At 46.5% G+C, this 1,116,470-nt stretch overlaps 5 protein-coding genes and 1 long non-coding RNA gene across 13 annotated transcripts; 3 read left to right on the top strand and 3 right to left on the bottom strand.

The window, feature by feature from the left end:
* The first annotated feature begins 96,206 nt into the window (after positions 1–96,206).
* LOC115098082 (histo-blood group ABO system transferase-like) lies at positions 96,207–224,561 on the top strand. 3 transcript variants are annotated; one of them, XM_029614392.1, is made up of 7 exons: positions 96,207–96,307; positions 152,629–152,704; positions 153,047–153,106; positions 156,926–156,985; positions 171,854–171,889; positions 206,678–206,812; positions 222,845–224,561. In XM_029614392.1, the coding sequence occupies exons 1-7, from the start codon at positions 96,292–96,294 to the stop codon at positions 223,530–223,532; spliced, it is 1,071 nt and encodes a 356-aa protein (XP_029470252.1). In that variant the 5' UTR covers positions 96,207–96,291; the 3' UTR covers positions 223,533–224,561. The 3 variants fall into 3 exon arrangements, with proteins under 3 accessions (XP_029470252.1, XP_029470251.1, XP_029470253.1); XM_029614391.1 differs by having other exon boundaries at positions 156,923–156,985; positions 222,845–224,560; XM_029614393.1 differs by lacking the exon at positions 96,207–96,307 and adding an exon at positions 96,730–96,849 and having other exon boundaries at positions 156,923–156,985; positions 222,845–224,559.
* Positions 224,562–249,919: 25,358 nt separating this feature from the next.
* On the top strand, positions 249,920–847,745 carry CCDC180 (coiled-coil domain containing 180). 3 transcript variants are annotated; one of them, XM_029611952.1, is made up of 35 exons: positions 250,875–250,985; positions 267,992–268,050; positions 286,466–286,656; positions 313,360–313,448; positions 317,979–318,088; positions 318,200–318,328; positions 322,033–322,143; positions 366,269–366,364; positions 394,623–394,786; positions 410,223–410,342; positions 446,553–446,632; positions 458,799–458,887; positions 500,528–500,650; positions 519,621–519,794; positions 520,107–520,222; positions 576,383–576,509; positions 598,110–598,330; positions 599,738–599,913; positions 600,029–600,209; positions 630,347–630,493; positions 662,131–662,275; positions 698,540–698,656; positions 699,186–699,284; positions 734,053–734,139; positions 734,584–734,771; positions 734,857–734,921; positions 735,137–735,272; positions 744,741–744,813; positions 774,246–774,390; positions 775,737–775,900; positions 776,154–776,291; positions 789,374–789,485; positions 790,104–790,206; positions 819,848–819,992; positions 846,495–847,744. In XM_029611952.1, the coding sequence occupies exons 3-30, from the start codon at positions 286,616–286,618 to the stop codon at positions 775,841–775,843; spliced, it is 3,456 nt and encodes a 1,151-aa protein (XP_029467812.1). In that variant the 5' UTR covers positions 250,875–250,985; positions 267,992–268,050; positions 286,466–286,615; the 3' UTR covers positions 775,844–775,900; positions 776,154–776,291; positions 789,374–789,485; positions 790,104–790,206; positions 819,848–819,992; positions 846,495–847,744. The 3 variants fall into 3 exon arrangements, with proteins under 3 accessions (XP_029467810.1, XP_029467812.1, XP_029467811.1); XM_029611951.1 differs by having other exon boundaries at positions 267,992–268,126; XM_029611950.1 differs by lacking the exon at positions 267,992–268,050 and having other exon boundaries at positions 249,920–250,985; positions 846,495–847,745.
* A 6-nt stretch (positions 847,746–847,751) lies between these two features.
* LOC115096812 lies at positions 847,752–878,421 on the bottom strand. The gene is made up of 3 exons (XR_003858148.1): positions 878,330–878,421; positions 867,207–867,283; positions 847,752–848,238 (listed from the first exon to the last, which is right to left on the bottom strand). It is a non-coding gene; the product is annotated as an uncharacterized LOC115096812 (long non-coding RNA).
* Positions 878,422–918,130: 39,709 nt separating this feature from the next.
* On the top strand, positions 918,131–1,042,929 carry RALGDS (ral guanine nucleotide dissociation stimulator). Of its 4 annotated transcripts, none has more exons than XM_029611274.1 (18): positions 918,131–918,418; positions 1,015,226–1,015,336; positions 1,018,495–1,018,688; positions 1,020,855–1,020,929; positions 1,021,133–1,021,326; positions 1,022,177–1,022,298; positions 1,022,760–1,022,975; positions 1,023,514–1,023,617; positions 1,025,657–1,025,741; positions 1,031,858–1,031,935; positions 1,032,513–1,032,599; positions 1,032,984–1,033,016; positions 1,033,510–1,033,631; positions 1,033,948–1,034,043; positions 1,034,479–1,034,764; positions 1,035,936–1,036,181; positions 1,036,495–1,036,609; positions 1,038,489–1,042,929. In XM_029611274.1, the coding sequence occupies exons 1-18, from the start codon at positions 918,323–918,325 to the stop codon at positions 1,038,662–1,038,664; spliced, it is 2,436 nt and encodes an 811-aa protein (XP_029467134.1). In that variant the 5' UTR covers positions 918,131–918,322; the 3' UTR covers positions 1,038,665–1,042,929. The 4 variants fall into 4 exon arrangements, with proteins under 4 accessions (XP_029467134.1, XP_029467136.1, XP_029467135.1 ...); XM_029611276.1 differs by lacking the exon at positions 918,131–918,418 and adding an exon at positions 987,697–987,941 and having other exon boundaries at positions 1,034,479–1,034,680; XM_029611275.1 differs by lacking the exon at positions 918,131–918,418 and adding an exon at positions 987,697–987,941 and having other exon boundaries at positions 1,034,479–1,034,731.
* Positions 1,042,930–1,043,686: 757 nt separating this feature from the next.
* On the bottom strand, positions 1,043,687–1,066,282 carry CEL (carboxyl ester lipase). Its single transcript, XM_029611277.1, has 11 exons — positions 1,066,176–1,066,282; positions 1,059,536–1,059,689; positions 1,058,654–1,058,776; positions 1,058,373–1,058,570; positions 1,056,008–1,056,138; positions 1,055,331–1,055,438; positions 1,049,440–1,049,557; positions 1,046,792–1,046,978; positions 1,045,809–1,046,012; positions 1,044,463–1,044,660; positions 1,043,687–1,043,940 (listed from the first exon to the last, which is right to left on the bottom strand). The coding sequence occupies exons 1-11, from the start codon at positions 1,066,251–1,066,253 to the stop codon at positions 1,043,766–1,043,768; spliced, it is 1,674 nt and encodes a 557-aa protein (XP_029467137.1). The 5' UTR covers positions 1,066,254–1,066,282; the 3' UTR covers positions 1,043,687–1,043,765.
* Positions 1,066,283–1,068,281: 1,999 nt separating this feature from the next.
* On the bottom strand, positions 1,068,282–1,109,870 carry GTF3C5 (general transcription factor IIIC subunit 5). Its single transcript, XM_029611959.1, has 11 exons — positions 1,109,542–1,109,870; positions 1,108,235–1,108,469; positions 1,107,677–1,107,875; positions 1,097,764–1,097,959; positions 1,097,335–1,097,439; positions 1,087,283–1,087,397; positions 1,087,092–1,087,172; positions 1,086,497–1,086,594; positions 1,078,493–1,078,575; positions 1,077,484–1,077,626; positions 1,068,282–1,068,797 (listed from the first exon to the last, which is right to left on the bottom strand). The coding sequence occupies exons 1-11, from the start codon at positions 1,109,668–1,109,670 to the stop codon at positions 1,068,646–1,068,648; spliced, it is 1,536 nt and encodes a 511-aa protein (XP_029467819.1). The 5' UTR covers positions 1,109,671–1,109,870; the 3' UTR covers positions 1,068,282–1,068,645.
* Between the last annotated feature and the right edge of the window lie 6,600 nt (positions 1,109,871–1,116,470).

Here is a 1,116,470-nt window from a genome sequence, read left to right as displayed (position 1 = left end):
CTATGCCCATGCTTCGTATACCCCCCTTCGGATTTTGACTTACTGGCAGCCAGCTCTAAGGAGGATGCCCATTTTTGTTTATGTGATCTGCTGGGTTCTCACTCTGGCGAAGATTGCGCAGAGCGCTGACTCGGGACATAAGAACCAGATGGGCCAAGTTTCAGTTTTTTTGAGTCTGGCGATTTTCGTGGCTCTCTGCCACTGGGCCCGTGGGGACATCCTGCCACAATCCCAGCAGGATGCCTGATCATGGTCCGGGCCGAGGCATAGGTAACAACGATTATGGCCATCCGTGAGGGACATGATTTTGCCATATTGGCAAAATTTGAATCTGGGAATCTTGGGAGTGATTGGGGCACTGAAAAGTGCCATTTGGGGATCACCTTAGTGATTAAAAGAGGAGAGAAAAAATTGAAGAGTACAAAGACCCCGTGACCATTACTGTATAGGAAAGCTTAAAAACTGAAAGAGAGGGACTCAGTCGCTCAGGATGCCAGCGCGCAGACACACAGGAGCAAAGTTTTTCTCAACATTCTAAGATAAGTTCCTGCACCAGACCACCAGGGGGCACTTCCAGACAGCATGGCTAATTCAGCCTGCTTAGCTGCAGGAAAACATCTTGTAGCAAGTCGAAGAACAACAGTATATTGGGGACTGAATAGTGACATCGGCTATACAGGGTCTGCTTGTTCATGGGACCAACTGTAGGCAGGAGCATGGAAGAAAAAATGAAGAGCAAAGGAGAATGTAACACTAATAAAATCTGTAACATGTGGTGTGTAATCTGTGGGAGGGAGTGCAGAGAAGTTACAGGAATAGATAACAGCAAATAAGGATCATTTCGTACACCAGGCTGCTTTATTTATTTATTTATTTATTTATTTTTAAACTGTATTTTTGTAGCAACAGGGGCAGAATTGAGAAACTGTTTTCTACATTTCTAATCCAACTTTTGCAAGTATATCGAACAAGGCTGGGGCCATTGAAAATGAGGAGGAACAACCCCTGAAGCAAGAGCGAGGGCTGCCGAAACATGAGCTCATGTCGGGTGATAAATGGAGAGACCCTTGGGACCGAACTCTATTACATATAATTTTTTTTTTTTTTTAATATATATAGAAATAAAGATAATATGAGTAAGAAAATATATATAAAAAACAAAATGATAAATAGGGAGTAGGATTTTGACCTGCAAGTGAATGAGAATTGAGTGCTTTTTAACTGATACCGCTTGGGGTCCATCGTGTGGTGGATGTACATTCAAGAAGCACGTTATGAGATATTTGGTGCCGTGTATAAGCTTATTTATTTATTTATTTTATTCATTTTTATATACCGACATTAGATCAAAGATATCACATCGGTTTACAGGAAATGGAAGATGAAATAAGCGTAAGGTTTCTTATTTCTTACATAGAAAACATGGTAACAATATAAAACTTAATTCTTACATGGATAACTTAGTAACTATAATGTTTTATAGTGAAGGCTGAGCTTTTAAAGAGTAACTAAAGAGATGTGCAGAATAACTAGGGGATTACATATATGGGGGGAGGAATAATACTGAGGGGAAACATTGCATTTCGGAGGAGGCTTAAACGACTTATATGGAGGCTTGAACTTGGGGGGTAGGAGGATCTGATTCTAGAGGGTGGTGGTTGTGGGGTATTAGGTCACAGGAGGAAAGGCTTTTAGGAAGAGCCATGTTTTTAGGTGTTTTTTGAATAGATGAGGGTTCAGTTCTTAGTTGTGCTGGAAGGTTGTTCCAAAGAGACGGGCCAGCTACAGATAGTGCACGTTCTCTCAATGTGGTCAGATGTGCCTCTTTTGGGGTGGGGATTGGGAGAAGTCCAGTGTCGGTGGAGCGGAGGTTTCTTTGGGGTGTGTGAAAGCATAGGGACTCGCTTAGCCAGTCCATTTTGTCATTGTGGAGCGTTTTGTGGATGAGTGTTAGGGCTTTATATTGGATTCGGAAAGTGATGGGTAGCCAGCAGAGGTCCTTGAGGATGAGTGTGATGTGGTCAGATTTTTTTTTTGTTTGCGAGTGATCTAGCAGCTGCGTTTTGTAGTAGCTGCAGTGGTCTGAGAGTGGCAGCCGGGAGGCCGAGTAGGAGGGAATTGCAATAATCAAGCTTTGAGAAGAGCAGTGTTTGGAGGACGGTTCGGTAGTCATGGGGATAGAGGAGCGGTTTGAGTCTTTTAAGGATCTGGAGAATAACTAAAAATAAAATAAGATAATACATTGGTTGAGTTTGTTGAATGATGTTGTTAGATGTAAGTTAAATACTAGCTTCCCTTTTCTGGTGATTGTGCGATGAGAGAGGAATGCATTAGCAGGGTAAAAGATCTCTAAAAATAACCACTTCACCATTTCTCTTCTCAAGTCTGGGTTGATGAACCTAATTGTAACCAGAGGGACAAAGATCATTCAGTATTAAGCTTCAGATAAACAGCACTCTGTAATACAGAGAATATCAAAACTGTATTCTAAAATTAAATTCCCTGCTTTCTCAGGTACCTTTTAATAGAGCAAGTATTTATCAGCACTATCTTTATAGCATTCAAAGGATGGTAATCGGCATTCATGCTAGTTGATAAAATGTATTTAGAATGCACTAATTCTCATGCCTGCTTCTTAACTGTCCTATGATGTTGCTTGAATGGACAGTAATATTGATCTTGCCCTATGATAAAAGGAATGGAATATTTAGAAAGTTCAGTGATACCATTACTGCATATTGCCATTATTAAGCAAATTAAAAATAAAGCAAATGAATTAAGATACAAGTTGAAAAACTTAGCAGCAAAAGGTCCTGATTTCACAAAGTGCTCTCAGTGGCAGCCCTTCATTGAGGCCTGCTGGTGGGAAGGCTCCCTTTTCCACTGTTGAGGGAGGGAGTAAACAACGACAGCATACAACAGAAGAGTCCTGGCACTATCCCCTCAAGAAAAGTCAGAATGTTCACTGAAATATACTAGATCTTACCAGCAGCAGGTAAAAGTTAAGTAAAATGCCATTGTGCAATTTAATAGGCAGCCTCTGAGCTGGCCTTTACAATTGTTGAGGCACAGGTGTCATCAGTATGTGACAGAGGAGTCCTGGTGTTATTCCCTCAAGAAGCTAAATATGCTGAGATCGTGTAGCAGTGTGTCTTATACAAGATACCTCTTAGCGCTTATATAGCATAGTCAGTAATGATTGTTTTACTCTGTCATTTTCAATTTCAACATCCAAGCACCCATTTCTTATACATAACCTGTATACATTCCATATACTAGAAGATTCAAAAATTACCACTCAATTTCAGTACCATCTTCCACTCAAGTTCTCATTGTTTTAATTGTTCCTTCATGTTGTGTGGTAATGTATGAAATAATGTTTACCAAGCCAATCCATAATCTGTTGATTCTCTGTTGTTTTTTTTTCTGAATATCTTATCTCATTTTGCATCCAGAATGACATCCATTGGAACCACAGAACAAGAGTGGGAGGAATCTCCTTAATTCAGTGACTTAATATACTGGAATGTCTAGCTTCAAGTAACACTGCTCGAATAAAATTTTGCTTACCTTTTGATGGTCTTTCATATTGTTCCATGCAACCTATCAAAACTGTTTTCTCTTGATCTGGTAAATGAGGTGATGAATCATTTTCAATTGCATTAAGAATATCTTCCAAAAATATAGAGGACCTGATAATGCACTTTACTCGAGTAAGTGGGCTTTTGAAAATTGCTACAATATATGCCAGTGAATTGCATAAATGCAGTTTACTCGAGTAAATGCCTTTTGAAAATTGCTATGATAGTATGTTACATTTTATGTGCATAAATCCTTTGAAAATTATCTCCATATTTTTAAACTTTATTTATAGCAATTTACAAACTTAGCACAAGAACAAGAATAAACTTATAAGAATAATTTCAAAAAGCTGAAATTCCAGAACTGAATATGCAAAATGAAATAAGAGTTCAGGAAATATACAAAAGGAAATCCCAGTCTACAGCCCACAATCAGGCTGATACAGTAAAGTCTGCAGGAGAGCGGGCGAATGCCCGCTCTCCCGGCACGCACACAGGCCACTCTCCTGTGTGCGCGATTCACTATTCAAATTAGGCCCGGCGGTAAAAACAGGCAACCAGAGCAGCGGCTGTCAGCGGGTTTGACAGCCAACCCTCAATTTTGCCGGCGTCTGTTCTCGAGCCCGCTGACAGCCATGGGCTCGGAAACCGGACCCCTGCAAAATTGAGCATCCGGTTTTTGACCCGACAGCCGCGGGCCGACTTCAAATTTTTTTTTTTTTACTTTTGGAAACTTTCGGGACCTCCGACTTAATATCGCCATAATATTAAGTCGGAGGGTGCACAGAAAAGCAGTTTTTACTGCTTTTCTGTGCACTTTCCCGGTGCCCGAAGAAATTAGCGCCTACCTTTGGGTAGGCGCTAATTTCTGAAAGCAAAATGTGCGGCTTGGCCGCACATTGTGTTTTCTGAATCGCGCGGGAATACCTAATAGGGCCATCAACATGCATTTGCATGTTGCGGGCGCTATTAGGTGCAGGGGGTTGGACACACGTTTTCGGCCCCTTACTGAATAAGGGGTAACGCTAGCGCATCCAATAGAGGGTTAACAGTGCGCTCTGTCGGAGCGCACTGTACTGTATCGGCCCGAATATTGGAAAAGAAGGGGGAGGAGAAGGAAACAATTTTTTAAAAAGGAGACCATATCAAAAAAAGAAGAAAATAAGTCAGAAAGGCAATAACAGAAGGCCTGGGCAAGCAATAACTGACTCTTAGTCACTCCCATCACCACCTGAAGAAATAGGGCCATTAAGTTTCTTCAGGTCCAGGAAGGATCATAATTGTTCAGGGGCAAAAATAAATTAATCTGAGTGTAAGTAACTATCCATTTACAAGGATAAATTAAAAGAAATGAAGTACCAAGAGATCTAATCTCCTAGCATGTAGACATAAAATTTCCTTTTCTCTTGAGTAGATTTAGTTCCAGCAGGAAAAACCCCAAATACACTGTCCCATAAATTTAGCTATCGCTTTCCGAAAATATTAACAAACTATGTCAAAATCCTGCCTAAACAAAAAAGAGGCCAATAGTGTAGCTCTGTTAGATTCTTTGTGTTCTGAATTCTCCAATCACTCAATTAAGTTCAAACTATCTCTAGATGATGAATCCTTATGGTCTTCACTCTGATACACTCTTCTTCATGGGTAAATAATACACCTTATTCAAAGGAAGAGATAGCTTCAGCTGATTTGGAAAGAATACCAATTAAATATCTTTTAAGGATTTCCAATGGAGAAAAAACAACTAGTTTAGGAAAGTGTATGAAACGTAAATGAAATTCTAGCTTGATTTTCCAGTGTCTTCATTCACCTGTGAATAAACAGCCTATGCTAGACTAGAGAGGCATTCACTGTTTCAACTTCCTTAAGTTCATAATTGATCTCAACAAATGTATCTGCATTTTTGGCATCAGCTTCTTGTTTACCAGCCACAATATTAAAGGACTCAACCAACCAGAGGAAGTGTTTGTAGAAGAATCTAATCTCACTAACAATGCCCAGATTGTATCTAATATTACAACAGGGGGTTTCACAAGAGGAGGCAGAGACTCATGTTCTGGCACTGACGACAAGAGAGTCCGTAAGACCAAAGCAGTACCTCCTGCAGAATAATTTTCTCTCTGCAGCAATGAAATTGCAGGAATTAAGCTTCCAGGTCTTACCTTGTTGACCGAGTCTCCTGCTCTCTCAGCAGTGTTGTCTTCACTTCCCATGTCCTGTCTCCCAGCTTCATAACTGACCACAGAACCCAGATGTAGCACACAGGAAGTCAGTTGCACACAAGCTGTAGGAGACAGAGACATCTCTCCAGCTGAGGCAAGCTCTCCCACACCAGTGGTGGCAACGGAGCCCTCCTCCAAATGGCTCAGGCACCCTCCAGGAAAACATCCACTCTCTGCTGAAGCAATGGCATCTAAGTCACCTCAGGTAAAACGCTTAGTTTCCCTTTATGCTTGGAAGGCATCTCGTAGCCAGAAAAAAGGGACACATTCAAAGGAAAGGTAAATGAAAAGCAAAGAGAAGTGGACACAGTCTGGAGTCATGCTGCCACCTTGACTCCTTGTTCTTACCAAAAAAAATATTCTTTTACATATGCACTTATGCACTGAAGTTCCCTTTTCTATTTTGTGTTGGTTACTGAGATCTGTGGCAGTTACACCGTCTTATAAGCTTTAACATCTCTTTCCATCTCTCTCAATATATATAAAAGACTTGTGCCGGTCAGTCAGTCACACAGTCCTATCTGTCTATGGCCATCATGTGGTGCACGGAACAGTGGAATGTGCACTGTACAAAGACAAGCTCTGTCTGGAAAGCCCAGTCTCTCAGGTACCCCCCAACACACACACACATAGGCTCTTTTCTTAATATTTTATTTATCTTTTTTACTTTTGTTTGATTTTGAAAATGTACATTAGTCGTGAACCAGATAACCTGAACAATGCCATTTATTTTTTGCTAATATGCTCTTATCTGCAAAGCCCTGTCTCTCAGGCTCCCACCCACTGGTAATGGCAGGTACACACACACACACACACACACATGTGAACACATACTCACACAGATTGCTACCTACAGGCTCCCACTCACTCAATTCCTCTGCATGCAGGCAGGCCAATCCACACGAGTAGGTTATGCACTCCTACCAGCAGATGGAGACAGAGTAAAGCTGACTCGCTGATGTCATTGACATGCAGCCCTGTCCCAACATCAGCCCACCAGTATTCTCCATCTCCAGAAGATGATGTATATGCATGTCCTTCCTGGGGATTACTTGTAGTAAAAAAAAAAAAAGAAGAAGAAAAAATAGGAGAAGATAGAAGATTTTGGCGTACCACTTCAGCTCCTGAAGTGACACCCATTTGGTCCCTCCCTCAGTTTTATTTGTTTATTTATTTAAAACTTTTATATACTATTGTTCCATAGTTTATCATAACGGTTTACATAAGGTACAAATTAAAATTTGAAAATAGAATATGGTTAAATATAATAATGAGTTTAAAAGGGATAAAATACAGTAAAAACAGAGTCTAAAAATGTAGATAAAACTTAAAATACATGGAAATAAATAGTAGAAAGCTTACAATAAACTAAAAATAGACAAATAATAAAATACTTCGACATAAAACCTTATCATATTAGCGTACCATGCCTCGTCTTATTTAAGGAGCCGATCGATTTCTCGCTTTATTTTCTTTTACTTAGCAGGTTTTTAAATGTTTCTTAAAAGCTTTGAAATCTGTCTGTATTCTTAAGTCAGGTGGCAAAGAGTTCTAAACCTTCGGGCCAGCAATCGAAATAGGCTCTGTCTCTGACCTCACTAAGGCCTGGATTTATCAAAATGCACTAAATATTAGAGATGTGAATCGGAACTGAAATCCGAACCGATTCTGGTTCCGATTCACATCTCTACTAAATATCGCATGCGATAGGAAAAGAGGCGTATTTTATGGTAATAGGCAGTTTACCACTGGGGTGGGGGAGGAAGAGAGAGACTAGCCATAATGCCCTCATACTAGGTAGGTATTTATACCTCTATATGAGGCCTACCTAGTCACTTGAGTGAGGTTTAGGTATTAGTGTAGGGGTTAGGGCCACTTTGACATTCAAAGTGAGACGTACAAACAGAACAGTGCTTTCTTGTGAAGATTCGATGACCTTCGGAGTGAGGAAACTCACACAAAGATGAGATTTGTGCAGTGTTCTCTCAACCTAGCTTGATGTTACCCAGGGAGATAGTCCAATAAGTTAGGTTGAGAGAACATTGCATAAATCTCATCTTTGGGTGAATTTCCTCTCTCCGAAGGTCATCAAATCTTCACAAGAAAGCACTGTTCTGTTCGTAATAGGTCTGAAATTTCATTTTTGAGGAACCCAATCTGTGATACAGTTAAAGAGGAAGGAAATACAGAACAATAACAACTATAATACTTAAGAAATAAAAAATTAAAGATTATGTTTTTCTTTTTTTTTGGCTTGGCTATTTTTTCTTCCTTCTTTAGGCCTCCAACTCACTCAGAATCAGCCTGTACTGGGCTATAACACCATAAGCCTTCATTTGTATCTACATGGCCTTAGGTGATGGAGAGGGTTGCCTTCTGATATAAACACTCTCCCAGTTTAGTCCAGCTAAACCAGTACCAGTCTTTGGTTAGGGACTGCAGTCTGCATTTAGAATGGTATGTGCTCACCCTGAGTCTGGTCACCGGGAGGTGCCTCCACAGTGTCTCCAAACTCAGTCAGCTCAAGGAGAAGAAGCCAAGCTCCCACATGGCAGTGCGCCATAGGTGATAGAATGGGATGGGCCACAAGGGCTATGGCCTGATCAAAGTCTTGCCCTTCCTGAAGAATCGCTGTCAGCGATCCGGGCCGAGTCAGGCAGGGAGCAGCTATTCAGCAGCAGGAGAAGGAGAGCAACACTATGTCGTGCTGCATCCTCCACCTCTGCAGCTTGGTTTCACTGCAGCTGTGAACCACATGGGATTCTGTACAGCTGTCAGGTTCAAAATGGTAGTCGGACCAGGTGGCAGAGGAGGAAGATGTGGCCCCAAGCACCACTGCTCTCCTCTTTCTGTTGCTGATCAATGTGGGAGGGGGAGAAAGAAGCGAGAGTGAGAGGGGATGGGGCAGGGGAAGAGAGACAGATGGGAAAGGGGGAGAGAGGGGAGAGGAAGTGGGTGGAACTTGATTGGCTTGATCCCTCCCCATCCAAAAAAGGTGTTCTGCTGCCACTGCAGTGCACAGTCCTGCCAAAAGTATAGAAACTTCTGTGTCTGAATACACAATAAATACTGTACTGGAAAGTGGCAGGTTCATTCTCCTGGAAGGTATAACATTGCAATAGGAAGAGGAGGTATATGAGTACCAGGATATAATATATAGGAGTCTACTGGCTCAGTGGTAGAATCCATGCTGTAGAACTGAAAGATTGCAAGTTCAAATCCCACAATCCTTCCATAAGAAACAGGCTGTGGCATTGTATAGCCTTCAGTAGGGTGCAACCTTCACCTGTGGTGGCAGATCCTATCTCCCCACCTCTAAGCAGAAGATTAGATGGATGTTGCTGAGAAAATAATTTAAAAAATATCTATTTATTTAATCACCCAACTTCTGCTGTCCATTCATCAAAGGCTGTCCTGGATTCATGTTTTTTTTCACATGCTTTATTGGATGTACTGTCCCTCCTTTGTGGTGGCATCTAGCTCTGTGATCTCCTCTTTTTAGGCTTTCTTTATAGCAGTGGTTCTCAACCTATGTGTTGCTGTCTTCCATTGGCCTGTCAGGATACCACTCTGTTCTCCTCAGCTGGAACACAGACATTGCTGACACGTCTGGGCCACTGGCTTGGAGATGCTGGTGGGCCAGGCAGGGCACAGCAGGCTTTCTTCCACCTGGGCTTGAAGCCATCAGCAGCTTGGGCAGAATGCAGTGGACTCCTCATCCGCCTAGCTATGAAACTGCTGACAGCCCAGGCAGAACACAACCAATTGCTGTTCTTTTTCTGCTAGGCCCAGCAGGACACAGCTCTCTCCTCTATCCCTGCTGAAGCCCATCTTGAAACAGCAATTCTCTTTCCCTTCTGGGTCCAGCAGTAACTGATTCTATTTTCCTCTGCCGGGCCTGGAAGTGAGGCCAGAAGAAAACAGGTTGGTGGCCCTACAGGATACAGATTACATGGCCACTTTATGGCTCAACAGAGGAAGACAAATCAGTTACCTCTTGGCCCAGAAATTCTCTGTTTCCTGTGAGGGCCTTTGACTTTTTTTCTCCTGCCAGGAAGTGATGCAAGCCATACTGCAGGAGTCAGAGCAGGAGAGCTCAACAGCTCCCCAGCCACCCAGCCACACATACCTGAGGAGGCATCACAGGTGGCTTTATCAGACTTCCCTCCCCACACCTGAGGCAGCAGAACAGGTGAGTCTATCGAGAGCAGAGGACAAGTGGAAGGTGAGTCCATTCAGACCTTCCCACCCCAAAGGAGGCAGACAGCTGACAAGTGAGCCCATTTGGGCCGCCCTCCCAGAGGAGGCAGAGGACAGTTAGCAGGTGGGTCCATTCAAACCCCTCCCACCTATGAGGTAGCAAAGGACAACTGGCAGCTTAGGTCCATTTGGGCCCCCCTCCCCAAAGAGGCAGAGTAGAGCTGGCAGGTGGATCCATTCAGACCCTCTCGCATCTGAGGAGGCAGAGGACAGCTGGCATATGGGTCCATTCTGCCCCATCCCTGAGAAGGCAAATGACAGATGTCAGTGCTGATCCAATTGCCTCCCCCAACTCTGAGGAAGCAGAAAAGAGTATGTGACATAGTAAATTCCACCCCCAAGGAGCCAGAAGACAACTGGAAGTGTGGTTACATTTAAATTCCCCCCTTCCCCCTGCTGGGGTAGATGAGAGTGACCTGATTTTGGGCTCTGAGAAAGAGGACCATGAGGACAGGGCTTCGGTAACCATTATTTTGTGCTATGGGCCTGTGAGAGAGAAGGAGATTTGCTGGAGACAGAGGGTAAGTAAAGGAAGCTTTTTAAAGTTTATTTTTCTTGATTGTAGTTCTACAATAAATCACAGCAGTTCTTCCTCTCTATTCTGGCTGAAATAGGTTACACAGATTTCCAATTATTAAAATATGTATAAGAGAAACCATGTGTGTGCGATTGAGCATATGTGTGTATATGAGAGAAAGGAGAAAATATGTATGCAATAACCCCCACCTCTACTCTTGCCAGTCTACAACAATATCAGGGCTTCTGGAAATAACAAATTGCCAGATATGGAGGACAGGGGATTTTTTTAATCCTTATTTGTTATAATTATTGGGTGGTGTTTGTATCTGCTGTTTTGAAATATTGTATTGATGGTTGTAAAATTGGATGTTCTATTCATCAGCTGTGTTTAAATAATTATTCTTTTGATTAGTATGGTTTTACTGTTTAATGTTTTATGAACAATGGTGATATTCCTGTTTGTCCATTGTTGTACTGCATATAGAGGCCCATATTAAGAGACAGTCTGGCTAGCAAAGATAGCCGGATACATTTTTTCTTCGCGGTACAGGTTGAAAAGTAATTATTGGGGCTGGTTTCATGGAGCACGGTATTATTGCAGCGCGTATCGCACGCAATAAAAGCTTCAAACATTACCAACACACCTACCAGGCCTTCCTGGACCAACAAAAACGCCTATTTTTAATTGGTCAACTTTCCTAAAGCCACTTGGTTTGTGTCAAGTTTACTTGTACAGGCGTACTTGATGCTTCGCCAACCTTACCGCAGACGACAACATGTGGAAGAAGAACAACCTGATCAACAGCCAAGGCCACTTCCAAGACCTCTGAGGGAAGTACCAGCAGTGCAGGCAGAGGCTCTGGTGCTGCCAGCTCAGGGCCCGCTCCAGCGTCTGGCACGCAGGTGGCCACAGTGCTGGAAATACAGGGAGCGTATATTTCCTCCACACGCCTCCTTGCTGGGCATGTCACAGGACTTTATGGTTAGCAGGTATCGCCTCAGCTCTTGGGCAATCCAGGAATAATATGAAGACATCTGAGGGGATCTAGATCCAGTCACCCAAAGGTCCCACGCCATCCCCGGCCTCACCAAACTCTTGGCTGCCCTCCATTTCACGGCAAGCGGCTCCTTTCAAACCACAGTAGGGGTCATGGGGGGAATGTCCCAAACCACTTTCTCACACTGTCTTGACCAGTTAATTGAAGCAGTCACTGACTGCATTAATCACTACATCAAATTTCCTCGCGACTGGCAGGAGCTGATGAATTTAAAGAGAGGTTCTATTAGGGATGTGAATCGGGCTTCGGACGATTGAAAATATCGGACGATATTTTCAAAATCGTCAGAAATTGGGGGCTCCCCCAAAACGATAGGAAAACCCCACGATATTGATCGTGGGGGTTCTCTTATCGTTTTGGGGGAGAGCGGGAAAAACGGCACACAAAAATAACCCCTAAACCCACCCGACCCTTTAAAACTAATCCCTTAGCTTCCCCCACCCTTCCCCCCCCCCCTCCAGTCGGGGTCCCTGGAGCGATCTCCCGCTCCCGGGCCGTCGGCTGCCACTAATCAAAATGGCGCCGATGGCCCTTTGCCCTTACCATGTGACAGGGTATCCGTGCCATTGGCCGGACCCTGTCACATGGTAGGAGCACTGGGTGGCCGGCGCCATCTTGTGCTCCTACCATGTGACAGGGGCTGACCAATGGCACAGGTAGCCCCTGTGACATAGTAAGGGCAAAGGCTATCGGTGCCATTTTGAATACTGGCAGCCGACGGTCCGAGTGCAGGAGGTCACTCCCGGACCCCCGCTGGACTTTTGGCAAGTCTTGTGGGGGTCAGGAGGGTCCCCCAAGACTTGCCAAAAGCCCCTGGTGGTCCAGCGCCGATAGCCTATGCCTGAGCGCCGGCCATCCAGTGCTCCTACCATGTGACAGGGTCCTGCCAATGGCACGGATACCCTGACACATGGTATGGGCAAAGGGCCATCGGCGCCATTTTGATTAGTGGCAGCCGACGGCCCGGGAGTGGGAGATCACTCCAGGGACCCCCACTGGACCACCAGGTACCTGTAAAACGTTTTTGGGGGGGTCGGGAGGGTGGGGGAAGCTAAGGTATTAGTTTTAAAGGGTCAGGGTGGGTTTTTTGTTTATCGGCTCGGGCGCAGCCGATAACCAAAACCGCGATCGGGCCTGATGAAAAAACTCCCACATGTGAATCGGAACCGGAATCCGAACCGATTCCGGTTCCGATTCACATCTCTAGTTTCTATGCCTTTGCACATTTTCCCAGTGTTGTCGGAGCTATCGACCGCACTCATTTCATCCTGTCAGAGGGAGGAGATGTACCACAACAGAAAGCTCTTCCACTCCCTGAACGTTCAAGTGGTCAGCAACGCTGGAATGTGCATCTTAGACATGGTGGCCAGGTACTTAGGAGCCATGCAAGATTCTTTTATCCTTAGGCAGTTGGAGCTCTTTGACAATTTTGAGGCTGGCCTGTATAGTGATGGTTGGCTTGTAGGAAAGACACACTTTTGTTTGTCAATTCCATGTCTGCCTATGTGTATCTGGCTATTGGCACCCAAATGGGAGGTGATTGTGGGGGAAGACATGATCGGTGGCATATCAAGTGCCTTGTGCAGTCACGTATGTAGGCCATTAGCCCGGGCCATGACGTTTTGTCCCCCATATTTCACAGGCTTGAAAAATGAGTGAAGGCAAACAATGTACGCGACCTAAAGGTTGCTGAGAGAGGGCCACTATACCAGTGGCATAGCCACGGGTGGGCCTGTGTGGGCAGTTTCCCACCCAATTTGGATCCAGGCCCACCCAACCGGAAGAGGCCTGTTAGAGCAAGGCCACCGTGAGATCCCATCCCCATGACAGCGAAGAAGAGCCCTGGAGCTGCAAGGCTATCGCAGAATCCCATCCCCGCAACGGCGAAGAGGAGAGCTGGAGCTGCAAGGCCAGGCCTGGTGTAACCGGGTATGCATGGCACACCCAGGGAGGTAGCGGGCCAGCAGCAGCAGGCGAGGCTGTGGGTCACTGGCGGAGCCTAACCAGCCGGTGGCCTGCGGCCTCGCCTGCTGCCAAACAGCCCACTGATTGTCCTGCTTGGGCTGGGGAGGGAGTGGAAGCAGGGCACGCCCACGCACAGCTTCCACTCCCTCCCCCCCCAAACAGGAAGATTGTTAGACCATATGGCCCAAAGATAGCAGGATGCCCTCGAGGCCGTGGTGGAGCTCATCCTACCATGGCCCAGTGATAACAGGAGACCATGATGTGTGTGAGCTTGTATGTAAGTGTGAATGAGTGAGAGCCTACGTGCGTCTGAGAGTCTGTGTATGCATGTGTGTATGTCTGTGTGAGATGTTATATGTATACATGTGTGTGTGTTTGTATGAGAACCTGTGTATGTGGGTGGGTGAGAATGGGAGGTTGACTGTGTATGTGTGGGTGAGAATGGGAGGAATATGTGTATGTGTAGGTGAGAATGGGAGGTTGAATGTGGTATGTGGGTGAGAATGGGTGCCTGGGTGTGCGTCTCTGTGTGCATAAGAATGTGAGCTTGTGTGTGGGGAGAGTGCATATGAGAGTGAGAACTTGTGTGTGTGAGGGAGTCTGTGAGAGAAAGCGTGTGTGTGAGTGTGAGGGAAGAAGGGAAGAAGAGAGAAGGAGAAGAGAGACACTGAAAAGGAATTAGGAAATGAGCGACAAGGAAAAATAGGAAAAAGAGACCAGGACCAACAGATTAGAAAAATACAAAGATCAGACAACAAAGGTAAAAAAAAAATTATTTTGAAATTTTAGCAATTTGAATATGCCATCTTTGGGAATGTGAATTTCTTATATTTTTGTATTTTGCTCTTCAGTATTCCACTGTTTAGAGCCTAGTTTCTCAGGCTTTCTATTTTGGTTTTAACTGCATGTTTCTGTTTCTAATTTATAATCTCTTATTTCTATATTAGTTAAAGGTTGGTCTCTGTTTTGCCTGTGTGTGTGTGACTGAAGTGCAATATTTCTGCTTGCATGTAGTTTCTCTGTAGTAGTTCAGCTTGTTCTGTATTCCAGTAGGTGATGTATTAATGTCCTAGGGCTTGGTGTATTATTTGCATTGCTGCTTTTTCATAAGGTTGCTGTTATTTGAATCCTGAGAGTCAGTGCTGTGACTGTATGGCAAGGTTCTAGATGCCTCTTTCTTTGCAGGATTTTGTGTTACTTTACAAAATAGCAGTGGAGAGATATTTTTTGCTGAATTGACACCAGAATTTGAAATTTTATTTTTCATGTTAGTTGTAATGTGAATTGTCCTAGCTCTGCTCTGCACCTGTTCTGATGATTAATGATATTTTATTATAGTTCTGGCTTTCTGCAAAGAGGATTCATGAAAGAATACATTAATTTTTGTTTTATTACATGATTGATTGGATCTGATTGTTTTCTTTGCTTTTTACAAGATATACTATGCACTGCAATAAATATAAAATAAATTAATGTAGATTAATAAGGAATTTTTAATGCTGGTAAGTGCTTGAAATAATTGAGTTAAAATGTTTTAAAGTTTCACACATGATGCATAATGGCTGTTGCAAACTACTTAGAAAGCCATTGTAGGGTACAGTATATGGCATTATTTATCAATAAGAATACAACTAGTAGGTCTCAGACCTGCATGCCTATAGCCCACCCATGTTAACCTTGTGCACACCCAAAAAATCAATTCTAGCTACGCTACTGCACTATACACTTTGCACGTCTACAGTAGCAAAAAGGCCCTGTTCCTATCCTCCTCTTGGGAGCTCTTACAATGTCACTTGTGAATCTCAAGCTTGACCCGTCCATACCACTGGCACGCATTCTGTGCCACCTAAGCCCTTCAGGGGCCCATGTCAGAACCTTGCACTAAGTAGGTGTGATATATGCCTCAGACAAAAGTGTTTCTTGTGGGCTGCTATAGATAATGTTGGAATAGGAAGGACTCACCCAGCCTCATTAGCAGTTACTGCAAGCTGAAAAACACCTCTGTGTTGTTTTATGACAATCATTGCAGGAACATAGGCCTTGCACATGTGTAGGTGCAAGAACTGGAGCACGTTGTCTCTACTGCTAACATAAGTGAGTGTATGACTCGGTGACTGACGTGCTGTGAGTTGCTTGTTCAATCAGTATGTGTGGATGCTGTTGCATTTGGAGGTTGCTCCCTTGGCCCTGTAATCCAGTATCCCTTAGCAGGCAGTGTGTATACTAAATTTAGCACAGACAGCTTTTGCACAGCATTGATCGAGTGTTTGCCTCTGGAGAAGGTGTGCCTCTGACAAGGCAGCATATGGATAGCCGTAAGAATGTTCTGACCCCTTGTACTGCTCATTTTACCCAAGTACACTCACAGTTTATATGTAGTGTTCACAGAGGGGCAGAGGTGTGCAGTTGGGCATGGTGACACATCCAGTATGCTGTACAACATGAATGTTATATTTAGCATTTGACTGTTGTTCTGACCATGGTCTCCCACCCACACTGATATTTTACCACCAAGTAATTGGAATATGCCGAATAGTGCTGTTATTATGGGGAGTGCTGCCTATCCACAACTAGACCTGGCCCAGAGGCTTGGAAATTTATAGAGGGAGGAAGTGCTGGTTAAGAAATGTGGGAATTGTTATGTTTGTGAGAGAATGTGAACCCTGGGCTGAGATGAGAGGTGTCTCCGCCCACAGGGAGGAGCCCTGTGAGCCTCACCGTCAGCAGGCATAGTCTCAGTGGCGTGGGACACAGCTAGAAGTAGAGACTTTATTATGAGGAAGGAAAGTAATGTCCACAGAATAGTAGATGAAGTAGTACAGTTCTGAACAAGAGAATTACCCAGAGAGAACCACAGCTGAGAAGATCCGGTAGTGGCCCGCAGAGCGGGGTATGCCAGGGATCCTCTCTGACGAGAGCAGGCAACTTCAGGAATACAGATCCGGTAGTGTCCCTAGGAGCAGGGTATGCCGAGGAAGTCTATACAGTAGATGTTGAGAAGCTAGCAGAGATGCCGGAACCCGGAAGTGGTTCTTGCAGCTGTACTGTAGATATTCTGTAGTGTAGGAAAGCTGAATGGCTTCTACTGGTGAACGACGGTAGTGACCCGAGGTCGGGGTACACCGCATGGAATCTGCAGAGCAGTACGGGTAGTAGAAGGCAGTAGAGGTACTCACAGTAGATGATTCCTGGAGAGAGAGAGAGAAACCTGAGAAGCAGGTCTAGAAGCAATCAGGCAGGAAGGCCCTCCGAGGAGCGGATAGCTGAGAACGCAGGGGAGCCCCCGAGGAGCAGGTACTCAGAGCGTCCAATAGCCAAGACAAATTCAGGAACAGGAAGTCCTTGAGTGTGGAGAATTCAGCAAGACGGAACTCCTTGCTAACTCAACAAAGGCAAAGGCCGGGCGGGTTAAATACTGAAGTGGATTGATGTCCTTGGGAGGGGACACTCCCAAGGTTCCTGCCATGACGTCTTCAAAGGAGGCCCTTGCACATGCGTGCGTGACTAGGTAATTCCGGGTCCAATCCCCGCCAACCGGAGAGGTCGGCGAGGATTGGCAGAGACCGCCATTCTTCCCAGACTTGATGGAGCAGGGAAAAAAGAGGTGAGCATGAGAGATCGCAGCCATCTGCGACCGACAGGCATAACAGGAATGCTGAATATCAGAGTTAGCCAGCTAACTTAGGGGGTCATTCATCATTTTGCGATAGGACGTTATTGAAACACGTTACGGCCTATCACAAATTGCCTATGCAAATTAAAAATGTATTAGTAAACAGGGAGGACGGGGTTTACGGAGATTAGGGGCACACTAGCACGGGCAATTTCACAGGAAATACCTACACCTTTTCCTGGGGTACTACAGGGGCGACAGTGACTAGCGCGGCCAATAATGCTGCGTACGATAATGCAAAGCTGCGTGCGTTACTGTATGCTGTAAAGCAGCCAGCTGCTCATTTGCCTCCCCATGTCCCTTTTTCTACCGTGGACAATCATTTTTGCTATAATAGTGAAATGATGAATCTAGGCCTTAATTGGCAAACGCAACTCCTCCCAGTTATGCCTCTAATGTAGCCAGCTAAATTCTAGCCGGTTATCTTATTAGCTGGCTAGAATTTAGCCAAATAAGTGCCCATATATTAATTTAGCCGGCTAATTTCTGAGTTAGGCAGCTAAATGCTTTTGAATATGGATCTCACAGTCTGGCTTATTGTGGTTTCCAATTCAGGTTTTGTCTGCATGTTTCTATTTATATTTTATGATCTCTTTATTCTGTATTTGGTGAGGGTCTGCTGTCTGCATGTGTGGCAGAGCTGAGAAATTCTGCTCGTGTATAATTTCTGTGTACGGATCTATGGCAGCCTGGCTTATTCTATTTTCCTAATAGGAGGTGTATTGATGTTTCAGAGCCTGGTGTAATATTTGTAGTGTGAACCTAGAAGATGTGGTAGACCTGATTGACAAACTGAAGAGTAGTAATCACCTGGACTGGATGGTATACAACCCAGAGTTCTGAAGGAACTAAAAAATGAAATTTCAGACCTATTAGTAAAAATTTGTAACCTATCATTAAAATCATCCATTGTACCTGAAGACTGGAGGATAGCAAATGTAATCCCAATATTTAAAAAGGGCTCCAGGGGCGATCCGGGAAACTGCAGACTGGTTAGCCTGACTTCAGTGCCAGGAAAAAATAGTGTAAAGTGTTCTAAACATCAAAATCACAGAACATATAGAAAGACATGGATTAATGGAACAAAGTCAGCATGGCTTTACCCAAGGCAAGTATTGCCTCACAAATCTGCTTCACTTATTTGAAGGAGTTAATAAACATTAGGGATGTGAATCGTTTTAGGACGATTAAAATTATCGTCCGATAATTTTAATATCGTCTTAAACCGTTATGGAACACAATACAATAGAGATTCTAACGATTTATCGTTATAAATCGTTAGAAATCGTGAGCCGGCACACTAAAACCCCCTAAAACCCACCCCCGACCCTTTAAATTAAATCCCCCCACCCTCCCGAACCCCCCCCAAATGAGTTAAATAACCTGCGGGTCCAGCGGCGGTCCGGAACGGCAGCGGTCCGGAACGGGCTCCTGCTCCTGAATCTTGTTGTCTTCAGCCGGCGCCATTTTGGAAAATGGCGCCGAAAAATGGCGGCGGCCATAGACGAACACGATTGGACGGCAGGAGGTCCTTCCGGACCCCCGCTGGACTTTTGGCAAGTCTCGTGGGGGTCAGGAGGCCCCCCACAAGCTGGCCCAAAAGTTCCTGGAGGTCCAGCGGGGGTCAGGGAGCGATTTCCCGCCGCGAATCGTTTTCGTACGGAAAATGGCGCCGGCAGGAGATCGACTGCAGGAGGTTGTTCAGCGAGGCGCCGGAACCCTCGCTGAACGACCTCCTGCAGTCGATCTCCTGCCGGCGCCATTTTCCGTACGAAAACGATTCGCGGCGGGAAATCGCTCCCTGACCCCCGCTGGACCTCCAGGAACTTTTGGCCAGCTTGTGGGGGGCCTCCTGACCCCCACGAGACTTGCCAAAAGTCCAGCGGGGGTCCGGAAGGACCTCCTGCCGTCCAATCGTGTTCGTCTATGGCCGCCGCCATTTTTCGGCGCCATTTTGGAAAATGGCGCCGGCTGAAGACAACAAGATTCAGGAGCAGGAGCCCGTTCCGGACCGCTGCCGTTCCGGACCGCCGCTGGACCCGCAGGTTATTTAACTCATTTGGGGGGGGTTCGGGAGGGTGGGGGATTTAATTTAAAGGGTCGGGGGTGGGTTTTAGGGGGTTTAATGTGCCGGTTTTGCGATTTTTAGGATTTTTAGATTTTTCACGATTTTTCACGATTTTTCACGATATTTTACCCCCCCAAACGGCAACAATACGATTCCCTCCCCCTCCCAGCCAAAATCGATCGTTAAGACGATCGAGGACACGATTCACATCCCTAATAAACATGTGGATAAAGATGAACCGGTAGATGTAGTGGACTTGGATTTTCAGAAGGCGTTTGACAAAGTTCCTCATGAGAGGCTTCTAGGAAAAGTAAAAAGTCATGAGATAGGTGGCGATGTCCTTTCGTGGATTACTAACTGGCTAAAAGACAGGATTAAATGGACAATTTTCTCAGTGGAGGGGAGTGAGTAGTGGATTGCCTCAGGGATCAGTATTGGGACCTGTGCTTTTCAATATATTTATAAATGATCTGGAAAGGAATATGACGAGTGAGGTAATCAAATTTGCAGATGGTACAAAATTGTTCAGAGTAGTTAAATCACAAGCAGATTGTGATAAATTGCAGGAAGACCTTGTGAGACTGGAAAATTGGGCATCAAAATGGCAGATGAAATTTAATGTGGATAAGTGCAAGGTGATGCATATAGGGAAAAATAACCCATGCCATAGTTACACAATGTTAGGTTACATATTAGGTGCTACTACCCAAGAAAGAGATCTAGGCATCATAGTGGATAACACATTGAAATCGTTGGTTCAGTGTGCTGTGGCAGTCAAAAAAGCAAACAGAATGTTGGGAATTATTAGAAAGGGAATGGTGAATAAAACGGAAAATGTCATAAGCCTCTGTATCGCTCCATGGTGAGACCGCACCTTGAATACTGTGTACAATTCTGGTCGCCGCATCTCAAAAAAGATATAATTGCGATGGAGAAGGTACAGAGAAGGGCTACCAAAATGATAAGGGGAATGGAACAACTCCCCTATGAGGAAAGACTAAAGAGGTTAGGACTTTTCAGCTTGGAGAAGAGACGGCTGAGGGGGGATATGATAGAGGTGTTTAAAATCATGAGAGGTCTAGAACGGGTAGATGTGAATCGGTTATTTATGCTTTCGGATAATAGAAAGACTAGGGGGCACTCCATGAAATTAGCATGTGGCACATTTAAAACTAATCGGAGAAAGTTCATTTTCACTCAGCGCACAATTAAACTCTGGAATTTGTTGCCAGAGGATGTGGTTAGTGCAGTTAGTATAGCTGTGTTTAAAAAAGGATTGGATAAGTTCTTGGAGGAGAAGTCCATTAATTAAGTTGACTTAGAAATTAGCCACTGCTATTACTAGCAACGGTAAAATGGAATAGACGTGGAGGCAGATTTTATAAATCTGCGCACACGCGTACTTTTGTTCGCGCACCAGGCGTGAACAAGAGTACGCGGGATTTCAATAGATACGCGCATAGCCGCGCGTATCCATTAAAATCCGGAGTCGGCGCGCACAAGGCTGCCCAAAATCGGCAGCCTGCGCGCACCAACTCGCAGCCTGCCTCCGTTCCCTCCGAGGCCGCTCCGAAATCGGAACGGCCTCGGAGGGAACTTTCCTTCGCCCTCCCCTCACCTTCCCCTCCCTTCCCCTCCCTAACCCACCCCCCCGGCCCTATCTAAACCTCCCCCCTACCTCTATCCCGAAAATGTTGGAAACAGGATGCTGGGCTTGATGGACCCTTGGTCTGACCCAGTATGGCATGATCTTATGTTCTTATGTTGTTACTGTTTGAGTCTGGCAATTAGTGCTGTTTTGGTTTGGGAAGTTTACTATGGGGCAGATTTTAAAAGTCTATATTTTCAAAAGGCCTGGCTGTGCCAGGGGATCACATGCCAGTCGAGTGGCAGGTGTAACTTCCACAACAAAGGTACGGGTTTTTTTTTTTTCGGGCTGGGGGGCGGGACAGGTAGGGGAAGGGAGGGGAAGGTGGGGGGGGGGGGGGAAGGAAAGTTCCCTCCTAGGAGCGGCTTCGGAGGGAACGGGGAAAGCCAGCTGGTCTCCCCGAGGGCTCAGCGCACGCAAGGTGTTATAAAATCAGGCGTACATTTGTGCTCGCCGGGTAGCGCGCACAAATGTATGCTGCGCGTGTATGTTTGAAAATCCAGCCCTATATGCATACCTTTCCCTTAAGAACATAAGAAGTGCCCTGCTGGGTTAGACCAAAGTCCATTGAGCCCAGCATTCTCTCTCTGACAGTGGCTTGTCCGGGTCACAAGTATCCGTCAGATCACCAATAGTTGATCTATTTCTTATATTTTACTCCCAGGTAGAAGCGCCAGCTTTTCCAAGTCTACCTGGCTAATAACTGGTTATGGACGTTTCCTTCAGAAACTTGTCCAATCCTCTTTTGACTCTGACTATGTTAGTTGCCTTGCCCATATCCTCAGGCAGAAGATTCCATAGCTTGATTGTGCACTGAGTGAAAAAATACTTCCTACAATTTCCTAGTGTTGTTTGAAAGGGTAAATGACAAAACACTTCCACTATAAAATTAATTTTTATACATTTTTTATCATGCAAAAAGCTAATTAAAAACTAAGGAGGAAAAGTCCTCAGACAATAAGTATGCGTGTGAAGAACTCACTCATAGCACAATGAATGATCCAATCATGGGTCAGGAAAATCTCTACCTCCTATTGAAAAATTTTTTTTATTTAAATATATACTAATTTATTATTATGATTTTAATGAAAAATCGTGTTTTTTCATATTTTATGCTTAAATTAAAATACTTTGTAATAATTCAATTATGTTTAACTGAAGAAATTCCAAGTTCACAAATCTGGACTCTTATTTAAAGATTTAACCCTTCTAATTGTACAAATTCATAAGTTTATGATGTTCTCATTTCTTCTTTCGAAATAAATAAAGTGACCAAGTGGTTCTAAAATGCATCAATCAACCACTTGTGTGAAAAAAGTTTTTGGTTAAGTTTTTCACTTAACTGTAGATAGTCCACAGAGTTACTACTTGAAAGGGCCAGGCTGGAATAATGAAAATCTACAAATAGAGGTGAGCCAATAACTGATGCCAAATCACCCAAGAGTTGAGTATTTATAAGCCAACGTTGACCAGCGTTCGGTTGTAAGCTGTACCAGGGCCATAAACTACGCAAAAAAAATGTGTTCATGTTTAGAAAACATTAAAGAATATCTTGAATATAATTGCCAAATGCATATGCACTGTTTCAATATGAAATCAATCATTTTCCATGGAGCCAATGCTCTCTCTGGGACCTGAAAAATCTGCGCGTCCATGTGCGCGCCAGGAACCGCGAGCACATGGACACACACGCGCATCTTTTAAAATCTACCCCATAGTATTTTAGAGTAAGTGAGCTTTTGAAAATTGCTACAATAGTAGTTACATTTACACATGTAAATCCTTTTGAAAATTCACCTGAGTGTGTGAGACATTTATCACAGTCTTCACCTCTGATGTTAGGCTTAATTATATCAATTGCGAAATACCTCAAAGTGCTAAAATCATGTTGCATCATCGAACAATGGGATTACAAGTGGAACTTCGTTATGTGTCTTCAGACAGTGTTTATGCTCCAGAGTACATTTTTAAAGAGTTTTACTAGTTTGCCTACATTTAACAAATGGCATAGGCAAACATATATATCACAAAATCTGTAAAGCATGTAGTAAAGAATTTTAACATGTTTACGCTGGTTTATAGGATTAATAAATTCCTTTGTTTGGTGAGTGTTACTGCAACTAGAACATGATCCGCACTTGTAATGTCCCCTAAGCAGTTCTCCTGAGATTGTCTTTTGAATTGATGTTGTTAGTGCTAGTAAAATAGCTGGTGAAATTTGCTCATTTAAAGGTAGATTTTAAAAGCCTTGCGTACGCAAAAATGGCCACTTACATGTGTAAACAGCCCTGAGCAGGAGCTATGCAAATTGTAAATGTCCGGGAAGGGCATGTGTATGTTACATGCAGCACTTTGCTACAACTTCCTGTTAGGTGCAGAAGTCTGGAGAGAGAGAGAGACACCCCCCCTAACCCCAACCCAACTCCTGAAAACTAACCCCGAATCAAAGTGCCCCCTTACAATGGTCCATATATAGAGTATCAGACTGAGCCTTATAAAGAGGCACTCTCTCTCTCTTTCCAGACTCCTGCACATATTTTTGTGCAAGGTGAGATTCGTGTGTTTATAGGCGCACGAGTGGCCCTTTTAAAATCTACCTTTTAGATTCCTGGATTGAATGTAAGAAGCTCTTACCCTTTGTTTACTAAAACATGGATAAAGCTGTAACACAGAAAGATGTTTATTTATAACTTTCATAATTCATGGCATAGGAGAAGAATAACAAGTGACAAAATTGATAACATCATCAGTCACATTTGTGCGTGTTGTCGAGAACATTAATTCTCTGTCGGAGAACAAAGCACGTTTATAAGATTTTCTCAGACTATAAGAATATCCTCTTTGTAATAGCTTTTCAAACAAGACCTTAGCATGGCTTTTAAAATCATTTATATCCGTACAATTCCTTTTAATTCTTAAGAACTGTAAGAAAGGAAGAATTTCTTTCAAATGCTGTGGGTGAAAGCTAGAATGTTGTAATATGGTCTTGCAATCTGTAGGTTTTGAAAATAATGTGGTCTTAAGACCTCTCTCAGCATCTTTCATGACCATAACTTCCAAAAATGAAACAGAAGAACATTTTTTATACCATGGAAAACTGAATGTGCTCATCATAACTCTTGATCCATTGTAAAAATGAATTCAATTCATTATTACAACAAGACCACACAAAAAAAGTTGTCTATATACCTCTTCCATACTTTAACATAATTACAAAATGGAGAATGTTTGTTCCAAGTACTTTCAAATTCTGACATTAATAAATTTGCATAGTGGTAATATTTAGGATTTTTTTTAGTTCAGTCGTGGATTGTAGTGTGCAGTGTGTCACATATGTTAGCATTGTCCATCAGCTGTGTCATGATGGGAAAAGGTTGAGAACCATTACTTTACAGTGTCTTTCAGGGACCATCTTACGTGCCTGATAATGCCTGTCTGTGTGGCTTTTCATCCGTGCATGTGCAGTAACTTATGTGTGGAACCTGCTTGTCAAAGGAAAGCTACGCATGAAGCCTCTCCCACCAGGCTGAAGACTGAAACCTTCCCCCAAAAACCTTCCCATATCTGGCATTTTTCACATGAGACTGGAGCTTACCACTGGCAACCCTTTCCCCGTTTCCACCACTGCTGATTGGGTCAGAAGGAGAAAGATGGCGAAGGTGCATTAGGGTCATGTCCTTCTCCTCTGCGGCTTGGGACCCAGCTGGCACTTTGAACCATATGGTGGTAGAGAGTCCTATGCAGTTCAGCAGAAAAGGAGGTCATGGCTTAACATACCAATTCTTTCCTTCTTCTGTCGGCCTAATTAGGAAGGGCAAGAATGGGGGAGGAGAGGCTGGGGATGATAGGGGCTTGGCTAGGGGGAGAGTAGGAGAGGCTGGGGCAGAAGAGGGGATTGGCTGGGAGTGTGTGTGTGTGTGTGTGTAAGAGTGATAGAAACAGTGTGTGCCTGAGAAAGAAGGACTAGTCAATAAAGGGATGTGAGAGAGAAGTGTGAGTGTATAAATAAGAGCATGTTGGATATTCAGGGAATGAGAGGAATTTTTTTTTTATTTAACAAGCTGATATTCCACAAATTCATATGATCAATACAGATTACAATAAAGCACTCATAATAAAGAATAAACAATCAAAACATACATTAGAAAATATAAAAGAACTAAAATGATCTAATAAAATTGAAAACAATCACAGACAAGATACTAAAATCATAAAACTAATACAATGTCAAAAAAAAATGCTCATCTATGATCCAAAAGCCTGATTGAAAAACATTGTTTTTCCCTTATTTCTAAATGCTAATTAATTGTCTTCATTGCACAAGTTTTCTGGCAGTGCATTCCATAATTTTGAGGCTGCCACGGAAAATGTTTTTAAGCAGGACTCCTGCAATTTGATTCCTGTAAAAATAGGGATAACCAAAAGGTTTTTCTTGGATGAAGGTAATATTGTCTTGCAAACTTACTGATAATGAATGAACTTAGACTATGGGCCTCTTCACAAGAGCAAATTAGTGGGTGGGGATGTGAGGAGGCGAAGGACTGGATATCCTTCCCCTTGAACCCAAATTCCTCTTTCCAGCAGATCCCTGAACCTCCTCCCCAACCCTCCCAGATCTTTCCACCCCATCCCCAGACCTCTCTGCTGCACAAATCACTCATAAAATGTATTCTTATAACACGTAATTTATTAATGTGTGAGGCCCACAGTGATTGCAAGTTAAAGTGGCAGATTATTTTAATTAGCTGTCAGTGTAAAGAATGCCCATGGAAATGTTGTGTACTCTACAGTGTAACCTTTCCAGTCTTGTTTATGTAGGCACAGCTGAACTTACAGAAGCTTCAGGTGAATAAGCCTATGAGTAGTGAGCCACTTCCTTCTAGCCAGCAGGACATTTGGAGGCATCTGGCCTTGGGCACTTCTCTTCTGGCAGCTCCACTGCCAGCCTGTTTGCAGAATGACCTCTTGAAATGACCACAGATCAGCACAAATACCCCATCCATTACATCTTTTTTTTTTTTTTTTAACTATTTTGAATATAACTCCTGTTTCAACTTGGGTAAATCTTAAAACTTGGGGCTAATCATGGAGAATGAATAAATACAGTCTTTATGTACCCACACAAAATATTTCTCCTAATAACAATGTTGTTAGGCTGCTTACACAAGTCATAGGGCAGAGACTTAATTTTCAGTCTCTAAACTGACCTTACCCTGACGAACTTTTAAATATTTGCCGAGAATATGTTAGTGGAGAAATGCTAGTCAGTGAGAAAAGGAAAATGATTTTCTCAACCAAAATAAAGCTTTACAGTTTTAAAATAAAAAAAGATGTGAGGTGCTTGTGAAAGGCAAACTTGAAATGATTTACTTATTTAATGTCATCAGACTAAGAAAACAGGAGACCTGTTAAACTGGGATCCTGTGAAATCTATCATATGTATGTATTTATTTATTTATTTTTAACTTTTATATACTGATCTTCTTGCATGAGATACAAATCAAACCGGTTTACAGTGAACAATAACCTTGCCTGAAAGCGTTACATAGAACAAGAAACATCACAATACAACTTTGAGTAACATATCATGAAGGTTAAACATCGAAACAATATGAAAAACATAGCATTAAACTTAAAATTAAACTTAAACATTTCTATATTAGTTGCAAGTTCTTGTATACATAGTTATTGTTCCCTGTAAAGGCATTGCCGGAAAGTTGAGTTACTTGTAAACCGATACGATGTGCAAACGGTTGTCGGTATATAAAAAGTTCTAAATAAATAAAATAAATAAATAAAATAACAATCGATAACCTTAATCAGTTTGGGCTTGGTTGCAATAAGGGTGAGCAGAAGAAAGATGAAGTGCATAGGGCTGGAGATGAAAGAAAGACATGGAAACTAGACCAGAGGGTATATGTACAGGGAAAAGGAGGCAGATCTCTCAACAGAAAGGGGGCTGTGGAACCAGGGGTCATGGGATGAGGATGAAATGGGGTAGACTCAGGAAATATTTCTTTACAGAGAGCGTGGTGGATGTATGGAAGCGCCTCTCAGTGGCGACAAGGACAGTAGCTGAAATCCAGAAAGCATGGGACAAGCACAGGGCATCTTTGAGGGACAGGAGGGGGATTATGAAAAGATGAGGATGGTCAGGCTGTGGTCTTTATCTGCCGTCATGTTCTTATGTTTCTATGAGTGTCCAAATGTCATTAATAGGATTCTGTTCTACTATGAAATGCATTTTTCCAAACTTTTTATTTTTCAAACAGACATACAACATAAAGATATTCAAAATACATGCTTATGGCAGCCTGACTGAGACAAAAGAATATATAAAAACTAACACTAGTACAAGTCAAATCGACTTCTCCATATTAATAATCACTTGCTGAGAGGAGATGAGTCAAGTCCAGTATACACTCCAGACACTCATTTCCTTCTGATCCGTCTTTAAGAAGGTGATTCATTCCATTGTGGCCAACTCTGCTACAAATCCTTTCCTGTGTTCCCACTCCTTTCTTCCAGAAGAAAACAAGTTTTTCTAGCCATATGAAGGAGGTGAGAAATTAATTCCTTCACCCTGATAGAAAAGGCCTGTGCCTCCCACCTCCCAGGTAAGACATACTTGTGTAGTTAAAGTCAGCAGAATGTCCTTTTATTTGTTAAATATTCCCTGAATTTCACACCAGAACTTACCCACTTTGGCATAGTCCCAGCCCCTATAAATACTCTGCATAAGGCCTATTCCCCACAGTCTCTCTAACACTGAATTTAGAAAAGTATAGCAGATATATTCCATGTAAAAGCTTATACATAGGGATGGTAACTTTCAAACAGGTGCATGGGTGCAGATATGCGCGCATTTGCCAGCTCGCACCAAGGGACGCAGCCATTTTATAACATAGGTGCGTATATGCGTGCAAATGCCGTTTTGCAGTGTAAGTGGGGGGATTTTAGTAGACGCGCGCTGATGCAATTACTTGCTGAGAGGAGATGAGTCAAGTCCAGTATACACTCCAGACACTTGTGAGATTGGAAAATTGGGCATCCAAATGGCAGATGAAATTTAATGTGGATAAGTGCAAGGTGATGCATATAGGGAAAAATAACCCATGCTATAATTACACAATGTTGGGTTCCATATTAGGTGCTACAACCCAAGAAAGAGATCTAGGTGTCATAGTGGATAACACATTGAAATCGTCGGTACAGTGTGCTGCGGCAGTCAAAAAAGCAAACAGAATGTTGGGAATTATTAGAAAGGGAATGGTGAATAAAACGGAAAATGTCATAATGCCTCTGTATTGCTCAATGGTGAGACCGCACCTTGAATATTGTGTACAATTCTGGCACCGCATCTCAAAAAAGATATAATTGCGATGGAGAAGGTACAGAGATGGGCTACCAAAATGATAAGGGGAATGGAACAACTCCCCTATGAGGAAAGACTAAAGAGGCTAGGACTTTTCAGCTTGCAGAAGAGATGACTGAGGGGGGATATGATAGAGGTGTTTAAAATCATGAGAGGTCTAGAACGGGTAGATGTGAATCAGTTATTTACTCTTTCGGATAATAGAAAGACTAGGGGGCACTCCTTGAAGTTAGCATGGGGCACATTTAAAACTAATCGGAGAAAGTTCTTTTTTACTCAACGCACAATTAAACTCTGGAATTTGTTGCCAGAGGATGTGGTTAGTGCAGTTAGTATAGCTGTGTTTAAAAAAGGATTGGATAAGTTCTTGGAGGAGAAGTCCATTACCTGCTATTAAGTTCACTTAAGGGCGGATTTTAAGAGCCCTGCTCGCCTAAATCCGCCCAAATCCGGGCGGATTTAGGCGAGCAGGGCCCTGCGCGCCGGTGAGCCTATTTTACATAGGCCTACCAGCGCGCGCAGAGCCCCGGGACTCGTGTAAGTCCCAGGGTTTTCGGAGGGGGGCGTGTCGGGGGCGTGTCGGGGTCGGGACCGAGCGCAGGGCCGTTTTGGGGGCGTGTCGGGAGGGTTTCGGGGGCGGGTCCGGGGGCGTGGTTACGGCCCGGGGCGGTCCGGGGGGCGTGGCCGCGCCCTCCAGACCCGCCCCAGGTTGCGTCCCGGCGCGCTAGCGGCCTGCTGGCGCGCGGGGTTTTACGCCTCCCTCTGGGAGGCGTAAATCCCCCGACAAAGGTAAGGATGGGGTTTAGACAGGGCCGGGCGGGTGGGTTAGGTAGGGGAAGGGAGGGGAAGGTGAGGGGGAGGGCAAAAGAAAGTTCCCTCCGAGGCCGCTCCGATTTCGGAGCGGCCTCGGAGGGAACGGAGGTAGGCTGCGCGGGCTCGGCGCGCGCCGGCTATACAGAATCCATAGCCTTGCGCGCGCCGATCCGGATTTTAGCGGATACGCGCAGCTCCGCGCGTATCTACTAAAATCCCGCGTACTTTTGCTTGCGCCTGATGTGCCAGCAAAAGTACGCCTATTCGCACGGTCTGAAAATCTACCCCTTAGAGAATAGCCACTGCCATTAGCAATGGTAACATGGAATAGACTTAGTTTTTGGGTTCTTGCCAGGTTCTTATGGCCTGGATTGGCCACTGTTGGAAACAGGATGCTGGGCTTGATGGACCCTTGGTCTGACCCAGTATGGCATTTTCTTATGTTCTTACCATTTTTCCCAGTTCGTTCCTAGTTTGCCCAGGTAAGGGGAAGGACTTCCTTACCACCCTAGCTAAATAGTCTCCCTTTTACCCTGTTAACCCTGACCTTTAAAACTCTGCTTACCACTTAACTTTTTTTGCAAACAAATCTTTGAAATGGCGTTCCATATTACAAGCCCATTGTCAGCATTAAGTTTAATTTAGTTTATTAAAATGTATTAATCGCTTAAGCCAAAGCACTAAGCCATGTACAATATAAACATTCATAATAAAAAAAGAGAAAAACCCAAAAAACAAGAATACAATAAGACAATAACAAAAATCTGCAACTGCAGAAAGAAAGATCTGCATTCCCTCTGTCAATTAATTTGCCACTTGTCTCTGTTGCCTTTACGTCACCATTAAATAGCAATACATTTGTGATGTAGTTTTACCAGAAAATTGTTGTAAAATGTTTTTTCAAAACCATTTATTTTCCAGAGAGTTCTTAAGTCCCCCTAGTATCTATGTGGATCTGCAAGTATATATAGTGAGAGTAATTTGGTACATCAAAATCCTCGGCTAACTCTGTAAATTATTTAAAATTGTTAGCCTTCCACAATTGTCCTAAGAAGCTAAGTCTTTTGTCATTCAGCCTGAAGAATCTGAAACTTTGTTTTTATTAAGTGCATAAATATAGGGTACCATAAATGGTGTATTTAACACTTCAAAGAGAAAATGGCATGTTACAGCTAGCAGTTACATGTCTGTAATAAAATAACCAATGTATTGTCATATTCTTTTTTCAATAAGTTTTTTGTAAGGTGTCCTACCTTAAAGGTGTGTGAAAAAATGAGGTTAATCATATGAATTCTTTTAAATGTGAATGCCTCTGTTGGGCAGGTAACACAAAAGTGATGCTAAATATGTCCTTGGACCAGACTATCTTCAAGTTTTTGCCAAGATTGGAAGGGCTCATTCTCTAACCATCCTCTTATACATACTATATGTGCAGATAAATAATATTAGTAACTTTGAACTCCCACAGTCCTGTGGCAGTTGTAGGACTGAGTAATTAATAGGCAGAATTTTCCCCTTCCACAAAAATGAGGAGATTGTGTCTTGAAGTGAAGCAAATACCTTTTGGGATATGTTGCAGGGCAGATCTTGAAATAAGAACAGTAGATGCACTAGTGCCATCATTTTTACTAAATAAACTCTTCCTAGCAAAGATAGAGGAAGAGCTGTCCATCTATATAAATTGGACTTTAATTTCTTGATCACTTCTGGAAAATTCAAAGCAAACAGTTCAGTAATATTAGCAGATATACTGACTCCCAAATATTGAAATCTGGTTCTAGCCACAGTGAATCTTCCTAAGCATTGGAATATTTTATTCCTAGGTCCTATTACCAGAACAGTTGATTTGGTACAATTGTCTCAGTATCCAAATAACCTGCCATAATTGTCTAAAAGTCTGAAAAGGACTGGTATTGTCTGGGTTAGTGATAAACAAATGTATTTATATTAAAGATATAGGGGGTAGATTTTAATAGCTGCACATGAGCATCCATGTGTGCGCGCTACTGGGATTTTGTAATCTGTGTGCGCGCAATGGGGTAGATTTTTATAAATTGTGTGCATGTATCCATGTGAACATGCTACCTGGTGCGCACAAATGGCCGTGTGATTTTATAACATGCGCGTGCCAGCGAGCGCATGTTATAAAATGCCAAATCAGCGCGTGCAAGGGGGGAGGAATAATTTTGCAATTTTGCACGGCGACACATCAGGGCCTTTCCCAATTCCCTCCCAGTCTGCTCCAATTAAGGAGCAGACTGGGAGGGAACTTTCCAAACCCCTAGCCTAACCTCCCTTCCCCTTCCTCTGTCCTGCCCTCCCCCTATCCCTATCCTAAATCCCCCCAAATTCTTTATCCTACCTTTTGCTCCTGCACGGGCGCACATTAGAAAATCTACCCCTAAGGTTTTTCTTGTTTTTGCATACATGCTCATTAAAGCTGCACATGGCAGATAAGAGCTTTTCTGCAATAAGCACATATATTGCACATTATTAAGAACAGATTATTATTATTTGTATCTTCATTGACTTTACATCAATATAATTTCTCGAGACAGCATTTTTTCAGATCTCACAGATTCATGTTTGATCCATGTTCGAATTCCCCCTGAAGAAGCCAGTAGGCGAAACTAGGATCCGTGTCAGGGTTCTTCATGTCTGAATTTTAACATTGGGTTTTGTGATAAAATTCAATATCATGTGACCAAGTATGATCAACTCTATTTTGAAGTCAGTGGATTTGTTTAATGGACATATATTCATCTTAATATTTTTGGAGTATGAGTGTGGTATGTGTGCATATTTTATGTAAGAATTTTCTGATTTATTTACATTTTTTCAGGAGGTTTTTTGATTGTATGTATTTAATCTCAACTGTGTGCAATATAGAGTAGGACTATCTATATGGATATTATAGTTTTTAGTTAGGTATTATCCAAATATTTGTGCAATAAAGATGAAGTTTTTATTTTATAACAACTTTTGTATTACTTTTTCCCTTTGGGATTTAAATATATATACGTTATATCAATTTCCTTTAGCTGGGCCAGATAGCACTGTCACTGTTATTACTAGTCATGGGTTTCGCTGGGCTTAAAGCTTGTGTTTGACAATTATTAATTCTTTTATAGGTATTACAATGCTCCTTTATAAAAAGTAATAAAAGTTATGAAATGCCTTTTATTTACATTTAGGTTTGGTATAGCTGGTTAAACTGGGTGTGAGTTCAAACATCCTCCATAAACTCATACAACAGAAGAATTAGGTAGTGAGATCAGACTTCAGATTGGTACTACCAGGGGATTTTTCTAATGGTTTACTGTAAGCAGTGTTGAATTCTCTTGTAAAAAGGAAGTTGGGTTTGATGTACCTCTAGTCTTGTTTCACTAGAGGGGTGGAGGAGGGTAGTGGATACTATGAGTGGGGTTTTTTTTTCTGCTTATATATCTCTGCTGCCTGGAAATCAAGCAAACAAAAAGAAAAGAGAGAGAGAGAAGAAAGGCTAAATCACAGCTCTATCAACTTCAGGATTCAAGGATGGGCGTCCCATATCACAGCAAGTGACACAAAAATAAACTTAATCAAAGGATGGCCATGGATTGGAGAACCCCATGAGTGCTGCTCATGGACAATTTAGGGTCCTTTGGAACTGCAACAATTGATCTAATCTGGAGTCCTATTCGTTTAAAATGACAAAGCAAAATAAACAATATGGGCCGGATTTTAATACCTATGCGAGGGCATAGATTTGTGCGCTCAACCCGGCGCGCACAAATGTACGCCCGATTTTATAACATGCGAGCGCAGCCGCGCGCATGTTTTAAAATCCAGGGTCGGTGCACACTTGTGCACCTTGTGCATGCTGAGCCCTAGGGGAGCCCCGATGGCTTTCCCTGTTCCCTCTGAGGCCGCTCCGAAATTTGAGCGGCCTTGGAGAGAATTTTCCTTCTGTCCCCCCACCTTCCCTGCCCCCCAGCCCTACCTAAACCCCCCCTAACCTTTATTTTGCAAGTTGCGCCTGCTGGCCGAGTGCTGGCGCGCGATCCCTCAGCCTAGCGGCCCTACGGTGGCCTCTGGCCACGCCCTTGCCCCACCTTGGACCGCCCATGCCCCACCCCTTTGTTCAAGCCCTGGGGCATATGCGCGTCCTGGGGCTTGCGTGCATCACCGGGCCTATGCAAAATAGGCTTGGCGCGCGTAACCCCCCTACGTGCGTAAATCCAGCTAGATTTACACGCGTAGGGCTTTTAAAATCTGCCCCTATGATTCTGGGAATCATCCATTAAAACAGACAGACTTAGGCAGATTTAGGCAGAGGAGGAAAAGTGTAAATCCCATCCTTTCCCATGCACTGATTTGTGTATCTCAAGTTATTCACTAAACAAGTCAGCTGGCTAAATCAGGAGCAGGGGTGCAGTGTGAAGGCAATTAGTGTAGCTGGGTTTAAAAAAGATTTGGATAACTTTCTGGAGGAGAAGTTCATAAACTTCTCCTCCAGAAATCTGGTTTCATCTAGTTAATTGGGGGAGGGGTGAGCTACAGCTATCTGTCTGGGGACAGAATTCCTAGGCACATGTTTTCCTGGATGCAAGACTGACCAGAGGCATTTTAGATCTGCACTAGATAAGCTAGTTATTATTCTAATTTCCAAGTCTGTTATTGAATTGAGGAACTCAGAATTCTGGTTCCACTAGAAATTGAGGGTGCTCTTGAAAGTAATTTGAAACCAAAGTGTCCACTGTTTAATTTTCTCCCACCTCCAGGCTTGTTCTTCTAATATAGTCCACCTGGATAATTTAGAAATTTAGCATTCTTTAGTTATTCTCCATCAAATTAATTGAGCAAAATGAAGACTATCCAATGTAACACTTGTGGAGCCTTTATTTTGAGGCAAACCATCTGGAAACTTAGGGCTTGCCCCATTTGTTCAGACCTCTCTTCCAGGAAAGAGGAATTGGCTCATCTTAAGACTGAATTAGCCCCAATAAAGAAAATATCAGAAACTAACAAGGAATCCACACCCACTCTACAGTATAATTCAGGAACCGTTTCATCATTACCAAGGAGAACTCAAAAGTCCATGAAAAAGTGGTTTAAGGGAGCCAAGATGGCGGCGGGACCCTAGCACTGCTCTGCTCGGCGTCTTGTTTCTTCAAAAATTTATCTTGTAAACCTTCGTCCTGCCGGCGAAAAGGAAGGGGAAAACAAAGATCTACCCTTCGGACCCCCCTATCCTTACCGGGCAGCAAACTATCCAGCAGGGTTTGGAGACAGCTACAAAGAAGGGGCCAGGAGGTCCGGCTGTCGAAGGGAGCGGAGGAGAGTTACCTTTGACCTCGGAAGATGTTTCCCTGAGCCCAGACGTCAGACCTCCACCGCAGGAGCGAGAACACCAGCAGAAGCTGACCAGCCAGAGCCCCGGAACGGTAGCTTCGGATTTGGTTTCCGAGGGAGCGACTGCAGGGATTGAGCTTGCTCCAGGAATGCTGGAATCCTCAACCGGAGAGAGAGACGGGAGCCCGGCTGAGGAAACATCTGCTGTTGGAGGTGAAGGTGAGACGCTGAATAATCTTCAGCCAACCTTTATTATGATTCCTAAACCAGCAACAATTACCCTTGAGTCTATTTGGGACTTATTAAAGAATATGGGAAACGCTGTGAATGACTGTTCAAGGAAGATATCAACTTTATCTCAGCAAATGGAAATAATTTCAAATAACAATAACGATCAAATGAAAGAAAATCAGGAAAAATTCGTTAAAATGGAAGAAGACTTAAAGGCAATCAAAAATGTGCAAAATTCCCTTATTCAGGATGGAGACTTCTTGAGTAGAAGGGTTGAATTTGTGGAGAACAGATTGAGACACTTGAATTTGCGCTTTTTAAACTTTCCCAAAGTGGTGGGGGAATTACCTCGTGTTACTTTGAGGAGATATCTCCTAGAAATTTTAGAATATACCTCTGATCAAACCCCACCTATGGATAAGGTTTATTTTTTGCCAACTAGCGCAAAGCCTCAAGTGCAAATACAACCTATGGATCTTGAAAATCTCACAGATTACCTTGAGTCATCTCATTATGAAATTATAGAAAGAGCTACATTATTGGTTACTTTTTTGACTGAAACTGATCTCAGTGCAGTCATGAAGAAGTATTTTAGAAAAGCAAATAACCCATTTATGGGACAGCCAATAAGAATATTTCCTGATTTATGTAAGATCACTCAGGAAAGAAGAAAAGGCTTTCTAGCCTTAAGACAAGAAACCCTGAATATCGGGGCTTCTTTTTATTTAAGATATCCTGCTAAATGTTTAGTGAAAATAAGAGGAGATAATTTTGTGTTTACAGCACCAGAACAGTTGAGAAAATTTATTGATTCAAGGAAACAGGGAACAACAGGTGGAATCATTGAAATGACATAAATAAGTGAAAGTAGCTGTAAAGTTAATCCTGCTAGGTTATTTCCTATATGTGTTTCTTGTTAATATCTCCTTGATAGTCTCCACCCCCTAAGTTTGGGGTCTAACGGATACTTAAGATAAATGCTATTATGTTTCTTTTTGGAAATTTCTGGTTTCTTGTTATGTTATGAAATTGTATCATGTTTCTTAAGCAAAGTTTATCTTTGTGAAAAAAAAAAAGAAAAAGTGGTTTACAGTGGACACAGGTAGGACAAAATATGTGACCCAAAGACACCCATCCTTCATAAGTGTGAAACCCAAATGCCCCCCCCCCCCCCCCACCACCACTTTCAAGTAGCAAACAGCGACCCAGGAACAAATAGATTACTGTGGCCTCTGGTAGAGTAAGACCTGTGATGAGGAGATACATCCTGTGATGAGGAGACACAAATACATTTTGTATTTGTGTCTCAAGGGACACAAATACAAAATGACTTCTCTGTATTACATAATGAAGAAGGTAAAGAGAAGGAGATTGAAGAGGCATCTGACAAAAAGGAAGAAACCCCGTGCATGCAAAAATTCCAGAATATAAACAATAACTATCAGACCAAGCTCATTGTGCTGGAAGGCTCAGAGGCACTAATTTGTGAACTCCTTTCGAGGGGAACAATATAGTTAAAAGCTTTCCGGGATCTTCGGCCAGTAGAAACGCTATTCAAATAGTCAATACGATCAAAGAAGGCAAGGACTATGGAATTTATATTATCATCCATCTGGGAACCAATGATCTTGCTAGAAACAGCATCCAAGTGGTACAGAGGGACTTCCAGTCCCTGGCAAAGCAAATTAGTCACATGATAAAGACTATTGCCTTTCCAGAAGTCTTACCTGTTCATGGAAAGTGGAAAGAGAGACTAAGCAATATACATAAATTCAATAGATGGCTCAAAACTTGGTGAAAGGAACAAAGTTTTGGATATATTGGAGATTGGGGCAATTTATGGAACAGAAAAGGACTCTATGTCAAAGATGGCTTATATCTATCCATGGCAGGAAAAAGGATACTAAGAGATAAATTCAAATTCTTTGCCATAATGCATTTAAACTAAATGACAGGGGTGGCAGAATGACAGTGGAGCGTCACCCCCAGGGACGGATTGGCCTATCGGGGGATCGGGCTTTCCCCGGTGGGCCGGTCGCTCCCATCACGTGATTTTTTTTTTTTTTTTTTTAAATAGTGACAGCTGCGGCCCGAAGAGAAACCTGCGACAGGGCCGGTGGAAGCACTAGACCTGGGCCTGGGGTGCTGCGAGCAGTGGTATCCCGAGGGGAGCCAATGCCCCCAGGCGCAGGGAGGCTCATGCGGCGCATCGGTAGGGCCGTGGTAAGATTCACGTCACCAGGGCCCGAAGAAAAAGATCCCATTTAAATGCACTGATGCTCCGCCTCCTTCCTGCCTGTGCGGCCCGGAAGTAAATGTTGCCGGAGCCGTGTGGGCAGGAAGGAGGCGGAGCATCAGCGCGTGCAGAAGAGGAGCCATGGGCTGCCGCGAATCCCAAGGCGCAGCGGCCCGAGAAGAGGAAGAGGCCCGGTATCAGGGCCGCCGCGGCCCGAGAAGATCAGGGCCGCTGCAGAACCCATCCTGCCGCGACCTGTGAAGAGGAGGCCCAGAGGTGAGAGAGAGGCTGAGGGTCTGTAGAGTGTGTGTGTATGAGATGAGTTTGAGAGACTGTGTGTGGGAGTAGGGACCTGAATGTTTGCAGAGACAGATGTGAGAGCCTCTGTGTGGGTGAGAGAGACAGCATGTGACAGTGAGAGCCTGTGTGTGTGTCAGACAGCATGTGACAGTGAGAGCCTGTGTGTATGAATGATTGTATGAGAGAGAGCATGTGACAGTGAGAGCTTGTGCTTGAGCAAGACAGCATGTGGGAGTGAGAGAGAGCCTGGGTGTGTGAGAGTCAGACAGCATGTGCAAGAGAGAGACTGTGCATGAATGATTGTATGAGAGAGAGCATGCGACAGTGAGAGCCTGTGCTTGAGCAAGACAGCATGTGGGAGTGAGAGAGAGCCTGGGTGTGTGAGAGAGACAGCATGTGACAGTGAGAGCCTGTGTGTGTAAGAGAGAGAAATGCATGTGAGAATGAGAACCTGACTGTGTGTTTGAGGGAAGAAGATGGAGAGAAAAGAAACAGAAAAAAAGACAATATAAAAGGAATTGGCAAAAAAAATAAGAAAGGGAAGGTGGAAAAAAAAAGCCTGTGCCCAATCGATTAGAAAACTAAGATCAGACAGCAAAGGTAAAAAAAAAAAAAATTACTTTTTAGTGATTGGCACATGTAATGTTTGGGAACGTGCAAGAATAGCACTTTCTCTATGCGGATCTCACAATGTATGAGATCAGCATGGAGAAAGTGGAAGCCCATGGGGCCTGCACAGAGGAGGCAGCAGAATGGGTTTCAGTGTCAGTAGCAGCAATCAGCACCTCCCCAATAGCCACGCGGCATCAGTGACAGTGGCAGCAGAGGAATGAGAGAGGCTCTGAGGTTGCTGGCAAAAGAGAGGGGGGTCTGCCTTTAGTGTGTGCATGTGTATGAATGGGACTCTGCCTGGGTGTGTATTTGTGTGAATGCATGGGTGCCTGCCTGGGGGTCTGTGTGTGAGAGAATGAATGTGTGCATGCCTGGGGGATGGGGAGAGAGTGATGTGAAAATGAATGGGAACCTGCCTGGGGGTCAGTGTGTGTGTGTGTGTGTGTGTGTGTGTGTGTGTGTGAGAATGACGGGGAGCTTGCCTGGGCGTGTGTGTTTGTGTGTATGTGAGGGAGCCAGTGAGTGTGAGAGCATGAGTGTGTATGAGAAAATCCAAGGGAGTAAGAGTTTGTGTGTGTGTGGAGGGGGAGAGAGTGTCTTAGAGCCTGAGAGTGTGTCAGTGTCAGTAAGAGCGAGAGGTTATGGTGGATATAAGAGCATGAATGTGTATGTATGTGACAGTGTATGTATGAGAGAGAATGAACATGTGAATATGTGTGTGAGAGAGAGAGGATAACCTCCTAATCCTCGACAATATCAGGGTGACTGGAAATAAAGAGCTCCCACAGAAGGGGACAGCAGGGGCTTTTTAAAATCCTTATTAGTTTTAATTATTGAATATTATTTGATGTCTGCTCTTTTTGAAATATTTTATTGGTGTTATCTACAAATTAGTTAAATTACTGGAGGTTCTATTCATCTGCAGTTTTGAAATATATATTTTTAGTATGATTTTCCTATTGTGATGTTCTATAGTTCTTGATTTTATTGTTTATGTTTATTAGGAATGATGGTATTTTCTGTTTTTCCATTGCTGCATTACATACAGTCTAACTTGTTGTGATTTCCAGTTCAGTTTGTCTGTGCATTTCTGTGTATATTTTATGGTCCCTTTATTCTGTATTTGGGTACCCATGGGCCAGTATGGAGAAAAATCCCCCGGGCCACTATTTTCCCACAATCCGCCCCTGGTCACCCCCCAACAACAATAAAAACAAATACAAAAACAAAGGAAGAGTATGAAGGAGATAACAAAAGTCAGCTGAATAAGGCAAAAAAGTCAAAGAAAAGCAATAAATAGAATGAGAGAAACTGGAGAACTATGAGCAAAAATGCTCGTAGTCTGGGCAATAAAATCGCAGACCTGCAAGCCCTGATGGTGGAGGTGGACTTGGACATTGTGCTATTACGGAGACATGGTTCATAGAATCATACGATTGGGTTAAGGCCATACCGGACTATAACTTGTTAAAGAAGGACAGTGAGGCCGGCAAAATTGAGCGTCCGGTTTTCAACCCGCGAGCCGCAGGCTGATTTAAATTTTATTTTTTTTTTACTTTTTTTAACTTTTGGAACCTCCGACTTAATATCGCCAGAAATTAACGCCTACCTTTGGGTAGGCGTTAATTTCTGAAAGTAAAATGTGCGGCTTGGCTGCACATTTTACTTACTGAATCGTGCGGGAATAACTAATAGGGCCATCAACATGTATTTGCATGTTGTGGGCGCTATTCGTTTCGGGGGAGTTGGACGCGCTTTTTCGACGCGCTATTACCCCTTACTGAATAAGGGGTAAAGCTAGCACATCCAAAACACGCGTCTAAACGCTGGTTAACAGTACACTCCGCTGGAGCGCACTGTACTGTATCGGCCTGTATGTTTCTATGTCTATACTATTAATCAATAGGGAGTGGCCACTGCTTGTTGCCAGCATTGATAGCATGGGATCTATTTAATGTTTGGGTACTTGCCAGATACTTGTAATCTGGATTTTCCACTGTTGGACCCTCGGTCTGACCCAGTATGGCGACTTCTTATGTTCTTACGTTTTTATCTTTGAGATTTCACCTTTACCTGAATGCAACTAGAATTCCAAACTAAAAAGTGTAAAGGAAAATAAATTAATATTGCTTGCCTGTCACCCAAGTGTATTTATTCTTCTCAATAAAGGTTAGGTAGAGACCACTGTATTTTGTGTCGGTGATGATTTTCTTTTTCCATAATGGTCCTAACATACTTCCCTTGGTTGGAATAAATCACCTGCCTTTTGGCTGCTTTGCTTGATTTTGATTTGCAATGCAAATTAGTGGTGTACACACCAAAAATCTTTGTTTGGGGGCGGGGGGTAGATTCATTTTGTTCCTGTTTATCTTTTTATTTTCCTTCCTGACTTTAATGCACACTATTGGCAGCGTGCTCTAATAACTGGCTGCTAGTGCTCCCCCCCCCCCCCCAACAACTGATTGCATGCATCACAAACCTTACAAAAAACAGCTCCTTCCTTGATTTGGATGCCTGGAATGCTCTTCCAGAAGAAGTGGAGAGGACAAAAACAGTAAACAAATTAAAAAAGGCATGCGATAAATACTGTGGATCCCTAAAGGCTACAGCATGGCAATGAAGAAAAGGGTGCATGAGGATAACTGCATGGAGCAGCAGTTACTACCCTTAACCAAGTAGTTTCATGATTTTGACACAATTGCAATATCGCTGTCTGCTTCAACAGCGGGGGTGAAAAAGGAATTGGATTCAGACGACAGCTAACATTGGGCCCTAACTTTTACAATCCGAGGTACTGATATGCAGACATGAGGGAAAAAGTGCAGGACCGCTTTTATAGGCAAGTCCAAAAGCAAAGCACATTCAAGCAGCATTGTCTGAATTATCAAGCCACTCACCATGTAAAGCAAAGTTGCTTACCTGTAACAGGTGTTCTCCCAGGACAGCAGGATAGGACGTTGGGTATTAAACTGGAAACAAATTACAAAGGATAGACTGGCCAAAGAAGGTATCTTGCCTGCCAGACTTGTTGAGACAATAATGAGCTGCGAAGGTATGGAGAGAGCTCCATGCGGCAGCTTTACAAATGTCAAGAATAGGTACAGAACGGAGTTGTGTCATTGACGTTGACATGGCCCTAACCGAATGCGCTTTCACGCGCCCCTTTAGCAGAAGGCCTGCTTGTTGGTAGCAGAAGGTAATACAGTCCGCCAGCCAGGTGGACAGGGTCTGCTTGCCCACTGGAACTCCCAGTTTGGTTTTATCAAAGGAGATAGAAAGTTGGGTGGACTTCCTATGGGCTGTAGTGCGGTCCAAATAAAAGGCGAGCGCACGTTTACAGTCCAAGGAATGTAGGACCCGCTCACCTGCGTGTGAGTAAAGTTTTGGAAAAAAGGTAGGAAGTATTATGGACTGATTCAAGTGGAAATCAGAGACTACCTTTGGCAGAAATTTAGGGTGAGTGCGGAGTACCACACGATCGTGGAGAAATTTGGTATAAGGTGGGTATGTTACCAGTGCCTGTAGCTCACTGACTCTGCGAGCTGATGTTAAAGCAACTAGAAAGAGCACTTTCCAACAGGACGCGCGTTTTTCCTTACCCCTTATTCAGTAAGGGGAGAAAAACGCGCGTCCAACCCGCAGCACCTAATAGCGCCCTCAACATGCAAATGCTCAACATGCAAATGCATCAACATGCAAATGCATGTTGATGGCCCTATTAGGTATGCGCGCGGGATACAGAAAATAAAATGTGCAGCCAAGCTGCATATTTTACTTTCAGAAATTAGCGCCTACCCAAAGGTAGGCGCTAATTTCTTCCGGCACCGGGAAAGTGCACAGAAAAGCAGTAAAAACTGCTTTTCTGTGCATCCTCCGACTTAATATCATGGCGATATTAAGTCGGAGGTCCCGAAGAGTAAAAAAAGTTTAAAAAAAAAAAAATTGAATTCGGCACGTGGCTGTCGGGCCGAAAACCGGACACTCAATTTTGCCGGCGTCCAGTTTCCGAGCCCATAGCTGTCAGCGGGCTCGAGAACCGACGCCGGCAAAATTGAGCGTTGGCTGTCAAACCCGCTGACAGCTGCCTCTCCGGGCTAAAAGGAGGCGCTAAGGACGTGCTAGTGTCCCTAGTGCCTCCTTTTCCCCGTTTCTACCGCACCACCTAATTTGAATACTGAATTGCGCGCACTGGCGAGGGACCGGTGTGCGTGCCGGGAGAGCGGGAGTTCGTCCGCTCTCCCGCGGACTTTACTGAATCGGCCTGCAAGTGAGATGACGGAGCTCACAGGAGTGCAGGGGCTTGAACGGAGGTCGCATGAGCTGTGCTAGCACAATATTGAGGTCCCATGCCGTAACTGGAGGACGCAGTGGAGGCTTCAGTTGTAACAAGCCTCTCATAAAGCACCCTATAAGGGGTTGCGCCGAGATCGGGGCATCTCCTATACCCTTGTGGTAAGTGGCTATGGCACTGACATGCACTCGGATGGAGGAAGTTTGTAGGCCAGAGTCCGAGATGTGCCAGAGGTAGTCCAGGAATCTTGTTGTGGGGCAGGAAAAGGGATCTATTTCCTTTGTCGTGCACCACAAGGAGAATCTTTTCCATTTGGAATGATAAGATTTCCTAGTAGTAGGCTTCCATGAAGCTACGAGGACCTGGGACATATTGTCAGAAAGGTCAAGGGATTGTAGTATCAACCTTTCAACATCCATGCTGTCAGAGACAGGGAGTGGAGGTTTGGATGACCCAACAGTCTGTTGTTCTGTGTTATTAGAGTTGGATCTGTGCCCAGGCGAATTGGTTGCTGGAATGAAAGGTTGCGTAGGATGGGAAACCAAACCTGCCGCGGCCAGTAAGGGGCTATGAGGATAATTGTGCCCTGGTCTTGTCGCAACTTCACGAGAGTCTTGCTGATGAGTGAAAATGGAGGGTAGGCATATAGAAGACCCGTTGTCCGCGAGTGAGCGAAAGCATCCTTTGGAGCTGTCTTGTGGCTGTGGTGTAAAGAGTAAAAATTGTCTACTTTGCGGTTGTGAATTGATGCAAAGAGATCTATATGCGGGTGGCCCCACTGGTGGAAAATTGTGTTCGCTACAGTGGGATCTAGTGACCATTCGTGGGGATGAAAGGTCTGGCTGAGGTTGTCCGCCATCACATTGTCCATGCCTGCCAGGTAGGTTGCTCTCAGTAGCATGGAATGGGAGAGAGCCCAGGCCCAGATCTGCGCCACCTCCTGGCATAACAGGTAAGAGCCTGTGCCCCCTTGCTTGTTGAGGTACCACAATGCTACCTGGTTGTCCGTTTGAATTAGGATTACCTGGTTGGACAGGCAATCCTGAAAAGCAAATGGGCATACTGTATCGCCCGGAGCTCCAGAAAATTTATCTGGTGCTTTGCTTCCCTGGTCCAGGTTCCCTGGGTTTGCAGGTTGTTGACATGGGCTCCCCAACCCACGTTGGAGGCATCTATGGTTAATGTAATCTGAGGATACGGGGGTTGAAAGGGTAGTCCTATTTGAAGATTGGACTCCTGTATCCACCAAGCTAGTGAGAGTTGAAGTTGGTTGGTGACATGGACAATGTGGGATAGATCTTGGTGTGATTGGGACCACTGGGACTTTAAAGTCCATTGTGTTACTCTCATGGCTAGTCGAGCCATTGGGGTAACATGAACCTTGGATGCCATGTGACCTAGCAAGGTTAGTAGGTGACGAGCCGTGGTGGTTTGGTGAGTCTGTACTGCTTTGGCCAAGGTTGACACTTTGCATGCTCGGTCCTTTGGGAGGAACGCTTTGGCTTGAATGGTGTTTAGATCTGCTCCGATAAACAAGAGGGTGCGTGATGGCGTCAGATTGGACTTGGGATAGTTTATGAGAAAACCCAAGGACTGTAGCAGTTGTATAGTAAGATGGAGGGATTGAAACACTACCTCCTTGGATGGACCCCTGAGTAGCCAATCGTCTAGATATGGATAGACGTGGATACCGCGCTGTCTTAGGTAAGCTGCTACTACTGCCAGGCATTTCATAAACACACAGGGTGCTGACACTAGGCCGAACGGTAGCACTCGGTATTGGAAATGCCTGTGACTGACTTTGAATCTGAGGTATTTTCGATGAGGAGGGGCTATGGCTATATGGGCATATGCCTCCTGAAGATCTAGAGAGCAGAGTCAATCTTCCTGTTGCAGGAGAGGGAGCATGGTGCCCAAGGTTACCATTCTGAACTTTTCCTTGCGGAGATGTTTGTTTAGGGCGCGAAGATCCAGTATAGGACGAATGCCGCCTGACTTTTTTGGAATTAGAAAATATTGAGAGTAGAACCCATTTTCTCGCTGCAGTCGGGGAACCGGTTCCACAGCTTTGGACTGCAGGAGGGTCGAGAGTTCTGCCTCTAGAACTGGAGTATGGTTGGTTAAACTCCACGCCGAATGTGGTGAAGAGTCCGGTGGTAAAGTAAGGAAGTTTAGGTGGTAACCGTGGGAAACCACAGAAAGGACCCATTGGTGCATTGAGATTGAGTGTCATATGTTGGCAAAGTGCACAAGCGGCCTCCCACAGGAAATTTTGTTGGAGGCAGGGATCGACTTCTGCTCTCTAGAAGGGAGTCAAAACCCCGATGCAGGACCAGTTTGAGGAGCTGGTTGGGATTTTGGAGGCCTGTGCTGACGAGGCTGACCTCTTTGAGAGAGTCTGGTTGGTTGAGTTTGGGATGAAGGAGGGTAATACCTACGGGTTTTATAGGTTAGCCTCCTGGGTTCCCGTCTAAATGCCTTTTGGTGGTAAACGAGAAGTCCGAGGGAACAGTAGATAGTTGCGCAATGTCTCATGATGGTCTTTGAGTTGCGCCACTGCTTCCTGAATTTTTTCTCCAAACAAATTGTTCCCTGTGCATGGAAGGTCTGCTAACTTGTTCTGGACTTCTTGACGTAAGTCTGAAGATTTCAGCCATGCCCAGCGTCTGGTACTTATACCTGCTACTGACACTCTGGAGACAGTCTCGAAGATATCATAGGCAGCTCTGACCTCGTGTTTTCCAGCATCAAGGTCCTTCTGGAGGATGGAATTCAATCCCTCCTGAAACTCCTCAAATAGGGACGCGGAGAAATCCTGAACTTGTTTCCAGAGATTTCTAGAGTATAATGTCATGTATAGCTGGTAGGCTGCTGTACGTGCCATCAACATAGATCCCTGGAACACCCTGTGGCTGAAGGCATCTAAGGACATCTGCTCTTTGCCAGGAACAGCAGAAGAATGAGGCCGGGACCTCTTAGCCTTTTTCTGAGTGGATTCGACCACTACGGAATGGTGAGGGAGCTGGCTCTTCTGGAATCCTGGAGCTGATTGAACCAGGTAGGTAGCATCACTTTTCCTGCTCACTGGTGGAACTGTACCTGGGTGTTCCCAGGTACGGTGTAACAGGTCAAGTAGAACTTCGTGGACTGGAATTGCCATCACTTCTTTGGGGGCATCCATGAATTGAAGAACTTCCAGCATTCTATGATTGGCATTCTCTTCCGTTTGCAGCTTAAAAGGGATGGTTTCAGACATTTCCTTTATAAAGCTGGCAAACGATAGGTCCTCTGGAAGGGAGCGACGTCTTTCTTCTGGAGGTGAAGGCTCTGATAGGATGTCCTCAGAATCCTGAGAGTCAGAGGAATCATCACCCCAGGGATCGTAAGGTTGGTCTCCTCCACCCTGCGGACCTTCCGATGGAGGTAAAATTCCTAATCCAGCTGGATCAGGAGGTGGCACCAATGGAATAGATGGAGGCACAGAAATAGGTGGAAGTGGCACCGAGGCCGGTGGAGGCACCAATTTTATCGGTGTTTTCGATGGTCGTCTGAGTAGAAGTATACCCGATTGCCCCGGAATAGGGTCAGGTATCAGTGGATCTCACTCTTCATCGTCCGACGACAGAGGAATCGGGGTCGATGCCGGTAGAGGAATTGATGGTCTCGGAGGCATCGTCGGTCCGGAAGGATCGGGCACCGATGGAAGTGCGCCGATAAGGGTGTCTAACCTTTCGAGGAGTAGAGTCAACATTGTAGGCACCGGGTCAGGCCTCGGCATGGGGGTCGGTGCCGGTGGTGATAGAAAGCCTCGAAGCGCTTGTAGGACTGCCTCTTGGACCATCTGATCCAATTCCTCCTGAAAGGCTGGTGTTGGTAACACAGCTGCCGGGGTTGGAGGCTCAATAGGTGTTGCCGGAGGGTCCACAGGGATTTGTGGAGTCTCGGCTCCCGGCACCATTGCAGGTGGGGAACACCTCGGTGTCCCAGGGCCAGAGGAGGATGGGGGTTCCTCTCCCCGGGACTTCTTGTTTGGTGGTTCCAGCAATGTCTATGTCAATGATTTGTTGGTGCCCGCACCGGAGGAAGGTTTTTGTCTGTGCCGATGTCAGTGCTTTTCTCGGTGCTTGGCCCGGTCCTTCTCTGGCGCCGAGGACGGGGATGTGGAGGTTTTTGAGCGTGATGATGCCAGTGATGGCCGTTCCCCAGTGTCCCGAAGTTGGGATGTCGATGGAGATGGAGTCGATGACGTAGAAGGCTTCCGGCTCGGTGTGCTCTTGGCCGGAGTCGATGGAGACGAGCGCTTAGAGGCAAACAAGTGCTCCATTTTCTCTAGGCGGGCCCGGTGGCCTTTAGGGGTCATTTGGGCACAGCTAGTGCATCATTGGAGGGCCCCAAGCATAAGACACAGATATCAAGAGGGTCCGTAATGGACATAGTCCTTGGACACTCGGGGCACTTCCGAAAACCGGTCACCATTTTTCGAAAAAATAAGCGCAGCGCATGGTCGGTGGTCGTCGGGCACCGATGGAAGCACCACTGGGAGCCGACTGCAAAAACGAGGTAAAAACTTACCGGCATCAGCGGAGGTCGGCGGTTGATGGGGGACCCTGGGACGGGGAAAAAAGGCAAATTTGAAATTCTAAGAAAAGTTCCATGAGGAAAAAGGTTGTGAGAAATTCTCACAGAGCTCCTGAGAACCGCGAGGCAACTGCTGCATGGAAAAAAAGAGACTGAAGGGGGACCCCTGCTGGATGCAGAGTTAGTGGCATGCTGGGCATGCTCAGTGTACCAGTCAAAGTTCTAGAAACTTTGACAAAAGTGTTCCGTGATAGGGCTCCATCCCGATGATGTCACCCATATGTGAGGACTACCATCCTGCCTGTACTGGGAGAAAAATTATGCTAGTAGTATTATTATTCTTAACTTAATGCTTGGGGGTAACCTGCATGGAGTGGCAGTTACTACCATAAGAAACTTGCTGGGCAGACTGGATAGACCATTTGACCTTTTTCTGTCAACATTAGTATGTTACTATGGTTTGAGATAGATCCCCGTTAGTAAGTTCGTCTCTAGCTGATCATAGAGGACATTTGGAGGGCATGGGAGAAATCTCAAGCCTGCTTTATCCAGAAGTCAAATTACATTTTTTTTAGTGACACTCCGGTTAGGAATGCAGCTGTTTCTTAAACATTGCAGCCACCAAACTGACTTGCTGGATGATTCCTACTCACTGCAAAACTAATGGTTGAAATGGAGGCTTTCAAAATTGAAGTGGAATTTAATAACATGCATTTCAAGCTCAAGCTCAAGGGCATTTCAAGTACAATAGGTAGCTCCCTACCCCAGAAGCTTACAATTCAGGGTCAAATCCCTCACTCTGTTAAATCTTACCTGATTTTTGAGCTAATAGTTGAAATGAATACAGAGTGCGTGCAGGAATGAGTCAGTTCAACCTGTTTGTATGCCAATTAACGTGACAATGTCCTAAAACTATAATTATTTGTACAGAACAACATGCATATACAGTGCACACTTCACTGAACATCAAAGGGCTTAAGAAAAAAATCTTCTGGTAATCTTTTCAACAAAACCAGACAAGGGATGGATTCACAAACTAATTGGCTTTTTATAAAGTTACTTTTCTAAGAAACCAAATTACTGCAGTGTTTCCTTGCTTTACAAAGGGCAGTGTGGGGGTTGGGGAAGCTCAGAAGTGCATGGGTTTTAGTTTTGTTTATTATTTTTGCTATTTTCATTTCATTTCTACCAGATTAGGGCAGAAATAAAACAAAACATTTCGTTGTGTTTTTTTTCTGGGGTTTTTTGTTTTTTTTTTCGGATGGGAAGCAACACAAAATGAAAATGCTGCTATTTCTCTGTTTAAAACTACCACACATGCCTCAGAGACATTGTTGACAACCAAAGCCATTTGTGAAGGAGCTAAAAAAATACATTTTCTGCTTTATAACAAATGAAAAAAAATAAGTAAATAATGTTGTGCAGCCTGTAATCAGTATCCCTGTGGCAGAACACTCCAAGGATCGAGCCTGGAAATAAGGAAGATCTGTCTTGGCCATGCCTCAGCTAGCCTTATCTTCTTTCAAAAACGAATTGAAAGGCTAAAAAAATTCTGAATGTGGAAGTACATCCCTTTTTCAGTCTTTTTTTTTTTTTACCAGTCTGAAGCATGTAGGCTACCACGGAAGGTCTTTTGAATATTTGTCTGACCTCAATCAGGAAATGGGAGTTTTTAAAAAATAAATTAGCACTTAATATGGACAAAACTAGTTTTCCTGGCGTGTAGCCAGATGGACTCAGAACGAATGGGTATAGTACGCTCGTGCTAGCAGTTGGAGACGGATCTGCCTTCAGCACGGGTATATATACCCCCACAGGAAGCGTAGCAACTCAGTAATTTCCGTCTCCAAAGCAGTTTGGAGAGCCTGCACACTCGCTGAGCGTGTTTCCAAATCTACTTTCTACTTTCTACTTTCTTCTTACTAAATGTCTACTGCGACATCGAGCCCCGCACTCCTGCGGTGATACCCTTGGGGTCCCTCCCCCAGTAGAGTTTCCCGGGGTGATTTCCGTGATCCCCTGGAGGTTTAAGACCTCGCTCCGGTGGCCGAATCGCGGCAGGGACGTAGCCCCCGGGCGAGGCTCGGGCGTGGCGAGCGAGGCGCCTCGGTCCCGGCGTGGACGAGGCAGCGGGTGCATATCCTCAAACGCGGTGGTGAAGGTACTTGCCCTCTCCCCCTGCAGCCGGAGACCGCCCGAGTTCCAGCCGGGAAGCGCCGAGGATCAGGTAAGGCGTACATCTCTTACTTTTGGTCTCCGAGGAACCGAGGATCGGCGGCGTGGCCTGTAGGCGGCACGCCGTGGAGGGCGCCATTTTGTTGGCCTTGTTCAGGTATTGAGCGCCCGTGATAGGCGCCTGTCTATGACTAAGCGCATATTATATACATCATTGTGCGTATATTGCTGACCGCTTATTGCTGAGAGCATATTGAATACTATTGAGCGTGTATTGCTAACCGCTTATTGCTGAGAGCATATTGAATACCATTGAGCGTGTATTGCTAACCGCTTATTGCTGAGAGCATATTGAATACCATTAAGCCTGTATTGCTAACCGCTTATTGCTGAGAGCATATTGAATACCATTGAGCATGTATTGCTAACCGCTTATTGCTGAGAGCATATTGAATACCATTGAGCGTGTATTGCTAACCGCATAGTGCTGAGAGCATATTGAACACCATTGAGCGTATATTGCTAACCGCTTATTGCTGAAAGCATATTGAATACCATTGAGCGTGTATTGCTGACTAGGGATGTGAATCGTGTCCTCGATCGTCTTAACGATCGATTTCGGCTGGGAGGGGGAGGGAATCGTATTGTTGCCGTTTGGGGGGGTAAAATATCGTGAAAAATCGTTAAAAATCGTTAAAAATCGAAAAATCGAAAAACCGGCACATTAAAACCCCCTAAAAACCACCCCCGACCCTTTAAATTAAATCCCCCACCAAATAACTTAAATAACCTGCGGGTCCAGCGGCGGTCCGGAACGGCAGCGGTCCGGAACGGGCTCCTGCTCTGAATCTTGTCGTCTTCAGCCGGCGCCATTTTCCAAAATGGCGCCGAAAAATGGCGGCGGCCATAGACGAAAAAGATTGGACGGCAGGAGGTCCTTCCGGACCCCCGCTGGACTTTTGGCAAGTCTCGTGGGGGTCAGGAGGCCCCCCACAAGCTGGCCAAAAGTTCCTGGAGGTCCAGCGGGGGTCAGGGAGCGATTTCCCGCCGCGAATCGTTTTCGTACGGAAAATGGCGCCGGCAGGAGATCGACTGCAGGAGGTCGTTCAGCGAGGCGCCGGAACCCTCGCTGAACGACCTCCTGCAGTCGATCTCCTGCCGGCGCCATTTTCCGTACGAAAACGATTCGCGGCGGGAAATTGCTCCCTGACCCCCGCTGGACCTCCAGGAACTTTTGGCCAGCTTGTGGGGGGCCTCCTGACCCCCACGAGACTTGCCAAAAGTCCAGCGGGGGTCCGGAAGGACCTCCTGCCGTCCAATCTTTTTCGTCTATGGCCGCCGCCATTTTCGGCGCCATTTTGGAAAATGGCGCCGGCTGAAGACGACAAGATTCAGAGCAGGAGCCCGTTCCGGACCGCTGCCGTTCCGGACCGCCGCTGGACCCGCAGGTTATTTAAGTTATTTGGGGGGGGGGTTCGGGAGGGTGGGGGATTTAATTTAAAGGGTCGGGGGTGGGTTTTAGGGGGTTTTAGTGTGCCGGCTCACGATTCTAACGATTTATAACGATAAATCGTTAGAATCTGTATTGTATTGTGTTCCATAACGGTTTAAGACGATATTAAAATTATCGGACGATAATTTTAATCGTCCTAAAACGATTCACATCCCTATTGCTGACCGTATATTGCTGAGAGCATATTGAATACCATTGAGCGTATATTGCTGACCGTATATTGCTGAGAGCATATTGAATACTATTGTGCGTATATTGCTAACCGCATATTGCTGAGAGCATATTGAATATCATTGAGAGTATATTGCTGACCGCATATTATTAAGCGCCTGTTATATTAAGCATATATTGCTGCCGCATATTATTGTGCGCCTGTTGTATTAAGCGTATATTGTTGCCGAATATTATTGTGCGCCTATTATATTAAGCGTATATTGCTGCCGCATATTATTGTGCGCCTGTTATATTAAGCGTATATTGCTGCCGCATATTATTAAGCGCATACTTTTCAATGGAACAGAACGCCTCAGCGTCTTCAGCGGGGGGCGCCTCCTGCCTCCGGCATTAAAGCCCTCGGCCTCTGCTCCGCATGCCAGCTTAGAGCCACGCACAGTGAAGAGCCAGACTCCCTATGTGCCCAATGTGAGGAGGCCATGGGACCCTCGGGCCAGGACCAGTCTCAGCCACGATTTGCTGACAGTTCCCCAGGGGCTACCCCGGATTTAGCGGGCAGTCTCGACCAATCTGGAATCCCGGAGGATCTTGTACCCCGGCGATTAGAGACTGCCTCAATTTCCTGGGTGGATCTCTTTAAGGGGATTCATGCCTTTGTACAGATGCAAACGGCTTCCCGTCCAGGCCCTGCGGTTCCTGCTGTTCCTGGTGTTCCTGCTGTGGCTGCGACTGCGGCGGCTGCTGCTGCGGTTGCGGCTCCAGCGGATCCTGTTCCTGGGCCCTCACGCCCCTATCGTGAGCGGGTCCTCCTGCCGATGGACAGTCCGGATCAGTCGGACCAGGAGGTTTCACCGGACGAGTCCGAACTCCCGGACGAAGGGGAACTTCCCTCAGGGATTGAGCCATATAGAACCATGAGGCGGTTCTTCCCTAAGGAGGATCTCTCCGACCTGGTGTCTCAGTGCCTGGCGGAGTTGGATATTACAGGTCCCAGCGCTACGGTACCTTCTGCACAGAACCCCCTGCTGGAAGGTCTTTGTCCTACGGCCTGCCATTTTCCATTCTTGCAAGCGGCACAACAACTGATAGATTTAGAATGGGCTGCACCAGTGGCCTCATTTAAAGGGGGTCGGGCATGTACCGATGGCACCGGCTATCCAGGAGCTGCTGGCGTGCCCTCAGGTGGACGCCTTGATTAGCGCTGTGGTCAAGCGCACTACCATTCCAGTTGAAGGGGGGGCGGCCCTCAAGGAGCCTCATGACCGGCGCTTGGACGCCATTCTGAAGCAGACCTTTGGGGTGGCAGCTCTATCTTTGCGGATCGCAACCTGCTGCACAGTGGTGACGCGTTCCTGTTTGTCACAGGTCAGGAACAACGCTCCAGCAGCAGACATGGAGTCAGCTCTCTCGTTCCTCACGGATGCGGCATCAGACCTAGTCCGGACAACAGCCAAGGGGATCTCATCCTCCGTAGCGGCCAGGAGGCAGCTCTGGATCCGGAAATGGTCAGCCGATGCTCCTTCGAAGACACGCCTCACCAGATTGCCCTTTAAGGGCTCTTTCCTGTTTGGCAGCGACCTTGATAAACTGGCCAGCACATGGGGCGCCTCTCCAGTACCTCGACTGCCGGAAGATCGGTTCAGAAGGAACCAGCGGGCCTTTCCAAGGCCCTCCAGGGGTAGAAGCTCCCAGCGCTTCATTCCCTACAGGAGTCACTACCAGGCACCTCATCTTCAGGCCCGGAATCAGTCCTTTCGGACCAAGCACCACAAGAGGGGAGCAGGCCCGGGCTCAGGTCCCGGCTGCACCTCACAATGAGAATCCGCCGATTCATCTGGGGGACGGGGCCATAGGGGGCAGGTTAACCCTCTTCTACCCCAGATGGGTCGAGATTACGTCGGACCAGTGGTCCTTGCCATCATCCGAGAGGGGTATTATCTGGACTTTCACCACCTCCCTCCGGACAGGTTTGTGGAATCTTCATGTCCCATACACAAGAAGGCAGCATTGGAAGCTACCCTGGTGAGGCTCCTGTCCTTGAAAGCCATCATCCCAGTACCTGCATGGGAAGTGAATTCTGGACACTATTCCATTTATTTCATGGTACCCAAGAAAGGGGGCACCTTTCGGCCCGTACTGGACCTCAAGTCAGTCAATCGATACTTAAGGGTCCCGAGGTTTCGCATGGAAACTCTGTGCTCCGTCAAGACCGCAGTACAGCCAGGAGAATTCCTCACGGCCTTAGACTTGTCGGAAGCCTACCTGCATATCCCGATCCATCCGGATCATCAGCGCTACCTACGCTTCAAGGTTCTAGGACGCCACTTCCAATTCCGGGCTCTGCCCTTCGGGTTGGCCACGTCACCGCGGACCTTCACCAAGGTGGTCGTAGTGGTAGCAGGGGCACTCAGACGGGAAGGAATCCTGGTCCATCCCTACCTAGACGATTGGCTGATCAGGGCGAAATCACGAGAGGAGAGCCATCGGACAACCGACAGAGTGATCGCCCTTCTGGAAAGCTTGGGCTGGGTAATCAACCTCAGCAAGAGTTGCCTACAGCCTTCCCAGTCGCTGGAATACCTGAGAGTACAGTTCGACACCCAGGCAGACACAGTCAGTCTCACTACCAAGAGAAGGTTAAAACTTCAGACGCGTATCCGGTACTTGATGGGAGCCAGTCGGCCCATAGCTTGGGATTATCTGCAGGTTCTCGGCCTCATGGCATCCACCCTGGAAGTGGTACCTTGGGCAAGGGCCCATATGAGACCTCTGCAACGCTCCCTGCTCTCTCGCTGGAGCCCCCGTTTCCGGAACTATTCCACGCACCTACCTCTGCCTGCCAGAGTACGGACCCAGTTACGGTGGTGGTTGCAGTCCAACCACATGAGCAGGGGGTCGAAGATGTCCTCCCCCACGTGGACTCTGGTCACCACAGATGCCAGCCTGACCGGCTGGGGAGCACACTGCAAAGGACTCACCGCACAAGGGCAGTGGAACAGAGAAGAGTCAGCGAGGAACATCAACCGTCTAGAGGCTCGGGCAGTCCGATTGGCATGCCTTCGATTTGCTCACAGACTGAAGAACAGAGCAGTCAGAGTGATGTCCGACAACGCCACCACGGTGGCATACATCAACCGTCAGGGCGGAACCAGAAGTCGACAAGTATCTCTGGAGATCGCCCCACTGATGGCTTGGGCAGAGGCGAATCTTCAGGACATCTCCGCCGTCCACATTGCCAGGAAGGACAACACCACGGCAGACTTCCTCAGCAGAGAAAGCCTAAATCCGGGAGAGTGGCAGCTGTCACCCACAGCCTTCCAGATGATTGTGGATCACTGGGGGATTCCGGACATAGACTTACTGGCGGACAAGTCCAATGCTCAAGTACCCAGATACTTCAGCCGCAAGCGCGACCCGTTCTCACACGGAATTGATGCCCTGGTTCAGCCATGGCCTCCAGGGACTCTGCTATATGCCTTTCCTCCGTGGCCTCTGCTGGGCGCCATCATCCACAAGATTCAGAAACACCGGGGCCTAGTTCTTCTGGTGGCATCAGACTGGCCAACAAGACCCTGGTACGCGGACATGAGAAGACTACTGGCAGGGGAGCCCCTTCCCCTGCCTCCTCTCCGGGACCTTCTACGTCAAGGTCCCATCCTTCACGAGGATCCAGCTCAATTCTCTCTTACGGTCTGGCCATTGAGAGGGCTAGACTGAAGAAAAGAGGTTACTCGGAGCCCGTGATAGATATACTCCTCCGAGCGCGCAAGTTTTCCACATCCCTCACCTACGTACGGCTCTGGAGAGTATTCGAAGTATGGTGCGACACTCATGGCACCAATCCACATGCGACTACTATCCCTATTGTTCTGGATTTCCTGCAGGATGGACTTCAGAAGGGTCTCTCCCTCAGCTCCATCAAGGTTCAGGTGGCTGCGCTGTCTTGCTATGGTCCCAGGAGGGATGGCAAGACCATTGCCACGCATCCAGATGTTTCTCGCTTCCTGAAGGGAGTCAAGCACATTCGTCCGCCACTGAAGTGGCCAGTACCTTTGTGGAACCTCAACATAGTTTTGGATTTCCTCGCGGGATCCACCTTCAGACCTCTTCGGGGCCTGTCTCTCCATTCTCTCACTTTGAAGATGGTGTTCAGCACGCCGCATCTCAGAGCTACAAGCACTGTCCTGCCGTGATCCATTTCTCAGAATCACTCCTGAGGCTATCCATCTTCGTACGGTTCCCTCCTTTCTACCTAAAGTGGTTTCACACTTTCATCTTAACCAAACCATATCCTTGCCTACCACTGCGGGTTTGAAGAAAACTGAAGAAGGGCGTTTGTTACGCCATCTCGACATTGGCAGATTGCTGCCCAGATATTTGGAAGTGACACAAGAAGTACGAAAGACGGACCATCTGTTCGTCTTGCACAGCGGGAAGAAACAAGCTGAAGCGGCCTCACGGCCCACCATCGCCCGCTGGATTAAAGAAGTTATCCGAGCAGCTTACGTAGAGGCTGGGAAGTCTCCGCCTCTACAGGTCAAGGCTCATTCTACCAGAGCACAAGCGGCATCCTGGGCAGAATCCAGGATGCTGTCGCCTGCAGAAATATGTAAAGCGGCAACATGGTCCTCCCTTCATACCTTCTCCAGGTTCTACCGTCTGGATGTCCAGGCCAGGGAGGACACAGCATTTGCGAGGGCGGTCCTACATGGTCCTCAGGCAGCCTCCCGCCCAGGCTGGGAGTAAAGCTTTTGTACATCCCATTCGTTCTGAGTCCATCTGGCTACAAGCCAGGAAATGTGAGATTACTTACCTGATAATCTCCTTTTCCTTAGTGTAGACAGATGGACTCAGCATCCCGCCCAGCTGCCTGTGTACATGGGTTTCACCGATTCAAGGTAAGCCATGTCATTTGTTTACATAAGAGCATCCCCTTTTCCCAGGTGTCGACGCCTTCCGGTTGGGAATGCTGGTGGTCTCCAGCTACTATCAATCGGTCAGGGGAATCCTGTTTCACTATTTCACTGAGCGTCAGTACACACATCCATAACAGCTTTTGCAAGGAAGATTACTGAGTTGCTACGCTTCCTGTGGGGGTATATATATATATACCCGTGCTGACGTCAGATCCGTCTCCAACTGCTAGCACGAGCATACTATACCCATTCGTTCTGAGTCCATCTGTCTACACTAAGGAAAAGGAGATTATCAGGTAAGTAATCTCACATTCTTTCTGATTCAGAGAGAATTTTCTAAATTTGATCCTAAAGAGATCAATATTGATAATTCAGTATTTCCCATTGTTCCATATTTCAAAAGCCTCAGTGTTTGGAATGACTTAAATTTATCCTTTCATTGTCATATTAAATCGGTTATTTGCTCTGGCTTTTATAAACTCTGTGTCCTTTGCGAGTTGAAGCACTTGCTGGAAGCAGCAAATTTTCATACTGCCATTCAGGCATCCATTCTCCCATTGATAGAATTTTGTAAGTCAGTCTATATCGGATTACTATCTTCTGTGTTTAAGCCATTGCAACTTTTAATTAATGCTTCCGTACGCCTTATTTTTGAGAAGAATGGAAGAGAACACATTAGCCCAGTGCTTATTGATTTATATTGGCTTCCCATCCAACAGCGTGTAATGTCGAAAATTGCCAAACCATATTCAAATTACTTTATTCTAAAGCAGCATCATGTGCAAATTCGCTTTTAAGAGTACATCAGCCCACACATAACTTCAGGTCTGCACAACGAGGCCTATTAGTTACTCCCTCTGTGAAACAGGCGCGCTTATGTCCACAAGAGAATGTGCTTTTTAAATTGCAGTCCCCACATTTTATGCCAGGAAAAATGTCTTAAGGTTTGTAAAAAAGGCCAAAAAAACATTTTTGTTTAAGCAGGCCTTTTATTAACTGCCTTTATTGACATGCTGATTTTATTGTTTTAATTTTTGACAGGCCGATATTTTATCTGTTGAACTTTTATTATACACTCTGTTTTATGTATTTTAGTATCTCTTTGTTTTTGGTCTTAATTTTATGTCATAAGTTTGTTTAATTAATTTTATCATTGTGTATGTAACACTATGAACTTTGCTTAATGCTAACCGCATACACGATTAATAAATCTGCAATAAAGATAAAGATGGATGGCGTTTGTAAATTGGGGATGTGTAGAATTTTCACCAGTAGAATTGGGGATTACAATATTATAAACCTCTCCCTCATTTCAATCTAGTCCATTTCTTGCAGCAATAGCCCTCTGTGAGGGTGCAGAAGACCAGGGCTCCTTCCTGCACACAATACCCAAATCTGGCTACTAGGTGTTGCAGTCGGATACTGCAGGCGAGGTAGTGGACCCTTGGGCTGGCCCACCTAGGATGACAGGGTAGGCCGGGAGGCGGAGCCACAGGCTGGCGGTGTTCACCCGGGAACCAGGAGCCCCCCAGGAGAAGCCCGTAGGGTCCTGGAACCTTGGGACTTGGGGAATAGGCTCAATGTCCAGTGGCAGGAAAGGCCTAGGCCGGGAGTGTAGTATAGGAAGTCCAAAAGTATAAGATAGTCCGTGGACTGGCTGTACAGGCCGAGGGCCAGCTGATGGCAGGGCAGCGGGCGGCAGCAGGAACTGTAGCTAACCGGATACTGAAGCAGAGTCTGTAGAAAGCTGGAACTGAAGCAGGCTGAAGACTGGAATGGAGTCTGTAGCAGGCTGTGGACTGAAGCAGGCTGTAGACTGGAATGGAGTCTGTAGCAGGCTGTGGACTGAAGCAGGCTGAAGCGAAGTCGGGAACGAACCAAGGTCAGAGGCAGGCGGCAGGCTGAAGCGAAGTCGGGAACGAACCAAGGTTAGAGGCAGGCGGCAGGCTGAAGCGAAGTCAAAGGCAGTCCAAAGGTCAAGTCAGGAACGAGGAACAGACGAAGCGCAACTCAGAACTACTAGGCAGTAGTGAACCTCGTTGCAAGGCAAGGAGAAGGAGTCCGGACGCCGGTTATATTGGGCTTAGGGCGTGACGTCATCAGCGTAGGCGGGGCCAGACTTCCGGGAGCTGTGCGCACAAAGTGGGCGTCCTCGCACACGCGCGAGGCAGCGGGGAGACGGGCAAGCAATGGCGGCCGCCACGTGGAGCAGGCAGCGCCGCCGGGATCCCAGCCAAGCGGAACGCGGCGTTTCCAGCAGTGGAGGTAGGCACTGTTCAGACCAAGCGAAGGGGAAGCGGTGGAGACCGCAACAGTACCCCCCCCCTTTACGGCCCCTCTTGAGAGGCCCCGGTTTTCCTGGGTGGTCCTGATGGAACTGCTGCAATAAGTTTTTGTCAAGGATATTGCGGCTGGGTTCCCAGGTGTTATCTTTATCACCGCAGCCCTCCCACGCCAGTAGGTATTCCCATCTACGGTTGTGGAAGCGGACGTCCAAGACCTCACGCACCTGATAAGTGGGGTCGTCGTCGATGGCTGTTGAAGTAAGATCCGGGGGCGTACGGTGATAACGAGAGAGGACCACGGGTTTAAGCAGGGACAGATGAAAGACATTGTGGATACGGAGAGTTGAAGGCAGTCTCAGCCGATACGAGACCAGACCCACTCTCTCAGCAACTCGAAATGGACCACAGAACCTGGGTGCAAATCTCCGTGATGGGAGGCGGAGATGGATGTTCCTGGTGCTGAGCCAGACTCGGTCCCCTGGCTGGTAGGTGGGAGCTGGTCGTCGGTGGCGGTCGGCTGCTTGTTTGGCGGACGCGGCTGAGCGGCGTAGCTGGTTCTGAGTTCTGTGCCACAATGTCCGTAGTTGCTGCGCTGTTACTTGAACGGCAGGCGAGGCGCTGGGGACAGCCAGCGGGAGCGGAGGTCTTAGTGGTTTCCCGTAGACAAGCTGAAACGGGGATTTGCCGGTAGCGGCGTGAGCTTGGTTGTTGTAGGCGAACTCGGCTCAGGGCAGTAGTTCCGACCAGTTATCCTGTTTTTCATTAACGAAGGCCCGGAGGTAGGCCTTCAGGGTCCGATTCATTCTCTTGGTCTGCCCATTGCTCTGTGGGTGAAAGGCTGTGGAGAAGCTGAGCTTTACCTTGAAGCACTTGCAGAGAGCTCTCCAATAGCGTGCTACAAACTGCGGTCCCCGGTCAGAGACTATATCTTGGGGGAGACCATGTAGCCTGAAGACATGCTGAGCAAAGAGACGGGCCAGTTCGGGTGCTGAAGGAAGTTTAGGCAAGGGAACTAGGTGCACCATCTTTGAGAAGCAGTCAACGGTGACCCAGATGACCGTATGCCCGCAAGACGAGGGTAAGTCCACCACGAAGTCCGTAGCTATGTGGGTCCAGGGTTCGGTGGGGACTGGTAGTGGTTGCAGAAGGCCACAAGGAGATCCAGGACTGGGCTTTTGACGGGCGCAGGTGGGGCAGGAACTCACATAGGAGTAGACATCCCGCCAGATGTTGGGCCACCAATAGAAGCGGTTGATAAGTTCAAGAGTTCTTTCGCGTCCTGCGTACCCTCCGATGAGGGAGTCATGAGCCCAGCGTAAGGCCGTTAGGCGATCCCTGCGAGGAATTACAGTCCTGTCCTGAGAGAGGACCGTCAAAGCGGACAGGCGGACCTTACTCGGGTCCAGGATAAATTGAGGAGGTTCTTGATCCTCTTCGACGCATGAAGTACGGGAGAGAGCATCAGCTCGGAGGTTCTTGGCCGCCGGCCGATATTGCAGAACAAAGTCGAAACGACTGAAGAACAAGGCCCAGCGGGCTTGGCGGGGGTTCAGTCATTGAGCCTGTGACAGGAACTCCAGGTTCTTGTGGTCTGTGTATACGGTGGTTGTATGCAGGGACCCCTCGAGCCATTGTCTCCACTCTTCGAAGGCGAGCTTAATCGCCAACAGCTCCTTGTCCCCGATGAAGTAATTGCTCTCAGCTGGAGAAAACTTCCTGGAGAAGTAGGAGCAGGGGAGGAGTTGGCCAGAGTCGGAGTGTTGGCTGAGAACCGCCCCAACCACTATACTGGAGGCGTCGACTTCCACAATGAACGGTCTGGAGGGATCTGGATGCCGGAGGCAAACGTCCGAAAGAAATGCTTCTTTGAGGTCGGAGAAGGCTGCTACCGCAGCGTCAGGCCAGTTCTTGGCGTCAGCTCCCTTGCGGGTCAGGGCCGTGAGCGGAGCAACTCGATGCGAGTATCGTGGAATAAAATGTCTATAAAAGTTAGCGAAGCCCAGGAATCGCTGGAGGGCTTTGAGACCGTGGGCTGAGGCCACTTGGTGATGGCCACTACTTTCTCTGGGTCCATGCGGAAGCCGGTAGAGGAGATGATGGATCCCAAGAAGGGCATCGATTCAGCCTCGAACGTACACTTCTCCAGTTTGGCATACAAGTGGTTGTCTCGGAGGGCCTGAAGAACCTGTGTAACGTGGCGACGATGGGAGTCCACATCCTTGGAAAAGATGAGCACGTCGTCCAGGTAGACTATGACATGTGAGTGGAGCATGTCGCGCAGTACCTCATTCATGAGGTGCTGGAAGATGGCGGGGGTATTGCAGAGTCCAAAGGGCATTACCAGATACTCGTAATGCCCATCCCTGGTATTAAATGCCGTCTTCCATTCGTCCCCTGGGCGTATACGGACGAGGTTGTAGGCCCATCTGAGATCCAACTTCATGAAGATGCAGGCACCCTGAAGGCGATCCCGAAGCTCCGGGATCAACGGGAGGGGGTACCGGTCTCGTTTGGTGATGGCATTCAGGCCACGATAGTCGATACACGGCCGGAGAGAGCCATCCTTTTTGGCCACAAAGAAGAATCCGGCACCAGCAGGCGAGCGAGAAGGGCGGATGAACCCCTTGGCTAGGTTCTCCATAACATACTGGGACATGGCCTTCGTTTCGGGTAGCGACAGGGGATACACTCGGCCACGAGGGGGCGTGGTGCCCGGCAATAGGTCAATAGGACAATCAAAAGGCGGTGCTGGGGAAGGATCTTCGCCATCTCCTTGGAGAAAACGTCCTCAAAGCTTTGGTATGGCTCAGGTAGGAGATGCGAGGAGCAGAGGTGCAGAGGTTTGGGTGGACGTGGGAGCTGTAGACAGTGTTCAAAGCAGGCAGGACTCCAACGAACCAGTTGGAAGTTATCCCATTGTATCACGGGAGAATGCTGACGTAACCAAGGAAGTCCCAAAACCAACGGGTGCACCGCTCGCTCCAAGACGAGCAGGGAGATCTCCTCCGAGTGGAACAGGCCTGTTTGCAGTGTCAATGGGGCTGTGGAGCAGGTAATAGGGATGTGAATCGTTTTCCATATCGTCTTAACGATAGAAATCGTGTGGCAGGGCAAGAAAATCGTCTTAGGCACGATTTTTTAGTTAAAAAATCGTTAAAAATCGTTTTTTCCGATTAGTGCGCACTAACTCGAGTTAGTGCGCACTAACGGGAGTTAGTGCGCACTAACTGGGAGTTAGTGCGCACTAACTGAAAATGATACAATTTGACACTTTTCAGGTCAGTTAAGGTCAGTTTAGGAATGAATATGTATTCCTATTGGCTGCCCTCTTATTTATTCATGTTACCAAGTTTCCTACTGACAGTATATGGGGGATGGGAAATGGAAACAGTTGGTAGCTTGACAAAACAAGTAATGTGATCAGTCAATGTGACTAGAACTTGTGCCCTAACCCTGATACCAGGGGTATTGTGATCTTCCTGCACACAGTGCCCTATCCCTATTAATACCAGGAGTGTTGTGATCTTCCTGCACACAGTGCCCTATCCCTAATACCAGGGGTGTTGTGATCTTCCTGCACACAGTGCCCTATTCCTGATACCGGGGGTGTTGTGATCTTCTTGCACACATCCCGATATCAGGGATAGGGCACTGCATGCAGGAAGATCACAACACTCCTGGTATTAATAGGGATAGGGCACTGCATGCAGGAAGATCACAACACTCCTGGTATTAATAGGGATAGGGCACTGCATGCAGGAAGATCACAACACCCCTGGTATCAGGGATAGGGCACTGTGTGCAGGAAGATCACAATACCCCGGAGGAGTGAGGGTCAGGCAGCTCCCCCCTGTCTGTGAAGCCAGCCTCTCACTAGTAATGCAGGGAGGGAGCTGTCTCAGACTTCACCATCCTCCCCCCCCCCCCTTACCCACACACCATTCACTAGCTGGGACATGGGGGAAGTCAGGAGTGAGGGTCAGGCAGCTTCCCCCTGTCTGTGAAGCCAGCCTCTCACTAGTAATGCAGGGAGGGAGCTGTCTCAGACTTCACCATCCACCCCCCCCCCCTCACCCACACACCATTCACTAGCTGGGACATGGGGGAAGTCAGGAGTGAGGGACAGGCAGCTCCCCCCTGTCTGTGAAGCCAGCCTCTCACTAGTAATGCAGGGAGGGAGCTGTCTCAGACTTCACCATCCTCCCCCCCCCCCTCACCCACACACCATTCACTAGCTGGGACATGGGGGAAGTCAGGAGTGAGGGTCAGGCAGCTCCCCCCTGTCTGTGAAGCCAGCCTCTCACTAGTAATGCAGGGAGGGAGCTGTCTCAGACTTCACCATCCTCCCCCCCCCCCTCACCCACACACCATTCACTAGCTGGGACATGGGGGAAGTCAGGAGGGAGGGTCAGGCAGCTCCCCCCTGTCTGTGAAGCCAGCCTCTCACTAGTAATGCAGGGAGGGAGCTGTCTCAGACTTCACCATCCTCCCCCCCCCCCCCCTCACCCACACACCATTCACTAGCTGGGACATGGGGGAAGTCAGGAGTGAGGATCAGGCAGCTCCCCCCTGTCTGTGAAGCCAGCCTCTCACTAGTAATGCAGGGAGGGAGCTGTCTCAGACTTCACCATCCACCCCCCCCCCCCTCACCCACACACCATTCACTAGCTGGGACATGGGGGAAGTCAGGAGTGAGGGTCAGGCAGCTCCCCCCTGTCTGTGAAGCCAGCCTCTCACTAGTAATGCAGGGAGGGAGCTGTCTCAGACTTCACCATCCTCCCCCCCCCCCCCCCACCCACACACCATTCACTAGCTGGGACATGGGGGGAGTCAGGAGTGAGGGGCAGGCAGCTCCCCCCTGTCTGGGAAGCCAGCCTCTCACTAGTAATGCAGGGAGGGAGCTGTCTCAGACTGGTATCAGGGTTAGGGCACTGTGTGCAGGAAGATCACAACACTCCTGGTATTAATAGGGATAGGGCACTGTAAGAGATGACTGTAGTAGATTGAATAAAGATCTGATGTTTCTGCTCTCCTCACACCAAACAAAAACAACACACAAGCAGAGAAGCCCTTCTTACAAAGCTGAGCTAGTGAGTTAAGTAGGAGGAAAAGTAAACATACTGGTGCCAGTGTGGCTACTTAAAAAATACACTTACCAACAATCAATTACATATATTTGAACTGTGTACAGTTCCAGCCAGGACCACCTTTCTAAAATGCACAGTGATTGGCAAATTCAACATGCACTAGCATTTCAGGTGCCTGCTAACAAAAATAATAAACAAACAAGTTCTAGTCACGTGAGTGCTGATCATTACATTACTTTTTTTGTCAAGCTTCCAACTGTTTCCATTTCACATCCCCCCAACCATATTGGTAACATCAATAGATAAGAGCACAGCCAGCCAATAGGAATACATACATACATATTCATTCCTAAGTGACCTTTACTGACCTGGGAAGTGTGAACACTTTGTTTCATTTTCTGTTGGTGTTCGTTAGTTTCCAGTTCCATTTCCCATCCCCCAACCATCACCTCAGTGGTAACCTTGGTAACATCAATAGATAAGAGGGCAGCCAGCCAATAGGAACACATATTCATTCCTAACTGACCTTCAGTGACCTGGAAAGTGTTTATTTGTATCATTTTCAGTTAGTGCGCACTAAATCGAGTTAGTGCGCACTAACGGGGAGTTAGTGCGCACTAACACGATTTAACGATTTTTAACGATAAATCGTTAGAATTTCTATTGTATCGTGTTCTATAACGATTTAAGACGATATAAACATTATCGGACGATAATTTTAATCGTTGAAAAACGATTCACATCCCTATTGACTGATGCTACTGCTCACAAGTTGAAACTTGTTCTTTAGGCTGCAGTGTCTGCTACAGGATCAAACCCTCCTCTCCTGCTCTCTGCACAATAGGATGGGAAGGTCCAGAACAAAAAGAAGGGAAGAGCTGAATTGGGGAGCAGAGTGACGGTTCTTTGCTTTGTCTGTTCCAGGCCCACCTCCCTCTTCTCTGTAGGTTGCCTGGAGTAGAGAGACTGCCTCTTAAATCTGAAAAGTGGTAGAACTCAGTTCCAGACAATTCCTCCACAAATTAAGTCCTGCTGATATCTCCTAGAAAAGAACAGCATTCACATTTAAAAGGACATTTTGCGCATAGCCTCAGTAGAGGAGGGAGTCTCAGCCACTGCAGAATGAGACACCTAGTTGTTGCGGTCTCCACCGCTTCCCCTTCGCTTGGTCTGAACAGTGCCTACCTCCGCTACTGGAAACGCCGCGTTCCGCGTGGCTGGGATCCCGGCGGCGCTGCCTGCTCCACGTGGCGGCCGCCATTGCTTGCCCATCTCCCCGCTGCCTCGCGCGCGCGCGAGGACGCCCACTTTGTGCGCACAGCCCCCGGAAGTCTGGCCCCGCCTGCGCTGATGACGTCACGCCCTAAGCCCGATATAATAGGCGTCTGGACTCCTTCTCCTTGCCTTGCAACGAGGTTCACTACTGCCTAGTAGTTCTGAGTTGCGCTTCGTCTGTTCCTCGTTCCTGACTTGACCTTTGGACTGCCTTTGACTTCGCTTCAGCCTGCCGCCTGCCTCTGACCTTGGTTCGTTCCCGACTTCGCTTCAGCCTGCCGCCTGCCTCTGACCTTGGTTTGTTCCCGACTTCGCTTCAGCCTGCTTCAGTCCACAGCCTGCTACAGACTCCATTCCAGTCTACAGCCTGCTTCAGTCCACAGCCAGCTACAGACTCCATTCCAGTCTACAGCCTGCTTCAGTCCACAGCCTGCTACAGACTCCATTCCAGTCTTCAGCCTGCTTCAGTTCCAGCTTTCTACAGACTCTGCTTCAGTATCCGGTTAGCTACAGTTCCTGCTGCCGCCCACTGCCCTGCCATCAGCTGGCCCTCGGCCTGTACAGCCGGTCCACGGACTATCATATACTTTTGGACTTCCTATACTACACTCCCGGCCTAGGCCTTTCCTGCCACTGGACATTGAGCCTATTCCCCAAGTCCCAAGGTTCCAGGACCCTACGGGCTCCTCCTGGGGGGGCTCCTCGTTCCCGGGTGAACACCGCCAGCCTGTGGCTCCGCCTCCCGGCCTACCCTGTCATCCTAGGTGGGCCGGCCCAAGGGTCCACTACCTCGCCTGCAGTATCTGACTGCAACAGTTTGCAAGGCCATGGACTCGGCGGAGGCCCCAAGCCTGCAGGCCATTCCAGGGATGGCTCAACGCCTCCAGCAACAACAGCACTACATTGATACCCTCGCTGCCACTGTGGAACAGTTGGTCTCTCGTCTAGAGGTTTCCACTCGGGAGTTGCCTCCGGCACCCGCGGCCACTTTAACTTCAGTCACTCAGCTACCCACGCCTACCCGGTACGCCGGGGACAGCAAGACATGCCGTGGTTTCTGAAACCAGTGTCAAGTGCGCTTCACTCTTCTGCCAGTGCAGTTTCCCTCGGACGCAGCCAAGGTAGCGTTTATCTTCTCCCTGCTGGACGGCAAGGCCCTCGACTGGCTTCACCCTTGTGGGAACGTCAGGATCCCTTGCTACAGAACCTACAAGAGTTCCTCCTTAACTTCCGCCTTGCCTTTGATGACCCCGCACGCCGATCCACTGCGGCCTCGGAGCTCTTGCACCTCCGGCAAGGGACACGCCCGGTGGCTGAGTACATTATAGAATTCCGAACCCTGGCCATGGAGGTCGCTTGGCAAGACGATTGCCTTAAAGGGATCTTCCTCGAGGGTCTGGCAGGCCGCATCAAGGATGAACTAGCAGGTCGGGATCTCCCTGAGGACTTAAATGATCTAATGGACATTGCTGGTAGGGTGGATCGCCGTCTCCAACAACGGGATAGAGAAACTCGCTCGAGTCACCGAACTCCACCACAGCTGTCTACCTCCTCCAGAACACCTTCTCCCAAGGCTCTTCCTCCCACTGTGCCTAGTGGGGAACCCATGCAATTGGGCAGATCCCCACTAACCCCTGAAGAAAGGAAGAGACGTTGCTCCCTAGGCCTCTGCCTCTATTGTGGAGGCAAGGGGCACTTTCTTGCTTCTTGCCCAGAGCATCCGGGAAACGCTCATGCCTAGGTTATACTGAGGAGCTACACCTAGGCGCTACTGGATCAGCTCCTCTTTGCACGCTACCAGTAACTCTGAAATACCCCGGTGGGGAACTCCAGATCCGTGCCTTCATTGACTCCGGCGCTGAGGGGAATTTTATTGTGGCCGATCTGGTGACTCAGCTTTCCCTTCCGACTCTACAGAAGGTCCCTCCTCTGCGGATCTCCTCGATCCGAGGCACTCTGCTTCCTGGGGTCATTACCTGCTAGGGATGTGAATCGTTTTTCAACGATTAAAATTATCGTCCGATAATGTTTATATCGTCTTAAATCGTTATAGAACACGATACAATAGAAATTCTAACGATTTATCGTTAAAAATCGTTAAATCGTGTTAGTGCGCACTAACTCCCCGTTAGTGCGCACTAACTCGATTTAGTGCGCACTAACTGAAAATGATACAAATAAACATTTTCCAGGTCACTGAAGGTCAGTTAGGAATGAATATGTGTTCCTATTGGCTGGCTGCCCTCTTATCTATTGATGTTACCAAGGTTACCACTGAGGTGATGGTTGGGGGGATGGGAAATGGAACTGGAAACTAACAAACACCAACAGAAAATGAAACAAAGTGTTCACACTTCCCAGGTCAGTAAAGGTCACTTAGGAATGAATATGTATGTATGTATTCCTATTGGCTGGCTGTGCTCTTATCTATTGATGTTACCAATATGGTTGGGGGGATGTGAAATGGAAACAGTTGGAAGCTTGACAAAAAAAGTAATGTAATGATCAGCACTCACCTGACTAGAACTTGTTTGTTTATTATTTTTGTTAGCAGGCACCTGAAATGCTAGTGCATGTTGAATTTGCCAATCACTGTGCATTTTAGAAAGGTGGTCCTGGCTGGAACTGTACACAGTTCAAATATATGTAATTGATTGTTGGTAAGTGTATTTTTTAAGTAGCCACACTGGCACCAGTATGTTTACTTTTCCTCCTACTTAACTCACTAGCTCAGCTTTGTAAGAAGCCCTTCTTACAAAGCTGAGCTAGTGAGTTAAGTAGGAGGCTTTGTAGTTTGGGCCCTTTCAGTAATTTCAAATGTCACGTAAAGGGGAAAGCACGGATCAGAGTTCCCAGAACATTGGTAGATAGCGTCAGTGATAATGTTTCTAGGAAGCTGGCAACCCTACCACACTCCCAGGAACCTTAAGACCTGTCTCCCGTCTTTTCCCCTACATTTTCCCTTGGAGGAGGTCTTTGTGTGCCATACTCTCTACAGGTCGGTGCAAGGGCATTAGACACCCTAGGCAAACTTTACAGACTTGTGCTCATGTCCCCCTGCCCTCATAACAAACAGTTAAAAATCCTGCATTTATAATAATCAATTTTTTTTAATCAAAATAATTTTTATTGACCGGAAGATGTTACACACACACGGGATAACAATAGCATATGCAACATAGAAAACAGTGTACAATACAAGCATTGCATATAAATGTGCGGTCCAACAACTGATCCCACTGTAAACGTATTCCCTGGTTTTTCTTTTTTATCCCCTCCATCCAAACCTGGCCCTACCACCCCCTCCCCGCAAAACCAACTCCAAAACATTCCCATTCACACCACATGCATACCACATACAGACCTTCCTTCCCACCCCCCTTAGAACCTCAGTTAAGACCAAATGGGCATGTATATCCAGTGTTACTGAGCTCAGTTTGTAGAGCAATAGGATACAGGGCATAACAGACATTCCAACAAGCACTATATATCTTATCCGGTTTTCTCTTGCCTGAGCGGAAGTCCATATATTTCATCTGTAGTAGAGAGGCCATCCTGCCAAACCATGCATCAACTGAAGGTTGCGCCAAGGGATCAGTCCAGAGAGCCAATATGGTGCGGCACGCCATCATAATCGCTAGGCGTTCAAACATTGCTCTGGAATGTGTACCAGGACCCCGATCAGTCTGTTGGTGGGCCAGTAAAGGGCGACCTGTATGAGAAATGAGGTGCCAGTACTTTTATTAATCACGTCAAGAACTAACTTCCAAAAAAGTTCCACACTTGAGCACGCCAACAAGCAATGGTATAAATTGCCCTCAGCAGCGCCATACCGGCTACATAGAGGAGAATGTGTAACCTTCAAATCAAACCGGTGAACATCATCACAGTAAATGTTATGAAGAATTTCGAATTGGACCTCACGTAGCCCCACGTCAGGCAGCAACCGGTAAAGATCCGTAAAACAGCTCTTCAGGTAGTTTGGAGCAACTGGTGAGTCCAACAAGGCGGTCCAGCGGGTCGTAAGATACTGCAATCGGCCTGGGTGACCCAATGATTGACCTAGTTTTTTCCAACCAGTAAAAGTGTTATTGAGGCAGGCAATGTCAAAAACCTTCGTAGCAAACGTCGTTTCCGCTGTCAGATCCTCTACAGACCATGCGAGTGACTGGATATAATGACGGGCTTGCAGGTAAGCATAAAAAGTACTTAGTAGGCAGTTGAAATGTGTGGGCCAGAGTAGCAAAATCTTGGATGATGTGGGAGTCTGGTTCTAACAAATGAAATATGTATACCACCCCATTATCAGCCCAAGCCTGGAAGACAGCCCTGCTGTCCCGCCCCGGCACAAAACTTGCTTTCCCCAGAAAAGGCAAAAAAAAGGGAGGCTATGCCCCGCAAGCCCCATTGTCTCCGCAACCAGCGCCAGGCTCGGATACAAGGTTGTAAGAATATTCTGGGGTATGTCAAAGTCCTCCGCAGCCCCGGGCGCAGCTGAATAATACTTAAAGGGGAGCTAGGTTGAGACATCTTATTTAACATCCCTGGTGTACAATAGCAGTAGGTCTCCATAATCCACTCACCCACATACCGCAACTGACATGCCACATTATAAAGACTGAAATCTGGCAAATTAAGCCCTCCCTGCTGCTCCCAGGGGCGCTCCAAGACGGTATAAGCCAATCGAGCCCATTTCCCCTTCCACAGGAACTTTTGTAAACTAGCACGCAATTGTCAAAGATTCCCGGCTTTCAAACAACAGGGAATCATGTGCAGCAGATAAAGAAGGCGTGGCACCAGCACCATTTAATAAGGGCACTCCTACCATGTAGGGAAAGTGGCAATGGGGTCCAGAGCTGCAGCTGCGCCCGAAGCTGAAGGAGACATGGGGCAATATTCAGCTCGTAGAGCCGTACCAGCTGTCAGGGTACCCATACACCCAGATATTTGATCTTGTCAGGGGCCCACTGAAAAGGAAAGGGGCCGACCCAAGAGCCAGGCAGGTGAGCATTTAGGGCCAAAGCCTCTGACTTTCCATAATTGATTTTCAGCCCCGCCACCAGAAGAAATTTATCAAAAAGGTGAATAATAGCAGGCACACTGGTGCGAGGTCGTCCCACAAACAAAAGGATGTCATCCACAAATAAAGCAGTCTTCAAAGGGTGGCCGTCTACACTAATTTATTTATTTATTTATTTGTAGAGTTTTATATACCGTTATTCGGTAGAACCATCATAACGATTTACAAAATATGCAATTAGCTTACAAAATATGCAATTAGCATACAATCAAATGGAGTTAACATGGTGGTTGGGAACAGTAGAGTATTGTGAACAGTAAACATTTTTCTTAGTAGTTGAATAACAGAATAGTGAGGAGAACATTTTCAATGAACTTAATGAATCAAGTGAGAGAGCAGGGACGGGTGAAAAAGGAGGGTACATCAGGAGAGCATGAAGAGGAGGATTATGCTTGCGAGTTCTGTTGAGGGCTGGGATGATCAGGTGTCAGATAGTTAGAATAGAGTTTGCGGAATAAAAATGTTTTTAGGTCTTTTTTAAATGTTTTCAGGATGTGCTAGGTCCTCAGTTCTTTGGGTAGGGTGTTCCAAATTTTGGGGGAGGCAATGGAAAATGCTCTCTCGTGTAGTTGAAAGATGAGCGTCTCTTAAGGTGGGGATGTTTAAGAATCCTGCGTTGTTAGAGCATAGGTTTCCCAGTGAATCCCGGATCGCCTCTCAGCCGGATAGCCAGGGGTTCTAAGGCCAACACAAATAGCAATGGGGAAAGGGGACATCCCTGCCGGACTCCGCAATACAAAGGAAAAGGGTCAGTAGGTTCCCCATTAAGCAGAATGGAGGTGCTAGTGTTACGATAAAGAGCCTTCAACCATTGAAGATATGCCCCCGAGAACTGTGCAGGGCCCAGAACATATATTCCCAGGATAAGGAATCAAAGGCCTTTTCTGCATCCAAACTCAAAACCAAAGCCTCTGCTGTCGATTGATAGCTTAAGACCGCCAGCAAATGCCGGACATTACAGACCCCCTGCCGCCCTTTGACAAACCCCATCTGATCTTTATGAATAGGGAGGGGCAAAATTCCATTTAACCGGGCCGCCAGGACAGCTGCCAAGATTTTTACATCTACGTTTAGTAAGGAAATGGGTCTATAAGAACCCATGTCCAAGGGGTCTTTTCCTGGTTTTGGGAGGATGACAATGACAGACCGGTTGGATGCCTCAGCAATGCAGTCAGTGAGCAAAAGGTCAGCATAGTATTTCTGCATCGGGGATAGAACTGTGAATTTCAGTATCTTGTAGAATTCGGAGCCTAGCCCATCTTGGCCCGCTGCCTTCCCCAATTTAAGCTTGTGGATGACAGCGTGGATTTCCCCCTCAGTGATGGGGCTGTTCAATGCATTAATCTGATCAACAGATAACGAGGGCCATGAGATCCTCTGAAAAAGGGGCTCAGTGACAGTGGCATCCATAGGCTTAGAGCCATATAGAGACATAATATTCCCTAAATCTACGGGCGTCGCGCGATGTCTGTAGGTATAGTCAAATGGAGCCCCTGGCTGTTTTGGATCCCTGTTACGGCTGCCCGTTGGCCCCTAGGCCTAATAAGGTGGGTCATCAGTTTACCCACCCTGTTCCCTTGTTTATACAAGTGGTACTGATAGTAGCGGAGCGATTTAGATGCCCTTTGGTGAAGTAAGCCATTGAGAGCAGCCCTAGCCCTATCAGCCACCTCTTTGGACTCCCCAGACAAGGATGTCATGTGTTGTTGCTGAGCATGTTTAAGAACAGCAGTTAACCTCAAAATTTCAGCATTGCATTTTTTATTTGCTCTGGCCACGTATGCTATTATTGCACCACGCATCACGACCTTACCGGTCTCCCACATGGTCGCTGCACTCATATCTGGGGTCGCATTATATTTTAAGTATTCCAGCCATTAATTTTGCAAATAAGTATGGAATACTTTGTCCAGATATAAATCTGGGTGCATTCGCCAGGAGAATGGAGGGCGAGCCCTGGAGCCACATTGTATTGTTACCGTTACAGGGGCGTGATCAGAGATAGAAATAGTACCAATACTGGCCTCTGCCACCCTCGGGAAACAGCTGTCCGATACCAGCAAATAATCCAACCTGGAATAAGACTGGTGGGGGTTGGAAAAAAACATAAAGTCAGAGTCTCCGGGATGCAATACCCGCCAAATGTCCATTAATTACAATTCGTCACATAAGAGATTGACTCCTCTACTCATGTCCTGATTATGCACTGGCTTGGGGGGGGGGGGGTGTCTGATGTCTATCTGCTTATTCGCGACTATGTTGAAGTCCCCCCCCCCAACTACCAAACGATAATCAGGGAACTCAGCCAGCCGACTCACCAAGGAAGCATAAAACATAGGAGAATATACATTGGGAGCATAAATATTACACAGTACCATTTTCTGATCATGTAATGTGCTTACAACAATCACGTATCTTCCCTCTGAGTCCTGGTATGTTTGCGCCAGCCGAAATGGTAAATTTTTATGGATGAGAATGGCGACCTCCACGCTGCCTCGAACTAAACGATAAATAGTAGCAGTGACTCACCCAGTCTCTCTGTAATTTAGCGTGTTCCTTATCTGTAAGATGCGTTTCCTGCAGGAATACCACCTGAGCCCGCATGCGCTTAAACATTGTGAATAACTTCTTTCGCTTAATCGGGGAGTGGACCCCATCCACATTCAGCGAGGCGATTGTAACCTGCGCCATACCATGAACCCAGAAGGACATATAAAAAGATGACATTATGCACATTTGGGCTTCCAAGGCCCCCCCCAGCCTGGGCCTTAGAAAGCAGCTGAACATGTACGGAGACAGCCAGAAATATAAGACATCCCCCTATACTCCCCTCCCCCTTAACCTGCTGCTCACTCACACACACAAACCACAGCCATACCCACGCATACCTCACACGCTCCAAATACATCCAAACCCAGAACTCCTTGCTCCTCAGCGTCCCTGGAGGGCACACTGGCTTTCCTCTGCCCCCTCCCCCCCCCCATAGCATCACTCCCATCCACCCCCCCCCCCCGACGCTAAACATATAACTTCAGGTACTTAGAACAGATTAAAGAGAACTTGGGTAATTAACAGCCAACAGAGCCAGCCCTCGGACATCAAAAAAATAAAAAATTTAGAGAACAGAGGCGATGTAGATTCAACGACTCATCCCTCTAGAAAGGGCCAAAAATAGTCAGTTAGGTGTTCTGTTGGAAGGACATAGAAAACTGAGGCGCTGGCATAAACAAATCCAGGACCCTTCTGCCTTTCAAGTAACATTGCCTGGCTCTAGCGAAGGTATAAAGGAATTGGCATCTTCTTTTTTGCAGAAGATGAGGACAGTGCCATTGTGTTGAACTCGTAGCTTAGCAGGAAAAAGTAAAGCAAACGGTATCCCCCATTTGTGTAACTCTGTGCAGGCAGGGGACAGGGCTTTCCGTTGCGCAGATACTGCGGCGGAGAAATCGTGGAACAACAAGATCCTGTGCCCCTGGTACTCCACTCCCGCATGCTGCCTAAAGGCTCGCATAAGCTGAATTTTGTGAGACCAGTTAAGAATTCTGGCCATCACTGGCCGTGGTTTACTAGCGTCGGCTCTAGGCGGCCCCAGTCTGTGCACTCTTTCGCAGCGCAGGCGGCCAGTGTTCAGCGTCAGGCCCAGCTGGCTGGACAGCCAAGTTTCAATAAGATCATACAGTTCCTGGTCTGATACTGATTCAGGAAGGCCAATTATTTAAAGATTATTTCGGCAGTTCCTATTCTCTTGATCTTCCAACTGGTCTAGCAACAAAAAATTCTGTGCAGAGAGCGCTTGTACTTGCTTTTCCGCCGCATGCAACCTGTCTTCCTGATCAGACAGCCTGTGCTCCGCTTCATCCAGCCTTCTAGCCTGCCCCTCAACAGCGTTTACAACATCTTCTATTGAGGTTTGAATTTTGAGGAGCCTGGCATCCACCACTTCAGCCACCTTTGCGGATATCTTACACAGGACCTCCTCCGAGACTTCTGCTACCGGGGCTGTGTGGTCTCCCGCAGTCGCGGCCGCCATCTTGGCCACACTGTGATGGTATTGGGAGGATCGCGCCAATCTATGGTGCATTACGGGCCCAGGAGCGCTCAATTTCGCCCCAAAACGCGCCGAATCCGAAGCCCCAGGCGTCCTCTACAACCCCTACGGATCCAGAAGCTAGATGCTTAAGAAGGTAGGGAGGATGGCCGCCGATTCAAAGGGAGGGAGCCCAGGCCTGAGACGCTGATGCCGTGGGGAGGACCGCGCTGTTTTTGGTTCCTTACCGGCCTCAGAAGCTTCGTTTTTGCCACAAATCACGGCGAAATGGCAGCCCTAGACATGCTGATCAGCCTCCCATCAAAAAATAAGGTTATTAAATTTTTTCGGGGGAGGATAGCATCCGATGGGGGGAGGGGGGTCTGGAGCGAGCCGACTACGCTGCCGACCCGGATGATATCATCCCGGAAGCCTCATAATAATCAATTTTACATGAGAAAGCTCATTGAGAGTATAGTCTTCTGAGGTAAAAATATCACAACCCCTGCAAAAAAACACTTGGAATAAATATGGTATTAGGCCTATAATAATGCATGTTGGGTGTGGGCTCTGCCCTCAGAAATCCCAGAGTAAACTGAATTACAACTACAATATTTATAAACCTCCCATACTAAAAGAGCACTAACTGCCAGACCTCAAACAGTAAAACCCTAACCATGAAAAGGCAACACTGAAAATATTACAACAGGCCCTTAACATTGCTACACCTCCTATTAGGAAAACAGAACAAGCCAGCTGCTGTAGATCCTTACATAGGAACTACATGCTAGCAGAATATCTCACCTTAGACACACATGCAGAACACAGACAGACACTCACCAAATACAGAAAAGACCATAAAGTATAAACAGAAATGAAGTATAAACCTCCATAAACCAGACTGTATGCAGAGCAACAAAAGAAAAATAGAAATGCCATTCCTCAAAACAATAAAATAGAAAAATATTATTATTATTATTTGTATTATTTTGTGTACCGATATTCTGTAATCAATCATACGGGTTCACAATTTCAATAAAATAAATCAGAAACCATACAATATAAAAATAATAAAGCAAATAAACTCAATAGAAATTAGAATCATATACAATGGAAAATAAAATGTAATACTGAAAAGGCACACAAACAGTAGAATTAATAAAACATCAGTAAAACATTAGCCTCTCGATATGACAGTAACATAGCCTTTGATAAAAAATTAAAACACTCAACACCTCTCCAAAGGCCTTTATAAACAGCCATGTCTTTAAGTCATTTTTGAAAGTCTGATAATTCAATTAGCTAGGAAGAGAGAGCCATAATCCAGGCCCAACTAGAGACACTGCTCTCTCTTTGACATTAGTCAAATGAACTGATTTAACCGATGGAATTGTTAATAGCCCTTATTTGTTGACCGTAAATTTTGCTGCAGTATATGAATCCGTAAGGAAGCATTTAACTATTTTGAGTTCACATTATTAATTGATTTGTGTATTAGGAAAAGAACTTTATAATCAATCCTATATTTTATGGGTAACCAATGTAAATCTTTTAATTTATTTATTTAATTTATTGTTTTTTGTATACCATCCCTCGGGTTCCACCGCAACAATTCACAACAATAAATAATAATTCACAATAAATATACTAAAATCAACTTCCTGGGACTAAAAAATAAAACAAATTACAAACATTCAAATAAAAACAACTCATAAAACAATTAAATAAACTTATCCTATGACTATCCCTCCCTCCTCCTATCTATGTATGTTGGAAACAACAACACCAAAACCATCTTCTATAAAACAAGAAAAAATAGTTAAAACTGTAAAATCATGACATAAGAACAGAATTTAAGATGGGTTGGGGTAGGCCTCCTTAAAAAGCCAATTTTTTAAAGCCCTCTTAAATTGTTTAAAATTCGTCTCCATTCAAATCTCTGCGGGGAGCATGTTCCATATTTTAGGACCTGCCAGGGACAGAGCCCTGTCCCTAACTTCATTCAGCCGTACTGATTGTACTGCTGGAATAGTAAGTAAACCTTTATTAGCAGAACGTAAATTTCTCTGGGGGACATGTAATTTGATGGCAGCATTAAGCCAGTCCACCTGGTCACCATAAATTAATTTGTGCAGAATGCAGATTGATTTAAATGTAACTCTAGATGCAATAGGCAGCCAGTGTAAGTTGATCAAAGTTGGGGTGATATGATCGGATTTCTTTTTCCGGTCAGAAAGCGAGCTGCTAAATTCTGTATATTATGATCTGTATATTATGATCAGTTTTTTTACGCCAGTTAAAACTCTAGTGGCAGCATTTTGTAATAACTGCAATGGTCTCAGTGAATTATCTGGGAGACCTACAAGAAGAGCATTACAATAGTCAATCTTTGAAAATAGCAGAACTTGTAAAACAGTTCTAAAATCATTAAAATATAAAAGAGGTTCAGTCTTTTTAAAATATGTAGCTTATTAAAACCATCTTTGATCATATTACTAATATTTGTTTTCATATCAGAATCAAAAATCACTCCTAATTCTCGGGCTGACTCCACTAAACTCAAGATTGAGGAGTCAATATTATATGAAGTAAATACATTAGTCACGAGTCTGTTACTTAAATACACTATTTCCGTTTTTTATTTTTTTTATTATTTTATTTTTGCATTTTCAATAATCTATACAAAACACATTTTGTACTAGAATACAGATGATTTAACATTCAATCACAAACATAGATAATACTGTTTACCAAAAATGACATTTAGAATATTAGAATCCTCTGTTACCTCTCAGGAAAATACCAGGGCAAAACAGTTATTTAGTGAGTGACTTATAACTATTTCCGTTTTTTGATTAGAGAAGACAAGGTCAGGCAGTCCACGGTCAGGGCAGGTGGCGATCCAGGAGAATCCAGGCAACGTTCCAAGGATCAGGGTAGGTGGCAAACAAGCAAAGTCCAAGCAGCAGTTCAGCGGTCAGGGTAGGTGGCAGACAAGTGGAATCCGAAGAACGTACCAAGGGTCAGAAACCAGAAGACAATCCAAGGATGAGGAGAGGAGAGCAGAGTCAGGAACACGGAGTCAGGAACAGGGAGTCAGGAACACGGCAACCACCAGCTTCTAGAGAGTTCGACCTTTTGCTGAGGCGTCTGATGCTTTCAGAACCCGAGGCTAAATAGGCCCAAGGCCTGACATCATCAGGACGGACTTTGGGCAATTTCCCGCCGCTGGCCCTTAAAGAGGGGGAGGCACGGCTCTGCAGGCTGTGGGGTTGGCGCTGCCTACAGGCAGAGAGAGATGTCAGCGGGGATTTCCCGCCGCAACAAGGGAGCCGGAGGACTTCCCGGCAGAGGTGGTGAGTGGAGTTGGCTGCTGCTCGGTGCGGCCAGCCCAGTGTAACACTCATAAAAATTATAAAATTTCTCAAACATCAATAATATTTCAAAATAGCAGACATCAAATATCATCCAATAATTAAAACTAAGGATTAAAAAAATCCCTGCTTTCCATACTTTTGATTTTCAGTCACCCTGAGATTTCCATGGATTATTGTGGACACGGGGAGGGTAAATTTTCTCTTCTTATACACCTACATGCGTTCATGCTCTCTCTCACACACATAAACATGCTCTTACACACATACAGCCATACACACAGATGCTCTCACACATGCTCTTTCTCACACACAGTTCTCACACATGCACTGTCTCTCACACACACACACACACACACACACACAGATATGTTCACACATGCTTTCACACATACATACACACACACAGATGCTCTCACACATGCTCTTTCACATACACATGCAGATGCTCCCACATGTGTACTTTCACACACACAGCTGCTCACATACATTCTCCTCACACATACTTACACATGCTTCTTTTCACACACACACACACAGAGCACATGTTCTTTCACAAATACACACATGCTTTCTCTCATAAACACCATGCATATGTTCTCACAAATACACACTCCCTCTACCTCATTCACACGTTCTCTTTTCTGTTTTTGCTGCTGGTGGGACCTCCTCTTCAACTTCTGCTGCTGGTGGGTTGGGCTCTGCTGGCAGCACAAAGCCTGGTCTTCTTCTTCTGTCACTGGAGGTTGGGCTCTACTGATGGCATAAGGCCTGCTCTCCTCTTCCTCCTGCTGCTAGTAGGTTGGGTTTCACTGGCGGCACGAGACCTGCTCTCCTCCTCTTGCTGCTGGTGGGTTGGGCTTTGCCTGCAGGTAAAGGCTTGCTCTCCTGCCGCCGGTGGGTTGGGCTCCGCCAGTGGCACACAAAGCCTACTGTCCTCTTCTTGCCACCAGCAGGTTGGGCTCTGCCAGTGATGCCAGGCCTGCTCTCCTCCTCCAGCTGCTGATGGATTAGGCTCCACTGGCAGCACAAGATCTGCTCTCTTCCCCCTGAGGTCAGCAGATTGGGCTTTGCCGGCAGTACAAGGCCTGCTCTCCTCCTTCTGCCACTAGTGGGTTGTGCTCTACTGGCGGCATGAGACCTGCTTTTTTCCTCCTGCTGCCGGCAGGTTGGGCTCTGCTGGCGTCGCAAGACCTGCTCTCCTCCTCCTGCCGCTGGTGGGTTGGGTTCTGCTAGTTGCATGCACAGCTTGCTGTTTTCTTCCTGCTGCTGGTGGGTTAGGCTCTGCTGTTGGTGCAAGATCTGCTCTTCTCTTCCTGCTACTGGTGGGTTGGGCTCTGCTGGCAGCATGAGACCTGTTCTCCCCCAGGGCGAAACTCGGCTGGAGTCGGGCTCTATTGCGTATATTTGCACACAATAAACTTCTACAAGATCGGACATTTGGTTGCTTATTGTGTACTGTTGCTCTCATAGTAATATTTCAAGGCACTAGATACATCTTCTTTGATCCAGTGCAATTGCACACCTGTTTGGATTCATCTTCCTGATAATACACCACAGGTTTCGGTATTAAGAATATTCACGATTCATGTCCTATAAACGGAAAATGTATTAATAGTTTAGAAAGTTTCTTTAATAACTGCTCAATGTTTTCATTGGACTCCCTGTTTACCTATAACTATCATACAGATATATAACTGTATCTGTGAATGTTGTAATTTTTCTTTAATTATTGTATTATTATTATCTGTGTTTCTCTGAGCATTTGGTTCTGTAAAATCAAGTTGAAATGTCAATAAAAATAAAATAAAAAAATAAAAGGGAGCACTCTGAACTAGTAGAGAGCAGAAGTGATTCTATCATTAGGCAAGGTGAGGTGGCTACCTTAGATGGCAAAGTTTTGAGGGCAGAGAAATGTGTCCCCCCTCTCCACAAAACACTCCAGCATTGGCCACCTCACCTGTCTGCAGTTTGATTACCAAAGGGCCACAGCCAAAGAAGGGCCCAGCAGGGCTGCAGCAGACTCCATCCCATTGCATCCTGAAGAGAAGAATGGTAGGGCTGTGGTGAACCCAATTCTGCCATTGCTGAAGATGAGAAGAGGGGGCCCTGAGAGTGTGTTTGTGTAAGAAAGACTGTGTGCGTGTGAGAGAGTGTGTGAGATTGAGTGCCTGTGTGTGTGTGTGAGAGAGAGAGAGAGCCTGTGTGCATGAGTGTGTTTGTGTGTGAGAGAGAGTGTGAGTGCCTGTGTGCATAAGTATATGTGAGAAAGAGCCTATAAAGATTGTATGTGTGTGTATGTGTGTGAGAGAAAAGGTATATGAAAGAGCCTGTATGCCTGTGTGAGTGTGTGTGAGAGCTTGTGTGCATTGCAATGTGTATGTGAGTGATAGAGGGTGTGAGTGTGTGTCTGTATGCATATGTGTATGTGAGAAATGCATGGATGTGTGATTGTGTGTGTACGTGTGTGTGAGAGAGGGGATTTGTGAGTGTGTGTAAGAGGGAGGGGGTTTGTGAGTATGTGTGAGGGAGAGATAGCCTCTGATGTGAGAGCATGGATGTGTGTATGAAAGAGGGAGTTTGTATGTGTGTATATGTGAAAGAAAGGATAATGTTTGTGTGGCCCCCCTCCCCCAATCCATGACAATCTCAGGGTGGCTGGAAATCAAAAGATCCCAGGTTTGGAGAGCAGGAAATGTTCTTATTAGTTTTAATTGTTGGGTGTTACTTGATGTTGTTTTATTAGTTTATGAGAACTTTTTAAAAAACTTTTTGAGTTTAATTACTGAATGACATTCTGTTCATCAGCTGTGTTGAAATATATATTCTTTGTATTAGTTTTACTATTATGATTGGTATGTTATATTTCTTGATTTAATTATTGTTTTATGAAGAATGATGTTTCTGTTTTTCCATTGTTGCAATGCATACAGAATCTGGTTTCTAGCTCAGTTTTTGTTTGCACATTTCTTTTTATATTTTATTGTCTTTATTCTGTATTTGGAAAGGGTCCATCTATGTTCTGCATATGTGACCAAGTTAAGGTATTCTGCCCAAGATTGCCTGCATGGCAACAACGCTGGTCAGTCCTGAGACAATCGTATTCTAAAATCAATTGGGGAATATAACAGAGTACAGGAGACTCCTTTCAGTAACAGAATAGCTTTGTGGGTGTGTAAAACTCCATGATTTCTTTCACTTTCTACACTGTAGATAATTATTTGTGAAGTGAGATTCTTTTTAGAGACTGAATATACAAATTTTATTTCAGTAGCTTCATAGAGATATATAGAAATAGAACATAATATATCCTAAGAACATAAGAACATAAGAAAATGCCATACTGGGTCAGACCAAGGGTCCATCAAGCCCAGCATCCTGTTTCCAACAGTACCCAAAAACTAAGTCTATTCCATGTAACCATTGCTAATGGCAGTGGCTATTCTCTGTGGGGGTAATTTTCAAAGGAGTTACGTGCATAAATGTAACTACTATTGTAGCAATTTTCAAAAGCCATTTACTCATGTAAAGTGCACTTATGCGAGTAAATCCTATGGACGATTCAATGGCATATATTGTAGCAATTTTCAAAAGCCCACTTACTCGAGTAAAGTGCATTTACATGCGTAAAACCCAGTTTTATGCATGTAAATGCTTTTTAAAATCAGACCCTAAGTGTACTTAATAGCAGGTAATGGACTTCTCTATTAATCCTAATACATAAATACGCAGAAATACCGAAAGAGCAATAATGCAATCTCACAGTCTATTGCACAATAATTTCTAATCTATTTATTTGTTTTATATACCATCATTCAGTATTCTAACACAACAATTTACATAGTTCTAAAATAATAAAATAAAATACAATAATTACATAATTATAAAACAATAAAATATATAATTATAAACAATCATTGCATAAATAGAAAATAAAAGATGATAAAACAATAAATAATAATACAAATAATGAAAATAAAACTAGAATAAAAATTGAGCAAATGCCATAACAGTTATGCCTCCTGAGCTGTTATAAAATATTGGTTTAAGTGCTTCCTATTCTATCTCTTGGAATCCCTTCATGAAAAGCCACGTTTTTAGATTTTTCTTAAAGGTTTTAAAATTATTTCACAATCATAGTTCTACTGGCAAGGAATTCCATAACTTAGGTCCAGCTATCGATATAGCCCGTGATCTAACCTCACTTAGATTAGCAGAACGAATTTGAGGAATAGTCAAAAGTCCTTTATTTGAGGACCTTAAGTTACATTATTATTATTTATTATTTTATTTTATATACCGGCAACCGTTTGCACATCGTGCCGGTTTACAGATAACTTACAAACAAGGATATATAGGCAAAGCCTTTACAAAGAACAGTTTGTAACAATAAACTCAGTAACATAGCAATAAACAAGATAAATAGGTGGGGAGGAGAGGTATATAGGTAGACAAGACAAAGAGAGAGGGAGGGGGGAGGGGGAAAAGGATACATGAGGAAAGGTATGTACAGGGGTTTGAGGAAAATGTGATAAACACATAGTTTATTTACAGGCTAGTATAAGCGCAGAGGAACAATGATTGGGGGGGAGGGGCGGGTACTAACTGAAATTTTAGTTTTGAAGTTCATTGGGGGGGGTGGGTGCAGGGAGTATGTCCTGAAGAGGGGGTGTTGGTGGGGGTAGGCGGTTGGGTGAGGATGTTTGTAAGGGATGATGAAGATTGTGATTGGGGGTATGCTTGGAGGAAGAGCCAGGTTTTGAGTTTCTTTTTGAAGGTGGGTGTGGAGGTTTCGGTACGAAGGTCAAGGGGCATGGAGTTCCAGAGGGAAGGGCCTGCTAGGGAGAGGGCCCGTTTGGTGGTGGACATAAGTCTTGTGGATTTTATAGAGGGGTGAATAAGGGTTCCACGGAGCGAAGATCGGGTGGGTCTGGTAGAGGTACGTGGGAGGAAGGGGGGGTTTAGCCAGTTGTAATGTTCATTAGTAATACACATTACATACACATTGAGGTGTATGAATGTGTATAGCCACTTCTAACCATTCAGTTTGTTCTACATTAATTACCTTATGTAATAAACAAATAACTTTATAATAAATGTGGAATTTAATAGGTAAACAGTGCAAAGATATTAAAATAGGAGTTATGTGATCAAAAATTCTCGCTCCTGTCAATATTCTGGCGGCTGCATTTTGTAAAATCTGTAGCTGTCGCAAAGTATTATTAGGAAGTCCAAGCAATAAGGAGTTACAATAATCAATACTTGAAAATAATAGTAGATGAAGAACCGTTCTAAAATCAGACTGGGTTAAAAGGGGTTTCAAGTGTCTCAATGTTAGCAGTTTGTTTTATCCAACTCTAATTTTTAAGCTAATATGTTTTTTTAAGTTTAGGTCGCTATCAATGAATATACCTAAGTCACACGCAAATGTTGTTAATTTTATTTCTGTTTTTAAATCCTCAATTTTTAAAACAGGATAATTAGTGCATGTTAGTTTCTGGTTGTTGCGTCCATTGGTCTTCGACGGCTTTTCCCACCTACCTCTCTCTACTTGCGGCTCCTCCCGCTCACCTTGGACTGATGGCCGCCATGGCATCTGCTTGCCGTTCTCTCTGGCGTCCCCGGACCTGCTTTGGTGTTATCTCCCGTCATTCTCCTTCAAGGTACCTCTAGGGTGCACATGTGCATGCTGCCCTCATCTTTATCTTCACGTTGGCGCGAACCTCAGGGGCGTCCCCCTGTTCTGACATCAGGACTCCAGGGTATATCTGCCTACAGTATTTGCTAGCTCGTAGAGTTAGCAACAGGATTCGTACAGATGGGATTCGCTCTCCGTTCCTAAGCTACTCTGCCACTCCAGCTCTACCCCCTTTTTCCCCTTTTCCCCCAAAACAATAAGCCCATGGTTCCAAACTTTTTATATTTTTAATAACCTTATATACTAGCATTCTGTCTAGTTATTACCAATTTTTATGTAAAGTTTAAAAATTCCATTTTATTTTGATTATTTTATTTTTGGTTTTAAATCTGTGAACCGTTTTTGATAAAATTTCTTTTTTAAAAAACGGTATATAAAAACTTTTTAAATAAATAAATAAATAAATACCTGGAACTCTTACTACCCTTCGGGGTCGCTAACGGGTTACCAGCTCTTCGGGGTGCTCTTTGCTTCTTTCAGGTGCTATCAGGAAACCGGTACTCGCTCCTCGAGGGCCCATGTTCCCTGTGTTGCTGCCTGCTACTTCTACCCTTCTACTTGGAAGAGCTAACTTACATTCACCATCAGTGAGTATAGAAAACATCTCTCTCTACAGTACTGCTTCGCCAGAATCAGGTACTCGCTCCTCGAGGGCCTGCTCTCTGCTCCAGTGCCAGACCTCTCATCTAGTGGAATCTCTGCTACTGCTAGTGAGTACAACACCACTGAGTCTCTCTGCTCTAAGGGGCGGATTTTCAGAGCCCTGCTCGCGTAAATCCGCCCAAAACCGGGCGGATTTACGCGAGCAGGGCCCTGCGCGCCGGTAGGCCTATTTTACATAGGCCTACCGGCGCGCGCAGAGCCCCGGGACTCGCGTAAGTCCCGGGGTTTTCGGAGGGGGCGTGTCGGGGGGGTGTGTCGGGGGCGGGCCCGAACCGCGCGGCGTTTTCGGGGCGTGTCGGGAGCGTTCCGGGGGCGTGGCCGTGCCCTCCGGACCCGCCCCCAGGTCGCGTCCCGGCGCGCAGGAGGCCCGCTGACGCGCAGGGATTTACTCCTCTGGGAGGCGTAAATCCCCCGACAAAGGTAAGGGGGGGGTTTAGACAGGGCCGGGCGGGTGGGTTAGGTAGGGGAAGGGAGGGGAAGGTGAGGGGAGGGCAAAGGAAAGTTCCCTCCGAGGCCGCTCCGATTTCGTAGCGGCCTTGGAGGGAACGGGGGTAGGCTGCGTGGCTTGGCGCGCGCCGGCTATACAAAATCCATAGCCTTGCGCGCGCCGATCCAGGTTTTTAGCAGATACACGCGGCTCCGCGCGTATCTACTAAAATCCAGCTTACTTTTGTTTGCGCCTGGAGCGCAAACAAAAGTAGGCTATTCGCGCTCCTTTTAAAATCCGCCCCTAAGGGATCAGGTACTCACTCCTCGAGGGCCTGCTCTCCCTGTCTCGGAGCTCTCCTATTTCTATTTGGAACTTTGAATGCTAATCTTATTGTGAACTCATATCTCTCAGTCTCTTTCCACTACAGCACTGCTCTACAGAGGATCCGCTGTTCCAGCGTTCTGTGAAAGACGCGCCCAGCCGGGCTCTACAACCACTACTCACTACTGCCACCTCTGGTGGTTCCATAAACAGTTTAATAAAAGATTCAAATCTGTGTTTGTCTGTCCGGAATCTAGCCTGACACTTTGGTCCCTCACGGGACTGCCCCCCGTGGGTGTGATCAACTGCCACAGTGTCCAAGGATCCACCCAAAACACATTAACCATAACAGATTGCTAACTCCATGCATCCGGCTCAGCTCAACACCTTGCAGGCCATTCCAGGCCTGGCCTTGTGCGTTGCTGAACAACAAGACGCATTGGAAAAATTGACTACTGCTTTTCATTAGCTGCACGCACAGAAGAATCAAGGTTCTATATCCAGTAATGAAGGTCAGTTACCTGAAGTAACTATAAAGACTATTGTGCCTCTTGCTGCTCCAGTATGTTTTTCTGGATAGATTCAGAGAACTAGAGGTTTCTTAAACCAGTGTTGTATGCATTTTGCATTGCAACCTACTCATTTCCCCACAGCCTACGCCAGGACTACTTATATTCTATCCTACTTGGATGGAAGGGCTTTGACTTGGGCTTCCGTGCTGTGGAAGCACAAAGACCCTATACTTCAGGATATTGACGGATTTATGGACTTGTTTAAATCCATTTTTGATGATCCTGCCCGGTATACTGTTGCTGGTTCTACATTGATGGACTTGAAACAAGGCAACTGACCCCTGGCTGATTTCGCTATAGAGTTCAAGACTCTTGCGACTGAATTACATTGGGACCCTAGATGCCTGAAAACTTTCTTCTTCAAAGGTTTGGATTCCCGCTTGAAGGACAAGCTGGCTGCTCGTGAAACACCTGACTCGCTGGATGAGCTAGTGGCCTTAGCTAGAATTGATCACTGGCTTCGTGATAAGGTGCAAGAGCTCAAGCCCTGTAAAGGACCTGTTCAGAAAGAAGTTTGTGCTAACCCTGCACTCAGGATGGTTCCTTTGACCCCTGTTGTCAGTGAGGAAGAACCGATGCAACTTGGTTGCAGTCACCTGACATCTAAAGAGAGAAGACTTCGGAAGAGGAATGGATAGTGCATGTACTGTGGACAAGCTGGTCATGTAGTCCAAACATGCCCGATATGTCCGGGAAACGGACGGGTCTAAATCCTGCGGGAGGAATCTTCTTAGGCCTCACTACACCCGCTCCTCTGCTCTCTCTCCCTGTCTCTCTGATCTGCGGACCTTTGGAGTTTCAGACTCTTGTCCTGGTGGACTCAGGGGCAGGAGGTAATTTTATTCTTCAATGTCTAGTGGAACACTTGAGGATTCCCCTCACCACTATGAAGACTCCACTACTCTTATCTATACACAGGGAGCCTTTACCGGGTGCTGTTACCTGTTGTACCAAACGGTATCCCTCTGCACCACAGCTCTACACACAGAACTAATTTCCTTCTTTGTGTTGGAGAAGGCCATGCACTCTATCATTCTGGGGTTACCCTGGTTGCAGCTGCATATGCCGCAATTCAATTGGGCCACTTTGGAACTCTCCTGTTGAGGCCCAGAATGCCATGGCAAATGCCTAAAGGAGGTTACTCCTATTCTCTGTATGCCTACAACTCCAGTGATGCCAGGACTGCCGCCTCAGTATGCATTATTTCATGATGTTTTCTCCAAAAAGCTGCTGACATCCTTCCGCCACATAGAACTTATGACTGTGCCATAAGACCGAAACCCAATGCTGAACCTCCTAAAGGACGTGTCTACCCCTTGTCGATGGTGGAGAACAAAGCCATGTCAGAGTACATTGAGGAAAATTTGCAAAAGGGGTTTCATTAGACCATCTAAGTCTCCTGAGGGCGCAGGCTTCTTCTTCGTGGGGAAGAAAGACGGCACACTGCGTCCTTGTATCGATTATCGAGGTCTGAACGAGATCACGATTAAAGACCGATACCCCTTACCTCTGATCTCAGAGCTTTTCAATCGACTTCAAGGAGCCAAGATATTCTCAAAACTTGACCTAAAGGGAGCCTATAACTTGGTTCACATTTGCGAAGGCGACGAGTGAAAAACAGCTTTCAACACTCGAGATGGCCATTTCGAATATTTGGTGATGCCTTTCGGCCTGTGCAATTCCCCTGCCATGTTTCAGAACATGATGAACGACATTCTTCGGGACCTTCTGTACAAATGTGTCGTTGTCTACCTAGGTGACATCATGATCTTTTCACAAGATATGTCTACTCATCTAGCAAATGTCAAACAAGTATTACTGAGGCTTTGAGAACACCGTCTCTACGCCAAATTGTCGAAAAGCGAGTTTTACAAAGAATCTGTGCCTTTTCTTGGCTACATCGTATCAAAACAAGGCTTCCAGATGGATCCCCCAAAATTAGAGAGTATCAAGAATTGTTCTTAACCTACCAGTCTGAAGGCCCTGAGACGATATTTGGGGTTTACAAACTACTATAGAAGCTTCATAAAGCACTATTCTTCTTTGACAGTGCCCTTAACTGCTATGACACGGAAAGGGGCTAATGCTTCAAAGTGGTCTGCGGAGCCATTTCTGCATTCGAGAAATTAAAGACTGCCTTCTCCACTGAGCCATGTCTGCGTTACCCGGACCCCAACAGACCCTTCATCGTGGAGGTTGACTCTTTAGATGTTGGAGTAGAGGTCATGTTGAGCCAAACTGGAGATTCTAAATCCTTACATCCATGCTCCTTTTTCTTGTGGCACTTTTCTCCTGCAGAGAAGAACTGTGGGATCAGAGATAAAGAGCTCCTGGCTATTAAAATGGCATTTGAGGAATGGCAGCCTTGGCTCCAAGGCTCCCAACATCAAATTACCGTATTCTTGGACCATAAGAATCTAGAGTATCTCCATCATGCGCAACATCTTAACCACAGACAAGCCAGATGGTCCTTGTTTTTTTAATCGCTTTGACTTCGTGCTCAAATACCATCCTGGAGACAAGAATACCAGAGCAGATGCCCTGTCTCGCTCTTTCCTCTCTGAGGATATTCCTGAAGAACCTCAGCATATCATCGACCCGAAGAAAGTTATCTTGGAGGCTACTCATTCTGTGCCTGCTGGTAAAACGATTGTACCGAAGAACCTCAGAAAGAAACTTTTACACTGGGCTCATGATTCCAAGCTGGCTGGCCATCCTGGTCAATGCCGTACCCTGCTGAAATTACAGAAGTACTATTGGTGGCCTACTATCAAGGAAGACACGTACTCCTATGTAGCGTCATGCTCCAACTGTGCCAAACATAAGCCTATTTCTTGTCAGCCTTGGGATTGCTACAACCGCTGCCAGTTCCGGAGGAGCCATGGACTCACATTGCTACAGACTTTGTAGTTGATCTGCCTCTTTCTGGAGGAATGAATACTATCTGGGTGACAGTTGATCATTTCAGTAAGATGGCCCATTTTGTGGTGCTGCCTGGCTTACCCTCAGCCTTGGAGCTCGCTAAGCTCTTCATAGTCCACATCTTTTGCCTACATGGCCTACCAAAGCACATTGTCTCTGATAGAAGATTGCAATTCACGGCAAAATTCTGGAAGGCTTTGTGCAAGCTATTTGACATCTCTCTGGATTATACATCTGCCTATCATCCCCAATCTAATGGCCAAACTGAGAGGATGAATAGGACCCTAAAACAGTTCATTCGTGCCTATGTGAGTTGCCGTCAGAATAACTGGGTCGAACTGTTGCCATGGGCAGAATTCAGGAAGTGAAGAAATCAAAAGATAGACCAATGCCTTGTAAAGGATTTATTAGATAATAAAAGTGCCAGAATCTGGCCAAAGTTTCACCTTATGGCTGCATCAGGGGCTCTACAATAAAATATCAAATTTATTTCAAATACAAATAATAGAACAACCCAAAAAAAATATCATAGAAATATTGTAGGAGAACAGATAAGCTACAGAACAGAGAAGATATATTTAATATTACCTTTTGTATTATCTACATATAGATGAGAGACTCAATGTCTTTTTCCAGATAGTATCTATGTGATTTAAAAATTAAAATTAAAAATAAACACGAACAAAGAGATGACACCACAAAATGCAGAATTAAAAATTCAAAAATTTAAAATGATATGTCTATTGGTCTTTATATGAGCAGGATTTACTCATAAAATATTACAGATCTTGTAAAAGTATTGATCTTGCAAACATAAGAACATAAGAAATTGCCATGCTGGGACAGACCAAGGGTCCATCAAGCCCAGCATCCTGTTTCCAACAGAGGCCAAAACCAGGCCACAAGAACCTGGCAATTACCCAAACACTAAGAAGATCCCAATTAATAGCAGTGGCTGGCTATTCCCTAAGTAAAATTGATTAATAGCCATTAATGGACTTCTCCTCCAAGAACTTATCCAAACCTTTTTTGAACCCAGCTACACTAACTGCACTAACCACATCCTTTGGCAACAAATTCCAGAGCTTTATTGTGCGTTGAGTGAAAAAGAATTTTCTCCGATTAGTCTTAAATGTGCTACTTGCTAACTTCATGACATGCCCCCTAGTCCTTCTATTATTCAAAAGTGTAAATAACCGAGTCACATCTACTCGTTCAAGACCTCTCATGATCTTAAAGACCTCTATCATATCCCCCCTCAGCCGTCTCTTCTCCAAGCTGAACAGCCCTAACCTCTTCAGCCTTTCCTCATAGGGGATGGAACAGCTCCCCTATGAGGAAAGGCTGAAGAGGTTAGGGCTGTTCAGCTTGGACAAGAGACGGCTGAGGGGGGATATAATAGAGGTCTTTAAGATCATGAGAGGTCTTGAACGAGTAGATGTGAATCAGTTATTTACACTTTTGAATAATAGAAGGACTAGGGGGCATTCCATGAAGTTAGCAAGTAGCATATTTAAGATTAATCTGTTGCAAGACGATGTGGTTAGTGCAGTTAGTGTAGCTGGGTTCAAAAAAGGTTTGGATAAGTTCTTGGAGGAGAAGTGCATTAACGGCTATTAATCAAGTTTACTTAGGGAATAGCCACTGCTATTAATTGCATCAGTAGCATGGGATCTTCTTAGTGTTTGGGTAATTGCCAGGTTCTTGTGGCCTGGTTTGGCCTCTGTTGGAAACAGGATGCTGGGCTTGATGGACCCTTGGTCTGTCCCAGCATGGCAATTTCTTATGTTCTTATGTTTGCAAGATTTTCCTGGATATATTCCGTCATTGCTTTTGTCTCAGGCAGAGTCAGAGGGCAAGTGCATCCACGAGGAGGCGTGGTTCCTGGAAGGAGGTCGATCGGACAATCAAACCTTCAGAGAGGCGGAAGGAAGTCGGCCTTTTGTTTAGAGAACAGGTCCTCAAAGGCCGCATACAGAGCAGGTATGCCAGAGGACGTAATAGCCAGAGGGACCACAGGAGGTGGTGTCACTTCTGAAGACAGGAATGGTGGCAGTCCACTCCACCAGTTGCAACGAACCCCAGTTGAATTGGGGAGAATGCTTCTGTAGCCTGGAGAGTCCAAGCACTATGGGATAGATGGATTTCTCCAGCACTAGTAGTTCAAGTTCCTCGGTATGTAAAACCCCAGTGTGTAACTGGACGGGTTCCGTAGTCAAGAAATTCGGCAGGGTAATGGCGCTCCATAGATAGAAGCAATGTATAACAATGTGTCAAGTGAACGGGACTTTATACCCAGAAGCTGAACAATTTCTTTGAGAATAAAATTACCTCCTGCTCCAGATTCTATCAGAGCAAGAACCGGGAGGGATCGAGAATCCCAGATCAGAGTAACTGGTACAGATAACTGAGGGGCCGGAGAAGTTGCACCCAAGTTCAGGACCCCTACTGAACTTGAACCAAGGAGTTTCCCAGATGGATAGGGCAAGTCTGTAGATGGTGGCCAGGTGCTCCGCAATACAGACATAGACCGGTTCGTCTCCGCCGGAGTCGCTTGTTGTGTATCCGACTGCGGAGTTAGCAATCTATTGTGTATCCGACTGCGGAGTGGCAATCTGATGTACTCCGTGGGAGGAGTTAGCAATCTGTTATGTATTCCGCTATGCTGATGGCAAGAGCAATCGGATAGGAGTGGGTGGATCCTTGGGCCGGTGGCAGATGACCACGTCCCTGGGGGAAGATCCCGAGAGGCACCACCGACTAGACTTAGAGTATGGAGACAGACACACACTAGTTCTTTTATTAACAGGTTTTGAAACCACCAGAGGTGGCAGTAGTGAGCTGAAGTGCCCGGCAGGGCTGAAGTCCCTCAAATACAGGAACAGCGATCCCTGGATGGCTGAGCTGTTGAGAAATTGTAGACAGTGAGTAGGCAGGGTATGCAGAACTAGATGAAAACATTCACATATAGGTCTCAGGGAGCTCAAGAGCTGGAAAGGATAGGCCCTCGAGGAGCGAGTACCTGGTTCCAGGGAAAGCTCTGAGAGAGCGATGGTAACTCACAATGTTGTAGACAGTGATAGGCTTCCAGGCAGAAGAGAAATGCAGATAGTCAGGAACAAGGGCCCTCGAGGAGCGAGTACCGGTTCTTGTCTGTAACCTGAAAAGTAAAGAGAGAGCGAGGCCCCCGAGGAGCGGGTACCTCTGGTAAGTCCGAGGAGGCAGAATAGCTTGGGTATTCCTTGCTAACTCAGTTTGTTAGCGAAATCAGAGACCTTTAAATATCGGAAGCGGATGATGTCATCTCAGGGGGATGCCCCTGAGGATCGCGCCCTTGCTGGTACTTAACTCGGAGTACACGCGCGCATGCCCTAGGCTTCAGGCAACATGGCGGATCTGCAGCGTCGAGCTGGTCCAGGGCCACTGGAGGGAGATGGCAGGGAGACGCCACGGCAGCCAGCCGTCCATCAGACCTGAAGGGAGTCACCACAGAAGTAAAGAGGGCAGAGTGAAGACATCGGGCAGCGATGGTCGCAACAGCGCTCTTCCGGTGTCAGCCGCCCACGACCCAACTGCATAGGCTCTTCCGTCTTCACTACTCTGGTATCACTGCCGAAAGCAGGGTTTGAAATGGGTGGTGAACGGGAGCGAATCCGCGGAGATTTCTTGGGCATCTGACTCTCCCGGTGACGCTCTTGAAGACGTTGGTCAATTCGGTCTGCCAAGTCTATAAGGTCCTCCTAAGGGGAAGGGAGCCCCCATGCAGCCAGCTCATCTTTCAGCTGCGGGGGGAGTCCATCCAGGTAGATAGCTCGGAGGCAGTCTTCCTGCCAAGTGAGCCCAGTAGCCAAAGTCCAAAATTCAATGGTATAATCAAAGAGACTTCTTTGACCTTGTCGAAGGTGTAGTAAGCTGGTGCTTGCCACTGCATGTCACCCAGGATCATCAAAGTTTCATCTGAATACAGCCACAAATTGAGTCAGTTCTTTCAGCAAAGCGTCCGAGCGTTCGCACAGGGTAGAAGCCCAGGCCAGTGCCTTCTCTTCAAGGCGGGAAAAGATAAAGATGACTTTAGTTAACTTGTCCTGGAAGACTCAGGGCTGTAGAGCAAATTGCATGTAACATTGGTTTATAAACCCTCTGCAGAGCCTAGAGTCACCATTGAAGTGCAGGGGGCACTGGAAGTGCCAACAAGGCTCGAGGCATCGATGGAGGTGGCTGTGGATGAGGAGGAGCCGGAAGAGGAACTGGGTTATTTGTAATGGCATCAAGCCGGGCATGGAGACAATCCATGGAAGAGGCCAGTGCCTCAAGAAACTGCTGCTGTTTTTGTACCTTAGAGGCCAGGCCTGGGATGGCCTGGAGGGACTCGGCTCCACCGAGTCCATGGCCTTTGCAACCTGTTGCGTTGGAGGGGGTTGACACAACCCGTAGGTAGGGATCTACGGGTCTCCACGATCGGCAGGTGGAGTGGGCTGAAGATAGAGGCCACTGGAGCTTCACCTATACCAGCCCTCGTTCCCCGCGGGTTAAGCCTTTGGGTGCCGGGGCCAGCAGGACTTAGATGGGCCTCGAGGTTGGTTCGTGAAGTAAGGTGGTTCAGCCCAAAGACAGCAGTCAATAAGTGGCGTAGTCCTACCCTGGACAGAGTTTGGTACAGGAACTCAGGCACCAATGGAACAGGAGGTAACTGGAGTTGCCTGAGCAAAGAAAGGCTGAAGCCTTGTAAATCCACATCCAGGAAGTAGGCTGGAGGAGGCGTCACTGACAGGCTGGAGTCAAGACTGGCGGCAAGCGAAGGTCGTGGCAAGTAATGAAGAACTCTGGATACGGAGTAATCTGTAGCGTAGTCGATCAAGGCAATGGTCGGAGCACGGAGAAGGTAGGCGTTGTCAATCAAGGCAATGGTCAGGGCATGGGGAAGGCAGGCGTAGTCAATCAAGGCAATGGTCAGGGCGCGGAGAAGGCAGGGGTGGTCAAACATAGCAAAGGTCTGGGGTTGGAGATAGGCTGAAGAGTAGTCAAACAAAGCTGAGTCAAAATCCAGAAAGTCAGTCCAACACATAGATAGGGCAGGAACAAGGAAGACTGGAACCGGGAACCACAGGAGACAGGAACACAACGTAGAGACGATTCTCCATCAGCAACGAGTACTCGGAGTACGAGGCTTGTTGCAAAGGCAACTCTATGGAGCGAGGCCTGAGCTTATATACGCTGAAGTGTCTGCCGTCAGTATCCAGGGCCATGGCCAGAGTCCCGTCGCGGGCCCTTTAAAAGAATCAGCGATGCACACACACCTAGGAAGGGGCACTGCGCCGATGGCGGCATCTCTCCGCAGGCCACGCGGAGAGACCTGACAAGCAGGGACATCTTGGCTGGCAACACTGGGAACCATGGCAGAGCCAGAGGCACCGGAGGCGACCCAAGATCGGGTCTGCCGCGGGTGGCACTCGTAACAGCATGTCATGCTGGGCCCATCAGAATGCAGTGGCTTGCCATGCAGTTGCCCAGGAAGTCTTCAGCAACGGTGGCTCAGGGCTGGAGGTAAGAGCGGCGGTTCACAGGGGAGACCCGTGGACCACCAAAAGCAAAAGTTGGTTAGTATGTGACAACGGTGTGGTGAAATTAAACTTACCTGTTGACAGTTAATTTCCTTTCCTTTAGTCCTACCAGACAAGTCCAGATAAGTGGGACTATGTCCTCCAGCGCACAGATGAAGGCAGAGACAAAAGCTCAAATCTGACTTCACTCCCTCTGCTGCACTGAGCTCTTCAGTATCCGATGCCAAAACTAAGACAACTGAAGGCAATTGTTAGTTTTCATTTCCAAATCGCTATTTAACCAAAACCTGATATAGCCACAAAAGTTCAATTCATGGTCATTAACCCAGGAATAAGAATGCCTACACTAAGCTATAGTGGGACCTCCAGCTGATTTGCTGGCCGAAAGTAGAGAGCTACAATGACAAGGTTCATCTGGCTGGGGGGGAGGAGACTTAACCTCTTGGGCTGTTGGTTTTGTCATGGACACAGTCATCCAAATTACACTCACCTCAAATATCCCTGTCACAGGTCCATGGGATCTTCAAGTTATCCGGCTAACTCTGAATATTGGTATTTTCTGGATAATATCCAATTAACTCACCTCCTCCCAATTACGCTCCCAAAATGCCCCTAACTTATCCAGCTAAATTCTAGCCGGCTTATTATCCAGCTGAATCTAGCTGGATAAGAGCTCAAATATACATTTAGCCAGATAACTTCTGAGCTATCTAGCTAAATGCTTTGAATATGGACCTCATGAAATCTAAACTGCCAGGGTGACCAATACCAAATCTCTGTAGCACAGGTGATGCTGGATATGGCTGCCGGCCATGGCTTCTCACTCCTGTTACTCTTCCAAACACACTATCAAGCTAGGGTGAGAGAACATAGTAGAAATTTCATCTTTTTGAGACTTTCCTCACTCGAAATGATGTCAAATCTTCACCAAGGTGTTGCGGTCCCGACCGCTTCCCTTCTGTTAGGGCTCAGGCCCGCCTACCTCCGCTTCAGTGATCACCGCATTCCGCCCGCTCCGGACCCCGGGAGCTTCTCTCACTCCACGTGGCGGCCGCCATTACGGGCCTGCTTCCCTTCGGCCTCACGCGTGCGCGAGGACATCCCTCTTGAGCGTCCAGCTCCCGGAAGCCCGGCCCCGCCCGCGCTGCTGACGTCATGCCCAATTCCCGATATAACCGGCGTTCAGACTCTCTCTCAACGCCTTGCAACGAGGTTCACAACTTCTTAGTTGCTGCGAGTTGCGTTCCTGTTGATCTCCACGTTGCCTGCTTCTGACTCCGGTTTGCTTCTGACTCCACTTCAGCTCGCTGCCTGCCTCTGACTCCGGTTTGCTTCTGACTCCGCTTCAGCTCGCTGCCTGCCTCTGACTCCAGTTTGCTTCTGACTCCGCTTCAGCCTGCAGCCAGCCTCTGACTCCGGTTTGCTTCTGACTCCGCTTCAGCCTACAGCTTGTTTCAGACTCCGGTTTGCTTCTGACTCCGCTTCACCCACTGCCTGCCTTTGTCTCTGGTTGCTACAGACTCTGCAGCCGCCCGCTGCCCTGCTTTCAGCCGGCCCTCGGTCCTGTGCAGCCGGTCCCCTGCCTTCCGGGTACCTTGGACTTCCTATTCACTCTGCTTGCTCTGGTCCCGGCCTACGCCCACCTCAGCCTCTGGACATTCTGTAATCAGCTCCCAGTCCCGAGGACCCGGGACCCTACGGGCTCCTCCCGGGGGGTCCATGGTTCCTGGGGGAACCCTTCCAGCTTGTGGCTCCGCCCCCCGGCCTACCCTGTCTCCCTAGGTAGGCCGGCCCAAGGGTCCACTATCTTCTCCAACAGCATCCAACTGCAACACAAGGTGTACTGTGCTGTTTGCACATCTCAATCTACATGCAAAACTGGCCCCTAACCCTAAAGCAGGGCTTCCCAAACTGTGGGTTGGGACCCCAAATGGGGTCATACATCCTTCAGTTTGGGTCACAAGTGCCTCTTTAGGTGCCAGCAGCAGCAACAACATTAGTAATGGAAGTCAGCATGGGGCCTGTAAATAAGCACACACTCATAGGCTGTGCAGTGGCACAGCCCTTGCATGAGTTTCTGTAATTGCAGGAAGCCCTGTGCAAGGAGGGATCAGGGCTGCTGCATGGCCTGATGTGATTTGCATGTGGCAGCAGCTTGGGACCAGCCATGAAAGGGGAGGTGGAGATTTTCACTGCCACCCTCCCCTCACCAAGCACTGAATCTAAACAAGAAAAATGTTGCCCCTGTCAGCCTGCTCTCTTCCCACCATTATCATCCACCTTCTGCCATGTTGCCCCTGTCAGCCTGCTCTCTTCCCACCATTATCATCCACCTTCTGCCCAGAGCCTAAAGAAAAATTTTACCATTGACTCTGGCCAGTGAGATGTTTGGAAGAGGGGCAATTTGAAGAAAGGGATGAGAGGCAAAAGGGTTTTTTTGTGTTGGATAAGGTGGGGAGGGATTACTTCTGGAGAGTGAGAGAGAAGGAATGACAGAAGATCAACTGAGGGATGTAAAAAGAATCGAGATGTGAAAAAAAGGGTTGGAGGGAGGAGATGAAGCTGGAAGGTTTGAGAGGGAGGAGGCAATGGGAGATGGCATGAGAGGGAGTGGATGACAGAGAATCAACTGGACTGGAGGAGGTGAGAGAGAAGGGGTGGGCTGGGAAATCTCGTCTCAGCTGGATTCCCTTCCTGCGCTAGTCCCGTTCTCTGTGTGGTCCGTGACCAGCCTCTTCAGGTTGTGTAGGGTGCGCTACAGGGACAGGGTGGTCCGTGACCAGCCCACTGGGTCCGCCCGTATTGGTGGGCTGAGTAGGGCGCCCTGAGAGACAGTGCCACTGTCTGAACTTTCCCAGCTCCTCGTCTCGTCTAGAGTCTTCCAAGCTCCTCGTCCACATCCAGAGTCTTCTCGCCCATGTCTTGAATCTTCTGTGTCATCCTCAGTCCGGCCTGCTACTTCTTGCCAATATCCAGCGGCAGGTCCGAAAGGGCTGGGAACGGTCAGAGGACTGTTCACTAACCAACATAGTGTTATTGGCTTCCAGAAGTATGCAGGTCCGGCAGAGGGTTAGACTTTGTCTTCATCCATGCTTGGACACGACTCGCCAACCCTCGGTGCTGTCTTGGATTCTTTTGGGATCGTGCCGAGGCCCAAGGGCACACAAACCCCTCAACTGGGATCACTCTCCTAGCGGTCCCCAACTCAACAGTTGTATTATAATGAAATTTATTTCAAAGTATTGCTGCTCCTTCTCACTTTGTATGGATGTCTGGATCAGTAATTATTTGTTTATGTAACACACACCTACCAGCTGAGACTTGAGAGAGTGTCAGGTGATCAAAAGATCTGCCTGCATACCTGTCTATAGGGAACCTCATTCCCCTAGCCAGCGAGTAGCTGGAAACGTCTGATACTGGAGCAGATCTCCTCCCTGCTGAAGGATCTCTTGAAATGTGCGCAGATAAGTGTAAGTATATTATTCATTCAGTTTTAATATTTAAAACTATTTCACAGTAAATACTGTTTTAAATTTTTCTAAATGTCAAGAAAATTACAACCATTACTGAAGGTGACACTAATAAATATCATTTTTTTGCTTAATGGTATTAATTTTGTTTACTTCTGATTCATTTTCCAATGAGTTTTGTGTTGACTGCTTTAGAATGTTTGTTTAATGTAAGGTGACCAGAGCAGGGTGGCATGTTGAAATTATTCTTAAATACTATATTATCAAACCAAAAGATTCATCTTAATTTAAATATTGTTAAACTGAGACCACAACTCACAAGGCAGTAACTTAATTTTCAATCTCTAATTTGAGCTGTCTTATAAGTACATTTTAATTATACGCTTTAAATAGCTGTTTGCGGAGAGAAGAGCAGGGAACACACCTGAAGCCAGCACTGCACTCCTGTGCTTAACTAGCCCCTGCTTTGTCTGGGATCTGCACAATTCAGTGATCACATACAAACTGTTTTCCCAGCCTTGTAGAACTAGGCTGGGAGCTAAGTAAGTAGTGTGTTATGAAGAGAATTTCTTATAGTAGAATTTGCTGACTGTAAAGATCACAGTGCAAAAATTACTTTAGTGAGAGAGGACTTCAGATTGGTTTAACCAAGGGATTTTTATAATGAGCTTTATTGTAAGAAGGGGCCAGAGTATTTTTGTCTGTACCTGTATTTTTCCGTTTTCTATATGGTCTAGTGTTTTCCCTTGCTTGGAGTGAATCGGCAGCCTCTTACTGGGGATTCACAATTAATTTGTTTAATGACGAGGTTGTTAGTGTGAATCTTGCCAGGGTGGAGCTAGAATCCTTTCTATGTGCTTGATGGAACATTATAAATCAACGGATTTATTGAGGCAGAAGGTTTTGAGAACGAGTTCCCTGTGTCAGATGCAGATGTCCATCAAAACTTCTGCCTCAATAAAACTGTTGGTCTATAAGGTGCCACCAACCTCTGCTATTTTTGTTTACTGCAGACTAACATGGTTCCCTCTCTGGAAATTTTATCACCTTAGAGATTATGAATTGTTCGAGCAACAGTGTAAATAGATGTGCTTATATTAATTTAATTTCTAGAGGAACTCCATCCCCTTCCTAGCTGCACACAGCTGTTCACAGATTTCTGGTATTTAAAATTATATTCGTCATTTCTTGTGCATGGCTTTCACCAACTCTGCCACTTTATTTTTCCTACGTTGTGCTGACACCATTAAATAAATGCTTTGATTACTGGCAGAACTGTAGCTAGCCTATAGCTTCAGCCACATATGCTACTGCTCAAGGGTGCTACCAGCCCTCAGCATAAATGATTGATCCAATGTGGGGGCTGGCAGGGTAAGAGGAGCATGTGCACCCTCTTTCCCACCCCAGTCTTAGCTAGATCCAGCAGGGAAAGGGGGAATGTTTATAACAAAGGCAGAATGGGGATGCGGGGCGAGATAAGGTGGGGACTGGGGCATTAGGAGTGGGAGAGCTGGAAAAGAATGGGGAGAAGTCAGTGGAACACCTGGAACTGAGAGTGGAAGGGCAGGGGGAGAACAGGGACTGGGAAAAAACAGGTGAAGAATGAGAACTGTAGGAGCAGGTCAGGGGAAAAACAGGGCTGTCACTTGGGGACTGGGGGAAGAGAACAGGTGAAGAACCAGGAGTGGGAAGAAAGTATGTGTAGAACGGGGACTCAAGTACTGAGTGGTGGGAGAGCAGGAGAAGAACAGGGAATGGGAGAGTGGGGAAGAATGGGGACTTGGTAACTAGGGTTTAAGAGCAGGGACTTGGGGATCAGTGGTGACTTGGGAGGGCAGGGAATCTGAGATAGCAGAGCAGAAACTTGGAGATGCAGAGAGCAGGGGCACAGAGACTGAGCAGTGATTTGTGGCAGATAGTAGGAACTTGGCAATTGGGGGGGGTGGGGGTTGAGTGGGGGTGTATTAGATGAGCTAGGGAAGGTATGAGTAAGGATGTGAATGACCTGGAGTACTGAAGAGAGTTTGAGAGTCAGTGAAAAGGAAGCTGGGTGTTATGAAGGTGGGAGAAGGCAGTGAAAGAGGAGCAACAGAAGGCTCAGTAGGGGGCAAGAGAGAGAAGAAAGGGGCCATGGAGGGAAAGCATAAAAAGGAAGGGAGCTAGGGTTCATGAGAGGATGAGAGGCAGAGGAAGGTAGATGAGGGTGTAAACAGGCCCTGCACTACCATATGTGCACTCTATGCAATTGCACAGGGCATCCTCCCCAGGAGGGGGAGGGGCCAGCGGTTGAGAAGAGGAGGCACACGAGGCTGCCGGTAGACCCCCATCCCATCAACAGTCATAAGGAAGAGAAGGGATGCAAAGCCATAGGTTGACCCCATTACACCGGTGGATGAGAAGAGGAGGTAGCCCATGAGGCTACCGATGGACCCCATCCCACCGGCAGCCAAAGAAAGAAGAGGAACCCACTGGGGAGGATCCTGTTCTTCTGATCCTTCTTTGTGCTAGTCGTACTCTGTGCTAGCACGTATTCTGTGCTGATCTCATGATCAATGAGATCAGCATAAAGGAAGTGCTAGCCATGCAAGATCTGAAAAGAGCACGACGAGCACAGGGAAGGAGCAGGAGAACGGGTTCCTTCCCTGTGGGTTCCTCTGGATACACACCTCTTAAGACAATTTTGGCATTTACACAGTTATATTGCAAATTTATCTGGACAAGTATATTGATCGTGTTTTTTGATGTTTGAAAAGCAGATCTGCAGGTGCAAAAACTATTAATAGTCCTTTTGGCTAAATCCATGACTGACTTAAATATATTAAGAAAACCATCCTCCTGTTAATGGAGCTATGTGAAATTGGAGTTTTGCAGTATGTGATTTATATAGTATCAGGCCGATACAGTAAAAATCGCGGGAGAGCACTTTCCTGGTGCCGGCAGAAATTAACACCTACCTTTGGGTAGGCACTAATTTCTGAAAGTAAAATGTGCGGGAATAACTAATAGGGACATCAACATGCATTTGCATGTTGCGGGCGCTATTAGTTTCGGGGGGGTTGGACGTGCGTTTTCAACGTGCTATTACCCCTTACTGAATAAGGGGTAAAGCTAGCGCGTCGAAAACACGCATCCAAACGTGGGATAACAATGCGCTCCACCGGAACGCACTGTACTGTATCAGCCTGAATGTGATCTAGCTATTTCAGGTGCTGATGTTTGTAAGGCACTTGATGGGGGAAGTAGGCTTGGTTACACAGAAATGTTTTTCCTGTGCAGAGATGTATGCACACATGAATATCCATAATCAGCCATGTGCAGCCTGCATAGGCAAAAATTTCAAATGGATCCAAAATCTAAGAATCAGTGGGAAAGGGATCAGAACTGCTCAGTGTACACAATTTTCTGCAACTTCCTGCAGTCACTGAATGAAGAGGCTTTAGTATGCATGCCGGTGTTCTGTTGGGGCAGAACTGCAATATGAGGCACAGTGCGAACACATTTTGTCTCTTCCTCTTCATAGAGGCTGCATAGGTAGTTGCAACTGCATGACCACAGGACTCAATTTTATGAAAAGCTGTGCACTACTATCTATGAAAATGTTAAAGTGTAGCTGTTTGCATTAACCATTCAGTAGGCAATGATGTCAGCTGTTCAAACATCAAGCTTTGTATAATGGCCTCTCTCAACAAGAAGCATTCAGATCTGTGTCAGATCCATTTTGGCTTTTCTAGATGTTTTTTCAGGTCTTTTACTTGCAGTAGATGGCAATTGGTTTTCATATGCAACTTTCTGCTTTCCTTCCATAGCTAAACCTTTTTACTAGTGTAACCTTTAGTGAGGTTTTAATCCCAAGGGCACACAAACTAATGTATTTCTCTTCAGGGGTTGCTCCGGCTAGCATATTCTATCCCATGTTTAACTCCTAATCTCTGGGGGGATTCTTTTTATGGGAGTAAGCTCTTGTTTGTGGTCTAGACGATGTTATGCTGTTCCCAGTGTGTGTATGGACTATAGGTGTATCTCATGAGGTGAGAGGCTGTAATAAATTACACAGGACCAGGATCTGGGTATGAAAATAAGAGTTTACGGATTTGTAATCATAAATTAAAGCCTGGAACAAGTGTAGTTCTAGGTAGACAGGTGTCCTTATATTCAGGCACCTGGGAAGAGCCCCATGGTGATATTTACTGCGCAAAGCTCACCCAGTGGCTATCCAGGAATCCTAGTGGAGGGGTCATCTTCTCCTTGGACACTCAGTCCAACCTGGTCCCATAGTACGGAGATCCGGTTGGGGGTCTTCCGATCTTGTTCTTCCAATCTTGATTAGTTTATATTTCTGGGTGGACTTCTTGGGGGGGAATAGTCAAGTGGGATCAGGCTAGTTCTCAACATTGCAATCCCAGTGGTGAGGGGGGATTCAAAAACCTCCCCACTCTGTTCATGTCCAAAAAATACTTCTAAAGTTTAAACTGGATACATCTTCTGCCTTCACTGGAGCCGATGTAATAAGACCCACAGCAGCTTCAGTGTGCCTTATTACATCAGCCTCCATGTCTCTCACAGCAGGACCTTCACTGGTACTTGCCCCCCCCCCCCCTCCCCCAGGGCTCACAGGTCCTCTGGTGAGAGCCCTTTCACCCCGAAAGGGAATCGAGCATAAAAATCTCTCTCTTCTGTAAATTAGTAGGAGAAGGACCCTCTGGCAGGGAGTGCATGATGAGGCATCACTTCTAACTGAAACTCCATAAGGGTGAAGCTGGGAGGCCTCCCCAGAGTATAAAACTTTAAACATCCTTACTGTTCAAAGGCTTCCTCAAACTGATGCCGGTAGTCTATGGGTACACGATCAATCAAACTGATTGATAAGGTGAGATAAGGATGTCAGCAGCCAATCAGCGTTCACTTTTTAAGTTAATTTATCTCGATGGACTACCATTTTAATTATTGGGTATTATGTGATGTGTCTGCTGTTTTGAAATATTTTATTGGTGACTGGAGAATTTTTATTAATTTTTAAGTTTTTAATTGTTTCTAATTGTTAGATGTTATTCTGTTCATCAGCTGTTTTGAAACATTTATTAGTATAGTTTTACAATTATTTCTGTGTGGGGATCTATAGCAGTTTAGCTTGTTCTGTTTTCCTAATTGGAGGTGTATTAGTGTTCAGAGCCTGGTTTAATATTACGGTAGTAGTGTTGCCTTTTTATAGGTAGGGTTGTTACCATTTGAATGCATGCCATAATGCTGGTGTAACTTTGTGCAGATTAGTTTGTGAGCATTATTGCAGATCCTGGTACTATGTTAGGTGCTATATTTCTGTTTCCATTTCTCCAGTTTTCTACTGCATGCAGGGTGGCTTTTTTGGACTTCCATTCCAGTTTCTGTCTCCATATTTGTAATTCGTGGTCTTTCTGTACTTGGTGAAGGTCAGTTCTGTGTTTGTTACTGAGGTGAGAAATTTAACTAGCATTGCTAGTAAAATACCTCACCTTATTTGTTGTGTTTTCTCAATAGAACATACCTTGGTGGTAAACTTCTGTCTTTTTATAAGTAGGACTATTGCTCCTGGTATTAGAGGGAGTTTGTGTTGCTGTTATTGAGAGAATGAAAGTCAGCTAAATAAGTCACACACAGGCCGATACAGTACAGTGCGCTCCGACGAAGCACACTGTTAGCCTGCTCTTGGACGCGCGTTTTCCCTTACCCCCTTATTCAGTAAGGGGCGGAAAATGCACGTCCAACCCGCGGCACCTAATAGCGCCCTCAACATGCAAATGCATGTTGATGGCCCTAGTAGGTATGCGCGGGGGATACAGTAAGTAAAATGTGCAGCCAAGCTGCACATTTTTTTTTTTAATTCTTTATTTATCATTTTTAAACATTACAAAAAACCAAATTTTTGCAAATACAGAAAACTTCATAAAGAAGGAAAGAAAACTTTTTTTTTTCCTTTATCAATACATTACCATCGTTTAATATTTTCAATTTACCTTACTTTATTAATCCATAAATCAATATAATATATTTACCGATCCAATACTTGGAGAGATACTTATGAGTAAACAATTACCAACATTTTAGATAATTGACTGCACTTCTTCATACAGTTATCTTAATTTTTATACATCTATGGGAGATGAAGTTGTGGGAGTTTTTAATTGCAGGAAAGTTTTCAATTGTTCAGCAATAAAGAAAATATTTACTTCTGAACCTTTCTTTATAACACATTTGCAAGGGAATTTTAATTTAAAGGAATAGCCCAACAAAATAGTTTCTTGGCGCAGAGTTAAAAAAGCCCTGCGCTTCTCCTGGTTTATAGAAGAAAGGTCAGGAAAAATTTTACATTTTCAGCAAAAAATAAAGTCGGAAACTTTCTAAAATAACTTTTCATTATAGATTGAACATCCATCAGAGATATACAGGAAACTAATAAAGTGCCTCTATCAAACACTTCTAGTGATGAACTTTCTAGTATTTCGGTCAAATTTTCTTGCAAATTAATTCTATTTGTATTTGTGGAAGCTTTAAGGAAATAGCACTTGTTTATAACAGGTAAATTAGTCTTTTCAAAACCCAGAACTTCTTGAAGATATCGTTTCAAGGAAACATACAGAGTTTCACCTAGAACGCGGGGAAATTTAAAATTCTCAGATTTAAATGTCTAGAAGCGTTTTAAAGTGCTTCCACTCTTCTAGTGAGAAATTCTTTATCTTTGACAACAGCAACTTTACATTTCAAATTTTCACACTCCTTTTCTTCCAGCGAATCCACTTTAACTGACATCAAATCAACTTTCCTTTGAAAATCTTGAGAGGTAAAGGCGTTTTGAGACACCAAACTCTCAACTTTTATACTTAAGTTATTTACCGTAGTGGCTACCCCCACCATCAGGTCCCATAATGCGGCCATGGTGACGACTTCAGGGCGCTCTGGAATCCTTAGGGGCTTAATTTCAGGGGTATTCACTTGTAGCTGCAGGACGTTACTCCCATGACTTACCCCTGTTGCCCCTTCTTCATAGCCGGCTCTGAGTATCTCCGTGTTGAGCTTCTCGTCCGATGTTGCCGCTGTAGCTGGTAAAGCCTGGACGGCAGCGGTGAAAGATGGTGACTCTGCGTCTAACCCGGAAGAGGTTCCCTCGCTCACTACTCCGGGTTGAAACTGCGACCCTGTCCTTTGCGTCGGGGCTGGCCTCAGATCTGGGCTCAGTGTAGTCTCCTCCGGGGTTGAGACCGCTCTCTCGGTCTCATGCCCCAAGGGCTCCTTGACGCCTGGCGTTTCCAAAACTGATGAGGTTAGGAAACGGATAATTTCCTGCTGCACTGCTGTAGAAGTTGAAGGTAAGGGTGTAGAAGGGTAAACCCTAATTTTCCCTTTCCTTTCGGGAGGCATTATAGTTCAAACAGCAAAAACTTTTTCACTTGCAGTCAGGACCCGCTCCGCTGCTAGCTGCGAGGTGCAGCCATCTTGGATCGTACAAAGGGCCAAGCTGCACATTTTACTCTAAGAAATTAGTGCCTACCCAAAGGTCTATTCCATGTTACCATTGCTAATGGCAGTGGCTATTCTCTAGGTGAACTTAATAGCAGGTAATGGACTTCTCCTCCAAGAACTTATCCAATCCTTTTTTAAACACAGCTATACTAACTGCACTAACCACATTCTCTGGCAACAAATTCCAGAGTTTAATTGTGCGTTGAGTAAAAAAGAACTTTCTCCGATTAGTTTTAAATGTGCCCCATGCTAACTTCATGGAGTGCCCCCTAGTCTTTCTACTATCCGAAAGAGTAAATAACCGATTCACATCTACCCGTTCTAGACCTCTCATAATTTTAAACACCTCTATCATATCCCCCCTCAGTCGTCTCTTCTCCAAGCTGAAAAGTCCTAATCTCTTTAGTCTTTCCTCATAGGGGAGTTGTTCCATTCCCCTTATCATTTTGGTAGCCCTTCTCTGTACCTTCTCCGTTGCAATTATATCTTTTTTTTGAGATGCGGCGACCAGAATTGTACACAGTATTCAAGGTGTGGTCTCACCATGAAGCGATACAGAGGCATTGTGACATTTTCCATTTTATTCACCATTCCCTTTCTAATAATTCCCAACATTCTGTTTGCTTTTTTGACGGCCGCAGCACACTGAACTGACGATTTCAATGTGTTATCCACTATGACACCTAGATCTCTTTCTTGGGTTGTAGCACCTAATATGGAACCCAACATTGTGTAATTATAGCATGGGTTATTTTTCCCTATATGCATCACCTTGCACTTATCCACATTAAATTTCATCTGCCATGTGGATGCCCAATTTTCCAGTCTCACAAGGTCTTCCTGCAATTTATCACAATCTGCTTGTGATTTAACTACTATGAACAATTTTGTGTCATCTGCAAATTTGATTATCTCACTCGTCGTATTTCTTTCCAGATCATTTATAAATATATTGAAAAGTAAGGGTCCCAATACAGATCCCTGAGGCACTCCACTGTCCACTCCCTTCCACTGAGAAAATTGTCCAATTAATCCTACTCTCTGTTTCCTGTCTTTTAGCCAGTTTGCAATCCACGAAAGGACATCGCCACCTATCCCAATACTTTTTACTTTTCCTAGAAGCCTCTCATGAGGAACTTTGTCAAACGCCTTCTGAAAATCCAAGTATACTATATCTACCGGTTCACCTTTATCCACATGTTTATTAACTCCTTCAAAAAAGTGAAGCAGATTTGTGAGGCAAGACTTGCCCTGGGTAAAGCCATGCTGACTTTGTTCCATTAAACCATGTCTTTCTATATGTTCTGTGATTTTGATGTTTAGAACACTTTCCACTATTTTTCCTGGCACTGAAGTCAGGCTAACCGGTCTGTAGTTTCCCGGATCGCCCCTGGAGCCCTTTTTAAATATTGGGGTTACATTTGCTATCCTCCATTCTTCAGGTACAATGGATGATTTTAATGATAAGTTACAAATTTTTACTAATAGGTCTGAAATTTCATTTTTTAGTTCCTTCAGAACTCTGGGGTGTATACCATCTGATCCGGGTGATTTAGTACTCTTCAGTTTGTCAATCAGGCCTATCACATCTTCTAGGTTCACCGTGATTTGATTCAGTCCATCTGAATCATTACCCATGAAAACCTTCTCCATTACGGGTACCTCCCCAACATCCTCTTCAGTAAACACCGAAGCAAAGAAATCATTTAATCTTTCCACGATGGCCTTATCTTCTCTAAGTGCCCCTTTAACCCCTCGATCATCTAACGGTCCAACTGACTCCCTAACAGCGCCCTCACAGGCGCTAGTTTCTGCTGGCACCGGGAAAGTGCACAGAAAAGCAGTAAAAACTGCTTTTCTGTGCACCCACCGACTTAATATCATAGTGATATTAAGTCGGAGGTCCCGAAGGGTGTAAAAAGTAAAAGAAAAAAAAATTTAAATTGGGCCGGCGGCTGTCGGGCCAAAAACCGGACGCTCAATTTTGCTGGTGTCCGGTTTCCGAGCCCGTGGCTGTCAGCGGGCTTGAGAACCAACGCCGGCAAAATTGAGCGTCGGCTGTCAAAACCGCTGACAGCCGCCACTCCGGGTCAATAGGAGGCACTAGGGACGCGCTATTGTCCCCAACGCCTCCTTTTGCCTGTTTCTACTGAACCACTTAATTTACATACTGAATTGCGCGCACCGGCGAGTGGCCGGTGTGCTCGCCGGGAGAGCAGGTGTTCGTCCGCTCTCCCGCGTTTTTACTGAATCGGCCCGACAGAGAGTCCAAGAAAAGCATTAACCTGTACCAGAACAGCTGGAAAGCTATGTGCACAAATGCTCGTAGTTTTGGCAATAAAATCCCAGACCTGCAAGCCCTAATGGTGGAGGCAGACTTGGACATTGTTGTAGACACGGAGACGTGGTTCACGGATTCACATGATTGGGATACTACCATACCGGGATATAACTTATTAAGAAAGGACAGAGAGGACAGAAAAGAGGGAGGAGTGGCTCTTTATGTCAAAAACAATATTCAAGCATCTGAGCTGCAGGGAAGATGGGGCAAAGAAGAAGCTTTATGGCCGTCCTAAAAAAAGATGATGTGACATCTGTTTTATTGGCTTGGTTTACAAGCCTCCAAATCAAATGGAAGTATTAGACAGAGATCTGATTGAAGACATCCAAAAGATGAGTAAGAAGGGAGAAGTGGTGATTGTTGGAGATTTTAATCTACCGGATGTAAAGTGGAGAATCCCTTCTGCGGAATCTAACAGTAGTAGAGAGATGGTGGATGCCCTGCAAGTGGCTCTGTTCAAACAAATGGTAATGGAGCCTATGAGGGAGGGAGCTATACTCGATTTAATGTCACTAATGGAGATAATAGGGTAGATTTTCAAAGGTTTATGCACGTAAGATACGCGCGTAACCCCCAAAAACCTACCTCTGCGTGCGCCGAGCCTATTTTGTATAGGCTCGGCGGTGCGCGCAAGCTCTGGGACATGCGTATGTCCCAGGGCTTAGATAAAGGGGCAGTCCGGGGTGGGGCCATGAGCGGGGCCAATGCCCGGGGGTATGTCCGGGGCGTGTCCAGGGTCAGGGGGCGGTCCAGGGGTGGGTCCGGGGTGCATGACGGCGGTCTGGGGGCATGTCCTGAGCCCTCCTCCGTTCTGGCCGTGCCGGAGGGTTGCGCGCCGGCAGCTGGCCAGCGCACGCAAGATACGCCTGCCTTTGGCAGGTGTAAGAAATGAAATAAGGTAGGGGGGATTTAGGTAGGGCTGGGGGGTGGGTTAGATAGAGGAAGGGAGGGGAAGGTGGGGGGGGGGGCCGGAAAAAAAGTTCCCTCCAAGGCCGCTCCGATTTCGGAGCGGCCTTGGAGGGAATGGGGAAAGCCATCGGGGCTCCCCTCGGGCTTGGCGTGTGCAAGTTGCACATGTGTGCACCCGCTTGTGCGCGCCAAGCCTGGATTTTATAACATGCATGCGGCAGCGTGCGCATTTTATAAAATCAGGCGTAGATCTGTTCGCGTCGGGTTGCGCGAACAAATCTACACCCGCGCATATGTTTTAAAATCTGCCCCAATGTCTCTAATGTCCAGGTGAGTGCCCACCTCAGCACCAGTGATCATCAAACGGTATGGTTTCATATCACTAATACGATACGGAGAAGTCACACAAAGACCAGGGTTTTGTGTTTCAAAAACATGGACTTTGTTGAAATGGGGAAGTACCCGGAGGAAGAACTAGAAGGAAGGGAGAAAACGAGAGATGTGGAATAACAGTGGGCCAAACTAAAAGGAGCAATTATGGAAGCAAATAATATATATGTTAGAAAAGTAAAGAAAAGCAAGAAAAGAATGAAAGGGAGGTGGCTGATAAAATAAAATTTAAAAGAACAGCGTTTAAGAAATATAAAAGATCCCAAAGGGGTGATCACATGAAAGAATATCTGATAAAACTGAGGGAGACGAAGGAAAAATAATCAAGAAAGCGAAAATTCAAGCGGATGAAAGGATTGCCAAAGAGGTAAAACTAGGTGACAAATCATTTTTCAGATACATCATGAAAGGAGAAAAGTCCAAAGTGGAATAGTGAAATTGAAAAGTGAAAAGGATCAATGGGTGGAGATAGATGAAGAAATGGCAGGAATATTAAACGAATACTTCAGTTCAGTGTTCACTAAAGAAGACCCCGGAGAAGGACTGATGCTAGTTAACAAGAAATTGCAGGGGAGTGGAATGGATGAAACTCCATTTACGAAGAGAATGTATGGGAAGAGCTAGGAAAACTGAAAGTGGACAAAGCCATGGGTCCTGATGAGGTTCATCCCAGGATAATGAAAGAGCTCAGAGATATGCTGGCGGCTCCACTGAGTGACCTGTTCAATAGATCCCTGGAAACAGGAGTGGTGCTGAGTGATTGGAGAAGAGCGGCGGTGGTCCCTCTTCACAAGAGTGGGAGCAGAGGAGGCTGGAAACTACAGGCCGGTTAGCCTCACCTCGGTGGTAAGAAAAGTATTGGAGTCGCTACTGAAGGAAAGAATAATGAACTGTCTACAAGCAGCAGAATTGCTGGACCAGAGGCAGCATGGTTTCACCAAGGGAAGGTCCTGTCAGACGAATCTGATAGACTTTTTTGATTGGGTGACTAAGGAATTGGATCGAGGAAGAGCGCTCGATGTCATCTACTTGGATTTTAGCAAAGCTTTTGATACGGCCCCACACAGGAGGCTAGTGAATAAAACGAGAAGCTTGGGAGTGAATGCCAAGGTGGTGGCCTGGATAGCAAACTGGAAGAGAGAACGGAGATGAGCGGAGTGCCGCAAAGGTTGGTGTTGGGACCAGTCCTGTTCAATATCTTCATGAGAGACATCGCGGATGGGTTAGAAGGTAAGGTTTGTCTGTTTGTGGATGATACTAAGATCTGCAACAGAGTGGACATGCCGGAAGGAGTGGAGAGAATGAGACGGGATTTAAGGAAGCTGGAAGACTGGTCGACGATATGGCAGCTGAGATTCAATGCCAAGAAGTGCAGAGTCATGCATATGGGGTGTGGAAATCCAAAAGAAATGTATTCGATGGGGGGTGAAGGGCTGATGTGCATGGAGCAGGAGAGAGACCTTGGGGTGATAGTGTCTAATGATCTGAAGTCGGAGAAACAATGTGACAAGGCGATAGCTAAAGCCAGAAGAATGCTGGGCTGCATAGAGAGAGGAATATCGAGTAAGAAAAGGGAAGTGATTATCCCCTTGTACAGGTCCATGGTGAGGCCTCACCTGGAGTACTGTGCTCAGTTCTGGAGACTGTATCTCCGAAGGGACAGAGACAGGATGGAGGCAGTCCAGAAAAGGGTGACCAAAAAGGTGCATGGTCTTCATCAAATGCCTTATGAGGAGAGATTGAAGAATCTAAATATGTATACCCTGGAGGAAAGTGTTATAAAGGTTGAGATGATGTGGACCCTTAGTCCAAGGAGGAGTTACTTGAGGAGACCGCTCCTCAAGTTCCTCCGTCGGGTGGCGAGGTCGAATTGAAACAGGAACCAGTTGGATCTTCACCACTGGAAGCCCGTGGTTCCCCTAGGAGGAGCCCGTAGGAAACCAGGCCGCTTGGGCTTAGGTGAACCTTTGAGAGGTAGAGGATTCGTGGAACCGGAGCAAGGGCCAGTTGGATCTTCACCACTGGAAGTCCGTGGCCCCCCCCCCCCCCCCCGGGAGGAGCCCGTAGGGACCCGGACCACTGGGACTTAGGTGGGCCCTTGAAGGTGAAGATTCGTCGAAGTCCAGTCCAGGAACAAAAGCCAGAGATCACCTGCCGCCTGTCCAAGGTCAGATGCCAGAGAATAGTCGATTACCTATCTGAAGTCAAACACCAGAGGATAGCCAATTTCCAGTCCGAAGTCAAACACCAGAAGGTCGTCCAGGAAAAAGGAGCAAGACACCAGTGACACCAGCAGACTCATAGGAGTGAGCAGACTCGTTGCCAGGTCAAAGCATAGGAAAAGGAAGTCTTATATACTTCCTTGAGCTTGCCCTATCTGAATCAGCTGGAGCTATTTAAGGTGCTGATGTTCCTTTGAAAGCCGGGAGGAGGCGCAGCCACACGCCAGAGGGGAGGGCCGAATCCGGAAGTGTGCAGGGCGGCCCGAGGTCATGTAGAGGAGACCATGAGGCGTCTCTCCCGCTGAGAGACGCGGCAGGAGCCCGACCAGGAGGGTTGCCCCGAGGAAGGGAAGCAGGGCTACTCCCGAGGACACCTCCTCGATGATGCCGAGATATCAGAGGCGATCCCGACACCGCGGGAACAGGTAGGAGGGTACAGCTGTGGACGGTCACAGCCGGAATTATAACAGAAAGGAGGAGCAGGGGTGATATGATACAGACCTTCAGATACTTGAAAGGTTTTAATGATCCAAAGTCAACGACAAACCTTTTCCATTGCAAAAAAATCAGCAGAACGAGGGGTCACGATTTAAAACTCCAGGGAGGAAGACTCAGAACCAATCTCAGGAAGTATTTCTTCACGGAGAGGTTGGTGGATGCTTGGAATGCCCTTCCGGAGGAAGTGGTGAAGACTAAAACTGTGAAGGATTTCAAAGGGGCGTGGAATAAACACTGTGGATCCATAAAGTGTTGAGGATGTGAATGAAGAGAAGAGGCATGGGGGTGGCTTGTGGGAATGACGACTACTACCTGGTGATTAATAGCCTTATTCAATAAACATACACACGGTTAATGTGACTCCAACATTGCTCTACGCTTCAACGGCAAGAGGAAATATGGGACAACGGATTTGCATTCACAAATAAGCATGGGAGTAGCTTGCTTGTTGCGGTGGTTACTACCCCAAACCAATTAAGCCTGATTTTTCACTTTGAATACATATATAGCGCAGCTCACTGCTTCAACGGCAGGGGGGAATGAAGATAAGATAATGCTTCAATGGCAAGAGGAAACGTGGGACAAAGGATTTTCTTTCACAAATAAGCATTGGAGTAGCTTGCTTGTTGCGGTGGTTACTACCCCAAACCAATTAAGCCTGATACTTCACTTTGAATACATATATAGCACAGCTCACTGCTTCAACGGCAGAGGGGAATGAAGATAAGAAGATGTACATTCAGACAACTACCAACAAGGACTGAATTGCATAGTCTGGGTAAACAAATAAGCGTAAGAGTAGCTTGCTTGTTGCGGCAGTTACTACCCCAAACCAATTAAGCCTCATATTTCACTTTGAATACATATATAGCGCAGCTCTCTGCTTCAAAGGCAGGGGGGAATGAAGATAAGATAATGCTTAATCGGCAAGAGGAAATGTGGGACAAAGGATTTTCTTTCACAAATAATCATTGGAGTAGATTGCTTGCTGCGGCGGTTACTACCCCAAACCAATTAAGTCTGATACTTCACTTTGAATATACATAGGGCCAGATTTTCTAACCTACGTGCTGGCATAGATTTTATAACGTGCGTGCGCAGCTGCATGCATGTTATAAAATCCAGGGTCAGTGCACACAAAGGGGTGCACACTTGTGCACCTTGCACGCGCCGAGTCCTAGGGGAGCCCCGATGGCTTTCCCAGTTCCTTCCGAGCCACTCCGAAATCGGAGTGGGCTCGGAGGAAACTTTCCTTCTCTCCCCCACACTTCCCCTCCCTTCCCATATCTAACCCGCCCCCCAGCCCTACCTAAATCCCCCCTACCTTTATTATTTAAGTTGCGCCTGCCGGTGGGCAGGCGTAGGTTGTACGCGCCGGCTGAATAGGCCTTCGGACGCCTCTGGCCACTCCGCCTCCCACCCCTTTTTTCAAGCCCCGGGATATGCGCGCATCGCCAAGTCTATGCAAAATAGGCTTGGTGCGTGCAGGAGCGGGTTTTCGGGGTTACGTGTGTAATATACGCGCGTAACCCTTTGAAAATCCACTCCATATAGCGCAGCTCACTGCTTCAATGGCAGGGGTGAATGAAGATAAGAGGATTTACATTCAGACAACTACCAACAAGTTCTAAATTGCACAGGCTGGGTAAACAAGCGTGAGAGTAGCTTGCTTATTGTGGTGGTTACTACCCCTAACCAATTAGACTTGATACTTCACTTTTATGCAGCTCCAGCACCGCTCTCTACATCAATGGCATGGGTGGAAGGAAATTAGAACCAAAAAAGTTACCAATAAGGGCCCTGACCTCAGCGGTCAAAGTAACTGATAAGTAAGAAAAATAACTATGAAAGCTTGCAGGGCAGACTGGATGGGCCATTTGGTCTTCTTCTGCCATCATTTCTTTGTTTCTATAACACCAGAATATGTTTTATGTATGGTGAGTTGTATGGGGAATGTTCTAGTTCTGCTTTATACTCATTTCTGAGGGGCAAGGGTAGAGGTGGTGCAGTTCCTGTGAATGCAAAGAGTACATTAACATTTAGCCTTGTGACTGTCATGTGTTTAGTATGTCACACATGTGAGATCCTTCTATCAGGTGTGTCCCAACAGAAAAAAAGGTTGAGAACCACTGATCTAGAGGTTGATATTCAAAGATGTAGGGGCTGCTTAGCCAGATAAAATAAGCACTTAGCCTGATAAATAGCACTTATCTGCCTACCGGGTATTTTCAGCAGCCACAACTTATGCAAATATCTTAGATAAGCGGTGCCTACAAAGGAGAGAAATGGGAAAATGTGGTCTCTATCACACCTTTCTCTCCACCACCTCCAAGCCCTTCCAAATGCCTTGATCCAGTATGCACCAGTAAATAAGCGAGAAATCATACACCTAGAAAAATGTAACAAGTGTATATATTCCTGTTCGACCATGTCCATTCATCCATCAAAAATTCCCCATCAAACTTGATATGTAAAGCAATCCTGTCTTGAACATACTGCAATAAACATGCCATATCTTATAAACGCAAATCTGGGACATCCAAGCCCCACCCCTTTCTTATTTATTAAAATGCCCTGACCAATCTTAGCTCATTTATTATTCCAGACAAAAGAGGAAATTAGAGATCTAAATAGACATATTTCTTCTTCCCTAACCTACACCGGCAACATCTGCAGAGCATACAATAGCCTAGGGAATATCATCATTTTGATTATGGCAGAACTTCCTATTACAGACAACTGGAATGCAATCCATCTTCTGAGAAGTGCCTTCACCTTAGCTAACACATTTATAATGTTACAATTGTAAATATCCTTCTATGAATGAGCCAGCCAAACTGCCAGATATTTCATAGCATTTATATTCAATTGCAAAGGAAATACCCCTACCCACTTATTCAGTAAACTGGGATCTACAGGGAATGCTTCAGATTTATGATAGTCAATTTTCAGCCCAGAGAAAGAACCAAAAACAGTGATGGAACCAATTATCTCTGAAAGACACTCTGTGGGATTACCCAAGAATAAGAACATGCCATACTGTGTCAGACCAAGGTTCCATCAAGCCCAGCATCCTGTTTCCAACAGAGGCCAATCCAGGCCATAAGAACCTGGCCAGTACCCAAAAACTAAGTCTATTCCATGCTACTGTTGCTAGTAATAGCAGTGGCTAGTTTCTATGTCAACTTAATTAATAGCAGGTAATGGACTTCTACTCCAAGAACTTATCCAATCCTTTTTTAAACACAGCTATACTAACTGCACTAACCACATCCCCTGGCAACAAATTCCAGAGTTTAATTGTGCGTTGAGTGAAAAAGAACTTTCTCCGATTAGTTTTAAATGTGCCACATGCTAACTTCATGGAGTGCCCCCCTAGTCTTTCTATTATCCGAAAGAGTAAATAACTGATTCACATTAACCCGTTCTAGACTTCGCATGATTTTAAACACCTCTATCATATCCCCCCTCAGCCGTCTCTTCTCCAAGCTGAAAAGTCCTAACCTATTTAGTCTTTCCTCATAGGGGAGCTGTGTTACGCATCCCGACCGCGCCCGGCCCACGCAAGGGCCTGCTCACCTTCATGGTTCCATGGCAAGTCCTGGGTCGGCCATCCTAGCGGCTGCTGCTAGCGCTTCCAGGCCTTGGCGTCCCGTGGTGGCAGTTGCCGGGCCTTCCACTGCGCACCAGGCCTCATGCTGGAGCTCGGCGTCCTCTGCCATATCTGCCACGCCCCTACATGCACGCGCACACAGACCGCCCAGCCTCTTGAAGGGCCAAGGGCGTGTCCTAGCTCCGCAGCACGCCCTGATTGATTCCCTGTTATAAGGATGTTATTGCTTGAACTTCCTTGCCTTGGCAATCGGGTTGGCGTTTGTGCTAGATTGTCACTGCGTTTGTTGCTTGCTCCTGTCTTGTTTTAAGTCTCGTTTCAGGATCCTTCTGTTCCAGTTCTGTTCCTGCCTTGTTCCTACTTCCTAGTACTCCATCGTCCTCCTGTTCCTGTTCGTCTGTTCATCTACCCAGGTAGTACCTCGGACTGTCTTACTGCTACTGACCTCGGCTTGTTCCTTGACCTGCCTGCCTTCTGACTCCAGTCTGTTCCTCGACCTGCCTGTCTGCTGCCTGCCTTCTGACCTCGGCCTGCCTGCCTGTCTGCTACCTGCCTCTTGACTCCAGTCCATCTCTCGACTCGCCTGCCTGCTGCCTGCCTCTGACTCCAGTCTGTTCATCGACCTGCCTGTCTGCTGCCTGCCTTCTGACCTCGGCCTGCCTGTGACCTCGTCTGACCTCCGGTACCTGACCTCTGCTCGTTGACCACTCCTTGGACTGACTCCTGGACTTTGACCTCTGCCTGCCTGACCACGTCCCTAGATTCTGGCTCTGTTTCTCACCTTGTCATCACCCACGCTCTTCTGGTCCTTGTAACATCAGACCTCCTGCTTCGAACCTGACCATGCTCCACTTCTGCCTGTGGGCCTGCCGGACTTTCACCTTCCCAGGAGACCCTGCGAGGCCCACCTAAGTCCAAGCGGCCCGGGCCCCTATGGGCTCCTCCCGAGAGGACCTCGGGCTTCCAGTGGTGAAGCTCTACCTAGCCTCTATCTCCTCCAGTGCTCCGCCCCCTGGGGGCAGTTGCTTCCTGGTCCCAACCAGGAGGCAGTTCTCCACTGCCTCAGGACAAGGATCCACCCCAGAGCGCAACAAGCTGTTCCATTCCCTATATCATTTTGGTCACCCTTCTCTGTACCTTCTCCATCACAACTATATCTTTTTTGAGATGCAGTGACCAGAATTGTACACAGTATTCAAGGTGCAGTCTCACCATGGAGCGATACAGAGGCATTATGACATTTTCCGTTTTATTCACCATTCCCTTTCTAATAATTCCCAACATTCTGTTTGCTGTTTTGACTACCGCAGCACACTGAATCGACGATTTCAATGTGTTATCCCCTATGATGTCTAGATCTCTTTCTTGGGTGGTAGCTCCTAATATGGAACCTAACATTGTGTAATTATAGGGAAAAATAAACCATGCTATATGTGTCACCTTGCACTTATCCACATTGAATTTCATCTGCCATTTGGATGCCCAATTTTCCAGTCTCAGGTCTTCCTGCAAGTTAACACAATCTGCTTGTGATTTAACTACTCTGAACAATTGTATCATCTGCAAATTTGATTACCTCACTTGTCTTTCTTTCCAGATCATTTATAAATATATTGAAAAGTATGGGTCCCAATATAGATCCCTGATACACTTCACTGCCCACTCCCTTCCACTGAGAAAATTGTCCATCTAATCTTACTCTCTGTTTCCGGTCTTTTAGCCAGTTTGTAATCCACGAAAGGACATCGCCACCTATCCCATGACTTTTTACTTTTCCTAGAAGCCTCTCATGAGGAACTTTGTCAAACACCTTCTGAAAATCCAAATATACTACATCTATTGGTTCACTTTTATCTACATGTTTATTAACGCCTTCTAAAAAGTGAAGCAGATTTGTGAGGCAAGACTTGCCTTGGGTAAAGCCATGCTGACTTTGTTCCATTAAACCATGTCTTTCTATATGTTCTGTGATTTTGATATTTAGAACACTTTCCACTATTTTTCCAGGCACTGAAGTCAGGCTAACTGGCCTGTAGTTTCCCGGATCGCCCCTGGAGCCCTTTTTAAATATTGGGGTTACAATAGCCACCCTCCAGTCTTCAGATACAATGGAGGATTTTAATGATAGGTTACAAATCTTTACTAATAGGTCTGAAATTTCATTTTTCAGTTCCTTCAGAACCCTGGGGTGTATACCATCCGGTCCAGGTGATTTACTGTTGCGCTCGGGGGTGGACTCTTGTCCTGGGGCAGGGATGGAATGTTTCCTGAGAGGGAACAGGAGGTAACTGCCCCCAGGGGGTGGAGCATTGAAGGAGACAGAGGCTGGGAAGAGCTTCACCACTGGAAGCTCGAGGTCCCCCCGGGAGGAGCCCATAGGGACCCGGGCCACTTGGACTTAGGTGGGCCTCGCAGGGTCTCCTAGGAGAGTGAAAGTCCGGCGTGCCCACGGAGACAGGGGGAGCGCAATCGGGTTCAGAGATGGTTGCTGGTTGGAACAGGAGAACCAGAACAAAGTTGGTGATGACAAGGCGAGGAACAGAGTCAGAATCTGGAGACGAGGTCAGGCAGACAAAGGTCAATGTCCAGAGGTCAGTCTGAGGAATGGTCAGCAAAGCAAAGGTCAAGTACTGGAGGTCAAATGAGGTCAAAGGCAGGCTGAAGTCTTGTGGCAGGCAGGCAGGCAGGTCAGGAGTAGTCTGTGGTCTTTGAGGCAGTTGGCAGGCAGGCAGGTCAGGAACAAGCTGTGGTCTTTGAGGCAGGTGGCAGGCAAGCAGGCAGGTCAGGAACAGGCTGTGGTCTTTGAGGCAGGTGGCAGGCAAGCAGGCAGGTCAGGAACATTTATTACTCTTCAGTTTGTCAATCTGGCTTACCACATCTTCTAGGTTCACCGTGATTTGGTTCAGTCCATCTGAATCATTACCCATGAAAACCTGGTACAGGTATCTCCCCAACATCCTCGTCAGTAAACACTGAAGCAAAAAAAATAATTTAATCTTTCCACAATGGCCTTATCTTTTCTAATTGCCTCTTTAACCCCTCGATCATCTAACAGTCCAACTGACTCCCTCACAGGCTTTCTGCTTCGGATATATTTAAAAAAGATTTTACTGTGAGTTTTTGCCTCTATGGCCAACTTCTTTTCAAATTCTCTCTTAGCCTGTCTTATCAATGTCTTACATTTAACTTGCCAACGTTTATGCATTATCCTATTTTCTTCTGTTGTATCCTTCTTCCAATTTTTGAATGAAGATCTTTTGGCTAAAATAGCTTCTTTCACCTCCCCTTTTAACCATGCTGATGATCGTTTTGCCTTCTTTCCACCATTCTTAATGTGTGGAATACATCTGGACTGTGCTTCTAGGATGGTATTTTTTTAACAATGACCACACCTCTTGCACACATTTTACCTTTGAAGCTGCACCTTTCAGGTTTTTTCTAACTATTTTTCTCATTTTATCAAAGTTTCCCTTTTGAAAGTTTAGCATGAGAGCCATGGATTTGCTTACTGTCCCCCTTCCAGTCATTAATTCAAATTTGATCATATTATGATCACTATTGCCAAGCGGCCCCACCACCGCTACCTCTCTCACCAAATCCTGTGCTCCACTGAGAATTAGATCTAAAATTGCTCCCTCTCTTGTCGATTCCTGAACCAATTGCTCCATAAAGTTATCATTTATTCCATCCAGGAACTTTATCTCTCTAGCATGTCCCGATGATACATTTACCCAGTCAATATTGGGTAGGGGTGTATTCATTTGCAACGTATTGGTAATCTGCAACGTATAGGGCCATATTCGTTGTATTCGTGGGGAAGCGAAAAGTATCGTGATTCCCACGAATACAACGAATCTTCACCGAATTATTCGGCCGTCCATTGCTCCTACCATGTGACAGGGGCCGACCAATGGCACTGGTAGCCCCTGTGACATAGTAAGGTCAAAGGCTATCGGTGCCATTTTGAATACCGGCTGTCGATGGCATGAGTGCAGGAGATGGCTCCAGGACCCCCCGCTGGACCACCAGGGAGTTTTGGTAAGTCTTGGGGGGGTCAGGAGGGTGGGGGGTTGTAGTTAATTAAATTTTAGCCGGGAAACGAATAAGAATGAATGCATGAACGCATCGGGGGGCCCCCCTTGCCGAATGCAACGTATCTGCCCCCCCCGATGAATACGAATACCGAATGCAACCTATGCATTCCCTCTGCACATCCCTAATATTGGTGTAATTGAAATCTCCCATTATTACCGCACTACCAATTTGGTTAGCTTCCCCAACATGTCTTTGCGAACAAACTAACTGCTAGATTTTCTATCATCGCACGGCTCTGTGAATCACGTGGTACTGGGGGACTTGGGCGAAGTGGGGGGGTGGGCCTGCGAAAGCCAGCAGCGATCGCACCACCGCGGTGCTATTGCTGCGGCTTTCGCAAACCAATAGCACCACCGTGAAAGGTGGTGCTATTGGGCATGTTACTGACGGCGATAAGGCTCCTTACCTTTTCGCCATCAGCGATGTCTTCGCGGCGTCTGCCCCGGTGCTGCCCTGACTCCTCCCCTTTTGGTGCGGATGCCGCCCAGAACCCGCCCTGATCTAGGTATAGCACGCAAAAAGGGAGTTTTCGCGTGCGATCCCTTTAGAAAATGACCCCCTAAGTTTCACTTGTTTAAGCCCTATGCTTATACCTTGATAATTTGGCATAGCTCTCAATTTTATTGCCAGCAGCTCTAATATCAGCACATACACCAAAGGCGAGAAAGGACATCCCTGTCTCGTTCCAGAGAGAAGGGAGAAGAAAGCGCTCCATTTACCAAAATCCAGGCCATTGGCTCTGCACATAAAAGCTTAACCCAACTTACAAATTACTCCCCGAAGTTAAATTTGTCTAGTACCCACCAAATAAAAGATCAATCAACCCAGTTGAAGGCCTTCTCTACACTGTTTCTTGCCAGCATCTCATCACTCTTCCTGAAATGCCCAGACTTAATGGCTGTTCTGGGTTCGGACCATGCACACTGGCATTCTGCCTAGGGGCAGTGGATGGGACAGTGCTTTTTCTCTTCCTTTTCAAACAGGCAAAGGAGATTGCAATTCTCATTAATAAAAATCTCTCCTTTGAGCTTGAATGGCAAATTAAAGATTTGGAGGGGAGATATATCATTTTAGCTGGTTCATTATTTGGGAGGAAAATAGCCATTGCAAATGTCTATGCTCCAAATGTATACAACCACAAATTCTCTGCTTTGGTGGCTGTTATGATATCCTTTCCAGAATTCACAATCTTTATGGGGGACGACTTTAACATTGTCAGTCCACTAGTAGATTGCCAGCCAGGGAAAACCCCCAAGAAAAACCAATCTGCAATGGGAATCAGTTTTTTCTGTCAGGAATTACACTTGATAGATGCTTGGTGAATGTTACACCTGGAAAATAAGGGATTTTCTTCTTATTCTCAACCCCATAATGTATATTCTAGACTTGTTTATATATTGTGTACTGAATCTGGATTTGACAAACTGCAATCTTGTGAAATGGTGGAGGTGACTTTCTCAGATCATTCTCTGGTCCTAGCCAAATTTGTTTTTTCAGAGAGGTGGGGCATGCCACTCTTCTACCACCAATGATTAAACAGCAGTTGTGTCAGGTACAAGCAGGCTGCTACAATAAGCGCACTGTTTACCCTGCAATTGGCCACATGTTTTCGACACGCGTCTATTACCCCTTATACAGTAAGAAATTTAGCGCTTCGAAAATGTGCGGTCAAACCCCTACCCCCCCCCCCCCCCCCCCCCCCCCCGGAAAACTAATAGCGCTCATCAAATGCAAATGCATGTTGATAAGGCTTTTAGTTAATGCCCGGGACACTAAAAGTAATATGTGTGGCACAGAATGATCACGACATTAGAATGCGTTGTCTATATGGTATGATGCAACAAAGTTCTCCAGCTTTTGAAGCACAAACAAAAGAGTGTCATGTGCAAATTTAGTAAACCTCAGCCCAGCTGCTCAACATAGTCCTTGACCTCAAGACTCAGTAGCCAGCAAATGGGCTTCTCCATGGTGAAAAACCTTTAGGCAGGACAGGCATTGTAAGGAGAATTTAATACCTTTGCGAAACAGCATGGTACAAAAGGGCGTAAATTCTTTTCTTGCAGTAAGAACCTTCACTGAGAAGTCAGAAAATAAGAGGATCTTGGTATTTTCATAGCAAAAATCTTTCATTTTGTGGTACGCTGTTAGAATTTTAACTTTATCCGTAAAATTAAGAAACTTGACGATGACTTGTCTGGGCCGGATCTATCCTTGTTACGAGCGCGCGCGGGCGCGGTCGTCTCGAGCTGGTGGTGAGCCCTTGGGCCACGGCGAAAGCTAGGGAGGAGCCCCAGCCACACCGTGGGAGGTGAGCTGGGCAGGCATGGTGAGCCAGGCGGGTACAGAAGCAGGCACAGAGTCTGACCCTCAGCCGGACCTGCACGCCCATGGCAACCAACACTGGAAGTTGATTGATGAACGGTCCTCCGACTGTTCCCGGCCCTTTTGGACCTGCCGCTGGGTACGGCAATGGGCAGCAGGCCGGACAGAGACGAGGGCAGACAGAGTCCTTACACAGAAGACGTCAGACGGGGCTGAAGCAGACATCCAAGACAGGCTGAAGCAAGACGTTGAAGAGGAGGGCTGGAAGGAGACATGGCACTGTCCAACAGGGCGCCCTACTCAGCCCACCCACGGGACTGAGTCGCGGACCACCCCGTCCCAGACGCGCCCTATACAGCCCAGGAAGGCTGGTCGCGGACCACGCTGAGGAAAGGAGGGTGCAGGAAAGGTCCAGACGAGCAGGAACTCCGATGCTGGGATACTGACATCCGAAGCCCCTTCGGCTGGCAGGCAGGGAAGCTTAAGAGCCCGGGGGACAAAATCCCTCCTGTTGGCCACTCCAGGGCCCAACAGGACAGAAGGCTCAGGAGCCAGACGAGGACATCAAGGAAAAGCAGGAACTGGATCAGGCACAGGATCAAACATCAGGTAACACATCAATGCACAGACAATCGGACAGAGACAGGACAAGGAACCATCAATACATGGAGGACCTGGATCAGCAAGGTTACAGGCGACTGTAATGCTCAATCCGAAGGCAAGTTGCAAGTGACAAGAAAGTCCTTATATACTGGAGGTAGAAGGCAACTCCCTGGGAGGAGCTTGCCAGGACCGCCCCTCGCTGGTCCTATAAATAAGGTGGAGAGCTGCGGGCCGGCCCCTAGGAGAAGGGCGTCGCCAAACAGGAAGTCCAAACGCTGGCATGCAAGCCACAGGCACAGCTAGGCCTCTCAGGCCCTGGAGCAAGTCCCGGATAAAACACAGGCGAGGCCCTGGCTTCGGAGCGGCCTCCGGTGGAAGGTGAGAGACCACCTGTAGCGCAGCAACAGGGGGGATCGTAACAATCCTGGCCTCCCGTGCCTATTCTGTGTGCCTGTTCAGCAAGAATCGCCCTCTCCGATATATCTAAGCTGAGGGCCTTGGGGAGCCATTTTTCACAAAAAGACTCAGGCACCTCCATGATTATCAAATTGTTCCGGCAGCTCCTATTCTCGAGATCATCCAACTTTTCTTCAAGGGCTTTATTCTTTCCCCTCAGCTCAGCTGCATAAGTTTCTAGCATCATTAAGCGATCATCATGGTCAGACACCTTATTTTGCATCAGTGTGAATGCATTGCCGAATGCCTCTACTTTGTCTTGTTAAAGCAGGGTGAGCTTGTCTCACACTGCGAAAATAACGGGCGGCAAGAGAGCGAGGCCCTAGTGAGGAAGAAAAACAAAGGGGAGGAATTAGAAAGGAAGGGGGGGGGGGGGGGGGGCTAGGTAGGGAGCCAATAGGGTATAGGATTTTAAAGGCAGACCAGGGATTGGACGAGGAAAGTGAGTCAGTGGGAGCAGCCGTTACTGAGCCTCAGTTGGCAGGGAAACGGCCGAGGCAGCAGGCAAGAAGCTTTTCCCGTCGATAGCAGGGCTGAATTAGCCATGCTGTCATGGGATCTGTCCGTCAGGCCCAGAAGGCGGAGCTTGATAAAGCAGAGATTAGACTTTTGGTCCCTCTGCGGCTGCGCGTGGTTTCCCGCGCAGGAACAACAGAATCACCTCAGTCTGTTTTTCCGCGCGACAGAACGCACGCGGAGCTCATTCTTTCCATTGGAAAATGTCTAAATCTGGATTTAAACGCTGCCGATGTGGCAGAGTTATGGCGAAAACAGACGGTCATGACCGCTGTTATCGCTGTCTTGGAATTAATCATAATATTAAAGAATGCGAGTTCTGTGCCAAAATGTCACCAAGAGCACAAAAACAAAGGGCCTACCGCATCCAGGAACTTTTAACAACTTCGGATCCTTCTGAAGTGCAATCTTCACCGGGACCGGTGAAGAAAGATCATCCTCAGAAAAAGAAACCAACGTCCTGTGACAACCTTTCCGGAAAAAGTCAGGGCTCTGACTTTAAAAGGGGTAGGTCTCCTCTTCGAGAACCGCATTCCTCTAAACATGCTAAGCACGGCGCACAACGGACTCTGCATTCCTCAAAATCTGTGCATGAGCATACGCGCCATACTAAGGCGCAGGAACTCACTCCGCCCTCTACTTCGGCGCAGTACAGTAAAAGGAAGATAAAACCGCGCAGGCATTCTGCTCCACATTCATCTGCGCACCCCCTTTCTGCGCAAGTGGCGCCGATGGTGGATCTTACCGGCGCAGCGCATCATTCCGTTGCGCTGTCGACAACACCTTCTGCGCAGACAACTTCATCTGCGCCGGTGGCGCCACACAGATCGTCTGCGGCGCAGTCCGCTGCGCAGTCACCGCCAGCGCAGTCGGCGCCTCAACAAACCACGGCGCAGCGACATAAACCTCCTACTGCGCAGCTGACGCAACCGGCGCAGCATAAGGGTTCCGCGCAGCAGAAGCAACCCCCTACATCTGCGCAGACAGGTCTTCAGGGGTTTTCAAACAACCAGCCAGTGCCTGTGGACACATCTACAGTACCCAAGGATATTGTAGAACCTATAAGGTCACAGACAAAAGTTTTTCCTCCTACACAAAAGGTTCAGGAAAGCACACGGAGACCAAAGGACTATTATTCCCTTTCGGGAAAGTCACATCGAGGAGAGTTGACGCTAGGTGTTCAATCAGTATTGGTTCACCGAAAAAGGAAACATCAGTCCTCACATTCTACAGCTTCATCTAGCTCCCATCCAACTTGTGAATCTTCATCTCACAAACGTCAAAAGCGTCATGACTCACATTCCCGCCCTCATAGACAACGAGAACGTTTACATACTCCTCGTTCTTCCAGCAGCCCGCCAACATCTCATAAATCTGAACAAGGGCAGCGTGCATCATCAGTTTCTTCTTACCAGTCTCATTCCATTCCGAGAGCCTCCAGTTCTAGATCACCTTCTCATCGCTCATACTCAAAGGGTAGATCTCATACTCCTACGCCTCAATCTCCTTCACCGCAACTTCCTACCCAGACGGTTCAAAGACCACAAATGCCGGAAACGGCAAAAGAAGCTTTTTTCCAGCTTTCTCAATCCCTATCTGGGTTCTTCGAGACTATGGAGTCTACTTTTTCCATGCCTCCTCAAGATAGTCTACAGGATACGAGTGGTACATTACCAAAGCTACGTTCTACGCAGCACACACAACCACTATCTCCTGATCCAACACCTCATATCTCGCCGGCATTAAGCGAGCATAGGTTTCCGGATTCTCATTCACCTTCCCCATCCCTCTCCCCGTCCTCATCAACGGGTTTTCCTTCAGATCCTATGGAACAACCAGCGGAACCATATTCACCACCGGAAGATCTTACATATCCCCGGTTCTTAGAAAAGATAGGTCAGATCCTAAAATTGCCATTACAAAAAGAAGCAGACCCACGTGCTGACACCCTAGGTCTTCTTCGTATTTTTGATGCACCAGGTGAACCACTTTCGATTCCACCACATGAAATCCTTCACCAGGTGCTCCTAAAGTCCTGGGAGACACCTCAATCCATTACAGCGGTTTCGCGCAAATCGGACTTAAAATTTCGGATGAAGAAGGAAGCGCCCTACTCCCTACCACAACTTCCACATGATTCCATCGTGGTAGAGTCCGCTATGCAGCGATTTAAGAAAATGAGGTCGCATTCTTCGTATCCCCCAAATAAAGACAACAGATATTTGGACGAAGTCGGACGAAAAATTTTCCAAAATTCTATGTTGACAACCCGAATTCTGAACCATCAATTTTATATGGTTCAATACCTTTATGATTGTATTCAGGCAACTAAAGGCCTCCTATCATCGTCAGCTACAAATCCCCCACAAACATTACATGATATGGAAGAGTGTACAAGACACCTCCTTCGTTCCATTTATGAGGGAATGGAAACCTCCTCAAGAGCTTCTGCAGTTTCCATCGCAGCCCGACGTACGGCGTGGCTTCGTTCAAGTTCGATCCGAGAAGATGTTCATCATAAATTGGCTAATCTCCCATGTATTGGAGACAATCTTTTTGGAACGAAACTGCAGGAAACCGTGGGAAAACTCAAGGACGAAGCGATAGCAGTTCAGTCACTGCAATCATCGACATCGTCTCAGTTTCCTAGACGTAGTTACTCGACTAATCGACGTTCGAGCTATGGTCGAAGACCTTATCGGTCCTATCAGCCATATCGACCTCCAACTTATTCTAATTACCAGAGACCGCAACAACAACCCCAACAGTCTCAATCATCACGTCGAGGTAGGGCCCGTGCCCAACGTCCGCAACAACAAAACTTGACGACTGCTGCTAAACCAGCTCAGTCTTTTTGAGTCCACAGCCACCACTTGCGCTCCATGCTCCACCAGGGAAGATTCAAGCATGCTTCCCAAAATGGCAAGACATAACATCCGACCACTGGGTGTTACAGATAGTCCAAACGGGTTACCAGTTACAGTTTCTTCACAAACCGAACCTTCCCTTTTTTCCCCCACATCAGTACACAAATTTCCAGGATCAGATACAGTCGGAAATTTCAACCCTTCTTCAAGTACAAGCCATTCACAAATTATCGCAAACCCAAGTCAACAAAGGGTTTTATTCCCCTTACTTCCTTGTGCCAAAGAAAACGGGGGGACAACGACCCATACTAGACTTGAGAGAGCTCAACAAATTCCTAGTAAAGGAAAAATTCAAGATGGTATCGTTGAAGACCATCCTTCCCCTATTACAGCCCAACGATTGGATGTGCTCCATCGATCTCAAGGATGCCTATACCCATATTCCAATCCATTCCAACTCCTGGAAATACCTGTGCTTCACATACCAAAACGTTCATTACCAGTACCGAGTTCTTCCCTTCGGTCTATCTGCGGCCCCCAGAGTCTTTACCAAATGCATGGTAGTAGTGGTGGCTTATCTCCGCAAACAAGGCATGACAATTTTTCCGTATCTCGACGATTGGTTGATAGTGGCTCAGTCAAGAGAAATATTGCTGGACCATCTTCACCTAATCATCAATTGTCTACAGGAATTGGGGTTGGTCATCAATTTCGCAAAATCCCATCTCCAACCCACAAGACAATTAATATTCATAGGAGCCCATCTCGATACCACACGTTGCAGAGCCTACCTTCCGAAGGAACGACAGCTCCTGTTGCAACCTCTTCTTCAGCGTCTTCAACAAGGTCAGACTACGACCGCGCGACACTTGCTAGTAGTCTTGGGACACATGGCAGCAGCCAATTTTACAGTATCCAACACCAGGCTCCATATGAGACGACTTCAATGGGGATTAAAACGTCAATGGAAACAACATATTCAACCATTGACTCACACGATCACAATTACTGCAGCAATGCAGCAAGACATCTTGTGGTGGATGAATCCCACTGTTCTCTCCAAAGGAGCTCTATTCCGCAGTCCAGTTCACGACTTAGTCCTGACAACGGACGCCTCAAGAAAGGGCTGGGGAGCCCATCTGGACGTCTACGAAACACAAGGTCTCTGGAGTCCTCCCGAACAATTATTACAGATCAACTTATTGGAACTCAGAGCGATCAGGAGAGCGCTTCTCACTTTTCAACCATATCTAAAAGGTCGCAGAGTTATGATTTATACAGACAACCAGGTGGCCATGTTTTATATCAACAAGCAAGGAGGAACAGGATCCTGGACCCTGTGCAAGGAAACCCTATTAATATACCAGCATGCTCATCTTCACTGCATTCATCTACAGGCCACCTACCTTCCCGGAGTGGACAATGTGAGAGCGGACAGATTAAGCCGCATTTTCCACCCGCACGAATGGGCGCTCCAGAAGGAAGTCGCCCAACATGTATTCAATCAGTGGGGAACCCCTTTAATCGATCTCTTCGCGACGGAGAACAATACACAGCTCCCTCGTTTCTGCTCCATACGACCCAGTCTCCACAGAGAAGCCCAAGACGCTTTCCTACTGTCTTGGTCGCCGGATCTACTTTATGCTTTTCCTCCAATTCCTCTTATAACAAGAACAATACAGAAATGCATGGAGGACAAAGCCTCCTTAATTCTCATTGCCCCCGCGTGGCCTCGCCAACCATGGTACAGTTTTCTCCTCCGCCTATCGCAGGAACCGCCGATTCCACTTCCACGACGTCCAGATCTCTTAATTCAAGATCAAGGGACGTTACTACACCCCATGCATGCCTCTCTTCATTTGACAGCATGGCTCTTGAACGGAGCACTTTAATCGATTATACCATCTCCAACCGTGCTCAATTGATTTTGTTGGAATCCAGAAAATTATCCACCAGACGAAATTATCACTATAAATGGCATCGCTACTCTCTTTGGTGTACTAAACACAGTTTGCAACCAATTACTTGTCCCCCAGAAAAATTACTTGATTACTTATGTACACTTTTTGACGCTGGATTAGCAGCATCCTCAATTCGTGTTCACCTAAGTGCGATCTCAGCTTACCATGGACTATGTAACAATGCCTCTATTTCTACACATCCACTCCTTTCACGCTTCATTAAAGGACTGTATCGTCTCCGCCCACCTATCTCTAAGCCAACAGTGCCGTGGGACATCAACACTATTTTAGAGCGTCTAATGCTACCTCCTTTTGAACCGCTGGAGGAAGCCCATCCCAGATACTTAACCTGGAAGGTGGTTTTTCTGGTGGCTGTGACTTCCGCACGACGTGTAAGTGAATTACAAGCACTTGTCCACTATTTTCCCTACTTGCAATTTTTTCCTCAAAAGGTAGTTCTCCGAACTCACCCATCTTTTTTACCGAAGGTGATTTCCTCCTTTCATATCAACCAAACCATTGAACTTCCTACATTTTTTCCCTCACCCCATTCATGTGATAGGGAAAAGCAACTTCACACCTTGGACTGTAAACGAGTGCTACAGTGTTACCTGTCTAGAACTCAGGCTGTTTCCAGACCCTCACAGTTATTCCTCTCCTACGATCCGAAAGCACCGGGTCTACCAGTTTCCAAAAGAACAATTTCCAGTTGGATTGTCCAATGTATTCAATACTGTTATAAGACTCTTGAATTCCCTTTGTCTTCTATACCTACCGCCCACCAAGTACGAGCTTGGTCTACTTCTTGGGCACATCTCAGTAGTGTCCAGCCTGCAGACATTTGCAAAGCGGCCACATGGACATCACTGCATACCTTTACTTCACACTATTGCCTCGATCAACAAACCTCACAAGATGCTAAGGTTGGCCGAGCAGTGTTGAACTCTTTATCATCTGATTTTACAGTGACTGCCACATCGTCCGAATCACGTACTGCAATAGCAGACGACTAACGTGATTCATGCTTTGGACTCCCATGACAGCATGGCTAATTCAGCCCTGCTATCGACGGGAAAAGCAAGTTTGCTTACCGTAAACGGTGTTTCCGTAGATAGCAGGATGAATTAGCCATGCTGACCCGCCCTCCTCCCTGGCAGTCACTACGTCTTGGACGTTACAGCTTAATTACAGACTGAGGTGATTCTGTTGTTCCTGCGCGGGAAACCACGCGCAGCCGCAGAGGGACCAAAAGTCTAATCTCTGCTTTATCAAGCTCCGCCTTCTGGGCCTGACGGACAGATCCCATGACAGCATGGCTAATTCATCCTGCTATCTACGGAAACACCGTTTACGGTAAGCAAACTTGCTTTCCCTCCCTCCCGCCCAGAGGGGGTCGTTGTGGTATTGTTAAAGTGTATGGTTATATGTATTTGTCGCAGTGGTGGCAGTAAACCCGAGCCCAAATGTTGTTGATTTATTGTATTGTTAAAAGGTATGCAAAAGGGGGGGGGGGAGAATCTTGTGCAGCGCGGGGGGGCTGCTGCACGAGATGGCCAATGAGCAAGAGGGGGGCCGAGTGGCTCAGAGGCGATATCACTTACCCACGCTCGGACGAGGTGGGGTAAGAGGTCTGGAGGATATAGGCGGAGCTCTACCACTCGAATGAGGTGGCGGGCAGGTTAAGAAGGATGTTACAAGGGGGGGGGGGGGGGGGGGGCATGTTTTAGCTTTGTTATAAAGTTATGGAGCTCGGGTCTGGTGTAAATAAACTGCGGCCTTTATTTGACCAAATAAAGATGTTTGTCGTTTTTCAGTGAAGCAAGGAAAAGGGGGAATGTGTTTGGGGGGGGGAGGGGGTAAAAGGAAAGCGAATCTTGCCTCTCCCAGTTATTAATTCATCAACCGGTGACTGAACGTTTTGCATTTGGTCTGTAAGAGCTGCAGTCACAATTCGTGAAACTTCTCTTATCACAGCCTAGGACATATCTTCCGCACTAGGCCCAGCTTCCTGTGCCATTTTGTCCTTGGCCCTGCTATTTTATCTGTACTCATCCTCTTAGAATGGCCTGACATTTTGTCCAATAGCTTCACCACCCAATTGTCCATGAATTCTTATGCCAGAGGCTTATTTACTTTTTACAAATTTACAGTTTTATAGCATATATTTGTAAAGTTTGACTCTGGACCTTAGGGAGTAAGACCCAAAGCGGCTGCTCAGGATGATGTCATTGCTCTGCCCCAGATAAGTAGTGCTATTTAGCCAGTGGCCATTGTTTTGCAGGAAAGCTGCTTCAGGGGATTCCTTACAATATATAGCAAATGTAATATAAAAAAATCAAGTCAATTTAAGAGATTACTGAGAACTAGTCACACTTACTTTTCTTCTCCTCCAAAAAGCATACTGGAGCTTTCACATGGCGATATAATATCTCTCGGCTTCAGTGATGCTCGCTTATGCATAGGGTTGACTGAAAACTTTAAAGTATTTTCAACCAATCAACATGCTTAGAGTCACAGTTCTTATTTCTCATTGAATGATACACAATCCTATACAAACTAAATTGGCATAATCCCAAATCATCCATGTTTGTAATGTGTTGTTCTTATGAATTCATAGTATTATAGAGATTAATTATAGCCACAAAAAATGTTTAATTTAACACATTATCTGGAAAAGCTATTAATAAATACAGACCACTCTACAAATGAAATAAGATCTCTTAGTTTGTGTGATTTCAATCTGTATATCCATTTCTGTTCAAGTTTCAATAAACTTTTATTGCTGTTACCTCCTCTGATATCACATTTTAATGTGATCAATACCAAGACATTTTAATGTGATCAATACCAAGACATTTTAATGAAGAAGAATCATGTTGCATTTCAATACAGTGTGAAACCATTGGTACTTTCATTTTGCAATGTTTTAAGCAGCTCTTATTTTCTGAAATACAAATCCATAATGATCTTTTTTTTTCCCTACATAGACCAGAAAGCATGGGCAGACTATTATATAAATCACATAATCAGTAGAGCAGGTAGTGAAGTTTCTTAAATTGTATTTTCTCTTAACCACTGGATTAACAAATACCTTTATTTGTTCTGTGATCGCACATATTGAACACTTCCCACGCTTAAAGTGACTACATAAATTTTCCCAGTCAAAGTTCTTTTTCCTCCATTTAACATTTATGTGCAAACCATCAAATACAATCAAGAAATATAAAACATCAACCATATCAATAAAAAGAATAAATATGTCAAATCAGCTGATGAATAGAATATTAAATAATTAAAAATGCATACATTTTTTAAAAATTTACCAAACACCAATAAAATATTTCAAAAGAGCTGACATATCTAATAATACCCTATAAATAAAACAAATAAGGATATAAACATATCCCCACTCGCCATATCTGGGAATTTTAGATTTCCGGTCAACATGAGATCATTGAAAATTGGAGAGGAGCGCACAGACTTCACCCTCTCTCTCTCTCATACAGACACACATACACAGGCATTGTCTCTCTCTTTAAGAACATAAGAACATAAGAAATTGGCATGCTGGGTCAGACCAAGGGTCCATCAAGCCCAGCATCCTGTTTCCAACAGAGGCCAAACCAGGCCACAAGAACCTGGCAATTACCCAAACACTAAGAAGTAGGGATGTGAATCGTTTTTGAACGATTAAAATTATCGTCAGATAATTTTAAAATCGTCCAAAATCGTTAGAGTGCATGATACAATACAAATGCCCCCGATTTATCGTCCGGGGCATTTGTATTGTATCGTTAAATAGGGCACGGGAATTATTTGGGGGAGGGCGGGAAAACCGGCACACCAAAACAACCCCTAAACCCACCCCGACCCTTTAAAACCAATTCCTTACCCTCCCCCACCCTCCCGAACCCCCCCAAAATGTTAAGTTACCTGGTGGTCCAGTGGGGGGGGGGTCCCGGCGCGATCTCCCGCTCTCGGGCCATCGGCGCCATTTTGGCTGCCACTAATTAAAATGGCGCCGATGGCCCGATTAAAAAAAAAACCCACCCGACCCTTTAAATCGACCCCCCATCCTCCTCACCCTCCCGATCCAATTCACATCGCTAGGGAGGCCCGACCCTTTAAATCGACCCCCCACCCTCCCGATCCAATACACATCACTAGGGAGGCCCGCGCCGCTAAAAAAAAAATAAATGGCGCCGATGAACCTTTGCCCTTACCATGTGACATGGTATCCATGCCATTGGCCGGCCCCTGTCACATGGTAGGAGCACTGGATGGCCGGCGCCATCTTTAAAGATGGCGCCGGCCACTTTACTCATCACTTTACTCATCAGCCCCTATTATTATAATAGGGGCTGATGAGTAAAGTGGCCGGTGCCATCTTTAAAGATGGCGCCGGCCATCCAGTGCTCCTACCATGTGACAGGGACCGGCCAATGGCACGGATACCCTGTCACATGGTAAGGGCAAAGGGGCATCGGTGCCATTTATTTTTTTAGAACAGCTGATGCAGCAAAAATCTCTCCCCGAGGCCCCCCTGGATCTCTCCTCGCCCCGAGGCCCCCCCTGGATCTCTCCCCGAGGCCCCCCTGGACCACCAGGTAATCTTAAAAGGGTTTTGGGGAAGTCGGGAGGGGGGGTCGATTTAAAGGGTCGGGTGGTTTTTTTTTTTTTTTTTTAGCGGCGCGGGCCTCCCTAGCGATGTGAATTGGATCGGGAGGGTGGGGAGGGTGGGGGGGGGGGGGTCGATTTAAAGGGTCGGGCCTCCCTAGCGATGTGAATTGGATCGGGAGGGTCGAGGGTCGATTTAAAGGGTCGGGCCTCCCTAGGGATGTGGATCTCTCCTCTCCCCGAGGCCCCCCCTGGTTCTCTCCCCGAGGCCCCCCTGGACCACCAGGTAATCTTAAAAGGTTTTGGGGGGGTCAGGAGGGGGGGGGGTCGATTTAAAGGGTCGGGTGGTTTTTTTTTTTTTTTAGCGGCGCGGGCCTCCCTAGCGATGTGAATTGGAATCGGAAACGATTCCAATTCATATATCTTAACGATCAGATTCCCCCCTTCCCCCAGCCGAATCTGATTGTTAAGACGATCTGGCACACGAATCACATCTCTACTAAGAAGATCCCATGCTACTGATGCAATTAATAGCAGTGGCTATTCCCTAAGTAAACTTGATTAATAGCCGTTAATGGACTTCTCCTCTAAGAACTTATCCAAACCTTTTTTGAACCCAGCTACACTAACTGCACTAACCACATCCTCTGGCAACAAATTCCAGAGCTTTATTGTGCGTTGAGTGAAAAAGAATTTTCTCCGATTAGTCTTAAATGTACTACTTGTTAACTTCATGGAATGGCCCCTAGTCCTTCTATTATTCGAAAGTGTAAATAACCGAGTCACATCTACTTGTTCAAGACCTCTCATGATCTTAAAGACTTCTATCATGTCCCCCCTCAGCCGTCTCTTCTCCAAGCTGAACAGCTCTAACCTCTTCAGCCTTTCCTCATAAGGGAGCAGTTCCATCCCCTTTATCATTTTGGTTGCCCTTCTCTGTACATTCTCCATCACAACTATATCTTTTTTGAGATGCGGCGACCAGAATTGTACACAGTATTCAAGTTGCGGTCTCACCACACAGTCACATTCTCACACACACACACACACACACACAGGCAGTCTCTCACTTTCATATGCACAATCAGGCAGTTCTCACTCTAACAAACAAAGGTATACTATGGACTTCTCCCTCTTTCTTGGCAGTTCCTCATCTTCCTGCTGCTGGCTGCAGGAAAACGCTGATGGCCCTGCAGGACTTCTTTTGCTTCGCCGTGGCTGGGGAGAAATGATGGAAGCCTCACAGGGTCTCTTCTGCTCGACCATGGTTGGAGATTCAGAGAATGATGCCCTTGATCGAAACTTAGAGAGGCCAATAAACCACCGTGTAGTTTGTGCCTGATCCCACAGTGGCATGGCTCTAATAGTCTACCATCTTCCCAGTTTTATGGTCACCGCCCACCCCTTTCTCACCAATTGGACACTTCATGGTAGTGACTCTCCTGCTTCAGTGGCTGAGTGAAAAATTTCAATTAATAGGGTTTCAGAAGTTAATAAGAGGGTCACTAACAGATGTTATCAAAGTACTAATTGAGAGAGGAAAAATGTGACTGCTCTTCTTTTTCCTGCTGGGTCTTCTTCCAAAGAAATATGGGACAGAATCCCCCCAGGCAATCTCCTAGGGGTAAAGAGAGAAGACAGAGTCTTGATGGAAATAACTTAGATGGAATGCATTTTATGAAAATAACTGAAAGTATTAACTTTCATTTATTACACTTTAGCAAGTTCTAAAAACAAGTATGCAATAGCAATAACATTATCAGGATCAACGTCTAACAATTTTCTTGTTATATTTTAATAGATATCTACACATAAAAGTACCCCAAGAGTACTTATCAGATAAGTTGGCTACTTTTATCTTTAAAAAACTACTTTACTCTCTTTATGTCTCTTTTTTATACTGTAACTCTGTAAGTGTTCTCTTTCTGTCCTTTATATTATTTAAATCCAGTTAGGTAAGTACGATGGTCTCAGTTTCTTTTCCTAGGATTCCCCGTGTAAATGTTAGTAATATCTCAGTTTTGTCCTAGTTTAACTAGACTGTGTTGGTTCTGGGATGGATACACTTAGCTGTTTCCTTTGCTCTGTAGTCAATCTTCATTCCCTCCACTGATGCTTGATAATGTAGCTGGCTAAACATGTGTTAGAAATCGTAGCTTTTGCAACTGGAGGGACTCTGTCACCGGATCCAATTGGGGAGTCTAGTATCCTGGCTTGACTTCGTGCCTAAGGGGGTCATTTTCTATTGATATCGCACACGAAAATGGACTTTCTGCACGCGAAAAGTCCCTTTTCACGTGCGATACCTAGATTGGGGCAGAGTCAGGCCGGCATCAGCACCGGAAGGGGAGGAGTCGGGGCGGCACCGTGGCAGACGCGCCGCCCTGCATGTAGTGCCCTATCCCTGATACCGGGAGTGTTGTGATCTTCCTGCACGCAGTGCCCTATCCCTGATACCGGGAGTGTTGTGATCTTCCTGCACGCAGTGCCCTATCCCTGATACCGGGATGTGTGCAGGAAGATCACAACACCCCCGGTAACCGGGATAGGGCACTGCGTGCAGGAAGATCACAACACTCCCGGTATAAGGGTTAGGGCACTGTGTGCAGGAAGATCACAACACTCCCAGTATCAGGGATAGGGCACTGAGTGCAGGAAGATCACAACACCCCTGGTATCAGGGATAGGGCACTGTGTGCAGGAAGATCACAACACCCCCGGTAACCGGGATAGGGCACTGCGTGCAGGAAGATCACAACACTCCCGGTATAAGGGTTAGGGCACTGTGTGCAGGAAGATCACAACACTCCCAGTATCAGGGATATGGTACTGAGTGCAGGAAGATCACAACACCCCTGGTATCAGGGATAGGGCACTGCATGCAGGAAGATCACAACATCCGGGTATCAGGGATAGGGCACTGAGTGCAGGAAGATCACAACACCCCCCGGTATCAGGGATAGGGCACTGCATGCAGGAAGATCACAACACTCCCGGTATCAGGGTTAGGGCACTGTGTGCAGGAAGATCACAACACTCCCATTATTAAAACACTTTGGGCTAGATTTTAAAAGCCCTGCGCGCCGGCGCGCCTATTTTGCATAGGCCGCCGGTGCGCGCAAAGCCCCAGGACGCGCGTAAGTCCCGGGGCTTCGTAAAAGGGGCGGGAGGGGGCGTCACCGGGGGCGTGTCGGCAGTCCTGGGTGGTGTCCTGGGGCGTGTCTGGGGGTCAGGGGCGGTCCAGGATGGGTCTGGGGGGCGTGGCGATGGTTCGGGGCGGGCCTCAAGCGGGCGGGCTTCAAGCGGGCGTAACTTGCACAACAAAAGGTGGGGGGGGGGGGATTTAGGTAGGGCTGGGGGGTGGGGTAGATAGGGGAAGGGAGGGGAAGGTGGGGGGACCGGGAAGGAAAGTTCCCTCCAAGGCCGCTCCAATTTCGGAGCGGCCTTGGAGGGAACGGAGGCAGGCTGCGTGGCTCGGTGCGCGCAGGCTGCTGATTTTGCGCAGCTTTGCGCTCGCCGACCCGGGATTTTATAAGATACGCGCGGCTACGCGCATATCTTATAAAATCCGTTGTACTTTTGTTCGTGCCAGTTGCGCGAACAAAAGTACGCGCGCACGTACTTATTTAAGATCTACCTCTTTGTGTACACTTACACAACACAATAGTTATGCACTCTCTAGTATGTGCCTTCCTCTCTGGGCTTTCTACTACTTTTTAAAGTTTCTGAGCAAGCTTTGGTAGAGCTGGGACATAAAATCCCTTCTACACTGTTTCTCTCAACTGCTGCTCTCTGGTATCCCAACTGCAAAAACTGTCCTGTCAGCTTAGCATGAAGCACTTGGGTTACCATGGATACAGTATACTAACAGGTTCCAGCAGCTCCTAGGTTCCAGCATAGGCTCTGACAGCCCTAATTAGCTGATAACCTTTACTGAGAGCTGAGGATGGGAACCTTGAAACCCTATACTGTGATAGCCAACTTTACCATACATTTTAGTTTTAAAGCATTTCCTCAGCTATTATATTTAATAAAAAATTGTTACCCTCCCCCCTTCTTTATTTTAACCACTGGGTTACACCTTGATTCATCAAGAGAGAGATGGAGACTGAAGAAGGTGGGAAGATGCTGGGCCTGCACTACAGCTGAGCCATTGCAGGGTTTGCAGCACAGTCAGCAGTGATGCTTTTTTTTTTTTTTTTTTTTTAAAGAGGAGGTGAACTGCATAAATTTCACTTGGTGACAGTCAGAAAAAACTTAAGTTTTACCATGGCACAGGGTCAACGCTTTTTTATGTGTCATATGAAGGCAAATAAGTGGCTGAGCCAGCTTACCTGGTACCAGCTGGGCCAGCCACCAGCTTTGCAGGAATGCAGGATTAACTTTAGGAAGCAGTCGGTTACTAGTACTGTACAACTGTAACTATGCTGGTGCTGTTCACCACTATAGCGTAGGGACAGACTGCATCAATGCAAAGCAGGAGCTGGGGGAAGACCAAGTGACTGGCTAGACCGGCCTATAGGGGCAGCCCAATCCCCTAATAGGGGCAATCCACCCCTGTGTGTATGTGAATAGGATCCTTTCTGGGGTGTGTGTGTATGTGTGTATAGGAACCTGACTCTGTGTGTGTGTGTGTGTGTGTGTGTGTGTGTGTGTATGTGTGAAGACAGTTTGTGTTGCCCCACTAATCAACAATATGCTCAGGGTGACTGGAAATGAAACGTTTTTGGGTATGGAGAGCAGTGAATTTTCCATCCTTATGAGTTTTAATTATTGGGTGACTGTGTCTATTTTGAAATATTTTATTGCTGTTTGGAAAATTTTTAAAATTTTGAATGAGCTTTTAATTATTGGATGTTATTCTATTCATCAGCTTGTTGGAAATATTTTTATTAGTATGGTTTTATTAATATGATTTTATATTCCTTGATTTTATTGTTTGATGAATGTGTAGCAGACCCTGCGGTCACGCTTCCAGTAAATCTTGGGTGTTTAGTTATCAACTAGTTAGTATAGGATGGTTAGTGGAGAGGATCCATTCAAATACTGCCCCTCCTTCTGCAGGGTCTAGAATGGCTGTCCCCCTGGATAGGATATATAGCCACTCCCTTGCTACAGCTTGGGAGGCAGTCCCTTTAGGTAGGAAGAGAGTTCAGAGATAGATAGGAGTTTATCTTTTGTTGTTTTGTAGGCTCAGTCAGAGGAGCCAAGCAAGCCCTGTTTGGTCCTAACCATGGTTGGGAGGAGTTTTTCCTTTCCAGTCCACTCACTGGCTGGTCTGGATTTGTCCCTCTGGGTACATTTTTTTAAATTTAACCTTTTAATTGATAGGAGCCTTACTGGAGCCTGTACACCCCCTGGGCTCAGGGAACAGGGGACCCTGGTTCTGGGCCTATGAAGGTTAGGGAAGACCTGCCTTCCATACCCTCCACGAGGAAGGGGGTGCCAGTGACCCATTGTAAGGATAGATGCACTCCAGTGTTATCTTTATTTTTTGGGAAGATTTGGTTTTCAACATCCAGGAGGAAGTTCTGATTGCCCTTCCTAGCTGATTGGAGCACAGAGAGTCCTGCTTCAGGGGTTCCCTCCCATCAGGGATCAACAACAGAAAAAAATAAAAGGACTGCATCCTAAATAAAGAAACTAAAGAAATCAACTAACTCTGAGTAAAGGCAAAGCCTAACATCTTTTGAAGACACCCTTCCGGTGCTTACAAACCCCTGGGGAGAAAAAGAGTTTATCGCTCTGTGCAGAGATAGTACCATTGTATCCTTGTAAGTTGAAGGGGTGTCCTGCCCATCTAAAGGATGCTCTACCCACCTGGGGACACTATTTTCCAAGCCCTAGAGAGTAGCAGTTCCACTGGCTCCGGCAGCCGATATTCCTGCTCAGATTGAGCAGGATACTGTAAAGCAACATATACTGTGGTGCTGTGGATCAATGTTGTGCGATTTTTACTCATTTGCAACAGTAAAGATTATTTGGACACTAACACAGTGGCTCCATTGATGTTATTTGGAACTTCCAGCCCCCACTGGGACATACACCCCAGGGAAAATAACAAAGAACACGAGGGGCTACCCTCAGCACTGGGGACCTTGGGAGTAATCTCCTTCCCCACTTGACAGAGAAATCCAGGCCCTGAAAAGAACTGAGTAACATGGCTATTTAAGCAACTGTGTAACATGGCTATTTAAGCAAGCCTACCCTTAACCCCCACATACTTTAATCCTCCTATGGATTTCCATCCGCAAATATAACCTGCTAGGGATGTGCAGCCAAAAAAGTTTCGTTGCATTCGTGATACGTATTCGTCGGGGGTCATTTCCGTTGCATTCGGACGTATGGCGCCCCCGATATGTTGATATGTGAATTCGTTTTCCGGTTCCCATTAAAGTCAATGGGGGAAGGATTTCCAGCCTATTTTTGGCTGCAGAATTGGGGTTTTATTATCAATTTTGATGAAACTTCTGGGGAGCAATCATCACAACAACAAAAGAGCTCCAAGGTACTTAGACTGTGGCAAAGTGGCATGAATAGCCTAAGGCACTGTAAAGGTGCAAAGGGGTACCAGAAGTGGCAAGAGTGCAGCGAGAGTGTCAAAAACATACCACAGCTTCAATAGAGAGCACCGATAACAGATGCATGAACCCTCAAAGGCAGCACGACAGGCAAAGCAGCAAAACAAGTGGCATTGACATCCTACAGCACAATGAAGGGGAACATAGCAAGCAGAAAGACTAGCACCAACACTGTTAATAAAAGATCTATCTGTGTTGTGTGTCCTAAGCTGAGCCTGACCTGTGGCCCCTCACGGGACTTCCCCCCGTGTCCAAGGGTCCACCCAAAACCTTACAAACAATAACACATGGCTATTGTGCTGTAAGAGGACAGCTCCTATCTAGAGAGTAGAAGCATCTATCTCCAGTAAAAATGACTTGGAAGGGTCTAGGTCTAGGTGATGTAGACACAGGTCACGGGTGAATTCCTCCTTGAGATGCTAAAATGCTTGAATAGCGCTGTTGGTATCTGAGCCCTTTTTGGTGAAAGCGGCAAGTGGTGTGGACACTATAGAGTAGGCTTGTATAAATTGCCTGTAATAGTTCACAAATCTGAGGAAGTGTTGCAAGACATTAAGACCCACAGATTGGGGCCATTCCAGGATGGCTTTCAGTTTCTCCAGATCCATGTGTAGGCCTTGTCAAGAAATAATATAGACAAAGAATGAGAGGTCCTCTTCTTCAAAAGAACATTTTTCTAATTTTGCAAATAGGTGGAGTTTGCGGAGTCTTTGGAGAACCTGCTTCACATGATCTTGGTGTTCTTGCAATGATTTTGAAAACACTAGGATTTCATTAAGATATACCACATGGGCAAAAAGGAGGTCCCAAAAAATCTCATTAACTATAAACTGAAAGACAGCGGGGGCATTGAATAATCCAAAGGGCATCATCAAGTATTCATAGTGTCCATTTCTGGTATTAAAAGCAGTCTTCCATTCATCTCCATCTCTGATCCAAATCTGGGTGCATGCCCTCCACAGGTCAAGCTTGGTAAATATCTGTGCCCCTCTGAGGTAGTCAAAAATCTGCATTATCGTAACCAGAAAGTACTAATATTTCAGGATTTCTCTAACCAAGTAATACTACTGCGGTGTGCATTTTTCCCGATTTTCTCAACATTAGTACAGCGCAACATTCGCTTCGCATTACAATATCCTGCGTATTTGCACGTGTGGATTCAAGGTAAATGCATGAACTTTTCCAGTATGGAGGATGTGAAGAAATTTTTAGCCACCTTACCAAGTGACTCTGCTTTAAGTGGTTTTTGTTTCCTTTTTTTTCTGATTTACTTCAGCGGTTATTTCCTCTCCCACTTATGTGTTTCTGGGGTATTGATTGACTCTTGTTCGTGGCTTTATGACTGCAATTTCTGGAGGTGTGTGTCTCTTATGTCTCCAGATAAGTTGTCAATGCTGGGGTCTTGTTTATTTAATTTAAGAGACACTATTGCAAGTATCTCTCCACGAAGGAGCGTTCTGGATTCTTCTGGTGTTTTTCAGTTTAAAAGCAGCAGGAGGAGTTATTGTCCATGCTGAATCTGAACCTGGATGTTTTTGCCTCCTGGTGCTGGAGTAGCACTTTTCTTTATTTTGAGTGATAGTTCTTCATGTCTGGACTGGCTGGCTGACATCAGGACATTGCTACCTGTTCTATGGATGGGTTTCAAGGAGGGGCTCCCTTCTAGAGGCTGCTGGAATCCTCTTTATGGACTTATGTGTTTTGTTGGATTGACAATTAAAAAAAAATTTTTTTCCAGCTGCCTGATTTGCATAGTGCCTGTTTATAATGTACTTTGATGGTCGATTTCTTATCACTGGAGTGTTACTTCTTAGTTTTGATTTTTCTTTTGTATTTTTCATATATTTTCTTTTATTTTATCTCATGGGATAGTTTGTGTTTTTCACCACTAATATTTGTGAGTGATTACTCACTTATTTCGGTAGTCCTGTGAGTTTTAGCATGTTCTTTATTACTCTGCTTTTTCTTTTCTATTAATTGAGTGGAGTTATACCTATGTTGAGGGGGAGGTGGTTCCTGTACACATCTGCTTGACCTCTAACCTACCTTGTGGGCAATGGTGAAGGTGGGTAATGCCTGTGTACGGGAGGGAGGGGGAAGGGAGGCTATAGGGAGGTTGGGTTGGGGGAAGAAAGGTTCAATTCATGTTGGGGGCGCGAAGCCTGCACTGGAGTGGTTTACCCTTTTTTTTTGTTGGAGAGGGAAGTGGCTTGGGGAAGCCTCTGGGTTTGTTTTTTCTTTTGGGGTTTCAGCTGCTTTTGTTTCCTTGGGAACAATTCTATCATTTAGCTTTTTGGGTGACTGATAAATGGGAAGTAAAATGAATATTTTTACATGGAATGTCGCCGGGTTGGGAACCCCTGTTAAAAGAAAGAAAGTGCTCCCTCAACTAAATAGCCTGAAATGTCAGATTGCTTTTCTGCAGGTGACACATATGACTGACTCAGTACTTTCTAAGCTTAGGCGGAGGTGGGTTTCCCAAGTTTATGCAGCACCTGGTACATCCAAGAAGTGTGGGGTGGCTATTTTATTCCACAGAAGTGTACCTTTCCAGCTCTCTCAGGTCTGCTTTGATCCCCAAGGCTGTTAAGTTGCTAACTCTGATCTTTTTGGTAAATCAGTGCGTATGGCTTCCATTTATGTCCCCAACAGATATGATCATGCCTTCTTTATTAAGGTGGTAAATGTACTTGATTCCCTGGGGACTGCGTCTATAATATTGGGGGGCAATTTTAATTGTATAGTTGACACCACTTTAGACAGTCTGTTGTGCTTCCACCCAAGCTATGTCATGATAAGGGTATCCCTTTTCTATGTGAGCATCTTCAACTTCTGGATGCTTGGAGAATATTACATCCGGGGAAGGTTGGGTATACCCACAAGCTCGTGCGCACAATTCCCAATCATGGATTGACTTTCTTCTTATTTCTGTCAGTTACTTTTTCCAGCTTTGCTCCTCTGACATTGGAGTACTGGTCATTTCTGATCATTGCCTGTATCATGCATTGTTGAACACTTATTTGTCTCCTCTGAGAAATCGGAGTGGAGAGTGCCAAGGTGGCTGGTCACAGACCCCGAGTTTAAGGACTTTGTTACTGAAAAATGGAAGGAATATACTCACAAGAACCAGCAGCATGTAGAGACCCCTGTTCTTTTTTGGGGAAACCAAACCGCCAAGGTAGTTCTCCGTGGGGAAATTATAAGCTATACTATTAGGAAGATGTGGGAACTAGACAGGGACATTTTGTCTCGTGCACAATTAACACACTCTTTACAAAAGCAGTTATTTATTGATAAGTCCCCCAGTCTTCAGAAAAAATATTGGACTGTCGATAATGATAAACTGCATCAGAGGGCACTCTCCTCCATTTCTCATTTAAAACATAGGTTTTTTTTTCTTTAGGAACAAGCCTGGTAAAATAATGTCAAATTTGCATCTTCCTTTATTCTGAATATCGCTGGTTCAAGGGAACGATGTATACCTCCCCTCAGGCTATTAGTGAGGCTTTTTGGCAGTATTAACAAACTTTATATACTGCAGAAGCGGCACGAGAGGATAGTTTGCAGGCTTTCTTGCATAAGGTTCAATTGCCCACCTTAACCCCTGGGCAATTGGAATCTTTAAATAAAGCAATTCCTGAGATACGTCAGGCTACTCAGGAATTGTCTGCATTAAAATTGCCATTGCCAGATGGGTTGACAGCATATTTCTATAAGACCCTGAGTGGCTGTGCTGAAGTGAACCTTAAATCCTTATTCGAAACCATGGTCCAAGACCGACGGATGCCTGACTCCTTGAAGAGTGCTATTGTTATGTCTTACCCAAACCATGGAAACATGCAACACTGATTACTTCTTGCTGCTCAATGTCGACATTAAGTTGTATGCAAAAATCTTTGCTAACCGTCTGAAATATATCTTGCCGGATCTCAGCTCTTGAGATCAAGCGGGGTTTGTGTATGGGAGAAGGTCAGTGCTAAATGATCGTAGAGTCTTGGCCTTGGTGGAGAATTGACAGTGTTTGGGGATTATTGATCTGCTACTCATTGGATTTGATGCCGAAAGGTGTTTGATAGGGTCTCATGGACCTACCTGCAACATCTTCTTCCCTCTTTTGGTTTTCAAGGGTTTATTTGGGATGCGATATTTGTGCTATATTCTAATCCTATAGCTTGGGTTTGGTTAACAGTTATTTCTCGGCCCCATTCACCTTACAGAGGGGTACAAAATAAGGATGTCCCTTGTCTCCCTTACTTTTTATTTTATCTCTGGAGCCCCTCCTTTTGACCTTAAACACTGTTGCAGCAGTTGGAGAGGCTGTTGACTCCCCTTTTCTTAAATTGCTTTCTGCAGACAATATTCTGCTGGTTTTACCCAGGATCCGGGAACCGTTGCCTAATATTTTAAAATGTTTTTAGGAACTTTAGTAGCTTTTCTGAGTTGAAATTGAATTTAGATAAATCAGAGGCTATTGCCCTCACTGGACACTTGCAGCAGGTCTGGTCATATTTTCCCTTATGCTGGGCGATGGATAGACAAATATTTGGGTCTAGAACTTCAAAAGAATACCAAGTTGTGGTATCATTTGAATATTCAGCTGTTATTGATGGATTTTCAGAGGAAATGTGAGAAATGGATGCATTTCTCACTATCCTTTATGGGGTGCATTGCGCTCATAAAGATGATGCTCCTTCCTAAATTACTTTATGTTTTACAGGTGATTCCCATCCACATTACTAACAAAACTATATGTGCTTTCCTGAAAATTTGGTCTAAATTTATTTGGACAGGTAAGCGGGCTAGGATGTCGATGAAGGGCCTGATGGTCCCTAAAGGAGATGGGGGTGGAGGACTTCCTAATCTTAGATATAATATTGCCTGTAATCTGAGGTATGTTGGCAATTGGTTTGGGGGAGTTAGTTTATATTCAAACCTTACATTTGGAATCCGCAATAGTAGCTCTTCTCTCTTTACTTTATGTTCTTCATTCGCCAAGTTCCCATTTACCATCATGCCTTTCTAGTTCTCTTTGGGTTAAGACTGCTTGTTTGGCCTGGAAAACCCTCAGAATGTGATTAAATCTCTCGTGAGAATGATTTTATCTCATTCCACATAGGGGCAATCCTGATTTTAACCCTGGCCTATCTTTGCCACAATATAGAACTCTTGATCTGCAGCGTAAGGCATTAGTGTTACCCTTTATTAACTTACGGCTTAAGCAAGTACATTCCTTTGATTATTGTGTGAGCCACTTGGGTTTAAGATTGCAAGACTATTTAGTGTACCTGTAGATTAGGAATTTCATTAACTCTCATTTCTCTCTTCAGTCGAAGCAGTATACCTCTGGTGCTTTTCAAAGGTTTTACTTGATGTGCACCAGAAGAAATATACTTTGTCTGGGCTGTATACCTTTATAAATTCCATTACAAACTATGCCATTTTCACATCTTTAGCTGATGTGTGTGGAGCATGGATCTAAGATTGGACCTGGTGGATGATGATATCTTTGTTCCTATAATCTCTACAAAGGATAGAGTGTTTGCTCTCAGAGAATTACATTTTAAAATTCTTCATAGGCTGATATTTCCCCCTTGCAAGCATTTTGAGCTAACATGACAAACCATAGGAACTGTTTGAAATGCGGTCACCATAATGCTACTTTAGTTCATCGGCTGTGGGAATGCCCTTTGGTACGGCAATTCTGGGATACTATCTGCCAGACAATGGGGGCCTGGCGGTATCACCCATTGGCTGGTTCAGCAGCTATGTGTCTTTTGGCTATTGATCCTTACATGGAAGGTTATGGTAAGGAGGAGGAGGTAAGGCTGTATGGTAGGCAAACAATGTATCTTGTTAAAATGGATAGATGATGAAGGCTATGTGGCACAGGAAACTAGTGGAATTGTTATGCTTAGAATCACAATCAGTTAAATGTAAACCTTCTTCTTATCGTAGTCATTATCTTAAAGTCTGGCAACCCTTTCTGAACACCTTATTGAAGGATGTTCGCATTATTATTGAACAACGTTGCACCCCTTGAAAATGATTACTCCCTGCATGACTCTCTGTGCTTCTAGTTTATCCCAGGACAAGCAGGATGCTAGTCCTCACATATGGGTGACGTCACTGACTGAGCCCTAGTGTGGGAAAACTTTCTGTCAAAGTTTCTAGAAACTTTTGACTGGCCCTGTGAGGCCACTGAGCATGCCCAGCATGCCATGATATTCTCTGCCACAGGGGTCTCTCTCCAGTCTTCGTTTTTCCACGCTGCTGTAGGCATCGCGGGTTAGGAGTCTTTGTGAGTTCTCTCACAAATTTGTGTGACTAAAAGTCATATATTTTTCTCAGAAATTCTCCCACATGGGATCTCTCTCGGTTTTCCACCGGCTGGTGAGTAAAATCTGTTTCTCCTTTTACTCTCCAAGTAAAACTGTTTTTTTCCTCTCAGGATTTCTCTTTTGTCATCGACAGCTGTCTATACAAAATGGCTACGGGATTTAAAAAATGTCCCGTTTGTAACCGTACAATGTCAATTACGGACCCACACCTCGAGTATGTGATGTGTCTCGGTGAAAAACACGACGTCAATTCCTGTCTGAAGTGTGTAGAGATGACGGTGAAGGGGAGGAAAGCCCGTCAGGAGAAGATGGAGCATTTGTTCCATCTGCAACTTCTACCATCTCCCTCGACTTCAACAAAATCGTCTCCGGCTGGGGTCTCCAAGCATGTACTTTTCAAAAAGCGCCGTCTGGAAGGATCGGGGGACCACCCATCGTCGATAGCATCGGTTAAATCAGTCAGTGAACACTGCTCAAAGCATCGACACCGACATCCATCGGCATCAGAATCACCTCTCTCTCCCCAGGAGAATCGAGTGCAAAGCTGCCACGGACCCAGGAAACACCCGTTCCTTCACCTGGGCCTGTTCAATAAGAGACGCTGATTGCTGCACCTCCATAGGGCTCTGTGGATGTTATGCCAGCGCAGCCTCCACCACCTTGTACAACTGCTCTGCCCTCACCAGTTGTAATGCCGGAATTGTCTGATTTTATCAGACAAGCGGTCCTTCAGGCACTCAAGGAACAACAGCTTACTCCGGCGCCTTCGCCGATGCCGGTGCCTTCAGCACCGATGCCAGTAACCATACCGATGCTGGTGATCACACCGATGACGGTGTCATCACCAATGCCGGTACCTACACCGAAGTCAGTGTCCGCATCGAAGCTAATCCCTCCATCGACACCGATCTTCGCACCGATACAGACGGTTCCATCGACGCCGATACCGTCAAAGTTTTTGAAACCTCCACTGGGGCAACCATCAATGCCATCACTGATGCCAACCCCTATGCCGCCGATGCCAACTGGGGATCTGGAACGACCAGAAATGGCACTTTTTCAACTTCTTATGAACAGATTGGAAAAAGTGGTCGATGCCCTTCCTCCAAAACCATCAGAGGACATTTCTGCAGACATACCTTCTGATGATCCACTACCAGGACCTTCAGGGCTCCATCATCCACCGAGATCCTCCCCCCTATCTCCATATCGGGGTGATCCAAATGACACCTGGGATGATACCCACTCAGATACATCATCTGAAGATTTTATGTCGGAGCCCTCAACTCCAGATCAAAGGAAGAAGTCTCCTCCAGAGGATTTATCCTTTACCAGCTTCATTCAGGATATGGCAGATACCATACCCTTCAAATTGGTTATGGAAGAGGACACCAGACAACAGACATTGGAGGTACTCCAATTTGTTGACCCTCCAAAGCAGGTATTGACCATACCTATTCATGAGGTCCTCCTAGATCTTCATCATGGACTCTGGGAGCACCCATGTTCTGTACCTGCTATAAATAAACGAATGGACGCTACGTATCTAGTACAGCCTGTGCCTGGATATCAAAAATCGCAGCTCTCTCATTGTTGGGATTATAGGCTTTTCTCCTGATAGCTGATAGAGTATGTCAGGGGTTAACTATCAACACATCTATCTGTCCTTTTCTTGGGCCTACGCTGAGTATAGCAGAAATGTCATATTCCAACCGCAGTTAGCAATAGCTTGTAAACAACCCCTAACAACCCCCATCTGGCACTAGCTAACAGGAAATCAGTCTGCACGGAGGCATATCTAGTGCAAGCTTTTAGCTGCCCCCGAAACAGCTCTCAGCCTACTTGCTCTTATGTGGTTTTCACACTTAGACAGTTCAGCACAACTGCCTCACGACCAGGTGGTGACCTCCCCCCCTCCCTGCTGGAAATACACTGCCCACCTGCGCCTACTCGGAGAGAAGGTCAGCACAGACATTTATGGTAGAAAACGCTGTAGCAGCAAAACATGTGACGTATGTATGCTATGGAATTATGTACAATAAAAGGAGAGGCTTCCCAGAAGCCGAGAGGACGCTTCACCATGAATACTGTCTGAGGTGTCTTCATTGCTGCTAAACCTTGCTGCTGCTACACCTCATCACTCAGTAGTGGTGGAATCTGCTCAAAAGAAGTCAAACAGAATACATCCACATTCTTCGACACCCCCCCCCCCCCCCCCTCCCAGGGAAAGATCATAGATTTTTAGACTCTCTGGGTAAGAAGATATATCAAGGAGCTATCCTAAATACCAGAATTTCCTCCTACCAACTCTACATGACTCAGTATCAGAGGAATCTCTGGAAACAGATGCAGGACTTCACTACATCTTTACCACAGCAATATCAGGAAGCAGCCCAGACAATCATCCATAAAGCACTTGAAGCTGGGAAGCATGAAGTCAGAGCTGCTTATGATAGCTTCAAAACAGCTTCCAGGCAGCAGCTTCGGGGATTGCTGCTAGGCGTTGGGCATGGCTTAAGGCCTCTGATCTTAGACCTGAAGTTCAAGATAAACTGGTCGATTTGCCATGTACTGGAGACAACCTATTCGGTTCAAAGGTCCAAGACGCTGTGGCACAACAAAGAGCATTCAGAAGCCCTGCGACAACTATCCCTAGTTCCACAGGAACCTGCTGCACAGCCATCCTGCCATCCTACACGACGTGAACCCAGACGTCCATTCTACCGACAGAGATGCTACTACCCTCCAGCATCGAGGGGCAGGTCTTCTAGGCCGCAACAACGTTCTCAGTCCAGGCAGACAAGAACTGCTCGGCCTCAGCCCCCGCCTCAGACTGGGCCAACTGCGGGGTTTTGAGGCCACATCCAGGGAACAAATCCATCTCCTCAACCCTCGAGCAGATCCACCAGTAGGAGGCCGGATATCCTACTTTTACAACCATTGGACAAACATCACAACAGACCAATGAGTACTGTCCATAGACTCTCGAGGTTACAAACTCAATTTCCTCTCAATTCCAACAGATTCTCCTCCGAGTCCTTTCTCTCTCAGCGACAATCATATAATTCAATTGCAAGTAGAATTATCCACCCTTCTGAAAGCCAGGGCTGTAGAGCCGGTACCCCGGACTCAGCAGGGCAGAGGATTCTACTCCCGTTATTTCCTCATTCCAAAGAAAAACCAGAGGCCTACGTCCCATCCTAGACCTCAGAAATCTCAACAAATTTCTGAAAAAAGAAAAGTTCAGGATGGTTTCTTTAGGCACCATACTTCCACTTCTTCAAACAGGAGATTGGCTTTGTTCTCTGGATCTTCAAGACGCTTACGCTCACATTCCAATATTCCCTCCTCATCGCAAGTATCTACGCTTCATGGTAGGACATCAACATTTCCAGTACAGAGTACTGCCATTCGGACTTGCCTCTGCTCCCAGAGTATTCACCAAATGTCTGGCAGTAATAGCAGCACACTTACACAAAGGAAGTGTCCAAGTCTTTCCATATCTAGACGACTGGCTCATCAGAAGTCACTCTCAACAAGGAGCGCTGGCATCTCTCAGTCGAACAATTACTCTACTTCACTCCAAGGGCTTTCTCATCAATTATCAAAAGTCCCATCTCATTCCATCTCATCTTCTTCTATTCATAGGAAACATCCTTTCAAAGGCCTTTCTACCAGAGGATCGAGCAGCTACACGTTCCCTATTGGCAAACTCGATCTATTCACAGAAACAAGCAACGGCTCATCAGTTTCTAACTTTACTAGGCCAAACAGCTTCCACAGTTCATGTCACTCCCATGGCACGACTCGCCATGAGGGTAACCCAATGGACTTTAAGATCACAATGGATCCAAGCCATTCAACCACTGCATTCTCCAATTCAAGTAACCCACCAGCTGCAGCGTTCTCTACTTTGGTGGGTGAACAAGAACAACTCGTGCAAGGGTCTATTCTTCCAACAACCAGTCCCACAGATAACTTTTAACTACAGATGCATCCACCTTGGGCTGGGGAGCTCACATAGACAATCTCCAAACCAAGGGTACTTGGACAAAACTCGAAGCAACATTTCAAATCAATTTTCTGGAACTTCGAGCTATACGTTATGCTCTACATATGTTCAAGGACTGCCTTTCACACAAGACTGTTCTGATCCAAATGGACAACACAGTAGCCATGTGGTACATCAACAAACAGGGAGGTATGGGCTCATATCTCCTTTGTCAAGAAGCTGCACAGATTTGGGGCTGGGCCCTAAACCACTCCATGTCCCTTCGAGCCACTTATCTGACAGGCATTCACAATGTAGTGGCGGATCGACTCAGTCGTCAGTTCCAACCACACGAATGGTCCCTGGATCCCTCAGTGGTGACCAGGATTTTTCAACGTTGGGGACAACCAATGATAGATCTCTTTGCGTCACATCTGAATCACAAAGTAGACAAATTCTGTTCTCTATACAAACAAAAGAACCAGCCAGCCAAGGACACCTTTGCTCGCCCTTGGAACTCAGGCCTTCTTTACGCGTATCCTCCGATACCACTCATAACCAAAACTCTAGTGAAGCTACAACAGGACAGGGGGACCATGATCCTCATAGCCCCGTATTGGCCTCAACAAGTATGGTTTCCCACACTTCTAGACCTCTCAGTCAGGGATCCAATTCGTCTGGGACTAGCTCCCAATCTCATAACTCAGGATCAGGGTCGGTTGCGCCATCCCAACCTTCAATCCCTATCCCTAATGGCATGGATGTTGAAAGCTTGATCTTACAACCACTCAATCTTTCAACTAATGTATCTCAAGTGCTTATAGCTTCACGTAAACCTTCAACACGAAAAAACTATTCTTTGAAATGGAAAAGGTTTACTTTGTGGTGCAGGCAAAAGAGTATTGATCCTTTCACCTGCCCCACAACTTCTCTACTGGAATACTTATACCATCTTTCAGACTCTGGTCTCCAGACTTCATCTGTAAGAGTCCATTTAAGTGCCATCTCAGCTTACCATAACAAGATGGGAGATGCACCAATATCCATACAACCTCTTGTCAGCAGGTTTATGAGAGGTTTAACTCAACTTAAACCACCAATTCGGCCACCAGTCACAGAATGGGACCTGAATCTGGTCTTAACACGACTCATGCTTTCTCCTTTTCAACCCATGAATTCCTGTGATCTTAAATTTCTCACATGGAAGACTATCTTCCTCATAGCCATTACATCAGCTAGAAGGGTTAGTGAGTTACAAGCACTTGTCACATACTCACCTTATACAAACTTCCTCCATAACAGAGTGGTTCTCCGTACACATCCAAAATTCCTTCCCAAAGTAGTTAGGAGTTCCACTTGAATCAATCCATAGTTTTACCCACATTCTTTCCAAGACCTCATTCTCACCAAGGAGAATGAGCCTTACATACCTTGGACTGTCAGCGTGCGCTAGCATTTTACTTAGACCGCACTGTAGTCCATAGGAAATCCACTCGGCTCTTTGTATCTTATGATCCAAACAAACCGGTTAAAGCAGTGGGTAAACATACTCTATCTAACTGGTTAGCTGATTGCATACAGTTTTGCTATGAAAAAGCAGGCCTTCCTCTCCAAGGGCGAGTAAAGGCACATTCAATAAGAGCAATGTCAACCTCAGTAGCACATTATCGTTCAGTGCCAATTCTTGACATATGTAAAGCAGCAATATGGAGTTCTCTTCACACCTTTGCAGCTCATTACTGTTTGGACAAGCAAGGACAACAAGATTCAGCCTACGGACAATCTGTCTTAAAGAACTTGTTTCCAGTTTAATCCCAACTCCTTCTACATCCAACCTGCTGTGATCTTCGGCTGCCTCATTTTCAACAATACTTTTCAGTGTTGCTTCACTACAAAATGACTCAGCCTCTAGCTTGCTATTCACCCATATGTGAGGACTAGCATCCTGCTTGTCTTGGGATAAAGCAAAATTGCTCACCTTGTAATAGGTGTTATCCCAGGACAGCAGGATGTAGTCCTCACGAAACCCACCCGCCACCCCGCGGAGTTGGGTATGTTATATTTTATTATTTTATTTTTGCTAAAGCTTATTGCTACATACGAGACTGGAGAGAGACCCCCTGTGGCAGAGAATATCATGGCATGCTGGGCATGCTCAGTGGCCTTACAGGGCCAGTCAAAAGTTTCTAGAAACTTTGACAGAAAGTTTTCTCACACTAGGGCTCTGTCAGTGACGTCACCCATATGTGAGGACTACATCCTGCTGTCCTGGGATAACACCTATTACAAGGTAAGCAATTTTGCTGTGCTGCTATGTGATATTTTCTTTTGGTTTACCTTTCATCCTATCCTCAAGATATTCTATTTCTGGATTAATGCTTCCTTCCTTTAGAGATTTGGGGGTGGGAGGGAAGGGGAGGATTATTTTCCTTTTCTCCAATGCTACTTTGTTTTTTTCATAATTGTTATTGATCTCTGTTACTTGTGCTTTTTTCATGATTGTAATTGAAATCCCTGTGTGCCTTTTCTAATTGTGATTCTGTTATTTTCTATTGGAAAATTAATAAACACATTATGTTAAAAAAAAAAAAAAAGTGAAAAAAATGACTGGGGGGGGGTCTGAGTGAAATGGGGGGACTTCAGTCTGAAGAGCCAGGAGGGTCTTCACAAGCTGCAGATGGACTGGGCAAACTGGTAGACTAATTGGTAAAACTGGTAATTTCAGTACCGCACACCTGTTATAAAATCCTATGACTTATGCATATAAAAGCCGACTTACAGGGGTAAATGCATCTAAATAACACAAGTAAAATCTTTACTTTAAAATTTAAAATAACTTTAAAATTTGACATACAAATGCACAGATATAATCATTTCCGCACACTTATCTGCTAAATTCCTATTTGTCCAGCTAAGTAGTGCCTTTGCCACTATTCAGATGGACAAATTTGAACTTATCAGGATAAATAGTGCTTTTTTAGACTTATCCGGCTATCTTGTACACCTTGTTAAGTCATAAAAGTGCTAATTAGATGGACAAGTAGTGCTTTTTGGACTTCTCTGGCTAAGTACTGCTGCTTGGCCGCATAAATCGGAATTTATCTGGATAGGTGCCATTACTTTTCCGAATAAGTCCAAACTTGCAGTTTTTACATAAGTGAGCATCTAGGCGCAAATATGTACTCATATTTTATAACCTGCGCATATCATTTACGCACAGGTTATGAAATACAGTAGTACATTATTGTGCATGCATATATGGATCCACATGAGCAGTTTTGAAAGTTCTACTGATAGTGTGTTCTGTTCTGTTCTTTTTTTTTTTTTTTTTAACATCCTAGCAAGAAATGACCTTGATTTTATTCCCGTGTTGATTAAACTTAAAGGCATGTTTAATATGCAACTCTATGCAAATTTTACACGTGTTACAGAATTGTCACAGTTTCATAAACTTTTCAGCAGAATTTTCTAACTCTTGCCCCACAGTCTACCTTGACCTGCCACAGTAAACTGGGGTCTGTGGTTAAGACATTCAAAATGTCCTTGCTGGAGGAAAGAAGGACATAAGACATTTGTTTCCTTTTTAAAAGAAAATCCACCATGAATGGAAAAAAATACAAGATGAGGAAACCATATAAATTTATAGTAAATAGCACCCAGAACCAGCATACTATACAACAAACTATGTACTGATATAACAAATAATGGTACAAGAGAGAAGGAGAGAAACTAAATTGCCCTAGGATATCACAAGGAGTGCCAGTGGGAGAAGCAGGATTTGAACTCTACTTTCTAGCCCATGGCACTTATCACCAGGCTACCTCATATCAGAATAAATCTTAGGCTGAGAGCTATTTCGTAGTATACCAGGCCAGGAGCAGAGAGAACAAGTGGTGAAACCCTTGCCCTGGTCATCTTATCAGGACAGTAAAACATTAATATTTAAAGGAAATGCATGGGACAACTAATTCTAGCATCAAACTGCCTTAGTAATCCCAACTTATCAACCTTCTATTTCAGCCCTAAGAAAGTAAAGCTGATCTTTCCTTGAACTAATGGGTAGAAGGTAGGGCCAGGTTTCCAGCAGTAGAACTCAAATACTCCATGGGCCTGTCTGCACCGAGTAATGAGAGAAGAAACGTAATTATGGGTTGAAAGAGGTCCACGAAAGAGGGAAATTATTTTCCTTACTCAGAAGGAATTGCAATATACTTTACAAGTTTAGAAGTTGTAAATCACTGGGGTTGTTGTTACTCTATCTTCTCATTGCTTGCTGGAGTACAACACTACTATTTAACAGTAGTGTTGTACATTTGGTACATTAGAGTGTATTATAGTTGGTAATGCTATCAGTATGTCACACCATGGTAGCATTCCCATGGTAACATTCTGGATCTGGCACATTATAGTGAGGTATTCCTAAGGCTGTAAATGTAGACAATTTTGCTACTGAATATTTTATAATGTCATTTTCTTATACTGAAATTACATACATTTCTTATTGCAGGGATAAATGAACTTTGGAAAAGAAAACATCACATTTTCATTCTTATTATTCTGCTCTTTGTGTTTTGGTTAAGTTGGTAAGTTGATTTCTTTTAACAAATTTTGCTTTCTAAATAAAGAAAAATTAAACCCTGTAAGCCATAAATAATAGAGAATCAGAACATAAAAAACGTGTTATAACTAGTAGGCTTTTTGGAGGTTTCTGTATCCCCTCACTCATCAGGTTCTCTTATTTTGAAATAAATGTCTCATATGCATAAACCGTATAAGATGTCAGAAGGACCTGATATACCTTATGGGATGGTCAAAAGAAGGGGGAAGCGAAATAAATGGAGTGGGGGGTGGGGAGTAGGGAGGAGAGAGAAGTAAATAGAGACAGATATCAGAGGTAAAATGATTCATATTTCCATTTGTTCTAGGCACACTTACAGTGGTAGAATGTGGATTCCATCCCTTTCATTTTACTGCAGCCTGAACTTGTAAGTATGACTAGCAATCTTTCTAAACTTTCTTGGTGAATAGTTATGTGGTGTGAAATTTAAAATTAATTAAATAAAAACTTTTTTTTTGAGTTTTTAAATCTGGCTCACCTTCCTCCACATCAAGTTGGAATATGTTTCAGCCCAGTCACAGTCATTTATGCTGTAGGGGGGGTTTGAAGTTAAGACTCCTTGAGTTCCAGGAGTTTGCCTGATTAAACCTCATCTTCCTCTCTCATCGTCTAATCATTGTAGCAATAGTCCTTGGTAGGGGCTCACAGATCATGACTTCAGGTACCCTGAATCTCACGTTTTGGTGGTTGATTAACATCTGGGAACTCCCCCCAACTCCCCCCCCCCAGTGGTCTCTGAGCATAGCCTCTGCTAGCCCAATGAGCAGAAACAAGTCAAGGGTTCATCTCAAGTCTCCTACATAACAGTCATTATGCAGCCACTGGGCCATTGGACATGCCTCAATAATTCACTTTTCATGATGAACAGAAGCAATCTCTCCTGTAAATTTTCTGTTTTTCCTGTTTTGTTTCTATCAAGAAGCATCATAGATCCTGAAATGCTTTTGCTATCTTCTTAAATATTGTACCAGTAACAAAAGCAGTAATACTGATGTCAATATTCAAAAGCAAATGTGATATCTAACAAAGAGCAAACACCTCACTAAACACAAAAAAAACAAAGAGGTGCAAAGCAAAAATCTAATGTTGGATATTATAGAGGAATAGTATCTGAAAAAATGTGCTGAATTGATGTAATCTACTGACTCTCACTCGCAATGGGCCTCAAGCAGTAGTCAGATACCAGCACTGAGATATTACCTCATTTACCATGCCCCTTAATTCAATTTTTAAAAATTATTTTAATACCCCTAAACATGTAACTGAAAAATGAATACATTTTCAAAAAATGGTACTTATCTTAGAACTGGTGCCCAAAACATGAAGATCAACACTTATGCACTTATTTTAATACAGGAACACCGGTATATAAAAATCTAAAAATAAATAAATAAATATTTGTTTCACGCAACATGGCCAGTGTTTCGATAGCATCCCAGCTGTCTTCGTCAGGGATCAAAACATATTTACTGAAACAAAACACATATACAAATTAAAGCATACAACTCTTCTATAAGAATTTAAACAACTTGAACATGCAACTGCAACTCATGCAAGCACAATTAGCATGGAGCACACTCAGCTCTCAAAAGTGGCAGCACCCATTAGGGATGTGCAGAAGAAAAAAATGTGTTTCGGTTCGTTGGGACCCATACTTGTTTCATTAGAAACATAGAAACATATAAATGACGGCAGAAGAAGACCAAACGACCCATCCAGTCTGCCCAGCAAGCTTCACACTTTTTTTTTCTCATACTTATCTGTTTCTCTTAGCTCTTTGGTTCTATTTCCCTCCCACCCCCACCATTAATGTAGAGAGCAGTGATGGAGCTGCATCCAAGTGAAATATCAAGCTTGATTAGTTAGGGGTAGTAGGGGTAGTAACCGCTGCAATAAGCAAGCTACACCCATGCTTATTTGTTTTACCCAGACTATGTTATTCAGCCCTTATTGGTTGTTTTTCTTCTCCCCTGCAGTTGAAGCAGAGAGCTATGCTGGATATGCGTGAAGTATCAGTTTTTCTTCTCTCCTGCCGTTGAAGCAGAGAGCTATGCTGGATATGCATGAAGTATCAGTTTTTCTTCTCTCCTGCCGTTGAAGCAGAGAGCTATGCTGGATATGCGTGAAGTACCAGTTTTTCTTCTCCCCTGCCATTGAAGCAGAGAGCTATGCTGGATATGTGTGAAGTATTAGTTTTTCTTCTCCCCTGCCGTTGAAGCAGAGAGCTATGCTGGATATGCATTGAAAGTGAAGTATCAGGCTTATTTGGTTTGGGGTAGTAACCGCCGTAACAAGCCAGCTACTCCCCGCTTTGTGAGTGCAAATCCTTTTTTCCACATTTCCTCTTGCTGTCGAAGCTTAGAGCGATGTTGGAGTCACAGTAACCATGTGTAAGTTTATTGAATAAGGGTATTATCTCCAGGCAGTAGCCGTCATTCTGGCGAGCCACCCACTCTTCATAGATGGCCTCTTGACTTTATGGATCCACAGTGTTTATCCCACGCCCCTTTGAAGTCCCTCACAGTTCTGGTCTTCACCACTTCCTCCGGAAGGGCATTCTAGGCATCTACCATCCTCTCCGTGAAGAAATACTTCCTGACATTGGTTCTGAATCTTCCTCCCTGGAGCTTCAAATCGTGACCCCTGGTTCTGCTGATTTTTTTCCTACGGAAAAGGTTTGTCGTTGTCTTTGGATCATTAAAACCTTTCAAGTATCTGAAAGTCTGTATCATATCACCTCTGCTCCTCCTTTCCTCCAGGGTGTACATATTTAGATTCTTCAATCTCTCCTCATAAGTCATTTGATGAAGATCTTCCACCTTTTTGGTCGCCCTTCTCTGGACTACCTCCATCTTGTCTCTGTCTCTTCGGAGATACGGTCTCCAGAACTGAACACAATACTCCAGGTGAGGTCTCACCAAGGACCTGTACAAGGGGATAATCACTTCCCTTTTCTTACTCGATATTCCTCTCTCTATGCAGCCCAGCATTCTTCTGGCTTTAGCTATCGCCTTGTCACATTGTTTTGCCGACTTCAGATCATTAGACACCATCACCCCAAGGTCTCTCTCCTGCTCCGTGCATATCAGCAGTATCTCATCTTAACTGCTTCAGCCGAAGTCGAGCACAACCCCTTGCTACAGCCACATGAGATAGGGCAGGGAAAGAGAAGGTGATGGACTATGGTCTTTCTGTAACAAAATGAAACCAGGCTCACTTTCTGTTTAGTACCATGTAAGCCAGTTGGGAATGCTCCCCAGGAGAGAGAGAGAGAGACCTTTCACACACTGCAGTGCTCATCTATTTGGTTTGTCATCTAATCAGCTTCAACATCAAGAGGGACTTCTTCATTGTCTTCTTTTTTTTTTTTCTACACAATTTTGTGTTTGGGATAGGGTGCACCCTTTACAAACTGGTGTCATTGGGGTGAATCTGTCCCCTCCTCTTTTTTGAGTACTCAGAGATAAAGACACATTTTGAAAGCTGTGTACTTCACTGCTTTCCCCCAACCTTTCTCTAATAGTGTTCCTTATATATATATTTTTTTACTATCCATATGAGCATGTTGGTTGCCCTAGCTAACAGGCCTTACCCAGTGTTATTTTTGCATTGCTTGATTTAAAATAAGAAAACTGCAAGTTTATATTATACTTCACAACTATACTTTTCCCATTTAATGTTCCGGTTGGATTTACTGTCTACTTACACAATACTAGTACATTACTGTTTTATTCTGGTGTGGTAATTTTATCTGGTCTGTGGTGGCACAAGTGAGAGGTTGTGTGGGAATGACACAGAATTGTAGTATCAGGATGACTGGGGTCCTGTCTCATCCCCCACTCAGGCTATATTAGCAAATATAATTTCTCATGTAGTACCCCCCACCCCCACCCGAAGCATAGGGGTAATTCATAGTCCTGACCAAGATGGGGGGGCACGTGTGAATACATCTGAAATTTCATATTTGTAAGCTAATAACCTTCCACTTTGAGAATCTCCAATTGTTCTTTTATGTTTTGCATTTGATTCATATTAGAATAAGTTTGGAAAGGAATAAATCAATTATTCTTTTGCTGATACACAGATAATGAGTAGGATGGAAATGAGTAATTCTGGTGATAGTGCTGTAGGGTTTACAATCAGTTCTGTAAAGTCTGAATGCCATTATGTGTTTTTCTCTCAGCAGTGACCATGTTAGGAAAGACGGCAGTTACCTGGATCACCTGCTGGAAATCAGACTCCCAAGGTAGATTTCTTACTAATTGTAGGGCAAGCAGCAGTCAGCCTTTGCTGTAGTGTACTCTTGTTTCTGATCTACAGTTTACCAGTTGCATTGTTGCTGCACAGAAGTATTTAAGAGCGCAAAGGGGAGGCAAATTAGATAGAGAAGGAGGAAGTCAGTTGGAAATTTCTTCCCATTACACCCACTGTCAAGGTATAGCCTTTCACACTCAGCACTAATGCCTGGCTTGCTTCAGCATTGCCAAGTAATCAAGAAATAATCCTGTTATACTTTACAGTAGCAATCCTTTCATATTTATAATAAAGACAAATGGAATTCCACCAAAAATGTATATTTAAAAGTGTACTATTCTTCCAATTAGCTAATATTTGCTGTACTGCAGTAATAAGCGAAAAATCTAAGTTTCCTCCAAGGAGGAGAGAGACCAAGATCTTCCCCCAGTGACTTAAGTACTACTATGTGGTAGAAAATAGGAATAATGAGGTCTAAAATATCTGAAATTTGATCCAAGAATTCTTGACAAAATTGTTTGACATAGGAACATTCATAAAGCATGTGTGACAGAGTAGCATTATCCTTCATACAGGACCTGCACGTATGAGCTGAGGATAAGTTGTAAGTTTGGTGGAAAGCTCTGCAACCTCCAGTTTGATATCATTGGTAGTAGAGATATTCAGTTTAAGGAGTTCCTTTAATTGGAGAATTTTGGTCAGAACAGAATCCGCAGGCTGTGACGCATCTGATTTGGATGGTGGGGCCTTGACTGATGATGGAGGATCGTGTTTTGTGCCTAAAGTGATGGCAAAAGCTGTTTCAATTTTGTCACTTTTGGTAGTCGACATCTAAGGCCAGAATATACACTCTTTCCAGCAGTTAAATCCAAAATCCGAAGTTTGAATGTGACAAAAAATTCAGTCTAAGCGATCAGGCGATTTAGGAAGCCATCTTGTACAGCAGCTCATGAGTGCCACCCCCACCCAGCTCTTCTTTTGACAACATGAATACTCTCTCTGTTTGCATTACCATCCCCATGGAGGCTGGTGTGACACAGAACATTTTTGTTAATGTAGGTATGCCTTGGACTTCAAAAGGTTAGGAAACACTAGATAGGCCATATGGTGTTTTTCTGCCATTATATTTCTGTGTAAATTTACACTCCCCTTTTTTTAGGACATTGGTGAAGACTTCTTTAACCAAAAACATAGAAACATGATGGCAGAAAAAAGAACATTACAGCCTATCCAGTCTGCCTATCTACACCAGCTACTCAGCTTTACGATCCCTACCACTCCCTCAGAGATCCTCTGTGTTTATGCCATGCCTTCTTAAATTCAAATACTGTCTTGTCGCCACCACCTACACAGGGAAGCTGTTCCATGCATTCACTACCTTCTCTGTAAAGAAATATTTTCTTAGTTTATTCTTGAATGTGCCCCCTTTCACCCTCATCTCATGATCCCTCGTTCTAGAGCCTCCTTTCCTTTGAAAGAGACCCATCTCCTGTGCATGGAAACTTTTGAAGTTTTTTGGTACCTTCTGAATTCTGATAGTTATGTTTCTCCTGGCCCTAAGCTCCAGGTCTCTTATTTTCTCCTTATGACCATTTTATCATTTTTTTTATATTGTACTAAGCTGGTGCCCTCTAACATGGAAAGATATTTTTCATTTTCAGTTAGCTAATTGCTAATTTGATGAAAATCATTTTTTTTAGAGTGGTTCAGTCTTTTTTAATGTCCTCAATGTCTGTGGCAATGGTATATCTTACTGAGCTTCCCTGGACGCCGGAACTTATTCTAGTTTCATCTGAGGATTTGTCAGAGCCTCAGATGAAACTAGAATAACCTGGACCAGAGGTGATGAAATTCTGCCATGCTTGATTTATTTGGTGAAATCTTCCTGCCATGCATGTTTTTTTTTTGTTATTGTTTTAAGTAGGCATTTGTTTTATTGATCTACATGACATGCTCCACGCTTTCATTGTTAAAGAACAATTATAGAAATATTCCCAAAGTAATTTAAGAATAAAAATTCAAAGAGACTTGATTGCATGGGTCTTCACATCCCCTTGACTCAATACTTCGTGGAAACCCCTTTTGCAGCAGTAATAGCCATTCAGGAAAAGTGTCTACCAGCTTTGCTCAATGGGTTGATACAGTTTTTGTCTATTCTTCTTGGCAGAAGAGCTCAGGATCATTCAAGTTAACTGAGTATCATCTGTGGACTACAGTTTTCAAGTCTTGCCACAGATCTTCTATTAGATTCAGGTCTGGACTTTGACTGGACAACTCAAAGGCATTCACTTCTTGCAGAGCCACTCCTTTGTTGCTTTTGCTTTGTGCTCAGGATCATTGTCCTGTTGAAAGATGGATCCATGTCATGCCATGTTTTCCTCCGAGATCCGTCTGTACTTTGCACCATCCCCATGTACAGAATTTTGAAACTGTTAAAATGTGATCCTGCAACATAGCTGTTGGAATAGTGCTGAAACCATGGTTCCATTCTTCTGATGGTCAATAGAAAGGGGATTATGAATACCTGAGGCCATTTGCAGGCCGATACAGTAAAGTCCGCGGGAGAGCAGGCGTTCGCCCACTCTCCCGGCGTGCGCACCGGCCACTCGCCAGTGCACGCGATGCAGTATTTAAATTAGGTCCGGCGGTAGATCCGGGCAAAAGGAGGCGCTAGGGACACTAGCGCGTCCCTAGCTCCTCCTTTTTGACAGGAGCGGCGGCTGTCAGCGGGTTTGACAGCCGACGCTCAATTTTGCCGGCGTCGGTTCTCGAGCCCGCTGACAGCCACGGGCTCGGAAACCGGACGCCGGCAAAATTGAGCGTCCAGTTTTCGGCCCGACAGCTCCGAGCGCACTGTTCTGTATCGGCCTGTTGGTTGGGGAGAGGGGCCTGTCAGCTATTTTTTAGGGCATCTTGCAACTGGAAGGACTGTGGTATACAGGGCACAAGCATGTCTTTAGTAGCAGTCCAGAAAGGAGCAAGTAGCCTTGTTTTACTACCAGCAAACTTCCTGTGTGTTGGCAGCCTGAACCATAGATATGTTGGCTCTAAACAAACAAACAAAAAAATACCAACTTGGCTGTCCTTTGTGTGCCTTATTGTCATTTGTTAAAGCCACAGCCATGCATGTTTTTAATATCTCAATCTTCTCTGTGATTCAGTGTCAGTGGATTGTTGGGTCATGTGTTTCTGGTGGTGTCAGGAGCTCTTCTTGCTCAACCTAGACTCTTGTGTTTGACTTGGTACTGCCATTGTTTGGGCTGAGGAAGAACTGGCTGGTACTCCTAACTGTCTTTGTTCAGATGTAGCTGTGGCTGTTTGAGCCAGTTTGCAGAGGTATCAACCTTGGCTGCCTGGTTCCAGCTTGAGTGCGTCACTCAGCCAAGGGTTGAGAGTCAGTGGGGAGGGGGATCAATGCTGGCACTACCAGCTTAGGCTCCTTCCTTTGTTGTGTGTGTGAAGCCAACCATTAAACTCTGACCACGGTTTGCTCCTCTCTCACCTAGCAGCTCACTCTGCCATAGATTATATGATCTGATGCATGGGTGTCCCACTACCCGTCTCCCATTGTGGATTTGTGGATGGTGGCCTCATTATATCTAAAAGTTGCTGCTGCTTGTTATGTATGTGTCTAAAGGCACCATTTTTCAAAATCCACCCAGTGTTTGAAATATGTGAGTACTTTTACTCTGATTAACTTTAGGTGGAATTTTAGACATAAATTACCAGGTAATCTAACATTGTAAGGGTATAAGTACTCGCCTATATTTGCACCTGCTACTTCTGTAGGTTGTTTTTCTGTGGTAGAGCTGAAATTTGTGTGCATATGCGCGTGTCCACATAAAATTGTGTGCCATGTATGCATGCAAGTACAGCCAATTTTATACCATGCGCACCCATACGCGTGTATGTTATAAAATGGCTTTCAGGGGGAGAAAGACATTTCCGGTAAAATGGCTGCGTCCATTCGCATGAGCCGGTATACGCAGGTACATGAATGCCCGTACATCTGTTTAAAAGTTATTGTCCCTGTGCATTCTTTTTCCTGGGAAAAGAATCTGCAGTGCATTATCTTTCCTGAGATAAGATCTGCAGAAAAAGGAGGTGCAAATGGGGACAGTTTTCAAAGCGAAAGTATGTGCATAGTTTCAATGTGCAAACTGGTGCAGGGACCAAAGATAAAAAGTACCCATAGACTTTGCATCAATGCGGGCAGTCTGAAAAGTACTCTCATACAGACCGATGCAATATCGGCGCATGAAAAACGGGCACTCATAATTGAGCACCTACTTTTCTAACACGTTCCCATCCTTCTTTCCTGGGTGCACAATGCACTAGGCAAATGAGCTTCTGCATTAAAAAGGAGACACTAGGGGAAATTGTGTGTTCCTAGCGCCTCCTTGGCTTCGGGCTAACAGGAGAAGTGACTGTGCGCGGGTTAGGAAAATGGATGCTCAATTTTACAAGCGTCCATTTTCCTAGCCTGTGCACAGCCAAGAGTTAGCAAAATGGACACTTGTTAATTGAGTGTCCATTTTCCTAACCTGACTGTTATGAACCCGAAGGTGGACCCCTGTTTCGAGGTAGAGTCAGCGTTACCTAAAAGGAAATGATCCCCTTAGGTCTCTACTGTCGAAGGGCAAGGCCGAAATGCTGTAGTTGAAGAATGAAGACTTCGCCCTGGAAGCTCGAGATCCCCCCAGGAGAAGCCCGTAGGGACCCGGCCGCTGGGACTTAGGAGACTCCCTTGAAGACTGAAGAAAGGTCTGGATGCAGGTGCCTCCTGTGGGTCATGGGTTTCAGACGGCTGGCGCCTCCAGTAGGTCGTAGAAGTCTTGAGGACGGAGTCACAGAATAGTCCAAAGCCGGTCCAAAGGTTCGGTACACAAGAAGGGTCGAAGTCCAGGCCAGGATCAAAACAGGAGAAGGGTCCGAAGCCAGTCCAGGAGAATTCAGGAGAAGGGTCCGAAGCCGTACCAGGATCAAGCCAGAGAAATATGAATGCCAGTCCAGAAGTCAGAAGCCAAGAGTTAATCCATGGAGCGGGACGAAGAACCAGGAACAAGAAGCTCTGAGCCAAACTTGGGCAGGAACCTTAATACCAAGGCAAGGTCTGAGGACCAGACCTTGCCTTAAGTACAGGATGTCGGGGGAGAGTCTAAGGAAGAGCCATGACTATTTCCTGTCATGGCTCCTTTAAGAACAATCTTCAACTGCGCGCGCGGCCCTAGGGAAATCAGCGGGGGAGGATCCGAACCCTTGAGGAGCCATGCTGCCGAGCCTGGACGCGGCAGCGGCCGCAGGAGAAAGCGGAAGGGGCTGCCTGCCACCGCAGGAGCCCTCGACAACGCCTGAAGCCTCGGATAACTATTTTCTTTGCGACCGCTGGCCCGGCCCTGATTGCGGTCCACCGCGGCCGGTGGCCATGACACCCAGTCCCGGTTTGCTGCGGCCGGCGGTGCTAACACTGACTGCTGGCAAGATTTTTTTTTGGTGCTCCTTTTTTCAGTTCCTCCGACTTAATATTGCCACGATATTAAGTCAGAGGAACCACAGAAAAGCAGTATTTTCTGCTTTTCGGTAAACGGTTGGAGCTCCTCAAGACTTAACACCAGCTTTGGGGCTGGTGTTAATTTTTGAGAGTAAAAATGTGCACGTAGGGTGCATATTTACTTTTTACATAAGGGGGAATAGCCTCATCAACATGGTATTTTCTTAGCATCCAGACAGATGAATCCAGAACCAGAGGGTTATGCACCTCTACCAGCAGATGGAAATGGAGGAAACTGACACCACAGAATCTATACTCCTGCAATTACATCATCCAGCAGATGGTGGATGTGCATCTCCCTACTGGGGATTGCTTCAGCTTTTAGAAGGAGAATTTGTAAAGGGAAATTAATTGCCCTGCTCTCCTGCTGTGATACCAAATGGTCCCTCCCCCAGTTGAGAATTCCTGAGGTGATTTCCGAGGTCCCTCAGATGTATGTCTTGGTCTGGTAGCTGTTTTTTTAGCCGGAGTGGACTTAACTGATTATATTGCTTAACTGATTATATTGCTTAAAAGCAGCGGGTGCAAGAGGCTGAGTGTGGCGGTGATGGCATATGCCCTCTCCCTCTGAAGCCGGAGACTGTCTCTGTACTCAGCTGGGAAGGGCTGAGCTCATGTGTTTAAAAAAAAAAAAGAAGAAACAGTCATAGACAGAATGAAGGGGTTAGTTTATGACTTCCTCTTGGTCTCCATGCTCGACGCGCCGTCCCGACATCCGTTCCCACTCCCATAAGGGTTAGGGGAACTGAGTAGCCTGGCAGGTAAAGCAGTCCCATTGGGCTAGGCCCTGCCATTAGGCTTTTTTTTGTGCACCGTGTGGTAGGTTGCGGCGGCATTTTCATGCGCTTTTTTTGTGCATGGTTGGCTGCCCTCTACAGGATTGTCTGTGCGCCCAAGTGCGTCCTGTGCGGTCGATTGGTGTGCGAGGCCTCTGCATGCACTGTCTTGCATATGGGTTGTGTGCCAAGGTTTGGAGCGGTAACAGTGCACTTAGCTTTTTGGCACACAAAATTGGGACACTTAAATTTTGTGCGCATACATTTTGTTTCAGTTGGGCTTTGGCTGGATGCACATCTTTAGTTGCCTGTTAAGCATACTGACAGATTAATGGCGCCAGTGGCTAAGAAACCTAAGTACCTTTCTCTCTGTGCTGCTTGTCACAGGGCATCTCAGCCTGAAGGGCCCGATCTCTTATGCCAGCGCTGCTTAGAGGCTCAGAGAGAATTATCTTCCTCTAATTTTACTAAGCCTGGGTCTTCCCAGCCGGATGATGGCATTTAAAAGGCAATTTCGTAAGATTAGCTTTGGAGGTCACATCAGCCGCCCAATTTCTCAGCCATAACTGATGCCTGGCCGCTATTGCTGAAGCCACTCCTCTGGCTGAGGTGCGGACCAAATCAGAGTCCACATCTGCTAAAAAGGGGTGGCAGGTTCCATAACTGTATTTATTTATTTAACAGTTTTTATATACCGTGGAACGTTCGGAGCATCTCCTCGGTTAACAGGAAACAATAGGTAGCAACATGCTTTACAGAGAACTGATGAGGTATAGAGAGGGAGGGAAGGAGGGAGGGGGCGAGGGGTGGAACTCGGAAAGGGGGGAATAGGGGAGGGTAAGGTTACAAATGCTTAAATTTAGGCATCAAAGTTTTTACAATTCCAGGGCAGTTTAACTGCCCTGGAATTCACTTTCAGGAACTAATGGTGCAAGGGCGCAGGAATACAGAGGAGTCTCTCTGGAACATCAATTGGCTGGAAGCCCAGGCAGTCCGGTTGACATGCTTACAGTTCAGCTGCAGGGTCGAGCAATCTGAATAATGTTGGAGAACACAACAACAGTGGCTTACATCAATTGGCATGGAGGAACCAAGAGCCAATAATTATCGCAAGAGATAGACCAATTTATGGAATGGGCAGAAGTGCATCTTCAGGAGATCTCAGCCTCACACATTGCAGGAAAAGACAATGTAAGAGCAGAGTTTCTCAGCAGGGAGAGTCTGAACCCAGGAGAATGAGTATTTTCGGATGAGGTGTTCCAACTGATAGTGGATCGCTGGGGTCTTCCATTTATAGACCTGCTGGTGACTTCTTGTAAAGCGAAGGTTCCTCGATTCTTCAGTCGCAGGAGAGATCCAAAGTCCTTAGAGATCGATGCTTTCGTGCAGGCCTGGCCGGAAGGCAAGTGCTGAATGCCTTTCCCCTGTGGTCCCTATTGGGAGGAATGGTTCAAAGAATTGAAGGCCACAGTGGCCCAGCAGACCATGGTATGCAGATCTGCGAAGACTCCTGGTGGAAACCCACCTTCGTTTTCCGCCATACAGGAAGCTGTTGCAGCAGAGGCCTGTCCTTCACGAAGATCTGACTTGGTTTTGTCTTATGGTATAGACCTTGAGAGGGCTCGCTTGTTGAAGCATGGATATTCTTCTGCAGTGATTGCCACCTTGCTACGAGCATGAAAGTTCTCTACTTTCTTAGCCTAGGTTTGGCATATGTTTGAGGCTTGGTGTGCAGATCGAGGAGTGCTTCCTCATTCAGTTGTTATCCCGCTAATTATGGAATTTTTAAAGGATGGGTTGAATAAAGGGTTATTCCTTGCTTGTTTCAGGGGCCAGGTGAATGGTGGATCCTTATCATCTCATCCTGATGTGTCTTGTTTCCTGAAGGAAGTGAAATATCTTCGTCCTCCCTTGCAGTTACCAGTTCATTTGGCTTTCTTGGTGGGTCCTACGTTTTGACCACTGGATAGCCTTTCCTTGTGGTTAATAACCTTGAAAACTGTGTTTCTGGTGGAGATTTGTTTCGTGTGTTGAGTTTCTGAGTTGCATGTCTTGTCTTGTCAGGAGCCGTTCCTTCAGGTGACTCCAGGGGCGATACAGATGCGTACTGTTCCTTCCTGCTTGCCTAAAGAGGTCTCAGATTTTCATTTGAATCAGTCTATTTCCTTACCAACCTTGGTTAAGGAAAGAGATGCAGAGGAAGACTGCCTGTTGTGTCTCTTTGATGTCAAGAGACATGTCGTGAGATATCTGGAGTTTTCTAAAACTTTCAGAAAGATGGATCACCTGTTCGTCCTTCATGGTGGAGGAAAACAGGGTGAACCAGCTTTGTGGGCTACAATAACTCGCTGGATTAAGGAGGTGATCTCAGCCACATATGTGGCAGCTGAAAAGCCATTGCCCATTCAGGTTAGGGCTCATTCCACTAGGGCTCAGGCAGTGTCATGGGAGGAGGTTAGATTGTTGTCTCCCGTCAACATTTGCCAAGCTGTGACGTGGGCCTCCTTACACACCTTTTCCAGGTTTTATTGTCTGGATGTGCAGTCCTGGGAGGACATAGCCTTTGCACATGCAGTTTTGACTGGACTGTGGGCAGACTCCCACCCTATTCAGGAGCAGCTTGGGTACTTCCCACTGGTTCTGGATTAATCTGTCTGGATGCTAAGAAATGAGAAATTACTACATACCTGATAATTTCCTTTTCTTTAGAACAGACAGATGAATCCAGCTTCCTGCCCTTGGCTGCTGAATGATTGGGCTATGGTCCTCCTCCATGGCTAAGTGTTTCCAAGGAGTACTGGTAAGGGTTAATTCAGTCCCTAGACTAGTGTTAATACATGCTTGTCTGAACTCGGTGTTTCTTGTTGTTTGAGTACAGAAATGGCTGTCTGTTTTTAATCAAGTTTTTTTGCTAATCTATCCACAGTTGATTTTGAAGAGAACACTGGCAGGCTGATGCCACTGCAGGAGTATATTTATTTATTTATTTAAGCGTTTTTATATACCGAAATTTGTTGGGAACATCATCTCGGTTTACAGTTAACTTAATACAGCAAGAAGCTTTACAAAGAACACATAACAATATGTAACAACAGGATACAAGTTATAGTATTGATTAACTGTGTTTGAGGGAGGTATTTACAAGATATTTACAAGGAAATTACAGGGGGGGAGGTGGGAGAAGGGGACGTGTGCATGGAGGGGGGGGGGGGAGTTAGGTATAGGTGTGCTTAAAGAGCCAGGTCTTTTAGGTTCTGTTTGAATCTTTTTGGGCAAGGCTCCTGGCGAAGACTAGGAGGCATCTTGTTCCAAAGGGTGGGACCGGCAATGGAGAGGGCACGTTCTTTGGTGGACTTAAGCTTTGTCATTTTAGGGGAGGGAGTGTGTAGCGTGGCACAGTGTTGTGATCTGATAGGTCTGTTAGGGGTACAGAATTGGAGAAGTTCTTTCAACCAGGGCATGTCATGGTTGTAGATAGTTTTATGCATGATGGTTAGGGATTTGTATATGATCCGGGCGTTGATGGGCAACCAGTGTAGGTGTTTGAGGACTGGGGTGATGTGATCACCTCTGTGGGCATTGGTGAGGATACATGCCGCCGAATTTTGGAGCATCTGAAGGGGCCGTAGGGCGTATTTGGGGAGGCCTAGGAGAATAGCATTGCAATAATCAAGCTTGGATAGGATGGTGGCTTGGAGGACTGTGCGGAAATCATTTATGTGGAGCAGGGGTTTCGGTTTTTTTAGGGTGTGGAGCTTGAAAAAAACGTCTTTCATGGTGGAATTGATGGATTTTTTTAGGTTATGGTGGTTATCTAGGATAACGCCAAGGCTGCGAACGTGTTGGGCGAAGGAGACGGTGGGGTGGGGAGGGTTGGGTGTAGGGTTGGTGCAGTTGTGTGTGGGTGAGATGTATAGGAGCTCTGTTTTGGAGGTATTAAGAGCGAGTTAGTTGTCAGCGAGAAGGGAATTGATAGCTGTGAGGGCAGATTCCTATGTTTTCAAGGCCTTAGGTAGTGTAGCGGTTATGGGTATGAGGACCTGAACATCATCTGCATATATTAGGGATGTGAATCGTTTTTTGACGATTTAAAATATCGTCCGATATATTTTAAATCGTCAAAAATCGTTAGAGGCGATATTTAATAGGAATTCCCCCGATTTATCGTCAAAAATCGTAAATCGGGGGAAGGGGAAGGGGGAGGGCAGGAAGGGGAGGGGAAGGGGGAGGGCAGGAAAACCGGCACAATAAAACAACCCTAAAACCCACCCCGACCCTTTAAAATAAATCCCCCACCCTCCCGAACCCCCCCAAAATGTCTTAAATTACCTGGGGTCCAGTGGGGGGTCCCGTTGTGATCTTCCACTCTCGGGCCACGGGTGCGTTGATAGAAATGGCGCTGGCGCCATTTTGGTTCCTCTCCCCTGACGTCACGAGCGTAGGAGATCGCTCCCGGACCCCCGCTGGACCCCCATGGACTTTTGGCCAGCTTGGGGGGGCCTCCTGACCCCCACAAGACTTGCCAAAAGTCCAGCGGGGGTCCGGGAATGACCTCCTGCACTCGATCGTGTTGCCGTACGGCCTGCGCCATTTTGCAAAATGGCGCTGGCCATATGGCCATATTGCCGTACGGCAACACGATTCGAGTGCAGGAGGTCGTTCCTGGACCCCCGCTGGACTTTTGGCAAGTCTTGTGGGGGTCAGGAGGCCCCCCAAGCTGGCCAAAAGTCCCTGGGGGTCCAGCGGGGGTCCGGGAGCGATCTCCTCGCTCGTGACGTCGGGGGACAGGAACCAAAATGGCGCCGGCGCCATTTCTATCAACGCACCCGTGGCCCGAGAGTGGAAGATCACAACGGGACCCCCCCCCCCCCACTGGACCCCAGGTAATTTAAGACATTTTGGGGGGGTTCGGGAGGGTGGGGGATTTATTTTAAAGGGTTGGGGTGGGTTTTAGGGATGTTTTAGTGTGCCGGTTTTCCCGCCCTCCCCCGATTTACGATTTACACGATATTTACAAAAACAAAACCGCGACGATCCGATTCCCTCCCCCCCCAGCCGAAATCGATTGTTAAGACGATCGATCACACGATTCACATCTCTAGCATATATAAAGTGCGGAAGGCCGAGTCCTGATAGAAGATGACAGAGGGGAAGGAGGTATATATTGAAGAGGGTGGAGGATAGTGAGGAGCCTTGGGGAACACCTTGCAACAAGTTGATGGGTTTTGATTCGCAGTGCCCACTTTTTACTCTGTATTGTCTGTTGGTAAGGTATGAATGAATCCAACAGAGTGCGGTGCCAGATATTCCAATTTCTCTTAGGCGCTCAATTAAAATGTTATGGTTGACCGTGTCAATTGCAGAGGATATGTTCAGGAGGGCCAGGATATATGATTGGCCTTTATCAAGGGCCCTCAGGATATAGTCGGAGAGGGAGATGAGGAGGGTTTCGGTGCTGTGGTGTCGGCGAAAACCGTATTGGGATGGGAAGAGGATGTGGTGGTCATCTAGGTAGCTTGTTAGTTGCCTATTGATAATTTTTTCTAGGATTTTAGATAGGAAGGGTAGGTTGGAGGTAGGACAGTAATTGGCTGGGTCCGCTGGATCAAGAGTCATTTTTTTTAGGATAGGTTTAATTATGGCTTGTTTAAGTAGGTTGGGTACAGTGCCAGATGAGATAGAGCTGTTGACGATGTTGGCAATAGGTTTGGAGATGGTATTAGGAATGGTGAGAGAGGTTTTGGTGGGGATAGTATCTGAGGGATGTATGGCCAGTTTGATTTTCTTAAGAATGGATTCTATCTCAATATGTGTAGTGGTCTCGAATGAGTTGAGTGCTGCGGAGGAATTGACAGCCTGGGATGAGGTGGAGGTGTGTGAGGTGGTAGAGGGGTTTGTGTGTGAGGTGGCAGAAGGGTTTGTGGTGGGGGGATTGGTAGATGTAGGGGATGGGGGGAAACATGCCATGATGGTTTCTATTTTCTTGTGAAAATAAAGGGCAAGCTCTTCGCATTTGGTTTTGTGGTTAGTGTCAGGGAAGGGGGTGGGAGTGGTTTTAGTGAGAGAGGCAACAAATTTGAAAAGTGCCCGGGCATTAAATTTAAGATGGTGGATCTTTTGGGCGTGAAAGTCCCTTTTTGTCTTGTCAATTGCTTCCTTATAGGAATGGAGGTAAGATTGGAACATGGATTGGAGTGCCGGGGTTTGTTCTTTACGCCATCTTTTTTCCAGTTTCCTAAGATGGTGTTTCATGGTTTTAAGCTCGGGGGTGTACCAGGGTTTCTTTTTAGTGTTAGCAGGGTTGATTTCTCGGGATTGTTTAGGGCAGAGAGCATTAGCTATGGTGTTGGTGAGCTGATGCCAAGATGAGAGAGCGGACTCAGCGTCAGTGAGATCTAGTTTGGAAAGTTCACCGGTGAGAGCTGATATGAGGTCCACTGATTTGCATGATTTCCGGAAATGGATAGTTTTCTTTGGGGGTGTGGGAGTGGGAGTGTCTTTGATGGAGCATGTGGTTTCAATTCCGAAATGGTCAGACCAAGGGATGGGTTGGCAAGTGGGGGGGTCGGGTTGGATCAGGGCATTGGTAAAGATGAGGTCCAGGGTATGGCCTGCCTTGTGGGTGGGGTTAGCGATGATCTATTTGAGGCCTAGCATATCCAGGGATGTGAGCAGAGACTCGCATGATGCTGTAAGGGGAATTTTGTCAACATGGAGATTAAGATCCCCGAGGATAATGGCGGGGGAGTGTATGTCTAGGTTTTAGTGATGTATTCGATCAAGGGGGATGGGTCGTATTCAAGTAGCCCAGGAGGTGCGTAAATTAGGCAAGTTTGGAGGGTGGGTGATTTAAATAGACCAATTTCAAGTCTGTGGGGGGGGGGGGCGCAATGGGTTGGAGGGTTAAGTTGAATTGCTTTTTGGCGGCAAGCAGGAGGCCTCCTCCTCTTTTTTTGAGTCTGGGAATGGAGAATATATTATATAGGTTGGTTGGGAGTTGGTTTATTAGGACTGAGTCTCAGTTCTGTAGCCATGTTTCAGTGATGGCGCAGATATCAGGACTATCATCAATGAGGATGTCATTAAGTAGGCTGGCTTTTTTGACAATGGACTGGGCATTTAGGAGGAGGATTGTGAAAGTTGAGAGGCCAATTAGTTGAGTTAGGGGGGAAGTCATGATGGGGAGTAGGGGTCGGCGGTGTTCGTAGGGGGTGGTGAGCCGTGGCGCACAGATTGGGGTTGTATAGTGTTTAAGGATAGGAATATGGTGAGGCGCATTGATGTGTATAGTATAATGAGATGTTGTTCGTGAGCAGGATGATGGGAGGTGTACCTGGCCGGGGGGGCGGCCAGGGTATTGGAGGGGGAAGGCAATTGATGGAGGGGTGGCAAAAGAGGCAACAGTTCGGGTTAGCGGGGATGGGGTGTGGAGCTGCAGATAATTTATTAAGAGTGAGGAATAGAATGGCGGTGGAAGTGATACTGGGTGGAGCAATGGAGGAGGGGGAGGGGGACGAGATTAAGATGAGGGTAGGCACAAAGGGCACCAAGTTGGCACAAAGGGGCGCTCCTTCGGCGTGGGACGCCCGGCGTGATGCGCCTAGGGCTGGCCGACAGTTTTAAAGGGCCTTCAGCGTCGGAAGTGAGGCGTCCAGGAGGGGCGGTCCAGTGGTGTCGTGCAGGTAGGCCGCTGGTGCTCGGCTAAGCCTTGGGCTCGGACCCCGATGGGTCGCCCCTGCCGATAGCAGAGAGCCGGACGGGTGAGGGCGGCGTCGGGTCGGCCGGGTGAGCGCAGGTGGAGCCGCGGCGTTCAATCAGCGGTCGGGCGCAGGAGAGAGAAAGGACTGACTTGCCTGCAGTTTTAAAGGGCCTTCAGCGGCGGAAGTAAGGAGTCCAGGAGGGGCGGTCCGGTGGCGTCGTGCGGCGAGGGAGCAGTCCCGGATGCAGGTAGGCCGCTGGTGCTTGGCTACGGCCTCGGGCTTGGACCCCGATGGGTCGCCCCTGCCGATAGCAGTGAGCCGGATGGGCAAGGACAGTGTCAGGTCGGCCGGGTGGGCGCAGGTGGAGCCGCGGCGTTCAATCAGCGGCTCCACCGGCTCTACTGTGATGTCAGTTTGCTCTGTCTCCATCTGCTGGTAGAGGTAGATAACCCACTGGTTCTGGATTCATCTGTCTGTCCTAAAGAAAAGGAAATTATCGGGTAAGTAGTAATTTCTCATTACATGTGATGAGTGCTATTAGCTATGCGCTGGTTTGGATGCGTGTTTTGGACGTGCTAATCCCCTTATTGCATAAGGAGTTATGGACATGTGTCCAATCACGGGTTAACCTATGCACTAGCCTGAGTGCACAGTACTGCATCAGCCTGCTAGTTCCTTATACCAGGGTAGGTTACAACAAATTAATTACATTCATTCTTTTATACCAAAAAAACCCCAGAAAAGCTTCTCTGGCCTTGCCATCTCCTCTTCTTTCCTCTTACTCCTTCTTCTTCCTCTTATTCACACCTAATTACTTTTATCCTTCTTTTCAGAATGAATTATTCCCAGCCGAACATAATGAACCCACCGTAAGTATGTTTCCCAGCTTCTAGGATTACAAATGCCGAAGTCCTTTGTTTACTCTCCAAGTGTGAAACCAGACCCGTGTGGGCAAACGTGTACTGTCACAACTGCAGCCAGACATTAATGCAGAAGTACGGTATCAAAATATGAGCTGACAGTTTGCAAAGCCCTGCCTACTATTAAGCCAACTGAAAAATTCCTTTCAATTAAGGACTCAGTGGGGTGTCTTTTATTCTCCTGTTTCTAATGGGTAGGGAAGGGGAATAAATAAGATAAAATCCCACCCACAAATCAGGGGCACATGGAGCTATCACTGGAAGAAAATATTAACAAACAGGGCATGAAAGCACACAGTTTAGCCTGCAGTTGTGTTCACATTTTTTGTGCACCAGCTTTAGTCTCATTGCAACAGGGAATGTTGCACCCAAGAAATGTGCATGTAAAGCAATGTGTATTGGTTAATGGCTAAATCTGCTACTAATGAAGGCATTAGCAAGTACTCCCCAATGCAAACAGGTGCATAGGCTTAACCCATGTTTTCTTAATGCTCAATATGTCAACTCCTGGTCAGAGGTGGAATGACATTCCTGGGCTAGTGTTAATCTATGAGGCTGAACATGGAGTTTGTGGTGATGGGGTGCACAAATAGTGCCTGATTTTAAAAATAATTTACACACGTACTTGTGTGCATGCTGGTAGCCGGGGCAGTAAGGGATGGTGCTCTGAGTCCCCCCAGGTGGTGAGTTTAAATCCGGCTTAGGGAAAAAGGGAGGGGAGTGAAAAGTATGTACTAGTCAAGCTTTAATTAAGTTGACTTAGAAAATAGCCACTGCTATTACTAGCAACAGTAACATGGAATAGACTTAGTTTTTGGGTACTTGCCAGGTTCTTATGGCCTGGATTGGCCACTGTTGGAAACAGGATGCTGGGCTTGATGAACCCTTGGTCTGACCCAGTATGGCATGTTCTTATGTTGAGTTTTACTTCAGTAAATGCACTTTGCTCAAGTAAGTGGGCTTTTGAAAATTGGTATAATATATATGCCATTGAATTGTTCATAGGATTTGCTCACGTAAGTGCACTTTACATGCGTAAAAGGCTTTTGAAAATTGCTATAATAGTAGTTACGTTTACATATGTAAATCCTTTTGAAAATTTACCTGATAATGTTTTCCATGTTTACTGCCCTCGGCGTATGATATCTAGTTAGAACCTCTAGACAATCTATTTATTTATTTATTTATTTATTTGAACCAATTTATAGTCTGCTGATCCACAAATCTTAGTGGATTCTAATCAACATACATAGTCTTAAAAACCATCAAATGAAACAAAAACAATACAAAGCATATTAACATACAGCAGCATTTGACACGGTCAATCATAACACATTAATAGATTGTCTGTCAGACATTGGTATTAGAGATGAGGCCCTCAACTGGTTCAAATCGTTCCTACAGAACAGACAGTATAAGGTCAAGGTCAACAAGGAAGAATCTCAACCAGTCACCTGCAACTTAGGAGTCCCACAAGGATCGTCACTCTCTCCAACCTTATTCAATATTTACCTTCTACCACTCTGCCAGCTCCTCATCAACCTAAATCTCATCCATTACTTATACGCAGACGATGTTCAGATACTGATTCCAATTACTGAATCTCTCCAAAAAACTCTGGACTTCTGGAACTCTTGCCAACAAGCCATCAACAACTTATTTACTAGCTTCAACCTGATCCTTAATCAAAACAAAACAGAATATCTCCTCATCTCCCAAAACGGAACCTACACACTTCCAAGTACCATCATGTCCTCTCAATTAACAATGACCCCACAAGTCAGAAATCTAGGAGTTATACTTGACAATCAAATGAATTACAGATCACTCATAAACAACATCGTAAAGGACGGATTCTTCAAATTACAAGTCCTAAAAAGACTGAGACCTCTCCTACATTTTAAAGACTTCCGATTAGTTCTACAAGCAATCATTCTCACGAAAATAGATTACTGCAACTCACTTCTACTGGGTCTCCCTGCCAACGCCATAAAACCGCTACAGATGCTGCAAAACGCTGCAGCGAGGATCTTAACCAAGTCCAACAAAAGAGACCACATCTCACCCGTCTTAAAAAGCCTACACTGGCTTCCCGTCAAATTCAGAATACTATTCAAAGTGCTCTCAGTAACACACAAGGCACTACACAACCTGGCACCACTCGAGCTCAAATTCCCTCTCCAACTCCACACCTCTACCAGACCAGTGAGACAAGCCTACAAAAACAACCTTCAAATCCCACCGATGAAGTCAGCATTAAGTAAAAGAGCTTTCTCCACAGCTGGTCCTAAAATCTGGAACACTCTCCCGTCAGATCTCAGATCAGTGCAATGCTCCACTACATTTAAAAAACGACTCAAGACTTGGTTATTCAACCAAGCTTTCCCATAACATCAACTTGCGGAATATCCCTGCCAATGATCCCCTCCATGGTAACACGCTAGAGAACTATATAGACCTTCTCTAGAAATCACATGATCTTTGGCAGTCTAATATCTAATAACTTTATACTACCACCTGTTTATCTAGACTTCATTAGGCACCGTACCTTTTAATTATGTTATTAACCCCATATATCTTAATCCAAGTTAATTCGACCTGTTCATTGTAAGACATTTACTTGTCACTGTTATTGTTTAGAATGTAAACCGAATTGATCAATAATTCTGTTATTGGAAAGTCGGTATAGAAAAATGCTAAATAAATAAATAAATGCTAAACATACAAAATAAAATCATAATACAGTAAGACATTGGCCATAAAATTACAACAAGATTCAGAGCATCGAGATGGAAATGCAAGGGTAAACAGATGTGTATTAAGAAGCTTTCTAAAGTGGTGGAGATCCTTCTCAGCCCTGATCTCTATAGGAAGACTATTCCAAAGCTCAGGGCCAGGTATTTTGAAAATACATTCCCTAGACTGAACTAATTGGGATAGTTTTAAGGAAGGGATTTCTAATAAGTGCTTCTGAGAGGACCGAAGGTTTCAAGTTGGAGAATATCCCTGAACCACAGAAGTCATACGGAAAGAAGATAAGCCATTAAGAGCTTTGAAGACTAGTACTAGAATCTTAAAGCGTACCCCAGGAGCAGATATCAGATAAACACAGTTCTTGGTTACCAAAAAGATTTGCATGAAGAACAGTTCAGCACTCACAGTAGTTACGAAGGTCCCAAGAGTAGCTGAACAGGTTGATGAGACTGATACAACCATAATACGTTTCTTTGAAAGTTAACAGTAGTTGTGGATTAATAGTAAATAAAAGGTGAAAGGATGATGCCTCTCAGAGCATGAAAGAGAAGGAGAACAAGCTGTTAGCCTACTAAGAGCCTACTTTCAACTGAAAATCTCTGCAGGAAATAAATTGTCCCAGGTATTCCTTGGGTGAAGGGATAAATAGGAAGGGGGAAGGCATAGAGGGGAAACAGAGCAAACAGGATCAGATCCAGTAGGAAGTTCAGAAATATTCAAACATTAATCAGGGCAGGGAACTTAAACCCTGCAGAAAATCTAAGCTGTGCAATATCACAAGATGACACCGGATGGCAGCATAATAAACAAACACAAAAATATAGGGGTAGATTTTAAAAGGAACGTGCGCATGTTATAAAATCCTGGGTTGGCGCGCAAGGGGGTGCACAGTTATGCACCTTGCATGTGCCGAGCCGCGCTGCCTTCCCCCTCCCCGGCTGCACCGAAATCGGAGTGGCCTGAGAGGGAACTTCCTGTCCCTGACCTTCCCCCCCCCCCCCCCCAGCCCTACTCTAACCCCCCGACCTTTATTTTACCTTTTGCGCCTGCCGGTCGACTGCCAGCACGCAATCCTCAGACAGAGCTGCAATGGCCGCTCTGTTGGAGGCCTCTGTGTTTAATTTGTCTGATTTCAATATGCCATTAGAAATCAGACTACAAAGTAACATCAAAACCTTCAAAAAAAGTTTAAAAACATGGCTATTTAAGCAAGCATACCACAAAGAGAACTGAGAGCAGAAAACAGGGAAATTTTGGTTGCAGTCAGTCTAGCTCACACTCACACACCTTGTTTCTTTAAGTGTGTGCATCTCATTACTTTATCCTAAACTATTCTTTCTTTTTAAACAACAAAGAACCAAAATAAAGTAGTACGATATCTCATAACCGAGTAAGAGGAAACTGGACATGACTTATAACACTCACCAAATTATATTTTTTTTAATGAAACTATGTTACAGTAAATTAATGGCACCTGTTTAAGAGTTTAGAATTCCAGATACTGGATTTTACACATAGTTTTTGTGCCCTATTGTGAACTGTTGTGATGGCACCCGCTTAACGACGGTATAGAAAAGACTTTAAATAAATAAATAAATAAATAAATAATTGTGCACTGAGTGAAAACAAATTTTCTCTGATTAGTTTTAAATGTGCTATATGCTAACTTCATGGAGTGCCCCCCTAGTCTTTCTATTATCCGAAAGAGTAAATAACTGATTCAAATTTACCCATTCTTGACCTCTCATGATTTTAAAGTCCTCTATCATATCCCCCATCAGTTGTCTCTTCTCCAAGCTGAACAGCCCTAACTTCTTTAGACTTTCCTCATAGGGGTGCAGTTCCATCCCCTTTATAATTTTGGTCGCCCTAACTATCTATTTCTTGAGATACTGCGACCAGAATTGTACCCAGTATTCAAGGTGCAGTCTCACCATGGCGTGATACAGAGGCATTATGACATCCTCCATTTTATTCACCATTCCCTTCCTAATAATTCCTAACATTCTGTTTGCTTTTTTGACTGCCACAGCACACTGAGCCGATGATTTCAAAGTATTATCCACTATGATGCCTAGATCTCTTTCCTGGGCGGTAGCTCCTAAAATGGAACCTAACATCGTGTAACTACAGCATAGGTTATTTTTCCCTATATGTATCACCTTGCACTTATCCATATAAAATTTCATCTGTCATTTGGATGCCCAATTTTCCAGTCTCACAAAGTCCTCCTGCAATTTATCACAATCCGCTTGTGATTTTGTATCATCTGAAAATTTGATAACCTCACTCGTCGTATTCCTTTCCAGATAATTTATAAATATATTGAAAAGCATGGGTCCTAGTACAGATCCTTAAGGCACTCCACTGTATACTCTTTTCCACTGAGAAAATTGTCCATTTAATCCTATTCTTTGTTTCCTGTCTTTTAACCAGTTTGTAATCCACAAAAGGACATCGCCACCTATCCCATTACTTTTTATTTTTATTCGAAGCTTCTCATGAGGAACTTTATCAAATGCCTTCTGAAAATCCAAATACACTATATTTACCGGTTCACTTATATCTACATGTTTATTAACTCCTTCAAAAAAGTGAAGCAGATTTCTGAGGCAAGCCTTGCCTTGGGTAAAGCCATGCTGACTTTGTTCCATTAAACCATGTCTTTCTATGTGTTCTGTGATTTTGATCTTTAGAACACTTTCCACTATTTTTCCTGGCACTGAAGTCAGGCTAACTGGTCTGTAGTTTGCTGGATCACTCCTGGAGCCCTTTTTAAATATTGGGGTTATATTAGCCACCCTCCAGTCTTCAGGTACAATGGATGATTTTAATGATAGATTACACATTTTAACTAATAGATCTGAAATTTCATTTTTTAGTTCCTTTAAAACCCTGGGGTGTGTACCATCCAGTCCAGGTGATTTACTACACTTCAGTTTGTTAATCAGGCCTACCACATCTTCTAGGTTCACCTTGATTTGGTTCGGTTCATCTGAATCATTACCATTGAAAACCTTCTCTGGAATGGGTATCTCCCCAACATCCTCTTCAGTAAACACCGAAGCAAATAAATCATTTAATCTTTCCGTGATGGCCTTATCTTCTCTAAGTGTCCCTTTAACCCCTCGATCATCTAACTGTCCAACTGACTGCCTCGCAGGCTTTCTGCTTCAGATATATTTTTTAAAGTTTTTACTGTGAGTTAATGCCTCTACGAGCAACTTCGTTTTAAATTCTCTCTTAGCCTGTCTTATCAATGTCTTACATTTAACTTGCCAGCGCTTGCCGCTTATGCTTTATCCTATTTTCTTCTTTGGATCCTTCTTCCAATTTTTGAATGAAGATTTTTTGGCTAAAATAGCCTCTTTCACCTCACCTTTTAACCATGCCGGTAATCATTTTGCCTTCCACCTTTCTTAATGTGTAGAATACATCTGGACTGTGCTTCTAGGATGGTATTTTTTAACAATGTCCACGCCTCTTGTACACTTTTTACCTTTGTAGCTGCTCCTTTCAATTTTTTTCAATTTTTCTCATTTTATCAAAGTTTCCCTTTTGAAAGTTTAATGCTAGAGCTGTAGATTTACTTATTGTCCCCCCCTTCCTGTCATTAATTCAAATTTGATGATATTATGATCATTATTGCCAAGTGGCCCCCACCACCATTACCTGTCTCACCAAATCCTGTGCTCCACTAAGAATTAGATCTAAAATTGTTCCCTCTCTCGTCAGTTCCAGAACCAATTGCTCCATAAAGCTATCATTTATTCCATCTAGGAACTTTATCTCTCTAGCATGTCCTGATGTTACATTTACCCAGTCAATATTAAGGTAATTGAAATCTCCCATTATTACTGCACTACCAATTTGGGTAGCTTCCCTTATTTCTCTTAGCATTTCACTGTCTGTCTCACTGTCTTGGCCAGGTGGACAGTAGTATACTCCTATCACTATACACTTCCCCAACACTCAAAGGATTCCTACCCATAAAGATTTGATTGTGGATTTAGTCTCTTGCAGGATCTTTATCCTGTTGGACTTTATGCCATCCCAGACATAAAGTGCCACCTCGACTCCCAGTTGCACCTCTCTGTCATTGCGATATAATTTGTACCCCGGTATAGCACTGTCCCATTGGTTATCCTCCTTCCACCATGTCTCTCAGATGCCAGTTAAGTCTATGTCATCATTCACTGCTATACATGCTAATTCTCCCATCTTACTTCTAAGACTTCTGGTATTAGCATACAGATATTTCAAAGTGTATTTTTTGTTTGTATTTTCATTCTGCTTTCTAATTGATAGAGATAAATTACAATGAATCTTTTAGCTCAACGTAGTTTTTAATTACAGGCACTTGGATTACTTTTCTTATTAATGGAGCCTCGCTGTTGGGATGCCCTAATTCTAATGCGTCATTAGTTTCCTTTGAAGATACCTCCCTCCGAATTATGTGCTGCTGAGTGACTGTCGGCTTTGTTCTAGTTTAAAGCTCTATCTCCTTTTTAAAGGTTAGAACCAGCAGCTTGGTTCCATCCTGGTTAAGGTGGAGCCCATCCCTTCGGAAAAGACTCCCCCTTCCCCAAAAGGATCCCCAGTTCCTTACAAAACTGAATCCCTCTTCCTTGCACCATCGTCTCATCCAAGCATTGAGATCCCGGAGCTCTGCCTGCCTCTGGGGACCTGCACGTGGAACAGGGAGTATTTCAGAAAATGCTATCCTGGAGGTTCTCGATTTCTACCTAAGAGCCTAAATTTGGCTTCCAGAATCTCCCTCCCACATTTTCCTATGTCGTTGGTGCCCACATGTATCACGACAACTGGCTCCTCCCCAGCACTGTCTAAAATCCTATCTAGGTGACACATGAGGTCCCCCACCTTTGCACCAGGTAGGCATGTTACAAGGTGATCCTCACGCCCACCAGCCACCCGGCTGTCTACATTCCTAATAATTGAATCACCAACTATGACGGCCGACCTAACTCTTCGCTCCTGGGCAGTAGCCCTGGGAGACACATCCTTGGTGCGAGAGGACAATGCACTACCTGGAGAGCAGGTCTTTGCTACAGGATCCTTTTCTCTATACCAGGTTGATGCTCTCTGATCATTAGACCACCTTCTTCCTCCAAGGCAGCACCAGAGCTGCCAGACTGAAGTTGGGACTTGGCTCTCGGTCTGCCACGCTAGCCTCCAGAGATCAGACTAGTTTTCTGAGAGACAGGAGCTCTTTGCATCAGATTACACGTACAATTTCTCACTGGTGGGTAAAAAATCATACATGTGACACTCGATGAAAAAGACTGGGAGGCCCCCCTCTTGCTGCTGGACTGCTGCCTTCATCTCAAATTTCTTCAGTTACTAGTTAAGTTTTAGGTTGCTATAGGAATAGGAATATGTCTAATTAGGGTCCTTTAAATGTATTAGTGTATTCACTATGGGCAGGATTTTAAAAGCCTTACGCACGTAGAGGGGGGGGGGGTTTAAGCATGCCGGGCCTATTTTAAAAAGGCCTGGCGATGCGCGTAAAGCCCCGGGACGCATGTAAGTCCCGGGGCTTTACTAAAGGGGCGGTCCAGGGGCAGGGTGGTCTGGGGGCGGGGCAGGGCCAGAGGCCTCTGACACAGCGGCCATTACTGCTGTGTTGGAGAAACGCGTGCCAGCAGGCTGCCGGTGCACACAACTAGCGCCTGCCAAAGGTAAGACAAAGGTCAAGGGGGTTAGAGTAGGGCTAGGGGGAGGAACGGTTAGGGGAAGGGGTGGGAAGGTTAGGCTAGGGGGGAGGGAACGGGGAAAGGCAGCGCGGCTCGGCGCACGCAAGGTGGAAAATTGCGCATCTATTAAAATCTACCCCTATATATCTGGTAATGGCCTACAAGGAAATGATCAAACTCTCAAAAAGGTGTGGGAAATTCGTGAAGTTATAGTGCTTATTTTGTGTGTGTGTGTGAAAGTGGCACCTGCCTATAAAACCTGGTTATTTATGAAAGCCTTTCCAGACACCAACTGAATCCCTAATTCTCCTTAAGCAATTCTGATCACCCAACAGGGTAACCAATAACTTTGCCAGGTTGGCAGTTTTCTTTTTTCTCTGTTTACTACTATCGCCGCTTCACCGTTCCACGTTGTATCTCGTCCCTGTTTTATTGTAACTGCTATGTTTTTCTTTTTAGCACCTGTTAATGTTATTATTTTCCTTTGTCACACCTTGTTAATTGTAAACCGGCATGATGCGATCCCCATCGCGAATGCCGGTATAGAAAAAAACTCAAATAATAATAATAATAATAATAAATTAAAGGATGAGCAAGGGGTGGGTGGGAGGAGGTGGAAGGGTTGGGAAAACAAACACACTAACTTGATTATTAGCTGCTTTACTATTTAGAAAAACAAAAAACAAATACTATTTAAAAAAGCAAATACTAGCTTCTGTTTATAAACACTATTTAAAAAACAAACACACTAATTAATATACCCCAATAGTTTAAGTCTCCTCAATACTTTAAAAAAAATTCCCAAACAAAACTAACTGATTCCTTTCAGCCACCAGCAAGGTGATCCTCTCCTCTCAGTGCTCCCACAGGATTGTGGGATAAGGGTATTGAATTAAGGGTAGAAGTAAATGGGGGTAAGCATCCCTTGCATGCTATGATTATATCCATTCAATTATATCCTCATTTCTTCTACTTGAATTATGTTCTTGCAGTCAGGAAGGTCTTGTTTTCTTTATTTAACCCATTTCATAAAAAAAAAATAAATCAAAATTTAAATATTTATCGAAAAACATTGGGAGGGCAATTCTCAAACAACCCACTTAGTTGCAAACCATGCAGGTGGTTTTAATGCATGCACTTTATCTAAATTTTCCAAAGCAAACTACCTGCGTTTTTTTTCATTGGAGATTAGTAAGTCCCAAGTGAGCATGTCAAAGGCATCTGTACACCCTGCGCACACACATTTGAAAACAGAATGTCTGCACACAGTTTTCCTCCCTCGACCTAAACATGCCCAGAGGAACGCTTCTGGTCCACCACCAACAGTATGCACACCATGGAACCTATGCGATCATTCCAGTCAAAACTGAGGATGGGGATTTTTAATTTGGCCAGATAAATCATTATTTACCCATGTAAATGACTTTGAAAATGTCCTCTTTAATTTTTTTTTGTAAACGAAATATTTATTCAATTTTAACAAATAATACATTAATATAAAGCAATTAGGTTACTGAATTAACCAGTAAATACAATACTGAATAATAATAAACAGAAATTATAATATCTCTAATAATCCTCTTTTAAGCCCACAATGGAACTGGGAGAAATCAGAAATATCAAGAAGCCAGATTAACAATGAAATAAAAAAGTAAAGAAAAGGAACATTCCTAGAGGCATACAAATACATTGTTGTGTTTGTGGCATTGTGGACCCTTAGTCACAGTGGAGATGACTCCTCCCACGGGGAGGGGCCCCGTGGGGAACCACAGCGATAGGCTAAACGCAGAGAGTGGACACTTGTAGGTAGAAAGCTTTATTGTACTGCTGTAGATAGATGGTATGAGGCAGGAAGGAAAGGCACTGGAGTCCGGCAAGGTGCCAATACGTTCTGACAATCTCAGATGTTGATATCTCACCCAGATGTTCAAGGTAGATAGGACCCCGCAGTGCGGGATAAGCCGAGCCTGGTGGGTGGAGTTGGAGAACCGGATCATAAAGGTATTCACTGGAACGTAGCGCAGGCGTCTTCCTGGTAGTGAAGATGGAGGGACCGAAGGTCCGTGGTGCAGGATACTAGAGGTACTTGAGGAGTGAGTACCTGATAGTCCTGAGATCCTGAAAAGAATAAGAGAGAGAGACCCCCGAGGAGCGGTTGTCTAATTAGTAGAGACCCCGAAGGGTGATGAAAGCGAGAGACCCCCGAGGAACAGGTGTCTAGAGCTTCTAATGGAGCGAGGCCCTGGAATGTAGAGCAGCGTCTAAGCGAGCAGCTTAGAGCGGATCAGAGAAGCTAGACCATAGTCTTTGCTAACTCAAAGGTGGAAGCGTAGCGGAGACTTTAAATACCTGGAGGTATTGATGTCATGTGGTGGGGACGCCCCTGAGGTTCCCACCATGACATGTATTTGAACGTAGGAGATGAGCATGGCGGACTGGGAAGCCCATGCTGAGCTGGAGATGCCAAGGCCCTCGGCACTCGGCAGCGGAGGTAGCTATCTTGCCCAAGGAGGAGGAAAAGGGAAGAAGAGAGGTAAGGCAGAGCGGTTGCAGCCGTCTGCGACCGATGGACACAACATAAATCTAGCAAATTTACATAACAATTCCTAGGTGGAAGCATTAGCAACACCAACTGCAATTTTTGCATCAAGAAACTTTTTCGGCTGTGAAAGGTTAAAAAAAAAAAGTAACATTCATTTTCAAATTTCACAAGGCACTTACAAAGAAAATGAAGAAAAAATTCACCATGAATATTAAGCACATCCTGCCTCATCTGCAGCAATTGCTTACATCTAGCCTATGTTTCAAAAGATACATCTGGAAAAAAAGGCGATACATTCCGGCCTTCCCCAGTTCCCTTCCCCAGTTCCCTACCCCCTACCAAACTTCCCTTCCTCTTCCCCTCTTTTCCCCACCCCCTATCCCTATCCTATCTAACCCCTGATTTTTTTTTACCTTTTGCTCCTCAACAGCAGCAGTAGCAAGTTGTGCGCACCGGCACCCTGCTGGTGCGTGCTTCCCAGCAGAGCAGCAAATGACCGCTGTACTGGCTGCCTCCAGCCCCGCCCCTCCCTGCCCCCTCCCTGCCTTTATCTGGGCCCAGCACTTTGGTGCGTAACGGGGTTATGTGTGTGGCCGGGCCTCTTTGAAAAAGTATGCGGCACATGCAAGGCCCAGGCATGTGTATAACCCCCATTTTTTAGGCACGCAGGGAATTAAAATTCACCTGTAAATTTCTATACCTTTTTTTCTCTCTTCCTATCCCCCTCTCCTCCGCTATCCTGAAAAGTTGGCAGAAGGAAGTATTTTATTTTACCTGCGAGTCGTTTTTCAGCCAAAAATTTCTGGAGGTCTGGGAGTGCCTAACCTTTCGTGGTACTTCGCAGCCTCACAACTTAGGGCACTATTGGATTTTGGGCGCTAACTGTTTCCAAAACAATCAGTATCTCTTGAGCAAGATATTGTTGGAGATATGCCTATTGGTACAATGGCTTGGAACCCCATCAATCTTAGCTTCCAGTGAGGTGCTTACCTTGGACAACTCGTACTACCTTACTGGTTTGGTGCCACTGGAGAACAAAACTGGTAGGCAATCATTCCTACTACTATCAGTCCTCTCTTTTCCATATCATAGCTTTCCCTGTTAGACGCCAAATGACTCTGTTTACTCCTTGGAAAGTAGAAGGGGTATCCACTATCGGCCACTTACTGCGACAAGGGAGCTTACTATCAAAGGTTGCGATGGAACATGCTTACCATATGACACCCATTAATTTTTTAGTGTATGCCCAGGTTAAACACTTTGGGCCGGATTTTAAAAGGGTTAAGAACATAAGAAAATGCCATATTGGGTCAGACCAAGGGTCCATCAAGCCCAGCATCCTGTTTCCAACAGTGGCCAATCCAGGCCATAAGAACCTGGCAAGTACCCAAAAGCTAAGTCTATTCCATGTTACCATTGCTAATGGCAGTGGCTATTGTCTAAGTGAACTTAATAGCAGGTAATGGACTTCTCCTCCAAGAACTTATCCAATCCTTTTTTAAACACAGCTATATTAACTACACTAACCACATCCTCTGGCAACAAATTCCAGAGTTTAATTGTGCATTGAGTAAAAAAGAACTTTCTCCGATTAGTTTTAAATGTGCCCCATGCTAACTTCATGGAGTGCCCCCTAGTCTTTCTATTATCCGAAAGAGTAAATAACCGATTCACATCTACCCGTTCTAGACCTCTCATAATTTTAAACATCTCTATCATATCCCCCCTCAGCCGTCTCTTCTCCAAGCTGAAAAGTCCTAACCTCTTTAGTCTTTCCTCATAGGGGAGCTGTTCCATTCCCCTTATCATTTTGGTAGCCCTTCTCTGTACCTTCTCCATCGCAATTATATCTTTTTTGAGATGCGGCGACCAGAATTGTACACAGTATTCAAGGTGCGGTCTCACCATGGAGCGATAAAGAGGCATTATGACATTTTCCGTTTTATTCACCATTCCCTTTCTAATAATTCCCAACATTCTGCTTGCTTTTTTGACTGCCGCAGCACACTGAACCGACGATTTCAATGTATTATCCACTATGACGCCTAGATCTCTTTCTTGGGTTGTAGCACCTAATATGGAACCCAACATTGTGTAATTATAGCATGGGTTATTTTTCTCTATATGCATCACCTTGCACTTATCCACATTAAATTTCATCTGCCATTTGGATGCCCAATTTTCCAGTCTCACAAGGTCTTCCTGCAACTTATCACAATCTGCTTGTGATTTAACTACCCTGAACAATTTTGTGTCATCTGCAAATTTGATTATCTCACTCGTCATATTTCTTTCCAGATCATTTATAAATATATTGAAAAGTAAAAGTCCCAATACAGATCCCTGAGGCACTCCACTGTCCATTCCCTTCCACTGAGAAAATTGTCCATTTAATCCTACTCTCTGTTTCCTGTCTTTTAGCCAGTTTGCAATCCACGAAAGGACATCACCACCTATCCCATGACTTTTTACTTTTCCTAGAAGCCTCTCATGAGGAACTTTGTCAAACGCCTTCTGAAAGTCCAAGTATACTACATCTACCGGTTCACCTTTATCCACATGTTTATTAACTCCTTCAAAAAAGTGAAGCAGATTTGTGAGGCAAGACTTGCCCTGGGTAAAGCCATGCTGACTTTGTTCCATTAAACCATGTCTTTCTATATGTTCTGTGATTTTGATGTTTGGAACACTTTCCACTATTTTCCCTGGCACTGAGGTCAGGCTAACCGGTCTGTAGTTTCCTGGATCGCCCCTGGAGCCCTTTTTAAATATTGGGGTTACATTTGCTATCCTCCAGTCTTCAGGTACAATGGATGATTTTAATGATAGGTTACAAATTTTTACTAATAGGTCTGAAATTTCATTTTTTAATTCCTTCAGAACTCTGGGGTGTATACCATCCGGTCCAGGTGATTTACTACTCTTCAGTTTGTCAATCAGGCCTACCACATCTTCTAGGTTCACCGTGATTTGATTCAGTCCATCTGAATCATTAACCATGAAAACCTTCTCCATTACGGGTACCTCCCCAATATCCTCTTCAGTAAAGCAAAGAAATCATTTAATCTTTCTGCGATGGCCTTATCTTCTCTAAGTGCCCCTTTAACCCCTCGATCATCTAACGGTCCAACTGACTCCCTCACAGGCTTTCTGCTTCGGATATATTTAAAAACGTTTTTACTGTGAGTTTTTGCCTCTACAGCCAACTTCTTTTCAAATTCTCTCTTAGCCTGTCTTATCAATGTCTTACATTTAACTTGCCAACGTTTATGCTTTATCCTATTTTCTTCTGTTGGATCCTTCTTCCAGTTTTTGAATGAAGATCTTTTGGCTAAAATAGCTTCTTTCACCTCCCCTTTTAACCATGCCGATAATCGTTTTGCCTTCTTTCCACCTTTCTTAATGTGTGGAATACATCTAGACTGTGCTTCTAGAATGGTATTTTTTAACAATGACCATGCCTCTTGGACATTTTTTACTTTTGTAGCTGCTCCTTTCAGTTTTTTTCTACAATTTTTCTCATTTTATCAAAGTTTCCCTTTTGAAAGTTTAGCATGAGAGCCTTGGATTTGCACACTGTTCCTCTTCCTGTCATTAAATCAAATTTGATCATATTATGATCACTATTGCCAAGCGGCCCCACCACCGCTACCTCTCTCACCAAGTCCTGAGCTCCACTGAGAATTAGATCTAAAATTGCTCCCTCTCTCGTCGGTTCCTGAACCAATTGCTCCATAAAGCTATCATTTATTCCATCCAGGAATGTTATCTCTCTAGCGTGTCCCGATGATACATTTACCCAGTCAATATTGGGGTAATTGAAGTCTCCCATTATTACTGCACTACCAATTTGGTTAGCTTCCCTAATTTCTCTTACCATTTCACTGTCCGTCTCACCATCTTGACCAGGTGGACGGTAGTATACCCCTATCACTATAGTCTTCCCTGACATACAAGGGATTTCTACCCATAAAGATTCAATTTTGTATTTAGTCTCATTCAGGATGTTTATCCTCCTGGGTGCTCCTCTCTGTCATTGCGATATAATTTGTACCCCGGTATAGCATGCCTGGCCTATTTTAAAAAGGCCCGGTGATACGTGTAAAGCTCCGGGACGCGTGTAAGCCCCGGGGCTCACAAAAAGGGGTGGGGAATGGGCAGGGGTGAGGGCGGGGTCAGGCTCCCGGCACAGCGGCCATATTTGCCGCTGTACCGGGGATCGTGCACCGGCAGTTGGTTGGCGCGCCCAACTTACTTCAGCCCCAGTGTGCACAAGTTATAAAATCCAGCATACATGTGTGCGCGCCGGGTAGCATGTGCACATGTATGCCACGCACGCTCCTTTTAAAATCTACCCCTTTATAGACTCCCTAAAATATTCCCAAGCCCTATGTGAAAGCAGGACTTTATTTGAGACGTATTACTCCCATAGTGATTCCATAAAAGGAGTAATTTCTAAGATTTATAGACTACTTATTGATCAAGGCTGACAGCCTTTAGCACATATTGTTAACTGGGAACATGACCTAGGAAGGGCATTGGGACCTAAAGTATGGGCAAGTATCTTTGGCAGCCAGCAAGTACTCCATATGCATGTGATTACAACTATTATAAAACACTATTTCGTTGGCATCTCACACCAGATAAATTACAAAGAATTTATCCAGAGTGCTCCCATTTATGCTGGTGGCAATGTGGTTTGCCTGACACCTTTTTTCACTTTTAGTGGCAATGCGATAAAATTACTCCCCTCTGGCAAACAGTTTCTGACTGGCTCAGTATTAGGATTTGTGGGTGAGTGGACCCTTTGGCCGAGGGTGATAGATGGTATAGCTCAGGGGAGGGGCCTCACTGAGCCTCACCATCGGGAGGCGAGGTCTCGGCTGCGGGATGATGTACAGTAGAGCAGTGAAAGAGAGAGAGAGAGCCCCCTGGAGGCAAGCCATGGGACGGCAGCACAGGTGCTGACGTCGGGCTCAGCTCAGGGTAGAGTAGAATCATAGTCAATAAGAGTGGCACTATCCGAGGAGCGGGGGTGCCACGGAATGGTTCAGTCACTGAGTTTACACTGGGTCTATAGAGATGGTACACAAGAGGATACAGGTCTCGCTGGCCCACGGGCAGGACTATGGCAAGAGGAGCGCTGCTCCTTGGCCCGTTGTAGGCGGCGGTCAATGCAAGCAGCCATCTCTATCAAGACGTTGAGGTCCTCCGGCAGATTTCGAGCGGCAATCTCATCCTTTATGTGACCGGACAGACCTTCCAAGAAGATGGCCTTAAGGCTACCATCCTGCCAACCTACTTCTTGGGCTAAAGTCCGAAACTGCATAGCATAATCTGCCAAGGAGCGAGCCCCCTGTCGGAGATGCAGCAGATCAGACGTAGCCGTGGCTACTCGGGTGGGCTCATCAAAGGCCTGACGAAAGTTCGAGATGAACTGTTGTAAGTTCGTTAGCGAAGGAACATTGTTTTCCCAAAGGGGAGAAGCCCACATTAAGGCTTTCCCATCAAGCAGGAACAGGATGGTACGCCACTTTCACCGCATCCGAGGGGAACTGCCGAGGCAGCAGAGAGAACCGCACAAAACATTGGTTCAGAAAGCCGTGGCAGGTCCTTAAATCTCCAGCGTAGCGGGAGGGTGCCGGCAGCTGAGTCACAGAAGAGTCTTGACCCTCGGGGGCGGGTTCTGGGGCAGACGAGGCTCTGGCATCCAATCGGGCCGATAACTCCCCTACCGAACTAGTAAGGACCTCGAGGTACTGTTTTTGATACTGCATCTGCTGGGCCAACCCAGGCAGGTCCAAGGGGACAGGCGCATCCGCCGAGTCCATGGCCTTGCAATCTGTTAGGGAATGTCAGTTTAGTGGACCCTTGGGCCGACTTGCAGGAGACTGGGAAAGGTATTCAAAGGTCTCTTGTATACCACAGGCTGGGAGGCAGATGTTCAGGCTAGACATAGAGATGCTCTTCACCCTGGAAGCTGGTACTCCCCCGGGAGGAGCCCGTAGGAGCCCAACCGCTGGGACTTAGGTGGCTTCACCTTTGGAAGCCGAAGCCCCCCCGGGAGGAGCCCGTAGGGGCCTGGCCGCTGGGACTTAGGTGGTAGTGGATCAGGACTGGGAACTGGAACCAGACTAGGACAGTAGGTCAGTACTGTAATGGGGCTCGGATTCTGGAACCAGGCAGGAACTGTAGCAAGACTTGGGTACTGGAACCAGGCAGGAACTGTAGCAAGACTCGGGTACTGGAACCAGGCAGGAACTGTAGTAAGGCTCTGGTACTGGAACCAGGCAGGAGCTATAGCAAGACTCGGGTACTGGAACCAGGCAGGAACTGTAGCAGGACTCGGGTACTGGAACCAGGCAGGAGCTGTAGCAAGACTCGGGTACTGGAACCAGGCAGGAGCTATAGCAAGCAAGCAGGAACCAAGCAGGTACTGTGGTAGGCAAGCAGGAACCACGCTGGTACTGTGGCAGGCAAGTAGGAACCAAGCAGGTACTGTGGCAGGCAAGCAGGAACGGAGCGACTAGCAAAGCAGGACGCTCCGGGGCACAGCGCAACAGTGATCCAGTAGGTAAGCCCGTTGCAAGGCAAAGACTGGGTGGCCGCGGCCGGCTTATCAAGGCAGCGGCGTCTGACGTCAGGAATTGGGCGGAGTCACCACTGGCGGGAAACGGCCTAGAAAAGCGCCCAAGTGGCGTGCGCCTAGAGACAAGGCGTCCATGGAAGGCTTCCCGGCGGTGCTGCCCTCGCCGGGATGCCGCTGAACAGGACAGGAACTAGGCCAGTGAAAGCGGGAACAGGTCCAGAAATACGGAGATAAGGGTCTGGTCGAGGTGCTCGTGGCCAGAACCGCAGCAACCCTAGAGGAATTTCCCCATCTTCCAGGGAATCCGGATCAACCTCATCATCAGTGCCATCCATATTCCTGTCGGGAACACCTGCAGGAGGTCGTTCAGCGGGAACCCTCGCTGAACGACCTCCTGCAGTCGATCTCCTGCCGGCGCCATTTTCCGTACGGAAAACGATTCGCGGCAGGAAATCGCTCCCGGACCCCCGCTGGACCCCCAGGAACTTTTGGCCAGCTTGGGGGGGCCTCCTGACCCCCACAAGACTTGCCAAAAGTCCAGCGGGGGTCCGGAACGACCTCCTGCGTCGAATCATTTTGGTCTATGGCCGCCGCCATTTTGCGGCGGCCATTTTGCAAAATGGCGCCGGCTGAAGACTACACGATTTAGTGTGCCGCTTTTCCTGCTCTCCCCCTTCCCCCGATTTAGCTACAGACCGCCGCTACGGAGGTAATTTAAGGCTACGGACCCCCAGGTAATTTAAGGTATTTGGGGGGGGGGTTCGGGAGGGTGGGGGATTTAATTTAAAGGGTCGGGGGTGGGTTTTAGGGTGTTTTAGTGTGCCGGTTTTCCTGCCCTCCCCCTTCCCCCGATTTACGATTTTTTGACGATAAATCGGGGGAATTGGTATTGTATCGTGGCCCTAACGATTTTTGATGATTTAAAATATATCGGACGATATTTTAAATCGTCAAAAAACGATTCACATCCCTAGTACTTAGTAATGCCCTTTGGACTATGCAACGCCCCGGCCGTCTTCCAGAACCTCATGAACGAGGTCTTATGTGAGATGCTGCACTCTCACGTTATTGTCTACCTAGATGACGTGCTTATCTTTTCCAGGGACCTGGAGACTCACCGCCAGCACGTCACACAAGTCCTGCAGGCTCTCAGGGACAATCATCTCTATGCCAAGCTAGAAAAGTGTGTCTTTGAAGCTGAGGCCTTGCCCTTTCTGGGGTACATCATTTTGTCCACAGGATTCCGGATGGATCCCGAAAAAGTCTCGGCCATAACCAAATGGCCTCAACCCCGGGGCCTCAATGCTCTCCAAAGATTTCTGGGATTCGTTAATTTTTATAGACATTTTATTCCACGATACTCGCATCGGGTCGCTCCCCTTACTGCCATGACCCGCAAGGGAGCTGACGCCAAGAACTGGTCTGACGCTGTGGTCGAAGCCTTCACCGACTTGAAGGAGGCATTCCTGGCGGACACTTGCCTTCGCCATCCGGACCCAGAAAGACCCTTCATCGTCGAGGTCGATGCCTCCAGCGTGCCGCGGGGGCGGTCCTCAGCCAACACTCTGCTTCTGGACAGTTATTGCCTTGCTCATACTTCTCCAGGAAGTTTTCCCCTGCTGAGGCGAATTACTCCATCGGCGACAAAGAACTGTTAACGATCAAGCTTGCATTCGAGGAATGGAGGCAATGGCTCGAGGGAGCAAGATACACAACCACCGTGTACACGGACCACAAGAATTTAGAGTTTTTGTCCCAGGCCCAACGGTTAAACCCCCGCCAAGCCCGATGGGCCCTGTTCTTGAGCCACTTTGATTTTACCCTACAATACCGTCCTGCAGCCAAGAATCTTCGAGCTGATGCTCTCTCATGGACCTCCATGTCCGAAGAGGACCGAGAGCCTCCACAGTACATCCTGGATCCTAGCAAGGTCCGTCTATCCGCCCTGACAGTTCTCTCCCAAGACAGGACCGTGGTTCCCCGACGAGACCGTCTAAAGACCCTGCGCTGGGCCCATGACTCCCTCACTGGAGGGCACGCCGGACGAGAGAGAACATTAGAACTCCTCAATCGATACTACTGGTGGCCCAACATCCGCCAAGATGTTCGCGTCTATGTAGGCTCTTGTCCCACCTGTGCTCGACAAAAGCCCAGTTCTGGACCTCCGTGTGGCCTTCTACAGCCTCTACCGGTTCCCACAGAACCCTGGACCCATCTCGCTATGGACTTTATGGTTGACCTACTGCTGTCTCGCGGTCAGACGGTTATCTGGGTCACCGTCGACCGTTTTTCCAAAATGGTGCATTTCGTTCCATTGCCTAAGTTGCCCTCTGCACCCGAACTGGCTCTCCTCTTCGCCCAGCATATATTCCGGCTGCACGGGCTTCCTCAAGACATAGTTTCCGACCGCGGGCAGCAGTTCGTCGCACGCTACTGGAGGGCTCTCTGCAAATGCTTCAAAGTGCAACTCAGCTTCTCTACTGCTTTCCACCCTCAAAGTAATGGGCAGTCCGAAAAGATGAATCGTTCTCTGAAAACCTACCTGCGGGCCTTCATCAATGACAGGCAGGACAACTGGTCTGAACTTCTGCCTTGGGCCGAATTTGCCTATAACAACCAAGTACATGCTGCCACCGGACTCTCGCCCTTCCAACTAGTGTACGGGAAACAGCTAAGACCTCCGCTTCCCATCGCTACGCCCAGTGCCTCTCCGGCCGCCCAGTTGACGGCCCAACAATTGCAGACCCTCTGGCAGAAAACCCAAGACAGGCTGACCCTCTCAGCGTCCACAGTCAAACGAATGGCTGATCGCCACCGACGCCCAGCTTCCACCTATCAGCCAGGAGACCGGGTTTGGCTCAGTACGAAAAACATTCATCTCCGCCTTCCCTCACGGAGATTTGCACCCAGGTTCTGTGGGCCATTCCGGATCGCCGAGAGGGTGGGTCTAGTCTCGTATTGGCTAAGATTGCCGTCCTCTCTTCGAGTCCACAATGTTTTTCACGTATCCCTGCTAAAGCCCGTAGTTCTTTCCCGATACCACCGAAAGCCTCCGGAGTCATCACCCACTTCCTTCGATGATGATCCCACGTATCAGGTACGCGAAGTCCTCGATGTTCGTTTCCACAACCGAAGGTGGGAATATCTACTCGCCTGGGAGGGCTGCGGCGACGAGGACAACACCTGGGAGCCCAGGCGTAACATCCTGGACAAATCCCTTTTGCAACAGTTCCACCGTGACCACCCAGAGAAGCCCAGTCCTCTCAAGAGGGGCCGTAAAGGGGGGGGTACTGTTGCGGTCCCGACTGCCCCTCTCCTGATAGGGCTCAGGCCCGCCTACCTCCGCTCCAGTAGTCGCCGGATTCCGCCTGGCCCGGGCTCCGGTGGTCTCTCTCCTTCCATGTGGCGGCTGCCATTACGGGCCTGCTCCTCTCCGGTCTCGCGCGAGGACATCCTTTTTGTGCGCCCAGCTACCGGAAGCCTGGCCCCGCCCTCGTGGCTGACATCACGCCCGACTCCCGATTATAACCGGCCTTCAGACGTTCCCTAAACGCCTTGCAACGAGGTTCCCAACTTCTTAGTTGCTTCCAGTTGCGTTCCTGTTGATCTCCAGTTGCCTGCTTCTGACTCTGGTTTGCTTCTGACTCCGCTTCAGCCCGCTGGCTGCTTCCGACTCCGGTTTGCTTCTGACTCCGCTTCAGCCCGCTGCCTGCCTCCGACTCCGGTTTGCTTCTGACTCCGCTTCAGCCCACTGCCTGCCTCTGACTCCGGTTCGTCTCTGACTCCGCTTCAGCCCGCTGCCTGCCTCCGACTCCGGTTTGATTCTGACTCCGCTTCAGCCCGCTGCCTGCCTCGGACTCCGGTTTGCCTCTGACTCCGCTACAGCCTGCTGCATACCTCAGACCCCGGTTGGTTTCACACTCTGCTACAGCTTGCTGCTAGCCTCAGATGCCGGCTTGCTTCTGGCTCCGCGCCGGCCTCCGGCCTGCCCTGCCTTTAACCGACCTTCGGCTTAGCGCAGCCTGCTCCCAACCCTTCCCGGGATTCTTGAACTCTTATTTCACTCTGCTTGCCCTTGTTCCAGCTTTCTCCCGCCTCAGCCTTTCTGGACATTCTATAACAGCACCTAAGTCCCAAGGGCCCAAGTCCCTATGGGCTCCTCCCGGGGGGTCCCTGGCTCCGGGTGAAGCCTTGCCAGGTTGTGTCTCCGCCTCCCGGCCTACCCTGTCTCCCTCGGTAGGTCGGCCCAAGGGTCCACTATCCTATCCAGCAGCATCAAACCGCAACACTATTACTCAAATTCGACGAAAAGGTTTTTTATCTATTTGCCAAGATGTTGTTGCTTTAGGTTTATCTTTTCTTCTTCATTTTCCTTGTAAATGTATCATTAAAAAAGGAGACGAGTGTTTTATCTTTTTTTCTCCTGAACGGCTAAAACTATTTGTTGAGTCTAGGAAACCACTCACCTCTTCCCCGGTGCCTCCATGAAGATAAAATTAGTAATGCTGGAAGTCTATGTTAAGCTTTAATCCCTTTTTAGATCTCCCTTTATATTTGTTTTTCTCCTCCTCCCCTATTTTCTTAATGTATTTCTGCTTAGTAGTAAAATTATTTTACTATTTCAAACATTTTCATGATGTGTATGTTAATAATTGTGATTTTCCACATATTTCTTTTACAAACTGTTGTTATGTTTATAAGTAGAAATTCTATAAAGAGTTAAAAAAAAAAGTTTGTGAGCATAAGAAGCGCGCCAAAAATCAAGCATACAACGCGTGCACACAGCTGACACACTGTGCATACCGTCAGCCTATAGAAGGCAGCAGAACACGCTCAAAAGTATGCAAAAATGGCCGCCACAGCTTACTTTCGCGGTGTGCAAGAAAAAAGCCTAAGTATGTGGCCTAGCCCACCAGGGGCCACTCAACCTGTCAGGCTGCCCAGTTCCCCAACCCCAATGGGAGCAGGAACGAACGTCGGCATGGTGCGTTGAGAACGGAGACCAGAGGAAGTCCTGAAACCCCTCTAACTGTCCATGAATGAAGTAAAACTTTCTCCTTTTTTTTATTTTTTTTAAACCATATCTAAGCTTAGCTTTTACCAGCTGAGTACAGAGACAGTCTTTAGCTGTGGGGGGAGAGGGCATCTACTGTCACTGCCATGCTTGGCCTCTGGAACCTGTTGCTTTTCAACTAAACTAGCAGCTAAGTCCACGCTGGGAAACACAGCTACCAGACCAAGGCACACCTCTGAGGAACCACGAAAATCGCCTCAGAAATTTTCAACTGGGGGAGGAACCTTTAGATATCACCGGAGGAGAGCAGGGCTTTCTTTTCCTGAATCTAGAATTTCAGATTTCTTCTTTCAAAAGGCTAAAAGCAATCCCCATAGAGATGCATGCCCACCATCTGCTGGAGAAGGGTCACTGCATGGTTATATATATTGTGATGTCAGCTTGCACTGTCTGCTGGCATCTGCTGGCAGGGGAGCATAAACCCACTGGTCCTGAGTCCATCTGTCTACACGTTAGGAAAATTAATGTTTTTTCTTTTTAACTGTGATAGTAATTTTTTCCTCTTTATGGGAGTTTGCAAACTTGCAATATTGAGGGAACCCACAACTATATTATGCATACAACTAATTGTTCAAAACAAACTTTGCAGTACAGAATTCCATTCGCGAGGCAGGGCCAGTGTAAGAGTATGTAGCACCCTAGGCAAACCTTTGGTGATACACTGTCATAATTAAAAAATAACTTCCCAGCCTAATCTCAGCTGTAGGAGGACCTGGTTCTTTTAAACAATCTCCATCGAGCAACTCTTTGCTCCCTTTTACTTAGAAGAGAAAGAAATGATATGCAACACTTTATCAGAGATAAAATTCTACATGACTATGGCATAGTTGCTCCTTTCATCCGCTCCTCTCCCCTTAGCCCCCGGGGCTTATCTCTAATATCTTTCATTAACAGCGCATGTAACCAATCAATGCTTTATTCCCTAATGACAAGCATTCTTACATCACATCATTATTCTTATTGATACATAATTTGTCCAATCACAGACCTAGTTTAGGATCTGTTACCAATCATTTAATCAAGTCAGAATACTAAAATGATGCCCATTTTTCAAAACATACTAGGTGTCATCTATTGTATTATGTTAGGTGTGAGTGCAGAAGTCTTAATGCAACTCTGCACAATCCATTCTTCAAGTCAGCACATAGCCTGCTCCATATTTTGACTATAAAATGTTCAAAACAAATTCTAACAGTACATTCACTACTTGAAATAACAGTATCTCAGAACAATAACATGCTTGTTAAGCTAAGCAAAGCAAAATCTAAAATATAACTGGTTTTTATTTTATGTAACCATTGTGCTTTTCCATATAGCCAATCCATCACATATAGAGACCTTTAAGAATCCAGAAAAAGGTATTTTTTACTCAAATTCCACAACACTCCCTCTCCAAATTACCTATTGCTGGCAACTCCTGCACAACACTCCCTCCTAGCAGGGGCAGTGGCTCCAGCACAGTACTCCCTATTTTAGCAGTATTAGATTTGGCACATTGCCCTTCTAAGCCTTGCACTGGCAAAATTGTGCTGTCCCCAAAATTTTGGCCCCCTAGTTTTCCTAATGGAAGCACCAACCCTGTTGGGAAGAAGTGATCTCCCAGCCTAGATCCTCCCTCCCCCCATGCATAAGTTACCTATTAGGATTCCTTGAAGAAAGTTATCAAATTCAAAATCAGTCACTTTCATACACGCACCCCAAACATTCTAATTCACATAACACCCCAATAGCTCTCAGTCCCAGACACGTCACTTTTCTTCAGTGGATAACTCCTGTATGCGAGGTACATCTTGGACCCGAATCGAAGACCTTGGGGCTCCAGATTATTGCAAGAAATATGAGAATGTTAATAAACCTGCTCCACTTTTTATGCTTTCCTTAAGAGAAACGGAGGGTAAAAGAATGCAGAGACAGATAAACCCAACAGCAAAAAGAAACATTTCAACCCTTGTTCTTCAGCTCTGTGCACCTATCAGTCCAGCATATTCAAATAAAAATAAAAAAAAAGTAAAGTACGACAATCCAGTGTAAAAGTGCAGCTTAAGGCCTAGAAACTAGGAAACCATGCCATACATCAGATCAAGCAGACAATGAAACTACAACTTGGAAACGAACACCCTCAAGAAATCCTTCAGAGTGATGGAAACATTTAGAATGAGAACAGAGTCTGTCTCAGAGCCCATCTACAAACTGCAGCCTGTTAAAGTTTAACTAGATACTTCTTCCTAAACTAGGGTTCATGCTATCCCAGGTGCCTGAAATACCGAGAGTCTTCAAAGTCTGGGAAACAAGGGCTGGTAATTCATCCTTGTGGAAGAAACGAAGCATGGTTCGGTATGGTTCCAGGCCTGGAGGGATTTATTCTTCTTCCAAGGAGCTGTCATCCTCATCTGAGGTATCCTGATCCCTGTCCGGGAAACTCTTAGTTAGGCGAGGCATTCGAGTAAAGCCGGGAGGATTTCGTGTTTCCGGCAGGGGTTGAGCCGGTGTTGCACCGGATTGGGGCCTAGCCTAATCAAGTGCTCCCTTTTAACTTGCTGGAAGCAGAGTCGGTACGGCAATCCGAGCTCTGGAGACCGGAGACCTGAATTTAAAGTTTCCTTGTTACCTGGTCTCGGCGCTTACCGCTTGTGCATCGGATGGTCTCCAGCTGCAGGGGGAGAGGGTTTTACCTTCACCGCCGTGCTCAGATGTGCACCCGCTGCCTTTCAGCCACTCTGGGGGCTAAGTCCACACCGGGACCAAGGCACATCTCTGAGGGATATCGGAGATCGCCTCAGGAATTCTCAACTGAGGGAGGGACCCTTAGGTATCACTGCAGGAGAGTGGGGCTCGATCTTCTTAAGGTAAATTTATCTTCTTCTTGTAATTTTCCTAACACTGTGCTAGTATGTGGGATAGTGTCCGCATCTGCTAGGAGACAGAGTGATACTGAGGAAGTGAGGTCAGTGCAGGGGTATATGTACCCAGGATGACGCCAGCTTGAAATCTCCCATCTGCTAGTAGAGGAGCACATAACCCACTGGTCTGAGTCCATCTGGCTACACGCTAGGAAAGAAACATTTCCACCCTTGTTCTTCAGCTCTGTGCACCTACCAGTCCAGCATATTCAAATAAAAATAAAAAAAGTAAAGTATGACACAATCCAGTGTAAAAGTGCAGCTTAAGGCCCAGAAACTAGGAAACCATGCCATACATCAGATCAAGCAGACAATGAAACTACAACTTGGAAACAAACACCCTCAGGAAATCCTTCAGAGTGATGGAAACATTTAGAATGAGAACAGAGTTTGTCTCAGAGCCCATCTACAAACTGCGGCCTGTTAAAGTTTAACTAGATACTTCTTCCTAAACTAGGGTTCATGCTATCCCAGGTGCTTGCCACATTCAGGGTGTGAATAGGCACATTGGTTTTCAGTCCCTGTCCTTTGAGTACGGCCAGCAAGAATTACTTTCCCCAAAGAAGCAGCGTGAACTCAGTTCCTTCCAAAATAGGACTCCTCTAGCCTTCACGATCTCTCGCAGGAGGATCCATCACTGGTGCTTGCCTTCCTAGGGTTTAGAGCTCACAGGTGAGAGGTCCTTGGGTGAGAGCCCTTTTGCCCCTAAAGGGTATCAGGCACAACCCTCTGCCTTTCTGTAACTCAAAATAAAAAGTACCCTCTTTCTTTCAGAGGTTTCACCTCCGAAAGAAAACTCCTTAGGGCAAGGTTGGGAGGCCCTACCAGAGTGAGGAAAAAATACATCTTTACTCTGCAGCCACTCTCTCTAACTGAATCCCTGAGTGCTAAAATGGCTGGGCTAAATAACATTGAGTCACCCAATTCAAAGCCTCCTGGTAGGAGGGCCTGAAGGGATGGATGACTCCTACTAAGTATGTTTTAAGGACAGGGATAGTGGCATTTATGGCCAGACCTGGGAGGGGGTACCACAATCAAACTGTATATAAATGATGTAACCTGTGCACAGTTAGGAAAAGAGACCTTTTTTTTTAAAAAAAATATTCTTTTACCTTTTGCTTCCTCTGACTTAATATCGCCACCATATTAAGTCGGAGGATGAACAGAAAAGCAGTATTTTCTGCTTTTCTATATAGGCTTTTGGGCTGCTCAGAAATTAACGCCTGCTCTGGGCTGGTGTTAATTTCTGAGCGTACAAATGTGCGGCTTGGGCACATTCTTTTTTTTGCATGTGATGAGCGCTATTAGTTTCGGGGGGGGGAGGGGGGGGGTTGGATGCATGTTTTGGACACGCTCAACCCCTTATGGTATAAAGGGTTGTGGACATGTGTCCAAATCATGCGTTAAACAGTACGTTCAGCTGAGCACGCTTTACTGTGAATTAATCCAAAACCTCGTGTGGCCAGACCCTCTAGTCCGTTACTACATGTCCCTAGACCCTAGTTAGACATTTCAACTCTTGTGTGCCTTCCATCCCCCTTGCCCTCCTCCCACCTTGAGAGAGCTGGAATTGGATGCTCTTGCCTTTATAACCCAGCTATTTTGTAATTTGGAGGGTGATTAATGGTTAGTTTAGGTCAGATACAGAGCAGTACAGATGTCTGGTCTCTCCTTTCTGGTGAGGCCTCCCTGCCTCATTAGGCTTTTGCTTTTTGAAGTGGACCAGTTCTGTGTACTCCCTGCCAGAGAGGCTATCTGGTATTAGTTGTAGTAAGGAAACTTTTTGCCGGAACTCTTTTGGGACTCCCGTTCCAGGATTGAAGATCATTGAGCCCATTCCCTCCATGAATGTGGCAAGCACCTGTGACAGAAGAATGCAATCCAAGGATGATTTTAGAATCAAAGAAGTATTTTTTTTCTCTTTTGTTGCGAGGAGACTTTTTTAACCACCCCTTCTCACTAGGAGCCAGGCTGGTAAAGCAGGTTCCTAACCCTACAGACTTTTCAACACAAGGAGTCACCATTTAAACCAACTAAAGGAGTTAAGTAAGATCTGGAGAACTACATCTGGATCTTTACTTGTATGGGACCAGGACACAGGGCTGGGTGTTCGGGATTGCTCTGCAACTCAAGTAGGACTGTTTTGGTTTTTTTTTTGTGGTAGGAGACCCCTGTTATGATAATCCCGGTAGGCCACTGGGAGAGCTTTTGTGCACAATTACATCACTATGGGAAGCTCTGCTCAGACTGCTGAAATAAAGTACACCTACCTAGAGTGAACATCTATGACTGTAACAAATTCATCTATAACTTCATATATATGAATACAATGGACTTTAATTTTGACTTTTAACCAATCAGTAAAAATTATGAGTTAACACCCAGGGCTGGTCCTGCCTAGTTTGTCCCAGCAACTCCTTCCAGGGGATGCTGCATCTAACAACACACAGGGATTATCACACCACTGTCTGGGTCATAAATTAAAGTTTCCCCCCCATAAAAAGAATCCACTTCTGGGACAGAAAGTGCAAGACATGGGAGGATTGCTAGCCAGAGAAGCCCTTAAGAAATAAATATGTTTGAGTGCCCTTAGGGTTAATTCCCCACTAAGGGTTAAACTTGCAAAAAAAAAAACCAAACCTACAAGACACTTAAAATCTATACAGCAACCCTACCATAAGTAACAGCGGTAACATCAAGGACTCAAACAACAAGAACCCTACCTGTAAAAAAGCAACACTGTAAATATTATACTGGGTCCCAAAATACCAATATACCACCTACTAGGGAAACGAAACAAATCCAATTGATATAGATCCCTATACAGACATTAGAACATAAGAACATAAGAAAATGCCATACTGGGTCAGACCAAGGGTCCATCAAGCCCAGCATCCTGTTTCCAACAGTGGCCAATCCAGGCCATAAGAACCTGGCAAGTACCCAAACACTAAGTCTATTCCATGTTACCATTGCTAATGTCAGTGGCTATTCTCTAAGTGAACTTAATAGCAGGTAATGGATTTCTCCTCCAAGAACTTATCCAATCCTTTTTTAAACACAGCTATACTAACTGCACTGACCACATCCCCTGGTAACCAATTCCAGAGTTTAATTGTACGTTGAGTAAAAAAGAACTTTCTCCGATTAATTTTAAATGTGCCCCATGCTAACTTCATGGAGTGCCCCCTAGTCTTTCTACTATCTGAAAGAGTAAATAACCGATTCACATCTACCCGTTCTAGACCTCTCATGATTTTAAACACCTCTATCATATCCCCCCTCAGTCGTCTCTTCTCCAAGCTGAAAAGTCCTAACCTCTTTAGTCTTTCCTCGTAGGGAAGCTGTTCCATTCCCCTTATCATTTTGGTAGCCCTTCTCTGTACCTTCTCCATCGCAATTATATCTTTCTTGCGATGCGGCGACCAGAATTGTACACAGTATTCATGGTGTGGTCTCACCATGGAGCGATACAGAGGCATTATGACATTTTCCGTTTTATTCACCATTCCCTTTCTAATAATTCCCAACATTCTGTTTGCTTTTTTGACTGCCGCAGCACACTGAACCGACGATTTCAATGTGTTATCCACTATGACACCTAGATCTCTTTCTTGGGTTGTAGCACCTAATATGGAACCCAACATTGTGTAATTATAGCATGGGTTATTTTTCCCTATATGCATTACCTTGCACTTATCCACATTAAATTTCATCTGCCATTTGGATGCCCAATTTTCCAGTCTCACAAGGTCTTCCTGCAATTTATCACAATCTGCTTGTGATTTAACTACTCTGAACAATTTTGTGTCATCTGCAAATTTGATTATCTCACTCGTCGTATTTCTTTCCAGATCATTTATAAATAACTTACTAAGTTATTTCCACCAATGTTAATATTTAAGCTACTCTTAAGTAATATCCTAAGTTGTTTTTCCTATTAATTACACTTTGCTACGCATATTTAACTAACTTAACCATTGTTTGCCTCCCCCTCTTTGAGATGTTCTTTATAATAGTTTTACCATTATTAACTTGTTTAATGTATAATGTTTAGGCTTATAGTTAACCTTTACTATCTTGTTCTATGTATAACGCTTAGGTGTATGTTAATATGTTCTCTGTACACCGACGTGATATCTTGATAAACGGCAGTATATAAAAACCAATAAATAAATAATAAATAAATAAATATTAAAAAGTAAGGGTCCCAATACAGATCCCTGAGGCACTCCACTGTCCACTCCCTTCCACTGAGAAAATTGTCCATTTAATCCTACTCTCTGTTTCCTGTCTTTTAGCCAGTTTGCAATCCACGAAAGGACATCGCCACCTATCCCATGACTTTTTACTTTTCCTAGAAGCCTCTCATGAGGAACTTTGTCAAACGCCTTCTGAAAATCCAAGTATACTATATCTACCGGTTCACCTTTATCCACATGTTTATTAACTCCTTCAAAAAGTGAAGCAGATTTGTGAGGCAAGACTTGCCCTGGGTAAAGCCATGCTGACTTTGTTCCATTAAACCATGTCTTTCTATATGTTCTATGATTTTGATGTTTAGAACACTTTCCACTATTTTTCCTGGCACTGAAGTGAGGCTAACCGGTCTGTAGTTTCCCGGATCACCCCTGGAGCCCTTTTTAAATATTGGGCTTATATTTGCTATCCTCCAGTCTTCAGGTACAATGGATGATTTTAATGATAAGTTACAAATTTTTACTAATAGGTCTGAAATTTCATTTTTTAGTTCCTTCAGAACTCTGGGGTGTATACCATCCGGTCCGGGTGATTTACTACTCTTCAGTTTGTCAATCAGGCCTACCACATCTTCTAGGTTCACCGTGATTTGATTCAGTCCATCTGAATCTTTACCCATGAAAACCTTCTCCATTACGGGTACCTCCCCAACATCCTCTTCAGTAAACACCGAAGCAAAGAAATCATTTAATCTTTCCGCGATGGCCTTATCTTCTCTAAGTGCCCCTTTAACCCCTCGATCATCTAACGGTCCAACTGACTCCCTCACAGGCTTTCTGCTTCGGATATATTTTAAAACGTTTTTACTGTGAGTTTTTGCCTCTACTGCCAACTTCTTTTCAAATTCTTTCTTAGCCTGTCTTACCAATGTTTATGCTTTATCCTATTTTCTTCTGTTGGATCCTTCTTCCAATTTTTGAATGAAGATCTTTTGGCTAAAATAGCTTCTTTCACCTCCCCTTTTAACCATGCCGGTAATCGTTTTGCCTTCTTTCCACCTTTCTTAATGTGTGGAATACATCTGGACTGTGCTTCTAGGATGGTATTTTTTAACAATGACCACGCCTCTTGGACATTTTTTACTTTTGTAGCTGCTCCTTTCAGTTTTTTTCTAACAATTTTTCTCATTTTATCAAAGTTTCCCTTTTGAAAGTTTAGCACGAGAGCTGTGGATTTGCACACTGTTTCTCTTCCAGTCATTAAATCAAATTTGATCATATTATGATCACTATTGCCAAGCGGCCCCACCACCGTTACCTCTCTCACCAAGTCCTGTGCTCCACTGAGAATTAGATCTAAAATTGCATTACATGCTAGCAGAATCTCTCATCTTGGTCACATGCATAGAACAGAGGCAGACCCTCACCATCATCTTGGTCACATGCATAGAACAGAGGCAGACCCTCACCAAATACAGAATAAAGGATCACAAATTAGAACCAGCAACATGCAGACAAAAAACGAAATGGAAACCCCAAGAAGCCAGACTCTCTACAGTGTAAGAATGGAAAACCAGAATCACCATTCCTCAAAAACAAACAATAAAATCAAGAAACATAAAGCATCAATTATAATAATAAAATCATACTAATAAAAGAATATATATTTCAAAGCTACTGACAGATAGAATAACATCTATTAATTAAAATCATATACATTTTAAAAAATTTCCCAAGCACTAATACAAAATTTCAAAACAGCAGACACAGAACACCACCCAATAATTAAAACTAAGGATTAAAAAAAGCCCTTGCTGTCCATACCTGGGAACTCTTGATTTCCAGTCACCCTAAGATTGTCAAGGATTAGGTAGGGGGGCACCCAAACTTTATCCTCTCTCACACACACACAAACTGTCATATATACATGCTGTCATATACACCCACAACCTCTCTTACAGACACACTCATACACATGCTATCTGACCCGCTCTCTCCCACCCCAGCACGTACACACAAGCTCTTACTCCCCCAGATTACCTCATATAAACACACAGAACCTCATTCTCACTGGCTTCCTCACCTACATACACACACACTCACTGGCTCCCTCACACACACACACACACACACATGCACTCACTCTCACTAAATTCCTCACACACACACCCCCCACCCCAGGAAAGCTCCCATTCATTCTCATACACAAACACCGAGGCAAGCTCCCAGTAATTCTCACACTCACACAGAGCCCCCAGACAAACTCCCATTCATTTTCACATACACATGCATATACACCAGGCAGGCTCCCATTCATTCTCACACCACTCCCCCCCCTGCTCCCCCAGAAAGGCACCCATTTATTCTGGCACACACACACACACAGACCCCAGGCAAGCTCCCATTCATTCTTACACCACTTCCCTCCAGGCAGGCATTCATTCACACATGCTCCCATTCATACATACACACACTGAAGGCAGGGCCCCTCTCTTTTGTTGCCGACAGCCTCTCTCACTCCTTTGCTGCTACTGCCCACTGTCACCACTGTGTGCCTGTTTGGGAGGAGCCGATCATTGCTACTGAAGCCCATTCTGCTGCCTCCTCTGTGCAAGCCCCACGGTACTTCCCCTACTACCCATAACTAATCAAGCTTGATATTTCACTTGGTTGCAGCTCCATCACTGCTCTCTACATTAATGGTGGGGGTGGAAGGGAAATAGAACCAAAGAGCTAAGAGAAACAGATAAGTATGAGAAAAAAATGTGAAGCTTGCTGGGCAGACTGGATGGGCCGTTTGGTCTTCTTCTGCCGTCATTTCTATGTTTCTATGTTTCTATATTACAAATTCATGGGACTAGAACTTCCATCATGCTGATCTTGTGCATTGCAAATTAGTATAAAGAAGGTGCTATGCTTGTGAGTCTGTAATACTGCAGGGTCGGCACAGACGAGAAGGGCACATTTCTCTGCTCAGCCACCGGTGGTATGGGGTCCACTGGTGGCTGCACAGGCCTCTCTATGTCAGCCATCTGTGCCCCCTACAGCCAAATGGCCTTGCGCCGGGGGGCATTGACCCCTCTCTGTCCCTCCCTCGGTATGCCCCTGGGTCCTTCTGCTCTGCCGTGCATGTTGCTAATCCATTGTCCTTATCCTGTTTGTGCCTTGTTCCTGATCCTGCATGTGCCTCCCATGTTCTTACGTCCGTGTCCCCTGCTACTGCTTTGTCCTGCTGTTGCCTCATTGCCTTGACCCTTGCTTCCTCTTCAGCTGATCTCTTGTGCTTGACCTTGGCCTATCTGCCTCTGCCTGAATACCAGCTGCCCCAACTCCTGTCTGGTATTTGACTCTGCCTGCATGCCACCTGCCCCGACTCCTGCCTGGATCATGACTTTTGCCTTCTCGCTGCCTGCCCTGACCATTGGTCTGTTCCTGGACTTCCTTTGCTAATTGGGACCTTACCCGAACCTAAGGGCTCAGCCAGTGGGGAAAGGGTTTGGTAAAGGTGAAACCCAAAACCAATCCCCGAATTTGTCCGTCTACTATTCGGTTTGCTTGCTAGGCTGTGTCAATCATGCCTCAGTCCCAAGGGCTCACATAAACATAAATAGAGACCAACCATGACAGTTCTCTGTCTCCAACTGCTGGTAGGGGAGAAAACCCATCTATTTAGACTGATCTGGTGGACATTTATGAAATGTGTTTATTGTGTAGTACAGACTGGGTGAAATGGGGGGGAGTTCATCCTGAAGAACCAAGAAGGTCTCAATGACCTGGAGAAGGACTGGAATAACTGATAGACTAACTGGTAAACTTGTTAATTTCATTCACATGCACATGTTTTAAAATTGTCCAACTTACATGAGTAAGTCCTATTTAACTTGTGCAAGTAAAATATACATGTGTAAAAATAGGTAGGAAAAGTACACGCATTCAGTACACTGACATATATGGTTTCAATGCATTGCATGCATTACCACGCAAGCCTACATACATGTGCATGGCCAGATTTAGGCATAGGCAACTTAGGAATGTGCCTGGGGTGCCACATTTTGAAGGCACCCAATACCTGCAATTCTCCCTTGCCACTTCTTGATTTCTGGGGACAAAACCCCCCCATTTCAGTCTTCTGCCTATTGGCACTATAGTCTTAAATCCGGCCCTGTGCATTGTATACTGCAAGGCAGAGATGTGCATATTTTATAAGATGCATATATCTCACATGCTTATTTTAAAATACTTGTGTAGATCCGCTCGTGGCCATATTTTGCATATATGCCACCACGTGCATTTGTTTGAAAGTGGTCGTCTTAGGGCCTTATTTTCCAAACATATCGCACGCGGTAAGGGACGTTTCGCACATGAAATGTCCCTTTTCGCGTGCGATACCAAAATGGGGGCAGAGTTGGCCCCGGAAGAGGAGGAGTCGGGGCGTCACCGGGGCCGACTCAGCGAAGCTGCCGCGCACGACAAAAAGGTAAGGCCCTTTTCGCATCCTATTTCGCTCCCAATAGCTACACCTCCTATGGTGGCGCTATTGGGTGCGAAACCGGCAGCGATCGCACCGTGACGGTGCGATTGCTGCCGGCTAGTGCAGGCCCGCCCCCCCATTTTGGCCCCCCGCCCCTCATTTCCTAAAGTATTGCAGGCCTGCGATACTTTAGAAAATGAGGCCCTTAGTTTGTAAGCCCTTCTGGGGATGCAGTACTTGAATGTAATCCACTTTGAAGTGTCACAAAAGCCGGAATATAAATATAAAAAATAAAAATATTAGAATTGTGGCTGCTTTTGAGGCTAGACGGACCAGTATGCAGATAAAGGTAATGAATCACTTTTAAAATAATAATTTGTTTTTCTCTCAGAAAGTAATTCCATATGAACCATAAACAGACCATTATTATTACTTAGTAATATTTGATTGTTGTAGCATAATAAAACTGAAAGGAAAATTTCTCTGCCCTCTAGGAGAACAGATGTCCTAGTCATGACACCATGGTTTGCACCAATAATTTGGGATGGAACATTTAGCACTGACATCTTGAACCAACAGTTCAAGCAAAGAGATGTCAGAGTTGGACTGACATTGTTTGCCATTAAAAAGTAAGTATGTCCTCCAAAAACAGAATTCACACCAGAGTTCTCTGTGGCAGCTTGAAAGCAGATTCTGCAACAAGGTGCATGGACTTCTGTGCCTGAGATTTTGCACATCTGCAACAGGCAGATCTGGAATCATCCAGTTTTCAAGGATCTCACACTCTTGCCTCCTTCCCAAAGTGTAGATGTCAAAATAAGTTTTAGAACAAGAACAGGACTCAAGTGGGGGGTGTGCTGGCAATAATATTATACTACTGCACGGAGTATCTGAGTAACCACAGAAATCATCCCTTTAAGCCTCAGAAATGCAGTCAAGTAAAGCTTGGTTAGTTTATCCAAACATTTGCATATCTCTGCTATTCTAATCTGTCATAATGTCAAATATAGCTGTTGGCTACTTAATCTGAAAATCTATTAATCCAATTAAAAGCAGAGTTATCCTACCAATAAAATTAACCAGAAATCACTAAAGCAGCATGACTTGGCAGTATGTACACTTAATGACAGATTGTGCAGTAACTAAATACAATATTCCCGGTTGAAACCCACACTGTGCTTTGTTTGACCGAAGGATATAAGATCCATTGGGTAATTTCAAAAAAGCCTCTACTAGAGGACCGGGATTCGGTTCTAGAGGGCAATCAGCCTCTCCTTCTAGTGTGAGACAAGTATTATAGACCTGCACCAGGGAATTACACACAGTTACAGGAACTTTGTGACAACCTTGTGCTATAATCCAGTGATAACCAGCATTATTAATACACAAATGTGTTGGTTCAAAGATTTGAATTGTTTTAATCCAGGAGTTGCTTCCGTTCAAGCTTTCTAGGTACTGACCCCAGTTCTGGATTTCCCAACAGCGTTTAAAAACCTGAGTGGTGATTGGGAAAAAAATACGTCTAACCCCTTGTACTAGAGTTGAACCTAAGGTTGCCCATGGTTCTTTTCCCATTTCATGTTTGGTGACCTGCAAAATAACTTGTGAGGCCTCAACATGAGCATACTGAATTTGCTCAGCTGTGAGGTTTATTTCCTCTAACATTTTTCACAATTGAAGGTCTCCCCATTTGGTTTTGGGGAAGTAAGACCATCAATAAAATGAGTAAGCTGTTCTATTCTTGCTAGAACCTATATTTTCTCATCAGTCGTGGATATGGCTTCAATCCCTAACTGTAAGGTTTGAGCTAAGTAATCCCTTAACTGAAAAATACCTGCTCTTAGCAGATATTCATTGGACTGAATGCCTTTTATAGCAGTTTTAATTCTATCATTAAGATTAAGGAATGTATTCTGAACCTCATGTTTCAAAGCATTCCTGCGTTTTCTGTTGGCTGTTCTCATTACCCAATCAGGCAGGGGAAATGAGTCATTCAGTCATTTTGTCTGTACAATTAAATCTAACACAGAAGTAACCTCAGCGTCATTCATCCCCCTCAGTTAAACCCCTGATACAGGCAGCGGTCAAGGACCGGCCCAGCACAGGTGTATTTTGAAAAAAATAGCCTCCTGAGTAAAGAAAGGTCCCCATACCCTATTAAAAAATCTTTTATTACAAAGATTAACCTGATAACGCCAACTAGGGCAAAAAAAGCAGTATTCCTGGGTGGACAAGGACTGGGCACAAAAGAACCTATTATTTCCACATGCATTATTCCATAAAGTTAAATTATGATATGGGATTTCTACCAATGCGTAAAAGAAACAGGCAATTCATCACAAAAGAAATGATAATGTGTATTTAAAAACAGAATTTCATTTATTTATTTATTTTGAATTCTTATATACCGACATTCCTGTAAAATATACAGATCACACCGGTTTACAGTAAAACAGAACTGTCGTGGGAGGGCGTTACATTAAACATTGAACATAAGAGCATAAGAACATTCGAAACGTTTGGAGAAACGTTTGGAGAAACGTTTGGAGAAAAACATTAAACATTGGAGCAATAAACATTGAACATTAACTAAGAGCATCAGAGCATTACATTAGACGTGATGCTTGGATTCAGGGGAGTAAGGGAGGGCATATGTGGGAATGAAGAGAGGGAGGAAGGGCTAGGGGGGGCAGGAGAAAAAGGAGGGAAAGAGCGGGCGGAAGTAACTGAGGAAGAAGACATCCCGAAGAGGCCGGGAGGGCAGGGTAGAAAGAGCGGCGTGCTCAATTATTCCTCAAGCCTTAGTTCACGTCCTTCGAACGGCGTCAGAGTGAGCTTGGGTTTCCGGGAAAGCTTGACTGAAAAGCCACGTTTTTAAATGTTTCTTAAAGGTTTGATGGCAAAGTTCTTGACGTAGTTCCGGTGGCAGAGTGTTCCATAGAGTAGGCCCTGCTGTTGATAATGCTCGCTTTCTTAGAGTGGATTTGGCCGGGGGGCATACAAGGTGCCTTTGTACGCTCTTCTGACTGGTCTGTCAGAGGTGTGTGGACGGAATTGAATACTAAGTTTGAGAGGGGCGATGTTATATATGTCCTTGTGGATCATCATGAGAACTTTAAAAGAGATCCTAAATTTGATGGGTAGCCAGTGAAGAGACTGAAGGATGGGGGAAATATGGTCTCTTTTATTTGAGTTGGTGAGTATCCTAGCTGCGGCATTCTGGACCATCTGTAGGGGTTTGATAGTTATTGCAGGGAGACCAAGCAGGAGTGAATTGCAGTAGTCTAGTTTAGAGAGGATAATAGATTGAAGCACCAAACAGAAGTCTCTAAAATGCAGGAGAGGTTTCAGTTTTTTAAGTACTTGTAATTTAAAGAAGCATTCTTTGGTTGTATTGTGGACAAATGATTTTAAATTGTATTGGTTGTTGAGCCAAACCCCTAAATCTCTGACAGAAAGGGAATGGTTGATAGCTGTTTTAGCGAATTGAGAAGCGCTTGGGGAGTTGAGGAGAACGTGGTTTTCATCCGGAGAAATGATGAGGATCTCGGTCTTATCTGGATTGAGGATCAGGTTTAGGCTAGTGAGAAGACTGTTGATAGATAGTAAACAACTGTTCCAGTAAGACCAGGTTTTTTGAAGAGAATCTGTGATTGGGAGAAGAATCTGGACATCATCAGCGTATAGGTAATACGTTAATTTTAGGTTAGAAAGTAATTGGCAAAGTGGGAGCAGGTAAATATTGAAAAGGGTAGGAGAGAGGGATGATCCTTGTAGGACTCCCAGGTTTGATCTGATGGGGTGTGATTCCTTATTATTGATCCTGACCTTGTAAAATCTATTGTCTAGGAATGATTTGAACCAACTGAATGATTAACAGTATCAAATGCTGCAGATAGGTCGAGTAGTGCTAGTAGGTAAGGTTGTTTTTTTCCTAGGTTTAGGAGGATGGTGTCCGATAGCGAGGTTAGCAGGACTTCAGTATTTTGAGTTTTTCAGAATCCAAACTGGAATGGGGAAAGAATATTGTTCTCCTCCAGGTATTCTGACAGTTGTTTATTTACTATTCTTTCCATAATTTTGGAGATCAGAGGTAGGTTAGCTATCGGTCGGAAGTTTGCAGGGTCAGTAGTCGGAAGGTTGGGTTTTTTTAGAAGGGGTTTAAGAATGGCTAGTTTTAGTTGTTCTGGTACCCATCCTTGTGTCAAGGAGCAGTTAATGATATCTGCTAAAGATTTTGAAATAATGTTTGGGATGGAGAGAAGAAGATTGGAGTGTATTGTGTCCAATGGGTGTGAGGAGGGTTTCAGCTTCTTGAGGATGTTTTCGATTTCCAGCGAAGACGAGGTCTCGAAGGAATCTAGAATGGAGCTTCGATTAGGAGATGTAGTGCAAGAAGGGTGGGTTATCTGTTGGGAGGTGGAGAGTGGCTTTATGAGGTTAGCTATCTTTTTCTCAAAAAAGATGGCCAGCTCTGTGGCTTTGTTGAACGCTTGATCATCTGGTATGGTAGGGGGAGAAGGTTTTGTGAGGGATGAGACATAGGAGAATAAGGCTTTAGAGTCAAAAATGAAGTGGTGGATTTTTTGGAGAAGAAATCTTTCTTGGCTCTGAGAATAGCATTCCTATAGGCATTAAGACGGGATTTATAGTCTGATAGAGTTGAGGTGGATGGGTTCTTGCGCCATCTGTGCTCTTTGCTACGTAGATCTTGCTTGAGAGCTTTTAGTTCCGGAGAGAACCATGGTTTCCTATTGTCCTGGGGTGGGTGAAGTGATTTTGTGACGGTTGGGCAAGATTGTTCTGCAACTTTGCTAGTGATCCTGAACCAGGATGTAGTTGCTGAGTGAGCGTCCGTGAGATCGAGTTGAGCTAGATCTTTTGTAAGCAGCTTACTAAGGTGGTCTATAGAGCAGGGTTTCCTGAACTGAATTGAGGTTTTAGGGAAGACTGGCAAGGGGTGATCTTTGATTTGTAGCTCTGAGGAAATGATATGATGGTCTGACCATGGGACTGAAACGCAGGTTGGGCAGGTAGCAGAGGTGATGCCCTCGTTTATGAAAATAAGGTCCAATGTGTGGCCTGCTTTGTGCGTGGGGCTGTTGACGATTTGTCTGAGGCCCAAGTGGCTGAGTGCAGTGAGTAGAATTTCACAATTGGGGGATTGTGGTAGTCTACGGTAGTCTACAAACATAAGACAGAGAATCCTTAAGCAGTGGGAGGGGGAATCCTGTATCCTCTCCCCCCCCCCATGTGGAATAATTCTCATAAGAGAGCGTTACCTCAGGAAAGATGTCCATCCAGGAGAAAACAAGACCTTTAGTCAAACCTGAAAATCCATACATAGGTCCAGACAAGGAGTCCTCCAGAGGTATCTTTGAAAGGGGATTTATGCAGGCACAAGATCCATTACGAAAGCAAGGATGAAGGGCAAATTGCCGCTGGAATTTTCAGAAGCACCAATATGTGGTTGAGAGCAGTGCTGCAGTTTCAAGGAGGGAGATTCAAAAATCCCAGTAAGATTGATATTCACTTTCCTGAAACCCAGGAACAAGTTCTGATACCTGGTTGAACAGAACTCTGCATGGAAGCCATCAAGAGGAGACTCCGAAGTGATGGAAGAAAGCTGCAAGAAGGAACGATCCAGTTGCTGGAACAGAGCAACAAGTCTGGACTCAAGACCCACAGGCAGGGATTCCGGAGAGATGCCTTGCCAGACCTGGTGAATGTAAAACCTGAAAGGAACATCAATATGCAACAGAACAGGATCTTGTACCAGCCAGCCATGGTACGGAACCAAAATGACACCAGAAGGCAAAGGCACAGCAAGAAGAGACAAAGGCTCAGAAAGTGAGCACTTACTGACATGTGAGTGAGAATAACGGAGCTCCCGTGAAGCTGCGGGAAAAGAGGTGGAATGCAGCTGGGTATGAGATAAGAGGTAAAAGAGTGAGATGGGAGAAGCAATAATCAAAAATACCCATCATGCAATAACATACTTACAATAAGGTTTATATAAAAGAAACACCGCATGCAAAAAGGTACTGATTGGGGAACAAACCACACAGCATGCAAGCAGAAGCTTCTGCTGGAAGCGGGTTAAACATGGAGGACGTTCAGACGCGGGAGTAGCTACGCCGAGAACAACCTGGTCTTCCTGCTCTGGGGTAGGCACAGTCATATCACATCTCGGAATGACATCAATTGCTTGAGCAGTGGGAGCGCTGGGCAGCGGTAGTTCCTCCTGTCTCATCGGCGTCAGCGGAAACTGTGGATGCAGCAGAGACTGCATCCACAGAGGCGCTGGCACCGGAAAACCCCAATGTCTCTGGAACCAGCTTGACATCTCTAATAGACACAACTTTTCTGTTCTCTGGATCCTCAGAGTCAGAAAGCAACAGTCCCGAGGTACCTAGAAGTTCTGTAACAATAAAGGGTTTAGACCAGTATGGTTCTAATGAGCCACGAACATGCGTTTTGCTCAAAACTACGGAACCAATCGGAAAAGGATTTGGATTCCGAGGGGCTTTGTCAGAAGTAACCATATCATCTGAGGAAGCCATGTTTTCTAGCATAGAGAACCCAAAGAGAGACATAGCGGGAGCTTCATGATTGGCAGTTATGGTACTATTAATCCGGATTTGGATCTCCGGAAGATGAAGGTACCAATTACTGGGGCTAGATTTCAAGGCAAAAATTTGCAGACTACGCTTAACCTCACCGTTAACCTTTTCAACCATTCCATTAGACCCTGGACGATGTGGGTAGGAGAATGGATGAGTAATGCAATCATCAGCACAGAAAGTCTAAACCTCAGAATTTTTGAAGGCTGGACCGCCATCTGTGCAGAGAAACTGAAAAGGCAAAATACCAAATACTATAGCCAGACGGTTAACAGTTACTATAGCTGTAATGTGTTTCTGTGCAAATAAAAACACAAAGCCAGTAAAGGAATCAAGTACTACCAAAATATGTCTGTAGCCACGGGAAGAAGTAAGGGGACCAACATGATCCATATAGACCACCTGCCCTGGTCTACATAAAGGGGGTCCAGTATGTTTTGGATTCGTGCGCTGACAATCCAAACACTCACTGACCATTTTCTTTGCCTGACTTCTAGTTAAAACCCATCCGAATGCTGGCACAAAGTTGCCGCATTCAAATGTAAGGAACCATGCCTAGCGAGACGTGCCCTTACAGTGGTCTCTTGCTGAGAGAAAGCCAATTTAGCTGCCTCATCTGCCGGAGAATTGTAACGAGAGTACCAGCCCAAAGTCTGGTGAGCTGGCACATGCAAAACTAGCACCTGGACAGTAAGTTTCTGTGAAGTAGAAAATATTAGTCTCTAGTGAGCTCTGTGTGCTATAGGCTTGCCTGTAATATCTAAAAAGTCATTGTTTTCCCACACTTTCATGTGTGAATTGAACCCAGGCACCACATATGTAGAATCAGAACAAACCATAACGGACCTGTCAGGGTCCAAATTGGTCATGTGTTCAATATGTGTCAAAGCCTTTTGAAAGGCAATGAGTTCAGCTTGCTGTGAACTCATATCTCCCAGTTTCCAACTATGCATGTCAGACACTTTCCATTGTCCTCTCTTATTAGGAGTCAAAATTACATTAGCTGCACCTGCAAAAAAAGGCTGTAAGATAGTCACTAGAAGGCGTAGCAGAACCATCAGTAAAAATCACCAACTGCACTTTCTGATGAATCGGAGGACTGAACCTATCTTGCTCAGTTGTTAAGAAAAGATCCTCACAAGTCAAAACAATGTCAGAATCAGCCAAACCATTCTGATAATGGAATTGTACATCATCTCTATATTGATCAGCGCGCCATTGAACCCAGTGGGTGGAGAGAGCTCTACTCTCTGGGAAAGAATGGCGAGTGACAGCCTGTAACTGGGGTATCCCAGTATAACAATGAATGGTCTTACCCTGTGCCAGAGTAGAGACTTTAGACAAGCAATATCTGACAGCTGTCAACGTACACTCAATAATATTAAATTTCTTCTCAGGCTGAGAGAAAGTGTGTATAATATAACAATGGGCTGAGATTCAACAAGATTACATATGCTTGCCAAGAAATGAGAGTCAGAGACCTGCAGCGTAACATCTAAATCTTTTGCTGGCTTATGGTGTGCCAGAGGGGCTGAATTTTTGACAGCCTCCTGTAGCGCCCGCAAACACTCAGAATGAACAATAGTCCAATCCCTTGCCACAACGGCATCACCTTTAAGCAAATCATACAAGGGGGCCGCTAATGAGGCAAAACAAGGTACAGTTTTACGTACAAAATTGAGGCTTCTCATTATTACCTGCAATTGGCAAGTTGTTTTAGGTTCAGGAAAGGAAATTATTTTTTCTTGGCGTGTGGGGGCCAGTGTAGCACCTGCCACCCCAATTAAAAATCCCAGAAACTTTACTTCCTCAAACCCAGTTCTAGCCTTGGCAAAATTCACTACAGATCCTTCCTCACCCAGTGTTGCGTTCGTGCCTGTTCTCGCCCTCGCCCACCCTCTCTTCCTTAGTTTCGACTCCCTTCGGGTCTGATGAACAGATGCTGCCGCGGCTTCTCCTTTCCGTTCTTCCTGGAAACCCCGGGCTGGCCTGATGCTGCGGATCCGCCCTGTTCCTGATGATGTAAGGGCGCATGCGCACGCTCCAGAGTTTGTACCGGCAAGGGCGCGAACCTCGGGGGCGTCCCCCCATAGTGACATCATCCGATTCCACCTTAAAAGGTCTTTGTTTGCTACTACGAATTGAGTTAACAAGGGGAATTCGTTCTCCGCTGCTCTGCCTCCACAACCTTACCTAGGGGTACCCGCTCCTCGGGGGCCCCGCTCTCTCTTCTTGATTTCAGATTGCTAAGACGGGATCCGGTACTCGCTCCACAAGGGCCTACGTCCCTGAATGCTCAGAAGACTCCTTACTACCTGGAAGCGATCACAGACGTGAACACAGTGAGTTCTACCGTGTTTCCCCGAATATAAGACAGCGTCTTACTTTCTTTTTACCCCCAAAAGTCCCACTATGTCTTACTTTCAGGGTATGTCTTATATTGGAAAAAAAACCTGAGTGTTCAAAAAAAAATTATTTTTAAATACCTGTCGGAGGGCCGCGTGGGTCCAGGCGGCTGGCGGCGGGAGCCGGGTGGTTGCGTGTTAAATCTAGGCCGCGGGCGGGTGGGCGCTTGTTCCAGGCGGCGGCGGCGGCGGCGGGGGGGCGGGTGGACGCGCGTTAGTTCGAGACGGCCGGCGGGCGGTCGCGTGTTAAATCTAGGCCGGGTCGCACAGGCGCGCATTCATTCACTGCCGGTGGGGGCTGCCGAGGCAGCCCCCACCGGCAGTGAATGAATGCGCGCACAGGCCCACAGCGCCTGTGCAACCCCTGTGATTCGGCGCTGGGGGCTGCCGGTGGGGGCTGCAGGTGGGGGCTGCGGCAGTGAATGAATTCATTCATCCAGGCGGAGGAGCCGGCTGCTTTCGCCGCTGCCGGCTGCTTTCGGCTACCGCTGCCGGCTGCTTTCGGCGCTCAAGGCAGTCACATGCCGTGACGTCACAGCATGTGACTGCCTTGAGCGCCGAAAGCAGCCGGCAGCGGCAGCCGAAAGCAGCCGGCAGCGGCGAAAGCAGCCGGCTCCTCCGCCTGGATGAATGAATTCATTCACTGCCGCAGCCCCCACCGGCAGCCCCCAGCGCCGAATCGCAGGGGTCGCACAGGCGCGCATTCATTCACTGCCGGTGGGGGCTGCCTCGGCAGCCCCCACCGGCAGTGAATGAATGCGCGCCTGTGCGACCCGGCCTAGATTTAACACGCGACCACCCGCCGCCCGCCGGCCGTCTCGAACTAACGCGCGGCCCCCCGCCCCCCCCCCCCCCCGCCGCCACCGCCGCCTGGAACAAGCGCCCACCCGCCCGCGGCCTAGATTTAACACGCGACCACCCGGCTCCCGCCGCCAGCCGCCTGGACCCACGCGGCCCTCCGACAGGTATTTAAAAATAATTTTTTTTTTAAATGACAGGTACGTCTTACTTTCGGGGGATGTGTTACATTAGCCGACCCCCCTAAAATTCCCACTACGTCTTACTATCAGGGGTGTCTTACTATCGGGGAAACACGGTATTACAGATAGGAACTGGTACTTGCTCCATGAGGGCCTATGTTCCTAATCTCCGAAGACTCCCTTCTGACTAAGACATTATCGCAGGTACGGAGATCGTGAGTCATTATTGTAGATTGCAGATAGGATCCGGTACTCGCTCCACGAGGGCCTATGTTCCTAAAACCCTCCAAAGACTCTCTTCTATTCCATAAGCCATCTCATACATAGATATTGTGAGTTCTCATTCCAGACTGCATATAGGAACCAGCACTCGCCTACGGCTCCTGTTCCTGAATACTGAAGACTCTCTGTTGCATAGAAGCCATTACAGATATCTACAATTGTGAATGAATCATCTACTACTGGTTATGTATCCAGAATACCCTGTCTACTCATTACCTATAGTCTCTCTCTACAGCTCAGCAACCCAGAGACTGTAATTCCAGTATCTGAGGGACTTCAGCCCTGCTAGGCACATCAGCTCACTACTGCCACCTCTGGTGGTTCTACTTCCTGTCTAATAAAGAACTATCTGTGTTGTCTCCATACTCCAGCCTAGCCGGTGGTCCCTCTCAGGATATCCTCCTGGGGGCGCTGTCATCGGCCATTGGCCCAGGGATTCACCAATTTACCTCAAGTGTTCATTCCTTACACTACTAGAGCGGTATTATATGACTGCCACTCTGTGGGAAGCCAACCCACCACAGATCATTAACTCCGCCAACTCAGTATTATAATTGTTAGCTCTTCCCCTTGGCAGGGTGATCCATAGCAGATTGCTAACTCCCTGGCGGACTTATAACAGATTGCTACTCCTAGCCGCAGGGATTGATAACAGATTGTTAACTCCTTCCCTCCAGGAGGAGATCCATATCAGACTGCTAACTCCTCCCCCTACAGGAGGAGCTCGATAACAGATTGCTAATTCCAAGCAACAGATTTGTAACAGATTGCTAACTCCTCCCCTCTAGAGGAGCAGATCTACGACAGATTGCTAACTCCCTGGCGGACTTATATCAGATTGCTAACTCCGAGCAGCAGATTTATAACAGAGTTTTAGGGGTGATATTACACACACTTGGGGTGATCTCTATTTGGATTTTTTTTTTTTTTTTAAATTCTTTATTTATTGCTTTCAAATTATAAACAACAAATATTTTTAATTATAACATCGAGTTAACTGGCCTACACAAGATACATCCGAAAATTATATATGATCATAAAAATAAAACTAATCAGTCAGTCATTTCAAAAAAGGAAAGACAAAGTGATTTCTATTTACTAACAAGCGGTTCCATCAAAAGGAAAAAAAAAAAAAAGAACAAAGACAATTAGCATTACTAATCCCTCTTTCTTTTTTAATACCGGTATTATATAGCTAGAAGACCCTTAAGGTCATTGGGATCATTAAATATATAGTTCTTACCATCTATTTTTACATTGTATCTACATGGATATTTCAACATAAAATGTCCACCTTTATCTAACACTTGTTTTCTCATGTTCAAAAATTGCTTCCTACGCAGTTGAGTAGTTTTTACAAAATCTGGAAAAATCCAAATTTTTTGACCATAAAAAGTCTTTGAACGATTTTGAAAAAAAGACTTCATTATATTATCTTTATCAGTACTGAATGCAAGCTGTACTAATAAAGTCCCCCTATTTTTTACATCCAGATCTTCCTGAGATTTCTCCAATAAATCAGATAGATCAATGGTACTATTAGATGTTTTCTGATCTAACAACTCATTTTCTCCCTCCTTCTCATCCCTTATTAACTTTTCTGGTCCCTTTTCTTTATTCCTAATACTATTTCCAATATAGAATACTCTAACTATAACCGGGAGACATTTACCTGGAATTTTCAAAATTTGTATTAAATAATTTCTAAATAATTCCATAGGGTTAATCTTTTTTATTACTGGAAAATTATTTACCCTTAGGTTTAATGATCTTATAGAGTTTTCAAGATTTTCCAACCTTCTATTAAATTCTCCTTCAACACTCATCTGATGATTTTGGATTTTCTCTATTTGTAATACTCGTTTTTCTATCTGATTTACTTCTTTTACTTGCTCTTCCAATTTTACCGTATTCTGTAATGAGGAATTAGTGGTCTTCATAACAACTTCTGTCAATTTATTTATAGACATGTCTAATTTCGCTAAATAATTCCAGACACTTTCTAAGGTTATATTTGCTGGTCTCATCAATAACATTTCAGTCCTAATCACTACTTCAGTATCTTTCTGTTTCTCAGTTACAGATTTAGTTAATCTTGGAGTGCTAGTTTCTTTGGGATTATCACTTGGATTTTCCAAATTACTTAACTGCGTATCTTTCATCTCTTGTTCTAATATATCTGACAAGGTATCATTTTGCTTAATACTATTTTGTGAGTCCAGAGATCTCAGGGCTTCTTCTTGCATATTCCCTGGATTCCTTGGGATAGAAACTTCCACAATTCCAGGTAGAGGTGTTTCCGGTGCCCCGGGGCTCAGTGATATTTCTTCAACCAGAGAGGGGGTATTCCGCTCTATTACCCCACTCTCAGCGGTTAGCCCAATAGGGGAATTACATGGGGGATTTAGCCATTCAGACACCGTCCTCTGACCTGCTTCTACAACATCCACACCAGTTGGAGGCCTCAACCTGGCCTTCCTTTTGGTGTGTGGCATACTCTTAGGCAAATATACAGGGAAAATCAGGCAGTAGGATAGAGTCCGATAGGGTAATGCACAGTCAATAATAGATTTCACTTTGGGAGGTTTGGAGAGGATAAGGAAGACTTATTACCTGAATTCATGAAAGATGTCCAAAACAAATATCAATCGGCGATCTGCAAACCCCCAGCAAATCCCGGCTAAGCCCGGCCAAGCCCGGCCAAGCCCCTTGAGCGCGCGCGGCTTTAGCGGCGCGCCGGTGTCAGCTGCGCGCCGCAAGGATTTTGGTTATATAGCCCAACTTCCGGGTCCCGCCTCCGGAGCACGCCCCCAATCAGGGAAATCAGCTGGTAGGTGTAGAGACGCCGTCGGGGCAAGAACTCCGCTTACCCCTGGAAATGTCAGCTGAAGCAGGCAATGTTCGCTCCCTCTCCTCTCCTCCTCAGGGAACAGAACTTGTAATTCGGCTATATAGCCCAACTTCCGGGTCCCGCCTCCGGAGCACGCCCCCAATCAGGGAAATCAGCTGGTAGGTGTAGAGACGCCGTCGGGGCAAGAACTCCGCTTACCCCCGGAAATGTCAGCTGAAGCAGGCAATGTTCGCTCCCTCTCCTCTCCTCCTCAGGGAACAGAACTTGTAATTCGGCTATATAGCCCAACTTCCGGGTCCCGCCTCCGGAGCACGCCCCCAATCAGGGAAATCAGCTGGTAGGTGTAGAGACGCCGTCGGGGCAAGAACTCCGCTTACCCCCGGAAATGTCAGCTGAAGCAGGCAATGTTCGCTCCCTCTCCTCTCCTCCTCAGGGAACAGAACTTGTAATTCGGCTATATAGCCCAACTTCCGGGTCCCGCCTCCGGAGCACGCCCCCAATCAGGGAAATCAGCTGGTAGGGACTTTTGGCCAGCTTGGGGGGGCCCCCTGACCCCCCCCCAAGGCTTGCCAATAATCCCTGGGGGTCCAGCGGGGGTCCGAGAGCGATTTCGTTGTCGGCTGCCAGGAATCAAAATGGCACTGATAGCCTTTGCCCATACTATGTCACAGGGGCTACCGGCGCCATTGGTCAGCCCCTGTCACATGGAATGAGCACAAGATGGCGCCGATGGCCATGTGACAGGGGCTGACCAATGGTGCCGGTAGCCCCTGTGACATAGTAGTTCAGAGGCTATTCGGCACCATTTTGAGGAGCACGGCTTGCAGTAGCACACCGGGCACGGAGGGACAAATGGAACCCGAGACCCCGCTGGACCCCCAGGGATGTTAGTAAGTCTTGGGGAGGGATCGGGATGGTGGTGGTGGGGGGGGGGGTGTATGTAATGTCTTAAAATGAATTTAAATGCTTGGGGTGGGGTTTTTTTTAGCTTCGTTTCCCGCTTCATTTTTTGGGCCGGTTTCGGGTTTCCTCGTTTTGTTTTTCAAAAAAACTAAACGAGAAAACCCGAATTTTACCACGAAGTATCCGAGTCAAAAAACGACCCGGTAGAAAAAAACGAAGCACATCTCTAATGACCATGCGGGTACTCCCATTCGGTTTGGGCACAGGAAGGACAGGGGAATTAAATTCAGAATATTCCTCAATCAAAACCCCTTGAGTCACCTTCTGAGAAATAATAACATCCAGGTCATCCCAGAATTTTTTAAGTTCAGGATACTGCTTTTGAGGACTGAAAGGCTTAGTGATTTGTACCAAGCCTGTGTGTGTATGGTAGAGCTGAACAACTCCTAACTTCAGCCATTCAGTAAATATTTTTTTCAGCTCAGCTTCTCCTATTAAGGATTTGAGCTGAGGTGAAACTGAAGCTTTTACAGCCTCAAAGCCATACGATGGGTCTTCCCTCATTATAGAAGGCAAGACAGGTACATCAGCCTGGGTGAAATAAACTGCAAACGGATCCTCATCATCAAATAAACAAGCCACTTTTATGAAGTGAGACCCTTTGAAGTAAGGGGAAAATATCTCTATGTTTGCTAAGGGAGCCTGAGACTGCTTTCCTGCATTCATAGTAATTGTAACATCCTCATTTAAGTACTGAATAGTGTCCCATTCTCTCATCAAAATATTAACTGAAGTACCAGAATCCATCATACCCACAAATAACTAGCCCCGCTCCTTACTCTGGACCCACAGAGGGTTGAGCCATGGAGCCAGCACTGTCATGGTGAGTGGCACATTTAGCAGGCTTTTTCTGTGAGGGAGGGGTTGGGCACTCAGCTTTAGCTACAGCCCCAGGCACCCCTGGAGGTTTCTCAGGTGCTGGAAACCACGCAGGGGGGGTTCCCTCTATTGTCCCTTACAGGATAATGTGGAACCCACCCAGTATTAGAGGGATTTCTTGGAGGGGGGGGGGGTGTATAATCCTGTCTAGAATTCCCAAACCCCCTATTTCTATCCTGGGAAGAAGGATTTCTGAAATTAAAACTCACCCTTCTGGTGGGCTTTTCAGGCTGAGATCTCTGGATGTCTCTGTCTCTTTCCCTTTGCCTGTCGGAACCTGGCTGCGCCTGTTTAAGCGACTTACAAGGGATCAAAGGTTGGCCAGCCGCCTCAAAAACCTGCTGGATTATGAAAGGAAAATGCTCATGTCTCTCAGCAGGCGCTAATGAACTTAAACGATTACTAAGATCAATATGAATAGGTATCAGGCATTATGTCTTTTAAAATCTCCCAAACTTGGTCAAAATTACCCATTGTATCCAGCATGCCAAGAGAATATGCTGCAGAAATACTTTTGTAAAATATGACGCAACACCTCACCAAGATTTGTAACCAAAGGCTTGCCGAAGATAGCACGATAGGTCCATGCATAATAACTTCCCCATGAGTCACAAGCAGGGGGGGGGGGGGGTACCAAATTCTGTGGCATCAGAGTGGAAATAATATAATGTCTAGTACACGTATCACACTGGCCGGTGACAGCCTCAAGGGCAACTAGCCTGGTCGCTAAATGCTCCGGCACCAGATTAACATCAGCTGGTAGAGTCCCTAATGGCCGTCTCACTCTATCTGCTTTATGATCGATCTCACTATGGGCTCCAAATTCCACAGGCGTCCCCGTGGAAACAGAATGTATCCCATAATGATCCCTGAGTGTCTGAAAGCAGCGCAAGACAGCATTGTAAAAAACATTCTTTTTCCCAGCCGGGACCTGGTCCACAGGTGGTGTATCGTAAGACAGAATAGCATCCAGAGGGGGCCTCTGCTCAGTGAATGCCAAACCCCCCCCTCAAAATGGCGCCAAAGGCCTTTGCCCTTACTATGTCCCAGGGGCTACCGGTGCCATTGGTCGGCCCCTGTCACATGGTAGGAGCAATGGACGGCCAGCACCATATTGTGGCCATTTGCTGCTGTGCCGGCCACAAGATGGTGCCAGCTGTCCATTGCTCCTACCATGTGACAGGGGCCGACCAATGGCACCGGTAGCCCCTGTGACATAGTAAGGGCAAAGGCTATCATCGCCATTTTGAATACTGGCAGCCAACGGCACTAGTGCAGGAGATCGCTCCAGGACCCCCGCTGGACCACCAGGGACTTTTGGCAAGTCTTGGGGGGGGGTCAAGAGGGTGGGGGTTTTAGTTAGTTTTGTTTAAATTCTCTCCTTAAGACGGGGAAAAATTCGGTAATGATTCGTTGCATTCATGGGGGTTTGCCATGCGTTTCGCGGACCCACGAATGCAACGAATAGGGACCTATACATTGCGGAATGTGCATTCGTTCAAAACGAATGCACACCCCTACAGTTTTATAGTATCTTCTAACAACTGCATGTTATAGTATTGTTCTTTTACCATCAAGCAAAAGGAAAAAAAAATTTCTGGTAATTTCATTCTTACAGTAGGATTTTCTTTTGTACATTTTCATATGTTTCTAATGACATATCCCTGTTGTATTTCAGATATGTAGTCTTCCTCCAATTGTTTCTAGAGACGGCAGAGAAGTTCTTTATGGTTGGATACAAAGTAAACTACTATGTCCTGACAGACAGACCTGAGGCTGTTCCCAATGTGACACTCAAGGAAGGAAGAAGCGTGGTGGTTCTCAAAACCCAAAGCAATGCCAGGTGGCAGGATATCAGTATGAGACGCATGGAAATGATTAGTCTCTTTGCCAAAAAGCAGTTCATCGGTGAAGTTGACTATATTGTTTGTGTGGATGTAGACATGAAGTTTAGTGACCATGTTGGAGTGGAGATCTTAAGTGATGTCTTTGGGACACTACACCCTGGTTTTTACAAGGGTCAGCGCCAGCGTTTCACCTATGAACGCAGATCTGAATCCCAAGCCTATATAGCATCTGATGAGGGTGACTTTTACTATGCAGGAGGCTTTTTTGGAGGCACAGTAGAAGAAGTTTACAAGCTAACAAACCATTGTAGTCATGCCATCTTGACAGATAAAGCAAATGGGATTGAAGCAATTTGGCATGATGAAAGCCATTTAAACAAGTACTTGCTAACCCACAAGCCGACCAAAATCCTGTCACCTGAGTATCTATGGGACAACAACATGGGAGTGCCAGAAATCCTCAAGAAAAGGAGGTTTGTTGCTGTTCCCAAAAATCATAATCAGATCAGAAACAAATGAGAACTGCACCAAATCTCCTTTCATAAGGAAAATGAAGTCACGAGGTCAGCGCTCTCTACCATGGACTCAAGTCATCCCTAGCAGTTTTAATTTAATTTAGCAATTTGTATCCCACTTTTCCAGTAAAACCTCTCAAATATTACTATAGCAAAATGATCCAAGAGGCAAACAGAAGCCAAATATGGAATCTTACAAAACATCTACTGTTGTAAAGGGGAATATTGTGCAGCTGTGTATATGCCAAAGCTTAAAAACATATTTACAAGGATCAGACAAAAGATATTCAAGGTGCACAGTAGGAGGAGCTCTGACATCAGGGCCAGGTTTAAGACTAGGAAGGTGGTATGGTGTTTTTCTGCCATCATGTTTATCTTTCTTTGCACCTGTATGGCAGAACCTGGGGAGGGTGGTAGAGTGCCATGGTGATGCCCCTTTGAAGAGGTGCCAGCACGTGGCCCTAAAGCAAATGAAAACAGGCTCCTCTTTGGCTTGGGTATTTGGTGACTTCAAAATTTAGCACCCCTGGCAGTTGCCTGTGTCAGCTCTCACTAAATCCAGATCCGTTTGCTATGCTTTCCCTTATTAAACTCCTCCCATCCACAAATGGTTATTCGCTCACTTCATTGAGTATTTTTTATTTGCCTCCCCAAAGCCTTAACCCAAACAGATTTTTTCCAACTCTGATCAGAGAAGTCCAACCAGTCTCCCTTTTGCCCATATAGCTTACATTATTTCCTTTGGGAGAAAAAAAAATGTTCGGAAGATCATGGAAACTGGCTCATGCCACGTGATTTCCTTTTAATCTGATTACATTGGAGTTAAACCAAATGTCAACAATAAATCAAATGTATTTATAAAATAATAATAATAGCAGGTCCTCCCCTTACATAATTTACTATATTGTATTCTACTGAAATATGAACTATTAACATATCCATGTTACTCTTCCTGTTTTTCTTGTGCCTTTTTCTTTCCTCTTTTTGTATATCTTTTCTTTCTTATTTTGTTTTGATTGTTAAAGACTGTTAGTTTTATGTTTTGAATATATAAAAGAAATAAAAAATGTTTTCCCCTTACTCCAGCGTGTTAGGACTCCGGAGCCTTTGTGTCGGGTGAGGGAAAGAGAAGTGTGGGCAGGTATTTTTGGTTTCTTGCTCTTCATGGCCTGATCATGCTCAATGTAGTTTCTCAGTCTTTTTCTTTAGGAAACAGACATCACCCAAGTAACATTGCATGTCTAATAAGTGATACTGAGGCTAATGCACAGGGAAATGGGGCAACTAATGCACTATTCAGTGTGGCACAAAGCAGGCCCAGAATACCTCATTAAATGTCCATTTTTCCCTATTAATCTCCTCCCCCTAGAGTGGAGCCTCTGCTCCAGGTTTTAAGAGCAAAGTTATTTATTTGCTTCAGAATCTTTTCCAACTGCAAAATGCACAAATGTAAGCATTGATTTATTTCCAGGTATATTCATTTCTATGTATATTGATTATGCCCTAAAGCCCATCTTCAAGGGCAATGGTTCTCAACCTTTTTCCCGTTGTGACACACCTGAAGGACAATGCTCACATCTGAGACACACTGCTCATTACAATCCACGGCTAAACTAAAAAAAAAGCCTCAGTATTACTTTTATTGTTAAGAATGACAGAAGGGAAAGATAAAGAATACTCTTACTGAACAGAAATGAGAAATTACCACTTACCTGATAATTTCCTTTTCTTTAGATCAAACAGATGAATCCAGAACCAGTAGGACATGCACCTCTACCAGCAGATGGAGATGGAGCAAAGCTGACATCACAGTATATATATATATATATATATATATATATATATCGCTGCAGTGATATCAGCCTGCCAGTATTCTTTACAAAAGCCAACTATGGAAGACTAACAAAAATTTGATTAATAGCAGATAACCATTCCAGTACTCAGCCAACAGGAAACAATGAGTTCAGACAAAGAATGTATTAACACTAGTTTAGGGACTGGATTAACACTTACCAGTAACCCCTGGAACACTTAGCCACATAGGAGGACCATAGCACAATCATTCGGCAGTCAAGGGCAGGAAGCTGGATTCATATGTCTGATCTAAAGAAAATGAAATTATCAGGTAAGTGTTAATTTCTCATTTCTTAGCAGCCAAACAAATGAATCCAGAACTAATGAGAAGTACCCAAGCTACTACCGAATAGGGTAGGAGGCTTCCCACAGTCCAGTCAAAACCACATGGGCAAAGGCTACATCCTTCCAGGCCTGCACATCCAGACGATAATACCTGAAAAGATGTGTAAGGAGGACCACAACGCAGCTCGGCAAATGTTGTCGGGAGGCAACAGTCTAACCTCCGCCCATGACACTGTCTGAATCCTAGTGTAATGAACCCTACCATGATTAGGCATCGGCTGTTCAGGATCCACATACATGGCCATGACTACCTCCTTAATCCAGCATGCTATTGTAGCCCACAAAGCTGGCTCATCCTGCTAACTTCTACCGTGGAGGACAAACAGGCGATATGTCTTCCTGAGAGATGTAGAAACCTCCAAATACCTCAGGAAATGTCTCTTAATATCCAAGAGTCACAACAGACGATATTCCTCTGCATATCTCTCCCTATCCAGAGGCGGCAATGAAATGGACTGATTCAAGTGAAAAGCTGAGACCACTTTTGGCAAAAAGGAAGGAACAGTATAAGCTGTATCACCCCTGGAGTCACATGAAGAAACAGCTCCTGGTAAGACAAGGTCTGCAACTCAGATATCCTACATGCCAAACAAATCGCCACAAAAACCACCATTTTCAAGGTCAGTAACCGCAAAGAAAGGTTACGCATCGGTTGAAACGTAGGGTCTGCTAAGAAATCCAAAACCAGCTTAAGCCTCCACAAGGGCAAGGGGCTTATTGGTTTCATCAACAGTGCGCCAACAACTTCTGAATATGATCCTCCGGTAGGAAAACCCTGCCTTACTTCGAATTGAATCAAACATTGAGATACTCTAACGACTGAGATGGCTGAAGACTGCTCATGGCTAGGTTCACCACTCAACCGAGCTCCTGCAACAAGGAGATCACCATGCGTGTCACCAGGAGGCTCTATTCTAGAGACTTGCCCCGAATCAGCCAGTTGTCCAAGTACAGTTGTACCAGGATCATATCCTTTCTCAACTCTGCCTCCACTACCACCATAACCTCAGAAAAAGTTCTGGGTAAGGTAGCCAGACCAAAAGGTTGTGCTCAAAACTGATAATGATAACCCAAAAACCACGAATTGCAGAAAACTTTGGTGCTCTAGTTGGATAAGAATATGCAGGTATGCCTCAGACAGATGAGAATATGCAGGTATGCCTCAGACAGATCCAAGGAGGTCAGAAACTCCCCCAACTGCATGGTCATTACCATGAAGCACAATGTTTCCATGTAAAAAATGAGTCACCTGCAAATGACGGTTGACCTCTTTGAGATCCAGGATGGAACGAAAAGAGCCCTCCTTCTTGGGCACAATGAAATAAATGGAATAACAGCCCATATTTTCTTGAGACATGGGCATTGGAACCACAGCCCTCAGACTGAGGAACCTTAACAATGTACACTCCACCGCCTGCCTCTTCTGCGAGCAGTGGAAAGGAGACACCATGAACTCGTCCCTAGGAATCCTGTAAAAATGCAATGCATATCCATCTCGTATCACCTCCAAGACCCATTGATCTGATGTGATTTTGACCCACTTCTGATAAAAGACAGAGCGGTGACCCTCTATCTCCTGTTCCCGGGGGTGGGTTGACACACCTTCATTGGGAAGCTCGGGGAGTTCCGCTTCCCGAGCCTGCACCCTGTCTAGGCTGTCTGGGATGAAAGGAATGAGACTGTTATTTTTTGTAAGGTTTTGGGTGGACCCACGCTGCTGACCACGCCCATGGGGGGAAGTCCCGTGAGGGGCCACAGGTCAGGCTCAGCTTTGGGACATACAACACAGAGTTATATCTTTTATTAGACAGAGTTGAGAAGCCACCAGAGGTGGCAGTAGTGAGTAGAGATGAAGCCAGGCTGGGCTAGGGTTCCTCAGGATACTGGAACAGCGATTCCCTCTATGGCTGTGCTATAGTGGAGAAAACTGAGATAGTGAGTACAGTGGAGCATACACAGAGTTCTGGTATAGAGCCTCGTTGGTAAAGTTACTCACACAGCGGTTTCTCCCGGAAGGTGACACAGAAGCTGGAATAGAGGCAGGCCCTCGAGGAGCGAGTACCTGGTTCCAGGGAACAGCTCTGAGGAAATAAAGTTGGTAACTCACTGATGATGTAGGCAGCGGTTTCTTCCAAGCAGAAGAGATAGGTTCAGGCAGCGAGTCAGGGAACATGGGCTCTCGAGGAGCGAGTACCGGTTCCTGATAGCGACCTGAAAGAAATGAGAGAGGCCCCCGAGGAGCGGGTACCCCGTTAGGATAAATTCCAAAAGTTGGAGAGGCAGAATAGCTAGGTACAAAGAGTGAATCCCATCCGTAAGGAGTTCCCTTGCTAACTCGATTAGCTAGCAAAAAGTGTAGGCTTTTGTATCCGAGATGCATGACGTCATCACAGGGGGACGCCCCTGAGGTTCGCCCCAAAGAGATAATAAGAAGCAGGGCCACACGGTGCGCGCGCCCTATGGTACCTGGCCAACATGGCGGGATGCAGCACCCAAGCCAGACCAGGGATGCTGGAGAGGACGGCAGGCAGATGCCGCAGCAGCCAGACGTCCATCAACTGCGGGAGAGTCGCAAAAAAGGTAAGGTGGGCGAAGTGGAGACGTCGGGCAGTGACAGTCGTAACTGAGACCTACTGAAAGATCAAGTCCTCTGAAAGGCTGTTCCTCTGTTGGGTTGAAAACACTTGGATCCCCTAGCACGACCTCTCATACTAAAGGAGCACAGTGCCTGCTTCTTATCCTCCAGAAACTGAAGAACCAGGGACTCGCCTCACTTATTGGCCATTTTCTCCATTAAAATGCAATTTCATAAGGTTAGCTTTAAAGGTAGCCTCAGCCAACCAATTTCTTAGCCATAACTGATGTCTGGCCGCTATTACCAAAGCTACCCTTCTGGCTGAGATGTGGACCAAATCACAGCCCACATCGATCTCCTGAGAGAGAAGAAAACAGGGGCGAGCCACCAGGGAACAACAAGAAGTTATCTGCAATGTCATCTCCATTGCTTCAAATGCTTGCTTAAGGATAGCCTCAATCCTTCTATCATGCATATTCTTCAAGGCCGCTCCTCCCTCCACAGGGATAGTCATCCATTTGGAGATGGCACACACAAGCACGTCCATTTTCGGAAAATGCAACTGCTCTCTCGCCACTGGATCCAGGGGGTACAAGCCTTCCAAGACTCGACTCCTTTTGAAAGTAGCCTCCAGGGTGCCCCACTAAAGATCAATCAATTCTTGTATGGCCTCCATAACAGGGAAAAAACAAGAAGATTTACGCATAGAAACCAAAATGGGATTTTTCTTTGGCTCAGATATGGAATCAGCCCCAGGCACTCCTAGCATCTCTAATGTCTGGGAAATCAGAGCCAGTAACTCATCTCTATGAAAGAACTACAACTTAGTCCTAAATGGTTCCAATCTTGGAGGAATTTCCCCATCCTCCAGAGAGTAAGGATTGATTTCATCAATCGTGCCATCCGGATCTCCATTGGGATGACCGGCTGCTGATCTAGGTATACTTCAGTGCTTAACTGCAACACCAGTCATGCGGGAAGACATTACCTGCAACTCTGACCTGGCAATTGGTCAGGGCCAAGGACTGCGCCTGAAGAAAGGATTGCAATCCTTGGAAATATTCCACCCAAGAAAAGGCAGAAGGATCCATGCCAAAACCAGGAGGCACATGTCCTGTGCCCAATGAGATACCTTGCCCCGCTAATGAACCAATTAAGGGAGTTCCAAGGTCAGGTGACCCTTCTGACATGTCTTTACCCAGGCCATCATCAGGCTTGGAAGAACCAGGCTTAGTAAAACAAGACGAAGGCAATTCTCCATGAGCCTCTATGCAGCACTAGCACAAGTTAGAGGGAAGGCTAGGCTGAGATGCTCGAATATGACAGGCAGCACAGAGTGTAAGGCACTTAGGTTTCTTAGCTGTAGGTGCCATCAGTCTGTCAGTTTGCTTAACAGGCGACAAAGATGTGCATCCAGCTGAATTCGAGCTGTAAAAAAATATGCATCCAAAATTTAGTCGTCCAAAATTTAAGCAGCCCAGATTGTGCACACAGGCAAGCGCGTGCCTTAATCAGACACTGCTACCAACTGGTCGCCCAAGCAGGTGTCCAGTTAGGCGTCCAAAAGGCAGGACACACAACTGTATGCCCTCCTGAAGAGGGCAGCCTAATGCACAGAAAAACGCACAGAAACACCGACGCGGTCTACCACGTGGCTCTCAGAGAAACGCTAAGAGTAAGTCCTAACGCAAAAGGGCTGCTCAACCTGCAAGGCTTCCCACATACCTTAAATTTCCTCAGGGGCGGGAGCAAACGTCAGATTGGCACGCTGAGCAAGGAGACTGAAGGAAGGAAGAAGCCCTTCCAAAAAACCCTCCTTCTCTGTTCTCTGGGTTTTTTTTTAAGTTTTAACTGAGCTCAGCCCATCCCAGCTAGTACAGAGTTGGTCTCCAGCTACAGGGAGAGAGGGCATATACCATCACAGCTGCACTTGGCTTCCTGCATTCGCTGCTAAGTCCATGCCGGCTAAAAAAACAGTTACCAGACCAAGGCACTCATCTGAGGGGCCAAAGAAATCACTCCAAGAATTCTCAACTGGGGGAGGAACCATTTGGTATCACCGCAGGGTGAATCAAATTTCCTTCTTTCTTTCTCCTTCTAAAACTTGAAGTAATCCCAATAGGGAGATGCATGTCCACCATCTGCTACAGATGGAGAATTCTGGCAGGCTGATTTCACTGCAGGGGTATATACAGTGTGATGTCAGCTTTGCTCCATCTCCATCTGCTGGTAGAAGTGCACAACCAACTGGTTCTGGATTCATCTCTTTGGACGCTAAGAAATAACACATTTTTGTGCAAGCTGCGTTCTCTGTCCCCTATGAAGCCACCATCCTTTTTTTATTCTGCTGTCACTTTCGGGCACAGCAGGAGAAGACATAATCAGTTATCACTATCCTGGAAAAGAAAGAGAATTGCAATTTCTTGCTGGGCTCCAGCAGGAATAGAGTTCAAGATCTGTGTCCTACTGGCCCTATTGGATGAACAAATCTGCTTTGTGAACCATACAACTTTGCACACCCTCCCCTCCCTCCCTACACAATTAAAAATTATAGATTTATAATAGATTTTATATGAAAATGACATTAAAAGTACAGTCTGAAGTTAAAAAAAATCACTTACAGCATATAAGTAAAAAAGCAAAAACGTAAAAAAAGACACTTGGAACCCATATAGCATTAGGTCTATTGTAATGTGTTCAGTGGGGCTTAGCACTCAGAAAGTCATGACTAAAAAATTAAAACAACAACAATATAGTAAAATCTCCATACCAAAACAACAGTAATTGCCAGCATGCCTTTTTCTGCTGTCATCTTCCATGTCATTATGATTGTACAGCATCCTTATGCTGACCCACACTATCCTGGCTATTAGCAGTGACTAATTGTGACCTGCACTTTATTTGCTGTCTTTCAAGTTCACAATTGCTGGCACTGGTCCAGCCTGTAGTCAAGGCTGATGCAAGGGTATTAGGTGCCCTAGGTAAACCTTACAGATTGGTGGCCTGCTTCCCCCCAACCTCCTGATTCTCCCCACACACAATTAAAAATTATGCATTTATAATAAGATTTTACATGAAAAAGGACATTCTGAGGTAAAAATACCACTTACAACTACATGTATATTATATATATTCCTCTTATTAGGAAAACAAAACAAACCAGGCTCTTATAGATCCCTACACTGAAAGTACACGCTAGCAAAATACCTCCCCTCGGTCACCGTGCAGAATACAGAAAGACCCTTGCCAAATACCGAATAAAGAGACTATAAAGTATAAACAGAAACGTGCAGACAAAAACTGAAATGGAAATCGCAAGAAGCCAGACGCTGTTTATAGTGCAAAAATGCAACAACAGAATCACCATAAATCAATAAAATCAATAAATATAAAATATCAATCACGTAATCCCATATCCTACCCCTTGCCTTCACCCCAGCCCCCCCCCCCCCCCATCTTCCCTTAACTAGCTTAACTACCTTTCGTTAATGCTATTCTCTTAACTCTTTATCATTACGTTCTGACTGACTTATTTAATTATTTTTCTGTTAACTATATATGCTACCATCTGTACATAGTTTATCTCTCATATGTTTCATATGTTAACGCTTTTCATAGAAACATAGAAATGACGGCAGAAGAAGACCAAACGGACCATCCAGTCTGCCCAGAAAGCCATGCACTTTTTTTTTAAATTTCTCTCATACTTCTGTTACTCTTGGCTCTTAGTAACCTTTTGGTTCTATTTCCCTTCCATCCGCACCATTAATGTAGAGAGCAGTGTTGGAACTGCATCCAAGTGAATATCTACCATAGTAACCGCCGCAATAAGCAAGCTACACTCATGCCTTTGTTTACCCAGACTATGTAACTCAGTCCTTGTTGGTTATTGTCTGGATATAGATCCACCTTTCTACGTTCCCCCCTGCCGTTGAAGCAGAGAGTTATGCTGGATGTGTGTTGAAAGTGAAGTATCAGACTTTCTCCCCTGCCGTAGAAGCAGAGAGCTATGTTGGATATGCGTGAAGTATCAGACTTCTCCCCTGCCGTTGAAGCAGAGAGCTATGCTGGATGTGTGTTGAAAGTGAAGTATCAGACTTTCTCCCCTGCCGTAGAATCAGAGAGCTATGTTGGATTTGCTTGAAGTATCAGACGTCTCCCTTGCCATTGAAGCAGAGAGCTATGCTGGATATGCATTGATGTGTGTTGAAAGTGAAGTATCAGACTTCCTCCCCTGCCGTAGAAGCAGAGAGCTATGTTGGGACATTACTTACCTGTGCCTATTTTTCCAAAACATTTTCTCCAGTGGAGAGGAATTATGCCATAGGAGAAAGGAAATTATTGGCAGTCAAGGCAGCACTGGAGGAATGGAGACATATTCTAGAGGGGGCTAAATATACTGTCAATATCTACACGGATCACAAGAATCTTGCCTACCTATCACAGGCTCAACGTTTAAATCCCAGACAAGCTCGTTGGGTGTTGTTTTTCAGTCATTTTGACTTCAAGATACATTTTCGGGCCGCAAAGAAGAATGTATGAGCAGATGCATTGTCTTGAAGTTTCATTCCGGAGGATACTCTGGAACCATGTCGCCATATAATTGATTCAGCTAAGATAATGGTGGCAGCCACTTTTACGGTTCCGGTGGGGAAAACGCTAGTACCTAAGCGACTTAGACAAAAAGTTCTTCAATGGGCTCACGACTCCCAATACGCAGGACATCCTGGCATTAGTAGAACTGGAAACCTTGTCTCCCATTCTTATTGGTGGCCACGATGGAGATCTGATGTGAAGAGTTACGTGGACTCCTGTTCTACATGTGCTGCTCAAAAGATTCCGTGACAATGCCCAGCTGGACTATTGCAGCCTCTGACAATTCCAAAGAAACCCTGGTCACAGATCGCCACGGACTTTATAACCGACCTTCCTCCGTCTAAGGGGAATACGGTAATTTGGGTGGTTATTGATCGATTTTCTAGAATGGCCCATTTTATCCCACTTCCTGGACTACCCTCTGCCTCAGAATTGGCCCAACTCTTCGTAGACACATTTTCTGTATTCATGGTTTACCTTCAAGTATTGTGTCAGACAGAGGGATGCAATTTATGGCAAAAGTTTGGAGAAGCTTGTGCAAGAAATTTCAGATTAAGTTATAATTTTCATCAGCCTATCATCCTCAGTCCAACGGATTAACTGAACGCACCAACCAGTCTCTTAAGAACTTCTTACGATGCTATGTGAATCAAAGACACGATGACTAGGCATCCCTTTTACCTTGGACCGAGTTATCACATAATAATCATGCAAACCCGGTGACCCGGAGGGTTCAAATATTCGCCCCTCGCAGAGGCTTCAAGTATTTCGCCCCTCACAGAAAACGCATAACATCTGGTTGAGCTGCCAAACTGGTCCCATGAAGCATGCCTTGTAAACAGCTTAGAGACTTGGACTTGCAGGGAATTGTAAGATAGGCCCTATGTTAGATCCCGCTGCAGGAAGGCCAGGACCTGTGACACTGATGCAATGCATGGATCTACTCTCTGTTCTGTACATCAAGACTTGAAGACCCGCCATATCCTGAGATAGGCCAAGGAAATAGATGTTAAAATTTTTTTTTTATTAATTAATTAATTAATTTTTAAAACTTGCAACAGCGTGGAAATCACATCTTCTGAATATCTCTTCTTCCTCAGAGTCCACCTTTCAAAAGCCAGACCGCTAGACAAAAGTAATCCACTTGATCGAAAAATATGGGACCTTGGTGCAGATTCTGTAGATGACCCAGCCTCAGAGCTCCATCCACGGCGAGGTTGATTAGATCAGCGAACCAAGGCATTCTGGGCCATGCCAGAGAATCGAAAACCACCCATCCTAGGTGACACCCATCCCGGATGAGAACCTTGCCCACAAGAGGCCACGGAGAAAACATGTATCCCAGCACCTTGGTCAGCCAAGGTAGGACTAGGGCGTCTATGCCTTCTGCCCCGTGTTCCCTCCTGCGACTGAAGAAACGTGGGGCCTTGGCATTCTCCCTCGTTGCCATCAGGTCGCCCACCTGCGCAAAATGAGCATCATCACCTCCTTGGAGAGCTCCCACTCTCCCGGGTCCAGTTGCTGACAGCTGAGGAAGTCTACTTGGATGCTGAGAGATCACGCAATGTGAGACACCGCCAACATTGCTAAGTTCTGCTCCGCCCAAGCCATGAGTAGGTCCACTTCCAGAGCCACTGCTCTGCTCTTGGTACCCTCCTGGTGATTGATGCAGGACACTGTGGTCGCACTGACCGACAGAATTCAAACCACTTGATTCTGAAACAGAGGGAGAAACTCCATGAGTGCCAAACTTCACCAGCCTGGTCTCCAGGCGATTGATGGACCAAGGGGCCTCCTCCGCTATCCTTCGCCCCTGCACTGATTGGGATTGGCACACAGCCCCCCAACTGGGGAGGCTGGCATCGGGGGTCACCATGACTCAGTACAGTAACTCGAGGTTCACACTGCAGGCCAAATGCTCCCGACACAGCCACCACGAGAGGCTGGATCTGGCAGGCTCCATCAGCGGAAGAGAAGATGAAAGTGTTCTGACCTGGGGTCCTACCTGGAGAGGAGTGCCCTCTGAAGAGATTGCATATGAGGAAACACCCATGGAACCAACTATAGGGCAGAGGCCATGGATCCAAGGACCTGTAGGTAATGCCATGCATGGAGTTTTCCATATCCAGAAACCTCTGGACCTGCAAAAACAGCTTGACCATGTGATCCCCCGAGAGAAGACCCTTCCGGCCCGGGTATCGAACCTGGCAAAGTTGACTACCCAGCCCAAGGATCAGAGGAGGGTCACTATGGCTTCCACCACAACACAAAGATCTTGAGACTTCGCTTGGATGAGCCAGTCATCCAAGTACGGGTGGACCAGAATCCCCTGCTTCCACAGGGCTGCCGCCACCACCATGACTTTGGTGTAAATTGTTGGAGCTGTAGCGAGGCCAAAAGGGAGAGCACAAAACTGGAAATGTTCTCCGAGGATCTTGACCCTGAGATACCTCTGGTGATCTTGGCTTATCCCAATGTGCAGATACACTTCCGTGAGGATGAGAGAGGCCAGGAATTCTCCACTGCGGACAGCTGTTATGATGGACCTCAATGTTTCCATCTGGAAATGGGGCACCTTGAATGCTCTGTTCACCTTCTGCAGGTCCAGGAAGGGCAGAAAGGTCCCCTCCTTCTTGGGGACAACAAAATAAATGAAGTAACGTCCTCACTCCTGCTCCTCCGTAGGGACAGGAATGAAGGCCCTAACATCTGCAGTCTTTAGATGGTCTGTCGGACTATGCTCTTCTTTGCTGTAGACGTACAGGGTGACACCATGAAGAGGTGCCTTAAAAGGCAACCAAACTCTAAAGCATAGCCTTGTTTTATAACGCTAAAGACCCATTGGTCCGAGGTGATTTTGGCCCACTCCTCTTAGAAGGTCAGCCGACCCCTGATGGGAGGAGTCGAGGAGTGGACTCTATTCCCCATTGCGATGATTTTTTGGCCCGCTTGGACCCTGTCCTGATCTATCTCGGCTGGTCCTTGGTTACGAAAAGCCTGGGACTAGGGCTGAGACTGCCCCAAAGTCTGTCGCTGGCCAGCACTTGGAGCTGTGCTCTGGTGGAAACATGTTTGGTTCTGAAAGCGTCAGCGGACAAGGTTGAAAACCCCTAGAGATTGTGGGTCTATCCTCCGGTAACTTATACACCTTGTTATCGCCGAGCATCTTGATCATCTGTTCCAGGCCCTCTCCAAAGAGGAACTTGCCCTTGAAAGGAAGAGCCACCAGTTGCGCCTTAAAAGAGACATCCGCAGACCAATTGTGCAAACACAAGAGTCGTTGGGACGAAACCGAAGATACCATGGTCCTAGAAGATGTGTGGGTAAGATCATACAAGGTGTCTGCTCCGTAGGCTACCGCTGCTTCCAAGAGTTCTGCCTGTTCTGTCTCCCCTGGAGACAAGTCCTTAGTGCTCTGCAACTGTTGGACCCACCGTAAGCTGGCGCGGAGCATGAAGCTGCCGCATACAGTAGGCCGAATGCCCAGGGCAGACACGTCAAAAGTATGCCTGAGGTAAACCTCAAGTTTGCGGTCCCGGAGGTCCTTCAGGGCTGCAGACCCGGTGACTGGAATCATAGTTCTCTTGGTGACTGCACAGAGGTATCAACCTTCAGTGCCCTAAGCAGCTCCAACATGTCTTCGGGCAGTGGAAATAAATTTTCCATAGTACTGCTGACCTTTAAACCTGTGTCTGTGGCATTGTGGACCCTTGGTCACTGTGGAAATGACTCCATCCATGGGGAGGAGCCCCGTAGGGAACCACAGAGATTGGCTAAACTCAGATAGCAGACACAGATTGAATGGAAGGCTTTATTGTACTGCTGTAGATAGATGGTATGAAGCAGGAAGGTAAGGCACTGAGGTCCATGAGGTGCCAATAAGTTCAACAGTCTCTGATGATGATTCTCACCCAGATGTTACAGAGAGGCGGGGACCCGCGGTGCGGGCAATGCCAAGCCTGGTGGGTGGAGTTGGAGCACTGGATCATAAAGGCACTCACAGGAGTATAGGCATCTTCCTGGTAGAGATGGTGGGACCGAAGGTCCGTGGTACAGGATACTAGAACGGTAGGCCCTCTAGGAGCGAGTACCTAGTGGTCCAGAGGTCCTGTAGGAATAAGAGAGAGAGAGACCCCCGAGCAGCGGTTGTCTCAATTAGTAAGTCCCCGAAGGGAGATGGAAGCGAGAGACCCCTGAGGAGCGGGTGTCTAGAGCTTCTGAAGGAGCAAGGCCCTTGGAGTGTAGAGTGGCGTTTAAGCGTGCATCTTAGAGCGGTCAGAGTAGCTTAACCATAGTCCTTGTTAACTCAATGGTGGTAGCAAAGCAGAGGCTTTATATACCCGGAGGTATTGACGTCATGCTGTGGGGATACCCCAGAGATTCCTGCCATGACGTGTATTTGAGCGTAGGAGAGGTGCGCACATGTGCCCCAGGAGGCCACAGGAGTGAGCATGGCGGACTGGAATGCCCATGCTAGACTGGAGACGCCGAGATCCTCGGCACTCGGCACCGGAGGCAGCCATCTTGCCCGAGGAGGAAAAGGGAAGAAAAGAGGTAAGGCAGAGCGGTCGCAGCCGTCTGCGACTGAAGGACGCAACAGTCCCACTCCCAGGTTACCAACTGCTGCATCCTCCGGTGAAAGGGAACGTGGTAGCCAGCCCCCCACAGCCCAGCCATGACTGGATCCACAGAGTCCAGGACTGGATCCTCCCACGGGACCTCAATTCCCAATCCTGGAAAACATATGGAATGAGGGGGCTAAGTTCTTACATTTGGAACAAATGGACAACCCTGAGATTGTCACCCTCCAAAGCCGGAGGGGCCTCTGGGTCCTGTCCCTCTGGGGCCTGGTCCATCGGAGCAGAGAATCATTAGCTGGATCCCGAGGAGGGGACCCCCGAATCCGGACCCCTTGGGGCCATGCCCCTCAGGGGTATGGACTGTACGGACCCTAGGAGCCCCCCCGGAGTCTCTGAGGGCTTGGCCTGTTTACTGGGAGGCCCCACCAGCCGAGTTCCGTGCTGTAGACCATGTACATTTAGCCCCCCAGGCTAGAAAGGCCTGGTACATAAACAAGAAAAATTCAAGGGAGAAAGCAGGGACCTCTGGTTCATCACCCCCAAGGGATCAACCTCGTCCTCCTCTGGCCCCCCCAGGGCACTTCGGGGCTTAAATTCGCCGAGGACAGCGCTGGTGGGAGATCCTCTCCCCCCGCTGACCTCTGCTCTGTGCACGCGAAGGTATTCAAGATGGCTGTCGTTCCCGCGCTCTCCGGGAACGGGTCAGCCTCGCTGGAGGGAACAGGATGGGCTGGCCGCGATTCATGCGGCGGCATGGAGTCTGATGCGGTCCCCCGGGTAGAGCCCTCCCCACTGGGGAGACACTGAGAATAAGTGCCTGACTGTGCGAGCCGCGGGAATCTCTGGCAGCGGCACAATTGCGGCATGAGGCCGTGGAAGAAGACCGCGAGGGATGCGCCTGAGTAGGGAGGGAGTCTTGGCAAAGACTTACCCCACCAACCGGGAGCCCAGAGATCATGGTGAGACCGGGGTGGGAGAATCACTCCTGAAAACTGCCCGCTGCTCAGCCTGCACAAGACTTTTTTTTTTTTAAAGAGAAAATGCTAAAATACTTTCCTGGACAGCAAATGGCAGAGGCTCCCTCAGACACCGTGCTGGAGCGGAGGGAGCCAGTCCCCTGGCTATCACCCTCGACGCACCAGCCAGAGCAAATTTGGGGTCCCCAATCCCTGCTCGTTAGTGGCTACGACTGGGAGGGATGGTCCCCCCAGGATCTCACAACCTCTCAGGAGACAAATCAATCTTAAGGCTGAAAACTTCCTTTGCTCTTTTTTTTAGGTACAGAGCCGCAGGTTTTGCACCACTTCCATCTGCTGGAGACAGAGAAATACTGAAGTGGTGCAGGTGGCACACCGCGTTAAGAGGCAGTGGCTTCAACATTTTCTCTGTCTCCATGTGCTGGAAGGGAGGCTAAACCCAGCTGTCTGGACTGATCTGGATACGTACAGGAAACCTAACATCGTGTGCCTTCTGCATGGGTTATTTTTCCCTATATGCAACAACTTGCACTAGTCCACATTAAATTTCATCGGCCATTTGGATGCCAAATCTTCCAGTCTCACAAGGTCCTCCTGCAATTTATCACAATCCACTTGTGATTCAACTACTCTAAATAGTTTTGTATCATCTGCAAATTTGATAACCTCATTCGTCATATTCCTTTCCTGATCATTTATAAATATATTGAAAAGCACCAGTCCAAGTACAGATCCCTGAGGCACTCCATTGTTTACCCTTTTCCACTGAGAAAATTGACCATTTAATCCTATTCTCTGTTTCCTGTCTTTTAACCAGTTTTTAATCCAAAAAGGGACATTGCTTCCTATCCCATGACTTTTTAGCTTTCTTAGAAGCCTCTCACAAGGGACTTTGTCAAATGCCTTTTGAAAATCCAAATACACATCTACCGGTTCACCTTTATCCACGTTTATTAACCCCTTCAAAAAATGAAGATTTCTGAGGCAAGACTTGCCTTGGGTAAATCCATGTTGACTGTTTTCCATTAAACCATATCTTTCTATATGCTCTGTGATTTTTATCTTTAGAATAGTTTCCACTATTTTTCCCACCACTGAAGTAAGGCTCACTGGTCTATAGTTTCCTGGATCACCCCTGGAGCCCTTTTTAAATAGTGGGGTTACATTGGCCATCCTCCAGTCTTCAGGTACAATGGATGATTTTAATGATAGGCTACAAATTTTAACTAACAGATCTGAAATTTCATTTTTTAATTCCTTCAGCATCTCGGGATGCATACCATCCGGTCCAGGTGATTTGCTACTCTTTAGTTTGTCAATCTGGCGTACTACATCTTCCAGGTTCACAGTGATTTGGTTCAGTTCATCTAACTCATCACCCTCGAAAATTGTCTCCGGAACTGGTATCTCCAACATTCTCATTAGTAAACACAGAAGCAAAGAATTAATTTAGACTTTCTGCAATGGCCTTATCTTCCCTAAGAGCTCCTTTAACCCCTTGGTCATCTAACAGTCCAACCGACTCCCTCACAGGTTTTTTCTTCTGATATTTCTTTTTTTTATATTTTATTAAAGTTTTCAGAAGTAATATAAATGCAACATGAATGAAAGTGGTAATAATAATAATAAAATCAGCAATACAAGACATCATTATCACAAACAGCAACATTGACTTCATATCTGTACTTCATCAATATATTCCCAGCGCTGACCCTCAAACCCCCCCCAAAAGAACTGCCACTATTCCAAGTCCCAATTTGGTGCTTCACAGGAAAGTTCTTTAGCTTCTGTTGATGTTCTTAAGGTATCGTTCTTAAGCTGTACATTATGGGTGGTCGATGATATAATATATTCAGCAGTCTTACAGGTAGCATTACTTAACCGAGCGACATATATGTATGCAACAATGTAGAATTGAAGTGGAAATGAAGCATAGTCCCCCCGTTCCAGATATACAGCTGAGCCCCTCAGTAGGTCTCGAATAAAGTACAACACATGCAGTAATTTCCATATTTGACAGCATATGTAGAGGTTTGGACTATAAAAGTAATGCTCATAGCGGGGTCCAGTCATGCATAGGTTGCCACACTTTATAATAAGAAGCTAAGCAATTATTTTTGATCGCTGGAGATAAAGATCCTGGCCATGTGTGGGAGCATAGGTTGACAATAGTGAGAAAATTTCCTTACCCATTTTAAGCTTAAGAAACACATACCTACCCTCTTCATCCGTAATACTCAGCACAGTGTCAAAAAGTATGGTGGCAGATATAAGAATCCCTGTACCGGCATATCTGGAGTTCATGCCTTTTCCTAAGGTGTGTTTCCTGTATAAATGCAATTGTGGCTTTTAATTGTTTTAAATCTCTATGTAATAAGTAACGCTTCCTGTATGAGTTAAGTCCTTTGACATTAATAGTGACAATACGAATCATGAGTTAGAAGTTCAGTGACCTTTTTTAAATAGCAAATGATCACAACACCCTGCAAACCAATATTCCCTAGCTTGGAAAATTTGTACACCCTGCTTATCTTCCTGGATTTTATACCAAAAGGTGCATGGAACTAGGCTTTCTGGATTTGATGACGCTCCTGTACTTGAGGTAATATTCTCCCCCCCCCCCCCCCCCATATGAGCCACTTAAACAACATCGTGGATCCCAAACTTAGGGAGAAACTCACCCCTGGCTTCTGGGCACCCTGCCTCCACCCTCCCCCACCCCACTTTCAAACATACAATAACACAACATAGCAACCCCACATCTTTTGCAAACATTTAAATAAAGTTGCGATTCTATAGTGCCATAAACATCAGAGCTATAGCTCACGCATTGTGCGTCCATGTTCATCCTTAGTCAGACAAGTTGTCTTGCAACTGCAGAGAGCGAGTTGCCATGCGGCGCTTTCCTTTCTCTATCCGCCGCCATTTTAGGGTTGATTCCCTGCTGGGCATTGTGGAGGTTTACAGGGAGTCGAATCTCAAGGCCCGCTTGTTGAAAAATGGCATTTGCTTCTCCCGCAGTCTTTAATCTGTAAGTGGTGCCTCCATGTTGGAAAGAGAGTGCAAACGGGGAGTTCCACCGATATCGGATATCAGCGCGCTGCAGTACTTCCGTTACTATCCGAAGATCGTATCTCTTTTTCAGAGTACTGGAAGCCAGATCTTGATATACTGCTACCTCTAGGTTATTCCAGCTCCATTGCTTCTTTTTCCTGGCAATATTCAAAATAATTTCTTTTTGTTGAAAGCTGAAGAAATTTATAATGATATCCTGTGATTTGCCATCTCGGCATGCACCAAGGGATCTATGCGCTCTCTCAAGCTTAATCTCTTCACTCTCGGTTTCAGTAACCTGGTTGCTCTCACCCGCAGCTTGTGTAAGCAGGAAGGAGCAAAATGCTATGGCAGTTGTGAAACAGTTAGAGAAATCAGCCGTTTCAGGCACCCCGTGGATCCGAAGATTCTGACAGCGGGACCTGTTCTCCATTTCTTCTATTTTTTCATTTAAGGCACTTATCTCAGTCTTGTGATCCTTGGTGACCCATTATATCCGTATCATGCTGCTCGACTTGAATTTCCATTTCATCGACTTTCTGCCCGAGAGCCCGAAACTCCTCCCTTAATTCAGAGGAGTTTAATAAGTCCTCCTTATGCATTTTCATGTCGGCCCGGAGTTCCATAAACCATTCTCTTTTTTTTTTTTTTTTTTCAAAATAATTTTTTATTAAAGAATGCGAGGATACAACCACAGCAGCCTCAGAAAGAGGTGAACAGTGCTAAAGCAAGTACAAAATACAGCCATGGCACGAGCAGACAGCGAATGAACCGAGTATTCAAAAGAACAAGTATTCAAAAGAGAGATATGTCCCAGTCCAGGTGAACGCTATGGTGCTATATCCAGTATTTAAGAGTTGAGTTTGGATATCCAGAGGTAATATAGCAAAACAGGCAGCCCAGTAGGCACAGTAGGAAGCGTCCAAAGTGCGTCCGTTCGAAAGAGCATCCAAGCGTTCCAGTTGCATGGAGAACGCAAGTCTATAATACCAGGCTTGCAAAGTGGGTTGTGTCGTGGGCTCAATCCAAGAGGCAGTATCGTCCGGCAGGCTAACAGGATTACGGTATGGCCAAATCAATCAGCAGCCGCAGTGTAGGAGGACATGTTGCCTCGCAGCCCAAACAACAGCAGTCTGCCCGACCGTGAGATAGTGGAAGTGAGGCAGCAGGCCACATGGGCAAGGACACCGTCCCAGACCGTCTGAAGAGTCGGGCACTGAAACAGCCTGTGAGCCAGCGTGCCAAGCGCGCCACCACATTTAACGCACTGGGGGGAAGATAGGCGACCCATATGGTAATGACGAACATCATCACAGATGACATGGTGTAAAATCCGGAATTGAAGTTCCCGCAGGGTAAGATCTGGCACAGAGTGAGATAAAGTTTTAAAACAAGTGACTATGTCAGTAGGAGAGATAGTCCGCCCCCAAGCCTCCGTCCAATAACTTGCCAGGGCACGAAGATGTCGAGGGTCTCTACATCTCTGCCCCAGGGTACTCCATCCCCTTATAGAGTTTTGAAGAAGAGCGGTGTCGAAGAAACGCTGGGTGAAACTGAACTCCTGGCGAAAGCCTTCCGCTGTCCACTTAAACGATTGGAGGTAATGACGAGTTTATAGGTAGGCTAAGAAGTGTTTAGATGGAAGTGCATGATCCCGAGGCAGGGAAGCGAAGTCCTGCACCGTCGGAGCAACCAGAAGATAAAAATGGTAGTCCTTTTTGAAGCCAATCTTGAAAAATTGCCCAGCAATCCAAGCCAGGCAGAAATTTCTTATTACCCAGGAGCAGCATAAACAGCGAAGTAATACCCTTGAGACCCTCCTGCTGACGAAGCCAACGCCACGCCTGTCGACAGGGTTGTAGAAGTTCTTTAGGGATATTCAGAGCGCTGTAGGTAACTGTGTCAGCTTGAACCAGGTACACTGGAGACCAGGGAGTCGTCATACTAATAAGCAAACCATCCTCACAGTAAGAGTATTGGTCTAAGATTCATTCCCCCACAAAGCGAAGCTGACAAGATGCATTATACAGACGGAAATCAGGCATACCCAGTCCCCCAGTTTCCTTAGAGTGTAACAGCACAGAGTATTTTAGCCGAGCCCTCCTCCCTGCCCACAGGAATCGTTGAAAGGAGCGCTGTAGCCACATGACATCAGCACGCGAGAGCCAGCAAGGCAACATGTGGAGCTTGTATAACAATTTTGGTACCAGTATCATCTTGATCAGGGCGCAGCGCCCAAAGAGGGACAGCGGCAGGGTGCGCCACGCAGTCAACTGAGCCCCCAAATCAGACAGTGTGGTCTTAATATTAAGGGCATAAAGGTCTGACAGGTTTCTAGGTATCCACACCCCCAAGTATTTTAACTTATCCGGGGCCCAAGCAAAGGGAAACCCATCACTCCAGGCCTGGGCGGTGCCAGGCATGAGCGTCAAGGCTTCAGATTTAGCATAATTAATAGTCAGGCCCGCAATCCCCTTAAAGAGGGAGAACTGCTGAATAATCACAGGGACACTATGCCTGGGCCTTCCCACAAATAACAGGATATCATCTGCAATCAGCGCTAATTTCAACTGATGCCTCCCTATTCGGAGTCCTATAAACTCAGGGTCTAAGTGAAGTTTAATGGCAAGTGGTTCGATGGCCAACACAACAGCAGGGGGGACAAGGGGCAACCCTGGTGCACCGCACAATGTAAGGAGAAAGGCTCGGTCAATGCACCATTAATAAGGAGGCGTGCGCTGGGATTTCTGTATAACATCTCTAGCCATGTGACGATGTTACCTACAAAGCCATATTGACGCAAGCTCCAAAACAGATAGCCCCAAGAGAGAGAGTCAAAGGCTTTCTCAGCATCTAAGCTCAGGACAAGTGCGTCCGTCTGGCGATGGAAACTAAGTGCTGCAATTAGCCGGCGGACATTCTTCACCCCCTGTCTGCCCTTGATGAAACCTGTCTGGTCTGGATGAATCAACGTGGGAATTTTAAGGGCCAGCACAGCCGCCAGCACTGCTGCAAAAATTTTTAAGTCGCTATTTATCAGTGAAATAGGGCGATAAGAGCCTACATCATGGGGGTCCTTCCCCGGCTTAGGGAGAAGTACAATAGTAGATTGGTTCGCAAGGCCACTTAAAGTAAGTCATTAAAGTAGGGGGTCAGGACTGGCAATAATGGGAACTTCAGGATTTTATAAAACTCAGGGCCAAGGCCATCGGGCCTCGCTGCCTTCCCAACTTTCAGGGCATAGATGATGGCATGTACTTCACAGCCCTTAACAAGGGCGTTCAACGCCTCCAACTGCAACTGAGTTAACTGCGGCCAAGGGAGGCCCTGAAAAAATGCAGCCGCAGCCTCCGGCGGACTAGGCTTCTCCCCATAAAGACTCTGATAATATTCTAAAAATCGGGCCGCAATTGCAGCAGTCGCAGATTGGTGGTTCCCCTGTCCATCCTTATTACTAGTAATGAGGGACTTCGGTCTCCATGCCCGAACTAGATTGGCAAGCAGTTTACTTGGCCAATTGCCATGTTTGTAAAGTTGCAATTGGTAGTATCTGAGGGACTTGGTGGCCCGCTGATACAAAAGGGTATTTAGAGTCTCCCGTATGTGAGCAACCTCCATCTTACCGGATTCCGACAGTGTTTGCATGTGATGCAATTGCGCCCGATTGAGCTCTGCTGTCAGGCGCAAAATGGCCGCATTCTGCTTCTTATTTTGTGTTGCCACATAAGCTATCACTGCGCCTTGCATAACCGCTTTACCTGCCTCCCATAAGACTGTGGGCGATGTCTCTGGCTCTGTATTAAGGCGCACATATTCGTCCCAGTGATTCTGTAAATATTGATGAAACTGCTTGTCTAGCATAAGCCCGGGGGGCATTCGCCAGGAGAAGGGCGGCTTAGGAAACGTTCCCAGCGTGACACCAACCGACACCGGCGCATGATCGGATACGGCTATAGTACCGATAGTGGCTGCAGTCACTCTGGGAAACAAGTCGGAGAGCAGAAAATAGTCCAGTCGAGAGTAAGAGCCATGGGGATGTGAAAAGAAAGTGTAATCTTGCTCTCCTGGATGCAGGGCCCTCCATACATCCATAAGGCCCAGCTCCTGGCTGACAAAATTTGCGCCCACTCGGCAATTATTATGTGCAATAGGTTTAGGGGGTTTACAATCCTCCTACTTATTCGATACCATGTTAAAATCCCCTCCCATAATCACCGCGCAGGAGGAGAGCTCGGCCAAGACCCTCGTCAGGTGGGTGAAGAAATCATGTGAATATACATTTGGTGCGTACACATTGCAGAGAGCCACTTGTTGCTGGCAGCATTGTCCCTGAACTATAACGTACTGCCCCTCCACATCCTGCCACACTTTGTCCGCCTGAAAGGGCACTTGTTTATGAATTAGAATAGCTACTCCCCTCTTCTGGGAGGAATATGAGGAAGAGAAGCATTGCCCCACCCACTCTCTCTGTAGAGTAGCATGTTCCCCCGCAGTTAGGTGTGTCTCCTGCAGAAACACTATTTGAGATCCCAACCGCCGAAAGAATTGCAATAGCTTTTTCCGCTTAATGGGGGAGTGAATCCCGTCCACATTAAGTGAGGTAAATTTAATTGTAGTCATTTTGAAAAATTAGGGAGGACCCAGCCACCCACAAGAGCAGAACAAGAAAATGCTACTTGGGTCACCCGTGGCTCCCCAGCCTGAGCCACCAGGATCAAAGGTGATTGGCACTATAGCTTGAGAGAACAAAGCCATTTCCAACTCAACAAGAGCTTTTGCAGTGCACCTATTCCCCGGACCCTCCCCATCCCCAACCAGTACTCCCCCCCATCCCCACAGACATATCCTACACACACCCATACAATCCAAAATTCCATAGAAACAGCTCTAGGAGGCACAGGCCTCTGACACCTCCTGCTGGCAGGGTGTGCCCTAGGCCCCCTCCGACCCCCCTCCCCCTTCCCCCCTCCAACATCCGGTATCCCAATAAGGTAAGAACAGGGCTTATAAACCGCATAAACAGAATATGAACAGTGATCAACATGAACAAATAAGCATGGAGGTCCCAGGTCACGAAAACGCATCGATTAAAACCTCCAACCAACGTGACTGTGACGAGATACGGAAAAGGCAGTGGTATGGACAGTGCAGCGGCCCCACAGCCAGATGCCAGTAGATAGTGTGCAGGTGGACCGCTCTAAATCCCCAGAGTGCCAGGGCGCCCCCATCCGGAGAAGAAAGAAGGTAAAAAACCAAAAGAAAAACCATGGAAGCGCCACAGCCCGCAACCAACCAAGTCCGAACAGCAAACTCCAAGGGTAGTGACACACAGCCATGAACCACACTCCCTGCTCCAGAAAAGGGGGACCACAGATTTATCAAGTGTTCTCATCCTGTGGGAGATGTGCCAGGAATTGCGACGCCTCCTCCTTGGAAGTAAAGAACGCTGTTTTATTCCCATGATGAACGCGTAGTTTAGCTGGGTACAGCAGGGCAAAGGTTATTCCACGTTTGTGTAGCTCGTTACAGGTCAGAGCCATAGCCTTGCGCTGCGCCGCTACTGTGGCTGAGAAATCATTAAAGAGCAGAATGCGAGAGCCCATATATTCCAAAACAGACTGCTTTCGAAATTCCCGCATTATCTGGACTTTGTGCAGCCAATTCAGAATTCTCGCTATTATGGGTGCGGCCTACCTCCTGACTCCCGTTGCTGTCCCATTCTGTGCACCCGTTCACAATGCAGCTGCCCTACCAGAGTACAAAGTCCCAGGCACTGTGGCAGCCATTCCTCCAAGAACTTGTATAGGTCATTGTCCAGAGCAGCCTCAGGCAGCCCCACAATTTTTAGGTTATTTCGGCGGTTCCTGTTCTCCTGGTCCTCAAGGTGTTCAAGAAGTACCGCATGTTGATCAGTAAGCACTTGGACCTGCCTTTCAGTAGCCATGAGGCGGTCCTCCTACCGGTAGTCTCCAACGCGCTGCTCCACGCCATCAAGCCGCCGTGCCTGGCTCTCCACGGCCGCTTTTACCTCATCCATGGCGGATTGCAGCTTGAGCAGACGATCATCAAGGGCTGCGGATACCCGCGAGGAGATCTGAAGCAGCGCGTCCTCAGACACCGACGCCAGCTGTGTTGGCCGATCGGTCCCGGACGCCATCTTGGGTTTCAGGCTGCGGCGCTCCATGATGGGTCTCGGCCGGCACGGGCGCATACCACGCTCCACGGCCCCAAATGGCGCGATCCGGCGCACCGAAGTTCAATAATGTCTACGGAAGAAAACAGGAGAGCTGTGCGCCCAATTTCGTAGCGTTGGTAGAGAATAAGGGAAACAGGGATCGCGGAGCTTTCATTCAGGCGTCCGCTTCGGGTGACATCAGCTCTGGAAGTCCACAAGTCGATGTTTTCCTGCTATAGTCCCCCCGCCAGGTGAGAAGAAAGGTTAGTCCCCAAAAAGACTTAATGGAGGCGGGTGAGGGAGGGAAGGATCACCCTAAAGAATGTCCACAAACCCACATGGCAAAACTGTATAGAATATCACCAAGGGAGTTATTGAATGAGGAGGCACACTCCGCCGGCCGTCATCTTGGCCACGTTATTGCTTGTCCTGCCCCGCTCACTACCTCCCACGGTCCCCTGTTACCGTCGGCACTACAGCAGTCTTTCCTCAAAGGCAGTCGGTTGGCACAGGTTCTCCCGGGCAGAATCACAGCCAGATGCCAGTCAGAGCATATGATTAAGTTAGTTGGGACATCGGGTTGTGAGAGCGAGGTGCTGCTGCGGCTGCCATCTTGGCCCGATCCCGCAGCGCTTTATTGTATTGCACCCTAGCCGCTTTCATTCGGCCTCCTCGGTGTCGCAATGTTCACCGCGGGGAGCCTGGACCCCCCAGAAGTCCTCCCACGGTGAGCTGCCACAGAAAAGCCGCGTTTTGAGGGGGTTAGCGGGGGAAACCCGGAGGGGGACCGCGGAGCTCAGTCTCCCGGCTTCCTTGCTGGCAACATCATCACCCGGAAGTCCCAACCATTCTCTTAACATGGTTTTGTTTGGCAGATCTGACAGGCTGGGTGCAAAATCAGTTGCTGTTTGCAGAGATAGGATCGGGGCCTCTGCTTCCATTTCCCCTGCCATGCAGTCTGTGATATCAAGCCCAGTTTTCCGCAGCTCCGATGCTGTTCTAGTAAATGAAAACTTTTGGAGATCCGCTCCTCGTTTCTTCAGCGACATCAAGCCTCCTAATGGTACTCGGGCAGTGAGACATTATAATACTATAGTTCGCGATTCGCCGTAATGCGGGTTAGTGAGGTGGGGGAATGCCAGAGCTTCAGGCAAAGGCGTCCATCTTGCCTCGTGGCGAACAGCACCCCCCCCCCCCCGCTTCTGATATATTTTTAAAAGTTTTTATTATGAGTTTTTGCCTCTTCGGCCAACTTCATTTCAAATTCTCTCTTCGTCTGTCTTATCAATGTTTTACACTTAACTTGACAATGCTTAAGCTTTTTCCTGTTTTCTTCAGATGGATCCTTCTTCCAATGTGTGTGTAGCCCCTGGGTTGATAGTCCCAGATAAAGGCCCCAGGAATCACACCTCAACCATAGTCTTTTCCGTTAAAGTGTTCCCGAACTGTTATGATATCTGAGTATCCATGACTTCCTAAGTAGGGGGAAGAATTCTCTTCTAGGTCCTGTGCACTGCATTTGGCAAATCTCAAGTTGAAGTTCTTTGTATACAGCACTGATAATCACAGCAGTAATAATAACACTGGAAGCACTGGATGAATGAATGGTAAAATTGCTGAAAATTCTTTACAGCTTTGTTTCAATATAGGATGTTGAGAATTGACTGTTAGAAATATAGGGGGAGGGATTATGTTGGGGAAGAAGAGAGATTGCTGGAAACAGCGGAGAGGTAGCTGGGACAAGGGGGCTTGAGAGACATTTGGTAGAAGAGGAGGAAAGAATGAGTGACTGCTGGGGGTGAGAGGAAGAAGAATGAGTAGGGGTGAGGAATGGAGAGAATGACCTACTGACTGACTGATGGGGGTGCGAAAAGGGGTAAGAGATCGAGTGGCTGCTGGGCATGAGAGGCATGGTGAAAGAGTGACAGACTAGGATGACCTAATTCTGCCCAGCTGTGAGCTTGGCAGAATTAGGTCAGTGTGCGCCCATAATCAATTGGGGGAGGTGGAGTTATCTTCACCCTCCTCCCTGCGGGAGAGAAAGGGGAGATTCCTCCTGCATAAATCTCTACGGGGGCACACCCCCGTGTTTCTTTCCCCTTTAAGCTGCCGTGCCGGCTCCGATGGCAGTAGAACAGATCAGGAAGATAAATCAGCGTGGAGCCTTCCACAGCTTTTACGCTCTGCGGCATCCTGCCCCTTCCTCCTGCCTGGACTTTCTTTTATTAGAGAAACCTGTGCGAAAGGCGGGACGTGGCAAGATCTGTCAGCTCAAAAAGGCTTCTATGGAAAACCGCCGCGAGCTGATTTATCTTCCTGATCTGTTTTGCTGCCATCGGAGCCAGCGCCGCAAGAAAACAGAAGTGGTGCCACGGCGGCAGATGTTGGGTTGAGGCATTGACAGCAGCTGCGATGCTCCAGCATCTATAAAAAATTTGGCGCCGAAGACAGTTGCCTATGCCTAAATCCAGGCCTGGCTGAGGATCCCAATTTACGACAGGGATGCGACTCTCAATATATTCTGCACAAAGAAAACCCAGTGAAATGGCTCTATTTTGAAAGGTTGCAGACCTCTAGCCTAGTTTACCTAATGGAAGAACCTGTGTGTTGCTCAATAGCTTAGAAAATATGAACCTAGGCCAAGTGGCAGCCTGTGCAGAAGATTACCGCTGATAAATATGAAGAGTGGGGGTACAATTTCGGTTCCCATCCGAAGAATAGATTCTCTTGGCTCTCTCTTTGTTGTGATCAAAGGACTCCAGCGCCATCTAGGGCGGTCCTTAAGGCAGCGGGCCACCAAAATGTAGCTAGACAGGGTTCTGCAGGGACTCCAGGGCCAGTCCTGAGAGCATATGTCGAGTAGTTCTTGTGAAGCAGAACCTGTACACGCAGGTTTTACGGATTCTGTTACTCTTTGCTTTTTAACATCTGGTACTACAGCATTTCAAACCTCTTGCATTTATCTGGGTCAGGACTCAAGCAAGACAAAATCTACAAGATAAACTTTTGAAAAAAAAAAAAAGCTCTATTACTAACTGCTGTAAATTCAAATATTTTGGGGTTGGGGGAGAACTTCGGCTAAAATATGACGCGAGCTAGGCTGAAGCTCCGCCCCCTCCACTCCTCTTCCTGGTCATGCTGGCACCTCCAGCCGCAGTTCTCGCGAGAAGTGAGCGGTCTCCATAGAAACGGAAGGACTCTTGCAGGTCCCGATTTTTCTCTCCCTACCTCTAATTCGCTTGTGGAAGATGGGGAATTAAGAGGAGGGAGTCTGCGAGTTTCCCTCTCCCACCAGGCCCAGGTAAGAAGCGCAGACCTCGGACGGAGCAGCGCAGGTGGACCTCTGCCTCTTTTCCGTGCACTGTTAACAATAATAAGGAGAACAGGAGCAGTAAATAATTTATCGGAGCCAGAATGATTCTCTTTAAACTTCTCGGAGAGGATGTTTGAACTTTATAGGTTAGAGGCGGGATTTAATGCTTAATATTACCATTTTGGCTATAACTACTGTGTTGTCTATGAAATTTTTGTATTGCCGATGTGCAAGTTTGTTATGTATGAATTTATCTTACAATATGTGTGTTTAGAGCTATAAATCGCTTTGACTTTACGATAAAGCAACATATAAATCATAAAAAACAAAAAAATAAAGCTTCATGGAGCAGGGATTATTTCATACGTGTATCTGTCTGTACACTGTGTAGAAATGAAATGGGTTGATGCAAAAAGCTGAGCATTAAAACTGCTGAAATAAAGCATGCAGTTTTTTTGCACAGGCTGATTTTTTAAACTCTTGATGCAGTAAGCTAATGCATTGGGAGTTAAAAAATGGGCACAAACTAGAAAATGTGTGCCAAGAAAAGGCTTAGTGCACAGCAAAACATGATCTATATGCATAACTCATATTTTATGCATATTTTATGCATAGAAAACATGTTTTTCGCAGATAAAATTTGGTTTATGCGCACAAAAAAAAACCTTTCTGTATAGAAAACATTTTTTGCGCATAAATCAGATTTTATCTGCGAAAAACATGAATTGTACACATAAACCATGTTTGCTGCACAATACAAAACATTTTTCAGTGCAAAGAGCATTTTTTGTACACATAAATCATATGTTATACCTGGAAAACATGTTTTTTTGTGCATAAAGGATATATTCTGCACATAAATACTAACTACAGAGCCCGGCACCGGAACCTCAGCTCCTGCCTGTAGACTGACATAAGCCTTGGAAGCTTTATTCCTCCTCGGACTAGGAGTTGAGATTCCAGCACAAAGAAGATATGAGATAAGCCAGCATACATCTTTGTACTGGGGGATAATAGCTAATGCCATTATTAGCATACAATTGCCAAGCAAGGAAGCTTACTTAAATGTACATAGTGTGCATATTTTTTATGCAAAATACTCTGCTGCATTGGCTTTAAAGCACGACTGAGGGTTAAACAGCACTGTACTAAGTGCACCTTATTGCTTTGACCTCAACTATAATAGTGGTAAGTCAGGAAGCTGGGGCAGGGCCAGATTTAAGATTGTGGCGCCCATAGATGGAGGACTGAGAGTAAGGGAATTTTGCATCCAGAAATCAGTGAGCAGCAAGGGGAGTCCTAGTTTGTGGGTGTCTTCAGAATTTGACACTCTAGGCAAGTGCCTTTTTTGCCTATGCCTAAATCTGGCCCTGAGCTGGAGAGATACATTAGTGCAGGCTTAGATGGCGTTACATACAGGTCAGGTGGGCCAGGCACCCCCTGAGTTCCTTTCCCCTTCCAACCCTGTCTCCTTGCCATCCTACTAATAGCAACACATTCAATCTATATTCTGGCCCTGGATCAAGAAGCAGAAACCAAATGCCAACATATGACCACATTACCATGCAGTACTGCCTATCTATAATAGTAATACACACAGTGCTTTTTAGTATATTTATAAATGATCTGGAAAGGTGTATGATGAGTGAGGTGATCAGATTTGCAGATGACACAAAATTATTCAGAGTAGTTAAATCATAAGCGGATTGTGATAAATTGCAGGAGGACCTTGCAAGGCTGGAAGATTGGGTGTCCATATGGCAAATGAAATATAATGAGGACAAGTGCAAGGTGATGATTATAGGGAAAAACATCTTACACGATGTTAGGTTCCATATTAGGAGTTACCATCCAGGAAAAAGATTTGGGTGTCATATTTGATATTACATTAAAATCATCAGCTCAGCTTGCTGTGGTGGTCAAAAAAGCAAACAGAATGTTATGAATTATTAGGAAAGGTGTTATGTTTTTGTAAGAATGTGAACCCTGGGCTGAGATGAGAGGTGTCTCTGCCCACAGGGGGGAGCCCTGTGAGTCTCACTATCAGCAGGCGTAGTCTCAGTGGCATGGGACAGCTATAGGAAGAGACTTTATTATGAAGGAAGGAAAAAAATAATGTCCACAAAGCAGTGGGGAATACCCAAAGTGATGCCAGGGATGAGAAAATCCGGAAGTGACCCGCAGAGCGGGGTAGGCTGGGGATCCCATCTGACGAGTGTAGGCACCTTGCGATACAGATCCGGTAGTGGCCCGTGGAGCGGGGTATGCCATGGACGTCTGTATAGTAGATGTTGAAGAACTGGTAGAGATGTCGGAACCTGGAAGTGGCTCCCATAGTTGGTGTGTCAATGCTCTGTAGCGCAGGGAATGCTGAATAGCTTCTACTGGAGGAAGGCGGCAGTGGCCCGAGGCTCGGGGTACACCGCGGAGAATCTTCAATACAGTTCGTAATGTAGAAGTCTGTAGAGGTACTCACAAGAGATAATTCCAGGAGAGAGAGAGATCCGAGAAGCAGGTCTGGTAACAGGTAGGCCCTCCGAGGAGAGGATAGCCAGGGACGCAGGGGAGCCCCCGAGGAGCGGGTACTCAAAGCGTCTGATGTCAAGACCAAAGTCAGGAACAGGAAGTCCTCGAAGAGGCAGATTCAGCAAGAGAGAACTCCTTGCTAACTCGTAGAAGGCAAGGACCGGTCAGGTTAAATACAATAGCGGATTGATGTCATCGGGAGGGGACACCCCTGGGGTTCCCGCCATGATGTGTACAAAGGAGGCCCTTGCGCGCGCGCGCACCTAAGTAATTCCTGAACCAAGATGGCGGTCGGCATTGCCCACTCTGTCTCGGAAAGGTCGGTGGAGATTAGCAGAGGCCGCCATTCTTCCCAGAATTTACGGTGCAAATAGAAAAGAGGTGAGCATGAAAGGTCACAGCAATCTGCGACCAACAGGCGTAACAAAAGGAATGGCAAACAAAACGGAGGATGTCAATGCCTCTTTTCGCTCCATGGTGAGACTGCACCTTGAATACTATGGTTGCTGCATTTCAAAAAAGATTTAATTGCACAGGAGAAAGTAGGGTGACCAAAATGATAAAGGTCATGGAATGGCTCCCCTGTGAGGAAAGGCTTAAGATATTAGGGCTCGTCAATTTAGAGAAGAGATGACTGAGTGGGGCTATGATAGAGGTCTTCAAAATCATGAAGGGAATCAACGGGTAAATGTCAATTTGTTATTTACTCTTTCGGATAATACAAGGAATAGGAGGCCCTCATGACCTTAGCAAATAGTACATTTAAAGCAAATCGGAAAAATTTCTTTTTCACTTAATGCACAATTAAGCTCTGGAATTATTTGCCAGAGGATGTGGTTAAAGCAATTAGTGTAGCTGAATTTAATAAAGGCTTGGATAAGTTTCTGAAGAAGACCATAAACTGTTGTTAATCAATAAGGAAAAGCCACTGCTTTTGCCCTCATTATAGTAGCAAGGGATCTATTTAATTTTGGGTACTTGCCAGGTACTTGTGACTTGGATTGGCCACTGTTGGAAACAAGATACTGGGCTTGATGGACTCAATATGGCATATCTTATATTCTTATTTACCAGTATTCATTTTAATTATTTATTTTACCACTTATTTTTATGATTATCTTGCTGCTAATTTAATATTAAACAATTTTTATTATTTTATCAGAAATGACATAAGCAAACAAGTCAAGAGGAGTGTGGTGTGACTCTGAACCACTCCCTCCTCACAATAAACACAAATAGTCCAGTTATTACTTTTCTCCCTGAACCCAACCTACCCCCAGCCCCCCAGCCCCAATCCACGGATAAGGTCCATCGTCCACTGATGAGAATAGAGAAAGAACATAAATAAAAGATAAAAATAAAATAAAAAAAACCCATAGCCATCCAGTAAAATAAAATTGTATGAAGTCATAATTTAGGAAATCCATACGAGATCACTCATTCAGGACAGCACTGCGAACACGGTGCGGCAGAGACTGCAAATAAACGTCCCAAATGTCGAGGAATCGCTTCTTATGTCGTGGCGATATCTTCATGAGTGCTGCATCTGGTAGCATCATACGATGAAAGCTATTGCGCCAAGCCCAGCACGAGGGAGGAGTCTGATCTCTCCAGTGCAACAATATGACCTCTTTCCCCACTAAACAGTGTTATGAATTGAGAGGTGGACCCTTGGTCCGGCGATGAACGTAAGTCCCATTGTCGGAAGGCGAGGCCAATCCCGAGGGTTACTGGCGGTGATAGGTGAAGATCTGGATGCAGGCGCCTCCTGCAGGTCGTATAATCCAGATAGCTGGCGCCTCCAGCAGGTCGTGAGAACCGAAGCTGGCGCCTCCAGCAGGTCGTGAGAGCAGAAGTTGGCGCCTCCAGCAGGTCATGAGAACAGACAAACACAGTTCAGAGATCCAAGCAAAAGGAATGTCTCCCGACAATCCAGAGATCCGGTACCAGAGAGTCCTCCTCAGCCAGTCCAGGGGTCGAGCGCCAGCAAGTACCACAACCAGTCCAGGGGTCGAGAGCCAGAAAGTACCGCAGCCAGTCCAGAGATCACACACGGAGGGTCAAATCAGGAACAACAAACAGGAACAACCACAAGAGCCAAGAAGCCAAGGCAAGGTCTGAAGGCTCGGACCTTGCCTTAAATAGCTCCCCAAAGATGGAGCCTGCAGGAAGGAACTCAACCTACTTCCTGTAGAGGCTCCTTTAAGTCCTGGTTATTGCCGCCCCCGCGGCCCTAGGGAGCTTCAGGGGGCGGGGCTAGCCGCGCGGAGAGAACGCCGCGGCCATGTTGGAGACAGCGGCACTGCCGCGGAAATGGCCCGCCGACGCCGGCCTCAGCATCGGCGGTTGGCCCTTCCGTCCCGGTGAGTGACCGGCCCCGGTCGCGGTCTGCTGCGGCCGGCGGCCATAACAGTACCCCCTCCTTTAGGCCTCCCCCTAGAAGGCTTGGGTTTCCCTGGGTGAGTGATATGAAAGTTCTTGAGAAGATCCTTGTCCAAGATTTTAGTAGCAGGCTCCCAAGAATTCTCTTCTGGCCCAAATCCCTCCCAAGCTAGGAGATACTTCCATCTACGACCTCGTCTCCGGACATCGAGAACTTCCCGGACTTGATAAGTTGTGTCTTCCTCCAGTTGCAATTGTGGAGAAACAGGAACCTTCCGAGAGGGCCATTTGAGAAGCAAAGGTTTCAACAAGGATATGTGAAAGGCATTGTGGATACGTAATGAGGCGGGTAGACGTAGTTGGTAGGTCACAGGACCTATTTGCTTAGTTACAGGAAAAGGGCCAAGATAGCGGGGAGCCAGTCTCATCGATGGGACCCTCAAACAGATATTTCTGGTGCTGAGCCACACCTTTTCTCCTATACAAAATTGGGGTGCGGGTCTCTGATGTCGGTCTGCGAATCTTTTAGCAGTATGTGCGGCCCTTTGTAGCATCTGTCGGGTGTGTATCCAAAGCTGCTTGAACTGTGTGGCAGTAAGCTGAGCTGCTGGAGAGGGAACAGATAGGGGTAGAGGCACCGGTGGTGTAGGTTGTTGACCAAAGACAATTTGAAAAGGAGAAGATCCAGTCGAGGTACAGGTGTGGAAGTTATGAGAGAATTCCGCCCAGGGCAACAATGCTGCCCATTCATCCTGTCGAGCGTTAACATAGAAGTGCAAGAACTGTTTTAGAGTACGATTAGTCCGTTCTACCTGCCCATTTGCCTGAGGGTGAAAAGCGGTGGTGAAGTCTAAAGCAATATGGAACTTGGCACAGAAGTTCCGCCAGTATCGAGCTGTGAATTGCGATCCTCGGTCAGATGTGATGTGCTGGGGTAGACCATGAAGCCGGAACACATGTGACATAAATAAATGAGCCAAACGGGGAGCAGAAGGGAGGGCGGGTAGGGGTGTAAAGTGAGCCATTTTGGAGAGCCGATCGACCACCACCCAAATAACAGTACAGCCCTCTGAAGCAGGCAAATCAACAACAAAGTCGGTGGAGATGTGAGTCTATGGCTTCGTCGGTGCCGGAAGTGGCTGGAACTGCCCCCACGGTCTCCCCACAGGATTCTTATGCTGTGCACAACAGGGCAGGAGTCCACGTATGCACGAATGTCCTTGCACATCCCAGGCCACCAGTAAAATTGTTGAAGGAGATCTTGTGTTCACTTACATCCTGGGTGCCCAGCAAACTGAGAATCTTGCCCCCACTTCAGTACCTTATTGCGGAGTCTACTGGGTACCACGGTTTTCCCGACGGGAACAGAAAAGGTAGCTGAGAGAATGATGCGGGCTGGATCAATAATGTTCTGTAGAGGCTTCTCTCCATCTTCACTGACAAAAGAGCGAGACAATGCGTTGGCTTTGATATTCTTGTTTGCTGGTCGATATCTTAGCTCAAAGTCAAAACGTGTAAAGAATAATGCCCAACGGGCTTGACGTGGGTTCAGTCATTGAGCTTGCTGTAGATAAATTAAATTTTTGTGATCTGTAAAAACTGTAATTCTATGTTGGGCCCCCTCTAGCCATTGTTGCCACTCTTCGAAGGCAAGTTTGATGGCCAATAATTCTTTGTCGCCAATAGAATAATTGCGCTCTGCAGGTGAAAACTTCCTCGAAAAATAGGAGCATGGATGGGATGTTCCTCTTACGTCATTCTGGCTCAACACTGCTCCAACTCCCTCAGTGGACGCATCGACTTCTACAGTAAATGGGCATCTAGGATCAGGGTGACAAAGGCAGGGGTTTTGTAGAAAGGAGTCTTTTAGGGCTTGAAATGCTTCTACTGCCACTGCAGGCCAAGTTTTGACATTAGCTCCTTTTCGTGTGAGTGCGGTGAATGGTGCGGACAACTTTGAGAAATCTTTGATGAAATGTCGATAATAATTAGCAAATCCAAGAAACCGTTGAAGTGCCCGTAGTCCGTTAGGTTGAGGCCACTCTTGTATACATTTGACTTTAGTCGGGTCCATTTGGAATCCCTGTTTGGAAATAATGTAACCCAAGAAAGGTAAAGATTCAGTTTCGAAAACACATTTTTCTAGTTTGGCATATAACCGGTGTTCCCTTAGTCGTTGCAACACTTGTATAACTTGTTGGCGATGAGTCTGTAGATCTTTGGAAAAAATCAAAATATTATCAAGATATACCACAACACAGATATATAACAGGTCTCTAAAAATTTCGTTAACAAAATTTTGAAAAACAGCAGGAGCATTGGTTAACCCAAACGGCATAACAAGGTATTCATAGTGTCCATCTCTGGTGTTAAAAGCAGTTTTCCACTCATCCCCCTCCCGAATCCGGACCAAATTGTAGGCTCCTCGTAGTTCCAGTTTGGAAAATATTCGGGCTCCTTGTAGGCGGTCAAACAGTTCCGCAATAAGAGGCAGAGGATATCGGTCCTTGATAGTGATAGCATTAAGCCCACGATAATCGATGCAAGGGCGTAATGTCCCATCTTTCTTGTTGACAAAAAAAACCCCGGCCCCCGCAGGAGAGGTGGATCGTCGAATAAAACCTTTTTGCAGATTGTCCTGAATATATTCAGACATAGCCCGGGTCTCAGCTGCAGATAAGGGGTAGACGCACCCTCGCGGCGGTGTGGATCCTGGAATCAACTTAATAGCGCAGTCGAAAGCACGATGTGGGGGCAATGTGTCAGCGGCCTTCTTAGAAAATACATCTGCAAATTGTTTGTACGGACCAGGTAACTCCTTCAAGACTGAGGTACAGATGAAACCGGAAGCAGGAGTTGTTCCCTTCAAACAAGTCGTACGGCATTCTGATCCCCAATGAATAAGTCGTAGGGAAGACCAATCGAATTGGGGATTGTGGCGCTGCAACCAGGGTATACCAAGAACCACCGGATGAATGGCTCTCTTGAGGACGTAAAAGGTAATTTGTTCAGTGTGATCGGGCGCAATGTAGCAGTCCAGAGGTTCCATGTGATGGGTTATTCTTCCTGGTAAGGGTTCCCCGTGAATGGAAGAAATGATTAATGGCTTTTGACAGAAATTGGGAAGTTTATCCACAATTTCTTGTAAGATGAAGTCCCCTCCGGCTCCCGAATCCACTAAAGCTAGAGTAGTAAATTCCTGTCCTTCGGTACGAAGGGTCACTGGTAAGGTGAGTTGGGGTTTAGGAGATGTGAGGCCTAGGGAAACACCCCCCAAGGTTCCTAGGCCTTATAGTTTCCCGGACGAATAGGGCAGTTTGCTAGTCGATGTCCGGACCCTCCACAGTACAAACATAGACCTGCTTTGCAATGTCTCAGGCGTTCCTCCGGAGATAAGGGACCCCTTCCAAGCTGCATGGGTTCCTCCACAGACCCTTCACTGGTGGAGGTTTCTCGGGGGGTTGCAGAGGTGGATTGAGGAACATGGGAGATAGCTTTCCGTCTCCTCCAACTTATGCTCTCTCGGGTCCTTTCTTGCAGCCGGCGGTCGATTCTAGTTGCTAACTCAATGAGGCTATTTAGGGAGAACGGAAGTTCCCGAACGGCCAGCTCGTCCTTAATCTTGGCTGATAATCCTTCCAGGTAAATGGTTCAAAGGACATTCTCCTCCCAATGAAGTTCGTTAGCCAAAGTACGAAAATCAATATTGTAATCCGTGAGAGAGCGCCCTCCTTGACGAAGATGAAGCAAGTCAGTAGCGGCAGCGGCTTGTTTCTCTGGTTCTTCGAAGATAGTCCGGAATAGTTCTATAAACCGTGGGAAGTCCTGGAGTACTGGATCTGAGCGCTGCCACAATGGAGGCTAGGGCCTTGCCTTCCAATAATGATAAGATGTAGGTAGTTTTGGTTATATCGTCTGGAAAGAAGGGGGATTGTAGGCGAAAATGCATATTACACTGATCCAGGAACCCCAAACAGAGACGAGGATCTCCGGCGTATCATGGTGGAGCTGGTAGAGGAAGAACCGGGCGAGGACAACCTTGTGCTGCGGATGGAACCGATGCAGGTGGAGGAGTTGCGACTGGAGTACTGGGGTGTGTAGCAACTACTGCGTCCAGTCGAGCATTGAGACGTTCCATGGACGCCGCCATGGATTCTAGCATATTCTGTTGCTCCATGATTTTCTGAGCCAAGCCGGGAATGTCACGCAGTGCGGAAGCCACTGCCGGGTCCATGGCCTTGGCTTACTGTTATGAATTGAGAGGTGGACCCTTGGTCCGGCGATGAACGTAAGTCCCACCGTCGGAAAGCGAGGCCAATCCCGAGGGTTACTGGCGGTGATAGGTGAAGATCTGGATGCAGGCACCTCCTGCAGGTTGTATAATCCAGATAGCTGGCACCTCCAGCAGGTCGTGAGAACCGAAGCTGGCGCCTCCAGCAGGTCATGAGAACAGAAGTTGGCGCCTCCAGCAGGTCGTGAGAAAAGACAAACACAGTTCAGAGATCCAAGCAAAAGGAATGTCTCCCGACAATCCAGAGATCCGGTACCAGAGAGTCCTCCTCAGCCAGTCCAGGGTCGAGCGCCAGCAAGTACCACAGTCAGTCCAGGGATCGAGAGCCAGAAAGTACCACAGCCAGTCCAGAGATCAGAAGCCAGAATATTCTGCAGCCAGTCCAGGGGTTGAGAGCCAGAAAGTACCGCAGCCAGTCCAGAGATCACACACGGAGGGTCAAATCAGGAACAACAAACAGGAACAACCACAAGAGCGAAGAAGCCAAGGCAAGGTCTGAAGGCTTGGACCTTGCCTTAAATAGCTCCCCGAAGATGGAGCCTGCAGGAAGGAACTCAACCTACTTCCTGTAGAGGCTCCTTTAAGTCCTGGTTACTGCCGCCCGCGCAGCCCTAGGGAGCTTCAGGGGGCGGGGCTAGCTGCGCGGAGAGAACGCCGCGGCCATGTTGGAGACAGTGGCACTGCCGCGGAAATGGCCCGCCAACGCTGGCCTCAGCATCAGCGGTTGGCCCTTGCGTCCCGGTGAGTGACCGGCCCCGGTCGCGGTCTGCCGCGGCTGGTGGCCATAACAAACAGGCCTTACGGATAAGCAATCGAGGTCCCAAACCCCGAATTCGCAATGGAGAAATGCAACCAAAAAGCAACTACAGTGGTCAACAGGGATAGGAACCCCTAATAGTCTGCCCAAGTACCGCTCCAACTTAGTCCAGAGGCCATATATAGGAGGGCACTGCCAAAAAGCATGAGACAATGAACCCAGCGCATGTCCACATTGTAGGCACGCAGGGGAAGAGGAAATTTTGAGATAGAAGGCTCCCTGTGCCGATATATAGCATCTGTGTAGAAATTTGTATTGCATTTCTGTAAAGTAAGAGTTCACTGAGATTTGGGACACCCGTTTCAAAGAAGCTTTAATTATATATGCGGAGATCGTAAACACCCCATCCCCATTCCACCGTTCTACTAGAACGGAACATATGTCCACCACGGTCAGCTGTTTAAGAAGCTTATAATACTGTGATAGCGAAGGCACCTTTTCTTTCTCAAAAGAGAAAATAACATCAAGCGATTGAAAGTGAGAGGCTTGTCTAATGGAGGAGGGGAGGGAGCCCACATAATGCTGCAATTGTAAATAAGAAAAGACCTCGGTGGCGGGAAGGGCATAAGTTTCCCGAAGTTCAGCAAACAGCAAAATCTTACCCTCCAAATTTAAAACATGTCCTAACACACGCATACCTTGGCGATGCCACCTCCCATATGCCGCTGTTTGGGATCCCAGGGTGAAAGGATTACCCCGGATGGGAAGAAAATAGGCACATGTGCACGGTATCTGTAGTAACCTCGTGAGCTTTAGCCAGGAGGTCCTGATGGGCCTAGTAATAACGCTCTGCACCAGAAACGTGGGCAAAGCGGCTGCCGGGGCCTGTAAAATAAATTTGAGAGAGAACGAGGTGGCCAATTCCCCATCTGCAGCAAGATTGATAATAGTGGAACTATCTAATAACCAATCTCGCACCACCCGGAGGTTACTAGCCAAATTGTATAAGGCTAGGTCTGGAACTACCAATCCTCCGTGCCCCCACTTCTCCCGCATCCAGCTCAAGGGAATACGAGATTTCCCTTCTTGCCAATAAAAGGTACGCTGGGCCTTGTCCAACTGTCTGAGCTCAGCTGTATGTAGCTGTAAAGGCAAGTTCTGAAGTATATATAACCACTTTGGCAAGATATTCATTTTAAAAAGGTGAATCCTTAGAGAACTGTGTAGGTATTATAATAGGTATTTCTTTAACATTACCCCAGCACTTCCCCTTTTGACTGCATTATTGCCCCATTATCCCCTTCATTTACTGACAAGGAAATATCCTTATAGTCTGCATAGGAGTGTTCTCCCATACTACCAGCAGAATCTATCTCTCCTATGAAGGGAGGGGCTGGCTTGGCTGGCTGGGGCACCGGGCGTCAATGATGTTTCTATGGCCTGTAAGCTTTTCTCCTGCTCCTGGGTTACACTTAAAGCGGCCGCTTCCGGTGCAGATGTGGAAGAATTGGGAGCAATCATGGTAAATGTTCAGAAGTCTATAGTTAATCTAACAAAAACAGTTCAAGAAGCTTTAAAAAATAATTTTTACTTAGAAGAAAAAGTAGTCAGTTTGGAAAAAAAGGTAAAATCCTCAGATATACAGATGGGAGAAGTTCAAAGAGTTCAAACGAACTTGATAAGATCACTGGGGGAGACTGAAGCAAGGATCGAGTTCCTAGATAACCAAAATAGGAAGTTCAACCTCAGATTGTTGAATTTCCCTAAAACACCCTTAGCTCACCCAGTGGACTTATTTAATAGTTATTTAAAGAACATTTTGAAGTATACTAATAGTAATATGCCTGTGTTATCAAAAATTTACTATCTCCAACAAGTACAAATTGATAAAGAGAAAGATACACAGAATCAAGAAAATTCAGACTTAGACTTAACTGATTTCTTAGAAAAATCATATGAGGCACGAATTGAAAGTAGAGCAACGTTATTAGTTCAATTTACCTCTCTTAGGGGTAGATTTTCAAACTATGCGAATAGGCCTACTTTTGCTGGCGCATCAGGCGCAAGCAAAAGTACGCTGGATTTTAGTAGATACGCGCGGAGCCGCGCGTATCCACTAAAATCCTGGATCGGCGCGCGCAAGGCTATCAATTCTGTATAGCCGGCACGCGCCGAGCCGCGCAGCCTACCCCCGTTCCCTCCAAGGCCGCTCCGAAATCGGAGCGGCCTCGGAGGGAACTTCCTTTTGCCCTCCCCTCACCTTCCCCTCCCTTCCCCTACCTAACCCACCCACCCGGCCCTGTCATCAGTAAGATGAGTCTGTTGTAGAAATGCAATGTTCGCTCGCTTACGCTTAAGAAGAGAGTGTATCTTGGACCTCTTAATACGTGAGTGAATCCCACATACATTCCAAGTTATGAGATTAGTAACATTACTAGTGAGATATCCATGTAAAGCATCCCAGCAAAGATTCAAACAACAACGGTGGTAGCAGAGGTTCTCCCAGCCAGAACCTCCAGCCACCTGTCACTGGATGGCTAAGTGTTGTGTGGATAACAAGTGGACATATCTGGTGAGAATTTATAACATGGAGCCTAAACAGACCCTCCCCACTTCCCAGAACCCTATCCTCCCCTATTAATCCCCCGAACTGTTTCACAACCCTAGTTGTGAAAGCATACCCCATATACAACCTGGAGATCACTACCATGCTGGCATTCCCACCCCCCACCCCACCAGCATCCGAGGTGAATAAAGGCTGACTATGAGATTAATATAGACACATGTCAACAGGTCCTGAACTTAGCAGCAACCCCCCCCCCCCCTCAGAAAGTACAGGAACAATGAGAAACGAATAGAACAATCAACCATGTACATAGAAATGTATGAACAATCATAACTGCATCAAGTATGAGGCATATAAACAATTATAAGCCTACATATTTGCACCCATAGAAGCACCTAAAACAAGTTGAAAAACAGGTAGAGAAGAAATTGTTTAAAGTATAGGCAATAGGGTTTGGGTCCCACTATTATCATTCGAAAAAGTACTTCAGATCTGACCAGTACTTCAGTGTATCATATTAAGATGTATGGGACAGTTGTGAAAAACACAAAAGAGATATTATAAACTGTCCTCTGGGCTGCAGGAAGTCCATATGATCCATCTGCTTCCAGAAGTTCTCATTTATACTCCCATTAAAGGTAAAAAAGAGAAGAGATCACCAATCCACTCAGCCAGTGTATTTGCTAGAGCTAGAGCAGCCTCAGTACAAAGAAAGGCTGGATGTTTCCGATCTTTTAGCTCTTCTAACAGCCAGACTAAAAGGACGAACAAAAGGCAAAGTCCATCAACAATCCAGGAAAAAACATAAACAACCCTCCAATGTCTGAAGTATGCAAAAAACTTGGATATGAGAGCCATCCAGAACCAGAAGTGCCATGAACTCAGAGATATGCATAGAGAAGGAGACAACCAGTCTGAGAGTCTAATCCGGCTTAGTGGTCGAATCAGGGGTCCCCCCTCTCTTTCAATAGTAATTTGGCAGCTTGAGGCGAAGTATACCAAGTTACCCCAGTGTCTGTCACCACCCGCAGCCGTGCCGGGTATAACAACGAGGCGCGAACATCCTGCGCCAATAGTTGAGAACAAATTGGGGCCATAGCCTTCCTTTAGGCTACCACCATAGCCGAGAAGTCCTGAAAAATAAGCACACGGTGATTTTCATATTGCAGGACCCGGCCTTTTCTCATGGCCGTCAGGATTTCCTGCTTGTGTGCATAATTGAAGATTTTAGCAACAACAACCCGGGGTCGTGGGGCATCGGGCTTCCGAGCCCCCATCCTGTGTGCACCATCAATTCGCAGCTGGCCATGTGCTGTAGAGAGGGAGAGCTCCCCAATCAACCAAGTTTCTAGCAGAGCCGGCAGGGAGCGATCATCTAAGGATTCAGGCAAGCCCACAAAACGTAGGTTGGATCTTCTAGATCTGTTTTCCAAATCTTCGATTTTTGCAGAGTATTTGTTGATTTCAGCCTGCAGGGCCGTGATATCCAGCTGCGCCAAGGGGAGGCCATCTTGTGTCTCTGACACACGGCTCTCCAACTTGGCGAAACAGCCCTCGAAGCGATTCAAATTCGCTGAAATTTCAGTAATCGCCGCAGAAATATTTTTAAGATCGGGCCCCAATGCCTCCATAACTGCCACTTTAATCTCGGCAATTAGCCGGGGCAGGAGTCGCATCGCCTGAGCCCGCAGCCGCCATGTCCGGGTCTGGAGAGGGAGGAGCAGTGTCTTTCCCTTTATCTTTCGTCTGCTTCGTGGGACGAGCCGGCATTCCAGACAAAAAGAAACAATAGCAGTGCAATTGGTAAGATTCCAAATATCAAATTTGACTTATCTGGGTAGTTGGGATGCGGATGGGGTACGATGCAGACGGCAGGGCACTGAGAGAGAAGGAATCACATCCTCCTCCCTCAGTGCATCACGTGATCTATCTTGCTGCTAATTTAAATGTTTACACGTCCCTGTTGTGGTAGTTATCATTATTGTTATTATTATTGCTATATATATTAAGAACATAAGAAATTGCCATGCTGGACCAAGGGTCCATCAAGCCCAGCATCCTGTTTCTAACAGAGGCCAAACCAGGTCACAAGAACCTGGCAAGTACCCAAATACCAAGCAGATCCCATGCTACTGATACAATTAATAGCAGTGGCTATTATCTAAATAAACTTGATTAATAGCAGTTAATGGACTTCTCCTGCAAGAACTTATCCAAACCTTTTTTGAACCCAGCTACACTAACTGCACTAACTACATCCTCTGGCAACAAATTCCAGAGCTTAATTGTGCATTGAGTGAAAAAGAATTTTCTCCAATTAATCTTAAATGTGCTACTTGCTAATTTCATGGAATGCCCCCTGGTCTTTCAATTATCTGAAAGTCTAAATAACTGATTGTCATCTACTCGTTCAAGACCTCTCATGATCTTAAAGACCTCTATCATATCCCCTCTCAGCCGTCTCTTCTCCAAGCTGAACAGCCCTAACCTCTTCAGCCTTTCCTCATAGGGGAGCTGTTCCATCCCCTTTATCATTTTGGTTGCCCTTCTCTGTACCTTCTCCATCGCAACTATATCTTTTTTGAGATGCGGCGACCAGAATTGTACACAGTATTCAAGGTGCGGTCTCACCATGGAGCGATACAGAGGCATTATGATATTTTACATTCTATTAACCATTCCCTTCCTAATAATTCCTAACATTCTATTTTCTTTTTTGACTGCTGCAGCACACTGAGCCGACGATTTTAAAGTATTATCCACTATGACGCCTAGATCTTTTTCCTGGGTGGTAGCTCCTAATATGGAACCTAACATCGTGTAACTATAGCAAGGGTTATTTTTCCCTATATGCAACACCTTGCACTTGTCCACATTCAATTTCATCTGCCATTTGGATGCCCAATCTTCCAGTCTTGCAAGGTCCTCCTGTAATGTATCACAGTCTGCTTGTGATTTAACTACTCTGAATAATTTTGTATCATCCGCAAATTTGATAACCTCACTCGTCGTATTCCTTTCCAGATCATTTATATATATATTGAAAAGCACCGGTCCAAGTACAGATCCCTGAGGTACTCCACTGTTTACCCTTTTCCACTGAGAAAATTGACCATTTAATCCTACTCTCTGTTTCCTGTCTTTTAACCAGTTTGTAATCCACGAAAGGACATCGTCTCCTATCCCATGACCTTTTAGTTTTCGTAGAAGCTTCTCATGAGGGCTAGCTCACTAGCTAAAGGCAATACTAGATGTTAAATCACTGGGACTCACCCCTGCACCAGTAGTTGCTTTTCTTCCCCTGATGTCTAAACACAGTACTTCCACTGTCTGCATTTCTTTGCCGCGACAGATACCTGTCCAATCATTGATCTTCTATATTGCCATACTAGAGCCAAGCCCATGAGACTGGTTAGAATGATAGCCCCCAAAGCAGGGGGGGGGGGGCAAACCTTTTGGCCTGAGAGCTACATTGCATTAGTTGGCACCTTTTGCGGATGGTGGATGAGGTCCTCTACAGTGCCGCAGCAGTCCTTTGAAACACTGTGTACCTCCAGTGCTCACCGCAACACCTGCACTTCCTCTCACCACCGTGAGCCAAATGAAAAGCTACTTTGAATATACAGCTCGATTTAAAAACCCTATGCGTGCCAAAGTCTGGACATATGCGCATGACTCGGCCCAGCACTCGTTGCAGATTTTAAAAACTGCGCGAGTATGTGCACAAACATTTTTTCACAAAAAAGGGGCAGGACGTGGGCCAGTTCTGTACCATGAAGTCTGCGTGAAAGTCTTTAAGTGCATATGTGTGCGCTGGGGTCCCCTACTGCGTAACTTTACTTCTGCTATGGACGGTGTGTAAGTTGTGAAATAAAAACAATAGGGTAGTCAATGGAATTTAAAGGGTTGGTGCTAATAGGGTAAAAGGAAGGTGAGTTAGCTAGGGGGGTTAGGAAGTCCTTTCCTTTATGAGGGCGAACTGGGAATGAACTGGGAAGTAATCGCGATGGTGCGTATGCTGGTAAAATACCCCCCACTTACATGAGCAAGGCAGCATTTGCACATGCATGTGGGCGTCAATATGAAATTGTGCGCATATCTACGCGTGAATAGCTGATTTTAAAACACGCATGTATACATGCATATATGCATGTATGTTTTAAAATTGCCGCGTCCATGTACGCGAGCCAGCAAATGTACACACATGTGCCTTACAATTTACCTCATAGTTTGCCCACCTCTGCTCCAAAGTCTTTTGAATTGTCATTTAAAGGAAGATCATCTCCTGATGAGGTCATGTCACCAAGGACAGATTAAGTGGAGGGAGGGGGGCGGAAAAGGGGAGAGACAGGTTTGTAAGTACTCTTTGTGAAATGTTAAAAGCTGAAGTTCAGTTTTCAATAGAAAATCCAAAAAAATGTATGTGATTTTTCACAACAAAATAGCCAATTTTGCTGTTTTCTTTCTTTTAGCAGGTACAGGAAATCTGTCTGAAAAAGTAATCCGAGAGCCAGGGGTCCTTTTGATACTGGTACAGCATGGCAATGGTGGGGGAATCGCATGTAGTCCCTAGTGGGAAAGTTTACAGACAAATCTTTGATGCTGAGGTATAGAAATAATAGATAACAAAATTAGTCTAAATTATTTTTTGAATCACTTTTCTTTCAATTTGTATTCCAGTGAACTTTCTGAGAGCAATTTTCAACTGTCCACACCGAGATAAAGTCAGTGGGTACATTTTACCTGTAGACTTCTCACTGATTTTCAAAGAGAATGTATGCTTATGATTTTGCTTTGAAACCTGTCATGGGTACAAAATACATGGAAAGGGTGGAGTAAATAGCACACACATACAATAGCAAATGCAACAAGAACTAATGCGTGGCAAACATAAAGTCCTGATCAATATATCTCAAAAGGACACACTTTTATTGAAAATGCAGTCACGCCAGTGGTGTACATTGGCTAACAAATTACAGTTCACAGTTTTGAAACAGGGGCCCCAACACTGCCGTATTTCGCATCGTGCTGTGTCAGGGAGACCAAGCATGTAAATTATAAGGGATCCTTAATTCACTAAATTTAGTGAGAGCCATGCCTGCATGGCAAAAACAAGTCAGAGCCGCTTGTGAGTGAGAGACAAATTTTTATGATGGATAAATTCCGATGGGTACTAGTCAGTTCTAGAGAAGGGGTCAAATGACATGTGCCGCGGGTGTGCGGGAAAATCCCACCGCGGTTAGAAGAGGGTATGCAAGCTTTAAATCATGGGACTCAATGGGGAAACAGAAAAACCTTGTAAATTGAAAAGAAGAATTGCCGACCTGGGCTTTTAGAAGCTTAGTAATCTTCAATGAGTTGGCTGTCTAAACCCTCTTTGAAGATTACTAGAACTGACTAGTACCCATCGGAATTTATTCATCAGAAAAATTTGTCTCTCACTCACAAGCGGCTCTGACATGTTTTTGCCATGCAGTCATGGCTCTCACTAAATTTAGTGAATTAAGGATCCCTTATTATTTACGTGCTTGGTCCCCCTGATGCAGCCCGATGCAAAACACGGTTGTGTCGGGGCCCATTTCAAAACTGTGAACTGTAATTTGTTAACCATTGTACACCACTGGTGTGACTGCATTTTCAATAAAAGTGTAGCTTTTTGAGATATGTTGATCAGGTCTTTATGTTTGCCATGCATTAGTTCTTGTTGCATGGGTAAAAAGTACCCATGGATATTTGCACCTGCTTTTTCTGCAGGTACTTTTTTCATGGAAAATATCATGCATTGATAAAAATGCTAACTATGTGTGTTATTTTCCACCCTCAACCTAACATGGCCCCGGAAATGTTCTTCTCAGTGTGGCTAAAAGCATTTGTGTTGTGGAACAAATCATGGACTTTTAGCCTTATTGAGGGAGAGCAGTTTTCAGAAAAAGAACATGAATCAAACACTTTTTAGCTGCATAAATCACTTTGAAAATTGCCCTCTATAGTCTTAACACACTGAAAATTGTTAAGATAATTTACTTATTGCATGGCTGGTATGATTTAGTGACTGCAAGAGGTATCTGAAACACAGAATCTCTGAGATGTGTAAGCATTCAATAAGTCATTGCCTGAGAAAGACATGTTACTGATCCTGAAGGCTTTGCATCTTTTAACATGTGTTAGATTAATAGAGATATTGTACTCTTTGCAACTGCTTTGTTGATGCATTTTTAACTAATTTTATTTTCTTTATTATATATCAGATTTTTTCATTTATATTCCAACTTTCATGCAACAGCAAAGCATATTACTTTCAGGTACTGTAGTTATTTCCCTGTGCCGAGAGGGCTTACAGTCTAAGGGCTGTTAGGGTTGAGGACCCAGCTTGATTTGGGAACCCCCTTGGGAACAGTCCAGGACTCCAGGGGCAGACTAGACTAGGGGATCTTCTACCTGTACTAGCCACCTTCCCCACAGGTTGAGGCCTTGGGTTCTGGTGGCTGGCAGGACTTGAACAAGGGAGGAGACCTAAGGCTAAAGCTGGACTGGAATCCAGAGTGGAGAGGAACAAACTCAGGGGAAGCTGAACAAGCCTGAGGAATCAGGCTGCAGGGCTGGAGACAGAAGTCAGGCAGGTCTGAAGAGGCAGGCTGCAGGGCTGTAGGCTGATGTCAGACAGGAAGCCAGAGCAGACTTGGGATGCAGGCTGCAGGGCTGGAGGCTGATGTCTGGTGGGTCTGGAGCTCAGGCAGGAACCAAGATCAGGCATGGAACACTGGAACAAAACAGAGGTTGCTAATACTCGGAAGCTTGAGACAGGAGGCTTGGAAACCAGAGAGCAAGGCTCGAGACAGGAGACTTGAGAACCTGAGAACAAGCTTAGAAACAGGAAGACTTAGGGAAGCCACCAAGTAAGCTAGAATACAAGAAGGCTAAGGAAGCCACATGGAATATAAAGACGAGAAGGCTATGGAAAGCCACAAGGCAGAAGGCTGTGGAGAGCCACAAAGAATTCAGCATAGAGGGGCCAAGCAAGTAGCCGAGCAGACTCAATACAAGGCCCAGAGTGTAGACTGAGGCAGGGCTAAATAGGCAGGGATTTGCCAAGTCACGAGGTCACCGAGACTGGAGCTGGAAAAAGGGTAAGCGCAGCTCCAGGAGGACCTCTGATGTTTGGGAGGCTGCATGACAAACAGAATCACAACAAGGGGTCTGTTTACTAAAGGTTTTTTTTTCCCATTTTCGGTCTTTGGGAAAAATGCCTGGAAGTAGATATCCAGAACATATCCAAATAGGAAAGGTAGCTGGATAAACATATCCAACTAACTTAGCTGGGATATTCAATGGCATGCCTGTGCCACAGATTATATCTGGATAAGTTTGAGTTAGCCTGATAAGTTTATCCAGCTAACTTTAGACCTGCTCAATACACACAACACTCTCGATGCACAGGAAGCATCAAAATACTCAATGCATAGACAGTGTCGAAGTACTCAGTGCACAAAAAGCATCAAAGCACTTCAATGCATCGACCCCGCTATCCTAAAGGCTCATCGATGTACAATGCAAATGTGGAAAAGAGGATTTACATTCAGACAACATCCAACAAGTTGTTGATCTGTGCAGTCTGGAAAAACAAGCATCGGGGTAACTTGCTTGATGTGGCGGTTACTACCCTTAAGCCTTATGTGCTCACCTTTGATGCAACTCCAACATTACTCTCTGCATCAATGGCAAGGGGTGGCAGGAAATTGAATCAAACAGTTACCAACAAGTGCGAAGTCCCCCCCCCCCCCCCCCCCACACACTTAAAAGTCTTCGGGCCCCTTTAGAAGTTGAACACCCTATCAGATCCAGCAGCTCTCCTAGTCCATAACATTTACACTGGTTGTAGATGAGAATCTGGGAAACGCCTATTTCTGGCACTCTGACAGCTAGGAAAATAGATCTCAAATACAGAGTCCAGATATCTCTACGGTTTAGAGTCGTCCAACTGCCACATCAGTCAGTTGGCATTGAGTCGGCCCTGAAAAAGGCTTCTAGACAATTTTGGCAAGAAAGTTTACAAAGCCCCATGCTTACTGACCTGTCCATATCTCTATGCATGAGTTCTTATATAATGCAGAATCTGTGGATGGGAATAAATAAAAAAGCTTGGGAGTAACCTGCTGGGAGGGGCAGTTACTACCCTTAACAGAAACGAGGGGGTAACCTGCACAGAGCAGCAGTTACTACCTTGGGAAGCTTGCTGGGCAGACTAGATGGACCATTTTGGTCTTTTTTTGCCATCATTACTATGTTACTATATGTTTCTACAACCTGCAGAAGGAAGTCTTATTACGCTCAACTGCTTTTGAAGGCAGAAGAGTACATTCATCATCACCTTCTCTGTTCTCTCTTGAATTCTTCAACTCCATTTTTTCACACACCTTTTTGGTTTCAATTGGAACTCAGCATATGATGTGGTTCAGGGCGAGTAGCATCCTTCCCCAAGTCGGATGTACAAGTCAAGAGAAATACAGCCTTTAGGTAAGCATTCTCAGAGCAGCCCTGTCTTCTTTCTGCCCATATTAGTATGGGCTTGGGAACTTCCCACAAGTCTGGACTGGACTAGCAGGATGAAAAGGAAGGAGACACTATTTTTGCATGTTAGTTTCCTCTCTTTGAATCCTGCTAAATCAATCTAAAAGCTTCCTAGGAACTCAGGGGCTGTGCTGTTCACCTTGATATGAGGTCTTGGATTTTTTGCAGAAGGCTTCTCTCATGCCTTATAGGGAGAGCCAAGTACTGGCTTTAGCTCCTTTTTTCTCTCTGTTGTTCGTTTTACCTTCTATTCCTGGTTAGGATTTGTTAAGGGGAATTTATCTTGGACATTTTTCTTCTATATTTTTTTGAGGTTTTTAAAGTTGATAATATCCAATTGTTTTGACATACGGATACTGGCTTTTGCCTACACTGCACTATCCTATATAATGGTGATGATAACACTGAAAAGGGTGTGTCCTCTTCCCAATCTGCTAGTAGACAGTGTAAATCCACACTTCTAGACTAGTCTAGAAGGATTCAAGGAAAGAAGATTAACAGACTAAATTTTTCCTTAGGCTTTTATAAAACGGGTTGCATATTTTGATTCAATGATTATTCTCTTTCTTTTTCTTTTTTTGTCTGATTAATCATTGGCATTCTGTATTTTGCTACTGTGATACTGTATATTGCTTGATAGAGCACTCTTGTGGCGATATTGCCAATATATGCAATAATTTGCATGGCCCAGCCCAGGTACCCTCCCCTATTACAACAACCTGCTTTGCATGTAATTTGCATGCATGACTAATGCAAATACATGCAAAGAAGGCCATTACTAGGCAATTTGATACAAATATTTTATTGCGGCCAACCAAGAAAACGGTCAGCCTTGATAAAATAATAACACTAATTCAATTTTTGGCAAATGTAATGTTAGAGCCCTGGGACCCTAATGAGACAAAAAGAAAAGTTGAGTGGGGGTCAGGCAGCCATGGATCTCTTGAAGGGGCCCGGGACACAATAATGAAAAATGGTGCTGACCTAACTTTGCTCCAGCCATGTGACTGGGGCAAGGTTTGGGGATCGGACCTTAGCCATATGGCGACACCCCCCCCCCCCCCTCATAATAGTGGGATCCCTCCATAAAAAAAATTCTGGCTTAGTTGCTCAAGGCCAAAGTTTGAAAGAAAGAAAATAATGCCAAACATAAAACTTGTAGAAAAAGTGCTGTGGCACTTTTTCCTTAAAGGGCTGATGTTTAAGGCTTGGGTGAAAGTTCCCCAGTGCTTTCTAGACAAGATTTTGCATGTTTGTCCTGTTTTTTTGTCTTGTGTTAAGTGTCTTTGCATTTTTATGCCAGTTCTTTGAATCTGGCCCTGTATGCCTTTTGCACAAAAGCTGCATTCAAGATTAAAGTACAACAGCAGCTTCTCTTATTTTAAGATACTTTTACAGTGAGCTGAAGAATTACTGTGTTTAAAAAAAAAAAACCTGACAAAGTACAGACTGTCACATCCACTATTTCTTTAAAAAAAATTTTTGGCCCAGCAGTTTCCTCCTGCTCCTTTGGATTTTCAGTCCAGTTAGAACCAATGCTACGTGTGGTACCATGACTTTCCATTCATACCTATTCAGGAATTTTGCTTTTATTTTATATCTCCTCTTAATTCATTTTAATCCAGTCATTGGAATGACAGTGCTCTGCGAAGGACCATGGACAAAGACTCCTTTCAAAATCCTGCAATGATGGGGCCTATATTTAGCTACTGTGTGATACTGTTCATTAATGATTGGAATGCTGGAAATCCCTCCCCAAGAGCTGTGAATGCTGGCCCTGCAGCAACCCAGCCAACACAGGGTGCAGAAGACCTAAGCTGAAAATCAATTTCAGGTCCCTCTGCATGGCAGTGCACACTGCCATGCAGAGGGACCTGCATGGTCCCTTTTCCAGTACTTCTAAACTACTTCTTAAGCGTTCGGGCAAGTCAATCCCCACGAGTGAGTTATGCACCTCTGCCAACAGATTGAGATGGAGCAAAAGTCCCACCCTGACAGCCCGCCAGTATTCTCCATCTCCAGCAGATGGTGGACATGCATTTCCCTTCGAGGGATTGCCTGTGAGTGTAAAAGAAAAAAAAAAGAGAAGAAGAAGGAATTGAAAGGTCATAGTGGAAAGACGAGATGTATATAAGGCACTGCTTGCCTCCTGAGGTGATACCGTGCGGACTCTCCCTCAGTAGAGTGCCCTCAGTCCAGTAGCCTTGAGTGGCATGGACCTAAAATTTCAGTTAGTGGTTGCAGGCCAAGAGAGGCTTAGTGGTGAAGGCTTTAGCCCTCTCCTACCGAAGTTGGTACCCATTTCTTTACAAAAAAAAATTACAACAGCGAGAAGAAGAAAAAAAGCAGTAAAAAGGGTCTGTTACCTCGGCGTTCGGCTGTCCTGTTTATATCTTTGAGAAGTTCTATGAGGTGAGATGGTAGTGCAGGCACAGCGGGATGAGTAGCCGTTTGGCTAGGCCCCACTATCAGGTTTCTCTTCTTTTGGGTGCATGGTAGACCGTGAGGTGATTTTGCGCATTTTACGCTGCAGGCGGTTGGCACGCACCTGCACTTCTAATTGTGCGCCCAACTTCAACATATCTTTTGGTGTCGGTACTGGATGCCCAGTTTGGGCGCCTAGTTGGACTTGCGGCCTAAGCACACATATTTGGGAGCACATTTTTTATGTGGCCATTTTGAGCATGGGTTTTATGCATGGATAATCTAGGTGTGAGCTTTTACCGTTCTGCATGCTTACAACCATGGTGCCCGTGGTGAAGAAGCCTAAGCGCTTATCCAGGTAAAAATTAAAAATACGGTCTCCGATAAGATTCCTCTTAAAACTGGTGTACCACAAGGGTCAACTTTATCAGCCACACTTTTTAACATATATTTATTGTCAATCTGCCATCTTCTCACGGGACTTGGATTACATTTTTATATATATGCCAATGACATACAGTTTCTTGTTCCTATATACGACACAATAGAGAAAACTTTTGAAAATTATCGCAATGTATCTGTCAGCAATAAAACAGCTCCTACAACATATGAAATTGGTATTAAATATGGACAAAACAGAGCTAATCCTGTTAGAACGTAAATGTAGAGATAAAGAAATCCCGCCTTTAGTCATTGATAATAAAACTACGATAAAACCATCATTATTTGTAAGAGACTTAGGAGTTACATTAGATTCAGAACTTAATATACAAAAGCACATTGCCAACAAATTAAAAGACGGATATTTCAAACTCCTAACACTGCGACGACTGAAACCATTATTGAATGCCAATGATTTCAGGACTGTTCTACAAACTTTAATATTTTTGAATATTGAATACTGTAACGGAATGTTACTAGGATTACCTCAAAGTACAATAAGGCCGCTACAAGTATTACAAAACTCTGCGGCAAGGGTTTTGACTGCATTAGAAAATGTGATCATATTACACCTGTATTAATCTCATTACATTGGTTACCAATTAATTACAGAATACAGTACAAAATAGCCAATACCTTGCATAATATATTTTATGGAAAAAATACAGAATGGCTTGATACTGCAATACGTTTACACATTCCACAAAATAATCTCAGATCTGCAAATAAAGGGTTGCTTACAATACCAACAATAAAGTCAGCTAAACTTTGCCAGGTAGTATTCCAAGTTGGAGAGTTGCTAACTCGATTAGCTAGCAAAAGTGGAAGGCTTAAATATCCGGGCAGCATGACGTCATCTCAGGGGGAATGCCCCTGAGGTTCACGCCAATGAGGAAATAAAGATGAGGGCAGCGTGCGCGCATGCGCCCTATGGTACCTTGGAGGAGCATGGCGGGAAGCAGCACCAAAGCGGGAGAGGTCGGCAGACAGACGCCGTGGCAGCCAGTAGTCTGAGGTGAGCGGGAGGAGCCGCAAGAAGAGTGAGGTAGGCGGGGCGAAGCCGTTGCAGACCGACGGTCATAACAGGGGCGGACTTCAACTCTTGTACCAAGTCTTGGTTTCCGAGGATGCATCTGGTGAAACTAATGAAGCATCTCTTTATCTAGGATATTAGCCATCGGCTTCCAAGAACTTTCTTCGGGGCCATAACCTTCCCAAGACAGAAGGTATTCCCAAGTCTTGCCACATCTTCTTATGTCTAGAATGGCTTCAACCTTGTATTCTAGGTCTTCTTCTGCACTGATAGAAGATGGTTCAGGAGACTTGGATAAGAACTCACTGAGAATGAGTGGTTTCAGAAGTGAAACGTGGAATGCATTGTGGATTTTCAATCCAGATGGTAGCTTCAGACTGTATGTAATGTTGCCAAGACATCGGAGGATTGGAAAGGGTCCTACGTAGCGAGGAGCAAATCGAGTGGAGGGTAACTTTAGTCTCAGATGCTTAGTAGATAGCCAGACTTTGTCACCAGGTTGAAACACAGGCCATTGTACCTGAAGACTGGAGGATAGCTAATGTAACCCCAATATTTAAAAAGGGCTCCAGGGGTGATCCGGGAAACTACAGACCGGTTAGCCTGACTTCAGTGCCAGGAAAAATAGTGGAAAGTGTTCTAAACATCAACATCACAGAACATATAGAAAGACATGGTTTAATGGAACCAAGTCAGCATGGCTTTACCCAAGGCAGGTGATGTGAGTGTTGTGAACAGTCTGCTGGGAGGAGCAATCTGTTAGTGATGTGCTATCTGATGGGAGGAGCAATCAGATAGTAGTTAGCAATCTGTTGTTGATCTGTCTGCGGACAGAGCAAACTGTTAGAATTCTGTTATAGTTGACTCCTAAGGAAGGAGGAGTCAGCAGTCTTATTAGAATCTGTGTTGCAGGTTCCTGAATGAGGGAGGAGCTAGCAATCTGTAGTGTTTCAGATATCATCTTGCTAAGGAGTAGCAATCTGAAATGAATCTGATATAGTTGTGGGTGGATTCCTGGACCAGTGGCAGATGACCACGCCCCCATGAGGATATCCTGAGACGGACCACCGGCTAGGCTTGAGGATGGAAACAGACACACATTAGTTCTTTTATTAAACAGGTTTTTGAAACCACCAGAGGTGGCAGTAATGAGCTGATATGCCCGGCAGGGCTGTAGTCCCTCAGGTACTAGAACAGTGATCCCAGGATGGCTGAGCTGTTGAGAAACTGTAGAAAGTGAGCAGGCAGTTCATGAACAGAACTAGATGACAAAAACTCACATAAGGTCTCAAGGAAGCTCAGGAGCTGGAAAGGATTAGGCCCTCGAGGAGCGAGTACCTGGTTCCAGGGTAAGCTCTGAGAGAGAGATGGTAACTCACAAATGTTTGTAGTAGCGATAGCTTCCAGGCAGAAGAGAATCTCCAGAGTGTCCAGGAACATGGGCCTTCGAGCAGCGAGTACCCGGGTTCCAGGGTAAGCTCTGAGAGAGCGATGGTAACTCACAATTGTTTGTAGTAGCGATAGCTTCCAGGCAGAAGAGAATCTTCAGAGTGTCCAGGAACATGGGCCCTCGAAGGGAGAGTACCGGTTCCTAACTGTAATCTGAAAGTAGAGAAAAGAGAGCGAGGCCCCCGAGGAGCGGGTACCTCTGGTAAGTCCGAGGAGGCAGAGTAGCTTGGGGGGAGTAGTCCGAAGGTAGCGAGACACATTCCCATACCAACCCCTTGCTATCTCAGTTTGATAGTGCAAATAGAGACCTTTAAATATTGGAAGCGGATGACGTCATCTCAGGGGAACGCCCCTGAGATTCGCACCTTTGCTGGTACTTCAATCAGAGTGCGCGTGTGCCCTAAGTCTTCAGGCAACATGGCGGATCTGCAACATCGAGCTGGTCCGGGGATGCCAGAAGGAGACCGCATGGAGACGCCGCGGCAGCCAACCGTCCATCAGACCCAGAGGGAGTCGCCACAGAGGTAAAGAGGGCGGAGTGAGGGCGTCGAGCAGTGACGATCGCAACAGCAAGTCTTGCCTCACAAATCAGTTTCACTTTTTTGAAGGAGTTAATAAACATGTGGATAAAGTTGAACCAGAACCAGATGTAGTGTACTATTACTAGCAACGGTAACGTGGAATAGACTTAGTTTTTGGGTACTTGCCAGGTTCTTATGGCCTGGATTGGCCACTGTTGGAAACAAGATGCTGGGCTTGATGGACCCTTGGTCTGACCCAGTATGGCATGTTCTTATGTTCTTATGTGAGCGTCGTAGGACTCCTTTGCTCGATCACCTGCTTTAAATAGCATTTCTTTAGTCTGCGTCCATAGCTGATGGAGATCATCAGCAGTGGATTGAGCTGCTGAGGACGACCCTGAGAGCTTCAGTCGAAGTGGCGGTGAAGGTAAACATCCATATACCACTTCAAATGGTGTTGATCCAGTGAATGATGCTGGATGTGAATTAATGGCGAATTCAGCCCATGGTAACAGCTCGGCCCCGTTATTCTGACGGCAACGCACATAGGCCCGAATGAACTGTTTCAGGGTCCTATTCATCCTTTCAGTTTGGCTATTAGATTGTGGATGATAGACAGATGTATAATCCAGAGATGTCAAATAGCTTGCACAAAGCCTTCCAGAATCTTGCCGTGAATTGAGATCCTCTATCCGAGACTATGTGCTTCGGTAGGCTGTGAAAGTGAAAGAAGTGTGCGAAGAAGAGCTTCGCAAGCTCCAAGGCTGAGGGTAAGCCAGGCAGCGCCACGAAATGAGCCATCTTGCTGAAACGGTCAACTGTGACCCAGATGGTATTCATTCCTCCAGAAAAAGGTAAATCAACTACAAAGTCAGTAGCGATGTGAGTCCATGGCTGTTCCGGAGCTGCCAGCAGTTGTAGCAATCCTGACCAGAAGTAGGCTTATGTTTGGCACAGTTGGGGCATGACGCTACATAGGACTATGTGTCTTCCTTGATAGTAGGCCACCAATAGTACTTCTGTAATTTCAGCAGGGTATGGCGTTGACCAGGATGGCCGGCCAGCTTGGAATCATGAACCCAGTATAGAAGCTTCTTTCTGAGGTGTTCTGGCACAATTGTTTTACAGGCAGGCACAGAATGGGTAGCCGCCAAGATGACTTTCTTCAGGTCGATGATGTACTGAGGTTCTTCAGGAACATTCTCAGAGAGGAAAGAATGTGACAGGGCATCAGCTCTGGTATTCTTGTCTCTGGGGCGATATTTGAGCACAAAGTCAAAGAGATTAAAAAATAAGGACCATCTGGTTTGTCTGTGGTTAAGATGTTGCACATGACGGAGATACTCTAGATTCTTGTGGTCCGTGAATACGGTAATTTGATGTTGGGCGCCTTCGAGCCAAGGCCACCATTCCTCGAACGCCAGTTTAATAGCCAGGAGCTCTTTATCTCCGATCCCATAGTTCTTCTCTGCAGGAGAAAAGAGTTGTGAGAAGAAAGAGCAGGGATGTAAGGCCTTAGAATCTTCGGTTTGGCTTAACACGGCCCCTACTCCCACATCTGACGCATCAACCTCCACGATGAAGGGTCTATTGGGGTCCGGGCTCAGTGGAAAAAGCAGTCTTTAATTTCTCGAACGCGGAAATGGCCTCTGCAGATCATTTAGAAGCGTTGGCCCCTTTCTGTGTCATTGCAGTTAAGGGCACAGTTAAAGAAGAGTGGTTCTTTATAAAGCTTCTATATTAATTTGTGAACCCCAAAAATCATCTCACGGCCTTCAGACTGGTAGGTTGAGACCAATTCTTGATACTCTAATTTTTGGGGATCCATCCGGAAGCCTTGTTTTGATATGATGTAGCCAAGGAAAGGCACAGAATCTTTATGAAATTCGCACTTTGACAGCTTGGCATAGAGGCGGTGTTCTCGAAGTCTCAGTAATACTTGCTTGACATCTGCTAGATGAGTAGGCATATCCTGTGAGAATATCAAGATGTCATCTAGGTAAACAACTACACCTTTGTACAGCAGGTCCCGCAGAATGTCGTTCATCATGTTCTGAAACACAGCGGGAGTGTTACACAGGCCGAAGGGCATTACCAAATATTCGAAATGGCCATCTTGAGTGTTGAAGGCTGTTTTCCACTCGTCGCTGTCACTTGGTCAAGTTTCGAGAGTATCTTGGCTCCTTGAAGTCGATCAAACAGCTCTGAGATCAGAGGTAAGGGGTATCGGTCTTTAATCGTGATCTCATTCAGACCTCAATAGTCGATACAAGGATGCAGAGTACCGTCCTTCTTCCCCAGAAGAAGAAGCCTGCGCCCACAGGAGACTTAGATGGTCTAATGAAACCTTTTTGAAAGTTTTCCTCAATGTACTCGGACATGGCCTTGTTCTCTACCACTGACACTGGGTAGACACGTCCCTTAGGAGGTTCAGCATTAGGTTTCAGTCTTATGGGGAAGTCCAGTTGAATTGTGGCATGTGCAGCTGCAACCAGGGTAACCCCAGAACGATAGGGTGCATGGCCTTCTCTAACACAAAGAAGGAAATTGACTCAGTATGGAGGGCTCTGGTGCGGAGGACTGACAGTTTGGTACAACTGGTAACATTACCCAGTAATGACTCTCCATGAATAGACGATAGGAGTAGTGGAATCTTCAAAGTGGTGAGGGGAATCCTCAGATGTTCCACAAGTCATTGTAGAATAAAATTACTTCTTCCCCATGAGTCCACCAGGGCAAGGGTTTGGAATTCCAACGGTCCGTAGATCAGAGAAACAGGGAGAGAAAGCGAAGGACAGGGCATAGTAAGGCCTAAGAAAAGTCCTCCCGCAGGACTTAGGCCCATCCATTTCCCGGACAGATGGGGCATGTTTGGACTGCATGACTAGCTTGTCCACAATACATGCACAAACCATTCCTCTTCCGAAGTCTTCTCTCTTTGGATGTCAGGTGACTGCGACCAAACTGCATCGGTTCTTCACCACTGGCAACAGGCATTACAGGAACCATCCTGAGTGCAGATTTAGCACAAACTTCTGAACAGGTCGTTTACCAGGCTTGAGTTCTTGCACCTTATCACGAAGCCAGTGATCAATTCTAGTAGCTAAGGTCACTAGCTCATCCAGCGAATCAGGTGTCTCACGAGCGGCCAGCTCGTCCTTCAAGTGGGAATCCAAACCTCTGAAGAAGAGGATTTTCAGGCATCTAGGGTCCCAAAATAATTCAGTTGCACTCTTGAACTCTATAGCAAAATCGGCCAGTGATTGGTTGCCTTGCTTCAGGTCCACCAAAGCAGAACCAGCAACAGTATGTCGGTCAGGATCATCAAAAACAGATTTGAACAAGTCCATAAATCCGTCAATATCCTGGAGTATAGGATCTTTGTGTTCCCACAGCGCGGAAGCCCAAGACAAGGTCCTTCCTTGCTAGAGACATAAAGTTCCTGGATGTAATAAATGATTGCTTCATGGAGCAATTGGTTCAGGAACCAACAAGAGAGGGAGCTATTTTAGATTTAATTCTTAGTGGAACGCAAGATTTGGTGAGAGAAGTAACGGTGGTGGGGCCCCTTGGAAACAATGATCATAACATGATCAAATTTAAACTAATAACTGGAAGGGGGACAATAAGTAAATCTGCAGCTCTAGCACTACATTTTAAAAAGGGAAACTTTGATAAAATGAGAAAAATAGTTAGAAAAAAACTGAAAAGGGCAGCTGCAAAGGTTAAAAGTGTTCAACAGGCATGGACATTGTTTAAAAATACAATCCTAGAGGCGCAGCCCATATGTATTCCGCACATTAAGAAAGGTGGAAGGAAGGCAAAACGATTACCGTCATGGTTAAAAGGTGAGGTGAAAGAGGCTATTTTAGCCAAAAAACATCCTTCAAAAATTGGAAGAAGGATCCATCTGAAGAAAATAGGATAAAACATAAGCATTGTCAAGCTAAGTGTAAAACATTGATAAGACAGGCGAAGTGAGAATTTGAAATGAAATTGGCTATAGAGGCAAAAACTCATAATAAAAACTTTTTAAAATATATCCAAAGCAAGAAACCTGTGAGGGAGTCGGTTGGACCATTAGATGACAGAGGGGTTAAAGGGGCTCTTAGGGAAGATAAGGCCATTGCAGAAAGACTAAATGAATTCTTTGCTTCCGTGTTTACTAATGAGGATGTTGGGGAGATACCAGTTCCGGACATGGTTTTCAGGGGTGATGAGTCAGACGAACTGAACGAACGAACTGAACGAAATCACTGTGAACCTGGAAGATGTAGTAGGCCAGATTGACAAACTAAAGAGTAGCAAATCACCTGGACCAGATGGTATGCATCCTAGGGTTCTGAAGGAACTAAAAAATGAAATTTCTGATCTATTAGTTAAAATTTGTAACCTATCATTAAAATCATCCATTGTACCTGAAGACCTGAGGGTGGCCAATGTAACCCCAATATTTAAAAAAGGCTCCAGGGGCGATCCGGGTAACTATAGACCAGTGAGCCAGACTTCAGTGCCGGGAAAAATAGTGGAAACTATTCTCAAGAACAAAATTGTAAAGCATATAGAAAGACATGATTTAATGGAACATAGTCAACATGGATTTACCCAAGGGAAGTCTTACCTAACAAATCTGCTTCATTTTTTTGAAGGGGTTAATATACATGTGGATAAATGTGAATCGGTAGATGTAGTGTATTTGGATTTTCAGAAGGCGTTTGACAAAGTCCCTCATGAGAGGCTTCTACGAAAACTAAAAAGTCATGGGATAGGAGGCGATGTCCTTTCGTGGATTACAAGCTGGTTAAAAGACAGGAAACAGAGAGTAGGATTAAATGGTCAATTTTCTCAGTGGAAAAGGGTAAACAGTGGAGTACCTCAGGGATCTGTACTTGGACCGGTGCTTTTCAATATATATATAAATGATCTGGAAAGGAATACGATGAGTGAGGTTATCAAATTTGCAGATGATACAAAATTATTCAGAGTAGTTAAATCACAAGCAGACTGTGATACATTGCAGGAGGACCTTGCAAGACTTGAAGATTGGGCATCCAAATGGCAGATGAAATTTAATGTGGACAAGTGCAAGATGTTGCATATAGGGAAAAATAACCCTTGCTGTAGTTACACGATGTTAGGTTCCATATTAGGAGCTACCACCCAGGAAAAAGATCTAGGCATCATAGTGGATAATACTTTAAAATCGTCAGCTCAGTGTGCTGCAGCAGTCAAAAAAGCAAATAGAATGTTAGGAATTATTAGGAAGGGAATGGTTAATAGAACGGAAAATGTCATAATGCCTCTATATCGCTCCATGGTGAGACCACACCTTGAATACTGTGTACAATTCTGGTCGCCGCATCTCAAAAAAGATATAGTTGCGATGGAGAAGGTACAGAGAAGGGCAACCAAAATGATAAAGGGGATGGAACAGCTTTCCTATGAGGAAAGGCTGAAGAGGTTAGGGCTGTTCAGCTTGGAGAAGAGATGGCTGAGGGGGGATATGATAGAGGTCTTTAAGATTATGAGAGGTCTTGAACGAGTAGATGTGACTCGGTTATTTTCACTTTTGAATAATAGAAGGACTAGGGGGCATTCCATGAAGTTAGCAAGTAGCACATTTAAGACTAATTGGAGAAAATTCTTTTTCACTCAACGCACAATAAAGCTCTGGAATTTGTTGCCAGAGGATGTGGTTAGTGCAGTTAGTGTAGCTGGTTTCAAAAAAGGTTTGGATAAGTTCTTGGAGGAGAAGTCCATTAATGACTATTAATCAAATTTACTTAGGGAATAGCCACTGCTATTAATTGCAACAGTAGCATGGGATCTTCTTAGTGTTTGGGTAATTGCCAGGTTCTTGTGGCCTGGTTTTGGCCTCTGTTGGAAACAGGATGCTGGGCTTGATGGACCCTTGGTCTGACCCAGCATGGCAATTTCTTATGTTCTTAAGATAAGACAGAATGTAGGTAGTCTTGGCGTAGGCTGTAGGGAAGTGAGAGGGTTGTAATGCAAAATGCATGCAGCACTGGTTTAAGAAGCTTCTAGTTCTTTGAATCTCTCCAGAGAAACGAACTGGAGCAGCAAGAGGCACAGTAGTCTTTACAGTTACTTCAGATAACTGACCTTCATTACTGGAAGGAGAGCCTTGATTCTTCTGTGCGTGCAGCTGATGAAACGCAGTAGTGAGTTTCTCCAATGCGTCTTGTTGCTCAGCAATGTGCAGGGCCAGGCCTGGGATGGCCTGCAAGGCATTGAGCTGAGATGGATCCATGGAGTTAGCAATCTGTAATGGTTATTGATGTTTGAGTGGATCCTTGGACACTGTGGCAGCTGACCACTTCCACGGGGGGCAGCCCTGTGAGGGACCACGGTGTCAGGCTAGACTCTGGACACACAAACACAGATTGAATCTTTATTTAAAAAGTTTTGGAAATCACCAGAGGTGGCAGTAGTGAGTAGTAGATGTTGAGCCCAGCTGGGCAAGTATCCCACAAGACGCTGGAACAGCGAATCCTCTGCTTGACTGTGCTGTAGTGGAAAGAGACTGAAAGTTATGAGTACACAGTGAGAAACATACAGAGTCCCAGGTAGAATAGGAGAAGCTCCGAGACAGAAAGAGCAGGCCCTCGAGGAGCAAATACTTGATCCCTTAGAGCAGAGAGACTCAGTGGTATTGTACTCACACAGCGATTCCACTAGACAAGAGGTCTGGCACTGGAACAGAGGGCAGGCTCTTGAGGAGCAAGTACCTGGTTCCAGGGAAGCAGTACTGTGTAATATTTATTTATTTATTTATTAATTTTGCTATACCGGCTTTCATGACAGGAATCATATCAAACCGGTTTATATTTAACAATGTGTGTAAAGTAGAGAGAACTCAAACCACAATAACAAGAGCATGGTTAAGAATGTGAAATAGTTACAATAAAACAGATAGAATAGATGGTAGTTGTACTCACAGATGGAAACTGTTAGTGAAGTCTTCCAAGTAAAAAGGGTTGTAGATGCAGGCAGCGACTCGGTGAACATGGGCCCTTGAGGAGCGAGTACCGGTTCCTAATAGCACTTGAAAGAAGCAGAAGAGGCGCCCGAGGAGTGGGTACCCCATTAGCAATAAGAGTTCCAGATAACGCTGGAGTGGCAGAGTAGCTTCGGTACGGAGAGCGAATCCCATCCGTAGTATTCCGAGTTGGAGAGTTGCTAACTCGATAAGCTAGGAAAAGTGGTAGGCTTAAATATCCGGGCAGCGTGACGTCATCTCAGGGGGACGTCCCCGAGGTTCGCGCCAATGAGGAAATAAAGATGAGGGCAGCATGCGCACGCGCGCCCTATGGTATCTTGGAGGAGCATGGCGGGAAGCAGCACCAAAGCCTGTCCAGGGATGCCGGAGAGGTTGGCAGACAGACACCGTGGCAGCCAGTAGTCCAAGGTGAGCTGGAGGAGCCGCAAGAAGAGTGAGGTAGGCGGGGTGAAGCCATCGCAGACCGACGGTCGCAATAACAGCAGAGTGGCAGTGGAACATCAACAGACTGAAGGCAGGAGTGGTTTGGTTAGCGAGCCTATAGTTCGCCAAGTGACTAGAGGCTTGGGTGATCCGGATAATGCCTGACAGTGCGACGACAGTGGCTTACATCAATCATCAGGGTGGAATCAAGAGTCAATAGGTGTTGGAGGAGATAGATGTGTTCATGGTGTGGGTGGAACAGCTTCTCCTAAGTATATCTGCCTCTCACATTGCCGGACAGGACAATATCAGAGCTGATTTCCTCAGCAGGAGAAATTTGCATCCAGGAGGATGGGAGCTGTCGGACGAGGCCTTTCAGCCTTCATCTCTATCCCTATCCAAAGCAGGCAGGGAAATGACTGATTCAAATGAATCATCGGTTGCTGATGTTTTAATTTGTGGTTAGCCTTTTTTTGGGTGAGCTATGCAGAGTATGAGTCTTGCTCTTTGTTGAAAACTGATAAGTGGCTTCTCTAGCCCTTATTTTATTATTTATGTTCCTTGTTTTGGCTGAGCTAAGTGTTCCTGTTAGTTGGGAAACATGAATGGTTGATTGTTAATAGTAATGCTCAAGTATAATCAGTTTTGTCCACAGTTTGGCTCTTCCAGAGAATATTGACAGGCTGATGTCAGGGTGGGACTATATGGCCGTGACGTCAGCTTTTGCTTCGTCTCCATCTGCTGGCAGATGTGCTTAACCCACTCATGGGGATTGACCTGCCCTTACTAGAGGAAAGGAAATTATCAAGTAAACAGTAATTTCTCCATTCCTCCATAACCCAAATTAATTTTTTTATGATGCTGAATTATATAATTTGTTTATTCCCCTATTTCATGTAAAGTTTAGGAAGCATCTTGAATTTCTTTCCTGAATCCAGAAAACTATAAAGCGCCATTGTTTGCAAACATATGTTCTCAGATTAGCTTTTGTTTTCTGCTTGTATAATTGTCCATCTTCAGCTGCAGAAGGGATCGTTCTGATCTATTTCTTGTATTTTGCATAAAGGTGCAATTGGTGCGTTCATTGAGGGAGGCACGAGCCAGAGCTGCACAGCATGTGTTTCCTTTGGAAAGTGTCAGGATACCTCTGGTCAGAGATGTGGAGACACGAGCTGGAACCCTATTATCTCCTCGTCAGCAGTTGTGGACTGAGAGCATGCCCAACGATGGCGTCACTGAGAACCCAGTTTTCTACAGGTGTGGAATTGACATCTTAGTGTACACAAATTATCTTTATAATATTGTACTATATATTTTGTCAGAACAAACTAGGATTATGTATGACAATCAGCCAGCTGAGGAACATTACTGAACCTGCGGTGCTTATCAACTGAAAATATTGGTAGTATTGGACCATGTTTTCTAAAGAGTTTTCAGAAGTGACCAGCTTTCAAAGGGTTAACTTATCTTAGTGCCCAGAAAGTTATTGTCAGATACATAAATGATCTGGAATGAAGAGCTGAAAGCTGAGGTTCATTTTTCAATAGATATGTAAGAATAATTGGTTTACAGATAATCTGATTTATTAAAATTAGATAAAATGCAATTCAAGTTCACACATAAGATAATAGAATATCTACATCTTTTAGAGGTAGATAATAAGAATTTATTATAGTAGCATAAAATATGCTATATTTTTATATACAGTAGATACTGTTTTAACTTTGTAATTTAGCAGAGTAAATCATTCTTGTTACAAAGGCTTGAAAAATACCTTATCTAGCCAAAAGTCAACTTGCACATTTCAAACATGTTGCCAATTAAAAATTCAACTTAAAAGTAGTAATTTAGCCAGCTGATCTTATGCTGATCAGGAGTGCATGAAGATGTCTCAGGGGTAGTCTCAGGCTCTCTCACTCTCTACTATAATCGGGTTTTCTTAGCATTCAGATAGGTGGATCCATATCAGTGGCTTATACACCTCTACCAGCAGATGGAGACGGAGCAAAGCTGATCTCATGATATATATACTCCTGCACTGACATCAGCCTGCCAGTATTCTCCATCTCCAGCAGATGTTGGACGTGCATCTCCCTACTGGGGATTGCATTAAAAGATTTTTGTAGAAGGAGAAAAGAAGAAGGAAGTTATTGCCCTACTCTTCTCTGGTGATACCTTATGGTCCCTCCCTCAGTCGAGTTTTCATGAGGTGATAACTTCAGATCCCTCCCTCCTTGATCCAGTAGATGGTTTTCTGCTGGCGTGGACTTAGTTGTAAAAAAAAAAAAAAAAATAGCTGAAAGGCAAGCGGGTGCAGGAAGACGAGAGCGGCAGTGAAAGCCTTTGCCCTCTTCCCTTGCAGCTGGGATGAGCTAAGTTCAGGTAAAGAGTAATTAAAAAAAGAAAGAGGTAAGGGAGAGTTAATTTTAGGGATTCCTCTCCCCTCTGGTCTCCATTCTCGGTGCAGCAATCCAACTTCTGTTCCCATCTCCAGGGGAGATTGGGGACTCGGGCAGTTTGGCGGGTTGAGCAGCCTTATGGCTAGGCCCCGCTTTCAGGCTTGGCTTGTTCGCCATGTGGTGGACTGCAGTGTTCGCACACTTTTGTCTGCACATAAGGCTGCCCTCTTTAGTTACGACAGTTTGCACTTGCGTGCCTAGCTGAGCGCTCAGTTGGATGCAAAAGGGGTGCCTACTTGGATGCTCAGTTGTGCGCATAAAGGGCGCCTAAGTGGATGCATAGTTGTGCGCATAAGGGCGCCTAGGCGGGTGCACTCGGGTGAGTGTTCTGGTAGGCACTCTGTTTGTGTGCTTACCAGAACAATGTTTTAGGCGCCTCATTTTTGAGTGCCTTTTTTTTTCAGTGCCTATTGGGAGCACAGCTGGGCACACAGTTATCAGATGCCTGTTGAAGCATACTGACAACTCTATGGCTAAGCGCCTTACTCTTTGTGCTTCTTGCCATATTCGGGCATCTCAGCCTGGCATCTCTTCTAATTTGTGTCAGTGCTGATTGGCAGCTCAGGGAGAATTGTCTCCATCTGATTTTGCTAAGCCCAGTCCTTCCCAACATAATGCTGAAATGGAAAAAGAGCTGCCAGAGATTTCATCTGAATTTGGGGCTTCTCTAACTGATTTGACAGTGGGGGAAGGTAGTTCAGTTCACACAGGACTAACGCCCCCTGGTTTTGGCATGGATCCCTTTGCCTTTTCTTGAGTGGTATTTTTTCAAGGAATTAGGTTGGGTGGTAAACTTTGCCAAGAGCAATCTACAGCCATCCCAGACACTGGAGTATCTCAGTGTTCGGTTTGATATGAAACAAGGCAGAGTGTTCCTGCCGGAGGGTTGTATTCAGAATCTGATGGTGCAACCGCAAATATTAACAGAAACAATATGCCCGACAGTGTGGTCTTATCTTCAGATGCTTAGGTTGATGGCGGCCACCCTAGAAGTAGTTCTATGGGCAAGGGCGCATATGCACCCTCTTTGGCACACTCTGCTGGCTTGTTGGAGTCCATAATCTCAGGACTGATTGATTCGGCTTCACCTATCGGTGGAGATCAGCATAGAACTGCAGTGGTGGTTATAAGCAGATCATCTAAGGAAGGGGGTTTCCCTATGATCACTGGACTGGCTAATTCTCATGACAAATGCGAGCCTCCAGGGTTGGGGGGCTCACTGTCAGGAATTGACAGTACAAGGGCAAACAGTTTCTTTAGAGCATCAGTCGGTTAGAAGCCCATGCTGTCATGTTGGCATGCTTATGATTCGTCGACCACTTGCAGGGTTGAGTGGTCTGGATAATGTCAGACAATGTGACGACAGTGGCTTACATCAATTGCCACACAGGAACCAAGAGCCAGCAAATGTTGCAGGAAGTAACTCAACTCATAGAATGGGTGGAATTGCATCTTTAGGAGATCTCAGTATCACACATTCCAGGAAAAGACAATGTGAGAGCCGAATTTCTCAGCAGACAGAGTCTGGATCCAGGAGAATGGGAATTGTCAAATGAAGCATTCCAGCTCATAGTAGACCGCTGAGACCTCCTGTTTCTGGCGATTACTCATAATATGAAGGTTCCGCACTTCAGTCGCAGAAGAGATCAAAAGTCCTTGGGCATCAATGTTTTCAAGCAGGAGTGGCCAGAGAGCAAGTTCCTATATGCCTTTCCCCGATGGCCCATGTTGGGCAGAATGATTTGGAGGATTGAGATCACATGGGGATGGTGCTTCTGGTGGCACTAGATTGGCCCAGGAGGCCATGGCATGCAGATTTGCAAAGGCTCCTGTGGACTCTCCTATCTGATTACCAGTTCACAGGTATCTGCTACGGCAGGGGCCTGGTCTTCACAAAGATCCGAGTTAAGTTTGTCTTACAGTATGGCTGTTATGGTTTTGAGGTGTTTGAGGTGTTTGAATGGATTCTTGGGTACTGTGGAAGATGACTGCGCCCACGGGGAGGAGCCCCATGGGGAGCCACAGTACTGGGCTAGACTCGGGACGCACAAACACAGAGTTTTGTCTTTTATTGTACAGCTGATGTATACCACAGAGATGGCAGTAGTGAGGTGATCCAGAGGTAGCAGTCCAGGGACCCTCAGCAGAGGGAACCCGTCTCACCAAGATGGTATAGAGACATCCAGGTGTAGGTTTCCCAGCAAGGCAGAGCTGTAGATGAGACAGACTGAGAATTAGATTACTTACTAGATGGTAGCTGTAAGGTTGAAGATTCCACCAGGCAGAAGTAGATGGTTACAGGCACCGAGGCAGGGAGAGCAGGCTCTCGAGGAACGAGTACTTGATCCCAGTAAGACACCTGAAAGAAAGCAAAGGGCCCCCGAGGAGTGGGTACCCAGGTTAGAGAATACCCCGAAGGGCAGAGAGAGCTTCCAGCAACAGCACGGAAGCGGCAGAGTAGCTTAGACCGGACGATTCCAATCCTTGCTAACTCAACGAGATAGCAAACAAGCGTAGGCTAAATACCCGGCTGGCGTAATGTCACTCGAGGGGAACGCCCCCGAGGTTCCCGCCATGACGTGGATAAAGACGTGGGTGGTGTGCGCTTGTACACCCTAGAAGGCCCTTAGGAGGAACATGGCGTGAGGCTTTGCCATAGCCGTTCCAGGGACACCGGAGAATGTGGCTTGCAGATGCGGCGGTAGCCATCTTCCCAAGGCTAGCGGGGAGAGCAGAGAAAAAGGTGAGGCACAAAGGTCGAAGCCGTCTGAGACCGATGGACGCAAAAGTCAAATTTGATTTAATGACTGGAAGGGGGACAGTAAGCAAATCCACGGCTCTCGTGCTAAACTTTCAAAAGGGAAACTTTGATAAAATAAGAAAAATAGAAAAAAACTGAAAGGAGCAGCTACAAAAGTAAAAAGTGTGCAAGAGGCGTGCTCATTGTTAAAAAATACCATCCAGAAACACAATCCAGATGTATTCCACACATTAAGAAAGGTGGAAAGAAGGCAAAATGATTACTGGCATGGTTAAAAGGGGAGGTGAAAGAAGCTATTTTAACCAAAAGATCTTCATTCAAAAATTGGAAGAAGGATCCAACAGAAGAAAATAGGATAATGCATAAACATTGGCAAGTTAAATGTAAGACATTGATAAGACAGGCTAAGAGAGAATTTGAAAAGAAGTTGGCTGTAGAGGCAAAAACTCACTGTAAAAACTTTTTAAAATATATCCGAAGCAGAAAGCCTGTGAGGGAGTCAGTTGGACCGTTAGATGATCAAGGGGTTAAAGGGGCACTTAGAGAAGATAAGGCCATCGCGGAAAGATTAAATGATTTCTTTTCTTCGTCTACTGAAGAGGATGTTGGGGAGGAACCCATACTGGAGAAGGTTTTCATGGGTAATGATTCAGATGGACTGAACCAAATCACGGTGAACCTAGAAGATGTGGTAGACCTGATTGATAAACTGAAGAGTAGTAAATCACCTGGACCGGATGGTATACACCCCAGAGTTCTGAAGGAACTAAAAAATGAAATTTCAGACCTATTAGTAAAAATTTGTAACCTGTCATTAAAATCATCCATTGTACCTGAAGACTGGAGGATAGCAAATGTAACCCCAATATTTAAAAAGGGCTCCAGGGGTGATCCGGGAAACTACAGACCGGTTAGCTGTCTTCAGTGCCAGGAAAAATAGTGGAAAGTATTCTAAACATCAAAATCACAGAACATATAAAAAGACATGGTTTAATGGAACAAAGTCAGCATCGCTTTACCCAAGGCAAGTCTTGCCTCAAATCTGCTTCACTTTTTTGAAGGAGTTAATAAACATGTGGATAAAGGTGAACCGGTAGATGTAGTGTACTTGGATTTTCAGAAGGCATTTGACAAAGTTCCTCATGAGAGACTTCTAGGAAAAATAAAAAGTCATGGGATAGGTGGCGATGTTCTTTCGTGGATTACAAACTGGCTAAAAGACAGGAAACAGAGAGTAGGATTAAATGGACAATTTTCTCAGTGGAAGGGTGTGGGCAGTGGAGTGCCTTAGAGATCTGTATTGGGACCCTTACTTTTCAATCTACTAGATAAATGAAGCTTGACCGATGTGCAGTAGAGAGCAGATCTACCGCGCAAGCGCAGGCGAGCACGTTGGTCAGAGTTTGCCTGTAACAAAAATGGCGCTGGGAGGAGCAGTAGCGGCGGCGGCAAGGAGCAGTAGCGGCAGTGCGCGTGAGGGAGGGAGGGACCTCCCCCGGAGATCTTCCGTTTGTGCCATCTGAAGGGGTTGTGAATGAGCTGAGAGAGGGGTAGTGACTGAGGGGAGGAGGGAGTGACTGAGGGGAGGGGGGAAGGATGAGGGAGTGACTGAGGGGAGAGGGAGTGACTGAGGGAGGAGGGGGGAGAGGGGTGGGAGTGACTGAGGGGAGGGAGGAGGGAGTGACTGAGGGGGGAGGGAGGGAGACAGACTAGAGGGGGGAGGGGGGAGGGAGAATAGAGGGGGAGGGGAGAATGAGGGGGGAGGGGGGAAGGAGGAGAATGAGGGGGGGAGGGGGAAGGAAATGGACAGAAAAAAAAATTTAATGTAGCCCGTGGTTACGGGACGGGCTTAATGGCTAGTATATTTATAAATGATCTGGAAAGAAATACGACAAGTGAGGTAATCAAATTTGCAGATGATACAAAATTGTTCAGAGTAGTTAAATCACAAGCAGATTGTGATAAATTGCAGGAAGACCTTGTGAGGCTGGAAAATTGGGCATCAAAATGGCAGATGAAATTTATTGTGGACAAGTGCAAGATGATGCATATAGTAGGGATGTGAATCGTTTTTTGACGATTTAAAATATCGTCCGATATATTTTAAATCGTCAAAAAATCGTTAGGGCCACGATACAATACCAATTCCCCCGATTTATCGTTAAAAAATCGTAAATCGGGGGAAGGGGGAGGGCAGGAAAACCGGCACACTAAAACCCCCTAAAACCCACCTCCGACCCTTTAAATTAAATCCCCCACCCTCCCGAACCCCCCCCCCCCCAATGCTTTAAATTACCTGGGGATCCGGCGGTGGTCCAGAACGGCGGCGGTCTGGAACGGCCCCCTCAATAGAATCGTGTTGTCTTCAGCCGGCGCCATTTTTCAAAATGGCCGCCGCAAAATGGCAGCGGCCATAGACAAAAACGATTCGACGGAGGAGGTCGTTCCGGACCCCCGCTGGACTTTTGGCAAGTCTTGTGGGGGTCAGGAGGCCCCCCAAGCTGGCCAAAAGTTTCCTGGGAGTCCAGCGGGGTTCCGGGAGCGATTTCTTGCCGCGAATCGTTTTCGTACGGAAAATGGCGCCGGCAGGAGATCGAGTGCAGGAGGTCGTTCAGCGGTGGTCCGGAACCCCCTGCTGAACGACCTCCTGCAGTCGATCTCCTGCCGGCGCCATTTTCCGTACGAAAACGATTCGCGGCAAGAAATCGCTCCCGGAACCCCGCTGGACTCCCAGGAAACTTTTGGCCAGCTTGGGGGGGCCTCCTGACCCCCACAAGACTTGCCAAAAGTCCAGCGGGGGTCCGGAACGACCTCCTCCGTCGAATCGTTTTTGTCTATGGCCGCCGCCATTTTGCGGCGGCCATTTTGAAAAATGGCGCCGGCTGAAGACAACACGATTCTATTGAGGGGACCGTTCTGGACCGCCGCCGTTCTGGACCACCGCCGGATCCCCAGGTAATTTAAAGCATTTGGGGGGGGGTTCTGGAGGGTGGGGGATTTAATTTAAAGGGTCGGGGTGGGTTTTAGGGGGGTTTAGTGTGCCGGCTCACGATTTTAACGATTTTTCACGATAGTTTACACACCCAAACGGCAACAATACGATTCCCTCCCCCTCCCAGCCGAAATCGATCGTTAAGACGATCGAGGACACGATTCACATCTCTAGCATATAGGGAAAAATAATCCATGCTATAGTTACACAATGTTAGGTTCCATATTAGGTGCTACTACCCAAGAAAGAGATCTAGGCGTCATAGTGGATAACACATTGAAATCGTCGGTTTAGTGTGCTGCGGCAGTCAAAAAAGCAAACAGAATGTTAGGAATTATTAGAAAAGGAATGGTGACTAAAACGGAAAATGTCATAATGCCTCTGTATCGCTCCATGGTGAAACCGCACCTTGAATACTGTGTACAATTCTGGTCACCGCATTTCAAAAAAGATATAATTGTGATGGAGAAGGTACAGAGAAGGGCGACCAATATGATAAAGGGAATGGAACAGCTCCCCTATGAGGAAAGACTAAATAGGTTAGGACTTTTCAGCTTGGAAAAGAGACGACTGAGGGGCGATATGATAGAAGTGTTTAAAATCATGAGAGGTCTAGAACGGGTAGATGTGAATCGGTTTTTTACTCTTTCGGATAATAGAAAGACTAGGGGGCACTTCATGAGGTTAGCATGTGGCACATTTAAAACTAATCGGAGAAAGTTCTTTTTCACTCAACGCACAATTAAACTCTGGAATTTGTTGCCAGAAGATGTGGTTAGTGCAGTTAGCATAGCTGTGTTTAAAAAAGGATTGGATATGTTCTTGGGGAAGAAGTCCATCACCTGCTATTAATTAAGTTGACTTAGATAATAACCACTGCTATTACTAGCAACGGTAACATGGAATAGACTTAGTTTTTAGGTACTTGCCAGGTTTATATGGCCTGGATTGGCCACTGTTGGAAACAGGTTGCTGGGCTTGATGGACCCTTGGTCTGACCCAGTATGGCATGTTCTTATTGTTATGTTATGAGTAAAGTCAATAGTGGACCCTTGGGCCGGCTGAGGTGGACAGCGTCCACAGGAGTTAATAAGCCGGGAGGCGGCACTCAGCTGGAGCGGACTGATGGCGTCTTCACCCTGGAAACCCAAGACCCCCCCAGGAGGAGCCCGTAGGGGTCCGAGTCGCTGGGACTTAGGAGAATCGTGAATGAGTCCAAGGTTCGAGGCTGGCAGAAGACAAAGGAGAATCGTGAAGAAGACCAAGGTTCGTGGCTGGCTGAGGACAAAGGAGAATCGTGAAGAAGACCAAGGTTCGTGGCTGGCTGAAGACAAAGGAGAATCGTGAAGAAGACCAAGGTTCGTGGCTGGCTGAAGACAAAGGAGAATCGTGAAGAAGACCAAGGTTCGTGGCTGGCTGAAGACAAAGGAGAATCAGGAACCGGAGCTGGAGTCAGGATATGTAGACAGCAAGTAGAGCCCAGAGCTGGAGCCAAGGCACAGCAGGACCAAACAGAACCTGACCTGGAAGCAAGGCACGGCTGGGACAAGCTGGAACCGGAGCTGGAAGCAAGGCACGGCTGGAACAAGCAGGAACCAGGGCTGGAAGCAAGGCACGGCTGGAACAAGCTGGAACCGGAGCTGGAAGCAAGGCACGGCTGGAACAAGCAGGAACCAGAGCTGGAAGCAAGGCACGGCTGGAACAAGCAGGAACCAGAGCTGGAAGCAAGGCACGGCTGGAACAAGCAGGAACCAGAGCTGGAAGCAAGGCACGGCTGGAACAAGCAGGAACCAAGGCTGAAAGCAACGCTGGGAAGCAACTAAGCACTCAGGAGAGCGACCTCGTTGCAAAGGCAAAGCAAGGAAGTCAGACGATGGTTTAAATAGCCAGCCAGCGTCTGACGTCAGGAACAGGGCGGTTCAGCACTTCCGGGTGCTGGACCTTTAAGAGCCCCCTGCTCACGCGCGCGCGTTGCCTGGCAGTGGGAGGAGTCAGAATCGTCCTTCGGCAGCGTCTCCACGTGGAGAGAGACGCTGCCATGCGGCCCTGCAGGCCCCAGGAGCAACGGATTGCAGCGAGACCGGGGGAGGCAGGAGAAAGGTAAGGACCCGGTCGCTAGCCTAGCGACCGGGACTGCAACAGTACCCCCCCTTTTACGCCCCCTCTTCAGAGGGCTTGGCCTGTCAGGATGGTCCAGATGATATTGCTGCAGAAGAGTCTTGTCCAAGATGTTGCGGGCAGGCTCCCACGTATTGTCTTCGTCTCCACAACCTTCCCAGGCTAGCAAATATTCCCAACGTCTGTTGGCGAAACGAGCATCCAGGACCTCTCGTACCTGAAACGTAGGATCCTCATCCGTAGTGGTGGAAGCGTCCTCAAGAGGCCTGGGGTGGAATCTGGAAAGAATCACTGGTTTTAAGAGGGAGACGTGAAAGACATCATGAATGCGTAAAGTGGTTGGGAGTCGTAGACGGTAAGCGACCAGCCCTACCCTCTCTGCAACGCGGAAAGGACCACAGAACTTGGGTGAGAGCTTCTTGGAAGGTTGCCTCAGATGAATGTTCTTTGTACTAAGCCACACTCGATCGCCTGGGAGAAAAGCGAATGCCGGTTTTCGGTGTCGATCATAGTAGCGTTTAGAAGTGCGTGCGACTTTCTGAAGTCTGTGTTGAGTAGAGGACCAAAGTTTACTCAATTGGTCCGCGGTCAATTGAGCAGCTGGTGAGGAGGTTGGTACTGGTAGAGGTAACGGTGGTTTGAGCTGTTTACCGTACACAATTTGAAAAGGGGATTTCCCCGTCGCCGTATGTATTTGATTATTATAGGCGAATTCTGCCCAAGGCAAAAGCTCCACCCAATTATCTTGTTTGTGGTTAATGAACGCTCGTAGGAACAACTTTAATGAACGATTCATGCGTTCGGTTTGCCCATTACTTTGCGGGTGGAAAGCGGAGGAGAAACTCAGCTGGATCTTAAATTTTTTGCATAAGGCTTTCCAATACCTGGCTGTGAATTGAGGGCCTCTGTCAGATACAATGTCCTGAGGCAGACCATGAATACGGAATACATGGTGTGTGAACAGAGAAGCCAGTTCAGTGGCGGAAGGTAATTTGGGTAAAGGCACAAAGTGAGCCATTTTAGAGAAGCGGTCCACCGTGACCCATACCACAGTCTTGCCTTGCGAAGGCGGGAGTTCCACCATAAAATCAGTAGCAATATGTGTCCAGGGTTCCGTGGGTATAGGTAACGGTTGTAGAAACCCTCTCGGAGGGCCATTAAGCGGTTTCTGCAGGGCGCAAGTGGGGCAAGAATTCACGTAAAGGGAAACATCACGTCGAAGACCAGGCCACCAATAGAAACGATTTATAAGATCCAATGTTCTTAGTCTACCAGCATGCCCCCCGGTCAAGGAGTCATGGCCCCAAGACAAGACTTTCCTCCGAAGCCTCTTAGGAACGGTAGTCTTACTTGAGGAAGCAATGGAAGTGGTAGTTATTTGAACACAGGCAGGATCCAGGATGGTTCGTGGAGAGTCGTCCTCTTCTTCCGGCTGATAGGTACGAGATAGAGCATCGGCTCGAACGTTCTTCTCAGCTGGTCGAAACTTGAGGATGAAATTGAAACGACTGAAGAAGAGTGACCATCTTGCTTGCCGCGAGTTTAGTCGTTGAGCTTGGGCCAAGTACAATAAATTTTTGTGATCAGTGTACACTGTCACCGGATGATTAGCCCCCTCCAGCCATTGCCTCCACTCCTCGAAGGCCAACTTGATGGCTAAGAGTTCTTTGTCTCCGATGCCATAGTACATTCAGCAGGCGAAAACTTTTTAGAGAAGTAAGAACATGGCATCAATTTGCCCGAAGTATCGTGTTGACTGAGCACCGCTCCAACAGCCAGATTCGAGGCATCGACCTCCAGGATGAAGGGTCGTTGTGGATCTGGGTGTCGTAGGCAGGAAGCGGCTAGGAATGCTTGTTTTAAGTCTTCAAAGGCAGCCGAGGCGGTAGTGGACCAATCGTGAGCGTTAACCCCTTTGCGAGTAAGCGCCGTGAGAGGAGCTACCTTCTGGGAGTAATGTGGTATAAAATGCCTGTAAAAATTGGCGAATCCAAGGAATCGCTGTAGCGCCTTCAGGCCAGACGGGCGAGGCCATTTGACAATGGCCGCCACCTTCTCTGGGTCCATCTGGAAACCGGACGAGGAAACAATATATCCCAAGAACGGAAGCGACTCGCGCTCAAACTGACATTTTTCAAATTTAGCGTATAGATGATTGTCTCTTAGAGCCTATAAGACCTGTTTGACGTGTTGGCGATGGGAGGAGAGATCTTGGGAATAGATCAGAACGTCATCAAGGTACACTATGACGAAAGAATGAAGCATCTCTCGGAGTACCTCATTCATCAGATTCTGGAAGACAGCAGGGGCATTACATAAGCCGAAAGGCATTACTAAGTATTCGTAATGTCTATCTCACGTGTTGAACGCTGTCTTCCACTCGTCACCGGGACGAATACGAACCAAATTGTATGCTCCACGTAAATCCAATTTTGTAAAGATCTTGGCCCCCTGAAGTCTATCGAGCAGTTCTGGGATCAGAGGCAAGGGATAGCGATCTTTCTTAGTGATGGAGTTCAGACCTCGATAGTCTATGCACGGCCGGAGGGAGCCATCTTTTTTGGACACAAAAAAGAATCCTGCTCCTGCAGGAGAGTGCGAAGGGCGAATGAACCCTTTGGCAAGATTCTCCGTAATGTAGTCTGACATTGCATGGGTTTCTGGCAGAGAAAGAGGGTATACCCTACCCCGCGGGGGAGTGGAACCAGGTAGTAAATCAATGGCACAGTCGAAGGGCCGATGGCATGGAAGCAGTTCAGCTTTTTGTTTGGAGAATACGTCAGCGTAATCCTGGTACGGCAAAGGAAGGTCCAGGGCAGAGTGAGAGAGTAATATCTCCGGTCTAGGAACGGGATCCAGGCAATTCTGGAAACAGGAAGGACTCCATTGCGCAATTTGGAGAGAGTCCCAATGGATCACCGGAGCATGTTGTTGCAACCAAGGAAGTCCCAGGACCACAGGGTGCACCGATTTATCCAATAGCAAAAAGGAGATTGTCTCAGTGTGAAGCACTCCCGTCCGTAAAGTGAGAGGCATCGTGGTTTCAGAAATGGATCCAGGTAGAGGGGTTCCCCGGATAGAGGTAACCCGTAACGGAGGTATCCGGCGCTTAGTAGGTAGTCCTAATTGGTGTACCAGTTCTCTCCAGATAAAGTTCCCTCCGGCTCCGGAATCAATGAAAGCTAGAGTCTGAAGGGAGCCACCTGGATATTCCAGCGTTATAGGAACTGTACATTGAGGAGTAGCATTAACATAGCCTAGGGGAACCTCCTCATCTCTCCCTAGACTCGAGCATTTCCCGGTCTCGCAGGACATTGACCCAGGAAATGACCCTTAGTGCCGCAGTATAAGCACAGGCCCAGAGTGCGGCGTCGTGTCTTCTCCTCCTCGGTTAGCGGTGCCCGTCCAAGCTGCATAGGTTCCTCTGAGGAGCTGTGGGAGGCTGATGGTGTCTTGTGAGGTACAGTCAGAGACCTGGAGAAGGAGGGTGCCAATGAGACAGGCCGACGAGGAACTCGACCCTCCTTAGCTCGTTGCTGCAATCGCCGGTCAATCCTCCTGGCCAAGTCTATCACCCCGTTCAGAGTGAGGGGCAGGTCGCGAGCCATCAGCTCGTCTTTGATACGACCTGCAAGACCTTCCAGGAAAATACCCCGCAAACAGTCATCCTGCCAGCCGAGTTCCATCGCCAGAGTACGAAATTCAATAGCGTACTCCGCCAGAGAGCGGGATCCTTGTCGTAGCTGTAGAATTTCAGTGGTAGCAGTGGTAGCACGAGCTGGCTCATCAAAAGTCTGTTTGAAGTGAGTCACGAAATCCTGCAAGTTGTGCAGCATGGCGTCCTGTTTCTCCCACATGGGAGAGGCCCATAGCATAGCCCTCCCATCGAGCAGAGACAAAATATATGCTACCTTGACGGCATCAGACGGGAACTGCCCTGGTAGCAACGTGAAGCGGATGAAGCACTGATTCAAAAACGCCCTGCACGATCTGGCATCCCCGGAGTATCGAGTAGGCGCTGGAAGCTGAGTCTGTGCGGGAGCTTGAACCGCCGGTGGAGGCGGGAGTGGTGCCAGCGGTGGAGGATTGGCGTCCAAGCGACTGGCTAGGTGATCCACCGTAGCAGCCAAGACTTCCAGACATTGCTGTTGCTGCTGGATTCTTTGGGCCATGCCAGGGATGGCCTGCATAGGAGCGGAGTCCGCCGAGTCCATGGCCTTTGCAAACTGTTATGTTATGAGTAAAGTCAATAGTGGACCCTTGGGCCGGCTGAGGTGGACAGCGTCCACAGGAGTTAATAAGCCGGGAGGCGGCACTCAGCTGGAGCGGACTGATGGCGTCTTCACCCTGGAAACCCAAGACCCCCCCAGGAGGAGCCCGTAGGGGTCCGAGTCGCTGGGACTTAGGAGAATCGTGAATGAGTCCAAGGTTCGAGGCTGGCAGAAGACAAAGGAGAATCGTGAAGAAGACCAAGGTTCGTGGCTGGCTGAAGACAAAGGAGAATCGTGAAGAAGACCAAGGTTCGTGGCTGGCTGAAGACAAAGGAGAATCGTGAAGAAGACCAAGGTTCGTGGCTGGCTGAAGACAAAGGAGAATCGTGAAGAAGACCAAGGTTCGTGGCTGGCTGAAGACAAAGGAGAATCAGGAACCGGAGCTGGAGTCAGGATATGTAGACAGCAAGTAGAGCCCAGAGCTGGAGCCAAGGCACAGCAGGACCAAACAGAACCTGACCTGGAAGCAAGGCACGGCTGGGACAAGCTGGAACCGGAGCTGGAAGCAAGGCACGGCTGGAACAAGCAGGAAACCAGGGCTGGAAGCAAGGCACGGCTGGAACAAGCTGGAACCGGAGCTGGAAGCAAGGCACGGCTGGAACAAGCAGGAACCAGAGCTGGAAGCAAGGCACGGCTGGAACAAGCAGGAACCAGAGCTGGAAGCAAGGCACGGCTGGAACAAGCAGGAACCAGAGCTGGAAGCAAGGCACGGCTGGAACAAGCAGGAACCAAGGCTGAAAGCAACGCTGGGAAGCAACTAAGCACTCAGGAGAGCGACCTCGTTGCAAAGGCAAAGCAAGGAAGTCAGACGATGGTTTAAATAGCCAGCCAGCGTCTGACGTCAGGAACAGGGCGGTTCAGCACTTCCGGGTGCTGGACCTTTAAGAGCCCCCTGCTCACGCGCGCGCGTTGCCTGGCAGTGGGAGGAGTCAGAATCGTCCTTCGGCAGCGTCTCCACGTGGAGAGAGACGCTGCCATGCGGCCCTGCAGGCCCCAGGAGCAACGGATTGCAGCGAGACCGGGGGAGGCAGGAGAAAGGTAAGGACCCGGTCGCTAGCCTAGCGACCGGGACTGCAACACTTATGTTCTTATGTTCTTAAGTACCCCCTTTCAAAGGGCCCCCTCCAGACCTCCTACCTGGTCTTGGTTTCTGAGGATGCGTTCTGTGGTATTGCTGAAGCATCTCTTTATCCATGATATTTGCCAAAGGTTCCCAAGAGTTTTCTTCAGGTCCATAACCCTCCCATGACAAGAGGTATTCTCATACTCTGCCTCTCTTTCTCACATCAAGGATAGCGTATACCTTGTATTCAGTGTCTTCTTCTGCATCTATAGGTGTAGGTTCAGGTGTCCTGGTGGAGAACTCCCTAAGGACTAGCAGTTTCTGTAGTAAGACATGGAATGCATTATGAATCTTCATTGCTGGTGGGAGTTTCAGACTGTACGGTTAAGGATCCAATGAAGCGTGGAGCAAAACGAGCTGATGGTAGCTAGAGATGTGAATCGTGTGATCGATCGTCTTAACGATCGATTTCGGCTGGGGGGGGAGGGAATCGGATCGTCGCGGTTTTGTTTTTGTAAATATCGTGTAAATCGTAAATCGGGGGAGGGCGGGAAAACCGGCACACTAAAACATCCCTAAAACCCACCACGACCCTTTAAAATAAATCCCCCACCCTCCCGAACCCCCCCAAAATGCCTTAAATTACCTGGGGTCCAGAGCAGGGGTCCCGGTGTGATCTTTTACTCTCGGGCCTGCGGTGCGTTGTAGAAATGGCGCCGGCGCTACCTTTGCCCTGTCATATGACAGGTCAAAGGTAGCGCCGGCGCCATTTTGTTTTTTGTCCCCCGACGTCAGGAGCGTAGGAAATTGCTCCCGGACCCCCGCTGGACCCCCAGGGACTTTTGGCCAGCTTGGGGGGGCCTCCTGACCCCCACAAGACTTGCCAAAAGTCCAGCGGGGGTCCGGAACGACCTCCTGCAGTCGAATCGTGTTGCCGTACGGCCGGCGCCATTTTGTGCAACACGATTCGACTGCAGGAGGTCGTTCCGGACCCCCGCTGGACTTTTGGCAAGTCTTGTGGGGGTCAGGAGGCCCCCACAAGCTGGCCAAAAGTCCCTGGGGGTCCTGCGGGGGTCCGGGAATGACCTCCTGCGGTCGAATCGTGTTGCCATACGGCCGGCGCCATTTTGTGCAAAAATGGCGCCGGCCGTACGGCAACACGATTCGACTGCAGGAGGTCGTTCCGGACCCCCGCTGGACTTTTCGCAAGTCTTGTGGGGGTCAGGAGGCCCCCCCAAGCTGGCCAAAAGTCCCTGGGAGTCCAGCGGGGGTCCGGGAACGACCTCCTGCAGTCGAATCGTGTTGCCGTACGGCCGGCGCCATTTTGCGCAAAATGGTGCCGGCCGTACGGCAACACGATTTGACTGCAGGAGGTCGTTCCCGGACCCCCGCTGGACTTTTGGCAAGTCTTGTGGGGGTCAGGAGCCCCCCCTAAGCTGGCCAAAAGTCCCTGGGGGCCCAGAGGGGGTCCGGGAGCGATCTTCTGCGCTCTTGACGTCGGGGGACAGGAACCGAAATAGCGCCGGCGCCATTAACGCAGACGTGGCCCGAGAGTGGAAGATCACACCGGGATCTCCCCACTGGACCCCAGGTAATTTAAAGCATTTTGGGGGGGTTCGGGAGGGTGGGGGATTTATTTTAAAGGGTCGGGGTGGGTTTTAGGGTTGTTTTAGTATGCCAGTTTTTCCGCCCTCCCCCTTCCCCTCCCCCTTCCCCCGATTTATGATTTTTGACGATAAATCGGGGGAATTCCTATTGTCTCGTGCTTCTAACGATTTTTGACGATTTAAAATATATCGGACGATATTTTAAATCGTCAAAAAACGATTCACATCCCTAATTGGTAGCTTGAGTCTTAGATGTTTTGTAGACAGCCAGACTTTGTCACCAGGCTGGAATTCTGGAGCCGTGCAGTGGTGAGCATCATAGCCTTTCTTTGCTCTTTGTCCTGCTTTACGAAGCATCTCTTTAGTTTTAGTCTATTTTTGTTGGATATCTTTGGCAGTAGATTGAGCTGCCGGGGATGACACTGAAAGTGGAAGTGGTAAGGGTGGTAATGGTAGTCGTCCGTAGACCACTTCAAATGGTGTTGATCCAGTTGATGTTGCTGGATGAGAATTGATGGCGAATTCAGCCCAGGGCAACAGTTCAGCCCAGTCATTTTGTCGTGTACCAACATAGGCATGAATGAACTGCTTGAGTGTCCTATTCATTCTCTCCGTTTGCCCATTTGACTGAGGATGGTATGCAGAGGTGAAGTCGAGAGAGATATCAAACTTCTTGCACAATGCTTTCCAGAACTTAGCTGTAAATTGAGCTCCTCTGTCAGAGCCGATGTGCTTTGGCATGCTGTGTAGGCGAAAGATGTGAGTGATGAAAAGCTTTGCAAGCTCCATGGCTGAGGGTAAGCCAGGGAGAGCCATGAAGTGAGCCATCTTTGAGAAATGATCCACTGTAACCCAGATGGTGTTGTTACCTCCCGAGAGTGGTAAGTCTACCACAAAGTCTGTAGCAATGTGAGTCCAGGGCTCATCTAGTACTGGCAAAGGTTGGAAAAGGCCCCAGGGACGTCTAGGTGGCGATTTCTGTCTGGCACAGTTGGAACAAGAAGTAACGTAGGAGAACATATTTTTCTTCATGGTGGTCCACCAGTAGTACTTCTGTAGTTTAGCCAGAGTTCTGCGTTGACCAGGGTGTCCAGCTAGTTTAGAATCGTGAGCCCATGCTAACAGCTTTTTCCTTAGGTTCTTGTGTACAATGGTTTTACCCGCAGGTACTGGGTGAGTAGCTGATAAGATAACTCTTTTCGGGTTGATGATATGTTGGGGTTCATCAGGTACGTCCTCAGAGAGAAATGGGCGAGATAGGGCATCTGCTCTGATGTTCTTATCTCCAGGGAGGTATTTCAGCATAAAGTCAAATCTATTGAAGAACAGGGACCATCTCGCCTGCTTCCAGATTTTTGTGATCCGTGAAAACTGTGATCTGATGTTGTGCACCTTCAAGCCAGGGGCGCCACTCCTCGAATGCCATCTTTATTGCCAGTAGTTCTTTATCCCCTATGCCGTAGTTCTTCTCCGCTGGCAAGAAGCGTCGGGAGAGAAAAGAACATGGGTGTATGGTCTTAGAGTCACCGGACTGGCTTAGCACGGCCCCCATGCCTACTTCTGAGGCATCGACCTCTACGATGAAGGGCCAGTTCAGATATGGATGTCGGAGGCATGGCTTGCTCGAGAAGGCGTCTTTCAGTTTCTGGAATGCTGTTACTGCCTCCGTAGACCAATTGGCAATGTTGGCACCTTTCTTAGTCATTGCTGTAAGCGGAACAGTTAATGAGAAGTAGTTCTTGATGAATGTTCTGTAGTAGTTGGTAAATCCCAGAAATCATCTAAGAGCCTTTAGACCTGTGGGTTCTGTCCATTTCTGAATGCTCTCCTGCTTCTGTGGGTTCATTTGGAAACCTTGGTTGGAAACAATGTACCCTAAAAAAGGCACTGATTCCTTGTGGAACTCGCATTTTGACAACTTGGCTTATAGGCGGTTCTCGCGGAGTCTTTGCAGCACACTTTTGACATCTTCTAGATGAGTGTTCATGTCCTGGGAAAATATCAAGATGTCATCCAAGTACACAACGACACATTTGTAGAGTAGATCATGCAGAATGTCGTTCATCATGTTTTGGAAGACAGTCGGGGCATTGCACAGGCCAAAGGGCATCACTAGATATCAAAGTGCCCATCCCAGGTATTGAAGCCAGTCTTCCATTTATCGCCAGAGTGGATGCGAACTAGGTTATAGGCTCCCTTGAGATCAAGCTTGGAGAATATCTTGGCTCCCTGTAGTCTATCAAATAGCTCTGAGATGAGTGGTAAGGGACAGCGGTCTTGCACAGTGATCTCGTTTAGACCTCTGTAGTCAATGCATGGACGCAATGTTCCATCCTTCTTTCCCACAAAGAAGAAGCCTGCGCCGGCAGGAGACTTGGAGGGTCTTATGAAGCCTTTCTGAAGGTTCTCCTGTATGTATTCAGACATAGCTTTATTTTCTACCACGGAGAGAGGGTAAACCCTTCCTTTGGGTGGTTCAGTGTTAGGCTTCAAATTGATGGCGCAGTCGTAGGATCTGTGTAGAGGTAGTACATCTGCGGCTTCTTTGGAAAATACATATTGAAAAGATGCATACTGAGGCGGCAACCCAGGCATCAGTGGGGTAGTTGGCATGCAGGGTATAGGAGAGACCTCCATCAGACATTTACCATGGCAATCTGGACCCCAACATGAAAGCTCCAGAGTGGCCCAATTGAATTGAGGCATATGCTGCTGGAGCCAGGGTAGCCCCATTACTACAGGGTGCATGGCCTTCTCTAGTATAAAGAAGGAGGTAGTCTCTGAATGGAGAGCACCGGTCTGTAAACTCACTAGTTCGGTGAGCTGGGTTACTTCGCCCGGTAAGGGCTCCCCGTGAATTGAAGATAGGAGTAGTGGAGACGTCATGGTGGTGGTAGGAATCCACAAGTGCTCCACTAGTCGTTTCAAAATGAAGTTGCCTCCTGCCCCTGAGTCCACTAGGGCAAGAGTCTGGTATTCTAAGGGTCCACAGATTAAGGATACAGGAAGAGAGAGTGGAGGAGAGGGTGCAGTTAGACCTAAGAAGAGTCCTCCCGCAGGATTTAGGACATATAGGGCATGTTTGTACAGCATGGCCAGCTTGTCCACAATACATGCATAATCCCAACCTCTTCCGAGTTCTTCTCTCTTTTGATGTCATGTGACTGCGGGTTAATTGCATTGGTTCTTCTTCGCCAGCAGCCGGACCCGAGGGAACAGGCCTGGGTGTAGACTTAACTTGAGTTTCGCCCTGAAGGGGTCTTCTGGGAGTCTTGGTCTCTTGAACCTTGTCACGAAGTCGGCGATCAATCCTTGTTGCCAACTTCACCAGTTCAGCCAAGGTCTCAGGCATCTCACGAGCTGCCAGCTCGTCTTTCAAACGAGAGTTCAGTCCTTCAAAGAAGAGGGTCCTCAGGCATTTAGGGTCCCAATGTAATTCAGATGCCAGTGTCTTGAATTCTATGGCGAAGTCTGATAAAGGTTTATTACCTTGCTTCAGGTGAACCAACGAAGATCCTGCAGTTGTGTGCCGGGCAGGGTCATTAAAAACTGATCTGAACAGATCAAGGAACCTGGCAAGATCATGTAGGATAGGATCATCGCGCTCCCACAGCGAAGAGGCCCAAGCCAGCGCTCTTCCATCCAGATAAGATAAGATGTAGGTGGTCTTGGCATAGGCTGTAGGAAAATGATTAGGTTGCAGGGAAAAGTGCATGCAACACTGGTTGATAAATCCTCTACATTTCCAAACTTCCCCTGAGAAGTGTGTTGGAGCAGATAGAGGTACAATTGTCTTGACCGTCACTTCTGGCGGTGTAATTTCTTTAACTGTGGTGGTTGGTGAATTCATCTGTGCGTGCAGCTGGTTAAGTGCAGCAGTCAAATTCTCCAGCGCGTTCTGCTGTTCGGAGATTCGCTTGGCCAGGCCTGGAATGGCCTGCAGTGTGGTGAGCTGAGCTGAATCCATGGAGTTAGCAATCTGTTATGGTTTTGAGATGTTTGAATGGATTCTTGGGTACTGTGGAACATGACCACGCCCAAGGGGAGGAGCCCCGTGGGGAACCACAGTTCTAGGCTAGACTCAGGATGCACAAACACAGAGTTTTGTCTTTTATTGTACAGCTGATGTATACCACCAGAGGTGGCAGTAGTGAGGTGATCCAGAGGTAGCAGTCCAGGGACCCTCAGCAGAGGGAACCCGTCTCACCAAGATGGTATAGGGAGATCCAGCTGTAGGTTTCTCAGCATGACAGAGCTGTAGGTGAGACAGACTGAGAATTAGATTACTCACTAGGGATGTGAATTGTTTTTGAACGATTAAAATTATCGTCAGATAATTTTAAAATTGTCCAAAATCGTTAGAGTGCACGATACAATACAAATGCCCCCGATTTATCGTCAGGGGCATTTGTATTGTATCGTTAAATAGGGCGCGGGAAAACCGGCACACCAAAAAAACCCTAAAACCCACCCCGAACCTTTAAAACAAATCCCCCACCCTCCCGAACCCCCCAAAATGTTTTAAATTACCTGGGGTCCAGTGGGGGGGTCCCGGCGCGATCTCCCTCTCTCTGGCCACGACGGCGATAAGAGAAATGGCGCCGGTGGCCCTTTGCCCTTATCATGTGACTGGGCAAAGGTAGCGCCGGCGCCATTTTGGTTCCTAGCTCCCGACATCACGCGTGCAGGAGATCGCCCCCAGACCCCCGCTGGACCCCCAGGGGCTTTTGGCCAGCTTGGGGGGGCCTCCTGACCCCCACAAGACTTGCCAAAAGTCCAGCGGGGGTCCAGGAGCGACCTCCTGCACGCGGGCCGTATTGCCAATCTTCAAAATGGCGCCGGCGCTACCTTTGCCCTCACTATGTCATACGGGCGACGGTCGCCCGTATGACATAGTGGCAAGACCCCCACTGGACTTTTGGCACCCTAGGAGGCCCTAAGGAGAAACATGGCTTGAGGCTTTGCCATAGCCGTTGCGGGGACGCCGGAGAATGCGGCTTGCAGATGTGGCAGTAGCCATCTTCCCAAGGCTAGCGGGGAGAGCAGAGAAAAAGCTGAGGCATAAGGGTCGAAGCCGTCTGAGACCGACGGATGCAACAATGACCCTTGAGAGGGCTCAGTTGCTGAAGAATTGATATGCCACTGTGGTGATTGCCACCTTGCTACGAGTGAGAAAGTACTCTTCTTCCTTGGCTTATGTGCGGGTTTGGTGAGTGTTTGAGGCTTGGTGTGAGGATTGAGGGGTTCATCTTCATGTGGTTAAGATCCCACTCATTTTGGATTACCGGATGGGTTGAGCGTTTTAGGATGTAGAAGGATGTCTCTTCCTCATGGAGGGTACCTACAGTGAGATGGATAGCCACTGTCTGGTGAGTAATGAGACCTGGAAGATGTTCTCCCTGAATGGAGGCAATACGAAGACTCACCTCAAGGGGTTGGAGAGGTATCTTCAAGAGTTTGATGATGGCGTCCATAATGAAACTACGGCTTGCTCCGGTATCAATGAGATCAGTGGTCGCAAAGATGATGCCTTGATGCCCAAGGATACAGGAAGCAAGAGTTGAGGGCCAGAAACAGTTGCGCCCAAGCTCGGGACCCCCGCTGGGCTCAGGCGTTGCAGTTTCCCGGACGGACGGGGCAAAACTGTAGACGATGTCCAGGAGTGCCACAGTAAAGGCAGAGCCCCTCCTTTCGCCGATGGAGATTTTCGGTCAGAGACAATCACCCATGATTCACCTCCATCGGTTCTACCATGGAGGAAGGTGATGGTGCAGGAGTCTTCGCTGGAGTGCAGGGTGCACTTGTGGGGCGTACTGGAGGGGGGCGAGGAGCCTTTACTTCTAGGCATCTTTGCCGGAGGCACTGATCAGTCTTTCCGGCAAGAGAGATCTAGTCTTCAAGAGACGTGGGAGTCTCACGGACAGAGAGCTCATCTTTCAGAGCACAGGAGAGTCCATCTAGGAAGATGGCTTGCAGACAATCTTCTTGCCACCCAAGTTCTGTGGCCAAGATCCAAAACTCCACCGTGTATTCGGAGAGGTCTATGACCCTTGACGGAGGTGGAGTAAGTTATGACTAGCGTTAGCCATACGACCTGGGTCCCTGAAGGTCTGCTTGAAGAGGGCAATGAAGTCGTATAGCTTGGAGAGGATGGGATTAGAACGTTCCCATAAGGGAGAGGCCCATGCCAAAGCCTTCCCTTCTAAACGAGACAGAATGAAGGTGACTTTAACAATCTCCTTCAAAAACAATGAGGGTTGTAGTGCAAACTGCATAAGGCACTGATTAAGAAAACCACGACAGGAGTGTGGATCCCCATTATACCTGTAGGGTGCAGGAAGTGCCAGTGTTGCTTTGAGAAGCATAGTGGCCGAGAGGCCCACCGGGTTGACCATTGCTGTATCTTGTAGCTGAGAGCACATTTATTCCACCGAAGAGGCCAGCGTCTCTAAAGCTTGATGATGTTGTTTCACTGTGGCAGCCAGTCCTGGTAGGGCCCTGGAGGCGGGAGACTCCGCCAAGTCCATGGCCTTGGCAACCTGTTGCACTTGGGGGTAGACTCTTGTCCTGGGACAGGGTTGGAATGTCTCCTGAGAGGGTACAGGAGGTAACTGCCCTCAGGGGGCGGAGCACTGGAGGAGACAGAGGCTGGGAAGAGCTTCACCACTGGAAGCTTGAGCTCCCCCTGGGAGGAGCCCGTAGGGACCTGGGCCGCTTGGACTTAGGTGGGCCTCGCAGGGTCTCCAAGGAGAGTGAAAGTCCGGCGTGCCCACGGAGACAGGGGGAGTGCGATCGGGTTCAGAGATGGTTGCTGGTTGGAACAGGAGAACCAGAACAAAGTTGGTGATGACAAGGCGAGGAACAGAGTCAGAATCTGGAGACGAGGTCAGGCAGGCAAAGGTCAATGCCAGAGGTCAGTCCGAGGAATGGTCAGCAAAGCAGAGGTCAAGTACCGGAGGTCAGATGAGGTCAAAGGCAGGCTGAAGTCTTGAGGCAGGCGGCAGGCAAGCAGGCAGATCAGGAAAAGGATGTGGTCTTTGAGGCAGGCGGCAGGCAAGCAGGCAGGTCAAGAACAAGCTGAGGTCAGTACCAGTAAGACAGTCTGAGGGTACTACCTGGATAGACAGACAGACAGACGAACACAGGAACAAGCAGGAACAGGAACTAGGATGCAGGAACAAGTCAGGAACAGAACTGGAACAGAAGGATCCTGGAACGAGACTAGGACAAGCAGGAACAAGTACAAGCGCAGAGGCAATCTCAGAACAAACCGACCTGATTGACAAGGCAAGGAAGCAGAGACAGGAACTTCCTTGTATTGGGGGATCAATCAGGGCGCGCTGCGGAGCTAGGACCCACCCTTGACCCTACATAAGTCCGGGCAGTCCACACGCGTGCATGGGTGTGGCCAACATGGCCGAGGACGCCGAACCTCGGCATGAGGCCCGGCGACCGCCGCTGCAGGACGCCAGGGCCTGGCAGGACTGGCAACTACCACGAGGGAGGTTGTCCCGGGACCCGCTGTGGAACCATGAAGGTGAGCAGGCCAGTGCGTGGGACGGGGCGCGCAACAGTTACACTATGTACGCACCCTAATTTTCTTCCTAAAGTAATCTCCACCTTTCACTTAAACCAAACCATAACCCTATCAACATTTCGTACTGAACCGCACGCAAATGACAGCGAGCAGCGTCTTCATTCATTGGACTGTAAACATGCTCTTGCGTAATATACAAAACGTACTCACTCTACTAACAGAGCCTCACAACTCTTCCTCTCCTTCAATCCAAATGCGCCAGGACTTCCTGTTTCCAAAAGAACATTATCATCTAGGGATGTGAATCGTTTTTTGACGATTTAAAATATCGTCCGATATATTTTAAATCGTCAAAAATCGTTAGAGCCTCGATACAATAACAATTCCCCCGATTTATCGTCAAAAAATCGTAAATCGGGGGAAGGGGGAGGGCGAAAAAACCGGCACACTAAAAAAACCCTAAAACCCACCCCGACCCTTTAAAATAAATCCCCCACCCTCCCGAACCCCCCCAAAATGCCTTAAATTACCTGGGGTCCAGAGGAAGGGTCCCGCTGTGATCTTCCACTCTCGGACCTCCGGTGCTTGTAGAAATGTCGCCGGCGCTACCTTTGGTTTTTCCGTACGGAAAAACGATTCGCGGCAGGAGATCGCTCCCGGACCCCCGCTGGACCCCCAGGGACTTTTGGCCAGCTTGGGGGGGCCTCCTGACCCCCACAAGACTTGCCAAAAGTCCAGCGGGGGTCCGGAACGACCTCCTGCAGTCGAATCATGTTGTCTACGGCCGGCGCCATTTTGCGCAAAATGGCGCCGGCCATAGACAACACGATTCGACTGCAGGAGGTCGACTGCAGGAGGTCGTTCCGGACCCCCGCTGGACTTTTGGCAAGTCTTGTAGGGGTCAGGAGGCCCCCCCAAGCTGGCCAAAAGTCCCTGGGGGTCCAGCGGGGGTCCGGGAGCGATCTCCTACGCTCCTGACCTCGGGGGACAAAAAACAAAATGGCGCCGGCGCTACCTTTGACCTGTCATATGACAAGGCAAAGGTAGCGCCGGCGCCATTTCTACAAGCACCGGAGGTCCGAGAGTAAACGATCACACCGGGACCCTTTCTCTGGACCCCAGGTAATTTAAGGCATTTGGGGGGGGTTCGGGAGGGTGGGGGATTTATTTTAAAGGGTCGGGGTGGGTTTTAGGGTTGTTTTAGTGTGCCGGTTTTCCCGCCCTCCCCCCCACTGGACCCCAGGTAATTTAAGGCATTTTGGGGGGTGGGGGATTTATTTTAAAGGGTCGGGGTGGGTTTTAGGGATGTTTTAGTGTGCCGGTTTTCGATTTTCACGATTTTTAAAAAACCCAAACGGCAACGATCCGATTCCCTCCCCCTCCCAGCCGAAATTGATCGTTAAGACGATCGATCACACGATTCACATGTCTATTATCATCCTGGCTTTCCAACTGTATACATTTCTGCTATCAAAAATGTTCGGAATCCCTATCTTCCACACCCAAAGCACACAAGTTCGTGCAATGGCTGCTTCCGTTGCTCACCTCCATGATGTGTCTCTCTTGGATATCTGCAAAGCAGCCACATAGTCTTCGCTACACATCTTCTACTTCTTAGACAAACAGGTGGGGGATGACACAAGGATGGAGCGGATAATCCTCCAAAAGAACATTTCTTTAACTAATTCGACAAACTTATAAGAACTGTCTGCCTCTTATTCTGTATTGAGCGATAACTTACCTACAAACACTCGCATGGCTTAATACGCTCAATATGTAAGCTGGAGACTCCCAGACAGCATGGCTAATTCAGCTGCTTATCTATGGAAAAAAGCAGGTTTGCTTACAAACAGTGTTTTCCGTAGATAGCAGATGAATTAGCCGTGCTGACCCTCCCGCCTCCCCGGACGGTTCCAGCATTGCATATCGTCTTGCTTTGACACAGACTGAGGAGCCTCGAGGAGGCAGAGGGACGGCAGGAAGGAACACCTCACCAAAAGACTTTGGATGATCTTGGAGAGCTCCGCCACCTAGTGGCACGGAGGACGTACCCAGGCAGCATGGCTAATTCATCTGCTATCTACGGAAAACATTGTTTATGGTAAGCAAACCTGTTTATATGTAAAACTGTTTATTAGAAAAAACATCACAAATATTTGACGTACATGACTTTGAAGCATGTCAAATCATCAACCATGTACAGTCATTTGTTTGAAGACAAACTTTTATACATAAACCCCCCAAAGGAAAATCACCCCCCATCCCCCCTCTCATTCTTGTAAATGAATCCAACAGAAAAAATAGGATGCATAAGTGGCGTGTTTTAAATATTCAGCCACGGTCGGTGGCTGCCACTAAATTAAAGTATTTATCTGGCTAAGTGATGGGAGGGGAATGGACATAATGAGGAGAAACTGAGTTAGCTGGATAAGTTATTCAGCTAACTCCAATATTCAGAATTAGTTGGATAATTCTGGCCACTCTGTAGATCTTTCCTAAAGTTAGCCCGATAAACATATTTGGCTAACTTTAGGATAGTCAGATATATTCGGTAGTGCAGCCGCTGACTATATCCAGTTAACTTTAGAACAGATCTATGGGCTGACCAGAGATACCTGGATAAGTTATCTGGCTAACTCTGAATACTGGACTTAGCCAGATAATTTATCCGGCTAACTCAAGTCCTCCCACTTACGTTTCTGGAATGTCCCTAACTTATCTGACTAAATTCTAGCCAGCTACCTTAGTTTCCAGCTAAATTCTAGCCAGATAGTGCCCAAATCTTCATTTAGTTGGATAACTTCTGAGTTATCCAGCTAAATGCTTTTGAATATGGAACTCCCAGTTTCTTTAGTTGATTAATGGCTAGGCTAATATGATAAAATGAGAAGGAGACCTTGTCAACTATAGTTTCTATAAATGTAGAGTTCAGCACCCCCTGATGATCCAGGAGTTCAAGAACTGCAGGAAGACACATAGGACACTGTCCGTGCTGTTTATGCAGGTGAATCTTACAAATTCATGTACTAATAAAGCCTGACTTGGTCACATGGCATATGCAAACCATATTTATACTAATGTTGTAGCCCTGGAGATTCTAATGAATGTAGAAAATGAAAAAAAAATAGCATTCTATCTATTTTATAATCCAGGGAATTTATGACAGCTGTAAATCAGAAAACGCAAGAAAGTGAAGCTGAGATTGCAGCTCGTGAAGTCAGAGGCCTGGCTGATGTTATTGGTAAGTTTAAAAATAATTTAAACATTGTAAATTCTATTCCAGAATCTGGCATATACACAAATGTATTGGGGCCTATGCACTAAAGCTTAGCATGCACATTTAGGGTGTTTAGCATGTATGCAGGATAGTGTGCTATGCTCTAAGATCCTATTATGAACACTAAACCAATCCCTCAAAACATTAACAAGTACATGCTAAAATTAGTGCATTTGAGCATGAGCATGTAAATTAAAGAACATCAGATGCTAATTAGGCTTTAGCAGCACATGGAAAATTGCATGGCATACCCTCCTTCATGCAGTATTTATCATGTGCTCACTGAGGCCTACAATTTAACACCCACCTTGGAACAAGTGTTAACTTTTTAGCATACACACTATTTAAAGGGCTCAGCTACCAGCTGAAAGTCATGTACAAAAGATGAGAGTGTAAAAGTTTACCTACACGCCCTTGCACTATATTGCATCTTCCTGCACTTTTTAGGAAAGAAAATGACACCAAAACACACTTTAGACATTTCTACACAAAATCAACATTTCCTTTATGTACCCAGATCAGTCCAGACTACTGAGTTTTGCATCCCTACCAGCAGATGGAGACAGAGACACTGTACATAACCTAGTGTACCACTAGCAATCCTTCAGTATTTCTCTGTCTCCAGCAGATGGCAGAGGTGCAGTCTGGAGTGGATTTAAAAAATAAAAAATGAAGAAGAAAAAGAAAAAGAAAATGGAAAAGAAAGAAGTTTGGAAGAGTCCTCCCAGGACGTGACAAACTGAGAGCTGTGTCTGCGGGGAGATTGAGGCTCCAGCAGATTCTTCGGATCCAGCGCATCAGGCCAGGTGGATTAAGGCAGTGGCTGGGGGGGTGACCCTGTCAGTCAGACCATGGCGATATGTTACAGCGCACCTGGTATAATTGCACCAATGAAGGGCCTATCTAATCACTGCTGGGCCTGTGGTGCTTAGTGAGTGCGTCTCTCCTGCAAACATTTTGAGTAGCCCCGGCATCTCCAGAGGAAAGGGCAGTTCTGGTGGGGCTGACTCAAAGAGGTTGCTGCAAAGTTTTCAGTTAGCGTTGGGGGCAGCCGTAGAACCTTTCCTGGTGAGCGCGGGAACAGCGGCCATTTTGGCAATAGTAAGAAGAGCTGCAGGGGAGGTGGAGGATTCCCGTCATCCTTTGTCCCCAGCCGGTGTCAGTCCCGCAAGGGTGCAGAAAACTTCCAGAGAGGAGGATCCCTCCCTGGGGGGAGGATTCTGGGAATTCCCTGGAATTTTCCTCGGACTTGGCTGTTGTGTACTGTGGCAGATGACCACGCTCATGGGGAGGAGCCATGTTGGGAGCCACAGTACTGGGCTAGTCTCAGGACGCACAAACACAGAATTAGATCTTTTATTGTACAGCTTGATGTATACCACCAGAGGTGGCAGTAGTGAGTTGATCCAGAGGTAGCAATCTCGGGACCCTCGGCAGAGGGAACCCGTCTCACCCCATTGGTATATGGGGATTCCGGTGTGGGTTTCCCAGCAAGGCAATGCTGTAGATGAGACAGACTGAGAGTTAGATTACTCACTAGATGGTAGCTGTAGGTTGGCGATTCCACCAGACAGAAGTAGATGGTACAGGCACCGAGGCAGGGAGAGCAGGCCCTCGAGGAGCAAGTACCTGATCCCAGTAAGGCACCTGAAATAAAGCAGAGGGCCCCGGAGGAGCGGGTACCCAGAATAGAGAATACCCCGAAGGGCAGAGAAAGAGCTTCCAGCGACAGCACGGAAGCGGCAGAGTAGCTTAGACCGGACGAATCCAATCCTTGCTAACTCAATGAGCTAGCAAACAAGTATAGGCTAAATACCCGGATGGCGTGACATCACTTGACGGGGACGCCCCCGAGGTTCGCGCCATAGCTGGAATAAAGACGTGGGTAGCGCACGTGCGCGCACCCTAGGAGGCCCTTGGGAGAAACATGGCGGGAGGCAATGCCATAGCCATTCCGAGGACACCGGAGAATGCGGCTTGCAGACGCGGCGGTAGCTATCTTCCCAAGGCTAGTGGGGAGAGCTGAGAAAAAGGTGAGGCACAAGGGTCGAAGCCTTCTGAGACTGACGGACGCAACAATGGCCTTGAGGCATTCTTCTGTATAAAGAAGTATCCAGGCAGCGTGGTTTGGTGGCTCCGGAGTGAATGTGTCGTTCATGGTTCGCGGATCTGGTCAGCAGGGCCATAAATGAACCATTGGGGTTCACCCATCTGTTGAATCTTCTGCACCAGGGCTCAATATTTTCAGATCAAGTGGCTGACTTCTGTTTCACGGCCTGGCTTTTGAGAGGAGACAGCTGTGGCAGAAGGTATATTCTGAAGTAATTATTTCCACTTTTTGCAGGCCAGGCGACGTTCCTCTTGCTTTGCGTACATGGAGATTTGATTTGGAGGTCTTCAAGGCCTGCTGTGTAGTCAAATGAGTACAGCTTTCTTTGGCTGCCGGCCTAGGGGCTGTCTCTGGAGTAGGGTATAGGGATATCAGGGATATCCTTTGCCAGCACATTCAGATGTTATAAAATTTTTTTGGGAGGGAGGGGGCTACACGTTTTCGTCCTCCAGTGTGAAAGATCTGTCCATCTTGGAATTCTAATCTGGTGCTTACAAGGATGTCTGCGGCTCTGCTGGAACCTCTGATGGGCAACTTTGAATGATTTGCTGGTCATGCTGGTTTTTCTGGTGACTGCTCAGTCGAAGAATTTAAAAGAACCAGGCTTTTGCAGATTTTGGATATGGGAATTTCGTCATGCACTGTGCCTTCCTTTCTAGCAGAGGTGGTTTTGAAATTCCATCTGAGTCAGACTGTGGAACTTCCAGCCTTTCTGGATTTGAATGCCTCCTGTGAGACATTTAAAGCTCCTGGTTGTAAGGTGTGCTTTCTTGGGGTATTTGAAAATCTCCAAAGATTTTCGTGGATCCAATCACATTTTTGGTTCTGTGGAGTGGTTCAAAGAAGGAGTGTAAAGCTTCTAAGGCTTCCATTATGTGATAGTTTAAGGAGGTAATAGGGTCAATTTATATATCTCAAGGTTGTCCTGTGCCTGAGAGCTTAATCACTCACTCGACACATTCTCAGATGACCTATTGGGTTGATTCACAACTGGTATCTACGCAACAATTGATTTTTACGCAGGAGATTTGTATGGCGGCTAAGTAGAAGTCGCTACACTTTTTCGCCATACATTTTCACTTGGATGTCGGAACTCTGACTTTCAGATACTTTGGTGAGAGTGTTCTCAGAGCATAACTCTCCAGGTCCCACCCGGTTTAGGGGAGCTTGGGTAAATCGCAGGAGTCTGGACTGATCTAGGTACGTGCAGAAATTAAGTTCGGTGCTTACCAGCTAATTTTCATTCTTTTAATACCACAGATTAGTCCAGAGCCCCACTCGTTGGTGGACTCCGCTTGTACAACTTTGTTGTACATTTCATAATCAATGAGACACTATGGGGCAGATTTTTAAACTTACACAACCCGGCACGAACAAATCTACGCCAGATTTTATAACATGCGCGAGCTGCCGCGTGCATGTTATAAAATCCGGGCACGCACCGAGCCCGAGGGGAGCCCCGATGGCTTTCCCCGTTTCGGAGCGGCCTTGGAGGGAACATTTTCTCCAGCCCCCCCCCCACCTTCCCCTCCCTTCCCCTATCTAACTCACCCCCCAGCCCTAACTAAATCCCTCCCCTACCTTTGTTGAAAAAGTTACGACTGCCCAAGGCAGGCGTAACTTGCACGCACCGGTGCACCATGCCCCGGCACAGCCCGGAGTACCGGAGCACTCGACCCCGCCCCTGGACTGCCGCCACGCCCCCAGACTGCCTCCAATCTGCCACCACGCCCCCGGCCACCCCTTTTTGCGTGCCCCGGGACATACGTGCTTCCCGGAGCTTGCGCACGCTGCCGAGCCTATGCAAAATAGGCTCGGCGCACGCAGGAGCAAATTTTCTTGGGTTACACGCGTATGTTATGCACGTAGCCTTTGAAAATCTGCCCCTATGGTATTAGCTGTCTCTAAAAAGGGTCATCCAATAGGTTTCTATAGAAACTTATGCATATTAAAACTGTATACATGCAAGTGTACCTGCAGTGAGCAAAGGCATTCTCAGGGGTGGAGTTAGGGAGGGGTTTGCACTTACATGCATACATTTATAACTGCAGAAGTCCCTTTGAATATAAATTTCATAAATCCTGAGAGCATGGAATCACTAGATTTAATATTGAGGACACATGAATTTGAGAGAGAGCAAACATCTTACCTGTTAATAAGAAACACAGACATGAGATGGGTCAGTGCAATCAAATTTATTTTGTATGGAAGTGGAGATAAACACCTAATATGTATTGTTCTCTTTGTTAATTTTGTAATTTGTTGGAAAATTCCATGAAAATAATTATGGTCAAAAAATAAAGTGCCAGTTCCTATCTGACAAAGAGCAGATTTTTCACTCTTATAAGCTGTTTTGAGCACCTTGTTTATTCTTTACCCTGCAGTCCCTGAAACAGCAGACACTGGTTTCCTTCAGCGCCTAACTGAGAACCGAAGAGAGTGCCATGAGGCTGCACTGGCTGCATTGCAGCAGAAGCTTGTTCATATTAGTAAAGTGAGAATATATTATGAGCATTGGTTGGACTGCTTGAGCACTACAGAAACTGGCTGACTGTTTCAGTGCCCTCTTTCCTGACAGTGTTGCCTTCTTTTCTATCTCTTTTAGGACATGGAAGCCTTAGTTCTGACGAATGGTAAATCTTTTCAGTCAAAATTGACCATTTCAGATAGAAATATTGAAAGACTCTTTGAGAAAATTGAAAATGAAAATGATAGGATACATTTCAAATTTCAGGTAATACTAGTATTATTTACCTACTGTGGTTTGTCTGTCTGTTTAGCTACACTGTCTGTCTGCCTATCAGTTATTTTCAGTTATTTAGCTACATAGTAACATAATCATCTGTTAATCAAATGCCTTATTTTGTCTGTTGTATGTCTGTCTGTCTTTATCTCCATATATCTGTTTTGGTCTGTCTTATTTGGCTTCTGTCCTTCTCCCATAAGTGCGGCCGCGTTTACCCTGCTCCTAAGCCGCGTTTTACTCACTTTCCGGCTGCGTTATCCCTTCCTGCGATCCCAAATCCACTTTAACCTACTCCTACCGCGTCCTAAAATCCCCGGCCAACCCCTTCTGCACGCGGCATGTATATTGCATGCAAACGAGCAAATTAGCTATTCCCTAGCATCCCGTAACCCGCGCCCCGACTATCGCTATCTTTCCCTGCCGTTTTGTCGCGCGTTTAACCTGCTAACTTACCGCCTACCCTTACCCCTGCGGTAGAGGCAGGGGTAAGGGTAGGTGGCAAGCTTTCCCCCAGCCCCCGCTCACCTGCCCCGGCCGCGATCATGGGTGCCGGTCTCCGGGGCAGCCCCAGTCCTCTCCCCTCCTCCCGAAGCAAAAAAAAAAAAAAAAGCCGGTCTCCGGAGCAGCCCCAGTCCTCTCCCCTCCTCCCGAAGCAAAAAAAAAAAAAAAGTTAAAAGCAAAAGGTAAGTCGCTTCGCCGCTTCACTGTCAGTCTCTTCTTCCCTCCTCCCGGAGCAAGGCTGCTTTTCGCGCCCTGCTCTGGGAGGAGGGGAGAAGATGACAGCGGCGAAGCAACTTACTTTTTGCAATCCCAATCGGACCTCCTGCCTCCCGCTGCGCGACTGAGTGTCTCTTCTTATCCGGTTAATTTCAGCTGAATAAAAGTACTTACTTTTTTTGCAGCCGTCCGGCCATCTGGAATAAGGTATCGTGCCTCCCGGGGAAAGATGGATGCCAGCACGGGGGAAAGCGGCCCCTGTGCATGCGATTGGCCACTCAACACGTGACGTCAAACGTCGTGACGTCACGTCTTGAGCAGCCAATCGCATGCACAGAGGCCGCTTTCCCCCGTGCTGGCATCCATCTTTCCCCGGGAGGCACGATACCTTATTCCAGATGGCCGGATGGCTGCAAAAAAGTAAGTACTTTTATTTAGCTGAAATTAACCGGATAAGAAGAGACACTCAGTCGCGCAGCGGGAGGCAGGAGGTCCGATCGGGGTTGCAGAAAGTAAGTTGCTTCGCCGCTGTCATCTTCTCCCCTCCTCCCGGAGCAGGGCGCGAAAAGCAGCCTTGCTCCGGGAGGAGGGAAGAAGAGACTGACAGTGAAGCGGCGAAGCGACTTACCTTTTGCTTTTAACTTTTTTTTTTTTTTTGCTTCGGGAGGAGGGGAGAGGTATCTGTCATTTCAAATGACATTTGAAATGACAGATACCAGAGTGGCGTGAAGCCTTAGGCCCGCGCACCCAGGATACTGTATAGGCGCTCTATCCAGTAAAATGGGTTGCGCGGGCCTAAGGCTTCACGGACGCGGTTTACATTTAAATAAAATTAGTGTTCAGGATCGAGCGGTAGGTGAGCTGCACTGTGCGTGCGGCAACCGCGGGTGCCGCAGGCACTAACGCAGCTCTTCCTACCGTTCGGTACTGGATAGACCTGCTACTGTGGTTTGTCTGTCTGTTTAGCTACACTGACTGTCTGCCTATCAGTTATTTTCAGTTATTTAGCTACATAGTAACATAATCATCTGTTAATCAAAAAAACCTTATTTTGTCTGTTGTATGTCTGTCTGTCTTTATCTCCATATATCTGTTTTGGTCTGTCTTATTTGGCTTCTGTCCTTCTCCCATCACCATACATAGCAAGAAATTGTCACACCACACAATCAGGTCTATCCTGTAAAGTGCGGCCGCGTTTACCCTGCTCCTAAGCCACTTTTTACTCACCTTCCGGCCGCGTTAGCCCTTCCTGCGATCCCGAATCCCCTTTAACCTACTCCTACCGCGTCCTAAATTCCCCGGGCAACCCCTTCCGCACGCGGCATGTATATTGCATGCAAACGAGCGAATTAGCTATTCCCTAGCATCCCGTAACCCGCGCCCCGACTATCGCTAGTTTTCCCTGCCGTTTTGTCGCGCGTTTAACCTGCAAACTTACTGCCTACCCTGACCCCTGCGGTAGAGGCAGGGGTAAGGGTAGGTGGCAAGCTTTCCCCCAGCCCCGCTCACCTGCCCCGGCCGCGATCATGGGTGCCGGTCTCCATGGCAGCCCCATCCTCTCCCCTGCTCCCGAAGCCAAAAAAAAAAAAGCGAAAAAAACGTTGCAGCCCCCCTCCGATGTCCGGACTGGGGCTACCACGGAGACCGCTTTCCCCCGTGCAAGTAAGTTGCTTCGCCGCTTCAGTTCTTCCCTCCTCCCGGAGCTGCTTTTTCAGCCTTGCTCCGGGAGGAGGGGAGAATAGACACTAGCGGCGAAGCAAAAAAAAAACCAAAAGCAATTTTGGTTTTTTTTTTTCCAAAAGCGACGATACCTTCTTGGCCGGATGGCTGCAAAAGTGGGTCGGATCCAGGCTGACAGCGGCGAAGCAACTTACGGCGAAGCAACTTGCTTAGGCCCGCGGCGAAGCAACTTACAGCGAAGCAACTCTTAGGCCCGCGACAATTTTGGTTTTTTTCCAAAAGCGACTTACTTTTGGGATCTGTCAAGATCCCAAAAGTAAGTCGTTTTTGGACGCCTGCACAACTTACTTTTTTTTGCAGCCATCAGCGATCGTGGCTCCCGTAGCTCCTCCGGAGGAAGATGGCCGCCTGCATGGGGGAAAGCGTGCAATTGGCCGCTGAAGACGTGACGTCACGACGTTTGGCGTCATGGGATGTGACGCCACGTCTTCAGCGGCCAATTGTACGCTTTCCCCCGTGCAGGCGGCCATCTTCCTCCGGAGGAGCTACGGGAGCCACGATCGCTGATGGCTGCAAAAAAAAAAAGTAAGTTGTGCAGGCGTCCAAAAACGACTTACTTTTGGGATCTTGACAGATCCCAAAAGTAAGTCGCTTTTGGAAAAAAACCAAAATTGTCGCGGGCCTGTAAGTTGCTTCGCCGCGGGCCTAAGCAAGTTGCTTCGCTGTAAGTTGCTTCGCCGCTGTCAGCCCGGACCCGACCCGACTTACCTTCTTTGCCGGACAGCTGCGAAAGTATCGTGGCTCCCCTTTTTTTTTTTTGCTTCGCCGCTGTCAGTCTGTTCTCCCCTCCTCCCGGAGCAAGGCTGCTTTTCGCGCCCTGCTTCGGGAGGAGGGGAGAGAGATGACAGCGGCGAAGCAACTTACTTTTGCATTCGATCGGTCCCGACTTCCTGGTATCTGTCATTTCAAATGACATTTGAAATGACAGATACCAGCGTGGTGTGAAGCATTAGGCCCGCGCACCCAGGATACTGTATAGGCGCTCTATCCAGTAAAATGGGTTGCGCGGGCCTAAGGCTTCACGGGCCCTTCTTAGACGCGGCATGCATTTGCATGAAATTAGAGTTCAGGATCGAGCGGTAGGTGAGCTGCACTGTGCGTGCGGCAACCGCGGGTGCCGCAGGCACTAACTCAGCTCTTCCTACCGCTCGGTACTGGATAGACCCGAATGTTACTTTTCTTTTGCCTACACAAATTATGTACTTCAGTGCAGTGTTAATAACTCTTTCTGGCAGGATTTTAAGGAAGTCTGGGTTTCCATTACTCAGGACTCATTATGCAGAAGACAATGGATCAAAGATTTAGATAAAACCTTAACCAACTTGGAAGGGGATCGAGCCAAACAAGTGAGTAGAAGTTTGCATTGGGGGGGGGGGGGGGGGGGGGAGAAGGGCAAGGGGAGAAGAGATCTTTTTCAAAAGGGACCTAGCTGGGAAATCTAAGAAGTTTCCCAGCTAAATCCCCCCAGGATGAAAATTGCAGCCATCAAAATGGCTAGCTGCCTAGTTTTACTGGTACAAGTAAACTGTCCTCAGTGTGGAGATGGGTCAAGGGAGGGAAAAAGTAGAATCAATTGGATTTTCAAATCTTTTGCATATTTCCCCATGCAGATTTGCCCACAGGTACTGCAAGTACCCTGTTCTATATTGTAAATATCCCCTATCCCCTGTTCTATTGTAAACCGGTACGATAAGACCGCGTCTTGAGTATCGGTATAGTAAAAGAATTTAAATAAATAAAATAAATAAGTACAAGATCTGAGAGTACTTTTTTTTATCCATGTACTATGCAACAATTATCAAAAGGAAACTGCCCTACCTTGTACCGGTGTATGCAAGTGAAAATAGTCCTTGCATACACTTATTCTTAGGAAATATGTTTATTAAAGAAGGGCTGTTTTGAAACGTGCTGAGATACTCTTAAGATGAACCTTGATCCTAATTGTAATAACAATAATAATAATATTATGCTTTTCTTCTACATAGCATCTTCTGTGCTTTACAATTTAGGGAGATAATTTTCAAACTGTTTTGCTTAGGATAAAGACCTTGATTTTAAAAGCATTGCTTGCGCTAAAATGCCCACATATGTGCTTATGTGGGCCACGTGGATTTTAAAAGCTGTGATATATGTTGCAGACAGAACGGTGGACACTTGGGCCGGCCTGGCGGAGTGCGCTGTGTGGAAAAGAGAGCTCTGCGGAGATGGATCAGGCCGGGAGGCGGAACCACGGCAGAGGCAAAGGTGGAGTCTTCACCCTGGAAGTCTGAGATCCCCCCGGGAGGAGCCCATGAGGACCCGGACCGCTGGGACGTAGGTGAAGGCAGTGAGAAGAGATGAAAAGACAGGCCAGAAGTCAAGGCAGGCGGCAGACAAGGGATATCGGAAGCAGAGCTGGAGTCAGGAACCAGAGAAGCAAACCAAGGAGAATCCGGAAGCGGAGCAGGATCAGGAACAGCTGGATCAGGATCAGGAACAGCGAGACCAGGATCAGGAACAGCAGGATCAGGATCAGGAATAGCGAGACCAGGATCAGGAACAGCAGGATCGCAACTCGGCACTCAGAGACTGAGGAACCTCGTTGCAAGGCAATTCTCCATGGCAGATGCCAGCTTTAAGTACTCTGCCGGTGTCTGACGTCAGATAGGGGGCTGGCTGAAGCTTTCTGGGGCTGTACCTTTAAAAGGTTCTCCCTCACGTGCGCGTGTGCCCCGGAAGGGGCGGAGTCTGGATCGGGGCTCAACGGCGTCTCCCTCATGGAGACGCTGCCGCGGAGAGGCCCAGTAGGCCTGTGAGACGCCAAATCCCATCAGGGCCTGCAGCGGGGGAAAGAAGATAAGGACCCGGTCACTAGTCTAGTGACCGGGACCGCAACAATTTATGTGCATAATGCGCATGTGCAAGCAAAAAATAAGGAGTGGGGCATGGGTGTTCTGGGGTGGGGCCAACTGTTAGGCGCATAACACTGTATTTTCAAACCTGAGGCCACAGTGCACAGTGGCTTGTTAAGCTATGTAACTTTATTGTTGCTCCTGATTTTATTTATTTATTTATTTATTTATTTATTAACTTTTATTTACCGACATTCGTGCAGCACATCATGCCGGTTTACAAAAAACTCAGGTGGGTGATACAGTAAAACAATAAAAACAATGTACACAGAATAAATAAAAGTAGAACCATTACAATGTAACCTTAGAACAAAATACTATTTCTTATAACCTTAGAACAAAATACTATTTCTTACAAAAGACACATTAAACCGAACATTATCAAAAAGAGATAAAGTAAGTAGAGGGGGGGGATGTTGTTTCTTCTAGGGAATCCTTAGGTGGTGGGGGGGGGGGGAAGCAGGGGAAAAAAGGAAGGGGTGGAGAATGTTCGAAGTGGGGGGGCTGGGGAGGAATTAAGTATGGTTTGTGTCGGGATATGCCTGTCGGAATAGCCATGTTTTGACTCCTTTCTTGAACGTTTGCAGGGATGTCTCTTGGCGTAGGAGGGTGGGTAGGGAGTTCCAGAGGGTGGGGCCAGCGACGGAGAAGACTCTCTCTCTGGTGTGGGTAGAATGTGCTGCCTTTAGAGAAGGGGTGTGCAGGGTACCTGCATGGGTTGTTCTTGTGGGTCGGTCGGAGGACCGGTAACGAGGCATTTCGTCGAGCCAGGTGTGGTTATGTTTGTGTAGGGAATTGTGAAGTAGGGTGAGGGTTTTGTATTGTGAGCGGAAGGAGATGGGTAACCAATGTAGGTCTTTTAGTATGGGGGTGATGTGGTCCCTTTTTTGAGTGCCTGTTATGATTCTAGCCATGGAGTTTTGTAGAATTTGGAGGGGTTTGATGGTGGTGGCGGGGAGTCCTAGTAATAGGGAATTGCAATAGTCTAGTTTTGTGAGCATTGTGGTCTGTACGACTGTGCGGAAATCGTGTGTGTGGAGGAGGGGTTTGAGTTTTTTTATGATGTTAAGTTTGTAGAAACCCCCCTTTAGTAGATTTTTGATGTGGGGTTTGAAACTTAGGTGTTGGTCAATGTAGACGCCTAGATCTCTTACAACCTGGGTCTGAGGGGTGACTGTGGTTGTATTTTGAGGAGTGTTCTGTCGCATGGGGAGAGTGAAGCGTTCAGGCTGCTTAGAGATGACGAGTAATTCTGTTTTTGACGAGTTTAGAGCAAGATGGAGTTCGGATAGCGAGGCGCTTATGGTGGCGAGGCAAGATTCCCAGTGTTGCAGAGGTTCTTTTATGGAACCCTGAAACGGGATGAGAATCTGCACGTCATCTGCATACAGGAAGAATTTCAGGCCTAGTTTGGAGAGGAGGTGGCATAGAGGTATGAGATACATATTAAATAGGGTGGAGGATAAGGATGATCCTTGGGGTACGCCTTGCGTGATAGGAATGTGTGAAGATTCGTGCTTGTCGATTTTTACTAGATACTCTCTGTGTGTGAGGTAGGAGGAGAGCCATGAGAGGGCTGTGTCGGCGATACCTATTTCTGTTAGGCGGGTTATTAGTATCTGATGGTTGACGGTATCGTAGGCAGCTGAGATGTCTAGTAGGGCAAGAAGGTAAGAGTTTCCGTGGTCCATACCTTTAAGTATGGTGTCTGTCATGGCAGACACCATACTTATGTATCATGTCCTGATCAAGAGAAAGTCTGCAGATCTCACAATTTTAGGCTTACATGACAGGGCGAGGGCTCCAGGTCAACTGGGGGGCATGCAGAATGAAGAACCAGGAGGGTCTGGATGACCTCGAGATTGAGTGGGCAAATTGATGGACTAATTGGAATAATTGTGAATGTCCCTCATGCAAGCATGTTTTAAAATCCACTTACATGGAGTCTGTTTGTGAGACCTGCTGCCATTTCCTCATGCTCCATCAGGCAGGATGTGGACAGCCGAACCCGGGGCCTTACACAGATCTTTCTTAACTTGACATCTTGTGGCGTGCCGCTGCTGGCACACCAAAGCTGTGCACCAAAGAGGTGTGCCCTTAGGGAAAATTGTTGTCAAAAGGAATGGGGAAGAAAATGGAAGATCTTGGCTTCCTCAGCTGTCCAGATTTTGATGAGAGGGCTACTGTGATAATCATCTGATTCATCCTGGTGGACAGCCTGAAGTAACAGCAAGAGGTCTACAGGTGAGAGAGGCCTCTCCGAGCTTTTTAATTCCTTTCCCACCAACTTGTCCTACTTCATTATCTAATGGCCAAGGGGACTTGGCAATGGGAACTATGGCAATGTTAAAGATATCACAGATTACTGTCTGAGGTATTGTCAGTAACACCAATACCCAGAGCTTTGGACTGTGGTATGACTCAATCCTTCAACCCATGCCCCAGCTTTATTGGACTCCCCTTCAGAGTTTGGTGTAGACATGGTTAATTCTACACCAACAGAGGAGGAGTTAGTAACATCTGTGCCTATGCCTGTCCCAATAATGGTGAATTTGTCTACTGTTGAAGATGGAATGAGGGTGAACGAACTGATAGATGAACCAGTTGAAAATGCTTTAAATGACACCTGGAGAGTGGTTACTAGAACTGAATCTAATCTGAGTAAATCATTTTCCCAATTATCTGTTTTTTTCAGAGGAGCAGCTTCTAAATTAAAGGAGTTAAAGTATAGAGTTTTAAACGTTGAGAAGCAAAGTGTTATGTATCTATTTATTTATTTATTTATTTAATTCTTTTATATACCGACGTTCGTATGCACATCACATCAGTTTACATTATTATCCCAGGACAAGCAGGATGCTAGTCCTCAAATATGGGTGATGTCATTGATGGAGCGCAATTACGGAAAACTTTCTGTCAAAGTTTCTAGAAATTTTTGACTGGCACACTGACCCCACCGAGCATGCCCAGCATGCCATGATATTCTCAGCCACAGGGGGTCTCCCTTCAGTCTTCGTTTTTCCGCGCTGCTTTTGGCATCGCGGAGCAGGAGCCTGTGTGAGATCTTTCTCACACTTCTGACTAAAAATCAGATCAAAATTCATTTTTTTCTATCCCACAATCGGGGTTACCCTCGTTACCACCGGCCGGTGAGTAGATAAATTCCCTTCCGACTCATTTGAGTTTAAGAATCTTTTCGTCAGATATCCATCGACGGCTGTCAAGGTTATCATGGCCACGGGATTTAAAAAATGTCCCAAATGTAATCGGACCATGTCGATTATGGATCCACACCTCGAGTGTGTACTTTGTTTGGGCCAATCTCATGATGTCTCATCCTGCCCGAAATGTGCAGAAATGACCGCTAAAGGTCGAAAAGCAAGACAAGAAAAGATGGAACATTTGTTCCATCTTCAACTCTTACCTTCCCAATCGACGTCCACTCAGTCGTCTCAGGCCGGAGCTTCAAAAAGAATAATTCTTAAAAAACGTCGTCTGGAAGGTTCAGGGGACAGTGTATAACCGACCCCATCCATGGCATCGACTAAATCAGCACCGGAGCATCGGTCAAAACATTGGCATCGATACCAATATCCTTCGATTCCGGAATCTCTATTATCCCCGGAGAAGTCAACAGCCAAGCGGCCTCGCCTTCAGGAAACACCAAGGCCTTCGACACCGAGGCGTTCACCTTCTCTCGAGGTACCAGACATCGAATCTCCACAGGGCCCTGTGGTAGGACTGATAACGCCCCCACCACCACCATGTAAAGCTGCTCTGCCTGCATCAGCTATTACGGAGGAATTGAGCGGATTTATCCGCCAAGTGGTGCTAGAAGCGCTCCAAGAGCATCGACCATTGGTGCCGATGCCGATGCCTTCGCCGAAGCCGACACCATTGCCGAAGCCGACACCATTGTCGATGCCGGTGCCCGCACCGATGCCGGTGCCCGCACCGATGCCGGCGCCTCTGCCGATGCCAGCACCCATGCTGATGCTGGTGCCCACACCGATGCCGGCGCCATTTCCGAGCACAGGACCAGCACCAATACTGTTACCTGGGGCTCCAAGACAACCAGAATTCGCATTATTCCAAATGCTGATGAATAGATTCGGCGCCCTCGTCGGTGCCATCCCACCGCAGCCTATCCCTGCTCAACCTGCAGGACTAGGGGATGTTCCTGGACAAAGACCTGTCGATGATCCTCAACCAGGGCCTTCAGGACTCTTTAGACCACTGATTCCATCACTGCCACCGAGGTCTACTCCTACTTCTCCTTCCAGACAAGTGCCATACGACTCATGGGAGGAGAAAAATACTGATTCTTCATCGGAAAGCTTCATTTCTGACCCGTCTCCTCCTGAAGGCAGAAAGAAATCTCCACCTGAAGACTTGTCCTTCACAAATTTCATAAAAGACATGGCAGACACAATCTCATAAGAACATAAAAAAATGCCATACTGGGTCAGACCAAGGGTCCATCAAGCCCAGCATCCTGTTTCCAACAGTGGCCAATCCAGGCCATAAGAACCTGGCAAGTACCCAAAAACTAAGTCTATTCCATGTAACCATTGCTAATGGCAGTGGCTATTCTCTAAGTGAACTTAATAGCAGGTAATGGACTTCTCCTCCAAGAGCTTATCCAATCCTTTTTTAAACACAGCTATACTAACTGCACGAACCACATTCTCTGGCAACAAATTCCAGAGTTTAATTGTGCGTTGAGTAAAAAAGAACTTTCTCCGATTAGTTTTAAATGTGCCCCATGCTAACTTCATGGAGTGTCCCCTAGTCTTTCTACTATCCGAAAGAGTAAATAACCGATTCACATCTACCCGTTCTAGACCTCTCATGATTTTAAACACCTCTATCATATCCCCCCTCAGTCATCTCTTCTCCAAGCTGAAAAGTCCTAACCTCTTTAGTCTTTCCTCATAGGGGAGTTGTTCCATTCCCCTTATCATTTTGGTAGCCCTTCTCTGTACCTTCTCCATCGCAATTATATCTTTTTTGAGATGTGGCGACCAGAATTGTACACAGTATTCAAGGTGCGGTCTCACCATGGAGCGATACAGAGGCATTATGACATTTTCCGTTTTATTCATCATTCCTTTTCTAATAATTCCCAACATTCTGTTTGCTTTTTTGACTGCCGCAGCACACTGAACCGACGATTTCAATGTGTTATCCACTATGACACCTAGATCTCTTTCTTGGGTTGTAGCACCTAATATGGAACCCAACATCGTGTAATTATAGCATGGGTTATTTTTCCCTATATGCATCACCTTGCACTTATCCACATTAAATTTCATCTGCCATTTGGATGCCCAATTTTCCAGTCTCACAAGGTCTTCCTGCAATTTATCACAATCTGCTTGTGATTTAACTACTCTGAACAATTTTGTGTCATCTGCAAATTTGATTATCTCACTCGTCGTATTTCTTTCCAGATCATTTATAAATATATTGAACAGGAAGGGTCCCAATACAGATCCCTGAGGCACTCCTTCAACTTAGTGTCTGAAGAGGATACACGTCAGCAGACTTTAGAAGTCTTACAATTTGTTGACCCTCCAAAAGAGGTCCTGGCCATTCCTGTCCATGAAGTACTTTTGGAGTTACAACATAGGCTTTAGGAACATCCATGTTCCGTTCTACCTATTAATAAAAGAGTGGACTCTACATATCTTGTCCAGCATGTGCCTGGTTATCAAAAGTCACAGTTATCGCATCAATCGGTAGTAGTTGAATCGGCTCAAAAGAAGTCCAAAAGAGTACAACCTCATTCTTCCACTCCACCTGGGAAGGACCATAGATTACTGGACTCTTTAGGGAGAAAGATATTTCGAGGAGCTATGCTCAACTCCAGAATAGCATCCTATCAACTATATATGACACAATACCAAAGGAATCTATGGAAACAGATGCAGGAACTTTCTAACTCCCTACCTCAGCAGTACCAGGATGCAGCTCAGTCCATTATACATAAAGGACTTAAAGCTGGAAAGCATGAAGTCCGGGCTGCCTACGATAACTTCGAAACATCTTCAAGGGTGGCAGCCTTGGGAATTAGTGCATGTCGCTGGGCCTGGTTAAAGGCCTCTGACCTCAGGTCTGAGGTACAAGAGAAGCTGGTGGATTTGCCCTGCGTAGTTGACAACCTCTTTGGCTCGAAAGTCGAGGATGCAGTGGCCCAATTAAAAGAACACACAGAGCTTAATAGTTTTGTTGCTAAAACTGCTTCATTATCATGTCTGTACGCTTATTTATGTGTAATTCAAGATTATGCTATATATGACTCTCTCCTTCCCAAATGGTCTTTAGACTGTGCAGAGGATCTGACCATTTCTATGCTTAAAGAGGCATATGCTTCTATCCCCAAAATGATAACAAATGTCACCTTGCGGGAACTTCAACAGAGAGTTTTTCATAGGACTATTATCTCTCCGTCGAGAGCGAAGCTCCTGGGACTTATAGCCTCCGATGCCTGTTTGAAGTGTTCTCAGCCGCAGGCCTCATTAATCCATTGCTTATGGACTTGCAGCTCTATACAGGCGTTCTGGGAAGAAGTGAGAAGCGCTCTATCTGCTATGTTGGGAGCTGATCTCTCCTGGTCGTCTTCCTTCTGCTTACTAAATAATGAAGTGGGGGATACCAGTGTTTCAGTGGATAATATTCTTTTTGTGTCCAAGGCCTGTCTTATTGCCAAAAAATGTATTCTACTTAAATGGATAGAACCTACTCCACCGTCGCGGCAACAATGGTCCACACTTATGATGGAACTGTATCAGATGGAGTATGGATCCTTATACACCAGATACCCTCCCGGTAAGAAGAGACACTTTCGAGACATTTGGCAGGCCTACTATACAGTTCTGCCAGTGAATATTCAAACCATCGCGCCTCTTGAGCTGTGAAGTGTGGGACGCATGTAAAGCACGTGATTGTTTGGGGTAGGGTGTTCACCGGTTCTGATCTTGCTTCCAAGAAACCTGCCGGGACCCCTCTTGTTGGAATCTCCTAACCTGTTCTACCTGCACATGCACATCCACCTGCTCCTTTGTCTATGGATGCCCAGTTAATCTTTTGTATTTGTTTGTCATTCTGGAAACCTCTGTACCGAGTGGGAAAGGGGGGGGGGGGAAGGTTTATAAGGGATTAGGTGTCATGGGTGTATAACGAAAAACTTTTGCTGGGAGACTTCTGCTTTACAGATATTTGTATGTTCTGTTGTTTATTCTCTCAATAAAAATTACTTTATAATAAAAAAAAAAAAAAAAGAACACACAGAGACATTGTGCCAACTGTCGTCAGTTCCGCAAGACTCTTCCTCATCAATGTCTCACCATCCACCGAGGAAAGACACTAGAAAACCTTTCTACAGGCAGAGGCGATATTATCCACCGGCATCCAGGGATAGATCTTCTCATCCACAACAAAGAAATCAGCCCAGACAGCCTAGAGCCACTAGGTCTCAACCGCCACCGCAGACGGGACCGGCTGCAGGTTTTTGAGGCCACCACCAGAGAGCAAAATCATCTCCTCAATCACAAACCGAACCTGCCAGTAGGAGGCCGAGTTTCCTCCTTCTACAACCATTGGTTATAGATAACAACAGACCAATGGGTATCATTGCAGTACTCTCAATAATATCACGAGGTTACCAACTCAATTTCCTCTCAACTCCAAGAGACTCGCCTCCAAAACCTCTTTCGTTAAACGAAAATCACATAATTCATCTCCAAGCAGAATTATCCACCCTTCTGAGAGCCAGAGCTGTAGAACCGTGCCCTGGACTCAGCAGGGCAGAGGATTCTACTCCCATTATTTCCTCATTCCAAAGAAAACCGGAGGCCTACGTCTCATCCTAGACCACAGAAATCTCAACAAATTTCTAAAGAAAGAAAAGTTCAGGATGGTTTCTCTAGGCATCATGCTTCTCCTTCTTCAAACAGGAGATTGGCTTACGCTCACATTCCAATATTCCCTCCTCATCACAAGTATCTGCGCTTCCTGGTGGGTCATCATCATTTCCAGTACAGAGTACTACCATTCGGACTTGCCTCAGCTCCCAGAGTATTCACAAAATGCCTGGCAGTAATAGCAGCACACTTACACAAAGAAAGTGTCCACGTTTTCCCCTATCTAGACAACTGGCTCATCAGAAGTCAATCTCAACAAGGAACTTTGGCTTCTCTCAACCAAACAGCTATTCTACTTCACTCGATGGGGTTTCTCATCAGTTATCAAAAGTCCCATCTCATTTCATCTCACTTACTTCAATTCATCGGAGCAGAATTGAACACCATCCTCTCAAGAGCTATTCTACCCGAGGATCGGGCAGAAACACTCTCCCTATTGGCAAACTCGCTACACTCGCAGAAACAAGTGACAGCTCATCAGTTTCTAACTTTACTGGGCCACATGGCCTTCACAGTCCATGTCACTCCTATGGCAAGACTAGCCATGAGAATAACCCAATGGACATTAAGGTCACAATGGATCCAAGCCATTCAATCACTGTCTTTTCCAATTTAAGTAACCCACCAACTACGTTCTTCTCTCCTTTGGTGGATCAACAGAGACAACTTGCACAAGGGCTTACCCTTCCAACAACCAGTTCCACAGATAACTTTAACTACAGATGCATCCACCTTAGGTTGGGGAGCTCACATAGACAATCTCCAAACCCAGGGTACTTGGACAAAACTCGAAGCAACATTTCAAATCAATTTCCTGGAACTTCGAGCTATACGTTATGCTCTGCATGCGTTCAAAGACTGCCTTTCACACAAGACTGTTCTGATTCAAATGGACAATACATTAGCCATGTGGTACCTGAACAAACAGGGAGGTACGGGCTCTTATCTCCTTTGTCAAGAAGCTGTACAAATTTGGGACTGGGCCCTGATACATTCCATATTTCTCCGGGCCACTTATCTAGCGGGCATCCACAACGTAATTGCAGATCTCCTCAGTCGTCATTTCCAACCACACGAGTGGTCCCTGGATCCCTTAGTAGTGACCAGGATATTCCAGCATTGGGGACAACCATCAATAGACCTCTTTGCATCACTCCTGAACCACAAAGTGGACAGGTTCTGCTCTCTGAACGGGCAGAAACACCAGCCAGCCAAGGACGCCTTTGCTCACCCTTGGAACTCAGGCCTTCTATACGCATATCCTCCGATACAGCTCATAACCAAAACTCTAGTGAAGTTACAACAGGACAAGGGGTCCATGATACTCATTGCCCCATATTGGCCTCGACAAGTATGGTTTCCCATACTTCTAGACCTCTCGATCAGAGAACCAATTCGCCTGGATGTAGCTCCCCCTCTCATAACTCAGGATCAGGGCAGGTTGTGCCAACCCAACTTTCAATCCCTATCCCTGACAGCATGGATGTTGAAAGCTTGATCTTACAACTACTCAATCTTTCAACTAATTTCTCTCAAGTGCTTATAGCTTCACGTAAACCTTCCACACGAAAGAACTAATCTTCGAAATGGAAAAGATTTACTTTGTGGTGCATGCAAAAGAACATTTACCCTTTCTCCTGCCCCACACCTTCTCTGCTAGACTACTTAAGCCATCTTTCAGACTCTGGTCTCCAGACCTCATCTGTACGAGTACATTTAAGTGCAATCTCGGCTTACCATAACAAAATGGGAGATGCACCAATATCCATACAACCTCTTGTCAGTAGATTTATGAGAGGTTTAACTCACCTTAAACCACCAATATGGCCACCAGTCACAAAATGGGACCGTAATCTGGTATTAACAAGGCTCATGCATTCTCCTTTTGAACCCATGACTTCCTGTGATCTTAAATTTCTCACATGGAAGACTATCTTCCTTATAGCCATTACATCGGCTAGAAGGGTTAGTGAGTTACAAGCCCTTGTCACGTACTCACCCTATACAAAATTCCTACATGACAGAGTGGTTCTCCGTACATATCCAAAATTCCTCCCCAAGGTAGTTACGGAATTCCACTTGAACCAATCCATAGTTTTGTCTACATTCTTCCCAAGGCCTCATTCTCACCAAGGTGAACGGGCCTTACATACCTTGGACTGGAAACTTGCGCTAGCATATTACTTAGACCGCACTGCAGTCCACAGAAAATCCACTCAGCTCTTTATATCTTTTGATCCAAACAAACCGGGTAATCCAGTGGGCAAACACACTCTCTCCAACTGGCTAGTAGATTGCATAGAATTCTGTTATGAAAAAGCAGGCCTTCCTCTTTAAGGGCAAGTAAAGGCGCATTCAGTAAGAGCAATGTCAACCTCAGTAGCACACTATCATTCAGTGCCAATTCTTGACATATGTAAAGCGACAACATGGAGTTCTCTTCACACCTTTGCAGCTCATTACTGTTTGGACAAAGAAGGATGACAAGATTCAGCCTACGGACAATCTGTCTTAAAGAACTTGTTTCCAGTATAACCCCAACTCCTTCTACATCCAACCTGCTGTGATCTTCGGCTGCCTCATTTTCACCAACAATACTTCAGTGTTGCTTCACTACAAAATGACTCAGCCTCTAGCTTGCTAATCACCCATATGTGAGGACTAGCATCCTGCTTGTCCTGAGATAAAGCAAAATTGCTTACCTTGTAATAAGTGTTATCCCAGGACAGCAGTATGTAGTCCTCATGAAACCCACCTGCCACTCCGCGGAGTTGGGTCCGATACAATTTATTATTTTATTTTTGCTAAAGCTTATTGCTACATACAAGACTGAAGGGAGACCCCTGTGGTGAGAATATCATGGCATGCTGGGCATGGTCAGTGGGCTCAGTGTGCCAGTCAAAAGTTTCTAGAAACTTTGACAGAAAGTTTTCCGTAATAGGGCTCCGTCAATGACGTCACCCATATGTGAGGACTACATTCTGCTGTCCTTGGATAACACCTATTACAAGGTAAGCAATTTTGCTTAACAGTAGAACTAAGGAAGGAAATTACAATATAACATTTCATGTAACCAGGGGATAACAAGGGGGAAAAACAGTAATTAACTATTGAAAGAAATGATAATTGACCACTATTTACATTGTTGAGGATATATGTGAGGAACATGTTGAATTATTGATAATACTAGAGGGGTTAACTGGGGGTGAGCGGGGGGAAGGTAGCGTGTGCGGTGATAGTTGGAATGCGAGTTATTGGTAGGCTTGTTTTAAGAGCCAGGCCTTCAGCTTTTTTTTGAAGTTCATAATGTTGGGTTCTAACCTGAGGTCGAGGGGCTTAATGTTCCATAAGAGTGGGCCGGCAATGGAGAAAGCACTTGCTCGTGTTGAGGCAAAGATAGTGAGTTTGGGAGAGGTTGTTGATATGGAGCCATTAGTGGCTGATCGTGTGGATCTTCGGGGGGGAGGGGAGTTTAAAGTGGAAGGATGTGTTGAACTAGTTTATGTTTTAGTTGTATAGGGTTTTGTGGATTAGAGTGAGACTCTTAAATCGTATTCTGAGGTGTATTGGAAGCCAGTGTAGGTTTTTTAGTATGGGGAAGATGTGTTCATTTCTTCTGATGTTTGTGAGGATTCTGGCGGAGGCATTTTGGAGCATTTGAAGGAGCTTGAGGGACATAGCTGGGAGTCCTAAGAGTAGGGAGTTGCAATAGTCTAACTTTGATAGGATGAGGGCCTGTAGTACTGTTCTAAAGTCGTATAACTGCAGGAGGGGTCTTAGCTTTTTTTAGGACTTGGAGTTTATAGAAGCCATCTTTTATGATTGAGTTTATGAATTTCTTTAGGTTTAATTCATTGTCTATTGTGATGCCTAAGTTTCTTACTTCTTTTGCGATCGATGGTAGATTTTGTTGGGGGGAGGATATATGGGGGAGTATGTCATTGGATCTATGGTTTAATATTAATAGTTTGGTTTTGTCCATGTTGAGTGCGAGGTTCATATGATTGAGGAGTTGTTTGATTGAAGTGAGGTGGTTGTCCCAGAGAAGGAGGGAATTTGTAATGGATTGAGAGATGGGGATGAGGATTTGGACATCGTCCGCATAAATGAAGAAGGTTAGGCCTAGATTTGTTAGGAATTTACATAGGGGGAGCATGTATATATTGAACAGGGTAGAGGATAGGGAGGATCCTTGGGCTACACCTTGGGTTATTTTGATGGGCTCTGATTCGATTTTGCCGATTTTTACTTTATAATGTCTGTTCTCAAGGTAGGAAATAAACCATTGTAATGCAATGCCAGAGAGACCGATTTCCATTAGGCGTTCGATCAGGATGTTGTGATTAACGGTATCAAAAGCCACTGAAATGTCTAGCATGGCTAGGATGAAGGGTTGGCCCTTATCTAGTCCTTTGAGCATGGTATCAGTGAGGGAGAATAAAAGTGTTTCCATGCTGCATGTTATATTTTTCGAGGTGTTCTGTAAGTTGGTTGTTTACTATTTTTTCTAGGATTTTTGCAAGGAAGGGGAGGATGGATATGGGTCTGAAGTTGTTTAGCTCTGCGGGGTCTAGTTGGGGTTTTTTAAAGATGGGATTGACTATGTCTTCCTTTATGTTGATGGGTTCATGTCCTTGAAATAGGGATGAGTTTATGATATCAGTTGTGGATTTGGCTATGATGTTGGGGATAGATTTTAGATGTTTAGCTGGGATTGCGTTAGCTGGATGGGAGGTAGGGTTGATTTTTCTGATGAGTGATTCTATTTCTAAAGAAGAGATAGTTTCGAATTCACTGAGGGCGGCTTCTGGGATTTTAGGTAGGGAGATTTTGGTTGTTGTAGGGGGGAGTTTGGATATTATGTTATTTACTTTGTCTTTGAAGAAGTGGGCTAGTTCATTGCATTTTGTTTTAGATTCAAAGTCAAGACATGGATGGTGAGGTTTTTGTGAGTTTGGTGACATATGAGAATAGGGTTTTCGGGTTATATTGGAACTCATGTATTTTTTTTGAGTAATAGTTGCGTTTTGATTTGAGGATTGCTGTTCGGTAGTGTTGGAGACTGGTTCTATAAATGGTCAGAAGGTTGGGGGAGTGGGAGTTACGCCACTTTTTTTCGATTTTTTCAGAGGTTTTGTTTTAGTTTTTTTAGTTCTGGAGAATACCAGGGGTTATTATTATTCTTGGTCGGCTTTGTTTCTTTGGTCATTAGTGGGAAAATTTGGTTAGCAATGTCATTTGTGATGGTATTCCATGTGGTGAGGGTGGAGTAGTTAGGTCTAATTTGCTTAAGGCAGGGGGAAGTGCTGCAATCAGGTCGTCAGATTTACAAGGTTTCCTGAATTGAATGGTGGGGTAGCGGTCAGGTGATGGACAGGTGGGAGTGATTATGGAGAAAATTTCATGGATTAGCGAGTAGTCAGACCAGGGCACTGGCGTACAGGATGGGGGTTGTGGGGGTTTGTATAAGGGTATTTATGAATATAAGGTCTAAGGAGTGTCCAGCTTTGTGAGTGGGGGAGTTAATGATTTGGTTGAAACCAATGGCTGATAGGGTGATGAGGAAAGTTTCGCAGGCAGGGATTAAGGGGATAGAGTCAACGTGAAGGTTGAAGTCTCCTAGGTTGATGGCAGGGTTGTTTATGTTGTTATTTTCTGTGATGAATTCTATAAGGGGTATAAACTAGGCAGATTTGGAGTTGATTGGATTTGAGGAAAGCGATTTCATAATTGTGGGCTGTGTGAGTGGTGATAGGTTTGATGTGAAGTTCTTTTTTTGAGGCTAGTAGGAGACCGCCTCCTCTTTTTTTGATTCTGGGAATGGAGATGATGTCATAAAGGTGGTGGGGGAGTTGGTTTATTATTACTATGTCAGTTGGCTTGAGCCATGTTTCAGTTACAGCGCAAATGTCAGGATTGTGGTCAGTTAGAATGTCATTAGGTATTGGGGGTTTTTTCACTAAGGATTGTGTGTTGAATAGAATGAGAGAGAATAAAGAAAGGCCGAGTAATTGAGACACGGGGGAGATAACGATTGGGATTAGGGAATTGAGGTGAATGGCCTTTCTTTTGTGGTAGAGGTTCCTATATGGAATGGTGGGTGTTTTTCTTGGCAGGAGCTGCATTGTGTTCCTGAGAGTCAGAGGCTGTGCTCTTGAAAAGGTAATGGATTGGGGAGTTGGTAGGGGAGTTGGAAGGGAGATGGGAAGGAGAGTGATCTTAATAGTTATGCGGCTTGAGTGAAGCAGGGGATAAGGAGGGAGTTCAGAAGGGGGTCAGTTTTGAATGGGGAGGGGGGGGTATGTTTTTACAGCCTTGGGGGGGTAGGGCAAGGGAGCTGTGAGGGGTGTGGGTATCTGGTTTTGAGTGAAAAGATGAGGAATGTTGAGGAATGAAGAGGCAGGGGTTCCGGTTGAAGGAGGAAAGATATGGGGGCAAATGGGGCAGCACAAAGGGCAGAATGATAGTAGGCTAAAACATACAGTATCAATAGAATGGAGCAATGGACAATGGCTAATACAGTAGCAATAAAATGAGGCAATGGTGGAAGGAGGGGATGGAAGTGAGGATCAGGTTGCAGGAGGGATGTTGGACGGTCATGGAGAGCAAAAGGAGATGCACAAAGGAGGGCACTAAGGGGGCAGGCCTCTTAGTTGTGCTCCTTCGGTGTGCGACGCACGGCGCGTGGCGCCTACAGCTCACCGGCACGCTATTTGACTGTCCTCCCTCGTTGCATCCAGGTGATGTCGGTGGGCGTGGGTTTCCAAGTGTGGCGGGCGAGGCGGGCTGGTTCAGTGGTTGGCCTCTGGTCGGCTTCCGGTCGCTGGTGAGGCTTCGGGACATTGGCAGGCATGGGGACAAGGTAGGCCCCGGGATGAAGGAAAAGGCTCCGGGCTGAAGGAAGGCCTCGGTTGGGGGGGGGGCCCTATTAGCCATGCTCTTCCTCGGGATGACGGTAGGCCTTGGATCGGGGGCCTCTTAGCCACGGTCGGCCTCGGGATGACGGTCGGGCTTGGGAACGGGGCCTGTTAGCCGTGGTCTGCCTCGGGGCAGCGGGACCAGGCAGAGGCTAGCGAGGGGTTCCGGACGCTGGTCGCAGGTGAAGAGGGTGCCTCGACTCACCGGCGCGCTATTTGACTGTCCTCCCTCGTTGCGTCCAGGTGACGTTGGTGGGCGTGGGCTTCCAAGTGCAGTGGGCGAGGCAGGCCGGTTCAGTGGTCGGCCTCTGGTCGGCTTCTGGTCGCTGATGAGGCTTCAGGACGTTGGCAGGCCTCGGGACTAGGTAGGCCCCGGGCTGAAGGAAAAGACCCCGGGCTGAAGGAAGGCCTTGGATCGGGGGGGCCTCTTAGCCGCGGTCGGCCTTGGGATGACGGTAGGCCTCGGATCGGGGGCCTCTTAGCCGCGATCAGCCTCGGGATGACATTCGGCAGCGGGGCCGGGCAGAGGCTAGCGAGGGGTTCCGGGCGTTGGTTGCAGGTGACCAACTCTATATCTAATATTCAGGACTCTCTTTCTCTAATATGAAAGATTGTCTCAGTATTCATTCTAAAATGGAATCCTTTGAGAATACATTGAGGGCAAAAAAATCTCCCTTTATTAAACTTTCCAAAGCCTAGACTGATGTTTCCTTTGGAACTATTTAAGAAATACATGAGAGGAATCTTGCAAATTGTACAAGATAAAGAAATTACTCTTTCTAGATACTTCTATATTCCTGAAGCAAAGAAACAAGTTTCTGAAGAAGGGGGATTAGATATACTTAAATCTTTCAATATTACTAATGTGTCAGCTTTTCTATCGGATTCCTAAGATACAATTAAAACTAGAGCTAAATTGTCACTTTTGTGACTGATTTAGATGGAGAACTTGTACTCCGGCAATAGAAACATAGAAATTGATGGCAGAAAAAGACCAAGTGGCCCATCCAGTCTGCACAGCAATTTTATTTTGAATTGGATTTACAGACCTCTAGTCTGGACCCATTTTTTTTGACACTAGGGTTCCAATTCCCACCCCCTGTTCTGTTAAGCAGATAGTATTGTTAGGAATTCTTCAATGGAATTACCTCAATGATAATCATCAGCAATCTCCACCATGCTTGTATGATTCCCTAGACTGCCCCTTATTTATTTATTTATTTATAAATACTGTATATTATGTAATGTTTTGTGTTTTATGTTTACCAGACTATACATTTTTACCCAGTGTCATGTAATTGTTCTGCTAACCCCCATGACTCTTGGATTTAGCTCCCAATTGTTACTACTAACCCCCACGACTCTTAGAATTAGCTCATTAGGGATCCACAGAGTTTATCCCATGCCCTCTGTCTTCTTCTTCATCTTCTTCTCTCGAAGGGCATTCCAGGCATCCACCAACTTGTCTATGAAGAAATATTTCCTGATATTCAATTTGAGTTTTCTTCCCTGGAGTTTCATATCCTGAGCCCTTATTCTCCTTATATCTTTCAAGTAGAAGAGGTTAGTTTTTAGTTGTGCGTTGTTTATATATCTTTTATGTATCTGAAGGTCTGTATCATGTCCCCTCTGTGTCTCCTCTCTGTATATTATGTAATGTTTTGTGTTTTATGTTTACCAGACTATACATTTTTACCCAGTGTCATGTAATTGTTCTGCTAACCCCCATGACTCTTGGATTTAGCTCCCAATTGTTACTACTAACCCCCACGACTCTTAGAATTAGCTCATTAGGGATCCACAGAGTTTATCCCATGCCCTCTGTCTTCTTCTTCATCATCTTCTCTCGAAGGGCATTCCAGGCATCCACCAACTTGTCTATGAAGAAATATTTCCTGATATTCAATTTGAGTTTTCTTCCCTGGAGTTTCATATCCTGAGCCCTTATTCTCCTTATATCTTTCAAGTAGAAGAGGTTAGTTTTTAGTTGTGCGTTGTTTATATATCTTTTATGTATCTGAAGGTCTGTATCATGTCCCCTCTGTGTCTCCTCTCTTCCAGGGTATACATATTTAGGACCTTAGGCCTGTCCTCGTAGGTCATATAATGGAGACCTCCCACCATTCTGGTCGCCATTCTCCGAACCGCCTCCATCCTGTCTTTGTCTCCCTTGAGTATGGACTCCAGAACTGAATACAGTAGGGATGTGAATCGTTTTTTGACGATTTAAAATATCGTCCGATATATTTTAAATCGTCAAAAAATCGTTAGGGCCACGATACAATACCAATTCCCCCGATTTATCGTTAAAAAATCGTAAATCGGGGGAAGGGGGAGGGCAGGAAAACCGGCATACTAAAACCCCCTAAAACCCACCCCCGACCCTTTAAATTAAATCCCCCACCCCCCCGAACCCCCCCCCCCAATGCTTTAAATTACCTGGGGATCCGGCGGTGGTCCAGAACGGCGGCGGTCCGGAACGGCCCCCTCAATAGAATCGTGTTGTCTTCAGCCGGCACCATTTTTCAAAATGGCCGCCGCAAAATGGCGGCGGCCATAGACAAAAACGATTCGACGGAGGAGGTCGTTCCGGACCCCCGCTGGACTTTTGGCAAGTCTTGTGGGGGTCAGGAGGCCCCCCCAAGCTGGCCAAAAGTTTCCTGGGAGTCCAGCGGGGTTCCGGGAGCGATTTCTTGCCGCGAATCGTTTTCGTACGGAAAATGGCGCCGGCAGGAGATCGACTGCAGGAGGTCGTTCAGCGGGGGTCCCCACAAGACTTGCCAAAAGTCCAGCGGGGGTCCGGAACGACCTCCTCCGTCGAATCGTTTTTGTCTATGGCCGCTGCCATTTTGCGGCGGCCATTTTGAAAAATGGCGCCGGCTGAAGACAACACGATTCTATTGAGGGGGCCGTTCCGGACCACCGCCGTTCTGGACCACCGCCGGATCCCCAGGTAATTTAAAGCATTTGGGGGGGTTCGGGAGGGTGGGGGATTTAATTTAAAGGGTCGGGGTGGGTTTTAGGGGGGTTTAGTGTGCCGGCTCACGATTTTAACGATTTTTCACGATAGTTTACACACCCAAACGGCAACAATACGATTCCCTCCCCCTCCCAGCCGAAATCGATCGTTAAGACGATCGAGGACACGATTCACATCTCTAGAATACAGTACTCCAATTGGGCCTCACCAAGGATTTGTACAAAGGAATTATCACCTCTTTTTTCTTGCTAGATATTCCTCTTTCTATGCAGCCCAGAATTTGTATGGCTTTAGCTATCATCTTGTCACACTGCTTTCCCATCTTCAGATCGCTAGACACTATGACCCCAAGGTCCCTCTCTTGCTCCATACTCATCAGCCTTTCACTCCCCCAGCACATACAGTTCCTTTGGGTTGCTGCACCCCAGATGCATGACTCTGCACTTCTTTGCATTGCTGCCATATTTCGGACCACTTCTCAAGCTTTCTTAAATCACATCTTATTCTCTCTATCCCTTCCGGGGTGTCTACCCTGTTGCAGATCTTAGTATCATCCGTGAATAGACAGACTTTACTCTCTATCCCTTCCGCTATATCGCTCACAAAGATATTGAACATCACCGGTCCCAACACCAATCTTTGAGGCACACTACTTAACACCTCTCTCTATTCAGAGCAGGTTGCATTCACCATCATACTCTGTCTTCTATGCATCAGCCAGTTTGCAGCACATGTCATCATCTTGTCTCTCAGCCCTAAACTTCTCATTTTGTTTAGATTTAAGACAGGGAAGTTTTGTGGAGCAATGATTCAGATCTTTCCGGATGTCTCACGTGAGATGCAGCTACGTCGGAAAATGTTCTTGTCATTAAAATCTAAAGTTCAGTCTGGGAGGTGTTTTTCCTAAAATTTCCCTGTAAATATTTAATTACCCTTCAGGGGAATAGATATACTTTTATTGACCCCTTCCCATCTGGAAACCTTTATAAGGGACAAATCTATGGAGGCTTCATGTTATGAATCTGTCCGCGGCATGTGGGCAGATCCCCTACCTTCCTTCAAATGTGGAAGGATGCTGCTGTTTCCATCCTTTGCGGCTGGGCCGCGCTCCCGAGACTCACTTCATGTGGCATTCGCTGCCGTCTGCTCTTCGCGGCCTGGGCCACTGCTTCAGACGCCGGGACCCTCCGCAGCGGGCTGCTGCTGATGCCATCCGCGTGCGGCCTGGGGGCAGCTCCCACTCGCTTCTCCTTGCAGCCTGGAACCGCCGCCGAGTCCCACAGGGGGCCGCTCCAGCCAGCTCATCTCTGTGGCGTGGAGCTGCGACGTCATTGCTGGCGAAGCTTGCCTGCCTTTCCCTGTGCCTCCGCGTCGAAGTGCAGGAGAGTGCCGCTGTCCGTGGTGCTGCTCCTTTCTGCTTCCAGCCTTGCTCTTAGGCACCGGCGCGCGCCTCTTTATAGTATTTAAAGAGCCAGCGACAGGAAGTGCTGCTGGCTCCACCTGATGACAACTTCCTGCTTCAGCCCTATAAAAAGGCTTTTCTTCAGTCACTCCTGGCCTTCGGATCGGGTTCCACATTCGTCTGTGCCTTCTGACCGGTCCAGGTCCTCCGTGGTCTTCTCCTGCTTTGACGGCTTCGTCTTCATGTTCCTTATGTCCTTCGTCCAGGTCTCCAGTCGTCTTCATGTTCCTGATGTCCTTCGTCCAGGTCTTCAGTTATCTTCATGTTCCTGATGTCCATCGTCCGTGCCTCCAGATGTCTTCAGGTTCCTGACATCCTTCGTCCTTGTCTTCAGATGTCTTCCTGTTCCTGATGTTCTTCGTTTGTACTTCCTGATGTTTAATGTTCTTCCTGATGCCTTTGTCTTCGCCTCTGCCTCCATGTCTTGGTTCCCTGATGTCCGCTTTCCTGGCGTGCCATTGTCATGGTCTGCGACCAGTCCCATGAGTGGGCTGTGTAGGGTGCCTCATGGTACAAAGGCCACCCTCATCTCCACTCTGCAACCCTCCGGAAGACTTCTGCTTCAGTCCTAAGTTTTTATCGTTGAATCCTGTGCTTGAATCTTTTCCCAGTCTTCGGAGCTTATTGCTAATTGTCTCTCTCCATGTCAAGACTCTGTTCGACCCTGCTCCGTGCCAGCATGGTCTGCGACCAGTCTCGTGAAGGACTGTGTAGGGCCGCCCCGGTGCAGGCCTCTTCAGTATCTTCGTCATTTTCCGGTAGCAGCTTCCATTATCTCTCCTTGAGTCTGCTATGAGCCCAGCGTGGTCCGCGACCAGTCCCGCGGGTGGACGGTGTAGGGTGCGCTGCGTCGCAGTCTCGACCAAGCACTTTGACCTCCTTGCCTTTGTCTACAGTGCCTTGATCCTTACCTTCGACTACAGTGTCCTCGCTTCAGCCTTCATCTGTAGTGTCCTCGCTTCAATCCTCATCTACAGTGTCCTCGCTTCAGTCCTCGTCTAAGTCTTCTGTGTTCTAAGGATGCCATCTGCCCTTGTCCTCTGTCCGGCCTGCCTCCTCTTGCCATACCCAGCGGCAGGTCCAAAAGGGCTTGGAACAGTCGGAGGACTGTTCATCGATCAACATTGCATTATTGGTCATCCTGGGGCGTGCAGGTCCAGTAGAGGGTCAGACCTTGAATCATTGTCTCCGCTTCAGCCTTGTTCTGCTCTTTGTTATCCATGCTCGCACCAGTTCACCTCCAGCGGTGTGTCTTGGGGCTCCTCCCTGAGTCATGTCGTGGCCCAAGGGCTCACATCACCTGCTTTAGAGATGACCGCGCAATAGCTGAAGGCCTCCAAGCCCTCGGTTCGTAACAGCTGCCGGAGGTTGCGCTCGAAACAGAATCCGAAGGCCATGAGCTAGGTGAGCTGTGCCCGACGGGCTCCAGTTTTCTTTGGACTTTTTGCCTTGATTTTTGCCTGGAAATTTTTTCTTCAGTTTCTGGACTTTCTTCAGCTTACTTTTGCCCAGAGAATTTTTTGCTCCTAGCTTCTTGGACATTTAATGCTTGCTTTAGTCAAATCTTTTGTTGTTGATGTTTCTCCGCTACAGCTTTCTGGTTCCCACAACCTGCAGGAGGCGCCTGCATCCAGACCATCTCTGCATTCATTCATCCTGGAATTTCCTCAACTGGCAGGAGATGCCTGCCAAGGTTCCAGTGTTCATCTCCGTTCTTCCCACTCCGATGTGGTCCAGCTCCCTGGGTTTCATACGACCTGCAGGAGGCGCCTGCACCCAGGTTCCATGTCCAACAACAGTATCCTTAGCAAGCTTCAGGGAGTACGTGTCTTCAAAGTGTACTCTACACCATTCTAGGTCTGGGCTTTTCCGATCAGCAGGAGGCGCCTACACCCATGACCTGTCTTCACTTCATCTCTGTCCATTCATCCCGTGCTTGCACTGGCCTAGTGCTGGCTTTGGGATCTTCTCAGCCTGAAGCTTCTCGCCATAGTTCATGTCTAGGGTTCTTATGACCAGCAGGAAGTGCCTGCACCCTAGACTCGTCCTCATCTCCTCGCTTCTGACTCTGCTCCTGCTTGCATTGTCCTAGTGCTTGCCTTAGGAGCCATCTTCAACTAAAAGTCTCTATTGATATCCGCAAGTGAGTTCCCAGCTGTAGATTACTTGTTGGTTCTTCGCAGATGTCCCCTTCTTGCGAATCTCCTTGAATCCACAGTTTGGTCTAGCTTTCGTTCTATGCAATTGGATCCTACCCAGGATCCCTTCACGAGCAATTCTGCACCCTGAGCTCGCTATCATGGGTCCTCTAGCATCCTTCACACTGTATTCCAAGCCACCAGTACCTGGTTTGGAGGACCCTGATTTCCTGCCCTCTGCTCTGCTGTACTGCCTCGTTGTCGAGTTAAGGACTGCATTCGACTATCCATCTGTGGAGATTCACGGCATATCCATGGAATTCTCTGCTATCTTCGAGCCTGTCTCTTGAAATTCCATCTGTCGTAGTGGCTCCTTGACCCAGTCCTAAGGGAACTTCATCTTCATCGTCATCGGAGCAATCATCCTCCACAAACAGTCCCTTGCATAAGTACTATAGCGACACCTACTGACTATCAAATCTGAGAATGTCTTCACTACGTTGTGAGTGCTTGAAGTATTTATGGATTTCCCAAGTCGCTCACTCTCGTACCAAGCTGTAAAGACTCTTCTTACTCAGCCATGCCAGCCGGGAAGCAACAATCCTGAGCTTCTCAGTCCCTGCTGCCTACTCAGCTTCGGACTTCCCTTGGGACTTTCGCCTTCTGTAAACTCCACCTAAGTCCAAGCGGCTCGGATCCTCAAGGGCTCCTCCCGGGGGGAGTACATATGAAGATTTGAAAATTCCAACTACTTTTCCCCCCTGACATAAACACACCTGAGAGAATGCCTCATTTCAATGTGTCTAAAAGTCTATGCATTGTAAAACAGCATGCAGAGTTTTAACTGCAGTGAGGGAAGGTAGTTTTCAGTTGTTATCAGAGGTAAAATGCATTTTTCTCTTTATCCAGTCAGACCTGGCCAGACAAGTGGATAATGCATGCCATCCAGCAGATGGAGACAAAGATCATCAAGCTCGCTGTTGTCACGCCTTATATACTTCGGTGCTTACACCAGCCTGCCAGTAACCTCTATCTCTAGCAAATGGTAGGAAGCCTTCTGTGCAGTGATCCATGGTCTGGTTGGCTGAATAGAAAATCTTAGCAGGATGCTCCTGAGGTGACAGGCCTACTTCCCCCTCCCTCAGTTGAGTATGGTCCTTGGCTGATTTGAAAAAAAAAAGAGGATTTCTGCCCTGAGGTGACAGCCTTGGGCTCCCTCCCTTTCTGGTACCTTCAGGACCAATGGGGCTTCCATAGGATGGGCTGGTGATTATTCATTCTTTCTCCCTATCTGCCTGACCCTCCCCATCATCCCATTCTTCAGGATGGACAGCAGTTTTCCTGCCTCTCTTGCATGCTTAAGCCTGTTTTTATGCAACAATAAAGATTTTTTAAAACGGGGATTCAAAGCAATAGCTGTTTATTGGAAGGAGACCGCAGCAGCTGAGCCATAAGGCTGGTTGGTGCTTTGGTATTTAGTGGACCAAGGCCTGAGTGAGTACCTGCATTTTTAGAGAGGCGTTGGATTGGGGAGCCTCTGCGGGGCCAGACTGAGGGGGAGTAAAGGCGGCGGTGCCGGAGCATGGGAAAAAGCCTGCCTTTCATACAGTTTTCAATCCCCAAGGAAAGTGTCATTGTGGGAACTCTTCTTACATGGCTGGGATTGTTTTGAGGCTCGTGGGAACCTTGCAGCAGCGTTTTTCTGGCCAGCAATGGGTGATCCGTGGCTTGTGACACGACAGCCACAGCCTGGCTGTCAGATGCCTGATAGTTGGGAAGAGTACCAGCAGCAATTTTAGGCCTGCTCGATGCTAAGAAGCAGCTCGGGCCCCCTCCTTCTCAGTCCTTGTAGGCGAGACCAGCATGCCTGTGAGACCTGTGGATAGCATGGCAGCTTTGTTTTGATCCACAAATCCAAATAAATGGTACAACCAGTAAATCTAGAACTAATATCCAAATCTTTCACCAGATATTTGTAGGCCCCTTATTCCAAGGGTCTGTATAGTATCACAGACTCTGTTTCGGTCCAGGGTCACCTTGCTTTAATTTATAACATCATTTTTTTGTTTTTGTGTTTTGTAATAAAATCTCCAAGGTCTCCATGTACTCTTATTAATTTTCTCACACTTCTTTTTCAAAACATGCACACTATCCACAGATATAAGAGGAGCTCTAATACTCATCCATTAGTTGGTCACCCGACATGATCATGTTTCGGACAAAAAAAGTCCTGTTTCAGGGGTTGCCCTTCAACATTCCCATTGTACGAGAATCGTCCCGTATTCACTACTCCAACTCGAGCCTTCTTGTCTTCTGTTTCAATAGATGCAAGAATAAACTGGTGCGAAACGAGCCTTATTTTCTTCCATGTTGACTAATGCAACTTGAGCCTTCTTGTGTTCCTGGCTTACGTATCCGTCTTTTAATTCACATTGTTGAAAGATTTGGATATTAGTTCTAGATTTACTGGTTGTACCATTTATTTGGATTTGTGGACACACACTACGGTACACTAGAATACAGTGGTTTTTGTGGGGAAGAGGTTGAGCTTTGTTTTGATGTCAGGGCTTCATGGAAATTTTCAAAGAAACTTTCTTTATTAATTTTTGCCAAGTAAAGCTGAGTAAACTAGAACATATAAGGAAATAAAATGATTTTCCCAGCACGGTCGTAAAGAATTAGTGGCAAGAAATAGATTTTTCCTGCTTGTACTGCATCAGAGTGGAAACCTCTGAACTATTCTTCCTCCTCAGAGACAGATTAAGACATTTTGGCACCCAGGGCAGGCTAGTAATTCAGCATCCCCCCAAACCCCCAGTGAGATTTCAGTGCCCTGTTGGTTGGTGTTCTGGGCAATTGTCCTGTTGCTCCCCCCTCCCCCCTTAATCCCGCCATGCTCCTTTTTATGACTGGGTAAGAAGACATGTAGAGGTCCTTATTCAGAAGCATTTAGACAGATAACTCAGAATATACCTTCGGACAGTTGTTGAATATGGACCACATAGTTTCTAGCTTCAGCTTGGGAGGGGGGGAGGGGGCTCCAGAATCATTGATAATGAGTGATGGATGGTGGAGAGGACATAATGCAATATTAATAGATCAGCTTCTGTTTCATGTGGGGAGTTTAGTTTTAAGATACACATAAATTTGTTTTATTATAGAAATAAAAAACTTGACATAAAAAAATCACCACCAGGCCTATCTGCCACATTTCGATCTTATATTAGGCTTGTTATAGCTACAAAATTACCCTGTTCATTGGCCTTCCCCCAATATTTATTCCTTTGCACTCAGGCAGGCCAATCCACAATGAGGGGTTATGCACTCCTACCTGAAGTCACTGATATATAGTCCTGCCCCAACATCAGCCTTATAGTATTCTCCATCTCCAGCAGATGGTGGACATGCATCTCCCTAGTGGGAATTGCCTGTTTTGAAAAAAAAAAAAGAAGAAATGAAAAGAAATGAATATGAGCTCCTGAGGTGAAATCAGTCTGGTTGAGATGAACGATTGAGCCTCTGTGTCTTACCAGGTTTAGGCTCCAAAAAGGAGAGAAAAAAAGAGAAGGAGGAACTCGGGGGTGAAGGCTTGCACCCTCTCCCCCTGTAGCCATTGGCCCAGTCATGACTTCAACCAGCGGGGTCTGAGCTCAGGTAAAAAAAATAAAAATAGAGGGGGATCTCCCCTTCCCTATTGAGCTGTTTCCCCCCTCAGCGCTACCCCTTCTTGTACCTCTGATTGAACTACAGGAGAGTGGAGGGTAACAGCATACTGGCAGTGCTTCTGGCGTTAGTTCGGTCAGCGAATGTGTTTTTGAGCTCCCACACTGCCATCCTTGTCTGTCGGCTACGTGAGGAAAGGTTCAGCTGCTGCAACAGGCGGTTAGACTGTGGCTGAGTTTTTCCCATGCACTTGTGCATGCATCTATCTATTTATTTATTTATTTATTTATTTATTTATTTATTTATTTAACACTTTTCTATACCGACCTTCATGGTTAAAAGACCATATCAGATCTGTTTACATCGAATTGGGGGACTGAACCAAAGATAATAGTTTAAAACAGGAAAAACAAAGTTACATTCAACAAGGATAGTAAACTTGGAGGCATAGACTGCTGGAAGAGAAAAGGCCTAGGAAAGCAGTAAACAAGTATAAACAATTGGTGAGTCAGGGGAGGATCTTATTGGAAACTTCAAAGTGGTACGGAGATCCATAGAACCTCGGCTAATGTGTATCTGGGGGATCTGAGAAGGCTTGGCGGAAGAGCCAGGTCTTAAGTTTTTTCCTGAATGTTGAGAGGCAGGGTTCCAGTCTGAGGTCGGAAGGGATATTGTTCCAGATAGCTGGGCCTGCTGTCGAAAATGAACGATCTTTGGTCGAGGTGAGGTGAGTTGCTTTTGTGGGAGGGGCCTGTAGGGTTCCTTTATATGCTTCTCTAGTCGGTCTGTTGGAGATATGAAGATTGAGAGGGAATACCAGGTCCAGATGTAGGTGATTGTAGATGGATTTGTGAATTAGAGTGAGTGATTTGTGAAGGATTCGATAGTACACTGGGAGCCAGTGTAAGTTACGGAGGATAGGTGATATGTGTTCTCCACGGTTGGTGTTGGTCAGGATTCTTGCTGCGGCGTTCTGTATCATCTGTAGCGGTTTGGTGGTAGAGCTGGGGAGACCCAGGAGGAGAGCACTGCAGTAGTCTATTTTGGTGAATAGCAAGGCTTGCAGAACTGTCCTGAAGTCGTGGAAGAATAGTAGAGGTTTGTACATAGAAGAATAGTAGAGGTTTGTACATAGAAGGCCACAGCCTAGAGTTCTGCACACAAGGCTGCAGACCAGAGTTTTGTGCATCTGTATGCGGGCACAACCGTGCAGCCTAGTGAGGTATTTGGTGGTGTTTTAGCAGCATACAGGAGGTCACATGAACAGGAGGTCAACCCTTTTGAGAAGCATAATGGCACTGGGAGTTAAAGGGAGTTAAGAAGATTCCCATTTGTGTGGCTTGCCATATAAGGGCAATCCAGCCATTGCTCTCTCTTCGCCTATGCCAGCATTGCATGGAGGCTCAAGGAGAATTACCCTCCTAGGATTTTGCTTCCATCGGGGCGTCCCCCCCTGCCAAATGAGGACTCGGTGGAGAAGAGCTGAGAGGCAATACATGGGCCAGTGACAGTTTCCCCACCTTGTTCCCTATGGGAGGGTTATCCCCAGAGGGGGGCCACAGAGGGTGTTGGTCGACCCCGTGGTCCCAGGGTTGGATTCAGCATCCTTCTCCTGGGTGGAAGTTTTCCAAGGTTTGCAAACCTTTGTGAGAGGGCACCCAGCAGAGGCTAAGCAGCCCCGTAAGGAAGGGAAGCATCCTAGGCCTGCTCATTCAGCGACTCAAGTTGGGCAAGCATCATAAAGAGGAAGTTCTGTTTGAGGTAGAGAAAGTAGAGAATCGTGACCTGATGGATGATTCCGGGCATGATTTGGATTGCTCACCTTTGGAGGAAGATGAAATCCCACCTGACTTAGAGCCACATTGGGCTCTGCTCCAATTCTTCCACAGGGATGAGTTGCTGGATTTATTGGGGCAGACTGAAAATTCTTGGAGTAGATGGGAGTGGTACTACAGACGTGCAGAAGAGGGATCCCATCCTGGTCACTTTACACAAAGTGTCCTGTTTTTTTCCCACTCCTGGAGCCAGTGCAGGAGTGGAACACCCTGGAAACAAATTTTAAAGGGGGGGGCGATGTCCCCAGATGAAAAGGGGAACCTCACCTTCTTTCCAGTCTTTCCAGTCTTTCCAGTTGTACAAGCAATAGCGTGTACAACTGGAAAGACAAAAAGAAAGATGTTAAAAATGGTAACAATCAAAAGAAGGTGAGGTTCCCCTTTTCATCTGGGGACAGCTCTAGTGGGTCTGATGAGCTGAAAACAAATGAAGAAATTAACCGTAATAAGCCTTTTTTAGCCGAAGGTGGGGCTATAAAAAAGGACAGACCAAAAACCCGACAAATGACATCAAAGAGGGAGCGGTTCAAAGAACCGGCGGATTTCAGACACAAGAGGGACACTCGTCAGAGTTCAAGGAATCAACGTCTATAGTCAATTTATCAGGTACAGCCTTGAATCCGGCTCAAATTTCAGTTTTGGATAATGGGCTTTCATTTGTTCCCACCAATTTCCACAATGCATTTGACTGTAGGATTTCTTTATACCGGTTTATAAGAAAATTGAATTTACGGTTGTATTTTCAAGATAATGATGGTGGACAGGATATTTCCATTGTAAAGGGAAAATCTAAGTGGAACCCCCCAGCAGCCATTGATACTTATGTGGCTACGTTCAGGGATTTGGTCCTTCGGGACATTGAAACGTTTGAACAATCTCCCAAAAAAGTATTTTGTAATCTTACAGTAAGCCAACGCACAGCGTTGAGGGATTTGAACGAGTGTGACAACCTTGTTATAAAGCCGGCTGACAAGGGGGTGGGGGGGGCCACAGCGATACAAGATCGGGAGGTTTACAAATCCAAGATGTTGGACCATTTGAATGATAACAATACTTATGGTGTTTTGGTTGATGATCCCACAATGGAGTTGATGGGACAGATTAAAGCTATGGTCACAAAAACTAAAGTTCTTACGAAAAAAGAAAAAAAATTTTTGATAGTAGACTATCCAAGAACACCTGTGATTTATGGTCTACCAAAAATCCATAAGAATTTGAATGACCCCCCAATTCGACCTATTGTATCATTAAGAGGATCTATTCTGGAACCGCCAGCAATCTTTGTTGATACGTTTTTACAACCTTTGGTACAAGCGAAGAGATCATATTTAAAAGATACTATCCAATTTCTTAATAAGCTGGGAGAAATACAAACTGCAGGTAGTCCTTTCATTTTGATGACCATGGATATAGTGTCTTTGTACACTTGTATACCACAACGGGCTGCTGTGAAGATTGTACGTGAGGCAGTATCATTTCATCAGGGGCCGAAAAGGATTAAAGCAGAATTACTGATGGAGTTTGCCGAATTGGTCATATTTAACAACTATTTTAGTTTTGAAGGGAAGTTTTATCATCAGAAACATGGTATCCCGATGGGGTCTTCTTTAGCCCCTGCAGTGGCTAATCTGTTTGTGGCTGACTTCGAGGAAAGAGTGATCTACCAGTCCCAATGGTGGTCTATGATTGGGGCTTGGTACAGATATATTGATAACAATATCAACAATCAAATGGTACCATGCGGAGATTGTGTGACAATGGATTTTATGATAACAGAAAATAGAAAAAATTACTAAAAACGGATAATTTAAATTAAAGCAAGGTGACCCTATACAATAATAGAGTCTGTTGCACAATACAGACCCTTAAAGTAAGGGGCCTACATACATTTGGTTTTGCACATATATGAGGTGTTTAAATTATACTTGTGGTACCATTTGATTGTTGATATTGTTGTTGAACAGTTCGGTACACTGGAATACAGTGGTGTTGGGTGATCTAGTTGTGACAGATATATTGATGACATTTTTGTAGTTTGGAAGGACTCTTATGAAAAGTTGGAACAGTTTAAATCTTGGATTAATGGAGTGGACCAAAATTTGAAATTTACTTTTCAACATAGCACTACCAAGATAGTATATCTGGACGTGGTGGTTCAGATTGAGAATGGTCAGATTCTCACTACAGTGAACAAAAAGCCTACTGATAAGAACAATCTGTTAAGATACCATAGTCACCATTCAGCAGCTTTCAAGAGGGGTCTTCCTGTGTCTCAATTCTTCCGAATTAGAAGGATTTGTTCAACGAACACAGAGTTTGAAAAACAAGCAGAAGTGCTTACTAAGAAATTTGTGGCACGGGGGTATCCTGTCAAAGTCATCAGACAGGCATATAAGAGATCTAAATATAGTGACCGGGCACAGCTCCTTTCCTATCGGCAAAGAGGGTCTCAGGATCATTTAGTCTTTGTATTACAACAGAGTACATCTACAAAGGCATTAATCGACTCCGTGAAAAGACATTGGCATGTTTTAGGTCTTCACAAGATTTTTGAGGGGTTACCACTTTTTGCAACAAGCCGCGGTTCTAACATCAGGGATAAACTAGTTAGAGCCAGTTTGACTAATGATAGACATGTATTATATGAAAGGGGAGAACACAAACAATGCGGATCTTGTTCAGTGTGTATGAACACTATTGAAGGTAACAGTTGGATCGTTGCAAATACAGGCTACACAGTCAAACATGGAGGGGTGACTAATTGTTTATCAAAAAACGTGGTTTATGCCATCATTTGTAAATGTTCTAAGGTGTATATAGGACGTACAAGCAGACCTATTAAAGCAAGACTAATGGAGCATAGATCTCGTATAAATAACAGAGTGATAACAGCACCGCTAGTTAATCATTGTATGGAGCATGGCTATCATTTTGAAGATTTGAAGTGGACTATAATTGAACAAATTATAAAGAAGTCGGCATGGGATGATGTGGGAACATTGTTGAATCGAAGAGAGCAATATTGGATATTTAAATTGAAAACGGAAGTGCCCAGTGGGTTAAATGACCAAATTGATTGGTTGTCTCTCCTCTAAATTAGCTTGTTTCTGTGGGGGAGGAGTATTGCATTTCGGCCATGTGGAGAATCACGTGATGGAGTCCCTTTAAACCGGGACGCCGAACAAGGGAGAGCGGGTCCGCCATTTTTTCAAAGAGGAGCACAGAGGAGCAGCGCGGAGGCGAGCTCAGCACAACTTTTTAGTGAAGATATGAAAGAATTACAGATAAGGAATCGCATTATGTACCAGTTTAGTGGCTTCCCCTGATGAAGAACTTTCGAAACGGGGCCTTGTTGGGGCAAGAGCCGCAATTGAAAAATATCGATGTCAAGATAAGTGTGATTTAACATTTTGGCGACCTGTTATTCTTTGTTCGATAGTGTTTTCACACTCAAATCTCTTTAAAAATAAGAAGAGAAATTAACATCTGTAAAAACTAAAAAAACAATAAGAGAAATTAACCTTATAAAACCTACACATTTTAAAAAATTTATTAAATATTAAAAAGGATAGGGTGGATGGTGGTGCTCATGATTAAACAAGAATGATACACAAGGCACTAATGGTGGAGTGCTCTTGGTAGTTTATGAAGCATTACCATACACCTTTACAAATTTTATAGAAACTATGGTAGGAATTAAGGGTTTTTGGGTGTGAGTTTAAAAATTTAAAAATAAAAAATAAAAATAAATATAATAAAATGTAAGAGTAGATTAAGTGCGGGTTTTGAATGGGGTACCTGAGTCCTTCAGGGCAGAGGTCTGAACCGTCACTGGTTCAGGGATCACAGAGACTGGATGAGAGAGTGGAGGAGATATTGCTGTATAGCCCAAGAGCAGTCCTTCCGCGGGACTCAGGCTTGTCCATTTCCCGGACAAATAGGGCAGCAGAAACATCATGGCCTGACTGACTACAGTACATGCAGAGGCTGTTCTTCCTCCTAAATCTTCTCTCTTTAAAGGTCAAGTGACGACCAGGTTCTTTCGGTTCTTTCTTCTCCACAATAGGAGGGGCTGTATCCCCTCGAAATGCATGAGCACTGGTTCGCTTCAACTAAGGTAGCACCTTAGGCCGGAGTTCCTTCACCTTGTCTCGGAGCCGCCCTTCAATCCGAGTAGCTAAGGCTATTAATTCTTCCAGCGAGTCAGGTGTCTGAATAGCAGCCAGCTCTTCCTTTACGCAGGTGTCCAGGCCTCTGCAAAAGAGTTTCTTCAGATATCTGGGGTCCCAGCGAAGTTCCGCTGCAAGAGTTTTAAATTTGATGGCAAATTCCGCCAGAGATCTGTTGCCTTGCTTCAGGTCTACCAAAGCAAATCCAGCAACAGACATACGAGCAGTATCATAAAAAATGGATTTAAACAAGTCCATAAATCCTTTTATGTCTTGCAAGACAGAGTCCTTGAGTTTCCACAAGGTAGATGCCCACGATAAGACTCTCCCATCCAAATAAGACAGAATATAGCTGGTCTTAGAGAGGCCTGTGGGAAACAATGAAGATTGTAAAGTGAAATGTAAGCTGCACTGGTTCAAGATGTCCTGAGTCTTTTGGAGTTCTCCAGAGAATCGAATAGGCACCGCTAGTGGAACATCTGATTTCAAAGTTACCTCTGGTAACAGACCTTGTATAGAAGCTGTGCCTTGTGCCTTCTGTGTGTGAAGTTGGTAGAAAGCTGCAGTACGTTTCTCCAAGGTTTCTTGCTGTTCTGAGAGGCATTGAGCCAGGCCCGGAATAGCCTGCAAGGCAGAAAGGTGAGCCGGGTCCATGGGCTACAGACATCAAATACCTTTAGCCGAATCCCCAGGAGTACTGCTTCTCCAAATACTTTTCTTGAAAGCTGAATTCACTGTAGTACTGTTTCTCCAATTCTTCTCCAATGCTTTTAGCTGGATTCATAGAGTTAGCAATCTGTTATAGATCTGCCCCTCCAGAGGGGAGGAGTTAGCAATCTGTTATATTTCTGCTGCTCGGAGTTAGCAATATGTTATTGTGCTCCTCCTGTAGGGGGAGGAGTTAGCGATCTGTTATGGATCTCCTCCTGGAGAGGGAAGAGTTAACAATCTGTTATCAATCCCTACTGCTAGGAGTAGCAATCTGTTATAAGTGCGCCAGGGAGTTAGCAATCTGTTATAGATCACCCTGCCAAGGGGAAGAGCTAACAATTGTAATACTCCATAGGTGGAGTTAGTGTTCTGTAGTGGGTTGGCTTCCCACAGAGTGGCAGTCGTACAATACCGCTCTAGTAGTGTAAGGAATGAACACTTGTGGGAATTTGGTGACTCCCTGGGCTGATGGCAGATGACAGCACCCCCAGGAGGACCTCCTGAGAGGGACCACCGGCTAGGCTGGAGTATGGAGACAAACAGAGATAGTTCTTTATTAGACAGGAATTAGAACCACCAGAGGTGGCAGTAGTGAGGTGATGTGCCCGGCAGGGCTGAAGTCCCTCAGATACTGGAATTGCGGTCTCTGGATTGCTGAGCTGTAGAGAGACTATAGGTAGTGAGTAGACAGGGTGTGCTGGATACATAACCAGTAGTAGATGATACACTCACAATTGTAGATATCTGTAATGGCTTCTATGCAACAGAGAGTCTTCAGTATATTCAGGAGCAGGAGCCGTAGGCAAGTGCTGGTTCCTATATGCAGTCTGGAATGAGAACTCACAATATCTGTGTATGAGATGGCTTATGGAATAGACGAGAGTCTTTGGAGGGTTTTAGGAACATAGGCCCTCGTGGAGCGAGTACCGGTTCCTATCTGCAATCTATAATAGTAATGCACAAGATATAGATATATGATAGCTTCTGATAAATAAGAGAGTAGAGAAGGGATTTAGGAACATAGGCCCTCGTTGAGCGAGCACTGGTTCCTATCTGCAATCTGCAATAATGACTCACGATCTCCGTACCTGCAATAACATCTTAGACAGAAGGGAGTCTTCGGAGATTAGGAACATAGGTCCTCATGGAGCGAGTACCGGTTCCTATCTGTAATAGAACTCACTGTGTTCACATATGCGATCGCTTCCAGGTAGTAAGGAGTCTTCTGAGCATTCAGGGACGTAGGCCCTCGTGGAGCGAGTACCAGGTCCCGACTTAGCAATCTGAAATCAAGAAGAGAGAGTTGGGTCCCCGAGGAGCGGGTACCCCTAGGTAAGGTGGTGGAAGCAGAGCAGCGGAGAAAGAATTCCCCTTGCTAACTCGATTCGTAGTTGCAAGCAAAGACCTTTTAAAGTGGAAGCGAATGACATCACTATGGGGGGACGCCCCTGAGGTTCGCGCCCTTACGTCATCAGGAACATGGCGGATCCACAGCGTCAGGCCTGCTCGGGGATTCCAGGAAGAATGGCGAGGAGAAGCCGCGGCATCATCTGTCCGTCAGACCCGAAGGGAGTCGCCTCTTAGGTAGAGAGGGTGGAGCGAGGGCGAAAACAGGCACGAACGCAGCAGTAAGGTAAAATTTAATCTCTAGCCAAGATATTTTTTAATAGGTATATGAAATAAAATCTAAACGTATACCTACATAAAGATTAATAGGTAGAATATCAAAACCAATTTTTACAAGCAATATGACTGTTTAAGTTACAATTATCTGAGCTGTAAGGAACTATTATGTAATGGAAGATGAAGTAATTGAAGCTAAATAACTAGGAGTCCAGGGAAGTGTATATAAGAAAGTAAACTCAAGGGTGGGTGGGTAGAGAGTTAGGGTGGCAGGGAATTAAACAGTGGCTAGAAGTAAAGGCTTTATTTTTTTTTTTTACCTCAGACCCAAAAACTCAGTCTATATTGTACCCTTTTAGGTTTCAGTTAACATCTGCCCTCCTCCTAAAAACCAAGGCACACAATTATACAATTATACATCACTTCTATACTAGGCACAGATATATATAACAATCAGTAAAAGTTCTTTTAGCGAGTTCTGGAAGGCTTGTGATCCAGGAATATCTGGAATCCAAAGACTCTGTTCCTCCTCAGTACATGAGTCCTAGATGGCAAATCGATGGGGTGATTCCAAGATTCCGCAGTTACTGGAAGACAAGAGAGCAGCTTTGCGCTCTTTTGGGATGAGAGAGCGCTGCAGGGATTCCCATCATTTTCACCCTTAAAGGGGATCGATGAATCAGAAGTCACGTTCCTTGAGAAGGTCGCAGTCATGTTGGCCGAAGAAACCAAATAAGGACTCAGGCTCAGGTGCTGGAGCATCTCAGACCTCGCAATGAAGGTGCAGTTGTCCACCTACAGCTTCTGGGAATAGGTGGTTGACTATCAATTTTATCAAAGGTGGATCCAAATCATGGTCTTGGATGTAATAAGAGACAGCTGTGCGCTAGAATTTCTTCATTTCCCTCCAGAAGCCTTTATGGTCACCCCATGCAGCTTGCTACAAAGAGAGTGGCCATGGAGAGTGCTTTGCAAAGGCTAATAGACTTCAGGGCCGTAATTCCCATCCTGGATCTGAAATAATTCAACGGGCCTTTGCACGTGACTCACTTCAGAGTGAACACCTTGCGTTCTGTTATTGTGACAATATGGAGAGGGGAGTTTCTCACTTCTCTCAATTTGATTGAAGCATATCTATATTTCTCACAGGACAAGCAGGATGGTTGTCCTCACAAATGGGTGACATCGAGGATGGAGCCCAACCACGGAAAACTTCTGTCAAAGTTTCCAGAACTTTGACTGGCCCCTACTGGGCATGCCCAGCACGGCACTAACCCTGCAGCCAGCAGGGGTCTCCCTTCAGTCTTCTTTTTTCCGCGCAGCAGTAGCCACGCGGTGAAAGAGCTCTTAACCACGTTCCTGACAGGAATATAGAATTTATTATTCTGAAGAAAATTTGCCCCTCAGGGGTCTCCCTTCGTTGAATTTTTTCGTCCGCGGAACTCTGGTAAGTTTTTGCCGTTTCATCGACTTTCGTCGACTTTGGCCCTCGGGGCCCGTTAGCAGTCGACAGTCCCGCGGCTAAATTTTTGGCCTTCCGCCATGGCATCGGGTTTCCGACGGTGCCCGGACTGTACCCGGACTATGTCTATCACAGACCCTCATGGAGTCTGTATAATGTGTTTAGGCCGTGAGCATGATGTCCTGACTTGCACCAAATGTGCCTTAATGACACCAAAAGGTCGCAAAGCAAGAATGGAGAAGATGGGGCTCCTCTTCCATGTTCGCACCCCAACGCCATCGATTGCATCGACGTCATCGGAACCGGCACCGTCGAAGTCTTCCTACCATCGACAGCCCTCCGGTGACCGTCCGCCATCGACACCTTCTCGGCCATCGACTCCTGTCCCTTCCCCCGATCATCGAGGAGATAGGAAGGAGAAACATCGCCATCGACGTCATAAGTCTCGGCCCGTCGAGGAATCGACGTCATCGACCTCTGTACCGACCGAGCCTCCGCAGAAAAAGCCTCGATCAGAGTTGGCACCGTCCACTTCTGTTTCGCAGGCACCGAGGCAACCCTCACCCCTTCGGGGTTTGGGAGCCGCGATTCCACCAGTGACGGTGGTCCCTCCGGCTCAGCCTCAGCCTCCCTCTCCCGTTGAGCCGGGTCTAGTTACCCCTGGTCTCCGGGCAGAACTGGACCGGCTGGTCCAGGAGGCCATCGATAAAGCGATGCAACGGTTCCAGCCTCCCCCGGCACCGACTCCGGCACCGAGAGCGGAACCGGCCACCGAGCCGATTGCGGCTGCACTGGCACCGCTGTTACACCGGATGGAGGCACTAATGATAGCCCTTCCACCGGTGATACCTATGTCACCGACACCGGCAAGACCGCTGTCACCGACAGATATTTCCTCGGGTGGAGAAACACCGTATCGGATCCCACCTTCGGGTATAGTTCCGTCGGTTCCAGGGCGTCCCTCGCCACCAATCTATCCCTCTGCACCGATACGCCCCTCTGCTCCACCGAGGTTTCCGATGCCGGCATCGATTCCATCGAGACCGACACCGGTTCCTTCGATGCCGACCCCGGCACCGATCCCGACATCGATTCCATCGAGGGTTTTCTCGATGCCCCCGGTGGCTCCTTCCAATTTCTCAGAGCCTCAACCAGGGCCTTCAGGTGTTCAACCCCCTAGTGGTCGTAAAGTTCACCAACCTGATCCTTATGACACTTGGGGTGATGATACCTCCTCTGATACTGATGATTTGCCTTCACCTCCCTCTCCCGCAGGGAGTAGAAAGCGTTCTCCCCCTGAGGACCTCTCTTTCATAAATTTTGTGAAGGAAATGTCAGAGTTGGTGCCTTTCCAGCTCCAATCTGAACAAGATGACAGGCACCAGATGATGGAATTACTCCAGTTCCTGGATGCCCCTAAAATTATAACATCTATACCAATCCATCAGGTTTTCCTAGATCTTCTAAAGAAGAATTGGGAATCCCCTGGATCTATTGCTCCAGTTAATAAGAAAGCTGACACTACATATCTTGTACAGTCAGCTCCTGGTTTTCAAAAACCACAATTGGACCATCGTTCTGTAGTCTTGGAATCAGCTCAAAAGAAAGCTAAACGACTAAAACCCCACTCTTCTATGCCTCCTACCAAGGAAAACAAATTCCTAGATAGCATAGGTAGAAAAGTATATCAAGGAGCTATGCTGATCTCCAGAATAGCTTCCTATCAGCTGTACATGACCCAATACAATAGGGTCATTCTCAAACAAATACAGGACTATTCAGATTCCTTGCCAGAACAGTTCCAGCCACAGCTCCAATCCCTACTAGCTAAGGGATTTGAAGCTGGGAAACATGAAATTAGAACATCTTATGATGTATTTGATGCTTCCACGAGACTTTCTGCTACAGCAATCTCTGCTAGACGCTGGGCTTGGCTCAAGTCATCTGATCTACGTCCAGAAGTTCAAGACAGGCTATCTGATTTGCCTTGTCTTGGGGATAATCTCTTTGGTGAGCAGATTCAGCAAATTGTTGCTGAACTTAAGGATCATCACGAAACCCTTAAACAGCTCTCCTCCATTCCTTCTGAGGTGCCTTCTAAACAGCCGTTTAGAAAAGACTCCAAGAAGCCTTTCATTCGGCCCAGGAAATATTATCCCCCTTCATCTAAGCCTAGGCCTGCACGGTCTTATCATAAGACTCAGTCTCGCCAGACTCGAAAGCAAAAACCTGCAGCAGCTCCACCTCCGGGCCCTGCAGCAGGTTTTTGACTTCGACTTAGAAAGCACATACCAGACCCCTCTTCCAGCCATACCAGTGGGAGGTCGACTATGCCACTTCCTGGACAGATGGCATCAGATCACCACAGATCAGTGGGTATTAGCAATCATTGCACAGGGTTACCATCTCAACTTCCTGACTCTCCCTTCCGACTCCCCACCCCTGCAGGCGTGGAGTCTCACGGATCACTCGGTTCTTTTAGAGCAGGAGGCTTCTCTTCTCCTACAGTCAAACGCTATAGAACCCGTTCCTCTCTTTCAACAAGGACAGGGGTTCTATTCCAGGTACTTCCTGATCCCAAAAAAGTCAGGGGGACTTCGTCCCATCCTGGACCTAAGGGCCCTCAACAAGTACCTCCACAAGGAGAAGTTCAAAATGGTGACCCTAGGCTCGTTGCTCCCTCTGCTACAAAGAGGGGACTGGTTATGCTCTCTAGACCTAAAAGACGCATATACCCACATTGCGATAACACAATCTCATCGCAAATACCTCCGTTTCCTAGAAGGCCAAAGTCACTACCAATATCGAGTGCTACCTTTCGGCCTTGCATCCGCACCACGCGTGTTTACCAAGTGCCTCGTGGTGGTTGCAGCATTTCTTCGACAGGAAGGTGTCCACGTCTACCCCTACTTGGACGATTGGTTGATCAGGGCCCCAACCCAGCAATTAGCTCGGTCCTCCCTGACCCTAACAATTCAAACTTTGCTTTCGCTAGGTTTTCTAATCAATTACGAAAAATCCTGCGTAGTCCCATCTCAAACCTTATCCTTCATTGGGGCAGACTTGGACACTTTACAGGCAAAAGCCTTCCTTCCTCATCAACGGGTCCAGACCATAGTGTCCCTAGTTCGCCAGCTGCGCTCTCAACACACAGCCACAGCTCGCCAACTCCTGGTTCTTCTTGGACACATGGCCTCCTCAGTTTATGTGACTCTCACAGCCCGCTTAGCCATGAGAGTCACACAATGGACTCTGAGACTACAATGGACTCAAGCTATTCAGCCTCTGTCCTCCATAGTCCACATCTCCAACACCCTTCGTCTCTCTCTTGCATGGTGGATGAATCCGTTCAACCTCTTACAGGGCTTACCCTTTCTTCCACCAGATCCTCAGGTAATTCTCACCACCGATGCTTCCAACATCGGTTGGGGTGCCCATGTAAACGATCTGCAAACTCAAGGGCGCTGGTCACGAGAGGAAGCCAAACACCAGATAAATTTCCTGGAGCTCCGAGCGATCCGCTACGCTCTCAGGACTTTTCAAGATTGCCTTTCAAATCAAGCAATCTTAATTCAGACAGACAACCAGGTGGCCATGTGGTACATAAACAAGCAGGGAGGCACAGGTTCCTTCCTTCTGTGTCAGGAAGCTGCGCAGATCTGGGCAGAAGCCCTCTCCCGCTCCATGTACCTCAGGGCCACCTATCTGCCGGGAGAAGACAATATATTGGCAGACCAGCTGAGCCGTGTCTTCCAACCACACGAGTGGTCACTCAATCCTTTGGTAGCGACCTCTCTGTTTCACAAGTGGGGTTATCCCCACATATACCTCTTTGCGTCCCCTCAAAACCACAAAGTGGACAATTACTGCTCTCTCATTCGGAGCCAGCACTCTCGGCCGAGGGATGCATTCTCCCTCACTTGGACAATGGGTCTGCTTTATGCATTCCCTCCACTTCCTCTTCTGTCGAGGACTCTCGTGAAGCTCCGCCAGGACAGGGGAACCATGATCCTGATAGCACCGCACTGGCCTCGCCAAGTGTGGTTTCCCATACTCCAGGATCTCTCCATCCGCAGGCACATTCCTCTGGGAAAGGACCCGCATCTCCTCACTCAAAACGACGGATGCCTCCTCCATCCCAACCTCCAAGCCTTGTCCCTGACGGCATGGATGTTGAAAGGTTAGCCCTTCAGCCTTTCAACCTTTCAGATTCAGTTTCTCGTGTCCTGATAGCTTCACGAAAGCCTTCAACAAGAAAATCTTACTCATACAAATGGAAAAGGTACACGTCATGGTGCACTTTTCAGTCCCTTGATCCCCTTTCCTGTCCAATCTCTAAATTCTTGGACTATTTATGGCATCTATCAGAATCCGGTCTAAAGACCTCTTCTATAAGGATGCATGTCAGTGCGGTAGCCGCCTTCCATAAAGGTATCGGGGGTGTCCCTATCTCAGTACAACCCCTGGTAACACGCTTTCTTAAAGGCTTGCTCCATTTGAAGCCACCCTTACGTCCTCCGGCCCCATCTTGGGACCTTAATCTGGTTCTTGGTCGTCTAATGAAACCACCTTTCGAACCTCTGCACTCCTGTGAATTAAAATATCTCACATGGAAAGTGTTATTCCTTTTGGCTATCACTTCAGCTCGCAGGGTTAGTGAACTACAGGTCCTAGTTACCTATCCGCCTTACACTAAGCTCCTGCAGGACCGGGCGGTACTCCGCACTCACCCTAAATTTTTACCTAAGGTAGTTTCGGAGTTTCATATCAATCAATCCATCATACTACCTATCTTCTTTCCCAGGCCCCACTCCAACTCCGGGGAACAGACTCTGCATACCTTAGACTGTAAACGAGCTCTAGCTTTTTATCTAGACCGTACAATTTCTCACAGGAAGAGCACTCAGTTATTCGTCTCTTTCCATCCTAACAAGTTAGGACAACCTGTGGGTAAGCAGGCTCTTTCCTCCTGGTTGGCGGACTGCATTTCTTTTTGCTATGAGCAAGCTGGCATTCCTTTCCAAGACCGTGTTAAAGCACACTCTGTGAGGGCCATGGCGACTTCAGTAGCACACCTTCGATCGGTGCCGCTTCCTGACATCTGCAAGGCTGCAACCTGGAGTTCCCTCCACACCTTTGCAGCCCACTATTGTTTGGATAAAGCTGGAAGACAGGATTCCATCTTCGGCCTATCTGTCTTGCGTAACCTTTTTCCAACTTGATGTACCAACACCCTTCCACCTTCCCGGTAGGGTGCGGATGTCCTTTACCAAATTCCACCCCAGTTGTTGTGCCTGTTGCACGTTGTTGGGTGCATTTGGTGCAAGTCAGGACATCCTCAGCTCGGTACTCACCCATTTGTGAGGACAACCATCCTGCTTGTCCTGTGAGAAAGAAAATGTTGCTTACCTGATGTAACAGGTGTTCTCACAGGACTGCAGGATGTTAGTCCTCACGAAACCCGCCCGCCACCCCGCGGTGTTGGGTTCGTTTATTTACTTTTTCGGCACTGCCTGTAGCTATAAAAACAAGACTGAAGGGAGACCCCTGCTGGCTGCAGGGTTAGTGCCGTGCTGGGCATGCCCAGTAGGGGCCAGTCAAAGTTCTGGAAACTTTGACAGAAGTTTTCCGTGGTTGGGCTCCATCCTCGATGTCACCCATTTGTGAGGACTAACATCCTGCTGTCCTGTGAGAACACCTGTTACATCAGGTAAGCAACATTTGCTATCCCCTAATGATAGGAACATCAGTGATTTCTATGTTTTGCCGATCTAAGTTGGCATTATCAGTTTCAAGCCTTGTTGTTTGGCCTGGCTAAGGTAGTGGTGTCTCTGCACAGGGAGAGTTTTCTGGTCCATTCAAAGCTGGACAACTGGTTGATTTGGGCCAAGAGTGCAGTAGAGGTTCAATTGGCATTTTGCAAGGTGATCCACCTCCTTCAAGAGCTGGGATGGATAGTAAACTTAGCCAAAAGCAGTCTACAGGCCACACTAACCCTGGAATACCTTGGACTGAGATTCAATATGTCTTGGGGCAGGGTGTTCTGCCAGAGCAACATATGTGAAAGTTGGAACCTCAGGTACAATCCTTGAGATTGGCTATTTGTCCAATGGTGTGAAATTATTTACAGGTCTTGGGGTCAATGGCGGCAGTGTTGAAGGTGGTACCCTGGGAAAGGGAGCATTTGTGGCTGCTTCAGCAGGTTCTGCTGTCGTGGTGGAATCTGAAGTCACAGGAATATACTGTGAGACTATCCTTGCCACTGGAAGTGAGCACAAAGTTGCAATGGTGATTGCAGAGGGAACACCCCACGAGAGGGGCAGCCTTAGAGACCCTGGAATGGTTGGTGCTAAGAATGGATGTGTGCCTACTGGGTTGAGGGCTCACTGTCAAGAGTTGAAAGTGCAAGATTGGTGGCATGATGAGGAGCAGCAGTGGATCATCAATCAGTTGGAAGCTCATGCGGTTCACTTGGCATGCCTATGGTTCGCTGAACGGCTGACAGGACGAGCTGTAAGGGTGTCCATACTGCTCTGAGCTAGGAAGTTTTCTTCATTTCTGGCTTATACTAGGGTTTGGAGAGTGTTTGAAAGTTGATATGGGGTGAGAGTATCACCCTCTCAGAGTGGAAATACCGCTAATTCTGGAATTTCTGCAGGAAGAATTAATTAAGGGTCTGGCCCTAAACACCTTGAAGGTTCAGGTTGCAGCACTGGCATGTTATGGGGTGAGAGTGTCACCCTCTCAGAGTGGAAATACCGCTAATTCTGGAATTTCTGCAGGAAGAATTAATTAAGGATCTGGCCCTAAAAACCTTGAAGGTTCAGGTTGCAGCACTGGCATGTCATAGAGGTCATATTAATGGTAGACCTTTGTTCTCCCATCCAGATGTTTCTCGATTTTTGAAAAGAGTCAAACGTCTACATCCTCCTTTGTGTCTGCCAGTGCCACTTGATGTTGAGATTTTTGTTGAGCTTCACTTTTCGGTCATTGCGAAATCTTCCCTTGCATTTACTTCCCTTGCAAACATTTTTCCTGGTTGCCAAATGTTCAGTGAGGTGCATTTCTGAGCTGCAAGCTCCTTCTTGCTGTGAGCATTTTCTGGCAGGGCAGGGCTATGTCAATGACATCAGCAAATCAGTTGTCTCCATCTCCATCTGCTGGTAGGCGTGCATAACCCACCGGTGTGGATTAGCCTGCCTTCCTTAGAGGAAAGGAAATTATCAGGTAAGAAGTAATTTCACCTTGCTTGAGAGTAAAACTTTGGTACCCAGTTCTAACCAAAATGTCAAACAGAACCACACATTCTCCAGAGCCAGTTAGTGCAGCCTGAAAGTTGTCTAGACTGGACCTCATTAAATATACTGCTTACTAATGACAAAATCCTGCATATTCCTGGATAATTAGAAGAAAAATGGAATGGACTCAACTTCAGTCTGTTCCTTCTATCTCAAAACTGATCTTTGTTTTTTCAAGGTTAAAAAATATGAGAGAACATGTTATGTGCAATATTTCCAAATGCAGACTCTTCGATTTGCACACTAGTTTCTCCTGTTTGTGAGAGGTATGGCCAGTTTAGAACCCTGAGCTATTATCTCAGAGCATCTGCCCTTTAGGGAATGAAATTAGGTAAATGAGATTACAGCTTGAGGTTTGGTTTCAGCAGCATTAAGGTTTGTTGTTTTTTTTCCTCAGATTGGGGATGTGCTAAAGGAATATACAAAGACCTTGGAAAAAATCTCCTATCTCATGCCCCATGATGTGTGCAGGTTAATACATAAAGAAGCGATGGTAAGATGTAAGCGTTCTGATTATGTAAAACTGAGTAGAAGATGGGGGGGGGGGGGGGGCGTATGGCAGGGGTGATTACTACAAATAAGCAACTTCAGCACTGTCATCATAGAACACAGGATATATTTATTCTAAAGTAGGAATTGTGATTCCCCAGCTCAGTGACCATGTGATATGGTGTAATGACCATCAGCTATCTGTATCAACCCTGCCCTGCAGAACCTGTACATTAATTGAAATAGCTTCTCAATTAGGAGTTAAGGTAGGAAGGACGATAGGGACTATTTTGTACCTTTATTCCTGTAGCTGAAAGATATTCTCATAAACTGAATACTCTGTTTAGATTTTAGCATATTTATCTTTTTTGGGCTAGAGGGGACTTCTGTTTATTGAGTTTTACACACATGATGTAATATGCATTTGAAAACAATAAACACATTACAGTATTACAAAAGTGATTAAAAATAAATTAAATGTGATTAAGAATTAGCATCTGAAGCTGTGCTCTCTAAATAAAAAAACTATATGTGCATTAAACTGTTATTTAAACATTTCACTCAAATCCATTGTGAATATATTTTTTTGCATAAAAGATATCTCTTACATTAATCTAATACAGCATATTATAAACCCTCATCCCTTCCCTTCCCACCACATTATGTAGTCCTGGAGTTGCATCCCAGTCTAGTAATAGCTCCCATATTAACCAATAGTTCTTCTGTCAACATTTTTATGTGTTGTGTTTTTCAAGAACTGAAATCTATCTTAGTTCCTGTAGCTACCTGTTGATGGACAATGAGGTTAATTTGTTTCCAATTTACAGCAGGGCATTTGTAAACTGAAAGCATAAGCCTTACTATAGAATATTTCATTGGTCCAGATTAGATGTGATTTGCAATATTATAATTATTTTTAGTGGGATCTGCTTGTGACATAAACAGCTTCTAAAGCAAGTGTTGGCGTTCCAAACTTTTTAAATATCTCTACATGACCAGATTATATGTAGATAGTCTCCCTGATTTATTTTACATTTTGGTTGTACTGAAGAGTAAGATAAGGAGATTCTCCTAGGTCAAGCAGGATGGTAGACCTCACAGATGGGTAACATCAACAGAGGGAGCCCGGCACGGAAAACTTTTGTCAAAGTTTCTAGAAACTTTGATTAGCACACTGAGCATGCCCAGCATGCCACTATCCACGCGTCCATGCGGGGTCCCCTTCAGTCTCATTTTTTCCACGGTGTTAGTTGCCTCACAGTTTTGGAGCTCTGCTCTTCAAAGTTTTTCTTATTCAGAATTTCTTGTTTTTTTCAGTATCAGGTCCCCCTTCTATGATCGATGCCCCTCAGCGGTGTAGTATTTTTTCTCTTTTTGCCTCCTTGCAGTTGATTCTCGACGTTGTTGCTTCTAGGGTGCTGCCAGACATCAACCACTTGCCGGTTATTTTTCATGGCATTGTCTGGTTTTCAGCGGTGCCCCCAGTACCCATGGACCATGTCGATTACTGAAGTCTGCATCCTTTGCCTGGGGGCATTGCACAATGTCCAAGGGTGTCAGCTGCGCGATCAGATGACCTCAAAAGGCCATCATGCTCAGCTGGACAAAATGGAGAAGCTTTTGATTCTAAAGTCTACTCCATCCACACCAGCATCAGGGACGTCGACACCTGGGGCTGAGGGGAGCCCTTAGATACCTTATTTATTTATTTATTTATTTATTTATTTAATGTATTTATTTATTTTTGGATTTTATATACTGGATGTTCCTGTATAATATACATATCACACCGGTTTACAAGGAAGAAAACTATCGCCTCGTTGGCGGTTTACATTGAACAGTTAAACAATTAACAATTAATACTTATTTGCTGAACAATTAACAAAACATGAAGGCGCAGGGAGGAACTTAGTGGAATTTACAGTAAACAGAGATATGATTATTTACATTTCAATAGTGAACTCTTCAGGAACTTGATGCAGGGGGCTGGGGGACAACGACTAAGCTGAACCTTGTCCCTCTCTACAACCCCGGCAGGATTGTCCTGAGAAAGACGAGCCGGTGATAGGCCCTCCCTGTCGCCAACACTCTCAAAGCATCGGGATCTTCAGTGTCCTTGGTGCCGGGGAAAGACTGGGCCGAGCATCGAGGGAAATGCTGAAAGCACCGTCACCGGTTGCCATCGGCACATGGCTCTGGATCCTGTGCAGCATCGGCAGCTGCCGTGCTGCCACCGAAGTGACCCTGTGGTGCGGAGGCCCCATCCTCCAATAAACCCGGGAGTCCCAGGCGTTCCCCACCAATATCGGTGCCGGGCACCGAGCCTCCTCGGAGTTCTGAGGAAGCTCGGTGACGCCTCTTCTCCCTTCATCAGTCCTGGCTTCCCCTGACTTCCAGGAGGAGTTGGAACACAGAGTAAAGAGTACGGTGCTCTGAGGCCTTTAGGGCATCAAACTGCCCCTAGCACCAGCCCCCATACTTGTGCTGGACCCTGCGCTTTCTCTGTTGGCATCCCTGCTAGAGCATCTGGATGTCCTTCTCTGTTTCCTTCCAACGTAACCAGTGCCCGGGGTACCTTCGGTACCCCAGCAGCCACCAATACCCTCTTCCAGAGTGTTTCCTGTTATCGGGTCTTCCAAGGAGAAATATATGCTGCAGCCACCAGCACCCTCGGGTCCTTTGGTCCCATGGCCATTGTTCCCTGAGCCCGTGCCTGGGGCTTTGGGAACCTCCCTACCATCAATGCCTTTGCTGCCCTCGGTACCCTCAGTGCCCAAGCCAAGTGGCTTTGATAGGGCCCACATGAGCAGGCCCCCTAGGGAACTTAGCGAGGCGGAGGGCCTCTTTGACCCCTGGGGAGATGATACTTTGGACTCCTCTTCTAAGGACTCCAGTGACCTCCTCTTGGAGCCTTCACCACTGGATGAGAGACACAGGTCTCCACCAGAAGACCTCTCCTTTGCGGGATTTGTCCGGGCCATGGCCAAAGCCATTCCCTTCTAACTCCTCACAGAGGAGGACGCTCGACACAAGATGCTGGAAGTTCTTCAGTTTGTCGATGTGCGGGTGAGGGGTGGGGCCAGCTGCAGAGCATCGGTGGCATCTCCCTCGAGGAGGGAGGCCGCGGGAAGGGCCTAGCAAGGCCTGAATGGAGTGCTGCGGTCCCCGGAGCTGTTTTGAGGTGAGGGAAGTGGCCAGTTGCGGACCTCCGCAGGCCAGAACTACAGCAGTACCCCGAGGCTTAGCAGGGTAGTCAAAATGAAACTGGCGAAGAAGAGTCTTATCCAGAATGTTGGAGGCCGGCTCCAAAGTATTCTCCTCAGGGCCATACCTCTCCCAGGAAAGAAGATACTCCCATCGTCTGTGATAGAAACGGACGTCTAATACCTCTTTTACTTGATAAATGATGTCCTCCTCAGCTGAAGGTTTGGTGGATTCAGGGGGTTTGTTGTGGAAAGCTGACAAGACCAAAGGCTTGAGTAAAGACACGTGGAAGACATTATGAATCTTTAATGTGGACGGGAGACGTAGACGGTAGGAAACAGCGCCTACTTGCTCTGTTATGGCGCACGGTCCGATGTACTTAGGAGCCAGGTGCATGGAGGGGATCCGTAAGTGAATGTTCTTGGTGCTCAACCACACCTTATCTCCGGGGAGAAATACAGGAGCAGGGCGTCGCAGTTTGCTTGTTTTTTTGCGGTAGCAGATGTCTGTCATAATTTCTCCTGAGTTGACCTCCAAAGATCACGTAACTGTCGAGCTGTGAGTTGCGCTGCCAGAGACGGAACCATCAGAGGCAAGGGTAGAGGAGGTCGGAGTTGTTTCCCGTATACCAATTGGAAGGGGGACATATTGGTGGCAGAATGTCGATGGTGGTTATAGGAAAATTCTGCCCACGGCAGTAAAGACACCCAGTCATTTTGTTCGTGCCCTACAAAGGCTCGAAGTAACGCTTTTAAAGTTCGGTTTGTACGTTCCGCTTGGCCGTTGCCTTGTGGGTGAAAGGCCGTGGTAAAGTCTAATTTGACCCCAAACCTTTTGCAGAGCGCTCTCCAGTATTTGGCCGTGAACTGCGAACCTCTGTCTGAGACAACATGGAGGGGGAGTCCACTGAGGGGGAGTCCACTGAGACGAAAGATATGCTGAGTGAAGAGTTGCACAAGTTCGGGCACGGTCGGCAGCTTGGTTAGAGACACAAAGTGAGCCATTTTCGAAATTCTATCAACCGTGACCCATATCACGGTTTTCTCTTCTGAGGGTGGGAAGTCCACTATGAAGTCTGTGGACAGATGGGTCCACGGCTCTGTTGGAATGGGTAACGGTTGGAGGAGACCCCAGGGAAGGCCAGGCAAGGGTTTTTGTCGAGCACAAATAGGACAGGAACTGACATATAGACGAACGTCCTTCTTTACCTGAGGCTACCAGTAGTATTCGGTCAACAGTTCCAAGGTCCGAGTGACTCCAGAATGACCTGCGGTCTAAGAGTCGTGAGCCCATGATAATACTTTCTTGCGCAGGCGAGCCAGCACTACTGTCTTACCCATGGGAACCGCCTGTGAAGCTGCAAGGAAGACCTTGGCAGGGTCTAGGATGTATTGAGTTGGATTGGGGGTATCCTCAGTTTCATTAGTGCGAGAGAGGGTGTCTGCCCAAACGTTCTTAAATGCTGGTCTGTAGCGGAGGAGAAAGTTGAACCGGCTAAAAAACAGGGACCATCGAGCTTGTTGTGGGTTGAGGCATTGAGCTCAGCACAGAAACTCTAGGTTCTTGTGATCTCTATAGACAATAACAGGATGTTGGGCGCCTTCTAGCCACTGACGCCATTCTTCAAATGCCAGCTTAATGGCCAACAGCTCCTTATCCCCTATACCGTAATTCTTCTCGGCGGGTGAGAACTTCCAAGAGAAGTAGGAGCATGGCAAGGATTTGCCTTTACTGGATATTTGGCTTAGGTCCACTCCTACCGCAAGGTCCGATGCATCAACCTCCACAATAAATTGACGCTGTGGGTCTGGATGATTTATTTTTATTTATTTATTTTGTGTTTTTCTATACCGGCATTTGCGATAGGTATCACATCATGCCAGTTTACAATTAACAAAGGGGTGTCAAAAGAAGATACAATAAAAATATTAACAGGTGCTGAACTAAAAGTTGCAGTTACAATAAAACAGGGAAATACACAACTGGGAGCAGAGAAAAGGAGATAGGAATTTAACAGAAAGAACAAAATTTACAAAATTTTGGTATTTACTAAATTATGGAATTTTCCAATGTTATTGTTTACCGTGTTAAGGTAAAGTCTGAGAGTCTGTTAATGGTGAGTTAAGGTTCAGTTGGGGTCTGGAAAGGCTTTCTTAAATAACTACGTTTTGAGTCTTTTCCTGAATGTTAAGGCTCTGCAATGCTTCCTTGGGTGGAGGCATACGTCCCGAAGAAAGGCTGTCTTCAGCTCCTGGAAGGCACTTTGCACCGCTGGAGACCAATAGAAACATAGAAACATAGAAATGACGGCAGAAGAAGACCGAATGGCCCATCCAGTCTGCCCAGCAAGCCTCACACATTTTTTCTCTCATTCTTATCTGTTACTCTTAGCTCCTTGTTCTATTCCCCTTCCACCCCCACCATTAATGTAGAGAGCAGTGATGGAGCTGCATGCAAGTGAAATATCTAGCTTGATTAGTTAGGGGTAGTAGGGGCAGTAACCGCCGCGATAAGCAAGCTACACCCATGCTTATTTGTTTTACCTAGACTATGTTGTACAGCTCTTGTTGGTTTTTTTTTTTCTTCTCCCCTGCTGTAGAAGCAGAGAGCCATGCTGGATATGCATTGAAAGTGAAGTATCAGGCACATTTGGTTGGGGTAGTAACCGCCGTAACAAGCCAGCTACTCCTCGCTTTGTGATTGCGAATCCTTTTTTTTCTTCACCCCTGTCGTTGAAGCTATGCAGGATATGCGTGAAGCATCAGTTTTTTGTTTTTGTTTTTGTTTTTTTTTTTTTTCCCCCTGCCGTTGAAGCAGAGAGCTATGCTGGAAATGCGTGATGTATCAGTCTTTCTCCCATGCCGATGCAGCAGAGAACCATGCTGGATATGCATGGAAAGTGAAGTATCAGGCACATTTGGTTTGGGGTAGTAACTGCCGTAACAAGCCAGCTACTCCCCGCGTTTTGAGTGTGAACCCTTTTTCTTCTCCTTTGCCGTTGTAGCAGAGAGCTCTGCTGGATGTGTGAAGTATCAGTTATTCTTCTCCCCTGTCATTGAAGCAGAGAGCTATGCTGTATATGCATTGAAAGTGAAGTATCAGGCATATTTGGTTTGGGGTAGTAACCGCCGTAACAAGCCAGCTACTCCCCTCTTTATGAGTGCAAATCCTTTTTTTCCATTACCTCTTGCTGTTGAAGCTTAGAGCGATGTAGGAGTCACAGTAAGCATGTGTATGTTTATTTAATAAGGGTATTGTGTCAATAGCCATCATTCTGGCGAGTCACCCACTCTTCATTGGCGGCCTCTTGACTTTATGGATCCGCAGTGTTTATCCCACGCCCCTTTGAAGTCTTTCACAGTTCTGGTCTTCACCACTTCCTCCGGAAGGGCATTCCAGGCATCCACCACCCTCTCCGTGAAGAAATACTTCCTGACATTGGTTCTGAATCTTCCTCCCTGGAGCCTCAAATCGTGACCCCTGGTTCTGCTGATTATTTTCCTACGGAAGAGGTTTGTCGTTGTTTTTGGATCATTAAAACCTTTCAAGTATCTGAAAGTCTGTATCATATCACCTCTGCTCCTCCTCTCCTCCAGGGTGTACATATTTAGATTCTTCAATCTCTCCTCGTACGTCATCCTATGAAGATCCTCCACCTTCCTGGTCGCCCTTCTCTGTACTGCTTCCATCTTGTCTTTGTCTTTTTGTAGATACGGTCTCCAGAACTGAACACAGTACTCCAGGTGAGGCCTCACCAAGGACCTGTACAAGGGAATAATCACTTCCCTTTTCTTACTTGATATTCCTCTCTCTATGCAGCCCAGCATTCTTCTGGCTTTTGCTATCGCCTTGTCACATTGTTTCGCTGTCTTCACATCATTAGACACTATCACCCCAAGGTCCCTCTCCTGCTCCGTGCACATCAGCCTTTCCCCCCCCATTGAGTACAGTTCATTCGGATTTCCACTCCCCATATGCATGACTTTGCACTTCTTGGCATTGAATCTCAGCTGCCATATCTTCGACCACTCTTCCAGTTTCCTTAGATCCCGTCTCATTCTCTCCACTCCTTCCGGCGTGTCCACTCTGTTGCAGATCTTAGTGTCATCCGCAAAAAGACAAACCTTACCTTCTATCCCGTCTGCAATGTCGCTCACAAAGATATTGAACAGGACCGGTCCCAACACCGATCCTTGCGGCACACCACTTAAAACCGCTCTCTCTTCAGAGAAGGCTCCATTTACCATCACACATTGTTTTCTGTCCGTCAACCAATTTGCAATCCAGGTCACCACATCGGCACTCACTCCCAAGCTTCTCGTTTTATTCACCAGTCTCCTGTGCGGAACCGTATCAAAAGCTTTGCTGAAATCCAAGTAGATGACATCTAGTGCTCTTCCTTGATCCAATTCCTTGGTTACCCAGTCAAAAAAGTCAATCAAATTTGTCTGACAGGATCTTCCCCTGGTGAATCCATGCTGCCTCTGGTCCATCAATTCTCCAGACTGTAGATAGTTGACTATTCTCTCTTTCAGCAGTGACTCCATTACTTTTCCCACCACTGAAGTGAGGCTAACCGGTCTGTAGTTGCCTGCCTCTTCCCTGTTCCCACTCTTGTGAAGCGGGACCACCACCGCTCTTCTCCAATCACTCGGCACCACTCCCGTTTCTAGGGATCTATTGAACAGGTCACACAGCGGACCCGCCAGAACATCTCTGAGCTCCCTCAATATCCTTGGATGAATCCCATCAGGCCCCATGGCTTTGTCCACTTTCAGGTTCTTTAGTTCTTCCCACACATTTTCTACTGTAAAAGGATTTTCATCTATTCCCCTTCCCTCCAGTTTCTTGTTGTTTAGAGATGGTCCTTCTCCAGGGTCTTCTTTAGTGAACACAGAGCTGAAGTATTCGTTTAATATTTCTGCCATTTCTTCGTCTCTCTCTACACATTGATCATTACCACCTTTCAATTTCACTATACCACTTTGGACCTTTCTCTTTTCGCTGATGTATCTGAAGAATGTTTTGTCACCATTTTTTATCTCCTTGGCAATCCTCTCTTCCGCTTGACTCTTTGCCAACTTGATTAATTTCTTTGTCTCCCTCAGTTGATACAAATATTCTTCTTTGTGCTCCTCCCTTTGGGATCCTTTATATTTCTTGAATGCTGTTCTTTTAGCTTTAATTTTGTCAGCCACCTCCATTGAGAACCAGATAGGTTTCAGTTTTCTTTTGCTTTTCTTTACATTTCTAACATATAGAGCAGTTGCCTTGGTGATTGCTCCTTTTAGATTGGTCCACTGCTGATCCACATCTCTCTCGTTCTCCCATCCTTTAAGTTCTTCCTCCAGGTAGTTCCCCATTTCCTCAAAGTCTGTGTTTTTGAACTGTAAAACTCGGGTCTTTGTGGTTCTTTTCCCTATTATTTTAGTGATATTAAACCATACCGTTTGATGATCACTGCTGCTGAGGTGGGCGCCCACCTGGACATCTGAGACATTATCTGCATTAGTGAGCACTAAGTCGAGTATAGCTCCTTCTCTCGTGGGTTCCAACACCATTTGGCATCTGCTCCTTTCTTGGTAAGGGCGGTGAGCGGGGCTACCATCTAGGAGTAATGCGGTATAAACTGGCGGTAAAAGTTGGCGAACCCAAGGAAGCATTGCAGAGCCTTAACCCCCACTGGTCAAGGCCATTCCTTGATAGCCGCTACTTTATCTGGATCCATGTGAAAGCCCGTGGAAGACACAATATATCCAAGGAAGGGCAGGGATTCTTGGTCAAACTGGCACTTCTCCAATTTGGCAAAGAGACGGTTGTCTCGAAGTTTTTGTAGCACTTGTCGAATGTTCAGACAGTGCGTGGCCAGATCCTTGGAATAGATCAGTTCAACGTCTAGATATACTATGACGGAAGTGTGCAACATATCCCTTAACACTTCATTCATTAGGTTCTGGAAAACCGCAGGGGCATTGCATAAGCCGAATGGCATGACTAGGTACTCATAATGCCCATCTCTCATGTTAAGAACATAAGAAATTGCCATGCTGGGTCAGACCAAGGGTCCATCAAGCCCAGCATCCTGTTTCCAACAGAGGCCAAACCAGGCCACAAGAACCTGGCAATTACCCAAACACCAAGAACTTCCCATGCCACTGATGCAATTAATAGCAGTGGCTATTCCCTAAGTAAACTTGATTAATAGCAGTTAATGAACTTCTCTTCCAAGAACTTATCCAAACCTTTTTTGAACCCAGCTACACTAACTGCACTAACCACATCCTCTGGCAACAAATTCCAGAGCTTTATTGTGCGTTGAGTGAAAAAGAATTTTCTCCGATTAGTCTTAAATGTGCTACTTGCTAACTTCATGGAATGCCCCCTAGTCCTTCTATTATTCGAAAGTGTAAATAACTGAGTCACATCTACTCGTTCAAGACCTCTCATGATCTTAAAGACCTCTATTATATTTCCCTCAGCCGTCTCTTCTCCAAGCTGAAAAGCCCTAGCCTCTTCAGCCTTTCCTCATAGGGGAGCTGTTCCATCCCCTTTATCATTTTGGTTGCCCTTCTCTGTACCTTCTCCATTGCAACTATATCTTTTTTGAGATACGGCGACCAGAATTGTACACAGTATTCAAGGTGTGGTCTCACCATGGAGCGATATAGAGGCATTATGACATTTTCCGTTTTATTAACCATTCCCTTCCTAATAATTCCTAACATTCTATTTACTTTTTTGACTGCTGCAGCACACTGAGCCGACGATTTCAATGTATTATCTACTATGACGCCTAGATCTCTTTCTTGGGTGGTAGCTCCTAATATGGAACCTAACATCGTGTAACTACAGTAAGGCTTATTTTTCCCTATATGCAACACCTTGCACTTGTCCACATTAAATTTCATCTGCCATTTGGATGCCCAATCTTCCAGTCTTGCAAGGTCCTCCTGTAATGTATCACAGTCTGTTTGTGATTTAACTACTCTGAATAATTTTGTATCATCCGCAAATTTGATAACCTCACTAGTCGTATTCCTTTCCAGATCATTTATATATATATTGAAAAGCACCGGCCCAAGTACAGATCCCTGAGGCACTCCACTGTTTACCCTTTTCCACTGAGAAAATTGACCATTTAGTCCTGCTCTCTGTTTCCTGTCTTTTAACCAGTTTGTAATCCACGAAAGGATGTCGCCTCCTATTCCATGACTTTTTAGTTTTCGTAGAAGCCTCTCATGAGGGACTTTGTCAAATGCCTTCTGAAAATCCAAATACACTACATCTACCGGTTCACCTTTATCCACATGTTTATTAACCCCTTCAAAAAAATGAAGCAGGTTTGTTAGGCAAGACTTCCCTTGGGTAAATCCGTGTTGACTGTGTTCCATTAAATCATGTCTTTCTATATGCTCTACAATTTTGATCTTGAGGATAGTTTCCACTATTTTGCCCGGCACTGAAGTTAGGCTCACTGGTCTATAGTTACCCGGATCGCCCCTGGAGCCTTTTTTAAATATTGGGGTTACATTGGCCACCCTCCAGTCTTCAGGTAGAATGGATGATTTTAATGATAGGTTACAAATTTTAACTAATAGGTCAGAAATTTCATTTTTTAGTTCCTTTAGTATCCTAGGATGCATACCATCCGGTCCAGGTGACTTGCTACTCTTTAGTTTGTCAATCTGGCCTACTACATCTTCCAGGTTGACAGTGATTTCGTTCAGTTCGTCTGACTCATCACCCCTGAAAACCATCTCTGGAACTGGTATCTCCCCAACATCCTCATTAGTAAACACGGAAGCAAAAAATTCATTTAGTCTTTCTGCAATGGCCGTATCTTCCCTAAGAGCCCCTTTAAACCCCTCGGTCATCTAATGGTCCAACCGACTCCCTCACAGGGACAATGTTGAACGCGGTTTTCCACTCATCACCGGGTTGTATCCTCACTAGGTTATTCGCACCCCGGAGGTCCAGATCCTTGCAGCCGGTCTAGAAGTTCGGGAATCAATGGCAAAGGATATCTGCCGCATTGTGTGATGGCGTTGAGGCCACGGTAATCTATACGGGGTCTGAAGGACCCAGCTTTCTTCGCAACAAAGAAGAATCCGGCTCCGGCAGGAGAAGTAGAAGGCCAGATGAAGCCCCACTCTAAATTCTCCTGAATGTAACTGGACATGGCTCGAATCTCCGGAAGTGACAAGGGGTATACCAGCCCTTTGGGAGGTGTGGTGCCAGGCACCAAGTTTATGGCACAATCAAAGGGCCGATGTTCAGGGAGAAGCTTGGCCTTCTCCTCGAGAAGACATCTAGATAATCCAGGTAGTATGGCGGAACAGCCACTGGCGTGGTCAGAAGTGGCACACTGGGCCGAGGAATTGTCGCCAGGCAGGAGGTGAAACAGGATGAACTCCAAGATGCGATTTGAAGGGTATCCCAGCGGATGACTGGGGAGTGCTTCTGAAGCCAAGGCAAGCCCAAGATAATAGGGTGAATGGATCTCTCCAGTATAAGAAACAAAATTTTTTCAGTGTGTAGGAGACTGTACGTAAAGTCAAGGGCTTAGTGCTGGTGGAAATACTCCCCGGGAGGGGGGTGCCGTGAATCGAAGAAACTCGGAATGGAGGAAATCGGGGTTGTACGGCAAGCTGTAACTGCTGAACGAGATCGGCGAGGATGAAATTCCCTCCAGCTCCTGAGTCAACCAAAGCCAGCGTGTCGAAAGCACCTCCAGGGAATTCAAGGGTAACTGGTACAGTACATTGGGAAGCGGAATTAGTGTTACCTAGGGTCAGCTCCCCGATGATACCTTGGTTCTGGCGTTTCCCGGCCGCTCACCACATTGGGCAAGGAAGTGTCCCTTGTTGCCACAGTATAGGCACAGGCCTAGAGAGCGTCGTCATCTCCTTTCTTCTTGGAAAAGGGAACCCATTCTAACTGCATGGGTTCCGCCCCTTGGTTACTGGAAGAAGCGGAGGAGGAGGACAAAGGTCGAGAAGACGTAGATCCCAGGTTACCTGGTCTACGACCTGATCTCCCCTCACGGAACCATTGTTGGAGTCGACAGTCGACCCTTCCTGCCAGATCGGTCATGCTGTCTAGGTCGTCCAGAAGGTCCCTTGCTGCTAGCTCGTCCTTGAGACGTGAAGACAATCCCTCCAAGAAAATTCTGTAAAGGCTGTCATCCCTCCAGTCCAGCTCGGTGGCCAGTGTGCGGAACTCGACCACGTATTCAGCAAGGGAACGAGAGCCCTGGCATAATTGGAGTAACTCGGCAACTGCTGTGGATTTGTGGGCAGGCTCATTGAAGATGTGTCGGAATGTGGACACGAACTGTTGCAGGTTTCCAAGAATGGGATCGTTACGTTCCCATAATGGAGAGGCCCAGGCCAGAGCCTTCCCATCTAGCGAAGACACGATGTAGCTGGTTTTAACCAAGTCAGTCGGAAATGAGAAGGCAGTAATGTGAAACGTATGAAGCATTGATTGAGGAACCCACGGCATTTTTTCGCTTCCCCTGTGTATCTGGGCAGCACAGGCAGTTGTGTGGAGGCCGCAGGTCCGGGACTAGGCATGGAAACCAGAGCAGGAGGCACTGCCGAAGGCGCGGCTTTCAAACAGTTGGCCAGCCTCTCCACTGTCGCCGTCAGGGCATCTAGGCAGTGCTGCTGCTGTTGCAGCTGCTGGGCAATTCTGAGAATGGCCTGTAGGCCGGCCAAGTCTGCCGGGTCCATGGCCTTGCAAACTGTTGGATTCGTGGACCCTTGAGCCGACTAGAACTGATGATGGCGCACCGTGGGAAGGCCCACAGTGGAGGTTGTAGCCTGGAGGTGGTCCAAACTAGGAGACCAGCCGAATCTTCACCAATGGAAGCCCAAGGTCCCCCCCAGGAGGAGCCCATGAGGACCCAAGCCGCTTGGACTTATGTGCGGTCTCCTGAGAACGAGTATCCGAAGAGTAGTCCCGGAAGACAGAGGCGAGGAGAATCTGGAACCAGGAGGCCAACCGGAACTTCACCACTGGAAGCCTGAGGTCCCCCCAGGAGGGGCCCGTGAGGACCCGAGCCACTTGGACTGAGGCGAGGCCTCCTGGACGGAGCAGTCCAGAGGACAAAGAGCAGGAAGAAGAACAAACCAGGATTCTAGGCAGGCAGCTGACAGCAGAGACTGAAGATGAACCGAGGTTGAGACAGGCAGCGAGCAGGATACCAGAGGACGAGCCGAAGTCAGAAGCCAGAGGACGAGCCGGAGTCAGAAGCCAGAGGACTGTCCGAAGAGCTGGAAGGGGAACAAGGCAGGAACAGCAACTAGCACACTCCAAGGAGTAAACCTCGTTGCAAGGCAAGAAATGGAGCTAGTTGCAGGGTTAAGAACCCTGAGTGCGTCTGACGTCATCCCCAGGGTGGTGCTGAATTCCCGTGCTGGTCCCTTTAAATGCTGAACCCCTGCGTGCACACACGCCTAGGGGGCGGGGCCAGCTGCAGAGTATCGGCGGCGTCTCCCTCGACAAGGGAGGCTGCGGGAAGGGCCTAGCGAGGCCTGAATGGAGCGCCGCGGTCCCCGGAGCTGTCTTGAGGTGAGGGAAGTGGCCGGCTGCGGACCTCTGCGGGCCGGAACCACAACAGCTCATTACCAATATCGAGTACTGCTGTTTGGTTTGGCCTCAGCCCCTCGGGTCTTCACCAAGTGCCTGGCAGTGGTGGCGGTGTACTTCAGATATCAAGAGGTACATGTGTTCCCCTTCTTGGTGAATTGGCTGATCAAAAGTGCCTCCCAGCAGGGAACGCTGTGTGCCCTGAATCTGACTATGTGAGTGCTGCGGTCTCTGGGATTTGTCATCAATTACCCAAAGTCGCACCTCTGCCCATCTCGCCGTCTGGACTTTATAGGAGCCAGACTGGACACGAGTCAGGGCAAAGTGATCTTGCCCCACGATTGTGCTCTGGCCCTGCCTGTTGTGGTCCCAGTTGCGGCAGCCGCGACTGGCCCCTTACCTCCTTGGCCCCGGTCCGTCTCCTAGGGTCTGCGGCCTGTTTCGCCGCATCCCCGCGGGGGAGACGCCGCCGAGAAGCCCTACCTGGACGCCTTCTCCCTAGGCGCGCACAATCTGCACTTATGAAGGCCATTTCCCGCCACTGGAAGTTCAGCCCCACCGATGACGTCAGATGCCGCGGCCTATGTAAGGCCACCGCGGAGCCCAGGACTTTGCCTTGCAATGGGGTTCCTTGCGGTTCTCAGTTGCTCCGTGCCCCGGAGTGCACTATTGCGTTAGCGACTCCGTTCCTGCCTGAGACTTGTGTTTTTCCGTGCTCAAGTCTTGCTTTTGTCTGGCATGCTTGCAGTAACCTGTTTTGCTTCAGTTCCAGCTTGGTTCCAGGTTCCAGTAGCCAGTTCTGCCTCAGTTCCTGTCTGGTTCCAGTAGCCAGTTCTGCTTCAGCTCCTGTCTGGTTCCAGTAGCCAGTTCCGCTTCAGTTCCTGTCTGGTTCCAGTAGCCAGTTCTGCCTCAGCTCCTGTCTGGTTCCAGTAGCCAGTTCTGCTTCAGCTCCTGTCTGGTTCCAGTAGCCAGTTCCGCTTCAGCTCCTGTCTGGTTCCAGTAGCCAGTCCTGCCTCAGCTCCTGTCTGGTTCCAGTAGCCAGTTCTGCTCCAGTTTCTGCTTGCTTCAGTCCAAGCCTGCTTCAGTTCCTGCCTGTCACAAGAACCCTGCCTGCCTGCTTCAACTCCAGCTTCAGTTCCTGCCTGTCACCAGAACCTTGCCTGCCTGCTTCAGCTCCAGCTTCAGTTCCTGCCTGTCACCAAAACCCTGCCTGCCTGCTTCAGCTCCAGCTTCAGTGATCGCCTAAGTCCCAGCGGCCGGGCTCCTACGGGCTCCTTCCGGGGGAGTACCGGCTTCCAGGGTGAATCACCTAAGTCCCAGCGGCTGGACTCCTACGGGCTCCTCCCGGGGGAGTACCGGCTTCCAGGGTGAACCTCACCTCCTGCTCCTGCCTGGTATCCGCCTCCCGACCTGTCATACTACAGAGACTATAGTACATCTCTCCCCAGTCTCTCACAGGTCGGCCGAAGGGTCCACTAAACACTTCACTCACAACACTGCCTTCGCTGGTGAGCACAGTGTGCAGCAGTCAGCAGGTTCCTGTCATCTGTTGAGCCACATGGCTGCCTCTGTCCATGTCACTCCATTCACCAGCCTTTGCATGCGAAAAGTGCAATGGACATTACTGTCACAATGGCAGCAGGTATCCCAGGACCTCGAGGCACATGTCTCCATCATGCCACTTCTGCAGGTCTCCCTGTCCTGATGGGAGAACCTTTCCAATCTGGAACAGGGGATCCCGTTTCAGGCTTCCCCACCTTAGGTAGTTCTTACCACCAGGTGGGCTGCCCATGTAGACAACCGCCACACTCAGGGATGGTGGACGGCTTCGGAATCTCTATGCCAGATAAACATCCTGGAGCTTCGGGCGATTCGCTGCACTCTTTGGGTGTTTCAAGACCGCTTGTCCCACAAAGCAGTCCTTATTCGGACAGAGAATCAGGTAGCAATGTGGTACATCAACAAGCAGGGAAGAGGCGGTGCAGATTTGGTCCTGGGCTCTGGAACAGGGAATGTCCCTGCGAACGAGGTATCTAGCCGCATCACTGAACATGGTGGCGGACCGCCTGAGCCATGCATTTCAGCCGCACGAGTGGTCCCTGGATCCAGCAGTGACAGCCCGGATTTTCCACCTGTGGGGAACTCCGGATGTGGATCTCTTTGCCTCCTCGTGGAACTGCAAGGTGAGCAATTTCTATTCCCTGTTCAGGACAGACGGACTTCCAGCGACGGATGCCTTTGCCCGTCATTGGGGCACAGGTCTCTTGTACGCATATCCTCCTCTTCCACTATTCATGAAGACTCTCTTGAAGCTCCAGCAGGACCAGGGGTCCATGATCCTCGTGGCCCCGTACTGGCCCAGGAAAGTTTGGTTTCTACTCCTCCAAGACCTGTAGATCAGAGATCCTATCAATCTGGGGACTGCGCCCGATCTGATAACACAAGATTGGGGCAGGCTGTGCCATCCCAACCTCCACGCTTTAGCCTTAACGGCCTGGACCTGTCTGATGACGTGTCTCAGATGCTGGTTGCTTCCGGGAAGTCTTCCATAAGGAAGTCTTACCATTTGAAGTGGAGAAGGTTTTCCGTCTGCTGCGAAGGAAATGGCTTAGATCCATTCCCCTGCCCCATTCCAAGGTTCTTGGACTATTTGTAGCACCTCTCCGAGGCTGGCTTAAAACCACCTCGGTCAGGGTCCATCTGAGCACTGTTAGGGCTTACCATCAAGGTGTCGCTGGCATGCCCATCTCTGTTCAGCCCATAGTAGGTCATTTTATGTGGGGCCTGCTTCAATTGAACCCCCCCCCCCCCCCCCGGCCTCCTGTGTCCTGGAACCTCAATGTTGTGTTTGCATGGCTCCTGCGCCCTCCCTTTGAGCCTATGCACTCCTGTAATCTGAAGTTTCTCACTTGGAAAGTTTTATTCCTGGTGGCAATTACTTCAGTTCGCAGAGTTAGTGAGCTTCAGGCCTTGATTACATACCCCCCTACCAAAATTCTTTCATGTCTGGGTGGTCCTCTATATGCATCCCAAGTTCCTGCCCAAGGTGGTGACCGATTTCCACCTCAATCAGTCCATTGTTCTGACCATCTTCTTCCCGAGGCCCCATTCACACCAGGGCGAATTGACTCTACACACATTGGATTGCAAGAGGGCCTTAGCCTTCTATTTAGAACGCACAGCAGACCAGAGGCAATCTACTCAGCTCTTCATGTCTTTCAATAAGAATAGATTAGGAGTTGTGGTGGGCAAACAGACACTGTCCAATTGGCTAGCAGATTCTATCTCCTTCTGCTATGCCCAAGTGGGCCTTCACTTTGGAGGCTGGGTCAAAGCTCACTCTTTGAGGGCTATGGTGGTGTCACTGGTCCACTTATGGGTGGTTCCTGTTGCCGAAATCTGCAGGGCTGCGACGTGGAGTTTTCTTCACACGTTCGCGGCCCACTTCTGCTCGGACAACGATGGTCAGCAAGGGAGTAGCTTTGGCCAATCTGGCCTTCACAACCTCTTCCATGCTTAAACCTAACTCTTCCTATCTGCGGCCCTTAGTTTGGGACCAGGCTGTCCCCTGGTCTTCCCAACCACACTGCAGTTGTTTTTAGTGCCCGTTGGCACCTGTTTTTTAGGTGCAGGTTGGTTATATATGTTTCTGGGAACAGCCTGTAGTTTGGTATTCACCCATCTGTGAGGACTAACATCCTGCTGTCTTAGGAGAACACCTATTACAGGTAAGCAACTCTGCTTTCTAGCCAGCCTACTGGGTATTAGAATATTTGGTTTGGAACTATAAATTTGGGCTCAATGTTAGAAGAGCTGCTCACATTATTCACTTTCTCCTTTCTATTCCAGAATATTTGTGGGACTGTGGATGGATATTGAGACCCATCTTTTTCTCTTGTATGCAGCAAAGCAGGATTTTTCACGTAGATAAGCAGCTGAATTAGCCATGCTGTGTGGGTATGTCCTCCGTGTCACTAGATGGCGGAGCTCTCTAAGACTAGCAAAGGCTTTTAGCTAGGTACTCCCTCCCTCCTGTATCCTGACAGGATTACCTCAGATTCCCCAGTCTGATTTTTTCCGCGCAACACAGTGCGCGGAGCTCTCTACTTCTCCTCACTATACTTAGAAAACACAATATTATATCTAAAAAAAATAAAAAAAATAAAAAATAGAGGTCTTCATAGAAAAGAAGAAAGAAGAAGATTAAAAAAAAAAACAAACACACAAGAAGGAAAGAAACCTTCCTCAGAAGCTGCCCTCACGAGATTGTTTAACATCTCGGGGCACCCCTTCCCCCCTCCCAGCCGACTGCTGCCTTCAGCTTCGTCTCCTTGGTTAACCCCCCGGTTTACCCGGGCTGGCACCAAGTAGGGGAGGGGTAAGCTTTCCAGCCATCGTTGACTCACCAGCTGCCGAAAGAAAGAACGCCGTTGCCGTTTTCTTATTATGCCTCCTCAGTAGCCTCCTGTTTCAGCGGGTCCGGCACCGAGTTGAGCCCATGGGACACCAATGAAGGAAGCAGGAACTGCTCCGCAGTGCCGAAGGAGCATCTTAAACGATGCAGGCACTATGTGCGCCCCGACTGCCAACGGATGCGCCGGGCGCCCCGACCGCAGGCGCCGAGCACCCCAACCATCGGCACAGGCGCCAGACGTGCCGACCACAGGCGCCGGTTGACCTGACCATAGGCGCAGGCGCCAGGTGCACCGACCAGGGGCTTTGTAAAAGGGGCGTATCGGGGGCGTGTCCTAAATGACGCGGCGTTTCGGGGGCATGACGCGGCATTGCAGGGGCGGGCCCGGGGGCGTGGCGCCAGCCCGGGGGCGTGGTCGAGGCCTCCGGACCAGCCCCCAGGTTGGGTGATGGCGCGCCAGCAGCCCGCTGGCGCGCGCAGATTTGCATCTGCTTTTAGCAGGCGTAAATTGTGCAACAAAGGTAAGGGGGGGTTTAGATAGGGCCGGGGGGGTGGGTTAGGTAGGGGAAGGTGGGGGGAGGGCGAAGGAAAGTTCCCTCCGAGGCCGCTCCGAAATCGGAGCGGCCTTGGAGGGAACAGGCAGCGCGCGCTGGGCTCGGCGCGCGCAGGTTGCACAAATGTGCACCTCCTTGCGCGCGCCGACACCGGATTATAAAATCTTATAAAATCCAGCGTACTTTTGTTCGCACCTGGTGCGCGAACAAAAGTACGCACTCATGCAAAATTATAAAATCTACCCCAGACAGTTTTCCTCTGGAATGCTCAAGGCCTCCCTTCAAACCATCACGCATACCTTTCCATAATGTACGGGCTCAAAAACCGCATCTCCAACAACTTCAGCAGACGCCACTTTCCTCCTCCATGCCATTCCCTCGAAGAAGGATGGAGCCACTTTCTGTAATCCATTTCCGAAGGCTTGGCTGTCTCTTCTAAAACTTCAGCAAATGACTAGACAACCAGACGTCTTACATGGTTGCATTCTACCGCCATAAGAGACGAGGTTCCTGACATATGGAAACCTTTACCATGTAGTCTAGAAATTTTATTCCAACATCAGTTCACTGATCCGTTCACATGGCTTAAGCCTCAGCCCACTGCCGAGGATCAAAAAAAACAAAACCTTAAGCCTCATTCCTATTATAAGCCTCCATCTCGCCAGCCATCGAGACAACACACTAATCAACAACAGGCATCATGTCAGCATGCTACGATGCCTCGCCAGAAACAGCAACCGCCGAATCCTCAACATATGTTAAAAAAAAAAAACCCAGTCGTTTTTTTTTCTTTTACAATCATAAGGCCGACATCATCACATCTCTGATGAAGATTGCCCACTTCTGTTCCAGCCAAACCCCAGGATTTCAGAACCGTTCTTCAAGCCCTCATCTTCTCCAGTTTGGACTACTGCAACTCCCTTCTGATAGGCCTCCCTAATTCAACATTAAGACCTCTGCAGTTACTCCAAAACGCAGCTGCCAGAATCCTGTCTGGTAAAAGAAAATCCGACCATATATCCCCAGTACTCTACAACTTACAATGGCTACCAGTTAAAAAAAGAATAGCGTACAAAGTCCTCACAATCCTACACAAATCAATTCACAAAGCTGACTACTCTGCCCTGGACAATATTATACATCTACACAAATCTTCACGTACAACAAGATCTACATATAAAGTTCAGCTGGATGTCCCTTCTTTACCTCAAGCCAAATTATCCTCCACTAGAAACAGAGCCATCTCTATCATCGGCCCAAAATTATGGAACGCACTACCTCAACACCTCAATTCGCAAGAAAACTTTAAATCTTTTAAAAAAGATCTCAAAGATTGGTTACTCTCACAGTCGTACAATGGCTGCTCACCTAATGACAACTGAACATAATCTTTTTCATATCCACCTTCACGTTCCTTTTATGCCAGCAATCCCCTCCTTCTGTATTCCGTCCTGTCTTGCAGAAACCTTTTTTCTCTTTAACGGTTTCAACCGTCTACTTCAAGTGTTGCTTACACTAATAACTATTGTTCAATGTATGGTTCAATGTATTTATTGACTTTTTAAAGTTAATGTTCTGACTCATTCTCTGTCACACTGTTATGAATTTAAATGTAACTGGTTTGTTGTAATGTAAACCGGAGTGAAGGCTATGTCAGCTGTACCTCGGTATATAAACAAATGCTAAATAAAATAGAATTGCATTACATCGACTCCCACTTGACACCTAACCAGGGACTTATCCTGTAAGAACTACAGATACAAAAAAAAAAGGGGGGGGGAATATGCTCGCATATCATGCACCCTACTTCCTACTGTTTCCCTCGGTTTTCTGGGCGGACAACCATCACTTCCAATACAAGGTCGTCCATTTGAACTTGCTTCTGCCCCAGGAGTTTTCAACAAATGCATGGCAGTAGCGAAGGTGCACCCTCGTCGACAAAGGGTACAAATATTTCCTATCTCAATGAATGCTCCTACTAGCCTCCAATCCCACACGATTTCTTGATTCGACAATCTGGGACTACTGATCACCTTCGAAAACTTGAAGCTGGAACCTTTCAAACTTTTGCAGTTTATGGGAGTCTACATCACCACACTCCAGGAAAGGGCTTTCCTACCTCACCCGAGAGCTTCTCTCTCTCTCTCTTTATACTATTTATAACTCTTTATCACAGTACCACGATACCAGCTTGCCAATTCCTACCTATTCTAGGATACTTGTTGGCAGCCATTACGTAATTCCACATATGCACCTACATATGCCAGTTCAATATTCAATATTCCAGTTCAATATTCAATATTCAATAGTTCAATATTCAATAGTCCAGTATTCAATATTCAATAGTCCAGTTCAATATTCAATATTCAATATAATGTTCAGTACATATGCCAGTTCAATAGTCCTTGTTAATTGTAACTGCTTTCTTCAACACATTATTTCTGTTTTTGATGTATTTATTGCACCCCTGTTTATTTGTAAACCAGCATGATGTGATCATTTCATGAATGCCGGTATATAAAAAACCTTAAATAAATAAATAAATAAAATATGCGCCGCCTACAAAACGGGTCTCAAACACCAATGAACTCATTTTCTTTATCCATTGGACACGCCCATTCCTTACCCAGCAACATAGACAGGGACCTATAATGGTGGCTACTCCCGTTCACACTATCGACCGCTCACCTCTCCGACCCTTCGACATCAGGTGATATCACCACAGATGCATCCTCCAAGGAATGGGCAATTCATTTGAATAAATGGCAAACACAAAGTCCATGCACTTCGTGTAAACATACACTACACATAAACCTTCTGAAGCTCAAGGAGGTAAACACACCCTTTCGAGCCTTCAAGGACTTCCCACAAAGGAAGCTAGTCATGATTCACACGGATACCTAGATGACAATGTTCTCTATACACCAGAGTGAAAAATCCGGTGCACGGAACCCCTGCTACAAGGCAGTTCACATTCTGGAATGGGCTAGTGCTAGCATACTACAAAGCGCACTCTGTCACCCAGTCGACTTTCACGCCTGTTTCTTTCGCTCAATCCGGTGCATGGAACCCCTGCTACGAGGCAGTTCACATTCTGGAATGGGCCTACCAGAGGTCCATCTCTCTACAAGCCACTTATTTACCCGAGATTCTCAATTCAAGAGCGAACTAACTCAGTAGAATTGTTCGCCCCCACGAATGACACCTGACTCCAAAGGTAACTCAAGCAGTTTCTCAGTTTGGAGCCTCCCTACCGTCAATCTCTTTGCAACAGAGAATGACGGGATAATAGAGGACTTTTGCTCTGTTTATCCGAGTCGGTTCGACTCACTCTAGCCGCCTTTCTCATCGATGGGTCACACAAGCTACTCTATGCATCCCCTCCGATACCACTCATCTCTTGACCATCCAGAGATGCATACAAGACCGAGCGGCTCTGCACCTGATCCCGCCCATATGGCCACGACAACCATGGTATAGTTTACCCACTACACCTATTAATCCACAACCCACTTCCTCGGACTGCCAGCCCACGGCTTCTTCCCAGGACAAGAGAACACTGCTACCTCCTCTTCACTCCTCTCTGCATCTCACGGTGTGGAGTTTGGAGGAATCCCTTACCAGCGCTTACACAATTCTTTTTCCCTTCAAGATGTATAATTGTCATCAAAGACGCTGTCACCTAGCCTCAATTTTCCAGACAGAGTAGTTGCGCTACACTTCCTGGTGTACATCAATGGTTCTTAACACACTAATTTACCGCCTGAACGGCTTATCTCCTGTCTCCATCTCTTTTCAGCAAGGACCTTGCTGCGTCCTCGCTACGATTTCATTTGAGCGCTACAACAGCTTATCACATTCATCTGAACGGAGAGCCTGTTTCATGTCCTTCCTTAGTATCCAGATTCATAAAAGGAGTACTCAACTACGTCCACCTTTGCATAAGCCACGGGTGCCGTGACACATTAATGTACTTCTCGATCAACTGATGCTTTCACCTTTGAACCTTTGGATACTTATCACCTTCACTACCTCTCATAGAAGGTGATTTTCTCATTTGCTTTAGCTTCTGTAAGGAGAATAAATGAGTTCCAAGCATTGGTTCACTTCCCTCCTATCTTCAATTTCACCACGACAAGGTGACCTTGCGTACTCACCAGACATTTCGGCCAACGCTTTTTTCCAGTTTTTTCCACATTTCCCAGATTGTCACCTTACCACCTTTCATCCAAGACCTCAGGCAACTGCCAATGAGAGAGTCACACACCTGGGATTGCAAATGTGCGCTAGCATACTACAAAGCGCACTCTGTCACCCAATCGACTTTCACGCCTGTTTCTTTCGCTCAATCTAAACGCGAAAGGGTATCCAGTGACAAAAGAACTCTATCCTCAGAGATATCCACCTATTTGCAGTGCAGCCATAATACAAGGTCGCACATGCTATTGCGACCCTAAGGGCGCATCACGTGCGAGCAATGGCAGCCTCGATTGCCTTTCTCCATCAAGTACCTCTCATAGACATCGATGCACCAACGACATGGTCATCGCTACACATTTTCGCATTCCACCACTGTTTACACAAACAGATGGCGGATGATTCCCTTTTGGAATGGACTATCCTACAGAAGTGCACAAATTCCAAATGAATACAGCCTTCATAGGAACTGTCTGCCACTATTATCGTATTGAGCAAAAAAAATAAATAAAATAAAGATATAACACACACTATCTGCTCAATACGTCAGCTGGGGACACCCATACAGCATGGCTAATTCAGCTGCTTATCTACATGAAAAGAGCAAGTTTGCTTACCGTAAATGGTGTTTTCCGTAGATAGCAGATGAATTAGCCATGCTGACCCACCCGCCTCCCCGGACAGTTCTGGCATACCTCCTTGCTTTGATACTGACTGGGGAGCCTGAGGTAATCCTGTCAGGATTCAGTAGGGAGGGAGTACCTAGCTAAAAGACATTGCTAGTCTTAGAGAGCTCCGCCACCTAGTGGCACGGAGGTCGTACCCATATAGCATACAACATGGCTAATTCATCTGCTATCTACGGAAAACACTGTTTACGGTAAGCAAACTTGCTCTTACCTCCTATTTACTTCCTACAGCTTGTTCATTGCAGTGAGAAGGGACTGTCTCCCTTCTATTTGTCTCTCTCAGTCTGTGTTCTGCAGTGAGAAGGGGCTCTCCTAGTTGTCTCTTACAGTCTGTGCAATGCAATGAGAAGGAACTTTCTATCTTCTATTTTTCTCTCACAGGCTATGCACTGCAGTGAGAAGGGATGACCACTTTTTTCTGTTTGTCCCCCACTGGCTACTCAAGATGTGTGTTTGCATTATTTTATTTTACAGAGGCTTTTTATACTGTAGAAGTCTGCATAAAAGAAATTTCTCCCCATTTCCTCTCACAAGAAACTAGCTGCCTCATACCACTTTGTATGAGGCTGACTGCTGTGGGAGTCGTGTACCTGTCAATTCTATGCTGCATAATGCAGGTCCAACCCCCTTTTTCAGCACACTGAACATAACTGAACATTATAGGCTTGATTTTCGGAATGATGCACATAAAATCCTGTTTTATGCATCGTGTTTTGAAAATCAGTCAGGGCTCAGTGAAAATAAATGTAGATGCTTAAGTCAGTTTTGTGGCGGCGTCAGAAACTGAGGTGACTGTGGAGAAAGGCTGTGGCTGTCTTACCGGGGGTGCGGTATTGAGGCGGCTCCAACGGAGTGCAGCTGATCCCACTTTGGACGTCATCACTGTGGGACGGAAGGAGCTAAAAAAAACCTCCTTGTATCTGGTGTTTGCGGCACCAGAAACTGAGAGGTGACTGTGGAGAAAGGCTGTGGCTTTCTTACCGGGGGTGCGGTGTTGAGGGGGCCCCAACGGAATGCAGCTGAGCCCACTTTGGACGTCATTGCTGTGGGATGGAAGGGGCTTAAAAACAGCTCCTTGTATCTGGTGCTTGCGGTGCCAGAAACTGAGAGGTGACTGTGGATAAAGGCTGTGGCTATCTTACCAGGGGTGCGGTGTTGAGGCGGCCCCAATGGAGTGCAGCTGAGCCCACTTTGGACATCATCACTGCAGGATGGAAGGGGCTTAAAAACAGCTCCTTGTATGTGATGTTTGAGGCGCCATAAACTGAGAGGTGACTGTGGAGAAAGGCTGTGGCTGTCTTACCGGGGGTGCGGTGTTGAGGGGGCCCCAACGGAGTGCAGCTGAGCCCACTTTGGATGTCATAACTGTGGGACAGAAGGGGCTTAAAAACAGCTCCTTGGCGGCGCGCTGCCTAAGACACGCGTGCCTCTGCGCCAAACAGGCGCACGCAGCTTTTTCAGCTTCTTCAGATTTTTTGGATTTCTTTGGATTTCTACCTGCTAAATTATTGGTGAAAGAAAAGAGTCTTCCATCGGGTACTGGTACCTCCATTTCGAGTTGGAACCAAGGTATATTTACTAACTAGAACGTACACTATCCAAATAAGTTTTTTTTCTTAAATGCCTCACTCAGCATGAAAGAGAAGGGCCAGAGAACGCCAGGCCTCAGACGTAACTGAGTCCATCTCCAAAGTAGGACCAATGGATTTGCATGTACGGTGTGGGGTACAGAAAGGGGATGATGGATCGTTGAATGTTAGGGGACAAGAAGAGCCCTCCGCATCTCTTGATCTTTCAACATCACTCTCCCCAAGTGAGAGATTTCCTCCGGTGAACCCAGCTGAAAAATTACAGCAAACCCCAGGAGAACTATACCCAACCTATGGGGTAAGGGGAAGTTCCCCCTCGAGGCAAGGAGGTCAGCTGGATAACTTTTCAGCATTAAGTAACATCTTGGGATCCGGTCAAGCTGCAGTCGAGACTGTGGAAGAGGGCAGCGGGGTAAGAGAGGATGGGGATTTTATAATTCAGTTTAAACCCTTAGTTAAACCTCAGGATTTTTCTCTTGAAAATATATGGGATGCTATAAATGAAGACAACAAAAATATGGGTGATCAAATATCGGCAATATTAAATACTGTATTGTTAACAAAGAGGAATGTGCAGGATATAGAAATTGAAAATAAAATTGTGAAAAATGAATTAATGAAAGTTAAGGAGGAAATGGGAAAGTCTAGAGAAGTACAAACTATGATGATGAAGGAAAATCTGGTATTACAGCTTAAAATAGAAAAACTAGAGAATGCTCCTAGGGGTAAGGAACATACGGTGTATACATTTTCCTAAATCATCTATTTTGACTCCATTGTTTTTATGGAGAAAATATTTAATGGAAAATTTAAATATTACAGAAGCAACTTTACCCATAGGGGTGGATTTTCAGAGCCCTGCTCGCCTAAATCCGCCCAAAACCGGGCGGATTTAGGCGAGCAGGGCCCTGCGCGCCGGTAAGCCTATTTTACATAGGCCTACCGGCGCGCGCAGAGCCCCGGGACTCGCGTAAGTCCCGGGGTTTTCGGAGGGGGCGTGTCGGGGGGGCGGGCCCGAACCGCGCGGCGTTTTCGGGGCGTGTCGGGAGCGTTCCGGGGGCGGGCCCGGGGGCGTGGCTACGGCCCGGGGCGGCCCGGGCCGTGGCCCGCGCCCTCCGGACCCGCCCCCAGGTGGCATCCCGGCGCGCAGGAGGCCCGCTGACGCGCGGGGATTTACGCCTCCCTCCGGGAGGCGTAAATCCCCCGACAAAGGTAAGGGGGGGTTTAGACAGGGCCGGGTGGGTGGGTTAGGTAGGGGAAGGGAGGGGAAGGTGAGGGGAGGGCAAAAGGAAGTTCCCTCCGAGGCCGCTCCGATTTCGGAGCGGCCTCGGAGGGAACGGGGGTAGGCTGTGCGGCTCGGCGCGCGCCGGCTATACAAAATCGATAGCCTTGCGCGCGCCGATCCAGGTTTTTAGCAGATACGTGCGTCTCTGCGCGTATCTACTAAAATCCAGCGTACTTTTGTTTGTTCCTGGAGCGCAAACAAAAGTAGGCCTATTCGCGGAGTATGAAAATCCGCCCCATAATATCTAAGTTGTTTTACTTACCCCCAATGAAAAAATCAACAGTTGTTAGCGATATTGGCAACTTAAAAATAGAGGAATTACTTCATAAAATTCCCTCTCAAGAAAAAGTTTTGAATGTATCAGAACTACTTGAGCAAAGAGATGTAGAATCAGTTGTACCATCAACATTAATAATATCTTTTATGTTAGAATCCGATAAAGATTGGACGCAGAAAGCAATTTCTTTTGCTGAAGTCTCAAATATTACAAATGGGAATGCTTTTTATCCTGAAATATCCTTGTAAATGTCTGATAAAGAGCGAAGGCAATAGTTATGTATTCTTACAACCGGAGCAGTTAACACAATTTATTCAAAATAAAATGAAGTCTACCATTAGTTCTACCCCGAAACCCATTTAACACAGTTCTATAAGATGTGAAGTGATCTCTCCTAATTTATACAAATGTAACCCCAGTTAGTTAAGAAATTAGCTTGATTAAAATAGATAATGTATTGGAATTGTGTACCTTAGATTCAATTGTGGGCTAAGCACAGGTTAAAAATTAATTAAATCTTAATATAAATTAAGGATTATGGAATTTTGAGCTATTAACTGTTTGGTTAAAATGTCGTTTAAAGTTTATATTGAAAGTAATATGTGGAATAAGGGGAAATTGTAGTATTTGATTTAAGTGAACGGGGGATGAAAACTCTTCCTATAAATGAAGATGTAATTCTTGTTATTCTGTATATTTTATTCTGAATTTTGAAACCTGTGATAAATTTAAGATGAGTTAAGCTTGAATTGTATTGTAAAATGAAGAAATATACAAACTAAAAAAAAAATTAAATAAAGTCAGTTTTGTACATACTTTTATGCTCACTGAGAAGAGATGTTCCCAGGGATGGAGTTGAGGCAAGGTTGCGACTTAACGTGAATACTTTTAGAATTTAAAAATTATGGAGGTAATTTTAAATGGAGTTATACATATAAATGTAACATACTACTGTTGCAGTTTTTAAAAGCCATTTATGAGCTTAAAGTACGCTTACACATGAAATTCATTTGGATAATTCAATGGCAGATATTGTAGCAATTTTCAAAAGCCCACTTATATGGGTAAAGTGCATTTACATGTGTAAAACCCAGTTTTAAGTGTGTAAATGCATTTTAAAATCAGACCCTATGTGTGTAAATCTATACATGTAAATGACGCCCTCAGAAGAGGCGTGTAACTTTATGCGAGTGAATGTGCGTGCATACTTGAGCAATTAATCGAGTATTTTCAAAGCAAACTTAATACGCATAAGTTTGCGTTGAAAATGCTTGATAAATACACGAAGACCATGCTGCTGTGTGGACTCTCTGAAAATGACCATCTTGTGCTGTAAAAACTGAAATGTGTCCTACTAGTGCTCATCTTGAATTTGCATTTTGAGTTTCTTTTGATATCTCTTTATGTTCCTGTTCCTGTTATGCTTTGCTGCTTGTTCCCGGCATGCCCTTGAACCACAGATGATAAACCAAGCTATGCTGGCCAATCTTAGGGCAATAGCCAAGCTTTCTATGAATCTGGTGGAGGCAGTCCTGAAGCGAGAGACATCTCAATGGCTCCGATGGCAGGACATTGTGAAAAGCTGGAAAAGCCTGCAGAAGGAGTTGGTCATCCAGAAATTCAGGTCTGAAGTCTAACTTTGAATGTTATGGTGTGTAGTCAGAACTACAGCAGGATCACCTAGACCCAAAGAGCATATTTAATTTTTTTTTAAATCCTCTCATTTATTTATTTTAAGGAGCAATGGTCTAATGGTTGGAGAATTCAACTATGATTCAGGAGAATTCGAAGGATATGAGTTCAAAATTCACTTTCTATTTTATCCTGCTGCACCAGTCCAGACGAGTGAGTTGTTCCCCCCTGCCAGCAGATGGAGGCAGAGAGAGTATTGGACTGTATCTTAGTGAATTTATGCACTCTTCTTTATTCTTCTTTCCATTTATTTACTTCTTTTTCATGCAGTTGGCTTGTTATTATGTGTTGTTCCATGTACTTTGCAAAATAAAACGTTATAAAAAAAAAGAAAAGAGGAAGGCTTAGAGGGGAAGGAAAAAGGGGGAGAAAGGTGAAGGCTGTGTCATAGAGGATCCTTTTTTAGATAATCCTAAGATAATCAAATTTGCAGATGATACAAAATTGTTCAGAGTAGTTAAATCACAAGCAGATTGTGATAAATTGCAGGAAGATCTTGTGAGACTGGAAAATTGGGCATCAAAATGGCAGATGAAATTTAATGTGGCTAAGTGCAAGGTGATGCATATAGGGAAAAATAATAGAGATGTGAATCGTGTGCCAGATCGTCTTAACGATCAGATTCTATAATAGGGGCTGATGAGTAATGATGGCTGGCGCCATCTTTAAAGATGGCGCCGGCCATCCAGTGCTCCTGCCATGTGACAGGGGCCGGCCAATGGCATGGATACCCTGTCACATGGTAAGGGCAAAGGGGCATCGGCGCCATTTTTTTTTAGAACAGCTGATGCCTGGGAACGGGAAATCTGTCCCTGAGGCCCCCCTGGATCTCTCCTCTCCCCAAGGCCCCCCTGGATCTCTCCCCGAGGCCCCCCTGGACCACCAGGTAATTTTAAAAGGTTTTGGGGGGTCGATTTAAAGGGCCGGGTCGATTTAAAGGGTCGGGTGGGGTTTTTTTTTTAGCGGCGCGGGCCTCCCTAAAAAAAAGGGTCGGGAGGGTGGGGGAGGCTAAAAAATAACCCATGCTATAGTTACACAATGTTAGGATCCATATTAGCTGCTATAACCCAAAAAAGAGATCTAGGCATCATAGTGGATAACACATTGAAATCGTCAGTTCAGTGTGCTGCGGCAGTCAAAAAAGCAAACAATGTTGGGAATTATTAGAAAGGGAATGGTGAATAAAACAGAAAATGTCATAATGCCTCTGTATCGCTCCATGGTGAGACCGCACCTTGAATACTGTGTACAATTCTGGTCGCCGCATCTCAAAAAAGATATAATTGCGATGGAGAAGGTACAGAGAAGGGCTACCAAAATGATAAGGGGAATGGAACAGCTCCCCTATGAGGAAAGACTAAAGAGGTTAGGGCTTTTCAGCTTGGAGAAGAGATGGCTGAGGGGGGATATGATAGAGGTGTTTAAAATCATGAGAGGTCTAGAACGGGTAGATGTGAATCGGTTTTTTACTCTTTCGGATAATAGAAAGGCTAGGGGGCACTCCATGAAGTTAGCATGTGGCACATTTAAAACTAATCGGAGAAAGTTCTTTTTCACTCAACGCACAATTAAACTCTGGAATTTGTTGCCAGAAGATGTTGTTAGTGCAGTTAGTATAGCTGTGTTTAAAAAAGGATTGGATAAGTTCTTGGAGAAGAAGCCCATTACCTGCTTTTAATTAAGTTGACTTAGATAATAATCACTGCTATTACTAGCAACGGTAGCATGGAATAAACTTACTTTTTGGGTACTTGCCAGGTTCTTATGGCCTGGATTGGCCACTGTTGGAAACAGGATGCTGGGCTTGATGGACCCTCTGTCTGACCCAGTATGGCATGTTCTTATGTTCTACAGGCACCTTAGGGCGGGCATGCCGTGCGGTCCTCATTCTTATTTCCTCATTGGCGCGTTCCTCAGGGGCGTCCCCCTGTGATGACATCACGCTGCCTGGATATTTAAGCCTACAGTTTATTGCTAGCCGTTGAGTTAGCAAGGGGATTCTTATGGATGGGATTCATTCTTCGTACCCAGCTACTCTGCCTTTCCAACTTCAATTGGACTCTTTCTGCTAACGGGGTACCCGCTCCTCGAGGGCCTCTTTTCCTTCTTTCAGGTCGTTATCAGGTAACCGGTACTCGCTCCTCGAGGGCCATGTTCCCTGACCCGCTGCCTGCATCTATCTCCTCTTCTACTTGGAAGAATTCGCTACAGACACCATCAGTGAGTACTACTATCATCCACTCCTCAGAGCTGTCTCCCTGGAGCCAGGTACTCGCTCCTCGAGGGCCTGCCTCCGTTCCAACACCAGTGCCATCTCCTACGTGGAACCCCTGTGTGAGTACTTTGCCAACGAGTCTCTCTGCTCCCAGGGATCTGGTACTCGCTCCTTGAGGGCCAGCTCTCCCTATCTCGGGGCTTCTCCATACTTGGGACTCTGTGAATGTTCTATTGTACTCATTTTCTCAGTTCTCTCCACTACAGCACTGCTACCGGAGGAACCGCTGTTCCAGCACCCTGGGGAATACTAGCCCAGCCGGGCTACATCTTCTACTCATTACTGCCAACTCTGGTGGCTTCTCAAACTGTCTAAATAAAGAAATTTCTCACAGGACAAGCAGGATGGTAGTCCTCACATATGGGTGATATCACAGGATGGAGCCCTGGACGGAAAACTTTTCTGTCAAAGTTTCTACAAAGCTTTGACTGACACTGGCACACTGAGTGCACTGAGCTTGCTATTTATTTATTTATTTAGTTTTGGTTTTTTATATACCGATCTTCTTACATAGTATGCAAATCAAATCGGTTTACAGAGAACAAACTGAACTTGCTTGATAGCATTACATATAACGAAGAACTTTTAAATAACTAATAAGACTAATAAATATAAGAAACATATAAGAACAATAAATTAACATGGTATTAGAAAATATTCCTATTATACAGATGCCTTGCAAGAGGCTGATGAAAAAACAATAAGTAATTAACTAACTTGTGGATGAATCGAAAGAAATTGGGCTAGGGTGCAGAGGGAGGGAAGGCAAAGGGAGGACACGGGGATGGATTATCCCTGTGAACCACAGGTGTCTCCCTCAGTCTTCTTTTTTCCGCTCTGCAGTAAGCATAGCGGTTAGGAGCTCTGTGAGAAATTCTAACACTTTTTCCTTACAGAAACACTTAAACTTTTACTTCACAAACACTTTTCCCTGCACGGGTCTCCCTTCGCATACGTTTATTCGACACTCGGTGAGTACTATGCCCTGTTTTTTCAGTTGGTTCCTGTCCCTGGCCTGCCAACCGACTGCGGCCTTCCCTCTGGTTAGCCACACATAGCCTGCGAGTGTCCTTCTGTGACACTCTATCTGGTTATTAGCGCTAGTGGGACAGGGACTTCCATGGTTTCCATTGCCGCCAGGGCCCCTGTCGATTTCAGGTCCTTCGATTTCCTTGGTTCCCTCACGCAGTCGATGCCCCCATCGCTACCATCGGTACCATCTTTAGACCGTCCTGGATTCTTAGATGACATCGGTACCTCTCCCCCCACGGTACACTGATGCCATCGGTCCCTTCATCGTTTCTATCAGTGCCATCCATGTTTTTTCATCCATGGAACTGATTTTTCCTTCGGTTTCATCAATGCCATCATTGCCCGGATGGATACCATCGATGCATACCTTTGTCTCGTCAGTGCCATCCATGTCTGGGTCGATGCCACCATCGCCCAGGGCACTTCCATCGATGCCAGGGTCATTTCCATCAATGCCATCCTTAATTTTATTGATGTCATCGATGCCCAGGACATTTCCATCGATGCCATTGTCCATGGCATCAATGTCCAGGTCAATTCCATCGATGGCATCCATGCCAGGGTCGATTCCACTGGTGGCATCGATGCCCATGTCAGTGGCATCGATGCCAGGATCGATTCCATTGATGCCATCGATGCCAATGTCGATTCCATCGATGCCATCAATGCCAAAGTGGATTCCATCGATGCCAGTGTTGTCCCTCTCTGAGTCTGGTCTGCAGGCCACATTGGTGAGGGCTCACCTAAGTGCCATTGGGGCATAACATCAGGGTAAGGATGGTTCCTCCATTTCCATCCATCTGCTTGTGGGGTGGTTCATGAGAGGCTTGTTACAGCTTAAGCCCCCCACTCAGCTGCCAGCTGTCTCCTGTGACCTCAAGTCGACATGTCTCAGCTCATGAAAGCTCAGTTCGAGCCATTGCAGTCCCACGACTGAAGTACCTATCCTGGAAGGTCATCTTCTTGGTTACGGTTTCCATGTGCAGGGTGAGTGAATTGCAATCTCTGGTGTCATACCCACCCTTATACAAAATTAGGGTTTACATCCCAAAAATTTGAAAAAAATTGCAATCCCTCTTTTCCCCTCCCTACCCCTAATTCCCATTAACAAATCCCCCCAAATCTCCATATAAGTGGATAGGAGGTGCATGAATTATGTGGGCAGACACATCCCTCAAACAAACAGATGTATCTACCAATAGCATATCTTACATAATAAGAATGTATCATTGTGTAAAGCTTTTAAAACAACAATTGTCTCAACTAATTGACCTTACTGACTGAAATAAAATGAGAAAAGGTAATCCCATGTATGGTCCAAAGAATCCATAGCAAATGAAAAGTAGTCCCTTCTGGAGCCAAACTGAAAAATCAAAGCAGACTTGTAGAGAAGATGAAAAGCCAGCAGCTCCTTGGGCCACCTCCGGCGTGACCTGAAGAAACGTGCGGAAATACTGCTTGAATGCCAGGGGAGCAAGCAGTACTCACAGGGGGACGCCCCTGAGGAACGCGCCAATGAGGAAATAAGAATGAGGACCGCACGGCATGCCCGCCCTAAGGTGCCTGTAGAACATAAGAATCCATAGCAAATGAAAAGTAGTCCCTTCTGGAGCCAAACTGAAAAATCAAAGCAGACTTGTAGAGAAGATGAAAAGCCAGCAGCTCCTTGGGCCACCTCCGGCGTGACCTGAAGAAACGTGCGGAAATACTGCTTGAATGCCAGGGGAGCAAGCAGTACTCACTGGTCACCCCAGTCCAACACCACTGCTGCCGAAATTAAAACAACAGCTGAAGTGAGCCACACAGTGCCTCGTTGAAACTGCTTCCAAAGTAGAAAGGTATGCAGTGCTGCAAAAAAAGAAAGCACTGTGGAACAGGTACCCAGTACACAGTGACACAGTTCTTGAACCTGTAAATAAGAAACTTTATTGCTAACAACTCAATCAAGCAATAAATGCATTAGAAGAAAAACTATCTCCCACAGAGAGGAAAAGAATTCCAATTATAAATGGAATACTGAACACATTCAGGCATAGGACTAGGGAAGATTATCCACAAAAGTTTTAGCGGTAGCCGGATCTTCGAAGAAGTGAGATATCCCCCCGTACCAAACCTTGAGCCAAGCTGGAAACTGTAAGGTGAACTTCAGATTTTTTTTTGCAGTAGAGAGTTACACATCAGGCTGAATTCTTTTCGGCGTTTTGAAACATTCGCCGAATAGTCTTGAAAAAGTCGGATAGTATTATTCTGATATGATACCTCTTGTTGTTTAGGGAGGAGGAATAGCCTAGTGGTTAGAGCAGTGGACTATGAACCAAGGGACCAAGGTTCAAGTCCCACTGTCACTCCTTGTGACCTTGGGCAAGTCACTTTACTCTCCATTGCCTCAGGTACAAAACTTAGATTGTAAGCCCTCTGGGGATAGAGAAATACCTACAGTCCCTGAATGTAAACCAGTGTGATATCTCAATTGAGATGAATGTTGGTATATAAAAATAATAAATAAATATCTGCAGCACATGTTGTTTATGTGCCCAGTTAAGAAATTGCACTATAATAATGCAAGGTCTGCTTTCATTGTTTTTTTTTATTACCAAGTCTGAGTGCTCTCTCAATCTTCAGAAGGCCCTGCAACTCTGGAAGTTGTAATGCCTATAGGGGGTAATTTTCAAAAGGAGTTACATGCGTAAATATAGCTACTATTGTAGCAATTTCCAAAAGCCATTTACTCAAGTAAAGTGCACTTATGTGAGTAAATCCTATAGACAAGTCAATGGCATATATTGTAGCAATTTTCAAAAACCCACTTACTCAAGTAAAGTGAATTTACTCCTGTAAACCTGGTTTTTACTCGAGTAAATGCTTTTTAAAATCAGGCCCAGTATATCCACATTTCTAGGAAGTCCACAAGCCTAGAATCTTCAACTGATTCGGGAAATCCTACTAAGCATAGATTATTCCTATGAGATCTTTTCTCCAAATCTTCTATTTTTTCAGATTGTGCGGTAAGCTGTTTTTCGAGCAAAAAATTTTTACGGCTGCAGCTGTGGAATCATCTTCTAAACAGGAGAGTCTACCCTCAGCCATTTCTAGCCGTGGAGTAATTTCAGCAAACAAATCTTTAAGTGCCGATATCTGTTCAGAAATAGTTTTTAGTCTGGTATTCAAAGCCTTGACCACTGCACCTGACACTTTTTGTGTTAGAGCGTACATAGTTTGAGTGGATAAAGAAGACTCATTCTGTCTTTCCAAATTGGTGGCCATCTTGTCGGAGGATCCCTTCAGTTTTATTTTCTCTGATTTTCCTCCTTTAATAGGCATAGTTACTGGAGATTTATGCATGCAGGTATCAATGGACATATTGTTATTTTCGTGGACCCTTGGGCCGGTTGGGACAGAGGATGGAGTGCTGTAGGGGTCTACAGCAAGTGTCCCAACCAGGAGGCGGTTCGGAGACTTGGAGCAAGGTGAAATACTGGACTACGGTGGAGTCCTATGCGACCAAGGACTCGGTACCCACTGGGAGAATGGACGATGTTGGACCCTGGTGATAGAAGAATCAGTCAGCGAGGAGGGCAAGGCAGGAGCGGGACGAAGAGCAAACCAAGAACACAGCAACAGCAGGCCGAAGACCAGGAACCTTGTTGCAAGGCACTGGAGATGTCTAGGTGCAGGGTACTAATACCCTGGGGCATCTGACGTCATCAAAAGGCACTTCCTGATTTTTCCCGCGCTGGCCCCTTTAAAAGCCTAGCCCCCGCGCGCGCGCGCGTGTCTAGGGGGCGGGGCCAGCGACGGGAGTCGGCAGTGTCTTCAATGCCGCGCAGGAGCTGCGGCAGGCTGCGATTCAGGCTCCGGGGACCAAGGAGCTCCTCTAGCGGGCTGGGCCGGCCTCGAGGTAGGAGGGGGAACCGTGGCACGGCCCCGTTTCGTAACAGTACCCCCTCCCTTACGCCCCCTCCCTGGAGGCTTGGGTCTCCCCGGATGGTCCTTATGGAACTGGTGGAGAAGGTTCTTATCCAAAATATTGGAGGATGGTTGCCATGAGTTTTCCTCAGGGCCATACCCTTCCCATGAGAGGAGGTACTCCCACCGGCGGCGATGAAACCGAACGTCCAAAACCTCCTTTACAGTATAAATGCCGTCTACTTCAGCTTCGGTGGTCGTAGGCACTGGAGGTTTGTCATGAAAGGAGGAGAACACCAGCGGTTTAAGCAGGGAGACGTGGAATACGTTATGGATCCGCAAAGTGGAAGGTAATCGTAGACGGTAGGATACTGCCCCTACCCTTTCCAAGACCGTAAATGGGCCCACATACTTGGGAGCTAATCGCATAGACGGGATCCGTAGGCGAAGGTTCTTGGTACTTAACCAAACTTTACTTCCTGGGAGGAAGATCGGAGCTGGCCGTCGTCGGCGATCGACATATTTCTTCGCTTTGGCCGAGGCAAGTCGGAGCTTCTCCTGAGTAGACGTCCACAGGGAGTGCAGCTGCTGGGCGATAAGCTGAACTGCCGGAGAGGAGACTGATAGAGGCAGAGGCAATGGGGGCCTGGGGGTTTTCCCATAAACGAGCTGAAACGGAGACTGGTCGGTAGCTGAATGCTTATGACGATTGTAGGAGAATTCGGCCCAAGGTAAAAGGGTGACCCAGTCATCTTGCAGATCCCCAACAAAGGCTCGAAGAAAGGCCTTCAGTGTCCAGTTGGTCCATTTGACCTGGCCATTGGCCTGTGGGTGGAAGGCTGTAGTAAGGTCTAAGCGCACCCCAAATTTCCTGCACAGGGATCTCCAGTACTTGGCCGTAAACTGTGGCCCACGGTCGGAGGAAATATGCGAAGGTAAACCATGTAGACGAAATACATGATGTATGAAGAGGTTGGCCAGTTCCGGCGCCGAGGGTAGCTTGGCGAGAGGCACGAAGTGGGCCATCTTGGAAAAGCGGTCGACCGTGACCCAAATCACTGTCTTCCCGTCGGAAACAGGCAAATCCACAATAAAGTCGGTGGAGAGGTGAGTCCAGGGCTCCGTAGGAGTAGGCAGCGGCTGCAGAAGCCCCCAGGGGCGTCCATGGAAAGGCTTGTGTTGAGCACAGGTAGGACATGACTGGACATACTGTCGTACTTCCTCCTTAACTCGGGGCCACCAGTAGAATTTGGTCAGGAGTTTCAGAGTCCGGGTGATCCCTGGATGTCCGGCGGGCAGCGAGTCATGAGCCCAGGCTAAGACCTTCTTTCGAGAATGCGTGGGAACCACCGTCTTACCCGCTGAGGCCACTTCAGAGGCTGCTAACAAGACCTTGGCTGAATCCAGGATGTATTGAGGCGGGTTAGGTGCATCTTCGGGTTCCGATGTCCGAGAGAGAGCGTCCGCTCGTATGTTCTTTGCTGATGGTCGGTATCGAAGGGAAAAATTGAAGCAACTGAAAAAGAGTTCCCATAGTGCCTGCCGCAGATTGAGGCGCTGAGCCCGACACAAGTACTCGAGATTTTTGTGATCGGTGTAAACGATAACCGAATGCAGAGCTCCTTCCAATGACTGATGCCACTCGTCAAAAGCTAGCTTAATCGCCAGTAGCTCTTTATCTCCAATGCCGTAGTTCCTCTCAGCTGGAGAATATATTACAAGAGTAGAAAGAACAGGGCAGAAGCTTGCCTCTGGCAGATAACTGGCTTAGAACTGCCCCCACAGCTGTATCCGAGGCATCCGCCTCTACGATGAACTGATGTTGGGGGTCAGGATGGCGCAGGCAGGTGTCCTGGAGGAACGCCTCTTTCAAGTCATGAAAGGCCTGTATGGCCGTAGTCGGCCAATTCTTGGCATCAGCCCCCTTCTTGGTGAGAGCAGTTAGAGGAGCCACCCTCTGAGAGTAGTGCGGAATAAATTGCCGGTAAAAGTTGGCGAACCCCAGGAATCGTTGGAGTGCTTTTACCCCCTGAGGTTGTGGCCAGTTCTTGATTGCAGCAACCTTCTCGGGGTCCATCAGAAAGCCGGTGGATGACACAATATATCCTAAGAAGGGTAATGACTCTTGCTCAAAAACACATTTCTCTAACTTAGCGTAGAGTTTGTTCTCTCGAAGCTTTAGCAGTACCTGTCGGACATGTCGGCGGTGCGTCTCCAGGTCCTTGGAGTAAATAAGGACGTCATCAAGGTAGACGATGACCGAAGAGTGTAACATGTCTCTAAGAACCTCATTCAACCACGTATTTGGTTTACAACCACCACTCCCAACAGATCAACAACCATCGCAACCAACCGCCCAACAACCTAACACCTCACCAACAATGCTCAACACTTTTGAGCCCACATCCACATTAGAAATAGAGAATATCCTCAAGAAGATAAAACCATCCTCCCATCCATCAGACCATATTCCATCCAACAAACTGAGTCTGATCACCAACACCATAGCCAAACCTTTAGCAGACATCATTAACTGCTCTCTCACCCAAGGACATGTCCCGAACCAACTCAAGTTAGCCATGCTCAAACCGCTTCTCAAAAAACCCAACTTGCCCATCTCAGACCCAGCTAACTTTAGACCCATAGCAAACCTCCCTATGATTGCCAAAGTTATGGAGAAAGTTGTCAACAAACAACTTACAGAATTTCTTGACGAAAACAATATCCTCACCTCAAACCAATTTGGCTTTCGTAAGACTATGAATACCGAATCACTATTAACATCATTATCAGACACTATCATCTTCAACCTAGAAAAGGGCCAACCTTGCCTCCTCGCTCTCCTGGATCTCTCATCAGCGTTTGATACCGTAAACCACACGTGCCTCCTGCAACGCCTAATAGACATCGGCATTACAGGAGCAGCTCTTAACTGGTTCAAATCATTTTTGGAGAACAGATCATACAAGGTCAAGATAAATAACAAAGAGTCCCACACCATCGAATCCAAGAGGGGGGTACCGCAAGGATCATCCCTCTCTCCGACTCTTTTCAATATTTATCTGCTCCCGCTCTGTCAACTACTCACTAACCTTAAGCTAAGGCATTACCTATACGCGGATGATATTCAAATCCTCATCCCTATAGAAGATTCCCTACACAAAGCCATATCATACTGGAATAAATGTCTGTCAGCTATCAACAATCTACTCACCAGCCTCAACTTGATTCTAAACAAAAACAAAACCGAAATCCTCATTATAGCACCGGAAAACTATACCCCCCCTCACATTCTAACACTAACCAACATCCGGACACTGCAGGGCTCTCCACCACGCAACAAGTTAGAGACCTGGGAGTCATCATAGACAGCAGACTCAGTCTCAACAAATTCGTCAACAACACAACAAAAGAATGTTTCTTTAAACTTCAAACAATAAAGAAACTCAAACCACTCCTCCTTTACAGAGACTTCCGCATGGTTTTACAAGCCATCATACTCCCAAAGCTGGATTACTGTAACTCTCTCCTCCTAGGCCTACCAGCATGCACCACCAAACCACTTCAGATGGTCCTGAACGCCTCCGCAAGAATTCTCTCAAATGCCAAAAAAAGAGATCATATCACCCCAATCCTCCACCACCTCCACTGGCTTCCGATTAAATACAGGATCCAGTTCAAGTCTTTAATGATGATACATAAGGCCTTACACAACATCGCACCTCTCAACTTAACATTTCAAATTCAACTACACACATCCGTGAAACCAACCAGAAGCGCTTATCAGAACAGACTAATCACACAACCGGCGAAATCCGTTCTGAGGAAACGTGCACTATCTACAGCGGGCCCTTCACTTTGGAACTCTCTCCCTCCAGACCTGCGTCTGGAACCATGCCACACTACATTTAAAAAGAAACTTAAGACTTGGTTGTTCAAACAAGCTTTCCCCTAGAGCCAAGAACAGGAAGAAAAGTATTTTCACTCCCATATGCCATGTTATTTATTGATTTATTTATTTTCACTCCCACATGCCATGTTATTTATTGATTTATTTAACTGCATGTTTATTAACGGTCTAATATTATACACTATTTGCTTACTTTGATTAGTTTTTGTTCTATGTAAAAACTTGTTCACTTCGTTTGTTCAATGTAAAAACTTGCTTACTTCATTTGTTCAATGTAAAAACTTTGTTTCTAATTCTGTTCTATGTAAACCGCTAAATGTAGCGATAGTTACTGTTCCTTGTAAACCGGGGTGATATGTATATTATATAGGAACCTCCGGTATATAAATTATTTAAATAAATAAATAAATAAATTCATGAGGTTTTGAAAGACCGCCGGGGCGTTACACAGGCCAAAGGGCATAACCAGGTATTCGTAATGGCCGTCCCTCGTATTGAAAGCGGTCTTCCATTCATCGCCAGGACGAATCCTCACCAGGTTATAAGCTCCCCGCAGGTCCAATTTAGTAAAAATTTCGGCCCCCTGTAACCTGTCCAGGAGCTCCGGTATCAGAGGCAGAGGATACCGATCTCGCCGAGTGATGCTGTTCAGGCCGCGGTAATCGATGCAGGGGCGGAGTGACCCATCTTTCTTTGCTACAAAGAAGAAGCCTGCCCCTGCCGGAGACTTAGATGGCCGAATGAACCCTTGCTCCAGGTTCTCCCAGATGTAAGCGGACATGGCTTGAGTCTCTGGAAGGGATAATGGATAAACCCGGCCTCGCGGTGGAGTGGCACCAGGCAAGAGGTTGATTGCGCAGTCAAATGGGCGATGCTCTGGAAGAATTTCAGCTCTCTCCTTGGAAAAAACATCATGGAACTCCCGGTACTGAAGAGGTAACGCCAGAGAAGTAGTCAGTAGAGCCACCGGGGCACAAGGTAGGTCCGTCAAACAGGTACTAAAGCAGGCATGACCCCAGGACGCCAACTGGAGGGAATCCCAAGCAATGACTGGAGAATGCTTCCAAAGCCAGGGCAACCCCAGGATGATTGGATGCATAGACTTCTCTAAGATGAGGAAGGAGATCTCCTCCTGGTGCAAGGCACCTGTACGTAAGATGAGGGGTGAGGTACGTGTGGCAATGGTACCCGGAAGAAGTCTCCCCTGGATAGAAGATATCCGAAGTGGAGGTTCTTGGGGTTGTACCCCAATCTGGAGTTGCTGCACAAGCTCCTGGAGGATGAAACTCTCCCCGGCCCCTGAGTCGATCAAGACTTGAGTCTCGAACTCCCCGTCCGGGAGTAGCAGAGTTACTGGAACAAAGCATGGGGAGTCGGCGGCGGCATGACCTAGGGTTAGCTCCCCCACAGTCCCTAGGTCCGGGCATTTCCCGGACACTCGCTGCAACGGGCAAGGAAGTGGCCTTTTCCACTGCAGTACAGACACAGACCCAGCGACCGACGTCTTCTTCTTTCCTCTTGGGAGAGAGGCCCTCGGCCCACCTGCATGGGTTCGACATCTTGGGACCTCGAAGAAGCTGGAGGAGAACTTCCACGGTGTACGGAAACGGATCCAGAAGCATCGGTTCTATGGGGTGCCCCCCTCTCCCGAAAATGACGCTGTATGCGACGGTCCACTCGACCCGCCAATTCAATCAACTCGTTCAGATCGTCAGGAAGATCTCGGGCCGCCAACTCATCTTGTAATCTCGAAGAGAGACTTTCCAAGAAAATACTGTGTAAGCTGTCACTTCCCCAATTTAATTCGGCAGTGAGGATTTGAAAGTCCATGGCATGGTCGGCTAAAGGCCAGTTGCCTTGCCGTAGTTGTAGCAGTTCAGAGGCAGCGGTGGGTTTACGGGCGGCCTCGTCAAAGACCTGCCTAAATGTGGAAATGAAGTGCACCAGATTGTTCAAACGAGGATCCTGGCGCTCCAAAAGGTTGGAAGCCCAGGCCAAAGGTCTCCCATCCAGAAGGGATGGGAGACCTTTTGGCCAGCTTGGGGGAGTCAGGAGGCCCCCCCCAAGCTGGCCAAAAGTTCCGGTTGGGTCCAATGGGGGTCCCGGAGCGACCTCCTGCCACATGACCTACCTGTCACGTGGTAGGAGCACAAGATGGCGCCGGTGACCATGTGACAGGGGCTGACCAATGGCATCGGCAGCCCCTGTGACACAGGCTATCGGCACCATGAGGAAATCGCAAACGAGTGCAGGGATGGCTTCCTGACTCCCCGCTGGACCACCAGGGAGTTTGGTAAGTCTTGGGGGGTCAGGAGGGTGGGGGTTTAAATGTTTATTTAGGTTCACCGTATTCAACAGAAATCTGTTGAATACGTTGGGAGTCGCGATGTGTTTCGCCTCCCAACTTATTTTGCGGATCGCTAAAAATAAGTTGCGGATTACAAATACGGTGAAAACGAATGCACACCCCTATTATTTACTGAAGGGTCATCAGGTCCCTTAAGTGCTTCAGGCCCATTCTACTAGAGTGCAAGCTTCTCTCTAGGCAGAAGCAATAGCTATAGCGCTGGAAGACAATTGCAATGCAGCCACCTGGTCATTCTTGCATTCTTTCTCTAAACATTATCAATTGGATCTGCTCTCTAAAGACGATGCAGCCATCAACTGATATTCTTAAAGCAGCCCTGACTTCCTCCTCCCTAAGTAGCAGGGCTTTGGTTCTTCCCACTTGTTGGGACTGGTGGGACTGGTGTAGTAGGATGAAATGGAAAGAGAAATGTTATTACCTGTTAATTTTCCCTCCAAGAATCCCGCTATACCAGTCCAGGACTTACCCAGGAAGTTGGGCCATATATAGGGGGATTGGTACTTTCAGCTCACCACGAGACACATGAGAATTATTGCAGAGTTTTTATATCATTTGTAAAGAGTTCCTTCTCTAGTTTTCATTTTCTTGTTTCCTCTTGTCTTTACATAAGAACATAAGAAATTGCCATGCTAGGTCAGACCAAGGGTCCATCAAGCCCAGCATCCTGTTTCCAACAGAGGCCAAACCAGGCCACAAGAACCTGACAATTACCCAAACACCAAATCTCTTTTTTCATACCCTATTTCTCCATCAGCCCTTAACTATTTTTAAATATTGTAAGAACATAAGAAATTGCCATTCTGGGTCAGACCAAGGGGCCATAAAACCCAGGATCCTGTTTTCAACAGTGGCCAATCCAGGTTACAAATACCTGGCAAGTACCCAAACAGTAAATAAATTTCATGCTACTAATGCCGGTAATAAGCAGTGGCTCTTCCTTACGTCAACTTGATTAATAGCAGTTAATTTCTTCCTGTAAGGTAATGTAGTTTGTGGAGGAGGATTCTTTCTGAATGAATTTTAAAGTTTATTTGGCTTAATTGTTGAATGTTTTTATGAGACATTTTTTAAGTACTTTGATACAGGAATACTGACTTTTTGGGGGCTGTACCACACATTTGTAGGAGTGTAGACATCATGGAAAAATCTGTGTAGTCTGCCTCCATCTGCTGGTAGGGGGAGCAACCCACTCATCTGGACTGGTGTAACAGGATTCATGGAAAGAAAATTAACAGTTAATAAAATGTCTTCTTTGCCACTTTATTGCCCTTTGCTTCCAGGACACAGTTGAAAACAAAGAGGGCAATATTCAGCTGCTATTCAACTAACTTTGACAAGATATCTTAAAGATAGCCAGATAACTTTATCCGGCTAACTTTAGGACTACTCTATGGCAAGACCAGAGATAGCCAGATAAGTTATTGGAGTTAGCCAATTAACTTATCTGGCTAACTTAATTCCACCTCAGAATTCCCCCGTCTGCTAAAATTTAGCTAGATTAGTGGTGGAAATATTGAAAAGTTAGCATTTAGCTGAGTAAATCACAAATTATTCAGCTAAACTCTGTTGAATAAGGACCCTAAAGTGTATCTTAATCTGCTTTCCCACTCAACAAATTAAAAATATGTATTGTGGTTCTAAAATGAGTAAAATACTTTTGCAGGAGAGATGCAGACAGTTTTCTTCATTTCATTATCTAGGGTTTGCAGATATTTAATGAGACATTTGTTTTTAAAATGCAAAAATAACATACAAAAGGAAATCTTAATTGTTTATTTTTTCATAACATGTTAGTTGTTTTAAAAACTAGATTGAAGAATCTGTCTGGCAGTTAAAGTGATAGATTATGAAATCCAGTCCCCACTTTTACCCTATAGGGAGTACATTGACCGTGAAGAGGTTCAAAATCCTGAGAGTGTTAAAGAAGTCCTTAACCTTATGGTAAAGCTGCAGGGTGAACTGAATGAACAGCGATTACAACATCTTCACTCTGTCAGGTACAGTGTGCTGTAGAGCTCTGTCAGATGCAGTGTGTACAGATGCATGATTGGGAATGACATGAACAGGCACTTTGTTAGGTACAGTGTATATGGGTACACTATTGGGATGTTCTCAGCTGCAGTGTGTACGGGTTCACTGTTAGCAGCTTGAACAAGTGCTCAGTCAGGTACAGCGTGTGTGGGTGCACTGTTGAATTGGGAGCAGCATGAACAGGCATTGTCAGATATAGGAGTAGATTTTCAAAGGGTTACACGCGTAACCCCGAAAACCTGCCCCTGCGCGCGCCAAGCCTATTTTGCTTAGGCTCGGTGGCGTGCGCAAGCCCCGGGACGTGCGTATGTCCCGGGGCTTTGAAAAAGGGGCGGGAAGGGGCAGGGTCAGGGGCCGGGCGGCGGTCCGAGGGGCAGTCCCGAGTCCTCCGGCACAGCAGCCATGCTGGGGGATGGTGCGCCGGCAGCGAGCTGGCGTGAGCAAGTTACGCCTGCCTCAGGCGGGCATAAAGAAGATAACAAAGGTGGGGGGGGATTTAGGTAGGGCTGGGGGCGGTTTAGATAGGGGAAGGGAGGGGAAGGTGGTGGGGAGCAAAAACAAACAAGTGTGCATCCCCTTGCGTGCGCCGACCCTGGATTTTATAACATGCGCGCGGTAGCGCACGCATGTTATAAAATCGGGTGTACATTTGTGCACGCCGGGTAGTGCGCACAAATGTACCCCGCGCGCTCTGTTTTAAAAATCTGCCCCATAGTGTGCATGGGTTCTCTGCATACACTGGAACTCTTTCAGTAAGAATGCATTCAGGAGTTCTGTTGAATAAGATGTGTTCATATTAAACGTGGGTGGGAATATCTTCCGCAAAGACTTGAGTTCATTCAGTTTATTACAACTGCTTTTCCATGGATAGGCAGGACAAGTATCAGTCACACAAGTGGATAACATTATCTGATGGATCTGAGATGGATAACTCTCTCAGAGCTTGGAAAGACCGAGAAGTTCTGACAGAAGCGTACGTAGAGTATTTGACACCTGGGGCGGATACTTGTTTGGCATCCCCCCCCTCCAATATATAATTTTAAAATTTCCTAAACATCGATAAAATATATCGAAACAGCAGACACATGAAATAACACCCAATAATTAAAACTAATAAGGATTTTAAAAATCTCCCGATCTCCATATCTGTTATCCTAAGATTGTTGTAGACTGGGGGCATGCATGCACACACACACACACACACACACATACATGTACACACACACACACACACAGTATGCTCCCTCTCTCTCATACACACACATACATGCTTGGTGAGAGACAGAGAGAGCATGTGTGTGTGCGTGAGAGACTCATACACATACTTTCTCTGTACCTCTCTCACACATAGACATGCTTCTTCCATCTCTCTCTCTCACACACACACACACACTTCAGATGTGTCTCTCTCACACACTAACACACACACACTCTTCCTCTCTCTCTCTTATGCACACATGCAGACAAAAACTGAACTGGAAACCACAAGCCAGATTCTGTATGCAGTGCAACAGTAGAAAAGCAGAAAATCACTATTCCTCAAAACAATACAATCAAGAAATATAAATCAATCAGAATAGTAAAACCATACTAAAAATACACATTTCAAAACAGCTGATGAATAAATTCAAAAATTAGAAGCTCCTGTACAAAATTTTAAAAATTTCCTAAACATCGATAAAATATTTCAAAACAGCAGATATCAAATAACACGCAGAAATTAAAACTAATAAGAATTTTAAAAATCCCCCACTCTCCATATATGTCATACTGAGATTGTCATGAACTGGGGGTACACGCACACACACACAAACAAAATATGCTCCCTCTATCTCTCACACACATACATGCTTGGTGAGAGTCAGAGGGAACTTTGTGTAGTATGTGTGTGTGTGTGTGTGTGTGTGTGTGTGTGTGAAAGAGACAGACATATACGTTTCCTTCGTCTCTCTCTCACACATACACATACACATGCTTCCTCTGTATCTCTCACACACGATTCCTGTCTCATCCACGCACACACACACACATGCTTCCTCTTTCTCACACACACCCCCACCCCCAAGTACCCTCTCATAACACACACCCAGGCACCCTCTCACACATACACATCCACAGGAACCCTCTCATATATATTCACAGGCACACACACACTCACTCTTCTATACACTCACCATCTCATACTCACACACATACACACACTCCGGCACTTACTCTCACAGGGCCAGACTCTTCCTTCTTCAGTTGCTGGTGATACCACAGGGACTTTTCAGCTGCTGGCTCTGGGAGTGCTGGCGGCAACGCTGGGTCTGTTCTTTGCTGCAGGAAATGCTGGCGGTGCTGCTGGCCTCTGCCACTGCTGCAGGTCCTTGCTTTTGCCACCACATCACTGTTCTGTGCCACCGCAGGATCTTCCTGCTGGCGGCAATGGCACCCCTCTCTCTCCCTGTTGTCACCTGGGGCGGATCATCCCCCTCGCCTCCCCTTAGTATGCCTCTGAGTTCTGAATAAGTGTGGACCTTTCCGTAGTGCCACTACTGTGCAAGTCATCTCTATTTTCTTCTGCTAGCATGAAAGGATTCATTTTGCTTTGTTTAAAACTACAATCAATTGTAGATGGTTTTTCCCTCAAGGCTTTTTTCTTTCTTTTTTTTTTTTGATAATTATTCTTTTATTTTTTAGTCACAAGTCACAAAAGTAATAATATTAATTTTTTTTCAAGCTTGAGTTTGATTTAACATTACTCCAAGATGTCGGGCTTCAAAATATATCCCTATTGTTCTTCTAGAATGACTGTCTCAGATCAGCATAGCATGATGACTATATTGGGCCTTCTCATGATATTGCTGTGCACTCATGTCTTCAAGGGTCATAAGGTCAAGAGGTTACTTTGAAGGAGTTTTTAAAATCTTCCCCAGCTTCTGCCTCTGCAGTTAAGATGAAATATTCACTCTATCTGATACCTTTTAATATATACTTACTCCCTCTATGTCATATTCTTTCCGCTTTAAATATTCAGTTTAAAATCTATGCTGATGATATCCAGCTCTTTGTCCTGTTCAGCTCTTCTTGGTCAAATACTCTTTCTGCAGTTACGCTATATTTAAATACTATCGATGCCTGGCTATCTCATAACCGCCTTAAGTTAAACCCTACAAAAATAGAAATTATCTAACGTCAATAGCAAACCCAATTAACGGACCCCTGTTATACCTTCATTTCAGTGGTTTCTCTATTTCTATCTCAATTCATGCTCATAGCCAGGGGTGATAATAAACTCTGACTATCATTAACACAACACATTTCCACAATAGTAAAAAACTCTTTTTACAAATTACATCTGCTGAAGCATCTTTGTTCCTTGCTTTTCAAACAAGACTTTTGCACGGTTCTTCAATCTTTAATTTTCTCTAGACTTGACTACTGTAACATTCTTTATCTGGGTCTTTCCGATACAGCAATAAGACCACTTCAATTAATTTAAAATTCAGCTGCCCAAATTTTAACCAGCACTCCGTTAAGAAATCATATATCTCCTATTCTGTTTTCATTACACTGGCTTCCTATTAAATTTAGAATTCAATATAAAACCTTGTCCATTATTCATTCACTTATACATAACCCATCATCAACCTGGCTGATTTCTACTTTGAGAATTTATAAACCTGCTAGACATCTGAGATCCTTAAAACCAAAACTTACTAGATGTCCCCTTGGTCCGTTTTGCTAGGTTAGATATAACCAGGAAAAGAACTTTTTCAGTTGCAGACCCATCTATCTGGAACAACCTACCAAACTCTCTTAAACAAATCTCAAATGCCAAGGGATTAAAAAAAACACTAAAAACTTATCTTTTTCAAATAGCATTTAATTTATACATACCAGAACACACTTAATCTTTACAAGTTCCATATCCTCAACATTTTCATCCATGTTCTCCTATTATGTTTCAGTCTAGGTTTAGTTACTTTATTTTAAATATATTTATTAATGATGTCTTTGATTTTTATATTATTTTATTTATGTTTTTATTTGATTATTATGCACTTTGTTTATTTGATGTTTATACTGTGTATTTGCCCTAATGTGAACCGTTTTGATCAATTCCTATTGAAAAGGTGGTATATAAACAATTTTAAATAAATAAATGTCACCTAGATGAAAAAGGGTGCAGTCCTCTTAAGATCAGCACCATATGTCTGAAAATTCTTGGCACAAAAAACCAATGATGTAAAGTCTAGCACCTCAGTGCTATATCATGTTTGTAGCATGATTGCATGTTGGCGCAATCTCTACTCAATGCTGGAAACTTATCAGTGCCATTCACAAGCAAAGCTTTAGTGCCATCTTCTTCACAGTCTTTCTTGGCACAACAAATGTTTTTTGCTGCAGAAAAACTTTCCAATCTTCATTTTGTTTCCTGAGTTTGACAATTCTTCCATTGTTCTTCTTACAACTGACCAACATTCCATGGTTAAGATGATGTGGCCTGAAATTTAAAAAAAATATTTTACTGATATACCACTTTCTTCTCCCTTGGAGCAGATCTCTCCTATTTTAGAGTAATTAACGCCTGAGATAGAAAGTCAGTCTACCTTTTCAGGCTAGAGAAAACATATCACAGACTATGTCTCATGGCTCACCTTCATCTAGAGAAAGGACAAGGTTGGAGTAACCTCTAATTCACAAGAAGGCTCTGAATCTTTTTATATTTTTCCACTGTTCCATTCAGATGATGAAGATTCTACTGCTCTTCCACTGGATTCCTCTCTACAAACTTACAGGAGTATGTCTCCTTCTAAGATTAAGGCATATCCTGCTTTTGTCCAAAAGATTGCCAAGGAGATTCTTTTCTCCCTATTCCAAGTGACAGAACCTAGAGAAAACATTTTGATTTATTGAAACTTCAAAGCAAGTTGTAGTGGTACCAATACATAGACTGCATGAAGAATTTCAGTCAAGGATGTGGCAGACACCTTTGTCAACACTTCCAGTCTCAAAAGAACTGGATATCCAGTATAAGGTTCAGTCTAGTCCAGCCTATCAAAATGTTCAACTACCCTACCGGTCAGTAATGGTGGAATCAACTTTTAAAAAGTAAAAGAGATCTAAAACTATTCTAATACCCCTCTGGGGAAAGATCTTGCCTTATTGGATAGCACAGCAAAAAAATGTTTTCAAATCGAATATGTAAAATTCTAGAATAGCTGCACATCAGTATACATAGTGCAGTATATGTAATCTTGTTTACAGAAACTGCAGGACATGACTCAAGAATGTCTAGTAGATTTCAAATAATGTTTCATGTCAACTCTCCATTTAGCTGAAAATGTGGTAGGAACCTCATCAGATCATCCTATAGGGTTTATGACACTTCTTCCAGAACATTAAGAATAGCCACTTGAGCCAGAAGATTAGTTTGGCTTCAAGCTTTAGGGCACGAAGATGGATATGAAAAACTTGCTGATGTTCCTTGTACAGGATAATTTCTTTAGAGAAAAGTGAAAGAAACAGTAGATCTTATTAAAGAGCACTATGATACACTCCTGAAATAAGTGGCAACAACAGAATAACCTTCTATGTTTAAAAGCCTCAATTTCAATACTACAAAAGACAGTATTCTATTCAAGAAGATATCAACCTTATCCTTTTTAAAGACCGCACCCTCAGCAACAACAGCATTAGCAGCCCAGACAGTGTGTTAGAAAGAGCATAAACCAAACATTTCCAACTTTCTCAAAGCAAATCAAATCAGAATTTTTGTTTATGACATCAAACAAATTTCCAGTTACACACTCTTCTAGTGGGGAGAAAACTTCAACACTTCATCCTGCTTTGTCTTTGATAACAATAGATCAATGAGTATTAAAGATCATATAGCAAGGTACAGTTTAAATTTCAAATACCTCCCCCCAAACAGTACTCAAAGGAGGCACTTTCTAGTGGCAAATTCAATTAAACTTTTGCAACAAGAACTATCAACCCTACTCTCAGCTAATGTAGTAGAGTATGTTCCAATACAGGAAAGAAACATAGGTTTCTACTCCAAGTACTTTCTAATTCTAAAAATATCAGGAGGTCTTCATCCTATACTAGACCTCAGGAGCCTCATCAAATATCTGAAAAAGACAAAAGTTCAAGATGAACTCCTCAAGTGGCAATCAATGACTGACTGTTTACTCTAGATCTTAAGGATATATACATGCACATTCCAATTTACAAAAATTACATAAAATGTCTCCTATTTACATATAGAGCAATCTTTATTAGTATTGAGTTCTCTCTTTTGGTCTCTCAGCAGCTCTCAGTGCACCTGAGTATTCCAAGACTATTCACAAAATGCCTTGCAATAGTGTAAAAGTTGCTAGTAAACATAGAATACCAACACTATTAAGAGAAAAATCTTTAGTTTAGATATCTCATAATAGGAACAGTCCAGCTTACCAAACAATGCAGAGTGAATGCTAGCTTAGCTCTTCTGAGCTGTTATACTCAGTTAAATACATTACTGCCTCTAAAGTTATACACCAATGGGTTAGTTTGTTTATTTGCATAACATTTTCCAACTGGTTGGCATTATAATTTTATCTCAAATAAGTTAATAAGAGTAGATTCTTGTAAGTCATATGAATTTTTGTAAATTGAGCCCAGAAGGCACAAATAAAACTCGATGTTGACCTTTAACATACTAATTAACACATTTTAGCATTTCAACATCCTTGACTATTTTTACAAGATTGATCAGTGCAATGTCATTGTGGTGTGATTATGCTGTTATTATCTTTTTCACCAATCATATTTTCAAAATTGTCCCTTGATCAACGAAAATAATTATATTATATTATATTATAACCCTTTCAGTATTTTATATTTTATAATTTGTAACTTGGACCTGTTGCGTCGGAGATGGACCCTTGTGCCAATATGGGGTTGACGCAACCCATAGGCAAGGACCTACGGGTCCCCACTGTCGGCAGGTGGAGTGGGCTGAAAGGCAGAGGCCGCTGGAGCTTCACCTATACCAACCCTCATTCCCTGCGGGTTGAGCCTTTGGGTGCCGGGGCCAGCAGGATTTAGGTGGGCCTCGAGGTTGAATGGCAAGAGAGGTTGGTTCAGCCCAGAGTCAGCAGGTGATGGATGGCTTAGTGCTACATTAGACAGGAGAAGGTACTGGAACTCGGGCGTCAATGGAACAAAGACTGACTGAGGGCGCTCGAGCAAAGATAGGCCAAAGCCTAATAGGTCCATGTCCAGGAAGTAGGCTTGGAGAGGTGTCAAATGACGGGCTTGGATCAGGGCCGGTGGCAATGTGAAGGTCGCGGCAAGCAATGTTAAGATCTGATCACAGAGAAGTCAAAAGCGTTAGTCAATCGAAGCAATGGTCTCATCACGGAGAAGTCAACAGTGTTAGTCAATCGAAGCAATGGTCAGGGTCTGGAGATAGGCTGTAGCATAGTCAGACGTAGCGGAGGTCTGGGTCTGGAGATAGGCTGTAGCGTAGTCAAGTGAAGTGAAGTTGAAGTCCGGGCAATCAATCCAAAGCTTAGGCAGGGCAGGAACGAAGAGAACAGGAACCAGGAACAACGAGGATCAGGAATGAAGAGTAGAGTCAGATCTCTAGTAGCAACGAGTACTCGAGTAGCGAGGAGGCCTGTTGCAAAGGCAACGCTATGGAGCAAGGCCTGAGCTTAAATACAACGAAGCGTCTGACGTCATCATCCAGAGCTGCAGCCAGGTTCCCGCCACGAGAGTTGCACGGGACTTAATCTCAAACTGGGCTTTCTATAGGAGGACAGTTAAATTCACATTATTTACAGAATTTCCTAATACAGAATTATTCCTATCAGCTCTTTCACCTTTAGTTCTTTCAGGAAGATAGAATACCCTAGAGACTGGAGGAAAAGATTCAGCAGGCATTTTTAAAACTTCCTGGTAAAACTGCTTTAACAAATCAAGGGGAGATATCAATTCCACCTTTGGAAAATTAAGAAATCTTAAATTAAGTCAATTTGACAATCAGAACAATCCTTTGCACTTAACCAAGGAAATTTGACACTGCTGCATTTCCTTATATTGGGCAGACAAGAAGCTAACTTTCTCTTTGAGACTCTGAAGGTTTTGATCATGACATCCAACCTGATTTTGAAGATCTTCATATTTAGATAAAACAGAGTCAGTTTTCCCAGAATAGCTAACCATAAAGAATCCATAGTCATCACTGCGGGCTTTGTAAAATTAAAGTCAGAGTTCACAGATTGTAATCCTCTAGAAGCACAGGGGTTGAAGTAACAATACCACTGATATCACTGTGATCAATCTGACCAGATCCCAGTATATTCCCATCCCTAGGAATAGCATCTTGAACCTCTTTGGGTAATTGAGATCCATTCCCAGCCTGAGACCTGACTTGTAGCTCGGGCAGAGACCAAGCATCAGGGCTCTTGGAGATAGAATCACCACTAATAGCGGCACTAACTATGCCAAGCTGATTTGCCCCATGATGTTGACTGTCCTTGGGCAAAATGAAACTAGAAAAGGGAGGCTGAGATAATGAGGAAGGATTAGTATAGCCAGATGGGAAAGGCCTTAAGAATCATTTCCTCTTTTTCCACATATAGCCACCACAAAACAATCAAATGAGAGGAGGAGAACTTATTCGGTTTGGAGGGAGCAATTCTGCAACGAAAATTCCATCCAAAGGGGCACGTGACTTTGGCAGCACGCTGCAGACCAAGATATATTATGGTGAATCTCTGGCTCTTTGCCACTACTTAACCAAATAAATCAGAATCTATCTGGAAAAGTGCCACTATTTAGCTGAATAAGTTGGAATTTATCCAGATAAGTGGCGCACAACTGCTATATCTATGTATTTTTACATCAGACTTTAAAAATATACTTGTGGAGATTTTACCTGCATAATTTACATGCATTTACCCCGCTCCCTCATAAGTAAGATTGAATCAGAGATGGGGGGGAGGGGGGAGGAAATTGGACTCAAACTGTAACCAACAAGAGCCCTGACTTTGGTGGTTTGAGTAACTAATAAGTATGGGAAGCTGATAACTATGGGAGCTTGCTGGGCCTACTGGCTGAACCGTAGGGTCCTTTTCTGCCGTCATTTTCTATGTTTCTATGTAATCCTTAAAGGTTGAGATTTTATTAATCTCTCTGTTTGATACTATCAGGAGAGGATTGGATAACGGTCAAAGCTTTGTTATCATTATATTGGACATTTTGACTGCATTCAACATGGTTGATCATATAAGCCTTTCATACCAGCTTAAAGAAGCAGATATCACCGACAGAGTCTTTAACTGGTTCCAGTCTTACCTTGAGGGCAGGGAACAACAAGTTGTGATTTCTCACACCATCTTTAACTGGTGTCCCATGCATTCAGGAGTCCCACAGGGACTGGGTTCAGTTCTTTCAGCATTATTTATTTAGTTATTTATTTATTTATTTATTTAGAGATTCTTATATACCGCGGTACGTATAGTTATACATCACCTCGGTTTACAGTAAACAATAAATTAGCAACAGGCTTTACATACAACAAGTGTTGTATGTAAAGCCTGTTGCTAATTTATTACTAACTGCTAACATTACTTTTTAACATTTAATTAGTACCACTATGAAAAACTATTGACTGGCCTTTATGGTGGCTTCCGACTGTATGCTGATAATATACAGTTTATATCCCTCTGAGTAAGTCATGGCCTGATACTACTGCCATGATTTCACTGTATATCACTTCTATTCGCTGTTGGCTCCATCACAATAAATTGGCTCTAAATCTCTCAAAGACTGAAATTATGATCATTGCATAAAGAGACCTTGACAATTCCCTTTGAACATCAGAACTGAGAATGAAGTTATGAAAATCATTCCCTACAGTAAAAGTCTAGGGATAATAATGAATCCTAATTGACCATGGTTCCCCACTTTAAATCGGTAATTAGGACTGGTTTTTACAAATTTCGCCTACTATATTGCATTAAATCTTTGTTACAGCCCGTAGATTTTCATACAGTAGTCCAAGTTATGTTGTTACCCTTGATGGACTACTGCAATTCACTGTACTTGGGAATTCCAGCTTCAACAACAAGGTGCTTCAGTTACTGCAGAATTACACCACCTGCTTGATCTCTGGGTGCTCCATACGAGACCATATCATGCCAATTATGGTCGACCTCCACTGATTACCTATCCCAGTGATGGCGAACTCCAGTCCTCGAGTGCCACAAACAGGTCAGATTTTTAGGATATCTACAATGAATATTCATGAGTAAGATTTGCATGCACTGCCTCCATTGTATGCAAATCTATCTCATGTATTTCCATTGTGGATTTTCTGAAAATCTGGCCCGTTTGTGGCACTCGAGGACTGGAGTTCGCCATCACTGAGTGATAGATAAAATACAAAACTGCCCTCTTGGTGCATAAAACTGTTTACTCTCAAGTCCCTACCTAGGATCAGTGCAATCTGTTGCGCGTCCCGGCCGCGTTGGTGCTATGACCGGGCCTGCTCACCTCGTTCTTCCGTCCACCAGTTCCAGCTCCCCCTCATTGGCGTCCACGGCCATCCCCATTGCCCACGGTGCTCCCAGGCGTCCCCAGGCCCGTCGGGGCCTTCCGGCTCTCAGCGCTCCTCACACTGGGGCTTGGCTTCCTCCATGGTGGTGGCCCCGCCCCTAGGCGCGCGTGCGCGGACCGCACTTCCTTTTAAAGGGCCCAGTGCAGGAAACTGGTCTGCGGGGCCTGGAGATGATCACATAGCCCTGGTATATAAGGCAAGGCTCTTTCCCCAGAACCTCGCCTTGGCAATCAGGTTGATACCTCGGTGTTACTAGTTTGCTGTTCCTTGTTCCTGTGCCTCATCCTGTCTTGTTCCAGTTTTTCTGCTTTGTTCCAGTGTTCCCGTGTTCCAGTATCTCTGTGTTCCTGTGTTCCCGTGGTCCTCCTTGTCTTCCAGCATCTGTCTTGTTCCTGCTCCACGTTCCCTGGTAGTACCCTTCAGACTGATTCTCGGTACTGACCTCTGCTTGCCTGACTACGATTGACCGCTGCTGGGACCTGACCTTTGCCTGCCTTCTGACCATGATTGACCGCTGCCTGGAACTGACCTCTGCCTACCTGACCACGTTGACTGCCTCCTGGAACTGACCCTCGTTTGCCTTCACTACGCTCAGACTGACCTTGGACATGACCCTTGCTTTGGCTGACCACTTCTGGACGGATACCCTGACTTTGACCCTTGCGCTTCACTCGGACACTCTCTTTCTGCCTCCTGTGACCACCAGACCGACCTGCTTGGACTCTGCCCACGGCCTTCATCCGACTAGACCCACAGGCGCTGCCTGTTTCACCTGTTTCACCTGGAGAACCTTCCTGAACCGCTACCTCCCTGAGGTCTCCGGTTCGGGTCTGGTCCATCCTCTCAGCACCAGCCGCGCACCCTTGATCGTGGTGGGCACACCTCTCCGCTACCTCTCCGGGAGACCTTCTGAGGCCCACCTAAGTCCAGGCGGTCCAGGTACTCAAGGGCTCAACCTGCGGAAACCCCGGATTGCTATTGGTGAAGCTCCAGCTAGCCTCAGCCAGTGGGTCTCTGAGTCCTACAAAGATTCCTTGCGTTCACAAATTATTATCGAAATTTCATTGCCAATTACTCCACACTGGCCGCTCCACTCACCGCTATGATGAGGAAAGGATGTGATCCTCGAATGTGGAATCCCAAGGCCCAATCTGTGTTCCATGCCTTGAAAGAGGCCTTCTGCACTGGCCCGTGTCTGCGCCACCCGGATCCAAACCGCCCCTTCATTGTTGAAGTCAATGCATCCGCTATTGGAGTGGGATCGGTCCTGAGTCAGTACTCCACCAAGGGAACTCTGGTTCCATGTTCCTTCTATTCCCATAAGTTCTCTCCCTCAGAACGAAATTATACCATAGGGGACCGCGAACTCCTGGCTGTGAAACTTGCTCTCCAGGAATGGCGTCCCTGGCTTGAAGGGGCGCAACACAGGTTCACGATATATACCGACCATAAAAACCTGGAGCACCTAAAAGAGACCCAGTTATTCAACCCGAGACAAGCCTGCTGGTCTCTATTATTTGCACGCTTCAACTTCGAGCTTCGCTATCGCCCAGCAGAGAAGAATCTTCGTGCAGATGCGCTCTCTCGCTCTGTCGAATCAGAGGATACACCCGAGACCCCGACGCATATTATCGATCCAGCCTGCATATCAATCGCAGTTACCACCACGGTACCAGCTGGGAAGACGGTGGTTCCCCGCCGTCTCCGTGAACATGTACTCACAACTCCAAGCTGGCCAGCCAAGCTCGAACTCTTGAAATGCTCCGAAGACACTATTGATGGCCTGGTATGGCTAAGGACTCCTGAGATTTTGTGGTCTCCTATCCGGTTTGCGCACAGCAAAAACCCCCGATTGGCTGCCCGTGGGGGCTTCTCCAACCACTTCCTGCCCCCACCGAACCTTGGACTAGTCTTTCCACAGACTTTATCGTGGATCTGCCCCCTTCAAAATAGCATACTGTAATCTGGGTCATAATAGACCGTTTCTCAAAAATGGCCCATTTTGTTCCCTTACCTGGACTCCCATCGACTCTGGAACTAGCTCAACTCTTCTTGACCCACGTGTTTCATCTCCATGGACTACCACAAGAAATAGTTTCCGATCATGGCCCTCAATTTGCTGCTAAATATTGGAGGTCTCTCTGTAAGAAGTTCAATATTATCTTAAATTTAACGTCAGCATATCATTCACAAGCGAATGGCCAGGCCGAGAGGACTAACGGGTATTTGAAAGCCTTCCTGCGATCATATGTCAATGATCAGCAAGGTAACTGGGCCGACATCCTCCCATGGGCAGAAGTGTTTCATAACACCCATATCACCTCTGCCACGGAAGTTTCCCCCTTCGCTGTAGTTTTTGGCCGTCAACCTCGCTTACCACTGCCGGTTCCACTCAGTGTGCCCTCACCTGCAGCTCAATCCACAGCACAAACCATTCACCGGCTGTGGGATCCAGTAAGGGAGTGACTCTGCCAAGCAGCTGACCGGGCCAAACGCGTCACAGATGCCCATCGTCAGGCCGCACCAGTGTTCCTGCCTGGACAAAGAGTATGACTTAGCACCAAGCACATCCGTCTATGGTTGCCTTCTCAATGGCTAGCTCCCAAATACGTAGACCCATTTCCTATCCTACGACGGGTGGGAGCGGTCACATACAAGTTAAAACTACCGGCATCCATGGGGATTCATAACATGTTCCAAGTGTCACTACTCAAGCCTCTAGTACTATCTTGGCCTTCCCAAAGACCTCCTCTACCGATACAACATTCAGCTGAACTCAAGAATACCCTTCAAGTAAGAGAGGTCCTTGACGTCCGACACTGGAGAGGCCATTGGGAGTACCTTCTGTTGTAGAAGGGCTTCGGGCCGGAAAAAAATTCTTGGAAGCCCTCTCACCACATCTTAGATAAAAAATCTCCTCCGAGACTTCCATCCCCAGAATCCTGACAAGCCCAAGCCGGTAAGGGGGAGGACTAGAAAGTGGGGTACTGTTGCGCGTCCCAGCCGCGTTGGTGCCGCGACTGCGCCTGCTCACCTCGTGCTTCCGTCCACCAGCTCCAACTCTCCCTCATTGGTGTCCACGTCCAGCTCCCATCGCCCACGGCGCTGCCAGGCGTCCCCAGGCCCGTCGGGGCCTTCCGACTCTCAGCGCTCCTCACACCGGGGCTCGGCATGCTCCACAGCGTCGGCCCCGCCCCTAGACACATGCACGCACGGACCGCGCTTCCCTTTAAAGAGCCCAGCGCGGGAAACCGGTCCGTGGCGCCCAGAGATGATATCACATAGCCCTGATATATATGGCGAGGCTCTTTCCCCAGAACCTCGCCTTGGCAATTGGCTCGACACCTCGGTGTTACTAGTTTGCTGTTCCTTGTTCCTGTGCCTGATCCTGTCTTGTTCCAGTTTTCCTGCTTTGTTCCTGTGTTCCAGTGTCTCTGTGTTCCTGTTTACCTGTGGTCCTCCTTGTCTTCCAGCATCTGTCTTGTTCCTGCTCCATGTTCCCTGGTAGTATCCTTCAGACTGATTCTCGGTACTGACCTCTGCTTGCCTGACTACAATTGACTGCTGCCTGGATCTGACCTTTGCCTGCCTTCTGACCATGATTGACCGCTGCCTGGAACTGACCCTTGCTTGCCTTGACTACGCTCGGACTGATCTTGGAACTGACCCTTGCTTTGGCTGACACTTCTGGATGGATATCCTGACTTTGACCCTTGCGCTTCACTCGGTCCATCCTCTCTGCATCAGCTGCGCACCTTTGCTCGTGGTGGGCACACCTCTCCGGGAGACCCTCTAAGGCCCACCTAAGTCCAGGCAGTCCGGGTACTCAAGGGCTCAACCTGCGGAAACCCCAGATTGCTATTGATGAAGTTCCACCTAGCCTCTGTCTCCTTGTGTGCCCCGCCTCCTGGTGGCAGGCGCTCTCTGGGTCTGACCAGAGGGCCGTACCAATCCTGCCCCAGGCCAAGGTTCCACCTCCAGCGCAAAAACTTCTTCAAATTTACAGTCCCACAAGTTACTTCATTCCTTCAATTCATCAAGCAAATTTGACAGACTCGAGAGAACAGGCCTTTTCCATTGCCACTATTACTTTGTGGAACATTTTGCCACATGAATTACGGATGACGGAATGTACTAAAACCTTTAAGGCCATTGCCAAGACAATCTTTTTCCGGCAAACGCTTTTGTCACCATAACGACTGGTTGCATAGCCATACTTTTGAATTGATTTGATCAGCTGGGCATCTGTCTTATCATTTCTTTTTTTTTGTTACATTGATTTTATGTAATTTTAATTGTGTGCCACCTAGGGCCTTGGCTTAGGTGATATATAAATAAATAAATAAATAAATAAATAAATAAAGAGCTGGTGTAAATATATGCAAATAAGCTGCCAAATCTACATACATAAATCCCTTATAAAAAAGCAGCTTAATACATGTAAATGTTGGCCTCATGTGGTGGGAACATCTGTGGACAACCCCTTTTTTGCATGCTCAGATTTACTCATGAACCCTTACTTATGTGTGTATGTTTGAGGTTTATAAAATAGCATATACGCGAGTATATACTAGTTACACTCATATATGCTGGGGGGTTTTACCTGCGCAACTTTTGAAAATTCACTTTAAGTCTATAGAATATAGTAGACACAATTTAGATAAGTTAGGAGCAGAGCAGTTCTTTTTTTTTCTCTTCTGCAAGGTCCGTGAGGGAAGGAGGGAAGAATTGGCTTCTTGGAATGTACAAGTTAAATTAAAAAATATTTTTGTACAAGCACAATTTTTTAAAATATTCAAACCCTTCATAGTTATCCATTCCCTCATTTGTAGGAAAATATTTAGTAATTCCTATATTGATTAACAGGTAACATCAATAAAGCCAATATTGAAACAATACTTAGCTGGATAAGTAGGACGTATCCAGCTAAATGGCAGCCACTGAATATCTGGCTTTGTAGCCGGCAGCGATTCACCACCACGGTGTTATCGATGCCGGCTTTTGCATCCAATAGCGCCACCGTGAAAGGTGGTGCTATTGGGCGTGCTACTGACGGTGATAACGGTGCTTACCTTATCGCCGCCAGCGAGGATAACGCCGCGTCTGCCTCCTGGCTGCTCCAACTCCTCCCGTCGCTGCCCCGACTCCGCCCCCTGCTTGCTATCGTGTGCGATATGGATAGAAAATGACCCTCTTATTTGGCTAAGTAGATAACCAGATAGTCAATGGGCAAATCAGGGAAGTGCTACTTGTCCAGTTAACTTAACTGAATAAATGCTAATATTTGACTTAATTGTTTAAGGTAATCGGATAAATTATAGCTACCTAACATTTAAGAAAAATCTCAAGACTTGGCTGTTCCACCAAGCCTTCCCGGAGCCCGCAGATACTCATTAGACGATTAACCCTGCTCATGAGCAATGGAACCTTGTTCCTCCTCTAAGTACTTCATAAGCACCAGTACATCTTCCAATAACTCTTCAAGCATTAGCCCGGTTTCCGTGTTGATATTATGTTCTTAATTTATTGCCCTCTTAGGCCTTTTCTCCTTCCAGCTGCTCAAGCTTCCAAGTTTACTGCCCTTGTTAAATGTAACTTTGATCCTTCTGATTATAAAAAGTTGTTCTCTGTTACTGTTGTTTTCTTCTACCCCAGTTCGATGTAAACTGATCTGATATGGTATTCAACCTTGAAGGTCGGTATAGAAAAATGCTAAATAAATAAATAAATAGAGCTTCCTAACTTACAGGGTCATTTATCAAATTGCTATAAGGCATTAAGCCCCTTTAATGCCTGTGAAAGCACCATAACGCATGGTGCGATACAAATCAGAAGAAAGGGAGGAGTGTGATTGAGTTAACAATTTTGTGAAGCTGTATTGCATATTTTAAGTACACCTTTTTCATTTGTGTAAAGCTGCAATGTTTTTAAGCTCCTGGAGAGCCAGCCTAGCTGAGAGAGAGAGAGAGAGACTAGCCATAAAGCCCTCACACTAGATAGGTATTTACATCTCTATGGGAGACCTACCTAGTAACTCTAGGTGAGGTTTAGGTATTAGTGTAGGGTTTAGGGGCCACTTTGACATTCAAAGTGAGACGTACAAACAGAACAGTGCTTTCTTGTGAAGATTTGATGACCTTCGGAGTGAGGAAACTCACCCAAAGATGAGATTTGTGCAGTGTTCTCTGAACCTAGCTTGATGTTACCCAGGTAGAGAGTCCATCAAGATGGGTTGAGAGAACATTGCACAAATCTCATCTTTGGGTGGCCATCCTGGTCAACGCCGTACTCTGCTGAAATTACAGAAGTACTATTGGTGGCCTACTATTAAGGAAGACACATACTCCTATGTAGCATCGTGCTCCAACTGTGCCAATCATAAGCCTACTTCTGGTCAGTCTTGGGGATTTCTACAACGGCTGCCAGTTCAGGAACAGCCATGGACTCACATCGCTACTGACTTTGTAGTTGATCTACCTCTTTCTGGAGGAATGAATACTATCTGGGTGACGGTTGACCGTTTCAGCAAGATGGCTCATTTCGTGGTTCTGCCTGGCTTACCCTCAGCCTTGGAGCTTGCGAAGCTCTTCATTGCACACATCTTTCGCCTTCATGGCCTACCGAAGCACATAGTCTCGGATAGAGGATCTCAATTCACGGTAAAATTCTGGAAGGCTTTGTGCAAGCTATTTGACATCTCTCTGGATTATATATCTGCCTATCATCCACAATCTAATGGCCAAACTGAAAGGATGAATAGGACCATAAAACAGTTCATTCGGGCCTATGTGAGTTGCCGTCAGAATAACTGGGCCGAGCTGTTACCATGGGCTGAATTCGCCATTAATTCATATCCAGCATCATCCACTGGATCAACACCATTTGAAGTGGTATATGGACGTTTACCTTCACCACTACTTCCAATGACTCTCTCAGTGTCATCCCCAGCAGCTCAATCCACTGCTGATGATATCCATCAATTATGGACTCAGACTAAAGATATGCTAATCAAAGCGGGTGATCGAGCAAAGAAGTTGTATGACACTCACCATTCTAAAGCCCCTGTGTTTCAACCTGGTGACAAAGTCTGGCTATCAACTAAGCATCTGAAACTAAAGTTACCCTCCACTCGATTCGCTCCTCGCTACTTTGGACTGTTTCAAATCCTCCGATGTCTTGGCAACATTACATACAGTCTGAAGCTACCGCCTAGATTGAAAATCCACAACACATTCCACGTTTCACTTCTGAAATCACTCATTCTCAGTGAGTTCTCATCCAAGTCTCCTGAACCAACTTCTATCATCACAGAAGATGACCTTGAATATAAGGTTGAAGCTACTCTTGATGTAAGAAAATGTGGCAAAACTTGGGAATACCTTCTATCTTGAGAAGGTTATGGCCCCGAACAAAATTCTTGGGAGCCGATGGCTAATATCCTGGATAAAGAGATGCTTCTTCAGTTTCACCAGATGCATCCTCAAAAACCAAGACCTGGTACAAGAGTTGGAGTCCGCCCTTTGAAGGGGGGTACTGTTGCGATGGTCGGTCTTCGACGGCTTCGCCCCGCCTACCTCTTACTACTTGCGGCTCCTCCCGCTCACCTCGAACTACTGGCTGCTGCAGCTTCTGTTTGCCATCCTCTCCGGCGTCCCCGGACCGGCTTTGGTGCTGCTTCTCGCCATGCTCCTCTGAAGTAATTTAGGGCGCACACTCCGCCCTCATCTTTATTTCCACGTTGGCGCAAACCTCAGGGGCGTCCCCCTGATATGATGTCACGCTGTCCGGATATTTAAGCCTACAGTATTTGCTAGCTCATCAAGTTAGCAACGGAACCCTTATGGATAGGATTCGCTCTCCGTACTGAAGCTGCTCTGTCACTCCAACGTTATCTGGAACTCTTTCACCCTTCGGGGTTACTAACGGGGTACCTGCTCCTCGGGGGCCTCTTCTGCTTCTTTCAGGTGCTATCAGGAAACCGGTACTCGCTCCTTTAGGGCCCATGTTCCCTGAGTCGCTGCCTGCATCTTCAAACCCTTCTACTTGGAAGACTTCACTAACAGTTTCCATCTGTAAGTACAACTACCATCTATTCCACAGTACTGATTCACTGGAACCAGGTACTCGCTCCTCGAGGGCCTGCCCTCTGTTCCAGTGCTAGACCTCTCGTCTAGTGGAATCTCTGTTACTGCTATGTGAGTACAATACAACTGAGTCTCTCTGCTCTAAGGGATCAGGTACTCACTCCTCGAGGGCCTGCTCTCCCTGTCTCGGAGCTTCTCCTAATTCTACCTGGGACTCTGAATGCTTCTTATCATGTACTCATAACTCTCAGTCTCTTTCCACTACAGCACAGCCTAGCAGAGGATTCGCTGTTCCAGAGTTCTGTGGGAGACCTGCCCAGCCGGGCTCAACATCTACTACTCACTACTGCCACCTCTGGTGGTTTCCAAAACTGTTTAATAAAAGATTCAAATCTGTGTTTATGTGTCCAGAGTCTAGCCTGACACTGTGGTCCCTCACGGAACTGCCCCCCCGTGGGCGTGGTCAGCTGCCACAGTGTCCAAGGATCCACCCAAACATCAATAACCATAACAAATTGCCATACTGGGTCAGACCACAGGTCCATCAAGTCCATCATCCTGTTTCCAACAGTGGCCAATCCAGGCTACAAGTACCTGGCAAGTTCCAAAACACTAAGTAGATCCCATGCTACTGATGCCAGTAATAGCAGTGGCTATTCTTTAAGACAACTTGATTAATAGCAGATAATGGACTTCTCCTCCAAGAACTTGACCAAACCTTTTTTAAACCCAGCTACACTAACTGCACTAACTACATCCTCTGACAACAAATTCTAGAGCTTAATTGTGCATTGAGTGAAAAATAATTTTCTCTGATTAGTTTTAAATGTGCTACTTGCTAACTTCATGGAATGCCCCTTAGTCCTTCTATTATCTGAAAGAGTAAATAACTGATTCAGATTTACCTGTTCTAGACCTCTCATGACTTTAAAGACCTCTATCGTATCCCCCCTCAGCCGTCTCTTCTTCAAGCTGAACAGCCCCAACCTCTTTAGCCTTTCCTTATAGGGGAGCTTTTCCATCCCCATTATCATTTTGGTCACCCTTCTCTGTACCTTCTCCATTGCAACTATATATTTTTTGAGATGCAGAGACCAGAATTATACACAATATTCAAGGTGTTGTCTCACCATGGAGCGATACAGAGGCATTATGATATTTTCCGTTTTATTCACCATTTCCTTCCTAATAATTCCTAACATTCTGTTTGCTTTTTTGACTACTGCAGCACACTGAGCCAACGATTTCAATGTATTATCTAGTAAGACGGCTAGATCATTTTCCTGGGTGGTAGCTCCTAATATGGAACCTAACTGTGTAACTAGAGCATGATTTATTTTTCTTTGTATGCATCACCTTGCACTTGTCCACATTAAATTTCATCTGCCATTTGGATGGCCAATCTTGCAGTGTTGCATGGTCTTCCTGCAATTTATCACAATCCATATGTGATTTAACTACTTTGAATAATTTTGTATCATCTGCAAATTTGATTACCTCACTTGCCGCATTCCTTTCCAGATCATTTATAAATTTATTGAAAAACACCAGTCCAAGTACAGATCCCTGAGGCACTCCACTGTTTATCCTTTTCCACTGAGAAAATTGACCATGTAATCCTACTCTCTGTTTCCCGTCTTTTAACCAGTTTGTAATCCACGAAAGGACATCACCTCCTATCCCATGACTTTTTACTTTTCTTAGAAGCCTCTCATGAGGGACTTGTCAAATGCCTTCTGAAAATCCAAATACACTACATCTACTGGCCGAACTTTATCCACATATTTATTAACCCCTTCAAAAAAATGAAGCAGATTTGTTAGGCAAGACCTGCCTTGGGTAAATCCATACTGACTGTGTTCCATTAAACCATGTCTTTCTATATGCTCTGTGACTTTGATCTTTAGAATAGTTTCCAATATTTTTCCCGGCACTGAGGTCAGGCTCACTGGTCTATAGTTTCCTGGATCGCCCCTGGAGCCCTTTTTAAATATTGGGGTTACATTGGCTACTCTCCTGAGTTCAGGTAGAATGGATGATTTTAATGATAGATTACAAATTTTAACTAATAGATCTGAAATTTCATTTTTGAGTTCCTTCAGATCATTGGGGTGCATACCATCCAGTCCAGGTGATTTGCTACTCTTTAGTTTGTCAATCTGGCCTACTACATCTTCACAGTGATTTGGTTCAGTTCATCTAAATCATCACCGTTGAAAACCATCTCCAGAACTGGTATCTCTCCAATATCCTCATTAGTAAACATAGAAGCAAAGAATTCATTTAATCTTTCTGCATAAGATTGGAAAGCCCCCCTCTTGCTACTGGACTGCTGCCTTCATCTTAATTTTGTTGAGTTCCTAGTTAAGTTTAGGTTGCATGGTTGATGCAGCCTAGCAGGTGAACCTACTAGGCCCACACCGACAGCAAGTGGACTTGCTCTTACTAGGACTGGTACTGGGGATCACCTGTACCAGCCCCTGTTCCCTGCAGCCTGAGCCCTTGGGTTCCAGGGGCCAGCAAGGCTTAGGTGGGAGTCCTGTAAGGAACAGTCAGAGGAAGTTGAATAGCGGGCAGAGGTCAGGGCAGATAGCAAGCAAACGGTGTTGAAGTTCAGGTCAAGGTCGGGGAAGGTGGTGATCAGGCAGTATCAAAGTCCAGGCTGAGGTCAGGGCAGGCAGCGGTCAGGCAGTATTGAGGTCCAAGCTAAGATCAGGATAGGGGGCAGTCCAGCAGAGTGGACAGAGTCCGAGGCCAGGGTCAAAACCAGGAATCAGTCAGAGATAGACAGATGAGACAAAGACAAGACACTAGGGGGCCCAAGGGCAAGACAGGATAAGGTAAGCGCAAGGCAGGACATGATAATAGCAAGCCAGGACTACAAGGAAGCAAGACAAGTCAAAAAAGCACTGAGTCAAATAGCAAAATGCATTGCAACACAGGAGGACCTGTTGCTGAGGCAAGGTATGGAGCTCTTTTGGGGTTTAAATACCCAGCCATGTGACATCATCACTGGGTGCTGGCTGGTTAGTTTTCCGCCGCGGGGTCCTAAAAAGGTGGTGTGCTATGCATGTACACTTATGGGGAACTGAGGGGCAGGCAGCATGGCGTGCCAGCCATATCGGCAGTGTTCTGGGTGCGCATCCAAACACGGGCTAACAGTTTGCTCTGCTGGAGCGCACTGTACTGTATCGGCCTGTGTGATTGCAGCAGTTAGTACAAATTTAAACAAAGAGAAGAGCAAAAATGTTTTTATAAGCACTCAAAAAGTAGATTAAAAAGGAAAGCAGTCAAAAATTTGCAGCAGCAATATTAATAAGCATGCACACATTAAGAAATTCTATTTCAAAAGAAGACAGAGATGAAGAAAAATATAAAATTAAGTAAAACGACTTCCGCTTATGCCCTTCAGTTGAGAAGTCATGGGAGGGAGTAGCTCTAGCAAAGCCTGCTCATTTATCAGCTAATTGGGCCTTTTGGAACAATTTATTTTGCTGCTGCATTTGATCCTAAACACTTTCTCTTGTCTGGGTGTGAACTAATCTAGAAGATAACCTTTTTTCTTTTGTTTTTTGGCAATGACAACTTGGACCCCAAAGAATTCTAAGATTTGCAGCTCTGATTCCAAAATGGTGGTGATTGAGGAAAAATCCCTGTTAGAATTTAAAGATGAGTTGGTGCGAGATATAATAAAACACTTTCAGTTGTCCTGAAGAACAGGTTGGGAAACTCCAATCTTCCTTAGATGAAATAAAGGAAGGATTTGATAAACAAGCTTAGAGAATTGCTAAAGTCGAAAAACATGTGCCCGTGCAGGAAATGGCATCAGAATAATTTTCTGGGCAATTGCAAGCTCTACAAAAGGACATTGCGATTCTACTGGATAAACCCAATAACCAAAAAAATCATGGCTGTAAGAATGAAATTTGTATCATTGGGTTTCCAGAGACCATTAAGGGGTAGGAATTTTATTTATTGCATTCAGCTATGGCTCCCGGAATCCTAAAGCCTGTCACTTGGAGACAGAATCAGTGGCAGTGCAATATGTGCATTGGGTGGGCCTAGAAAAAGATACTGCCATGAGGCCTAGGCCAGTTGTGGCACGGATCCTTAATATTGCGGTTAAGGTCAAAATTATGGCTGCCTAAAAGAAAAAAGAATCTTTGTCCTATAATAATCAAAAAATCTTGCTTTTTACAACTTTCGATTAAAGTGTCTGAAAGCAAAAGGTCACTATGACTGCCAAGCTCGGAGCTCCATAAGTGGGGAATAAATTTAACTCTGCAGTTTCCTGCTAAAATGGAAATCTTTCATTCTGAAAAAAGAAACTGTAATCTTAATGAAGGAGCAGGCAACCAAATATATAGCAACACTGCATGGCAGATAGCGTGGCTGACCAGTAGTCAGTGGTGAGCTAAAAGGCACTTTCTTATAATAATTTCAAAACCTAGTGCCAAGAAATGAAAAAAGGATTTGCTAGCTGTTGCACAGGAGGTGGACCCTTGGGGCGAGGTGGGGTTGATGCTACCCGTAAGAGGGAACCTAAGGATTCCTACCATCGGCAGGCAGAGTGGGCTGACTGACAGAGGCCGGCTGGAGCTTCTCCAATACCAGCCCTCGTTCTCCGCGGGTTAAGCCTTTGGGTACTGGGACCAGCTGGAGTTAGGCGGGCCTCCGTATGTCGTCGTTGAAGAGGAGATGGAGAGGTCAGCCCAGAGGCAGCAACAGCAGAACTGGAGAGTCTGTACTGGACGAGGCGGAGACCTGGGCGCCAATAGGAACCAAAGTCTGACAGGGGGCGCCCGAGCAAGAACAAGCCAAAGCCTGAAAGACCAAGAACAGGACGTAGACAGTAGAGGCATTGTAGAGCAAGCTGGAGTCAGGGCTGGAAGCAATCAAGGAGTGGTGGCAAGGCAAGGATGAGGTCAGGACTAGGAGATGATCAGTAGCATGGTCAGGCAAAGCAGAGATCTGGACTAGAAGATCAATGGCGCAGTCAGGTGAAGCAGAGGTCGGGACCAGGACAAGATCAATGGCGCAGTCAGGTGAAGCAGAGGTCGGGACCAGGACAAGATCAATGGCGTAGTCGGGCAAAGCAGAGGTCGGGTCCAGGAGAAGATCAATGGCGTAGGCGGGAAAAGCAGAGGTCAAATCCAGGAGAATATCAATGGTGTAGTCAGGCAAAGCAGAGGTCGGGTCCAGGAGAAGATCAGTCCGTAAGGAAAGCTGGTAGCAGGAACACAAGAACGAGGAAGCTGGTAGCTGGAATGAGGAAGACAACCAGGAACAGGAACTCGAAGGAAACAGGAACCAGGAACGTAGTAGAGGAATCACAAGGAGGCAATGAAGTACACAACCAGTGTGGAAACCTGTTGCAAAGGCGACTAACAGGAGCTGAGCCCGGCCTTATATACCGGAGCTTCAGTGGGCCCTTTAAAAGCAGCAGTGATACGCGCGCGCACGCCTAGGAAGGGCACGGCACTGAAAGGCGGCGTCTCTCCGCAGGCCACGCGGAGAGGTATGCCACAGAACAGAAGAGCTTGTCGCAGTATCAGAAGCACTGGGGGTAGCCTGAGGACGGAGCCGGTGGCCTACCACCACGAGGGACGTGGAGCCAGACGCTGGATTCGGCAGCAGAGGGTAAGAGGGCCTGGCCGCACACCCTACACTAGTAGTGAAAGGAGAGCTCATTGAGATGATTTCTGAGCTGAGAGAGGAGGTAGCTGACATCAGAAGAAGAAAGGATGAACTAGTACACAGCATCAAAGACCATGAGAAGTAACTCATGGTGGTGAGAACTTCTGCAATAGTTTTAGAAATAAATTACAGTGAGGTATGAGACAAAATGGAGGACCTTGAAAATAGGTCCAGAAGAAATAACATTAGAATTTGTGGTCGCCCAGAACCCAGTGAATATGAGGATGTGGACATGGCAGTGATGAATATTGTATATAAATGCATAAAGGAATAAATATTTTGAATACAAATTTACAAAAATTACCATTTTAATACAATAATGAATTTACATCAAATCTGTTGCATCGGCAACAGATAAAGTTGTGAGTATGAATATCTATGTAACCATCCTCAGAATTCTTGAATATTGAGGAGTAACTTGTGCAATTGGTTCTTCAATCAAAAGTTGATTTGAGTAATCATAAGAACATAAGAACATAAGAAAATGCCATACTGGGTCAGACCAAGGGTCCATCAAGCCCAGCATCCTGTTTCCAACAGTGGCCAAGCCAGGCCATAAGAACCTGGCAAGTACCCAAACACTAAGAAGATCCCAAGTCTATTCCATGTTACCATTGCTAATGGCAGTGGCTATTCTCTAAGTGAACTTAATAGCAGGTAATGGACTTCTCCTCCAAGAACTTATCCAATCCTTTTTTAAACACAGCTATACTAACTGCACTAACCACATCCTCTAGCAACAAATTCCAGAGTTTAATTGTGCGTTGAATAAAAAAGAACTTTCTCCGATTAGTTTTAAATGTGCCCCATGCTAACTTCATGGAGTGCCCCCTAGTCTTTCTACTATCCGAAAGAGTAAATAACCGATTCACATCTACCTGTTCTAGACCTCTCATGATTTTAAACACCTCTATCATATCCCCCCTCAGTCGTCTCTTCTCCAAGCTGAAAAGTCCTAACCTCTTTAATCTTTCCTCATAGGGGAGTTGTTCCATTCCCCTTATCATTTTGGTAACCCTTCTCTGTATCTTCTCCATCGCAATTATATCTTTTTTGAGATGCGGCAACCAGAATTGTACACAATATTCAAGGTGCGGTCTCACCATGGAGCGATACAGAGGCATTATGACATTTTCCGTTTTATTCACCATTCCCTTTCTAATAATTCCCAACATTCTGTTTGCTTTTTTGACTGCCGCAGCACACTGTACCGACGATTTCAATGTGTTATCCACTATGACACCTAGATCTCTTTCTTGGGTTGTAGCACCTAATATGGAACCCAACATTGTGTAATTATAGCATGGGTTATTTTTCCCTATATGCATCACCTTGCACTTATCCACATTAAATTTCATCTGCCATTTGGATGCCCAATTTTCCAGTCTCACAAGGTCTTCCTGCAATTTATCACAATCTGCTTGTGATTTAACTACTCTGAACAATTTTGTGTCATCTGCAAATTTGATTATCTCACTCGTCGTATTTCTTTCCAGATCATTTATAAATATATTGAAAAGTAAGGGTCCCAATACAGATCCCTGAGGCACTCCACTGTCCACTCCCTTCCACTGAGAAAATTGCCCATTTAATCCTACTCTCTGTTTCCTGACTTTTAGCCAGTTTGCAATCCACGAAAGGACATCGCCACCTATCCCATGACTTTTTACTTTTCCTAGAAGCCTCTCATGAGGAACTTTGTCAAACGCCTTCTGAAAATCCAAGTATACTATATCTACTGGTTCACCTTTATCCACATGTTTATTAACTCCTTCGAAAAAGTGAAGCAGATTTGTGAGGCAAGACTTGCCCTGGGTAAAGCCATGCTGACTTTGTTCCATTAAACCATGTCTTTCTATATGTTCTGTGATTTTGATGTTTAGAACACTTTCCACTATTTTTTCGGCGCTTCAATCAAATATTATGTAGTGACATCCATTTTAGAAACCCATGAATAAAATATGATTATAAACTATATTTAACAGAGGGCAAAAAGTGAAGGTGATCCCCCCTGAAGAAGCCAGACAGGCAAACAGCAGGGCTCATTGTCAGGGCAGATTTGTCACTGTATGCGGAAATTAAGTATTAAAAAAATTGTACTTATGTATATTTGAAACTTAATAGGTGTATAGTGTTGATGGAAGAGCAACATTGAGTGATTCGTATATATGAGTGTGGATGTTGTGTATGAATGAAAGGATGGTGGATTATGATCATTTCCATTTTCACAATTTTAAATGTAAAGTACTTTGAGGTATGTACAGCATACATGGTGGTGGTTTATATTATATATGTGATATTTTGTATTTTGTTGTAAATTCATTTTTATAATAAAAGGGTAATTTTTGTAAATTTGTATTCAAAATAATTATTCATTTAAGCATTTATATAGATTATTCAGATTAGGAATTATGTGTGTACTCCGATTTAGTATTGTACCTTAGAGCTGAATATTATTACATGGGGGAGATACTGAACCTGTAGAACCCGTTGTTGCGGTTCAGTCCGCGAGGCTCGCGTCCCGGCCCTTACCTCGGAGGTCTCTTCCAGCTAGCAGTGAAGCGGAGTTGGATCCTGGGCGTCTCCGCGGGGGAGACGCCATTGATGGCCAGCCTCTAGGCGAGCGCGTGCAGCTTCCCCGCACCTTTCTAGACAGTTTCCCGCCCAAGGATGGCTCCGCCCCTAGCCTGATGTCAGACGCCGTGGTCTACTTAGGGTCACCGCGGATGCCTGATCAGCGCCTTGCAACAGGGTTCCTTCAGTCCCCTGTTGCCTCGAGCCCCGGAGTTCGCTAGTGCTCTAGCCACTCCGTTCTTGCCTGCCTGCCTGCCATGCTGGTACTTGTCTTGCTCTCTTGTACCAGCCTCTTCCTTTCCAGCTTGTGCCTTCTAGGGTTCCTGCCAGCTTCAGCCAAGCCTGGTTCCTGCCTGCCTACAGCCCGAGCCTGGCTCCTGCCTGCCTACAGCTCGAGGCTGGTTCCTGCCTGCCTACAGCCCGAGCCTGGTTCCTGCCAGCTTCAGCCAAGCCTGGTTCCTGCCTGCCTACAGCCCGAGCCTGGTTCCTGCATGCTTACATCCCGAGCCTGGTTCCTACCAGCTTCAGCCAAGCCTGGTTCCTGCCTGCCTACAGCCCGAGCCTGGTTCCTGCCAGCTTCAGCCACGTCTGGTCCCTGCCTGCCTACAGCCCAAGCCTGGTTCCTGCATGCTTACAGCCTGAGCCTGGTTCCTACCAGCTTCAGCCAAGCCTGGTTCCTGCCTGCCTACAGCCCGACACTGGTTCCTGCCAGCTTTAGCCAAGCCTGGTACCTGCCTGCTTTCGCCCCACCGGCCGCCATACCTGTCCAAGGTCCAACTCCGAGCTTCGCCTAAGTCCCAGTGGTCGGGCTCCTACTGGCTCCTCCCGGGGGGGCTCCGACTTCCAGGGTGAATCGCCTAAGTCCCGCAGCTGGGCTCCTAAGGGCTCCTCCCGGGGGAGTACCAGCTTCCAGGGTGAAGCTGACACCACCTACCCGCCTGAAATCTGCCTCCCGGCCTGTCTAGTTGAGACCAGTGAAGTCCTTCCCAAGTCTCCTGTAGGCCGGCCCAAGGGTCCACTAGTCATATAGTTCACAACACTCGTTGCAATCTCTATAAAGAGAGCACTTAGAACTTTGGGCCATTTAGAGTAGGAAACCCCCAAGGATTTCTAAGGTCATAATGTATTTACCTAAATGAAGAGGGAGCCTGGGGGTGCCAAATATAGAAAGATATTGTCAGGTTGCACAACTTAAGGCATTATTAGAGTGTAATAGGAGCCTTTGATGAAATAGTGGGTATGAATCCTGTGGGAGTATTGAAAAGGGAAGAAGATTTTGCTGCTGTCTAAAGATGATCAGTCACTCAGGCTAACTAATTGAAGTGCAAATCAGCAAAGGGGTTTTTTAGTACTAACTTGCCTTTGAAGCACAAGATATATTGCAGGGGAAGAGCTCAGTAACCTTCAATCCTCTGAGAGTATTGAGAAGAGGCTTTTGCTGCTGGTTGAAGCAGATCAGTGAGTATTACTTTGGGAAATCTTACCACTTAAAAAATTTGGGGGGGGGGGGGGGGGGGGCGGTGAAATAGTGAAGTATATTCTTTAGTGTGTGTACCTGAAATAAAAGCTAGCATAAGGTAGGTAATTGTTTCGAGTTTTTGTGTGCCTGAAATAAAAAGCAAATATAAGGTAGTTAATTCTAGTGTCTGTCTTGTGGATGCCTTTTAAGAGGCTCTCCTTAGACAAATGGTGATGGAACCCATGATGGGAGAAGTGTTACTGGAAGTGGTGCTCACAAACAGAGATATCATCTCTAATGTCAGGGTAGGTGCCCATCTAAGTGCCATTGATCATCAGACGGTATGGTTTGATATAGGGGTAGATTTTCAAACCGCGTGATTTGGCGTACTTTTGCTGGCGCATCAGGCGCAAGCAAAAGTACGCGGGATTTTAGTAGATACGCGCGTAGCCGCTAAAATCCGGGATCGGCGCGCGCAAGGCTATCAATTCCGTATAGCCGGTGCGCGCCGAGCCGCGCAGCCTACCCCCGTTCCCTCCGAGGCCGCTCTGAAATCGGAGCGGCCTCAGAGGGAACTTTCTTTTGCCCTCCCCTCACCTTCCCCTCCCTTCCCCTACCTAACCCACCCGCCCGGCCCTGTCTAAACCCCCCCCTTACCTTTGTCGGGGGATTTACGCCTCCCGGAGGGAGACGTAAATCCCCGCGCGCCAGCGGGCCGCTAGCGTGCCGGGACGCGACCTGGGGGCGGGTCCGGAGGGCGCGGCCACGCCCCCGGACCGCCCCCGGGCCCGCCCCGAAAACGCCGCGCGGTTCGGGCCTGCCCCCAACACGCCCCCCTCAGAAAACCCCGGGACTTACGCGAGTCCCGGGGCTCTGCGCGCGCCGGTAGGCCTATGTAAAATAGGCTCACCGGCGCGCAGGGCCCTGCTCGCCTAAATCCGCCCGGATTTGGGCGGATTTAGGCGAGCAGGGCTCTTAAAATCCGCCCCATAGTGTCTAAGATGGAGAGAAGTCACACGAAGATCAAAGTAATCGACTTCAGAAATGCAGGCTTTGATAAAATGGGGGAGCTAGAAGCTTAGGAGGAGATGGGAGAAGTGGAACAATAGTGGGCTAAATTAAAAGGAGCTATAACAAAGGCAGCAAATCTTTATGTAAAAAAGTGAATAAAAGGAAAAGGAAACTGATATGCTTATCTAAAGAGATAGCTGAAAAAATAAAAGCAAAAAGATCAGCATTCAAAAAGTACAAAGGATCACATAAAGAGGCTTACAGAGAAGAATATCTGGTGAAGATGAAAGAGACAAAAATAAATCAGGATGACAAAAGCTCAAGTAGAAGAAAGGATCGCCAAAGAGGTAAAGCAAGGTAACAAAACATTTTTCAGATATATCAGAGAAAGGAGGAAGGCCAGAGGTGATATTGTAAGATTGAATGGAGACAAGTGTCATATGTGTGAAAAAAGATGAGGAAAAAGAAGAAGCATTAGACAAACACTTAATTTCAGTGTTCACCAAAGAAGACCATGGGGAAGGACCAATGCTAGCTGGTAAGAGCATGGCTGGGAGTGGGGTGGATACCACTCATTTACAGAAGAGAGTATATGGGAGGTACTAGTGAAACTGAAAGTAGAAAGTCCATGAAGCCAGATGAAATAAATCCCAGGATACTGAAGGATTTCAGAGAGGTGCTGGTGAATCCACTGATAGACCTGTTCAATAGATCCTTGGAAACGGGAGTGATGCTGCAAGATTGAAGAGTGGCAGTGGTGGTCCTGCTTCACAAGAATGGTAGCAGGGAGGAGCTTGGAAACTACAGGCCAGTTAGCCTTAACTCAGTGATGGGAAATTTAATGGAGATGTTTCAGAAGGAAAGAACAGTGTACTGTCTTCAAAGCAGTGAGTTGCATGATCTGAAACAGCATGATTTTACCAGCGGAAGATCAAACTAGACAAATCTGATTGACTTTTTTGATTGGGTGACTAGAGAGTTAAATCAAAGAAGAACACTTGATATGAATTATCAGGATTTCAGCAAAGTTTTTGATACGGTTTCATATAGGAGGCTCATGAACAAATTAAAAAGTCTGGGACTGGGTCCCAAGGTGGTGGAATGGATCATAAATTGGTTGACTAATAAATGATAGCAAGTAGTCATAAATGAACCTACGCTGAGAAGGGAAGCATGATGAGTGCCTCTGGGATCGGTTCTGGGTCTGGTTCTCTTCAGTATCTTTGTGAGCAATAATGCGGAAGGGGTTAGAAAGAAAAGTTTGGGTTTTTACAGATGACACTAAGATCTGCAAAAGAGTAGACACCCCTGAAGGAGTGGCGAGAATGAAAAGCAATCTAAGAAAACTTGAAGAGTGGTCAAAGGTTTTACAGTTGGGTTTCAGTGCCAAGAAGTGCAGAGTAATGCATTTGGAGTGCAGAAATCCAAAGGAGCTGTACAGGATGAAGGGTGAACATCTTATGTATATGGACTAGGAGAGAGACCTCAGGGTGATAATGTCTGATGATCTGACTATGGTGAAGCAGTGTGCCAAGGCAGTAGCTAAGGCCAGAGGGATGATGGGCTGCATAGAGAGAGGCATAACCAGCAGGAAAAAGGATGTGAAAATGTCTCTGTAGGTCGTTGGTGAGGCCTCATCTGGAGTATTGTGTTCAGTTCTGGAGTCCACATCTCAAAAAGGATAGAAACAAGATGGAAACAGTCAATAGAAAGGCAACAGAAATAGTGTGGGGTCAGCACCAAAAGAGTTATGAAATGAGATTGAAAGACTTAAATATGTATACGCTGGAGGAGAGGAGAGGCAGGGGTGATATGATACAGATTTTAATTACCTGAAAGATATTAATAATGCACAGGAATAAAACCTTTTTTGATGGAAAAAAAACTATAGAACAAGGGGTCATAATGTGAAGCTCCAAGGGGGTTGAGTCAGGACCAACATCAGGAAGTATTTCTTCATGGAAAGGGTGGTGGATGCATGGAATGCCCTCCCAGAGGAGATAGTAAGGACAAAGACAGTAATGGAATTCAAAAGGGCATGGGCTAAACTCAGAGGATTCCTAGTGGCTAAATGATGGAAACGAAGAAAAGGAAAACTGGTGTTGACTGGGGTAATCACATAGAACAACAATTACCCTAAGAATAAAATAAATACATAATACTAATAAAAAAGAGAGATGCTGGGCAGACTGGATGAATTGCTTGGGTCTTGTTCTGCTGACATTTACTATGTTACTACATTGCTTTTTGCAGATGTTGCATCACATGGCAGAAACAATCCATGTCACCCCTTTAACATGCTTTGCTGTGAGACCAACTTATTGGCATCTAAATTTCCAGTGGAACCAGCATTTTCAGCAATATCCACTACTCTTGCCTATTCTCTCATATAGTGATTAAATCCATACAACCTATTCCGAAATCAATTCTTTCACCAACCACAGTATAAGAAATCAGAAACCACAGATGCATCCAAACAGGGTTGGGAAGCTCATTTCAACCACTTATGTTAAAAATTACTGCATATGAACCACTTAGAATTGAGAGCCATATTCAGTGCTCTCAAGATGTTCAGTCCTTGGGTAAAGAACAGGGTAATCTTAATCCAAACAGACAATCAAGTAATCATAGTTTGTATCTTTTTCAGGAAGCCTGTAAGATTTAGAAAAAGGTAATTTCCCAAATAATATTTCTTCAAGCTGTATATCTCCCGGGGAGAGAAAATGAGATAGCAGATAGATTAGGTTGCCAGTTACAGCCACTTGAATAGTCATTAGATAATTTAGTAGCCCATGAACTATTGCAACTCTGAGGCATTCTGATCAGAGATCTATTTGCAATACCATTAACAACAAAGTTCTCATGTACTGCTCCAGAATACCAGCCAAGAACATTCTGGTAGGAGATGCTTTTTCAGTTCTGTAGAGTCAAGGATTTCTTTATGTATGTCCCCCAATTCCACTTATAACCAAGGTAGTTTAAAGTTAAGAAGAGAGAAGGATAAAATAATTTTGATAGCCCCATTTTGGCCTTACCAGATTTGGTTTCCATGGCTACAGTGCATAGCTGTTCAACATCTGGTAAGATTATGCATATTCTCATCCCTGATCACTCAGAGCAAAGGAAATCTTCTACATGTCAACCTTCAATCATTGGTTCTGACTGCATGGATGTTGAAACAAACTAGTATCTTCTCTACAATTGCCTTCTGAAGTAGGTAAAGATTTCCTAGCATCTGGAAAATGCTCAACAAGAAGATCTTATAACTTCAGATGGAAAAGGTCCATTTTCTGATGCAATACTCTGCAACAAGACCCATATTACTTCAATACCTGTTAAACCTTTCTTAGTCAGGATTGAAAACTCTTAGAATTCATCTCAGTGTTATGGTAGTTTACCATGAAAATTTCAATGGTCTTCCTATTTCTCATCAACCTACAGTCATCACATTCATGAAAGGCCTAAATCATATTTAATCTCTGATAAAAGATCCCCCTATCCCTGGGATCTAAAAGTAGTTCCAACTTAATTCATAAAACCATCATTTGAACTTTTGGCAAAAGCAGAGCAGAAGTTCCTCTCTTAAAAAGTTTTATTTTTAATAGCAGCTATTCCTGCTTTGGCATCATATTTTCCCTATACTCACATTTTCCATAGCACAGTAGTTTTGAAAACTCATCCTAAATTTCTACCAAACGTTTCCCAATTTCATTTAAATCAATCTGTTGTCTTGCCAACATGTTTCACAAATCTATACACCAAGAAAAGTGAATAGGCTCTTCATACATTGGACTGCAGAAGAGCCTTTTTTGTTCTGTTGTTTACAAAGAACAAACTCCTATAGAAAGTCTTCACAGCTGCTTGTTGCTTTCAACCCAGTCAATCAGAGTTCTTCATTTACAAAGAGAACTCTTTCAGCTTGGATATAAGAGTTCATCTCTACTGTTATAATTAGTCAGGACTCCATCTCCAAGGTAAAATAAAGGTCCATCAGATCAGGCTACTGCATCTTCCTTAGCACATCTTTGCTCTACCTCCATAGAAGATACATGCAAGGCTGTCAGTCTTCCATCCATATCTTTACTGCTCATTACTGCATAGAAAATGCTCCACCTCAAAACAGCAATTTTGGGCAGACAGTTCTAAAAATCTTATTTAATTAATTACTTCAACCCTCCAGCCTCTAGCATAATATGAGTTACATATTACTCTGTAACATAAAAATGTAATAATTATTTTTATGCATCATTCAGCTTGGGAGTGCCCACTTGAGTGGCAGATGCTTGACAACACAGAGAAAGCAAAGTTGCTCACCTGCAACAGATGGTCTCCTAAACAGCAAGACAAATCAGCCATACAATCTCATCCTCCTCTCCTTGGAGTTGACGATCAGCTTGCTAGAAAGACTGAGTAGACTTGTGTGGCAGTTGCTGCATGGGAAGATCTGTGAATGCTCAGAAAGACCTTCTTGGTCACATGCCAAGTGAAATCAAAGGGAAAACTCTCTAGAAACTAAACTCTCTAGAAATTAAACTCTAGAAACTAAACTCTCACTAAAACTAGATGACATAATTACCAACCACTAAAACTAGATGACATAATTACCATGACATACCCCTTCGGTATTAATGTACATAGTATGACTGTTCATATAATCTTGTTATAACCCCTCCCACAGTTACTATGTAATCCGTCTGCCTGTTCTTGTAAACCTGTTTTTACTTGTATTTCGGAGTGAAGGTCTGCGCCACCTCCATCAGTTATTAATGTAAACCGTTGATCTTTCATGTAAACTATTGTTATACCTGTAAACCGGAGAGAAGGCCATCGCTAAACTTCGGTATATAAAAACATACAATTAAATAAATAAATAAATAGAGCAGGCACCTACAGCTGAACAGCATGAATTTTGTTGCTGTGCATCTCAATTGGCTCTAGTGGCCTGTTCCAGAGAGATTACCCTTTGATTTCACTTGGCAAAATGGTCATACATGCGAGATTGGCACTAGGCACAATCTTACATGCAAATCAGTTTTGGTCACATTCCTTCCAACTTCAGGTGCTTACTTCCGTTTTCCTGGTTTAATGCACTTAAATGAATTTTCAGGTTAATTCCTTGGCCTGAAGTGGAGTAAAAGTTAACTCACATTTCTGGTGGCCATGATATTCTGTTGCTGTGACCATGTGGTAATGTCTTACTACCAGACTGGGCGCACAATAGAATAACATTGGCCACCAGAAATGTGAGTTTCTCTGGGGCTTGCACGTACAGCTGAACAAAACATAGGTTCTCTTGGGAAGGCATCTTCAGCTGAATGGTATGCACTTGATGTTGTGCATTCCGACTTTGACGTACTGTTCAGCTGTAAGTGCGCACACCAGAGAGCTTATATTGGAAATGCAAATCATCCTGGGTCTGAGATGGAGTATCAAACTGGACACAACAATAGACAGCATTTACCACCAGAAATGTGAGTTTCCTCTACCTCAGACCCAGGAGTTAAATTTCCAAGTTCTCTAAGACAGGCACCAGTCACAGGCTTTCTTTGTTTTCCTGAATAGCTGGATAGCACATGCACATGTAGTGCTAAAGTGCACTTAATGTCCATCCAGACAGCCTATGCTTTGTTCATCTAGCTGCGTACTTCAGAGAACTTATTCTGTTATTTTACTTAGCATGCCTTGTCAAAAAGGCCTTGAATGAGAGAATGTACCCATAAATTGGGATGCATAGTACAATCTCACATGCAGTGCCATTTTGGCAAGGCATGGCAAGGAAAATCAAAGCATAAGCTCTCTAGGGTGGGCACCAATATGCCTTTTGTCGTTGTGCATCCAACATTGACATTCTGTTCAGTTTCAGGTGCCCCCCAGAGAGTTTATGTTTTGTTAGGCTAGCTGTAGTTGCCCACACCAGATAGCTTAAATTTTGATTTTACTTGCCATTCTCTGCCAAAAGGGCCTTGGATGCAAGAATTTGATCTTTGGAGTGGGCACTTACAGCCAGTTGAACAAAGTGTAAGCTTCCTGGGGTGGGCATTTAGAATTAAACAGTACTCCAAAATTGGATGCATAGTGCCAATTTTCTGTTCAACTGTAGGTGCCCTTCCTGAGAGTACCGGAAATTAAACTCCTGGGTCCAAAGTGGAGTAAACTCACATTTCTGGTGGCCAAAGTTATTCTATTGCTATGCCCAATATGGTAGAAGCAGCTAGACACTACCACACTGGGCAAAGCAATAGTATAATAAGGCAACCAGAAACATGAATTAGGTTTTACTCCTGCTCTGACCCATGAGTTAAATTTCCAATGTTAAGAAAATGTGCTTTAAGCTGTCTGCCCTTTAACGCATCTCTCTGCATTGCTGAGGAATAACTAATGCCTTCTTCTATATGGGATTTGCATGCACCCATGCTAATTGTAGTGCTGGTTTTGTTCCTCTTTTAGCGTGCATTTTTTAGAAGTTAAACCCCTGTTACATACCAGAGTTAACTTATGCCAGAAACATGCATGCTAAAACAGAAGTAAAACCTGTGCTAATGTTCACGCCTTTTATTACATCGCCCCAGAGTCTGGTATAATATACATTCTGATTCTAGTATAGCAGCTGCGGCTTTTGTTATCATTCTTATCACAGTACTGCAGAATGACATTTGCAGGTCTAGGGCCACAGCTGTGTCACAATGAGAATGAGATTGAATTACTGGTTTGTAGGTGTATGATTCTAAAAACAACTTTTTCCCTTTTTTGACAGGGAGCTGTTACCTCCAATAAGCACAAAATCCCAGGTAGATGAATGGTATACCATTCTTGTGGATCTAAACAAAGAAATTGGTGAGCATCAAATACTGGGTCATTTGCATGCTACAATATGTGTGCTGCTAGGTGGAAGTCTGAGTTTGATTCCAAACTAGGTTTCCCATACTTTAAACCTTCTAAAATGGGGAGTAACCCTGAATGGAAAAAGTTAGGCTGCTTAGTATGAAGATAATTCTTTTGAGTAATTTCCAAAGGCACTTCTGTGTATAAAACCCAGTGTGTATGCATGGTACATAGTTTTGTGCATACTTTTACATGCATACTAAATAGGTATTCTAGTGAGTGGACTTGGGATAGGAGGCGGATTTATGCAGATATCCATTTTTTAAGGTGCATATAAATTCACATGCTCAAAGTTGAACCTGGTCTTGAGCCAGTGAAGCTTTCTATTTGTATGCTGCACAGGGTTCCATGGACATCCACAAACTTTCTGTAGATTTATGTACACAAATTTGCTTCTAAAATTCTGGCTAAAGTCTACAGATAAAAAGTACCCACAGACTTTAGCCTATGCAGATTCCAGCTTCCTCCAGCTTTATTTATTTATTTTCCACTTTTCAGCACTTCAAAGTAGGTTATATTCAGGTACTGTAGGTATTTCCCTATCTCCAAAAGGCTTCCACTCTAAGCAGTAAGCACCTGATTCATTAAGGGTTTTTCCCATAGTCAAAAAATGGAAGAAAAGCCTTAATGAATCTGTCCCTAAGTTTGTACCTGAGACAAAGGATGATAAAGTGACTTGCCCAAGGTCACCAGAAGCGGCATTGGGATTTGAACCCTGTTTTCCCATGCTATTTGAAAATGACCCTTCCCAAATTGGAAGTAGCTTGTATCATCAACAGCTTGGTCCTCCTGTCTTGGGTACAGGGCTAAAGAGATGGTAGTAGAGATGTGAACCTGGAAACCCTGATTCCATTCCCTCTGTGACCTTGAGCAAATCATTTTACCTTCCTGTGCTGAGGTTTGGAATGTTCACAGCAGAAACATTGTATTATCTCATACTTCTGTATATATAGTGATGCTTTCCTTTTCATCAGTTAGACAAGTCCAGAAGGATGGTTTATGCCCTCCCATCAGTAGATGGAGATAGAGACCAACAGGCTTGCTGACATCATAGGCTCTTGTGCTGACCTCAGCCTGCCAGCATTCTATATCTCCAGTAGATGGTAGGAGTGCATCCTGTGTTCTGAGCTGAGGTCTGGTAATGCCGGCTGAAGAGAAATTGCTAGATTCTGGATGGGCAGCTCTTGTGGTGAAAGTTGCATACTCCCTCCCTCGAGCAGTGTCCTCGATCAGGGGTCTTCCTGTGTATGAAATAGGGGTTACATGTTTTCAGTTAATTACCCTCCCCCCACCTGCCTTCTTCCAAGTCTCCTTCTCCTCAAAAAAGAAACAGCCTGAGATATTTGGCAGAGTGACTTACCAGCAGTCAAGGAGTGAGTGACATTATTTAAAATTTTTTCTCCTCAATGCGGGGCCATGATTGAGTGATGGTGGCTCCAACTGACTGCAGGAAGAAGCCCACGCTCAGAGCTGTGGATTATGTCAGCGGCTAATGGGGGGAACTAGGCTATGCCGTGTGTGTTGTAAAGAGAAGGAGACAGAGTGGCACATGTAGGCTGCTCTCCTGGGGTGGCCAGGGAGAGTGAGAAACCTGCATCAGCGGGACATTTGGTCCAGCTTGTTCCCGCTGCTGTGCTTGCTGCCGTGGCAGGAACAACAGCCATTTTGGAGTCTTATCCAATGGAAGTTGCTTTGGGGCCACCTTCTCTGATTCCTTTGGGACAAGAGGTAGCTACGAGTTCCTCTGGGGCTGCAGTGACAGTGTCTCTTAAAGGGCCAGCATCCTCTTTATTGGAAATTGTTCCCTCTTCCTCCTAGTCTGCAATGTCAGCAGAATTTTAAAAATACCTACATCAGGTATTTTGTATGGGGCAGATCTCAGCCTCAGGACCTTCCTTGATAGTACAAATCCTCCAAGGTGTCACAGCAAAAGAGAGTAAGGAAGAGGGAGGAGGCTGGAGAGGACAAAATGTCCTCCAAGTCTAGTACTTTGCTGTTGGATCTCAGGGCCCTGAAGGAAAGTGATAGTGGGGTTCAATTAGTAGAGGGTGAGTATCCTCAGATCGAGGAAGGCTTTTCTATGGTTAGACTGTTTCACAAAGATAAAACTAGTGGGTCTAATTTCTCATTCCTCTTCATCCAACCAGACCAGTACAAATGCATGGGTTATGTTCCCCAGCTAGCAGATGGAGACCGAGAACAACAAGCTTGCTGATATCATCCCTTACACCCACACTCAATCTCTTACTTTCCATTCACCCCAGACTCTCATACACATACACACTCATTCAGTTCTTCCCATCTTCCACACATGCACACACACACTCATCTCAGTAACAGCAAACTAAACACCCCACTGACAAACAGTTTGTGAATTAACAAACAAACAACAACAAAAAAATAACCTAGAACCTTGCCATACCATACCAGTACTTAATCTCAGGACTCAAACAGCAGCAACCTTGTCTATAAAAAGTCAGCAATGCAAATATTATAATAGGCTCTAGAACACTAATACATCACCTATGGGAAAACAGGGCAAGCCGTACTGCTACAAATCCCTACAGAGAAACCATACGCTAACAGAAATACTGCATCTCAGTCACATTTGCAGAATACAGATTGACCCTTACCTAATACAAATTAAGGGACTGCAAATTAGAAACAAAAACATGCAAACAAAACTGAAATGGAAAGCCCAAGAAACCAGACAGAACAGTGGAATTCTGAAGAAAGAGCAAAATACAAATATATAATGCACATTCCCAAAGATAGCATATGCCAATCACTAAAATATCGAAATAAAATGGGTTACAGTTTTTTTTTTACCTTGTTGTCTGATCTTATTTTTCTCACCGGTTGATCCCGACTTCCTTTTTCCATGTTTCTTATCTAGTTCTTTTCACAATTCCTTTTTAAGGGTCTCTTTTTCTTCTTCTTCCCTTCCTCCCTCAAACATACACATAGACTCTCACTTTCACACATATACAAGCTCTCACTCCCATATGCTGTCACCATCTCAACTCACATACACACACAGGCTCTCAACTTCATACGCTGTCTTTTTCTCTCACACACACAGACAAGCTCTTACTCTCTAACACCCATACACACAAGCTCTCATTCTCATACCTTGTCTCCATCTCACACACACACAGGCTTTCATACTCACATGCTGTCTTTCTTTCTCATGTACATACAAGCTGTCACCCTCACATGCTCGCTGGCTCTCACACACAAGCATTCTCTTTCATAAACACACCGATCGAACACCAGCCTCCTCCTTGCCTCTAAGCCTCCTTCTTGGGCCGACTTGGGATAAGTTCCACAGTGGGCATGTTGCTGGACCTCCTCTTGGGATGGGGTTTGTGGCATCCCTGCTACTGGGCCGTTTCTTTGGATACCATATAGGGCTAATTGGGTGGATTATGGTCCATCCCAAGGCAGCAGAGATGCTGATTCTTCTTCTCAGTATGGGGCAGACAAGCCTTCTGTCTGAGCGGGACCGATATGCCTTACTTCTTGCCCATGCGGAACCGATGCACCTCTTACTTCCTGCCTGCACGGCTCCTGCACTCTTTTTCTATGGCCTGCTTCTACAGGAAGGATCAATCGGAGTTTTCATATGTTGGCCTGGAGACCCGGCAATTCCTGCAAAATTACAGAATCTTCGGGCCAAATCTGGAGCGTTCCCAGGTATGGCCTCCCCCTCTCTTTGACCGCTGCTTCCCTGGGTGTGCACACCTGGCAGCACCGGGCCTATCATGGCAGCCCCGTAACAGGGCCTTACTTCTTGGGCCACTGGGCAATGCTGATTGGGTGGGCCTGAGCCCAAAATGGGTGGGCCAGGGCCCATCCAGGCCTACCCGTGGCTATGTCACTGCTTGGGAGGTTGAATAAACTTCATTACTCCCTGCCACTCTACAACATTTTCTACTTTTTTCTACAGTTTGCAAGCAATGACCTCTGCCCTTTTTTGTAGAAATGCTGGATATATGGTATCCTCTGGTGGTGATGTTTCTCTGACTGGCTCTGATGATGGGTCAGATTGCAAGTCAGGGGATGGAAAATTTTTCATATAGGGTTTAAGTTTATCTGACCAGTTTTGGTACAAATGCATGCATTTCTAATAATGGTCTTCCTTCACTGCCTCCAAGACTGATTTTTTAATTACTGGATAGAGTATAAATAGTACTGTTGAGATTGGAGTTAGCTCTCTGCTATGCTACTTTAAGCTCATGTTTTTGTTTCTCTGCAGACTGATGTGTCAGTGCTGATATTTTCTCATTTGGTGCCAATGAATTAGTGCTATTCTGTTTCAGTACTGATGACTCCTCACCATGATGACTTGCCGCCAAGTACTCCATGCCATGGTATCTCAGTGCTGATGCGCTATGATGCCCCAGTGCTGATGATTCTGTGTCATGACACTCAATGTATCTGCGCTTTGATTTCTCGGCGCTGAAAATTTTACTCCATGATGTTGTGGTTTCGGTCGCGCTCCTCGCGACCGAACCCCCTACCTGGTCTGGGGCCCCGAGCGCGGCACGTCCGCAACAACGCCGCAGCAGCTGCGGCCTAGTCGGCAGCGCTCCCACGAGGGAGACGCCACCGGAGGAGTAGGCCCCGCCCTTAGGGCTCTTGCGCGGGGGAGGTCCTTTTGAAGGGCCTCCGGCGCGAAAGCCCAGCTCCGCCTCCTGAATGACGTCAGACGCCGAGGGGGATTTAACTCGGCGTCTGACTTCCTCCTGTGCCTTGCAACGTGGTCGCTTTGTGATAGTTGCCAGCTGGTTCCTGTTCCTGCGTTCCTGCCTGCCTGTTCCTAGCCTTCTGGTTCCTGCATCCCTCCTAGCCTGTTCCAGTTCTCCAGCTCCTGCTTCTTGCCTGCCTGCTTGATCCTGGTACGTTTCATCAACTCCGTCTTCAGCCGCCTGCCCTGATCCTGGTACGTTTCACTGACTCCGTCTTCAGCTGCCTGCCCTGATCCTGGTCCGTTTCATCGATTCCGTCTTCAGCCGCCTGCCCTGATCCTGGTACGTTTCACTGACTCCATCTTCAGCTGCCTGCCTTGATCCTGGTCCGTTTCACCATCTACGTCTCCTGCAGCGCTCCCCGACTCTGGTCCGGTCCTGGTCTTCCCAGTTGTCTCGCCTCTCTCCTAAGTCCCAGCGGTCCGGGTCCCTACGGGCTCCTTCTGGGGGGACCTCGGACTTCCAGGGCGAAGCCACCTAAGCCCTAGCGACCCGGTCTCCAACGGCTCCTCCGGGGGAGGCTCGGGTTTCCAGGTGAAGTCTCATCTCCGGCTCTGAAGTCTGCCTCCCGTCCGCCCCTCGGGCGGTCGGCCCAAGGATCCACTTCCGGACGTCAACAGTTTGCAAGGCCATGGATCCGGCAGACCTCGCCGTCCTTCAAGCCATTCCCGGACTGGCTCAACGGCTAGTGCAGCAACAACAGGTCTTGGACACCCTGGCTGCCACCGTGGAGCGACTGGCCGCTCAGATGGATGCTGGTCCGCCAGTACCAGTACCGGACCCGGTTCCTGCTCCAGTGGTGACCCTTCACACCCCTACGCAACTCCCTGCACCTGCACGGTACGCGGGGGATTCCAAGGCCTGCAGAGGGTTCCTGAACCAATGTTTCGTAAGGTTCGCCCTCCTGCCCAACCAGTTCCGCTCGGACGCCGTCAAAGTGGCATACATCTTCTCGCTGCTGGACGGTCGGGCTTTGAACTGGGCATCTCCCATGTGGGAGAAGAATGACCCGGGCCTGAACGACTTGAATGTCTTCGTAGCTGATTTCAAGGCAGCCTTTGATGAACCAGCCCGCCTGACCTCCGCGACCTCCGAATTGCTCCAACTCAGGCAGGGAACTCGGTCCTTGGCAGATAATGCTTTGGAGTTCCGTACCCTCGCATTGGAGGTTGGATGGCGGGACGATGCCCTCCGCGGAATCTTCTTAGAGGGTCTTGCTGCAAGGATAAAGGACGAACTGGCGGCTCGAGACCTTCCAGAGGACCTCAACGCCCTCATCGAAGTGGCTGGCCGCATCGATCTCCGCCTTCAGCAGAGGGCTAAAGAGGGGCGTCCTCCATGCCGTTTGGTCCCGCTGGCTCCAACCTCTCCTCGCTCGTTCACGTCGGGCCCTCAGGGGGCTAGTGCGTCCACGGAAGCCGCAACCGAAGAGCCCATGCAGCTGGGAAGAGCGTCCCTGACACCTGAAGAGAAGCGGCGGCGCCGTAGTATGGGACTGTGCCTGTACTGCGGGGGCAAAGGTCACTTCCTCGCTCAATGCAAAGAGCGAGCGGAAAACTCCCGCACCTAGGAGTAAGGGAGGAGTGTCTCCTAGGCTGTCTGAATGCTGCTCCTCAATGTACCGTTTCTATAACCCTCAGACATCCCGGAGGGTCTTTCAAGACACAGGCCCTCATTGACTCCGGGGCAGGAGGGAACTTCATCACTGCCAGTCTTGTACAGCAGCTCCACCTTGCCGCACAATCCCGGGAACCTCCTTTACGGATTACGTCCATACAAGGAACCTGCCTGCCTGGCCACATTTCTACCGAAACCGCACCACTGACCATGCAGACCGGGATACTACACTTTGAGGAGATCTTGTTCCTGGTCCTGGAGAAGTCAGTTCATCCGGTGGTCCTCGGCCTACCCTGGCTCCAGCAGCACTCTCCAATAATCCAATGGAACGATTTACAGATTACTCAATGGAGTCCTCACTGCTTCCAGTCTTGAATCAAATCTCTACCAGTCCAACACATCCCCTTGGCTCGCACCGGCCTCACACTTCCCAGCCATTACGCGAACTACGCGGATGTATTTTCTAAGGAAAAAGCAGAACTTTTGCCCCAACATCGTCCTTTTGATTGCACCATTGAACTGATGCCTGGGGCAACTCCGCCCCGAGGCAGGGTGTATCCACTATCACAACCCGAGACCAAAGCAATGTCTGAATACATTGCTGAGAACCTCGCCAAGGGGTTTATCCGACCGTCGACGTCACCCGCAGGGGCGGGATTCTTCTTTGTGGCGAAGAAGGACGGGTCCTTGAGACCATGCATAGACTATCGGGGGCTAAATGCCATTACCAAAAAGAACCGCTATCCGCTTCCGCTAATTCCAGAATTATTGGACAAACTCCAGGGAGCCCGAGTGTTTACCAAGTTGGACTTAAGGGGGGCGTACAATTTGGTGCATATCCGTCCTGGGGACGAGTGGAAGACAGCGTTCAATACCCGGGACGGGCACTACGAGTACTTGGTCATGCCCTTCGGATTGTGTAACGCTCCTGCGGTGTTCCAGCACCTCATGAATGAGGTCCTTCGCGAATTGCTGAACTCCTGTGTGATAGTCTACCTAGACGATGTCCTCATCTACTCACAGAATTTGACCTCCCATAGGCAACAGGTTCGGCAAGTGCTCCAAATCCTTCGTAATCACCACTTATACGCTAAACTGGAGAAGTGTCTCTTCGAACAGGAGTCGCTGCCTTTTCTTGGGTACATCGTTTCTGCTACGGGATTCCTCATGGATCCAAGTAAGGTGTCCGCCATTAAGAATTAGCCCCAGCCGGTAGGCTTAAAGGCCTTGCAGCGTTTTTTAGGATTTGCCAATTTCTACAGGCACTTTATACCGCAGTATTCCCGACTGGTAGCACCTTTGACCGCCTTGACCAAAAAGGGGGCCGACACGCGCGTCTGGTCCGCCGAGGCATGTAAAGCCTTCGAGGATTTAAAGGAGGCCTTCCTTTTGGACACTTGTCTACGCCACCCGGATCCGTCGAGGCCCTTCTTCATGGAGGTTGACGCCTCCAATATAGCCGTGGGGGCATTACTGTCTCAAAGCTCCGACTCCGGGCATCTGCTGCCTTGCTCCTACTTCTCCAGGAAGTTTACGCCAGCCGAAGGTAACTACGGTATAGGGGACAAGGAGCTGCTTGCCATTAAGTTGGCACTCGAAGAATGGAGACAGTGGCTGGAGGGAGCCGCTCACCCCATCACGGTCTATACCGACCATAAGAACTTGGAGTTCCTTAGCCAAGCTCAACGACTCAACCCAAGGCAAGCACGTTGGTCGTTATTCTTTAGTCGCTTCGATTTTACCCTCAAGTATCGTCCTGCATCTAAGAATGTTCGAGCGGATGAGCTCTCTCGGAATGCCATCATGGAAGAAAAGGAGGAACCCCTCCAATACGTCATCGATCCAGCGAAAATCGAGTTAGCCAGCACCACGATCTCTACACGGGGCAGAATAGTTGTCTCGCACAAAGACCGTAAGAAAGTCCTGCAGTGGGCCCACGATTCCCTCATTGGAGGTCACGCCGGCAGAGGGAGGACGCTCGACCTATTGAACCGCCATTATTGGTGGCCCCGAGTACGGCAGGATGTGCGACTCTACGTAGACTCATGCCCAGTATGTGCCCGACAGAAGCCTCTCGGTGGCCGACCCTGGGGCCTCCTACAACCTCTACCAATACCTACAGAACCATGGACCCACATCGCCACAGACTTCGTGGTGGACTTGCCTCCTTCCGAGGGTAACACAGTAATCTGGGTCACCGTGGACCGTTTTTCTAAAATGGTTCACCTGGTACCACTACCTAAGCTTCCGTCTGCACCAGAGTTAGCACTTCTTTTCACGCAACATATCTTCCGGGCTCACGGCCTTCCACAGAGCATTGTCTCCGATCGAGGACCCCAATTTACAGCCCGGTATTGGCGTGCCCTCTGCAAAAAGTTTGGGGTACAACTGAACTTGTCTACCGCTTTCCACCCACAGACAAACGGGCAAACCGAGCGGATGAACTGCTCCCTCAAGATGTTTCTCCGCAGCTTCATTTCGCAGAAAAGGGACAACTGGGTCTCCCTCCTTCCCTGGGTTGAGTTCACCTATAATAACCACCAACGTGCAGCTCCAACGTTTCTACCCGGTACTAAAGTGTGGTTAAGTACCAAGAATCTCCACTTATCTGGACAATCTCATAAGTTGGCATCCAGATACTGCAGTCCTTTCCAGGTGGCAGAACGAGTAGGCCTGGTGTCCTATAGACTCCGTCTTCCGTCCTCCCTGCGCATCCACAACGTATTTCACGTATCGTTGTTAAAGCCGGTGGTACTCTCTCGTTTCCATTGGCTCATGCCGGATGCGATCTCCACCTCCCCGAACGAGGATCCTGTTTATCAAGTACGGGAAGTACGGGACGTACGCTTCCACAACCGCCGTTGGGAGTATCTATTGGCCTGGGAGGGCTGAGGCTCCGAGGAGGACACTTGGGAACCTGCCCGAAACATACTGGACAAGTCCCTGTTGACTCAATTCCATCACGATAACCCTGGAAGACCTGGGTCCCTGCGGAGGGGGCGTAAAAGGGGGGGTACTGTTGTGGTTTTGGTCGCGAGGAGCGCGACCGAACCCCCTACCTGGTCCGGGGCCCCGAGCGCAGCACGTCCGCAACAACGCCGCGGCAGCTGCGGCCTAGTCGGCAGCGCTCCCACGAGGGAGACGCCGCCGGAGGAGTAGGACCCACCCTTAGGGCTCGCGCGCGGGGGAGGCCCTTTTGAAGGGCCTCCGGCGCGAAAGCCCAGCTCCGCCTCCTGAATGACGTCAGACGCCGAGGGGGATTTAACTCGGCGTCTGACTTCCTCCTGTGCCTTGCAACGTGGTCGCTTTGTGATAGTTGCCAGCTGGTTCCTGTTCCTGCGTTCCTGCCTGCCTGTTCCTAGCCTTCTGGTTCCTGCATCCCTCCTAGCCTGTTCCAGTTCTCCAGCTCCTGCTTCTTGCCTGCCTGCTTGATCCTGGTACGTTTCATCAAGTCCGTCTTCAGCCGCCTGCCCTGATCCTGGTACGTTTCACTGACTCCGTCTTCAGCTGCCTGCCTTGATCCTGGTCCGTTTCACCATCTACGTCTCCTGCAGCGCTCCCCGACTCCGGTCCGGTCCTGGTCTTCCCAGTTGTCTCGCCTCTCTCCTAAGTCCCAGCAGTCCGGGTCCCTACGGGCTCCTCCTGGGGGGACCTCGGACTTCCAGGGCGAAGCCACCTAAGCCCTAGCGACCCGGTCTCCAACGGCTCCTCCGGGGGAGGCTCGGGTTTCCAGGTGAAGTCTCATCTCCGGCTCTGAAGTCTGCCTCCCGTCCGCCCCTCGGGCGGTCGGCCCAAGGATCCACTTCCGGACGTCAACACATGATGCTTCAGGGTTCATATACAGTATTGTTGCCATGCTGTTTACACATCAAGGGTTCAGTCAGCATCAACATTCTCTTTTTGAAGAAGTTTCTGAGGATAAAAAACCTTAATATATTTTCTGACGATGTTTTGCTCAACCTTGCTTCAATGAGCTTGAAAGCCATATTTGAGCCACAGTTTAAATTGTCATAGTCCAGTCCAAGGCATTTAGGTACAGAACATGTAGATCTGCCACAGCAATCCTTTTCTGACATTTGTCACAGGATTTAAAAGGGGCTTTTCCCTTTCTATCCGAAGACACTTTCAATGAGAATTTTCTTTACACTATCTTATCTGCTTGCCCATGGAGAAAGTGAAGTTGCTTATGTATAGTAGATGCTCTCCATGGACAGCAAAACAAACAGCCACACAATCTCTCTCTCCTCTATGTGAACTTGAGATTAACTAAGAAATAGACTGAGGAAGGTCATGCAGTGATAGCAGTGCAGGAATTGCCACACATGCTCAGAGCAGTATAAAAAGCTCTGAATTGAGAGAGAATGGACTGAATCAGCACCATCGGATGACATCACCACTCTTGTGTGGCTGTTCTGCTGTCCACATAGAACACCTGTTACAGGTAAGCAACTTTGCTTTTCATGGTTTCTCTTCTTGCTTGGATTCCCCTTGGGTTCATTTGGCAGTCTGAAGCAGAGCATTTGGGAAGTAGGGCAGGCTGCAATTGACGCTTTCAGCAAAGCGGCTGTGGTCACTAGCCCACCCCAGAACAAGGTTCCAGAGTCTGGAGATCCTGTCGGGATTGGGAAGTGAGAGCACTGGGAAGGGGAGGTTTATTCAGGAAAGCAGGAAGAAATTGCTGCTGTACTCAGGCTGTGCAACATGTTGTTTGGGGCCGATGGGAAGTACATTTTGTAAAATTTGCCAAGAGGAGAGCTAGAGGGAGTTTGACCTGGACACAGCAATCTCAGAGAGGGCTATGGCTGCGAGTTCCTCAGGCCAGCCTTTTCCCACTGAAGGTTTTTTTGCTGCGAAAGGTGCAGAGCCATCTTAATTTCACAGGAAGGGGAGAGGTCGGATTGTGGGACTTCCTGTGCCTTTGGAAGTTATTTTTCAGCTTCTAGGAGCTGCAGGAGCTTGTCCAGAGGTTGGCAAGGGTTTTATCCTTCTGTTCACCATTCAATGGCTGCTTCTGCCTGGTCTTTGCTATCAGTGGAATTTTCAAAGTGTCTGCATCAGGCCTTTTGCCTGGGGCAGAATACAGTTCCTGAAGCTGTAGCCTCCTCCTCCTCTCAAGTTCCTCAGGGGGTGGTGCCCCAGGGTTCTGATCGTAAGAGGATTAGAAAGGAGTTTCAAGAGGTCCAATAGAAAGGAAGAAATAAATATATTATTTCGACTAAGTTGAGGTCTATATGGAGTGACATCAGCAAACCTGTTAGTCTCTTTCTCCATATGCTGGTTGGTGGGCATAATCCATGCATTTCTTCTAGTCTGGCTGGACTCAAGGAAAAGAAATGATCAGGTAGGAATACATTTCTCCATATTAATTAGACCTCTGCAGTAATGATTGGCTGGATTTGTTTATCTGCTGTAACCATCCATTAGATGGAGCACAAAGAAAATATTTACAGATTTGAGCATTATACCTTGTTTATGCTAAACCAGACCCACGATCAGATGTATTAGAGACCACAATAGAGAACAGGCAAGGTAGGAGGGCCATTGATGCAAAGCATGTGGTGACAAATTCCTCACTGACGTTTGTCTCCTACCAGAGAATTGCCTTAAGAATTTGTGGTAGAATTTGGTATTCAGAAGCAATATTTTTTTCTATTATGTTGAAACACATTCCTACTCCAAATTATTTAGGGCAGGTTTATGTTTCCCAAAAACATCCCTGATTTCCTTTTTCAATCTTTTTTTTTCTAAAGATAATTTCGGTGTGCAGTGTCTGAGCAACATCCGCATCCAGTGTGAGACAATATGTCAGCAGTGTGTGTCAGAAATCCAGCAGAGAAGAGTGAGTGTCATCATTAAACAGTGCATAAAAGATGGGGCTCAGGGTCAAGCCAGTAGGATGCTCATTCCCATTCAGTCAGTTACTCCAGATGGCCACAAACCAGACAGAGCTGTATTAAACTCTGATGAATCAGCTCTGTGGCTGTCTAATTTTCCCATTGTTCATGGACTTTAATAAGTGTATGTACTTGAATCTGCTCATTTTGATAAGTGTCACAATCAGAAGGAATAATCATTTGAAAAGGAGAGGATAGAGACAGTTCAGAAAAGGGCTACTAAAATGATACAGAGTGTGTGACACAAATCCTGCCAGGAAAATCATAAGACGCTTAAAATGTACTCACTAGAACAGGGTTAGATAAACAGTTTGGCTCAAGAGCCACATTGGGTGACTCTGCTACATGGTGGGCCACTCTGAGGGGGGATGTTTGTCCTGGCCCACAACAGAGGCATCACTGCCACTAGCATGCAGATGTCACTTTTTCTTTTGCAGGCTGGAGAAAATGATGCTGCCACTGTGGATGGCCACATTTATGCCACTGTAGGCCAGGTATAGCCTATAGGCTGTAGTTTGCCCCCCTTGCAGTAGAGGAAAGAAGGTATAGGGGGACATGATAGAAACCTACAAATATTTGACAAGCTTCAATAAGGTATGGGAAGGTGAAATCTTCCATTGAAGAGGAAATTCAAGGACAGTGGCTCATAATATGAAGATTCAGGGAAGAAGTTGGAAAGGCAACATTTTTTTTATTGAGAGGTAGTTGATGTCTATAAGAGCCTACCAGCAGAGGAGGATCTTCATATTGGCCCCACCAGGCCGAGCTTTTCCAACACCCCACCTACACACATACACACATCCCCACAATGGTGAAAATGTGATTTTGTTTTAGGAGGGGCGCAGATTGCTCCCACCCCCTCCCCTCCTGTTCTGGCTTCTATCAAATACATATTTCCAGATGCACCTCCCCACCCTCTCCCCATCCTTACTCACAATAGTATGACATTCCCAACTCCTCTGCAACCCCCAGAAACCCTCCTGGAAGCAAGGTTTCTTCAGGGTTGAATCCTTGGCTGCTGGCTGCAGGAAATGCCAGTGGCCTTTCATGTATTCTTTGGCTGCCAGCTTCAGGAAATGCCAGAGGCCCTGCAGGGCATCTTCTGCTCCACCCATCGAGGGCATCGAGGAAGAGACTCTGGGCACAGGGCCCCTGTGCCTAGTACTAACAATGCCCCTGGGAAGGAGGAGGCTTCAGGGTCTATGGAGATTCCTATTATGGTTAGTATTAGGAAGATTAGGGCTGTTCAGCTTGGAGAAGAGACGGCTGAGGGGGGATATGATAGAGGTCTTTAAGATCATGAGAGGTCTTGAACGAGTAGATGTGACTCGGTTATTTTCACTTTCGAATAATTTTCACTTTCGAATAATAGAAGGACTAGGGGGCATTCCATGAAGTTAGCAAGTAGCACATTTAAGACTAATCGGAGAAAATTCTTTTTCACTCAATGCACAATAAAGCTCTGGAATTTGTTGCCAGAGGATGTGATTAGTGCAGTTAGTGTAGCTGGGTTCAAAAAAGGTTTGGATAAGTTCTTGGAGGAGAAGTTCATTAATGGCTATTAATCAATTTTACTTAGGGAATAGCCACTGCTATTAATTGCATAAGTAGCATGGGATCTTCTTAGTGTTTGGGCAATTGCCAGGTTCTTGTGGCCTGGTTTTGGCCTCTGTTGGAAACAGGATGCTGGGCTTGATGGACCCTTGGTCTGACCCAGCATGGCAATTTCTTATGTTCTTATGTTCTTAAGCCTTCTGAGTCTTTTCCCTTCCACCATGTGGTGAAAGATTTAATTGATCTAGAATAGGTGTCTCCAGAGGTGAATTTTAAGGGGGAGGAGTGTTAGCCATTGGCCAAGTGGTATCTCTTGATATCTTTGGAGAGAGAGAGAGAGAGGTTTTGATTTCCAAGGATGAATGTGTTGGACTTCTAAGATACTGGTTGAATGACAGGCAATACAGAAAGATAGAATATGTCTTGAAACCAACCTTTGGGGCAGTTTGCATAGCGCTTCATATTGCTGCTTGCAGCTGTATAGTGGCAAGATCAGGTTTGTATTTGGCATAGCTAGTACCAGAGGAGTGGCGGAAGACTCCTCTCAGTTGGAGCTGGGAGCAACCTATTTAGTGGATGCCTGCTTTAATTTGGTGTGGACTTCTGCAAGAGGGGTGGCATCCATTGTAGCAGCTAAGAGGCTGCTCAGATTGAGGAATTGGTCAGCGGACTTGATATCCAAGTCTAATTTGATTAAATAGTCTTTTAAGGGCAACTGTTATATGGGGAAGGCCTTGAGAAAATGGCCAAGACTTGGGGTGAGTCCAAGGTACCTAAATTTCTGGAAGACAAGCCTAGGGCTTCTTCTCATCTTGTCTACACAGAAATAGATTTCAGGATTCCAGAAGGTTCAAATAATGTAAAACCTCAGGTTCCAATCCTTTTTGTCCAACAAGAAAAGGGATAAGGAAGGATCCTCGGGATTTGGTTCCTCCTGCGGCATGCATTGAGTTTTTGGGGACCCAATGTTCAATGCTAGAAATAGCAGCTGTTTGTTACAATTTTACTGGAGGTGGGTCCAGATCAGTGGGTCTTAGAAAGCATTTGAGAAGGTTACGCCTTAGAATTCTCCCATCTGGTTTCCAATAATTTTACTTTTTCCCCCGTCACTCAGTCAGGAAGCAGGAAGCCATACAGGCGACACTCAGTTGGCTCGCAGATTAAAGGTGGTTGTACTGTTCCCAGGGCCCAAAAAGGAGGGATCCTTCTGACTTGTTCTTGGGTGCAACTCATTTCAAGATGGAGACCTTGAAGTCGGTCATTATAGTGGTAACAATGGGAGAGTTTCTGACATCTCTGGACCTTACAGAGACATATCTACATATCCCAGTGTGGAAGGATTATTATTGTTTTATGTGTTTCACAATGCTATAAGTAGTTATAGGGGACACATCTTGTCAAACTTTGCTTTGACAGGTGGTCATGCCTACTTCCGGTTTAAGCCCTGCCCACTGACCCCCCACCCCCCCTCAGCCAATCAGTGTTCACTTCTGGATCAAGCACCAGCCCTTTCCCTGACCTAGCCTCGCCCCTTTGTTAACATCCCTCACCTTCCCCAACAAACTTACAGCAGTGAGAAAGGGAAATACATTTTATAGCTTTTGGGCGACTTCTGGGTGTCAATATACATGTCATCTATTACACCAAGAAAGGGAAGATGAACATGTATAAAACAAGCGATCGCCTGATATATGCCAAATCATGTTTCTTTTATTTCATGGCGACCATTAATGTGCTTTGTTAGAAATCAAGAAGTTCTTAGGGGTGCAAAACGTTTGGAACTTTAGCCTAATGCTGTACAAGCACGATCATAATTGTAAGAGGCGGTGCCACTTTTGTTTCAGAGATACATGCGTACATAATGCGGGTGTGCAACAATGATGTCCTAACTGCAAATTGTATTGTCGCTCTAAAGAATGCTTAGACGAGCACACGACCCTGGCTGCAAAAAAAGAGGTTGATTGCTTGACTAAAATACTGTGTGATAAATGTGAATTATATACAGAAAAGGGGCACAGATATAAGGGCAAGCTCTGTAAGTAGTAGGGCAAACAGCTGTTGAAAGGCGAGAGAAGGACATCCAGTTATGGCTGCTTGCTAGACAAATGTGTGGGGAAAGAGCTCCTCTCAAGCTCCTCCCCAGCAGCAGCCCCGAGCTTTATCTAGATTTTTTTAAAGGATAACAAAACAGGGTAAGACTCACCTGCTGTAGTTTTAAACAGTTTTAGAGACTGTGAAACGGAATTTTGTGATTTGCCAGGTGGAGGTATGAGCATCAAGCCAGTGTGGAGCACTCCGGAAAAAGCTAAAATCAGTGAGGCCTCCAGCACAGCAAGTGTAAACAGAAACAAACTTGGCGCAATAATGTCTGCTGAAATGCTTCAATTAATCACACAAGCGGTTTCTGATGTTTTTGTCGAAAGGCTCCTTAAATTGCAAACAGCACTCGATGAGTATCAGAATAAATGAATAGATGCTGCGGAGTTGCGCATTGTTGAGCAAGAAGATAGAGTGATGCAGACTGAAAAACAGATTCATGAGCTGCAGGCCTCCAATACCCACTGGAAGGAACAACTCAGTGACCAGGAAAACAGAAACAGAAGGAACAACCTGCGAATCGTAGGTTTGCCAGAGTCCGTGGATGAGAGCAAGCTGAGTTGATTGAGGCCTAGTTACCACGTGAATTGGGCATAAGCGTGGATAGCTTCCCAATTGCATGTGAATGTGCTCACTGAATGGGAAATTGCCGAGATATCAAAGGTAGAGCAAGGCCTGTGACTGTCCGAATTTTAAACTGGGCCCATAAAGTTAAGCTTATGCAAGTGTTCTGAAAAGCAAAATCCTTGGAATATAAGGGTCAAAAGTTAATTTTCTTTAATGATTTCTCAACGCACGAGGCGATGCTGTGCAAAGAAAAGGTGCTGATCTGTTCTGCGCTACATGAACGAGGTATATGTTTTTCCTTACTATACCCTGCTAAGCTGCAAGTTTTTCACAAAGGATCAATGCAGGTTTTTACAACAAAGGCAGAAGCTGAAGCGTTCCTGAATCAGCTGGCTGGAATAAGGGACTGAAATCTAGTTTGGTAATCAAAATGTAAGTTCTTGAAGTCATTAAAAGAGGCAGAGTGGCATCTACATTGTTTTCTATTTTTTTTTCTTTCTCTTTTGCGTGGATGCAGTCATTCATGTTATGGTTATTGATGTTTGGGTGGATCCTTGGACACTGGCAGCTGACCACGCCCATGGGGGGCAGTCCCGTGAGGGACCACAGTGTCAGGCTAGACTCTGGACACACAAACACAGATTTGAATCTTTTATTAAACAGTTTTGGAAGCCACCAGAGGTGGCAGTAGTGAGTAGTGGATGTTGAGCCCGGCTGGGCAGGTCTCCCACAGAACTCCGGAACAGCTAGTCCTCTGCTAGGCAGTGCTGTAGTGGAAAGAGACTGAGAGTTATGAGTACACAATAAGAAGCATTCAGAGTCCCAGGTAGAATTAGGAGAAGCTCCGAGACAGGGAGAGCAGGCCCTCGAGGAGCGAGTACCTGATCCCTTAGAGCAGAGAGACTCAGTTGTATTGTACTCACGTAGCAGTAACAGAGATTCCACTAGACGAGAGGTCTGGCACCGGAACAGAGGGCAGGCCCTCGAGGAGCGAGTACCTGGTTCCAGTGAAGCAGTACTGTGGAATAGATGGTAGTTGTACTCACAGATGGAAACTGTTAGTGAAGTCTTCCAAGTAGAAAGGTTTGAAGATGCAGGTAGCGACTCAGGGAACATGGGCCTTCGAGGAGCGAGTACCAGTTTCCTGATAGCACTTGAAAGAAGCAGAAGAGGCCCCTGAGGAGCGGGTACCCCATTAGCAACCCCGAAGGGTGTAAGAATTCCAGATAGCTCTGGAGTGGCAGAGCAGCTTCGGTACGGAGAGTGAATCCCATCCGTAGAGTTACCGTTGCTAACTCGAGGAGCTAGCAAATACTGTAGGCTTAAATATCCAGGCAGCGTGACTTCATATCAGGGGGACGCCCCAGAGGTTCGCGCCAACGTGGAAATAAAGATGAGGGCGGTGTGCGCGCGCGCCCTAAGGTACCTTGGAGGAGCATGGCGGGAGGGAGCACCAAAGCCGGTCCGGGGACACCGGAGAGGACAGAAAACATATGTCACGGCAGCCAGTAGTCCAAGGTGAGTGGGAGGAGCCGCAAGTAGTGAGAGGTAGGCGGGGCGAAGCCGTCAAAGACCGACGGTCGCAACACTTCAGAAGGGTATCGTTTTCTGTTGCCTATTGCCTGAGGGGTAGATTTTCAAAGGGGTACGCGCGAACCCCCCGAAAACCTACCCCAAACCCCCCCTGCATGCACCGAGCCTATTTTGCATAGGCTCGGCGGCGTGCGCAAGCCCCGGGCCGTGCGTAAGTCCCAGGGCTTGCATAGAGAGGCGTGCCGGGGGGCGTGGCAGTCGTGATGTGGCGTTTCGGGGGCGTGGCGCGGGTGACGTGACGTTTCGGGGGCGGTGCCGTGGGCGTGGTTTTGGCCCAGGGGCGTTCTGGGGCGTGGCCGCGCCCTCCAGAACAGCCCCCAGGTCGGGTGATGGCACGCCAGCAGCCCGCTGGCGCGCGCAGATTTGCCTCCAGCAGGCGTAAATCCAGCGATAAAGGTGGGGGGGGGGGGGGTTTAGATAGGGCCAGGGGGGTGGGTTAGGTAGGGGAAGGGAGGGGAATGGAGGCAGGCTGCGCGGCTCGGCGCGCACAGGCTGCCGTACGCGTTCGCGCTAAATTATAAAATCTACCCCAGCATGCGGATTTTTGATATTGACTTTCAGATTTTTTACATCGTTTTTCATGGACTGCCTGTATTTGCAATAAAGAATAAAGGAGCTTTGTAGTTGGGGTAGTCCCACTGGGCTATTCTACACTTCTCCAATGGTCCTTTATTTTATATTGTTCCTTGATATACTGGGCTATTTGAGTCTAGCACTGTGTGTTGTTTATATCTGACTTTTTTTTTCCATTAAACATTTATGGCAGAGGGGAAAAAGCACAAGACTATGTTATATGTTAAATTTTTGTGGGGAGCTTGAATGGGTACACCCCGGGAAGGATGATGGTAGAGATTCCCGGTGTGGTCCCTTGGAATATTTGGATGATTGTTGTTGCGCTCGGGGGTGGAGCCTTGTCCTGGGGCAGTGGAGAACGGCTCCCTGGTAGGGACCAGGAAGCACCTGCCCCCAGGGGGTGGAGCACTGGAGGAGACAGGGGCTAGGAGAAGCTTCACCACTGGAAGCCCTCGGTCCCCCTGGGGCCTCGCAGGGTCTCCTAGAGAGGTGGTAGACAGGCGTGCCCACAGACAGCAAGGGAGCACGGTCAGACTCGAGACAGGTTCAGATGGAGCAAGGAAGACCAGAACAGCGTAGTCGATGACAAGGCAAGGGCCAAAGCCAGAATCAGGAGACGTAGTCAATCAGGCTGGGGTCAGAATCCGAGGGTCAGTCCAAGGAGTAGTCAGGCAAGACAGAGGTCAGGTTCCGGAGGTCAGACGAGGTCACAAGGCAGGCAGAGGTCAGGATGCAGGCAGCAGATAGGAAGGTAGAGGAACAGGCCAAGGTCAGTACCAAGAGACAGTCTGGGGGTACTTCTTGGGGAGACGAATGGACAGACGCAGGAACAGAAGGACGCTGGAACAAGGTTGGAACAGTAGGATGCAGGAACAAGGCTGGAACAGTAGGATCCTGGACCAAGGCTGGAATGAGACAGGAACATTCTGGAACAAGGCTTAGGACGCAGTGACAATCTAGCACACAATACAATGCCGACCCGATTGCCAAGGCAAGGAAGTGCAGGCAGGGACTTCCTTAAGTAGTTCCTTCAATCAGGGTGCGCCGCGGAGCTAGGACCCGCAACTGGCCCTAGAGACCGGGCGGTTCGCGTGCGTGCGCACGCCTAGGGGCGTGGCAAATACCACGGGAGACGCCGAACTCCGGCATGAGGCCTGATGCGCAGTGGAAGGCCCGGCGACCGCCGCTGCGGGACGCCGAAGCCTGGAGGTGCTCGCAGCTGCCGCTGGGGAGGCCGACCCGGGACCTGCAGAGTCGCCAGAGAGGTGATCAGGCCCTTGTGCGGGCCGGACGTGGACGGGGCGCGCAACAATTGTGTGTTTGGGTGTGATGTGGAGGGGGGGGAAGTGAATGAGTATGTATGTAGATGGGAAGATGCGGGGTTGGGTGAGGTCCAGTTTGAGGAAAAAACTTGGGGTTTAGGAAGGGAAGAGAGCAATTTGTTGCCATACCCTTTCAAGATTTACTATTTTGTTCCCAAAAATAGGTAGGCCTGGAGGCTGAGGCTGGGCGGTGTCTGGGCAGCACTCGATTCTGGGGGTGGTCTGCCTTAATGGTATGGTTGATTTATATTTTTTTGCTCAGTCATGGATAAGGTACAAGCTTGCACTCTGACTGTTGATGGTATACATTCCCTTGTAAAGCTTACAAAGTTATTAGCTATGTTTTGCAAACAATATATTCGTATTGCTATGTTACAGGAAACTCATCTTTTGGATCTGGAACATCTTAAACTGAAAAATGATTGAGTAGGCCAATGTTTTTATTCTTCCTTCTCCAGAAGGCAAAGGGGTGTAGCGATATTTATTTATTTATTTGGTTATTTATTTATTTATTTTAAAATATTTATATACCATTTTACCAATACAAGATTGACCAAAGCGGTTTACAATAATATTAAACATAAAAATTGAAAAGTTCAAATAAAATAAAATAATAAAAACAGAGAATAAAAATACAATCTGTATCATGATCAATATAAAATAAAGTTTAAAACTATATCAAGGAAGAGTACTATAAATAATTAACTATTATTTTAAACAAAAATTAGCAGAAAGAAAGGATATACAATTATGACTATCAGGATGGTTAAAGATCCTCCTGATAGTAAAGTATTAAGTTTAAAATACCCATATTTATAATTAGATTAACAGCTACTGGGAGAGGTCAATCTTCCCGAAAGCCTTCGTAAAGAAATAAGTTTTCAATGCTTTCTTAAAATCTTTTCTGCTGGATATTTGTCTTAAAGGATCGGGCAAAGAGTTCCACAAAATGGGGCTGGCCACCGAAAAGGCTCTTTGCCTAGTAATGTTTAAAGCAGCCATTTTTACTGACGGATTTCTAGTAATTTTTTTTGCAGCCGATCTGAGTTCTCTAGTAGGCTTATATACTCGTAATGTAGAGCATAACCAAATAGAATCTGAATTATATAGTAAAGAGTGTATTATCATGGCAATTTTGTACCGAATTCTGAATTTGACTGGTAGCCAATGTAGTTTTTGTAAGATGGGGGAGTTGTGATGCTTCATAGGAGTAGCTGTAAGAAGCCTTGCAGCCGAATTCTGGATCAACTGAAGGGATCTGATGACAATTTCAGGTAGACCCAAGTATAGTCCATTACAGTAATCTAAACCTGAAAAAATCAGTGCCTGCAATACTGATTGATAATCACGGAAGAAGAGGGCAAAGTCGTTTTAATACGGGTAATATAAAAAACGAGTTTTTAACTGTTTTTGATATGTGTTGAGTTAATGATAAGTTAGTATCATTCCAAACACCTAAGTTTCGTGCTAGTTTCGTAATTGGAATAACATCTTAGCCTAAGGTTATATTTACAGGAGGAGCATTACTGGGATTTTCTATATAGCTAAGGAATATTATTTCATTTTTTTTTGTGTTCAGTTTTAAGCGATTATGAGCCATCCATTGTTCTATAGTTTTGATATAGAGTTGAATCAGAGAGAAAGTCTCGGACCAAGATGATTTATAGGGAACAAATAGCTGACTATCATCTGCATAGATTTTATAATGCACATTTAATGATGATAAAATTTGACAGAGCAGTAGAAGATATATATTGAATAATATGGGGTCAATGACGATCCCTGGGGAACACCTGTTGACTGAGTGAAGAATTGTGAAGAGCAGGAGCCGATGTTGATTTGACAGGTTCGATTAGTAAGAAAACTTTCAAACCAATTTAATACTGTAGAATGAATTCCTATGTATTGGAGAACAGAAATCAAAATTTTGTGGTCCAGCGTATCGAACGCTGCCGAAATATCTAGGAATATCACAATGAAATCAGTATATAAGTCGAATCCTCTTAGAAAAGTATCAAAAGAGGATAAAAGTAGGGTCTTGGTGGAGTGTCCCTTTCTAAACCCATGTTGGTTTGGGTTTAGTATATCGTGTTCGGCTAGATAGTCTTTTAATTGATATAAAACAACTGACTCCAAAGTTTTTGCTAATGAAGATAATGAAGCTATAGGTCTGAGGTTAGAAAAATCCATGAATGATGATGTTTTATTTTTTAAAATGGGCAGTACTGATGTTTGTTTAAGTGAGTCTGGGAATTTCCCTGATTTTAAAGATTGGTTAGTTGTCTGGCATAAATGATCAGAACAAATTTCAGCAATATCTTTGAACAAGGTGCCAGAACAAGGGTTTATTGGGGAATTTGATACCTTTTGTTTGCTATAATCTTTTGAATGGCTAAAGGTGTGGTAGTGTGAAATTCCGACCATTCAGCAATTACAGTTTTCTGTTTGTAATTGGGATAAGGTAGAATATTTATTTATTTATTTAAAAGATTTTGTATATCGTCATTCGTAGTTACATCACAACGGTTCACAATATAGTATCTAAAACACAAATTTCAAATATCATAAAACTAAAATACAATCATAATAAATACTCTAAAAACTAATAAAATAACTAAAACCTACAATTATGCGTTGGATACATAGGCTTGCTCAAAGAGCCATGTCTTTAGACCTTTCTTAAATCTCTTACGATCGTTTTCAAGATGTAATGCCGTTGGCAAACCTTCCATGAAATAGGACCTGCTATTGAGATAACTCTATCTCTGACTAAATCCAGGTGCGCAGTATTTAGTGATGGAACTGAGAGAAGTCCTTTATTTGCAGATCTTAGGGAGCGGTGTGGTGTGTGCATGCGAATTGAGAAATTTAACCAGTCTGTTTTATGGTCATAGATTGATTTATGAATAATGCAGCATGTTTTATAGAGGATCCTCTGGGTAACGGGAAGCCAGTGTAATTGAATCAGAATAGGTGTAATATGTTCACGTTTGCTACAATTTGTAAGAACCTGTGCTGCTGAATTTTGTAATACCTGAAGGGGGCGAAGTGTTGTCTGTGGAAGTCCTAACAAAAGAGAAGTAGTCAAGAGATGAGAATATCAAAGCCTGTAAGATGGACCGGAAGTCATTATGGTCTAATAGAGGTTTAAGGTGTCTGAGAACTAAAAGTTTGTAATAGCCATCTCTTATTTTCAAAGAGATATGTTTCTTAAAGTTTAATTCGCAATCAATTGTTATACCTAAGTCCCTGACTGAATCAGCTAGTTCAATTTTTACGTTATTTGGTAGTGAGAAGAATTTTTTATTGTCGGGTATTGATTTTCTTTCAAGAAGAATGAGTTCAGTTTTATCCATATTGATTACAAGCTTCATATGTGTCAATAGCTGTTTAATAGCAGTAAGGTAGATATTTATTTCTTTGAACGATTGCTCAATGGTATCAGTTATGGGAACGAGAATTTTGATATTGTCCACATAAATGTAAAAGTTCAAACTGAGGCCTGCCAAAAGATGACAAATTGGTAATAAATATACATTAAACAGGGTGGCCGATAATGCTGAACCCTGTGGAACTCCAGTATCAAGTTCGTATTTATCAGAGATTGAGGTGCCAATTTTGACCTGAGAAGATCTTTGATTAAGAAAAGAAGAGATTCAGTTGAGAGTAGTATGTGCTAAACCAATTTCCTTCAATCTATTTCTTAGAATATCGTAGTTGACTGTATCGAACGCAGCTGATAAGTCAAGAAGGATAAGAATATATTTCTGACCTGTATCAAATCCTTTAAGAACGGTATCTGTGAGTGATAATAATAAAGTTTCTGTGTTGAGGTGTTGCCTGAAGCCAAATTGATTCGGAAACAAAATGTTATTTTCCTCTAGGTGTTCGGATAATTGTTCGTGCACAACTTTTTCTAGTATTTTAGATATAAAAGAAAGATTTGAGATTGGTCTGTAGTTAGATATTAATTCTGGGTCAAGGTTTGTTTTATTTAAGATTGGTTTAATAATAGCAGTTTTTAAAATCTCAGGGATATATCCTTCCTTTAGTGACAGATTCACAATGGTCGCTATTGATGGGGCGATAACAGACGCTAAAGATTTCAATGCAGAAGGTGGTATTGGATCCAGTGGATGTGTGGCAGGGTTCAGATGTTTTATTAAATTTTCGATTTCAATAGTAGAGGTCTCATCAAAAGTGGACCATTCAGGTATATCTCTTTTTATCATTTTAATATCTTGATTGATAGTGTTAGGTATTGAAGCCACTATTTTTTCCCACTTTGTTCTTAAAACATAGCGCAAAATTGTTACAGTGTGATTCATTTAAGATAGTTGATTCATTAATAGAAGTTTTAGTTAAGTTCTTTACTAAAGTGAACAGAGCTCGAGGATTATTATTAAAATTTTCCAGTTTTGTTTTAAAATATTTCTTTTTTGTATCATTAATCAAATTTCTATATTTGTTAAGGTGGGATGTATATATCCCTAAAGTTTGGTTAGTTTTATTTTTTCTCCACTGTTTCTCAAATTTTCTCAATGTGATTTTAGCTTTGCGTATGGTTTCATTATACAAAGGCTGTGATAATTTAGTCATTTTTAAAGTTTTAGTTTTTATTGGGTTAATATCATCAGCAATCTTATTTGTCAATGAGATCCATGAGGAAATAGCATTCCTGAGTTATATTATTTACTTTCTTTTGAAAAAGTTTGCAATCTGTGTTATGTTCAGGCTTGTGAACCCTTGGGCCGAAGGGAGGATGGTATACCTTAGGAGGAAGATCCGTAGGTTCTCCCGTCAGGTGGCGAGGCAGGAACAGAAGACGTGACCAGCTGACCCTCGGTACTGGAGACTGGAGCAACTGTGGAGGCAGACGAAGAGTCATGACGTCGAGGAAAGGAACTGTGTCTTCACCACTGGAAGCCCACGGTCCCCCCGGGAGGAGCCTGTAGGGATCCGGGCCGCTGGGACTTAGGTAGGCCCTTGGAGATGATGGTCCAGAAGAAGTCCAAGGTCACGTGCCAGAGGGTCACCGCTACCAGTCCGAGGTCATATACCGAGGGATCGCCACTTGCCAGTCCGAAGTCACACACCAGGAATCACCGCTAGCCAATCCGAAGTCACACACTAGGAATCGCCGTTAGCCAATCCGAAGTCAGGAACCAGGAATGAGGATCCAAAGCACAGGAAGACTCACTGAAGCAAGCAGACCTGACGAACAAAGGACGTTGCCAAGTCAAGGAATGAGCAGAGGAAGTCTCCTTTTATACTTCCTCTGCTGTGGCTCATAGGAAACAGGTGAGTGTAGTTAAAGGGATCAGGTCCCTTTAAATCTGACAAGGAGGCGCGGCCTCGCGCCTAAGGATGGCAGCGGCCATCTTGGATTTCCTCCGTGGAGGAAACGCCGCTAGATGCCACGAGGGAGGGGCAGGAATGGCTCCCCACCCGGCGACTAGCACTGGGGATCAATGCGGAGCATAGGGCATCGGATCCGGGGCTTCTCCCGGATTTCCCGCTACGGGTCGCCGTCGGGGGCATGGTAGGGGACCGAGGTCGTGGCCTTCCACGGCCGCGGAACACAACAATGTGTTCACAGATATCGTTGTTTATTTCCAGATTTATTGTTGAACAAGGTATTGTTAGAGATTTTACTATATTAAATAGTGTAGCAGGATTTTTTTTTTGCCAAAACTATTTTATTTGCGTAATAACTTTTCCTTGCTTGGTTAACTTCATTCCTGTATATTTTTAGAGTACTATAGAAATCATTTTTTGCATTAGTATTCTTCAGTTTCATCCAGATACATTACTTTTTCCTAAGAGATGTTTTCAAGTGCTGTATTTTATTATTGTACCATGGAAGATTATATTTCATTTGATTTTTTTTGCGCTGTTATTTTAAGAGGAGCAACAGTATCTAATGTCTTAACAATAGAGTGATTCCAATCATCTACAGATTTGTCTACATTTTCCGCTAAAGATGAAGGTAAGTTCAATGCAAATTCATTTAGAAAAGATCAGGAGGTATGGCTTTCCTTTTTTTTATTTAACAGGGGTTTTGGAGCATTTGGTTTTCCTGATAGTAGCTGGGAAAGAGATCAAATGATGGTCTGACCAGGGAAGAACTTGATTTTTTAAATCAGCAGAGGATATATTAATATAAGCGGGGTTGTAAAAAACGAAATCTAAGGTATTACCTTTGTGTTGCGGTCCTGCCCGCGCTCCTCACGGACAGGCTCCTTACCTCTCGTGGCCAGTCGGGCCGCTGACGCAGCTCCCCCCCGACGCGGCACAGGAGCTGTGTTTTCTTGCCCTGCGCGGCAGGGCTGACTGCCGGGAGTCCTCTCTCGCGGCTGGGACTGCCGCTGCCGTTCCCGGGGTCCTCGATATGACGGGGAGTCACCCTCATCGTTGCCCGGGTCTTCAGCCGGCAGGGAGGCTGTCCCTGCCGGTGCCTGCTTCTGTCTGGGTCCTTGGCCGGCAGGGAGGCCGTCCCTGCCGGAGCCTGCAGCCCTTCTTCTCTCCTTACCTGGTTTCTTCGCGGCAGGAAGCTGCTCCAGCTACCTGCCTTTCCTCCAGCATCGGGGCAGGGCTGTCCCGCTGCCTACTTTGCTCTTGGGCCTTCCACGTGGCTGGTGGGACGCCACCAGCCTGTCTTGCTCTTCGCTCTCCAGCTTCCTAGGGCACGGGCGCGCGCCTCTCTCCTCCTCTTCAAGGGCCAGCCAGGTGTGGCCCCCTGCTGACCCCTCCCTGGGCGTTGTCCTCATCAGCCCTACAAAAGGGCTCAGCGTCCATTCCAGCTTTGCCTTTGCAAGGAGTTGGTCACTCCTGGGATCCTGCTGTCCTTCGCTCCAGGAGTCGTCCTTTTTCCAGCACTTCTTCAAGGTCCTGTGTTTTCTGTTCTTCGTTGGAGCTCCTCGTCTTGTCTTTTTGTCTACGTTCCAGTCCTGATGTTCACCTGCTGTTCCAGATGTCCGTGTGCCAGCCCTAAAGTCTGTCTCCTGTTCCAGTACCTGTGTTCCAGTCCTGATGTTTGTTCCTGATATCAGAATTCCAGCCTGATGTTGCTTCTCCTGATCCTGAAGTCCGTGAGTCGGTCTTGCCCTTCTGAACCCTGGTGCCTCGTCCCCGAGTCTTCTGTACACTTGGTACCTCGCGGCAAGCCATGTTATGGTCCGCGACCAGCCCCACGGGCGGGCTGAGTAGGGCGCTTCATGATGCAAGCCTTGTACCTTGTTCCTGAATCTTCTGAAAGCCAAGTACCTTGTTCCTGAATCTCTGAAAGCCAAGTACCTTGTTCCTGAATCTTCTGTATGCTCGGTACCTCGCGGCAAGCCATGTCGTGGTCCACAACCAGCCCCACAGACGGGCTGAGTAGGGTGCTTCATGATGCAAGCCTTGTACCTTGTTCCTGAGTCTTCTGAAAGCCTAGAACCTCGCTCCTGAGTCTACGCCTGTGCCTGAGTCTACGTCTGTACTTCCAAGTACCTCGTCCCTGAGTCTCGTCTGAATATCCATGTTCCAGTCTCCACTGCCCTGGCCTCCATCCGGCCTGCCGCTTCTTGCCGTACCCTGGGGCAGGTCCGAAAGGGCTTGGAACGGTCGGAGGACTGTTCTTAAGACCATCATTGCGTTGTTGGTCTTCCGAAGCATGCAGGTCCGGAGGAGGGTCAGTATTTCCAGTCTTCAGTCCAGCCTCGCTCCTGCTCAACCCATGCTCGGGCATGCCTCGCCTACAGCGGCACCCCTCTGGAGTTCCTCTGGGGTCGAGCCGTGGCCCAAGAACACACATCTCCCGGTAAGTGGACTGCTCTCCTAGCGCTCCACAACACTTTGATATGTGTAGATTCAGAGATTAATTGTTGCCAGCCTAATCCAGACATGGCGTCTAGAAAAGATGTGACAGAAATAGAAGGGGAATCACTGTTTACTTGCAAATTGAAATCACCAACTAAAATTGTCTCATTAAGGTTTAAAGTTAGAGAAGAAATAATTTCTAAAAATTTTGATGTGTGTATTTAATGTTTTTGGCGGACAGTATATTAAGACCAGGTTCAAAAATTTAGTTGACAGAATTAGAAACTCAAAAGGATCTGTATTGGAGATCAGTTTTCTTATTGGATTGAGAGAAGACTTTATATAGGCTAACACACCTCCACCTCTACGCCCAACTCGTGAAACTGAGAAGGCATTATTATTACTTGGACATATACTATTTACAATTACGGTGTCTGATTCGGATATCCAGAATTCAGTTATTAACAAACAATCTGGCTTTTTTTCATTTAACAGATCTACAAATATGGGAGCTATTTGCCTAATAGATTGTGCATTGCAATATAAGAAGGTTAGCACCGGCAATATAATAGAGGATAACGTCAGAATAGGTGTTATTATTTTTAACAGGGATCTACAAATTTTTGATTGCGTATAGTGTCTCCTTTGATATTTTGTCATTTTGCCATATCTACCGATACCAGTCATGGTCGGGATTTCCATGTTGAGTCACCGAAGGAATAGCTTTCACTCTGGAACTTGCTCAGGAACTAACGAAGGGGCTAACAAAGGGGCATGCCCCTTTGTCCCGCTCCTTCGTCACGCGACACCACAGCGTGCGACGCTTCTGTCGTCACCGAGAGCTTTAAATCAGCGTCGCCCCTCGATGACGCTGTTAGATGTGGGCGTGGCCAGCAGAGCTGGCAGGCGATGTAGCGCAGGTAGTAAAGTTCCACAAAAGACGTTGGGTAGCTCCGATTGTGTTGAAGAGGCGCTGCTCCAGCAGGCAACTGCAGCGGAGGACCAGGCAAGAATTTGCCCCTCTGGCGTCGCCACGAGCTTTAAATCAGCATCGCCCCTCGATGATGCTGTTAGAGGGGGGCGTGGCCAGCAGAGCTGGCAGGCGATGTAGCGCAGGTAGTAAAGTTCCACAAAAGACGTTGGGTAGCTCAGATAGTGTTGAAGAGGCACTGCTCCAGCAGGCAACTGCAGCGGAGGACCAGGCAAGAATTTGCCCCTCCGGCGTCACAGTGAGCTTTAAATCAGCTTCGCCCCTCGATGATGCTGTTAGACGGGGGCGTGGCCAGCAGAGCCAGCAGGCGATGTAGCGCAGGTAGTAAAGTTCCACAAAAGACGTTGGGTAGCTCCGATGGTGTTGAAGAGGTGCTGCTCCAGCAGGCAACTGCAGCGGAGGACCAGGCAATTCATAAACAATTGGCTTTCCAATTGGAACCTCAAGTAACATATGAGGAGGCTAGCTTTGTAATCGTGTTTGGGAGTCTTCAGCGGTAGAAAATTGCCTTGTGTATCAGCTATGCCCCAAATATTAATTCTCATGAGTTTTTCACAGAGGTTGTAACAGTTTTACTTTGGTTTCCTGAATATCAAGTGATCCTGGGTGGTGATTTCAATATTGTAGCGGACTGTAGACTGGATATTATAAGTGTGCTCAGGATTCCATGGGTATAAATTTTGTCATGACAGAGGTGGGCCTGTTGGATATTTGGAGAATACTTCACCATGGGGAAAGATGTTATACCTTTTATTCCAATCCCATAATAGTTATTCGAGACTAGACTATTTGTTGATATCAGAGCGCTTGTTTCTGTTAGTACAGGAAATAAAAATTGAGATTATTTCTATCTGATCATGCACCTTTTCTTTAAGTTTGGAAGTGGGAGAAAGTGGTCAACAAGCTTTAGATTGGAGGATGAACCCGGGGCTTTACTAAGACCATGCATTTCAAGATTTTCTGTGGGGTAAATGGTAAGAATATCTTGCTTTAAGTGATGAGGGAGATGTTTCTCCAGCTTTATTGTGGGAAACTGGGAAAGCGGTAATGAGAGAACATGTGATAGCTTACACATCTATGCAGAACTGTTACGATTTCACCCGCAGCCGGAGCCGCAGGAGGCCTCACAGGGAGCCAAGGACTTCAGTGCTCCTCTTCGTGGCACAGAGCCGCTGGTGATGCCATCTTCGCTTCACGGCCCAGAGGCCACAGTCCCTGGGCTTTCCTGGAGGCTGGAGCCGCCCTTGGTCTCTCTTCTGCGGCAGGGAGCCACCTCCAGCATTGGGGCCTACTCCACGGCCCAGCTCCAGCTCCTGTGCTTCAGTAGCGGCAGCATGGCCACTGTCCGTGGTCCTGCCCACTTCCTCTAAGGGATAGGGCTGTGTCTTCCAGCTAGATTTAAGGGGTCAGCCTCCTGGCCCCACCTGGACTCCTCCTTGGGCATCTTCTGATCTTCAGCCCTATTTAAGGGCCCTGCTTTCACTCTGTCCTTGCCTTTGCAAGGTGTTAGTCCTCCCTAGGATGTCTCATCTTCACTCCTGCTGGCATTTCTTGTTCTTTGTGGGATCCCTCGTTGTTCCGTTCCTGGTCTCTGCTGATGTCCTGATGTTCCGTGATCCTGTCCTGATGTTCCATGATCCAGTCTTGATGTTCTTGATGTTCTGTGATCCAATCCTGATGTTCTGGATGTTCCGTCATCCAGCCTTGATGTCCTGAACCCCTGGTTCCTCGTCCACCTTTCCTGGTATGCCACTGTCGTGGTCCATGAGCAGCCCGTGGGGGGCTGTGTAGGGCGCTATGTGGCCTTCTTCTCATCTGCAACACAAGCCTCCGGAGGGTCATCATTCCCTGTAGCCAAGTCCTGTCTTGGTCCTGTTTCCTGAGGCTCATTCCGGCCCTCGGATTCCCTTGTGTCTGCTTCCGTCCATGACCAAGACTCTGCCAGAACCTGCTCTGCTCCAGCATGGTCCGTGACCAGCCATGGGCAGCTGTGTAGGGCGCGTACCGATGCAGGTCTCTACTGAATCTTTGACATGTTCCACTTCTACTCCTGGAGTCTGCCCTGCATCCAGCGTGGTCCGAGACCAGTCCCGTGGGTAGGCTGTGTAAGGCATGCTGCATTGCAGCCTCAACCAAGTACTTGATCCTGAATCCTAGTTTCAAGTCCTCGTCTGAGTCTTCCTAGCACTCAGAGTCCTTCCAAGTTCCAAATCCTGGTCTGAGTCTTCCTAGGAGTCAGAGTCCTCCCAAGTTCCTTGTCTGAGTCTCCACGTTCCAAGTTCCTAGTCTGAGTCTCCATGTTCTAGAGTCTTCGTCCGCCCTTGCCTCCTGTCTGGCCTGCCGCCTTTGCCATTCCCAGTGGCAGGTCCGAAAGGGCTTGGAGTAGTAGGAGAACCACTCAGAGACCAACCTTGCATGGTTGGCCTCCTTGAGGCTGTGCAGGTCGGCAGGAGCTTGGTCTACAGTCTTCACCCATGTTCAGACACGTCTCACCAGCCTCGGTACCACCTTGGAGTTCTCTGGGCTCGTGCCGTGGCCCAAGGGCACACAGTCCCCTTGGAAACGAGACCGCTCTCCTAGCGTTCCCTAACAGAACAAATTGAGATATGCTGAAATTTTGCGATTGTCTAAAATTGTTAAAGAAGTGCAGGCTAGACACACTACCACACTTGCAGAGGGGGATAAATGGTTTTGGGATCAGGTAAGGAAGTAATTGAATAGCTTGCTATATCACCAGCCTCACAAAACTTTACATTTTTTCAAACATAAACTTTACAAATATGGTAATAAGATAAACAAACTTTTAGCTAATCTGGTCAGAATCAAAGGGCAAAAATCTGTCATCACTGGTATTAGGGACAATGATGGACAAATACGGCATTCATCCAGGGATATAGAGGAAAGTTTTTTCACTTTCTACAAAATGTTATATAGAACGTACCCAGGGATGTAAATGCATGGGATAGTTTCTTTCAAAATATTGCATGGCCCTTTATTTCTGAGGCAAAGTTGGCTTTGCTTAATGCACTAATTAAGGAATTGGAAATATGTGCAGCCATAAAGAGGCTAAAGTTGGGAAAGGCATCGGGCCTTGATGGCTTGGGGTCAGAATATTGTAAAATTCTATAGTTTGGCCTATTAGACCCTTTGAAAAAATTCTAGCATGCACTTCTGATGTCTGGATCTATTTCTTCTGATATGAACCAATCTTTAGTTGTGGTAATACCCCAAAAACATCAAGGATCCAATGGATGTTATGTCATATAGACTGATATTATTAATTAATATGGACTTAAAACTTTTTGCCTCTATTCAGGCTGCAAGTATTAACGAACTGGTTGGGAGGTATGAAACTGGTTTTGTCAAGTGCCATGTCTCAGACAGAAGCCCTGTCTCAGACAAATAATAGCCAAGCTCTCATCTTAAGCTTAGATGCAGAAAAAGCGTTTGATTCTATTTCATGGGAAAATTTTGTTATGTTCTGAGTGTCTTGAACTATCGTGGGCCCCTGGGTTGTGGTAGTGTAGACTCCACCCACAGGGAGGAGCCCTGTGGGCACTCACCACAACAGGCAAGGTCTCAGCAGTGATGGACAACAGAGGAGAACAATCTTTATTGTACATCCAATAGTGATCCGAGGAGCAGATCAATAGTATAGTCCAGAGAGTATGATCTGTACACTGGTCTGTCTGTATATCTCCACAGTGAAGTATATTGGTGTCTACCTTCTCTAGATGTAGCTTGTGTTGGCACTCTGTTAGTGGTCTCCAGTGCGGGGTAGGCCGGACACCGTTGGTCTGGTTCGCAAAGACAGGGTGGATCCAGTAGTAGCCCGCAAGCGGGGTAACCCGTGAATCCATGCCACAAAGATAGAAGAGCAGAAGCAGTACTCTCACCGAATCTGTAGTAGAAGATGGAAGATCAGACACTGAGAAGAACCCGGAACTGGAACATCAAGGGTTGTCCGAGAATGATGGAGGAACTCACTGGAACGAGAAGAGAGGAGTAGCAAATGGCTCTCCGAGGAGTGGATAGCCCTGAGTGCGGCAAGGCCCCCGAGGAGCGGGTACCTACAGTGCTCAGAAGGACAGCGAAACGAAGTCCCAGGGTGGCGGAAACAGCAGGACAGGCTAACTCGAATAGCAAGAAGCCAGCTGAGCTTAAGTATGGTAAGCGGATGACGTTATGCGGTTGGGTCGCCCCCGAGGTTCCCACCGTGACGCGTTCAAGAAGGGGGCAGGCGCGCGCGCGTGCCTTAGTTAACCCCGGATGTAAGATGGCTGCCAGGAGCGCCCTCGCCGTCCTGGGCACGCCATGAGGGTCGGCTTGTGGAAGCGGAGGCCACCATCCTTCCTAGACTCGGAGCTGAATAGGAAAAAGAGGTGAGCAGCAAAGGTCACAGCCGCCTGCGACCGATGGGCACAACATATTTATTTTGGGAATTGGAGAAATGTGGTTTTCAGGGAGCTGTTAACACATGGATTTGTACATTATATAGGAACCTGACAGCTTGTTTGTTATTGAATGATTCTATCTCAGAAAGCTTCTCCTTGGCCAGAGGTGTTAGACAGGGGTGTCTCCTTTTCCCCTTGCTGTTTGTGTTAGCACTTGAGCCAATGGCTTGGAAGTTGTGGCAAAAGAAAGATTTTACAGGGATTTTCACCTCAGTTTCACTTCAGTTCAACTGAGGTAAAAATCTCTTTATTTGCAGATGATGTATTATTATTTGTGGATAGATCACAGAGGAGCATACTGGTCATACAAGAGCTGTTGTCATTTTATTCCTATGCGGAGTTAAAAATTAGCTGCGATAAGTCAGAGGCTCTTGCTGTGGACCCTACTTTGATGCATAATGGGTGGGATCCTTTCCTTTTAAATGGGCAACAGAAAAGATCAAATACTTGGGTATATGGGTTCCGTGAGATCTTACTAAACTTTATGTATCTAATATTACTGAGATCATTGGTATAGTACAATCACAATTGAATACTTGGCAGGAATTGCCGATATCCCTTATGGGAAGATGTGCTCTACTGAAGATGAGCCTGACTGTAGTGCCGGGAAAAATCTTGGAAACTGTTATAAAGAATAAAATCCCAAAACATTTAGACTTGGTTTAATGACACAGCCAACATGGATTTACCCAAGGGAAGTCTTGCCTCACATATCTCCTACATTTTTATGAAGGAGTGAATAAACATGTGGACAAAGGTGAACCAGTAGATGTGGTGTATTTGGATTTTCAGAAGGCGTTCAACACAGTCCTGCATGAGAGGCTTCTAAAAAGTCATGGGATAGAAGGCAAGCTGGTTAAAAGACAGGAAACACAGAGTGGGATTAAATGGTCTGTTTCACAGTGGAAAAGGGTAAACAGTGGAGTGCCTCAGGGATCTTTACTTGGACCGGTGTTTTTTCATATATTTATAAATGATCTGGAAAAGGGTACAACGAGTGAAGTGATCAAATTTGCAGACGACACAAAATTATGCGGAGTAATTAAATCTCAAGCGGAATGTGATAAATTGCAGGAGGACCTTGTGAGCCTGGAAGAATGGGCTTCCAAATGGAAGATGAAATTTAACATGGACAAGTGCAAAGTGATGCATATAAGGAAAAATAACTCTTGCTGTAGTTACTCAGTTTTAGGTTCTATCTTAGGAGTTACCACCCAGGAAAGAGATTTAGGCATCATAGTGGATAATACATTGAAATTGTCGGCTCAGTGTGTGTTGTGGTTAATGGTGTTTGGGTGAATCCTTGGACACTGTGGCAGCTGACCACACCCACAGGGGGCAGTCCCGTGAGGGACCACAGTGTTAGGCTAAACTCCGGACAGACAAACACAGATTTGAATCTTTTATTAAACAGTTTTATGGAACCACCAGAGGTGGCAGTAGTGAGTAGTGGTTGTAGAGCCCGGCTGGGTGCATCTCTCACAGAATGCTGGAACAGTGGATCCTCTGTAGAGCAGTGCTGTAGTGGAAAGAGACTGAGAGTTATGAGCACACAATAAGATTAGCCTTCAGAGTCCCAAATAGAATAGGAGAGCTCCGAGACAGGGAGAGCAGGCCCTCGAGGAGCGAGCACCTGATCCCTTAGAGCAGAGAGACTCAGTGGTGTTGTACTCACTAGCAGTAGCAGAGATTCCACTAGACGAGAGGTCTGGTACCGGAACAGAGAGCAGGCCCTCGAGGAGCGAGTACCTGATTCTGTCGAAGCAGTACTGTGGAGAGAGATGTTTTCTGTACTCACTGATGGTGACTGTAAGTTAGTTCTTCCAAGTAGAAGGGTAGAGGTTGCAGGCAGTGGCACAGGGAACATGGGCCCTCGAGGAGCGAGTATCCCGTTAGCGACCCCGAACGGTAGTAAGAGTTCCAGATAGAGCTAGAGTGGCAGAATAGCTTAGGAATGGAGAGCGAATCCCATCCATACGAATTCTGTTGCTAACTCAACGAGCTAGCAAATACTGTAGGAAGATATACCCTGGAGTCGTGACGTCAGAACAGGGGGACGCCCCTGAGGTTCGCGCCAACGTGAAGTTAAAGATGAGGGCGGCGTGCGCGCCCTAGAGGTACCTTGAAGGAGAATGGCAGGAGGCAGCACCAAAGCCGGTCCAGGGACGTCAGAGAGAATGGCAAGCAGACGCCGCGGCGGCCATCAGTTCAAGGTGAGCGGGAGGAGCCGCAAGTAGAGAGAGGTAGGCGGAGTGAAGCCGTCGAAGACCGACAGACGCAACAATGTGCTGTGGCGATCAAAAAAGCATACAGAATATTAGGAATTATTCAGAATGGAATAGCAAATAAAATGATGGATATCATAATGCCTCTGTTTTGCTCCATGGTGAGAGCGCATCTTGAGTACTGTGTGCAATTCTGGTCGCTGCATCTCAAAAAAGATATAGTTGCACTAGAGAAAGTGCAGAGAAGGGTGACCAAAATGATAAGGGGCATGGAATGGCTGCCCTATGAGGAAAGTTTAAGGAAATTAGGGCTGTTCAGTTTGGAGAAGAGACGACTTAGGGAGGATATGAAAGAGGTCTACAAAATAATGAAAGGACTTGAACAAGTTAATGTAAATTGGTTATTTACTCTCTCAGATAATATAAGGACTAGGGGGCACTCCTTGAAGTTAGCAAGTAGCTCATTTAAAACAAATCGAAGAAAATTCTTTTTCACTCAGCACATAGTTAAGCTCTGGAATTCATTACCAGAGGATGTGGTTACAGCAGTTAGTGTAACTGGGTTTAAAAAAAGTTTGGATAAATTCCTAGAAGAAAAATCCATAATCTGCTATTAATTAATATGCAATAGTAGCTTGAGATTTAGTTAATGTTTGGGTGCTTGCCAGGTACTATGACTTGGATTGGCGACTGTTGGAAACAGGATACTGGGCTTGATGGACCCTTGGTCTGACCCAGTATGGCATATCTTATGTTATGTTCTTACAATTTTGCCCAAATTATTATATAGAATACATATGCTCCCTGTTGGCCGGTTAAGATGGATCTTTCTTTGTTTAAATCATTATTTTTTATATTTCTGTGATGTGGAAAATGAGCAAAGGTAGCATTCCACAAACTGTTTGACAGTAAAGAAAATGGGGGTTAGGATGTTCCTAATCTACAATGTTATAATGCAGCTTACCAACTGCACTTTTTGGGGGAAAGGCTGACAGAAAAATATAAGTTCTGTGAACCTAATATGGAAGCTGGTATGATAGCTCCCTGAACACCATTGTTCTTATTACAAGTGAGTAATGGTAGATTTACGAAAATAGCTAAACACAATACATTGCAATGGGTTGTGGTGTTGGCATGGAGATGATTCCATCACTGGGAAACTAAAAAAAGTAACATTTCTTACTGCCCTTTTTGGGAAATTTTTTCTTTCTTCCAGGATTAGAATATATGACTGTTTTATCACAATGGGCATAGTCTGGCTATTGTGAGGTGGGCCATCTCCTTAAGGAAGAGGTATGAAAGTGTGAGATGTTTAAATCCCTACTAGCACGTCATTATTTGGATTCACTGATGTGGTCTGATGCAAAGATTAAAGCTGAATGTGAAATGTTGGCTGAATTTCAGTTGGTGGCCGAGTCTAAGAAGTCTATCTCACGGTGGTATTTAATCTGTAAGAAGCAGAGACCATCTGTTGTTTTCGGAGCTGCTAGGGAGTTAGCAATCTGTTGTGAACCTGCTATCTGATGGGAAGAGTAATCAGATAGGAGTTAGCAATCTGATGTTTTCTGGTGTTATTTAGGAGAGTTGTGGGTGGATCCTTGGACCAGTGACAGATGACCATGCCCCCGGGGAAAGATCCCAGGAGGGACCACTGGTCAGGCTCAGAGTATGGAGACAGACACACACTAGTTCTTTTATTAGACAGTATACTGAACCACCAGAGGTGGCAGTAGTGAGCTGGAAATGCCCGGCTAGGCTGTAGTCCCTCAGATACTGGAACAGCGATCCCTGGAGGCTGAGCTGTAGAGAAACTGAAATTTAGTGAGTAGGCAGGGCATGCAGAGTTCATATACCGAACCAGATGGTAACACTCACACAGTGTCTCATAGGAGCCCAGGAGCTGGAATGTATAGGCCCTTGAGGAGCTAATACCTGGTTCCAGGGAAAGGTTTGAGAGAGCGATGGTAACTCACAGATGTAGTAGGCAGCGATGACTTCCAGGCAGAAGTGAATTCGAAGAAAGTCCGGAAACAAGGGCCCTCGAGGAGCGAGTACCAGTTCCAGACTGCAATCTACAAAGTAAGAGAGAGAGTAAGGCCCCCGAGGAGCGGGTACCCCTGATTAGTCCGTGGAGGCAGAGTAGCGTAGATAGAACGAATCCTTATCCAAATCCTATCCTTATCCTTGCTAACTCAATCTGTTAGCAATTTCTAAGACCTTAAATATCCGTCGTGGGTGACGTCATCTTAGGGGGACACCCCCGAGGTTCGTGCCATTGCCGGTATTTCTGTCGGGGCCGCACCACTCGCACGCCCTTAGGCCTCCAGGAAACATGGTGGTGTGCAGCATATAGCCAGTCCGGGGACGCTGGAGGGCCTCGGCAGGAGGACGCCGCAGCAGCCAATCTTCCCTCGGACGAGGAGGGAGGAGCCAAAGAGGTAAGGAGGGCGGAGAGAGGGCGTTAGGAACCGACAGACACAACAGTACCCCCCTTCAAAGGGTGACTTCTTCTTCAGGTACCAGGCTTAGGTTTTGAAGGATGCGCGAGATGGAACCGATGAAGCATCTCTTTGTCCAGGATATTGGTCTGAGACTCCCAAGAGATCACTTCGGGGCCAAAACTTTCCCACTTTAGAAGGTATTCAAAAATCTTGCCTCTTTTACGAACATCCAGAATCTCTGTGATTTTGAGTTCTACTTCATCTTCTGTATTGAAGATAAGTGAGTCTTGAGATATAGAAGATAGTTCATTAGGAGTTATATCTTCTTCGTCTTGAGATATTGAAGAACATTCACAGGCTAGTTTATTGTCTTCTTCTTGAGATATTGAAGAACATTCAGTGGTTAGTGCCTTGTCTTCGTCTCGAGATATTGAAGAACCTTCGCTGGATAGTTTATTGTATTCATCTTGAGATACTGAAGAACATTCATTGGTTTGTGTATTGTCTTCCTTTCCCCCAAAACAAATGTCCGCACCAGCTGGCGACTCTGATGGTTGAGTAAAGCCCTTCTGGAGATTTTCTTCCATATTTTCCGATGTTGCCTTATTCTCAAAAGCAGTGAGAAAGTTCACCTGTCCTTTTGGAGGCTCAGCTTTAGACTTCTGTTGTATGGCACAGTCATAGGGTTCCAGTGGAGGAAGAATATCAACTACTTCTTTGGAGAAGATATCCTCAAAGGGGGTGTACTGGAGCGGCAGGCCCGGTACTGCTGGAGTCGCAGCAGGCCAATAATAGGCGATATCTCCTTAAGGCATTTCCCATGACATTCTGGGCCCCAGTGGGAGAGATCCAGAGATGCCCAGGGGTTGGAGTACTTGCAACCAGGGTAACCCCAGGACGATAGGATGCACAGACTTTTCCAGTACAAAAAAGGAGAGCGATTCCGTATGAAGAGCTCCGGTGCGTAGAGTAACTGATTCGTTTTGGCAAGTCACATCTCCCAGTAAGGGCTCTCCATGAATGGAAGATAATCATAGTGGGATTTTCAACTTGATGAGGGGGATCCTCAAATATTCCACTAGACTTCTGAGCATGAAGTTGCCTTCTGCTCCTGAGTCCACTAGGGCAGGGGTCTGAACCATGACTGGTCCATAGGTCAAGGCGACTGGGAGAGAGAGCGTACGAGAGGGTGCAGTAGGGCCTAAGAATAGTCCTCCAGCAGGGCTTTGGCCCGTCTGTCCTTTCGGACGAATGGAGCATGTAGAGACATCATGGCCAGGCTGACCACAGTACATGCAAAGGCCGCGCTTCTTCCAAAATCTTCTCTCCTTGGAAGTCAAGTGTCCATGACCAAGTTGCATTGGTTCATCTGAATCAGCAGCAGGAACTACTGGATCCATCTGAGGTGTAGAGACAGCATTGGCCTGTTTCAACCCAGGTAACACCCTAGGCCAGAGTTCCTTCACCTTGTCCCGGAGCCGGTGATCAATCCGAGTGGCCAAGGCTATTAATTCATCCAGCGAGTCAGGTATCTGGCGAGCGGCCAGCTCGTCCTTCAAACGGTTATCTAGGCCTCTGCAAAAGAGGGTCTTCAGACATCTAGGGTCCCAGCGGAGTTCTGCCGCAAGAGTTTTGAATTCTATGGCAAATTCAGTCAGTGATCTGCCCTTGCTTCAAATCCACTAAAGCAGAACCAGCTACAGTAGCTCAGGCAGGGTCATCAAAAACGGATTTAAATAAGTCCATAAATCCTTCTATGTCCTGCAAAATGGGGTCCTTGCGTTCCCACAAGGTAGATGCCCAAGACAAGGCCCTACCATCCAGGTAGGAAAGGATGTAGGTAGTCTTGGGGAAAGCAGTAGGAAATAGAGATGGCTGTAAGGCAAAATGCATGCAGCACTGGTTCAAAAAGCCCCAGGTCTTCTGGATTTCTCCGGAAAAGCGGATTGGAGTCGCCAGTGGTACAGCAGTCTTCAAAGTTACCTCCGGTGACTGACCTTCTTGGTTGGAGGCTGTGCCTTGAACCTTCTGTATGTGTAGCCGATGAAATGCTACTCCACAATGCGCTGGGCCAAGCCCGTTAAAGCCTGCAAGGCATTAAGTTGTGCCGGATCCATGGAGTTAGCAATCTGTTGTTTTCGGAGCTGGCAGACTGCTAGGGAGTTAGCAATTTCTTGTGAACCTGCTATCTGATGGGAGGAGCAATCAGATAGGAGTTAGCAATCTGATGTTTTCTGGTGTTATTTAAGAGAGTTGTGGGTGGATCCTTGGACCAGTGGCAGATGACCACGTCCCCGGGGGAAGATCCCGGGAGGGACCACTGGTCAGGCTCAGAGTATGGAGACAGATACACATTAGTTCTTTTATTAGACAGTATACTGAACCACCAGAGGTAGCAGTAGTGAGCTGGAAATCCCCGGCTGGGCTGTAGTCCCTCAGATACTGGAACAGCGATCCCTGGAGGCTGAGCTGTAGAGAAACTGAAATTTAGTGAGTAGGCAGGGTATGCAGAGTTCATATACCGAACCAGATGGTAACACTCACACAATGTCTCATAGGAGCCCAGGAGCTGGAATGTATAGGCCCTTGAGGAGTGAGTACCTGGTTCCAAGGAAAGCTCTGAGAGAGCGATGGTAACTCACAGATGTAGTAGGCAGCGACGACTTCCAGGCAGGAGTGAATTCGAAGAAAGTCCGGAAACAAGGGCCCTCGAGGAGCAAGTACCGGTTTCAGACTGCAATCTACAAAGTAAGAGAGAGAGCGAGGCCCCTGGGGAGCGGGTACCCCTGATTAGTCCGAGGAGGCAGAGTAGCGTAGATAGAACGAATCCTTATCCGAATCCTATCCTTATCCTTGCTAACTCAATCTGTTAGCAATTTCTAAGACCTTAAATATCTGTCGCAAGTGACATCATCTTAGGGGGACGCCCCCGAGGTTCGCTCCATTGCCGGTACTTCTGTTGGGGCCGTGCCGCGCGCGCGCCCTTAGGCCTCCAGGAAACATTGCGGTTTACAGCATCTATCCGGTCCGGGGACGCCGGAGGGCCTCGGCAGGAGGATGCCGCAGCAGCCAATCTTCCCGTGGACGAGGAGGGAGGCGCCAAAGAGGTAAGGAGGGCGGAGAGACGGCGTCGGGAACCAACAGACACAACACCATCAACTTTGATTTCCACTGTGAGCGTGTTTTGGTCCAGAGAGCTAAATACCAATATGTCACAGAGCAGGCTGAAGGAAAGTTTTTGTTCTTTACAGAAGTTACATACGTTCCTGAGGGAAACTCAATTTAAGATTCTGCATCATGCATATATAGATGATTTGAGATGATAATCATTTGAACTAGCAGATACACCCTTATGTATATGATGTAAAGAGACGAATGGTCCTATGGTTCATACATTTTTTTATTGTACTAAGATAGTGTTGTGATGGACAGAGTCCGGAAGTGGATCCTTGGACCGACTGAGCCGAGGGAACAGTCGGGAGGCAGATCTCCCACTGGGCAAACGGAGCTTCACCTGGAAACCCGCGACTCCTCCAGAGGAGCTGTGGGAGCCCGGGTCGCAAGGACTTAGGAGTCTTCACCCTGGAAGTCCGAGGTCCCCCCAGGAGGAGCCCGTAGGGACCCGGACCGCTGGGACTTAGGTGGGAGCGACGAAACCCAGGAGAAAGGCACGAACCGGATACTCGGCGGGCTAGCAGGAGCGGAGTCACGGACCGGAGTCTGGGCAGGCTGAAGACAAGCTGGATACGGAGTCACGGACCGGAGTCAAGGCAGGCAGAAGGCAAGCAGGAGTCGGAGTCACAAACCGGAGTCAAGGCAGGCAGAAGACAAGCAGGAGTCGGAGTCACAAACCGGAGTCAAGGCAGGCAGAAGACAAGCAGGAGTCGGAGTCACAAACCGGAGTCAAGGCAGGCAGAAGACAAGCAGAAGTCCGGGAACCAAGCAGGAGTCGAGACAGGCAGGCAAACAGGCAGCGGGGAACGGGAACCAGCAGGAACGACGGCAACTAGCACTGCAAAGCAGGAACCTCGTTGCAAGGCACTTTGGAGAGGAAAGTGCCTTGTTTAAATCCCCCGGTTGGCGTCTGACGTCACGGGGGGCGTGTCCGCACATCCGGGTGCTGGCAGGAGAAAAGGCTGGTCCCTGCACGCGCGCGTTCCCCAGCAGAGGGGAGGAGTTCCCGGCGGCGTCTCCCTCGTGGAGACGCCGCTGCCATGCGGTCCTGAGGGCCCCAAACCCGGCGGTTTCGCGGCGAAACGGGTGGAGGTAAGTGCCCGGTCACTAGCCTAGTGACCGGGATCGTAACAGATAGTTCCTTTTTGGAAATTGATTATCAACAAAATTGCTCAGAGCACTGGAGTAATGTTAACAATTCATGGGAAATGTTGTTATTGGCTGATTTTTTGCTGTTTAGGCAAGTGTTTGAAGATCCGAAAGAGAGTAATATATAATTTTGTTGGCAGGCATCTGGAGAAGAGAATAAGAATATCTTTAAATGGACAGTAAGGGCTATTGCTGGATTTTAATTAACCTTTTAATTAACCTTCGGAGAAACCAATCAACACTGCCTGCACCCTAGTAAAAGCTGCTTGTACCCTAATAGAATGTGCCCACAGCTCTTCCGGGACGGACTGACCCTAACAGATATAGGCCGAAATAATTGCCTCCTTCAACCAATTGTGCTCTTAACCCTTCTTTGGTCCACTGAATAAAAGAAAGAGATGGTCCGACCTCCAAAAGTAATTTGTCAATTTGAGATACCACAATAGAACACGATGCAAGTCCAAAAGATGAAGCTGTCTTGCATGGGGCAAATCAGACATCACATGTTTAAAGCCTGGTAATTCCACTATCTGGCTAAGATGAAAGACCAACATGACTTTTAGTAAAAAGGAAGGCACCATACGCAATGAGACTCTGTCATCCAAAATCTGCAAAAAAGGATCTCTGCACGATAAGGCCTGTAGCTCCAAAATTTGCCTATCCAAACAAATCACCACCAGGAACACAGCTTTCAAGGTAAGGTCCATCAAAAATGCCCTTCTCAATAGTTCAAAAGGAGGCTCATACAATAGCCGAAGAATCAGATTAAGATTCCAAGATGGACAAATCCTATGAACCAGAGGGCGCAAATGCTTTGCTCCTTTAAGATAACGTCCTATGTCCGGATGAGACACTAGCAGCCACCCTTGAAGCCTCCCTTGGAAACAGCCCAAGACTGCTACCTGAACTCGGAGAAAATTATAGGCTAAACCTTTTGACAAGCCATCTTGCAAACAAGCCAAGACCTGGGCAACATCCTCCTGCAAAAAATCAGTGTCCTGGACCCCACACCAAGACCCAAATACCCTCCAGACTCGCCAAAGAAGTAGAAGACCTTTTAGCCTGAAGAAGAGTAGTAGTCACTGGCTCTGAATATCCCTTCAAGCTGAAGTGCCACCTCTCAAAAGCCAAGCCACTAGACAGAAGCGATCTGCCTGCTCTGAAAAAATGAGAGCTTGGCGTAGCAATTCCTTCAGATGGCGTAACCAGACAGGACCGTCTACTGCCAGCTGAACCAGATTAGCAAACCAAGGATGGCACAGCCATTCTGGCGCCACCAGGATCACTCTTTCTAGATGCTGTTCAATGCATCATAGCATTTGACCTATGAGCGGCCACGAGGGAAATGCATATAGCAGAAGTCTCACTGGCCACAGCTGAACCACAGCATCAATACCTTTGGAGCTGAATTCTCTCCGGCAACTGAAAAACCTAATCACCTTAACATTCTTCCGAGTTGTTATGATATCAAACTGGGGCTCGCCCCACCTGCACCGAATGAAGACAAAGGCCTCTGCAGACAGATCCCATTCCCCCGGGTCCAGCTGTCATCTGCTGAGACAATCTGCCTGCACATTGTCCACACCTGTCACGTGCGAAGCTCCTAGTACTGCTGGATGTCGCTCATAAGAACATACCACAAGCAACCGAGCTGCGGCCAGCATTCAAACTGGTTATGTAGAGATCCAACACGAATGCTGGTATAGAGTAATACAGTCCCAACACTTCACTCAGGTGTATAAATGCTTAATTTCATTTATTCAAAATTGGCAACTCCATTGTTATAATGCACAGTCTTTCATGTACACGGGGTCCCCCGTGTGCATTATAACAATGGAGTTGCCAATTTTGAATAAATGAAATTAAGCATTTATACACCTGAGTGAAGTGTTGGGACTGTATTACTCTATACCAGCATTCGTGCTCATAAGAACATAACATAAGATATGCCATTCTGGGTCAGACCAAGGGTCCATCAAGCCCAGCATCCTGTGTCCAACAGTGGCCAATCCAAGTCACAAGTACCTGGCAAGTACCCAAACATTAAATAAATCTCAAGCTACTATTCCTTATTGATTAATAGCAGATTATTGATTTTTCCTCTAGGAACTTATCCAAACCTTTATTAAACCCAGTTACACTAACTGCCATAACCACATCCTTTGGTAATGAATTCCAGAGATTAACAATGACTGAGTGAAAAGGAATATGTTATATTTATTTATTTATTTATTTTTGGATTTTATATACCGGATGTTCCTGTATAATATACATATCACACCGGTTTACAAGGAAGAAAACTATCGCCTCGTTGGCGGTTTACATTGAACAGTTAAACAATTAACAATTAATACTTATTTGCTGAACAATTAACAAAAAAAACCATGAAGGCTCAAGAAACGATTTGAACCAGTTGAATGCAGCTCCTGTGATGCCAATGTCAGTTAGATGCTGAAGGAGGCACGAGTGGTTCACGGTATCGAACGCTGAGGAGAGATCCAGAAGTGCGAGGAGGCAAGGTTGGCCTTTTTCCAGATTGAAGATAATAGTGTCTGATAGTGAGGCTAACAGCGATTCGGTGTTCCTGGTCTTGCGGAAACCAAATTGGTTTGTGGTGAGGATGTTGTTTTCGTCAAGGAATTCTGAGAGTTGTCTGTTAGCCAAAATTATGGAGAAAGTTGTTATCATGGGAAGGTTTGCTATGGGTCTGAAGTTAGCTGGGTCTGAGGTGGGTAGGTTGGGTTTTTTGAGGAGCGGTTTGAGCATTGCCAATTTGAGTTGGTTAGGGACTTGGCCTTGGGCGAGAGAGAAGTTAATGATGTCTGCAACGGGTTTGGCAATGATGTTAGGGATCAAACTCAGCAGATTTGAAGGAATGTGATCTAGAGGATGAGAGGATGGTTTTATCTTTTTAAGGATGTTCTCTATTTCTAAGGTGGACGTGGGCTCAAAGGTGTTGAGCGCTGCTGGGGTTGCGTTGGGTTGTTGAACGGTTGAGTGCGATGATTGAGAGCTGTGGTTGATTGAGTAATTTGGATGCGGAGATGGTCCCTTGAGGGGGGCTACGAGTGTGGTGATTTTATTGTCAAAGAAGTCTGCCAGTTCGTTATATGATGAGAGCAGTTCTAGTGTTAACTCCCTATTTGGATGTGTCTTCTTAATTGTAATGCTTTCTGTTTATCTTAATAAAAGGACATATATGATGAGACATATTATATGATGACATATTATATGATGATATATATATATGATATGATATATATATATATTATATCTTATATATATTATATATATTATATATATATTATATATTATATATATATTATATATGATATGATATATATATATTATATATATATTATATGATGAGACATATATATGATGACATATTATATGATGAGAGCAGTTCTAGTGTTAACTCCCTATTTGGATGTGTCTTCTTAATTGTAATGCTTTCTGTTTATCTTAATAAAAAGACATAAAAAATAAAATAAAACTGTAAAACATCTTAAAAAGAGAAAAAATGAACAAGAAAACAAAAATAAAATAGAACAATCATGAAACTTCAAAGTTTAACCACATACAGATGCTTGTGACCTCATTATCACCCTACTTGGTCATGACTGGAGCAGCTCAAAATGAAGTATAGTAGGGAAAAAAGTCATGAAAAACATATTGAATCAAAGCAGATCAGCAAGATAAATTAGTACCTGGTGCAACAAGAATAAACTTCATCTCCAGTTTATATTCATGGCACAGTATTGGTAGGTAAGTAATCTGAGGGAGAGAACCTAAATGGAACTTGGAGATGTACAGGCAGTCTCTCCAGTATTTTCCACCGATGGCAGTGCAGGCCCTGTTTCTAAGATTGTCTTGATATATTTTCTCGGTTTCTAGCTACAGGTGCAGAATGGAAAAGAATGCTGAGAAATGTAATCCCTGTTGCACAATGAATTCAGCACTGAAACAGATCACTGTAAGAGATAGGAAGAAAGGATGGTGACAGAAAGCACAGTGCCAAGGGAGGCCCAGACTGCACAGGCTGTTCCTTCCTTGATTCATTCATGAGAGACATCCTGAAATGTGCTAGCAATGCACACTCCATAGGTGCTGGTGCAAACATTTAGGAAATACATTGAACTGTCAACTATATGCCTATTTTTATACATCAGTTTGGATTTTGAAACCCCCACAACATCCAATTAGGAAGAAAGGCCTTGGAGAACCTAAACTTGTTCTGAGTTTGCAAACTAAGTAGGATCAGGCCTGGTGGAGAACCATAAGGATGAGCCAAGTTTATGGGGCAAAGAGTTCCTGAATCTCCTGAGCCACTAAATGACTCTTCGTTCTGCCTTGTCAATTGATGTAGGCCACTATCATCGCAATATCCAAGAACACGCCCATGAATCCAAGAAAGAAAGGCCAGTAATGCCCTGTGAACCACCCTTGTTTCCAGATGATTGATTGATCAGGATGCCTCCACTGCCAACCACTGCCCTTAGGCCATCGATCCCTGACATATCATTCCCCAAACACTGAGGCTGGCATCTGTAGTCACAACCACCCAGTCTGGAACCTCTAGATCCACTCCTTTCTCCAAATTGGGATGTGACAACAACCATGGGAGACTGGATCTGGATTCCTCCTGGAGTGGCAATGATAGCCAAAACTCCTCCGACAACAGATTCCAAAGGGACAGGAGCACCTTCTGGAGAGGTTGCATGTGAGCAAAGGCCCACGGCACCAATTCTAGAGTAGATACCATGGAACCTAGCACTTGTAAATAATCCCAGAATTTGGGAACTGACAGATCCATCAGCCGAACCACTTGTGACTACAACTTGACCACCCTCTCTAGGGTAAGAAACACCTTGCCTAACTGGGTGTCGAATCACACCCCCAGATATTCTAAAGACTGAGATGGCTCCTGGTGACTCTTTGCCAGGTTTCTCACCCAGCCCAGGGAACTTAGTCACTCCATAACTCGTCGAATGGAACAGAAACACTCCAGCTCAGACTTCACCTGAATCAGCCAGTCATCCAGGTATGGATACACTGAGATCCTTCCCTTCTGAGGGTCGCTGCCACCACCATCATCACTTTCGTGAATGTTCTTGGTGTGGTCGCCAGCCCGAAGGGAAGCGCTTGAAACCGAAAATACTCTCCTAGCACCGAGAAGCACAGAAACCTTTGATGGTCTGCTCAGATTGGAATATGCAGATATGCTTTCATTAGATCCATGGACATAAGAAACTTCCCCTTGCGCACCACTGCAGTCACTGTCCACAGTGTCTCCATACGAAAGCAAAGCACATGCAAGGACGCGTTGACCTTTTGCAGATTTAGAATGGGCCGAAAGGAACCCTTCTTCTTGGGGATTACGAAGTAAACTGAATATCTTCCTTGACCTTGTTCTCCCTGAGGTACTTGCATGATGGCTTCCAAGCGCTGCAGCCTTAGTAACATGTCCCACACCGCTGCCTGCTTGACGGGCGAAGCACAATGGGATACCACATAGGCTTCCTTGAATGGGCACGAAAATTGTAATCACTAATTGGAAGTAATTCTGGTCCACTCCTCGTAAAAATGGGACAATCTGGAGGAAGTGATGTCAGCCTCAGCAGATGGCCACTTGACTCTTCAGTTCCGCGTGGCTGGGGAATAAAAGTGGTGAATTACTTAGCATACGACCCTCCCGAATCATAATTTCAGGTTTAACACTCCCAGGCTGACGATAGCCACCCGCCAGCGAACAGTTGATTTGGTGGAATTCTCCTACAGCAGCAATACCGCGAACACTAAATTGACAGCCTCCGGGGAAGAGGAAGAAATGGCGCAAGGGACTATGGTGAATGTCGAGGCCCCGGTGGAAACGGGCGCGGAGGCCGGCCCAACACGGCAAGAGTTCCAAACCTGGCTCAAGGACATTAAAACAGAAATTATTGCAGCTCTTAAAGTGGAAATTCAGGAAGCGATTGGAGATTTGCGCAAGGAGGTGGAAGAGCTAGGAGACCAGGTCCAAGAACTGGAACAGGTTACGGAGGACCAGGCCTCTGCGATGACACAGTAGTCAAAAGATATACAAACATAGAAACAAACAACGGAGGATTTGGTCTCTAAATTAGAAGACTTGGAATACAGGAACAGATGAAATAACCTCAGAATTAGAGGAGTCCCGGAGGAGGAGGGAACGTCAGATTATGCACCATTGGTTCAGGACATTTGTAAAGCCATATTGAATTCTGACCCCACCAAGCCGTTTAACAAGGGGATCATGATAGACCGTGCTCATTGCTCGCTGGGGAAGCCTAATAATAATCAGCCCAGAGACAATATTGCATGTCTGAACAATTACCCTATAAAGGAGGCTATTATGAATAAGGTGAGATCATTGGGGAACATTTTGTGGAAAGGTGCAAAAATACAAATTTATAACGATTTATCAGCTACCACCCTACAATGACGCAAAGCCATGAAAAATATTACAGAGACGCTGAGGGCAGAAAATGTCCGCTATAAGTGGCCCATTTGGACTATTTTTCAACATCAGCGGCCATTCCTGTACTGCAAGATCCTCCGATGCGGCAGAAAAATTCCTATGACAGAAGGGTATCAAAGTCAAGACAGAATTGGATGCGGGGGTACCCACAGCGACTAAGGAGACTGCACGCTGACAGAGGGCTGGCAAAGGCGGCAAGCAGCTTCGGAGGCATTCTAGAAGCAGCGCTCAAGAGCTCAAGAGGGGAGTGATAACACCTGAATCTGATGGAAGAACCCTCACTACTAGTTTGGACTCTGATATACTCTGAACCGGTTCTGGGACTCGCTGGTATACGATCTGCTATGACAATCATCAATTTGGGCTGTTGCTGTTATAGCCCTCTTCAACTGGTCGGACCATTCTCCCATCTTGGGGTCATTTTGTCTGCAGTCAGATGAGCAAGGGATCAAGTATTGGAGATTGAGCATATTTTACCCCTCCCCCTCCCAGGCAGCACTGCTTGATTACCCTAGACTCTCAAGGTTAACCAAACCTGCAGGAGGAGGGGAGTGTACCAACACGCTGAGTCCACGACGGGTAGCCTTTCCTGGTGTCGGGCAGTCAAGGCAGGGTCCCAGGCCCAGAGGTGAGAGCAGTGGTCCATGAAAATTGCCCGTGGGCCGCCAAGCATGACATATTGACGGTTCTAACCTGCTCAACCTGGTTTGCGGACTACGCAGACCCAAGCTCTGTTGCTACGGAAGAGACCAAAAGGCTGGAAAGAGTTCATGTGAAGCCTGGCTGAATTCAACATGTCTGCCATGGTGGTGGGTAATGCGAACAACAAGGAGCTACTGTCGCACTTGAAAGGAAGCCCCTCAGTGACCACAGGTTCTGCCACTGTAATGTTCTCCAAACTCATAAAAAACAAACAATCACCCATAAAAAACGTAAATTGATTCACAGTTACCAGTGGCTGAGTATATAATATCTTTGTTAATAAAAAAAATACCTTTTTTAAAAGAAGATGAGAGCCTCTGATTCATTTACAAGGGTATTTTATTGACACAATCATTATAGGAAATACACATCTGAAGGTTTGGAAATACACGTTGCTTTCTTCATTTGTTGTTTTTTTACAAAACCTAGCACTATTGCATCATTATTCATTATGTCTATGATATATAATTTTAATATATTTTGTAATACACAATGGTAACTTCAGGCTGAGGAGAGAGGATATTGCAGATGCTTGTGGTGGTATGAAATAGACACACAGTGTTTATTTAGAAAGTCCATTATGTTGTTTGGAAACCACACTTTGTCGGAGGCTGATCATAAGAATCAAAAAGCTTCCTGACCCGGTCCTCTGTTTCGTAGATACTTAACCAGTGTTTGCCGAGGAAGTCATGGGTGTTGCAGTTGGACACTGCTGGAGAGATAGTGGACCCTTGGGCCGACCTACCTAGGGAGGCAGGGTAGGCCGGGAGGCGGAGCCACAAGCTGAGGAGTTCACGCAGGAACCAGGGACCCCCCCGGGAGGAGCCCGTAGGGTCCCGGGTCCTCGGGACTTGGAACTGAGACAGAAAGTCCAGAGGCTGAGATAGGCATAGACCGGGACCAGAGTAAAGAGAAAGGAAAGGAAGTCCAAGGTACCCGGAAGGCAGGGGACCGGCTGCACAGGGCCGAGGTGCCGGCTGAAGGAAGGGCAGCGGGCGGCTGCGGAGTTTGTAGCAACCGGAGGTCTGAAGCAGGCTGTAGGCTGAAGCGGAGTTGGAAGCAGGCCGGAGTCAGAGGCTGGCTGCAGGCTGAAGCGGAGGTCAGAAGCAAACCGGAGTCGGAGGCAGGCAGCAGGCTGAAGCGGAGTCAGAGGCAAACCGGAGTTGGAGGCAGGCAACAGGCTGAAGCGGAGTCAGAGGCAAACCGGAGTTGGAGGCAGGCAGCAGGCTGAAGAGGAGTCAGAGGCAAACCGGAGTCAGAAGCAGACAACGTGAAGATCACCAGGAACGCAACTAAGAACAACTACGGAGTTGTGAACCTCGTTGCAAGGCGATGAAAGAGAGTTTGAGCGCCGGTTATATCGGGACTTGGGCGTGACATCAGCAGTACGGGCAGGGCCAGGCTTCCGGGAGCTGGGCGCTCAAGAGGGACGTCCTTGCGCGCGCGAGATTGACTGGAAGCAGGCACGTAATGGCGGCCGCCACGTGGAGTGAGAGAAGCCCCTGGGGTCCGGAGCGGGCGGAATGCGGTGATCCCTGAAGCGGAGGTAGGCGGGCTTGGGCCCTAACAGAAGGGAAGCGGTCGGGACCGCAACAATGGTGGTGGGTATTCACCACTAATCCCACAGGTCTCCATGACAGTTGTACATTGGGTAACCAGTCGCAGGGTAGGACATCTAAAAAAGATTCCACGACATATGGGTCCCTCTTTAACACACAGTAGATCTGTACAGTGTTCATGTTCACAGGGATTCAAACAGTATGTTCCCTCTGTGATTGACTTTTATTATGTTGTCAAAAACAAAATATATGATCATATCCATGGTGTGGGGCAACCCTGTAGCAAAATGGAATTTGACCCACAAATTACCCGTTTTAATCAGATAGTAGTGGTCTGTATACTCCTGATCAGGCGACAGGTCCAAAGGTCAAGGCAACAGAGTGTAACCTTGGGAAAACTTGTATTGGTCAATCAGCAAAGAGCTGTCTTTCAGATGCTTCCCAGTGGCTTGTACCAGCTGCATGTATTCTGTCACACAGCCCCCATTTTCAAAGTCCAGTTTTACAGGTTTGTCCAGTACTTGTTCGTTATCCACATAGAATGCAGCAAAGTTGATGTCGTAATGCTTAAAATGAAAGGGATTTTATTGTAAGCATTGTTGTCCACGAAACCCAGGACAACGAGCTTGGCCAGTTGTCCCAAAAATAGATTTTCCAGGTTGGTAACGTGCATCCCTCCTGGGATGCTAAATACCTTCAGCTCCACTGGGGATAGAACTTTTTTGAATATTTAAATTAAGTCCTGAAGAATACATTGACCAAAAATAGATATGAGACTTTTTTAAAGTGACACTCTGCTCTCCCACTCGTTTTCTTAAGTATGAGGAATATGCCAAATTGAAAACATGGCCTTACTCCCCATGAAATCATCATGGGCTTCCCGATGCCCGTGCCTTCCATGCCCAGTCTCCCAGTTGACATGGACTTTACCTAAGATGAGCTGATTTTACATTTCACTTCACAGCTCCACTGATAAGTCCAGAAAATTTTCCAGAAGGTGGCCTCTGTTTTTTCAGAGTCTTTTTACCCCAGCATCTATCCTGACATCCAGCCAGGTGACTTTGTTTATTAAAAAGTGTCCCAGAGAAAGAACTGTTTACAACCTAGGTGAAAAGGCACATACCAAGTGCTGTTGGTCAATCACTCAATCTTAAAGTTGCAGGGATTTGATTATTGGGTACACGTCAGCCACTGCAAAAAGTCTTATGAGCCAGAGCCATAGATCTTAGTAGACCAAGCAGAGACTATTTCCTGTAATCCTACCAGAGTGGCCCCTTTGGATCCTGGTGGAGACACTGTAGCCTTTGTCGATGTTGGTGAGGCATACCCGACCCTGCATAAATCTCTCCAAGTCAGTGCATCTCCTAAGTCCTCATGTGAGTCCTGACACAGCCAGGTGGCCCCTGGAGTCAGGTGCAGCTACATCATCTGAGTCTCAGGAAGTTGAGACGTCATCTAGATCTGAATCATCATTCGATTACCACTCATCCCCTGACCATGTGGATTCTCTTGACAGTGAGTAGGTGCTCCCATCCGGTCCTTGGAACTGCTTTGCTGTCTCGTCATGCTGTAAGATCAAGGTTCTTGGTCATAATGTTGTCAGTATTCCTGGTCCTGTGCTTCTTGCCTGGTGAATTTCCTGGCTTATATCTATACTGTCACTACAAACAGGCCATCAAGTTGTTTCAGTCTAACAGCTCTGGTCTTAAACTCTCCCAATGCTGGCTGTGTACCAATGAACCTGCTATTGTGGCTGACTTTGCCAAGATGTTCACAGCACTCCTCGTGACTCTCACTCTACTGGCATGGGGAGATATATGCAAACCATCAGCGGCCTGCAAAGTGATGGCATCCTTCCTGGAAATACCTCTTCCTCATATTATACTCCTATTACTTTATCTGATGTCCTTGAACCAGCTGAATGGTGCTTCCAGTTCTGGCCCAACCATTCCACCTCTCCAGCACCAACCATCACTTCTGATGATTATCCACTGTGCAACAACATCTTGTATGCATATTAGGATGGAAATGTCACTCTTCCCAATGCCTGGAAAAAGAATTCTAGCTGTCTGATGTGGTTTCCTCAAAGCCCTGTTATGTCATCTGGTTTTCTCTGACTCTTATTAACATTTACCAAAAGACAGTTCAGAACCTCTCGGGAAAGGGGCTCAAGAAAATCTATTTGTTCTTACTGAATACCTTCAATACAGAAGACCTGCCTCCTTGCAACCCCTCTACATGTTCCTCAGCTTCTGGATCCATATGGATGACCCCATGTTAGAATGGACAATAATACCAAGAGAGGGTAAGTGGGTCGGCAAGGACAGTTGCCTTGCTACCCTCATGGCCACACAGGCCACGTTACCCTTTGGCAGTACCTGGGAGCTGGACTTTTAAGAGATTATCTTCTAACATGACAATCTGTTTTACTTTAGGCCATGGAGTGCCCCACTTCTCAGTTCATCTTCAGCTCATTGACAATCCCTCCTCATATCATAACATCCATCCCCACCACAGAGACAAAATGGCTGGGATAAATGTTTCTTTCTCCCAAGTTTAGGTTTTATTTTCACTGTTCATGAGTGAAGATGGGGGCTAAAACACAAGATAATTTTGAAAACTACTCACCTTATAAATGAACAGTGCCTGAAAATGAAGGATACCTCAAATAGACATCATTATATATTCTTCTTATGCCATGCATGTTTAAATGTTAAATTAACTTTTGGTAGTACATTTCTGGCTGTTCTTGTGTAATATATGGGGTAGAGAACTATAATGTTAGGTGCTCTTCTTTCTATAGACTGTATCCTGATTTATATTTAAAATTACGATAGTGAAACTGCCACATTTCTATGTCATTAACTTGCTAATTTTGTCATTAGACGCAGCTAGTGGATTTGAAAGTTTGCTACTTAGAAGAGGCTCAGAAGTTCGTTATTGCAAATCTCTTCCCATTGGTTGGACGACTCCAAAAAAAGTTTGAGGAAGAGCTGGAGCTCATTGATGCAAGTATTGTAAAGCAACTCTTGTGGGTATCCTGGGTTAGCAGGACTTACAGGTTAGTAATGAGCATTTTTGAGGGAGTAATGCATAAAATTTTCTGTCAATAAGCAGGCTGAATTAGCCATGATCTGTGGGTGATGTCATCAGGCAACCCCAGATGGATCTGTCTCTCCAACCTAGTAGAGCTTTGAACTCTACTGAGCATGTGTGAGAGTTCTTGTGCAGGTGTTGCATCAGAGTCTCTTTAGTCTGTTTTTGTCCATGCTCTACATGGACAGCTATTTCTGTCTCTCCACAGAAATAATTTTTCTCTTCAGTTTCTTTTCCATGCTAATTCCTACAATGGTCTTGAAGAAACCCTGCGGGCTTAAGTATTGTTCATGTGGACAGATAATGTCCATTACTGATAACTACAACTACTACTATTTCTGTTTAAGCCCGGACCACGACCAGCAAAACTGAACTGATTGTGTCACCAAAGGCTCAGAAATCCAGAGCAGCTAAAATAGCTGCCCATAAAGCAGAGGGATGAAGCAGGTCCACCTCCAGAAATTGTCATTCCCTGTACGTACCCGGATCAGTCCAGACTGCTAGGTTATGCCTCCCTTCCAGCAGATGCAGACAGAGAAAAACTTGAAGGGCACCCCCTCTTGGTATGGTGTGCCACCTGCGATCCTTCAGTATTTCTCTGTCTCCAGCAGATGAAGGTAGCAGAACCTGCAGTCCTGATCCTTTAGGGCTATTCTTAAAAATAAATAAATAAAAAATATAAGAAGTTGATAACTTCGGCTCAGTCAAATGGATTTAAAAAAAAAAACACAAAAACCCAAGGAAACCAGGTAGGAGTATGGTTCCTCCTAGGGGATTGGTAGGTCCTAGTGGGACCATCCCCCCTGGTTGAAGGCAGGGCTAGTGACCCTGATTGCTCCTGTTCCCGGACTCGGTGACTGTTTGTGTTCGGGTGCCTACCAGCGGTCCGGTCCCTCCCCCATCCAGAGTATTCACATTCCTCTGGTGAGACTTCCCTCACCCAGAGAAGTCACATTCCTCTGGTGAGGCCTTTTTTTCACTAAATAAATAAATAAATACAGATTGTTTTTCAGGTCTCCTAGGCTCCGGAGGTATTTCTATGTGATTCCCTCGCTCAGTGCTCACCGAGCCATGCTGCAAGCATTCCGCTGTTCGGCCTGTGGGGAGCCAGCCACGCGGCTCTCCCGTGACATCCTCTGCTCCCGATGTCTTCCCGGGGGGGTGGAGGGTCCATGGTGTGGGCGTGCAGCAGCCGGACCATGAGGGTCGTCCTCCTCCATTCCCACGGAGTGCAGGAATGGTGGCCATTTTGAATCCTTTACTGACCACGGAGGATCAGCTTGCAAGGGGAGGGGATTTTCCTCCACCTCTTTCACTGTCCGATTTGAGCCCTGAGAGTCCTCGGGGCACATGGCCAGCTTCTCCTAGCATTCGGAGGACCCCCTGGGGGGGGGGGGTCTTAAAGGACCAGCACCCTTTTTCGGCAGACCATGTGCTTTTAATGCACAAAGCCTATGTGGCAAACCTTTCACAGCAGGGGAATTCAAGGGGCGGGGGGGGGGGGGGCCCCGCTGTTGGAGGATCCTCCTCCTTTGAAATTCCCCAGGACATCAGAGACTCAGGAGGCCAATCATATCCATGTGGTGTGAAACAGAACCTCGGATCTGCCAGAACCCCTAGCTGTGGATCCACTGGACCTGGCGGCCCCAGACCTTCCCTGTGCGGATCGGGATGATGATCCTGATAAGTCCGTGCTGGTAGAGGGTGACGACCCGCGGGTGCTCCAGTTGTTTCGGAGGGACAAGCTTGATCCGATGATCCCTCATGTCCTGGCCGAGCTGGGGATTCCGGCCTCCCCGAAGAGTACAGGTCTCGACATAGTGGACCCTGTCTGATCTGGTCTTCAGGCTCCAGCTAGGATTTTTCCTTTCGATCCAATGCTTTTACATTTGCTGTTTTGGGAGTGGGATACTCTGGAGGTGGGCCTGTGGGTTGGAAGAGCCATGAAAAACCTTTATCCTTTGCCTGAAGAGTCCTTAGAGCTTCTCAAGATTCCGAAGGTGGACGCTTCCGTGTCGGCTGTCACGAAGAGAACCACTATTCTGGTGGCAGGAGCTGCGGCTCTGAAGGATCTGCAGGACAGAAAACTCGAAGTCCTTCTTGAGAGAATTTTTGAGGTCTCGGCGCTCGGTGTCAGGGTGGCAGCGAGCTAGCCTGTGATGGGTCCAACAGCTTCTGAGTGCCAAGGATTTGTCCCCTCAGGAAGCAGAGCAAGCAGAGCGCTTGGAGGCGGCTGTGGCGTATGGCACCGATGCCTTGTATGATCTCCTCCGTACCTCGTCCCAAACGATGGTCTCTGCGGTTTCGGCCAGGAGGCTTCTGCGGCTCCACAACTGGTTGGCCGATGTCTCTTCCAAGTCTCAGCTGGGGGCACTTCCTTTCAAGGGGAAGTTCCTTTTCAGGGATGACTTAGAGAGGCTCATCAAGTGCTTGGGAGACAATAAGGTATATAAGCTGCCTGAAGACAAGCCTAGAGTCCCCAGGAGTTTTGGCCTGTCCCGTTCTTGTTTTTGTGGTCAGCACCATTTTCGCCAGAGCAGGGCGCCCTCTTTTGGACAGCAGCAGCCCTCGGCAAGGTCTCAGGCTTGGGCTCATTCCTTTTGTGGACATAGGTCTACCTGCGACAGAGGCTCCCAGGGCTCCTCGGGCGCTAAGTCCTCCCAATGAGATAACGCCAACCCATTCCTCCATCCCGGCGATATGGGGACGACTCTCCCTGTTTCTCGAGGAGTGGGTTAAAATAATGTCAGACCAGTGGGTTCTAAACATCATAGAACACGGTTACACTTTAGATTTTGCTTGTCCTCTTCGAGACCTGTTTTTGGTTTCTCCCTGTGGTTCCCCAGTGAAGAAGTGGATTGTGGGTCAGACCCTTCGTCAGCTGGAAGATCTTGGAGCCATTGTCCCTGTCCCCCCGGACAAGTGCGGGACCGGCAGATACTCCATCTATTTTGTGATCCCCAAGAAGAGAGGCTCTTTCCAGCCAATTCTAGACCTGAAGAAGTTGAACAAAGCCCTCTGAGTGCCTCCCTTTCGGATGGAGACTCTGCACTTCGTCATTGCAGCCGTGCACAGAGGAGAATTTTTTGCTTCATTGGACTTAACGGAGACGTATCTGCACATAGGGATCCACAAGGATCATCAACGGTTCCTGGTCTTCATGGTGCTCAGGAAGCATTATCAGTTTCAGGCACTCCCGTTCGGTTTGCCGACAGCCCCCCACACCTTCACCGAGGTGATGGTGGTAGTGGCGGCAGCTTTCCGGTGGGAGGGGGTGCTGGTTCACCCATATTTGGACAACTGGCTCATTTGGGCGAAGTCAGAAGACCTTTGCAGGTTGGCAGGCCACAAGGTGTTACACCGCTTCCACTCTCTCGGTTGGATCGTCAATCATGCCAAGAGCTACGTGAACCCTTCCCAGGTCCTGGATTTTTTGGGAGCGCAGTTCAACACCTGAGTTGGCAAAGTCTTCCTCATGCAAGATCGGAATGCCAAGCTGACGTCTCAAGTTCGTCGTCTCTTGTCCCTGCCGATGCCCAGGATCTGGGATTACGTAGAGGTTCTTGTTTCTATGGCATCTACTCTAGAGTTGGTACCCTGGGCTTTCACTCATCTGAGACCTTTACAGAAGGCTTTGCTTTCCCATTGCTTTCCCTTTGCGTTCCCATTGAGATCCGATGTTAGAGGATTTCCAGATCCCCTTGCTGCTTCTGGAGCCAGCCAGGGGTAGTCTCGGTTGGTGTCTGGTCCTTGACCACTTGCAGCGTGGCATGGACTCAGTGGGTGATTGTGACAACAGACGCCAGCCTGTCCGGTTGGGGCGCAGTTTGCCAATCTCAGTCGGCCCAGGGCCAGTGGTCGCCCCAGGAAGCACAGTGGTCCATCAGTCGCCTGGAAACGAGAGCAATGCGCTTTTCATTGCGGAAGTTTCTTCCTCTCATCCACCATCAGGCTGTACGGGTCTTGTCCGACAATGCAATGATGGTAACGTACATCAACCGTCAAGGGGGAACGAAGAGTCGTCCGGTAGCCTTGGAAGCATAAGAACATAAGAAATTGCCATGCTGGGTCAGACCAAGGGTCCATCAAGCCTAGCATCCTGTTTCCAACAGAGGCCAAACCAGGTCACAAGAACCTGGCAATTACCCAAACACTAAGAAGATCCCATGCTACTGATGCAATTAATAGCAGTGGCTATTCCCAAAGTAAATTTTATTAATAGCCGTTAATGGACTTCTCCTCCAATAACTTATCCAGACCTTTTTTGAACCCAGCTACACTAACTGCACTAACCACATCCTCTGGCAACAAATTCCAGAGCTTTACTGTGCGTTGAGTGAAAAAGAATTTTCTTCAATTAGTCTTAAATGTGCTACTTTCTAACTTCATGGAATGCCCCCTAGTCCTTCTATTATTTGAAAGTGTAAATAACTGATTCACATCTACTCGTTCAAGACCTCTCATGATCTTAAAGACCTCTATCATATCCCCTCTCAGCCATCTCTTCTCCAAGCTGAACAGCCTTAACCTCTTCAGCCTTTCCTCATAGGGGAGCTGTTCCATCCCCTTTATCATTTTGGTTGCCCTTCTCTGTACCTTCTCCATCACAACTATATCTTTTTTGAGATGCAACAACCAGAATTGTACACAGTATTCCAGGTGTGGTCTCACCATGGAGTGATATAGAGGCATTATGACATTTTCCGTTTTATTAACCATACCCTTCCTAATAATTCCTAACATTCTGTTTGCTTTTTTGACTGCTGCAGCACACTGAGCTGATGATTTTAAAGTATTATCCACTATGATGCCTAGATCTTTTTCCTGGGTGGTAGCTCCTAATATGGAACCTAACATCGTGTAACTACAGCAAGGGTTATTTTTCCCTATATGCAACGCCTTGCACTTGTCCACATTAAATTTCATCTGCCATTTGGATGCCCAATCTTCCAGTCTTGCAAGGTCCTCTTGTAATTTATCACAATCCGCTTGTGATTTAACTAATCTGAATAATTTTGTATTATCCACAAATTTGGTAACCTCACTCGTCGTATTCCTTTCCAGATCATTTATATATATATTGAAAAGCACCGGTCCAAGTACAGATCCCTGAGGCACTCCACTGTTTACCCTTTTCCACTGAGAAAATTGACCATTTAATCCAACTCTCTGTTTCTTGTCTTTTAACCAGTTTATAATCCACGAAAGGACATCGCCTCCTATCCCATGACTTTTTAGTTTTCTTAGAAGCCTCTCATGAGGTGTTGTGTTCCACGCTCGTGGAAGGCCACTGACCCGATGCCCGTCACTTCGGTGCAGGTCCCCGCTCTGGCCGCTGGGTGGGGAGCCGTCCCTGCTCCTCCCTAGCGGCGTCCTGCAGCATCTCCTCCGTGGAGGAAATCCAAGATGGCCGCCACCATTTTTAGGCACAAGGTCGTGCCTCCTCATTAGATTTAAAGGGACCTGATCCCTTTAACCAGGTTCAGCTGTTCCCTATGAGCTAGAGCAGAGGAAGTATAAAAGAAGGCTTCCTCTGCTCATTCCTCAACTTGGCAACTTTTGGGTTAGTCAGGTCTGCTTGCTTCAGTGAGTTCTTCTACTTCGGATCATTGTTCCTGACTTGTCTTGGTGTTCCTGGTTCCTGACTTCGGATCAGCTAGCTGTGATTCCTGGTGTTTGACTTCGGACTGGCAAGTGGTGATCCCTCAGTGTGTGACCTCGGACTGGTAAGCGACGACCCTCTGGCACTTGACCTTGGACTTCCTCTTGACCATCGTCTCCAAGGGCCCACCTAAGTCCCAGCGGCCCGGGTACCTACGGGCTCCTCCTGGGGGGACCGTGGGCTTCCAGGGGTGAAGCTCCAGTCAGCCCTTGCACCGAACAATCGACTTCTTGACCTCTCAAAAGTCCACCTAAGTCCCAGTGGTCTGGGTCCCTACGGGCTCCTCCTGGGGGGACCGCGGGCTTCCAGTGGCAAAGACACAGTTCCTTTCCTCGACGTCACGACTCTTCGTCTGCCTCCACAGTCGCCTCTGTCTCCAGTGCCGAGGGTCAGCTGGTCACGTCTTCTGTTCCTGCCTCGCCACCTGACGGGAGAACCTACGGATCTTCCTCCTAAGGTATTCCATCCTCCCGTCGGCCCAAGGGTTCACAAGCCTGAGCAAAACATGAGGGACTTTGCCAAACGCCTTCTGAAAATCCAAATACACTACATCTACCGGTTCACCTTTATCCACATGTTTATTAACCCCTTCAAAAAAATGAAGCAGATTTGTTAGCCAAGACTTCCCTTGGGTAAATCCATGTTGACTGTGTTCCATTAAACCATGTCTTTCTATATGCTCTATGATTTTGATCTTGAGAATAGTTTCCACTATTTTTCCCGGCACTGAAGTCAGGCTCACTGGTCTATAGTTGATGGCCTGGGCAGAGCACCATCTCGCTTGTTTGGCGGCCTCTCATATAGCCGGGGTCGACAACGTCCAAGCAGATTTCCTGAGCCATCAGTGCCTGGATCCCGGAGAGTGGGAGTTGTCTGCGGAGGCAATGGCTCTCTCGTCGATGGGGCACTCCCCATTTGGACTTGATAGCGACTCAAGCAAATGCGAAGGCCCCAAGATTCTTCAGTCGCAGAAGGGAGCATGGAGTAGAAGGAGTGGATGCCCTAGTACTTCCTTGGCCCCATGACGTTCTGCTTTACGTGTTTCCTCCATGGCCGCTCGTGGGAAAGATTCTGAGAAGAATAGAAGTTCATCGAGGAAAGGTTATCCTTGTTGCTCCGGAGTGGCCCCAGAGACCATGGTTTGCAGACCTAGTCAATCTGGCAATGGATGGTCCGCTACGCCTGAGTCATCTTCCGAACCTCCTGCGTCAGGGTCCAGTATTTTTTGATTAGGCGGCTCGCTTTTGTCTAGTGGCCTGGCTTATGAGAGGAGGCAATAAAGGAAGAAAGGCTATCCTGACGCTGTCATCTCTACTCTTCTATGGGCACGGAAAACCTCTACTTCTCTCACCTATGGCAGGGTGTGGAAAGTCTTTGATTCTTGGTGTAGTGGGCAATAGGGATGTGAATCGTTTTTGATGATTTAAAAAATCGTCTGATATTTTTTAAATCGTCAAAAACCGTTAGAGTGCGCGATACAATACAAATTCCCCCGATTTATCGTGAAAAATCATTAATCGGGTATGGGAGTTATTTGGGGGGAGGGCGGGAAAACCGGCACACCAAAACAACCCCTAAACCCACCCCGACCCTTTAAAACGAATCCCTTACCCTCCTGAACCCCCCCAAAATGTTTTAAATTACCTGGTGGTCCAGCGGGGGGGGGGGGGGGGTCCCGGCGCGATCTCCCACTCTCGGGCCATCGGCGCCATTTTGGCTGCCACTATTAAAAATGGCGCCGATGGCCTGATAAAAAAAAACCCACCCGACTCTTTAAAACATACCCCTTAGCCTCCCCCACCCTCCCGACCCCCCCAAAACCTTTAAAAATTACCTGGTGGTCCAGTGGGGGCACGGGGAGCGATCTCCCGCTCTCGGGCCATCGGCTGCCACTAATAAAAATGGCGCCGATGGCCCTTTGCCCTTACCATGTGACAGGGAAGCCATGCCATTGGCCGGCCCCTGTCACATGGTAGGAGCACTGGATGGCCGGCGCCATCTTTAAAAATGGCGCCGGCCATGGCCGGACATGGCCCGCGCCATCTTTAAAGATGGCGCCAGCCATCCAGTGCTCCTACCATGTGACAGGGGCCGGCCAATGGCATGGCTTCCCTGTCACATGGTAAGGGCAACGGGCCATCTGCGCCATTTTTATTAATGCAGCCAATGGCCCGAGAGCGGTAGATTGCTCCCTGCGCCCCCACTGGACCACCAGGTAATTTTGAAACATTTTTTGGGGGTTCGGGAGGGTGGGGGAGGGTTTTTTTGTTATCGTATCGGGCGCAGCCGATAACAAAAAAAATCGAGCCGGACGATAAAAATTTTAAGATTTGAGTCGGAACTGGAACCGATCAGATTCCGGTTCTGATTCACATCTCTAGTGGGCAAGGGATCCTTCCTCATCACGCTTCAATACCGCACATCCTGGCCTTTTTACAAGAGGGCCTAGGCAAGGGATTATCCTATAGTTCCCTCCGGGTGCAAGTTTCAGCCTTGGGCTGAATTCATGGAAAAGTTAAGGGGATGTCTCTGGTGGCCCATCCCTATGTGGTACACTTTCTCAGAGGAGTGAAGCACTTAAACCCTCGGGTCTGTGCCGTTTGTCCTTCGCAGAGTCTGAATTTGGTGCTCGGGTGTTGTGTGAACTTCCGTTTGAACCTCTCAAGAGGGCTACTTTGAAGGATTTGACCCTCAAGATGGTATTTTTGGTGGCTATCTGCTCCACCAGGAAGGTCTCGGAGATTCAGGCCCTTTCCTGCCGAGAACCTTTTCTGTGTTTTTCTGATTCTGGGTGTCGCTTCAGACAGTGCCATCCTTTCTTCCAAAGGTCATCTCTGCTTTCCACTTGAATCAGTCTATGGAATTACCGGCATTCCCAGGTTTGGATCGAGATACTCCTCATGCTAGAGAATTGAGGCGGTTGGATGTCAGGCAGGTTCTCTTGCGTTACCTGGAGGGCACCAATGAATTTAGGGCTTCAGATCATCTTTTTGTTCTATGGAGTGGTTCCAAGAAGGGGCATAAGGCGTCGAAGGTGACCATCGCCCAGTGGTTGAAGGAGGCTATCACATCTGCATATATTTGCTGTGCATGGCCGGTTCCGGACAGTCTCAAAGCTCATTCAATCCGATCACAAGCTGCTTTCTGGGCAGAGAGCCAGTTGGTTTCGCTACAAGAAATTTGCAGGGCGGGAACTTGGAAGTCTCTGCATACTTTTGCTAAACATTACCGTCTAGATGTCCGGGCACTGGAAGTCGACAGTTTTGGGAACAGTGTCCTTTGAGTGAGACTCTCTAGGTCCCACCCCATTTAGGGAAGCTTAGGTACATCCTAGCATTCTGGACTCATCCTGGTACATACAGGGAAAGGAAAATTGGTTCTTACCTGCTAATTTTCGTTCCTGTAGCCCCACGGATCAGTCCAGACGCCCACCCATCGAGGGGGGTGTTCTGCATTGAGAGTTCGCTCGGTTTTTCCTTTTATTCATAGCAATCTCTCTCTTTTAGATCTGGAAGAAGATTATGAATATGATCGCAGTTTTCAGAGTACTCCTGATATGTACATAGTTGATGTTCTTCTTATCCAGTTTGATCGAGCCGTTGGTTTAAAATTTGTTATTCTGCTATGGTATTGTTTATACTGAAGGATCGCAGGTGACACACCATACCAAGAGGGGGTGCCCTTCAAGTTTTTCTCTGTCTCCATCTGCTGAAAGGGAGGCATAACCCAGCAGTCCATGGTCTACAGGAACGAAAATTAGCAGGTAAGAACCAATTTTCCTGTCTACTCCCTCCTCTCATAGCAGTCACAGTAAATCCTCCAAGAATCGGCAAGGATCCAAAGACTCAATGACTAATATTCCCTGGCACACTTGATGCATTCCATGCCCATCCTGGCCAAAAATTTGAAGCCTATGATACAACGATGAACCATTTCAGAATGCTCCAGGAGTGATTTGAGTAAGGCTATTGTATCGATGAAGGGGACACATAAGTCATCACATGACATGTTGGAATCCAAGTCAAAAGTTGTGTTGAAGTGAGTGACACACGGCGCTTCAAAAAACTCAATGCATGATGCACCAGAGCTGCCGATGTTCAGTGCATTGGTGTACCAAATGCACAACTAATCAGAATGCCTGAAGCACAGCACATCTGAGCATCCAAAGCATGGCTCATTGGAGCTTGTGAAGCTCGGCATATCGGTTAGATCATAGCAAGGCCCATCACAAGGCACATGGAGCATATAGCACCAGTACACTCGCATGTTTCATCTCCGAAGACCAAACCCAAGATGCTTTGAAGATTAAGAAAAAATCACAGGAAAAGAGTGTCATGGAGTGGGGATCTGGCTGGATGGCGGATTTCCCTAGCAGGAGTAGGTCCAGACTCTAGGGTAAAGCCGGACAGGGTCTTCCACCTGACCAGCCACCTCCCCCTTGGGTTGAGTCTACAGATTCTGGTGGCCAGCAGAACTTTGGCTGGATCTGGAGACAAGCTGGGTCTAGAGGCAGGGCAGGCACTGGAAACAAGGCAAGCACAGGTGATGAGATAGGGACTGGAGACAAAGCTGGAACTGAAAGCAGGGGCTGGAACTGGAGACACAGACTGGAACCAGAGGCAAGCAGGGGCTGGAGACAGGGCTGGAACAAGAGGCAAGACCTGAGACTAGAGACAGGGGCTGGAACAGGAGGCCCAGATGGAGTAAAGGCCATAAGGAGAACAGGGTAGGAAAAGACATGGACTGAACAAGACAAGGACTGGACAGGACAGGACAAGAGTAGGACAGGACAGGTTGACGAAAACAGGGCAAGAATGTAAAAACACAGGCAAACAAGAAAACTATTTATTTTTTTTCTTTGTTTATTTCATGTACTTATAGTCCGCTAAAATCCAAATAGAAATTGATCAATGTGGATTGCAAAGCAACACTTATAAGCACATGAAAACAATACATTACATTTCTTCCAAAAACATAATATAATACAACATATGTTACTAATCAGCAGTATAAACCTGCATAAAAAATAGATTTCAGTTGCTTTGTAACACAAAGCAAGGTACATATAAACAAGACAAGGGAGAAACAGACAAGAAGGCCTAAGCAGGCCACAAGGCAAGATCAATTGAGACTAGAGCAAGAAGGTCAAGGAAGCTGCAGGTCAAGGCAGGGAGGCCAAGGAAGCCACAGAACAGGGCAAGAAGGCCGAGGAGGCTGTAGGACAAGGCAGGAAGGCCAAGGAGGCCACAGGACAAGGCAGAAAGGCCACAAGACAAGGTGAAACAAGGCCATGGGAGCCACCCAGAAGCAAAGCCAAGCAAGATGGGCCAATGCAAAGAACCAAGGTGAATCTATGAAGAGGCACCAAGTTGTGGGAGAGGCAAGACTAAATAGGGCTGGCCTTGCTGCATCATGGGAGCATCAAGGATGTAGCCAGCACAGGGGAGTGGATGTCTCCATGAGGACATCTGCTGGTGGGGAGGCTGCCTAGCAGCCAGGATCGTGATAAAGAGCATAAGCAATCAGAATAGAGTGCCAAGAGGAACCAAACATGTCACTACATTCTCATAGGACAAGCAGGATGGTAGTCCTCACATATGGGTGACATCACAGGATGGAGCCCAATCACAGAACACTTTTGTCAAAGTTTCTAGAACTTTGACTGGCACCTACTGGGCATGCCCAGCAATGCACTGACCCTGCATCCAGGAGCAGTCTTTCATACGTTGCTCCACTCATGCATTGGTGGACTCCAGCTTTGGGGGGAACTTCATACAGCAAGAGTTTCTCGAGCAGTTACAAATTCCTACCGTTCCTTCCACAACATCCTTAGTACTCTCATCTGTCTACAGAGAACTCCTACCAGGACAGGTCACCCAGTGCACAGTGCCCCTTACATTGCATGTTGAGTTCTCACACACAGAAGTTATCAACTTCCATGTCCTACCCAGAACCGTGAGCCCAATTATACTAGCCATGCCATGGCTCCAGTGACATCAACCATAATTTGACTAGTCCACGTCTGAATTCATCCAGTGGGGACCTGAATGCATCAAAGCCTGTAGATCAGGGGTCGGGAACCTTTTTGGCTGAGAGAGCCATGAACGCCACATATTTTAAATATGTGGCGTAAAATGTAATTTCGTGAGAGCCATACTAACTACAACCCCCCACTCTCCTGACTCCCCCAAGACCTACCAAATTAATTTACTACAACCCCCTACGCTCCTGATGCCCCCAAGACCCTCCAAATTAATTTACTACAACCCCCCATCCTCCTAACCCACCCCCCCCCCCCAAGGCCTGCCAAAGGTCCCTGGTGATCCAGCGGGGGTCCAGGGCTCTCAGACAAATCTTTAATAAAAAAGTAAAAATCTAACAAAATCCCCACCCTCCTGACGCCCCCCCAAGACCTCCAAAATTAATTTACTACAACCCCCACCCTCCTGACGCCCCCCAAGACCTCCAAAATTAATTTACTACAACCCCCACCCTCCTGACCCCCCCCAAGACCTGCCAAAAGTCCCTGGTGGTCCAGCGGGGGTCCGGGAGCGATCTCCTGGACTTGGGCTGTCGGCTGCCAGTAGTCAAAATGGCGCTGACTGCCCTTTGCCCTCACTATGTCACTGGGGTCGACCAATGGCGGCGGTAGCCCCTGTGACATAGTAAGAGCAAAGGGCCGTTGACGCCATTTTGATTACTGGCAGCCAACAGCCCTTTGCCCTTACTATGTCACAGGGGCTACCGCCGCCATTGGTCGACCCCAGTGACATAGGGCAAAGGGCCGTCAGCGCCATTTTGACTACTGGCAGCCGACAGCCCAAGTCCAGGAGATCGCTCCCGGACCGCTCCTGGACCCCCGCTGGATCCCCGCTGGACTTTTGGCAGGTCTTGGGGGAGTCAGGAGGGTGGGGGTTGTAGTAAATTAATTTTGGAGGTCTTGGGGGGCGTCAGGAGGTTAGGGGATTTTGTTAGATTTTTACTTTTTTATTAAAGATTTGTCTGCGAGCCAGATGCAGCCATCAAAAGAGCCATATCTGGCTCCCGAGCCATAGGTTCCTGACCCCTGAGCTAAAGGAACAATTGGAACAAGAGAGATACGCCCAGGAAAGCTTGGAAAAGGAAATCTACCTTGTTAAGCAGAAGACTGAGGCCCTTTCAAGGACAAAGACACAGAAATACAAATCCTGTGTGCCTGACTTCAGCAAAAATAGAACATTCTTCTACTGCCTGGTCGCCCAGAAGTGGGTGCTTCTTCACAATCAGTCTGCTCAACAGGAGGCGTTTGTCCATAGCCTGTCAGCCCAATAGAAACCATCCCTTTGTATGTGGCTCCACCTTGTCCCTAGAATTGCATGAAGTAGGGGAAAAAAAGAATTGTTTAGTTATAGAAGTTACTAACTGAGCCAAGAAACCCATAAGGATACAAAGGAAATTTCCTTACTGGTACCCCCACAAACCCAAAACCTCTGGAAGGGGGCTTACTGTTGTGATCGGTGGTCTACAGGCTGCCCCACAAGTTGCTGCTCTTACCTTCAACCCCGGCCCAGCTGCCGACACTGCAGTGTCCCACCGTTTTCTGTGGGTTAGGACGCCCACCTCAAACGTGGTAAGAGCCACTGGATCCTCTCGCTGCAGACATCATCGCTCCTGTACTTCCCTATGCCTACTGGGCATGTGCACACATGACACAGGAAAACTTAAAGGGCCTGTGGTGGGAAATTGCCTGTGGTGCCCATGGATGACATCGCAGCCTTTGGCCCATAAAAGAGCTTTTCTCCCTGCAATCCACACCTCGGCAATAGGTCCACTACTGAGAAGAAGAGTGAGTTGCCTCAGTGTTCCTGTTCTTTGGCTCATCTGTTCCTGGTCTTCATCTTAGCATTCTAGTCTTTCTCTTTTCAGTTCATGGTCTTCTTTGTTCCTTGTTCCTGTAATGATCATCTGTGGTCAGTCTTCAATTCTTCGTCTGATCTTCGTTTGTGGTCAGTGTTCAGTTCTTCAATGTCTTCGGTGTCCTTGCCTTCCTGCTTGTGTTGTTTCTCGCCTCTCTGCCTGCCTGTCCATCCTGCTTACCCTTGGATGGATCTCTGGTTTTGACCTCAGCTGGATTTCTGACTACACTTGAACTCTGCCTGCCACTGACCACTGCCTGACTCTTGACCAAGTCTGAACTCTGCCTGCCTCGACCATCATCTACTCTCCGACTATGCCTATACTACCTACCCCATACCCTGGCCTGTGACCAACCTTTCTCCACAGATCTCCAGTCCAGCAGAGGCTCCCGCCTAAGACCTGCTGGCTCTGGTACTCGAAGGTTCAACCTAAGGGGTGAAACTCCAGTTGGGCCTCTGCCTCAGCCAGCTCTGCCAGCTGACGGTAGGGACCTGAAGGGCTCCACCCTGCAGATTGCGCCAACTCCACCTTGGTCCAAGGGTCCATACCCGCAACAGATATTCTTTCAAGTAGAAAGTTATTCTGAATGGTGTATATCTCATAACCTAAATCTGTTCACTTGCAAGCTTCACTAGTTACTTTCTTATTTATACCGCCCTTCCCAATCTAGACTGGCAACTACGTCAATATGAGTACACCTTAGTTCCATTACAGCACATCATTCCTCTGAAAATGGTATACCTATTTTAATACATCCTTTAGTTCTTGAAAGGACTCCTGCATCTACGATCACCAGTCCGAAAGCCCACCAATACCTTGGATCATCAGTATAGTTCTCATTTCATTACTTAAAGCTCCCTTTGAACCTCTGGAAACTGGATCTCTAAAATATCTAACATAGAAAGTCCTTTTTCTAGTAGCAGTTACTTCTACGTGAAGAGTACCCACCTTATATGCAATTTTTCCATGATAAGGTGGTCCTTCAAACACACCTGAAATTTCTACTGAAAGTGATGTCAGCAATTCACTTTCTACATGAAGCCTCAAGCATCTATTGATGAGAAGCTGCTACACATGTTAGACTGCAAAACAGCGCTAGCATACTACAAGTGTAGAATGCAGACTCGCAGGAAAACTTCACAACTATTTGTATCATATGGTCCCAACAGATTAGGCACACCTGTAACCAAAAGAGCAATGTCAAATTGGATAACTAATTGTATACAACACTGCTATGCAGCAGCTGGGCTCAATTTCACCAACCCAGTAAGAGCTCACCAGGTACAAGCCACTGTTGCGTGTGCCAGCCGCGGCAGGCCCGCAGCCAGGCCCTCTTACCCTCTGCTGCCAAATCCAGGCTCTGGCTCCACTTCCTTCGCGGCTGTAGGCCACCGGCTCCGTCCTTGGGCCGTCCTCGGTGCTCCTGTTTCCTCGATGGACTCCTGTGCTCCGCGGCGGACCTCCCCGTGTGGTCCGTGGAGAGACTCCGTTGTCCAGCGCCGCACCCCTCCCTAGGCATGCATGCGCGCATCTTTGTTTCTTTTGAAGGGCCCACGGCAAGAACTTGGCCGTGGCCCCGGATGATGACGTCGCTGAAGCTCCAGTATATAAGGCCGGGCTCAGCTCCCGTTAGTCGCCTTTGCAACAGGTCTCCACGCTGGTCGTGTACTTCGTTGTCTCCTGGTGATTCCTCTGTGTTCCTGGTTCCTGTTCCCCTCAAGTTCCTATTCCTGGTTTGCTTTCTTCGTTCCTGCATTCCTGCTACCCAGCTTTCCTTACGGACTGATCTTCTCCTGGACTCGACTTCTGCTTTGCCCGACTACGCTATTGATCTTCTCCTGGACCTGACCTCTGCTTTGCCTGACTATGCTATTGATCTTCTCCTGGCCCTGAGCACTGCTTTGCCCAACTACCCAATTGATCTTCTCCTGGAGTCGACCTCTACTTTGCCTGACCACGCTACTGATCTTCTCCTAGTCCAGACCTCTGCTTTGCCTGACCACGCTACTGATCATCTCCTAGTCCAGACTTCTGCTCCGCCTGACTACTCTATAGCTTCTCTCCTGGACTTGACTTCAGCCTTGCCTTGCCACCACTCCTTGATTGCCGCCTGCCCTGACTTCAGCCTGTTCTACAACGCCTCTATTGTCTATGTCCTGGACTTGGCATTTCAGGCTTCGGCCTGTTCTTGCTCAGGCACCCCCTGTCAGACTTTGGTTCATATTGGCGCCCGGGTCTCCGGGACTCCACCTCGTCCAGTACAGACTCTGCAGTTCCGCTGTTGCTGCCTCTGGGCTGACCTCTCCATCTTCTCATCGACGACTACATATGGAGGCCCACCTCACTTCAACCTGCCCCAGTACCCAAAGGCTCAATCTGCGGGGAACAAGGGCTGGTATTGGCAAAGCTCCAGCCGGCCTCCGTCAGTCAGCCCACTCCGCCTGCCGACAGTGGGGACCCATAGGATCCCTCCTCAGGGTAGCATCAACCCCACCTTGGCCCAAGGGTCCACCGCCTGTGCAACTTGGGAGTCTCCACAGATCATGGCTAATTCAACCTGTTTCTTGATGGAAGAAGCAAGTTTACTTACCATAAACAGTGTTTTCTATAGATAGCAGGATGAATTTGACATGAGATACCCACCCTTCTCCCTGGACAGCAGATTATCCTTATTCTAGTTTTGATACAGACTGAGGAGACTCTGAGGCAATGCCCATGTGGGAACTCCTGCACATGCTTAGTAGACCTCAAAGCTCTACTAGCTTGAAGAGACAGATCCGTCCAGTATCACCTGACAATGTCACCCACAGATCATGTCTAATTCATCCTGATGCCTACGGAAAACACAATTTACTGTAAGCAAACTTGCTTTATTGATTAAAAATGAGCCACCTTCCTGAAAATCAAGGCCGCTGCTGATGTGTCCCCAGCATGCCAAAGGTTTTTAGGCTGCCTAGGTCCATATGTTTATCAAATGAAACTGTAGCTGGATTATAAAACATTCAGATTAACCAGATAATGTTGCATCTAATAGATAAATGAGGCTTGACCAACGTGCCGCAAATGCGCAGTAGAGAGCAGCTCTACTGCACATGTGCAGGCGAACACGTCGGTCAGAGCAGAGCGTCAGCTCTTTGAAAACATGGCGGCGGAGGAGAGGAGCGGGTGGCGGAAGAAGAGGCGAGGAGACTGGTGGAGGCGGAGAGGGGGGTGGTCGGTACGGGGGTGGTAGGGGTAGCGGGGTGGGGCTGGGGGGTGGCGAGGCGCAGTAGCGGCGGCGCGACGAGGGAGGGAGGGGGGGACCTCCCCGAAGATCTTCCGTTTGTGCCATCCGAAATGGTTGTGAATGAGCTGAGAGAGGGGGAGTGACGGAGGGGGGAGTGACTGAGGGGAGGGGGGAGAGAGGAGGGAGGGAGGAGGGAGTGACTGAGGAGGGGAGGGAGTGACTGAGGGGAGGAGGGGGTGATTGAGGGAGGGGAGGGGGGAGGGGGGAGAGGGGAGGGAGTGACTGAGGGGAGGAGGGGGAGGGAGGAGGGAGTGACTGAGGGGAGGAGGAGGAGAGAGGGAGGGGAGGGGGAGGAGAGAGGGAGGGAGACTAGAGGGGGGAGGTAGGAGGGAGAATAGAGGGCGAGGGGAGAATGAGGGGGAGGGGGAGGGGAGGGGGGAGGAAATGGACGAAAAATATTTTTTAACGTAGCCCGTTGTTATGGGCTTAAAGGCTAGTACATATGTAAATGGGAAAGCATTATGATTCTCACAGCACAGACTTTGAGCTAGCCTGATTTTTCCTAAGAATTTGCATAACCATCTCTGAATAGGTGTCAAGTCTTTTTATCTGTATAGCTAAGAAATACTGATGGGAGAAATTGTGTTAGCCTAACTGAGCTCAAAGTGAAAATTGGAATGGCCCAAACTGCTATGTAGTAGAACTTTTCTAATTTTCCCATCTATTTATTTATTTATTTATGTGTTTATCAGTACTTTATTACTTGCCTTAGAGAATCTCATCAAAGTGAGATACAATAATGAAAAACTACTCATAGCATTTAATAATACAGTATATAAAGGGAAATATAACATACCACAAACCATATAACCTTCCTATCTATCTTTCTGGCTCTCACATTCATTTCAACCCCCAAATCTGACTCTCAGTGCTATTCAGGTAGTCACCTATCCCAAAATTTGGGTAAACAACCTAGTTTTAACTTATTTTCTGAACTTTAAATAACTTTTTTCTTTCCAATCTCCACAGGTAGTTTATTCCATATGTCAGAAGATTAGTTACTAGTTAATATAGCTATCTACTACATAAAATATTAAGTACCAATACTTGCTAACTATAGTTCTCCATGTCACATATTTAGTAGCAGTAAGATCTCTATTTTGTTTCTCTTTTATGGAAACTGGTATTATTTTCTAGGGGTGTGAATCGTGTGATCGATCCTCTTAACGATCGATTTTGGCTGGGGGGGAGGGAAATCTTATGTCGTGTTTTTTTTTTGTTTTTTTTTAAATCGTTAAAAATCATAAATCGGGGGAGGGCGGGAAAACCGGCACACCAAAAAAACCCTAAAACTCACCCTGAACCTTTAAAACAAATCCCCCACCCTCCCGAACCCCCCAAAATGTTTTAAATTACCTGGGGTCCAGTGGGGGGGTCCCGGCGCGATCTCCCTCTCTCTGGCCACGACTTCGTTAAGAGAAATGGCGCCGGTGGCCCTTTGCCCTTATCATGTGACAGGGCAGAGGTAGCGCCGGCGCCATTTTGGTTCCTGGCTCCCGACATCACGCGTGCAGGAGATCGCCCCCGGACCCCCGCTGGACCCCCAGGGACTTTTGGCCAGCTTGGGGAGGCCTCCTGACCCCCACAAGACTTGCCAAAAGTCCAGCGGGGGTCCCGGAGCGACCTCCTGCACGCGGGCCGTATTGCCAATCTTCAAAATGGCGCCGGCGCTACCTTTGCCCTCACTATGTCATACGGGCCACCGGCGCCATTTCTCAACGCAGCCGTGGCCAGAGAGCTGGAGATCGCGTCAGGACCCCCCCCACTGGACCCCAGGTAATTTAAAACATTTTGGGGGGGTTCGGGAGGGTTGGGGGATTTGTTTTAAAGGTTCGGGGTGGTTTTAGGGTTTTTTTGGTGTGCCGGTTTTCCCGCGCCCTATTTAACGATACAATACAAATGCCCCTGACGATAAATCGGGGGCATTTGTATTGTATCGTGCACTCTAACGATTTTGGACGATTTTAAAATTATCTGACGATAATTTTAATCGTTCAAAAACTATTCACATCCCTATTATTTTCTCTTGCTGCTCTAGAAAGCCCTCGTAAAACTGACTAGGCATATCAATGTCAGTTGCAAAGACCTGTTCAAATATTCCGAGGCAGCTGTTAACCTCTGGGATGTTTTGGAAAGTGGCCTCCTCCAGCAAGAAAAATTACTTCAGAGGAAGCTGAAAGAGTGTCGAGAGCAGCATGATGCAGAAAACCAGGTACAAATGGAGGCCAGAATCTTGCTGAAAAGTCCTTGTTCCTTCCTTCTGTCTCTCCTCTCCTATCTCATTTTCTCTTTCCTTTTCTCTTTATCTCCTCATGTTTTCCTAGCTTGAAATACTTTTCATTTTCCATCTTCCTCACCTTCTTGCCTTTGTTTCTTTTATTTGCTTCTCTTTTCTTCCTTTCTCCCTCTGTCTTCCACTCAGTCTTTCTCTTTCTCTGTCTTTCAAAGCTCTTATTATCCTGAAATGAACTCAGGAACAAAAGTGATTCCCTGGATAAATGGAGATCCTTGTTTATTTTTTTAGGTGAAGGAAGCTAATCTTGACATGATTTTGGACAAGCTAAGGCAGGAGAGCTTTCAGCAGGAACTAGATAACACTACGCAAAAGGCCCTGGATGCCCTTGAAGACATCCGAACTGGGTATGTACTACAGGGTCCAGTTCACAGGCTGCTGTAGGCCTAGCAAAGAAGGTGGCAAAGCAAGCTTGTTTAGTTTCAATTTACTCACACCTGTCTATGAGATAAGCCCAAACTTGATTCAGGTTACAACAACCCTAATTATATGCACAAAACATAACAATTTAAATAATCAATACAACATCCTCATCATCAATAACATCAAAATAATACTCCCTCCCAACAAACAGATACAAAATAGAGCAATACAAATCGAGAGTTATGGCAAAACACTGGGTTGGACAGTGTAGTTTAGGAATAATCAATATCTTGTGAGATCCTTAATATTCATCTGGAAAAAAGAGTCTTCCCAGAGAAAGGAACAGAGAGAATGTTCCTAACTTAAGGAATAGGTTTACAATAATAGCTGTATTCTGAACTCTATATCATCAATATCCATGGGCACATCCTCTTACCCCTGCTCATCTCAGAATATAGGTTATACTGTGCTTACACTGGTATTATTTCAGGGCAATATTTTCCACCCAAAAGCCCCCCAAGATATCATAGCCTAGTAATTCTAAGATGAAGAGACTCTTATTGAGATCAACATTTAAATGTCTAACTTGGAGTTAGATGGCTAACTTGAAATTAGATGGATAATGTGAGTTATCCATTTAAATGGCTGTGAATATTGACCTGTCCATGTTTATTCTAATTTTTTCCAGAATGGTCAACACATATTAGTAATGTACAGTGCAGAAATAAAATTATGATAAGGTATCCATTTAGGCAAATCGTTTCATTACCTGAATATTTCTGGTCTATTGCCTCAGACTGTGTAAAGGGAATAGGGTGAGGGGAGGTAGGGAGAAAAGATTTAAAAAACCAACATCTATAAAAGTATTTCTGAATGTAAAATTTTGTATTTATTACAACATAATTGGTATTATTGGATATGGTAATTTCATTAAAGGTACTCCTGCTTCATTATGTAATCTTACACTCATTCTCAACCTGGTGCTAGTGGCCCCACCAAGCAATTTGATTTTCAGGACATCCACAGTGAATATGCATTAGATTTATTTGCATACATTAATCTTACTCTAAAACTAATCAATAGATGCAAATTTCCCTGTACGTTCCCGGATCAGTCCAGGTCAGCTGGATTTTGCCTCCCCTCCAGCAGTTGGAGACAGACAAGATTTTGCGGACTCTGTCCTTTACCCCTGAGGTGCCACCTAGAGTCTAGTCAGTATCTTTCTGTCTCCAGCAGATGATGGAGGTGCAAAACCCTGATTCTCTGTACGTACCCGGATCATTCCAGACCGTGGGTTGAGCCTCCTGTCCAGCAGATGGAGACAGACCAAAACTGAAAGGGTATCCTATATCAGGACAGAGCCTACCCTGCAACCCTTCAGTATTTGTCTGTCTCCAGCAGATGCAGGCAGCTCACCCTGCTGCTCCTTGGCTTTCTTCTATTTCTGTCATGATCAAGCAACTATTCCTTAATATAAAAATAAAAAAAGGAAAAAGGTTTGGTCGGACTTTGTTTCTTCAGGAGACAGCGCTGTCTCTTTGCTCTTGAGGAGCCTAGGGGGGCTTGCCCCTTGTGTGATGCAGCCTAGGCTCCTTTCCCGGTGAACCTTGATTTGGGGCAATACTGGTGGTCCAGTCATTCCCCCTATATAGCTGTTCTATATCCTGGGATGCCCCATTCCCCGGCTGTGCCAGCAGGGACATTCATTCCTCTCCATTAAAAAAAAAAAAAAAAGAATAAAAGTATAATAAATTCTAACAGAGAAAAAGGAAATTCCTGTACGTACCCGGATCAGTCCAGACAGTGGGTTGAGCCTCCTTTCCAGCAGGTGGAGACAGACTAAAACTTAAAGGATGCCCTATATCAGGACAGAGCCTACTCTCTAACCCTTCAGTCTGTCTCCAGCAGGTGTAGCATCTTCCCTTTGGTTCTCTGCTGTAGGCTAGTCAGCCTTTTCTTCTGTCTTCTTTTAGGTTCAAGCAAGTACTTCTATTAGTTCTCTCTTGTAAAAAAAAAAAAAAAAAGTGACTGTTTTACTTTTTTACTGGTTTTTCTTTTTTCTGTGTGGGAGACGGCTCCATCTCCCAGCTCTTGCCGGGCTCAGGGGGGCTTTGCCCCTTTTGCGCTGCATAGCCTGAGTCCGTGTACGCTTCCAGGTGTGCGGACCGAGGCTCTCGGGGGTCTCGTTCCCCCCTCTGCCTGCCGAGAGGGTTTTTGAACCCGCTGCTGCACTCAGTAAAAAAAAAAACAACAAAAAAAAAAACGTTTTAAACTTTCAATAAGTTGCAGGTACTCACCTATCTCTACCTTATTTGCAGCAGTTGACCAGCATTTTTTAATTTTTCTGGTCATAGCCGGCCTAGAACCGGCAGCCAGACAGGCAGGAGGCAGCAGGTTTCCCTCCTGCTCTCTCCGGTCCTGCAGGCTGTCAATCAAAGCTTTTTTTCTACTTATTTTTCTTCAGCCGCGGCTCTGCTATGCCCCTGCAGGCAGCCTGCCTCTTTTGTGCAGCCCCCTTCGAGTTTTTTTCGAAGGGGCTTTTTCTATGCCTCCCTGCCGGGTGGGGAAGGTCCCTCCTCGGCAGGGACGGCAAATTTAGCTTGGAGATCGAGTCCCCAGAGCTTGGCTAGGCCTTTCCCGGGTCAGGAAAACCCGGGAACGGCCGCCATCTTGGATTTTTTTATGGCTCCGTTTTCGGAGCTCCCTGGGGCTGGGGGGCCAATTTTTTGACTGCCACCCCCCGATTTGAGCCCCCCTGACCCCCAGGAAGGGATTTTTGCCATCCTCTCGCCTCCCTCTCCCCCACCTGGGTTTTTTTGGGCTCGTTTTGAGGTGCTGCTCCCTCCCCCTGCGTAAACACTTAGCGTGCAGGCAGGGGAAGGTGGAAGGTGTCGTCCCCCCCCCCCCCCGACCCTCCCCCAGGACAAAATAGTGTTTACGGAAAAAAAAAAGAGATAATTTTTTTCTCTGGGTAACTATTCATATATTTTAATTCCCCGCTACATGCCATTGCTAGGGTGGCCGGCTATGGAGCCCCCGGAGTCTCTTGGGGCGCGGGTGGTCGCGGGTGCCCCCGGGTGCCTCCCCAGCCCCTCCTTCCTTACTTTCCGGCGGTTCCGGTATTACCGGATCCTGCCGCTAGTCCGGTTGCGTCAGTTACCCTTCCTCTCCTGGTACCGCCTCGTTGCCCATGGATATGACCCTGGTCCTGGTGGGATCCCGTGATTTTTTTAAGCGCTTTCCCCTCCTCCCACGCCCGCACGTTTGGCTCTGTGGTGCTAGCAGGCTCCCCAGACGGACCGTGCCCTGACCAAGTTCCTCTCCCGGTGGTATGCTTCATTTTCAAAAACAAAACAAAACACAGAAACGGTCCTCCCTCCGTGGATTATTATGCGGTCCCGTTTCAGGAGGTTTACCTGGCTTTCAAGTGGCCCTGGTACGCCTCCTCGAGGCTCATGTGCGGTGTATTTTGTTGTCCTAGCGCTGGAGGTGTGTACCACTATTTGCAGCAGTCGTCAGCTGCGGGCAGCTCTCCGGTGGGGTCCATGTTAACTTTGCCCTGCGCCTGGGACCCCCCGTGGCCAGAGGCTACGCCTGCGACCATTCTCCGCCCCCAGACAACAGCTGTAGTCTCGGCTATGTCCGTCACTCGGCCCTTTAGCTGCGCCACTGGTCGGCCGTCTTGCCCTCCACAGCCCGATGGGATACATTGCAGCCCGAAGGTAAGCAGTTCCTTGGCAAGGATCTTGTATAACTAGTACTTCCTTAGGGGAACGTAAAGTCCATCAGCTTCCGGAAGACTGTCCGAACATCTCGGTCCTTATACCTTCTCGTCCACGTTTTGGGGCCAGCGACGGTATACCCCACGCGGGCACGATGACTCCTCAGGGGGTCTTGTTCCCTCTTGATCGTGGCTTTTTTGTCACAGCCTTCTCGTGGGCGCCATTCCTCTTGCAAGGATGGCCCTACACACGCAGTCCTCACGCCTGCACACTCACCGGAGTTTTCCATACCTCATTCCTCGGTCTCCTTCTTAGGTGATCGCTCTCCTTGTTTTTCGTGCACTGGGGCCAGTTCCTGCCGGACCTGCGGGTCTCCGACTTCCTCACAGATGGGTACATCCTCGTTTTGTTCCATAATTGCCGGGATTGTTTCTGTGTTCCCCATGCGTTCGTTCTTGCGGCGCTCGGTGGAGCATACCCCGCCAAGCTCTTGTGTCTGAGCGCGGAAGCCCCGGTTCCAGGTAGTGTATTTCTCACGGGCCAGTATCCTAGTTTCTTATTGGTTCCTTGCCTCGCAAGAGTCATCCAGGCTCTCCAAATCCCGCTTCTCCGCCAGACACCCTGGGAGCGGTCCTTATTCCGTTTTGCCCCAGACCGTTCCTCGTCCCACTCGGCTTTGGTGGTGGCTGGCGGACGTAGATACTCTGGCTTTATCCTGGCCTGCGGATGTTCTCCTCCCCCCCCCCCCTCGTGCTCCCTGGGCGGGAAAGCCTCAGAACGGAGTCCCGTAGTTCTGGTAGCACCCGCGTGGTCGTGCCGTCCCGTGGTTCTGCTACCACTCGAGTGGCCGCTCAGGCTCTGCTTCGCGGTTCTCTACCCTAGCGACGGCCTGTCCTCTGCGGCTCAGGTGCCGGTATTCTTCAACTAGTCCGATCGCGCTTGTCTTGCGCCCTATTTTTCTATATGGCAACGTCTCCGGCGTGAGGGTTATTAGGAGTAGGTCTTCTCCGCCTTACTGCGGACCCGGCATGGTCGACTTCCTGGCGTACGGCGTCTCTGGTTGTGAGTCTGTTTGTCTGGCGTTGGTTGTCTCGGTGTTCTCCGCTCCAACTTATTGGTCTTTTCGTCTTCAAGTCAGTCTCCTAGGGTTCTTCCTTTTCGGGTTCGGCGTGTACAGGTCCACCCTCTCACCTTCTCCTCGGTCGGTTGGGTGGTCATCTCTGAGTGGTCACCCATCTGCGATTCGGTGTTTTAGGGGCGTTAGGCATCCATGTTCCTCTCTCGCCCACTTGCCTGTCGTAGATTTTTAATCTGGTTTTTCAGGCACTCTATGCGGTTCTGCCTGACCCCCTCCATCGCGTTCCCTTACAGGCTCTTATGCTGCAGGCTTTCTTTCTGGCCTCTAGCTCCTAGGCTCGTCGGAGCTCAGGGTTCCAAGTGCTGTCCTGTCGGGACCCTTCTGCGTCCTCCCGACTCCGGGGTATCCCCCATACGGACTCTTTTTTCTTGGTGACGGTTCTTCTACTTTCCCTGTCCACCAGTCGGCTGATCTCCCCGTATTCCCCTGCGACCGGTGGCGGTCTCCGTTACCTTGAGGCCATACGTGCTCCTTCTCGTCCCTTCTGGTTTCCAATGACCTTCGTGTATCGGTCCATCCTTGTCCCTTGAGGGGGTCCGCTTGGTGTATGCCGGCCTCTGTATCCACTATAGCATGCTGTGAACAGACGCATTCTCCTCTGTTTTTCTTTGTCTGGTCGGACGGTTCCCGAGGGTCTGATATCACTGCGTTCTCGAGCTACTCCCTGGGCTCACAGTCACTGGATCTGTCCGTGGGGGATTTGCAGTGCTGACACACCTTGGACGTCCTTCCTTTTCTTTGATCGACGCTATCGCCCGCATGTGCTAGCTCCGCTTTGGTTCTGTTGGGCTACGAGTGCTTCGAGCGGGTCTGTCTTGGTCCCACCCGGTTTAGGGAAGCTTTGGTACATCCCACTGTCTGGACTGATCTGAGTACGTACAGGAAAGGAAAATTAGTTCTTACGTGTTAATTTTCGTTCCTTTAGTACTATGGATCAGTCCAGATGCCCTTTCCTGTATGTTGTCTTATTCTGTCCTCTCGAAGCTTGTTTCTCTTACAGATTCCTCGATTTCCACATATCTTTTGAGCATAAATACTGAGCAAATACACCGGAAGCCTTGGTTGCACAAGCGCCAAGTATATGCAAGAGCGGTTAGTCATACCATATACCTTACATTGTTCTCCTTCTGCTCCATTGAGCTTTCTGGTTGCTTGCTTGATCCTAATTGGTTTTGTTGTTTTCTGCTTTGAGATGTGTTATACTGAAGGGTTAGAGAGTAGGCTCTGTCCTGATATAGGGCATCCTTCAAGTTTTAGTCTGTCTCCACCTGCTGGAAAGGAGGCTCAACCCACTGTCTGGACTGATCCGTGGTACTACAGGAACGAAAATTAACAGGTAAAAACTAATTTTCCTTTCTTACTTGGCACTTTTCTATTTGCAGCTGATTTTTATAAGAGAGCGAGCAGGGTTCATTCTGCTGCACCCACTCCTTTAAGGCAGCACAGCTCAGAGCAGCTTACAGTTTTTTTCTCCCTGCCTTGATTCATGCCGTGATCCAACCTGTGTCTGGCCTGTGGAGAGACTGCCTTGCGGCTCTCTCGCGAAGGCCTCTGTTCGGGGTGCCTTCTGGGGGAGGAAGGTTCCTCCTCAGCAGCAACCAAGTCGGCAGCTCGGGGTAAGTCCTCCCAACGCATGGCCAGGCCGTTCCCGGGTCGGCAAACCATGGGAACGGCGGACATTTTGGGAATTTCGTCAGCCCCCATTTCGGGGCTGAAGGAGGGGGAGGGGCAGGATTTTAATGTGTCCCGTCCCCCCCGATTTAAGCCCCACATGGTCTCCGGATGCGGGTACTGACCCCCCTTCCTTCCCCGTCGGAATTTGTGCTATTAATGCACAAATCTTATTTGGCGAGTTTGCAGGAGGAGGAGGAACCCCTCCCAGGCTCCCCCTGCTAAAATTCCTCGAGTGTCCTCCCCACCTGCCCCCATTGCGCCAGATGCGCAGGGGTCCATCAGAGTCCAGGTGGTCCCTGGGGTCCCCCCACCTCCGGATCCTCCAGCTCCCCCTGTGGCTCCGGACCCAGACCCTGATACGGATTTGTCTGGGACACCCCCCCTATTGAAGGGGATGACCCCCGAGTTCTCCACTTATTTCAGAGAGAAGAGTTGGAGCTGCTCATCCCCTTTATTATCCGGGAGCTGGGTACTGAGAGTCCAGTGGATGCGCTCTCAGCCACGATGCCAGCTCACGTGGACCCAGTCCTGGAGGGACTCAGGGCTCTTCCACAAACTTTTCCGTTCCATCCCATGCACAAGCTGATGCTTCTCCAGGAATGGGAAGCTCCCTAGATGGGGCTCCAAGTGGGAAGGGCTATGGACAAGCTCTATCCTGTACCCGAAGATTGCCTGGAAATGCTGAAAAACTCTAAGGTGGATTCCTCTGTGTCGGCGGTCACCAAACACACCACTATTCCGGTGGTGGGAGCCACGGCCTTAAAGGATGTTCAGGACTGCAAGCTAGAATTCTATCTCAAGTGCATCTTCGAAGTCTTGGCCTTGGGAGTTCGGGCGATGATTTGCAGCAGTCTCATGCAGCGGGCAAGCCTTAGGTGGGCTCAACAATTGCTCAGCACCCAGGTCCTCCCATCTGCAAAGCGGAGCAGGTCGAAAGGTTGGAAGGCACTATAGCATATGGGGCAGATGCTCTTTACGACTTACTACGCGTCCAGGCAAATGCAATGGTCTCAGCGATGTCGGCCAGACGACTTCTCTGGCTGCGCAACTGGTCGGCGGATTCTTCTTCCATGTCGCAGTTGGGCACGCTTCCTTTCAAGGCTAAGTTGCTGTTTGGCGAGGACCTGGAACAGCTTATTAAATCCTTGGGTGAGAACAAGGTCCATAAGCTGCCTGAGGACTGGCCGAAACAGTCGAGGACTTTTTTTCCTACCCGTTCCCGATTCAAGGGACAGCGAAGATATAGTAATCAAGGGCGAGGGTTCTTCTCTAGAGGGTCTCTTTCCAGATCTCAGTCCTGGTCTTGGTTGTTTCACGGTCATCGTGCCTTCCGAGATGGTAACCCGCAACATTTCACCGCAAAGCCAGGCTCTCAATGAGATTCGGCAGGCCCATTCTTCCGTTCCAGACTGGATGGGCCGTTTGGTCTTCTTCTGCCGTCATTTCTATGTTTCTATAGGTGGTCGCCTCTCCCTGTTTTTCGAGGAATGAGCCAAAATCACGTTGGATCAATGGGTTCTAGAGATAATAGAGAAAGGTTACGCTTTAGAGTTTGCTCGAGACCTCCCGGATCTGTACATCGTCTCTCCTTGAGGGCACCAGAAGCGGAATGCCATATGCCAGACTCTCGCCAGGCTCCAGGGGCTGGGGGCCATAGTCCCAGTCCCGGTGGACGAACGAGGCGCAGGCCAGTATTCCATTTACTTCGTGGTGCTGAAAAAGGACGGTTCCTTCTGCCCCATTTTGGACCTCAAGAGAATCAACAGGGCCTTCAAGGTGCCCCACTTTCGGGTGGAAACCCTGAGGGCGGTAATAGCGGCTGTTCGCGCCGGAGAGTATCTGGGCTCTCTGGACTTGACGGAGGCTTACTTACGGGCACCAGAAGCGGAATGCCATATGCCAGACTCTCGCCAGGCTCCAGGGGCTGGGCGCCATAGTCCCAGTCCCGGTGGACGAACGAGGCGCAGGCCAGTATTCCATTTACTTCATGGTGCTGAAAAAGGACGGTTCCTTCCGCCCCATTTTGGACCTCAAGAGAGTCAACAGGGCCTTCAAGGTGCCCCACTTTCGGATGGAAACCCTGAGGGCGGTAATAGCGGCTGTTCGCGCCGGAGAGTATCTGGCCTCTCTGGACTTGACGGAGGCTTACTTACACATACCAATCTGACATGAGCATTTATTTATTTTATTTAAAGGCTTTTATATACCGAAGTTCATGTACTAGTACATACCGCTTCGGTTTACATAGAACCAAAACTGGAAATTACATCAAACAAGTGGGTACAAAATAACAATGCTAACTTCATAGGAACTTAGAACTTGAAAGTTAAAGAGAGAACAAGACAAAGTAGTTACAGATCATTGTAGACAGAAACCAATAATTTCAAATATTTACAAATAACAGTCTTCAAAACTAAGGTTTACATCAGCCTTAATAGATATGGGTGCAGCATGATGAACATTTAACTGATAGGAGTATGAGACAAAGAAAAAAGATTAATAGTTACGGCATCAGACATCTGACGTATGTGATTATGAAATGCGTGATTGAGTCTAGTCCTGGGTCAAGTCTCTAAGCGAGAACTTTAAGTGAAGATTTTTGTGAAGAGCCAAGTTTTGAGTTTCTTTGTGAACATTCGAATACAGGTTTCAAGACGAATGTCAGTGGGGAGGGCATTCCAGTGAAAGGGGCTGGCAGTCGAGATTGCACGTTTCTTGAGCGAAGACTTGGCTGAAGGTACGAATAAGGTGCCTAAGTAGCTGGTTCTGATTGGTCTTGATGATGCGTGTGGACGAAGTGGGCAACTTAGATCTAGCGAGGTTTGGGAATGAATGGTCTTGTGGGTTATAGTTAGTACTTTGAATATGATTCGGGATTTGATAGGGAGCCAGTGTAAGTTTTTTAGTATAGGTGTTATGTGTTCACCTCTGTTAGTGTTGGTCAGAATCCTGGCAGCGGAGTTCTGCATCATTTGAAGTGGTTTGGTGGTGATGGCTGGAAGGCCAATAAGCAGAGCGTTGCAGTAGTCGATTTTAGAAAATAGAATTATTGGAGGACTGTTCTAAAGTCCTGAAAATGTAGGAGAGGTTTCAACTTTTTCAGAATGTGTAGTTTGTGATAGCATTCTTTCGTTGTGTTCTTGACAAATTCTTTGAGGTTCAGCCTATTGTCTAAGGTAATGCCAAGGTCTCTTACGTGTGTGGGATTGATCATTAGAGGTGTGGTTAGGTTGTTGGTAGCCTGAAGGTTTTCGTCTGGAGTGATCAGCAAAAGTTCCGTTTTCGACGTATTAAGTACTAGGTTAAGGCTAGAGAGGAGTGAGTTTATGGACTGTAGACAATTGTTCCAGAAGTTGATGGTGTTGGAGATGGAGTCGGTGATTGGCAGCAAGATCTGGACAACGTCTGCGTATATGAAGTGTGTGACCTTGAGACTTGAGAGCAGATGACATAAGGGGAGAAGATAGATGTTAAAAAGGGTAGGGGAGAGGGAGGATCCTTGAGGAACTCCGAAAGTGGTCTTGACTGGGTGGGAATCCTTGTTACTGATTCTGACCTTGAATGTCCTATTATGAAGGAAAGATCTGAACCATTCAAGGGCTGATCCTGAGATGCCTATGTCTGAGAGCCGGTCAATTAAGATAGAGTGTTTTACGGTGTCAAACGCTGCCGATAGGTCAAGAAGAACCAGGAGGTAGGGGGTCTTTTTCTCCAGACCTGCAAGGACGTTATCAGTTAGAGAGATTAAGAGGGATTCCGTACTAAGGGATTTGTGAATTGGGCTGTTGTGAGGATCTTATGGTCTTCTAGGTATTCCGACAACTGTTTGTTGACTATCCTCTCCATAAGTTTGGCGACAAATGGTAGGTTAGCAATGGGGCGAAAATTAGCCGGGTCTGCAGGGTTCAGGTTTGGTTTTTTGAGGAGAGGTTTGAGGGTGGCTAGTTTCAGCGTGTCTGGTACAAGTCCTTGGGTTAGCGAGCGATTGATGATCTCAGCTAAGGGCTTCGCTATGATGTTCGGGATGGTGAGTAGGAATTTCGATGGAATGGAATCTATCGGATGAGTGGATGGTTTCATCTTTTTGAGAATCATTTCAATTTCGAGTGAGGAAGTAGGTTCGAATGAATCTAGGTTTGCTTTCTGGTTGAATGATGGAGTGTAGATGGAAGGAGGTTCTATGTTACAAGTTGCCAGGGGAACCCTTAGATTGAGGGTTTTGTTTTCAAAAAATTGTGCAAGCTCTGTGCATCTGGATTGTGCTTGATCATCTGGGATAGCTGGTGAGGTGGGTTTTGTGAGCTCTGAGACATATAAGAACAGTGCTTTGGGATCGAAGGAAAAATTGTGAATTTTGCGGGCATAAAAATCTCTCTTTGTGCGAAGGATGTTGTTTCTATAACTGTGCATGAGGGTTTTGTACTCAGTGTAACGTTGGATGGATTCTTCCGCCATGCGTGTTTTTTTTTTCTCAATTCTAGTTTGATGGTTTTTAGTTCATGTGTGAACCATGGTTTTTTGTTTTTGGAGGATGGGTTCAGCTCTTTGGTTTTTAGGGGGCAAAGTTTTTCTGCCACCTTGTTTGTGATGTTGTGCCATGTCGAGATGGCTGCTTCTGCGTCTGAAAGGTCGAGATTAGTGAGTTCCGAAGACAGAAGGGAGGTGAGGTCCTCCCTAGAGCAGGAGTTCCTGTAGTGAATTGTGGTTTTAGTTATTGGTGACGCAGGGTTGTCCTTGATACAGAGATCAGTTGTGATCATTAGGTGGTCTGACCATGGGATAGGGGAGCATTGCGGCGGGGAGGATTGCGAAAGGCCTGAATTTATGAATATAAGGTCCAGAGTGTGCCCTGCTTTGTGTGTGGGGCTTTTAACAATTTGGGAGAAACCCATAGCCTTGAAGGAGGATAGTAGCATTTCGCAGTTGGTGGAGAGTGGGGTCACGTCCGTGTGAAGGTTAAAATCTCCCAAGATGACTGCTGGGGTGTCATTTTTGAGCATCAGAGGTATCTCCAATTCCACATCTTGGGCCAGCACTTTCAGTTCAGGGCTCTGCTGTTCGGTCTAGCCACAGCACCGCGCACATTTACCAAGGTCATGGTGGTGGTGGCGGCCGCTCTATGACGAGACAGAGTCCTAGTTCATCCTCACCTGGACGATTGGCTCGTGCGGGCCAAGTCGGAACCTCTATGCAAGATGGCAATCGACCGCGTCCTTGCTCTTCTCAACTCCTTGGGCTGGATAGTCAACTTTCCCAAGAGCAATCTGCAACCTTCCCAGGTCCTGGAATTTCTGGGGGCTCGCTTCGATACCCGGGTCGGCAAGGTTTTACTCCCGGATGCTCGAGTGTTCAAGTTGATGGACCAGGTCCGACATCTTCTCTTGATGCCCCTTCCTACGGCGTGGGATTATCTCCAGGTTCTGGGGACCATGGCTTCCACTATCAACCTGGTCCTCTGGGCTTTTGCGCAATTGTGACCATTACAGAATGCTTTGCTATCCCGATGGAAGCCGGTGTCGGAGCAGTTTCGGATGCCTCTACCGCTCCCCGACTCTACCATCGCCGACTTACAATGGTGGCTGTCGCTAAAACACCTTCTGAAAGGTCTCTCCCTTCAGACTCCGCAGTGGATGGTAGTCATGACGGATGCCAGCCTCTCTGGGTGGGGAACAGTCTGCCAGTCTCAAGCTACACAGGGATATTAGTTCCCAATCCAATCCCATTGGCATATCAATCGCCTGGAGGCCCGGGCGGTCCATCTGGCTCTCAAAGTCTTCCTCCCGCTGCTTCGCCACAAGGCGGTGAGACTGCTCTCGGACAACTTCACTAAAGTGGCTTATATCAATCGACAGGGGGGCACCAAGAGTCGCTTGGTGGCCCTGGAAGCCAGCAAGCTCTTCACCTGGGTGGAGCGCCACCTGGAGCGCCTACCTGCTTCTCATATAGCGGGCAAGGAGAATGTCCAAGCCGATTTTTTGAGTCGGCAGTGTCTCGATCCGGGCGAGTGGGAGTTATCTGACGGAGCAATGGATCTGATTGTCCACAGGTGGGGTCCTCCTCACCTGGACCTGATGGCAATGCTGGGCAATGCCAAGGCTCCCAGGTTCTTCAGCCGCTGGCAGGAACACTGCTCGGAGGGAGTAGATGCACTAGTCCTTCCCTGGCCCCGTGACGTCCTTCTGTAAGTGTTCCCTCCGTGGTCTCTAGTGGGAAAGGTTCTCAGAAGAATAGAACTTCACAGAGGTCCGGTCATCCTCGTAGTGCCCGAGTGGCCCCGCAGACCGTGGTTCGTGGATCTGGTAAATCTGGCGATGGACAGTCCTCTTCACCTCGGCCATCTCCCATGCCTGCTCTGACAGGGTCCCGTATTTTTCGACCAGGCGGATTGCTTCTGTCTAGCGGCCTGGCTTTTGAATGGCGACAACTAAGGCAGAAGGGATATAAAGAGGAAGTTATATCCACTCTGCTTTGAGCCCATAAGCCGTCTACTTCCCTGGCTTATGTCCACGTCTGGAAGGTTTTCAAAACTGCCTGTGCGGCTTCGGGTGTCTCAGCTCACTCGGCTCCGGTTTCTATGATTCTTTCCTTCCTTCAGGACGGCTCTCCAAGGGTCTCTCCTTCAGTTCATTGCGCGTTCAGGTGTCTGCTCTCGGCTCTCTCTTGGGCAATATTGATGGTTACGGGGTGGCGTCTCATCCGGATGTTGTCCATTTCCTCAAGGGCGCTAAGCATTTGAAGCCGCCCGTCCAGTCCACTTGTCCTTCGTGGAGTCTTAACTTAGTCCTTCGGGTTCTTTGTGAGGCACTTTTTGAATCTCTCCGTCACGCTACCCTTAAGGATTTGACGCTCAAGACCGTCTTCCTGGTTTCTATCTGCTCAGCTAGATGGGTGTCAGAGATCCAAGCGTTATCCTGTTGGGAGTCTTTTCTGTGTTTTTCTGATTCGGGGGTCTCTCTCAAGACCGTACCTTCTTTCTTGCCGAAGGTTATTTCTTCTTTCCATGTCAATCAGTCGGTGGAGCTTCCTGCATTCTCTCCTGAGGATGTAGCGGGTCCTTTTGGGAGTGACCTTCATCGCCATGATGTAAAACGCATTTTACTGCGTTACCTTTAGGTTACCAATGACTTCTGGGTCTCAGATCATCTCTTTGTTCTGTGGAGTGGTCCAAATAGGGGCAAACAGGCTTCGAAGACTATGACTGCTCAGTGGTTGAAGGAGGCGATTTCGTTGGTTTATATCTGCCATGGTCGGGCGGTTCCGGAGGGCCTGAAGGCTCATTCTCTGCGTTCTCAAGCTACTTCCTGGGCAGAGAGTCAATCAGTCACTCCGCAGGAAATTTGCAGGGCCGCTATGTGGAAATCCCTGCTTACCTTTGCTCGACATTACCGACTGGATGTACAGGCACTAGTCTTTGGTTCCTTCGGTCGGTAGGTGCTTCGAGCGGGGCTGTCTCGGTCCCACCCTTTATAGGGAAGCTTTGGTACATCCCACGGTCTGGACTGATCCGGGTACGTATAGGGAAAGGAAAATTAGTTCTTACCTGTTAATTTTTGTTCCTGTAGTACCACGGATCAGTCCAGACACCCTTCCCTGTCTTTTCTTCCGTCCACTCGAAGCTCACTTTTGCAGGTCTCTGGATGTTTTTCAGCTGTGAGTATGCTTAAAGGCACCTTAAGCATCTGTTTTGATGACAATGGACATGCAAAAGCGATCATATACACAGTCCATCCAATGTTTACAATTGTTTAGTTTTTTGTGAGTTCTCTTGTTATTTGCTTGAGTTCTCTTTTTACTTGCTTGATCTTTTACTGGTCATCTGGTTTGACAATGGTTATACTGAAGACTACAGGGTAGGCTCTGTCCTGATGTAGGATACCCTTTCAGTTTTGGTCTGTCTCCATCTGCTGGACAGGAGGCTCAACCCACAGTCTGGACTGATCCGTAGTACTACAGGAATGAAAATTAACAGGTAAGAACTAATTTTCCTCTCTGTTAGGTGTTAGAGTTGAGTTGATAAAAAAAAAAAATTGACTGAAGAGGATTCCCCTTAGCCTCCCAGGGGGTTGGCAGGTCCCAGTGGGACCATCCCCCCTGGTAGCAGAGGGAAGAAAGCAGAGGGTTGATACTGGGGAGCCCGGGTCACTCACCCCCAGTGTGAAGACGCTTAAAGCCGCTTACTGTGAGGAAAAAAAAATTGTAAGTTTTCTTCTTTTTAGCGCGTATCTGGCCCTGTGTTCTCCCTTCCCTTCGCCGTCGCTTTTGTGCCGTTGCATCCCGCAGCCAATTTTGCTCTACGGCGTGCTTCTTTTCGGGGTCTGGTCTAAATTTAGATCGCGGGCATGCCGTGTGACATGGCCTGCTCCGCTTGTGGCAGCACGTGCGCGCGGCTGTCCCAGATCGGCATTTGTATGGCATGTATTTCAGGTGGGGAGGGAACTTTGGTGGCGGCTCAGGCCAGGATTTCCTGCGGCAGCAGATCCCAATCATGCAGGGCACCTGTCAGAGAGCCTGGGAGGCTCGGACAGCAGCGGCAGCCCCCGGATCTGTTCCACCTGAGTGCGGGAACGGAGGCCATCTTGGAGACCTTTAGGCAGCAGGAGATGGCAGCTTTGAGAGCGGGAAGTGGGCCTCCCCCCTGTCACCGCGGCCTGCAACCTCCAGGGGAGGTGACAAGCAGGCTGAACAGGAGCAGTCTTCGGAGAAGGACACTGAGGGGGCCTCGGATGGGTCTTCTTCCTCTTCCTCCTCGGATTTGGTCTGGTTGCTCTGTAAGGTCCTGAAGGCCCGCAAACCGATGAAGCATTGCTGTGGCAAGCACTCGTGGGGGGCACCAGGTTCCGAGGGGGTGGGCAAGGGAGCCTCCGGGTCACGGAAATGTGGTGGGGTGCCGTCAGACTCTACAAGGGTCAAGCATTCTCTGTGGACCCTTGCCTGTCCGGAGGACAGTACTTCTTCGGACACATCAGATGGGGACATCCCCCAGGATCAGGGGCGTGACATGGATCCGGATGGCCAGCCCCAGCCGACAAAGCAAGGGGGCATGCCTATGGTTGATGGTGATGACCCCAAAGTTGTCTGGCTATTCCATAAAGACGAGTTGAGGCCCCTTATCCCGTAAATTCTGGAAGAATTGGGGATTGATGTCCATCTGGAAGACTCACGGCCAGGCACCTTTGATCCGGTGATAATGGGCTTGCGGGGGCCAGCCAGGTCTTTCCCGTTCCACATGTCAGTCACGGACCTGTTGTTTTGGGAGTGGGCCACTCCTGACCTGGGCTTGAAGGTCATTTGAGCTATGGATGAATTGTACCTGCTCCCAGATGATGCTCTGGACCTCCTTAAAGTGCCCAAAGTCGATGCTGCGATGTCGGCAGTGATGAAGAAGACCACCATTCCGGTGACGGGTGCTATGGCGCTCCGAGCTAGCCTCCGCTAGGTGAAAAGTTTGCAATCGGTGTCCTTGCTATCTGCGGAAGAAGCGGCGCAAGCGAGACGGCTGGAGGCCGTAGTAGCTTAAAGTGTGGATGCCCTTTATGATCTTCTGAGGACCTCAGGCCGGGCTATGGTCTTGGCGGTCTCAGCTCGCCGGCTCCTTTGGCTTTGCAACTGGGCGGTTGCTATTTGGACAACAGTTGGAAGATTTGATCAAATTGCTGGGTGAGAACAAGGTCCACAAGTTGCTGGAAGGTCCACAAGTTCTTCAGAAAGCGAGATTTTGGGGTAATTGTCATTTTTGCTCCTCACGATCCTCGGGTTCTTCGTCCCGCCAGGCCACGGAACCCGAAGAACCCGAGGAACCAGTCCTATCGAGGGCACCGGCCCAACAGAGACGGTGGGTTACCGTAGTCCCATGGAGGCCTGAAGTCCACTCAATGAAGTGAGGCCGGTCCACTCCCCCGTTCCCAGGATAGGAGGAAGGCTGTCCCTTTATCTAGGGGAGTGGGCCAGTTTAACCTCAGATCAATGGGTCCTCCAAATAATAGAATGAGGCTACGCTTTAGATTTTGCACGGCCGCTTTAGGAGCATTTCCTGCTGTCTCCATGCGCTTAACATCAAAAACATCGGGCGGTTCGAGAGACCCTGCACCGCTTGAAAGACCTAGGGGCCATCGTTCCGGTTCCCGAAGGTGAGCTCAGATGAGGGCGTTACTCCATCTACTTCGTGGTACCCAAAAAAGACGGTACTTCCCGCCCCATACTCAACTTAAAAAGCGTCAATCGGAAGTTAAAGTTACCTCGGTTCCACATGGAGACCCTCTGGTCCATGGTAGTGTCTGTGAACATCAGGTCCAGCGTCTCTGGACCTGATGGAAGCTTACTTGCACATTTTGATGCGTCCGGACCATCTTCGCAGTTCTCAGCCAACACTTTCAATTTTGTGCACTGCCGTATGGTCTGGCAATGGCGCCCAGGATGTACACCAAGGTCATGGTGGTGATAGCTGCGGCCCTGAAGAAGGAGGGGATACTGGTACATCCCTACTTGGACGATTGGCTGATTCGAACGAAGTCGGAAACCCTTAGCCATGCAGCGGTCCATCGGGTTCTTCAGATTCTCAGCTCATTAGGTTGGGTGGTCAACCCGGACAAAGGTCATCTGATTCCATCCCAGTCGCTGGAATTTCTGAGAGCACGAATCGACACGCTATTGGGAAAAGTGTTTCTTACCAAGGAGCAACTGTCCAAGCTTCTTACTCAGGTGCAGTTGTTGCAGTCCAAGCCTCGTCCCATTGCCTGGGATTATTTGCAGGTCCTGGGTTTGATGGAATCCACAATCGATCTGGTACCTTGGGCCTTTGCGCATATGCATCCACTTCAATCAGCCTTGCTCTCCTGATGGAATCCCCTTTCGCAGCAATTTCATCTTGTTCTGCCCCTGACGGATGTGGCGCACTCCAGTCTTCTGTGGTGGCTTTCGCTGCACCATTTGAGCCGGGGGGGGGGGGGGGGGGGGGGGGACACATGGAGATTCCTTGTTGGATTGTGGTGACCACAGATGCCAGTCTCTCCGGGTGGGGAGTGAACCAGAAAGGAGGCCTCCTGGTCTATCAATCGCTTGAAAACCAGAGCAGTGTGGTTAGCGCTCCAGGCCCTCCTCCCGATGATGGAGGGCAGGGTGGTGATGGTGCTCTCCGACAATGCGATGACAGTGGCCTACATCAATCAGCATGGCGGCACCAGGAGCTGTCCAGTGGCGGCAGAGGCTCATCTTTTAATCCTCTGGGCGGAGAAGCATCTTTACCGAATTGTAGCCTCTCACATTGCTGGCGTGGATAATGTCCAGGCAGATTTTCTCAGCCGCCACCAGTTGGATCCCATGGAGTGGGAACTCTCCGACGATGCCTTTCATCTTCTGTGCGATCGGTGGTCCAGGCTGGCCATGGACCTGATGGTGACATACAGCAATGCCAAGGCTCCCCGGTTCTTCAGCCGACAGCGAGAACCAGGAGCAGAAGGGGTGGACGCGCTTGTCCTACCTTGGCCAAAGGACATCCTGTTGTATGTTTTTCCACCATGGCCGTTGGTCAGAAAGTTTCTACGCCGCATCGAGGTGCATGCGGGCAAGGTGATTCTCGTGGCACCGGTGTGGCCGAGGTGCCCATGGTTCGCAGACCTTTTGAATCTGGCAGAGGATGGTCTGCTGAGATTTCATCCGTCGCCGACCCTCCTGCATCAGGGTCCTGTTTGTTTCGGAGAGGCAGATCACTTTTGTCTAGCGGCATGGCTTATGAAAGGCGCAGATTGAGGAGTAAGGGTTACTCGGATGCAGTGGTCGCCACACTCTTACGCTCCCGTAAAACTTCTACCTCCATGGCATACGTTAGAGTTTGGGGGGTGTTTGAGTCTTGGTGTATCGACCACCAAGTGCAGCTGACCAGGGCGTCCATCCCGGAGGCCCTGGATTTTTTACAGGCTGGACTAGCCAAGGGGGTGGCATTCAATTCCCTGAGGGTACATGTGGCGGCACTTGGCTGTTTCCAAGAAAAAGTGCAGGGGGTTGCGCTAGACTCTCATCCGGATGTGGCCCGATTTCTTTTTTTGGAATTAACACTTTTTTATTGATAATATACACCAATAACTCACATACATGCCAAATAACAAAAGAAATATCATAACTTTTCCCACGTGCAGGATAAACATTGAAGTAAGGATACTAAGGGTTCAGAGGGATAATAAGGCGTAAAACATGACAAGAACTGCCGAGGTTTAGGCCAGGTTAAAGATAGAGGTGTATCTAGAAGGGCTTAAATGGTAAAATTTAGGTTTTTTAGACTTCTATTTTGTTTTTATGTTTTAAGTTTTTTAATCTAATGGATTTTATTTATTTTTAGCTTATTATTATATTTGAATTAACTATGCAATTTTTAGTGAGTTACCTGTTTTATGAGTTTTTGTTTTTATGAATTTTGCTACTGCAAATTCTAATTATTGTTAACCGCCTTGATATTAATTTGAAAGTCGGTATATAAAGTTGAATAAATAAATAAATAAAATAAATATGTGTAACAGGATGAATAAAAGTTTATCATACAACCATTCACCTTTGCAGTCCCGCAACTGTATGTAATAAATGTGATATAACAAAACCACTTGCCTTATTTCAAGCATTTATAGATATAACCCCTACCCCCCCCCCCTTCCCCTATGTAGCAATTCCCATCTGGAAATGGAGTAAAAAGTGAAATAGTCCAGTATTAAGATACTGTATAATCCCCCTCTTGCTTCAAATTCAGCGCCTGCCATTGAATATAGGGCTGCCACAAATTCTCAAATTTGTTCATCCATCGGTGTCATATTGCTGTAAGTCTGCTTAAAGAGTAAACCCTCTGCAATCTTTGGATTACTTTTTGTACTGACGGAAGTTGCGGATCTTTCCATGAGAGAGCTAGTGCGCCCCTCGCCGCTATATAAACTTGATGAACCACAAAAGGAATTGGAGATCCACTGTTCCTTGGAGGAATTCCCAAAAACACAGAGGCCGGATCTAGAACCATCTTTGTGCCCATAATAGTATCGATCAGCTGCAGTATAGCCTCCCAAAATGTGGTCACCTTGGGGTATTCCCACCACATATGAAAATAGGTTCCATCCAACCCGCATTCCCGCCAACACTTCTGACTTGCAGTGGTTGAGAAATTAGCTATTTTAGTTGGGTAAAGGTGCCATCGGTATAAAAGTTTATACCCCTGCTCTACAATCCCGCTGATATGGAGCTTTTCTGTATCCTAATATAGCAGGCTTCCCATTCCCGGTCTTCAATGGAACGTCCTAGATATTTTTCCCATGCACGTATATGTCCCGGGGCCATAGCTGGATCTGTAAATAACATATTATAGATTTTTGAAATCTCTTTCCGCACAAATCGCGCTTTCTCACAAAAGCCTTCAAACAACGTTTTGCCTTTGGATAGATCTATTCTCACCTCTTTTCGAGACAGATATTGCCCCAATTGAAGGTAGAAGTAGGCATCTGTCTTATCGAGGTTGAATTCTTGGGCAATCACTTCATACCGTTTAACCGTCTTCCCATCCCAAACTTGTCCCAAATGCACACATCCTGTACTCCCCCATCTCCTCTTCCTAGTCTCAGAGCACCCTGGACGAAAACTAGAGTTGAAGAAAATTGGTGTGCTATAAAAATAATTCCATGCACCCACTAGAGCAGCCTTCCATTTATCCCAGGGCCACAAGGTCAAGGCCACCATGGAAGGTATGGTACCAGGCAACCTGCGATTAGTTTGTGGTAACCACACTAAGGGGGCCATTGATTCTATCGCCGTCAACGCGCCTCCAGACCCAACCATCTTTTGTCATGGCCGCTCAGGTGCCAGCTAATAACCGCCCGAAGCTGAGCCCCCAGATAATATCTCTTGAGACAAGGTACTCCCATACCCCCTTCTCTTCTTAGGGTAAAGCAGCACAGACCTATTCACACGAGGTGGACGTTTATTCCATATGTAATGAAACAATTTTCGTTGCCATTGGAGTAACCTATTTTCTGGGATTGGAATGGGCAAGGTCTGAAATAAATAGCTGAGTCTGGGTAGAATATTCATTTTCATAACGGAGATCTGACCCAACCAGGATAGCGGTAGTCTTTCCCAAGTCTGTAGGTCCTTCTGTATTGACCCTCAAATCTTCTCGTAATTGAGTTTAAAGAAGTCCTCTAACGAATCCCCCAACATAACCCCTAAATATTTTACCCCAGTATGGACAAACTTAAATGAGTATTGACGTTTTATATTATCCATTTGGTCCCGTGACAGAGTGATATTCAGAAACTCAGATTTTTCTGCATTAAGCTTATAACCCGAGATGTTGCTAAATTGGGTAATTTCTGTCATAAGGGATGGCAAAGAGTTCATAGGATTTGCTACAGTAAATAAAACATCATCTGCAAACATGGACAGTTTGTACTCCTCTCCCCCCACCTGAATATCCTGAATCCCTGCCGTGTTCCGTAATTTGATTGCTAAGGGCTCAAGGTACAGGGCAAACAATAGCGGTGATAAGGGACACCCCTGCCTAGTACCTCTACCTATTGGAAAGGGTAAAGAATAACCCCCGTTTACTTGATACAGGAGCTGGGGTTGAAATATAGTTTACGTATCCACTGGATAAATTCTCTCTCACCCCAAATCTCTGCAGAATGGTGAACATATAGTCCCAATGTACTAGATCGAACACTTTCTCAGCATCAATCGGGAGAAGTCCTAGGGGAATCTGAGATTCTTTGGCCCACCACATCAAATTAGCAACGCGTCGGACATTATCTGCAGCTAATCTACCCGGGATAAATCCTGTTTGATCTGGATGAATCAGTTGCCTGACTAGCCTACCTAGTCTTTTCGCCAGGATTTTAGCCAGAATTTTTAGGTCCAGATTCAAAAGAGAGATGGGCCTATAGGACCCACATAAAGTAGCATCTCTCCCGGGATTCAGTAGCACTGGAATACCTGCCCTATTAGCTGCTGAGTCAATGGTGCCCTCCATTAAGAGATCATTAAACGCTGCAGCTAGTGGTTGGGCAACCATCGAGGCCAATTGTTTGTAAAAACCGGCTGTGAAGCCATCCAGTCCCGGTGATTTGCCCATCTTCAAGTCCCCTATGGCATTGACCACCTCGTCCCCTGTGATGCTATTGTTCAAACTTCCCAGAAAGCATTCATCAATCTTGGGAAAATCTACCCCTTCCAAGTAGGCTTCTATACTAGCTTGTGGGGTATCTGATCTTGCTTGATACAATTCCTCGTCAAATTGGGAGAATTGGGCTCTGATTAGTTCAGTATCCACTATGAACTGACCCTGTCGATCTTTAATTTTCAGAATCTGATTTTGTGTGGCCCTAGTTCTGAGGGTCCGCGCTAGCAAACGACTGGCTTTGTTATCCCCCTCGAAATGTTCTTGACAGATTTTGTCCAACTGGAAAGCAATTGTTTTTGCATCCAGATCATGTAGCTCCCTGCGCAAGTCATCTAATTTGCTTCCCATTTTTGGGTTAAGGGTTCGCTTATGCCTAAGCTCCAATTTTCCTATTTGGGACAGGAGCTCCCCTCGTCTTTTCTCCCTTTCTTTTTTTACATAAGAGGCCCACGCTATTTGGTGTCTTCTGGCAACAGTTTTAAAACACTCCCAAACTGTACTTTTGATACCTCACCCGTATCGTTTTCCAACAAATAATGGCCCATCTCCTCCCACAACTTCGTACAGTATGGGATATCCTCTAGGAAACTTTCATTCATCTTCCAGAGTCCCTTAGTTCCCAGGTTGGAATCTTTTTATCTTAGCCCAAATTGCAGCATGATCCGACCATGTAATCGGCTCAATATCTGTATTCTGTATCTTGTTGACCAAACCCTTATCTACCAGTATGTAATCAATACGAGAATATACCTGTTATGCCTTTGAGTAAAACGTTTAATTTCTATCTGTCGGATGTAAGAACCGCCAAATATCAGTAAGACCCCAGACTGTCATTAATGTTTTGAGACCTGCCCTATTCGATTTGGATACCACCCCTCCCTTCCCACTATTGTCCAAAAAAGGGTACCAGGTCAAGTTGAAATCACCTCCGATAATTAACGCACCTTCTACCCATTGTTGCAAGGTTCCTGATAATGCTTCCAAAAATGCCCCTTGGCCCATATTGGGACAATATACATTCCCCAGCGTATAGACCTGAGTGCCCAGTTTAAATTTCACTATGATATAACAGCCATTAACGTCACTGATAACTGAGATCACATCCAATACCAGTGATTTGGCAAAGAGAATACCCACCCCACAGTATTTATTTAATTTAGTAGCAGAAGCAAAGAACTGGCATGGAAAGTGTTGAGACATCATAAGGCGCTCATGGCGCTTTCTAATATGTGTTCTCTGTACATACCAGGATCAATCCAGACTGCTGGGTTATGCCTCCCTTCCAGCAGATGGACTCAGAGAAAAACTGAAAAGGCACCTCCCATATACCCTGGTGTGCCACCTGCGATCCCTCAGTATTTCTCTGACTCCAGCAGATTGAGAGAGCATAACCTGCGGTCCTGATCATCTTTAAATTGGGAAGGGTTCCTCTGTCAGGTTTGGTTTAATCTTATGGGGAATCCTCTGACTAGATCAATTCTTTAAAAAAAAAAAAAAAGGGGGCATAGGCAGGCAAGGCAGAGCCTGGCCCTATAGCCTTTTCCCAGAGCATCCTTTGGTCCCCTGCCCAGTGAGTTAGCAGGGGGAGGATTCACCGGTGGGCTGGTCACTCTCCCCCTTTTCTCCAGAGACGCTGCATTCCTCGGAGACAGTTGTTACAGAGAAGATTAATTCCTCTGAAGGTTCACTAGTTCTGTGGTTCAGGGAAGTTGTTCCCCTGTGTTGTTATTAAAGTTACAAAAAAAAAAAAGAGAGATACAGAACACATTAGGACGATTGATTTGAGAGAGGAAAGGTTTTTTATTTAAATACAGACCTGTTTGACCCACGCCTGCCTTAATCTCCCGGGCTTCCGGACGGGATGGCTGGCCACCCGAAAGCATTTTCGCGCCATTCGGGATGCCGCGGGGAGCCGTTTGCATGGCGTGTGGGGAGCCGGGTTTCCGGCTCTCCCGCGAAGGCCTCTGCTCTTGGTGCATCCCTGGGGGCGAGGGGCCTTTGCAGCGGCCAATATTGGGCAGGGGAGCAACCCTGCCGTGCCAGAGGGGACACAAATCTGCACCGCTTCCTCGGAGGCAGAAGCCAGGCACGCTCCAGAACGGCACGGGGGCGGCGGCCATCTTGCCTCCTTCGGATCCGGCGGCGACCATCTTGCCTCAGTGGGTCGCCTCAGGCAGATGGCAATGCCAATTCTATTGGGGAGGGAGAGGAGCTTCCTCCTTTGTCCCCACTGGCACTCAGCCCTCAGAGACCACGCGATTTTCAGCGGGACTCTGGTCTACCTCCGTTTCAATCAGCGGGGGGGGGGGCCCTGAAAGAGACCTCACCCATTTTCTTCCCAGTTTGTCTTACTTCTACATAAAGCTTATGTGGAAGCTGAAACTGACTGGGAAAATCGGTCTCCTGTCCCAGCTAAGTATTTTAAGGGCTCAACAGGCCAGGACAACTCTGGTTCGGGAGTGCCTTGCATGGTCCAAGCTGCTGGACCTTCTATTCCGGTCTCGGCTGCGGATCCTATTTCTCAGGACCCCCTCACTCACCAGGAGACTCGGAATTATCGGGACTCCGCACACCACAGCAAACATTTCCTTTCCATCCAAAACTTTTTCAGATCGTATCCCGGGAATGGGATATTCCGGAAGCCACCCTGTGTGTCAGCAGAGCTATGGAAAAGCTTTATCTGCTTCCTAATGAGTCCCTGGAGCTCCTTAAGATCCTCAAGGTGGATTCGGCAGTCACAGCCATTGCCAAGCATACCACCATTCCCGCTACGGGAGGCACGGCGCTCAAGGACCTTCAGGATCAGAAACTGGAAGTCTTGCTTAAGCGGATTTTTTAAGTTTCAGCTTTAGGAGTGAGGGCCGCGGTTTGCAGCAGCATGATGCAGAGGGCCACCCTCCGCTGGGTCCAACAAATGCTCACGGCACAGGATCTTCCTCCGGAAGAAGCTGAACAGGCGAACCGCATGGAATCTGCGGTAGCATATACCATGGTTGCTTTGTAAGATCTCCTCCGCACCTCGGCCCGCACAATGGCTTCTGCAGTTTCAGCAAGGCGGCTCCTATGGCTACGTAACTGGGCGGCAGACGCCTCCTCTAAGTTGCAATTGGGTTCCTTTCCTTTTCAGGGCAAGCTCTTATTCGGCGGCGAATTAGAACAGCTGGTTCACTCTTTGGGGGAGAACAAGGTTTACAAGCTACCGGAGGACAAGCCCAGATTGTTCCATTCTCCCGGCACGTTTTGTGGCCATTTCCATGAACAGTGCCGCTTCCGTTCCTGGAGGGGCTCTTCGTCATACGCTCCACGACAACCACCCACAAGATCTCAAGCATGGGTGCATTCCTTTCATGGCAGGCGGCCCCCGCGAACTGGCGCCTCTCATACCTTCGCCAATGTTACGCTTGGGCTCCGGTCAGGAGGCGTGAACACCACCCAGCAGGGTGGCTCCAGGTGGAGAGAGACAGGAAGCTAGAAACAGTGTCTGGTTCCAGGCTGGGTCAAGGCAGGCAGCAATAAGCAGTGTCTAGTTCAGGCTGGGTCAGAGCAGGCGGCAAGGAGCAGAGTCTAAGTTCAGGCTGGGTCAGGGCAGGCGGCAATGAGCAGAGTCTAAGTTCAGGCTGGGTCAGGGCAGGCGGCAATGAGCAGAGTCTAAGTTCAGGCTGGGTCAGGGCACAGTAAGCAGGGCAAGGCAGGTCAGAAGGCCCGTAGGCCACACACACACAGAAGGCCCGTAGGCCACACACCATAAGCGGGGCAAGGCAGGTCAGAAGGCCCGTAGGCCACACACACACAGAAGGCCCGTAGGCCACACACCATAAGCGGGGCAAGGCAGGTCAGAAGGCCCGTAAGCTCCACACACACAGACAGAAGGCCCGTAGGCCACACACCATAAGCAGAGCAGGGCAGGTCAGAAGGCCCGTAGGCCACACACACACAGAAGGCCCGTAGGCCACACACCATAAGCAGAGCAAGCAGGTCAGAAGGCCCGTGGGCCAGGTGAGAACAACGAGGAAGGAGGCCCGAAGGCCGCGCAAGGCAAGGCAAGGAAAGGCCCGAAGGCCGCGCAAGGCTAGAGCAGGGAGCCCAGGTGAGCTCGATGCCGAAGCACCGAGGCAACTGTCAGGCAGGGTTATAAGGACACACCCAGAGCACAGAGTGGACAGATAAGATGGACTGGGCCTGTCCGGAAAGCCAGCACTAGAGGGACCCCTGGTGGTGAGGCAGTTGCACTGCAGCCAAAACTGTAACAGTACCCCCTCCTCAAGGCCTCCCCCTCCTCCTGGGTCCCATCTTAGCAGGGGGTACTCAAAGATGAGATCTGGCCCCTCCGAGGGCAACAACAGCTGGAGCCATTCAACAAACTCAGATGGCTGAGTTAGAAAGTCTGTTAGTGGTACCGGTTTGAGCCCCTCCGGGGGTGGCAGCAGGACCGGTTTAGCAGGCTCTTCTCGGGATAGTGCAGCAGGTTCGGGCCCCTCTTGGGATGAAACAGCAGGCTGGAACACCTCTCCGGGCGTTGTAGCAGGATCGGACCCCTCTCGGGGCGTTGTAGCAGGATCGGACCCCTCCTGGGGCGATGCAGCAGGCTTGGCCCCCTCCTGGGGCGATGCAGCAGGCTTGGCCCCCTCTCGGGGCGATGCAGCAGGCTTGGCCCCCTCTCGGGGCGATGCAGCAGGCTTGGCCCCCTCCTGGGGTGAAGCAGCAGGCTTGGCCCCCTCCTGGGGCGAGGCAGCAGGCTTGGCCCCCTCTTGGGGCGAGGCAGCAGGCTTGGCCCCCTCCTGGGGTGATGCAGCAGGCTTGGCCCCCTCCTGGGGCGATGCAGCAGGCTTGGCCCCCTCTTGGGGCGATGTAGCAGGCTTGGCCCCCTCTTGGGGCGATGTAGCAGGCTTGGTCCCCTCTTGGGGCGATGTAGCAGGCTTGGCCCCCTCTTGGGGCGATGCAGCAGGCTTGGCCCCCTCTTGGGGCGATGTAGCAGGCTTGGCCCCCTCTTGGGGCGATGCAGCAGGCTTGGCCCCCTCTAGGGGCGATGCAGCAGGCTTGGCCCCCTCTTGGGGCGATGCAGCAGGCTTGGCCCCCTCTTGGGGCGATGCAGCAAGCTTGGCCCCCTCCTGGGGCGATGTAGCAGGCTTGGCCCCCTCCTGGGGTGATGCAGCAGGCTTGGCCCCCCCCTGGGGTGATGAAACAGGCTCAGATGGCAGAGCAGCAAGGTTTGAAGCAGTGCACATAGAAGACTCAAGTAGCACTGCTGTGGGCTTGATACCTCGAGCCACACTCTGAGGCTCCTTATTTTGTTTCTGGAGGAGCAGTTTAGAGAAGGCACAGGCAGTTCTAGGACGTCTAGGGAATGTGCTCGTTAGTGTCTCAACAGCAGCTGTGGGCAGCAGAGCCCTGCTAGAGTTAATCAACTCTCTCTGTTTGAGAGAAACCTGTTCCTGAGGCTCTAGCACTGGTGTCACAGAAGCCTTCTTGGCCAGGTAAGTCCTGGGTTTTTCTATCCACAAACTGCCAGCAAAAATGTCTGTTTTAGTTGAGCCAGAAACAGAATACTGGTTAGGAGAGCTGATAGCTTTTTTTAATGGCACAGCTGGTCCTAGAGCAGAACACCGGGGGCAGGGTTTGCCTGGTGGTAACAAACACGGAAGACAGGAGCATTTCCACCACCCTGGTTTAGGAGCCAGACAGTTCAAACATTCCTGATAGACAGAGACATTTTTCTTGTTGCAATTATTGCATGACCAGTGTTCCTGACCAACAAGTTCACAGGCTAGACAGTTCTGATAGCTTGGATAATTCAAAGTTTGACAGGAATTGCAGGTATAAAACTTTAAAGAAGGAGGCATCTTGAATTAGTGAAAAAGTTGACTCACCGGCAGGACACAGACCATCTCTTCCCCTGGAAATTTGATGGCTTCGGCATACTGTTACGCTTGGGCTCCGGTCAGGAGGCGTGAACACCACCCAGCAGGGTGGCTCCAGGTGGAGAGAGACAGGAAGCTAGAAACAGTGTCTGGTTCCAGGCTGGGTCAAGGCAGGCAGCAAGAAGCAGAGTCTAAGTTCAGGCTGGGTCAGGGCAGGCAGCAATGAGCAGAGTCTAAGTTCAGGCTGGGTCAGGGCAGGCGGCAATGAGCAGAGTCTAAGTTCAGGCTGGGTCAGGGCAGGCGGCAATGAGCAGAGTCTAAGTTCAGGCTGGGTCAGGGCACAGTAAGCAGGGCAAGGCAGGTCAGAAGGCCCGTAGGCCACACACACACAGAAGGCCCGTAGGCCACACACCATAAGCGGGGCAAGGCAGGTCAGAAGGCCCGTAGGCCACACACACACAGAAGGCCCGTAGGCCACACACCATAAGCGGGGCAAGGCAGGTCAGAAGGCCCGTAGGCTCCACACACACAGACAGAAGGCCCGTAGGCCACACACCATAAGCAGAGCAGGGCAGGTCAGAAGGCCCGTAGGCCACACACACACAGAAGGCCCGTAGGCCACACACCATAAGCAGAGCAAGCAGGTCAGAAGGCCCGTGGGCCAGGTGAGAACAACGAGGAAGGAGGCCCGAAGGCCGCGCAAGGCAAGGCAAGGAAAGGCCCGAAGGCCGCGCAGGGCAAGGCAAAGAAAGGCCCGAAGGCCGCGCAAGGCTAGAGCAGGGAGCCCAGGTGAGCTCGATGCCGAAGCACCGAGGCAACTGTCAGGCAGGGTTATAAGGACACACCCAGAGCAGAGAGTGGACAGATAAGATGGACTGGGCCTGTCCGGAAAGCCAGCACTAGAGGGACCCCTGGTGGTGAGGCAGTTGCACTGCAGCCAAAACTGTAACAGCCAACAATAAGGCGTTCCAATGAAGGGACGCTGGCCCATCCCTCAGTTCCGGAGGTCGGGGGGCAACTCTTACACTTTCCGGAGGAATGGGCCAAGATCACCTCAGACCAGTGGGTCCTCAACATTATAAATCACGGCTACGCTTTGGACTTTGAACGACCCCTTCGCGACCTGTTTCTCATTTCTCCCAGTGGGTCCCCGACGAAACAGCAAGTGGTTTCGCAAACATTAACTCAATTGCGGGCCCTGGGAACCATTGTTCTGGTTCCCACAACCGAGCAGCGGACCGGTCGCTACTCCATTTACTTTATCGTTCCCAAGAAGGAGGGCACATTCCGCCCGATATTGGATTTGAAGCAGGTCAACAGGGCGTTGCGTATCCCGCACTTCCAAATGGAGACATTGAGATACGTCATTGCTGCTGTCCACAAAGGCACATTTTTGGCTTCTTTGGATCTAACGGAGGCTTATCTCCACATAGGGATCCAGGAATTTCATCAGAGGTTTCTGCGGTTCATGATCATGGGGAACCATTACCAGTTTTGTGCCCTACCCTTCAGGCTGGCAACAGCCCCGAGGGTCTTCACCAAGGTGATGGTGGTGGTAGCAACAAGACTTCGGAGGGAAGGCATATTGGTACACCCCTACTTGGACGACTGGCTCATTCGGGCGAAGTCGAGAATACTCTGCGAGGATGCAGTACAGTCAGTTTTGAACCATCTGAGTTCCCTCGGCTGGGTTGTCAACTATTCCAAGAGCCAGCTGGTTCCATCCCAGATATTGGAATTTCTGGAAGCATGTTTCGACATCAGTTTGGGTAAGGTTTTCCTACCGCAGGTGAGGATGGAACGACTAATGTCTCAGGTTCGTCGCCTATTAGCTCTTCCCTTACCCGTGGTGTGGGATTATTTGCAGATTCTTGGTTTTATGGCATCCACACTGGAGTTGGTTCCTTGGGCTTTGCTCATATGCGACCTTTGCAGAGGGCGTTACTTTCTCGTTGGGATCCCAAATCGGCGGAGTTCCAGCTGCCATTACCGCTCCTTGAGCCGGCCAGGTCCAGTCTGGATTGGTGGTTGATACCGGATCACTTGCTCCAAGGTGTGGATCTGGACCCCCCTCACTGGACCATCGTGACGACGGATGCCAGCCTGACGGGTTGTGGGGCAGTCTGTCAGTCACGGTCCGCGCAGGGTCTTTGGACACTGCCACAGACCAAGTGGTCCATCAATCGCTTGGAAACCAGGGCAGTTCACTTGGTGCTGCGCCACTTTCTTCCACTGGTTCGCCACCAGGAAGTTTGGGTCCTATCTGACAATGCGACCACTGTGGCATACATAAACCGGCAAGAGGGCACAAAAAGTCAACTAGTAGCCTCCGAAGCGAGCAGGTTGATGGATTGGGTGGAGCATCATCTGTCTCGCATAGCGGCATCTCACATAGCAGGGGTCGACAATGTTCAGGCGGACTTCCTCAGCCATCAGCAGCTAGATCCCAGAGAATGGGAGCTGTTAAACAAGGCTCTGTGGCTTATCATCCGACCCCAGTTAGACTTGATGGCAACTCGTTTGAATGCGAAAGCAGCTCGTTTCTTCAGTCGCAGAAGGGAACACAGCTCAGAAGGCGTGGACGCTCTGGTTCTTCCTTGGCCTGCGCATGTTCTCCTTTACGTGTTTCCTCCATGGCCGCTGGTGGGGAAGACTTTGCGCCGGATCGAATCCCACAGGGGACAAGTCATTCTGGTGGCCCCGGAGTGGCCAAGGAGGCCGTGGTTTGCAGATCTGATTAACCTGGTGGTGGACGGTCCCTTACGTCTCGGCCATCTGCCTCACCTACTTCGGCAGGGCCCAGTATTTTTCAATCAGGCCGATCGCTTTTGTCTAGCGGCTTGGCTTATGAGAGGCAGCAATTAAGGAAGAAGGGTTACTCGGAGGCAGTCATTACTACCCTCCTACATGCTCGTAAAACTTCTACTTCGGTTACGTACGTTCGGGTATGGAAGGTGTTTGACTCTTGGTGCCGTGGGTTGAATGTGTCCCCGCGTCAGGCTGCCATTTGTCATATTCTTGCCTTCTTGCAGGACGGCCTAAAGAAAGGTTTGTCGTACAGCTCACTTCGAGTACAGATAGCAGCCTTGGGCTGTTATCGATGTAAGATTGATGGTACTTCCATCGCCCTTCACCCGGACGTGGCTAGATTCTTGAAGGGGGTCAAACACCTAAGGCCGCCGGTGCGTTCTATCTGTCCGTCTTGGAGTCTGAATTTGATTCTTCGTGGTCTGTGTAGCCCCCCTTTTGAACCTTTAAAGAGAGCCACGCTAAAGGATTTAACGCTTAAGATGGTGTTTCTCGTGGCTATTTTCTCAGCTAGACGAATCTCAGAATTTCAAGCGTTGTCCTGTAGGGAGCCTTTCCTACGCATCACTGACTCTGGAGTTTCTCTTCGCACCGTTCCTTCCTTTTTGCCTAAGGTAGTTTCAGCGTTTCATGTCAACCAGACAGTTGAATCGCTGGCATTCTCAGATGAGGATGGGACCGCTCCTCGGAAGAAGGATCTTAAGAGGTTGGATGTTTGAAGGGTCCTCTTGCAGTACTTGGAAGTTACCAATCCTTTTCGGTTGTCCTACTATCTCTTTGTTTTCTTTAGAGTCGCCATTCTTACATATTTACTATGCCAGTGCCCGCATGCCAGCTCTGGATTTTCTGCCCCGCAAGGCGGATCAAGGGGCGATTGTGGGAAAATAGTGGCCCAGGGGATTTTTCTCCATACTGGCCCATGGGTACCCAATTACACATACAATTTGGTGAGTCACCAAATACAGAATAAAGGGACACAGAAATGCACAGACAAACTAAACTGGAAATCACAACAAGTTAGACTGTATGTAATGTAGCAATGGAAAAACAGAAAATACCATCATTCCTCATAAAACATCAAATAATAAAATCAAGAACTATAAAACATCAATCACAATAGGAAAATCATACTAAAAATATATATTTCAAAACTGCTGATGAATAGAACCTCCAGTAATTTAACTCATATACAAATTTTTGAAAATTTCCCTAACACCAATAAAATATTTCAAAAACAGTAGACATCAAATAATAATAATTAAAACTAAAAAGGATAGAAAAAAATCCCCGGTTCTCCATACCTGGGAACTTTTAATTCCAGTCATCTTGAGAGGGTCATGAATTAGTTGTTCTCTAGCACAGTGGTTCTCAACCTTTTTTCTGTCGGGACACACCTGACTGATGGCTCTTACATGCGTGACACACTGAACACATGACCATCATAGGGCTAAATGTAAAAGTACAGTTTGCATCCACAGGAACCCCCCTGACCCACAATTATGGATGTAAAGCAGAATTATGACATTCCCCGTACAACTCACCTTACAAAAAATATATTCTGGTTCTAGTGTCATCTCAGTAATAGCAACAGAAACTCCAACTACCAGGCTCAATAGCCCTACTTATGAAAAGACAGCAGTTTATCACTATTGCATGTCCTCTTGAGAAAATACAACAAATAAGACTGATACAGTAAAATACCTCACCTCAGTCATATACACAGAACCGACCTAACATACTCACAGGATCTGCAGTAATGCACATAAACTAATCCGCACACAGTTACACTTGTATTATGAAATGCACTCAAACAGTAACAACCCTACCTAAGAAAAGGCAACACTACAAATATTAAATCAGGCCCTAAACACCAATACACCTCCTATTAGGAAAACAGAACTAGCCAAGCAGCTATAGATCCCAACACAGAAATAATTGTATAACTATAATAATAAGCAGAATAAATGTTTCACAACAACTATGAACAGAATAATATCTAACAATTAAAAACTCATAAAATGTATTTGAAATTTTCCAAACACCAATAAAATATTTCAAACAGCAGACACATCACATACTACCCAATAATTAAAATGGTAGTCAATCAAGAAAAATGAACTTAAAAAGCCACCTTTACTTACACTCTCCAGCAGTTCTCCTACTCCTTTCCCTTGCAGGCCATACCAGAAGCAGCAGTAGCTGCTAAAGCTGTCCTCACAGTCCTCTTCCTTAGGGACCACAACCAGTCTCTTCTTTCTCACACACACACACACCAGTCACACCCTCAGGACCAGTTTCTGCATCTCACACACCAATCATCTCCCCAACCAGTCTCTTTCTCTCACACACACACAAGCACATACATACCAATCATCTCCCTGATCAGTCTCTCTCACATATACACACGTCACCTCTCTGGTCAGTCTCTCTCAATCACACAATGCTCTCGCTCTCTCTTACTTACACACAGGCTTTCAATCACACACATGCTCTATTTCACTTACACACAAGCTCTCAATCACACACACATGTTCTATCTCACTTACAAACAGGCTCAGTCACACACATGCCCTCTCTCACAGCCACAAGCCAGGAAAAACATGCTCCATTTCTCGCACACACACACATTGACACACACAAGCACCCTCCCTGTCTCACATATACACCACACACATACAGAAGCACACTCCTTGTCTCACATATACACCACACACATACAGAAGCACCCTCCCTGTCTCACATACACATTACACTCTCACAGAAGCACCTTGCTTTCAGACTTACAGCATTTTTCACTTTTACTAAAAGTGAAAGTGATGCTCCCAATCGTTAAATAAGAAAACCACATTCCTATCAGAAGGCGAAATGACACCCTTCCTTCAGGTTCTGTCCTCCCAAGGGACAGCCACCCACACCGTACACCTTCTCTTATTTTACGCTTTCAGGCAATAAAGCAAGTGTCTTTCTTCAAACTATCAGTCGTATGATTATTCATGTGGGAGATATGGAACAGAAAGACATCCTTAGTCAGCTTCCCTTTTAAATGGGAAGATTCCAGTCTTAGTCATTTAAAAATATACATTTTCTAAAGGCTTAAAAAAAAACAAAAACGTTTCAGATTGGAACTATTCTAGTCTTCATGCTTAAATTATGCTTCAAAAAAAACCCCAAACAAACTCCACCTGGCATCAGTATCCTAAATTTGTGATTTTGCTGAGATGAACATTTTAAATACTTTAATTTTTTTTTTTTTTTGCTTTAGTATTTGTCTCTACCCACTTTGTTAAATTTTATTTTCCAGAAGAGGGAGGCTTAAAATTCAGTAATTTCATCTTTCATCCAACTTTTCAAAAGTTGCGCTACCAGTACAAAAGTTGAGGTATAAGTATTATCACATTTCATTTTTTTAAACTGGCAGATTCCTTTCTCACATACATATCACATACACACACACAGAAGCACCATTCCTTTCTCACATACTCACCATATACACACCACATCTCACATACACACAGAAAAAAGATCAGCGCAGCCGGTCTAGCTGATCACATGGCCGAAGAAAGGAAGATCGGCGCACCCGGAGACCAGGCACCGAGACTTAGGGGGCGCCGCAGCAGGCAGCCAGCCCCCAACTTGCCCTGCCTCCCCCCTGGTGGTCCAGCGGAGGGCCCGGGAGCGGTGCCATTGGTTGGCCTCTGTCATGTGGTGGGGCTAAAGGTCACTGGCGCCATTTTGCTTAGTGGCAGCCGAGGCCCTGGGAGCAGCAGATTGCTCCCGAGCCCTCCGCTGGACCACCAGGGGGGGCTTTGGGAGGGTGGCACTGGTGGGGAGGCAGGGCGAGTCGGGGGCTGGCAGAATTTTGAAAGGGCACTTTTTTCCCTTTCAAAATTCTGCCACCTGCCGCGGCGCCCCCTAAGTCTCAGCGCCCTAGGCACAGGTTGCCGCGACCAACACCTATCATGTGATTGGGGTGACCGGCCCACCGGGGCATGCCCAAAGCCCCGATAGACCAATCCGGCCTTGGGCGGATCTCAGAACTGCAGGCCTTGTCATGTAGGGAGCCTTTCTTGAGGATTTCTGAGGCAGGAATTTCCTTGAGAACAGTTCCCTCCTTTCTTCCGAAGGTCATATCCTTTCATTTGAACCAGTCCGTTAAGCTCCCTTTATTTGTGGGTCTAGATTCTTCGACGGCTGAGGCCAGGGACCTGCGGAGGTTGGACGTGAAGAGACTGTTGTTGCGTCACTTGGAGGTGACAAACAGTTTCCGTCTCTCGGATCATCTCTTTGTCCTGTGGAGTGGGCCCAAAAAGGGGCAGAAGGCTTTCAGGGCCACGATCGCGCACTGGTTGAAGGAGGCTATAGTCTCGGTTCACCTGGTGCAGGGTCATCCGATTCCGTCTGGTCTCAAGGTTCATTGTACTCGGTCTCAGGCTCCTTCTTGGGCTGAATGTCAGCAAGTATCGCCACAGGAAATTTGTAGGGCGGCTACCTGAAAGTCTCCGCATACCTTTGCCAGACATTATCGGCTGGCTGTCTGGGTCCCAGAGCCTGGTTCTTTTGGAGACAGTGCACTCCGAGCGGGACTCTCTCAGTCCCACCCTGGTTAAGAAAGCTTTGGTACATCCCAGCTGTCCTGGACTGATCCGGGTACGTACAGTGAAAGGAAAATTGGTTCTTACCTGCTAATTTTCATTCCTGTAGTACCATGGATCAGTCCAGATGCTCGCCTGGGGGGAGAATGGAGAGTCCGCTCGGCCGGTACCTGTTCAAAATTTCTGCAAGTTTACTGAATGCCCCCCTTTTCAGGGTAAGAGTTTGGGCATGTTTCATTCCTTCATTGAGTTTCAGGTTTTTCATCTCCTCTGCTCTTTGGGGGGAAGTTATTATGGTTGCAGTTATGTTTTATATATTTTTCTGCTTGGGTACAGTGTAATACTGACTCTAGGTGGCACCTCAGGAGTATAGGACAGAGTCCGCAAAATCTTGTCTGTCTCCATCTGCTGGAGGGGAGGCAAAACCCAGCTGTCCTGGACTGATCCGGGGTACTACAGGAATGAAAATTAGCAGGTAAGAACATAAGAACATGCCATACTGGGTCAGACCAAGGGCCCATCAAGCCCAGCATCCTGTTTCCAACAGTGGCCAATCCAGGCCATAAGAACCTGGCAAGTACCCAAAAACTAAGTCTAGTCCATGTTACCATTGCTAATGGCAGTGGCTATTTGCTAAGTGAACGTAATAGCAGGTAATGGACTTCTCCTCCAAGAACTTATCCAATCCTTTTTTAAACACAGCTATACTAACTGCACCAACCACATCCTCTGGCAACAAATTCCAGAGTTTAATTGTGCATTGAGTAAAAAAGAACTTTCTCCGATTAGTTTTAAATGTGCCCCATGCTAACTTCATGGGGTGCCCCCTAGTCTTTCTACTATCCGAAAGAGTAAATAACCGTTCCTGTACGTACCCGGATCAGTCCAGACAGTGGGTTGGGCCTCCTTTCCAGCAGGTGGAGACAGACTAAAATTTGAAGGATGCCCTATATCAGGACAGAGCCTATCTCTAACCCTTCAGTATTCGTCCATCTCCAGCAGGTGCAGCATCTCCCCTTCGGTTCTCTGCTGTAGGCTAGTCAGCCTTCTCTTATGTCTTCTTAGGCTCAAGCAAGTACTTCTGTTAGTTCTCTTTGTAAAAAAAAAAAAAAAGGGAAACATTGCTGTTTTTCCTTTTTACTGATTTTTTGCCGTCTCCCAGCTCTTGCCAGGCTCAGGGGAGCTTTGCCCCTTTTGCAGGAGGGGATTCCCTGCAAAGCCTGAGTCCGTGTATGCTTCCAGGTATGGGGACCGACGCTCTCTGGGCCTCGTTCCCCCCTCTGGCTGCCGAGAGGATTTTTGAACCCGCTGCTGCGCTCAGTAAAAAAAAAAAAAAAAGTTTTAAACTTCAATAAGTTGCAGGTACTCACCTACCTCTAACTTATTTGCAGCAGTTGACCAGCTTTATTTATTTTTTTCTGGTCATAGCAGGCTTTGAACCGGCAGCCAGACAGGCAGGAGGCAGCAGGTTTCCCTCCTGCTGTCTCTGGCCCTGCAGGCTGTCAATCATTTTTTTCTCTGCAGCCTTTTTTCTTCTCAGAGCGGCTTTATTTTTGCCGCGAGCAGGCAGCCTGCCTCTTTGCTGCCAGCCTCCATCGACGTTTGCCGTGGGGGGTTTCTTCTATGCCTCCCTGCCGGGTGGGGAAGGTCCCTCCTCGGCAGGGAAGGCAAATTTAGCCCGGGGATCCCTTCCCCTCAGCTTGGCCAGGCCGTTCTCGGGTCGGGAAGCCCGGGAATGGCGGCCATTTTGGATTTTTTAGCGGCTCCGTTTTCGGAGCTCCCTGGGCTGGGGGGCTGATTTTTTTGCAGCTACCCCCCGATTTGAGTCCCCAGTCCCCCAGGAAGGGTTTTTGGTCACCCCCTAGCCTCTTCCTCCCCCTCCCGGGATTTTTTGGGCTTGTTTTGTTCTGGATTTTCCCTCCTCCTGCTTAGTTTTCTTTTAGTGAGCGTGCAGGAGGAGGTGGAAGGTACCCCCTTTGCTCCCCCGGGACAAATCGATTTAAATTAAAAAAAAAAAAATTAAAAAAAAAAAAAAGTCAGTTTGGCCGGCTGCGAAGCCCCCGGGGTCCCTTGGGGCGTGGGTGGTCCTGAAGGTGCCCCCCCCCCCGACGGATCCTGGTACTCACGAATCCTGTAGCCTCCCCGGTTGCGTTAGTTAGTCTCCCTGGTGCAGCCCCTTGTCCACTGAGATGGCCCCGGTCCTGGCGGGTTCCTGGTTTCGGCTAGCGCTTTCTCCACCCAAGCAGTTCCGTCTGCTGGCTTGGCAAGCTGGCCGGGCGGTGCCCTGACCGAGCTCACCCTCCCGGCAGCATACTTGTAAAAAAAAAGAAAAAGGAGGAAACCCCATAATCACTACCTGGACGGCTCCTGCGGGCGCGTCCAGGAGGGGTTTCCCGGTTTGCAGCAGCCCCAGTACGCCTGCTTGAGGCTCCTTTGAGGCGCTCTCTCATGTCCTAGCGCCGGGGATGGGTCCCACGTTTTGCTGCAGTTTCCTGCTGTGGGCTGGTCTCACATGCGGTCATCGTCAGAATCCCTCTGCGCCCGGGACCCCCCGTGCCCAGAGACTGCGCTTTCGACCCTTCTCTAAGTACAGCCAGCGGCAACTGCCTAGGTGTGGTCTGCCACATGGCTTCTCTAGCGCTGCCACTGTTCGACCGCTCGGTGAGGTACGTTACCAGTCAGAGGTAAGCTGCTCCTTGTTCAGGACCTTGAGATTCTAGACATTCCTTAGGGAAAGGTAGGGGCCATGAGCCCAGTGGCCTGTCCAAAACCATCTTGGTCCTCTATACCCTCTAGTCCACATTTTCGGGGCCAGACTCGGTACACCCCACGCGAGCACAGTGATTCCTCAGTGGGGTTTGTCCTTCCTGTTCGCAGTCCCTCACGTTCTCGGGAGTTTCTTTCTTCGGTCCCCCTCTGCGGCGGTTGCTTCCTGCCTCTCCGCGGTCTGGGTCCGGATCCGGTCGGACCAGGGGGGGCCCTTGACGCTCTCCGACATGGTTACGTCTTTGCCTTTCTTGAGTTTGTCGGGATCCTTTTTTGTTCCCCTGGGTGCTCGGTTCCTGAGGCATTTGGTGGGGAAACCCCCACCAAGCCCCTGTGTCTGGGCGCAGAGGCCCCGGTCCCAGCCAACGTTCTTGCCGCAGGCCACTATCCTATTTTCTTCATTCACTCTTAGTCTTCACAAGGGTCACCCGGGCTGTCGTTTCCCGCTTCCTCGCATGCACACCCTGGGTGTATACTCGTGCCATCCTGCCCCGGGTCATTCCTCGTCCCACTAGTTTCTCTCAGTGGCATATTCCCTTTTTCCGTTTCATCGGGGCTGCCATAGTCCGTTTGTGTTCGCGTCCTCTGCTGGGCCTTCGAGTTCTGGGTGCTCCCTTTGGTCTCGCAACGGGTCCTTGCCTCTTCGCCAATGTCTGGGTGTTGATGGCAGCAGCTCTCCGCCGGGTAGCTCTTTTCGTCTACTCTTATCTAGGCGTCTGGACCCTCCACCATGACTACCTGACATATCTTCCCTTCCACATCCTCAATCAGGACTTCCAGTTTCGGGCACTTCCCTTCGGCCTTGCGACCGCGCCCCGCACTTTCACGAAGGTGAGGGTAATAGTAGCGGCGGCTCTGCACCGGGAGGGATACTTGTCCACCCCTATCTGGACGACTGGCTCATCAGGGCCAGGTCGGCAGTTTCTGCCAATTGGCGGTGGATCACGTACTAGCTCTCCTTCCCTCCCTCGGTGGATAGTGAACTTCTCCAAAAGCAACCTTCAACCCTCCCAGGAGTTGGAATTCCTGGGAGCCCACTTCGATACCCGAATAGGCGAGATCTTCTTGCCGCAGACGCGCGCCCTCCAGTTAATTGCCCAGATCCGGAACCTGATCGCGCTACCGTCCCTGACTGCCTGGGATTATCTGCAGGTCCTGGGATCCATGGCTTCCGCCATCGACCTCGTTCTCTGGGCCTTTGCTCGTATGCGTCCGTTACAGAAAGCTTTACTATCCCGTTGGCAGCTAATGTCGGATCAGTATCACATAATCCTTCCGTTCTTGGACTCTACTGTCGAAGATTTACAGTGGTGGCTTCCTCTTCCTCACCTTCTGCAAGGGATGCCCCTTCCAGCTCCACAGTGGACGATAGTGACCACGGATGCCTGCCTGTTGGGCTAGGGTGCGGTCTGCCTCTCTCAGTCGACCCAGGGCGCCTGGTCACCGACTCAGTCTCTCTGGCACATCAATCGCCTGGAAACCCTGGCGGTACGTCTGGCTCTTCAGGAGTTCCTCCCCCTGCTTCGCAACAAGGCATAAGAGTCCTGTCCGACAAATCCACCACAGTGGCCTACATCAATTCCCAAAGGGGGCACTCGCAGTCCCATGGTAGCCTTCGAAGCCAGCCGTCTCCTCTCTTGGGCGGAGCGGCATCTACAGTGCCTTGTGGCCTCCCACTTCGCGGGCAAGGAATATGTTCAAGCCGACTTTCTCAGCCGGCAGTCGCTCGATCCGGGAGGGTGTGAGCTCTCGGACGAGGCCATGGCTCTGATAGTGGACAGGTGTGGTCCCCCTCGCCTCGACCTCGTGGCGACTCTGCGCAACGCCAAGGCCAATCGGTTCTTCAGCCGCTGGAGGGAGCACGGCTCGGAGGGCGTGGATGATCTGGCGCTGCCTTGGCCAGCGGACATTCTTCTGTATGTGTTCCCTCCGTGGCCCCTGGTGGGGAAAGTTCTCAGGAAAATCGAGCTCCACTGGGGACCAGTGATTCTCGTCGCACCCGAGTGGCCGCGAAGACCGTGGTTCGTGGATCTCATCAATCTAGCGGTGGACGTGCCCATACGCCTCAGTCATCTTCCTCGTCTCCCCCGACAGGGGCCTGTATTCTGCAACCAGTCCGATCGCCTTGGTCTAGCGGCCTGGTTTATGATCGGCGTCGCCTAAGATGTAAGGGTTATCAGGAGGAGGTCATCTCCACCCTGCTGCGAGCCCGAAAGCAGTCGACTTCCCTGGTCTATGTGCGCATTTGGAAAGTTTTTGAGTCCGTGTGTGCGGAAGCGGGTGTTCCGGCGCGCTCCGCCTCGATCCCTTTGGTTCTTTCTATTCTTCAGAAGGGTCTCTCTAAGGGCCTCTCCTTCAGTTCTCTACGAGTTCAGGTCTCTGCGCTCGGTTTTCTCCTGGGTCGGGTGGGCGGTCAGACCTTAGCAGTTCACTCGGACGAGATTTGTTTCCCGTCGCCCCTCTCGTGCCACGTGCCCGACATGGGGTCTCAACTTAGTTCTTCGTGCTCTCTGTCCGACTCCCTTGAACCTCTTCGCCACGCTACGCTCAAGGACCTCACACTCAAGACGGTCTTTTTGGTTTCCATTTCTTCCGCTTGCAGGATTTCCGAGCTTCCGGCGCTGTCCTGCCAGGAGCCCTTTTTGTGGGTTTTTTTCTGATTCTGGGGTCTCTCTCAGGACGGTCCCTTCTTTCTTGCCTAAGGTTGTCTCCGCCTTCCATGTCAACCAGTCGGTAGAGCTCCCCGCGTTTCTCCGGCAGAGATCGCGGGTACGGCGGGTGGCGGCCTTCGTCGGCTGGACGTCCAACGGGTCTTGCTTCGCTATCTCCAGGTTACCAACGACTTTCGTGTCAGACCATCTCTTCATTCTCTGGAGTGGTCCTAACAGAGGTAAGCAGGCTTCTAAGACCACGATTGCGCGGTGGTTAAAGGAAGCCATTTCTTCGGCATATCTTTGCCAAGGTCTTCCGCTCCCAGAGGGTCTCAGGGTCCATTCTCTATGGTCTCAGGCTACCTCGTGGGCGGAGAGTCAATCTGTCTCCCCGCAGGAGATTTGTAGGGCCTCCACTTGGACGTCCCTACATACCTTTGCTCGGCACTACCGTCTGAATGTTCACGCTCCGGTTTTCAGTTCCTTTGGGCGTCCAGTGCTTCGAGCGGGACTGTCTCGGTCCCACCCTGTTTAGGGAAGCTTTGGTACATCCCACTGACTGGACTGATCCGGGTACGTACAGGTAAGGAAAATTAGTTCTTACTTGTTAATTTTCGTTTCTGTAGTACCACGGATCAGTCCAGACGCCCTTCCCTGTCTGTTTTTCTGTCCTCTAGAAGCTTGTTTTCTTGCAGGTTCGCAGATTTTTCATTCTTCACATTGGTGCAAGATTACTGAGCAATTACACTGGAAGCCTTGGTCGTTGTTTTATACCAAGTTTATGCAAGGGCGTATAGGTATGCCATGTTTCTGCATTATTCTATAGTTGCTCCATTGAGCTTTATGGTTACTTGCTTGATCCTGTTCTTGGGTTTGTTGTTTTCTGCTTTGACATACGTTATACTGAAGGGTTAGAGATAGGCTCTGTCCTGATATAGGGCATCCTTCAAATTTTAGTCTGTCTCCACCTGCTGGAAAGGAGGCTCAACCCACTGTCTGGACTGATCCGTGGTGCTACAGGAACAAAAATTAACAGGTAAGAACTAATTTTCCTATTCACATCTACCCGTTCTAGACCTCTCATGATTTTAAACATCTCTATCATATCCCCCCTCAGTCGTCTCTTCTCCAAGCTGAAAAGTCCTAACCTCTTTAGTCTTTCCTCATAGGGGAGTTGTTCCATTCCCCTTATCATTTTGGTAGCCCTTCTCTGTACCTTCTCCATCGCAATTATATCTTTTTTGAGATGCAGTGACCAGAATTGTACACAGTATTCAAGGTGCGGTCTCAACATGGAGCGATACAGAGGCATTATGACATTTTCCGTTTTATTCACCATTCCTTTCTAATAATTCCCAACATTCTGTTTGCTTTTTTGACTGCCGCAGCACACTGAACCGACGATTTCAATGTGTTATCCACTATGACACCTAGATCTCTTTCTTGGGTTGTAGCACCTAATATGGAACCCAACATTGTGTAATTATAGCATGGGTTATTTTTCCCTATATGCATCACCTTGCACTTATCCACATTAAATTTCATCTGCCATTTGGATACCCAATTTTCCAGCCTCACAAGGTCTTCCTGCAATTTATCACAATCTGCTTGTGATTTAACTACTCTGAACAATTTTGTGTCATCTGCAAATTTGATTATCTCACTCGTCGTATTTCTTTCCAGATCATTTATAAATATATTGAAAATTAAGGGTCCCAATACAGATCCCTGAGGCACTCAACTGTCCACTCCCTTCCACTGAGAAAATTGTCCATTTAATCCTACTCTCTGTTTCCTGTCTTTTAGCCAGTTTGCAATCCACGAAAGGACATCGCCACCTATCCCATGACTTTTTACTTTTCCTAGAAGCCTCTCATGAGGAACTTTGTCAAACGCCTTCTGAAAATCCAAGTGTACTATATCTACCGGTTCACCTTTATCCACATGTTTATTAACTCCTTCAAAAAAGTGAAGCAGATTTGTGAGGCAAGACTTGCCCTGGGTAAAGCCATGCTGACTTTGTTTCATTAAACCATGTCTTTCTATATGTTCTGTGATTTTGATGTTTAGAACACTTTCCACTATTTTTCCTGGCACTGAAGTCAGGCTAACTGGTCTGTAGTTTTCCGGATCGCCCCTGGAGCCCTTTTTAAATATTGGGGTTACATTTGCTATCCTCCAGTCTTCAGGTACAATGGATGATTTTAATGATAGGTTACAAATTTTTACTAATAGGTCTGAAATTTCATTTTTTAGTTCCTTTAGAACTCTGGGGTGTATACCATCCGGTCCGGGTGATTTATTACTCTTCAGTTTGTCAATCAGGCCTACCACATCTTCTAGGTTCACCGTGATTTGATTCAGTCCATCTGAATCATTACCCATGAAAACCCTCTCCATTACGGGTACCTCCCCAACATCCTCTTCGGTAAATACCGAAGCAAAGAAATCATTTAATCTTTCCGCGATGGCCTTATCTTCTCTAAGTGCCCCTTTAACCCCTCGATCGTCTAACGGTCCAACTGACTCCCTCACAGGCTTTCTGCTTCGGATATATTTTAAAAAGTTTTTACTGTGAGTTTTTGCCTCTACAGCCAACTTCTTTTCAAATTCTCTCTTAGCCTGTCTTATCAATGTCTTACATTTAACTTGCCCATGTTTATGCTTTATCCTATTTTCTTCTGTTGGATCCTTCTTCCAATTTTTGAATGAAGATCTTTTGACTAAAATAGCTTCTTTCACCTCCCCTTTTAACCATGCCGATAATTGTTTTGCCTTCTTTCCACCTTTCTTAATATGTGGAATACATCTGGACTGTGCTTCTAGAATGGTATTTTTTAACAATGACCACGCCTCTTGGACATTTTTTACTTTTGTAGTTGCTTCTTTCAGTTTTTTTCTAACAATTTTTCTCATTTTATCAAAGTTTCCCTTTTGAAAGTTTAGCACGAGAGCCTTGGATTTGCACACTGTTCCTCTTCCAGTCATTAAATCAAATTTGATCATATGAACTGGTTCCCTAACACATTACAATTCCATATATCTAACAGACCAACTAGAAATCAATACTTAGCCACCCTACAAACCCCCTCTCCAAAATCATTTATTTATTCCTCTACTAAAGCCCGCGCCCTGTCCCTTGCTGGCCCCATGCTATGGAACTCCATGCCCTCTGAGTTGCGTCTAGAACTGTCCACCAAGTCATTTAAAAACAAAAACTCAAGACATGGTTATTCACTCAAGCTTACACATGATTCTAATCTTCTCCCTCAAAGCTTCCATTTGCCTTTCCTCTCTCTCTTTATACTTCCTCTCACCCTTCCTTTTCACCTCCTTTATAGCCCTAGAGGATCCTATAGGTACCACCTCCCCTATATATCCTTTACACCTTCCACTTGGATATGCTCCTGTTTCTCTCGTATCGCCTCCCCCAACATGTAAAACTTGATTCAGCCCTTCTCTCCCAACTTTTTATCCTTTCCCCCTACCTTTCTACTCCCCTATCCTTCCCCGTCTTCCTAAGTTATTTTCATCAATGTAAATGTAACCTTTAAAGATACTTCTCTCCGAACCATGCGCTGCTGAGCGACTGTCGGCTTTCCCCTTTGTTCTAGTTTAAAAGCTGCTCTATCTCCTTTATAAAGGTTAGCGCCAGCAGTCTGGTTCCACCCTGGTTAAGGTGGAGCCCATCCCTTCGGAAGAGACTCCCCGTTCCCCAAAAGGTTCCCCAGTTCCTAACAAAACTGAATCCCTCTTCCTTGCACCATCGTCTCATCCACGCATTGAGACTCCATAGCTCTGCCTGCCTCTGGTGACCTGCGCGTGGAACAGGGAGCATTTCAGAGAATGCTACCCTGGAGGTTCTGGATTTAAGCTTTCTACCTAAGAGCCTAAATTTGGCTTCCAGAACCTCCCTCCCACATTTTCCTATGTCGTTGGTGCCCAAATGTACCATGACAGCCGGCTCCTTCCCAGCACTGTCTAAAATCCTATCTAGGTGACGCGTGAGGTCCGCCACCTTCGCACCAGGTAGGCATGTTACCAGGCGATCCTCACGCCCGCCAGCCATCCAGCTATCTACATTCCTAATAATCGAATCACCAACTATGACGGCCGACCTAACCCTTCCTTCCTGGGCAGTAGGCCTTGGGGAGATATCCTCAGTGCGAAAGGACAATGCATCACCTGGAGAGCAGGTCCTTGCTACAGGATCCTTTCCTGCTGCACCTGGTTGATGCTCTCCCATCATGAGACCTTCTTCCTCCAAGGCAGCACCAGGGCTGCCAGTCTGAAGTTGTGACTTGACTACTATGTCCCTGAAGGTCTCATCTATATACCTCCTTGTCTGCCTCAGCTCCTCCAGGTCTGCCACTCTAGCCTCCAGAGATCGGACTCGTTCTCTGAGAGCCAGGAGCTCTTTGCATCGCATGCACATGTACAACTTCTCACCGGTGGGTAAAAAATCATACATGTGACACTCAATGCAAAAGACTGGGAAGCCCCCCTCTTGCTGCTGGACTGCTGCCTTCATCTCAATTTTGATCAGTTCCTAGTTAAGGTTTAGGTTACTATGGGAGTAGGAATGTGTCTAACGTCCTTTAAATGTATTAGTGAATTCACTATGTGTCTGGTAGTGGCTTACCAGGGTCTGATCGAATTCTCAATAAAGTTTTTGTTGATGGTTTGTTTTTTTTGTGAAAGTGGCATCTGCCTATAATTTAAGGGATGAGCTAGGGGTGGGTGGGCGAGGGGTGGGAGGGTTGGGAAATACAAACAGTCTAACTTCAGTTAGTCAGCCTGAGTGACTCACTGCTCTCTTGATTAACAAATGTTGGTCCCTATTCAAACCCAATCACACTACCTCAACACCTTTCCAAGGTGAGTAACTGAGCTGAACTGTTCAACTTTTTTACTTAGGTATACACTGCTCCTAGCTTATTTCTAGCTTCTGGCTACTTTTTGGGGTTTTTTTGGTTTTTTTTTTTTCCAATACAAGCACTCAGTTAGTATTAAATACAAACACTCAGTTCTTTAAAAGTCTGGAGAACACTCAGTTCTGCAGACTTTTAAAAATAAACACACTACCTACTGCTACCTTACTGACTGACTAAAAATACAAACAGTCTAACTTGTTTATTCACTGCCTACCTACTGCTACCTTATTGACTATTTAAAAATACAAACAGTCTAACTTGTTTATTCACTGCCTTTCTGACTATTAAAGGCACAAACACACAAACACACTAAATAATGTTCCCAAATAGTTAACTTTGCCCCAGTACTTTTAAAAAAGACAATGTCCCAAGCAAAAACTTACTGATTCCTTTCAGCCACCAGCAAGGTGATCCTCTCCTCTCAGTGTTCCCACTTTTCCTATATCTCATGTATATTTATTGTGGATTAGTAATTTCTTCTTACATTTGGCAGCCCGTAACCCTGCCACACGGACTGCTGCACTCACCTCCCCCTCCGGAGCTGGCCTGGGGCCCTCCTCTTTATGCTGCGGCTGCCCATCAAGCTCCACTGTGCCTCCGACGCCGGGCCCAACCTCCTAGCACGCATCACAGCTTTGCCAGGATCCCGCCCAGGCTGCACCGCCCAACACAGGTGCTTCTCCTTGACAGCTCCGGGGTGGCCGCTCTCCTTCCAATTCCAATCATCCTGGGCCTTCCTAGGGCGCGCATGCGGAAATCTTTAGTGTAGAAAATTTTTATTTTTCAAAGAAAATACAAACAAGTACGGCAGTGAAGGTTATTTTCTGCACCCGCACTGCCTCAACAACGTTACAATATCACACTCTGCGTCTTATAAATTCCCACCCCCCCCCTTCCCCCCAGTAACAAGCCAGTGGCCCTGTCGGTACAGGTCACAAGGTCCATCAGTTATTTGTAGTTCCCAGTCAATCATTTAGAATTAAACTCCTGGATCGATGTGGCAGCATCTGCAAATAAGCATCCCAGTGGCGAGAATAGTCCGACAGCAGTCTCCAATGATGTCTTAGGCAGAGGCCTATATAAGGCCACTCCTCACCTCCCTTCAGTGCCTTGGCAATAGGTTGTCTCATCTCGAGAAGTGCATTGCCTGTCTTCCTGATCCTGTTCCTGATCTGCATTCCTGAGTGTGTTCTTGTGGTGGTTCCTGGCTTCCTGGTTGGTCCCTCCTTTGTCAGCCTTCAATGTCTTGTCTTTGTCTCCCCTCTCTGCTCCTTTCTTCTGAATTGGACTCCTCTCTTCTTGACCTTGGCCCGGTTCCTGGCTTCTCCTCAGATCTCCCTTCTGTCTTCTGACCTTTGGCTTGGATTTCATCGCTGCTAGTTCTCCACCTGCCCCTGACCACAGCCTGCTCTCGCCCCTGACTGATCTCCGCCTGTCCTGATCTTAGCCGGAACCTCGATGCTGTCTGTTCATTGCCTACCAAAACCTCAGCCTGATTTGACTCTACTTGCTCTCTCTGGGCTGGCCTGTCACATCATCATCTCAACGGATCTCCTCCTGCCCAGAGGCCTGTGCCTAAGTCCAGCTGGCATCAGCACCTGAGGGCTCAACCTAAGAGAAATGAGGGCTGGTATTGGTGAAACTCCAGTTGGGCCTCTGCTGTGGCCTGCTCCACCTACCGATGGTGGGAACATAAATATACATATAGAACAATCACTTAGCTGGTTCAAGCAAACAGGTGTCTATCACTAATTTATTAGATTAAACTGAGATCATCAGATTTCTGCCACGGACTGCACTCATTCTTTTGTGAGTCTTATATCTCATTTATGGTTTGCAGATACAATCATCTTGTCTTGTTAACCCATTATGTCCAGATTTTTTAAGAAGCTATCCTCTCAATAGGACATTGGGATTTAATGGGTTAAGGTCCAACAGAAAATGATTTTTTTAAGATCCAACAGAAAATTATTTTTTTAAAGAATCTTTTTTAATATATACAAATAAAAACATTTCACAATAAATGAGAATTGGAGATGTGTTATATTTATTTATTTATTTATTTATTTTTAACTTTTATATGCCGACATTCTTGCATTAAATGCAAATCATGCCGGTTTACAGTGAAACAGAAAAAGCCTGAAAAAATTCCTTAGTCAAATACAATGAAACAGCTTAGTTAACAAAGGAAACATAAATATAAATTTTTACATATACACAAAGGTTTGCATGAAGCGGTGCACAAAGGGGAGAGCCCCTTTGTCGTGCACCTTCGGCGCACAACGCCCAGCGCGCAATGCCTGGTGTTGAGGCTGTCTTAACTGTCCGATGTTAGTGACGTCATGGGGGGGCGGTTCTAATGATCGTAGCACTTACATCGCTGCTTCTTTCCAGTTCCAGGTGAAGATCAAGCTGTTTCTTTCACTTCCCCTCCCATGACTGTGGGGTGAGAAGCGCTGCAGGGTGCCCCTTGATGTTATCTGGCTTCCCACACGCGACGCCTGGTGTTGAGGCTGTCTTAACTGTTATTCATATATTGCATATGCTTAAAGTTTATCCTCAATGTAGTATAGAGGATGTGAATGAAGTGAAGAGGAATGGGAGCGGCTTGTAGGAATGACGGCTACTACCTGGAGATTAATTTCCTAATTAAATAAATATACACATGGTTAATGCGACTCCAACATTGCTCTACGCTTCAACGGCAAGAGGAAATAGAAAAGAAAAAAAGGATTTGCATCCACAAAAAAGTAGGGGAGTAGCTTGCTTGATACGGCGGTTACTACCCCAAACCAAATTAGCCTGATACTTCGCTCTTAATGATATCCAGCATAGTTCTCTGCTTCAACGGCAGGGGGAATGATGAAAAGATCTCTGCTTCAACGGCAGGGGGAATGAAGTAAAGATGATTTATATGTTATGAACGTGGACCCTGTCTAGAGGTAGATGACTACCATCGAAGGGTGAGGCCGCTTGGACTGAAGAGACTTGCTAGAAGACTTCACCCTGGAAGCACGCAACCTCCCCAGGAGGAGCCCGAAGGGGTCCGGCCGCTGGGACTTAGGCGACTCCTCTGAAGACTGTAGAAGGTCTGGATGCAGGCGCCTCCTGCAAGTCGTGGGTTCCAGACGGCTGGCACATCCAGCAGGTCGAAACAGTCTGACGATGGAGTCGAAGAAGAGTCCAAATTCGGTCCGAGAATCAGTATACCAGCGGGGTCCGAGTCCAGCCCAGGGTCAAAGCAGGAGAAGGGTCCAGAGCTGTACCGGGGTCAAGCCAGGAGAAGGGTCCAACGCCGTACCAGAGTCAAGCCAGGAGAAGACACGTCCACCAGTCCAGAGGTCAGAAGCCAAGAATCAATCCACGGAGCAGGGGAGAAGAGCGGGACGAAGAACGAAGAACCAGGAGCCAGGAACACACTCAGGCAGGAACCTCAATACCAAGGCAAGGACTGAATGCTCAGCCCTTGCCTTAAGTGCAGGAAGCCAGGGGAGGAGCTTCAGGGGGAGCCATGACACTAGCTGTCATGGCTCCTTTAAGAATCTCTCTCAGCCACGCGTGCGGCTCTAAGGAGCAGAGGGGGAGGAGCCAGACTGCGGCGGAGCCATGCTGCCGATCTCAGCCATGGCAGCGGCCAGGAGAGAGAGAGGAAAGGGCTGCCTGCCCCGCGGGCGCCCTCAACCATACCCGGACCCGGGTAAGGTATTTTGGTTGTGTCCGTCGGCCTGGCCTCAGTTGCGGTCGGCTGCGGCCGGCGGCCATGACACCTGGTTCCGGTCGCGGCCTGCTGCGGCCGACGCTGCTAACAGTACCCCCTCCTTTAGGCCTCCCCCTAGAAGGTTTGGGTTTACCAGGGTATTTTGAATGAAAGTCTTTGAGCAAAGATTTGTCCAATATGTTCTTTGCCGGTTCCCAAGAGTTCTCCTCCGGGCCAAATCCCTCCCAGGCTAGGAGGTATTCCCAAATGGTGCCCCGTCTCTGAACATCCAACACCTCAAGGACTTGATAAATAGTCTCATCTATTGCTTGATGGTGCACAGGCTCGGGTGGCTTCCAACTGGGCCGTCTGAGGACCAATGGTTTTAGAAGAGACACATGGAATGAATTGTGAATTCGTAATGTAGCAGGTAACCGAAGTTGGTAGGTTACTGGACCTAATTGTCGAAGTACCGGGAAAGGTCCAATGTAACGAGGAGCCAGTCTCATGGAAGGAACTCTCAGACGGATATGCCGTGTGCTGAGCCACACTTTCTCCCCGGGATGAAACTGAGGAGCCTGGCGTCAATGTGGATCAGCGAATTTCTTAGCAGAGTGGGCTGCTTTCTGTAGCATCTTTTGAGTATGAGCCCAAAGTTGTTTCAGTTATGTAGCTGTTAACTGAGCTGCTGGAGATGGAACAGGTAGGGGTACAGGCAAAGGCGGACGGGTTGGCGACCGAAGACAATCTGAAAGGGGGATGCCCCTGTAGAGGTCCCAGCATGCGAATTATGCGGAAACTCTGCCCAGGAAAGAAGTGATGCCCAGTTGTTTTGTTGAGAGTTGACATAAAAATGTAGAAATTGTTTTAGCGTACGATTAGTGCGCTCTGCCTGACCATTAGCCTGAGGGTGGAATGCCGTAGTAAAATCCAACGAAATCTGGAATTTCTTGCAGAGGTTGAGCCAATATCAAGCCGTGAACTGCGGGCCCCAGTCCGAGGTGATATGTTGAGGCAGTCCATGTAGGCGAAAGATGTGCAGCATGAACAATTGAGCCAGTCGTGGAGCAGACGGGAGGGAGGGGAGTGGAATAAAATGGGCCATTTTAGAAAAATGATCTACCACTACCCATATCACCGTGTTGCCATCAGATGGAGGTAGTTCCACTATAAAATCTGTGGAGATGTGTGTCCATGGTCTAGTGGGAATGGGTAAGGGTTGTAACAGGCCCCAAGGTTTTCCGGTGAGGACTTTATGTTGTGCGCAGACTGGACATGAATCAACATAGGCTCATATATCTTAAGAACATAAGAAAATGCCATACTGGGTCAGACCAAGGGTACATCAAGCCCAGCATCCTGTTTCCAACAGTGGCCAATCCAGGCCATAAGAACCTGGCAAGTACCCAAAAATTAAGTCTATTCCATGTAACCATTGCTAATGGCAGTTGCTATTCTCTAAGTGAACTTAATAGCAGATAATGGACTTCTCCTCCAAGAACTTATCCAATCCTTTTTTAAACACAGCTATACTAACTGCACTAACCACATCCTCTGGCAACAAATTCCAGAGTTTAATTGTGCGGTGAGTAGAAAAGAACTTTCTCCGATTAGTTTTAAATGTGCCCCATGCTAACTTCATGGAGTGCCCCCTAGTCTTTCTACTATCCGAAAGAGTAAATAACCGATTCACATCTACCCGTTCTAGACCTCTCATGATTTTAAACACCTCTATCATATCCCCCCTCAGTCGTCTGTTCTCCAAGCTGAAAAGTCCTAACCTCTTTAGTCTTTCCTCATAGGGGAGTTGTTCCATTCCCCTTATCATTTTGGTAACCCTTCTCTGTACCTTCTCCATCGCAATTATATCTTTTTTGAGATGCGGCGACCAGAATTGTACACAATATTCAAAGTGCGGTCTCACCATGGAGCGATACAGAGGCATTATGACATTTTCCGTTTTATTCACCATTCCCTTTCTAATAATTCCCAACATTCTGTTTGCTTTTTTGACTGCCGCAGCACACTGTACCGACGATTTCAATGTGTTATCCACTATGACACCTAGATCTCTTTCTTGGGTTGTAGCACCTAATATGGAACCCAACATTGTGTAATTATAGCATGGGTTATTTTTCCCTATATGCATCACCTTGCACTTATCCACATTAAATTTCATCTGCCATTTGGATGCCCAATTTTCCAGTCTCACAAGGTCTTCCTGCAATTTATCACAATCTGCTTGTGATTTAACTACTCTGAACAATTTTGTGTCATCTGCAAATTTGATTATCTCACTTGTCGTATTTCTTTCCAGATCATTTATTAATATATTAAAAAGTAAGGGTCCCAATACAGATCCCTGAGGCACTCCACTGCATCTCTGGCCACCAATAATACTGCTGTAAGAGCGCCTGTGTTCGTAGTCGTCCGGGGTGTCCTGCCAATCTGGAATCATGGCCCCAAGCCAAAACTTTTTTGCGAAGCCGCTTAGGCACCACCGTCTTCCCACGTGGTACCATGAAAGTAGCGGACAGGAAAATACGAGCCAGATCAATGATGTGTTGTTCAGAATCCTCAATATCCTCTGTGGAGAATGATCGGAATAAGGCGTTAGCCTTAACGTTCTTGTCGGCAGGGCAATACTGTAATTCAAAGTCAAAGCGAGTGAAAAAGAGGGCCCAACTGGCTTGACGCGGGTTTAACCGTTGAGCTTGTTGCAGATATGTTAAATTTTTGTGATCAGTAAAGATGGTTATGCGATGTTGAGCTCCCTCCAACCACTGTCACCATTCTTCTAGTGCCATCTTGATAGCAAGAAGCTCCTTATCTCCAATGGAGTAATTACGTTCTGCCGCTGAGAATTTTTTGGAGAAGTATGAACAAGGATGTGCTGCACCTGATATAGTCGTTAACTCAGGACAGCTCCAACTCCTTCAGCCGATGCATCAACTTCGACGACAAATGGGCGCTTGGGATCGGGATGCCGAAGACATGGTTGTCGAAGAAAGGAGTCTTTAAGTGCTTGAATTGCTTCCTCGGCCTCCACAGGCCATGCCTTGATGTTGGCTCCTTTGCGGGTCAGTGCAGTCAGAGGGGCGGCTAATTTAGAAAAATTCTGGATAAAACTGCGGTAATAATTCGCAAAACCCAGAAAACGCTGAAGCGCACGCAGTCCATTAGGCTGAGGCCATTCTTTAATGCATTTCAGCTTGGCAGGATCCATTTGAAATCCTTGTTTAGATATAATGTAACCCAGGAAGGGTAAGGACTCTTTTTCAAAAATACATTTTTCAAGCTTAGCATACAGTCTGTTCTCCCTTAGCCGCTGTAACACATGAAAGACGTGTTGTCTGTGTGCTTGCAAATTGGATGAGAAAATAAGAATGTCGTCCAAATAGACCACACGCAGATGTAAAGTAGGTCTCGGAATATTTCATTAACAAAGTGTTGGAATACTGCAGGGGCATTAGTTAATCCAAACGGCATAACCAGGTATTTGTAATGTCCATCTCTGGTATTAAAAGCAGTTTTCCATTCATCACCTTCACAAATTCTGATTAGATTGTAGGCCCCTCGGAGGTCTAATTTGGAAAATATCTGGGCCCCCTGTAAACGATCAAAAAGTTCAGCGATCAGAGGCAATGGGTAGCGATCCTTGATGGTGATAGCATTGAGTCCGCGGAAATCAATACATGGCCTCAGAGTTCCATCCTTTTTCCCTACAAAGAAAAAACCAGCTCCGGCTGGCGACATAGAGCGTCGAATGAACCCCTTTTGTAGATTTTCCTGAATATAGCTGGTCATCACCTGAGTCTCTGAAGCGGATAATGCATGGACCTTCCCTCGGGGAGGCGAGGCTCCTGGAACTAAGTTAATGGCACAGTCAAACTCTCGATGCGGAGGCAAGATATCTGCAGCTTTTTTAGAAAAAACATCTGCAAATTGACTATACGGTGCAGGCAGGCCCTCAAGCTGTGCGATGCAGACGTAGCTGTCGGTTGGTATGGACCCCCGTAGACAAGTCTCTTGACAAGCAGATCCCCATTGCTTAAGTTTCAGGGTAGTCCAATCAAACTGAGGGTTATGACATTGTAACCAGGGAATACCCAATACCACGGGATATATGGCTTTCTGGATGACAAAAAACGAAATTTGTTCGTAATGTTTGGGGGCGATGTGACACCCCAGAGGACAGACTGATGGGTTATCCTTCCTGGTAGAGGATCTCCATGAATAGAGGATATGATCAATGGCGTGGGGCAAAGTTGAAGAGGAATATGGAGTTTCTCCACGATATCTTGAAGGATGAAACTCCCGCCTGCACCAGAGTCTACTAAGGCCATGGTGGAGAATTGGAGATCCTTCAGTGCCAAAGAGATCCGAAGAGTGAGTGGGGGAGCTGGAGAGGTAATGCCTAGGGTTACTTCCCCGCCGGAGCCTAGGCTTTGAAGTTTCCTGGACGGATCGGGCAACAGGCTATGAGGTGACCCGTTCCTCCACAGTACATGCAGAGGCCTGCACGACGGCATCTTTGTCGTTCCTCAGGAGAAAGAGGACCACGCCCCAGTTGCATAGGTTCTTCTGTATTTCCTCCGGAAGCAGATGTAGTTTGTGAAACAGTCGGTACCGGACGAGGAGAATTCCAAGAGTTGGTTCTTCTGGAGTTAGCTCCCTCACGAGCTCTTTCTTGCAGGCGACGGTCTATCCGGGTTACTAAGTCTATGATAGAGTCTAAGGACCTTGGTAGTTCACGAGCTGCCATCTTGTCCTTGATTTTCGACGATAGACCCTCCAGGTATATGGAATGCAAGCAGTTCTCCTCCCAGTGAAGTTCCGAAGCCAGTGTTCTGAACTCAATGATGTAGTCTGCGAGGGCTCGATTTCCTTGTCGAAGTTGCAAAAGTTTAGAACCGGCTACCACCTGCTTCCCAGGATCATCGAAAACCGCGAGGAAAAGTTCCAAGAATTTTTGAAGATCTTGCAGGATTGGATCTGATCGTCGCCAATAGGGAGAAGCCCATGCCTGGGCCTTCCCCTCCAAGAGCGACAGAATGTAGGTAGTTTTTGTGAGATCATCTGGAAACGAAGAGGCTTGAAGTTGAAAATGCATGCTGCACTGATCGATGAATCCTTGACACAACTGAGGATCCCCTGCATAGCGTGGAGGTATGGGTAGCGGAATTGTAGTTCGGGCGGTGTTTGACATCAACCCTGGCACAGCAGCAGAGGCAGCCTGAGCAGCTGCCATGGAGTCCAGGCATGCGTTAAGTCGTTCTAGGGATGAAGCCATGGATTCCAGAATATGTTGTTGTTCCATGACCTTCTGGGCGAGTCCTGGAATGGCTTGCTGAGCCGAGGCCTCTGCCGGGTCCATGTCCTTGGTATTCTGTTATGAAAGTGGACCCTGTCTCGAGGTAGATGACTACCTTTGAAGACAGGGCCACTTGGACTGAAGAGACTTGCTAGAAGACTTCAACCTGGAAGCACGCAACCCCACCCCAGGAGAAGCCCATAGGGGTCTGGCTGCTGGGACTTAGGCGATTCCTCTGAAGACCATAGAAGGTCTGGATGCAGGCGCCTCCTGCAGGTCGTGGATTCCAGATGGCTGGCACCTCCAGCAGGTCGAAACAGTCTGACGATGGAGTCGAAGAAGAGTCCAAATTCGGTCCGAGAATCAGTATACCAGCGGGGTCCGAGTCCAGTCCAGGGTCAAAGCAGGAGAAGGGTCCAGAGCCGTACCGGGGTCATGCCAGGAGAAGGGTCCAACACCGTACCAGAGTCAAGCCAGGAGAAGACACGTCCACCAGTCCAGAGGTCAGAAGCCAAGAATCAATCCACGGAACAGGGGAGAAGAGCGGGACGAAGAACCAGGAGCCAGGAACACACTCAGGCAGGAACCTCAATACCAAGGCAAGGACTGAATGCTCAGCCCTTTCCTTAAGTGCAGGAAGCCAGGGGAGGAGCTTCAGGGGGAGCCATGACACTAGCTGTCATGGCTCCTTTAAGAATCTCTCTCAGCCGCGCGTGTGGCTCTAAGGAGCAGAGGGGGAGGAGCCAGACTGCGGCGGAGCCATGCTGCCGATCTCAGCTACGGCAGCAGCCGGGAGAGAGAGAGGAAAGGGCTGCCTGCCCCGCGGGCGTCCTCGACCATACCCAGACCCGGGTAAGCTATTTTGGTTGCGTCCGTCGGCCTGGCCTCAGTTGTGGTCGGCCGTGGCCGGCGGCCATGACACCCGGTCCCGGTCACGGCCTGCCGCAGCCGACACTGCTAACATTATATTCGGACAACAACCAACAAGGACTGAATTGCACAGGCTGGATAAGCTGGATAAACAAGAGTGGGAGTAGCTTGCTATGACAGCGGTTACTACCCCTAAACAATTAGCTAGATACTTCAATTAGATGCAGCTCCAGCACTGATACAGCTCCAGCACTTAGATGCAGCTCCAGCGCTGCTAACTACATCGATATCGGGGGTGGAAGAGATGGTGGGGTGGAAGGGAAATAGAACAAAAAGTCACTTACAAGGGACAAGAGAAACAGATAAGTATGGGGGAGAAAAAAAAAAGTGAAAGCTTGCTGGGCAGACTGGATGGACCGTTTGGTCTTCTTCTGCCGTCATTTATATGTTTCTATGTAATAGCAGTAGGTGTGAATTTGTATTGAAGAATCCCTGACACTGGCGCAGCATTTCCAAATTCACGTTTCTACATCCGGGGTATGATTAGTAGTTTTGATTGTCCAAAGATCACAGTTCACACTTTGTGTCATGATCCAAACCTTCTCATAGAAATAAGTATCTTTTAACAAAGAAATATCTTTGTACTTTATCCATATTCTCTATATTTCTGTAAGCTGTCTCTGCTATTTTTGGGGGGCAGTTTTTTGATTTCTCAGGACAAGCTTTCAAATGCTGGTGTTAGACACCTATTTGCTTGAACCAGTTTAGTGATTGTTCTGTTTTGTATATATTTATTGTGGATATTATGGAACAAGACTAATCTGGTGGAGCCTGTAGGCCTGGGTTGAAAATACTGGAATGGGAGATAACCCCCCAAAATATCTTTCAACTAATAAAGCCTGCAGCATCTTAGATTCACCTTAACTGTTATGACAGTAAATAGTAATGTTTCTTATGTGATGATTTTATGTTTCACAGGTATGAGATGCTTCACAGAAATCAGGTGGAGATTGTGGCAACATATCCAAGATCAATTCTGACTGAAATAACTTCTTACACTTCATCCATCAGTCAGTATTTTGGAGTGAAAGAAATCTTTGGACAGGTATAAAGAAAGCAAGCATCATATATAACTATTTTATGTAATGAAATAGTTACATATAACAAACATAGAAGGACCAAGGCTACTTTTCCATTGATGAAATACTCCCTAATTATATCCATCCAGTTTTCTATGAACAAGCATAAGAAACAACCACGAAAGTGAGTAACACCATCCAACAGTGCTGATGTGGTAAAAGCTCTCTCCTAGTTCTTACAGATTGAAAAAGTATTTTAGAGCATGCATGGGTGTTCCCACTGTGCTGCCACCATGCAAGCCATCACAATCTTTTTGGTCTGTGATAGTGTTAGGACAAGAAAAATTTACTGCTGTCTCCAATTGCTGTCACTGTGATTTTTCACTCATTTTTCAATTATTTTTGACAGTTCTTTTTGTTTATTTTGTTTTTAGACCCTTCTTTCTTTTCTTATTCAAAAAAATATATTTTTTTTCTTCACTTTTTCCCATCCATCTCCAGAATGTTGGAGAAGTCTCTAAGACTGGGTAAGAATCCCTTTAAATTGTGTAAGAAACACCACCACAACATAGGTAGTTTGGACCTCCATGACTTAACGTATGTCTTGGGTCCACATTATCACTCTGCTAATTGTAAAAAACTATGGTATAAAACACAAACCACTAATACCAGATAATTAAAGAAATCAGTGGCATCAAAATATATCACAAAAATTTTATTATATAGTATTTTAAACAACACATATAGGGGTAGATTTTAAAAGGAGCACGCGCAGCATTCATGTGCGCACAAGTTATAAAATCAGGGGTCAGTGCGTGCAAAGGGGTGCACAATTGTGCACCTTGCGCATGCTGAGCCCGCACCCTGGGGCTGAAGTAAGCTGCGAGCGCCAGCCAACTGCCGGCATGCGATCCCCAGCCCAGCGGCCGTGAGGAGGCCTCTGGCCGCAGCTCGCCCCGGACCACCCTGCCCATACCCCGCCTATGCCCCGGACAGCCCTTTTAGTAAAGCCCTGGCACTTACACGCGTCTCAGGGCTTTACGCGCGTTGCGAGGCCTTTTTAAAATAGGCCCGGCGCACGTAACCCTTTGAAAATCTAGCCCATAATCAATTACATAAAAGAATATAAAGGATCGGTATGCTCAAACTTATACACTGCCAGTACAGCAGAAAGGAAGCACAATGAACTAAATCTAGGTGTCCTTTAGCTCATCATGTTTAACCAATACCTTTTAAATAAGAATCATTTATTGCTTTTCTTTTTAGCGACTAAATACCAGAAATCAAGATTCCCAAAAAGGGAATTAGCTAAGAGATATGTACAGATCACCAACCTAAGGCAATGCAGGGGTGAGAGCCAGTTTGTTCAAGTCCCAAGCAACAGCAGACCTCATCATCGTCAGCTCTTGGTCAGTGGGGAATCTTTATCCTCCACATCTTCATGACTCATCTGCAGTGGTCACACAGCATCCTCTATGAGCTTTTCATACAGGCCATTTTCTGGGAAGGGGGCAATAAAGCAGGGGGCAATAAAACTTGCATGTAAATTGAAAAAGGTGGCTTTTCAAAAATATGTGGTTAAAATCAAGAATCAGGCAGAAGATATGTTATCTGCCACCTTAAATATTAGAATCTGTTTCTTGCAATTTTATGAAGACTTGCATAGGGTACAGGGTTCGATTGGGGAAAATGAGATAGGCAGTTATTTGAGCAACATTACCTTACCAGTGTTAATGGATGAAAACCAGTTGATACTGGACAGGGAATTGTCAGCATCAGAAGTTCTTTAAGTTATTAAAAATCTAAAGCCTGGAAAGGCCTCAGGCTTGATGACTTTATGGCTAGATTTTACAAATGCTTTGCCTCTTATTTGGTAGTCCTTTGACCAAAATGTTTAATTACCTTTGAAATGGTGGCTCTCTCCTTCAAGGAGCTAATATAATGGGACTCTCCATAATAGCTAAGCCAGTCAGGGACCCAACAATCTGTGGATCATATAGGCCAATATTGCTAATCAATTTAAATCTAAAGATACTGGCCAAAGTATTAGCAAACTGCATGAATGAGGTTAGTGCCTCCTTGATACATCCCAATCAGGCAGGCTTTATTCCAGGAAGGATGGTAGCAGACAATATCCACAAAATTGTAGACATAATGTGGTGGGTGAAGAGAGAGAATATTCACATGCTGCTGTTGATAGTTGGTGCCAAAAAAGCTTTTGACATGATTCATTGGACATTTCTCTTTCAAACAGTGGAGAAGATGAACTTTGGGAGTCATTTTGTTCAATGGATACACAAGTTATATGATACCCCAAGGGCGTGCATTAAAGTAAATGGGGGATAGTCTGATAATTTTTTGGTGAGTTGTGGAACTCATCAGGAGTGCCCCTTGTCACCGTTGCTCTTTGCTATTTTTCTGGAACCTTTTACAACTAAGATTAGGACAACTTCCATGATCAAGGTGTATCCATTGTAGCTCCTACAAGTTCTCTTTCTTTGCAGATGACATATTGCTTACCCTCACAGATCCAGGGAACACTCTACAGGAGGTGGTGACTGAGATGGGGCAGTTCATCAAGGTGTCTGGGTTTAAGATGAATTTGGAAAAATCCAAAATATTAAATATTTCTGTCCCATAGGAACAGTTGGCAGGGTTGCAACAGGGCTTTTCCTTCAAATGGGCCAGACACAGAATAAAATACTTGGGAGTTTATTTGGGTAAACAGATAGATGATTTATATAGTTTCAATTACCCCATTGATACATAGCATAATGAAGGGCTTGGTTGGGGAAAGTAGCCACTATGAAGATAAACATTTTACCTCAATTATGCTACTTATTTCAAACCTTGCCTATTAGAGTACCTAATAACATATTGCAATATTAACAAAGGCAAATATTTGATTTCATCTGGTGGCGTAGGCCGCTAAGGGTGGCAGGCAGAGTAATGTACCAGCCCAAGTAACAGGGAAGATTAGGCGTACCAAACATCTTGTGATACTATGTATCCTCTCAATTGCATGCCATAGTGGATTAGAATAGAAAGGAAGAGATGAAACAGTGGGTGGATTTGGAACAAGCTCTAGTGGTTCTATGCCTTTACAGGCTGTGGTGTGGCAACCTAAAAATACCTGAAGAGTTCTAGGGGTTTTGTCTCCTAGTACAACCAATACTTTGAGGATTTAGTCTTGTTGGTGTACCAACATATTGGATCAAAGAGATTATTTTTTTCAGTTCCTCGCTCTATCATAATACTGCATTTGCCCCAAGATTATCTCTGAGAGCCTTTCGGAAGTGGAGAGAGTCAGGAGTAACTCAATTGGAGTATCTATAGGGGGGAAATGATATATTGAGCTTTGACTTGCTAGTCAGGAAATATAATTCACTAGCCAGAGAACAGTTCTCATATGCACAAATTTGATATTTCATGGGTACTGTGAGCATAAAGAAGAATTTGATATTGGGAAAAATATATTTTGAATACATGTGTAATAATGCTTATAAGATTTAAGGGACTATTTCAAAATTGTATGCTTACTTGAATCAAGAGCTCCAGGAATCTCAATCACATATAAGAGCTTGAGAGAAAGATCTTGAGCTGGCTCTTTCTAAGGAAGAGTGGGATTTTTCTTTTTTGCAGTCTGAAAGGAGCTCCATCTCTGCTGCCGTTATAGAAAACAGCTATAAAATGTTATTGCAATGGTATTTAACACCAGAATGGCTGCATAAATCTTTACATATATTGATAATAAATGTTGAAGAGGATGTGTGGACATGGGATTGTTTTTCCATATCTGGTGGGAATACGTGTTTATTTAAAGATTTGGGGATGAGATCTTTTCTCTCATTAATTCAATTACTGGGGTGGATAATGTTCATTCTTCCAAATATGCTTTAGTGAATATACTGATACCTCATGCTTATAGATATACCCAGCTACTGGCTCAGCAGATATTTCTAGAGACGTACTATGAAATAGCTCTTTTCTGGAAGAAGTTGGAAGCCCCTTCAATTGTATTTGTTTTAAAATGTATAGATAGACAGGCAGATTTTCAAAGCCCTGCTCGCGTAAATCCGCCCGGATTTACGTGAGCAGGGCCCTGGCGCGCCTATTTTACATAGGCCGCCGGCGCGCGCAGAGCCCCGGGGTTTTCAGAAGGGGGCGTGTCGGGGGCGTGTCGGTGCTACCGCGTTACCGCTTTAAGGAGACACTCTGTTACCAAATTTGATATAATATGGGCTCCTTACATGTCTTGGAAAGCAAAACAAGGGGAAAGGGCTATGCTAAACAGCTGTGCTAAACACCACATCTCAAAGTTGCAATGGAGAAGGTACAGAGAAGGGCAACCAAAATGATAAAGGGGATGGAACAGCTCCCCTTTGAGGAAAGGCTGAAGAGGTTAGGGCTGTTCAGCTTGGAGAAGAGATAGCTGAGGGGGGATATGATAAAGGTCTTTAAGAACATGAGAGGTCTTGAATGAGTAGATGTGAATCTGTTAATTACACTTTCGGATTGAAGGACTAGGGGGCATTCCATGAAGTTAGCAAGTAGCACATGTTGCGTCCGTCGGTGCTAGATGGCTTCGCCCCGTTTGCCTCACCTTATTCTTGGCTCCTCCCACTTATCTGGGTAAAATGGATACGCAGCATCTACAAGCTGACCTCTCCAGCGTCCCTGGAACTGCTATGGTGCAGCCTCCCGCCATTGCTCCTCCCAGGTACCTACTAGGGTGCGAGTGCGCGTGCACCCCATGCCTTTATGCCACCCTTGGTGCGAACCTCGAGGGCGTTTTCTCATGCTGACGTCACGCCATCCAGGTATATTACCTTCACTAGTTTGCTAGCTCATTGAGTTAGCAAGGACTCGAATTCGTTCTTGTCTACGCTACTCTGCCGCTTCCGTGCTGCTGCTGGAAGCTCTCTCTCTACCCTTCGGGGTAACTACTAACCTGGGTAACCACTCCTCGGGGGCCCTCTGCTTTATTTCAGGTGCCTTACAGGGAACAGGCACTCGCTCCTCGAGCGCCTGCTCTCCCTGCCTCGGTGCCTGTACCTTCTTCAACATATCTGGTGGAATCGCATACCAACAGCAAACACCTAGTGAGTACTCTCTCAGTCTATCTCATCCACAGTATCTCCTAGCTGGGAAACCTGCTGCGGAACCTCCTATCATCATCAAGGAGAGAAGGGCTCCCTCTGCCGAGGTCCCTGAGACTGCAACTACCAGACTGCCTCACTACTGCCACCTCTGGTGGTTCTCTTCAAGCTGTTTAATAAAGAACTAACTGTGTTTTGTGCATTACAAATCTAGCCCAGTGCTGTGGCTCCTCACGGGGCTCCTCCCCATGGGTGTGGTTATCTCCCACAGCACCCAAAAAACCACCAAAACTCACTCAACCATAACAGATTGTTAACCCCATAGATCCGGCTGAGCTCACTGCGTTAAAGGCCATTCCAGGCCTGGCCCAGTGGATCTCCGAACAGCAGACTGTGCTTTAGGGACTGACCGCTGCATTCAACCTACTGCACACACAGATGAACTCACCTTCACCACAGGTAAAGAAGCTAAACCGTCTGAGGTGATGGTCAAGACTACTGTGCCTCTATCAGCTCGTACCTGCTTCTCGGGAGAAGCCTGGAGATGCAGAGGCTTCCTTAACAATTGCTGCATGCACTTTTCATTGCAACCTGGCCACTTTCCCACAGCATATGCCAAGACCACTTATATCCTGTCGTATCTGGACGGACGAGCATTGTCTTGGGCCTTTTCGCTTTGGGAGTGCGAGGATCCGATTCTTCATGACCTTGAAGGATTTCTCAAACTGTTTAAGTCAGTTTTCGATGACCCTGTCCATCATACCATTGCAGGATCTTCCTTGGTTCAACTGAAGCAAGGTAATAAACCACTAGCTGACTTTGCTATCGAATTCAAGACACTGGCGTCTGAATTATCCTGGGACCTGAGATGCCTGAAGACCCTCTTCTTTGAAGGACTGAACTCTCGTCTGAAAGACGAGCTCACCGCTCGTGAGATGCCTGAGACCTTGGCTGAACTAGAGAAATTGGCAACAAGGATTGATCGTCGACTTCGCGACAAGGTTCAAGAGACCAAGACTCCCAGAAAACTCTTTCAGGGTGAAGTTCGAGTTAAGTCCATACCCAGGCCTGTTCCTTCGGTCCCAGTAGCCAGCAAAGAAGAACCTATGCAATTAGGCCGCAGCCATCTGACATCAAAAGAGAGAAGAACGCGGAATAAACTGGGGCTGTGTATATACTGTGGACAAGCTGGTCATGCTATCCAAACGTTCCCTATATGTCCGGGAAACTGGCAGACCTAAGTCCTGCGGGAGGACTCTTCTTAGGTCTCACCACTCCTTCTCCTCTGCTCTCTCTTCCTGTATCCTTGATCTGCAGACCCTTAGAGTATCAGACTCTTGTCCTAGTGGACTCCGGGGCAGGAGGCAACTTCATTTTACGATTAGTGGAGCACCTACGGATCCCCACGTCCACTATGAAGTCTCCACTACTTCTGTCATCCATTCATGGAGAGTCCTTACCAGGTGAAGTAATCCTCACCGAACCAGTATGTCTACGGACCGGTGCCCTCCATTCGGAGACCATCTCCTTATTTGTTTTAGAGAAGGCCATGCACCCTATAGTACTGGGATTACCATGGCTGCAGCAGCATATGCCTCAATTCATTTGGGCTACACTGGAACTGTCAAGATGGGGTCCAGACTGCCATGATAAATGCCTAATGGAGGTAGCTTCGTTACCCTGTATGCCTACCACCCCAGTAATGCCGGGGTTGCCGTCTCAATACGCATCTTTCCAAGATGTCTTTTCAAAAGAAGCTGCAGATGTACTACCGCCTCACAGACCTTATGACTGTGCTATTAATCTGAAGCCTAATACGGAGCCACCCAAGGGTAGGGTGTACCTCCTGTCCATGGCAGAGAATAAAGCCATGTCCGAATATATTCAAGAAAACCTCCAAAAGGGCTTCATAAGACCATCCAAGTCCAATGCTGGCGCAGGCTTTTTCTTTGTGGGAAAAAAGGACGGAAAATTATGTCCATGTATAGATTACAGGGGTCTCAACGAAATAACAATAAAGGATCGTTATCCCCTGCCCCTGATTTCAGAGCTATTCGATAGACTACAAGGAGCTAAAATTTTCTCCAAGCTGGATCTGAAAGGAGCCTACAACTTACTTTGCATTCGAGTTGGCAATGAGTGCAAGACGGCCTTCAACACGTGGGACGGTCACTTTGAATATCTAGCGATGCCCTTCGGCCTATGCAACGCCCCGGCTGTCTTTCAAAATCTAATGAACGACATTTTCCGGGATCTCCTCTATAAGCGTGTCGTTATTTACTTGGATGACATCTTGATATTCTCTCAAGACATGACCACTCATCTGGAGGATGTTAAAAGAGTACTGCAGAGGCTCCGTGAGAACCATCTCTACGCCAAGCTATCCAAATGTGAATTTCACAAGGAATCAGTGCCTTTTTTAGGCTTCATCATTTCCAATCAAGGTTTTCAAATGGATCCACAGAAGCTGGAGAGTATTAAGAAATCGGCGCAACCCACTGGGTTAAAAGCTCTCAGAAGCTTCTTAGGTTTCACCAACTATTACAGGACCTTGATCAAGAATTATTCTTCACTTACAGTGCCACTTACCGCTATGACGAAGAAGGGTGCCAATGTTGCTAATTGGGTCTCCAGAGGCTATTGATGCATTCCAGAAACCAAAAGATGCCTTTTCAAGCAAACCGTGTCTTCGACTCCCAGACCCCACCAAGCCTTTTATCGTGGAGGTCGCCTCAGACGTTGGCGTAGGGGCCGTATTAATTAAGCCAGGCTGGTGATTCAAAGGTTCCACAACCATGCTCATTCTTCTCCCGTTGCTTCTCTCCTGCAGAGAAAAATTACAGAATAGGAGATAAAGAGCATCTGGCTAAAAAGATGGCATTCGAAGAATGGCACCCTTGACTCGAAGGAGCGCAACATCAAGTAACGGTCTTCACAGACCATAAGAATCTGGAGTACCTCCAGCGCCTGAATCACAGACAAGCGAGATGGTCTCTGTTTTTCAACAGATTCAACTTTGTGCTCAAGTACCGCCCTGGAGATAAAAATATCAGAGCTGACGCTCTGTCTTGCCCATTCCTCTCCGAGGACATTCCAGAAGAACCGCAACACATCATTGACCCAGAGAGGGTTATTTTGGCAGCTACTCACTCAGTACCTGCAGAGAAAACCATCGTACCCAAGAACCTCAGAAAGAAGTTATTGGCTTGGGCACACGACTCTAAACTTTCAGGACGTCCTGGTCAACGTAGAACCTTGTCTAAGCTTCAAACCTTTTATTGGTGACCAACCGTGAAGGAAAACATATTCTCCTATGTCGCTTCCTGCGCAAACTGCGCTGAACAGAAGACACCGCCGGGTCATCCATGGGGTCTACTTGAACCCTTGCCAGTGCCAGAAGAACCATGGACACATAATGCCACAGACTTCGTGGTAGACTTACCATCTTCAGGAGGAAACAACACTATTTGGGTAACCGTAAATCGGTTCTCGAAGATGGCTCATTTTGTGGCTCTCCCAGACTTACCCACTGCCATGGAGCTCGCCAAGCTATTCATTGCGCACATCTTCCGCCTGCATGGCATGCCTAAGCACATAGTCTCCTATCGAGGAGCCCAATTCACAGCGAACTTCTAGAAGGCATTATGTAAGAAGTTCGATATTTCTCTCGACTTCACATCAGCATACCATCCACAATCCAACGGGCAAACAGAGAAGATGAACAGGACACTGAAGCAGTTCATTCATACCAGAATGATTGGAGTGAACTGTTGCCCTGGGCTGAATTTGCTATTAATTCTCATCCAGCAACATCCACTGGATCAACACCATTCGAAGTGGTCTACGGACGACTACCACTACCACCATTGCCACTTCCGTTATCAGTGTCGTCCCCGGAAGCTCAATCTACTGCCAAAGATATCCAACAACTTTGGACTCAGACAAAAGAGATGCTTGTTAAAGCAGGACTTCAAACAAAGAAAGGATACAATGCTCATCACTGCAAATGTTGCGATCCTGCCCGCGAGGAGCGCGGGCAGGCTCTTACCTTCATGCAGCCAGCCGGGCCGCTGACGCTGCTGCCGTTGCGGCAGTCCTGCCGCGGACTCCGGGCTCCTCCCCGGCCATCTCCTGTGCCATGCAGCGGGGCCGACCCACCGCGAGCTCTCCCTCGCGGTTGGGACCCCCACTGTCTCTCCTGGCTCTCCCCGGCGTGCTCTGCCGCTCCCGGGGTCCTCAGCCGGCAGGGAGGCCGTCCCTGCCGGTGCCCGTGCTGCAGTCCGGGTCCTCACCCGGCAGGGAGGCCGTCCCTGCCGGTGCCTGCAGCTCTCTACATTGCCTACAGCTCCACAGCTCTCCGCAGCCAGCCTTACCTCTCTTCCAGCCTCCTGCTTCTGTCTTCACGGCTGGAAGCCGCTCCAGCACCCTGCCACCTCTCCAGCTTCAGGGCAGGGCTGCCCCACTGCTTGCCTGGCTTCCATCGGCCCTCCATGTGGCTGTGGACACCACCAGCTTCCAGCGTTCATCTCCCCAGCTTCCTTAGGCGCGGGCGCGCGCCTCTCGTCTGCTCTTCAAGGGCCAGCCAGGTGTGTCCCCCTGCTGGTCCCTCCCTGGGCGTTGTCCACCTCGGCTCTACAAAGGGATTCAACGTCCAGTCCATCTTTGCCTTCGCAAGGAGTTGGTCACTCCTGAGATCCTCGTTCCAGGAGTTGCCTGTGTTCCAGCCTTCTGCAAGGTCCAGTGTTTCATGTTCTCGGTCGGAGTTCCTCGTCCTGTCCAGATGTCTACCCGCTGTTCCTGTCCTGATGTCTGCCTGTTGTACCAGCCCTGATGTTTGCCTGTTCATGTTCCTGCCCTGAGGTCTGTCTACCAATCCGGTATCCAAGTTCCAGCCCAGATGTTGCAAGCCTTGTATCCTGTTCCTGAATTCACCTGAAAGCTAAGTACCTTGTTCCTGTGTCTTCGAATGTCCTGGTACCTCGCAGCAAACCATGTCGTGGTCTGTGACCAGCCCCATGGGCGGGCTGAGTAGGGCGCTTCGTGATGCAAGCCATGTACCTCGTTTCTGAGTCCGCCACCTTCGTACCAGGTAGGCATGTTACCAGGCGATCCTCACGCCCACCAGCCACCCAGCTATCTACGTTCCTAATAATCGAATCACCAACTATGACGGCCGACCTAACCCTTCCCTCCTGGGCAGTAGGCCTTGGGGAGATATCCTCAGTGCGAAAGGACAATGCATCACCTAGAGAGCAGGTCCTTGCTACAGGATCCTTTCCTGCTACACCTCTTATGTTCTTATGTTCTTGTGCCTCCACCCTGCACCACTGCTTCAGTCTTAAGCCTTAGGACCTCCATTCAAGTCGAGTCTTGGAAGGAACCTTGCCTCTGCCACTTGATCCTTGAGCCAAGAAGTTCCTACCTTGTTCCTGAACTTGCCTGAAAGCTAAGTACCCTGAATCTCCCGAAAGCTAGCACCCTGTTCCTGTGTCTTCGAATGTCCTGGTACCTCGCGGCAAGCCATGTCGTGGTCCGTGACCAGCCCCATGGGCGGGCTGAGTAGGGCGCTTCGTGATGCAAGCCATGTACCTCGTTTCTAGTCTCCGAGAAGTCCTTGTTCCTGACCCTGATGCGTTAACCTGCCTTGGCTGCCAGGAGTGCAGCAACCCTGCTTTAGGTTGCCAGGTGTGCAGCAACCTGCTTCTTCCCTGTTGCCTCCATGTCTGTACCTGATCCAGTTCCTGATCCAGTCCCAGATATATTTATAAACGATCTGGAAAGGAATACGACGAGTGAGGTTATCAAATTTGTGGATGATACAAAATTATTCAGAGTAGTTAAATCACAAGCGGATTGTGATACATTACAGGAGGACCTTGCGAGACTGGAAGATTGAGCATCCAAATGACAGATGAAATTTAATGTGGATAAGTGCAAGGTGTTGCATATAGGGGAAAATAACCCTTGCTGAAGTTAGCCGAAGTTAGGTTCCATATTACCCAGGAAAAACATCTAGGCATCATAGTGGATAATACTTTAAAATCGTTGGTTCAGTGAGCTGCAGCAGTCAAGAAAGCAACAGAATGTTATTAGGAAGGGAATGGTTAATAAAACAGAAAATGTCATAATGCCTCTGTATCACTCCATAGTGAGACCGCACCATGAATACTGTGTACAATTCTGGTCACTGCATCTCAAAAACGAAATAGTTGTGATTGAGAAGGAACAGAGAAGAGCAACCAAAATGATAACAACTCCCCTATGAGGAAAGGCTGAAGAGGTGTAGTGAACCTGTTAGACTCAGCAGGTGGAGTTAGCAGTCTGTTCAGGTTCTGACATAGTTGTGGGTGGATCCCTGGGCCGGTGGCAGATGACCACGCCCCCGTGAGGATATCCCAAGAGGGACCACCGGCTAGGCTTGAGTATGGAGACAGAAACACATATAGTTCTTTTATTAAACAGGTTTTTGAAACCACCAGAGATGGCAGTAGTGAGCTAGATATGCCCGGCAGGGCTGTAGTCCCTCAGGTACTGGAACAACGATCCCAGGATGGCTGAGCTGTTGAGAAACTGTAGAAAGTGAGTAGGCAGAGTAGGCAGAGTTCATGAACAGAACTAGATGACAAAACTCACTTAAGGTCTCAAGGAAGCTCAGGAACTGGAAAGGTTTAGGCCCTCGAGGAGTGAGTACCTGGTTCCAGGGAAAGCTATGAGAGAGCAATGGTAACTCACAATTGTTTGTAGCAGCGATAGCTTCCAAGCAGTAGAGAATCTTCAGAGTGTCCAGGAGCATGGGTCCTCGAGGAGCGAGTGCTGGTTCCTATCTGTAACCTAAAAGTAAAGAAAAGAGCGAGGCCCCCGAGGAGCGGGTACTTCTGGTAAGTCCGAGGAGGCAGAGTAGCTAGAACAGATCCAATCCTTGTCCTTGTCCTTGCTAACTCGACTAGCTAGCAATATCAGAGACCTTAAATATTGGAAGCGGATGATGTCATCTCAGGGGGCCGTTCCTGAGGTTCGCGCCCTTGCTGGTACTTCAATCAGAGCATGCATGCGAGCACGCCCTAGGTCATCAAGCAAACATGGCGGATCTGCTACGTTGAGCCGGTCCGGGGATGCCGGAGGGAGATAGCATGGAGATGCCATGGCAGCCAGACGTCCATCAAACCCGGAGGGAGCCGCCAAGAGGTAGAGAGGGCGGAGTGAGGGCGGAGTGAGGGCATCGAGCAGCGACGGTCGCAACAAGAGGTTAGGGTTGTTCAGCTTGGAGTAGAGACAGCTGAGGGGGAATATGATAGAGGTCTTTAAAATCATGAGAGGTCTTGAACGAGTAGATGTGAATCAGTTATTTACATTTTCGGATAATAGAAGGACTAGGGGGCATTCCATGAAGTTAGCATGAGGAACATTTAAAACTAATCGGAAAAAATTATTTTTCACTCAATGCACAATTAAATTCTGGAATTTGTTGCCAGGGGATGTGGTTAGTGTAGTGTAGCTGGGTTTAAAAAAGGTTTGAATAAGTTCTTGGAGGAGAAGTCTATTACCTGCTATTAATCAAGTTGACTTAGGGAATAGCCTCTGCTATTAATGGCATCAGTAGCATGGGATCTTTTTGGTGTTTGGTTACTTGCCAGGTTCTTGTGGCCTGGTTTGGCCTCTGTTGGAAACAGGATGCCCAGATTGATGGACCCTTGGTCTGACCCAACATGGCAATTTCTTATGTTCTTATTTTCTTAATCTTTTTCCTCTTAATTCTCCCGTTAATACTCCATAATCTAAAAGTAACAGTCAAAAGCATTTTCACCACTCTGTAGTAAAATCTTAAAAGAAATTATAAACTTATTGAACACACCCACCCCCCAGCCTAGGTGGAATGCCACCAAAGAAAGAGACACAAACACAATAAAACTGGAAAATATGTGACAAAATAATATCAACGGCTCAAAAAGAAGGTCACATATATAGAACGCAATTCATTGAATAAGGTATACCCTCATAAGTGGGCCAATGTACACCTCCACTTAACAGCGTTTTAACTTTTATACACTGATATCAGTGTGACTGCCCATTCACTTTTAATCACAGGGTAACCTTTTTCAATTGCGTGACAAACACTGCCACTTCTTTTTAAAGCAGAACTTTTCACTGCCGTCTCTCTTTTAAAGCAGAAGATTTTTTAAAATATATTTTTGTTAAATTTTTTTCAAAAACCCTTTAAGATGTCAATAAACTCCAACTTGAAATAGTATTCTTTTAAATAAATGACTTATCTCTTTCCAAAAGAACGAAAGCTAGAGTCCAAAAGCTCATCGGCCCTGCTCTGCTGAAACGCCCGACACCACTGGTGTTTCGAAGATTTTCTTCTTCAGGGGCTAACATGAAAGTTGGAGAATACAGCGATCTATGCGGAGCGGCCTTGGAGGGAACGGGGAAAGCCATCGGGCCTCCCCTAGGGCTCGGTGCACCCCCTTGCGCGCGCTGACCCCGGATTTTATAACATGCGGGCGGCAGCGCGCGCATGTTATAAAATCGGGTGTACATTTGTGCGCACCAGGTAGCGCACACAAATTTATTTATTTATTATTTATTTATTTTGAACTTTTCTATACCGACATTCATGAGCCGAAGAACATATCAGATCGGTTTACAGTGAAACGGGATACAGCATTAAACAAATGCAATACATAAAACAAGGGATACTGAAACTGGAATAATGGGTTACAGAGAACAAGTAATTAAATAACCAAAATCAAGAGATAACAAGAACTAAATTACAGATAACAGGAATTGTAGATAGACATTAGTAAGACACCTTGTCATGAACCATAGATCAAAAAGTAAACACTGAAATTTGGATTGGATATGAATGTGTCTATAAAGGATTAGGGATGTGAATCGTGTCCTCGATCGTCTTAACGATCGATTTCGGCTGGGAGGGGGAGGGAATCGTATTGTTGCCGTTTGGGGGGGTAAAATATCGTGAAAAATCGTTAAAAATCGAAAAATCGAAAAATCGAATCGTTTTCGTACGGAAAATGGCGCCGGCAGGAGATCGACTGCAGGAGGTCGTTCAGCGAGGCGCCGGAACCCTCGCTGAACGACCTCCTGCAGTCGATCTCCTGCCGGCGCCATTTTCCGTACGAAAACGATTCGCGGCGGGAAATCGCTCCCTGACCCCCGCTGGACCTCCAGGAACTTTTGGCCAGCTTGTGGGGGGCCTCCTGACCCCCACGAGACTTGCCAAAAGTCCAGCGGGGGTCCGGAAGGACCTCCTGCCGTCCAATCTTTTTCGTCTATGGCCGCCGCCATTTTTCGGCGCCATTTTGGAAAATGGCGCCGGCTGAAGACGACAAGATTCAGAGCAGGAGCCCGTTCCGGACCGCTGCCGTTCCGGACCGCCGCTGGACCCGCAGGTTATTTAAGTTATTTGGGGGGGGTTCGGGAGGGTGGGGGATTTAATTTAAAGGGTCGGGGGTGGGTTTTAGGGGGTTTTAGTGTGCCGGCTCACGATTCTAACGATTTATAACGATAAATCGTTAGAATCTGTATTGTATTGTGTTCCATAACGGTTTAAGACGATATTAAAATTATCGGACGATAATTTTAATCGTCCTAAAACGATTCACATCCCTATAAAGGATGGGTCGATTGAGGATTAAGTAAAGGCTTGGCTGAAGAGCCAAGTTTTGAGTCTTATTTTGAAGGTAGTTGTACATTGTTCTAGTCGGACATCCGTTGGAAGGGCATTCCATTGCGGGGCACCGGCTGTAGAAAGGGCTCGTTTTCTAAGCGAAGATTTGGCAGTAGGGGTGTAAAGCGTGCTACTGTAAGCATATCTAACAGGTCTTGAAGGGTTGTGGAAGCGAAGAGGGATGCTAAGATCGAGGGGAGTGTCTTTATGCATGGCTTTGTGTATAACCATGAGGACTTTGTACAGAATTCTAAATTTGACAGGTAGCCAGTGAAGGCTCCACAAGATAGGTGTTGTTGGATTCGTGGACCCTTGGACCGATCGGAACCAGATGGCGAGTCGCTGAGTGAGGTAGCAGCGGAAGCCCCGATCGGAAGGCGGCAAGGACCGAGTTCTGAGTGGCTGAAGTGGAATCCCGGAAAGCCCTATGCGACCAAGGGCTGTGGCAAGGACGGACGAAGCGGGGGAGCTGGTACGATGGTGAGAGGATCTTCGCCCTGGAAGCCGAGCCTCCCCCGAGAGGAGCTCGTAGGAGTTCGGCCGCTGGGACTTAGGAGATTCACCCTGGAAGCCGGCGTCCCCCCAGGAGGAGCCCGTAGGGACCCGGCTGCTGGGACTTAGGAGGGCCCGCGGGGGCGGAGTCAGATGGAGTCCTAGGTAGTCGCTCACCAGTCCGGAGTCGTGCGCCAGGGAGTCGTTGCTTGCCAGTCCAAGATCAGAAACCAAAGGATCGCTGAAAGCCACACCGGGGTCCGAGAGCCGGGAATCGTCGTAAGCCAGTCCGAGGTCCAGAGCCAGAGGGAACACCGTAAGCCGCGCCGGGTCAGAAGCCAAGAGTCGTCGTAATCCAGTCCAGAGTCAGAAGCCGAGAATCACATGAAGCCAGTCCGAGATCAGGGAACACGAGAACCAAGAGGGAACAGGAACGCAGCAACTGAAGACAGGGTAAACCTGGGAACCTCGTTGCAAGGCGAGGAACAGGTCTCGTTGCAGGGTTTAAGTACCCTGAGGGCGTCTGACGTCATCCTGGGGGCTGTGCTGCAATCTCCCGCGCTGGCCCCTTTAAGAGCCGGTGCCTGCCGCGCGCGCGTCTAGGGGGGCGGAGCCAACTGCGGGGAACGCCGGCGGAGCTGGAGCGCGGTGCCAGAGGGCCCGGGGCAAAGTCGCGCCGGGAACGCTGCGGCCGAGGTCCCTGCAGCCCCGGGGGACGGGAAGTCGACTCGGGACCGCGACGGGGTAAGCGCCGATCCCGGGGCCGACCCGGGATCGCAACAGGTGTTATGTGATCTTTTTTATTGGTTTTAGTCAGGATCCTGGCTGTGGCATTCTGCAACATCTGCAGGGGTTTGATGGAGGTGGCTGGTAGCCCGAGAAGCAGGGAGTTGCAATAATCGATTTTTGAAAAGATGATGGATTGGAGAACTGTACGGAAATCTTGAAAATGTAGGAGGGGTCTCAGCCTTTTTAATACTTGCAATTTGAAAAAGCAATCCTTTGTAGTATTATTGATGAATTTCTTGAGGTTCAGCTGACCATCTAAGATGACGCCAAGGTTTCTCACTTGGGAAGAGAAAGTTGTTTGGCTGGTGAGGTAGTTGTTGGTTGTTGAGGAGTAGTTGTCCTGGGAGATGAAGAGTAGTTCTGTCTTATTGGTGTTAAGTATTAAGTTGAGGCTTGTGAGGAGGAGGTTAATGGATTGGAGGCAAGTGTTCCAGAAGCTGAGTGTTTAGGGGAGAGAATCCTTAATCGGGATGAGTATTTGAACGTCATCTGCGTAAATGTAGTGCGTTAAATTAAGATTCGACAGGAGCTGACAGAGGGGGAGGAGGTAAATGTTGAAGAGAGTAGGGGGATAGTGAGAAGCCTTGGGGGACTCCCAGAGTTGAGCTGACAGGGTGGGACTCTTTGTTGTTGATCCTGACTTTGTAGGATCTATTGCTGAGGAATGATTTGAACCAGCTAAGCGCGGTGCCTTTGATGCCGATGTCTGCTAGCTGCTCGACTAGAATCGTGTGGTTCACCGTATCAAAGGTGGCTGATAAATCTAGGAGTACCAGAAGACAAGGTTGTTTTTTTTCCTGACTTAGGATAATGGTGTCTGAGAGTGATATTAAGAGGGCTTCTGTGTTTAGAGCTTTTCGGAAACCGAACTGGGCAGGAGCTAGGATTTTGTTCTCATCCAGATATTCCGAGAGTTGCCTATTGACTATTTTTTCCAATAGTTTGGAAATGAATGGAAGGTTTGCTATGGGGCGAAAGTTAGCTGGGTCAGAGGGTGATAGGTTCAGTTTTTTCAATAGAGGTTTAAGGATTGCCGTTTTTAGGGCATCTGGAACTAGGCCCTGAGATAGGGAGCAGTTGATGATCTCCGCTATCGACTTAGCAATGGTTTTTGGGATGGAGCCTAGTAGATTTGTGGGAATCTGGTCTGAAGGGTGCGAAGCTGGTTTGAGCTTTTTGAGTAAGGTTTCAATTTCTAGAGAGGAGGTGGGATCGAAAGTGTTGAAGCTAGTGTTTTGTTGTAGTGAAGCCGAGTAAGAAGGTGGAGGCTGTCCTTTGTTGGAGCAGAGAGGGGAAAGGAGGTTGGTGATTTTTTTTTTTGAAGTACAAGGCGAGCTTAGAGGCTTTGCTGGCAGCTTGATCATCCGGGATAGGGGTGAGCGATGGTTTGGTGAGGGACGAGACATAAGAGAATAAAGCTTTAGAGTCGAATATGAAATGTTGAATTTTTTGTGCGAAGAAGTCTCTCTTGGTTTGAAGGATGGTGATTCTGTAGTGGTGCATGAGGGATTTGTACTTGGTCAAATTTGTTGGTGAAGGATTTTTTCTCCAGGTGTGTTCTACTCTTCTTAATTCTTGCTTAAGAGATTTAAGTTCTTGGGAGTACCACGGTTTCCTTTTGTCTGGGTTGGGTGGTAGAACTTTTGTGATAATAGGGCAGGTTAGGTCTGCTACTTTTTTAGTAATTTGGAACCATGAGGAGGTAGCCGCTTCTGCGTCTGTGAGGTCTAGGTTGGCGAGTTCTTTTGTTAGGTGCTGGCTGAGGTTGTCCGGGTTACACGGTTTCCTGAATTGGATTGAAGCTTTATTAGGGGGAAGAGGGGTTGATTGGTTGGTTTTGAGGGTTGTGGTGATTATCTTGTGATCCGACCAAGGGATAGAGTAGCAAGTTGGAGTGGATGATGAGGTGAGGCCTTCATTTAGAAAGATTAGGTCTAATGTGAGACCTGCTTTGTGTGTGGCGTCCTTAGCGATTTGTTTGAACCCCATATAATTGAGCGTGTTAAGAAATGTTTCGCAATTAGAGGAGTGAGGAAGCGCATCGACGTGAAGGTTAAAGTCTCCAAGGATTATGGCAGGGACATCTTTGTTGATGTATTTGGCTATGTATTCAATTAGCGGGGAAGAGTCTGATTCCAGTCGGCCAGGGGGGGCATAGGTTAGGCCGATTTGAAGACCTTTAGATTTGAAGACGGCGAATTCCAGAGACGAAGTAGATATAGAATGATGCAGCGTCAGTCCTAGTTCTTTGTTTGCAGCTAAGAGGAGACCGCCACCTCTTTTTTTGATTCTGGGGATTGAGAATATATTGTAGGATTGCGTCGGGAGTTGGTTTATTAACGCCATGTCCTCGGGTTTCAGCCATGATTCGGTGATTGCACACACGTCTGGATTGGAATCAAGTAGATAGTCGGAGAGAAGGTGCGATTTTTTTCGTAAGGGATTGAGCATTGAGAAGAGTTAAAGAAAAGAGCGTGAGGCCCAAGAATTGATTAAGTGGAGAAACCATGATAGGAATTATTCTTTTGTGTTGAATATTAGGAGGTCTGTTATTGCAGAAAGTTCTACGGAGGTTGTTGATGATGGGGATGGCGAAGGTCCGCATAATTGGGTCTAATTAGCGGTGTGGTTGACTGTGGAAGAGAAGCAAGGAGGGTCCAGTCGAAGTGAAGGCTGTACAGATCTAAGGGGATATAGCAGAGTGACTGACCAGAGCTGCATTAAGGTGCTGCACTAAGGGACGCACAAAGGGGCAGGCCCCTTTGTTGCGCTCCTTCGGCGTGCGACGCCGGGATGCAGGGCTGGGATTTAAATCCCCTGCCCGCCTCTTCCTGATGATGTCAGCGCGTGCTCTGCTTTGGTAGGATGGGCCTGTGACGGCAGGAGGGGCAGCCTCGTGGCCAGCGGGGGGTCCGTCCGGGGTAAGTGCGGCAAATAAAGTGGCCTTACCCCGACAGGCTTCAGCGCCGGTTGTGCAGGCCTCCAGCTTCAGCCGCCACTTCCGTCTCTGTTAACTCAATCGAGCAGTGCTGGAAAGAGGTCTCCAGGATGCAGGGCTGGGATTTAAATCCCCTGCCCGCCTCTTCCTGATGATGTCAGCGCATGCTCTGCTTTGGTAGGATGGGCCTGTGACGGCAGGAGGGGCAGCCTCGTGGCCGGCGGGGGGTCCGTCCGGGGTAAGTGCGGCAAATAAAGTGGCCTTACCCCGACGGGCTTCAGCACCGGTTGCGCAGGCCGCTTCCATCTCTGTTAACTCGATTGAGCAGCGCTGGAAAGAGCTGTACCCCATGTGCGCAAAATTTAAAATCGGCCCCATAGAGTTTTTGAAAGAAAGTACATTGGTACATATCTGAAATAACTGGAGTGATGCTCTCTTTGAAAGCTCAAATTTTCTTATTTGCAGGATTTGCAGGATTATGCTTTTAATATTTATTTATTTTATTTTATTTATGTACAACTTTTCTATACTGGGTTGAACAAAGGAATAGATGCCAATAGTCTTGAAAAAAACTTTATTGAAGTGGAGACACAAAGTAGCCCGACTCAGGCCGAGTTTCGCCGTATCAAGACGGCTGCCTCAGGGGCTTGTGTATATTCTCTTCAGTATGCAAATAAAACAAATCATATATGAAGGATCATATATATCATTATATGATCAATGAAAGTAATGAATCTTGCAGTCGCATGCACGAGTCGTTCTCCACTTGTGCGGACAAACAAGTGGAGAACGACTCATGCATGCGACTGCAAGATTCATTACTTTCATTGATCATATAATGATATATATGATCCTTCATATATGATTTGTTTTATTTGCATACTGAAGAGAATATACACAAGCCCCTGAGGCAGCCGTCTTGATACGGCGAAACTCGGCCTGAGTCGGGCTACTTTGTGTCTCCACTTCAATAAAGTTTTTTTCAAGACTATTGGCATCTATTCCTTTGTTCAACCTGACGGCTTTTATAGATCGCCTTCCTTCGTGTTTTTTGGGTCCAACTTTTCTATACTGACATTCATGGATACATCATATTAGTTTACAATGAACTAAGAGAAATACATCATATCGGTTTACAATTACCGTAATTAGGGGAAATACAGCGCACGGGGGAGGCGACAGCAAAGGGGGGATAAACAAGGCAAGGGCATGGTGAAGGGTAATTCAATGGGGGCAAATAAGAAATATTAAGAATGGAGCATAATAGAAACAGAATATAAGCTATCACAGAGATAACATAAAATAATTGACATAATTATGATAACATTGAGCTCGAAAAGGAGGACTAGAAGACCTATGCTGGGAATGTATTAGCAAAAAAGTGTATACTGCAAAAATGGTTGATTTAGGAGGTGTCAACTTTAATACAGCTTAAAAATATGGTGCACCAAATGTGCATTATAGAAAAATATGTTGAACAAGTAGACCTAAATAGGAGATGCCATGATTTCAGACTATTACAATCCTTATCGCCTATGCCAGAAATTTAATTTTAAATGACATACCTGTATAAGTTTAATGGTGCTTTAGAGCTACTATTATTTTTTCTTGTGTCAGACATTTCCCAATATTAAATGCTTGACTACTACTGTTGGGGGGGGAGATGGGGGTACACTGTAGGGGTGATAGTGTTAGAACATAAGAACATGCCATACTGGGTCAGACCAAGGGTCCATCAAGCCCAGCATCCTGTTTCCAACAGTGGCCAATCCAGGCCATAAGAACCTGGCAAGTACCCAAAAACTAAGTCTATTCCATGTTACTGTTGCTAGAAATAGCAGTGGCTATTTTCTAAGTCAACTTAATTAATAGCAGGTAATGGATTCTCCTCCAAGAACTTATCCAATCCTTTTTTAAACACAGTTACACTAACTGCACTAACCACATCCTCTGGCAACAAATTCCAGAGTTTAATTGTGCATTGAGTGAAAAAGAACTATCTCCGATTAGTTTAAAATGTGCCACATGCTAACTTCATGGAGTGCCCCCTAGTCTTTCTATTATCTGAAAGTGTAAATAACCGATCCACATCTACCTAATCTAGACCTCTCATGATTTTAAACATCTCTATCATATCCCCCCTCAGCTGTCTCTTCTCCAAGCTGAAAAGTCTTAACATCTTTAGTCTTTCCTCATAGGGGAGCTGTTCCATTCCCCTTATCATTTTGGTCACCCTTCTCTGTACCTTCTCCATCGCAACTATATCTTTTTTGAAATGTGGCGACCAGAATTGTACACAGTATTCAAGGTGTGGTCTCACCATGGAGCGATACAGAGGCATTATGACATTTTCCATTTTATTCACCATTCCCTTTCTAATAATTCCCAACATTCTGTTTGCTTTTTTGACTGTCGCAGCACACTGAACCGACGATTTCAATTGTTATCCACTATGTCGCCCAGATCTCTTTCTTGAGTGGTAGCACCTAATATACATTCAATTGCCTGGTGTAATGCAGAGTAAATCCAACATCAAGCAACTTACTTTTGTACTGTTTTCATGGATGTTTAACTATAAAGATACTGAAGCATAACAATACTTGTCTTTTCTTTTCAGGAGCTGTTTCAGGTAGATGCTGAAATCACACAAGATGATGTTCCAGTAGAGAGCTTCACTACCTCTAATGGAAATACATACACCATCTTCCCTTCTAAGGAATTAGCTCCGCCAATAACAGAAGAGGTATTCATAACAGAAGTAACCGTGGCAGAGGAGCTCCCTGTGTACCTGCAGCAGATCTTTATTCCTGAAAACACATTTACTGAGCTAAAGGAAGGGTTAGTTTCCAGACATTTTGGGTACTTGCAAGGGAAATAGTGCTTAAGTTGCTGTCAGCTTGTTTTATTTTGGGATGAATATTCTTTCTAATCTCAGGGGCATTATTACATTTGTAAGAATATAAATTAGAGCATGAACTCAAGTTTTCTGGAAGAAATGAAATTTTTGGAAATCTTTGGATAAACAAGCCTCTTACATTTTGTTCTGTAGTAAATACTCAATATGCACAATAGAGGTTGATATTCAGCTGCAGTTTGTCTAGGTAAATTAGCCGGTTAAATATACCCAAGTAATTTACACTTTGTATTCAACGACACATCCATGCTGCTGAATATACCCAGACAAACCACAGTTATTCAGGTTATTTTACCTGGATAACTCTAGGACTACACCTCAGTATAACAAAAGTTTTCCAGCTAACTTATCTGGATAGTTTTAAATATCCAAGTTCTCCTGATAAGTTAGCCGGATAACTTTACCCTGCCCAGAAATGACCCTGGAATACCTTCCCCTTAGCTCGATACATTTTTCCCAGGTAAAATTTATCAAGGTAGAGGGGCAGGAATTTAAAATTGGGGTTTGTCTGCATAACTCAAAAGTTACTCAGGCAAATTTGAATATCGACTTCAATAATGTTTTGTAATCATTGGGGTTGATATTCTAAAGATTTGCTCAACTAAAATTGGATTTTAGCCAGTTACATCTAGCTGGTTAAAAATATGGCCTCTTTAACTCTTTAAAATCGCAAGCTGCAGAAGTTTAGCTAGGTTAAAAAAGGGGTCGGGTCAGAAGCATTCGTAGGGTGGGCTTTTGAATTTAGCCAGTTAGCGTAACATTCAGTACTAACTGGCTATTTAGCTCGGTAACCCAGCCTCAAAAATAGCAGGCCTTTCTCTGTATGTTCAAATTTTGAGCGCGTTGATTAAGCCGATATTTAGTTGCACAGGTAGGCAGGTAAGTATGTTTAACTATCCAGTCAAAGATAATTGGGTAAATTTACACTGTTTTCTTATACGCTTTGTTGCTTTTTGAAAATCAGTCCCAATGTGTTTTACAATTCCATTCAATGAACAAAAGAATGTATCATAACATTTGTAAAATAGGGAAGTCTTCTACTAGCCTCGGCCTGGAAAATTATAGTTTTTAATGAATGTATTGTTTTATGAAATGTATTGATTTTGTATTTATGTTTCTTTTTTATTGTTAACTGCTATGATGGTGTACTTACTAAATGGGGGGTCAGTAAAATAAAATAAATAATAATAATTTTTTCATATGAGAAATACCTGAACAGAATAAACTTACAAAAGTCATGCCCACCCTAGGGTTGAAACAATCTAGAACACTTTGATAATCACATACATACAATCATTCCTTTCTGAACTGGCTTTGTTGATCTTTTCCAGCATCCGTCTTGGCTTTTTTGAACATTTGGAGATGTGGTTTGACCAGGCCATATCTGAATCCCAGAGCATTGTAGCTTCCAAGACAGATGAGCTCACTTCAGAGTTAGAGCTGAGTTGTCACCTGCAAGAGCCAAGAGCTCAGCGCATTGAAAAGGATGTGCGCCATGTCAGAGCTGGTAACTGTTAAAAGTTATCTGATAACTTCACCATGCATTGTCTGCCATACCAGTACAGTTTATTGGATGAGAGGGTGACAGAGTATAAAAACACTTTTTTTCTTGTTTCTCACAGCGGAGCTCCTTCTTCACCAGGAGCGAGTAGACTCACATTGTGAAGGAGTGAAAGAAGCTCTGAAAAAGCTGAAATTGGAATTTATCTTGCTGAAGGACAACATGAAGAATGAGACCAAGAACTTCCGCCAAACAATCTCCAATATGGAGCACATCTTCCTGAGTGCCACCAAATCAGACAAGTAAGAACACCATCAGATATAAAGCTGTTCACTTCTGACTAATGGGGGTCATATTCTCTGCGTGCCATTCACTAGCTTTTGGAAAATAAGTTGGTGGTCTTAAGACAGTTTCCAATGAGCGCGTACCCCCCGAAAACCTACCCCAAACCCCCCCTGCGCGCGCCGAGCCTATTTTGCATAGGCTTGGTGCTCGTAAGTCCCGGGGCTTGCATGGAGGGGCATATCGGGGGGCGTACCGGGAGTGATGCGGCATTTCGGGGGCATGTCGGGAGTGATGCTGCGTTTCGGGGGCGTGTCCGGGGGCATGGTTCCGGCCAGGGGGCGTTCCGGGGGCGTGGTAGCGGTCCCCGGACCAGCCCCCGGACCGGAACATGGAGCGCGGCAGCCGGCCCGGCGCGCGTAAAGTTACGGGAGGGGAAAGTTAAGGGAGGGGAAGGTGAGTGGAGGGCGAAGGAAAGTTCCCTCCGAGGCCACTCCAATTTCGGAGCGGCCTCAGAGGGAACGGAGGCAGGCTGCGTGGCTCAGTGCACGCAGGCTGCCGATTTTGGGCAGCCTGCGTATCTATTGAAATCTCACGTACTCTTGTTCGCGCCTGGTGCGCGAACAAAAGTACGCATGTGCGCAGATTTATAAAATCTGCCCCTCTATGTAGCATCTCAATTGGCAGTTTTAGCAGAAGGGTCAGGATTATAATTGAATTGAAACTGAACTCCTCTTTCCACTCTGTAATAATAATAATAATTTTAGCTGACTTTGCCAAATAATGCTCAAGGCAGTTTTCAGCATTATTAGTCTCCAGGTATTTAAGTTCATTCCCAAAGTGCTTACAATCTAGGAGCCTGATTTTAAAAAGGATTCATATGCATAAAACTGCGTTCTACATGTGTAAATTTACTTTATGTGTATAAGTGGGCTTTTGAAAATTGCTCATATATTTTACACGTGTAAGTGCACTTTACACACGTAAATAGCTTTTGAAAAACAATTTCCCCTAAGATCATCATGGGCTTTAACTGAACAATTCATATCTTTATGTCTCTCCACAATACAAGTCTGGTTATAGTGCAATAAGCTTGTACTAAATGTCAGTAAGACTGAAATCATGATTCTATCCCATTTTCTGTCCACTAATACTCCATAAAAAATAACATTTAAAGGCCATTCCATTCCTATCTCTAACACAGTCCGTTCTCAGCCCACTGCTCATTGACCAGTCTTTATCTATGAATGTATGTATAAAATCACTTACTCAAACCTCATTCTTCAAACCATGTCTGCTCCGTCATTTAAAACCATTATTAGAACCACCTGACTTTTGTAGTCCTCCAGTCTTTTCTTTTATCCCAGGATAAGCAGGATGCTAGTCCTCACATATGGGTGACGTCACTGATGGAGCCCTATCACGGAAAACTTTCTGTCAAAGTTTCTAGAAACTTTTGACTGGCACACTGAGCCCACTGGCCTTGAAAAAGCCATGGAGCAACGTACAAAACATTGACATCGGCATCGACATTCTTCAATTCCAGAAGCCTTGTTATCACCGGAGCAGTCAGGAGCCAAAAGACCTCATCTACAGGAGACACCAAGGCCTTCTACACCGAGGCGTTCCCCACCCCTAGGGGTGCTGGACATCAATCCACCGCAGGGCCCTGTGGTAGAGCCGATGACACCTTCACCGCCACCACGTATAGCTGCTCTGCCTGCATCAGCTATTACAGAGGAACTGAGCGGATTCATCCACCAGGCGGTACGAGAAGCACTCCAAGAATATCGACCATCGACACCAATGCCGATATCCTCGCTGAAGCTGACACCATTGTTAGTGCCGGTGCCCACAATGATACCGGTGCTGCGCTGATGCCGGTGCCCATACCGATGCCGGTGCCTACACCGATGCCGGGGCCATCCCCAAAGACAAAACAAGCACCGATGACAGAACCAGCACCGATGCCGATCCTGATGCCATTCCGAATGTCAGTACCCACACTGGGGACTCCAATGCAGCCGGACATTTCAATTTTTCAACCGCTCAATGACAAACTCGATGTCCTCATCGGTGCCATGCCATCACAACCTCTTCCTACTAAGCCTGCAGGTGTAGGAGATACTTTTGGTCAGTTCCCACTCGATGAACCTCAACCAGGACCTTCAGGACTTTTCAGACCAGTGGTTCCATCAGTACCACCGGGGTCTTCTCCTACATCTCCTTCCAAACATGCACAGTATGACTCCTGGGAGGAGAAAAACACAGATTCATCATCTGAAAGCTTCATGTCTGAGCCATCCCCTCTTGAAGGAAGAAAAAAGTCCCCACCAGAAGACTTATCCTTCACTACCTTCATAAAAGATATGGCAGACACAATCCTTTTTAAATTAGTGTCTGAGGAGGATACTAGACAACAAACATTAGAAGTCCTTCAATTTGTGGATCCACCCAAGGAAGTCCTAGCCATTCCAATCCACAAGGTCCTACTGGAGTTACAACATAGATTGTGGGAACATCCGTGTTCCGTTCTGCCAGTCAATAGGAGAATGAACACCACATATCTCGTACAGCATGTCCCTGGTTACCAAAAGGCACAACTACCACACCAGTCAGCAGTGGTCGAGTCAGCTCAAAAAAAATCTAAAAGAGTACAACCTCATTCATCTACACCACCAGGGAAGGATCATCGTTTTCTAGACTCTCTAGGAAGAAAAGTATACCAAGGAGCAATGCTTAACTCTAGCATAGCGTCTTACCAACTCTACATTTTGCAATACCAGAGGAATCTCTGGAAACAAATGCAGCAGCTCACGGATTCCCTCCCTCAGCAATACCAAGATGCAGCTCAGGCAATTGCCCATAAAGGACTAGAAGCTGGAAAGCATGAAGTCTGCGCTGCATACGACAGCTTCGAAACATCTTCACGGGTTGAAGCTTCGGGGATCAGTGCATGCCATTGGGCCTGGTTAAAAGCCTCTGACCTCAGGCCTGAGGTACAGGATAAATTGGTGGACTTACCCTGCGTAGGCGACAACCTATTTGGGTCAAAGGTTCAGGACGCAGTGGCCCAACTTAAAGAACATACAGAGACACTGCGTCAGTTATCTGCGGTCCCACAAGACTCTTCTTCTTCAGCGTCCCGTCGCCAACCAAGGAAAGATACCAGAAAGCCATATTACAGGCTGAGGAGATATTATCCACCGGCATCTAGGGGTAGATCTTCCCGACCACAGCAAAGATCTCAACCCAGACAGCCTAGAACTACTAGGCCCCAACCATCAGCACAGACAGGACCAGCTGCAGGTTTTTGAGGCAACGCCAGAGAGCAAAAGCCATCTCCACAACCTCAATCCAAACATACCAGTAGGAGGTTGAGTCTCTTTCTACTACAACCATTGGTTTCAGATAACAACAGACCAATGGGTATTCTCAATAATATCACGAGGTTATCAACTCAATTTCCTATCAATTCCAAAAGACTCTCCTCCAAAGCCTCTTTCGCTAAACAAAAATCACATCACTCATCTGCAAGCAGAATTATTCACCCTTCTGAGAGCCAGAGCTGTAGAACCGGTACCCCAGACTCAGCAGGGCAGAGGATTCTATTCCCGTTATTTCCTCATTCCAAAGAAAACGGGAGGCCTACATCCCATCCTAGACCTCAGAAATCTCAACAAATTTCTATGAAAAGAAAAATTCAGGGTGGTCTCTTTAGGCACAATGCTTCCCCTTCTTCAGACAGGAGACTGGCTTTGTTCTCTGGATCTACAAGACGCTTACGCTCACATTCCCATATTCCCTCCTCATCGCAAGTATCTGCGTTTCCTGGTGGGTCAACAGCATTTCCAATACAGGGTACTACCATTCGGACTTGCCTCAGCACCCAGAGTATTCACGAAATGCCTAGCGGTAGTAGCAGCACACTTACACAAGGAAAGTGTACATGTTTTCCCCTGCCTGGACGACTGGCTCATCAGAAGTCAATCTCAACAAGGAGCTCTTGCTTCTCTAAGACGAACAATCACTCTGCTCCACTCGATCGGTTTTCTCATAAATTACCAAAAGTCCCATCTCACAGGTTGCGCCATCCCAACCTTCAATCCCTATCTCTGACAGCCTGGATGTTGAAAGCTTGATCTTACAACCACTCAATCTTTCCACTAATGTCTCTCAAGGGCTTATTGCTTCACGTAAACCTTCCACACGGAAGATCTATTCTTCGAAGTGGAAAAGATTCACTTTGTGGTGCACGCAAAAAGACATTGACCCTTTTTCCTGCCCCACACCCTCTTTACTAGACTATCTATGGCACCTTTCAGACTCTGGTCTCCAGACCTCATCTGTAAGAGTACACTTAAATGCAATCTCGGCTTACCATAATAAAATGGGAGATGCACCAATATCCGTACAACCTCTTGTCAGTAGATTTATGAGAGGTTTAACTCGCCTTAAACCACCAATACGGCCACCAGTCACAGAATGGGACCTTAATTTGGTGCTAACAAGGCTCATGTGTTCTCCCTTTGAGCCCATGAATTCCTGTGATTTTAAATTTCTCACATGGAAGACTATCTTCCTAATAGCCATTACATCTGCTAGAAGGGTTAGTGAGTTACAAGCACTTTTCACATACTCACCTTATACAAAATTCCTTTATGACCGAGTGGTACTTCGTACACATCCAGAATTCCTTCCCAAGGTAGTTACAGAATTCCATTTGAATCAATCCATAGTTTTGCCCATATTCTTCCCAAGACCTCATTCTCACCAAGGTGAGAAAGCTTTACATACCTTGGACTGTAAACGTGCGCTAGCATACTACTTAGACCGCACTGCAGTCCATAGGAAATCCACTCAACTCTTTGTTTCTTTTGATCCAAACAAACCGGGTAATCCAGTGGGCAAACACACTCTCTCCAACTGGCTAGCGGATTATATAGAATTGTGCTATGAAAAAGCAGGCCTTCCTCTCCAAGGGCGAGTAAAAGCACATTCAGTAAGAGCAATGTCAACCTCAGTAGCACACTATCATTCAGTGCCAATTCTTGACATATGTAAAGCTACAACATGGAGTTATCTTCACACATTTGCAGCTCAGTACTGTCTGGACAAAGAAGGACGACAAGATTCAGCCTACGGACAATCTGTCTTAAAGAACTTGTTTCCAGTAAAATCCCAACTCCTTCTACATCCAACCTACTATGATTTTCGGCTGCCTCACTTTCACCAACAATACTTCAGTGTTGCTTCACTACAAAATGACTCAGCCTAAAGCTTGCTAATCACCCATATGTGAGGACTACATCCTGCAGTCATGGGATAACACCTATTACAAGGTAAGCAATTTTGCTTTTTCATGTCTATATTTCTGTAATTCTTTGTTTATTGGTCTAACTGCTTATGTTATACACCCACGTCAAATAATTCAGAATTCTGCAGCACAGCTTCTCACGGGCCCCTCTATCCGAGATCATATCATTCCAGTACTCACTCTCTCCATTGACTCCCTGTCACTTATCGGATCCAATATAAACTCATTGTTACTATGCATAATCTGTTAAACAACGTTTCTTCTCCCTGGATCATTGTCACATTAAATTTATACACACCACCACAGAGTCTCAGATCTTCAAATCGAGATCGCCTAGATGTCCCATCTCCAGGATTTGTGTTGCGTTCGACAGTCCACGGGCTAGCCCTGTGAACTGCCGCCCTCACCTTTCCAGCTGGTCCGCCAGACACGGAGACACATCTCTGGCACTCTTCGCAGCATGCTGCTGACTCCCTGCCACCGTGCTCCTCCTTAGGTGTGCACATGCCCGACACTGCAACATTTAAAGGGCCTGCCATGGAAAAAGCCCTGCAGCGTGTCTTGAACTCACACAGTCAGATCTATAAAAGACCCTCTAGAACTCCACACCAGTCCCTCAGCAACAGGTCCACTATTCTAAGTAGTGTGTGTAGCTTCCTGCATACCTTGTCTTCAGTTCTTCAGTTCAATGTCCTTATTTTCAGTTATTCAGCCTCTTCCTCATTGCCCATCTGTTCTTTTCCTCACCTTCCTGCCCTGTCTATCTCTCCCTCCTTTCCTCTTGGGCAGATACCTGGTTTGACCGCTATCTACTACTGACCACCGGATATGCTTGACCGCTGCCTGCCACTGGAAATGCTTGACTGCTACCCACCACTTACCTCTGTCTGCCTACCTGGCTACTCTACGACACCTCATACGCTATCAGCAGAGGCCCCCATCTAAGACCTGCCAGCCCTGGCATCCAAAAACTCAATCTGAGGAGAATGAGGGCTGACATAGGCAAAGTTCCAACGGGCCTCTGCTTCATCCGGGTCCACCTGTTGATGGTAGGAACCTGCAGGGCTCCTCCCTGCAGGTTGTGCCAATTCTGCCTCAGCCCAAGGGTCCATGAATGCAACAATTTGCTTATCTTGATGACACCCGGAAACTTGCTTTCTCAACCACCAGACTTACCCTCAGACGTAAGAACTATCAAGGAATCTAAATTCTTCAAGAAAGCACTCAAGAATCACATTATTCTAATGTGACTCAGTTAAATCTTCTGTCCCATGAGATACATTTGTTGTCACTTTATGTATTCTGTATATTTTGTTTGTTTTATATTTATTTCTCCTATATTTCTTGTTTTGTTTTAGATTTTATTATGGATGTACTCATCTGCCCTGCCCTGAATGTTGGGAGGGCGGGTAACAAATATTTTAAATAAATAAATTCCTATGATACTATGTTACATTTACACATGTAACTCCTTTAAAAAATACCCCGTAAGTGGGTAATTGAAATAACAAGAGTATCAATGAGGAAAGTGGGATTGAACCCTGGTTCTCAGCCCACTGCTCTATTAAGGCACTCCTTCTCTAAGTAGTCCTTCCAAAGTTAAGACACTATCAGGCCGATAAGACACAAAGTTAAGACACTATCAGGCCGATACAGAGCGCTCGGCCAAGTGCACCGTTTAGCCGCGCATTTTTGACGCGCTATTATTACCCCTTATATTGTAAGGGGTAATAGCGGGTGGAAAACGTGTGGCCAACCCCCCCCCCGAAACTAATAGCGCTCATCACATGCAAGTGCATGTAGATGAGCCTATTAGTTAGTCACCCGCAATACAGAAAGTAAAATGTGCAGCCAAGCCTCACAATTTCAGAAGGCACCGGGCAAGTGTACAGAAAAGCAGAAAAAACTGCTTTTCTGTACACCCTCCGACTTAATATCATAGCGATATTAAGTTGGAGGCCCCAAGAATTTAAAAAAAAAAAGTTTTTTAAATCTGCCCGCTGTTCGTGGGTTGGAAAACGGACACTCAACTTTGCCGGCGTCCGTTTTCCAAACCTGTGGCTGTCAGCAAGTCTGACAACCGACGCCAGGAAAAATTAAGTGTCTGCTGTCAGACCCGCTGACAGCTGCCGCTTCTGCCAATAAGAAGAGGTACCTGGGAGCGCGTTGGGAGAGCAGTCACTCGCCTCAGAGCGCCGGCTCTCCCGCGGACTTTATTGAATGGGCCTGATTGGCAGAAAAGTATGTGACTAAAGCCTGCATTGTTGTTGCTCATGCTGTACTCATTCTTTAAATTAAAGGATATCTTTGGTTTCCATTTCTGTGAATCTGGTATTTCACTAAAATATTGAAAATTATATCAACAAATGCTGTAAACTTGTGAAATCCCAGACTTAAGAGAGGGAGAAGAACTTCTTTGATATGCAGATAGGATCAGAATCAGTGAGGTTTGATTTTGCTCACACTGAATTTCTTAGGGAACTGGGAAGGGAAGAAACAGTTTTTATCTTATGGTTCCCATGGGACCTCACGTAAGGCCTGACTCTCTAAGGCTTTTTCTCATTTTATGTCTTTAAGAAAAAAGCTTAATAATTCAGATCCTTAGAGCTGGCAATAATATCATGCCCTTTGTAATTATCTTCATAGTGTATTGCTTCCACTCTGTAATCTGAGATGGAATGGCACTAGAGAATAGAGCCTACATTTTATAATACTCTGATCTTTATAAAACATAATTTCAACCTGCCAAAGGGAGGGTAGTTTTTTTATTTTGGACTTCCTCAGGCATTGAGCTCAAAAACTCCAGGTTCCAAACGAAGAGTCAGATGTACTAAAGAGTGATAACATGTCAGGAGTGGCCAACTCTGGTCCTTGAGAGCTACAAACAGGCCTGGTTTTCAGGATATCCAACATGAATATATCCATTTGCATTCATATTGCATATGAATGTATGCAAATATATCTCATGCATATTCATTCTGGATATCCTGAAAACCAGGCCTGTTTATGGCTCTCAAGGACCGGAATTAACCACCTTTGACATGGGCTATTTAATTAGCTTGCATTAACAGCCTATGTCAATGACACGCAATTCAATTTGTAAGTAAATTTCTTGCATTAAAATTAGCACATTAATGATAAGATTAACAGAACAACTATGAGGTTCATATTCAGCCACTGTGCAACTCTGCTAATTAGCCGGATAAACTTACCTAGCGAACTAGTACTATATATTCAGCAGTGCAGCTGTGCTGCTGAATATACCTGGCTTTGATAAAGTTAGTCAGATAAGTTTATCTGGCTAACTTTAGGCCAGCTTGATGGGAAGACCAGAGTTAGCCAGATAAGTTATCCGGCTAACCCTGAATATCAAAGTTAGCCGGTAATTTATCCAGCTAACGCAACTCTTCCCTTAAATGCTTCTTGATCACCCCTGGCATACAACTAATTTATCTGGCCAAATTTTAATTTAAAATAAATCAAAGGCAACATATAGCTGCTCTGTTGCTGCCAAACTGTATTTTACTGTATATCATTTAAAAACCCTATTTGTGTAAATTCAAAAATACTTAATTAACCTACACTGTGTGGAACAAAATTTCAAATAAACTTTACCAAAAAGCATTTGAAAAAATATTTTTATGGAGAGAGTGGAAGTTTCATATATAGTGTAGGTGACTCTGCACCAATATGTAATTGGTTATAATCATCAACCACCACCACTCCCCTGAAGAAAGATTAACATCTGAAACATGAACCGTTTGTGTCGGGATCGGATTTCAAACGCTTGAGGATTCACCAACATTAAAGGGAAGTCTACCATGTACCCGCCGTAAGCTAATTGGGCAACTTTACATTAGGTCCTTTCTAGAGGAAAGGTAAACATTTACACCTCCGCGGATGTTTTTGAATTGTTTTGGGATTACAATTTCAATTCACAAAAAAAATTTAAAAAAATAAGTTTTGTTCTATTGGAGGTGGTGGTGATTGATGATTATAACCAATTACATATTGGTGCGGAGTCACCTACACTATATATGAAACTTCCACCCTCTCCATAAAAATATTTTTTCAAATGCTTTTTGGTAAAGTTTATTTGAAATTTTGTTCCACACAGTGTAGGTTAATTAAGTATTTTTGAATTTACACAAATAGGGTTTTTAAATGATATACAGTAAAATACAGTTTGGCAGCGACAGAGCAGCTATATGTTGCCTTTGATTTATTTTTGATTGTATAGCATCGCTGTAACACAGTGGTGATTTGCGTTGATTTACCACATTTTAATTTAGCCAGATAACTTCTTATTTCCCTGTATGTACCCGGATCAGTCCAGACCATGGGTTATGCCTCCCTTCCAGCAGGTGGAGACAGAGAAAAACTTGAAAGGCACCCTCACATAACCTGTGTGCCACCTGCATCCCTTCAGTATTTCTCTGTCTCCAGCAGATGGAGATGGTGCAAACCCTGCAATCTTGCCCTGTTTCTGGGGTTAGGATATCCCTTAAATTTAACTAAGATTGAACTAGCTTTAAGTTGTGAATCAAGCAAGTTTAAAAAAAAAAAAAAAAGAGAAGAGAAGGAAGAAGCTCTTCTGCAGCAGGGAGTATTATCCCTATCCTCCCAGAGGGTTGTTAGATTCTGCGGGGTCATCCTCTCTGGTGGCAGGTTATTGGAGCTGAGGTTGGTAATCCCGTGGGGCAAGTTAAGCAGCCTGGGAAGAGATTGCTGGTGGTCCAGTCCATCTCTTACCCTGTGGTGTTCCTGAGCAGCACTTGTATACAAAAAAAAAAAAAAATCGCAATTTTTCAAAAATGTTCTTTTTTGGTCTGCTGCAATCCAGGATCCTCCCCACCTGAATCTCCGTGTTTTTGTCGAATTTTGCCGCGTTTTCACATTTTTTGGGCCGCCCCCCCCACGATGCCACGCCCATCTTTGTGTGTGGCATGTGGAGAATCGTCCGCGCGGCTTTCTAGGGCCGGTATTTGCTCCCGCTGCCTTCCTGGAGGGAAGGGAAGGCAGCTCTTTTTCAGGATCTGCAGCATTACCCAAGCCTTGAGGGGCTCTGAAAAGATCTGCTCCGCGGGAGCTCAGTGCTGATCCTTTTCCCCTCAGTGCAGGGACGGCAGCCATCTTAAACACTTTTGCTGCAGCTCAAGCAAGGGCTATGGGGGAGGGGAAGCTTCCCCCAGCGCTGTCACCGGCCCCTACCAGCCCTGATGATGTTTAATATCAGGACCAGGATTTTTTACAGGAGGACCCTGTTTTCCCTGGGGGACAGGATGTTGATTCTGATTCCTTTTCTTTAGATTTTGTCCTCCTTACGCATAAAACCTTCTTGGCTTCCAGATCTCCGCAAGGTGGTTCCTTGCCGATGAGACCTGTGCAGGGACCACCCCCTAAGGTAGCCAAGTGCACAGATGTTCCCGCATCTCTACGGGTCGTGAAGTTAAAAGGCGCTGTGGCTTCAGGAGGCACAGCCGCTCTGGAGGTTCCAGGCAGTGCGGCTGCAGATGCAGGATTCTCTCCTTTCCTTCCCTCCGGTGGGGGATTGGATGAGGAGCAGGGGAAACAGACCCCCTTAGAGGGGGATGACCCTAAAGTGGCCCATCTGTTCCAGAGGGAGGAATTAGAACCCCTCATTCCGGCAGTTCTGTCTGAGCTGGGGTTCAAGCACCGTCCCCCCCCCCCTTACAGGCTCCACCGCAGAACTTGGTGGACCCGGTCCTAGCGGGATTGCGCACACCGACTCAGGTTTTTCCTGTCCATGCCATGCTTCAGCAGCTAATGACCAGGGAGTAGATGCTCCGGATGCTGGTTTGTGAGTTGGTCGAGCCATGGATAAGCGTTATCCATTGTCAGATGACTTTCTGGAGCTCCTGTGGTCCCCTAAAGTGGACGCTGCAGTTTTGGCTGTTGTCAAGCGGACCACTATTCCAGTCGCAGGCTCGAAAGCTCTCGAGGATCTTCAGGATCGCAAACTGGAAGTCCTGCTTAAGCACATCTTTGAAGTGTCCGCTCTGGGTGTCCAAGCGGCAGTGTGTAGCAGTTATATGCTACGAGCGAGCCTGCGCTGGGTTCAACAATTGCTGATGTCTAGAGATCTTCCTCCGGGTGAGTCAGAGCAGGCGCAACATTTGGAGGCTGCAGTGGCATATGGGGCAGATGCTCTATATGTCCTGCTCTGCACCTCATCTCGCACCATATCATCGGCAGTGTTGGCAAGGCGTCTTTTGTGGCTCCGCCACTGGTCAGCGGACATTTCATCCAAGGCTCAACTTGGGGCAATCCCGTTTAAAGGTGTTTTTTTATTGGGGATGATTTAGAGCAGTTAGTTCCTGGGGGAGAACAAAGTTCACAAGTTACCAGAGGACAGACCGAAGCCGCCCAGAGGGTTTCTATCATCTCGCTCTCGTTTTCGGGGGCAACAGAGATTTCACCAGCACAGGCAGCAAGCGGCCAGACAGCGACAACCGTTTGCCAGAAGCCAAGCCTGGTCATCATCCTTCCGGGGACGCAGAGGTGGTTCTTCCTCCGCTTCTACCTCCAAGATTCCACAATGAGATGGTACCGGCCCATCCCTCGATTCCTTGTGTTGGGGGTCGCCTGTCCCGGTTTTACGAAGCATGGGCCACAATTACTTCCGATCAGTGGTTGCTAAGCATAATAGAATGAGGCTATGCTTTGGAATTTGCTCGGCCTCTCAGAGAGTTCTTCTTAATATCTCCATGCGGTCCCCAGTTCAAACATCAGATTGTTCGGCAGACTCTCGAACGTCTCCTGGCTCTCGGAGCTGTGCAGCCCGTACCTCCAGAACATTAGAGGAAAGGGAGGTACTCCATTTACTTTGTAGTCCCAAAGAAGGAGGGATCCTTCTGCCCAATTTTGGACCTCAAGAAGGTAAACAAGTCTTTCAAAGTGTCACAGTTTCGCATGGAGTCTCTGCATTCCGTCATCACGGCGGTACGCAAGGGCGAATTCCTGGCCTCTCTAGATCTAATGGAGGCATACTTGTACATTCCCATATGCGAGGATCACCAAAAGTTCCTTCGCTTCATGGTGCTGGGAATGCATTACCAATTCTGCACTCTGCCATTCGGTCTCGCAACCACTCCCCGCATGTTCACCAAAGTCATGGTGGTGGTAGCAGCGTTTCTCCGGAGACACGGCCTTCTCATTCATCCCTACCTGGACGATTGGCTTATCAGAGCAAAACTGAGAGCTTGCTATGTGGAAGTGATATACAAGGTGACCACTCTCTTGGAATCCCTCGGATGGGTGATCAATCAGGCCAAGAGCAACCTAGTCCCCTCTCAGATGTTGGAATTTCTGGGAGCCCGGTTCAACACTACAGTTGGGAAAGTTTTTCTCTCGACAGATCGAAGAAATAAAGTGATGGGGCAAGTTCGTCGATTGTTGGCTCTTCCACTGCCTAAGGCCTGGGACTATCTGCAAGTTCTAGGCTCAATGGCATCCACTCTGGAGGCGGTACCTTAGGCATTTGCTCATATGAGACTGTTACAATGAGCATTGATTTCCTGATGGGATCCCAAGTCAGAGAATTTCCAATTCCCTCTGCCACTCACAGATCACGCCAGGTCCAGTCTTGGGTGGTGGCTTTGCCCACACAACCTGTCGCAAGGGGTGAATCTGGAGGTTCCAAACTGGATAGTGGTGACCACGGATGCCAGTCTCTCCGGCTGGGGAGCTGTTTGCCAGTATCTTTCAGTGCAGGGCAGCTGGTCCCCAGAGCGGTTCGCTTAGCCTTACAACACTTTCTTTCACACTTACGCCATCAGGCGGTTCACGTCCTCTCTGACAATGCAACGACGGTGGCCTATATTAATCATCAAGGAGGCACCAGAAGTCAAGTTGTAGCCGACGAGACGGAACTGCTCATGGCTTGGGCGGAGCAAAATCTTGCAATACTAGTGGCTTCTCACATCACCGGGAAGGAAACATACAAGCGGACTTTCTAAGTCGCAGACGCATAGATCCCGGAGAGTGGGAGCTCTTGGACCGAGCAATGGATCTCATTTCTTGCAGATGGTGGACTCCCCACATGGATTTGATGGCAACGCGAGACAATGCCAAGGCTCCTCACTTCTTCAGTCGCAGGAGAGATCATGGCGCAGAGGGGGTCGACGAGCTAGTACTTCCCTGGCCAACTTCAATTCTCCTCTACGTGTTCTCTCCTTGGCCTCTGGTGGGCAAGGTGCTTCTCAGGATAGAGGTCCACCCAGGGAGGGTAATCCTAGTGGCTCCAGAGTAGCCCTGACGTCCGTGGTTTGTGGATCTCATCAATCTGGCAGTCGATGGCCCTCTACGACTCGGGCATCTTCCACGTCTTCTCCGTCAAGGTCCTATATATTTCGACCAGGCAGATCGCTTTTGTCTAGTGGCCTGGCTTTTGAAAGGAGGAGATTGAGGAAGAAAGGGTACTCTGAGGCAGTTATTACTACATTGCTACAAGCCAGAAAAATGTCTACCTCTCTCTCTTATAGTAGGGTGTGGAGAGTTTTTGAGACATGGTGTCGGGAACGAGAGATCCTTCTCAGACACGCTACGATTGCTCAGATGTTAAGCTTTTTGCAAAATGGTTTGGCCAAGAGCTTGTTCTTTAACACCCTTCGAGTACAGGTGGATGCCATAGGCAATCTGGTTGGTAGCTCGGTGGCGTCACATCCTGATGTGGTGCGCTTCCTCAGAGGAGTAAGGCATTTGAAGTCCCCTGTCCATCCGGTATGTCCATCGTGGCGTCTTAATTTGGTTCTTCGCGGATTGTGTGAACCACCATTTGAACCCCTTAAGTCGGTGACGTTGAAGGACCTCACCTTGAAGACGGTGTTTTTGGGGGCCATATGCTCAGCTCGCAGAATTTCTGAGTTGCAGGCTCTCTCCTGTAGAGAACCCTTTTTGAGGATCTCTGACTCGGGGATTTCTCTTCGAACGGTACTGTTGTTTTTGCCCAAAGTGGTATCATCTTTTCATTTAAGCCAGTCAGTTGAACTTCCAGCCTTTCCTGATTTATCAAACGATGTACAACACACAAGAGAGCTTCTTCGGCTGGATGTTCGATGTTCTTTGTTACGTTATTTGGAAGTCACAAATTCTTTCAGACTATCAGATCATTTATTTGTCCTTTGGAGCGGTCCCAGGAGAGGTCACAAGGCTTCTAAGACAACAATTGCTCGATGGTTGAGAGAAGCCATTTCGTCTGCATATATTTGTAAAGGACGACCTGTTACTGAGGGTCTGAAGGCCCATTCTATTTGCTCTCAAGCTGCTTCTTGGGTCGAATGCCAGTTGGTGTCGCCTCAAGAGATTTGCAGAGCAACTACTTGGAAGACGCTCCCTACATTTGCTCGTCACTACCACTTGGACATTCAAGCGCCCGGAGATTTTGGCAGTGGCGTGTTGCACGCGGAATATGTGAGGTCCCACCTGGTTTAGGGAAGCTTTGGTACATCCCATGGTCTGGACTAATCCGGGTACATACAGGGAAAAGAAAATTGGTTCTTACCTGATAATTTTCGTTCCTGTAGTACCACGGATCAGTCCAGACACCCACCCAAGGGAATCTATAAAGTCCACGCCCTCATATTCAGGTCTTACAATTGCAGCATACTAAGAAAGAAAGCTACCAGTTACATGTTTATATGTTTGTTATACGGTTCTGTTTCTTGCTTGATTCATTGCTAGTCTTATTCTGCTTTGATACTGAAGGGATGCAGGTGGCACACCAGGTTAATTGAGGGTGCCTTTCAAGTTTTTCTCTGTCTCCACCTGCTGGAAGGGAGGCATAACCCATGGTCTGGACTGATCCGTGGTACTATAGGAACGAAAATTATCAGGTAAGAACCAATTTTTTTTTATCTGGCTAAATGCGTTTAAATATGGACCTTTTTCAGTTGATAAGCAGGCTAAATTAGCCATGATCTGTGGGTGAAGTCATCTGATGCTACTGAACAAACTTATCTCTCCAAACTAGTGGAGTTTTGTACTCTACTGAATATGTGCAGAAGATCCCGCGCAGGCATTGCCTCAGGATTTTCCTCAATCTGTTTTGTCCGAACTATTGCATGGACGGATCCTCTGTCTCTCCTCAACTTTTTAAAACTTTTTCTCAGTGTTTCCTTTCATTCTCTCATCTGCTTACAGCTACCCCAAAAGTACATTTCAGTGTTACTCAAAAAACAAAGAACAGAGAGAGAAATTTTTGGATTTTACAAAGAACCTTCTGAAAATTTCCTCAGATCATGTTTGACAAATGTGCCATTGGCAGCTTCAAATCTTACACTTGTGGCCAAATTATGTCCCTTACAAAGAACATGATAAATGCAACATCTGCTTGGGACCTGAGCAGGATCAGCCTAGCTGTCGGGCCCATGGAAAGATGTCCCCACGTGCACAATGTTGTAGGGCGGTCAATATCACCTGCCTACATGGTGCTAGGAGTAAATCCTTCTCCGGGAGCCATGTTTCATCGGGCTCTCGGAGAAGTCATAGGAGTCACACTTTTTCCAAGGACTCCCATTCATCCCACTAAGGGGATCTTGACTGGGAGAGCGGGCAAGAGTCAATGCCAAAATGTGAGCACTCTAATTAGCCGGCCAATGCATCAAAGCGGGATGTGTCAGCACTGTTGGTGCCCCACAATTCTCCTTCAAAGAAGAAAAAGAAAACTTTAAGGGCACCAATGCATAGCACACCAGCAGCATTGATGCATGGCACCATGAAGACTTTGATGCACAGCACCTTGAAGACATTAGTGAAGGATGTTTCAAAGATGCCAACACGTCATTATGTGCCCGCAGGCTTTGGCTAGATGTAGCAAGAGATGCCATGAGCAGCTGCTGCGCGAGAATAGGAGATGTGTGCCCTTGGACCTCGGTGAACCCAGAGAGGAGCTCCGGGGAACACCGAGGCTGGTGAGACAGATCCGTGTCTGGGTCGAGGCCAAACCCAGGCCCCTGTCAACCTGCATACCTCGGTGAGACCAACCACCCTTGGTTGGTCTCTGAGTGGTCCTCCGACTACTCCAAGCCCTTTCAGACCTGCTGCTGGGAACGGCAATGGCAGCAGGCCGGACAGGTCTGGAACATGAAGACTCAGAAAGGAGCATTGGGACGTGAAGACTCAGACAAGAAACTTGAGCACGAAGACTCAGGATCAAGGTTCAGGAACAAAGTCAAGTACTGGGTTGAGGCGGCAACGCAGCACCCCCTACACAGCCCACTGGCACGGGCGGACCCCATGGGCTGGTCACAGACCACGCTTGAGAGCGAAGTGGACTCCAGATGAATACGTGGTAATTGAAGCCAGAACATGGCGAAGATTCAGTAGAAGCCTGTACCAAGACGCGCCCTTCACAGCCGCCCGTGGCTGGTCACGCACCACGCTGGAATGGCACAGGTTCAGTCAGAGTCTTAGGCACGGACAGAGCAGCCACCAGAACATCCAAGGGCCGAGACGATTTCCAGGGTAAGGGACCAAGACGAGACTTGGCTTCGAGCATAGGGTAGGGGGCCAAGATGAGACTTGGCTTTAGGCATGAAACATGGGACCAAGACGAGATTTGGCTTCAAGTGAAGATGACCCTCCGGAGACTAGTGCTGCGAAATGAGAAGGCAGGCCCATGCCACGAGGTGACGAGACACGACATGACATGCCAGAGAAGGTAACAATGAGGAACCAAGAGTCCAGGAAGCAGAAGTGGAGACAAGGCATCAGGAAGGAACATCAGGAAGACCACGAGACATCAGGAAGATGAGGGATAATCCAGAAGAGACCAGGAACATGAAGAACAATGAGGGATCCCACGAAGAACAGGAAATGCCAGCAGGAGCGAAGACGAGAAGTCCTTAAGATGAACTAACTCCTTGTGAAGTCCACTAAGGACTGGAAGCTGGGCCCTTATATAGGGCTGAAGATCAGGAACACCCTGGGAGGAGTCCAGGTGGGACCCATGGCATTTCCGGCCATGACCTTTTAAATCTATGCAGTAGGCGTGGCCCGTGCCTCAGGAGGAAACAGGAAGAGGAAGTCAGAACCATGGAGAGCGGCCATGCTGCCGCTGACACCAGAGAAGCAGGGCTGGGCCGAGAAGCAGGCCCCGACATCAGAGGCTGTTCTCTGCCACAAGAGGCAGGCTGGGGAGCAGCTCCATGCCACAAGGGCGCCCGAGGACCGCTGCCTCCAGGACATGAGGCTGAAGAGGGCATTGGTGGCACTCCCTGCTGCAAGAGGGTCCCGATAGGTGTGGCTCCATGCCGTGCTGAAGATTAAAGTCCATAGCTCCTGCCGCGAAGGTTGGCGACTTCTGCACTGCGGAGGTAAGTGCAGAGTCATAACACACATAGCGCTTCGAATACATCGAAGCACAGCGCCTTGAAGACACTCATTCATGAGACATCCAAAACCCATGGCGCATTGACACCAATTTGTGGTACATCGTTGTGTCCAATGCATGCCACATTGGGGCACACAGTGCACCCGGGTGCTCGACACATGCCACATTGGCGACCTTGATGCAGTCATTGACACATACAGCATTGAAACACCTGAAGCATGGCACAGCTCATGGCAAAAATACAATGCCTGATTCGACACAAGTGGAGCTGAAACATATTTCTCCACCTGTTCCCTTGACGCAACCTCCGAGACAAGTCTACTGTTCTGAGGTGCCCAACCCAACAAGCCATGTATAACTGCATTCCATCTCCTCACACCATTCTGAGTACTCCCCCAACAGAATGGGTGCAGAGAATACCACTACTGCCTACTCTCCCACATGAATGCTATGGGGCGGATTTTAAAATGAGCGCGAACAGCCTACTTTTGTTTGCGCTCCAGGCGCAAACAAAAGTACGCTGGATTTTAGTAGATACGCGCGGAGCCGTGCGTATCCACTAAGGGGTAGATTTTCAGACGAGCGCGAACAGCCTACTTTTGTTTGCGCTCCAGGCGCAAACAAAAGTACGCTGGATTTTAGTAGATACGCGCGTATCGGCTAAAATCCTGGATCGGCGCGCGCAAGGCTATCGATTTCGTATAGCCTGCGCGCGCCGAGCCGCGCAGCCTACCCCCGTTCCCTCCTAGGCCGCTCCGAAATCGGAGCGGCCTAGAAGGGAACTTTCCTTTGCCCTCCCCTCACCTTCCCCTCCCTTCCCCTACCTAACCCACCCGCCCGGCCCTGTCTAAACCCCCATCCTACCTTTGTCGGGGGATTTACGCCTCCCGGAGGGAGGCGTAAATCCCCGCGCGCCAGCGGGCCTCCTGCGCGCCGGGCCGCGACCTGGGGGCGGGTACGGAGGGCGCGGCCCCGCCCCCGGGCCGTAGCCACGCCCCCGTACCCACCCCCAAAACGCTGCCGACACGCCCCCGCAACGCCGCGCGCTCCGGTCCCGCCCCCGACACGCCTCCCGACACGCCCACTCCGAAAACCCCGGGACTTACGCGAGTCCCGGGGTTCTGCGCGCGCCGGTGAGCCTATGTAAAATAGGCTCACCGGCGCGCAGGGCCCTGCTCGCGTAAATCCGCCCGGTTTTGGGCGGATTTACGCGAGCAGGGCTCTGAAAATCCGCCCCTAAAATCCTGGATCGGCGCGCGCAAGGCTATGAATTTTGTATAGCCGGCGCGCGCCAAGCCGCGCAGCCTACCCCGTTCCCTCCAAGGCCGCTCCGAAATCGGAGCGGCCTCGGAGGGAACTTTCCTTTGCCCTCCCCTCACCTTCCCCTCCCTTCCCCTACCTAACCCACCCGCCCGGCCCTGTCTAAACCCCCCCCTTACCTTTGTCGGGGGATTTACGCCTCCCAGAGGGAGGCGTAAATCCCCGCGCGCCAGCGGGCCTCCTGCGCGCCGGGCTGCGACCTGGGGGCGGGTACGGAGGGCGCGGCCACGCCCCCGGGCCGTAGCCACGCCCCCGTACCCGCCCCCAAAACGCTGCCGACACGCCCCCGAAACGCCGCGACGACCGGGCCCGCCCCCGACACGCCCCCGACACGCCCCCCCTCCGAGAACCCCGGGACTTACGCGAGTCCCGGGGCTCTGCGCGCGCCGGGAGGCCTATGTAAAATAGGCTTCCCGGCGCGCAGGGCCCTGCTCGCGTAAATCCGCCCGGTTTTGGGCGGATTTACGCGAGCAGGGCTCTGAAAATCCGCCCCTATGCGTATGATATCCTGCAAGCTGCTCTACGTATACAATTGTATACCTATATCAGGACCACCACTCAGGGCGACACCCTCTGGTTTCCACTTTCACTGACTAGGACCATACCAGTTTCTCAGTTTCTTACCCAGGGGTTACACCTCCTATCTCCGGAACTGGTCTGTTCAATTGGCCTATTGGTCCCAAACCAACCACCAGTGAGGGAATAGTGCCCTTCCAATTTTTGGAGAGGGATGTACTGGCCCCAACATTGAGCCAACAGACTCATCCCTCAGTGGAGCAAATCACAGATATAGTCAGAGAGAATTTTGCTTTCATTTCAACAGAAACATCGCTTCCCTACCAGCCATATATGCTGACATTCCCTCCAATCCATGGGCAGCCTATGACACAAATGATACTGATCGGTCTGATGCTAGGAGCTCCACCTATGCCAACCCCTTTCTCTTCAGCTGTGGTAGACTCTACCACTTTCAAGGACAGAGTGCCACCTCAGTCATACTCAGATCCTCCCACATCAACCACTTTTATCGTATGCCTCTGGATCCACTCTAGCCTCAAGTGGGGAGTTACCCAGAAGCTTGGCAGATATCCCATCAGATCCTCCTCATGGTCCACCTGAGTATATTGATTGTAAAATCACAAAACCACCCTATGAATCCTATTTCAGTAAACTGAAAATATAAAATGTATCAAACCAACATTAGTTTACTGGTCATTTATTTCTGAAGTATAATTAAAAGAGATTAGACTGAATTGTCTTAATAGGTTTGTAGGTGTGCACAGTGGTTGTGAGAGGAATATTATGTCATAGAGCATGCAGAAACAAATATTGCAAAAAAAGAAAACTTAGATTACTAAATGTTGTAAATATATGGATAATAAATCAGCAAAGATAAGTAATATCAAAATTAAATACAGTATCAAAGAGTAAATCACCGGGGTTGGACGGCTTTACGCCCAGATTTTACAAACAGTTTGCCACTGTACTAGCGCCCATTCTTCTTAATTTTTTTAACTCCTTGAGGGAGGGATCTGTTCTGTCCTCCCAGGATAACACGGCTGGGATAACTATCTTATTGAAGCCCAGTAGAGATCCCTCTCTCTGTGGGTCGTATCGGCCTATATCTCTTCTAAACATTGATGTAAAAATTTTGGCGAAAATATTGGCCAATCGGTTAAATTGTTACATTGCGCAGCTTGTTCATACAGACCAGTCGGGGTTTATTCCTGGGAGGACAACTGCAGACAACGTTCATAAGATTTTTGATAGTATTTGGTTTGCAAAAAAATATCAAATTCCAACCATAGCCTTATCCATCGATGCCGAAAAGGCGTTCGATATGGTACACTGGCCCTACTTGTTCTGTACTTTGGAGTCTATGGGATTTGGTGCCCCTTTTTGCTATGGCTGCGGCAATTATATGCTGCCCCTCAGGCTTGCTTGAAGATCAATGGTGGGTATTCCCCAAATTTTACGGTTGGACGGGGCACTAGACAGGGTTGTCCACTATCACCATTGCTTTTCGCTTTGTTTTTGGAACCCTTTGCGATTAAAATTCGGGAGCAGGAGGCTATCACGGGGTTGACGATGGGACGGATATCGTCTAAACTCTCCCTGTATGCGGACGATATCCTGCTCACCCTTACCAGGCCAGAACTCTCCCTTGCCCATCTGATTTCAGAGATGGCTGCCTTCAGCAGGGTTTCCGGTTTTCGGGTTAACTGGGAGAAATCGGAGATTTTGAACATCAATCTTGCCCCTCATACCATTTCCCGCCTTAAGGATCGATTCCCATTCCGCTGGGCATCGTCTCATATTAAGTATCTAGGAGTGCAACTCAGTGCGGCCCATGATCTCTTTACTCTCAATTATGTCCCTTTGTGGAAAAAAATGGTTGGGGAGATGGAAGAGTGGAGCAGGTATCACATTTCCTGGATGGGACGGATGGCGGTATTCAAAATGTCCTTACTGCCCAAATTATTGTACCTTTTTCAAACACTGCCTATACCTGTGCCAGCGTCCCAACTCCAAATCTGGCAACGTAAATGTATGAATTTCATTTGGGCAGGGCGGAGGCCGAGGGTAGCCCGGAAAGTGCTCTTTCAGACTAAGGCGCAGGGTGGGCTTGGTGTGCCGGATATTCCCCGTTATTATTGGGCTGCTCACTTTAAAAAAGTGGTTGACTGGCATAAAGGGAAAGCTCCCAAACAGTGGATACAAATCAATCAGGAACTAGTTGGGGGCACCCCATTAAGGTCTCTTATTTGGCAACCACGGAGGACTTGGCTGGTGGCACCGGGGCATGTATTATCCTCCTCTATATTAGATACTCTGTCATTATGGTATCAGCAGGGGGACAGACTTGTGGGACAGAGAGAATACCATGTTAGCACTAGTCTTTATGACAATAAAGAGTTTAGACCCGGACATGAAAACCCAGCCTTCCAACTATGGAGGAGATGGGGAATTCTGGTATGGGATCAGGTTTGGGGCTCGACGGGAATCAAATCCTTTGCTGATTTGCAGCGTCAGTATAATTTGCCCGACTCCGCTTATTTCCCATATATGCAACTAGCTCATTTCGCTAGACTCACTCAGATCGGTCCGCACTTGACACTTGGCCAATCCTCTTTTGAACAATTGTGTAAGAAGGCTGACACCTCTAGCCAGCTGATGTCGGGAATTTATCAACTCCTGGCGAGGGCGGAAGGGACAAAATCAAACTTTCAACTTGCCTGGGAACAAGACTTGAGGATGGATATTTCTACTCAGCAGTGGAAGGCGATTTTTCAAGGCCTTGGGAAAGGTTATATAGCTGCTTCCATGATCGAAAACGCCTATAAGGTTTTGTATTGCTGGTATATGTATCCGCAGCGGTTACACAAATTTATGCCCCGGGTTTCAGAGTATTGCTGGAGGAATTATGGGGAGGTGGGCACTTTTCTCCATATGTGGTGGGATTGCCCGGTGCTACAGGTACTATGGTCGACTATACGACAATGGTTGGGAGTGATGATCCCTGGCCTACCAGTTTTTGGACCGGCTCAGGCATTACTTGGGCTTAAGTTTGTGGGTTTATCGGCCGATTTTAATAGGTTGGCTCATCATGTTATCTTGGCCACCCGTTTGGAAATTGCAAGGTCCTGGAAGGAGGCCAGGGTACCTACGCCAGCAGCCGTCCAACAGCGCGTGGGAAAAATCTTTTTATTGTCTAAAATTACAGCCTGTCGGCATAAAACCCTGCATAAATTTGACAAAACCTGGCAGGCATATTTGGATTGGACATCTACTCAATCCCAGGGTTCCCCCAGCTGAGTTATGCGGTTTTTCACATAGCTTATTTTAATTATCGTACGGGGGGGGGGGGGAATCTGGTAATGGCTCTTGACATGTATACATTACAACCCTTTATTCTTTGGTTTTTACCAATGGAGAGAAAGGGGGGGGGGCGGGGGAGAAAATCACAGTTGTATTTTCATGATGTACTCTTTTGTTCTACAATGTTTTCTTTTGGTTTTCATTTTTTGCCTCTGGTATACCATCTCCTTTTGTGGTGATCTATATGTTGATTTTGCTATGAATGTCTGCCAGTTATCATGTTTGTAGGTTTGAGGTTCTGTTTCTGTTTTCTATACAATAAACCTTTAAATGATTAAAAAAAAAAAAAATACAGTATCAAAGAAAGCTGTACACAAATCAATACAGGTAAATAGGAAACAGACAGAAATAAAGATAGAATATTAATCAAAGAACAAGAAAGAACAAAAGGATAGAACACTTCCCTTATATGTCCTCATCTATATAAGCCACTGTTCACAGAAATCTGGAAGACTTGGGCCTGGGGACTCTGAAAAAGAATGACTCACTCTCTGTTCCTCTCATCTCATCCAACTAAAATAAGCAAATGCTATTCTTTATATATCCCTCTGCAAGTTAAGTGCTTCAATTTGCACTTTACCCAGGAAGGTATTTCAGTACCAGTCTTTTGATCTCCCAATTGGTAAAAGACAACAACTATTTAATTTATTATCAGCTCATTGGGATTGGTACTAGTCTTTAGCATTTGATAATAAAAGACACTAAATGTCATAGCCTTTGATCTTCCCAAAAACACCAAATGTTATTTTGACACTCTATCAGCACATTGGTGCCAGGAAGTCTCAGGAATGAGGGAACAATGGTGATAGTGTCATGCCTTTGTACAATCTTTGTACTTAAATTATATGCAATATATTGATTCATACTTATCAATCACTGAAGTCTGTTCTGATCCATAATTGTCTATTCGCAGTATAAATTCTTCTGGAGATCTAGCTAACTCACCTAAAATTATCCTTACACAGGTAGGACCGAGACAGCCTCAGCTCAAAATAACGTATGTGAGCTGTTAAACTCTTAGGTCCACTTTTATGTATTTTTTTGTGAACATTTTTTGTTGCAAATAAAATAGTAACGCTTGTCTTTCAAGCGATAAGTTCAATCTTAACTTCAGCCATATCAAAGTGAGTGCAACGCCTCCAATATCAACTAGGTTGCTCACACTGGAACCTTCAAACCTCAAGGCACTTGATCCTCATAAGAACATCTTCCATAAATCAGCCTTCTCAACCTGAGGGCTATAAATAATGCTGTACCAATTTTCACTCACTTGCTCCAAATGAACAGGATCATGATTCAAACAGACAATCAGATGGCCTTGTTCTATTTGAACAAACAGGGAGCAACAGGCTCTTGTGCACTTTGCCTGGAAACGTTGCACATCTGGCAGTGGGGTGATTAATTACCATGCAATGATACAGGCCAAGTATCTTTAAGGAGTGGCCAACATACTCACAGATTATCTGAACAGAGTTTTCAGCCCTCATGAAGCTCAAACAGAACATAGCCGACCAGCTTTTCCACTTGTGGGCCAACCATCGATCAACCTATTTGTGACAAAAAAACATAAAACTACATCAATTTTGCTCCATTCTACCAAGCTATCAATGAATGGCGCAAGACACCTTCCTTTTTAGACTGGGGGAGAACCTTGTATACACTTTTCCTGCATTACCACTAATTGCATGGATAGTTCAGAAATTTCTTCAGGATAAAGATTGAATGCTCCTCATCATTCCTGCTTGGCCAAGGCAATCATGATGTATGTATGTGCAGCTGTTGTCTCGCACCCTGATACATCTGGTAATGGACCCATGTCTACTGTCCCAGAAGGAGGGCTCACTCCTAAATTATGCACTGTAGCCCCTCAGTCTAACAGCATGAATGTTGAACATGCAATACTAGTGGAATTCTCTTTGTCAATGCAAGTAAGGATATAGTCCTCTCAGCTAGAAAGCCCTCTATGAGACATAACTACTCCTTTAAATTGAAAAGATACTCGGAGTGGTGTTTAGCTCACAGCTTGGACCCATTCTCCTGTGAGCTGCGATTCCTTCTGTCCTATCTCTACCACTTATCAGAGACTGGCCTAGCCATTTCTTTAGTCCGAGTACACCTCAACGCTATTGTCATATATCATTCACTGGTTAATAACAGACCGGTATCGACCCACCTGCTGGTCTCCAAATTCATGAAGGGCTTAATGTAAGTGAAACCTCCTATTAAGCAATCTTCCGTGCTATGGGACCTCAATATTGTCCTCTCTCATCTCATGAAACCACTGTTTGAACCTATAGAATCGGCTTCTCTCAAATTCCTTACCTGGAAGGTGGTATTTCTAATGGCGGTCACCTCTGCCCATCATATGAGTGAACTGCAGGCGCTCATTCATTGTACTCAGTACCTACAGTTTTTCTATGACAAGGTGGTTCTTCACAACCATTCTAAATTCCTAACAAAAGTAGTTTCGATTTTTCACATCAACCGGTTGATAGTTCTCCCTATTTTCTTCCCACTTCCTCATGCTCTTGACGGGGAGAAAATTCTCTGTACCTTAGATTACAAAAGGGCACTTGCATGCTATAAAAGGAGGGCTCATTTACATAGGCAGGCATTGCAGCTTTTCATCTCCTACTATCCAAACTGACCGAGAGTAGCAGTTGCCAACTAACCTTTGTCAAACTGGATTATAGATTGTATATAGCATTGTTATACAGCAGCAGGACTCGAACTCCAAAACATGGTCATGGCTCATTAGGTTTGAGCCATGGCCTCCTCCATAGCCCAGCTATGGGAGGTTTCTTTGGAGGACATATGTAAAGTGGCCACATGGTCTTCTGTCCATACTTTCACATCCCACTACTGCCTGGAACTACTGCCTGGACAACCTTGCATCTTCAGATGGTGCAGTGGAGCGGGAAGCTCTACAACATGTAATGTGTGGGGTCTGAGTTGCTCACATAGTAGACGCTCCACTGCAACCATAAACTTGGGACGCCCCAAAAATCATGGCTAATTCAGCCTGCTTATTGACAGAAAAAGGAAGTTTGCTTATTCCAAACATTTTTTTCTGTACATAGGATAAATTAGCCATGAGATGCCCGCCCTTTTCTCCCTGTAGACTATGTTGTTGCTTAGCTTTGACATGGACTGAGGAGAATCCTGCACCTGCTCAGTAGAGCTCAAAGTTCTGCTAGCTTGGAGAGACAAGTCCATTCAGTGCTGCCTTATGACGTCACCCACAGATCAACACTTACAATATATTTTCCATACCCAGATGCAAAAGAAAAGGAGGTGGACTATTATTCCTAGCTCACAAAAAGCACAAATTTTCCTCCCACTCCCTAAACCTACCACCCCCTTTCGAGACCAACCTATTCAAATCTAAAAACCTCCAAATACTTCTCCTCTATGCCCCCCCAGGCTGCCTACAGCACAACCTATCCCCCCTAATTGAATCCATTACTTCCCACATCAATTTACAAGAGCCTGCCATCATACTAGGAGACTTCAATCTCCATATAGACACCAACCCACTATCTCCCACCAGCGAACTACTCCTATCCACCATGTCCGCCATTGGCTTCACCCAAATCATCAACACTCCCACACAAAAATCTGGCCACACCCTTGACCTAATCTTCCTAAACAACAAAATTTCCGCTACAAGACCACCTACTGTTACCCCCACCCCTTGGTCCGACCACAGTCTCATCCAAGCCAAGCTTCAACTCCAATCTACACCACCGAAAACAGATAACCGCTTCATAGAATTCACCAAACCATGCTCCAGTGAAGACGTCGCTGAACTGTTACCTGAAGCCCTAAAGACAATTGCCCTAAATGATGCCAACTCCGCCACAAACTCCTGGATCTCCATCAATACAGACATAGCCAATACATTATGCCCCACGATAAGAAAAGAAATCAAATCATCAACAAAGCAGAAATATCCTTGGTACACCCCAGAATTGAAAACATCAAAGCGATCACTGAGACAAACCGAAAAGCAGTGGAGACGAACCCCTACCCCAAACCTGAAGGACAAATACAGAACGCTTCTACACAACTATACAGCTGCCCTCAACACAGCAAAGCGCAATTTCTACACATCAAGAATTCATGATTTTCAATTCAACCCGAGGACCCTCTTCGCCTACGTCAAAGACCTAACCAGCCCTATCCAGAACGATGCAACGCCAAACCCCAGCAACATCTCCAGTGAAAAACTAGCACAATTCTTCAAGGACAAAGTCGACAACATCATTGCCAAGATTCCACAAACCCACACCGACTCAACGGACATCCTCCCTCACATCCACACATGGTCACAATTCGCCCCCGTCGCAACTACAGAAATTGATCCCATCATCAAAAAAACCAACCCCGCACCCCACTCCCTATCAAAACCCTAAAACTAATCAGAGAGATCATTATCAAGCCAATAACCTACATCATCAACCTATCCCTCGAACAAGGAATCTTCCCAAACTGAAGAACGCCATCATCAAACCAATCATCAAAAACCCCAACTCGACAAAACCGACCCAGCAAATTACAGACCAGTCTCCAACCTACCTTTCTTAGCAAAAATCATCGAAAAAACAGTCAACAACCAACTTACAGATCACCTTGACGCTAATAATGTTCTCCACCCAACACAACACGGTTTCAGAAAATTCCTCAGCACCGAAACCCTTCTCCTCTCTCTCACCGATACCATCCTCAGAGGACGCGACAAAGGCCAATCATTCCTCCTGATACTCCTCGATATATCAGCCGCCTTTGACACCATCAACCACAGAACCCTCCTCACCAGACTGAAAGAAATTGGTCTACGAGACATTACTATCAAATGGTTCAAGTCATACCTCTCAAACAGATCTTACATCGTCAAGACAAAAACATCTGAATCCGCCCAAGTACCCCTCACACACGGTGTCCCCCAAGGATCTTCTCTATCTTCAACCCTCTTCAACATCTACCTCCTCCCCCTCTGCAAATACCTCTCAGACGCAAATCTCACCTACTTCATATTTATTATTATTATTATTATTATTTATTTTATAACTTTTATATACCGGCATTCGTAAAAAACATCATGTTGGTTTACATGTAACTGAGAAAGGAAATTACAATGATAGGTGGAAGAAAGATAAATAGTTAAAAGGTAGGTTAACTTTACTGTGGTGCCAACATGCATCACAGTTAAAACGCGATTATATATGATAAACCATATTAGAGAAGAATTATATGAAAAACCATATTAGAATTATATGATAAACCATATTAGAGAAGAATTAGATAATATTATACAAAGTTAGACAAAATTAATTAATTACAGGGGGAGGTGGTGCGGGGGGCGGGGGGTGGAAGGTGAGGCGTGGGGGGGAGGGGGAGGAGGAGGGGCTGGGGAGGCGGAGGGTGACAGGGGAAGCAGGGGCAATAAAAGGGAGGGGGGAAGAGGGTAGGGTGGTGGAGGGAGGGAGGGGTGCTGTACACGAGATATGGCGAGCATTATGAGTAATTGTACAAGAGGCGGGGGGAAGGGTGTAATAAGCAAGTCCATTGAACACACCATGGATAGATGGAGCAAACTCAACTCAAAATTATCCCACCTGCTATCACAACTATCCCTATGCCTCAACCAAACCAAAACAGAAATCCTTCACATCCACGATGACCGTCCCTCATCTCCCCTCAACATCACCCACCCAAACCACTCAGGAAGCCCAAACAACCCAGGGGTCCCAAACATCCCAGGAATCTCACTCACGCCAGCCACAAGAAACCTAGGCATAACCATCGACAACCAACTCAACCTCAAATGCCACATCTCTAATACAATTAAGGATGGATTCTTCAGGCTACAAACACTGAAAAAACTCAAACCCCTGCTCCAAGCGCACGACTTCCGAACAGTCCTTCAATCAATTATCTTCTCAAGACTCGACTACTGTAACTCTCTCCTTCTTGGCCTCCCTGAAATCCACCTCAAACCCCTCCAAGTTCTACAAAACGCCGCTGCCAGAATCATCACTAACAGCAGAAAATCCTCACATATCACACACACTCTCAAAGAACTCCACTGGCTCCCCATCACACAAAGAATCCAATATAAAACCCTCACCCTCATACACAAAAAACTAAACAACAACGAAATGAACTGGCTAAACACCTCAATACACCCATACCCCACACAAAGAAACCTCAGGTCCTCCAACACTGGACTTCTCTCTGTCCCCAATTGCAAAGCTGCTCACCTCAATGCAACCCGCAAACGAGCCATATCCATAGCAGGTCGCTCCCTGTGGAATTCCCTCCCCCCCCCCCCAGCTCAGAAATGAACCCTCATCGCAAATCTTCAAAAAACATCTCAAAACATGACTGTTCATAAAAGCCTTTCCACCAGACACTTAACCCACCCACACGCACCTCACCCTTCCCGAATACATCACACCCCCTCCTGACCCACCCACACACCCCTGCTCCCCACCCTACACGCCACTGCCCACTCTTCACCAACTATTATATACGATTTATGTTAAATTACCTATACCCCCCTCCTCTCCTCAATTATTTAATCCCTCCTGTCACTTAAGTCATATCTGAATGCCTACCATGTTATTGGGAACATTGTTACCATGTTATAATGTAATATAGTTATATTTTACCTTGTTGCTGATACCATGTTATAATGTAATTTAGCTCTAGTTTTAATCTACCATGTTATAATGTAAAATAGGGCGGTCCCCGCCCTATCTCTAAGTTTCCTGTGAACCGATGTGATATTTCGATCGAATGTCGGTATATAAAAATAAATAAATAAATAAATAAATAAATTCATTCTGCTGTCTATGGAAAACACTGATTATGGTAAGCAAACTTGCTCTTCATTTCTTGGAGGTGTGGTTAAATTTATTGTCATAATGGGTCTCTGTTAACATTTGAACATTAGAATGTGCATTATTATTCTAGGCATTCATAGATAAACTGATTTGCATAATTATGCAGCTCATTACTTACTTTGCATAGTTTTTTTGCTGGTTAGTGATAACGAATGCTCGCTAGAAGTTTTGATAATGTAATTGATATATTGCGCATTAATAATGCTTTTAATGCACACTAACACCATCTCGTACATCAGTTCTATTCAGTATCTCAGCCTCCTAAGTTGCTTGAGCAAAAGGAGCAGCAGTCCTGGCTAAGCTAGTTGGAGATCCTTATCTGACTCAATTTCCTTCTCTTCTTCCATCTATTACATGCTGTCTTCTATTGTCCTCTATTAGGCTGGTTGCCCTCAGCAGCTCTTTGCGATCCAGACAGGATAGTCACATGGAAAGGGTCAGGGTCGCCTTACGAAATTACCGCCAGCACTTGGAAGAAACTCTGGGAATACTGCGAGACTCAAACGCAGATTTTGTCAAATCTTTCAGGTAATGTGTGAAACATTAATTTATTGTGTGTTTGACAGCCTCTCTTGGGGTCTATCATACCCACATTTTCTGATCTCTAGAACCATAACCAGGCAATTTGGCATTTTTGGCCAAGTGAAAAATTAAGCTCTCAACCTGTGCAAAACTACAAGTTGGAAGACTCTGTTAAATGTGTATTTTTATTGAAAACATATAATTATTACTATTATAATCTATAAGCAGATACAAGTATGACATTCATCCAAAAAATGTGATCCTATATTTATTTATTTATTTTATTTGAAAAAATTTTTATATACCGACACTCGTTAAGAAAACATCACATCGGTTTCCATACAACGCGAAATCAGCCAATGAGGCTTTACAGTGTAACTGATAATATAACTGAGGGAGGGGAGGGAAGAGGGGGGGAAGGGGTAAGGTAAAAGGGGGGCTTTGCTGAACAGTCATATGTACAAATTATATACAATTAGAGTACAATGAGGACTCTTATGCAACCCTTGTTGCATAAGATATACTTTATTTGTATTTATGCCTCATGTTCCTTAGTTTTATTTATTTCTCATATTTATGAGATTTGTGGTTCAGCAGGTTATACATTTTTAATAAATAAATAAATAATAAAGGATGTCATGCGAGATCCTCTCAGTCCCTACACTACATAAAAAACCCCCAGAACCACAAGCAGGTCCCGACTGAGGATGGAAGTTCTAGGAAAGGGGTGACCAATCTTTCTCACACCAAGAGCCTTGGAATGAGAATGCACAATACCAAAGAGTCTCACATTTTTGAAGGAGGATCCCAATGAGGATCTCCCAGTCTCTCTCTCTTGCAATCTGCCAACCCGGTTCCCATCAGTCACTCACGCATTCTTTGCCTCACCTCATCCTGTTCCTATCATTCTCTGTCAATCCACCAGTCTCTCTCTTTCTCAGTTCCCCACCTGTTACGCCACAGTCTCTCTCTTGCTTTCTCTCCCTCCTCCTGTTCCCACCAGTCTCTCTCAATCCTCCCAGCATTCTCTCTCTTTCTCAGTCCCCCCACCTGATTCCTACCAATCTCTCTCTCTCTCTTCCCTAGCCTGTTCTACCGGTCTCTCTTTGTTTTGCCACCCTGTTTCCTCCAGTCTCTCTCTTAGTTCACCCATCCTGTTCCCACCACTCTTTCAATCCTTCTACCAGTCTCTTTTCTCTCTCTCTCAATCCTCCCTTCCTGTCCCCACTAGTCTTTCTCTCAATCCCTCCAACCTGTACCCACAAATCTCTCTCAGTCCTCCTACCCTGTCCTCACCAGACTGGATGGAAAGACTGAGAGAGATTGATGGGTACAGGTTGGAGGGATTGAGAGATAGACTAGCAGGGATAGGATGGGGTACTATGCAGCCCTAGTCTAGCACCCCCAAACCCTCATAATAGCAATGATGGGGGCTCAGCAGCCTCAATAGAACACTTTCTGCCTCATCTTTTGTGCTATTTTACTCCTTCTTGCCTTATCCTATGTGCATATCACCCTCTTTTTCACACTGCCCACTCCCTCTCTCTTCACCCCTAACCAGCACCAGTACCCCACCTCTTTTTCTCTTTTCCTCTGTCCTCATCCCTTCTCTGTTTCTCTCTTCCTTGCTGCTGCTGCTCCTCCTCCTCTCTCTCTCTCTCACTCCCCTCCAGTTCCCTCTCTGGATCTCCCTACTATACCCTCAGACATCACCCCTTCCGAATCTCATGCACATTCCTTCCATCAACTCTTTGTCTGTGCGTTTCTCTCAAAACTTCCACCTTTCCAATCACACCTCTAGCTCTCTCACTCCTCCGCCCCATCATACTTTTGGCTCTCATTTTTCCCTTCCCCCCTCATCACTGCTTCTGACTTTATTACCCTCCCTCTCTCCCTTCTATAACCCTGAGGCTGGTGTCCCAATACAGGATCCTAAAGACAACACCTCAAATTATGGGCTTTAGTGTGTAACTGTCCTCTCCTGATGTTAAGCCTTTCTGAAGTTTAAATTCCCTGTCAAGTTGGGGGGAGGGGGGAATTTCTCCTAGGCCATGAGCATTGTTTATTAGTTAATTCAACATTTAAAGTCTCTGTATACAAGCAATAATATTTATTTTTAATTATTTATTTAAGCATTGTATATACCGTCATTCCAAAAGAAGATCAGAACAGTTTACAAAAGTGACATTCATAATATAGATTAACATAATACTTAAAACATATTAACTCAAGGGTTTATAAAGTAATTTGTGTTCCCTGTATGTACCAGGATCAGTCCAGACCGCTGATTATGCCTCCCTTCCAGCAGATGGAGTCAGAGAAACAAGCTGAAAAACACCCCTCATATACTGATGCGCCCCCTGTGATCCTTCAGTATTTCTCTGACTCTGACTCTGATCCTGGACTTGATTACCTTGTTGATTGTGGATTGGAAAGTTTGGGGTTGTTGGGCCCCCCATTACCTTTGGCTAGCACAATAAAATTAATTTGGTGGTGAGTTTTACTTCAATACCTCCCAAGGGTGGGCACCGGTTCCCCTTGGTGGCAGGTAAGTTAGGGAGTAAATAAGTTGGCCCGGAGTGTTTTCTATTTCCCAGTGACAGGGGGAGATTTACCGGTGGGCCAGTCCCTCACCCCCTAGATTCCCAGAGACGCCACATCCCTCTGGAAGGAGCAGTTGGGGGCTGTTTTCTCTTGGACCCAGGACCGTATGTTACCTTTCCTGGTTGATAGGAGAGACACAGTTCAAAAATAAAAAAAAAATTGTTATCCAGCTTTTGCTGTTTTCACTGCTCTCCAGGGGGTCCGAAGGCTTTTCCCTGCTTTGCAGGTGCTCACTGTGCCCGATCTCCCCTTTAGATGCAGGTGGATCGCGGTGGTCTGCCTGTGGAGAGCCGGGGATCTGACTCTCCCACGACGGCCTCTGCTCCCGATGCCTTCCCGGGGGAGAGGGGCCGTCGGATCAGCTAGTTACAGGCAGGGGAGTGGGTGCTTCACGATCCCGAGCTTCAGGGACGCCTCTGCCGGCTGTCAGATCTCGGCCTGCCCCGTTCCCCTCTAGCGCGAGAACAGCGGCCATTTTGTCTCCCTCCAACGAGCTGCCCGAGCCCTGTGCGGGGGGAGGGGATTTTCTTCTGCCGTTGTCCCTGGACCCGGATTCACTTGGGGATGGAGATGTGGTGGCTCCTGTGGACGGCGATGACCCGCGTGTCCTCCATCTATTTTCCAAGGAGGAATTGGAACCTTTAATCCCTCACATGTTAGCGGAGCTGGATATTCAGGCTCCGCAGGCTGGGTTGATCCTGTTTCAGGGGACCCGGTTCTGACGGGACTTAACCCCTCCCCACAGGCTTTCCTTTTCACTCGAGTCTCTTCCAGCTTATGTCCTGGGAGTGGGACATGCCGGAGGCTAGTCTGCGGATTACCAGGGCTATGGAAAAGCTTTACCCATTGCCGGAGGAGTTTCTGGAGCTTCTGAGGACTCCTAAAGTGGACTCGGCGGTCACGGCTATCACCAAGCACACTAGCATTCCGGTAAATGGTGGCACCACGCTTAAGGATCTCCAGGATAGAAAACTGGAGGTTCTCCTCATGAGGATTTTCAAGGTGTCCGCGCTGGGTGTCAGGGCTGCGGTCTGCAGTAGTCTTGTGCAGCAGGCCACCCTCAGATGGGTCCAACAGCTGCTCACGACTCAGGCTTTGCCCCCAGCAGAGGCAGAGCAGGCAAACCATATGGAAGCAGCAGTGGCTTATACAGCAGATGCTCTGTATGATCTCCTTCGGACTTCGTCATGCATCATGTCCTCGGCGGTGTCGGCTAGAAGACTCTTGTGGCTCCTTAACTGGTCCGCTGATGCTTCCTCTAAGTCACGGTTGGGCGTGTTCCCATTTAAAGGCAAGCTCTTGTTTGGAGAAGAATTTGAACAGCTTGTTAAGGCGTTGGGAGACAATATGGTATACAAGCTTCCGGAAAATAAGCCCCACTCCTCTCAGTCCTTCGGTACCTCTCGGGGTCGTTTTCGGGGACAGCGCCGTTTTCGTTCAGGCAGGACTCAAGCCTTTGCCCACCGATTGCAGTCCACAAGATCACAGACTTGGGCTTACTTTTTTTGCGGGCGTAGACCGGGTGGAGACGACATTGCCCAAGGATCTTCCGGCACCAAATCTTCCCAATGATGATGCGCTGACCCACTCCTCTGTTCCAGTGATTGGTGGGCGTATCTCTCTCTTTCTTGAGGAATGGGTCAAAATTACTTCAGATCAGTGGGTCCTAAGCATCGTTGAACATGATTACGTTTTGGATTTTGCACGCCCGCTGAGGGAGCTTTTTTTGGTCTCTCCTTGCGGCCCCCGAGCAAAACAGTTGGTGATGAGTCAAACCCTGGACCACCTGAAAGCTCTGGGAGCCATAGTACTGGTTCCACCGACCAAGCACCGCAAGGGCATGTATTCCATCTATTTCTTGGTTCCCAAGAAGGAGGGTTCGTACCGTCCTATCTTGGACCTCAAGACGGTGAACAAGGTGTTACGGATACCTCGGTTTCGAATGGAAACGTTGAGATCAGTCATTGCGACTGTCCACAAAGGAGAATTTTTAGCCTCATTGGACCTGAAGGAGGCTTACCTTCACATAGGTATTCAAGAAAACCATCATCAGTTCCTGCGGTTCATGATTCTGGGCGAACATTACCAGTTCTTTGCGCTACCGTTCGGGTTAGCGACGGCCCCCCGCATCTTCACCAAGTTCATGGTGGTCGTAGTGGCGGCTCTCAGGAGATAAGGTATATTGGTTCACCCCTACTTAGACGACTGGCTCATCCGAGCGAAGATGGAATATCTTTGCCGAAAGGCGGTACATTCTGTCCTGGAGTGTCTGCACTCCCTGGGTTGGGTTGTCAATTTCTCCAAGAGCCAGCTGACTCCCTCACAGCGCTTGCTGTTCCTCGGCGCTCGGTTCAACACAGCTCTCGGCAAAGTTTTTCTTCCCCAGGAAAGGATCAACAAATTAACGGATCAAATCCAGTGGTTGTTAGGCCTGCCGGTACCCATGGAGTGGGATTATATGCAGGTTCTTGGCTCTATGGCTTCTACTCTGGAGTTGGTCCCCTGGGCTTTTGCACATATAAGACCTTTACAGAGAGCGTTGCTTTCCCGCTGAGACCCCAAGTCGGAAGAATTTCAGTTTCTCTTACCGTTGCTGGACCCGGCCAGAGACAGTTTAGCATGGTGGCTGGTTCCAGAACACCTGCATCGCGGGATGCACCTGGAGAACCTCCAGTGGGTCATTGTGACCACAGATGCCAGCCTCTCCAGTTGGGGGGCAGTGTGCCAAGCGCGGTCAGTGGACATGTCGGGAGGCACAATGGTCCATCAATCGATTGGAAATGCAGACAGTCCTTCTTGCTCTACGGGCTTTTCTTCCACTAGTTCGCCATCTGTCAGTAAGGATCCTGTCCGACAGTGCGACGACGGTGGCATATATCAATCATCAAGATGGCACGAGGAGTCAGCCGGTCACCCAGGAGGCGGACGCGCTGATGGTCTGGGCGGAGAAAAACCTGGCCCACCTGGCGGCTTCGCACATAGCTGGAGTGGACAATGTACAGGCCGATTTCCTCAACAGTTAGACCCCGGCTATTGACTCGTCGCTGGGGAGTTCCCCGTCTGGATCTGATGGCAACTCTAAGAAATATGAAGGCGGCTCGTTTCTTCAGTCGCCGGAGGGAACACGGGGCGGAAGGCGTCGATGCTTTGGTCCTTCAGTGGCCCAGCAACGTCCTGCTCTATGTTTTTCCTCTGTGGCCTCTGGTGGGCAAGGTTCTGAGAAGAATAGAGAACCATCCGGGGTCGGTCATTCTCGTAGCACCAGAGTGGCCGAGGAGGCCGTGGTTTGCGGACCTCATCAACTTGGCGGTGGATGGTCCCTTGCGTCTCGGCCATATTCAAAATCTGCTCCAGCAGGGTCCCATATTTTTCGATCAGGCAGATCGCTTTTGTCTGGCAGCTTGGCTTATGAAAGGAGATAATTGAGAAAGAAGGGTTACTTGGATTCCATCATTACTACTCTTCTCAGGGCGCGCAAGACCTCCACTTCGCTCACCTATGTCCGTGTCTGGAAGGTGTTTGATCTCTGGTGTGCTGACTTGAGGGTCTCACCACTAAGAGCCTCGGTTAGTCAAATTCTTTCTTTTTTGCAAGAAGGTCTGAGGAAAGGTTTGGCGTACAGCTCTCTTCGAGTGCAAGTTGCGGCTCTTGGCTCCTTATGGGGTAAGGTTGATGGCAAGTCCCTAGCAACTCATCCGTATGTGGCGCGGTTTTTGTGGGGTGTGAAACATCTCAAGCCCCCGGTTTGTCCTGTCTGTCCTTCGTGGAGTTTGAATTTGGTACTCCGTGGTCTCTGCAGTTTGCCGTTCGAGCCCCTGAAAAGGGCTACTTTGAAAGACTTAACGCTCAAGTCCGTCTTTCTCATTGCTATATGTTCAGCCAGGCGAATATTGGAGTTTCAGGCTCTGTCTTGCTGGAAACCGTTTTTGTGTTTTTCGGAGACTGGGGTGTCGCTCCGGACAGTGCCTTCATTTCTTCCTAAAGTCATCTCTGCTTTTCATTTGAATCAGTCGGTGGAGTTACCGGCTTTCTTGGATTTAGATCGGAACTCCCCCCAGGCTCATGATTTACGGAAGCTGGATGTTTGAAGAGTTCTCCTCAGGTATCTAGAGGTGACTAACAAGTTTCGATTGTCTGACCATCTTTTTGTCTTATGGAGCGGCCCAAAACGGGGTCTTCCTGCCTCGAAATCCTCCATCACGCGATGGTTAAAGGAGGCCATAGCTTCGACCTATATAGGGCAAGGTCGAGCGGTTCCTCATGGCCTGAAGGCTCATTCACTCAGGTCACAGGTGGCATCTTGGGCAGAAAGCCAGTGTGTTTCTACGCAAGAGATTTTCCGGGCAGCGACGTGGAAATCCTTACACACTTTTGCTAAGCATTACCACCTGGACGTCCGAGCTCCAGATGTCGATTCTTTTGGTAACAGTGTACTCCGAGCGGGACTCATCGGATCCCACCCCGGGTAGGGCAGCTTGGGTACATCCCAGCAGTCTGGACTGATCCTGGTATGTACAGGGAAAGGAAAATTGGTTCTTACCTGCTAATTTTCGTTCCTGTAGTACCTTGGATCAGTCCAGACGCCCGCCCAGGATTCTACATTATGATGAGTCCGCTCGCTTATACCTTTGTCTTCTTTACACTGCTAACAGTTTGGGAGTATACGAAATTTTCCGCACGACGGTGAAGAATACAGAGTTTTCCGCACAACGGTTACTCATGTTCGTTGTTTTTTGTTCGTTTATTGTTCTAGCCATGGGTTCTTAAAAAAAAAAAGTTTTTTGTTCACTCTGCTTTGTTATTGATTATACTGAAGGATCACAGGGGGCGCACCAGTATATGAGAGGTGCTTTTCAGCTTGTTTCTCTGACTCCATCTGCTGGAAGGGAGGCATAATCAGCGGTCTGGACTGATCCATGATACTACAGGAACAAAAATTAGCAAGTAAGAACCAATTTTCCTCTACACAATTTCCTTTTCAAAAGTCTTCATATATTAGTCAGAGACTTGTTTTAGGATACTTTATATCACTCATTCCTTGGCATTCATTCGTCAAGCATTGTGTATAGTAATATATTATGTTAGATCGTTTACATTTCAGAAGAGCCATGTTTTCAGCTCATGTTTGAACCTATTTCTTTCAGTTAACACACATAGAGACTCTGGTAGCAAATTCCACAGTTTGGGGCCTGCTAGGGAAAACATTCTGGGGCGGATTTTAAAAGGCCTGCGCGCCTATTTTGCATAGGTCACCGGCGCGCGTAAAGCCCCGGGACGCGCGTAAGTCCTGGGGCTTTGGAAAAGGGGCGGGGAGGGGGCGTGTCGGGGCGTTTCCGAAACGACGCGGCGTTTCAGGGGCGTGCCGTGGCGTTTCGGGGGTGGGCCCGGGGGCGTGGCGCCGGCCCAGGGGCATGGTCGAGGCCTCCGGACCAGCCCCCGGGACTGGAACACGGAGCGGGGCTGCCGGCCGGCATGCGCAAAGTTAGGGGGGGTTTAGATAGGGCCGGGGGGTGGGTTAGGTAGGGGAAGGGAGGGGAAGGTGGGGGGAGGGCGAAGGAAAGTTCCCTCCAAGGCCGCTCCAAAATCGGAGCGGCCTCGGAGGGAACAGGCAGCGCGCGCTGGGCTCGGCGCGCGCAGGTTGCACAAATGTGCACCCCCTTGCACGCGCCGACCCCGGATTTTATAAGATACACGCGGCTACGCGCGTATCTTATAAAATCCAGCGTACTTTTGTTCGCACCTGGTGCGTGAACAAAAGTACACGATCGCATATTTTTTAAGATCTTTTTCAGGTAATTAGCTGTCCTGTAGTGAAGCTGCTCAGTGCCGATCTTAAAGGCACTCTCCAGCCCCTCCCACTGACGTCGGGGTCCAGATGGTAATTCAGTGAGAACAAACTCCCCCAATGAGGAAACACAGTCCTTCGAGCTGGCTCTGAAGTTCTTTTTTTCAGGTAATTAGCTGTCCTGTAGTGAAGCTGCTCAGTGCCGATCTTAAAGGCACTCTCCAGCCCCTCCCACTGACGTCGGGGTCCAGATGGTAATTCAGTGAGAGCAAACTCCCCCAATGAGGAAACACAGTCCTTCGAGCTGGCTCTGAAGTTCTTTTTTCAGGTAATTAGCTGTCCTGTAGTGAAGCTGCTCAGTGCCGATCTTAAAGGCACTCTCCAGCCCCTCCCACTGACGTCGGGGTCCAGATGGTAATTCAGTGAGAACAAACTCACCCAATGAGGAAACACAGTCCTTCGAGCTGGCTCTGAAGTTCTTTTTTTCAGGTAATTAGCTGTCCTAATTTTAGTTTTACGATCGGTTTGATCACAGCTGGTTTTGCCTTATAAGGGACCATACCTTCTGAGAGTGAGTGGTTGATTATGGTTGTGATTGTTTGGATGATTGCATCGTGTACTAATTTCACGGAACTCGCTGGAATTGGGTCTAGTGGGTGGATCACTGGTTTAATTTTGGTAATAATTTGATTTATTTCCTTTTTAGTGACTATGTCGAATATGTTCAATATAGGCTGCCCTTGTTTTTCTTCAAGGTCTTTAGATGGCAAGCAAGTGGAGAATTGTGTTTTTTAAGTTATTCATTTTATCTAGCAGTGAGGTGGCATATTCGTTGCAGGCATTCTTTGAGAAGTTGTAGTTACTTGAGATGGATGAAGATGGGTCTTTGATTAGATGTTTTACCGTTTTGAAGAGTAGTTTGGAATTAAATATTACTCTGTGAATCCGCTTTGCATAGTAGTCTTTTTTTACTTTATTAATTTGTTCACGGTATTTTGCTAGAGGGGATCTGTGTTTTACTTGAGATTCTGTAGATGGGCATTTTCGCCATTGTTTCTCAGATTTTCTCAGAATCTGTTTGGTTTGTCTTAGCTCTTTGTTGCACCATGGTTTCTTTTGTTTAGATTTATTCTGTTCATTTTGGATTGTTTTTGTTTGTATAGAGATTAGTTTGTCTGCAATATCATTGATTATTTTTTCCCAGGAATCAAAAGCTGATGAGGGATTAGTTTGATTAAAATCAATTAGCTTATTTTTTATTGATTCTTCAAGAACATCTGGTTTTATCTTTATTCTGAAGGTGAAGGTTTGGTTGTTATTGATGTTTGTTTGCTTTGTTTTGAGGAGTGTTATGTTAGCTTTTATTAGGTGGTGATCGGACCAAAGTAAAATTTTGTGGGAAGTATTGATTAGACAGCTATTTTCGTTGGCAAATATTAGATCTAGGATATGTCTGGCTTTACGAGTAGGGTTGATTACAAATTGTGACCAACCCATTGCCTCCATTGTGTCTAAAAAGATTTCACATATGGTGATTTTTGGTGTTTTGTCTACATGTAGGTTAAAGTCTCCTACAATTAGTGTAAAGTAAGGTGTTGGAAATGCTTTAGTAAAAAGTTTCATTAAAGGTGAGCAGTCTTTTTTAAGTATTCCAGGGGGGCAATAGACCAGTCCTCTGTTTAGTTGTGGAGATTTTAGTATTGCCACCTCATAAGGTGGGTTGATCTGTACTTTGTAAAGTGTAAGTTTAAGTTCTTTTTTACAGATTATTACTAGCCCTCCGCCTTTATGTTTGAGTCTGGGGAAGTGAAAGATATCATAGTTGGGATGGTCAATTTGATTTAAGAGAACATTATCTTTGTCATTCAACCAGGTTTCAGAAATGCAGCCTGTAGTAGGATTTAATTCATCTAACAGATCATTTATTAGTGGTATTTTTTTTGACAGTGACTGAACATTCAAAAGTAGGAGTGTAAACATAATGCAGGATGAGATTACCGAATAGAGTTATTACTCATCAATGGAAGGATTTGCCTTGTATTCCTTATTTGATCCTTTTTTTGAGTGTTTTTCTTCTTAGCTCACCATATATACCTTGACCAAGTATAGGTTTGATATTGTGTACTTGCTCCATTTTTGTAATGGCTTCAGACATGAGTGAAGGAGTACCAAGTATCTTCTAGGGATGTGAATCGTTTTTTGATGATTTAAAATATCGTCCGATATATTTTAAATTGTCAAAAATCGTTAGAGCCGCGATACAATAACAATTCCCCCGATTTATCGTCAAAAAACCGTAAATCGGGGGAAGGGGGAGGGGAAAGGGGAGGGCGGGAAAACCGTCACACTAAAAAAACCCTAAAACCCACCTGACCCTTTAAAATAAATCCCCCACCCTCCCGAACCCCCCCAAAATGCCTTAAATTACCTGGGGTCCAGAGGAAGGGTCCCGCTGTGATCTTCCACTCTCGGACCTCCGGTGCTTGTAGAAATGGCGCCGGCGCTACCTTTGGTTTTTCTGTTCGTAAAAACGATTCGCGGCAGGAGATCGCTCCCGGACCCCCACTGGACCCCCAGGGACTTTTGGCCAGCTTGGGGGGGCCTCCTGACCCCCACAAGACTTGCCAAAAGTCCAGCGGGGGTCCAGAACGACCTCCTGCAGTCGAATCGTGTTGTCTACGGCCGGCGCCATTTTGCGCAAAATGGCGGCGCAAAATGGCGCCGGCCATAGGCAACACGATGCCATGCCATTCAAAACACCAAACGTGACTGCTATGCTGTTAAGAGCCATCAATTCATGTTCAATCCCAAAGCTCTCTTCTCCTATGTCGCAACCCTCACTACTCCCCCCACTCCCAACATCACTGATGAAGAAGCAAGTTTGAAATGTGAAGAACTCGCTCATTTCTTCCACAACAAAATTGCCAACCTTCTCCTTACCTTCGCCCCTGCAACCACCCCCCCTCTCTGCTCCACCCAGCCCAAACACATCCCCTCTCCCTCCCTCCAGAAATATTCCTTCAACACCATAGAACTCACTTCCTCTAAGGAAAGCGAGACAATCCTTAAGAAATCTAAGCCTGCATCCCACCTTTCTGAAACCATTCCTACAAAAACTCTACTCTCCATCCCTAACATCATTGCTCCTCCCATCTTAGAGAACATTAACTGCTCCCTTTCCTCCGGCTCAGTTCCCAATCCCCTCAAGCATGCAGTCGTCAAACCCCTACTCAAGAAGCCCTCTCTGGACCCAAAAAACCCAGCTAACTACTGCCCCATTTCCAATCTCCCACTCATTTCTAAAATCATGGAGAAAGTTGTAAACAACCATCTCATGGATTTCCTAGATGACAATGACATTCTACACTCTTCACAGTTTGGTTTCCGCAAACATTTAAGTACTGAAACCCTCCTTCTATCTCTTACTGACTTTCTCCTCACAGGCCTTGACCAAGGCCACAACTTTCTCATCGCTTTCCTTGACATCTCCGCGGCGTTTGATATGATAAGCCATGATCTTCTCATCTCACGCCTTGCCGACATCGGCATCGCTGGCACTGCCCTACTATGGTTCAGATCCTACCTCTCTAACAGACGTTTTTCTGTAAAACTAGGCACCTCTGAATCCTCCCACTTTACCCTCTCTCAAGATGTGCCCCAAGGCTCTTCTCTCTCCTCTACCCTTTTTAACATTTACCTCCTCCCCCTCTGTCACCATCTATCTGATCTCGGCCTCAAATTCTACATATACGCAGATGATGTCCAAATCATCATCCCTATCCAGGATTCTCTAACTGCTACCCTAAATTTCTGGGAAAAATGTCTCTCCTCTATCAACACTTTTCTGACCTCCCTCCAGCTCTCCCTCAACGCCGCTAAAACTGAGCTCCTCCTCATCCATAACCAACAGACCTTCAAGCTCTCTTCTTCCAACGACCCTAAAATTGTCACTTTCACTTCTCAACTGCCTATACGAAACCTTGGCGTCATAGTTGACGCACATCTGAATCTGAAAAACCACATTACCTCTGTCATAAAAGGAGGTTTCTACAAACTCATGGTTATAAAAAAGCTCAAGCCTCTATTCCACACACACGATCTCAAAACTGTCGTCCAAGCCACTTTATCATATAAGCTTGATTACTGCAATTCCCTTTACCTAGGCCTCTCTCTCTCCACCATCAGACCCCTACAGATTTTACAAAACACTACTGCTAGGATAATTAGCAATGCCCGCAAATCAGATCACATAACCCCTATCCTCAAGGACCTACATTGGCTCCCCATCTCATACCGTATACTTTTTAAAATCCTTACCATCATATACAAAGCCATCCACAAATATAATTCTTCATGACTAAGTGAACCTTTAAAATGTACACAATCTTCCCGCCCCACCAGAATGAACCATAAATGCACTTTACAAATCCCCCCTCTTAAGAAAGCCCGTCTCTCAGCCACGAGAGATCGTGCCATATTGATTTCCGGACCCACTCACTGGAATTCTCTACCTCTCAATCTCCGCCTGGAGCCATGCCCCTTCAAATTCCTAAAAATGCTGAAGACATGGCTCTTCCACCAGGCTTTCCCGGATTAATTCCTCTCTGAACTCTGCCCCTTGACCTCCGTTGTCATCTCCACTGTTTTCCAATGTAATCTGCTGAATTCAACTATTCTCTGTACGTACCAGGATCAGTCCAGACTGCTGGGTTATGCCTCCCCTCTAGCAGATGGAGTCAGAGAAAAGCTGAAAGGCACCTCCTAGATATACCGGTGTGCCACCTGCGATCCCTCTGTATTTTCTCTGACTCCAGCAGATTGAGAGGCATAACCTGCGATCCTGATCTACATTGCCTATTTGGTTATCCAGGTTTTTAATTTCTTGATATTCTACCTGACTAGATCAATTAGTAAAATAAATTATAGTGTAGGCTGTTTTTCACATTGTTTCACGTGCAGCGAGAAGCAGGTTGGTGGCAGGCTTAGAAGGGCATTGTCCTCGTACCATTTCCCGGAGTTGGTGATCCCCGTGGGACAGGGGGAGAGTTTACCGGTGGGCCAGTCACCCTCCCCCCCACAAGAGGAATTTGCCAGAGTTTTCTCTGAAGGGGGCTCTAGGAGCAGCGCGATATAGAAAAAATTAAAATTAAAAAAAAAATAATAATAAAGTCTTAGCTAACACAGGGCCACGTAAGTCCTGTTGGGGGCAGGCAGTGAGCTTACCTTTGGCAGCCTGCCGCGATTCAGCCCGGGGCCTCCGGAGGGGGTGGCTGTGTCACCCGGTGCGCAGTTTCTTGAGGAGCCACTGTGTGGAGTTTTGGCGCACTTTTTCTGGCCACGTGGTTCCCGACCCAGCTCACCATGTCCCGTTCTTCGGCCTGTATGGCCTGCGGGGGGGCGGAGGTGCGACTCTCCCGAGAGGGTCTCTGCTCCCGATGTCTCCCCGGGGGCAAGGGACCCTCTCGGGGTCCCTTGCCCCCGGGGAGGGGGCAAGGGACCCCGCAGTGTTTCTTCTTCGCAGCGTTGGGGAGTCCTCGGAGCTCGTTCGGCAGCCCCGCCTCCCTTGCAGAAGGAGGCGGCGGCCATCTTGTCGGCGCTGCCGATAGAAGGGGCAGCGTCAGAGCCGGAGGAATCTCTTCCCTCCTCCCCGACGGCCTTGAGCACGCACAGTTCGGGGGATTTGGATGACCCTCGACCCCCCCTCCCTCCAGACCTGAGGCGGCCGCTTTGAAGAGGCCAGCCCTGTTTTCTTCACAATTCGTGCTATTAATGCACAAGGCTTTTTTGGAAGCAGAGGCGGGCTGTGAGGTAGAGGCCCATCACCGCCTAAGATACCCAGAACGACACCGGATCGGGGGTCGGTGGGGGCTCGATGCCCGCGGCCCCAGGGGGGCGCGGGAGTATCGGATTCCCAGGAGGCCAATCCGGAGGGTCCGGATATGGATGATGGGGGCAATTCGGAGTGTCAAGCGACTGTGGAGGGGGACGACCCCCAGATTCTCCGGTTGTTTGGCAAAGATGAGCTGCGTTTCTTGATCCCACAGGTGTTAAAGGAACTGGATCTCTTGGTTCCACACCAGGAAGGGGATACCTCCACGGGGGATGTAGCTCTAGCGGGGCTCCGAGACCCCCCGCCGACATTTCCCTTTCATCCCAAGTTGCTCCAGATTGTTTCTAAGGAGTGGGAGGCTCCAGAAGCTTCTTTGCGGGTTAGCAGGGTGATGGATAAGTTATACCCCCTGCTGTCGGAGTCCTTGGACCTTCTCAAAACTCCCACTGTGGATTCGGCGGTTACGGCCGTGATTAAGCATACTACCATACCTGTGACAGGTGGTATAGCGTTGAAGGATCTCCAGGACCATAAGTTGGAGATAGTATTGAAGCACATTTTTGACGTTGCGGCGTTGGGAGTCCGGGCAGCGGCCTGTAGCAGCATGGTGCAGTGAGCCACTCTTCGCTGGATTCAGCAACTGTTAACAACTCAGGATCTGCCACCGGGCGAGGCAGAACAGGCCAACTGTGTTGAGGCTGCAGTCGCCAACACAGCGGATGCTTTATATGATCTGCTACGGACTTCGGCTCACGTGATGTCGTCCGCAGTATCCGCCAGGCGTCTGCTTTGGCTGCGTCGGTGGGCAGCGGATGCGTCCTCTAAGTCACGACAGGATCCTTTCCATTCAAGGGAAAATTGTTGTTTGGGGATGAGCTGGACCAGCTTATCAAGGACTTAGGAGACAACAAGGTTTATAAGTTGCCTGAAGATAAGCCCCGGCAATCTCGACCTTTTGGTAATTCCAGGGGTCGTTTCCGGAGTCAGCGCCAATTTCGTATGGGGAGGGATAGTTCCCTCCCTCGGAGACAGCAGGCGTCGAGAGCACAATCTTGGACTCCTTCCTTTCGTGGTAGGCGGCCTCAGCGGTCAGGATCCTCACAGGCATTTACCCCCAACAAGACTCCGCAATGAAGGCGCGCAGGCCCATTCCTCCATTCCGTGCATCGGGGGACGGCTCGCCCTGTTTTGGGAGGAATGGGTCAAGATAACGTCGGACCAGTGGGTCCTCGATGTGGTAAGTCACGGCTACGGGTTGGATTTTGCTCGTCCACTCCGGGATCTTTTCCTGGCGTCGCCATGCGGTCCTCCGGAAAAGCAGCTGGTTATTGATCAAACGTTGGACCGGTTGCGAATGCTGGGGGCGGTGATCCCAGTTCCGCCGGGCGAACGGCGAACCGGCCGGTATTCCATATACTTCGTGGTTCCAAAGAAGGAAGACACGTTCAGACCAATCCTGGATTTAAAGCGGGTCAACAAGGTCTTACGCGTTCCCCGTTTTCGCATGGAGACGCTCAGATCTGTTATTGCGGCCGTCCACAAGGGAGAATTTTTGGCTTCTTTGGATCTAACCGAGGCGTATCTCCACTTTGGAATCCGGGAGCGTCACCAGCGGTACCTGAGGTTCATGGTGTTAGGGGAACACTTTCAGTTTTGTGCCCTTCCGTTCGGTTTGGCGACGGCCCCAAGAGTGATTACCAAGGTTCTGGTGGTCATCGCTGCAGCTCTACGGCGTCAAGGTATACTGGTACATCCTTAACTCGACGATTGGCTCATCCGAGCAAAGTCAGAAGCATTGTGCAAGCGAGCGGTTCGTTTGGTAGTGGAACAACTGCAGGCGCTAGGTTGGGTAATCAACTTTCCGAAGAGCCAGCTGAAACCAACTCAACAACTGGAGTTTTTGGGAGCCGGATTCGACACGGCCGTCGACAAGGTGTTCCTACCACATCAGCAGATGGTCAATCTAATGGCACAGGTGCGAAACCTGTTGGATCTTCCGTTACCCACGGCCTGGGATTATTTACAAGTCATTGGGCATATGGCTTCTACTCTGGAGATGGTACCGTGGGCTTTTGAGCATATGCGACCTTTACAAAGAGCACTTCTTTCCCGTTGGGATTACAGGTCCGAGGATTACAACATGGTGCTACCATTGCTAGAACCGGCCCGGTCCAGCCTTGGCTAGTGGTTGCTTCCGAACCATCTTCTACAAGGCGTGGATCTGGAGCCGCCGTCTTGGTTGATCCTAACGACGGATGCCAGTCTGTCCGGCTGGGGGGCTGTATGCCAGTCCCGAGCAGTACAGGGGACGTGGTCTGCCCACCAAGCCACTTGGTCAATCAATCGCCTGGAGACCAGGGCAGTTCGCCTGGCCTTGCGTCAACTCCTTCCGATAGTTCACGGTCGGGCGGTGCGAGTTCTATCGGACAATGTGCCTATGGTGGCGTATATAAACCGGTAAGGCAGCACAAGAAGTCGGCAGGTGGCGGATGAAGCGTCATTGTTGATGACCTGGGCGGAATGGCATCTAGCCTGAATCGTGGCCACCCATATCGCAGGGGTGGAAAACGTTCAGGCGGATTATCTCAGTCGACAGCAGCTAGATCCGGGAGAATGGGAGCTGTCGACCGAGGCGATGCATCTCATAACTCAGCGTTGGGGGATGCCGCGCTTGGACCTGATGGCAACTCGGCTAAATGCAAAGGCGGTGCGTTTCTTCAGCCGGAGGTGGGAGCACGGATCAGAAGGGGTAGACGCGCTGGTTCTTCCGTGGCCTCTTCACATTCTCCTTTACGTGTTCCCTCCGTGGCACCTAGTGGGAAAGGTATAGAATCCCATCGGGGTCTGTGATTCTGGTGGCTCCGGAATGGCCAAGACACCCGTGGTTCGCGGATCTCGTCAATCTGGCGGTGGACGGGCCTCTGCGGTTAGGTCACCTCCCACGTCTACTGCGCCAGGGTCCAGTATTTTTCGATCAGGCGGATCGCTTTTGTCTGGCAGCTTGGCTTATGAGTGGAGGCAGTTGAGGAAGAAAGGATATACCGAAGCGGTTATTACTACTCTACTTCGAGCGCGCAGATCCTCAACTACGCTTACTTATGCCAGAGTATGGAAGGTCTTTGACTCTTGGTGCGGTGACTTACGGATTTCGCCGTGACAGTCTTCCATAGGGCATATCCTTACTTTTTGCAGGCTGGTTTGAAGAAGGGTCTGGCCTATAGTTCTCTTAGGGTACAGTTGGCGGCTCTGGGTTGTCTAAGAGGCAAGGTTGACGGTGTCTCTTTGGCGTCTCACCCAGATGTTGCTCGTTTCTTGTGTGGAGTTCGGAATTTACGTCCTCCTGTGAGATGCCCCTGTCCTTCCTGGAGTTTGAACTTGGTCCTTCGTGGTCTCTGCACTGCCCCCTTTGAACCTATTAAGCGGGCCTCCTTGAGGGATTTGACTCTCAAGACCATCTTTCTAGTGGCCATTGCATCGGCGCATAGGGTTTCGGAGCTGCAGGCGCTTTCATGCAGGGAACCCTTCTTGCGTATTTCGGATTCGGGAGTGTCGTTGCGCACGGTTCCTTCCTTTTTACCGAGGGTGGTATTGGCTTTCCATGTTAATCAGATGGTGGAATTGCCTTCTTTTTCAGAGGAGGAACTACGGTCTCCCCAAGGTCGAGATCTGAGGCGTTTGGATGTCCGTCATATACTCCTGAGGTATTTGGAGGCGACTAACGAGTTTCGGAGGTCGGATCACCTGTTTGTGTTGTGGAATGGCTCCAGGAAGGGCTTTCAGGCATCCAAGATGACTATTGCAAGGTGGTTGAAGGCCGCTATCACGGCCACGTATATTGGATGTGGTAAGTCGGTGCCTGATGGGCTGAAGGCACATTCTCTGCGTTCTCAGGCAGCTTCGTGGGCTGAAAGCTAGTTGGTTTCTTGCCAGGAGATTTGCAGGGCAGCCACCTGGAAATCCTTGCATACATTTGCGAGGCACTATCGCTTGGATGTTCGAGGCCCGTCGGCAGAGACTTTTGGGAGCAGCGTCATTCGAGCGGGACTCTCGGGGTCCCACCCCATTTAAGGCGGCTCGGGTACATCCCAGCAGTCTGGACTGATCCTGGTACGTACAGGGAAAGGAAAATTAATTTCTTACCTGATAATTTTTGTTCCTGTAGTGCCAAGGATCAGCCCAGACGCCCGCCCACATCAAGGTTGTTTAGGAGAGTCCGCTCGTGTTTCTATTGTTCTCTTGCAGTGAGACACTCCTTCCGGGACTGTGTTGCTGGCAATTATGCGGTAAGTTTTTCTGAGGTTATTTCTAGTTTTGCATTCCTATAGCGTTGCAGGTTTTCTTACTGTTGTTCGACGATGTTACTATTTGATCTAGTCAGTGGATACACTAAAAAGGGGGATGGTTTTCCTTCTGCTTTGTTATCAAATATACTGAGGGATCGCAGGTGGCACACCGGTATATCTAGGAGGTGCCTTTCAGCTTTTCTCTGACTCCATCTGCTGGAGGGGAGGCATAACCCAGCAGTCTGGACTGATCCTTGGTACTACAGGAATGAAAATTATCAGGTAAGAAACTAATTTTCCTTTGTAATACTGTTGCACATTTTGTCAATTATCTTTTCCCAGTTTAGTTTATCGCTCCTTATTGGTTATTTTAAGTTCGCATCATCTTTGCTTCCTTTTTCCTATTTTCGGTTGTCCTGTTTCCCCCTCCCCTGTTCATTGTACTTTCCATCTTTTGTTACATTGTAAACCGATATGATGTGTATTTTAATGTCGGTATAGAAAAGCTGTTAAATAAATAAATAAATAAATAAATACATTAATAAATAAAAGGATCCCAAAAAGAGGAACACAGGGAAGAATATCTGGTTAAACTGAGAGAGATGAAGAAAGTAATCAGGATTTCGTTGACTGGGTGACTAGAGAACTGGATCAGGGAAGAGTGCTTGATATGATTTACTTGGATTTTGGTAAAGCCTTTTGATATGGTCCCGCATAGAAGACTCATGAACAAAATGAGAAGCTTGGGAGTGGGCGCCAAGGTGGTGGCATGGATTATAAACTGGTTGAAGGATAAATGGAAGCGTGTGATGGTAAATGGAAAATACTCTGAAGAGAGAACAGTGTTAAGTGGAGTGCTGCAGGGATAAGTGTTGGGAGCAGTTCTGTTCAACGTCTTTGTGAGCAACATTGCAGAAGGGATAGAAGGTAAAGTTTGTCTATTTGCCCACACATGTCATCAGCAGGGCGTCGAGGGGGTTATTTGAGCGGCGCAGGGAACCGGAGAGAGACCTTTCTCCTGGTGCCTTCTCTGCCAGCCTGCCTCCGGAACATCGAGGCTCCTTGCCTGTGGATTGCCTACTACTCCAGCTGTCCCTCCGGTTCCCAGGTACACCACGCCGCTCAGTTTCCACCCGTGAGATGGACTCTGCCCACACGCATCATCAGCAGGGCATCGAGGGGGTTATTTGAGCGGCACAGGGAACTGGAGAGAGACCTTTCTCCTGGTGCCTTCTCTGCCAGCCTGCCTCCGGAACATCGAGGCTCCTTGCCTGTGGATTGCCTACTACTCCAGCTGTCCCTCCAGTTCCCAGGTACACCGCGCTGCTCGATTTCCCCCCGTGAGACAGACTCCACTCACACACGTCATCAGCAGGGCGTCGAGGGAGTTATTTGAGCGGCGCAGGGAACCCTAACCGCCATGCACTGGCGTCGCACGCCAAAGGTGTGCGACAAAGGGGAATGCCCCTTTGTGCACCCCTTCGTGTATCCTAAGGATTAGAAAGCATGAAATGGATACCAGTCTTGCAACAGATCAACCTCATCAAACAAAAAAGATCCCAGTCCTGATTAACCAACAAAAACCTGGACCAAATTATAACATTAGACTAGCAGAAAAATCGAAGAGGAAAATGGAACGGAACTCAAATGTAATTACTATAAATACCAGTAGCTTGAATATGATAAGCAGTTGTTTAATGTTATCATCTATTTTAATAAATATCCAATCAATTGCAAAAAAAACCCCCAATAACAGATGACATGTTAAGAGATTCCTCACTAGATTTCATAGCCATTACAGAGTCATGGCTAAAAAAAACAGATATGGTAATGTTAAATGAGATTGCTAACGAAAAATACAATGTATTTTCCGTTCCTAGGCCACTACGTAAGGAGGATTACTATTAATCAGTAAAAAAAAGTTTAAAATTAAAAAACGGGTACTAGCTGTTCCAGAAAAACATGAAATTGCTGTATTTGAGTCTGATAGTTTACAAATCTGTTTAGTGTACTGCCCACTTGGTCTACTTGAATCCAATATTTCACCTATAATAGAATGTCTAACATCAATTCTAAATTCAGAAAAACCTTCAATTTTGCTTGGCGATTTTAATCTTCATATGGACTGCACACCTCGATCTCTAGCATGCAACACATTAGCTGAAGCATTGCAAGCATTAGGCTTTAAATTATTTTCCTCCAATATCACCCACAAAAGTGGACATGCCTTAGATTTGATTTTTACAAATGTCAAGACTATAGAAAATCAAAAGTTAGTCATTAGTCCAGTTCCTTGGTCTGACCACTTTTTAGTAAAAGCTAATATCTCCTTTTCAAACTATGATAAAAAAGAAATGAATAAAAAAAAATCACTTTTCAATGTAGAAAACCTTACAATATAGATTTTTTATCAAACGAATTAACTGAAGCATTTGAAAATTTTGAGATGAGCAATAGTGAAAATGAATAAATACCTGGTATAATATTACACAAGAAATAGCAAATAAAATAAACCCTCAAAAAACTAAAGTAGTAAAAGAATCAAAAAAACAAAACCCTTGGTATAATAATGATTTAAGACAAATAAAAATTGCATTAAGAAGAAAAGAAAGAAAATGGCAAAAAACTCAATCTATTTTGGATTTAAGTAATTATCGAGTTTATCTGGCTTATTATAAAAAAATGATTAATAATGCAAAAAAGCAATACTATAATGCAAAAATCCAAAGATTTGCAAACAACCCTAAAACTCTATTTGATATTGTAATTAAACTCCCAAATGATCCTCTAAGTTGCGAAACTTTACCAGAATCACGTTGTGATGATATAGCGCTATTTTTTAAAACTAAAATTGAAAAATTGATTGAGACTTTGGATCAGACTCCTACTCAAGCTATAAACATGCCAAAAAGAGAGATATCTCAATGGTCGGAATTTGAACAGATAAAAGTTGAAATTGAAAATCTGATTCGGAAAATCAACCCAGCTAATCACCCTTTGGATATAATTAATACAATAACTCTCAAACAATGTATTGATTCAATTAGTACAATTCTTCTGGCCATAATTAACCAATCTCTCTCTGAAGGAACTATTTATTTATTTTTATTTATTTAGTGCTTTTATATACCGACATTCTTGATACGGATCAAATCAGATCGGTTTACATGGAACATAGGGAAGTAACATTAACATATCCAAGAATAAACGAAAGTTACAATAAAACAGGGGTACTCAAACTGGGAATAAGAGGAGCCAATGGCAGAAGAATTCAGAACTAAACCATACCAATACAACAATATTTACAAATGCGGTAAAGGGGATGCGATGACTAGAGGGCCTTGTAGTGAGTCTGTAGATGGGGAGGTCCCAGATTAAGGGAAGGCTTGTTGGAATAGCCAATTCTTTACTTTTTTTCTGAAGGTCAATAGACAGGGTTCTAGTCTAAGGTCAGAGGGCATAGAATTCCAAATGTTCGGTGCCGCTGTCGAGAAGGCTCTCTCTTTGGTGGCTGAGTGGAGTGTGGATTTGGCTGGGGGGGGGGTGAAGCGATCCCCTGTAGGCTTCTCTGATCGGTCTTAGGGACGTGTGTAGAGTGAATGGGTATTGGATATCGATGGGTGTTTGATTGTAAACTGATTTGTGAATGATGGTGAGACATTTGTGTAAGATTCTGAAGCTTATAGGAAGCCAATGCAGATTTTTTAGGATAGGTGTGATGTGGTCTCTTCTGTTGGCGTTTGATAAGATTCTGGCGGCCGAGTTTTGCAGCATTTGCAGCGGTTTGGTGGAAGAGGCGGGAAGACCTAGAAGAATTGAATTGCAATAGTCTAATTTGGAAAAAATGATGGCTTGGAGTACTGATCTGAAGTCCTGGAAATACAGAAGCGGTTTGAGTCTCTTTAGCACCTGAAGTTTGAAGAAGCAGTCCTTGGTTGTGTTGTTGATGAACCTCTTTAGATTTAGCTGGTTATCAATTAAAACGCCCAGATTTCTTGCTTGGCTGACCAGGGTGTTGGTATGGGACAGGTGAAGGTTATCACTGAAGTTGGGAGAAATAAGGAGCAGTTCCGTCTTAGATGTGTTCATCTAAGATGTGTTCATCAACTATGTTCATCAACTATGTTCATCTAAGATGTGTTCATCAACTATGCCAACATTATTGAAAAATGCAGTCATAAAACCAATTCTGAAAAAATCTGATTTAGATCCCACATTATTAAATAACTATAGACCAATTTCTAATTTGTCTTTTTTAGCGAAATTAATTGAAAAAGTAGTAAATAAGCAATTGAGTGAACACTTAGAAAACAATGAGATTCTGTATACAGCACAGCATGGTTTTCGTAAACTATCTAGTACTGAGACATTATTGTTATCCCTGTCAGATTTGGTTCTTAGAGGTTTTGATAGAGGTCAAAGCTTTGTACTCGTATTGTTAGATCTCTCGGCAGCCTTCGACACAGTAGATCATAATATCCTCCTTAATAGACTTCATGATATAGACCTAGAAGGCTTCACTTTAAACTGGTTTAGATCGTTTTTAGAAAATAGAACATTTACTTTCAGGATTAAAAATACGCTGTCAGATAAGATAAAATTGACAACAGGAGTTCCGCAGGGTTCGGCTTTATCAGCCACCTTATTTAATGTGTATCTATTACCTCTTTGTCATTTGTTAACAGGTTTAGGCCTGACTTACTATATATATGCAGACGATATCCAGTTATTATTTCCAATAGAAAGTAATATTGAATCCACTTTCAAAATAGTGAACATGTACCTAAAAATTATTAGCCAACTGCTTGTCCAAATGAAACTGGTTTTAAATTTAGATAAATCTGTTTTTATGGTTTTAGACAGAAAACATTTTAATCAAGAGAAAAAGATAATCACCTTGGATGACCAAACGTGTTATAAGCTAACAGATACAACTAGAAATATTGGTCTGATTATTGATTATGAACTAAACCTCAAAACCCATGTATCCAAAAAAGTTAAAGACGGTTTTGGTAAATTGAGACTATTGAAATGTTTAAAATCTATGCTTTCTCAAAATAATTTTAGGTATGTTTTACAGACATTATTGTTTTCAGGGCTTGACTATTGCAATTCTACAATGTTGGGACTTCCTAAATCAACTGTACGGCCTCTTCAGGTGATTCAAACGTAGCAGCAAAGATTTTAACAAATACTAAGAAAAGTGATCACATTACGCCAGTCTTGAAATCGTTACACTGGCTACCACTCAAATATAGAATTAAACATAAAACCCTATGTATGATCCACAAGATCATACATGGAGACAAAACAGATTGGTTGAATACTACCATTAAATTGCATGTGCCCCAACGAGAACTAAGGTCATCCAACAAAGGATTATTATCGGTACCTAATGTCAAATCGGCACATCTGAGCGAGAGGGCCATTTCGGTTGCGGGTCCGAAGCTTTGGAATGATTTGCCATTAGAATTAAGAGTGCAGGATGACCTGAAGCGATTCAAGAAAGATTTGAAAACATGGTGCTTTCAACAAGCATATGGAACTAATGCTCAGGATGATACATAAGCCTGCAATCCATTAGATGAGTTTACTTTTTATATTCTTAACTGCACTAATCGTATTTTTAGTTCTATGTTACGAATAGATTTTAACTATTTATTATTTTATTGGTTTTATTGTATTTATTCTGTTTTCCTACTGTTATTTATTAATTTGTATTATGTAAACCGTAAAGATAGAACCTTGTGTTTGAAGAACGGTATATAAGAATTGCATAAATAAATAAATAAATAAATAAATAAATAAATAATTGATACTAAAATCTGCAACAGAGTGGACATGCCGGAAGGAGTAGAGCGAATGAGATGAGATTTAAGGAAGCTTAAAGAGTGGTCGAAGATATGGCAACTGGGATTTAATGCGAAGAAGTGTAGAGTCATGCATCTGGGTTGCGGTAATTCGAAAGAACTGTATGCGATGGAGGGTGAAATGCTGCTGTGCACGGAACAGGAGAGAGACCTTGGGGTGATAGTGTCTAACAATCAAAAGATGATGAAGCAATGTGACAAGGTGATAGCTAAAGCTAGAAGAATGCTGGGCTGCATAGAGATAGGAATATCTAGTAAGAAAAAGGAAGTGATAATCCCCTTGTCTCACCTGGAGTACTGTGTTCAGTTCTGGAGACCGTATCTCAAAAGGGACAGAGGCAGGTTGGAGGCGGTCCAGAGAAGAGTGACAAAAATGGTGGGGGGGCTCCATCAAATGACTTATGAGGAGAGGTTGAAGGACCTAAATATGTATACCCTGGAGGAGAGGAGTAGCAGAGAGATATGATACAGACCATCAGATACTTGAAAGGTTTTAATGATGCATGATCAACAAACCTTTTCCGCTGGAAAGAAACCAATAGAACTAGGGGTCACAAAATAAAACTCCAGGGAGGACGACTCAGAATCAATGTCAGGAAATATTTCTTCACTATAAGGGTGGTGGACGCCTGGAATACCCTTCTGGAGGAGGTGGTGAAGACAAAAACAGTGCAAGATTTCAAAAGGGAATGGTATAAACACTGTGGATCCCTAAAGGCAAGGGGAGGGTAATTTAGTAAGATGCATGGGGGTAACTTGCTGGTGTGGTGGATACTACCCTTAGCAAATAAGCCTTCCCTGTACATACCAGGATCAGTCCAGACCGCTGGGTTATGCCTCCCTTCCAGCAGATGGAGTCAGAGAAAAAAGCTGAAGGCACCCCCTGATAACCCAGTGTGCCACCTGCGATCCCTCAGTATTTCTCTGACTCCAGCAGATGAAGGATGGCATAACCTGCGGTCCTGATCCTTTTACAAATTTTGATCTTTCATTAGTGTGAGGGATTATTCTTTGTATCCCTAGTTTCCTTTGGCTAGATCAACTGTTACTTTAAAAAAAAAAGGGTCTTCCCCTACTTGGTAGCAGGCAAGGCTGGGCCGGGTACCCTACAGCCTAATTTCCCGGAGAACTTTGGTGCCTCAGCCCGGTGAGTAGGGGGGATTTACCGGTGGGCCAGTCCCTCCCCCCTAATGATACAGAGAAGCCCCATTCCTCTGTTAAGAGCCCAGGGATGTGTCATTCCCTTGGTTTGCCGGCTTTAAAAGTTAAAATTAAAAAAAAAAAAAAGGAGCATTTAAAAGTTTTTAAACATAGCAGGTTGTAATCTCCCAGGTCTCCAGAGGGGGTAATTGCTTTCCCGGCGAATTTTTCTGTGGCAGCTTGGATGGCCATGCTGCGGGGAGTGCACTGCTCCGCCTGTGGAGAGCCGGCAGTGCAGCTCTCCCGCAAGAGACTTTGCTCGCATTGCATACCCGGGGGGGAAGGCCCTTCTTAGGTACCGGGTGCAGGCAAATGGCCATCCCTTACGTGATCGCGTGGGTTAGAAAAAAGTCTCCCTGCTCGCAATCAGAGGCTGGCCCCATCTCCGAGAAGCGCGGGACTGGCGGCCATTTTGCCCGATTCTGGGCCTCATACTGCGCATGGCTCCGGGGGAGGGGAATCCCCTAGGCGGCTTTCTCCTCATAATTTAAGCCCTGAAAGGTCTCGCAGTTTGGGTGTTGACTCCCCGCCTCGTCCCATCTTGCCTCCAGGGGGCCCTTAAAGCGGCAGCACCCCTTTTCTTCTCAATTGTATTATTGTTGCATAAAGCTTACATGGAGGCTGAGGCCGATTGGAATTTGCAGGAGCCTACACCTGCAAAGCTTCCTAGGTCTGCAGAGGGTACAGCGGCCCCTAGGGTCCAGCCACCTCATACAGTTCCTGATGCTGTGGTGCCGCCAACCCCTGTCCAGCCAGATCCCGATCCTCAGGATCCTCCCATGGGCGATGACGTTGACAATGCCGGGGGATGACCCGCAACTGCTCCGATTATTTCGCAGGGAGGAGCTGGACCCCTTGATCCCTCATGTGCTCGCAGAACTCGATATTCAGGCGCTGCAGCCGGTGGCGGAGCTTTCCTCGGGGGATCCAGTCTTGTTGTGTCTTCGGGACCCCCCTAAAACCTTCCCTTTTCACCCAGTGCTTTTGCAGCTTATGACTCTGGAATGGGATGCGCCTGAAGCCAGCCTGCGAGTTAGTAGAGCCATGGAAAAGCTTTATCCACTTCCGGAGAATCTTAAGCTTGGATCTGCTTAAGATTCCTAAGGTGGACGCGGCCATCTCGGCAATCGCTAAGCGCACAACCATTCCTGTGACTGGAGCAGCAGCTCTTATGGACCTCCAGGATAGGAAGCTAGAGGTTCTTCTCAAAAGGATTTTTGAGGTATCGGCACTGGGCGTCAGGGCGGCCGTGTGTAGTAGTCTCATGCAGAGAGCTACTCTTAGATGGGTGCAGCAGTTGCTCACAACTCAGGAGCTTCCCCCGGTGGAGGCGGAACAGGCAGACCGTATGGAGGCGGCAGTAGCTTATTCGGTGGATGCTTTGTATGATCTCCTACGTACATCCTCGTGCATGATGGCCTCAGCGGTGTCGGCAAGGAGGCTTCTTTGGCTTTGCAACTGGTCGGCTGACGTCTTGTCGAAGTCTCAGCTGGGTTCCTTCCCATATAAAGGAAAACTGTTGTTTGGTTGTGACCTGAGCACCTAATTAAGGCCTTAGGGGACAATAAGGTTTACAAGCTCCCGGAGGATAAGCCCAGGTCTTCTCGCCCCTTTGGCTCATTTCGGGGTCGTTTTCGGGGTCAACGCTGTTTTCGTGCGGGTAGGGCCCCGTCCTTTCCTCCGCGACAAGTGTCGCCACGGTCCCAGTCTTGGGCTCATTCCTTTCGCGGTAGACGGCCTCCTCGTGACGGAGCCTCCCAAGGATTCTCCGCAAACAAATCTACCCAATGAAGATGCGCCAGCCCATTCCTCCATTCCGGAGATCAGAGGTCACCTCTCTCTATTTCACGAAGAATAAGTCAAGATTACTTCGGATCAGTGGGTTCTAAACATCATAGAACATGGTTACTCTTTGGATTTTGCTCGCCCACTATGGGATCTGTTCTTGGTGTCTCCTCGCGGGTCCCGGGCAAAGCAGCAGGTGGTACTCCAGACTTTGGCTCGTTTGAAGGCTCTGGGGGCGATTGCCCAGTCCCACCAGACGAACATCGGATCGGAAGGTACTCAATTTATTTTGTAGTGCCCAAGAAGGAGGGCTCCTTCTGTCCAATATTAGACTTAAAGAAGGTCAATAGAGCACTTTGGGTACCTTGTTTTCGCATGGAAACATTGAGGTCCGTCATTGCAGCCATCCACAAAGGCGAATTTTTGGCCTCTTTGGATCTGACGGAGGCTTAGCTGCACATAGGAATCCAAGAACATCATCGGAGGTTTCTGCGATTCATGGTCCTGGGCGAGCATTACCAGTTTCGGGTGCTTCCATTCGATTTGGCAACGGCTCCTTGCGTATTCATCAAGGTGATGGTCGTAGTGGCAGCAGCCCTCAGACAAGAGGGAATATTAGTCCACCCCTATTTGAATGACTGGCTCATTCGGGCGAAGTCGGAGGATCTTTGCAAAGTGGCAGTTCGGTCAGTGTTGCATCATCTCCACTCTCTCGGATGGGTAGTCAATTTCGCGAAGAGTCAATTGGTACCTTCCCAGGGATTGCAATTCCTGGGAGCCCATTTCGACATGGTTGTGGGCAAGGTTTTTCTTCCACAGGACAGAATGCTCAAGCTGATGTCTCACTTGCGCCATCTTTGGCCCTCCCTTTGCCCAAGGTGTGGGACTATTTGCAAGTTCTTGGCTCTATGGCGTCTACTCTGGAGTTGGTCTCCTGGGCGTTTGCTCATATGAGACCTTTGCAGAGGGTGTTGCTTTCCTGATGGGACCCAAAGTCCGAAGAGTTCCATTTACCCTTGCCCCTCATGGAGCCCGCTAGGACCAGTCTCGATTGGTGGTTAGTTCCTGATCACTTACAGCAGGGGATGGATCTAGAGAATACCCAGTAGATTATTGTGACTACGGATGCCAGCCTCTCCGGTTGGGGGGCAGTCTGTCAGTTATGATTGGCACAGGGACAATGGACGGCTCAGGAGTCCAAGTGGTCCATAAATCGGTTGGAGTCGAGGGTGGTTCGTCTAGTGTTGCGCAGTTTTCTCCCACTTGTTCAGCATCAGTCGGTGAGGGTTCTATCCGACAATGCAACGACTGTGGCATACATCAACAGACAAGGAGGAACAAAGAATCATCCAGTCGCCACAGAGGTGGACAAGTTGATGGTCTGGGCAGAGCGCCATCTGGTCCAGTTAGCAGCATCTCACAGAGCCAGAGTGGACAACGTTCAGGCAGATTTTCTCAGTCGCCAGTGGCTAGACCCCGGAGAGTGGGAGCTGTCCGAGGAGGCAATGTGGCTCTTGATTCATCAGTGGGGAATGCCCCGTCTGGATTTGATGGCTACTTGGCTGGATGCAAAGGCAGCTCATTTCTTCAGTCACAGGAGGGAGCATGGGGTGGAGGGAGTAGATGCATTGGTCCTTCCGTGGCCCTGCGACATACTACTCTATGTGTTTCCTCCTTGGCTGTTGGTGGGAAAAGTCTTGAGGCGAATAGAGTCCCACTGGGGGCCGGTGATTCTCGTAGCTCCGGAATGGCCACGGAGGCCATGGTTTGCAGATTTGATCAACCTAGCAGTCGACGGTCCCTTGCATCTTGGTCACCTTCCGAATTTACTTCAACGGGGTCCAGTATTTTTCGATCAGGTGGCTCGCTTTTGTCTATCAGCTTGGCTTACGAGAGGCGGCAGTTGAAAAAGAAGAAGTATCCGGATGCGGTTATCTCTATTCTGCTGCGCACATGGAAGACTTCTACTTCTCTCACTTATGTTCGAGTGTGGAAGGTTTTCGATTCCTGTGCAATGGGTTGAAGGTGTCCCCATGCCAGGCTTGTATTGTGCACATTCTCGCTTTCTTGCAGGAAGGCTTAAAGAAGGGACTGGCATACAGCTCGCTCCGGGTTCAGGTAGCGGCCTTAGGATGTTTAAGAGGTAAAGTTGATGGTACGTCTCTTGCAGGACATCCTGATGTGGCGTGTTTTTTGAAGGGAGCCAAACATTTACACCCGCAGGTGCATGCAGTGTGTCCTTCGTGGAGTTTGAATTTGGTTCTCCATGGGCTCTGCGGTCCTCCCTTTGAGCCTATCAAGCGGGCTACATTGAAAGATTTAACACTCAAGGCGATGTTCCTCATGGCCATCTGTTTGGCCAGACGAATATCTGAGATTCAAGCGTTGTCCTGCAGAGAACCGCTCTTGCGGATCTCAGATTCTAGGGTTTTGCTTAGGACGGTGCCTTCTTTTCTGCCGAAGATAGTATCGGCGTTTCACGAAAACCAGTCAGTTGAGTTATCAGCTTTTCCGTATTTAGATCGGAACTCTCCTCAGGCTCATGACTTGAGGAGACTGGATGTCCGCCGGATACTTCTGCAGTACTTGGAAGTTACTAATGCTTTTCGTTTGTCAGACCATCTTATGGAGCGGCCCTAAGAATGGATGTAAGGCTTCCAAGGCTACTATTGTCCGATGGTTGAAGGGCACCATTGCTTCGGCATACATATGTCATGGCCGGCAAGTGCCAGATGGACTTAAAGCTCATTCGATCAGATCTCAAGCAGCATTTTGGGCAGAGAGCCAATGTGTTTCGCCGCAGGAGATTTGCAGTGCAGCTACTTGGAAATCTTTACACACATTTGCTAAGCATTACTGTTTAGATGTCCAGGCTCTGGATGTCAATTCTTTTGGCAGCAGTGTGCTTCGAGTGGGACTCTCCGGATCCCACCCCAATTAGGTCAGCTTGGGTATATCCCAGCGGTCTGGACTGATCCTGGTACATAAAGGGAAAGGAAAATTGGTTCTTACCTGCTAATTTTCGTTCCTGTAGTACCAAGGATCAGTCCAGATGCCCGCCCAGGGGTACAGTGTTCCGGAGAGTCTGCAAGTCCGCACCATTGTTTTCTCTTTCTGCAGTGTTTTAAAGACTATGAAGAAGCATCCTAATCCGTACTCAGTTCATGTACATAGTTTTCACAGGTTATTGTTCAGTGGAGTTCTCTTATTCTAGTCATTGGTTGTTTTAAATTTACTTCATTTTGCTTTGATATTGATTATACTGAGGGATTGCAGGTGGCACACTGGGTTATCAGGGGGTGCCTTCAGCTTTTTTTTCTGACTCCATCTGCTGGAAGGGAGGCATAACCCAGCGGTCCGGACTGATCCTTGGTACTACAGGAACGAAAATTAGCAGGTAAGAACCAATTTTCCTTTTGTACTGTTGATGCAACTCCATCATTGCTCGCTGCTTCAACGGCAGGGAGAAAAGAGGAAAAGAGGAATTGGATTCAGACAACAACCAACAAGGACATTAAACTGTTCAGTCTGGGAAAACAAATAAGCATAGTAACCGCCACATCAAGCAAGTTACCCACTTGCTTGATGCGGCGGTTACTACCCTTAACCAAAAAGCCTGATACTACACTTCTGATGCAACTCCAACATTGCTCTCTGCTTCAATGGCAGGGGGTGAAAGGAAATTTGACTCAATCAGTAACCAACAAGAGCCCTGACCCTGGCGGTCTGAGTAACTGATAAGTATGAGAAACAGATAACTATGGGAGCTTGCTGGGCAGACTGGATGGGCCATTAGGTCTTTTTCTGCCGTCACTTCTATGTTTCTATGAAATTAAATATCAATGAGGAAGCAAACTGTAAAGCAGGGTATGATTTTCTAGGAAGGGGAGGACTATCAAATATTGACATTTATAGAAAAAACAGATTCTTAACTTACCAGTATATTTTCCCCCTATGATTTCTGTTTAGCTTATCTTCCTTCACTTTCAGGAAGCTAACTTTCAAAAGAGTGGTTGTGAAGTTGATTACACTTACCAGTATATTTTCCCCCTATGGTTTCTGTTTAGCGTATCTTCCTTCACTTTCAGGAAGCTAACTTTCAAAAGAATGGTTGTGAGGTTGATTACACTTACCAGTATATTTCCCCCCTATGGTTTCTGTTTAGCGTATCTTCCTTCACTTTCAGGAAGCTAACTTTCAAAAGAGTGGTTGTGAGGTTGATTACCACCTTGTCATATGCATGCATTCATACAGCAAAACTATAACTATTGCTTTTCCATTTCCAGATTATTCTCTGCAGGTGGTAACTTTTCTCCAGAAGAGTTTGGGATGCTCCGTAATAGACTATTGAAAGCATCAAAAGATATTGATGCTGCCGAACGATTCATTATGACGGATCTGGAGGGAATGGAGTCCAAATGCTTAGAACAGGTGAGGGGGAACACTCCACCTTCACAGCCCAGCCTAAGCAGTAATTCTACCAGTAGATGGAGGCAGCGAGCAACTGATTTGCTGATGTCACCTTATATAGGGTCCAGTGCTTATCTCAGCCTGCTAGTATTCTCTATCTCCAGCATATACATACTCCAGAATCAGGTTTTGGGTCTAACAGAAATACAAATAAAGGGAAGTAAGAAGTTGGACCTCCTGGGATGATAGGTTCCTTTCTAGTCCACCCTGAGTAGTAGTGCTGGCTCTGGTTCTAGTGGGCTGCCAGGGAAGCAACTGCTTCCTCTGGACTTGAAGGCTAGCATGGTTGGTCATTCCTCTTTTGTCTTTCTCTCTACCTGCCTCCCTTGCTCTCCTCCTGCTGCCTTCCCTCCTCTGTTTATTGACTGTTGAGCAGTAAAATTTAAAAACAAAAAGCAAGAACTGCTGCAGAAGGATTCAGCAGCTGTTGGAAGCTATGGCCAATGGGAAAACCTGCTCTGGAGGACATCTTTGCAGTGTGTAGGGGCCTGAGAGGAGTAGGGGCCTGCAGCCTAAACTGCGTAGTCACAGACACAAGCAGCTGTTGCCGAGGATGTGCAGAGGAAGGTGAAGGGGCCAAAGGAAAGTGTTTCTCGACCACTGTTGGCCAGACAGCAATAAGGCTGGCCCTAGTTGGGTCCCCACCAGTGCAAAATTATCTGCAGTGAGGTTAGTGGCCATTTTGGAGCCGTATGGCTTTGTGGTCACTTCAGATATGGGTCTTCTTATTCTGTCATCTGTAAGAGCAGGGGAACAGCAGGCTGCAGTGCTGATTTCTGAGGCAGGAGCTCCAGAAAATGCTGCAGGCTCTCTGACTGGGCCTTCCTATCCTCTTCCTCTTTCTTTTCCCCAGAATTTGCCCTGTTGCTCCACCAGACCTTATGTCTAAAGCAGGGCACTGGTGAGGGGTCTTCTTCCCTTTGCAGTACTTCTCAGCTATATGGAAATTTGGCAGCACCAGGGAGGAAGATGCAAGATGGGAATCTGATTGGGAGTTGGAAGAGGTGAGGTCTTCCAGAACGGAGATGACCCTGGCATCTCAACAAGGAAGAGCTAAGAGAGGACCCGGGGAAGAGCCTAGAGGAAGGCAAAATTTCATCAAATAAAGAGACAGAGCAGCAGAACGCCTATTTGGTTGGAGGGACCATGCAAATTGCCCCCAATTTCTCTCCCAACTGTCATTTTCTTACATACATTCTTCAAGTAAACCATATAAAAAAATAAATAATACTAATTTCTAAATCAAGTTAAAATACTGCAGGAAGAATAACTCCCCTCACTCTCCTTTGTTCACTTCCCGCATCCCCTTACTCTCCCACACCCACACCCCACCTACATCTAATCCTCTCACCCTCCTAGGTTTACCTTCCTTCCCCCTAACACCTTCACTCTCATTCACTTCCTTCCTACTTACTCTTTTACCTCTCCCCCAACAATCCCCTCATTCACTTCCTTCACTCCCACCTCCCCACAGTCCCCTCACTTCTTCACTCCAACCCCTCACAATCCCCTCACTTCTTCACTCCAACCCCCCACAATCCCCTTACTCCTTCACTCTCCCTCCCACAATACCCTCACCTCCTTCACTCCATCCCCACCACACCCCTTCACTCTTTAATTCCTTCCATGTCACAATCCCCTCATCTCTCTCTCCCACTCCTCACAATCCCCTCACCCACCTCCTTCATGCCTTCACTCCCACCCTCAATGATCCCTCGCCTCCTTCACGCCCTCCCCCCAACTCACCTTCATTTCCCCCTAGAAGAGAAGCTTCTTGGTGGCAGGTGGAACAGACATTATTTCTTTTCTGCACCCCCTGGAGGCTGCCACAATCCCTTCACTCATCCTTCATGTTCTGAAAGAGGAGGAGGATCACTACCTTGTAGCACCTCAGGCTGCTTCCTCCTCCTTGGTTACCAGCATCTGAATGACGTCATTTAGGTACCAGGAATCAAGGAGGTGGCAAGCCGAGGCACCACAAGGCCACCATCCCCCTCCTCTATTAGAACATGGAGTGAAGGGATTGGGGCAATGGCAGCCACTGGGGGATGGGGGAGGGGGGCACGGATAGGAAATAATGCACCGTCCCACCTGCCACCAATGAGGCTTCTGTTCTGGTGGGAGTGAAAATGAGTCCGGCATACATGTGCTTCAGGCACTTTCTTAGGAGAAGAGGAGCAGGAAGGCAGAGGAGTTGTTGCTGGTGGCAGCCCAAATTTTGAGGGGCCGTGTCCAGAAAAAACAATATTCCTGTGGAAGTGGGTACTTCCCTCAGAGACGCTTAGGACTAGAAGACTGAAATACTTCTCAAGCAGAGAATAGCTACCTGTAGTGGTTATGTGACTACAGCCTTTTTGTGCTGGACTAAAGGCCATTTACCACAGCTAAGTGAATGATCCCCTCAGTTTCTACTAGAGACAATGGAGGATAAAGTGACTTACCCAACATCACAAGGAATAGCAGTGGGATTTTAACCTTGGCTTCCCTGGTTTGCAGCCTACTGCTCTAACCACTAGATTACTCGTCCACTCCAGGCTGCAATCCTCCATGTCCTTGGTGTTGGCTGCCCATCCGTTTCTGTGGCTGAGGAATTGGGTGTCTGATTTGGCCGCCAAGGAACATCTTGCTAAATTCCCTTTCAAGGGAAGATTTGGAGAAGCTGGTCAAGGACTAGGGCCAAGCACTTCTTGCTAAATTCCCTGAGGTCCATATTCAGTGCCACTTAGCTGGATAAGGTCTGGCTTATCTGGCTAAGCGGTATATTTAAAATATTCAACCATGATCAACAGCATCTACAAATCCAAATAAATACTTATCCATCTAAGTATTTAAGCAGCTGAGTGGTGGTAGGGGAATGGGTGTAACAGGAATGTTACATTCGGTGGTCTGCAGGCTAACCCCACAACCACCACCACCATCACCTCCAGTCCCAGGCTAGCTGCACTGTCTCCCAATGCAGAGAAGCATCACTAACTCTCCATGCGGCAGGATGCCACTTTCAGACACAGCGAGAAACCACTGGCCTCTCACCATCAACTCCAATGCGCCACTCCCTAGGTGCGCATGCATGTCACTCTGCAACTTTAAAGGAACCGCAGCGAGAAAGCCCTCACGGACCCTAGAGATGATGTTGCCAGTGCCACCCTATAAAAGGGTAGCTTTCCAGCAGCAACTTGCCTTAGCAACAGGTCCAGCTACTTCTGAGCAGAGTGTATTGCTTCCTAGCATTCCTGCTTCGTTACAGCCTTGTCTTCAGTCATCATTCCAACCTTGTCAACAGTCATTGTTCCAGCCTTGCTTCAATCTTTGTTTCAGCCCCGTCTTCAGTCCTTGTCCAGCTTGCCTTAGCCTTCTTCCTGTTGTCTTCAGGTTGTCTTCTGTCTTCATTCTAGACTTCCACGCTGCCCGTCTGTTCTTGCCCTTGCCTGCCTATCCATTCCTTATCTCCTCCCTCAGATGGATACCTGGTTTTGACCGAAACTTGGACCCCAGATATGCCTGACCACTGCCTGCCTCTATCCACAGCTTGGACCCTGGATACACTTGACTGCTGCCGCCTCTGACCACTGCCTGGACTCCAGACAGGCCCAATTGCTGCCTGTTATGACACCAGCTACTACAAGTCTTCTCTTCTGCCATCAGCAGAGGCCCCACCACATTCCCCTTGGGATGAGCCTTTGGGTGCCAGCCCTGGCACCCAAAGGCTCATCCCAAGGGGAATGTGGATTGGTAGAGGTGAAGGTCTTGACTGGTTTCTGTTTCACCTGAGTCTGCCTGCCGATGGTGGGAAACTGCAGGGCTCCTTCCTGCAGGTAGAGTAAACCTTGCCTCAGTTCAAGGATCCACAGACACAACAGGGGAGGAATTGAGTTAGCCAGATAAGTTATCCAACTAACTTCGATATTCAGAGTTAGCCAGATAACTTATCCAGCTAACTCTGGTCGCCTCTTAGACCTGTCATAAAGTTAGCTGATGAATATGTAGGCTAAGTTAACTGGATACGTTTATCCAGACAACATGCTGAGCTGCAAGGCAGCTGAATATGGACCTCCCTATATTTGGGGAGGATTTGGAGAAGCTGGTCAAGGACTTGGAGTTCAAGTCACCCAGGCTTCCGGAGGATAAAAATAAGAGTTAATTTCGGTCCTTGTTTTCAAAGCCTTGCTTTAATGAGTTAAAGAGGTACCATTCTGGTAGAGCTTTGGTATCTCAGCATAACTGGCCCTTTTGTAAGTTACAGTCCCTTCAAGGGGACAAGTGGGGTGGAAAGGGAGACACTGAGGGGGTCTAGTACCTCACATAGTGCCCAATGAAGTTTTGGGGGTCATATCTCAGGATTTTCAGATTGTCGGTTGTCTGATCTTGTTTTCCGGAGATGAATTCAAGTCATTTCAGGCCAGTAGATCCTGGATGTTACTTTGAAGACCATTTTGGTAGCAATTTTTGTTCCACAAGAAGGATTTCTGAACTGCAGGCTATATCTTGTAGGGAGCCATTTTTGCATTTTACTGAAGAAGCGGTGTTGATCTGCACAGTATCCTCATTTCTGCTTAAGATGGTGTTCTTTCTTTCAAGAGAGATTCATCAGTGGAGAGTAATAAGGATCTTCACAAATTGGATGTGCACAGCCTTTGTCTACACCTTGTCCAAGCCGTTACTTGAAAGTTTCTAACTCCTTCAGAAAGTTGGATTATTTGTTTGTACTGTTTAGTGGACAAGGGAAGGGAGAAGCTCCTATTGCTCGTTAGATCAAGGAGACCATAGGTGTCGCTTTCATTTCTAGGAAGTTGACTCCTTCCAGAGGGATGAGGGCTCATTCTTCCAGTGCCCAGCACTCTTCTTGGGCAGAACTGCAGTTGGTTTCTCCTTTGGAGATTTTCAGGGCAACTACTTGGTGTCTTTGTTGTTATGGGCCCCAGAGTTTGGGGAACCCACCTGGGGAGCAGCTCGGGACTGCAAGGCAGGACTCAGAGCAAGACAAGAGCTGGTCTTCTGCCTAGCCAGCCCCCTCCCCTTGCAGGTTGAGCCCTTGGGTTCTGGGGGCCAGTAGTTCTCTGCGGCGGCAGTACCTTAAAGTAGTGAGTCCACACAAGTAAGATTTGAACAAGGCTGGCTGGAGACAAGGCTTGGACAAGGCATGGACAAAAGCTGGGAGGCAGGCTTGGCTGGCAGGAAAAAAGAAAGGCTGGATACTAAGCAGGATCTGGAACTCTAAAACAAGCAAAACTGGAGACTGAGACAGACAGGACAAGACCAACAAGGCAGACTGGGGCAGGACTCTGGAACAGACAGGGCAAGAGAGACAAGGCAGACTAGGGTAGGACTTAAACAAGGCAGACAAGGGAAACATCAAACAAAAAACACAGAAGCCCAAAGGCAGCAAGACTTGGAACACACAGAATAGGCCCAAAGGCCTCAAAGCAGGATACAAGAGAGAATAGACCCAATAGCTACAAGGCAAGGCAAGGCAGAAGGCCAAAAGCCACAAGACAAGGCAAAGATAGAAGGTCTGTAGGCCACATGACACTGCAAAGGCAGAACAAGTGTCAGGTCATGAAGCCAGAATTGACACCATGAGAAGATAAGGCTACTATGATAAGAAGGGTTTATATAGGGCTGGGACCTGGGTATGGCAAGGGCAGTGAGGAGAAGCTTGGCAAGACTAGTGATGAGGTATATTGAGGGCCTCTGCTGGTAGGGAGGTATCATGAAGATAGGATAAGGCTGTATAACAGATGAAATTGTAACATTTGCATTCTTTTATGAAACATTAACATCCAAGCTTCAGAGGATGCCACCTTTTGGCTTGGGCATTTTGAAAGCAGGTCTTGCAAAATCCCATCCAGATCGAGGAATAGCTTTGGTACCCCACTTGTATGGACTGGTCTGGCAGGGATGATAAGGAAGGTAAAATTTAATCTTACCTTTCCTTTCCTTGAGTTCCATGAACCCTCCCAGACTGCAGGTTGAGCTGCTGCTCTCTTATTCTCGTAAATAATTTTTGTCTTATCAGTGGGGTATTCCCCACTAGAGATGTGAATCGTGTCCTCGATCGTCTTAACGATCGATTTCGGCTGGGAGGGGGAGGGAATCGTATTGTTGCCGTTTGGGTGTGTAAACTATCGTGAAAAATCGTTAAAATCGTGAGCCGGCACACTAAACCCCCCTAAAAGCCACCCCGACCCTTTAAATTAAATTCCCCACCCTCCCGAACCCCCCCCCCCAATGCTTTAAATTACCTGGGGATCCGGCGGTGGTCCAGAACGGCGGCGGTCTGGAACGGCCCCCTCAATAGAATCGTGTTGTCTTCAGCCGGCGCCATTTTTCAAAATGGCCGCCGCAAAATGGCGGCGGCCATAGACAAAAACGATTCGACGCAGGAGGTCGTTCCGGACCCCCGCTGGACTTTTGGCAAGTCTTGTGGGGGTCAGGAGGCCCCCCCAAGCTGGCCAAAATTTTCCTGGGAGTCCAGCGGGGTTCCGGGAGCGATTTCTTGCCGCGAATCGTTTTCGTACGGAAAATGGCGCCGGCAGGAGATCGACTGCAGGAGGTCGTTCAGCGGGGGTTCCGGACCGCCGCTGAACGACCTCCTGCAGTCGATCTCCTGCCGGCGCCATTTTCCGTACGAAAACGATTCGCGGCAAGAAATCGCTCCCGGAACCCCGCTGGACTCCCAGGAAAATTTTGGCCAGCTTGGGGGGGCCTCCTGACCCCCACAAGACTTGCCAAAAGTCCAGCGGGGGTCCGGAACGACCTCCTGCGTCGAATCGTTTTTGTCTATTGCCGCCGCCATTTTGCGGCGGCCATTTTGAAAAATGGCGCCGGCTGAAGACAACACGATTCTATTGAGGGGGCCGTTCCGGACCGCCGCCGTTCTGGACCACCGCCGGATCCCCAGGTAATTTAAAGCATTGGGGGGGGTTCGGGAGGGTGGGGGATTTAATTTAAAGGGTCGGGGGTGGGTTTTAGGGGGTTTTAGTGTGCCGGTTTTCCTGCCCTCCCCCTTCCCCCGATTTACGATTTTTTAACGATAAATCGGGGGAATTGGTATTGTATCGTGGCCCTAACGATTTTTTGACGATTTAAAATATATCGGATGATATTTTAAAGCGTCAAAAAACGATTCACATCCCTATTCCCCACCTTATTCAAGAATGCTTATATATAGTTTTTACTAGTAGATCTTCTTAAGAACCTCATCGTTGATTAGATTTGAAGGTTTTTGTTTATTTATTTATTTGAAAACATTTCTAGACTGCCTAGCTAAAAGGTTAAAAGCGGTTTCCAATAAAAACATACAGTACATAGCATAAGAAAGTAAGTTCTAAAACAAGAGTTAAAAATCCTAAATTAGTTAAAAACAATAACAAACTGGGATCATAACAAAAAATAGATTATCTTAAACAGTTAGGGCCTTGATGCCATCTAAGGTATCAGTTATATCTCGGTTTCCAGTGAAGCCTCTGGTTAAGGGATTATTTCGGGGAGATAGAATTTTGTTTGATGCTTGTTACAGAAATACTGGCAGGTTGCAGTAAGCACAGAACCCTACATAAGGTGACATCAGCAAATCCATTGCTGTGCGCCTCCATCTGCTGAGAGGGGAATATAACCCATTTATCTGGATTGGTCTAGGAGGATTCAAGGGAAAGGAAATTAACAGGTAAGACTAAATTTCTCCATGGACAAGCAAGCAGTAACAAATAACCACACAAGTGGGTGACATCATCAGCCACACTGATGTAGAAAGTGTATCTCTCACAGCTCTCATAGACTGAAAAAAGTCTTTGTGAACATGCATGGGAGTTCCTACTCTGCTGTCCCCACACAAGCCATCCGTTTTTCCTCATCTGTGATTGCAAACAGATGTAGTTTTTTTTCTCTCTCTTTCAATTGCCATCACCACATTTTTTTCAATAGTTTTTTTTTGTACTTTCGTTTTATTTTAAAGTTTTCTAAGTTTATTTTTGCAATTCTTTACAAGCTAAAAAAAAGAAAAATGACAACAAAGTAATCAAAATTAGGTAAAAGCCCATTTAAACTATGTGCTAGGTATCAGTTTAAAATGGGAAACCAAGATGGACATTTTTATTTTATTTTATTTATTTAAAGCTTTTTTATACCGGCATTCATGATAAAATCATATCATGCCGGTTTACAGGAAACAGGGGAGTGATAACATTGAACAAAAACTGGTGTTGATAGGTAGAGAAGAAAGTTACAATAAACAAGGGAAATTAGAACTTGGAGAAGAAGAAGAGTAGCTGGAACGATTTAGTCAATAACAATTAAATTAATTAATTACATAGTGTTCAGATTAATTACATAGTGTTAATGGGACAATTTACAAGTGGATGTAGTATTTTTGGAGAAAGTTATGAGAGTCCATTGTGATTGTCAGATGTGATCAGGAAGGATTTATGTTTCATATGCTTAGGTCTAGAACATGACCCAACAGCCTGTAGCCCAGGCAGGAGAATGTCTCTACAGGCTATCAAGTATAGGAGCATGAAGCTCAAATATAAGCTCTTTTTAACAGAAGGAAACCCCCAAAGATAGATAAATCAGGCCTAGAGGTGTAGGAATTTGGAAAAATGTCCTGTTTTCTTTAAAAATCCTAATCTCAGAATAAAACTGATCAACAGGTCCCAAATAAATGTCTCCATGGAGCAACTTCTAAAGTGGCAGATTGACTGACCAAGAAAATATGTCATGAAGCCAAAACTTCCTTTTTCATATGGTTTTATTGTAAAAATTACAGCTCTAACAGTAAAATCTAAGAATTCATTTGCTCTGCCACATCACACACAGGCAGTTTACTATATACTATACATTTTTCATTACACACATAAACAGCCAATCAATAAATTATCATTAAGAGTTTTATATTCTGCTTTTTGACACTTCAAAGTGTATTATATTCAGGTACTATAGGTACCCCACAGGGCTTACAATCTACTTTTGTGCCTGAGGCAATGGAAGATTAAAGTGACTTGCCCAAGGTCACAAGGAGCAACAGCAGGAATTGAACCCTGGCTCATAGCCCACTGCTTTAACCACTAGGCTACTCCTCTACTCCTTATATCATATTCTCATGACATCATCACTCATAGAGCCAATCATGGATGGGATTTATTCCTTTATCCAAAGATATACTGATTGGTAATTAGTATGATGTAAGCTGTTTTACGCCCCTTTTCTCCATCTTTCTCCATTTTAGATCCAAGGACAAACTGTCCTTTAGTCCTCCATCTTAGATGGAGCATCATGTGATTTTTTTCTCTTTTTCAACTGGAAAACATATTTATCTCCTACAAAAAGGGGAAGAATTAGAGTTTCAATTTTGATCTAATACTCCAGGTGTGGGCTTAAAATAATTCTTGTTTTCAGACAGTTATGACTTAACCATTCATTTCTTAACCAGATCATAAGACTTTAGACATATGCAAAAATAAATTGCCTAGCTCTTCTTTTTTGTTCCACAGCCTTATTCTTTGCAAAATTGGCCTAGTAATGAAGGCCCTAAGGTACCATGAGGGTCTTTTCTATTCTAAATTCCACAGAGGTACAGATAAATGAAGTTCCTCTTTTAGAGAATCTTCTAGGAAAAGAAAACATGAAGAAAAAGTGACACATTTAAGAAGACATTGTGCTAAAAATTCAACTAAAATACACTCATTGGTGCCAAAGCACTCATTGGCACCAAAGCATTCAGCATTTCCAAAATCTTCACTAACATTAGTGCAGAACATATTAGCGCCAAGGGTATCAGTGCCAAGTAGTTCAGCACTATTTGTATTGAAGCCATGCTCAAAGGCGCCATTGATGCAAAAGGAAATAGTACGCTAGACATTCCTATAATTTTAAGTGGAGAAGATTTTCCTTGTGGTGTTCCAGAGTCAATGAAATCTATTTACGTGATCAGTCGTATCATTGCTTCAATTCCTCTTACACCAATTGAGAACATCCTCTGTATGTTACGGTACCAGGCCGTGCCCCGGTCCCTCCACTCACCTCGGGGCTGGCCCGGCCTGCTGTCGCTCCGTCTCGGCTGGCAGGCCCCTTCGGGGCTTCTCCCGCGGCACTCCCTCCTTGAGGGAGCCGCCATCGATCCGTCACGGCTGGCCCTGCCCCCTAGGCGCATGTGCGCGCAGGAGCTCCAGATTTAAAGGGGCCAGCGAGGGAATAGGCAGGACAGCCTCCAGATGACGTCAGATGCTGCAGGTGTATTTAAATCCTGCAGCTAGGCCTGGGCCTTTGCCTTGCAACAAGGTTCACTCTGGTAAGAGTTGCTAGTTGCTGCTTTGGATCTTCGGCTTCTGACTTCGGCTTCTAACTCCTGGCTTCTGACTCTGGCTTCCGTCCACAGACTTCTGATTCAGCTACATCCTTTGGCTTCTGACTCCTGGCTTCTGACTCCGGCTTCCGTCCATAGACTTCTGATTCAGCTTCGTCCTTTGTCTTCTGACTTCGGCTTCATCCAGGAGGCCTCGTCTAAGTCCAAGCGGCTCGGGTCCTCACGAGCTCCTCTCGGGGGGACCGCGGGCTTCCAGTAGTGAAGTTCCAGTTGGCCTCCTGGCTCCAGCTCTTCATCTCCACTCCCTGGATACCGCCTCACAGAAGACCGCTCGTATGTCCAAGCGGCCCAGGTCCTCATGGGCTCCTCCTGGGGGGACCTCGGGTCTCCAGTGGTGAAGATCTCTTGGTCTCCTGTCTGTGCTACCTCCCGGCTTCGACACCCACTGGGTATCTCCTCAGTGAGCCACCAGCTGTCCTAGCCGGCCCAAGGGTCCATGATTCCAACAGTTTGCAAGGCCATGGACCCAGCGGACGCCACAAGCTTAAAAGCCATTCCCGGAATTGCACAGTGGTTGCAACAACAGCAAATCTGCATTGACTCCCTGATGAAGACTGTACAAAGACTGGCCGATCGGATAGATGGAGTCCCTGCATCCATACCTCCGGTACCAGTGGCCACGGCTGATCTCGGACCGGCCACGCCCACACAACTACCAGCACCTTTACGGTACTCTGGGAAAGTGAAGCTCTGCCGTGGATTCCGCAATCAGTGTTACATCCAATTCAACCTACTGCCAACCCAGTTTCCAATGGATCGGATTAAAAGCAGCTATATTATTTCATTGTTGGATGGGAAACCCCTGGCTTGGGCCTCCCCACTATGGGAGCATCAGGACCCCCGTCTTGGGAGTCTGGAACAGTTTGTTGCAGCCTTTCGACATATCTTCAATGAGCTCTCTCGTAGACCCACGGTCGCTACTGAGCTACTCCAGCTGTGCCAAGGCAATCGGTCTCTTGCCGAGTATGAGGTGGAAATCCATACCCTGGCAGCTGAGCTAGACTGGAGGGATGACAGCCTCCACGGCATCTTCCTAGAAGGAATCTCTCCAAGACGAGTTAGCGGTAAGGGATCTTCCGGATGACTTGAATAGCCTGATTGATCTGGCTGGGCGGATTGACCGCGAATTCAACGCCGCTTTCATGAGGGGAAGTCCGGTCGTAAGCCTGGTAATGCAGGATCTCCATTTCCTCGACCGGTACCTTCCTCCTCTGCCGCACCCGGAGACCAAGGCGTTGAACCTATGCAATTGGGTTGAGGTCCGATCTCGCAGGAGGAGAGAAGACGGTGCCTATCTCAGGGCCTGTGCCTATATTGCGGAGGCAAGGGACACTTCCTAGCTCAATGTGGTGAGCGTTCGGGAAACGCCAGAACCTAGGGATCATTGGGGAGCTGACCCTAGGTAATACAAGTCCCGCCTCCTCATGCACTATACCTGTTACCCTCATCTACCCCGCAGGCACATTTGTTACACTGGTTTTAGTTGATTCCGGAGTAGGAGGGAATTTCATCCTTGCAGACCTCGTCCAGCAGTTGCAAATTGGGGTCCAACCCCAAACACCTCCTATCCGGGTATCTTTCATTCACGGTACTCTCCTCCCGGGGAGTATTTCTACTTGCACCAAACCCTTGGTTCTCCGCACGGGTTTCCTACATGTGGAGGAGATCTCCTTCCTTATATTGGAGAGGTCTATTCACTCCATCGTCTTGGGCTTGCCCTGGCTACAGAAGCATTCCCCAGTGATTCACTGGGACACTCTGCAGATCGCAGCTTGGGGCCCATCCTGCTTCGACTCCTGCCTGACTAATATTCCTTGTCCCAGTGTGCCTCTCCTGACCACACCCATGGTACTCCCGCCGAGACTCCCACCAAGACTATGAAGATGTCTTCTCTAAGGAGAAAGCTGAACTCCTTCCGGAGCACCGGCCCTTTGACTGTGCCATAAATCTGATCCCGGGTACTACGCCTCCTAGGAGACGGGTCTACCCCTTGTCACTTCCAGAGACTCGACCCATGTCCTCATTCATTCAGGAGAATTTGGAGAGGGGCTTCATTCAGCCCTCTAATTCCCCTGCTGGGGCCAGCTTCTTCTTTGTGGCCAAAAAGGATGGGTCACTCCGACCCTGCATTGATTACCGCGGCCCTACGCCATCACGCGGCGGGATAGATATCCATTGCCTCTGATCCCTGAGTTGCTAGACCGTCTGCAAGGAGCTAAGATCTTCACCAAGCTGGACCTTCGGGGTGCGTATAATTTGATACGGATACGACCCGGCGACGAATGGAAGGCCACATTCAATACCAGAGATGGGCACTACGAATATTTGTTCATGCCCTTTGGCTTATGCAATGCCCCTGTGGTCTTCCAGAACCTTATGAAAGAGGTCTTAAGGGATATGCTGCACACCTCGGTCATAGTGTACCTTGATGACGTCTTGATCTATTCGAAGGATTTACCCGCACACCGCAAATAAGTGCAGCGAGTACTACAGAAACTCCGCAATAATCGCCTCTTTGCCAAGCTAGAGAAGTGCCAGTTTGAGCAGGAATCCTTACCGTTCCTTGTCTATATTGTCTCATCCACAGGCTTCCATATGGACCCTGATAAGGTGATGGCCATTCGAGATTGGCCACAACCGCTAGGGGTTAAGACACTACAACGCTTCCTGGGCTTCACCAACTTCTATCGCCAGTTCATACCCCACTACTTTCGAATGGTGGCCCCGCTCACGGCCCTTACCAGGAAGGGTGCCGATGCGAAGAATTGGTCCCCAATGGCAATAAGTGCCTTTCAGAATCTGAATGAAGTCTTTCTTCTTGATGTCTGTCTCCACCACACGGATCCGCAGTGCTAGTTTATCGTGGAAGTGGACGCGTCGGTCCTTGCAGTAGGGGCTGTCCTGAGCCAGTTATCCACTAATGGCAAACTCCTACCCTGTTCCTATTACTCTCGAAAATTCTCTCCGGAGGAGAAAAACTATGGTATTGGCGATAAGGAGCTCCTGGCTATCAAGCTCGCGCTAGAGGAGTGGCAGCAATGGCTGGAGGGGGTCCGATACCCCGTGATTGTTTATATGGATCATAAAAACCTGGAATCCTTGTGCCGGGCCCAATGCCTGAATTCTCGACAAGCGCGATGGTCGTTCTTCTTTAGCAGATTTAATTTCCTCCTCCGATATAGGCCAGCCTCCAAGAATATTAGGGCAGATGCCCTCTCACGCATGGCTGAAACTGAAGATAACCCGGAACCGCCCCGATATATCCTCGATCCAGCCAAAGTCCTCCTTGCAGCATCAGAAGTGGTTCCTATGGGTAAGACGGTCGTACCCTCTCACCTGCGCAAGAAGGTGTTGTCATGGGCTTATGACTCCTTGACCTCAGGACATTCGGGGATTGCTCAGACCTTGGACCTGCTGACCGAATATTACTGGTGGCCTCAGGTCAGGAGAAATGTTTGTCTCTACATTAGCTCCTGTCCGACTTGTGCTCGACAGAAGATGCTGCCTGGTCAGCCCTGGGGGCTCCTTCAACCATTGCCTATCCCCACCGAGCCTTGGACCCATTTGTCGACTGACTTCATTGTAGACTTGCCACGGTCTGAAGGGAAAACCATGATATGGGTCATGATCGATAGGTTCTCGAAGATGGCCCACTTCATCCCCCTCTCTAAGTTACCAACTGCACCTGAACTCACTAGTCTGTTTGCCCTGCACATCTTCCGTCTACACGGACTTCCCCTCCATATTGCTTCCGATCGGGGCTCACAATTCATGGCGAAATATTGGAGGGCACTCTGCAGGAAATTTGGGGTTCAGTTGGACTTCACGACCGCCTTTCATCCCCAAGGTAATGGCCAAGCGGAGCACACGAACCGGACTCTGAAAGCCTTCCTTGAGCCTTCGTGGGAGATCTATAAAATGATTGGGTGGCTCTACGCCCATGGGCAGAATTCTCCTACAATCACCATAGGCATTCGGCCACTGGTAGACCACCCTTCCAGGTAGTCTATGGGAAACACCTCCGACCTCTTTTGCCTTTACCATTGACGGTTCCATCACCTGCCGTGCAGCTCACAGCCCAGCAACTACGCAGTTTCTGGAGCTCTACTCGGGCAAAACTGCAACGCACTGCAGTCACGGCAAAGAAGTATGCGGACCGTCTGTGACGTCTCGCCCCAGCATTCCTTCCCGGGGACAAGGTATGGTTAAGTACCAAACACCTTCGTCTGCGGGTTCCATCTATGCGCTTGGCTTCAAGGTACATTGGCCCGTTCCCCATCACGGAACGGGTGGGAGCTGTCTCCTACCGACTTCGCCTTCCCTCTATGCTCCTAGTGCATAACGTTTTTCACGTCTCGTTGCTCAAGCTGTTTGTCTTGTCCGTCTTCCATAACAAGATTCCTGAATCTGACGCTCCCGCAGCCCAGGAGGATATGGTCTACCAAGTACAGGACGTCCTGGATGTACAGTTCCACCACCGCAGGTGGGAGTACCTCCTTTCATGGGAGGGCTACAGCCCCGAAGACAACACGTGGGAACCAGCCTCTAACATCCTGGACAAGGGCCTGATCCGCCAGTTCCACTTGGATCATCTGGCAAAGCCAAAACCCCCGGGAAGGGAGCGTAAGGGGGGGTACTGTTACGGGACCAGGCCGTGCCCCGGTCCCTCCACTCACCTTGGGGCCAACCCAGCCCACTGTTGCTCCATCTTGGCTGGCAGGCAGGCCCCGTCTGGGCTTCTCCCGTGGCGCTCCCTCCTCGAGGGAGACGCCACCGATCTGTCGCGGCTGTCCCCGCCCCCTAGGTGCGCGTGCAGGAACTCCATATTTAAAGGGGCCAGCGAGGAATAGGCAGGACAGCCTCCAGATGACGTCAGATGCTGCAGGGGTATTTAATCCCTGTAGCTAGGCCTGGGCCTTTGCCTTGCAACAAGGTTCACTCTGGTAAGAGTTGCTAGTTGCTGCTTCGGATTTTCGGCTTCTGACTTCGGCTTCAGTCTCCTGGCTTCTGACTCCGGCTTCCGTCCACAGACTTCTGATTCAGCTACATCCTTCAGCTTCTGACTTCAGCTTCCATCCACAGACTTCTGATTCAGCTTCATCCTTTGGCTTCTGACTTCAGCTTCTGACTCCTGGCTTCCATCCACAGACTTCTGATTCAGCTTCGTCCTTTGGCTTATGACTTTGGCTTTGTCCAGGAGGCCTCGCATAAGTCCAAGCAGCTCGGGTCCTCACGAGCTCCTCTTGGGGGGAACGCGGGCTTCCAGTGGTGAAGTTCCAGTTGGCCTCTTGGCTTCAGCTCTTCGTCTCCACTCCCTGGATACCTCCTCACAGGAGACCACTCGTAAGTCTAAGCGGCCCGGGTCCTCTCGGGCTCCTTCTGGGAGGACCTCGGGTCTCCAGTGGTGAAGATCTCGTTCTCCTGTCTGTGCCACCTCCCGGCTTCAACACCCACTGAGTATCTCCTCAGTGAGCCACCAGCTGTCCCAGCCGGCCCAAGAGTCCACGATTCCAACACTGTATGAATTAATTTAAGTGCAACAGCAGCTTACCAACACCAACTACAGGGTATGCCTTTATCTCAAGTACCACTAGTATTGAGCTTTATAAAATCTTCTATAAAAACTCCTCTTGCATAATGGGATCTGAACATAGTTCTTTGCAAACTAATAAAATCTTCTTTTGAACTGTTGGCAACTGCAAAAATAAAATGTGTATCATGGAAATTAACTTTTTTTCACAGCAGGAATATCCTCAAAACTATTAAGCAGACTAAAAGCATTATTCCTCTATATTCTTTCAGGCCAGTCCATCACGTGTGAGTTATGTTCTTCTACCAGCAGTTGGAGACAGAGATTCATAGATTCATTGATGTAACTCCTATAGACAGTAACTTTAAAACGAGCACATGTTCACCCATACACCTACATATCAGCGTGTGGGCAGAGATATATTGGAATTTTAAATCATGCATGCACTTGCATGAGTATGATTTAAAATACACCTACAGGGTGTAAGTATGCACCTAATTTTGAAAGGTTACTTGAGCAAATCTACTTTGTGCATCTCTCATAGGGTTTTGTATCTTTAACACACATATTTAAGCAGATTTTAGAACATGCTTGCTCGAGGGACATTCCTAGTTTTACAGTTAGTCCACCAGTTTGCCACATCAATATCGAAGTCTTCCAGAGCCATCTGGTTCTTCATTCTGCATGCCCCACAACTGACCCCCAACCCGTGACTCTGTCCTGTAAACCCTAAAATGTGAGATCTACAGACTTATTCTTCAGCAGGGGCAACAGTAAATTTACACGGCTAACAAACATCTTCATTGCGCGTATGTGGAATTTTTGCGCAAGCAACGCTTTTAAAATCGACCTCTTAGCCTTATGCTGACACCAGCCTGCCAGTATTCTCTGCCTCCAACAGATGTTGGATGTGCTGACTTTATGCTATGGAAGAAGGCCATAGCTGAGCTTAGGTTAAGGCTCTTGAAATGACAGCTCAGCTCACCCTCCCTCAGTTGAGCAGCAGTCGATGCTGTTTCCGAGTATCAGGAGGGTTCCAGAGGTGACGATTCGGTTCCTGTCCCTCTGGGTTGCATCTAATTTGTAGAGAGACTTCCAGGAGGGTAAGATTTGGATTTGTTCTCCTGTATCTCTGATTCCTTCCCCTCCTCCTCTTCCTTCCCCTCTCCCTCCTCCTACAAGCACTACCCCTTTGACGTCTTACATTATGTTTGGGGGTAGGGGCTCTGGGAGGTTGCTGAAGGGTGTTTGTCCCAGTGAATAAAGTTTAAAAAAAAAAGAGAGAAGAGAAACCGCGGGACAAAGAGCCGAGCTGCGATCAGGACAGCCGGCACAGCACAGAGGCATCTGGATCGCAGGGGAAATGCAGCATTTCCAGAGTGCAGGAGGTAGGAAGCAGCTGAGTGGGAAATAGCTGTTCCCTGTACGTACCCAGATAAGTCCAGACTGCTGGGTTTTGCCTCCCTTCCAGCAGATGGAGACAGAGAAGTTTAGCGGACTCTGTCCTAAACCCTGAGGTGCCACCTACAGTCTGTCAGTATTTCTCTGTCTCCAGCAGATGGTGGAGGTGCAAAACCTACAGTCTGGTCTTAATCAGTTGGTTGTGTTAAAAAAAAAAGGACAGGAATTTAGGCCTGGATTTATCAAAATGCACTAAATATCACATGCGATAGGAAAAGGGGTGTGTTTTATGGTAATAGGCTGTTTATTGCAAAGTGTGCTATCTTAGTGCTTTGCATAAGTATTACTGTGATAACTTTTTTGCAGTAAGTACTACAATTGTTGCAATTCCTACCTACAACCACTGGAGAGAGAGAGAGAGAGGTCACTTTGACATGCAGAGTGCAACGAACGAACAGAACAGTGCACTCTTGTGAAGATTTGATGACCTTCAGAGTGAGGAAACTCACCCAAAGATGAGATTTGTGCAATGTTCTCTCAACCTAGCTTGATGTGAGTCTCTGTCTCTCTCCCTCTCTCTCTCTCTCTCTCCTTAAAACACTATTTGCAAAGTGCAATAAAGCCATATCACACAAATGAAAAAGGTGTATTTAAAATACACACTAAAACTGTGCAAAGCCAGCCCACTTGGCCAGAAATCCCACCCCAAACTCCTCCTAATTTGCATCACACCATGTGTTATGGTGTTTTCACATGCATTAAAGGTGCTTTTTGCATGCAAAAACACCATATAGCACTTTAATAAATGAACCCCTTAGTTAGTAAAAAAAAACCTACTAATCTTTATTTAGTTCTGAAGAGGACAGATCTTAAATTCTCCACAGCCTTCTGAGCCTCCCAGGGGGTTGGCAGGTCCCAAGAGGACTATTTCCCCCTGGTATTTGAGGCACTTGGAGCAAGGGGTTGAGAACCTCCTTGTCTGCTCCACCCCCCCTAGGTTTTGGGGTAATACTGGGGAGCCCAGCTCACTCACCCTCGGAAGCAGAGGACCTAGGAAGGCGTCAAACAGGTTTAAAAAAAAAGTTTTGCCACTTTGCTTTTTTTCCTGCTTCAGGGGCAGAGGGCCTCGCTGTTATCGAGCTGCGCTGGGGATGGGCTCCTTATCCAGTTCCTTAGTCTGGTGCTGCCGTTTAATTTTTTCTCATGCCGCGCAAGCGGCCTGCGAGGCATGCGGAAACGCGCACATGTCTCCAGAGACGGCCTTTGTTCCGCCTGCCTCCCCGGGAGGGGGAGAGGGAACGTAGGCTGCCACCGGCAACAGCGCTTCTAAGCCGCGCTGTGACCCAGGAAAGCTCGGGCGGCTGCAGCAGGACACCTCAGATCCGTTCCCGCTCAGTGCGGGAACGGAGGCCATTTTGCAAACTTTTCACGCAGCTGAGCTAGCCACGCTGGGGGAGAGGAATTTACCCCAGCTTTGTCGCTGCATTTTCAGGCTCCTGAGGGGGGGCAAGCGGGCAGGGGAGGACACTGACGAGGAGGGGCAGAGCCCTGAGGGAGATTCTGATTCCTCCTCTTCCTCATTTTCTTCTGATTTTATTATGCTCCTGCACAAAGCCTTTAAAGCCCTCAAAGCTGCCAAGAGAGGGGCAGGAGCTGCCTCACTGGTCTCTGAGGAGCATGGTCCTAAGCGGCCTTGGCTTCCAGAGAAAGGGGATGCTTCGGTTCCTCGGTTCCTCCGTTGTTCTGCCCCATCTTGTCCGGCGGGCGATGTATCTCACCAGATTCTGACCCAGACGACCCGAATTTATGTGACAAGCCCCCACTGGGGGCAGATCCTGATGACGACTTGGACCACGTCAAGCCACAGGGCATGAAGGGAGATGACCCTAAGGTTGTCTGTCTCTTTAGAAGAGAGGAGTTTGACCCGCTCATTCTGACTGTTTTGGAAGAATTAGGTATTGAGGTACCTAAGGAAGATTCCTGTTTGGGGAACATTGACCCAGTCATGGTGGCTCTCTGGGGGCTATCAGAGTCTTTTCCCTTTCATTTGTCCATCACCGATTTACTGTTCCGTGAATGGGACACTCCAGAGTTGGGGCTCAAGGTCAGCAAGGCAATGGATAGGCTGTATCCCCTGCCCGAGGAGGCATTGGACCTGTTGAAAGTGCCTAAGGTGGACACAGCGGTGTCTGCAATAACGAAAAAGACCACCATCCCGGTAACAGGAGTGACGGCACTTCGAGATCTTCAGAAATGTAAGCTTGAGGTGCAACTTAAGCACATTTTTAAAGTTTCTGCACTGGGGGTCCAGGCTGCTATGTGCAGCAGCTTTTCTTTGTGTGCAGGGCTTTGTTGGGTCCAACATCTGCAGAATATTACCTCTCTTTCTCAGGAGCAGGCTGTCCAAGCAGGACACCTGGAAGCCACGGTGGCATACAGCGCTGATGCCTTGTATGATCTGCTTCGGACATCGGCCCGGTCCATGATGGCAGCTGCCGCTAAAAAGTGACAAGAATCTCGGCAAGGCTGCTCACTTTTGGGGCACCGATTTCAGCCAGTGTCTTGCACCGCTTTTTGACTGACCAGAAACATCATTTCAAAAATTATACCAGCAAACCACCTCCCTGAAGTTCCCTGAGGAAGGAGTCTGACACTCCGAAACACTGCCGTGTTGGAGCGTGCACTTCAGGAAGTAAGACATTACTCCCCTGGCTGGTGGAAAACGTCAAGAGCAAACATTTGTAGTGTTGACACAGTGTTTGTTTCTTAAATTCTTACAGCAACCTATGATTATTCAAGCCCAGAGTTGCAAGGGCTTGACACTATAAGCCATTATACTACTGAGGCTATGTATGACGGTTGCAAAGTAAGTTCACATTGAGTTCTATACATAGCTGGATCCTTTTGTATTTTGACAGTTTCTGATTTTCAGCTATCCTGAGTTGTTTAAAAATACTCTGGTTGAGGAACAGGTCGGCCAACATATCCTCTAAAGCTCAGTTGGGTTCTTTGCCCTTTAAGGGCAAGTTGCTGTTCGGAAAGGAATTGTAAAATATGATTCAATCCTTGGGTGAGAACAAGGTTCACCGCTTGCCGGAGGATAAGCCTAGACTGAGGGATACTTTCCCCTCCGGGTCTCATTTCCGAGGGAATCGTAGATTCCGGGCTTCTCGTTCGTCGGGTTCCTCCTCCAGACAGTCTTCAGGCCGGCAGCATTCATGGTCTCAGTCCTTTCGTGGCCATAGATTCGGAAGATCCAGGGCCCCTCAATCTGCAGGAGGAGTCAAATCCTCTCAATGAAATGTGGCTGGTCCATTCCTCTGTTCCGCTTGTGGGAGGCAGACTGTCTCAGTTTTATGAGGAATAGGCCAAGTTAACGTCAGATCAGTGGGTCCTCAAGGTGATAAGACACGGCTACACTTTAGATTTTGCTCGGCGCTTTCAGGATCGCTTCCTAATTTCCCCTTGCTTGTACGAAGCGAAACATCAGGTGGTCAGGGTTGTTGAGATTTTGAGGTGTTTGGTGGATTCTTAGGGGCAACAGTGATAGTGACTCCCACTGGGAGGAGCCCCGTGGTGAACTGTAGCACCAGGCTAGACTCAGATGCACAAACACAGAGAATAATTATTTATTATGTAGCTTGTAGAGTTCACCAGAGGTGGCAGTAGAGAGTGGATTCTGGTAGCAACAGTCTGAGATCCTTGGCGGAGGAGACCCATCCCACAATGATGGTATGAGGCCCCGATGCAGATATTCAATGAGGAGCTGTAGGTGAGACAGACTGGAAGATGTTATTACTCACTCTCTTGTAGCTGTATAGGTAGAGTTCCCAGCAGGCAGAAGAATTGGTAGCAGGCACCAGGAGAGACAACACAGGCCCTCGAGGAGCGAGTACCTGGATTCAGGATAGGCACCTGGAAATAAGCAAAGGGCCCCCAAGGAACAGGTACCCAAGTTAGTAGAACCCCGGAGGGTGTAGAGAGCTTCCAGCAGCAGCAGAAGTGGCAGAGCAGCTTAGACCTGACAAATCCAATCCTTGCTAACTCAATGGGAGTCATCAAATGGGCAACCTTAAATAGTCGGAAGCAGTGACGTCACTCGAAGGGGACGCCCCTGAGGTTCACGCCAACACTGCAATAAAGACGTGAGGCACGCGCACACGCACACGCACGCGCCCTAGGAAACCCTCAAGTAGAATATGGTGGGACGCCACACCATAGCCGTTCCGGGGACGCCAGAGGTTGCGGCAAGGAGACGCTATGGACGCCATTCTCCCGAGGCTGGTGGAGAAAACAGAAATAGAGGTGAGGCATGTAGGATGAAGCCGTCTGAGTCCGGACGCTACAAGGGTCACTGTGAAATACCTTATCGATCTGGGAGCGATAGTTCCAGTTCTTCAGTAGCTCACTTAAACCAAGCATCAGTAGAAGAAATTTGTAAAGCTGCTACGTGGTCCACCATTCATACTTTTACAAAGCATTACTATTTAGAGCAAGAATCTCACAATGATAGAAGGTTTGTCCAAGCAGGTCTTAAGAATTTATTTTAACAGTTTCAATGCCCCCTTTTCACTTAAGGGTTGCATAACAAAAAAGGAGAAAGAAAAAAGAATGATTTATGCAATTCTTAGTTGGAGAGTCACCACTTGTGTGGCTATTTGTTACTGCTTGTCCATAGAGAAAGTAGAATTTCTTACCTGTAACATATTGCCATTGTAAATGCCTTTATGTGCTATTGGTTACGGTAAAGCTTAGCATGCATGTCATAGTGGTAGACTTCCACTACAAAGTATCATTCATCAGTGTGCAGTGATGCTGGCAGGAGGACTCTTACTTATCACCTATCGGTAAAGGTTGGGGCTTTCCAGAATGATAAGAATTCATTCCAGAGAGATAGGAAAGAAGTCAAGGATTTGGACTGCTTTTATTCATTCATGGGGGAAGAGGGAAGAGCCCTTTGTGTTCTTGAGGGCAAACCTTGATATGAGGAAGGGACTTGATGTTTAGGGTATGGACTTCGATCTGGGAGGTTAGGGTCTGCATTAGTTGAAGGGGATCATAGCTCATATTGTGTTGCGGTTCTGGCCGCGAGCACCGCGGCCAGGCCCTTACCTCCAGACTCCCGAACCTGCTCCCGCTTCCAGAGGCCTGGTGTGCGGCCCATTTGGCGGCTTCCCCACTGGGGCTGCACAGCTGCGAGGACTCTCATGGACGCCCGGCGTCTAGGCACGCGCACGCGCCACTTGGGCGCTTTTCTAGGCCGTTTCCCACCAGTGGTGACTCCTTGATAAGCCGGCCGCGGTCATCTAGTCTTTGCCTTGCAATGGGTTAGCCTTCTGGTTTCCTGTTGCGCTGTGCCCCGGAATGACTCGCTTTGCTTCGTTGCTCCGTCCCTGCTACAGTACCTGCCTGGTTCCTGCCTGCTTGCTATAGTACCTGCTGGTTCCAGCCTGCCTGCTACAGTTCCTGCCTGGTTTCAGCCTGCTTGCTACAGTCCCTGCCTGGTTCCCTTACCCGGATCCCGCTACAGTTCCTGCCTGGTTCCAGTACCTGAATCCTGCTACAGTTCTTGCCTGGTTCCAGTACCCGGGTCTTGCTACAGTTCCTGCCTGGTTCCAGAACCCGAGCCCCGTTACAGTATTCCTACTGCCCTAGTCTGGTTCCAGTTACCTGTCCTGAGCCACAACCCGCCTAAGTCCCAGCGGCCGGGCCCCTACGGGCTCCTCCCGGGGGGGCTTCGGCTTCCAAGGGTGAAGCCACCTAAGTCCCAGCGGTTGGGCTCCTCCCGGGGGAGTACCAGCTTCCAGGGTGAAGAGCATCTACGTCCTGCTTGAACATCTGCCTCCCAGCCTGCTATTCATTAGAGACAGTGACCACTTTCCCAGTCTCTAGCAGGTCGGCCCAAGGGTCCACTAAACAGAGACTCCCATAACATATTGTGGGGAGAAGGGGAAAGTTAAAACTTGGATCCAGGGTGGATCAGAGCCTGCATCAGGTAGATTGGAGTGTGCCTTGGAGGACAGGGAAATCTTGATTACTAAAAGGATGAAATTCACCATGTTAACAGGCCCTTTTACTTTGGGTCACTTTGCTAAAAGTTTAGGATTAGTGTGTATGCTAATAGCATGTGTTCACTATGGGAAAAAATTTGTTGCAGGCACATGCAAAAATTGAGTTTCCCTGTACATACCCGTATCAGTCCAGACATGGGTTGAGCCTCCTGTCCAGCAGATGGAGACAGAGAAAAACTCAAAGGGTATCCTATATCAGGACAGTGCTCACCCTGTGTCCCTTCAGTATTTCTCTGTCTCCAGCAGATGCAGATAGTAGAACCTGTGGTTCCCTCTTTTGTAGCAGTTTTGGTTTGCAGAAGTTTCTTCTTCCTTCTTTCTCTGCTTTTAAGGATCAAGCAAGTATTTGTTAATTCCCAATATTAAAAAAAAATAAAAAAATTGAGAAAGTCAACTGGAGCAGTTTGTTCTGCTCCTAGCTCTTGATTGGGCCTAGGGGGGATCTGTCCCCTTGATTTCTTCAGCCTAGGACCCTTTCCCCGGTGGCCTCTTGCCTGGCTTGGGGTGATACTGGTGGTCAGTCCCTCCCCTGTTCAGACCCCTGAGATGAGTCATGCCTCAGGTCTCCTGTGGTCAGAGAAGAGGAATCCTCTGTCACTTTAAGCTGTTTAAAAAAAAAAAAAACAGCAGAAAAAAGCCTTTATTCTGTTATTCAGTACCTTGGACAAGGATCGGCAGCTCAGGGGAAGGAACGGTGAGCAGTTTTTCTCTCCCACTCACTGCAGCCAGGCACGGGAGCACTTTTACTGTTCTCTCGGAAGCTCTCATTCCCCCCCCCCCCCCCCATGCCGCGATCACCATTTTGTGTGGCATGTGGAGAGCTGGCTTAACAGCTCTCCCGCGAGGGGGTGTGCTTGAATTGTTTAATCGGCGAAGAGGGGCCCTCCTCGGTGCAGACGAAATCAACTGTGTCTAGAAAATCAGCTGTCCCTGTTCGAGCCGGCAAGCGCGCTGCTAGGCAGGCCCCATCCCTGTAAACCGCGGGAACAGTGGCCGTCTTGGCTGCAGAGATCCAGCCTATTTCTCTACCAGATGGGGGAAGGGATTCTGAAAATAATCAATCCCCACCAGATTTAAGCCCTGTGGACTTTCCAGATTTGATCCCAAATCCTCAGAATCCTATTCCCCCTCCTCCGATTCCAGGGAAAGCCCCCTCTCATTTTACAACTGATTTTGTACTTTTATTGCATAAAGCTTATGTCGCTAGCTTGCTGCAGCAGGAGGATCCCCCCAAAGACCCCCCTCTCTTGCAGGCTCCTATAGGCCCTCCCCCTACAAAGGTGCCTAGGGAGTCTACTGATCAGACACCCAAGCTTCCGGATTCCCAGGGGACCAATCGGGTTCAGGCCATCCCAGGGGCGCAAAACCCATCGGATCCCCCTACCCCTCCTCAGCTCCCGAACCCTGATCCGGATGCAGATTCTATAACTCTGAATCCACTGGTCGAAGGCGACGACCTGCGTGTCTTGTGCTTATTCCAGCAGGAGGAGCTGGAACCGCTCATACCATTTGTTCTAGCCAAATTGGGCATTGATGCCCCTCTGGAGATGCCGCGAATACCCCGGTTTCCAGTAAAATGGACCCTGTCCTGGCAGGACTGAGAGCCCCTCCGCATACCTTCCCTTTTCATCCTATGCTAATGCAGTTACTGCTCCGGGAATGGGAAGCTCCGGAATCCGGTTTGCGGGTGGGCAGAGCAATGGACAAAAGACGACTGAGGGGGGATATGATAGAGGTGTTTAAAATCATGAGAGGTCTAGAACGGGTAGATGTGAATCGGTTATTTATTATTTCGGATAGTAGAAAGACTAGGGGGCACTCCATGAAGTTAGCATGGGGCACATTTAAAACTAATCGGAGAAAGTTCTTTTTTACTCAACACACAATTAAACTCTGGAATTTGTTGCCAGAGAATGTGGTTAGTGCAGTTAGTATAGCTGTGTTTAAAAAAGGATTGGATAAGTTCTTGGAGGAGAAGTCCATTACCTGCTATTAAGTGTTGTGCTCCGGGTGTGGATCCTTGGGCCGACCGGCAATATGGGACGGTCGGAAGGCAGACACACTCAGTGAGGGATGGATCTTCACCTGGAAACCCGTGACCCCACCAGAGGAGCTGTTAGGGCCCGGGTCGCTAGGACTTAGGTGGCTTCGCCCTGGAAGTCCGAGGTCCCCCCAGGAGGAGCCCGTAGGGACCCGGACCGCTGGGACTTAGGAGAGTCACAGGCGTGAAGGGAAACCGAGGGCGGGCTGTAGTCTGGACTGGCAGCTGAAGACAGGAACGAGGAGGCGTACCGGAGTCTGGGTATGCAGCAAGCAGTGGATCCAAGAAGCGAACCAGAGTCGAGGCAGGCAGCGAACAGGCAGAGACGTGAAGCAAAACCAGGATCAAGGCAGGCAGCAGGCAGGCAGAATCGTGAGACAAACCAGGATCAAGACAGGCAGCAGGCAGGCAGAATCGTGAGACAAACCAGGATCAAGACAGGCAGCAGGCAGGCAGAATCGTGAGACAAACCAGGATCAGGAAACGCAGGATTGCAGCAACTAACTCTCTCCAAGGAGTGACCACGTTGCAAGGCAAAGCAAAGAAGAAAGCTGCGGGTTTAATCCCCCTCCGGGGCTGACGTCAGAAGGAGGGCGGATCGGCACATCCGGGTGCTGGGAGCTCAAAAGGACAGCCCTCGCGCGCGTTCCCCCGCAGGGGGCGGAGCTATCCTTGGGCTTGCCGGCGTCCCCACGAGGAGGACGCCGCTGCCATGCGGCCAGGCCGGCCCGGAATCGCGCGGCTCGCGGCGCAGGGAGGGGACCCGCGGGGAAGGTAAGAGCCCTGGTCGCTGCGTAAGCGACTGGGGTCGCAACAATTAAGTTCATTTAGAGAATAGCCACTGCCATTAGCAATGGTTACATGGAATAGACTTAGTTTTTGGGTACTTGCCAGGTTCTTATGGCCTGGATTGGCCACTGTTGGAAACTAGGGATGTGAATCGTTTTTTGACGATTTAAAATATCGTCCAATATATTTTAAATCATCAAAAATCGTTAGGGCCACGATACAATACCAATTCCCCCGATTTATCGTCAAAAAATCGTAAATCAGGACCCCCGCTGAACGACCTCCTGCAGTCGATCTCCTGCCGGCGCCATTTTCCGTACGGAAAACGATTCGCGGCAGGAGATCGCTCCCGGACCCCCGCTGGACCCCCAGGGACTTTTGGCCAGCTTGGGGGGGCCTCCTGACCCCCACAAGACTTGCCAAAAGTCCAGCGGGGGTCCAGAACGACCTCCTGCAGTCGAATCGTGTTGGTCTATGGCTGCCACCATTTTGCGCCGCCATTTTGCAAAATGGCGGCGCAGAATGGCGCCGGCTGAAGACAACACGATTCAATTGCAGGAGGCCGTTCCGGACCGCCGCTGGACCCCCAGGTAATTTAAGGCATTTGGGGGGGGTTCGGGAGGGTGGGGGATTTAATTTAAAGGGTCGGGGGTGGGTTTTAGGGGGTTTTAGTGTGCTGGTTTTCCTGCCCTCCCCCTTCCCCCGATTTAGCTACGGACCGCCGCTGGACCCCCAGGTAATTTAAGGCATTTGGGGGGGGTTCGGGAGGGTGGGGGATTTAATTTAAAGGGTCGGGGTGGGTTTTAGGGTGTTTTAGTGTGCCGGTTTTCCTGCCCTCCCCCTTCCCCCGATTTAGCTACGGACCACCGCTGGACCCCCAGGTAATTTAAAGGCATTTGGGGGGGGGGGGTTCGGGAGGGTGGGGGATTTAATTTAAAGGGTCGGGGTGGGTTTTAGGGGGTTTTAGTGTGCCGGTTCACGATTTTAACGATTTTCACGATACTCTAAACACCCAAACGGCGACGATACGATTCCCTCCCCCTCCCAGCCGAAATCGATCGTTAAGACGATCGAGGACACGATTCACATCTCTATTGGAAACAGGATGCTGGGCTTGATGGACCCTTGGTCTGACCCAGTATGGCATTTTCTTATGTTCTTATGTTCTATCCCCTCCCGGACCAATGCCTAGAGATGCTCAAGGTCCCTAAGGTGGATGCTTTGGTATCTGCTGTAACAAAGAGAACCACCATCCCGGTAGTGGGAGCGATGGCTTTGAAGGATCTTCAGGATCATAAGTTGGAGGTACATCTCAAGAGGATGTTTGAAGTCTTAGAGCTCGGTGTTCGGGCGACAGTCTGTAGCAATCTCATGCAGTAGGCAAGCCTCAGGTGGGTTCAACAACTACTCAGCACCCAGGACCTCCCATCTGGAGAGGAGGATCAGGCAGAGTGGCTGGAAGCTGCGGTTGCATATGGGGCTGATGCCCTCTATGATCTTCTCAGGGTGCAGGCCAGAGTCATGGTTTCAGCGATGTCAGCCAGACGACTCCTCTGGCTGCAAAATTGGGCAGCAGACTCCTCTTCTAATTTGCAGTTGGGCACTCTCCCTTTCAAAGGTAAGTTGCTTTTTGGTGAGGACCTGGAACATCTTATTAAATCTTTGGGCGACAACAAGATTCATAAGCTGCCTCAGGACCGCCCTAAACAGTCCAAGTCCTTCTTTCCTTCGCGCTTTCATTTCAGGGGCAGCGCAGATACAACAAGCCGTGGGGGGCTTCCCAAAGAAATATCTCCACTAGATCTCAATCATGGTCTCATTCCTTTCATGGACAACATCCATTCTGGGATGTCACCCTCAAGGTGACATCCCAGAATGGATGTCACCAGGTCTCCTCACCCACCACCTCTACTCCTGTCCCATGGTCCGATCATGCACTCATCGATACTCAACTCTCGGCTGACACCTCTATCACCTACAACCACACTCAAAACAACAAATCCTTCTCCTTCCGTAAAACTTGCACAACTGAGGAGCTTACCACAGCCTTCTCTGAATCACTAAACAAAATTGATTGCTCCACCCCTGATAACGCACTCAACTCTTGGTTCAACCTCACCCAGGATATAGCCAACAGCTTATGCCCCCTCATCACACGCAAGCAATGCACCTCCCCCTCTAATAACAAACCCTGGTATTCCAAAGAGCTGCAACAAATGAAACAAAAGCTTAGACTTAAAGAAAGAGCCTGGTGCAAACACCCAAGCCCACAGCTCTCTGCTGCCTACAAATCTTACCTACACTTCTACCGCCATGCCATCCAAAACACCAAATGCGACTACTATGCTGTCAAGATCCACCAATACTCATTCAATCCCAAAGCCCTCTTCTCTTATGTCGCAGCCCTCACTACTCCCATTACCCCTATCAGTACTGACGAAGAAACAAACTCGAAATGTGAAGAACTCGCGCAATTCTTCCACAACAAAATATCTAACCTTCTCCTTACTCTCCCTCCTGCAACATCCCCTCATCCCTGCTCCCCCCAGCCCAAACACATCCCCACCTCCCCCCCCCCCAAAACAAAATATTCATTCAACACTCTAGAACTCATATCCTCTAAGGAAATTGAGACAATCCTTAAGAAATCCAAGCCTGCATCTCACCCTTCCGACACTATACCCACGAAAACTCTACTCTCCATCCCCAACATTTTTGCTCCTCCTCTAGCAGAGATTATTAACTGCTCCCTTTCCTTTGGCTCAGTTCCTGATCCCCTCAAGCACGCAATCGTCAAACCCCTACTCAAGAAGCCTTCTCTAGATCCTAAAATCCCAGCTAACTACCGTCCCATTTCTAATCTCCTATTCATCTCCAAAATCATGGAGAAGGTTGTAAATAACCAACTCATGGATTACCTAGACGACAACGACATACTTCACTCATCACAATTTGGCTTTCGTAAGTACTTAAGTACCGAAACCCTCCTTCTCTCACTCACTGACTTTCTCCTCACAGGCCTTGACCAAGGCCACAATTTCCTCATTGCTTTCCTAGACATCTCTGCGGCTTTTGATACTATAAGCCACGATCTCTTCATCTCATGCCTTGCCGACATCGGTATTACTGGCACCGCCTTACTATGGTTCAGTTCCTACCTTTCTAACAGACGTTTCTCTGTAAAACTAGGCACCTCTGAATCCTCCCACTTCACCTTCTCTCAAGGTATTCCCCAAGGTTCTTCCCTTTCCTCTACCCTTTTCAACATCTACCTCCTCCCCCTCTGTCACTTTCTCTCTGATCTAGGCCTTAAATTCTACATATACGCAGATGATGTCCAAATCATCATCCCCATCCAAGACTCTCTTTCTGCCACCTTAAATTTCTGGGAAAAATGCCTTTCCTCTATCAACACCTACCTGACTTCCCTTCAGCTTTCCCTCAACACTGAAAAAACTGAGCTCCTCCTCATCCATAACCAACAAACTTTCAAGCTCTCTCCCTCCAAAGACCCTATGATCGCCACTCTCACATCTCAAACCCCGTACGAAACCTCGGCGTCCTAGTTGACGCACATCTGAACCTGAAAAACCATATCTCCTCTGTCATTAAAGGATGTTATTATAAACTCATGGTCATTAAAAAACTCAAGCCCCTACTCCACACATATGATATCAAAACTGTCGTCCAAGCCACTTTATCCTCCAAGATTGATTATTACAATTCCCTTTATCTTGGCCTCCCTCTCTCCACTATCAAACCTCTACAGATATTGCAAAACGCTACAGCAAGGATCATTAGCAATGCCCATAAATCTGATCACATAACTCCTATCCTCAAGGACCTACATTGGCTCCCCATTTCATACCGTATACTTTTTAAAATCCTTACCATCATTCACAAAGCCATTCATAATGACAATTCCTCATGGCTAAGTTAACCTTTGAAATTTACCCAATCCTCTCGCCCCACCAGAATGAACCGTAAATGCACCTTACAAGTCCCCCCACTTAAGAAAGCCTGACTTACAGCCACAAATCGTGCTCTGTCGATTGCTGGCCCCACTCATTGGAATTCCCTCCCTCTCAATTTACGCCTTGAGCCATGCCCTTAAAAGTTCAGAAAAATGCTGAAGACATGGCTCTTCCACCAGGCTTTCCTGGATTAATTCCCTGTTGCTTCCTTGCAATTCCCCCCCCCCCCCCCTTATACCTATTATGAAACCTCTTGCTTCTTCCTTCTTTTTCCACAGTAACCCGCTGAATCACCTAATTATTGTAACAATGCTGCAGTTTTGTAAACTCGCCTCCCATTTTTAATTTTCACTATTTACTGGTTCCTTTCTGTTAAGTTTGCTTCCTCCCTATTTTCTACTTACTATTCTATCAGTTATCCTGTTGTCCCCTCCCCTGTTTATTGTAATTTTCCTCCTTTTTGTTAAAATGTAAACTGATATGATGTGTATTTTAATGTTGGTATAAAAAAGCTGTTAAATAAATAAATAAATAAAGGATCCGCCACAAAGTCCTCCAATGAGATGTGGCCGGCCCATTCCTCCGTTCCAAACATAGGTGGACGTCTGTCCCTATTTCATGAGGAATGGGTCAAAATTACTTCGGATCAGTGGGTCCTCGAGGTAATCGAAAGAGGCTACGCTTTAGAATTTACTCAGGATCTCCCGGACCGCTATTTAATCTCTCCCTGCGGGAGTCGGAAGCATCCAGCGGTGTGCCAGACTCTCAACAGGCTTCAGTAGCTCGGTGCCATAGTCTCGGTCCCCCTGGAGGAATCGAGGTCTAGCCAGTATTCCATCTACTTCGACTTCCCCAAAAAAGGACGGCTCCTTTCGACCAATTCTGGACCTCAAGAGAGTCAACAAGGCGCTCAGGGTTCTCCATTTTCAGATGGAGACCCTGAGGGCTGTCATAGCAGCGGTTCACCCAGGTGAATTCCTTGTCTCTCTCGACTTGATGGAGGCCTACCTTCACATCCCAATCCGCCAGGAACACCAGAAGTATCTTCGTTTCAACATCCTGGGATGGCACTACCAGTTTCAGGTGCTCCCGTTCGGTCTCGCCACAGCTCCACACACATTTACCAATGTCATGGTGATAGTGGCAGCCTTTCTCTGCTGGGAGGGAGTCCTAGTCCATCCTTACCTGGACGATTGGCTCATTCGGGCAAAATTGGAGAAACTCTGCGCGATAGCAGTCAACAGAGTCTTGTTGTTCCTCACCTCCCTCGGGTGGATAGTCAATTTTTCCAAGAGCAACCTCAAGCCCTCTCAGGTACTGGAATTCTTAGGAGCATACTTCAACACCCGCGTGGGCAAAGTTTTGCTTCCTGAGGCCCGGACGCTCAAGCTCATGGATCAAGTACAACATCTGTTATCTCTCTCCGTGCCCACGGCCTGGGACTGTCTCCAGGTCCTGAGCTCTATGGCTTCAACTATAGATTTGGTTCCCTGGGCCTTCGCGCATATGCGTCATTTACAGAAAGCTTTGCTGTCCCGCTGGAAGCTGGTCTCGGAGGAGTTTCAAACACCTCTACCACTCTCCAACTCTACCATCACCAGCATGCAGTGGTGGCTCTCTCTCGCTCACCTGTTGAAGGGGATGCCCCTGGATTATTGTTACAATGGATGCCAGTCTCTCCAGTGGAGTGGTGTGTCAGAATCAGTCTATCCAGGGACAATGGTCCCCAGTCCAATCCCACTGGCACATCAATCGTCTGGAAGCCTGAGCGGTCTGCCTGGCACTCAAGACTTTTCTGCCCTTGATCCATCGCAAAGCGGTGCGAGTCCTCTCCGACAATGCCACCACAGTAGCTTACATCAATCGCCAGGGTGGCACCAGTAGTCATCTGGTGGCCCTGGAAGTCAGCAAGCTGCTCTCCTGGGTGGAGCACCATCTGGATTGACTGGAAGCCTCCCACATTGCAGGGAAGGAGAATATTCAAGCCAACTTCCTAAGTAGTCAACATCTAGACCCTGGAGAGTGAGAGTTGTCCGAAGAGGTGATGGATCTTGTTGTGCACAAGTGGGGAGCTCCCCTCTTAGACCTGATGGCCACCCTGACAAATGCGAATGCTCCCAGATTCTTCAGTCGCAGATAGAAGCATTGCTTGGAAGGTGTGGATTCCCTAGTCCTACCCTGGTCTCGCGACGTCCTCTTATACGTGTTCCCACCCTGGCCTCTGGTGGGAAAGGTACTCAGAAGGATAGAACTTCTCATGGGGCCAGTCATTCTCGTGGCGCAAGAATGGCCCCAGAGACCATGGTTCACGGATCTGGTGAACCTCGCGATGGACGGTCCTCTTCGCCTCGGTCACTTCCCAAACCTACTGCGGCAAGGTCCCATATTTTTCGATCAGGCAGATCGCTTTTGTCTAGCGGCCTGGCTTTTGAGTGGCGGAGACTGAGGAAGAAGGGTTTTAAGGAGGAAGTTATATCCACTCTATTGCGTGCATGTAAGACTTCTACCTCTCTTGCTTGCATTCGGGTATGGAGAGTGTTTGAGATTATGTGTGCCAACTCCGGAGTATCGGCACCCAAGACCCCGGTGTCCCAGGTCCTCTCCTTCCTACAGAATGGCCTCTCCAAGGGTTTGTCTTTCACTTCCTTGCGGGTACAAGTTTCGGCTCTCGGTTCCCTCTAAGGGCGGATCGATAGTTACGCGAAGGCAGCCCATCTGGATGTCGTTCGATTCCTCAAAAGGGCTAACATTTGAACCCGCCTGTCCAGGCTACTTGTCTGTCGTGGAGCCTTAATCTGATACTTTGAGTTCTTTGCGAGGCACCTTTCGAACCCCTCCAGCGGGCCACGCTTAAGGACCTGACTCAGGATAGTATTTCTAGTCTCTATTTGCTCGGCCAGGAGAGTGTCCGAGTTCCAAGCCTTGTCTTGTAGGGAGCCCTTTCTTCGCTTTTCTGATTCAGGTGTTTCCCTTAAGACAGTCCCTTTTACCAAAGGTCGTGTCCTCCTTTCACGTAAATCAGTCAGTGGAGCTTCCTGCTTTTTCTCCAGAGGACATTGCGAGCATGCCTGGCAGAGACCTATGGTGCCTTGATGTCAGATGAGTACTACTGCAATACTTACAGGTTACAAACGAGTTTCGAGTCTCTGATCATCTTTTTGTCTTATGGAGCGGGCCAAATAGGGGAAACAAGGCTTCTAAAGCTACAATCGCTCGATGGCTTAAGGAGGCGATTGCGTTGGCATATATTTTTTGGGGCCGGACGGTTCCAGAGGGCTTAAAGGCCCATTCTTTGCGTTCACATGCTACCTCTTGGGCGGAGAGCCAGTTGGTCTCTCTGCAAGAGATATGCAGAGCAGCTACTTGGAAATCTCTGCATACCTTTGCTCGTCTTTATCGCCTTGATGTACAGGTGCCAGTTTTTGGTTCCTTCGGCAGACAGGTGCTTCAAGCGGGACTATCTCGGTCCCACCCTACTTAGGGAAGCTTTGGTACATCCCATTGTCTGGACTGATCCGGGTACGTAAAGGGAAAGGAAAATTGGTTCTTACCTGCTCATTTTCGTTCCTGTAGTACCACGGATCAGTCCAGACGCCCGCCCTGGCTGCATTCTACCTATGACATTTCCGCTCAAAGTTTTTTCATTCACACATTTTGGGGCGGATTTTCAGAGCCCTGCTCACCGGTAAGCCTATTTTACATAGGCCTACCGGCGCGCGCAGAGCCCCGGGACTCGCGTAAGTCCCGGGGTTTTCGGAGGGGGGCGTGTCGGGGGCGTGTCGGGGGCGGGCCCGAATCATGCGGCGTTTAGGGGGCGTGTCGGCAGCGTTTTGGGGGCGGGTACGGGGGCGTGGCTACGGCCCGGGGCGGTCCGGGGGCGTGGCCGCGCCCTCCGTACCCACCCCCAGGTCGCGTCCCGGCGCGCAGGAGGCTCGCTGGCGCGCGGGGATTTACGCCTCCCTCTGGGAGGCGTAAATCCCCCGACAAAGGTAAGGGGGGGCTTAGACAGGGCCGGGTGGGTGGGTTAGGTAGGGGAAGGGAGGGGAAGGTGAGGGGAGGGCAAAAGGAAGTTCCCTCCGAGGCCGCTCCGATTTCGGAGCGGCCTTGGAGGGAACGGGGGTAGGCTGCGCGGCTCGGCGCGCGCCGGCTATACAGAATTGATAGCCTTGTGCGCGCCGATCCAGGATTTTAGTGGATACGTGCGGCTCCGCGCGTATCTACTAAAATCCAGCGTACTTTTGCTTGCGCCAGCAAAAGTAGGCCTATTCGCATAGTTTGAAAATCTACCCCTTTGAGAATATCTACTTCATATCAGAAACATAAGGCACCGGAAGTATCTACTAGATAGATATATATCTAAGAGCGATTCTTTGCAGTGTTTGAATTTCAAATTACAGTTTAGATGTTATATGTGTTTTATGCTTGCTTGATCTTACTCTGGTTAACTTTACATTTCTCTACTATGATAACGTTTATACTGAAGGGACACAGGGTGAGCACTGTCCTGATATAGGATACCCTTTGAGTTTTTCTCTGTCTCCATCTGCTGGACAGGAGGCTCAACCCACTGTCTGGCCTGATTCGTGATACTACAGGAACGAAAATTAGCAGGTAAGAACCAATTTTTCTGTATTACCCTTAGAGAGGATAACTTTGAAACATGCGCATGTGCGCACATACACACATGCACACAGGCATTGCATAATTCTACTATAGCATTTTATAGCATGCAAATTTCATGCGCACACATATTATAAAATACTCATATGTTTGCTGCGCTAGTATATACGATGCATTGAAACTACTTATTTCAAGGTATTAAACACGTGTACTTTACCTACCTATTTTAAACATATACGCACATATAATTTACACACAAAAATAAATGAGGACTTACATGAGTCCTGATCTGCACAAGTGACTCGGCCAATTTTATAATATGCATATGTTGAGGAAATTACTAGTTTTACCAATTAGTCCACCAGTTCATCCATTCCTTCTCCAGGCCATTGAGACCCTCCTGGTTCTTCAGCCTGAGCTCTCCCCCCCCCCCCCCCCCTCCCAGCTTACCCAGACCTGCCCTCCAATCAGTACTACACAATAAAACATGTTTAGAATCACACCAGATAATTAGCAGGTGTGAAAATAAGTGAGTAAGTTGCAAAATGTATGCCCTTACTTGCCTTTTAAAATAGTAACTTATGTGTGCACACGTTAGCCCCGCCCCAGAAAGCTTCTAGATCACCCCTTTTTTACACACGTATATTCATTTGCAAAAGTGAATATATATGCCTACTTTTGGCTTTTATAAGATACGGCCAAGGGTGCATAAGACAGCTGCCGCCCTTGGCCTCTCCTTCCTAGATTTATTTGAAATAAGGGTCCTAGCTTCCAGTTATTGGGACCTCTGTGATGAGAAACAATTGCTAGGTGGGACAAAATCCCAAGAGGCAGGGCAGTGAGGGGAGTGAGGGCAACTGGCATTTGCTGCAGAGCCATGTTAATGGCTAAGTTTTATAAACAAGATAATTGTATCAATTTGTTGAATGTATGAGCAAAGATTGCAGGTATTAGTAATGGCCTTTTAAAATGGCCTTTGAAGAATCTGACCCTGGGAACTTGGTATGACTAAGGCTCGACATGACAACTGACTGATTCTAGCTTAAAATGTGTTAAAATGTATGTAATTTTTATGGTTTGTGCTGTTTCAGGTTTTTTTTAAATTATATATGTTTTACTGTGAACTCCCATGATCTGTGGAGTGAGCAGTCAAGAAATGATCTTAAATAACTAAATATATGCTCATTTTTGCACACATAACACGTTTAAAACTCACCTATAACTTGTGTAAGTGATGTGTTAGCATGCATATTACATTTTTTTTTGCATGGCCACGAAAAAATATTTTTGTGTGGGTTTTCGTGCATAGATCCTGTAACAAGATATATTGTTTACTGTACATGCATTCCTTATATGTACAATGAATACTAGCAAAATATGCCATTGTCTTCATCAGAATCTGCAGATTGACTGTCCCCTTTCTCTCCATTTTTACTTCTGAGGCTACTGAGATCATCAGTAAGTTTGAAGAGAAATTCCAGACTCTCACAACAGATATGATCTTTATGGAGAACATCCAGAGACACCTGACACACTTGCAAGTGAAAATCAAAGCAGAGGTGAGATAGAGCATAAGACTGTGTTGTGAAAGTATTACAAGAAGCCTCAAAGACCAGCCTATATTTATGGTATCAGATCTCTTGAAAAGCTCTGGACTTATCTGTAGGAGGCAGTATTTCACACATCTCTATATTTAGTCTCACAGTGAAGCTATTTTATGGGATCTTGAAATTATGGAAACCATTCACAATGTTGCTGAAGATTAGCATCAGCATAGCACTGGAAGTGTGTGGGGGGGAGGGGGTAAGACTGACCATGCAAGAATAGTTAGACATATTCTTCAAAGGTTGGCAGATCCCTAAATCTATTTATTTGCTTTCACGTTAACCTTAGTGAAATTGTACTTCTGTTTTCACAAGAGAGCATAACTGGGTGATACAGAAAGCGATAACACAGTTGACAAAGATTTGTCAAAGGCTCAGAATGCCCTTTATTGTCCAGAGCATGGAACATACTGCTTTAAGTTTAAATTGATAGGAAAGGTATTAGTAGGGTCTGGAAGACCTTAGCTTCTGTTTCTGCTCCTAGGTAGCAATCAGTAATCTACAGGCACAGAAAGTGCATGACAGTTTGGAGTGCTTCATGAAGAAGATTGATGCTTGTACTCAATCAAATATGGACAAAGAGGTAAGTCTGGTGTAACATATACGATACACCAGAAGAGGTGCATGAGGAGGGATGATTGTACTTGTTTAATAAGGATTTCTTGCATTAAGGTCATGGAGGCTACTTTGTTCTCACTCATTTTCTCACTGTGCATCCTTCATGTCTGCTTGGCTTATTTTCATCTAGGAAGGAAATCACAAACTCACTATAAAAGATGGTGAGGAAGACACTAAAGAAACTAGGAGATAGCAGCTCCTTTAATAAGATAGATCATTGAAGGGCCTCAATTTATGTTCAAATCAAATAAATAATATGTTCATACATAAACAGAATGCTAGGAATGATCTGAAATAGAATGGAGAATAAAACTGAAAATATCATATTACAACTACACCTTGAGTATTGTGTGCAATTCTGGTTGTACATCTCACAAAAGATATAGCAAAACTAGAAAAGGTGCAGAAAAGGGTGACAAAAACAATAAATGGGATGGAATGGATCCCCTATGATGAAAGGCTACAGAAGTTAAGGCTCTTCAGCTTGGAAAAGAGACTGCTAATAGAAATTTATAAAATTATGAGTGGGGTGGACCGGGTAAATAAAGGAATGTTATTTATCCTTTCAAATGATACTCAAATAAGGGGACACTCTATGAAACTAACAACCAGCAGATTTAAAACATATCATAGAAAAGTTAATATTCAGTAAGCCGGCTAGCAGCAAAGTTACCAGGTAATTTTACCCGGATAACTTTAGCCAAATATTCAGTGGGTCGAATCTTTCACTTAATATATTTGGCTAAAGTTACCCAGAGAAAGTTATCCAGATAACTTAGCCCTTAGCTGGTTTACTGAATATTGAACATAAGAACATACGATATGCCATACTGGGTCATATCAAGGATCCATCAAGCCCAGTATCCTGTCTCTGATAGTGGGCTAATCCAAGTCACAAGCACCTGGCAGGTACCCAAACATTAAATAGAATTCATGCTACTAATGCCAGCAACAAGCAGTGGCTATTCCCTATTGATTAATAGCAGTTTATTTGGGTTTTATTATGTAGTAGACAAGCAGCCCCAATCCCTCCTGCTCTCTCCAGATCCCCAGAATACTTATTTTGTAGCGGGCAAGCAGCCCTGATTCACCCCCCCCCCCCCCCCCAATGCCAGCCATATTCTGAACCTCCCTCCCCCACTCCCTAACCCCAAAAGTATGCTGCTAAGCAAGAAGAAGAAATAGAGGTTTCTTTTTACTTTTCCCACTGGCTTCAGTATTAAATGCTTGTATGGAAGAGAGCTGTATTGGCATTTAATATGCATTTATTCACTTCATTGGCTTTCTGGTTGGTTCTTTCACTAACAGCTCAGTTCAAGCTTACTTGAGCTTAGCTAGACAAGCCCTTTTGAATATTGACCTCAGAAAGTACTTTTTCACTCAGTGCACAGTCAAGCTGTGGAATCTGTTGCCAGAGATTATAGTCAAGTGACTGCTATAATGGGATTTAAAAGAGGTTTGGAAAAGTTCCTGGAGGAAAAGTCCATAAAATATTATTAGCCAGATAGACTAAAAAAAGCTAATGCTAACCCTTAGAGTGAATAACAGGAAATAGATCTATTGGATGGGATCTGCCGGGTATGTGTGGTCTGGAGAGCCACAGTCAGAAACAGGATGTGGTCTAACCCACCGTGGCATATCTTATGTTCTCCGTGGACAAGCATAACAAACTGCTAACATGATGGGTGATATCATCCGATGACACTGAGTCGGGTTTTTTTCTCTCAAAGACTAGAAAATTTGACTTTGCTTTCTGAGCATGTGTGGACCTTCCTGAGATAGCATCCCCATGTGTGTGTCTCTTAAGTCTATTTTTGTCTGCTACAGCAAATGGTCAGAAGTAGTTTTCCTCTCTCGTCACTGAAATTTCAGGATGTCTACAGAGAATAAAAGGAAAAACCCATTCAAAAAATGTAAACAGTATGGACACAAAATGTCCATACTAGATTTACATTCCCTTTGTCAGAAATGCCACCAGGTCACCAGTTTACTGAGCATTCTGACTTAAATATGAGCACTGAAACTGGGAGCCATCGATGCCTATGCCTAAGAGGCACATCACCAAACTAAATCAGAGCTGAGACCCATCAATGCAAAAGAGGCACAGCACAGATTTAGAAATGCAGGAGGCACTGGTGCCGAAAGAATATGGCATGGAATCATTGGTGCAAAAGCATGGGCACTGAGCTTCACCGATGCTGAAGCATCAGTGCAGAGAATCATCGGTGCCAAAGCATTGGTGCAGAGAATCACTAGTGCAGGAAACTATACCAGCTCAGAGCCAAACCTTGAAGCCAATATGCTTGCACACAACAAGGTAGATCTTCATTATCAAGTTCTTCTTCAGATCCTACTGAAATAGAAGGAAAGCATACAAAAAAAGAAAAAAAAATACAGAAACATCAAGCAATATGACTTCACCTCCTATACTGGAGCCTCAGATGGAGTTAACAAAAATTATAAATCCAGAGATCCTACCCAGCAACCTGCACAACCTGCACAGGAATGTCACATCTTTGCACTGAGATTATGGGCAGACTTTGTAAATACATACATTGCACATGTCTTTGAAATTAATGAAACAAGAGTTCCCTGTACGTACCAGGATCAGTCCAGGACACCTGGGTTGTGACTCCGCACCAGTAGATGGAGACAGAGCAAAACTTGTCGGGTTGAGCCATATATGACCCTGTGCCAGTCACAGCCCCTCAGTCTTACTCTGTCTCCAGTAGATGGTGCAGGTGCAGTCACAGCCCTGCCTGCCCTGATTCTGGTAGTTAGTCAGGGTTGGTTTATTTTTTATCAGTTCTGTAGTTCTAGGTAAGCCTAGTTTGTGGTTTTTGTTTCCAAATTGGGTTTTCTTTTGATTGAAGAGTAAAGTCCCGGCCACCCTGCCTCCCAGGGGGGTTGTGAGGTTCTGAGGGGACCATCCCCCCCTAGTCGAGGCCGCTGCTAGGGTCGAGAACCCGGCTCCACTAGTAGCAGCGTCAGGGGTGACACCGGGGAGCCCGGTTCACTCACCCGTGCAGGAACAGGGCTCCAGGACGGGGGACAGCGACAAGCGTTAGTAAAAAAAAAACAAAAAAAAAAACAGTTTCTGATTTTGTTTTGCTTGCTGCCGGCTCTCCGTTACCTTGCGTCGCCGCTCCGTTCCTCTTGGGGGGGGCGCCGCTAGCAGGGGGGAGGTCGCCGAATTAATTTAATTCTTGAGCGCGTCTCTCTGTTTTTTACCCGCGATCGCCGGCATGCCGCGTGGTTCTTCGTGTTGGGCCTGCGGCTCGGTGCGCGCGCGCCTGTCTCAGGAGGGCCTCTGCTCGGCCTGCGTCCCGGGCGGTGAGGGGTCGTCCAGGGCACCTCGGGGGACCCGCTCCAGGATCGCACGATCGCCGCCGTGAGGTGGGGGCTCGACGGATAGGCCCCAGGACCTGTTCCCGCTCAGCGCGGGAGTGGTGGCCATTTTGGCCACCGGCTGCGAAATCGCGCGGGAGGCAAGGCCGAATCCCCCGCCGCATCCCGCAGCGGGGCACGGCGGGAGGGGTCGTTTCGGAGGGGCTTCGGTCCCGGGGGGATTCCGGTGACGATTCTTCGGATTCAGGTTCTTTCTCTGAGGACTTTGCGCTTTTGCTGCGCAAAGTGCTTAGATACAAGCGCAGCAAGCGCAGCCGAGGGGGAGTCTCTGGGGAGGGTTCCCACAAGGCCCCACCAAGGAAGAGGAAGGCTAATGGCTCCCACGCGGCGTACCGCAGTAGTCGGATTCAGAGGATTCCTCCGTGGCGGATATGGATTTTCCCGAGGAGCCCCTGAAGGGGGCCGAGGAGGCGGCGGCGGATGGCTCCGCCCAGCCCAGCGCGGGAAAAGGAGCACAGGCCGTGGAAGGGGATGACCCCAAGGTGGTCCGACTATTCCGCAGAGAGGAACTGTCTCCACTCATTCCAGCCATTCTCCAGGAGCTGGGGATAGAGGCCCCACCTGTGGTGGTCCGCCAAGAGGCCAACATGGATCCAGTTCTGCTAGGTCTCACAGGGCCGGCAGTTGCTTTTCCATTTCATTTTTCTTCGATGGATATCTTGTTCCGGGAATGGGATACTCCGGAATTAGGATTGAAAGTCAGCAAGGCCATGGATAAGCTCTACCCACTACCAGAGGAGGCGCTGGAGCTTCTCAGACTTCCAAAGGTGGATTCAGCGGTCTCCGCAGTGATGAAGAGGTCTACCATCCCGGTCACGGGAGCGACGGCCCTCCGGGATATACAAGACAGGAAGCTGGAAGTGCAACTTAAGAAGATATTTGAGGTATCCGCCCTAGGGGTGCGGGCCGCAATCTGCACTAACTTCGCTATGCGAGCTAGCCTGCGCTGGGCCCAGGTCCTTCAGGCGAATGCGGGTCTGTCTGCGGAAGAGGCTTCTCAGGCAGATAGATTGGAGGCGGCAATAGCGTATGGGGCAGACGCCCTTCACGATCTTCTGCGCACGTCAGCTAGGTCCATGGTGGCGGCAGTGGCGGCGCGCCGCCTCCTATGGCTGCGCAACTGGGCAGCGGATGGCTCTTCCAAGGCTCACCTCGGAGCGCTACCATTCAAGGGGAAATTGTTGTTTGGCAAGGAGTTGGACGATTTAATGATTTCTCTGGGTGAGAACAGGGCATTTAAGCTGCCCGAGGATAGAGCCAGGACGCGGTCCTCGTTTCCTGCCAGATCCCATTTTCGGGGGCCCAGGAAATCGCGTCCTCAAAGATCCACCGGCCCTTCGTATAGGTCATCTTCCTCTCGAAACCTTCAGTGGCAGCAGTCCTTTCGGGGGAAACGTTACGGTAGACAAGGAGGAGCCCCGTCGGGCACAGGGTCTAAGCCTTCACAATGAAGTTCGGCCAGTCCATCCCTCGCCGCGGCCTCAGCACGTCATTCCAAATGTTGGGGCGTGGTTAACCTTATTTTTCGAGGAATGGACCAGCGTGACGTCGGACCAGTGGGTCCTCAACGTGATAAGCATGGCTACGCGTTAGATTTTGCTCGCATCCCAGCGGACAAGTTCCTGGTCTCGCCCTGCAAGGCCCCCAAGAAGAGGGCGGCGGTGCTAGACACCATCCGACGATTGGAAAGCTTGGGAGCCATTTCCCCCATCCCTGTCAATCAGCACGGCAAGGGACGTTACTCCATTTACTTCATAGTTCCCAAGAAAGACGGCACTTCAAGACCAATCCTGGATCTAAAAGGGGTAAACAGATGCCTTCGCGTTCCTCACTTCAAAATGGAGACAATTTGGTCGGTGATCGCATCGGTGCGCCCTGGCGAATTCCTGGCTTCCCTAGATCTCACAGAAGCGTACCTTCACGTGGGCATTCAGCCATCGTTCCAGCGGTTCCTAAGGTTCTGCATCCTGGGAAGGCACTACCAATTTCGGGCGCTCCCGTTTGGTCTCGCGACAGCTCCTCGGACATTCACGAAAGTGATGGTGGTAGTGGCAGCGCAGCTACGTCGGGAAGGACTCCTGGTTCATCCTTACCTGGACGATTGGCTGATTCGGGCGAAGTCAGAGGGTCAGTTTTGGCAGGCGGTGGCCAGGGTCCTACAGCTCTTGCAGTCCCTGGGCTGGGTGGTCAACTACAACAAGAGTCAACTGACACCCACTCAGTCCTTGGAATATCTTGGAGCCGTATTTGACACGAAACAGGGCAAGGTGGTCCTATCTCAAGAACGGATATGCAAGCTGCAATCTCAAGTGAGGCGTCTATTGTCTCTACGCCGCCCGCGAGTCTGCGATTACCTGACGGTTCTGGGGTCTATGGCTTCAACGCTCGCGTTGGTCCCCTGGGCGTTCGCTCACCTGCGGCCATTGCAGTCATCTTTACTATCCCGCTGGAAGCCGGTTTCGAAGGAATTCCACCTACCGCTCCCACTCGCGGGCCAGGCGAGATCCAGCCTGCTCTGGTGGCTGGATCCCAGTCATCTGTCCTGTGGAGTGTCCCTTCTGGTGCCCAATTGGACGGTGGTGACCACGGATGCCAGTCTCTCCGGCTGGGGAGCAGTTTGCCTAGGGAAATCGGTTCAAGGCCTATGGTCAGAGTCGCAAGCCCAGTGGTCTATCAACTGACTAGAGACTAGAGCGGTCCGTATGGCACTGCAAGCCTTCCTGCCGCTGGTACGAGGAAAGGCGGTCCGAGTGTTGTCGGACAACGCAACCACCGTGGCCTACATCAATTGCCAAGGCGGGACGAGAAGTCCACTAGTGGCGGAGGAGGCGCAGCTCTTGATGGCCTGGTCAGAACAACATCTCAGCAATATCGCGGCGTCTCACATTGCCGGAATCGACAACGTCCAGGCGGATTTTCTCAGCCGCCACCGCCTGGATCCTGGGGAGTGGGAGCTGGCGGACGATGCGTTCCTCTTCATTTGCAAGAAGTGGGGAATGCCCCACATGGATCTGATGGCCACGTGGCACAACGCGAAGGCCCCAAGGTTTTACAGTCGGCGTCGAGAAAGGGGAGCAGAAGGAGTCGACGCGTTAGTGCTTTCCTGGCCGACGGATGTGCTACTGTACGTGTTTCCTCCGTGGTCGATGATCGGCAAGATTCTGCGGCGCATAGAATTGCACCCGTCCAACGTGATCATGGTGGCACCGGAGTGGCCGCGCCGTCCGTGGTTCGCAGACCTCATCCAGTTGTCGGTGGCGGCTCCCCTTCGTCTCCAGGGGTTCGCGGGGCTACTTCATCAGGGCCCCGTCTGTTTGGAGGATGCGGATCACTTCTGTCTCGCGGCATGGCTTTTGAGAGGAATCGGTTGAAGAGAAAAAGTTACTCGGACGCGGTAATAGCCACGCTGCTGAGGTCCAGGAAGCAGTCTACGTCCCTGGCTTATGTCCGGGTATGGGTAATTTTTGAGGAATGGTGTGTGAAGCGGGGTTTGGATCCCACTTCCTCTGCTGTTTCCGATATTCTGGCATTTCTCCAGGCCGGGCTGGCCAAAGGCTTAGCGTGCAGTTCTCTACGGGTCCAAGTGGCGGCGCTTGGTTGTTTGTGTGGTAAGGTCCGGGGAACCTCCCTGGCTCTTCACCCGGATATCTCCCGTTTTCTTCGGGGGGCTAAACATCTCCGTCCTCCATTGCGTCCTCCCTGTCCGTCTTGGAACCTCAATTGGGTTCTCTCCGCCTTATGCTCGGCACCGTTTGAGCCCTTGAAGCACGCCACTGTCAAGGATCTCACGTTGAAGACGGTATTCCTGGTGGCGATTGCCTCGGCACGCCATGTTTCGGAATTGCAGGCGCTGTCCTGTAGGGAGCCGTTTTTGCGCATTTCCGGCTCAAGGGTTTCCTTGCGGACGGTCCCTTCCTTTCTGCCTAAAGTCATGTAGGCATTTCATTTGAATCAATCCGTTGAGCTTCCCACTTTCGCGGTCGGGGAGTCTTCGGACCCGAAAACGAGGGAATTACGAAAACTGGATGTGCGGAGGTCCCTTCTTCGCTATCTAGGGGTCACTAATCCTTTTCGGGTAACAGATCATCTGTTTGTGCTAGTTTCTGGTCCAAAGAAAGGTTCTGCAGCATCTCGCACGACGATCGCCCGTTGGCTCAAGGAGGCCATTGGCTCAGCGTACATAGTGCGGGGAAAACCACCGCCTGTGGGTCTTAGGGCTCATTCGACGCGGTCCCTCGCTGCGTCTTGGGCGGAATCTTCTCAGGTGTCGCCTCAAGAGATTTGCAGGGCGGCTACCTGGAAGTCGTTGCATACCTTCATTAGACATTACCGGTTGGATGTTCAGGCTACTGAGACCAGAGGGTTTGGAGAGAGGGTACTCCGAGCGGGACTCTCTGCTTCCCACCCTCGGTAAGTTGGCTCTGGTACATCCCAGGTGTCCTGGACTGATCCTGGTACGTACAGGGAAAGGAAAATTAGTTTCTTACCTGATAATTTTCGTTCCTGTAGTACCAAGGATCAGTCCAGGATCCCGCCCGCAGTGCTACGCTGAAGTAACGGAGAATCCGCTCATCGTTGTTAGTTAAGCTGACCGCTTGTTTGTTTAGCTCTCCCGGTTGGGGAGTCTGGTTCCAGAAGGGGTTTGGAATTATTTCCGTTCAAGTAGCGATTTTTACTAGTTAGCTTTGGTTGCCTAATTGGTTTTCTACTTTGACATTACATATGACTGAGGGGCTGTGACTGGCACAGGGTCATATATGGCTCAACCCGACAAGTTTTGCTCTGTCTCCATCTACTGGTGCGGATTCACAACCCAGGTGTCCTGGACTGATCCTTGGTACTACAGGAACGAAAATTATCAGGTAAGAAACTAATTTTCCTTTGAGATGTTCAGAATGTAGATGGTGGAAATATCCATCAGTTATTAATAAATTGCCTATCTTATATAACTTGCAGCATACCAAAAGCAAGTTGATGTGAATAAAAGGACAATTTTTCAATCTCCCACTACTCCCTCTTTCACTCCCCCACACCTCCCTCCTGGCCCGATTATTGTGTGCTTAAGGCTAAACAAAGCTCTAGGACACTACAATGTTCGAAAATGAAAATCTTTATTGGATGGATAGGGCTGCAGCATAGGTCAACATTACATAACACCCGGAAGCTAATTTTAAAGGGGAATGAGCCTGGGATGGGCTATACCCCCTGGATCCAGCTGCGAGAGAACAAGTATGCTTCCGAAAATGGATGCGCTTCTGTGTGCCATCACCAAGTGGACGACTATCCCCACAGCTATTCTTAAGCAGGCCTTGAAGCGGTGGCAATGAATTTTCAGATAGCTTCTTTTGCTCTCTGGTAGCTCACTCTTGTTTCAGGAAATCGATGAATTTGGTGTGAATTCCAGAGCAGTAATGGAACCGGCAGATGCCTTTTTGGCAGATGTGGGCTGTAATCTGGTCCGCACTTCAGCAGCTATGGTTCAGAATTTGGTTGGCTGATACAGTCTCAAAGTCTAATCTTATAACATTGCCTTTTAAAGGATTACTCTTGTTTTTGAGTGAGCGAAAAAAAACCAAAGTGGCCAGTAAGTGGGTTGAGTCCCAGGTTCCTCGGTTACCAGTGGATAAGAAGTAGATGCCGTGCTCCTTTAGCACGAGAGGTCATGCTAGGGGCTTCAGATGCTTTGAATCCTACAGAAGAGTAGCTTCTCAGAGGATTTGGCCTTCGGCAGGTCTCAGTCCTTTCATCCCAGGCATCCCATAAGGGGCACAGGCTCAGGTAGTGGTGCCGCCTAGACCTCTCAATGCAGGTGTACTGACCCCTCAGGAACAGGAGATAGGGGATTGCCTGTCTCTTTTTTATCGGAGATGGGTCAAGATCACGTCAGACCAGTGATTTCTGCAGGTGATAAGAGATGGCTATGCTCTGGAGTTTCTCAGTGTCCCTTGGGACATTTTCATAGTGTCTCCCTGCAATTTTCTGCTGAAGAGACAAGCAGTGGAATGTATGCTAACCAGGCTCTGCAGCCTGCAGGCAGTAGTTCCAGTGCCCATGTCACAAGAAAATATGGGCCGGTATTCCATTTATTTTGTTGTGCCCAAGAATAAGGGCTCCTTTCGCCCCATCCTTTCTCTCAAGGGAGTCATCCATCATTTGCAGGTGACTCGTTTTCACATGGAAGCCTAACTTTTTTATTCCCATCCATCTGGAACATCAACGGTCTCTGCATTTCGCTGATTTGGGATGAGATTATCAGTTGAGAGCGCTGTCTTTGTATTGGCCTCCACGCCCAGAACCTTCCAAGGTTATGGTAATGATTTCGGCGTTGTAGAGAAAGGATGGAATTATGGTTCACCAGTAAGACAATTGGCTGATTCGGTGCCTCCTTGCTACAGGATCTAGGTTGGGTGGTGAACTTGGCCAAGAGCAATCTACAGCCATTCCAGACACTGTAGTATCTCGGGGTTTGGTATGACACGAAGCAAGGTAGAGTGTTCCTGCCAGAGGACCGCATTCAGAAGCTGATGGCGCAGGTATGACTGTTGACAGAAACAATATGGCAGACAGTGTGGTCTTATCTATAGGTGCTTGGGTTGATAGTAGCCACCCTAGAGGTGGTTCTGTGGGCAAGGGCACATATGCGCCCTCCTTAATGTACTCTACTGGCTTGATGGAATCCACAGTCTTAGGACTATTCAATACAGCTTCACCTACAGGTTGAGATCAGCATACATCTGCTGTGGTGGTTGGAAGTGGACCATCAAAGGAAGGGAGTTTTCCTACGATCACTGGACTGTCTAGTACTCTTGACGGATGTGAGCCTTCGGGGTTGGAGGGCTCGCTGTCAGGAGTTGACAGCACAAGGTGCTGGAGTGCAGAAGAGTCTCTCTGGAGCATCAATCGGCTGGAAGGCATGGCCATCCACTTGGCATGCTTATGAGTCGTCGTCCGATTGCAAGGTTGAGCAGTCAGGATAATGTCAGGCAATGCATTGACAATGGCTTACATCAGTCACCAGAGAGGAACCAAGAGCCAGCATGTGTCACAGGAAATAGCCCAACTCATGGAATGGGCAGAAGTGCATCTTCAGAAGGTCTCAGCCTTACACATTGTCAGAAAAGACAATGTAAGAGTGGACTTTCTCAGCAGTCAGAGTCTGGACTCAGGAAAATGGGAATTGTCAAATGAGGTGTTCCAACTCATAGTGGACCACTGGGGCTTCCCATTTCTAGACCTACTGGCAATAATTCACAATGCAAAGATTCCTCTCTTTTTCAGTCACATGAGAGATCAAACGTACTTGGGCATTGATGCCCTCGTGCAGGAGTGGCCAGAGGGCAAGCTCCTATATGCCTTCACTTGTGGCCCAAGAAGGGCAGAAGGATTCGAAGGCTTGAGAGATATAAGGGGATGTTCCTTTTGTTGGCACCTGTGGTATGCAGATTTGCAGGTGCCTGTTCTTCTTGAAGATCTAACTTGATTTTATCTTTCGGTATGGCCATTGAGAGAGCTAGGATGCTGAAGCATAGATATTTCTCTGTGGTGATTTACACCTTGCTATAAGCAAGAGAGTTCTCCACTTCCTTAGCCTATGTGCAAGTTGGCGAGTGTCTGAGGCTTGGTGTGAGGATTGAAGGGTTCATCCTCGTTCGGTTAAGATCATGCTCATTTTGGATTTTTTCATGATGGATTGGCCCTTAATTCTTGAAGACATAGATCGTGGCTCTTGCCTGTTTTCGAAGTCAAGTGGATAGTGGACCTTGTCGGCTCATCCAGTTGTGGCTCGTTTCTAAAAAAGGGTGAAGCATTTTCATTCTCCCCTGCGGTTGCTGGTGCCCTTCTGGAGTCTTAATCATTTTGGATTGGATTTTCTGACAGGTCTCTCTTTTCGACCATTGTGTAGCCTTCCTTGAGGTCACTTATCTTGAAAATGGTGTTTCTTATGGCACTTGTTCTGCATTCAGAGTCTCCGAACTGCAGGCTTTTTCTTGCCAGGAACCGTTCTGCAAGTGATTCCAGGAGCGATACAGTTGAGTACTGTTCCATCCTTTTTTGCCAAAGGTGGTCTCAGATTTTCATTTTGAATCCATCAGTTCCCTGCAGACTTTGGACAGGGAAAGAGATGTGGATGAATATCGCCTGTTATGGTCCTTGGATGTCAAGAGGCATATCTTGAGGAATTTAGAGGTTCTGAACCTCTTAGGAAGACAGACTGGCTGTTTATACTCCATGGTGGGAGTAAACAGGGTGAGCCAGTGTCACGGGCTATAATAGTCCACTGGATTAAGGAGGTGGTCACAGCCGCATACATGGATGCTGAACAGCCATTGCCTAGTCACATTAAGACTGGAGCTCAGGCAGTGTCATGGGTAGAGATTAGATTGTTGTCTCCCGTCGAGATTTGCTGAGCTGTGACATGGTCCTCCTCACATACCTTTTCCAGGCATTACTACCTGGAAGTGCAGCCTTGTACGTGCGGTATTGATTGGACCATGGGCAGCCTCCCACCCTGCTCGGAAGTAGCTTTGTATAACCCACTGGTCATGGAGAAATTACTACTTACCTGATAATTTCCTTTTCTTTAAGGAGGATGGGTGGATCCACCTTTCATCCCTCAGCTGCCAGGTGTTTGTGCTATTGTCCTCTTACATGGCTGCATGTTGCAGGGATTACTAGTAAGTGTCAATCCAGTCCCTAAACTAGTGTTATTATACTCCTTATCTAAGCTCAGTGGTTTTCTATTAGCTGAGTGCTGGAGTGGTTGTCCACAGTTGGCTTTTGCAGAGAATACTGGCGGGCTGCTGTCAGTATATATATATACCGTGCCATCAGCTTTGCTCCATCTCCATCTGCTGGTAGAAGTGCATAACCCACTGGTCATGGATCTACCTATCCTCCTTAAAGAAAAGGAAATTATCTGGTAAGTAGTCATTTCTCTGTATTTTGTGGCTTTTTAAAATCCTCGTTGCTCGCACGTGGCCCATATATGCGCATATATGGGCATTTTTGTATGAGCAACACTTTCAAAAATGATGTTAAAGTGCACTTAAATTTTTAAAATCTATTGACTATTCAATTTCATACATTGTAGCAATTTTCAAAAGCCCACTTGTATGCGTAAAGCGCATTTACACGAGTAAAACCAAATTTTAAGTGTGTACATCGTTTTGAAAATTATCCCTTAGGTGTTTTGTATTATTTTGTGATAGTTTTTGAAACTTTAAAACTTGGTATGGATTCTTTGTAATTCAATTCGAACATAGCATGTATGAGTATAGGAAAGACAATTTTAAAATAAACAAACAAACAAATAAATAAATAAATGGAGCAGCTGCCTAAAGAGAAATCTTCTACTCAACCTGTACTAGAAAAGTTGCAAGAGCATCTACAATCAAAACTCCCATCTTCTTATTTTGGGAATAGAGAGGAAAATATAAGAGAAGAGAAGCACAAATTAGAAATAGCTTCATGTATATGTGGTATGGCCAAGCAAACTTTAGGCTAGAGACACACCTCACACTGACTCCAGCCTCTTTCATAAAAGATTCCACTTTATGATAATAGCATTCACAACATAGCATGTAGACTGCTTACCTCCAGCAGTGTCGTTACATCTTTACCTTAGGTCAGATATATTACAAGAGCTGCCTTCTCTTGGAGACACAGGACCTCTCTGATCCTGGCTGAGCCCACATTCTTATCCCACCCAGCAGGGTCCCGCCCACAGAGTTCTCTCTCATTCTGTATTGGTTTTAAGGTGGACCAGGCTAGATGCCTGATCCCATATAGGTTAAAGAGGGGAAATAGGGCCATTCCTTTGCTATATACAAACTATATCTGACAATTCATATAGTTCATATGACTCCTTATTAACACAATCAGATGTGCCATCTCCAGATCCACTATCGAACTCCAAACCAGAATAGTCCAGAAGTTTAAAATCACCAGAGATTCCTCATACCCAAATTTTCTGCAAAAGATGCAACTTATAAGGAATGCTAAGATTCATCCAACCTGAAACAATTCAAGGTGCTACCGATGTATGAAGCACTAATGAGAATCAAAACGAAAGTTTGGAAATTACCTTTCTCTGATATCAAAAAATATTAATGTGAAATACAAGATACAAAAATCTCCAGTTCATGAAAGCAGCTTCATCAATGGTGCCGGTGGCCCTTTGCCCTTATCATGTGACAGGGCAAAGGTAGCGCCGGCGCCATTTTGGTTCCTGGCTCCCGACGTCACACGTGCAGGAGATCGCTCCCGGACCCCCGCTGGACACCCAGGGACTTTTGGCCAGCTTGGGGGGGCCTCCTGACCCCCACAAGACTTGCCAAAAGTCCAGTGGGGGTCCAGGAGCGACCTCCTGCACGCGGGCCGTATTGCCAATATTCAAAATGGCGCCGGCGCTACCTTTGCCCTCACTATGTCATACAGGCGATGGGCAAGGGTAGCGCAAAGGGTAGGGCAAAGGTAGCGCCGGCGCCATTTTGAATATTGGCAATACGGCCCGCGTGCAGGAGGTCGCTCCCGGACCCCCGCTGGACTTTTGGCAAGTCTTGTGGGGGTCAGGAGGCCCCCCCAAGCTGGCCAAAAGTCCCTGGGGGTCCAGCGGGGGTCCGGGAGCGATCTCCTGCACGCGTGACGTCGGGAGCCAGGAACCAAAATGGCGCCGGCGCTACCTTTGCCCTGTCACATGATAAGGGCAAAGGGCCACCGGCACCATTTCTCTTAATGCAGCCGTGGCCAGAGAGCGGGAGATCGTGCCGGGACCCCCCCACTGGACCCCAGGTCATTTAAAACATTTTGGGGGAGTTCAGGAGGGTGGGGGATTTGTTTTAAAGGTTCGGGGTGGGTTTTAGGGTTGTTTTGGTGTGCCGGTTTTCCCCGCCCTCCCCCGATTTACGATTTTTAACGATTTAAAAAAAAAAAACACACGACGATCAGATTTCCTTCCCCCCCCCCCCCCCAGCCAAAATCGATCGTTAAGACGATCAATCACACGATTCACACCCCTAAAGATGATGTCCACGAAAGACTGGCAACAGTTTATTTGGAGAAAAATTTGAAGCAAAAAAAACTAGAATATTGCTGTACATTTTCTCATTTCCTCTCATCAAGACACTTCCACAAAATGGTGATACAAACAAGAACCATACAAAGGGGAAGGTATAACTCTGACTATTTCCATAGACAATATCCAATAATCATACAACAGCAACACCAACCACAGCAAAAATGTCAACAGCTGCAATCAAGACAACAGAATTGTAACAGATCTCAACAGAGGCAAAGCAACCAGCCTTCCCTGAGATCCACTCCATCCTTTTGACTCCGATCAAGAATACCTACAAAATCCATTTCCAGAATTGGAAGTAGAGGGAAGAGTTCAATTTTCAAGAATAACTGGAGTCAGATAACATCAGACAAATGGGTTTTGAAACTAATAAAGGATATTGCCTAAACGTTGAAAGCTTGCTACCATCAAATTCCCTGATTTGCCAGCAAAATGTAATAGATCAGTTTACCATACTACAGAAAATGTTGTAGTTACTTCTTGAGACAAAAGCAATTCAACCAGTACCCCATTCTCAAAAGGGAACAGGTTTTTACTCCAGATAAGTCCTAATTCCAAAAAATACAGGAGATCTTCACCCAATACTAGATCTCAGGAATTTAAATATCTGTCTAAAAATAGAAAAAAAGTTTCAGATGAATTCAATAGGTACAATATTAACACTTCTACAGAAAAGGGGACTGGCTAGCATCTTTGGACTTGAAAGATACCTAAGCACACATCTCAATCAACAGAGGTCACAAAAATACTTAAAGTTCAACCTGCAAGATCAGCACTACCAATACATAATGTTGCCTTTTGGTCTGGCAGCAGTGCCCAGGGTAGTCACCAAATGCCTAGCAGTGGTAGCAGCTCACCTACAAAAACAAAAGATTTTAGTATTTACATACTTAGGGGTAGATTTTCAAATAGCACGAATTGGCCTACTTTTGCTGGCGCATCAGGCGCAAGCAAAAGTAAGCTGGATTTTAGTAGATACGCGCGGAGCCACGCGTATCTGCTAAAAACCTGGATCGGCGCGCGCAAGGCTATTGATTTTGTATAGCCGGCGCGCGCCGAGCCGCGCAGCCTACCCCCGTTCCCTCCAAGGCCGCTCCGAAATCGGAGCGGCCTCGGAGGGAACTTCCTTTTGCCCTCCCCTCACCTTCCCCTCCCTTCCCCTACCTAACCCACCCACCCGGCCCTGTCTAAGCCCCCCCCTTACCTTTGTCGGGGGATTTACGCCTCCCAGAGGGAAGCGTAAATCCCCGCGCGCCAGCGGGCCTCTTGCGCGCCGGGACGCGACCTGGGGGCGGGTACGGAGGGCGCGGCCACGCCCCCGGACCGCCCCGGGCCGTAGCCACGCCCCGTACCCGCCCCCAAAACGCTGCCAACACGCCCCGAAAACGCCGCTGCACTCGGTCCCGCCCCCGACATGCCCCCGACACGCCCCCCTCCGAAAACCCCGGGACTTACGCGAGTCCCGGGGCTCTGCGCGCGCCGGTAGGCCTATGTAAAATAGGCTCACCGGCGCGCAGGGCCCTGCTCGCCTAAATCCGCCCGGATTTGGGCGGATTTAGGCGAGCAGGGCTCTGAAAATCCGCCCCTTAGACAAGTGGTTGATATCAGGTCCATTTCACAGTTGAAGACCAAACCTACTTATAGGAGCAATGCACAACCTCAGATTCCTAGTCAATTACAAAAATTCAGCTTGCAGGTCAAGGTAGCATCTGGAGTATATAAGCGCGCAATTGAATATGATAAAAGTGAAACCATATCCTCTAATGAAGAGAACGAGAAAACTAATCAGTTTTTTTTTTTTAATTCTTTATTTATAAGTTTTCAAATAAATCAAACTTATACATGATTTACAAAGAAAAAACATGGTTTGATAAATAGCAATCATATATTATAGATAGATATTTCATTATTTTCTAGAAATTTTTAATTTATCTAAACCATTATCATATCAAAACAATAATGAGAGTGGTCTGCAAGATGGCAGAAAACCAAGGGAGATTACTACCATAATATTTCTAAAGGAAAAGGCTAAAGCATAGAGCCTGCATTACTTTCTATTTAACTAATAGACACTGGAGATGAAGTTGTTAATTTCCTTTGTTCCAGGAAACCTTTTAAATGCTCGAGTATGAAGAAAATAAAAAGTTCATCTTGTTTCTTAATTAAGCATTTACACGGAAATCGCAAGGTAAAAGAGAAACCCAATGTAATAACTTCTTGATGGTAAGCCAGAAAGGCTTTCCGCCTGGCTTGGGTAGATGTTGCCAGGTCTGGGAACACTTTAATTGCTTTCCCCAGAAAATTGATAGGGTACTTATTGAAATATTTTTTCATGATTAGGTTAATATCATTTATAGATGAAAAAGTTGCCAATAAAATGCCCCAATCAATCACCTGAGCTGTGGAATCCTCAAGAAAATTTGTTAGATCACCCTGAAACATCAGACCTGATCTATCAGATACTAAATACCTAAGTTTAGGTAGGAAATAGCAATTTATTAAACAGGAGAATCTTCGAGTACAAAGCCAAGGTTTTCAATTAGAAACTTTTTTAAAGTAATTAATGGTACTTCTCCAACTATTCTGGGGAAGTTAGGAAATCTTAAATTTAAACGCTTGGCGTTGTTTTCGAGGGATTCAATTCTTCTAGTTATACTTTCCCTATCCTTAACCACAGCTACATGAAATTCCTGATTCTTCTTTTCACAAGCTTCAAGCCCTTTAATTCTATCTATCGATTCTTTAATTTGTTTTTGAGTGAAAAAATTCCTGTTGATTCCCAGACCTTAGCACATCTACTTTAATCTCCAACCTTTTAATATTATTTAACATTCTGGCCATCATTTCCCACAAAATGTCTAATGTTACTACAGGGCGAGTGAGTGAATCTGGGGGTATCCCGCTGATCAGTTGACCCTCTATCCCTTTTGGGAAAGTTAATGGCTCCAATCCCCCTTCTGCTCCCATTGGAGTCAAGCTTTCGATACCCACAGCTTCTTGTACTTCCAGTCCTTTGTTGCGAGTTTCATATATCCCCACTTCAGAACTAAGAGAGATGACCTCTAAAGAAGCTTCTCCAAGATATCCCTCACACAGTCTCTGCGTTGGTGGAAGTCCGGCATTCGGACTTAAGGAGGCCTCTTCTGCCGGCCCAGTCAGTCCTCCCTGACTGACAGGCTCATCAGATTCCTCGATACCTGCCTTATTCAATGCTGGTGAGATCTTGAAGCGGCTGATTTCTTGCTGTATGGGTGAAGGTAATGGGAGAGAGGGAAACACCCTCACTTTCCCTTTCCTTTTTGGAGGCATGATTACTCGTTAATTAATATCCACTTATAACAGCCGAAATCAAAGCTACTTCAGCTCAAAACCATGCAGCCAATATCAATCTCCCCGTAAGGAGGAACTGGAAAGATCGTCAGGTCGGGCAAAGAAACGCATGTCCCCGGAGTCCCTCAACTGGAAGCAACAGGGAGATTTCTCTGTCCAGTCCTTTACCTTATGCTCTCGGGTAAGGTGTCCTGAGGGCCCGATTTAATAGGGCACTTCCTGGTTCTGCCTCTGGGTCCGCCCCTCGACGTCACCGGGTTTGCAGCTGGAGAATTACTGTCGGGTTGGGCAAAGAACCGCACGTCCGCGGAGTCCATCAGCTGGAAGCAACAGGGAGATTTCTCTGTCCAGTCCTTCACTTTACGTTCTCTAAAACTAATCAGTTTAACATAGGAAGTGAAATCAAAGAAATGGATAACAGTCAAGAAATTCATGAGACTACTAGAATATATGGCTTCAACAGTACATGTAACACCAATGAGACAAGCACAATGGTATCTAAAAAGCAAGTGGAATCCACTGAGTGAAATGCTAAGTTACAAAGTCCAGCTAAACAAAGAAGTGAAGGATTCACTCTCATGCTGGACAATCAAGAGAAACTTGCTATATAGTCAAAGCTTTCACCCACCAACTATACAGACAGTAGTAACAACAGATGCATCACATCACATTTTAGGAGCACATCTAACCAATACTCAAGAATCCATGCTTCACATCAATCTTATAGAAATGAGAATCATTTTCAATGCTCTAAAGCCAATCGAACTATGTCTGAAAAACAGAACACTATAGATACAAACAACAGAACAATCAACTGCCGAGGTTCTATATAAACTAACAAGGAGAAACAGATTCCTACAAGTGCTACAATATAATACTGGGCAACCAAATGAAAGATACAAATCTCAGCAATCTATGTTCCAGGGAAGAACAATATATTAGCTGACAGATTAAGTCATCAATTACAACCGCAGAAGTAGTCTGTGTTTGTTCTGGGAACGCTAGGAGAGCAGTCCCATCTTGAGGGGATTGTGTGCCCATGGGCCTCAGCATGACCCCAGAAGACTTCAGGGTAGCACCGAGGTAGGCGAGGCGTGTCCAAACATGGATGAAGACTAAAGGTCTGACCCTCTACCGGACCTGCATGCTTCTGGAAGGCCAACAACGCAATGTTGGTTACTGAACAGTCCTCCGACTATTCCCAGCCTTTTCGGACCTGCCGCTAGGTATCGGCAAGAAGCAGCAGGCCGGACTGAGGACAAGGGCAGATGAAGGCCTTGTGACATAGAAGACTCTAGATGAGACGAGGAGCTTGGAAGACTCTGGACAAGATGAGGAGCTTGGAAGTTTCAGACATTAGCACTGTCTCTCAGGGTGCCCTACACAGCCCACCGACACGGGTGGACCCAATGGGCTGGTCACGGACCACCCTGTCCCACTGCACGCCCTACACAACCTGGAGAGGCTGATCACGGACCACACGGAGAGTGGGACAAGCACAGAAAGGGAATCCAGCTGAGACGAAACTCCAATGACGAGAACAGGAACCGACGAGATGGATTTACCCCAATAAAGTGTCATCTGGAGAACCAGAGGAGCTGGAGGGTCAAGAGGGCTCGGAACAAGCAAAGAAGGAATGGAACCTTGGAACCTCAGGAAATGGGACATCAAGAAGTGAAACATCGGGAAGCCTGGAACATCAGGAAGTGGAACATCAGGATGCCTGGATTAGGATCCTCGGAACGTGAAGACATGGAACATCAGGAAGCCACGAAGACTCAGGACATGGAGCTCCAACAATGAACAAGGAACAAAAACCTGATGGAGCGCTGGAAGACAGGAACCTCCAGGGATGAAGAACTCTGATGCAAGGCAAAGGCTGAAGTGAAGAAGAAGCTCTTTTATAGGGCTAACTAGGAAGACGCCCAGGATGACATCATCAGGTGGGGCCCGGGGCATATCTGGCCGTGGGCCCTTTAAATGTGGTGAAGAGGCGCACGCCGGTGCCTAGGAGCAATCAGAAGCAGCAGAATGGAAGCAGGCATTGGCAGGGACAGCCTCCCTGCCATGCGAAGACCCCAGCTAACTCGCGGCTCTCTGCCGCAAGTGATAACAGGGCTGGGAGTGGCCTCCTGGCCGTGTAGGAGGTTGGAAATGTGGCAAGCCGGGCCGCGCGGGCGCGGCAGGTCGGCGGCAGGTCCCGACTGCCACAAAATGGCTCCAGTGTCGGCAGCCTCCAGGCCGCATCAGAAAGGTAGTGAGCAGAAAGAGAGGTAAGAATCTGCTTGAGGCACAGCCCACAAGCAGTTGCACAACAATGTTGTGGGCGTGGACCCTTGGACCGAGATGGAGTTGGCGCAACCTGTAGGGATGAGCCCTGCAGGTCCCAACCATCAGCTGGCAGAGCTGGCGTTAGATTGAGCCCTTGGGTGCCGGTGCTGGCAGGTCTTAGGCAGGGGCCTCTGCAGATGAGCTGGATGTCCATGGAGATGGTCAAGTCACAGGTCAGGGTCTGGGGCAGGTTGTGTTCAGACTTGGTCAGGAGTTAGGCAGTGGTCATAGCAGACAGAATTCAGGTGAGGTAATTGATCAGGCGGAGTTCAGGTGTGATCGTTGGTCAGGTAGTGGTCAGAGGCAGACGGAGTTCACGCATAGTCACGTGTCAAGCAAGCCAAAGTCATAACCAGAGATTCATCGAGGGAAAGTGGGACAAATAGGCAGAAAAGGAGGCAAGGAACAGTAGAGATGGGCAGGCGATGACACGGAAGACACTGAAGAACTGAAGACTGACCACAGATGAAGACAAAGACCAGGAACTCAGGAGCTAGGACCACGAACACAGGAAAGAAGACCAAGAACACAGTATTGAAGAGCAAGAACACTGGAATGAAGACCAGGAGCAGGCAATGAAGACCAGGAATGCTGAGGCAACTTGATCTACTATACAGTAGTTGACCTGTTGCCAAGGTAAGGAGTAGCTGCTGGGGTGGCCTTTTATAGGCCCTGCTGGTGATGTCTTTATCGAGCACCACTTTAAGAAGAACATGGTCGGGCGCGTGCATGCCTTAGGAGGGGCCCAGGAAGACAGCAACATTGGAGGCAAGCTTGAGCACAGCAGCCTGCCACGCATCCATTCGGGAGCCATCTTCACCATCAGAGGAAGTAGTGGTATCGGAGCAGGCTGAGCATGGCGGCCTGCTAAGCATCTATTCGGAGGGTGTTGACTGGGGCTCAGGGCTGGTGGTAAGTGGTGGTGGAGCAGTGCAAGGGTTCGGGTCTGTCCAGGGTGATCTGTGATACAGGAGTCATGGGATCATTTCAGTACCTTTTTAGTGAGCCACATGGGAATGACCGTCCTCCCTGGATGGATGGTTATGGAGGCCTCTAGGAGGATCCTGGCTGGGTCAGTGATATGTCTGGGGAACTCTAGGGGGGTCCTCTGCCAAAAAGGAGCATGAGAGGGCATCTGCTCAGAGATTTTTGAGAGCTGAACGATACCTCAGTTCAGAATCAAAATGTGCGAAGAACAGGAACCAACGAGCCTGCTGTTTATTTAGTCATTTGGCATGATGAAAGATTTTTGTGGTCTGTATACATAGTGATATGGTGCTGAGCACCTTCTAGCCATTGGTGCCACTCTTCTAGCACTAGCTTCTATCACCAATGCTGCGGGTGAGAATTTCTTTGAGAAGAATGAGCAGAGAACCCCCTTAGTCAAATACTGGCTTGGTACAGCCCCTATGCCCAGGGTGGAGGCATCCACTTCCAGGAGGAATGGGTGCATAGAGTTTGGGTAGTGAAGGCAGGATTTCTTCAAGAAGGCATCCTTTAGTTTTTGAAAGGCTGCTACAGCTTTGGGAGGCCAAGCCTTCGTGTTAGCTCCCTTACGAATGAGGGCAGTGAGTGGTGCCACAATAGCCGAGTAATTTGCAATGAAGTGGCGGTAATAGTTAGCGACGCCCAGAAACCTTTGTAGGCTTTGCAGTCCTACTGGATAGGGCCAGTCTTGGATGCTCTTAACTTTCTTGGGGTCCATATAGAATCCCTCCCTCTTTTTCAAATAGGCATTTTTTAAGTTTAACGTATAGGTTGTTTTCTCACAGTCTCTGTAGAACTAGATGTACATCCTGGCGGTGAGAGCTGAGGTCTTTGGAGAATATAAGAATGTTACCAAGGTATATGATGAGACAGATATAGAGAAGATCTTGGAAGATTTCATTCATCATTTTGTGGAAGATGGCTAGGATGTTACAGAGCCCGAAGGGCATCACGAAATATTTGTAGTGTCTGTCACATGTACTGAATGCTATCTTCCATTCATTGCCAGGTTTAATCTGGATCAAATTGTGGGCTCCTTGGAGGTCTAATTTTGTAAAGATCTTCATTCCCTTGGAGCCGGTCAAAGAGTTTGGAGATTAATACTAAAGTATTCCGATCTTTCTTAGTGATGGCATTTAATCTGGCCACAAAGAAGAATCTGGCCCCCGCTGGGGATGAAGATGGTCAGATGAAACTCCACTCTAAATTCTTCCAAATGTACTCTGACATTGCTTGGGTCTCAGGGAGCGACAAGGGGTAGACTGTGCCCTGTGGAGTTCACTGTTGGGCAGTAGTTCAATTCCACCATCATATGACCAATGGGGTGGTAGAGTTTCGGCCTTCCTTTTGGAACACATGTCCTCATAATTGCTGTATTGAAGAGGAAGGCCTGAGAGTGTGGTGGCCAGTACTAAACAGAGCAGAGTTTCCACATGTTCTAGACATGAGTTATGGCATTGCTGGCCCCAGCGAGCTGCAGTGTGGCCTAATCAAACTTTGAGGAATGCTTCTGGAGCCAGGGAAATCCCAGCACAATTGGGTGGACAGCTTGAGTGATGACATGGAACATTATATGTTCCTTATGGAGCAAGCCAGTGCATAAGGTCAAAGGTGCTGTGGCAAGGGTGATCTGGCCAGGCAAAGAATCCCCATAGATGGAGGAGATAATTAGAGGAGACTTCCTTTGAATGGTGGGAATCTGTAAATGATCTATCAATTCCTTCATCATGAAGTTTCCCCCAGCACTGAAGTCCACCAGTCCTAGGTGGAGAAATCCTGAGTGTCCATGGTGATTATCACCGGAAGGGTTAAATAGGGAGCAGGAGTTGTGAACCCTAGGATCATCTCCCCTCCATATCCTTGGCTCGGAAGTTTCCCGGCTTGACTGGACATTGGGCAAGCTGGTGCCTTGTTCCTGCACAATATAGGAACAGCGGTGGCGAAGTCTTTCCTCAGGTGTAAGGTGGCCATGGCTGAGCAGTATGGGTTCATCCGCGCGCACAGAGGAGGACGGAGAAGGAGCTGGTGACAACAGCAGCCTCTGAAAACAAGGAGCTAGCATGAAGGCTCGAAGAGGGCGGAGCTCCCTGGCCCATTGTTACAGATGACGGTCTATCCTCCCTGCTAAGTCTATGAGCAGGGGCTTGTGCAGATGAGTTGTATGTCTGAGGAGACAGTCGAGTCACAGGCCAGGGTCTGGGACTGGCTGCATTCAGACATGGTCAGACATCACACAGGGGTCAGTAGCTGGCGGAGTTCAGGTGAGGTAATTAGTCAGGCGGACTTCAGGCGTGGTCATTGGTCAGGTGTTGGTCAGAGGTAGGCAGAGTTCAGGCATGCCAAAGTTATAACCAGAGATCCATCGAGAGAAGACGGGAAAAATAGGCAGACAAGGAGGCAAGGAACAGTACAGAAGGGCAGGCGATGACATGGAAGACACTGAAAAACTGAAAACTGACCACAAGACAAAGACCTGACGAAGAACTGAAGACTGACCACAGATGAAGACAAAGACTAGAAACTCAGGAGTTAGGACTAGGAACACAGGAATTAAGACCAGGAACACAGGATCAAAGAGCAGAAACACAGTAATGAAGATGAGGAACAGGGAACGAAGACCAGGAGTGATGAGGCAGCTTGATCTACTATACAGTAGTCGATCTATTGTCAAGGTAAGAAGGAGTTGCAGGGGGTGACCTTTTATAGACCCCTGCTGGTGATATCATCATTGAGCACCACTGACCTTTTCCCACTGCACACCTTTTAAGAGGAGTATGGTCAGGTGCGCATGCACCTTATGAGGGACCCGGGAAGGTAGCAGCTTCGGAGATAGGCTTGAGCATGGTGGCCTCCTGCGTGTCCATTCGATGGCTTTTTCTGGCATCAGAGGAAGCAGCAGCATCGGAGACAGGCTTGAGTGCAGCGGTCTGCTGCTTGTCCATCGGGGGTCTTCCCTGGCATCGGAGGGTATCGAGTCAGGCTCGGAGAAGGCGGAAAGTGTGGTGGTCCGCCGACCTACCCCACAGACTGCCAAACACAACAGTCTCTCAACTATCTCATACTTCAGGAATTTTTTGCAACTTGAGGCACATCAGAAATAGGCCTATTCGCATCTATCTTCAATCACAAAGTACTATGGTATTTTTCTAAGAGGCCATTATAAGATGCAATAGCAAAGGATGTCTTATTAATTCCATGAAATAAAGAGATGGTATATGGTTTCCCACCAATTCTGCTAATAGTGAAAACTATTCTAAAACTTAGATGGGACAAGAGAAAAATGATTCTGATAACCCCCTGTTGACTGCAAAGAAGTTAGTTTCTGTGGTTAAGAACATAAGAAATTGCCATACTGGGTCAGACCAAGGGTCCATTAAGCCCAGCATCCTGTTTCCAACCATGGCCAATCCAGGCTACAAGCACCTGGCAAGTTACCCAAAAACTAAGTATATCCCATGCTACTGATGCTAGTAATAGCAGTGGTTATTTTCTAAGTCAGCTAGATTAATAGCAGGTAATGGATTTCTCCTCCAAGAACTTATCCAATCCTTTTTTAAACACAGCTACACTATCTGTACTAACCACATCCTCTGGCAACAAATTCCAGAGTTTAATTGTGCGTTGAGTGAAAAAGAATTTTCTCTGATTAGTTTTAAATGTGCTACATGCTAACTTCATGCAATACCTCCTAGTCCTTCTATTATCTGAAAGAGTAAATAACCGATTCACATTTACCCGTTCTAGACCTCTGATGATTTTAAAGATCTCTATTATATCCCCCCTCAGCCGTCTCTTCTCTAAGCTGAACAGCCCTAACCTCTTTAGTCTTTCCTCATAGGGGAGCTGTTCCATCCCCTTTTATCATTTTGGTTGCCCTTCTCAGACTAGCAGTAGATAAACCTGTAAAGTTACCAACAATTTGAAACCTGGTGATTCAATAGAAAGGAATGGTCCTGCATCCCAATCTTCACTTTCTATCATTAACAGCATAGATATTGAAAGCAATATAATCAAGCAGTTTCATTTTCCACAAAGAGTAAATGAGATTCTGCTGGCACCCAGAAACCTTCCACAAAGAAATCCTATAATTTCAAATGGAGAAGATTCACTGATTGGTAAACACATCAAGGAGAACAACCTTCTGCATGTTCAGCTTCTAAAATACTCCAATACATACTTCACCTCATGGACTCTGGACTAAAAACAAACTCTATCAGAGTACATTTGAGTGCAATTGCAGCTTACCACAACATGGCTAGGGGAAAACCAATTTCTCAGCAACCATTAGTTTGTAGTACCTTAGACCCCTGCTAAAGGAACCAGCACCTCAAAGGGATTTAAATACTATGTTGAAATGGCTTATGAAGCTGCCATACAATGTGTATTACAGCAATTAAGTTTCTGGCATAGAAAACTTTATTTCTGATAGCAGTCACATCAGCAAGAAGAGTAAGTGAGTTGAGGGTAGTAGTAATCTATACACCCTATTCACAATATTCAAAACAAAGTTTTTTCCAAAAGTAGTATCACAATTCCACCTAAATCAACAGATAATATTACAAATTTTCTTTGTTAAGTCACATACCACAACTGCTGAGCAGGCATTATATATCCTGGACTGTAGAAGAGACCTCTTTTTCTGCTTAGACAGAACACAAACATTCAGGAAGTCAACCCAATTGTTCATATCCTATGATACAGCTAAAAAAAAAACCCCGTAACTGTCAAGAAACATTAGCAAGGTGGATTACACAGTGTATTTCTTATTGCCATGCAACCATGCATTTGGAATTGCCACACACAATAAAGTGCATCATGTACAAGCAATGACCATGTCAATGGCACATCACAACTCAGCATCAATCCAGGATATCTGTAAGACTGCCACATGGTCAACTAAACATACTTTTACAAAGCATTATTACCTTGATAAGGACTCATGCAATGACCATTTATTTGGGCAAGCACTGCTTAAGAACATTAAAATAATCAAACAAAACTTACAGTAAAACGCAAGATGGGTTGCAAAGAAACATTTAAAGTTAAATCCAATTCAAATCAACCCTCGACTGAGAAGCTCCATTTTGTATGGCCATTTGTTATGCTTGTACACAGAGAAAGCAAAGTAGCTTATCTGTAAGAGGTATTCTCACAGGACAAGCAGAATGGTAGTCCTCATATATGGGTGACATCACAGGATGGAGCCCAATCATGTTCTTCTGTCCACGGAGAAAGCAAATGTTGCTTACCTGTAACAGGTGTTCTCACAGGACAGCAGGATGTTAGTCCTCAAAGGATGGAGCCCAATCACGGAACACTTCTGTCAAAGTTTCCAGAACTTTGACTGGCCCCTACTGGGCATGCCCAGCATGGCATTAACCCTGCAGCCAGCAGGGGTCCCCCTTCAGTCTTCTTTTTTCCGCGCAGCAGTAGCCACGTAGTTAATGAGCTCTGCAGAGATTCCTGACAGGAATTTTCCTCACAGAATTACTAAAATTTAGTTTACCCACAGGGGTCCCCACTTCAACTTTTTTCAAGCCGCGGTATTCCAGTAGGTTTTTACCCGTTTTCCTTCGATTACCGTCAAGTTTGGCCCTCGCAGCCTACTGGCCGTTGACTGTACCTTGGCTCAATTTTTTCATGGCCATGGCATCGAGGTTCCGCCAGTGCCCAGACTGTAATCGCACCATGTCCATCAGAGTCCCTCACAAAGTCCGTGTAATGTGTCTCGGAAGTGAGCACGATGTCCTAACCTGTACCAAATGTTCCCTTATGACACCAAAAGGTCGCAAGGCTAGAATGGAGAAGATGGAGCTTCTCTTCCATGCTCAAACCCTGATGCCGTCCATTGCATCGACGTCGTCAGAACCGGCACTGTCAACTTCACGCCAGCATCGACCTCCGGCCGGTGACCGTCTGGCATTGACGACTTCTCGACCTTTGACACGCTCTACTCCCCCTCAGGATCGAAGGGATCATAGAAATAAACAACGCCACCGGCATCGAAAGTCTCGGACCATTGAGGGAACGAAATCATCGACCTCGCCATCGTCCGAGCCGCCGTCAAAGAAACCCCGTCCAGAAATGGCACCGACCTTTTTGGCGACTGGGTCACCGAGGTAACCCTCACCCAACAGGGTATCAGGATCCGCGACTCCGCCTTTAACGATGGTCCCTCCGGCTTTGCCTCTGCCTCCTTCTGTTCCGGAGCCGGGGCTGCTTGCTCCAGGTCTCCGAGAAGAACTGGACCGGATGGTTCAGGAGGCCATCGACAAGGCGATGCATCAACTCCAAGTTCCTCCGGCACCGACACTGGTACCGATTGCGGAACCGACCACTGACCCGATACCAGCAGCGTTGGCACGGCTGCTATCAAGGATGGAATCGCTCATGGCCGCTTTTCCACCAATGGATCCTGGGTCACCGATAGCTCCGGTGCCCTCCCCGCTTGCCTTATCATCGGGAGGAGAAACACCATTCTGCATTCCTCCTTCGGGAGTTCTGCCAATGCCTCAGCCGTCGATACCCATACATCCGTCGATGTCACCGATCCACCCATCAGTGCCGACACGTCCATCAGCTCCACCGAGCAATCCATCGATGCCCTCGATGCCTGCACCAGTGCCTTCGATGCCTTCATCTGAGCCTCGACCAGGGCCTTCGGATCCCACCGCCCTGTCCCCCTCTAGTCCCTAGAGGAGCAGGGGCTGATTCCTACGACACCTGAACTGATGATTCTTCACCAGACACCGATGATTTGCCTTCACCATCTTCACCTACTGAAAATAGGAAGTGTTCTCCTCCAGAGGACCATTCCTTCATAAATTTTGTGAAGGAGATGTCTGAATTGGTACCCTTCCAATTGCAGACTGAACAAGATGACAGGCATCAAATGATGGAGCTGTTACAATTCCTGGATGCTCCCAAGGAAGTAACCTCCAACCCTATCCACCAGGTTCTTCTAGATCTTCTCAAAAAGAACTGGGAACATCCTGGCTCTGTGGCTCCAGTCCACAGGAAAGCTGACACCACCTATCTTGTTCAGTCAGCTCCAGGTTTTTCCAAACCTCAATTGAATCACCAATCATCTGCCCAGAAAAGAGCAAGGAGAGCAAAACCTCATACTTCCTTTCCCCCATGCAAGAAACAGAAAATTCTAGGTGCCATTCCAGGGATCAATGCTCATCTCCAGAATTGCTTCTTATCAGCTCTATATGACCCAATATAATAGGGTCTTAGTAAGCAGATACAAGACTTAACAGATTCCATGCCCCAGCAATTTCAAGAACAACTCCAAACCCTAGTCAACAAGGATTTTGAGGCAGGCAAGCATGAGATACGATCATCTTATGATATATTTGACACTGCAACCAGGGTATCTGCAGCTGCTGTCTCGGCAAGACGATGGGCCTGGCTCAAGTCTTCCGACCTTCGTCCTGAAGTTCAGGACAGATTGTCCGACCTCCCCTGTGTAGGAGACAATCTGTTTGGCGAGCAGATTCAACGGACGGTGGCAGAACTAAAGACCAGCTCTCTCTCATGCCTTCTGAATACACTTCAAAACAGCCTTTTAGAAAAGACTCTAAGAAGTCATTCTTCCACCAGAAGATGTCCTACCTGCCACCAACTAGAACTCGTTCTACGAGACCATTTCAAAAAGCCCAGTCTCGTCAGATACAGAAACAAAAACCGCAAGCAGCCCCTCAGCCGGGCTCTGCTTCCGGTTTTTGACTCTTACATAGAGAGCAGCAGCCAGCTTCCATTACCCCACATACCAGTGGGAGGTTGACTGTGCATTTCAACAACAGATGGCACTCAATCACCTCAGACCAGTGGGTCCTAGCGATAATTGCTCAAGGTTATCATCTGAACTTTCTCTCCATTCCACCGGACTCCCCAACTCTACTGGCGTGGAGAACATCCGACCACTCACTGCTCCTGGAGCAGGAGGTCTCCCTCCTCCTGCAGTCCAGAGCAATAGAACCAGTGCCATACTCACAACAAGGCCTAGGGTTCTATTCCCAGTACTATCTAATCCCCAAAAAATTGGGAGGCGTTTGTCCAATTCTGGATCTACGTGCCCTCAACAAGTACCTCCAGTGAGAGAAGTTCAAAATGATAACCTTGGGCTCTCTTCTTCCTCTTCTACAAAGAGGAGACTGGCTTTGCTCTCTAGACCTCCAGGACGCATACACTCATATCGTGATACTTCCATCACAATATGGAAGTATCACGATATGAGTGATACTTCCATATCACTCATATCGTGATATGAGTGATATGGAAGTGATCACAAATACCTGAGGTTTTTAGTAGGCCCCTAGCACTATCAGTACCGAGTGCTTCCATTCGACCTTACGTCTGCACCACAAGTCTTCACAAAATGCCTCATTGTAGTTGCAGCCTTCCTCAGAACTCAAGGTGTTCACGTCTACCACTATCTAGACGATTAGTTAATCAGGACTTCCACTCAGCAAGCTGCTCTGTTGTCCCTACGTCTTACTTTACACACTCTAATTTCACTTGGATTTCTCGTCAATTACGACAAATCCTACTTAGTCCCATCTCAAACCTTATCGTTCATTGGAGCAGATTTGGACACCTTGCAGGCAAAGGCTTTCCTGCCTCGACAGCGAGCTCTCACTCTCATGTCTCTTGCACACCAGCTGCAGTCTCAACACTCCACGACTGGACATCACTTTCTCATCCTCCTGGGACACATGGCGTCCTCAGTTCAGGTCACCCCAATGGCCCGTTTGGCCATGAGAGTCATGCAGTGGACTCTAAGGTCACAATGGACTCAATCCATTCAGCCCCTGTCGACCATTATCCACATAACTGACTCACTCCGTCTGTTTCTCTCCTGGTGGAAAAATCAGATCAATCTCCTCCACTCTCACCACCGATGCTTCCAACCTCGGCTGGGGAGCCCACATGGCCAATCTGCAGACACAAGGATCTTGGTCTCCAGAGGAAGCCAAACACCAAATAAATTTCCTGGAGCTGCGAGCAATCAGATATGCTCTCAGGGTATTTCAGGATCGCCTCTCCAATCAAGACATCCTGATTCAGACGGACAACCAGGTGGCCATGTGGTACATCAACAAACAAGGAGGGACGGGCTCCTACCTTCTGTGTCAGGAAGCTGCGCAGATATGGGCGGAGGCCCTCTCCCACTCGATGTACCTCAGGGCCACCTACTTGCCGGGAGTGGACAATGTATTGGCAGACAAGCTGAGTCTCACCTTTCAACCGCACGAGTGGTCTCTCAACCCCTCAGTAGCGAACTCAATTTTCCAACAATGGGGTTATCCTCAAATAGACCACTTTGCGTCACCTCAAAACCGCAAAGTAGAGAACTTCTGCTCTCTCACTCGCAGCCAACACTATCAGCCAAGAGACGTGTTCTCCCTCTCATGGGCAACCGATCTCCTATACTCATTCCTTCCACTTCCACTTCTCTCGAAGACTCTCATGAAGTTACGTCAGGACAAGGGAACCATGATCCTGATAGCACCCCACTGGCCGTGCCAAGTGTGGTTTCCAATACTTCAGGATCTCTCCATTCACAGGCACATTCCCTTGGGAAAGGACCCACTTCTCATCACTCAAAACGACGGGTGCCTACGCCACCCCAATCTTCAAGCCTTGTCCCTGACGGCATGGATGTTGAAAGGTTAATCCTTCAGCCACTTAACCTTTTTGAACCAGTTTCCCGTGTATTGATTGCTTCACGGAAGCCTTCCACGAGAAAATCTTATTCTTACAAATGGAACAGGTTTACATCATGGTGCTCTTCTCAATCCCTTGACCCTTTACCTGTCCAATCACGAAGTTTCTGGACTATTTCTGGCACTTGTCATAGTCAGGTCTAAAAACTTCTTCCATCAGAATGCATGTCAGTGCGGTTGCCGCCTTCCATAAAGGTGTTGGGATGTTCCTATTTCAGTACAACCCCTTGTAATACGTTTTTTGAAAGGCTTGCTTCACCTCAAGCCTCCTCTATTGTTAGCTTCGTGGACCCTTGGGCTGATCGGAACCAGAAGATGGACTGCCTTAGAGAGGTTGTGATACCGGTTCCAACCGGGAGGCGGCGAAGGCGGGCTCGCGGACAGCTGAGAGGAAGACACAAAGGGCCCTATGCGACCAAGGGCCAGGAGAAGAGGCTGACCTGGTGGAAGAGGATCTTCGCCCTGGAAGCCGGTACTCCCCCGAGAGGAGCTCGTAAGAGTCCGGCCGCTGGGACTTAGGAGATTCACCCTGGAAGCCGGTGTCCCCCCGGGAGGAGCCCGTAGGAACCCGGCCGCTGGGACTTAGGAGATCCCTACTGACGGAGTCGTTACTCACCAGGCCAGGGTCAGGTGCCGGAGGATCGCCGTCAGCCAGTCCGAGTCCAGAGCCAGAGGATCGTCGTCAGCCAGTCCGAGTCAAGAGCCAGAGGGGTACCGTAAGCCAAACCGAGTCGAGAACCAGAAAATCACCGAAGCCAAGCTGGAGTCAGGAACCAGGAAGAACCACGAGCCAATCCGAAGTCGAAAACCAGAAGATCAAGCGACGAGCAGGAACACAGCAACTGGGAGCAGGACGAACCTGGGAACCTCGTTGCAAGGCCCTGAGGAGAGGGACTGCAGGGCTTATGTAGCCCAGGCGCGTCTGACGTCACTGGAGGGAGGAGGCAGGTTTCCCGCGCCTGGCCCTTTAAGTCTCGGGCCGAGACGCGCGCGTGCACCTAGGGGGCGGAGCCAGCCGCGGCAGGACGCCGGCTGCTCCGGCGGCGCGGAAGCAGCATGGAGGAAGCGGAGGCAGGCCCGGGCGCCGCGTGGGGACGCCGGGAGCGCGGCGGTACGGGCCCCCGGAGGCCCGGGGAGGGCTGGGAAGGAGCGGAACCCCGGAGAGGTGAGCGAAGCTGCCGGGGCCGACCCGGAGCCGCAACATCTATGTCCTCCGGCCCCTTCTTGGGACCTCAACCTAGTTTTGGGTCGGCTCATGAAACCACCATTCGAGCCTCTTCAATCCTGTGACCTTCGATATCTCACATGGAAAGTGATTTTTCTTTTGGCAATTACTTCCGCTCGCAGAGTTAGTGAATTACAGGCTTTAGTTACCTATCTGCCTTACATTAAACTTCAGTAATCAACAATAAAGAAGCAAAAACCCTCTCCAATTAATACTCAATACGAAAAAGAAGAGGAAAAAGGATATAAATCCAATGTATATCTCATATAAACCAAAATAATTTAGAGCAACTTATATAACAGCTGATGACAATATCATCAATGATTGCCTCAAGATATCTCTCTGCAGCCTCTCGCCACTCAATGGGCCGCAAGCCGTAATCGGTCAATGAAGCAATAAGTTATTTGTAATCATTTACTGTCATCATGCTGTAAAAACTATACAAAAAAATTTTTAATAAAGAAAATTTTGTCTTAATAATGCTTTATAGTAGTGTCAAAAAACTGTGGTGAATACACCACTAGAAAATCTAAGAACCCCAATTCAGAAACCACTATCTTTCCCACATGTTAAACTACCCCAATCTAAAATACCTAATAACTAATACCCAAACGTCAAAGAAACATATACTTAGCATTAATTTGATACGACCCAAAAAGGGCTCATGCAGTGAAAAACACCGTCATCTCATTTAAAGCTGTCCTGTTGGGGACAGCTTTGAACAGGACAGCTTTAAATGAGATGACGGTGTTTTTTACTGCATGAGCCCTTTTTGGGTCGTATCAAATTAATGCTAAGTATATGTTTCTTTGACGTTTGGGTATTAGTTATTAGGTATTTTAGATTGGGGTAGTTTAACAAGTGGGAAAGATAGTGGTTTCTGAATTGGGGTTCTTAGATTTTCTAGTGGTGTATTCACCACAGTTTTTTGACACTACTATAAAGCATTATTAAGACAAAATTTTCTTTATTAAAAATTTTTTTGTATAGTTTTTACAGCATGATGACAGTAAATGATTACAAATAACTTATTGCTTCATTGACCGATTACGGCTTGCGGCCCATTGAGTGGCGAGAGGCTGCAGAGAGATATCTTGAGGCAATCATTGATGATATTGTCATCAGCTGTTATATAAGTTGCTCTAAATTATTTTGGTTTATATGAGATATACATTGGATTTATATCCTTTTTCCTCTTCTTTTACATTAAACTTCTGCAGGACCGGGCAGTACTCTGCACTCACCCTAAATTCTTGCCTAAGGTAGTTTCGGAGTTTCATCTCAATCAATCCATTATACTACCTACCTTTTTTCCCAGGCCCCATTCCAATCCAGGAGAGCAGGCACTGCATACCCTTTACTGTAAACGAGCTCTAGCGTTCTACCTAGACCGTACAGCTGCCCACAGGAAGAGCACTCAATTATTTGTCTCTTTCCATCCTATCAAATTGGGGCAGCCTGTGGGTAAGCAGATTCCTCCTGGTTAGCAGACTGCATATCTTTTTGCTATCAGCAAGCAGGCATTCCACTTCAAGACCGTGTTAAAGCACACTCTGTGAGGGCCATGGCGACTTCAGTAGCACAACTACGATCGGTGCCTCTTCCTGATATCTGCAGGGCTGCCACCTGGAGTTCTCTTTTACAGCCCATTATTGCCTAGACAAAGTCGGAAGACAAGATTCCACCTTCGGCCAGTCTGTCTTGCACAACCTATTTACAACGTGATGTACCAACACCCTTCCGCCTGCCTGATGGGGTTCAGGATGCCCTCAGCCAAATTTCATCCCAGGCCTAGTGCCTTGCACGCCTGAGTACATTTGGTGCATGTTCGGACATCCTCAGCTCGGTACTCACCCATATGTGAGGACTACTATCCTGCTTGTCCTGTGAGAAAGCAAATGTTGCTTACCTGTAACAGGTGTTCTCACAGGACAGCAGGATGTTAGTCCTCACGAAACCCGCCCGCCGCCCCGCGGTGTTGGGTTCGTTATGTTTCTTATTTTCTTTTTCGGCACTACCTGTAGCTTTTTAACAAGACTGAAGGGGGACCCCTGCTGGCTGCAGGGTTAGTGCCATGCTGGGCATGCCCAGTAGGGGCCAGTCAAAGTTCTGGAAACTTTGACAGAAGTGTTCCGTGATTGGGCTCCATCCTGTGAGGACTAACATCCTGCTGTCCTGTGATAACACCTGTTACAGGTAAGCAACATTTGCTTTCTCCGTGACAGAAGAACAAACAGCCACACAATCCCTTCCCCCTCCATAGAAAGTTGACCTGGCTTGGAAAAAGACTGAGAAGACTTGCATGTGGGGATGCTAGTACAGGAAAGCCCAAACATGCTCAGAAAATAAAATCAAACTTTCTGGGCTTTGAGAGTATGACCAGACTTGGCACTATTGGATGACATCACCCATTTTGTGTTACTGTTTGTTCTGCTGTCCATGTTGAACACCTGTTGCAGGTAAGCGATTTCACTTTGTATAGGTACATGTGAATACAGATTATGGGGAGCAGAATCTTTTGCACGGTTCAGTCTCTCCTTTTAAACCTCTACCCCACACCACCATTTGCTTATGATCATGCCTATTGGAAAATCTGGCTTCATTGTGCTTCTCCCATAACAACCTATCTCCTTGGTTGGGTCAGGCTGTGACTTCCGAAGAGTTGTACAACTATGCTGAGTCTGTGATGGACGATATGGTGAACAGGAGCAAGTATCTGAACTGCCTGCTGGTAAGTAACATTTCGCTAGTCTTATCACAGGTGGAATCTGAACATCTCTATCCTTTTCTTTCACTATTCCTTTCACTTGAGGGGCTAAGTTTGTAAGACATTCCATCAAATTACAAATTTCCATTTACTGGTGTTTTACATTAGGTTTCAGTTTTTAAATCATCTGATAAGGAAAAGCCTATTTTGTTGAGTAGTTGCTGACATCACAGGGTGCTTATAGGAATGTTTTACGTACTTAACATCATTGTATTGCACTGATTTCTTTTGAAATTAAATGCATGTTGTGGGTTGGATCTTTTGGACTTATACTAACATAAGACAAATTGCATGTGATGAATGGCATCATTAATGAACAAGCAAGGCAGCATTTAGTGTCAATGAACATATGATATGGCTTGGTATGGTACAGTATTTCTAATATTATTCTTTTTTCCCTTGTCCTAGGACTCGACCCCTGATTTAACTGAGCCTCCATTGCAGGGTTCTATTGCAGCAGCAGCTGCACGATCTGAAACTTTCCGACAGGAGACTAAAGTGACATTTTTAAACCATGAAAGCCTGCTGCAGCCAAGCCAAATGGGGAGGCTAGTGGTTGAAGATGCAGCTGTGAGCCTGATCAAGAGCATCCTTGAGTAGGTGATTTTAGAATATGAAAGGGAGTTAAGATGTACAGATGTGTCTCCCCTTAGCTGTCCTCCTCTTCCCTTTGTGTTTCAGGTCTCAGCATCCCCATAAAGAGCCAGAGCAAGAAAGAATAGACAGCCGCCAGGTGATTGGGATAGGTAGGAAAACATTTTATAGAAACATTTTGAACTATACTATTCACTCTAGGAAGGTATCTTCCTCTGCTCCTTGACATCTTCCCTGTGAGGTCTTAGGTTTTTTCCCATATACCTTTCAATTCTTTCCAATCTGTGTATTCTCTTCTATTTCACTCAAATGTAGTAAGAGAGTATCTTTTGTTTATTCTCTTGTATGTTTCTTTTAATTTTATAAGAATTTCTACAGATGGCCACAGCTCTGTCACCTCACTCTCCAGGTCAAGCCACCGATGGTACTTACAGCTCTATCACAACAGCAACAAAGAAATTAGGCCCTGCCCAGAACCAAGAGCTCTCAATACCATTGATAAGGTAAGGTCACTGAGAAGCAAAGGGACCTTTATAGCTGCATGTTCTTATATAATTCAGCCCTTTCTTAACTCTCTGGCCCTGCATTGTTACAGATATTTAGAATGAATAAAGATGCTTGTAATCAGGTTTAACTGTCTTCTAAATGTTCCAGTAACCCATGTGAGTTTTGTCCTTGTACATCTATATAACTTTTAGTATCATTAGAAGACATGAATATATCAAGGGGCGGATTTTAAGAGCCCTGCTCGCCTAAATCCGGGCGGATTTAGGTGAGCAGGGCCCTGCGCGCCGGTGCGCCTATTTTACATAGGCCTACCGGCGCGCGCAGAGCCCCGGGACTCGCGTAAGTCCCGAGGTTTGGCGAGGGGGGCGTGTCGGGGGGCGGGCCCGGTCGGCGCGGCGTTTTGGGGGCGTGTCGGCAGCGTTTTGGGGGCGGGCCCGGGGGCGTGGTTATGGCCCGGGGCGGTCCGGGGGCGTGGCCGCGCCCTCCGTACCCGCCCCCAGGTTGCGTCCCGGCGCGCTAGCGGCCCGCTGGTGCGCGGGGATTTACGTCTCCCTCCGGGAGGCGTAAATCCCCCGACAAAGGTAAGGGGGGGGTTTAGACAGGGCCGGGCGGGTGGGTTAGGTAGGGGAAGGGAGGGGAAGGTGAGGGGAGGGCAAAAGAAAGTTCCCTCCGAGGCCGCTCCGATTTCGGAGCGGCCTCGGAGGGAACGAAGGTAGGCTGCGCGGCTCGACGCGCGCCGGCTATACAGAATCGATAGCCTTGCGCGCGCCGATCCCGGATTTTAGTGGATACGCGCGGCTCCGCGCGTATCTACTAAAATCCAGCATACTTTTGCTTGCGCCTGATGCACCAGCAAAAGTACGCCAAATCGCACGGTTTGAAAATCTACCCCCAAATGTATTAACAACAGTAAGATTTAATCTAATGAAAATCAGTTTCCTGCTGGCCTGCATGCTGCCATGCTAAGGATCTCTAGATCTGGCCATCTGCAACCCAGGTCAGCTTGGGCTGAGCATGTTCACAGTCGCTTGGGTAGGAGGGAGTCATGGTCATTGTTAAGAGTGACACCTTGATGTCAGATTTAAGGCCCATGATACAGTCTCCTAATTAGAGTTTCTTATGGCATCCTCAATTCATCATTCAAGAAAATCAAGTGTATTACCGATATTAGTTCCAGAGTTGGATATCTGTTCCATGGTGGTTCCTCCCATTATGGATAACACATTTGTGTGAAGGTTGTGGATAGATTTTGTATCAAAATACATGACACAGTTAAAAATCCTTCCTAAAGAAACAACTCCTATTCCGGAAAAATTCACTAGACAACTGGAATCACTATCTCCAGTCTTGCCATCTCAAGAATCGCCAAGAAGAGATATGGCATCATTATCATTTGCAAGATAACTAATCTTATAGCTACTTTTCAGATACTAGATTCCCCAGGTCTGTCTCCATATCCTTATCCAAAAACCCTGAGGAACAGTACATCTTCAGATGACGTGTGATATTTTGCTTTTCTTCAAAAATGACTCAGTCAATACTTTTCACATTGCAAAAAGAACCTGAACCATATCAAGACTTTCTAGGTGTATTGAAATACATAAAGACACCCAAGCAGCTGGGTGCCAGTCCAGTGCATAAAAGTCTTAAAGACCTGCAGACCAAAATATGTGTTACCTCTGCCGCGATGTTGCCGGCGAAGTTCCGCGCGGGACAGGGCGTTCTTGGTCCTAATGGCGGCAGGGCTAGCTCGGCAGCGTCAGCAGCGTGGTCCCGTGCTAATCGGGGCGTTCCCTCCGGCGGTGACGCTAAGATATCCGCGTCAACGTCGGCAGCAAGGTCCCGCGGTATTCGGAGCCAGGACACGCCCCCATGACGTCAGACGCCGACAGGGGATCAGTCTGCGCGGGAACTCGGGCTATTTAAAGAGAGTCTTTTTCCTTTGCTCTCTGCTTCGGCCACGAGTGTTATTGGAGTTCCTGCGGTTGGATTATTTGCTGTATTCTCACTGCCCTGACCTGGACTGCCTATTGGATTACCCTGCCTGCCGCCTGCCTACTGGATTATCTGCTTTGGTTCCTGATTGCTTGCTGCCTGCCCTGACCTGGACTGCCTTTTGGATTACACTGTATTCCTCCCGTTCTGTGTTCCTCCTACAGAAGGTAAGCGGTCTACAACCTTGGTTCCACTAAAATCTGAGCAGCAGTCGTAACAATATGGGTGACTCCCCTTTCTATCTAACTGGTTGCCAGAAGGATAGATTTAAAATATAAAGTAAAAGAATGTTTAGAACATGATAAAACACTGCTGCCATATGATTCATTGGAAGTGAAATCAGCACTGAGAAGGACAAAAAGTTTGAAGATCTATTCACAGAACCCAACTGGAAAAAAATGTAGACTACTTGACAATTTAAGGAAAAAGATGTACCAATCTGCCATGTTAGAAAGTAAAATAGCCTATCAATTCCAAATAACCAGTATTTATATCATATCCTACAAAAGAAAAAGGAAGATACTCAATAATTCCCAGCGGATATTTAAATGTTCTATAATTCAATCTTTCAGAAGCTGAGTGTCCAAACAACTAACAAAGTCCATGTACAATAATTTTGACACATCATCCAGAGGTATAGCAATTGCTATAGCTGCGAGAAGATTAGTGTGGCTGAAGGCATCGGGCATCAGAGATGATGTACATGAAAAATTAGTGGATGAACTTTGCACAGGCAAGAACTTACTTTAGGAAAAAGTTAATGAAACTGTTACGTTATTAAAGAACAGTGTTCAACACTTCAAAAATGACTTCAGCCACAACAGACTCAACATCTTTTTGGAAGTGGTTTCACTTTCAGCTTTACAAGTGACAATTCTACTACCCTTGTAGACTGTTTACTCCATATCATTTTAAAAACAATATTTTCAGAATGATCCTCGAAAACAACAGTAAACTCAGCAGAGAAGACCAAGGGACAGAACTCAAGCCAAGCCTGCCTAGCAATAGCCTCAAAAAATATCACAGTTTTTTTGAGAATCAACAGCTTCCAGTGGAGGGGAGATTCAATTTTTTCATCACCAATGGGTCCTCATTTGGATATTAAGCATTGTATTCAAGGGCTACCATTTAATTTTGTAATATTTCCACCGGTAATTCCTCAGACCCCCACATCAAATTCTCAAGGATTAGTTGCCTATTTTGCAACAAAATATAAATTATCTTCTTGTTATGCTCAGGCTTGTGAACCCTTGGACCGACGGGAGGATGGTATACCTGAGAAGATGGATCCGTAGGTTCTCCCGTCAGGTGGCGAGGCAGAGCAGAAGATGCGACCAGCTGACCTTCGGCACTGGAGACTGAGGCGACTGTGGAGGCAGACGAAGAGTCGTGACGTCAAGGAGAAGAACTGTGTCTTCGCCACTGGAAGTCCGGGATCCCCCCAGGAGGAGCCCGTAGGGACCTGGGCCGCTGGGACTTAGGTGGGCCCTTGGAGACGATGGTCCAGAAGAAGTCCAAGATCAAGTGCCAGAGGGTCATCGCTTACCAGTCCGAGGTCACACACCAAGGGATCGCCGCTTGCCAGTCCGAAGTCACACACCAGGAATCACCGCTTGCCAGTCCGAAGTCAGGAACCAGGAATCACTAAGACGAGACAGGAACCAAGAAGCAAGTCCGAACACAAGAAGACTACCGAAGCAAGCAGACTCAAACAACGCTGGAAGGACGTCTCCTTATATACTTCCTCTGCTCTGGCTCATTGGAAATAGCTGTAGGTAGTTAAAGGGATGAGGTCCTTTAAATCTAGTAAGGAGGCACGGCCTCGCGCCTAAGATGGCGGCAGCCATCTTGGATTTCGGCCGCGGAGGAGAAGCTGCCTGATGCCACGAAGGAGGAGTAGGGACAGCTCCCAGCCCAGAGGCCACCCCGGAGGCCCGCGCCGGTGCGCAGGAACGACGGGCATCGGATAACAACAACTTCCCCCGATGCTGCTGCGGCGGGTCAGGTAGGGATCCGCGGCCATCCATGGCCGTGGAACACAACACTTCTATTATCTCAAGCAATGGAGCCAGTTCAAATCTCACAAAAAACACAGGGGCAGATTTTCAAAGGGTTACGCATGTAATATACCCGTGTAACCCTTTAAAACCTACCCCTGCGAGCACCGAGCCTATTTTGCATAGGCTCGGTGGCACGCGCAAGCCCCAGGACGCGCGTATGCCCCGGGGCTTTGAAAAAGGGGAGGGCCGGGGGGAGGGCCGGAGGCAGAGCGGCGGTCCAGGGGTGGTCTCAAGTCCTCCAGCACAGCAGCTGTGCCGGGGGTTGGCGCATTGGCAGCTGGCCGGCGCGCACAAGTTACACCTGCCAGAGGCAGGCGTAGCTCCTGCAATAAAGGTGGGGGGGGGATTTAGATATGGCAGGGGGGTGGGTTAGATAGGGGAAGGGAGGGGAAGGTGGTGGGGAGCGAAAGGAAAGTTCCCTCCGAGGCCGCTCCGATTTCAGATTTAAACTCAGGTGAAAGCCACCTGACTTTTTTGGGATGAGAAAATATTTTGAGTAAAAAACTGTGGGGCAGATTTTTAATCTTACGCGCGTGCGGTACATTTGTGCGCGCTACCCGGCACGCATAAATGTACACCCGATTTTATAACATGCGTGCGCTGCCACGCGCATGTTATAAAATCCAGGGTCGGCGCGCACAAAGGGGTGCACACTTGTGCACTTTGCGCGTGCTGAGCCCTAGGAAAGGCCCGATGGCTTTCCCAGTTCCCTCCGGGCTCGGCGCGCGCAAGGTGCACAAGTGTGCACCCTCTTGTGCGCACCGACCCTGGATTTTATAACATGCGCGTGGAGAAGGGAAGTATTGGACTTCAGGCTCCTATACATTTTTTGTTTTTTTCTTTGCAGTGCCACTTAACCAGATATCTTTGAAGCAGGTCTAAATTTCTTTTCGTTGATAAGCAGGGCATTTAGCCATGCATACTGGGTGATGTCATCGTGATGTCACGAAGGCGGGCTTTCTCTCTAAGCTCAAAGAGCTTTGAAGTGCGCATGATCTCAACTTCCCGTGCTCCTCGAGCTTCCCTCAGTTTTTGTTTTCCGCGGTACTGAACGGACGTGTGGAACTCTCTCTCATCACCTCAGAAGACAAAAAAAACCCTTCACTTCGATGAAGAAACGAAGACAAGATGCCTAGAAGCCCTGGATTCAAGTACTGCTCATGCGGTAAGTTTATGTTGGTAACCGACGGGCATAACTATTGTTATTTATGCCTCGGTCCCGATCATGATCAGGCCACATGCAGGGACTGTGGAAGAATGTCCCCGTGAGACAGAAGACAGAGGGCAGAGAAAATGGAGAGGTTGAGGCACTCATACCCCCTCTATGGCGGGTATAAGATCAACAAAGTCCTCCCCGGCTAAGCAGAAACCCCGGTCTGAGACTTCTCGACGCGCACATTCGGCTTTGGAGAGCCGTGCACCACAGACTGCGTCGTCAACCACGCAGATTGTGACGAGTGCCGCTTTGGATACGACGCATGTGCCGTTAAAGCCTGCGTCGAGTCGCCCTACTCTGCCTCATCTGACGCGTTCGACGCGTCAACCCCATTGAAATCGTCAAAAGCCACGATGCATCTAAGAAGGCTACGATGCAACACGATGCATCTGATAAGGCTACGATGCATCTCATTCATAAGCATAAGAAGACTACTCATACTCCTTCAGAGATCCCAAAGACAATCCCTGAGTTGCCTGAAAAACCAAAAAAATCAACATCAAAAACAAAGCATGTTACACCGCAATCTGGAGCATCATCTTCAGCCTGATCTGCTCTGCAACACTCTGCATTCTTACACGGAGATCACCACTCTCCTTTCTCGGTATTATCCGACCTTATAATTTATGAACCGGCTGGAAATTGGGACTCATCACCAGATATACTTTCTCAGCCTCAATGTCCCAAAAAGAGACCAACATCTCCAACAGCTGAATAAACGATGTCTCACATCACTTCTCTATTACATAGTTTTTTCCAGGGTTACCTCCGGATCCAAATATTCTTCCACAGGATCCTCAAGATCCTGCATCGCCGAATATTTCTCCTCCAAATCTACCGTCTCTGACACATTCCGATTCTTCTGTGTCATCCAAACAAACAGTCTCTCCAGTGTTCTCTCCCCCATCACCTCCAGGAAGTTCAACGGATATTCCTTCAGACCCTCCACAAGAGCTACCTCAGCCAACGTCTCCTCCTGAAGATCTTACTTTCACTAAATTCTTGGAGAAGCTGGGTTTAGCTCTTAACATAGAGACTCGAAAACTTCCAGACCGAGATCGGAAGCAATGCAAATTCTGCAAATTCTAGATGTTCCATCTGAGCCCACTGCTCTTCCTCCACATCAAATTCTAGAGGGCCTGATGGACAAGGCATGGGATACCCCACTCCTTCTCATCCCAGTTTCCAAAAAACTGGATTTAAAATATAGAATGCAAAGACATCCTACTACTCGAATGTTCAAGTCCCTCACAATTCAATAGTAGTAGAATTGGCGATCAAAAGAGCCAATAAGAACAGGCTTTACTCTAACACGCCTCCAGGAAAAGATAATAAACTGTTGGATGATTTTGCAAAAGAGATCTATCAAAATTCACTGCTGAATTCTCGCATTAATCACCATTAGTTTTATATCATCCAATATCTTTTCAACTGTACGCAAAAACTACAGTCTTTACTACACACTGCATAAGGAGACTCTTCCTTGCCTCAGCCACTCTTTGATTTGCAGGAAGGTCTGCATCATTTATTGCGCACTTCGTACGAAGTTTTTGACACTTCAGCACGTTCATCTGCAACCTCGGTCTCAGCTAGACGTCTGGCATGGCTTCAAGCCAGCAGTATACAGGACGGTGTTCATGACTATCTGGCTAATTTACCATGTAGGCCAGACAACCTATTTGGAGACAAACTTCAGGAGACCGTGTCTTTAATCAAAGAACAGAATATTGCAGTTCAGTCTTTGGTGGCTCCTTTAGACACGCCATCTACGTCCAGGCATTATTTTCCCCAATATAAAAGAGGTTACTACTACTGCAGATCATACCGTTACTATCAACCCTATCAATCCAACTATAGGCCACAGCCTTTTCAACAACAACAGTCTCAATCTCAAATGCAGGGACAAAGACCACATCAGAGAACCCAGAGGTCACAAAAACCTCAGGCTACTCAACCACCACCTAAACAATCTTTTTAAGTTCACCTGCCACAACAGCAGTTTATGTAGGAGGAAGACTATTTTTGTTCCATTCCCAATGGTCCCATATCACCACGGACCAATGGGTGTTGAGCATTATATCACGAGGATACCGTCTGCGTTTCAGCCCCATTCCAACACTTTGTCATCTCATTCATCCCAAGACTCCATTGATTCAAGTTCCTTCGCTCCTGAAGGAAATTTCAATCCTCCTTCAACAGAAGGCTATCTGGCCAGTGCCTTCCAATCAAATAGAGAACTGTTTCTACTCCCAATACTTCCTCATTCCCAAAAAATCAGGAGGCCTTCACCCTATCTTGGATCTTCGAGCACTCAACAAACATCTGGCAAAGGAATAATTCAAGATGACCTCTCTCAAGATGGTCCTCCCCTTTCTCCAGACAAACGACTGGATGTGCTCACTCGATCTAAAAGATGCTTACACTCACATCCCGATTCACAAACATTGTTGGTGATACCTCTGTTTTCAAGTGTCGAACCAACACTACCATTACCAAGTGCTTCCCTTTGGTCTCTCCTCAGCCCCAAGAGTCTTCACAAAATGTCTTGCTGTTGTTGTGGCACCCTTATGTAAACAGGGCATAAACATTTTTCCTTATTTAGACGACTGGTTAATTTTATTTTATGATGCACAGTTAGTAAAAAATCACATAGAACACACACTCCTCTGTCTAGAAAACCTGGGTTGGATAATAAACTTTGAAAAATCTCAACTCCATCCAACCTAAAACATTCAATTCATAGGAGTGATCATCCGAACCCCACTTTCCAGAGCTTTTCTACCTCCAGAAAGAATCCAAAACTTACGGTCGCTTGTTCAAACTCTGTTACGTCGGGAAAAAGTTCCAGCTCGGCACATTATGGTACTATTAGGTCATATGGCCGCAGCAATACATGTGGTCCAAAACATTCGACTCCACATCAGATGACTCCAAGGGGGCCTAAAATCTCAATGGAACCAACTCACTCAACCAATGTCTCACAAAGTACGGGTTACGAACTCCATGAAAAAAGATATCCGATGGTGGCTTCAACCATCTATCTTGGAGGAAGGGAGCCCATTCCATCACCCCCCTCATCAATTAATTCTCACCACGGATGCTTCAACAAAGGGATGGGGAGTGAATTGGGAAGGGAATAAAATGCTGTGGTTTTCTAAGTGATCTGTGAATTGGGTGTTGACAACTTTTTCCATGATTTTTGTAAGGAGGGGGAGGTTTGAGATGGACCTATTATAGTTGGTAGGATCAGAGGGATCGAGATTGGGTTTTTTAAGGATAGGCTTGACTACGACCTGTTTTAAGCAGTCAGGGACTTTGCCATGAGAGAGTGAGCAGTTGATTATCTGGCGCCTATACAGCGTCTATAGGCGCCTATACAGTAGGCGCCTATACAGCGCCTACTGTATAGGCGCTGTATAGCGCCTATACAGTAAAATGGATTGCGCTTCATGGACACGCATTGGACGCGGCTTGCATTTGCATGCCATTTAAATACAATATCGAGCGGTAGGTGATCCAAACTGTGCGTGCGGCAAACTCGGGTGCGCCGGGCACTAACACACCTCTTTTTACTGCACCTTACTGTATCGGCCCGTAGATTAGTCAGATAACATTGAAAATCAATGTTTACACAGCTTAGTTGGATAGCCAGCTCTGCCCTGGAAAATACCCACTCTCCACCCAGTTATCTGGCTATCTTGGGGCCTGCCAGCACTGCATGATTTTCAAATCCTGCTGTTCAGCTAAGTCTGAACTTAGCTAGAGAAATGGCACAGAATACAGACCTCTTTGTGTTGGCAGCCCACAGAAAGCTGTAAAACCAGGCTACTGAGATAAATGCCATCTGGCATTTGGAGAGAACTGGAAGAATCAATGTAAATCAAGTCTGTCTTTCCTCATACAATCTAGGTTGTACATTCTAAACAATGACAGTTTGGCTGAACTTGACATTTGTAAGGTGATCAACTTTTGGAATGGAGTATGTCTTGTTGCTAGTTACTGGGGGTTACTGACATTCTATTGGGACTGCCAGAAAGCTGGGAGAGGGATAGAAATAGGAACAGACCATGCTCAGATGCCATGCAGTAACATGGCTTCTGAGCAAGGCAGTGGTAGGGATGGCTTTTATTTAGTTAACGAAAGTCATATACTGAGTGCTGAAAGGATATTTGAATATGTTTGGTGTTTTTTAGTTTCAGACATTTTAAAGGAAAAATCGCCCACATTCTCTGGGAGAGTAACAACATGTTGCTGGCTCTTGCTGAGGTAGGAATGCTTACTTTAATCTAAATGTCATCTAGCAATGGTCATACTATATCTTGCTATTGTTAACTATGTAAAGTTGTGTATATGGGATGCTCTGTATATATTATGTTGCATCAGAACAGATGTATGGCTCGTTCCCCTGCCATCAAAACATGTATACATAAAATGATGAAGCCCATCAAAAGCCAGTATTCTCTGTTTCCAGCAGCTGTTCTGGTCTGGTGGAACAAGAATGTGTATCCCAGGTACTTGGTTTCTCCATCCTGGTGGAGTATTTTGTCTTGGAGCTATTTCTTATTGGCAGTATTCCTTGGGCCAGGCTGCAGATTTGTCAGTTTAGTGAGCCCAATTAAGTGACCCATACCTTGCTAGATTTGGGGGTTAAGAGTGTTGGTAGGATCCTCTCAGAAAGCTCTTTCTCTCCTTCTTTCCTCTCTCCTTTCGTTCTCCCCTCCAACTTTTCTTGAATAAAGTTTATTAAAAAGAAAAGCACAGAAGAAGGAAAGCGGAGGGAACAGAAGAGTGAAAACAATGGACAGTGGTTGGCTCCATCCCTTATAGAAGGGGAGTGGTAATTTAGGAGCCAGTGTTTTAAGTGCCGTAACTTTGCTTCTCAACACCCTGATGGTTGCATGTGGATAGCTGAATATGGTCAGCACTGCAGAGACTGCTTGGCTCCCAACACGCCTGCAGTGTTGCCAGTCTCTGTAGTGTGTGAGGAGCGCAACCCCAATGCTGGCAAGCAGGGGACAGTATCCAAAGTGAATGCATCATTTTCTGTGGAGACCAGGTCCTCTTATGGTAGAAGTTCTTTGAAGAGCCACGGTGAAAGCCGCATGGGTACTGAGCCAGATTTGGCTGTCTCAGCAGAAACAGCTGCCATTTTGGAGCTCTCCTGCATTTTTCATCTGCTCCTTGTTTACATGATATGGGACAGGGGGATTCTCTGGTTCTGTTTTCTGTGGAGAAAATTGCCTTTGAACCTATTCCTGATTCCTCCCTTTCTTCTCAAAGGGAATTTTCTCCTGAATAATTTTGCTTCCTTCAACAGGCCTTCTATGTAATTCAGAGGCCCGGTGAAGAGGGGGGGGGGGGAAGCTGGGGTGTTCGCAGCTAGTAGTCCCTTCCTTCATTCGATTGGCATGGCTGTGTGGCAGAAGCATGCAAGGTGGCTCCAGCTGATGGTGATGAGGAAGAATCCTCATAGAAAGGGTCTCTGTCTTCATGGCCTCATCAGGCTAACGTTGCTTCACTTACTCATCTTGGTAGAGGGGAAGACAGTCCATATCTTATCCAACAAGGCCACAGCAGTTGCTTATGCGAACAAACAAGGAGGCACCTACAGTCAAGGGGTGTCAGAGTTGATGAGTTTCTGTTCCAGTAGGCAGAACAGATTCTTCTGCATATCTCTGTAGCTCATATTGCAAGGCTGACAACATTCAAACAGATTTTCTCAGCAGAAACACCGTATTCTGGAGCGTGGAAACTCAGCAAAGAGGCTTTTCAAAAGATAATTGCTGGTTGGGGCTCACTTCAGATGGATTTAATGGCAACTCACAAGAACACCAAGGTGCTTCAGTTCTTCAAATGACACAGGGAGTATGGGTGCATAGGGAATAGATGCCCTAGTTCAGTCTTGTTTCCTCCCTGGCTGCTGATAGGAAGGGCGTTGAGATTCACCATGCTTTAGTAGTTTTGCTAGCTTCAGATTGGCCAACAGTACCCTAGTATGTAGACTTCAAGTTGATTCTCCTCTAAGGTTTCTCAGGACTAGAGGTCCATTAGTTCAAGGTCCAGTTCTCATAGAAGATCCAGCTCCATTTTATCTTATTTGAAAGGTTGCGGCTGCGCATAAAAGAATATTCTTCCTCTGTGTAACCCCCCCACTTTTCCTCACAGTTACCTTTGGGTGCTGCAGGGGTAAGGAGTTACACTGCTCCAACCCCGGGAACAGCAGTAATCCACCAGGGACCACCAGTTGAGGACCAGAAAAAGTTTGGGAGGCCCAAGGGAAGACTTACCACAGCTTAACACAGTGTCCAATGCCCACACCAAAGTTGGTTCCAAAATGAAAATTATTTGTAAATCCGAAAGGCAAACAGAATAAATAGTAGTCTTAAATTGGATAGCAGTATAAATGTTATGCTCGTCGCCCGCAGCAACCCCGTGGTGCAACCCTCATACCTTGCTGCACAGCCTGCGGGACCCAGTTCCTCTTCCCTGGCGGCGGTGGGTCACCGGCTCCAACCTCGGGCATCCACCAGCGCCTCTGGCCTTGCATCTTCTCCTGGGCCTTCCAGCCAGGACCCCTCCGTCTGCCGGTCCTCTCCGGGTGGGCAACAGAGAGACACCTCCAGTGGCGCTGCACTTTCCTCTAGGCGCACACGCGCAACACCTTGAGACCTTTAAAGGGCCCGCGGTGAGAACCAGGCTGCGGACCCGGATGATGACGTCATGTATTGCATCGTATAAATTCCCTGGTTTTCCAATGAAGCTTTGCCTTTGCAACAAGTCTCCTTGGTTTGCCTGTTCCTGGTTTCCAAGTGCTCGTTGCTTCTCCGTGTTCCTGATCCTGTTCCTGTGTCTTCGGTTCCTGGTTCCTGTGTTCGTCTTGTCTTCTCGTATTGATTGTCTTCCTGGTACTGACTTCTGCTACGTCCTTCTGCTGACTTCGCCTGCCTTCTCTAAGCCTAACCTCTGCTACGTCCGACCTCGCCTGCCTTCTCCAAGCCTGACCTCAGCTATGTTCGACTTCGCCTGCCTTCTCCAAGCCTGGCCTCTGCTACGTCCAACTTCGCCTGCCTTCTCCAAGCCTGACCTCAGCTATGTCCGACCTCACTTGCCTTCTCCAAGCCTGACCTCTGCTATGTCCGACTTCACCTGCCTTCTCAGTGCCTTGACCATTGCTATGCCTGACCACGTCTTCTCTGTACCCTGACCATTGCTATGTCTGACCACCTCTGCCTTCTTCTTGCCCTGATCTTTGCTATGGACGACATTGTTATAGACTCTCTCTCATCCAGAGTGCTATGTTGCGTGCTACACCTTCCATTGGCCACCACCTTCCATTCACGCTCAACAGTGATGCCTCTGTCTCTATCCTCTGGATGTGGACTCTTAAGGCCTCAGCCTTTCCTTGCTCAGGCACCTCCAGCTACTCCTTGTTCCTTGGTGCTTGAGTTTCAGTTCCGTAGCCCGTCCGGGGTAGAACTACACCATCTGCTGGCTGCTGTCTCTGGGCTGAACTATCTGCCGTTGTTGTTCAAACTTGAGGCCTGCCTAAGTCCTGCCAGCCCCGGCACCCAAAGGCTCAACCCGAGGGAACGTGGGCTGGTATAGGTGAAGCTCCAGTGGCTTCTAGCTTCAGCCTACTCCACCTGCTGACGGTGGGGACCCGTAGGCCCTTGCCCATGGGTAGCATCAACCCCACCTCAGCCCAAGAATCCACCTCCAGCGCAAAAATAAAGACCCACAAAACTGAAAGAAGTTCAATTTTCTCACTCTTCTATGAGCAGGAGGAATCCAACAAAGACCACATTTCAGCCCCAAGGCCTCTGGGGCAACATCCTTTCTTAGGCAGTTTGTATACTGGAGCTTTCCAAGACAAGGAATTACCTTTTTGTTTAATAGGGTATCCAATGGGAACACTGAGAGGAGAGGATCACCTTGCTGGTGGCTGAAAGGAATCAGTAAGTTTTTGCTTGGGACATTGTCTTTTCTAAAATTACTAGGGCAAAGTTAACTATTTGGGAACATTATTTAGTGTGTTTGTGTATGTGTGCTTTTAATAGTCAGAGAGGCAGTGAATAAACAAGTTAGACTGTTTGTATCTTTAAATAGTCAGTCAATAAGGTAGCTAGTAAGCAGTAGGTAGTGTGTTTATTTTTAAAAGTCTGCAGAACTGAGTGTTCTGCAGACTTTTAAAGAGCTGAGTGTTTGTATTTAATACAAACTGAGTGTTTGTATTGGAAAAAAACAAAACAAAAAAAGTAGCCAGAAGCTAGAAATAAGCTAGGAGCAGTGTATACCTAAGTAAAAAGGTTGAATAGTTCAGCTCAGTTACTCACCTTGGAAAGGTGTTGAGATAGTGTGATTGGGTTTGAATAGGTACCAACATTTGTTAATCAAGAGAGCAGTGAGTCACTCTGGCTGACTAACTGAAGTTAGACTTTTTGTATTTCCCAACCCACCCACCCCTAGCTCATCTCTTAATTTATAGGCAGGTGCCACTTTCACAAAAAAAAAAAATCAACAAAAACTTTATTGAGAATTCGATCAGACCTCAGTAGGCCACTACCAGACACATAGTGAATTCACTAATACATTTAAAGGACGTTAGACACATTCCTACTCCCATAGCAACCTAAAACTTAACTAGGAACTGATCAAAATTGAAATGAAGGCAGCAGTCCAGCAGCAAGAGGGGGGCTTCCCAGTCTTTTGCATAGAGTGTCACATGTATGATTTTTTTACCCACTGGTGAGAAGTTATACATGTGCATGCGATGCAAAGAGCTTCTGGCTCTCAGAGAACGAGTCTGATCTCTGGAGGCTAGAGTGGCAGACCTGGAGGAGCTGAGGCACACAGAGAGGTATATAGATGAGACCTTCAGGGACATAGAGTCAAGTCCCAACTTCAGACTGGCAGCCCTGGTGCTGCCTTGGAGGAAGAAGGTCTCATGATGGGAGAGCATCAACCAGGTGCAGCAGGAAAGGATCCTGTAGCAAGGACCTGCTCTCCAGGTGATGCATTGTCCTTTCGCACTGAGGATATCTCCCCAAGACCTACTGCCCAGGAGGGAAGGGTTAGGTCGGCAGTCATAGTTGGTGATTTGATTATTAGGAATATAGATAGCTGGGTGGCTGGTGGGCGTGAGGATCGCCTGGTAACATGCCTACCTGGTGCGAAGGTGGCGGACCTCACGCGTCACCTAGATAGGATTTTAGACAGTGCTGGGGAGGAGCCGGCTGTCGTGGTACATGTGGGCACCAATGACATAGGAAAATGTGGGAGGGAGGTTCTGGAAGCCAAATTTAGGCTCTTAGGTAGAAGGCTTAAATCCAGAACCTCCAGGGTAGCATTCTCTGAAATGCTTCCTGTTCCACGCGCAGATCACCAGAGGCAAGCAGAGCTCCGGAGTCTCAATGCGAGAATGAGACAATGGTGCAAGGAAGAGGGATTCAGTTTTGTTAGGAACTGGGGAACCTTTTGGGGAAGGGGGAGTCTCTTCCGAAGGGATGGGCTCCACCTTAACCAGGGTGGAACCAGACTGCTGGCGCTAACCTTTAAAAAGGAGATAGAGCAGCTTTTAAACTAGAACAAAGGGGAAAACCGACAGTCGCTCAGCAGCGCATGGTTCGGAGAGAGGTATCTTCAAAGGATACTAATGATGCATTAGAATTAGGGCATCCCAACAGTGAGGTTCCAATAATTAGAAAAATAGTCCAAGTGCCTGAAACTAAAAACTCACCTGAGCTAAAAAATTCTAACTTATCCCTATCAATTAAAAAGCAGAATGAAAATACAAACAAAAAACAAACTTTGAAATGTTTGTATGCTAATGCCAGAAGTCTAAGAAGTAAGATGGGAGAATTAGAATGTATAGCAGTGAATGATGACATAGACTTAATTGGCATCTCAGAGACATGGTGGAAAGAGGATAACCAATGGGACAGTGCTATAACGGGGTACAAATTATATCGCAATGACAGAGAGGAGCACCCGGGAGGAGGTGTGGCGCTTTATGTCTGGGATGGCATAGAGTCCAACAGGATAAACATCCTGCATGAGACTAAATACAAAATTGAATCTTTATAGGTAGAAATCCCTTGTATGTCGGGGAAGACTATAGTGATAGGAGTACACTACCATCCACCTGGTCAAGATGGTGAGACGGACAGTGAAATGCTAAGAGAAATTAGGGAAGCTAACCAAATTGGTAGTGCAGTAATAATGGGAGACTTCAATTACCCCAATATTGACTGGGTAAATGTATCATCAGGACACGCTAGAGAGATAACGTTCCTGGATGGAATAAATGATAGCTTTATGGAGCAATTGGTTCAGGAACCAACAAGAGAGGGAGCAATTTTAGATCTAATTCTCAGTGGACCACACGACTTGGTGAGAGAGGTAACGGTGGTGGGGCCGCTTGGCAATAGTGATCATAATATGATCAAATTTGATTTAATGACTGGAAGAGGAACACTGTGCAAATCCAAGGCTCTCGTGCTAAACTTTCAAAAGGGAAACTTTGATAAAATGTGAAAAATTGTTAGAAAAAAACTGAAAGGAGCAGCTACAAAAGTAAAAAATGTCCAAGAGGCATGGTTAAAAGGGGAGGTGAAAGAAGCTTTTTTAGCCAAAAGATCTTCATTCAAAAATTGGAAGAAGGATCCAACAGAAGAAAATAGGATAAAGCATAAACGTTGGCAAGTTAAATGTAAGACATTGATAAGACAGGCTAAGAGAGAATTTGAAAAGAAGTTGGCTGTAGAGGCAAAAACTCACAGTAATAACTTTTTAAAATATATCTGAAGCAGAAAGCCTGTGAGGGAGTCAGTTTGACCGTTAGATGATCGAGGGGTTAAAGGGGCACTTAGAGAAGATAAGGCCATCGCAGAAAGATTAAATGATTTCTTTGCTTCGGTGTTTACTGAAGAGGATGTTGGGGAGGTACCTGTAATGGAGAAGGTTTTCATGGGTAATGACTCAGATGGACTGAATCAAATCACGGTGAACCTAGAAGATGTGGTAGGCCTGAATGACAAACTGAAGAGTAGTAAATCACCTGGACCGGATGGTATACACCCCAGAGTTCTGAAGGAACTAAAAAATGAAATTTCAGACCTATTAGTAAAAATTTGTAACCTTTCATTAAAATCATCCATTGTACCTGAAGACTGGAGGATAGCAAATGTAACCCCAATATTTAAAAAGAGCTCTAGTGGCGATCCGGGAAACTACAGACCGGTTAGCCTGACTTCAGTGCCAGGAAAAATAGTGGAAAGTGTTCTAAACATCAAAATCACAGAACGTATAGAAAGACATGGTTTAATGGAACAAAGTCAGCATGGCTTTACCCAAGGCAAGTCTTGCCTCACAAATCTGCTTCACTTTTTTGACGGAGTTAATAAACATGTGGATAAAGGTGAACCGGTAGATGTAGTAAATTTGGATTTTCAGAAGGCGTTTGACAAAGTTCCTCATGAGAGGCTTCTACGAAAAGTAAAAAGTCATGGGATAGGTGGCGATGTCCTTTCGTGGATTGCAAACTGGCTAAAAGACAGGAAACAGAGAGTAGGATTAATTGGACAATTTTCTCAGTGGAAGAGAGTGGACAGTGGAGTGCCTCAGGGATCTGTATTGGGACCCTTACTTTTCAATATATTTATAAATGATCTGGAAAGAAATACGACAAGTGAGGTAATCACAAAATTGTTCAGAATAGTTAAATCACAAGCAGATTGTGATAAATTGCAGGAAGACCTTGTGAGACTGGAAAATTGGGCATCCACATGGCAGATGAAATTTAATGTGGATAAGTGCAAGGTGATGCATATAGGGAAAAATAACCCATGTTATAATTACACAATGTTGGGTTCCATATTAGGTGCTACAACCCAAGAAAGAGATCTAGGCATCATAGTGGATAATAGGGATGTGCAGACCAAAAGTTTAAGTTCATAAGTCCATAAGTCAAAAGGGGGGGTCATTTGCGGTCAATATGGACATATGGAGAATTCCATAAGTTGAGTCTATGTCCATATGTGCAAATAAAAATTTAAACCCCTCACCCGCCTTAATCCCCCCCCCCCCCAAGACTTACCAAAACTCCCTGGTGGTCCAGCGGGGTCAGGACGCCATTTCTGAACTCCTTTGCAAGGAGCACGTGAGGTCGGCGTCACGTCGGAGTGACGGGCCTCCTGACCCCCCCAAGCTGGCCAAAAGTGCCTTTTGGGCCCAACGAGGGGTCCGGGAGCGAACCCGAGGGGAATCACGTGACGTCGGCGCCACGTCGGAGTGACGCGGCGTCACGTGATTCCCCTCGGGTTCGCTCCCGGACCCCTCGTTGGGCCCAAAAGGCACTTTTGGCCAGCTTGGGGGGGTCAGGAGGCCCTAACCCTAACCCCCCCAAGCTGGCCAAAAGTTCCTTTTGGGCCCAACGAGGGGTCCGGGAGCGAACCCGAGGGGAATCACGTGACGTCGGAGTGACGCGGCGTCACGTGATTCCCCTCGGGTTCGCTCCCGGACCCCTCGTTGGGCCCAAAAGGCACTTTTGGCCAGCTTGGGGGGGTCAGGAGGCCCCCCCAAGCTGGCCAAAAGTGCCGTTTGGGTCCAACGAGGGGTCCGGGAGCGGAACCGCGATGGACCACGTGACGTCGGTGTCACGTCGGAGTGACGCGGACGTCACGTGATTCCCCGCGCGTCCGCTCCCGGATTCTCACGGAACTTTTGGCCAGCTTGGGGAGTTTTGGTAAGTCTTGGGGGGGGGGGGATTAAGGAAGGTGAGGGGTTTAAATTTTTATTTAGATCAACAATCGCGATTTCCAACATATTCAACATAGCTATGTTGAATAAGTTGGAAATCCGATCATTTACGCCTCATCACTTTTTTAAGTTAAAAAAAAAAAAAAGTTGCGTTTTACATTTAAGTTCAAAACGAATGCACACCTCTAATGCCCACAAAGCCATTAGAGCTAAAGGGAGAGCTTGTAGCCAGGTTAAGTGTGCTGCAGCCATGATAATGCCCAGCTTAGTTTTTAGCCTGCCATTGAAGTTTTCTATAAGGGCAGAGGCTTGAGGTCTGTAAGGTGTGCGAAACCTTAGAGAGATTCCTAATGCATTACTTAATGATACAATGATGTGATTCACAAAGTGTTTCCCCTGAACACTATCAATTGATTCTGGGATTCCATATCTTGGAATAAATTCTCTTAGTAAAATCTTAGCTACAGAGATTGCATCTGCCTTTATTACTGGAAAAGCTTCCTCTTTATCCTGAGACGCTGCAAAACATTGTTAGTACATACTTGTAAGTTTGGCATTGGGGTAATTCAATAAAGACAACCTGGATCTGCAAGAAAGGGCCCAGGGGGCGCATTTAGGTGTGCAGGAGTGACAATCAAGCCCTTGGAGACCTTGTACAAGTTACATTGCATACACTGAGAACATATGGTATTAGCCAGAGCCATGACTGCTGAAACTAACCCCCACCAGTGGTGAAAGAACATGCCTATTAGTGCTGTAGGAGCTGCATGAGATGCCTGGTGAAGGGAGAGTAGGATATGGGGCAGTATGTGCCAGGGGGCCACTACTTCGCCATTTGGGCCGAACCATATTTGATCTTGTCCCTGATTGTGGATTGTGGCCCCTCCTTTTTTTTTTTTCTTCCAACAATTTCCAGTCATCTTTATCCTTTGCCTGCCACTGTATCAAATTTTTAATAGTAAAATCTTTGTTTTCCTTATGAGGAGTGGGCGTTAATAAAAGGCATCTTGCAACTCCTACTGTACTGTTGGTCAGGGCTGCATTCTTGGCTGCTTTATCTTGTCAAGTTTATTTTCTTTTACTACTGCCAGCCCGAGAGGCAACAAGATAGCTTCCAGCAAAGTTTTAACAAAGGACCACTCCCAATCATTCCCCCATCCACTGCCAAAAACTCTCTCACCTTCCACAATGCCCCACAAGTGAGACACAATCCCCCTCCCCCGGTGAGAGGTCCAGCCTCCAGCACCCCCCCCCCCCCCCCCCCCCCACCGGACACACACACACAGCACATTCAATCTGCAGCGAGCCTGCACTATCATGGAAAGTAAACTGCGTCAGCATTAGAGAGAGGGATATCTTTTAAGCCTTCCCGGGGTTGTAATTCACATTCCATTAACATTGCACAATCATGGTCTGGAACATCTAAATCAATTATTTCTGGTAACAAGGTAGCAGGGGTGAGAGCAGAACAGAGATTATATTCCTTGATTGTAAAAGGAGTTCATACTTTATCATGCGTTCCAATGTGATTACCTGAGTCTTTGCATTATGTGAAACTGTTAAACAAAACATAATATCTTATTTTAATTGACACATTTGAAATTTACCTTTTAATACTTTAAGACCTAATGAATGCAGAAAACATTTTTCTACTCCGATATGACTTATGCAAAACTGGATGAGACAATACAAAAGAACATTAACAAACTAAGGTATCTTAACCTTCTGGAATAACTGTCAGTGCTATAAACTATAAGTTTGTAAGTCATGGTTAATTCTGAATCCTTATTTTTGTATGATTGACTCTAATTACAGACACTACATTACCATGCTATAGTTTATTCTTCTAATGCTACCTTAGAAGTTTATTAAATCTTCACCTCCTTTACTCTTTTCTATAATGACAAATATTAAGAAACATTTTTAACCTGGTTACAAAGAAAAAGGTGTCTGTGAGTTTTTGGAACCCATATGCTGGTACATGGGTTGTGCACTACTCATATAGTGTTTATTAATAGATGAAAATATATGTGTATATATATATATATAATGTGAAGCAGTGAAAACTGTCAGGGGAACTAGAGCATCATTCATAAATTCTGCTCCCTGTGCAGATATTTGTGATGGTAGTGGTAGCAGCAAAGCAATCCTGGGTTTGATTTTGTACAGGATTCATCTATAAATCAAAAATCTCTGCCTATTAGGGGTTAAAACAATTAAAAACAATTAAAAATCCTTGGTACATGTGTTTGCAATTAAAAGATAGCTGCTGCATATATCACAATCCTTAATTCATAATTTGAAATCCCAAACGTACCAGAGAAATGTTTTAGGGGTTAAATTGTTATGCTGAGAAGCAGCCGCTGTCCATCCTTGAGACCCATAAATCAATCTTATAACTTAAATCAACAAGAACCAAACTAGGTGCTTTCAAAACAAAAATGCAATATCTCCTATGCCTATTGTAAAGTCTTTTTAAATTTATTGTTTACAAACTCAATAGCTTATTAACTTTTAACCACATGTTAGCCAGCCAGAGAAGGCTGATGAAACCAATCTTTCTGAAAGAATTCTACTAAATTAAAGTACTTACTGTGACCTTTCAAGTGCTGGAATTGCCATAATAAATGTAATGCATTACAGCAGAAATCAGACATAAATAAAAAACCAGATTGCAAACTTCATTCCCTGTACATACCAGGATCAGTCCAGGACACCTGGGTTGTGACTCCGCACCAGTAGATGGAGACAGACTAAAACTTGTGGGCGGAGCCATATATGCCCCTGTGCCAGTCACAGCCCCTCAGTCTTACTCTGTCTCCAGTAGATGGTGCAGGTCCAGTCACAGCCCTGCCTGGCCTGCTTGTTTCTGGTTGTTGGTCAGGTTTTGATTTTGGGCTAGTTTTTGGTTAGGCCTAGTTGTGTTTATTCCAAATTGGGTTTTGTTTTTAATTCTTGAGTCCCGGGTGCCCTGCCTCCCAGGGGGGTTGAGAGGTCCTGAGGGGACTACCCTCCCCCGGTTGAGGCCGCTGCCAGGGTCGAGGACCCGGCTGGTCTAGTGGCAGCGTCGGGGGTGACACCGGGGAGCCCGGTTCACTCACCCCCGCTGGAACAGGGCTTCAGGACTGTGGACAACGGCAAGTAAAACAAAAAAAAAAAAAAAGGTTTGTGGTTTTCTGCCTGCGGGTTTTTCTGTTCCTTGTGGCTCTTGGTTTTCTGCCTGCCGGCCCTCTATTCCTCGCGGCTCCGTCTCGTTTCACGGGAGGGGGGCCGCTTGCTGGGGGGGGCATGGTTTAAATTTGTTTTTTGGTTCCCTGCCGTTTGTTTCTTCCCGCGATTGATCCTCATGACGCGCGGGTCGGCCTGCCGTGCAGGCGGCTCGGCGCGCGCGCGCCTCCCGTGGGAGGGCTTTGCTCGTCCTGTGGTCCGGGGGGGGCGAAGGACCGTCCGGGCCGCGTCGGGGGGTTCGCCTCCGGGAGATTCGTGCGCCGCCGCGTTTGCAGCAGCATCGGGGGGGGGGGGCCAGAGGAGCTCTTCCCGATTTGCGCGGGAGTGTCGGCCATCTTGCTTCGGCCCGTGAACTGGCGCGGCTGCCGGTGGAAGATGGCGCCTTGCCCCTCTCCTCTCTCCCCCCCCCCATTTTCCCCGCGCCCGTTTCCGGCGGGAGCCTTGCCCCCCCCACCCCGTTTTCCCTGCCACCGATTCCGGCGGGGGGGGGGGACTCGGAGTGTCGGCCATCTTGATTTCGGCCCGCGAACTCGCGCGGGTCCCGGTGGAAGTTGGCGCCTTGCCCCCCGCTTTCCCCGTGACCGGTTCCGGCGGGGGGGGAACACCTCCGGGAAGGGGGGGGCAGCGCCCCTGTCGGCCATCTTGAATTCGGCCCTCTAAATCGCGCGGGTGCAGGTGGAAGATGGCGCCTTGCCCGCCGCGCTTCCCGGCAGCGCCCCCTGGGGAGGTTTAGTTCCAGTGAGGATTTTCGGCCTCCGGTTCTTTTTTTCTTTCTGATGACTTCGCGTTGTTGCTGCGCACGGTCCTTATGCAGGGCCGTAGGTATAGGTCGGAGGTCGGTTCGGGGGCTCACAGGTGGTTCAGTGTCTTCAGCAGCAGAATGTCCAGGGGCTTTTGGGCCTCCCACGTGATTCCTCCAAGGAGCGACGATCCCCGAGGGGGGTTCCGCGAGGTGCCCCACAGGACACGGATAGTGGATCTTCCGCCTCTAATGACGTGGATTCCCACAAGGAATCCCCGCGGGGGACCGAGGAGATGCCAGGGGGCGGTTCCACCCCGCCCGGAGTGGGCAAAGTGGTGCAAGCCGTGGAAGGCACTGATCCTAAAGTGGTCCGCCTCTTCCACAGCGAGGAACTGGCCACGCTTATCCCAGCGATCCTCAGGGAGCTGGGGATCGAGGCTCCGCCGGGGGTCGCCCGGCACTTTTAGGTCTCTGGCCCTGCCGTTTTTCATCACCGGATATCCTGTTTACGGAATGGAATACACCGGAGTTAGGCCTGAAGGGGACCAAGGCCATGGACACGCTTTCTCCTCTGGCGGAGGAGGCGTTGCAGCTGTTAAGGATCCCGAAGGTGGACGCTGCGGTTTCGGTGGTCACCATACGGTCGACGATCCCTGTCACAGGAGCCACGGCCCTCAGCAATATACAGGACCGGAAGCTGGAAGTACAACTCCAGAAGATCTTTGAGGTATCGGCTCTAGGAGTCCGGGCCGCCATTTGTACTAACTTTGCTATGAAAGCCAGTTCGCGTCTGATTCTGGTCCGCCAGGCAAATGCGGGTTTTCTGAAGAGGAAGCCTCACAGGAGGACCGCTTAGACGCGGCGAGAGCAGATGGAGCAGATGCGCTCCACGATCTCCTGCGGACTTCTGCGAGGTCCTTGGTCGTGGCTGTCTCCGCGCGTCGTCTCTTTTGGCTTCATATCTGGGCGGCGGATGGCTCCTCCACGGCTCACCTTGGCTCGCTTCCGTTTCAGGGAAAGCTGGTGTTCGGTAAGGAATTGGATGATTTGCTGCTTTTCCTGGGGGAGAACAGGGTTTTTAAATTGCCTGCGGACAGGTCTAGGTTCCGGTCCGCCGTTTCCAGTAGGCCCTGTTGTTCGTGGAAGCAGGGAGTCGCGTCCTCAGAGATTTCGGGTTCCCCATACCGGTCGTCCAGTGGTCGTAGTTCTTTTGTGGGCAAAGATCCGGAAGACAGGGGGGGAACCCCGTCGGGAGCGGGGTCCAAGGCCTCGCACTGAGATGAGGTTGACCCATTCCTCGCCTCCACCCCAGGCCGTATTTTCCAACGTCGGGGCGAGGTTGTCGTTACTTTCGAGGAATGGGTCAAGGTCACGTCGGATCTCTGGGTCCGCGCCGTGATAAGATACGGTTATGCTTAGATGTTGCGCGAATCCCATCGGACAGGTTCCTGGTGTCGCTCTGCAAACATCCAGAGTACAGGGCGGCCGTGCTAGGGACCCTCGGGTGCCTGGAAAGACTGGGAGCCGTTTCACCTATTCCGGTCCGGCAGCAGGGCACGGTCCGTTACTCGATTGGCTTCATCGTTCCACAGTAAGACGGCACGTCCAGACAGTTTTGGAAGCTGAAAGCGGTGAACAGGTGCTTTCGCGTCCCACACTTCAAAATGGAGATCTTTCGCTCAGTAAATTGCCTCGGTGCGGCCCGGCGAATACCTGGCCTCGCTAGTTCTCCCGGACGCGTACCTCCACGTGGCTATCCAGCCATCTTTCAACAGTTTTTCAGGTTTGCATCCTGGGGAGACTTTATCGGTTCCGCTGGACGACTGGTTGGTCCGGGCCAAGTCTGAAAGCCGGTGTCGGATAGCCGTGGACAGGGTCCTCCAGCTGCTGCAGTCCCTGGGCTGGGTCGTCAACTTCTGCATGAGTTTCTCGTTCCCATCCAGAGAGCCGGCTTCGGCACGAAAAGGGGCCGGGGGTTCCCGTCAGGGGGCACGCGCGCTAGCTGCTGTCTCAAGTCCAACGGTTATGGTCTCTTCAGCTACCGCTGATTTGCGATTCCCTGATGGTTCTGGGATCTATGGCGTCAACGCTCGCATTGCTCCTCTGGGCGTTCGATCATCTACGTCCTTTTCAATCCTCTGTGCTATCCTGTTGGGAGCCAGTATCGGAGGAATTCCACCAGGCGAGGGACAGCCTACAATGGTGGCTAGTGTCGGATCGCCTGACTTGCGGTGGGATCCCTGTTAGTTCCCGTCTGGACGGTAGGGACCTCAGACGCCAGCCTCTCCGGATGGGGAGCGGTTTGCCTAGGCAAGTCGGTGCAGGGCCACCAGTCGGTGCGGGGCCGGTGGTCCTCGACTTAAGCGCAGTGGTCCATCGGTCAGCTAGAGACCAGAGCGGCTCGCCTAGCGCTGCAGTCCTTCCTGCCGTTGTTACGGGGAAAAGGCAGTGCGAATATTGTCAGACACGGCGACCACCGTAGCCTACATCACTCGCCAAGGCGGGACAAGGAGTCCACTAATAGCGGAGGAGGCGCAGTTGTTGATAGGCTGGACGGAACGTCATCTCAGCTACATCGCAGCGTCTCCCATTGCTGGAGTCGACAATGTCCAGGCGGTTTTCTCCGTCGTCATCACCTGGATACCGGAGGATGGGACCTGGCGGAGGACGCCTTCATGCTCATCGGCCGGACGTGGGGAGTTCCCCACATGGATCGGAGGCCCACGTGGCACATTGCAGAGGCCCCATACTTTTGCAGCCGACGCTGAGAGCGGGAGACCGAAGGCGTCGACGCTTTGGCTCCTCCCTGGCCGCCAGTCGGGTTGCGGTCCGTGGTTCCGCCGTGGCCGATGACAGGCAAGATCCTCCGACACATAGAGCTGCACTTCCGGGCCCCGTCTGGTTGGAGGATGCGGATCCTGTTTGGAGGATGCGGATCCCTTTTGGCTCGCGGCATGGTTTGCGAGAAGGCTCCCTTGTAAAGGAAGGGTTACGCGGAGGTTACGCGGATGCGGTGGTAGCCACGCTGTGGCGGTCCTGGAAGCGGTCTACGTCTTGGCGTATGTCCCAGTCTGGGTGTTTTTTGAAGACTGGGGCGTGAAGCGTGGGGTGGTTCCCACGTCAGATTCCGTCTCCACTATCCTCGCTTTTCTCCAGGCTGATCGTGTCACAGGACTGGCGAGCAGCTCCCGACGAGTACAGGTTGCTGCACTTGGTTGCTTGCGAGGTATGGCTCCGGGGGTTTCCCTGGCCCTGCACCGGGGGTTTTCCCGGTTTCTTCGGGAAGCGAAGCATCTCCGTCCTCCATTGCGTCATCCCTGTCCGTCCCGGAGCTTTCTCGGGTTCTCTCTTCCTTATGCTCGGCGCCGTTTGAGCCCTTGGAGCGGTCATCTTTGGCTGATCTCACGGTGAGGACCGTATTCCTAGTGGAGATAGCTCACGATGAAGACTGTATTCCTGGTGGAGATAGCTTCGGCACGGTGTGTTTAGGAGCTGCAGGCTCTCCCCGGGGGGAAGCCAAGGTGCCGCAGGGTCCCGCGCGATGATCGTCCGCTGGCTCAAGGAGACCATTGGCTCAGCGTACGTGGTACTGGGCCAGCCGTTCCCGTGGGTCTCAGAGCTCGCTCGACACGTTCCCACACTGTGTATTGGGCGGAATCTTCTCAGGTGTCGCCTCAGGAGCTTTGCAGGGCGGCTGCCTAGGAGTCGTTCCACTCCTTCCTTAGACACTACTGGTTGGATGTTCAGGCTACTGATCCGGGGTATTTGGAGTGAGGGTACTCTGAGCGGGACTCTCTGCTTCCCACCCTCGGTAAGTTGGCTCTGGTACATCCCAGGTGTCCTGGACTGATCCTGGTACGTACAGGGAAAGGAAAATTAGTTTCTTACCTGATAATTTTCGTTCCTGTAGTACCAAGGATCAGTCCAGGATCCCGCCCGCAGTGCTGAGCTATCGTAACGGAGAGTCCGCTCATTGTGGTTTTCAGTACTCTGCCCCTTGTTTATTCGCTCTCCCGGTTGGGGAGTCTGGTCCCTGTAGGGGTGTTGGAGTTGTTTTCGTTTACTTACATGTTTGTATGGTTAGCTCTGGTTGTTTTATGGATTTTCTACTTTGACATTACGTATGACTGAGGGGCTGTGACTGGCACAGGGGCATATATGGCTCCGCCCACAAGTTTTAGTCTGTCTCCATCTACTGGGGCGGAGTCACAACCCAGGTGTCCTGGACTGATCCTTGGTACTACAGGAACGAAAATTATCAGGTAAGAAACTAATTTTCCTTTTTCCCTTTTTTATGTTCCTCTCTCATCCTGCCAGTAGGACAAGGGTTTTAAACCATAGGCTAACTGGCACTGTTGTTAAATTTTCCTTGTATAGTTTGTTGTTTTTTTTCCAGTACACATTTATTAACACAGATAAATAATTCACAATCACTTTTAATAAGTTCTCCTTAAGTAAAAATAGTCTGCAATGGACGTTTCCAAAGTAGATAAAAAGAAATAGTGCATTTGACCAAAAAGAAATCTTTCAAACCAATCTATCATAGCAGGGATTTGAAGTTTGGCTAATAGGCAGCAACACTTGCATAACACTTTTCCTAATAGATATATAGGCAGTTCTCAAAAATAGCCTGCATCATAAGACACCGTTTCCCTGTATGCAGGAGTTGTACCTAATGCAGAGATTAAACAAACCATCTAATAGAAAAAAAAAACCCTCTAGATTGTTACAGTGCTCGGTAAAAATGATTTGTAAGGGACCCTTGCTTCTGGTATTTATTTGCTGGGTAAATCTCATTTTTTTCTCAAGTAGCAATCCTTTGTCAGATTACAGACAGTCTTAGCAGGGATAGCTTCCTTCTTTGCCATCGGAGCCACTGTGGAATAATACCAATTTTTGTTTTTTACCTTGGAGAATAAATTCAGTCAGCAGAAACTCTGAGCTACAAGGATATCTCTGCCCTCATTGCTAGAAAAAAAACCTTTACTTCTGTGAAACAGCAAAACATTGTTTGCAAGAAAAAACCTAGGGAGTAAATGTACTGGTGTGAGTACTAAACCTTTGACCAACCCCCACTAGTGATTGAACGCCAAGGAATCTTCCTTTCTTTTAATTAACATACCACAATTCTATCTTTATTCACATACGCACACCGTCAACTAACTTCCAATAATGTTCTATTTAAACAAACGAAACTTAATGTTTTCTTTCCCTTTGTCTTCTCTGGAAACAAAACTTTGTCTTCATTCACCCAGGCTGGCTCAACCTTTTTTTTTTTTTTTTCTTTCCTCTCTCTGGCTCGACCCCCTCCTCTCTTCGGTAGTTATCTCTGCTGTTAACCCTTAATTGCCCTCAAGTTCCAAACGTCAACACCAGTAAGTGCATTCTCCAGCAATCAAATCAGTATTTTAACTTAACACTATAAATTAATTTGTTGTATAGTAACTATGCTAGAGTCCAGTCAAACATGTTATAATAATTCCAGAAAACAACCAACCATTAACTCTCCTGGGAATTCTTTTTGAGTATGGAACAAGGAAAAGCAATGTCTTACAATTCCATAGTACAGGGCATAAAACAGGAACAATAAACAAACAAAGACAAATGGGAAAGAACTTTCTTATTGCAGAAGAAACTTTAGTATTTCTCATCTATTTAATTGGCAAAACACTTTCCTAATATAAACTCAGAAAGCTCAGAAAGTAGAAAAAGTAAAAAGAAATCACTCTCTAATCTCAGAACTCTGCAAACATCTGCTCTGTTCAAAGAGAAAGGCACGCAATCCTCTTGTATCACAAATACTCCATGTATGCAAGTGTTCCCAAGAAATCAAGGTTCTTTTTGCTATCCCCTTTTTCCACACTGGGTTTTTTTTTTTTCCCCCATAAGCAGGGGTGCACTTCCCATACTTATCCTTAGGCTGTAAATCTAGGGATTTTACTTCCCTATAGTTCACCGGGCCCGGTATTTTTATCCAGAAGCCTAGCACCCTGTTTGTTAGCAGCTGGCTTTACTGCCCTGCGCCCTGTCATGTAAGCAGCAGGTTTGTCTTTTTCTTAAGTTGCCGGCTGGAGCCCTGCGCCCTTATCCGTTAAGCAGCAGGCTGCCACTACCCAGTGCCCTATCAATTAAGCTACTGGCTTTATCAGGTACCTTTGTAATACTGAACGCTTTGTTATTCATAGGAACACACAAGTCACTTAACAGTGCAAAAATAATGAGTAAACACATTTCCCTTAAAGGTCTCAATGTTAGTGCAATACAAATGGTACAGCACAAAAAAACAAAGAGAAAAAGATTAAAAATACCTTCAGGGATCCTGTGTCCTGTTCTGTTCAAATCAAGAGAGGGAATGGCTGTGCGTGTCCTGTCCCAGGTGTCCTCTCCCCCGGCTCAGGCCAGGCCAGCATTCCCTTCTTTGATTCCCGCACAATGCACCATCTGCAATAAAAACGTTTACCAAGGACACAGAGGACAACATAGACAGTGTATTTCTTATGAATAATAGCCTTTATTTCTTACTTTCTATTTAATATATATATATCACTTATGCATAAGGAAGTCGGGGCTCGTAAGCCTAAGAGCCCGACTTAATTTGTGATCGAATTTGGTCATTCTTAAATATCTTTCTCCCCAGTAATTAAGACAACACTCCTTTGAATTAGTCTCGTGATTACAGGAAAACGTTTGTTTAGACATTTGATACTTCTAACATTTCACAGAGCCATGGGAAACCAGCTAACCTTGAGGAGATCTACGTTTTATAGCTTTTTTCCTGGGAGCATGCAACTTCGAAAGATACATCCTTTCTTTTATTTATTTAGAGAAAGAGAGACAGAAAAGCAGAATATCGTAATTTACAAGTCAGCAGTGCCCCCTGGACCTCAGATGGTGCATCTGTATTGAACAGATGGCCCCAATATTTCTTTACTATCGCATTTGTCATATTCCAGGAATGAAAATTAGCAGGTAAAAACCAATTTTCCTTTCCTGCCCAGACAAGTGGAATGTACCTAAGCCCCTCTACACTAGGCAGGAACCAGAAAGACCCACACACAGCACACTTTCACCAAACGTGGCCTCCTCCGGAGCCCAAACATCCAAATGGTATTGTTTAGTAAATGTGTGCAAAGAAGACCAAGTTGCCGCTCAACAAATTTGCAGAGAAACCAATTGGCACTCTGCCCAGGAGGCTTCCTGAGCCCTAGTAGAATGCGCCCATAGCCCCTCTGGGACAAACTGACCTTTACAGATATAGGAGTGATGAATGTTTCATTTTTTTTTTCAGCCTGAACAATTACAATCCTTCACAGAGGCCGATAGACCACTTACTTCTTCCCCTGCTTTCTAAGTAAATTGGTGCTATTGTATATTACTGCTGGTAACACTATTTTAATGCCCTTTCTTATCTTACTTTAGTATTCCCTTTGTATGCTCCCCATGTTTCTCTTTCCCCTCCTTATTTTTCTTTTTTTTTTTCAGTTTTGGAATGGATATTTACATTGTATCATTTTCATCTTACTTGATGATTTTTTCTTTTTTTTAGATTTTGATTTGTAAAATATCCAAATATTTCTGGTACAAGCAATTTATTTTGTTTGTAATTTAAAAACTTATAAGTAAAGAATAAAAAAAAAAAAAGATTCCATGACAGACAAATCCTGTGAACCAGAGGATGCATATGTTTTGCTCCTTTAAGAAAACTTACAATGTCTGAATGAGACACTAGAGGCCTCCCTTGAAGCCTCCCTCGGAAACAGCCAAAGACTACTACCTGGACTCGGAGAGAATTATAGGCTAAAACCTTTGACAAGCCATCTTGCAAAAAGGCCAAGACATGGACAATGTCCACCTGCAAAGGATCAATGTCATGGACCCCATACCAAGACTCAAACACTCTCCAGATTCGGATGTACACCAAAGAAGTAGATGACCTTCTAGCCTGAAGTAGAGTAGTAATCACCGGCTCTGAATACCCCTTCAAATGGAACATCACCTCTCAAAAGTCAGGCCCCTAGACAGAAGCAATCCGCCTGTTCTGAAAAGATAAGCCCTTGGCATAGCAGTCCCCGCAAGTGGCTTAATCAGACGGGACCATCATAAAAACACAGAAACAAAGAAATGGCAGAAAAGGACCAAATGATCCACTCAGTTGGTCCAGCAAGCTTAGCCTTATGCCAGTATCTGCTGTACTGTGTAGGTTACCCCCATGCTTATCAGTTTCCCAGACCATAAAGGTCAGGGCCCTCAGATGCTGTTTGAATCCATTTTCCCTTAACCCTTGCTGTGGAAGCAGTGAGCACTGTTGAAGCTGCATCAAAAGTATCAGGCTTAGTGATTAAGGTAGTAAAAGCTGCATCAGCAAGTTACTCCCATGTTTATTTGTTCCCCAAACCATAAAATTTAGGGCCCTTGGTTGCTGTCTGAATCCAATTTCCCTTTTCCCCCTGCGGTTGAAGCAGAGAGCAGTGATGGAGTTGCATTAATAGTATCAAAGCTTATTTGTTAAGAGTAGCAACTGCCACACCAGCAAGTTACCCCCAGTTACCCCCATGCATTCTTTTCTTTATTTCCATCCTCTAGCCTTTAGGGATCCACAGCGTTTATCCCATGTCCCTTTGAATTCCTTCACTGTTTTCGTCTTCACCATCTCCTCCGAAAGGGCATTCTACACATTCGCCACCCTCTCCATGAAGAAATATTTCCTGATGTTGGTTCTGAGTCATCCTCCCTGGAGTTTCATTTCATGACTCCTAGTTTTATTGATTTATTTCCAACAGAAAAGGTTTGAAGATTGTGCATCATTAAAGCCTTTCAGATATCTGAATGTCTATATCATATCTCCCCTGTACCTCCTCTCTTCCAGGGTATACATATTCAGATCCTTCAGCCTTTCCTCATAAGTCTTCCAGTGCTGACCCCTCACCATTTTGGTTACTCTTCTTTGGACTGCCTGTTAGAGTTCGCTCCTCCAGAGGGGAGGAGTTAGCAATCTATTGTAATCTGCTGCTGGATTCTCCTGTAGAGAGAGGAGTTTAGCAATCTGTTATGAGTCACCATGCGGAGTTGCAATCTGTTAGGAACTGGCTCCCATGGAAAGAGGAGTTTAGCAATCTGATATGCTCCATAGGCAGAACTAGCTGCTGCGGACCAGGCATGTCGGGAGGCGGTGTGGGCAGAGGCTTTGGGCTGCGAAGAGGATGCCAAAGTCCACGGCTCCCACCGTGGTGAAGGAGCAGCATGGGCACTCCAGGGGTGGCAAGATGGTGGCTAAGCCGCAGTAATCCACGGCATTGGCTAGGAAAGGTCTGGGCAGCTGCGGCCTCCAAGATCCGGAGGTAACAGGTGGCTCGTGGCTCCAGCCACGGGCCGCATCGCAACAGCAAGGCTTGAGATGAAGCTCTATAAGGACTCCTGGTGGAGAGGAGACTGTACCACAGGCTGAGTCAGGTGGCCAGTAAGTAGATGGCGCAGGTAACTTGGAATAGAGCTCACTGGAGGCCTCTGCTGGTGGGGAGGTGTCACAGCAGGCTGGATCAGGACATGTTGAGGCTGCACAGCATGCGAAACCGTGACACAGAGAAGGGCAACCAAAATAATAATGGGAATGGAAAAATCCCCTGAAGGGGGAAAGACTAAATAGGTTAGGACTCTTCAGCTTGGAGAAGAGTTGGATAAGAAAGATATGATAGAGGTCTATAAAATAATGAGTAGAGTAGAATAATTAAACTTTAATTGATTGTTCACTCTTTCAAAAATTAAAAAGACCAGGGGACACACAATGAAGTTACTCAGGGATACATTTAAAACTAATAAGAGAAAATATTTTTTACTCAACACATAATTAAGCTCTGGAATTCATTACCAGAGGAAGTGGTGAAAGTTGTTAGTATAGTTGTGTTAAAAAAGGTTTGGGCAAGTTCCTGGAGGAAAAGTCCATTAAGCATTATTAAGGTGGAGTTGCAGAAATCCGCTGCTTATTCTTAGGATAAGCAGCTTCAAGTCTCTCTACCCCTTGGGATCCTGCCAGGTACTTGTGACTTGGCTTGGCCACTGTTGGAAACAGGATACTGAGCTTGATGGACCTTTGGTCTGACCCAGTATGGCAAGTCTTATATGATGTAGACTGCGGAGTTGGCCATCTGTACCAGCGGAGTGCTATAGAGGGTACTCAGCTGGAAAGGAATGTAAATAGGTGAATCCTTGGGCCAATGGCAGATGACAGTGCCCCCAGGAGGATATCCTGAGAGGGATCACTGGCTAGGCTTGAATATGGAGACAGACAGAGATAGTTCTTTTATTAGACAGGTTAGTAGAACCACCAGAGGTGGCAGTAGTGAGCTGATATGCCTGGCAGGGCTGAAGTCCCTCAGATACTGGAACTGCGATCCCAGGATTGCTGAGCTGTAGAAAGACTATAGAGAGTGAGTAGACAGGGTATGCTGTATGCATAGCCAGTAATAGATGACAGTCTCACATAGGTTCTTAAGGAGGCTCAGTAGCTGGAAAGAGTTAGGCTCTCAAGGAGTGAGTACCTGGTTCCAGGGAAAGCTCTGAGAGAGCGGTGGTAAGTCACGAATGTCTGTATCTGCAATAGCTTCCAGGCAGTAGAGAATCTTCAGAGTATTCAGGAACATGGGCCCTCGAGGAGCGAGTACCGGTTCCTATCTGCAATCTGAAATAGTAACTCACAAATATCTGTATCTGCGATAGCTTCCAGACAGTAGAGAATCTTCAGAGTATTTAGGAACATGGGCCCTTGAAGACCAGTTCCTATCTGTAATCTGAAATAGTAACTCACAAATGTCTGTATCTGTGATAGCTTCCAGACAGTAGAGAATCTTCAGAGTGTTTAGGAACATGGGCCCTCGAGGACCGGTTCCTATCTGTAATCTGAAATAGTACCTCACAAATGTCTGTATCTGCAATCGCTTCCAGGCAGTAGAGTATCTTCAGAGTGTTCAGGAACATGGGCCCTCAAGGAGCGAGTACCGGTTCCTATCTGCAATCTGAAATAAAGAAAAGAGAGTGAGGTCCCTGCGGAGCGGGTACCTCTGGTAAGTCCGAGGAGGCAGAGTAGCTTGGAACGAATCCCCGCATTGAAGTGAAGACTATCTCCTTGCTAACTCAATTAGTTAGCGAAAGTGAAGACCTTTTATGTTGGAAGCAGATGACGTCAATACAGGGGGGATGCCCCTGATGTTCGTGCCCTTGCTGGTACATACTTCGGAGCGCGCGTGTGCCCTATGTCATCAGAAACATGGCGGATCCACAGCGTCGAGCTGGTCCAGGTATGCCGGAGAGAAGCGGCATGGAGACGCCGTGGCAGCAAGCCATCCATCATGCCCGGAGGGAGTCGCCCCAGAGGTAGAGAGGGTGGAGCGAGGGCAAAGAGCAGCCACGAACGCAACACCGCCTCTATACTGTCTTTATCCTTTTTGAGATACGGGCACCAGTATTGAACTCAGTACTCCAGGTGAGGCTTCTCCAAGGACCTATACAAGGGCAATATCACCTCTTTTTTCTTACTGGTTATTCCTCTCTCTATGCAGCCCAGCATTCTTCTGGCTTTAGTTATTGCCTTGTCACATTGCTTTGCAACCATCAGATCATCAGACACTATCACACCAAGATCCCTCACCACCCATCACATACAGCTCTTTCAGATTGCCGCACCCCAGATGCATGACTCTGCACTTCTTGGCATTGAATCCCAGCAGCCAAATCTTTGATCATTCTTCAAGTTTTCTTAAATCATATATCATTTTCTCTACTCCTTCGGGCATGTCCACTCTGTTGCAGATCTTAGTATCATCTGCAAATAGACAAATTTTAACTTCTATTCCTTCTGCCAGGTTGCTCACAAAAATATTGAACAGAACCAGTCCCAAAAATCGATCCTTGTGGCACTCCACTTAACACCATTCTTTCTTCAGAGTAGGTTCCAATTACCATTACACGCTGACTCCTATCAGTCAACCAGTTTGCAATCCAGGCTACTAATTTATCACCCACCCAAGCTTCTCATTTTGTTCACAAGTCTGTATGTGGACCAAATCAAAAGATTTATTAAAATCCAAGTAAATCACATTGAGTGTTCTTCCCTGATTCAATTCTCTAGTCACCCAATCAAAAAAATCAATCAGATTTTTCTGACAGGTCCTTCCTCTGGTGAATCCATGCTGTCTCAGGTTGAACAACCCACCAGATTGTAGATAGTTCACTATCCTTTCCCTCAGCAGAGTTTACATTAATTTTCCCACCACTGAGGTGAGGCTAACCGGCCTGTAGTTTCCAGCCTCCTCTCTGCTCCCACTCTTGTGAAGCGGGACCATCACTGCTCTTCTCCAATCTTGGCGACACTACTCCCATTTCTAGGGATCTATTGAACAGGCCTTCCGTGGACCCACCAGCACATCTCTGAGCTCACTCAGTATCCTGGGATGTACCTCGTCCAGCCCCATGACCTTGTCCACTTTCAGTTTTCCTAGCTCTTCCCATACATTCTCTTCTGTAAACGGAGTTTCATCGACTCCACCCCCATCCATAGTCTTGTCAACTAATGTCGGTCCTTCTCCAGGCTCTTCTTTAGTGAACACCGTACTGAAGTATTTGTTTAATATTGCAGCCATTTCTTTGTCTCGCTCTACACATTGATCTTTGTCACCTTTAAATTTCACTATACCACTTCGGACTTTTCTCCTTTCTCTGATATATCTGAAAAATGTTTTGTCACCTCGCTTTACCTCTTTAGCAATCCTTTCTTCTACCTGACATTTTGATTTCTTGATTTCTTTCTTTGTCTCCCTCAGTTTCACCAAATATTCTTCCCTGTGTTCCTCTTTTTGGGATCCTTTATATTTCTTGAATGCTGTTCTTTTTGCCTTTATTTTATCACCCACCTCCTTTGAGAACCAGATCGTTTTTTTATTTCTCTTACTTCTGTTTACTTTTCTAACATATAGATTTGTTGCCTTTGTAATTGCTCCTTTTAGCTTGACCCACTGTTGTTCCACCTTTTCATTTTCTCCTAGTCTTCTACTTCTACCTCCAGGTACGTCCCCATTTTGACAAATCCATACTTTTGAAATTCAAAATTTGGGTCTTCTTGTGACCTCTCTGTATCCTATTTGTGATATCAAACCATATCATTTGATGATGACTAGTGTTCAGGTGGACACACACCAGATGAACCAGGTCCACAAACCATGGACGGCGCGGCCATTCTGGCGCCACCAAGAACATTCTTCCTGGATGTTGTTCAATGCAACGTAGCACCCAACCTACGAGCGGCCACAGGGAAAATACATACAGCAGAAGTCTCACTGGCCACGGCTGCACTAGAGCGTCGATCCCTTTAGAACCGAATTACCTCCTGTGGCTGAAAAACCTGATCGCCTTGGCATTTTCCCAAGTTGCCATGAGATTGAGGGCAAAGGCCTCCGCTGACAGCTCCCATTCCCCCTTGGTCCAGCTGTTGCCTGCTGAGATAATCCACGTGCACATTGTCCACACCTGCCACGTGCAAAGCTGCTAGTACTGCTAGATGTCTTTCTGCTCAAGCAAAAAGCTCCTGAACCTTATGAACTACTAAATGACTCTTCGTTCTGTTCTGACAATTGATGTAGGTCACTATTGTCGCATTGTCCTAGAAAACACATATCGCACGCCCCTGAATCCACGGAAGAAAGGCAAGTAATGCCCGGCAAACTGCTCTCGTTGCCAGAAAGTTGATCAACCAGGACGCCTCAACCAGTGACCAATGCCCTTGGGACGCCAATCCCCCAACCACTAAGGCTGGCATCTGTGGCCACAACCACCCAGTCTGGAACTTCTAGATCCTGTTGTGTTTGTGGTATGTTTGTGGACTCTTGGTCGAAGTGGCGATGATTCCTCCAACGGGGAGGGGCCCCATGGGGAATCACAATGATAGGCTAGACTCTAGTAAGCATACACTGAGGAAAGAATGCTTTATTATACTGCTGTTGAATCTTGGCCAAGGAATGGGCAGTACTGTAGTCCAGTGATATCTCAGTAAGCTCAGACCGTCTCTGTAGTAGATGGTCTCACCCAGATGTAGCAAAGGTCCAGTAGTGTTCCACAGCATGGGATAGGCCGTGAACCTGAAGGGTGGAATAGGAAGAGCTGGAGTGTAGCGATACTCACAGAGTGGTAGTGCTGATAACTTCCTTCAGTAGTTGAATGAAGAGAAGGACCCGTGGGCCGAGGTGCAGGATACCCTGAGCAGAATAGGCCCTCGAGAAGCGAGTACCTAGGAGTGCCGAGGGTTCCTGAAAAGAAAGCAGTCAGGACCCCCAAGGAGCGGGTGTCCTTAAGGTTAGGCAATTGAACCCCAAAGGGCAGGTAGAAGTGAGAGGCCCCTGAGGAGCGGGTACCCAGAGCTTCCGTAGGAAAGAGATACCCCAGAGGGTAGTGAGGAATCCAATAGAGTAGCTAGAAGCAGTCAGAGTAGCAAAACCGAAGTTCTTGCTAACTCGTTGAATTGGAGCGGAGCTGAGGTTTAAATACCCAGAGATACTGACGTCATGCGGTGGGGACGCCCCCGAGGTTCCCGCCATGACGTATACAAAAGTGTAGGCAGCGTGCGTGTGCGCCCCCTAGGAGGCCTCAGGAAGAAGCATGGCGGACGAGGCCACCCATGCTGTCTCGGAGACGCCGAGAGTTTTGGCAACCAGCAGCGGAGGCAGCCATCCTTCCAAGGGAGGAGGAAAAGGGTAGAAGAGAGGTGAGGCAGAGCGGTCGCAGCCGTCTGCGACAGACGGACACAACAGATCCACTCCTTTCTCCAAATTGGGACGCAACAGCCACCATGAGAGACTGGATCTGGATTCCCTCTGGAGTGGCTACAGTAGCTGAAACTCCTTCGACAATGGATTCCAGTGGGACAAGAGCATCTTCAAGAGAGGTTGCATGTGAGCAAAGGCCCATGGCACTAACTCAAGAATAGATGCCAAGGAACCTAACACTTGTAAATAATCCCAGACTTTAGAAACCGACAAATTCAGCAGCCAAACACTTTGAGCCTGCAACTTGACCACCCTCACTAGGATAAGGAGCACCTTGCCTAATCGGGTATCGAATCGAGCACCCAGATATTTCAATGACTGAGATGGTTCTAGGTGGCTCTTCACCAGTTTTATCTCCCAATCCAGTTATCACCCAATCCGTTACTCATCGAATGGATTAGCGACACTTCATCTTTGACTTTGCCTGAATGAGCCAATCGCCCAGGTACAGATGTATTAGAATCCCTTCCCTTCTGAGGGCCACCACCATCACCACCATCACTTTCGTGAATGTTCTTGGTGTGGTCGCCAACCCGAAGGGAAGTGCTTGAAACTGAAAATTCTCTCCTAGCACTGTGAAGTGCAGAAACATTTGATGGTCTGCCTGGATGGGAATGTGCAGATATGCTTCCATTAGATCCAAGGATGCGAGAAACTCCCCCTTGCACATCACTGCAATCACCGTCCGCAGCATCTCCATATGAAAGCACGGCACCCGCAAGGATGCATTGACCCTCTGCAGATCTAGAATGGGCCAAAAGGAACTCTCCATATTGGGAACCATGAAGTAAACCTCTTCCTCAATCTTGTTTTCCCAGGGGAACTGGGATGATGGCTTCCAGGCACTGCACCTTAGTAGTGTGTCCTGCACTGCTGCCCGCTTGATGGGCAAAGTGCAGTGGAACACCACATAGGCTTCCTTGATGGGACATGAAAATTCTAAGGCATAGCCGTCCCTTATCACTTCTAGAACCCACTGATTGGAAGTGATTTTGGTCCACTCCTCATAAAAATGAGATAACCTTCTTCCTCTGGTTGGTCCCTCTAAAGGACTGCTGTCTTCCTGAACCCTGCTTCTATGTGATCCAGAAGAACTCCTATTGGAGCGAAACGTTCTCATTTCCCGAAAGCGAGAGCGTGGCACAAAAGTCTTCTTGCCCACTTTCTTATCTTCAGGTAACTTGTTTCCTTTTGAATCTGCCAAATGCTTCATCAGCTTCTCCAGATTTTTTTTTTTAAACTAAAGTTGAGACTGCAGGTTTGCACCTCTACCATCTGCTGGAGACAGAGAAATACTGAGGGACTGCATGTGGCACTCTTGGTTAAATAGCAGTGCCTGAAAAGTTTTTATTCTGTACCTCCATCTGCTGGTAGGAATGCAAAACCCACTGGTCTGGACTAATCTGGGCTATGAAGAGGATCAGAAGTTTAGAGAGATAAAGAGGGTCTCCAGAATGAAAAGCACAGAAAGTCAGACAGAGAATTTTGAATTTGATTCAACACGATATAGGTAGCCATTGGAGAGAATGTAAAATTGGGGTGACATGGACTGACCTTTTTAAGCCATGAATAATCTTTTATGCTGTGTTTTGAAGAACTTAAAATCCTTTAAGTTGATACCATGGTAAATTCAAAAATAGCACGTTACAGTAATCCAGTCTGGAAATGATAAATGCATGTGCGGAGTCAGCGAATATAAAAAAAAGTAAATGATTTCTGAATAATGATAGAGATATAAGGGGCCATAGATAGTTTTGAATCAATCAGCACTCCGAGAAAAGAGACCACATCTTTAAGAATTATTGGAGTGACTTGCATAGTAGGCTAAGGAAAATGAGAGGTGCATCGAAGAAGGGAGATCCAAATAGCTTCCGATTTAATAGGATTGACCTTCAGTATGTGATCATGGAGACAATTTGCTACTAGATCAAGACAATCGTTAAAAGATAACAGAGAAAAAGAGATTTTAGAATCTAAAAAAGCCGCTATCTGAACATTATCAACATATAAGGAGGGTCGAAACCTAGAATTCTGACATGTTAAACAGGAGAGGGGGGATGATAGAACCTTGTGGAACATCTACGGAAAGGGATTTAGAACTAAAGAGTTGTTGATTCCATTCCACTTAGAAAGAACAGTTATGTTCTCTCCATTCTCTCTCACAGGAGTTTTACAGCAGGAAAGAAAAGCGTTTTGTTGCCAGGCTAGAGTGTCTCCAGGAGACTTACGACCAGTGTGCCAATGTTTTCATGCTGAAGCTGCAGTCCTACCAAAACCAGGCTGATGAATACTACAATGCCTGCCTTCAGGGTAAGTTACTCAGCCCAGGACAGGTAAGCATCTGCATCTGCATCTGAGTAAATATACCTAACCCAGGACAAGAGAGCAACCTGCTGACCCTGCTGACCCTGCACCTGAATAAGGATATCCAGCCTAGGAAGAGGTGAGCAGCCTGCTGACCCTGCATCTGAGTAAGTATACTCAACTCAGGACAAGTGAGCAGTCTGCAGATCCTGCAGCTGAGTAAGAATATGCAGCCCAGGACAGGTGAGTAGCCTGCTGACCCTGCACCTGGCAAAGGATCAGAGTTGGGGCCAGTAAACAAAGGATCATATGCTTTGAAAGGCAGGAGATTACAAAATCTTGGTTTATTAAGGAAACATAATTTGAGAAGTTTGTTTGACCAGTTCATTTTTCTTTTGAAGGTTTATGGTTTAAATCTTTTTATTGTTATTGTTATTGTTATTGCAACACAATGCATAACACTGGATCATTGGTGGATTCTTCCCAATATCCGGAACAAGCAATCTTGAAACAGCTATAACCCAAAACAAGTATCCCATCCCTCACCTCCCCATCCCCAAATCCATAGCAGTGGGAGAGCCAGTGATCGCAAGGAACAAAAGTCCTAGGAATTCAGAAATCATTCAAAATTAAACTTTGTGCATATGGAGATAGGGATTGTATATATGGATCCCATATTCGTAAAAAGTCCGTCTTCTTTCTGAAGACATCCAGTTTTTCAATATATTTCTCAAATGTGCATATCTGTTTAACTTGATTCTTCCAAAGCAAGAACATTGAAGGCTCAGTGAAAAGCCAACATAATAAATACCTTTCCTAGCCAGAAGTAATATCTTGCGTATCTTCTTTTTGGCAATTAAAGAACCCCTGTTATGCTGTAATAAACTGAGACTCAACAACAAACAGGACTGAAAAGATTCCAGGAAGAAAAATGGAGTAAACAAAGAAGCAATATTAAAAAATAAACTTAAGTTTAAATTTCCCACCCTGTGATATGCTAGGTGAAGGAAACAGTAGACTTCCTGACACCACATTTCCAGTTTCTGGTCTGTATTAGAAGGACAGTATTACTCTGTGTAATAAAACCAGTGCTGTGTGTGTACTGTGGATGGTTGATGATAGCAGTCTAGACTCATACAGAACAGATTTAGGTCATACACAGCACAATAAGTTCTGCTGCTATTACTAGAAAACAGGGACAGATAATATAGGGTTATGAACCTTTTACACATGCTTCTTCCACCATGTTTTCAACTTCATTGTTGTGCAGGCTTTGGTAGGGTACATTGGAGGTTTGTGTTTTCTCCCTCCTGGTGCTTCTAATAATTTTCTTTCTTTGAATCTTGTGACAGAGTTCCAAGAGCAGCTGGAACAGTTGAGAATTGTTGGCTTTCGTGCCTCCACTGCTCATCAACAACTTGCAGAAAGCAGCATCTGGACCTACTGCACAGCTCCATAGATCAAATCCAGCTTCACTTTACGGAGGAAGAAGCTACAAAACTGGGAGCTTGCTAAGGTGAATTCCAGAACATTTCTGAGACACCTTACTTTATTGAACATTCTGTTTAACCCAGGTGTGTGTATTAAGACACATGATTACTGGTCCTAAATAAATATCTTTCAGATGATATTAAATCCCTGAATATGCATGACCAGCTATCTTCCATGCACAGGGTGCCTATAGCCACCTTCACTCTCAGCAGGTCAGTGTTTTGTAAGCCAGGCCATATTGTTTTCTCTTAATTTATTATTACCTTTTTTTATCCAAGGTTGAGAACCAGAAAATGCTGCATCCCACCCTGGGACACCCGGAAAACCTAAAGCAACTGCAGGAGTTGTGTATAAAGGAGGAAAGCAGGCAACAGCAACATGCTAATGGGATCTCCTTAAAAACCCAAAACCTGCAGGTACCAATCAGGCAAACACCAAAGCAATGCTGGAGCTAAATAATGAACCAAGAATTTTCCATAGGAAGACAGGATGACTTGGATTCAAAAGCATCTGGATCCAAATTGCCAGGAAAACCTGTTTCTGGGAGTGGGGAGGTTTGAGACCAAGTCTGACTTCTTCACACTCCCCAGCAATGTTGTCCTGAGTGAGCTCAAACTTGCTAAGCAGGGTCAGACCTGGCTATTACCTGTGTAGGAGACCACTCAGGAAGAGCAGCTGCTATAGACTACAGAAGGCAATGGAAACCACTCTAGTATCCCACCAAGAAACTCACGATTGATGGATATTTCCCACCTTGTCTGGAACCAGTTCTGGCACCAACCAGCTTATTCAGGGTCAGAACTGGGTGTTTGTCCTGTAGGGACTTGTGAAACAGAAATGAGTCAGAGTTCATCTGTGACAGCATGCAAGAAAACTTTACTTCCCTGTACGTACCAGGATCAGTCCAGGACACCTGGGTTGTGACTCCGCACCAGTAGATGGAGACAGATTAAAACTTGTGGGCGGAGCCATATATAAGCCCCTGTGCCAGTCACAGCCCCCTCAGTCTTACTCTGTCTCCAGTAGATGGTTGCAGGTCCAGTCAACAGCCCTGCCTGACCTGATTCTGGTGTTGGTGTAGTCAGGTTTGAATTTTTTGGGCTAGGCTTTTCTATTAGGCTTAGTTGTTTATTTACCAAATTGGGGTTTTTTTCTTTTAATCTCTTAGTCCCGGGTGCCCTGCCTCCCAGGGGAGTTGAGAGGTCCTGAGGGGACTACCCTCCCCCGGTTGAGGCCGCTGCCAGGGTTGAGGACCCGGCTAAGCTAGTGGCAGCGTCAGGGGTGACACCAGGGAGCCTGGTTCACTCACCCCTGCAGGAATAAGGGCTTTTCAGAACCACGGACAGCGTTTTTGTTTGTAAAAAAAAAAAAAAAAGTTTTTACTTTTGTTTTTGCGGCTCTCTGTTACCTGGCGTCGCCGCTCCGTTTTTCTCGGTGGGGGGGCGTCATTGGCAGGGGGGAGGTCGCCGAATTGCGCCTTTTGTTTATTTTTAATTTTTTAATTTTTGAGGTAATTTTTTCGCCGCGGCCCCGTTTTATCCCGCGTTTTCGCCGGCATGCCGCGTGCTGCACAGTGCAGGGCCTGCGGCTCGGCACGCGCGCGTCTTTCAAGGGACAGCCTTTGTTCAGCTTGCGTCCCGGGTGATGAGGGATCCTCGGCAGCACCGCGGGGGGCTCGTTCCCGGGTCGCACGTTCGCCGTCGCGCGGTGTTAGCTCCGCTGACAGGCCTCAGGATTTTTTCCCGGTTACTGCGGGAGTGGCGGCCATCTTGGCCACCGGCCGGGAAATTTCGCGGGAAACGGTGGGGGCCTCTTCCTTTCCTCCTGCGCTTTCCCCACAGCGTGTCGCGGCGGGGGAGGTTCCCTCGGAGGGGCTTCGGTCCCGGGAGGGTTCCGAGAGTGATTCTTCGGATTCTGGTGATTTTTCTGAGGATTTTGCGCTGTTGCTGCGCAAAGTTCTCAAATACAAGCGCAGCAAGCGCATCCGGGGGAATGGCTCGCGTGCGGCCGACCACGGGTCTCCTCCACGGAAAAAGAAGTCCAGGAAGGGCGCGGAGATCGCCCACGGTGCGTCCCGGGGGAAGCGGCCTCCCAGGGGGGTGCCGCAGGAATCGGATCCCGAGGATTCCCCTGAGGATGATACGGAGTCCGCCGAGGAGCCCCTGACGGGGGCCGGAAAGGCAGCAGTGGATGGTACTGCACAGCCCATTGCAGAGAAAGCTGCACAGGCTGCAGAAGGAGATGACCCCAAGGTGGTACGGCTATTCCGCAGAGAGGAACTGGCACCTCTCATTCCGGCCATTCTCCATGAATTGGGAATTGAAGCTCCTCCGGTGGTGGTCCGCCAGGAGGCGAATATGGATCCTGTTCTTCTCGGCCTCACAGGACCGGCGGTTGCCTTCCCTTTTCATTTCTCGTCCACGGATATCCTTTTCAAGGAATGGGATACTCCGGAGTTAGGTTTGAAAGTCAGCAAGGCCATGGATAAACTCTATCCTTTACCAGAGGACGCGCTGGAGCTCCTCCGACTTCCAAAAGTGGATTCGGCGGTGTCCGCTGTCACGAAGAGGTCTACCATCCCTGTCACGGGAGCGACGGCCCTTCGGGATATCCAAGACCGAAAGTTGGAGGTACAGCTCAAAAAGATTTTTGAGGTTTCCGCCTTGGGAGTTCGAGCTGCCATTTGCACGAACTTCGCTATGCGAGCTAGTCTGCGCTGGGCCCAGGTACTGCAGGCGAATGCAGATCTCTCTCCGGAGGAGGCTTCCCAAGCAGATAGGTTGGAAGCAGCTATCGCATATGGGGCCGATGCGCTCCATGATCTTCTACGCACTTCAGCTAGATCCATGGTGGCAGCGGTGTCGGCACGCCGCCTCCTTTGGCTGCGCAACTGGGCGGCGGATGGTCTGTCCAAGGCTCACCTCGGGGCATTGCCCTTCAAAGGGAAATTGCTGTTTGGTAAGGAATTAGATGACTTGATGGTTTCCCTGGGTGAGAACCGAGCGTTTAGGCTGCCAGAGGACAGGACCCGGTCGCGCTCTTCGTTTTCTGGCAGGGCCCGTTTCCGGGGTCCCCGGAAGTCCAGGCCGCAAAGATCCACCGGACCTTCGTACAGGCCGGCCTCTTCTAGAAACACTCACTGGCAACACTCCTTTCGGGGCAAACGCTTTGGCAGGCAAGGAGGAGCCCCGTCTGGTACGGGTTCCAAACCTTCGCAATGAAGTTCGGCCGGCCCATTCCTCGTCGCGCCCTCAGCACGCTGTCCCAAACGTGGGGGCGCGTCTATCCTTATTTCTCGAGGTATGGGCCAACATGACGTCGGATCAGTGGGTCCTCGACGTAATAAGACACGGTTACGAGTTAGATTTTGCTCGCATCCCAACGGACAAGTTCCTGGTCTCGCCTTGCAAGGATCCCAAGAAGAAGGCGGCAGTGCTAGACACCATCCGAAGACTAGAAAGCTTGGGGGCCATCTCTCCAGTTCCGGCCGATCAGTACGGCAAGGGCCGGTACTCCATTTACTTCATAGTTCCCAAGAAGGACGGCACTTTCCGACCCATACTGGATCTGAAAGGAGTCAACAGATGTCTTCGGGTCCCTCACTTCAAGATGGAAACCATTCGTTCGGTGATCGCGTCAGTGCGGCCAGGCGAATTCCTTGCGTCACTAGATCTCACAGAAGCATACCTTCATGTGGGCATCCAGCCAGCCTTCCAGCGGTTTCTGCGTTTTTGCATTCTGGGCAGACACTTCCAGTTCCGGGCTCTTCCGTTTGGCCTGGCGACAGCGCCTCGGACATTCACGAAAGTGATGGTGGTAGTGGCGGCGCACTTACGTCGGGAAGGCCTACTGGTTCACCCTTACCTCGACGACTGGCTGATTCGGGCGAAGTCAGAGAGCCTGTGTCGGCAAGCGGTATCCAGGGTGCTACAATTCTTGCAGTCCCTCGGCTGGGTGGTCAACTACAACAAGAGTCATCTGGAACCCACTCAGTCCTTGGAGTACCTTGGAGCCGTTTTCGATACAAAACGGGGCAGAGTGATTCTCTCTCAGGATCGGATATGCAAACTACAGTCTCAGGTACGACGACTTTTGTCTCAACACCGTCCGCGAGTCTGCGATTACCTGACAGTTCTCGGATCTATGGCCTCAACGCTGGCATTAGTCCCTTGGGCGTTCGCTCACCTACGGCCACTGCAGTCTTCATTGTTGTCCCGCTGGAAACCGATCTCAGAGGAATATTATCTTCCACTGCCTCTCGAGAATCAGGTGCGCTCCAGCCTGGGCTGGTGGCTGGATTCCAAACATCTCTCCTGTGGAGTATCTCTTCTTCTTCCCAACTGGACAGTGGTGACCACGGATGCCAGTCTTTCCGGTTGGGGTGCAGTTTGCCAAGAGAAATCAGTTCAGGGTCTATGGTCAGAAGATCAGACCCGGTGGTCTATCAACCGCCTAGAGTTCAGGGCGGTCCGTCTGGCATTGCAAGCTTTTCTTCCCCTTGTACGAGGAAAGGCAATCCGAGTATTGTCGGACAACGCGACCACCGTGGCTTACATCAATCGCCAGGGAGGGACGAAAAGTCCTCAAGTAGCGGAGGAAGCATGTTCCTTGATGGCCTGGGCAGAGCGGCATCTCAGCGATCTCGCTGCGTCTCACATAGCAGGAGCCGACAATGTCCAGGCGGACTTCCTCAGCCGACACCACCTGGATCCCGGAGAGTGGGAGCTAGCGGAAGAAGCGTTTCTTCTCATTTGCAAGACTTGGGGAACGCCCCACATGGATCTCATGGCCACGTGGAACAACGCAAAGGCTCCGAGATTTTTCAGTCGACGCCGAGAAAGAGGAGCAGAAGGGGTCGACGCGTTAGCACTTTCCTGGCCGACGGAGGTGCTACTGTATGTGTTCCCACCATGGCCCATGATCGGCAAGATACTGCGGCGCATAGAATTGCACCCGTCCAACGTGATCATGGTGGCGCCAGAGTGGCCGCGCCGTCCGTGGTTTGCGGACCTGGTCCAGTTGTCGGTGGCGGCACCCCTTCGTCTACAGGGGTTTCCGGGGCTCCTTCGTCAGGGTCCCGTCTGTTTGGAGGATGCGGATCACTACTGTCTCGCGGCATGGCTTTTGAGAGGTATCGGTTGAAGCAAAAAGGTTACTCTGATGCGGTAGTTGCTACGTTACTGAGATCCAGAAAACAATCCACGTCTCTGGCTTATGTTCGAGTCTGGGTCGTCTTTGAGGAGTGGTGCGTGGAGCGGGGTCTTAGTCCCACTTCCGCTGCTATTCCCGATATTTTGGCTTTTCTCCAGGCTGGGCTGGCCAAAGGCTTAGCGTGCAGTTCCCTACGGGTCCAAGTCGCGGCGCTTGGTTGTTTGCGTGGTAAGATTCGGGGAGTCTCCCTGGCTCTCCACCCGGATATCTCCCGTTTCCTTCGGGGAGCGAAACACCTCCGTCCTCCTTTGCGGCTCCCTTGTCCTTCTTGGAACCTCAACTGGGTGCTCTCGTCCTTATGCTCAGCTCCTTTTGAGCCTCTGAAGCATTCTACGATCAAAGATCTCACGTTAAAGACTGTATTCCTGGTAGCTATTGCTTCGGCTCGCCGGGTTTCTGAGTTGCAAGCTCTATCCTGCAGAGAGCCCTTCTTGCGCTTTTCTGATTCAGGGGTTTCCTTGCGGACCGTTCCCTCTTTCTTACCTAAGGTCGTATCGGCTTTTCATTTGAATCAATCGATTGAACTTCCCGCTTTCGCGGTTGGTGATTCTTCCGACCCGAAGTTGAGGGATTTGAGAAAACTAGATGTGCGGAGGTCTCTTCTTCGCTATCTGGAGGTCACAAATTCTTTTCGTTTAACGGATCATCTGTTTGTGTTGACGTCGGGTCCGAAGAAAGGTTCTGCGGCGTCCCGCTCAACGATCGCCCGTTGGCTCAAGGAGGCCATTGGTTCCGCGTACATTCTCCGCGGTAAAACACCGCCAGTGGGTCTTCGAGCTCATTCGACGAGATCTCATGCGGCGTCCTGGGCGGAATCTTCTCAGGTGTCGTCTCAAGAGATTTGCAGGGCGGCTACCTGGAAATCGTTGCATACCTTCATTAAACATTACCGATTGGATGTTCAAGCTACTGATGCTGGGGGATTTGGAGAGAGGGTACTCCGAGCGGGACTCTCTGCTTCCCACCCTCGATAACTTAGCTCTGGTACATCCCAGGTGTCCTGGACTGATCCTGGTACGTACAGGGAAAGGAAAATTATGTTTCTTACCTGATAATTTTCGTTCCTGTAGTACCAAGGATCAGTCCAGGATCCCGCCCGCAGTGTGGCGCTATAGTAATGGAGAGTCCGCTCATTGTTGTTTTTTAATACGCTGACCCCTTATTTTGTTCGCTCTCCCGGTTGGAGAGTCTGTTCATTCCTGTAGGGGTGTTGGAGTTATTTTACTTAGTAAGTTTCTTTGGTTAGCTATGTTGGCTTTTGAATTTTTCTACTTTGACATTACGTATGACTGAGGGGCTGTGACTGGCACAGGGGCTTATATATGGCTCCGCCCACAAGTTTTAATCTGTCTCCATCTACTGGTGCGGAGTCACAACCCAGGTGTCCTGGACTGATCCTTGGTACTACAGGAACGAAAATTATCAGGTAAGAAACATAATTTTCCTTTAGGAAACTGGGAGAGGAAGTAATATATATACAGTTATATGGTTTTGTACAGGTGATTCTCACAGGACAAGCAGGATGGTAGTCCTCACATATGGGTGACATCATCAGGATGGAGCCCAATCACAGAAAACTTCTATCAAAGTTTCCAGAACTTTGACTGGCCCCTACTGGGCATGCCCAGCATGGCACTAACCCTGCAGCCAGCAGGGGTCCCCCTTCAGTCTTCTTTTTTCCGCGCAGCAGTAGCCTCGCGGTTTAGGAGCTCTGAAGAGATTCCTGACAGGAATTTTCCTCACGGAGTTAATTAAAATTAAATTGCCCCACAGGGGTCCCCCCTCTAACTTTTCTCAGGCCGCGGTACTCCGGTAAGTTTTTCACCATTTTTCGTCGATTACCGTCTAGTTTCACCCTCGCGGCCTACTGGCCGTCGACCGTACCGCGGCTCGATTTTTCTATGGCCATGACGTTGGGGTTTCGTCGGTGCCCGGACTGTACTCGCACCATGTCTATCACAGACCCTCATGGAGTCTGTGTAATGTGTTTAGGCCGTGAGCATGATGTCCTGACTTGCACCAAATGTGCCCTCATGACACCAAAAGGTCACAAAGCCAGAATGGAGAAGATGGGACTCCTTTTCCGTACTCACACCCCGACACCGTCCATCGCATCGACGTCATCGGAACCGGCACCGTCAAAGTCGCACCAGCATCGACAACCATCCGGTGACCACCCGCCATCGACGTCTTCACGGCCATCGACTCCCGTTTCTCCCCCTCAAGATCGAGGGGATCGTAGGGAGAAACATCGCCATCGGCATCGTAAGACTCAGACCATCGAGGGAGCAAAATCATCGACCGAGCCACCATCGAAGAAGCCCCGTCCAGGAACGGCACAGTCCATTCCTGCGACCGGGTCACCGAGGCCACCCTCACCCGATCGGGGTTTGGGAGTCGCGATTCCGCCTGTAAAGGTGGTCCCTCCGACTGTGCCTCAGCCTCCCTCTTCCGTCACGGAGCCGGGGCTAATTGCCCCAGGTCTCCGGGAAGAACTGGACCGGCTGGTCCAGGAGGCCATCGACAAGGCGATGCAACGACTCCAGGTTCCTCCGGTACTGACACCGGCACCGAGAGTGGAACCGGTCACCGACCCGATTCCAGCAGCGCTGGCACTGCTGCTATCCCGGATGGAGGCGCTCATGACCACCCTTCCGCCGGTGATTCCCGATGGCTCCGGTGCGCTCCCCGATGACAGCTTCATCGGGAGGAGAAACACCGTTCTGCATTCCTCCTTCGGGGGTATTGCCTCAGCCATCGATGCCATGTCATCCCTTGCCACCGATTCATTCATCGGGGGCGATACACACATCGGCACCATCGATGCCTTCGATGCCGGCACCGATACCCCCCAGGCCGTCCACGGTGCCCTCGGTGATTCCTTCGATTTTCTCGGAGCCTCAGCCGGGCCCTTCGGGTATCCAACCCCCTTCTCGTCCTACAGGTCAGCCTACTGATCCTTATGACACCTGGGGTGATGATACTTCCACAGACACCGATGACTTACCTTCACCTCCCTCTCCTACTGAAAGTAGAAAGCGTTCTCCTCCAGAGGACCTTTCTTTCATTAATTTTGTGAAGGAAATGTCGGAATTGGTCCCTTTTCAGCTTCAGACGGAGCAAGATGATAGGCACCAGATGATGGAGCTTCTCCAGTTCCTGGATGCCCCTAAAGTGATCACTTCTATTCCCATTTATCAAGTTCTTCTTGACCTCCTCAAAAAGAACTGAGAAAACCCTGGATCCATTGCCCCAGTACACAGAAAGGCTGACACTACCTATCTAGTATAGTCAGCCCCTGGCTTTCAAAAATCTCAGCTCGACCACCACTCAGTTGTGGTAGAATCAGCTCAAAAGAAAGCAAAAAGGACGAAGTCTCACTCCTCTACCCCTCCTGTTAAGGAACACAAGTTCCTAGACAATATCAGTCGACGAGTGTTCCAAGGAGCCATGCTCATCTCCAGAATTGTTTCTTACCAGCTGTACATGACCCAATACAACAGGGTCATTTTCAAGCAAATGAAAATACAGGACTTCTCTGAAACCCTGCCTGACCAATTCCAAGAACAGCTTCAAATCCTTTCAACAAGGGCTTTGAGGCAGGAAAGCATGAGATAAGAACAGCTTACGATATATTCGACACCTCCACTAGAATGTCTGCAACTGCCATTTCGGCAAGACGCTGGGCCTGGCTCAAGTCTTCTGACCTTCGCCCAGAAGTAAAAGACAGGCTTTCTGACCTGCCCTGTATAGGAGATAATCTGTTCGGTGAACAGATTCAGCAAATAGTGGCTGAGTTAAAGGACCTAAGGTAATACAATAGTCCTTAACTTAATGGATAACAATATAGCACCAAAAGGGCACCAATACATAATAGTATACCATATTATACTGGATCAAATTTCTCAAGCATGTATTCAATTATCTTCACAAATTTATGAATGAATGGTGTGTTTGTATTTTAATTCATGGGATATTTATTGTTGGTATTTATCTAGGAAATTGAGGGTAATTTGGGTATCCACACGTTGTTAAAATATAAAATATATGTTTCAAAAAGATCTTTTTAAAAAACTATGTGTAATTTGAATGTGTGATATGTCAATCCTTTGATAATTATATATAAAATAAAATTATATATGTAAAAAAATTTTCATAAATTTGTGAAGATAATTGAATACATGCTTGAGAAATTTGATCCAGTATAATATGGTATACTATATGTATTGGTGTCCTTTTGGTGCTATATTGAGTTAAAGGTCCATCATGAGACCCTCAAACAGCTCTCATTGATACCTACTGACTTCCCCCCTAGACAGCCCTTCAAGAAGGACTCTAAGAAGTCATTCTTCCGCCCAAGGAAGTACTATCCTCCACCAGCAAGGTCCCGAATTACGAGGCCCTATCAAAAATCTCAGCCTTGCCAGCCCCGGAAACAAAAGCCACAAGCAGCTCCCCAGCCGGGGCCTGCTGCAGGTTTTTGACTTTCCCTTGTAGAGCAGCAGCCTGATTCCTCTGCCAAGCATACCAGTGGGAGGTCGATTGTGCCACTTTCACGGCATGTGGCAATCAATCACAACCGACCAATGGGTGCTAGCAATCATTGCTCAGGGTTACCACCTAAACTTTCTCGCTCTTCCACCGGACTCACCACCTCTACAAGCGTGGAGAGTAACCGACCACTCTGTCCTTCTGGAGCAGGAGGTTTCCCTTCTTCTCCAGTTAAGAGCAATAGAACCCGTCCCTCTTTCGCAACAAGGCCTAGGATTCTAGTCCCGGTACTTTTTGATCCCCAAAAAATCCGGGGGCCTTCATCCAATTCTGGACCTACGTGCCCTCAACAAGTACCTCCAGCGGGAAAAGTTCAAGATGGTAACCTTGGGCTCGCTTCTACCTCTTCTACAAAGAAGAGACTGGCTCTGCTCTCTGGACCTCCAGGACGCATACACCCACATTGCGATATCTCCAGCTCATCACAAGTAGCTCAGGTTTTTAGTAGGCCCAAAGCACTATCAATACCGAGTGCTTCCATTCGGCCTAGCATCAGCACCATGAGTCTTTACCAAATGTCTCGTAGTTGTCGCAGCCTTTCTCAGGAAAGAAGGTGTTCACGTCTACTCCTATCTAGACGACTGGTTAATCAGGGCCCCAAACCAGCAAGCCGCTCAATCGTCCCTGGATTTGACCCTACACACTCTAATTTCTCTAGGATTTTTCATCAATTACAAGAAATCCTATTTAGTCCCATCTCAAACCTTGTCGTTCATTGGGGCAGACTTGGACACCTTGCAGGCAAAAGCCTTTCTACCTCAACAACGAATGCAAACCCTCGTGTCCCTCGCTCACCAGTTGCAGTCTCAGCATACAGCAACAGTTCGGCAATTCCTTGTCCTTCTCGGACACATGGCGTCCTCAGTCCATCTCACACCAATGGCCCGCCTGGCCATGAGGCTCATGCATTGGACTCTGAAGTCACAATAGATTCAAGTGACTCAGCCTCTGTCAACCATTGTCCACATCACCGACGCACTCCGTCTGTCTCTCGCCTGGTGGAAAGATCAGAACAATCTCCTCCAGGGACTGCCTTTTCACCTACCAGATCCTCAACTCATTCTCACCACCGACGCTTCCAACCTCGGGTGGGGAGCTCATGTGAACGATCTACAGACACAGGGGTCTTGGTCTCCAGAGGAAGCCAAACACCAGATAAATTTCCTGGAGCTTCGAGCAATGCGATATGCTCTCAGAGCTTTTCAGGAACGCCTGTCAAATCACGTCATCCTGATTCAGACGGACAACCAGGCAGGGAGGCACAGGCTCCTTCCTTCTGTGTCAGGAAGCTGCGCAGATTTGGGCGGAAGCGCTCTCCCACTCGATGTACCTCAGGGCCACCTATTTGCCGGGAGTGCACAATGTTTTGGCAGACAATCTGAGTCGTGCATTCCAACCGCACGAGTGGTCTCTCAACCCCTCGGTAGCGACCTCTCTCTTCCAGCAATGGGGATATCCCCAAATAGACCTCTTTGCGTCCCCTCAGAACCACAAAGTGGACAATTACTGCTCCCTCAATCGGAGCGAGCGCTCTCAGCCCAGAGATGCATTCTCCCTCTTGTGGGCAGCTGGTCTGCTTTATGCATTCCCTCCACTTCCTCTTCTCTCAAAGACTCTCGTGAAGCTCCGTCAGGACAAGGGAACTATGATCCTCATAGCACCTCACTGGCCACGCCAAGTGTGGTTTCCCATACTCCAGGATCTCTCCATCCGCAGGCACATTCCCTTGGGAACGGACCCGCTTCTGATCACTCAGAACGACGGATGTCTACGCCATCCCAATCTTCAGGCCTTGTCCATGACGGCATGGATGTTGAAAGGTTAATCCTTTAACCACTTAACCTTTCAGATTCAGTTTCTTGTGTCCTGATTGCTTCGCGGAAGCCTTCCACAAGAAAGTCTTATTCCTATAAATGGAAAAGGTATACATCATGGTGTTCTTCGCAATCCCTTGATCCCTTTTCCTGTCCAATCCAAAGGTTTTTGGACTATTTCTGGCATTTATCGGAATCAGGTCTAAAGACCTCTTCCATCAGAATGCATGTCAGTGCAGTAGCCACCTTCCATAAAGGTGTCGAGGATGTCCCTATATCGGTACAACCCCTCGTAACACGTTTTCTGAAAGGCTTGCTCCATATCAAGCCACCTTTACGTCCTCCAGCCCCTTCTTGGGACCTTAATCTGGTTCTCGGGCAGCTCATGAAACCACCATTCGAACCTCTTCACTCCTGTGACCTAAAATATCTCACATGGAAAGTGATTTTCCTTTTGGCTATCACTTAAGCTCGCAGGGTTAGTGAGTTACAGGCCCTAGTTACCTATCCGCCTTACACTAAACTCCTGCAGGACCGGGTGGTACTCTGCACTCAACCTATGTTTTTGCCTAAGGTAGTTTCGCAGTTTTACATTAATCAATCCACTACAACCCAGGAGAGCAGGCTCTGCATACCCTTGACTGTAAACGGGCTCTAGCGTTCGCAGCCCACTATTGCTTAGACAAAGCCGGAAGACAAGATGCCATCTTCGGCCAATCTGTCCTGCGTAACCTATTTCCAACATGACGTACCAACACCCTTCCGCCTGCCCGGTGGGGTTTAGGATGCCCTCTACCAAATTCCACCCCAGTTGTTGTGCCTGTTGCACGCCGTTGGGAACATTTGATGCATGTTCGGACATCCTCAGCTTGGTACTCACCCATATGTAAGGACTACCATCCTGCTTGTCCTGTGAGAAAGCAAGTGTTGCTTACCTGTAACAGGTGTTCTCACAAAACCCGCCCGCCGCCCCGTGGTGTTGGGTTCGTAACATTTTGTTGTTTTATTTTTTCGGCACTGCCTGTAGCTATCAAATAAGATTGAAGGGGGACCCCTGCTGGCTGCAGGGTTAGTGCCATGCTGAGCATGCCCAGTAGGGGCCAGTCAAAGTTCTGGAAACTTTGACAGAAGTTTTCCGTGATTGGGCTCCATCCTGATGATGTCACCTATATGTGAGGACTAACATCCTGCTGTCCTGTGAGAACACCTGTTACAGGTAAGCAACACTTGCTTTATGCTGGAATATAGCCAGCACAACAAGCTGGGAGAAAGATGGAGACTAGACTCACTAGTATAGACTACATTCTATCTAGAAGCCTTTGAAGACCCACCCTTTCCACACAATGTTGAGTGACATGGCTTGGTAGGGGGGAGGGAGGGTCCTTGTGAGGATGACCTGCTATCAGTCTTCCAACTTCCATGATTGCCACAATTTGTATAAACAAATAAGGTACATAGTACCACCATCTGACACATTCCATTCTGTTGCATGCAATGTTTTAAATGGGAGAAGCAGAGCTACAAATACCACATTGCATTGGGATGTAAGTTCAAAAGCCAAGACTGGCTAAAATCTTGTTCAATTGCAGCTCTGCAGGAAAAGGAACAGGCGGCAGGATTTGCATGATTGAAAGCTTGCTCTTGATGCTGCTCTACCATTTTTTTTTAATAACAGATATGAAATTTTGATATTTTTATCATGGTAATATAGTCAGTTTTAGACAGCCTGGTGTTCCATGGCTAGCTCATGGTCTGGGTGGCTGGTTCTTGTATGGGAGTAGGGAAGTGCTGACATCTTGTGGTGAGTTGGGTTAATTACAGCTTTAGTATATAATGCAGTTTAGTAGCTTGATGTTGTACATATATCCTTTCTTCAGATGTGACATCTGATACAGTGATGATTAAATCCTGTATCTTTACAGAAAGTCTTTGCAGAATGTGGAAATGATTTTGTCTTAGAGTTGTCCGCTTTGACTGAGAAGCTGCTTCTGGAGTTAGATGAGAACCTCTGTGTAGATGATATTGAAAAACATAGTAAGTCAATCACTTTCTTTCACTTACTCCCTGCTTCCTACAGCCAGTGTCAATCACCTGCTCACAGTTACATCCCATTTCTACAGGTAGTATAAGTTACCTGTTTGCACTTACTACCCACTACCTACTACCAGTATCAGTTGTGTGTGCACACTTACTCTCCACTTCCTATAGCCAGTATCAATCACCTGCTCACACTTCCTGCTTCCCACATCCAGTGTCAGGAATCTGCGCATACGCTTCCCTCTTCCTACAGCTAATGTCAGTCATCTTCTCACATCCCACTTCCTTCAGCCATTGTTAGTTGCCTGCGTACACTTGTTCCCTGCTTCCTATAAGGCAGAGTCAGTGGTCTGTGCACACGTGCTGCTTGCTTCCTATAGGCAGTGTCAATCACCTGTGCAAACTTGCTCCCCACTTCCTAAAGCTAGTATCAGTTGCCCTCTTCAAACAATTAAATAAAGTATGGATTGCTGGAAAATAAGAGTAAAAATGCAAAATCCACATGTTCATACTTGCATGCATGTTCCTAAGATACTAGACTTGCTGAGCATGCTGACCAACCTACCTAAAGTAAAATTATTATGATTAATAAACTTTTTCTGTATTATGTTCCAGCCACAGAAATTTCAAAGGAAAAGTTATCCACCTTATTTCACCACAAGCAAGCTGGGCCTTCCTTAGACATTAAATTAAAGCCAATAACTGAGCGTGGGAGCAGGTAATTCTTCAGCATGATTTGCTGTGGTGCCAAGGAACTCCATATTATCGTATCTGAATAACAAATGTAGCACCTTATAAACCATGCATGAATAAGAGAAATACTGTGCAAATGGTTAATGAAAGTTCTCTGATCAAACACACTTATATGACTAGTGATGACTGTAAGGAGTTGCTATAGTGATAGATTACCTAATATTAATAGATAATCTGCAATATGAATTCTTTGGTTTAAGGGAGCAAAAACTTACACCTTTCTTGTAGTTAATAATGAGATTTTATTTTAGCAGCCTAAGCATACACAGTTTTTCGGTAGATATAATTGGTTTCAAGTTTCTGTTAGAAATATGATAAAATCTCTGACCCAGAGCCAACTTGCACTTAATAAACGCAATGCCAGTTAAGTAACCCAGCCAAAGTAGGAATCAAGCCAGTGATCTCATCCTTCACACAATGGAGTCTCTCTCCATCTGTAGAGTCTGGAATCCCCTCTCAGGACAGAGGGCAGCTAAAACGTTCTACATCCGGCAGGCAACAAAAAGTTAACGTCATGGTCTCAGGGAAGCCCAGAATTCTCACAAAAATCATTGCCAGCAGTGCAGGCAGAAACAGGGTGAAACTTGTAAGAGTTTTAGGCAGGCGGAAACCATAAGTACTCCGCAGTTTTGGAGAAGAATTGGGCTAAGCTTGGAACCCAGTCTCTGATGCCAAATTCACAGGCATAGAGTTCACGTGACTTAGACTCATGGAATAGAAAAAAGTTCCACAATTAGTACAGAAGTTCCTTCTCCTCCCTCGAAATTGTAAAACCCAGAGCCTTTTCTCTCTTCGGTCTTCATGCATATTCAGATGCATAAACTCCCAACTTGGGACTTGATTGGATGTTACCACCATCTATAGACATGTAATTGGTGGGTCCTGACCTGACATCAACTTCACTGGTATGTATGTACATATTCTTCCTCAAACTCTGGTATGTTCTGGAGATGTTTCTCATAAAATGCATGCTTCATTGCTAGATAAAAGTTTATCAGGGCCTTGGGTTCAGCAAATCCTGTGTCATCTCTACCAACAAATTACAAGGTACAGGCAAATGTCTGATAGGAAGAACAATAGCAATTTCTTCTCACTGTCTTGTTTCTCATGGTCATTAAAACAGCAGGGACCAATATATGACTGAAGATTCCATCTTTGTCTTGCTACTTAAGCCTACAGGCTTTTAATTCAGTTTGTTTTGCTCAGGCCTTCAAGGTTAAGTTCATCTGTGCAGTACTTTTAGGATGACTGGCTTATCCCTACATGACACAATCTTATCAGTGTTTGATCACCGTACATTTTACTCTCTGATTTTATATATTGTAATTTCACATTCTTCCCAGGACAAGGATGGTAGTCCTCACATATGGGTGACATCATCAGATGGAGCCCTGTCACGAAACACTTTTGTTAAAGTTTCTAGAACTTTTTCTGGCACACTGAGCATGCCCAGCATGCCACTAACCCTGCAGCCACCAGGGGTCCCCCCCTTCAGTCTCTTTTTTTCTGCGCAGCAGTTGCCTTGCGGTTTAGGCGCTCTGTGAGAAATTTCTTACAATTTTCCTCACAGAACTATTTGAAGTTTATCTTCTTAAAAAATCCCTCATTGGGGTCCCCCATCATACTCCATTCCCTCCGGAGTGTTTTTTCGGTAAGTGTTTTTTCCGGTACTTGCGGTCGGTTCCGGGCGGCTTACCACTTTGGTGCCCAATGGTCACCGACCGCGCGCCCGCCAAATTTTAACATGGCGACCAGGTTTAGGAAAAGGTCCGAGTGTCCGAGGACCATGTCCATAACAGACCTGCATGAAGTCTGTGTTTTGTGCTTAGGCCCCTCGCACAGCGTTCGTCGATGCCCTAGTTGTGCGCAAATGACCCCCAAAGGCCGTCGTGCTCACCTGCACAAAATGGAGCAGTTGTTTGCTTCAAAACATACTGCTCCAATGACGCCAGTTCAAGCACCATCGACCGTGGAAGGTCCATCAACCTCGTAGATGATTCGCCAGGAGCACTCGACTCCATTGAGGACATCGGTGTCATCGTCCTCGGTGCCGGGGAAAGACCGGACCGAGCACCGAGGGAAACATCGACACCGGCACCGAAGGGCATTCCCAACCTGTGCCGGTACCGATAACACAGCAGCATCGATTTCTATCGCGCCACCTGCGAAGAGGGTCCAGGGAGAGGAGCCTCCATACTCCTCTGGACCCAGGACCCCTATGCGTTCCCCGCCAATACCGGTGCCGGGCACCGAGCCTCCACAGGCCCCATGGAGGCTCTGGTGACATCTAGCCTGCCTCCTACCCTGATCGCCGTACCACCCATGCTGGTTTCCCGGGAGGAATTGGACTGCATGGTCCAAGAGGCAGTGCTGAAAGCCTTATGAGGCTTCCATTTGCCGTCAGTGCCAACCCCCATACCGACCCCAGAACTGGCTTCCTCGATGATGGCACCGCTCCTCGAGCGCCTCAGTACGCTCATTGGTGCCTTATCGACTCCTCTGCCACCGGACACGCTGGCATCGAGTCATCCATCGAGGCCTCTGCAGGTCCCAATTCCAGTACCGGGTTCCTCAGAGGAGGAAGGATTGATTCCCAGCCTCGTCCTTCCACGGGAACCGTCCATGCCGGAGCCCATACCAGGGCTATTGGGGCTACCAGTAACCTAGCGCACCTCACCTGCACTGATGCCCTCGATCCCGGCACCAATCTCATCGATACCTGCCGATCCCATTGATGCCGGCGCCATTGATGCTGGCGCCGATTCCATCGATGCCTTCCTGCCCTCTCGGCTTTGGCATGATTCCTCCATTGGGAGCTCTCCGGGAGAAGAAGAAAGTCCCTATAATCCATGGGACAATGCATCCTCAGATGATTCATCATGGACATCCGAGAACTCTCAGAGTCTTCACCGCCGAAGGAAAGGCGAAGATCTCCTCCAGAAGACCTCTCCTTTGCTGGTTTTGTCAAAGAGATGTCTGAGACTATACATTTTACACTGGTCACGGAGGAAGATGCTCGCCATAAAATGTTGGAGGTATTACAATTTGTAGATGCTCCAAAAGAAATAATGGCAATACCGGTACATGAAGTTCTTTTGGACCTCATGCACCGCCTGTGGGAATATTCAGGTATAGTACCCCTAGTCAATAAAAAGACAGATGCTACCTACCTGGTTCAACAAGCCCCAGGTTTTCAGAAAAGCCAGCTGCCCCACCACTCTGTAGTTGTGGAATCAGCTCATAAAAAGGCTAAACGGTCATGTCCACATTCCTCTGCTCCTCCCAGTAAGGAACAGAAAGCATTGGATGCGTGGGGGACGAAGAACTTTCCAAGGGTCCATGTTGATATCGCGAATTGCAGCATATCAACTATACATGACCCAATATAATAGAAATCTCTGGAAACAGTCCAGGAGATTGCAGAGACATTACCACAGCAACAACAAGAAGCCTTGTCCTCCATCCTACAAAAAGGAATGGAAGCAGGCAAACATGAAGTCAGAGCTCACTACGATTCTTTTGAAACAGCATCCAGAGTCTCGGCAGCAGGCAGCAGTGCTAGACAATGGGCCTGGATTAAGGCCTCAGACCTATGCCAGGAAGTGCAGGACAAACTGGCAGATCTACCCTGTACCGGAGACAACCTATTCAGGGATAAGATCCAGGACACAGTGGCCAGTTAAAGGACCATCATGAGACCCTGCGCCAGTTATCAACTGTCTGCCCAGATGTTCCCTCCGTAGACCACAGGGCGACACTTAGGGAACCCAAGAAACAATTCTACAGGCCACGCAGATATTACCCTCCTGCCTCCCGTGCATGACCGACTCGGGTACCTCAGAGGGGACATGCATGCCAAACTAGAACATCTAGACCACAGCCAGCTCCACATGCTGGCCCCGTGTCTGGATTTTGATTCTTTTCCAGAGAGCAGCAGCCATATTCCAATCGGGGGCCTGCCTGTGCCACTTTGCAACAAATTGGCATCCAGTCACCACGGACCAGTGGGTACTGTCCATCGTAACCCACGGTTGCCATCTAAATTTTTCAAAAACACCCTTGGCCTTCCCACCCATTCCATTCTGGAGCTGGGAGACCACACAAGGAAACTCGAGTCAGAGCTCTCAACCTTTCTGTTGATCAGAGCCGTGGAACCAGTTCCATCGAATCAGCAGGGAAAAGGGTTCTACTCCAGATATTTCCTAATTCCAAAAAAGACCGGTGGCCTCCAGCCTATTCTGGACCTCTATGCCTTGAATACATTTCTTCGCAAGGAACAGTTCAGGATGGTATCCCTGGGCACCATGCTTCCTCTACTTCAACAAGGGGATTGGCTTTGCTCTCTGGACCTGCAAGACGCATACGCCCATATTGCGATATCACCGCCTCATCGCAAATATCTGCGATTTGTGATGGGCCGCAGTTACTATCAATACAAAGTACTACCATTTGGCCTAGCCTCGGCGCCTTGAGTCTTTACGAAGTGCCTGGTAGTCGTGGCTGCGCAGTTACACAGCAGAAACATACAAATTTTTCCATACCTGGACGACTGGCTCATAAAAAGCTAGTCAAAACAAGGAGCCCTCAACTCTCTCGGTCTCACCATAAGGCTTCTAAACTCATTGGGATTTCTAATAAACTACCCCAAATCCCATTTGACACCGTCGCATCTTCTCTCCTTTATAGGAGCAGACCTAGACACAACACTGTCCAGAGCATTCTTAACCAAAGACCGTGCGATTACACTGGCCAACCTTGCCAGCTTTATCCGCCATCGAAAAAGAGCCTCAGCTAGCCAGCTACTCAGGTTGCTCGGCCACATGGCATCAACAGTCCATGTCACCCCTATGGCACATCTGGCCATGAACATGACTCACTGGACTCTGAAATCCCAGTGGCGACAAGCTACTCAGCCGCTGTCGTCCCTGGTACACATAACCAGCCATCTTCGTCTGTCCCTTGCCTTGTGGACACACAAAGCCAACATACACGTGGGTCTTCCTTTCCAGCAACCGGCTCCTCAGGTGACCTTAACTACAGACGCCTCCAACCTAGGTTGGGGAGCCCACGTCCAAGGCCTTCAAACTCAAGGGACTTGGACAACAGCCGAAGCAACCCATCAAATCAACTTTCTGGAGCTTTGAGCATTGCGGTACACCCTTTATGCATTTCAGGATTGCCGCTCCAACAAAGTTGTCCTGATTCAAGCAGACAACCAAGTTGCAATGTGGTACCTGAACAAACAGGGGAGCACTGGCTCTTATGTGCTTTGCCAGGAGGCAGTGCAGATTTGGGCCCTGTCGCATTCCATTCTTCTGCGAGCCACTTATCTAGCGGGCACACAGAATGCACTGGCAGACCGCCTCAGCCGACGTTTCCAGCCCCACGAATGGTCTCTGGATCCCTCGGTTGCGAGCAGAATCTTCCGCCGGTAGGGTCATCCGACCATCGACCTCTTTGCGCCCAGTCAGAACCACAAAGTGGAAAGCTTCTGCTCCCTGCACAGGGACTGGCATGCACCAGCCAGAGATGTCTTCGGCCGTCCCTGGAACAAAGGCCTACTTTATGCGTATCCTCCGATTCTGCTAATAAGCAAGACTCTCATGAAGCTACAACAGGACCGGGGGCTTAATGATTCTCATTGCCCCGTATTGGCAGTGCCAAATTTGGTTTCCCCTACTTCACGACCTTTCTGTCCAGGACCCCATTCGCCTGGGCACGTCACCCAACCTCATAACACAGAATCACGCAAGTTACGCCTCCCGAACCTCCAGGCCCTCTCTCTGATGGCCTGGATGTAGAAAGGCTGATACTACAACCACTCAAGTGATGTATCTCAAGTCCTAGTAGCTTCACGGAAGCCTTCCACGCGGAAATCTTACCGCTCTAAATGGAAGAGATTTACCTTGTGGTGCACACAGAAGGGCTTGGATCCCTTTTCTTGCCCCACATCGAGTCTGTTAGATTATCTCTGGCACCTCTTGGAATCTGGTCTCCAGACATCATCTATCCAAGTGCACCTTAGTGCCATCTCTGCTTACCATCAAGGAATAGGAGATGCCCCGATAACAGCTCAGCCGCTGGTGTGTCGCTTCATGAGAGGCTTAGTACAGCTTAAGCCTCCGCTACGACCTTAATGTGGTACTTGCACGGTTCATGCACACTCCTTTTGAGCCCTTGCACTCCTGCGAACTCAGATACCTTACATGGAAAGTTCTTTTCCTAGTAGCCATCACGTCTGCTCGCAGAGTGAGTGAGTTAACAGGCCCTTGTGACCTACTCACCCATATGTGAGGACTACCATCCTGCTTGTCCTGGGAGAAAGCAGAGTTGCTTACTTGTAACAGGTGTTCTCCCAGGACAGCAGGATGTTAGTCCTCACGAAACCTGCCCGCCACCCACGGAGTTGGGTTCGCTTACATTTTATTATTTTATTTTCGCTCGTACTTTTGTTATAACGAGACTGAAGGGGGACCCCTGGTGGCTGCAGAGTTAGTGGCATGCTGGGCATGCTCAGTGTGCCAGTCAAAGTTCTAGAAACTTTGACAAAAGTTTTCCGTGACAGGGCTCCATCTGATGATGTCACCCATATGTGAGGATTAACATCCTGCTGGCCTGGAAGAACACCTGTTATTTATTTATTTATTTATTTGATTTTATATACCGGCAACCGTTTGCACATCGTGCCGGTTTACAGATAACTTACAACCAAAAGATATATAGGCGAAAGCCTTTACAAGGAACAGTGTGTAACATAAACGCAAAAAAAACAAAGCAAATAAAGCGAATAACTATATAGCTTAGGGAGGGGGGTGGGGGTGGTCGAGACAGAGGAGGGGGTAAGGGGGGGGTGATTACAGGTACATAAGGAAAAAAAAAATATGTACATGGGGTTAGGGGGCAATAGATATGTACAGGTTGTGTGAGTACGTAGTAATTAGTACTTGAGGTGAGGGGAAGTGTGCGAATGTGCTAGGGGTGTGATTGTGCTGTGAGGCGTATGTTATGTGCTGGAGGTTAGGTGAGGGGTTTGTTACAAGTAAGCAACTCTGCTTTCTATATTGAAGACTTATCACCCTGAATTTGCTGAAACTTGTTTGATCTTGGAAGCTAAGCAGATTTGGGCCTGGCTGGTTCTTGAATGGGTGCTTTGTGCTGCAGAAGGAAACTGCAAACTTCTGCAGTACTCTGCCAAAAATGTCACGGTTACATGGTGGGCTGTCATCACCAAAGTCTGTGAAACCAGATAAGGTACTTAACTCCAGCACTGAAGAGTGATATGCTGTTAAGTTCTAGTTATGAGTGAAGAAGATGCTTACTTCATGCAGTCCAGAGCACATTGAATTTGTACAGATATCAGTGAGTCCAGAGAAACTGAGTTTTCCTCTCATCATTCTACTGGAAGCCAACCATGTCAGCTATATATGTGACATAACAAATCTGTATATTCTATTGTACAGTAATGGCAAAGTCTGAGTAGAAAATGTCCAGGTGATGTGCAGTACCAAGTTGTGTTCTGTGCTATGCAGGATGTTGTTTCAATGTAAACACATATGATAGAGTTGTGTCCCCTTCATCCTGTTAGTCTTCAGTCAGTTCCCCATGCAAATGCAAATAAAGCCCAGTACCAGCTGATCTGAGGCCTTGAAAATGAGTTTAGAACAATGAATGTTATAGTTTAGACATTACATTTAATAGCTACAGTGTTTCTCAGTTTTTCTTCTCAAATTAGATCCTATACTGTGGCTTTTATAAAATAATTATGTTTTGGAACTGGGTAATATGCAGATGAGGTTGAATGGGGCTCAGCTTGGGTTTCTGTCCATGTACTGCAAAAGTAAATGCATTTACAGATCAATATTTACATGCTATCAGCAACTCTATGTTGTAACCAATTAATTTCATAATTATTATTCCTGAACATACCCAGATCAGTCCAGAGAAGTGGGTTGTGTATCCCTACCAGCAGATGGAGTCAGAGAACAAAGCTTTAGGCACTGCTATATATACAAGAGTGTCACCTGCAGTCCCTCAGTATTTCTCTGACTCCAGCAGATGGCAGAGATGCAGTCCTGAAGTTTTTTATTTGATTTTTTCAGTAGTTAGTTAGAATTTTTTTCTTTTACTTGCTGTCGCTTCCTGAGGTGTTAGGCACCTTCATGGGCCATCCCTCAGTAGAAGCCGAGCGTCTGGGGGATTGGATATCCCTGTCAGGGTCTCGCCCGCCCCGGGTCAGTGTGTGAGGCTAGGGTCTCCTGGTTACCCGACACTGCTACAGCTGCTCCCTTGATCCCTGCTAGAGCATCCTCTGTTTTGCCTCAGTAAAGTTTATAAAAAAAAGAGCAAAGTTTCTCTGTTTGAGCGTCTGGCAGGATGCAGTCGGCTCTGAGGTAAGGAGTCGGTGCAGAGGGATCGGACCCTCAGAGACCGTGTGGGGAAGCTGTCAGCTTCTTGTTCCATCAGTTCCCGGAGCTCTGGGCTGCCGTGGAAGGGAAGGGGTGAGTTTCTTTTTTAGGCCAGCTGGTTTTGCTACTTCGCGGCGACGTTTTCAGTCGGGGACAGGCTGTGTTTCTTTTGGCTGGCCATGGCTCGGCTGCGCGCAGGTTTTTTTTATCTGTTTTTAGGAACGGTTTATTTTCGCCTTCCTGACTGAATTTTTCCCGCATCGCGGCTGCGAGGAGTGGTGCGGCAATCACGGCCTTCTCCCCCTTAGATCCACAAGGCGGTGCGCTTTCATAGATGAGGCTGCGCTCAAAATTGTCGGCCTGCCGCATGTGTGGCACACGCGGTCAGGCTCTGGATGCGGCCTTTTTATGCCCCAATTGTGCTCAGGAGGTAAGAGAATTGTCGGGACCGGAAGGCCCCCCCTCGGGGATGGCCCAGGTGCCCCGGACCTAGAATCACGGGAGGAGGATCCCCTCCCGTTTTAGCTCCTGTAGGGGAGGACCCCACAGGGGGAACGGGCGCTGCACCTCCAGTGATTTCCCCGGAAGCGGAGGGGGCCCCGGAGGGGTTTTCCCTGGAATTTGTCCTCCTCATGCACAAAGCCTTCTTGGCTCGCAAACGCTTGGCGGTGAAGAGACCCAGAATCCCAGGAGACGTCGGTCATCCTCCTGGGAAATTAAATAGGGCCGCAGATCTTGGGCAGCGCCCTATGGATCCGGTTCGACCGAGAGAAGGGCGCTCAGGGCCCTCAAGGCCCACTACCGGGATCAGGATCAACTCCGCCTGCGGGAGCAGATGCAGGGACAGACCCGGATCAGGCAGATGTGGATACATACGATACAGATGACCCTGATACACCGCCTGTGGAGGGAGACAATCCCAGTGTGGTTCGCTTATTTAAAAGGGAGGAACTGCGTCCCCTTATTCCTCAGGTCCTGGAGGTCCTGGGCTTTAAGGTGTCTCAGGAGGAGTCTGACAATGAGGGGGTTAATCCCGTCCTTGATGGCATAAGGGGTCCTATTACTTCCTTTCCTCTACCGAAGAAAGTACGCAAACTGGTGACCCAGGAGTGGGAGGCTCCTGATGCCAGACTGAAAGTGGGCAGAGCGATGACTAAACCATATCCCCTGTCGACAGATGTTTTAGACCTGTTGAAGATCCCTATGGTGGATGCTGCGGTTTCGGCTGTCACTAAGAAGACTACTATCCCGGTCACTGGGGTGGCCGCCCTGAAAGAAATGCAGGATCGGAAGCTGGAAATCCAGTTGAAGTGGGCATTTGAGGTCACAGCTCTGAATCTTTGAGCAGCAATCTGCGCCAGCCTGATGCAGAGAGCATGTCTATGTTGGGTTCAGGAGGCGACTGCCAGTGCCAGAACAGGTGGCAGCAGGGCGTTACAAGTCCGCCCAGTTGGAAGCGGGTGTCGCATAAGTGGCAGATGCTCTGTATGATCTGGTGAGGACCTCGGCGAGAGGTACGGTCTCCATGGTGTCGGCGCGGCGCCTCCTCTGGTTGAGGAATTGGGCGGCGGATTTGTCCTCTAAATCCCAGTGGTGCAACCTGCCTTATAAGGGCAAGCTCCTTTTTGGAGAGGACCTGGATCAGCTGGTGAAACTGCTGGCGGAATCCAAGGGCAATCGGTTGCCAGAAAACAGGAGATCATCCAAGAAGGCCTTTCCCCCTTGAGCTCATTTTTGGGACACCCGTCGATACAGGACTAGCAGATGCACCGCACCAACCACTTCTAAACCGGCTACAGGGCGCCAGCATTCCTTTTGCGGGGGTCACCGACCCGGTAGGGACTCGGGGCATATGGGTGCAGGAAGCACCAAAGCCATGAGCACCCATTCCGTCGTTGAAGCTGTCGGAGGCAGATTATCCAACTTTTACACGGAATGGGCAAGAATTACCTCAGACCGTTGGGTCGTAGAGGTGATCAGAGATGGATACACCTTGGAATTCTCACATCCAGTCCGGGAGGTATTAGTGGAATCCCAAGTGGCCTCACACAGCAAGCGTGAGGCGGTCCGGGGGACCCTGCAATGACTTCTTGACCTCAGGGCTATTGTCCCGATTCCGGAGACACAGAAGGGAAGGGGCATTACTCGATTTACTTTGTGGTACCCAAAAAGGAGGGCACGTTTCGTCCCATCCTCGATCTGCAGAAAATGAACCGTTGCCTTCGAATTCCTTGTTTTCGGATGGAAACATTGAGGATGGTGATGGCGGCGGTTCGGACAGGGGAGTTTTTAGCGTCCCTGGACCTCATGGAAGCGTATCTTCATATCCCTATCCGGTTAAGTCACCAGAGGTTTCTGCATTTCAAGGTGTTGGGACAACACTTCCAATTTCGAGCCCTCCCTTTTGGCCTCACAACGGCTCCTTGAACGTTCACAAAAGTAATGGTAATGATGGCAGCATTCCTTCGGAAGGAGGGGATATTGGTCCACCCGTATCTGGACGACTGGTTGATTCGCGCAAAGTCTCGGGAGGACTGCGAGAGGTCGGTGCGCATGGTGATGTTCACATTGCAGTCACTGGGCTGGGTGATCAATGTCCAGAAGAGTCACTTGGAACCCACCCAGGTGTTGGGTTATCTGGGAGCCCAATTCGATACCATACAAGGAAACATGTTTCTGTCGGCAGACCAAATAATGAAGTTGCAAGACCAGATCCACTCGCTTGTTCGGAGGACCACTCCCACAGTATGGCATTATCTTCAAGTCCTGGGCTCCATGGCCTCCACCCTGGACTTGGTCCCATGGGCGTTTGCTCATTTATGTCCATTACAACAGGCACTTTTGTCTCGGTGGAGCCTGGTGTCGGAGTAGTTTCACCTGCCAATGCCACTCCTTCAGGAATCCAGAGTCAGTCTATCGTGGTGGCTCTCACGTGACAATCTGGAACGGGGGAGTGAATTTGGACCCTCCGAATTGGCTGATAATCTCCACCGATGCCAGTCTTTCCGATTGGGGAGCGGTATGTGCACAAAGGTCCGCTCAGGGTCTATAGTCACGTCTATAGTCAGCCTTTTAAAGCCTTTCTATCCTGGATTCAGGGCAGAATGGTATGAGTCTTCTCCGACAATGCGACGATGGTGGCGTACATCAATCGGCAAGGCGGGACACAAAGTTCCGCTGTGGCGCTAGAAACACGACTTCTGTTTGCCTGAGGGGAATGTCATCTCGGGGGCATTGCCACCTTGCATGTTGCAGGGGTAGAAAAAGTTCAAGCGGACTTTCTCAGCAGACAGCAACTCAATCCAGGAGAATGGGAACTGTCCGCCGACGTATGGAACCGCATTTGCGCTAGATGGGGAGTACCTCAGTTGGACCTAATGGCAACGCACGCGAATGCGAAGACAAAGTCTGAGTAGAAAACGTCCAGGTGATATGCAGCATCATGCAGTGTTCTATGCCAGATGATGTGCAGTACCACATTGTGTTCTGTGCTATGGAGGATGTTGTTTTAATGTAAACACATATAATGACAGAGTTGTGTCCCCTTCATCCTTTTAGTCTTCAGTCAATTCCCCATGCAAATGCAAATAAAGCCCAGTACTAGCTGATCTGAGGCCTTGAAAATGAGTTTAGAAAAATGAATGTTATAGTTTAGACATTACATTTAATAGCTGCTGGGGTAGATTTTATAAATTTATGCGCGTGCGTACTTTTGTTCGTGCACCAGGCGCGAACAAAAGTACACTGGATTTTATAAGATACGTGCGTAGCCACGCGTATCTTATAAAATCTGGGGTCAACTCGCGCAAGGGGGTGCACATTTGTGGAACCTGTGCACACTGAGCCCAGCGCGCGCTGCCTGTTCCCTCCGAGGCCGCTCCGAAATCAGAGCGGCCTCGGAGGGAACTTTCCTTCCGCCTCTCCTCATCTTCCCCTCCCTTCCCCTACCTAACCCACCCCCCCGGCCCTATCTAAAAAACCCCCTACCTTTGTTGGCAGATTTACGCCTGCCGAAAGCAGGTGTAAATCTGCGCGCGCCAGCAGGCTGCTGGCGCGCCATCACCCGACCCGGGGGCTGGTCCAGAGGCCTCGACCACACCCCCGGGCCTGCGCCACGCCCCCGGTCCCATCCCGAACCGCCCCCTGACCCCCGGACACGCCCCCTCTCGCCCCTTTTACGAAGCCCCGGGACTTACGCGCGTCCCGGGGCTATGCGCGCGCCGGCGGCCTATGCAAAATAGGTGCGCCGGCGCGCGAGTGCCCTGCGCTCGTAAATCCAGCCGGATTTACACCCGCAGGGCTTTTAAAATCCAGCCCATGGTGTTTCTCAGTTTTTCTTCTCAAATTAGATCCTATACTGTGGCTTTTATAAAATAATTATGTTTTGGAACTAGATAATATGCAGATGAGGCTCAATGGAGCTCAGCTGGGTTTCTGTCCATGTACTGCAAAAGTAAATGCATTTCCAGATCAATATTAACATGCTATCATCAACTCTATGTTGAAACCAATTAATTTCATAATTATTATTCATGTTTTTTGTGCATATAAGTCTTTTATATACCGAAAAGATTGGTTTTGTGCGCATAAATCATGGCTGAAAGACTCCCCCATTGTCCTGAGTTTAAAATGTGTGTTCAGTCGTGCTGAGCACACATTTTACTTCGGGTTTGTGCACACATTTTCTAGTCAGTGCACTTTTTTAACTCCTGATGCATTAGCATAGCATTAGCTTACTGCAGGGGTCCCCAAACTATGGCCCACTGGTTGCATCCAGCCTGAAGGGCAATCATGTCTTGTCTGCCAAATACTTCTCTGTCTAAAGCCAAATCAGCCAACAGAGCAAAAGTTACATTTTTTTTTAAATGTATAACCATGCACAAGACAGGGGCATAGCCAGAACTAATTGTTTGAGTAGGCACAAGTTTAACATGGGTGGGCTGAAGCCATACATGTCTGAGACCTACTAGTTGTATTCTTATTGATAATAATGCCATATACTGCACCCTATTATGGCTTTCTAAGTAGTATGCCACAGCCATTATACATCATGCATGAAACTTTAAAACATTTTACCTCAATTATTTCAAGCACTTACCAGCAATAAAAATTCCTTATTAATCTGTATTAATTTATGTTATATTTGTTGCAGTTTATAAATGCACAAGCATATCATGTAAAAAGCAAGGAAAACAAACAGATCCAATCAATCATGTAATAAAACAAAAATGAATGTATTCTTTCATGAATCTGTTTTGCAGAAAGTCAGAAACCATCATAACTAAAATAAAATATCATTAATCATCAGAACAGGTGCAGAGCTAGGACAATTCACATTACAACCACATGAATAAAATATTCAGATTCTGGTGTCACCTCAGCAAAAAATATCCTTCCACTGCTATTTTGCGAAGTAACGCAAACTCCTGCAAAGAAAGAGATATCTAGAACTTTGCCATACCATACAGTCACAGCACTGACTCTCAGGACTCAAGTAACAGTAACCTTATGAAAAAACAGCAATGCAAATAATACACCAGGCCCTAGGACATTAATACATCACCTACTGGAATAGCAGAACAAGCTGGACTGCTACAGAGAAACTACACACTAACAGACATACTGCACTTCAGTCACACACAGGCAAAACAGAGATTGACCCTTACCTAATATAGAAATAAGAGACTACAAATTAGAAACAGAAACACACAAACAAAATAGAAATAGAATACCTGAGCAACTGGACTCTGAACAGTGGAATATTGTAGAAAGAGCAAAATATAAAAAATATACGTTCCCAAAGATAGCATATTCCAATCAAAATAATTTTTTTACCTTTGTTGTCTGATCTTTGTATTTCTCTAATCAGTTAGTCCCAGTCTCTTTTTTCCCATTTTTCTCTTGTTGCTCAATTCCTAATTCAGTGTCTCTCTTCTCCTACTGTCTTCTTCCTTTCCTCCCTCACACACACATGCTTTCTCTCACAGACTCCCTTACGCATACAAGCTCTCACTGTCATATGCTCTCAACCCCCCAGAAGCTCACATTTGCTACACACACACACATAAGCCCTCACTCTACATGCTCTATCATACACACACACAAGCTCTCACTCTCTCACCCTTCCCCCCAGCTCCCATTCTCACCCACATATACACATTCAAACTCCCATTCTCACCCACACACACACACATTCAAGCTCCCATTCTCATCCACATACACGCAGACCCTTTTCATTAACAAAGCCAAAGTTTTACTTCCTTCGACACGGGGATGAGAAGGGATCCCGCAATGGCATTGCAGCTCCAGCCCTCCTCTTTGCTATCGCGGGGACAGGATCCCACAACAGCATTGCAGCTCGGGCCCTTCTCTTTGCCATCACGGGGATGGGATCCTGTGGTGGCCTTGCTTCTTCTGAGACCCTCCTCTTCGCCACCATGGGGATGGGATCCCGCGGCAACATTGCAGCTCAGGCCCTCCTCTTCACCGTCGTGGGGATGAGTTTCAGTGCAGTTTTAACCCAAATCTTTGTACATCGAGCCCTTAGATTGTAAGTTTTCTGTGGTAGGATTCAGACCTGTATAGAATTTGTTGTAAAGTGCTCTCATTTAGGGTGCTGTATAATTGCCAAATCTGTGTGCATAAAATATGATTTATGTGCACAAATATAATTTTTAAAATTTGGCTTATATTCTGTATTTCAGGTACGTCAAAGAAGATTACATTCAAATACTGCACTTTCAGTGCAGAAAACATCATTTCCTCTGCATTCTGTCAGATCAATCCTCACCAGTGGGTTATGCACTTTTGCCAGCAGATAGAGACGGTACAAAAGCTGACATCACGGATATATAGTCCCACCCAACATCAGCCAGCCAGTATTCTCGTCTCCAGCAGATGGTGAACATGCATTTCCCTATGGGTGGATTGCTTGTGAGCAAGCGATTAAAGAAAGAAAGGAAGAAAGAAGTACAAAAGGAGACATCACAAAGACAAGACATTTATATAGCACCTCTTGCCTCCTGAGGTGATACCATTTGGTCCCTCCCTCAGTAGAGTGCCTTCAGTCCGGTAGCCTTGGGTGGCATGGACTTAAAATTTAATTAGTGGTTGCAGGCCGAGAGAGGCTTGGTGATTAAGGCGTTCGCCTCTCCCCACCCCGTAGTCAGAACCCATTCTTGCTCTCAGTCAGGGAGGGCTAAGCTCAAGTAAAAGTTTTACTTTATAAAAAAAAAAAAAAAAAAAGAAATAGCAGGAGAAGGAAAAGAGAAGTTTTCCTTCTGGGTCTGTTTTTCCTCAGCGTTCAGCCTTCCCGCTCACGTCTCTGGAGAGTTCTATGAAGTATGATGGTTGTTTAGGCACAGCAGGTTGAGCAGCCTTTTGGCTAGGCCCCGCTCCCAGGCTTCTCATTGTTTGGTGTGTGGTACACCATGAGGAGGATTTTGCGCGTTTTTCATTGTGTGCTGTCAGTGCATGTCTCCATGTTGGGCGTCCATTGCTGCGTTCCCCATTTGGGCGTGGATGTGTGACTGGATGGATTCTTAAATGCACATCCTGTATGTCCAGATTGGGTGTCCTTCCTTCTGGACTCTCACCTTGTGTGCCTAGATTGGGCATTCCTTGAGCATACACGTACCTGGATGCCTGGTTTGGATGTCTACTTTGTGCAAGCATTCTAAGCTCATGTACCTGACGCACATTTTTTGTGCGCCCATTTTGGGTGCAACTTTTACATGTGGGTACCTGGCTGCTCTTTTTTTTTTTTTTTTTTTTTTAAGCATAATTTAAGCATGAAGACTAGAATAGTTCCAATCTGAAACGGTTTTGCTTTTTTTTTTTTTTTTTTTTAAGCCTTTAGAAAATGTATATTTTTAAATGACTAAGACTGGAATCTTCCCATTTAAAAAGAAGCTGACTAAGGATGTCTTTCTGTTCCATATCTCCCACATGAATAATCATACGACTGATAGTTTGAAGAAAGACACTTGCTTTATTGCCTGAAAGTGTAAAACAAGAGAAGCTGTATGGTGTGGGTGGCTGTCCCTTGGGAGGACAGAACCTGAAGGAAGGGTGTCATTTTGCCTTCTGATAGGAATGTGGTTTTCTTATTTAACGGTTGGGAGCTTCACTTTCACTTTTAGTAAAAGTGAAAAATCATGCTGCAAGTCTGAAAGCAAGGTGCTTCTGTGAGAGTGTAATATCTATGTAAGACAGGGAGGGTGTTTGTGTATGTGAGACAGGGAGGGTGCTTCTGTATGTGTGTGGTGTATATGTGAGTCAGGGAGGGTGCTTGTGTGTGTCAATGTGTGTGTGCGAGAGAGATGGAGCATGTTTTTGTCTGGCTTGTGGCTGTGAGAGAGGGCATGTGTGTGATTGAACCTGTTTGTAAGTGAGATAGAACATGTGTGTGATTGAGAGCTTGTGTGTAAGTGAAATAGAGAGAGCATGTGTGTGATTGAAAGCCTGTGTGTAAGTAAGAGAGAGCAAGAGCATTGTGTGATTGAGAGAGACTGACCAGAGAGGTGACATGTGTATGTGTGAGAAAGTGATCAGGGAGATGACTAGTATGTGTGTGCTTGTGTGTGTGTGTGTGTGAGAGAGAGAGAGAGACTGGTTGGGGAGATGTTTGGTGTGTGAGAGACAGAAACTGGTCCTCAGGATGTGATTGGTGTGTGTGTGTGTGTGTGTGTGAGAGAGAGAGAAAAGAGACTGGTTGTGGTCCCTAAGGAAGAGGACTGTGAGGACAGCTTCAGCAGCTATTGCTGCTTCTGGTGTGGCCTGCAAGGAGTAGGAGTAGGAGAGGGTAAATAAAGGTGGCTTTTTAAGTTCATTTTTCTTGATTGACTACCATTTTAATTATTGGGTAGTATGTGATGTGCCTGCTGTTTGAAATATTTTATCGGTGTTTGGTAAAGCTTTCAAAATTTGCATGAGTCTTTAATTAATGGATATTCTATTCATCAGCTGTTTTGAAATTATTTTATTTGTACGATATTATAATTATGATTAATGATTTATATATCTTGATTTTATTGATTTGTTTCATAAATGATGAAATTTTTGTTTTTCCAGTGTTACACTGTACAGAGTCTGGCGTGATGCGTTTTACAGTTCAGTTTTTGTCTGCACATTTCTATTTATACTTTATGTGGCTTTATTCTGTATTTGGTGAGGGTTTGTGTTCTGCATGCAAAGACTGAGATGAAGCCTTCTTTTAGCATGTGGTTTCTCTGTAGGGATCTGTAGTAGCTTGGCCTGTTCTGTTTTCCTGATAGGAGGTGTATTGATATTATAGATTCTGGTGTAATATTTGTAGTATTCTTTTTCATAGGTGGGGTTGTTATTCTTTGAGTGTTGGCAAATAGTACTGTGTTGATACGGGAAGACCATGCCGAAATATATCACAATAGTTATGATGCCATATGAATTCCAAGATGCAAAGTTTTCTTGTTGGCATCACAACAGTGCATGAAATTATCACAACAACTTGTATATTAATTTTACCTCAGAATGTCATTTTTCATGTACAATATGTTATAAATGCATAATTTAAAATTGTTTATGGGGAGGGGGCGCCAGACTGTAAGGTTTGCCTAGGGTGTCTAATACCCTTGCACCGGCCCTGCTAGGCGTCATAGTAGATAACACATTGAAATTATCGGTTCAGTGTGCTGCGGCAGTCAAAAAAGCAAACAGGATGGGAATTATTAGAAAGGGAATGGTGAATAAAACAGAAAATGTTATAATGCCTCTGTATTGCTCCATGGTGAGACCGTACCTTGAATACTGTGTACAATTCTTGTCGCCACATCTCAAAAAATATATGGTTGCAATGGAGAAGGTACAGAGAAGGACGACCAAAATGATAAAGGGAATGGAACAGCTCCCCTATGAGGAAAGACTAAAGAGGTTAGGATTTTCAGCTTGGAGAAGAGATGGCTGAGGGGGGATATGATAGAGGTGTTTAAAATCATGAGAGGTCTAGAATGGGTAAATGTGAATCAGTTATTTACTCTTTCGGATAATAGAAAGACTAGGGGGCACTCCATGAAGTTAGCATGTGGCACATTTAAAACTAATCAGAGAAAGTTATTTTTCACTCACCGCACAATTAAACTCTGGAATTTGTTGCCAGAGGATGTGGTTAGTGCAGTTAGTGTAGCTGTGTTTAAAAAAGGATTGGATAAATTCTTGGAGGAGAAGTCCATTACCTGCTATTAATTAAGTTGACTTAGAAAATAGCCAGTGCTATTACTAGCAACAGTAACATGGAACAGACTTAGTTTTTGGGTACTTGCCAGGTTCTTATGGCCTGGATTGGCTAATGTTGGAAACAGGATGCTGGGCTTGTTGGACCCTTGGTCTGACTCAGTATGGCATGTTCTTACGTTCTTATATCTCCATGCAACTCCCCGTAGAAGTGGAAACTACATTAAAAAGGCTTTTTAATCTGAAAGCTGTGATTCCTATTCCTGAATCACAGCAAAATATGGGCCGTTATTCCATTCATTTTTGTCGTGCCCAGGAAGGAAGGGTCCTTTTGTCCCATACTGGATCTCAAAGTGTCAATCGTCATTTGCGAGTTATACATTTCATAATGGAAACAATGTGATCTGTCATAATGGCAGTTTAAGTAGGGGAATACCTCACGTCTCTGGATCTGATGGAGTATATCTGCATATTCCCATTTGCCAGTAAAATCAACGGTTCCTTCGATTTGCCATTCTGGTTCATCATTACCAGTTTCAGGCTTTGCCTTTCGGGCTGGCATTGCACCCAGGATCTTTTCCAAGGTCATGGTGGCGATAGCGGTGGCCCTATGCAAAGACGGCATTCTGGTTCACCCTTATCTTGACGACTGGTTGATTCAAGCCAAGAGCGTGGAATAGAGTCTTCGCACTTCTTGCAAGGTGGTTTCATTACAACAGGAACTAGGCTGAGTAGTGAATCTGGCCAAGAGCAAGTTGCAGCCGACTCAGACTCTGGAGTAAATCGGGGTTCACCTGCCAAAGACTCAAATTCAAAGGGGATGACTCGAGTTTGAATCCTTATGAATATTGTTCGCCTGACCATGTGGTTTTATCTGCAGATCCTGGGGTTGATGGCTGCCTCATTGGAAGTAGTTCCCTGGGTAAGGGCACATATATGACCTCTTCAATATGCGTTGCTTTCCTGCTGGAACCCACAGTCACAGAACTATGTAGTGAGGCTGTTCCTACCATTGGAGGTGAGGTCTCAGTTGAACTGGTGGTTACAGGCGGGTCATCTCAGGAAGGGAGTTTCCCTGGAGATGCCAGATTGGTTAGTTCTCACGTCAAATGTGAGCCTTCTGGACTGGGGGGCTTACTGTCAGGAGTTGATGGTACAAAGTTGCTGGAATGCAGAGGAACAGCAGTGGAACATCAACAGATTGGAGGCACAGGAACTTTGATTAGCATGCAAGGAGTTTTGAACACAAAAAAAAAATGTGTGTGTAAAACTGTGCGTTCTCTTTAGCACCCTGACATGGAAATCCCATGCTAATGAAGGCATTAACTATTACCCCCCAATGTAGAGAAGTGCGCTGCAGTATGAATAATGTCAGACAATGCAATGACGGTGGCCCCATCAATCATCAGGGTAGAACCAAGAGTCAGCAGGTGTCAGAGGAGATAGATGTGCTCATGGTGTGGGTGGAGCTACATCCTCTAGGCATATCCTCCTCTCACATTGTCAGAAAGGACAATATCAAAGCAGACTTCCTCAGCAGGAGAAACTTCGTCCCAGGAGAATGAGAGCTGGCAGATGAAACTTTTCAGCTCTTTGTGGCCCATTGGGACCTACCAGACTTAGACCTGTTGGCGACCTTCAGCAACACTAAGGTTACACACTTTTTCAGTCACAGACTGGACACAAAAGTGCTGGGCATCGATGCTCTCATTCAGGAGTGGCCATGCCATATGTGTTTCTATCCTGACTTCTGATAGGTAGGGTTGTGTGGTAGATTGCAAGTCTTTCCAAAAAATTCCTTTTAGTGGCTCCGGATTGGGCTCAGAGGCCATGGTATGCTGTTCTACAGAGGCTGGTGGTGGGCAGTCCCTTCAAGCTTCCGTCTCGGAAGGATCTGTTGTGGCAGATCCGGGTTAATTTTGTCTTATGGTTTCGCCATTGAAAGGGCTCAGTTGTTGAAGCGGGGTTATTCGCCTGCTGTGATTACCACCTTACTTAGGGACAGGACAATTTCTACTTCTCTAGCCTATGTTAGAGCTTGGAGAGTTTTCAAGGCCTCATGTTCTCAGTGAGGTTCTCAGCCTCTCAAGATGGACATTCCTTTGTCTTCCCATCCCGATGTACTCTGTTTCTTGAAGTGAGTTAAGCACCTTCACCCTTCTTTGCGGCTGCCAGTGTCTCTGTGGGAACTTAATTTGGTCCTGGAGTTCTTGGCAGGTCCAACCTTTTGGCCGCTGCGTGCTCTTTCATTGCAACTGCTTACCTTGAAGACAGTTTTTTCTGGTAGCAATCTGTTTATCAGATCGGGTCTCCAAGCTGCAGGCTCTTTCTTGCTGTGAGCCTTTTCTGCCCATGACTCCGGCAGCAGTGCAGCTTCGGACTATGCCCTCATTTTTGTCAAAAGTGATTTCGGAGTTTCATTTGAATCAGTTAATATCCCTGCCCACCTTGGACAGGGACAGAGATGAAAGTGAGTACCATCTTTTGCGTTCCTTGAACGTCAAGTGTCATATGCTGCGATAATTGGAGGTGACTAAATCTGTACAGAAGTCTGATCACCTGTTTGTGCTCCATGGTAGCAGTAAACAAGGAGCACCGGCAACACGGGCAACAATAGCCTGCTGGGTTAAAATAGTCATTATAGCCCCCTCTGTGGCTGCTTAGGTTGCTTTGACAAAACAGATTAGACCACACTCAATGAAGGCTCAGGCGTATTTGTTTTTGCCTGCCAAGATTTGCTGAGCGGCGACATAGTCATCTTTGCACACCTTTTCCAAGCATTAGAGATGTGCATTCGTTTATCACAAATTAGGCAATTTCAACGAAATTAGGCAATTAAGAAATTAGGCAATTTCAACGAAATTGCCTAATTCGTAGTGGTTAGGGGGACCTGAACCACGAAACGGATTTTCCTGAGCTTCGGGGAAAATTTGTTTTTCGAGTTAGTGTGGGGGGAGGGGCACATTTATTTTAATAAAAAACAAAACACCCCAACCCTTCAATTTTACTTTCTTACAACCCCCCCCCCCCCCCCCCCACCACCACCACCACCATCCTGATCCCTCCCCAAGACTTACTAAAAGCCCTGGTGGTCCAGCGGGGTCCCGTGTGCGATCTCTCCCTCCGTGCCGTGGGGCCTGCTACGAATCAAAATGGTGTGATGGCCCTTTGCCCTTACGATGTCACCGGGGCTACCGGTGCCATTGGTCAGCCCCTGTCACATGGTAAGAGCAATGGACAGCTGGTGCCATCTTGTGCTCCTACCATGTGACAGAGGCCGACCAATGGCTCCGGTAGAACCTGTGACATAGTAAGGGCAAAAGCTATCCGCGCCATTTTGAATACTGGCAGCCGATGGCCTGAGTGCAGGAGATTGCTCCGGACCCCCACTAGACCACCAGGGACTTTTGGCAGGAGTCCCCCCCAAGACTTGCCACTCAGGCCATCGGCTGCCAGTATTCAAAATGGCGCTTTTCTATACCGTCGTTTAGTAATGATTAGATATTATTTATTTCTGAGACTAGATATTATTTATTTCTATGTTAGCCATGACTTTGGCTTTTCCTCCTCCCAGTTCTAGTGCCCCTGTTTTATTGTAACTTTCATTCACTTTTTCTCTCTTCGCCTATTGTTCACGTTTATGTTAATGTTATTGCACAGATGTTTATTGTAAACCGATACGATATGATTGGTATCATGAGTGTCGGTATAAAAAAGCCCTAAATAAATACATAAATAAATAAATAAATAATGTACCATCACAACGGTTTACATATAGGCACGAAATAGGTTTGATTTGGTTTCTAAGTTATCCATAGGGTGCCAATATTTTACGGTTACAAAGTTCAATAGTATATTCTTAAATGAGAAGTGTGTTGAAGTTACTCTTTATATGATTGCTGGGATAATCATATATGTGAAGACTGTTTTCAATTAATTAATTATGAGTAAAATAATTAAATCTTTTTTAATAGGTGACTTTCAGCTGTATGTATATGTTGTTATTCGGTTACCTTACTGTGAAATGCTTTTTTGAAGAGCCAAGTTTTTAAGCTTTTTTTGAAGAGTTTTAATTCTTTCATTAGTCTTAGCTCAAGTGGTAATGTGTTCCATAATAATGGTCCTGCCAAAGATAGTGCTCTCTCTCTAACTTGGGTCAACTTTGCTGTTTTGACTGAGGGTATGGTTAGCAGCGCTTTATTGGCCGATCTGAGATTTCTTTGGGGGACATGTAATCGTAGTGCAGTGTTAAGCCAGTTGGCATTTTCGTCATTTATTAGTTTATGAACTGTGCATAGTGTTTTGAATTGGACTCTTTGTTGTATTGGGAGCCAGTGTAAATCTGCAAGTGTTTGGGTGATATGATCTCTTCTGCCTTTTCCAGTAAGTATTCTGGCAGCTGAGTTCTGTAGTATTTGCAGTGGCCTGATTGTGGTATATGGTAATCCTAGGAAAATTGTGTTACAGTAATCCGTGCTAGCAATTATTAGTGCTTGTAGTACTGTACGAAAGTGTTCTTGAGTTAATAAGGATTTTAGTCTTATGTGATTCCTGTTCTGCATTGAAGACTGGTAAGTGGCTTTTCTAGCCCTTAATTTAGTGTATATGTGTATATGTGTATATGTTCTTCTTTTGTCTGGGCTCAGTGTTCCTGTTGGGTTAGAAGCATGAGTGGTTGACTCTTAATGATAATGTTCAAGTATAGCCACAGTATGGCTTTTCCACAGAATACTGGCTGGATTATGTCGAGGCGGAACTATATATCTGTGATGTCAGCTGACAGAGGTGCATAACCCATTGGTGGGGATTGACCTGCCCCCATTAGAGGAAAGAAATTATGAAGTAAGTAGTAATTTCTCCTCTGAACACATAAATCATATTTTTCCACAGAAAACATGCTTTGTGTGTGCAAAGCATGTTTTCTTTGCGAAACTCCTGAGTATAGGTCCTGGCACCAGAACTCCTGCTTTTGCCTATAAACTGAAACTAGCAATGGAAACTTTACTCCATCTCTGATCAGGAGTAAACTTTTCAGCACTAAGAAAACCTGAGTTAAGCCAGCGCACTTCTCTGCATTGGGGGAGTAATAGTTAATGCCTTCATTAGCATGGGATTTCCGTGGGAGGGTGCTAAAGAGAATGTACAGTTTTACACACACATTTTTTGTGTTCAGAACTCCTTGCTGAAGAGACATTTGTGCACAAAACATGTGCACACAACTGCGGGTAAAACTGTGCACTCTACTGAGCACACTTTATTACATCATGTCCCAAGTGAGTACCTGAAGCAGTGGGAGATTAAATGGCTTGGCCAAGATCACAGTAAATGACAGAAACAGGTTCCAGTATGTACCCAGATCAGTCCATAGCCCTGGGTTTTGCATCCCTGCCAGCAGATGGAGGCAGAGAAAGTTTTACTGACACTGCTACTTAAGCTAATGTGCCACCTGCAGTCCTCATTATTTCTCTGTCTCCAGCAGATGGTAGATGGTATAAAACCTTCAGTCTGGAGTGTAAAAAAAAAAAAAGAGGAAGAAAGAGGAAGAAAGAAGAAGAAGATAGACATTTGGAATGTCCTCTCAGGAGATTGTTAGGTCCTGGTAGGGCCATTCCTCCTGGTTCAGGTGAGCAAGCTGGGAGTTGGTGACCCTTGGTATGTTTCTGCCCTGAGAAAGCGCTGAAATCTGGTGGTGCCAGATCCTTCATACCTCTCTCCCTCTCCCCACTTGGCTGTGGGCTCCTGGAAAAGAAGTAATTTCTTTCTTTAAAAAAAAAAATATATGTACATAGATAAATAGGTATATATATATATATAGAGAGAGAGAGAGAGATATGAAATAGAGGAAGTGAAGCCAGGGAATGTAGAGGCAGCCTCTCCTACCAAAACGGGCGGTGTGGTCAGCAGGAAAGTGGAGTTCGCAACTAGCAACTATGTGACTTCTGGGGGTTGAGTCTTGCTGTTTATCCGGTAATGCCGGGTTGCATGTTTCCGTGGTCAGCAGGCACTAAGGGTCCTTCATGGTGGACTCACTCAGTCCAAACAAATTGTTTTAATTGCAAAAAAAAAAGAGAAGAGAAAAGAGGGCCACTGTATTCAATCCTGCTGATGGCAGGAACATGAGATCGCCACGCAGATTCATATTTTATCGCCATTTTGCTAGATCCTTTTGAGAGCAAGAGGACAAGTTTGGGAGGGCTAGTTCACCAATGGCGAACAAAGCATTCTCATTTAGCGCGGGCAAAGTGTTTGGGCCATGGTTGTGCACGTTCCTGCTGATGATGGGAAGGGGAGCCAATGGCACCATGACAGTCAATAGCGCTAAGCGCAGGCTGGATAATTGCAGTATCAGTGTGCTTCAGAGCAAAAGTGATCAGAGAGAGAAGGCCAGCGTCATCAAGGCGAGCGGGAGCTCTCAATGCATGCTTTTAAATTGGCAAGCAACATGATAATCACTAAGTGAGGCAAAATCCAGGGGTGCTGTTGAAGGATTTTTCCCTATTATGGTCATGGCTCGGGGGGGTAGTGCTCCCATAGGAAGTGGGAGGGGGGAGAATTCCACGGGGCCATAACAGAGGCACCCGATGCAAGAAGGAAGGCAGGATCTGTGGAGCAGGTTTAGCATCTCTGGTATTAGTCTGCGGGAGGAAGATAGTTCAATCCCAGCCACCACAGGCTGGAGGAGGCAAATTTGTTTTTCTGAGTCTCTCTTTTCTGGTAAAGTTCAGGGCAGTGGTCTGGCAGGCAGTGATCCGGCAGCCATTTTAATGTCTTGGACAAAAAGCAAATCCTACGGATCTCCTCCAACAGGAGTGAAGGAAATAGGGCACAGCAGGCTATTTCCAAGGGAAATTTTAAGGGGGCAGGGCTTTGATGGACCCCTTCTCCTGGATCTGTGCTGTATTAGTTCCCTTCTATTAAAGTATTTCTACTGTACACCCTATTCTCTAGAATGCTTAGTGCCCTTTTTAGGGGGTGAATCCCCTGGTAGAGCGGGATGATGATTCCTGCAGGACTTTGGGGGTACTTCTCTCTCAACCAAAGGGACAAGGCTGATAGGTTCCATGCCCTGGTGGGCATGGCAAATGCTATTTTTTGCTCTCTGAGATGTGCTTGGTGGTGCAATGGCTTGAGGGAACTCTGGTCTCAAAAAGGGGGCAGCTTTTCTGTTGAGTTCAGGCTGTGTTTTTGGTGACAATTTAAGATTCTGGTTAACATTCAGGTTTCCAGATGTTTGATCTGGACCTTGATTCCGCATGTCCTTTGGGGGCTCGGAATCAAGGTTTCACATGAGAGCTCTGACAGGGAGGCAGATCTGATATTTGATAGCAAGACTGAGAATGGGTAAAGCCCTTACTGGGAGGTCTTGTGAAGAGGGGCTATTCCTCCCAGAGATACAATTCTGGTGAGGCACAATCCTTTCTAGGATTGTATAAGACCATCTGGGGAAACCTCCTATGAGGGGGTTCTAAGGTGAAAGGTCCACACAAGAAACTGTGGAGGGTCGCATCTTACCTAGGTCTAGTAGGGGTGCGGCTGACCTCTGGTTGGTACAAAGGACAAAATAAACAACAGACTTGTGGGTACTAGCAGTCCTCTGGAAGGGCTGTGCCTTAGAATTTGCTTGCCTGATCCACGAGGCTTACAGGATTTTTCCTTGCATTTGCTTGTCCAGTCCACTAAGCTTACAAGATTGCTCCTTGAAACTTCAATCGTCAAACAAGACAGCTTGTGCCACTGTATCTCTGTTGTTGCTTTGGAGGGCAATTATTTCCTATCCTGATAAAGACCTTATTTATTTATTTGTTTTTTTATTTGTTTATTTGTTTATCAGCTCTTCTATAAAACACAACATAAAAAATGGTCAGAGCAATGTAAAACCTAATAAAAATCGATATGCAATCAATCATATAAAAATATTAAAATATTCTTTTAAAAAATTTGTCGTTTTAAAACCGTTTTGCTTTTACAGTTTAAAACAGCCATGCCTTTACTTCTTTCTAAATGTTAAATAATTTCTCTTCAACCAGATTTCCAGTGGTGCTAAATTCCAGAGTACCGGTCATAGCAGCAGATCACAAGGAGGAGTTTTTTGGTGTCTCTGGATTCAACAGAACCTTATCTGTTGGGGGTTTTGATGTCCAAGGTCTAGGACTATTTGCAAGTCCTGGGCTCTATAGCTTCAAGAATGGAGGTCTGGGACTAGTTGCATGTCCTCAGCTATATGGCATCGACATTGAAACTGGTGCCTTGGCTTAATGGCGTTGACATTGGAGCTGGTGCCTTGGACGATCATGCATACGCGTTTGCGTATATGCGGTCTTTATAGGGAGCTCTTCTCTCCTGGTAGACTCTGTTATCAAGGGAGTTTTATCTTCCCCTTCCGCTCGAGGGGAAAGGCAGGGACAGCCTTTTGTGGCAGTTTATTTGGAGCAATCTGGAAGATCTGGATTGGATGATACTTACCATCAATGCCAGCCTTTCAGCCTGGGGAGCTATGTGTCAGGATCAGTTAGCGCAGTGATCAAAGAAAGTGGTTTCATGCTCTATCAATCACTTAGAGAAGAGAGTGGGATGATGTGCTTTGCTTGCCTTTTTGCCACAGTTACACAGCCATCCAGTGTGGATCCTATAGGGCAATGCGGCGACGGTGGCCTAGTTCAATTGACAGGGAGGAATCAAGAGTCTGGTTGTAGCTCATGAGGCCCAGGAGTTTATCCTTTAGGCAGAGCAGTACCTGGAGCGGATAGCGGCGTCTCAAATAGCCGGGATGAATAATTTTCAGGAGGATTTTCTCATTCACCATAGATGAAATTATACTCATAGGGAATTAATGGAGACCACATAGAGTGCCAAGCCATCTCATTTTTACAACCATTGCAGAGAACTCGGAGCAGAAAGCATTGATACTCTGGTTCTACCATGACCTCAGGCATTCTTTTGAGACTTGTTCTGCCATGGCCTTGAGGCATTTTTCTGTATGGAAAACTATCCAGGCGACATGGTTTGGTGGCACTGGAGTGGCCGCGTCATCTATGGTTCACGGATCTGGTCAGCATGGCCGAGGGTGGACTACTGAGGTTCACCCATCTGGAGTGCGCCCATCTGTCGAATCCTTTGCGCCAGGGCTCAATATTTACAGACCAGGTGACTCACTTTTGTGTCATAGCCTGGCTTATGAGAGGTGACGGCTGTGGCATAAAGGATATTCCAAAGCAATTATTACCACCTAGTTGCAGGCCAGGCGAACTTCCACATCTTTAGTATATGTGCCAGTTTCTTCCAGTAATGGATAAATCTTCGTCATAACTCTATCAACCCTATTCAAGCTACAGTATCACATATTTTGACTTGCTTCTAGAAGTTTTGGGAAGGGGTCTGGCCTTTTTCTCTTTGAGGGTGCAGGTAGCAACTTTGAGCTGTCTCCAAAGCATGGTACAGAGTTATTCTCTGTCCGCATATCCAGATGTCATACCTTTTCTTCGGGGGGGGGGGGGGGGGGGGGCAAAGAATTTGCATCCAATGGAGAAGGCTTAGAACCTTAATCTGGTGCTTGGAGGATTGTGTGAAGCTCTCTTCAGACCACTAAGGAGGGCACCCTTCAAGGACTTGACTCTTATGGTGGTTTTCCTGATGACATTTTGTTCAGTCACTAGGATTTTGTCGTACCGAGATCCGTTTTTGCAGAATCAGAATTGGGAGTGTCGTTACGCACAGTGCCCTCTTTTCTGCCTAAGGTGGTTTTGGCATCCCATCTTTATCAGACTGTGGAACTTTCTTTTTAGATTTGATTTCTCTGCATCTCATACAAGAGACCTTAGGATCTTGGATGGGAGACATTCATTATTGAGGTATCTGGAAGATATTAATGAGCTTTGTAGATCAAATCATATTTTTCTTCTGTGGAATGGTCCACAGAGGGAGTGTCAGGCTTCTAAGGATACATTTATGCATTGGCTTAAAGAGGCAATCTAAACATCAACCGGTTCTGAAGGGCCCACGCAGTGCATGCTCAAGCAATCTTTTGGCCCGAAGCCTAGCAGGTATTTCCACAGGAGATTTGTAGGGTGACTACTTGGTAGTCGCTGCACACTTTTGCCAGATAATATCGATTGGATTTCGGGACACCAGCTTCCATGGGCTTTGGTAAGAGTGTTCTGCAAGCGGGACTCTCCAGGTCCCACCCAGTTTACGGGTGCTTAGGTACATCCCAGGAGTCTGGACTGATCTGGCATGCACTGGAAAGGAAAATTGGTTCTTACCTGGTAATTTTTGTCCCTGTAGTTCCACAGATCAGTCCAGAATCCTGTCCATCGAGGATGGGAGAGTCTGCTGCTCATTATGATGGTTTGTATGTAATGCAGAGTTGTTAGTGTTTCTACATGCTGTTTATTTACTCTAAGTTCTGGGACTCAGTTTCCAGTAAATCTGGTGTTGCCATCCTCCTGTTCTTTCGGGGAGATTGCTGGTGAAGTTTTTTAGTGTGGTTATCATCTTGATTTGGGTACAGGTCAATACTGAGGGACTGCAGGTGGCACACTAGGTTATTTGGCAGTGTCAATGAAACTTTCTCTGTCTCCATCTGCTGGCAGGGATGCAAAATCCAGGAGTCTGGACTGATCTGTGGTACTACAGGAATAAAAATTAGCAGGTAAGAACAAATTTTCCTATCTCTACCAAGGTTTCTTGTTTCCTAGCCCATTGTTCTAACCACTAGAGCAGGGATGGCTAACTCTGGTCCTTGAGAGCCACTGATAGGCCAGGTTTTCAGAATATCCACAATGAATATGCATGAGAGACATTTGCATGCATTGCCTCCATTATATGCAAATCTATCTAATGCATATTCAATATGTATATCCTGAGAATCTGGTCTATTTTTGGCTCTTGAAGACCAGAGTTGGCCACCCCAGCACTAGAGCCATTCATGTTCCTGCCAATCAAACATTACCTAACAGTTAAGCAAAAACTTACATTGTTTGTTTGTTTTCTGAGGAAATGGCCAGGACTTTCCAGGATTGGACTTATACACACAGCCAAAAAGAAAGATACCACTCCTGAACAAACTGCTACAGTGACCACAGCAAAAACCACCCTGGGCCACATCTCTACTGTAGAAGCCAGGGATGCTGCTTATATGGTAAGTTCTGGAGGAGATTGCTCTGCATACATTGAGAGTGAGTCAGAGAATGTTATTCTACATCACTCAACTCTGTCTACAGAATCTTGACTAAATTAGCAATGCATCAGTAGAGATTCTGTGATTTAGCATCCTTTAAAAATCATGATTGTTGGGAATGGTCGGTAATAGAAGAGGGTGATCAGACTTCCATAACATATTCTTCTTTCTGTTTTATAGTTCTGTGTCTTAGGACTACAACCCCAAAATCATAGGAGTCAGAATAGGGTAGGCCACTCAGGCCCTGGCCCATCAACTTATAGCCACTCTGTCTAGAAGTAGTTAGGCAGGCATCACAAGGCAATACCAGTTTGAGCCATGCGGATGCCTGTATTTTTGTGCTGAATCTCATGAAACTCTATGTGAGAATACAGGCATCTGCAAAGTTTAAATTCACAGAACCCTGCCATGGCTACAGGAGGATGCAGGATAAGTGACAATGGGCTGGCAGTTTCAAGGCTGGGGGCTAGGAGTCCAAGGATGACTGCAAGTTAGGGAGGTCCAGAGCTGGCTGAAGATCTGAAGCTGAGGGGTAGGGATCCGAAGTTGGCTGGGAGCTAGGGGTGTCCAGTACTAGCTGGAGGTTTGAGGCTGGGGTAGTGATCCTTGTTTGTCTGGGGCTGGGGGGAGATCCAAGGCTGGCTGGGCAGCCTGAGGCTGACTGGGGGCTGAGAGGGTCCAAAGCTGGCTTAGGGGGTTCTAGGCTGGCTGAGGAGAGTCTGAGGTTGGCTGGTTGACTGTGGGAGGGGATCAAGGCTAGAGGCTGGCTGGCTTGTTGTGGTGGGCCGAGAGATGGGGAACTAGCTTGCAAGCTGAGAAAGGCCAGGCTGATGAGGAGGAAACTGTTGGTTAAAGACAGGCTGCTGGGGTGGCAAGACAAGTCGGGTGGGGGAAATGACTGATGAAAGGCAGGCTTGCACACTGGTGGGCATAGAGGAGGTTAGAAAGGTAATGGAAATGGAGTAGGGCAGAGTAGAGGATAGGAACACCTTCCTTCCTTCCCACAATCAGGATGTCTCCTTGAACCCAGAAACTTCTCTTCCTTCCTTTTCCTTATCTCATATTCTCTCTTTTCTCCACTTCCTTATCCCAGTCCTCTCTTCCCCTCCTTGGTTTTCTACCCCTCTTCTCCCCCCATCCCTGGTCCTCATAGCCTTTCCTTTCCCCATCCTTGTTTTTCTGGTGGGGTGGGGGTAGAGAAAGAGAGGGAAGAGGGTAAACTGCCAGGCATGGGGAAAAAGAGAGGGATTGGAAGATGCTGGTGCTGGGGTAGAGAGAGCAAATAAAATGGGGTTGGGTAGGAGGTGTTATTTTGGGGGCACTGAGCCTCCATCATTGTTCTTATGGGTGCTGAGGGTGAGTGTTATGCAGCAAAAGAGCCCCCATTCTCCATAAGAACATTAATAGGAACTTAGCAACCCCCAGATAACACCATCCATTCCCCACAAGAATAACGATGGGGGCTTGGCGTAAGAATGAGAGGAAATGTATTTCTGTTTTTAGTTTTCCAGCTTTGCACAGTGTCTTGTCTTCTTGGGTTTTCCATTTCAGGTTTTCTGTAAATTTGTAATTTGTGGTTCCTCTTCATCCAGCCAGATCAGTCCAGATGCATGGGTTATGTTCTCTCGCCAACAGATGGAGACAGATATCCTGATTCAGAAATGACTGTTTTTTTTTCACCTTGGTCCTTAGTGGGCAGGTTATGTAGAGAATATTTGAACATTGAGGCTTCATGTTTGCTCTAAATTAACCAAGATGTCTGTGATATGCAGATCTAATGCGGATGGCAACAGTGATCATAACATGATCAAATTTAAACTAATAACTGGAAGGGGGACAATAAGTAAATCTGCAGCTCTAACACTAAACTTTCAAAAGGGAAACTTTGATAAAATGAGGAAAATAGTTAGAAAAAAACTGAAAGGTGCAGCTGCAAAGGTTAAAAGTGTTCAAAAGGCTTGGACATTGTTTAATAATACAATCCTAGAGGTGCAGTCCATATGTATTCCACACATTAAGAAAGGTGGAAAGAAGGCAAAACGATTACCGTCATGGTTAAAAGGTGAGGTGAAAGAAGCTATTTTATCCAAAAAAACATCCTTCAAAAATTAGAAGAAGGATCCATCTGAAGAAAATAGGATAAAACATAAGTATTGTCAAGTTAAGTGTAAAACATTGATAAGACAGGCGAAGAGGGAATTTGAAATGAAGTTGGCAATAGAGGCAAAAACTCATAATAAAAACTTTTTTAAATATATCCGAAGCAAGAAACCTGTGAGGGAGTTGGTTGGACCATTAGATGACCGAGGGGTTAAAGGGGCTCTTAGGGAAGATAAGGTCATTGCAGAAAGACTAAATGAATTCTTTGCTTCAGTGTTTACTAATGAAGATGTTGGGGAGATACCAGTTCCGGAGATGGTTTTCAGGGATGATGAGTCAGACGAACTGAACGAAATCACTGTGAAGTTGGAAAATGTAGTAGGCCAGATTGATAAACTAAAGAGTAGCAAATTATCTGGACCTGATGGTATGCATCCTAGGGTTCTGAAGGAACTAAAAAATGAAATTTCTGATCTATTAGTTAAAATTTGTAACCTATCATTAAAATCATCCATTGTACCTGAAGACTGGAGGGTGGCCAATGTAACCCCAATATTTTAAAAAGGCTCCAGGGGCGATCCGGGTAACTAAAGACCAGTGAGCCTGACTTCAGTGCCAGGAAAAATAGTGGAAACTATTCTCAAGATCAAAATCATAGAGCATATAGAAAGATATGGTTTAATGGAACACAGTCAACATGGATTTACCCAAGGGAAGTCTTGCCTAACAAATCTGCTTCATTTTTTTGAAGGGGTTAATAAATATGTGGATAAAGGTGAACTGGTAGATGTAGTGTATTTGGATTTTCAGAAGGCGTTTGACAAAGTCCCTCATGAGAGGCTTCTACGAAAACTAAAAAGTCATGGGATAGGAGGCGATGTTATTTCATGGATTACAAACTGGTTAAAAGACAAGAAACAGAGAATAGGATTAAATGGTCAATTTTCACAGTGAAGTGCCTCAGGGATCTGTACTTGGACCGGTGCTTTTCAATATATATATATATATAAATATATATAAATGATCTGGAAAGGAATACGATGAGTGAGGTTATCAAATTTGTGGATGATACAAAATTATTCAGAGTAATTAAATCCCAAGCAGACTGTGATACATTACAGGAGGACCTTACAAGACTGGAAGATTGGGCATCCAAATGGCAGATGAAATTTAATGTGGACAAGTGCAAGGTATTGCATATAAGGAAAAATAACCCTTGCTGTAGTTACAAGATGTTAGGTTCCATATTAGGAGCTACCACCCAGGAAAAAGATCTAGGCATCATAGTGGATAATACTTTAAAATCGTCGGCTCAGTGTGCTGCAGCAGTCAAAAAAGCAAACAGAATGTTAGGAATTATTAGGAAGGGAATGGTTAATAAAACAGAAAATGTCATAATACCTCTATATCGCTCCATGGTGAGACTGCACCTTGAATACTGTGTACAATTCTGGTCGCCGCATCTCAAAAAACATATAGTTTCGATGAAGAAGGTACAGAGAAGGGCAACCAAAATGATAAAGGGGATGGAACAGCTCCCCTATGAGGAAAGGCTGAAGAGGTTAGGGCTGTTCAGCTTGGAGAAGAGACAGCTGAGGCGGGATATGATAGAGGTCTTTAAGATCATGAGAAGTCTTGAACGAGTAGATGTGACTCGGTTATTTACACTTTCGAATAATAGAAGGACTAGGGGGCATTCCATGAAGTTAGCAAGTAGCACATTTAAGACTAATCAGAGAAAATTCTTTTTCACTCAACGCACAATAAAGCTCTGGAATTTGTTGCCAGAGGATGTGGTTAGTGCAGTTAGAGTAGCTGGGTTCAAAAAAGTTTGGATAAGTTCATGTTGACTTAGGGAATAGCCCTGCTATTAATTGCATCAGTAGCATGGGATCTTCTTAGTGTTTGGGTAATTGCCAGGTTCTTGTGGCCTGGTTTGGCCTCTGTTGGAAACAGGATGCTGGGCTTGATGGGCCCTTGGTCTGACCCAGCATGGCAATTTCTTATGTTCTTATGTTACAAGTGGATCTAGCGGTGTTTCCTCTGTCACGGGGTCTGGTGTTTCATGAAGATCCAGCTTGGTTCTGTCTTACAGCTTGGCCCTTAAGAGGGTACATGTTGCGCTTCACTGCTCACGGGTCCCAACCGCGAGCAGCCTCACTTACCATCCGGGCCGATGCCACCGCTCCCTGGCATGACACGGCCTATGCCATCCCGGACCGCTGCTGCCGCCTTCTCCCCACGGCTGAGGAGCTGCTTCTGACGCCACTGTCCGTGGCAGGAAGGGCCGCCACTGACTTCTCTTTGCGGCATGGAGCCACTGCCGGGACGCCTCTCTTTGCAGCAAGAAGTCACCACCATCGCCGCTGTCTGCAGCAGGGAGGCTGCCGCTGATTCCTCCTTTTCTTGCGGCTGGGAAGCCGCCACCATTGGTCCTCTCTGAGTGCCACCGATGTTTCTCCTTGTGGCAGGGACGCCACTGATGCAGCCTCTCTTGTCCCTGGGCTTCTGCATAGGCGCACACGCACGCCTCAGCACTATATTTAAAGGGTCACAGGGGGGAAAAGCCCCACAGCCCCAACAGATGATGTCATCAACCAGTTCCGTCACCAGCCCTATAAAAGTGCTCTTCTTGTTCTCCTCGGTGTTGCGTCCGTCGGTCTCAGACGGCTTCAACCTCTGTGCCTCACCTTTCTTCCATCTCTCTCCTCAAGCCTTGAGAAGATGGCTGCTGTCGCATCTTTATGCCGCTCTCTCCAGCATCCCCGGAACAGCAACGGCGACGGTGTTCGCCATGTTGCTCCTGAGGGCCTCCTAGGGTGGGCGTGCACATGCCACCCATGTCTTTATTCACGTCATGGCGGGAACCTCGGGGGCGTCCCCTTCGAGTGACGTCACGACATCCTGGTATTTAGCCTGCCCTTCGTTTGCTAACAAACTGAGTTAGCAAGGATTGGACTTGTCTGGTCTAAGCTGCTCTGCCACTTCCTTGCTGCCGCTGGAAGCTCTCTCTGCCCTTCGGGGTAATTCATCACTAATCTGGGTACCCGCACCTCGGGGGCCCTTATGCTTTCTTTCAGGTACCTATCTGGGATATTGGGTACTCGCTCCTCGAGGGCCTGCTCTCCCTACCTTGGTGCCTACAATTCAACTACTTCTGCCTGCCAGGATCTTCATCAATACAGCTATCTACTTCAGTGAGTAACTAACCTTGTCAGTCTGTCTCACCTTCAGCTTCAGCGCTGGGAGTCTACATCCAGGACTTCCTCTACTACCCTGTGCTGCCAACTATCTACTCAAACATGGGACTGGTCTCCTCTGCTGAGGACCCCTGGACTCTTCTACTGAGTTACCTCACTGCTGTCTCCCCCTGGGCAGTATCACCAAGCTGTATAATAAATACAAATTCTCTGTATCTGCGTGTATAGAGTCTAGCCTAGTACTGCAGTTCCTCACGTAGCTCCTCCCCGTGGGAGTGGCCATCACTGCAGTACCCAAGAATCCACTCCAATACCTCAAAATCATAACATTTGGGGCCTTCACATCAGATCTTCTAGATGACTCTTCATTGGATATTCTGTGGATGTTCCTGGTCTTATTCCTGGTCAGAGCTCCTTCATCGCCTGTTCCGTGTTCCTGATGTTCCATGTTTCTGGCATTCCATGTTCCTGCTCTTCCAGTCCTGGTCCTGATGTTCCCATCTCTGGCTCTTCATCCTGCTTCCAGGTTTCTTGTTCGTCCACCTTTCCTGGCATGTCACAGTCATGGTCCGTGACCAGACCATGGAGGGCTGTGTAGGGTGCTTCGTGGCACAAGGCCTGTCATCATGTTTGCAGCGCAAGTCTCCAGAAGGCCCTTGCTTTTAACGCCGAGGTCTGTTCCTGAATCCTGAGTCTTGAATCTTTGAATCCTGTTCCCGGTCTTCGGAGTTCCTTGTTCCTGCTTCCGTCCATGCCCTAGACTCAAGCCAGAGCCTGCTCCACTTCAGCGTGGTCCATGACCAGCCACAGACGGCTGTGTAGAGTGCGCCTCGGTGCAGGCATCTCCTGAATCTTCATCATGTTTTCCAGCTTCAAGTCTTCATCCTCTCATCTGGAGTCTGCTTCGCTTCCGGTGTGATCCATGACCAGCCATGGGCAGCTGTGTAGGGTGCGCTGCGGTGCAGTACTCACCCTGTGCTAGTGCCTGAATCCCGAATCCTCGTTTGAGTCTTCCAAGTTCCTCGAGTCCTCGTCTGAGTTTTCCAAGTTCCTCGAGTCTGAGTCTTCCAGGGCCTCAGTTCTATGTCTCGTTACGTTCCTGCCCTCAGCCTCTGTTTGGCCTCACGTCGATCCCAAGCAGCAGGTCCTGAAGGGCTACTGAGTGGCCGGAGGGCTACTCTTGAGACCCGCATTGCATTGCTGGTTCTCACTTGTGTGTGCAGGTCCAGTGAAGGTCTGAGCCTGCCTTGTTCCAGTTTCTCGATGTTCCACGTCTTGATCCTGGTTCAGCCTTGTTCCAGCTCCTGCCCATACTTGGACACTCTCTGTGTTTTGGGGCTCCTTCCTGAGCTGTGTCGTATTCCAAGGGTTCACATCCCTCTAGAGCAAGTGACTGCACCCCCGCGTTCGCAACAGTACATTTAGCTAAGAGGGGTTATTCCGAGGGCATTGTAAATACACTTTCTTACAGGCAAAGAAGGTTTCTACATATATGAAGACTGGTATATAGGTGTTATGGTTATTGATGTTTGGGTGGATCCTTGGACACTATGGCAGCTGACCACACCCATGGGGGGCAGTTCCGTGAGGGACCACGGTGTCAGGCTAGACCAGAGCTTTCCAAACTTTTCATGTTGATGACACACTTTTTAGACAAACATAATTTCACGACACGGTAATTCAGTCTACTAGTAAACCAGAGGTTAAAGGTTAAACGAACGAAACATATTTCGACAATTTATGTATGTTTCCTTAAATATATACATAAATAAAATGTTTCACAATACAACCTATCTCATGAAAACCTTAAATTTATATTAAAAATATATATTCCAAGATTCATGTTATTGTTATAATTTATGAGAAACAATAAGACAAATTGTCTGTCCCCCACACACTCATCTCTCTCCTCCCCCCAGCACATGTCTGGCCCCCACACACTCATATCTCTCCCCCTCAAGCACATGTCTGTCCCCCCAGCACGTTTGCCCCCCACTCACTCATCTCTCTCCCCCCAGCACATGTCTGGCCCCCACACTCATGTACCTCGTCTTTTTGATTGTTGCCAGTTAAGTGCTTCACTCCCTTCCATGATCACCAGATACTGCTGCTTGCAGTCAGTACTCCTCATGGCCAGGCCTCATCGGCAGCAGCAGCCAATGCAAGGATGGCTGGGCTCGTTCCACCCACCAAGCCCCCCAAAAAAACGTGATTGACAGCAAAAATCACCCAATAATAAGCAACCCATAAACCGAAAAAAAAAAGTGAATCTCTAGAAAAAAAAAAGCCCAAACTCGCATCAGAGTTGACCGGGCTTGCGCGACACACCTGCACACTGCAGGCGACACACTAACGTGTCCCGACACACAGTTTGGAAAGCTCTGGGCTAGACTCTGGACACACAAACACAGATTTGAATCTTTATTTAAACAGTTTTGGAAACCACCAGAGGTGGCAGTAGTGAGTAGTAGATGTTGAGCCCGGCTGGGCGAGTATCCCACAGAACGCTGGAACAGCGAATCCTCTGTTTGGCTGTTCAGCATATCTTTAGTCTTTTTCCACTTAAATATCCAGGCAGCATGATTTCATCTCAGGGGGACACCCCTGAGGTTCGTGCCAACGAGGAAATAAAGATGAGGGCGGTGTGCGCGTGCGCGCCCTATGGTATCTTGGAGGAGCATGGCGGGAAGCAGTACCAAAGCCAGTCCAGGGACACCGGAGAGGTCGGCAAACAGATGCTGGGGCAGCCAGTAGTCCGAGGTGAGCGAGAGGAGCCACAAGAAGAGTGAGGTAGGCAGGGCGACAGTCGCAACAGTACCCCCCTTCAAAGAACGGAATCCAACTCTTGTACCAGGTCTTGGTTTCCGAGGATGCATCTGGTGAAACTGATGAAGCATCTCTTTATCTAGGATATTAGCCATCGGCTCCCAAGAATTTTCTTCGGGGCCGCAACCTTCCCAAGACAGAAGGTATTACCAAGTCTTGCCACGTCTTCTTACATCTAGAATGGCTTCGACCTTGTATTCTAGGTCTTCTTCTGCATTGCTAGAAGATGGTTCAGGAGACTTGGATGAGAACTCACTGAGAATGAGTGGTTTCAGAAGTGAAACATGGAATGCATTGTGGATTTTCAATCCAGGCAGTAGCTTCAGACTGTATGTAATGTTGCCAAGACTTGGGAGGATTGGAAACAGTCCAACGTAGTGAGGAGCAAATCAAGTGGAGGGTAACTTTAGTCTCAGATGCTTAGTTGATAACCAGACTTTGTCACCAGGTTGAAACACAGGCGTTTTAGAATGGTGAGCGTCATAGGACTTCTAAACTCGATCACCCGCTTTAATTAGCATATCTTTAGTCTGAATCCATAGTTGATGGATATCATCAGCAGTGGATTGGGCTGCTGGGGACGAAGGTAAAGGTGAAGGTAAACGTCCATATACCACTTCAAAAGATGTTGATCCAGTGGATGATGCTGGATGTGAATTAATGGTAACAGCTCGGCCCAGTTATTCTGACGGCAACTCACATAGACCCGAATGAACTGTTTCAGGGTCCTATTCATCCTTTCAGTTTGGCCATTAGATTGTGGATGATAGGCAGATGTATAATCCAGAGAGATGTCAAATAGCTTGCACAAAGCCTTCCAGAATCTTGCCATGAATTGAGATCCTCTATCCGAGACTATGTGCTTCGGTAGGCCATGAAGGCGATAGATGTGTTTCGATGAAGAGCGTCGCAAGCTCCAAGGCTGAGAGTAAGCCAGGCAGTGCCATGAAATGAGCCATCTTGCTGAAAAGGTCAACTGTGACCCAGATGGTATTCATTCCTCCAGAAAGAGGTAGATCAACTACAAAGTCAGTAGCGATGTGAGTCCATGGCTATTCCAGAGCTGGAAGGATTGTAGCAATCCCCAAGGCTGACCAGAAGTAGGCTTATGTTTGGCACAGTTGGAGTATGTGTCTTCCTTGATAGTAGGCCACCAACAGTACTTCTGTAATTTCAGCAGGGTATAGCATTGACCAGGATGACCAGCCAGCTTGGAATCATGAGCCCAGTATAGAAGTTTCTTTCTGAGGTGCTTTGGCACAATTGTTTTACCGGCAGGCACAGAATGGGTAGCCGCCAAGATGACTTTCTTCAGGTTGATGATATGCTGAGGTTCTTCAGGGACATCTTCAGAGAGGAAAGAGAGTGATAGAGCATTAGCTCTGGTATTCTTGTCTCCGGGGCGATATTTGAGCATGAAGTCAAAGCGATTAAAAAACAAGGACCATCTGGCTTGTCTGTGGTTAAGACATTGCGCATGATGAAGATACTCTAGATTCTTGTGGTCCGTGAATACGGTAATTTGATGTTGGGCGCCTTCGAGCCAAGGCCGCCATTCCTCGAATGCCAGTTTAATAGCCAGGAGCTCTTTATCTCCGATCCCATAGTTCTTCTCTGCAGGAGAAAAGCGCCGCGAGAAGAAAGAGCAGGGATGTAAGGCCTTAGAAGCTCCGGTTTGGCTTAACATGGCCCCTACTCCAACATCTGAAGTGTCAACCTCCACAATGAAGGGTTTATTATTTTGATTATACAAATCGATTACGCTGATTCATAAGGCCATCTATAACCAAAACATGCAATGGTTTCCTGAGCACCTGTATTTCAAAAAAACAAACCATCCAATTAGATCCCAACATCAAGCCAGACTGCAGATCCCTTCTCCTAAACTAACTAAACTTACATCCACTAAAGAACGTTCGCTCATCATAGCAGGAACCAAAATGTGGAACAGTATGCCCACGGATCTGCGCCAAGAACCCTGCCACCGAAAATTTAAACATAACCTAAAAACATGGCTGTTTAGAAAAGCCTTCCTTTGAAGGATGGGAATCATGCAATTACATACTTCACTGCTCAACCCATTCCTGATTCCTCTATTTTACCGTGCCTTTCCCTTTCCCCTCTGACTCCCCTCCCTCTCTGACATGGGAGGGGGGGATAAGAGAGTCAGACCAACAGTGCGGGTCTGACTCCCTTCCCCCCCAATATGATTCCCCCTTTCCCTCCCCCTCCTTTTCCTTAGAAATAACTCCCTTCAAGACAGACTTTAGTTAATATTGTTACACATATGTATTTGATATGTATACTCCTAGTTTTTTCTGTTAAATAAGCACTTTGCTTTTCCACTTATGTTCATTGTAAAGCCTTTGGCTGAATTACTGTTTGCTGTAAACCGAGGTGATGTGCATTACGTACCGTGGTATATAAAAAACTATAAATAAATAAATATTGGGGTCCAGGTGACGTAGACATGGCTCAGTAGAAAAGGCAGTCTTTAATTCCTCAAATGTGGAAATGGCCTCTGCAGACCATTTAGAAGCGTTGGCCTCTTTCCGTGTCATTGCAGTTAAGGGCACAGTTAAAGTGTAGTTATTTATAAAGCTTCTATAGTAATTTGTGAACCCCAAAAATCGTCTCAGGGCCTTCAGACTGTTAGGTTGAGACTAATTCTTGATACTCTCTAATTTTTGGGGACCCATCTGGAAACCTTGTTTTGATATTATATAGCCAAGGAAAGGCACAGAATCTTTATGAAATTCGCACTTTGACAGCTTGGCGTAGAGACGGTGTTCTCGAAGTCTCAAGTAATACTTGCTTGACATCTGCTAGATGAGTAGGCATATCCTGTGTGTTACGGGACCGTGCCGTGCCCGGTCCCTCCTCCTACCTCGGGGCTGGCCCAGCCCACACGGCCTGCCGCAGCTCTCCCCGTGCGAGGGAGACGCCGCCGACCCAACGAACTTGGCCCCGCCCCCTAGGCACGCGCGTGCCCGGGGGCTGAAGCTTTAAAGGGGCCAGTGTGGGAAATTCAAAGAGGACGCCTCGGATGATGTCAGATGCTGCAGGCTATTTAAACCCTGCAGCTTGACTAGAACGGGGCCTTGCAACGAGGTTTACTCAGTTCCTGAGTTGCTAGTTGCTGCGTTTGGATCTTGGATCATCTCTTCTGGCTTCTGACCCAGCTTCATCTCCTGACTACTTCTTCAGCTTCCGCCTCTGGTTTTGGTGTTGACTTCTGACTTCTGGCTTCCGACCCGGCTCCGTTCCACGACTCTGATTCCAGCTTCCGCCCCTGGCTCTGGCTTTGGACCTCTGGCTTCTGACCTGGCTTCGTCTTGGACTCCGACTTCAGCCTTTTCCACCACCTCAGGTATCCGGTACTTGCTGGCCCAGAGGATTCTCCTAAGTCCCAGCGGCTCGGACTCTCACAGGCTCCTCCCGGGGGAGCAGTGGGCTTCCGAGGGTGAAGATCCTTCCAGCCTCCTGGGCTCAGCTTGTCTCATCGTCCACCTCTTCAGCCGCTGCCCGGATCTTTAGACACAAAGGGTCCCGCCTAAGTCCAAGAGGTCCGGGTTCCTACGGGCTCCTCCTGGGGGGACCACAGACTTCCAGTGGTGAAGTCTTCTCCGGAGTATCTTCAGCGCCACCTCCCGGCTGTGACGCTCCCTATGGGTTCCCACAGTGTACCATCTGCAGTCTCAGCCAGCCCAAAGGTCTACGACCATAACACCACCAGAGGAAAGGCGACATATTTGGATGGAAAGACAGAGAATGGTGACCAAAATGATATAGGGCAGGGGAGTTCAAACTGGTTCTACAGGCCCCCCAGCCAGTCCGTTTTTCAGGATATCCCTAATGAATATGCATGAGAAATATTTGCATACATAGGAGGTAGTGCATGCAAATAAATCTCATGGATATTCATTAGGGATATCCTAAAAACCCGACTGGCTGGAGGGGCCCATAGGACACGTTTGAGCATGTATGCATGATCTCTCTCATGCATACACACACACAGGCTTCCCACTCCCATGTTCTTTCAGATATACAGGCTTCTCACTCCCATGCTGTGTCTCACACACACCCAGGTTTCTCACTCCCATGCTCACTCTTCACATGCACCGGTTTCTCATTCCCATAATCACTTTCTTTCTCTCACACACACACACACACACCAGTCACCTGATCTCTCTAATGCATACACACACAGGCTTCCCACTTCCATGTTCTGTCTTACATATACAGGCTTCTCCCTCACATGCTGTGTCTCACACACACCCAGGTTTCTCACTCCCATGCTCACTCTCTTCACATGCACAGGCTTCTCATTCCCATAATCACTTTCTCTCTGTTACACACACATACATACACACACACACACATACACACACACACACCAGTCTCTCTCTCATTTCCATGCTCACTCTCCACTGCACAGGCTTCTCATTCCCTGAGTCACATTCTTTCTCTCATATTCACACACACCAGTCTCTTTCTCTCACACACCCCGTCACCTTACCAACCAGTCTCTCGCTCTCATGCATGCACACACACACAGGCTTCCCACTCCCATGCTCTTTCTCTCACATAATCAGGCTTCTCACTTCCATGCTTTTTTTCACACACACACACACCCCTCCCCCAACAGCAGGCTTCTTACGTCCATGCTTTCTCACATACCCAGATTTCTCACTTCAATGCTTTTTCTCTCTCACACACACACACATCAGTCACCTCCCTGACTAATGTCTCACACTCTCACATACACATCAGTCATCTCCTTGAGCAGTCACTTTCATTGTCTCTCACATATACACACACATCAGCTCTCTGACCAGTTTCTCTCACTCACACACATGTTCTCAATCACACGCAGGCTGGCTGCTTCTTTCTCTCACTCACTTCCTCTTCCCCGCCCCTCCCCGAGCACAAATGTTAGCTGCAGCAGCCTCCTCCTCCAGCCCCCGCAAGCCAAGAAAGTAGAATCCCATCGACCGCGGGAGGCTCCTGCTGCTCTCTCTTTTCTCGATTACCGGCTGCTTCGATTGCCCGGGGGCGATGATGCTGCTGCTGCCGCTGCTACTTTATCACGCGGCATGGGCCGGCTCTTTCTCCTTCCCGCGCACCGCGTCTCACTTCCTGTTCCGGGTCATGGGGGGGGGCGCAGGAAGAAGAAAAGGCCCAGCCACAAGTACCACAGCTTCTTTTAGCGCCGCTGCCGTTCCCGCTGGGCTTGAACGTGCTGATAGCCCAGCGGCAACGGCAGCAGGGAAGAAAGAGCAGCGGGAGAGACCGGGAACACGCGACACAGCAGCCGGTGCTTGGCGACACACTAGAGTGTCGTGACACACCGGTTGAGAACCGCTGATCTAGATATGAGAAGGATTGTATTACATTCTTGATGGTGACTAATGATTTTAGGAAATCTTATCAACTCTTTGTCCTATTCAGTGGTCCCAGGAAGGGTGAGGCAGCATCAAAGGCACCATTAGTTTGGTAGAGTAAAGAAGTCATAAGCATAGCCTACATGGACTGAGGACTGCATCTTCCCAAGAGGTTGAAAGTCCATTCTACCAGGGCGCAACTGCATCTTCAGCTGAGCTACGGTTGGTATCGCCTCTAGAAATTTACAATGCAGTAACTTGGTCTTCATTGCATTCCTTTTCAAAACATTATCACCTTGATGTCTGAGCCAGGGATAAGACAGTTTTTGGTTCAGGGGACTTGAAACCAGGGTTGGCAGTGACCTGCCTGTTGTGGGCGTGGACTCCTAGGCTGAGGTGGATTTGGTGCAATGTGCCGGGAGGAGCCCTGCAGGTTCCCACTGATAGCTGTTGGAGCTGGCTGAAGCAGAGGTCCAACTGGCACTTCACAAATACTATGTTGCGATGCTGCTGGTGGGCCTAGTCGCAAGCAGCCTCTCACCTTCGCAGCCCGGAGGCCGCCGACGCCATTGCCCTGCATGGCCCAGCACCACCGCCATCCTCTCTCTGCAGTGGGCAGAGCCGCCACCAACCTTTACCTTCTGCGGCGTGGAGCCGCCAGTATCCTGGCCCTGCCTCGTGGCTCAGAGGCTGCTGACGCTGTTGCCTCTATGCAGCAGGAGTACTGCCGCGCTCTTCACTCCACGGTGGGCAGAGCCGCCGCCATTGCCTGCCTCGTGGCCCAGAAGCCACCATCTTGCTGCCCTGTTCCGCGGCAGGAGTGCCTCCACCAGCCCTGTTCTTCGTGGCATGGATGCCGCCACCACTGTCCCCAGTCCTGGCTTCTCTTTAGCGCAAAGCTGCACCTCTCCTGGATATTTAAGGGGCCTGCGGTGTGAAAAGCCCCGCGGCCCTGCCGGATGATGTCTTCTGGGCGTCTTCTCTTCAGCCCTATAAAAGGTATCCTATAAAAGGGCTCCTCGCCAGTCCCTCGTCACCTTCGCAAGGAGCCAGTCTGCTCCTGGATTCCTCGTCTCATTCCATCTTTCCAGGAGGCTTCTGAGGTCCATTGCTTCTCCTTCAAGGTCCCTTGTTCTTCGTGGGAGCTCCCCTGTCTTCATCCGTGGTTCCTGTCTCTCGTCAGATCCTGCATCCTCATCCGTCCTGTCTTCAGATGTTCCTGTCTTCAGATGTCCTAGTCCTCTTCGATTCCTCCCTTTGGATGTCTTTGTCCTCGGATGTTCCAGCTTGTCTGTTCCTGTCTCCAGTTATTCCAGTACTTCTGTTCCTGTGTCCAGTAGTCCCTGATCCTTTTGTCCTTGGTTTCAAGCCTAGCCTTGCTCACCGGACTCCGCCTCCAAATGACCATCCTGTGAGTAAATCCGTATCTGATCCGGTGCCCATTCCCAGTCATTGGAGCCCCATTCCGGCTGGATCCTTCTTCGAGTGCTGCCCGGATCCCTCCATCCTGAGCTTCAGTCCTGCACTTGTCCCATTCTCCACGTGGTCCACAACCAACCTCTCCAGGTTGTGTAGGGCGCACAGTGGGACAGGGTGGTCCGTGACCAGCCCAAGGGGGTTGTGTAGGACGTCCTGATGGGCAGTGCCTGCCCAAGTCTCCAAGTGCCTCGTCTCATCCAAGTCTCCAAGTGCCTCGCCTCGTCCAAGTCTCCAAGTGCCTATGTTTTGTCCTTGTTCCAGTGTCATCGCCTGTCCTCAACCTCTGTCCATCCTGACGCACCTGCCATTCCCAGGAGGCAGGTCCAAAAGGGCTATTGAGTGGCTGGAGGGCTACCCCAGAGACCAGCATTATGTTGTTTGGTCTCTTCTGGTGCATTCGGGTTCGGCAGAGGCCAGGGTCCCGAGTCTCTAGCCTGTCTGCCCATGCTCGGACACGTCTCGCCTGCCTCGGCGCTTCTCCAGAGTCCTCCTTTGGTGTCGCCCATGGCCCAAGGACGGGACCGCTCCCTAGTGCTCCCTCAACATACTAGCCCTCATTCCCCTTAGGTTGAGCTCTCTGACGCCGGGGCTGGCTGGACTTAAGTACGGGCCTCTGCAGGAGTGAAGACCCGTGGAGTCAATGACATTGCAGGCCAGCTAGCAGAGGAGAAGCAAAGTCAGGATCCAGCAGTGGTCAGGACAGATGACAGGTGACCGAGGTCAGGTTCAGGTTGTGATCAGAGGCAGGCAGAATTCAAGCTGTGTCGAGGAAGAAGATTGAATCATGTCTTACACACAGTGACTGTGTTGGGAATAAACCAAGTGCAATGAAAATAATTCAATAATCTACAGTGGGATTCGGCTCGTAGAAATACCCTCTGGATCAAGGAGAAGTGATTATTAAAAGAATTAGGGAGAAATAGAAATATTAAGCGTTTGGGTAATGTAACATGGGGAGGGGTTTGAGAGATGGTATGAATGTGGATTGAATGTAAAGGAGTAAATGGGATGAGGGATTTTATATATATATAAAAAATGTGATGTTTTCCATACGAGGAGTATTTATAAGGTTTTGATAAAATGAAAAATATTGAATAGATGAATAAAGATAATTTCCTTATTTCAAGTGTTGAAACATTTATAATTCAGTGAGCACAAATAGGTAGCCTGTCTATATATATTTACTGTTTTGATAGGAGGCAGTGGATTTACAGTATTTTTTGATAGTGTATGTTGGCCCAACATTTTTCCAAGTTACAAACTTTGTCATGTAGAGATCCAGAGGTTGGGGGTAGCTAACTTTGTGAGCCGGCTGGAATAATACAGACTGCTTGTGGCACAGCCCAGGAGAGGAATCAACTGTTTCCAGTGCAGATAAGCCACAAAGTGTTAAACTTTAAAATTATTGTATTGTGGAAGCTTCTGTGTATAAATACTGCCCTGTGCTTTCATTATCCCTTCTCTTCTAGTGCTCTTTACTTTCACTATCTCTGTGCTCTCTGTGTATAAATACTGCTCTTTGCTTTCATTATCCCTTTTTCTAGTTCTGGTTATTGTATATTATTTTGTTTGATTCCTTGCCATTGGTTTGCTTTAAGATTCAGAAAACCTGCATTTCTCTTATTGTATAGCTGTCTTTAATAATCTGTTTAATATTGGCACATAAGTGCTGTGGGATCATTTAATAGCTAAAAGGAGCTGGCTGAAGTTAAAGCTGAATTAGCTTCAATAAAGAGAATTTCATCCACATTACATTACTCAGGAAAAAATTTCCCAATACCACAGAAAAACCAGGAGTCAAGAAAAAAGAGAGATACAGTGGGCTCAGGTAGGATAAGACCTGTGATGAGGAGACACACACAGTATCAGGTGCAACAAGTACAAAAAGCCTTCTCTATATTAAACACTGAAAAAGTTATTGAGAAAAACATTGAAGTGTTACCTGAAAAGAGAAAAAAAACCCAATGCATGCAGAAATTCCAGATCCATAACCAAAGGAAAAAGCTCATTGTGATGGATGACTCTGTCATCAGTGGCACAACTGGAAAGGGAAAGAGTGAAGTGAATAACAAAACTCATCTAAAGTCTCAAAAGGAGTCCAGGAAAAGCAGTAACCTTAACGAGAAAAGCTGGAAAGCTATGACCACAAATGCTCATAGTTTGGGCAATAAAATCCCAGATCTGCAAGCCCTAATGGTGGAGGCGGACTTGGACATTGTTGCTATCACAGAGACATGGTTCACAGAATCTCATGATTGGGATACAGCAATACCAGGCTATAACTTGTTAAGGAAGGACAGAGTGGATAGGAAAGGGGGAAGTGTGGCTCTTTATGTCAGTAACAATATCCAAGCATCTGAGCTGCAAGGAAGATGGGGAAATGAAGAAGCACTATGGGTAGTCCTAAAAAAAGATGATGGGGCATCCATCTATACTGGAGTGGTTTACAGGCCTCCAAACCAAAAAGAAGAGCTAGACAGAGATCTGGTTGAAGACCTCCAAAAGATAGGAAAGAAGGGAGAAGTGGTGATCGTTGGAGACTTTAATATGCCAGATGTAGACTGGAGAATCCCATCTGCAGAATCTAATAATAGTAGAGAGATAGTGAATGCCATGCAAGTAGCTTTATTCAAACAATGGTAATAGAACCCACGAGAGAAGGAGCTATACTCGACTTAGTGCTCACTAATGGAGATAATGTCTCTGATGTCCAGGTGGGCGCCCACCTCAGCACCAGTGATCATCAAACAGTATGGTTTAATATCACAAAAAGGATACAGAAAAGAAACACAAAGACCCAAGTTTTGCAGTTCAAAAACACGGACTTTGATGAAATGGGGAAGTACCTGGAGGAAGAACTAAAAGGCTGGGAGAACAAGAGAGATGTGGATCAGCAGTGGACCAATCTAAAAGGAGCAATTACCAAGGCAACTAATCTATATGTTAGAAAAGTAAAGAAAAGCAAAAGAAAAATGAAATCTATCTGGTTCTCAAAGGAGGTGGCTGATAAAATAAAGGCTAAAAGAACAGCGTTCAAGAAATATAAAAGATCCCAAAGGGAGGAGCACAAAGAAGAATATTTGGTAGAACTGAGAGAGACAAAGAAATTAATCAAGATGGCAAAAAGTCAAGCAGAAGAGAGGATTGCCAAGGAGATAAAGAATGGTGACAAAACATTTTTCAGATACATCAGTGAAAAGAGAAAAGTTCAAAGTGGTATAGTGAAATTGAAAGGTAGAAAGGATCAATGGGTGGAGAAAGACGAGGAAATGGCAGAAATATTAAACAAATACTTCAGTTCTGTGTTCACTAAAGAAGACCCTGGAGAAGGACCATCTCTACTTAACAAGAAACTGGAGGGGAGTGGAGTAGATGAAACTCCATTTACAGTAGAAAAGGTATGGGAAGAGCTGAAGAATCTGAAAGTGGACAAAGCCATGGGGCCTGATGAAGTTCATCCCAGGATACTGAGGGAATTCAGAGATGTGCTGGCGGGTCCGCTGTGTGACCTGTTCAATAGATCCCTAGAAACGGGAGTGGTGCCAAGTGATTGGAGAAGAGCAGTAGTAGTCCCGCTTCACAAGAGTGGGAACAGAGAAGAGGCTGGTAACTACAGACCGGTTAGCCTCACTTCGGTGGTGGGAAAAGTAATGGAGTCACTGTTGAAAGAGAGAATAGTGAACTATCTACAGTCGGGAGAATTGCTGGACCAGAGGCAGCATGGATTCACCAGGGAAAGATCCTGTCAGACAAATCTGATTGACTTTTTTGACTGGGTAACCAAGGAATTGGATCAAGGAAGAGCGCTTGGTGTTATCTACTTGGATTTCAGCAAAGCTTTTGATACAGTTCCGCACAGGAGACTGGTGAATAAATTGAGAAGCTTAGGAATGAGTGCCGAGGTGGTGGCCTGGATTGCAAACTGGTTGACTGACAGAAGACAATGTGTGATGGTAAATGGAACTCTCTCTGAAGAGAGAGTGGTTTTATTCAGTGTACCGCAAGGATCGGTGTTGGGACCGATCCTGTTCAATATCTTTGTGAGCGACATTGCGGATGGGATAGAAGGTAAAATTTGTCTTTTTGCGGACGACACTAAGATCTGCAATAGAGTGGACACGCCCAAAGGAGTGGAAAGAATGAGACGGGATTTAAGGAAGCTGGAAGAGTGGTCGAAGATATGGCAGCTGAGATTCAATGCCAAGAAGTGCAAAGTCATGCATATGGGAAGAGGAAATCCGAATGAACTGTATTCGATGGGGGGGGGAAGGCTGATGTGCACGGAGCAGGAGAGAGACCTTGGGGTGATGCTGTCTAATGATCTGAAGTCGGCGAAACAATGTGACAAGGTGATAGCAAAAGCCAGAAGAATGCTGGGTTGCATTGAGAGAGGAATATCGAGTAAGAAAAGGGAAGTGATTATCCCCTTGTACAGGTCCTTGGTGAGGCCTCACCTGGAGTACTGTGTTCAGTTCTGGAGACCGTATCTCCAAAGAGACAGAGACAAGATGGAAACGGTCCAGAGAAGGGCGACCAGAAAGGTGGAGGGGTCTTCCGTCGGAAAAAAATCAGCAGAACCAGGGGTCACGAGTTGAAGCTCCAAGGAGGAAGACTCAGAACCAATGTCAGGAAGTATTTCTTCACGGAGAGAGTGGTGGATGCCTGGAATGCCCTTCCGGAGGAAGTGGTGAAGACCAGAACTGTGAAGGACTTCAAAGGGGCGTGGGATAAACACTGTGGATCCATCAAGTCTAGAGGACGTGAATGAAGAGTGGGTGGCTCACGGGAATGACGGCTACTGCCTGGAGATTATTCCCTTATTCAATAAACATACACACGGTTAATGTGACTCCAACATTGCCCTAAGCTTCAACGGCACGAGAAAGTGTGGAAAAAAAGGATTTGCATTCACAAAAAGTGGGGAGTAGCTTGCTTGTTACGGCGGTTACTACCCCAAACTAAATAAGCCAGATACTTTACTTTCAATGCATATCCAGCATAGCTCTCTGCTTCAACGGCAGGGGAGAAAGTCTGATACTTCACGCATATCCAACATAGCTCTCTGCTTCAACGGCAGGGGAGAAAGTCTGATACTTCGCTTTCAACGCACGTCCAGCGTAGCTCTCTGCTTCAATGGCAGGGGGAACGTAGAAAGGTGGATCTATATACAGACAATAACCAACAAGGACTGAGTTACATAGTCTGGGTAAACAAAGGCATGGGTGTGGCTTGCTTATTGCGGCGGTTACTACCCCTAACTATGGTAGATATTCACTTGGATGCAGTTCCGACGTTGCTCTCTGCATTAGTGGTGCGGGTGGGGGGGAAGTAGAACCAAAGGGTTACTAAGAGCCAAGAGTAACAGAAGTATGAGAGAAATTAAAAAAAAAAAAAGTGCGTGGCTTGCTGGGCAGACTGGATGGGCCGTTTGGTCTTCTTATGCCGTCATTTCTATGTTTCTATATGTTTCTATTTCTGAAAATTTCAGAGGCTGGAGGATCCATTCGCATGGTCCTTTCCTTTGTGCCAAATGTGGTCTCGCCATTCCATTTAAACAAATCAGTGGTGAATGTCATACATATCATCATTGCTACATAAAGCATGAAACATGGTCCTCAGTGATTATTGATTTGTAATTTGGACTTTATACTACAATAGTCGCTGTCAGGGTAGAAGGTTGGATGGATGGTATTAAGTGGGAGTTAATGGGATTATGTTTGAAGTTAGGAGAAGACCCAGCGTGACCAGGTGTGCATACAGTGCATTTGCACGGAGTGGCACATCCAGGGAGGAGGTGGGCCGATAGCAGCCGGAGAGGTTGAGCTCCGCCAGCAGCCTTTCCTTCAGCCGCTGGTGGCCTGTGGCCTCTCTCCTTCCTCGCCGCCGAGGTTAAGCCCCACCACTGGGTTAAGCCCTGCCAGCAGCGAGGAAGGAGAGAGGCCACAAGCCGCCAGCAGCTAAAAAAGGAGAGAAGTCTCTGGCGGAGCTCAACCCGCCAGTGCCTGAAGAAGGATCCACTGAAGGCAGGAGAAGAGAGACCACCAGCGAAGTTCAACCCACCGGCATCTGAAGAAGAGAGGCCACCAGCAGCTGAAGGAGAGGCCCATGTTTTTGTGCACTCATGCCCGTGCATAACTTCTGCCCCCCCCCAGCAGGAAGGCAGTTGAGCTGTTGTGAAGCTCATCCCATCATGGCCTGATGACAATAGGAGGTAAGGTATGCATTGGTGTGAGCTTGTATGTGTGTGTGAGTGAGAGCCTGTGTGTGTCTGTGAGAGAGCCTATGGTTATGTTTGTATGTGTCTGTGTGAGCACATATGTGTGTGTAAGAGAGAGCCTATGTGTGTGTGAGAGAGAGCCTATGTGTGTGTTTGTGTGAGAGCCTATATGTGTGTATGTCTGTATGAGCATATGTGTGTGTGTGTGTGCACATATGTGTGTGTAAGAGTCTACGTATGTGTGTGTCTGTGTTAGAGCTTATGTGCCTGTGAATGTGTCTGTGAGATCCTGTGTACTTATGTGTGTTTGTGAATGTTTGTATACCTGTGAGAGCCTATGTGTCATATATAGGCTCTCACAGGCACACACACACACATGTATAATGTATCTGTGAGGGAGAAGTAGCCTTTGTGTTGCAACCGTCCCTTCCTGACGGCTTCATTCTGCCTACCTTTCTTTCTGTTGCGTTTGTGCCTCTTCTCGCCCCTTGCTCCACCCTCTCTACCTTGGGAGCGACTCCCTTCGGCTCTGACGGACAGATGCAGCCGTGGCTTCTCCCTGCCTCTTGGTCCCGGTGTCCCGGGCTGGCTTGACGCTATGGATCCGCCATATTCCTGATGACGTAAGGGCGCACGAGCGCGCTACAGACTTTGTACCAGCAAGGGCGCGAACCTCGGGGGCGTCCCCCTGTAGTGAAGTCATCCATTTTCACTTTAAACGGTCTTTGCTAACTTCTAACGAGTTAGCAAGGAACTCCAACAGGACTTGCTTCGGCAGTCCACGATACTTGCAACAATGATCCGAGTCAGCGAGGGGAATCCTTCTCCACTGCTCGGCCTTTTCAAACTTACCAGGAGCACCCGCTCCATGGGGGCTCCACTCTCTCTTCTTGATTTCAGATTGCCAAAATGGGATCCGGTACTCGCTCCTCGAGGGCCTAATTCCCTGAATACTCAGAAGTCTCCTCATTGCCTGGAAGCGATCGCAGACTTGAACACAGTGAGTTCTATTGTAGATAGGAATCGGTACTCGCTCCACGAGGGCCTACATTCCCATAGCTCTGAAGACTCCCTTCTGTCCAAGATGTTATCGCAGGTACGGAGATTGAGAGTTATATTGGCAAGATTGCAGATAGGAACTGGTATTCGCTCCACGAGGGCCCATGTTCCTAAAATCCTTTACAGACTCTCTTCTTCTCTAGAAGCCATTTCATTTACAGCTATTGTGAGTTCTTATTACAGACTGTTTAGAGGAACCAGTGCTCGCCTACGGCTCCTATTCCTGAATGTACTGAAGACTCTCTGTGGCATAGAGACCATTGCAGACATCTCTCTGTGGCATAGAGACCATTGCAGACATCTACTATTGTGAGTGTACCATCTTGTATCCAGTATACCCTGTCTACTCACTACTTCTAGTCTCTCTCTACAGCTCAGTGACCCAGAGATTATATTCCAGTATCAGAAGGAGTTCAGCCCTACCAGACACATCGACTCACTACTGCCACCACTGGTGGTCCAGCTTCCAGCCTAATAAAGAACTATTTGTGTTTATTTCATATTCTAGCCTAGGCGGTGGTTCCTCTCAGGATCTTCTCCTGGGGGGGCTGTCATCTGCCATCGGTCCAGGAATTCACCATTTCCTCCAAGTGGTCATTCCTTACACTACTGTCACTCTGTGGGAGCCAACCACTACCGACCACTAACACCGCTTACGGAAGTATTATATAGATAGCTACCTTCCCTTTCTATGGGACTTGTCAGCAGCCTATATATAACAGATTGCTACTCTGTAGTGGAGGCATGATAGATTGCTATCTCAGAAGCGAAGTACAATATATACCTATTGTTAGCTCCTCTCCTCAGAAGAGTATTATTGAACAGATTGCCAACTCCTCTTCCATGGGGAGTTGATCCATAACAGATTGCTATCTCCTTCCCTTACAGGAGCATCTAACAGCAGTTCGCTACAGATTACTAACTCCGCCCTCCTGGCGGGGTAAGCACTACAGATAGCTAACTCCTCCCCTCTGGAGGAGCAGATCATGACAGATTGCCAACTTCTCCCCCTTTCAGGAGAAAAGCAGAACAGATTGCTAAGTCCGCCCTCCTGGCGGAGTAAGCGATAACAGACTGCTAACTCCTCCCCTCTGGAGGAGGAGATCATAACACTTTTTTTGCACCTCCTCTTGCTGTGGATGGACGCCTGGCTGCTGCGGCATCTGCCTGCCATCCTCTCCGGCGTCCCCGGACCGGCTTGGGTGCAGCCTCCCGCCATGCTCTGCTGGTACCTTAGGGTGCGCGCGCCACGCGGCCCTCATTCTTATTTCCTACTTGGCGCGAACCTCAGGGGCGTTCCCCTGTGATGACATCATGCTGCCCGGATATTTAAAGCCTACATTGTTTGCTAGCCTTTGAGTTAGCAAGGGATACCTTATGGATGGGATTCGCTCTCCGTACCCGGCTACTCTGCCTCTCCAATCTTCATTGGACTCTTAACGCTAACTGGGTACCCGCTCCTCGGGGGCCTCACTTGCTTTTCAGGTCGCTATCAGGAAACTGGTACTCGCTCTTCGAGGGCCCATGTTCCCTGACCTGCTGCCTGCTCCTTCCTTCTCTTCTGCCTGGAAGGATTCGCTATCTTCAACACCAGTGAATACTACCATCTTCATCTCAGAGCTGTTCACTGGAACCAGGTACTCGCTCCTCGAGGGCCTGCCTCCTTTCCAGCCCTAGTGCCATCTCCTACGTGGAACTGCTGTGTGAGTACATCACCTTCAAGCCGCTCTGCTCTCAGGGATCAGGTACTCGCTCCTCGAGGGCCTGCTCTCCCTATCCTGGGGTTCTCCATACTGGGGCTTGTGCATATTCCACTGTACTCATTATTCTCAGTTCTTTCCATTTCAGCAGTGCTACCGGAGGAGTCACTGTTCCAGCACCTGAGGGATACTAGCCCAGCCAGGCTGCTTATACAATTCACTGCAGCTACCTCTGGTGGCTTCATCACATTGTCTAATAAAAGACCATTCTCTGTGTTTGTGTGTCCTAAGCTGAGCCTGACTTGTGGCCCCTCACGGGACTTCCCCCCTGGGTATGGTCAGCTGCCACAGTGTCCAAGGGTCCACCCAAACCTCACTAAGTATAACACTTTGTATGTGAGAGAGAAAATGTGTGAGAGAATGAATGTGTTATTGTGCGTGTGTGTGCGAGAGAAGATAAAATTTGTACAGCCCTACCTCCCTCAATTCTCAATGTTCTCAGGGTAACTGGAAATCAAACGATACCAGGTATGGAGAGCAGGAGATTTTTAAATCTTTATTAGTTTTAATTATTGGGTGTAATTTGATGTTTCTGCTCTTTTGAAATATTTAATTTTTGGAGGGGAAATAGAACATTTTTTTTAATTATTGTATTTTTTATTCATCAGATGTTTTTAAATATTTTATTGGTGTTTAGGAAATTTTGGATACTCTTATTCATTAACTGGTTTGAAATATTTATTCTTATTACAAATATGATTTTATTATTATGATTGATGTTTTATATTTATTAATTTTATTATTTCATGTATGATGAAGAATGGTAATGTTTCTGTTTTTCCATTGTTGCTCTGCATGTAGAGGCTGGCTTTTTGTGGGTTCCAGTTCAGTTCTTCTCAGCACATTTCTGTTTATACTTTTAGTTCTCTTCATTCTGTATTTGATGAGGTTCTGTCTGTGTTCTGCATATGTGACGAAGATGAGTGGGTTGGGGGCGTATCAGTTTTTAAAAATATAGATTGCAGGAGGGAGCTGGACTTTATTTGATGGGTCAGGACAGAGACTGAATGAATCGAGGGGTGGGGGGGCAGCACAGTGTTTGCCCAGGGCAGCAAAAAACCTAGCACCGGCCCTGGTTAGGAGGTTGGGGGGGTCGCATTAATAAGTATATAAGAAATTATCTTTCTTGCAGTTTGTGCTGTGCTTGGAGTTTGCATGGCATGTAAAAGAACCAATTGTATGTTGTGTGATGTACTTTTTTTTCATCTTTCAATAAACAAATTCAAACATAAACCAGTCAGTAGAGCTGTTCTTGTTCAAGAGATGCAATTCAGTGGGGGAACTTAAAGATCTTCATTTTTTGAATGTTAAAGAACCTTGCTCAAGTATTTGAAAGTGGCCAAGTCCTTCAGGAGATCTGATCATTTGTTTATTCTCTTTAGTGGTCAAAGGAAAGAGGATGCTGGCCTCAAAGGCTACCAAAGCCAGATAGATTAAGGAGACAATTGATTTGGCTTACATTTCCCAGGGTTTACCAGTACCTGAACGACTTTGAGCCCACTCTACAAGGAGTCAGGCAACTTCGTGGGCAGAGAAACATTCTATGTCATCGGAGGAGATCTGCAGAGTGGCCACATGTGCTTCTTGACAGGGATTCAACCATCTCAGACATCCTCTGGGGGAGGTGCTGCTGGGATGGTATCTCCCTCTCTGTATGTCTAGCGCCTATTGTAGGGATCTAGGACCTGAGGGTCTCTACAGTTACATCAGCAAATCAGTTGTTCTCTGACTCCACCTTTTGGCAGATGCATTTTGGATTGATCTGGTAGGATTCAAGGAAAGAAAATTGTCAGGTAAGAAACCAATTTTTTCTTTTTCTCCAAACTTTAGCTATGTCACGAGTCAGCTATCTTTATGGATCTGCAAGTGTGTGACAGAAACATTTGACAGTTCCTAGATACTCTTCTATAGTGTACACAGTTCCCTTTGCGATACAGAAGGCACAACTGCTTCTGGTGGGGAACTTTACACGGTTTTCATAGTGACTCATTTCTTTTAACTGTTGGCAAATGAAGTGCTTTAAATTGTATATATTCCAGCTTGTACTGCTCAACCTTTCTCACAATCCACCAAGATATATTTTAGAATTTGTTATAGACATGTTTCTACTTGTTTCTCAAAGCCACAGAGAAGTCAGTGAAGACTCTGCTGGTTATAGTGCAATATCTATATTTTCAGATTACTTTGAGACTACCCAGAGGTGACTCTGTGTGTCATCAGTGGAGTCAACGATAGCAGAGCAATGTGAGGTCACGCCAGTCCCAAGGGTAGAGCTGGAAGAAATGGAGACATCCATGCTTGCTGGATTGATATCAAGTTCATGGCTTACCTTGGTTAGAAAGTTGAGGGAAGATAGAGAATAGCACTGCCACAGATTGCAAACAGTATAAAGGAGGCACATGTGGCTATTTTAACCAAGTCTTCCTTATTTTCTGCAGACATATAAACATGATCTGGTCACGGAGATGGCAAGGATCGAAGAAGAGGGAAAAGCTCAGCTAATAGAGACTGAGCGCTGGCAGGACTGGTGGAAACAGTCTGTGCTCGAGATAAAGAAGCTGTATGCCTGAAACCTGCAAAGCATCTAGAAAAAACTACAGAAACGCAGGAAAAATGGGGCACATACATGGTATTTTAGACAATTATGAAAATAGAAAACTACAAATAGAAAAACTCCACAAAACAGTTGCCTGTGTGTGGGTTTCAAAAGTGTACAGCAGAAACAGGGGAAATTTAATAAACATTACATTTCACCCAAAATTTGTTAGACTATCGTGGACATTTCCCAGTAGTGCTGACCCTTGAAGATTTGTATATGTATCTGAAACTCACTCCTGTATAATCATCATATTCAGTTGCTTAGGTGCATCGATGATATCACAGTCATTGTATGACATCATTCATTACCCTAACCATGGCACTGTATAACAAATGTCCCTTCCCCAGAGAGCTTAGCCCAAATAGGTACCTGAAGCAATGAGATATAAAGTGACTTGCCCAGAATCATGAAATGTATCTGTAGCAGAGACAGGATTTGAACCTACGTCTTCTGGTTCCCAGTCCCTTATTCTAACCACTAATAGTGTCACAAGTCCTGATTCCATAAGGGATGTATAGGATCCAAAGGACTATGTCTCTTTTCAGTCTAAAAACTATTTTGTTTTGAAGTGACATCACTGAGGAGACATTTTAAAAATTTAATGTGGGGCTGTATCCAAGTGGATGCAAGCACATTTTCAAAGGGAAACCCTAAGTGAAACATAATGGATACTTACTACCCATGTACATTTGTACCTGTGCCTCTCCTGATCTAACCCCACCCATTTTTGGACATGGATAAAAGTACAGGCTATGAACCTGTGAGGGAGAGTGTAGTTTTTAGCAGAGCTGTTTACCCACATAAAAAGTTTTGAAAATTGTCCTTTGAAAGTCTGGGTGTTGGAGGGTAAGGCTAATGATACAGGAGAGAGTTTTAGCAACACGTTAATAAGTGATATGAGGCACACAGATTTAGAGTGAGAGTATCTCTCCAGCATGTTTCTTTTGTTGAAAATAAGGGCTATCACTATTCAGCAGAAACCATGAGTGAGAACTTGTAATAAGGCCAAGGACAGACTACTTATGTGTCAATAGCAGATAGGGCTTTTTATTTAGCAAGAAATAGTCCAGTTACTTTTAAAAATAATAATAAAATGTCCCTTGTGTAGAACAATGCAATGGACTGGTGCAATTTCACTCCACAGGATCATTATCAGTGGACCCATAGAAAAGTGTATGTGTGTATACTGTATGTATAATGTAAGTGTATGTAAGTATGTGTGTGCATTGTAGATGCAGCAGAAGTGATATATTGGGATAAAATTGGTGTTCAGTACAGGTCTGAGAGCTATTTGATAGTACTGCAGGCATGTTTCATCAATGAGAGGTGCCTCTTGTCATCACTTTGTTTCTCTATTGACAAGCAGGACAAAAATAGCCACACAAGTGGCATTGGCCCAGAATACTCAGAAGGAAAACTTTTTCTGAACACACTTGAGCATTCCTCAGTCTTCTCAGTCTTTTTTCTTCTTCTGACATGGCAAGATGTATTTTTTGCTCTTTCTTGTACCAGCTTGGGATTTTTTGAATTGTTTGTTATTGCGCATTCCTCAGTGATTTTTCTTCATAATTCTTACATCGAGTCTAAAAAAAAAACCATCAGTTAGTCATGTCAGGAAAGGTAGCTGTCAGCATAAAATGGCTACCTACATGACAAATCTTGCTTAATATGAATTGAATTACAGATGTGAAAGGGAATTAATGGTACAAATGGGCACAAAAATATATCCACTAAGATAGAAATAGATTCCAGTAATGAAATGAAATGATAGGCCACCCAAGAGGATGATGTAAATCTTTATGAATTTTGGGCAACACATAAAAAACTAGCATAGTTGGAAAAGGAACAGATAAAATAGCAATTTTCTTAGGAGTCAGCCACACATTATCAGATACTTGATTCAGGAGAGAAGTGATCTCATGATGAATTTCAACTGTGGGATCACTCGATAATAAAGACTAGAAAGAAGAATCACTCAACTGGGTGTCAATCTCCTGGAAATACTGAGCCTTATCAAGCATGACTGAAGTTCCCCCTTGATCACAGATTTTATTACAATACTGGAAGCCATTTGTAAATCCTTACTGGTTTGCCAATCAATGCGAGACATATTTGGACATCTCTTAGATATTGAAAGAGAAGTGATTTGTTGGTTAAGTAATCAACAAAATGCTGTAATTGATGCATCAAAGGTACCCAGGGGAACTCATTTCAATGGATTTCTCACAATAGATACATTTTGTTCCATTACTGATGACAGTGAAAAAAAACAACTTTCACCGCAAAGAGTGATACAAACACTCAAGGGCTACTTGAACCTGAAACAAATCAACATTGAACAATGGTTTAAAAGATAAGCCCTTGGCCAAAACGTTTCTTTGTACAACAGACAATTGAACTAATGAAATATTTATGACAGGTTCTTGCTAGAAAAAAACTATCTGGTTTATGACCGATCTCGAGAAATTTTTCGATTGTTCAGATCTACTGAATGTTTTTTGCGTTGATTGCAGAAAAAGTTTCAGACGACCTCCCTTAATCAATGAGATTTTCATCACCTGATGAGTCAGAGATATTTACAAATATAGCTAGTTTTCTAGTCTGCAGGCCATTGTGGGGGATCATCCATGGATATATTGAGCCTTTTTGGTAGTCCAGCTCATCGCATTTGAATTTCTGAAACTTTAAATGTTTGAGATCAGCCTTAAATGACTGCATGCAGTCCTGAAATTAACGTAATTCGGAATCATAATCACTTACTACAGATCATGTTTTAAAATGTTTTTAAAGCTTCATTCAACTTGTTTTGAATGGAGCTTGCTTGAGATTTAGCCTTATCAATGATGAGCAACATCAGGTCAAAGGAGCATTTATTAATAATGTTATTTTAATTAGTGAAATTGTTATTCCACTTAGGACGAACTATTTCAGTAACAGTTGCCATTTGCCCGAACAAGTTGCCCCGATGAAGAAAGAAACGAAACATGAATCATGTCAGGCTTTGCATTCTAGGGCTTAAAGAATGAATTTTCAAAAGATAAGTGCTATTTGACTGTACTTCTCAGTATTTTATATGCAACAAAAATGTAAAAATTTTAAAAAATTGCAAATCACTTTTAGGAGACATTTGATTACAAAGTCTGAGCGGCATTTCATTTAAGTGGTAGGTACAAGATATCTGCATTGAATTACTCCTTCTAAGGGATTTATGGCAAGCTCTCAACATCTATGATGGTCCCATAAGTATATTTATGGTTTTCGCCAGTTAGCTGTTGTTTTCTTTGGATATTATTTGTGACTTATCAGTCACAGCCCATTAGTAGGATTACAGGGTATTTTAATCCATATCAAAGGCATCAATATTTATTTTATTTCATCTATTTAGACATTTTATATGCCATTGTTCCATATAAAAGATCACAACCTATGCAGCAATCTCAGCAAGTGCAACCGAGAAAACAAACGGCCCGATACAGTAAAGTCCGCAGGAGAGTGGGCGAACACCCACTCTCCCGGCACGCGCACAGGCCACTCTCCTGTACACGCGATTCAGTATTCAAATTAGGCCCAGCGGTAAAAAGAGACATTAGGGACACTAGCACGTCCCTAGCGCCTCTTTTTGGACAGGAGCGGCGCTGTCAGCGGGTTTGACAGCCGACGCTCAATTTTGCCAGCGTCGGTTCTCAAACCCGCTAACAGCCACAGGTTCGGAAACCAGACGCCGGCAAAATTGAGCGTCCGGTTTTCAACCCGCAGGTCGACTTCAAATTTTTTATTTATTTTTTTTAACTTTTTGAAACTCTCGGGACCTCCGACTTAATATCGCCATGATATTAATTCCCTTATTGAATAAGGGGTAACGCTAGCGCATCGAAAATGCGCGTCCAATAGCGGGGTAACTGTATTGGCCTGAAACTAAGGATAGGCCTCAAAGCAAGGTACTGAAGAAGCCATGATATTAATTCGGAGGGTGCACAGAAAAGCAGTCTTTACTGATTTTCTGTGCACTTTCCCGGTGCCCTGCTAATTTCTGAAAGTAAAATGTGTGGCTTGGCTGCACATTTTCCTTTCTGAATTGCGCAGGAATACCTAATAGGGCCATCAACATGCATTTGCATGTTGTGGGTGCTATTAGGTTCGGGGAGGGGGTTGAACGCGCATTTCTTACTTCTTATTGAATAAGGGGTAATGCTAGCACATCGAAAACGCGCATCCAATCGCGGGGTAACAGTGCGCTCCACCGGAGCGCACTGTTACCGGAGTGCACTGTACTGTATCGGCCTGAAACTAAGGATAGTCCTCAAAGCAAGGTACTGAAGAAGCCTTCCCAGAAACAAATTCAGGGCTTCCAGTGGGGGGAAGATTTCAGAATTGTTACCATCAGTGGATCCTCATTACATCTAGTCAATGGGCCCTAAGTATTATCCAGAATGGTTACAGACTAAAATTTCAAAGTGTTCCTCCAATAAATTTCATTGGTCCTCATCAAATTCCCAAAAATCAATTGCACATGATAAAAGAGGAAGGTATTATCTTTTATCCCAGGACAAGCAGGATGCTAGCCCTCACATATGGGTGACATCAGTAATGGAACCCTATACGGAAAAACGTCTGCCAAAGTTTCTAGAAACTTTTGACTGGCACAGTGTGCCCACTGAGCATGCTCAGCATGCCATGATATTCTTGGCCACAGGGGTCTCCCTTCAGTCTTCTTTTTTCCGCGGAGCCGTTAGCCTTGCGGGTATTAGGAGTCCTCTGAGGTGAATTTGACCTCATAAAAAAATTTATAAAAACTTAGGAAAAACTTTAGAACCACAGGGGTCTCCCGCATTTACCATCGTGGTAAGTTTTTCTATCTGTTTTGCCAGTTCCGTACCGTCCTTTTGGTCCTTCAAGTCGTCAACGGCTGTCCGACTTAGCTATGGCCTCGGGTTTTAAAAAATGCCCGATCTGCTGCCATAATATGTCCATTACGGACCCGCACTTAGAATGTGTGGTGTCTTGGGGAGAAACACGACGTGTTGACTTGTTCAAAGTGTGCCGAAATTGACGCCGAAAGGGAGAAAACTCCGAATGGAGAAAATGGAGCACTTGTTCCATTTCCAATTAATGCCTTCGTCGACATCCACACAATCGTCTCCGGCTGGAGTGATTCACAAAGTCGTGCTAAAAAAGCGAGCACCGGATGAAGCAGGGGATAGGACATCGCCAACCCCATCTACGTCTTCGTTCAGGTCGGTATCGATCATCGAAAAGACCGCCGAAAGTAAACAAAAACAATGGCATCGGAGGCCACACGATCCGGAAATAGACCCGATACCCGGTGATCCATCGAGGGTTCCTGGATCGCAACCTAAGAAACCTCGGAGAGACGAACCGTCACCGAGGCCTTCTAAGCCAAGGCGATCCTCACTGATATCGGTGCCAGGAACCGTACTTCCTCAGGGCTCTGAGGAAGTACCGGAATCGCCTTCACTGCCTACCCCCATAGCTGCTCTGGTCTCACCAGCTATGCGGGTGGAACTGGACGACTATATCCGCCAGGCTGTACAAGATGCGCTCCTTGGTGCGATGCCAACTCAGCCATCGAGGCCAGTGCCATCGCCAATACCATCGACATCACCAATGCCATCGACGCCGGTTCCCATCGACATCAATGCCACGATGCCAGTTCCCATAAACCTGCCGATACCGTCGACGATTCCATCGATACCATCGCTGATGCCACTAGTGCCACCGCCCTCGAAGCCATTGTTGCCAATACCTGATTTGTCTTTCTTTGCACCGATTTTGGCAAAACTAGACACTATTATCGGTACCATTCCGATAAAATCTCCAGAACCAACAATACCACCAACCACTGGAGAAGATATTCCAAGGGATCTACCACCTTCAGAGCCAATTCCTGGTCCATCGGGGATTACATGCCCTCATCCGCCAATATCACCATTACTTCCATCAAAACTGTTGGAACATCCATTGAGGCCAAGGGAGTTTACACCTTCTACGCCTCTTCAGCCTCATACACTGGATACTTGGAAGGATACAGATACGGACACATCCTCAGAGGAAATTCTCTCTGAACCATCTCCTCCAAAAGAGAGAAGACGATCTCCCCCAGAGGACCTCTCATTCTCCAATTTTGTCAAAGATATGGCAGACACCATCCCCTTCCAATTACACACTGAGGATGATTCCAGACAAAAGACACTAGAAGTGCTGCAATTTGTGGACCCACCCAAAGAAGTTTTGGCAGTTCCAGTCCACGAAGTCCTGGTAGAGCTATTGCACAGGTTATGGGAACATCCCTGCTCCATACCTCCAGTCAATAAGAGAATGGATGCAACATACTTGGTCCAACACATCCCAGGCTTTCAAAAGACTCAATTACCTCACCAATCAGTGGTAGTTGAGTCAGCGCAGAAAAAGTCAAAAAGAGTAAAAACTCACTCTTCAACCCCACCAGGCAAAGATAATAGGTTCCTAGACAACATTGGTAGAAAAATGTTTCAAGGTTCTATGTTGGTATCCAGGATTGCTGCCTACCAATTGTATATGACTCAGTACCAGCAAAACCTATGGAAACAAATACAGGAACTCTCTGAGGATCTCCCCCAGCAACTTCAAGAATCCTTTTCAACCATAATTCATAAAGGCCTAGAAGCAGGCAAACATGAGGTTCGTGCAGTGTATGACTCCTTCGAAACTGCATCCAGGATGTCTGCCACTGGTATCAGTGCTCGACGATGGGCCTGGCTTAAGGCATCTGACCTAAGACCTGACGTACAGGACAAACTAGCAGATCTCCCTTGTGTAGGGGACAACTTATTTGGGGATAAAGTTAAAGAAGCGGTTTCTCTGTTGAAAGAACATTCAGAAACTCTAAAACAATTGTCATCTATACCTCAAGAGTCTCAATCATCAAAGAGACTCCCAAGGAAAGACTCCAAGCGCCCGTACTATAGGCCGAGAAGATATTATCCTCCTCCTACATGTGGGCATTCATCTAGGCCACCTCAACGGTCACAACCTAGACAATCAAGAACAACCAGACCACAACCCCCTCCACAGACAGCATCCACTTCGGGGTTTTGAAGTGATTCCAGGGAACAGCAGCCTCTCTACCAATCCGACACCAGAGATACCAGTGGGTGGTCGGATCACATTCTTCCAGCACAATTGGTCATTCATCACCACAGACCAGTGGGTACTTTCCATCACATCTCAGGGGTACCTCTTGGACTTTCTCACTGTACCAAACAACATTCCTCCCACCTCGTTTTGGACAGTAAACGACCAATCCACAATTCTACAAACAGAATTATCCACCCTTCTGAGAGCCAGGGCCGTGGAACCAGTTCCCCGGCCTCAACAGGGCAGAGGATTCTACTCCCGTTATTTCCTCATTCCAAAGAAAACCGGAGGCCTACGTCCAATCCTAGACCTCAGAGATCTCAACAAATTTCTGAGAAAAGAAAAATTCAGGATGTTTTCTCTAGGCACCATGTTACCTCTACTTCAAAAGGGAGATTGGTTCTGTTCTCTGGATCTTCAAGACCCTTACAGTCACATTCCCATATTCCCTCCTCATCGCGAGTATCTACGATTCCTCGTGGGTACTCAACATTTCCAATACAGGGTACTACCATTCGGCCTTGCCTCAGCACCTGAGTGTTCACAAAGTGTCTAGCAGTGGCAGTGGCTCACTTGCACAAGCAAGGCGTGCACATGTTTCCTTATCTAGACAATTGGCTCATCAGGAGTCAAACACAGCAAGGAGCTCTCAATTCTCTCCAGCTCACAATAAATCTACTCCATTCCTTGGGATTCCTCATCAACTACCAGAAATCCCACTTCACACCGTCTCACCAGTTACAGTTCATCGGAGCAGACTTAAACACCATAACAGCAAAAGCCTTCCTACCAAGGGACCGTGCACAGACACTAGCCTCGTTAACCGACTCTCTACGAGCACACACACGAATAACAGCGCATCAATGTCTCATACTATTGAGTCACATGGCCTCCACAGTCCACATCACTCCTATGGCCAAATTAGCTATGAGACTCACTCAATGGATGCTCAAAAGTCAATGGATACAAGCCATTCAACCAATGTCTTTCCCTATCTGAGTAACTCAAGAACTACACTCCTCGCTCCTCTGGTGGACAAACATGGACAACTTGCTCAAGGGTCTACCTTTCCAACAACCAATTATGCAAGTGACATTAACTACAGATGCATCCACCTCAGGCTGGGGAGCATACATTGGCCATCTGCAGACCCAAGGTACTTGGACAAAACTCGAAGCAACTTTTCAGATAAACTTCCTAGAGCTTCGAGCTATACGTTATGCGCTACATGCATTCAAGGACTGCCTTTCGCACAAGACTGTTTTCATACAAACAGGTAACACAGTTGCCATGTGGTACATCAACAAACAGGGAGGTACGGGCTAGTATCTCCTTTGTCAAGAAGCTGCACAGATTTGGGACTGGGCCCTGACACACTCAATACTTCTATGGGCCACTTATCTAGCAGGCATTCACAACATGGTTGCAGATCACCTCAGTCGTCACTTCCAACCTCACGAGTGGTCTCTCGACCCCCTAATAATGACCATGATATTTCAACGTTGGGGACAACCAACCATAGACCTCTTTGTGTCTCATCTGAATCACAAAGTGGACAAATTCTGTTCTCTACACAAACAGAAAAACCAGCCAGCCAAGGACTCCTTTGCTCTCCTTTGGAACTCAGGCCTTTTATACGCGTATCCTCCGATACCACTCATAACCAAAACTCTAGTGAAGCTACAACAGGACAAGGGGTCCATGATACTCATAGCCCCATATTGGCCTCGACAAGTATGGTTTCCCACACTTCTAGACCTCTCAGCCAGGGATCCCATTCGCCTGGGAATAGCTCCCACTCTCATAACTCAGGATCAGGGTCAGTTGCACCATCCCAACCTTCAATCCCTATCCCTGACAGCATGGATGTTGAAAGCTTGATTTTACAACCACTTAATCTTTCATCCAATGTATCTCAAGTGCTTCTAGCTTCACGTAAACCTTCAACACGAAAGAACTATTCTTCGAAATGGAAAAGGTTTACTTTGTGGTACAGGCAAAAGAGTATTGATCCTTTCTCCTGCTCCACAACTTCCCTACTAGACTATTTATGCCATCTTTCAGACTCTGGTCTCCAGACTTCATCTGTACGAGTACATTGAAGTGCAATCTCAGCTTACCATAACAAGATGGGAGATGCACCTATTTCAACGCAACCTCTTGTCAGTAGATTTATGAGAGGTTTAACGCACCTTAAACCACCAATTCGACAACCAGTCACAGAATGGGACCTGAATTTGGTTTTAACAAGACTCATGCGTTCTCCTTTTGAACCCATACATTCCTATGATCTTAAATTTCTTACATGGAAAGCTATCTTCCTCATAGCCATTACATTGGCTAGAAGGGTTAGTGAGTTACAAGCACTTATTTATTTATTTATATTTATTTAAGGTTTTTATATACCGGCATTCATGATAAAATCACATCATGCTGGTTTACATTAAAACAGTGGTGCATAGAAAGAAAAAACAAACTGGAACTGTAGTGCTTGTCACATACTCACCTTATACAAACTTCCTCCGTACAAACTTCCTCCGTACACATCCAAAATTCCTTCCCAAGGTAGTTACGGAATTCCACTTGAACCAATCCATAGTTTTACCCACATTCTTTCCAAGACCTCATTCTCACCAAGGAGAACGGGCCTTACATACCTTGGACTGTAAGCGTGTGCTAGCATTTTACTTAGACCGTACTGCAGTCCACAGGAAATCCACTCAACTCTTTGTATCCTATGATCCAAACAAACCAGGTAAAGCAGTGGGTAAACATACTCTATCCAACTGGTTAGCAGATTGCATACAGTTTTGTTATGAAAAAGCAGGCCTTCCTCTCCAAGGGCGAGTAAAGGCACATTCAGTAAGAGCAATGTCAACCTCAGTAGCACACTATCGTTCAGTGCCAATAGCTGACATATGTAAAGCCGCAACATGGAGTTCTCTTCACAGCTTTGCAGCCCACTACTGTCTCGACAAGGAAGGACGACAAGATTCAGCCTATGCACAATCTGTCTTAAAGAACTTGTTTCCAGCATAATCCAACTCCTTCCACATCCAACTATTCGTGATTTCAGGCTGCCTCATTTTTCCCAACAGTACACCAGTTGTTGTGCTTGTTGCACAAGTTGTCTACTGTTGGTCCAACACAAAGATGACGCACCCTGTAGCTTGCTAATCACCCATATGTGAGGACTAGCATCCTGCTTGTCCTGGAATAAAGCAAAATTGCTTACCTTGGAATAGGTGTTATCCCAGGACAGCAGGATGTAGTCCTCACGAAACCCACCCGCTACCCCACGGAGTTGGGTCCGATACGTTTTATTATTTTATTTTTGGCTAACGCAAATTGCTACAAAAAAGACTGAAGGGAGACCCCTGTGGCCAGGAATATCATGGCATGCTGAGCATGCTCAGTGGGCACACTGTGCCAGTCAAATGTTTCTAGAAACTTTGACAGAAGTTTTTCCGTATAGGGCTCCATTACTGATGTCACCCATGTGAGGACTACATCCTGCTGTCCTGGGATAACACCTATTACAAGGTAAGAAATTTTGCTTTCTCTCTTTTCAAGCAATGCAACTGGTACCAAAGGGGGATTATAAATAAAGGATTCTACTCCAAGTACTTTCTTATTCCAAAAAGGACCAGGGGCCTTCAGCCCATTCTAGATATGAGGAAATTAAACAAATTCCTGAAACACAAGAAATTCAAAATGGACTCTATAGCAACCATCCTATCGCTTCTAGGTCACAATTGGTTGGCCAACTTGGATCTAAAGAATATGCATAAAAACATTCCCATCCATTGAGAACACAGGAAGTTCTTAAGATTTTTGGTAGACAACAAACAGTACCACTACAAAGTCCTACCATTTGGTCTATTAGCAGCCCAAAGAGTTTTCACAAAATGCTTAGCAGTAGTAGCTGCTCACCTGAGGGAAAACAAGATATTAGTTTTTCTGTACTTAAAACAATTGACTAACAACCAGTGGATTGTCCCAAGAATCTGAAATTTCCACAAAGCTGACAGTCCAGAGTCTCCACTCTCTAAGAATCTTCATAAACTATGAAAAATCTCTTCTGCAGTCAACTCATCATCTAGAGTTTATAGGAGTAGTTCTGGACATGAAATTGGGAAAAGCATTTCTACCAACTCAAAGAATGTCCAATCTGGCAAAAAATTAATGGCGCTTCTAGGCCATATAGGACCTTAGATCGAAAGAGCGCACTTGGTGCAAACAACCTTCTCCCACACACAAATCAATATACAAGCACACTTTATACAATTACCGTCAAGCCACCATCCAAGCCAAAAAAGACTTCTACGCGGCCAAAATCCATAACTACCAATTCAACTCAAACGCTGTCTTCTCATATGTTGCTGAGCTCACTATGCCCCCATTACCCAATTCCCAAGAAGAAAACTCTAAGAAGAAGTGCGTTGAACTTGCTAAATTCTTCAAGAATAAAATTGACATCCTCCTTCGATTCCCTACCAAGCCCTCCCCCCCCCCCCCCCCCCCCCCCCCCCACCTACTAAAACCAATGGAATCTATCTTCAATCCTACGACAACACATCTACCCTGGAGATAGAAACTATACTAAAAAAGATGAACCCCGTCTCCCACACTGCTGACACCATCCCCTCTAAAACCCTCCTCTCCATTCCCACTTCCATATCCAAACTCCTAGTTGATTTAATCAACTGCTCACTCACATCTGGCAAAGTCCCAGACCCCCTTAAACTTGTGATCATCAAGCCCCTCCTTAAAAAACCCACCTTAGGCACAAAAGACCCCTCCAACTACCAGCCCATATCCAACCTCCCGTTTGTATCCAAAATCCTTGAAAAGGTAGTCAATACACAGCTCTCTGACTACCTTGAAGACCACAACATTCTACACCCATCTCAATTTGGTTTCCGCAAAGGTCGTAATACGGAAAACCTCCTTCTAGCAATCACCAACACCATTCATATTGGCATGGACCAAGGAAACTCATACTTACTCGCTATCCTAGACATCTCTGCTGCATTCGACACAGTCAACCACCAAATCCTTCTATCCCGGCTATCAGAGATAGGCATCTCCGCCACAGTGCTCTCATGGTTCACTTCCTATCTCACCAACAGAGAATACCTGGTCAAAATTGACAACTCAGAATCCCCATGCATCCCCCTCGTGCAAGGCGTCCCCCAAGGATCCTCCCTATCTTCAACCCTCTTTAACATCTATCTCCTCCCTCTCTGCTATCTTCTTTCTGACCTAGGTCTTAATTTCTTCCTGTATGCGGATGATGTCCAGATCCTCATCCCCATTCAAAAAACCCTCAAAGATACCCTGCATTTCTGGGAATCCTGCCTAGCTTCCATCAACGTCCTTTTAGCCAACCTCCAACTTGCACTTAACACAACTAAAACGGAAATCCTCCTCATATCCAACAATCCTGAAATCACTTCGCAGGTCACATCCAACACACCCACCCCCACCCATCCCCTCCTGCCATCTGTAAGAGACCTAGGTGTTGTATTAGATCAACGCCTTAATTTTCAACCTCATATCAAATCTCTACTAAAAGGAGGTTTCTATAAACTTCACATCCTCAAAAAACTTAAACCCCTCCTCCACGCTCAGGACTTCCATCTAGTTTTGCAGTCTACCATTCTATTCAAATTGGATTACTGCAACTCCCTTACTCTACAATTAAACCACTACAAATCCTGCAGAATTCCATGGCTAGAATCATCACTGACACACACAAAAGAGAACACATCTCCCCAGCATTAAAAGATCTGCACTGGCTTCCCATCCCTTTCCGGATAAAATACAAAACCCTCACCGTTCTTCATAATGCACTCTACAAAAACAATCCTGCATGGCTCAAGGAAACGCTGCGCTTCCGTACCTCTAATCATCCATCCAGAGCCACCCTCGGAGGCACCCTACACATCCCACCCCTCAAAACTGCACACCTCTCCCTTACCAGAAAAAGAGCATTTACCATAGCTGGCCCTACACTATGGAATTTACTCCCCATGTCTCTCTGCCTTGAACCCTCCTTACCCCACTTCAAAAAAGGCATCAAAACCTGGCTTTTCTTACAGGCCTACCCTGATGCCAATCAAACCTAAACCCCTTTATTGCCTCCAGCCCTGCTACCCTCTAATAATGATGCATCTTAAGAAAACATTGACTAATGACTATATAATCATTGAAATGTTATTTTTGCATTAATGTTTTAATATAGTTCCTATCTACATTCCTTCTCTCCCTTACACTCTGCAATCTATGTTTTTCATGCTACTTACGCGCTTGCTTTCACCCGCCCCCGATCTCTCCCTCTTTCTATTCCTGCTCCCCTTCCCCTGTCCCTGTTATTTTGTAATTTCTCTTTCCTTGCTACAAGAGTTGATTGTAAACCGGCATGATATGTCCTATGAATGTCGGTATATCAAAAGTTCTTAAATAAATAAAATAAAATAAATAAATATAGCAGCAACAGTACATGCAATCGCTTGTTCACTTTCCAACTCACTTCAATGGTGGACTCACCAAAACAATTTCCTCAGAGAAAAAGATGTCCATGTTTCCCCATATCAAATGTCTAACAACAGATGCATCCATTTAAGCATAGTGAGCCCACTTGAACAACATATTAATATGCTATTAATCAATAGGGAATAGCCATTGCTTGTTGCCAGCATTAGTAGCATGGGGACTATTTAATGTTTGGGTACTTGCCAAGCACATGTGACTTGGATTGTTGGAAACAGGATACTAGGCTTGATGGACCCTTGGTCTGACCCATTATGGCATATCTTATGTTCAAGGAACGAACAAGAGAGGACTCCACATAAACATATTGGAATTTGCTATTTACAAGGCTCTCCTGGCTTTCAACATTTTCATAAAAAGAAAGTTTGTGCGGATTTGTACAACCAGCATTGTAGCAATGTACTACATAAAAACAAAGAAGAAAGCTGCTATTAATTAAGTTGACTTAGAAAATAGCCACTGCTATTACTAGCAACAGTAACATGGAATAGACTTAGCTTTTGGGTACTTGCCAGGTTCTTATGACCTGGATTTGCCACTGTTGGAAACAAGATGCTGTGCTTGATGGACCCTTGGTCTGACCCAGTATGGCATGTTCTTATGTAAAGAATGGGCTTTCGAATATTATATTGAGAAGTTTAAAAATATGGACTTGGATGATAAGAAAGAAGATACATCTTCACATACCATAGAATACCAGTATTGTGGTGGATTCATTAAGTTGGTGATTACAACCTCACAAACGGGAGCTTCACAACAATATTTCCTAAGCATCTTTCAAAGATAGGAAATTCCTCAAGTGCATCTATTTGCAGCTCCATTCAATTACAGGCTGCTGGTCTACTGTTCCAAAAGGCCAGCTCCCAAGACTCTAGCATCAGATGCATTGATAGTAACATGGTCAATAGGTCTAATGTATGTATTTCCACCAATAGCTCTCATTGGCAAAACAATTCTAAAACAGAGATAAGACAAAGCCATGATCAATTTAATAGCACCACACTGGCTATGTCAAGTGTGATTCCCTTGGCTACGGAGGCTTATCAGTTTCATAACCCATTTTCCAATTTTCCCATATCTACTATCTCAGGATAAAGGTATACTTCTTCACCCCAATCTTCGATTACTAGCATTAACAGCAAGGATGTTGAATGCCAATTGCTAAAATTCATGAGGCTGATATTTAGTGCTACTTAGCCGGATAAGTCCATACTTATCCAACTAAGTGGAGGCATCTGTATATCTGGTCCCATTCAGCAGCTGCCACTTAGCCAGATAAGTGATGGGCGGAGTAGCTACTTATCTGGCTAAATTAGCCAGATAAGTAATAATATTCAAATTTATCCAGTTAAGTTAGTCAATTAAGTTAGATCTGCTCAATAGCAGGTCTAAAATTAACTTAATAAGACTTATCTGGCATTGGTTTGGGTATATTCGGGTAAAGACATAACTTTCACTGCAAGCAAATTTAAAAAGGAGTTCCAGCACACATAGGACCATTTTCACACTGCATTGATCTGTGTTGCCACTGGACCTGCCTTCTCATCCCTTGCTGCCATCATTAGACCTGCTTTCCCTACCCATCCTTGCCACTGCCATGAACCTGTCTTCTCTTGCCACTGCAGCCACTGGACCTTCCCTCTTTTGCCACCACTGCTCCGCAGGACCTGCCTTCATTGATGCCACTGGGCCTGCACTGCCCCAGCTTCTATCTCCAGCAGTGCTCCAGTGAGGGAGTCACACCAAGTGGATGATGGAGGATAGAGGATGGGGAGGACTAGAAGAGCTGGGGTGCAGGGCTTGGGGGCTGGAGGAGGACAAGAGGAATGGGTGAGGGCAAAAGACAGACATCAAGAGGAGGGGAAGGACTGGGAGCAGGGAAAAGAGTGCAGGAGGAGGGGTGGAAGCAAGAGATGGAAAAGGGAAATTGAAGGGACAGAAAGAGGAGGTGGCAGGGAAGTGAGGAGGGGGATGGGGAGAGAGCAAGGGTGGGGACAAAAGGAGGGCTGAGGGGAAAAGATGAGGGGAAATAGCATGAGGGGGTAGGGATAGGAGAACAGAGGGGCTAAAGGGAGAAGAGATGGATGAGGAAAGAGGTGGAGGTGCTGAAGGGGGAGAGGAGAAGACAGCAGGGAGAAGGCATTCATGACAGAGGGAAAGAGAATAGGACTGGGGGTCAGAAAGAAGAGGGGAGAAAAGAGAGGCCTGATCACTGGTTTTGTTAGGAAGAGTATTATGCTGGGGTTGCTGAGCCTTCATTGCTTTTATTGGGGGCAGGCCCCTTCCCCTAGCCCTCTCCTCTCTCTCTCTCTGCTCCCAACATATCCTTCTCGCTCTATTTCCCTGCTCACAGCCCATCCTCTCCCCCTACCCACCTTCCACATGAAAAACAGCAAAGGCTCAGCAGCCACCATATAATACCATAGAATTCTCGGCCACTGAGCCTTTGATGTGTTTTTTTATTGTGGAGATGTTATTTGTATAACAGCCTTCACTCCCCACAAGAATAATGACTGGGGTCCAGCTTAGTATAGGAGGAAATGCATTTCTGTTTCTTAGTGCTACAATGTTGCATTGCATACAGAGTCTGGCTTCTTGGGGTTACCATTTTAGTTTTTATCTGCATATTTCTGTTTCTAGTTTGTGATTATTTAATTTGTTTTTGGTGAGGGCCATTTGGTAAGTGTGACTGAGGTGAGGTATTCTGCTAGCATTTAGTTTCCATGTAGGGATCTGTAGCAGCCCCGTTTGTTCTGCTTTCCAGTCTGCACCTCCTACTGTTTTGGTGTCTACAGCTGTGTTTCTCAACCACGAGTCTTTTACCTGGCAGGTGGTCCTTGACAGCCTTTCTGCCATCCATGGAAGAAGAGTGATTGCAGGAGGATGAGGAGGAAGCAAACCTTGCCCTGCACCTTCACATACTGCACTGCACTCTGCGCTTTCCCTTAACCTTCTCCCCTGCCCCTGCTGACTTTTTTCCAGTTGGGGCTTTTCCTGAGAGCCCATCTTTGAAAGGGGAGCAGACGCTAACTCAGTCAAAAGGTCATGACCAGTCCCCAACTGGATAAAAAAAAAATTCATGGCTTCGACATATTAATTGTAGCAGTGTTGCTGACTGTCAGGGGGGAGGGAGAAGAGGAAGGGATTTCTTTTTTTCTTCTTTTTTTGTTTTAATGACGAGCTGGTGGCTGGCTAGGAGGGAGGGAAAGAGAGAGGAGGATTTATTTTTTTTTTTCAGAAATCAACTGTTGGCTAGCTGGGATGGAGAGAGGTTTTTTTTCCCCTTTTCTCAGGACAATACTGTTGGCTGGCAGGGATAAGGAAGTGGGGAGGCAGCAAGGTCTTTTTTTTTTAGGAAATAGTTTTTTCAAAGTGAATAGTTACCTTCTTAAAATGACATTGACTAGCTGCAGGGCTGACCCATGAGATTACAGACTGGGTAGAGAAGGGAGTGTATTTTCACCCTGTGCCCCCTGCACCCGCTCTTTAATTTTCTGGTGGACATTTCTCCCCATCCCATTCATCAACGCTACAACTGGTCCATGTAATTTAAGGAAGATAGCTAGCTTCCACCTCGCATGCAGAAAGTTGAGAAATGCTGCTCCAGAGCACGTTGCAATAGAAGCAGAGCTCTTCCACTTGAGAGATCTCACTGAGATTTGGTAACATAGGGGCCGATACTTAGCACTACTTAGCTGGATAAATAGGGACTTATCCAGCTAAATGGCAGCCACTGAATATCTGGCTATGTTCAGCGGCCACCTCTTAGCCGGATATCTTGGGGGCAGGCAATGGGCAGATCAAGGCAGAACAACTTATCCAGTTATCTTAACCAGATAAGTGCCTATATTCAGCCTTATCTGGCTAAGTTAACTGAATACATTAGACCTACTCAATAACAGGTCTAAATTTATCTGGATATTACTTATCTAGCTAACTAGAACTTATCTGGTTATGTTCAGCACCATAGCCATGCCGCTGAATATCCCTTCTAAGTTAACCAAATATGTTATATCCGGATAACTTAGATAAGGGGCTATCTTTGAATATCAAGCCCATAGTTTCTTGCCAAGATGTCAGTAATAATATCAAATTTCAGTGAGATTATTCAAGTAGAAGAGTCCCTGAGGGGTGTTTTGTATGGTAAGTTGCAGGGGGAAATGCTCTGCATCCATTGTTGGGAGGGGGTGGGATCTGTGGATTTAGAATATATATTTACAGAACTGGATATGCAGTGTTTATATTGTTTGTCTTGTGCATACCATGACAAAAACAAACCTCCCTCGTTAACCAAGGTATGTTTATTGTGATAATCTCAAATTTACTGTCAGAGCTTTTCTTAATACTTTATTTGTACCAAATAGCTTCTTTCTAAAGCTTTGTTATAATAATGATCAATTATACTTTATGTGGTTTATGCAAAGAAAATATGTAAAAAAAGAATGAAATTGTGACCGTACAATGCAAGTTGGGGCAATTTGCATGCCCCCCTTCCAAAAAAAGGCATTCTGCTGCTTCTGACAAGACATTCTTATGGGTTTACATGAAAAAAAAAAAAGACCATCAGCAAGACTTTTTACCTCCTTCAGTTTTTCAAGTCAGGTTTGGAAACTAATTCCATAAGAGTACATTTAAGTGTTACAGCAGCATACCATTAACCATCAGACAGTTTCCAGGTTTTTAAAACCCCATTAATGCAAAGCTTTATAAAGGACAAAACAATTTACATCTGCCAATTCACAAACAACCAATGCAGCAGGATCTAAATATAGTATTATCAGCTCTGATGCAACCATCCTTCAAGCCTATGGCCAAACATCAGTTCAAATTTCTTTCCTGGAAAATATTATTTCTCATCGTGAACAGCTAGGAGGGTAAGTGAACTTCAAGCATTAGTAATTGATCCGCTGTTCTTATAAAGATCAAATAATATTATGAATACATCCGAAATTCATGCCTAAAGTGGTATCACAATTCCACTTAAATCAATTCATAGTGCTGCCTACATTCTTCCCAAAACTGCACTCCAACACAGCAGAACAAAAAGTCTACACATTAGACTATAGAAGAGCTTTACTTTTCTATCTAAAGAGTACTAAGTGTTACGATCCTGCTCGCGGAGCCCATCCCGCGAGCAGGCCCTTCACTCACCTCTTACCGCCATTACCTACTGCCACTGCCCCGGATCGTTGTTTCGCAGCCTAGTGCTGCCAGGATCCCTCCATCACAGCAGAAGGTCGCTTTTGAAGCTTTCAGCCCGCGGTGGCAGGTGCCGCCACTGGGACATCCTCTTCTGCAGCCTGAAGCTGCCGCTGCCATTGCCCAACACCGCCATTCTTCGCGGCCTAGTGCCACCCCCAGGATGCCTCCATCTTCGAGGCTCCAAGCCACCATCGCTGACTCTGCCTTCGACAGGGGAAGATGCTGCCGGGATGCCTTCAGGCAGCAGGAAGCTGCTGCTGCCTCCTATGTAGCCTGTGCGCCGCCACCAGGACCTCTGCCTGCTTCACCTCGCGGCAGGGATGCTGCTGTCCTCGGTTCTGTTCCTGGACCCTTCCTAGGCACCGGCATACGCCTCTTCAATCTATTTAAAGGACCAGCGGCGTGAAAAGCCCGCGGCCCCACCAGAAGCCAGCCTTAGTCCACTTCCTGCTTTAGCCCTATAAAAGGGCTCAGTTCCTGTTCCTCGGGGCCTTCGGACTAGATCCCATAGTTGTCCATGTTCTTCTTCGCCGGGCAACGTTCTCCATGGTCTTCATTTGTCTAAGATGGTTCTTCGTTCCATGACTTCAATGTTCCTAGTCTCGTTCCTTGTTTGAGCTTCGTCGCCTTGTCCTAGTTCCAGATATCCTGATGTTCCAGATGTTCCTGAAGTCCTGATGTTCCTGAAGTCCAAGTTCCGAGTCTTCCAAGTTCCGAGTCTTCCAGCTCTTCGAGTCCTCCAGATGGCCGTCCCGAGGGTAAATCTGTATAGATCCGGATCCTCTTTCTAGTCCTTGGAGCCTCGTTTGGTTGGATCCCCTTCTGGCACTTGTCTGGCTCTCGCGTGGTCCGTGACCAGCCTTCCCAGGTTGTGTAGGGTGCGCAAGTGGACAGGGTGGTCCGTGATCAGCCCATGGGGGGCTATGTAGGGCGCCCTGAGGGACAGTGCCCACCTGCACCTTCCAAGTTCCAAGTCCTCGTCTGAGTCGTTCCAAGTCCTTGTCTGAGTCTTCCAAATTCCAAGTCCTCAGCCTCCGTCTGGCCTCAGGCACTCATAATTCCCAAGTGGCGGGTCCAGAAGGGCTTCCGAGTGGCCGGAGGGCTACTCCTGAGACCAGCATTGGGTTGCTGGCTCTCTTTGGTGCGTGTAGGTCCAGCGGAGGGCTGATCCTGCCTTGTTCTTGTTCCGAGTTCCTTGCCTTAGTTCCAGGCCTGTCTTGTTCCTGTTCCACCCGTGCTTGTATGCTCTCACTTCCCACAGTGTGCCTTGGGGCTCCTCCCTGAGTCATGCTGTGGTTCAAGGGTTCACGCTGTCCCATGAGCTAACAACCATGCCTTCGCGCTCTCAACACCAGCCGTAGGACTCGCAGTTGCAACAGGATCCGTAGGACTCGCGGTTGCAACAGATCCATAGGCCTCACGGTTGCAACAGGATCCGAAGGCCGCAGTCGCAACACTAAGGGCCTGAATCACTAAGCATTTTTCCCATTGACACAAAATGGGAGAAAAGCGCTAGTGAATCAGGCCCTTAGTTGTTAAGAAAGACTTCTTAATTATTTCAATAGATCCGAACAAAGTAAATCTGTAGGGAAGCAAACTTTATGTTCATGGTTATCAGACTGTATTTCATTTTGCTAGAAAACAGAAAGGATCGACTTACCAAAGAAAATTAAAGCACATCAACTATGAACTTCAGCAGCATCAATAGCTTTTCTTCAATTAGTTCCAATACAGGTCCTATATAAAAAAGAAACATAGTCCTCCATTCATACCTTTACCAAACATAGAATTTCAAAGTGGTGGGGCCACTTGGCAATAGTGATCATAACATAAACAAATTTGTCCTAATGACTGGAAGGGGAACAATATGTAAATCTACAGCTCTAAAACTACATTTTCAAAAGGAAAACTTTGATAAAATGAGGAAAATTGCTAGAAAAAACTGAAAGGTCCAGCTGCAAAGGTTAAAAGTGTACAACAGACATGGACATTGTTTAAAAATACAATACAACCTTAGAAGCGCAGTCCAGATGTATTCCATGCAATAAGAAAGGTGGTGGGAAGGCAAAATGATTACTGGCATGGTTAAAAAGAGAGGTGAAAGAGGCTATTTTAGCCAAAAAAATATCCTTCAAAAATTGGAAGAAGGATCCATCTGAAGAAAATAGGAAAAAGCATAAGCATTGTTAAGTGTAAAACACTGATAAGGCAGGCTAAGACAGAATTTGAAATGAAGTTGGCCGTAGAGGCAAAACTCATAATAAAATCTTTTTTAAATATATCCAAAGCAAGAAACCTGTGAGGGAGTCGGTTGGACCATTAGATGACCGAGGGGTTAAAAGGGTTCTTAGGGAAGATAAGGCCATTGCAGAAAGACTAAATGAATTCTTTGCTTTTGTGTTTACTAATGAGGATATTGGAGAGATACCGGTTCCAGAGATGGTTTTCAGGGGTGATGATTCAGATGAACTGAACCAAATCACTGTGAACCTGGAAGATATAGTAGGCCAGATTGACTAGCTAAAGAGTAGCAAATCACCTGGACCAGATGATATGCACCCCAGGTTTCTGAAGGAACTAAAAAAATTAAATTTCAGATCTATTAGTTAAAATTTGTAACCTATCATTAAAATCATCCATTGTACCTGAAGACTGGAGGGTGGACAATGTAACCCTAATATTTAAAAAGAGCTCCAGGGGCGATCCAGGAAACTATAGACCAGTGAGCCTGAATTCAGTGCCGGGAAAAATAGTGGAAACTATTCTAAAGAACAAAATCACAGAGCTATAGAAAGACATGGTTTCATGAAACACAGTAAGCATGGATTTACCCAAAGCAAGTCTTGCCTCACAAACCTGCTTCATTTTTTTGAAGGGGTTAATAAACATGTGGATAAAGGTGAGCCAGTAGATGTAGTGTATTTGGATTTTCTGTAGGCGTCTGACAAAGTCCCCCATGAGAGGCTTCTAAGGAAACTAAAAATCATGGGATAGAAGGCGATGTCCTTTCGTGGATTTCAAACTGGTTGAAAGACAGGAAACAGAGAGTAGGATTAAATGGACAATTTTTGCAGTGGAAAAGAGTAAACAGTGGAGTGCCTCAGGGTGAACAGTGGAGTGTCTCTGGAGGTCCAGAGTGTACTTGGACCGATGCTTTTCAATATATTTATTTATGATCTGGACAGGAATACGATGAGTGAGGTAATCAAATTTGCAAATGATACAAAATTATTCAAGTAGTTAAATCACAAGCAGATTGTAATAAATTTCAGGAGGACCTTGTGAGACTGGAAGATTGGGCATCCAAATGGCAGATGAAATTTAATGTGGACAAGTGCAAGGTGATGCATATAGGAAAAGATAACCCATGCTATAGTTACACAATGTTAGGTTCTATATTAGGAGCTACCACTCAGGAAAAAGATCTAGGTGTCATAATGGATAATACATTGAAATCATCAACTCAGTGTACTGCCGCAGTCAAAAATGCAAACAGAATGTTGGGAATTATTAGAAAGGGAATGGTGAATAAAACGGAAAATGTCATAATGCCTCTGTATCGCACCATGGTGAGACCGCACGTTGAGTACTGTGTACAATTCTGGTCACCGCATCTCAAAAAAGATATAGTTGCTCTGGAGAAGGGACAGAGAAGGATGACCAAAATGATAAAGGGGATGGAACAGCTCCCCTATGAAGAAAGGCTAAAGAGGTTAGGGCTGACCAGCTTGGAGAAGAGACAGCTGAGGGGGGATATGATAGGGGTCTTTAAAATCATGAGAGGTATGGAATCGGTAGATTTGAATCGGTTATTTACTCTTTTGGATAATAGAAGGACTGGGGGCACTCCATGAAGTTAGCAAGTAGCAAATGTAAAACTAATCGGAGAAAATTCTTTCACTCAACGCACAATTAAGCTCTGGAATTTGTTGCCAGAAGATGTGGTTAGTGCAGTTAGTGTAGCTGGGTTTAAAAAAGGTTTGGATACGTTCTTGGAGGAGATCCATTAACTGCTATTAATCAAGTTGACTTAGAAAATAGCCACTGCTATTACTGGCATCAGTAGCATGGGGTCTACTTAGTGTTTGGGTACTTGCTAGGTACTTGTATCCTGGATTGGCCACTGTTGGAAACAGGATGCTGGGCTTGATGGACCCTTGGTCTGACCCAGTATGGCAATTTCTTATGTTCTTATATTCACTTTTGGTTAAACAGTTCTCAGAAATCTATTTAAATAAATGCTTCAGCTCTTCCTTCTCCATAACGACAAGGCATAAAATAAAAAATAGTTTTTCAGCAACCCTCAACTAGGGAATCCCTTCTTAAGAACATAAGAACATAAGAAAATGCCATATTGGGTCAGACCAAGGGTCCATCAAGCCCAGCATCCTGTTTCCAACAGTGGCCAATCCAGGCCATAAGAACCTGGCAAGTACCCAAAAACTAAGTCTATTCCATGTTACCATTGCTAATGGCAGTGGCTATTCTCTAAGTGAACTTAATAGCAGGTAATGGACTTCTCCTCCAAGAACTTATCCAATCCTTTTTTAAACACAGCTATACTAACTGCACTAACCCCATCCTCTGGCAACAAATTCCAGAGTTTAATTGCGCGTTGAGTAAAAAAGAACTTTCTCCGATTATTTTTAAATGTGCCCCATGCTAACTTCATGGAGTGCCCCCTAGTCTTTCTACTATCCGAAAGAGTAAATAACCGATTCACATCTACCCATTCTAGACCTCTCATGATTTTAAACATCTCTATCATATCCCCCCTCAGCCGTCTCTTCTCTAAGCTGAACAGCCCTAACCTCTTTAGTCTTTCCTCATAGGGGAGCTGTTCCATTCCCTTTATCATTTTGCTAGCCCTTCTCTGTACCTTCTCCATCGCAATTATATCTTTTTTGAGATGCGGCGACCAGAATTGTACACAGTATTCAAGGTGTGGTCTCACCATGAAGCGATACAGAGCCATTATGACATTTTCCGTTTTATTCATCATTCCCTTTCTAATAATTCTCAACATTCTGTTTGCTTTTTTGACAGCCGCAGTACACTGAACCGACGATTTCAATGTGTTATCCACTATGACGCCTAGATCTCTTTCTTGGGTTGTAGCACCTAATATGGAACCCAACATTGTGTAATTATAGCATGGGTTATTTTTCCCTATATGCATCACCTTGCACTTATCCACATTAAATTTCATCTGCCATTTGGATGCCCAATTTTCCAGTCTCACAAGGTCTTCCTGCAATTTATCACAATCTGCTTGTGATTTAACTACTCTAAACATTTTTGTGTCATCTGCAAATTTGATTATCTCACTCGTCGTATTTCTTTCCAGATCATTTATAAATATATTGAAAAGTAAGGGTCCCAATACAGATCCCTGAGGCACTCCACTGTCCGCTCCCTTCCACTGAGAAAATTGTCCATTTAATCCTACTCTCTGTTTCCTGTCTTTTAGCCAGTTTGCAATCCACGAAAGGACATCGCCACCTATCCCATGACTTTTTACTTTTCCTAGAAGCCTCTCATGAGGAACTTTGTCAAACGCCTTCTGAAAATCCAAGTATACTACATCTACCGGTTCACCTTTATCCACATGTTTATTAACTCCTTCAAAAAAGTGAAGCAGATTTGTGAGGCAAGACTTGCCCTGGGTAAAGCCATGCTGACTTTGTTCCATTAAACCATGTCTTTCTATATGTTCTGTGATTTTGATGTTTAGAACACTTTCCACTATTTTTCCTGGCACTGAAGTCAGGCTAACTGGTCTGTAGTTTCCCGGATCGCCCCTGGAGCCCTTTTTAAATATTGGGGTTACATTTGCTATTCTCCAGTCTTCAGGTACAATGGATGATTTTAATGATAAGTTACAAATTTTTCCTAATAGGTCTGAAATTTCATTTTTTAGTTCCTTCAGAACTCTGGGGTGTATACCATCCGGTCCAGGTGATTTACTACTCTTCAGTTTGTCAATCAGGCCTACCACATCTTCTAGATTCACCGTGATTTGATTCAGTCCATCTGAATCATTACCCATGAAAACCTTCTCCATTACGGGTACCTCCCCAACATCCTCTTCAGTAAACACTGAAGCAAAGAAATCATTTAATCTTTCCGCGATGGCCTTATCTTCTCTAAATGCCCCTTTAACCCCCTCGATCATCTAACAGTCCAACTGACTCCCTCACAGGCTTTCTGCTTCGGATATATTTTAAAAAGTTTTTACTGTGAGTTTTTGCTTTTACAGCCAACTTCTTTTCAAATTCTCTCTTAGCTTGTCTTATCAATGTCTTACATTTAACTTGCCAACGTTTATGCTTTATCCTATTTTCTTCTGTTGGATCCTTCTTCCAATTTTTGAATGAAGATCTTTTGGCTAAAATAGCTTCTATGTAGCTTCTTGTGTAGCTATTGTTGTCCTGTTTGTCAAAGGAGAAAGAAAAGTTGCTTCTCTGTAACAGGTGTTCTCCATAGACAGCAGGACAAATCAGCTGCACAATCCCACTCTCCTCCCCCATAGAGCTGAAGTTCAGCTATGGAAAGTTGACTGAGGAGACACGTATGGGGCTGGTGCATGGGAACTCCTGTGCATGCTCAGAAAGGTTTTCCTTCTGAACTCTGATAGAGCACATTGAGGTTGGAGTCATTAGATGACATCACGTGACTGATTTGTCCTGCTGTCTAGGGAAAACACCTGTAATCGACTTTGCTTTATCCGTCTGTACAGAGGTATTGGGAAGCCTCTCCTTGAACCATTATCATGAATGTGGTAGGGGGGTTTCTTCCTGAGGTGGGAACACTTCTGACAAATTTCAGCCAAATCTGTATATGGGTAACTGTTGGGCAGACTGAGTGGGACAATTTTTTTTTTCTACTCTCATTTACTGTGTTGCTATTTTACTATTATTGTCTATTGTATAGTGCTGTTGGGTACATACAGCAGTTTATAGAAACACATAATAGACAGGTTCTGCTCCCTAGAACTTACCATACATTCTATTCAAAACTAACAGACAAAAACAAATAAAAAGATTCAGAGTTAAAACTGATAGGAATAAGCAAAACCAGGTGGGCTACAGGTGAGATTTATTGAAGAAGTGGCAACTTAATTGAATACAGCTACAACGAACTAGATCTCTTGAGAGACTATATAAGAAAAACAGCCAGTGTGATGCATGGAGAGAATGCCCATGCTTGTAGTAGGGGAGTGGAGCCATTTGATGAGCAAGTGGATACTGCCACTTATCCACCAAATCAGTAAATTTGAGAAGTACACAGTTCCACCAAAGCCACATTTATACACAGCTGCTGCATGTCATTCCAAGTAAAGATGTCTGCTTGATCCAGACATTCGCAAAGTGCCTATTTTTATGTTACACTAGAAGCCCACGCACACTTCTCTGTTCATGGCAAGATAGATGGTGAGGGGCTCTGACAGTCCTCTCTCTCCTTCCTCAGCTGAAGAGGATTGGAAAGGAAGTCTTCTCTGAGACAGACCCTTTGCTTCTGCCCAGCAGATGGGAGTGGCTGTTAATGTGTAGGCTCTATGCCCTTATTTGCATGATGCCCCAAGCTTATTGGATCTATAGGACTGGAGGCTAGGCTCCTGTCTCTGCTCTTACTTGTGCTTTGGAGCAGGGGAAACAACTGGATTCCAAGCAGAATGTGCCAGGTACAGAGGGAAGGGATGACTTAAACCAGTGTTTTCAACTACTGGTCTGCAGCAGCTGTCCATGGCAGTATATTTGCAGATCCATAGAATGGCACTTATTGCAGGAGGAAGCAACCCATGGGACAGCTCCCACCCAATCATCACCTGTAACCAAGAACGGGACATTCTCTACTTCCCTAAACCACTGGGTCAAAATGTCCTGTTATTGGCTTCATTCCAGGCGCTACAGTCCTACACAATGCCACTGCTTTTGGATATGGAAACAGACTGCTGGTACTCCAGCTGTTCACTACCTCTGCCACTGGACAACTGATTGGACCAGCAGACTAAACATGAACAGCATGCTCGGCTGAGCCTCAGACTGCCCCCATTTTGGCTCTATAATTAAACAAAAAAGTCTAATGTGTTGTTGGCTGTGCAGTCACAAAAGCTGCTAGAAGTATTAAGCCTCTTAAAGGGGCAGCATCTATGCCACTATCACCAATGATAACTCCTGGCTATACTCCTTTGGAGTGAGACCTGATTTTCTTCCTTCCCCTGCTCTGCATAAGAAGCATAGCTCTTTTGTTGTAATTCTTGTAATTAAAATATTAGGGGGCCGCTGGCTTGAGACTGGGTGGAAACTCCTGAAGGAGGGGAGTATGTGTAATTGGGACCGGTACTAGCATTTTTACTGCCTGTATGAACAATTACAGTGTTCCTGCCCCGCTGGTCCACTTCAATTCATTCGGTCTCTGTCCCAAGCTCGTCAAAAAAAGCCCACCTCCCTCCAACAATCTAAATTTTTAAAACTTGACACCCGTCCACTGTTGCCTCCCCCCCCCCACCCCTTCCTTGGCTCCATGATCAAGGGAAGGGTATTAGGTACAGTAGGCAAACCTTTCAGCCTTGCACACCCACTGACACACACAAATAATGCATCAAACAATAAAAGCAAGAGATATCAAACATTTATAATATTAAAACCATACTAATAAAAAGAATAAATATGTCAAAACGACTGATGAACATCCAATAATTTAAAAACACTTGCATAAATTTGTTCTAATATTTCCTAAACAACAGTAAAATATTTTAAAATATCTGATGAATAAAAAATCCAATATTTAAAAAATGCTCTAACATTTCCAAAAAAACAAAATATTTCAAAACAGCAGAAACATCAAATTATATCCAGTAATTAAAAAGAATAAAGATTTAAAAATCTCCTGCCCTCCATGCCTGGAATCTTTTGATTTCCAGTCATCCTGAGATTGTCGTGGTTTGGGGAAGGTAGGGCTGCACAAACTATCTTCTCTCTCTCTCTCTCACTCACACACACACACAATAACACATTCATTCTCTCATTCATTCCCTCTCTTATGTATGCTTATGCTTTCACACACACTCCTCTCTCACATTCACAAACTATCTCTCCCTCACAGATACATTGTGGGGTAGATTTTTAAAAAGTATGTCCGCGCGTACTTTTGTTCGCACGACCGGCGCAAACAAGAGTATGCCGGATTTTAATAGATACGCGCGTATCTTTTAAAATCTGGAGCAAGGCTGCACAAAATCGACAGCCTGCGCGCGCCGAGCCGTGCAGCCTGCCTCCATTTCTTCCGAGGCCGCTCTGATATTGGAGTGGCCTCGGAGGGAACTTTCCTTCCACCACCCCGGTCCCCCGCACCTTCCCCGCCCTTCCCCTACCTAATCCACCCCCCCCCCCAGCCCTATCTAAACCCCCCCATCTTTGTTTGAAAAGTTACGCCTGCCGGCCAGCTGCCAACACACAATTCCCCTGCCCGGGAGCAGTTTCGGAGGCCTCGGCCACGCCCCCGAAACACCCCCGGGCTGGAACCACGCCCACAGCCCCGCCCCCGACGCCCCCCAGGAAAGCCCCGGGACGCGCGTAAGTCCCGGGGTGCGCCGCCGAGCCTATGTTGAATAGGCTCGGCGTGCGCAGGGGGAGCTTGGGGCAGGTTTTCGGGGGGTATGCGCATTTCTTACACACGTACCCCTTTGAAAATCTGCCCCTATGTGTGTGTGTGTAAATGCCTGTGAGATCCTATATGTGACATATAGACTTCCACAAGCACAGATACATTTACACAGGCTCTCACACAGACACATACATGCACACAGGTTCTCATACATACACATGCATACAGGCTGTCAGACACACATACATATATATGCACACAGACTTGCACACACATGGTGTCACACAGACTCACACTCATACACTCATTTATACACATAGCCTCCTCTTCAGGCCACGGTGGGATGAGCTACACCGTAGCAGCTACTGGCCTCCTCCTCAATTTGGCCATGGTGGGATGAGCTCCACCACGGCCCTGCGGGTCTCCTCCTCACTTGGGCCATGGATGGTCTTCCTGTGCTTGGAGGCAGGGGAGAAAGAAAGCTGTGCATGTCCATGGGAGAAATTGTGTGTGGGTGCACAAGTTAAAGGTAACACTGCCTGCTGCCTCCTCTCCTGATTTTCAACTGCTGGAAGGTTGGGCTCCACTGGCGGCCTCACAGCTTCTCCTGCTGCCACTGCCCACCAAGGTGTACCGCAGCATGCAAATGCATGGGTGCGCCAGGTCTGTGTGTAATTTCACCCCCTCCCCACCACCATCATGGAGGGAACCCCCATGCTCTTCAGCCATAAGAGGGAACTTCTTCACCTCCACCAGCCAGGCAATCTATGTCAGTTTAGGATGTCAGCCAACCAGTCCTAGGCATCAAAAGGGTTGAGAAACACTGACTTAAACTATCACCACTTTACTCATACAGAACATTGACAATAGAAACAAAAGGCAAACTGACAGGGCTAAACTGTGCATTTCCATAGAAACTGCAGAAAGAGCTTTGAAAGTACAAGAAAGGAGGAGCGTGGGCTCCTGCCTCCTGTTCAGGTTAATCCTAATGTATAGAATCAAAGAATAAAGAACTTTAATTATACTGTGCATTCATTAATGAGATTAGTGATGGAGCCTGGCGTAAAGATTAAAGAGTGAGAGAGTGAGAGACAGCCCAGAGGAGACAATGGAACATGTTCACCCTGTGTCCCATTGAGGACTAATAATAATACTCTCAACATCAAACAAAGATCTCTAATAAAGCAGTTTTGCTTCTAAACTCCTGTGGAAGTTCATCTTCTTGACAGATAGCTGGGCCCTCTGTGTATCATGTCTGTTTCAGAGGCATAGACTATATCATTCCATTTTAAGATTGTCTTCCCACTTCTACCTGCATTCCCTGACTGCCATCTCCTTCTCCTTCCGTGTGTATCTTTATAAATAAAATGTTTAACAAAAGAAATAATTCCAATTTGTACCAGTATCTGAGGTATCCCTGTTAGCTGAAGCCAGTCACAGTCTCTATGGAAACTGACAAATATGAATGTGAGGTCACACTACTTGTTACAGCTATTAAGAATAGTCATGTTTAAGATATAGGGCACAGACATTACCATGTTCCTGGTCATCTGTGCCTCATCAAACCCTGCAACACTAAAAGGAGAATCCCCTTCCCCATCTTATCTGTATAGTGTACAAGGAAGCAATGGACAGATGTTTTATCCCCCAGGCTTTTCCTCCTCCCTGCTTCACCCAGTGGCATAGCCAGAACGGATTTTTTTGGGGGGGGGGGGGGGGCCAAGGTTAACATGGGTAGGCAGTAGGCATACAGGTCTGAGCCCTACTAATTGTACACTTATTTTTTTTATATTTTTAATTTTTGCTAATTGTACACTTATCCATAAATAATGGCTTAGAGTTCACCTGATAAAGAACTGTTATGCATCATGAGTGGAACGTTAAAATATTTTAACTTAGAGGCCGATCTAATACGGGCGCGGTAAAAAAGTGTGTCTGTTTTGGATGCCCGTTCTTTCAATATGCGCACATCCCATTTTCCTAGGCATGTGATACAATATTCAAATAAGACACAAATCACAGTGGCGCCAAAAAAGCATGCGGAGGTAAAAAAAAAAAAAGAGCATCCATAACGCTACTCATTTTACTGTATCAGACGTCCATACAGTATCTCGCATGCGCTTATGAACGCATCGCATTTCTGTCAAAAGGGCATACATGTCAGACGAATAACAAGAAATAAGAATTTCCAATTTATCCATTTTCAATGCTATCATATCTATCAAAACTCCCCCATCTTGATGTCATGTTATGTGTCATAATCCTGCCTGGGAGGTATATAAATCACTGCTCGGAGTACGACTGTCCTTTTGTTTTCAGTTCAAATTGGGTCTGTGTTATAAACAGACTAGTGTGAACTGGTGCCTTGTATATTACAGGAATAGGAAGATTGAGAACAACATCTGCATTGCTTAATTTTCAACAGGTAAGAGACGCAGTCATGGACACTCCTTTCCTGGCAGCTCATGACTTGGGCGGCTCAGCACAGGCCCGAAAGAGACTCTCAGAGTCATTGACGTCCAGGAAAGAAGCGGGAATCTCCATGATTTATGCTCGGTGGCACCACATGGCTGCCCATTATGGGCCTCTAGTCAGTCGACAAGTCCTGATCTTTTAAGTGCATTTTTTGTCATATGTTCATGCTGACCATGTGCCCTGCTTCTTTGTTCTAACTTTAACTGCATGTATAGGTGTCTGATAATACTAGCCATGTGGCCAGTATTCATCTCCTTTCATTAACTAGATGGGAGAGGGCCTGCCCTGCTCCCGTGGCCCTTCCCTGGATGCTATGCCAGCTTCCAGGAACTGGTGACCTGCTGCTGGTGCCTCTGGCGCGCCCCGGTCATCGTCGTCAACAACAATGACCGCCTTGGCCTCCATGAATGGTGGGGTTGGAGGAATGGGTGCTGGGGGGGGGGGGGGGGGGGGGGGGACAGGCAATAGTGGCATTGCCTTCTGCTTTGGTGAAGGCGGCGGTGTTGATGTTCGTGGAGGTGGTACCTTGCCATCCTCATCCCCCTCCGAAGTGCCAGTGGTATCTGAAATAATAAATATGAAAGCATTACTAAGATTCAATGTGGGGGAAGGGCTCCGGATGGGCGGGATGGACAAAGTTATTTGTAAAGATTATCAATTGTACATAGTTGATATAGGCCGGCACTATTCAAGGCAAACCTTGTTGCAGAGGTGGCAGTGGTGGTGGTTGAGGAGGCGGTGCCTGCTCCTTTTCCCCCTCTTCCTCCTCCTTCAAAGTGCTGATGGTGTCTGAAATGAGAAATATGAAAGCATTACTAAAATTCAGCATAGGGGAAAGGGTCCTGATGGGCGGGGTGGAGAGAGTTATTTGTAACGATTTAACAATTGGACATTGCAGATATAGGCGGGCAGAATATCAGGGAAAGGGTTAACAGCTGTCAGCGATTACTATTTGTAATCTACGTTATTAAACATAAAAAAACCGCAGGCTTCCTACACGCTGTACATGACCATTAAACTGTATTTCCTTTTTGTATCATGTTTCCTAATTTGATGTGAAACCAACAGCACATACCTTCCTGTAGCCCACATTGGACACGTAGGGCCTGGAGGAATCCCCGGTCCTTCCTGCATAGCCTCCAGGCCCTCTTTTCATTGCCTCAATCTAGAGTGCAAAAAAAAAAAAATTAAACATTCAACACTAAAGACCTTCTCCACCCTAAACCGACATCCTAGGTCCTCGGACACCTAATACTTTGGCCTTTCCAAGGCATCCATGGTTTTCTAGGGCTTTATCTTACCTACCCCTTAGCCTCACACTTTGCCTCTTTCACACTTTATCCAGCATAACCTTGCAAACCAAATAGGTCCTACTATTTTATTTATATTCATTCGATAACCCACCTTTATCTAGAGTAAGGAACAAGGCAGATTACATGAAAATGGTACACAACACATTAAGCACAATAAAGGAAGAGTAAGCAATCTAGAATGCAGGCAAACCTTAGGAAGAATTCCAGGTTACAACAAGAGGGGTGCAGACAGGAAAGCAACAAGAAGAAAAGTCTTTGTTATACTCAGAACCCCCAGTTTTCTGCGGCAGATTTGTCAAGATTCTGCGGCAATTCCATAGCAAATTTGCATAATTTAGTATAAAGATTTACACCTCTGACTATCCATAAAAAGTCTATTTTTTATTGAAAACCATGCTCGTAGTTTGTTTTTAAACAATATTTAAACTATACTCAAATAAAAAATTTACCGAGTACAAAAATCAACTATTTATTAAATAAAGGCATGTAAGTTACAAACATTTTTTATACATTATCTGAAATAGATTCACCAAAGTGCAACCTCTCTCGGGAAGGAAGTCTGAGCATTAAAAGTCACCCTGAGCACCCACCAGGCCTCATCAGCCCGATCCTGGTCCCGTTGACGCCCAGGGCAAAAATATAGATGCCTCTCATCTGCAATGATTAGCTCTGCCAGAGGCCTGGCATTGCCATCTGAAAAGTTGGGTAGCCTCCCCTGTGGCATGGCTACCCAATCGATGCTCATAATGGACTTATGGGCGAGGCCGCGGGGTATGGACTTACAAGCACATGAGCACAAAAGATCACTTCCTCGTGGACATCCATTAGCTGACTCACAACTCAATGGACATCAAAAATTCAAATTTGTCTGGGTTGCCCAAGGCAGCCAGAAGCACGGACGCCTTGGAAAGGCAGGCATTCAGTCATCAAGGACTTGCAGAGCCTTCACGGATGCCCAAAGGAGGGACGCCTTGGAAAGGCCTAGCCCTTGGCGTCCTTAGCTAAGCTGATCGGGCAAGGCATCCATGCTTCTGGTGTCAGCAAAGACTCCGCAGGTCTTTGACAACTGAACGCCCAAGGCAGCCGGAAGCATGGATGCCTTGGAAAGGCGGGCATTTAGTTGTCAAGAACCTGTGGAGCCTTTGTGGATACCCAAAGGAGGGACGCTTTGGAAAGGCCTTGGGTAGCAAGTGCAGTAGTGGCACAAGGGGAGAGGGATGTAAATGGCAGAGAATAGAGTCCATTAAAGAAATTCAAAAAATGTATTGACACATTTAGAAAAAAATAATATAGAATCCTTTTGGATGCTGCTCCTGAAATAAAACACAAAACAGGATTTAGAATTTGTTCCCCAGCCATCAAATTTAGTGAGATTCCGAGGGGGTGGTGCAAGTGTTCAGAGTAGGTTGGATATTGCAATGACAGGGACAGACTCCAATCAAGATATGCAACTAATCTACTGTTATAATAAGGAAAATATAAAAAGAGTTTGCAGAGGCTTTTTGTTGAATCAAGACTGCATCAATATCCTGACAAGGGATCAAGGGTTATAGGTATAACTGATAAAAACTTACATGAGAAATAATTTGCAACAATCCTTCTGTGAACTTCGTGGCCCCTCGCTGGGTTGTCCACCTCTGCAGCAAGTTCCAGAGGTGGATCTGGCGGCACGTTTTCTGCGACCTCAGTATTCACGCCAAAGTACCAACAAATGTGTAGCATGCAGCAGGCTATAATAATGCTCGCCACCTTTTCTGTACTGTATTGCAGGGCTCCACCGGAGTGATCCAAGCATCTGAATCTGCCTTTCAGTACTCCAAAGGTCCGCTCTATCACATTTCTTATATTGGCATGAGCCTCATTATAACGTATTTCCACTGCAGTGTGTGGGGACTGGAGAGGAGTTAGCAACCAAGGCTTACAGCCAAAGCAGCTATTACCTATATAAGAAGAAACCAAGAATGCATCAAAAAACAGCAAGCATAACAGCACGCATAAAAAAAGATTCACATTGCTTATAAATATACATATACTCATTCTGGGGTAGATTTTAAGACATGCACGCGCGCACATGGACACGTGATTTTATAACATGCGCATGTTATAAAATCGGGGGTCAGCACGCGCAAGGGGGTGCACAAGTGTGCACCTTGCGCATGCCGAGCCTGCACCGAGCCACGCTGCCTTCCCCCGTTCCCTCCCGGCCCCTCCGAAATCGGAGCGGCCTTGGAGGGAACTTCCCTACCCTCCACCCCACCTTCCCTTCCCTTCCCCTACCTCCCCCGCCCTTCCCCCCTACCTTTTTCCTTTTTTTTTCTTGTTGTAAAACTTACTTCAGCCCTGGGGCTGAAGTAAGTTTTGCGTGCCAGCCGACTGCCGGCGCGCAATCCCCGGCACAGCAGCCGTGCGGAGGCCTCTGGCCACACCATGCCCCCGGAGTGCCCCGCCCCCGAACCACCCCTTTTTGCAAGTCCCGGGACTTACACGCGTCCCGGAGCTTTACGCGCATCTCCAGGCCTTTTGAAAATATATACTTCACTACTCTAACACTACAGTCCTTAATAAAATACTTTCAGAGAAATTACCACAACACATCGTATGCCATCATCCCACCTGGCTGTCTAGAATCCTATCCCATAGCAAAAGTTATTTACTGAGCAGTCAGCCACCACCATATCTCCTCTGTGTGAAATGGGCTCCAAGTGATGAATGTGCAAGAATGTAGGAGTCATGGCAGCTCTCAGGAAACCTTGCAACAACATTAAGGATTCGAAGGTGCACATTACATACAACTTGCACATTCATCAAATGGAATTGCTTGCGGTTCCGGAAGGAGCTCTCCTCTTCCGACTTCGGGGTCAGTGCAATATGGGTACAGTCTATGGCACCCAACACATTCATCAGTCCTGCAATTGCTATGAACCCACTGCGGACCTCCTAAAATTGTGCTAGTTCCTCAGGAAATGCGATGTACTTCTTCATCCACCTCATCATTGCTTTCAAGACCTGTGCGAAATGCCGCAAGAATGAGGCCTGGATCATCCCTGCAACAATACCAACCAGATTTTGAAAACTTCCTGTGGTGAAAAAACGTAAAGTGCCCAGAGGTTTCGTCAACCCAGGCATAGCATGATTGCAATTGGCCATGGGATCAAGGTCACTGTGCAGGTCTTCATAAAGGGCCAGAATTGCCCGTGTGCTGAGCTGGTACCTTCGCACCACATCATGCTCGGGCAACCCAAAGAGTGTTGTCCATGAGTGAAAGATACATTGCATGGTTGACGAATGGCTTTGGCCTGTATTAAAAACAAAAGAACATAAGACATACCATACAAGGTCCATCAAGTACAGCTGTAGTCTATCAAGTCACAAGTAACTTGCGTTATTAATTTGTATTTATTTATTTATTTTAAAACTCTTCTATACCGTCGTTAAGTTAAATAACCATCACAACGGTTTACAGCAAGGCACAATAATGAAAAATATGAGTGGAATAGATTGTATTGTTATTATTAGTATTTTGTTATTACTAATATTAGTAATTTGCAGTATCAGCCTGTATGTAGGAATAGCTACTGTCCTTTAGCCATGGAAGTATAAAAGAAGTGGCCATAGCCAGCATAAATTGATTGGATGTCCATATACAGGCCTTCCTTCAGGGATGTCCCAGATTTCTCATTGTTGCATGGACATCCTTCGAGCCCTCCGGCATCCATTTCTGACCAGTTCAGATGTCCCGAATGGGTGTTCGTAATCCAGGTCACATAGACACCAACATTTCTCAATGGCTAAGACATCGCGAACGGGCACATAGATGCATGAACGACTCGGAAAGTGGACGCATGCACATCTTTGGGTGTCCATTGTGAGACCCTTACAGATGTCCATTGACTCCCATTTGTCTTGCCTCCTCCGCTGGGTTTTCTCGTCTTTCGTTGTTCTCAGCAATCGCTCGCCTTCGCCTGGCATTCCTTATTCTTGCTTTCATATGCAAGATAAAGACCAGCAAGGCAAAAATGTACAGAAAATATATCTTGTATGTAGTCGGAATCACACAAAACTGTCCCTATACGTCTGCCACCAATAGAGCCACCATACTAATGCCAGGATCTGGGTAGGCGCTAAATTTTACACATAAAAAAGCTCATTATGGATGCACTACTTTTGGGCGCATGTTACCGTATCAAGAGTACTAGCTAATCAAATCATTAACATGCTATTTACATGCAATTGGCACTATTACCTATGCGCTGGCTAAAACACGTGTCCAAATCACGTAAAACGGCACGTTTGCCTGAGCGCACTTTACAGTATCGGCCTGAATATTATTTCAAGCACTTACCAACATTCAAAATTCCTTATTAACCGGTATTAATTTTATATTTATTGCAAGAATATCATGTAAAAAGCAAAGAAAATAAACAGATCCAATCAATCATTTAAAAAAACAAATATCAATGTATTCTTTCATTAATCCTCTTTTTAGAAAGGCAGAGATCATAACTACAATAAAATAGCATTAATTATAATAATCACACAAACGAGTGCAGAGCAGAACTAGGACAGTTCACATTACAACCCAACATGCAAAAATCAATATATATATTTGAAGTCTGACCGACGTGCCGCGAATGCGCAGAAGAGAGCAGCTCTGACCGACGTGCCGCGAATGTGCAGACGACGTAGTATATATACGTGTACTGTAGACATCAACTCTAACTTTCTTCTTCGGCTCTTCCATTACACGTTTCCGAACAAACATCTTGTCCGTTTTAACGGGCTCAACGGCTCGAGAGAGCTCTGACCGACGTGCTGCGAATGCGCAGAAGACATAGTATAGAAACGTGTACTGTATACATCAAATCTAATTGTCTTCTTCGGCTCTTCCATTACACTTTTCCAAACAAACATCTCGCCCGTTTTAACGGGATCAACAGCTTGTTATATATATTCAAATTCTAGTCTCACCTCAGCAAAACAAAATTCTTCCACTGCTTAACACTTTTTGGGCCTGATTCATTAAGCTTTTTTCCCATAGACACAGAATGGGGGAAAAGCACTAATGAATCAGGCCCTTTGTGAAGTAACACAAAACCCTGCAAAAAAAAAAAAAAAGACATACCTAGAACCTTGCCATACCATACAATCAAGGTGCTAACTCTCAGGAATCAAGCAGCACCATTATTTAAGAAACGGCAGCAATACAAAAAGGGCTCCAGGGGCAATCTGAGAAACTATAGACCAGTGAGCCTGACTTCAGTGCCGGGAAAAATAGTGGAAACTATTCTAAAGATCAAAATCACAGAGCATATAGAAAGACATGGTTTAATGGAACACAGTCAACATGGATTTACTCAAGGCAAGTCTTGCCTCACAAATTTGCTTCACTTTTTTGAAGGCATTAATAAATATGTAGATAAAGGTGAACCGGTAGATGTAGTGTATTTGGATTTTCAGAAGGCGTTTGACAAGGTCCCTCATGAGGCGCTTCTAAGAAAACTAAAAAGTCATGGGATAGGAGGCGATGTCCTTTTGTGGATTACAAACTGATTAAAAGACAGGAAACAGAGAGTAGGAATAAATTGTCAATTTTTGCAGTGGAAAAGGGTAAACAGTGGAGTGCCTTAGGGATCTGTACTTGGACCGATGCTTTTCAATATATTTATAAATGATCTGGAAAGGAATACGATGAGCAAGGTAATCAAATTTGCAGATGACACAAAATTATTGAATAGTTAAATCACAAGCAAATTATGATACATTGCAGGAAGATCTCGCAAGACTGGAAATTGGGCATCCAAATGGCAGATGAAATTTAATGTGGCCAAGTGCAAGGTGTTGCATATAGGGAAAAATATCCCATGCTGTAGTTACACGATGTTAGGTTCCATAGTAGGAGCTATCACCCAGAAAAAAGATTTAGGCATCATAGTGGATAATACATTGAAATCATCAGCTCAGTGTGCTGCGGTAGTCAAAACAGCAAACAGAATGTTAGGAATTATTAGGAAGGGAATGGTAAATAAAACGGAAAATGTCATAATGCCTCTGTTCACTCCATGGTGAGACCACACCTTGAGTACTGTGTATAATTCTGGTCACCGCTTCTCAAAAAAGATATAGTTGCACTGAAAAAGGTACAAAGAAAGGCAACCAAAATGATAAAGGGGAATGGAACAGCTCCCCTATGAGGAAAGACTAAAGAGGTTAGGGCTGTTCAGCTTGGAGAAGAGACAGCTGTGGGGGGTTATGATAGAGGTCTTTAAGATCCTGAGAGGTCTAGAATGGGTAGATGTGAATCGTTTATTTACTCTTTTGGATATAGAAGGACTAGGGGGCACTCCATGAAGTTAGCACGTAGCACATTTAAAACTAATTAGAGAAAATTCTTTTTCACTCGAGCACAATTAAGCTCTGAAATTTGTTGCCAGAGGATGTGGTTAGCGCAGTTAGTGTAGCTGGGTTTAAAAAAGGTTTGGATAGTTTCTTGGAGGAGAGGTCCATTGACTGCTATTGATCAGGTTGACTTGAGGAATAGCCGCTGCTATTACTGGCAGTGGTAGCATAGGATCTACTGTGTTTGGGTACTTGCCAGGTACTTGTAGCCTGGACTGGCCACCATTGAAAACAGGATGCTGAGATTGATGGACCCTTGGTCTGACCCAGTATGGCAATTTCTTATGTTCTTATACTCTTATGTTCTTATGTACAAATATTACACCAGGCCCTAGAACACTAATACACCACCTACTGGGCAAAAAAAACAAGCCAGACTGCTACAAATTCCTAAGGAGAAAATACACACTAGCAGTTCTGCACCTCAGTCACACAGAGGCAGAACACAGACTGATCCTTACCTAACACAGATATAAGGAGCTACAAATTAGAAACAGAAACATGCAGATAAAACCAAAATAGAAAGCCCGAGAAACCAGACTCTAAATAGTGGAACTCTAAAGAGATAGCAAAATATAAAAATATAAGAAAAGTATAAGAAATATATACATGTTCCCAAAAATGGCATATTCTAATCATTAAAAACTCTAATTTTTTTTTTTCACATTTGTTGTCTGATCTATTTTTTTTTTTTAATCAGTTGTTCCTGGTCTTTTTCCCATTTTCCCCTTGTCTGTCTTTTCCTAATTATTTTTTCAGGGTCTCTTTTCTCTTTCTGTTCCTTCTATTTCCTATCTTCTTCTCTTCCTCCATCACACACAAATACATGCTCTCGCTCTCACATGTTCTTTTTTCTCACACACAGGCTCCCATTCTCACATCCTCTCCCTTTTCTCTCACTCAGGCTCTTACACACATACACACACACACACACACACACACATAGGTTCTCATTCTCACATGCTCCCAAACACATACACAGCCTCTGGCTCTCTCAAGCCCAGTATCCTGTTTTCAACAATGGCCAAGTCAGGTCACAAGTACCTGGCAAGAACCCAAACATTAAATAGATCCCATGCTGCTATCGCACAGTGATTAGTGGCCATTTCTTAATTCTACTTGGTTAATAACAGTTTATTGACTTCTCCTCCAGGAATTTGTCCAAACCTTTTTTAAATCCAGTTACTCTGACTTCCTTAACTACATCCTCTGGTAATGAATTCCAGAGCTTAACTGTGCGCTGAGTGAAAACATTTTCTCAGATTTGTTTTAAATGTGCTACTTACTAATGTCATGGAGGGCTCCATAGTCTGTATATTTTTTTAAAAAGTAAATAACCAATTTAGTTTGAAACAATTTTTATTATTTTATGACAGCAATACAACATACAGAGAGTGGCGGGTTCCTGAACCACTCTCCAGAAACAGAGGAAACCCCAACCGAATTTGTATTCCCTCCCCCACCCTCCCAACTCCCCCCCCCGCCACCCACTCCCCAACCCTCAAGAGAATGAATCAGCTGTCCATGTGTAAAAAAGTAGTCGTCCACCACTCAAGGCATGATTAAACACCATTCAGGTGGTCTGTCGACCTACTGTCACTCATTTAAAATGGAACTACGAGAACGCTGTGGGAGAGATTGCAGAAAAGAGTCCCAGATATCCAAAAACTGTTTCTTATGACGTGGAGACTGGCGCATTGCCGCCGCACCCAGGAGCATCATACGATGGAGACAGGTGTGCCAACTCCAGTAGGATGGAGGTGTATTATCCCTCCAATGCAGCAAAATGACCTCCTTGGCTACTAAACAGGCTTTACAAGTAAGCAACCGAGATCCCAAACCTCGTACCCGTAATGGAGAAATGCAACCAAAAAGTAGCCACAGGGGTGAAAGTGGAATGTGTACCCCCAGTAAGGTCTCAAGGTAACAAACCACCCTAACCCAAAGACTGTATATAGAAGGACATTCCCAAAAAGCGTGGGATAGTGTGCCAAGGGGGTGCCCATATCTCGCACATGCTGAGGATGTTGAAATCTTTAGATGAAAGGCACCTTGGACTGAGACGCAACCCCGACGAAGAAATTTATATTGCATTTCTCTGAAATAAAAATCCACCAAGAGTTGCTTTAAGGATAAACGCCGTAACCATGAAAACCCCATCCCCGTTCCATCTGTCAACCAGAGCTGTACAGGTATCAAGAACTGTTAACTGTTTAAGGAGTTGGTAGTACTGCGATAGCCAAGGTATCTTGGCTTTTTCAAAGGAAAAAATAGCATCCAAGGATTGAAAATGAGAGGTCTGTCGAGTAGGAGTGGGGAGGGAACCAGTGTAATGTTGGAGCTGCAAGTAGGGAACACCTCCTTAGCAGAGAGTGCACAAATCTCCTGAAGTTTGGTGGGCAATATTCAACCCTCTGGCGTCAGCACATGACCCAACAAGGTAATCCCCTTGGCACCCCAGCTGCGGAAAGCAGTCATCTGTGATCCAGGAGTAAAATCCGGGTTCCCCTGAATAGGCAATAAATAGGCACATACACGATCTTTCTAACAATCGTGTAAGTCGAAGCCAAGAAAACCAGATGGGCCGAGTGAGAGCAGTGTGTACCAGGAATGTAGGAAGAGTGCTGGCTGGGGATTGCAGAACAAATTAAAGAGAAAAGGGAGTGGCCAACGCCCCATCTGCAGAGACTAATAAAGGTGGACAGGTCCAGCAACCAGTCTCTCATCACCCGAAGGTTACTAGCCAGATTATATAGTGCGAGATCTGGGATGCCCAGCCCCCCGCCCCATCATTCCCTCAGCCAGGCCAAGGGAACCAGAGCCTCCCCCCCCCCCCCCCCCCAATACAACCTCCACTAGGCTTAGTCCAGCTGCCACAAATCTACGCTGCGCAGTTGCAGAGGTAAATTCTGAAAGAGGTACAACCACTTGGGCAAAATATTCATCTTAAAAAGGTTAACTCTGCCTTCCAGGGATAATGGTAAGAGGGTCCAAGTGAGCAACTTGTCTTGGGTGGTCCGCAGTAATGGAAAGACATTTAACTTATACAAGTGCGAGAGCGTACGAGGAATAATAATTCCAAGGTAAGTGAACGAGGTATCTGCCCATTGAAGTGGGAAATCATCCCCCCAATTTCTCTCCAAGGTTTCTGGAAAGGCCAAATCCATGGATTTATGCATATTCAATCGGAAACCCGAGAAGGTCCCAAATGCCCAAATAATTTGAAGGACGGAGTGATCGGGGATCGGTAAGAAAGACTAAGATGTCATCTGCAAACGCAGCGTATTTAAAGGTAACCGATTGAAAACGTACACCTTTGACTGCCTTTGCCAATTGAATTGTTTGTAGTAAGGGTTTGAGCTGGAGAACAAACAAGAGTGGGGAAAGTGGGCATCCCTGTCTTGTGCCCCGAGTAATAGAAAAGGCTTCTGATTTTGAACCATTCACTATGACAGTTGCTTCCGGATCCTGGTAAAGAAGACAAGGCATACCTATCTAAAAACAATCCTTCAAACCCCATCTGGCGCAACACAGAAAGGAGATACTCCCATTCCACCCTATCAAATGCTTTTTCTGCATCAAAGCTGATAGCGAGAAAGGGGGCATCCATTTGCTGACACATCATCATGGCGACGAGCACTTTGCGTATATTGGCCAGAGCATATCTTTTCCTGACGAAACCCACTTGGTCCAATCCAATGAGAGATGGGAGTATCTCGGACAGCCGGTCTGCCAGTATTTTTGCAAATATCTTTTGATCAAAGTTTAATAATGATGTAGGCCGGTAAGACTCAGGTAATAATGGATCCTTCCCTGACTTATGAATGAGAGTAATATTAGCTGTGTTGGAGTGAGCAGGAAAGGATCCGGCCACGAGTAGCTCTGGAATAACACTAACTAAGGGAGGCCCCCACCAAATCGGATATACACTTATAAAATTCCGCACCATATCTGTCTGGCCCTGGTGTTTTAAGAGCCTTGGCCTTCTTGATAATCGAGGTAACCTCATCTAACGTGATTGGCATATTTAGGTAGGATTTTTGTTCCTGTGTGAGCTGGGGGAGATTCAATTACGCACAAAAACGGGTATAGGCTTCACCATCCCACCCTTCCGAGCTGTAAAGATTACCATAAAAGTCCTTAAATCATTGCAGAATGGCCACTGTGTCCATGAGGATCTTGCCTGCATGAGAGCGTAAAGCCGGGATATAACTCGAGCCACAAGCAGCATGCACCAAATTAGCTAGCATCTTACCAGGTTTATTGCTGCACTGATAGGGCTTATATTGGTTATTTATTTATTTTTCTATACCGACATTCGATTTGACATATCACATCGGTTTACATATAACATGATGTCTAAGGCAGCCTTATAATGATATGATACAATGTAACAGATTAACTGCATAATTAGCTAGGTGCATATAACTGTTTTACAAAATAGTATTACAAGTATAATTTGCTTATCAGAATACCTATTTAACAGAGATAAGTTCTGACTTAAATTAACTATGTACAGTGTCAGGGAGGGAACTTGCAGAGCTAGGGGGGTGGGTGAGCGGGGTGATAGGAATTGTTATTTGGCGGGAAAGGGTGGCAATGGCGGAGTGATAGTAATAGAGAAAGCTCTTCTGGGCTCGCTGGTGAAGTAACGTATTTAATTCCCCCTGAATTGTTAAAAACTGCGTCCTGGCGTTGTGAGAATTAGTGCTGTTCAAAGTGCCCCTTGCCCTATTCAGTTGAGCTGTTAGCGCCAAAATTCTATGATCTATAGCTTTCTTCCGATGGGCCATATATGAAATAATATCTCCCCTCAGAACTGCCTTAGCAGTATACCAAAACAGGTCCTGGGACGCTACATGTTGGGCATTAAGGTCTGCATAATCCTTCCATCGAGCGCACAGGTACTCTTGAAACTTTACATCATTGGCTAAATAAAGTGGGAACCTCCTGTGAAAAGTGGTAGGGTTAGAACTGCCGATCAGCAGGTCCAAACGCACTGGGGCATGGTCCGAGATAACAATTTCTTCAATTGCAGTGACTCGCACCTGGGACACACTGCGCACACTGATTAAGAAATAATCGAGTTGGGAGAGAGTACCATGGGCGTGGGAGATATGTGTAAAGTCTTTCTCGCCTGGATGCAAGACTCGCCACACATCCACCAAATGCAGAGAACGTTCCAAAAATGAGGGACCCTTGCCATAACCGGACTGTTGATCCAATTGAGGAGATTTAACTAACTGGACATCTCGAATAGTGTTGAAGTTCCCCCCCCCCTCCCCCCACGATCAAACATTCCTCCACATAGGATAATAGCAATTGATAGATCTCCCGAAAAAAACTAGGACTATAATTATTGGGGGCATATATATTACACAAAATCACCTTGGTCTGATGCAATTTGGCTACCAAGATGAGGTAGCGCCCTAATGAATCTTTAATCGTAGAACTTATACGAAGGGGAACATGTTTATTAATCCAAATTACTACTCCCGCCAATTTGGTGGTGCCAGAGGCATAGTAGACCTCTCCCCCCCAACATCTGCTTAACTTGTCATGCTCTACATCAGTAAGATGAGTTTCTTGTAAGAACGCAATATTTGCTCTCTTTTGTTTGAGAAGAGAATGAATCTTAGATCTCTTAATAGGTGAGTTTATCCCACAGACATTCCAAGTAACTAAACCAGTGACATTACTAGAGACACATGAGAAAAAAAGTTTTCCAAAAGAGAAGAACCAATGTAAACTGCAGCAGAGGCCTTCCCAGTAGAGACCTCCAACTGCAAAGCGCTCAATGCCTGAGTGATGAAAGGGTAGAATGTGAACAAAACTGATTAGAAATTACGTTGTGGACAATAAACACAAAAAACCATCCCCCCAAAATCCCAAATCCTCCATTAGTTGTAAATAACCAATTTACATTTACCCATTCTATTCCACACATGATTTTATAGACATCTATCAAATCCTCACTCTGACTTTTCTACTCCAAGCTGAACAGACCCAACCTCTTTAGCCTTGTAGGGGAACCGTTCCATCCACTTTATCATTTTAGTCTCCCTTCTCTGTACCTTTTCCAATGAAATTATACTTTTTTTTAAGATATGGTGGCCAGAAATGTAGACAGTACTCTAAGGAGGTCATTTTCAAAAGTCTTTACACACTTAAAACTGGGTTTAACATGTGTAAATGTACCTTACACGTGTAAGTGGGCTTTTGAAAATTGATACACTATATGCCATTGAATTGCCGATAGGTCTTACATGTGTAAGTTCATTTTACGCAATGGCTTTTGAAAATTGTTATGATAATATGTTACATTTACTCGTGTAACTTCATTGAAAATTACCTCCTTAATAAAGCCTCACCATGGAGCGATAAAAGGGCATTACAACATTCGTCCTTTTATGCTCCATTCCTTTCCTAATAATTCCTAACATGCTGTTTGCTTTTTTGACTGCTTCCGCACACTGAACAGAGGATTTCAAAGTATTTTCCACTGTGACGCCCAGGTCCTTTTCTTGGGTGTAACTCCTAATATGGAACCTAATATCTCTCTTCTTTTACACACAGGCTCTCTCTCTTTCTCACAAACAAGCATACACATAAACACGCACACGCTCTCACATGCTTTCCCTCAGAAGCTCCCTCTCACACATGCACAGGTTCTCAATCTCAGGCTCCCACACACACACACACACACACACACAGGCCTCCATGTTGTCTCTCTCACACACATACACAAGAGAGATGAATCTCACATTCAACCCTGTCCAAGCAGTTTAACAATCACCCCTTACTGCCTCCCTTTCCCCAACAGTCTTACAGTCATTTTTACTGTGAGTGTTGATCCTGCTTCCTTCTCTCTCACTCACTCACCTCCTTTTCTTCTCTCACTACCCTTCCCTTTCACTCACTCCTCCTCTTACCTTTACATACCCTTTTCCTCTCACTCCTCCATTCCCTTTCCTCTCACTCACACCTCCCCTCACACACAACCCCCTTCCTTCCCTTTCACTTATTCAGCTCAGCTCCCTCTTCCTCTCCTCCATTTTCAGAAATATGGAGAGAAGGGGAGCAGAGCACCTGAGGTGATGGAAACGGAAGGAGTGGGGAGAGTAGGCCGATGGCGTGAGATGGTCCCACTCCTCCTACCTTCCCTTTCACAGCCTGTCTCCCATACTTCCTGAGGCCTGTCACATCACCCCATAAGGTGGTACCCGTATGGGCCAGTCTTCACCAGTCCACTGTGGTCCTCTTCAGCCTGCAGGGATGGAACCCTTGCAGGTCTTCACTGCACCGCCGCCGTGGTCCTCTTCAGCTCACGGGTGGGGGGGGGGGGGTGGAACCTTTGTGGGCAGGTCTTGACTGCACCGCCACCATGGTCCTCTTCAGCCCATGGAGGGTGGAACCTTCATGGGCAGGTCTTCACTGTGCCACTGCCGCGGTTGTGCTTATGTGATTGGGGGAGAGGGGGAAGGGGTAGGAACATCATCAGTGCGCTGCAGAAACTTCTACTCATGTGCCCGCTGGGGGAGGGGGAGATCCCCATGGGCACATCATCATCGTGCTGCTACGGTGTTGGGTTTCTTTGTTTGGGTGAGCCTGAACCCAAAGTGGATGGGCCAATGCCCACTCAGGCCCACCTGTGGCTACGCCACTGGCCTCGCCCACAGCTTGGTTATTATTCCTTCTGACTATCACTCTATAACTTTTCTCTCATCATGGGACCCAGCAGTGCTACCAACCTAAATCCAAGTGCCAGCATGACCTTTCCACTTCTGGGTTTATATGCATCCTTGTCCTGCCTAGCAAGCTTTAACTTTGAATGGACAGAAAGTCCCATAGGATGCATCGCTTCTAATGCCTTTTTCGAATTTCAGTGCTTCTGGAATATGTTGTTTTGTAATAGCACTTAAAAGTCATTTTTCTACAGATGTTAAAATGAATAATAACTTATATGGACCAGTCTGAGTCTTCATGAAAAATAATGACTGGAAGATGTAGTAGGCCAGATTGACAAACTAAAGAGTAGCAAATCACCTGGACCGGATGGTATGCATCCTAGGGTCCTGAAGGAACTCAAAAATGAAATTTCTGATCTATTAGTTAAAATTTGTAACCTATCATTAAAATCATCCATTGTACCTGAAGTCTGGAGGGTGGCCAATGTAACCCCAATATTTAAAAAAGGCTCCAGGGGTGATCCAGGTAACTATAGACCAGTGAGCCTGACTTCAGTGCCGGGAAAAATAGTGGAAACTATTCTCAAGAACAAAATTGTAAAGCATATAGAAAGACATGGTTTAATGGAACACAGTCAACATGGATTTACCCAAGGGAAGTCTTGCCTAACAAATCTGCTTCATTTTTTTGAAGGGGTTAATAAACATGTGGATAAAGGTGAACCGGTAGATGTAGTGTATTTGGATTTTCAGAAGGCGTTTGACAAAGTCCCTCATGAGAGGCTTCTACGAAAACTAAAAAGTCATGGGATAGGAGGTGATGTCCTTTCGTGGATTACAAGCTGGTTAAAAGACAGGAAACAGAGAGTAGGATTAAATGGTCAATTTTCTCAGTGGAAAAGGGTAAACAGTGGAGTGCCTCAGGGATCTGTACTTGGACCGGTGCTTTTCAATATATATATAAATGATCTGGAAAGGAATACGACGAGTGAGGTTATCAAATTTGCAGATGATACAAAATTATTCAGAGTAGTTAAATCACAAGCAGACTGTGATACATTGCAGGAGGACCTTGCAAGACTTGAAGATTGGGCATCCAAATGGCAGATGAAATTTAATGTGGACAAGTGCAAGGTGTTGCATATAGGGAAAAATAACCGTTGCTATAGTTACACGATGTTAGGTTCCATATTAGGAGCTACCACCCAGGAAAAAGATCTAGGCATCATAGTGGATAATACTTTAAAATCTTCAGCTCAGTGTGCTGCAGCAGTCAAAAAAGCAAATAGAATGTTAGGAATTATTAGGAAGGGAATGGTTAATAGAACGGAAAATGTCATAATGCTTCTATATCGCTCCATGGTGAGACCACACCTTGAATACTGTGTACAATTCTGGTCGCCGCATCTCAAAAAAGATATAGTTGCGATGGAGAAGGTACAGAGAAGGGCAACCAAAATGATAAAGGGGATTGAACAGCTTCCCTATGAGGAAAGTCTGAAGAGATTAGGGCTGTTCAGCTTGGAGAAGAGACGGCTGAGGGGGGATATGATAGAGGTCTTTAAGATCATGAGAGGTCTTGAACGAGTAGATGTGACTCGGTTATTTTCACTTTCGAATAATAGAAGGACTAGGGGGCATTCCATGAAGTTAGCAAGTAGCACATTTAAGACTAATCGGAGAAAATTCTTTTTCACTCAACACACAATAAAGCTCTGGAATTTGTTGCCAGAGGATGTGGTTAGTGCAGTTAGTGTAGCTGGGTTCAAAAAAGGTTTGGATAAGTTCTTGGAGGAGAAGTCCATTAATGGCTATTAATCAATTTTACTTAGGGAATAGCCACTGCTATTAATTGCATCAGTAGCATGGGATCTTCTTGGTGTTTGGGTACTTGCCAGGTTCTTATGGCCTGGATTGGCCACTGTTGGAAACAGGATACTGGGCTTGATGGACCCCTTGGTCTGACCCGGTATGGCATTTTCTTATGTTCTTATGTTCTTCCTTTAGCTGGTACTGCTTTCCTGTATGCACTTCATGGAAATAAAGCCTTCCTGGTGTGGCTGCTTCCTTGCATTTTTCAGTTTCCATGGATACGCACTGCATTCCTGGAAACAGCATCCTGGAAGCCTCTTCCACTCTTGGTCTCTCCAAACATCTGCTTTTCTTAAAAAGCATAGCTCTGATGTACTGGTTTTATTCCAACAGGTGCTCTGCACCGCAGGCAAAGAATTGGAGCTGCTGGGCTGATATTCAGCTCTTTCCCATAGGCTGCCTTATCACACAAAAGCTGCATTGTCATGACCAGCAAAGAATGTTCAGGAAATTGCCAATTAGTCTGTATTTTTCATTGCATGATAAATTTACTGCTGGCGTTCATGATTCAAGGAACAAGTACAGCATAGACAGCAGCATTGCAAGCTTCCTCCCCCCCCCCCCCACACACATATAGAACAACACTGGCAGCAGCAGTGCAAGCTTCCCTCACACACACTTCTCCACCACAGAACAGGTACAGCGCAGGCTGTAGGAATGCAAGCCTCACACCCAACTGCCAACTGCCCCATCATGGCGCAGGTACACCAGGAGCAACAGCAGTGCAAGCTTCACATACAGCCCCATCACAGAACAGGTACAGCACAAGTTTACACGCACAACAGCACAAGTGGCAGTGGTGCAAGCTAGCTCACTGGCCTAATGGATGTGTCTTAAATGCCTTGTAGCATCACTTCTAATTGCAAGCTCTAAACGCATTCCGTCCTTGGGATCAACATGGACATCACAGTTTGAGTTCCATTTGTGAAGGTTCTCTGTGATGGGGACAGCAATACACTGGAAAATGGACTGAGATCACCCCTTCATTTCCCATAGGCCAGGGCTACTCATCAAAATACAAAAAATAATACAATAGGAGTAGGGCATTGAATTATGTTTCCAGGAACAGATCAGAATAGCACTGCCTGCTTCAGTTTTCAGAAACAGGGTAGTCAATTCCTCTGTCATCTTCCCAGCATCACACCCTCTGTGAACGGGCAGACTGTGCAGCAAATCTAATAAATATTGAATCTAAGATTGAGTATTAATAGATGGTGTGGAGGAGGGTTTAACCTGTTTTTATGTATTTTATGTGATATTTTGTTGTGAATCGCCTTGATCTGCTTGGTAAGTTTGGTATGTGTGCATAAAAATATTAGATGAAATGAAATGTCTTCTAAAGTTTCCTAAGCCGGATCACTCAGGCTTGGCTGGGGTGCTGCAGCTAATGGAACAGGAGCATCTGCTGCAGACTATTAGTTTCCTCAGGGGAAAGATGAGACAGGATTGGACATGCAGGAAGCTGTGCGCGTCTGAGTAGTGGAGCAGTGGCAGAAGCTATGCCCGGGTGGGCTCACCAGATATTGCATTTCCGAGCAGGTTGCAAGCCCTCTTACTTGGTTGTACGCAGTATGAGCATGGGCCCCTCCCGGTACAAATCAATAGCCTTGAGCTTTAGTCTGGGGTGGTCTCCCCTCTCCAGACACTGAAAGGGGTGGTGGGTGTGGGCGAGAAATCTCTGCGCTCTGCTCCCATGAAATGTTGCACTGTTTCCTGGGAGCTTTAAACCCCGTAATTAAGAGATCCTCCCTGCCTTCCCCTCCCCTCTGCCAGTCCTTTCAGAGCCTCGGGCAGCCCTGCATTGGCGTGTCATTGGGTGGGCTCTGCCAGGCTGGTTTCTGTGCTTCCTTCCAGAGCTCTGATTGTATAGCAACTTCAACACAAGCTCTAATTTTGCAGCCGGGGGTTATCATGCAATTATCTGTTTGCTAAGGGGGCTTTGGGGAGAAATGTGCGCTAAGGAAAACTCCTTTCTCAGCCTTTTTCGAAGGGCGCACATTTCACCATTGTTTCCCTGGATTTGTCCTCCTTTCGCTCGGCTCCCGAGTAGACGTGTGAGTGACTCCATTTCTCCAACAGACATCAACTGCAGAAGCTGATCTGGAAACCCGGATTCCTCCTGCCAGAGCCCGCATGCAGCCGCAGAGAGCTGGCCCCTGTTTGTCTTGCCCGCTGCACCGGAGCCGAGCTGGATTCGGGGAGCTCTGATTCGGATCGTCCTGGGAAGGCTACTGGAACCGCTGTCTCCAGCTACTCTCCCACCTTGCGCGCTGTTGCATGGAGACAAGGACATCGCAAGCCTTTTATTTTTTTTTCCCGGTCGTCTTTGTTCTGTTTTCCTGAAACGTGCCCTTTAAATGACATTTACAAATAGTAATGGGCTACAGATTTAAAGGGTCATGACATCAGACAAAGGAACCAGCGGCGAGGGGCGAGCGGGGTCTCGGGGGCTAGAGACAGGGATAGATCTTTAGTATGGAAAATGATTTTCTATGCTGGTAAAATCCATTCCGACCAAGCCCCGCTGCCTGTGAGAAGGCTCCTTTACGTCTCGCAGTCTCCTTGCCTAGACACAATTGCACGGTTTCCGCTGTAGCTTTCAGGATCGCGTCTATTTTTGGTCCATTTCTGCTGTAAGTGATGCGTGGCCCAGGTATTGCCCTCGTGCTTCAGTGCCCAGCTGCTGATGGGATGTGAGAGGATTCTCTTTTCCCTTTTGATCTCCCGGCCTGACACAGCCAGGGTGGACCTGTCGGGGCTCCTGCTGGACGGAGGCTCATTTCTGCTTTGTTAGGTCGAGGAGGGGGGGGGTAGGGTGGAGGGTCATGGTGGGCAGCCAGTGACACGCTCCGTGATGTGTTACCAGTTTCTTACCGAGGCTCTGTGGCTAGCCCTGCCCCACCTGCTGAGGCACCCTCTTGTCTTCAGACAGTTCTTGAACAAAGGGTTTCCCGGGAGCCCCCTTGCAGCTCATCGCTGGACCCCAACGCAGCATCTGGGAGCCTAGGCCTGGAGCATCTCAGCATCCTATTCTCCCTCCCAAGTCATGCCCTGGAGATGATGATGTTAGATACTCAGGTAAGCGAGGAGTTTTCTCCAACTTGTTGTTTTGTTTTGTTTTTTTTAATCCATTTTCTGTCTGACACCCCATCCCCCGATGACTTTATGATGACATGATGGTGGCTGCTTGTATTGCTTCCCCGGTGTAAGAGTGGTTTTCCCATGGCCGCTGTGACTAGCTTTCAGATCATGACACGGAGACCACTGGTTATGCCCCTTATCATGAGAGGGGCGAGTAATGTAAGACAGGGAGTACTTACTTTGTGTATCTACCCTAGCTCACTTTCTGGTTAGAGCACCAGCAGAATTGTTTTCACCAGTCCACGCTATGCTCATTGTCTCATGTAACAGTTTGGAAGCCAAAAGCTCATTCCAGGCAGCTAGCATTAGGCGTCTTTTGTGATAGGACGCCCCTCCCTCCCCCATAAGGTAGGGCCCAGGGTTTCTGTCTGGGTCAGGTAGGCCAGTAGGGAAGGACAATTTCATGCTTTCCAGAAGGGCTCTAGCAACTTCCAAACTGTTCTGAGTTACTGAAATGATGTCGGCAGGCCGAGGAACAACACCGACAAGCCAGCGTCCTAAGCAGATGTACAAATGCCAATACACTGTGACCCAAGAAAGGCAGGTATGAATGAACAGGAGATACCTTTATGACTACAGACAGAACATGCCTCTTGAGTCACTGCTGTCATTAATGAGGTTTTGCCATTTTTTAAAAACTACCTTTCCAAGCTCATGGCAGGTTACAGACAGGACAGTCAGTTACAGGAGGTATTTTCCTGCATCGGCCCCCATAGGCCTGATTTACTAAGCATTTTTCCCACAGACACAGAATGTAAGAAAAGCCTTAGTAAATCAGGCCCTAAGTTTGTACCTGAGGCAATGGAGCATGAAGTGACTCACCCAGGGTCATAAGGAGCAGCAGTGGAATGTGAACCTTGGCTTCCCTGGTTCTCAGCCCGCTGCTCTAACTACCAGGCTACTCCTCCACATCCATGCAAGCCTGGGGCAAGGACTGGCTATAGTGGGTTTCGCTTTCTGATGCTTTGTACCATGCGTTTATTTTTCATAACTCATTACAAGTGTGATAGGACACTTTCTTGAATTCAGAAGCCATAAAATGCCCAAAAGATCTAGACTCACCAGGCTGGGGGTTGCCAGCATCAATGAGATTTCATTCAATCTTGGGTGAGTCTGGGCACTTGCCATTATAAAACTAACAGCATTTATTGTTTCTAAGGTGCTGTAAACGATAAAGAGAATTACAGTTAGGGGCCTATTTACTAAAGGTTTTCTCTCATTTTGTGCCTATGGAAAAATACTTAGTAAATGGGGCTCTAAGTTTGGACAAAGGGAGCTAAAGTAACTTGCTCAGGGTTACAGTGATTGGTGGATTGGGGAACCAAATTGGGATTCTGATCCCTGGGTGCCAACCACTATACCAACATCCCTAAGATCACTGTCACTGCTTCACAACTGCTTACCATGTAACATGTACAGTCCTGTTTACATTGATTGTGATTTATAAATAATAATAAGAAGAAGAATGATATCAATTAGTAGACTAGAAACTGAAACTGACTAGCACAGACATCCAGTGCACAGAAACGCTGGAGTCAACAGCATCCAGAGCTAAAATCTGATGCCATGAAAGTATCATTCCCTTCACAGTACAGGCCTTCCCAGAGCCTGAGTCTTATGTGTGTATATAGTAAAGCCTCCTATACTATCCCACTGCAGACTGTATGAACAGTGACTTTAAATGTCTGTAAAATAATGACATTTATCTGCATGATTCAAAGCTTTATACATGCTTATCAATGCATTCTATAAAGACATAAAGTGTGCTCCAGGTATAACATGGGGCTAAATACAGATCAACTTTGATGATAAAGCAAAAGAAAGCTAGGAAAACTGCTAAAAATAGCTTACATGGCTCCCCCACCACCACCATCTCCTCCAGTTGTGACTTTCTCACTGGATGTACTGGAAAACAGTCAGATTATAATCAATAGCAGTGCCTCAGCTGGGACTAAAACACTTAAGACCATTGATGCCTCATGACTATAAACCAGAGGTGTTACAGTGCAAATTCACCTTTTTGTGGTGGGGGGGGGGGGGGGGGGGAGGGGAGAGAGTATATGTGATGTTGTGATGATGGGGGGGGGGGGGGTATGTTTGTATGTGTGCATTATGAAAAACACTGACAGGAAGGACTTATAACAAAAAAACACAGCCCTTTGGAACATCTTTCACTAGATTCAGCAAGATGGTGCTTTAGAAAACATTTTAAAAGATTAAACAGTCCTGGAAAGAGGAGTGAAAGGCAGTTAGGAAATGATTAAGGAGGTGTGACAGTCAAGTCAGTGGGAAGGAGCTGTGATAGCTGAATTTCATTTTCGGATCTCTTCTCTGCTGACATCTGTCCATCCTCCTATGGGAGAAACCTGCATTGAATGTCAGAATCTCTGGAGGAGCTCCCCCTAGGGAGCTTTATGGGAAGAGGATCTGATGACACCTCAGGCAGGAAATGCAAAGGGTGTTCCTCTCGGGGGAGTCCTAGCACACAGGACTGGATTTAGGCATAGGCCAGATAGGGTCCTGCCTTGGGTGGCACAATCTGACTTCCCCTGCTGTTCTCTGCTTCCCAGGGGGAGGGGAAGGAAGGAATCCCTTGCCTTAAGCCTTTTACCTATGGGCGTCATCATCTTAAATCCGTCCCTGCTGACACCGTATCTTTTGCCATGAGAACAGAGATATATAACCGCAAAGACTGGCACAGCACTCAGTGAGAAGAGGAGTGGAAGGAGAGGGGGGAGATTATTCCTTCTCCTCTGCTCACAGTTTTGTTTTGTGCTGATTGTATTTCAGAGCTCTTGCTGATGCTTTTGTCACATGGGAGTGGATGAGGCCTGCGTAGGGGCTGTGAGAGCACTGTGCCACCAGAGGGCAGTCTAGTCTAGGGAACAGAGCATATGTCACGGCCGTGACATATCCAGGACTGACAAAGAAAACAAGGATACCCAGTATCAGATGTTGGGATAGCAGACTGAAGGATAGCTGCCCCTCTGTTCTGGGCACAGGATCTTTGACGTCCCCTTCACATGCTGTGACCAACACGGCAGCTACATTCCAGTTCAGCTGGATCAGGCAACATGTTTTACTGACTGCTGAAAACCGGAAACTTCTGAAGCCAAGCACAGCGAACTATTAAACTTCAGGTAGAGGAGAATCTCCAGCTGCTGTCAATAATAGTAGGATGCACCATGAGAGCATGACTCCAGGCCACACAGCAAGGGCCGGTGCAAGGATTCTATGCACCTTAGGCAACCTTCGGCCTTGCACCACTCCTCCCTGAGACTTAGCTACTGGTGCTAGCTCCTGCACTCTCTGGCTGCTGGCAGGCAGCCCCAGGCCTCCTCCCACGCTCTTTGGCTGCCGATGAGATGTGCTTTACTGGTGTCCCTGGGACTCCTTCAATTTTGCCGCTCCCAAAGGTCTGGTGTTCTAGGTGACTGCACTCAGCCTGGGGAGGATCAGCAGCTTCCTATTGGTTCATTCTCTAGTCTTGGAGTAACTGGAGAATCTTTCTCCTCGTCACTTCTGTCTCAGGCTCTTTTTTAGCACTTTTCAGTATAAGTGGAAGGGGTCCCTCAATTCATTTGTCTGTCCCTAAATTGCATGAATTGGCTTTATGGGGAGAAGGCCTCACATATTCCAGCAAGTAACCCTATTGAAAGTGGCCTGAACCTGATGAAGGAGAGGTCATCTTCAAGAGGGTCACAGAAAAAAAGGTGCTCTAACTTCCTATGTATGCAGGATCTTTTCTTGGTTGTTTTTTTATCTCGCTGTCAGTCTCTCTCTTCATACCTTTGGTTTCCGTCTGCCTGTCTCGTTCTAGCTCTTTTGACCTCTCTGGCTCTTTTGTTCTCTCGGATCTCTCCCTGATGATTTTTCTGTGCCTCCCTGTCCTCTCTTTCTCACTCTGTTTGACCTCTCTCTTTTCCCTTTTGCCTTTTTTTTTCTGTCCCTGTCATTTTCTATATGTCTGTGTCTCTGAAGAGTAGAAAGCATTTCTGGTCATTGGCTCTGTCTGCTGGCTACAAAGTGCTGTACTAGAACATGACAGGTGACTTGAGATGGATGGGAGTGAAAAGGGGGGGGGGGGCTACCCTACCCCAGGGTTCTGGAGAGCTCCCTAAAACTTGTAATACAGAAGGGCATCATAGCCTTGAAGCCAAGGGCACAGTCTGCCAAGCCCCTCCCACAACCTTCTGCAGGGTTCATCATTCAGGTATGAAATGAGCCCTGGGGCAGCTACTCAGCCTTCAGGCTGGCATATCTTGTAGCTCCCTGAGAAAAAAAAAATCTATTAAAAAAGTTATAATGCGCAGCTGTGAGTTACAGTGCTGAAAGGGAATAGGACGGCAGGAAGGACAAGAGAGAGTTCCTGATACTGTAGGGGCCACTTATAGAATATTAAAATGTTTGGACCCAGTTCAAAATCCATTTGCTGCATTATTCTGGTTCACCTCTTACTAGTAATGGAGACAGTGGTGGAAACTTGACACTCTTCCAGTTGGTTTAATCTTTTTGTTTTCTTTTGTTGGCCAGCTGTTTCCTTATGGGCTACCAGTTCAATCAGAACCAGTCTCCACTGGGCATGGCAGAGCCCAGGATTAGAACACAAGCACAGGTAGATAACGTGTCTTGCCCGGGGCCAGATGTCCCAGAAGCAGTCTGTGTTTTCTTCTTTGTTTCTCACCTTCTAATGTGCTCTTCATGTTGTCTTTGCACCCACACTGGCCCTGGTACTCTTTAATTAGCCGCACTGCACATGGCCTCAGACTCAGGAAACAGCTAATGAGCAACTGCCATACTGCTGTGTCAGCTCACAGCTCTGCTGTGACATGTGACATGTGAGATCAGCAAGCAGGTTTGTTAAATACAGAATAAAAAATTGAAACAGATCAAACCTGGAGCACCTCCAAGCCCCCAACAGAATCAGCTGTATTTATGTCATTCTCTTGGTTTATGTATTCATTCCCTCCAGTAGGGAAGGGGCACATTTTCTCAACTGGCTGGTAGGTCTGACTTAAAAGGTTTTTCAGCACTTTTGTTTTCCAAGGTCCTTTTAGCTTTTCTTCCTTGGCCAAAAGTTTTTTTTTTTAGGGTTGGAGGAAAAACCCTACTCAAGGCCAGCCCAGGCAGCCATGAGTTTCACCTGAAGCTTTTTGGAATTTCAGTCCTTGGGAGATTTTGTTTTTCCCTGTGGTTTATTCTTTGTGAATGCCAGGCCTGCAACTTAAGCCTTCAGCGGTAACATGTTTGTGTGAGCAGCCCAAGGCTGACACCACTCCTGAGCATAAAAGAAGGATTGAAGTCTTGTAATACAGCTGTAGGGCAGAGTTTATTGTTCCAATAGGGCTGACTTCAGGCCTTCGGCCTCATGCCCTGCAGTACACCCGAGGGCAGCAGCTGCAAGCAAATGCAGGAGAGAAGGCAACCTTGCCACATTTCTGTCTAGGCTAGGGGACAAGAACTATAAGGGGGAAGGAAACTGCAAGAAAGGGTGGGGGTGGGAACTATGAGATGGGGGGATAGGCAGAATCTTTGAGGAAGGTCATTCATAAGGGGGGGGGGGGGGGGGGGACTGTGATGGAGTGGTGGAGTTTAGCAAGCTGGGATGCGGAGTTAGGGGATTTCTGGTTCCATCCTAAAGTCAGAGTAATTGAAAGGCTCTGAGGTGCCAATGTAATAAAGTGTGCCCAGCCTAAGCGCACAGCTTAACGAGTGGTTGGATGCATGGTTTGGACGCGCGTCCATAACCCCCCACGCAATAAGGGGATCAACGCATCCAAAACGCGCGTCCAAACTCGCACATAGCTAATAGCGCTCATCACATGTGAATTCCATGAGATGAGGCTATTAGCTATTTCCTCATGATGCAATAAATTACTGCTCACCCAGTGCGCCCTTGTTAAAGTGGCCAGCCCAGGAGCTGGCATTAAGCCTTGCTGCTTGTCAAGGACTCACAAAAAAATCAATAATTCCTGCTTTCTGTGGTGTCTCCTACTTAGTATCATGCCAATACTAACAGGCCGATGCAATAAAACCTGCAGGAGAGCCGGCGCTCCGAAGCGAGCGCCCGCTCTCCCGACGCGCACCCAGGCACCTCTCCTGGGTGCGCGATTTTGTATTTAAATTAGGGCCCACACTAATAAGGAGGTGTTAGGGACACTAGTGCGTCCCTAGCGCCTCCTTCTTAGCGGAAGCGGCGGCTGTCAGTGGGTCCGACCACCGACGCTTAATTTTACCGGCGTTAGTTTTCGAACCCACTGACGGCCTCAGGTTTGGAAAACGGGCGCCGCACGTTTTACTGTCAGTATTCCGGGGTAATAACTAATAGGTTCATCAATATCCATTTGCATGTGATGAGCGCTATTAGTTTCGGGGCAGTTGGCCGCGCATTTTCCACACACTATTACCCCCTTAACAGTATAAGGGGGTATTAATAGCGCGTCTAAAACGCGCGGCCAAATGGGGGCTAAACAGTGCGCTCGGCCGAGTGCGCTGTTCGGTATCGGCCTGTACGTCGGAGAAACCACAGAAAGTTGTATCCTGACAAAATGAAAAGGGGAAAAAAAATTCTGGACGCACAATATAGAGATTCCAGGCCATGTATATTGTGCCGGTAGCGGGATAAAATGGGCGTTTGTATTGAGCATCCGTACTCCTAACCCACACACAGCCACGTTTGCTGGGCGCCTGATGCCAGGGACGCGCTGGGGACGCACAGTTTTCCCCAGCACATCATTTTTAGAGCGGCAGCTCGTTTACCTTTTGCATTGGGCGCCCAGGGGCTGAGGATGTGCGCACATTAGGAAAATGGACGCTCAGCACGAGCCCCTGTTTTACCTCGCGCTTTCATTGCATCGGCCTCTGAGTGAGAAGCGTCTCTCCTGGTGTAAAGATTTATTATTATTGATTTATTAAAGAGACACGTTCAGGGCAGCCTTAGAGATCAATTAGTTGCAGTCACCTGTCTGAGCAGTGAAACACAAGTGTTATTATTTCCAGTGAGGATTCGTTTGATTTTTAGGATGTTCTCTGTTGATCCGTTTTTGTAGGCTTTACAGGAACTTGTGTGTGGTATCCTCTTTTCCGTTTGTCCTTTGAAAAGTATCACAACCTACAAAGACTCCTTTGCAAAACTGAGAGACTGGGTCATTAGCATGAGGCTGAGCGGGTGAGTCCATCCCAGATCCATTCAGAGTATTGGCTAAAAATCAATGTTTTAATACATGCAGGTACCTCATCTCAAAACTACAACTGACTTAGCCTGGAGCTTACAGGAAGTGATATCATATAATGGCATTCAATTATGTAATAACATCATTAGACAATGCCTTTTATACTGTTTGATGCCATCATTAGGCACGAGCATCCTATCTGATGATGAAAGAATCACCATCAGCCTTTGCATTCTGCCAGAGTTACCTGTGTTTCCCTGAGGGGGTGGAAAGTCAGTTTAAGATTCGGTGCTTGGATGCCAGCCTTCAGCATGCTAAGGATGGCGCTCACATATTGCCACCCTCTTTAGGGTCACAGGTGTAGAGCTAGATCTTTCCTGGACTTCATATCCCAGAAACCCTCTCTTAAAGCACTTTCAGTCTGGCTGTGGGTTGTTGCAGCTCCCCTGGGGTGAGCTGTCTCTGTGCCAAGGCATTTACTGGAAAGCGCTTATTGCCCAGCAACAGTTGCTAGGCAACATTTTTTTCTGGGATGGCCTCCAACTTCTTGGTTTGACCTCGCACCGATCCAGAAGAAAGCATAAATCTTGCACTGAGGATGCCAAACTCTAAAATGAAAAAAAAAGGATAGAATCCTCAGGGGTCTGCTTCTCAGCTTTAATCTCACTACTCTATGAGAAGGTGCCCCCTATGCCTGCTCCCCTCTCTGTGCTGTCTTGTGCATTTCCACCTTATTGGTCCTGCGAATGCCTCACACTTTATTATTCATTTGTAGAAAAACTGCCCCCATCAGGTCTGGTTTTAAGGTCTCGGTGCCCATAATCAACGTTGGAGAGTAGAGGGTGGGAGACCGCACACACTCAGCTTCTCTATGGTAGTGCCTCTTTGAAGTAGGAGCAGGCTCCTCCTTGACACAGTTGCCTGGCACCCTAGGCAATTGCCTAGGTTGCCCTTGCTTAAAACTAAGCCTACCCCCATGCACATAGTACTGGGAAAATAAACTTGTCTAGTTCCAGAAGTCCCCATGTATTAATCACAACCCCGTGTCCACTCATTAATGTGCATTTTTAACTATTTTATTTATGTATTTATTTGCTGAAAAGTGTATTCTGCCTTTGAAAAAATACTAGCTCGTGGCAGATCATAATTCATAAAACACAGAATTAAAGTAGTGTTAACGGATAAACAAGATAGGGACTTTACAGCAGACAAAGGATGCCTTGGGTGCAGGAACCAGTCAAATTCTACTGCAAAAATCTCTTCTAATAGCACACAAATAACTTCAGTTTGGGCAGATAAGATGCACAAGTTCCAGGCAAATAGTTCAGCATTTCTAGGTTTCTATTATTGCCTTTTGTGATGTTGGTCCCTTGTAAATCTGTGTTTTGGAATCTTGTATGTGCAGATAAGATGATGTTCCTTATTCTAGGCACTTTCATGCTGTGATTTTGCTCAGCATTATGGTAGGAGACAGATAAGCATGCCCTTATTCTCCACAGTGCCCAGGGATCGAGGAGAAAGGGTCTCAGTCACAGTGGGTTGGTTCTGAAAGTCCTCATTGTTTGGTATCAGTGTGGACATTCATTCCTTTATTCCCTGTAATGCTCTGTTAATTTAGATCCATTTGTGCCATGGAGAGCTTACTGCTGCCAGGGCTCACATTCTGATCCACCTCACCACAGCTGCGTCATATCCACCCTGAAAGTCCCAGGTGGCTGTGATGATGGAAAAAAAAAAAAAAACAACAACAAGCTTTATGTGCAAAAAACAGAAAACTTCTAGAAAATAAAAAGGATCCTGAGGAGGACACAATCCCTTTCATTCTATCCCTTTCAGTCTTTGCTTTTGTTTTGTGCTGGATGCAAAATGAGTGTTTAGAGATCTTTGAAAATCTCACCACTGCACAACGTTCTGAATCATGACGCTGCTGTGCTGATTGTCATTAAAGAAAATCTGATGCCACACAAGAGTGAAAGTAGGAGGATAGCACAAACAGCTGAAAAGAGACTATAGGGGAGGATAGGGCAGGACCCTCCCTGAGACACCCAAAGTTCGAATATAGCGTGGACAGCTGAAGGGAGACTTCAGGGGAGGAGTTAGGGTTTATCTATTTTTTCTCCCTGCAGCTGCCTCTCTCTCTCTCCCTAGTGTAGCTCTCTATCTTTTTAGCACTCACTCCCTCTTTGATCTGCTGCCATCACAAGAGATTCCCGCATGCGCTGCTAAGAGTCTCTTTGCCTGTGCTGCATCTGAGATTTCTAAGCCCCCAGGGAAGGAGAAAATCTCCCAGCTCTGCTGTGTTCACGTGCACATTATGTGCTGACTAAATACTTAGACACGTCTGTACCTAATGCCTAAGAAATGCTGAACGACTTAGGGGATCCTTACTGACCACGCCTGTGGCAACCATCCATGCGAGTAGCTGAAGAGATTCCCTTCAGTATCTCTGGACCGAAGAGCTATGTCAAAAGAATCAGCTACTTCAGCCGGGAGTGCAGCTGTTATCAGACCAAGCTTTAAAGGGAATCCTGCTCTTCTTATACATGCACAGAGGGGCCGATGCAATGCAGTGCGCTCAGCCGAGCGCACTGTTTAACCTGTGGATGGACGCGGGTTTTGGATGCACATCCGCAACTCCTTATTCTATAAGGGGATCAACGTGTCCAAAATGTGCGTCCAACCCCACCCCCATGAAATGAATAGCGCTCATCACATGTCAATGCATGCTGATGAGGTTATTAGCTATTCTCCCCAGATCCAAAAAAAAAAAAGGTGCACCCGACCCGCATATTTTTATGCTCAGAAATGAATACCAGTCCAGAGCAGGTGTTACTCTCTGAGCAGCCAAAAAGATTGAACAGAAAAGCAGAAAATACTGCTCTTCTTTACTTTCTCCGACTTAATATCATGGCGATATTAAGTTGGGGGAACCAAAAGGACCAAAAGTTAAAAAAAAAAAAAAAAAAAAGTGTGCCGGGGGGCAGGTTAGGAAAAGGGATGCTCAATTAACGAGCATCCATTTTCCTAACCCACTGACAGCCACCTCTCCTGGACGCCCCCTGCCGAGGAAGCATTAAAGGCGCACATTTGTCCCTGGCGCCTCCTTGGCAGTGCAACGCCTCATTTAAATATTCGATCGCGCGCCCAGGAGAGGTGGCTGGGCAGGCATTAGGAAAGTGGGCGCCCCACACTGATCCACACAGATTTATTGCATCGGCCCCAGAGTGAGATGTTTCCTCTTACTGTTCAAAGAATAAGCTGGACTGTTACAAATCCCTACACAGAAATTACTTGCTAGCAAAATATCTCACCTCTGTCACACACATAGAACATGGACGCACCCTCACCGGATACAGCATAACTAGCCACAATTTAGAAATAGAACTGCCTAGACAAAAATCAAAATATAAACCCAAAGAAGTCAGACCAGACATGCAGTGCAACACTGGAGAAATAGAAACAAATTAATTTTCTCCTATATTATGCAAATTAGAAAAGATATCAGAGATTTGCATTCCCAACACTGACAGAGAAAATCAAACACTTCCCACAAAAGGATGAACTGGAAAAACTCCATCCAATCTTGGGAGAAACATGAGAAACAGTAACTATAGCAGCAAAATAAGTTGTATCCTGCCATCAGGCCAGAACTGTAAATTGACCAGAGACAATGTGGACCAGCACCAGAACCCCAGAATTGTCCTTGTTACTATCCTTTCTTTACTTTGTAATTCATTTCATGTCACCACTTTATGTATTACTTTGGCACAAATTCTCAGGCCATGAAAGATTCTTGAATTTTAGAAAGGGGTAGAACCAGCAGTGAGAGGAATGGAGGCAGAGAAGCTGGAATCTATATACAGTATATCATGGGTGACCAACTCTGGTCCTCAAGAGCCATAAACAGGCAAAGTTTTCAGGATATCCACAAGGAATATGCATGAGAGATATCTGTATGCATTGCCTCCATTGTATGCAAATCTATCTCATGCATATTCATTATGGCTATCCTGAAAACCTGGCTTGTTTGTAGCTCTTGAGGCCCGGGGTTGGCCACACCTGATATATATATATATATATATATATATATATATATATATATATATATACTGTATATATAAAAGGTTTGTGTTGGTCAGTCAGTCACACTTAAGAACATAAGAAAATGCCATACTGGGTCAGACCAAGGGTCCATCAAGCCTAGCATCCTGTTTCCAACAGTGGCCAATCCAGGCCATAAGAACCTGGCAAGTACCCAAAAACTAAGTCTATTCCATGTTACCATTGCTAATGGCAGTGGCTATTCTCTAAGTGAACTTAATAGCAGGTAATGGACTTCTCCTCCAAGAACTTATCCAATCCTTTTTTAAACACAGCTATACTAACTGCACGAACCACATCCTCTGGCAACAAATTCCAGAGTTTAATTGTGCGTTGAGTAAAAAAGAACTTTCTCCGATTAGTTTTAAATGTGCCCCATACTAACTTCATGGAGTGCCCCCTAGTCTTTCTACTATCCGAAAGAGTAAATAACCGATTCACATCTACCCGTTCTAGACCTCTCATGATTTTAAACATCTCTATCATATCCCCCCTCAGCCGTCTCTTCTCCAAGCTGAAAAGTCCTAACCTCTTTAGTCTTTCCTCATAGGGGTCGCAGGGCCGGTGCAAGGTTATTTGGCACCCTAGGCAAACCTTACAGTCTGGCGCCCCCTCCCCATACATAATTTTAAATTATGCATTTATAACATATTTTACATGAACAATGACATTCTGAGTAAAATTAATATACAAGTTGTTGTGATAATTTCATGCACTGTTGTGATGCCAACAAGAAACCTTTGCATCTTGGAATTCATATGGCATCATACCTATTATGATATATTTCGGCATGGTCCTCCCGTATCAACACAGTACTATCTGCCAACACTCAAAGAATAACAACCCTACCTATGAAAAAGAATACCAAAAATATTACACCAGAATCTAAAATACCAATACACCTCCTATCAGGAAAACAGAACAGGCTAAGCTACTACAGATCCCTACAGAGAAACCACATGCTAAAAGAATGCTTCATCTCAGTCTTTGCATGCAGAACACAAACCCTCACCAAATACCGAATAAAGCCACATAAAGTATAAATAGAAATGTGCAGACAAAAACTGAACTGTAAAACGCATCACGCCAGACTCTATACAGTGTAACAATGGAACAACAAAAATGTCACCATTCCTTGTGAAACAAATCAATAAAATAAAGATATATAAATCATTAATCATAATTATAAAATCATACAAATAAAATAATTACAAAACAGCTGATGAATAGAATATCCAATAATTAAAGACTCATGCAAATTTTGAAAGCTTTACAAAACACCAATAAAATATTTCAAACAGCAGACATCACATACTACCCAATAATTAAAATGATAGTCAATCAAGAAAAATGAACTTAAAAAGCCACCTTTACTTACCCTCTCCAGCAGTTCTCCTATTCCTTTCCCTTGCAGGCCATACCAGAAGCAGCAGTAGCTGCTGAAGCTGTCCTCACAGTCCTCTTCCTTAGGGACCACAACCAGTCTCTTCTCTCTCTCACACACATACCAGTCACACCCTCAGGACCAGTTTCTTTCTCTCACACACCAATCTCTCCCCAACCAGTCTCTCTCTCACACACACACACACACACACACACACACCAGTCATCTCCCTGATCAGCCGTTCTCACACATACACACGTCACCTCTCTCAATCACACATGCTCTCGCTCTCTCTTACTTACACACAGGCTTTCAATCACACACATGCTCTATTTCACTTACACACAAGCTCTCAAACACACACATGTTCTATCTCACTTACAAACAGGTTCAATCACACACATGCCCTCTCTCACAGCCACAAGCCAGCCAAAAACATGTTCCATCTCTCTTGTGCACACACATTGACACACACAAGCACCCTCCCTGCCTCACATATACACCACACACACATACAGAAGCACCCTCCCTGTCTCACATATATATTACACTCTCACAGAAGCACCTTGCTTTCAGACTTGCAGCATTTTTCACTTTTATTAAAAGTGAAAGTGATGCTCCCAACCGTTAAATAAGAAAACCACATTCCTATCAAAAGGCGAAATGACACCCTTCCTTCAGGTTCTGTCCTCCCAAGGGACAGCCACCCACACAGTACAGCTTCTCTTGTTTTACGCTTCCAGGCAATAAAGCAAGTGTCTTTCTTCAAACTATCAGTCGTATGATTATTCATGTGGGAGATATGGAACAGAAAGACATCCGTAGTCGGCTTCCCTTTTAAATGGGAAGATTCCAGTCTTAGTCATTTAAAAATATACATTTTCTAAAGGCTTAAAAAAAAAAAAATAAAAAGCAAAACCATTTCAGATTCTATTCTAGTCTTCATGCTTAAATTATGCTTAAAAAAAAAAAAAACAACCAAACCCCACCTGGCATCAGTATCTTAAATTTGTGATTTTGCGGAGATGAACATTTTTAAAACTTTAATTTTTTTTGCTTTAGTATTTGTCTCTACCCACTTTAAGTTAAATTTTATTTTCCAGAAGAGGGATGCTTAAAATTTAGTAATTTTATCTTTCATCCAGCTTTTCAAAAGTTCAGCTATATGTATTATCATATTTCATTTTTTTAAACTGGCAGATTCCTTTCTCACATACACACACTCACAGAAAGAAGATCAGCACCGAGACTTAGGGGGCACCGCGGCAGGCAGGCAGCCAGCTCCCGACTCGCCCTGCCTCCCTGCCAGTGCCACCCTCCCGACACCTCCCCTAGTGGTCCAGCGGAGGTTCTGGGAGCGATCTGCCGCTCCCGGGGCCTTGGCTGCCCCTAAACAAAAGGATGCCGGTGGCCTTCAGCCCCTACCATGTGACAGGGGCTACCGGTGCCATTGGTTGACCCCTGTCACATGATAGGGGCTGAAGGTAACCAGCGCCATTTTCCTTAGTAGCAGCAAAGGCCCTGGGAGCGGCAGATCGCTCCCGGGACCTCCGCTGGGCCACTAGGGGGGTGTCGGGAGGGTGACACTCGGGGGGAGGCAGGGCGAGTCGGGAGCTGGCTGCCTGCCTGCCGCGGCGCCCCCTAAATCTCGACGCTTGGTCTCCACATAGGCGAGTCGAAGGCTGGCAGAATTTTGAAAGGGCACTTTTTGCCCTTTCAAAATTCTGCTGCCTGCCGCGGCGCCCCCTAAGTCTCGGCGCCCTTGGCACAGGCCTAGCTCGCCTAGTGGTTCCGCTGGCCCTGAGGGGAGCTGTTCCATTCCCCTTTATCATTTTGGTCGCCCTTCTCTGTACCTTCTCCATTGCAATTATATCATTTTTGAGATGCGGCGACCAGAATTGTACACAGTATTCAAGGTGCGGTCTCACCATGGAGCGATACAGAGGCATTATGACATTTTCCGTTTTATTTACCATTCCCTTCCTAATAATTCCCATCATTCTGTTTGCTCTTTTGACTGCCGCAGCACACTGCGCCGACGATTTCAATGTGTTATCCGCTTGTTCTGTCTGTGGCCACCAGGTGGTGCCCTGAACAGTGGAAGGTACACTGTGCAAAGACAATATACTCTGTCTGCAAAGCCCTGGCTCTCAGGCACCCACCCACACACACAGACACACACAGACACAAGCTGTCTCTCATACACACACACACAAGATCTTCTCTTAATTTCTTAATACCTTAAAAGAATATTTTTCTTTTACACTTTTGTTTGGTTTACAAAATCTACATCAGTTGTGAACCAGACAATTTGAGCAATGCCAGGTACTTTTCACTAATATGCGCTATCTGCAAAGCCCTGTTTCTCAGACTGTCGCACATAGACACAGGCAGGCACACACAGACATATATGCACACATGCTTCCCTCCCCCACACACATACACACAGTCCCCCACACACTATACACACACAGGCTCCCAATCTCACAAACATACATACACACAGGGCGTTTTCCTCAGGCATTGCCAGACCCTTTCATCAGCTGCCATGAGATGGAGTCTGTGGTAGCCCTCTGGGATCCTGTGGCGGTCCTCTTCTTTTTTTGGCTACTGCAGGGAATCGTGATAGCCATCCTGCAAGTCTCTTCTTCTGGTATTGGGCAGCCCTGATTGTATGAGCCTGAGCTCTACATGGGTGGGCAAAGGTCCACCTGTGGCTATGTCAGTGTTTGGATTGTGAACTGCTTAAAAGACAAGAAATCAGAGAGTAAGACTAACTGGTCAGTTCTCTCAGTGGAGGATGGTAAATAGTGCAATGCCCTGAGGATCTGTACTAGAACTGGTGCTTTTTAATCTTCTATAACAATTACTATTTAGCACTCTCTAGAGCTGGGCAACGAGAGACGTCTAAAATACTGTCAATGTAGTTTGTGGAAATGTTTCCTAAGTTTCTATATTCCTCCTGTTAATTACTTAACAAAATAAAACAATACTTATCATTTTCACTTTCATTCAATGTTTTAATTTATACTGTTATTGATCAGACAACCCAAGCAATGCCTAGCATTTTTTGCTAGTAAATGATATAAGGAGATGCCATGAAGGAAAGATCTGTCAAAATGAAGTCAGTGATAGAGAGATAGATATAAACTGTTAGGAAGCTGAAATGATTGAAGAGAAAAGGAGATCAAACGCATCCAAGGATAGGCAGGGTAGAATTTGTTGCTATTTAATAACCACATCAGACAGAAATGCAAGAATTTTATATTCTCAGAGCTCTGGCCCATTAGATCGGATACTATTATTATTATTAACTATAATTGATGCTCATTTTATCTACTTCAGAAGGCTAAAAAGCTGCATTAACTCTGTCAGTGTCTGAGTTATCCAACAGCCATTAACTCAAAAGCTCTTTTACTTTATAACAAATACATCCAGCGTCTTCTCTGAAGGAACGTGGAACAAAAACAAAACCCTTTACAAACTCTAAAAAAAAAATGTTTAAATTGTAAATTTCAGCACTTTCATATGCATAGGTCTCAGCATAAATTCATCCACTATGTTTTCTACCCAAATCCAGGAAAAGCAATTATTACCAGGTTTTAAGTCAGAAGGAAAAACAAAATTGGTTTCCAGAAGACATCCAGTTATTGAGTCGTGTGCTGTAGGGACTTTCTCTTGATCTGCCACAGGTAACTCTCAGAAAAGGCTCTGTTTAATGCCTGCCTGCAGGTCTCTAGGAATTAGCTGGACTTTATGGTGTTTGCCCCACATTTTTCCTGGAATCTCTAGTATTTTTTGAGCACGTGAGAATCCATCTAATGTGCTTGAGTTGTTAGCAAAGTCTACAGAACGACAGCAACATTAATTTAAAAAATCTCTCTAGAAGAGCTCTTAAAGCCTGGGGGTTATGGTAGGAGACAAAAAAAATCTATTATTTTGGGATCCAAAATGACAAAGGTCTATAAGAATACTGTCTCTTCATAGTGACCATAAATATATGGCCTATACCGACAGATCTTAGTGTAAGTACACTCACTGAGAGGCCAGTCACCAGCTTTTGTTCAACTCCAGGTCATACTTAACATACCCCAGTGCACAACCATAAAGCTGGAGAAAAAGCAGAAGGCACTGGGAATACAGGACTGGACTGTTTCTGGTTTGCTCACCACCAGAAGTGAAATCAAGAACAGAATAATAATATGGCCACAAAATGTTCCCATTCTCTGGCCCAGAAAGCTGAAGCATTGAGCTTGCCAGAAAAGGATTCACCAAGAGTGTCTTCGGTTGAAATACGGCCACAGAAGACCTAAGGTACAGAGGTAATTACAGGCTTGGGGGAAAGTCCACTCTGCTGCCATTAACATGGTGGTGGGCAGGCATTCGACCCCTCTTTCAGTGTCAATTAGGTACGGATAAACATAGAAACATAGAAATGACGGCAGAAAAAGATCAACGGTCCATCCAGTCTGCCCAGCAAGCTTATGGTAGACTCTGCTGCGCCATACAAGTCACCCTCATACGTTTCAGTTTCCCAGACCATCAAAGTCAGGACCCTTGTTGGTTGCTGTTTGAGTTCAATTCCCCATTACCTCCTGCCATTGAAGCAGAGAGCAATGTTGGAGTTGCATCAAGAGTTTCAGGCTTATCGGTTAAGGCTAGTAACTAGACATGTGATTCGGCCAAACCTTTTTCCGGAAAATTCATTTTTCGGGGTTAGTGCGCACTAACTCCCCATTAGTGCGTGCTAACATTTCAATGTTAGCGCGCACCAACCCTGAAAAACGAATTTTCCCAAAATTTCGGGAAAATCCGCTTCTTTTTTCAGGGTAGCCAAACCATAATGAATTCACAACCCTAGTAGTAACCGCCACTCAGCACGTTTCAAAAGGAGGTGGAGTGCTAAGGTTTTTTCTGCCATGAGGTTATGATCTTTTAAAATGCTAAGCATGCCTCGGATTGGCTAATTGCCACAAGTGTTATTTTAACGGGGGTGGGAGAGGGGGGGATTGTTAGTTATTCTTTCCCACCTTCTGCAATCAGGTTGCTCAGTCACCCGGCGGCTGTGGCGGCAGCGTTTTGAATTTTCCGGCACCCTCCCTTCCCCTTTTTTATGGTTGGATATCTGTTGTGTATAGAAGTGGAGTATATATAGATAGATAGATAGATATGTCACAGTTGTACGGGGGGAGGCTTGAGTAGCTGGGGGGGCTTGGTGCAGTGCGGTCACTGTGCTTGCTGCGGGTTCTTCCTGCTGGGATGTGGCAGAGAGGACTGGTGTGCAGTGATGGGAGCCGCTGGTTGCGTTGACTGTTGGAGGAGGAGGGGAACAGTATCTCACTGGGACGTGGTGGCATAAAAGCCGTGAAGAGGTGGGGGAGGAGTTTCCTACTGTTGTTTGTTGGCTTGGGTTAGGATTTGTTAATAAACTGCGGCCTTCTTGAATTCCCAGTTTGTGTCCTATGTTTTTGTGGGTTAGGGAGAATGCCCTAAGTCCCGCCTTGCCCATATTATGGACATGAGGATTTTCTTAAGGCGTGCATTCTTAGAGATGTAAATTCTCAATGTATGATACATATTTGTTTTGATTATATCTTAATGCTAATGAGCATGCTGAAATAACATTTGGCAAAGGAGTCCATGACTCACAGATTACATTGTGATGCAGGGAATGCTTTCAAGAAACCACTACATCTCAGCCAATTAATCCCCAAGTTATTGGGAGCACCCTGTGTAAATCCCCATCGCTCAGCATTCTGGGAGGTCTAAGCTTCTTCTGGTCCTGTGAAATATTGAATTACTAATGCAAAAACGTTTGAGATGAAAGGTTTAAAAAGAAAAGGTTTCCACTGGACCCAGGTCAACCTTGACATGTTGATTCAGTCTTGATTTTCTCCCATTGCATCTCTGGATTTATATTTCCAAATTCTCTAGGTAAAAGGCAGGACTACAAGTTCATGGGGGCAATAGGGCAAAACCAGGTCTGGATCAACCTGTCAGGATGGCCTGTATCAGGTGGCCATCCTAGAACTGTCTCTTATGGACTTAGAGTTAGCAAGTATTAGAAACTCCAGGGAGGAAGACTCAGAACCAATGACAGGAAGTATTTCTTCACGGAGAGGGTGGTGGATGCCTGGAATGCCCTTCCGGAGGAAGTGGTGAAGACTAAATATGTGAAGGATTTGAAAGGGGCATGGGATAAACACTGTGGATCCATAAAGGCTAGAAGTTGGGAATGAAGAGAAGAGCCAAGGGGGTGGCTTGCTGGAATGGAGGCTACTACCTGGTGATTACTACCCTTATTCAATAAGCCTTCACACGGTTAATGCAACTCCAACATTGCTCTCTGTTTCGACGGCAAGGGGAAATGTGGAAAAGAGGATTTGCATTCAGACAACAACCAACAAGGACTGAACTACACAGTCTGGGTAAACAAGTGTGGGTGTAGCTTGCTTATTGCAGCGGTTACTACCCTAAACCAATTAAGCCTAATACTTCACTTTGAATGCATATACAGCGTTGCTCTCTGCTTCAATGGCAGGGGGAAATGTGGAAAAGAGGATTTATTCAGACAACATCCAACAAGGCATGCATCTGTGCAGTCTGGGTAAGCAAGCATCGGGGTAACTTGCTTGATGCAACAGTTACTACCCTTAACCATTAAGCCTTATGCTCACCTTTGATGCAACTCCAACATTACTTTCTGCATCAATGGCGGGGGGGGGGGGGGTGGCAGGAAATTTGAATCAAACAGTTACCAACAAGGGCCCTGAACTTGGTGGTCGGTGAAACAGATAAGTATGGGAAAATAAGTGTGGGAGCTTGAGGGGCAGACTGGATGGGCCGATTGGTCTTTTTCTGCCGACATTTTTAGGTTTCTATGTAAATAGGTCAGGAATTGGGTTTCAACGTCCATCCCTACATCATAGTGCTTTGGGATGGGAGTTGGAAGGCAGGACTGACCTAGAGCCTCATGATGATATGACAAGGATTGGTAACAGCAGTAAGAATAACCAAGCTGGATCCAAAGCTGATATCAGTCTTAGTTTTCGTTTTGCATTAAAATGACTTACTCTTGGATTTTATCCACATTGCCTTCGCAGTGTAGAAAGGGGGGCGGGTGGATTGGTAAGAGAGCAAGCAGGGACGTGATGTTGCACTGGGAAGGGTGATCAGAGTCAGGCACAATATTTTGTTTCACCCAGATAATGCACCTGAAATCCCTTGTGTATGCAGTCTTTCCCAGTAACAACCACCTCCGGGAATTAGTGCCAGATTGCAAGGTCCAGGCACGCAGGGAGGGTGTACCTGAGTCTGAGGCTCGGCTGCCTGGCATGCAGATAAGGGCAGGGCGGATCCATGCGGGGCTGCAGGTTGTGGCATGTTGCGAGGGGAAGCCTGGATCACACACACACGCGCGCGCACACTCACATTCCCAGAGCAGCACACACTCCCACAGGAAGTCTCTCACTGCACCGCTGAAAAGAGCCTCTGGTGCAGAACAGCTGCCTGCTCCCCGCCAGCAGTGGAGAAAATGAGCGTGCAGTGCCCTCGGAAGGGTTTGAAGCCGGGGCTGTGCGATCCCGAGGTGGAGGAGCCCTCCCGGGACTAGCAGGCTTGGGAAGATGGAAGCCCGGCAGCTGTCTAACCTGCAGAAGGCGCTGATGCAGCCGGTCCGAATGTGCATGCTGGATATCTCTCTCTCGGTGCAGGAGCAGGACGTGAGTACAGAGCTGGGGCTCTTAAGGGTGACAGCTGGGAGCACCAACAGGTTTCCTGGCGCAGGGAAGTTTTTCGATGATGGGGGGTGGGGAGGGAAAGGGCGGATGTGATCCCTGAGATGGAGAGGAAGCAACAGTAAGAACAGAAGGGAGAGGAAAAGGGCTCTGATCATATAAAGGGATGGATGTAAAGCCCGAGCAGGTGGGACCTGGAGAAAGAATGGACTGATCACCCTCCAGCTAATGTCTGTCCTCCTTCCTCTGGTATGTCTGTCTGTGTGTGTGCAGCACCTTTCTTCTTGCCTGTGTGGGGGGTCCGCCCATGTTTATCTCTGTTTTGGGCGGATATTTCTTCTGTTTCATCGTGTGTATTTATTTGCTTGCCTGCTTGTGTCTGTGTGTGTGTATGTATTCTACACCTCCTTTTCTCTGTGTGTTTATGTATTTGGCTGCTCAAATCTCCATATATGTGTGCATGTCTGTGTACCTCTGTATAGGCGTGTTTGTGCATGAATGTTCGCCTGTCTATACATGTATTTGTCAGCACTTCTAAGCACATTTGCTCTGAATAACTAGGTTTGTGTCTGTATATATTTCTATGTACTTAGGTAATCATGTATTTCGTCTGCATATCTGTATTTGTCTGTCTGTGTGTGTTTGTGTGTGTGTATAGCGCTATGTACATCTGGCATGTGCTATACACATGCTAATAATGTGTGTACCTCTGTAGTGATGTGTGTAAAGTCTGATGCAGAGCTGTGATAGGAATATTTCAAGATGCTGCTTAGCTGGGGTTGAACTGTCCTGCCAAATCTCAGACAGGGCTTACTGAGCTGCCAGTTCCACACATTGCCCTGTCTTAAAGAGAGATCTGAGGCATGTTCTCTTCAGGACAGCACCAAAGCCCCCAGGCTTTGTTTTAGTAGTTACTGGCTGACAGCTCTCAAACCCATAGACGCCAGCTTAGGAAAAATTCACCAGTGTATCAAATATATATATATCAAGATATATGTGTGTGTGTGTGCGCGCGCTGAATATGTCGTGTATGCTCTGTGGTATATCTGTGCTTCTAGAGAAGGGGTTCTCCACTCATTCGTTGAGACACATCCATCTAGTCTCATTTTCAGGATATCTGCAATTAATATGCATGAGATAGATTTGCATATAATGGGCCTCCGGTGCATGCAGAATGTTTTCTCATACCTGACTGATTGGGTGTGTCCTGAGGACTGAGTTGAGAAGTACTGTAATCTGAAGTAATGAGGACAATTTTTAAAGGGATTTCATTTGCCCTGGTGGCTAAAAGTGCATGCTGGAGGAGCTCTATCACATCTAGGGCAGGAAGAAGATAGTCTGTCACCCCAGGACAAGTGGTAGCAGGAGACGTCCTCCTGGCCTTGCGAGCAGCACACCAGGATCATCAGTTCTTTATATGGCTTTTCCTAAAAGCTGGAAAGTTAGAGGTAATGTCGGTGAAGCTGTAGCTCATTCAGACTCCAAAAAGGTTTGCAACTGCCCAAACCAGGTCATTTCCTTCTCCCGCTCCTTCATATGGGACGTGAGAAGGGACACCACCTGGACCAGGTGTGACCAAGGTTTTGTAAAGCCTCATTAAGAAGGAAGGTAAGAAGAAGCCAGAAGTCAACAGAAAGTAGAGGTCAGAACTAGGAAATTGGCAACAAAGAGGTGGGAAATCTCTGCCTCCTTTTTTATGTGATAGAAGGCAGCACACTCAACAGCTACCGACCTCCGAGCGTCTTGGGTTGCTATTTATGGGTTCGTGTGGAATCTCTGATGGTTGAGAAGTTGATGGTTCACTGTATAAATAGGAAGTGAAATCTCCCTCGGAGGAAGAGATGACCTGGGTCCCCAAACCACCTCTGGAGATGGCGGGAATACAAGAGTAATAGTACAGTCCTTGACACCCAGACTGCATAGAAGCTTCCAGAGATGAATGGGAAGAAGGTTATTATAATTAGCTAATTCAAATTGTATAAACTGAGCCCCATAGATACAATGGGACTTGTTCAGATTTCTAGGATTTTCCGTGGCTCTTGGTTCAGTACATTAATTTCTAGACTAGAATGGTTGTAATGGTCTAAGTTTATGTACCTTGTATATCAGTCTGTATTATACTATTGACCTTTATAATCCTTGTAGTACAATGGTTCCCAGCTTGTGGCCTGTGGACATCTAGAGGTCCACCAGACCATGACTAAGCCCCGGCTTAGCTCTGCGCTAAGATGGCCTGAGGAGAGGAGTGCAGGGAGTCTCTCACAACAAATGCCCAGTCCACGCTGCTAACAAGAAGGAGCAGGCCTCATCCTGCGATGGTGGCAAAAAAAAAAAGGCCAGATAGGCCACCGCAGATCCCATCCCATGGCAGCCAAACAGAGGCTCATTGGCCACCAGCAGAACCTATTCCACCAGCAGCTGAAGATGTCGAGAAGGAGCCCATCCTGCTGGTGGCTGAAAACACCAGGGGAGAGAGGCAGACCACAACATGAATTAGAAAGCCAGTATGTGGAGTGTGGAGTGTAAGTGAGAGAGGGTGGAGGTGTCAGTGAGAGGCAGAGCATGTTTATGTGACAATGAGAGCATATGTGACTAAGATCATGTGTGTGTGTGTGTGTGTCAGAGTATATGTGAGCATGTGTGTGTATCATCGAGAGCATGTGAGACAGCATGTGTGTATGTATCAGTGAGAGCATGTGTGTTTGTGTGTCAGTGAGACTGTATGTGAAAGGGATTGTGTGTGTGGGAGTGAGAGAGCATATGAAAGCATATGAGAAAAAGGGAGTGCGTGTGAGTGTGTATCCATCTATGTGAGAGAGAATGAATGTGCGTGTACAAGAGAGAGAAGAGAAAGTTTGTGGCCTTCTCACCTTCCCTTTCCCTCCATGACAATCACGTGGAGAGCGGGATATTTTTTAATCCTTAGTTCTAATTATTGGGAGGTCCATATTCAGACACAGTTCGATTAACTAAGTTAGCCAGATAAACTTATCTGGCTAACTTTGGAGATATATCCATTAATGCAGTGCACTAATGAATATAGTGGCTATCTTAAAGTTAGTCGGCTAACTATAGGACAGGTCTTTGGTCTGTCCAGACTTAGCCAGCTTAGATATTCATCTAACTCTGAATATCAGAGTTAGCCAGATTATCTTAACTAGTTGACTCAACTCCTCCCAGTTATGCCCCTGGAACACCCCTAACTTAGCAGGCTAAATTCTGGCTGGCTATCTTATTAGCCGGCCAGAATTTAGCTGGATATGTGCCCAAATATTCATTTAGACTGCTAATTTAGTTAGTTGGCTAAATGCTTTTGAATTTGGACTTCTTGAGTATTTGTTATGATTGGTGACTCATGGGATGGCCACGCGAGCCGCCTCACTCACCCTGGCACTGCATGAGGCCTCTCATGGCCAAGATGCTGCTTCCAATTGCTAAAGCTGCTCTGCATGGCCCACACACCAGCACTGTGCCCGAACCCCACCATGTTCCTACTCCTCCGGGGGCTCCCTCTAGGCATGCATGCGTAGTGCACAGCTACACCTAAAGAGCCCATGGCAGGAATAGCCCCATGGCACCCTCTGAGGATGTCACCTGCCTGGGCCTACTTAAGCTCTTCTGACACAATGGTTCCTCGCCTCAGCAATAAGTCTCCTATATTGTGCCTTGCATGTTGCTCCTGCATTCCAGATTGGCCTGCATTACTGATTGCTCCCATTTGTTCCTGTGATCCTGCCTCGTTCAGCTTGTCTCATCCAGCCTCGTCTTGCCCTGTTTGTTTCATCCAGCCTTGTCCTTCCATTCAATGTCTCTTATATGACTTTGTCCATCCTTGGCCTGATCCCCTGTTACTGACCTCTTGCTTTGGACCTGACCACAATTGCCTGCCTCCTGGATCCGACCTCTTGCTTTGGACATGACTATGATGCTTGTCCCAGTACCTCCAGCTTGCTGCCTGTCCTGACTGCTGCCTGTCCTTGGATTCTCTCTCTCTCTACCACCTTGGGACCTGCCTTAGTCATGCCAGCTGCCAGAACCCAAGGGCTCAACCTGCGGGGAAGGTGGTTGGTATAGGTGAAGCTCCAGCCTCTCCCATTTCAGGGCGTGTTCACCAGCTGTCTGCATAGGTCTTGTAGGTTTGCCTACGAGACTGTGTCAACTATATCACAGCATAAAGGGCTCACTTCCCTGCCATTCATCACAGTTTTCTGAGGCCATAAGTTTAGGGAACTTGTCCCAGGCTTCCACCATTGCTGGCCTAGCTCTCTAGTTATAACAGCAACAAGACCAACTGAATAGGATGGCCAGTTATCTTTAGGGGATTACTGTCTATCCATTTCATGTGGCACCTGCTCCAGCACCTCTGGTAAGGCCTACTGCTTCCACGTTTCAGTTGCCTCTGCCTCCAAGGTATGATGGGGATCCCACCAAATGTAGAGGTTTCCCGAATCAATGCTGGATGCAATTTGAATTGCAAGCACTTCTCTTTCTGTCTGATTGCATCAAGATTACCTATATCTTGCCCTTGTTGGATGCTTTCATCCTAGCTTGGATCTTGGCCCTCTAGGAGAGCGATGACCCGCTCCTAGGGGATCTGAACAATTTCCTATGAGAACTTTGCATGATTTTTTATGAGCCCAGTCGCACATCGTCCATGGCCTTAGAACCTCTTCAAATCAGATAAGGCTCCTGGTCTGTGAGAGAATACGCGGTTCATTTTCCTACACTGGCATCTGAACTGCAATGGTGCAGTAATAGCTTAATAGCCAAGTTCAGGCAAGGGCTGTTGGAGCGTATCAAAGATAGGCTGGGTGGCCGGGATCTGCCTGGTACTTTGGAGGGGTTAATCAGTTTGGCCATATGCCTGGACCTCAGATTTCAAGAAGTGGCTCAAAGAAAGGCCTAGTTAGAAATCCCCTTCACCTTGCCCCTAGTTTCCACCCAGTGATCTCCAGGTCTCCTTCTGAATCGGAACCAGTGCAAGAGGAACCTATGCAAATAGATTGCCTTAAGTTGTCCACTGAAGAGATGCAGAGGCGTTGACATCTCAACTTGTGCCTATATTGTGCCGTACTTGGACAATTTGCAAATCACTGCCCGGCCAAGCCAGGGAAATTTCAGGCCTAGGTCTGGTGGGAGAGGCCACCCTAGGTCAACCATGCACCTCTCCACAAAATCTAGTACCAGTAAGTCTCTTATTCAGGGACATCCATGTGGATGCACAAGCCTTCAGTGATACCGACACTGGAGGCAGCTTTATTCACGAGCCCTTGGTGCATCACTACAGGATCCTGACTGTTCCCTTGGACACTGTGCTTTCACTCTCATCTGTTCATGGATATGTCACGAGGACTTCCATTCTGCTTGGGTCATGGATGAATGCCTCCTTGAGACGCTGAAATGCCTGAATGGTGTTATCAGTCCAAGTCTTGGTATAGAGGAGGAATAGCTTAGTGGTTAGCGCAGTGGGCTACAAACAAGGGAAACCAAAATTCAAATCCCACTGCCACTCCTTTCACCAAAAAGGGTTACTTTAAAGCAATTTCATTCAGAGGGCTCATAATATAAGTTTGTACCTGAGGCAATGGAAGGTAATGTCACACAGTGAGATTTGAATTTTGATTTCCCTTGTTTGTAGCCCACTGCACTAACCACTAAGCTATTCCTCCTCTAAATCAAGACTTGGACTGATAATGCCATTCAGGCATTTCAGTGTCTCAAGGAGGCATTCGTCCATGACCCGTGCCTGCACCATCCAGACCCTTCCAAGCCATTCTTTCTGGAGGTAGATGCTTCTATCCTTGGGGTAGGGGCTGACCTGTTAGAACATAACAACCATGGAATACTCATGACCTACTCCTAGTCCTCTAAGAAGTTTGCTTCCACACGGAGAAATTACACCATCAGAGATCATGAGTTGCTAGCAGTAAAGCTAGTCTTGGAGGAATGGCAACATCTATTGAAAGAGGCCAAACACCCTATGACTATCTACACAGACCAGAACACTTGGCACAAGCTCAGCGACTGAATCCGCAGCGAGCCCACTGATTGCTATTTTTCAATAGGCTAACTTTGAACAATGATATCGCTTCACAGAGAAAAATCAACAGGCCTATGTCCTCTCACATTCCTTTGATACTGAAGGCTCTCTAGAACCCCTGTGACACATCATTGACCCTGAAAGGATAATGGTCACTGCCACAGTGACAGTTCCACTGGGGAAGACAATAGTTCCCCAAACTCTACGACAGAAAGTTCTTCAATGGGCCCACGACTCCTGTTTGGCAGGCCATCCAGGCATCACCAGAACCGTGGAGTTAATTTTCCAGCACTACTGGTGGCCTCAGATGAAGAGCGATGTGAAGCAATATGTAGAGTCCTGCCCCACATGTGCCCTGAACAAAAGCTCTCGAGCTAGACCTTGGGAGGTGTTATAACCGCTGCCAGCCCCAAGGAACCCTGGACTCGCATGGCCACTGACTTTGTCAATGATCTTCCCCTCTCAAGTGGCAACACCACTATATGGGTGGTGGTAGATAATTTTTCAAAGATAGCCCATTTCATGCCTCTTTATTGTTACGCTTGCCGCCCGCAGGAGGCCTGCGGCACGGCCCTTTTACCTTCCCAGACGGACCCCAGCACCCTGTTCTCCATCGTTGGTAGCAGTCGGCTGCCAGCTCCGACCTCAGGCCCCTGCCAGTGTCCCTGGTCCCGCCACGCTGCCCGGGACCTCCAGCCAGGATTCCTCCTCTGGACAGGCCTCTCCGCCTGCTCCGCGGAGAGACGCCACCAATCGCGCCTCGCCCCCTCCTAGGTGCATGCACGCACATCCTCGATCCTTTTAAAGGGCCCGTGGCGGGAACCTGACTGCAGACCTGGATGCTGACGTCACCACTCTCAGCATACTTAAGCTCAGGCAGCGCTCCTAAGTGTTGTCTTTCCAACAGGTCTCCTCGGTTCCCTGTTGATCAAGTGCTTGTTGCCTTTAGAGATTTGTCTCAGCCTTGTGTTCCTGATTCCTCATTGTTCCTGGCTCCTGTCTCTTCGTTCCTACCCTGTTCCTTGCCTCGGATTGACTTCACGGACTTTGACCTTGCTTTGCCTGACTCTGCCTTGTAACTATCTCCAAGCCTGACCACTGCTACATCTGACCTCGCCTGCCTTCTCCAAGCCTGACCTCCAGTACATCTGACCTCGCCTGCCTTCTCCAAGCCTGACCATTGCTACGCCTGACCACGTCTGCCTTCTCAAGGCCCACCTAAGTCCTGCCAGCCCCGGCACCCAAAGGCTCAACCCGAGAGGAACTTGGGATGGTATAGGTGAAGCTCCAGAGGCCTCTAGCTTCAGCCCACTCCACCTGCTGATGGTGGGGACTCGTAAGTCCTTGCCTACGGGTTGCGTCAACTCCACCTCAGCCCAAGAATCCACCTCCAATGCAACATTCATGGCCTTCCTTCAGCACCTGAATTGGGCAATCTCTTCGTCCTTCATATCTTCTGTCTGCATGGGCTTCCTCTCCACAGCCTTTCAGATTGGGGACTACAGTTTATGACCCACTTCTGGAAAAGCCTGTGCAAAAGATTTGGAATTATCTTGGATTTCACTTCAGCCTACCACTCCCAGAGTAATGGGAAAACTGAGCAGACAAATCCGTCTCTAAAAGCTTTCCTAAGGGCTTGTATAAAACAATGACAGGACAACCAGGCATCCTTACTGCGAGGGCAGAGTTCTGCCACAATAATCACATAAGCAACTCGACTGGATCCTTACCTTTCTATGTTGTCTTCAGCCATCATCCTCGGACACCAAATCCTGTTCCAGTCTCTGTCACCTGCCCTGCAGCTAGCTTAGTGGAACGTGAACTCCATGTTCTTTGGCAAAAAACATGTCACCTCCTGGAGCAAGTGAAAGAGTGTGTTAAGAGGCAGGCAGACAAGAAATGTCATCCACCACTTCAAGTCCAGCCTGGAAATCTAGTTTGACTCAGTACAAAAAGCTTATGCCTTAAGATGCCCTTGTTGAGGTTTTCCCAAATATCTGTGAGCCCATTTCCTGCTGTGCGACAGGTGAGGCCAGTAGCCTACAGACAACAGTTACCTCGGACTCTTCAGATTGATGACTCATTTCACGTATCCTTGTTAAAACTAGCAATCTTATTTTGGCCAGCCAGACCACCCCTCAGACCCACAGAAATAACAGCTGAAGAAGATACCCAATACGAAGCTGAGGAGATCTTGGATTCCAGGAAGGTCAGGAACCAAATCCAGTTCTTAATTTCATGGAAGAACTTCGGACCTGAAGAGAACTCCTGGGAGCCAGCTTCGAAACTCCAGGTCCCCCAACTTCTGCAAGAATTCCACAGACAGTTCCCCAGGAAATCCAAGCTCAGAAGATTAGGGAGAGGGCTTTGGAGGGGGGGAGGTAATGTTATGATTGGCAGCTCACGAGACTGCTCTGCAAGCCACCTCACTTACCCCTGGTCCTGCATGAGGCCTCCTGAGTCCAGAACACTGCTTCCAGCTGCTAAAGCCACTCCACATGGCTCACACACTGCACTGTGCCCAACTGCCGCCATGTTCCTGCTCCTCTGGAGGCTCCCTCTAGGTGCACACTTGCAGTGTGCAGCTACACTTAAAGGGCCCATGGCAGGAATAGCTTTGCGGTGCCCTCTGATGACATCACATGCCTAGGTCTACTTAAGCTCTCCCAACACACTGTTCCTTGCATCAGAAATGAATCTCCTGCATTGTGTGTACGTGTTGCTCCTGCGTTCCAGATTGTCCTGTGTCCCTGATTGCTCCTGTTTGTTCTTGCGTAACTGCCTTGTCTAGCCTTGCCTTGCCCATCCTGTCTTGTCCAGCCTCGTCATACCCTGTTTGTTTCATCCAACCTTGCCCTGCCCAGCTGTTTCATTCAGTGTCTCTTGTGTGTTTTTGTTCATCCTCTCCTGTAACTGACCTCCTGCTTTGGACCTGACCATGATTGCCTGCCGCTTGAACCTAACCTCTTGCTTTTGGCATGATCACAATTGCCTGCCACCTGCTCCTGACCGCTTGCCTTGGACCTGTCTATGCTTGCTCGCCACTTGCCCCAATCTTGGCCTGTATCACTAACTCCAGCATGCTGCCTGTCCTGACGCAGACCTTTCTTTGGACTCTTGCTCTCTCTACTGTTCTTTCCTGCCAGCCTCCAGAACCCAAGGGCTCAACCTGCTGGGTAGACAGCTGGTATAGGTGAAGCTCCAGTCTGTCCCACTTCAGGGCATGTTTGCCAGCTATCGGCGTGAACTTTGTAGGTTCGCCTACGAGGCTGAGTCAACTATTCCACAGCATAAAGGGCTCACTTCCCCGCCACTCATCACAGTGTTATTTGATTAATCTGCTGTTTTTAAATATTTTTATTGGTGTTTGAGAAATTTATAAACATTTTTATATGAGTTTTTAATGCTCTATTCATAAGCTGTTTTGAAATATTCATTTTATTAGTATTAGTATGGTTTTACTATTATGATTGATGTTTTATATTTCCCGATTTTATTGTTTGATGTTTTATGAGGCATGGTGATGTTTCTGTTTCTTTATTGTTATACTACATACAGAGTCTGGTTTATTGTGGTTTCCAGTTCAGTTTTTATCTGCACATTTGTATTTCTACTTTTTGGTCGCTTTATTCTGTATTTGGTGAGTGTCTGTCTGTGTTCTGCATGTGTGATTGAGGTGAGGTATTCTGCTGGCTTGTAATTTCTGTAGAGAGATCCACAGCAGCCTGACTTGTTCTGTTTTCCTAATTTGAAATGTATTAGTGTTTTAGGACCTTATGTAATATTTGCAGTGTTGCCTTTTTGTAGGTAGGATTGTTATTGTTTGAGTCTAGCAGTTAGGGTGTTATGGTACGGCAGGTTTGCTATAGGTTCTGAGTACATCTTTTTGCAGATTTTGTATTATTATACAATGTACCTGGTAGTGGAGTGAATCTCTGTTGCTGTTACTGAGGTGTCACCAGAATTGGAATATTGTTTTTCTATAGTGAGTGGAAAGGGGAAATGTTCTTGTTCTGCTCTGCACCCTTTGTTGGGGGAGTTTCTGTGAAAGCAGAGTATTGTAGAACTTGAGGTGCAGGGTTTATATTGGGAATCTGTCCTATCCTGCATAGACCCCAGACTTCACTCCCATATAGAATCATTTTTATTGATTGAGGCTCTTGAATAATTTTAGTGGTAGTTTTACTAGATGGCTGAAAGTGGCCAGGGGTTTCTTTGTTGCTTAGAAGGTCCTTCTGTCTAGAGGTGCTGCTGACATGCATGCCAAGCACCTTGCGACAATGGTGCAAAGGTTTGCTTTATGAGCAGGAGGGTCTTGACTTTGTACGTATGGAATTTGGTAAGAGGTAGGTATGGAAAAAGCCAAGAATAAACTAAAAGAGGAGCTTCCCTATTACAGGTAATTTTCTTAAAAAAATAAAATTAAATAAAAACAAATTCCTGTGTGTGTGTGGGATGGGGGGAGGAGGCAGGTGTTTTGGAGGGAAATAGAAACATAGAAATGACGGCAGAAGAAGACCAAACGGCCCATCCAGTCTGCCCAGCAAGCTTTCACACTTATTTTTTCTCTCATACTTATGTTACTCTTGGCCCTTATTAGTAACCTTTGGGTTCTAGTTACCTTCCACCCCCGCCAAATGTCTCTCCATGATGTGGGCCTGCCTCAAACATCCCTCGTTCCCCTTCCTCACCAGTCTTTCACACTCTTTGCTGCTCCACAGTTCATCCCAACCAGTCTCCCTCTCTCCCATCACCAGTCCATCCCCACATCACTCTCTCTCTCTCCGCCAGTCTAGCCCTACCAGTCTATTTCTCTCTATCTCCCTCCAGCCGTCCATTTCCACCAGTCTCTCTCTCCCTACACCCATCCATCCCCACCAGTCTGTCTCTCTCCTTCGCTCCCTTTCTCTCCCCACCAGTTTATTTCCACCAGTTTGTCTCTCTCTATATCTCTCCACCAGTCCATCCCTGCTAGTCTCTTATTCTCTCTCCCTCCAGCAGTCCATTTCCACCAGTCTCTCTTTCTCTCTCCCTCCACCAATCCATCCTGGTCAGTCTCTCTCTCTCTCTCTCTCTCATCAGTCTCTCTCTGCCAGTCTGTCTTTCTCTCCCTCCATCAGTCCTTTTCCTCCCCCATTACATCAGATACAGACAGACCCAGCTGTGTGACTGCCTACATAAGTTACTGAATATTAGTACATTCTTACACATTTAAGCTGTGCCTTGCAATTATATGTATTCAGTTTATATCAGTAAGCATTATTTACTAAGTATTATATATTATGAATGAGTCTGGTGTGCATATAATTATTTTTTATTACATTAATAACTTGCCTATATATGGCATATAACTGCAGGTAAAAATTAACAAGAAGAATGTGGGAGTCTATGAAAATTCTGGAGGTTGAAAAGGGGTCCACGCTCCCAAAACTATTGGGAACCCCTGTTCTAGTACAAACACTTTTTCCATTTATCCAAGTCTCCACCAGTAACACTTATGGCTTGATTCACTGAGGTTTTTCTCCCATCCTGTGTAAATGGGAAAAAAGCTTAGTGAACTGGGCCCTAAATCTGCAGACCTTGAAACATAACTCCAGCTAGCCTTAGGAAATGTGTGGCATGTGGGCTTTTTACTTCTTTCATTTGTGATCAGAGTTTAGCTCTGGATGTCGTGCATTTGGATATCAGTATGGCCTTTGGCATGGTTCTATATAGGGGACTTATGAACGAACTTAGCACTCTAGGAATGAGCCCTAAAGTGACTGATTGGGTTAGAAACTGGTTGAGTGGGCTGCAACAAATGATGGTGGTAAATAGATTTCACTCTGAGGAATGGAGGTTACTAGTGGTGTGCCACGAGGATTGGTCCTAGGTCCAATTCTGTTTAACATTTCTGTAAGTAATATTGCAGAAGAGCTATCGGGAAAGGTTTGCCTTTTTGTGGATGGTAACAGTTAAGATTTAATGCAAACACACAAAAAAAAAGATCATGCTTTTGAGTTGCAAAAATGCAGAGGAACAATACAGTATAGAGGTGAGGTTCTGTGCACAAAACAAGAACAGGATCTGAGGGTGATCACATCTGATGATCTTAAAGTGGCCACACAGGTAGATTAGATGACAGCAAAAGACAGAAGGCTGCTTAGATGTATAGGGAAAGGAAGAGCAAGCAGGAAAAAGGAGGTGATATTGTCTATGTATATGTCTCTGGTGAGACCTCATTTGTAGCTCTGTACACAGCTCTGGAGATTGCACTTTTAAAATTATGTAAACTGAATAGAACTGATCCAGAGGGCAGCTACTAAAATGGTCAGTGGCCTTCATCATTCAGCATCTGGACATATATTTAAAGATCTAAACATTTACATCCTGAAGGAAAGAAGGGAAAAGGGAAGTATGATAAAAACTTTTAAATACCTCAAAGGGCTGAATGCACAGAAGATGGGCCTCTTTCAACAGAAAAAAGGCTGTAGAATGAGGAGACATGAGATGAGAGTAAAAGTGGTTAGACTCAGGAGCAATCTAAAGAAATATTTCTTTACTGAAAAGTGGTGAACACACGGAACAGTCTCCATGTGGAGATGATACAGGTAAGGGTAGTATCAGAATTCAAGAAAACATGGGATAAACACAGAGGATCTCTGAGGGAGAGGAAAGGTCTATAAAGCTGATCAGGATGGGCAGAGTGAGTGAGCTGTGTAGTCTTTATCTGCCTTCATGTTCTATGTATCTATGTACTGACAAGGGTCTCTGGAGCTCCCAGCGCCGTGGGTCTGTATGATCCTGGTTAGGCTGCTTCATCCCTCTAGATCTCATTCCCCACGCCGCATCACTCGTCCTCCCCACTCCTACCACCCCCACCCCCAATAAACACCAGGTCATCTCTTGTTTCAAATCCAAAGTTAATTAATTCCAACCCAACCTAACAGATTAACTCTAATCTTGAAGCAGAACCAAAACAGTGGAACAATCAGGCCACGGCGTAAAATAAACTATGGGATTACCTAACCAAAACGCAACACCTATGCTAATGCAGCACTCAGTGTCGAGCAGACTTTTCTTTTGTTGTCATTATCTTTCTTTGTCATCGTGATTTATTATTGAGCTCCACCTCTTTGCCCTCATCAAGCCAACCATTCAAGATCTTTGGGACAGCTGTGCCATGTTGTCCCTACCATTTATTATTTCACCACATCCCCAGGCTAGCCAAATTCCCGGCCTGAGTTATTCTTGTTTTGTATTGCATTTACCTACTTGGGGGCTGTTTGAAATGACTAACATTAATGCCCACCACCAGCCCAGGGGCTCCCTAACTAATGGCATTTTACCAGCTTCCTTTTTTTGGCTGGTGAGCTGCCGCCATTTCGCTGTGGCAAAGTCCTACCCCTAGCCCCTGGACTTCTTGCCTAGTATAATGGGATTGTGGGTATGGTGGGGGAGGGAGTAAATTCCTCTGTTGGATCCCTGCCTGTCTTCTGCTGTTGCTATTGTATTTGTTCCTCCACCCCACACCCCCGATCTGAATCTTTTATTCTCTTTTTTGTCTCTCCCACCCCTTACCTGCCATGACCTGCTACCAACCTAGCAATACTAATTGCCCTATCACCACCACCACCACCACCACCCCTGCCCCTTGGGACTTTATCCCACCAAGCATTGTTCCTCACCACAGGGGTCCCAACGGCTAGAAATGGGGAGCCTGATTCAAATAAAAATAGGAAGGGGAGGCCAAGGACTGTGCTTGTGTTATGTACCTTTGGCCACCGAGGGGCGGCCATGGCGACTTAATTGGCCAATAATAATTAAGCCACTGCTACTTCCTTCTCCACTTTGGAAGCTGTCATGCAGCCCGGCTACTAAAGCTAAACCATCTACCACAGGAGTGGCTGTGGATTCCTCCTTCCATATGCAAAATTGCGTTTTGTGGTAGCCCCCTGTGGGTGTGAGGATCCCCACACAGTAACTGCTCTGAGTTGGGCAACAGTTTTAGGTGTATGCATAGGGGGCCTCAGGAGATCTGACTGTCCATCGTCTCCTCTATGATCCCTCCAGAGAAAGACTGTTTAAGTGGGCAATAAAGCAATAAACAGAGACCTGGGAGTTACACAGTTTGGACACTGGTTCTTGCTACTGTATCAGGTACTTCACCCTACCCTCCTCTCAAGAGATATTGTAAAAATGAGAAGGATAAATAGATAGAAAAGAGATGTCGCAAGGATGGAGGCAGTTTGCCTGCGGCCTTGTTTATGTGGTTCAGCAATGGGGATCTTGTGCCAGGGGTGAGTCACTGATCATATCCAGTTTGTCTGCTGTTACCCTTTCCCAGAAATTGTAAGCCTTTTGTGTGGCCCTGTTTCTTCATCACCCTCACTTAATTCTCTTTCACTTGTCTGCTCCTTTCTTCCTTCACATCCCCCCCCCCCCCCCCCCCAATATCCCCACCCCCTCAGTGGGAAGTCTAATTATACTGGAAGCTGTTTTCACTGATGGATGAGGTCATCCTACTGGCTGGAGGGAGGGAGGAAGGAATAGCTGGGGCTTCGGTCATTATGAGGAGAACAAGCGATGCCTTTGGAGCTGAGAGCACTGAGTGTGCTTTCTGTGTGAGAGCCTCACTCACCTATGCCATGCTGACCTGCACAATACTGAGAAGGAGCAAGATGGAGAGAGGGGAAAGGGGTAGACAGAAAGCAGGCAGGGAGGAGAAAGAGAGGACGGAGGCAAGATGGGAAAAGGGAGATGGATGAAAAGAGACAAGAGGGTAAGAGACAGGAGGGGAGGAAGATGATGAGGTGGAGAGAGGGGTGATAGGAAAGGAGGCAGGGAAAGGAATAGAGATAAGTGATCAGGGATGAGAGAAGGAGAGTGTGTGTATGTAAGGAGGAGGAAGAGGAGAAGGAGTAAAGACAAGAGGAAAGGATCTGCATGTGTGAGTGTGAGAAAGAAAGAGTAGTCCATGCACAGTCAGCTGCAGTCTTTCATCTTCTGCTCTATTGTATTGTGTTTTTGGGACCTATGTAATACCAAATATTTGAAAACTGTTTGGATGTTGACAGCACCTTTGAGATCACATGATACTGGTAAACATACAGAGAAACATAGAAATGACGGCAGAAAAGGACCAAATAGTCCATCCAGTCTGCCCAACAAGCTTGTGATAGTAACTACTGGCCATACAAGCCACCTTTATAGTTATCAGTTTCCCAGACTGTCAAAGTCAGGGCCCTTGTTGGTTGCTGTTTGAGTCCAATTCCCCTTTACCTCATGCCATTGAAGCAGAGAGCAATGTTGGAGTTGCATCAATAGCATTAAAGCTCATTGGTTAAGGGTGGTAACAGCCGCATCAGCAAGTTACTCCCATGCTTGTTTTCCCAGGCTGTGCAATTCCATGTCCTTGTTGTTTGCTGTCTGAATCTAATTCCCCTCTTCCTCTTTTCCCCCTGCCGTTGAAGCACAGAGCAATGTTAGAGTTGCATCAACAGCATTAAGGCTTATTGGTTAAGGGTAGTAACCGCCACTCAGCAATTACCCCCATGCACTCGTTTCTTCATTCCCATCCTTTAGCCTGGAATGTGTCTGCAGCATTGCCGTGGTAATAGTGAAAATATCAGTCACATTTAGAGAAGAATGTAGAAATTCCAGTCGTAAATCACAAAGATGGCCTTGCATCTATAAACAAATACTTAGGATTTATGACAGGTGAAGTAGTAGAGAAGGGGAAAAGTATCTAGGCAGGGCACACTGGAGCCTGGTGCAGAAACCAAGAAGTGGGCCCTGCCAGTATCAGGCACCTGGCCTGAAGCCTGCCTCAGTGACATCACTCACTTTGCCAAGGGGGTGCTGGAGCCCTAGGCTATTGCCCTGCTTGCCCTCCTGCCCCTCCCCCCCCCCCAAAAAAAAAAAGAAAACAGCCCTGTATCCAAGATAAGGTATAAAAGAATCTCCTACTAACTCAACAACCTCAGTGGTGGAACCTTTGCCTTGGAGTCATGAGGTTGCAGAGTCAAATCTTAGATTCCTCATTTGGAAAGTGAGGCCAGAACAGAGCGGAGAAGGTGGATGGTGCCATATCTAGAGACACCTAGACTAGAGCAAAAGCTTTCTGGAAATCAGATCCACCATGTACATACCCTGAAGCTAAGCTGAGCTGAGCTGTGGAGACCTTTCTGTGCACCAGAAAATCAATAAACCAGGCTTAGTTCATGTCAAAAGAAAAGGGATTTCTCATCTTCTTCCCAGAGGGAGAACATAAGAGTATAAGAACATGCCATACTGGATCAGACCAAGGGTCCATCAAGCCCAGCATCCTGTCTCCAACAGTGGTCAATCCAGGCCATAAGAACCTGGCAAGTGCCCAAAAACTAAGTCTATCCCATACTACTGTTGCTAGTAATAGCAGTGGCTATTTTCTAAGTCAACTTAATTAATAGCAGGTGATGGATTTCTCCAAGAACTTATCCAAACCTTTTTTAAACCCAGCTACACTAACTGCACTAACCACATCCCCTGGCAACAAATTCCAGAGTTTAATTGTGCGTTGAGTGAAAAAAAACTTTCTCCGATTAGTTTTAAATGTGCTACATGCTAACTTCATGGAGTGCCCCCTAGAACTTCTATTATCCGAAAGAGTAAATAACCGATTCACTTTTACCTGTTCTAGACCTCTCATGATTTTAAACACCTCTATCATATCCCGCCTCAGCCGTCTCTTCTCCAAGCTGAACAGTCCTAACCTCTTTAGTCTTTCCTCATAGGGGAGCTGTCCCATCCCCTTTATCATTTTGGTAGCCCTTCTCTGTACCTTCTCCATCGCAATTATATCTTTTTTGAGATGCGGCGACCAGAATTGTACATAATATTCAAGGTACGGTCTCACCATGGAGCGATACAGAGGCATTATGACATTTTCCGTTTTATTTACCATTCCCTTTCTAATAATTCCCAACATTCTGTTTGCTTTTTTGACTGCTGCAGCACACTGAACTGACGATTTCAATGTATTATCCATTATGACGCCTAGATCTCTTTCCTGGGTAGTAGCTCCTAATATGGAACCTAACACTGCAACTATAGCATGGGTTATTTTTCCCTATATGCATCACCTTGCATTTATCCACATTAAATTTCATCTGCCATTTGGATACCCAATTTTCCAGTCTCACAAGGTCTTCCTGCAATTTATCACACTCCACTTGTGATTTAACTACTCTGAATAATTTTGTATCATCTGCAGATTTGATTACTTCACTCGTCGTATTCCTTTCCAGATCATTTATAAATATATTGAAAAGCACGGGCCCCAATACAGATCCCTGAGGTACTCCACTGACCACTCCCCTCCACTGAGAAAATTGTCCATTTAATCCTACTCTCTGTTTCCTGTCTTTTAACCAGTTTGTAATCCAAGAAAGGACATCGCCACCTATCCCATGACTTTTTACTTTTCCTAGTAGCCTCTCATGAGGAACTTTGTTAAATGCCTTCTGAAAATCCAAATACACTACATCTACCGGTTCACCTTTATCTGCATGTTTATTAACCCCCTTCAAAAAAGTGAAGCAGATATGTGAGGCAAGACTTGCCTTGGGTAAAGCCATTAAACCATGTCTTTCTATATGTTATTTGATTTTGATATTTAGAACACTTTCCACTATATTTCCTGGCACTGAAGTCAGGCTAACTGGTCTGTAGTGTCCCGGATCGTCCCTGGAGCCCTTTTTAAATATTGGGGGTTACATTAGCTATCCTCCAGTCTTCAGGTACAATGGATGATTTTAATGATAGGTTACAAATTTTTACTAATAGATCTGAAATTTCATTTTTTAGTTCCTTCAGAACTCTGTATACCATCCGGTCCAGGTGATTTACTACTCTTCAGTTTGTCAATCAGGCTTACCACATCTTCTAGATTCACCGTGATTTGGTTCAGTCCATCTGAATCATTACCCATGAAAACCTTCTCCGGAATGGGTATCTCCCCAAAATCCTCTTCAGTTAAACACCAACCATTTAATCTTTCTGTGATGGCCTTATCTTCTCTAAGTGCCCCTTTAACCCCTTGATCATCTAACAGTCCAACTGACTCTCTCGCAGGCTTTTTCTTTGGAAATTTCTCTGTTTGTTGCTTAGCCATGAAATTAGCTACCAACATCCACAAAAAATTGTGGTCATTTGTTTAGATGTGACATTTGTACACAATGTGATAGGTATATCAACCGTTCTGAAGGGCCAAGCAGACTATAACATTAAATAATATAGGTGCACCATAGGAAACCTTCAGGCAGGTGCTGAAGGCTAAAGGTGCAGCAAACAGGAAAATAAAACTTTATAAGAATCCTTGTATCAAAGTACTAACTGTAAAGAAACTTGGGGGCCAATGCAATATAGTGCACTCTGCCCAGAACACAGCCTGATGTGCGCTTGGATGTGCATTTTGGACACGCTGGAATAACTCCCAATGCAATAATGGGATTAGCGCATCCAAACCGCGCATCCAAACCAACGCGTAGCTAGTAGCGCTCATCACATATAAAGGCCATGTAGATGAGGCTATTAGCTATTACCCCCCCGATGCAAAAAATAATCGTGTGCCTGGCACGCATGTTTTGACATGCAAAAATGTATGCCAGCCCCCAGAGCTGGTGTTAAGTATTGAAGCACCCAAAGCTCCATAGAAAAGCATTAAATACTGCTTTTCTGTGGTTCCTCCTAGTTAATATCATCAGCATACTAAGAAAGAGGAATTACAGGAAGCAGCATGAAAAAAAAAAATCTTGAGAGCGGTCAGGTTAGGAAAACAGATGCTCAATTTAGGAGTGTCCATTTTCCTTATCCATGATTGTGCACAGTTAGGAAAACGGACGCTCGTTAATTGAGTTTTCCTACTCCGCGCACAGCTACGTCTCCTGGGCTCCTGATGCCATGGATGCACTAGGGACGCACAATTTATCCCTAGCACGTCCTTTTTAGCAAGGCAGCTCATTTGCCTATTGCATCGGGCACCCAGGAAAGAGGGCTGTGCACACATTGAAAAACGTTCACCCAATTTGGATGCAAGGTTTTTTGTGCTTCATATTGCATCGGCCCCTTGGAGTTTCCTGCTGCACCTTTCACTTGAATTATATAAATATTCATGTTTCCTGAGACTGAAGATCTGAGGGGATGATAACTAAACTCCAAGGTATCAGATAGGTCTGGTTTTCAGGATCCACAATGAATATGCATGGGCTTGACTTGCAAGCAGTGACTCTGTTTATGGCCAGTGTACATGTTTTGGTGATCCTACAAAGCAGACATGTTTGTTGTCCTTGAGGTCCAGAGTTTGAGTCCCTGGGCTCCCTTCCGCCTTGAGGATCTCAGTCATCCAACAATAGTGATTCCAGAGCCAGGATCTCTTTCCATTCCACTCCAACTTGCTGCTGCTGCTGCTTTCCTGCCATGTGCTGGGGGTGATTAATGATACCTGAATTACAGAAAAATGGTCATTCTGTGCCAAGGAAAGATTGCCCTGACATACGCTTCCTGTTTGACTCACTCTTTCAGGGTCCTGCGTAATGGACTCGGTGCCTTCTGCCAGGTATATGAGTTATGAGCATGTTTATCAAAGAGGAAGGAGAGCAGAGGCAGAGCTCTTGTCTTAGGCCCCTCTGGCCAAGAATATCATGGAAATGTACCTTAGCAAATCCTGGAATAATTACAAATAATAAATATTGTCAAGAACATTAAAGAATATGAGTTTGCATGAAGAATAATGCTAATAAGGAAGCTGGCTCGATTGGCTGGGAGTTGAATATTTGGGGGTCACATAGCGGTATGTGGGCTGGGAGTTGGATTTTTGGGGGTACCATAGCAGTATATGAAACTAATAGGAAGAAGCACATCAGGGTGTGATGCACTGTAGTGAGCAGCTAAAGCTGAAAGATGATATTAGTACTTTCTGAAGTGCATTTGATGGAAATTCTCCTTTAGCTCAAAATCTACAGTTTCTGTTGCTCTTATCTGCTGGAAGATATTTGCTGATAGCAGCAAGATCCAAATGCTTATTAGGTCTCAACCCTTTTCTGTTCCCCTTTCCAAACAATGCATTAGAATTAGATGAGCAACATGGCAAATGGGTGATTAGGGGCGGCACTAGGGGAGGGGAGCAGTGGGCATCTCCGCATGCAGCTGGAACAAGGAACATTCAGTTCAAATAACCTCTCACCTAAAACCCAACAAATTACAAGCAGTCAAGTCTTCACATCTCCATTCTGCTTCCCAATGTGGAGTCAGCATCTGTCCTGATGTTGCAACCCAAAGTGCTGACAGAGGCTTGAGCTGCAGTCCTGCCAGTCCTGCTGTGCCATGAGCTTCCAGTCTGCAGCATTCAGAGAAATGCTCAGCAGCAGCTCTGATAGAAGGAACCAATGCTCTGTTTAAGTGGATTAAAAGGGACACAAACATTAACCCTGCCCCCTCCCCCTCCAGCCTTTTGGGGAGGAGAGATTTCGAAAGTCATAAACATTCCAGGAAACTAAATATGGAAAGAATTTCTCTTTTTTTGTTGCTGTTGGAAGTCTAAATATTCCAAGAACCAAAAAAAAAAAACCCTAGTTTTGGAAAATAAGGGGTTTTTTTGTTTTTTTTTAATCAGTTTACTCTTGATTTTTCTTATTAATTTATGTTGAAAAAAGAGATTTCTACCATTACATGATAATATCACATGGAAAAGTTAAAAGCTTCTGTCTTGCCAGTGTAACTATTTGCTCTTATTACCTCTAAAATTAAAGGGCTCCATCGCATTTACAGGAAGATTTGAATTACTTTGAATCCTTCTTCAGCTGATGAATATCTTCTCAGTGCAGTTTTAACCTGGATTTAATATTTAAAAAAATCAAAAGGAAGCAGAGAATACTGAAATGCTATGGCATGAAAAGTGGATACCCCTTTGGTTGATGTTGAGTTCTGTGTCTGGAGTCCTGTCTGGTTGATGTCTACAGTTCTAGATTTGATGCCCCCGTGATTGATGTCTGCAGTTCTAGATTTGATGCCCCTGTGATTGATGTCTGCAAGTTCTAGATTTGATGCCCTTTTGGTTGATGTCTACAGTTCTAGCTTTGAAGTCCTCTACTTGAGACTGGCAGTTATGAGCTTTGAGTCCCTTCTATCCGAGGCTTTGCTGTTCTGCCATGGAATCATGTTTAAGCATGGAACATGATACCACTCTAGCTAAGGTTTGCACATGAAGTCCCTTCCAGTCAGGGGTCTTTAGATCTGGATCTGCATCTCCCCATAGCTAAGATCAGCAAGTCTGAGTGGGAAATCACTTTTCCCTGCAATAGTTGGGTCCAGTGGCGGATTCCTGATGAAGACCGGCCCGGGGATTCGCTGCCCAGGCCGGCCTAGGAGGTACCATGTGGTCTGCCGAGTGCGGCTCTGTCACGGCCGTGCTCGGCAGACCACTTGACTAGGGTGACCGGCCTACCGGGGGATGCCTGATCCCCCGAGAGTCCAATCCGCCCCTGGTTGAGTCCTGCAGTTCCACTTTTGATTGTATGTTCAGCTTGTGTGCTCTATGGGGAGAATACATCATTATTCCATCTATACTGTGATGGCAACTTATTGATAGAAGAATGACGTCATCAGATAATCAGTCTTTCAGCATCTTTCATCACAAGCCAGGCTCCATTTACAGACCATCAGCCAGAAGAATTAAAATGCTGAAAATAGTCAGCCAATGGCAGCCAGGTGTGCTGAAGACATCTGTGGTCATCTCAATAAACTAATGAGGTTGTCACTGCCAACATTTCTGAGCAGCTAGAGAGGAGCTTTTCTATGGGCAAACTTTTACCCATGAAGCCCATGTCCCTTGAAAAGAGGATGGTCATACAAAATGAAAAATACAACATAGAAAGAACATGACTGTTGCTCCAGACAGAATGTCCTTTACACAAATGGAAACACTGGGAGATATCACAGTCTCCCAAGTAATTGGCTGGGAGCTGAGGATGTAAAGATGGGAGAAATGAAATGTGTTCCTTTACTGTCATGTGATGCTGGGATGCATACAGAAAGGCATAACCTGTAGAAGAAAGGTCTCCATATCTCACCTTCCAAAAGGATATAAACTGAGAAGGGATACCAAAAGAGTGCACAGTCTGAACCAAAAGCATTGTGAAACGATATCTGAACATCTTAAGATTATATATACTCCAGAAGAGAGGAGAGAAGAGAGAGACAGGACAGAGATATTCAAATGCCTCAAAGCATGGCTGGCTGTTTGGGTGCATGACCTGTATGGCTGCACAGGGCACCCATGCACAAGGGGGACGCAGCCATGTTGATGCATTCTCTCCTAATACCCTTCCACATCATGTGGGCAGGGTGCAGGGAGAAGAGAGAGGGAGATGCTGGGCAGGGGAGGAGAGAGAGAGAGAAAGGAGGATACCTTACTGGAGACACTGTGACTACTGAAGGAGGGAACACTGTGCCAGATTTGCCACTGCTATAGCAGAGGAGTGTGTTGGGGGGCGGGGGGCATGCACAGGGAGCCAGTTAGCCTAGAGCTGGCCCTACCTCCAAGGTATAAATTAATGCACAGGAAACACACTTTTTTTTTTCAGAGGAAAGAATTCTATGGAATAAGAAGTCATGATATGAGACTCCAAGGGGGTAATCTCTGGAGTAACATCAGAAAATATTTCTTGCCAGAAAGGGTGGTGGGTGCATGGAACCACCCCCACCCTAAGAAGGTTGTGGAGGCTAAAAATATAACAGAATTTAAAAAAGCTTGGAATAAGAACAGAGGGTTCTCAGAGGTAGGGAGTGAGCAATAATGTCTGGGATAAGCACAAGGAATCTTTAGTTGTGAAGAAGTGAGGGGAAAGCTGGAGATCACCTTGGTTGGAGGTATTGCACCAGAAAGGAAATTGAGTAGATTAGATGGGCTTTAAGATCCTTCTCAGTTTTCATATTCTGTTTCTAAAGAACTGCTATTTGGAATATTCAGAGCACACTAGTCTATATGTGTATGCGTATATGTGGCGAGTGTGTGTGTGTGTGTGTGTGTGTGTGTGTGCATGCATGGTGTGTTGGTGTGCATGTATGATGTCTGTGTTTATGTGTTTGTATATGTGTAGGAATGTGTGTACATGCCTGGTGTGTGTCTGTGTTAGGGGTGTGGGTGTGTATTGGCATAGAGTGTTTCTGTGTATGTGTGATGTCTGTGTGTATGCACGTGTGTGGTGGGTATATGCATGCATAGTGTGATTTCTGTGTGGTAAATGTGTATGAGTGTATATTTGATGTGTGTGTGTGAGCTCATGTATGATTGTGTTTATGTGTTTGTATATGTGTAGGGATGTGTCTGTGTGTCTGTGTAGGGGGTGGGTATGTTTTGGCATGGCATGTTTCTGTTTATGTGTGATGACTATGTATATGTATGTGTGGGGGGGGGTATGTATGCATAGTGTGATGTCTGTCTGTGTGGTAAATGAGTATATGCACATGAAGAATGTGCTGAGGGGTATCAGAGAGCAGGAAGACGTTCGCAGGTGCCTTATCTTCCTTTTGGTTCTCTGAAGCTTGGTTTTCTGACTGGCTCTCCCTGCAGTCAGCCCCGCTCCATATGCAGTGCAGTCCCTTCTGCAGAAAGATTGTGGGCCCAGCCTTCTTTTTCTGTTTACTGTGGTGTGACAGTTTCATTTCTAAGAGGTGAAAAGGAAATGAATCCTCTGACAGCTTCTGTGTCAGATAGCAACAGGGTAAACAATACCCTCCAGTGCAGAGGCATTCACCCCGCTTCTGCTCTTTCCTCTGCTCTCTGTCACTCTTTTGCAGTTTTGCCTCTTTCTTCCCATCTCCTTCTCTTTATTCATACTTGTTTATTCTCGCTAGTTTTCTTTTCCATTTTTTTTTAACAAGAATTTAATTCTCTTCCTCTTGCCCATGGTTGTAGAGTATGCATGACCCCAGCAGAGTTGGGTGGCAGAGCATTACCTCCCCTCCCCTCCCAGTTTTTAATCTGAGCCAAAGGCCAAGAAGAGACTGTCCTTAGGCTGAGAATGTAAGCATCGCATTCAGATCCCTGCGTCGCCGCGTGCAGCATTGCCGCTGAGCCATCGGAGCAGCCCTCGATTTCTGAAAAGGAACAGTAGAAATGTAGGAATCAAGAGAAGAAATGACGTATTTTTATGTAGCCAAGAGGATTAACGTAGCAACCACACAACTTAAAGGAAGCAGAAAATCAATGCAGGTCTCTCAGGAGGCAGCAGTACAGCCTGCCGTTCACTGGGCAGCAGGATAAGGACAGATGCGAAGCACCCACCCACCACACATGCCCAGGGGGCACAAACCTTCTTCCTCATGCCAGCCAGCACTTCAGATGACGCAGTTTGCAGGGAAGAGACGTGCATGGTATGTGATGAGTTTTCTGGGTCTGTGCCCGGGACTGAGATGTTCTAACACATCAGCTCCTTATTTATTTATTTATTTGAAATATGTATTACTTGCTCTATCTGAAATCTGAGGTGAGTTACAAACTACCTTCATAATAGCTTAAAAACGCCATGCACATCTTACACCTGAAGGAAGATGCTCACACGCGTGGCACACTGAACACATGGCCATCATGAGCTTATAAGTAAACAGGAATCCCCCCTCCCCCAACAACGGCTGCAGAGTAGAGCTAGGATATTTCCTCATGCACCTCACCATACAAAAATGATATTCTGTTATCTCAATAACAGCCACACAAACTCCCTCTACCACCAGGCGCATTGTAAAATATTACAAAACCTGAAAAAAAACAAAAACACTCAGCACATGTATTATAAACCTGCTGTACCATAGCAGCGCTAACTCCGAGGACTCAGACAGCAATAGCCCTACCTGTGCAAAGGCAGCAATGCACCCCCAATGCATGTCCTATTGAGAAAACACAACAAATAAGACTGATACAAATGCCTACAAGCTGGTAAAATACCTCTCCTCAGTCACACCCACAGAACACAGACAGACCAACCTTCACCAAATACAGAAAACCCCCCCACAAATTGCAAATGTGCAGACAAAAACTGGAATGGAAACCCCAAAAGCCACTCTGCATGCAGTGCAAAACTGGAGAACTAGAAACAGAAATACGTTTCCTCCTACACTAAGTGTTACGCTCAGGCTGTGTTCTGGTGTAGTGAACACCACCCAGAAGGGTGGCTCCAGGTGGAGAGAGATAGGGATGGCTGGGAGCAGTGTCAAAACCCAGGCTGGGTCAAGGCAGGCAACAGTGTCAGAGTCCAGACTGGGTCAGGGCAGGCAGCAAGCAACAGTATCAGGGTCCAGGCTGGGTCAAGGCAGGCGGCAGGCAACAGTGTCAGAGTGCAGCCTGGGTCAGGGCAGGCGGCAAGCAACAGTGTCAGAGTCCAGGCTGGGTCAGGGCACCTAGTAGTAAGACAGAGAGCCTGAAAGCCACACACACACACACACGGCAAGGCAGAGAGCCTGAAGGCCACACACACAGCAGGGCAGCGGGCCAGGAGGCCCCACAAGCACACAGTAGGACAGCGGACCCGAAGGCCACACTCACACGGCAGAGCAGAGGGCCCGGAGGCCTAACTCACACGGCTGGGCAGAGGGCCCGAGGACCGCACACGCAGTAAGCAAGGCAAGGCAGGGCAGAAGGCCCGAAGACCACACACAGCGTAAGGCAAGGCAAAGCAGAGTAGAAGGCCCGAAGGCCACACACAGCGCAAGGCAAGGCAAGGCAAAGCAGGATAGAAGGCCCAAAGGCCACACACAGCGCAAGGCAAGGCAAAGCAGGATAGAAGGCCCGAAGGCCACACACAGCGCAAGGCAAGGCAAAGCAAGGTAGAAGGCCCGAAGGCCACACACAGCGCAAGGCAAGGCAAAGCAGGGTAGAAGGCCCGAAGGCCACACACAGCGCAAGGCAAGGCAAAGCAGGGTAGAAGGCCCGAAGGCCACACACAGCGCAAGGCAAGGCAAAGCAGGATAGAAGGCCCGAAGGCCACACACAGCGCAAGGCAAAGCAGGATAGAAGGACGAAGGCCACACACACAGCGCAAGGCAAGGCAAAGCAGGGTAGAAGGCCTGAAAGCCACACACAGCGTAAGGCAAAGCAAGGTCCAAGACCACACGCACAGCAAGTAAGGAAGGCTAGAGCAGGGAGCCCAGGCGAGCTCGATGCCGAAGCACTAAGGGAACTGCCTGGCAGGGATATAAAGGGAAGTCCTGAACATAGAGTGAACAAGGGAGATGGACTGGGCCCGTCAGGAGAGCCAGCTGTAGAGGGACCCCTGGTGGTGAGGCGGTTGCACAGCAGCCATAGCTGTAACACCAAGTACATAGAAGAAATGCACATTCCCAAAACGAGTATATAATGGCTCTTGCACCCTATTACTTCCCCTCCAAGCCCCATCATTCCTCACCTCTCTCAATTACTCCCTATCAATCATCCACTCACACTCGCATCCTTGCCCAGCCTTCCTGATAACCCCTGCATCCTCTTCCCTGTGCTCTCTCTCTCTCTCTCTCTCCCCTGCACGACACTCCCTGCCCCCTTCCTCCCCAGTCCCTCTCCCTACCCAGCTACCCTCGACCCCCTCTTTTCCACTCCTCCTTGCTCAGCAGCCCCCCCCCCCCACACTCCCTCTCTCCCCCGTCTCTCCCTGCCCAACATCCCCAACCTCCTTCCCTCCCCCGCACTCCCCCCAGGGTGGAGAGAACATTAGCAGCATCGCATCCAGGCCCAGCAGGGGAAGATAAAATTGGTGCCCCGTCGGGCCCAGAAGAACAGGAGTTGGCGATGCCTCACTCTGATGTGGGTGAAGGAGCCTCCGATTGGGCCAGAAAAAGGAGAAGGCCGTGAGAAGAGGCAGGCTCCTGTCAGGCCCGATAAAGGAGAAGTCTCCTGATGAGGAGAGAGCAGGCTCCTGCTGACCCCGTGACGCACCTCCCAGGACCTCCCGGCTCGCCAGTGTGTCCTGACACACCTGTTGAGAGCAGAGAATGGGGGGGAAAAAAGCCTTAGTAAATCAAGCCTTTAATTCCTGAAAGTTCATCTGGCTAATGTCCCGTGCTGCTGACTTGTGCTGGGTGTTGTGTCTCTTCCTCATTTCTGACGCCCTGGCTGCTGAACTGTTTGATCTTAAACCTGTGGATCTCAGTTGTAAATGTTTTCTACACCCTCGCTTTCTCTCTCCGCCTGCCTCTCCATTTTGATCTCTTTACCCTGTTTGACAGCAGCAGCCAGTTGCTGACTTGACTCAGACAAGCGAGCTGGCTCTGGTTTCTCTTAGCTGACTTATTTCTTGTTTGATCCCTGAAGCCTCCTTTCTGTTTTGCAGGGAGCAGGAGTCAGACACGCAGGCATATACACAGCTAGTCGGGTGATAACCTTTGTGCCCTTCTGTTTGCTCTTTATCAGCGTGTGACTGCCAATGTGATGCCTTATCTGCTAATCCATGGCACGTACTGTTTTCTCTCCCCAAGGGTGCTGGAGATAATGGGGGCAGTTATCCTGAAATACAAACAGGGTCTCCTTCCTCCACCCCCATCCCCATCCTATAGCCAAGTTGGTGAAAGGTGCTGATGAAAATGTGGCTTCTCCCGTCCCATTCTGTCTGCTGCCACAGTGCCACCCTTGTGTGTATGTAACATTCAGCGCTGATTACACACCCACATTCAGCTGCTTCTGTGTGTAATGTAACACTTCACACTGATAATCTGTATGCACTCGTGCTAGCGCTGTTTTGCCAAATGTGTTATTCTACTCTCAGCCCACCAAGGACCTTAAAAGATTTAAGTTTCAAGCTTTTTCCCTAAATGAGGTTAAATCATGGCAATAACCGTGAGTGAATGAGAGTGACGTCTCTCATGGCAGGGAGAACGTGGGCATGTCACTGGGTACTGCCACGCGGCTCATTATGGAACAGGGTCTGTCACGTATGTCTCTTTAAGGGCATGGCATGCTTAGGATAGACAAGAGGCGCTGTGACGTGTAATCCAGTCTGAATTTCTTACACAACCCCCATGGCACAGAGGGGGAAGGCTCTGCCAGTAAAGCAGCAAGGGTTGACACTGTGCTATTCTCAGTGAAGAAATGAAACCAGCCTAAATAGTTTATGGGTGTTTCATCCACATAACACGGCAGGAGTCCTCATTATGAACGCTCTTCCCTGCAGCTTGTGCTGGGTGAGGCCTGATACGCTCCTTGTATAAAGTCAGCAGGACAGCTCACCCTGCTGGTGCGATGCCACCCAACAGTGACATAATCAGGACAACGGGCATGAAGATTATTGCGAAGTGGAGAGGGTGTTTTCCATTGAATTTCTCTTCCTCCTCCTCTGTCACCAGCCAAGTCCAGGGTAACAGGAGTTTATAGGATGCTCACATGCAGGCTGCTTACCTGTTGGTCAGGTGGTCCAGTCTCAGAGAAGGGGTGAGGGATGGGAAGAGGGAATCCCTGTCCAATCACTGAAAGGACAGTGAATACAGGGTTTGATCGTTCAGTGGAGGCGGTGGGGGCAAGAATAGTAATGGAATTCAAGAAAGACGAGCACAAAGGATCTTCATGGAGAGGAGACTGCGTAGAGTCTGCGGCAGAAAGAGAGAAATGAGGGAGGGGAAAGGTTCTGTGGTGGTTATGATGGGCAGTGCCCTCTAACATCACCTGGTGGCAGATGAGCAAGGTGACCAGAAAGACTGCAGGGCCAGTAGCAAGAAACAGAGGAGTGGTATTCCATTGTCATATCCAGGAGTTATAGCAGTCGCTCAGCAGCGCATGGTTCGGAGAGAGGTATCTTCAAAGGATACTAATGATGCATTAGAATTAGGGCATCCCGACAGTGAGGTTCCAATAATTAGAAAAATAGTCCAAGTGCCTGTAACTAAAAACTCACCTGAGCTAAAAAATTCTAACATCCCTATCAATTAAAAAGCAGAATGAAAATACAAACAAAAAACAAACTTTGAAATGTTTGTATGCTAATGCCAGAAGTAAGATGGGAGAATTAGAATGTATAGCAGTGAATGATGACATAGACTTAATTGGCATTTCAGAGACATGGTGGAAAGAGGATAACGATTGGGACAGTGCTATACCGGGGTACAAATTATATCGCAATGACAGAGAGGAGCACCCGGGAGGAGGTGTGGTGCTTTATGTCCGGGATGGCATAGAGTCCAACAGGATAAACATCCTGCATGAGACTAAATGCACAATTGAATCTTTATGGGTAGAAATCCCTTGTGTGTCAGGGAAGATTATAGTGATAGGAGTATACTACCATCCACCTGGTCAAGATGGTGAGACGGACAGTGAAATGTTAAGAGAAATTCGGGAAGCTAACCAATTTGGTAGTGCAGTAATAATGGGAGACTTCAATTACCCCAATATTGACTGGGTAAATGTATCATCAGGACACGCTAGAGAGATAACGTTCCTGGATGGAATAAATGATAGCTTTATGGAGCAATTGGTTCAGGAACCGACGAGAGAGGGAGCAATTTTAGATCTAATTCTCAGTGGAGCACAGGACTTGGTGAGAGAGGTGACGGTGGTGGGGCTGCTTGGCAATAATGATCATAATATGATCAAATTTGATTTAATGACTGGAAGAGAAACAGTGTGCAAATCCAAGGCTCTCGTGCTAAACTTTCAAAAGGGAAACTTTGATAAAATGAGAAAAATTGTTAGAAAAAAACTGAAAGGAGCAGCTACAAAAGTAAAAAATGTCCAAGAGGCGTGGTCATTGTTAAAAAAATACCATTCTAGAAGCACAGTCTAGATATATTCCACACATTAAGAAAGGTGGAAAGAAGGCAAAACGATTACCGGCATGGTTAAAAGGGGAGGTGAAAGAAGCTATTTTAGCCAAAAGATCTTCATTCAAAAACTGGAAGAAGGATCCAACAGAAGAAAATAGGATAAAGCATAAACGTTGGCAAGTTAAATGTAAGACATTGATAAGACAGGCTAAGAGAGAATTTGAAAAGAAGTTGGCTGTAGAGGCAAAAATTCACAGTAAAAACTTTTTTAAATATATGCGAAGCAGAAAGCCTGTGAGGGAGTCAGTTGGACCGTTAGATGATCGAGGGGTTAAAGGGGCACTTACAGAAGATTAAGGCCATCGCGGAAAGATTAAATGATTTCTTTGCTTTATTGAAGAGGATGTTGGGGAGGAACCCGTAATGGAGAAGGTTTTCATGGGTAATGATTCAGATGGACTGAATCAAATCACGGTGAACCTTGAAGATGTGGTAGGCCTGATTGACAAACTGAAGAGTAGTAAATCACCTGGACCGGATGGTATACACCCCAGAGTTCTGAAGGAACTAAAAAATGAAATTTCAGACCTATTAGTAAAAATTTGTAACCTATCATTAAACTCATCCATTGTACCTGAAGACTGGAGGATAGCAAATGTAACCCCAATATTTAAAAAGGGCTCCAGGGGCGATCCGGGAAACTACAGACCAGTTAGCCTGACTTCAGTGCCAGGAAAAATAGTGGAAAGTGTTCTAAACATCAAAATCACAGAACATATAGAAAGACATGGTTTAATGGAACAAAGTCAGCATGGCTTTACCCAGGGCAAGTCTTGCCTCACAAATCTGCTTCACTTTTTTGAAGGAGTTAATAAACACGTGAATAAAGGTGAACCGGTAGATGTAGTATACTTGGATTTTCAGAAGGCGTTTGACAAAGTTCCTCATGAGAGGCTTCTAGGAAAAGTAAAAAGTCAAAGGATAGGTGGCAATGTCCTTTCGTGGACTGCAAACTGGCTAAAAGACAGGAAACAGAGAGTAGGATTAAATGGACAATTTTCTCAGTGGAAGAGAGTGGACAGTGGAGTGCCTCAGGGATCTGTATTGGGACCCTTACTTTTCAATATATTTATAAATGATCTGGAAAGAAATACGACAAGTGAGATAATCAAATTTGCAGATGACACAAAATTGTTCAGAGTAGTTAAATCACAAGCAGATTGTGATAAATTGCAGGAAGACCTTGTGAGACTGGAAAATTGGGCATCCAAATGGCAGATGAAATTTAATGTGGATAAGTGCAAGGTGATGCATATAGGGAAAAATAACCCATGCTATAATTGCACAATGTTGGGTTCCATATTAGGTGCTACAACCCAAGAAAGAGATCTAGGCGTCATAGTGGATAACACATTGAAATTGTCGGTTCAGTGTGCTGCGGCAGTCAAAAAAGCAAACAATGTTGGGAATTATTAGAAAGGGAATGGTGAATGAAACTGAAAATGTCATAATGCCTCTGAATCGCTCCATGATGAGACCGCACCTTGAATATTGTGTACAATTCTGGTCGCCGCATCTCAAAAAAGATATAATTGCGATGGAGAAGGTACAGAGAAGGGCTACCAAAATGATAAGGGGAATGGAATAGCTCCCCTATGAGGAAAGACTAAAGAGGTTAGGACTTTTCAGCTTGGAGAATAGATGGCTGAGGGGGGATATGATAGAGATGTTTAAAATTATGAGAGGTCTAGAATGGGTAGATATGAATTGGTTATTTACTCTTTTGGATAATAGAAAGACTAGGGGGCACTCCATGAAGTTAGCATGGGGCACATTTAAGACTAATCGGAGAAAGTTCTTTTTTACTCAACGCACAATTAAACTCTGGAATTTGTTGCCAGAGGATGTGGTTAGTGCAGTTAGTATAGCGGTGTTTAAAAAAGGATTGGATAAGTTCTTGGAGGAGAAGTCCATTACCTGCTATTAAGTTCACTTAGAGAATAGCCACTGCCATTAGCAATGGTAACATGGAATAGACTTAGTTTTTGGGTACTTGCCACTGTTGGAAACAGGATGCTGGGCTTGATGGACCCTTGGTCTGAACCGGTATGGCATTTTCTTATGTTCTTATGTTCCCTGCTTTCACTCTGATGTGCATTTTATTGCTGAGAAGATGTGAGGGTTTAAAGATTTGTAAAAACTCCTTCCACGTCCCCACAATTATGATTCAAAGTAAATCACAAACACTCAGGAGGGGTGTTTAAAGCTAGAGAACATGGACATTGAGATAATATTCCCACAATATTTAAAAACAAGAGAAGTAAATACAGTAGGGCAAGAAAGAATGAACGAGGAAGAAGACTGAAAAAGGACATAGCAGAGCCAAGTAACTATTCTGTTCTAGTTTGCTTCCTCTTCATTAGGCTCTCAGTTTAAAGCATGAAGCTGTCTTGCAAATTCACTTCATTTCAGTGTTGGACAACTTCCTTATTTAACTATTGGCTTCTAATCTCATCAGAGCTGGGACTGGTTCCATTCTGCTCTTCATTCCGATGCCTTGCTTGAAAATTGCATCAATTTGAGAACCCATTTAATTCTGACAATAATCTCTGCAGCTGGTCTTTCCAAATCAAAAGCAACTCTCCAGTCTATTTATTTAGCATGACAGAACTGAGCTGCCACCTCCGTCATCATACTGCCTTCTATCCAGGGTCAGTGCAAGAGCATTTGGCACCCTAGGCAAACCTATGGTCAGGCATCATCTGCCCCCAACGTACCTCCAGCAAAGTGCCCCCTCCTACCAGCGACAGTGGCTCCAGCACAGCGCTTCTTTCTTTGGTGGCATTGGCTCTGGCAGAGCACTCCTCTGTGCCTCATGCTGGTCAGATATTGCCACCCCAAAAATATTGGCCCTCTGGGTGACTGCCTAGTTTGTCTTATGGAAGAACCAGCCCTGCTTCCATCCCATCCCATCTATATGTGGCATTAGCCCATCACCAAGATAAACATTGTGTTCTTAGCAGATTTTTTTTTTTTCATTTTACTCTCTCTGCTCCTGCCCCTGACACATCTCTCCATGACGCTGTCCATTCATGGTGCCTAGAACAGGGCTCTTATCTTGTAAAAGAGGAGGTGCTAGGTTTGGAAGGAGAGCAGAAGACCCCTGGGAAATATCACCCTCCACTGGAATAATTCATACATTTCCTTATTTGTTACATTTATTTTCCTACTCTTTCAATGAAGCCCAGCGCGGGGTACAAAAATAATAATAAAAAAAAAAAAATCATAACACATTTTCAAAACTGCAGCAGGTGAAAAGTATACAATCACTTTCCTTTGGAAAACTGCCCAAGGAGAAAGCGTCCACAGAGACTTGTCCCTGCTTTTTCTGTGTGTCCTTTTTCTGACCAAAACAGCATGCGCTGTTGCCTCCCCCATCTCAGGGAACGCTTCCACTACAAAATAAATACAAGTGCATGCATTGTGGCACAAAAGCCTTTTGCCCGGGTGAACGGCTTTTGAAAATGTCCCACCCACAAGTAACATAGTAGATTGTATAAACATAGGATATCATAACATAGCTCAGTGAGCCCAAAATAGGCTAGATTTAATCATAACACAGCACCATGTCAAAACAAATAATTGCATTCATGGCCCCAAAAGTGACACCTTCCTGGATGAAGACTTCGAATCTTACCACCCCCTCAGCACCCCTGAACGTCTTGACCTCTAAGCATGCAGTCTGCCTCTGTTCTGCAGGGCCCAAGGTTGGAGGAGCAGTAGGGATGTGAAGGGGTATTGTAGGTCAGCACTGAGATGTGAGCTGAATTTTCATCAGACAATAAGAGTTCTCCTGCCTGCAGACTTCATGCAGTGACCTAACTCTGTTTTTACAGGATATCATCATCATCTCCTGCTCTGCTGATTTTTGGGTTGTGATAGTAAAATTAAGGGTCAACCACAAGCAACTTGTGGGTGAGGCCTTGTTATTATATTAACTTAATACATTTGAGACCAGCTTTGGAGAAAGCTAAGGATGGTGTTGCCTGAATATTGTAGCTAGGATTGGAGCACCAATGTTTGCTTGCAAAGTTATAAAGGTTTATGAAGTTAAGGTGTGTATTGGTGGTGGGGGAGGAGGGGGGTAGAGAAGGAGAAGGGGGCAGCAGAAGACAAAATGAATTTTGACATGGGTGGGAAAACTGAGAGAGACATCACCATCTCATTCTCCACTGATGTGATGAAGGGAGCAGCGCTCTCCAAAGCTGGTCACAAAAGTATAACAAGGTCTCACCTCAAATTTGGAACGGGCGTTTATTTCTAGGTAACGAACATGGCAACCACACAACTCTGTTCAGGTTGTAATAGTATTACCAAACACTTGAAATGCTCCCAAGTTTGCAGAGGATGGGCTTTGGTGGAGGTTCCTATTGCTGTTCATACTTAACAAATAGCACAGCTGAATAGGCAAGGAACAGTGGGATCATTTGCTTAGCTTAAGAAGGTAAGAAATTCCATGCTGGGTCAGACCATAAGTCCATCGAGCCCAGCAATCTATGCCCAAGAGTGGCCAATCCAGGTCACAAGTACTTGGCAGTCCCCAAAGAGATCCATTCAGTGTTCCTCACTTCTAGTGATAAGCAGTGGCTCTCCTAAATCTAACTGGCTAATAATGGTTTATGGATTTTTTTTTCCTCCAGCTTTTTTGTAAACTCTCACTAGAAATCTCTCCCCTCCCAGCAACCCTTCCTATTATCACCCACACCGTGGTCAGTACCAGAGGAGCCCAGTGCTAGAGAGTGAGGTGTAATGGGAGCAGTGGGACATGCAGGCGAGGAACGTGGGGGTTAAAGTTGCTCGATCCCTCCTGCTTGCGTGGGTGTGAGCACACCACGTACCAGGAGCCAGAGCAGTTCAGTCAGCTTCAAAGGCAGCCCTGGCTTTCCACAGTACCCTGGACTTGCCCCTCGCTTTCAGGGACAAAGAAAAGCGACTACAGTCCCAGATCAGTCTGTCTGTCTGCACAGGTTGGACTCTTCTGTGAGAAGGAATGTCTCTTTCGGAGGTGGGCTGCCACATGGTCGGGGGCCAGAGCTGCACTGCAATCCCTCCTGCTTCCTTTATGGCTCCCCGTCTATATTTTCATTGCACTTTGCTAAGGAGACATTAACAGACAGCTTTTCATTATATAATATATATTTGTATTACGTCAACTGCGACTATAAAAACAATCCACAATACAATTTGATATCACAGCCAGAATGCTATACAACTTGTACAAAATCTCTGAAAATCGTTTCAATTCAGTGGTTCCCCCTCCCTTTTTCTTTTCGAATTCTTTTGCCCTGCACACACATACGCACATACCCCACCTTCCATTCTTCTTTTCTTTCAGACACACATTCACATCTCATTCTTACATCAGAGTCTTTTGATTAATGGGCTACAAAACAGTTTCTCATCTGATTCTATCAGGTTACTGAGATCCTTCCGCACAGAACGTGACCCAGAGCACTGGACAGCTTGCACTGCTTGAAAAGCTTCCAGCTTCCTCTCCCTCTCCTGTTACTGTGGCTTTTATTATTTGGGTGGCGTCAGCTCTTTGCAGTTCTGCTTTTTGCCTGCTACGAAGATTCCTTCTCTTGCAAAGTTTGACAGGCACCTTTCCCTGGAGGTCCATGTCCACTGCATATTAACTCTTTGTGGGATGCATGATAGGGTTGCATTGAAGGCTTTGCAGCAGATGCAGCGCTGGGTATGTTATCACATTACTGATAGCATTAGCATCTGGGGCAGACGAAGCCAGTCCGGGTTTCGCCTTATGGGACGTATGGACTTGTAGCTGTACTTTTCACGGGGAAGTCAGAATTTCATGCATGCACCGCAGAAAAGCCAGGATCTGTTCAGTCTGGCTCCAGGTTGATCTGGTTATGTTGTGGTATTCATGATGTGGGCTCGGAGGTGATAGCAAGGAGCAGATCTACAAATAATGTGTATGGAACCTCCCAGTGGGGCTGGATGCACTGAACATTTTTCCATAGACATAAAATGGGAAACCCCCTTAGGGGTAGATTTTATAAATCTACGCGCGCGTGTACTTTTTTGGCACAGAGTTTACTTCATTGTGGCACACCATCACCTTCACTTTCCTTCACTCCACCAGCATCGTCATCACCTTCTCTTCCCTTCCCTCTCGCCCAACCCCCTGGCATCATCATGTTCCCCTCCATTCCCTTACCCCTGGCATCATCATCCTCCCTTTTCTTCCTCCCACATCATGGCATCATCATCACCTTCTCCTCCCTGTTCCTCCACCCCCTGGCATCATCACCTTCTCCTCCCTGTTCCTCCACCCCCTGGCTGGCATCATCATCTCCTGCCCCCTTCTCTGGCTGCTTCATTGGACCTACAATATACATCAGGCTGGTTATTAAGGGTTTTTATCTTGCTTGGTTTGTTTGGTATAGTTATGTATGATTTTATCCCAGTGGTAGAAGGGAGGGGGAGATATGGATCTCCTACAGCTAAGCAATGTTTTAAAGGGTCACAGGGTCAGTCTGTGTTGCCTAATTTGCTCTCATTGTGAAGGAGAGTGAGGTTGATCCTTTTAGTACACCATTGAAAGTAATGTACATAAATGCTTGCTCTGTAGGTAACAAGTCTGAGATAATTTTTACTCTTTTTGAGCAGGAGCTTGAATTTTTAATAACTGAGCCCTAGCATTCAGATGCAGATGCAGTTTTGTTGAACCAGCTATGCCCCCCAGGGCTACTCCTATTTTCATCTTGCCTGAAGAGGACGGAAGGGAGGTGGGTGGTATTTTTTTTTTTTTTTTTAATTTACCTTGGCCATTAGGATCACTTCTCATAAAGTAAGTGCTAGGGGTGATAGTTTAGTGGGAAACTATGAATCTTGGGCCATAGGATTGATCTGTCGCCCGCCTGGAGGGAACAGGTCATCTCTGTTAGATTTCTGCTCTTCATAATATTTCTGTTATCACTGGTTATTATTACTAGAAGATTCTAATATCCAGGTTGGTTTATGTGTGATTTTCTATCTGCTATTACTGCCAATGGGTTGAGCCATTTGGTAGACCATTCTACACATTATGCCGATCATACTTTGGATTTGCTTTTACTTCCTACTCTTAGGAAAAAGGTATTATTTCTGATCTAAAGCTAACAGATGTCTTATGGTCAGACCACTTTTTAATGTCCTTCTGTTTTAAACCAATATTAGTATCATTAGTTCAATTTGGATCTGGGTTGAGAGACAGACTCGGGGTGAAACTGACCTGAAGAAATTTGGTTTGAAATGGGAGAGGGTAAAGGATCAGTTAGTGGATAGCTCGGCCTCAGACACGGCAGATTCCTTTTTTCTTCGGTGATTAGTAAAGTTGCCCCAATGAAGACATGTAAAATGTCCTCCGGTATACTCCTGTCTTCCTTGGTATAATGCTAGTCTAGTTCAGAAGAAGAGGGAGATGAGGCATGCTGAAAGAGCTTGGAGGAAACATTCAACCCTTGAAGTTAAAGATACTTATAACCTCTGCAGGGTCAGATATAAGCTTGAGTATGTACAACAGCGTAAAGCATATTTTGAGGGTGTCACTGAACCCGCCTATGAGATCTGTTCAGTTTGGTTTCTTGTTTGACTGAATTTTCTGATGGGCAAAAAGAATTAATTTTGAATTGTGAGGCATTTGTCCAGTGTTTGTCCAGCATTTTAGAAGGACTAGGGGGGCGGAACTCCATGAAGTTAGCTAGTAGCACAATTAAAACAAATCGGAGAAAATTATTTTTCACTCAACGCACAATTAAGCTCTGGAATTTGTTGCCAGAGGATGTGGTTAGTGCAGTTAGTGTAGTTGGGTTCAAAAAAGGTTTGGATAAGTTCCTAGAGGGAGAAGTCCATTAATTGCTATTAATCAAGTTGACTTAGGGAATAGCCACTGCTATTACTGGCATAAATAGCATGGGATCAGGAATGGCTCAAGGCAATCAGCTGCCTGAGGTGAGGGATGAGATGGTGCTTCCCCCCCCCCCCCCCCCCCCTCTTTCCCATTCCAACCTTTCTTGGCACCCCCACTCTCCAGGAGGTTCACTGGTTCCACAGCCAGCTGCCCCCCTTTCAGAGCTCATCCCAGCCACCTCAGTCCGAAGTCTCTCCAACACTGCACCAATTCTTTCTTCTAGCTCAAACCATCCCTTTCTCACTTCTTCCTGCCCCACCAACACCATCACCACTCCAGAGCACGCTCATTTACTGTGTGTTGCACGGCCTGCAACTTTTATGATTCCCCAGGCTCTGTTCTGCTTACCTACTCCAGTGGAGAGAGGACTAGAAGTGATCCATGTTGTTCCTCCAGGGCTTTAAAAAGTGAAAAATGAAGCCCTGGCCAAGACAGGGGAGAGCCACTGACCCAAAATAGCACAGCTCCAGAAAGAATCTTGCTTTCCCACATGGAGCCAGAGCAGCAGGGCTGGTGCAAGGGTTTTAAGTGCCCTAAGTGAACCTTACAGCCTGTACCACTCCCCCCACCTTCCTCCCCCTCACACACCCACAATTAAAAGTTATGAATTTATAGCAAAATATTTTACATGGAAAAGGACAAAGTACAGTTTTTTGAAGTAAAAATATCACAACATGTATATTATATTTATATGCACTGCAGTGCTGCCATCCAGAAATCCCTGCAAAAAAGACACTTGGAACCCATATGGCATTAGATGTATTTTAATGCATGTTGGATGTGGGCTTGACCCTCAGAAAGCCATGAGTAAACTGAATTACAGTTACAATTCAGTAAACCTCCCATACCAAAACAGCATTAACTGCCAGCACTTAAACAGCGACAACCCTGCTTATGAAAAAGGCAAACTGCAAATATTACAGCAGGCCCTAAAACACCAATACACCTCTTATTACAAAAAAAGAACAAGCCAGGCTGTTACAGATCCTTGTACAGACTACACGCTTGCAGAATACCCCATCTCAGTCACACAGGCAGAACACGGAAAGACCCTCACCAAATACAGAATAAAGAGTCCATAAACTGCGTAAATAGAAACGTGTAGATAAAACCTGAACTGGAAACACAACAAGCCAGAAAGATTCTGTATGCAGTGCAACAATGGAAAAACAGAAGCATCAAAAAATAAAATCAAGAAATAAAAATTACCAATAGTACTAAATCCATATTAATAAAAAAAAAAAATTCAAAACAGCTAAACAGAATATTTTCATTCTCTGGAGTACAATTAAAAACTTTCTCTGTAAAAATAATAAATAAATAATTTCCAGAATACCAATAAAATATTTTACTTCAGCAACATATTTTACAACATCAAATAACACCCAATAATTAAAACTAAGAAGGTTTTTAAAAATTCCTCAGGTCTCAGTACCTGGGAGCTTTTGATTCCAGTCACCATGAGATTGTTGTAGATTACCTAGTGGTGGGTGTTATAATTAGTGAGGTTTGGATGGACCCTTGGACACTGTGGCAGCTGACCACGCCCACGGGGGGCAGTCCCGTGAGGGGCCACAGGTAAGGCTCAGCTTAGGACACACAAACTAGCGGGCCGATTCAGTAAAGTCTGCGGGAGAGCGGGCGAATGCCCACTCACCTGTGCACGCGATTCAGTATTTAAATTAGGTCCGGCGGTAGAAACGAGCAAAAGGAGGCGCTAGGGACATTAGCGCGTCCCTAGCGCCTCCTTTTGGCCCGGAGCGGCGGCTGTCAGCGGGTTTGACAGCCAACGCTCAATTTTGCTGGCGTCTGTTCTCAAGCCCGCTGACAGCCACATGTTCGGAAACCGGACGCCGGCAAAATTGAGCATCCGGTTTTCAACCCGACAGCCACCGGCCGACTTCAAAATTTTTTATTTTTTTTTACTTTTTTTACTCTTCGGGACCTCCGACTTAATATCGCCATGATATTAAGTCGGAGGGTGCACAGAAAAGCAGGCGCTAATATCTGAAAGTAAAATGTGCGGCTTGGCTGCACATTTTACTTACTGAATCACGCGCAAATACCTAATAGGGCCCTCAACATTTGCATGTTGAGGGTGCTATTAGGTTCGGCGGGTTGGACGTGTGTTTTCCGCCCCTTACTGAATAAGGGGTAAGGAAAAACGTGCGTCCAATTGCAGGTTAACTGCGCCCGACAGAGATTGATCTTTTATTAGACAATGTGATGAAGCCACCAGAGGTGGCAGTAGTGAGCAGTTGAAGTAGCCCGGCTGGGCTAGTATCCCTCAGGCGCTGGAACAGCGACTCCTCCAGTAGCAGTGCTGTAGTGGAAATAACTGAGAATAATGAGTACAGTGGAATAAGCACAAGCCCCAGTATGGAGAACTCCAGGATAGGGAGAGCAGGCCCTCGAGGAGAGAGTACGTGATCCCTGAGAGGCTTGAAGGAGATGTACTCACACAGCGGTTCCACGTAGGAGATGGCACTAGGGCTGGAACGGAGGCAGGCCCTCGAGGAGCGAGTACCTGGTTCCAGGGAACAGCTCTGAGGTGAAGATGGTAGTACTCAATGGTATTGTAGAAAGCGAATCCTTCCAGGCAGAAGAAAAGATAGGAGCAGGCAGCGAGTCAGGGAACATGGGCCCTCGAGGAGCGAGTACCGGTTTCCTGATAGCGACCTGAAAAGCAGGTGAGGCCCCCGAGGAGTGGGTACCCAGTTAGCGTTAAGAGTCCAATGGAATTGGAGGCAGAGTAGCTGGGTACGGAGAGCGAATCCCATCCGTAAGGAATCCCTTGCTAACTCAAAGGCTAGCAAACATCGTAGGCTTTAAATATCCAGGCAGCGTGACATCATCACAGGGGGACGCCCCTGAGGTTCGTGCCAAGTAGGAAATAAGAGTGAGGGCCACGCGGCGCGCGCGCCCTAAGGTATAAGTGGTGTTTAAAGTATAACAGGTGTTTAAAATCATGAGAGGTCTAGAACGGGTAGATGTGAATCGGTTATTTACTCTTTCGGATAGTAGAAAGACTAGGGGGCACTCCATGAAGTTAGCATGGGGCACATTTAAAACTAATCGGAGAAAGTTCTTTTTTACTCAACACACAATTAAACTCTGGAATTTGTTGCCAGAGAATGTGGTTAGTGCAGTTACTATAGCTGTGTTTAAAAAAGGATTGGATAAGTTCTTGGAGGAGAAGTCCATTACCTGCTATTAAGTTCACTTAGAGAATAGCCACTGCCATTAGCAATGGTTACATGGAATAGACTTAGTTTTTGGGTACTTGCCAGGTTCTTATGGCCTGGATTGGCCACTGTTGGAAACAGGATGCTGGGCTTGATGGACCCTTGGTCTGACCCAGTATGGCATTTTCTTATGTTCTCATGGCGGCACCCAAGCCGGTCCGGGGACGCAGAAGAGGACGGCAGGCAAACGCCACGGCAGCCAGGCGTCCATCCACAGCAAGAAGAGGTGCCAGGAAAAAAAGGTAGGCGGAGTGAAGCCATCGGGAAGGGACGGTTGCAACAGTGGGGAGAAGGAGGAGACACACAAACTTTCTCCTCCCTCTCATGTGCTCACTCAGAAACACTGATTCACACAACCCCACACATACAGACACATGCACGCTGGCTCTTTCACACTCACTTTCATACACACTTGTTCACGGGCTTTCACACACATATACACACACGCTTTCATGCTCTCACATGAGATGCCAACACACACATACACAAACATACACACATATACACACACATACACGCTGGCTCTCATGCACTCTGTGATGTCACACACCTGCATGTTGATTTACACTCTCGTGAACTCACACATATGAATGCCGGCTGACATGCCATCTCTCATGCTCACACACACTCACTTTTCACCCCCTGGGCATCTGAATTAAAAAGAAACCGCTTTTACTTACACTGATCAGAGGAGATCCAGGCTGGGTTGCCTGTTGATAGTCTTGGAAGTGGCCCATCATGTGGGCTGAAAGGCCTCAATGTTGGGAGGGAGGAGGGGATGGAGAAAGAGTTATTTTTTTTGCCACGGCTAAACTTAACAGGGGCCTAGAAGCAGGCAGCAGTGCAAGACCTTCAGTTGGCAGTGAGGCAGCAGAGCGGGAGATCTGCTGGCTGCCTCCTGCTGGCAGAGGAAGAGACAATGGCAGAGAAGCATGAGGAAGCCGTGATGGTACTTCCCGCCACCACGGTAAAACGGGGGGAAGAGGGGCACCTGAGGAGAGTAAGGAGCAGGACCCAGGCCCATGTGGCCGCAATGCCAGTTGGGAAGGAGAGCGGGAAACAGATAGTCCCGTGCTGCTGCCACTGCTGCAAAAAATGAAAAGCAGACAACGGAGAGCATAGTGGGAGATTGCAACTCTGAGAAAAGAGCTACTGCACAGCTGGTGTTGGTTGCAGCGGCTCTACGAGCATAGGTCTACTCTGACTAACACCAGGCCACGTGATTGGCTAGATCGGTCCACCGAGGCATGCCCAAAGCCCCGATAGGCCAATCCGCCCCTGCACCCTCCCCTTTCTCCTCCATTCACGCATCCCTCTTCCTTTGTCAGCTCTGGCTCTTCGTTGGCTGTTGGGGTTTGTTCTGCCCAGCAGCTGATGTACTCCCCGACAGAATCCCTGAGTCTTCTTTTGCTGGTAGGTCCCAGCGTCCCCACCAGCCAACGTCCTGAGAGGCTGCCAGGTCTTATATTAATAGCAGGGCCCAGCCTCTGCATCAGCTGATGTCCTCCCGAATGTGGCCCGGTCTCCCCGCTGGCAGGTTAGGCTCTGTTGAGGCTTCTTCAGTTTTTTTGCCATCAGTGGGTTGTGCTTGGCCTGCAGGGCTCGACTCCTCCTGTCCTTCTCCTGGCAGGTCGCGACTCGTCTTTAACTTCTGCTGCCAGCGGCCATGTGGCCTCCAATTTTGCAGCCACAGGAGGCGTGCAACTCCTGTCCTTCTGCTACTAACGGGTGGGCTCCACTGGCCGCACATGAGCCCTCTATTCTGCCGCTGGCGAGCCATGGGGCCTCATCCTTTTTCAGCTGCAAGGTGAGGCGGCTGCCAGGCATTTTGGGGGCACTTTTTGCCGCTCCAAACTTTTGCCACCTGAAGTTGCCACCTCACCCTGCCTCATTATAGAATTGCCCCTGCATGGGCTTTTCTTAATGCTTGGGTACTTGTAACCTGGATTGGCCACTGTTGGAAACAGGATGCTGGACTTGATGGACCCAATGTCTGACCCAGTATGGCAACTTCTTATGTTCATTGTGATGATATGTTGGTGAAAATCATTACAGCTACAGCTCTAGACTTTGTTGAGCCCTCTAGTCCTGATTTTGAGACTCTGGAAGATGTCACGTGGGCTTCTTTTGAATCAGTGGCCTCCACTGAAATTAGAGTAAGTGTTGCAAAGTTGAATACATCTCGCAGTCTGCTAACTTATTTTGAGGTCCACTGACTTGAGTTGACGAACCTTTCTTTAAATTAGGGTGTCTTTCCAGGGCTACTGAAGATGGCAATAGTTTGCCCTATTTTAAAGTTGAAACTCCAGCCTCGTACTGACCCAGCCAACTATCACCCTGCTTCAGTCTTCCCTTCAGTTGGGAAAGTTGTTGAAAAGATAGTTTTGGGTCAGTTGATTATGTTTTTAGAGAATGAGGTCCTTAGTGATTTTCAAAGTTACTCTCGAAGTAGCCACAGCACTGAGACCTTGTTGGCCTCAGTTACAGACGTTGTTCTTCGTTCATTAGACCAGAAGCATTCAGTAGTGATTGTTTTTCTAAATGTCTCTGCAGCATTTGATTTGGTCTCCCATGCTATATTGCTGCATAGACTCCTAGAAACTGAGATTGGTGATCAGTTGGATAGTGGTTCTCCTCATTTTTCCTTGACTGGATGCAACAGGTAAGGATGAGCAAATGCTCCTCTAAATGGCCTCCCTTACGATCAGGGGTGCACCAAGGCTCCTGCTTATCTGCTGTGTTTTTTACCTTTTACTTAGGACCTTTATGTCACTTATTGAAGAAAAATAAGATCATGTTCCCAGTGATGATTTCCTTGGAGGATACGACTGATGAGATTTCTAAGTCCATAGAGGTAGTGAACAGTTGGATGGGACAAAATGGCCTACTGCTTAATATTGCAAAAACTGAGATTTTGCCGATTGCCCGAGCTGATGGTTCTGCTACATCATTTTCTCTCCAATATGAAGGTTTGGATATTGCTCCTGAGAAAGGTGTTAGAGACCTAGGAATGTTTTTTGATTCAACTTTTAATTTATAGTATCAAATACATTTGGCGGTAAAATGAGATGTTGTTTTTTTAATTTAAGATGTTGTGTCATTTAAAATACATATTGGAAAGAGATGATTTAAAACACCTTATGCATGTTTATTTTATCTGACTTAGATTATTATAATTTCCATTGGATTTCCAAAATGTTATCTTTATGCACTACAACTTTTAACGAATGCAGCAGCTAGATTAATTTCAGGATGTTCTTTGGCTGCCCATATTTCTCCTACTTTGAGGGACCTACATTGGCTCCCCATTGAGTCAAGGATTAAGTTTAAAATCATAACCCTGGTTCATTGGGTTTTATATGGGGAATGTTTTGTCTATGTGCAACAGTTGCTGGCACCTTACTCCCCTCTGCGTGTTTTGCGATCTGCCAGTCAGCAATTATTGGCCATTCCTAAGGCGAGGATAGTGCAGCTACAGCAGACCAGCCGTCATGTATTTTCACCTGTTTGGAATACTCTTCTTTTGGAGAGGCGGAAGATTTTAGATTATAAATGTTTTAGAAAAATGTTGAAGGCTTATTTGTTTAGAAGTGCTTTTAATTAATGTCTTGTATTTTATAATTTTAATGTGTAGATTGACGGATTTTAATTATGTTGTGATCTGCCTTGAACAGATTCTGGTAATGAAGTGCAATATAAATTACTGTAGATAAATACATTCCCTCTCCACCCCCATCCCATCATCACCTTCCCTTCCCTGGCAGCATCATATTTTCTACCCTTCCATTTCTCTCACCCCCTGGCATCCTCATCCTCCATTTCCCCCACCCTCTGGCACCATCACCTCTTTCCTTTACTCTCCCTCCACTCCCTGGCATCATCCTGAACTTTTCTTCCCTCTCCTCTGGCATTATCACTTTCTATTCCCTTCTTTTTCATATCCCCCACTCCCTGGCATCGTCACCTTCTCTTCACCCCCCCCCCCCCCCTTGAATCATCACCTTCCCTTTTCTCTCCCGCCACCCCTTTAGCATCATCATCTACCCTTCCCTCTCCTCCCACACCTCATGGCACCATCAGCTGTCCCTCTCCCCTCCCCCCTTGGCACATTCAGCTGTCCCTCTCCTACGTCCTGGAACTGGCAGAGTCTGTGGGGCAGTGCTTACCTGGTGCTGCTGCTTCCTCCTCTGCCGGCTTCCCTCTGCAATGGGACCTACATGAGTCCATCAGGTCTCACAGGACTACAGGGTCCACCCAGTTTCAATTGCAGAGGAGACCCAGCAGGGGAAAGCAGCAGCAACAGATCAATTGCTAGTGGGAGGACGTCCTGCAAGCCAGGAAGGAAAGATGAAGACCTCCTCTCCAGCTTTTTCCGCAGCATACCTGTACTGCAGCCACGGCCCACTGGTTGGGAAACGCTGATGTAAGGGGTCTCACTCCTCCTTTCAGGACACAGAGATTTCACTGTAAACTCTGTTCCAAGCAGATAATCCCCTCATTTTCAACCTGAAATAATCCCCTATACCTGATGACCCAAATGAGCCTAATGTTGGCCCCAGCTGTGGTTTCACTAGTTCTGACCAACTGACTTTTACATCCCGTCCCATGAACAGCAGACACAAGGGCTGATGCAATAACACACGGGCCGATACAGTAAAAATCGCGGGAGAGCAGGCGAGCGCCCGCTCTCCTGTGCGCACCTCTTTTTGGACAGGAGCGGCGGCTGTCAACGAGTTTTACAGCCGACGCTCAATTTTGCCGGCGTCGGTTCTCAAACCCGCTGACAGCAATGGGTTCGGAAACCGGACGCCGGCAAAATTGATCGTCCAGTTTTCAACCTGCGAGCCGCGGGCCCATTTTAAAATTTTTTACTTTTGAGACCTCCAAATTAATATCGCCATGATATTAAGTCGGAGGGTGCACAGAAAAGCAGTTTTTACTGCTTTTCTGTGCACTTCCCCGGCGCCGGCAGAAATTAACGCCTACCTTTGGGTAGGCGCTAATTTCTTAAAGTAAAAGCTATTACTCCTTACTGAATAAGTGGTAAAACTGCAATTGAAACTGGTTGGACCCCTCTTCTGTAGGCACATCTAATCAGTTCGGCTTTCAGGATAATATTAATGAATATACATGAGATACATTTTCATGCATTGGAGACCCAGGATATGCAAATCTATATCATGCACATTCATTTGGGCAGTCCTGAAAACCCAACTGGCTAGGTGTGGCTCCAGGAGAGGGTTGGAAAACACAGCAGTAACATGTGGGTTAATGCCATGTGCAGAAACTCTGCTGCACAGTTTCTTAAAGCACACGGTAACATAGTAAGCTGATGCTATGCTAATGCATCAGGAGTTTAAAAAGTGCACAGACTGGAAAATGTGCGCACAAACCAGAGTTAAAATGTGCTCTCAGCACAGGCTGAATGCACATTTTAAACTCAGGACAGTAGGGGAGTCTCTCATAAGTGATTTATGCGCACACAACTCATCTTTTGTGCACATAGAAGACTTTTATGCACACAAAACCTGATATGTATGCCTAATATACAATTTATGTGCACAAAAATGCTTCCAGCACAAAAATCTGGAATACAGGTCCCAGTGCTGGAATTTCACCTTCTGCCCGTAGACTAACACTAGTAGTGGAAACTTTACTCTACCTCTGACCAGGGGTAAAATTTCCAAGGTGTTAAGCCAGGGCACCTCTCTGCATTGGGGGTACTAGCTAATGCCTTCATTTGCATGGAATTTCACTAGGGTGCTAAGCAGAATGCAGTTTTACATGAACATTGTTTGTGTGCAAAGCTCCTGGCTGCATGAATGCACCTTATTGCATCAGCCCCTGTGGGAGGTTTACTAACCCTCTTTCTAGCAGGCTCCCCTGCCCCTCCCCCCCCCCCCCCCCCCCCCACACACCTCAGGAAAGGGATTGGTATAAGGTCAGTAAATATTGGTATAGAAAGGCGACAGGGATAAGAAGTCACTGAAGGAGGATTAGATCTGACACTGCAGGGAATTGGACAATGATGCCTGAAACAGATTACTTATGTACTTATTTCAATCATTCAGTTTGACACCTAATTTCCAAAGAGCTTTAAGTGTTGTACCATAATAAACACAAACACAGCAGCATAAATAAAAAACAAAAAACATTACAGAGCAAATATTCTCCTTGCCAGTGAGCTCCTCCTATGAGTGTCGGTTTGGGCCTGACTATCCTTTTGCTTGCATGTTACCAACGTGTCTAATGCATGCCCAGGTAGAATGCGCAGTCCTGATCCATTACCTGCTGTGTGAAAAAAAACCCATAAGATGATTCTTGTATACACCACAATTACACACTTCTAGCATGATGTAACTTTAACTAGGTTGTTATTTTTACTTTCATAATTAGAGGGTAGAACACACTAGGAGGGTTTCGCATAATCTAGTGCTGTGTCTGTTTAAAACTCTGCAGCCCTGGGTATTTTTCCTCTGCTGAAACACACTGCAAGGAAACAGGACTTCATAAACTCTTCACTATTGTCAGTCCACATGGGAAAGGACCCATTTTCCATGTGCACTATGCAGGGAAATTGATTTTACAGTTGATAGAATCTACTGCAGTTGTAAAAATAGATCCTGCCCGCTAGCTGTGTACCGATGAATTAGTGGCAGCAGTCAGATATGCTCTAGTTTCTGAGTGCTTAGCCCTCCACATGCACTGTGTGCATGTGGTCATTAAATCCAGTGTGACACCAGAGAGTCCAGACATTCAGCAGAACACAAAATAAACTTCATGACCTGCCTTGAGTCCTCTGGCCCACAGTGAGTTCCTGTCACAGAATGCAGGCTCTGACCTACACTATCACAGAGTGACACCCGCATGCGTGAGCCTAATGTGGCGTCAGGCTCTCTCCCGGTGCGAGTGCTGCGTCGGGGAGCAGGAGGCTCCCTGGGCGGAGCGCTCTGACGCGCGCGCCCATAGCCTCGGTTCCCTCGGGAACCTCGCGCGCGCGTCTTTTTGAATTCGCGGGGCTCTCTAGCCCCCATTGGCCCTCTGGGGAGTGAGTCGGCAGGGAGGGGAGGAGCTACCTCCGTGAGCGGGAGGTTCTGCTCACACCCCCTTCTCTTCACCCTGCCGTTTGGTCGCCGTTCCCTCCCGCTCGCCCTATTTGTTATTGTGTTTGTACGGGTGAAGTTCCTGTCGCAGCTGGGGGTGGCGGGTGGCCTCAGCCTTGGGTGGGGGGCAGCGTCATGCTGATTGATTGTATGGCTTGACAGGTGCCATGTTCCATTTACCAGAAGAGCACGACTGGGTGCAGTTGTCCCTGTAGGACTCCTTGCTGGGCGGTGGCGGGGGCTGAAGGTTCGGCTCCTTTCTGGGCAGTGGCGGTGATCGAGCGAGTTACCATGGCTGAATTGCTAGGCGGGTGACCTAGCGGAGATCATCTTGCTGAGAGGCGGCGGATGGTCATCATCAATTCAATGGGGGGGGGGGGGGCGGATATTCTGGCTCGGGCACTGCTGTTTGTTAAATAAAGCTGCGGCCTTGTTGATTCCAATTGTCCTGTATTGTTTGAGTGATTACTTTGTAAAGGGTGCTGGCGGAGGGAGGAGAAAGGCCTGGCTGCCTAGATTATGTCCCATTCTACACTGAATCCTATCACATAAAAATATTGCCATTCGGGAAGGAATGGTGGCTTTTAGTCCATCATGCCAACATCAATGAGCAAGCAAGAAAACTTTCACAATAAAATCATCAAACCCATGAAATAAGGACTTCACTATTTAAATAACAGTAGTAACCTATCTATACGGTATCAGAAAGCTTATACACCAAGGCTTAAATCTGCAGTCTTACACCTCAAAGTGGATCATAGATGGCATTAGCCAATCAATTATTAATTAGACTTTATTCCAAAAACTTCCTCTCTGAATCATATGCTGTCAGTATCCCATCAAAAATAATAAAACTAAAAACTTAAGTCAAAGTTTGTGCCCCACATCTGCCCCAACACCATGATGTTTCGACAGCTCAGCTGTCTGCTTTGGGGGGAACTGCAAACACAAAATTCAAAAGAGTCATTACCACACTGAAAGCTAACAAAACATTTGACCCTTATAAAACCTACCACTCAAAAAAAGGATACCTCATGTGTGAACGCCAACTTTATTACAGCGTTTCAACATGGCGAACCTACTGCCTCACCATTAAAAGCAATCGGAAACACAAACGCCCTTCCAATAGCAGATTCCACAAACGTAAATATTTAAAGATGCAAACACGCTATTCATTTCAAGATACAGCACACTGAATCATTTAAAAGGAAAGTTATAAGAAAGTTGACCACTTTTATTCAATCCATAAAGGAAAACTGTATTGAGCCGATAAAACCAAGCTTTTTCTGCTCATTTCAAAACAAAATCATAATCGCCCTCTCAGGAATTCTGCTGGGGTTTGTCCAAAGCTGAGAAAATAAAAAGGTCAGACAACAAAGGTATAAAAAATGTTTATGCCTTTTTGGCAGTTGGAATATGGCCATCTTTTGACATGGACATTTATTATATTGTTGTATTTTGCTCTTCTTCAGTATTCCACTGTTCACAGAGTCTGGTTTCTCGGATTTTCCATTTCAGTTTTGTCTGCATGTTTCTGTTTCTACTTTGTAGGCCTTTAGTCTCTATTAGGTAAGGGTCGGTCTGTGCGCTGCATGTGTGACTGAGCTGTAGTATTTCTGCTAGTGTAAAGTTTCTCTGTAGGGATTTGCTGTAGTCTGGGGATGTATTAGTGTTCTAGGACTTGGTGTAATATTTGTATTGCTGCTGTTTGAGAGCTAGTGCTGATATGGTATGATATGGCAGTTTCAGGTGCTTGTGTTACTTCACAAAATGCTTGGCAGTGGATTGAGTTTGTTTTGTCGTTACTGAGGTGACACCAGAATTTGAATATATTTTTTGTATGTTGGGTTGTAACATGAACTGTCCTAGTTCTGCTTTGCACCTGTTGCAAATCTTAAATTCTTATGATGATTATGTTTATTGCTATTTTATTGTAGCTATGATGTTCTCTGCATTTCTGGAAAGCGGATTCATAAAAGAATACACTTTGTGTTTTATCATCTGATTGGATATAAATGTATGGTTTCTTTGCTTTTTTACCTGATATTCTCTTGTATTTATAATCTGTAATAATTTATATTTAATATAGATTAATAAGGCATTTTTAATGTTGGCAAGTGCTTAAAATAATGGAATTAGTAGTGTCACTCATGATACATGATGACTGTTGTAGACTACTTAGAAATCCATTGTTGGATGCACTCTAAGGCCTGATTTTCAAAAGCATTTACACACTTAAAACTGGAGTTTACAGGTGTAAATGCACTTTACCCAGGTAAGTGGACTTTTAAAAATGACTACAAAATATGCTATAAATAGGTTTACTCGCATTAAGTGCACTTAAAACAGGTAAATGGCTTTTGAAAATTGCTACATTTTCATGCATAACTCCTTTGAAAATTCACCTATAAGGCATTATTTATCAATAGTAGGGCTCAGACCTGTATGCCTACTGCCCACCCATATTAGACTTGGCCCCTGCCAATGTTTCAAATCCTCGAAAGGGCCAGACATGCACCCCCTCCATATCCAGGCAAACTCTGAGGGAGGGGGGCACTTTGCCAAACTCAGAGGGGGACCCCCCCCCCCCCTCCCTGGCCCTTGGCCATTTGAAATTACTTATGTGTCCCTTCCCTTGAACATTTTGAGTATCCCTGGGATAATGTGGATGAGAAGATTGTTCTGGAACCCTGATAAGTTGTAAAATCACAGATCCAACATACAGGCCCAACCTGGGAAAGGTTGTGTCTAATGAGTGATCAGCTCTATTTATAGTGGTTGGAAAACTTGAGAGTTAGTCCATTTAGATCTTAGCAACTAAGAAAAAACATCAAGTCAAGACAACAGATAGAATCATTCCAGAGACTGGGCTGATTTCCCTTTAAGAAACACAAGGGCTGTAATCAAAGTGGCCTGTTTAGAAGAAACAGGAGCAAAGGGAACGTGAGAGGGGAACAGGAAGAAAGAAACAGAAGAAGAAGGTAGGACAGCCACAATACAGTGTGCTAAATCCAGAGCTGTGCCCTAGAAATGCAGCATCAATAGTGCGCCAAATCCAGAGCCCTGGGAAAAGTGCACAAAACTTTGCTGAATCCAGAGCCTATCCTAAAAATGCAACACCAGTATGCTGCGTTCACAGTCCTACCCTAATATTGAGCTACAGTGTGCCAAGCCTACAGCACTTTAAAAAAATTAAATTAACATTATTGATAACAAATATATAATTTTACAGTCGTGATTATTAATGCGGCATCACATACACTGCAGTTAAAAATGGCATTCAGTTACATCACAGTTACAGCTGGCAGCTTACCTAACAAGTATTTGCATATTGAAGAACTAAATATTTAAGTTGTTAGTGTTCACTATCCCAGTATCCCAGATACACTGTAACTTGAGAAACGCAGACTAACTCTATATGTTTCTCTAAATGTCCTTGGTCCTCCTTCACCACTAAAGCCTTATATCAATCGATGATGACACTCAGAGAGAGCAGGTTAAGACAGGGCGAACTTGGGAGACTGAAGTCTTCTGATTAAACCAAGTTTAACTAAAGGTTCTGCTGAATGCTGAGATTCAATGATGTCACAACTTCCAGATATAAATACAGACCAGGACCAGCCTCGATTAGTGATGGAGCCCCAACAGGAGTACAAGCAAAACCATGATATTCACCCCCCTCCTTCCCCAGTAAGGGGAACAAGACAACAAGTAGATCTAAGGCACAGCCCTAGATTATCCTGTGCAGCTCAGAAGTAGATTACATGGCAAAAATGTGAAAATTCCGAAATACATTGATAAACATTTCCATCTTTTATATTACATTATAAATGCCACTTGCTTATGCCAATATAATTTATTTTCCTTTTATTGGGTGTAGCTGATATAGTTGGTAGTGAAGACTTCCAGGCAGAGGAGTATACGAAGCAAGTCTGGGATCAGGGCCCTCGAGGAGCGAGTACCGGTTTCAGACTGTCACCTGAAAAAAACAAGGAGAGAGCGAGACCCCTGAGCAGCGGGTACCTCTGGTAAGTCCGAGGTACCCGCTGCTACCTAAGCAAGGGTTTTGCTTAGGTAGCAAAACCCTTGCTAACTCGATATGTTAGCAAATTCTGAGACCTTAAATATCCGTCGCAGTTGACATCATCTTTGGGGGATGCCCCCGAGATTCGCGCCAATGCCGGTATTTCAATCGGGGCCACGCCAAGTGCGCACCCCGAGGCCTCCAGGAAACATGGCAGTTGCAGCGTCGAGCCGGTCCGGGAATGCCTGAGGACAAGTGGCAGGAGAACGCCGCAGCAGCCAATCTTCCCGCGGATGAAGAGGGAGGTGCCAGAGAGGTAAAGAGGGCAGAGAGAGGGCTTCGGGACTGACGGACACAACAGTACCCCCCTTCAAAGGGCGACTTCCTCTTTGGGTACCAGGCTTAGATTTTGAAGGATGCGTGAGATGGAACTGACGAAGCATCTCTTTGTCCAGGATATTGGTCTGAGGCTCCCAAGAGTTTTCTTCGGGGCCGAAACCTTCCCATTTTAGAAGGTATTCAAAAGTCTTGCCTCTCTTACGAACATCCAGGACTTCTTCGACCCTGTATTCCAAGTCGTCTTCTGCATTGATGACAGGTGGATCTTGAGTCTTGGAAGAATTCACTGAGTATGAGTTGTTATCAGCAGTGATGGATGAGCTGCTGGGGACGTCACTGAAATCTTCAGTGGAAGTGGCAAAGTTGGGGAATGTCCAAAGCCCACTTCAAAAGATGACACTGTAGTGGATCTTTCAGCTTGTTGAGAGGACTCCTCACGTCTTCCACTATACGTTTCAGAATGAAGTTGCCTCCTGCCCCTGAGTCCACTAGGGCAGGAGTCTGAACCGTGATCGGTCCGTAGGTCAAAGAGACTGGGAGAGAGCACGGAGGAGATGTCGCGGTATGGCCTAAGAACAGTCCTCCTGCAGGACTTAGGCCCGTCCATTTCCCGGACGAATGGAGCATGTAGAAACATCATGGCCGGGTTGACCACAGTACATGCAAAGTCTGCGCTTCTTCAGAAATCTTCTCTCCTTTGAAGTCAAGCGTCCATGACCAAGTTGCATAGGTTCATCTGTATCAGCAGCAGGGATTACTGGAACCATCCGAGGTGTAGAGACAGCACTGGCCTGTTTCAACCCGGGTAATACTGTAGGCCAGAGTTCCTTCACCTTGTCCTGGAGTCGTTGATCAATCCGAGTAGCTAAGGCTATTAATTCGTCCAGCGAGTCAGGTGTTTGGCAAGTGGCCAGCTCGTCCTTCAAATGATTATCCAGGCCTCTGCAAAAGAGAGTCTTGAGACATCTGGGGTCCCAGCAAAGTTCTGCCGCAAGAGTTTTGAACTCTATGGCAAATTCAGCCAATGATCTGCTGCCTTGCTTCAAATCCACTAAAGCAGATCCGGCTACAGACATTCGAACAGGGTCATCGAAAACTGATTTAAACAAGTCCATAAATCCTTCTATGTCCTGCAAAATAGAGTCCTTGCGTTCCCACAAGGTAGATGCCCACGACAAAGCCTTACCATCCAGCTATGAAAGGATGTAGGTAGTCTTGGAGAGAGCTGTAGGAAATAGAGACGGCTGTAAGGCAAACTGCATGTAAGAATGGTTCAAAAAGCCCCGGGTCTTCTGGATTTCTTCGGAAAAGCGGATTGGAGCCGCCGGTGGTACTGCAGTCTTCAAAGTTACCTCCAGTGACTGACCTTCTTGGTTGGAGGTTGTGCCTTGAACCTTCTGTGTGAGTAGTTGATGAAACGCTGAAGTAAGCTTCTCCAAAGCGTCTTGCTGCTCCACAGTGCGTTGGGCCAGGCCCGGTATGGCCTGCAAAGCACTGAGTTGTGCCGAATCCATGGAGTTAGCAATCTGTTATTGATCTGAAGCTACGAGTTGCTGGAGTTAGCAATCTGTTAAGCACTCTATTCGAGATCTGTAGTTATATATGAGAGGGTGGATCCTTGGACCAGTGGCAGATGACCACGCCCCTGGGGGGTGATCCCGAGAGGGACCACCGGTCAGGCTCGAAGTTAGGAGACAATCACACACTAGTTCTTTTATTAGACAGTATTCTGAACCACCAGAGATGGCAGTAGTGAGCTGGTAAGCCCGGCTGGGCTGTAGTCCCTCAGATACTGGAACAGCGATCCCTGGAGGCTGAGCTGAAGAGAGACTGAGATATAGTGAGTAGGCAGGATATGCAGATGGTAACACTCACACAATGTCCCAATGAAGCCCATGAGCTAGAAAGTATAGGCCCTCGAGGAATGAGTACCTGGTTCCAGGGAAAGCTCAGAGAGAATGATGATAAGTCACTGATGTAGCTGATATAGTTGGTAGTGAAGACTTCCAGGTAGAGGAGTGTACGAAGCAAGTCTGGGATCAGGGCCCTCGAGGAGCGAGTACCGGTTCCAGACTGTCACCTGAAAAAAACAAGGAGAGAGTGAGACCCCCGAGCAGCGGGTACCTCTGGTAAGTCCAAGGAGGCAGAGTAGCTTAGGTAGCAAAACCCTTGCTAACTCGATGTGTTAGCAAATTCTGAGACCTTAAATATCCATCTCGGGTGACGTCATCTTCGGAGGACGCCCCCGAGGTTCGTGCCAATGCCGGTACTTCAATCAGGGCCACGCCGCGCACCCCTAGGCCTCCAGAAAACATGGTGATTGCAGCGTTGAGCCAGTCCGGGAACGCCCGAGGACAAGTGGCAGGAGAATGCCGCGGCAGCCAATCTTCCCGCGGACGGAGAGGGAGGCGCCAGAGAGGTAAGGAGGGCGGAGAGAGGGTGTCGGACACCGACGGACACAACAGAGTTCCTAGATCTGGGGTTAGGATGTGATTTGAGGTAGTGGGATAAGGGAGAGGGGTGAAGAAGAGGCAGGTGTCTCTACTGTGCTCTTGTCCTGCTCTCCCCTGCATCCGCTCTCTAACTTCTCACCCAGTCTGACATAGACACACTCACACAGCACCATTCTCTCTCACAATCAAACACTGCCTCCCTCATTCATTCCCCTCACTCTCACACATAGATACATGTCCCCCCAGCTGATCTTTTCTCATCCCCCAGTGATATCCCACTCAGTTCCTCTTAAACTCCCATAAATGATCCTTTTGCTCTATCTGCTCCAGGCTCACCTCCTCCTCTCCTGTACCCTGCATGCTGCTGGGAGGGGGGGGGAAGGGCTGGATAGGAATGAGAGAGCTGTTCTCTGCCGAGTGAGATTCAGCCAGCCTGCTGCCCCCGCCCGGTTTTTGCTGCCCTAGGCACAGGCCTAGTGTACCTACTGACAAATCCAGGCCTGGATCTTCTGGAAATGTTTCTGGAATTTTGCTGGAGGCTGAGTGATGGATTCTCAGGTGCTGAAAATGCTGAAGAGTCTAATAAAATGCAGAAGGCACAGGACAAAAAATCTGGAGACAAAGAGGGTATGAGGGAGGGAGGGAAGGAAGGAGGTAGGTAGAGGGAGAACAACCATTCATCAAGAGATCCGCAAACTAGTATTTAGGAAATTTAGGCTGGTGCTAAAACTACAGCTTCTAATTTGTGCCTGGAGCTGGCTGCAACAACGGAAATATCCAGGTGGCAACCAGAATCTTGTAAAACAGTACCTCCTCCATTTTGAGGGTACATTTCATGCCTCTTCAATCCCTGTACTACGTCACAAGGGGGGGGGGGGGTTGTCGCAGGGACTCTTGGGAAAGCTAATTTGCATTTAGCTTTTTCACCAAGTCTTACCGTACGCACGCTGGCTGTACGTAGAGGGCTGTCCTCCACTCCCTGGCTGTGCTTGTGACATTTACCATCATTTCTATGGCAACACCCAAACAGGGAGTACGGAGGAGGAGTTTAGCTAGGTTATACAGACTGGCTGTGCTTTCATGGAAAGGGCATGGATGTGAAGCCCATGCCGTAGGGTCCGATGCCAATCAAGGGACTGAAGGAGGAGATGACGGTTTGTACAAGCACGGCTTCTTCCTTCATCAGAGTTATCCCTTGTGTCAGTCAGTGGCTGTTTGCTCAGGGGATATCTGAATAACCACCTCTGAGTGATTCATGGAAATTGACCTTCGCGCCTGAGCTCTGTATGGGTTTCCCCAGCCTCTCGTTATTCCTGCTTTTGCATTTGCAGTAGGTTGGAGCGATCGGAATAAAGGCTCATCTGCAAAGCTCAATTTCTTTCCTAGGCTGACTCTCCCTCCTCAGCACCCACGTGGGTGGTCAGTCTGCAAAAGGAAGGGTTGCCCTTCTCCTTGCTGCCTGGGGAAGATGTGCTATGAGCCTTCATTTCTGGTCACCTGGTGCCTTTTACTTATCTCTTCAAAACTCTTCTTCTTCTAGTCCTGTGAGCAAGGGGATCCTCCCATTCTGGATTTTCCTGAACTTTACTCTCCTATGCTGACCTGAAGAGTCACAACTTCTTAGAATGTAAACTAAGCCCAGGCTTTCCTTTGCTAAGGATTGGTGCTACTACTCTTGGGTCATAGAGGGCACAGAAGGGAATTAAATTTCTGAAAATCTTTTAGTAAGCCTGATAATTCTGCACTGAAAACTTATGTTGTGTCTATGCAATAAGAATGTGTGTATATCTGTGTACCTCTTTATAGACATCTTTGTGTTTACTATGTTTGCACATATGTTTGTGTATGTGTCATTGTTTTTGTGTGTGTGTGTGTATGTGTGTGCACATGTTGTGTATCTGTTTCTTGTTGCTTACCACTGTATATATATCTCTGTGCACTTGTGTGCAGCTGTTTTATTTACTTATTAAACCTGATATGCTACCTTATTCTAAGCACTACCAAAGCCTTTAACATTATTCTTCTAAACAATAAAAAGTCTTTCAAATCAATAGAACAAAAGCTTACCTATAGGGCCGGTACAAGATTTATCTGGTGCCCTAGGCAAACCTTGGTTCATGCACCCTCTTCCCCCAACTTTACCTATTGGCAGCAGCTCCAGCACAGCGCTCCCTCCTCCTGGCAGCAGTGGCTCCAACACAGGGCTCCCTTTAACAGTATTGACCCTGGCACAGAATTCTTCTATGCCTTGTGCTAGTGGGATTTTGCCACCCCCAACATTTTGGCACTCTAGGTGCCTAGTTTGCCTAATTTGCCTAATAGAAGCACCAGCCCTGCTTACCCACATTATGGAGTGCATTGCCATTAAAGGTTTATTTATTTATTTTTATTTATTTAAAAACTTTTCTATACCATCGCTAAGTTATATACCATCGCAACGGTTTACAAATAGGCACATGGACTAAGGTTAGTAAATCTAGGATATCGTACATTCTAACAGGTGCCAATAAAGTTCGGTTACAATTTCATAAATAAAATCATTATAAAGGTTCATCTTGACAACAATTATTTGCAGTTCAAGAAATTGTTAAAAAGCTTGGTTATTCTTTCATGCTTTCAATTAATTTTTGCCTATGCATCTTAGATTTTTATGTTACTCATTTGTCTTGATTATTTTTTGGTTTAATTTAGATAGTTTGGTTTTTCCAGTTTTAATGTGTTGTTGGTTTATTTTAATTTTATTATGGGATGTTTAAATTATTTGTTTGGTTTATTCTTATAAGGCATTTTTAAGTTTGTTCACCACTTTGGGAAATGTTATTGGAACCACAGCATATGTGTTAAATATGTGTTAAAGAAGAGACGACTGAGGGGGGATATGATAGATGTGTTTAAAATCATGAGAGGTCTAGAACGGGTAGATGTGAATCGGTTATTTCTTTCGGATAGTAGAAAGACTAGGGGGCACTCCATGAAGTTAGCATGGGGCACATTTAAAACTAATCGGAGAAAGTTCTTTTTTACTCAACGCACAATTAAACTCTGGAATTTGTTGCCAGAGGATGTAGTTAGTGCAGTTAGTATAGCTGTGTTTAAAAAAGGATTGGATAAGTTCTTGGAGGAGAAGTCTATTACCTGCTATTAAGTTCACTTAGAGAACAGCCACTGCCATTAGCAATGGTAACACGGAACAGACTTACAGCTCGATACAGTAACATTCAGTTGAAGATTTCTCGTCTGTAACGAGCTCGCTGCGCACAATTCGGACGCGTAAGGCAAACCAGCGATACAGTCTCCAGTTTCGCGCGTCCGTAGCGCTTCTTAAAACAGACGCGTAACCCTTCCCCACCCGGCATGTAAATGAACGAATTAGCTGTATAATGAAGGAATTAGCTATTCCCCTCCGATACCGTAATGCGCGCTCAGGTTATCTCATTAGTAACGCACTGTTTTGCCGCGGCCGTAACGTGTTAGTTTACCGCCTCCCCCTAGTAGGAGTTAGGACTGTGAGTCTAGTAACAAATCCATCGACACCGCTTAAGACACTCAAAAACAATAAAACACAATAAAAAAAAAAAGCGATACAGAGATGATCGAGAAAATGTAATGATGTGGGACACATAAAACCTGTCAGAAAAAAAAATAAAAATTTTTAAATACCTGTCGGAGGGCCGCGTGGGTCCAGGCGGCAGCGGCAGCGGCGGCGGGGGGACACGCGTTAGTTCGAGACGGCCGGTGGGCGGCGGGTGGTCGCGTGTTAAATCTAGGCCGGGTCCGCACAGGCGCACATTCATTCACTGCCGGTGGGGGCTGCCTCTCCGGCAGCCCCCACCGGCAGTGAATGAATGCGCGCCTGTGTGATCCCTGCGATTCGGCGCTCAAGGCAGTCACAGCATTCATTCATTCAGGCGGAGCCGGCTGCTTTCGCCGCCGGCTCCTCCGCCTGGATGAATGAATGCGCGCCTGGTCTGACCCAGTATGGCATTTTCTTATGTTCTTAAAATCAATCCCATTTTGGGTGGCATCAAGCAGTGGAGCACTTCTCTCTACAAATATTTCACTCAACTGATGGTTTTACACCCATTTCAGTCGGGTTTTAGGCTTGATTATGGCACTGACAGGGTGAAGCAGAAAAGTGCATTCTGGCCAATGCACAGCTTCACCTACATTTGAATGCTCTTTTTCAGGCCGATACAGTACAGTGCACTCTGCCATAAGGGATAATAGTGTGTTGAAAACACGCGGCCAACCTCCCGAAAACTAATGTTGATGAACCTATTAGTTAGTAGCCTGGGATACTGAAAGTGAAATGTGTGGCCAAGCCATATATTTTACTCTCAAAAATTAACGCCTGCCCAAGGGCAGGCATTAAATTCTGAGCAGCCTAGAAAAGTGTACAGAAAAGCAGAAAATACTGCTTTTCTGTACACCCTCCGACTTAATATCCTAGTGATATTAAGTCAGAAGAAACAAAACTTAAAAAAGAAAAGTTAAAAAAATCTGCCCACCGGTCAGCAAAACGGATGCTCAATTTTACCGGCATCCATTTTCCTAACCCGTGGCTGTCAGCGGGTTTGAAAACCAATGCCGGTAAAATTGAGTGTCGGTTGTCGGACCCGCTGACAGCCACCTTTACCGCTAATAAGAAGGCGCTAGGGACGCGCTATTGTCCCTAGCACCTCCTTATAAGTGCACCACCTAATTTAAATACAGGTGCCTGGACGCGTGTCGGGAGAGTGGGTGCTCAACACGGAGTGCCCACTCTCCCGCATTTCTTACTGTATCGGCCTGTTTGTGAACATAAACTTTACTACCGATACAGCAAGGAGTTTTACATTCACAAAATGAATGGAACATTTAGCATGCAGAGAGCTGCATTGGCCAACCAGGATTTTATTTTAGCGCTGGAAACTTTAACTCCAAGGTTAGATATAGAATTAAGTTTGGCGACTCTTCCGGCGATGACGCGAGGGAGACGGAAGTGAAGGGGGAAAGCTCCGCGGCTCCGCTCCCCTGTATCTGCAAAATTTACCTTTTAAAACTTGCCGTTTCGCCGCACTGACTACGCGATCGAGGGCTGGAAGTGCTGCCGCACAGCTGAAAGACCGAGCGGACCCGCGGGTGATGCGCAGATCGAGCGCCCGGAGCAAGCTTGAGCGCCGACCGCACCGACCGCGTGTAGCCAAGATGGCCGCGGCAGCCCAGCCTGGAGAGCCCCTACTTGCTACGGTCACCGAGGAGGCCCTGCAAAAAATCTCGCAGCGAGTCACGGAAGCGCTGGATGGCCGCCTCTACAAATTACAGACGGCGATGGAAGATATAAAATCGGCGGTGGAGGGCCATGCGAAGCGCCTGGACACCGCGGAGGGCCTTATTTCAGAGCTGGGGGACCGAGTGGCCACGACGGAGCAGCGGCTGGTGGGTCTGCAGGGCAGGCAGCAAGAGCTCTTGGTTCAGATGGAGGAACAGGAGGACAGGGGACGCCGGAACAACCTGAAAATAATTGGCCTCCCAGAGGAGGTGAAGGAAGGGGACCTTAAGGAAATTGTCGAGCAGTGGCTCCCGCAGCAGGTAGGCCTCCTACTGCCTGGAGATGGGATCCAATGTGAGCGGGTACACCGCGTGGGGCCCATGCGTGATGGCCTGGGGCGCCCGAGACCGGTCATGGCCAGGATCCTTAATTGGGACCATAAGACTCGCCTTTTGAGGTCATATCGCCAAAAGAAGGAGGTGGAATATAAGGGCCACAAGCTGTTGTTATTTAATGACTTTTCAGCCGCCACGGCAGCGCAGAGGAAGGCGATGGCTCCGGCCTGTTCGGCACTCTATCAGCGTGGGATTCGCTTTGCCCTGCTCTACCCAGCTAAGCTGCGGGTCCAGCATGAAAATAAAACCTTGTATTTCAACTCTAGGGAGGAGGCTGAAAGATTTGTGGCGAGCCTTCCCTCTGCGGCTGGAGAATGAGGAGCCTAACTTTTGAGGCCTGCATCGCAGTTGGGAGGGCCTTTTTCTTGTCCTTTTTCTTGGTTTTTTTTCTCTCCACCGACCTCAGTGTTTCCAGTTCTTGTTGCGTGGAACTTTGTTGTTGGATTCTCACCCGCTCTGGTTCAGAGGTCTGGATCGTGGGGTTTCAGTGATGAGACCGGGCGCCTCTTGTTCCGAGAGGTTGGGCTCCTTGCGGGGAAGGGACTTTTACCCCACTGAGTTTTTTCCTAGGTGGCACCCTGGACGGGAGTTCTGGTGCTTCGGGGCCTAATATATACGGATTGACTCTGTGGACTTTATTAGCTTTTACCTGATGGCCATCATGGATGTATCTGCTGTTGGGGGGTGGAGGTCCTAGGTGGGTTTGAGAATTTACTGATTAGGGTTAGCGGCAGCGGCAGGGGGGGAGCGGGGCAGGAGATGGGAGTAGGAGAGAACAAGGGTGTTCCTATGGCGCTTATTTGTTTGAGCCCTAGGGACCGCGGGGGGAAAATTATTTTGTTGGCGTGGATGTGTTGTATGTATGTGTGTATGAGTGTTCAGGGATGGGGGGGGGTAGGGAAGAGGACTCAGGGATTTTGGTTTATGCATATTCTATTGCTGACACGAGTATGGATTGCAACTTCCCCTCAAGGCCTAGGCTGGGAGGCCGGGAGGGATTCCAACACTTGGGGCGGGGGGAGGGGGCGGCTTCGGCTAACCCCTCCCCTTTTTCACCCTGACTATGTCCCTGCTATAACGTAATGGAGCCTGTTAAAATTGTTACTATGAATGTGGATGGTATCTACTCCCCAATTAAGCGGACCAAATTATTTGCATTATTTAAACGTATGAAAGCGCAGGTAGCGCTCTTACAGGAGACGCATTTGGAGGACGCGGAACACGCCAAATTAAACAGAGATTGGGTGGGTCAAGCCTATTATTCGTCCTATAATAGGCGCCAAAGGGGAGTTGCCATTCTTATTCACAAAAATCTACCGTTTCAGCTGGAACGGATTTGCCAGGATGTGGAGGGTCGATATGTTTTAGTGGCGGGCACCTTGTACCAACAACGTATTGTTTTTTGTGCTGTTTATGCACCTAATGTATATTCCCGGGGGTTTTTTGTGTCCCTGATTACTCTCCTGACCGAGTTTCGGGCTACAGTCTTGTAGTGGGCGGGGATTTTAATATAGTGGCCAACCGTCAACTCGATCATGCACCCTCCAAGCTCACTTCCCGAGGGGAGGATACGGAGGGGGTAAACTTGCTTTGTCACGAGCTCCAATTGCTGGATATTTGGCGTATATTACATCCGCAAGAGCGTGATTTCACTCACTTTTCTCACCCGCACAACGTATATTCCAGGTTGGATTATTTGCTTGTCTCTGATCAGTGCTTTGCTAAAATACGGGAGGCTAATATAGGGACTATTGCGTTGTCTGACCATGCCCCAGTGACCATGGTTCTGCATTGGGGGCTCACGGCTCGACCCCCGCACTCATGGCGCATGCGGCCCGATCTCTACTTAGACAAAGAATTTCATGTGTACTTGCAGGCCTGCTGGAAGGACTATGTAGAGCACAACACGACCCCGGAGGTTACCCCATCGACTGTGTGGGAGGTGGGGAAAGTGGTCATGCGCGGGGCCATTATTGCGTATGTGGCTAAGAAAAATAGACGCTGTAATGCCGAAATTTTGAGGCTTACGGGAGCTCTTAAAGCGGCCCAAAGCGCTCATATGGGGGCTCTGTCTGAGGATGCTAAAGCCCAATTGGATCGGGCGCGGGAGGCTCTGAATAGTTTGCTGCATCAGCGGGCTTCTAAATCCCTTAGATTTTACCGCTACCAGCTGTATAAGTATGGTAACCGTGCCAGTCGGCTTATGTCCCATCTGGTTCGACCACGAGGCCAGCGGGCCTCGATTGTGGGAATTAAAGATAGGAATGGGGTGCACCACACAACTCCGCAGGGTATAGCGAATCGGTTCTTAGAATATTACACGACCCTATATGCCTCCCAGCCAATGGATAAGGGCCTCGCTGATACGATGTTTGCGGACTTACCTTGGCCGCAGTTAACTTTTGACCAGTTAGAGATGCTGAATAGTCCAATCACTACTCAAGAAATCTATGCGGTTATCAAAAAGCTTTCCCTGGGCAAGGCGGCGGGCCTCGACGGGTTGGGGTCTGAATATTATAAAATTCTGAGTTTTGGGGTGCTTGAGCCTGTGCGCGCGTATTACGCTGATCTACTCCATACTGGTCACATAACGCCGGCCTCCAATCAATCTGTTATCGTAGTTTTACCTAAGCCTGGGAAAGATGCTGCGGAGGTGGGCTCTTATCGCCCAATATCGCTGCTCAACGTAGATGTCAAAATCCTGGCTTCGGTTTTAGCTGCCAGGGTGTCTCCCGTCTTGCCCAGCATCATTCATGAGGACCAAACTGGGTTTATCCAGGGTCGTCAGGGGGTGAGGAATGTGAGGCGTTTGATAGCCGCATTAAGCTATCAGGCAGAGGCTGAAGCACTGATCTTGAGTTTAGACGCGGAAAAAGCGTTTGATTCGCTTTCATGGGAATACCTGTTTTGGGTGCTACACAAATATGGGTTCTCTGGGGCGTACCTCAAATGGCTACAGGTGCTCTATCAACAACCTAGCGCCACTATCTTGATTAACGGTCTGCCCACTGGGGCTTTCCCAATCTCTCGGGGGGTGCGGCAGGGGTGCCCCTTATCTCCTGTCTTATTTGTTATGGCATTGGAGCCTTTGGCCATTTGTATACGGCGTGCAAAAGACATTGGTGGTATAAGTCTGGATGGGCATCCCCTGAAGTTGGCCCTGTTTGCAGATGACCTGTTGTTATTTGTGGGGAACCCACGTACCAGTGTACCCGCCATCATTCAATTATTTGATAGGTTCCATTTGGTTGCGGGTCTGAAAATAAATTATGATAAGTCTGAGGCCCTGCCCTTACATGAGACCCTTTCCGCTACCTGGGTGGGGGGAGTTCCCCTTTTGTTGGGCCGCTGGCAAGCTTAAGTACTTAGGGGTAGTGATCCCGCGGGACTTAAGGCAGTTGCACTCCTTAAATATAGCTCCCTGCATTGCCAAATTCCAGGATCAATTGGGATTGTGGAAAATGCTGCCCCCTCTCCCTTTTTGGCAGGGGCGCCTTGGTAAAAATGGTGTTGCTGCCTAAACTCATATATTTTACATATGCTCCCTTGCTGGTTGACGGTAGCCGAGGTGCGCCGCCTCCGCTCTGCCATACAAACGTTTTTGTGGCGGGGAAGACGGGCACGCTTGGCCTATGTGGCTATGGAATACCCGCGAGAATGTGGGGGGTTGAATTTGCCGGATTTCAGGCTTTATAACGTGGCCTGTCAGATGAGGTTCGTGGGGGAATGGCTAACGGGGTCCTATCGTTACTGTGATGCGGGGATGTTGGAGCGTATGTCTACCCCGGGGTCTCCACTGAATCTTATCCAAATGAGGGTGGATCAGCGTAGAGTAGCGTCTTATCCTGCTGTTCTGTTAACCCCGTGTATCAAAGCGTGGCGATGGCTGCGGAGAAAATATCGGTTATCGGGTGGGCGATCTCTGCTGCTCCCTTTTTTGAATAATGTGGAATTTCTCCCTGGGTGTGATTGTAAAGCAGTATTTCGTAACTGGGCAGAGCAGGGGGTGCTGTTTGCCTTTCATATGTATGATCCTGTTTCAGGTACTTTGCTGGACTTTGCTGCACTGGCGCGGACCTTCCAATTGCCTGCCAAACAATTTTTTGCCTATCTCCAGGCCCGCCATTACTTGACTGCCTTTGCTTGGACACGTCAGGCGCTTGAAGCTGAAATACGGTTTGCTAATACTGTTTTTGACACTGCGTATCTCCGGAACACCATCACCAGCTGGAAGAGACTGGGACAGAAGCTTGGGGATGCTGCTCCAGTGCAACGTATGGCTGTTCGGTGGTCAACAGTATTGGACTCTCAGATCACGGAGAGGCAGATGTCCAGCTGGTGTCGGGACTTATATAAGCTGTTACCTGATCTCAGTCTCCGGGAGCTTCAGTTTAAGCTTCTTCATGCCCTTTATTATGATGATGTTCGGCGGTTCCAGATGAAGTTGGCTACCTCACCTACCTGCATTAAATGTGAAGCTGCTGATGGTACCTTGGTGCACCGCTTGATTTCCTGCCCATCACTGCAATCCTTTTGGCAGACAGTGCTGGAGGTGGTGGGGAAATGCATAGGTGGGTCCCTGCGACTTCATGCCCGGATGCTAATTTCCAGTATGTCTCCTCGACACTTACCTGGCAGCTGTGCTAAAGCCCGTTTTGAGAGGGTTGCTGTTTTGATGGCCTGTCGCACGATCCTGGCTGGCTGGACAGAGCCGTTGCTTGCGCCTACCCTGGCCGCCTGGTTTGGAAGAATGGCCTCTTTGGCGCAATTGGAACGCCTGGACTACTTGGCGGGCAAGAGGCGACCTGACTCCATGTATTGTGCTTGTTGGGATAATTGTTTTGCTACTTTCCCCAAATCGTTGCAGGAGGAACTCTGTCGCAATGGGTATACTCTAAATTGGTCCTCTAAGGTGCAGGGGCAAGGGAGGGGGGCAGTAAGGTATGAATGTTGGATGAATGAGTGGGGTTTGGGGGGGGGGGGGTTCGGGTTCTGGGAGGGGGACCTAGGGGGAGGGGGAAAACGAAAAATTGGGCTGGGCAGTGCCTTGAGTTTTGCTGGTTCTACCATGTTTGTATTGTTGTACTCATGCACTTACGTATTGTGTTTTACAAGTTGTATGGTGTTTTTGCTGGTTGTCTCTGCCACCCTGGCTAATAAAAACTATTTTGACAAAAAAAAAAAAAGAATTAAGTTTGGCACTTAAAACCAGTAAAAAACAGGGAAAAATGGAAAAAAAATCAAAAACACTTTGTGGATAAGTACTGACATCCGAGTAAGTGGTGGCGGCTGCCACCATTTATCCTGAGATGATCTGCCTGTCAGGGATGCCCCCCCTTCTTTCCTGTACCTGAGTCGAAAGGTGCATTCGGCCTGTGCCGAATCTGAGCATTAAAACTGTGCCCTGAAATCCAGCACATGGGTCGATGCAATAAGATGCTCGCTGAAAGCAGACGCTCGTAATGAGCACTCGTTCTCCTAACGCACATGCAGCCACATCCCCAGAGGGCCTGCGTCAAACGGGATGCGCTAGGAGAGAATTGCGTGTCCCTAGAGCTCAAACACAATTGCATTTCCATCCCGCCACTTCTGGCCGGTTTTGCTGAGGTTGCTGAAGCTGCGCACAGCTAAGCGCCCCTTGCTATGGGAGTCTAAACTGTGCATTCCAATCTACATTTATTTTTCAACATCGCAAGCAGTAAATTTAAATTGTCACAATGCCAAAGGAGGAGGAACCACAGAGGGCCGTGCTTTTTAATTTCTCATGAGCCCTTGACTCTCGGATTGACTTTACGCCACCTCCAGGGCTATAGTTAAATTTGCTGCATTAAAAGGTGTGTTGGGATCCCTACAATTTCCTGCATGGGAGGGGGGAGGGGGAGGGAATACCTAATAGTCTCATCAACATGGAATTTACATGTGATGGGTGCTATCGGGTATGCGTTTTGGACATGCTAATCACCTTATTGTATCAGATGCTAGTCCAGCGTGTCCAAAGCTTGCGTCCGTGCGTAAACCTGTGCGCTACACTGGGCACACTTTATTGCATCAGCCCCACACTGTTTTAATGCCCAGATGGTGCTGCATTGGCCTGTGAGACAGCACTGGTTTTCCTACTAGACGACAGTAATTCATTCTTTGCTCAACTCTGGTTATGGTTACTCTAATGCCCTAGACAAGTGTTCCAAACTTCAACTAGTAGAAAACTCTGCAGCTAGTGTGTTAACCAGGAGCCATTTATAGGAGCCATATTAGCTCTATTTTAAAAGATCTGTGTTGGTTGTCCATGTGTTTCCTGGCACAGTTCAAGGTGTTGATTTTTAGGGATGTGAATCGTTTTTTGACGATTTAAAATATCGTCCGATATATTTTAAATCGTCAAAAATCGTTACAGGCGATATATAATAGGAATTCCCCCGATTTATCGTCAAAAATCGTAAATCGGGGGAAGGGGGAGAGGAAAGGGGAGGGCGGGGAAACCGGCACACTAAAACAACCCTAAAACCCACCCCGACCCTTTAAAATAAATCCCCCACCCTCCCGAACCCCCCCAAAATGTCTTAAATTACCTGGGGTCCAGTGGGGGGGTCCCGGTGTGATATTCCACTCTCGGGCCACGGGTGCATTTGATAGAAATGGCGCCGGCGCTACCTTTGCCCGACAGGGCAAAGGTAGCGCTGGCGCCATTTTGGTTCCTGTCCCCCGACGTCGCGAGCGTAGGAGATCGCTCCCGGACCCCCGCTGGACCCCCAGGGACTTTTGGCCAGCTTGGGGTGGCCTCCTGACCCCCACAAGACTTGCCAAAAGTCCAGCGGGGGTCCGGGAACGACCTCCTGCACTCGAATCATGTTGCCATACTGCAAAATGGCGCCGGCCATATGGCTGGCGCCATTTTGCAGTATGGCAATATGGCCGGCGCCATTTTGCATTACGGCAACACGATTCGAGTGCAGGAGGTCGTTCCCGGACCCCCGCTGGACTTTTGGCAAGTCTTGTGGGGGTCAGGAGGCCACCCCAAGCTGGCCAAAAGTCCCTGGGGGTCCAGCGGGGGACCGGGAGCAATCTCCTACGCTCGCGACGTCGGGGGACAGGAACCAAAATGGCGCCGGCGCTACCTTTGCCTGTCAGGGCAAAGGTAGTGCCGGCACCATTTCTATCAAATGCACCTGTGGCCCGAGAGTGGAACATCACACCGGGACCCCCCCACTGGACCCCAGGTAATTTAAGACATTTTGGGGGGGTTTGGGAGGGTGGGGGATTTATTTTAAAGGGTCGGGGGGGTTTTAGGGTTGTTTTAGTGTGCCCGAGAGTGGAAGATCACACCGGGACCCCCCCACTGGACCCCAGGTAATTTAAGACATTTTGGGGGGATTCGGGAAGGTGGGGGATTTATTTAAAGGGTCGGGGTGTAAATCGTAAATCGATTTACGATTTACACGATATTTAAAAAAACAAAACTGCGACAATCCGATTCCCTCCCCCCCCAGCCGAAATCGATCGTTAAGATGATCGATCACACGATTCACATGTCTATTGATTTTACTCTTTAAAGATTAAATGGAGTGGGTCGTGGTTGCCTGAAGGATTCCCCTTCTCCTATATGTATCTCGGCTGCCCAGGCTTTAAGATCAATGAAATTGGTGGAGATGTCAGAAAGGGCATTCTTGCACCTTGATTCCCATTTCTGAAATCCTTTCCTTTTTAGATATCAAATTAAGACCTGGCTCTCTCAACTGGGTGACTGACTGACCTACTGTTTAGTCTGCTAGCTGAGCTAGTTTTTTATGCAATGTGTTGGTAAATGCTGTTTTTAGTGGATTTCTTTTTTTTTTTTTTTTAATTAGCTGTTTTATTGTTGTGACTCACCTTGCCTACCTTTAATGGAAAAGCAAGATTTACATTTTGGAAATGCTTCTGGGAATCTCTGAAACCGGTGGCGTTTTAACTTTATAACATGCATAGACTAGAGAGAAACACAGTTTAACATATTACTCAGGAGAGATGTGCTTGCGCGGCAAGTTCGGGGATTTTCCCTCAGCTGGTAACAAACGAACAACAAGCTGACTCAGTCACCACGGAATTCCAATCTTGACTGTAAAGAGGTGTCAAAAAACGCGTTTGCTAAGGAGCATTCTGGTGCAGTTTGGGATGTTTGGAAACTTGGAGCTTTACGACGTGGCTCTCGTTGCCTGTGGGCAGTGCCGCAGCTCCGGACCTGTCTGGGGTTCTCCCACATTCAGGTGCGATCCGCCGCACGCATTGGTCCTTCTCTTCTGACGCTGCCACTTTTCTTGCTGCTTTAAAACTGAATGATTTCACATCGGGGTAGGTTAAAGCGAGGAGCAGATCACATAGATTCAGATAACTTTATTCATTGGCACACAGTTGTACACGTGTTGCCAAAGTAATGAACAGAATAAATAAAAGGGTAGGAAAAGTAAGCCGTTATTTCTGCAGGCAGCGTCCTCCTGCTGCTTTTGGGGCTTCCAACCTGTTCTGGACCAGTGTTGAGAAATGTAAGAGGTTCAGTCAAGAAACAGCCCTTAGCCCACAGAATCCCCAGCGATGGCTCCCAGTTCCCCTTTTCCCGGAGCGCCAGCGCACGTTTTCAAAGCAGCCCGGACGGTGACGTCACGTGTGGGCGGGGACAGGCCAGCAGGGTGAATGACACAGCGCCCCGCCCCCGGCCGCGGGCTGAGCTGCGCTGAGAGTCCCGAGTACGGAGGCGCTCGGGCTGTGCGATGCGCTCAGTCCCTGCCGCCGCCGCCCCCGCCATGAGCAGCCGCGCAGCCCGCCCAAGATGTTCGAGAGCTCACGCAGGATGAGGAGCCTGTGGGACGGAGTGAAGCTGGAGGTGGCCGGGGAGGACCTGAGCCCGGTGTTGCTGAGCAGCTTCACGCAGCTGGATCCCGACCTGCCCCCGCTGGAGGTAAGACCCGGAGTCTGCTGGAAGTGGATTTGGGATTTACCGGTGGGGAGGGGGTGGCGGACGGATGCCGCCTTTAGGACCGTTGCGGGCGATGGAGGCTGCGGCGTAGCCTTTGGACTTTGGTCATTGGTGAGCTGAGTTTGGCGATCTCAACGCAACGTGGACTCTGATGCCTTGGCTAGGAGGATTCCTGGACTGTTCTGTAGATAATGCTTTTTCCTACTCTGGCACACACTAGATACGCTAAAGCAGCGCTTCGGTTCAATCGTTTTCTAACTGCGAGAGGGATCAAATTCCGTCTGAAGGGTCCCTGCTGTGCAGCTCTCCCCCCTCCCAAACGTTCTTAGCTAAACTAAGCTAAGTTATTGTTCATGTCGGCAGGCACAATGGTGACCCAGAGCAGTGAAAGAGAAATGAAGGTACACAAGTTGCACGGGCCAGGAATTAGCTGACCCTCTAGGCTGTAGACAGCCTGGAATATTGTGTCTCAAACAAGAGATGGTAAACAATGTAGCAAAGACGAACAGAGTGCTTAGGAGGCTGGACCACTTCCCCTTGGTTTGGCAATTGTGGACATGATCGCTCTGTTTACCAAGTGCTTGAAAGTTTAATGTATTTTGTGTGAAGTAATATGGAACAAGTAACAGGACATAAATCGAACTAGAAAATGGAATGTGATTCGATTTGAATCAGGAATTTACTACCTAGTGAGGCTTTGTATACATCACTGCAAGAGTGTCTAGTTTCCTGAGCACGGGCCTTATTCCTTGCTATGGTGCTGTAATACATGACTAGTAAGATCAGTTACAGCACACAGCCCTTTATCTCTACCCAGCCACTATGATGACCGAAATTCAGTCTGAGACTATTTTCAAATCAATTTTATATTTATTTGGTACAAAAAGAAGGCATTTATTTATTGGTTGTCCAGTACATGCAGTCTGATTTCTTCAAGCTTTTTTACAGTACTGTAGTCTAGGGGCATCACTTCTCCACTCAACTTAGACATTTGTATGTTTTCCAGGTGCTAGAAATATGTTGCCTAGTCAAAACTCTGCAGAGGTTGACTGGACTTGTGTTTCAGAAGTTCAGTATTGCATTATTCCTAGTATTAGATCTAATTTTGGATAAAATATGCTATATAAATGGTTGGAAAATCTAACTTCTAGAAGAGGGACAGAAGTAGGAAAGGCCACGGAGAAGGCATCTGCGGGTCCATCTGTGATGAAAAGTACCTGCTCCTTCCTGCAAGGTGCACGTGGACACTTTTTTCAAATGGATGGATGTACATAAAACCACTAAATCCTTCTTAAGTCTGCTTATTTCCCTTCCATTTGCAATATCATAGACTCTGCTTTAGTGTGTGTGTGTATTGTGTGCCATGCTGCCTTGAAGTCTGGGTGGATGGATTCAGGCATGGAGTGGGCAGTCTATAAGCACTCTGCCTGTATCTGCTCTTGGTGCTCTCCTGACGGAGGTTGCCAGCTGCTCCTTCTTCTGGCACTCCTCACTCTCCAGGGCGAAACATGGGTGGCTCTCTATCTTGTTTCCAGTCTATGAAGCACAAAAGTTAAGGAAATATAAGTCAGTGGGGGAATGGGGGAGAAGTGGAAGGGGTAGTGATGTGTTTTGGGGGATTAAGGTGAGCCTTGCATTTCAGGAAACTGGAAATCAAAGCCAGTGTAGGTGCTAAGAGAAATAAGATGTGTATTCATAGCTATGTATGTGAGATATTGGAATAGCAGGGGGTGCTGTAGGGTAGGAGTGAAATATTTTGGCAAAGGTCTGTGTGTGTTGATGGGAGTGGGGGGGGTCCTCAGTGCTGAAATAGCCAGAGGTGTTGCAGGGCAGGAATAAGGTGCATTGGCAGAGCTGTGTGTGAGTGGGCAGTCTCAGTACTGGAATAGGAGGGACTGCCTCAGGGCAGAACCGAAGAATAGTTTGAAGATGAGCAAGAACTGAGTTTAGTCCTTGCTGAAAGTTGTGCGATTCAAGTAACAGTCTCGTGTCTTACTGTAAACACCGTTCAGTGGTTACTGTAAACAAACATATCTATAGACTGGCTTTTCTTTTAGATGCTGGCTCAGTCTTGCAGCCACATAAGTGTCTGACAGTTTTGAAATCTTGCAGTGCATCAGAACTCCTGCAATAAGAATTCTTCTCTGATTTTGGGTGGAGAGGGGGCCACCATACCATTCACCATCAAACATGCATTAGCATTAATAGCTGAAGTACTGCTTTAGAATGAAAGAAAGCTAGAGACAGCCGGTGGGGATGGGGGCCTCTTCACTCAGTGCAGCTCTGATCATAAAAGCCCAAGTGTGATTCTCCTGCCTCAAACACCATTTTAGTATTGGGGAGCAAGGGGGGGGACGGGGACTGGACACTTTACACGCTGGCCTGAATTCTCTCCTCTTCATGAATTAAGGGTGTTTTATCTCACTCAGTATTCCTGATCCATACAAAGTCTGAAATTGTCTCTCCAGTTCCTTCTCCTTTTGCCTCTGATTTGTACAAACAGTACATTGCCCTTCAGATGGGAGGTTGTATCCTGGACTGGGGAGGGGGGTGGGGGAGGAGGCGGGTGCAGGGAGCAGGATGCAGAGTATCATCTGCTTCTCATTGAGAGTTTGTTATGAAGCACATCTGGATTTCACTCTGTGTGTATAGTTTTGTGTCTTTTTTTTTTTTTTTTGCTTACTAGTGAATAACTTGGAGGTGAAAGTTTTATTGGTTTTAAATTAACTTTCCTAAGATACAGTTTGGAAATTTTTATTTTTACTAAAATTGGTTTGAATAGACAGATAAATAAATCAGAAGCTCTTGTGTTCTAATCCCAGCTCCAATTATTTTGGCCCTTTTCCTTTGGACTTCCAGCTCAGTCAGAACTGGCCTCTATTGCATATGGCACTGTGAGCCTCTGTACCCCAGTCTTCTCCAATTAGTCCAGGCATTGCGGTGATGGTGGCCACGGGCTATAAGCTGTGGTTGCCTCTAGATCCTGATGTGCTTGCACCCTTAGTCCATTGTCGGTAGGTGATACTGTTGAGGCATGGCTGAGGGTCCTTGTTCCAGGGGATGTAAATGCTGCCTTTGCAGCATCCCTGACCCAGATGGACCTAACTTGAGAATAGAACTCGGATCCTTCACACAGTAGCGTGTAGTATGGCCACTGGGCTGTCCCTTAAACCAGCTCTTGCAGCGATTCATTTGCTAACTTTGGCAAGTTGCTTGTTCTCCGTGAGCCCCAGTTTGTCCAGCTGCAATTGAATAATAATAATAATCTGCGTCCTCATTCCCCTCAGAAGGTGTCATGTTCCAACGTTTGCCCTAAAAAAAAAAAAAAAAAGCCTGTACCATACCCCCGAGGTAGTCACATGGCTGTTTCCATCATAGTGTGTGTGTGGTTTTGTTTTTTTATTATTATTATTTCTCTTGGGCCTCTTACTTAAATATCTGAACTTTGGACATCATGAAAGGGCTTTTTTTTTTTTTTTTAAATTTCCAAAATCACCAGCAGCAAGGGGGAACCTTCTCCCTCAGGTTCCCCCTTGCTGCTGGTGAAAAAAAAAAACCACTACAGGGGCCCAGGAAGCAGAGTCTGAGCTGCTGTTCAGACACAGGGGGGAGGGCTGATGCAATACAGTTTATCCATCGGTTTTCCTTACTGGTGGATGGCCGAGTCACGAAAACCGACGCCAATAGACTCGGCGTTGGTTTTCATAGCTCGGCGACTGTTTTCCTTGCTGGCGGACGGCCGAGTCACGAAAAACCGATTGGGGTTCTTGTTAGCAAGGAGGCACTAGGGTCACGCAAGCGACCCTAGTGCCTCCTTGCTAACGCAGCCCCCTAATTTTAATATTGCATGGGGCTCCCCTTGGGGGTGCCTGGGGCGCGTTAAGAAAGCGGGCGCTGACTGTTTAAAGGCACAGTGGCCCTAACTCTGTGTACAGGGGAGAAAGGGGGCACATGGGTTTATTTTGGTCTTGCCCTGTACTCTGGAGCACTGGCTCTCCCCCCCAGTAACACATTCAGAGCAGAGTGGTTCCCTGGGAGTAGGGCTTAGGACTCAGTCAGCCGAATTGGCTGCAACAGGGGGATCTTTATTGCACGTGCGGTGCACTGGGGTGGACTGTGATGCACTGCTCTCACATAATAGGATGATTCAGTTGAGCAAAATAAGTTGGAAGACCCAAAGGAATTTTGCTGTTACTGCATCACCTCTCTTGTTTCTCTCTCTCTCTGCACATTGCTGTTTAATGGACGCCAGGGTTTTTTTAACCATTCGGTGCTTGAAGCCAGGGTTTTCAGCCTTCTAAACTGCCATAGTATTCAACTTGTATCTCCCCACCCTCCTCATCCATCGCTTTTGCAATTCAAGGCTGAAGTATGAGGAGGTTCATGGCTGCAGAATGTTCCTCTTATACCTGCATTTTTGTGACAGAGAATTGCCCAGCAGCCATTGGAAAGCTTTAATAAATGCATTTCCTGAAGCCTTTTATTCATCTTTACTCCCTTCTCAGTACAGCTTACAGTCTTGTCTCTTTATCTGTATCTGTATAGCGCTACCTATAAAATGATAAGCAGCATTACTAGAACGTTTGGGCTGCAGTAGAACAGGATTTCAAGAGATGGAAGGTGCTTTGTGCCGGTACCAACTGCCTGAGGGTACTCGGGGGAGGAAAAGGTAGAGAAAAGAGGGTGGGAGACAGAAGAAAACAGAGGGCTTTGTTTTTCTTTTTTATGAATTACCCAGGACTGTATGATTAAGCCTTTTTTTTCAATAGCAAGAGTTTCCGCATGGTCTTTGCTTCAGCTGTGTGCTGTCTCAGATTAACAGGAGAGGAGACAGGAGTGGCCTGTGTAGGAAGACAGTGTGCACACTGAATCGAGTTACTGAAGTGCCCCCTACAGAACAGGAACCAGGGGGGTCTTCCAAGAGTGTCAGATCAGCGCTGAGGGACTGCCCGGCCCCATGGACTATTTCCTCCCAGTGTGACCGCAAACCAAGGGCCTCCAGCTGCGGCCAGAAGGCTGGTGCTGAAAGAGAGTCTCAGAGTTTTCTGCAGCAGGAGCAGCAGCACCGCAGATACATTCTTGCAGGGTGCCAGGGCTGGTTTAAGATTTTGGCACCCACAGGCAGGGTGTCACGGCAGTGCCCCTTGAAAGCACCGCTGGCACATAGCGCTAAAGCAAGCAGAAGCAAGCTTCTCCTTGGCCTTGATATTTGGCACCTAGAAAATTTGGCGCCCTAGGCAGTTACCTGTATTTGCCTATTCCTAAATCTGGGCCTGGATTTGCAACCGCTTGACATATTGCTTCCTTTCTTCTGTGTTCTCCTAAGGGATTTTTTTTTTTTATATATCCCTTGAGATTTATGCTGGAAAATTATTCTCAATTGCTCCCAGTAATTCCCCAGAGCCTTCCCAGTCATTCTAAGGGAAGAAGTTGCTGGCACTCAGATACAGATACCATCCAGTGCTGCCTACTTTACTGCTATCAGCCTTAGACGTAGGCTCTGGTGCTGTACAAATGATGGACAGTGGTCTTTCAGGTTCACAGGGTCTGGTTTGTTCAGCCTGGGCAGGGATTTACTGGCCCAATGCTTTCTCATCTGCCTGTTTAAGCTGATCTTTGTGTGCTGTCCACTTCTGCTAACTAGTATGTCGGGGGGGGGGGCGGGGTAAGAGATTGACAAAATGCCCCGGAGAATATCTCGGCCCTCCCCTGACCACCCCATGTATTTTGGGTGAAATATCAAGTACATGTGATTAATGCCTCTTTGTGCTGTACGTGTGATGCTTGTCCCATCTCTTAAGGCCTCTGTGGTCAGGAGCATTAGAATAGGCACTAGAGAGAAAAAAAAAATCCAAGACTGTTTTACACATCCAAAGCAGAGAGAGGCCAGGGTAGATGCTGAGAGCTGGATTAGTGAAGCGAGACATCCCTGCAGCTAAACCTCCTGGAGCCTCTGGAATGGCAAGGAGGGACAGGCATGAGCAAAAGGGGAAGTGTTATGTGACACTGCAGCCAGCAGCCCAGGCAGAGGGTCACCAGAGCAATCAGCCGGCAGCTGTTCAGGCCCTGACAGATCATCCTGCAGGTGGCTGGGGTGAAAAACATGCACCCCTCCAGAGACGCACACATGCTGTCCACCCACGTCCGAACTGAAATACAATACGGTGGACTTGCAGCTTAGGTTTTAGAGCGGCAGAGGACCGCACCCAGATTCTGTTCCTTATAATTCTGGACGTTATGGAGAAAGGGCCAGAGTCCCTTGGATTATTTGTAAATGATTCTGTGTGTGCCTCTTTTTTCTGAATGTGTCTGCCTTCGGCAGTTGTTCTGTTTCCGGTGAGAGCTGTGTTCTTTGCGTGCTGTTGCACCTTTTTTTGTTAGACCAAGATATGAATTATTCTAAAATGATGCTGCACATGGGCCTCGCCAGCGCTCACATCTAAAGAAAAGACATATGTTTCTGGCCCCATTTCTGTAGTGTAATGAATAGCTAAGGCTCGTTGTGCTCTCAGTTACTGCATTGGGGGGGGGGGGGGGGCATAGCAAACCTGCTCAGAGCTTGCTGGGACCTTCAAGTGGCCAAGGGTTTAACCCCTGGTGGTTGTTAGGGGTACTGCGAGTGCGTTAGGTGACATACGGTGTGAGCATGGCTTATGCCCAAGACTGTGTCTTCCCTCCGTATGGCTTTTTTTCAGATCATCATTTGATACAAGCAGGGCAAACGCAGCTGGACTTCCACACCCCATTTCTCCTTCCAGTGACCAAGTTTAAAATGGAGAGATTGATATATATATATATGTAATCAAGTCAACTTTTCTTTGTCAGGAATGTTTTCTATTTTAGGAGAAATTCAGCCCATGCCGTTGCAGTGCTTTGAACCTAAATGAACAGCTGGATCAGAAACTTATACGTAGCACAAATGTGATAGCTTGCCCTTTAGGTACTACCTTACAATGTGGCATATTTCCCCCAACAAGAAGAAATAACCCAGGAATAAAACAAGTAGAGATGGCAACAGTAACTCAAAGCTACACGATGGTGCCGATTTTTCTGCTAATTCTACTCAGCTACAGAGGGGTCAGAAGGAAACATTTGTCTTTTTGCAGGTGACATGGAGACTCCTGAGGGCGTAAACAGCATGAGAGCTTGCAAGTAGTGGTTGTGCAAGTAATGGACAAATGCTTGACAGGAATAAATAAATAACCAGTACAGTAAAACGAGGTGCTAATACCTCTGGGTAGGTCATTGTTGAGACCTCACCTGAAATATTGTATCCAGCTCTGGAGGCTGTAGCTCCGAAAGGATGCAGACAGTAGAAGTGGTTCAGAGAAGGCCGACCAAACTGGCGCTGGTTCTCCACTAAAAGCCCTACAAGATGAAGCTTAAGGACCTAAAGGTGCATTTGCTAGAACAGAAGTGAGGAGACGCAGTGGACTAGGATAGAAACATTTAAATATATACCGGCATATTAAAGACCTAATGGGCCAGCCAGTCTGGCCAGCAAGTTGTTCAGGCTAGTAACTGCCGCTCCGTGCAGATTACCCACGGTTAGAAAAGCTACCCATGTTTCATTTCTATCCTTTTGCCAGTGGGGATCCTCCATGTTTATCTCATGCACTTTTGAATTCCATCACCGTTCTTTGTTTTCACCATCACCTTGGGGAAGACATTGCAGACATCCACCCCCTTTCTTTGAAAAAAAAAAGTTTCCTGATGTTGTTCCTGAGTCTGCCCCCCTGGAGGTTTATGCCATGACCTGTATTTCTGCAGCTTCCTTTCCACTGGAAAAAGCATGTCTCTCTCTTGCATTTTTTTTAATACTTTTCAGATGTTTCAAAGTCTGTATCTTATCCCCCTCCCCTATCTCTCCTCTCCTTTAGAGTGTAAGTCTCTTCTCATAAGCGCTCTGTTGCAGACTCTGCACCATTTTGGTTGCCTCTCTTTCTAGACCACATCTCTCCTCATCCTTTGAGATACTGAACACACTAGCCTAGTGGTTTACTTGGATTTCAGCAAATCTTTTGAAATAGACCCACATAAGAGGCTAATGAATTTTTACTGCATCGGCCTGAGGATGACCTCCGACTTAATATCATGGCGATATTAAAGTCGGAGGTCCCTGTACAGGTGTACAGGGGCATTATCACCTCCTTTTTCCTGCTGGTTATGTCTCTTCCTCAGGCCGATGCAGTAAAAATCGCGGGAGAGCGGGCGATTCAGAAAAAAAAATTATTCAAATTAGGGCCCACAGTAAAAAGAGGCGATAGGGACACTAGTGCGTCCCTAGCGCTTCTTTTTTGACAGGAGCGGCGGCTGTCAACGAGTTTGACAACCGATGCTCAATTTTACCGGCGTCGGTTCTCAAATCTGCTGACAGCCATGGGTTTGGAAACCGGATGCAGGCAAAATTGAGCGTCCGGTTTTCAAGCCGTGGGCCGATTTTACTTTTTTTTTTTTTTTTAATTATTTTTAACTGCTTTTCTGTGCACTTTCCCAGTGCCGGCAGAAATTAATGCCTACCTTTGGGCAGGCGCTAATTTCTGAAAGTAAAATGTGTGGCTTGGCTGCACATTTTACTTAGTGAATCACACGGGAATAACTAATAGGGCTATCAATATGCATTTGCATGTTGCGGGCGCTATTAGTTTCAGGGGGGGGGGGGGGGTTGGACGCGCGTTTTCGATGTGCTATTACCCCTTACTGAATAAGGGGTAAAGCATGCGCGTTGATACAGTACAGTGTGCTCCACCGGAGCGCACTGTACTGTATCGGCCTGCCTATGCACTCTAGTATCCCTCTGGCCGTAGTCACTACCTTGTCAAACTGCTTCAGATCATTAGACACTAATCACCCTGCCAGTGCATTCACCTCCGTTTCTCACCCTCTGTCACATACAGCTACTTTGCATTTCTACACCCGAGATGCATGACTCTGCGCTTCTTGCATTGAGTCTTAACTGCCAAGCCTTTGACCACTCTTCAAGCCTCCTTAAATCACTTATAATTCTCTCTACTCTCTCAAGAGTGTCCATTTTGTTGCAGATCTTAGTGGCATCCACAAAAAGACAACCCTTTCCTTCTAACCCCTCTGCAATGTTGCTCACAAACAGGCCGATGCAGCCCAGGTTTGGATGCGCGTTTTCAATGTGCTAGCTTTACTCCTTATACAGTAAGGAGTAATAGCGTGTCGAAAATTTGTGGCCAAACCCCCCCCCCCCCCCCCCCCCCCCCCCGAAACTAATAGCGCCCGCAACATACAAATGCATGTTGATGGCCCTATTATTCCCACGCGATACAGAAAGTAAAATGTGCAGCCAAGCCGCACATTTTACTTTCAGAAATTAACGCCTGCCCAAAGGCTGGCACTAATTTCGGCCGGCAACAGGGAAGTGTACAGAAAAGCAGAAAAAACTGCCTTCATTACACCCTCCGACTTAATATCATAGCGATATTAAGTCGGAGGCCCCAAAAGCAAAAAAAAAGTAAAAATTAAAAATCAGCCCGCAGGTCAGAAGACGGATGCTCAATTATGCCGGCATCCGTTTTCCAAACCTGTGGCTGTCAGTGGGTTCGAGAACCGACGCTGGAAAAATTGAGCTTCGGCTGTCAAACCCGCTGACAGCCGCTGCTCCTTTTACTGTGGGCCCTAATTTGCATAGACCACCCTCCTGAATCGTGCGCCCAGGAGAGTGGCCTGTGCGCGCACTGGAAGAGCTGGCGCTTGCTGGCTCTCCCGCGCATTTTTCTGTATCGGCCTGAAAGATATTGAACAGAACTGACCCCTGAGGCACTCCACCAATCACCTTTCTCTCCTCTGAGTGACTTCCATTTACCATTACTCTCTGACTATCACTCAACCAGTCCACCACCTTGGGACACATGCCCACGCTGCTCATTTTATTCATTAGCCTCTTATGTGGGTCTTTTTCAAAAGATTTGCTGAAATCCAAGTAAACCACATTCTAGTACACACCCTTGAGTTAATTCTCTAGTCACTCAATTGAAAAAAAAAATTCTATCAGATTTGTTTGATATGATCTTCTGGTACAAAAAAACCTCCAAACAAAAAAACTAGGCTGCCAGCTGTGGTGATGGAGACAAAAAAACCTCCAAACAAACCAAGAACAGAGTTCAATAAAGCGTGTGTTAAGCACATAGGATCCTTAATTACAGCTGTATCTATGGCCGTGCACCAGGAAGTGAAGTGGGCAGACTTGATGGGCTTTTATAGTCCTTATCTGCTGTCAGATTCTAGGTGTTTGGGATTTGAACAAGGGGCTGTGTCTGCTGCAGACATTCAAGTTTGTTTTGCTTTGATTGGAAATATCTGGACTCCAGAACTTTTCTCCCATCAGCAGAGAAGTGATTCAAGAAAAGAGGAGCACTGAGGGCCAATGCTCTTAGCACCATTCCCACTTACCACTAGTTGGTTTGGTCCCAGGAGGTACCGTAGTTCCTGTCGAGAAAGGGTTGTGCGAGGGGAGCGCACAGCCCCTCCCAGGGCTGTGTCCCCCCCCCCCCCATCCCTGTGAACAGGTGAAAGGTTTTCACAACAGCTGCTCTCAGTCTGGGACTTTTGAGCAGCTGTGAATGAGCTGGGGGAAGTGTGTTTTTGTGTGAATGATGTGGGGGAGGGTGTATCTGCAGTGTCTTATAAAAGCCTTCACGCCCTTGTACATTTTTCATATTCTGCTGTCTTAAAAAATACAAATCAAAATGCAATAGTTTGATTCACTGATCTACAAAACATACTCTGCACTTTCATCGTGCAAGAACAATTATGGGTATATTCCAGAAGTTAAGAATTAAAAAGCAAGTCCTGTTTGCATAAATCTTCACGCCTTTATGACAAGCCCAAATTAGCTCCAGTTCAAAAAGATTACCTTAACAGTCCAGTCACACTCCTTGAGCTGAGGCAAATCCTCCTGGATGAGGAATTGAGCAGTTTTCTGTTGTATGAAGTGGATTTGAAACAAAGGTCAAAACATGCTGAACAAGGAGCTGCTGAAAGAACTCTGGGCTAACTTTATTCAAAGGTACAGATGGAGGGAAAGCTATAAGAAAATGTCGATGTGTTTGAATATCCCTTGAGGCCCGGACGTAATTTATAGACAGAACGGAAGTGGGACTGTGGAGCAGGAGCAGGAGCAGGGTCAGATCCAGATATCTATCCCAAACGGGTACCTGAACTCACTCTTCACACACTTCCTCTTCCTTTCCCCAGTAATCTTCTATCCCTAGCCCCCACTAGTGTTCAACTCCCAGTCATTCTTCACCCAACAGAACTGATTTGCACTGTTGGTTCTCTGCTTCACTTCCTTTGATCCTGGGAAAGTGGCAGAACACCTTTCTAGGTCATTCTGCCAGAAATTAAGCCCTGGGTGAAAATACAAAAAGGGTTGAATTAGCAAAAGTTTGAAACTCGTAAGCAGTCCTGTAGTAGGCAGGGTTGAAGCTTTGACGAATGGCACGACTGCTCACAAGTTTAAACGTCTGCTAATTCAACCCCTTCCGGAGTCTATTCTTTTATGCTGCAGTGTCTGCTTCAGGATAATACCCCCTCCTGTTCTCCTCCCCTCCTATTCCCTGTAGAACAGGAGGGGGGAGGGCTGAATTAGGGAGCAGAGTGGTGGCTCTGTCTGCTCCAGGCTCAGCCTCCTCTTCCCTGCAGGCTGCCTGGAGGGGAGGGGCTACGTCAGAGGAGCCCACTGCTCCTGCCCTTTAAGTCTGAAAAGAAGTGGTGGGATGTGTTTCCCCACAAACAAGCTGATGCTATACCCTGCACTGGCTGCAGCGCACGGCTCAAACCACGACTGGTCGCACGTTCATAACCCCCGATGCAAAACGGGGGTTAGTGCATCCAATTGCGGGCGTAAGTAATAGTGCTCATCACATGCAAACGCACGTTGATGAGGCTATTATCCATTCCCCCCATGCAAAAAAAAAAAAATAAATCTGTGCTCAAGGCGCAAATTTTTACTCTCCAAAATTAATGCCTGCCCAGAGGAGCCCAAAAAGTGTAGATAAAAGCAGAAAATACTGCTTTTCTGTACTGTACCTGACTTAAAATCGTGGTGATATTAAGTCAGAGGAACAACAAAATTATAATGTCCCACCCAAAAAAAAAAAATTTAAAAAAAGGGTGCTGGCAGTCAGGTTGGGAAAAGGGACGCTCGTTAATTGAGCATTCATTTTCCTAAGGGGCTCACAGCCACTCTCCCGGGTGCCTGCTGCCGAGGAGGCGCTAGGGGCACGCAGTTTCTCCAGCGCTGTTTTACCAGGGCAGTGCATTTGCATTTTGCATTGGGCGCCCCGGACAGGTGGATCGGCCTGCTTTAAGGGGTCGGGCGCTCAATCGTGAGAGTCCCTTTAACGCGTGCCGATATGGCATCGGGCCTGTTACTGAGCCCTGCTTTTGAGGCCCTGTCAAGTCCAACATTGTAAGGTGGAAACAGTTTGGCACCCTCCACTAAGATACTGCCGCAATCGGGCTGTCCTTCCAAAATCCGTAACTGTGGGCTAAGGAAACTGCTGCGGAAGGTCACTGTGAGGCCTAAGATTACTTTAAAAGAGCTACAGAGGTCTCTGGCTGAGACTGGGGAAAATATTGACCCTTCAACAATGTCAAGATTACGCCACAAACGTAACCTGTATGGGAGGGTAGCAAGAAGGAAGCCACTGCCGAAGAGAAGCCGTATGATGTACCGTATAGCGTTTGCAATGAAGCATGTGGGAGAAGGTTTTGTGGTCTGATGAAACCAAAGTGGAACTTTTTGGGTTCAATGCTAAGCGACGTGTGTGGCATAAAACAAATGCAGCACGTCGCCCTGCTGACACTTTCCCCGACAGTAAAGCAAGTTGGTGGCAACATTATGTTACGAGGATGCTTCTCAGCAGTGGGGACAGGGGAGGCCTTTGAAGATCGAAGGAAAGATTTGAGTGGTGCCAAGTTACGGGCAGATCTGGAGGAAAACCTGCCACCTGGGACTAGGAAGAAGATTCGCTTTGCAGCAGGGACAGTGGTCCTAAGCATACAGCTAAAGCAACAATGAGTGGCTCTGCAAGAGGAAAGTGAATGTCCTCCAGGGGCCCAGGCCTGAATCCAGGAGAAAATCTGTGGCAAGACTTAGGCTGCAGGCCACAGATGATCCTCAGCCAGCCTGGAAGAGCTTGAGCTCTTCTGCCAAGAAAAAATGGGAAAAAACTGCACCAACCTGCTGTGCTGACCCTAAATGGCTCATGGCTGCTCTTGCTGCAAAAGGGGCTTCCAAGGGGTGCGAAGACTTAAGACAAACGAGATTTTTTTTTTTTTTATTATTCTGAATTACTTTGGGAATATTTCTGTTTATTACTATTATTTTATTTCTGTATTCCATTTATGCAGCACTGCTTATTCTAAGTGAATTCCAAGATCAACCATGACAGATGGCAACCACGTCGCATTAACTTATTTCCAGAAATTGCTCTTTCCTGATGGAAGTGTAGAGGATGTTGTGCAGCTCAGTGAAACAGACTCCTGCTTTCATGCATTTTGATGGGCCTTCTTTAGATGGCGGCATGTGAAAAATGTACACAACTATGAAGACCTTTACAAGGCACTGCATTTCTCAGACTTATTTTACCACTTTTCTTGTTGCATAGTGTGTTTTTGTGGTTCTGTGTGGCTAGGTTGGGCAGAGATGGGTCATAGTTCTACAAAAGGTTGTAGTCATGCCGACAGAGGGTAATGTTAGGAGTCAATTACCTAAATCCTATATCCCTAACCCCCTCCCCCCACCATACATACATACATACGTGAAAGCAAAATGAATAAAATCCCCCTTTTTTAGTGGGCATGCACACTATATTTTACTTATTCCATATACAACTGGCATCGTGTAAAGATGCTAAATTAGTTTCTGATTATTATGTATTGCAGCGATTCAGTACACATGGTACTTGTGTGGTATGCCCAGCACGGCTTTCTGTTTTATATATTCGGGTAGCAGAAGAGAGACTGCATTCAGAAAAGGTTCCTCTCTATCTGGAAGCAGAGGGGGGTACAGTTTCCCTTCTTTAAGTCTAAAACACCCCAAACAGGAGAAAGGGTGCAAAAAGTATGACATTTTTTAATCTGATATATACAAGGTTATGGAAAAAGGCAGAACAAGAAATGTTTTTAAATAAGTAAAATAAGAGAGCAGCTTGCTTTTAATCTGTTCTCAGAACCGTGCTGAATTAAGAGGCAATGAGCTTGGTGCCTGCTTCCAAAAAAAAGAGGTTTAGTTTGTTAATCCCTCTCCTCCCCCCAGCTGCTGACTCACTTGTGGAGCAAGTCACAAGACTGCTGGAGAGGTGCTAGCTAGCCCGAGGTCGCTTCCTGGCACAGGACTTGGCGGTAGCCCACTGCTGTCAGCACTGCCGCCTGGTACATGCATGGCTCCAGCCTGCCTGCCTGCCTGCCTCCCTTCCCTGCAGTGAAAGTGGTGGGGGGGGTGTCTGAGTGTACAGGGCAGGGGAAAACTGCCTGGTTGGAGGCCTGGCTCAGCTTAGCTCTGGATGTTGTGAAAGCTTGGTTGTTTCTAGGGGGTCTTGTAGCATCTTGAAATGGGGATAGTAAGGTTTTTTTTGAGAATTTAGTCCTTTCTAGTTCCACCTTCATGTAAACATAGCGAATCCAGATTTAGGAACTGATCTACTACTACTTCTGTGTTTTCCCATTCTGCATCCATGGAAAAAAAAATCTTAATAAATCAGGCCCTTAATTAATGATCCACGAGTGCCAGTGAAATATGTTTAATCAAATCAGGGGCTTTTATTTATTTATGTTTGACTCCATGCATGAGACCGCTGGAAGAGGCGTGAGCTGTTCATAGAGACTTGCTGAGTGTATCCAATGGCAAGTCCTCTTACCGGGATCTGTGGAGCCTGAGGTTGATTACATCCCACACCCTAAGGGGTAAATTTTAAAAGAGTTGCTCGAGTTAAAAGGCCCTTATATGTGAGTATATGGGCCAAGTGCGAGCAACTCTTGTTTTAAAAGTGACAAATTGTGTGCGAGCAAGTGAAAAAAAAAAAAAAAAAGGGCGTTCCAGAGTGAGGCCAACATGTACATGTGTAAATCCCAATTTTAAAACCCTTGAACACAGCGCGCATTGGGCTGCTACCTGCTTATATTTCTTTCTTTTTTTTTTTTTTAATTTTTTATTTATGCTATTATAGATATATTACATCATATATCAACAAGGCAATAAGGATCCAAGGCATTAACAACAAAACAAATCATTTTTCGTAAAATTTCCAGTGGATCTCAAATTACTCAGGCAATATGGGACCAAGATAGGAATTTTATAGAGCTCTTGTTAATCATATATACTAAGGAAGAATTAAACCAATCAGCATAGGACGATCCCTAATTATTACTGTACTCAAGATGGCCGACGCATAGGACGTGTCGAGGGGTTGCTCCGCTCTCTGGTTCAGATATATACCTTTTACTTATTACCTAATCCTTAAAACCTTGTTTAGCATGCCTCATACGAAGCGTAAGGCTCGACTTAAAGAAAATATATCTGTCAAGGAAGAAGGAATGCTACAACCAAAGATCGACAGATTCCTCGATCTTACCCCAAAGACGCCGGAGGCAAGGGCCGCGGGGACGGTGGTGCAGGAGCTCGGCACTCTGTCCATGGCCGATGAGATCTCGCTGAGTCCGGGGGCTCCCGAGACGCCGATGCAACCGAAAGCCCGTCCGGAGGAGGAACAGAGCGAAACATCGCGAGACTCAATGGAGAGGAGAGAGTCTCTGCACGCTGAAGCAGACGGACAGGACGAGGTGTTGTCGCCCGGAGAAGTTGGAGGAGCAGCAGTGGGAATCGCGGCTACCTCCACACCGAACCCCCAAAAGGCCAGTCTGGCAAAGAACATCGAAGGAACCACTGTGCTTCAAGACCTGGTAAAGTTACAACCCAAAATGGCATTTTCCCTGCAGAAACCACCCTTAGTTACCCTGGACTCATTATGGAATGCTTATATTTATTTCTGCTCTTGATCAGGTGTAAGTAAAAAAAAACCCAAACCTCGTTCTAGCCAGTGGTAAACTGGGGGGAGTGCAGGCTGAAGAACCAGAGGGATCTTGATGACCTAGATATAAACTGGTGGCCTAAGTGGTCATACTGGTTATTTCCTTCACGCGCACAGTATTTTAAAATGTGCTCACTTGCGAATGTAAAAGCCAGCAAGTCCTAAGGAAACACATGCGAACAAAACTTCCTCGCATGACTGCTTTAAAATTAGGAGCAGACACTTGCGTGACGATTTAAAATTCCTACACACGTGTTCTCATGCCCGCATATGTGGACATGCTGTGTAAGACTATATAGAAACAAGGTACCGGCAGCCTGGCTTGTGGCCTGGGAGGGTTTCCCTAGAGCAAGGCTTCCCAAATCGACCCCACAGCCAGACGGATTTTGTCCGGATATTCACAATAAATTTGCATGAGATCTTTTGGTATAGATTGGAGACCCAGTGTATGCAAATTGATCTCATGCATATTTATTTATTTAAAATATCGACAGCACACCCCCTCCAATGTTCAGGGCGGGGTACAAAGCAATATATATATATATATATATATATATATATATATGTATGTATGTATATGTATATATATAAATCATGAAATAACAGACTCACAAAAAAAATATCTGATGGGATGATAATTTTGCTGTGGATATCATCCTGGAAAAAAATCCGACTGACTGGGGAGATGGGGATGGTCACCTGAACAGAATGAGGGGGGCTTTGTTGCTGCTCATTTGTTTATTTGGTAAAAGCAACCAAGCACTTTCTCCATGGCACGAGGTAAGGATTAACGCTGCTCCACTTGCCAAAGAAAAAAAAAATTTAATTAAAACAATGAAATCCAAACCGATGTAGCGGATGCCTGTGGCTGACTTGCTGTTGTACATGCATGAGATACGTTCGTCAAGCGAGGCAGGCATATTCTAGAAATTAGGCCGCCGCTCTCAAGCCTGAGGAAATCATTCTGTAGTTTTAGGAAGGGAAATACAATTATTTTGTTAAGGCGATACCTTTTTTATTGGACTAACTTGATGCATTTCTTGTCTAGCTGACGCTCCCTTCCTGGGGTCCGATGCATTCAGGTGGGCTAACATGGCTGCCGCGTTGCATCGTCCGTAGTCTTGTGCGGCCTGGCCTGGAAACCCTCTTTCTGTGGCAAACTTTGCAGCTAGTCTTGTTTTGTGCAGCTCTTTTGTGGTCACAGTTGTTTCTTTCGCAGTTGATGTGAATTTCCAGCACAACGAGTACTGAAGTAAACCTGGCTTTATTCAAAACATGTGCTCCGTAAACAAACGGCTGAATGAGGTGGGGAGGCGGGAGGCGGGCCGCACCTTACAAAGGCTTCGTGAGCGGCAGGAATCGTCGCTGTAGGATATCACTTAGCATTGCAGTCATTCAGCCGCATGCCAGGGGAGCTTAAAAGATTCTCCTCCTGCGCATACTTCTAGGTCTTACGGCAATGTGCACACATCCAAAATATGTTGAATAGTTGTCTATTTTCATCCTATGTATTGTATTATGAGTCATTGGGAGATGAGTACATTGTGAGCTGTACCTCTGTCGGCTGGGGGGGGGGGGGGTTAATAAGCAGTAAACTGCGAGCAGTTGATATGTGGTAAGAGTGCCAGGCTGACGGGAATGGATTATAGGCCTTTGGGCTAAGATGAAATGCAGCGTATCAGCTAGGAGCTCAGATTTGTCCCTTCCTGGCCTTTTGCCTGAGAACCTGTACAGTGTGAGTTGTTGTTGTTGTTGTTGGGGACAGAATGATGATATGACCATTGCCAAAGTAGAAAGATTAGGCTATCTTTAAAAAAACAAACAAACCTGATTACAGGTGAGCAGAAATTGTGCACATGAATGTAGAGCAAAGATTATATGCAGGTAGATGTGCATTAACGTTTGTAAAAATGCGTCTTGATTGTTACTGCCGGTAGAAGTATGTGTGCTGTGCCATAGTACACATACTATTACCCACAGGGAAAAGGGACGGGGTTAGTTTGGGGGGAGGGAACGTACATGCAGTGATTTTGTTTTCAAATCGCCGTGCGTACTTTCTGGCACATGCTTTGCGCCTGCTGCCATGCAGGTGTGTGTGGTGCCTGAACTCCGTGGGAGGAGGTGGTGGTGGTGGATGGGTAGGGGGGGGAGGTTCCTATGAAAATCTGCTTTCAGGGGCCTGCAAGCTGCCCCACCAGTTTTGATTATTTCTCACTAAAGCATCTAACAAGTTGCATACCTCAAGCCACAGAGGTGTCGATGTGAAATACTGAGACCTTGGTGGAATGGGAGGCTGTCTGGTGGGTCCTACCAACAAGCGGTGAGACTCTCAGCTAGATGAGGAGGCGCTGCTGGTGGCTGGGCAGAGGAGCTACGGCCTTTTCCCTGGGAGGGATGTGGTTAGTGCAGTTAGTATAGCTGTGTTTAAAAAAGGATTGGTTAATTTCTTGGAGGAGAAGTCCATTACCTGCTATTAATTAAGGTGACTTATATAATAACCACCGCTATTATTAGCAACGGTAACATGGAATAGACTTAGTGTTTGGGTACTTGCCAGGTTCTTATGGCCTGGATTGGCCACTGTTGGAAACAGGATGCTGGGCTTGATGGACCCTTGGTCTGAGCCAGTATGGCATGTTCTTATGTTCTTAAGGCCTTTGCCTCTAGGGGCAACTGGGGCATATTTCCTTGTCTAGTTCTGGAGTAGAAGAATGTGAAGTGGAATGACCTGTCAGTGTTAACGAAACTGGTCATCACCCTGAATAAGGCTCACATGCACTACTGCCTCACATGGGCTGTTATCGCAGGCACAGCAGTGCAGCATCGCTCAGAGCTATTAGAATTAATCGAAGCTTAGCCTTTGGTCTGAAATTGGTAGATATCCCTTATATGGGCCCTGAAACCTGGCAGCATTTCGCTCACCATGATTGCTCATGTGGACTCTTGGCATGACTAGTGGTGGCCCCCAGTAAAACCTGCCCATGCTTATCTTCCGAGCGCTGATTCAGCTACTGTCAGGGCAGGAAGAGTCAGCTTGCACGGTGAGGAAGAGGTGGGAGGGCAGAATCTTAAGCCGAAACACAGGCTCTCACTTTCCAAACGTGATGGAAATTCCCCCACATGGTAAGGATTGGCAGCTAGCAGGCTTGAATGCTTTTTTTTTTTTTCAAATAACTTCTGCCTTGTGGTTTTCTGCTTTAATACAGAGAACTGGAGGGGACTTCCTGTTATTGTGGAAGGTTCCATCTCAAAGCACGTGACTTGCTTCATTCATTCCTGGCATAACTGCGTCTGCAATTTATCCCAGCCATGCTGGAAGTTTCTGTTTCCAGTTAAGAGCCCTCATCCAGTCGCCTCTCTTCGTGCTCCTTGGCATGGCTGCTGGCCTTATGCCACCAGCGAGCCCACAGACCTGGCCTCTCTCTCATCCTGCCTTTTGCCTGTCTGGCTCCCTCAGAGGGGCCATCCTATCCAACCTCTCGCCTTACCCCTTCCCATCCTGCTCTCAGCAGGGATCTGGCACACGTGCCCCACCTCGCCTTCTGTTTTCTCATCTGACTCTCATCAGAGAAACCTCCTTGCACCTTCCTGTTATGCCCTTTTCCCTGCTTTCTACCGCGGAGGTGGTATTGCCCATGTATTGTGAGCCACACTGGGCAATGGCGAGCAGCAGCAGTGAGGCTTAAGAACGACAGGCCTGGAAAATGCCTGTGGCTGGAATACATTGCCAGGCCAGTGCCTTCACTACGCCAGGACCCTGCTGTGTCTCGGATTGTTCCCTGTGGCTCCGTCCCCCCCCCCCTACACACTCCTTTCAGAGCCATTTCATAGACCTCCATCCCCCTCCCCTCTTCTCTTTCCACAGGCCTCACAGAATGAACGGAAACTGAGGAATTTGGATCTTGGTTTTTAGTAACATTCCCGCTGATGTTTCCCCTGTGTTCGGTTTCCATTTCTCTTCTGGCTTTCTTTCTTCTTTCCTTTCTCTCTTCGTCTCCTGTAGATAAGTGCCCTGTTGGCATGTTTTGGAGGCCCGTGTTTTGTTATGGGTCAGTAGTATCCGCTCGCCCTCTTCCGCTTTGCCGCCGCTGGTTGTCAACCAAAAAGCTAAACCTGCAAAACGAGGCTCCACGCTCAGCAACAAAAAAAAAACAAAACAAAAAACCAGAAATAAAAGAAGGAACCTTCTAAAAATAACTCCTCACTAAATAAGAAACGTCAGCATGCATTGGGGTTGCCATGGAGAGCGAAACTGGTTTGCTGCAAGTTTCATAATGAGGGAACTCCAGGGCAATGGGCGAGTGGCAGACGCAGCGCCCTGTGGCTGCTGGGCTCTGGAATCAGGAAGGAAGAGTGGCTGTGCCCTTCCACGAGTGAACGGTAAAGTCAGGGCATTCCCCCTGCAGGCACGTGATACAGGGCTCGCTGAGGTCACCGGGGCAAGTTTCGCAGTGTTGGCCAAGGACTCTCGTGCCTGTGGCTCACTGCTGCTGAAAGGGAGTGGTTGCATTTCTTTCTCCCTAATGTAAGAGCCACTGGTGTTGGTGGAGACAGACTTGCACGCACCAGCCACGTGTGGTCCTGGTGAAGTTCACGGAAGGCCAGCGGTGACCCTGCATTCAGTGACTTGTAGGTGGTGCTGCTTCCTGGCATGGCCGCCTACTGGTGTGCCTCCTTCTATGCTTGGCATCCCTGGTTCCAAATAAATAGTGGTCTTTATGCATGCCCAAGAGTAGGCAGGATCTGTGTGAACAGCAAGAGCCATGGTGTTATGGCACCTTAGAAACCTAAGGGTGGTCAGAAAGCATCTTTCCCCACCTCTGCTATAGTGCTGGTTATTTAGCCTGCAGTATTTCTTCTCTTTTCACTGATGGCTGTATTTCAGTACAAGCAAGGGTGGTGAAACTAAAGTCTGTGCTGCTCGGACAGGTGAGGGAGATTCAGACCCCCAAAGGTGCTGCGCCAGTTCCTGCAAAGAGTGCACAATACTCTGTTTTTCTAAAGTAGAATAAGATAGGCTGCTTGCATGACTTAGGCCCGTGTGACCTCACTTCCCCACTCCTGGGTGAGTGCCGCCAGTTTTACCACATTAAGGGGAATATAAATCTAAATAAATAAATAACGTTGCATAGAGGAAAATCAGTGACAGAAACTGTTTTGTCCTGGGAGCAGTTCCTGCAGGGCCTCTGAAGTACCCAGTACTCTGGTCTTGGTTTTGGTACAGAGTATCACCATTCAGCCAAAGCTACCTCGGGCATCTTGTTTGCCAGCTTTGTCTCCTCACCACATCCTGACCCGTTCCCAAGCTCAAGAAGGACGGCCCAGATGCATGGTTCCGTCTAGCACCCCGAAGTGATTCTGAATGAAGGGAGAAGAGGCAGTGCTTCAGAAGCAGACACGGAAGGCCCTGTTCTGTTCTAACCCTCGGCAGCTCCTTGGCATCGGAGCGAAAGGGAATCCTTTGCAAATTGGACAGAAAGAAGAATGCATCGTGCAGGTGAAAGGATGCTCCATTCTGAGGGGTTTTTGTTTTTTTTTCATGGATCTGATTCTATTAAGTTTTATTCAGTGTACAGGTCTGCCCCTTACTCTCGTTTTGCTTGCTATCAGACAATAGGATGTGTATACCAGCTTACTTTTGGCTCTGCTCTCAATGATTAGTGAGCATGAACTCTCAGGGTACAGAAACAGCAGGTATCTAAAACTTGTGCCAAAAAATCTGTAAGGTCCTCTAAGCCATTTCAAGTTTTGCCCCATTGCATGTAGAGAGTTTTATAGTTCCATCTTCTCTGAGAAGCACAGAAACATAGAACATGATAGCAGATGAAGGCTCAGCCTTACAGTCCCTTCCTAAAGTCCTGCGACTGGTCTCGCCTGCCCCTACTACTATTTCTATAGCACTTCAGGAGATGTGCACTACTGTAAAGGCACATAAGACATAGTCCCTTTTTAATGGAGCTTTCAGTCTAGGGAAGACAATAGACAAGATACATAAGAGAAACCTTTTTTTATTATAGAAATGGTGATGTAAAGGCCATGCTCAGAGGAAACCAGGGTTTAAGATTGAACAGCAACCTCAGAAAGGTAGCTTTTTAAGTGGGGAATTGAAAATAATGAGAGAGGGAGCAAAACGCACCTACTCAGAAGGGCTGTTGCAGGCATTTGAATCAAAAAGTGGAGGGCATGGAGCTGGGAGTTGCAGATGGAAGAGTACAGATAAAGGTGGCTTGCCTGATGAATGACGTTCGAGAGCAGGAGAATAAGGGAGATAAGGAGGAGAAGTAATGAGGAGCTGCAGTGTGAATGAACTTGTAGGTGAGAGCGAGAAGCTTGATCCATCTTCGGAAGTGGATGGGTAACCAATGCAGAGTCTTAAGAGGGATTTATCGAATTGCAGCTATCTGGTGACTCTACCTTCCTTCCCCCCCCCTCCCCCCCACACACACACATTCTCCCTTCCTTGGATAGTTTTGGGGAAAATTGCTAATGGCACCTGATTCTCCTCACCTAAGACGCTTGTTGGATGTGCTGTCTCCATTGCCAAGCAGGTGTCTGAGATGGCATAGCCCACATCCATACTGCAGGAACACATGCAGATTGCTGAGTATGCACTCTGAGCACATTATCCAGCAAGAGGAGTAGACGGTCACATGTTTACGCACACACACATGAAAGATATAGCGATGAACAGAAGGTGAGAAATCCTCACACTGCTCATATATCCTGCTGTGAGAACAATTTTTTTGCAACAGGCCTACTGTGGTGACTACAGGAGGGGGTAGATGTACTTAGTAAATCTGGAAAGTTCTAGCCCTGATGGGAGGAGGCAGCTAGGACAGGGGTGGGCAAACAGAATGTTGGGAATTATTAGAAAGGGAATGGTGAATAAAACGGAAAATGTCATAATGCCTCTGTATCGCTCCATGGTGAAGCCGCACCTTGAATACTGTGTACAATTCTGGTCGCCACATCTCACAAAAGATATAATTGCGATGGAGAAGGTACAGAGAAGGGCTACCAAAATGATAAGGGGAATAGAACAGCTCCCCTATGAGGAAAGACTAAAGAGGTTAGGACTTTTCAGCTTGGAGAAGAGACGACTGAGGGGGGATATGATAGAGGTGTTTAAAATCATGAGAGGTCTAGAACGGGTAGATGTGAATCGGTTATTTACTCTTTCAGATAATAGAAAGACTAGGGGGCACTCCATGAAGTTAGCATGTGGCACATTTAAAACTAATCGGAGAAAGTTCTTTTTCACTCAATGCACAATTAAACTCTGGAATTTGTTGCCAGAGGATGTGGTTAGTGCAGTTAGTATAGCTGTGTTTAAAAAAAGGATTGGATAAGTTCTTGGAGGAGAAGTCCATTACCTGCTATTAATTAAGTTGACTTAGAAAGTAGCCACTGCTATTACTGGCATCAGTAATATGGAATAGTCTTAGTTTTTGGTTCTTATGGCCTGGTTTGGCCTCTGTTGGAAACAGGATGCTGGGCTTGATGGACCCTTGGTCTGACCCAGTATGGCATGTTCTTATGTTCTAAACTATGTCCCAAGGGCCAAACCAGGCCCATCAACACTTATCTTCCGGCCCACCTATCTCTTGCAAAAACTGCATTATGTGTGGCCTGCCAATGCTCTCACCAGCCTGCCCCAAGTACCTGTTGTCGCCATCATCAAAGGGCCAAAGTGTCTCTCTTGATGATGCATTGAAACGTGTGACGCCTGGCCTTCGATGATGATGGCAGGCAGAGTATTAGTGCAGCAGCCTGGAGATGACAGGATCTCCAGTTCAGTCGTCCCCCACACCCCCAAGTGCTGAATGCTCTGTTGTTGTTTCCTACCACCTTCCTACCTGCACCATTGCTGCTCACTGGAGGCCTTTTTTGTGAGCTGGTTACTTGCCCCAGATGGAAGCCAGTCACTGTGTGCTGTGCTGCAGCAGGTGGAGTCACCAGCATATTGGAAGCCTGGGGATGGTGGGACTTGTCTGCTGCAAGCTTCTTGGTGGGAGGTAAAGAGCGTGAGCAGGGAGGGGAGCTCTGGATGGAGCTATGGGAAGTGACCAGGAGTGGTTGCTCCCTTCCCCCGCCCCTGGGGGTCCTGTGTCACTGACAGTTCACGCTGTGTAGTGCCCACACTGCACCTAGGGGGTTCCTGGAAGCTTCCTCCTCCTTTCTCCGCCCCAGGGCCGGTTTGCGCCAGGATCTAACTTGGGTCCGGTGCCCAATCACGGAGGCTTATGGGTATTCCAGCCATTTCGGGATGGCCCTGAGCACCGGGGACAGTTGTCCACAGGAGAGAGGAGTCTCGTTGTCTCGCCTGCTGCCCAGTTCTGTCCAGCGGACAGGTACTTGTAGTGAAAAGGTGTGTTTGAAGCCCTGGATCTAATTGGGACATCAGTCAAAAACAGTAGGGGGTTAGTGAAGAATATAAAACAAAAGTCAAACAAAACACTTTGCCAAAGTCCAATACAAATTTGAAATTTGGAGGAAATACGGTTGCATCAAATTATAAATAATTGTAAAAGGAGGGGGGGGAACCTCAGAACTCAGGAAAACATGAAAGTTATACAAATGGCCTTAATATCCATTAGAAGCAAGCCAACACAGCAGGTGTTTCACCACAGCGACTGCTTCAGGGCTTATCAAATTCTCCACATGAAAACACCCTCAGCTGTGAATAGCCAGTCCACGATGAATTCGGCAAAATGGCAAAACGCTGGCCATGTCGGCTTACGTTATTACTACCTTCGTGGTGTTCTGCTTTGAAACATCTTCTTTTCATCTGCCATCAGTGCAGAGAAGGTTTTGATGATCTCAGGGGCTCCTTGGGTGCCGAAAATGGTGGTGCCTAAGTCTGCTGGATACCGAAACACTTGCAGCAAGCTCTGAGGGTTTGATTGTTGTGCCGAGGAGCTGCAAGGGAGACCCCTCTCCCCATCATGGGCCTCTGTTGGGGCCGATGACTTGTAATATGGCCCCAGCACAAACCCTGAGCGAGGAGGGCAGGTTGCCTCTCTCCTGAGGGTAATGGAGCCCTTGCTCTCTGTGCCTGGAATTCAGTCATTATCTTCCCCTGTTTGTGCCCAGGCAGCCCTCGGGGGGAGTCCTGGGAGGGGATGCCCTGTGCTGCAGTGTCAGGCCTGATTCCAGCCTGAGGGCTGGCATCCGACTTCCTGCTGGTTGCTGTGGAAACGGGCAGCAGACTGTCAGGGACTCGCCCTGGCTGTTTGCTCAGCACATACCTCACCTGAGCAGGTGCTGCCGGAGAGGGGTGGCTCTGGCGATGAAGGTAGTGAAGGAGAGTACAGGAGCACCAAACTATCCCCTCTCCTCTCGCATGTTCCTTCTGTCTCCTTTCCCTCTTTCTACCCTTCCTGTGATCTGAATCGGGTCTGACAAGAGTGTGGGTAATGTGTGAGAGACGTGAATGCTGTTGGGAGCCCTCCCTTAATTCATCAAGCTGGGGTGTCCAAACTCCAGACCCACTCCCAGCCCCGGTCTCACTGGCACACGTTTGTTCCTGAGGCGTGTTCTGGCCTGTGATGGGGGCACGGTACCGCAGCTCACCTGTTGGTACTCAGTACTTGTAGAGCTGCAGCATGCATTTGCACTGCTGATGTTATCAGAGTAGAGGGATGGGAAGTATCTGGGTACCCCTGGGACAAGAGAGCTGGGAGGATTTGTTTATACAAGTGCTATGCACATTGTTTGGAGAGCCAAGAATAATCCTGTGTTTGTGTCAGCCCTGAAATCTCACAGCCTGCATGTGAAATACAGCTAATCCCTTAACATGGTAATCTCTTGCATATGGTGACAGCTTCCTGAGGATTATGGACCAGAATATGTCCATGCTCCAGCCTGCCCTGTCTGGGGCAGAGGTAGTGAAAGTCATTCTTCTGCGTCTGCCTCTGCCAGGGTTTGCAGCCACTTTCAGGGGTACTGGCAGGAGATCTTCTGATTGTGCTGGATACTGGGATGCACTTGACAGGGCTCTCAAAGTCTGGCCAGAGGCTCCAGCAGAGTGCGGGGCCAATAGTGGCAGAGATTTCTGGGGAATGTGGAGTGCAAAGGATCCATACTTCCCTTTAATGTTTATCCTTGGAGGGGATTTTCCCAAACCCTTTATTTGATTAAATTGGCTTCCTAAGCACTGCATTAAACAGCTGCTCTCCAATGTGTGTTTATAGGTTGGGAAAGGAACACAGAGCGTGGGGTTTTCAGAAGTACGGGCACTGTTTTTACCTACCTTCTGCTTAGTCTGCTGCCTGCGCACAAGTAGAATGTGCAGTGTACAGGCACTGTCAGCGTGTGTAGGTGATGCGAGTTATTTTAAAAAGAGAGCTCACTTAGATAGATAGTGTTTATTTAAAAGTTAACAATAAAGTATGCACAGTAAAAGTATTTGCAATTTGCAACTCTGCAAGCGATTCAAAATTGCTTCCATACAGGTTGATGCTATTCCGTGCGCTGGCTCCAGCGTATGGTTTAACCCGCGATTGGACACGTGTTCTGGCCACACATCCCCATAACTCTCAATGCAAAACGGGAGTTAGTGAGTCCAAAATGTGCGTCCAATAGTGCACATAGGTGATAGCACTCATCACATGCAAATACCACTTTTCTGTACTTCCTCCAACTTAATATTGTGGCGATATTAAGTCGGAGGATCTAAAAAATTAGAAATGTTCCAAAAAGGAATTAAAAAAAAAAAAAAATTGTGCTGGCAGTCAGATTAAGAAAACAGACGCTCTAAAGTTGAGCTTCCGCTTTCCTAACTGGCTGACAGCCACCTCTCCCAGGCGTCCGCTGCCGAAGGGGCGCTATGGGCGCGCAGATTCCCCTAGCGCCTCCTTTTTTTTACCGAGGCAGCCCATTTGCATTTTGCATTGGATGCCCCAGAGAAGGTGGATCGGCCTGCGTTCAGGGAGCAGGCGCACAATCATGAGCGCCCCTTTAATGTGCGCTGATATTGGCATCGGTCTGACAGTGTTTACACCCCCTGCCACTAACCTTACTCAGGGCGTTTGCTGTGCAACTCCAGAGACTCCCGCGAAGGTGTGCCCTGGGTAAGGCCACTGGCCGCTCTGAAGGGGATGACCCTGCCCTGGTTAAGCAGCCTTTGACATCCCTGTGTATATTTGCTGGCATCTGTGAGATGGATCGTGATCACGGTGTCTATGTGTGTGTGATTCCTTGCAGAGTTCCACGCAAGAGATTGGAGAAGAGCTGGAAGAAGGGGTGATCTACAGTATATCGCTTCGCAAGGTGCAGCTACACCACACAGCCAACAAGGGGCAGCGATGGTTGGGGGTGAGTAAACGGGCAGTGCGGACACCGGGGTTGCTAGGGTGACAAAAGTAGCAGTACATAGCTGGGATTGGTGGAATTGTTCAGTGATCAGAGGTGGTAAGGACACCCCCATCCACGCTCACCCCTCCTCCTCCTCCTGGGCTAGTGACAGAGCTTGTTATGTTGTAGAGATTGACAATCACGATGGATAATGTCTGATCTGCCCTGGTTGGAGAACACAGACAAATGTTTCTTTTATAACCACTTTAGTGGTTTTCTAGCACTGTCTGTGGCACTGAACAGCCCAAGTCTTAAATTACTTTGCCAGTGCACCCCAGTCCTGCCTCAAAGCACCCCCTTGCTATTCCAGTAATGAGACCCCCTTCACACACAAGCTCTGGCAATGCACCTTGGGTCCTGTCCTGCAGCCCCTCCTGCTATTTTATGAAAAGCCAGAAGTTTATCCATTCATTCCCATTTTGTAGTTGCCTTTCCAGGCATTTTCAGAGTGGAAGTGCTCTCCCAAGGGCTGAATGGTGGGATCTCGTCTCCCTGAACTTCCCTTTCCTTAAAGAGGAAGAGGTGAACAGAAACAACATTTCCTGCATCTGACAGCTTGGCTATTAAAAAAAAAAAAAAAAGAATCCAAACAACCGTGCATCCTATCCAGTGCCAGAGTTTTGTTAGACAAATACCGAACCCTGGGGGCAGCCTGGATAGAGAAGAGACAGGGAAGAGGAACTTCTGCAAATGCAGTTTTCCATTTGTCCAGCTCTTTTATTCCTGTCTGTCCAACCTTAATCATGCGATGGCAGCCGAGAGGCCTCCCATCTTCCTCTTGGGACTTGCACAAGCCGATCCCAACAAAAGCAGGCCAAGGGAGAAAGGAAAATAAAAGAGCGGTAGGGGAGAGACTCTCTGTCCGCTCTCCCAGTGCTGGGTTGGGTGGCAGCCTGCACACACAGTCCCCAGGGAGCAGTGCAGGGCTGCCAACTCCCCAAAATGTTTTCTTTTTGTTTTTTGTAACTATCACATTTTTATAGAGGCTTTTCTGGGTTCTGCACATAATTGGACTTACTGGGTTCAGTACCTGAGTCACTAAACCAGCCAGCAAAGTTAATCTGGTAAGCATATCCGGCTATGTAAAAGTTAGCTGGATAAGTTGGCTAACTGGCTGGTTGGCTAGTGGCTCAAATGTTAGCCGGATAACATCAAAAATTGCCTCTGCCCTGGAATGCCCCCAGGCTTATCTGGCAGATCTTTTAGCTAGATAAAAAGTTAGCCTGCTAAGTCCGGGGTATTCAGACCAGTGGGAATTTAAATCCAGCAATTTGTCTGGCTTAAGTCCAGGACTCAGCCGGGCAAACCCCTTTCAATATTGACCTCACTACGCTGAGATTTTCCCTCCCTCCCCCCCCCCCCCTTATGCACTGAGACAGACTCTGACTCCCGAGTACACCAGCCTCACAGGCCATGAGCTCCCAGCATTCAAGACATAGGCCCTGTTGCTCATGACAATATTGTTGACATGAAATGATATTTATGGACATGTTTTCTTGTTGGTTTTTTGTTTTTTTTTGTTTTGTTTTTTAACTGACTGTCAGTAAATTTACTGACAATTGGCAACCCTGGAGCTGTGGCTTAGTGAGAGGGAAAGAGTCTGGATTAGCTGTCCCAGATCTGGCTGCCCTCCCACTTCTGTTTTTCATTAAGCTCCTCGCTCTTTTTTTTTTTTTTTCCCCCTCTTAATTATATGAGTAAATATTTGTGCTGGGAGCATCCACAGTTCAGGAGGAGGAGGAAGCATGGGGTAGCTGCAGTCAAAGGCTGGTGGAGGAGAGGGCTGTACACATGGAACTGCCCCCTCTCCCCATGGAATAGGTTGGAATTTCTTGGCTTCTCGGAAGGGAAGGCTTGAAGGAAAGTAGTTTTGAAAGGTGAGAGGAGGAATGCTGTGTTTTTCTGTGGCATGTTTTGCTTGGTCTCCCAGAGAATATTACAGACTCAGCACTTTTTACAAACACTGGCCCCCAGCAGTTTGAAAGCCTACAGATTTGCACAGGATTGTTTATGCATAGGCTACAATGAAGGAGGGAGCATGTAAAGGGGGGGTTACAGTGAAGGGTGTGATTGGAACTCTGGTCTCCTGCTCTGAGAGAGTCTCTGGAATCTTCTGTTGTTGAGAACAGATTCTCTGTCCAGATGAGCACTTGGGTTGTATTTATATAATCTGGTTTGATTTTATTAGTATTTTTTGGAGCCTACCTCCATGTACACCTGAGCATCCTGTTCAATTAGTCTACCACAACTTTACTCTCATGTCTGAGCCTGAAGTGCCACTAGCTGACATTATCTGCCACTGTTACATCCAAGTCCACATCCACAGTCTGACTGGGAGTCATAGACCATGGGCCCCATGGCTGCATGCATTGACGCGGGTTGCTCTGGGGCATTACTGGCATCTTTTCTGTTGTGTGATTGGGAAGAGGTTTTGATGTCACTCTGGACGAGCCTCAAGGTATAATGTCTTCAAATGTCCCCTTCTTGTGAAGGGCTCTGGTGTCAGGTAAGAAAGGTCCAACTTCCTCTGCACTCAGGTAGACCAATCCATACTGGTGGGTTATGCACTCCTACCAGCAGATGGAGACAGAGAAAACTGATTCCCTGACATCACCAACATATAGCCCTGCCCCAACATCAACCTACCTGAATTCTTCATCTCCAGCAAATGGTGGACATGCATCTCCATAGTGGGAAATGTCCGTGTTTAAAAAAAAAAAAAAGGTTGAGATCCTGAGATGACACCAGACTGGTCCCTCCCTCAGTTGATCGGTTGAGCCTCGATGCCCATTGTTCCCAATGGGAGGGACGTCCCCAGGAGAAGGCTTGGAGAGCGCTGTGTTCAATCCTATAGGTCCTGGTATGGATTCAGCTTCCTTCTCCTGGATGCAGTTTTTCTGTTATCCATTTAAATGTCTTTTGAATATCAACATCTCTGTCTCCATCTGCTGGTAGGATGTATAACCCACCTGTGTGGATTGGTTTGCCTTCCTTAGAGGAAAGGAAATTAACAGATAAGAAGCAATTTCACCTTCTGATCTCCTGGGGTTGATTCTCCTCTGGAGCCTGCCTAATTGCTAATGTTTTCCTTTTCCCCTTCCCCCTTCTTTCTTTTTCAGTTTGAAAATGAATCTGCCTTAAATCTGTATGAGACATGTAAAGTGCGGACAATAAAGGCAGGGACGCTGGAGAAGCTAGTGGAATATCTTGTCTCTGCTTTCAAGGGCAATGACTCCACCTACGTCACCATTTTCCTGTGCACCTACCGAGCTTTTGCCAGCACCAAACAAGTCCTGGACCTGCTGCTCAACAGGTGAGGGATTCTCGGAAGGGGGCAGCGGGTCCCTGGCGGCCCAGACTGGAGTGCATTAGGTAGGAGATATTGGCACCACAAGGCATTTTTATTCTGGAAGAGAAGTTCTAGACCGAGAAGGTCAAGATGCGAGGTTTGAGGAGTAAAGTAAGGAAGCATTTTTACCCAGAAAAGGTCATGGTTTCACGGAACAGCCTCCCAGGGAAGGTTTTGGAGGCAAAAACTGCTTCATAATTCAAGACATCCTGGGAAAAGCAAGGAGGATCTTTGGCAGAGGGGCAATGGAGATCAGCTGGGTTCTGTGCTAATGCAACAGGCAGGTCAGGCCTTGTGGGCCTGTTTGTCCCTGTAAAGATGCCAGTTTACCAAAGGAGCTCACATGCATTGACTTACTTAGTTTGACCCAGTTTACTTTTGACCTGAGAAGTGCATCTTTCTCATTAAAACGTACGGCGTGTGGAAACTGCAGAGAGACTGATGATGACCTGGCACAAATTGTGTCCTAAGTACAGTCTTTACATAAAAACATAAGAAATGCCATGTAGGGTCAGACTAAGGGCCATTGAGCCCAGCATCCTGTCTCCAACAGATCCCATATAGTAAATTGTTTCCTGTTACTGTTCACTCTAAGACAGCAATAGATTTCTTTAGTCTGCCTGGCTAATAATATATTTTATGTACTTTTCCTCCAGGACCTTGTCCAAACCTCTTTAAAACCCAGCTATGCTAGTCGCCTTAACCACATCCTGATTCCACAGCTAGATTGTGCGCTGAGTGAAAAAGTACCGTCTACAATTAATTTTAAATCTTGATGGTTAGTTTCAGAGAATTCTAGAAGTATTTGAAAGAGAAATAGCTGCCCTTTATGTACCTGTTCCACACCCATTCGTGATTTTATAAGCATCTATCGTGCCGCCTCTCAGCCTTGAAGAGCCCTAGCCTGTGTAGCCTCTCTTCATAGGGAGGCCATTCCATCTCCTTTATCGTTTTAATTGCCCTTTGCTGCACCCTTTATAGTTCTGGAGATGGGGCGACCAGAACTGAACACACTACTCGAGGTGCGCCTGCATCATGGGTCGATGAAGAGGCAATATGAGATTGTCTGTTTTATTCTCCATTCCTAACATTCTGTTTGACCACCGCCGTACCCTGAGAAGAGGATTTTAATGTATTGCCATTAAGGATTCTACGGTCTCTTCCCTGGGTGGTGACCCCTAATACAGAACTCAGCATTGTGTACTTGTAGTTGGGATTTTTCTCCCCGAGTGCATCACTTTGCAGGTTTCCACATTAAATTTCGACCTCCAGTCCAATGCCCAGGCTCCTAGTCTCACAAGGGCCTGCTGCAGTTTCTTGCTATCTGCTGCTATTTTAACAACTTTGAATCATGTCGTGTCCTCTGCAAATTTGATCACCTCGCTTGTCCCTTTTTCAGATCATTTATGATCTCTGTGATACTCCACTAATGACCTTCCCTCCTTTTGGAAAACTGACTATTTCGTCCCACCCTCTGTTTTCTGTCCTTTAAGCAGTTACCAGTCCACAATCGAACACTGCCTCCTGTCTTATGACTTTTACATTTCCCGAGCAGTCTGTCGTGGGGATTCTTCTGGAAATCCATCCGGCTCACCTTACCTGCAGGCTTCTTTACATCTTCAAAAAAAATCTAATATGTAATCCTGGTGCCTATAGAGGGAGGAGGCCCAGTGCCTCTGCCTTGTGTGCTCTGAATCTAAAGTAGGACTCCAGTAGACAAGAGTCCCTGGGGTCCCAAGCAGGACTGACTTCTCCCCCATCCTCTTGCATTCAGTAAATAATTCAAAACAAGGAGGTTGAATGAGGCTGCATGCAAACGGAATCCAAGCCTCCTCTGAGCTCCAGTAGTTGCCGCTTTTGCTCAGTTCTTGCTTTGGAGTCCTTTCCTTCTTCAGCAATTGCTGGCTGTGCCGACACCCAATCGTTTAATTCATTTTTTTAACTCTTTCCCTCCTCCCTTACCTCAGTTGAGTGACCCCAGACCTCCCAGAGATAAGAACCCTTATTCTCTGCAAATGGCTGCCAGCCCCTGGCCAGGGTTGTGAGCATCTGTGACCTCCAGCCAGCCTTAGCAAGCGGAAGTCCTTGCCCTACCATTCCCTCGGTAACTCTTCTCCTGTGTCTTGGCAGATATGGCAGACTCTACACCCAGGCGAATGGGGACCACTCCCGGCACATGGTGGACGACAGGCTGGAGTTGAAGAAGTGAGTGGAGTCTTTTTGGTGCTTTATCAAACGTTAACACTTGGCTCTCACAGGTGGAGCTCCATTCCCTGTGTCTTGCTTTCTGGTGTGCCAGCAGAACAGCATTGTCTCTGAGTGATGCCCCTGTCGCTTATGTCACCAGCAACTCTGTGCTGAGCGCTCCCGTCCATTGCTGCTGTCTGACAAGATGCTTTCTCTCCTAGCACCATCTCCTCCATCTTGGGGGCGTGGTTGGACCAGTACTCGGAAGACTTCCGCAGACCCCCTGAGTTCCTGTGTCTGAAGCAGCTCATCTCATACGTACGCCACAACATCCCCGGCTCTGATTTGGAGCGGCGGGCCCGTAATTTACTGACGCAGTTCCAGCGGCAACAAAACAGCGAAGAGGACAAGGATGGTGAGGGTCACAGCAATGCTTTGGGGTAATGAGACATCTCTGGAGGGAAGGGGGGATAACGTGGAATGGCTGGAGGAGCAGAGGAGTGTTCTCCATCTCTCTTTAGTTCAGGGTTGCAGGTTTGGATTAGGATTTTGGATTTAATTAGCTTTCCAAAGCCGTACTCAAGGCGAGATACACTGCAGGTATGGTAGCTATTTTCCTGCTCCCAGAGGGCTTCAGTCTGAGGCAACCGAGGATGAAGAGACTTACCCAAGGTCACACGGAGCGGCAGCAGGGTTTGAACCCTGGCTTCCCTGCTCCTCAGCCTGCTGATCTAAGCACTAGGCCATGCCCATAGAAGCTTCTGGTGTTAATATGTATATTTCTTGATGAGATAAAGTACTCTTGCAATCAGGATGAATAACTTGAGACTGTGTGACAGCATTGAAGACTGTGTGGGTTTTCTTCCATACCGCACTGCCATGGGCTTAAATTGCAGCTGCGGAGATTTGGGTTAGACGTGTTCAAAATCTTTCCATTGATGAGGGGAGCTGAGCACTGGAACAGGTCACCCAGGGCGCTGGAGGAGTTTCTCTCAATGGGGGACATGCAGAACAGGTTAGAGAAACCTTTCTCTGAGTGCATCCCTAGCCTCCAGCCATGATCCACCATCCAAATGACATCACGGAAGCCCTTTTAGTCCTTTCTTTCTGTGCTCTAATTACATGGACCGAAAGCTCTTTGTAATGATACAAAGGTAGCAGAACCTGTCTGCGTGAAACTGGGGCACTGGGAAAACCAGTTCTTAACCTCTGGGTAACTCTCTGAATCCCAGTGCGGGCCTAACACTCCAGCCTCTCTCTTGCAGTGCTCGACCACTCCAGCTGCACCTTTCGGCTACTAGAGGAGAATGGGGTGGGCGAGGGGAAGACAGAATTCCTGTCTTTCTCTTCCGAAATGGTGGCGGAACAGTTCACGGTCATGGATGCGGTGAGTGTGTGCTCTGAGCTCCTGGAGAATTTGCCCCAATCCTCATATCTCAGCTGCATGAGAATTATATATCTGCTGAACCGCTGTTTTGTTTGTTTGTTACTTTCTTTCTGCTTATCCTAATTTCCAACCTTTATAATAAGGGAGGGGAGTGGAGCAGTATCATTTGCTGTAAATTATGAAAAAAGTTCTGTTGAGGTTCTGGATATTGGTATTTATTTATTTAACATTTCTTAACTTGCCTATCACAGCAGCCAGCCATCCTAGGCCAGTACCACAATCACATAAACATTATAAAACACACTCCTATCATTGTCAACCACAAAACTGGCAAACTGAAATGAATGTATTTTGTATCCACAAAATTCTTAATCTGCCACATAAGAGAAGCAAAATCCCACCTAGGTTAATATTTATCTTGAGGGACGGCACTAAGACTCTGGTCTCTTGTCTCTCTGCAGGATCTCTTTAAGAAAGTGGTGCCCTACCATTGCTTGGGCTGCATCTGGTCCCAGCGAGATAAGAAGGGTAAGGAGCACCTGGCACCCACCATCCGGGCCACTGTCTCACAGTTCAACAGCATCACAAACTGTGTCATCACCACATGCCTCAGTGACAGGGCCCTTAAACCCCAGCAGAGGGCCAAGGTGCTGGAGCGATGGATCGATATTGCCCGGGTAAGGAGACTTCCCATTTCCTTGACTTCCTTTGATTGGCCTCCCTTTGATCTGTGTGCCCTTCACCCTCTGAACTCATAATTCCCAGTCCCAGCATGTCAGCCATGCTCTCCTCTTGCAAAGGACACTAAGGGGTTCTAAGACAGATTCAGCAGTCAGGACACCTGAGCCACTCCCGCTCTTATTTTATTTCAGGCGTGTCTGCGAGTTATGTCCTACTTGCTCCAGAAAAACCTCTGGCCAAAATCCCCAAATAGCAGAGTAATGAAAACTGGTTTGCAGAGTCCTGGCAACTCTCCATAATGTCAGCCAAGAGCAGGTCTGTGTGTGTGATGGGGTAGATCCAGAATTCAGAAGTGTGGCTCCCTGCTGTAAGAGGCAAGAGTCCTCTTTATCCTTGTGAAACACATCCAGTCTTCTCAGCAGAGTGAGGAGGCCATGCATGTGTGCCTTGAACATGACCGAATCCTTTGGTTGAATAGTGCCTTTTGAGCATTCCTGTGCTGGTAACTCAAGACCCTCCATGGTTTCTCCTCAGGAGTGTCGGATGCTGAAGAATTTCTCCTCTCTGCGTGCCATCCTCTCAGCCCTACAATGTAATGCCATTCACCGGCTCAAGAAAACTTGGGATGAGGTATCCAGGTAGGCAACCCCTCTGTCCCCAAATCATTATTTGCATGAACCCTCCATTCCCTCTGTCCCCTCCGTACCCATAAACTGGGGATCAGTTGCAGAGTAGGTTAGAGCATTGCAGGGGATTGCTGAACACAGCTAAACATGCGTGCACTCGGAAAGGCTTCTGTTGCCAGCTCCTGAACCCCCCGCCCCCTGGGTGCCAGTTTGCAGGGCAAATCAATTTTACATCTAGTTTTATGATGATGCTTAGGGGAGAAGGGCAGTAGGAACCAATGTTTTGTGACATGCTTTACACCAAGATTCTGCTATAGTAGCACACTGGCTTTGGGGCTGATGTTTTCCTTCTTTACTGAAATAAATCTCCATAACTGGCTTTGCTAATTCTTTGCATCGAGTGCTAGATGTAGTCAGCAGCAAACATACAGGTCGATACTCTAAGGCCGCGGTAGAAAGAGTGCGGCAGTGCCTGGCGCACCCTCGTTCCCCGCACGCACAGTTCTCTTCACTTACCGCTCGATACTAGAGATGTGAATCGGAACCAGAATCGGATCCGATTTCAGTTCCGATTCACATCTCTATAGATGTGAATCGGAACCAGAATCGGATCCGATTTCAGTTCCGATTCACATCTCTACTCTATACTCTCTTCTAACTGCATGCAAATGCATGCCGCGTCTGCGAAGTGTTAGGGAAGCGTTAGGCCCGCGCAACCCATTTTACGGTATAGAGCGCCTATACAGTATCCTGGGTGCTCGGGCCTAACGCTTCATGGCCACGCTGGTATCTGTCATTTCAAATGTCATTTGAAATGACCGATACCAGGAAGTCGGGATTGCCATCCCCTCTCCCCTCCTCCCGAAGCAAAAAAAAAGTGAAAAAAAAAGTTGCGAGAGAGAGAGGGGCGAGGACGGCAATCCTACGCTCGGCGACTTACTTTTGCAGCCCCCCTCCGGACATCGTGGCTTCCCCCGTGCCAGTTCCCCTTCCCCTCCTCCCGAAGCAGGGCGCGAAAAGCGCGAAGCGACTTACTTTTGCAGCCCCCTCCGGACATCGGACGACCTCTCCTGCCTCCAGCTGCTCGTGAAGAAGGACGCCTGCACGGCCGCTGAAGACGTGACGTCACGACGTTTGGCGTCAGGCATGTGACGTCACGTCTTCAGCGGCCGTGCAGGCGTCCATCTTCGCGAGCAGCTGGAGGCAGGAGAGGTCGTCCGATGTCCGGAAGGTGCTGCAAAAAGTAAGTCGCTTCGCCGCTTTACACTGCCAGTCCCTTCTTCCCTCCTCCGGGGCAAGGCTGCTTTTCGCGCCCTGCTTCGGGAGGAGGGGAGGGGAAACTGGCACGGGGGAAGCCACGATGTCCAGAGGAGGGGGGCTGCAAAAGTAAGTCGCCGAGCGTAGGATTGCCGTCCTCTCCCCTCTCTCTCTCTCTCTTGCAACTTTTTTTCGCTTTTTTTTTTCTTCGGGAGGAGGGGGGAGGACTGGGGCTGCCCCGGAGGCCAGCATCCATGGACGCGGCCAGGGCAGGTGAGAGGGGGCTGGGGGAAAGCTTGCCGCCTACCCTTACCCCTGCCTCTAATGCAGGGGTAGGGGTAGACGGTAAATTAGCAGGTTAAACGCGGGGCAAAATGGCAGCGATAGTCGGGGCGCGCGTTACAGTATCGGAGGGGAATAGCTAATTCCTTCATTATACAGCTAATTCGTTCATTTACATATCATATACATGCTGCGTGCGGAAAGGGTTATGCGTCTGTTATAAGAAGCGCTAAGGACGCGTGAAACTGGAGACTGTATCGCTGGATCGCCTTACGCGTCCGAATTGTGCGCTCCCAGCACGTTACAGACGGGAAATCTTCAACCGCACGTTACAGTATCGACCTGATAATGCACTATGAGACAGGTTTCTTGCTAGTAGGATTCACTATTCTAAGGCGAGGTGCCTCTTCCACACAGTTACCTAGCCACCAAAACACCAACGCTCCTACACACCCACCTTTTCCCCACCCATCTACCCAAGATAAATTACTGATTATTTCTTTTCTGGACAGAGAAAGCTTCCGGATCTTCATGGAGCTGTCAGAAATCTTTTCAGATGAGAACAACCATTCTCTGAGCCGGGAGCTCCTCATTAAGGTAGGAGGGATCTCCTTGCACAGAGACCCAAGGGGGTAGCAGTACTGGTAAAAGCCAGGCTTTGTCCCCAGGCAGTATTCCTGATCTACTGTATCCCCAGAAGAGAACGCCTCACGCTCTGGGTTCTGATGGACCTAGATTTGGCCGAAACATTTAATTTGTTTCCCAGAACATCTCCTCCTTTAAGAGGAGGAGATGGTTCTGGGAAACATAACTTTCCTCTTTTCCACGCCCACGGCTTTAGATAAAAGAAAATGCAAGCACAGAGAGGCAGAGGAGGGTGGAGGAGGCTGAGGGAGTTTATCAGCCAGAGAGCAGTTGCAGGCATGGTGCAACACACACAGGCTGGGGAGGGACTTGGCAACAGTGAGGGATTCCCCTATGAGACTCCCAGATAAGACCGACACCCCAGTAATGGGGCGTGAGAGGTGTGTCAGCACAGAGGAATTCCCTTCTCTTATCACCCACTTGTGTGTTCATTCTACTTGCGGCCAGCCAAGGGCAGACAGAAAACCCACAACCAGATTCCCCTGCTGGATTGGATTGAACTGCAGCAGTCAAATGTCATTCCTTGTGCCTCTGTTATCAAACATGCATGCACATGCAATCTATGGAAATAAAGATATTCACATGGACTAACAGGGCAGCCACACTACTTTACCCAGTTCATGTAATTAGAAAGCATTGAGTCCTTAGATTTCCTTTTACCTTATTTCTTTGTAGAAGTTGAGCTTTCAGGCTTTTCTTCTCCCTCCATGTATTACCTGTTTGTGGAAAGGGGAAGAAAAGGCTCTGCCATAGGGATAACTTCAATGCCTGGCTCAAAACCTGGTGTAAAGAATGTGGATTTGGATGTGGTGTATGTGGAGCAATAGAAGGTCGTATGGTAAGGATGGTCTATATTTGTCCTTGGCAGGAAAGAGGATGCAAAGCAAGACATTCAGATCATACATAATGAAGCATTTAAACTAGAGGTCGGGGGTGGCAGGGTGTGGTCAATGAAATTGGCAGGTCACCCCAAGTGATACAGGAAGTGGGAGGAGAAAATAACAAAATCCACGGGCTCACAAAAGCAGAAAAGGTGACTAGGAAGAGCAGCAAACCAAGGGAGAAATGTTGGAAAGCTATGAGCACAAATGCTCCTAGTCTGGGCAATAAAATCCCAGACCTGCAGGCCTTAATGGTGGAGGTGGACTTGGACATCATTGCTGTTACAGAGACACGATTCACGGCCATCCCTGGCTATAACTTAAGGAAGGACAGAGAGGACAGGAAAGGGGGAGGAATAGCTCTTTATGTCAAAAACAATAACCAAGCAACTGAAATGCAAGGGACATGGGGTAGGGAAGAAGCATTATGGGCTGTCCTAAAGTACTATCCACTATGATGCCCAGGAAAAAGATCTAGGCATCATAGTGGATAATACTTTAAAATCATCGGCTCAGTGTGCTGCAGCAGTCAAAAAAGCAAACAGAATGTTAAGAATTATTAGGAAGGGAATGGTTAATAAAACGGAAAATGTCATAATGCCTCTATATCGCTCCATGGTGAGACTGCACCTGGAATACTGTGTACAATTCTGGTCGCCGCATCTCAAAAAAGATATAATTGCAATGGAGAAGGTACAGAAAAGGGTGACCAAAATGATAAAGGGGATGGAACAATTCCCCTATGAGGAAAGGCTGAAGAGGTTAGGGTGTTCAGCTTGGAGAAGAGATGGCTGAGGGGGGATATGATAGAGGTCTTTAAATTCATGAGAGGTCTTGAACGAGTAGATGTGAATCGGTTATTTACTCTTTCGGATAATAGAAGGACTAAGGGGCACTCCATGAAGTTAGAAAGTAGCACATTTAAGACTAATCGGAGAAAATTCTTTTTCACTCAAAGCACAGTAAAGCTCTGGAATTTGTTGCCAGAGGATGTGGTTAGAGCAGTTAGTGTAGCTGGGTCCAGAAAAGGTTTGGATAAGTTCTTGGAGGAGAAGTCCATTAACGGCTAGTAATCAAGTTTACTTAGGGAGTAGCCACTGCTATTAATTGCATCAGTAGTATGGGATCTTCTTAGTGTTTGGGTAATTGCCAGGTTCTTGTGGCCTGCTTTGGCCTCTGTTGGAAACAGGATGCTGGGCTTGATGGACCCTTGGTCTGACCCAGCATGGCAATTTCTTATGTTCCTTATGTTTCCATATACATGGCTGTGGTCTACGGGCCTTCAACTCAGACAGAAGAGCTGGACAGAGATCTGGTCAAAGACATCCAAAAGGTGGGAAAGAAGAGAGAAGTGTTACTTGGAGATTTAAATGTGCTGGATGTGGATTGGAGTATCCCTACTGCTGAATCTGCAAGAAGCAGAGAGATAGTGGATGCCCGTCAAGGGGCTCTGCTCAAACAAATGGTGATGGAATCCACAGGGGAGGATGTAATACTCGACCTAATGCTCACAAATGGGAATAATGACTCTAATGTTCAACTAGGTGCCCATCTGAGCACAGTGATCATCAGATGGTATGGTTTGATATTGCAAATAAGATACAAAGAAGTCACACGAAGACCCGAGTTTTACATTTCAAAAATATCGACTTTGTCAAAATGGGGACGTGCCTGGAGGAAGAACTAGAAAACTGAGAGAAAATGGGTGAGGTGGAACAACAGTGGGCCCGATTAAAAGGAGCAATTACAAAAGCAACAAATCTATATGTCAGAAAAGTAAACAGAAGTAAGAGGGAAAAAAAATCTGGTTCTCAAAAGAGGTGGCTGAAATAATAAAGGCAAATAGTACAGCATTCAAGAAGTACAAAGGATCTCAAAAAGAGGAACACTGGGAAGAATACCTGGCACAACTGAGGGAGACGAAGAAAGAAATGAAGAAAGCAAAAGGTCAAGCGGAGAAAAAGGATTGCCAAAGAGGTAAAGTGAGGTGACAAACCTTTTTCAGATATACCAGAGAAAGAAGGGAGGCCCAAAGAGAAATAGTGAAAATGAAAAGTGAGAGAGAGAGATGAAGAAATGGCAGAAATATTAAACAAATACTTCAGTTCGGTGTTCACTAAAGAAGATCCTAGAGAAAGGACCATTGATGGTTGAGAAGACCAAAGATGGGGGTAGGGTAGACGAAACTTTGTTTACAGAAGAGAATGTATGGGAAGAGCTAGGAAAACTGAAAGTGGACAAGGCCATGGGGCCGGATGAGGTACATCCCAGGATACTGAGAGAGCTGAAGAGATGTTCTGGCAGGTCTGCTGAAAGACCTGTTCAATAGATCTCTGGAAACGGGAGTGATGCCATATCACTGGAGAAGAGCTGTGGTGATCCTGCTTCACAAGAGTGGGAGCAGAGAGGAGGCGGGAAACTACAAGCCAGTTAGCCTCACTTCATTGGTGGGAAAATCAATGGAGACACTGCTGAAAGAAAAGATAGTGAACTATCTACAATCCAGTGGGTTACTGGAGCTGAGGCAGCATGAATTCAGCAGAAGAAAGTCCTGTCAGATAAATCTCATTTGATTTTTGATTAGAGCCTCCTGTGCGGGACCATATCAAAACCTTTGCTGAAATCCAAGTAAATCACTTCCTTGATTCAATTCTCTAACTTGGATTTCAGCAAAGGTTTTGATATGGTCCCGCATAGGAGGCTCTTGAGTAAAATGAGAAGCTTGGGACTCAACGCCAAAGTGGTGGAGTGGACTCAAACTGATTGACTGATAGGAGACAGTGTGTAATAGTAAATGGAACCTACTCTGAAGAGAGAACAATGTTAAGTGGAGTGCTACAGGGAATGATTTTGGGACTGGTCCAATATCTTTGTGAGCGACATTGAGGAATAGATAGAAGGTAGTTTGTCTATTTGTGGATGATACTAAGATCTGCAACAGAGTTGACACACATGAAGGCGTAGAAAGAATGAAAAGTGATTTTAAACAGCTTGAAGAGTGGTTGAAGACTTGACAGCTGGGATTCATTGCCAAGAATTGCAGAGACATGCATCTGGGGTGCAGTAATCCGAAAGAGCTGTATGTGATAGGGAGGTGAAAGACTAATGTGTACAGACTGAGAGAGAGACCTTGGGGTTTGGTGTCTGATGATCTGAAGGCGGCAATGCAATGTGGCAAGGCAATAGCTAAAGCCAGAAAAATGCTGAGCTGCATAGAGAGAGGCATAACCAGTAAGAAAAAAGAGCTGATAATGCCCTTGTGAGGCCTCACCTAGAGTTCTGTGTTCAGTTCTGGAGATCGTATCTCAAAAGGGACAGAGTCAGGATGAAGGCGGTTTAGAGAAGGGCGACCAAAATAGTGTGGGGTCTGTACTGGAAGACCTATGAGGACTGGCTGAAGGATCTGAATATGTATATCCTGGAAGAGAGGAGATGCAAGGGAGATATGATGCAGATCTTAAATACCTGGAGGTATTTCGATAGTGGAGCTTCACTATTGAATATAGCTGGCTATCTTAAAGTTAACCGGATAACTTTATCCAGCTAACTTTAGGGCAGCTCTGGGACACAACCAGCCGTAGCTGGAATCGTTATCTGAATATCGGAGTTAGCCGGATAACTTCTCAGGCTAATGTAAATTCTCCCTGAAATGCCCCGAAATGTCCCCATTTTATCTGGCTGAATAATAAGATATCTGTCTAACATGTAGCCAGATAACTAATGAGGTATCCAGCTAAATGCCTCCTGAATATGGACCTCGTACTGTTCATTGCTCATTTATTTTTATTTCAATTAACTTTATTTCTTTGTGCACTTTTTCTTTTGTAAGTGACTGCTGTTGATTAAATTTAGAGCAAATAAATAACAAGAAAATAAAATCTCATGCATGCAACACTGGAGAAATCTAAGTGTTAAGAATCAACCAGTCTGTTTGTCCTTATGCATAGATGACCCACTTGAATGAATTTTAAGCTAAATTGGTCCTTGAATTTGTAAGCTTTAACTTGGATTTTGTTTTAAAATTGCCAGTATTATAAGTTAATGGAATTAGCGCAGGGAGCTTTGACGAATCCAGAGTCCTTTATCCAAGTCGTTTGCCCTTATATAATACATTGCAGTGGTAAAAATGGAGCTCGAAGCTAATTTCAGGATTTGAGCTTCTCCCTGATGACTCTTCTCATGCGTCTGTCTAGTGTGCCCATATCCTGGATGTAGTGCAGGCAGAGCCTTCGTTCATAAGAACACAAGAAGTGCCATGCTGCTTCAGACCAAGGTCCACCAAGTCCCAGTGGGTGACAGTGGCCAACCTAGCAGATACCAAAGAGTAAATCCATTTCTTGTTGCCCACTACCAGGGATAAGAGGTGGCTTCTCCCCTAAGTCTAGGTGGCTAATAATTCTTTATGGACCTTTTCTTCCAGGAACTTGTCCAACCCCCTTTTTTTAAAATTCATTCAGGGCAGTTATATGGCATGGGTTTGCCCCCTGACATGCCTCATTAACTTTTCTTAATTAGTTGTCCCTTTTCACCAGAGGCAGAGCATTGTGCTCTGAGATGATTGTCCCGGGCCCATGCACAAAGTTTGGCAAATACCAGCAGTAGACGCTTTGCACCAGGGACAGTAAGGACCAGAGCAGTGGCAGGCCTAGGACTGTCTTACCTGGGGGCTATAGTCATTCTGAATTTTGCTGGCTCACTTCTGCTCACTCCTGCATTTTGCAGTACAGTGGAACTAATTGGGTGTAGTGTCATTGTTTGATCTGGAATTCCCTAGAATTTTATGGTTTTGGCTGGCAGCTGGGAAAGGTATGCGTTAGGAGAATGGAGTAGAGAGCTTGGAAGGATGCAGTGGACTGAGACTGCTCTCTGCTGGTACTGTGCCGGTACTGCTTGCAGTGAACCGAACTAAAACTTGAATGCATGTTTGTTTCCTGGGTTTTGCATTTTGTAGCTTTTACTGAATAATTCATCTGGACAGATTCTGGGACTGCAACATGGTAATTTGGGTCTCAGATTCCAGCTCTTTCCTAGCATCATTTGGAATCAGCTTTCACTGTTTTTCTGTTTCCTGGTTAAAAGTAAAACAGAGGCATTAAAATTAAAGTATATTGGATAGGGGAGAAACCGGGACACCTCTGAACGCCACTACAATGCCCTGCATGACAGCCTGTTCTGTTTTCCACTCAGGAGGGAACGTCCAAATTTGCCACTCTGGAAATCAACCCGAAGCGGGCACAGAAACGTCAGCAGCAGCAAAGAGAAATGGTGAGTGGGAGCAGCAGAGTAGGCAGAACTGCACAGAAAGCAAGGTGACAGACAGCCCTAAGCTTCTTCCCTGTTTATTACTCCCGTATGCTCTGTTAGTGTATGTAGTGGTGTGCAAGACGAGTCACATGGTTTGCGTCCCTGTCCCGCCGGGCTTACATTTTGTGCACAGAGATTCTAAGTGACTTGCTGAATGTCGGAAAGTGACAGAGCGGGCTCTAGCCTCAGGTTTGTGTGCTTCACAGTCCTGGGCTCTGGTCCCTGGGTCAGACTGCAAATTGTAATGCAGTACAGGGGGTAGGCAACTGTGAACTTTGTGTGCGTCAAACAGGTCTAGTTTTCAGGATCTCCACAGTGAATATGCATGGGGCGTATTTGCATTCAGTGGAGGCAGTGCATGAAATCTGTCGCATGCATATTTATTAAGGATATCTTGAAAACCAGACCTGTTTGTGGCACTCAAGAACTGGAGTTGCCTACTCCTCGCGTAGTATCTTTTGCCTGCCAGCATTATGTGCTTAACAGCTTTCCAGGTTTTGCCACTGAAAAGTGGTCTTTTTATCTTTGTGAACTTCAGGGGGTGATGCAGGGGACTATCCCCTACCTCGGCACCTTCCTAACAGACCTGGTGATGCTGGACACAGCTATGAAGGATTACTTGGACGTGAGTGGCTTTTCCTAATTTCTTTGTCCAGTTTCTAATTCTGCAGCTGACATGTTTGGGTGCCAGTTGAACTGGGTTTGACACTGGAGGGCAGGGTTCGGCTTTAGCCTGAGAGTGAGCAAGTGGTTGGGGGGGGCGCCTGAGCAGGGCTGTGATTTCTGCTTTATATGTGACAGCAAAGCACTGATTACTGCCAGGAAGACAGACCAAACGTTGGCAGGCCGATTTCCTAAAGAAGCACCAATGCTTTAATCAGAGCAGTATTGGAGGCTTTTGAAAGGAAAGATGGAAGATCTAGAATTTTCTCTTCCCCCCCCCCCCCCCTTTCCCTAATCTTCCCCTGATCTGATTTTTGATCGTGGGTGTCCTTTTCTGTTCCTGCAGGGTGGTTTGATCAACTTTGAGAAGAGAAGGAAGGTGAGTGGAATCTCTGTTTTTGGGTGCGTCTGTGGCTGGGCCCGAGTGAGGGGAATTTATTTATTTATTTATTTAACAGCTTTTTTTATACCGACATTAAAATACATATCATATCGGTTTACATATTAACAAAAAGGAGGAAATTACATTAAACCGGGGGGGGGGGGGGGGGGGGGTAACAGGATAACTGATAGAATAATAAGTAGAAAATAGGAAGGAAGCAAACTTAACAGAAAGGAATCAGTAACTAGTGAAAATTTAAATATGGGAGGCAAGATTGCAAGTCTCCAGAATTGTTACAATAATTAGGTGATTCAGTGGAATGCATGGGTGCCAGGTCTAGGGAGAGAAGGAGCAGGATCAGTCGTGCTAGGGTAGACCATCTTGGGGAGACTTTTTATTTTTTTTTTTTTTTTTCATGTTTCAGGGGAGGGTAGAAAGTCATCATTCCTTCTCCTAACTTGTCTCTCACCTCTTCTTTTTGCCACTGTAGGAATTTGAGGTCATTGCCCAGATAAAGCTTCTGCAGTCTGCCTGTAACAATTACAGCTTCACCCAGGAGGACCTGTTTGTAGAGTGGTTTCACAGTGTGGAAAAACTGAGTGAGGCAGAGAGGTGAGACAGTGTGGGAGGTCCATGCATATGTGTGTGAAATAATACACAGGTGAAAGCCAGCCCACGCATGTACACATTTGTTCACAATGCATGCATACCAAAAAGCTTACAAACAGCTATTAATTCATGTGGTGCTTATGTAAATATATCTATTCACATCACCTTCATGAACACACAGTTACATGCAGAAGTACACACTTGTCTCCGTGCATACCTGCACACAGCCTGCACAAACTAGGAGAGGGAAGCTGGTTACCAGCCATAATGGGATCTGTCTCCGAGATCCACACCCTAACTCTTTGCCTTCTGTTTCCAGTTACAGCCTCTCTTGTGAAATCGAGGCCCTGTCTGAGTCAGCCAGCAACACACTAAAGGCAAAGAAGAACACAGGCATCATTAAGCGATGGAGCGAGTAAGTGACCTGGCCACCCCCATACCCTGGCATACATTGGTACGAGCCATTGACACTGATGTGTGGAAGAAGTGCTCCTCAGTGACTCAAAGACATCAGTTTAGGTTATAATTGTTGTTTAAAAACTAGAATAAGAAAAAGATAAACACTCGCTGGACCAAATAAAGAAGAGCAAGACCCAGCATTTTATGCTTTTAATATATTGGTGTTAGGAAGGACGTGAAGCATAGCTACTGAAGTTCTTAAGGTGATTTGTGCCCATCTGTGCCTCGGCACAACTGCTGGGCAGAGAGGTAGTTCTACCTCTACCGTTCAGCACGGTCTGGCTTTACAGCGGCCCCCTCCCCCACTGAGTCTTGGTTGTGCCACAGGCCCCGCCCCTGCCCCCAGCATATCTGGGTGTAAGTGAGATTTCTTCTTCTTCTCATTTGGCAGTCGGCAAGCGCCAAACGCTGAGCTCTGTGCTGGTGGCAGTTCACACTCCAAATCCTTCGAGCAGCTGAAGTGCGGCCAGTACCTGTGCAGTGGAGACACGGCAGACTCGCTGAGCGTCACCTCCGCCGGCTCCAGCAGCTCCGACGTGGAGGAGATCAACATCAGCTTTATCCCCGAGTCCCCGGAATGCCAGGAGAAGAAGGTACGCAGGGGATCGGCACCGCAGCAGCAGCCGCCTGCCGCCCACGACGGGGTCAGTGCGCCCCCCTTCCCTCTTCCCTGCACCGTGAGTTCAGTGGCTATTTAAACAAGGTGTTGGGCGTAAATGGAGCTAGGAGCTGAGTGCCTGGGTGAGGCCATTGCTTGGGTGGGTGTGTCTGTGTGTGAAGCCTGCACTGCTGCTGCTGCTTGCGCTGTGCTCAGTTCTGGACCTATCACAGAAGGCTCCTACCTAGGGGCCTTCCGAGGCTAGGGGTTCTCCCACCCCCCCATAAAGTATTATTTAAAGCAAAAAGAAGGAAAGGCCTCAAAAGTCTTGGAGCCTAGAGTCCGTCAGAGGGTTTTAATTTGCCGCTCACTGTACCTGTTCTACAGTGGGGGGGAGGGGGGAGGGTGTGTGTGTGTGTGTGTGTGTGTGTGTGTGTGTGTGTGTGTGTGTGGCTTACACTATTGCTGCCTGTGCTCTACCTGTTCTGCGGTCGGGTTGTATGTGTTTGGGGGTAGGAGGGCAGGAAATCACACCACAGCTGCCTATGTGGTACTCTTTTTTTTTTTTTTTTGTGATGGGACAGTGTGCACTGCTCTGCTTGTTTTGTTGGTAAGCTAGAATAGCTAAGTTTTTAGCTGTTTTCTATATCCATCCATTTACCAGGATGGAATTTACTAATGGAAAAATAAAAAAAATATATATATATTAAAAAAAAATGCAATGAGGTCTCCATTCAAAGGCTTTGTGCAGGTAACTTTTGGAATTACCATATTTTATCCCGATATAAAAGGGTGTCCCTGGCAGCGTTTTGGGGAGGGGGGGGGGGCGGGGAGCAGGGCTAAACCTTAGCAGGTGAGCGCACATGTTGAATGCTCTCCAGCCAAATTTATGGGTAAAGTCATATGAATAACTCTATCTGAATATCAGGGGAAAATTTAATGCAGAGCTTACCCACTCACCGGCTCTCTGAATGTCGACCTCTGTGTTCCTTCAGTATCTGTCAGACATCCAAATCCCCCTGTATTGAAGATCACTCGAGCCTTCTTAGCTCTGATGAAACCTTTTATTCCAGTTTATATCTTTGTATGTATGGTTTGTAATTGTTCAGAACATTGGGAAGCTTCCAGCCTTCTTGGAGTAGACAATGTGCCTGCCAGAAAGTCTGTGGATAGAGTTACCTTGTGTAAACCTTTTGCACCTGCCTCCGAGTCCTGCTGCTTATCATCTCCTTCCCACTTCTCATCTCCAGTTCTGGGAGTCCAGCTCTCTTTCGTCCCTGGACACCTCAGGCATTGGATCTGGTTCCAGCAGTGCCTCCTCGTCCTCGGTTTCTTCCACGCCAGTGACGGTCTCTCGCACCCATAAGCGATCGGTGTCTGGCATCTCCAGCTACTCCTCCCTTTCTCTGCCTCTCTACAATCAGCAGATTGACGACTGCTGTATCATCCGGGTCAGCCTTGATGTGGACAATGGCAACATGTACAAGAGTATCCTGGTGAGGGGCAGAAGGGTGCTTTGTTGCATCACCAGTTTTGCGGGGGGTGGAGTTTAACTTTTTCCCTCCCTCTGTTGGTTTCATTCCTTATTCTCTTTCCTTTTTGTCTAGAATGGTTTAATTTTATTTTGTGTACTTTTTCCATTCATACCACACTTTTTTTTTTTTTTAATAACAAGTCTTTGTCCCTGTGGTCACTCTTCATACAAACTCCCCGTGTCCTGCTCTAATCCCTACATCCCCTGCCTATCCCCTAGCCCTTCACCCTGCTAACTTCAGCCCTGGGTAATGGTGTTTCTCGGGACTCTTCCAGGTGACCAGCCAAGACAAAACCCCAGTGGTAATCCGGAAAGCGATGGCTAAACATAACCTGGACGGGGAGAGGCCGGAAGATTATGAGCTGGTTCAGATTCTCTCTGAAGAGAGAGGTATGTGCAGAGCTGGATTTACCTTAAGCCATAGATGTGGGAACAGGGGGTGAAAGGGCACTTTCTCCCAAGCACTGCTTAGCCTGTGTGGCGGTGTCCCATCATACCCACCCCCTTAAAAGGCACACGGGCTGGCAGCAGTGATCTTTTACAGTGCTCCAAGTGCTGTCTGCCCATGATTCCCTGCACCCTTAAGAGGGCAGATCTGATGGGAAAAGCCACCACTCAGGCTGAGCTGGTGCTTGGGAGAGAGGGCCACCAGGACGGAGGAAGCAGCGTCCCTTTCACAGAAAGTCAAGGCGAGGGTGACTGGAGCACAAGGAAGAAGCTGTGATATGGCTCTGAAGGCCCAACCCATTTCATGTAGATCTCAGCCGGTCTTGAAAGCAAATGATCAAAGCTTGCGCTCAGCTCACACTATCTTATATCCACTCCAGAGCCCCTTTTGGTACTAATGGTGCCTTCCCTCATTGCTAAGCTGTCTTCCTTCCTCAGCGTGCCCCTGCTCTTCTTTTTCTGGACTCATCAGTTTCTTCCTGCTCTCTTTGGGTTTCCAGCTCAGTCAGAATCAGGGCAGACATGTGGCACCAGGAGCGTTCATTGGCCACTACCCAGGGATTTTCCCCTGTCATAGATCCCGCCCCTCCTCTCCCCAACAATTTAGCCCAGCCATGTCAGTGACTGTCCTTGACTAAGAGCCACAAACTGTGGCTCCCTCTGGAATCCACTAACATGGACACTAAGTCTGGCTATTAGGTGTCCTAGTTGTACCATGCCTGCAACTCCTCCTCTCTGCTGCCACGTGAAAAGTAGAAGATCTTAGTCAGGAATCTAATCCAGGTCTCTCTCACATTGTTTACAGAGCACTACCACTGAGCTGGCCCCCAGTGTAGGATTCTGACCTCACACCGCTTGCTTTATCTTACTAATGCAGTGAGGGCCAATGTAGCCAAAAAAAAAAAAAATCAATATGAGAACCAGGACTATCCCTGGACAAAGTGGCCAGCACCTTGGACAATGGGGCAAGGAAGGCCCTTCAATGAAGCAGCCTGCCTAGAGGGGTCCCCCTCAGATACTGTGGCCGACCCGGATGCTCAGGCATGCTCAGAGTAACATATATAAGGAAAGCAAAGTCCTCTCCCCTTTCTCTCTCTCTTTCATATACTCTCTTCCCTCAGTTTGTACTCTCCCCCAAAGCCGTTTCAGCCCCTACCCACCTCTCCCATCATCCTGTCCTCGCCTTTAGTCACCCTCCTTCAAGGTGGCTCCCCCAGTTTAATTCCTTCTCACCTGCTTCAGAAGGTTTTTTGCTAGTGCTGCCTCTGGAACAGCTGTTCTTTTCTCATGGCATCATGCGAAAATGAATTTGAATAGTGTGGTACCCAAACTCCTGCTCCATTCTCACGGTCTTGCAAGAATAGCATAGTAATCTGGGTGCTGTGTGGCTCAGACTCATTGAGAGCGGCGCAATGCTGAAGGAAAACAGGGCAGCTGTTCCAGAGGTAGCCACACGCAGAAGAAAATCCTGTGGAGAATGTGGGAGGAGTGTCTGTCTTGGGGAAGAGAGTCAGGAAGCCACCCTTGGAGTCAATAAGAGCATCCACTCCCCCCTGGGTCTTACAATGAAAAACACTCTACTAATGAGTTGTAAATCTGTTGCTCTCCACATCTTGCTCCTTGTGGCTTATTACAGAATACCCTCAAGAAGAGAGGATTGAGCAGTACAGGTATATGGTATCTGCTTCTTTCAATAATACCGCTCTCTCTATATAGCTGGGTTCTATTACTGAGGTGGTGGTGGCAGGTGGGGGGGGTGACTGAACTTGTCTGTGGACAGAAGACTAACACCAGCCAACCTCCCTCTTTCTTTCAATCCCAGAACTGAAGATCCCCGACAATGCCAATGTCTTCTACGCCATGAACTCTGCAGCCAACTATGACTTCATGCTGAAGAGGCGGGGCTTCTCCAAGGGTGCGAAGGTCAAGCATGGCTCCAGCTCCACCCTGCCCCGCATGAAACAGAAGGGCCTAAAGATTGCCAAGGGGATATTTTAATGTTCCCCAGGCCATGGACGGAAAAATCAAGGTCTGTCCACGGGCTACGGAAATGGGTTGCTCTGTGGTTGCGGAGTCCTGGCAACCGGGACGTACGTGATTCTCACTGCGCCAGGGCATGGCAGATGATAGGAGCACCCAGTCGCACTTACAGCTCCCAGCAGCATGCTGAAACAGCTGGAGAAGACTGCCACCTTCAGTTCACATCTGGAACAATGGAGCAGAAGCGTGGCATTCACAGTCATCCTGGAAGAGGTCAGGATTTACTGGTGCAGGCAGCATCCAAAGTTTTCTATAGAGATTAATGCAGGCAAACTGCTCAAGTTTTACCGGACCTTTTCTACAAGAACTTGAGCATCTTTTTCTGTCTCAGCTGACATTTTATTGCCTTTCATATCCATAAGGTTGCTGGATCTGCTCTTCAGTGCCTTAGGTGCCTTCAGAGGACTTCTGTTACAGATCAGAAAACTGGACAATACCAAAACATGCGAATGAGCAACTGGCTGTGGACACATCGCCATATCCCATGTTTGGTGTGAGGAAACATGTTACAGAAGCTTCTAGAATCAGTGACAAGGCTCACATTAGCAGCCAAAAGGAGAGCAAGTGGCTCCCACTGTGTAACCAGCAGAAGTTCAGTTTCCTTCGTTCCTGTCCTCTTAAGCCCAATGCAAGACCAGAACTGGAGCAGAAGGATGCAACAGTTGGGAGCTGTGCGGTCCAAAGTAAGTCAGTATTACTGCGCCAGTCTGAACTGCATCTCTTGAGGGCTGCAGGTCACCTCCACAAGGCTCTTGCATGTCTCTCTCTACAATCGTGCCATGGACCGCAATGGAAGGCAGGTGACGGTGGTCTGCACCAGGCCTCACATTGAATCTTAACGATCCCTCACCCCTCATACTTTGCAGGCAAGTATCTTCATGAACGAGGTGAGTGGATCCAACTGTCTTGGTAGATGGGCACCACCTCTATTGATTTCTACTAACCCTCATGTACTAGTCTGGCACCACTGCCTGCAGCCACTTAGCCTTCAACGGGATCAACAAAAATAATCCCAGAAAATTCTAAAACCATGCCCAGACACACCTGATCTTCAAAGCAGCAAAGCTAGAAAGACTGTCACTAAATCCCTTTTTCTTTGACATTAGAAGCTATTAGCAGTCCAAAAACCCAGCTGTTGCACAGTCCAGGCATGGCTTGAGCCGAAAGGGCACATAATTACAGACAGGCTAGAGCCCCGTGGGAACCCGGGAGTCATCTTCTGCCTAAGAACAGATCCCACCGATGATGAACTGTGGTGAGGAAATCACTGAGACATGAGGGGGCATTGATGTCAGTGTTGTTATAGACACTAGCCGCACTCCAGGAACAAATGCACAAGGCGTAGCCGAGCAGACACGCCTGCGTGTGCAGCACTCGGGCATTGCACCGATCAGGGTTAATATTTTCTGCACTGTGCAGAGATTCCTTACTAATCTGCACTGCTCTCCATTATAAATATATATATATATGTATATACATAAAAAAATTTTTTGTAAAGCTTTATTCACGGTGTAGAACAGTGTATGATGAGTTGACTGAGGGAAAGGAGGACGTTTACATGATAGTTAAGTAACATGCACCACCCCCCCGAAATGGCCACCTCCCAGCCTATGACGTAGCTCAGAGGGGCCAGACTGTGCCATAATGCTTCTAGAAATTTCACTTGGCCAAGAGTAAAGGTGCTGCTTTCTCTCTGGAGCAGCACTTTCTGCAGAGGCTGGGAAATGGGAGCAGATTACGGGATCCTGTGTCCTCCCCCCCCTCCCCCCCAGTTTGACGATGCAGTGAAAGGCTTAAAAGGGAGCGCTGCCCTGTGAATCGCCGCTAAGGGTCTCAAGCAGGACCTGCAGCTTCCTGCAGTGCTCCCCGAGCCAAGGAGCTAACTGGAACTGAGACACAGTGGCCAGATCTGTTCTCGATCGTTTACAGCCTTTTCTGGCATATTTTTGCTAAGGTGTTCTTCATTTTACAGACATTAGATGGTTTTCATTTTTGTTCCTTTTTTTTTTTATCTAATCATCTCTGTAATATCCATGGGGGTCTGCTGTGGACCCAGTATTTTGGAACTGCACCAAAGATTTACACAAAAAAAAAAAATGTAAACATACATCTGGATTTGAAACTACAGCTATCCTTGTAAGTATAAAATATTTGAAAATATTTGAGATTAAGACTTTTTCAGAAGAAGAAAAAAAAAGCGAAGAAAACTGGACCCTATGGAAAAAACTGTGTAAAACAAACAAACAAACAAAAAAAAAACTCCTGAAATTCAGCTTTAAAGATTTAAAGAAAAGAGCCAGGAGACTACCCAATGTGGAAGGACGAGGACTGAAAACTGTTTGTTTATTCCTAGTCTTACTGGGGTTTTTATATTTTTATTTTACTGACTTTGGTTTTGCAGTATTTATTGGCTGTAAATAGACAAATTGTATATTTGCTTGAATGAGTTGTAGGCTCTGCTGTGGCCCCTTCCTTCCTTCCTTTCTACGCTCCCAGGCCCCTCAGCAGCAGAAGACCAAACTCTGCGTTTTGTGCCATGGCTTGGTGTCGCTGAGGGCAGGATTTCTCCGTGTGCCATCTTCGGCCATGGTTCAAGGATCTGTACTCCCATGACTCGGAAGGCTCGGAAAAGCAGGGCCTTTGTACTGTGAGCCACACCCAAATAATCTAACCACTTTCTTTGGGGATTTTAAGGGGGGGGGGGGGGGGAGGAAAAAACATCCTTTGTTCTTCCAGTCAAGTCAATAGGTTCTGTCTAAAAACACTTGAGTCTTCTGTCAGATGGGCCTGGAATGCGAGCCTCTGGTAAACCTTTTTCTGCCGGTTTCATTTCTGTGAGAAAGCTCTTTGACCGTTGAAGGGGAAGTGCTTAAAACGGAGACCTCCCCAACCTCCACCCCATTTTTGCTTGCTAGAGGAGAACACTAACCGTGGAGCAGATGTACTAAAGACATGTTCCCAGTCTGGTGACTGAAAAAGCTAACGGCAGGAGGCAGGAATCGGGAATGAACTTTTCCAGCCCAGGGACACCCCCCCCCCCCCCCCCCTTTATCTTCTATGGCTTTCAGGATAATTCCATGTCTGAATTAGTCAAACTGTTTTCCCTCAAAAGTGACCTAGATCCCTGCCTCCTCCCCGAGTCGTCTAGGAAGATTTTTGCACATCATTTGAAAGTAATATTATAACTTGTTAGTTAATTAAAAAACCCATGCAATTAAGTGAAGCAGTTTTTGGCAGTGCACATCGTAGTAATGTAGTCTCCCCTTGTTTTTGCTGGAAGGCCCTGGGCTAGCAGGATGAACACTTGGTTATTACTTGGTTTGGGTGCGTGATGGTTCTTTTTCTGGCACATCTCTTACAGTAAAGGCTGACATGGGGGGGAGGGGGGTGAATCCGCTGGTCCTGCTGTAGTATTCCTCTGTGCCCTCCTTCCTGAGCCACTAATAGCGACTGCTGACCTGCACCATACCTGTACTCACTGGGTTCCCAGCCCCGAGAGCTGTTGCTGTTTATGTAAAATGCATCAGAGTTTCCCCATCAAGCACGCCCTGTGTTTGTAGCTGTGGAAAGGATTCTGCATTATGTAGACTGTGCCTTTTTTTGGCAGGTACCATTCGGTGATGCTGGCCTCCAACTTCCGTGTCACTCATGACAGTAGGAAAAATGCTGCCAGTCAGAGTTCATGTTTTTTTCATAGGAAAAGCAGGACACGAAGACTCAGAATACAGAGTTGAATCACCTCCCCCCCCCTTTTTTTTTTTTTTTTGGTTAAAAAATATTAAAATAACAAACAAACAAACCCAAGCACTTAGGACTGGCCCTTAATGTTTGATATGTCAGGCCCCTGCTGCTCTGCCTTGTGCCACACATTGCACCCCTTGAGTGGTGCCCAGCAAGGCTCTTAAAAGCCCAACAAGGAAGTCCGAGTAGTGGGGAGAAGATGCCCAAAGCAAAGTCTGTGTGCCAGAACCTGCCTTTTGGCTGTCTGCAAGTCCTTCCCTTTCAACTTTTATGAAGTGCAATCTAATTTTGTAATGCCCAGTGTGTATGTGTGTGTGAGCGCGTGCGCGGCTGTGTGTGTGTGGTGTATTTTACATGTGATTGGTGTAACTGAGTGTATGACCTGTGTTTTGTAACCTGACCCAGAAGAAGGAGGACAGTGTAACATGCTAACTGTACACAAGCAATGTAGTCAGTCTTTGCAATAAATACCAAGACTCCGACGTTGTCGTGCATTTTGTGCCTCCTTGGCCTTTATATTTTCAGCAGGGGAAGGGTTGGTTCTCCTTCTCCTTCCAGCAGTAGCCTGGCCCTTTTATTTGACTCCACTGGATTCTGCTTCTTTTGGGGGTATGAAGCTATGAACATGCATGTGTAGCTCTTAAAGTCCCCTCCCCTTTTCACTTCCCCCATATTTATCTCTCTCCAATCTCATCCAGCCATCACAAGGCTGGCCCCTAATCATGCTAACACAACTCTATTCCCGCTGGAGCCCCGTATGTGTGAGGGGCTCTCTCCTCCCTGGGAAGGGGGTCTGTGATGAATGCTTCCATATCATCTCTAGCCTAGGGAGCGGAAGTCAAGTTCAGGTATCAAAACCAGGTCAGCATCCTGTTCTGCTGCTTGGTTGGGCTGACCCCATTGTTTTTTGCTCAGACAGCTATTGCTGCTCACTCCTGGCTGCAACCTCGCAGTGAGTTTGGTTTCTTGCAGAAAGATTTCATTTCTTTTCTGTGACTGATGCTGAACAATGAACAGGAAATATAAAAAGGTGAACAAATTCATTATTGAAATACTGTGATCAAGCCCTTGGGATACATTGAGTTTAGTTTTTGCTGCCTAGAGTAACACTTTGAATGCCTGCTGCAGACTTTGCAAAAACACAAGATTTACTGTTAACCCTTGCCCTTTTGGGTTGCTTTCTCTAGTGTTTCATAGGAAAGGCAGGTTTAGTAAAGTAACTAGACATCACAGAGAAGCTTGTGCCCACAAACTCTGATGCTTTTAATGGCTTCACAGTACAGGTTCTAGCTCTGGGCCTGAGAGTGCATAGCTATGCTTACTTATTGGGTAAGCTCTGATAAGTCTGACTCCAGAAATGGACATAAGGACTTCGCAGGTTCTTCTTGACAGACTGGTAGGTAATCTTCTTGTTGATCTCCAGATATTGACCACTTTCAACAGTATAACGAAGCCAAGGTACTGATACAGAGGATTCACCCTGACTGGGGTCACTAGAGAAGGAGAGAGAGGAGTCAAGAGAGCATTAGCACATGTAGATATGACCCAACCACTGTCCACGCCAAGGGCAATTCACAACGCGAAAGAGGAAAACAACATGCATAGATGTTATTTTCAAGGAAAAAAAATATATCTGCAGAAAACCGAGATGCAAATGGCTGCAGCAAATTTCAAAGCCAACGTTCATGCATGCTTTTTCTTTAAAAAATGGTTCAGAGTCTCCAGGTTAAAGGTACCCATGGACTTTGTCTCAATAAGGACAATTTGAAAATTGCCCCCTGTATGTTGTGTGGCACGTCCCTGCCACTCAAAAAACCCCTAAATGGCAGTAGTCATTTTACAACTGCTGTCCTTATCTGCCAAAGCGAGAATAGCCATGTACCATCTTTCAGTATCTGAGAGGGTTCCAGAAATATGAGGCTACAGGAAGGACTGGCGTGAGATCCAGACAATATCGAAGTAGCTAAATACTGAAACGTATCCTTGGGTGGTCAGAAACTGGAATTAGAACCTACCCAGTTTTGGCAAAGTTGGTCCAATAAGCAATCATAGCCCCAGCCACGTCTCTGTCTTGTGGTCGGTATCCCAAGGGCGTAGCGAATGGTTTTCCAAAGACATACTGGAGGTCATCAGCATGGTCTGCACCAGTCCAGCTTGGGTAGACCGGCATGCGAGACGGATGCGAGAAGAGGTAACTGTATGTCTTGCCGCTTCTGCAGGAAAGAATAGCAGGTTCTAAGGAAGGCTGTGACAAAACTTTGCTACTGTTTCTTCCCCTCTGCAAGCCCTATAGCACCTCTTTACTCTTACACGCCAATTTCCAGTCCCCCTCACTGACCGAAACCTTAAACTAAACAGCATGTGAAATGCTCTGTAATATAATTAGACCTCAGGGGGAACAGCCTTGGAAGCAGATGCAAATCTGATCCAGACCCATTTCAGGTCCCCCAAAGATTTCAGGAGAAAGCCCCTTCAGGTTGTGTAATTCAGTCAGCATCTAGTCAGAGGACTGAAAGCATTCAACAAAAAGCAATGTGACACCTGCTTCTGCTCTGTCATCCTGTAGAGGGAGGTTAGTCAACTGGGTTTTCTATTTTGGAAAGGGGTTTTTGATAGCAATAAGCATTTGTGAATAGGAGGCAAGAGGTAAGTGATGGTTGTGATTAAGGGTCATACATGCAGGCAGTGGTGGTAGAGTTTGGGTGCCTGTGTGAGCAAGAGTTTGAGTTCTTGTGTGTTTAGCACTGAAGGATTTACTGTTACAAGGAGGTAGCTAGTGTTATATTAATGTACATGTAGCTACTGTAACTTAGGATGATTACAAGGTATTTGAAGTTTGGTAGATACTCTGAATTGCTGAGATCTTATTAAAACTGAATATATATATAGTGGAAGTAGATAAGGGAGGCTTAGAAAGTGCAGAAATCTTGTTAGTAGCTGTAAGTAATGGAAGTTGAATTGGTTCTGAAAGCCAGATTAGTAGTTGTAGCTAGTGCAGGTTGCAATTGTGTTGGAGGACGGATTAGTATACCTAACATAGGTTGGGACGATGCTAGAGACTGGGTTAAGAGCTAACTGAGGTTTGAACAGTACTGGAAGTCAGGTTAGGGGCCATAGCTAACCAAGATTAGTAGCTGACTGTAGGTAATGGAGATGGGGATGGCACTGGATGTCGGGATAGCATGAGTAGCAGAGGATATTTTGAGCAGACAGCAGGATTACAAGGTATTTGGGATGCATACTAGATGCGCCCTTTACTGGATGTAGACAGTGGAAGGATTACAAGGTATTGGGATGGATACTAGATGTGCCCTTTACTGGATGCAGGTTGTGTAGTGTATGGGTACCAGCACAGATTTACCTGGCGTTCTGCTGATGCTGTGCAAGTGCTAGCTGGGTTGGAACCAGGAAGATGTAGTCTGTTTCCAGGTCTACCACGGTCTTCTTCATGGTCTCCTGGTCTGGACTGCCACCCCAGTCCTGGGTGTATATGGAGTAAGTGGCATTTGCCCCTTCTACTCCCTTCTGTAGAGTCAGCCCTGCAACCAGCTTATACACATCATCTCTGCGAATAAATGATCTCTTATTTAACTGGGTTATAGAAAGGCAACAGCATAATGCAGGTGAATGGTGAGCTGCAAGCACCAGGTTATTTCAATGGAGGGGAAGGAGTGGTGATAAAGTGCAGCATTCTCTTTTCATGGAAAAGACTGGGGCTCCTGGCCAGAGTGTGCTTCCAGCTCCAGCAAATTGTGGGTCTTTCATTAGCACTAAGTAAGTGCACAGGAGTCTGAATCACCAAGCATCATGCTATGATCCCTCTAGGCCTGACAAAGCTGAGGTTAACTCCACTTTTATGTTCTGTAAACGAATGTTGCCAGCTCCATAGCCATTAAAATAGGGAGATGAGTTTTACAGTGGATAGGCTCGCTATCTATTTATTTTCAGAAACTTATATTCAGCTACTTCCACACCAAGAGTTCAGTGTGGATCACCATAAGCAAACATTCAGATTGCAGAGCCGTTTCCAACTTTCCTTGTGCCCAGGCCACCTTGTGTTGACTGACAAAACTGTAGGCTGCCACCTACAGCTTCCAACATCAGTAAGGAGGGATCAAATCTCCATCCATTTCTCATAGGAGCAAAACCTTTTCATTGGCACAGTGTCTTAATAAGCTCATGTCGTTCGTGTTGATTTGCATATATTCTAAAGCCTCTCTTAGAAACTCCAAATGCCATTACAGTAACAGAACAGTATAACATGGTTATTAACTTAGTAAAAGATATCAAGTCCCAGAGCTTCTTGGGACCTAATTGGCTGGAAATGTTTGAAAATGTGCTTACGGTGAGATCTTGTGGAGGGGCTGGTTGATGACTGGAAGGTCTACACCAGTGAAGAGATGCCCATCCATGTTGTTAACGCCTGCAATGTAGTCAATGTCGGCAGCATTGTGGAAGAGCTTCACTGGCTCATCGGGGATAAAATCTCCATCAATGATAGGCGAAAAGGCAAGATAGTGCACCAAGGGATCTGGCAAGGAGAGAGAGCAAGTATGGGCCAGGTCCTGATGGCTAAGATCCCAACTAGTTTGATACATGAAACCAGTAGTTGAGGCTCTCAGTTCTTCCTATCTGTGCTACTAAGAAACCATTCTCAACTCAATATTGTAATTATTAAAAAAAACAACCTTCTGTTATGCTCTAATGCTGTAAAAGTAAATTCATTTTTTGCTTTCTGTCCTCAGTCATGCTCATGACACAAAATTATGAGGAATACTTAAATCTCAAGTGTATTGTGATAAATTACAGGAGAACCTTGCAAGACTGGTAATTGGGCTTCTAAATGGCAGATGAAATTTAATGTGGACAAGTGCAAAGTGATGCATATAGGGAAAAATAACCCTTGCTGTAGTTACACAATATTAGGTTCTATCTGAGGCGTTACCACCAGGAAAGAGATCTAGGCGTCATAATTGACATTGAAATCATCAGCTCAGTGTGCTGTGGTGATCAAAAAAGCAAACAGAATGTTAGGAATTATTTGGAAGGGAATGGCAAATAAACGGATAGATGTCATAATGCCTCTGTGTCGCTCCATGGTGAGACCGCACCTTGAATGCTGGGTGCAATTCTGGAAGCTGCATCTCAAAAAAGATATAGTTGCACTGGAGAAAGTGCAGAGAAGGGCAACCAAAATGATAAGGGGCATGTAATGGCTGCCCTATGACGAAAGGCTAAGGAAGTTAGGGCTGTTCAGTTTGGAAAAGAGACGACTGAGGGGAGATATGATAGAGGGCTACAAAGTCATGAAAGGACTTGAACAGGTTAATGTAAATCGGTTAGTTATTCTCTCAGATAATAGAAGGACTAGGGGACACTCCATAAAATTAGCAAGTAGCTCATTTAAAACAAATTGAAGAAAATTCTTTTTCATTCAGTGCATAGTTAATCTCTGGAATTCATTCCCAGAGGATGTGGTTAGAGCAGTTAGTGTAACTGAGTTTAAAAAAGGTTTGGATAAGTTCCTAGAGGAAAAATCCAAAAAGTGATATTAATTAATAAGCAAAAGTAGCTTGAGATTTAATGTTTGGGTACTTGTGACTTGGATTGGCCACTCTTGGAAACAGGATGCTGGGTTTGATGGACCCTTGATCTGACCTAGTATGGCATATCTTATGTTCTTATGTTCTCATTGAATCACAGCCTGAATTATTTGCTATAGACCCATTTGTAGTGACAAAGGAACACAAGCCAAAACAGCAGAATTAATTATACAGTGAAAATCAGTAGATCTACAGCATCTTGGGCTGGAAATGGAAACTAGCAAAACACTTCCCATTGTTAAATATATTACACTACAACTGTTCTGCTGCTATATCGAGCCTTCATAGCACCCAAAACAAAATGATGCTTCCAGCACTGTATGTGTACATATAAGTATGTAGACACACACACATTCAGTGCACTTATTCACTCACACAGAGACATAAGAGCACATGGTGCAATCAAACACATAATGAAGATGTAGACAATGGTGTCCACAGTGCCAGAAGAGATGAAGACAGGCCATGGTGAACCAGTTCCCGGAACAACTGTAGCAGGAGAGAGACTAAAGAAGTCAATGAAAAAACTAAGGGCAAACATACATTTACCTGAAGGTAAAAAGGAGACAATGTACTTCTATTTTTATGATGCAAACCCTAAATTTAAATCAAAAGGTTCCTCAAAGAGAGCACACCAAAAACTGGAAGAAAGGGGAAGAATAATTGGCTAAAGCACAAATACTGTAGATACACAGTTCCTCCGGCAATCACAAATAGATCAAAACCTGACCTGGGGATGAACTGAAACCTAAGGATGAGAGATTGATAAGTGCAGGACACTGGACTATGGTTCACAGCCAACATGGAAAAACTGGCAAAACACACAAATGCAAATTGTATAGCACAGAACTGGACATTGTGATAAAGGAGAAAAGCACAAGAATGGCATTTCTGTTAGAAGTGGCAGTACCAAGTTCTGTATGTCCTTGCTCTGTAAGCTGCTTTGAACCTTTGTGTCAAATGCAGGTTATAAATTTTAATAAACTGAAATTACCAAGAGATTATTCCATACAATGTGTGGTGAGAGAGATCTTCAAGTAGCTATAGACAGAATCAGAGACCACAAAAATGTGGCAGAAAGATATGGAGTCCCAGCTGAATTGGGTGGCAAGGGCCTGATTACAAGGAATTTCCAGGCACACCTTGGTATGTTGCCTGTACATATTACACCCTATAAGCTCCAGAAGGATGCTCGCTGTGGAACAATGCATGTATTAAAAAGAGTGCTAGCAGTAAATTTGAGAGATTGAGATCATACCCAACATAGCCTGGCTTATAAAAGAGGTTCATTCCTGTCACGGTATGCCCAAAACGAACTCATTTGGAGATACAACCCCTCCACTCTCCCTAGAAATAAACTCCAGTCCCTCAGGAAGAAGTATGCCTTACAAGCCAGTTTGGTCAGATCCAGGTGGTAGCCCAGTGTAATAGCACGAGGGTCTGTAATCTTCAGGCAGTTCACCAGGGCTGCTGTATCCTCTGTTGGGCAACCCACATTCCTGGCAACCTGAATAAAAGAGAGTGAAGCAGGGAGGATCAGGACCAACACACATCAATCCAAAGGAGAGCTTAGAAGCTAGCACTGAATCTGCAGCATAAGTCCTATCTCATTGTTCTTTATTTTGTACATGCTTTTCCAACTAGCAGAGCTCAAAGTATGTTACCAATCAGGGTCTTCATCAAACTACATATAATTAGAGCATACTCACACAAAACATCTCAGATAAGGCACAATAGCTGCAATTTATGAATGTAAATAGATATATTTACATTTATAAATTTCATAAATTCATAAATTTACATTCATAAATGTAAATTTATGAATTAGATGGTATTAGCATGTGCTCCAGCCCTTGGATACTACATCTACAAAGTATACATCACTATAATGTTTTCATGCCATTCACAGGACTACCCTACCCACCTCAGTTTGTTATCAATTTTCTGATATTTTTTTTTCTTCTGCCTCCCCCAGCACCCTTTATGTACGTCCAATTATTATTTGTTCCCAACCTTGCCTAAGATGTTAATTTTTTCTAGATCCAAGTTCACCCGACCCCCTTCGTTCATCTTTATTTCGTCCCTCCATTCCCTCCTTCATTTATAGCCCTTAACCATGTGTAGTCAATAACTATGTATAGCCATTAACCTTTCATGTATAGCAATTTCCCTCATCTCATGTATTGCCAATAACCTTTCTCTATGTGTATCTGTCTTGCTTAATCATGTAAATAGTATTTTTTTATTGTATACCCTGTACATAATATTTTTTACCTGGGCCATCTATATGGTCCACCCTTCTACATTTCTCGCCCCCAGTTGCTGCGTTCCTATCAGTTTCTTTCTTCCCTGCCTTTCTTCCTGCTGCTGCTAGCGCCTTTGCTTCTCTCCTGCTCCACCTCACCCACCCTGTTTATTGTATTTTCTACCTTTAACAGTTATATTGGAAACCGCCATGATGTACCCACGAATGGCGGTATAAAAAAGTTAAATAAATAAATAAATATTTATACCCTCAAAGATAAATAAAACAGAAGAAATGTTTTTGTACTGCAAGGCAGTTTCAGAACAAGGAGTATGAGGCTGGAGTTATAGCACAGGTTGAAGAGGTAGATATAATTGGCATCCCAGAGACCTGGTGGAAGGAGGATAACCAATGGGACACTGTGATACCAGGGTACAAAATATATCGAAATGATAGGATGGATCAAATTGGAGGAGGGATGGCACTAAATGTTAAAGAGAGCATTGAGTCCAGCAGGATAAAAGTTCTGCAGGAAACAAAATACAATGTTGAATCTTTATGGATAGAAATTCAAGGTGAGAAAGGGAATAAAATAGTAATGGGGGTGTATTATCATCCACCTGGCCAGAATGAAGTAACTAAATGCTAAAAGAAATTAGGGAAACTAGAAAATCAGCAGCACAGTAATAATGGGTGATTTCAATTACCCCAGTATTAACTAGGTAAATGTTATATGAGGACATTCTAGAGAAGTAAAATTCCTAGATGAAATAAATGACTGCTTTATTGGAGCAGCTGGTACAAGAACCAACAAGAGGGGAAGCTATTTTAGACCTAGTCCTTATTGGAACGCATGATTTGATGCAAGAGGTAACAGTGTTGGATTCTCTTGGCAATAGTGATCACAACATTATCAAATTTGACTTAATAACTGGAGGGAGCGCAAAAAAAGAAATAAATTTATGTCAGCATTTAACTTTCAAAGAGGTGACTATGATAAAATGAGGAAAATGGTTAGAAAAAAATGAAAGGAGCAACTGCAAAGGTTAAGAGTTTAGCTCAGGCATGGATGTTTAAAAATACCATCTTGGAAGCCCAGAACAGATGTATTCCACACATTAGAAAAGGTGGAAAGAAGGCTAAACAACTACTGGTATGGTTGAAAGGTGAGGTGAGAGAGGCTTTAATATCTAAAAGAACATCTTTTGAGAAATGGAAAAGGGATCCAAATGAAGAAAACATTAAACAGCATAAGCACTGGCAAGTCAGGTGCAAAGTATTGATAAGGAAGGCAATGACAGAATTTGAAAAAAAGTTGCCATGGAAGCAAAAACTCATAATAGAAACTTTTTCAGGTACATTCGAGGTAAAAAGCCTGCGAGAGAGTCGGTTGGACCATTAGATGATCCAAGGTAAAACGAGCTCTTAAGGATGACAAAGCCATAGCAGAGAGACTAAATGAATTATTTCCTTCAGTATTCATTGAGGAAGATGGAAGAGATATACCTATGCAAGAAATAATATTTAAAGGGGATGATTCAGAGGAACTGAATCAAATCTCAGTGAACCTGGAAGATATACTAGGGCAAACTGAGAAACTAAAGAGCAGCAAATCATCTGGCCCAGATGATATACATCCCAGAGTGCTGAAAGAACAGAAATGAAATTGTGGACCTGCTATTGGAAATTTGTAAACTATCAGTAGCATCCTCTGTGGTACCTGAAGACTGGAAGGTTGCCAATGTAACGCCAATGTTTAAAAAGGGATCAAGGGATGATCCAGGAAATTACAGACCAGTGCGGCTGATGTCTGTGCCAGGCAAAATGATAGAAGCTATCATAAAGATCAAAATTGCTGAACATATAGATAACCATAGTTTAATGGGACAAAGCCAACATGGATTTAGCCAAGGGAAATCTTGCCTCACAAATTTGCCACTTTTTTGAAGGCGAAAATAAACATGTGGATAAAGGTGAACCAGTTGATATGGTGTATCTGGATTTCCAGAAAGCATTTGACAAAGTCCCTCATGAGAGTCTTTTTAGGAAATTAGAAATTCATGGGATAGGTGGCAGTGTCCTATTGTGGATTGCCAACTGGTTAAAAGATAGAAAACAGAGAGTAGGGCTAAATGGTAAATTTTCCCAATGGAAAAAGGTGAATTAGTGGAGGGCCCCAGGGATTTGTTCTGGGACTAATGCTTTTTAATATATTTATAAACAACCCGGAAATGGTAACAACAAGTGAGGTGATCAAATTTGCCAATGACACAAAATTATTCAAAGTTTTCAAATCACAAGAGGATTGTGAGAAATTGCAAGAGAACATTGCAAAACTGGGCAACTGGGCATGCAAATTAAGTTTAATGTAGACAAGTGCAAAGTGATGCACTGATGGGTAGATTTTCAAAGGGTTACGCGCGTAGGAGACGCGCGTACCCCCCGAAAACCTACCCCAAACCCCCCCTGCATGCGCCGAGCCTATTTTGCATAGGCTCGGCGGCACGTGCAAGCCCCGGGACGCGCGTAAGTCCCGGGGCTTGCACGTAAATCCACGCGCGCCAGCGGGCTGCTGGCGCGCCAAGACTCGACCCAGGGGCGGTTCCGGAGGGTGTGGCCACGCCCCCGAAATGCCCCGGGATGAAACCATGCCTCTGGTCCCGCCCCTGAAACGCTGCGTCATCGGGTCCCGCCCCCGACATGCCCCCGACACGCCCCCTTCTAAAAACCCCGGGACCTACGCGCGTCCCGGGGCTCTGCGCGCGCCGGCGCACAAGGCCCTGCTCACGTAAATCCGGGCGGATTTACGCGAGCAAGGCTTTTAAAATCCACCAGTAGGAGTTTCCATTCAGGAAAAGGATCTAGGAGTCTTCGTTGAAATATTCTACTCAGGGTGCAGTAGCAGCCAAAAAAGCAAATAGAATGCTAAGGATTATTAGAAAAGGAATGGAGAATAAAACAGAGAATAACATAATCCCTCTGTTTCGCTCCATGGTGCGACCTCATCTTAAATATTATGTTCAGTTCTGGTCACCACATCTCAAGAAAGAGATAGCAGAATTAGAAAAGGTTCAGAGAGAGCGACCAATATGATAAAGGGGATGGAACAATTCTCATATGAAAGAAGGCTAAAGCGGTTAGGACGCTTCAGCTTGGAGAAGAGACAGCTGAGGGGCTGAGGTCTATAAAATAATGAGTGGAATGGAACGAGTAAACATTAATCAGTTGTTTACAGTTTTGAAAAGTACAAAGACCAGGGGACACACAATGAAGTTACTGGGTAATATATTTTAATAAGAGAAAATATTTTTTCACTCAACACATAATTAAGCTCTGGAATTCATTGCCAGAGGATGTGGTAAAAACTAATGGTATAGTTGCATTTAAAAAAGATTTGGACAAGTTCCTGGAGGAAAAGTCCATTAACAATCATTAAGGGAGAGTTGCAGAAATCCACTGCTTATTCTTGGGATAAGCTGCTTGGAATCTTTCTACTCCTTGGGGTCCTGCCAGGTACTTCTGACCTGGATTGGCCACTGCTGGAAACAGGATACTGGGCTTGATGGACCCTTGGCCTGACCCAGTATGGCAAGCCTTATGTTCTTATGTTGGATGGGGTAGAATTAGGAATAATAAAGTGTTTCTTCACAGACAGGATGGTGGATGTATGGAACAACCTTTTCATGCAGGTGGTGGTGGAAATAGTGGTTATGTGGCGCTCAAGAAGGCTGGCAACAAGCACAGAAGGAAAAGGTAAAGCCGCAGGTGAAATAGGGTCTGCAGTGTCACAGTGAGAAGATCATACAGAGCGTGAATGGGCCTGGAGGTCTTTATCTGCCTCATATCCTCTATATGTTTCAATGAACTTAACACGCTTATGTCAAAACATAATACAACACAACCATATTGGGCAATTCACTGATTTTGCTGTCACCAACAAGTAAATTAAAGGAAATTTCTGGAATAAGATAATGTAACAAAGTCACATAGCAATGTCAGCAAACAAGGACATTTGTCCCACCTAGTCTGCCCAATTACCCTTGTCTACACTACTCTCGCTCTGGTTACCTTCCTTGCTCTTCTGCCCTTTGCACTAAAGATATCTTTCATCTGTCAGACGTACCAGCTTGCAAGTATCCAAGAGATTGATTCTTATCCTTCTTGCTGTTGCTGGGGACTGTAACCCATCATCTTGGCTTCCCCCAGTCATGCCTGAGAGTGTACCAAAGCCCTACCATCACTCCATGCCAGCCAACCTTACTGCCTTTCCCTGGGAGCTGGCTGCCGCCACCCTGTGCAAGTTGGCTTTATCATCTCCCCTTTTGACCTTCTGCCATTCTACATATTTTCCTTACTTCTATCAAGATGCAGGAATCCTCCCTTGCCTTTTCCCCTCAGTATCTATTTCAAGCCTGCTTGAATCCTGCCAGTATGCTGCTGGTAGCTATTCAAGACATTCACCATCTTCTCAGTAAGAAAGCATTTCCCTATATTTCTTCTGTTTCCCTCCTTTGTCCTTGAGTTTCTTTTTCTCTGGAAATGATGTCTTTATTGAGTGTCTCTATCATACAACTCCCCTCTCTTTCCTTTAGAGAGCACATTCTGATTTCCTTAAGCCTCTCTGTGTAAGACTCGTATTGTAGGCCATGTACCCTTTTAGCACCCCTCCTCTGGACTACCTCCATATTTTCCATGTCCTTGTAAAACTGAGTGCAGTATTTCAGATAGGGTCTATTGAAGCCTGAGAAAATTCAGCTGTATAAAGGTAGCCAACATTAATCAAGGACCATGACCAGATATAAGACAAGGTCAAGGGAGACTGTGCATTGAGCACAGGATCAGGGTGGTAGGACTAGCTTTTGGCCTGGTCTGTAATATTGTTATAATTTTATTCAATTGTAATCTGCCTAGAATGATTATATTGATTATGGCATTTTAATAAAAAAAATTCTAAATAAATAAATAGCTTTAATTCTTAAAATGGAGGGGTGAAAGCAAGGTCAAAATGTCCTGAAGAGGCTTCATGGCTACTTACATTCTTTGCCCAGAACAGTGGATCTCTCTGGATGGCCCAGGGACACATTCCCACTCCACTCTGGCTGATGGCTCGTTTAATCTTTCCAAGATTGTATGGGGAAAGAGTCTGTAACAAGGAAAAGAAAGAAGATATAAGAGAACATGATAATTACAGAGACTGGAAATACAGAATTTTCAATTTACATAGTCTATTTTTAAAAATTTGGATCATCAATAGCTCTCCACCTCCTGCTATCCCAGTACTAAGACGCCACACACGGCTCTGCCAGAGCACCTCTGCTCTGTCCTGCAGCATCCCTTGCCTTGCTGAGTGTTGGTTTTGTACTATACAGAATCATCTTTTAAGAAGTATGCTGGGAACATAACAGTTATTTTAGCTGCAAGTTGTGACATAAGCTGGGTGAATGAAACACATCCCTAATGCTGTTACTATATGCTATTCTAGTCAGCGTGGTTTGATCAAGCTGTACACTTGCCCCTGAAGCACCTGTCACATATGGTATGGTAAAATGCAGTGATACAAAGCGACTCATAAACATGCAGCTCATCTGGGCCCTTCAGTTAGATGCCCACCAAGGCATCCAAGGATTGACTACTCTTGGGCATTTCCTACTCTCATGCTTTCAGCAGATCATCCTGCTAAGATGAGACACTGGTAATGCGCTGTTACCTCACCTGTAAGGACACACTAGCTGCGCCAGCTGACTCCCCAAAAATGGTGATATTATCTGGGTCCCCTCCAAAAGCTGCAATATTCCTCTTTACCCATGCAATGGCCATATGTTGATCCCAAAGTCCATAATTCCCTGTGTGAAAAAAGACAAGACCAGAACACTTAGCTTTCCACATTGGCACCTTCTTCTGGAATTTCTAAAAATATCTTTTAATCAAATTCCTGTATGGTACTTAAAAAGAAAACTATAAATGCTTAAAGGCCTTGTGAGGCAGCACCCTTAGGGGTACATTTTAAAAGACAGCGCGCGCGCGAACAAAAGTACGCTGGATTTTATAAGATACGCGCATAGCCATGCGTATCTTATAAAATCCGGGGTCGGCGCACGCAAGGGGGTGCACATTTGTGCAACTTGCGTGCGCCGAGCCCTGCGCGCGCTGCCCGTTCCCTCCAGAGGGAACTTTCCTTCCACCCCCCTGCACCTTCCCCTCCCTTCCCCTACCTAACCCACCCTCCCAGCCCTATCTAGACCCCCCCCCCTACCTTTATCAGAAAAGTTACTACTGCCTCCGGCCAGTAGTAACTTACGCGCGCCGGCGCAGCAGGCCCTGACACAGGCCGCTGTGTCGGGGCACTCGGCCATGCCCCCAGACCGCCCACACGCCCCTGAACACGCCCCCGATCGGAAACCACGCCCCCTGGCCATGCCCTCGACCGCCCCTTTTTGCAAGCCCCGGGACTTACGTGCGTCCCGGGGCTCGGTGTGCGCAGGGGGATTTTAAAAGGGTTACTCGCATACCTTATGCGCGTAACCCTTTTAAAATCCGGCCCTGTGTGTTCCTCTATTTACCGGTGCAGGATCAGGCTAGATGCCTGGTCCAGCTTAAAAGCCTTAAGGAGAGTATGCTCTATGGGCATGAACCTGCAGGGCAAGTGGGGATCAGAGACATAACCAGAGACTGGGGGGAATAAGAGTTGGGATCCAGGTGGGGATAACCAGACCAGGCCAGGTCTCCGGGAGGAAGGCAGCTCCTCCAAACACCTAGCTGAGACAAAGCAACACACTGTAAGTCTACTATTGTGCATGTGTGAAGGTATAATAAAGCTTACTGTTTTAAGAAGGCTGGAATCAGACTAGTTTGTCTCTAGGCCTATGGGAATCACAGCTCGTTCCCACATATGGTGTCATGCATGGGATTTTTTTCTAAGCAGGGCACAGAAACAAAAAACCAGCCTCCAAGAAAGTGTCTAAGTGGAGTGCAAGGAGTTATGAAGAGGACCTGTGGATCTAAACACTGAACAGAACCCAGGGGCCCTGTGGCTCTAAAACTATGTACAGAGCATAGGGAGGACAGGAGTGCATGGTGATTTGTGAAAGGGTGTGGCAGAAGCTGCACTGAAGACAAAAAGTTTCAGGTAGAGAGGCAACAGTGTTTGAGTCTGGTTGCAGGTACACCTAAGAAGTTTTAGGGCTGAGCCAGCTAAATGGAGAAGCGCTGCTGGGAGATAGACAAGGATTTAACAGTGAGCAGGTTATCCCTGGTCAAGCAGGCTTTTTTTATTTTTTATTTTTTACTTTTTTGCCTTGAAAAGTGAAAGAAACAACAGTGCAGTAGGCTGTGCTAAACAGGGTATGGCCTGGAAAAGCTGCCAGAGTGGGTTGTGTGCGTGGTGAATGGAAAAAGGGTGAGGCCTTCTTCCAGTAAGCAAGCTACTCTGCAGGGAAGGCGTACAGCCATGTATGTCTGGCTGATAGGAGTTCCCAGCTATCCAGAGCCAGAGGGAAGAGAAAATCTGAGGCTGGAGGTATGGATGCTTGAGAGACAAGCTGAGGCTGGGAAACCAACAAGCCCACTCCCAAATGCCCTGGCCAGACAGGGAGATGGATGGGTGCAGACAGTGGCAGAGATAAAAAGTGATTGCAGCAGAGATTGACCAGGTGCTCAGTAAGCTCTGGCAATGCGCCCTAGTAGGAGAGGCTGCGGTGATCTCAGTGAAGGGGGCTGTGAAGAACCCTGAGAGAGGGGTCACAGAGAGCTCAGAGGAGAGCAACACAGACTGCCCAGGAAGAAGCAGTACCAAGAAATTGGAAGTCAGCACTACAGGCGGTCTGGAGGAAAGCCCTGAAGTGTGCCCAAACACTACCAGGAGTCCGGTGAGAAGCCCAAAGAGATCAAGCCCAAAGAGATCATTCATAGATACAAATTCTATCCATCCCCGCCTTCTCCCCAAACACACTTGCATTTTCCACAGATGAAGTTTAGTCAAAAAAAAATTTTCGACACAAAACTAGGATTTTAAGTCCTTGATGAGCAGAAAATTCTGGATACCTAGCAAATAATGAGAGGTACAACATGACGACATTACCTGGGGAGTTAGAATCTCCAGTACTCAGGAAGCCAAGAGGCCCCACCCGGTAGTTGAAGGTCACAACAATCACCTTTCCTCGGACAGCAATTTCTTCTCCATCGTACAAATAGTTATTCAAGAAGTTAGCTCCCATTCCTCCACCCCAGAGGAAGGCTCCTCCATAGATCCAGATCATTACAGGTAGGTGTGTGGAGACTCGGGGAAGGAAAGACAGAACACTATGAGTCCTGGAAGCCCCTATTTCTTGGATACCACTTACACTATCTCAACCGTCTTACCTCCCTTCCGGGACTGAGGGACCCAGATGTTCAAGTAGAGACAATCCAAACTTCCACGCACATCAGTCTGGGTTAACGTTGCTTGCATACACCTGGGTGCAAAGTCTTTGGCTTTCAAAGTACCTAAAAAGCAGACATGACTCAGCACCTATGCAAATGCAAGTCTCCAAGAGTTTTCAAGGGTGCTCCTAGAAATTCATTCCAGATCCCAAGAAATAAATTCAGTGGATTACATTTAGTCCTAGTGCACAGCACAATTCTACCACAGAGTTTAGCAAAGATGCTGCTCAGAAGAAGCCCAGAGTTGGGATAGCTTGTCAAAACTGAGCACTATCGGCAGAGCTGTGTGTCTGACTTCACTTCTGGAATATCAAGGGGTGCTGTAGGGCTGGAGAGAGGTGGAGAAGTGAATTGGCAGAGCTCTGTGCGAGTGTGCGTGTGTGTTTTGTCTCAGTAGCAGGAGTACTGCAGGTCAGGAGAGGGATACATCCACAGAGTTGTTGGAGGGGGCTTCAGTATTTGAGTAACAGAGGGTGCTGCAAGGCAAGAGTGCAGTACATTAGCAGAACTGTCCTGGAATAGTTCAGTACTGGAAGAGCAGAGAATGCTACAGGCGAGGACTGAGGTATGTCAGCTTTGCTGCTCGGGGGGGATCTCAATACTGAAATAGCAGAGGGTGCTGCAGAGCAGGTTGGGAGTTTGTAGAAGTCTGCATCTATCTCTCAGTATTGCTCTTAATCCTTTAGTTTCAGTGTCATTTTTTCATTGGTTAAATTTGGTGAATTGTAGTGCTCAGGAAAACAAACAAAGAACAGAAATGGAGGAGTTCATGACAATAGGAAACTGGAGGAAATGACCCAGATTAAGAAAGGTTTCTCATACCAGTCCAGCCAGGGTGCTTTTCCGGTTTCTCCAACACCTTTGTAGGAGCAGCAAAAGGGATTCCTTTGAAAATATCAATATAGTCCGCAAAGAGGAGCCCCAGCTTCTTATTGATACCTTCAACCATTCCACCTTCAGTGTGTACAACACCCAACTACCAAGAGAAACCATGTTAGAAAATGCCCACTTCTGAAGAGACACAGAACATTCTGGAAGCAGAATTAATATCCTCCGAGTTTCCACCTGGGCTCATCCTTGCAATAATCCCGGAGGCACTAAGAGAGTCATGTTGTAAAGATTCTGGGAGTGGGACCATTACCTTGCAGCTCCTCAGTCTGCAGTGCCTTATTCTGTTCAGGTAATGTCCTGAAATCAAATGCATTGTCTTGATTTAAAAATAAAACGAGGTTTGAATTTTCTACACCTTTTGTGCTGAGCTCCCTCGATTTGGGAAGTTAATAGGAGATGAACAGACGAAGCACCAAAAAATGAAAACATAAAATACCTTCTGCCTTTAACACTTAATTGAATAAAGCCAATCAACCCTTTTTTTATATATATATACAGGCTCAGGAAGGGTAATTTTGGAACATCATGGGTAACATGCAGCAAATGTGTATAAATTACACCAGTTTTCAAAAGGAACATACACACGTGCATTCACGCTGAATATTAACCCATTGAAAGCACCCACATTAATTACAGCCTCTATCTGGAGCAGGTTGATTTACATGCAAAACCAAAATTATGCACAAATCTTCATTGGCGGTCCGTCTTCGAACCCGCTTCGGGTTCGAAGACGGACCGCCAATGAAGATTTGAGATTTAATAACGCCAGTTTTTGCCGTTTCGGGAATGAGTTCCAGCAACCGTATTTAAAGGATTATCAAGAATCGACCCCTGAAGCAGGACCCTGGGTGGTCCGAAACGTGATCACGTCGGGACTTCATCGTTGTTTCTCGGCTTAAAGCTAAGTACTGCAATTTGTTGCCAATGATTGTTTTTTTGAGACGAAAGCTTTTGTGACTGTGTTTGCATCTATGAGCACATCTTCCCATGGCAATAGAACTTTTGAAGAGTTTTTGAAAAATTTTGATATTAATAATAAAGTAAAGTGACCTCTCCTATGCCGGGTCTGATTGCTATACAGATCCTTTTGGTAGCGGTCCTACAAACTAAAACACTGATCTTAAGAATGTGTTTTTGATTTATGGCGTGTAAAAATTGAAAAAAATTGAAAAAATAGATCCAAAAACCACCCCTTATTATATGCGTACTCCCGATTTTTGGAAGCTGGGCTTATTGTTTGTGATATATAGCATCAGGAAGTCCTTCAGGTAATCTCAGGGAGGTACATGGATGCTTTGGATTTATACCAAAATGAACAGTGGAGTAACTGCACCTAATTGGAGGATTATGGCACATAGCTTTGGCTGCCTGACAAAATCCCTCACCCCCTACTAATCAACACAGAAGCAGAGTCCTTGTGGGAGGCTGAATAGCAGCTTGTTGCTGTTTATGCAAAGACCACTCCCATGAACTTGGCATCTGATATTTTTCATGAAGCTCAAGCTAAGTTTTGAGACTAGGCTCACAGTTCAGTCCAGCTCTGCTCCGTTAACTGTGGAGAACTTGCTGACTTCATCCTTGCCTAAGCTAAGTCATCTTCGGATTCTGTATGTTCTGGGTCTGGTGCCCTGAGACTGTGCTGTTAACCTGTCATTTGCTCACTGGAGATCTAACTGCTGCCCTCCATGCTGAGACATAAGAACATAAGAAATTGCCATGCTGGGTCAGACCAAGGGTCCATCAAGCCCAGCATCCTGTTTCCAACAGAGGCCAAAATCAGGCCACAAGAACCTGGCAATTACCCAAACACTAAGAAGATCCCATGCTACTGATGCAATTAATAGCAGTGGCTATTCCCTAAGTAAAATTGATTAATAGCCATTAATGGACTTCTCCTCCAAGAACTTATCCAAACCTTTTTTGAACCCAGCTACACTAACTGCACTAACCACATCCTCTGGCAACAAATTCCAGAGCTTTATTGTGCATTGAGTGAAAAAGAATTTTCTCCGATTAGTCTTAAATGTGCTACTTGCTAACTTCATGGAATGCCCCGTAGTCCTTCCATTATTCGAAAGTGAAAATAACCAAGTCACATCTACTCGTTCAAGACCTCTCATGATCTTAAAGACCTCTATCATATCCCCCCCTCAGCCATCTCTTCTCCAAGCTGAACAGCCCTAATCTCTTCAGCCTTTCCTCATAGGGAAGCTGTTCCATCCCCTTTATCATTTTGGTTGCCCTTCTCTGTACCTTCTCCATCGCAACTATATCTTTTTTGAGATGCAGCGACCAGAATTGTACACAGTATTCAAGGTGTGGTCTTACCATGGAGCGATATAGAGGCATTATGACATTTTCCGTTCTATTAACCATTCCCTTCCTAATAATTCCTAACATTCTATTTGCTTTTTTGACTGCTGCAGCACACTGAGCTGACGATTTTAAAGTATTATCCACTATGATGCCTAGATCTTTTTCTTGGGTGGTAGCTCCTAATATGGAACCTAACATCGTGTAACTACAGCAACTGTTATTTTTCCCTATATGCAACACCTTGCACTTGTCCACATTAAATTTCATCTGCCATTTGGATGCCCAATCTTCAAGTCTTGCAAGGTCCTCCTGCAATGTATCACAGTCTGATTGTGATTTAACTACTCTGAATAATTTTGTATCATCTGCAAATTTGATAACCTCACTCGTCATATTCCTTTCCAGATCATTTATATATATATTGAAAAGCACCGGTCCAAGTACAGATCCCTGAGGCACTCCACTGTTTACCCTTTTCCACTGAGAAAATTGACCATTTAATCCTACTCTCTGTTTCCTGTCTTTTAACCAGCTTGTAGTCCACGAAAGGACATCGCCTCCTATCCCATGACTTTTTAGTTTTTGTAGAAGCCTCTCATGAGGGACTTTGTCAAACGCCTTCTGAAAATCCAAATAAACTACATCTACTGGTTCACCTTTATCCACATATTTATTAACCGCTTCAAAAAAATGAAGCAGATTTGTTAGGCAAGACTTCCCTTGGGTAAATCCATGTTGACTATGTTCCATTAAATCATGTCTTTCTATATGCTTTACAATTTTGTTCTTGAGAATAGTTTCCACTATTTTTCCCGGCACTGAAGTCAGGCTCACTGGTCTATAGTTACCTGGATCGCCCCTGGAGCCTTTTTTAAATATTGGGGTTACATTGGCCACCCTCCAGTCTTCAGGTACAATGGATGATTTTAATGATAGGTTACAAATTTTAACTAATAGATCAGAAATTTCATTTTTTAGTTCCTTCAGAACCCTAGAATGCATACCATCCGGTCCAGGTGATTTGCTACTCTTTAGTTTGTCAATCTGGCCTACTACATCTTCCAGGTTCACAGTGAATTCATTCAGTTCGTCTGACTCATCACCCCTGAAAACCATCTCCGGAACTGGTATCTCCCCAACATCCTCATTTGTAAACACGGAGGCAAAGAATTCATTTAGTCTTTCTGCAATGGCCTTATCTTCCCTAAGAGCCCCTTTAACCCCTCTGTCATCTAATGGTCCAACCGACTCCCTCACAGGTTTCTTGCTTTGGATATATTTTAAAAAGTTTTTATTATGAGTTTTTGCCTCTATGGCCAATTTCATTTCAAATTCTCTCTTCGCCTGTCTTATCAATGTTTTACACTTAGCTTGACAATGCTTATGTTTTATCCTATTTTCTTCAGATGGATCCTTCTTCCAGTTTTTGAAGGATGTTTTTTTGGCTAAAATAGCCTCTTTCACCTCACCTTTTAACCATGACAGTAATCGTTTTTCCTTCCTTCCACCTTTCTTAATGCGCGGAATACATATGGACTGCGCCTCTAGGATTGTATTTTTAAATAATGTCCATGCCTGTTGAACACTTTTAACCTTTGCAGCTGCACTTTTCAGTTTTTTTCTAACTATTTTTCTCATTTTATCAAAGTTTCCCTTTTTAAAATTTAGTGTTAGAGCTGCAGATTTACTTGTTGTCCCCTTCCAGTTATTAGTTTAAATTTGATCATGTTATGATCACTGTTGCCAAGTGGCCCCACCACCGTTACTTCTCTCACCAAATCTTGCGTTCCACTAAGAATTAAATCTAAAATAACTCCCTCTCTCATTGGTTCCTGAACCAATTGCTCCATGAAGCAATCATTTATTACATCCAGGAACTTTATGTCTCTAGCAAGTCCTGATGTTACATTTACCCAGTCAATATTGGGGTAATTGAAATCTCCCATTATTATTGCACTGCCAAATTGGTTTGCTTCCATGATTTCTCTTAGCATTTCATCATCTGTCTGACCATTTTGTCCAGGTGGATGGTAGTAAACTCCTATGATTATACTCTTACCCAACACACATGGGATTTCTACCCATATAGATTCTACTGAGCATTTAGTCTCTTGTACGATCTTTATCCTGTTGGACTCTATACCCTCCCGGACATAAAGTGCCACACCCCTGCCAAGTTGATCCTCCCTATCATTGCGATATAATTTGAATCCCGATATAGCACTGTCCCATTGGTTATTCTCCTTCCACCAAGTCTCTATGATGCCAATTATGTCAATCTCATCATTTGCTGCTATACACTCCAACTCTCCCATGTTACTACTTAGACTTCTGGCATTGGCATACAGACATTTCAAAGTGTGTTTTTTGCTTGTTTTAACAACCTGCTTTTCAGTTGTTTGGGATAATTCGGAAATCATTAGCTTTGGTGATTTTTTACATATAGGTATATGAACTATGTTTGCATTTAATGGAACCTCTCTGTTGGGATGCCCTAACTCTCCTGTTTCATTAGTATCCTTCAAGGATACATTTCTCCAAACCATGCACTGCTGAGTGACTGTCAGCTTTCTCCCTTGTTCTATTTATTTATTTATTTTTAGATTTTTATATACCGGTGTTCCTATATGAAATAAAGATCACATCGGTTTACATTGAAACAGAACATGAAAATTGCCAAAAGGCATTACATAGAACAAGGTTATGAAACTTGGAACAGTGTACATAAGTTCAAAATTTAACAATAACGTTGTAACATTGATGACCAAAAGATAAAGGAGAAAAAAAAAGTTTAAAAGCTGCTCCAGAAGGATGCCTAACTATTGCAGAGGATGAGATAACTGGCTAAATTACTACTTTAAGTTGCATTGCTTTAATTGGCATTGCATTTGACAAACTGGCTTTGAGATATACCTAAGGGTTTTCATAACCTTTGCAACAAGAGTGGTTTATTCTGTTAAGATGGAAACATAATATTTATCATATATCATCATTTAAAGAAAACATTGTATATTTTATGCTGCTACAATAAAATTCATTATAAACCTCTAAAAGATGTAGATATTCTGCTGTCTTTACATGAACATGGACCTTATTTTATATGATTTAAATGTCAGATAAACCATATAAGACTAAAATCTCTTACAGGGTCCCATGCTTTTCAATGGAAGGAAAATAAAATGTAAATTACATTTTTCCTACCATAGGGAATGAGAGCTACAACTGGAAAACGGGAGGCTACATGCTCAGAGCAAAAGTAAATCTCTTTGGGGTAGTGGCCTTGAGGTGGCAAATATAGGTGGGTGGGGCTGGAAGCACAGTGGAGTTCCATAACAGAGAGCAGACATGAGTGCTATCGCCTGCAGGCTCTGAATATCTTTTTGAGGGCATTAAAACACACTGCATAACAACCAAATATTCTCTATTAGAACAATAGATATTCAGCAAAACTCAGTATTTGGACACCATTCACGCAGTTGAGGACCAAACATCCGGGTGTGAGTCGAGCCTCAATTACAATTCCATCACCTGGATTAATGCTCTTTTGCAGGTGCATAAACCTTCACATTCTTTACATTCAGTAAACAAACATCTGCTAGAGAATCCTTCTCTGAAAGTGGATCATCTGGATGCTACAAGAGCATGGGCATCCTCTGTGGCAGGGCTGCGATTTTGAAACTCCCTGCCTGAACAGCAGTGTTCTTATAGCTTCCCTGAACTTGTTTAAAAAGGAGCTAAAAACCTACTTATTTACAAAGGTATTCAGCGTTGAATCTCTTAGTTGACTTTCTAAAGGCTGTTTTTGACTGCTGAACAGGTTCTTTTCCTTGGTAGTTTTTGTCAATTGAATTATTTTCAAATGCATTATGTATGTATTTTATTGTAATCCACCACAAGCACATGTGTGAGTGCAGTAAAGATATTTTTTTAAATAAATAAATTACAAACTATCGCATTGAAGTTTCTAGGACCATCCAACACTAGATGAGGTCAGACATGACAGCAGTTCTTCTGTATGCTCCAAAGTGATGAAAAAAGAAATCCTAGCTAGAACTTAGCTTCTCACTAAAAATGTGCCAGCAAGCTGTACACTAAACAGGGTAAGGACTATGGGGGCAGTAATAGAGGGTCACACTGAGCAGTTCTTTTATTTACTTAAGCCCAATCCATCCTTTGCATCTGTTGCAATTTCCCCATCCTCCCTTTATTAAAAAACTAAAATCGCTTTCTGCACCTCAGCCATACCCCAACTCACCGTTGTAGCATGCACTACCACCAAGTGGCAGGCAACTGTGAGACAGAGAACGTTCCAGAGCCTCATGATATGCACCATTCCCAAACTACCAAAGGGCAGATGGAATACAGTGTGTATACCCACAAAGCCAGGCTCTGCCTGCTCTGGATATTTATATGTGCTTACATATCTCAGGGCACAGCGTTTATCAGTGTACCTGATAACACTAGGGTCCACTTAGCTGCTCAAAAACTAACTGATCAGTCTTCCTGTTAAAGATAAGCAGCTGGAGGTGCAGCAATGTGAGGTTCTCCACCTGCTACTTGACTTTGGGCAGATAGCCAGCTGGACCTAACCCTGACTGAAGGACTCCCAAGAATGTACGATACTACAGTTTACACTGCAATGATTAACATGCATCCATTAACCATTGGCCTTTAAAGCCATTGAGCAGTTCCCTCCTACTTGTTTGGGTTTCCAGCTCAATTGGAACCAACTTTGGCTGGGCAACAGTGCCATGTATCTTCATTCATAATGAGCAGAGGTATTTCCCTTTTTTTATGGCCTTCTCTGGTGCCACTCATTGCAATATTTGGCCATGTGCGCCAGATTCCCTCTGGCACACAATGCACTCTAGTTCCAGCCAGCAAGCAGGACTCCTCCCCTCCCTCATCAGGGGCTGTGAAAACTGCCTTTACAGCATCCCCATTCCCGGCCAGCTTGAGGAGTGTAAGGTGGGGGCCAAGGAATGGTACTTGGGTCTTCTGCAAGTCACTGTATATTTCTTTAAGCTGTAACCATGCATTTCCCTGTCAAAGCTAGCAGTCATGAGAGTAAGTCACCAACTATATCCTAGAGTCAATGCTGACCATGACATCACTAATACCATCCCATAAACAGCATGTGTACAACAAATATCAGCATGTGTGATTACTCCAGCAGTTCTGTTAACGTAGCTGCTCCAGCCGTGCAGGTAGGAAGTAAGGGAACACGATCAAGGATGTGAACCTAGGAGGACTCATAAGTGAGTTTTAAATAATGCCAGCCAAGTACTGAAAGATCCAACAATAACTCCTCCTCCTCCTCCTCCACTCTCTGCTTCCCTCCCACAGAAGAATGACGAAACAAGAGCTCAGACCTATCTCTGGCTGTAGAACAGTCTTGGAGATTATATTAAAAGTAGGAGCTGGCTTTGGTTGCAGTGTGTAACAATTAATAATATTATTTATTATTATAGCTGGGATTCAGAAGACCAGTATTTCCTAATTTTTTTAAACCAAAAGATTCCAGGAAACATGGCTTACCTTTTAAAACATTTAAAAACACTAATAAAAATGTTCTCCTATGTTTCATGTAGTTTAAGATTATTCCATGGCTCTGGCAGCTGCAATCAGAAGTTAATTGTTTAGAACTGCATGTCCACTGCTGCTTCCAGGCTCCCTCCTGTTCCCAGATCTTTAGCAGCTGCTGCCAAAGAACTCAGTTCAGCAAAACTCCTGAGCTGCAAAAATAAGCCAAATATAGGGCTTGCCCCATTTTTCCATATAGAAAAAAAATAAGATATTTTGTCCAGCTGAGGGGATACTTGTCTTTGTCCAGCACATTACTTGCATGTGATTTCTGCACACTTGTGAAGTTCACAGAATACAAGCAAAAAAAAAGAGATGGATTAAGACAATAGCCTTTAAGGCCTAGATGTGCACAGGAACAAGCAGTGAAACCTAAGCCCTGCCAGCACATGTTATGTCCTCTACAAAAGCAGAGAAAGATCTATCCTCCCAGATTTGTTTTTCTTACAATTCACTCTTACATTCCAAAGAAATCTAAATCAGTTAAAAGAAACCAAAGGAGTTGGGTAGTGATACCTTCTGCAAGCCTAAAAATGTTTAAAGGTGCAAACATTTGAATAACAATAGTCTCAAGCAATGCAAGGGAAGGGAGCTTTGTAATTCCAAAACCATGCATCCATAGACACATCATGGTCTTACAAAGGCATCATTGCTACCCAACTACTTTGCTCATCTCAAACCTAAATAAAATTACACTACTCCCTTCCCACTTAAAGAAATATTAGAGCATCAGTGAAGTTTCACATATTAAATATACAGAACAAACACACACAAAATGCAAAGTTTAAGGAACAGAGGCCATGAGAAATCGTTTTATTTAACAAAATCTTGACAAGGTAATAACTGAACTCATGCAGGCATTTCACTCCTGGATGAGCTGGAAGTACAAATGAGACAAAGGGACTATTGGTCTCACTGGTCTCCAGCCACAGTAGCACGTCTCCTCAGACACTCTCAACACATGCTGAGGAATGCACCAGCTGCATGGCCTGTATCTCTACATCTCCCCATGGTATGCACAATCCAGGCATGCAGTGCTTCACCAAGTCTCTTTTTGCTGTAGTGGAAGTCAGCAGTTGGCCACGTCAAAGCATAGCCTCATACCTAGGGCGTGAGGTCAGGAAGGGCTCACAGGAATTTGCTCATATGTAGTCCAATATTTCTGTCTCCATCTCATTCTCACTGCCTTCAGAAGGCTGATAATCCTCCTCATCTTCCTCTTCCTCCTCCTCCCCTGACTCATAGGTTAATTGGTCTTTGCCATCAGTTGGCTTGGATTTGCTAGAAAACAGAGCTAAGAGCAAGGAAGAATGGCAAAGAATTAATCAGTTCCATGTCTCTGTACTGAAACCAAAATGTATTGTCTGCAGTGCTGAAGGGTTTATTTATTCACAATAGTTTGTATTCTGCCTATTGCCAGTGCCTGTTCTAAACATAAAATACAGTTTCCATACAAACAATACAAAATAAAAACAAACAAGTTAAAATGATAAAACATTAAAAGCATCAATGCATCCTCATTCATCTATTGCATAAGCTTCCCAGAATAGATGAGCTTTCAAAAGTTTCCTAAAGGTTTTATAATCTTCAACCTGTTGTATTGACAAAAGGAGACTATTCCATAAAGCAGGAGCAATTCTTGAAAAGTCACGTTTACATGTTTCCTGTAAATGGATATCTTTTATACTCGGCTCCCCCAATAGCAGTAAAATTCCAGAATGTAATGCCCTGAATGGACAATGCCATTTAAGCAGATTTCTCAAGTCATAGGATGACACTCATGCATAACTCGAAAGGTTAATGTTAGAACCTTAGATGGTAACTTTTAAACAGGTGCATGGGCACATGTGCGCAAGTTCACAGACAAATCCATTTTATAACATACGCGCATGTTATAAAATAGGCTGGACGCATGCATGTGCATGCAAATATTGTGTCTACCACCTAAGTGGGGGAATTTACAATGGACACGCACACCAACACTATTTGCCATTTTCCCAGTTCAGGGACAGGACTTGCAAACCTGCTATTTAATAGCCTCCTTTCCCTCCTATTAGCCCCGACCTTTAAAACCGGGTTGACTAGCCTAGATTTTATAGGAAAATTAGTTTCTTACCTGATAATGTTCGTTCCTGTAGTACCAAGGATCAGTCCAGACTGCTGGGTTATGCCTCCCTTCCAGCAGATGGAGTCAGAGAGAAACTGAAAAGGTACCTCCCATATACCCTGGTCTGCCACCTGCGATCCCTCAGTATAATCGATATCTAAGCAGAAGAAATATAATATATGATAACCAATGACTAGATCAAGTGAAAAGAAGAAACACTGAACCAAGAAACTACTGAACCAAGTATGAACTGTCGATTAAAAAACGATGAAATATCTGTCAAAATGCTCTGACAAAAATCTGTAAAAAGAGAAAACACACAGAATCAGACAAGCGGGGCCCGTACACATTGGGCGGGCGTCTGGACTGATCCTTGGTACTACAGGAACGAAAATTATCAGGTAAGAAACTAATTTTCCTTTCCCTGTACGTACCAGGATCAGTCCAGACTGCTGGGATGTACCCGAGCCGCCTTAAATGGGGTGGGACACAGAAAGTCCCGCTTGAAGCACCCCGCTGCCAAAGGAATCTGCAGTTGGATCCCGAACATCCAACCGGTAGAGTTTAGCAAACGTGTACAAGGACTTCCAGGTAGCCGCTCTACAAATTTCCTGGGGCAAAACACAGTGACTTTCTGCCCATGATGCCGCCTAAGAACGGATAGAATGAGCCTTAAGGCCATCTGGAACTGGTCGTCCATGACATATGTATGTGGAAGCAATAGTATCCTTGAGCCAACGAGCAATGGTAGTTTTGGAAGCCTTAGATCCCTTCTTCGGACCATACCATAAGACGAAAAGATGATCTGAAGTACGAAAATCATTCGTGACTTCCAGGTATCGTAACAGTATCCTGCGAACATCTAGTCGCAGTAAGTCGCGACTGTGCGAAGAACTGATCTCCTCCTCAGAAAAGGAGGGTAAATCCACTGACTGGTTGACGTGAAAAGATGAGACCATCTTCAGCAAAAAGGAGGGTACCATCCTCAGCGATTCTCCCATCTCCGTGATTCGTAGGAATGGTTCCCTGCATGATGCTTGTATCTCGGAAACCCGACGCGCTGAACAAATAGCCACGAGAAAAACAGTCTTGAGAGTTAAATCTTTCAAAGTGGCTTGCTTAATAGGCTCAAACGGGAGAGTGCAGAGACCACGGAGAACCAAATTCAAACTCCAGGATGGACAAAGTGGCCGTACCGGAGGACGTAAATGCTTGACCCCGCGTAAAAAAACGAACAACATCTGAATGATGCGCAATGGTAGAACCTTCAATCTTACCACGCAAACAGCCCAAGGCTGCAACCTGGACCCGAAGGGAATTATAAGCGAGCCCCTTTTTCAACCCTTCCTGCAAAAACGACAAAATATGCACTATCGTGGACCTTTGTGGGGACACCTTCAACCCATCGCACCATGACTCAAAAACCTTCCATACCCTGACATATGCCAGGGAAGTGGAGGTCTTGCGAGCTCTGAGTAGCAATCACAGCCTCCGGATAACTTTTCTTCTGAGTTGCCTCCTCTCATAAGCCAAGCCGCTAGACAAAAGCGATCCACCTGATCGAAAGATACGGGGCCTTGACGCAGCAGGGTCGATATGTGGCTCAGACACAATGGGCCATCGACCGCTAGGGTGACGAGATCCGCAAACCACGGTCTCCTTGGCCACTCCAGGGCCACTAGAATAACCATCCCCTGATAAGATTCTATGTGCCACAGAACTTTCCCTACCAGTGGCCAATGAGGGAATACATAAAGAAGAATGTTTGGGGGGCCACAGAAGCACCAGAGCATCTACTCCTTCGGACCAGTGTTCTCTCCTTCGACTGAAGAAACGAGCCACTTTGGCGTTGCTCCGAGTCGCCATTAAGTCCAGGCACGGGGTTCCCCAATGGCGAATAATGAGTCTCATCACTTCGGGTGACAACTCCCACTCTCCGGGATCTAAGCGCTGTCGGCTGAGAAAATCCACCGGAACGTTGTCCACGCCCACGATGTGGGAGGCCGCAAGACGGCTCAGGTGACATTCTGCCCAGGCCATCAACAGATCTGCTTCGGACGCTACCGGACGACTCCTGGTACCCCCCTTGTCAGTTTATGCAGGCCACTGTTGTCGCATTGTCGGAAAGAATCCTTACTGCCCTGTGGTGGACCAAGGGGAGAAAATGCTGTAGGGCCAGGTGTACCGCCCTAGTTTCCAACCGATTGATGGACCACTTGGTCTGTCGAGGGGACCACCTCCCCTGAGCAGATTTGGATTGACAGACCGCTCCCCAACCTGTCAGACTGGCATCGGTCGTAATGATGATCCACGGTGGTGGTTCCAGGTCCACTCTCTGAAGAAGATGACCCAGTACCAACCACCAACTGAGGCTGGACCGGGCGGGCTCCATCAAGGGTAAGGGCAGGGCATAGTCCTCCGACTTGGGGTCCCAGCGGGAAAGCAGCGCCCTCTGCAACGGCCGCATATGAGCAAAAGCCCACGGGACCAATTCCAGGGTAGATGCCTTATGTCCAAGCACTTGCAAATAATCCCATGCCATGGGCAAAGGAAGGGCCAGGAGGCTCTGGATTTGAAACATTAAATTGATCATACGCTGACGGGGAAGGAACACCTTGCCAGCCGCCGTGTTGAACTGGCAAAATTCACTATCCATCCCAAGGACTGCAGGCTGTCCAACACTGACTGTACCGCTATCTCGCAGAGCGCTTTCGACTTCGCCTGGATGAGCCAATCGTCCAGATAAGGATGGACCAAAATCCCTCGACGTCGGAGGGAAGCTGCAACTACGACCATCACCTTGGTAAACACTCTGGGGCCGTTGCCAAGCCGAAAGGCAGGGCGCAAAACTGATAATGCTCTCCCATGATGTTGAACCGAAGAAACCTCTGATGGCGTGCCTGAATTCCGATGTGTAGATAAGCCTCCATTAAATCCAAAGAGGCCAAATACTCGCCCTTGTGGACGGCCGCAATGACCAACCTCAGCGTCTCCATCTGAAAACGCGGCAAGCGTAAGGCTCGGTTGACCTGCTTTAGGTCCAGGACTGGTCGAAAAGTGCCCTCCTTCTTGGGGACTATGAAATAGATGGAGTAACAACTGGTCCTGCTCTCGGCAGGCGGGACTGGAACCACTGCCCCCAACGCCTGCAACCAAGACAGTGTCTGAGCAATTATCTGTTTGTCCGGGGGACCGCAAGGGGAAACTATAAAGAGATCGCAAAGCAGCCGAGCAAAATCCAAAGCGTAACCTTGACTTATAATATTTAGCACCCATTTAGCACACACCCTCCCAAAAGCGGGACAACCGCCCCCCCGATCAGAGGAACTGATCAGTGCCCCCTCATTGTGAAGGCTTATTCGGGGTAAAGGCATGAGGAGCCCTGGAACGCTGAGGCCTCCTGCCTCAAAAGGAATGCGACCAGGTCTGTGCTCGGGATGACGATTGCCGCTGCGTGAAGGACGAACCCCTCCTGGCACGAAAGCGGCGTTGACCGTGAAAACGGCCTCTGAACGTTCCGAAAGAGCGAAATTATTTGGGCTTGTCCTCAGAAGTTTGTACGCTTTATTGTCCCCCAAATCTTTAATGAGTTGCTCCAGTTCATCCCCAAACAGCAATTTTCCTTTAAAGGGAAATGAACCCAATCAAGATTTGGAGGAGGCATCTGCCGACCAGTGTCTTAGCCACAAGAGCCACCTTGCTGAAACCCCGGACGCCATGGTGCGCGCAGAAGTCCGTAGAAGATCATACGATGCATCCGCTGTGTAGGCGACCGCGGATTCCATGCGGTTAGCCTGCTCTGTCTCATCAGGAGGAAGCTCCTGGGCGATAAGTAACTGTTGAACCCAGCGGAGAATAGCCCTTTGCATAAGGCTGCTACAGACCGCGGCCCGGACGCCAAGCGCAGATACCTCAAAAATGCGCTTCAGTAAGATCTCCAATTTCCTATCTTGAAGATCTTTCAGCGCCGTTCCGCCGGTCACTGGAATAGTAGTATGCTTAATAACAGCCGTGATGGCAGAGTCTACCTTGGGGACCTTAAGGAGATTTAAAGAATCACTCGGCAGAGGGTACAGTTTTTCCATAACCCTGCTGACCCTTAATGATGCCTCGGGGAAATCCCATTCCCTGGATACGATTTGAAAAAGCTTATGGTGAAATGGAAAAGTTTGTGCGGGGCCCTTAAGCCCCGCTAAAACAATATCCCCGGGGGCAGAATCCGCTTCGGGATGTGGAGCCGGAATCTCCAATTCCCGCAAGACCTGCGGAATTAAGGGATCCAATTCATCCTTGCTGAAGAGTCTAAGGATCTGAAGATCATCCCTCTCTACAGGAACATGGCTATCTATATCCCCTCCCATATCCTGATTGTAAGGGTCCGCAGCCTTGGGAATCACCGGATCTGGATCCACAGGAGGGCGAGGAAGGCAGGTTCCTGCCTTTCCGTGGTCTGGTGTAGGCTTAAAAAGCTTAGGAGAAAGGGGGGGGGGGGGGGCGGGACTCCTCCCAGTCAGCCTCTGCCTCTAGGTAGGCTTTGTGCATTAAAAGCACAAATCTGGAGGAAAATGGCTGCGGCCTCTTAAAAGCCTCCCGAGGAATTGCTGAGGAGTCTTGCTCACGCTGGTGCTGTGGACTTAATGCAGGCGGAGAAGCCGTAGGAAAATCCCCCTCCTCAGACGCAGTATCAGCGTCCATTATCGGTGCGTTCGGCGTGTCCAAAATGGCCGCTGCCTCGTTGAGTGGGGGCGGGGCAGGCCTCTGCACCCGAATCGCCAAACTTCTTCGCGGCTCCCGCAGCCACGAAAGAGGAAAACCGCTGGCAGCCCCCAGCCGTCGGGAGGGTCCCTCGCCCCCGGGGATACACCGGGAGCAGAGATCCTCCCGAGAAAGCTGGGTCCCCGAATCTCCACAGGCCAGACAGGCTAAGGCGCACGGCATAAAGGCAGCCGCTAAAGAAAAGCGTGCGAAAATTAAAACCCCGACGCGCTGAGTGGAGAGTCCATCCCCTCCGGAGCCCTGGGGCGAAGCGCGGCAGACCGGGGCTGAGTGAACAGGAACACAGCTCTAACCCATCACAGACAGGCTGTGAGATCCCTTTAAAGCTTGTTTTTCCTCTTTTTTTTTTTTTTTACAAGAAACAAGCCAGCTGAAATGTATATATATATATATAGCCCTTATGCCTTAAGCGCAAGCCCCCTTCAGAGAAAATTAAAATCTCTGGCATAAAACTTAGGAGGGGGATAGTGACTGGCCCACCGGTAAATTCTCCCCCCCGGCCACTCAGGTAACCTAAGCTCCAGGAACCAGTCTTCAGGGCACTGCCCTACCTGGCCTGCCACAACATATGCCTCAGCTTCGCCAGCGCCATAAGAGAAATAATTTGAAAATATATTATCCTTTTTTTTTTTTTTAAATCAAGTCTCAAGAGAATCAAAAACGTCTAGTTGTCTTCCCAAGGGATAAACAATTGATCTAGTCAGAGGAGTTAGGAGCAAACCTGTGCACCAATTGACAAATTTGTGAAGGATCAGGACCGCAGGTTATGCCTCTCAATCTGCTGGAGTCTGAGATATACTGAGGGATCGCAGGTGGCACACCAGGGTATATGGGAGGTGCCTTTTCAGTTTCTCTCTGACTCCATCTGCTGGAAGGGAGGCATAACCCAGCAGTCTGGACTGATCCTGGTTCATACAGGGAATTTGGTTTAAAAGTTACACAACACCCATAGCAGAAGTAAATTTACGCAGCAGGGAACCCCAGCACACACAAGGATGAGTTAGTATTTACACACACATTTCTTGGCCAGGCCCTGACATGCCCATGTCCCACCCAGACCATGCCCATGCTCTGCCCCTCTTTACAAACTTTTGCCTTGTGTATACAGTGGGAGAAATTTGTGTCATAAGAACATGCCCAGTATCCTGTTTCCAAAGGTGGCCAATTCAAGTCACAAGTGCCTGGCAGGATCCCAAGGGGTAGATAGATTCCAAGCTGCTTATCGCAGGGATAAGTAGTGGATTTCTGCTACCCTACCTTAATAATTGTTAATGGACTTTTCCTCCAGGAACTTGTCTAAACCTTTTTTAAATGCAACTATACTAATAGCTTCCACCATATCCTCTGGCAACGAATTCCAGAGCTTAACCATGTGTTGAATAAAAAAATATTTTCTCTTATTGGTTTTAAATGTATTACTCAGTAAGTTCATTGTGTGTCCCCTGGTCTTTGTACTTTTCGAAACTGTAAACAACTGATTAATGTTTACTCGTTCCATTCCACTCATTATTTTATAGACTTCTATCATATCTCTCCTCGGCCATCTCTTCTCCAAGCCGAAGAGTCCTAATGTTTTAGCCTTTCTTCATAGGGGAATTGATTCATCCCCTTTATCATCTTGGTCGCCCTTCTCTGTACCATACATGGGCGGTTTTTAAAATCCACTCAGCCCGACTTGTGCGCTATCTCCTGGTTTTGGCACGTGCAAGGCTTTTAAAATTCACCTTTAAAATTTTAACCACTGCTCTACAGGGAGCCACTATAATGACTTCAATACTGTTGTAATATGGTCCCAGAGAGAACAACCAGATACCAAACATGTTGCAGCATTTCCTGCAGAGGGGTTAAATAACATTTGGGTAGACCTATATACAAAGCATTGCAATAATTGAGTGTTGATAGTACAAATGCTTGCTCCAAAATATATATATTAAACAATGTAATTTTCTCAATCTAAAAAAGCGGCACCAAATTGTAACCCTAGATTATGTACGGAACCCAAGAGGGGAACTGAGACCCTCAAATGTTAAATGGAGGGATGATGCTGCAACCAAGGACTTCAAAATCAAACTGCATTTGTCTTGTTGAAGTTCAACAGGAGACCATTTTCATTCATCCATTGTTAAATTAGTCCCCAAGTCCAATCGATCTGCGGAACTGTCTCTGTCATACATACAAACTGGGAACAGCTTGGTGATTTTTATATTTTCAAAATAATCCCTAAATCTTGCAATTTAACACACAATGGGCACATTTAAGTGTTAAATAGTGTCACAGAGAGATAGAAGCCTTGTGGCACCCCAGAAAGATTAAGGAACCATTTGGAAAATCCTTGTCCAACATGAATCTGTTGAAATCGTGTGTCTAAAAATGAGCAAAACCAATCCAAAATCCACCTTCCCTATCCTAATTTCAAGCAAATGCTGCAGGATTACTGTATGTAAAACCAAATCAAAGACCACTGAAACATTAAAAAAAAAAAAAAAAACCCCAAAAACTATGATTGACTCATGCGAAATAAATTCTGATTCCGATACCAACAATGTCTCTGTACTATTACCAACCGAAAGCCACATTGATGATCATGTAAAATATTATCAGAAAGATAACCAAGCCGAAATAGAACCATTTTTTCAAATATTTTGCCCAAAGATGGAAGAATTGAAATGGGCCTATTAACTAGCAGGGTCGTCAGCTGGAAATTGCAAATTCTTTAAATTTGGGCAAACAACCACTCTCTTAAAGCAGTTTGAAAAAACTTCCTCCACTAGAGATATGTTGACTAACTTAGTCAAAATCTCAAAAAATGTGTCTTTCAATCCCTATAATAATCAAAATGGCAGCCTTCACTTTGAGCTCCATCACTCCCCAACAAACTATGACAGGATCAGAGGCAACAAGGAAGGTAGAAAACATATCCCAACAGTGTAGTCTTTATGTCCATAGCAGGTCTGTATGCATGCTCTCTGCTGTGCATTTTCTCATCTGCTCTCAACACGAGGTGAAAGGGACCTAACGCTCACTCTATAGTCTGAAAGCCCACAGGACGCCATTCTCTCTGCTCAGCTATGGATCCCTTGCACAGCTTTATCCTTACCGGGCCTCTTGGAACGAATGAGTTGCTTGATCATGAGAGACATGGTGTCCCTCAGCTCATCACTGGTCTTCTGAAGGCACCAGCCATCCCTCTCCGTGCACACCGCCTCCTCCCCATCGTTGCGATGAATGATCTTCTGCAAGCTGTACGATAGTTCAGAACAGAGTCAGCTCACCAAGGCCATCATGGAGCGATCACAACACCAGATCAGCAGCAAAACAAAAGCCCCAACCCATAGCATGCCAGCATTTCTGAGGCAGGCAGAGGCGATCTAGAGCAAGAACAGTATATGTCTCTGGGTTTCTGCACAAGTACTATGGGCACACATATAAGGGATCAGACATAGCCCATGCACATAAAAACCATTAAAGGCACGTTTTAAGGCCCATGATAATGTAACAAATTTTGCATAATGTCAGGACACTGAAACTGTTCAAAGGCATTAGAGAACTGGCTAGAGACACACAGTTTCCAGTATTACCACATAGAAAGCTTTCAGCTATCAAAAGTAGTCGAGTCCCAACTGCCTCCTGGTTTGCTTTTAAGCTAAATCAATGATAGATCTATGTAGAGCATGGTGAAGATTCCCGTTATAATTCAAGCAAAAAACCCTGCAGTCAATAGTTACCTCCTCACTACATGGCCTGCAGGGCGGCAGCGGTGGCCTCCCACTATTTAACAGGATTCAAAGACAAGACAAGTGCAGAAAGCTCAGACACAAAACAAGTCAAACGGGATCAGTACTTTCAGGATATAGCCTTTGGGTTGGACCAGATACTCAGCTGTTTCTGAGTACTGGGGAAGCGGGGGGCACACAACAATAACAGTTAAGTATAATTCATGCATATGAAAATTATTTCACACTATGAAATTAATTTAATCTGTGTAACTGGATGCCCCAAACGCTAAACAGCGTTAGCACACTGCCTCCTCTAACATGCTGTGAAAGGAGGAAGCATGGCCAATCCTAACCAGAAAGTTCTGTCCATCTCCCTTCCCGAGTCCTTACCTTTCTACGCCGAGGTCACAGAGCTGGTAAAACATCTGTCTGTACGGTGGGAGTGCCCCCTCCCGGAAGATGTAGATGGAATCCTGTGACAGGGAAATCAGCACCCATCAGTCACCTCATATTGGTTCAAATCATTCCCCAGAGGAAGAATACTTACAAAATGGCTCAACATGGCTTGCCTTGTACTGAATATTTTCAGAAAAAAAGTATGTCAAATTATATAACTAATTTAAAATGTACAAAAGAAGTAAAGAACTACAAGTCCCAAACAATGTGAGCACAGTGGCATCAACCAGACAAGTGCTTGCACATTGGATCTGCAGCCAGTGGGCTCCCAGATACTCTAGTGATTGGGTCGGAACCAAGTTGCTCTTGGGCAGTCACTACCCAGTTCAAAGTCTTAATCTCTTCATGATTCACTGGAGAGAACACTGCCAGAGCTCCTTTAACTTTGCTCGAATGAGCCAGTCATCCAGATACGGATGCACTAATATGCCCTCTCTCCAAAGAGTGATGGCCACTACCATCATCACCTTGGTGAATGCACGGGGTGCTGACGCTAGACCAAAAGGTAATGTGTGGAATTGCATGGAATTGAAAATGCTCTCCTAACACTATAAAGCATAGGAATTTCTGATGTTCCACTCAGATGGGGATATATAGATACACTTCTGTTATATGGAGAGAAGCCAGGAACTCCCCTTTGCAGACTGCTGCAATAACTGAGTGCAGGGTTTCCATCCAAAAAATGTGGAACTTGAAGAGCCACATTCACCTTCTTTAGATCTAGAAAGGGTCGATAGGTATCTTCTTTCTTCGGAACCACAAAATAGATGGAATAACTTCCCTGGCCCCTCCCCTCCTGAGGGTACAGGAACTATTACTTCCAGGTGTTGTAGCCGATCCAGTGTGGACCGAATCGTCTATCATTTGCCACAGGATGCGCAAGGGGAGTCTACGTGGGCCTCGGGAACCAGCCGAGCAAATTCTAAGGCTTAGCCTTCTTTTATGACTGTATGGACCCACTGGTTCATTGTTATCTTGGTTTACTCTTCGTAAAAAAGGGTTAGCTACCCCCTGATGTCCTCTGGGGAAAAGCTGACAAGCCGCATTTTATTGTGTGGTTTTATTTCCTCCAGCCCCTTGACCAGAGGTTTCCCAGGCTTATGTGATCCTTGAAAGGACTGCATCTTGCCAGAACCCTGTCTCTGTGAGGAAAGGCCTCTATCTGGGCAATATCTCCTCACCTCCCTGTACTTTTGTCTGCCTGGAAAGTTTTGGCTTACCCTTGAGCAATTTATGCCCCTTTGACTCACCTAAGTGCTTTACCAGCTGTTCCAGGTCTTCACCAAACAAAACGTTTGCCTATGAAGGGAATGTTGCCAAGCTACGACTAGGCTAGTCATCCACCAACTAATTACACAACCACGGGAGTCTTTTGATTGACTCTGCCGACATTATATTTCGGGCTAACATGTGCAAGTCATACAAGGCATCTGCAATATAGGCTACTCCAGCCTCCAAATGCTCTGCCTGCTTTGGATGAAATAGAGGACTCCACCCACTTCACCTGAAGTTGCTGGACCCAATGCAAATAGGTTTGTGCCATGAAGTTACTGCACACAGCAGCCATATGCCCAATGCAGAGATTTCAAACTTCTTCTTAAGATGCATTTCCATCTTCCAGACCTGAGCATCCTTCAGAGGAACTGACCCCTCTGCCAGAACAGTAGTCTTCTTGGTCACTGCCAAGACTGAGACATCCACCTTAGGCAGATTCAAGAGCTCCAATGCATCCTCCAGCAGTGGATAAATCTTCATTATCACTCTACCAACCTTTAAACCAGCCTAAGGAGTATCCCACTCCCTAATGACCAGCTTCTTAACGAAATCCTTCCATGGGACCTACTCTCTCATGTTCCGATTCTTCCTGAACCTCCTTAATCCCAAGCTCTTTCAAAACTTGGGGAGTCAGGGGGAATAACTCCTCCTTTTGGATGAGCCAGACCATCTTGAGGTCATCCCGTTTCACCACAGGGATCTTCCCCCCTTACCTGAGGGCTCATTGTCCTCCTCTTCATCCACTGGAGACTCCAATGAGGGATCCCCCTCTCTGTCACTGGCCTCCAATGCCCTCTCAGTACGCTGCTGCTGACTTGCAGTGTACAGAGGCCCTCTAACCACCCTTGGGGATAAACTTTCTGAATTTTGCTCTGATGCAGCAGGCTCTGAGAGCAGGGGCACTTCCCAGTTGCCCCCTTCTTTGCTAAAAAGGGTTTGTGCATTAAAAGTACAAACTTTGTGGAAAAAGTTTTCCAAGAGTCAAAATCATCCTCTGTGGAATCCTCACCTCCCTCTGACCCTTCCTGGCCATTCATGAGGTCCAGCACAACAGGGGATAATGAAGTAAGGGGAGCAGGCCACTCTCCCAATCTCCCCTGCACTATGGGAACAAACTCCAAAATAGCCGCAGTTCCTGCGCAAGGGAGAGCAATCTTACCCAAATCAGCTGTTCAGGACCTTCTCCCCTCCGAAGCCGTTATTTGTAGAGCTTGAGCTTCCTTCCCTGCCTGACACACACCTGTTGCCCAGCCCTGATGCACCCACTGCGATTTTCTATCAGCACACAATGGCAAAGCTTCCTGTGTTCTGCAGTCGCTGCCATGTTGAGGACTCAGACTGCATGCGTTGACATCAAGAGGTGGAGTCGCTAGGAGCCAGAGAAGAAGCCTTGCAGTGGTTCTAAGCTGATCTCCGGCCTCCCCACTAACTTTGCAGCTGACTCATCCTTCACATGGGTGGCTCCCCACACCGAGTAGGCCTGTCATCCAGTGTTTCTTCTCTTTCTTTATTTTTATTTTTTTAAAGAAACTGTACAAGATAGAAAGAATGGTTACTTTCCTGTCAGTGACTTCTTCTTGCTGAGGGAGAAGGCAAGTGAGAGGTGTGTGTGGAGAAGGGGGAGCTAGACCACTGACTGTCAAACTCAACACAGTCACCAGGCAGAGCCAAAGGAAAATTGGTTCTTACCTGCTAATTTTCGTTCCTGAAGTACCACAGATCAGTCCAGACTAGTGGGTTTTGCATCCCTACCAGCAGATGGAGGCAGAGAACTAAAAACTTTGAGGCAATGCTACATAACCAAGTGCACCACTTGCAGTCCCTCAGTATTTACCTACACCCAAGCCAACTAGAGAAGAACAACTCTTATGGCCTGGATTGGCCACTGTTGGAAACAGGATGCTGGACTTGATGGACCCTTGGTCTGGCATGGACCCCAGTATGGCATGTTCTTATGTTCATAACCCTCTAAATGAGGAAGAATGCCAAACAAAAAGGTTGGAGTCCCCCAAACACAAAAACCACAAATCAACCCAAGGGGCTAACCACAACCTGGGTAACTTCTTTAGGTTCTTTATATATACATCCTGACAGTTCTTCCCAGTAAGCATGCCAGAACACAGACTTGCCATAATGGTCTTGAGAAAATTAAGGGGCTGGGACACACCACCTGAGATTATAACTTCTGAATCCTCTCCAGGGTGAAACACACTCTGCCAAGCTGTACATCGAACTTCGCCCCCAAGTATTCCAGCATCTGGGTAGGGCTCAGGTGACTCTTTGCCTAATTCACCTCCCAGCTTAAGGACTGCAACATATCCATCACCACGCGCACAGACTGCTGGCATACCTCCTCCAATTTCCCTTGGATAAGCCAGTCGTCATATAAGTATGAATTAGGATCCCCGCCCTGCAGAGAGCCGCTGCCACCACCACCATCACATTTGTGAATGTACGAGGTGCAGTTGCCAAACTGAACGGGAGGGCCCGAAACTGGAAATGTTACCCCAGAACCATAACATGAAGACACTTTTGAAGTATCTTCCCGAATGAGTATGTGCAGATAGGCTTCCATCAAGTCCAGTGAGGCCAGAAAAACTCTACTCAACTAACTGCCGCTATCACCATCTGCAACATATCCATACAGATAAACAAGGAATTCACAGTATTGTATTTCACCTTTTGCAGATCGAGGATGGGATGAAAGGTTCCTTCCTTTTTTTGGCACAACACAGTAAATTGAGTACATCCCGCGACCACGCTCCCTGGCCGCCACCAGTGCTATCATGCCAGCAACTGAAGGAGACACAATGTGTTCTGAATTGCTGCTTGCTTGCCTCGGTCACCGCAATGAGACACTACAAAAGCTTCTGTGATGGGATGAAAAAATTCTAAAGCGTAGCTGTCCCTTATTACCTCTAGGACCCATTGGTCTGAGGTAATCCTGGTCCACTCTTCATAAAACTGTGACAGACAGCCTTACACCGCCATCTTGAGAGAGCGGACCAGCCTGGTTTCAATGTAAAGCCTTACCACTGCCGGCTTTCTGGCCAAAGCCCTCTCTGGGAAGTCTATGGGTGCCTCGAAAGGACTGCTGCCTACTGGTCCCCTGGTTCTGCCCCGAAGACAGTGCAAAACCCTTATTGGGATGAAAACCATCACACCTCCCGAAACCTAAAGCGAGGCAGAAGAGACTTCCTGTCTTCTTATCCTCCGGCAGCTTATTCCCTTTAGACTCCCCCAAAACCTTCTTCAATTGTTTCAGGTCCTCCCCGAAAAACAATTTTCCTTCCTTTAAAGGGAAGATTACAGAGCTGAGACTTGGACCACATATTAGCTGACCAATTCCACAACCACCGCAGATGTCATTCTGAGACTGCTGCAACCATATTCCTGGCTGAAGTCCAGCTCAGGTCATAAAGCGCGTCAGCCTCATATGCAATCCCAGGCTCCACCTGAGCTGCCTGGCTATTAACACCAGTGCCTGCTGAAGACTTCTCCTGAGATTTCAGGATCCAGTGTAAACAGGCCGTCTGCATTACACTTCCACAGACCGCTGCTCTCAGGCTCAGCGCTGAGACTTCAAACATCCTCTCCAGATGAATCTCTAGCTTACGGTCCTGTGTGTCCTTTAATGCTTCCAAACCTGCAAACAGAATGGTCATCTTGTTAGTGACCGCTGAGACCGAAGCGTCCACCTTCAGCAATACCAGTAGCTGCAGGATATCCTCCGTGAGGGAATACAACTTTGCTATAGCTCTATCCACCTTGGGGCTCGCCTCCTGGAAGTTCCATTCCCGATTCATCAGCTTCTTGATCCTCTTAGAGAGAGAAAAGGCTTTCGGTGGGCCCCAGAGTCCAGCCAAAACCGGATCCACGCCTTCATTATCTGACTCCTCCTGGACCACCTTAATACCCAGTTCCTTCTGAACACAGGAAATAAGGGGCCTCAACTCCTCCTTATAGAACAGATGAACCACCCACGGGTCATCTCCCTCTGTTATTGGGACCTCTTCCAGAACAGCCATGTCCTTATCCCCATCCTGATCGACATCTGCTGGGTCATCCTGATCCACCCCTGGAAAAAACCCAAGACACGACCATCTTCCGGGTCATCCAGCTTTGAATCATCTGAGCTGCCAAGACCCTCAGGATGGTCCAGGCCCAGTCAGCAAAAGGAGGTCCCCTGACCCCTGGCCAAGGAGTTCCTCGGACTCGACAGCTGACTGAAATGCCTCTTACAGCCAGTGCTTTTGCTCATTAAAAAGGCCTCATGCATAAGCAAGACAAACACTGAGGAAAACTCCAAGTCAACCTCTCCCCTGTCCGGCCCAGAGCTCGCATTTTCTCACACCCCCCCCCCCCCCCCCAAACGGGATTGCCGGAGACAACGGGTGAGGGGAGTCTGTCACCTTCCGAGCTTAGCCCCTTCTCTTGTCTGACAGGCAGTTTTAGGCTCTCAGTATTGATCCTGACAGGGCCTTGGGAACCTGCGGCTCTTCTACCTGCCTCGTTCCCCCCCAGAGGGCCCCTCCCCTCCAAACACGAATCGCAGCATAGCGCCGCTGCAATCAGCTGACCCCGAGCCAGGCTGCCGGCCCGACAAGCTTTCCCGTGCTGGGAAACCGCTGTCGGCGCCATCTTGTCTTCACGCGGCCGGGCCTGCTGCAGAGGAACAGAAGCAGCATGATTGTGGCGTGCGGGAGAGGAGGGGAACACTGCGCAATGCAGCCTCTGGCTCCCCGAGCAACCCGTAGACACAGAGGAGCTACACTGCTCCCTTCCCCAGCCTGGGCCTGCCCCAATGATCAAACCAGGAACAGCCCGAAAGAAAAATGTAACACTTTTTTTTTTTTTTTAAAGAAACAGCAGCCACAGCAAAAGAAGAAATTCAAGCAAAAAAAGGAATATTTCCCTGCTCCTAGCAACACCTCTGGGAAGGAGCTTTCAGGGGATAAGTGGGAACCAGAACCCCTGGCTGTCAGACCCCTGGATCTGCTGTGGGTCAAGCTGCCTGCAGCAGGTCCAGGGGTTACTACCCCCCACTTGCCCGGCTCAACCTGCGGGATGGCCCACAAAGGTACCTAACACCTCAGGGAGCATCTTCTAACTTCTCTTCTTCTATTCCTTCTTTCTTTCTTTTCTTTTTTTCCTTAACTGCAGGGTTTGCACCTCTACCATCTGCTGGAGACAGAGAAATACTGAGGGACTGCAGGTGGCACTCTGTTATGTGGCAGTGCCTCAAAGGTTTTAGTTCTCTGCCTCCATCTGCTGGTAGGGATGCAAAAGCCACTTGTCTGGACTGAACTGGGGTATGAACAGGAAATTAGGGTTACCAACCCCCTGCTCGCCCTACTCTACCCGGGGGGGGGGGGGGGGGGGGGGCCTTCCCAGCATCTACCACCCCTGGGAGCAATTTTCCTCTTTCTTCATTTTTTTTAAATTCAAATCTCCAGACTGTAGGTTTTGCACCTCTACCATCTGCTGAAAACAGAAAGATACAGGTGGCATACTGGCTTAATAACAGTTTCAGCAAAGTTTCTCTTCTCTGTCTCCATATGCTGGTAGGGGAGAAAAACCCATGCATCTGGACTGATTTGGGGGGGGGGGACACGACTATAAAGAATAATCGTTTTTTTTTTGTTTTGTGGATGATTTTGAAAGTAACTTTATAAGTATTTGCTGTGGTAAGTGGTAGACGATAGAAACTCTAGATACAGATACAGTCTATAGATGCAGATATAGTCTATAGCCCACTGCCAGCAGAAGACCGACCGCAGATTGAATGTGCAAGCACTTGCCTGGCTGATTTCACTGTGTCCACACTGGGAGTTACATAGTTTTATTTCTTCACTTCTTTTTTTGTGCTTTATATTTTACAATGAAGTTTAGTGTGCATTAGTGTTTGTGGTTTCCTACCAGTATATTAAATTAAATGTATGGATTCATGATCAAAGTGTTCTTTACAATTAATTAGGAACCACTCATTTAAAATCAGAGGTCAAAATTTAAGACAGTCAGTACAAGAATTGGTCAGACTAGTGCTGGCAATTGAAAGTGCTCTGGTACAACGGTCCACTCGGCAATCAGCAGCTGATCTGCTGTTATGGGTCTTCACTGGTGTATAACTCCAGGGCAAAGCAATGTGGTGACACAAACACACACTTGGCAGAGATGGGCTGAAGAGCACCTTTTTTTTGTATAAAGAGCACAGCCAGATTAATCATGGCAATTTTACTTGGTAATATCAGTTCACTTTCGTAACTGGATGAGTGGGAAAGTTACTGCAGGTGGTTTGTTTTCTAGGACTTACAAAATTATTCATGCATGTACCCTCACACAGAGAGCTGGTCAAGCATGAGGTGAGTCCCACACAGACTCCAGTGTGTCCCAGACACGGCCAAAAGCTGCTCTGTACAAGAAGATAGTTCCTGAAGGATGGAGACTCAAAAGGACCAGATACACAGCCATGCCACAGGAAAGCGGTTACCTGGTTCCTGGTCTCACCACTTTTCCTGAGTAAACTTACCATCTTTTCAGTGATGCAGCTATCTCAGAATCTGTATTCGCTACTCCCAACACCTCCAACATTCCTAAAGCAGTCTGGAAAAAACTGATCCAAAAATAAAGGCCAATAATATGGCTTGAAGAGGGAAAACGTACTTTGAGTTTATACCTGCTGGTGGGGGCTTTCTTCAGGCTGGATTGATTCAAAGTGGTAAGTCCATGCTTTAAATCCTGCATGCTTATTGTCTGTGATGCTGCAAGGGAAAAAGGTGAGAGTCTGGCTCACACTGTTTGATCATCCTGAGTTTCTGCATAACCCTAGACCCTTCCTCATCACAAACAATCTGACCCTGCCCTATCTCATGCTATGGCGCACAATCCATCTGTCTCTGCAACCACTTGGCAGTAGGATTTCACCTGGCTGAGTGGCAGGGTTGGATGGGCAGGGTCTCACCTGGTTGAGTAGTGAGGAGGCTGTGGCAGACTCTCACCTGGTTGTGTGGCAGAGGGTGTGGGGGCAGGCTGTCACCTGGTTGTGTGGCAGAGGGTATGGGGGCAAGCTCTCATCTAGTTGAGTGGCTGTTGCAGGCTCTCACTTGGTTGAGTGTGTACAGGGGGTGCTGCAGGCTAACTGCGTGGCAGATGTGGCAGACCTTGGCTGCATAGCAGACTCACCTGTGGCAGGGAGCGGCGTGTGTGACTGGCTCTCACCTTGTTGCGTGACGGGGGAGGGGAAGGGGCAGGCTCTCACCTGTTTTTTTTACGGTTATCGGCAGGCTGTAGTTGTAGGTGCTGCGCTTGGCTTTCACTGGCATTTCATTTGGTGTATAACCTGAGGGCAAAGCAAAGACCACTTAACCACCAGAGAAGAGACGACAACTCCTCCTCAAACAGAGAGCAGAACAAAGGCACTGTGCTGGGATAGGCCTGATCTCTCGTTACCGTATTTCATTCCACAGCGAATTCGGAAGTCCAGCACTTGATAAATCTTGGCTTCTGGATTCTTTCTAGGATCATAGCCAAACCGAACCCACAGACTCCTCCAGGGACCTGTTAACTGTAGAGCCAGAAGGGATTTTAGGTTCAGGTGCCTTCATAGACCAAGACAAAGGAGCTGTCTGGGCTAACCTATCTCCAAATGGAAAATGACATTAGTATTACTAAACTGACTCCTGAACTTCTCTTACTTTTAAGAGAAGTTATCCAAGTCTGGCTTTCAGCTATTAAGTGTGAGTGAGTGAGTGAATGTGCGAACATCTCTCATGCCAGCCCTGCAGTGCCTTAACTTACTATTCACAGGAATAGAAAGAGAAACTTTCATACACACTCCTTTCTCCTGAAGAATGAAGTATAAAAGCAGAATGCAAAATGGGTATTCTTAACCACCTTGTCCATTTTAAGCTCAAACTGAATTACCTTAAAAAATATATATATATATATATATGGGAGGGCTGGTGACGTCACCGGACAGGATAGGCGCTTAACCTCGAGCTCTCTCCTACACTGAGCTAACATCTGATCGCGTCCCCGTCCATCCCCCCTAAAAGAGGCTGTATTTCATTCAGGACTGTCTTCCTATTTACTTATGATGACTTCTAAAAAAAAAAAGGGGGGGGCCGATTTCAAACAGTATTTCTATATAAAAGCCACACCAGATGGGGAAGAACATGGCGGCCCGACCGAGAAAGAGCTGCCAGATATGACTGACAAAAGATATCGAAAAGGATGCAGGCCATACAACAATAACATTGACAATTACCATCATGGGAAAAATTTCACCAATAGTTTGGGGAAATAAGGAAAGAAATGAAAGAAAATAAGCGTGAATTAATAGAAATATCAGACATGAGAGAGGAAATGGCCAACGTAGGCCAGAGAGTCAATGAGAGCGACATTCACCTAGAGGCTGGGGTAGATAAAATAGACTGCAAAACGCATGTGATAAACTACAACTTTTTTTTGTCCTGCTTGATTCCCTTTTATTACTACTTTTTTTTTTTTTTTTAAAGAGAGACTACCTCAACCCCTAGATCAGGGCAAGACTGTAGGGTTTGCACCACCTCCATCTGCTGGAGACAGAGAAATACTGAAGAGATACAGGTGGCACACCAGATTAAGAGGGGGTGCCCTTCGAGTTTTTCTCTGTCTCTATCTGCTGGGAGGGAGGCATAACCTACAGTCTGGACTGATCCGGGTATGTACAAGGAAAATAGAACTTTCCAATACCGACTTGAACACAAAACTGGAGGATTTGGAAAATCGTAATCACAGATATAATCTGCGATTCCAGGGAATCCCAGAACTAGAGGAGTTTGGGGATTGCCACGTGGTGGTGAAACAACTTTGCTTATTCTTCCTGGAACAGGATAATTCAAATGGAACTACGAGCGATCTACCTTCCATAGATCTAGAGCGAGCGCACAGAGCGCTGGTGGTGAGGTCTGGTAACAGACCCCGCAATATTATTGCCTGCTTCCTCCGCTTCCCAGTTAAGGAGAAAGTGCGTGAGACTGCCAGGCGCCAACAATCTTGGACTTAGAAATCTTATTCTATTTCTGTGTATGCCAATTTATCTCCAATTACCATCACAAAACATTTGGAATTTCAAGAGATTACATCTACCCTGCGCAAGAAGAGCTTTAAATACCGCTTGCTATTTCCCTTCAGGATAGCCATCACCATCCGGAGCACTACATCCAAAGCCAACACAATCAGTAAAGCAGCGGCCATTTTGAAGTGAGCTGGGGTCGCGGTCAAGGTGCTATCTCAGCAGTCCAGTTTTCTTCAGTGGGTGAAGAAACCCCATGAAGGCTAAGAGTGAGGAAAGGTAGAAGAAGGCTATGACGGCACTCAGGAGACCCCATTATTGTTAAAGACTCTGGCTTCAGCTGAACTTCGTCTACTACACAGTTCCTATAAAAAAAAAAATCGGTATGGGACTAATTATAGACTGACTTGGGATGACGGTTTGCCAATTTACAAGAATGATTGCCTTCTCGCAAGAATGGTTTGAATGAGTGGGGATGGACGTATGCAAATACTGAGATAAGATGAGGGCTTGGGGGGGGGGGGGGGGAATGGCTTATTGCCCGGTGTAGTTTATCAGCTTCAACTGCATTGGCAGTTCTGCTACGTGGCGGTAGCGGATGGCTCCGAGGGGGGGGGGGGGGGGAAATCATGGTTACTTCTATCATGGCTCTTATCACTATTAATAATGTTGTTTATTTTGATATTATCTAGGTATGTTTTTGTTATAACTATTTTGGGTGATATTACAAAATGCTAATTACTGGGTGACTAGCCAAGAGGTAGGCTTTTAGTTGGGGAAGTGATTATATTATGTCAATCAGTGAATGTTTTTTCTCTCTCCCAGACTATACATAGATCTATGACATACTCCATGCACGATGGATCACATTAGGATTTTATCCATGAATGTAAAGGGACTGAATTCTCATCGCAAGAGACAGTTATTTTTGAAAACCATTGATTGCTCTATCAACCACTCAGTGGCTGACCCAAAAGGAAGATATATACTTGTGAAATTTGTGTTGGGGGGAGAAGTATATACCTTGATGAATGTTTATGCTCCCAATGCAGAACAGGGTCTCTTTTTTGATACCGGTAGTGTATCTCAGTTAATTGAAAAGGAGGGGGAGGGATATCTTCTGATCCAGGGAATTTCAATCTAACTCTTGCCCCACAGCTAGATAACTCGGGAGGTGGAGGTTTAGGAGCTAGCTCACATCGTAAGTGCCTGAAATCCCTCATGAAGCGTTGGGATCTGATTGACTTATGGAGGCAGAGGCCCCCTAACAGTAGGAACTAGTCATTCTATTCAAACCCCCACAATTCATATTCCAGGATAGATCTTTTCCTAGTAGATACAACCCTGGTTAGGAAGATTATGGCTGTGGAGATCGGCTCAATCACTTGGACGGATCATGCCCCTATATGGCTGGACTTTTCAAGTGGGGAAGTCGACTCAGGGAGCCGCTTCTGGAAGCTTAATGATACGCTTTTATCAGATGATGGTTTTTGTGCTCAGTTGATTGTTTCCATCTCTGAATACCTAGACAGACACGAGGGGACTGGGGTAAATCCTGCCCTTTACTGGGATTGTCTTAAAGCAGTAATGCGGGGGACAGCTGATTTTTCCAGGGCTTCATTTGTGAAAAAAAGATAAAATACACAAAACGCAGACGCTACAAATAGAAATAGCAAAGCTAGAGTCCCAGCATAAAAAAAAAAAACCACTCTCAAAATCAGTACTTTTTCAGTTACAGCAGGCAAGGACAGCATTGCAGTCATTAGAGATGGACAGAATCGCACTGCAGCTCAGTTTAGTGAAACAAGAACATTTTGAATGGAGCAATAGATCTGGACTTATACGGTGCTGGTCCTCCATTTCCATGGATCAAATTACAGCCTTTTTGTCTCATATTGATCTTCTGAGTCTTACTGAGGAAGAGAGGAGAAGTTTTAATCAAGCAATTTAAATCTTTGAAATACAAAAATTAAAGATCTCAAGGCTAATAAGACTCCAGGCCTAGATGAATTCACGCCCCAATTTTATAAGAAATTATCCACCTCTTTAATCAACCCATTAAGGGCAATGTTCAATTCATTAAGGAGGGTAACTCTTTACTTCAGGGAGCAAACACAAGGGGAATCTCCATATTGGGTAAACCTCGGAGGGACTTGACAGGATGCGGGTCTTTCCGCCCTATTTCTTTAATAAATGTTGATCTTAAAATCTTGGCAAAAATTCTGGCTACCAGAGTGAACAGGGTAATGGCCTGATTAGTTCATCCAGATCAAGCAAGGTTCATCCCAGGTAGGATGGCCGCTGATAACGTGCGCAAAATCATCGATCTTATCTGGTGGGTAAAAAAAGAAAGAATCCCAGCGGTACTACTATCTGTAGACGCTGAGAAAGCTTTCGATTTAGTACATTGGCCCTTCTTGTTTAATATATCTTAGAGAAGATGAATTTTGGACCTATGTTTCTCAATTGGTTAAAACAGCTGTATAACGCTCCAAAGGCAAGGGTAAAGGTTAATGATCTCTATTCAGATCCTTTCGAGATCCAACGAGGAACTCAGCAAGGTTGCCCTTTATCCCCATTACTATTCACTTTGTTTTTAGAACCATTCGCTACATGGATACGTAACTCTCCCGAGATACAGGGTGTGGAAGTGGGAGGAGCTGATTACAAAATGTCCTTTTTGCGGATGACATTCTGTTTACACCAACCTCCCCAGAGATATCGTTGGCAGAAGCGGTGAATATCTTGCAAGAGTTTAGAAAAGTATCAGGATTTAAATTAAATCTAGAGAAATCTGAGCTGTTGAATATTTCCACCCCTGCTGATGCTCTTTCTCGGTTGAAGCAAGCTTTTCCCTTCAGATGGGCATCTCAGAAGATCAAATACCTTGGGGTTCATATCAGTAATATAGATGATCTATTCAATCTTAATTACAAACCTCTACTTAATAAAATCTTCCAGGATTTAGACTCTTGGTCTGGGCTTTCCCTCTCATGGTTTGGTAGAATTGCCCCGATAAAAATGAATGCCCTACCAAGAATCTGTTATTAATTTCAATCCTTGCCTATCTATCTACCCTCAGCCATGTTAAAGCAAGGCAACAGATTTTTTGCAGACCCCCTAGAATCACTAGAAACACTATGTATAGGCCCAAATTAAAAGGGGGCCTAGGGGTACTTTGTCTTGAATGGTACTATGCGTCAGCACAACTTAGAGCCATAATTGACTAGAATAAAAAGGGAGAACATAAGTCCTGGGTAATAGTGGAACAAGCCCTAGCTGGTAAAATGCCTCTATGGGCAATGCCGTGGCAGCCACGGGAGAGTTGGCTAACAATCCAATGTTTGCTCCTGCTACGGCTACTTCCTTGAGAGTGTGACAGCATTGGCGAGCAAGACTGGTGGGTACTCGGAGATATTTTCTTTAGCTCTGCCTTTCAATATAATCTTGCTTTTCCAGCAGGAAGGGATACTGGATCATTCTCCTCTTGGGCAGAGAAAGGGCTCACCCGAATAGGTCAGCTCTGGGAATCAGGCACCCTCTTAGACTTTTCCACTCAAAGATAGATTTGATCTACCCCATCAGATGTGTTCCCCTATCTTCAAATTCGCCACTTTCTGAAGGCGGAGGGAATTGGAAAAGACTTATCCCTGATTAGAACACAATTTGAATACCGGTGCGATCATGCAGATAGAATGAAAGGCCTGATCCCTTGTTTATATAAGTATTTTAACGCAGAACCGGTGGATAAATCAACATTTGTCAAAGCTTGGGAGCAGGATTTGAAGGGTTCTCTGTCAGAGGACCAATGGGACAGGATTTTTTATAATACTAAGAAATGTTCCTTCTCGAATGTATCTGAGAATAGTTACAAGGTTTTACTCGATGGCATCTCACATCCGAAAGAATTCACAAGGCCTATCCTCAGAGGGCTGATTTATGCTGGAAGGGATGCGGTAAGAGAGGTACTTTTTTCCACATGAGGTGGGAATGCTCCAAAATATCTCAGTTTTGGGGAATGATATCGAGTCATACATGAAATACTGTGAGTCGGTGACATGTACACCTGAACGTTAATTACTCAATTTACCTACACAGCTCCATGCTGATAAAAGTAGATTAGTACACCTCATAGTTATAATAGAGATGAGCTTCATTTTTTCGTATCGGGATGTATTTCGGTTTGGGCGCTTCGTTGAAAATTTTATTTTTCGGCAGATCATTTTTTGTCGGTGTGGATCGGAAAAACGAGTCAGAAAACGGATAAAAAAAACAAAAAACCCGAATCGGGGAAGTCAAGTCAAAAGTCCCTAGTGGTCCAGCAGGGGTCCTGGAGCAATCTCTTGCACTCAGGCTGTCGGCTGCCAGTATTCAAAATGGCGCCGATAGCCTTTGCCCTTACGATGTCACAGGGGCTACCGGTGCCATTGGTCGGCCCCTGACACATGGTAGGAGCACAAGATGGCGCCGGCCATCCATTGCTCCTACCATGAAATTGCCTAATTCGTGATAAACGAATGCACATCTCTAATTTATAATAGCACAATGTGAGCTAGCAGCTCAATGGAAATCCAATACTATCCCTTCAAAAGAGTCAGTCCTCTTGAGAATGGAGAGGATCTGTTCCCTCTATCAGTTATCAGCATTAAAAAATCATAACATGGAGGACCCCAAGATGGCCGCTGAGTGAGGAACACTGTTTGAGGGCTCCCAATTCGCTTACCTTTTTCTTCTGTTTCCTCATTCTAAAATTCCCCCTACTAAAAGGAAGGCAAGACAGAGGGACTACATCGAGTTCTCCCTCTCTGGAACCATCCCAACCTCACATTGAGGGCTTCCTTACAGCGACTCAGTCAGTAATGCCGGGAGTACTGGTCGCAGCAGGGCTGGTTGGAGGAGCGAACACCACTTTGACCACGGACATCACATTGAGCTCCGGCACTCCGAACACGCCTCTCACTGCAACGACCTCCTCTGAAATATACCGAGGAGATATGGGAGCAGAACAACGGGTTGAGATTACAGCGAGGACCCAGGGGATACAAGCCAACGATGAGGTTTTGCCTGGGAGGCATGAAGGCAGCACGGGTCAGGGCTTCCTTGGAGCGGCAGGCCCCATGGATGTTTTACCACCTACAAGAAGTACGGAGACTGGCTTAGGCACAACTTCGGGTGCAGGTGGTGCTTATCCAAATGCTCTGGATTTTGGAATTAATCTACAGCGTCCTTTAGTAATGACACTCGATGGAATATGGACTGTTTTAAAATCTTTAGAGTCCTCAATTACTTCACTGTCTCAAGTTACTCTTGATACTAAGAATCAGGTAATAGCAAATGCAAATTTGATTTCCTCTTTTAATCTTGAAGTAGATGCTATGGAGTTGCGTTTATCTGCTACTGAAAAAATACAACAAAACTTGATTCAATCTGAGTTAGTAAATAATAAAAAACTGGAAAATATAGAAAATACTTTGAGATGCTACAATTTAAGAATACTGAACTTTCCCGTGATAAATTTGATTTCTCCGTTGGATCTCTTTAAAACATATGTTTCCCAGGTGTTAAAGATACCAGAAACAGCAATGCCAGTGATAACGAAGGCCCATTATTTACCCCAAGTTGCTGAGAGTGGTGAGGATGCGTCAAGGCAATTACGTTCGTTGGATGTTTCAGAGATTCTTGAAATGTCTCAAGAAACTGACATTGTAAGAAGAGCACTTTTGGTCTCCTTCACTTTTCTTATGGACCGGAATAATAACTTCAGGCTTTTTTTCCGCAATAGACAGTCTCTATTCTATGGTCAAAAGGTCCTTACTAAAATTACCCAAATTTTGTATCCATGTGTCCGGATGTACTTCAAAGAGGGGCACAATTTTCTCTTCGATATCCATGTAAATGTTACGTTAGTCATCAAAATGTGAACTATTATCTTTCTTGAGCCTCTGCAACTCAGAGTGTTTTTGGACACGCACACCTAGAGGCATCCTTAGCTGGTTTGGTATAAGGGTTTGTCTGTTCTAAGCCTCGCTCAGCTTTCCTGTATTTTTCCTTTTAAATTTTGTTTCTGATTGTTAATTCGCTCATATCTCTGAGTCCTCCCATTTTTCCTTTATTTTTTTACTTCAAAGTAGTATATTGTACTGTATTACCTTATTTGTACTGACATTTCTGTACAAGATTTTCTTGTGTTAATTTGAAAATTCTTGAAAATTAAAAAAAAAAAAAAATCATAACATGGCTAGATTCCAGAGGAACGACATAAGGAATCTAGCTGACTCCCTTGTTATGTATGAGTAGTTAAAGTCTGGGACATCTAGTTAGTTACTCCTAATCTGGTCACAGCAGCATGGGCTATGGGGGAAACTCACTGTGAGTGGCCGGATGGTATTTGTCACCACTATGTATTATATTATTCGGATCACCTTATCCTCGGGGAGAGAGAGGAGGGAGGATGTAGTATCACCATATGTTTAGATGAACAAGTTTCAGGGTTGTACCAAACTAAGCTTAAAAGTTTAAAAAGTGACACTGATGCCATGTGCGGTTACGAACTGTATATTATATTACTCTTTCTTTATTGCAGTGTTAATTGTGCTTTTCATGCAATAAAAATATAATTTACAAAATAAATACATACATAAATAAGATTTTGGCAGTGCTGCTGCGTTACAAAAGGAGTTTCAATACGGTCATCCAAAAGTAAGCAGCACAGATCAGACTCCTCTCCTCTGCAACTATTTGGAGTTCTCTTTCCTCCCCTGCAGTTTCAACCAAAAGCCTGAATGGATTTCAGTTCCAAAAATAGCTGGGACAAAGTGTCCCAGATACTCCACAGGAAATGAGGGCAGGTGGGAGATATTTTAACAGGTTCCCAGTATCCCAACCTAGACCTCTAATATATATAAGACCACTCCCTGTCAACATTGTTGTGCCAAGAACATTTTTATTTCATAATCCCAGATGTTGGGAGGTAAAAGTAAAAATGCAGGGATCATGTTGGGATTCCTGAAATGAACAGAACTGGACCTGCAGAAGCCTGCACAGTGACACCTAGACACCCACGTAAGAAACCATATATCAGAATGAGAACAGCAGGGGGATCAATGAAGGGCTCACTATAGAGTATGCCAGAGCGGGCACGGAGAGTTAGGAGCTGCAGGGGTCTCACGGGACTCACCGCGTAAAAAGACACAGAAGCCACAATATGGGCATGCAACTCAAATGACATCTTACAACGGAAACCCACATCTTAGCCATGGCAAAGACCTCCTTTTTATGCCAACTGTGCAATTACTTCAAGAAATGTGGCCTGGCTACCATAATACACTCACTGTCACCAACGCATAGACAACGGTAACCCCCTGTTCCACACCATCTCACAACACGGTCCCAAGCACCTTCAACTAGTGAGGAGCTCGGCAGCTAGACTTTTAGTAGGGGCCAGATCCATCCATCATGGCATGCCAATTCTGTGGGAGCTACTCTGGCTCCCAGCTGGGAGTAGGGTAAAATTGGGGAGGGTAATTTTCAATAGCCCATGTAGGGTTGAAGTCTGCGAGTAAAAAAAGTACCTGCAGACTTTAGTCTGAATTTTCAAAGCAGACTTATGCTTATAAGCCGGTTTTGAAAATTCACAAGCTGTGCTGGGTACATATGGGGGAAATGCGCGCGGAAGTTGCACCAACCCAGGAGCAGAAGTAATCTAATCATGCAGATTTTGGATAATTGAAAATATGCACATAAAGCTGATGCCATTCAGGTGTTCCAGGGGAAGGAGCCTATTTAGGATGGGAATAAAAATATGCACAAAATCACATCTCATGTGCACATGCCCACTGGGATAACTTCCTAAGAGCCACTTACGCGCATAAAACTGGGTTGCATGCACCTGCCTTTGAAAATGACTCCATAAAATTCTTTGCTTTGTTTTCAAATGCTTGAATGAACCGGTCACTGAATATCTTGCCTACACTCCCACCAGGGAATGGAACTTCCATCCTCCCCCTCCACTGGCTTCAGCTAGACTAACATGCACAATACATCTAATGCCTGGAAACAATCAAAGCTTGAAATGTTGAATCTGGCCTTCCTCTAGGCTCCACAGCAGAGACTCTTTTCTCCACCTGCCGACCTGAAATACTTTGTGACCAGGAGTTCCCTCAAGGTTCAACCACGACTGACCTGTTTCTACCCAACTGGTTCTTAATCTCTCTCTAGTGCTTAACTTACTTCTTATCTAGGTGTATACATTATTTATACCCAATGTACCTCGCTTACACTCTACCTTGTGTCTGTATGTCAAATCTGTGTAAATACATTACTTATGCATTCAGTGTGGGGGTTTTTTCCCTATGTAATCCATTTTGTCTCTCTCTTTAGGAAAAAGGCGCAACACAAAATGTTTATAAATGAATAAATAGGACACTAGGAGTTGCAGGGGACTCACCATGTAATAAGCCATAAAGGGCAGTAGGAGCTTCAGCTTGTCTGGATGAATGCCAATATTGGCCTTGAGCGCATTCCGAGACCAGACTGGACGGATATCAAACAACTACAAAGCAACACACAGAGAAATTAGTAAGTTACCACAACATGGCACATTCCCACAAAAACTCAGCTCTTCCACATGGTTGTATCAGAAACCCAATTACAGAAATCTTGCCAAGGAACCTGGGAGTAAAACCAGTGCTATCTGTCCAGGCCCTGATCTCTCCTATTCAGATTTTCCACATGCCCACAGAATAATGCCTCTTCCTCCCCTCATCCCAGAACCCGAGCCTGGCTTTATTCTTCCCTATGCCCAATAACACCAGCCATCTCCTGCTGGACACACATGAGCTCTGCTCTGCCTCTAAAGGCCCCCCTCTCTCTGTACCCGTTTCAGCTCCTCCTCCAGTTTCTTATCCATTGCATTTGTGCACATCCGCTTCCAGTTCTGCACCGCGGCCTCCAGCGGCTTTGTCGGGGCCACTTCTTCCTCAAAGTTTACGAAGATAGCATTGTGAGGGCGCCGGGCTCTGCTGAGGCCAATCAGGTTCTCACCAGAAACTTGAGGAGGGTGGTAGCCTTCCCTAAGATGCAATGCACAGAGTTTACTTCACTCAATACAGTCGCTTCAATCACTGAAGAGCAAGGGATCATCCTGAAGTGACAAGCCAAAAGACAATGGCTCAGTCTTAAATAACCTACAAGGTATAAACAAATGATGGAGACATTTTAAGTTCTCTCAAATATCAATAATACAATACAATATAAAGAGAGAAAATGATATTACATTCAATTTCTTAATATCAAAAACATTTTTTATTGCTCATATACAATTTATACATCTCAAAATCGCTGAATACAGGAGATACATTTCATACTCCATAATTGTACAATAAAAAATAATAGTTTAAAAAATATATATCCCACATAAATCAATTCACAACCTCCACAAACGTACTCACTCATATCCAAAAATCCCTAAATGTAATCGGTTTCCTAATACACACTAAACTCACACTCATTAACTCTTATGTGATATAATGATTTGGATTACACTTATTAGCTGAGTTCTTCTATAATTCTTCCAATATGTAGTTACCACCTGAATGAACAGAGATTTTCTTGCAATACCTTCCGATATATACAAAACTACACCAACAAAGGATCCCTTGTTTCACATACAATAGGCTTCTTCAGGGGGAATTATAATGACTCAATAAAACCTATGATAAATGAAACAAAAAGGAAAATGTGTTCTTACCTGCTAATTTTCATTCCTATAGTACTACAGATCAGTCCAGACTCCTGGGTTTTGCCTTCCTGCCAGCAGATGGAGACAGAGAAAATTTCACTGACACTGTACATAACCCAGTATCCCACCTGCAGTCTCTCAGTATTGACCTGTAGCCAAGCCAAGATGACAGCAACAATTATACATTTCTAAACAAGCTTCTAAGCAAACTCGTTCTCCTCCAACAAGCCGGAAGGAGATGAATTTGCCCAAAAAGACAATGGAAAACTCGTTTCCCAATTTTAACAAAAGCAATCAGCACTGAACCTCCAACAACTCCACACTATAAACAAAGCAACAGTATGAGCAGCGGTCTCTCCCCCCCAGTAAATGGGCGGATCTCTGGACTGATCTGTGGTACTACAGGAATGAAAATTAGCAGGTAAGAACCAATTTTCTTTTCTCCGTACGTACCCAGATCAGTCCAAACTCCTGGGATGTACATAAGCTCCCCTTAACTCAGGTGGGATATGGACAGTTCTGCTCTTAGAACATTCTCACTAAAGCAAAGAGATGATGCGATCTACGGAAATCATAAGTGACCTTTAGATACTTCAGTAATGGATGCCTCCAATCTAAAGAACTGATTTTAAAACTTCTCCATGCGTAAAAACGGGGGTTATGCGTGCATTTTAGAAGAGGCCCAGCCGCACGTGTAACCCCTGTTACGTGCACAAGAGCCAGGTCTCTATGAAAGAGCGGTCCCGGGGGCAGGGAGGGTCGGTCTTACGCAACTCAGGAGCTGGCGTAAGTTCCAAAATAAAGAGAAAAAGCAAAAGGTAGGGTCTTTAAAGGGGTCGGGGAGGAAACTAGCGGAGGCCCAATCTTGTCGCCACACTTAAACTGGGGAAATCTAACCCCCTGGCGCACGCCGGTCTGGATTTTATAACATGCATGTGCCGGCGCTCGGGATTCCCCTGCCTCTCCCACCAACACTGCTAGCGAATCGAAAATGGCCGCCGTTTCCATGCTGATGGGAAAAACTTCAGTGCTAGACCCAGTCACCTGTGTTCTACCGGTATGGTCATGCTTGACGCAGATCCCCGAATGCCATGCTGCTTATGCATGCTGTTCCTCCCCGCACCTGCAGCTCCACCAGCACCTCAATGGCAAGCAGGGGAACAGTCCCTCAGCTCCATGGAGCCAACACCCAGTCTCTTCCACAGACAGAGAAGCTGCTGAAAAACCTGATTGGTGAGCTCCCTGAGTTGCTAAGGTAGCTTCCCCACCTGAAACCCCACTGCTGAACAAATTCCTCTACCTAGTTCTTTGTTCTCTCTTTTTTTTTTTTTTACTCTGAGAACAAATAAAGATACACAGAAAAAAATACTTTCCTTTGGTGCAGAGGTTCAAATTCCAGGATCATAGGCTGCACGGCTGATCAGAAAAGAGCCAAAGTTTAGCGACCCAGCCAGGACAAACCGGATACTTCCCTGCTCCACTGGGCTTGCAGTGCAGAACTGCCACCAGATTCTGCCGCTGTCTCATGGGGAATGAGGGATGTGGACCACCAGATGTTCATCCCACCGTACTCCAGACCAAGCTATCAAAAGGACCACCAACCCCCTGCTCATCCACCTCAAATTAGGGGAGATGGCCCCATCAGGACCTCACTATCCCCTGAGAGGATCCAGAAATTTTGTCTTTTAATCTTTTTTTTTCTCTCTCTCCAGATTGAACGTTTTACATCATCTACCATCTGCTGGAAACAGAGAAATACTAAGGGCCTGCAGTTGGTACACTGGATTAAGTACAGTGTCAGTGAAACATTTTCTGTCTCCATCTGCTGGCAAGGAGGCAAAACCCAGGAGTCTGGACTGATCTGGGTACGTACAGGGAACATTACCTATCTTACATAAGATGCACTCAATCATCTATAAATTACCTTCAACACCTAATAGAAAAAAAGAACATACTCAGTTCTCTACCGACCGCTTTACTCAATACAGATTTTTCAACATCACATGTGAAATAGCTTTTCTCAGATCTGGAGACCAAGACTCTAACAGACTCAAATATTCAAAATCATCGCCATCCAGCTGTAGCCCAAACGTCTCTGTAATCCAAAAACATTTTTACACAAAAATAGAAAAGTTTATACCAACTCCAACAATCCAAATAAACGAAACAAAATAAATCAAAGCCCTTCTCACAAACACTTACCATCACGCTGCTAATTCAACCCGCCATACTGGCTCAAACTGCTTTCAACATCAATAGCCCAACACTTTTTAATGCATTAATGTGTCTCTCATCAGAGTACTCAATAATCAAATGATTACTTCAGAGAAAGGTTGCTCATTCAATCTGATTATTTAAGCCATTAGGACTTACAGTACTCATGAGAAAATAAAGCAGTTCCAAACATTGAAATTTAAGGGAAACATAACTTCCTTACCCAACTGAACTTAGCAAATCACAAAAAATTGTTAACTTGTCCACTGGTATGTACAGGGAACACTCCTTTAGTCCGACATGAAAAAAGTCCAGGTAACGTAGGGTACTTTAGTTTCGAATGAGTAAAGGTTTGCAAGCATTAGGTTTAATTAGTTCTTACCTGCCAATTGGCTTTCCTCGAGTCCTGACAGACCAGTAACCTGTTGGATTCTCCCTCCCACCAGCAGATGGGGGCAGAGTGCGAAAGCTTCTTCTCTGACATCACTACCATAAAGGCTGGCCCAGCAGAGGGGAAGTCAGTACTCTTTTTGCCAAAACGTGGCTTGTTGCTTGTATTCTTATAGCCCCTTTTTTTGTTTATTTAAAGAGACTTACCAGCTCATTACCCGGTCTGTTCCCTTGTCTGTCTTTTCCTCTCCAGGGTGGCATTTTCCCTGGTATTATAGGATGCTGGTTCCCTACCTTCTGCAGTAAGGGATCCAGGACACATCACAAAACAAAGAAAATGGTAAGTGGAGAACAGCCTGCCTTCGCATTCAGCTATGCTCCCTTGTTCATTATGTTTAAAAACTTACTTATCAAACTCTGCAAGACTTTTGTAATTAGGGTCCCCAGCTCCTCTCCCCTAAACAAATGCACAGCTGAGTCCCTAGCCTCTGGTTCTTCCTCACCTAAAGTCTCCTCGAACTCCCCCCCCCCCCCCCCCCCCCAGGACTCCCATCGTCCCAGCCTGAAAGTGGCTTGGGCTTTTCTTCTTCTGAAGGAGCCTTATTTTGCTTATCATTCATCTGGAGATAGGTCTGCTGCACAGCCAAGATAAAACTCAGACTCCTCCTTAAAGTTTTGCTTATTTATTTATTTGATTTATATTCCACTTTTTTTGGCACCTCAAAGTGGATACCACTCAGGCACTGCAGGCAACTCCCTATCTCCAGAGGGCCCACAATCCAAGCCTGTACCCAAAGCAATGAAAGGAAAAGCTACCTGCCCAAAGTCACAAGGAGTGGCAGTGAAATTTGAACCCAGGTTTCTCACTGCTCTAACCACTAGGTTACTGCTTTTTGCTGTTACAACTGCGGCAGAAAGAGCCAGCGATGCTAGGGACCCGCCAGGACCCGCACCTGGTGCGCTTCCTCCCCTTGTCCATACCTGGGGCAGGCTGCAATGGTTCGGGCCGGGCTGCTTCTCCGCCTTTTTTTTTTTTTTATTATTCACAATTAGGCGACTTCGTCGGGAACCCAGGAGATCAAAACAACTGGTTGCCCTGGGGAGGGAAGATCAGACCTACGGATGCTATCGTTCCGCGGAGTCACCATCCCGGCCCAGGCTCCTAAGGAAAGCGACCTTAGGGAAGGCCGTTGCCCTGGGGCCCTACTTACACTGCTGGACCAGCGACGTCTGTGCTCCATCCCATCTGCTGGAGGCAGAGACTACAGACTTCCCAACTGCTGAGCCAGCCTTTATGGTAGTGATGTCAGAGAAAAAGCTTTCACACTCTGCCTCCATCTGCTGGTGGGAGGGAGAATCCCACAGGTTACTAGTCTGGCAGGACGAAGAGGAATGCATGTATACAAACAGAGCAACCTTCACATGTGACCTGACCATATTCTCCCTTATCCAATGATCTTTCTTGGATATATTGCGTCAAACGGGTTCTCAAATCACTCCCCTTTCTAACTGCAAAAATGGGCTGTTGAGTGAATGGCATCAATGAAGATAATACTGGCAATGATTTAAGACAATCTTTTTAATTGCCGTCGTCCTAGATGAATAAGGGATAGAACAAACAAAACGTGTCAAAGGGTCCTTAACTGTTTTCACCAATAAGCTGTCTCTGTTTGCATACAAGGCTCTTTTACAGGCATGTTTTACCTCGGCTTTAGGGTACCCCTTAGCTAAATACCTATCAATAAGACCTTGACTTTGTCTTTTATATTCAACTGTTGAAGAATAGAACTGCCTAAATCTCAAAAATTGCCCCCAACAGGGATGGAAACTAGTTTTATGAAGTAAGGTGTTTTTATCCATTCTCATGGTGTTCCCTCCCTGCTTGAATGTTCGAACATCCAAACATGAGATAGTATGTAAATAGAATTGAACGGAAAATACTAAATTGGGATCCGCAGAATTTATCCATTGATTAAATGTTTTTCATCTACCTTCACTACCTGTCCAAATCCAAAAGAGGTCGATTTTGGGATGTATAGATTATGTACAAATCGTATATGATCAAAACATGTTATATTAACCTTTTTTATATATTAAGAAGTTAATTAAATGTAATATTTTCTCTCTTTATATTATATTGTATGTCTTAAATGAGCAATTTTTTATGATGAGCTCAAAGAGAGAAGCTGGAGGAGCAGTTAATGGCATAAGAAAGTGACTTTTAGCAAGACCACAGACAGGTAAAGCACACTGGACTCACATTTTCAAAAGACCTAGGTATCTAATTTTGGGAGACAGATACCTGAACTGGCCCCTTTGAAAACAGAATATAGCAGAGTCCCTAAATTTATAGGCTGATGTAATAAAACAGGTGCTAAAACCAGCACACATTGTTAGCGTGGATTTTCATTTACTCACATGGTCAAAAATCGCATTACCGCAGGATGCAGTAAGCATTACTAGTGGTGTGCCTCATGAATTGGCCCTTGGACCAGTTCTTTTCAATATTTTCATGTGACATTCTGGAAGAATAGTTAAGAAAGGTTTATCTTTTGGCCAGTGCAACAAGCTAGCAAGCCAGGAAATTGTGGAAAATATGAGGGATCTAGCAAAGCTCAAAGAATGGCCTAGAGCTGTGGTTTCCAACCCTGACCTGGGGATCCCCCAGCCAGGGGGGATCCCCAGGTCTTCCATAACATGCAAATTTCTCTCATGCATATTCATTGAGGATATCCTGAAAACCCGACTGGCTGGGGGATCCCCAGGTCTGGAGTCTGACAGCTAAAATAATGCAGAGGAATGCATTTAGGATGCAAAAACACAAGGGAGAAATCCTTCTAAGCATGAAAGAAGAGTGAGATCTGAGGGTCATTGTATCTGATGATCTTAAGATGGCCAAACAGGTGCATAAAACAACAGCAAAAGCCAAAAAGATGCCTGGCTGCATAGGGAGAGAAACTATAAGCAGGAAAGAAGGGTATATTGTCCCTAGTGAGATTTTATTTGGAATACTGTATACAATTTTGGAAACCGTATCTTCAAAGTGTTGGAGTCGATCCAGAGTGTGACTATTAAAAGGTCAGTGGTCTTCGTTTTAAAGCATATGGGGACAGACTTAAAGATCTAAACATGTATACCCTAAAGGAAACGTGAGATAGAGGTGATATGATAGAGACATTCAAGAGGTGGGCCTCTTTCCAAAAAAGAAGGCTCCAGAACGAGGGATCATGAGATGAGAGTGAAAGGGGGACTCAGGAGTAATCCCCTGACATAGTTTTTGTTTTACAGAGAAGGTAGTGAATGCATGGTACAGCCTCCTAGTGGAAGTAATGGAGATAAAAACGGTATCTGAATTGAAGAAAGCATGTGATAAACACAGGGGATCTCTGAGGAAGTGATGGAAATTGGGCGTACTAGATAAGCCATATGGTCTTTTTTTGCCGCCACATTTCTGTTTCTAAATAGCAAGCAAGTAGACCAAAGTTAAAAAAAAAAACATGCTAAACCAAAAGCCAAGTGAGTAAAAGAGAAAATCCATGCTACAACCAGAGTAAAAACAGACATAATGGTCAGAGCTAATGAGGTCAGCTTTCAAAAATAGGTGCTGAGCTTTAAGAGGCTGTCACACTTGACAACTCACCCATTAAATCAAAGTCCCTGAGACCAGTTAGCCCTGGACACAAATACTGTAGGGCACCAAAGGGAAGTGTGCAATCATCTCCTCTGCTTTTACAAGGATGGAGAAGAACTGCACTGTGAAATAGGTTTTCTATCATTTTACAGTGCTGGGAAAATGTTAAAATCTTATGGGGCTGGCATATGGCTGCTGTGATTATATATTATAGATCTGTCTGCTTGTGTTTAAAGCTGCAAGTCAGTCAGCACTCATCCTTTACCCCATCTCTGTCCCTAAAGGGGCTGCCTGCATCTGCTAGTTTAGGATCGCAGCTGATTCAGAGGGTTCTTCCACATGGAAATCCAAACCTGGAAAACAATATTCAGAGTCTCTAGTAGTATCCGACTACTTAGAAAAATGAATAGGCCAAGCGATAAGCTGAACTATTTTGCTATTTCAGCTATTGAAAAACTGATTTAGAGCACTCAGTTTAAACAGATTCCAAGCAGTCTGCTTCCCCTCCCCCTCGGATCTGTTGAACTCATGCTGGTTGTAATTTGTGACAAGCGACAGCTGTTATTTAGGAGTTATCAAGGCAGGTTTTTGCCTGTATGCTAGTTTCAATACTTTCCCAGGTTTAGTTTTTGCTACTGACTTTTCAAAGTGACACTGTCACATATCCAGTACCTCCCGACATGACAGGATCGGAAGCAGCTAGATGGCCACCAGAAAGGCAAGTTAACTTTTACTCCACCTCTGACCCAGCAGTTAAATTTCCTATAGTAAAAAATGTGCACAAAGACGACTGATCTTTAGGCATTAGATATTACCCTGCATGCAATGCCTCCCTGTACTGCAGAGTAATAGCTAATGCCTTCATAAGCCTAGGTTTTGCATGTAGAAATGATAATCCTAGTATATATTTTAGTGTGTATTTTTTCTGCACAAAAAACCCCGGTTAATTTCTAGGGTTATGATACTGCAAGAAAATGAACGCTGAAACGCAGGTTAAAACCCGCACTAAGGTCAAAAGAAAATTATTACTTACCTGCTAATTTTCGTTCCTGTAGTACCATGGATCAGTCCAGACCTGGGCTGACTCCATCTGCTGGATTGGGGACATAACCCACGGTCTGGACTGATCCAGGTACGTACAGGGAACGGACCTTATACATTGGTCCGCCTTAGAAATCTAAAAAATGGGTGGACACAGGGTACAGAGAGGGTGGGGGGGGGGATTTGCATGCTTAGCACTGACTTTCACCATTAGGTACCTAACTCAAGTGCCTAAATCCAGGCAAAGGAACTGCAGGTCTAAATGGATTTTAGGGACTTAAAATGTATGTGAATTTTCAGCCAAAGATGTAGGGCCCTAAGTTTGGTTGAAAATATCCCTAAAATGTAGGCATTATGCCTTTTTTTTTTTTTAATTGACCCCTCTACTCCTTCAGGCATTGAGAAGATTCCATAAAACCCAAATTGAAAAGCTCTCCTTTTATCACAAGCTCTTAGCTTATGACTGCCTAATGATAGAAGACTGCTGGACTAACAGAACCAGCTTTTATTAATAAGCACATAACAGTAGAAGTTAGCAGAAAAATATCATCCAGACCATCCAATCTGCCTAGTTATTCTGTTCACACTGCTAAAGATACATCCCAGCCGCTGGCCACAGAGTGTAATCACCTGCAAGATTTCTCCTTATCCTGGACAGTCTTCCTCCTCAGTACTCCACCATCCTAGGCAGATAAGCATATACAGTATCCCCTCTTAGTTCCCTCCAACCCTCCATCTTTCCCATACCTAAATGCAGGGTTCTTAATCTAAATAACCAGCAATACTAATGTGGTTATTGCCCAAACATCCAGTCTCCCAGTTGCCCAGACAGACCCAGCTATAAGTGCCTGTGTTTCCATTAGACCTTCTAATTATTTCTGTACAAGTTTTAGCAGCGCACCTGACCTAAACTGGATTTGAACTTTGTTGATTTATACACATCATCGCTGTAGCCCTATAAATACTTATCACAATACAGTAACTAGCAAGGTAGTTCCACATGTCCTCGCCCCACCAGATAACATTTATTTGCATGTTCTAGCCCTAATGATGGATAATGGTGAGAAATAGATATGCCCTGCTGGGAGAATGGCCAGATTTCTCTTTGTTAATGCGATGACAAACACAGTAACAGCTGTACAGAGATCTCCTGAAGGCTACCCCAGTGCTTTCATCTCTATGAAAGGCAGTGATAACACAGCCTTAAAAATAAGGAGACACAGTTACACCCACAAACCATCTGTGCTGCAGTTTACCAATGCCTTTCAGTGGGAGAATTACTTTTTATTTATTTACACATTGTGCATCAAAATGAGAAGTTGATAGCAGAACAAGGTACTATAAAAGCTTCCCTTTTACAATTCTGCCAATGCTCCTCAATCCTGGCCTGCATCACCCCCTACTATTCCAGCAAAGACCCTCACAAGCAGCTCTGCCGATGAACCTCAATTATGTCCCGTAGCACCCCCTGCTATCCCTGTGCTGAGACCCCATCACACAGTTCTACCCATGCACCTCACTCTTGCCCTGCAGCATTCCCTGCTATTCCAAAACTGAGATTCACCATTACCACACACATAGCTCTGCCAATGCACCTCAATCCTGCCTTGTAGCACCATGCTGACAGTTTTGATCCCTGAACACCTAAAAGTGAATATCTGTAGCCAAGGTGACAAAGTGCTACCAGCAGGAAGTGTTATGAGTCAATGGGATGTTAATAGTGAAGCATGACATTCTGCTGATGATGAAAGGAAATGACATGAGACCCCCAACCTGTGCTGTGTATCCGGACGGTAGAAATAGTCCACAGGTGTGTCCAGACGGGAGAAGATGGGCGGCGGGATATACAATGGCAGCTCCTGATGAAAGAATTCTTCCTTCTGGGGTTTCTGCAGCAGGATTTTGTCATACATAGAGATCTGTTTGCCATCGGGACCCATATGTGAGGCAAGGTACTGGAAGTCTGACATCCCTGACAGTTATGGGAAAATGAACAGATTATTCCCCTTGTCCAGATTCTCCCCCTGCCCTCCCCTTATAAACGTGATGCAGCTTTCTTCACAGCCTCAGACCAGTTTTTACAGTGAAAATTACTACAACTGATCCAAGGTTTGCTCAGTTTTCCTAAAACAGCATTTAGAAACTGAAAAGAAGTGGTGTCAAGTCCTAACACTCCACTCCAGCTGCAATCTGCACACAGAAGTCAGGGTATACCTGATCTTAACTTGTTATGGTTATGAAGCACCTGCAAATGTTACACAGATGTAGACATCTGTGTAACAGATGGGGTTGGATGACACTGAGAAACAAACACAGGCCAAGTCATATTACCTTGAAATTTATAGATGGTGCCAATGACTCCAAGGATTTCCATCTCATCCTTGATCTCCTGCCTGGGCTCTTGCAGGACAGCATCTCCAGTCATTTCTGATCTCCACCTCCTGATTGTCCTTTTCACTCGCAGCAACATGGCAGTGACATGAAATCGATTGGCACACACAGGATGGCAATATGGATCCTTAGGTCGGAAATGTAGCTCCAGCCTTTTAGAAGGATCAGTATATACCTGTGGGGGAATCAGAAAAACAGCAAACAATGCAATGAACGTAGCTTCAGAGATTGATGGATGAAAGCTACTCTGGCTGGCTACCTGGTATAATTTCCTGGACCATGCTGTAATTTCAAGATAAAAGAACTGGGGTGATATCCTAACTCTAACATCCTAAGAGCATATGTTGTGCCAAGCTGTCAGACCAAAGGTCCGTTGAGCCTAGCTTCCTGTCTTGGACAGTGGTCAACCTAGGTCATTAAGAAGCAGCCAGCTAATGCCAAAGAGCAGAGTTATTGCTCACTCCCAGGGATAAGTGGTAGGTTTCCCCAAGTTCAGTTGGCTAATAATCCATTTTAATTCCCGCTATGCTAGATGCCTTTACCACATCCATTATGAAATGTTATAAAAACCCCTGTTCTGTACTGCCTCCTCATTCTGGTATCACAGCACAACGGCATAAGTTAGATCCAGGCACTGTAAAATGACTATTTTTAAAAACTCCAGGCTGTATGCTGGTGTTCGAATACTCTGTCTTGGATTTCATGCTTCACAATGGACCCAGAACATGCAGATGTCCACCAATTGCATCCATCCCGCTGTACTTTATTGCTTAAATAACATCAACCCGATATCTCCAATTTATCTTAGGGTTAATATGTACTTGGTAACTCTTTAGCTGGACATTAAAGCACCCATGGAACCCCCCTCTTTTTTTAGTCCCTGCCCTTCCCCATGTCGCTTATCATCTACCCTGATTCCAACAGCTTTGAAGTGCCTGAAAAAAGCGGAATATAAATCAAATTATCCCGCATCCTAATAAACCCAGGGCTTTCATCCCCACCCTATTTAGGGTTAGGGTTAGAGTCTCACTCGATCTCCACCAGAGCCCCTAACCCTCACTCGATTATCCCCAAACCAGAGCCTCAGAATCATTATCTCAAATGATTCCTTCATGAGTTCCTCTTTCTTTCAAGGCCCTTCATCCTAATACCGTCGCCCCCCAAAAGCCCCTATCACTCACTCTGGAACTCCCAGGACCCTTCCGTCTTTCTAGCATGATCTCTCTATTTCGATGTCTTTCTCTTACCCGGGACACTCCCTCTTCTCCTCCCAGGGTCAGCAGCATCTTCTCGGAGTCCCGCACCAGACCCGGGTACTCCACGCATACCATCCTCCCTCGCGAGCTCAGTGCTAGGAGGGCCGGAGACCCCTCCATCAGTTGTCCTACACTACTCTCCTTCTAGATAGCCCCCTCTATTGGCGGAAGTCTCCGGCTCTGACGGGTCGCCCCCACACTCCTGCTGGGCAGGCCAGGCTCCCTGCTAGGTGCAGCAACCAATCACAGTAGAGGAGGGACGTAAGGCGTGCTGAGACCGGCGAGAAGTGCGCAAGTGCTGGCAGGGCAGCGTGCGATGCGTCGGGGATCCGCCTCTCCGGTTCTTTACGTTATTGCGTGCGTGGTGATGCGAGACGCCCCGAAGCCGGTAGGACATGGGGAGGTATTACGGTAGTGAAGCAGTGGGTTTTCACTGATGGACTTATCCGGGAAACGGGTGAGGGCCAGCCGCTGATGGGCTTACTTCTTTAACTATGGCTGTGTATTCGTTCAGTCAGTCCTAGCTCATTCGCTGCAGCAGGAGGACGGATATTAGCAGAGCTGCCTGAGAGCAGGCGCCAGTGAGCCACAAGCCTATCACTGCTCCAGAGGGGGGAGGGGTAGCTGCAGTTCAGGAGTGAAGGCGAAGAATGTATTTGTACCTGTTTTAAATTATTCTTTCCTCGCACCCAGATGAATTCAGGTTACGCAGCTCTACCAGCAGATTGAGAGGGAGCAAAACTGATGTCACAGTATATGTACCCCCGCAGTGACGTCAACCTGCCAGTATTCTCCGTCTCCAGCAGATGGTGGACGTACATCTCCCTAGTGGGGATTACTTCACTTTCCTGTGGTGATTCCAAATGGTCCCTCCCCAGCTGAGAATTCCTGAGGTGATTTCTGTGATCCTTGGATGAGTGCCTTGGTCTGGTAGCTGGTTTTCTCAGCTGGCATGGACTTAACTGTTTAAAACAGCTGAAAGGCAGCAGGTGCAGGAAGCGGAGTGCAGCAGTGACAGTTAATGCCCTCTTCCCCTGCAGCTGGAGTCCATCTCTGTACTTAGCTGGGAAAGGTTGAGCTCAGGTAAGGTTAAAAAACATAAAAAGTGAAAGACAGAGTAGAAGGGTCATTTGTAAAGCTTTCCCCTTTCTCCGGTCTCTGTTCTCAGTTTGTTCCCGCTCCTGAGGGAGGTTAAGGGACTTGGGCAGCCTGGCAGGTTGAGCAGCCTCGGTGGGCTAGGTCCCACTGTTAGGCTTTTCTCTGTGCACCGCGTGGTAGGCGTTTTCACATGCTTTTTCCTGCATTTTAGGTTGCCCTCTTCAGGACTGTCGGTGTATGCAAGTGCATCTGGCGATGCGTCCAAGTTGTGCACCCAGTTTTTGGATGCTAAGTCGTACACCTGCTTGGGCACCCAGGTGATAGCAGCTTCTGTGTTAGGCATGCACTGCTTGAGCTCACAAGTTGGGTCGTATTGGTTGTGCGCTTAAGTTTGGAAAGGCGGCAGTGCGTCTAGTTTTTCGACGCCTACATTTTGTGCACCCAAATTTTAGAGCGTGTATTCAGCTGGACACACACCTTCAGTCACCTGTTAAGCGTACTGACAGACTGATGGCACCTGTGGCTAAGAAACCGAAGCACCTTTCCCTCTGTGCTGCCTGTCATATTCGGGCATTCAGCATGGAGTGACCTCTAACTTGTGCCAGCACTGCTTAAAGGCTCAGATAGAATTATCTTCCTCTCATTTTACTAAGCCTGGTTCTTCTCAGCCTGATGATGGCCTGGGTAAAGACATAAGGTGCATACACTGGGTAGTGTGAAACCAATTCCTCTATCTCATCTGTATCACATAATCCAAAAAGAGGAAAGTTTAATGTTTTTATTTATATTCACAAAATATTAACTTCACAATGTGTCCAAAGATAAAACATCACACACACTCTCACTCACTCATTTAAAAACATTCGCATCGAGAATGCACAACAGGTCAGCATGTATAAATCTTTAACATGTATTGTAATATAATATAACGAACACTTCCCTGTGGACCATTCCACTTACATACTCATTAACACTACATATATTTATGCAAATTGCATTGTAAGCTGGTATCTCCTGTGTAACCTCTCTTGCGATTCTCTAATGTTGAAATAGAATAAGACTGAGTGGGGTTGACCACTCAGTCTGAGTGGGGTTGACCACTCAGTCTTATTCTATTTCAACATTAGAGAATCGCAAGAGAGGTTACACAGGAGATACCAGCTTACAATGCAATTTGCATAAATATATGTAGTGTTAATGAGTATGTAAGTGGAATGGTCCACAGGGAAGTGTTCGTTATATTATATTACAATACATGTTAAAGATTTATACATGCTGACCTGTTGTGCATTCTCGATGCGAATGTTTTTAAATGAGTGAGTGAGAGTGTGTGTGATGTTTTATCTTTGGACACATTGTGAAGTTAATATTTTGTGAATATAAATAAAAACATTAAACTTTCCTCTTTTTGGATTATGTGATACTGGGTAAAGACATGTCAGGAGGGGCACCTGACCTTGGAACTCCATTAACAGGTTCATTAGCTGGGGACAGTAGCTCAATGGGTCTTCTGGTTTTGGCATGGAGCCTTCTGCCTTTTTTTGGGTAGAGTTATTTCAAGGATTGCAATCCTTTCTTCAGGTGCAGTCCTCTGCCCTGTCCAATCCTGTCAGGTCAGAGTCTAAGGCAGTGACCTTTCACTCTCTCGATACTACTGTTAAGTGCCAAAGTTCACCTAGATTGGCAGCATGTCCTCCCGATAGGATTTTGAATGGCACTGATGATGAGGCTGATCCTGACTCTCTGGAGGATGGGGAAATTTCTCCAGGACTGGAACCATATAGGACTATGTTGCGATTCTTTCATAGAGATGAACTACCGGTTCTGATTTCCCAGATGTTGAAGATGCTGGGAGTACCTGGGGCAAATTCCATGTCTGAGCCAAAGAAAAATCCCATTTTGGGTTCTTTGTGTAAAACCTCTTTTTTTTTTCCCTGTTATGGAGGCCATTGAAGAATTGATCGATCTTAAGTAGGATGTCCCGGAGGCTAATTTCAAAGGGGGTCGCGCTTTGGAAGGCCTGTTCCCCCTGGATCCAGTGGTGAGAGAGTATTTGCGTTTTCTGAAAGTGGACACTTTTTTCTCTTTGCCGACTCAAAGCGGATGACTATCCCAGTGGAGGGAGCAGCAGCTTGAAGGATGTGCACGATAGGAGGATTGAGGCCATCCTTAAGCAAGCATTTGAAGCAGTGGCAATGACCTTGCAAATAGCTTCTTGTTGTTCCCTGGAGGCTCACTCTTGTTTACTTCTCTCTCAGGATGTCGATGAATCTGGAATGAATTCCAGGGCAGTTATGGAGCCAGCACCCGCCTTTTTAGCAGATTTGGGCTGTGATTTGGTCCACACTTCAGCCAGAGGGGTGGCTTTGGTAATAGCAGCTGGCATCAGTTATTGCTGAGAATTGGTCGGCTGATGCAACCTCCAAGGCTAACCTTATAAAATTGCCCCTTAAAGGCTCGCTCTTATTTGGGAGTGAGTTGGAGAAATTGGCCAGTAAGTGGTGCAGATCCTTGGTTCCTTAGTTGCTGGAGGATAAGAAGCAGATGCCACGCTCCTTTGGCATGAGGAGTCATGCCAGGGGATCCAAGCATTTTTGTCCCTGTAGAGGAGCAACATTTCAGAGGACTCAACCTTTTGGGAAGGTCTGAGTCCTTTTGTCCCAGACAGGGTGCAGGCTCTGGTAGTGGAACCTCCCGAGCCTCTCAATGAAGGTTTGTTGACCCACCCCTGAGAACAGGAGATTGGGGGGGGGGGGGTCTCTCTCTCTCTCTCATCAGAGGTGGGCCGAAATCACATCGGATCAGTGGGTCCTAGAAGTGATAAGAGAGGGATATGCGCTGGAGTTTCGCAGTGTTCCTCAGGACGTTCATGGTGTCTCCCTGCCATTCCCCACAGAAGAAGCAGGCAGTGGAGTGTACATTAAGACTCCTCAGTCTGAGAGCTGTGGTCCCAGTGCCCACTTCTCAAGAAAAATACGGGTCGATATTCCATTTATTTCGTTGTGCCCAAGAAGGAGGGCTCCTTTTGTCCCATCCTGGAACTGAGGGTTCAACCATCTTTTTATGGGTGATTCATTTTCTCATGGAAACATTGAGTTCAGTCGGGAGAATTTCTGACGTCCTTGGATCTGTCAGAGGCGTACCTCCACATTCCGATCCAATTGGAGCACCAGCATTTTCTGCGTTTCGCGATGTTGGGGTTCCATTATCAGTTTCAGGCACTGCCTTTTGGTCTGGCCACCGCACCCAGAACTTTTTCCAAGTTTGTGGTGGTGATGGCAGACTTAAGAAAGGATGGGATCCTGGTACACCCGTATTTGGACGACTGGCTGATTCGGGACAAGTCTCTGGAAGAGAGCGGCCTGGTGACCCACAAGGTGATTTCCCTTTTGCAGGAGCTCAGATAGGTGGTGAACCTGGCCTAGAGCAGTCTTCAGCCATCTTAGTCATTAGAATATCTTGCTGTTTGGATCGACACAAAGCAGGACAGGGTTTTCCTGCCGGAAGCTCATATTCAGAAGTTTATGGCGCAGGTGCATCTGTTGATGAACACTATACACCGGACAGTGTGGTCCTATCTACAGGTACTCGGTTTGATGGCAGCAACCCAGGAAGAGGTGCTGTGGGCGAAGGCGCATATGCGTCCTCTTCAGCGCGCTCTGCTGTCTTGTTGGAGTCCACAGTCTCAGGACTATTCTATTTGGCTCCACCTGTGATGGAGGTCTGTTCTCAACTGCAGTGGTAGTTGCAAACAGATCATCTCAGAAAGGAGTTTCCCTAAAATCACTGGACTAGTTAGTACTCACGATGGATACGAGCCTCCAGGGTTGGGGAGCTCACTGTCGGGAACTGAGAGCGCAAGGGTGCTGGAGTGCTGAAGAGTCTATCTGGAACATAATCGGCTGGAAGGCCGGGCAGTCTGCTTGGTATCCTTGCAGTTCAGTGGCACATTGCAGGGTCGAGCAGTCCGGAAAATGTCAGTGCCCTAATAATGTAATGCCCTGATTACTTCTCCCAGGAGGAGTCCATTTACCATCACTCTCTAGATAGTCCTTTGTTCGGTTAGAATCTTGCTGGTCAGGGCAATTAACACATCTGAGGTTGTGTTTACAGATACTCCTGAGAATAGTGCCTCTTATTGTGACAGTATAGCCTGAAGTTCCCTCCATTGCCTTCTCCTTTTTATGACCCTATAATTAGGCATCATACCATGGCTCCAGCTTCAACTGCCTGTCCAGGTGTCCTGGGAATTCCTGCAAGCCATGCTCAATAAGTCACTTAGAGTTCATACAGCCAAGTCAGGCTAAGAAAGCAGAGGATTCTGGGTCAGTTGTCTTTCACCATGTTGGTTTTCTGTTCAGGTACACTCATCACTTCTCGCAATGCGAAGGTTCCTCGATTCTTCAGTTGCAGGAAAGATCTGAAGTCCTTGGGTATCAATGCTTTCATGCAGGAATGGCCGGAGGACAAGCTGCTGTATGCCTTTCCCCCTTGGCCCATGTTGGGCAGAATGGTTCGGAGGGTTGAGAGTCACAGAGGGATGGAGCTTTTGGTGGCACCAGATTGGCCCAGGAGACCATGGTATGTGGATCTGCATTGGCTCCTGGTAGATTCCCCCCTCTGGTATCCAGCGCACAGGAATCTGATGCAGCAGGGGCCTATTCTTCACGAAGATCCAACTCAGTTTTGTCTTACGGTATGGCCCTTGAGAGGGCTTGCTTACTGAAGCGTGAATATTCTTCTGTGGTGATTGCCACCTTTCTACAAGCAAGAAAGTTCTCCACTTCCTTGGCTTATGTGCGGGTTTGGCGAGTGTTTGAGGCTTGGTGTGAGGATTAAGGTGTTCTTCCTCGTTCGGTTAAGATCCTGCTCATTTTGGAACTTTGGAAGATGGATTCAATAAAGGGTTGGCTCTTAATTTCTTAAAGGTGCAAGTAGTAGCTCTTGTCTGGTTCAGGGGTCAGGTGAATGGTGAATCCTTATTGGCTCATCCGGATATGGCCTGTTTCTTGAAAGGAGTGAAACATCTTTGTCCTCCCCGGTGGTTACCAGTGCCCTTGTGGAGTCTTAATCTGGTTTTGGATTTCTTGGCAGGCCCTACGATTTGACTGATGTATAGCCTTTCCTTGTGTGACTGACCTTGAAAACTTTGTTTCTTGTGGCGATTTGTTCTGCGCGTTGAATATCCAAGCTACAGGCCTTGTCTTGCTGGGAGCCATTCCTTCAGGTGACTCCAGGGGTGATATAGCTGCATACTGTTCCTTCCTATTTGCCAAAAGTGGTCTCAGATTTTCACTTGAATCAGTCCATTTCCCTGTTGTCTCTGGATAGGAAAAAAGATGCAGAGGAGTATCACCTTTTGTGACCCTTGGATGTCAAGAGACAAATCATAAGGTATCTGGAGGTTTTGAAACCTTTCCGGAAGATGGATTGCCTGTTTGTCCTCCATGGTGGAGGTAAACAAGACAAGCTGGCTTCAAGGGCTACTATAGCTCACTGGATTAAGGAGGTAGTCACTGCTGCATATGTGGAGTCTGAAAAGCCGTTACCTAGTCAGGTTAGGGCTCATTCCACTAGGACTCGGGCACTGTCATGGGTAGAAGTTAGATTGTTGTCGCCCATCAACATTTGCCGAGCTGTAACATGGTCCTCCTTACATACCTCTTCCAGGTATTACCGTCTGGATGTGCAGGCCCAGGAGGACGCAGTCTTTGCATGTGTGGCTTTGATAGGACCACGGGCAGCCTCTCGCCCTATTCGGGAGTAGCTTGGGTACATCCCACTGGTCCTGAATTCATCTGTCTGGGTGCTAGGAAATGAGA

This window comes from Rhinatrema bivittatum, chromosome 8 (assembly GCF_901001135.1).
Source record: "Rhinatrema bivittatum chromosome 8, aRhiBiv1.1, whole genome shotgun sequence".
Lineage (NCBI taxonomy): Eukaryota > Metazoa > Chordata > Amphibia > Gymnophiona > Rhinatrematidae > Rhinatrema > Rhinatrema bivittatum.
Note: the sequence above shows the minus strand (reverse complement) of the source record. Positions and strands in the feature narration are given on the sequence as shown.

Coding starts and splice junctions, on each gene's coding strand:
- LOC115098082 (XM_029614391.1), top strand. Junction 156,986..171,853: donor CTGGAAATCAGACTCCCAAG/GTAGATTTCTTA, acceptor CCTTCTTTTCAG/AATGAATTATTCCCAGCCGA. Junction 171,890..206,677: donor CCGAACATAATGAACCCACC/GTAAGTATGTTT, acceptor TCTGCCCTCTAG/GAGAACAGATGTCCTAGTCA.
- CCDC180 (XM_029611950.1), top strand. CDS start 250,770: ATGACGCGAGCTAGGCTGAAGCTCCGCCCCCTCCACTCCTCTTCCTGG. Junction 410,343..446,552: donor CAACATCTTCACTCTGTCAG/GTACAGTGTGCT, acceptor CTTTTTTGACAG/GGAGCTGTTACCTCCAATAA. Junction 446,633..458,798: donor GGATCTAAACAAAGAAATTG/GTGAGCATCAAA, acceptor TTTTTTCTAAAG/ATAATTTCGGTGTGCAGTGT.
- RALGDS (XM_029611273.1), top strand. CDS start 987,813: ATGTTCGAGAGCTCACGCAGGATGAGGAGCCTGTGGGACGGAGTGAAG. Junction 1,025,742..1,031,857: donor GCCGGGAGCTCCTCATTAAG/GTAGGAGGGATC, acceptor TTTTCCACTCAG/GAGGGAACGTCCAAATTTGC. Junction 1,034,044..1,034,478: donor ATCATTAAGCGATGGAGCGA/GTAAGTGACCTG, acceptor CTCATTTGGCAG/TCGGCAAGCGCCAAACGCTG.
- CEL (XM_029611277.1), bottom strand. CDS start 1,066,253: ATGGTGCATATCATGAGGCTCTGGAACGTTCTCTGTCTCACAGTTGCC. Junction 1,059,690..1,066,175: donor TGGTAGTGCATGCTACAACG/GTGAGTTGGGGT, acceptor TTCTCTTGGTAG/TTGGGTGTTGTACACACTGA. Junction 1,044,661..1,045,808: donor CAGCATCAGCAGAACGCCAG/GTAAATCTGTGC, acceptor TCTTTCCTGCAG/AAGCGGCAAGACATACAGTT.
- GTF3C5 (XM_029611959.1), bottom strand. CDS start 1,109,670: ATGGAGGGGTCTCCGGCCCTCCTAGCACTGAGCTCGCGAGGGAGGATG. Junction 1,097,440..1,097,763: donor TGGAGGAGGAGCTGAAACGG/GTACAGAGAGAG, acceptor GTTGCTTTGTAG/TTGTTTGATATCCGTCCAGT. Junction 1,087,173..1,087,282: donor TCGCTGTGGAATGAAATACG/GTAACGAGAGAT, acceptor CTTTGCCCTCAG/GTTATACACCAAATGAAATG.